Source organism: Lynx canadensis, chromosome B3 (assembly GCF_007474595.2).
Source record: "Lynx canadensis isolate LIC74 chromosome B3, mLynCan4.pri.v2, whole genome shotgun sequence".
NCBI classification, from domain to species: domain Eukaryota; kingdom Metazoa; phylum Chordata; class Mammalia; order Carnivora; family Felidae; genus Lynx; species Lynx canadensis.
In genome coordinates, this window is record NC_044308.2 from 94,598,365 (window position 1) to 95,751,797 (window position 1,153,433).

The following is a 1,153,433-nucleotide window of genomic DNA, read 5'->3' on the forward strand; positions in this document are numbered from 1 at the left end:
TATAGAATAAATGATTGATCATGCTTTGACCCTTCTTAAAAAACTTTAGAGACTTATCTAAAGAGAAAAATTCATTGTCAGTTTTGATCATTTGTTAGTAAAAAGAACAGTTAAAATATCCTATCATTAAGCATTTTAGTAATGATCATAGTTATGATAAATAACTGACTTAATTATTGTAGAGCTAGAAAATTACATTTCTGGTATAGTAATTAATTATCTAGTATAATTAGAGAAGTTTCAGAACTAAACATACATTGAAAATCAAAGATTTTGTAATCAGGAGAGTCACAAAGATACTTGAGTTATAATGTTATAATTGTATAGAAAATAATTTGTATATTTAACATTTGTGCTATGGAATAGTCATTATTGAATTAAACTTCTAAGATGTGTGGTAAATTATCATATTATTGAGGCATGAATTTGGATTTAATTCCTTTGAGCCTAACATATTGAATCAAGTACTTCTGATAATGAATACGCCTCGTTTACTCTTCAGTATTTGCATTTCAATGTGGTTGTGATGCTCTCTCTTGAATATATAATACTATTGTGAAGTTAAAGAGGAAACCACCTGTATTCATTTCTTATGGCAGCCATAACTAATTACCACAGAGTGGCTTAAAACAACAATTTATTCTCCCACAATTCTAAAACTAGAAGTGTGAAACCAAGGTTTTGCAAGACATTCTTGCTCCACATGAAGGCTCCAAGTAAGAATCCTTTCTTGCTTCTGGTAATTCGCATTCCTTAGTTTATAGGCATCAGTTCAGTCTCTGCCTCCATCTTGACATGGCCATCTCTCCTCTGTGTATGTCTGTCTTCACATGGCCTTCTTATAAGGATATCTGTCATTGGATTTAGGGTCCACCCTAATCCAGTATGATCCTATCTTAACTGGATTACATTTGTAAAGACCCTATTCCCAAGTAAGGTCAAATTCATAGGTACTAGGGTGATAAGACCTCACATATCTTCTGAAGAGGAATACTTCAACTCACACCACCACCACTTTGTTGCCACAAAAATTCAACTACTACTAAGTGATTCATTCATTGTAATGCAACCTTAAAAAGTGATGATTCTTAGTTATAAATGGAAGTTTTGAATAAAATATGACATGTTAATCCATCTTTCACTAAAGGAAAAACACAGAATTTTTATTGTCCAGAATGCAGTCTGTAATGCCCCCTTAACTGGTCACAGGCCTGTAATTATTGTGTAGCCAGACTTTGGTTGCAGCTCTATAGCTTTAGTATGTGATTTTAAATGTGTATTTATTTTTACCTAAATTATCTTCATTGCTTTTCTAGATAATTTCAAATGAATCAAACCATTGTGAGGTCTTGTGCTGGCTGTCATGTCTTTAAAACTACTATTACTCTGGAAATCATTTATATATTTTGTGAATGACTAGTGATTGCAGTTATTGTACATTAGTGATATGCTAAGAATTGTGCATAATCACTGCCATATTTATCACAGTATTTGTCTCTCATAGCGCATATGGGAAAGTTTGGGAGTGCTCATGGAAGCATACACTTGTTCAGGCTATTTATATAGCAATGATATCTAAATAGTCAAACTTCTGGGGCACCTGGGTAGCTCAGTCAGTTGAGCATCTGACTTTGGCTCAGGTCATTATCTCATGGTTCATGAGTTTGAGCCCTGCATTGGGCTGGATGCTGTCAGCACAGAGGCGCTTGGAATCCTGTAGCCCCCCTCCTGCCCCTCCCCTGCTTGCACTCTCTCTCTAAAAAAATAAATAAACATTTTTAAAAGTAAGAAAATAGTCAAAATTCTATTGCCAGAAGATATTCCTCCACTGAATGAAGGTGAGAAAAAAGTAAAATTTAATAATCACAAGTATTTTCTTTTTGAAACAATGTCAATGAATTAAAATAACTCACAGTGACTACGGAAGTAGAATTAAATATAGATGTCAGCCAAATTGTTAAAAGCTTTAATATGTAATTTCAAAGAACTTGTAAAGATTATCGTCAGAATTTTTCTATCCCATATTGCTTATTTTAGAGAAGTGCGAACCTCTGAAAGATAATGGATATAAATACTAACTCTCTTACTAATTTTATTTATAAATAGCATGAAGCTATTTCAAATAGAAGATTTGATCAAATTACCTTTCTAGTCTGAAGAATCAAGAGGATGCAATTTGGTTGGGGGGGGTGTTCTCTGTTCATACTTTGAACAAAATTTTTCATTTATCACTTTAAGCGTCTGGATAAAATAAACATTTTCAGTATCATCTTTCTCGCTTGTCCAGAATTCACCACCATGTTGATAAATCCTAAGAACATAATAAATACCCATTTTGCATGTTTTCATCAAAGAACAAAAAAAAGATTTTCTAATTGTGATTTATGACTAAAAATTGACAAGGAAAATTGAAAATATCTTATGATAGCATATTGAAGTATGTTTTTCTTCATATCTCTTATGGGATCTAAAAATGGAGCTATTCTGAAATAAAAATTTATATTTTACAATTAAATCATGATTCCATTAACCAATTGGGAAAAATCTGTATATAAACTTAATAACATTTGGATGAGTGTTACTCAAAGTATGTTCCTCAGAACACCTGCGTTGGAGTCATTTGGGGTATTTATTGAAATTTCAGATTACCAGGCCACATTCCAGTCCTATTAATCAGAATCTTGGTACAGTGTTCAAAACTTGTATTTTAATCATCTCCAATGATGTGTTTTATGTACGCTTTGTTTTAAAACAACCATTTTAATAGAATTTATGCATACCTAGGAAGATGATGTCATAGTTCTAAAATTACTGTTTTTTGGAAACAGAGGAAATGAAGAATGCCAGAGCTAATATATCTGGGCTGGAGAAATCTAACCTAGCTACAGACGAGTTCCTTGGAGGTAGCCAAGCATTTCAATATATCATCATTCAACATATTTACTGTTCTACAGGCACAGTTGGTTCCAGTATAATTCAGTATAAACCTACAATTTTCTGTGGGGAAGTCTAATCCAGTCAGACATGGTAGTGGCAGCTTCAATAAAAGATGGTAAAATTCTGAGGCAGCCAGGCTTAATTTTTTTTTTAACATTTATTCATTTTTGAGAGACAGAGTGCGAGTAGGAGAGGGGCAGAGAGAGAGACACACACAGAATCCAAAGCAGCTCCAGGCTCTTTGCTGTCAGCACAGAGCCTGACTCTTGGGGGTGGGGCAGGGGGCACATGTTGAACCCAGGAACTGTGAAACCATGACCCGAGCTGAAGTCGCCACTTAACCATTCAGGCACTCCAGTGAGTCAGCCAGGCTTAGAAATCAAGGCATGGAAGATTAATCCATTTATTATGGGAATCACATAGTGGTTTGGGAATGTGCAGAGCAGGATCTCACTGTTCTTGGTTAAGGATAGTTTAAGTAGGGGGGCACTGGGTGGCTCAGTCGGTTGAGTGTCCAACTTTGGCTCAGGTCATGATCTCACAGTTTGTGAGTTGGAGCCCCGCGTAGGTCTCTGTGCTGACAGCTTGGAGCCTGGAGCCTGCTTTCAATTCTGTCTCCCTCTCTCTCTGCCCCTCCCCCCGCTCATGCTCTGTCTGTCTGTCTGTCTCTCTCTCTCTCTCTCTCAAAAATAAATAAACATTAAAAAATTTTAAAAGAAAGGATATTTTAAGTAGGTAGGATCTCACAACTGTGGGTTATTTTCTTACGAGGGGCTTGGCACATCATGTACAGAAAGAAACCACAGGCCAAAGTCCTGTGATTCAAAATCCAGTGGAAGTCTAGAACCTAGGTATGTAATTCTCAGCCGATTCGAAACAAGGCATGAAATAGTGACATCAAGAAATGATAATGTGGGTCCTGATTTTGCCATAACTGACAGAAATCATGACAACTTTGGTATTTGTTTGTGTTCATCGCAGACATCACTCCAGATTTTTTAAAAGAGAGAGATAGAGCAGGGGCTGGCACCATTTTCTAAAATACCTAAGCATAGTTTTCCTCAGCAAGCCTTCATTGTGGAGCCTAACCTCAAATTTTAAGAGATTTTGAGCTCACTTACATGTTCCATAAGACTAAATGTGAACATCTCTGAATTCCTGTGGTGCCCACACATAGGTCTGTGTGGAAAACCTTCTTTCCTGGTGTTAACAAGTTTTTAATACCTTTTCATTATAACAATTTTCAAGGACCTTAAATCCAAAGTAGGGGACTCTTTTCACCAGTGATGTAGAAAGGGGAACTTACGTATTTGGAGAATGATGAGTAAAACGAGGTTGCTAGTATTTGACCATTTGGGATCTACTTTGGATAATGAGGGATATGGAAAATTAAGCTCAAAAGGTCTGCAAATTGATGGCCTTGTTTATTTTCCGATTCTATGTTGTTATCTGTTATCTCAAAGAAGTAATTTGAACTTTTATTTTCCTTGCCTTAATTTCCTTATCTAAGTAGGAACAAATTACCTTACAGAATTGTCAGTGAGGGCTGACAGAGCCATGTGGTTCCTCCCCCAAGGATGATAGTAATTGAATAAGTGAATGAACAAATTCCTGCCCACTGGACTGAGGTCTAACTAGATTGTCCTCAATCAAATGGGAAGGGATTCAATTAGTGATTTACTCACACATTCAAATTACCTAATGAATGATTACTACATATAAGGAATTATGTTAGATGCTGAAGATAAAAGTGAATTGAGCATAGCCCCAAACTTCAACTTGGTTGAGATCTAGTAAAAAAAAAAAAAATCAATCTGTACTATTTATTTGTTAATAACGGCTGATATTTGCTGAACATTTATCAGGCTAAAGACTTTACATGAATCATTCAAGAACCCTGGGCTAAAAAAATAAATTTCTACCTTAATTAGTGTCTGTAGTTGCTAGGGGCTGTGAAGGGCAGGAATTAAAAATTAATATTTAATTTGATATGTTTATGCATGTATTGAGGAAATCATTATTTTCAATCATAATATTGTAAGAGTTGAAGTAGAAAGAATGAAAAAAGCTGACTTAGAATTGGAAGTTTTAAAGATCCTTATTTTCAGAGAGGGAAATAAAAACAGAGTTAGCAAATAAGAACTTTAATATTTGGGATACATTAGGAGATTTTTGCCTTGAAACTGGTCTCTGCTACTTTATGGTTATTGTCTTTGTACGTGATAGGTGGGCAGAGTGATCTTAAACAAGTAAAAAATCAAATAGGTTTAAAGCTCTTTTGTTTGAAAATTTTAATCAAATACTCATGGCTCTTAAAAGAATAATGAAAATCCTGTATTGGCTGACACTGCCTGCAAGGCTTGGTCCCCTTTCTGATCACTGGTTCCTGCATCTCAGCCATGCTGCCTGCTCTCATTCTCAAGTTATCTGCACATATTGTTCCCTCTCCCTGGATTTGCCCTCTACTTGCCTTCTTAATCTCAGTGCCTTCTTCAGATCTCAGCCCAAGCATTCTTTCCTTAGAAATCCTTTCTGTGACCCTTTAGACTTGGTGCATTACCTGAAAAATACGGTCACATAACTTTCCAAAACATTCTTGATATGTTTATGTTTATTTGGGGGATATACATTTTTCCATATAAATTATTTATAATTGTATATTTCTTTTTTTTTTCTTTTTTTTTTAAATTTTTTTTTTCAACGTTTATTTTTATTTTTGGGACAGAGAGAGACAGAGCATGAACGGGGGAGGGGCAGAGAGAGAGGGAGACACAGAATCGGAAACATGCTCCAGGCTCTGAGCCATCAGCCCAGAGCCCTACGCGGGGCTCGAACTCACGGACCGCGAGATCGTGACCTGGCTGAAGTCGGACGCTTAACCGACTGCGCCACCCAGGTGCCCCTAATTGTATATTTATTTAGAGGACTATCTGCCTTGGGTTACCTCAAAACAGAACTGAGAGAAAAGCTTGCATGTAAGTAGTTTAATTGAGAATGGGTCCCAGGGAGTAGAAGTGAGAGATCAGACTGAGAGAAGGAAGGAAAGCCACTAAAGATTACAAGTCCTCTGTCCTACTGAAGCTTATGAGAAATGTTATAAAATACAGTTTATAATTGTCTGCCCTACAGATGAAAAAGAAATCAATGTATTCATTGTCTTCTTCCTCATTGATCCAGGGTAGCCCATGACATTTGTTTGTCTTCTGATTTCTAAATAAAGAAAGTCTAAGTGGATCCCTATGGAGTCTCATTCCCTGGGATGGGAATTTAGGGGTGATACATAGAGGCCTGGGCTGGTGTGTCCAAGTGAAGGCAGTGTTCATAACTGCTTAAAGATATACCACAGCAATGGTACAAATAAGAGGTAGCACTGAGAGGTTTAAAGGGGCATGAGAGTTACACCCTCCCAGAACATAAAGAGCAAGATCTATGACTATCTTCCTAACCATTACATTTGTATCACCTTGCTTAATGACTAGTGTATAGTTAGTACTCAGTAAATATTTTTTAGTACATGTACGAGTAGGGGGTAGGAATTCCTTCCTGTTATATTACTGAGTGTGCCAATCATATAATTTGTGAGAATATAAAATTTAAGCTTGTATATAGTGAGATTATGAAATTATTTCAGAAAATTTCCCTTTTAAAGTAACTATATATTCCTGTCTCGACTGGCTAGCAGTTTAGCAGTCATGACCTCCAAACTTATGGGCTATCACATTAAATTCAATGATTATGTTTTGTTAAAAAGAAAATATTTGCTGCATACAAAGTAGCAGTTCCATCTTATTAGGGATTTTGTGGTGTCAACATTTTCTCTGGCTCAGAAGGAAAAATGCAATGCTGCTACCTCAGTTCACAAATACCAGGGATAAGGTATGGGTGTTTCAATAGCCTTCTGTGTCAGGTAAGTGACCCCGTACCTCACCATGGTGTTTGGAGCAGTTAAAATAGATCAAAAGGATTGTATCAAATGACAACCATGTGCAGATATCAGGGAACAGGACACATTTGAATCAGATGTTAAAAGAACTAAATAATGGGAGAGAGAGAAAAGCAAACAGACAAATTGAACAGCCATCTACATAGGACTGCTAACTAAATTTTCCAGTTATCAACATGGTGCCTGTATCCACCTGATTCAGTCTTATGCTCAAATGTTATGTCATCAGAGAGAATTTCTTGGCCCTGCTTTTTATTTTTATTAAAAAAAAACTTTTAAAACTTAGGTATTTTTGGGAGACAGAGACAGAGATGAGTGAGGAGGAGCAGAGAGAGAGGGAGACACAGAATCTGAAGTAAGCACCAGGCTCCAAGCTGTCACCACAGAGCTGACATAGGACTCGCTCTCATGAACCGTAAGATCATGACCTGAGCCAAAGTCGGACGCTTAACCAACTGAGCCATCCAGGTGCCTCTTACCTCTGCTTTTTAAATTAACAAGTCCTTCCTTGCCCTTTCCAAATGTAGTAACTTATTCTGCTCTATTTTTCTTTATGCAGTTTTTTCCTCATCCAAAATAATATTCAGTCATTAGTTTACTACTTAGTATATACTAATTAATAGTGTTATTTAGTATATAGTAAATTAACACTGCTAATTAATATATACTAAATTAATAATGTATTGTCACCAGACCCTAAACTGTATGAACAGGTAGTTTGCTGTCTTTGCTGCTTTGGTTTCAATGTCTAGAATAGTTACTGGCATAAAATAGTTACTTAATAAATATTTAAGGAATGACTGACCAATCAAAAGAATACATGCAAAATAATACATACATCAATCTAGAATAGAAATTAGAAAACTGTAGCCTACCTCCTGTTTTTGTAAATAAAGCTTAATTGGAACACAGCCATACTCATTCATTTACATACTGTCTATGGCCATTTTCTCACTATGATAGATTGATCATTTGGCCCACAAAGCTGAAAATTTTACTACATGACCCTTTATAGAAAAAGTGAGCTAACTCCTATTTTAGAGTCCTATTACACCAGGATTCCTAAGTGTAATTCTCATTTCCTAAAAATCATACTGCTTATATAGACGTTTAACTTCTTTAACTTTTCTGTGTGTGTGTGTGTGTGTGTGTGTGTGTGTGTGTGTGTGTGTGTGTATCATGTATAAAATATATATGTATATCCTTTATGTCTTCCTAGAACTTCTTCTCTGAATTAGATGTAGAAGAAATTTTATTCTAGTCAGAGCACTGGCATTAACTAGATGTGTGACCATACGTTACGTAACTACATAGAAAGACATCTGTTCTCACCTTAAATATGGGTTAGATTAATTCTCAAGTTGTTTCTGGCTCTAAAATTCTGATATCAATTATCTAAGTAAACATCCAGGATATAAATTTTGAGAAAAAAAAAAGAAGACAGTTCAAGGTATATCAGTTCTTCATTTCTTAAGGCATTTGTGTCCAGAAAATCACAAAACTGAGGGGGAAAGAAGTCACATACTGGCTTAATGTTCTTTCCATATCAAGCCGACAGAATGTGACAAAGAACTTAATTAATCGACTGGGATCATTGTATATGAACTGGACTGGTGGAGTCCTAACATTGTACAAATTAAGACTGAACAACTCCGGGGCACCTGGGTGGCTCAGTTGATTAAGCGTCCAACTTCAGCTCAGGTCATGATCTCACAGTTTGTGAGTTTGAGCCCTGCTTCGGGCTCTCTGCCGTCAGCACAGAGTCTGCATCAGATCCTCTGTCCCCTTCTCTCTCTTCCTCTCTCCTGCTTGCGTGCTTGCTCTCTTTCTCCCCCCAGAATAAATAAACATTAAAAAAAGAAAAGACTGAAGGACTCAGACTGGTAATTGCACTGTGGATTATTGTGATTGATTTCTTTTTTTTTTTTTTTAGATATGAGAGTCAAATTATCTCATTTTTCAAAGTGTGTTAAGGAGGTTCGTGTTTCTTGTTTTTCTAGAAATGATGTCTCCATTTTCAGTTACTCTGAGGCAGAAAATGGGATAGTACTTACACTGGGTAAAGAAAAGAATTATTTTTGATTGAAGAGAACATAGGATGAAACATGGAAATTCTTGTTAATAAGAATTCATCTACCCTGCCACGGGAAAGCTTGCCAAGAGTAAGGTAAATAACCTGAGGCCAGGTTGGAGAACTGTTCACTCTTAAGTGAAATTATTATTTATTTTCTCTGTCATATATTCAGTTTTTCCAAGTTTTCCTCAAGTTTTCATTAACCATCATAAATTTTTATAACTTGTTTTTGTAAGAAGATTCTGGTTATGCTCTCAGGTGTTGAACACATTCCCCAAGACTAGAGAGAATCAACTGCATTCTCCTATAAAAGAAAAATTGTCCTAATAGATTTGCTATCTTTAAGAAGCTTTTACTCTTTCTGTTATACTGTTGGAGGCAATATGATAGGGAAAGATAGGATAAAATAGGCAGAGAGGAAAAGGTTAAGACCCGAGGTCCCTGGGTGGGGAAAAACATATTTTGGAACATTGTTGGGAGCGTTTGACTACAGCAAACCTCCTTGGGTTTACGGTCCCTCTTAAGATTGTTAACAGACACCACCTACTCCTCCTCAGGTTTCCCTCAGGAATTTGACAATCAAAATACCTAACTAGGGGTACCTGGGTGGCTTAGTCATTAAGTGTCCAACTTTGGCTCAGGTCATTATCTCATGGTTAGCAGGTTCGAGCCCCGCATTGGGCTCTGTGCTGAGAGCTCAGAGCCTAGAGCCTGCTTTGGATTTTGTGTGTGTGTGTGTGTCTCTCTCTGACCCTACCCCCCTCATGCTCTGTGTCTCAAAAATAAATTAAAAAAACATTAAAAAAATTTTAAGAAATACCTAAGTAAAAAAAAAGTAAACCATGAAACCTACAGGAGGGAGAGTATGACCAGTCTGACTCCTCACGCATTGGAGTCCAGCCAATCAAGAATAGACAACCCAGCACCTAGAGTTATCCAGCCACTAAGGGTAGAACCTGAGAAGGAATGAGGGGGAAGGGAAGGGAGGGCTGACCAGAACCTTATAAAACAGGTACCCTTGCCTATAGTCACAGGTATTCACCTTTGAATGCTCCCTCTTTGTAAAGAGAGTTTTCATACTATTCTTGCTTTCTAATCTTATACTCTAATAAACTTCTGCCTGCTGCTGATTTTGTGTCCACCTCTTCATTCTTCAAAGCGGTGAGACAATGAGCCCTGGGTATTGAGGTAAAAACTACTGCAACAGCAGTAGAGTATAAGCAATGAAGGAAGACCCCAACCCAGGTCAGATCCTTGCTCCATCATTTCTGCAATATGGCCAAATTGGTCATTATTGCTTCAGTGTCCTCATTTGCAAAACTTTAATAATAATTGCACCTACTTCATAAGGTTGTTGTTAAGGACTAGATAATACCTATGAAAATTTTACAATCTACTGGCTAGACCAAGTAAGTGCTCTATAAGTGTAAGGTAGTACATAGTAAGCTACATATTTTTCCTACTAGCATTTTATACGAATAAAACAATTTTGAGTGAGAGCCACAATATTCAATAAATATGAAGGAAAGACTATAGGGAAGGCAGGTGTGAGAAGAATTACTAACGCATGAGATTCAAAGCCACAGAATGTGGAGAACCAACCATTTGAACCTGACAAGAGGTAACTAGGACAATACTCTTAAAAATGCAGAACTTGAGCAAAATTAAGTAGTTTTCACTTTGCAAGGCCACAGGAGAAGCCATAAATTTTAATAATGGTAGGTATATAATGATGTAATTGGAGTGTCCAAGGAGGAGACTGAAAATGGCATAGAGTTTTAAAAACTGGTATTGCAGAAGGATTAAGGCAGCAGTCATTAAAATTTGGCATCACAGATGAAAGAATTGTGTTCTATTTCTAGTTTCGCCCATTTCTTAATGTGAGACTTTAGATAATTTGCTTAACTTCTCTGAGTCACGATTTTCTCATCTATAAAATGGGACTATCACAGTATTCTCCAGAGGCGATGAGTCATTCCAGAGAAGTATATAATGTATTATTTTTAAAGTTGCTGATACTGTCCAAAGAATAGCTAAATCCTCAACATAAATATCTAGCAAACAGCTCACTAAATCAGTTTGCAGCTATATGCAACATATTTCTGTTTGGAATCTACATGGGAAACCTCTTGAATTAAATAGCATCTCCAAAGTCCCAGTTTTACTATTATAAGAATTTCCATGTGGAAGGGAGCAGCTGATCAGAGGGTTTTTCCTTTAGATATCTGGCCAGTGTGTGAGAACAAATTGTCTTCCTTTAGTATAATTAGCACCATCTAAAATTTTTTAAACTGCAAAAGCTATATCTTTAAAATTGAGAATAAAAGGAAAAAACTAAATCCTGAGATGAAAGAACAAAAAAAATCTGTAAACATGGCGCTAAACACATGAAGATATTCAAAATTCAATTATAATAAAAGGAATCAAAATTAGAACTGCTCTAAGATTTTTCTACATGTCAAATAACTAAAATTGCAAAAGCTAGAAAACATACTCTGTTGCTTAAATTGTAGGGAAGCTGTCACTCTTTTACTATTGGACCTCTAGAAAATTCACTGTAGTGAAGGATCCTTTCACTAAAAAGCCATCATCTAAAAAGCATTGCCTAAACATACCCCCTTTCTGCATATCACTCTGGACCCTTAAACTGCTTTCTTATGTAATTACTATCATTATTCTTTCTTGGTCCTGAAATGTTACTTGCTTCATTGTCACTATTTCCATGATACCTTAGGATTTTATTGTGTTTGTTTTATTTGCCTTTTCAATTACCTGCTTACATCTTTATGTGGTTAATTGTTCTTTATATTAAAATCTCTCTTAAAATATATGATGTATTTCCTGAATCTTGTGTAAATACTGACTGATGCAGTCATGAATTATAACACATTACATTCTTTTTTTAACTTTATTTATTTTGAGAGAGGGGGGTAGAAGGGAGGGAGAATACCAAGGGAACCTGATACAGGGCTTGAACTCACAGAACCATGAGGTCATGATCTGAGCTGAAATCAAGAGTCAGAAGCTTAACAGATGGAGCCACCCAGGCGCCCCCACATTATGTTGTTTTTAGAACATCAATCCATAAAGCCAAAGTTCTACTAACAAAAGGGAGAGGTAGTAGAAAAAGCAATTGTTTTCAGATTATGCTAACTAATAAATGTTACATTATGAAAATTACCATTTCCCGTTGCCATGATAATAACAAATGTAGAGAAATATCATTAACAAATATTAAACCACTAGGTACAAAGTCATTGGGTTAGAGGGTATTTGTCATATCTGAAAATATCATACAATAGATTATGTGTTATATGAAAAGAGTTAAAGTTATTTTTATTCATTTATTTTTTTAAAGTAGGCTCCATGCTCAGCATGGAGCCAACAGAGAGCTAGAACTCAGGACCCTGACATCAAGACCTAAGCTGAGATCAAGAGTTCGATGCTTAACCGACTGAGCCACCCAGGTGCCCCTAAAGTTGTTACCTATGTAAAGATTTGGCATATACCACCACAGTGGGACTGACTGATACAATGTATTTCTTGATGTGTCTTCTCCTTTCAATGAGAAATCCACAACATTACTTATTTTAGTATTCTTGCGAAACTATTCAACCTTAATTTAACCATAAGGAAATCGCCAAGCAATTGTAGATTAAGAGATATTTTATTTTAAAAATTGTGCAATATTCAAATAAAAAGAAGGAACTCTTTTCTTTCTACTAAAGACACACTACATTCAAGTGTAATGCATTATCTTATTATCTCCTATTACATCCTGGATATTAAAAACATAAAGAACTTTTGAAGCAATTTAAAACATTTGAAAACAGACTATTAGGCAATATTGTTGTATCATTGTTAAATTTCTTGGGCGTGCTGATGGTATTATGGTTATGTAGAAGAATGTCCTTGCTCTTAATTGATACTTGCTGCAATATTTAGGGATGAATTATAATGATGACTGCAACTTACTTTAAAATGGTTCAGTGGTACCTGGGTGGTTCAGTTGGTTAAGTGTCTGACTTTGGCTAAGGTCATAATCTTGCAGTTTATGAGCTCAAGCCCCACATCGGGCTCTGCACTGACAGTGCGGAGCCTTCTTGGGACTCCCTGTCTCCCTCTCTCTCTGCCCCCCTCCACTTGTATTCTCTCTCTCTACCAAAATAAATAAACTTTAAAAAAATAAAATGGTTCAGAAATACTAGTCATATATATATATATATATATATATATATTCTAGTCATATATGTTATTATGTATGTTTTATGCATATATATGAGTAAAATATAGTGAAAGATAAAAAAATGTTGCAGAAAGTTAACAATTGGTAAATCTAGGCTAATTTTATGCAAATTGCATGTTTCCTTAATTTTTCTATAGATTACAGTAATTTTGTATAAGAAGTTAATGTGAGAAGAATAATATCTCATTTCAGATTTAAAAGATAGATCTAGCTATAGTGTTACAATAAAATTTAAGGGGATGAAGACTGAAAGAGGAAGGCTAATCAGATGGATGTTTCAGTAATTCTAATGAGATGAGCAAGTAGCTTGGACCAGGATCGTAGAAGTTCAGGTTGTGAGAAATTACACATTCTGGGTCAATTTGGAAAATAAAATGTTGGGAAATAAAATGGAAAACAAAATCTTCTCCCAATATAGAAATCCTCTCCACAGGAGTAGTAGAGAAAAGGAAGTTTTATTATTGAAAAAACATTAAAGTAGAATGTGGTACACATCATAGTCAATTTGCTAAGAGATTACAGACAGAAAGAAATATCACTCTTCTATATGATAAGGAAGATATAACCCATTCCATACATGATCTCAAGACAATAACTAGTCCTCAAGTTAAGAGGACTTGACGGCACCATTTATCACATATAGTTTACCCTAAATGTACCTGGTAACTGAGGTGACCATCTATGGTAGTTAATCAGCTTTATCTGGAAGAGAAAGAAGATTCTTTTATCATTGTAGGAAGTAGTTTTGCAACTCAGACAATGTGTCTGCTGAAGTCAGGCTCCTACCTTCCCACAGAAATGTTTACATTTCAAAGAGATGGCTCCCAGGTCCTTAAGAAAGACATTTCTGGGTCACAAAACTGATAATAAGCCCACACCTTGTCTTCAAAATGTGTATACTCCTTTCAAAAATATTTAAAATTAAAGATTTCCTAAAGTAAATGCTAAGAAAAGTGGTAGGGATGGGAAAAGTCTCTTTGTTGACTTTACATAGGGAGGATAAGCCTCTTCCTTTTAGTTTTTATTTGTCCTTACAATAGCTTTCAGGGTTTACTGATAGACTAAATGTAGGAAAAGATAAAAGGGGGCAGTAAAGTTTTAAGCCTGAGCAACTGAAAGAAAATATTTAGTTACATGGAGAAAACTTGAGGAGAAACAGAATATGGGAATGGATATCAAGAATTGGGGTTTTGGTGTATTAAGTTGGAAATGGCTTTTGTACTTCCAAGTTGTTATGCTAAGCAGGAAGATAGGTATATAAGTTTGGAATTTAAAGGAAAGGTCTAGGTTAGAGCTATAATTTTTTTGAGTCTTCACTGTACAGACAGCATTTAAAGTGGTTAATGGGAACGTAGCCAATCAGCCACTTTATATTCATTAAAGATACAAAGAGAAGAAATTCAAAGTCAGAGCCCTGAAACATGACAAAGGAAATGATTGGAGGAGATAAGGAGGAATCAGTAAAGGAGATTGCAAAAAAGTAGTCTGTGAAGTAAAAAAAAAAACAAAAAACAAAACCCTGTGAAAGTGTGTGTTCTGTACAGGAAGTGAAGAAAACATTTCAGGGAACAGATTGATCATCTGTGTCAAATACTGCCGAATCAAACCAGATGAAGACTGGGAAATAACTATTGGATTCCTCAGTGTGGAAGATACTGGTGACATCCAAAATGACATTTTTCTGTGGAGTTGTGAGGTTGAAAGCCTGGCTGGTATAAGTTTAAGGGAGAAGGGGGAGAAAAATTTAAGACAGTGAATATAGACTCTTCTTTCCAAGAGAATTAGTGTAAATAGGAGCCGAGATGTGGAACTGTAGTCAAATGGTAGATAACATAGACTTTTTTCCGTAAAGTTTATTTATTTATTTTTTGAGAAAGAGCGAGAGCGAGAGAGAGCGCCATGTGTGTGAGCAGAGGAGGGGCAAAGAGAGGGAGGGGGAGAGAGTATCTCAAGTAGGCTCCCTATGGTCAGCACAGAGCCCGAAGTGGGGCTTGATCTCACAAACCATAAGATGATAACCTGAACTGAAACCAAGAGTCACACCCTTAACCAGCTGAGCTACTTAGGTACCGCAAGTAGATATTTTTTTAAGGTGAAAGAAATTGCAGGGTGTACGTATGCTGATGGAAATGATCCAGTGAAGAGGAGAAGCAATTGGCAATACATGAGAAAAAGGAATTGCTGAACAATGTTCTTGGGTAGATTAGAGGGCACAAGTGGAGGAGTTAGTCTTATACAAAAACAATAGTTCATCTATGGTACAGAAAAGAAAGGGTGCAGATGCTGGTTGGTAGCTATGATGGTGGGAATTTAGAATACTCGTAGAAAAGTTGGAAGGTTATCATAATGGGGTGGGGGTCGTGTGAGCAATTAAAAGAAAGAGCAGAAGGTGTGTAGCTGTTTATGAGAATGAGAGAATATTGAGCGAGGGCAGTGCAGTATGCTTGCTGGGTGGCCTTCAGGCCTCTTTTTGAGGCTATTGCCCTTGAATTTAAAGCAGCATGGGTGTGGGTGTGTGGTGTGTAGTGTGTGGTGTGTGGTGTGTGTGTGTGTGTGTGTGTGTGTGTGTGTTTCAGCTTGGAGATTGTAGGTACAAACTGGGCCTTGAATTTACCTTCTGGCAAAGCAACTGTGGCAAAGTGAGAACAAGAGAAGACAGTTGAGAGAGTATGTGTAAGGGAGCTATTATAGTAATTGGCCATGGAATTAAGTTGGCTTAGGAGGGAAGTGAAAAGGTGATAAAATCAATGGGTTATAGTTATTGATGACTGTGCCATCAGAGGGTGAAAAATTTAATTTAGCTATAGGCACCTGAGATCACTTCAGTAAGGAACTCCGCAAGATAAACCACATAACTAATATATGTAGTAGGCACACTGAGCACTGTAGAGAGTTAAGAAACTATTCAGTGTTGGAACAGTTAACAGTTCAATTTTTTAAAATTTTTCAAAGAAAAGTCACAACGTATCAACTTCTATACTTATTATCATTTACTAGTTTATCCTTCATTGTTTGTAACTGAATAATGCATCGTGCCCATTAACAGTTAAATCTAATATAATGAGAAAGCTTGTACATGTCAGCTGTGACTTAGCCATAACAATATATTTAAAACACTCAGGTGAATAATTCAGATAGCTTTTTCATGATAAGTCGGTTTATATTTATGTCAATATTATTTTCTGAATCAACAAGGAGCAGAGGCCTTTAAACTTCATGACCAAAGTTTATACTGATGAATTTTTAAAATAGTATTTGCCAATTTTGCTATAGTAACATGTCAGTAACAAGATTCTCTTCTGTCTTATTAAATAAAAATCAAGGGAAATAATCCTCTTTGAAACTAAAGTTCTGGCATTCCTAAGAATGGAATAGAAGCATATTGAAAGGCTCATGTTATTTAGAATATGCATTTTGGTTTTCAGATCTGAAATGAAAAAGATGACTCAAAACAGTGAAGATAAGCTAGTTTAAAATTCCTCATAAATCAAGGCATATTTCTATAAACATCAAGCAAACATGTTAAGGAGGTATTAGTATTATTGCGTAAGCTAAAAATGACGTGGGCTTTGACTTTGTCTTGGATATTGACTTTTTCTATTACAGAAGAAAAATAAATCTTTTTCTGAAAACAGAATAGAAATACCTAAATATGTCATTGTTTTATGTGGAATAGGATTAATTTATAGACCTGCAGCTATATGGTGGAACTATACCAAGAAACTAATTTAATGTCTATAACTGTCAATAACCATAACAGTAACAACAACAACAACAACAGCAACAACATTTGAAATACAGTGTCAGACTGCTTGGTGATGCATGTCAGCGGGAGATATGGGACTGATTTGTGTTGGTATCTGAGTGCTGGCCAAATAAAGAATTGACTCTTGGGAAGCTAGGTGGGAGATGTCCTTCAAAAACCTCAAGGAGATTACAGATGAACCCATCCAAGGGCTTTGTTCTCAGGAATAGATTTTACTGAATGTAAAGCAGGAAACTGTCAAAACTGTAATATTATTACCTGAGTTTTTCAAATATAGAGTGTAACATTAAAGTTCCTCAGTACTTGTTTATTTCATTGTAGTCAAACAAAATATACTTGAGTATTCAGACAAGTGTCAGAAAATAATTTGTAGGGAGTTATTTTTGTTAACTGTGTAATGGCAAAATAATATATTTTTAAAGTACCATATGTGGACTTAAAAAGCCTTCTCTACAAAATTAAAATTAATTCTTATTCTCATGAAACAAACATTTATTGTCAATCCGATATGTGTGAGGCAATGTACAAGAGCCCAATAATAAAATTTTCAAATCTGGCATCTTAACTTCACTAACAATATATATGTGTATATACATATTAAGGAGACTTTCTTAACCATGGGGGAAAGAAGGAATATGTTAAACACCAGCGAAAGGTCTATAGGAGTAGCTTTTTATTCACATGACTTTAGGTGGTGATGGCTCCCAAATTTATACCCACAGGCCAGACATTGTCACTGAAATTGAAACAGTCTCACTGACGTTTCTTTTGAATATTTGAGACCACAAACTTAGCATTTCAAAAATAAACTATGATTTCATCTACCAAAACATGTTATTCTTCCCACCTTTGTATTTTAGCAAACGGTCCAAGATGCTTGTTTCCTCCCAGCCCTCACTTTCTAGAACCAATGGATATGTCCTCCTCCCACATTCATATCAAATTCATCCAAGTATTTCCCTCTCTACTGCTTCCATATGATCCAAATCAGCATCTTTTCTTGGACTATTGCAAAATTGTCGTAACCAATCTCATTTTCCACTTTTGCCTCTACCCCTCAACCTTTCTTCCATAGAACAGCCAGACTGATGTTATTAAAATGTAAATTTAATCATGTCCCTCCTTGCTAAATCCTTCAGTGATTTCCAATTACACATTGAATAATATCCAAACATTCTATTGTGGCTGCAAAGTCTCTGGATTACCTGGTGTTTGCCCATTTGTCTAACTTCAGTTCCTTTTACTCTCTCCCAAGGCACTGATATCCACCCTATTTATTACTACTGAATTTTCCTTGAGTATGCCACTGCTTTACAGACTCTGAGATTTTGTACTTGATTCCTCACAATTCCTCTCTCAGCACATATTAATGGCTTTCTTTGTAATTAATGGCTTTCTTTGGTTGTTTATAGAATGTACATCAATTTGGAAGAATCTTCTTCATTATTTCTTTGTTTATCACATGCCTAATAAGATTGCAGAATCCAAGAAGGCAGGAACCTGATTGCCTTGTTAATTACTACTACCAGTACATGAAAAATAATTAATGATTTTTATAAGACTAATATGGTATTCTAAATATTTCCACTACTTATTTTCTTTCAGCCTTTATTGATTTAATAGAAAATACATATTTATACAGCTACATAATTGAAATAAGTAAAAATATTGTAAGCAGTATGTAGAACCTTTTCAACATGATATTTTATGTAGACATTTCCAGTATCATCTTAGTTTCATTTAACAAATAGGTGTTGTATATCTACTATGTGTCAGGCCTTGTATTAGGCCCTAATAACACAGAGATTAATACAATATAGTCCATCAAAATGTTATTAGTGCTTATATTTTTGTAGAATTCATAAATCATTTTTATGTCATTCAGCTTCTCTGCATTCTTCATAATTTATGCATTATTTTCATTCTAGCTATTTTTATGATAAAATATTTTTGTGTTTACTGTTTTTAAAAAAATGCTACATGCCTGTCATGAAAATTAAAACAATGAGGTTTATATGTTAAAGAATGTCAAAAGTTTCTCTACATATTCTGCATCAACCAGAAATAACATTATTTTGGTTTTATACCTTAAAATCCATTCACACTATGCCTATTGCTGTATAATCAGTTTTAAACTCAACAGAATGTCAAGGATATCTTTCCATTTCTATACATGTAGTTATAACTCAATCTTAATGAAAGCTATGTAGTATTCTATTCATTAATCAATTACTTCATTTATTGTTTAATCTATCCACTATCAATAAAATTTTTCAAAAATAACAAGTAAAAGCAAGTTTGACTACTTCATCAATTATTAATGTTGGATGAACTCATATCTTTGATTATCTTTTTTTAAATCCTTTTTTATGTTTCTTTATGCAGTAGGAGTCACTTTTTTTTTTTCATGTCAGAAATGGGTTTTATCCTTGTCATGGTTAAGTGACAATGAATAATATATATATGGGTAAAAATAACATTACTTATCTGCATTTAAGAAATCCAATTATTGCCAAATGTGTCCATACTCTTGTGGCAAATTGTTCCTCCAGGTCTTTGAGTTTCAGTCATCTGGGCCAGCCAGGACAAAATTATAAAGTAGGTGAAATTTGCCTTGACATAGAATTCCTCTTTCTCTTGCTGCGAGGGGTGCTTCAGCCCTAATTAATATGAGTCACATTTTTATAAGAACATGTATCTAGCCTGTGTACATTTATTGTAATCACACGTGTATGGTATTATTTCTTCTGTCATTTCCAATCTTTAGTATTCTGTTTTCTCCCTTTATGTTTTCCCTTTCCTAACTTTTCTCTGAATTGACAATTTTTCCTATAGTTTTTCTTCTGTCTCTTTTAATCTTTATTAAACTGGCTTTCAACTATATATCAGAATTTCCTATACTACTTTTGTTCAAAATATACTCCAAGAGTTTATTTTTCTCAATAGCCTATTCTGGATTAATTTAGTGACATTTTGAATTACACAAAAAAATACATATTGATCTATTAAATTATTTCTGCATTTTTTTAATGTTTATTTTTTTGGCAGGGGGAGATCATGTGAGGGAGGGGCAGAAAGAGAGGGAAACAGAAGATCTGTGGTGGGTTCCACACTGACAGCTGAGAGCCCAATGCAGGGCTTGAACTCACGAACTGTGAGATCATGCATGATCTGAGCCAAAGTCCGATACTTCACTGACTGAGCCACCCAGGTGCCCCTATTTTCTGCAGTCTGCATCGACTCTCTTTCTCTGGAGAGTGCAGCTTTTGTACTGGCTAAGTTTAATGTTTCTCTTTTGAATCTCCATTTCTCTTCATGAGTTTTCTGATTTTTCATTATCTGCTTGTGTTTGCAAATGGTAATCTGTATGAATAGTTTGCAGTCTATAACAATTTCAACTGATAATCTCTGTCAATCTATATCAATAGCTTTCAAAATACCTTGTGCTTCATAATCATATCTTGATATTTTTTTTTTTCTAAAAATGCATGTGCCTGGATACAATTGACATATCCTGAATCAGAACCAGAAAGTCCAGAATAGTCTATGGTGCATATATTTCAGGGGATTATTGCTTCTCAGGGGATTCTTGTGCATACCTCTGATTAAGGAGAACTGGGCCATATTGACATATTGATGGCTTCTTTGGACTCTCTCAGCAATTGTATAGATCACTATTTCATTGATCTTCCTTTGTGGGCTTCAAAACCATTTCATCAATCTTCAGGGAGTGGCCATGAGGCTTGTTACTACTAAAATTCAATTCATTCAATGTCCTGTCCTTAACAGGTAAAACTGGGGATCAAATGCTCTAATCAGGTCCCCTGGTGGCCAGGTTCTGAGGAATTTCCTAAAGTCATTCAGTTTTCTCTCTGCCTACACCACCACCTGCACGCACCTATAGTCTCTGCTGTGGTTTTTTTAGTGATTGCCTTCAGCAAGAGCTAGGGTTATCATGGGAAAGAGTTATACTAAAAGTTGATCGCCTTAGTAGCTTTCACCCCTTAGTGTTTCAACAAGATGAAATTGGAGATTCTTTCTCCTCTTATTTTCATACTAGCAATATTAGGAGCCTGTAACAGCTAATTTCTCACTTTACCTGTTGAGTGGTTCAGTAAAATCTGAGAATGAGCAGCCCCTGAGGTGCATTTGCTGAGGTCACACAACATTCTTCAGATTTTCCCCTCCTAATTGTCACACAGCTCCCCACCCAAAGTCCTTACTGTCAACAACTGCTGCCCTTAGCTTGGGTTATATTGGGGAGAAATGATTTACATATTTCTCTGGGAGCCATTCCTTTTCTGGTATGACATCATAGGTATTTCAGCATGACTCCCTCATCTTGACTTCTTCTGCCTCATATATTACAGATATTTTACAGAACTTTCTGAAAAATTCCATGTCCTAATTTCAGCAGTGGAACAGAATTTTTTAATCTTTTTTTTTTGTCATTGTATGAGATTAGAGGAGTAAAGAAGGTAGAAATTGTCATTTTGAATACTAAAAAAGGAACATGTGTTATTTGTATGTTTTATTTCTAGAATTTTTATTTGGTCCTATTATATAATTTCTATACCTCTATTTTCTATCTTGTCTTTGTCAGCATATTTTCCCTTGTGTCCTTGACCATAGTTATAAGAATCACTTTAAAATCCTTGTCTGTTAATCCCGACATTGGAGTCATCTCACATTTTGTTCCATTGATTGTTTCCAGAGGCAGATCATGTTTTCTAGTTTCTTTGTAATTTAAGTAATATTAGATGTTATCTTGAAACTTGAAGAGTACCACGTAAGTGTGTTTTCTCTTTGAAGCAGGCAGTTAAATTAGTTGGACTCAACATATAAAAATCTTCCCTGTGGTAGTTGGAAGCTCAAATTAGAGTGTATTCCTTTTAATCTTAGCTGTGTGCTTAGAGCTGCACCTAACATGTGTGATGTGGTAACCAGAATAATGGCCTTCCAAAGATATCCATGTCCAAATCCCTGGAACCTGTGGACATGATATCTTACATTAAAAAAAAAGAAAGAGAGAAAAGAAAAAGAAAAGAAACTTGCAAGGGGGCGTGGGTGTCTAGCTCAGGTCGTGATCTTACAGTGGTGAGATCAAGCCCCGTGTGTGAAGCCTGCTTAAGATTCTCTCTCTCCTTCTGCCCCCTCCCCTGCTCATGCGCACACTCCCTCAATCTCTCTCTTTCTTTAAAAAAGACTTGCAGATATGATTAAATTAAGGATCTTGGGACGGGAAATGGTATCCTGGGTATGTGTGTCCAACCCAATAATATATGGCCTTAAAAGCAAAGAATTTTTCCCAGCTGAGGTCAAAGTCAAAGGGAGATTAACTACAGGGGAAATGGTTAGAAATATACAGTATTGATGGCTTTAGAGATGGATAAAGAAGGGCAAAAGCCAAGGAATATGGACAGCCTCTAGAAGCTAGAAAAGGCAAGCAAGAAGGTTTTATTTCAGAACCCTGCCACTCTAGTGGTTGTGTTTTTCCAAATCTTGCCCTGTGGTTCTTTAAGCTATTAAGACCACAGGTTCTCATTGGAGCTTTACATATCCCACATGGCACAGACTGGGAACTGCCCTCAAAATAAAAGTTATAAAAAATAAAGATATCCAATTCCTGTCATTCCTTTTATCCAAGAGTAAATTATTCTCAGTATCTACTGGTTTTGTTTATTCTCTAATGCCTTCAAGTAGTTTTTTTTTTTAAATAATTTGTCCAGTGTATGGCTCTTATCTATGTAGGGATTGGTCTTTGAGAAGCTTATTAAGGTCATCCTGGAAGTGGGGACTACCTTGTATTACCCATGTAATTAAAAAAAAACAACAACAACAAAAAATTGTTTAAAAGAAGAAAATAAAATAACAAAAATGAAGTCCCTTTTTTGAGAGGCTTTGACTGTTTAAATCATTAACATTTTATATTATGCAAAATATACCTAATTTACTTAGTCACTCACATCTTATTGGCCACTTGAGTGCATTTTTTAAAAATATTCACAATGATAAATATCTTGTCTAGGAATTCTTCAATAAAATAAGGGACAGAGGCAGTGGGGGATAAATTCCTTGGAGTGCATTCCCCAAGTAGCATTTTATTAGTGAAATATGTGAGTGATTTTATAGCTTATAATACATATAATATATCTGCTGTCCTAAAAGACTGAGGCAATTTACTACCAACATACAAGTGCACATATTCTTCCACATCACAACACTAAATTATATGTAATTTACTTTTATAATTTTAATAAGTGAGTAATAGTATCTGTACTTGACCTTGATTGGAACTATCCGTTATCCTTCTCATTGTTCTAGTAATAGATATTTTGCAGAATCATTCTTCTCCTACTCTGAGTCCATGAGTGGACAGAGCTACCACTGGTCTTCTCTAAACATTAAACATTAACCTAAAGACTACAAATGACTTCAGTTGATTCATCTTGATGGATGCACACTCTGGTAAGATTGTGCTTTGGTTTGGACCCCTATATCCCCAGAGCTGCATTACCCTGCCTTTGCTGAGCCTGTCAGCAACTTTTCTTTTTCATAAACTATTTCTTTGAATATACAAAATACAATTCATTATTCACTTAAATTGTCAGAGTAACTTTCCATCGTGTGAAAGAAAATTACTTAATCTTATACAGCAATGTGTGTGTGTGTGTGTATATATATATATATATATATATGTATATATATACACACATATATACGTTTATATATACACATATATAAAATTCTATTTTGAATTTCTATTGCTAGTGAGGATATGAATATAATTTATACTTTGACTTTTTCACTTTATTTACTCAATTCAGTTAGTCTATTTTGGGTACCTAGTGTGACACAACATTCTATCAATTGAAGATAAAACCACTAATAAGATACAAATTCTGACTCAGGAAGCTTACAGAATATTTGTATAGTGAGGAATGAAAATATATAATAATATCAGTACATTGAAACTAAATACTTCTTTTTCTACTTTTCAAATATGATTTGTCCTTTATGCTAACATATTTGGATACATTTTTTACATTTGGATAATGGCTATTCTCTGTTATACTTGTAACCTATTTTTCTCATTTTCTTGCTTTCCTTTTACAATTTATTTTCATTATATTTTATTGTATGTATTTTTCATACCAGAATGTAATAATGTATAGCCATTTATTAAAAAATATTATATGTATCTCCATTCAGCTGCTATAGGAAGTTTTTGACAAGTTATTTTTAAGATACAAATCATTAGTCACTCAATATATATGATGACATGTGGTAGGAGATATCTTTCATGTGGTCTTCCTTCTTACATTTAATTATAATAATATTGCTTTAGTGAAACTTCTCATTGTTGATTTACTTTTAGTTCTTCATTTAATTTTAGTATAAAACTTTGAGTTAATTTTTGGAAACACTAATGTTTAGAAAACATAGATTATTGCCATTTCAGTTTAAATATATCACACATGCTAGATAGATTAAATTTATGATACACTTCAAATATTTTGAAGGAGAAGGTTACCATCAGTACCTTGAAAAATACTTTTGCTGACTTTACCAGACAGTTTACTTTCTTTAATGATAATTTTATGAAATACCCCACAGGCACTTAATTAGAATAGACTGTCTATATATTAACTTAGGAGTGGTGTCATCTTTACTGTGTTTAGTATTTCAGCAAGAATCAAAACTTCCACATTTATTCATGTCTTTGTTTTTATGTCTTTCATTGGTATTTTATAATTATCTTTGAGTAAATAGCCTAGCTTGAGATAGTCTTAGGCTATTTTTATCACCTTTGCATATACATCTTTTTGTCATTTTATTCTCTTGTTGTATGTCACTTGCATACAATGATACATGTGACATAAGAGGTGTTAGCTCCAGCTACAGTGATAATCACTTTGCATTACATAAATGTATCAAATCAACATGTCATACATCTTAAACTTACACAGTGTTACATGTTAATGATATTTCATTTAAAAATGTGTCTGTGTCCCCAAATCATCATTACAACATTTTCTCCCAGGGGTACTATTATTCATATTTTGAGTCACAGTGGAATTTAACCAATCATTAATCTTTTCTCTTCCAAGGAGTTTGAACAAAAGTAGTCTTAAAGGTTCTGGAACTTCTTTCAATCAGCATATAGATACTCCTCCAATATTTTAGTGGATTGTCTTATAGGCTTGACTATAGTAGGTGATCAACAAAGGTCAGACATTTTGAAAGCCTGAGGAACTGCTCCTTCTTGTTATATTACTTTTAAAAGTAGTCTCTCTATCCAGGGAGACTTCCCATATTGAAAACAGTGTCATAGTGATTATCTAATATATGGAATACACAGTAGCAGTGGAAGTATTCCATCCCTGAACAAGAGATTGAGGCACTTTTCAAGTAAATAAATCCCAGCCTACAGCACCATTTTATTAGATCCACATCTAGAAGAGCCCAGATTTAAAAATAAAGAATTTATTTAATAATTAATTATTCATTTATAATTATAAATAATTTATAATTATATTTAAATTTATACAAATATATATTTATATATGAATTATATTTAAATTTATCATTATAATTAATAATGAATAAAGATTTAAAAATAAGAAGTTTTTTATAAAGAAGTATCATTACCTGAAATACAGAGGGTTATGTCATCTGTGCTATGCTTAGAACAAGTCTAACATTCAGTCTGAGATTTCTGCAGAAATAACATAATTTGATCTCCCCAGAATGGTAAACTATGACTTGAGATACAGTTTCCATTTTTTGAGTGCATTTCAGTACTGCAAGCACTAAAGGAAGAGAATTTTAAAATACTCATCAGAAACTCCCAGGTACATGATCTGGAATATTCACAGACTATATCAGACACCTGAGCCATTTCATTTAGACTCTATTTCTGTGCTACGTGTCAGTTGTGGTGTAAATGCTAGAGGACAGATTCACTGAATATATCTCCATGTTTTCCTTTCTCTGACTTAAGTTCTAAACAAGTGACAAATGAAGTTTGGACATGGAGCAACTTTATTCTCTTTTTCCCCTATATTTTAACTTTTATTTTATATTTATTTTTATTTTATCTAATCAAAATTAAATTTAATTACACATGTAGTGTAATAGTGATTTCAGGAGTAGAATTTAGTGATTCTTTCCCTCTGCAAAGAACACTCTGTTCTCTGTACTTAAGAGCCTTTTATGATTTACCTTCCTCTCTTTTTTTGTCTTACTTTCCTTCCCTTCCCCCTAAGTTCGTCTGTTTTGTTTCTTAAGTTACACATTTGAGTGAAATCATATATTTTTCTTTGACTTATTTCGCTTAGCATAATACATTCTAGTTCCATCCACATTGTTGCAAATGGCAAGATATCATGTGTTTTGATCACCAAATAATATTCCATTTCACACACACACACACACACACACACACACACACACACACGCACGCACACACCGTATCTTCTTTATCCATTTGTCAGTTGGTGGATATTTGGGCTCTTTACATAATTTGGGTATTGTTGATAGTGCTGCTATAAACATTGGGGTGCACATGCCCCTTCAAATCAGCATTTTTGTATCCTTTGGTTAAATGTCTACTGGTACAATTGCTGGGCCATACGTAGTTCCATTTTTAATTTTTTGAGGAATCTCCATACCGTTCTCCAGAGTGGCGGCACTAGTTTGCATTTTGCATTTTCGGTGAGCCAACTTTACTCTTATCAGAAAAGTTGGTAACAAGGGAGATAAATTGGAATTTGGACAATCTCATGGGACAGAGGAGAACCCTATTACAGGAATTCCAAAACACCAGAAAGCACATGGATAGAGGGATTTAAAACCAGCAAACATCCACTCAAGTGAGAAGACAGATTAACTCATTTCAGACATACTAATTCTCAGAAAGATTTACCACCCATATATTTTTTTCTTAATAAGTTGCTAGAAGATATGCAGCATAATAAGGGAGTAAATCAAGAGAGAGAAAGGATAGGATTTAGGAAATACTGAATCCTTGCCAAAAGTCTAGTGAAGAAAAGTCCCAGAGCCCAGTGTGATATAGAATAATTAAAATGTTCTTGATTACCATGATCATTAATCACCATCGTTAGTACATAATAGCAAACTTTTATTGTCCACTTACTCTATTCAAGACATTGTTTTACATATGTTAACTCTTTAAATATATACACAGTCACATAAAATGAATACCATTGAGGGTAAGGAGGCTTCCCAAAGAAAACAACAAGAAGGGGAGCCATACTACCAACCCAGGCAGTGTGATGCCAGAAAGCACACTCTTACCAGCTAAGTTTCAAGACACCTACATCAACATCATCAAGGATCTGGTGTATCATTTAGATTCATCCAAAGTCACCTGGGGTAAATAAGTACTCCGAGAGAAAAGGAATAATAAATAAAATTAATTTAACTGAAAAGCTATTTATCATATAATTCTGGTTTAGCTAACTAGAAAAATAGAAGTCATTACATTGAAATAATTTGCTTATCCAACTACACAAACATGTTACCCATGGGGAAAGAATTTTTTTTTTTTTTTATGGAAGGATAATGTCTCGTATACCACACTTGTTTCTCCCATATTGGAAACTTTAACATTATGCAGTTTTCAGGTCTAACCTGTGAGACTGCTTATGAGTTGTTGTTTTTACCACCTAATCACTGAATAAACTCATTTGTGCACATTCAAGAAGAGACCTATCTATATAATTTACATAGATATATATAATGATACATTCGTAATCTATATATTTCACAATCTGTATAATGATATATTCATATAGTATTTATAATGAAACATCACCGGGGTGCCTAGGTGGCTCAGTCGGTTAAGTACTGGCTTTTGATTTCAGCTCAGGTCATGATCTCACAGTTCATGGGATCAAGCACTGACAGCAGGGAGTCAGCTTGGGATTCTCTCTCTCCCTCTGTCTCTTCTCCTCCCTCCCTCTCTCACTCCCTCTCAAAAATAAATAAACATTTTGGGTGCCTGGGTGGCTCAGTTGGTTAGGCCTCTGACTTCAGCTCAGGTCATGATCTCACGGTCTGTGGGTTCGAGCCCTGCGTTGAGCTCTGTGCTGATGGCTCAGAGCCTGGAGCCTGCTTCGGACTCTGTGTCTCCCTCTCTCTGCTCCTCCCATGCTTGCACTCTGTCAGTCTTTCTCTCTCTCAAAAATAAATAAACATTAAAAAAATAAGTACACATTAAAAACATTTATAATGAAACATCACCTATGAATGAACCAATCACTTATTGTTTTCATTGATTCAATATAAAGCCGTAGTTTTTTTTTTTATTGATTCAATATAAAGCTGTAGCTAATACAATGTGTGAGTTATACTTTGTTGTGCTTTATCTTAATTTAAAGTTGTTATCATGTAGGAAACCGTTGATTGTGTAAATCAACTTTATGAATCTTATTTACAAATACATTTTGTAAATGTATTTCACAAATAAGTTAAAATGGCATATGCAAATTCTTGGAACACAACACTGAAACTAAATAAGAATGAGTAGCTGAGAAATCGGGATAAAGGTAAAAATGAAAGTAGAAAAATATTTTAACATAATGCATCCCAGAAACCTGTGTGTAAGTCAGGGTATGTTGATCACAGAAACACAGCTCAAGCTAAGTTAATCATAAATGAGAGTTATTATAAGAACACTATAATAGGTCAGAGACTAAAGAAAATTAGCATTATGTAGCATCTGGATAAAGGTAGCACTGAAATCCTCAACTGATAGATCACAAGACAAGAACACTTTAAGCACTATCCTGAGCTCATATTTGTTTCTTTTTTATTGATATTTTTTTCTACAGCCATAGAATTTCTCGTATGTTAGGAGAATGGCTTTAGGTGGTCAAGGGCTTACATCCTTACAAATCCACAATCAGAGAAAAACGGAAGATTTCCCACAGGCTAAATTAAGACAAAATTAGAGACAGACTGTCTCAAGTTGGGTTGTGTACGCAATCATAAATTCATCACTGTGGTCATGGGGGTAAAGTAGTAATATTGGCTACTTTGGGTCAGTTGCTTTGGAAATTTCTTTTGGCCACATGTCCTATCCCCATGTCCAGTTCCCATGGCCACTTCTGATTTCATCTGCAGTAGCACTGGACTTTTCTGTGCAAGCTCAGACATTACCCCTTGAGCAAAATCCAGTTTTTTTCTACTTTTGTTCTCAAAACTTTCCATGAAGACATAGGAACCTACATACATGTTCAGCCTAGTAAGATAGGAGAGTCAATATCCCAGGGAGCAATCCTCCATCAATAGAGAATGAGAGGTGGTGAATAAATGTCTTAGCCATCATATCTTCATTCTTAGAAGCCCATTTTTCCACAGTGGTGACTAGTTTAATAATGTCCCTTTATGTTGATCTTTCCTAGTTCATTCTTGCCATTCCCTCATTCTGGCTTCATGCGACTTTCTAAGTAAACCACCCTTACTTAATCCTTAACTCAGGCTCTGCCTTCAAGGGAATCCAAACTAAAATGTCCATCATTTGATGAGTTATTTTATCCAGGAAACTAGTTTTCTCTTGATTCTTCTCCTAGTCACTTAAAAAGACAAAAACAAGGGGCACCTGCGTGGCTGTCAGTTAAGTGTCCAACTTCTGCTCAGGTCATGATCTTGCAGTTCATGGGTTCGAGCCCCATCGAGCTCTGTGCTGACAGCTCGGAGCCTGGAGCCTGGTCTGGATTCTGTGTCTCCCTCTCTTTCTGCCCCTCCCCCGCTCATGCTCTGTCTCTCTGTGTCTTTCAAAAATGAATAAATGTTAAAAAAATGGGCATGTTCTCTTTTTTACTAGCTCTAAACTTTGATGTGGTTTTCATGTCTTCTCTGTCTATACTGACTATCTGGATGATTTCATGTATTCTCATGTCATTAAAAATCATTTGTGCTCTAGTGATTACTAATTTACATTTCCAGTTGGCACTTCTTCCTTGAACCCCAGACGTTTTACACAAATGCTTATTGGAAATCACTTGGCATTCTGGTAGACACTTGAAATTTAGTATGTCCCAAGAAAAACTCTCAATACCCTTCCCAAACCTCCTCTTTCCCCTGCCTCCCCCATCTCAATATTTAGCAACTCCTGCATTCCAGTTGTTCAGGCTTCAAAGCTAGTGTGATCCCCAAGACATCATCTTTCTTTCTTGAGACATCTTTCATATCCCACATTCAATCAATCAACAAAGCTTCAAAATATACCCCAAACTCAACCATAATTCAATACCTTCATTTCTAGCAATCTGGAAATTCCAGTAGTATCCTAACTAGTCCCCATTTTCCACCCTGGCACTCCTAAAATCTGTTCTCCAAACAGCACTGAGGATGAGCCTCAGCAAATGTAACATTCCATGGTTCAAATACCTTCTAATCACTATATCACTCAGAGGGAAAACCCAAGTACTCATTATGGCATATAAAAACATATATAACCTAATTATTTTTCTTCTATTACTGTCACCTACATCACTTCATACTAGCCATTCTGACCTCCTTGTTTTCCTTGAATAAGCCAAGCATATCCCCCCTGATATCATAGTTCAAACCTTTACTTCTAACAGGTGTCTACTTAAATCACATTATCAGAGAAGTTTTCTTGAATATCACGTGTAATAATTTCCCATATCTCTTAGCCTCTTTACTAAATGTGATTCCATTTATTACCACTTGACATATATATTTACTTGTTTGTTTTTGTGTCTTTCTTCTAAATGTAAACTTTGTGAGGTGAAGGGTTACTAGACTTTGTTTACTTGTGTAGATGCAAGACCCTCAACAGGGCTTGACATGGAGGCAGCTTCCAGCTTATATTTGTTGAATGAATGAAAGGAGATGGATAGAAACAGATGACAGAACCAGTTCAGTCCATATTACTAATTAGTGAGCTACTAGGGAAGAGAGGAGAATATTCTAGATGGAATCTGGAACATGAGTGATTTGATACCTGCTTCCCATGGTATATACTGCAGCCTTTTATTGTTTCTAGAATTGAGTTATAAAGGTAACAGTGTTTTTCAGACACACACACACACACACACACACACACACGCACAAACAATACACAATGTTAATGAGGTAAAAGAAATGAGAGACCACTGAAAAGCACAATTAATTGTGGCTTGAAATCGATAAAATGGGACCAAATAAAGAGAATATTATGTAGTATATCAAAGAACTATCTCAAAAATATAATTGCAGTAAACATAGCAACATTTTATCTATTTGTTATTTATTCATTCATCTATTCATCTCATTCTATTTTTCCAGTGATTTTTGAAAGTTTTTTGATAATTTTTTTTTACAAATATGTCGCTTACAATTCATATGAATTAAGAATTGATCATTCCTACAAAGATATTAAGGAGAAAACCTAGTGACTGATGGCAATTGAATGTACTGAAGAAACTATTATAACTTTCAAAAATTGTAATTTAAAAATAAATCTTCTTTCACAATATCTCTACATTCCCTACATCAAAATGTTGTACGAACCCATTGGATCATTATGAAAACTGGATTAAAATCCATCCATCTTTTTTATTACAATTCTGAAGTATTTCTCAAATCAAGCAAAATTTAATAAATCTTTGCAGGACTTAATAAAAGAACAGAAGATTTATATATCTAATAAAAAATTCATTCAGTTCCAAAGATTTTATTTAATTTGTTTCCATATGTCTTATCACCTGTTAGATATCATTTTGTTTTTCAAAATACAAAAAATAGAAATCACTTCTAAAATAATTTTATAGAAAAATATATAGATTTCTTAAGTATTCCATATGTCTGTCCTTTTAAAATGTGGTGGATTAGAGAGAAAGTAGGTTGCACAATCAAAAAGCATCAGGGGTTGGGGCGCCTGGGTGGCGCAGTCGGTTAAGCGTCCGACTTCAGCCAGGTCACGATCTCGCGGTCCGTGAGTTCGAGCCCCGCGTCGGGCTCTGGGCTGACGGCTCAGAGCCTGGAGCCTGTTTCCGATTCTGTGTCTCCCTCTCTCTCTGCCCCTCCCCCGTTCATGCTCTGTCTCTCTCTGTCCCAAAAATAAATAAACGTTGAAAAAAAAAATTAAAAAAAAAAAAAAAGCATCAGGGGAAGGTCTTCCTGGTTCCTGAACTCCAAATCAATGTTATGATTTGAAGTTTTCCTCATAACAGTCACATAGGGTTTTCTCTAAGAGGCTTCTGAGAAGGAAGAAAGAGTTAAAACAAGGCATTTCAAAATGGGCTTGAAATTCATTTCAAGCTAAATTACGGAATTAAAAGCTTAGCTTCTTTTTGTTTTTAGTAGCAAAGAGGCAACTTTACTGATTAATACTCCATGAAAGGTGAAATTATATTGTAATCCCTCCTTTCTCAAGGAGAAGTGTAGGTCTATTTTAAAAGCTCTTTTGAGGAGCACCTGGGTGGCTCAGTCAGTTGAGGGTTTGACTCTTGATTTTGGGGCATGTCATGATCCCAGGGCTTTGGGATCAAGCCCCGCATCAGGCTCTGCACTGAGCATGGAGCCTGCTTAAGATCATCTTTTTCTCTCTCTCTAAAAAAATAAAAAAATAAAAGCTCTTTTGAGTATTTATAGATCATCAATTAATAATTAAGACCAATTAAAAAAGAAACATTTATGTTAACTATTTTCTAGTAATTGGAATATGCTTATTCTGAATATAAGCATTTGAAAATTTGAATAATAGGGATGGCTTTGTTTCATGAAGATAATATTATATGACAATGGTAATATGAATTTCTCTGAAAAAAATGTGCTCTTCTATTGAGGACCAGAGAGAGGTTTTAAAAGTAATATGGAGCACAAAATAAATGAAAAGTTATTACTGATATAAGCTTTGGTCACACATTGGTATGTACTCCGGCACTTATCAAGAGCTTTATCCAATAACTACCCAAGTACCATATTGGAAAACATTGATTCTAGTCCCTTTTCCCATTTGTTATATGACCTCATGCAAACTATTTAACCTTTGGGGTCTTATTTTTCTTTTTTGTAAAATGCCAGGAACTTTGACGAAGAAGATTTGTTCAGGTTTAATAATGTCATTTGTTTCAAAATTGTAATACACATGATGTTTTCCTCCCAGGCCTTAAACTCTAAAATATAATAATAAAGGTACAATTCTGTTAATGTGAACACTTTCCATATATTCTAAGCTCAAATTATCATAGAACAATTGGTGCTTGTCAAAATATAAATATTTGCAATAGACGTTTGTTTTTCATAAATAGAACAATTGGAAGCTACATACTTTATTTAATAAAATATTGATTATTTTTACCCTATTTTTTTTAATTTTTTAAAATGTTTATTTAGTGAAAGAGAGAGAGAGAGAGAGAATGAGTAGGGGAAGGGCAGAGAGAGAGGGAGACACAGAATATGAAGCAGACTCCAGGCTCTAAGCTCTCAGCACAGAGCTCAACGCAGAGCTGGACGCCACAAACCGTGAGATCATGACCTGAGCCAAAGTCAGATGCTTAACTGACTGAATCCCCCCAGACGCCCCTGCACCCTATTTGTTAATACCTACATGTTATGATGATACCAAGATGACCACAGAAAATCTAAGCAAATCTAAATACCAAGATTTCAAAAGAAAACCTAAAATAGTTGGGTCCTTCTTTCCTGATATTAATTGAGTTTCTTTTGAACTGAGTGTAGCTTAGTTGATTTAGATATCTCTTTTTTCATTCAGTAATAAAAGAATCTTGTGGGAATATATAATTTCCTTAATATTTATATCTGGCCTTTTTTAAAGATAAGTTTAAGTCAAAGTTCACAATCACCCCTCCTTGTCTTCTCTCACCACATTCTGCACAGTCCAAACATAGGACCACACTGTAGGATACAACTGCAACGTTTCCATTTGTTTATATGAGTTGCACTAATAAAAGCTTCTGGCATGTATAAAAGCATTTCCATCACTAGATCAGTGTGCTCAGATCATCAATAGTTGTAAAACATATAAGGAAAAGACAAAAAGATATCCTAGCAGGAGAAAAAATACACACTCATTTCAAATTTCCAGTATGATGGGAAATATGTGTAGGTCAGAGAAGCAGGACACACAGGTGGAAAAGATTTTTAAGAAAAACATCCCTGCTCATATTTACGCATATCTAGTCTACAACCATTATAAACTTAACCTAACTTGATCCTTTGTAACATTAGTCTATTACCTAAATATCTTTTCATAATCAAATTTTTTTCTTTGCTTTAACTGTTGTGACATATTAAAGTGGACAAATTATATCATTGCCTTAGGCCCATCCAGCAGGAGTAATTTTCTCCAGGACTTTTTTTTTTTTTTTTTTTTTTGTAAACAGAGGTGAATACCACAAAACATGGCACTTAGAGAATATACATTCTAGGTGGAGAAAAAACAAAAACAAAAACCAAAACCAACAATGTAAACCCTATCAAATGACCTTAATGCTTCCTTCAGCTTGGCTAAAATTTAGATAGGCATCTTTCTGTCTCTAGGGCCCTGACTTACTTCTTACTCAGGCGCTTGAAGAATCCATATGGACTAAACACTAAGGTCCCACTCCTTTTTTCCTTAGGGCATTCGCTTTAGAAAATTTCTCATAGTAAATTCTTTCTCTTCCCATTTGGTATGTAAGTGTTTTTAAGAGCCGAGGAGTTTTACACCTGAAGAGGACTGTCTTTTTTAAAGACCTGGGAACTATCATCATAATAATCAAGGAAGATAATGCCTTTATTTCCTAGTGTCCTGATAGGGCAGGAGCCTATATTTAGTGGGTACTTTGCTCTAAGTTGTAAAACTACCTCCTGTCATGAAGATATAAGAAATTTTACTTATCTCTAATGTAAAGTCAATTAGCAAACACAAATGGCCTATGATCCTTTCCAACCCAGTTCTTCAAGACTCTCAAGCCCTTTATTTCAATAGAATTTCAGATAGCATCCTGGTCCCTCTCTCCTATTGTAATAGTCTTGAATAAAGTCTTTCATACCTATTTAACTTTGTCCAGTACAAGTTTTTCTCTGACAAACCTAAGTATATACTATGGGGTGGAAAAACATGAAACAGGATCTAGGGCAGTAGTATTGTGAGAAATACTGCGGGGAAGAGTATGCCTTTACATTTGTAAGTAGAATAGTCGATATAAGATTCAAGGAAAGAGAACATTTAAAAAATTTTTAATGTTTATTTTTGAGAGAGAGAGACAGACAGAGGGCAAGCAGGGCAAGCTGACAGCTCAGAGCCTGACATGGGGCTCAAACTCATGAACCGTGAGATCATGACCTGAGCTGAAATCGAATGCTTAACCAACAGAGCCACCCAGGCCCTCCAAGGAAAAGAGAACATTTGAGCAAACTCTTGACAAAGACTTGATGGTGAGGAACAATCCTTGTGGGAGGAGAGTTCCAGATAGATGAAATAGTCAATTCAAAGGCTCTAAAATATGGATGAGGAACTATAGTATGTGGTCATAGTGAAGTGCAGTCAGTGTGGTCATAGTGAAATGACAAAAGGACAAGGAAGAGGAATCCAATATGAAATCACAGAGGCCACATCGCTAATGATATAGGGTCTTGTAAACTTTATTAAGACTTCTGCATTTATCCCAAGATAAAGAGAATGGGAAGTCACTGGAGGATTTTGATCAAGAACAGGTGATGATCTGACTTGTGTTTTAAATTATTTATTTATTGGGGCGCCTGGGTAGGTCCGTCATTTAAGTGTCTGACTTCAGCCTGGGTCATGATCTCATGGTTTGTGGGTTCAAGCCCCATGTTGGTCTCTGTACTGACAACTCAGAGCCTGGAGCCTGCTTCAGATTCTGTGTCTCCCTCTGTCTCTGCCCCTCCCCCGCTCATGGTCTGTCTCTCAAAAAATAAAGAAACATTGAAAACAATTTTAGTAGCTTCTTTATTTGTTTATTTATTTAGAGACAGAGTGAGTGGGGAGGGGCCAAGAGAGGTAGAGAGAATCCCAAGCAGACTCCACACTGCCAGCACAGAGCCTGATGTGGGGCTCGAACTCACAAATCATGAGATCATGACCTGAGCCAAAATCAAGAGCTGGATGCTTAACTGACTGAGCAACCCAGGCACTTTAAAACTTGTGTTTAAAAGGGTCACTGCTGGGGCGCCTGGGTGGCGCAGTCGATTAAGCGTTCGACTTCAGCCAGGTCACGATCTCGCGGTCTGTGAGTTCGAGCCCCGCGTCAGGCTCTGGGCTGATGGCTCAGAGCCTGGAGCCTGTTTCCAATTCTGTGTCTCCTTCTCTCTCTGCCCCTCCCCCGTTCATGCTCTGTCTCTCTCTGTCCCAAAAATAAATAAACATTGAAAAAAAAATAAAAAATAAAAAAATAAAAATAAAAGGGTCACTGCTATATTGAAAATAGACATTCAGAGAAAAGACTAGAAGAAAGGGTAACAGTTAAAAGGTTATGGCAATAATTTAGGAGAGAGACAGACAGAAAAGACAGACACTCTTAAGCCAGAGTAGACTGGAGGTGATGAAAAGAATTGGACTCTGGATGTATTTTGCATATATTTTGAAGGCAGAGTCAGTAGTCAATAGCATTATGGGTTATAAGAGTAAGACCGATGTCAAGATAGGTTGAAGTGTTGTTACATTTTTTGTGTGTGTGTTTGGTTTGTTGGTTTTGGTGTTTTATTTTTGTACATTCATCCTTGAAGCATTGAGTTTCCTTAACTGGGCTGGTCAATTTGAGGAGAATGTATAGGAGTTCAGTTTTGATATTATGTTAAAATATCTATTTGATTACCAATACTTGAGGACCCACAACTAAATGAGCAATAGAAGTATCAATTTCAAAATGTTGGTTATGAGAATCAACAAAGATTATAAATGAAAAGTTATTAACCCTATGCATAATACATAATTAAGGCTTTATAAACATTAATATAATATTACATGTACATCTGTATATGTACAATCACACAAATACCATCTTTCACTACTCTAAATGAAATTTATGAATAATATAATCTGCCTCTATGATTAAAAACATAAAGCTCCAGTGCATATACTTTAAAGGATCATCTCAATAAATAATCTTCTCATCATAGTCACAGTGCTAAGTAAATAGGCTATAAATAATATAAGATGTTTTACAATAAAATTAACTGATTAAACTCAAAGATATCTCTAGGTTTTAAGTGTCCCTGCAAATTTAAAAATACTTGGTTTTAAGTGTGTTACAGCAAAGTTACATTTCTCTGTTAAATATATTTTCAGTAGGATTTATTGTTTTTGCAGTAACAGTTACTAGGCTGAAATCTTTTCAATTTTTATAGTTGCTAATGCTACCATACATAAAATAAATAGTATGCTCCAAGTGGATAAATTGTCCAATAATTTTGAGAAAATGTCTTCAATCTATTTTATCCTTTATTCCATTTAAATGTTCCTCTTTATAACAAATTCCCCCTATAATCCTGGAATTTTTATAAAACTTATTTAAAAAGTAAGAGTTACTGATTTATAGTTATGGGAAGATATTTGAAAATAAGACAGTTCTCTGCTGTGGAGGAGGTATAACATTCCTAGCTCCTGCTCACTAAATTCCAGTAGTACCTCACCTCCGTCACTGTATCCACTAAGATGCCCTCACACATTTTCAAGATGCCCCCATTGTAACAATTCATATAGGTGAAAACAAAGAGGTCTTTTGTCCATAGATCAAGGGAGGAAATTCAACTAGTCATATAAGTGATTGTTATTTAAGTATCTATTACTTTGACAAAACATAGAAAAGAAAACATATAGTTAATACTCAGTTCTTTTACCTGAACTTGGCAAAAACATTTTTCATTTTTCAACTGGAAATGTTAATATATGGATGTATAATTTAATTTGTATAAAGTACATTATACATCCAATGTAATATCTTTATTATTGTTCATACTACTGGACCATAATAGGATTCCTGCCAAAATAATGGAAGGTGATATTCTTCAATCAGGGAGCAAAGAATATAAGATTAAAGTTAGTTAACATTTATAGATCACTTGCTTTATGACAGATATTCTACTAGACATTTTGCATATTTTATCAGTTGAGGTCTCATTATCCTCATTGAAACCAAGGAGCTCATCTCAATGGTAACAACTCTCACCATATCTAAGTTGAGGAACTTAAAACATCCACAGAGCTTTTCAAGGATACTGGTGCCTCCTTAATTCCTACTGACTTATGGAAGGGAAAGTTTCTTCTTTCCCTCAGGGGATATGATTTGGAGTAAATATACAGAATGCACATGATAAAATCCACTTCCGCAGTCTCATTAAAAAATGAGCCTTAAGATTATTCCCTCTATAGTATGCCAGGGAAGTGTTGGCATCTTAGCCTTATTAATATTAGGCCCCTTTGACCCACAGTTTCAGTCAAACGTTTAAGCGACCTGTTCAGACTAATACATTAAATCCAAAATCTCTGTTCACGTGTCTGTAAATCTATAAGTTGGATAAATCAAAGGTATATTTGTTCCTGTTCTACCTAACATTCCCACATATATTTTTCAGGATTCTGCATATAAAAGATTATAAAGTTGTACAGTTCTTCTAGGGTATAAGATGTTTCCTTCTAAGTCAAATTTTGCACTTGTCCTTCCTAGAACATGATGGGATCCAACACTAGTTATACATCTAAAGGCAGTGAGAGATGATGGGGATATATTTGGGCAAAATAATCATCCCCATGCAAGGCAGCTACTTGAGGTTTGGAGATTACTAGAATCCTATTTTTCATTGGCAAGGAGCTCAGACATTAGAGAAAGAGATGTGGTCTATCAGATGTTTACTGTGAGGCTGCGTCACACACTGGGAGAGGAGGCAGGAGTAAGATCTCACTCTGATTAACAAAGGAATACAATGAAAGATAATACTGCTATCAGCTGGCTGGTGAAGTGATACTGAGGAGGACTTAAAAACAAGAAGGGAATATCTTCCTTAGCAGTGCCACATTTCCACTTTCTAATCTCCTAGGGGAGATTACCCGATTGTCATTTCCCATATCCATAAATACATAAAATCTCCAGTATATACCATATGCTCATTGGTGAAACAATAGGCACGGGTGTGTTTGGCCTTCTTTGGCATGAAAGTTCAGGACGTGTACCTTGTAGATTTCTTGTCTCAGCATCACAGAGCAGAGGAGATAATAGTATGGAGTGTAAAGACAATAGGTAAATTATTAGCATTCATATGCTGACTAATTTTACAAACAGAACAATCTGTTTTAGTATGCTATTATGATCTTCTTTTCACAGATAAGGAAAATAAGGCAAAGGGAAGTTAAGACAACTACTCAAGTTATACAGCTGGTAAGTACAATGCCGAGATTTGATACCAAGCATCATTTATTGGAATGGAAACACCAAAATAATGTTTTTGACTCGTGATTTGATCTGGTTAGATGATTCTTACAAAGTAGGCTTAATATTTGGCTGCAGCTTGGTTATAGTTGCTTTACATATATTAATCTGGCTGATAACTTGACTTATACTATATTATATTTTGCAGAATAATTCAGAAACTGATACACGTTAAAAGTAAATTCAAAGCTACCTGACTTAATGATATTGTAACAACATCCAATTTCCTGGTCGTAACAGTGTACTCTGACTATGGAAGACATTACATTGGGGAAGCTGATTGAAGGGTACATGGGAACTCTGTATTATTTTTGCAGTTACTTCTAAGTCTTAAACTATTTCAAAATGTAAAGGTTATTTTTAAAAAGTCAATTCAAAATCCTAAACAGCAGCTAAAAATGGGTTCTAATGTTCTATCTCAGTGAGAGCACATTTAAATATGTATGTGTAACTGAAAAATTGTAACATTGAAATTATTAAACTACTAGGTTAAAATACAATAGTAGCTACCCTTGAACATTTAATATTCAAACCTCAGTGCTAGGTTTTTATCAAAATTGTAAATCTTATAACAATTCTGGTGGCTATTGCTACCCCATTTCACTGATAGGAGTACTGAAGCTCAAAAAGCTTTTCTAGCTGAGAATATACAGCTGCAAAATATCAAAGTTAAAACCCATGCCATTTCTACTGTAAACTGTTGGGTCTAATGAAATTTTAGTTATGTTTTGATTGAAGAGGTTAGGTTGTCTAGCTCACCACTCAGTGACGTTTTCGAATGTGACTCTACACTATTTCACCCTGTTCATCTGAAAAACAGAAGTTAAAGATTCCACAATATCCACCCTGTTCCTTGTAATGACTCTGTTATGCTTGACTTTCAAATTAATAGTGGGAATGAACCAACAGTGAACAGTTGCTTAACAAATGTGGGACCTCAGGAGTTCTTGGAGTCTGTATTTGTAGACTTTCCTTTCCCATACCTATAAATATATAAAACCTCTAGGACAAATATATACTGTATGATCAGTACTATAATTTCTATGCTTAAGTATTTGTCCAAATGTTCTCGTAAAGAATGCCATTTTAACGGACCTGAAATCAGTGACCTTGTTAAACTGTGCATTTGGCAGTTTAATTATCACTAGCATATTTATGTTTGACAGATATGCTGTATTGTCTCTCTTGTTTGTTGTCTCGGTAGAAATACAGACTTATTTATACGTTGTTTAAAAAGTCAAGTAATAATTTCATGTCAAAGCAAATTATTTCAATGCTAACACTGAATTTAGGGCTTTGATCAGTTTTTCCGGGCATTTTTTCAATGGCCAAAGGTTCATCTATTGAAAATAAATTCCGTATATATCAGTTTCTTTTCTTACATTTTATCACTGATGGTTGGGTTTCAAAGAACAAAGTAAATTCCATTTAGAAATTTATGGTCAATTTCCCTGATTATTAGGTTTCATTTCAAAATTACAAGGAAGGAGTAGAATTCTCTAAGATTTTATTAACATCCAATTTGAAAATACTGCACTAAGTAATACCTCATGGTTATATGCTCAGAAATGTGTTACATAGTCACTCATCATAGCCATTGCCTCATTTATGTTGGTTTGCTTTTGCATGTTTGATAATATGGTAACTACTACACATCTGTAATGGCCTTGCAGTGTCTAAGAGTAATTGACACATGATGGTATGCGGAGACTTAATGTCCATTCAGAGAATCATAATTTATACTTGTACAGCAATTCAGTTAGATAAACCAAAGCTTAGGAAAGATAAACACTAAATATCATGCTAAAGAAAATAAACATTATGGGAGTGAGTGTCTGTGTGTGTGGGGGGGGGGGTTAAATATGAGCCATACTTGAACGTGTTCACATGTCAAAAACAAGTTGGGGTTAAGAGACAGTCTGAAGACACAGTAAATAGGAATGGATAAGAAATTAGATGGACCTTAATATGACTTCCATTCTTATTTAACTTATGTAGCCTTCCTAAACTTTAGTTTCCTTGACTCTAAAGTGGGAATATCAGTTTTACCCTCAATGTAGTATTGTTTTGAATATCAATTAAGATACTGTGTGTAAAATGCATAGCATATTGTGAATTCAACTTACTGTTATTTCATACATTTCTTTCTATACTGGCATAGAAGGTTATGAACATAGACTATGGATTCTGACTGCCTGGATAAAATTCCTGGCCCTCCATTTACTAACTTTATGACCTTTGAGCAAATTGCTTAAACTCTTTATGTCTTAATTTCCTCATGTGTGAACAAACTGCATTTTTGAGAATTAAATTAATGCATGTAAGTTAAAGAGTTTGTTCTCTATTAAGGGCTACAATAAGATTTTGTCAATCTTTTTTCTTTTTTTTTTTAATTTTTTTAATGTTTATTTTTGAGACAGAGAGAGACAGAGCATGAATGGGGGAGGGTCAGAGAGAGAGGGAGACACAGAATCTGAAGAAGGCTCCAGGCTCTGAGCTGTCAGCACAGAGCCTGACGCGGGGCTCGAACTCACTGACCGTGAGATCATAACCTGAGCCGAAGTTTTTTTCTACTACTACTACTACCAACAGCAACGTCGCCATCATCAGAATCAATTTTGTGGAAAGAACAGTTGTACTCACCATCTTATCTTTCTCATCTCTTCAACTCACTGCTATCCAACTTTAGCATCCCTTCCCTACTTATCTGTTGAGTGTTGTTAGGATTATTTTCCATTCTCTATTTGTAAAACCCCATTGTCTCTTTTCAGTAGTGTTTGTTTTGTTTTGTTTTGTTAAATTTGGTGATACCACTAATTCTGTACTTACTGTTTCTCCAACATGAATACTGGTATTAGTCAAGGAATCTGTTTTTAACCCTTTATTTTCCTTCACACTGAACATTATCACTGGGGACTCATTATCTCTGCTTGTGGACTCATCATGTAACATACATGATGACATACATCATGACATACATACATGTAACATACATATGAACACTACTAATCCACGTCTGTCTCTTTGTGGTCCCACCATAAATGTTAGAGTCTCAGAGATGCCTTTTCATAATTCCTAGATGAAGTAGGCCTCACAATCTGTCAGAAATTTTACAATGTATAATTATTTTAAAACTTTAAGGACTTTGCTCAAGTTCGGTGTTCACTGTCCCGCCTTCACCACTAGCCTGTAAACTATATAGAGTTCCAAGTCTATTCAACTCACCAGTGTATCAGTGTCCTTCAGCATGCCAGGCACATTTCGGACATTCAGTTATGTTTGTTAACTGATTGTTGAACTAAATCTTGAGTTCTATAACTGAACATCTATAACCATTTTCAAATATCAATATGAATGTCCCAAAAGCCTAAAAAAGCATAAATCCAGAAATCAAATATTATATCCCTTTTTTTATCTCTGTAAGCTCTCATGGACTTACTGCTTGTGAAATTATTTGGGTGCAATAAATTTTCTTTGCAACTTCTCCAAGAAATTCTCTTGAAGGTAAGCCTAAATAATAATAAATAAAAATTTTAGAGTAAACCTAATTTCCCATTGGACTATTGAATGAATGATTGCTGTTACTGACTTTTACTTCATATGTAGCTTGGTGCATTGAAAAATTTTTACTTTGCTGTGCTGTGAAAATCCCTTTGTAAATGTTAATGTTTTACTTCTAGATGGCAGGGATAGTATATATTTAGCAAATTTCTGAATGTGTACCATGGAACTCTATAAAAAGAGATTCGCTGGTTCATTTGTTTTTGAAAAACATATGATAATAAAAGTGTAACTTCTATTTGGAGAAGTACTATGAACCCTTGTACCTCCCTGGCTTCAGAGGCCATTCTGTTGTGTTCTCTGCTTATTCCCCTGTCATCTGTCTGAAAGGTAAGGATCAGCCCCAAGTTGAGCTGAGACTTCAGCTTTTGAATCATGAGCTATGAGCTGAGCTCCCCACTTTTCTTTACAACCTGAAATATGCCCCAAATACAGGTTGAAGAGACGAGATGCATTGTCTCACTTGAAATATCTCCATGTTGCATCTGGCTATTGGTGTAGAATTTGCTTTATCGTGACTCTTATGGACACTTATAATATTACTTAGTCTACAAATATTTTGTTAAAGACATATCTATTTATAAGAGCCCACAAGGCTCTTCCAAAGAGAAATCTCATTTTTATTATCATCATTGTCATCTTTGTCAAAAGATAAAGGAGTTTCTTTTGAATGGTTCCCTGCTATGCATTTACAAATATGTAATGGGCAGACTTCCCTTGCCATTTAAAAGTAATGTGTTGTTTTTAATAGATGAATTATTCCTAGTATAGCAAGAACATAGAATTTCAGGGCTCCAAGCTACGTATGAGGCAAAAACCCACAATATCAATCATTCATTCAATACTCCAGTGGGAAATTAAGTTCATTCTAAAAATCTATTATTTATATTGTAATTACAAGAAATTTCCTTGCACTCAAATAATTGAATAAGCAAATATCAAAATGAGGTAAAAGGGTTATTCACAATGAAAATTACCTTTAGGAACATAAAACCAAAGGAGCATAAAATAAATAAATAATTTTTTGGAAGATTGTTTTCTCGGTGTTGCAGAATCAAAGCAACACATTCTCAACCATTCTCAACAAAGTGGCATCATTCCAGAAATTGGACTGTCAATGTCATAATCAAGAATGGTTTTGCATTATTCCTATGGTGTCACAATTAGTCATGCCTTTGATTTAAATATACATACTGATTTCAATGACCATAGTTTATTTATTTCTTCATTGTACTGTGTGTGCCTGGTGTTTATTGTTATATCATTTCAACTGGTTTTACTCTGGCATGCGTCTTGATCCAGGTTAAAAAGAAATTCAGGTTAATTTATTTAGAACATAATCTTTCAAATTTTGGGGTTAGGAATATAAGAGCCTTAAAGTTTTCATATTTACATTGATTGCTTTTATTTTTTTCTCGTAAAAACCCAGAGCTGTGTTCTTTCACTCAGCCTGGTCTCTCTCAGGACTCTCCTTCCTGCCAAGATCAGCATGTTTTTTGGATTCTATTAGCTTGCAAAGCTAAGGCATTTGGGATTTACTGGAAAATAAAAATAGGATTGAACTTGTTCGTATTCACCTGCTGTTCTCAAGGTGAAAACACCCAGGAAAGTAATTTGGAACTGCATAATTTTTTTTTAATTTAAGGAAATTATTATATTTAATGAAAGTATGTCAGCTCAATTTTGTACCAGAGAGAGAACCACCAAGCATTCAAGAATCCTGTCCTGACAGAAGCCTAATCCATTGTTTCCTTAATTATTATTACTATTTATTATTATTATTATTATTATTATTATTATTAATTTTTCAACCCACCAATTATGTATAAACTTAATTTAAGAATAAAATAGCGATATGAACAACATGCCATTTTAATTTTCTCCTGTACTGAGACTTTGAAAAATTGTAGTGGATGGTTCCTAGAAGTGTACCCCACTACCAGTTGTTCTGTGAACACATCTCTTCCTCAGAGCAATACAGTATATGAGGCGGAGAGATGAAAATGTATATAACATGATTAGAGGGATAGCTCTGTCACCAAATGTCCTTACAACCAGCCACCAACAGTGCCTGGATCACCTGTTATTAGAATTATTCTTGTTTTTAATTGTATTTGGTTTTGACTGGCCCTGTGTCATAAAACAGGAACCTTCTATCTGGCTCAAATCCAGGTTCTGCTTCTTATGAACTGTGTGGTTCTGGGCAAGAGACTTCTCTGAAATTCAAAGTCTTAATCTGTAAAATCATGACAAGAACACATATCTCATGGAACTCTGAAGATAAGATGAAATGGCTCTTGAGAAGTATCTGGCACAGAGTAGGTGCGGAGGAGATAGGTTTCCTGTTCCTTTTCTCACCAATGTTTGAATATGCATTCAACAAATACATTTTTGGGGAAAAGGCCCATGGTTTCCTCCATGTATATCTGAATAATAGTAATAATTTTATCAGACCTGAAAAGCTGTAGCAGAAAACTAGGTCTGGAAGGCAGCAGCTGAGGGACTGGAGTTATGGGATTGAAGCACAGACCTCATCTACTTCCCCTTTCCATTTCCCTCAAGAGCTGTTCCTGTCCTCCTGCCACACCCACCTTGCTCATGCCCTTAGAACAAATGCATGTCTTCCCTATAACTCCTTCTAGGTTCCTGCCCTTTCCCATACATTTAACATCAAACCATGAGAGTAGCTTTGCTCAATGAATAAAATGAATAGTGTGGAATATTTTATGCTTCACATGCTTTATATTTACAAATCTGTCTTAAATTATTTTTCATGGGACCGAATATTTTTCTGTCATTATTTCCCTATGTCCCTAGTACCCTGCTGCATGCCTGAAAAGTGCTCTTTTGAGAAGGAAAGAAACTGTAATTTTTTTTTTTTACAAGACTATGGCCTTTAACTTCAGCTATTCACCCTCTGTCAGTGTCTGTGCTTGTGTGCAGGTGTGCAGGGTGTGTGTGTGTGTGTTTGTGTGTGTCTATAAAAAATTGTAATTGACAAAGAGGATCCCGAACATTTTCATGGGATAAAAACTGACAAGATTCTATTGCTTACTTTTGAATAAAGAAACAAATACAAGTGCCTTAGCTTTATTTCTATAATTCTGGATATTATTTTTTACTTTGAGTGGGGGAAAAAGCTCTACAAGTTAATAACTTTTTTTCTTCTTTTGTACAAAATTGTAAATATTTAAAAAGTGCAATATAGCGTAAGGAGATCAGGAATGACTTTCTCTTCAAGTGTCCTTCATTTGTCTCTCCAAAGAATTCATAGTCCCAGTGGTGTAAACCTAAGAGGTGAGAAAACGTCACCTCTTTACATTATAATATTTTGAATTAGGTTTCCCTCATTGGGCATTGTCCCGTCTAAACCAGTGCTCTCCAAGAAACAATTAGCCTCTGAAGCCTTTCTTCAAACAAAATCTTTAGAGAAACCAAATGCAAAGAAGGCATTGAGTGGCATTTCTTGGAAGGGGAAAGGGTTTAGTAGAGTTTTACCCTCTTGCCTGTGCCTCCTGGAGTCATTTCTGTACCTCACATGACCTCCAGGACTTCAGAGCACAGCTGTCACTTCTCTCAGGTCCAGCCTGCTTATCATTATAGTTGTTCACACACATGAGAGAGATTTTGTCTTAGTCCCTCTCATATCTAGGTTCATAAGCCAAAGCCTGGTTGCCCTTTCTAGTTCTAACAGGCCAATGATAGCACTTCAGTAAAAATGCCTTCTGCTTACATGCAGGCTCTATGGTTTAAAGCAACTTCTGTTCTGGATTTTGTATTTCAGCCTTGTGTGTGACACAGCTGTAGGAGAATTATTTTTGCTGCTTGGCATGTTGTTCATTGGCTCTCTGGTAATCAATATCTATCTGTTGGGAGTTATTCTATTCAAGGCATTGCCCCCTTTTGGTCTTCTTTTCATGCCGGGATCTTGATGAGATACTTATCCTGCAAACTGCCCTATATTGCTTAACCACAAGAAAGTATTTTATTCAGGTGGAGGGGTGCATAACAGCCATGAAATAAAACTGTGAGAAAATTCAACCCAAAACTATTGCACATATTTCTTCTCAATCACATACATCCCAAGCAAATATATATGAAAACTTTAATTAAGTATTTCAATTTGCCATATTGCTTGGTATGTACATTTGGGTTGAGAAATGAGCAAAGGATTTTCAGATTTTCTTCTGATCTTTAAGAGAAAATAGTTTTATGTCTCATATAATTTCATAATTCAAAGGGAGTCCCAACACATCTGTGATTTTCTAAGTAAACCTCTATTAAAGTTTAAAATATATCCATTTCCTTTCAAGGAAAGAAAATTCCTTGTACTTACTATCTTGCATAAAATTTTTGTAAAGTATACACAAGACTATATTAAAATATTATGCAGAGTATTCTCCCACAGGAATTGGAAAATACATTATTACTGGGAACCACACAGGCATATTTATATATACATCTAAATAAAAGACTAATTTGAAGCAATCAATGTCTAAGCCTGAGACTACATCTCTGATCCATTTAAGTTTGGACACACTGAGTCACTTTCTTTTACTCCATATATAAAAGTTTCTTTTTTTAAAGTTTTTTTTTAAGTTTTAATTTATTTATTTTTGAGAGAGAGAAAGAGTGTGTGAGAGTTCGCACAGAAACGGGGTGAGGGGCAGAGAGAGAGGGGGACAGAGGATCTGAAATGGGCTTTGTGTGCACAGTAGAGAGCCCGATGTGGGGCTTGAACTCATGAATCATGAAATCATGACCGAGCTGAAAGTGGACGCTTAACCGACTGAGCCACCTAGGCGCCCCCATATGTAACTTTCTTAAAACATAACTATGATCAAAGTCATACTCTAAGTCCAAATAAAGTATGCAACATAATAATCTAGTCCCAGTCACCTCCTTCTACAAAATTGAAACAAACTCCTCACTAACACACTGGTAATTACTTCCATTTTTCCAGTTAGATTCTGACCATTTATGTCTCAGTGCTATATACCTTTAACTTAGGGTACTGTTTTTTTCATCTCCATCACCAAAATGAAACCCATCCTTGAAGATCTAACTCATGTTCAACCTCATGCTTTAACCTTTCCATCTTTATCTCAGCATAAACAAAAGAAACAAACCAAATTATTCTGTGCACTTTATCTGAAATGTAGAATTTATCAAATTTTGTCATGTATTCACTATCTGCATGTATGTCTAGCTCCCTGTAGGAAGCTACAAAGTCCTCAAGTGTAGGAAAGCTGCTTCATTTATCCTTGTGCCCTTACCCAGCACAGTTCTTAATAGGCACTCATGGGATGTTTGTTTCACTGAGTTATTTAATGACATATAAAATATACAAAGTAGCATAGTGCCTGTAACAGTTTCTTCTTACATGTGTTAACTCCCCTTAATTAAAGGTGATTTGCTCTCTCTCCATACCTTCTGGAATCTCTTGGCTTTCCATGCTGTCCGCCATGAACTCACTCACTGTATCCAACTGAAATCCGCTTCATATCCTGTATTAAAGGTACCACCACACCCCTTCAAATCACTTTGAGCTTGTTGCTTTGTTTTCCATTCATTCACGAAGTTTCCATTGGAGCTTCATCCTTCATTCAGAAAGCTGTCTTTGGTTCATCTGTGCCATCCCTTTCTCATCCCTTTACACATGCACACGTGCGCGCGCGCGCACACACACACACACACACACACACACACTGCTGTGGGATCAGAAGTTAAGTTTGGCCCATTTTGTTACTTTTGTTATTGTGGTACTACAATACCACAATACTATCGGTTTTTTTCCTCCTAGGGAAAATGCAGCTCTTTCTTACTATGTGTTTCTTCATCTTGTGTGTCACATTTACCTTCACAGAGAACACTTCACTTCTGACACTAAGTACATGGATGTTTTTTCCTGCATCAACAAGCGTTGTCGGCAGTTGTCAGCTGGGTGTCCTACAATTTAACTCCATTCTGATACTTGCTATGCAGAAATAACAGCAGATCCCACAAGCAGAGGGTTCATTCCCATCACTAAGCTGCCCCCTTCCCAACCCCACCATACACACAAACTTCAGACACCAGTCTCAAGCCTAGGTTATCTTCTTCTGACCAACTGGTTATAAATCAGAGGCTCCCTCCACCTTCTTCCTGGTTCAATGAATTTGTTAGAGTGGCTCATCCAGCCCAGAGAAGCACTTATGTTTACTAGTTTATTAAGAAGATATAATAAAGGATGCAGATGAATAGCCAGATTAAGAGATACAGAGGGAGAGGTCTAGGAGGGTCTCAAGCACAGGCGCTTCTGTCCCTGTGGAATTAAGGTGGATCACCCACCCAGAGTGGATGGGTTCACCAAGCTGGAAGCTCTCTGAACCCCGTACTGTTGGGATTTTATGGAGGCTTCCTCATGTAGGCATGATCAAGTCTTTGTTTGAAGTCTTATTTATTTATTTATTTATTTATTTATTTATTTATTTATATTTTGAGTGGGGGTGGGGGGAGTGGGCAGCGAGAGAGAGAGAGAGAGAGAGAGAGAGAGAGAGAATCCCAAGCAGGCTCTGTGCTATCAACACAGAGCCTGATGTGGAGCTTGAACTCACAAACCACGAGATCATGACCTGAGCAGACATCAAGAGTTGGACACTTAACCAATTGAGACACCCAGGTGCCTCCCCCTCCCAATTATTAACTTCATCTCCAGCCCCTCTTCCCTTTCTAGAGGATGGGGGTTAGGGCTGAAAATGCTAAGCTTCTAATCATGGCTTGGTCTTTCTGGTGACCATCCTTCATCTGGGAGCCATCCCACAGCCCACCCAGAGTCAAGTCATTAGAACCAAATGCTCCTAGTGTTTTTATCACTTAGGAGTTTACAAGGGTTTAGGAGCCCTGACTCAGGGACAGGGCCAAATACCTAATATCAAAATAAGACATGCTTTTAGAGTTCTTATCACTTAGCAATTTATAAGGGTTTTAGGAGCTCTGTGCCAGGAACCAGGGGCAGAGACCAATATTTATATTTTCTGTTATCTCACAGGTACTGACTATCCTATTTTCCTGGCTGGATATTTTAGCCAAGAAATATCCTGACTAAAAATCTTATTACTACAAGCAACAAGATTCAGGAGAAACATGTATCGATTTTTAATTTTACATAGAAGTAAAGTAAGAAATAAAAATGTATTCCAAGAAAAACAAGCAAGTTTGAGTAGGAAAGAGGTAATCAAGAGAAAGTATTGTTCCACATTCAATCATCATGCATTGCTTTTTCCCCAATTTCTAACATGTTGGAGTTCTTATCTATTTTGCCTCTGTGATCTTAAATATTTCCTTGCTTGGTTAAAATCATACTTCACTTTTTCACTTGTTTTCTTTCTTTTCAGATGTATATGTTTCTTAAAACAAGACAAAAATGAAAAACAAAACAAAACACCTAACTTTGAAGGATGCCAGCTCTCCCTAAGCTGATGCTTTGCATCCATCATATTCTGGTTCACTCCTAGAAAAAAAAAAATTGAGGAAGAAGTAAAGGAAGTTGCAGGGAAGATATAAATCAAGGGCCACATGAAAAAAAATAGGCTAGTTTAGGAGGAAATTCCCAAGGTTACATACAAAGTGAGTTTCTTAACATTAGATCAAACAATCTTCAAAAGTAATTTTTATAATCTCCAAGTTAAAGAGAAAGGGCATTTTGCATTACATGTCATTTTGATCATGCTTACCTCTACTCCTAAAGTTGACCAGATTATTAGATGGATGCCTTTATAAATATGAAAGAGGAAATGTCCACGAGGCTCCATTGAGTCATATAAATGACTAGAAGACATGTTCAGTAGTAACTATGTCTTGATTGAATATTTGTGTGCTAAAAACAGAAAGTGTGATGTGAACAACACATACATAAAAACTGCATGATAAAATCATGGTAGTAATTTGTGAAGTCTCGTGTAGGCAGGTAAATGAAAAGGCAGAGAAATCAAGATATAACTGGTAGGAGACAAGTATAAAAGTAAAGGGGTAGAAGAAAATCATAATTGACCAAGAAATATTAAGAGAAGAAAATTAGGCAGAGGGAAGTTAGAGTGAGAGTAGGAGAGAGAGAAAGATCAGTGAGATGGTGAGAAAACAAATACATATGAATCAGTTATGTAATCACCGAATTGAGGAATATCATTTCTGTTAATCACTTTTTAAGTCATTCAGTAAAATCTGAGGAGGCAAGATTAAAAGCAACAAGTGAGGTGGCGCCTGGGTGGTTCAGTTGGTTAAACATCTGACTTCGGCCTAGTTCATAATCTTGCCATTCCCCACTTCGAGCCCTGCGTCAGGCTCTGTGCTGACAGCTCAGAGCCTGGAGCCCGCTTCAAATTCTGTGTCTCCCTCCCTCTCTCTCCCCTCCCCCACTCATGCTCACGCTCTCTCTCGCTCTCTCTCTCTCTCTCAAAAATAAACTCTAAATTTAAAAAAATAAATAAATAAAAGCAACAAGTGAGTATTAGAACATTTTTTAAAAAAGAAAATATAAGTCCTAGTTAGTTTTTATTACATGGTAACAAGTGAAATAAAATGAAAACAATTCTATTGAATAAGAGAAAGAGAAAAGTATAATGGAAGAAAAGGAAGATGATCAAAATTTGAATCCCCTAGACTAGAAACAAATTTTTGGGAAATGGTTGATTTTCAGGAGATACTTTGCACAAATATGCATTTTATGAGATTTTTAATAAATATAACCATAACAAAACTAAAAGGCAGCCTATGGAATGGGAAGATATTTGCAAATGACATATCTGATAAAGGGTTAATATCCAAAATCCATAAAGACCTTACCAAAAGACAAATCTATAAAGACCGAATAACTCAGTTAAGAAATGGGCAGAAGACACTGACAATTTTCCAAAGAAGACTTCCAAATGGCTAGCAGATCCTTGAAAAGATGCTTAACATCACTCATCATCATCAGGGAAATTACAAATCAAAAGCATGATGAGATACCACTTCAGGTCAGAATGGCTAAAATTAACAACACAAGAAACAACAGATGTGGGTGAGGATGTGGAGAAAGGGGAATCCTCTTACAGTGTTAGTGGGAATACAAACTGATGCGGCCACTCTGGAGAACAGTATAGAGGTTCCTTAAAACTAAAAATAGAACTCCCTAACAGCCGGCAATTGCACTATTAGGTATTTACCCAAAGGATACAAAAATACAGATTTGAAGGAGTGTATGCACACGATGTTTACAGCAGCATTATCAAAAATAGCCAAACTATGGAGAGAGCCCAAATGTCCATTGACTGATGAATGGATACAGAAGAGGTGGTGTATCTATACAAGGGAATATGACTCAACCATCAAAAAGAATTAAATCTTGCCTTTGCCATGACGTGCAGGGAGCTAGAGAGTATCATGCTAAGCAAAATCAGTCAATTAGATAAAAAAAAAAAACCATATGATTTCACTTGCATGTGGAATTTAAGAAACAAAACAGATGAACATATGGGAAGGGGGAAAAGGGGAGGAAAGGAAACAAATCATAAGAGACTCTTAATAGAGAACAAACAGGATTGATGGAGGGATGTGGATGGGGAATGGGCTGGATGGATGATGGGAATTAAGGAGGGCACTTGTGATGTGTACTGGGTGTTGTATGTAAGTGATGAATCTCTGAATTCTACTCCCAATACCAATTATGCACTGTATGTTAACTAAAATTTAAATAAAAATTAAATAAATTTTTATCACTACAGAGAAGCAAGACAAAATAACACTATCAGGGATAAGAAGGGGGGGATTGTGCCTATGAGCATGGGTAAGGAGGGAAAAGTGCAATGAAATAGTAAATATTTAATACAGAAAACAACCTGAAGAGGAGAACAAAAGATTTAAATAAACAAATGGCCAAAAGAAACAGGCATAAAAAAGGAACCTAAGAGGATACAAATGAATTGTGTACCGTTTGTGCAGTCCAACGATAAAGTATGTATAAGGTATGCATAATTTGGTTACAGCTGTGTTACAGTGTTCCTTTTCAGTAACTCCATGAGCGGCAGCCATCTGAAAATACTATTCTTTGGGGATATTTTAATGAGGCATAGTAAAGTAAAAAGACTGAGGTCTGCAATTATCTCTGATTTGGCCCTGCCACACAGACTTGAACTGAGGGCCAATGCAAACGTAACGGAAAGAAAAACAAGAGGATGCGGCAAAGAAAATAATAATTAAGCACATGTAAGCTTGGAGAGAAAGAGAAAAGATAACACTTCAATAGTCGGCAATTTTGTATCCCAGCTACTAAGTATTGGCTAGAATCTTCCATTGAAATTCTGCCCTGCACCACTTTCTTCATTGCAAAGCAAAGCCATTCATCAGTTCTTTCGTGCTGGTTCAATTAAATCCTATAGTGCTCTAAGGCAATGTAGCATCGGCTCTGGTGAAGAATTTCAATTCTGTAAACAGGCCTGTAAATATGCTACTGTGGATAAATTGGCCATCAGGGTGATAGAGAGTAGCAAACGAAAATGTGTGATTACAGCTAGGTTTAGCGTACTAGAAAGCTGCTGAGCCATTACTGTGCACAAGAACAATGTTTTTTCCTCCTCTGCTTATCTAGCGATTTTGCTGTTTCCATATTAGCTATCAAATACTCTTTGTCTGATTGATATTTCTCACTTAGTTACTTTCACAATAACCCTGACCTAGATCTTTTTAGAACTAAAATCTAACTTACCCCTCAAACCCACCTTCACTGTAGACCACTTCACCGTATTTCATCCTTCTCGGCCACCCAGTCTTTAGGTTGTAGGAATACAGGCTGCTTTACGTTTTTGTTTTTAACACTCAGATTAACTACAGAGTGAAGTATTGTCACCTATCTTCACTTTTTTACTTTTTCCACTCCAATTCCCTTGTTCTTATAAAAAACTTGCACAAGCAAACATACACTTTAAACTGAAAAAAAAATGATTTAAAGGTTTTAGCTAAAAGATATTATAGACAGAAGCCACAGTTGACCTCAAAGCAAAGGTATTCTTTAAAATAGTAATACCGCTTTGAAAGAAAACTCTTTGATTTTATTCTATCAAAAGTTCTTTCCTGTACTATGCTAATGATGTCAAAAACTTGTGTATAAGAGCTTTGGTATTGGGCGCCTGGGTGGCCCAGTCAGTTAAGCATCTGACTCTTGATTTCAGCTCAGGTCATGATCTCACAGTTCATGAGTTCAAGCTCTGCATTGGGTTCTGTGCTGACAGCATGGAGCCTGCTTGGGATTCTCTTGCTCCCTTTCTCTCTGCTGCTGCCCTGTTCATGCTCACTCTCTCTCTCTCAAAAAAAAAAACAAAAACAAAAACAAAAACAAAACACTTTGATATTAACAGAAAAAACCCAAAATTCTGTGCACAGAAATTTCTGGCACTTACTCATATTTATTAAAAACAATGGAATTTGTTCTGGCAAAAGAGACAGATGCAGGATTTCTATGTTCAATGAAATGAATAAGATGCTAAAGCTTTTGGGTCTAAGAGTTTGCAAATAGGAAAACTCCACTGAAGGCAACTATGTAATTGTTTTAACATCACTAATCACAATATACTGAGCTTTAGATTTTCTCTTTCACAGGTTTGTTTCCTCATAAAAAATTCTTGGGAAAGCATTTTGTGTTGCTGTTGTAGGTAAAATCTGTATACCAGATTTCTATAAACTGCTATAGCCCTGACTAGTCAGCAGCCTCTCATGTTGCTACTTCATTTAATATTAGAAGTCATAATCCTGCTCACCTAAAAATTATGTATGATTAAATTGCCTTATTCTTTCAATTAAAAAAAAATAATGTTTATTTTTGAGAGAGGGGGGCGGGGAGGTGCAGAGAGAGAAGGAGACACAGAATCCCTAGCAGGCTCCAGGCTCTGCACTGTCAGCACAGAGCCCAACACAGGGCTCAAACTCATGAGCTGTGAGACCATGACTTGAGCCGAAATCAGACGCTTAATGGACTGAGCCACCCAGGCACATTGCCTTATTCTTTCAGTATTATTCTAAGAGATGAGTAGAGAAGAATCAATTCCACTGATAAATTTTTCTTAAAAGTAAATACACTTGGACAGTTAGGGTTAATATCCTTTAATCTAAAATCAGCCATATTAATTGTAAGTTTCACTTGGGTAATAGATTGATTTCTCAGAGAGGCTTTTGAAACATTTAGTTGAGAAATACATGAATGTCTTCTTTTAAACAAAAGAGGTAAGCAGGGAAATGTTTTATTTTTTTTCTCTTTTTATTTATTTATTTTTTCAATATATGAAGTTTATTGTCAAATTGGTTTCCAGACAACACCCAGTGCTCATTTCAAAAGGTGCCCTCCTCAATACCCATCACTCACCCTTCCCTCCCTCCCACCCCCCATCAACCCTCAGTTTCTTCTCAGTTTTTAAGAGTCTCTTATGCTTTGGCTCTCTTCAGGGAAATGTTTTAAAGCAGAATAGTTCTTAAAATAGATGAAATTATTCTGAGGGCACTAAATGGTAATACAGGCTAAGTTATGTTCCCTTTTTTCCTGACAGTTAAACAGTATCTAGAATTATAATATACTTCCCAGACGTGTGTGTCTTTTGTGTGTGTGTGTGTGTTGTTGTTGTTGTGTTGTTGTGTTGTTGTTGTTGTTGTTGTTGTTGTTGTTTTTAAGTAGGCCCCACACCCATCATGGAGCCCAGTGCAGGGCTTGAACTCAGAACACTGAAATCAAGACCTTAGCTGAGATCAAGAGTCAGATGCTTAACCAACTGAGCCATCCAGGTGCCCCATGGGTATGTCTTTTATACACAGTGGAAGTAAATGTGTTTTCATCCTTTACACAGACCAGAAGTAATTATATCCTAATTAGGTCTATTTAAAAATATACCTGAGTCAGATGTGAGGCTTTCACAAGTCCAGGTTTGGTGATTTTAAAAGGAAATCTTATTAGGTCCTTATCGAAACATCCTTTGAGCATTCAAAAATTTATATATTTTATAATCAACATTGACACAATTCTCAGCGATGATTGACCAAGAGGCCTTATAATATTGACACAAACTGCAGTGCAATGTTGAAGGGACTGGTTGGACTTCAGTTTGGCACATTTGGATTGGAATCACAACTCTGCTTATTAGTGTTGTTTAACAAGAAATAGATATTCTTCCTCAACCTTGGTTATTCACTAATACCCTAATCCTCAGTTACCTCATTTGTAAAACCAGGGATAATGATAACAAGTAGCTCATTGGGTTTTGAGAAGCTTAAACAACATAGTACATAAAAAAATTCTTAGGGCTAAATGTGCAAGAAATGTTAACTAGAACTACTGCTACTACCAATAATAGTAATAAATCACACTTACAGTCCATTGGTTTACCTCGCAACGTCTTTCATAATGAAGGGTTTGTTCTCCTTTTGTGATGGTGGTGCCATCTCTATGAAGTGGCATGCATTTATTTTTTTAAGAAAATGGAAAATTTCACATAATGCCCTGATAGTCTACATCAAAGGTTGAAAAACTACACAGCGTGGGCTAAATATGACTTCCAGCCTGGTTTTGTGAATCAACTTTCATTCTGACTTAGCCATGCCCATTTGTTTTCATATTATCTATGACTGCTTTCCACCTGCAGTGATAGTATTGAGTAGCTAGAGACCATTTGGCCCATAAAACATGAAATATTTACTGTCTGGCCCTTTACAGAAAAGTTTGCCAGGGTGCCTGGGTAACTCAGTTGGTTAAACGTATGACTCTTGATTTTGGCACAGGTCATGATCTCGTCGTTGCTGAGTTTGAGGTCCACATCAGACTTCGTACTCACAGTGTGGCACCTGCTTGGGATTCTCTCCCTCTCCCTGTCTTCTTCTGCCCCTTCCCCTTGTTCACACACATACTGTCTCTCTCAAATAAATAAACTTAAAAAAAAGTTTGCCAACATCTGGTTATGCTAAACATTTAGATTTTTTAAAAGCCCAATCCTGAAGAAAGTTTTTATTTATATCTTGTTCACCAACCTCCACCCAATCTAATCCATCACCATGCTTTATAGAACCTAGCTCCAAAAAATCTCCCCGTACTCTTCACTCCTTTTTATACACCTAGCCCTATTCTAATTCAAGCCATATGCATCAGTTTCCTATTGCTGCTATACTAAACTAGTACACATTTAGCGGCCTAAAACAACACCAACTTATCATCCTATATCATTCTGAAGGTCAGAAATTCAACTGGATCTGACCAAGGTAAAATCAAGGTGCTGGAACTGGTTTGTTTGTTGTTGTTTTTTGTTTTTGTTTTTTTTCCCCAGAAGTCTATTAGATAACCCATTTTCTAGACCTTTCCACCTTTTAGAGCCCCCCCCCCCACATTTCGTCAAAGCTAGCAATGGCCAGTTAATCTTTCTCATGGAAAAGCCATCTCTCCGTTTCTGACTTTCCTGCCTCCTTCTTCTTCATTTATGAACCATATAAGAATCCTGAAAAATTCAGGATAAACTCCCAATTTTAAATTCAAATATTAGCAATCTTAATCTAACTGAACTTTATTTTATCTTCTTCTTCCTATTTAACATCAACTATGTGTTGTATACTTAAAAACTTGGTAACAAGGTAGATCTTATGTTTAGGGTTCTGATCCCCAATAATGATAATAATTATTACAATAATAATAAATAAAAGGGTGGGAGGAAACTTTCTGGAGGTAATGGACAGTTTTGTGGCATAGATTGTGATGATAGTTTCATGGGTATACATTTATCTCCAAATTAATTAAGTTGTATACATTAGTTATTTACAGTTTTTTTGTATGTCAAATATTTTTAATAAAACATAACAGGTTATACATAGATTTATTTTATGATCTGGAAGTTATACTCCTAGGCATATACCTGAGAGAAATGAAAACATACGACCACACAAAACCTTGTACACAAATATTCATTGCAGCATTTTTATTCATAACAGCCAGAACTCGAAACAACATAAATGTCTATCAACTAATAAGTAAATAAGCAAAATGTAGTATATCCCTATCATGATATAATATCCATTAATAAAAAATGAAGTAATGATACATACTACAACATGCATGAACTTTGAAAATATTATGCTTTGCGAAAGGAACTGGGCATAAAGGGCCCCATATTGTATGATTTCATGTATATGAAACGTCCAATATAGGTAAAGCTATATACGTAGAGAAAGAGAGAGTAGATTACTGGCTGCCCAGTGCTGGGGGTTGGGAAGAAATGTAAGTATGAGGTTTTCAGGGAGGTGATGAAAATGTTGTAGAGTTGATTGTGGTAATGGCAGCATAACTCAGTATTTGAAACGCCACTGAATTGTATTTCAAATGTGTGTATTGTACGGTATGTGAGTTATTTCTCAAGTTGTTATTTTTAAAATATTATGAAAAAGATTTGTTTTTACTCGGGAAATTTTCCACTTAGAGACATAAAAATAATTTGTATGTTGAATTGTGTTTAGTTAATTCTCAGTAAATATCAACTATTATTATTATTTTCTCCAGTAGTACTCACCCTCTAAGTTTGTTTTCAAGCATATAGAAGGACCCAAGAGCAAGGGAAAGGGGAAAGCAGGGAATTATGATACAATAATAGCTAATAATTATTTAGTATTTATTATTAAATGCCCACTGTATGAAGCACTTTACAGGAACTATCTCATTGAGCTTTGTTTCTAGTTTTATATAAGAAGAAAATAACACTTCAAGAATTTATATAACTACTAGGTGGTAGACGTGGGAAATAAAATCCATGCTATCCATGCTGTCTCTCAATCTCTGCATTATCCAACTGCACCTAGAAATTCATGAGCTCTGTGCATATGACTGTGCATTGCCACACAGGGAAAAAAACGGAATTTGAATATTTAAGACACAAACAAATAAAAACAACTAAAATATGAGGAAATTGACTCGGAAGGGTATCAGATGTATGGTGAATAGGAAGTGGAATCTGTTCCTACACAGTTCTCAAAGTAGTAAAACTGGTATTTTCAGGTAATGATGACTTACAATAAAATTCAGAAGCGGGCTTTAATTGCTTATACAAAAACCTTTCCCTGAATGTCTTCAGCTCTAAACAGGGCTTTCAAATAATGATAAACAAGAGAAGTCTTGAAACAGAAGCCCTACAATGCAGCACAAGGGTATGTCATTATTTAAAAAAAAATACCACCTCTAAATGCCCAAGTCACAAATTCACATAGCAATCAGACAATAATGGATATCATGTCTGTTCTTTAAATACATCGTTTGTCAAGCAAAGAGGGGCTCTCTCTGCTTCTTTGAGCTACTGAACCACTACAAAGTCTTCATTTGTGTGAGGAAACTTCAAGTCCGAATAGGTTTATGAGAAAAAAAGAAAAAATGCAGTTGGACATGCTGCACAGGGAGTGGAACATAAAATGTAATAGAAAAAGACTAATATAGGCATTCCAGTGATTTGAAAGGAGACATAATAACAAAAAGGAAGAAAAATAACATTGCAGTGTTCATCACAGTAGTCATCTGTTGTGTTAAATGTGACAATATTGATCCTGTAAGTGAATAGGACAAAAGGACTGATGTCACTGTAGGAAAAATAACTGGTTCAATGAAAAAATTATGCATTGTCTATAGGACAATATTCAGCTTTATGGGATTTACTTTTATGGGAGCTATTTTACAAATCCATGATTTGTAGATAACCATGAGCAAGGAAAAACATCCCATGGAAACTCGGCTTTGTCAAGCAGTAGTTCAGTTGATTTCCCTTTCCCGCCACAGAAGTTCATTTTACCTCCATTTATACATTCATTTTAATACTCCTGATCTAGAAATGTGTCTGTTCCTTAGATTCTATGTTGAACCCATTATAACATTTCTTGGTTTCTTCATTAAGAATTAAATAATATATCTAGCATGCATTCATATTTATATCTGATGGGAATCATACTTTTACCTATTTTTGCAAACTATCTCTTAACACCAATGTCACACACAATTAACCACCCAAAGCCATTATTGGTATAACTAAATCTACTTTTTTTTCTTGCCTAAAACATTTCCTCCCCTCTCATCCTTTAAGGTGACGTGTGTGTATTGAAAGGCAAAATGCATTAAGGAGATAATTTTATTCAGGCTGTTACAGTAGGGAGAGTGTTCTTTCATGAGAAATAATTCAAGGAAAAGAAAGGGGACCTGAGGTTTGATGGATGAAAGTAAACAATGGAAGCATCAACATTTTGTTTACACAAATAAGAATAGGCAAGTCTATGTAGTTTAATGATTATAGATACAAATATTGATAGAAAAATTGAAATAAATTATTACAAAAAATCCAGATGGGGTCCCTTTAGGAAGAAAGGAAGAGATGGGATCTGTTAATGATGAACAGGTTATTTCTAAGACACTGATGGTGTTTCTTTCTTCCTTTTTTTTTATTCAAATTTTTATTTAAATTCTAGTTAGTTAACACATAGTGTAGTACTGGTTTCAGGAGTTGAATTTGGTATGCAGTGTTTACGACTTAATCTGGGTGATGTTTTCTCTTTGTAATTAGTCTTCAAATTCTGTGTGTGTTTTTGTAATCTTCTATGAATAAATCCCAGTTAAGAAAAGTTAATTAATTTTTTAGACTATATGCTATTAATTGTTCTAGCGCCATGTATTGAACAATCCATCATTTACTCAGTGATGCCACTTTTGTAATATAGCTAGTATTTATGTAATTGAAAGGAGATGCTAAATTCAACTGGCAACTTGATAGTGGATTAATATCTGGTATACATGTAGAATTAATCCAAATCAGTAAACCTTTCACAATTAGCTCAACAGAAAAATGACAAAAGACAGAAATACTCATTTCCCAGAGGAAGAAAAATCAGTGCCCCCAAATAATATGCATATAATGTAAACTTAATCTGATAAAACCCAACATTCATTTCTTAAAATACTGTTTCTTTAGAGCAGTTTTAGGTTCACTGAAAAACTGAGCAGAAACTACAGAGATTTCCCCAAACTTTCTGCTCCCAAATACATACACTCCTCAACAGAACCACCATAGTAGAATATTTGTCTCAATTGATGAATCTTCTTTGACACATCATAATAACCCAAAGTTCTTAGCTTAAATTATGTTTCACTCTTGTTATTATACATTCTGTGAGTTTGGACAAATATAAAATGACATGATTCCATCATTATAATATCATACAGAGTATATTCACTGCCCTAAAAATCCTCTGTGCTCCACCTATTCCCCCTCACCCCAACTCCCAAACCCAACCCCAGGCAAACAATGATCTTTTTACCGCCTGCATATTTTTTCCTTTTCCAGGATGTCATATAGTTGGAATTATACACCGTGTTGACTTTCCATACTGGTTTCTTTCATTTAGTATTAAGCATTCAAGTTTACTCCATGTCTTTTCATGCCTCGAAAGCTCATTTCTTTTTAATGTTGAATAATATTTTAATGTCTGGATGTACTACAGTTTTATTTATCCATTTACCTACTGAAGGACATCTTGGATGCTTCAAAGTTTGGTAATTATGAATGAAGCTTCTATAAACATCATGTGCAAATTTTTGTGTGAACATAAGTTTTTAATAATTGTTCTGTTAATAATAATAATAATAATAATAATGATTGCTAGATCTTATGATAAGAGTATGGTTAGTTTTATAAGAAACCACCAAACTGTCTTCCAAAGTTACATATGATTTAGCTTTCCCACCAGCAACCACTGATAGTTTCTGTTGCTACACATTTTCACCAGTGTTTGGTGTCAGTGTTCCAAATTTTGGCCATTCTAATAGCTGTGTAGTAGTATCTCATTGTTTTAATTTGCATTCCCCTGGTGACATATGATATGGAGAATCTTTTTATATGCTTAATTGGCATCTTTGTATATTCTGTAACATTTATTCTTGATAAAAACTCTGCCTTGGAATAGAAAGGACTTCTTTATTTTTGTTTTGTTTTTTGTTTTTATTTTTTTTTATTAAATTTTTTTTGTGTTTATTTATTTTTGAGACAGAGAGAGACAGAGCATGAACGGGGGAGGGTCAGAGAGAGAGGGAGACACAGAATCTGAAACAGGCTCCAGGCTCTGAGCTGTTAGCACAGAGCCCGACGCAGGGCTCTAACTCACGGACCGTGAGATCATGACCTGAGCCAAAGTCGGACGCCCAACCGACTGAGCCACCCAGGTGCCCCTGTTTTTGTTTTAAACAGTATTCACTTGATTACACAAATGTCAGAATACTAAAGAATATTTCAAAGTCAGGGACAAGAAAGTTTTCCATTTTAAGTTTTGTGATATGAGACATGTTTTGAATTTCTACATGACTTTTTGGCATGAGTCAGAAGAGGAGGAGAGTAGAGTCTGTTTTCTTGGCTCAGTCAATAGGCTTGGGTGAGCTCAAGAAGTAGGAGGATGCATCTCAGAATACTGTGGGGGAGGTCGAGGGGAAAAAGACTGTCAAATCCATCATGTTTGATATTTTACAATGAATGAAGTAGAAGTCTTCCTTTATCAATCCTTGTTTCCCCAATGCACAAAAGCTAGGATCACATAATGTTGGGGTTCTTTTTGATTTTCTTTTTTTTTTCTTTTTTTCTTTTTTTAATAACTTGTTTCATTTTTTATTTTTTTAAAATTTACATCCAAATTATTTAGCATAAAGTGCCACAATGATTTCAGGAGTAGATTCCTTAGTGCCCCTTACCCATTTAGCCCATCCCCCCTCCCACAACTCCCCAGTAACCCTGTTTGTTCTCCATATTTATGAATCTCTTCTGTTTTGTCCCCTTCCCTGTTTTTATATTATTTTTGTTTCCCTTCCCTTATGTTCATATGTTTTGTCTCTTAAAGTCCTCATATGAGTGAAGTCATATGATTGTCTTTCTCTGACTGACTAATCTCACTTAGCATAATACCCTCCAGTTCCATCTACATAGTTGCAAAAGGCAAGATTTCATTCTTTTTGATTGCCAAGTAATACTCCATTGTATAAATATACCACATTTTCTTTATCCATTCATCCATCAATGGACATTTGGGGTGCTTCCATACTTTGGCTATTGTTGATAGTGCTGCTATAAACATGGGGGTGCAGGTGTCCCTTCGAAGCAGCACACCTGTATCCCTTGGATAAATGCCTAGTAGTGCAGTTGCTGGATCATAGGGTAGTTCTATTTTTAGTTTTTTGAGGAACCTCCATCCTGTTTTCCAGAGTGGCTGCACCAGCTTGCATTCCCAAAACAATGCAAAAGAGATCCTCTTTCTCCATATCCTCACCAACATCTGTTGTTGCCTGAGTTGTTAATGTTAGCCGTTCTGACAGGTGTAAGGTGGTATCTCATTGCGGTTTTGATTTGTATTTCCCTGATGTTGTGTGATGTTGAGCATTTCTTACGTGTCGGCCATCTGGATGTCTTCTTTGGAGAAGTGTCTATTCGTGTCTTTTGCCCATTTCTTCACTGGATTGTTTGTTTTTTGGGTATTGAGTTTGATCAGTTCTTTATAGATTTTGGATACTAACACTTTAGCTCATATGTCATTTGCAAATATCTTCTCCCATTCTGTCGGTTGCCTTTTAGTTTTGCTGATTGTTTCCTTCGCTGTGCAGAAGCTTTTTATTTTGATGAGGTCCCAGTAGTTCATTTTTGCTTTTGTTTCCCTTGCCTCCGGAGACATGTTGAGTAAGAAGTTGCTGCGGGCAAGATCAAAGAGGTTTTTGCGTGCTTTCTCCTCGAGAATTTTGATGGCTTCCTGTCTTACATTGAGGTCTTTCATCCATTTTGAGTTTACTTTTGTGTGTGGTGTAAGAAAGTGGTCCAGGTTCATTCTTCTGCATGTCGCTGTCCAGTTTTCCCAGCACCACTTGCTGAAGAGACTGTCTTTATTGCATTGGATATTCTTTCCTGCTTTGTCAAAGATTAGTTGGCTATCCGTTTATGGGTCCATTTCTGGGTTCTCTGTTCTGTTCCATTGATCTGAGTGTCTGTTCTTGTGCCAGTACCATACTGTCTTGATGATTACAGCTTTGTAGTATAGCTTAAAGTCTGGGATTGTGATGCTTCCTGCTTTGGTTTTCTTTTTCAAAATCGTTTTGGCTATTCGGGGTCTTTTCTGTTTCCTACAAATTTTAGGATTTTTTGTTCTAGCTCTGTGAAGAATGCTGGTGTTATTTTGATAGGGATTGCATTGAATTTGTAGATTGCTTTGAGTAGTATTGACATTTTAACAATATTTGTTCTTCCTATCCAGGAGCATGGAATAATTTTCCATATTTTTGTGTCTTCTTCAATTTCTTTCACAAGATTTCTGTAGTTTTCAGCATATAGATTTTTCACTTCTTTGGTTAGATTTATTCCTAGGTATTTTAGGGTTTTTGGTGCAACTGTAAATGGGATTGATTCCTTGATTTCTCTTTCTGTTGCTTCATTGTTGGTGTATAGGAATGCAACCGATTGCTGTGTGTTGGTTCTATATCCTACAACTTTGCTGAATTCATGAATCAGTTCTAGCATTTTTTTGGTGGAATCTTTTGGGTTTTCCATATAGAGTATCATGTCATCTACGAAGAGTGAAAGTTTGACCTCCTCCTGGCAGATTTGAATGCCGTTTATTTCCTTGTGTTGTCTGATTGCAGAGGCTAAGACTTCCGATACTATGTTGAATAACAGTGGAGAAAGTGGACATCCCTTTCTTGTTCCTGACCTTAGGGGGAAAGCTCTCAGTTTTTCCCCGTTGAGGATGACATTAGTGTTAGGTTGTTTATATGTGGTTTCTATGATCTTGAGGTACGCTCCTTCTTATCCGTACTTTCTTGAGGGTTTTTATCAAGAAAGGATGCTGTAGGGGCGCCTGGGTGGCGCAGTCGGTTAGGCGTCCGACTTCAACCAGGTCACGATCTCGCGGTCCGTGAGTTCGAGCCCCGCGACAGGCTCTGGGCTGATGGCTCAGAGCCTGGAGCCTGTTTCCGATTCTGTGTCTCCCTCTCTCTCTACCCCTCCCCTGTTCATGCTCTGTCTCTCTCTGTCCCAAAAATAAATAAACGTTGGAAAAGAAAGGATGCTGTATTTTGTCAAATGCTTTCTCTGCATCTACTGAGAGGATCATATGGTTCTTGTCCTCTCTTTTATTGATGTGATGAATCACATTAATTGTTTTGCGGATATTGAACCAGCCCTGCATCACAGGTATAAATCCCACTTCGTCGTGGTGAATAATTTTGTTAATGTATTGTTGGATCCAGTTGGCTAATATCTTGTTGAGTATTTTGGCATCCATGTCCATCAGGGAAATTGGTATATAGTTCTCCTTTTCAGTGGAGTCTCTGTCTGGTTTTGGAATCAAGGTAATCCTGGCCTCGGAGAAAGAGTTTGGAAGTTTTCCTTCCATTTCTATTTTTTGGAACAGTTTCAAGAGAATAGGTGTTAACTCTTCCTTAAATGTTTGGTAGAATTCCCCTGGAAAGCCATCTGTTCCTGGACTCTTGTTTTTTGGCAGGTTTTTTATTACTAATTTGACTTCCTTACTGGTTATGGGTCTGTTCAAATTTTCTATTTCTTCCCGTTTCAGTTTTGATAGTGTATATGTTTCTAGGAATTTGTCCATTTCTTCCAGATTGCCCATTTTATTGGCATATAATTGCTCATAATATTCTCTTATTATTGTTTGTATTTCTGCTGTGTTGGTTGTGATCTCTCCTCTTTCATTCTTGATTTTATTTATTTGGGTCCTTTCCTTTTTCTTTTTGGTCAAACTGGCTAGTGGTTTATCAATTTTGTTAATTCTTTCAAATAACCAGCTTCTAGTTTCATTAATCTGTGCTGTGTTTTTGGTTCTATAGCATTAATTTCCGCTCTAGTCTTTATTATTTCCTGTCTTCTGCTGGTTTTGGGTTTTATTTGCTCTTCCTTTACCACCTCCTTAGGGCATAAGGTTAGGTTGTGTATCTGAGATCTTTCTTCCTTCTTCAGGAAGGCCTGGATTGCTATATACTTTCTTCTTATGACTGCCTTTGCTGCGTCCCAGAGGCTTTGGGTTGTGGTATTATCATCTTTATTGACTTCCATATACTTTTTAATTTCCACTTTAACTTCTTGGTTAGTCCATTCATTCTTTAGTAGGATGTTCTTCAGTCTCCAAGTATTTGTTACCTTTCCAAATATTTTCTTGTGGTTGATGTCGAGTTTCATAACATTGTGGTCTGAAAATATGAGCAGTATGATCTTGATCTTTTTTACTTACTTAGGGCTGACTTGTGTCCTAGTAATGGTGTATTCTGGAGAACATTCCACGTGTACTGGAGAAGAATGTATACTCTGCTTTAGGATGAAATGTTCTGAATATATCTGTTAAGTCCATCTGGTCCAGTGTGTCATTCAAAGCCATTGTTTCCTTGTTGAATTTTTGATTAGATGATCTGTCCATTGCTGTGAGTGGGGCGTTGAAGTCTCCTACTATTATGGTATTATTATCGATGAGTTTCTTTATGTTTGTGATTGATTTATATATTTGGGTCCTTCAACATTTGGTGCATAAAAGGTTGCAATTGTTAGGTCTTGGTGGATAGACCCCTTGATTAAGATATAATGCCCTTCTGCATCTCTTGATACAGTCTTTATTTTAAAATATAGATTGTCTGATATAAGTATGGCTGTTCTGGCTTTCTTTTGTTGACCATTAGCATGATAGATGGTTCTCCATCCCCTTATTTTCAATCTGAAGGTGTTTTAGGGATAAAGTGGGTCTCTTGTAAACAGCATATCGATGGATCTTGTTTTCTTATCCATTCTGTTACCCTATGTCTTTTGATTGGAGCATTGAGTCCATGGACGTTTAGAGTGAGTACTGAAAGATATGAATTTATTGCCATTAGGATGCTTTTAGAGTTGGAGTTTCTGGTGGTGTTCTCTGGTCCTACCTAATCTTGTTGCTTTTGATATATATGTATGTGTGTGTATACACATACATACATATATGTGTGTGTATATATATACATACATATGTATGTGTATACATATATGCATGTGTGTGTGTGTGTGTGTATATATATATATATATATACACACACACACACAGACACACACATATTTTCATCTCTTCTCCCCTCAGAGAGTCCCCCTTAAAATTTCTTGCAGGGCTGGTTTAGTGGTCACAAACTCCTTTAATTTTTGTTTGTCTGGGATACTTTTTATGTCTCCTTCTATTTTGAATGACAGCCTTGCTGGATAAAGAATTTTTGGCTGCATATTTTTCTGATTCAGCATATTGAATATATCCTGCCACTCCTTTCTGGCCTGCCAAGTTTCTGTGGATAAGTCTGCTGCAAACCTGATCTGTCTTCCCTTGTAGGTTAGGGACTTTTTTTTTCCCTTGCTGCTTTCATGATTCTCTCCTTGCCTGAGTATTTTGTGAATTTGACTGTGATATGCCTTGTTGATGGTCGGTTTTTGTTGAATCTAATGGGGGTCCTCTGTGCTTCCTGGGTTTTGATGTGTGTCTTTCCCCAGGTCAGGAAAGTTTTCTGCTATGATTTGCTCACATAACCCTTCTACCCTTATCTTTCTCTCTTCCTCTTCTGGGACCCCTATGATTCTGATGTTGTTCCTTTTTAATGAGTCACTGATTTCTCTATTCTTAAATCGTGCTCTTTTGCCTTAATCTCCCTCTTTTTTTCTGCTTCATTATTCTATATAAATTTGTCCTCTATATCGCTTATTCTGTGTTCTGTCTCATCCATCCTTGCCGCTGTGGCACCCATCCATGATTGCAGCTTAGTTATAGCATTTTTAATTTCTTTCTATTTTTTTACTTCTTTTATCTCTGCAGAGAGGGATTCTAATCTGTTTTCGACTCCAGCTAATATTCTTATTATCGTGATTCTAAATTCTGGTTCAGACATCTTGCTTGTGTCTGTGTTGGTGAAGTCCCTGGCTGTCGTTTCTTCATGCTCTTTATTTTGGGGTAAATTCCTTCATTTTGTCATTTTGAAGGGAGAAAAAGAAATTTATGAGGTAGAAAAATTTTTTAAAAATTAAAAATATTAAAATTAAAAAATTAAAAACACACACCCATAAAAAATCAAATAAATGATGCTAGATCCTAGGTGTGTTTTGGTCTCAGTGTTGAAAGTGATTTGATAGATTAGAGAAAAAAAAGTGGGGAAAAAAAGGAAATCATTGGAGAATTTGGAAAAATGAATACACTGAAGTAGACTAAAATCAGATGATGGGAGTAAAATAGAATTTGAAAAAATTTACACAAAAGTAAAGAAAATAGTAGAAAAAAATTAAAAGATTTTTGATAAAAATTAAAAATAAAAATGAATTTTTCTCTTTCTGTATTCAAGAAAAAGAAAAGAAAAAAAGGAAAAAAGAAAGAATAGAAATCGGTTGAAAATTTAAAAAGTGAATATACTGTAGTAGACTAAAATAAAATGATGGAGGTAAAATAGAATTTGAAAAAATTTAGATAAAGGCAAAAAATATAGTAAAAATTAAAGAAAAATATTTTAATAAAAATTGAGAGTAAAAATGAGTTTTCTCTTTCTGTATTCAAGAAAAAGAAAAGAAACAAAAAAGAGAAAAAAAAGGAAATCATTTGAAAATTTGAAAACATGAATACAGTGAAGTAGACTAAAACAAAATGATGGAAGCAAGATGGAATTTGAAAAAATTTACACAAAAGTGAAAAATATAGTAAAAAAATTAAAGAAATATATTTTTAATAAAAATTGAAAATAAAAATGAATTATTTCTTTCTGTTTCAAGAAAAAGAGACGTAGTGTAAAAGAGACCAAAAAAAAGGAAAGAAAATTGAATAGGTGGACCTGCTAACAGATTGAAATAGGACTGAAATTACCTCATTTTCCCTACAAGTCAGACTATGTAGCGCTTTATAGTCCATAAACTGAGTAGGCGGTGAGACTTGTGTTCTTGAAAAGCCAGGTTGGCCTAGTTGGGTGGGGCTCAGTGTAATGGCTCCATTCTCCACTAGATGGCACTGCGAGCCAACTGGGGTGGAGTGTTGCAGCATTATAGGTGCGTATGTGCATGCGCGGGAATGGTGCAAATGGCGCCACCCAGCTACCCAGTCTGTTCTCCCCGACCAGCAATTGGACACCCGTCCTCTGTCTTCAGCTTTTGTCCAATCCCTGCTTCTTCTCTGTCCATGACCAAGCCCTAGGCAGTACCTCTCTCCCACATTTTGTCTCAGATGCAACTGTTTTCCCTGGCCCCTTACTTCTGAAGGACTGCAGCTTTGACCCACTCCGTCCCTCTGCAGGAGAGTCTCACCAATCAGTGGCTGAATGAGCAATGGCCAAATGTCAGCTGCACCCAGGAACGCTTGCTGGACCCTGCTGCTGCCGGTGCGCAAAGACTGCGGCCATGTGCCAGCCCGCCCCAGAAAACATTCGTGAGAGTGTAGCAGCAGCTTTTCAGGGATTATGGAAAATCACAACACACATCTGGCATCAGGCTTCACTTTTAATGACCTTGTTCCAGCACCAGTGAATGTGGCCGTTTTCTGGGGTCTGCTGGGACCAGGTGGCTTCAACAAAAGTGTCCTTCCAGTAGTGGAACCGCTTTTCCTCATGTGGTCTGAGAACCTCCCGGAACCCACTCTGCTCCTCAGGATTCGCTCTTCCCACCGGAGCATCGCCAGTTATGGAGCTGCGGAGTTACAGCCTTTGCGCTCCCCTTGTTTACAGTTTAAATTGTAAATTTAATTGGGAAATTAAATTAAATTCCTGTAATGGAATTTAAACCCTGTCCTTTCTCCTTTCTCCCTTTTTAGTTTAGTCCCTGCGGCTGTTTCCAATTTTCCACTTTCTCTCCAGCTGCTTTTGGGGAGGGGTGCTTTCCCATATTCTCCTCAGCCCCAGTCTCCATCCTCTCTCCACCTTCAAAAGTGGCTCCCTGCCCACTGCTGGCTTCTCTTTCCCCAAGTTCACCTCTCTGTGCCACATACCTGCTTTATTCTGTGGTTCAGGTTGTGCAGATTGTTGTGTTAATCCTTCAATCACTTTTCTAGGTGTGTAGGATGCTTTAGTGTTGGTCTGGCTGTATTTCATGGATGCGAGACGCACAGAAAGCTTCCATGCTGTTCTGCCATCTTGGCTCCTCCCCTCTTTTTCATTTTGTAATGAAGGTATTACTGCCCTTTCATGATATCTTCAGCTGCTACTGGCTTCCTTGTTCCTCACGTTGCTACTCTGTATGACACACTTTAATATCCGATGGAGTGAGCGGTCTGCTGCGTTATGTATGTACCCAAGGCAGCAGCACAGGCACCAGGCGCTCCCTGATGCACAACGGTTCTGCTTCTCTCCACGATGCTGAGGTTAAGAGAAACCGCAGTAGCTTCGCGCTGTCGATTTGGGGATGCAGTTGTGAAGACAAGAGCACTAGCGTGTATGTATATGTGTGTGCGTGAGCGCGTGTGTCAGTGATTGAGTGTGTGTGGGGGGCCCGGGGGGTGGGGCTGCGCGCTCCCAGACTGTCCCGTGGGGAAACAGTGTTTACTAGTAAATAAAAAGCAGCAGCCAGCACCATAGATGGCACCTCTGCCCCAGGCGGCCTTGTCTAGAAAGGACTTCTTTAATCTGATATGATGTATCTGTTGAATCATGCAGCAAATATAAAGGCAAAGGTAAATGTTAAAATCAGACCATAAAATCAAGGACAGAATAAGGATGTTTGCTCTACTAAGTTACAAGCCTGTGGGGTTTCTCAGAGTCCCTTGACCCTTTTCTTCCCTCTTGGTTAATACTTCTCCATTTTCAGACTTAGGCAAAATACCACATAGCATAAGACATGGGATCTGGCTTCCAGTGCAGCCACCAGATAATACACATCAGAAGTTCAGTCATTAATGGACCTTGGCCAGTGAAAATTGAAGAACATAAAGGAACTAAATTCTCCTCTCTCTCTCTCTCTCTCTCTCTTCTGGACAAGATTCTGACATGCAGTTTTCCTTTTCTGGGATAACCCCACTTAACAAGCTTACACATTTAATGACTAATCTTCTAGGTCTCTTCCTAGGTCACTGTAACACATTATCTTTGTTTTTTTTGTTTGTTTGTTTGTTTTGTTTTGTTTTATTGCTGGTTATCATCTTACTTGCTTCATTTCCTTTTATTTGTCACTCTTCCATTGTGAGCTTTCACCTTACATAAGGAGTACCCTCCCAAGCTCTACTTTCTGAAGGATCTGAGCTAAAGCATCCCGTCTCTCCACTTTTATTTAACATCACATTGGAAACTTCAGTAAGCACGCTAAGAATAGGAAAATATATAAAGACTGGATTGTTTAAAAAGCCATCATAATTTGCAGAAGATAGAACTGCCTATGTATGAAATACAAAATACAAAAGAACCAACGTTTAAATCATTAGAATAAACAGAAGACAAGGTCACTTATTAAAAGGTCAATATATGAAATTCAGTTGTATTTCTCCATATAAATAATAAAAGATTAGAAAATGCAAACTAAAAGATATAGTGTATAATAGCAATACAAGTATGTTTTCTTGAAATAAATATAAATTTTCTTAATAGAAAAATCATAAACCTTCATTGAATGACTTAAGAAATCAAAATAAGTGGAGATATATAGCATGGAATAAAGACTTATAACATACATGTTTATCTATCTTGGTTTATAGAGTAAATGCAGTTCTCATCAAAATCCCAACCTGTTCTCTTCACAATTGACTAGATGATTTTTTATTTAATATGGAAGTGCAAGGGTATTTAGGAGAAGTAAAAACGTGAAGAGACCTGCGTTACCAAGATTTATTATAAAGTCACAATAAGAAAGATAGTTTGATGGATGAGAAGAAGGAACCCAGAATTAGGTACATAAAGTAATGGCAAATGATAGACTATTTGGTAAATGATAGAGGACAACTGATAATTCATATTTTAAAAATCAAAATTAGATTCCTCTCATGTCACATACAAAAGTTAACTTCAGATTGCATCCTTTATTTTTTTAATGTTTCAAGTTTTTAAATTTTAGTTAACATACAGTGTAATATTGGTTTCAAGAGTAGAATCCAGTGATTCATCACTTACATGTGTCACCCAGTGCTCATCACAAGCACCCTTCTTAATATCCATCACCTGTTTATCATATGTCATCCTGCTTCTCCCCTCCAGCAACCCTCAGTGTGGTCTCTATAGTTAAGAGAGTCTAATGGTTTGCCTCTCTCTCTCTCTCTCTCTCTCTCTTTTCCTTTCCCCTATGTTCATCTATTTTGTTTTTAAAATTCCACATATGAGTGAAATCATGTGGTATTTCTCTTTCTCTGACTTATTTCACTTACCATGATGTGCTCTAGGTTCCTCACAAAGTTAAAAATAGAACTACCTTATGATCCAGAAGTTGCACTGCTAGATATCTATCCAAAGGATACAAAAATACTGATTCAGAGGGGCACGTGTACCCTTCTGTTTATAGCAACATTATCAACAAAAGCCAAATTATGGAAAGAACCCAAATGTCCACTGACTGATTAATGCATACTTTAATAATGAAGGCAAACTTACGAAACTATTAGAAGAAAAATATAGATATGTTTAGAATCAAGAAATAAAAAACACTTCTTAAGAAAATATAAAAAGTAAAAACAATAAAGGAAATGATTCATAAATCTAAATACACTAAATTTTATTTCATCAAAAAATTTCATGAAGTGATGGAACAGATTGTCCACAAAAAAGCAGGAGACAAAAGCAACGTTTAAATAAAAGTCTTGTATTTAGAAAAAATCTAAATTTAAAGGGAAAATACAAACAGCATTGCAGAACACTGGCAAAAGGAGAATATGGCATTTCACTGAAGAAAAATGAATGGCCAAAAAGCATTTAAAACAGATGAACATAGGAGTAACTAAGGAAAAATAACGTAAAAAGAGATATGTAGGCAAACCATAAGAGACTCTTACATACAGATAACAAACTGAGGGTCACTGTAGGAGAGGTGGATGGGGGTATGGGTTAAATAGGGTTAAATGTGCCCTAAATAAGAAGGGCGCATTTGGGGATGAACACTGGGTGTCATATGTAAGAGATTAATCAGTGGGTTCTACTCCTGAAGGCAAGACTACACTGTATATTAACTAATTTGAATTTTTAAAATAATTAATTATGGTAATAAAATAGTTAAATAAAAAATATATAAAAAGCTCCTCAGAGAAATGCAAATTAAAATTACAATTCTGTACTATTTCAAATTTTATGAGATGGTCCAAAATTTTGAAAAGTCAAGAAATGATGAACACTTGAGAATGGGAACTTATTCTTTGCTGGTGGAAGTGCACATTGAAATCTTTTTGAAAAGAAGAATTTAGCTTTATCTAGGAAAGTTGAACCAATCCATTCCCTACAATCCTTTTGGTTTTTAATTCCAGTATAATTAACATACAGTGTTATATTAGTTTCAGGTGTACAATACAGTAATTCAACAGTTGTATATATTACTCAGCACTGTTCATGTAAGTGTACTCTTAATCCCCTTCACCTATTTTGCCCATCCCCCGACCCTCCCCTCTGGTAACCACCAGTTTTTCTCTGTAGTTAAGAGTCTGTTTCTTGGTTTGTCCCTTTTGTTGTTGTTGTTCATTTATTTTGTTTCTTAAATTACACATATGAGTGAAATCATATGGTGTTTCTCTTTCTCTGACTGACTTATTTCACTTACCAGTATACCCTCCATATCCATCCATGTTCTTGCAAATGGCAAGATTTCATTCTTTTTTATGGTGGAATATTATTCCACTGTGCATATACTACCTCTTTATTCATCTATAAATGGACACTTGGGTTACTTCCATATTTTGGATATTGTAAATACTGCTGCAATAAATACAGCAGTGCATATATCTTCAAATTACTGTTTTCACATCCTTTGGGTAAATACCCAATAGCTTAATTACTTATTCCAATGTAATTCTGTCTTTAATATTTTTAGGAACCTCTATACCCTTCACAGTAGCTGAACCAATTTGTACTCTCACCAACAGTGTATGACGGTTCCTTTATCTCCACTTCCTTACCAACACTCGGTGTTTCTTCTGTTTTTGATTTTAGTCATTCTGACAGATGTGAGGTAATGTCTCATTGTTTTTTCGGTTTGCATTTTCCTGATGGTGAGTCATGTTGAGCACCTTTTCATGTGTCTGTTGGCCATCTGTACGTCTTCTTTGGAGAAATTTCTGCTTATGTCTTCTGCCCATTTTTAATTGGATTATTTGTGGGTTTTTTTTGGTATTGAGTTGTGTAAGTTCTTTATAAATTTTAAATATTAACCCATTATTGGATATGTCATTTGCAAATATCTTCTCCCATTTATTAGTTGTCTTTTAGTTTTGTTGGTTGTTTCTTTTGCTGTGTAGAAGCTTTTTATTTTGAAGTAGTCCCAATAGTTACTTGTTATTCTTGTTTCCCTTGCCTTAGGAAACATTTCTAGAGAAATGTCAGAGAAATTATGGCCTGTCCTGTCTTCTAGGATTTTCATGGTTTCAGGTCTCACATTGAGATCTTAAATGCAGTTTGAGTTTATTTTTGTGTTTGGTATAAGAACATGATCCAGTTTAATCTTTTGGATATTATTGTCCAGTTGTCACAACACCATTTGTTGAAGAGACTTTTTCCCATCGCATATTCTTGCCTCCTTTTTCATACATTAATTGCCCATATAATTATGGGTTTATTTCTGGATTCTTGTATTCCATTGATCTATGTATCTGTTTATGTGTCAGTACCATACTGTTTTGATCACTACAGATTTGTAGTCCATTTTGAAATCTGGGATTATGATGTCTCCAGTTTCACTCTTCTTTTTCAAGATTGCTTTGGCTCTTTGGGGTCTTTTGTGGTTCCATACAAATTTTTGGATTATTTATTCTACATATGTGAAAAATGCTCTTGACATTTTGATAAGGATTGCATTAAATCTGTAGATTGCTTTGGTAATATGGACATTTAGAAATATTTGTTCTTCCAGTCTATAAGCATGGCATACCTTGCTATTTGCTTGTGTCCTCTTATGTTTCTTTCATCAATGTTTTATAGTTTTCAGAATATAGGTCTTTCACCTCCTTGGTTAAGTTTATTTCTTGGTATTTTATTATTTAAGGGGATATTATAAATGAGATTGTTTTATTAATTTCTCCTACTTCATTATTGGTGTATAGCAATGCAACAGATTTGTGTATATTGATTTTGTATCCTGCTATTTTAGTGAATTTATCAGTTCTAGTAGTTTTTTGATGGAGTCTTTAGGGTTTTCTATTTATAGTGTCATTTCATCTATAAATAGTGAAAGTTTTAATTCTTTCTTACCAGTTTGGATGCCTATTATTTCTTTTCTTGTCCCAGTGATGTGGCTGGTACTTCTAGTACTCTGTTGAATAAAAGTGGTGAGAGTGGACATCTTTGTCTTCTTCCTCACTTTAGGGGAAATTCTCTGTTTTTCCCCATTGAGGATGATGTCAGCAGTGAGTTTTTTCATATATAGCCTTTATTATGGTTGAGGTAAGTTCCCTCTAAACCTACTTTGTTGAGAGCTTTTATCATGAATTGATGTTGTACTTTGCCAAATTGTTTTTCTGCTTCTGTTGAATGATCATATATTCTTTACTCTTTCTCTTGTTCATGTATTATATCACATTGATTGATTTGTGAATTTTGAGCCACCCTTGATTCCTAGCAATAAATCCCACTTGATTGTGGTAAATTATTTTTTAATGTATATTTTATTTGACTTGCTAATATTTTTGTTAAGGATTTTTGCATCCAGTTTCATCAGAGATATTGGCCTGTAGTTCTTTTTTGTAGTGTCTTTCTCTGGTTTAGGTATCAGGATAATGCTGGCCTCATGGAATGAATTTTGAAGCTATTATTTCTCTTCTATTTTTTGGAATAGTTCAAGAATAGTTATTAACTCTTTAAATATTTGTTAGAATTCACCTGTGAAAACTTCTTGCCCTGGACTTCTGTTGTTTGGGAGGTTTTTTTTTTTTTTTTATTATTACTGAGTCAAATTCTTTACTGGTTATATGTCTGCTCAAGTTTTCTATTTCTCCTTGATTCAGTTTTGGGAGATTATATGTTTCTAGGAATTTATTCACTTCTTCTAAGTAGTCCAGTTTGTTGACATATAATTTTCCATAATATTCTCTTATAATCCTTTGTATTTCTGTGATGCTAGTTGTTAATTCTCCTTTTTCATTTCTGATTTTATCTATTTGAGCTCTCTCTCTCTCTCTCTTTCTCAATGAGTCTGACTAAAAGTTTATCAATTAAGTTCATCTTTTCAAAGAGCCAGCTCCTGGTTGCATTCATCTATTCTATTGGTCTTTTAGTTTCTATTTCATTTATTTCTGCTGAAATATTTACTATTCCCTTCCTTCTACTGGTTTGGGGTTTTCTTTGTTATTCCTTTTCTGCCTCCTTTAGGTGTGAAGTTATCTTGTTTATTTGAGATTTTTCTTCTTGAGGTAGGTCTTATTGCTATGAACTTTCCTCTTAAAATAGCTTTTGCTGAATCCCAAAGATTTTGGATCACTGTGTTCGTTTTCACTTGTCTCCATGTAATTTTTGATTTCCTCTTTGATTTTTTGGTTGATTCATTTATTATATAGTAGCATGTTGTTTAACTTTCATGTATTTGTGTTCTTTCTAGATTTTTTCTTATAGTTGATTTCTAGTTTTATAGCATTGTTGGAAAAGATGCATGGTATGACTTCAAAGTTTTTAATTTGTTGACACTTGTTTTTTGGTCTAATGTGATCTATTTTGGAGAATGTTCAATGTGCACTTGGAACTTATGTGTATTCCACTGTTTGGGGATAGAATGTTCTGAAATATCTTTTAAATTTATCTGGTCCATTGTGTCATTCAAAGCCACTCTCCCTGTTGATTTTCTTTTGGGATGATCTATCTGTTGATGTAAGTGGGTTGCTAAAGTCGCCTACTATTACTGTTTTTTTTTATCAATTACTTCCTTTAAGTTTGTTAATAGCTGCTTTAGGTATTTGGGTGCTCTCATGTTGGATACATAAATATTTACAATTGTTATGTCTTCCTGGTGGATTGTTCCATTAAACTTATGTAGTGTTTTTCTTTGTCTCTTAGTACAGGCTTTGTTTTAAAGTCTATATTGTTCAATATAGGTACTGCTATTCTAGTGCTTTCTTTTCACCTCTATTTGCATGATAAGTGCTTTTCCTTCTCTTCACTTTCAGTCTGCGTGTGTATTTGGTCTGAAATGAGTCTCTTGTAAGCAGCATATTGATGGATCTTGCTTTTTTTTTATCCATTCCATTACCCTATATCTTTTGCTTCAGCATTTACTCCATTTAGATTCAAAGCAATTATTGATAGATATGTACTTATTGACATTTTGGTTTTTTGTTTTATGGTTGTTTTATAGTTCTTCCCTTCCTTCTCCTGCTCTCTTCTCTCATGTTTGCTGTCTGTGTTTCTTTAATGGTACACTTGGATTTCTTTGTTTTTTGCATGTCTGTTTCTGACTTTTAATTTGTAGTTATCATTAGGTTCATATATGACATTTTATGCCTATAATAGTCTATCTTAAGATGATATGCACTTATGTTTGAACCCATTTTAGAAGCACTAACTTTTTACTTCTCTCCCACCCTCCTACATTTTGGGTAGACGTTGTCATACTTTATGTTCTTTTTTTCTTTTTTTTTTTTTGTAAGTCCCTTGACTGATTCTTAGAGATATACCTAATTTTATTGCTTTTATGCTTCCTACTTTTCTTTTTCCTGTTTATGGTCTTTCCTTTGTACTTAGAGAATCTCCTTTAACATTTCTTGTAGGACTCATATAATGGTGATGAATTCCTTTAACTTTTGTTTGTCTGGTAAAGAAACTCTTTATCTCTCCACCTATTCTGAATGCTAGCCTTGACATATAGATTATTCTCGCTTGCAGAATTTTTTCTTTCAGCCCTTGAATATCTCATGCCAAAGTTTCTCCTGAAAATCTACTAATAGCCTTATGGGATTTCTCTTGTATGTAACTTTTCTTTCCTCTTGCTGCTTTAAAATTTTTCTCTTATTTTTTTTAACGTTTATTTAATTTTGAGACAGAGAGAGACAGAGCATGAATGGGGGAGGGTCAAAGAGAGAGAGGGAGACACAGAATCTGAAACAGGCTCCAGGCTCTGAGCTGTCAGCACAGAGCCTGATGCGGGGCTCGAACTCACAGACCATGAGATCATGACCTGAGCTGAAGTCAGACGCTTAACCAACTGAGCCACCTAGGCGCCCCTAAAATTTTCTCTTTATCCCTACTTTCTGCCATTTTAATTACTATCAGTCTTGTTGTGGATGTCCTTGGGTTGATTTTGTTGGAGCTATCTGCTTCCTGGATATGGATTTCTGTCTCCTTCCCAAGATTTGAGGAGTTTTCAGCAACTAATTTTTCAAATAGATTTTCTGCTCCCTTTTCTCTCCCCTCCTTCTGAGATCCCTATAATACAAATGTTACTATGCTTATGGTGTCACTGAGTTCCCTTAATTTATTCTCATTTTTTAAGAATGTTTATTTATTTTGAGAGGGAAAGAGAGAGAGAGCACGAGTGGGCAGAGAGAGAGAGAGGGAAAGAGAGAGTCCTCTCTCCCTCTGCTGTCAGCACAGAGCCTGATGCAGGGCTTGGTATCATGAACCAGGAGATCATTACCTGAGCCGAAATCAAGAGTAGGGCACTTAACCAACTGAACCGCCCATGCATCTGTCTCCTTTTTTTATTAGTCTTTTTACTTCCTCCTGTCCAGCTTGATTGATTTTCATTACTCTGTCCCACAGGTCACTAATCCATTCTTCTGTTTCCTCTAATCTGCTACTGATTCTGTCTAGTGTATTTTTTTTTTTTTTTTTTTTTTTTTTTTACCTTTTGAGAGAGAGAATGAGAGAGAGAGCAAGGGAGAGGGGCAAAGGGAGAGAGAAAATCCCAAGCAGGCTTCTTGCTCAGTGTAGAGCCCAACGTGGGGCTCGATCCCACAATCCTGGGATCATGACCTGAGCCCAAATCAAGAGTTGGATGGTCAAGTGACTGAGCCACCCAGGCGCCCCTCTGTCTAGTGTATTTTTAATTTCAGTTATTAAGTTCTTCAACTCTCATTGATGTTTTTTCGGTTTTCTATCTATTTTGAGGGTCTCACTGAGATCTTCCACCCTTCTCAAGTAAGTGAGTATCTTTAAAACCATTACTTTAAATTATTTATCAGGCATATTACCTATCTCCATTTTGTTTAGCTCTCTTACTGTATTTTGTCTTTGCTTTAATTTGTGACATACTCCTTTGTGTCCTCATTTTGTGTAACTATCTGTGTCTGTTTCTGTGTTAGGAAAGTCAGCCATGCCTTCTCCTCTTGAAAGTATTGGCCTTATGGAGAAGTTCTGTAGTGCTCTGGAGTACAGTGTCCACTGTTCACCAGAAACTGGAGCTTCAAGGTGTCTCCTGTGCTGTTGTAGGTGCCCTACTGTTGTGGCTAAGCTGGATTTGCCTTTAGTTCATTTATCTACAATGGCTCTCTTTGCCTGATGTGGGCAGAGTTTGGTCCCTGTGTTGTTAATGGGCCAATCAGAATCTCCTTTGTCTTGAGGTGGGTCAGAGTAGGCATTTGCCAGGGTTTTGGTCACATGGAACTGACAGTGCTCTCCCTATGTTGTTTCCTGAGAAGCTTTCATTAGTAGGGGGTTCCGGAGTCAGAACAGATAGCCAACCCCAGCCCACTGTTGGAGCCACAGTGGAACTGTGGTTATCTTCCCCTCCGTCCAGGGCAGGAGTCACTTTGGATTGGTGCTGCTTGCGAACTGCCACACTTGTGGCATCGCTTTGGAAGGACTCATGCTGAGGGCATGTTGGAGGGGGTGTGTCAGCAGAAGAGCACAAGACCGAGTGTGCTGTTAACAAGCTAGGTGGAGAGAGTTTGCACTGGTTCCCACACGTGTCCATGTTTCTAGTCTGGGCAGTTAGGCAGGGGAGGGAAATGGTGCTCACCAGCTCTTTTGTTCTTAGAGAAGTCTCCTAAAGATCACATCTCCTCCAGCACAGCCCTGAGATTAATAAACAAATCTCCCTCCCATGTACCCCAGGCATTTTTCAGACTGCTGCTTTTCTACTGCATCTCAGCATGGCTGTTTATTATGTTGTCTCATAAGGACAAAGAATCCATTTCCCATCACCCTCTGGCTCTCCCATAGCTGAGTCTGCTGACTTTTAAAGTTCCAAGTGTTAAGCCCCACTGATTATAAAAACTCAAGAAGTTAAGCCTCTCTGCTTTTCAAAGGCAAATGTTATGGGGATTCATCTTACCAGTGCAGGCAAATGTACGGGGATTCATTTTCCCGGTGCCTGGTGTAGGGTCTATACCCCTCCCTTCTCCATGCTTGTGGTGTCCTTCCCTCCCACAGTTATATGGGTTAGTTTATCTCCTGTGTCCACCCTTCATACCCTTTTCAATGTGGCCTCTTCTCTACATTTAGTTGTGGAGAGTGTTCTGCCAGTCTCTGGGTAATTTTCTGGGTTATTTATGCTAATGTGGGTGTAATCTAGGTATATCCATGGGACAAGGTGAATTTAGAATCTTTATACTCTCATCTTCCCCAGAAGTCCATTCCCTACCATTCTATTCTGAGATAATTTCACTAAAGAGATTCTTGCATTTGTATAACCAGGAAATCTGTGCAATATGTGGACTGGAGCAAGGACCTCTATTTATCCAAGTTTATGGGCAAGAATACATTCCATGATCATGAACACCATTTTAATCATTTATACCATTTCTGACAAGTTGATCAATCTCCATATTGATACCCAGTCTATTACTTTTTTTAGACCTGAGGGTCTGTTCTTAGTCTTGATAATACTTTCAGGAGCTGAAATCCTGTGGTTAACTCCAGTACTCGGGATTTGTGTACTGATGTCTTTTGATCAATGTTTCTTGCACTGAGATTACTAAATCTTACTGGTCTTGAAATTTCCATAGCCTCTCTCCATCAGCCTATAATGTTGCTTAAACTTTCTTAAAATTGTATCAATTATAATGCCTGCTTCCCAAGTATTACCTGTCTCCATATTCTCTACAGTGTTCTACTTTTTTGATGGAACTGGAACCCCATTTAAGTGATTCTATTTTCAGATTTCATTCTGTGTCAGTCTGCCACATCCCACTGCAGGTATTCAAACTGTGCAGATTTTACCTATAAATTAAACATATTTGATCTAATAGCACATCTATCTTAAGACATAATACAATTTAGCTTCCACATACCTACTTCACATTTGCATGAAGTTTTAACATGCATTAGTTCTTCTTGGGTAAAAATGAGCCTCTTTATATAATTCAAACTGCATTTTGTTATAAGACTCCTCAGAGGCATTATTGTAATCAGTTAGGAGTAAGCTTAACCAGGTCTTCTATAAATAAATTCTAATTCCTTCTTGTTATATGGTAACATTTTAGCAGTATAGTAATTCTTGTCCTCAAAGTTCAAAACATAATGCTTGATTTGTCAAATATCAAAGATTTTTGGAAAAATGGTTCATATGTAAAAAGTTTTGTTCCAGAAGTGATTCTCTTTTTCTTCTTCTCTTAGTTGATTGGCAAGTGATTAGATTGGATGCAATATGAAACTACTAAATTTGCAAAACTGTTGACTTGCTGACAACCTCAAATGTTTGTGTGAAGGATAGGGAGAAGATGTTTACGAATAAGAATCTAGCATGAAAATTTGTAATTTTGTGTAAGTTAGTTGCATTGGTAGGCTTAAAGTCCAGAATGAAAGACAATGATCTTGTGAATGGACTCTATGCTTTTTTATGGCTTTAATTTATGCAGCTCATTCTTACATTTTAATGTATCTCTTTAAAATACCTGATCACCAGTAAAAATGCTTCCTCTAGCTTAATCGCAACTGTTTGTGATTTATTGAATTTAAAATAATATATAGCAATATGCTTCTGCAACTTATAAGTTGGAGATAGTAAATTATTTTATCTTTTATACTGCTATAAAAATAAATACTTTTTAATGCTCCTTTTCTAATACAAATAATCACTTGTATAATTAAAATTATATCTAAATATTTTAAGCAATAGATTAACAGATAGTAAAAAGTTAAAATATGGCCCAATGGCACAAGCTGCAATAATTATTTCACAGAAATTATATGTGTCTTAGCATATAGAAAATCATAATTAACCTATCATAGTATGACGATCATTAAACATTTTCATACGTGGAAATCAAATACTTCATCATGGTTGGACATACATAGAAAAAGTAGGTACAATGTATACTTTAAACATAAATTTTAAAGATCACATCAAGAGATTCAGGGATTATGCAATTAAAAGTAGGTACAATTTATATTTCACTTCATAGCCAGAGTGATTATATTAACGAGCATAGCTAATAATACAGTGAACTGCTTTCAAGTTCTAATAAGTTAATAATAAATGATGATAATAATAAATAACATTCATTTGGAATGTACTGTGCCCCAGAAACTGTGCTCAGTGCATGTTCTCATAATTGTTATAATAATCATTTTACAGTTGGAATTGTTTTGAAGTTTAGGCAACTAAGTCTCTGAAAGTTTCAATCAACTGCTCTAGGTGAAAGGGAAAGAGTAGGACAGAACCAGGATCCAAACAAGGATATATATTCGAAAACATTTTATTTTTTCAACATCTACGCCAAAATAATTTTCAATATTTTCTTGATTTTAATGATCATTTCTGTATTAGCTAGAGTTTGCTCAGGGAAGCAGAAGCACGAAGAGTAATATAGAATAAGAAATGTATTATAAAAATTATATTAATAAGAATGGCTGGAAAAATAGTTCTGAGGGAGGTAGTGGGTGATTAGATAAAACTCACCAAAGTCACTGACCAGGGACAATGAGGATATTTACTGAAAGCTGTTGTCTCTGTCCTTGTGTGGGCCTAAAGTCACAATGGGTCAGAAAGTCAGGCAGTTGCAGAAAAAAATCTAAATGCATAGTGAAGAGAAGTATGGGTAGTTAGTAGAAGAAAGGAAATAATAGATATCAGTCTGTAAATAAATAAAAAAGAGACTAGAAACTTTTCGTGGAAAAGTTCAGTGAAACCAAGAACTGGTTCTTCAAAAAGACAAACAAAATTGGTAAACCTTTAGCCAGACTCATCAAGAGAAAAGAGAGAGGACCAAAAAAAAAAAATCAGAAATGAAAGAGAAGAGGTAATAACTGATACCACAGAAATATAAAGGTTTATAAGAGAATGCTACAAAAAAGTATATGCCAACATATTGGACAACCTAGAGGCAAAAGAGAAGTATGGATATACTTGATCCCGCAGGAAAAATGGAACCCACGAGGACAACTGAATCCTACAAGAACAATCTAGAATCCAGGTCTGTCAGTGCATCAAAGTCCAACAATGTAACTGAACAGAGGACACTGCCCTTTCAGCACAGCCGTACACATGCCTGGTCTGGTACCAGAGAAAGTAAAAGGCAAGATCTATAGAGGCTGGAAGAACTGATGTTAGATTGTTGACATCCTTCGGTGAGGTGAGTCAGCAGATCAGTCACATTAATGAACTTCAGTGACGCCCGGGGTTCTGCACCAACTTTGTGAGTATAATTGTTGTTGCTTCACTTCTGCCTTTCAAATCCCATGCAAATTTCCCTATTATCAAGACTCTATGAAGGCGGGAATTCTGGACAACATTTTCTGCTTATGTACGACAATGCAATAAAAACCCATCATGTTGTACACAGTATTTTAGATATAATTTTGTAAGTAGGTGATGAAATTAGAAAGACTATAATATTTTATGAGTCCTGTATATATTAATATGATTATAGGTCAAGTTACCATGATAGTTATCTTTTTTGTTCTTTACTTTTTTGTTTTAAGTTTATTTATTTATTTTGAGAGAGAGAGAGCACACATGCGAGCAGGGGAGGCACAGAGAGGGAGAATCTCAAGCAGGTTCCATGCTCAGTGAGGACCTTGACTCAGGGCTCCATCTCATGACTGTGAGATCACGACCTGAGTTGAAATCAAGAGTCAGCCGCCCAACTGACTGAGCCAACCCAAGCACCCCAACAATTGTATTTTTCGAGGGACATACCCCAGATCAAAAAATATCACGAGACTTTCATTTAAGTAAGGAAGACTATGTACTTTAAGTGACCCTCCCACTGAAATATAACTAGATTCTGTCTGTATTCTTACCTTTAGTTACATTCCTAAGTTCACTAGAAAATAAAGAAATCTCAAAAGAACAAAAACAGAAACAAACAAACAAGATCAAGTTGAAATTGGAGCAGGGAACTGTGAATGGTTATCACATGCAAAGGGAGTATAACATAAAACAATATATAATCCTTACAGAGCCTACTGCATATAAAAGACAGAAAGCTTAACCTGAGAACTTCATGTTCTTGACTCCTCATGATGAAAGAAATTGGTTTTAGGATGGTAAACTCCCAATGAATAGGCAAAATCTACCATAAATCTTCTCTGGTAGAAAAAATATCCAACATATGCTTTAGTATACCACAGAATAATTTAAGCAAAATATAATCCAACAATAAAAATAATTGTTAAAAGAAAAAATGAAAAGAAAACAAGCCACTATGAAATAGGAATGAATGAAAACAAAACCACAAATAATAAATTTAGATCCACCTATGATTTTTGTTTTATGAAATTATTAATTTTAAAATATAAAGTAATAATACATAATAATCATGAAGAAATAAATATGAAATAAAGAAAAAGAACAATGTAAAGAAAAAGAGCAATGTTCTTTTAAGAAGAAACTAAATATAGCTTCTGAAAATAAAAAATGCAATTGCAGAAATTAAAATCTCCATGGGTGGGTTCAACAACAGACTGAAGTCAGCAAAAGAAACAATAATGAACAGGAAAATAGATATGCAGAAATTATTCAAATACCATGCAAAGAAACAAAGATACAGAAACATGAAAGAAAGATTAAGAGATATGGGGGATACAAGATCTAACATATGTTTAATCTGAGTTCCAGAAAAAGAGAATAGTGAAATTAGAACAGCAATGTCTGCAGAAATAACAGATGAGAATTTTCCAGCTTTGACAAAAGAGCAGAATCTGTACAATCAAAAATGTAGAAGTAAAAGGTTACAGCAACCAAGATTATATAACACAGAGGAAGTTTAAAAGTGATATATAGACAGAGCCCTGAGACTGTGATAACAGAAGACAAGGGACCCACTGACATCTGTATCTGATGTCCCTTTAGATCTGAAAACTCCAGGAGGCTGTAAGCTGGTGGTGAGGAATGAGTCCCAATGTTGGGAAGAAGGAGGCTGCCTCTTCTCTGATGATTCTTTCTGGCATCCCGCATTCCATGGAGATTCAGTAGAGGATGGACCATGAGTGCTTTTCACGGTGGATTTGTGGCATCCATATGTCACAGCGGCCAAACAGCAGGCTCCGCGTTTCATCTTTGATCCATAATGATGAGAATATTTCTCATTCTAAAGTCAGTGAGAGTGGCCCAGGATCAGCCTGGACAGTCTATGGTAGACAGCCCCATCTGTGTTATGATTCCATGCTCAGAAACGGGACTCAATAGAAAGGTATTTTGGGGGATTGTTATATCACATTGAGTACCACTTTCCTTTGGTTATTGGTAAATGGAAATTTTTCAACTTGTATTTCTTTAGATATTTTTTCTTCCAGTGATTTACTTCTGCGGTCTTTTCTGTCAAATAGTGCATTACTTTGCTCTATTGTGACAAGAGAGCTGGTGCCTCTGTTGTCTATGTCATGTTGCTACTCGGTATTTTCAGTTCTCTGAAGAGTAGCCAAATGGTTAAAAATAAAAATACTACAAAATATGTAGCACCACAAAAATATGAAAAGTCAGAATATTTCTGAAATCACTAAATAAACTAAATCAATAGTTAAAATCATCTCCCAACACATGCACACAAAACAAAAAAACACCAGGCTCAAATGGTTAAAAGGGGATTCTAATAAACCTTCCAGGAAAATTATTTCAGTATCATAAGTCTCTTCTAAAATAGAAAAGAGAGAACAATACATATTAGCTCTATGTATGAGGCAAGACTATACTTGAAACCAATATAATAATAGTAAAATGACAAACTTACTTCAGCAGCATATAAAAAATTACACAACAGAATTAGGTTTATTCCAGGAATGCAAGGTGGTTAATCATGACAAAAAAGTAGTGTAATAAATATTTATTTATTACTGTAGAAAACTGAATGTCACCAGATATGCAAAACCATTCAATATATTCAACTTCTAGATTTGAAAGAGAAAAAGAAGAAAACAAGTGGGAGAAACTAACTCTTGCCAAAAAGAACGTTGGTGAAGCTTCCATTACTCCATAAAGAGTATCTCTTAAAAACAGAGGGAATATCATCTTTTAATTTTTTTAATGTTTACTTATTTTTGAAGGAGAGAGAGAGACAGAACATGAGCAGGAGAGGGACAGAGGGAGTGAGAGACACAGAATCTGAAGCAGGCTCCAGGCTCTGAGCTGTCAGCAAAGAGCCCAACATTAGGCTTGAACCCATGAGGCACTAGTTCACGACCTGAGCCAAAGTCAGACACTTAACTGACTGAGCCACTCAGGCACCTTGGGGATATCATCTTTAAAGATGAGATGTTAGAGGCAATTCCTTTAAATTCAGGATTAATGTAAGAACATTGTTTGCTCCTACCATTTCTATTCACATTATATTGAGGATTTTAGTACAAAAAGAATAAGAACCGTATTAAAATATAAATATTGGAGACTAAGAGACAAAATCATTAATATTAGCAGATGATATGTCTGTAAGAAATATGCAAGCGAATTAGCAGAAAGTTAGAGTTAATAAAAGAGCACAATTAAAATGTAAGAAAGATGATCTTTTCAATGTCAACAAAAAAACATAAAGCATCTAAAAGTAAATCTAACAAAAGATGTACAGAACAATAATAGAGAAAATTATAAAAATGTATTGAAAAACATTAAAGGAGACTTAATAAAGTTACAGATTTACTTCATAAACAGGAAGACTCCTTTTCATAAAGATGTTTTTTTCTCATCAGATTGCTCTGTAGAGTTAATATAAATTCAATAAAAATCACATTATGAATTTTTAAGAGCAGTTGAATGTGGTGATTTGACAAATTGTTTATCAAATATATATGGAAGAGGAAAGTTCCTAGATTAGCCCTGACATACTGAAGATAATGAGCTGCAAGAACTTGCTTTGTAACATCGTCCTGAGAGTGACAGCCCATCACTTTTGCCATATTTTATTAGTTAGAAGCAAGTAAAGTATACTCGAACTCATACTCCTAAATGTAAGTGAGAACAACACTAGTATTACTGAATCTAATCTAATCTGAGTATCCTTTACAGACCATCCTAAATCCTTCTGTGCCGTGCAATGTTCCACCCATGCAAACACTAGCCTTTATTTCTGTGAGTTAGTATTTCCTTAGAAAACTAGATTTATCACATATTTCTTCATATACACACAATATTTCCTCTAGTTATATTTGTTTTGAGCTTTTAAAAAAGACATTACACTGTTTAGAGTCTTATTTTCTTGTTTTCACTCAACATTTTATTTGAGACTTATCTATGTTGTTGGCTGTGTGGTAGGTTATTTATTTTCACTCTTTATAGTGTTTCCCATTGTAAATATACCCCAATAGATACATTCATTGTCCTCTTTATGGAAATTAGTTTTGGTTTTTCTTCTTTTTCTTATTTTTAACAGTGATATGAAGGCTCTTGCATATGCATCATCATAGTTTTCTAACATAGATTTCTAAAAGTTGTAATACTGGGGGCGCCTGGGTGGCTAAGTCAATTAGGCATCTGACTTTGGCTCAGGTCATGATCTCATGGTTTGTGAGTTCGAGCCCCGCGTGGGGCTCTGCACTGACAGCTCAGAGCCTGCATTGGATTCTGTGTCTCCTTCTCTCTCTCTCTCTCTCTCCCCTACTCCCACTCTCTCTCAAAAATGAATAAACATTAAAAATAAAAAATAATAAAAGTAGTGATACTGGGTCTTAGGGAAAAAGCCTCTTCAAACCTGTTATGTAATTTCAAATGATTTTCTGAAGTTAGAGCTCCATATAACTCAAATTCACTAAGTCAGTAAGTAAGTTCTGGTGGTATTTGCCAGATAAAATGTCATTATCTGTAGTTAAGAATCAGATTTCCAAAATCTCAACTTTGCTTTGAGATAAAGTAGGCTTGTACTTTCTAGACTATTTTATTTTGATAACTTTCAATTATTTTATAATATATTGAAAAACATATGAAACTGAGAAAATTACAATTTTATCAATAATCCAGTTTTGTCTCAAAAATTGGCATGCAATTGCAGAGTACTGTTATAAATTGAAGCAATCCATTGTATGTATAAATCAAATTCCTACCAACTGGAGAATGTGTATTGTGTGTGTGTGTGTGTGTGTGTGTGTGTGTGTGTGTGTGTGTGTAATGGAAATTTAAAGTATGTTCATATTTAAGGTGCTTATATGGGGTAGAAAAGTAGATGGATCACAGTTAAGTGGTAAAGAAGTTTTTTGAAAGTGGTATAGAAGATTCTTTATGTTATTTTGGTGCAATTTCAATGTCTTTTAAGTTTCAGTAATTCAGGCATTTACTAGAATGGTTTGTGGAGTTTTTCATCAAGATGGTTTCTCCTGGTTTGATGGGAGAAACATTGAAGTGAACATAAAAATTTTTGTTTTCCAAGAAAAACTACCTCCTGTGCTCCCTTGTAACCCTGTTGCTTTTTTTTAGTAGTGCATTTCCTTAATGATAGATAAGGCTCATCCATAACTTCTCACTTATAATTATTAAAATTGTCACCTATCCTACTCAAATCTCCTGTATATTCCTTTAGTGTAGCCTAGACTAGTAGTTCTAGCTTCTTAGAGCAGGAGAGAAGAAATACAGTCAAAAGCTACTGATAAAAAGGTCATGTCATATGCATATCATAAATTTAGGAGAAAAGATGACATAAAATGGAGATGGTATTCTTATCTAATATCCCAGAGCTGTATTTTTTAAATTAAAGAACTCTAGCTAAATAATTATGTATAATTTCATATTTTGAGGAGTGAAGAGAAATAGTGAATTATTTAATGACCATTAATGAAATTCACCTCTTCAAAAGTCTCAAAACTCTTAGAAACATTTCTAAAGAAACATGAAATTTAAAAATGTCTCACTAATGCCCCAATATGGAGAGAAATGTACTAAGGTTATAAGTAATACACAAGAGAAAATTATATGAAAATCTATTGACACGTGGAACCCCAACCAACACCAAAGATGCTCACGCTTGGGCTCACCATTTTCCAGTGTTCAGCACTGAACAGCAGCAGGGGCGAGTATAAGAAATACACCACAGCGGGAAAGGTGGGCTACACACCTGACTTCAAGGAGTCAGCTTGGGTGCAGAATATTTAATCGGATCTCAGAGGTTGAATCAGAGTCCAGCATCCATCATTGGCTATAATTAACCCTTCTAGTTCCTTCCTTCTCCTAGCTTCTCACCCTGAAGCCATGGAAAAGTAGGTAGCAATATCCAGTTTTCAAACTACAGCACCCAAAAAGAAGACTAAATGAAGAAAGAAGTAACAAAAGCTTTGTGAAAGCGTGACTAGAGAAATTTACTTAACAATCTGTCAGATTAAATAGGAGGTCTGGTAGAACAGTCTATTATCACATGTAAGCAGTATGAAAATAATGGCACGATAAGCCATATAAGCATTCTTTTGAAAAAAATGAGAAAAAGAAGAAGGAGGAAGAAGGAAGAAAGAAATATTGAATGGAAAATGTGAGTAAGCTAGATAAAAAATACAATCTGTGGGGAAGAAAAAGGAAATAAAGCAAATCTCCATAAGTGAGTAATAAATAGTAAAGGATAATGGGTAGAGCCCAATTACATTCTTCAAAAGGAGCCCAAGAATAGACACCCAAATAGAATATGAAAGTGGAAATTACAAAACTAAAGATAAAAATTAACAAAAACTAAAATCAGAATATTGAATCCAATTAAATCAAGAACTCAGATTAGACAACTAGAGGGAATAATGGTTGCCAAATAGTACTGGTATTGTAAATTATGAAAAAATAATAACACTACAAGCAGCAAAAATCAGAGGCTGAGAAGCAGTGATGCAGGAGCAAATGAAGTAATGATAACATGAATATTAACTTATAAATTGACACTAATTTTGTATACTTAATATGTGCAAGACATAATCTTACTCATTTTCTCAGTGAATTATCTAATTCAATCCTAAAACAACCTTATAATCTATAGTGTCTTAACTTCATTTTACAGTTGAGAAAATTAATGGTGATAGTAAGTAATTTGCCCAAGTATGTGGAGAAACTGAGATTCAAATCCAGTCAGAGCTTCCCTTATTATCCACTGTTAAGCATGACAATGGCTTCACTTTGAATTATTATTGATGGTGTAATTTAATTAACTTTGACTTTACTCATTATTTTCTGCATTCCTTATTAAAAACAAGTAGGTATTTTTATGAAAACACCAAAGTCACTACTCTAAGAAATACCCCAAACCTATGTCATTTATATAAAGCAAGAGGTAATTGGGGCTTAATGATCTCCCAACTTAATCCTTAGGTCCATGGTGACACTCTAAGAATCAGAAAGCCTTACTCGAATTTTGTCAGGATAGGCAAGCTGCTAAAATGGAAATTAAATGCTAGTGTTAGTGACATCCAATTCACGCCATAGTTAGTGTTTATTTTTATAAAAATTAAGGACTTCAAGCTATGTATGCTTCGTAGAACTGGATATTTTGAAGCAGGGGGAGAAATGGTAGATTATATAATGGTCATTTTCAAAACTGAGTTGGTAATGATGCATGGTCCAATTGAAGTTTTCATCATCTTCTGATACAGTCACTATTTTCCATAAAACCTGGAAACTCCATTAACCAAATGAGAGTTTTAGAGAGCAACATTTACTTGAATTTAGTTAACTGTACTTGTATTTTTTTTTGAAAAAAGCAGATAGTTCTGTTTCATTGAAGTGGTGCATGAATATATGAATACATAATATGTTCCCAAATTAAACTTTACATTTTGAATAGAAATTTAGAAATAATGATGAGCTCTGCAAAAAATATAATCAAATCATCCTTCACCTCAACTGTCTTCTTATCAATCTGTCAATAACTACAATGACCAGAAAACAGAAAAATACTGAAAAAATAAAATCATGACTTAGAGACATAATAGCATTGTTGCTTAAAAAAGTGAAAGTGTTCTTCTATCAACATTAAAGGAAATAAAATATATATAATAGCTTATCATAGAAAACTGTAGGAGAAATCAAATAATAAGTCTTAATGACACCTACCTACCAGGTTTTAGTATAAAATTTTTAATCTTTCACTTTCTTCTTATCTACCTATCTATATGCATAAATAATCATAGCTACCAGACTCTGAAGATGTTTATTGGCTTTTCCTTAGCTCCCTCCCTGTATTTAGTAAGTACAGAGTTCCAAGTTTGAAGGTCAAGACATTTGAGAAGTTTGAGGTCAAAGAGAAGGGTGAATAATGAAGCTGGAAAATATTTTAAAAGCTGCATCATTGTTATATTAACATAATAACTGGAGCATCTGGGTGGCTCAGTTGGTTGAGCGTCTGACTCTTGATTTCGGCTGAGGTCATGATCTCACATTTCCTGAGTTCAAGCCCTGCATCTGGCTTTGCACTGAGAACATGCAGAGCCTCCTTGGAATTATTCTCCTTTTTTTGCCCCTCCCCCCAACTCACTTTCACACATGTGCTTTTTCTCTCTCCCTCTATCTCAAAATAAATAAACTTAAAAAAAAAAAAACAGGTAACTAAGGGACTGTTTCATTGTGTTGTGTTTCACATTTCAATACAAGTTTTCGTTTTGAAAGACTGTGTGGCAAAAAGTAAACGAGACTGGATAGGAGTCAGAAGATCTGCACAGTACTTTATTTCCTAGAAACCTTGAGGAATTTTAAAGTATCAAGTAAAACACATCAAGGAAAGTGTTTCTTAGGTGAAAGAACACTGTATGTATATTCATATTATTTACTATTTATCTTCCTCACTTATATATAATATGGAAAATATTATAGCTTAATACAGCAACCTTGCTTTAAAATATACAAGTAGGACATATCTTATGGCAGGACCCTGAAAAAAATATTGCCATATGCAAAATTTTAGGATTGACAAAGGAAGTTTTTAAGTAAATGGAAATACATTAATAAGTGCATATCTCAATACCGTTCAGTATTCCCTTTGTTGCTTTCATTCAGTATGTTGACCCTGAAAACGAGTGGTTAGTTTCAAAAAGGTGAGGTCACTGTTGGCAAGATTGAGATTCAGTAGACTAAATAAGGAACCAGAATTTTAAAATATAACACAGACCCAGTAAGTTTAGCTTATGTAGTTTCAAAAATAAAACAAAACAAACAACAAAAACCACCTGTATGATCAATGTAACTCTAATGTAGAGCAAGCACCTACAGATTGTAAAGTCTCTCTAGGGTCCTTTTAAAGCACAGATAGTTGATTTGGTGTCATTTTCTCTTTTCTGGTGGTTCTACTGGGACTTCGATACAAGCAATGTGAACTCTGTTGTCAACCTATGGCCTTTCTGTAATGAAGAAAAGATTGGACTGTTGTCTCCTGAGTGTGAAATAATGTAAGGCTTGTCTGAGGAAACCTTTTGCAGTCACAACCAACTGTCCAAATGCTGATAATTGGAGGTGATAACGAAATTCTAAAATCAATGTGCAGAAATTTATAAGGAAAACATAAACAACAAGTTTAAGAATAGGCTTTTTTTAGTTTCAAAGAGATTGCAGTTGAAATATCACTAAGAAATATCATTATTGTCATCCCTATTGTTTATTTTCCATAAACAATAACAATTTTTTCTCTACAAATCTTGGATGTTTTCTAGCTATTTTTTTATTCCAGGTAAGGATAACAGCATAACTTATGATATCACTACAAACAAAACTTTTGACATATTTCCTTACATTCTCCCAAATTAAAAGTGTTTGGATTAGAATTGCAGTAACTTTCTCTGTAAATTGCATACAAATTATTTCATTCATACTTGAGGAAAAGCATCATTTGCTATTAAAACTCTCCTTTAATATAAAACTATTTATCTCATGGTCTATATTCTAAAAATTGGACAAACATTTAAAAATATTTAAAACACTAAAAAATACTTATTTTTTATCAGCAAATAAAATTTATTGGTGAGCATGTGAGGCCAGCATGGCCAAAGGAATCAGTGCTGTCAAAGACCACAGGAGTGCAGAGCTCGCCACCTGTCCAGAGGGCCACGATTGGGAACATATTTGACTCCACAACCATCCTGGATGAGACGCTTCTTAGCCACTTTGTCTTCAAATTCATTAGCATTAAACTTGGTAAAGCCCCACTTCTTGGAGATATGGATCTTCTGGCGGCCAGGGAACTTGAACTTGGCCCTGCGTAAGGCTTCAATCACGTGTTCCTTATTCTGAAGTTTGGTGCGGATGGACATGATGACTTGACCAATATGGACTCTGGCCACTGTGCCCTGGGGCTTTCCAAAGGCACCTCGCATACCTGTCTGGAGCCTGTCAGCCCCAGCACAGGACAACATCTTGTTGATGCGGATGACATGGAAGGGATGAAGCCGCACTCGAATATGAAAGCCGTCTTTGCCACAACTCTTCACCATATACTTGTTGGCACAAATTCTAGCGGCCTCCAGGGCTTCAGAGGAGAGCTGCTCATATTCATCAGACACCATGTGACCACAGAGTGGGAACTCATCCACTTTTGCCTTCTTCCGACCCAGGTCAAAGATGCGGATCTTGGCATCAGGAACACCACAGCAGAAACGAGACTTTGGATACGGCTTGTTTTTGCAGTACCGGTAACATCGAGCTGGTCTGCGGCCCATGGCAACAGCAAGAACTCGGAGAGCCTTGAAGAGAAGGAAGCGCACGGTCTCACGCCTGCGCATGCGCCTTCGTAATATTGTCCATCTTCCCGCATGGAACCATAGAGGCGCGTTGACAGCAGGAAGACGCTCTTTCAGGACGTCCCCACCATAGATACAGCAACAGTGTACTCCTTTGTGGGCACAACTTGGCACATGCGCAGAGCAGAGGGTTAGGTATATTCTCCTGTGGGCTACCTGGAAATGAATTGTGTTTGCCACTTGGGCCTAGAGGCCCTTTTCTTTCCCCGCTGCCCATCTTAGGCATAGATCTTTTGCCCTAGGCTTTGTTGTAGGTATAAAAGACATATTTTCTAGAGTTTATATAAGAAAGGTGTCTCCAGCTATACAATATATTTGTTGTCTAGTTTGTCTAAATGATTTTACAGCTCTTATTTCCCACCAGCATTTAAAGATGAACTGTTATTTCTCAAAGGGTATGTGGTTTCCTTCTCTAGGTAAAATGGTTTCTTGGCATAAACTCTCTGATAAGATTCAAAGAGATGAGAGTCGAGTAACTCTCATTAGAAGAGGTAACTATTGTATATATTGCTTGATAATTGCCTTAGGAACACAAAACTTGGGCAGTTTTATTTGGCCATATGGAATGATCTTATTATCAAAATGGTATCCACAAAATTGAAATACCAACTGAAATTTTCAACTTAAGGCAATTTGCATTTTCAAATATTACAGCTGCTAGAAACTATATGGAAGAATAACTATGCTTTATTAATCTTTTACATCTTACTGAGGGTGAGTGTAATACTTTTTTACCTTCTGGTATGGGATTTTATAAAAGTATTATGATCAGGATCAAAATGTGGGAAGGAGGAAAATGAAAGGAAGAGAATTTTCAAATACTCTATAATTTCTATTTAAATTTCCGTAGTTTTGTTATGATTCCTCAGTGCTATTTCATAAATCCAGGACATCATGAAACAAAGTCTTTCCAGTGTAAATATACTAATCTGCTAATGCTTTCTCCTTAAAAGGGAATCAAATATGTTGTGACAAAATAACTCCTATCCTCAAAATGACTGAGGTCTTACAAAATGTCCGTATCAGATAGCACTATTAAAACTCCCAATTTAGGGGCATTTAGGTGGCTCAATTAGTTAAGGGTCCACCTCTTGATTTCAGCTCAGATCATGATCTCATGGTTTCATGAGTTCTCGTACCACTGCAGTCATTGCACAGAGCCTTCTTCCGGATTCTCCCTCTTTCCTTCTGCCCCTCACCAGCTCATGCTCTGTCTCTCTCAAAATAAATAAACTTAAAAAAATTTTAAACTCCCAATTTAGAGAACTTTCCCACATTATGTTAAAGCTTGCTTACCTCTACTTTCTTCCTTTATTTCTACCTTCCCATTTTCCTCAAATAGTTACTATTTATTATCTAATCCTGAATATGGAAAAGAAGCAGCAAAAAAAGGTTATATTGCCCTCACTGAGTTTATAGGTGCAGGAGAGGATTTGGATGCTCCTCAAATGATATATCATCATATCTAAGTACAAAATGCACCCAAAAGGAAAAGCAGAGTGAGCCCTGACAGCCTGGGATGAGGCCATGAACTAGACTGAAGAATGGATAGGGACAACTTTATCAGGAAAGAGACTTAATATAGTGACTGTGGCACATGGGGCTTGGCATGTGCAAAGGCTCTGAAGCAGGGAAGAATCTGAACCATTTAAGGAACAAAAGTAAGGCCTGTATGACTATGAGTGATGGGGTGGGTGGCATAAAGTGAATGTAGTGTGTGTGTGAGGGGTGCCTAGTATATCGTGCCAGGCTCATTTTACCAAATTAGGGATTCTCCTCTTTTGCTCAAGACCATTAAAGAGCTTTACACAGGTTTTATCAGTCGTGTTATATGTAATATGGTCCACAGACTGGAAAGGACAAAAAATGGACACAGAGAGGTCAGGAAGGAAGGCTTTGGAAGACTGAAGAAAAGAAATAAGGAGGGCTTGAATATACTTTCAATATCTGTTACTTTGTAAACATCTTTGTATCTGTTTCTACTGTGACATGCCTCGAATCTATCATAATTCTGAGAAAAACGAGTCTGTGAAGTAAAAGGAATAGAGCCAAACAGAGTTCATGTGCCATCACACAGTCACTCACACTTGTCTAGGTCATGCTTTGGGTTTTCAAAACCCTAGAACTCTCTGACCAACAGAAGTTGTATTGTTTTCAGGGCCTGCTTGCATAATCCTTTTTCCTTCATCCAAAAGGTGGCCGACCAATCATGGTTTTCTGGAATTGTACCAATTATAGCATTGAAGTTCTATATCCTACAAAACCCTTAGTCCCAGCCAAAGTGAAAATGTTGGTCACCCTACCACACTTATATGTGGGGCCCCTCACAGTTGCAGGACACAATCAGAGGGTGGGAAGAGAAGGTGGGAGCCGGATTGAGATTCTCCATTTCCCTAGCCTTTTGAATATTAGAGGAGACCCTGTGAAAAATGCATGAGCCACAATATTCTATTTAAATGTTAAAAGAATTCCCCTCCATCAATTCCAAACGTTTGAGTATCCCCCTACCTTCCTGCTCCACCATTAATTCCAGTCACCAATGTAGCATCAGTGAACATGAAGATGGAGACAGATGCACGTAATCAGCTCTCATGAGCTAGTATTAATTGACTCCAGTCTGCTACCATTTAGCTGTGCATACCCAGGAAAAATAGAAGTGACAAACTTGGCTAAAGCTAATAATGCACAGTCTGGAAGAATAAATTTGGGGATGGGTGGGAGAGAATTTTAGACAGCTCTTAGAAAGGAGGCAGGTAAATATGTTTAGAGTTGATGATTCATCTTTGACTGTGAAGAATTCTTTCCTACATGGTTTCTTTTTCTTATCCCACAACCTCTATGTAAGAGGTCTGCAATATACTATACTGGCATACTTCAGAGATATTGGGAGATCAGGTCCAGACCACTACCACAAAGTGAATATTGTAATAAAGTGAGTCAAATGAATGTTTTAGCTTCCCAGTACATATAAAAGTTATGTTTACACTATACTATACTATACTATACTATACTATACTATACTATAGCATACTATGTGTCCACTATACTATTAAGTGTGCAATGCCATTTGGTCTTAAAAAGTACAAACCTTATTTAAAAATATTGCTAAAAATTGCTAACCATAATCTGAGCTTTCAGCGAATTATAATCACTGATCAAAGATAACCATAACAAATATAATAATAATTAAAAATTTTTCAATGTTTATTTATTTTTGGGACAGAGAGAGACAGAGCATGAACGGGGGAGGGGCAGAGAGAGAGGGAGACACAGAATCGGAAACAGGCTCCAGGCTCTGAGCCATCAGCCCAGAGCCGGACGCGGGGCTCGAACTCACGGACCGCGAGATCGCGACCTGGCTGAAGTCGGACGCTTAACCGACTGAGCCACCCAGGCGCCCCTAAAAATTTTTCAATATGTGAAAATTACCCAAATGTGACACAGAGACAGAAAGTGAAAAAATGCTGTTGGATAAATGACACCAATAAACTTGCTTAACACGAAGTTGCCACAGACCTCTAATTTGTAAAAAAAAAATGCACTGACTGTGAAGCACAATAAAATGAAGCACAATAAAACAATATACCCCTGTACTTGTTAATTAGATATCTATCAAAGCAGTAATTAGAATTAACATTAGACAATCAAATTACAGTATCTTCTGCCTTCATGTAAAGACTGGAAAAGAACAGTCCTATGTATCAGTTCAGTGCAGCACTTTCTTTCCTTCTTTAGTATCATAATACATACATTACACAAAGAGCTAATCCTGGACTTTGTTCTCAAAGAGGACTATGCACTGGAGTCTAATATACTAATAATGACATGCACTCTCGATGTCCTCTCCTGCTGCTGAAACTGTCTGCATTGTTGATCACTGAGTCATTATGTAGTGTCTCATCACTTTGTATTTGACAGTATATTGTGATTCAGAAATCATGTTCCCTCTTGGGCTTTCAATGAGGTGTGAAGCATCCACTGATGATGAACAGTCATTTTCATCTGTGTTTCTTAGTAACTTCACATTGGGAGCTGTAAGCTCAAAATTTTTGATAGCCTAGATGAACAACTTGATATTTTCCTAGACTTGAGTAGTGAATGTAAGAGTCATGGTTATGGCTGGCCTTGTCTTCAAAGTCAGCTGATTGTGTCTATTGTCATGGCTAATAAGTGGTCATGCTGCCTGTCTCTCATGCACCTGTTTCACAATGGTGCCTTTATATATTTGACAAATGCACATTTTCTGAATACAAATATAGTCAGGTGATTTTAAATGTTTAGTCCCAGGTATCTAATGCATTTACTTTTTTTGTTTGATTGTGTATGTATGTATGTATGTATGTATGTGTTTATTTTTGGATATAGGAACTGAGTATGTACACTTACCTTCATGCGTGGGTAGCATAGGATGAGTTCCCTGAAAATGACTGATTTTTTTACATTGTTCCAGAAAATTGGAAAAAATGGGTGAGGATTAAATCAGGGAGAAATAACACATAAATATGTGCATTATAATTTGATTGACTTTAATTAGTAACTTTTTACTTGTTTACATGGTTAGGATTCATACTTGTGCAAAATTTACAAGCCATTAACCAGTTTGATATAGTAATTGATGTGTAATTTTATAATAATAAATATTTAAGTAATTTTACAAAAAATATAATTTATAATAAATAATAAAGATGCTATAATAAAACATACTAATAAAAATGCTATACTAAAGATGAATCAATACAAACAATCTATATATGTATTTAAAAGCCCTTCTGTCTTAAAAGGGCTTAGTCCAATCTGAAAATTTTAGGAACGCTGATCTGAGGTTGGGGTGCATGTGTTAGTTTTACCTTCCCACGTACTGAGTACATGGGCTTCCTGTACTTTAGTTTCAAGTCCCTGTCCATTTATTTAAAAGACATAATTATTGGAAGCAATGTTACTATCTCCCCTACTGACCAAGTTGCTTGCCAATAGCACGTAGCTTATGTGGTTTACTAGGTTTACAGACATGCATGAAGCAAATATTTAGTTAAATGTTGGTATTATTAATAATTTATATCATAACACCCCATTGTATTTCACGTTAAATGAATTTCGAATCTTGTATGTTTAATGGACAACTTCTTTATCCCTTGAACAGATTTTTTTTTCGTAAATAAAATGAACAGTCAACCTTAGGAATTAGCTGTAGGGGTTATTTAATTATGAATTAAGTATTCTAATTGATAAAGCACTGCTTTGGAAGGCTTTTTTAAAAGCTTTCCCTCACCTGTCAAACATTTTAACCCATTCATATTTTGGCCTTACTCTATATCAGTGAATATTGAAGACTAGATCAGAAATAAAATGCCCTATTATTTGGAATACATAGTAAATCACTATATGATTGATCACCTTAGTCCCTGTGTAAAGAATTTGGTCTTGGTCAAAGCTTCTTGGAAGTAATCTCTTGTGTCTTCTCTTTGCCTGGGGAATTTGGTGATAGTAGATGGTCTAGCAGTGTGATTTAGGTTGAGGGCTGACAATGCCAGAAAGAATAACAATGTGATGTAGGTCTTTGAGTAAGTGGTATTAGTTGACCTGGAGACTTCACTAAGCATATGCACAGTCAATCAATCATGGCTACATAATGGAGTCTCAGAAAACTTCTGAACACTGGGGCTTGGACAAGTTCTCCTGGTTGATTCCTATACCTATTGTCACAAATTAATGCTAGAAGAGTAATGTATCCTAACTCAGTAATGAGAGGACAGTGGAAGTTCCATGGTTTGGTAATTCTCCCTGACTCTATCCAATATACTTCTTTCCTTGGCTGATTTTAATCTGTAATAAACAATAACCATTTTCCCTGTAATAAACCGTAACCATGAACATAATTGCCTTCAGTGAGTTCTGTGAGTACTTATAGTGAAATATCAAACGTGAAGTTGGTTGCAGGAATCCCCCAAACTTGGAGTTGATGTCAGAAATAAGGGAAATCTTGGGGACTGTGCCTTCTAACTTTGTAGGTATCACAAACTCTCTGGAATTTCCATTCTTCATCCTCACTGACCTAATAAACCATGTATATATAGTAGGGCACTGCAACATAAAACAGAATGGAAATCTAGTTTGTAGTGCCTAGTAGATTTGAAATATAATAGGTTAACAAGAACTAAAGATTGTCTCAAAAAATTGTTTTTTCTTGCTTACAAAATAGAATGCATGGGGCACCTGGGTGGCTCAGTCATTTAAGTGTCTGATTCTTGGTTTTAGCTCTGGTCATGATCTCACAGCTTGTGAGTTCAAGCCCCATGTCAGGCTCTGTGCTGTTAGCCCAGAGCCTCCTTGGGATTCTCTCTCTCTCCTTCTCTCTCTGCCCCTCCCCCACTTGCACTGTCTCTGTCTCTCTCAAAATAAACAAATAAACTTAAAAAATTTGTTAGGGTGCTAAATTAAAATATATATACATATATATATATATATATATATATGTAATGCATATTTATTGAATTAGCATATAGGTGTGACAAAATTATAGAGATATAGTCTATTTAGTTTTGGATTTGTTTTCTTAACAATGATTTTATATGTACCATTTTTATGTTCTGATTTTTGTATTACTTCAGCATTTGCCATAAGAATAAATATACCTCGTATTATTTTAATAATGAAAAACACATTATATCCTGATATGGACAGATAGGTTTACTTCCTGGTTGTCCATTTTATTATTCTATTTATATATTCATGAACTACTACTATAGAGCTATAGCAAAAGCAGCTGCAAACTTACTTATTGATTTAACTGGAGATCAACATCCAGGAGCTAATTGGTCATAAAGGCTTGCTACTTTTGACAAAGTAATATTTTTACAATAAGACTTCCCATCAGTCACTCAAGCAGCAAAATGTGAATTAGCCACAAATAGTGCCAGTGACCAGCGTTTAAAAAAAAAAAAATGTATGATGCCTGAAGCAACATGAATTAAAATAAGTTAAATAAACCCATGACCTGCCAATTTTTGGTAAGTATTAATTTCAAAGAAATAAGAATTTTTAATTATTTACAGGACAGTAAGGGGGTTTGTAAAATTCTGACTAACTCTAAAAGATGCTTGTTTTTTTTATTTCTCCTTGAAATGGCATAAACTCTTATTTTAAAATAGTTCTAAGGACAATTTAAAGGTGTTCAGGAGCAGAGCATACGTTACTTTCCTCACCGTCTTACTTGAAAGCTACCTATATCCTTTATGGAATGAACTAAATTATCTTGCGTGCATTTTAATAAAAAAAAAAAGCTAGTGTCTTAAAAAATTCATTTGAATAGGTCATTTTAACGTAATTAAATGGTATTACCAAGTTATTTCTAGAAAATTTAGTAAGTTTTCAAGATCACCGTGTGGAAGTTCACCATGATACCACAACACATCCTGTATATATAAACTAAGAGAAAGGCTATGCTCAAGGATGACATCTATCTCTTTAATCTTTAAAAATATTTTCCCATACATCACTTGATTCATCAAAAGAATCAACAAGTTAACCTTAGGGAAAGTGTGACCTCAGGGAAAGTGTGAAAGATGGGAAGTAGAAATGCAAAAGAGACTGCAAATTGTATGAAAACAATGTGTGAACTCATTGCTAGGCCCTGTCATTGGGACTTGCATGCCGCCTGTATAAGTGAATGTCTGTGAATCTGAAGCTTCATTAATTTTATTAGAAGCCTTTTCATTTCTGAGCAGGTGATACTACTTTCTTTCTTTAAAAACATTTTTAAGTTTTATTAATTTTTAATGTGTTTTTTAATTAATTTATTTATTATGAGAGAGGAACAGAGAGAGAAAGGAAGCATATGCTCCCATGAGCAGGGGAGGGGCACAGAGAGACAGAGAGAATCACAAGCAGACTCTGTGCCACCAGCACAGAGCCCAGCATGGGGCTTAAACCCACAAACCTTGAGATGTGACCTGAAATCAAGAGCCTGATGCTTAACGGAGCCACCCAGGCACCCCCCACTTTCTGTTTCTTAATACTTGTTTTCACTTTTACTCCCCAAGTGGTTTCCCTCTCCCATTTACTTTTTACAGTCCCAAGGCTTCAAAATTTTTTAACAATATTTATACCATAACTATGCTCACATCCTTTATTCACACTAACATGTAGATTATAGCTTCCAACTTACATTTTTCTCTCACAGGTTTCCAAAAGCAAAACCTTATAAGAAAAGAATTGAGTAATAATAATACAATTTGAAGCAATAAAGAATTGGGAAGAATATTTTAGTGCATGGGATTATACAGGTGCCTCTAAATTCATGGCTTACATTCTTATTACTGGCAGGAATAAAACTATTCAGTACATGTTGCCTTGCCATTCTTAAAAATCTGGATCCTTACCAAATGTCTTTTAACAAAATAAATTCCAGATGGATCAATGATTTAAACATTAGGGTAAAATAAAATACTAGAAGAGAGGACACATAACTTTATTTACAGTCTTGAAATGATACAGACTTGTTAAAAGCAAGACACAAAGATAGAACCTGTAAAGGAAAACTTGTTACTTCATAAAAAATTTAAACTTTTGTAAGATTAAAATAAATAAGTACATAAGTGTATATGTATGTATCTGTATAGACATGCACACACATGCACATACACTACATTAATGTATGGAGAAAGTGAGAGAGGATATGTGTTGTGAAAAGGTTCCATAGAAAAAGTAATGTTAAAAGAGTTCTGGGTATCTGTTAATGCATCCAGACCACCCCAAATTTAGTGATGTTAAATTTACAAAGTCATTTATTTGTCGGTCACAGTTCGGAGTGTTGACTAGTTTTATCAAGTTTTTCCAGGCTCTAAGCTGTCAGTACAGAGCCCGATGCAGGGCTTGAACCTATGAACTGTGAGAACGTGACCTAAGCCAAAGTCAGAAGCCTAACTGACTGAGCCACCCAGGAACTCCATCTTTCTTTTTTAATGTTTATTTTTATTTATTTTTGAGAGAGAGAGAGAGAGCACTCACAGGGAGGATGGAGGGAGACATGATCCCAAGCAGGCTCTGCGCTTCAGCACAGAGACTGATGCAGGGCTTGAACCTATGAACTGTGATATTATGACCTAAGCCAAAAACAAGAGTCAGAAGCTTAACTGACTAAGCCACCCAGGCACCCCAAGGTCTTTTTTGAGGTCTGTTCATGACATTGCAGTCAGATGGTTACTGTGACTAGAGTCATCTTGAAGTCTACATCACTTCCATGTTTGATAATTAATGCTGCTAGGTGGGATTTCAACTGATACTTACTACCAGCCAGACAATGACATATGCCTGCCCATGTGGCCTGGACTTCCATCACTGTGTGATGACTGGTTTCCTATACAGCACACATCCTAAGGGAGAAATCTAGGTGGAAAAAAATCTATCACCTAGTCTCAAAAATTATATAACAATTTCGTTGCATGCTTTTCATCAGAATTAAGTCACTAATGACACCTCACTTTCAAGGGAGGAGGAATTAGACTCCTTTTTGTGAAAGAAGAGTGTTAAAATTTGATAGACCTACTTTCGATCCACCATAATCTTCCTTCTGGCCACAAATAATTCATATTCTCCTGTAAGCAAAATTTACCTTACTATAGCCCCCTAAATATGCATCTATGGTGGCATTAGGTTCAGATTTGAGGTCCATGGGTTGTTTTTTTTAATGTTTATTTATTTATTTTGAGAGAGAGAGAGAGAGACAGAGAGAATGAGTGGGGAAGGGGTAAAGAGAGAGAAGGAGAGACAGAAGCCAAGCAGGCTGTTCACTGTTAGCGCAAAGCCCCATGTGGGCTCGATCTCACACACCATGAGGTCATGACCTGAGCCAAAATCAAGAGTCAGATGCTTAACCAACTGTGCGGCACAGGCACCCCTGAGGTCCAGGCTTTTTAAATCTCAATCATGTCCAAGTGTAGATAACTTTATTCCTCTCCATATGAAGATTCATGAACTAAGAGAGAACTAATCTGTCCCCCAAATATCCAAAATACAATGTTGGAGCAGGCATAACACAACTACTGAAGACATTGGCATTCATAAAGGATGAAAATTGGAGACCAGTGGTCCACAGAAAATAGAATTCTGCTGAAAAGAATTCAAACACATGTTTCCAGTTCCTAGATTATGGCTCAGCCCTACTTCTTGATAAAAATTTTCTACATGTCTTGGCTGCACTCTATGGGGTCTTAATATTAACAGCTTTTAGAATATTGTTTCATTTCCCACCAAAAGACTCTCGTGCTTGCAGCTGAGTATTATTGTAAATATGCTTCATGTCCACTGAAGTTAAGGTATCTAAAGGCCTATTTTCATTTTGTACCATTTCTGTCTCCTTTAGTCCAATACGGTAGTGTTTCCAGTGATACAATTGCCTTAAATACTTTGTAGGTTCTGTGAATTGTATTGGTGTTCATGTCATTGGTGAAAACCCCATTCACAAATCTCTTTGAGATAAACCCTATTCTACCTTGGACTCCCTGAAAGGCTGTAAAGGACAATAGTCTTAAGATTCTTAGAGGCCCTAGTGTTTGAGGGGATCTGCAAGGAAACCCTCAAAATCCGTAGAGGGCATTTTGTCCTTTGGTTGAGTCTCAGGCACCAATTTAAGTCTTTCTTAGATCTTAACAAAGGATTTCACAGTCACACTATCTTGGCTTTGCCTATAGATTATGTTTTCCTGGCAGTGTCCTGGATTTGATCTTTGCCAGGAAGCTATTTCTGAATTTGAAAATTGTTTGCCATCTGGAGATTCTTGGAATGAGAAACAGTTTTATTTCAAAACCGGTGAATTTCAGCTCCTTTATATCTAACCATTTGTTCATCAAATAATCTCTTTCCTTCTTCATTAATTTATTATTCTCAAATAGAAGAAGCCAAGTGGCACATTCAACACTTTGCCTGGAAATCTATTTTAGCTAGATGTCCAGTTCATTAAGTACATTTTCTGTGTTACCACAGGCAACAGTGTTGCTGAACTTTCTGCCAGGACATAACAACGGACTCTTCCATTGCAATTCCAATAGCAATTTTTCTCACTTTTTGTTAGGTACCCATCAAAAGCCTTGTCAAGTTCCTTTAGGATTATTCTACCAACAGTTTCAATACCTACCAGCATTTTCTGCCACCAGGTCTCAAAGCCAGTGATACATACTTAAAGTTTGGTTTCATAGCATTACTCCTAGTATCCAACTCTGTTCTGATAATCTGTAACTATGTAAATTCAAATTCAGTGGCATAAAACAATAATTCTTTACTATTATCATTATGACTAAAGTTTCTGAGAGTTGACTAGGCTCATAAGAGGTCTTTGCTTGGGGTTTTTCACGCAAATGTAGTGATATGATGGCTGAAAACAACTTGAAGGCTTTTCACACACATAATTGTAGCTGCTGCTGGCTGCCAGCTGGAGTCTCACTTAAAGCCATTGGCCAGATTTTCTATACTTGATCTCTCTATGGGTTCTGGGCTTTCTCACAACATTGTTTATTGGTTCCAAAGGATGGCATCCAAGAGAGCATCAGGCAGATCCTTCTGTGACCTGTTTGAGAAAGCATGCAGCACAACTGCCGCCCTGTTTGGTTAGTTAAAAGTTAGTCACTGAGGAGACTTCTGGAAAGATGGAATCTATGAAACTCTACTCCTCCATAAAAGTGACACAATGACCCAAAAAATGTCAAAATAATCTTTTTCAGAACTCTGGAAAGTGACCTAAGGTTTTCAGTACTCCAAAGAGGATTTATTCTAGAAAGATGTCTGTATCTCATTAAGATATATGAAATTTGTTGCAATTTAACTTGCTGTGTTTCCACTCCCCTTTCTTCAGATCCATGCATGGTTTGAAAATCAGCATCCTTGGGGCGCCTGGGTGGCGCAGTCGGTTAAGCGTCCGACTTCAGCCAGGTCACGATCTCGCGGTCCGGGAGTTCGAGCCCCGCGTAGGGCTCTGGGCTGATGGCTCAGAGCCTGGAGCATGTTTCCGATTCTGTGTCTCCCTCTCTCTCTGCCCCTCCCCCGTTCATGCTCTGTCTCTCTCTGTCCCAAAAAATAAATAAACGTTGAAAATCAGCATCCTTGCAACCATAATATCTGTGAAAAGCAGTAGCCAAGCAGCTGCTGGAAAGAGAGGACTGGATTAGGGGTTCTTCCAGAAGCTCCATCTCCAGAGATTTGCCACTATTTGACTTGTCTGATAGCTCCCTGGAAAAAAAACCTTATTTACAGGGCTGTTGTTATTTGACCTAATTCAGAGTTAGCTCAACGGGAAAAGCCCTACCATTAAGTTGTTGGAAGTAACCAACAGCAATTGTTTAACATTGCAGCCGTCCTAGGCAGAAATACCCATTGTGAAAAACCCAAGGCTGGCCAAAAGCTTAAAAGGAAGATCTTGGGAATTAGTTATCCTTAGGGAGCTTTGAAAAGCTCTAACACAATCCTGGGGATATAGAAGAGAACATCCATCTATAGGACTATGCACCTTCCCAGGGAATTCCTAAGAAGGCCCTAATTTCTTGCCATCAACTGGCCCTGAGACCCTGTGCAAGTGGAAGAAAAGCCACATACAGAGTTACAAACTGCTGGGACACTAAAGAAATGCCCTAGGATACACATGGAACCTCTTAGTCAAGAGTGGACAGCATATTGATTCATAACAATTAAAATTTCTGTCCAATCATTAGCAGACCTCTAAGCCAACTGAGCAGAGTTTTCAAAGGGCACACACAGCAGAGAAGAAAGACATGAAAGAATTATTTCAGAAAAGCTATTAAATAGCAACAGCAGCAACAAAAACAATAAACAGTAACGACAAATAGGAAGGCAGCAATTTGATTTCCAGAGTTTCCTCATGATAGTATTGAAAATGTCCAAACTTTAGCAACAAACTATGGATGATCAAAAAATCAGGTTAAATACTGTTTATAGGTGGGAAAAAAATTAATAGAAACTGTCCTTGAGGAAGTCCAGATACTGATTTTACTAGAAAAAGGCTTCAAATCATCTACTACACATATGATCAAAGGAAACCATATCTAACAAACTAAGGGATGAGAAACATTTCTCATTGAATAGAGAATATCGATAAAGATACAGAAATTATAAAATGGAATGGATGGAATTCCAAATGGAATTCCTAGAGTTCAAAATATAATAACTGAAGTGAAAAAAATCACTAGAAGTCTCAACAGTATATTTGACTTGACAGAAAAAAGAATCAGCAACTTGAAATTAGGTCAGTTGGGAGTGTTAAGCCTGAGTAACAGAAAGAAAAAAAAAAGGTAGAGTAAACTGAACAGACTCTGAGAGACCTATAGGACATCATTAAGCACACCGACTTATGGGTGCTGATCTTAGAAGTGGAGGGAGAGAAAGTGATAAATTATTAGAAAGACACAAGCTACAAAAATGACCCCATAAAGTAAGAGAGAATCTAAAAGTACCTGTAATCAGTTAAGAGATATAATTAGTAAATAAGTTGAATTAGTAATCTATGAACTTCTCACAAAGAACATATAGGCTCAAATAGTGAATTTTACCAAACATTCAAAGAAGACTTAATGCCAGTCCCTTTCAAACTGTTCCAAAAAGTGGAAGAGTGGAAACATTCACCATTTCATTCTGAGGCCAGTATTAACCTTGATACCAAAATCAGACATAGAAATCACAAGAAATAAAAACTACAGATCAATATCCCTTATCAATATGAATGTAAACATTCTCAACAAAATCTTAACAACCCAAATCCAGGGACATATAGTAATTATTGTATACTATAACCAAATGGGATTTGACCCTAAAATGCAAGATTGGTTTAATTCAATACAGCATATGATATTAATAGAATGAAGGACAAAAACTACTTGATTATTCCAATAGACACGGGAAAAAATTGATAAAATCCAATATACTTTTATATCAAAAGATTAAATCAACTAGAAATCAAAGGGGGACTTTCTGAATCTGATTAAGGGTATCGATGAAAACCTATAGCTAACATCATGCTAACAGTGAAAGAATAAATTATTTTCCCCTAAGATCAGAACAAAATAAGAATGCTTTTTCTCACACTTGTCCTCAACACTGTAGTGGAAATCCTGGCCAGAACAATAGGCAAAATGGAATAGAACAGAATAGAATAGAAAAGAATAGAATAGAAGGCATCCACAGCGGAAAGAGAGAAGTAAAACTATGTTAATTTGCAGATGTTACCTTCTATATAGAAAATCCTAACTAGTCTAAGGAATAAAAAAAAAAATAGTAGAACAATACAGGATATCAGTAAAGTTGCAACATACAAGATCAATTTGTAAAAATCAGTGTGGTTCTTTACACTAGCAATTAATAATTTTAAAAAATTAAGAGGAATATCCCATAGTATTAAAAAATAATAAATAGTAAGGAATAGAATTACCCCAAAAATTTAAGGTTTATCCACTGAAAATGGCAAAATATGTTGAAAGAAATTAAAGGTCTAAATAAAGAGAAAGACACAAATGTTCATGAAATGGAAGACTTAAAGTTGTTAAGATAACATACTCCCCAAGTTAATCTAAAAATCTGATGCTACTGCTTATCAAAATCATGGCTATTTTTTTGTTCATGTATTCTTAAGCTTTTATCCTAAAATGCATATAGAAATGCAAGGGATTCAGAATAGCCATTTATAACCTTGAAAGAAGATAAAGTTAGAAGGCTCACACTTTCTGATTCATAACTTCTGATAAAGCTACAGTAACCAAAGCAATATGGAACTGGCATAACATATAGATCAATGGCATATAACAGAACTCCAAAATAAGCTCTTTTATTTTTGGGTAACTGGGTTTTGATAAAAGTGTCGAGAGTATTCATTAGAAATAAAGGACAGATTTTTTGGTAAAGTGGTTCTGGGACAATAGCTATATACGTGTGAAAGAATAAAGTTGGAGCCCTACCTCAAACCATATAAAAAATGAACTCCAAATAGATTATATATCTAAGTATAAGAACTAAAAATAAGACTCTTAGAAAAGAAAATACTGGAGTAAAGCTTTATGGTTTCTTTTATACAGTACCAAAACACAAGTGATAAAAGGAAAACTAGATAAGTTAGACTCCATCAGTTAAAACAAACAAACAAACAAACAGAAAACAATGTGTTTCAAAAGACATCTTCATGACAGTGAAAAGATAATCTATAGAATAGGAGAAAAATATTTCTTACATAATATATCCATCCACACTAATCAGCATATTCTGGCTAATTTTATGATAGGTTTAACAATTTAATGTGCCCTGAAAAAAATCTTTAAATGAACTAAACCAAATGTTAGCATATTGGAAATGTGTCTAAATGTACATTGGAATTCTAAAAATTGCTTATATGCAGGTTTTAAAACAATGTAGAAGATATACAAAGAGTCTTCATGACTAGTATTTTATAGTAGGAGCTGGCCTAGATACTTTGCCTCTCCTTTCTGCTTTGACATATTTAATACAAATAATATATAAATATTTAACAAAAAAATCGTATTTTGAAGAACTCCTGGAAAATGGCTCATGGAAAGGATCTTACTATCTGGTACATCAAGATTCACACATTCTTTCCTAAGTATAACAGTGGCCATTTTTCATCCAATCAGCGGCCCAGAGAGAATCAGGCACTATCTCCTGAGTACAACTGCATGGATCTGTCAGCCCCAAACTTGTTAAATCTCACTGTTCTGAATGGTGATTTTTTTCTCTAGTTCTTAAGCACCATCTTCAGTTTTAATTTAGATTTAAACTCAAGTAAAACCTAGGCTGTGGCTTCCATGTTTTTTACCTAATTTAGTTAGCCAACAGGCAGCAGGCAAAATGGTTTCGAAATTTTTGAACGAGCAGAGAACTGACATTACTAAATTAATACTGTAGAGAAGTCCTCACAACAGAAGTGTTTTCACAACCTTCTGTTTGAAAATATGTTTTTTAGGTTTCAGTTGACTTAATCTGGATCAGATTAAAAATCAGTAAACATGTTTCTATAGAATTAAAATGATCCAGTCAATTCACCAAATACTCAACTCTGCTCTCTATGCCAGATGTATGGGAAGATATAATGAAAATAGATGTGGGGAAATAAAATTTGAGAGGCAAGATGTGTGCACATGAAATGATAACTAAAAACTTAAGACACAGTAGGATAATTGCCAAATAGTTGGTATGCACAACTAATCTACAAAAATCAAATGAAAGTAGCAGTTCCATAAGTTTAGATGGCGAAAATTATGGAGAAGTTTCCCATCATGAATCCAAGCATAGTCTCCTTTTGCTTTCTCAAAGATACCATGTCTGAGTGATACCTGACAGGAAAAGGTTTTTTTTAATTTTCTGTATTTTGAATCTTTTTTTTCTTTCCTACATATCCCAGTTTCCTACAATCTGCTGGAATGAATGAGAGCCTCTTTTACAATAGAAGTGCCTAGACAAGTCTTGCTATTAGTCACCAGTGAAACACAAAAATTAGATTTTCCACATTTTAATAATAAACGATTGTTCAGGCACACACATATACACATTTTGATCCATTTATTCCTGGAAGCTTAGATTGGAGACACTTAGCAAGGCGTAACTCTAATAGGAAGAAAAGTGAAAGTCAGCTTTTCTTATACTTTATTTGCTCCCAGAGAGCAAATATAGGTCTTTTATGAATCTTTCCTATCATTTCTGGAACTACCTCATCTAGATAAATAGTACTTTCTTTGTTTGACAGGCATGAAGGTCTGTAGCTCATGGTAATTTTTTTTTTTCATTTCAGCACATCACCTCTTAGTGAAGGATTGTAAACTACTACTACTTGCCCTTGGTCTTGCCTAACATACCTTATGCTTTTAAGAACTTTGGTGTTATAGGCAAGTCTTTCTGAGGAGGATGGATTGGATAAATATCACCCTAAATTATCATCATTTGCTATTTTATCACATCAATGTGCCATTAACAACTCACGGTGATTTTAATTATCATTATTAATAACTACTAAATATATCCCATATACCCTAATCAGGTGTGGAAGGAGTGATTCATGTTCAGTCTCAGATGAACAAGACTCCTTACATTTCATTCAGGCTCATGTCCCTCAGGTTGGATAAAATGAGTGAGGGGAAAGGGTTGTCTGGACTTACAACTAAGCCAACTAAGAAATATTATCAGTAGACTTAAAGTCAAATCAGGACAAAGATCAATTTTAATGTTAGTGGGATACTTTAACCAACTGGGGAGATCCAGTTGGCCCTTTAGGAAACAGGAACTGCAATAGGCAAGTGACAAAGGAAAGAAACACCAGAGTTAGGATGCTGTGTTGAGTCTGCAGGAAGAGAACACTATGTAAGAGCAAGGAAAATAATCTGGGCTGAGAAGCTTGTTGAAGGACTGTGATAGGGTGTAGGTTCAAAATACAGTATTTTATTTCTTAATACACTATTAAAAACATTTTTAGGGGCACCTGGGTGGTTCAGTGAGTTAAGTGTCTGGCTTCGGCTCAGGTCATGATCTCACCATTTGTGAGTTTGAGCCCTCCTTTGGGCTCTGTGCTGATAGCTCAGAGCCTGGAGCCTGCTTCAGATTCTGTGTTTCCTTCTTTCTGCCCCTCCTCTGCTTGCGCTCTGTCTCTGACTCTCTCAAAAATAAATATTTAAAAAAGTTTTTAAACATTTTTAATTATTTAGCATATTTTCCATTTAAGTTAAATACAAAAATTGGTAAAACTAACCTATCTGTTTAGAAGTCAGAATAATGGTTACCCCCTTGTCAGGGGGCGGTTAGTGACTGGGAAGCATAAGGAGTTGTGCAGGGTGGTAATGTTCTATTTCTTGATCTGAATGCACTTGCAGGGATGTGTGCAGGTGGTGAAAAATTCATATTTATATTTACTAGGTGTGCACTTTTTAATGTGAATATTGTACTTAATAAAAAGTTTCTAACAGTAAGAAATCTGTAGATTTGAAAGGAAAGTCACTTTAGCAGTGCATCTACTTTAAGTGAATGGCTTTGTAGGTAGCTCTCAAGCCCTGCAGGGTGAGCCAGTGCAGGAAAACAGCTTCCATACTAGCAGAGTAGCTCACAGAGAGCCTCTCTCAGTTCTCCCCAGCCCTTCTCCATGCTTCATACTGTTAGCTATGTCGGCATTCTTGGTACGTAATTAAACACTAATGTGGAGAAAGCTTCACCATTGTGTGTTGGGGCTTGGGTGGATAAATTAACTACAGTGATGACATTGATGCTTTTTTCACTCATGGTACCAAACAAGGATATCTTTAAATACTGGGTCATCCTTCTCAAAGGAGATCTGCCTTGCAGTACATATTTGAAATCTCAGATTGGTCAGAGAGTGACTGTAATTTGCATCTAGATTGTTTTGTGGGTGTAGTTGTTTTTAATCATGGGCACCCTGTGAAGTTAAGGTGAGTCTAAGCAGCTGCATTCTGTAACCAGGATCTGAGCTTTGTGCTTCTTTTTTGTTCCCCGCCCCTCCACCCCACCATCTCCCCCCACCTCCACCCTGCCCAGCTCCTGCCCTTTATATTACAGTGAAGCTCTCTTTGACCCTGTCTTACAAGTGCTATTGCATCAAAACTCCAATGACGTATCACCTCACACTTGTGAGAACTGCTAAAATTAACAACCCAGGAAATAACATGTTGGCCAGGATATGGAGAAAGGGGAACCCTCTTACACTGTTTGTGGGAATGCAAACTGGTGCAGCTCCTCTGGAAAACAATATGGAGGTTCCTCAAAAAGTAAATAATAGAACTACCCTACAACCCAATAATTATACTAGTAGGTATTTACCCACAGGATACAAAAATACTTATTTGAAGGGGCACATGCACACCAATGTTTATAGAAGCATTATCAATAGTAGCCATATTATGGAAAGAGCCCAAATGTCTATCAACTAATGAATGCATAAAGATGTGGTATAGATATACAATGCAATATTACTCAGCCATAAAAAAGAATGAAGTCTTGCCATTTGCAATAATGTGGATGGAGCTAGAGAGTATTATGCTAAGCAAAATAAGTCAGTCAGAGAAAGAAAAATACCATTTGATTTCACTCATATGTGGAATTTAAGAAACAAAATAGATGAACATAGGAGGTAGAAAGAGAGAGAGATGCAAACCATAAAACACTCTTAACCACAGAGAACAAACTGAGGGCTAATGGAATGGAGGTGGGCAGGGGAATGGGCTAAATGGATGATGGGCCTTAAGGAGGGCACTTGGGATGAGCACTGGTGTTACATGTAAATGATAGATCACTAAATTCTACTCCAGAAACCAATCTTACACTATATGTTAACTAACTGGAATTTACACAAAAACTTGAAACTACCAAAAAACAAAAGCAACAATAACAAATAAAACTTTCTTCACATCAGGAAAAAAAAAGTGAGGTCCTTATTTTCCACTGGATTATTCATTCAGGTCAAATGAGATATGGTACAATGATTCATTTCATGTGTCAGCTTGACTGGGATACAAGGTGCTAAGATATTTGTGAAACATTACTCTGGGTGTGTCTATGAGGGTGTTTTTGGATGAGATTAACATTCGAATTGGTAGACTGAGTAAAGCAGATTGCTCTCCCTAATGTAGGTGACCCTCACGCAATTTGTTGATGGCTGGACAGAAAAACAAAACACAACAAAAAAGGGCTAATCCTCCCAAGCATAGAAAAAAGAGGAACTTTTCCTCTTCAACTGCTGAGCTGGTACATCAATCTTTTCCTGCCTTCAGACTATACCTGAAACACTGGTTCTTCTGGTTTCTCAAGCCTTCCAGCTTTCAGACCAGAACATGTATCATGGGTTCTCCTGGTTCTCAAGTCTTTGGACTCAGAGTGAAACTACACCGTTAGCTGTCCTGGGTCTCCAGCTTGCCAACTGCTGATATTAGGGCTTCTCAGCCTCCATAATCACATGAACCAATGCCTCACAGTGTATGTGTGTGTGTGTTGGGGGGGGGGGGGAGTGCGATGTAGAGGGACAAGTTTGTAGTAGCTAAAACAAGAGAACAATATCAAAACATTATTCTGGTTAGATTGTATTAATTAGTACTGAGTATTTATTATCTGTATATCTTTCTATTTAAAACACAATTATCTGAGCTATTTTACAAAGGGAATAACACAATAATATATTTAATACAGGAAAAATCTTCCATATACAGGTTGCAAATTGATGTCTTTTATTTCAACTGAGCTTAGATAATCACAAACAGAATTTTAAGAAAAGACATTTTTTTTTCTCCAAAGGAATGCTGGCAATGGAAGAATAACATGGCATTTCTGGCATACAGCAGATGGGTGTTAGGTCATGCCTGTTAAAGGAAGAAAGAGTGACAGGTGGAGTGACATATTTGAGAAAGTTTCCGTTTTAGGTAGAACCAAGAGTAGGGCCGGGAAAGGACTCTGTGGATTATTCAGACCTCACTACCAGGGAGAGTGAGACTTTTTCTTATTGGTTATAGTTAGCTATTTCTGATAAAGTCAAGTACTTCTGCTCAGGAGTGGACAGTATTTATTCTGTCATTTGGCTGTTTTAGAGTGAGTGGCTTCAAAGAGTTCTTACTCAGGAGAAAGAGAAATCAATTTAAAATTTTAACTGATACTGGAGAGGCTTCAGATACTGAACCTTAGAGAACTAAAAAGAAAAAAAAAATTGAAGAGATAAGACATTCACCTATTTAAGTTTTAAAATGAGAGTATACTCTGACTTTTGAATTTAGAGCTTATTTTGTGGAGAGAATGTGTTAGCTGATTGAAATGGAGGATCTATCTATCTATCTATCTATCTATCTATCTATCTATCTATCTATCTGAATGGTCGTACATTATGTTGTTGGATTGTAAAAGTTTTGAGCTATGTATTAATTAACTCAGATAAATGCTTTACGCTAATTGCCTTGATCTCGTACTTAACCCAGGTACAAAAGGCAGAGAAGATCCACAAGTAAAACCTAATCTGTCTCTTAGTGCACCTAACTAAGTCTATTTATATTAATGATATCAAAAGTAACACCAGTTTAGTAGAATTTATGGCTTTTTAAATGAATAGTAAACAAACATTTTGACAGAAACTTCCTTACTGTCACAGGATATTTTGGATCATGCAACTTAAATTAATAAAATAATTCCTAGGGTACAAAGTATAACTATTAACACCTATCCCCAGATAGGTTTCTACCCAGAAACAATAAAACAGATTCTTTTCAAAACATCTGCATGTTCTTAAAGCTTAGGGGTATGTTAGAGTTTAAAAATGTTAAAGCGAGTAACTGTTGCTTAGATGCTATTTATACAAACATCCCAGTGAAAGTGGCATATATTCACACCAGCAGCTTAGAAATGTTTCTGCATAATACTCATGAATAAAATCTTAAAGCAGAATTTTGGTTAATGCCTAGGAAGACACATTTTGCATTGGGTTTTTAAACATATGCAATTATAAAAGGTACTTTTTGTTTAAAAAATGTGTACAATTATAAAAGGTGTAAGACTGAAAACAACACATGTGCTTTGGGTGTTATCTATGTGAGGGTGACATCTAAGTTTTATCTGTAGAGTCAGCCTCAGCAACATGGGGAAGCCTGGACACCTTGAGTTAAAAGTTTTGAAGGCACTTCTGGGTTCAGCAAAAGAGCCCAACCAGCAAGATCAGTCACTAATATTTGCCTTGGAAAAGTCTAGTTGGAGAAAGTGTGGTGGCACCTTTTCATCTTATAGCTGAAGACACTGAATATCAGAACTGTGGTATTAAGTTACTCAAATTTTATAGGATTTTATCAGGGAAGGCACAGAAATTTCTTCAGAGTTTGTAAAAAAGGCAGACCTAGCATCCTGATAGATAATGTGGTAAAGGAATAAGTGAACAATTGGTCTTTCATCAGATGAGTAGTACAGATTTAAAAGAAAAAAGAATGCAAAATTTAGGTTGATAAAACACAAAACTGGAAAAGATTTGGGGAAACATGCATTTAATTCTATTTGTGGGAACATAAAACAGTACAACTTTTAGGATGGAAAAATTGATCAAAATTTATAATGTGCAAACTCTGACTCCACTATTCTACTACTAAGGTTTTATTCTAAAGAAATGATAAACAAGTTGGTGTATTGTTAATTAAAAAAGTAAATGTTTGGAAGATTTATATCTCCTATAGTAGGAACTAGGAAATAAATAGTAATAGCCTGTTATAAAGTTCTTCTATTGATAAGAATATTATAGCTATGTTAAAAAAGATAAGACTACATTGAGATGAAGGCTCATAAAATAAAGCAAGGTAAGAACAATTTGGATTATTCTATCGGAATAGTGGATTCACCCTCCACACCATCCATGGACACTGTCCAACTGATTTTTCCAATTCCCTGAGGGCCTTCTCTGGCCTCTAGAAAATGCAGAGAAGGTCTGAAGTGCAGGAAGCTCACACCATGGAGGGTAGCCCACAGCCAGCAATGGGTTCCTCGCACACTGGGTGGCTCAACTCTAAGCTACATTTACTATAGTTTCCAGGACCTGGTTCCTAGCAGGACTGAGCCTTGGTCTCCCACAGTGGTAACTTATCCATGAATTCCCCACCATGGGCTTTTTTCCGGTCTGCATGTCTCTTTTCCTCTGTGGGTGCTCCTGGCTTCACCTTCAAAATAAAACAATTTATTTTCCCAATCTCACTCAGGGTCTGCTTATAGGATAATCCAACCTAAAGCAATATTTTGGGGTGTATTAATGGCATGTGTGTGTGTGTGTGTGCACATGCACGTGTGTGTAGTATAAGGCAATTGGATTATACACCAAAATAGTAAGTGTTTCTCCGCGCGGTAGGATTAGAAATAATATTTATACTTCTCTGTTACATAATTTATTTTTGAGGACAATGTGTTATTTTTTTAAATAAATGTTTATTCATTTTTGAGAGAGAGCATGAGAGTGGAAGGGGCAGAGAAGTGGGGGTAGGGGGGGTGAATAGAGGATCCAAAGAGAGCTCTGCACTGACAGCAGAAAGCCCAATGTGGGGCTTGAACTCACAAACCATGAGATCATGACCTGAGCTGAAGTTGGATGCTCAAACGACTGAGCCACCCAGGCGTCCCCAGGACAATGTGTTATTTAATGGAAGGAAGATTTGTGGCCTGGAAAGGCGGTAGACTGTGCCTCCTGGGTGTACTGACTCCTTGGCTGAGGAGCAAAGTACCTGAGATGGGGAGAGGAGGATGTTTGCAGCTCATTCATATACTGCCTTCCTCCAGTAGGAATCCCCTTTCAGTTCTGGGACTTAGCAGTCTGAGTGGGAGCCCTTCAGTGGGCCCCCAGTGAGGAACTGAAACCTGCAAATGTAAAGGAAATGAGGTGGATCCATCATAAAAAGAAGAGAAATCCAAGCCTCCTGACTTTCGTATAGCATACAAATTTAGCCCACAGTAAGAATGATTTACTCATTTTATTTCTGGCTAGCAGACCTTTTCTGTCATCTTGACTGCTGTTTTTCATAATTGCTTCTAAAAAGGCCTACCCCATTTAAAATAACTGACGTCTATTAAAATAATGTAAAAGAATATGCATATCAATGTCTTTATACCATGGTGAGGGCATATTCATTAGTGCAGCATAAGTTCTTAGGAAGGAATGTCAGCATTAAATATATATTATAAAAAGAACACAAACGTTAAGGAATAGAATTACAGATTATTTAGACAACTTCCTTTTTTTATTTTGGAAGAGTGATTTATTACCATATCTCTATGCATATTAGTTGTTTGTCTAACTCTCTACTTACTTCTTAATAATTAGGGGTAGTTTTTGTTATAAAAATTAGACATCTTGCTCAAAACTTGATTTTCACTCATTAAATTAATGAACTACAAGATAAATAAAAACCATACATTTCAATTGTAACCTTCATTAATGTCATGGGTGGGTGATTTTATCTTATTAAGCATTAATGTGCTGTTCATTCCATTTAACTCTAAATTGAATAAAAATTTGACAGGATTTTTTGTTAACTAAAACTATACATAATCCTAATGTTTATCTTTCGCTACTCTAAAACTAGGAAATGACAGGAAAACATAAGTTAATGATGAGCCACACTTCCTAGTGTGTTTTCTGTCCACCATGTACACATTAGGTCAACTAGACAGTGTTTGAACATTTTTGTAGAAAAGTATAACAATATATATTTTGGTATTTTGATTATGAAATAGAAAAAAATAGATTACCTGCTGGATCAAATTTTATCACCTTTGTCATTGTGCTACTCACACCATTCTGTTTGGTCAAGGGAAGTTTAAAGTTGTATCTATGTGACTACTAAATAATTTTATGGGACGAAATTATGTTTTAGAAACATGAGTCACAAAAATGCTTTGTAATTCTCTGTGATGTGTAGATTGACATTATTTGCTAAAACTGAGTCATATTCTCAGATTTAGTCTAAACTTAGCACCAAACATAAACTGATAGTAGGCATAAACTGCATTGAAGCATTTCAAGTTTTAAGAAACTGAAAATATAAAATACAGTTCATGGATGGCTTTGGGTACAATAGAGATTAAGCAGGGTTTAGGATTAAGAATAAATTATTATAGTGTGAACATGGTATTTTGTTTACTTGTATATTTGCAAAACTTGGTCTGATGTTCCACTAGTGAAAGTAAAAGGCAAAAAGCCTGAAATAAATATATTAAAATATAGGCTAGAGGACATATCCTGTATAGGCATTTTTTATACAAAGTTCTTTCAAGCTAATGTTCGATAAAATTTTAAATATTTCAAGGCACCTGGGTGGCTCAGTTGGTTAAGTGTCTGACTTTGGCTCAGGTCGTGATCTCATGGTTGATGGGTTCAAGCACCATACTGTCAGTGTGGAGCCTGCTTGCGATTCTCTCTCTCTCCCTCTCTCTCTGCCCTTCCCCCCTGGTGCGCGCGCGCGCGCACACACACACACACTCTCTCTCTCTCTCTCTCTCTCTTTCAAAATAAATAAATAAAGTGAATATTTTTAATATTTAATTTTAGTAGAACTCAAAGGCTGAAATGTTTAGAGCAAAGTAAAAGAAATGCAACTAAATTGATCTACTTGATGTCAGTTTTTGTCGTTATGTACAGATTAAAATATTCTTTTTTTATTGAAATACTCTTAAAATAAGCCTAAAAAGCATAAAGATGAAGCTCAGCTTGGGGAAACATTAACTTCCAGTCAAGTCTGTTTATTTAATTAAGTCTGTATCGTAGAACAATTTGTAGAATGACTTGGCAAGATCTATTTATCTATGTTGTAAACTGAGATACGCATTTCATTAAAAGTTAAATACCAAATTTTCTTATTTGGCACAAAAGATTTTTATTTTTTGGTACAAAAATTCCTCAAGTCTATGATAATAATCTAATTGTGTACATTTTGTGCATGTTAGCAATATGTTAATAGTCTAGAGCTCTTTTCTTTTGACCATTTTATTATACTACTCTTAATTTTAATGTTAAAAGATACAAATGATAAAAATTAGTGAATTTGATATATTATTTTAAAAGACATCCTTTACCTCATGAAGGAACCTAATTATTTGCATATGCATATTTAACTACAACAGAAAAATAAAATAACGACTAATTTTATTGTTTGTAATTATGGTGGTTGTGTTAATTGCTTACTATTTGTAAGGCATTTTGCTAAGCTTTCAACATAGATTAACTCATGGAATTGTCAATGCAACCCTGTTACATAAATTAATTTACTGTTCTCATTTAACACACGAGCTCATTGAGGTTAAGTGGTTCATCTAAGTTCCCACAACTTTTAAGTGGCAAAGTTGAGATTAGTGGGTTTAAATCAGGACCTGGGTTTGGACTATTTAATGTAAGTAGGAAATTCTTGTATTGCTTCTTAGTAAATACCGCACAGTTTGCCTTACTCATAGATGCATAACTCTTTACAAGAATTTGATATTTTATAATGAATTTATTATTTCTACTATACACTTTTTTTCTGTATCCTTGGAAAGAACAAGAACACCATCTAGAAACATACCAGTAATGTACAATTTATAGTCATTCTTCTTTCCTAAATTTCTTAGATTAGGATACAGTATATATTTGAAACATAAGGTTATATTATGGGTAGACAGTGATCAGGCCCATCATTGTAGAGTGGTGAAAAACATCTGTCCTGCAATTAGATTGGCATCATATCCTTGTTCTGCCATTTACTGACCATATGCCACTGGGAAAGTTAATTATCTGCTCTTTGCCTTTGATTCCTTATTTAGAATGAGCCAAAATTAACACTTTGTGGAATTGTGGTGATGAACATATACACAATGTTTAGAATGGTGACAAGTAGAAAGTGCTCAATTAATTTTAGGTATTATAATCAAAGTAATAATAAGTAATAAAATATATAAGGTGCTCTTGTCCTTCCCAATCACTGGTCCCTATTCCTGTTTATGTCTTACTTTATTTCCTCTTCTTTAAAAATCTTGGTGACTTTTTTGTTTTGGAAGGATTTCATTTTTCCATTGCATTAAATATACAAGCTTCCTTGATATATATTTTATATAAGGAACTTGGTACTTTGTAGCAAGTTTATATTACTTCTGTTCTTTTGGCCCAGTGCACAAAGTGTAAATTCAGTTACTTTCTAATCAATCACTGCAAGTATGTGGGTTTGGCATTGCATACTGGTTGGTTAATAGCTCTAATGATGTTCTCAGCGGTAGGATGGCTTTTTTAGCAGGAGTTTCAATCTTCACTAATATTCCTGTGCAACATTCTCTTTTATCATTTTGTCATTTTCCTGATGGATTTCCATACACTGAGGTATTTGTAAAATCAATCAACTGTCAATTTTAGGATTACATTTTCGTTGCAAAAGGTAAGCTTTCTAAATGTTTCATTTCAAGCTTACAAATGATCACTTCATTCCCTTTTATGAGAATCATTTTCTTCCCATTATAAAACAGCTTATAAAATCCAAATTCATCCTAAATTTCTTCTTCCACAAAGGTAGACAATAAGAAATGTCTTAGATATTTTCAAGTAATATTCCATATTCATCTAGGTTTCCATTTTCATCTATTATTTTAGTGAATTACAATAACATAAAACCAAGTTTTGAAACTTGAAGGAAAGTCTTTAAAAGTTCTAGAATCAGATGAAGAGGATATATCTCTAGGAAATTTCTAATTAATATATTTCTTCCTATATCATCTTATAAACATCTAATTTATTTCAGAATTAACTCTTTAGGCAATTAATTTAAGTAGAGGAGAACATAAATTCTTTGATTCAGATCCATGTTCAATAAGATACTTTTGGATAGTTTCTGATTAATTTTATTCACATAAATAAACTTATTGCATATCTCACTAAAATTTAATGTTTCAAAAAAGGTGATTGTTTTTCTCTAACAAGTCTAATGCCATGTTTCTGGAAAAATAAAATTGAGTGTTGAAGAAAAAAAGAGCAAAGCAAATTATGCCTTAGACTGTGCTCAAAATTACTTCCAGAAACCTGTTAGGAGTAACTAATAAAGCTAAAGCAGGTAATATGTCACAGGCAAGAAATAAGATACTTATAGCCCATGTGTAGAAAAACCACAAATATTTTGGAAATAACATTTTTCATTAAATGTAGCCTCATTTAAAAATCTGATTCAGGGGGCACCTGGGTGGCGCAGTCGGTTAAGCGTCCGACTTCAGCCAGGTCACGATCTCGCGGTCCGTGAGTTCGAGCCCCGCGTCGGGCTCTGGGCTGATGGCTCAGAGCCTGGAGCCTGTTTCCGATTCTGTGTCTCCCTCTCTCTCTGCCCCTCCCCCATTCATGCTCTGTCTCTCTCTGTCCAAAAAAAAAAAAAAACAAAAAAAAAAAACAAACAAACAAAAACGTTGAAAGAAAAAAAAATAAAAATCTGATTCAGTCTCAACATTTTGGTGCTTACAAAAACCTTTGAAAAGCTGATGATAGCTATGGACTCTCCCCAGAAAGTACACATCCCAAAGTCTATCCAAAGCAGAACCCAAGGTTAAGAATAATCTTAGTTCTGTTAACACATCAAATAACAGTAAACTTATTCCTTTAACTTCAGCAGTACATGCCCACACCATTCTTGAGATGAACTGAGATTTTTCTTAGAAGTACTGCTCTTCTAAATTTTTTCCATGTCCAACAACCAACAATAATCTCCTCCAAGTCCAATTTTCTCATCCCTTTCACCTTGTTCTGCAGGACCTGAGTCCTTTGATCTCTACACATTTTCATGATTAGCCACCTTTGAGCAAACTACCTTCTCTAGAGCCCAATACTATTATCAACCACTTAAATGATCTCTCTCAAATTCCTTTCTTCCTGATTTCATCACATCCACTCTGAAAACAATTCACTCTAAATCTATCTCAGGATCTGTCTGGATCACTTTTATTCCAGGTTGGGTGTGTGTGTGTGTGTGTGTGTGTGTGTGTGTGTGTATATGTACATATATATGTGTATATATATATATACACATACACACACACACACACACATATACACATACACAATCATATGCCCCCAAAGAAGTAGTTTATTGCCACCACAAATTTATGATATTACCAGTTATCCTCTGAAAGTTTTTAAATTTATTCTTGGTTAATTCCCTCCTCCACTGTTGTTACTAGTTTTTCTAGATGCATGTTTTCTTTGTGCCTTCTAACCAACTTCTACTTTATTTACCCATTGGCAGACAACTTTTCTTCTTCAGAGAAGACAGGTTCTCTCAGATTGGAAATACCTAGTAGTCTAAATTCCACATTGCCACCAGAATAATCTTTCTGAAGAAGGAGAAAAATACAACCATTTCTGTATTCTAGTGGTGGCGGCAAGAAAATCTTGAACCACTTTTACAATTGTAAGGAATGGAATTTTTCTAAACAGTGAATGGATAATAAAAGACATCCATGTTGAGATATGCAAGAGTAAGTTGGATATATTTAGATTACATAGCCTTTGGTTTTTTTAGGTTGCAGCTCAACAGAGAAATTTAGTTTAATACATAAATCAGATTACTATAGATTAAAAGTTTGATGAAAATCTCATGAGACTGGAATATGAATGATTTCTGAGAACATTCCACATATCAGAAACAAAAAGAAGGATGTTATGGTATTGATAAGAGGCAGTAATGGTCAGTATACCAAAGTAACCTATTAGAAAGTGACATCCATTATAGAAAAAAAGACATGATGGTTTACACTGAATTTCCTTCCTGCCCAGTGGGGCAGCCCGCATGACTCTTGACTCTCTTGTTTAATCCCTTGTCAGGATATGAAACTTGATTTGACTTATAGTAACATTTTCACTGACAGCATAGTGGACATTTGTCATGTTTTTAGTTAATAGGCATCTGAACATTTTCCTTGGTTTGATAAGGTAAGCATAAAATTTATCATCCAATTAGGACAAAATTAAGAGAAAGAAAATATGAGCTATTAGTAATTGTACCAGGCCAGCCCATATAAGTCAAGACATATCCAGAGAAACTGTGTCATGCAATAACTCTAATTTTGAATGGATTTCTTTGAAAATAAATAATTTAATATAAAATAGGTTAGATTAGGATAACTTGTCTTTAAGGTTTTTACATCCTAGAGAAGCTTAATTTAAAAGGCTCAGTAATCAACTTTTAATGAGATTTCCTATCATTGTCCTTTTTCCTAATCTTTCTGGATTCATTTTAGAGTTTTGGCAATTTTCTAACAACTCCTAGAAACACAAATAATACATTCTGCCCCTTCTTGGTTGAGTTTGACCTCCCATCAGCAAGAGGCCCCTGTGTACTGCAAAACAACAGCAACACAATAGCAATCACCAAAGAGCTTTTTAGTTTTTTTTTTCAAAGTCCTGGCTACTCTCCTAGAATAATAGTTAATCCATTTTCTCTCCTTTGGATTCATTCTCTTTCTCTATTTCCTCAAACCAGCAAGTATGGTCGAATTTTTTCCCCTGCAACAGAAAAAAATAAAACATTTATGAAATCTTCAATTTGCATTCTACCTTACTTTTTTTTTTAATTTTTTTTCAACGTTTTTATTTATTTTTGGGACAGAGAGAGACAGAGCATGAACGGGGAAGGGGCAGAGAGAGAGGGAGACACAGAATCGAAACAGGCTCCAGGCTCCGAGCCATCAGCCCATAGCCTGACGCGGGGCTCGAACTCACGGACCGCGAGATCGTGACCTGGCTGAAGTCGGATGCTTAACCGATGGCGCCACCCAGGCGCCCCTCTACCTTACTTCTTATAATGAATGCCTTCACACACTGTGGCAGCCGCTTCTGGTTGCCCACCCAGTAGGTATATCCTCTACTTCTATTCTTCCTCATTGGAAACACATTAATTTTATGTGAGTAGTCTTCTGATATGCAATCAGTGTCTCAGGAGACATATACAGCCCTCACCTACCTTGGGGCCTTGGAGTGAATAATGAATTATCTAAGTCAGTCATAAAGTTCTTATTAGTCTAGCCATTGATTGGTTTATGCATGGATTGGTGTCACGATCCTTACCAATGAGATGAGATTGAAATCTTCTTGAGAAGGGTTTTCTTGCTAGATAAACAGATGAGGGGAAAAATGCCCAACACTCCACTGGGTGGTGTTACATCTGCATGTGATGCCTGGAATTGCCAGGGAAGTCATAGTGCATTATCAGTGAGACCCCACTGGCATCCTGAGTATGGCAGAGAAGAAAGTTGGAAAACACTGGGACGCCATTGAGCCCTGAATTAACTCACCCTGCAATGACTTTCCTCCGGACTTCATTATATAAGAAAGCAAAGACCTATTATTTAACCTACTTTTACTTGGGTATTTAGTTATAACTAAAAGAAATCTATCCAACGTATCCAACTGTCTTATATAGATGGTTTTGAAAATATATTTGTCTACTCATAATGACCATTAGAATATTATTAATTTATAATAAACATTAAAAATAAACAAACCAAATTCATTCAAGCACTGGGGATGTTACTGTATGAAATCAAGTTATCTGATACGTAAAACAGTGTCTCATTTTCCTTACCTTTATAAGGGAAGGAAAAATTCTTCCTTTACCCTTCAAGGTTTTCCAGCTGGACTAAGAATTAAAATTACATAAGACAGACTAACAGGAAATATAAACAAATTTTATTACATGTCTATGGAGGCCCAATATTGACATTAAGACCTAAAGAAATGACTGAGGCAGGGATTTTTAAATAATTTTTAGACAGACAATAAATCTGTAAGGAATTAGTAGGACAAAGGAAGCTTAACTTTGGGAGTGTCAGTTAATAAGGAATTTTAAACACAATTCTGGCTGGGGTAATAAATTCATGAAAAGTAATAAGGGAGTGTGCCTGAGTGGCTCAGTTGGTTAAGCATCTGACTCTTAATTTCAGCTCAGATCATGATTTTACATTTCGTGAAATCGGGTCCCAAGTCAGACTCCACACTGTCAGTGCAGAGCCTGCTTGGAATTCTATCTCTTCCTCGCTCTCTGCCCCTCCCCCACTCATGCTCTTTCTTTCTCTCAAAATAAATAAATAAACATTAAATAAATAAATAAAAATAAAATAATCAATTTTCCAAAGTGTAACATTTTGGGGTAGACTACCCTGGGCCCCTATATTAGAAAATCAGATTATTTTATTCTTTGGAAATATTTACATATCCAGTTAAGCATTCAAACTACCAAAAGTATTTGTCCCATTTATCTAAGCCTCATTGTCACCTGCCTTCCCTGGTAATTATTTGTTTTTTTCTTTTATACAAAAGTTGCCTTATTTATTTATTTACTTATTTATTTTGGAGGTACAATTTTTTTACCATTCAGAGAACATTAGGGCCTCCATTTTGTTTAATCTGTGTTCTGAAGAATGACCTTTTCTTTCATTCTTTCTTTTTTCATTATTATTTTTTAAGAATCTCTTCCCCAGACAAAGATGTTATCTTAAAAATCTTCTGAACAGTGGTACTACATTCTTCTACCTAGAAACTGTTCTTGTTATGCATCTCAATGCATGTTCTTATTAAACTTCTCAACTTTCACAAGCAAATGGCCAGCATTACATCCAGCTCAACTGTCTGGTGAGTCACTTAATCACACAGGAGAGTTAGATTCAATTCTCTTGTCAAGGCCGTCACCTCCAACCCCACTGCAACTTAACACTTCACTGAGAGAATAAATGCTAATGCAAGATTGACAAAACATTGCAAAAAAATTCATACATTAAGATTGTTTAAAATTATACCATTGGATTGAACTGAGCATAGGCTTCTTGCTGATATAGTTATTGCTGAGATTTTGGCTAGGATGTTATTTGCTGAGTTACAGAATGTTCTTTTTATGGAGAACTATGGAGAAACTGTCATTTGGGTCTCAATATTGGGAATTCTTAGGCTTCTCAAACAAATGATTCACTTTCAACCTATAAGAAATTACGTGGTTCCTTCTCTGTGTAATTTCCTAGAAACCTCAGAGGTAATATGGCCCACATCTAGAAAAAGTCATGGGGGCACCTGGGTGGCTCAGTCGGTTAGGCATCTGACTTCGGCTCAGGTCATGATCTCATGACTTGTGAGTTTGAGCCCCGCGTCAGGTTCTGTGATGACAGCTCAGAGCCTGGAGCCTGCTTCTGATTCTGTGTCTCCCTCTCTCTGCCCCTCCCCTGCTCATGCACTCGCACTCTCTCTCTCTCTCTGTCTCAAAAATAAATAAATATTAAACAATTGAAAGAGAGAAAGAAAGAAAGAAAGAAAGAAAGAAAGAAAGAAAGAAAGAAAGAAAGAGTGAGTCATGGACCATGCAATCTGTGTGTAATTAATCTCACCCTCTGTTTCCTATTTTTGTTGTTTTGCTCTTCTTGTTGTTTTTACCACTTTTGGGGGGAGGGGCTGAAATTTCCTCCCTAATTTATCATACCTAATACCTCCGATTCACTGTCATATTCAATCTGTCATCAAATTGTGAAGATTTTTGCATTTAAATCTCTCTTAAACGGTTGCATTTCCAATAAAATGATCTTAGGACAGTTTCCCAGTATCTCTCTTTTAAAACTGAGTTATCCACATTCCCTCTGGGTGCTCTAATCCATTATGCTCACTGCAGGCAAATAACCATTTTCAAAATGAAAATTTAATTGTGTGCTTCTACACTGTAATTCTCCCAAAACAAAACAAAACATACATAAAAAATCTTCAAACTGTTCTAATTACCTTAGGTAAAACCACAAAATCCTTGAAGACTGTAACGCCAAAGGGAAACCATTCCCATCCTTTCTTCATTACTAGCCAAGGCCATCAAAGGGAAACTTCCATCCTCTCGGAAGACAAGAGGGTGGTTTCTACCCTCCCTTCATTCTCTTTCCCTTGCTTTTGACCAAGGATGATGTATTTATCTGTTTGAGAAGACTGGAAATAAAACTGAGTACACATATTGCACACCATCTATACACTTTCTTTAGTTCTCCCACAAACAAATAAATGCAAGTTGCCCTCAAGGGGAAGTGAGAGGTGGAGACCTGACAGACAAGAGTAGTAAATTAGATTCCTAGGGCCATTGTAACAAATTACCACAAACCAGGTGTCTTCAAACAGCAGAAATTTACTGCCTCGCCATTCTGGAGGCTGGAAGTCTGAAATCAAGGTGCTGGCAGGTCCATGTTCCTTCTGAAATCTGCAGGGGAGAATTCTTCCTTCCTTCTTCCTAACTTCTGGGGGTGGCCATTGATCCTTGGAGTTTTGGGTTTACAGCTGTATCACTCTAAATCTCTACCTCTGTCATCCCATGATGGTCTCTCTGTGTGTCTCTGTGTCTTCATATGGCATTTTCTTCTCTCTGTCTCTCTTTTTAATAAAGACATCAATTACATTGGATTAAGGACCGATTCTACTCCAATAAGACATTATTTTAACTACATCTGCAATGATCCTATTTTCAAATAAATTCATATTTGAGGTGTTGGGTTAAGACTTCTGCATTTCTTTTTGAATGGCACAATTCCACATTATAGCAAGGAGTTAGAAGGAGTTTCCAGTTGTGTTCTCCAGTTGGTTATTGGAGTTAATATTTTATCCCTATCATACTTATGTGCATGTTTCTCAATTGCTTTAGCATTTTTGAATGAAGGAGTATGATGAGAAAATCAGCAAGAACCCCAAAAGGTATATTTGGTGCTAGCCACTTTAGAATTATCTCATAGAATAGTATACCTTCTCCAATCTGCCTACAAGATTCCTCAAGCGTTATCTTGTTTCTCTCTTGCAACTGCTTTCTCAAATGCCCACTCATCTCCTTCAGAAGCACAGGGCTTGGGACGTACTATACCACTGATTGGATACTTTCCATCATGTCTCTTTACTTAAAGCCTACTGTTTGTAGTTGAAGTATTTCTTCCTCAATAAAGCCAATAACCCATGAGTCTGGTCAGATTTCTTTTTTATATACTTTCACAAAGTCCCTTGCCTTAAGAACCATTATATCAATGTGATACTAGACATTAATTAGAAGGTTAACAAACATCTGTCCCCTCTAGCTTGAAATTTTCATAAGGGATGCCACCCGTATTTGATCGCTATGTTAGCACCAGTGACTGACAAACTATCTGGGACGAGACAGCCTCCAAGTAAATATTCATTGTGTGTGTAAATCAATGTTGAATTACTTTGTTTGAAGTATTTTCATATGTTCATTGAATGTTTGAGATCTACCTTCAGTGCATCTTGAAATAAGATGAAATAGGAGAAACAATAAGAGAAAGAATGAAAGGGAAAGAGAATGAATTTTAAAAAATGAAAGAACGAAGGAGGGAAGAAAGAAAGGAATGGAGGGAGGAAGGGCCAGAGGGAAGGAAGAAAGAAAGAAAGAAGGAAATAAAACAAGAAAAGGGAATTTCCAAGTTGATAGTGAATTGTGGCTCATTACCATTTCAAAATGGCTAGAAAAATTATGTATGTTGTTATACTTTGAATGCTTTTTCTCATGTTTGCTTTTATCATCTGCGTGCAGCTATGACTTCTAGAGTTAACACATATGCCTGACATTTCTAAGGGCATCAAATTTGCTCTTGAAAGTGCTTTCTAAGAATTTTCAATATGTAGGTATGGCAGTTTTGAGTGTAGCTATTTCCTAAGACTCAGTATGTCATTCTGTGCTTTAAGAAGAGGACAATTGTTATGACTGCTATAATTTTAGATATTCTTATTGGTTGGGAATGTAATATATCAAATCAAAAAAGTTACAGTTTGATTCATGATTAAGTATTCAAGAATAGAAATATGGAGTTTTATTGCACACATTTGATATAAAATATAATTCACATTAAAATAGTGCATGCATGACCAAACAAAACAAAACACTCCATGCTCTTTGATTATTTGGTATATTTGCATGTATTATTTTATCTGCCTTGACTGCTCTTCCTTTTTTTTCAAGGCAAAACATATCTTGTCATTGTTTGTGATATTGGAGAGAGTAAAATAGTATACGCATTGCAAAGAGAGTTGTTTAACATGGAGCCAGGAGGTCACTGAGCAAGTAAGGCTTATGCACACAGACAGAATTTTCAATTGAATGTATTTCTAAGAGATGACTAGGGAAAATATTCTGTATGTGAGTATTAAAGTCTGAATTAAAATTGCATTTTCCCATAGGATCTTTAATGCAACTAATTGTGAGACAATGATTTTTTTTTGGTTTGTTTTATAATGACCAGTATAATTGCTTCCTTATAGTAAATGTAATAACAACAACAACAAAAAAAGATACCAATGGCCTAATGATGTTAGAATTTTTTCTTAGAGATATTTTTCATTTGTTGAAGAGTATCTTGTGTGATGTATTTTTAATATAGGAATAAAATACGAAGCAATGCAAATTATAGTAAATTTGTAAATATTCATTGTCAGAAATTTCATAGCAAAAAATCCCAAATTAAGAGGATTTCCCCCCTTCTTGTGTAAATTCTTCAATAAAGTAAAGGTGATGTCATCTTTGTAACTTGTGTTGAGGATAAATAGGTGAGCAAGAGGGTGATTTCCTGCCTTTTGATTCTACAGGGATTTTGACATATTCTGTACATACTTAGAGCATAATTAATTTTAAAATTCTTTATTTTTATATTTTTTAATGTTTATATTTGAGAGAGAGAGAAACAGAGTGCAAGCATGAGAAGGGTAGAGACAGAATCCAAAGCAGGATCCACCCTCTGAGACTTCAGCACAGATCCTGATGCTGGCTCAAAACCACAAACCATGAGATCGTGACCTAAGCCGAAGTCAGAAGCTTAACTAGACGCCCATAGAACATAATTAATTTTTGAAAGCACCAATCATACATAGGGAATCATAGCAATAGTTTTGTATCAGTTCATGCTTCATTAATTTAAACAAAAGTAATTTAAACAAAAATAATTAAATAATTAAATTATGGTTTTTAGTATGCAAATCTATCTGTAATATCATGGTCACATGTGCTCCTTCTCTGAAATTATAAGAAAAAAATAAGTTCATGATAAACCTAAAGGATTTCTGTCACATATATTAATTTAAAAAAAATGTGTGTGTGTGTTTTTACAGCAAGTATCATTGAGGATAAGAGTAGATTATCAGATTTTAACCTGCCATGTCTAAATTTAAGTTACTGCAAAAAGCTTTATAGATAAGATATGGATTATTTAAATATAGATCTCATCTAAAATCAATAATTCTGCAATGAATCAGATGTTATAAGTGAATAATAATGATGATATCCATGGTAGAATTTCTGTACTGTATAAAAATAATTTAGTTTTCTGTATCGAGTTAAGATTTCCCAAATATAATGTGCATGACCAGGAAAAAAAAAAAAAAGGTAATGTAGAAAAAAGGTTGATACAGAACTAACTTCAGAACTAGGGAAGATGAGAGACTTATATATTTGGAAAAGTTTATCCATGCTTAAAAAATGGTCTTTTAGTATGATATAGGATTCATTCAGCTGCAAATAAGAGGCTCTGATTAAAAGCTGCTTAGACACAAGGAATTTATTATTTTTCATAACAAGAGATCTGAAAGAAGGGCAGTCACACATTCAATGGCACAAAAATTTTGTCAAGAAATCAGGTGATTCCTGTTTTTACATCCTGCCGACCACAATGAACTGACGTTTCCTTTTCAATTAGCCCCTTTATAGATGGTTTCAATAATTGCAACCGTCACCTTATCATAATGTCCAGACTTAGAGATTGTCTCATATTGAATACTTTTTAAGTACAAGGATAACCTACAAGAAGCCTTCTAACAGACCTACCTTCATAGCTCGTTGGTCAGAATTATGTGACATAACATGTCCAAACCAACAATTTCACTACAGGAGTGAGACAACCATGATTAGTTGAGATTAATCAAAGTTCATTCTCTACGGCTGAAGCAGAGTTCCTTCTCTGAGCTCATGGAGGGTGAGGAAGAAGCAGTGAAGGAATGAGCACAGGTAGAGTATCTGCTCTAATTTGAAAGGAATCCTAGAAGTGCAGGAATCAGGGGATAACCATAAGAACAAAAATAATAATGATGCATTTTTTTCCTCATGCATTTCCTCTGAGATTTATAATTGTCCTGTGTTACTAGGAGAAAAAAGAAAGTATTGTGGACTCTCTACTCAGAATCAGGGATTATCATATTGTAGGATTCAATTGTGAAACTCAGCCAAAGGTTTTCATTTTCTTTTTTTCTTTCCTTTTTCTATTACCCTGATGATAATGATTATTACAATCCTATATGTAGTCAAATATAATACCACAAGTCTTGGAAAAGCACACGTTAAATGTCTACTTAATTTTTATTTTCTCCTGATATTTCTAATATAAATTTTTTTTGATTTTTTTATGTTTCTTTATTTTTGAGAGATAGAGACAGAGCATGTGTGGGGGAGGGACAGAGAGAGAGGGAGACACAGAACTCAAAGCAGGCTCCAGGCTCTGAGCTGTCAGCACAGAGCCCCATGTGGGGCTCGAATTCACAAACTGTGAGATCATGACCTGAGCTGAAGTCAGACACTTACCTGACTGAGCCACCCAGGTGCCCCTCTCCTGATATTTCTAAAGATATGTCATTTGTTTATCTCCTCCAATGGTCCATTGTTTTATGTAAAATGGAAGCATAATAGAAAAAGCCTTATTTTTTTAATATATATATGAAATTTATTGACAAATTGGTTTCCATACAACACCCAGTGCTCATCCCAAAAGGTGCCCTCCTCAATACCCATCACCCACCCTCCCCTCCCTCCCACCCCCCATCAACCCTCAGTTTGTTCTCAGTTTTTAACAGTCTCTTATGCTTTGGCTCTCTCCCACTCTAACCTCTTTTTTTTTTTTTTCCTTCCCCTCCCCCATGGGTTCCTGTTAAGTTTCTCAGGATCCACATAAGAGTGAAACCATATGGTATCTGTCTTTCTCTGTATGGCTTATTTCACTTAGCATGACACTCTCCAGTTCCATCCATGTTGCTACAAAAGGCCATATTTCCTTTTTTCTCATTGCCACGTAGTATTCCATTGTGTATATAAACCACAATTTCTTTATCCATTCATCAGTTGATGGACATTTAGGCTCTTTCCATAATTTGGCTATTGTTGAGAGTGCTGCTATGAACATTGGGGTACAAGTGCCCCTATGCATCAGTACTCCTGTATCCCTTGGATTCACAATTGCACCAAGAAGCATAAAATACCTAGGAATAAATCTAACCAAAGATGTAAAGGATCTGTATGCTGAAAACTATAGAAAGCTTATGAAGGTAATTGAAGAAGATTTAAAGAAATGGAAAGACATTCCCTGCTCATGGATTGGAAAAATAAATATTGTCAAAATGTCAATACTACCCAAAGCTATCTACACATTCAATGCAATCCCAATCAAAATTGCACCAGCATTCTTCTCGAAACTAGAACAAGCAATCCTAAAATTCATATGGAACCACAAAAGGCCCCGAATAGCCAAAGGAATTTTGAAGAAGACCAAAGCAGGAGGCATCACAATCCCAGACTTTAGCCTCTACTACAAAGCTGTAATCATCAAGACAGCATGGTATTGGCACAAAAACAGACACATAGACCAATGGAATAGAATAGAAACCCCAGAACTAGACCCACAAACATATGGCCAACTCATCTTTGACAAAGCAGGAAAGAACATCCAATGGAAAAAAGACAGCCTCTTTAACAAATGGTGCTGGGAGAACTGGACAGCAACATGCAGAAGGTTGAAACTAGACCACTTTCTCACACCATTTACGAAAAAGCCTTATTTTAATAGTTTTGATGGAAATCCATTTTATGCTTTAGTTGATTAAACCAGAAAATCAGCTGCATTTTTTGTTTACTGTATTGTATCAACATTATGTTCACTCAAATGTAAACTCCCATGGAATAGAGTAAGTTTTATTTATTGTTTTATTCCTATAATTGATTTTAGTAGATAGTAAATAATTTATTGAATAAAAGTGAGCTATAAAAAACAGTAATGCACCATTTTCTGATAGTAGCTATTCCTAAATCTCAATGGGAATATATTTGACCAATTCAACCCCATTTTAGTGAGAGCAAATAGCACATTGTAGAATATCCTTCTAGTTCACACTTAGAAAATCCTCTCAAATGTCTGGGAAAATAGCAATAATGTGTTTTCAAATATTCTGTATTGACTCAGTGAATAGACCGTAGTAAGGTTATCAGTTGCTACCCTGGTTATACTCAATTCAAAAGCCAGGTTTTATACCTGCCATCAAGCTTTTCTATCACTTGATCATCAAATACTTAATTTACCTGCACTAATTTGGGGGCTAATAATTTGGGGGATAGTTCCCAAGGGAACACCCAGCCTGGTAGGCTGGATAAAATGCATGTAGATTATGTTTCTCCTGAGAAAGGGGGACTGCCCAACTCCCTCTATACATGTCAAATGGAATATCCCAATTGAAGCAGCTGATATGCTTTCTATGCAAGCCAAGCAGGATTTGTTTATGATGACCAGGATATTCATCCATTGAAAATATCCATTACCCAGGTCAAGGTAAATACTGTGGTTTAAAGGAGCTTCTTTCACATGTGCATCCCCATGTAACCTTATTGCTGCAAAACTGAAAACGGGTCATATTTAGTGTCTCAGCTTCCCCTCAAGAGTTTTGCAGGTGCTAATAAAATACTAGGTTAAAAATAATAAAATAAAAATACTAGGTTAGTTAACAAGAGAATCATGAGAGGTCCAGGAGAAAGTCAAGGTACTGTTCCAAAAAACAGGTGGAAAAATTTTTAAAGTTATTAAGAAATAAGATGAATAAAGCAAATATTGATGGGGTAATATAAAGAGGAAACAGAAGGGGAAAAGTCACAAGACTCATCCTAGTAGAATGGAAATCTTTAAATGGTTATTAAGAAAGGTGATAAATAAAACAGATATTGATGGGGTTAAATTAAAAGTTTTAAAACACTATTACCAAAGGCTGCATGGGCCAGACGGACCCCCTGCTGGTCCCCTCCCACTAAAAGGCCCCAAACAAGTCAGCTCTATTTACCTCAGTTTGGAGAAATTTAAAAAGCAGGAAGGCAAGAACTACAATGAGTAAACTGACCAGCAATCATCTGGGGCACTGGTTAGGAAGGCCAATCAAGATAAAGCTTAACAGCAGGGCCAAAGTCCCTTGTCTCCACATCTTACTGGGTACACAAAGCTTTTTGCACAAGATTGGGTAAAATGGTCAAGAATTGGATGAGAAAAGTTTCCAGAACTTGTTGATATGGGACTTCCATGAACTGAAGTAAGCCCATTGGTGAAGCTCTCACTGGTGCTATAATTAGATTGAGAGAATGTACAAATGTAATGTTTGGTAAGATTATGATAGTTGGAATGTTTAAGCAGATATTATGTAAAGAAATTGTGTCTCTTTTACCTGATTGTATTTTGGGGATGGACACTCTCCCTGACTGGGGAAAGTTTCCCCTACCTAGTATTGTAAAATAGAAGGCATATAAATTTGGCCTTCCAGCAATATTAATTGAATATAGGAACCAGTAAGATTGCTTGAACCCACAGAGTATACAGTAGAAGCTGGAGTGTTTGTGGGGGCAAATTCTCTGTACCATAACCCTGTGTAGAGCATAGATTGGGATTTGTGGCAAGAGCATGCGAATTCCTCCTACAACAAATACTGGTACTTTGGACTAGACAATTTTCATTTGAAGGATATTTACTACTTTTCTATTGGATTTCAATTGAAGCTACCCCAATGACTGAAGGGCATAAAATGATCTCGAAACCTGAAATACCCATGATGTATTGAGGGATGTCAGAAACTGGCTCTAATGGGATTGACAGTACCCGGAGGAGTTCCATAATGGAAATGGTTTATATAGGATCATGCTGCCTGGAGAATGTAAGGAGCAGATAGATACTCAGAAGCAGGGAGACTCTTTCCCCTCAGACTGACTTTGGAGCTACACGAGGAGCTACCAGAACTGACTGTCACATAGACAGTGCCCTATGAACAGCTGCAACTGAGCAACAAAGAGCTGCTTGGTTTACGGATGGCGGTTCTAAACTGAACAGATGACATACTGTTTGGAAGGCCACCACTCTGATCAAAGAAGGTAAAAACAAATCGGTCTGGTGTGCTGAATCTCATGCTGTGTTCCTAGCGGCAGCAGAAAGATGAACAGTGGTAAAAGCCCATATGTTTGGGTTTTTACTTGTTCGTGTGTAGTGACCAATGACCTGGCCATATGGTCAGTCAGTGAAGGCAAGAGGGCAATGAAACCTGACCTGTTAAAGGGATGCCCATATGGGGCATTGTCCTATGGAAATCACTGTGGATATTAAAATAGAACATTAAAATAGAACATGTCAATGCCCATCAGAAGAACTCCCTTCCAGGTTTGGAAGGTGACTGGAATTAACAAGTAATTATTCCCCTGTGCTCCTTTGAGTTGGCCACCTTGCTTCATGACATGAGTTGGCATGGGTGTGCTGCAGCAATGCAGAGATGGGCTAAGTCTAGACAGTCCTCTTGCATTCTCAAGGCACAAAATACCAGTAAGAACAGTTCCATCTTCGAGCAAAAGAGACAAACTGCAGATAGCTGGTGGGAAGGGTCTGACCATGGCTGGCAAGTCAGACTGATGCTGGTAACCCTGGGGTGGGGCAAGGTACTACAAATAGACCTTGACTAAAATAGATGCTGACTCTAGACTGGCTTTGCTTACCTGGTGATAATGCAAATACTCAAAATATTATGAAAGAAGTGGAATAGAAGATACCATAATGATTGGGATGGCCCACTGTTATTTCTTCAGGTTGAGGAACTCACTTTACAGTGGATAAATATCCAACACTTGGCAGAGAAATGTCTTCCTCAGACTAGTTAGATAGGTTGACAGAAAATTGAAATGGGCAATTAAAACATTGGTTGTCTGAAACAGGGGACGATAAAAGCTTAAAGGCCTGACTAACACACCTTCATGAGTGTATGCTCACACCCAACACAAACATGAGAGGAGTAAAGAGTTTCCCCATTGGATAGATTTCTGGTTTTTTGTTGTTTTGTTTGTTTGTTTGTTTGTTTGTTTGTTTTTCCTGAGGAAGAAGGGGTGGGGAATGTGCTGGTATACTTTCATACTTTCTTTCCTACATCATCTCAACTTATTTTTTTCCTAATTGATGCAGTGGTTATCGGACCAGAGTTGCAGCTATAAGGGTTTAGAAGCAAAGATGTTTCCTAAGCAAGAAACACTAACTATACTTTTAACATTAATGTCACAATTCCTAAGGGCTTTATGGGACAGGATGTGCCTTCACCCCATGTCATATTGGAATTAACAGTGAATTCAGCTATATTGCCTGGTGGTAAAAATAGCCCACTAATTGTATCTAGGTAATCTTATTCTGTATGAACAGGACTGAACAGAGGGCAAGGCACTTGCTTTTAATTGCTGCCTGTAACCTAGACCAGCATAGCAGCTGAACTGAATGTCCCTCCCAAAGGTGGAAAAGTTTGGGTATAAATGGAGAGAAGGAAAAATAGTAGCCAAGGGAAGGGAATGAATAACTGGGTTATATTATTTTTGGGTAGCAAGAGTTTCCTTTCCCCTTCGAGGTCCTTCTAGCTGGACTAAGAATCAAATTGACATGAGACAGATTAATAAGAGAAAATCAAATTTAATTTTGTACATACAGGGAATCCACCCAGACATGGAAATTCCACAGACAGCCAAAATGAGGTATATATGTCAGTCTGAATTAAGAAGAAAGGGGGCAGAGGTCTGGGACTTTAAAGAGAAGGAATGCAATTCACAGGGCACTAAGAAGAAGAGCAGATGTTTGGTAATTAGATATTTGCCCTGCCATACAGGTGAGGTCACTCAGATAAAATTTATCTCTGGGAATAACCCTATTCAGTGAGAGACCTCCAATTTCTTCTATGTAGTTAAAGGAGGAGAAAAAATTTCTTTTCAGCCTGCAGAGGTGCAATTGCCTTCAGCTCAAAATAGTCCACATACCAAAGTGGCATATTTTGGGGGGCCCTGACCTGAATCCCTTCAAATTCAAAATAATCTTTGTGCCATAGAGGCCCAACTTGGGGTGGCGTGCCCTTGGCCCCTACGTTATTGTCAACCAAGAAAGGACAAAACAAAACTGAAAAAAAGAACAAAGGCATTTACCTAGGCATTTGTTTGCAGTTCAGGGAGCACAACTGTCAGTGGAAACTTAACCAGAAGAGCGTCCCACTTGTGGGGTGAAAGCAAGGGATTTTTATGAGAAAAAGGAAAGGGGCAATTATGTGACTTGAATAGAAAAGAAAAAAATATTGTCATTTGGTACTAAGAGGCTGACCTGCTCTGATTACATGTTGATCGACTATTCTATTGGCGTTAACTAAAGAAACTGTTCCTGATATGCATTAGTTAACTATTTTGTCTTCAGAAAGTCCACAACCAACAGTTGTATGATCAAAATGCCCGTTGCCTGGTTTCTTATAAACAATTGTTGCTTCTGACCCATCCAAGGGCCTTTTGGCCCACTTCAAGAATTCATTAGCCATTTGCTTTAGGAAGGAAAATGGAGCTTTTCTCAAAGTGGAATCTCTTATGTCTAGAAATTTTTTACAGTTCCACGTTATGTCAAGAGAGAAATCGAATATTCCATTTATACTTCCAAAGAGACTCAGAGCAAGAGATGAAATTGTCTTTTAGCTAGAGTGTGATACCAAATTCCTGAAGGCACGAAGCTCTATATTGCTGAGACCACTCCTATTTTTGGAAACTGAGCAGATCAAACTTGCAAATCTGAGTGGCCTTGCCATGGGAGATATTTTTGTAAGATATGATGATGGACTGGATAATTATTAACGACTGAGATTCTAGTAATGTACCAGTATCTCTTCACTTCCGTGATTATTTTACTGTGAAAGATCTGTGTTTGAAGACCAGGCACCGGACTATAATACTGAGATTTGTAAGAAATACATATCTGGTCATTCAGATGACCAAAATGTATTTCTCATACCTATCTTGTTTTTGTCCAGTGTTCCTGGCTCACAATTCCTAAAAACCTGTGATAAGAACAATAAAGGTGTCTTTTGATACATTAATGAGGTAAATTTTGGAAAGCCCTTAGGTAGCCTAAGGAAGGGGAGAGGGTGGTAAAGGGACTGGTTGCCAGAATGAATCAGCTATGCTTAAAGGCTTGGAACTTTCAGTCCCTGCCCACCCCCCAACCTTTGGGGAAGGGAAAGGGGCTAAAGATTAAGTCCAGTTGCCAATGGCTAATGATTTAATCAGTCATGCCTGTGTAATAACACCTCCACTAAAAACCCACAAGGATAGTGTTCAGAGAGCTTCCAGGTTGGTGAACACAACCTGGAAGGTGCTAGAAGAATGGTGTACCTGGAGAGGGTAAAAAAGTTCCATGCCCATTCCCATATACTTTCCCCTATACATCTTAATAGGTAACAGATTTTGCTTCCCCAAAATATGTCTCTTTGGCATAAAGATTTTTTGAGCTAAAGGCAATCAGAACCAGAAAAAATAAAAAATAAAAAAATAAAAAATCATCCGGGAAAGCTCTTTACCTTGCTTTCACCTGACTACATTTATATTGGAAATTGGACCTGTACCCAAAAGAGAGCTATTACCAGAGATACCTTTTTACCTAAAAAACTTATCTGCTGAAACTTTGTTCAAAGCAACCTTTGTTTGACAAACATCTCCTCTGCCTTTCTATAAAGGGCCTTCCTTCCTTGGTATTCTCAGACCACTACTGCTTTCCTTAGCTCAGGATGTTAGATAAGCCTCAATCAATTATCTGACTGCCCTTTGGGTCTCATATTTTCATAGGGCTCCTGTATGTATGACATTTCTTTTTTCCTGTTAATCTAGCTTATATCAATTTAATTATTAGACCAGCCAAAGAACCTATAAGGGAAGAAAGATATATTTTCCCAACCTTATAACCTCTTCCATCTGGCTGTTTCTGAATTAGATCCTTTTATAACAAACTGGTGATCTAGTGAAGGGGTTCAGGACAGACGCCTGCCTCCCCCCCCCCCCCCCCCGCAGAATGCGCCACTTTGACACATAGAGTATTCTGAGTTGAAGGAACTTGAGACCGTGTGCACTCAAGAGAAACTTTTGTCCTTCCCTTAACTGCACAGAAGAATCTAAATTGGGGCTCTTTCTCAGAATAAAAGGTATTAACAGATAAATTTTATCTGAATGACCCATCTGTATGGTAGGGCAAATGTCTAATTACCAAACATCTGCTCTTCTTTTTTTCTTCTTATCACCTGTAAGATTTATTTCCTTCCTCTGAAATTGCAGACCCCTACCCACTTCTGCTTAGTTCAGAATAACATATATACCTCATTTTGCCTGTTTTTGAAATTTCCATGTCTTTTGTAGATTCCATGTACATATGCCTAATATATTTTATTTTCTCCTATTAATCTGTTTCATGTCAATCTAATTCTTTTTTTTTTTCATGTTAATTTGATTCTTAGATAAGCTTGAAGGACCTTTGAGGGAACAGGGATTCTTTCTCTCTGACACTAGTAAATAAATATTTCTCTGAGTTCTGTGAGCCATTCTAGTAAATTAATCAAAACAAAGGAGAGGGTTCATGGGAACCTCGGTTTATAGCAGGTTGGTCAGAAGCACAGGTAAGAACCTAAGCAAGTGACTAATGTTTGAAGGTTGGCAGTGGGCAATCTTCTAGACAGAGTGTTTACCTGTGGGATCTGATGCTATATCTGGGTAGAGAGTGTCAGAATTCAGTTGAATTGTAGGATACTCAACTGGCAAACTGTTTTGCATGGGGAAAATCTCCACATATTTAGTGACCAAAAGTGTCAAAAACTGTGATCTGTGTGACAAAAATTGTGTTCTGTCTAGACTATTTCTTGATTTGTAGTGGGGGGACACTATGTAAAAGCAAGTTATCAGAAAAAGTGAAAATCATTCAATATTCATTTTTTGAATAAGTTTCTTTCAGGTAATTAAAAGGAGTTTTGCATATCATCCCTGTGGGTATATGCCCAAATGCACTAACAGTAAATGTCATTTAAATTATTAAGTTTAATAAATGTAGTTGGACCTAAACGTGTACTCTGTTGGACTGATGAACTTCAAAAAGGTTTCCATTTTATAATGCCATTATAGATGTTAATTTTTTACACTCATCTATATCTAAGTGAAAACAAATGTTCTCTTTCAAATGTTTTAAATTCTTTTTTATTTAGGTATAGTATTGTATAAATTACAGGTATACAATGCATTGATTTGATACACTTATAAATTGCAAAATGATTATACCATACTGTTAACTAATACTTCCATCACCTCATATAATTATCATTTCCATTCTTTGGTAAGAACATTTCAGGTTTATTCTCCTAGAAAATTTCAAGTATATAACACAATATTGTTAACTATAATAACCATACAACCACATTAGATCTCCAAACACTTCTCATCTTATAAATGAGAGTTTGTGCCCTCTGGCCAACATTTTCCTCACCCGCCTCCTGTAGCCCTCAACAACCACTTTGAATAACCATCACTCTCTGTTTATGAATTAAATGTTTTTTTTTTTTTTTTAGATTTCACGTATAAGTAATATCATACAGTATTTGTCTTTCTCTGATTTATTTCACTTAGAATGGTGCCCTTGAGGTCAATCCATGTGGTTGTAAGTGAAAGGATTTCCTTCTTTTTTTAAGGCAAATATTCCATTGTATATTATTCATTCATCTGTTGATTGATACTTGGATTGTTTCCATATGTTGGTTATTTAGGGTAATGTTACAGTGAATATGAGAGTGCAGATAAGTCTTCAAAATCCTGATTTCATTTCCTATGTATATATACAAAGAAGTAGGATTGCTGGATCATATGTAGTTCTATTTTTGATTTTGTGAGGAACCTCTGTACTGTTTTCCATTGTGGCTGCACCAATTTACATTCCCACCGAAGTAGCAACAGAATAGCTAGTCAGTGTGATTCTCCCAGACTCTCCACTACTATAACTGGGCTAGCGGCTTCTATTTTCACCTGCCAGGAAAATCTCCCTCAACCTCAGTATTTAATGTGTCAATTATATGACAAATTTTTAAGGGTAATTTTATGAAATTAAAAGAAATTCTTACAAACATTTATTACTGTATTGAGGCTTTGCTCTGTGCTAAGTGCTGGAACATCAAAAATAAATACAAACGACTGTTATGTTTGTGAAGAAGAACGTAAAAGAATAAAACGTTAGTAAATAAGTACTAAAATGTGTTGAACAGCAGATGCATATGCAGGGTTTTAAGGACAGAAGTGGGAGCACCTAATGGCTCTTGGATTAATTGGGTAAAAGTATCAGGAATTTCTTCACAAAGAAAAAAAGGCAAGAATTGACTTTTTTTTTTCTTTCCACGTTTTTATTTATTTTTGGGACCGAGAGAGACAGAGCATGAACGGGAGAGGGTCAGAGAGAGAGGGAGACACAGAATCGGAAACAGGCTCCAGGCTCTGAGCCATCAGCCCAGAGCCTGAGGCGGGGCTCGAACTCACGGACCGCGAGATCGTGACCTGGCTGAAGTCGGACGCTTAACCGACTGCGCCACCCAGGCGCCCCAAGAATTGACTTTTGAATAATCAATGTGATTTCTGTGACACAGAAGGAGACTGCTCAAAAGCAAAGTATCTAAAACCAGTAGTTTGGGAAATGCTAATCAGTAAGCTGGAAAATAATGCATGACCTAATATTTTAATGTGTGTACCATTTAGGAATTTGGGTTTAAATTGATACAAAGAAATTTTCAACAAAGAATAAACAGTTTTATACAGGAGAATGGTATGATCAGATTTGTGTTTTAGATAATCACTCATTCTCAGTGGATCATGGCTGGACCAAAAAAAAAAAAAGGAAGATCTAAAGGAAAATGGATGCTGAGACAGCAAATAAGAGACTTGAGACAACAGTCTGCAAAGCACTGGGCAAGCAAGGTTGAACAAAGTATACAGTTCTGTTATTAAAGAGCAAGATCTAACCCTAAATTCTTATTTTAATGTATCTCATGGCTCTCCAGCCAATACTCTAGGTTATTTTAACTATTCTCTGGCAACCACTTGGCCTTTCCTATTTGCTTTGTTCATTCTGTTCTCTTCACCTGGACCAACCTTCTCTCTCATTTATGTTAGTCCAGATCATTTTCATTTTTCAAGGCCTAGGTCAAGATACAACTCTTCTATGGAGCTTTTTTGATCCTCCCAAATCATTTCCTATTTTTCTTATCTATCAACTTACTAACTTATCAATTTACGTAAAAAATGGTCTTCAAGGACAGAACAGGTAAAAGATGTTAAGTATCTTAAGAAAAGTTAAGTGGAATGCCGTGGATTTAACAAAGGCATAAATTGGTCCTGCTGGCTAACTTTTTGGTCACCGTGGGGACAAGGAAAAAGAAGAGAGTGGGAAGTGATCATAGAAAAGAAAAGATCAGGGCTCATCAGTATCTCAGTCAGTTAAGCATCAGACTCTGGATTTTGGCTCAGGTCATGATCTCATGGTTCATGAGATCAAGTCCCAAGTGGGGCTCTGTGTTGTTAGTGCAGAGGGATTCTTTCTTTCCGTCTCTCTCTCTCTCTCTCTCTCTCTCTCTCTGCCCCTCCCCCACTTGCACGCAAGCACTCTCTCTCTCAAAAATAAATAAATAAACTTTAAAAAGAAAAGATCATAGAAAAGGTAATAGTTGATCTAAGTCTTCAGTCTTGGATAGGATTTGAGCACACAGCATTGAGAGAAGACAGTTTCTGGTGGCAGAGAGGGCATGAGAAAAGATGCATTTTTAGGGAATAAAATTAGTTCATTTGTCTGGAATATAAGTAAAGTAGACCAAACAAACATTGGAAGGATATAAAAGACCAGGATTACAGGGAACCTTGAATACAGGTCAAGTTAAGGAAACTAAGATTCACTTTTTGAGGAGACAAATCTTAGAAATTTTATGTCCCTTAGGTATCCTTCTTCTTCTTGTTCATATTTCTTCCCACCTCAAATTACCAGCCACCCACATTCCCAGGTTATCGGTTCCCCTCTGTGTCACAGAACCTTTAACTTTGGCATACAATTGGCCTGCCCTCTCCTCTTTAGCACCAGTTCCTTTTGTGACTATAGTTTTAAACATTGCAGCCAGTCTGCGTGTAACCCAGTTGTATCTACAGCCTATAGTTTCTCCACAAATCCAGTGCCTCTGAAATTATGTGTAAAAAGTATTTGGAGGTATGAAGGTTACATTCAAATGATGGTGCACTGATTGAAGGGGATTCTGTTTCCCCATCACATCCCCTCCACCGCACACAAATTCTAATAATGCTAGATAGGTCATGCATGTAAAAATGACAGCATGTGTCATTTTATTCTTTCACCCTGACGTTAGGTTTCTCCTGTGAAATGTGTATCTGAGTAGACAGAGGAAAAATGGTACTCCTTATTATAGAGCATAAATTTTAGCCTTTTTGCAGCTGCCTTCTTAACCTCAAGATGATTTTCCTTACTGGATGGGTAACCTATATCAATATTACTGTCCTTTGTCATCATCATCATCATTATCATATCAAACACTTATTAAGTTCATGTGCTGTCAAAGTCTCTCTACCTTATCTCATTTAATCTTCTCTGTAGCAGTGTTCTCATTTTGTAGATGAGGACATTTATAGATAAATTATTTCTCCGAAGTTGCCCAATAATAAATGGGCAGAACTGTTTTCGAATCTAGAACCATCTGATACCAGAGCCTGAGCTCTAAACAGTGAGCTCTGATCCTATGTCACTGCCTTTCACTAGGCCTTATGGCCTCCAGCTCTTAAAATGGAAGGTACTTTTTATTCCTCTTATTATTTTAGAGAGAATGTAGAAACATTTAGCTTCTCTACTAAAAAAAAATTTAAAGAACCTGCAGTAGTTGTCAACATGATGATGTGTCGCTTTATTTTTTCACCTTTTTGATTCGTTTTGTTTTCCTCAATATTGTTAAAATGTTAGGGATAAAATTGCATGTGGAAAATGGCATTTTTCTTCCGGTTATAAAGGACACCATACTTTAGATTTTATCATTAGCACTTTTGAATAAGTAATTCCACTATATCCATAGGCGGTTTTCACCTATTTTATATAAATATTCTTGCTCAGAAAATGCCTCATCTATGGGGGTGTATCCCTTGTGACTGAACCATACACTACAGGAGAAAGGAAAAGGTTCCTTTTTATGTTTCCCTCCTTTTTTAGTCTAAGCGGCTGTAGTCTTTGTTTTGAAAAAAAATCATGTAACAGTTGCCTATTAATCCTTCAAGTAGTCAAGTCATGAAATCTAAATATTGGGAAAGTGCCTGCCAGGCCGATGCTTTCAAAATAATGACATTGAGATTATCTCTTTCCATTACCTTGAGGAAACAAAAACTATAAAAATGTGGTTTATTTCCCCATTGCCCATGCCATTTTACCATTTATCCGATGAAAGATTCTTCTGCTTTTGTTTAGTCTTTAGAAGCCAATTTGCTTATTTTTGCAAAACAATCTATTTCCTTTAAAAAAAAGAAGTACTTCTACAATATTTGCTCATATGTTAGGATTATGATGCAAATAATGATTTTCCTATCGTGGATTATTTTTATGATAGTATAATTAGCGTCTGTTATCTCAGAGGTATCATCTATTGGTGGTGACACCTAAGAAGGCATCGGTTACTAGAAATACACTCTGTGTCTAGGACATTATATTCTTGTGAAGAAGGTGTGCAATGGGCATTTATATAACAGAGGCTTTTACTTATATAATTTTATAAAATCTATGCATTGAATCTTAGACTTCCGTGTAATTCATGGCCTTATAAGTTCATTAAATTCATTTTTCACATAAAAAATATGGACTGTTACTAGGTCATATAAGGGTCACTCTACTGGCTAATGGCTGAGTATGAACCAAAAATTCCTATTAGAGCTGCATTTTTTCTGTAATGCTGTATACTGTCTAAAAAAGTGATGAGTTAAACTAAAAAATATGTTTAAGTGAGTAAATTTTCAGTATATAAAAAATTAAGTTTGACATTGAGAGTTCTAAGTAGGCTAGGTCTAGAACTCTTACCAGACACTTGACTTCATTGGTACTTCAGTTCTGATTCTAAGTAGCTAAATTAGATTGTGCAGGATTCTCTAAGTCTTTCCTCACCTTTCTCACCTGTGACTCTGTGAGAGTTTGGATAAGTGAACTCTATGATATCATCTGGTTCCAAAATGAATCAGTTCTATGATTAATCAGTCATGCTCTTCATATTTTGGATTTTCCTCCAAGTTGAAATTTCTATGCCTCACAAATATCTCTCTTCCTCTACAATTTTACCACCCCTACCTTAGATTTGGCCTTTTTAAGTCTTTGTCTAAATTATCTTCTTGACTTTATTCTCCCTATTTCAATTCATATATTCTACCTTCATTGGATATTGGATCTCTGTGATACTGTGAATCAATAAGATGTCTTAATAGGGGTGAGGGAGTTGTTACAGGATTAAAGTTTATACTTTCCTAAATAAGGTTATTAAAAAATTACTATTGGGGTACACAGGTGGCTCTGTCAGTTAAGTGTCTGACTCTTGGTTTCGGTTCAAGTCATGGTCTCATGGTTCGTGAGTTCAAGCCCCACATCAGGCTCCATGCTGACAGTGCGGATCCTGTTTGGGATTCTCTTTCTCCCTTTCTCTCTACCCCTTCCCCTCTTATTCTCTCTCTGTCTCTTTCAAAAAAAAATTAATAAACTTAAAAATACCATCTATTATTGTGGTTAGGTCAATAAATAATAACAGCAAAAATTGGGAAACAACTCACCTCTCAAAAAAAAAGTCTAGTCTTTCCCAAGACTTTTTTTAGTGATGTTTATTTTTACACTCCTCTAGGACTAGAAATGAAAATTAAAATGGAAACTGTGTTTATCAGCAACAAATAATAAAAATTAAATCCTACTGCAACAAATTTATTTTTTTTCCTCTCTCCTGATTGTTATTATGTTCCTTGGAAAGTAGACCATTATTAAGTTTTAAAATTTTTTCCACCTAGAAATTTTTGGTAGAGTATTACATTTTCAAATTGATTTTGACCTATAATACTTGAAAATGTTGTTAAGAAACGTGCTAATAAAGGTCTTGAAAATGGACCCTTGAATAAAATTATATACCAATTCAGACCATTATTATCACATGCTGCTTAAAGTGCCTGACTTCATCTGGACAGTGATAAGGATACTTGAATGAAAGTGAAATCCAATTTTAGAGTTAGAATTTTTTCTTGTATCCTTTCTAGTATCTAAAGGAGTGTATGCATGTATGAATTGCATCCACTGTGTGCAAGCTTATCAATGTTCCCATATTCTGTAGTATTTTGATAAGTGAAAACTTTACATAGAATTATTATCATAATTTTTCAAATGATCCTGTTGCTTTCAGTATCATATTTTTAATTTATCATGAGTTGATAAATAAACCTGAATGTAGTCATTATTAATCCTAACAAATATATCAGTAGGTTGTTTATGAATTTATCAGGAGCAATAATTATTTCGGAGCAATCATTCCTAAATTTATATTTATAAAAATGTAACAACTTAGTAATATTAATGCATGGACATGAGCCAAATGCCAAAATGGCATTAATAAGTAATTACACTGATATGAGACTGCATATGCAAATTATAGCTCACTTTCTAAAAAGATCCTTCTGAACGCTGCTGGAAATGCTAATATTAAGAACTAATGCATTCATAAATTCCCTGATATCTAGTACTTTATTGTAGATGGTAGGATTTGTATGGATTATTAGCTAATTTATACCCATTTACTCAAATGATAAATTAAGTAACAAGACTCAGTAGTTACCAAGATTAAAACATGTTTAGCACCCACAGAACTCATTTTCAATAGTGGAAAATTATCTTCATTAACACGTATGCTTATTAATCAACTGAAATTGATTTTAAAACGTTCAGAACTTAAAAGTCAATATTTCTAAAAAAATGATTGTAGGAAGAATTCTCTGTTGTTTTAGTATGAGAATTTTTTCACATGACTTTAAAAACTTTAGACCTTTTTCTCAGAGAAAATTAATGTTAATATATGTTTTCTCATCAGTCTTGAGTTGGTGATGATACAAGATGAAACCTATCCCTGCCCCAGAGCCTAGCCCTACTGATAAGATAAAAGATCTTATAAAACCATTCTTTACCACTTAATTCTTCTCTGAGAAAAAAACTGATTTGATTTGGCTTATTATAACACATACAATAATAAATTTTATAAGAGGCAGTCACCAAATAAAACGAAATGAGAAAGATAAATAAAACATTTCAGTGAACGAGTCAGTAGAAATAATCCCTAAACTTAGCGTGACTCCCTGACCAAGTTTTCCAGCTATCATCTCTGTCATGTCTATGTCTTTTTTTATTGGCTGGCTATGTGTCACATTATCTGTTTCTTTTAAAGAGTTTTGAAGTTTGTTTTACAGGTAGTTACTTACAGGTGAGTTTTTTTGGATCTGTGAGAATAACTTTTACTTTAGGGCTAATTTATGCCTCCTCCTACAGCATGATCTTGGGTGTTTACTGCTTGTTCCAAGTATTCAGCATATCTCTCCTTGGACTGGTGGAAATCTGAACAGCTCTTACATCTGTGTAACTAAGACAATTGTTTAGTTTATAATTCCCTGGAAATTGGTATTTTCTTGGCCTCATTGGAGTTTTATCCTATTTGTATACAGATTAATATTTAGTGTAAGACTCAAAAGAGATATGATGTGAATTTCTGAAACTTTTTTCAACATAGTTTCCTTATTTCCGATACTTTTATGTGCAAATTCCAGCTTCCTTAGCCCGCCTCAAGCTCTGATATGTCTCTTCACCTCTTCAAGACTTCCAGGTTCTTAAGAATATTCTCCCTTCCTAGCAGAATAGAATTTTTATCTCAGTAGAAAGTTGGCATTTATAAGGTTCCTCTTATGTGTTCTCCCTTCTCTCATGGATCATAGTTGTGCAATGTCCAATATCTGAAGATTGTTTTTTTTGATAGGTTTTTCTACTTTTTATTGTTGTTTACAGTGAGGAAAGAAAAAAAAGTCTGGTCACACTTATTCCTTAAGGATTGAAAGCAGAAAACAATTTTTATTATTAATTATAAAAAAATTTAAATTTGGGGGGCACCTGGGTGTCTCAGTCAGTTAAGCGTCCAACTTCGGCTCATGTCATGATCTCATGGTCCGTGAGTTCGAGCCCCGTGTTGAGCTCTGTGCTGACAGCTCACAGCCAGGAGCCTGCTTCAGATTCTATGTCTTCTTCTCTCTCTGCCTTCCCCTGCTCACACTCTGTATCTCTCTGTGTCTCAAAAATAAATTTTAAAAAGTTAAAAAAATACATGAACAAAAATTCAAAAAACATAAATCATTATTTCAAATACATGAACAAGTATAAGAAAACAGTTGTTTGGGCCCCACATTGTAAAACTTATGCATTGGTGCTTAAGAAATTTTAAGGTTAGATTTTACCAAAGTATGTATCTGTCAAAAAAAAAAAAAAAAAGAAAAATCTCTAAGACTCTGTAGGTTGTTTGACTTTCAATAGAAATGATATTAAAAAGCTTCCAGGGTGAATTGGAAATGAATAAGCACATTGTGATACTGCAGAATGAATTGATTTATTAAACGGTATACTTTCTATTTGACATTGGGAAATGTTAGTGTCAATGAAGCTAAGGTATTCTTTCTTGCCAAAATTAGCCAAAGCTACCAGATGTTTCTTAAAGAAGTGCCTGGATCAAATTATCACAGATCAAGCCAACAGTACAGTTGGTACTTTTCTTCTTCTTTGCTATAATAGATAGGTAAACACTCAGTTACTTTCATAAAAGTAATAAATTACTTCACAGTAAAATTTAAAACACAGTAAGGATAGTATGATTTTTTTTCTACTCCCTTTGCTAATTAGAATTTAGAATTGAAATTTTATCACAACATTTTTTTCTTCACTCTGATAATAGCTTTTGATTCCACAGACTTAGAAAAAAAATTGTTATTAGACTGAGAGCCAGATGGTCACAACTTATCACAGTGCTCTGTCTTGTCAGACTTTAAAGAGCTTAAATGGTAAAAAAAAAAAAAAAAAAAAAAAAAAAAAAAAAAAAAAAATGTATGCTACACCATGGGGGCAGAGAATAACTAGTTGTTCATCAGTCTAGCTTCCATTTTCTTCTGAGCACACATCTAGACCAAATTCCATAGCTTACCTTGTAGTGAGATGTATCTGGTAGTCTTTGACCATTGGAATGTGAGAGTAGGTAATGTAAGTATTCAGATTGGCCCATGATAATTCTCTTCATGATTCTCCCTTATCCCTCCTCCCACCCTATTTTGTTGATTGTGAGAACTCCAAAAATATGGAGGGGAGCAGCCTCACTATAGGAAAGCTGCCATTCTCCGAATGGAGCACTGCTCATACTCCTTTCCACTAATTAAACTTTATATGATTAAGAACTAAGAGTCACTGAGATTTTGGAGTTGTCTTATATAGTCCTACCTTGACTAATACAGATTTATAAATTCAAGCCATAAAGACACTGATGTAAATTGTAAAGAAGGAGACCTACATTAGCCAGTGCAAATCATTTAGTTAGCCACACCTAGCTTACTGACCCTTCAGCACTAGGGAGAATGGTTGGAAATAGTCAAAGGGTGTGGTGTGTGGCTTTTACTTTCTACTTTTAGCAATGTATTTCATGAAAGGAATAAGCATAGGTAAAAATTGCCTTGTTTTCAGAGAACAAAGACATTAGTAAGAACTGAGAGTAGATGGGCCTTGCAGGTTTAAAAATCCAGCTGCTACTGCAACTTAAGTAGTAAGAATATAAGATGAAAAAAGGTTTGAGCCATAATGTCACAGTAAGACTTCCCAACTGAACAAAGAGACTTCAATAAAGCAAAGATCAGCTTAGAGGTATTACATTCCCCTCAAGTACTATTCCAGATGACCTCAAATTAACTCCTTTTAAGTTGAGAGAGAAAAGATCCAAGTAAGGAATTAAAGAAATAAAACAAGGACAATTATGTCAAGGAAAAAAACTGGGGGCAGTTACTGGCACATGGAAACTTAATGCAAAGTATGTACAAGTGCACACACACACACACACAGAGGCCATTCTACCTCTATAACAAAATACCACAACTGAGTGGCTTATAAACAAAGAAGTTTATTTGTCATAGTTCTGGCAGCTGGAAGTCTGAGATCAGGGTGCCAACATTTATTTGGATGATGGCCATCTTCTGAGTCACAGACTCTTGTTGTACTGTAACATGGTAGAAGGGGCTGAGGGATTCTGTGGGGTTTCTTTTTATAAGAGCACTATGCTTATTAATGTGGACTTTTATCTTCATAATCTAAACACCTCCCAAATGATCCACTTCCTAATATCATCACATTGGGCATTACACATGCCCACATTGGGGATTTCCACATATGAATTTGGGGGGCACAAATATTCGGACCATAGCATACACGGATACATACACACATACAAACTGAGATAAAACATCTTAGATTGTTTGAAATTCAAAATTACGTTCAATCCCCCAAACTTGTTTAAATAGGAAATCAACTGTGAATCCTGGGATACATTAGGAAGGCATATTCTCCAACACAGACTTCTTATGTATCTATGGAAGATAATGGGCAAAAAAAGGAGTCTCAGAGATCAAATCTGGAGTATAATCAAGGGACATCCTCTAGTCCCTGTGAAGAGGACCTACCAATGCCTGCCCAGCAAAATATCAGAACTGATAGGGACCAGTAATTGCTTTGGTTTTCCTCTTCATCTCCTTTCCAAGTACAAGATTTTATTACAATATTCCTATTCCTATTTCACCATCCCATATCAGATGTTGAGGAGAGAGATAAATTATCTTTTAGTTAATAAGTCATTAGACTTTCCAAGACCAAAAATCAAGTTCACATGAGACAGATTAACAGGAGAAAATCAAATTTAATTTTGTAAATATGGAGATTCCACATAGATATGGAAATCCCAAAGATAGTCACACAAAATGAGGTATTTATGTCATTCTGAACTAAGCAGAAGGGGATAGGATTTCAAAGGGAAAGAATGCAATTCACAGGAAGATGAAAAAGAGTAAATGTTTGGTAAGCAAATGTTTCTCAGAAACAATGGGACATAGAGGGCTTTGATCAAAGAGGCTTTGCTAGGTTCCTTCCTGTCTACCATACTTAGTTTATAATAGAATATAGTTATATATGGTGGTAATTTTTCCTGGAGCAACTCGTCTATCTAAATTCTAATTCTAAATTAGGCAGTTGTAGGGTAGGTAAAGTGCTTTTCCTGAATCTGCTGGGTTTTGGTTGCTTCTTAACTTAAAATGATCTTTATGCCAATGTGGCCCATCTTAGGGCAGCCTGTCATTAGCCCCTGCAACCTTAAAGAAGTACATCCGGACCTCATGGCCTGATAGAAAGAATGGAGTATCATCCAGAGATCCTGGAGTTTTGATTAATAGAGTGACTGGATGGGGCTTTGAGTTGTTTTACTTGGAGAAGAAGAAAGTTTTCTGTCATATGTACAGGAGAAATGAACTGATTGTTGGTGACCACAAGGGCAGGTTATGAGAGAGAACCACCTACTTGTTTACCAATCCTGGATCCCCATCCTTCTGGCTCAGAGGCATTCTCTTTTTCCTATCTTCTCTTGGAGTTTGGTGTCTCTATAAGCGAAATCATGAACATGGAAAGAGGATGAGATTAATATATACCACTTGTTACGTGGAGAGTACTATAAGGGTGTATAGAACACTGACTCACAAGAGAGGGAGCCTGGGTCTTTGATGACTGTGAAGCAGGACATTCTTTAACCACCACCCAAACTACCCCCCCCAGACCAACGCCCTCACACACACACACACACACACACACACACACACACACACAAATACTAATTAGATTTTAGAAGAGAATGAGTTGAATTTCTATTGTGTTAAGTCTCTGAGATTTGGGGGATAACACATTGCAGCACCTAGTGTTACTTTAATACACATTAACACATGAACATTCTTTAAATTCACAGGCAAAGCAATATAGAAAATAGAGGCAAATATCATGGTGATTTAAGTGCTTTTAATCTGGTATCTGATATTTCTGAAGACAGAATGAAACTTAATAAAATGAAGAATTGAAGTTATAAACCTAATGTTAACAGCTACATTTATTGAGTGGCATATATTCTAGTCACTGATTTATTCAACGTTGTTAAAATAGGGATTACTAGCGCTATGCGAGCCACTGCAGATAGAAAGTGAGTAACACGGACAAAGTCTGCTCTTAGACTGTTTATATTAATCTTTACATCAGTGTAAGATGAAGTAGGTGTTGTTACTCTGTGTTACAAATTAATGATAGTTATGACGTTGAATAATTTGTTCAAACTCACAAAATTAGAAAATTGTTAAATCCACATCTCTTTGATTCTGAAGCTTTCAGTAATTTCAGATATCTGAACATTTCAAACTAAATGTTGTTTTTACTTGTCTAAAACTTGCCTCACTTATTATTTTCATGTGATCATATGGACCATCGTACAAGTCCAGTATTTACTGCATTGTAATATTTGGTATGTGATCCTTTTAAGTCACAAAGTCTAATGCAGGCCACAGAAATCTTTTAAGGGTTGAGAATATGTTTTAACTTACGAATCACCAACACAATTTTGTATAATTTATCCCAGCACTTGAGGGAAACTTTGATAAGTATGAATTATCCAGATAATTTCTTAATTTTCCCTTTCTGCTTAGTATATGATGAAAGTTTGAAACTGACTGCTAAGTTGAAGCATTACCAGGCATAATACACACATACATTGATAATCACCGGTAGATTCTCGCCTTTCACTGTTGAAAGATTACATACTTTGAAATTGATTCCAGGTATTTCTATAAAATCTTTGGTGAACATTGTCTCATACAATATAGAACTGGTTGAATAACATATGATAAAAATGCTAACTATAAATTAGAAAATAAAATCTTAATCGATTTTCCATTGTAATTCAGTGTGAATATGAACAATTTAAAGGAATTTTATAGACTTTGGCACCACATCATACTGTTGGTGAATGAAGTTTCCTCTTGCCTTTCAGCTCCTTGTGGGAAGCTGTTAGAATTCATACCCTTGTGTCAGATTTGACAAATGTTGTACTGAATGAAGCACTCAGACTACAAATGAGAAATTACTGCTCCAGGAGCAATTTGATGAGCTTAGAGAACATTGCACACCACTTTCTGTCTGTATCTCCAGAGAAAGTAATTAGTGAAAAGGTTGCTGGAATTATAATAATCTGTTAGTGTAGTTATTCTTAAAATAAAACCTTGGTGATTTTAGTTTCCGTTTGGTTGCAATTATTTTTCAATTAACAGTTGAGAATGATGAACCCTAGAGTTTCAGCATTACTCATTATATTTCTTACCACAAAATGAAAATATTCTCAATAAAATGGTCCTCTGCAATGAGAAAAGAGAAGGTCACCTAAAGGGGCATTTAAATAATCTTTGGTACTTTAAAACTGTTCAATATTACAGAAGCAAATTACACATACAAATGTAATGTGTTTACTCTAGAGGGCATCTTAATTAATGTATACTTGTTAACCCACAAAAAAATATCTGTTTCCTAAAAGGATTATTTTGGAAAAATATTCAACTTGGAAGATTTAAAGTTATCATTCCATTCTATATTAGTTTCCTATTGTTGTTGTAACAAATTGCCCCTGCTTTAGTGGCTTAAAACAACATAAATTTGTCATTTTATAGTTTTGGAGGTCAGAAGTCCAAAACGGGCCACATTTTCTTCAGGGTGGAGAAAACATTTCCTTCTCTATTCTACTTTCTGGAGGCTGCCTGCACTCCTTGGCTTGTGGCCTTGAATAACTGGCCTCTTCTACTTTAGTAGCACATTCTCTCTTTTGCATTACACTGGGAAAACCTAGATAATTCAGAATAATATTCTCATTTCAGAATGCTTAACCTAATCTCATCTGTAAAGTCCCTTTTGCAATGTAAGGTAATAATTCAGAGGTTCCAGGAATCAGGACATGGATGAATATCTTTGGGAAGTATTACTGAGCCTACCTCAAATTTGTTTTCTGATCTTTACTAAGCACTAATTTTTTAAATGCACTGATGTTTTTAGGTAATACATACTTTAAAAGGACCTGAATTTTGTATTAAGTAGCTTAAAGAATAGAAAGGAGAGAATTCAGACATCATTAAGTATTAATACAGATACATGAGAAATGTTTATTTTTTTCAATATATATTTTTTAATGCTTATTTATTTTGAGAAAGAGAGAAAGAGAGAGAGAGGGTTAGAGAGAGAGGGAGAGGGAGAATCCCAAACAGGCTCCATGTTGTCAGTACAGAACTCGAAGTAGGGCTTGATTTCATGTACTGTGAGATCATGACCTGGGCAGAAATCAAGAGTCAGATTCTTAACCAACTGAGCCACCTAGGCACCCCCAAGAGAAATGTTTAGAAGTTCCAAAGAATGACCTTGCATTGGTTATACCTTGTATAATCACAGAGTTGACACCTTAGTTCTAGGAAACACATTAAGGTATAAAGAGTAGTATATTCAGATAAAAGAAATTAGAATGGCTACAGAAATTGAAAAAATCAAATAATACAAAATTAAAAGAACTGGGAATATTTAATTCACAAAGGGGACTATGGCAACTATAGTTAAACATTTGAGGATGTGTCATTTGAAAGTGACAGTAAATTTGTTGTCTGTTATAGCTAAGATAATACATGTAAATTACAGGAAGTCATACTTAGTTCATTTGGGTTGCTATAACAAAATACCATAGACTGGATAGCTTATAAACAACAGAAATTTATTTATTTTGGCTTTGGAGAGTAGAAGTCGAAGATCAGGGTGCCAGCATGGTCTGGTGAGGACCCTTTTCCAGGCGGAGGACCTCTCATTGTAATTTCACATGGTGGAGAGGAAGGGGGCTCTATGGAGTTTTGTGTATAAGAACATTAATCCCATTCATGAGGGCTCCTCCTTCATGATCTAAACACCTCCAGAAGGCCTCACCTTCTAAAAACATCACATTGAGAATTAGGATTTCAACATACGACTTTCGAAAAGACACAAACATTCCGGTCACAGCATATAATTTAACTTAAACAAAGAAACATATCTTTGAGGGGCACCTGGGTGGCTCAGTTGGTTGAGCATCTGACTCTTGATTTCAGCTCAGGACATGATCTCATGGTTCATGAGATGGAGCCCAGAATTGGGCTCTGCACTACGAGCGTGGCGTCTGCTTAAGGTTCTCTGTCTGTCTGTCTGTCTGTCTGTCTGTCTCTCTCTCTCTCTCTCTCTAAAATAGGATAAAAAAATTTAAAAAGGAAACATATCTTTGAAAGCCATCCAAAAGAAGAATAGACTTCTGGACGAAGGAAATTATTTTGAAATGAAACAGGACAACTATTTGGTGGCATTTAACATAGAGAAGATTTGAACATCAAACATGTGTTTGAACCATATGACTTTGAGTTTTTCTTTTCTAAGACCTCCAGTTATGTGATTCAGGGAAATCTTAGAGGAAGTTGCATGGGGATTCATATGGAAAAACAAGAAGGATGTAGACATTTTTTAACTTAGGAAAGGATACATCAAGTTCAATGAAAAGCATGAGCCAGAACAGAGCCAGGAGGCTGAGTTTAATCTATAAATTCTCCTGTCAGAGCACCCCATCTGAGGAGAAGGTATGCACACTGTAGTATTCAAGACATGTCTGAGAATGTCTGAAGAATTCCTTGGGTTAAGTCGGTTGAGTGACTATTGCTCATTCATCTGAGAGACCAAGAAATCTCCTGGGGAGGGAATAAAAACATGGATAATCAGAGGTAACCAAGTTAATTAAGAAATATATATGAATTATTCCTTCAGCTCCCCTTCTTGGATTTGTGCCACAACAATCTAAAGGGCTCTAGTGTTTTTATAAAGTTTTATAAAGGCTTGAGGAGGAGAAATTTCCTTTCCTCTTGTTTTATGTTTCTGGGTGAGGGACATCAACTGATGTAACATTTTTTGCCTTTTTTTCCATCTCTCTCATCATTCTGCTTAGGGTGAGGGGTGGAGAGGAGAGAAGAGTAAATTCCATTGGTGAATTGTATGAGGAATGTAACAAAGAAAGGGAGCCTAGTCTCTTCTATCATCTTCTCCTTGTCATCCTTCTCCCTCTGGAGTCAGACTTTCAATTCTGTTCCCTACACTGAATGTTTTACAAAGACATGTTCCCATATGAGGAGGCCTGTGGTCTGCTGGCATGGCTGGTGTCAGGCTGAGTAGTCCTTCCCAATTCTGAGGTCCAGTACACTACCAAGGTTCTTGTTTCTGTATGTCTAAGAGCCAGTTTCTTCAGTTTCAGCTTCATCTGTACTAAAAATATATTTTGAGCTACCATTCTGTCTTACTTCCATCTTGTCAATTGCTTCAGAATTTAAGAGCAAGGAAAGAGGAACTATTTATCAAGTCCCTTCAAACGTCAATAGTGATTCAAGTCAGAGAAATATTGATATGTGACTGTTAATTTAATGTTTTGGCCAACTTGGAAGGTACTAGTAACATTGCTCAGATTATCTTTCTCCTTTTGTTCTTATCTGAAAACAAACAAAAAATAGTATTTGATGCCTCCCTTGATGTTGTTTTGGAATTATTCATTTTTTAAAGTACTTTTAAAGCCTACCCATAAAAATGTATGCAGAATATTTTATGAAAAGTTAATCCAGTAAACAACTCAAATGTATACAAGTGTGGAATGTTAAATAGCAGTAGAAGTGAATAAACCTTAGTTACATTCAAATAGCCTGGATGAATATCAAAAATACAATGTTAAGATAAGGAAGTAAGACACTGAGAGTAAATACAGTATGTTTCAATTTACAAAAAAGTATATATCAAAAAATAAGCAAAACCAACCTATGTGTCCTACAAGTGTATATGTAGATATTAAAATGATAAAGAAAAAACCAAGGAAATTATTACCACAAAATTTAGAATGATAATTCTAGAGGCAAATGAAGATATTTCTGCTGAGAAGGGGCACATGGGAGGAATCTGGGGTTTTGTCAATGTTTTATTTCTTGGCCAAGTGGAAGTTACATGAAAGCATGTCTTCTTTTGGTGCTCTTGCCTTGCAATTGAGATCCATCTATTTGTTCTCTCCTTCACTTAACTTTGATCCTCCTTAAATTCTACCAGCCTATTATTCAGCTATAACTATTGGGAATTATAACTTTCACTTTTCCTTTATAAGGAAGATAAGTTCACCTCCACAATCCTCTACCTAGTCTTCCAGTAAACCCTGTCTCTTCCTTTGTAATAGCAGTATACAGTGAGGAGTAGGAACATGAATGTCTTAAAGCTTTTAATTTCTTTACCCACTTTTCCCTCTCCTTTTCTATCCTTTATTGCTTTATTCTGCATGCATTTCTTTTGACTCTGTGAGAAAAGAGAAAATGAATTTTAAAAAAAATTTTAAGGCTTATTTATTTTTGAGACACAGAGAGCGTGAGCAGGGCAGGGACAGAGAGAGACAGAGAATCCGAAGCAGGCTCCAGGCTCTGAGCTGTCAGCACAGAGCTCAGCGTGGAGCTGGAACCCACAAACAGTGAGATCATGCCCTGAGCCCAAGTCGGACACTTAACCAACTGAGCCACCCAGGTGCCCTAAGAAAATGAATTTATAAGCACATAAGACTCATTCTCTATTGCATGAGAGGAACACAAAAATCTCAGTAGCTAGTGGATAACTGGGAAAAGTAGAGATAATAAATTCTACAATATGTTTTCTTCTTCTTACACATAGTTTCAATGACTTGTTAATGTGGCATATGCATCTGGCTATACTAATTTATATTATCATCAATATCAATAAATCCTTATGGCAAAGAGACAAGTTATACTAGTTTTTATGACTTTAGAATTTGGACCCCATATTAGAAAGAAGCTATAGGGGGATTTTTCCCAATGCCTCTTTTTTCTTTTTTAAGTTTATTAAAAAAATTAATGTTTATTTATTTTTGAGACAGAGAGAGACAAAGTGTGAGCAGGGGAAGGGCAGAGAGAGAGGGAGACACAGAATCTGAAGGAGGCTCCAGGCTCTGAGCTGTCAGCACAGAGCCTGACATGGGGCTTGAACTCACGAACTGTGAGATCATGACCTGAGCCACAGTCGGACACTTAACTGACTGAGCCACCCAGTCGTCCCTTAAGTTCATTTATTTTTGAGAAGGGGTGAGAGACAGAGAGAAAGAGAGAGAGAGAGAGAGAGAGAGAGAGAGAGAGAGAGAGAATCTCAAGCAGGTTCCACCCTGTCAGTGCAGAGCCAGATGTGGGGCTTAATCTCAAGAACTATGAGATCATGACCTGAGCTGAAATCAAGAGTCAGACACTTAACCGAATGAGCCACCCAGGCACTCCTAATTTTTCTAAAATTTTCAGAAGCAACTTATTGCCCTATGAATAAATTTTTGTTCTCCTTAAACTGCTCAATGAAGTCCTGGACATTCTCATTCCTACTTACATTTCCAGAATCATCTACCCCATCCTTCCCACTTCCACAATCTCATACACTTTCTAGCTATACTAAACCTTAATTTGTCCAACTATCCATGGTCTCTAGCCCTCAGAATTTCAAATATTTTCTCCCTCCATCTCCCTCATCTAGTTAATCTCCACTAACTCTTAAAATTTTACGTAAGATTTCATGTCCTCTGAGGAGTTTTGCTGACCTTCTAAATCTAGATTAAACCATTCACTGAATTTGGTATTTGTTACATTATGGACAATGTTGATATTATCTGAACTCTACAATTTCAGAGAGGAGAGATGCTTGAAAGGTACCCCCACTCTTGACATCCTGAGAAATAGCTATCTGAAAAGGCCTATGATGCTCTGGCATATTCCCAGATAACACCTCCTGTGGCCCTTCTTCAATGATTCCCTTGTTTACCTACTTCTCTAAAATCTCAGCTCCTCTTCCTTTCCTTTGAGTTGTTCCTCATTCATGAACACTTTCCTCACTGTAATAGCCTCAACATCATCTCCTTATTTATCTGGTGCATTTTGTCTTTAATATTATGCACTTTCTCTATAATATACAAGACTTAGCATACAACTGATTTGTAATTTCCTATGTTTTGTTTTGTTTTGTTTTGTTTTCCTAACAGTGAAGTATGTGAAAGAAACAGAAACTATGTCTGTCCTTTTCTCTTTTTCTTTGTAATTTCCCAGGGCTTAGTGCAGTGTACATCATCATCATCACCCACTTTTACTTAGAATTCTATGAGCTTTATTCCTTTTTTTTTCTAAGTATTCTCCCCTCTTTTATTATTTTTTTAACATGAAATTTATTGTCAAATTGGTTTCCATACAACACCCAGTGCTCATCCCAACAAGTGCCCTCCTCAATGCTCATCACCCACTTTCCCCTCCCTCCCACCTCCCATCAACCCTCAGTTTATTCTCAGTTTTTAAGAGTCTCTTATGGTTTGCCTTCCTCCCTAACTTTTTTTTCTTTTCCCTCCCCCATGGGTTTCTGTTAAGTTTCTCAGGATCCACATAAGAGTGAAAACACATGGTATCTGACTTTCTCTGTATGACTTATTTCACTTAGCAAAACACTCTCCAGTTCCATCCACATTGCTACAAAAGGCCATATTTCATTCTTTCTCATTGCCACGTAGTACGCCTGTGTATATACCACAGTTTATCCATTCATCAGATTGATGGACATTTAGGCTGTTTCCATAATTGCTATTGTTCAAAGTGCTGCTGTAAACATTGGGGTACAAGTGCCCATGCATCAGTACTCTCCTGTATCTGTTGGGGTAGATTCCTAGCAGTGCAGTGCTGGGTATAGGGGTAGGTCTATTTTAATTTTTTGAGGAACCTCCACACTGTTTTCCAGTGTGGCTGCACCAATTTGCATTCCCACCAACAGTGCAAGAGGGTTCCCGTTTCTCCACATCCTCTCCAGCATCTATAGTCTCCTGATTTGTCCATTTTGGCCACTCTGACTGGCGTGAGGTGATACTTAAGTGTGGTTTTGATTTGTATTTCCCTGATGAGGAGCGGCATTGAGCATCTTTCATGTGCCTGTTGGCCATCTGGATGTCTTCTTTAAAGAAGTGTCTATTCATGTTTTCTGCCCATTTCTTCACTGGATTATTTGTTTTTCGGGTGTGGGGTTTGGTGGGTTCTTCAAGATTTTGGATACCAGCCCTTTGTCTGATATGTCATTTGCAAATATCTTTTCCCATTCCGTCAGTTGCCTTTTAGTTTTGTTGATTGTTTCCTTTGCAGTGCAAAAGCTTTTTATCTTCATGCGGTCCCAATAGTTCATTTTTGCTTTAATTCCCTTGCCTTTGGAGATGTGTCAGCTAAGAACTTGCTGAGGCTGAGGTCAAGAGGATTTTTCCTGCTTTCTCCTCCAGGGTTTGATGGTTTCCTGTCTCACATTCAGGTCCTTTACCCATTTTGAGTTTATTTTTGTGAATGGTTTAAGAAAGTGGTCTAGTTTCATTCTCCTTCTGCATGTTGCTGTCCAGTTCTCCCAGCACCATTTGTTAAAGAGACTGTCTTTTTTTCTATTGGATATTCTTAACTGCTTTATCAAAGATTAGTTGGCCATACTTTTGTGGGTCCAATTCTGGAGTCTCTATACTATTCCATTGGTCTATGTGTCTGTTTCCGTGCCAATACCATGCTGTGTTGGTGATTACAGCTTTGTAGTAGAGGCTAAAGTCTGGAATTGTGATGCCTCCCGCTTTGGTCTTCTTCTTCCATATTACTTTGGCTATTCAGGGTCTTTTGTGGTTCCATACAAATTTTAGGATTATTTGTTCTAGCTTTGAGTAGAATGCTGGTGCAATTTTGGTTGGGATTGCATTGAATGTGTAGATTGCTTTGTGTAGTATTGACATTTTAACCACATTTATTCTTTGAATCCATGAGCATGGAATGTTTTTCATTTCTTTGTATCTTCTTCAATTTCCTTCATAAGCTTTCCATAGTTTTCAGCATACAGATCTTTTACATCTTTGGGTAGGTTTATTCCTAGGTATTTTATGAGTCTTGGTGCAACTGTGAATGGGATCAGTTTCTTTATTTCTCTTTCTGTTGCTTCATTATTGGTGTATAAAAATACAACCGATTTCTGTACATTAATTTTATATCCTGCGACTTTGCTGAATTCATGTATCAGTTCTAGCAGACTTTTGGTGGAGTCTATCGGATTTTCCATGTATAATATCATGTCGTCTGTAAAAAGTGAAAGTTTGACTTCATCTTTGCCGATTTTGATCTGATGTAGATACGAACATTCCCACAATATAGATGGGGAAATGAGACATAATGGAGGCCAAGGAAATTCAACAAGGTCGTATGGGTGATAAGTGAAAAGCATCTCTTCAACACTAAGATCATGCCTGTTTCTAAGATCTTAATCACTCACTAATATTGTCTCAAAATAAGTTTGCACTTTTTAAACAAATGAGTGGGAAGATTCTAGAAAGATAGCAGCAATTACAATATAGATCTTGAAACTTCTCAGGTCTTCATGTTAAAAATAAACAAAAAACAGCATCTACATGGTAAAAGTAAAAATTATCCATATATATCCATATATATATATGACAATGCTTAATTATAAGCTATTCTAACTCTGTCATTACCTGTGTCCTTAAGAATGAGAATTCTTGGTGTGGAATAGAGGAGATACTAATAAGATGAAGAAGTTAGGTAAAAACCTGTAGTCTTGAATTTGAGTTGGAATTATTAGTATAAGTCGCACATATTTTATCTTTACACATATACATATATATGTAATATATATGTATATATACATATATATGTGTGTGTGTGTATATATATATATTTCATGCATATGTTTATATATATAACTTAAAGATTTACCAATATGACCAACCCAATATTCTAAACACCCAAACTGTAGTCTTAAAATATCGGTTCCTTTAAAAGAAACAAAGCCTTCTTGGAATATTTTTATATCTGGTCTGGAGCAGAAAATGTATAAAAGGAGGTAGGAATTATACAAGATCTGACAATAAGATCTCAAGGAAGTTATAGAAGATCACTATGGTCATATTAATAGAACTCAAGTGCAAAACTAAAGAGTATCCTACTGGCCAAAGATAGGACAATTTGTAATTCAATTGGTATATGAAATAAAATGTATAGATGCCCATCAAATATGGTTATAATCTTCAGTTCAGATTGATATTCAAAAAAACGAAATAGGTTAACTACTGTATGACAAAAAATGAATGTTACTATTTTGGAAACTGTAAATAAAATGAAAAAAATATCAGTCACTTTTTCTATCTTTTCACATAAAATTATTCCAGATAATAACATGACAGAATTAGGGGCGCCTGGGTGGCTCAGTCGGTTGGGCATCCGACTTCAGCTCAGGTCACGATCCTGCGGTCCGTGAGTTCGAGCCCCACATTGGGCCCTGGGCTGATGGCTCAGAGCCTGGAGCCTGCTTCCAATTCTGTGTCTCCCTCTCTCTCTGCCCCTCCCCCGTTCATGCTCTGTCTCTCTCTGTCTCAAAAATAAATAAATGTTAAAAAAAATTTTTTTAAATACATGACAGAATTAGAATATAAAAATTTTGCCAGTTCCAATGATTAATGCATCTGGGCAATGAACATTTAAGAGTGCCAACATTACAAAAGGAGAAAAATCAGACTATGTGCCTGAGAATGAAAAAACGTTAACAGTTTATAGTCTTGCCAAAGGAAATTAATACAAGCCTAATGAAGTCTGAATCCAGCTGCCACTTTATTGGAAATACAGAGGACCCATAAACATACAGAGTTATATTATGAGTATGTCATCAGCAAAGTACAGATTTTGAGAATTTCTATAGTAATATCTGCTGAGTTATCTAGGTATAGTTAATCTCCTGAGTTCCTTAATAGGTATAAAATAAATGAAAAGAAAATTCATTGGAGCCTACAAAAAGATTAAAAACAAATACCAAGTTAAAAAAAAACATGGGAAAGACTAAGGTATAGGGTCTAGAAATATATCATTTGATTACAGAATTATTAGGAAATGCAGGAAAGGGATTACTATTAGGATAGTGGTTATTTCAGAGAGATCATAGGGGCTGTGATGGGACAGGGTTCAAGAAGGGAGTAGCTAGCAAAATTCTATTTTTTATTCTCAGTGGTGTTTTCAAGGATGGTTACCATATACTAATTAGTGATGCTATGTGTTTTGCTGTGTGTGTTTTTCTAATTTTGTTTTATTTTAAAATACAATTTTAAAAAGTATCAAAAATAAGAGCTCCTAGTGGTCAAGTGTGGAACAAATAATAATCGTAGTGTTGAATTATAACCCCAAATATAAAATAAATATGCATGAGTCCATGCAGGCATAAATAAATGATTGGACAAATCCATAATGAGAGAGAAAGGATAAATCGCTTTTATAAGCAAATTCCAAATAATATGTGTAGATACTATCCCTATAACAAAGAAGAGCTTAATCCGTCTCCCTTTGATTTGGGTTAGATTCAGTTCTAACCAAGATGTAAAGAAAGGTAAAAATGGTTACTGTACAGTGGAGAAACCTGGCAGACACGACCTTACCAAAGTGAGCAAGATTGACATTATCAGTAATTAGTTGTATTTGTATTTTAACCCCTGGTATGATGCTCTGTGAAGGTATCTTCTTCTCTGTGGTACTCCCTAACATCCATAATTTAGTTCTGATCATTAAAACATATTTGACAAACCCAAACTGAGAGATATTCTACAAATTATCTGACCAACACAATTCAAAATGACAAGTTCATAAAAAATAACAAGAAAAGATGGTAATAGAAACAGTAATAGTTTGTGGAGTTACCTAAGGAGACCTAACTGCTAAATGCAATGTGGTATCCTAGACTGGATCTTGAATAAATAAAGGACATTAGTGGGGAAAATAGCTGAAATCTAAATAAAGAGAGTTTAGTTAATTATATCATACAAAGGGTGCCTGGGTGGTTCAGTTGGTTAAACGCCCAACTCTTAATTTTGGCTCCGGTCATGATCTCACAGTTCATGGTTCTTTGTCTCCTTCTGTCTCATTCCCTCCCTGCTTGTGCTTGCTCGCGCTCTCCTCTCTCTCTCTCTCTCTCTCTCTGTCTCTCTCTCTCTCAAAATACATAAATACACTTGAAAAGTAATATCATAACAATATTTATTCCTGAAATTTATACACAATAGTTTACATAAGATGTTAACATAGCTAGAAGAAGGTTACATATGACTTTGTACTATATTGTAACTTTTCTGTATCTCTAAAATTGTTCAAAGTCAAAAGTTAAATGTAGTTTTGACAGAACAAAAAAAATTAAAAGAGTTTTTTTGTTCAAATAAAATATATTTTTAAAAAATATCTCCTCCCCTCACTTGTGACATCTATTATTTTATTCAGTCATTTAATTAATTTTGAAAATTTTACTTTGTACATGTCAAACATTTCAAGTCTTCCTTTTTAATTCCTCATATGAATTTTGCACTGAATTCTCTCAAGTCTTCATTTTGTTATGTCTCTCTGTCGTTGCATCTTTTTTTAAAAATTTTTAACGCTTACTTATTTTTGAGAGACAAAGCGTGAGTTGGGGAGAGGCAGTGAGAGAGGGAGACACAGATCTGAAGCAGGCTTCTGGCTCTGAGCTGTCAGCATAGAGCCCAACATAGGGCTCCAACTCATGAGCTGTGATATCCTGACCTGAGCAGAAGTTAAAGGCCCAACAAACAGTCACCCAGGCGCCCCTCTCTGTCATTCCTCCTTAAAACATCTGATATCCATTTCAGCTCAGAAACTTCACTGCACATTCAAACTCCTTCAATAATGTCCTTGCTTCTTTTTTTTTTTTAATGTTATGTATATTGAGAGAGAGACAGAGACAGAGACAGGGGAGGGGAAGAGAGAGAGAGGGAGACACAGAATCAGAAGCAGGCTCTAGGCTCTGAGCTGTCAGCACAGAGCCCACAGAATGTGAGATCATGACTTGAGCCAAAGTCAGATGCTTAACTGCCTGACCACCCAGGCACACCAATAATGTCTCTATTTCTTATGCCACTGTTAACTACACCTCCCTATACACCGGTCTAATCAAGTTTCTACATTGTATCCATAGTATGGTTCTGATCATACCGTTATCATCTTAATACTCACACACATATACATGTACACATGCACACATACAAACATACTGTTTCAACTCAACCCTTATAGGCTAACTAAGCAGGAGGTCTTCATTGGGCTCCTTGAAAGATCTTTAAAGATGGTAAAATCTGGATCTGAAATACCTTTGAATCATATACATAATTATATTTCCTGACCTGCACCCAGGGCAACCCATTTTCTTGTCTTCTGCATATAGCTTGTATTCCTCAGCAACATTTCACTAATTGCTTAATATTTTTACCTTAAGTATAGAAAGTTTTCCCCTCGTTTGATACTAAATTGCATGGCGTTAAAAGTGTGAACAGTGGGAAAAAAGTTAGTAAAACTTGTCAAAAGCCCGTAAAAAGAAATAAAATGAAAACAGGTTAAGTATTTATATGAATGTATTATATTCCTATTTGAAGTTTTTCGGGAATCCCCACATATTCATTATTCTGGTAGTTTATTTTATGCTAAAATGCTGTTGAAGCAACAGAGTAGTTTGCAAAGAACTAATGAGATTTATAGTACTTTATAAATTAAAATTATGGAATATACCCAATCTTATATTTCCCATAGCAATTATGACTTCTATTATTTAATGACAAAGCATAATATTATAACATATTTCTGTGTGGACATGCAAACTGATATTTAAAAACTCACATTTAAGAGCACTTATATATTTTTAAAAATATATATTATTTACAATATGAAATATATTTTTACTAAATTAGCTATAAATCATTATGAGATCATCTAGCTAAAAATACATAAAATGATATTCAATTATTTTTTTTAAGTTTATTTATTTGGAAGAGAGAGAGAGAGCACACTTGTGCAGGGAGGGGCAGAGAGGGAAAAAGAGAAATCCTAAACAGGCCCTGCACTGGAAGCCCAGAGCCTAGTTTCGGGGCTCAAACAGGGGATCATGACCTGAGCTGAAATCAAGAATGGGGCAGTTACAACTGAGGCCACCCAGGCACCCTCCAATTACTCTTTAAAATAATTTTTTATAACCAAGAAGCTATAGTAGTTTTCTAAATAACACGTGGGGAATTTAGTGTCCCTGAGATCAGTTTGTAATATTTTATTAATGAGTTTCCTGACCATGATTTTATATTCCAAATGTGTATATAATAAAATATAGCTATTTGTTAAATGAATAGTTATTGTAACTGAAGGAATATTAAACACACTGAAACATGTGGGTTTTTTTTAACTAATGTTAGATAACTATTGTATGTGTCTTGTATAAGCACAGCCACGAATGTAAAACTCAATTTCTGCATTGGGAAAAAAAAAAAACAAAACATTTTTTAGAGATCAAAGTCACAATGGACAAAAAGATCTTGTGAAAACAGGCTGAGTGGGCTAAGACTGAGTATAATCCAAGTATTGTCTAGCAATAGCACTGGCTGAAGAGGAGATTAAAATTGGAAATATCATATTTGGCCTTTTACTTATGATTAATACTTTGTAAATGATATGGAGAATAATTCATCCCAAATTAAGCAAAGGAATCTAAGCAAATAACTTACTGCCTCAAACACCAACAGCCAAAATTTTACTCTATTACTATGTGACCAGTCATGGAATATGAAGGATTCCTCAACATGGATGTCTACGATGAGACAAAGACAAAGTTCTACTTCCTTGAATAACTGCTAATATTATTTGTAGTTTACACACACACACACACACACACACACACACACACACACACAGGATACAACTGTCTGAAAGACTTAAATACAGTTAATGTATCATTATATCTGAGATATTATATAAACATACAATTTGTGTATATTCTTGAGTGATACAAGATAAAACAATTGACAACTAATCAATTCCTAAATTAAGATCTCAAATTATATGATCTGTTTAGTTAGTTCATACTAACAAGAGAAACAGAAAAGGGGAAAACATTTATAAAAATAATTTTATTTAAATTAGACATAAGATGATTTGGTATACAGTTAATAATTTTCAATGACTTCTGTGGCAATAAACATTGGTTTCTTGTGAAGTGAACAAAAGGCACATTGAAAAAGTTATAATCTCATTAAAAGAAAACCACTGAATAGTACATGCCAACTGTATGCCAGTGATCCTTGAAGACAAGTATTAAGCACTTAAAAATATAAATTACAGATTATTTATGGTTATAAACAGCATCAGTATTACCACTTCTTCATTTTCTTTTTTTTAATCTATGAACATTTTATATTTAATTTTAGTTACCATACAGTGCAATATTAGTTTTAGGAGTAGAATTTGGTGATTCATCACTTACATACAACACTCAGTGCTTATCACAGCAAGTGCCCTCCTTAGTACCCGTCACCCATCTAGTCTGTCTCCCACCTGCCTCCCTTCATCACACCTCAGCTTGTTCTCTATCATTAAGAGTCTCTTGTGGTTTGCTTCCCTCTGTTCTTTTCCCTACCCCCTTCCCATATGTTCATCTGTTTTGTTTCTTAAATTCCACATACAAGTGAAATCATATGGTATTTGTTTTTCCCTGACTGATTTATTTAGCTTAACGTAATTCATTCTAACTCCATCCATGTCATTGCAAATGGCAAAGTTTCATTTTTTCGTTTTCATCTTTTAAATCATACTACTTCTTAATTGATGATTCTATTCTCATGATTTAGCATACTTATTTTATGATTTGTTCTTTCATGAAAATGTTCTTAGAAAAAAATTCAAAAAGATAGATAGATAGATAGATAGATAGATAGATAGATAGGATATTTTCTTTATTTATTCACCCATCAGACACTTATATTGTTTCCATACTTTTGGCAATGTGAATAATGTTAGAATGAACATGAGGGTGAAAAAAAAAAGAAAAAAGAACAAGAGTGCAGGTATCTCTTAGAGATACTGATTTCATTTCCTTTGGATATATACCCAGTGGTAGGACTGCTGGATCATATGGTAGTTCTATTTTTAAGGAAACTCCATACTTGGGTTCAATTGTTCGTACTTATTGATTCTGAGCTTTCTGTCTCCTTGGTTTGTTTCTCTATCAGATCCAATATTGTTTTCTCTAATGTAGTTTCTCCTGTGTGCTCTCATATAGCACTTTTTGTCCTATCTTATTACCTAACCCCATGTGTTGTAACTTTGTAACTTGGTATTCTTCTGTTCTCTTATATCTACTTGAGACTTTAAGTTCCAAGGGGGCAGGGACTTTGTAGTGTGCACTCTGCCAGTGCCTAAAGTAGATTACTTATAAAAATGTACTCACCAAATGTTAATATCTGACAAGGAAAGAACCTTGAAGTCTCCCTTTCAAAATATTTTAAGGTATTTTGCTTTTTTTCCCTCAAACTTCAGAATTATTTTGTTAAGTAACTCTCCCACAAACCCATTGCAATTTTGTTGGGTATTAGAGACTAATTAGAATGAACTCATTAGAGAATACAATATGTAACTTTCAATGTGGCTTCAATATTCAATTTATGACTTTCTATTCCTAATGATAGAATGCAATTTTTTTAGATTTCTTTTAAGTTTCTTATAAAATTTAGCATTTTTCTTTATATAGATCCTACATGTTTCCTCTGTAGTTTATCATGTAGGCCTCATTATTTTATGAATTAAATACTTTCCTGTTACATTTCTCAACTGGTTATTGCTGGTATAATGAATTCTTACTAATTTGAACAGTTTTGTATTTTATTTTCATGAGGTTTCCAGGTACATAGATTAAGTAGATTTTTTACATTTATATAGTTTTTCTGATTTTGAATAATCTGATTTCTTTTTGCATTATTTATAGGCCAATATTTCCAGAACAATATTAAATATAATTGGTGGACATTATTTCTGTTGTTTTAATTTTTACGGATATGACTCTAAAGTTTCAACATAAAGTTTAAAGTTGGCTCCTTGCTTGACATAACTTTGTTTATTACGCTAAAACCGTTTTTTTTTGTCTTCTTAGTTTACACATAGTTTGTTCTAAATACTGACAGTTTGAACCAATGTACTTACTGCTTATTATAGGTATTTGAGGTTACTATGAAAGTTGATATAGTCCTTTCTATGAAAATGTCTTCCTATCCTTCCAAAGTAGAGGAAGGAAAAAGTGGAAGGATAGTAGGTCAGGGATGCTGTCAATGAGGGAAGCAACCAGAGTACCGCCAGCATGTTGACCTCTGATTCACAGAGCTTCCAAAGTGGAATTTATTTTTTCCTTCATTAGAGGAAAACACATATTTGTTGAATCAACCAATTAATGAATATAACTCTTAGTACTTAGTGCCTATGATGCTTCAAGGACTGAGCAAACGTTAGCTATTCATGGATTGGTTTTAAAACTATAGTCATCTAAGATGCCTGCATCAACTTACTAGGTTTCTTATTGGTTTTAGCCAAAAATTATAAACTGGACTCACTGAATGTTGCCATTCAATGGCCGTTTTTTGATCTATACAGTGTTTTTAAAATTAGTATATTTTCTATAGATGTCTATCTGATTACTTATTCATAAAAATTAGAAGACACATGGTATATAATTCTCATATAACAACCTGTAGCTTTAGTTTGCCATAGTCCCCAGTAATCCCTGTTGCCCTATTTCCATTCAGTTTACCAGTACAATCTTAAAGGCATTTTAGGTTGTGACCCTTAAATTAAACCTTTGTAAAAGTGGATTATTTAGTCAGATTATTTTGCCTTAGGTAGCTTAACATCAATATTTTATACAAGACAATATTCGAATTATAATTATTTTTAAATATGCATTCAGAATCCCAGTCTTATTTCCAATAAATGGGTGATAAAAACAATCTGTAATATTACTGACAAATGACTGCTCAGAGACAGAAAGAAAATAATTTCTTTCAATTCTATAGAATTTTGCAGTTAAAACAATTTTCCTGTGGTGTCAGTTGGTTTCAGTTGTGTTTCAGTTGGTTAAGCATCTGACTATGGCTCAGGTCATGATCTCACAGTTCATGGGTTCAAGCCCCGCGTTGGGCTCTGTGCTGACAGCTCAGAGCCTGGAGACTGCTTCAGAATCTGTGTCTCTGTCTCTCTCTGCCTCTCCCCTGTTCGTGCTCTGTCTCTCTCTCTGTCTCAAAAATAAATAAACATTAAAAAAATTTAAACCATTTTCCTGTATATTTTTTCTCTAAATGAACAGATAAGAATGTGTCTGGATCATTTTTTAATATTCTGTAATGCTTGGCATGGTGCCTTGCACAGAGTAAATATCCAGTAGATATTGTTACAAAATATATAAAATAAATGACCCACTCATGGTTTGCAATAGCAGAAAAATATTTGGGGTTTAGATAATAAGCTTTGATTATTTCCAAAAGCACTTATCATGGCTGTAACTTTCTCATCATTAGAACAAAGTAGAACAAAGTCACATTTACAAATGGTTGAAAAAAAAGATTGTACCGATATCATTTGCTGAAAATACATACATTTTCCCAGTTCTTGAGCAGTTAATTTTTATTGTAAAAAACATTATGGGAAACAAGTGTGATTCTAGAAACTGATTTTAAGAATTATACAGGAATCTGATTCTTGAGATTAATTGGCTAGTTAAGTGTTTTCAAATGGGTCAGATTTCAATGTCTTGAAAATCCAATTTCAACCAAAATAAATGTATCAACTCTAGGCTGATAGAGATCAATCACTTTATTCAAGCAAATACTTCAAGAAAAACAAGGGAAGAGACACTTGAATAGAAGTCCCAGATCTAATCACTTTAGCTTTTTCCTTAACGTTCCTACTTACAAATTGGTTGTAATGTAAGTATCTTTGCCTTTTAAATTATTTATTTTACTACAAATATGCCAAATGGTTGAAATGAAATTTCATGAAAAGACAGAGGACAATGCAAGTACTGTTGCTCACTTTGGCAAGGACTAATTTCTGCAAATTTAGTCAGTTTTGTTCTTAGCCTTGGCTTTATAGTAGAATCATCTGGGACATTAAGAAAAAAAAAAAATGAATGTCTGGTTCTCATTCATGCAGATTCAGATTGAATTGATCTGAGGTGCATCCTGGGCATGGGAATTTTCTCTTGATAACTGTTTCAGTTTATTTGAGTGTGCAGTCAATTTAAAAAAAAAAAAAACACTGTTCTCGTCCATGATTCTCAAAATTCCATAAATATCCCGGTATATCTTATCTTTTCTCACTTGCAGGTGAAAACAAAAGATGCTTTCTTTGCTGCAGATTGCATGCAATAGAAGATACATAGTTTAACAGCAAGAATGGTCCAGGAAAAGATTGTTTTAAACCTAAAGTTAGCAGTGTCTGATTCTGTTTATATTTTCTTGACTATCCCATTTCTTTCCACCTCTTGAGAGACCAAGATCTTTTCATCCTGCCATTTTCAAATACCCGTGGTTCTGTATCTGTAATATGTCTATAGCCTTTGCTCTGATATGTTATCATCCTTTTCCTATGGAAAACACCCACATCAACAAAAAGCAAATGTTACTTCTCGCTTGCTCTAAACATTACATTGCTGAACTTTCCACAGCTTGTGTCACAATCGTCACCATATCTCACCTCAAATATGCTTTTTACGAGCTTCTATTGAATTTGTTGAAGAGGCAAATTTTTACCCTTCAAATTTCTTCTAGCTGTTCTAAGAATTAAATTGACATGAGTCAGATTAATAGGAGAAAAATAACAAAGTTTGACTTTGTTTAACCAAAGTTTATATGCACATGGAAGCCTAATACTGAAATTGCAACCCAAAGAAATGACCACGGCAGGCAGTTTTTATACTTTTGAGGCAAAAAGATAATAAACCTGTGAGGAATTTCACAAGACAAAGAAAACCTGTGTTTGGTAGCTTTGATTAGCTACAAATCGTGATTATCACAATTTGATTCATGAAAAGTAACAAAGTTTGTTTATATAGCCTTCTGATACTTTACACACCTTATCTCTGGAAATAAGAAAATCTCTTTACCTCCTGGTACCTGAAAGGTTCCCTTCACAGGGGAGGGGACAGAGGAGGGTCTCAGTGTCCTTCTTGCACAGGCTATGTCTTAAGTAACTTTTATTTAAAATAGTCAACAAGCCAACATGGCACATTTGGGTGGGGGACATTGACCTTGGCCCCTTTTATTTGAAAAAGCACTTTAAGCACTGTGGGCTTGTCTCACTGAGAATTAGGAGTCCCTGAATGATTACAGAGAATACAAATTCTCCAACATATCCAGGACATTTCATCCTTTGGTGCACCTCAGGAGACCACTGATGGCATGATAGCACCCCCAGGACCAATTTCCAGATTTGAACAATATTTAACACAAGGTAAACTGTACCTTTGTGTCAATGGCAGGACCTTGTTTTGGGGCACCTGGGTGGCTCAGTCGGTTGAGCGTCCAACTTAAGCTTGGACCATGATCTCTTTAAGTAAAGAACAATTTTACTATGAGAGAACGGTATTCCTCTGGTGTGTTGCCAGTTCCAATCCACCTGTCTGGTACAGCTGGAGATGAGGTCAGGAGGTGTTACTACAAGGATTTGATAAAGGACTTGAGATTTACGAACTCTTCATTACCCAGGTAGGAATTAAGATATTTACACCTCATTCTGTTAAAATGCTTTCCTAATTCATGTAGCATTTAGTATTATGTCTATTTGAAAAGAGTCTCTCCAAATCTGGCCTTGTAAAAAACAATATGTTCTTGGGGCACCTGGGTGGCTCAGTCTGTTGAGCATCCAACTTTGGCAGGTTATGATCTCATGGTTCATGGGTCTGAGCCCCACCTCGGGCTCTGTGCTGACAACTCAGAGCCTGTAGCCTACTTTGGATTCTGTGTCTCCCTCTCTCTCTGTACCTCCCCTGTTTGTCCTCTGTCTCTCTCTCAAAAATAAATAAATATTTTTTAAAAAAATAATAGGACCCTATTTTAATTTTGAAACTCACTTTTACCTGGCAGAGTGGATTCTAATAAGGTTATTCAGGCTGAAGTGAGGCATCATTCTAGAGCAGCAATTCTCCAAGAGAGATCCCCAACCAAAACCATTGGCATCATCAGAGAACTTGCTAGAGGCCGAAATTCTTAAACCTAAACACGCACTTATTGAGACAAAATCTCTGAGAGTGTGGCCCAGAAATCTATGTTTTTAAAAGTCCCCTAGTAATTCTGGTATATGTTAAACTTTTATGAGCACTGTCCTTAAGGGAAGATGGTCTCCTGGTACCTAGAATAAATGAAATCCAACCCATGTCAGAGTAAGGAAAAAGAGTCCAGTGAGTATTCATTTGTGTCCTTGATACTTTCAAGGAATTATGAAGTCTAAAAAGGAAACATGCACCCAATGTAGGGGAAAATAAATCAATAAGACAGTGATTACAGGGTCAAATCTCAGTTTGCTACAGTGCAAGAGAGTTTTTAATGGTGTTACACAGAAAGTCACATGGCATTCATGTCTCTGTATATAGGATTCGTAAGAGGTTAAAACCAATATGGAACTTAATCTTTCTGTCAAAAGGAATTGAGATATAATACAACTCCATCAAAACACCCAAGAATCTGGCCAGGGGCACAAATATGTCTAAGAGAGACAGAGAACAGAATACCACAGTGCTAACTTAGTAGATAACATTTCCAGGAAATAAGTCACTGGGAGAAGGCATTTTCAGAGTGCCCAGGAGGAAAGAGATACCATGAGTTCTATGACACTAAAAAGATAGATAACTCAAGCTCAAGACATGTAGTCAACAAAGACCTTGTATTTATCCATCCTTCTGCCCCTCCAATCCCCCACAAAATCTCTATTGGCTCCTTTTTTTACGGAAAAATATTAGTTTAAAATTTGAGTTTCACAAAAGGACTGCACATTCCCTGCTGAAAGGATGGAATAAGGTATCATAAGATAATTAGTTACGTCTATGCACTAGTCATGTCTGTCCACTGAAAGAAAGGGACAGAAGATATTGCACAATGGTGAGTGTGAACCTCCATATGTGGCAAATTACATACATGCAGGTATTAAAAGTCTTATACAGGAGAAGGCTGGTGATTTCAATAGAGTGTGTGGGATAGCAGCTATTTCTACCAGCAGAAGTTCGGGGGATTCGAAAGTGCAGTTTTCAGCCTCATTATGTCTCCTATCATGTCATAATCAGACATGTGTCATAATCCCCCACTCCTTTCACTTAAAGTCCTGGAATGGCTGAGCATTTAATTAGTGCTGCAACTCTGCAACTCTTAGAATCGAGACATGAGTGTAATATTCACTTCTAGATGCCCTATTGCAGTAGGAGATGGGGTACTTCTTGAAAGCTACTTTCAAAGTTTTCCATTTGTGTTCTGTGTTGGATATTTACAGCCTTAACTGTCTCCTTCTCCCTAGGGCTTCTTCTCTAGGGCTTTCAGAGGAAGCCGTAATATTTATAGTCATTTTTGTCGCCATAGTGACTGACTGCCATAGCTACTTTATCTCCCAGTACTTTATCCTCCATGTATATGCTAGCTTATGCACCACTAGCGATAATTTGAGCAATAATGGTCTCACTAGGTGGCATGGTTTCCAGACATGCAATTATCTCTCAGAAAGGAAGCTGCTGATATGCTTCCCAGAGAAGGCTCCCAGAATCTCCATCTGAGAGCTTGTCCTAGGGCGATTATTGCCCCTACCACTGCCATCAGTCAGGGCCCTGGCAGAAGTCCTGTGGACTTGATACAATATCATCAATTTCACAAACTCACCCCCCTCCTGTCTTTCAGTCTTTTGCTGTGCCTCCCTATTGCCAAACCCAAGTGGAAGCCAAGGGGTAGAGAGCTAGTTGATACTGTCCATTGATGCCTTTGAGTTACAAAGGGGAAGATGAATCTGGAAAAGTGGAAGATATCCAACACACCTACTATCTGAGCTGTAAACATAATATTTTATTTCAGTTTTCTTCCTTGATAGGAAAATCACCATGTTCATTATGAAATGTCTAATTCAGATGCTGACATCTGCTTTTCCTTCGTCACCCAAGTACAGAGAGCAACATAGCAGGCCTGTCACTGCTATCCTTAGAAAGGCCCACTTGTCAGATTGGCCCTCGGCCGTGGTCTAGAAATTTGGCTGAGAAAAAGTTTCTCACAGTGACTTATAATTTTGCTAAATGACAGGAGTGGCTCATTGTGCTTAACCTGTGCAATGCAATTTATGCTATGTATCTGCTTTCTTTCTGTGAAGACGGTTATGAAATTATGATCAATTTCATTGATTATGGTCAATTACGTGACCAACTCCCAGTAAAATTCCTGGAATACTAGGTTCAAGAGAGCCTCCCTTTTAGACAACACTATATACATGTTGTCACAGCTAATTGATGACGGAATTAAGCTCACTCGGTGTGACTCCACTGGGAGGGGACTCTTGTATGCTTGTGCCTGATTTCCTCTGGACTTCACCCCATGCATCTTTTCCTTTTGCTGATTTGGTTTTGAATCCTTTCACTTAATAAACTACAGCCATTAATAAGACTGTATCTATGCTGTGTCCTTTAAGTCCTCCAAGTAAATCATTGAACTTGGGGGTGGTCTTGGGGACCCCAAACACAATAATGTATGCTAATGTTATAAAAGCATAGGTAGAAATTGTATTCATTCATTCATTCATTCATTCATTTAAACCTTTTGAGTGACTTCTATAAATAAGGTAGCCACTTTTTGTGTTTAGGAAATGCTTTTAAAAGTTAAGCACTTTCAAAATCTATAGTTGAGCTATTTTACAGTTAAATGTCATTTTCAAGTAGACATAAAACTTCTTTGTTTTATATGACCATTATTCTATATTGCTATCTGAAACAATCAAACACTGTAAAAAAGAAAATTTAAGTGTTTGAATAAAATGTCATTATTTCTCTGGAAGATAAGACATGGGATCAGAGTGACATTTTTCTTGTATTCAAATTTCTCCAAGTACTGAAACAAATAGTAGGAAACAGGGTACCTGCTTTAGGATCAAAGTAGTAATGGCAATCTTTGGCTAAATCTAAACCTATTTTAGTTTATGATTAACAAATTTCAGAGATAACTTTATGTAGCTTATATGTCAATAAACGTAAGATCTAAATATATGCTTATTAAAAATTGCATCAAATAACCTTATTTCTTGGGGTGCCTGGGTGGCTCAGTCGGTTAAGTATCTGACTTCAGTTCAGGTCATGTTCTCATGGTTCGTGGGTTCGAGCCCCACGTCAGGCTGTGTGCTGACAGTTCAGAGTCTGGATTCTACTTCAGATTCTGTGTTTCCCTCTCTCTGTGACCCTCACCGTTCACACTGTCTCTGTCTCAAAAATAACATTAAAAAAAAGGCCTTATTTCTTATTCATGATTACCAAATGTCCTCCTTAACTTTTCCTCCCTTTAACTTATTTTAAAATCTTTACATATTGACTGAACTTTTTTGCACTGTTTTTTTTTTAAATATGAAATTTATTGTCAAACTGGTTTCCATACAACACCCAGTGCTCATGCCAACAAGTGCCCTCCTCAATACCCATCACCCACCCTCCCCTGCCTCCCACCCCCATCAACCCTCAGTTTGTTCTCAGTTTTTAAGAGTCTCTTCCACTTTGGCTCTCCCCCACTCTAACCTCTTTTTTTTTTCTTCCCCTCCCCCATGGGTTTCTGTTAAGTTTCTCAGGATCCACATAAGAGTGAAAACATATGGTATCTGTCTTTCTCTGTATGACTTATTTCACTTAGCATAACAGTCTCCAGTTCCATCCACGTTGCTACAAAAGGCCATATTTCATTGCCTTTTGATATTCCATTGTGTATATAATTGCCACATGATATTCCATTGTGTATATAAACCACAAATTCTTTATCCATTCATCAGTTGATGGACATTTAGGCTCTTTTCACAATTTGGCTATTGTTGAGAGTGCTGCTATAAACATTGGGGTACATGTACCCCTGTGAATCAGCACTCCTGTATCCCTTGGGTAAATTCCTAGCAGTGCTATTGCTGGGTCATAGGGTAGTTCTATTTTTAATTTTTTGAGGAACCTCCACCCTGTTTTCCAGAGCGGCTGCACCACTTTGCCTTCCCACCAACAGTGCAAGAGGGTTCCCATTTCTCCACATCCTCTTCAGCATCTATAGTCTCCTGATTTGTTCATTTTAGCCACTCTGACTGGTGTGAGGTGGTATCTGAGTGTGGTTTTGATTTGTATTTCCCTGATGAGGAGTGGCATTGAGCATCTTTTCATGTGCCTTGACTGAACAACTTTTAGTATCAGTTTTAGATTTTGAGGTCTGTGTTTTGTTTTAATTTCAGCAGTATCTGTCTAACATAATAGAAATCTAAAGAATCCTAATGCTCTTCAATGAACATTTTCTTGCATATTTTAAAAATCTATAACCGAGTTTTCCACCTCTAATCATATGGAAAAAAAACATTTTTAGAGTAAGAGAACAAAAATACACGAACTAAATGAACTGTGATCTCTTAAAACCTAAAATGTACCTTACAATTATTTTTCTATACTATGAATCTGACAACTAAATAGTTTTGTCATAGACAAGAAACATATATGAGATAGATAAGAAGATATATTTTTAACAAGGTGTAACATTTTGAGAATAGATATCTTTCTTTTTAACTGGCCACAAATGTCAGTGGTGTATTGTATTAAAACAGATTAGTTGTTGACCTTCAAGAAGATGTGATTTTTATGAAATACAAAGTCCATGTAGTCATAGTAAAATATTGTGACTATTGGCCATTTCATTTATATATAGTGACTCTAGGGAGAAAGAGAAAGAGAAAATTGGCTTAAAAATCTTTACATAACAATAAAAGGAACCAAGTTCACTGGTGATATGTCTACGAGATACATATATATATCTTTACCCAACAAGATTATGGACTCTTTCATCTTTTATCCTTTTATCTTTGAAATTAATACATTTTTGGAAAACAACAACATTTGTGGAAGAAATTATTTTTCACTGAGGAGTAAGAACAGTGATGTTTTACAATGAAAACATTGAGGAAAGTAGAGAAAGAGATGTTAAGGTCAAGACAGTTTATTCATATACAGTCTGCCGTTTTTCAATAATATCTTTTCTCCTGAAATTTCATTGAAAGCAAAACAGTGGAAACTTATTTTTTTTAAGTTATGTTTAATTAGTGTCACTTAAGAAAAAATCTGTAATGTAAGAGTAGTAGAAAGAATTCATGGAGAGGAAATCAAAAGATATTTCACTATCCATATGGGGAATATACCCAATGGATTAGGTCTAGCTGTGACCACAGATGTTTTCTAGCTGGAGGCATATGGTTAGTTTTAACTTAGAACATACATTAAACAGCTTTCTTCTCTAAAACCTCAGCAGTGATCTCATTTTATTTTCAGAATAGTTTTCACAAGTAACGTGAATCTAAAATGTATAGTAGCACATATATATTATAAAACTAATTGAATGAAAACTTGCTACATTTTTATATGGAAGAGAAGAGGTCATGCATTACATGGCAGCTCTCTTGGGTAAGAATATTACAATTAATTTGATGACTTGACTCGTGCTAAAATATCAAAAAAAAAAAAAAAGTCGACCATCTAAGGAACTCTGTTGGTAACATTTCTTTATGCTTTTACTTTTGACACATTTGTTTTTAAATTAAAAAGAATACATTCTTAGGAAAACAAATATAAATAGCTACCTTGGTTTAGAAATGGCGGTCTGGTTGATTATTGGATAAATATTGGAGTGTACAACTAAACTAGGTCAAAAATTTTTATCATAGTCTACCTTATTCTCTAGTGAATCATTTTACTCTTATAATAGATGCAACCAAATATTAGATTTATCACAGCTTTTTCTTGGATTACTTCTTTCTTAATATAGAATTCAATGAGTCACTTGCTTAGGCAGCAAGAAATCAATACTGCGAATAAACTCATTTTTTCCCACAGAAATTCCCAAGAGAAATTATTCTATGATCCAATAAATTTCTTATTGATGAAATATATTCTATTACCTAGTCTAAATATATACTTAGTCATTTTGCCCCATAATACTTAATTATATTGCCACCCTGTCTTAACAGTGTAAATCATTTTCTTTCTTCTTTGCGGAGCAGAATTTTAAGTTTCCCTGCCTTAAAATTCTTATGTATCCTTCCAATTAGTATCAAAAAATATCAAGGCAAATATTTTCCTCTAAAACCATAAAAATCAACACATAAAGATATTTATGATTTCCAGCATCATCACTTTCCAAGAGACAATATCCATTCTTAATGAGAATATTTTGTCATCTTTATTGAATCTGGGAATTCCTGGAAACACCTCAACCAACAGAACTGTTGGCTACATAAATTATGTAATTGTTATTTTGACAAAGCAAAGGACCACTAACCTGCATAAGAAAAATCTAGTTAGTTAAAAGGTGATAATATTTCCACATCGATTCAAAATAGAAAATTTCTTGTCCAACTTAGAAGGTCATTATCATTATCCTCTTCACAAATTTAAATTTTTTTTTTCAACGTTTATTTATTTTTGGGACAGAGAGAGACAGAGCATGAATGAGGGAGGAGCAGAGAGAGAGGGAGACACAGAATCGGAAACAGGCTCCAGGCTCTGAGCCATCAGCCCAGAGCCCGACGCGGGGCTCGAACTCACGGACCGCGAGATCGTGACCTGGCTGAAGTCGGACGCTTAACCGACTGCGCCACCCAGGCGCCCCTCCTCTTCACAAATTTAACCAGAGAGTTTATCAGGTTTCTCTATGATGACTAAGGTTGTTACAACCTTGGTTATGATTTTTCACTATACACACGCTTAGCAAACAGTCTCTGATTTTGTTTGTTTCCCTTGTAGAGTTCCTTACAAGTGATCAGGCAATGTTATATGAAGTTTTTATCCAGTTGTCAGTTATACTTAGCAGCATAAACTAATACATTTTAAGAATAAAAATCAGTGTTTCAGGATGTCATTTAGCCTGTCTGTTGTCACAAAACCCAGTTACTTCAAGATGTATTAATAAAATCAATTTTCTCAGTCTGAACATTTAAATTTTTTTTAATGTTTATTTATTTTTGAGGCAGAGAGAGACAGAGCATGAATGGGGGAGGGTCAGAGAGAGAGGGAAACACTGAATCTGAAGCAGGCTCCAGGCTCTGAGCTGTCAGCACAGAGCCCGACCTGAACCAAAGCCTGAACCAAAGGCTTAACCGACTGAGCCACCCAGGCACCCCTTGAGTCTGAATGTTTAAAGACTAGATGTTAGATGTGTAACAATCGCATGAAAGTACCAAAACCCTGCTAGGTCATGTCTGAAGCAGCAGGATGACTTCCTATTTTATAACTTTTGATACATTCACTTTTTCAACAGATACAGAACCTGTGTTCTAGGCAGTGGTCTAGGCACTAGAAACACATAAATAGACTGGCCGATATGAACAACAATCACAGTTAGTAATATGCTTCGCCATAAGTTTTTTAAGATTGAGATAAAATTGACATATAACATTATATAAGTTTAAGGGGTACAATGTATTGATTTTACACACTTAAATTTGCAAAATGATTACCACCATAAAATTAGCTATTCCTGCTGTCCTGTCATATAATTATAATTTCTTTTTATGGTAAGAACAATTAAGATCTAGTTTCTTAGCAACTTTGAAGTTTACGGTACAGTACTGTTGACAATTTTCACTAGTGTCGTAGTAGATCTCCAAGATAGATTTATCTACTAGTTGCAATTTTGTATCCCTAAACATCTTCCCAATTTCCCCACCCACCAAACCCTGGTACCCATTCTAGTCCCTGTTTCTAGAAGTTCTACAAAGCTCTGATTCTACATATAAGTGATAGTGTACAGCATTTATCTCTCTCTGCTTGACTTATCTCACTTAGCATAATACCCTCAAGTTCCATCCACGTTGCTACAAATGGCAGAATTTCCTTCCTTCTGATGGCTGAATAATATCCCATTGTGTGTGTGTGCATATATATACATACATTATGTGGCATATATATATATATAATATATTAGAGAGAGAGAGAGAGAGGAGAGAGAGAATGTATATGTAGAAATGTTTACATATATATAGCACACATTGTGTGTGTATGTGTATTTACATACATTGTGTGGTATATATATAATATATTATATATATATACACACACACACACACATACACACACATTGTGTGTGTGTGTAAATATACATACATTGTGTGTGGGTGTGGGTGTGTGGAGGGATGTGTGGGTGGGTGGGTGGTATACACCACACCTTCATCCATTCATCTGTCGGTGGACACTTGGGTTGTTTCCATATTTTGACTATTGTTAATAATGCTGCAATGAATATGGGGGTATAGATATCTTTTCAGCATCTTGTTTTCACTTCCTTTTGATATATACCCAGAAGTGAGGTTGCTGGATCATATGGTAGTTCTATTTTTATTATTTTTGAGAAACCTTCATACTCTTTTCCATAGTGGCTTTGCCCATTTACATTCTAATACGAATGTAGAAGAGTTCCCTTTCTCTGCATCCTTGCCAACAGTTGTTACCTCTTATTGTCTTACTGATAGCCATTCTAACATGTGTGGGGTGATAGCTCATTGTGGTTTTCATTTGAATTTTCCTGATGATCAGTGATGTTGACCATCTTTTCATGTACCCGTTGGCCATTTGGATGATTTACTGGAAAAAAAATGTCTACTTAGTTCCTCTGCCCATTTTTAATCATATTGTTTGTAGGTTTTCTTGGTATTGAGTTTTATGAGCACTTTATGTATTTTAAATATTAATCGCTTATCTGATACATAGTTTGCAAAAATTTTCTCCCATTTCACATATTGTCTTTTCATTGTGTTGTTTCTTTTGCTGTCTAGAAGCCTTTTAGTTTGAGGTACTTCCACTTGATTTTTGCTTTGATTGCTTGTACTTTTGGTATCATATTTTAAAAATTGTTGCTGAGGCCAATGTCAAGGAACTTTTTTCCTATGCTTTGTTGTAGACGAGTGTTACTGTATTGTGTCTTATGTTTAAATTTTAATCCATTTTAACTTCATTTTTGTGAGTGGTATGAGATAAGGGTCCAGTCTCATTTTTTTTACAACTGATTCCAGTTTTTCCAACATTTGTTGAAAAGATCATCCTTTTCCCATTGAGTATTCTTGGCTCCCTTTGGTTATTTAAAAAAAAAAAAAAAGTGATTTATGTTCCCTGGCACTGAGAAGAGTCTGGTACATAAGAATCAGAAAAGGCTTTCTAGAGGGCCTGGGTGACTCAGTCACATAAGCATCTGACTTGATTTCAGCTCAGGTCATTATCTCATGGTTCCTGGTTTTGGGCCCCTCGTCAGCCTGTGCACTGACAGTGCAGAGCCTGCTTGGAGTTCTCCCTCTCTCCCTCTCTCTCTCAAAATAAATAAATAAACTTAAAAAAAGACAAAAAAGAAAAGGGTTTCTAGAAAAATAAATATTTTTCCTGAATCTTAAAATATGTAGGAGAAGTTGCTGTGTAAAATGGTATCGTAACATAATGTTCTAATTAAATTTCTGTTTGAAGCAAAAGTAGGTGGCCAGGAAGGGCTATTGGATGACTCTTAAGCCTCTAATTCCATCCATGACAAGAAAGGATTAAATGAAATTTATGGAAGTTAATTTCCTCAGACTGGAGTGGACTGTGAGTCTCACCCTTAACATCCATGTCCCAAGGAAGTAGAATGGGTAGTTGGTTTCACGTCTCAGAAATCAAAGAATATCTTAAAATCAACAGTATGTCATGTATTTTGGCAGCATGTTGTCTTCCTCAGCAGAATGTAAATTATTAAAGAATCTTATAATCAATGGCTCTTGAGATTCGATGAAATATGGTAATGAAAGATTTGTGGAGTGAAAAACTAGGAAGATCCACCTATATACCCATTGCCTAACCCCTACTCCCAGCTATTCACAGGGATGTGTTATTTTTCTTTTCACCTCTATTGACAGAGGGGCTTTAAAGAGACCACTGAAGATCCTGCAATGCTTTCTTTGAGCTTAACAGGGTCTGATGCCAAGCTAAAGAGAGATAGACAGGACTTATAGCTGCTTTGAAAACAAACTGAGTGCATTTTGCATCTCCAGAGTATTCCCTATGGACTCAAGTCTTGGACCACATGCTAACATAGGGTCATCTCAAGTCCCATCCAAAAGCTGCCCAGGGTCATGGTGGAATCAGGAAATGACTAGTATCCTGGAGTAGAAGACAAATGAGATAAAAGTGAGAAGAGAAATTAGATAGACAGGTTAAACCCAAACTGTGAAAATCCTTGAATTTTACAGTTAAAAATCAGGTATTCTCCAGGCATTAGGGAACCAGCCTAGAGAGCAAAGAATAATATGACCTCATCTGTTTTTGAAAAGTTAGTTTGCAACAGCATGAGTGGATAGGAGGAATATAAATCTGAAGGCAGGAAATAAAGCAATGATTATTTATTTTTTATGTATTTATTTAAAAAAAATTTTTTAACGTTTATTTATTTTTGAGACAGAGAGACACAGAGCATGAACGGAGGAGGGTCACAGAGAGGGAGACACAGAATCTGAAAACAGGCTCCAGGCTCTGAGCTGTCAGCACAGAGCCCGACGCGGGGCTCAAACTCACAAACCACAAGATCATGACCTGAGCCGAAGTCGGCCACTTAACCGACTGAGCCACCCAGGCGCCCCAAGCAATGATTATTTAAAAACCATTTCAATATTTTAGGCAAGAAATGATGAGGAAGTGGAATACAACCAGTGGTAAGAAAAGGATCTTAATAACATACTGGAGGTGAATTAAATAGGATTTGGAGTTAATCTGGTATGTGTTTGGGGATCCTTAATGTATATAGGGTGGTTAAATAAACATAAATTAATAGGATAAGGAGGAGCTTGTAGTGCTAGGAAAGAATGTATGACAGGCTATGAGAATTGGGAACAGAACTAGAACTAGAATAGAATTGAAATAGAATTGAGAATATTTATTGTTTTAGAGAAGAAAAGGAATCAAAAGCAGCATAAAATGGAGAAAGATAAATTGGGGGAAATAGTAAAAAGACAAGAGAGAGAGAAGTATCATGTTAGTTCTTCTCCTTAGATCCATAATTTAATTGCTACACCATTTTTTTGTAATTAAGTTGTCAATAATAATACTTACAATTACTATACCTTTTTTGATAACTGGAATTGTGTTCAATGAATTCACACACACATACACTGCAAATATGTTTTTAATCAATTCTTTATAGACAACCAATTGTATTGACTTTGTATTTAGCATGATGTTTCTAGCATCCTGGGATATTGTTGAATCTACTCAGTCTATTTAGTAAGTAGTTCCATTCATGAGGATTTGCATTGGAGGGATTTAACTGGTTATTGCAATCCCTAAGAATCAGAAGCAGATATCTTTTGTGGGAGGAGATAGTACTTTTCCCCTGGACTCAGCAATTATCCGTGGTTGCCTATCACTTTTCTCCCATTCCCCTATTTCAGAAGTATACTTTATTGACCACATCCACAGCAGTGGAAAAATAACTCATTTCATTATTCCATTATTCATTATTCCATTTCTCTGAGGACAATATGGCATGTGGTCAAGGATAATAAGAATCTTATCTTAAGATAAACCACACATGTAGGTGTGCAAGCATGCACACACACACACACACACACACACAGAATGTTTTCTACTAATATTGACTAATGTTGTTTACTACCAATATTAACAGCCATTTAATCTGCCTAAACGAAGGAAAAGAATGAGTCCAGAATCTTAGATTACCTTATATGATTTGTAGGTTTTACATTTCACTATTTCATAGGTTAGCATTCACTTCATAGTCCATGTGAACTGTATTTTCTAGAATTTGGTAGTGCATATCCTGTGGGGCCATAAGGATTGACCTGCTAATGTATCCAGGGGAAAAGAACTACAGAGTGTGAAAGAAAGCCATGATAATCACGTTTCAATTGGATCTAGCTGTGCTGGAAAGTAGTTTCAACTTTGGGCTTCCCAATGATATATGTGTTTACATTCTTATGTCTTATTAGCTTAAACTAATTTGGACTAGTGTTACTGAAATGGAGAGTGCTGAATCTTTTTGCATCAGAAAAGAATTTGTTCAGAAAATGTATTTACCAACTATTTATTGAATGCTTATCGTGTGTGAGACTCTGTTCTTGGTACTAGTTATAGAGCAATAAACAGAATTCAAAATATCTGACTTCATAGACATCATTTTAGTAGATATAATTTTCCTAGAACATCAAGACAAAGAAACAGCAAACAAGTTCCAGGGATAGCTTCCTAATCAGAGCCTAGAGAGGGGGAATTCAAGTATCGTCTAGATTGATATTAAACAAATGGTGGAATATGCTACTGATTCAAACTTTTAGATGTCAAGAGGTAACATAAAATGATGAAAATAAAATTCTTTGGGAAAATCAGGAGATCAGAAGATAAGCTCCTTTAGACAAGGATTACCTGTATGCATTTCCACTTAAGGATGATACCCATTTTAAACAGAATGATTTTGCAAAACTCAGTGACATATATTTTTTGAACTGTGGTGACATCAAGAACTCTTTCTTCCTAAATTTTTTTATGTTTATTTATTTACTTTAAGAGAGAGACAGACAGAGAGACAGAGAGAGACAGAACACTGTGGGGGGAAGGGCAGAGAGTGAGAGGGAGAGAGAGAATCCCGAGCAGGCTCCCTGCTGTCAGTGCAGAGCCCAATGCTGGGCATGATGTTGCAAACCATGAGATCATGACCTGAGCTGAAATCAAGAGCGAGATGCTTAACCGACTGAGCCACTCAGGTGCCCCTGAGGAATTCTTTCATTTTCCAATTAAAATTTATATAATTTTGCTACCATGCATATTGTTATCATTCTTGGTTTGCATATCATGTGTGCCTATCAACTGTAGGATATAATTTTTGTTTTTAAAAAAAGATGTTTCAATGCCCAGATGTTTAAATTTGAATTAGATGATAAATACTTTAATGAAAAGAAAATGTTTCTTGAAATAAGCTGTTGATTTAACATTTGCTGTAATTTTTTTCATTTGCTGCAATTTTTAATGTAGATATCACTTTGTTGGAAATATAAAACTGCTTAAGAATGTAGTAGCTCATCAATTGTGTATCTTACTGTATAAATTTTTCACTGTCTTATGAGAAGTGTGATAAAATTTAACTAGTAGTAAAAACATACAACGTCTTATCAAAAAATCTGCTAGCTTTCCCTCTAATTTGCATGTGCTAATGTGCTGGTAATTTACCATTTCATACCTTTTTTCACACTACAGATGATTTTTTTGATCAGGCACAAAATCTATCATATATTGAGTGAATTTCTAGGTGTCATGCCCATGTTTTTTAGAGTTTTGTTGTAAGAAAAATTTTAAATATATTATGATATTGTGGTAGTGTATTGCAGATACGAATATTTCTAAGTTTCGGGGCACCTGGGTGACTCAATCAGTTAAGCATCTGACTTCGGCTCAGGTCATGATCTCATGGTTTGTGAGTTTGAGCCCTGCATTGGGCTCTGTGCTGACAGCTCGGAGCCTGGAGTCTGCCTCGGATTCTGTGTCTCCCTCTCTCTGCCTCTGCCCCACTCACACTCTGTCTCTCTCCAAAAATAAATAAACATTAAAAAATTTTTTTGAAAAAAAGAAAATTTCTAAGTTTCATTCTCTAAGGAACATAGTCAAGTAAATGGATTTTCTATTAATGAAAGAGATATACCTAGGATCATGTAATTACTGAAATGTAAATTTATACACAATACGTTTGAGACACCCTGTTTTACTGATGAAGCTACTGATTTAGTTTGAAATAAACTTGAGTTCTGATCTCTGAACTAAAGCTCAAGTCCGATTCAAGTTTAGTAACCTTTATATGACTATGGGTGACAAATTTTTGTTCTAGATGAAACTCCTATGCATTAGTAGTAGCTATGGCATTGAAGCTTAGCAGGATAAGTGAAGGAATTCTGGCAAATGTGGTTGGTTATTGCAGAGTTTTTGCCAGGATTATACAACATCATAATGCTTTCAGGCTAGAAATTTTATTCAATGCCATTGAGCTACATGAAATATTAGCTTATGTTAATCATCCTGTGGCCAAGGTTCACTAAGTAATTCTATAAACACTTGTCTTATCGAAGAGAAATGGATCAATCTCAAAGCCTCATCTGGCAGACTTCACTTACTCATCCATCTACTTATTCATTCATTCATTCATTCATTCAGGAACATATCAGGAAACTAGATACCAGGTAAGCAGAAATGACTAAGACATGTCCTGATCTCACTGTCTAGGAGAAAAGATAGATGTAAATAAATAACTAAAAAAACAGTGCATAGGGTATCATTAAGAAAATTAAATTGGCATACCTCAAAAGGAGAAAGTCATGTACAAGGTTAATTGCCAAGGTACACATGCTTTCTTTCAGTGTTCAGCATAGAGCAGGGTGCCAGTAGCCACGACATTTCCTCATCTACACTGATGGATGTGACAGCACTGCTTTCCCTGAAGATAGTGCCTTTGGGAAATGAAAGACCTTTTGTCCTTATAGAACAAATGGGAATTTCTGATCTACTGGTGACTAAGACTAGGTAAGGCCTTGGCATCTTGCACAATAGGTTTTCAACATATGAACTTTGGAAGGACACACACACAAACATTGAGACCAGAGAATTCTGTCCCTGACCCTCCAAAATCCATGTCCTTATCACATGCCATGAACTCAAAAGTCTAAGGCAAAAGCCTCATCTAAATATCATCTAAATTATATATAGAAGAGACTATAGCTGTGAACCTTTAAAATAACACACGTTATGTATGTCCAAAGCACAAAGGTAGGATAGGCATAGAATAGATATTCCCACTCCAAAAGGAAAAAATAGAAAAGAAAAAAGGAGTAACAGGCCCAAAGTAAATCTAAAACCCAGTGGAGCAAACAGCAATAAATCCCAATCCTCCTTGGCTGCATGTCTCACCTTCTGGACCCACTAGGGCAAGAGTCAGATCCCCAATACTCCAGGCACCCCACCTGCATGGATTTGCTGGGAACAGCTCATGATGCACCTCTCCCTAGCTGGATTGCACTTTGGTGCCTGCAGATGGCCCTAGATTGTGGGGGCACCACCCCACCCCCAACCCCTTGCCATGGCTCTGCTTGGCATTACCCTAGTGAAGACCCCCTGCCACAGGCATTCCTGAAACAGCCTTCTGCCTGAGCTGCACACCCATGCCTTCAGGCTTCCCAATCCTTTAAAATCTAGGTAGAGGCAGCCACACTATGGGTGGTTTGCTGGGTGCAGCAAAAACTGTGTCATGGCCCACCGGAACGGTGGAGGAGCATGGCACCAGAATGCGGATGGTCCAGGCAGCAGCAGCCCCTCCTTTGAAATCATTTTGCTCTAGTCTCAGCCTGTGATGGTAAGGGTAGCCCTGAGGATCTCCAGATACCTTTCAGGTCATTCTTCCATTGTCTTCCTGAATAGCTCCTAGCTTCTGTTGAAATAGCCAACCCATTCTCATATCCTTATCAAATTTGGCTACCCCATCTTGTTCTCTCCCAAGCAAGATTTACCTTCCTTTTAATATGACTAGGCTCAAAGTTGTACAAATTTTAAAATTCTGCTTTTAAAAAAATATTATTGAAGTTTAGTTGACAACAGTGTTGTATTCCTTTTCAGGTGTGCAACATAGTGATTCAACCCTGGTTCCTTTTTGATTAATAATTCTCAATCTGTTCTCTCTTCTTACATTTTACTATGAGCAGTCAATGAGGACCCAGGCCACTCCTTTAACACTTTGCTTAGATATTTTCTCACACAAATATCCAATTTCGTTGCTCACAAGTTCTATCTTCCAAAAACATTTGGACATGAACACAACTCAGCCAAGCCCTTTGTCACTTTCTATTAAGAACTGTCTTTCCTCCAGTTTTCAACATGTTCTTCATTTATATATGAGACCTCAAAAGAAGGGCCTTTGCCATCCCTGTTTCTGCCAACATTCTGTTCACGACCACTTTGGTATTCTCTAGGAGGACTGAAGCTTTCTCTACAGCTCTCCTCTCCTCTTAAGCCCTCATCGGAATTGCTTTTAGTGGTCCATTCACAGCAATGTAGTCTTTTTCTAGCATGCACCTCCCAACTCTTCCAGCCTCTATCCCTTCCTCACTTCCAAAGCTACTTCCACATTTTTAGATATTTTTTATTATAGCACCCCCACTTCTTAGTACCAATTTCCTGTCTTAGTTCATTTTGCTGCTACAACAAAATACCTCATATTGGCTGGCTTATAAACAACAGAAATCTGTTTCTCACAGCCTACAGCCTGGAGACTGGAAGTCCAAGATCAGGGTGCAAGATGGTCAGGTGGGGAATCCTCTTTCCTATCGTAGATTTATGATTGTATCCTCATGTGGTAGAAGGGGTGAGCTAGCTTTCTGAGACCTCTTTTATGAGGCATTAATCCTATTCCGAAGGGCTTTGTCCCTGTGACCTAATTTCCTCCCATTGGCTCCGACTTCTAATGCCATCATTTTGTATTTGTCATTAGGTTTCAACATGTTAGTTTTGGGGGGACATAAGCATCAGACCATAGCAAGCCTTGAGGTATCTTGCCCCTGAAGAGAATAATTTATGTTTCAAATCAGCCAAAATTATCACAAATAGATAAAAGCAGGTGATAATATAACCGCAAAGTTCTAGTCTTAAAAATGAGTGATCTTATGGGGCACCTGGGTGGCTCAGTCAGTTGAACGTCTGACTTTGGCTTAGGTCATGATCTTGCGGTTCACGAGTTCGAGCCCTGAGTTGGGCTCTGTGCTCAGAGCCTGGAGCCTGCTTCAGATTCTGTGTTTTGTCTCTCTCTCTTTCTGCCCCTCCCCTGCTCATACTCTGTCTTTCTGTCAGAAATAAATTTTTAAAAAATTGAAAACTTTGAAAAAATGAGTGATCGCACATCATTCACCTCTTCAATAAATTATTATTAGGTATTCACCATGTACCACACACAAGGAGGAAAACAGTGAGCAAAAGTAGAAATGGTACCTGCCCTCACAAGTCTTACAAACTGTTCTGTAAATGAACCAAATGTGGCCACTCTGTATTGGCCCCTAGCTTGTTTGTTTCTTCACTGTAGGCTGAGACCCACTAACTCAAGAGCCCACTGGCTCCAAACTCTAACTTTTGTACATCAGAGGAAAACCGTTTCTCTACACACAAAACACATCTGACACCACATATGTGTGGTTTTCCTTCATACTAGCAGTCAGTTCTCCAACTCTCCAGACACAAACTGGGTATCCTACAATTTAATTTAATTCTGATAATAACTACCTGGAGTTAGCACAGACCTCACAGGTTAAGGGCTCAGCCCCATGAGACTGCCCCACTTTAGACACAAGTCACAAGTTCCAGGGTGTTATTGGTACTTCTGACCAACCAGTTGTAAATTGAGAGTTTTCATATCCCTCTCCTCAGATTTGATAATTTGCTATCATAGCTCACAGAAGTCAGAAAGGCACTACTTTTGTTTACTAGTTTATTATAAAAATTATTATAAAGGATCCAAATAAGCAGCCAGGTAAGAGGTACACGAGGCAAGGTCTGGAAGGGTTGCAAGTTCAGTGGCTTTTGAATGGAGTTGGGGTGTGCTACCCTAGGCACATGGATGCTTTCATCAACCCAGAAGTTCTTCAAACCCTATAGTTTAGGAATCTTTATGGAGGCTTCAGCGTGTATGCATGGTCATTTATTAACTTGATTTCTAGTCCCTCTCCCTTTCCTGGAGTTTGATGGTGGGGCTGAAAGTTCCAAGCTTCTACTCATGGTTTGGGGTTTCTGGTGACCAGCCCCCATACTGAAGTTACAGCTATCCACGAAGAGTTGCTTAATTAAAACAAAGACACTCTTATCTCCCAGGAAATTCCAAGGGATTTAGGTGCTCTATATAAAGATGCTCCTATATTTCTTCTCACTCAGGAAAGTACAAGGTTTTCAGGAACTTAGGGTCAGGAACTGGGTCAAAGACTCAAGGATAATAGAACAAAAGATACTCCTAGCATCCGTACCACTCAGGAAATTATAAGGGTTTTAAGAACTCTGTGTCACAAAACAGGGGTAGAGACCAAATATGTATTTCTTATTAAGGCACAACATCCAATTATTTTTTAAAATAGCCTGACTAAGCAGATGTTTTCTTAACTGTTTAGATCCTGTGTGTTTTAGATACCCTACAAAACATCAACTAGCATCTGCTGGACATCGATAAATTACATCCCTGTGGTTATAAGACCCCTTGGAGCTACTGCCCTTCTGAGCAGTCTGACCCAGAGTCCCCTCTACCTCCATACTGCTAAGTGACATCACTAGACATGCAGACCTTCTCTCCTATCCCCATCCCCAGGAGTTTCTTTGTCCTTCCCCCCTTCTGAGTGGAGACACCCGTACCCTAGCTTTTGGAGACACTCCTGTGGTGAGGGGCTTGCCCCCCTGGCTTCCCCCAAATATAAACCTGTCAAAGCATCATCACCCAGCGAAGCTTCTGTGTATCTCATGGTCATATCATTTTCCTTGCTCCATCATTCAAATGTCTAAACCCCCCTACACCCTAATGGTGGAGAATCAGCTAAAAGTCTTGCCTAGTCTTCACCAAATTATTAGTGGCATAAATTTATTCTTTGTTTTAGGATTGCCACCTTCTCAGAAACTGCCAGAAAAAGAAATTAAGTGAAATTATCGATTTGATGGTTTTTATTACATGAACCTCCTGCTTCAACATTTACATCTACTTTTAAAAATTTTTTTAATTTAATGTTTTTTTATTTTTGAGAGCAAGAGAGCAGGGTAGGGGTCAGAGAGAGAGAGAAGAGGAGACAGAGGATCCAAAGTGGGCTCCTCGCTGAAAATGGAGAGCCCATTGCGGAGCTTGAACCCACAAACCACAAGATCATGACCTGAGCTGAAGTTGTACACTCAACTGATTGAGCCACCCAGGTGCCCCTATATCTACTTTTTAAATTGAAGGTTATCAACTCCAGAACAAGGGTTTAGCTCTTCCTCTCTTTTCTGTAGCTTTCCTTTACTAAATAGTTATGTACTAAAGCTTTTAAATGAGACAGTGAAATGGAGGCATCATGACCATTTGGATTGGTGGAGGTGGTGAGAAAAGCCACGGTGACTCCAGCACTGTGTCACAGAATAAATGGAGGAAGAAGGATTGTTGGTGGGCCGGCCATGTGGTGTCAGAGCCAGGGCAGTGTGAAGAGGACACCTAAGCAGAGAAATGTCATGATGTGAGTTAGCTGAGGTGAGCAGGGTGAGCGGGGGATCTGGCTGAGATGGCCTAGCAAGAGATACCAGAACCCAAGCAGGGTGAGGAAGGCATTCGCACAGAAGAGTGATGTCCTACAGTTCAAAGCGAGCAAGGAGGGCATCTATGCAGTGGAAAGTGTAAAGGCAGATATAAAGAATTGGTTTCATAGGGGGATTTGTCAAACATGTAAATATGTTAAAGGTAATGGGAACCTGATTTCTCACTGTCAGAAAAAAAAAAGGATAAATATGAAAGGAGAAAAGAAAAAGAATGAACTCTGTGGTGCCAGGTTAGAATTAGTGGTATTACATCTGTATTAATTTGCTACTGCTGCCATTTTAAAAATGCCAGCAACTGGGAAGCTTAAAGATCAAAAATTAGTTTTCTCACAGTTCTGGAGGCTAAAAGTCTAAGATTAAGGTGTCAGCATGTTTGTTTTTTCCGGAGTTTTAACTCCTTGACTTGAACATGAACACGCGTGGCTGTCTGTGTGTCCTGCAGGATCTTTCCTTGGTGCACACATATCTCTGGTGTCCCTCAGTGTGTCCAGATTTCCTTTTCTTATCAGGTTACTAGTCACACTGGATTGGGACTCACCCGAATGGCATCATTTTACCTTAATCATTTTAAAATATGGTTAAATTCTGAGGTACTGATTAGGTTTTCAACATAATGCTTTGGGGAAACATTCAGCCCATAACAATAATGTATATTTCTGGCATATGTATGCACGTGTGTAGGTGTGGAAGTATGTATTCATATACATATACAATACATATGAGTCCTAGTTCTGTTCACTGAAAAGGTTTGATATGGGGAAAGCGCTTTGATTTTTTTTATTTCTGTTAGGCTGTTTAATGAGTAGGGCAAGTTAATTAATGATAAAACAAGATTGTGTTTGCCTCAGAACTTTTCAACAGAACAAGTGAATAGAAATTATATGATGAAATGTTACCATCATACATATATTTTGAAATTTTCTCAAACACAAGGAAAATTAAATAAATGAATCATGTTCATTTGCCAAAAAATTGTTTGACTACCATGTGTATGGATGCTACTCCTCCGGATTTATAAATAAAATAATTGATTTTGTGACATGATTCAGATATTCTCTAAGTTTGTGCCATATTTGCAAGTGCAAAATAATTTAGAATACAGACTCATATACTTTTGAAGACAATGAGTGAAGCAAAAGGTTATAAGGCTATTCCTTAATAGTGGGGAATGAAGCAAGATAGAAAGTATGTGTACTGCCTAAGGCATTTAATTTTAATTCTAAAAACAAGTTATCCTACCGAAATACTAGTGTATTTCAGTATCAGGGCATGGTCTCTGATAACTTACTGTCAAAGTTTTCTTGACTTATTTTCATTATACATTGACCATTGAACAATGCAGCAGCCAGGGGTGCTGAGTCCCTGCTCAATCAAAAATACACATGCAGGGACATCTGAGTGGCTCAGTTGGTTAAGTGCCTGACTTCGGCTCAGGTCATGATCTCGTGGTTTGTGAGTTCAAGCCCCACACTGGGCTGCCTGTTTTCAGCACAGAGCCTGCTTTGGAACCTCTGTTCCCCTCTCTTTCTGCCCATCCACTGCAAATGCTCTCTCACTCTCTTGCTCTCTCTCTCTCTCTCTCTCAAAAATAAATAAACATTAAAAAATACATACACAACTTTTGACCCACCCCCAAAACTTAACTACTAATAACCACTAGTTGACTGAAAGCCTTACCAGTAAACCAGTCAATGAACATATATTTTGTATGTTTATATGCATTAGAAACTGAATTCCTACAATAAAATAAGCCAGAGAAAAGAAAATGTCATTCAGAAAATCATAGGGGAGAGAAAATAAATTTATGATATTGTATTTATTGAAAAAATATATAAGTGGAACTGTACAGTTCAAACCCATCGTGTTCAAGAGTCAACTGTAATGATTTATTAAATATGCACTAAATACTAAAGTTATGCTACATTGGACAACAACAAAGAAAGATCTTCAAGGTATAAAAAAAGAAAGATCATCAAGGTATAAATTAAAGGCATGTTCTTAAAAACATTTAAGTGTTTTTTTCCAAAATTTTATGTTTATCTCACCGATAAATCTATTTTTTTCTTTCACATAATGATAATTACACACTTAAATGCATTTTATATATTTTTAACTTCTATAAATTAGCTTGTATTTCTGCTGAACATATGTATTAGCTTTGTAAATGCTGCAAAATAAAACAAGTGTCATGTCTGCATGTAGAAGAAGCTTCTTTTCTTTTTTAAATGATCCATTGGGATTACAAACATTTTATCTTATCACTACAAGCTAACATCCTATATGGTGTCTACTAAATGATTCCTATTTAGCACAGACCAAATTATATTTTCATTCCTTTAGGAAATAAGCCACTTCCATTTTAAAATGCTCTTCTTTTCAAATTATCAGCCACGATGATCAAAAGCACTGTTATTATTTATATCCTGTGGGATTTTATTACTATCTATCTAACCAGTATAGAAAAGACTAATAGGTTTTTGAGAAAGATTTATATCCAGAGTCAACTACTTTAAGAGGCACAGTGCAATTATAACTACTTTTGTATTACAATGTATCTTGTGAATATGTGTCATGTCTCTTGGGAATGTTTTTTTTTCAAATACAAGTATTCATATAAAATAGGATTATTAATTCATTTAATGTTCAATCTGTTAATATTTCAAGTTGTTCCTGCCAATCTAAAAGTATCAAAATGCACCATTAAACAATGACCAATCTGGAATCAATGGTAGGAATTGGAAACTTGGGTGTATTGGTACTACTTCTGGAGAGTCTTGGTCATTTCAAGTGCCACATGGGGATGAAGAAGTTCAATAATTATCAAAATAATTCTAGACAATAAGTTTACTCAGGAACATATAGAAACCTTCAGCTGATTTAAATGTGGATGAGTTTCCTCTTTCAATTGGAGTTCTTATTTTTGCAAAACAAAAATCAGATATGATATGTAGCAGTAATTAATTTGTTAAAAACTTTTACTTTTAGCATTCTTGCTCTTTACAAGCCTGTGTAGATGTTTGCAACGAATGAAATAGTTTATCAATCTCAGTCCCTGGTTTTACTTGGCTTTCTTTCATTTTTTTTTTATGTCATTCTTTCTCTTTCACTATTATTTTCACATTTCTCACGCATTTAGAATGAGATTCTGAAAAATATTAAAATAGATGTGTGTGTGTGTGTGTCAGAGAGAGGGAGAAGGTGAGAGAGAGAGCTGTGTTTAATTGTCTAAGAAATCTTACCAATTCTATTCAGAGGGATTGGCATCCTTTTCACATAGCAGCATGAGAAAAACAAACAATATGTTGCACTTACATAAACTAATTTCAATTTGTAGGTTCAGGAAAAATTACAACCAGCATATCTCTTTACAAGTGTATAGAGATTATGTCATATTTTCATTCCAGAATGCTCAGTGTACTATAAATGAACCCATACAATTTTGCAGAGATGCACGAGTGAAATTAGTGTTTCATTCACACTATATTTTTAATACCAATTTTCATTAGCAGAACTCCAAGGGACTAAAAATATGTAAAAATTTGAATGCCTTTTCAAGTTTTATTTATAATTACATTTGATAACTAAAATCAGAAATACAGAAAGAAATAAAAGCACTATTGTTATAGAGTTTCTAAAATACTGGACAAGTGGTAGAATGTTTCTAATAATATATACTTCCTTTAAAATTATCCTTGAGCTTGATAAGTGACTTAATGTATGCAGTGGAGATTTGGTAGTAGTATGCGCTACTGTTCAGCTCGAGAGGGGAATTCATAACAAATTGCTTCCTCAGAATGCTACTGTGAACACTCTTTAAGTGAAAAATAGATTCCTACTAAGAATTTTGTAATAGAGTTTCACATAAAACAAAAGTTTCATTGAAACAAGGAAAGCAATACTTGATCTATAAGTTTTATGCCTTAAAATGACCGGAAATGTTTTGGAATTTTACTAGAATTTATGCTATTTTTAGAGCGTATTATCCACAAATATGCATTTCTTTCATTTTCTCTGTGAATCTTAGAGCATCTAAAAGGTATTATACCTGGTCTAGATGCAGAGTTTTATAAAAAGCTTAACAAATTGCAAAAAATAAATTGTAAAATGAATTTTAAAAAGCTATCTCTTAGAGACATACCTGTCTCCCACATAAACACCAAGGAGATAAAAAGACTTGGATGGTTAGCTTAATTTAATAACTCAAACCACTACTGGATAAACATTCCCCATAATGTACTTCCTTCAAATTTTGTTAGAAAACCAATCTTAGTGGGTCCCTTCCTGATCTTCCTTACTTAAAATTGCAACCCTACCACCTTTTCATCTCCCATCAAATATCCTTATTCTTCTTACTCTGTTCTTTCTTTCCTGTTTCGGGAGCACTTGTCACCTTATAAGCTATTAAATAATCTATTTATTTAGCATCTTCAGTCTCCATCTTCTCTCACTAAAGTGTAAGGTCCTTGGACAGGGATTTGTTAATTTCTTTTTTTAGTTGATATATGCCCAGCACTGAAAACAATGAGAACAATGCCAGGTCCCTACTAGCATTCAGTAAATATAAGTGACTGAATGAGTCCAATAAACAGAAGTTAGAGTAATTCATGGTAATTAAGTTCTAATTTCTGCCTCTTGAGTCTCAAGACTGTAGGTGATAGGTTTGGTGTAACTGATGTCAATGGGGGACAAAATGTATCTGCTACTAAATGATATGCATGTCAATAACCAGTATAAAAGTAATAACAGAATGGAGTCATTACTACAAATCCTATAGACATTAAAAAAGATAATAAAATATTTCAGATCTGTTCATTTTTCAATGAAAAAATTTTGTACTTATGAACAAAGTGTTAAAATCATTGTTTCATGCTTGTAACTTACTAAATAATGATAATCATGTATATATACTTATATTTAAAAATGGGTCCAGAACCAAATACTTGCTTTACAGAAAAAGATACTAGTCTTCTGGCAGAAAGTTAAGAAATGTATGTTAAGTAAAATTAAATTTCAAATATTTTATTCACAAAGATTAAAGGTACTAATAATATTGATATTGTAAGGGGTTTCTAACATTCTGTTAACTAATGTATACTGACATATTTTTGGAGGAGAAAATGAAAACATTTATGACATCTTTCAATATGAATATCCTTCACCCAGAATTTCTGCTCGTAAAAATTTATGCTAAGAAAGCAATAGAACATGAGTAAAAAGATATGTGTTCTAATAGGTATAGTAAGCACGATTCCTAACAAAGGGACTTTTTTGCTAAAAGATTATTTTTAAAATAAATTATATTAGAGTGACATTCTTTAAAATTATGAAAAGTCATCAGGATTATATTATTATAATTATTGGGGGGAGGAGCAGATTACACATATATTCACTATTCTTAGTATGAAAGGCAGTAAGGGTCACTGCTTTGCATAATCCAGAAGCACCATTTACATACAATATAATGTGAATGGCATCCTGGTGAACACCTGTAGTACAGGGTTAAGGACAAGGGCTCTGGGTCTAGACTTCCTGGGTTCATTTATTTTCTAATGAAATATTACTTGTCTCCACATCTGAGTTGTACAAACTTAAGCAAGCTAGTTTTTACCTGATGGAGTTGATGTGGCAATTAAATGACTAACTCAAGCAAATGCATATCAAATTTTGTGCTTGACACCCATATGTATAAGAGTTAACTATTATTTTTATTCAAGCCCCATGCAAATTCTGTTTTACTTTTTATTTTTATTTTTTTAATGTTTATTTTTTTGAGAGAGAGCATGAAAGGGGGGGGGAAGAGAGAGAGAGACAGAATCCGAAGCAGTCTCCATCTCTGAGCTGTCAGCACAGAGCCTGAGGGTGGGCTCGAACCCACGAAACATGAGATCATGATCTGAGCTGAAGTCGGATGCTTAACTGAATGAGCCACCCAGGCGCCCCTGTCTTATTCTCTACTGTATCCCTGCATATAATTGGTTCTTAATAATATTTTTGGATGATTGTTAATTTATTTTAATTAAGTTAATCCCAGTATAAATTTATATTATTTATAAATTTAGAGAAGTTTATATTAGAGAAGAAATTCTAGAAGATGTATGTCAAAAAGATAACTGTGGTTATCACTATTGTATATAAGTTAACTTTTTTCTATGTACTTACATTTTATGAAATTTTTAATTTTAGCATATATTATACAAATTGTAGAGTAAAACAGTGAGATACCACTAAATGTCCTTCAGCATATGCATCCCCTTTAGCCCAGGGATTCTATTTATAGGTGTTTACCCGAAAGAAATGGAAACAAATGTTCTAAGCAACTTGTAAAACAATGTTTATAGCAGCCTTGTTCTCAATAGGCAAAAACTGGAAGTAGACTAATTGCCTATCATTAAGAGAATGAAAAACATACTGTGGCACATCATCCACAATCTTGCTACCTACAACAACACAGATAGAGCTCTTTATCTATTTATCTATCAATATTTATCATCATCAATCTATTAGCTGTGGCAAATATAAATATTGATATAATATCCTTTACATCAAGATTTGTAACAAAAGAGAAACAATCAGTGGTAAAATATGAAAACATGACTATTTCATCGAAAGCAGGGCAAGGTTTTACTGGGAAGGGTAGCAGAGAATTTTCTAGTGTTATGGTGAAGTTCTATATGTTGATGGGTTTCTATATTACAGCACTGTGTGAATTTTTTAATGCATGCATGAGGGAAAAGTACACTTATGATTTGTGCTTTTCGTTTATGTAAATGTGATCTCACGAGAGAAATATATAAACAAATATTGAATAAAAGTTGATATGCATGTTGAAGTATTTAGCAGAAGGTATACTAATGAAATGAAGGATGAATAGACACGGGGTAGATTTTTTGAGAAAGCAAATACAGTAAAGTGTTAATGACAGAAACTCAGGTAGGGTATATGGATACTATCTTTTAAATAATTTCAGTCTTATATGTTTGAAAACTGTCACCATAATGTAAGGTTGGATATACATATGTGTACAGTAAATTCATAAAAAAGAAATGTAAATGACCAATTCTAGATTCAAATTAAATGTGTCTAGGTGACAGAATTAGAGACATAGAAGGAAGGAAAGAAGGAAATTGTTTGAAAATTTGAAAAAGTGAATACACGAGTAGACTAAAATAAAATGACGGACACAAAATAGAATTTGAAAAAAATTTACATAAAAGCAAAAAATATAGTAAAAAAATTAAAGAAGTATATTTTAATAGAAATTGAAAGTAAAAATGAAGTTTTTCTCTTTCTGCATTCAAGAAAAAGAAATGAAAAAGAGAAAAAAAAAAAGAAAATTGTTTGAAAATTTGAAAAATTGAATACACTGAAGTAGACTAAAATAAAATAATGGAGTTAAAATAGAATTAGAAAAAATATACACAAAAGTAAAATATATAGTAAAAAAGTTAAAGAAAAATATGTTTAATAATAATTGAAAATAAAATGGATTTTTTCTCTTTCTGTATTCAAGAAAAAGATAAGAATTGGAAAAGAGAAAAAGAGAAAAAAAAAGAAAGAAAATTGAATAGATGGACCTGCTAACAGATTGAAGTAGGACTGAAATTACTTCATTTTCCCCTAGAAGTCAGACTATGTAGCGCTTTATAGTCCATAAACTAAGTAGACGGTGAGACTTCTGTTCTTGAAGAGCCAGGTTGGCCCATTTGGGTGGGGCTCAGTGTAACAGCTCCATTCTCCACTAGATGGCACTGCTAGTATACTGGGGTGGATTGTGTGGTGCTCTTAGGTGCATGTTCACATGTGCAGGAGCAGTGAAAATGATGCCACGCAGCTACCCAGTCTCTAGTATTGGAACTCTGTTCTCCTGGATCAGCAATTGCCAACCCGTCCTCTGTCTTCAGCTTTCATGCATTCCCTGCTTTTTCACTGTCTGTGACCAGGCCCCAGGCCGTACCTCTCTCCCGAGTTTTGTCTCACATGCGGCCCCTTACTTCTGAGGGACTGTGGCTTTGACCTGCTCTGCCCCTCTGCAGGAGAGTCTCAACTGAGCAATGGCCGAATGAGCAATGGCCAAATGCTGGCTGCACCCAGGAACGCTTGCTGGACCCTGCTGCCCTGAGACTGCAGCCAGGTGCCAGCCTGTCCCAGAAAAAGTTCCTGAGACAGTGTAGCAGCAGCTTTTCAGGGATTATGGAAAATCACAACACACATCTGGCACCAGGCTTCACCCTTAATGACTTTGTTCCAGCACCAGCAAATGTGGCCGCCTTCTGGGGTCTGCTGGGACCAGGTGGCTTCAACAGTCTCTACCAAATGCCATTCTAGCAGTGGAACCGCTTTTCTCCGTGTGGCCCACGAACCTTCCGGACCCCACTTTGTTCCCGGGGATTCACCCTTCCCACCAGAGCACCGCCAGGTATCAAGCTGCCCAGTTGCAGACTTTGTGCTTCCCTTCTTTACAGTCTTAATGGAATATAAACCTCTCCTTTCTCCTTTCTCCCTTTTTAGTTTAGTCCCTGCAGCTGTTTCCAATTTTCCACTTTTTTCCAGCTGCTTTTGGGGGGGAGGGATGCTTTTCCTCTATTCTCTCCTCACCCTGTCATTTCTATCCTCTCTCCACCCACAAAAGCATCTCCTTACCCTCCACATCACCTCTCCATGCCACGTACCTGCTGAATTCTGTGGTTCAGGTTGTGCAGATTGTTGTGTTAATCTTCTAGTCAGTTTTCTAGGTGTGCAGGATGGTTTACTATTGGTCTGGCTGCATTTCATGGATGTGAGACACACAAAAAACTTCCATGCTGTTCCGCCATCTTGGCTCCTCCTCTGAACATGTCTTACTTCTGTGAAAACTATCCACAAAATATTTAAGGATTTCAACAGGACTATTAATTTCTTCTCAGGGGAAAATTGTGAAAAAAAATTCTGTTGTATCCATGTCTGGGACTTTTCCTTTCACTTTTAGGTACTCTATTGATAACTGTACTATTGTCTTGAAAGACGTTAACATTAGAAAAAGCAGAGTGAGAAATATAATGGAAATCTTTGTACTACTTTGGCAACTCTGTAATTCTAAAATTAGTTCAAATTGAAACTTTATATGTTTTATTTTTTTTTAATTTTTAATGTTATTTACTTTGAGACAAGAGAGCAGAGAGAGAGCCATGAGTGGGAGAAGGGCAGAGAGAGGGAGACCAGAATCTGTAGAAGGTTCCTAGCTCTGAGCTGTCAGCACAGAGCCCGATGGAGGGCTCGAACTCACAACTGTGAGATCATGACCTGAGCTGACGTCGGATGCTTAACCAACTGAGCCACCCAGGCGGCTCCAAAATTAAACTTTTCAAATAAAGTGTTTGTGTACTCCCACGTTGTAGATAGTTGCTACCAGTCCCTACATCAAATACTAGTGAGAAGTAATGTGAATATATGATCTTGATATAATTTCCCACATATACAAGTGCACAATAATATTTTATAATACTAATATTGAGTACCTATACATTGTTACACAGTTTACGATGTATCATTTAGGCTTAATTTTAAGTTTTTGTGCATTTTGTGTTTTGACTTTTGATGTAGTAAATGTGTTTTCTTTTAAGCTTTATAATTATTTTGAAATCAATGTCTTATATTTACATATCTCATTATTAAACAAAATTTACAAATATTATTAAAACTTGTTCTTAGAATGGCCCAGAGATGCATAAAACTACATAAAGCATAGATTTTGTTTCTTTTTTTTAGCACTCACTCTGATTTCTAATTACTTAGCAAAAGAATAATGAGAACAGTTAAAGCAAGTATTCAACATGCAGGCTTTTAATAGAAGCCTATTTAGAGGAATAATGCAATCCATAACAGAATATGGTCCTTGTGGTGTTTTGTAGTCAATCCTATAAAATATGTTGATGTTTTATAGTTTATTAATTTTGAGAAAGAGAGAGACTGCAAAGCCCGCAGATGAGCAGGGGAGGGGCAGAGAAAGAGGGAGAGAGAGAGAACCCCAAGCAGGCCCATGTTGTCAGCGCTGCTGAACTGTGAGATCAGGACCTGAGCCAAATCAAGAGTCAGATACTTAACCAACTGAGCCACCAGGAGGCCCCTAAAATATGTTGATTTCGACTGTGACTATTTTGCAGGAACAGTTGTTATAATACATCTTATTTTGCTTGAGGAATTCTTCTATTCCAGATGAATTTGAAGGCATGACTAACAGATATGATGTTCTTTAGGACTCACAAAGTTGATAACATGCAGGAATGAGTGAAGTTCATTTTCGTGATGCCTGTTTCTATAGGGAAGTGTCATGAAGGGCGGCTGTGAGGTGTTGGAATTGCGTGTAACACTGCATATAACTTGGGAGAACAACCCCTAACTGCATTTGTGACCAACAATGAAACTGACCCATTTGAAACTGCCTCTATTTCTGATGTCTTGGGCAGAAGACTGACAATATTTTCCATGTAGTTAGTGCTTCACAAAGGTTTGCCAAGCGAATTGACTTTAATTCTACATGATGTCCCAGTATTGTTTTCTCATAAATAATTTCCCCAAGGCAATTAACCCTTTCTAATTCTAGTCTCAGTTCCTGAGCTTCTGTAGACACTGCAGTGATTTCCTGACTTAGCGTTCTGTTGTTTATTTGTTTAGATATATATTTTTAAAGCTCTTCTGTTGTTTACTATTATATCTATATGCTTCGTCTTGTGTGCTTTTAGTGTGTCATGTTCTAGCTGATTTTTCACTCCTTTACTAATGCCTTTCACAATCAGAAAATATGCTTGTTTATAAATGAAAACTGTATACAGCTTCAATTCTTTTACTTATTGTTGCATTGGTTATTTTAATTGTTTTGCCACAAAATTCAACACATTCTTCTTTTAAACTGATGACTCATATATTCCTATGTTTGCTTATGAATAAACAAAAGTTTGTTTCTGTTTTTTATCCTCAGTATTCATGCATTACCTGTGGGAGTTCTCATTAAGGGCTGAATTTTTCTGCATTCTTTTCTTTATTTTTAAAATACTATAGGTATTTTTATTGGGTTCATACATTTTTTTCACTTTGCTAATGTTTAGCTTGCAATTATCTTGCTATTCATTAGAAACTGGATATAGTAAACCATTGAGTACTAGTGCCAAATAATCTATTTATATTACTTTATTACAATGTTAAAAGAACCCTACAAAATTGGTATTATATACTCACCTTTCAATTGATGAAACTGAGAATCAGATATTTTACCTAAATTTTCCAGTCTGGTCTTTTAGTTAGCCAATGGAAGACCTTAATATAAAATCCTGAGTCTTCAATGCCGTAGCTTGTATTCTTCAACCTGCAACCATTCACTAATGCAATTTTGTATCATTCAACTAATAGCTGCAGAGTGTCCATTTTGTTCCAGAACTGATGGTGACTTTTATCAACTCACTTAAAGGAAGTTGTTCCCTCTGCAGAACAGACCTGCAGGTCAAGTGGCCTGATTCTCCAAGTGCTTTCACAATTATAACAGGCATCTGTAAGAAAAGGGCCTCCACATTTGTTTATCTGTCATTTAAGTTTTCTAACATTTTATGGGTATTTTGATGAGAGATAAAGGAGGCAGTTACAAGCAGGAATACTCAGCTAACAGCTTCTGGAAACCCTAGCTTGTGTTCATTGATGCAAATATAATATATGGACATCAAAGAACACTTTGATGTTTTCATTTTTCTCACCCAAATGTTATTTTAAGAAGTCTTTGCTTTCCTTCCTGTGTTTAGAATCTTTGGTTTCAGATAAATACATTCTGTCACTCTCTATATATGTATACATATTTAAAACAAAAAGATATACTATATTATACCGATTCTTTAAATGAGAAGAAGCATATACACACACTTCCAAAAAAAGAATTTAATAGAAAAAGTTGCATCAACATTATTAGTAACTTATTTCAACAAAAATGTAGCAAGTAATCTTCACAGTCATTTTGAATTTTTGGAAGAAACTTGACTTAATTTAACTTAAATTTGAAAATTTATTCACAGACATTACCATCTAAATAATAAGCATTAAGAAATTCAAAACTCTATGCCCATTGACTAGATACTATTCCTACTCTCAAAAGCTCATTCTAGATTTCAAATAATATGAAAAAAATAACGTGCCATTCTCAGATCATTCTTATGGTTGCTGTTTTCTAGCAAACTGTTTCCCTCTACTCTGCATCAACTCATTTTGATTTTCTACTCTCATCTGTCTGCAGAGATTTTTAGTGTAAAAACTCCATGCTCTGCTCCCAAAAAGAAACCTCCTAGGCTTTTTAAATGTTATCTTTCTAGTCATCAGTCCAGGCTGCTTTTCCCTACATCTCCTTTACTTCTTTGCCTTATGCCTACACACTTAGCTACTTTCCATTGTTTTTTGATGAACTATCCGTTTTCTACCCCTCAGGTTTTCTTTCATCCCAGAAAGTCTGATAAGAATACTCAGGCTTCTGGCTTCACAGTCTGCTCTTCTAGGCTAAACTCATCCTTTGTCGCTGTGATCCTACTTATACTTCTTTCCCTAAATACCACCTCCTGTACTTGTCTATCCCATTTTTGTAGACTCAAGCACTATCTTTTGCATAAAATCTTGCCTGGACCAATATAAGGGCTGATTATCCTCTGGATTCCCAAACTCCCTGTAGTTAATACAGAAGAATATATACTTATTTTTCTGTATTGTTTATGCCGAAATTTCAAAATTTCAGTTCTAGCTACACTCTTTGCTCTTACAGTGGTTTTCTATCATGACAGGAGGGATATACTATGATAACTCATATTAGAAAAATTAAGAGATGCGTATTTAACCACCCTAATGAACCCCCCCTTTGGTTGACTATTCTGGTGTGCTTTTGCTACAAAGTGTACTTGGGGAAATCATCCCTTAAGAGTTGACAAGTCAGCAATCAGCCACCATAGCACTCTCCGGAAGTCACTAATCCTGTCAGCCACAAACTTGGCTAAACAGAGCAATTACTTTTTTTGAAAAACATTTTGAGCTTTCCCTTAATGAGATTCACCTTTGCCTCTTTTTGGAGTTGGGACCTTTATTGAGGATGATTTCCCCTACTTATATGAGTTGATATGGTATTATTTTCAAATGATAAAAGTAGTACTGTAAAATTAATGCATGTCAAAAATTTTGCCTCCTTAATTATTGGGAGAACCAGTATGAGTTCAAATAAAATTTAACACATATATGGATATATATATTCTCTATTGGACATAACATTACATATAAGAAAAGACTGTTACATATCAGAAGCATTTCCATTGCCATCAATTTTCTACAATCTAAGCTGCTTTATCCCTCAGGATATAAAATAGCCTAGTCAAAAAATGAAAGATGCATAATCTTATCCAGTCAGATGTTCCTCAGAAAGATCTGCAATCCAACAGCTAACACTCCATGTAGGATACCAGTTATTGTCTTTACCCATTTTTTGACAGAATAAATTGAGTCTTTAGTCTTATTAATTAATTTTCTGAGTAATTTTTGATAGTTATTAAGCACTATTAAGTTCCAACAGGCACTGAAGTTGCAAAGATTAAAGAGAGAGAAAGAGAGAGGGAAAGAAAGAGAGGAGACAAAATTCTGTTCCATAAGCAGCTCACAGTCAGATACAGTAGAATGTAAATAATTGCAAAGCAATATGACAAGTAAAAGATAAAAGTGTGAGTAAATATAAGGAGTGCTGTTCAAACTTTACCTTGGAGGGTGTTAGGGAATTTTTTAAAACTTTAGGGCTCAGTGAGTGAGCGCCTGACTTTGGCTCAGGTCATGATCTCGCGGGTTCCTAAGTTTGAGCCCCACATTGGACTCACTGCTGTCAGGATGCCAGTGCAGAGCCTACTTCATATCCCTCCGTCCCCCTCTCTCTACCCCTCTCCTGCTTGCACTCTCCCAAAAATAAATAAATCTTTTTTTTAAGTTTGGCTATAGTACCATATGCTTTAAAATATATTCATTTCAGTTATAAAAGTGAGCCCAAAGAAAAGCACTAAGCATGATATGACAGTAGTAGGGAAGGCAGTATCAGAAAGTTCATCAAGGATAATGATGGGTCTCAAGCACAGACAGCTGAGTTCCTTCCCACTCAAGGGTTCTAGACTCCATTCTGAAGCAGATACTTGCACAACAGATTCCAGAGAAAGGCACCCTCTGCTGTCATAGTCAGCTGTATAGGCTACTGAGCATGCCATGGGGGTCCATTCAATCCCTTGCATAAAGGAGGCAAGATCAGGTCAATCTGAAGTGCTTTTCAAACTGAGATCTAACTGTTCATTAGGTTAAAGAGTTTCGTGATTTTGTAAGACACAGCTGTATCTGGTTCCCCACAACCTCATGACTGCATCTCTGTAGGGGCCGTTGGACACACATCATCTTTGTGGTGCCTGTTATGCTGGCGTTGTCATTTTTTTGTTGCATAAATTAACTATGAAGAACTAATGGACTCATAGCTCCCACATAGTGTGCCTCTTCTTAAACATTGGCACAATAACAGGACACAGCGATGGATTGCTATTCTACCCTGAGTGAAAAAGCACATTTTAAAATCTTATTTCCAGGAGAAATCATTGATAAGAGTTAACCTTGTACACAGAGGGGAACCAGTACTCAAGAGCCATAATCCGTACTCAGGGGGTTGGTCCAGGGAGAAGGTGAATATACATTGTAAACTTTTATTTTTTTCGAATGGATCAATGGCGTTGTTATATAAATACGTGTGTGTGTGTGTGTGTGTGTGTGTGTGTGTGTATTTTAAGTGACATTTCAGAAAAACTGCAACAAGCAAGAACAAATATGAAAGCCCATCTTTCAATATGCAAGGAATTCATTTTATAGACTTTATAGATCCCTCACACTTATGCTATTCTTCATCAAGTCTTCCTGCTTCTAGAGTGTGAATCCTGTCCATTTGAAGTCTCTGGCTTCTTCACCTGTTTATGAACCTTCCACTAAGTTTTACTACAGCACGTTTGTGAGACTCTTAAGCCTTGGCACCATTTCTTCCTCTGTTCTGTGTTGTCTTCACCATGCCTCCCCTTCTATGTTGCTTTCACAAAATTATCTTTTCATCTATGTTTGCTTCTCTTTGGGTGAAAAGAAGTAAAAGGTTATGCCAGGCCCCCCAATATGTCTAAAATTCTTACATAGGATTTTTTTTAATGTCTGAAGAGAAGCAAATCTTAAGCATTGTATGTTTTCAAGGGCCCAGACCTTCTCTGGCTTGCCTTCTTCAAATCAGAAAAAAAACAAAACAGAGAATGTGTACCAGTTTTGTGTTCCTTTTTTTTCTGTGCAAAATTTATTTAATCCTCTGATAATGTCTTTTTCTTCTACAACAATATTAGATTACACTATCGTGATCAAATGCTGTCATTTTTTTAAATATTCTGCTCTGTCCTTATATAGAATATATTTATAAATAAAACAGGACATTTGAAATTAGAAAGGATCGTGAGAAAGAATGAAGTTTGTTTGCAAGTGCAAGGACTCAACCTGAGCTATCTTTGGTGGGAAAAACATTAAGGAGATAGTTTATTGGTACTTTAATAAGAAAATTAAAGGAAAAGCACTGGTGATCAGAACTTCAGACTAAAATATATTCAGAGCTGTCTCTCTAGCTCTTATTTCTGTACCCATCTGTATTCTGGCTGTATTCTCTTTACTGTATTTCTTCAAAAACTACATGCATTCAGTTTTGCAACTCTAGGATCACATACTCACAGCTTTGTGATCAATGATAAAAGGCCTCTTTTCTCCCAGATACCATTGAAAAAAACCCATGAAAATAAGCTTCTTTTCTTTGGCTTTAGGTACATTTGCATCTTGAACCATTTTGTCTACTCAAATGAACATAGTCCTTTATTCTATTAATGTCATGCATAGGAGTAATTGATTTTTTGAACTAAGTGATTTTCTAATCCGTTGTTGCATAACAAACCATCCTAGACTTAGATTTGCTATAATAAAATCCTCCATTTCTATTTCTATGGTTCAAGGGGATGATGACACAGGTGGATGTTTTTTGCTCACAGCCTCTCATAGGTTGCAGTCAGATGGTGGCCAGGGCTGGAGTCTCCTCAAAGTCTTTCTCATTCACATGCAAGGCAGTTGATATTGGTTATCAGGTGCAGCTTTAGCAGAGACTGGAAACTAAACAACCCACTGGAAACTTCTCCATGGGATTTGGGCTTCCCCACACCAGTGAGTGAATTCCAATGTTGATGGTCCTGAGACAGAGCTGGGAAGAAACTGCACTGATCTTTAAAATCTGGCCCAAGAAACCATGCTGTATCAATTGTACTGCCTCCTATTCATTAAAAAAAAAGTTTTTATTCAAGGAAAGAGTAATTAGATTTGTTGCAGGACACTCAAAAATGTTGTAGACATTTTGAAAAACTATCATAGTCGATTATCCTTTGTAGAAGTATCATGGCTTTTGAGGAGACTATAGGTGAGGACTTAAAAGAAAGTGAGGAAAATCTTATTAAAATCAAAGGGAAGCAGATACTTGTTATGGGTGAGAGCAATCATAAAATATACTTAATGCACTGAATGGTCTTGCTAAGGAAGTTGCTAGCTGAAATGATGGACATACAGCCTAGGTGGTGTCTTGCTGCTTACAGTAAATGTGAAAGAAACAAACAATGGAGGGACTGTTCCCGTGAGTGATCAGGAGTATAGCTTTGAGAATTCTCAGGCTTTCCAGAAGACAAACAATGGTAAAATTAAGCAAAAGCTTCCAAGGAAAGACAAAATGTAGGGCACTGCAAAGAAATCATTGTCTACATATGAAACCAAGAATATAAATGCAAATGCCTTTTTAGGGCCTCAGAAACATCAATTGTGGTGCTTCACACAAAAGGCCCTCTGAAGAATTTAATGGATCATCTGATGGATCTTCTGAATCAAACTGTAGAATTTTAAAGAAGCTTATGGGTATTGAGGAACTTCTAACATTTATTTACATGGATTTCAGAATTAGTATGGATAGACGATGTTTTTAGTAGCAACCTTGTCCTACAACTGTCCTACAACTGTATGTTGAGTGTGGGTAGAGAGCCAGCACATCTCTTTATATCTTAGGTTACACTTAGTAGCTCTATCTAAGTAACTTAATTATAGAGAGAGTCCTGTCCATCTGGATTTGATACAGAAAGCAAGATTATGGATTTTTTTTGCTGGCTATATTATGGGATGAGACTTTTGGCAAACTTAGAAAGGGAAGAAATATTTTGCATGCCATAGTATTATAAATAACTTATGATCAGGCAACAGCACCATATGCTAAACAGATTTGTCTTTTTTTCATTAAGTTACCTTGTCATTTTTGTCAAAAATTAATTGACCTTAGATGTGTAGGTATATATCTGAATACTCTATTCTGTTACAATGATCTCTGTACCCATGCTTTCACCATACTACACTCTTTTAATTAACATTGCCTTGAAATCAAATACTGTGTACAGATGGTCCTCAGCCTGTAATGGTTCAACTTATGATTTCTCAACTTTACAGTGGTGCGAAAGTGATATGCATTTAGTAGAAACTGTACTTTGAATATTGAATTTTGATCTTTTCCCAGACTAGCAATATGTGATACTGTACTCAGGTAATGCTGGGCAGTGGCAGTCACAGCCATCAGTCAGCCATGTGAACACAGGGTAAACAAGCAATATACTTACAACCATTCTGTACCCAGACAACCATTCTGACTTTCACTTTCAGTATAGTATTCAGTAAATATATGAAATATTCAACATTTTATTGCAAAACAATTTGTAGTAGATGGTTTTGCCCAACTATGGGTTAATTTAAGCGTCAGAGCAGATTTAACTTTGGCTAGGCTAAGTTACGGTGTTTGGTAGGTTAGATGTATTACATACATTTTAGACTTACCCTCTCGTTAATTTGTGATGGGTTTATTGGGTTGTAACCCTATTACAAGTCAAGAAAGATCTGTATTATCCAATTTTACTCTTCATTTTTCAAATTGTGTTGAAAATTATAGTTCTTTTGTATTTTTCATGTAATTTATAGAAATGCTTGTCAACTAAAAAAAAATCCCTGTGGGATTGTTATTGGGATGCATTAAATCCACAGATCAATTTTGGGACTTTTAAATCTACAAATATTGTCTTCCAATCCTTGAACTTAAAAATCTTTCCATTTATTTCAGCTTTTTGGAATTTTTTCACCAGTGTTTTGTACTTTTCAGCAATAGATATCTTCTGTGAAATTTATAGCTAAATTTCATATTTTGGTACTATTATAAATCTTACTGTTTCTTAAATGTCCATTTCCAGTTTTTCATTGTTATTATATAGAAACATAATTGAATTATTATATATTTCTAACAACTATTTTTGTATATTTTGGGGGGTTTCTCTATGTAGACAATCATATTGCTGTGAATAAAAACAGTTTTTACATCTTCCTTTCCAAACTTATGCCTTTTATTGCTTTTTCTTGCTTTGTTGCACAGGCTAGGATCTCTAGCACAATGTTGAATAGGAGTGGTGAGATTGGACATCCCTTCCTTATTCACTATTTTAGAAGAAATAGACTTTCATTATTATATATAATGTTAGCTGTAGAGGTTTTTTTTGTTTTTGTTTTTTATAGACATCCTTCATCAGGTTGAGGAATTCCCAGTTTACTGATAATCCCTCAACTAAGTTTATCTCATTAGCATACCAAAGCCAGTCTTATACTCAGGATATTTCAGGAGTTTTAGGAGCTGTGTGCCAGGGACAAAGACCAAATGTATTTTCTTCCTTCTTTCCTTCCTTCCATCCTTCCTTCTTTCCTTCCTTCCTTCTTTCTTTTCTTCTTTTCTTTTCTTTTTTCTTTTTTCTTTTCCTCTCCTCTCTCCTCTCCTCTCCTCTCCCTCTCGAATCCCCTCCCCCTACCATCCCCTCCCCCTCCCTCTCATCTCTCTCTTTCTTTTCTTTTCTTTTCTTTTCTTTTCTTTTCTTTCTTTTCTTTTCTTTCTGTTGTGAGTATAAGTGGAGGAAGGGCAGAGAGAAAGGGAGAGAGAGAATCCCAAGCAGGCTCTGGGTTGCTAGCTTAGAGCCTGACAGAGGGCTTGATCTCATGGAACTGTGAGATCATGACCCGAGCCAAAATCAAGAGTTGGGTACTTAACTAACTGAGTCATCCAGTCAGCCCCCAATGTGTATTTTCTATTTTACCATAGGCATGGATAAAAAAAGTGGTTAGGATCGTTTATCATAAATGATAGGGAAGATTTTTTTTTTTATTGTATCATCGTGTCAAAAATGAGAAACAGTTTGAATAATGTGCTTGTCTTTAAGAATCCAACTTATTAGTTTGGGGAAGCAATGAAAAAAAAAAGAAAGAAATAAAATCCAGTATTTCCTAAAACAGAGCTGACTCAGTTCCTCAAAATATGTCAAATATTATATATGCTGGAAATAGGATAACTTCTAAAATGATTGCTAAGTGGTATTTTTTTAAAGTGGAATTTTTAAAGTAATCTCTCTGCCCAATATAAGGCTTGACCTCATGACCCAAGAGTTGCCAGCCAGGCACCCCCTAAAGTGGTATTTTGAAATATATGACTTCAGCTTGCTTAATTTAACTTATTTTTGCTCATTTGAGTCTTTGGAAGAATAGACACTTCAGCTTCTTTTTTTTAAATCTCCAGATAGCTAATTATTAATAACATATTTATTAATAACAAAAATTACTACTCATAATAATTTATGTTTGTATATTGCTATGAAATTTTTCCATTAGTAGTGTGCTGAGTGGTATTGACTTGCATATATGGTTGTGATATTTTAAAGTTGTGAATGTTGATTTATATAATATTCTTATGCATTCTGTTTTCTCCTTGGCAATCTGGAATGTTGAAATGCATGGGATAATTTAAGACCAATTGTTCTAGGTTGGTGGATGTTGAAGAGACAGCATTAGTTCTCTTGGAAGTTGTGTCATCCCTCAACCACTGGGAAAAGAAAGCAAACAACAAAACAAAACAAAACTTTGATTCTAATCAGGCATCTGAGAAATCCCTCTGTTTTGTCTGCTCTGTCAGGGGATTGAGAAAAAAGTGGGAAAGAAAATGACTTTACAAATATCTGGTAATTTTCGTATTTCTTTGGAAGCAAGGCATTGAAATGTTAGCAGTTATTAAGAGAAGGGTGTGTATTTGGGCACAGTTTCCATTGCAAGTATTCCATTCTTTAGCACATTCTGTAGTCTTCTCTAAATAATTGGTTTGATAACTTTACCGAGTATAATCTGAGATGGTTTTAAGAGTAGAAGATAACGTCTAATAGGATATATTTAATTTATAAATATAATCAAAGCAATGTCCTGATCATGTTTACTAGCCTAGAAGAAACATCACAGATATTTATAAGGACCTAGAATGCCTAATTTGCCTGAAGTGAAAAGGAAGTGAGTCATAAATGTAAGACATTTGAGAATGTCCGTGGTTGATCATATGGTGTCATGTTCACTCCTCTGAGGAGAGATGGAACTCCATCCAAAATTGGTAGGATGTCAAGACTGATGACAACACACACACACACACACACACACACACACACACACTAAAAGGATACAAAGACTTTGATTGCTAACAAAACAAGGCTCTCAAATATGTCTAAAATTGCTTGAGTTAGCAAGAAGGGGTGACTAGTCTTGGCTTTTATTGGGGTTAAAGGGTAGAGCCAAGGCGAAGATTCCTTTATGTAGGCCAGGGATTATGTGGCTTGAACTACCCGTCCATGCCAAAAGAATGAGCACCAAGCTTTCTTAATGGTTTGCCCAAATGTATAGTATTTTTCTTCTTTTTCCATAATGTGTATCATCTTCTAATATGCTATATAATTTAATTTTAAAAATTATTGTTTATTCTCAGTGTCACTGCAACTACATAGACATTCCAGAAAGTCTAGGTATTTATTTGTTGGGTTCACTGATGTTCTTATACTTTTATACTGATGTTTCTACATCCCAAGAACAGATTCTGGTATATAGTAGACACTTCATAAGTATTTGTTGCATGAATAAGGGAGCCAACTGGTAACAGAAGGAGACACAGGTTCATATAGAAACATACAGAAGAGTTGAGCCACTGTAAGTGGGGAGCATTATTATGCACACCTTGAAGTCCTGCTGGCCAGGGGCTTGCCAAAGCCTTGAATGCAAAAAGAATTCTAGTTTTCAGTCACATGGAAGTTCCTCTTAGGTGTATGTGAAATTCAGGATCTCTTGTACCCATGTATGTCCTTAATCTTATCCTTCACTACCTGAAATATCCCATGTGAGTCCTTATTTCCTATGATCAACATTGTGTAGCAAAAACACAAGAAACTTTCCACACTATGAAATGAAGCATTGATAAAATCTACTTTTGAAATCATTTTGGACCTCACTTAATATATGGTGAACTTGTACAACCATAACTAAGGAATACTCATACAAGAGACTTGATTATTAAAGTACCCATTTGGCATTCATCAATTATAACTGCATTTCAAAAATATTTGCATAAACATAGCTAGTTGCAAGATTCTGTATCAAGAATTCTTAGAGTAAACTTACTTTCACTTAGAAAAGCAACTCAGGGGAGATTGTATGCAGTGTTCTCTTTGAAGTCTGAACTGAAATACAAATTAAAACCAACCAAATTAATGAAAAACTTTCTTAAATAGTCAATACATAGACTATATTTACAGTCTTGTGTTTTGCATGTTTTTACAAAAGTTAACTGTTGTGTTAGGTTCATAAGGTCAAATGTTTTGTTTGCTTGTTAATTGAATGACCTTGAATGTTTAGCTATTTACTTATGAGAGACTTTTTTCCCCCTTTGAGCAACTTCACATTCCAGTGTTTATCATTTGCAGATAACATTTCAAGATAGTTTTTACTCTGAATCTTTGCTTTGTTGACTATAATTTGTCACAACTGACTTAAAAATTTTAATATTCTAAAAAGAGCCTTTTAAAATCTCTGACTTCTCAAGAAAATGCAACTCCTAAATTGCTCATGTTATGGTATATTTTTCTCTTTTCATTTCTCAATGATAATTTTTAACTCCCAAAATACTGCTCTTCTTGAATATAGAGATGATCTAAATGGAAATAAAGTGATTGAGTGCTTACCCTTGTGGGGTGCATTAGATTTGTCAGGCCACTCAAGTCCATTTAGTAAATTGCTACTCCAGTGCATTAAGTGGGGCTCCAATTGCCTAAAATCGTTAATGCACTTAATAATTTGGCACTTGTAATTGCCAGTGAGGTAGTAGTACATTTGCTTTCAGATTCTCATAGTAATGATTATAAAGAAAGAATTTGTGCCCAAATAATTACCTGGTTAGCCATTAGAATTATATAGGCTCTCTTAAATTTATAATAAACCCTTTTGTCATCCAATACTAATAATGAATATTCACAAGGTGCTACCAAAGATTTTGGTTCTTCTCAAAATTAAAAGTTTATTCTTACCTGCATTAAGAGAAACCACATACGTATACTCTAGAATTTCATTGCTGTATTGTCATGTCCTTCTCATGTTTAACCAAATTACTACTTTTAAAAGCCTCATGTAGTCTTCTGGAGCATAGGCACAGTAAAGAATTTAACAGTTTGGTTGGCAAGGGGTGAATAAGTTATTATTCAATCCACAGTGTTAAAGTGGGTATCAGTTTTTCTAATAGAAAAACAATGGTTAGTTTCTTACCTGATTTGAAGATGTAATCACATAATTCTAATTTTCTCTGTTGTACTCAATGAATACTCTGTTATCATAGGCAACCACTGGTGCCAAGTAATTAGTTTTAGTCAATAGACTGGCTTTATGGCTCATTTAAAGCCACCCATTATCTCTTACTACAGTTGTGATTCGCCTTTGTCAATGTAACAATCTTGAGAAGAAGCATCTTTAAGACATGCACTTTCCCAAGCATAAGCAAATGTTACACAAGATCCAGTTCACCCTCCACATCCCAATTCTAAAAGCTCAGCAGAATTCAGGATGTGTTTTCAGGCATCCTAATTTCCTGGTATTCACTTCTTAATTAGCCAGTGAGAAGTAAACCAGCCTCTATAATCCTGAGGGGAATTGAGGTGAGGGCTGTGTTTAATTGGTGACTTAGAACTGCTTGGAAACTGCTGTTACCCTTAGAGATATGGTGTCTATCATGCTGCTGTCATTAAGGGTAGCCTATATGGATCATGAGTCAGCTTTTAGGCCTGATAATGAAACCATTTCATTTATGGTATGCTTCTGTAAATTTTTTGCTGTGCTCTGTAAAGAGTTTCATCTAAGGTATAAACAGAAAATGGTTTTATTTATAGTTGCTTTCCACTTTGTTCTATTACTACCATTTTTACTGGGCATCAAGATTATTGTTTGATATCTTACTCTATTTCCAGATGTTCCTTTTCACCTTGGGTTATTAAGACAGTTTGATTCAGTTAGTGAGAATCTATTCTACACATTTTGAAACACAGATCTAAGGTACCTTGTTAGCACAGTGGGCAGAGCGTTAGTGTCATAAAACAAGGCTCTGTAGTGGACTTAGAGCTCTTGCCTTTCTACCTTTGTAGTTTCAGTGAGGCCCCAGTAGCTCATATCATGGGATAGGTGAATTTGGTCTGCTTCTCTTAACTGTCTCTCTCATGTCTTTACTCCAAGGGGAAGATGGGACAAGAAAGAAGAGGGAAAGGAGACTGTTTGATTTTGAGTGTCCTTGGCAATTTAGCTGATTCCTTGACTTATAACATGGGCAGCCGGTCACACATTGGGGGTGGTGAGGTCGTGGTCTTTTTTAAGATGGTCATCATCTCTCATCTATCTGGTGGTTTACAGAGTCAATAAGAAAGCAAAAACCTTACTGGGAAGACATTAATTTATAAATAGTCTCCCATTGGTGATTACTTTTGGCTTGGGATACATCGTTCCACTAACTCCTATCTGGGGGCTCTACATCGCGTTCTACTATGTGGGCACTCTTTGCCCCATTAGAGTAGAGTGAGGTAAATCTGCTCTGGAAATATAATCTACTTTTTATACCCCAAATCTGGTACCTTTGAAATAGCAGAGATCTAACTTCCCTACCTTTTGTGACCTAAACTGGAGAGACAGTCTCAGGCAGTCATGTCTCTCAGTGTTTGTTAGTAAGTGATCTTGTTTGAAATGGTACTGTACAGCCCAGCAACTGAGTGCTTCCCTGCTTGTCTTTTATTTGTTTGTTTGTTTGTTTGTTTGTTTACAGAGTGAGAGAGACAGGCAGAGGGGGAGAGAGAGAGAGAGAGAAAGAGAGAGAGAGAGAGAGAAAGAGAGAGAGAGAGAATCTTAAGCAGACTCCATGCTCACCATGAAGCCTGACATGAGGCTGCATCCCGCGACCCTCGGATCATGACCTGAGCCAAAATCAAGAGTCAGATGCTCAAACTGACTGAGCCACCCAGGCGTCACTCTGCTTGTCTCTTTTTAAAGTATTGTGGGCAATATCTTCAGGTAAGAGTTTGCAAAATGTGATATGTGTAAGTTTCACTTGGGGAGTCTGTTAAATGCAATTCCTAGGTTCCATTTTCCTAAATTTCTGATTCGTTCAGCACAGAGTCTCAAAATACATGTCTTTTCAAGCACTCCATGTGATTCTGATGAAGGTATCTTTGAATAATACTTTGAGAATTGCTTAAATGAGGAAATCAGCAATAAATAAAAATGGTTGCTGCCAATCAGAAACCACATTTAGAGAAAGAGGTTCTTCAATTCGTATTTGGAGAAAGAGGGTTATAAAAATAGTAAATCAATGGCTCTCTCATAATTTACTGAAAAAGAACTTGTTAATCCTCTGCCTATATAACATTAGATACTATATTTTTGAACAAGGAGAATAAAATTGTAATTATGGCCTAACTGGCAGGTATTAGAAACACATCATGCACATTATAGCAACCGTTACATAACCCAACACAATATGTAGTTCTATTTATTAAATGATTAAATAAATTAACACTTTTCTCAACCTGGTGAGCGTTTGAAATTCTCTAAGGATACCTTAGTTAAAGGATGGTTGGGCACCTGGGTGGCTTGGTCAGTTAAGCGTCCGACTTCAGCTCAGGTCATGATCTCACGGTCCGTGAGTTCGAGCCCCACATTGGGCTCTGTGCTGACAGCTCAGAGCCTGGAGCCTGTTTCAGATTCTGTGTTTCCCTCTCTCTCTGCTCCTCCCCTGTTCATGCTCTGTCTCTCTCTGTCTCAAAAATAAATAAACGTTAAAAAAAATTAAAAAAAATAAAGGATGGTTTATTGTAAGGATATGAGCTGTAATAGGACAATAAAGACCTGATGGAAACACAGAGACTGCCTTGCAGCCAGGCTTCCTGAGCTTTTTACCACATTTGGGGTTCCAGGATAGTTCAGCAGCATCTGCAAGGCTTTATCATCCATGTGACTAAGCATCTCTCCATGTGTGTTCCTCTCTCTGGGATGCTATAGACTACTTTTTCTTTTCCTTTCCTTTGTTCTCAATATTTTCCCAAATTTGTAGCCTTTTTCCTCATTTTTTTCTCATATGTTTTAGGAGAACTGCTCTATAGTGTTTTTCCCATAGAAAGGAGAGCAGCTAATTCTAAACTCAGCCTGATCTCAGACTGGTATTGGGCAGAAGAACTCAAGGAACTCTGACTCAGGATTTTGGGGCTTGTCACCAAGTTAATATTCTTGCCAGAGGGATCTTTATTTGTGCTTTAATTCCACAGACTTTATAGTCCAATAACCAACCAACTGTTAAACAACATATACCTGATGCTGTTTAAGCTTTGGGGGCTGAATTTGAAAAATGAGTCTGCATTCAAGAGGGAAAAAAAGATGTCTAAAGAGATATTTATAAAACAGTTTACATTCATACACATTATAGTTTGGGATCCCTAAGGAAGTTGAAACTTAGCTGAGGAGATGTATCACAGGAGAGGGAAATATGACTTGGGCTTTACAGAGTGGTTAATTTTGAGTTGCTAGATTGGCTTTCAGCAAGAATATCAGCCTTGCCACTGCCCACTCGCATCAGAGGACGTGTAGAAAGAATTCTAAGGCTTCGTTTGCCCACTGTAGTAAGCCACGACATGCCCAGAATTTGCCAACCTTCAAATCAATTAAAAGTAAGATCAAGTTAGAACAAGACAACATAATATAAACTGTGCTTGTGAGTGGTGAGAGAACATGCCCAAGGAAACACGAACTAAAAAAGGGATTTTTAGTGGGCAACACTTAATGAAGGACAACTTGAAAAACTAATAGTTGAGACAAATGTTGAAGTAAAAGTATGCACGAGGCCATTTTGTGCAGGAAGAAAAGATAGAAAGGAAAATGTCACGAACAAAATTATACAGTCAGAAGAAGAAAGGGTATACAAATCAGTAATGCAAAAGTGTGCAAAGAACAATGAATTGGTAAATTTGCTGACCGATTATAGAGAGGAAATGAGACAAGAAAGACAGGAGTTGAAATCTATCCAAAATTTTGTATGCTTTATCTAGAAATATAGATTGGAGAAAAGTTTAAAGAATAAGGCAAGATCTGTTTATCTCTCTATCATCTATCTGTCATATAGATTTAAAATTATGATCTTTCTTTCTCACATTCATGTCCCTCAGTAGGGGCAACAACCAAAGACACTGGTCAGATTAAATTAAGTAATAAAATCTAATTTACATTTGAAGATTTTACTAAAATCTTCAAGTAATGACTTTTATTTTTTATTTTTTTAAGTTTATTTTGAGAGAGGGAGCACACAAGGGAGGGGCAAAGAGAGAGGGAGAGAGAGAATCCCACACTGGCAGTGAGGAGCCTGATATGGGGTTCAGGCTCAAGAAATAGGAGATCATGAGTCATAACTCACTGAGCCACCCAGGTGCCCCTCAAGTAGTGACTTTTATAAATCATAGTTGATGCTCCACACTTTAATAAAATACTATTGCTTCTGTATAATAAAAATTGGCCTCACAAGATAAAGAGACTTAGAGTCAAAACTTTACACATTTAAGAGGACTCAGGTAGAAGCCTTAGCTATCAGATAAATTTGTGAGACTTTGCAGGGTAATCTTACAGGTAGACATCTGTCAGATATCACTAGTGAAAAGAAATGTAAAGTCTTCAGAAGTTCATGTACCTTCCCAGGGTGGGCATTGTGCATCTAGACCACTGTTTTTCTAGAACTGTTGTATATCGTCTACTTTTGTGAACCAGAACTCAGTATAACCCAGGTCAATAAAAGTGGTCAGGAAGATTCACAAAGAAGGAATCGGAGCTGGTTTGTCATGCCGTCAGTTTGTGGAAGAGAAAGATGGGAAATTGGAAATAGAGTTGTGTGTTGTCCTGTGTTCCTTTACTCCACTCACACCCTTTGAACGTCAGAATGCTTGTCAGTAATGGTGAGTTCTTGGTATTGTCTTCTGTTTGGATACATCTCATCACAAAATAGTGCCAAAAATTAAATCAAAGAGAAGTACACAAAGGAAAGTGTATATTACACTCATGTCAAGCTGCTTCTAGGTCTCAGAGTTCATTTCTAATTTACCCAAATGAAGAAAATATGTAAGACTAATTTAATATATAGTGATGTTTCTTTGTTTATTCTGTTCTATTAAAATATTACATACTTGAATCCAATTTACCAAACGTGATGGAACAATGATGTAATAAAGGCACAGGCAAATTAAATTGATAAAGAATCATTTCTCAAAAGATGAGAAAAATTTCAAATAAAATTACATTTAAATGCTTTTTTATAGTTTATTTTGAGAGAGAGGTGAGAGAGAGCACAAGTGGGGGAGGGACAGAAAGAGAGGGAGGGAGAATTCCAGTCAGGCCCTACACTGTCAACACAGAGCCCAACACGGAACTCGAACCTACTATGACTACTATGACTATGACCTGAGCTGAAACCAAGAGTCAGATGCTCAATCAACTGAGCCACCCAGGTGCCCCAAGTAAAATTACATTTTGAAATAGACTTTTATTTTTAATTAACTGTTAAATTTAAATTGTTATTTTTTTAATGTTTATTTATATTTGAGAGAAAGCACAAGCAGAGGAGGGGCAGAGAGGGAAGGAGACACAGAATCTGAAGCACGCTCCAGCCTCTGAGCTGTCAGTACAGAGCCTGACACGGGTCTCAAACTCACAAGCCATGAGATCATGACCTGAGCTGAAGTTGGACACTTTACTGATTGAGCCACCCAGGTACCCCTGAAATAGACTTTTAATTTTACAGAGCTTCCCAATGACACACATACACCTATAAACATTTTTTCTACATCTGGACAAACTCAACTTTTCAATCATCCAAATTGTAATGGGTCACACAGAACTTTGGAAAGGTAAAAGATTTGAAGGTAAGAGAGTTGATTTTGTGTCTTTGTTCACCTGGTTTCTAGTTATGCCATCTTATTTTCTTTAAGCTTCAGGTTCTTACCTATGACACTAACCACCACCACCATAGACGTTAACATATAGTGAGTGCTTAGTATGCAAATATGTTGTTCAGAGAATTTCACATCTTTTAATTTATTTAATTCTCCTATTAGTCATGAGATAGATACTATTATTATCCCCACTATACAGAGGGGAAAATTAAGGCATATAGAAGTAAAAAAAATGGATCAGACAGCTACTAATAGCAGATGTGAGTTTCATGCCCAGACTATGTGACCTGACATAATATATAACAAATTTATTTTAAAGTGGACATAGCAATAATATCTAATTCACAGTGTTATTATTTAATAATAATTACTGTTAAATTGCATATTAAGTAAAGTATGTAAAATCTTCATTACCTGCAAGTTATTTCCTAAATATTTATTATCATTTATTAAAAATATTTGTTAAGTCATTCTCTGTGCAAATCAGTGCCCTGAATGAAATCTAATTTTAAACATGATTACTATATTCAAAATGAGAAAAATGTATGCATTTGCATAATGATTGTAAAAAAAATTGCATACCTAAATGTATATTCATTCTACCAATATGAAAAATTATAATATGTGTCCTGCTCATTATAGGATGGTTTAAAGTCATTAAGAAACCCAGTTTCAAATTGGTATGCAATATGTTGTGTTTTTTTTTTTTTTAATTTCTTTTAACATTTATTCACTTTTGAGAGAGCACAAGAGGGGAAGGAGCAGAGAGAGAGGGAGACACAGATGTGAAGCAGGCTCCAGGCTCCGAGCTTTCAACAGAGCCTGATGTGGGACTCCAACTCACTGACTGTAAGTTCATGACCTGAGATGAAGTCAGACGGCTGGCCAGCCGACTGAGCCACCCAGGCACCCCGGTATGCAATATGTTGTTAAGACAACTAGTTGAGCTATATTTCCAAGTAACTAATGCAGATTTATCAAGCGACAAACACTCTACGTGTAAGCTAGTGACTTAAACATTAAATGTAATGTTTACACTACTTATCGTAAGTAGTCAGTAATTTCATTTTTGTTTTGCTTTCTTTCTTCTCTGTAAATGTGGTTTAACACATCAGAAGTTTCATATGGCTTAAATGTATCTCTGAATTTTCTATGGCCGAAAAGTGAGAGCTTATCTGAAAATGGCCCCTTTTTATACATCTTCTAAAACAAAATGTGACACAGCAGAAGGGAGATGTGTACAAGACTCATAGGTGCCCAAATCAAAACCACACTCAGGTATCACCTCACGCCAGTCAGAGTGGCCAAAATGAACAAATCAGGAGACTCTAGATGCTGGAGAGGATGTGGAGAAACGGGAACCCTCTTGCACTGTTGGTGGGAATGCAAATTGGTGCAGCCGCTCTGGAAAGCAGTGTGGAGGTTCCTCAGAAAATTAAAAATAGACCTACCCTATGACCCAGCAATAGCACTGCTAGGAATTTATCCAAGGGATACAGGAGTACTGATGCATAGGGGCACTTGTACCCCAATGTTCATAGCAGCACTCTCAACAATAGCCAAATTATGGAAAGAGCCTAAATGTCCATCAACTGATGAATGGATAAAGAAATTGTGGTTTATATACACAATGGAATACTATGTGGCAATGAGAAAAAATGAAATATGGCCCTTTGTAGCAACGTGGATGGAACTGGAGAGTGTAATGCTAAGTGAAATAAGCCATACAGAGAAAGACAGATACCATATGGTTTCACTGTTATGTGGATCCTGAGAGGCTTAACAGGAACCAATGGGGGAGGAGAAGGAAAAAAAAAAAAAAAAAAAAAGAGGTTAGAGTGGGAGAGAGCCAAAGCATAAGAGACTGTTAAAAACTGAGAACAAACTGAGGGTTGATGGGGGGTGGGAGGGAGGGGAGGGTGGGTGATGGGTATTGAGGAGGGCACCTTTTGGGATGAGCACTGGGTGTTGTATGGAAACCAATTTGTCAATAAATTTCATATAAAAAAAAGACTCATAGGTGCATGTAAGATTTCATATCTGAAGGATGAATTTTAATATCAAGACTTTATATTTTTAAAATTCTATTAAAAATAAGTTCTAGCTTTCTCAAGTCATTTGAGAACTATTTAATTTCTTTTTTTAAGTCTATTTATTTTTGAGAGAGAGAGAGAGAGAGAGAGAGAGAGAGAGAGAGAGAGAGGCAGAAAGAAAAGGAGAGAGAGAATCCCAAGCAGGCTCTGCACTATCAGCACAGAACCCAGTGCTGGACTCAAGCTCACTAACCATGAGATCATGACCTGAGCTCAAATCCAGTGTCAGGTGCTTAAGCAACTGAGCCACCCAAGTGCCCTGAAAGAACTATTTAATTTCTAGTCAGTTTTAGGCACGTGAAGTTCTTGGTTTCTTTTGCTTATCACCCACTGTGGGGGAAAAGAGAAAAAAAATCAATTTTCAGGTAATTTTCATTGTTTGGTGATTTGATAGAGAATGGATTTTTTTTCTCTTTGTTGCTTGGTCATGAATCATTATCAATTTATTTCTTAAATCAATGTCAAACCTATTAAAAATGATATCAACATTCTAAAACTCCAACTCTTTCTTCTCCACTGTTGTATTTACTTTTTCTGTAATACTTGTCCTGTTTAACATATAATATAGTTATTTTGTTGTTGCTATGTTGTTGTTTGTGATGGCAGGGTTATGAGTGTGTGTCTACTCCACTATATTAGAAGCTCCCTAAGAGTAGATCTTTTTGTCTGTCCCGTTCATGAATGCCTGGCTCATTGAAATGACTCATTTTGTTGTGGTTGTGAAACAAATGATGGATAAATGCATACATGCATCCATCATCCTAAAGAAGGCTTTCATATTATTTCTGAAAAGAAACATTTTTTTACAATTTAATCATTGATTAAATGGAAATTAAATAGCCTTGACTATAATGTCTCTATGAAAACTATCGCTTCACGGTCATTGAAATTGATTGCAATTTTTATTTTATTATTTTATTTTTTTTTTTATGAAATTTCTTGACAAATTGGTTTCCATACAACACCCAGTGCTCATCCCAAAAGGTGCCCTCCTCAATACCCATCACCCACCCTTCCCTCCCTCCCACCCCCCATCAACCCTCAGTTTGTTCTCAGTTTTTAACAGTCTCTTATGCTTTGGCTCTCTCCCACTCTAACCTCTTTTTTTTTTTTTTCCTTCCCCTCCCCCATGGGTTCCTGTTAAGTTTCTCAGGATCCACATAAGAGTGAAACCATATGGTATCTGTCTTTCTCTGTATGGCTTATTTCACTTAGCATTACACTCTCCAGTTCCATCCACGTTGCTACAAAGGGCCATATTTCATTTTTTCTCATTGCCACATAGTACTCCATTGTGTATATATACCACAATTTCTTTATCCATTCATCAGTTGATGGACATTTAGGCTCTTTCCATAATTTGGCTATTGTTGAGAGTGCTGCTATGAACATTGGGGTACAAGTGCCCCTATGCATCAGTACTCCTGTATCCCTTGGATAAATTCCTAGCAGTGCTATTGCTGGGTCATAGGGTAGGTCTATTTTTAATTTTCTGAGGAACCTCCACACTGCTTTCCAGAGCGGCTGCACCAATTTGCATTCCCACCAACAGTGCAAGAGGGTTCCCGTTTCTCCACATCCTCTCCAGCATCTAGAGTCTCCTGATTTGTTCATTTTGGCCACTCTGACTGGCGTGAGGTGATACCTGAGTGTGGTTTTGATTTGTATTTCCCTGATAAGGAGCGACGCTGAACATCTTTTCATGTGCCTGTTGGCCATCTGGATGTCTTCTTTAGAGAAGTGTCTATTCATGTTTTCTGCCCATTTCTTCACTGGGTTATTTGTTTTTCGGGTGTGGAGTTTGGTGAGCTCTTTGTAGATTTTAGATACTAGCCCTTTGTCCGATATGTCATTTGCAAATATCTTTTCCCATTCCGTTGGTTGCCTTTTAGTTTTGTTGGTTGTTTCCTTTGCTGTGCAGAAGCTTTTTATCTTCATAAGGTCCCAGTAATTCACTTTTGCTTTTAATTCCCTTGCCTTTGGGGATGTGTCGAGTAAGAGATTGCTACGGCTGAGGTCAGAGAGGTCTTTTCCTGCTTTCTCCTCTAAGGTTTTGATGGTTTCCTGTCTCACATTTAGGTCCTTTATCCATTTTGAGTTTATTTTTGTAAATGGTGTGAGAAAGTGGTCTAGTTTCAACCTTCTGCATGTTGCTGTCCAGTTCTCCCAGCACCATTTGTTAAAGAGGCTGTCTTTTTTCCATTGGATGTTCTTTCCTGCTTTGTCAAAGATGAGTTGGCCATACGTTTGTGGGTCTAGTTCTGGGGTTTCTATTCTATTCCATTGGTCTGTGTGTCTGTTTTTGTGCCAATACCATGCTGTCTTGATGATGACAGCTTTGTAGTAGAGGCTGAAGTCTGGGATTGTGATGCCTCCTGCTTTGGTCTTCTTCTTCAAAATTCCTTTGGCTATTCGGGGCCTTTTGTGGTTCCATATGAATTTTAGGATTGCTTGTTCTAATTTCGAGAAGAATGCTGGTGCAATTTTGATTGGGATTGCATTGAATGTGTAGATAGCTTTGGGTAGTATTGACATTTTGACAATATTTATTTTTCCAATCCATGAGCAGGGAATGTCTTTCCATTTCTTTAAGTCTTCTTCAATTACCTTCATAAGCTTTCTATAGTTTTCAGCATACAGATCCTTTACATCTTTGGTTAGATTTATTCCTAGGTATTTTATGCTTCTTGGTGCAATTGTGAATGGGATCATTTTCTTTATTTGTCTTTCTGTTGCTTCATTGTTAGTGTATAAGAATGCAACTGATTTCTGGACATTGATTTTGTATCCTGCAACTTTGCTGAATTCATGTATCAGTTCTAGCAGACTTTTGGTGGAGTCTATCGGATTTTCCATGTATAATATCATGTCATCTGCAAAAAGCGAAAGCTTGACTTCATCTTTGCCAATTTGGATGCCTTTGATTTCCTTTTGTTGTCTGATTGCTGATGCTAGAACTTCCAGCACTATGTTAAACAACAGCGGTGAGAGTGGGCATCCCTGTCGTGTTCCTGATCTCAGGGAAAAAGCTCTCAGTTTTTCCCCGTTGAGGATGATGTTAGCTGTGGGCTTTTCATAAATGGCTTTTATGATCTTTAAGTATGTTCCTTCTATCCCGACTTTCTCAAGGGTTTTTATTAAGAAAGGGTGCTGGATTTTGTCAAAGGCCTTTTCTGCATCGATTGACAGGATCATATGGTTCTTCTCTTTTTTTTTGTTAATGTGATGTATCACGTTGATTGATTTGCGAATGTTGAACCAGCCCTGCATCCCAGGAATGAATCCCACTTGATCATGGTGAATAATTCTTTTTATATGCTGTTGAATTCGATTTGCTAGTATCTTCTTGAGAATTTTTGCATCCATATTCATCAGGGATATTGGCCTGTAGTTCTCTTTTTTTACTGGGTCTCTGTCTGGTTTAGGAATCAAAGTAATACTGGCTTCATAGAATGAGTCTGGAAGTTTTCCTTCCCTTTCTATTTCTTGGAATAGCTTGAGAAGGATAGGTATTATCTCTGCTTTAAATGTCTGGTAGAACTCCCCTGGGAAGCCATCTGGTCCTGGACTCTTATTTGTTGGGAGATTTTTGATAACCGATTCAATTTCTTCGCTGGTTATGGGTCTGTTCAAGCTTTCTATTTCCTCCTGATTGAGTTTTGGAAGAGTGTGGGTGTTCAGGAATGTGTCCATTTCTTCCAGGTTGTCCAATTTGTTGGCATATAATTTTTCATAGTATTCCCTGATAATTGTTTGTATCTCTGAGGGATTGGTTGTAATCATTCCATTTTCATTCATGATTTTATCTATTTGGGTCATCTCCCTTTTCTTTTTGAGAAGCCTGGCTAGAGGTTTGTCAATTTTGTTTATTTTTTCAAAAAACCAACTCTTGGTTTCGTTGATCTGCTCTACAGTTTTTTTAGATTCTATATTGTTTATTTCTGCTCTGATCTTTATTATTTCTCTTCTTCTGCTGGGTTTAGGCTGCCTTTGCTGTTCTGCGTCTATTTCCTTTAGGTGTGCTGTTAGATTTTGTATTTGGGATTTTTCTTGTTTCTTGAGATAGGCCTGGATTGCAATGTATTTTCCTCTCAGGACTGCCTTCGCTGCGTCCCAAAGCGTTTGGATTGTTGTATTTTCATTTTCGTTTGTTTCCATATATTTTTTGATTTCTTCTCTAATTGCCTGGTTGACCCACTCATTCGTTAGTAGGGTGTTCTTTAACCTCCACGCTTTTGGAGGTTTTCCAGACTTTTTCCTGTGGTTGATTTCAAGCTTCATAGCATTGTGGTCTGAAAGTATGCATGGTATAATTTCAATTCTTGTAAACTTATGAAGGGCTGTTTTGTGACCCAGTATATGATCTATCTTGGAGAATGTTCCATGTGCACTCGAGAAGAAAGTATATTCTGTTGCTTTGGGATGCAGAGTTCTAAATAGATCTGTCAAGTCCATCTGATCCAATGTCTCATTCAGGGCCCTTGTTTCTTTATTGACTGTGTGTCTAGATGATCTATCCATTTCTGTAAGTGGGGTGTTAAAGTCCCCTGCAATTACCACATTCTTATCAATAAGGTTGCTTCTGTTTATGAGTAATTGTTTTATATACTTGGGGGCTCCGGTATTCGGCGCATAGACATTTATAATTGTTAGCTCTTCCTGATGGATAGACCCTGTAACTATTATATAATGTCCTTCTTCATCTCTTGTTACAGCCTTTAATTTAAAGTCTAGTTTGTCTGATATAAGTATGGCTACTCCAGCTTTCTTTTGGCTTCCAGTAGCATGATAAATAGTTCTCCATCCCCTCACTCTGAATCTAAAGGTGTCCTCAGGTCTAAAATGAGTCTCTTGTAGACAGCAAATAGATGGGTCTTGTTTTTTTATCCATTCTGATACCCTATGTCTTTTGGTTGGCGCATTTAATCCGTTTACATTCAGTGTTATTATAGAAAGATACGGGTTTAGAGTCATTGTGATGTCTGTATGTATTATGCTTGTAGTGATGTCTCTGGTACTTTGTCTCACAGGGTCCCCCTTAGGATCTCTTGTAGGGCTGGTTTAGTGGTGACAAATTCCTTCAGTTTTTGTTTGTTTGGGAAGACCTTTATCTCTCCTTCTATTCTAAATGACAGACTTGCTGGATAAAGGATTCTCGGCTGCATATTTTTGCTGTCTAGCACCCTGAAAATCTCGTGCCAATTCTTTCTGGCCTGCCAAGTTTCAAAAGAGAGATCAGTCACGAGTCTTATAGGTCTCCCTTTATATGTGAGGGCACGTTTACCCCTTGCTGCTTTCAGAATTTTCTCTTTATCCTTGTATTTTGCCAGTTTCACTATGATATGTCGTGCAGAAGGTCGATTCAAGTTACGTCTGAAGGGAGTTCTCTGTGCCTCTTGGATTTCAATGCCTTTTTCCTTCCCCAGTTCAGGGAAGTTCTCAGCTATGATTTCTTCAAGTACCCCTTCAGCACCTTTCCCTCTCTCTTCCTCCTCTGGGATACCAATTATGCGTATATTATTTCTTTTTAGTGTATCACTTAGTTCTCTAATTTTCCCCTCATACTCCTGGATTTTTTTATCTCTCTTTTTCTCAGCTTCCTCTTTTTCCATAACTTTATCTTCTAGTTCACCTATTCTCTCCTCTGCCTCTTCCATCCGAGCTGTGGTGGTTTGCATTTTGTTTTGCATTTCCTTTAAAGCGTTTTTCAGCTCCTCGTGACTGTTCCTTAGTCCCTTGATCTCTGTAGCAAGAGATTCTCTGCTGTCCTGTATACTGTTTTCCAGCCCAGCGATTAATTTTATGACTATTATTCTAAATTCACTTTCTGTTATATTATTTAAATCCTTTTTGATCAGCTCATTAGCTGTTGTTATTTCCTGGAGATTCTTCTGAGGGGAATTCTTCCGCTTGGTCATTTTGGATAGTCCCTGGTGTGGTGAGGACCTGCAGGGCACTTCCCCTGTGCTGTGGTGTATAACTGGAGTTGGTGGGCGGGGCCGCAGTCAGTCCTGATGTCTGCCCCCAGCCCACCGCTGGGGCCACAGTCAGACTGGTGTGTGCCTTCTCTTCCCCTCTCCTAGGGGTGGGATTCACTGTGGGGTGGCGTGGCCTGTCTGGGCTACTTGCACACTGCCAGGCTTGTGATGCTGGGGATCTGGCGTATTAGCTGGGGTGGGAAGGCAAGGTGCACGGCGGGAGGGGGGGCAGGCTTAGCTCGCTTCTCCTTAGGTGATCCACTTCAGGAGGGGCCCTGTGGCAGCCGGAGGGAGTCAGATCCGCTGCCGGAGGTTTGGCTCCGCAGAAGCACAGAGTTGGGTGTTTGCGCGGAGCGAGCAACTTCCCTGGCAGGAACCGGTTCCCTTTGGGATTTTGGCTGGGGGATGGGCGGGGGAGATGGCGCTGGCGAGCGCCTTTGTTCCCCGCCAAACTGAGCTCTGTCGTCCGGGGGCTCCGCAGCTCACCCTCCCTTTGTCCTCCAGCCTTCCCGCTTTCCGAGCAGAGCTGTTAACTTATGACCTCCCAGACGCTAAGTCGCGCTTGCTGTTGGAACACAGTCCGTCAGGCCCCTCCGCTTTTGCAAGCCGGACTCGAGGGCTCTGCTTGGCTGGCGAGCCGCCCCTCCGCCCCGGCTCCCTCCCGCCAGTCCGTGGAGCGCGCACCGCCTCGCCGCCCTTCCTACCCTCTTCCGTGGGCCTCTCGTCTGCACTTGGGTCCGGTGACTCCGTTCTGCTCGCAATTTTTAGAGTTTGGCATGGAAGTACTTGAAATAAAATATAGGATGTCTACAAATCCAATGATTTAATTTCTAGGTTATTCTTTCTTTATACTTGCAACTCAATTCTGGAGGGTTGGCTTGCAATAGCTAATCAGATAAGTATTACTTTACTTAAGGATGAGGAAAGTCAGACTAGTAATAGCTTCTTTAGAAACTGGCATATTTAACCAAAGGCTTTCAATGTAGTTTCTTTTTCAATTGACTGCACAGCATTGCAGATTTCATTAAGTTCCTGGTAAGTATATCCCCCTTTTAAAAAAAAAAAAATATGTTTCAATTCAGAACTAACTTTACAAAAAGATAGTTTGCTTACGTCACTACATCTTCAGAATTTTTAATACATTTACTTTATAATTTTTCCTAATAAGTTTGCAAAATATCAAGACTGAGAGAAGAGAGGGCTCTTTGAGTATCTGACCTTCACAGAGGTTCCAGCATGTTTCTTCAGAGCTACATACTTCCTTCCTTTTGTGATGACCCCATTTTGGCCACTACAGCTCCATAGCCTAATGGTATGTTGGGTTAATGAGCTAGGTCCTTTGAGCTTTTCTAACTATTGTCTGTGGAAATAGAGTGTTATCCTGTATTTCAATGTTCTCCCTACAAGTTTTGCAGTGCGAAACGAGTGGAATCAATATGAAGAAATACTAGGTGGTTGGGATATATTTAAAAGATATTTACTGAGAATTGAATAGAGCTACTGTAAGCATTTATATAAATCTTTTACTCAGGTTTAGTGCTTTTTCCCACTCAGATGATTGAGACTAGATAACCTTTAAAAAAAAAAAAGGTCCACTTAAATTAATGATATTAACTTGAGAAGAGGCAGTGTCATCCGTGTTGTTCACACTGCATTCCCAGTCCTTAATACCATGCCTGGCTCATCGTAGCATGCTCCATAGATCTGTTGAATTAATGCGTGCTTGAAGGAATGAATCGCAAGTGAAAAGGAAGCATAAGAATAGTTACAAGCTCAACATGAGTAAGCTGTAAAGCTTACACTTTAGTTAATAAAGGCAGTCCATCTGCCTCCCCCTCCCCCTCAATAATAGACCCAACCAACTCACAATGTACGAAAAAGGAATCCAAATGTAAAGTTTTTTTTCTGAGAAATGTAACAAATCAAATTTTATTATTAAAACTACTTAAAAAGGCTGAAATGTTGCCCTTGTCAGCATTCATTAGAACCACATTTTCCTCTCTAAAGGAAGGGATTGCATTTCATATAGGGTACTGTTCTTGTCCTATCGAGTTGCAAAAATCAATATTTTTCTAATCTTCTTCTTAAAGATAGAAATACATTCATTTGAAGAGATAGGTGTAGCAATATTAGAAAACCCTTTATGAAAACACAAGACATTCTTCTTAGATTAATGATAAATATAAACATTTATCTCCCTTAAACCTTTGACTTATTTAAATTTCACCTTTAGGAAATTGATTTTTGTTCACTGTCAGCATAGATTTAACATTCTAGATATCTCTTTTTGATATAGCTTGGTGGAAATAGCCATGGTACTTTCAAGCTCTTTTCTGGGGGAGAAATTACAAAAATAGACTTTCTTTGTACTAAATCATGCTATTCGTCTGCAACATCAGTGCACTTGCATGCACTTAAACCTCTTAGTCACACCAGGTTCTCAGTGTGAATGTGTCAGAGAAAAATATTTTATGTGTATTTTGATATCAGAACATTTCATGTTACTACCATGGCATTTCCAATTCCTCTGTTGAGACTACATTAGTGCTAAGGATGAATGAAGATGACAATTGAAGTTTAAACATGTGTTCCTGTACAATTGACAGTGGAGCCTGGATCCAGAATTTCAGAGTGTCACAAAGGATCTGAACCTGCTTTATTCATGTTCAGGTACCCATACACAAATAAAATAATACACAAGTAAAATAATAGAACCGGTTTCAGTGTATGAGCCTTATTTTATGCTGGTCTCTTAGAGATAATTTCAACAAAAATGAATATGATTACATTTTGATGAGAATCATTCCCAATTTTGTCTCTTTTGAAATAACGTATGATATAATATTAATGATTCCTTGCCAAGAGATGAGTGTGGCCTCTGAGAGACAGTCAGTAAAATCCTTATTCTAAAATCATGAGGTTGGGAGAGATAATAATGTGCCTAGCATTTTCATTCAGATATGGTTATGTATGTACGCTGATATACACATGTGTACACATATACATCCAATTGTGTGCATGTATACATACTTGCAAATAATGAATACATTCAGATTATTGGCATTCCTTCTTTTTGTATTAAAGAGTTTTTCAAACTTCCCATCATCTTTCAGAATATCCAGAAAAATATATTCTATACATATTTAAACTTTATATAAAATAGGACTTGTACCTTAACTTCCATTAATATATTAATTCACTTTATATATGCAGAAAAATAATACTGAGATTAGAAGACAATACGTTAGGATAACAAAGGTCAAAAGACCCTGATTTTAATTCTGGTTGTGTTATCAGTCATGTGATCTTCAACAGGTTAGTTATAAAATCTCTATGCAGCAGTTTTCAGATGTATAGAATGAGTATATGACTATTCTATCTCACAAAGCATTTGGGAACATCACATTAATTTTTTTATTAGAAAATTTGAAGATAATTAAATCCTAAAAACATAAATATTATTATTAAATGTTATAATAAAACGAATGATACAGCAGAAACAATGAATTCTTTATTCTATACATTCTGATGTACAAATTTCAGTGATTTCTTGAATATTTTTCTCTATATATACATTTTTATTAGTTTGGTTTCCTACATATTTAGTTTAATTCAACAAATATTAATTGAGCACCTAGTATATGCCAATCTCTGAAACTGGCATTGCAGGGAACATAAAATTAATAAGAAATAATGCCTGCTCTTAAGGAGCTTACAGTCTCTATTAAGGAAACAAGACAAGGACCCAATGGTTATAATATAAAGCAAAATATCTGTTCCATAAAAGAGGTGTGAAAAGGTGTTATGAATTTCAAGAAGCGTATCAGGTAAAAAGATGGCATTCGACATGAATGTTCAAGAATGGGTAGGACTCCCCCTTTCTCATCCCCTGCCCCTAGACCATAATTCACTTTAGTAAAGTGAAATAGTAAGGTAAAGCTCAAAGAATTTAGAAACGTGAGTATGTTCTAGGCAAGTTATGCTTTCCAGTAAAATTGAAATGTACAGAGATCTGGCAAGGTATATTAGACATATTTAAGAAAAGTTGTGGGTATTAGCTAGGCATTTGTACCTCAGTCAGTATGCAAAAGGTAGACACTAACAATCCCTGAGAAGGGGACTAATATGTTTAAAGCTCCACATTCTTGTAAGAGGGTGGGACCCTATTTAGGAAGACCAATTTGGCAGGGGCAAATTTGGGAATAGGGCATAAGAGAAACAACATGAGTTAGTATGCTATTACATTGTGTAGAGAGTAGAAAATTTATATTAATTTCTGTGAAGCAGAATGGAATTTAAAAAAGGTTAAAAATGACAGAAATGAGGAGGCAAAACGGATTACATTTAGAACACAAGGGAAATGGAGGCAAAGATAGTTCAACAGGTTTGAACATAGTTGAAATAGTTCACTAGAAAAATGGTAGCATAATGGTGGTGAAATTAACAAGATAAAGAATCCAGGAGAAGAATTTGGTTTTTAGGGATGAAGAGCAAGTTGATTACTGATTTGGGGTGTAAAGAGTAATATTCAGCATAAATCTTTATATAAAAGATGCAGGCCTGGAGAATGAGGTCAATTCGAACATCATCCATGAGAGGGTAGTTCTTGCAGTGGATGGGATGGAACTAAGAAGAAAAAACTTAGACTATTGGAAAAAGTTAAAGACAGAAGGATAGGTGGCATGTGAGGTAATAGATGGTATCCAAAACAATGAGAAAAAAACAGTGAATATGATAACATTTACCGATGTTGGTAATTTCAAGGAGTTGGTAATTTCAAAAAAATGTGATAGTATGAAAAATAATAAATTGAAGAGAATGAATCTTTGGGAAAGTCTTTGGATTGGCTTATACAGGATAAAAGTGGAGGGAATATAGTCATTCACTGTTGTTTAACAAAATATTTGACACATTACTCTGAATTAAGAAAAAAACACCTGGTGGAGCACCTGGGTGGCTCGGTTATACATCCAACTTTGGCTCAGGTCATGATCTCACAGTTCGTGAGCTGGAACACTGCTCAGGCTCTGTGCTGACAGCTCAGAGCCTGGATCCTGCTTCAGATTCTATGTGTCCCTGTCTCTGACCCTCCCCTACTTGCACTCTGTCCATCTCTCTCTTAAAAATGAGAGAACTAAAAGAGAATTAAAAAAAAAACAAAACAAAACTTAAAAAAATTGGTAAGCAAAGTCAGTATGTTTCCTCTGGTTTCATAGAGCTTACAGTGCAGTAAGGGAAACTCATAATAACCAAATATGTAAATACTTAAAAATTTGAGAAATGTTCTCAAGGAAATTAGAGAGAACATATAATAGAAGACACTGATTTGATCTAAATGATGAAAAGTTTCTAGAGGAACATCTGCATAAGCTAAGATCACGAATGAACTGGGCAACAGGAAAGGAATGCTTAGATTATTTGAGACAAGGAACAGCAGACACCCAGGCCCTGAGTATGGAGGCAGCATTGGAAAAACTGAAGAAAATCTGTGTCTGAAACAACATGAGCAAGAGTGAGAGTGGCAGGAGACTTGTTTATTCTTCCCCGTAATTTGGTAAGTGTCAACTACAGATTATGTAATATGATAGGTACTGGGGAGTGTCATTATCTTGTGAGCAAGATAAGGCTGGATTGGTAAGAGAAGCCAGATCATGAAGGTTTTCTTATGCGACTTTAAGGAATTCAGTCTTCATTTGGCAAGCAGTGAGAAACCATTAAAAGGCTTTACGAAGGAGAGTAAGTTTATATTTGTATATGTTTTTTTAAGATAATTATATAAGCTACAGGTGGAGAATGGGGATGGCAGTATTGAAAGTGGAAGCCTACAGTGAACAGCTAAGGCAGTATCCTAGCAAGAGTTCATGGTAACTTTTTCTAGGGTAGTCACATAAGGGCTGGTGGCAAGTACATAGTTTCCAGATATACTCAAGAGACTAAAATCAGCAAGATATGGTGATGGATTGGACATAAGGGACAAAGACTGAAGGAGGCATTAAGGTTGATTCTCAGGTTTCTGGCTTCTATTTTGATTGTTGCTGCCATTACAGATATCAGGAATACTGGAGAAGCAGCTATTAATACACCAATGTAAAAGGAGGTTTTGAAATTTTTACTCAATTGTGATAATGAAAACCATCAAGTTTGTCACACAATTGTAGTCCTATTTCTGACCACTAACAAGCCTTAATCAGATGCTTGGCTGATACTCTCAGTGTGTGTCCATGGAATTTACTTCTCTATGAACAGCTAATTGGGATGGAGTTTGAATCTTCATGGCCCGCCTCATTAGCACATACCCAAATCAACAGAGCTAACCAGGCCAGAAAAGATGAAAAGAAATGCATTCATTGTGATGGAGATTACTCTCATGTGCTGTGTACTATTTTCCAGAATAAATAAATACAGTTGAGAGACTACAATTAAGATCAACAAATAATTAGTGTATAGGAAGGAAGAGATAAAAGTGGAAAAACAGTCTTGAGGAACATCTCCATTATATCATAAAACAGAAATTCTGCATATTTCTTCTGAAAAGTAGACTTTTCATTGTTATTCATAATTAAAGAATCATTAATGAGTTATTTTCATTAACTTAGAAACAGAATTTTTGCTGTTTCCAATTACTATATCCAACCTGAACTTTGAGTTAAGTTTACTTTGCTAAGTAGAGCTTATTTTAATTCTACAACTTTATCTGGTTACCTCTGACTATGGGTAACATTAACTGATACTTTGCCCTTGACAATTATCCTGTTTTCACTGCACCTCTTTGAGGACTCACCGGCAGATAGGGTTCTCCTTGCTGTCTTATGCCTCCATCTAAAATGCTTAAAGCTCTAATTTCTAGGCCACCCAAATGTAGACAAAATCACTTTTAAACAATAAAATCTCAAAATTTCCCTACACTGAGCCATTTCTTTTCTCTTCGAGGAGTTTTTTTCTTCAGTGTACAATGTTTATATACATTTAATGCCCAAAAAATTAAGGATCAAAAAAATAAGATATAAAAGGAAACTTTGCTAAATCATATCTACCAGACATGGAGAATGTTAGCAGTTTGAGATATACATATTTTTACAAATATATCAGACTACATGTAATATTTAACCTAACAGTATGTAGTAGATATATTTATATGTTAAAGTTCAAGCCCGTTTAAAAAACAGATTTTTGATTCTCTCTTCCATAACTAAACTATTGTCTTAGTTTTGTTCTCTCAGAAAAGAGAACCTTACCTTTGAGACAAAGTTTTAGGACAAAATCTTATCTGGATGATGATTACTGGAAAATTCTAGTGGAGTTATGAGGAAGTTATAAAGGGAAGGAAAGGTAACTAATAAGGATATGCTCTTAATCCAAGGACCCCAGTGGATGATTGACTCGATCCTATTTGGGGAACTCTGGGAGTCTGTACAACAGATATCTCAGTGTTAGTCTTTTTCAAGGCTAGAAACCCAGGGCACTGTACATTGAAGGCTGCTGGTGCAGCAGGACAGGAGGATGGTTGTGGTGAATGTTAATTGCTGGCACTTTTGAGCTGTAGTGAATGGGTAGGTCCTGAGGTAATCTCACACAATCGGCAGTCTTTAGGCTGCAGTGTGGTGTTCAAGCTAGAGTGGATATGGGAGGAGCACAACCATACTTTCATCAACCATTCCTTTACTGGTGGACATTTAGATTGTTTCCAATTTTTTTCACCATTATAAACTGCCATAATATTCTTACACATGACTATTTGCATGGTTGTCCAATTTTGCATGATAATTCCTATAAGTGGAATTAAAGACAATTATGACAATTAAGGACAGCAGTCTTTGGGTTTGTTTGGAATGAAGAGAAGCAACTTCTCCTTATATGAAAGTTTTTATGGACTGGTCATACATCATATATCTAACTTTAAATGTAACATTCTAAATTTAGATTTAACATCTAGAACAGTTAAATTGCCAGCACCATTAATTTATTTTTTATACCTTCTCATTGCTATGAGAAAATGTCAGTATTTTGAACTAAAATAAATATACCTAAAATTATAATCAGACTTAAAATTTGTCCAATTTTCCATCTTAAAGACAACATTGATTATAAAAGAATATAAAAGAATCAAAGAAAAGCTTTAGTAACTTGGGCTAGATAGACAAAGAGTTCTTAACTTGACATCACAAGCATAATCCTTACAAGGGAAAAATAATAAATTAGACCTACCTCATCAAAACTAAAAACTTTTGCTCTGCAAAATACCATGTGAAGAGGGTGACAACAAGTACAGACTGAGAGAAGCTACTTAAAAGACATATATCCAGCAAATGATTTAATGTGTAAAATATAAAAAGAGTTCTTTAAACTCAAAAATAAAACAAAACACAAGATACAATTAGAAAACAAGCAAAGGGCATGGCTAGACATTTCACAGATGAAGATATTCAGATAGCAAATGAAAAGGTATTCAACTTCATTAGTCATTAGGAAAATGAAAATTAAATTCATGACACTTTACACACCTATCAGAATAGTTAAGATAAAAACAAATAGTGACAATACCAAATGTTGGTGGAAATGCATAGAAACTGGATCATTCATACATTGCTGGTGGGAGTGAAAAATGATATACCCACTCTGGAAAACAATTTGGCAGTCTTTTTTTTTCTTTTTTTTACAATATTTAACACTTATCTTGGAAACGGAAATTTATGTTCACACAACAGTGTATACATGAACATTCATAGCAGCTTTATTTGTAATGGCCCCACACTGGAAACAGCTCAGATGTCCTTCAGTGGGTGAATGGTTACACAAAATGTAGTACATCCATACACCACAATACTGTACTCTGCAATAAAAAGTTACAAATTACTGGTTACATGACATAACTTGAATAAATCTCCAGGGAATTATGCTGAGTGTAAAAAGTCCCTAAATTGATATAGCATATGATATCATTATATAACATTCTTGAAATGACAAAATTGTAGAAACGGAGAACAGGTTAGTTGTTGACAGGAGTACAGGATGGGTTAGAAGAAGGGAGGCAGGAGTGAAATGTGTAAAATAGAAGACAGCACTAAAGGTGTTCTTACGGTGATTGGACTGTGTGTTTTGACTTTGGTGGTGGATGCATGAACTGACAGGTATGATAAAAATACATAGAACTGGGGCGCCTGTGTGGCTCAGTCTGTGACGTGTCCAACTTCAGCTAAGGTTATGATCCCATGGTGTGTGAGTTTGAGCCCCCCTTCGGGCTCTGTGCTGATAGGTCAGAGCCTAGAGTCTGCTTGGATTCTGTGTCTCCCTCTCTCTGCCCTTTGCCGGCTTTCTCTCTTTCTCTCTCTCTCTCTCTCTCAAAAGTAAATAAATATTAAATACGTATATAGAACTAAATACACACACATATATAAGATGTAATTAGTGACGGAAACTGGGTCAAGGGTATATAGAATCTCTCTATATTATCTCTTGCAACTGCATGTGAATTTATAATGATCTCAAAATAAAAGTTTATTTTTAAAAAACACACATCGTTCCTGTCTAGAATGTAAACACATATATGAATCTCAGTGGTAACTTTTGAAGAATATCAACCTTGTGCTTACTCACTAGCATTTGTGTAATGTTTCTAACTTAATTTTTTATATCCTAATATAAACATGATTATTCCAAAAACAATTTACAGTATTAAAGTAATGCCAGAGAGCTTATTTCATTTGGGGGCTATTTCATTTCATATCAGATAAATAATATTAGAATATTTAGGTAATTAAAATATTATAGAAAATTCTTCCTTGTGTATCTTTAAGATGAAACAAGGAAAAGGAAATAAGGGTTAGCTATTCAAAGAGTTTTTAAAGAACCTATTTTAAAAGATCTATTACTTTATTAAACGAGTACATTAAAAAAACAAAACAAAATTTTCACTCTTTGCTAAATACTTAATTTGCATTGCCTCATTGAATCATTACGGCATTATGAGGTGGGTACTATTATTATCATCCCATTTTTATAGGTGAGCAAAGACTTACGTGGTGCTTAGTAATGTTCCACATTTTGTAAAGATATTAGCTCACTAATTAGAAAACACAGTACTCCCTTTTAAAGCTAAGAGAACTGAGGGAGATTATGCAATGAAAAACCCTGGCAATCTGATGCCACACCTTTCTATGTTATCTCCAGGGTCACTCAGGCACAGAGATTTTAAACTATCTGTGCAAGGTCACACAGCTACTAGTGGTAAAAAAACAGATTTTGAACTTGGTTACTTTCCAATGCACTGATCTTTAACAAATTGTGGTTATTTTGATCAATAGATCAGCATTATTTAAGTGGCTTGTTAAAAACCTATGCCTTCTCCCTTCCCTCAAAGTCTTTTGAAACAAAACCACTGGTGCCAAGATTCTAGAATCTGTGTTTTCAACAACCATTCTAGGAGATTTTGATTCACATTAAAGTCAGAGTCCAACCGCATTACAAGATGCAGAGCAGATTTCCTGTGAAGGTCAAATGAAATATCTAGTATAATTATAAATGATGCCATATTTCATCAATCTTAAGGTTAATTTTTTGTTGATTTGCAATTTAACATCTCTGAAATAGGACTTTCTGTTAGAAATGATGGTGTCTTATAATCACAATAAAAATGTTTTTTCTTCCTAGTGGTATGTAAAATAATGTTATTTTAGACTTGATAAAGTATGGAGGTTCATTGCTAATAAAATACAAAAGACATTGTTTATTAAACATTGTTCTTTTCAGTCCTGGGTCACACTATGCAAGGGTGACCATCCACATGCAATGAAAGACAGGGTGATGGAAAGAAGACCGGAAGGCATCCATCATACAAAGATTCATGTATACCATGGTGAGTCACTAACAATTATGGGCTAGAACGGATGAAATGAAAACACTTTGAAAATGATAAATCATTATACTGTATATTTATGAATGTGGATGTATGGGCTTGAAGTAAGATTATTACAAAAAGTGGACATAATTTGAAAATGCTCATCGCCAAACTGACGCATGTGCAGTAGGCATTATGATTCTCAACTCTAGACTAATCTACATACTGTGAATCCACATAACCAGGAAGGAGAAATTGGACAGAGGAGCCAAGTTGTAACCATAGTCACTGCAAAATAAAAAAGACAAAGCAAGACGAGTGTGTGGTAAAATATTTGCATATATATTTATTGCAGTTCCTTTTCAAATTTACCTCATCAAAATATTTTATTTTCATTTTTTAGATTGTCTCTCTACCAGATGCATTTGGTTATGTCATCTTATTTTTCTCTCCTTTATGTTAATGTGAATGCTCTGATTAGATTCATTTTTCAATGCATTCTCCTGATCTATTCACATTGTACCCCTCTTAAGTGACCTCTTTATATTTCTGTCCTAGAAGCTTTATCATTCTGTTCTTTGAGCCTTCATGTGTAACTGACAGACTGACATTCCTTTCATTCTGTCTGTATTTTAATTACTGGGTATGTAATCTGGACCTGTCCTCAGGAAAATTGTGAAATGAATATAGTCTTTGAAACCCCCACCTCTCCTCTTTGCATGCGTCCCCTTGTTGTCCCTTAACCTCATCTGGTAGGTCAACGTATTTTCAGCCTATGTGGTTAGATATTTGAAAACTGTGAGCTAATAAGAATGTTCTTTGCAAATTTTAGAGAACTCTAGTATTAACAGACTCTATACTGCTTATAGTTTCACTTACTTAACAATGTTTGTGTAGTTGCCATGTACTAACACTGTACCATCTTTTATTTTGGGCCTATTGGCCTGTTGAATTGTGTTAATTTGGGAAATTAAAACATAGACTTCAAAACAGAAACAATGAAAATAACAAAATTAGTAGTTCTCTCTGTTCAACACAATTTCCAAATTTGAAAATTAATGTTTACCATTTTTTGTTCGTATACAAAAGAATCTAGTTTATTCCACATAAAGTATTCCCAGAACTAAATAAATATATTCCTATTTTAGTAATTTTGTTTTATAATTCAATTATTGTGTAATTCTTAAAAATATTTCCATGTTTAAATATACTTTATTTCAAGTTTAGTGGATAATTGGATCTCAAGCAATATCTTCCACCATAAATTCCAGAAAGCAGCTAAGATTGAATTTAGCTAGAGCTCATGATCTCTGTGATAGAAAATGAAGCATAATGTTCTATAATTAATACATTTTGGTTGAAAGAAGACATGCATGTAGTATTAGTCTCATGTATAACGATGGCATCTGACACAAAACATGCAGAATTCATCTCATTTTCTTCAGTTTAACGACATAGTAATTTTGTTTGCAAAACCATTGACAACATATGCCCTTTTATGAAGAGATATAATCACTTTCTGTTAAACTAAGAAGTGCCAGGAAATTGTGTTGCAAATGCTTATGCTGTTATTTCAGTTGCCTTGACTTCTCATTTTTCTCACATGCAGGAGGCATCTTCTGTCCGTGAAATTTCATTGATTTTATCACTGAAAGGTGACATTGCTGCTTATTTCCTAGGTTCATTGAATAAGTTCTATTTTAAATATAGCTCTAAATCACAGATTAATTCAATAACCATTAATTCAATAACCTCTACAGAACCTAGATAAGTTGAAAGTACTTACTCTTGTTAAAAGACACAGTCTTTGCCCTGGGGTAGGTTACAGTTTCAGTTGGGGAGCAGATATTCAGGTAACTAAAGAATACTTTAAAGGAATGTAGGTACTATAGGAAGTCAAAAGATAGATAAGGTCCTTAATTTGACTATTAAACTAAATAGCTATAAAGAATAAACAGTATTTTAATACATAGTTAAGGGTTGGTTTTTAAACACAATTAGTGTGTCTGTTAATAATAATTGTATTCACTTTTCTATAATTTCACAGATATGCTTAGAAATATAATACCAAAGATAGACAGGAAGTTAAGCTATGCAAGCTAATTGTTAGGATTCCATTTATACTTTGGTTCACTCAAATCATTGTCAAGCACTATTATTTTTTTCCCTCAGAAGACCCACATTTAGCCTACAGTGCCCCCCATGAAATATGTGACTGAAACTATCTACTTGGATAACATCCATGCTATAATCTTCAATCAATATTTTACATATCATACACAAGCCCAGAGTTACTAAATTGAGCCATAATTCTTAAATCACAGTTCATTCAGGAGTATTTTTTAGTGCCTGCTTGTTTAACACAATCTTATAAATGATCTTTCACAAAGTATGTAAAACTCAACACATATCTTTAATGGGCTAATTGTGCTTCATTGCAGTGTTGAGTCTATAAAAGATTTTTAATAGTGAGAGAAATGATGGCATTTTCACCTTAATTTGAAAATATAATTGCCATTCTAAATAGCTTTTTTTCTAACTTAAGTGCTTATTGACAGCAGAAATTTCCCCCAAACACTAATAGAGTATTTAACATAATTGCATTTATTGAAAGAAAATCCAAGGGAAAATAACATACAGCTATCTGAAACTAGCAGAAGTAAAATATCAAAAGAAAAAGTAAGTTAAATCTAAATTTGAGATCTAAAATGTAACTAATATTCAATATAAATTCAACACAACGTATACTTAAACTTATACATTTAAATATACTGATGAGATTCAAGAAATAAAAGTGATATCCTAGAAATCCAGGATAACAAGAGCCATATGAAAACAAACTGAAACTAACAAGCTAATCCCTAATTCATAGAATTTACCATCATTTGATTGAAAAATAAGAATATTTTTTAGCTCAACCCATGGAAAATTAGAACAATTGAAATTAAATTCAATCAGTTGTAAATATTCCCTTGAGAAAACGATTTCATTTTTTACCCGGAGTTTAACCTCTACCCTACTCAAAATTTTGAATTCCAATTCCTTAATTTCAATATACTTAGTGTAGGTTCAGGATAGTAAAATCACGACTCATATTTTATTAAACTTTATTCTAAAATGGCAATAAAGTGATCCATATGGAAATATGTGGAATAGTTCTCTCTCCCTAACTCTTCAGTTCTGTTTCTAAGCAGACATCCACATATGACGGACTGATTCTGAATGGACATATTTCCCATTACAATCTCAAGTCTTTGAGTCCTACTTTTGCTATGTAATAACATATATTTATAAATATTATGGATACTCAGCAAAGAGCTTTTTAATACCAGATTTGAAAAAAGTTCTGTCCGTTCGTGGTAGCTTTTCTCCTACGTTGAAGTAAAAAAGTGCCAGAGACTGCTTTTAAACAATAAGCGCTAAGAAAACTGATTAAACTGGTTAGACACAAAAGGAACACTGGAGGAAAGGAAATAGCTTGGGATTGAACCCTATGATTTTATTGTTTTCACAGAAAATGCAATAACTCCTCATTGATACCAACTACCCAGTTGCAAGAAGAGTATAAACCTTCTGCTTTGTTGAGACACAGGTGAGACAATTTGTAAGAAGTAGTCATCAACCAAAAAGGAAATGAGTTTTCAGTAAATTTTTTTCCAGTTTAAATGCTGTTGTGAGGCCCTGATCTTTGAAAGGCACGTTAAAAAAAAAAAAAAAAGTTTTTTTGTTTTGTTAAAGAAACTGCATTCAAAAGAATCCTTTGAAAATCACTCAATCAAAATCATATTAGTTGGTCACCATCTTTCAAATCCCTAATCAAAACAAAATAGGTCATGAAAAATATCACAACCAGTTTCATACATTCTTAAGCATAGAACTTAATTAATTGTTTCCAATGATGCATTTTGACAGATAAGTTTATTATAAAGTCTTAAAATAAAAATGCATGTTTGGTGAAAAGTTAGTACAGTTGTCATTCATATTTTGCCATATTTTAAAATATAAAAGAGTGGGATTTTATTATTTGTAATATAATGTAACTGACTAGCTGGTTTGTAATTCTGATTATTGTAGTTATCATAATTCATTGCCAAAGTCAATTCTGTGATATATGTAAAATGAAGTCCCATTAGTTTAGCCTATTGTATGACATTGTAGTGCACCATGCATCTTTCAGGTCTCTAAAAGAAAATTTAATGGCAGGCCAAACTTCTAACTTACTAAGTACTATGAATCACACAAAACAAGAAAACATTTCAAACCAGGGATACACAGCATGTTATAATTCATCATGGAACTAACAAAAATAGGTAGCAGGAAAAAAGAAAAACACAGCACGGCTAGGTATGTGTATACTAGAGGTAAGAGAAGACTCAGAATTTTTTAAAGCACAAAATAAAAGTTATGACATTTTTAATGCATAGGCAATGAATAATATAAACCCTACAAATATGACAGGGTATCTTTTTCTCACTTTTGGGTTTGTTGGAAAGGAATAAATATTGGGCATGATTTGGCACTTCTGGAAGATTTAGTGAATTTGGTGAATCTCAACATATCTAAGATGTTATCAGTTTTAATATGCACTTTTATTTTATATATCACTACACAGAAATACTACCAATTGTAACTAAAAAACGCCCAGTTGCAGACATGTTAAATGTGGAGGAACAAGCATTTTTGAACTAAGGAAACAGAGTTAGCTCCTAATTAATCGGATCTATTAATGACCTGGACATTACGTGGTGTAATCTTTCTTCCAGAAAATTAAAAGCTCTATTGCCTGATGCCTTCCTATAAAGTACGACAACAAAAAATTGACATAAATTACACTTAAAATATGTTATCAAAAAGGAAAAGGGGAAATATATTGGTGAGTTTAACTCATAATAAATAGAAAAAATATTAGGAAAAGATAGGCAGTTGATAAACAGGTAAGTGGTTTAAAGTCATCATTATTATTACTGATGTTAAACAAGAGATTACTTAATACAATTTACACTTGACTTATCCCAACCTTTTAAAATTTCCTGCATTTTTATTCATTTTCTTTCAACTGAACATTTGATGGGGAGTGAAAAACATTAATTCGAATTCTAAGTTTGGTGTTTTACAGAAATGATCCAGAACCCACTTGCAATGTATATTCTAATTTATTACCATTTCAATAAATCTGATTGTTTTGCAGTTCTTCTGCTTGCCCCTTTGTTCCTGGCACTCATCTGCATTTTCTCAAAAAATTAATCAAAATTAATTTTTGAAGTACCAGCCAGTTCTCATGGACTTCTGCAGCTATGTGAAAGGTTATAAAAAGACTTTAGTATTTTATGAGTACATTGTAAAAGGACTGAAAACTTGCACTTACAGCAATTTCTTTGTGCAGTTAATAAGGAGAAAAGTGGACTTGATTGTTTTCCTGGAAAGGACACATGTATATCCAAATATTCTGAATATAGATTTTTTTTTTAGTTTTTTTCAAAAGTCTCACTCAAATCAAATTCAAGATAAAGGAAGAAGGCAGCAATGAGCTAAGCCTCTTTTTAGATGTAAAACAATTTTTTAATAATATCAGCAATGGGTGTGCAAAACATCAATAAGAAAGGATGATCCACTAATATGGGATAGTGGAAAGAAGTGGTGAGTTGCCACACAAAATGGAAGTCAAGGTGAGAAGAGTTAGTAAATCATGCCCCAAATATTGTTTACTTTAATCTCTTTGGTTTGATAAAACAGATGGTTGACTGTAATTGTGAAAATTTTCAATATGCCTGATTTGTTCAAGTAAGTTATAAAGCTTCTTAGTTAATTCTGTTTAATTTAAAGGACTTGGTTTTAGCTTGATTCTATAACTACCTAGCTCTGACTGGTCCCCTCTTTCACTATGAAAATACACATTAAATTCCAAGTTCGTATTTTACTTTCATAAGTTTGACTTTTATTTTACATGTATGAAAAATATGGAAGAGTGCATCAAGGGTTCCTATTAAATGCTTTCCTGCCAACATTAAGGTGTCTGAAGCTCTGAAGGTTTACCCCATGGTATCATAACTGATAACTTGTATATATAGCTAGTCTCATTTTGGTGACAAGTAAACATTGCTCAACAAACACACATACCGCTTTGCATACCTTACCTGGAAAGAGGCTTTATTGAACATAGCTGTAAAATTATCTTTTAAGTTGAATTACTGAATTTGCACAAACATTTCTACAGAATTTTTTTCTTTTAAAAACCAAGCTTTATCATTTTTCCACTACATTTTGTTGTGCTTTTTATATTAATATTTGCAAATGTTATAATTTAATACTTATTTCCCAATTACTTGCATAATCAGTTTTTTTTTAATCCTGGGGTGTTGAAAGAACATATAATAATAATAATATTCTTCTTTAGACAAAAGTCTTTTTAAATGAAGTTAAAAGCTGAGATAATTTAAGGAAAAAGATCTTCAAATTTTCATAACCAACAGGTTTAAGTGAAATTTACAATGCATTGGAAAACTGGCTGGTTAAAGGTATGATTTGTCCTCAGGTAGCTCAAAATCATTTTTACAGGTTTTTGTTTTTTTGTAAAAGTGTTTTTAATCTCGGTAAAATAATAAAATAATATTTCACAATTTGCACAGAGTCTGACTAAAGGGCAGAGGCATATTACCCTCAGTGTTTAGAATAAAGCCAGATTTTTCAGGCCCAGTTCCGCTGTAGTTTGTACGCACTGCAATCACAAACATTTTCTTTGCTCCCTCTAAAGCTAGGGCCAATTTCATTTCAAATGGAGGTTAGAGTAAAAAAATCACTCTTGTGTTTTACCACCTTCTGCGCTAAGCATTATTTTAACAACCTTTTGCTCTGGTTGACCCATTTAATAACCTGGAAGAAAAAAGTGTTGCTCCCATGTCTGGTCTCAATGGAAGTTATTTTCTGATGGACAATTAAGCCGAATGGCCATGGCTGTCTAGGAGGTCCAACAACAAGTATTTCGTCTGCATGGGCTTACGCAGTAGCTTCGGTCCTTTCTTCTTCAGAAGCGGCTTTTGTTGTCTCGCCTATAATTTGCACGTTTAGGCTCTGTAGTTTGTTTACAAAATAGTTTTACACAAACCACTCTTAGCTGTGCAAGCTTCTGAGTTGAAATTATTCAGGCTTGTTTCATTGAAGGCACTTGGTTTCCATGGCAATTTATAAAAGATGGTGGTTTGGTTTCTTCATTGGAACAGATGACTTAGTTTGGGTGTTCAAGTGGCCGCGAGCAAACTCCGATAAGCCTGTGTAATATGTAAGCCCAGGTTTACCATCCTGGATAGTAATGCATGCAAAAAGAGACAGCATACAGTTATCTAGCTTAGCCATGGGAGGAAAACAAACAATAACAAGAAAGGTGGGATGGGGACAGGTGGGGAGGAGCATGAATGTTTTAAATAATTCTGAGTTCGGGTTATTTTCAAGGAAGGGTAACAACCAAAGGTAAAAGGGCCTACATTTATTTAATTCTCTATGTAAAACCTTCTTGAAAGGAAAATAAATGCCAGCTTTTCACGTACCCTGTTTACAGTGAGGTTTTTGTTGGCAGGCCATTAGGTTTCCATGGTAACAAGCAAACTATTCATTTGAAACAAAACCAGCCATGACTTTGTGCTTTGACAAGGATTTCTATAGCTTTTTTTTTTTTTTTTTTTTTTTTTTCCAGAGTTCAACCAGATGACCAGATGATGCTGTAATCTTTTTAGCCACAAAAGCACCTGAAGGTCTCTTCTCTACTCAGGTCAAGATTATCTTTTATATGTAGTTTGGAATAAGTTATACTTCCATGATGTCTTTTTTATCCCCAGTGCTTTAAAAAATTCGTTTTTATTATTTTATGTTTGAGTCAGTAGTCAGTGGAGGAATCTTTGGTAGTTTGTTTTTTCAATGTCCATTTACAAAGACTCTTTCTTCATGCCAGTGCCTGGTGAATCTTTTATAGCCTCTGCCAGGATAAGGTCACCTTCGAGGACTTAAGATAGAGATGAGGACGATGACCGGGAAAAGCCATAGATGTACTAAAATTCCAACAGCACCATCAACAGAATCTAAAGACAAGAGAGATAATGCCAAGAAACAAACAAAAATAGAGAATAAATACTCCACGTAGCTATCAATACAACTGTGGTGAACTAATAAGCAATATTAGCATATGGAAAACATTTTTACAAAATACTCTTTTTGGTTTGTTTTATTGTTCAGTCTATTTCCAAGACAGGAAAATAAGAAAATAAATTAAATATGTGATTAGAAATTTGATAAAAGAAAAATGTTTGAAGTTGATATGCTATGCTATGAAAATTTGTTCAGAAGATATTTGTGTAAGTGTGTGGTTGGGCTCAACCTCAGCGTTTTGCTAGCCACGTGAAAGCCTGTGCACAGAGAAAATTCTAAGTAATCCTAACAGGTCAATTTTCATTCTCCCCCCACCCCGAGCTTCCAGAAATGGTTATGATTAAAGACAGAGAAAAAGTACTTTTTATGAAAACTAGGAAGGGGTTTTTATGGGTAGAAATTTAACTACGGCAAACTGGATTATATGTGCTTAGATCAGCCCAATATCTATAAATTGGGTAAATAATTTTCTGTTTAGTGTGAGTTTTAGAAGCACTATGAAGCACATTTTAACTGAAAAAAAAAATTCCCAACAATCTGTTGTAAGACTGCTACCATAATTGGAGTTTCAAGTAGAATTCCATGTCCAGGTGATACCTCTCAGAATGTATGCCTTACCTAGGAGGGCTAACATAGGCAAGCCTGGTAATTCATGAACCTAGCTTAAGTTATAACATGGATCTCACCTAGGTGAGACCTGGGTTTTGAAGATAAGGCAAAACCTCAGCTTTTGATATTGTGGTACCATATACTGACTGAGAAGGGTTGGGAACCTGAGCAGTTAGGAAGAAGCTTTGGGCCGCCAAATTGGTGTGTACTAAGAAATTAACAATATTCACCAAATACTACTTGTCAAAATGAGCTTAATAAATGATAGTTAAATGTATACTAGTGTAACAGAATACTTTCTCATACCAAAGAGAATGTTTTTGTTCATTGGGGCTATTTCCTCTGATTTCCAGAGGCTAAATAGAAATACCTCCAGTACAGACAGATTTTATTTAAAACAGACACACATTTCTCTCAATTTAGAAGAGAAGAAAACTGATTATGAAAGTATACTAATATTTAACAATAAAGTCCCTATGGGTTATCCTTGTCATTTTACTGTGGCAACTCTCACCACTTGTGTTTTCTCCATGAGGGAGTTCTCTTGCTTTCCTCATTTGGAGAGTTTAATTCAATTTCTTGAATTTAATTTGTAATAGGGTTCAGTGATTAAATTATCTAACTGTAAGATTCCTATGTAATATGGTAACTATCTTCAGTTAATATGATGTTACTATGACTGGCTCATGTTATGAAATGCAAAAGAAATCCCATTCTCCTCCTCTAAGGAGAATGCATATTTGACAAACCTACTTCATTTGGGTACTGCTACTGGTTTTTTAGAGTGAAATTAGCCAGACATGGGAAAAAATTTTTACTAAATTTATTACTTGAAATACTAAGTATAATGACAAGAAGGTGAAAACTATGAGCAAAGTGGCTCATTGTTGTATATAATCTTAGTTTTTGTCTCTTTACAATGCTTAAAAATGGAGTCAGTTCAGTTCATATGAGCAATCACTGGGTAGTTGCACAAATTTGACTTTCAACATCTAGACTAATGCAATTTCTCAATAACTATATGCAATTAACAAAGACTCCTATTTTCTCTACATGTTACAAAATGGACTTTCATGCTCCTTTTATGTGTACTAAATAATTGATGAGTTATTTGTTTAAATTTAGCTTGATCGATATACCCCTTTATATAATCACGAAATTAAAGATCAGATGACCCTATGAAAATATTTCAAGTGGAGGAATTTTTAAAAGAAATGGTTTTAGTTTTCTCAGATTCACATGGATAATATGGAGATGAGGATTTTAAGAAGATGCCTAACACATAATTCTGATGCTATCTGCATTATTTGTAATTTTTAAATTTATATCTTTTATTACACATATTAATATTTTATATCTCCTTTATTCAAAAACATATTTGTGGCAAGAAAATAAAATTTGAATATATCATTAAACTAAAATATTCGTATGTGAAAAAATGAAACCAAATTACTAAACAAGATTGTGATGCACATAGGTTACTTATAGCAGGAAAAAATGGGCTGATCTGTTACTTATTGTATACACTTAGGCTCTTCACAGTAGTGAATCTGTTAAAATGGTTGCAAAAGTCAGACTTGGAAAATACATTCATAAACTGGGGCAATAAAAATAGCTATTGCTATGTAAATGTGTGCTGAGTATATAGATTAGCCAATGTTTTAATAAAAGTTAAAGAATCCTCTGAAATTAATAATATGAATTAAATATTTTTAAAAATCTTCATTAAAAATCAAGGTGTGCTTACCTTACATAGACCTAAATCAAAATTACTTTGATCTCAGGTCTAATATGCCTACCCTCAAATTTAATACTTTGTTTTCAAAATATCTTCACAATTTTAGGGTCTCACATATAAGGAATTTCTAAACTTACAAACTAAAAAATAAATGAGTTTTAAAAATTAGACGATTTTAACAGTTAATATGTTACTTTAACATTACATCAAACCAATCCAAGAATAGACACTTACTCTTAGTCGTTAGGTCTTGTTTTGCACATTCTCCTTCTGCAATTGATACATCATCAATGGCAATGTCACCTTCTATGCCAGGACCTCGAATACCTTCAAAAATGAGCTACAAATATGAATGAAACAAACCTAAATGTAGAGCTTTGATTTGTAGATGGATTTTTACTGAGAAACCAAGGAGCCAAACCTAAAATCAACAGTAATTCTGGCATCATTTATTATTCACAGTCTTCAGAGTTGTTGCTTAAAAAAAACATGAATGTTCTTAACAAAATCAATCATAGGATCTTCCTTGGCTAATATTAGTTTTCACATCAAAAGCTCTGTGTTGGTTTTAAAACAAAACTACACTTAATTGAATAATACAATAAAAACTACCACTGCTACAAATCCTACCACTGTTCGTTTTCAGGGGAAAAATGTTTATTTGAACAGTATTTCTCTGAGATAGATTCCCTCCAGTTTTCTCTAAACATCTAACACTGGTTTTCTAGAAATATTTTATGGGATAAATCAGTTCACGGTTCTTTACAGCAGTATTTATGTTTATTGAAGCCAAGAACAAGGGTTTACCATCACTATGAAATTGTTTGCTCTCTTGCAAATACAGTGAATAAGTTTCTCACATTCCCCTGTGTTATGATATACCTCTATAATTTCACTTTTGACATTCTATTTTTAAACACCTGAAGATATTTATGGGTTTGCTTGAGTGTTTAGTGTCAGACCTTTGAACTTCCAGTATCTACAACAGTGATTGGCACTGAGACTTGATACATGAGAGGTGAAAGTATAGATGAATGAAATCAGTCTCCTTTTATTGCTAAATTCTGAATACAATAACAATATAGGGACAATTAGCAAATTTTTATTATTTCGTTTTTGCAGAAATAAGACTTATAAAATTTTCTCTATAACCCCACAGTCATTCCTTGCTTCTACCAAAACCTTTTTAATCCTTTTGATACAAAAAGGCAATCAATGCATTTAGTGATTATAATCACAAAAATTTCTACATGCCAAAATGAAGTATCTAGTTCGGTCTTTTCAAAGAAAAATTAGCTTAATAAAGAGCTGTTTCAACATCAAGCTGATGTATGCATTTTAATACAATTTTTAGCCTTATTTCATTGCAACAAATTGAGTGAAAGTCTATTTTTATCAATGTCAAAATTTTTGGTTCTGTTTGTCTTTGAAAGTATCTTAATATGGCTCCTTAAAGGCAAATTTGTGGTGATTTTCAGAATACTTATGCTACCTTTGAAAGATTTATCTATTGTTCTCTGATATACTGTCATAATTTTATTAATTGAAATCTTTTAGTAAGCAGAAGCATTAGTTATCAACTTTTGCATTCAGTTCCTTTTCCCTGCTCATAGTCCATATGAATCCATAGCGTAAGAATAATTTTCAAGATCTGATAGGAGAGAAAAGTTTGAGAAAATTTTATTACTATATTTAATTTGTGTAGAAAGAGTTTTCTGCTTACCTATGTTGAGATAAATAAGTTAATAAAGATTTCCCAAAGCCATTTCTTTGAAAAACATCCAAAATGTCATGTTATCATTCAAGCCAGAATAAAATGGCAGACCAGAGTTAAAATATAATATAGAACCCAGCTAGCAGTATACCGATACTCAGTCCTCAGAATAAAAAATGAAATATTATTTTGACTGCCTAGAATAATGACTTGCTTTTGTCTTAAGGTGGTATTTAGAAAGTTATCTGGGAAATAGCTAAAAAAAAAAAAACAAAACAAAACCCTCAGAGGGCTGTTTAAATCACAAGGTCCTACAACCTGAATTAAAAAAAAAAAAATCAATGGTAGAAAAATCCAAGAGCACTGAAATCAGAAAAGGGGAAATCATTTTAATGACTGTGGAATCTCCCACCTTATGGGTATCACGTAAGTTATGTAACCAGTGGCCCTATTGATATTGTTAGACATTAAAGTTATTTTCAGCTATTCTGAACAAGGCTGAGGTGAATGCATTTTAAAACATTAATATGCACACCTTTTATAGAGCACATGGCTCTTTAAGGTCATCCTAAATTGCCCCTATCAGCATTACTGCCTGTTTCCTAATTATGGGTTTTTAAGTCATTGGGTATTTTTCCTTATTTTAAAATGTGCTGCTTACCTGGTAGAGAATCATTGTTAGAGTAAATCAATGGTTATTCCCACCCCCTTCTTAGTTTCAGTCATGTGATGCTGAGTCTTCTCTCCTGAAGATAACAACATGAATGGAGTGTTATCTTGGAGAAAGTTAGAACCCACAGATTCATGCTGCTATGAGTCTTATTCCATAAAATCCAACATGTTCCACTTTGGCCACACGGCTAATAGTTGACTGAATAAAAGTGGAGTACTGTCATCACAATTCTTTCTTTCTTGCAGCTATTATAAAGGATCAAATGGAATAAAGTACAGATTTCTGGCTCCTAGTAGGTTTTAATTCTGGACTGCAGCAGGAATAAGGATGCATTAATCAGGAAAATTTGCTTTGGTAAAGAGGAAACCTCCTCAGTAACCAATAGTTTTAATTTTAAAAGATGGTGTGGGAAGGGAAAGGAAGCAAACCCAGTTTGTAGAGTGGAGTACAGGCTTTATGCTGTAGCCATGGCAAAGAAGGGGACTGCATTCTCATGTACTTTGTGTGGGAAGTGAAGTGTCCGTGAGAAGGCTGATAGGGTAGGTTAGAATGTTCTGCACCTGCTCGCACTTGAAATTTAAACAGATGAAGCTGAAGTCATAGTCTTTTCATTGGGAAGGATGCTGGAGAAACAGGTTTAGGAATACATAGATTTTTCCATCTTAGTTATGTAGAGGTAAATAGGTAAGACAATCATCCACAATTTTTCTCATTTATTTAAAGTACACAATTATTTTTACTTAGCAAGTTCTAGTCACCTGGAGGTAGGTGTCAATATAAAAAAGATGAGACTATTTAAAAAAAAAAGTGAGAACTAAAATGTGTAAATCATCAACATCTTTTCAAAGCTGCTGGCCCTTGAATGATGCTGCCATTGCTCAAAGCATTTCAAAATGTCTTTTAGGGACCATAAAGTATCAATCACTCCTAATTTTCCCATTAGCTGTCTTTATCCTCCCTTCCTTCTTCTTCCCATTCAGGTTACCTAGGTTCATGCTTAAACATATGGTCAGACCTACGTTTGGGTTAAAGACAGAGCCGTGAAGCAGAGAGGTTGTGAAGGATGCTGTCACACTACTTTTGTGATAGGACTGAGAGGAAGCCTTGGGAGAGCCTTTTTCGGTAAGCATCAGAGTAGATTGATGTAATTTAATGTACCTGTTGCCTCCCTGCAGTGAGTTGACTGTATGTGTATAGTTGGCTGAACAGCAAAAATACAAATCAACACAAGTCGAACTGTCATGTGTCATCAGGACTGCCTATATCTAGCACATTTTCTTATATGAAAACTTCATCCCTTTTTGATCCTGAATGAGTTAAGTGTTATAGAAATAAAAGCTGGCTGATTTATAAATTATTACATTTATCTGTACAACTATCAATAATAGTTTGTCACTGAGTAAAGCAACTTTACTTCCTGTGTAAGCATAACAGGTGTTCTATGCATTGTGTGTGGAAATAAATCAGAAATATAGTAGTAGAATAGATAGTGTAAACAGCAAATGATAAAAATAATTTCTGACAATATATCTTGGTACAGTTATATACTTAGTGTTTGTAATATTTATTTGTAATCGTGCAATGATAGGGAATCCAATCCATTATTCCAGAGAAATACTGTAGTCTTCCTCAGCCTCCTATTTGAACAGGGAGAAAAAGATCCTATGCCATATGTTTGTTTGTTTCCTTTAAATTCCCGTAAGAGTTTTACTCCTTAGAAGATATAGATTGTTTTTTTTAACTCCTACAGACTCTCACAAGAGATATTTATCGCATTGTTCTTTTTATGTTCTGAACTCCAACTCCAACTACATATTTAATTATTATAACAAAATTTTATGGATTCTAATATACTTGTAAGTGACTTCTAGACTAAGACCTAGAGGGATACCTTTTTCCTTTATATTGTTTTTGATTGTGAAGTAGGTAACAGAAATAAACTGCATACAGATTCAATTCAAACAGTGTACCTTGGCCAAACTTTCAAGTGTTTACAAAAATAAATCCTTGGTGACAAACAGCTTTTTCCCAGGTATAAAAAAGAAGAAACTATAACCATTCCTTATGATGTATCTCAAACTGGAAGCTATAATCTGTATACAATGATAAAAATTAATTTTATTCATTTATAAAAGAAATGTTCTCTAGTTTAACAGGTTAAATTTTGTCATATTTTTATGAAGGACCATCATGATTCTGAATACTATTACATTACAGGGGTAAAATTATGTTCCTTTCCTCTTCAATACTTCTGAAATGCATTTGCTTTAATTGCCACAAAGAAGGAATTAATGACATCTATATACTTAGGCATAAAATGTTAAAGTTTAGGTTTCCTAAAAGAAGGCTCAATTTATGTAAAACATGGTCTTTACACACAATCATACTGATATTATTTAAATGATTTCCCTTAACTGAAATGACAAGTTTAAAATTTTATATATTTTCACAGTGTGCACATGCAATGCATCAAACCTAATATGTGATAAATACTGCATGATCATAAAATTAACTGTTGGTGGTAATATTCAAGTGGGAAGTTAATAAAATGTATGTTGGCTTCTGTTATTAGAATGACACTAAACAAAATTATTTTAATTCACTGATTGACAATTTCTTATGTACAGTATAGTGCATTAAAGCTTACCGATACAGATGTCAATAAAGAGACAGAGATATAGATGATGCTATTAAAACTTGTGTTCAAATATAATTTCTTAGTAAGGAAGAAAGAGCTCCATGCAACACTAATGAATAAAAATAGATGGGGGAGTCAAAGGATACAACACACTTTTGATGATTTGACTTCAATATTAATGATGCCTTCCGCAAATGTTCATAGCATATTCTTCAAGACAAGAGATACATCACTTCTGATTATTACTGCTAAGGCAACCACAAATTCTAAGAATACAGTCTGAAAACTGACAGTGTACATCACTTGGAAAAAATTAAGATACAAATAAAGTTTAAAATAGCTTTAACATTGGAAAAATTTTGTTTTCTTTTTTCTTTTTAGGTAGGCTTCATACCAAGTGTGGATCCCTAGTGCAGGTGAACTTACAGCCCTGAGATGAAGACCTGACCTGCGATCCAGTCAGAAGCTTAACCACTGAGCCATCCAGGTGCCCCGTCATTGGAAAATGTTTACAATAGTTACTTTAGGAGCCATAGTTGTGTCTATATAATGGCCCTGGAATTTGGCTTAGAATGCCAGATATACATCTACTTGACCATGTGACAATATATTCCGGATTACTATTATTATTATTATTATTATTACCTAGATAAGCATGAAGGGAGCATGATGTAAAGAGAGCTAAAATCTTTTCCCACCCTATTTCATGTTAAGGATGTATGTTATTTAAGATACACTGTCTTGAAATCACTTTGAAATCTTTAAATGAGGATATAAAGGGAGAAGATCTCCAGATATCCTTTCAACTGTAATAAAGAAAATATAAAGAGCATCTTTTATGTCTCAGGATGTCTCCATATTTCCCCCCTGGAAAGCATTTGGAATATACTATGAAAAGAAGTAAAGCATTAAAAAGGATGTTTTGTTTTTTTTTTTTTTTTTGGTGTGTGATATAAATGATAAGTAGCATTCTAAGATAACACTGCATCATTTTTACCTTTTTTTGGAATTTTTGCTGTATTCCTTCCAAATCTAGCAATAAAATATGTTTTCATCATAAGCACTGATTATGTTAAACTCATTCTTGAAAAAGAACCCCAAAAGGAATTTCAGAAGGCTAAAACTTCTACTAACCCTGAGAAATACTAAACAATTTTATTTTCAGCTAAGCAAACTAACTGGGCACAAACAAAGGACTTTGCAAGTGGCTGTTTTTTAAAGGGTTTATAAATCAAAATAATTTAAATGCATGCAACTCCAAACAAAACAACCTAAGTGTCAGTGCAGCAGAGGCTCAAGACTACTTATATCTCATTTAAAATTCCAAGAGGTAGGAGATATCCTTTCCACTTGAATTAAAGACATTCTACAATGCCACAAATCTACATCTGAGTAATATTAAAACTTCTCATAACTTAATTTATATCCTAATATATTCTGTACAGTTTTTACCATGTTTTCCTGGTAGGCATTACATACCAAAGCAAGTATTTTTGAAAAGCTCAATAGGTTATAAATTATTTTTGAGTATAAAATCACTTTGAAAAGAGTTCAAAATAACAACAAACTCAAAACCAAAATACAAACAATATATGTGGTAGGACGATGTAGCTGTGTTTCATGTTTCCTTCAAAAATCAAGATTTATGAAATTAAAGACAGTCTTTAGTCAACAGACCTAAAAATATGTCAGAGAATAAAATAACATAGAAATACAAAATAAAAATGATTTTATTTATTTTATTTTTGACTGATAATTACATAACGTAGCAATGCTTCATTAAAAACTGCTACTTTTTGATTTGCTTCCAGCAAGGCAGATTAACAGGAACCAGACCTATCCTCTCATCAGAAACAACCAAATAACTAGACAAAATATAGGAAACAATGAGCATTAGGTAATGAAGAACAATGATCAATGAGTGACAGGAATCAAACAAGGTGAATCCTATGACTGTCCTATACAGAATTTATAGATCATGGTGCAAGCAGAAGAAAGACAGAACCTGGTAGAAAATCTGGGTTGAGGAGATAGAGCTGAGAGTCTAAGGAGTCCAAAGCAGCTAGACTGTGCAAGACAGGATATAAGCAAAGACAGAGTTACAGAGATCTGCAGAAAGTCCCCCCTCGAGTATTCAGTAATGTACTCATCAGGGCGTGAATGTCTGGTAACTACACAAGAACTGGGAAAGAACCAGAGTGATGCATTTAAGGTAACAGTACCTAACTCACACAAGACATGAAAACCTCATAATTCATTGGACAGAGTGCTCAGAAAACTCTTGCATTGGTAGTGAGAATAGCCCTATACTAAACACTGCTTCAGCATCTTCCAACAAATCTTAAAAACAAGACCAAGATAATCAAACAGCTTCCAAATAACTACCAAACAAGCTCAAGAATAGTTACAGAAATAGTTATACAGAAATATAAAATTTGCATTTTATAAAATTTTAAGAATTTTACCTCTCAGAATAAAATTTACAGTGTCTGACACCCAATCAGACTACCAGACATGCACAGAAGCAGATAAATAATGGCTTGTAATGAGGAGGAAAAAAAAAAAATCAGTCAAAACCAACCAAGAACTGACATAGGTATTAGCATTAGCAGACAATGACAAAGAAATCTAGTATAACTTGTTTTCATATACTCAAAACATTCACTAGAGATGTGGAAATATTTTTTAAGACACTCAAGTTGAACTTATAGAGACAAAAATGACAATGTCTGAAATGCAAAATACACTGAATGATTGAAGGCAGATTAGACATTGCAGAAGAAATGATTCATGAATGTGAAGACACATCAGAAAACTATGCAAATTGAAACACAAAAATCAAAAAGCATTTAAAAAGCATCAATGAACTGTAACACCTTATATACGTGCACATAAATAAGGGGTCTTATATACATATATAAGATATTGGAGTCTTCAAAGGAGAGGAGGAGGAACAAAAATATTTGAAGAAACATTAGCCAGACAATGCTCAAATTTTATAAAAACTATAAACTCACAGATTCAAAATCAATGAACTACAAGCACATGGAAAATGAAGAAAATGACATAAAAACATGTCACAGTTAAATTGCTCAAAACCAGTGGTAAAGAGAAAATCTTAAAAGCAGCCAGTCATATTACACACAGAAGGATAAATAGGAGTTTCAACAGATTTATTCTTGGAAACAATGCAAACAAAAAGACAGCAGAATATCTTTAATGTTCCAAAAGGAAAAACTAGAATCCTATACTCAGAGGAAAGATCTTTCAAAATATGAAGATGAAATAGACTTTTTCAGAAGTACAAAGGGTGAAAAGAATTCATGTTTACTAGACCCACACTATAATAAATAAATGTTAAAAGAAGTCCTTCAAGCAAAATAAAATTGATACCAGATGGAAATATGCATCTACAAAAGAACAAAAAGCACCAGAAATGACAAATACTATGAGCACCAACTATGCAAACCCAGGCTGACTTCTCAATTGGAATGAGGCAAAGAGTTGACTGTAGTGAAGAGTTCTCCAAGGTCTGGAGTTCTGTGAATAACACTTTATTGAACATCTGCTTTAAACATTCTAATCAATCTCGTTTTGTGAATTTAATATGGAAATCTCTGAGGCTGCAGAAAATGTGTCATTTGTAGTGAGTTGTAAAAATGTTCTACTCTGAATTTATACTGACCACATCCTTCCTGGTAACAAAAGACTAATACACATCTTGAAATCCCTTCTTTAAATCAACAATTCTGGTTATAAGATGCAGTGCAGTAAGATGGACCAAATCACAAAGGAAAGCAATTCCTTTCTATGAGATGAAACCTCAAGTTTGGAACTGATACTCTGCCTCTCATTTCTTTCCTCTATGAACTCTCTTCATTGCTTATATCCAGGGGGACATTCCCTTGTGGATTCTCCCTGTTGTAACAACCTGACTAAAGCAACATTCCCTTGTAAGATCATAACAAAACAAAACAAAATTCATACTTTACTAATGTGAAAAATTATAGAATAAAATAACTGCATAAATATAACAAATTTAATATCTGCCTATAGGTAATTCTATTAACTCTGAGGAGTAAATAATTTTAGTTATGATGGTGGTTCTTTACCAAGATGGTAAAGATGTCCAATCTTTACCAAGATTGGACACTCTGTGTAATGACCAGTGCACTGGACTCAACTTGCTTTTCTATTTGAGTATCACTGTCTTTAAATTCTGTGGGCACCCAACTTTCCTGGATCTCCTTCCTTTTAACTTTAAAAAATACTACTTAGGATTGAGCTCTTCTCCCACAGTTGTTATTAATTATTGGTTACTTTCTGCATGGTTCCATCATTTAATCACTATTCACCTATGTACACTTTCCCTTGGAAATATCAACCATTCCCACATTTCTAAGTAGCACATACAACCTGATGACTCACAAATGTGTATGTCTCCAAAGTTTCACATAAACACATACAGCAACCTGCACAGCTTTAAAAGGATAGTCTATAGGCATTTTGTATTTACATGTCCAAGAAAGAAGTAGCCTTATTCAACCCTGAAGCTTTTCTCTTTCCTCCTTTCTTTCTTTCCTTCCTTCCTTCCTTCCTTCCTTCCTTCCTTCCTTCCTTCCTTCCTTCCTTTTTTTTTCTTTTTTTCTTACCATTCTTAAGGTAATGTGTAGCACAGGCATTACCCAAGATTCCCTGGTTGGAAACCTGTTAGTCATTTATGGCTGCTTCCCAAATTCCCAACATAAAAATGCTGTGCTAGTTTTCACACCTAAGTAGATCTTGAAATCATCCACTTCTTTTTATACCACTTCCTGAGTTTATTCCTTCAACATCTTTTATGTGAATTTTGTGAGTGCTAAGTTGTTTGCCAGCCCAATTTTACCCACTTGAACCCCAACATGACCACTGTACCAGGTCATTCCCCAACTAAAATCTTCCAGTGACTCCCCATTATCTAAACCTTAACCTCAGATCACCCCAGTCTGATGTATCTTTAGGTACCAAATTCTAGATAAAAGCTTTTCTGTTTCTCAAGCAAATCCTATGGTATATGATGTCGATGTCTGTTTACTCCGAACTCTGCTGCAATATTGTTAGCTCTTGCTTGGCTTTGCAATCCCTCTCCTTGGTTCAGGTTTCACCTTACACCTCAAGTGTCTCTTGACTTTCCTCCATACTGTTCTTGTTGTTTGGGTGTGCTCACAGAACCTTGTGCATACCTCTCTTACTGCAATTTTTACAGTATGTGATGTCAGTGTTTAGATGTATATTTCTTTTTTTTTTTTTTTTTTTTTTTTTTTTATTTTTTTTCTTTCAACGTTTATTTATTTCGGGACAGAGAGAGACAGAGCATGAACGGGGGAGGGGCAGAGAGAGAGGGAGACACAGAATCGGAAACAGGCTCCAGCCTCTGAGCCATCAGCCCAGAGCCCGACGCGGGGCTCGAACTCACGGACCGCGAGATCGTGACCTGGCTGAAGTCGGGCGTTTAACCGACTGCGCCACCCAGGCGCCCCTAGATGTATATTTCTACCAATCTGAGGTAAGCAATCATTTTAAAAAAATTTAATGTTTATTTATTTTTGAGAGAGAGACAGAGCACAAGTGGGGGAGGGGCAGAGAGAGAGGGAGACACAGAATCCGAAGCAGTCTCCAAACTCTGAGCGGTCAGTACAGAGCCCGACGTGGGGCTTGAATTCACGAACCATGAGATCATGATCTGAGTCAAAGTTGGATGCTCAATTGACTGAACCACCCAGGCACCCCAAGCAATCATTTTTAGATCTTCAAACTATGTATGTTCCTGGCATATGGTAGTAGCTCAAAAAGTATTTATTGAATTGTTCGTTAGGAGAATAAATGATTATCTTGAATGTGCCTAATAAATATTTACTAAATTGATGTCTATGGCAATAACTAATAATCAATACAACTATTCTCTTAAAAACTTATTGTATATATATTTGATTTAATAATGTGTTGGTGAGGCAGTTACATAGGAAGCAAAAATATGTTTCAATATATTGAGGAAGTCACCGATAGAAAAAAAACACTTGAGTATATAAAATACACATACTATATATAGTTACTAAAATCATTACAACTACATTATTTTCTCCACTGATATATTTTCATGAAGTATTGTCTCAAGCCATAGTGGCCATTTTTACAGTCATTAAAATTTATATTATATATTTGTAGCTTTCAATCTAAGCCTACCTTTCTATGTCAAAACAAAGAAAAATAGCTTTGTTAAGTTCTCTGGCTTTGGTAATCAAAGTGATAAATTACTAAAATGACATTAGCCTAAAGAGACACATTTTGCTAAAATATATAAAATTTCATCAACTAAAATTCAAACAGATTGAGAACAGACTACCCAGCTTCCATTATTATAAGAACCTGTGTTATTTAACTTCAGATAACAAAATATACACATGTGAATTTGTAGAAATGGATTACATTTCCACTAGGCAAATCATTTAGATTCTGAAAGATAGTTATTCAAACATATTACTTGATAGGTATTAATAAGAAAAAGGGTCATTTTCTCTTTATAAAACAGCTTTGAGAACTAAAGAAAAACTTAATACTGTCATTTTGTGATACTTGTATCACAGAATTTCTGAATGTTCATATTCTAATGTTTGCTTAAGGTCTGCCTTTTAACATTATGCTCATGTGTAGCAATCTATTTACTGAAGTGATTGTTCTTCTCTTACCTGAAATGAAGTAATTGGATATATATTAACATGAGCCTCATTCCACCGTTGTCCTTTATTCCCACTTGAAGACCACAGTGGATTCTCTATGGTTGTCTGCCCTTTCAAACGCAGATAAACATTTAGGACACCTAAAAATAACAATGACATTTTATTGCATATATTTGTTTTTGTTTCACATTTGTTTCTCCTTGACCAAACACTTGTAAACTTTTAAAAATAAAATTTCTCAGGGCACTAGTGTCTCCTCCTTTCCTCCCCTCTCATTTCCAATCTTGCTCATATGGCATTTGGCAGGCCTCCAAAGACAACTGTGTACTAATCCCTAGAATCTTTGAGTGTTATTTTATATGACCAAAGGGGCTTTGCAGATGTGGTCAAATTAAGGATCTCCAGGTGAGAATTATTCGGGATTATCTTGGTGGATCTTAAATGTAACCCCATGTATGGAGGGCCCATACATGGAGGCAAGCAAGTTGATATAGGAGAGAAGAAGGTCATGTGAAAGAAAGAGAGGATGCTATGTGGCTTGTTTTGAAGGTGAAGAAAAAAGCCACAAGCCAAATATAAGCAGCCTTTAGAAGCTACCAAAGGCAAAGCAATATATTCTTCCCTAGAGCCTTCAGAAGGGTGTAGGCCTGCTGACACCTTGATTTTAGCCCTATTTTACTCATTTTGGATTTCTGTCTTCCAGAACTGTAAGATAATACATTTTTGTTCTTTTAAGCCACAACACTTACGGTAACTTGATACAGCATTAATAGGAAACTAATGTTTTTTGTATGTATTGAGTGACTTGACTCTAATTGCCCTAGCTTACATTACCAAATAGCATCTCTTCGAGTTTACTTTTTATCCAAGTCTCATTTCTCTTTTAAAAGAATTATTTGAACATGAGAATAACTTTGTCTCATGATTTATCTTTTTCAACAGTTTCGCATTCTGAACCTCGTAAAAATAGTAGTGATGCTAATGATATTATTACAATATGGTATTGATATATAGTGAACACATGCTCCAGATAAGGAATTAATCCTCTCACCAGTGCTATAAACTACTATTATTCCCAATTATAGACAAAACTTAGGATGGTTAAGTAATTTGCCCAATTCATACAGTAAGAAAATACCAGAGGCAATATTTGAACCCATAAAGTCTGATATACTGATCACTAAGCAATCAGTATTTTGATACACTTAAAAAAACAACTTTATTGAGATATAACTTACACGCAATAAAATTCTCTCATTTTATTTATTTATTTATTTATTTTAATTTTTTTTTAACGTTTATTTATTTTTGAGACAGACAGAGACAGAGCATGAACGGGGGAGGGTCAGAGAGAGGGAGACACAGAATCTGAAACAGGCTCCAGGCTCTGAGCTGTCAGCACAGAGCCTGATGTGGGGCTCGAACTCACGGACCGCGAGATCATGACCTGAGCCGAAGTCGGCCGCTCAACCGACTGAGCCACCCAGGCGCCCCATCATTTTATTTATTTTTTAAACGTTTATTTATTTTTGAGACAGAGAGAGACAGAGCATGAACGGGGGAGGGTCAGAGAGAGAGGGAGACACAGAATCTGAAACAGGCTCCAGGCTCCGAGCTGTCAGCACAGAGCCCGACGCGGGGCTCGAACTCACGGATCGCGAGATCGGGACCTGAGCTGAAGTCGGCCGCTCAACCGACTGAGCCACCCAGGCGCCCCAAAATTCTCTCATTTTAAATGTACAGGTCAATAACCTTTGATTGATATATACTACAGTGTAAGTGCTGCTCAATCAAGATACAGGACACTTCCTCTTCCCAAAAAGCTTCCTTACTTTCTTTCCTCTGCAGTTATCTTCACAGCCCTTGCTCCTATGCCAGGCAATTACTGATATGACTCTCCTGACTAACTGATGGTTTTGGCCTTTTCTAGAATTTGATGTTAATGAAATTATGCACTAATTATTTTTTGTGTCTCTGGCTACTTTTCCTCAGTATAGTTTCTGTTATATTCATCTATGTTATTCTATCATTTTAAATTTTAATATTTAGTTCATTTATAGTTACTGTAGTTTTTGGTATGTTTGGAATTAAGACCATCTTATTTATTCTCCACTTGTACTTTCTGTTTTTATTCTTTTGTGGCTCCTTCTCTTTCTTCTTTTCAGTTGATATATATGATTTTAATTTATTTCTTGTACTGATTTTTAAATCTCTAATTGTGTTTTAGTGGTTGTTCCAGGGCTAACAGCACTCATAACTCTTCATAGTGTAATTATAGGCAGTAGTTTATTCTTCATGCTCACAACTTTACATCATCATACTCTCTTTTCGGGTTTTACTATTATCTCCCTTCTTTCATTTCAAAGCTGATACTTCACATTCTTTATCTCACTACACACATGCAATAATCTTACCACAGTATAATTCATTTATCTATCCTCTTTCCATTTTTAATAGTATTTTTTACTTTGTCCTAAATTGTAAATCTCACTTTACAGTAAACATATATTTTATGTAAATTATAAGAAGACAATATAGTTTTAAAATTTTCTACTTATTTACCATTTCTGATGGACTTCCTTTCTACCTGTAGATCTGAGTTGCAATCTAGCACCATTTCCCTTTGGCCTGAAGAATATCCATTAGTACTTTTTTTTAGTGGTGATCTGCTGGAGACAAAGTTTCTCAGATTTGTTTATATAAAAATAACTTCATTTCATTCATGTTTTTGTGAGATTTAAAATTCTGCCATTTTTTTTCCTCAAGCAGTTTAAAGTTGTTCTATTTTTTCTGTATGTCACTGTTTCTAATGTGAAATCAACCATCATTTTATCTTTGTTCCCTTGAATATATTTTTATTTCTCCCTCTGGCTACTTTTGAGAATTTTTCCTTAGCTTTGATTTGCAGTAGTTTGATTACAATGTACCTAAATATGATTCTCCTTATATTCATCTTGGTGTAGAGTTTGCTGAAGGTCTTTTGGTTTTCCCTTTATTTATGCCTCATCTTTTTCCTCTCCTTTTCTACTTTTTCCTCTCCTTCTCTCCCTCTCTATATTTGCTCTCTCTCTCTCTCTCTCTCTCTCTCTCTCTATATATATATATATATATATATAATTGGAGATCTATCTATATAGATACATAGATAGATCTGCCCTCTTTAGTTTTATTTGCCCTTATCTTCCTGCTTCAGCTTTATTTCAATGGATTGATTTTTACTTTTTCATTGACTTTGGACCCCATTTCCTGTTTCTCTGTATGTCTAGTGATTTTCATTGAAAATGGGCATTGTGGACACAGAGACTTTAGATTTTTAATCTTTCTCAGAAGGCAGTTTTATTTCAGTAGACTGTGCTCAGTGATCCATCGTAGTAAGAAGTAGCTGTTCTGAATCCTTCTTTTTTCCATTTTAGATGCTCAATGTGGCTCCAATTTTCTTGCTTATTGGTATTGGCACCTTGTATTTAGAAAGGCAACCTGTGCCAAAAGGAAGAGCTCTTTCAGGACATATTTCTGTGTGATGTAACTGCATTCTATTTTTGAACATGAATCCACAATAGGGAGGGATTCCAAGGAAATCAAGCCTAAATAAATAATACATTAAACATTAAATATAGTTATAATACTTTTGAATCCATTAGTTGTCATTGGACTAACAAATTGATATGTAGCATAAACCTTTCAGAAATTATTTGAAGAAACAGTCTGTATGTGCATTAGATAGAAAAGGGGCTCCTCATCTCTTCTATGGCTTGTGTCTGCTATAGCCTATGGCTGTATTAATGGTAACTGATTGGGTTGACCTGTGATGTTCTCTACTGATTTCTTATCTAACTGTACTGCTTTTTCAGAAAGCAAATTATCAGTTGTCTTTTTTTTTTCTTAAATGTGACACCTTAGTTTCTCTACCTAGTAGAAGTCCTATGATACTTTGCATGTACAGAATGATGGATGTTATCTGTAAGCTATTAAGGCAGTTCAAGTTGTTCTCTTCTTTAAAAGGACCATTTTTACATATGTAATATAAATTCAAACTTGAATTATTCCAATTTATGTTTACTGAATATATACTATGTGAAAAATATTTGTCCCAGGTCTAAAGAAGCCAGGTTTGTTTTATTCCAGATTTGAATTTGCTTTTGAATACATTATTTGAGCTAGAGTCAATTTTGACCAGATTTTATTTTATTTTTTTTCAATATATGAAGTTTATTATCAAATTGGTTTCCATACAACACCCAGTGCTCATCCCAAAAGGTGCCCTCCTCAATACCCATCACCTACCCTCCCCTCCCTCCCACCCCCCATCAATTCTCAGTTTGTTCTCAGTTTTTAGGAGTCTCTTCCGCTTTGGCTCTCTTCCACTCTAACCTCTTTTTTTTTTTTCTTTCCCCTCCCCCATGGGTTTCTGTTAAGTTTCTCAGGATCCACATAAGAGTGAAACCATATGGTATCTGTCTTTCTCTGTATGGCTTATTTCACTTAGCAGAACACTCTCCAGTTCCATCCATGTTGCTACAAAGGGCCATATTTCATTCTTTCTCATTGCCACGTAGTACTCCATTGTGTATATAAACCACAATTTCTTTATCCATTCATCAGTGGATGGACATTTAGGCTCTTTCCATAATTTGGCTATTGTTGAAAGTGCTGCTATAAACATTGGGTACAAGTGCCCCTATGCATCAGTACTCCTGTATCCCTTGGATAAATTCCTAGCAGTGCTATTGCTGGGTCATAGGGTAGGTCTATTTTTAATTTTCTGAGGAACCTCCACACTGCTTTCCAGTGTGGCTGCACCAATTTGCATTCCCACCAACAGTGCAAGAGGGTTCCCGTTTCTCCACATCCTCTCCAGCATCTATAGTCTCCTGATTTGTCCATTTTGGCCACTCTGACTGGCGTGAGGTGATATCTAAGTGTGGTTTTGATTTGTATTTTCCTGATGAGGAGTGACGTTGAGCATCTTTTCATGTGCCTGTTGGCCATCCGGATGTCTTCTTTAGAGAAGTGTCTATTCATTTTTTCTCCCCATTACCAGATTTTATTTTAAAACGCAAGCATTACTTATGAAAAAAGACACTAGAAGAATAACTGACTGAAATAAATTCTTTAAACTATGTTATAATTTATATCTCATTAATTATACTCTGTAATCCAAATCAATGAATCCAAACTATTGATCTGCTGTTCTATTTTACGAGAAAAGCAGTATTAACAAATAACTTTAGAATGTTTTTTCCAGCAAGTTTCCATTTTTTTTTTTTTTTGTTTTTTTTTTTTTTTTTTTTTTTTTTTTTTTTATGAAGCCATCAGGGATGACAAGTTCTCTAGTTTCCAGTTTTTTTAAGTTTATAAAGAGAATTCAATGACAACAGTTACATAAACTTATGTTCAGGTCATCTAGGTCGATGAAATTAGCACTTGTGAAACAGAATAAAGCAATTCAAGAAAAGTCAGATTCAGCAAAGCTGATTCAGCACATTATTATAGTATTATAGTAAGAAAATTCCGAAGTGAAAATGATGGATTGTATTAATACCCTTTAAAAGTGATTTTAAGTCCTTAGAGGCACCGTGTTTATGCTTGAGTAGGTACCACGTATCAATAGGTATGAATTTAATCATCCCCAAGGATTTCAAATGCTGCATAGTTCCAAGATACAAGTTTGACATTGCTAAGCAAAACTTAACTGTATTTTTCTTCACTTTGGTTTCCTAATTCTTATATTTTGATCACCACCCCTTCTGGGTCAGGTGTGAGAGCTCAAGAAAACTGACCTCATGTTAGGGACCACAGTCAGAAAGGCTAAATGACCTCAAGAGCAGTGACCAATGTTTTAAAGTTATTTATGGCATTATGAAATAGGATGGTTCTTATTTTGATATTATTTCACATACATTACTGTATAAATATAATTTTCATAAAAATTATTTATAATTATTATTACCTAGTTCTTTCATTAAGTCATTAACATAATTTTACTTTTAACTATTTACTATAAATATGTATTTTATATATTTTATATAAATAACTGAAATATATGTCCTAAAATGTGCATACATACATCCTACAGATACTTGAAATTACCAAGTTCGTATAAACTAATTTGTAGTTGATGTACTCCGAGGCCTAGGGATCACTTGCATATAAATCACATTTTTATTCTAATCAGGAATACAGCCATTAATTTGTGTTTCACATTTCATGGAACATGAAGATGTGCCAAAATCATCTAGCTTCAGGCAAGAGCTATGTATATTGATAGGTAATTGTTGGCATCATTTGTTTTATATACACAGACAAACATGGGAAATTATAAAATCATTATTTTCTGCTTGAATAGAAATGACTGCATGCATCCACTGTTATTATTTTTTGAATATATAATTGCAATTATATCTTAAATAAAAAATGTCAGTTCATTTTCTCCAGTCATTACCATGCCTTCTTACATCCTGTTGAATCTCTCCATTAGTGTCCAATAAATTTTCCTTAAACATAACCTTCATCAGGCTTTCTATTTCTCTGAACTATGTCAGATCCCATTCTTAGACCCAGTCACTCTTTGACTATACTGCAGTCCCTACTGTGCTGTAAGAGCAATATTCTCCATTTTTTCATGTGGCTCCTTCTGTTTCTCACATTCTGTAACCTTTGCTTTCTGCTTAATACTTATTTGGATGGTTTACACTTTGTTCTTGTCCATAGAAATTTTATCTTAATTTTGCTGTTCTCAGTGTTCTATCCTTTATTCACCCATTGCACAGGGTTGTAAAGCATTTTAATGAATATTACTTTGATGAATATGACTTTTATTCAGTAATTTATTATCTCAAATATGATGACAAACTATTTGATGGATAAAAACCTTTCACCACAATTCTTATTTTCTGTAGAACCCTATATACCACTAGGCACATAGCATATGCAATTCATTCTATTGAACAAAAATGAGCGAATTCAAGACCTAAGGGTAAAAATACTCATCACAATAAACCTATATTTTCAGTTTAAAAAGTTTTTCACTGGGTGAGCAACAAAAGCAAGTCAACCCATTTGCTTACCATCAATTCAACTGATGAGATATTTTGTATTAATTACACTAAGAATTCGATTAGTATATTTTGAAATATCAGCCTTTCTTGATCATAGCATTAATTTTATTTAAAAATCTCAGCTTCTACTTACATTATCTGAGTAATAAATAGGAGGAGAATAAATTTAGGGGTAGTGGTAGTTCAAAACACAGATTTAAAAGATAGGTGCACTAGATATTATTTATGGTCTTAGTAGAGGATCTGTGACAGGTGTCTGTAATAACACATTTTAATTATAAGTGGTCATAAATCATGGCTAGGTTCTATTCACCCTCCCCTTAAGAAATACATCTTAATTCAACAAAGCAGTTTCCTCAATGAATGTCCCACCTGCAGCATTATTTTCACACTGATGACATTGGCATTATCAGTATTAAATACATACAAGACTTTACTGAAAACAGGCTCAAACTGTCTTTACTATAATGTCTAAATCTAAGAAGTAAAATATGTGAGATTTCTTATTTGAGGAAAATATTTGAGATATAAGCAAGAATCTCTAGTTTCTTAACTCAAACACAAGAAATATGGTCTTTGACCAAAGTAAGAATAAAAATCAGACTCCTAAAACCACGTAGAATGTTGTCACCATCGCCTTTTCTATATGTTGTATAAAAACACTGAAGTCTCCATTTTAAAATCTTTGAATGCCAGCACTGAGAAAGTTTTATTTCACTCTCACTAAAGGATAACCTGAGATAGCTTATTAAGAGAAATATAATTAGAGGTTAATTCTATTTCTGCACTTTGTTAATCATAAGGTGACATATCTGGACCATGACACTTCAGCTCAAAACACAAATTGTAATGTATTATGGTCCATCAGTATATAAACTTCCTATTTGAACAAGTTTTAGATATTTCTAAAAGTACTAAGTGAAGACATTTTCCATTTTATTTTAAGGGTGCTTTTATAAACATAAATTTCTCTTTGAATTAGTTGCTAAGAAATATGTGATATTCCTCTATGCTTTAGCTGCCAGAGCACATTAAGTCAACGATTAACTTCTATTTTTTCCCCCAACCTATTCTATAAAGTCTTAGTGAAATGACCTGTTTCCAACCTACACAAATACTTTTAAGTAATTTGCTTTGTTATTCTTCTAACACACTCAGAGCTTAAATGTCTAGTTTAGATTATTATTTTATAAAATCTATTAAGCATTTTTGTTTCAGTGGAACAAATATATATCAACTATGATTGCTGCTCTCAAGGAGCTTACAGTCTATCAGAGGTCAAGGTGACAAACATTATGATAGAGATGTATACCAGCTGTTACAGGAACAAAAAGAGAAGGAGGATGGGGAAAAATTTCACATGTCCTTGATTTAGATTTTAAAGGAAGAATATGAGTTACCTAGATGATTTAAGGAAGCGAAAAAGTACTTATTCTATCATGTGATTTAAAAAATATTCATTTGCTTAATAAAATTTATGTAGTGGACAAATAAATATTTATATTTGCAGGGCACCATGTGATGGGGAGAGAGATTGTTTCTGCTCCCCCCAAGTATATAGTTCAGTAGAACAAAGATAGAGCCTAGAAAAAGGCTCCAGATAGAAGATAGCTCAATTTGGGGAACTTCCTGTATGGCTGATATAGACCATGCTGCTGCCCTAAGAAGCCAGAGGGGCATATATCCTTAAGGTCCTTATGATACTGGTTTGAGAAAATTATATTTACCCCAGAAACTATAGGCCCAAGAGACAGCAAAGAAATCAGTTATCAGGGGAATTCAGTAATACACACAAGAAGTGATTGGCATTGAAATTGAGCATTATATCCTAAAACATATTCCAAAACACTGAGGACTGATATCCTGGTCTCCAACTGCTTCAACTCTCTATCACTCATCAGTCTGTTTCCATTTGCCTACAATGGTCTACTCTTTGAACATGCAAAAGCTGTATTTATTTTACAGAAAAAAATAGGTACTGTTAGATACTGTTAAAAAGCAACTTCTAAGTCCACTTGCTGCACTTGCATCTAGGAATGTATCAAAAGCCACAATTCCCACTTAATTCTTTTCTTCCCACCTCAGTGGAAGTGACATTCTTTCCCCTTGAAATCTAGTAGGGGAATCATAACTCTCAATTCCCATCTCTTCAAGAAATTTGCTTCCCTCCAACTTTAGTATCTATAAACTTACCTTTCCATTAATTTTTTTCCTCTTAAAAATAAGCACATCTATAACCCCACATTTCTCTACTTTATCACTTCTTCCCCACCCTCAAGATTGATGAAAGAACAGATCCCATGACTGGACTCCTTTTCCTTGTTTCCCATTTGTTCCACAGTGAAATTAGCTTTCTAGAGCCACAACTTTATTGAACCATTCTTATCAAGCTCAATGAATGTATTCATAAGTGCCTTTTGTATTTTTATCTTTAATTTCCTGGTATGCTTATATCTTACATTCTTCCTAGAAATAAATGAAGTACATATTTTAATTATTTTTTAATAAGCTTTTTTCACATCAGGTGACCTCATATGAAGTTCAGTTTCAATGCAAGAATATTAGAAATTCAGATGATTAATCAAGAATCAAAACGCCTTCTTGTACCTACAGGATTGTTGAAATAATCTTATGCTATTGTCAATATCTATTGTATCAGTACTTATAAATCAACAGTTTAAGGGTGACATGTTGTAGTTTTCATTTGTTTTCTCTTCAATCAATTTTGATGAAACATTTAGCTAACAATAAATTGTACCTGTGTGGCAAATAAATGCTAAGATGCCACCCAATGACTTCAGCCTCCTAGCATTAACACCCTTGTGTATTATTCCCCCCCCCCCCATTGAACGTGGGGTGGAAATATCAGCTCGGTTATAATAAATAGCATAAGGCAGACATTATGGAATGTCACTTCAGAGATTAGGTTATAAAAAGTCTTGGGCATGTATTTGCTCTCTGTCAGTGCTTGCTTTGGAGAAAGCCTGCTGCCATGCCATGAGACAGTCCTGTAGAGATGTTCCTATGACAAGGAACTTGAGAGAATTGAGAGGAATTCAACAGCCAGCAAGATATCAATGTCCTTAGTCCAATACCTATGAGGGAGTGAGGCCTGCCAGACACCAAGTGAGTGGGCTTAGAAGAAGTAATATCATCGCTAAGTCAAGTATTCAAATTAGACAGTCGTCATGCCTGATAGCTTGTCTGCAACCTCGTGAGAGACCTTGAACTACAGACACTCAGCTAAGCCTCACCTAAATTCCTGACTCACAGAAACTGAGAGATGAATGTTTGTGTTTCGAGCCACAAAATTTTGGGGAAACTTTTTATGTAGCATTAAATAATACAACATATTTGACTTTACATCAAAGAGGAATATCTTTTCTAAGTAATGTATAACTGATTGCCCATTTTTGTATCGTTAAAAGTTACAACTCTCCTCAATGATATACTGAGCATTAGTCAAAGTTTAAACAGCAAAGATTATGTATGGTTACTCAGGAAATAATAATCACAATTAGGCTATTAGAAATCCATGCAAATCATTTTCGAATTTGGACTTGCAAAAAAATGAATAAAACTGAGAATGTAATTTGTAAAACCAGTGACTATAAATGCCCCCAGGTTTACAGATAAATGAGTGTCTTAGAATAATATTTACAAAGAGGGAAGGTTTCAGCTACAGGCAACCTCTCCCTAATGAGGTCACTCATCTGGTCCTGATTAGTGCACGTCTGGAATAGACATTTTTGTCTACATTTTAGTAAGCAGCATGATTGTGCCTTGCTGGGAGGGACTCTAATGACAGATCTGATACCTGCAACCTTCAACCATCTGATGAAGCAGAGAAATGGCACAGGCATCAAAATGGTTAAGTGTTTGAGAACATGGAAGAAATGGAGAACTGCCTTCTTCCTGAAACAATCAGAATAAAACTGGCAGAAGTCAACTGGACATTTGTTGACAATAAAGAATGATAAGTATAAAAATTGTGAAGTTAGAAGTATATTACAATTATCTTGAACCTCAATATAAATATGGAGAAAATTTGAGAGGGGGCCAGCCTCATAAAAACAGTACATGCACATTTTACTCATTTAAGTAATTCAAAATATTGATCTTGGAATTATTTATTTAAAAAACATTTTAAAACAAGCCTGTTCCAAAGGAAATTGGGAGAAGAGAAAGAGAGTCTAAGGAATATCTTCAAAGTGAAGAATACATCACCAACTAATGGGAAAATGAGAGTTGAGCTAATCCTACCTTTGTAATAAGATCATAATCTCATAGTAAATAAGATGGTTTGGCAATTGTATGGAGATTTATTTCCCTTCATAGGTTAGGCTGTAGTGAACCCATAACTACTGTTGTAACTTTCTAACTGCTTTTCCAAACTGTATTCTATTTCTCCACAATTTTACCCACTCCTATAAGATTTATTTTCCCAAATCAGAAATCTCATCATGCTTTTGTCATCTGCCCAAAATGTGTATGTCTTCCCCTAACTACTAAATTAGTTAAACATTTGTGACATTCCAATGAGTCTCTCCACAGAACGGCAAAGCAAGCAAATCCTGTCCAGCTTCCCAGATTGGTATCATGGTTCGTTATTTATCAGCTGTGACATTATGGCAAGTAAAGTAAAATTCTCTGTATCAGTCTCCTTATCTATGATAGAGGATAATGATTTTAATGAGTACAAATGTTTATTATAATAATTAAAAGAAATAATCCATGACGTGTTAGGAATAGTGACTGACATTAGCTATTACTTTATTATTGCTATTTGAGATTCAAAGTAACCTAAGGTTAAGAGTGTCTACCATCTGAGATTTCATATATATTATCCTATTTAGCATCAACTACAAATTTCTGAAATAGGAATTAATATTTCCATTTTACACACGAGGAGATCATGATCCAGGTGTTTTAAGTGAATTCTCTGCATTCTTAAAGTAAGCTACAGCCAAGTTCCAGCCCAGATTTCTTGACTTCATCTTCAGAGGACTTTTCATTGCACAAGTTTGGCCTTCCTGGTGTATTACCTAGTGCTCCACTGTGAAAAATACTGGTTAATAGTGCTGGCAATGAGTTTACGACCCAGCATAACCAGTTCCTTGCAATTCAAACAAACTCTCTAGGACTCAGTTTTTTTCTGCTGTAAAAAATGGACAGTGATGTTATGCTCATATTTTTAAACTGATCAAGAGGATTACTTCACTTAAATGGTACAGTAACTGGCATCTATCATGTGCACGATTGTGTTTATGTAATTATATATTTATATTTTTAGTTTTGTTCATTTACATCAAAACATTTAATGTCATCCTAGCTTTCCACATTTTATTTCCTCACTATCAGTACCTTAATCTTCCCTGTGCTCATTTCTGTCCATTGAAAATGTAACCTTCTTTCATAGAGAGATGTTTTCCTTTGTCCCGAAGCATTGCCTTATTCTTCTGCTAGATACAGACCCACAACCCCTTGTCCAAGCTCTGTGGTGATAGATGCTTCACCATTCAGAATTTTGTCTTATTTTAGAAAGGTAAAAGAATGCCTATCTTATGGATTACATGATAGTCTCTGGAAGAATCTGGAACAGAATCAAACATAGTCATATTTTTGCTGCAAATAATATAAATGTTCACACTTATTTAGATAAATAAAGTTTATAAACAAGCTCAGATTATTTCGGGTCATATATTCCAACACATGGAGATCAGATAGCATGTGTTGCCAAATAATTAAATTAAAAAATTTTGTGGTCAGTTTGATTTTATAATTGTGCATAAAGACAAGTAGACTTGTATGATCTCTCTCCACCTCCCGCAGCAGTTTTGCTATGTTGTCTGTAAGGCTATGTGGTATGAGAACATTCTTAGATCCTACGAGGTATGTTAGGCATACTTTATAAACAAGAAAATATCATCCCAGTATTCCAAATACAAAGACAGTGCTAAAGGTATTTATCTTCCAAATATGGCAATACCTCTTTTCATGGTCATTAATATACACTGAGTCATTATTTGAGCAAGTTTCTTTGAAAAGAAGCTGCTTAAATTATACTGCTACTAATTCCACAATAAGATCGCATCAAGAATTTAACTCTGGTCTGTGTGAATTAGGATTCTAGAAGGGGTAGGTAGCGCTCCAAAAGTTCAAATTTGAATCTAAAATTTGAAAATTAGGACACGATAGGGGAACATTCTTAGCCTCTTAATTTGCAATTTGAAGGTATGTAATTTAAAAGTCAGTGATAACAGGGGTGCCTGAGTGGCTCAGTCAGTTAAGCGTCTGACTTTGGCTCAGGTCATGGTATCATGGTTTGTGAGGTCAAGCCCCATGTCAGGCTCTGTGTTGACAGCTCAGAGCCTGGAGCCTGCTTCGGATTCTGTGTCTCCTTCTCTCTCTGCCCCTCCCCTGCTCACATTCTGTCTCTCTCTCTCCCAAAAATAAACAGACATAAAAAAAAAAAAAAAAGTCAATGATGATATTCTTTGACTAAAATTGATTTCATGCTGTGTCTTGGTAAACATTTTTTCTTATGATTTACTTTAGAAGAAACATAGTAATTCTTGCCATCTCACCTATATGTTGTCCATACATGTGATAAAAGAAGCTGAAACAATATGCAGTGTTCGTGGGGCCATAAGGGTTTTTAGGAGCTATGCTGAAAACAGGGCTGAGAAGTCGGGCCTTTTCACCTTCCAGTCTGGGTCGAGATGTCTCAATGTACATATAAAAACCTTTAAAAAGACAACATAAATGTTTAGACAAATTATTATTAGGAGACATGAAATTTAATCGTTAAGGAGGTTTAGAGTTTTTACAAGAAGTACATTCTAGATGCACAGGAGAATTTTGATATCATTTGTGAAATCTTTATATATATAACATCAAGAATAAATGATCTACATAATGAAAGATAAAATTGCTTGAATGTACAAAAATGTTAAACAAAATAGGAGTTTTAGACTTGAATTATCAAAAACATCTAATCTCTCAACTATATGTGTCTGTGAGGTCTGAGAGAAAATTAATGTCTACAAGCTTTGGAAATATCTGAATTATTGAGTCTATGCATTAAAAATTTATGGTTTTACCCCATAATCTTCAAATCTATAGCAAAGCATTCTGTGCATGTCATATTAATGGCATTTTTAGAAGTCCAAGACTGGAGTACATTTCATACCCTCATACCTTCTTTAGAGCCACTACGATCAGCATTCGGTCCTGTGTTTGGAGTGTATTTTGTATTTCTTGTTGCAGTACTTTGCTTTGTCCAGTCAAAATTATCTGTATCATCTTGGGTGAATAAACAAATGTTACCATCTTCAAATCCACAGTGAAATTCTCCTGTTAACAAATTTTAGTTAAATTAATATTAATTAAATTAATATAAACACAATATTCTTATAAAAATTTAAAACATCATACAACAGTAATAATGCAAGATTTCAATAATGGCACCAGGGCCATGATAGTGCAAAAGAGTATGACTAAACATGAAACTATTTCAATTTTAATAAAGAGAAAAATAATCTTGATGTATATAAACCAGTAATATCTTAAACCCAAGTCATTTTCCTCTGAAATATCTAAATAACTAAAATTTAACTATGGCTGAAGACTTTTCCCAATTTTTTTTTTTAATTTTTTTTTCAACGTTTATTTATTTATTTTTGGGACAGAGAGAGACAGAGCATGAACGGGGGAGGGGCAGAGAGAGAGGGAGACACAGAATCGGAAACAGGCTCCAGCCTCTGAGCCATCAGCCCAGAGCCCGACGCGGGGCTTGAACTCACGGACCGCGAGATCGTGACCTGGCTGAAGTCGGGCGTTTAACCGACTGCGCCACCCAGGCGCCCCTCAACTTTTAAAAAAAAATTTTAATGTTTATTTATTCTTAAGAGAGAGAGAGAGTGAGAGCACAAGTGAGGGAGGGGCAGAGAGAGGGAGACACAGAATCTGAAGCAGGCTCCAGGCCTCTGAGCTGTCAGCATTTACCCTGATGTGGGGCTCGAACCCATGAGCCATGAGATCATGACCTGAGCCAAAGTCGGACACCTAACCAACTAAGCCATCCAGGCTCCCCATGACATTTCTCAACTTTCATTTTTCAAGTATAAGAACAACACAAACAAAACAAAATTGTCAATTATAAAATTATCTTTATTAATTTACCTGACAACACTTTAAAGCTGTATACCTTGAAGTTATAATTTTTCACACCATCTCTGGAGATGCTTTCACATATAAGCACTTGCAGAAATGGAAGTTTACTTAGGGGAAGATAATAGCAAAATATTTTAAAAAGTAGTTATCTTTTATTTTTTTTAAATGTGAATTTGGCAGATGGTTGAAATTCACTAGAAATAAAAAAAAAAATGAAAAGAATTTATGAAGACTGTGGAAGGCCTGGGATTTCCTGGATGCCTGCCACATGCTAAGTTCAGACCCAACAAAAAGTTCGGAGAGAGTTTTCTTCCCTGTAATGAGGGTAGGCAGGAGTAACCTTTCTAGGTATCAAGGTTTTTCTTACTGAGATGTACCCTGCTTGAAATATAGGAGACAATAAAGGAGATAATAATGTCAACTAGACACAAAACTAAAATTATCTAAATAGAGAAATATTAAACATAGTTTATATATTTCATTCAAACCCATAAAACCTCTATGAAATCACAGGAATACTAACTCATGAGGCTCACAGAAGAGAAAACTTTGACTAAGTGGCGATAGTAAATGATGAAGTCAAAACCCAGTTCAGATTCCCTGGAATTCATAAAAATAGAAGAATCTAAAAAACAGAGATTCTTGTTTTTCCCGCATCAGTGAGTTAGACTTATCAGACACCTATCCCTGGAAGTGGAGCCCTTGAAGTTGGAATCATGCCCCTGAATTAATCTGTGTGTTTCTATACACTAACAATGAAGCATCTGAAAAAAAAAAAAATACGAAGGAAACCATCCCATTTACAGTAGTATCAAAAAGAATAAAATACTTAGGAACCAACTTAACTGAGCAAGGGATGAAAGACCTATGCATTGAAAACTATAATATATTGATAAAAGAAATTAAAAAAGACAAAATAAATGGAAATATCCTGTGTTCATAGATTAGAAGATTTAATGTTAAAATATCCGTATTACTAAGGTGGTCTATAGATTCAATGCAATCCTTATGAAAATACCAATGGCACTTTTTTTATTAAAGTAGAAAACAATTTTTATTTTTTTTCAACGTTTATTTATTTTTGGGACAGAGAGAGACAGAGCATGAACGGGGGAGGGGCAGAGAGAGAGGGAGACACAGAATCGGAAACAGGCTCCAGGCTCCGAGCCATCAGCCCAGAGCCTGACGCGGGACTCGAACTCCCGGACCGCGAGATCGTGACCTGGCTGAAGTCGGACGCTTAACCGACTGCGCCACCCAGGCGCCCCGAAAACAATTTTTAAAATCCATATGGAACCATGAAAGACCTTGGACTGCCCATAGAGCTGTGAGCAGGAACAGAGCTGGAGGCATCACACTGAATAATTTTAAATAATAAAATATTATGTATATACATATATATATTTAAAATAATAAAACATACAGATATATTTTTATATATTATATACATTTCATTATTTAAAATTATTCAGTGTGATGCCTCCAAATCTTAAAAAAAACAAAGTTATCCTGCCAGTTGCAACAATATGGATGAAACTGGAAGACATGCTATGTAAAATAAGCCAGACATAGAAAAAAAAGACCCTACATAATATCACTTGCATGTGGAATCTAAAAAAAGTCAAAATACAGAGAAACAGAAAGTAATAGTGGTCTTTATCAGGGGCAGGTAGGGGGAAAATGAAAAGACACTGGCTAAAGAGTACAAAGTTGCAGGCATGTAGGATGAATAACTCTAGATATGATGACTGTACAGCATGATGATTACAGATAATAATATTGTATCATATACTAGAAATGCACTGAGAGTAGAGATCATTACACACACTCGAGATGATATGTTAATTAACTTGACTGTAGTAGTCATTTTACTATGTACTGTGCACCCCTGAATAGGGACACCAATTCCTTACACAGTCGAAAATTCATATATAACTTTTGACTTCCCAGAAACTTAACTAGTTAACTTAAGTAGTTGACTGGAAGCCTTACCAATAACATAAACAGTCAATTAATACATGTTTTATATGTTATATGTTTTATGTACTGTAGCCTTCCAATAAAATAAGTTAGAGAAAAGAAAATTAAGAAAATCTCAAGAGAAAATGCATCTACAATGTGGATTTTTAAAAAATCCATATAATAAGTGGACTTGCATAATTTAAACCCATGCTGTTTGAGGGTAATATACATTTACATATATATATATAGAGAGAAAGTATATATGTGTGTGTGTATATATATATACATATATATATATATAATATTTTACAACTTAAATATATGCAAGTTTTATTTATAAAAAGAATAAAATGAAAAAAGAGTATGGTACTGCCATAAAAACATAACAGACAAATGGGACAGAATCGAGAGCCAAGAAAGAATTCTATGTATATGCAGCCAAATTATCTTGACGAAAGAGCCAGGAACACACAACGGGGAAAGAAAAGACTTTTCAAAAATTTTGCTGGAAAACTGGACATCCATATGCAAAAGAATGAAAGTGGGCCCTTATCTCACACAATACATAAAAAATAAATTCAAAAGGGATCAAATACTTTAATGTAAGACCTAATACTGTTAAACTCCTAGAAGAAAACATAAGGAAAAACTTTCATGACATTAGTCTTGGTAATGATATTTTGGATATGACAGCAAAAAACACAAGCTACAAAAGCAAAAATAAGCAAATAGAAATACATCAAACTAGAAAGCTTCTGCACAGCAAAAGAAACAACAGAGTGAAAAGGCCACCTTTTTATATAAGGAAATCTTAGAACTCAATAGCAAAAAAAGAACCTGATTAAAAAATAAGGAAAAAACTTGGATAAACATTGCTCCCAAAAGATATATAGATGGGGCCAATAAGTACACAACAAGTAGCTCAACATTACTAATTATCAAGGAAATGCAAATCAAAATCCCAGTGAGGTATCACTTCACACCTGTTAGGGTGGCAATTAAAAAAATAACAAGCATTGCCAAGCATGTGGGAAAATCGGAACCCTTGTACACTGTTATGGGAATGTAAAATGGTACGGGCAGTAAGGAAAACAGTAAGGAGTTTCCTCAAAAATTAAAAATGAAACTACCATATAATTCAGCAATCTTATTTCTGGGTCTCTATCAAAAAAATTGCAACCATTTTTTTTTAATGTTTATTTTTGAGAGAGACAGAGTGAAAGCAGGAGGAGGGGCAGAGAGAGACATAATCCAAAGCAGACTCCAGGCTCAGCTGGCAGCAAAGAACCTGACATGGGGCTCGAGCTCACAAATGTGAGATCATGACCTGAGCGAAAGATGGGATGCTTAATCGACTGAGCTACCTAGATTCCCCCAAAATTGCAACCATTATCTCAAGGAGAGAAATGTACTCCCATCTCCATTACAGCACATTTCACAATAACCAAAATATAGAAGTAACCTAAGTGCCCATCAATGGATAAATGGGTAAAGGAGATGTGGTATATACATACAATGGAATATTATTCAGCCTTAAAGAAGAAAAACTTCCCATATGTGACAACTCTAATGAACCTGGAGGACATTATACTAAGTGAATTAAGCAAATCCTAGAAGAACAAATACTGCATGATTACACTTATGAGGTATCTAAAAGATCCAAATGCATAGAAGCAGAGAGTAGAATGGTGATTTTCAGGGGCTGGAGGAAGATGAAAATGGGGAGATAGTGGTCAAAAGATATCAATTTTCAGTTCTGCAAGATAAGTCAGTTCTAGAGATCTGCTGTACAACATTATGCCTGTATATAACAATATTATATTGTATATTCAAACATTATTAGGAAGGTGGATCTCAGGTTAAGTGTTCTAATCACAATTTAAAAAAGAAAGAGAAAAGCAAAGAAAGAAGGGAGGGAGGAAGGCTGGAAACCGGTAGGTAGGTAGGTAGGTAGGTGGAAGGAAGAAAGGAAGGAAGGAAGGAAGGAAGGAAGGAAGGAAGGAAGGAAGGAAGGAAGGAAGGAAGGAGAAATAGAAAGAAAACCATTGGCATACACATTTAAAAAGTAAACAGAAACTCTCCCTTTGAATTTAAGGAATAAGTTTTTGTTTTATTTTGTTTTTGTTTTCAGATTCAAGACTTGCTGTACTTCTTTGTGTTTATTTATATTCCATATTATGAATAGGAATATTGATAGGGAGCATAAGCATTTAGTGAATTCTAAATCGGTACATTTCTGGATAAACAATATCCCATATAAAATATTTTCTAGCACGTCTTTACACCATGGATCTTGTACTAAAGAAGACAGGACTGCCTGAGTCTAACAATTGAGATCTAATGTTGGTGACAGCAGGGTAGCTATATGCGTGGATTCGTTTCTTTAAATGTTTTTTAGGCACGACAGGGGATTCCTTTAGCTACTATTCTGGAGTTGTAATAAAGCAATCCCTGATTTTAAATGTTTTCAGTTGTTTAACTACATATTGTATACACACAAAGAAAATGTCCAAAAACAAAAGTAAAACTTCAGGATTTGTTTATAAATCTGGTGCCAAATCTTTTTATGTTATTTAAAATTATATATAATGAATTTTTATAAGGACATTTAAACATATCTTTTGTGTAATTTAGCCTTGTTTCAAAAAAAAAAAACTTGCCTACAAAAACAAAAGTTTTTAAAACCTGAAAATTTAAGTCTCTCATAGGAAAATTAAGCAAAAATACAGCTTATAAGAACCTAATTCATGTCTATAATTTTAGATACACCTAAAAGGCTTATTTTATAGATGACACAAGTTGTTCACAGTACGATTTAAGACTACAATAATTCATATTGGACAAAGATACAGAAGTAATCTTAATAGTTCTTCATTGCTTCTGTAGACATACATCTACAGTGAAGAAACCTATTACTGGAGAGATTTTATAAAAAATAGAAAAAGTGGAAAAAAGACACCATTTTGGACTATAATGATCCTATGATTATCCTGTCATTATATGTTAAGTAATTATGTAAAAAGCTATTCATTAAAAAGTTTATTGGAATAAGGAATATCTTGATAGATAATGAAAAAGCCTCAGTCTGTAAAATTTTGTAAAAAGTATTATATTAAATATTAAAAGATATCATAAAATAAGAAAGTAATATGGGGTGCCTGGGTGGCTCTGTCAAGTCGGGTGTCCGACATTGGCTTGGGTCATGATCTCATGGTTCATGGGTTCAAGCCCCGCTTCAGGCTCTGTACTGACAGCTCAGAGCCTGGAGCCTGCTTTGTGGATCCTGTCTCCCTCTCTCTCTGCCCCTGCACAGCTCATACTCTCTCTCTCTCTCTCTCTCTCTCTCTCAAAAATAAATAAAACATTTAAAAAAACCTTTAAAAAATAAGAAAGTAATACAGTCCTAAAGACCGATCTAATCTTGAAAGTTTCACGAGATTTCTAACAACAACATAATTTTGGTGGTTTCAGGGGCTCCACAGAAATAAATTAATATATTTGAGATATTCTACATTACAAGGTTTCCAAAATTGTGCTTTACTTTTCAAATTCTTCTCAACATGATAAAGACAGATTAAAACTTGGGGATAAGCACCCTGATGCCCTGTAGTCCTCTAGCCCAATGACCCTCTTGCACCCACCCCAACCACTTCTTTATTTTTAACCTTATTTTTTTTTAGCTTTACTGAAATATAATTGACAACAAATATTATATATATTTAAGATATACAATGTGATGTTTTGATATACATTCTGAAATGGTCACCACAATGAAACATATTAATATATCCATCACTTCACGTATCACAAGTTACCATTGTTTTTCTTCCTTTCTTTTGGAGTTGAGAATGCTTAAGATCTACTCTCTTAGCAGATTTCAAGGATATAATACAGTATTGCTAAGCATAGTCACCATGCTGTACATTAGATCTCCAGAACTCACTCATCTAACATAACTGAAAGATTATATACCCTTTGACCAACATCTCCCCATTTCTCCTTCCCTTTTGCTCCTGGCAGCCACCATTCTACACTCCGCTTCTGCGTTTAACTATTTTAGATTCCATGTAAATGATATTATGCAGCATTTGTGCTTCTGTGTTTGGCTTATTTTATTTAGCATAATAAACTGAATTCATTGGTGTTGTCTCAAGTGGCAGAATAACATTCTTTTTAAAAGCTGTTTAATATTCTCCATTTTCTTTATCCATTAATCCATTGACAGACACTTAGATCATTTCCATTTTGTGGTTATTGTGAATAATGCTACCATGAACTTGGCATTGCAGATATTTCATCAAGACGACATTTTATTTCCTTTGGATATTTACCTAGAAGTGAGATTGCTGGATCATTTGATAATTCTATCTTTAATTTTTGGGGAACCTCTACACTGTTTTCTTTAAAAAAAATTTAATGTTTATTTTTGAGACAGAGACACAGACAGAGAGACAGGGAGAGGGAGAGAATGAGAGGGGGAGGGGCAGAGAGAGAGGAAGACAGAATCTGAAGCAGGCTCCAGGCTCTGAGTTGTCACCACAGAGCTGGATGCAGGGCTCAAACTCAAGAACTGCATATCATGACCTGAGCCGAAGTCAGACACTTAACTGACTGAGCCATCCAGGAGCCCCTACACTGTTTTCTATAAAGGCTGTAGCAATTTACATACCCACCAACAATGTAAATGGTTAAAGAAACTGTCCCTTCCCTATTGTATGTTCTTGGTACTCTTGTCAAAAATAAGTTGATTGGAAATTCACACATTTATTTGTGAGTTCTCTACTTTGTTCTATAGGTCTAAATGACAGTTTTTATGCCAGTACCATTCTCCTTTGATTACTGTAGCTTTGTGATGTATTTTAAAATCAGGAATTACGATGCGTTCAGCTTTATTTTTCTTGCTCAACATTACATTAGCTATTTGGGATCCTTAATGGTTCTGTATGCATTTTAACATTGTTTTTTGTATTTATGTAAAGAATGTCATTGACATTTTGGTAGGGATTTCACTAAATCTGTAGATTGTTTGAGAAAATGTGGATATTTTAACAATATTAATTCTTCTAATCCATGAACATGGGATGTCTTTCCATTTACCTGTCTTCTCTAATTTCCTTCAACAATGTGTTATAATTTTTAATGTAGAAGTCTTTTACTTTTTTGGTTAAGTTTATTTCTAAATATTTTATTTTTATTTCTAAATATTTTATTCTTTTGTTTTTGAGTGGGATTGTTTTCTTAATTTCATCTTCAGAAAGTTCATTGTGAATATACAGAGATGTCACAGGTTTTTGTATGCTAATTTTATATCACATCACTTTACTTAATTTGTCCATTAGTTCTAACTTGGGATTGATATTTTAGAGTGGGTTATTACAATAAATTTTCTTTTTAGTTTTAAGCTGTTTTCTTGAGGTAGTGAATTTTCATGCATATGCATTCTTTGTATTATAATGCATATTTATGGTTATATATTATATTAAGCATATGAATTTCATATATATACACATACCGCCTTGTACTTATAATCTCTAACATAAAGCAAATGAAATCCAAAAACAAACTTTCCAAAAGTTCTGAATTTTAACAATTTGCTTTTCAAAAAATTTAAAACCTCTTTACAGTGGGAAATTTCAACTCCATTGGTGAGGTACTTGTGAGATCTCAGAATTCATTTCAATTGAAATTCAACTTTTTTCTGTTTTCTTTTCAATTAACACAGTCCAATCATGGACTAAACTTCAGGTTTGGTCCAAGGGTGCCCTTCCTGAGGAACAAGACATGTATGAGAAGGGCAACTGAGCACTGCTGCTGCTCTACCAGAGGACTGCAGTTCTCTGACAATTAATCATCCTTCCTTTCAGTTCAAAAGACTAACCAAAAGAGTTTTTAAAAGACACTATAAATAGAAGGCCTTTCTTTTTTAAATTTAAAAGTCAGTTTTTTTTAGTCTAATGAAGAATCCTACTATGATAAATTTCATGGACTTACTCTATACAGATATTTTGGAAGTAGATACCTAGGATAAATAAATTCACCTAAAAACTATATAAGTGGTTATACGCAAAAGAGCATTTAAGGTTAGTTTGATTTGTTGTCACTATAGGTCTCGTATGTATTTTTACGTCAAAAACATAAAAATAATTACCCTTTTTAAAAAATACTCTTTATAAATTATGGAAATCATCGTATGATGTTTGCTAAAAAATCTTTGTTCTAAACAATTCTAATCTTTTACCATATCGAAACTTGGTAAAATTAAAAAAGTACAGTAGTTGGGGCGCCTGGGTGGCTCAGTCGGTTAGGTGTCCGACTTCGGCTCAGGTCATGATCTGGTGGTCTGTGAGTTCTAGCCCTGCATCCAGCTCTGTGCTGACAGCTCAGAGCCTGGAGCCTGTTTCAGATTCTGTGTCTCCCTCTCTCTTTGACCCTCCCTCGTCATCGCTCTGTCTCTGTCTCAAAGATAAATAAACGTTAAAAATTAAAAAAAAAAAAGTACAGTCAGTGGAAATCTTTGGTATAGAGAATTATACTGGAAATTATTTTAAAAATAGAAAATCCAACTCATTGTTTGACTATAAAAAACAATGCTTATGAGGAAGAAGTTGGTAACTATCACCTACAGGATACAAGCTTTTAAAAGAAACACTCAAATTCTAATTAATATTGTTCATCTTCAGGGCACATTTCTGGCTTCTGTAATGTTTGAACATCATACTCCAGACACACTGAGCTTTGCTCAGTAATTATCTGAACATGACCTTCGTTCTGATGACAGGCTTGCCTTTCCTCACCTTCTTCACCAAAGGGACCTTTACTCAATGTTCAGGACCCAATTAAAATAGCATGTCTTCTGTAAAACTTCACTTGCCAAAAAATTAATGGTACTTATTACATTGTATGGAAGTAACCTGTTAGCAAACAAAGCTCTACTGTTTATTTATGTATGCATTTTTCCAGTAAATTGAAGCTGCTCACAAATATTTCCTGAACTGAAATATTTGTCGATTTTTCCTGTATCTAATCTTCCCATGACAACTCTTTTTAAACACTTCTACTGAAATTATAGTCAGAGAATTTACCTTCAAAAGAATTATAATCAATATAGTAATTAAATAGCAATAGTACCCTGGGTGGAAGCCAGGGAGAATCTGATTTATGCAATTAATTCATCTTGAAACTGTCGTGTTGTTCTTTTTACAAATGATCATTGAACACCTGCTAAATATAAGATGCTGTGATAGACAAAAAGATAGTGAGATAATAGAAATTAGAAACATATTTAGCTCTTAAGTATTTTATAATCTACTGGGGAATATGACAAAATAAAAAATAGCTGACCACATAGATGAAGATAAATTGTTACAGAAAATCAAATGGAGAGAATACTTAGTGCAGAAAGAAGCATTTGTGCTAAACCTTGTAAGTGAACCTCAAAGACTTGAGGATATCCACATTAAAGGGTCATTGGTGAGAACAAAATGAAGTGTGCATGAAAGAAATATGAAAATAGTAAAGACCCATAAATGTATTCAGTGTTATGATTTGGATATGTGGAAATGGAGTAAAAGAGGATCTTTAGTAGAAAATAAGGTAGAAGCATGTTGTGTAGTATGGTCTTGGTGATATAATCCTTGAAAGGCCACGGTAGAAAAGGAAACATAGTAAGATGAGAAAAAAGACCTGCACATTTTCTTCAATAAGTATAGGTAATGGAGAATATTGGATGGATGGGAGTAAGAATGTAAAGTGACTCTCCATTCTTTTATTAGCCAAGAACAATATATTCCTAGGCACAAAATAAAAAACACAAGTCAATCTTTAATGTGAAATATTATCAACAGGATGGTGAAGAGACTATCTTCTTCATTAAAAATGAGGATACAGATTAGTGATCCAAGAAAAATATTGATTAAACTATTTGAATACCAACTTTCTAAGTAACTATAACCTTTTACAACTGGAATGTAGAAATTTAAAAAGAAAATTAAAGAAACAAATAATAGCAATATAAATGATATGCACTGCCACAAAAGATAAAAAAAATTCCCCAGTTAAACATATAACAAATGTTAAGTTGTTGGAAATGGCTCCCTATTTAGGAAAAATTATAAAAATCAATGATCAATGTTAAATAATTTGTCTTTATACCCATGTCCATAAAAAATTAAAAATTACAATTCACATTTAATGCCAGTTTTGCTGTTTCTAAGCCATTCCATTTTAAACAAAATATGAACAGTTGCTAAATAATCTTTGTATGCCTATGAATTTTTTATTTTTCTTAACTGTGAAATGCTGTACCATTATTAAAGTAAAAAATATACTTACTCAAATGAGGATTAACAGGAGCTACAAGAAAAGCAAAAAACTAATGTTAGCATGGCTTGAATGTCTTTTATAAATAAAGGTCTAATCAGTGTCTCATAGTTCCTTATCAAAACTTAATGATCTCCCCCACTGTGACCATGGAGAATTGTGTCTGCAATCCATTTTGTTCTAGAGGATTGAATAGAATCTACTTTGGAGCTCAGCAATAACAGTCTCAAAGTACCCAAAAGATCAATGCTAAATAGCATGTGGGATTTGTTCATTTTTCCAAGGAATGGAGTTGCTGATCTTTTATATCTTAACCAGTGCAAAAATCCCCAGAAATCAAAACTCAGGCTGACAGTAGGCCAACCTATAATCTAGATGGTTTAACAATGAAAGCAATTATCCAACAAAGATTACATTTTAGCTTTTTTTTTTTTTTTTTTTTTTTTTTGCAGTTATCTACTTCTGGTGCAAATAACATGGTATATATGAAAATAAGACATTCCTTATATCATGTTATTACACACACCCTAAAACAAACTGCTGTACCAGTGCTGTTTTGTCTAATCTCACACACACACACACACACACACACACACACACACACACACACACACACACGGTTTTCAAATAAAAAGCAATACATTTGCATTTTTGTGCACCAGAAGACCTATTTATTTCAAGAAACTAATTGTGCTTATCATAGAAGTGACAATTGATGTCTACCTGAAGAGGAATGAGTACTTTACATTTTACTGAAACAACAAAAATATATCTAATCCAGCTGTTAAAATGTTATCTGTGTAAAATCATTAGCCATTTATCACTTCGAGAGCAAATTTCATTCTGGATAAAGTAAAGCATTACCGTAGTCTACCAGGATTACAAGAGGGAGTTACTCTAATTTGCGAAATTTGTCTGTTGTTAATTCCTAGTGTTTGCCATTAACCACTTTTGTTAAACTTGGACATATAGGTAAAGTATGATAGTCAAAAATGCACACACATACACAAAGTGTGCTCATGATAATTGTTACATGAGTACACTGACATCAGTTTTAACAAAGTGAGTTAGTTTCTCAAGTATTTTTACTATTTCTTACAGAAGACAGATTATTTCTATTAACTTTATTTTTCTCATTGTTTTCCCCATTGTAAATATGAAATACACAATATAGAGAAGGGACTATATATCTACTAGTTCCACTGAAGTGAAGAAAAATAATTCTTTTTCTTGCAAGATATCAATATATTATCTTTCAAAAATTAATTAGTAAAAAATTAAAATTATTTCATAATTAATAATATGAAAGTTTAATTTGTCTATGTATTATCTCACAAAGAAGTAAACATCTTTGAATTATAATTTAGTTCTAAAAACTATGTCACATCTACAGTTAACCTATGACCAGACTGAGTTTTAACTGAGTCTTCTGCTACAATATTATTAGTCACCAAATTTACTGTAACTAGCAGATTTAACCTTGTGAAAATTTGCCATTCTAAATTCTAAATATTGCAGTCAGTCCATTTTGCTTCTCTTTTCAATTCTTTCATGTGTGATTTTTTATAAATGTCTAGATACCATTTAAGTAAACTTTACCCAAATCTATATTATATAAAATAAATTTTAATTAAAATGTTTAAGATTTTAATAAGTATGCCTAAGAATGTAAAAATAATTAAAGTTGAAACTACAATAATATCTATTCTCCAGATTTATTTTCCATTTTAGTCTGTTGCCTTAGAGTTTTCAATAAAACTACTGAGATTTTAAAGACGTTTTTTCTCTATCTCTCTTTAAGGAAAGTCATATAATTTCTAAATATAGCAAAGCAACATGGATCCTCTGTCATGAAAGGGTGAACTAACCCCAGTTCTATTCAGAATTTGTCATATCATAGTTGTTTAACTCTGTGGTTGTTTAACTCTGTTTAACTGAAACTTTCTGGGTCCTAATATCTTCATTTTTTACATGAATGGATATTAATGCATTGTTTCTAATGACCATATTAAGTAGTCTATAGTTTTATAACTTAGGGACAGGGAACATAAAATTAGATAAAAGGAGATAATAATTCATAATTTATAAGACATATAAAATTAAAATTTTAGAAAAAATATATTGAGATGCTATCTAATTGTGTGTCCAATGGGATCATGGAGGTTATTACAGAATAACAATTGTTATAGCTACTAAAATTTACTTATTTTTAATTTATTTTGAGAGAGAGTGAGAGAGGGAGGATGCATGAATGGGAGAGGGGCAGAGAGAGAGAGAGAGAGAGAGAGAGAGAGAGAGAGACAGAATTCCAAGCAGGCTCTGTGCTGACAGCGAGCCTGACACGGGGCTGCATCTCATGAACTGCGACACCATGATATTATTGTTATTATTATCCTGTTAATATTCTATTTTATATTGTATATCTTTTTCAGTGAAAACTGAATATATCTAATTGATGAAAAAAGAGTGAAGAAAAGTGATTTCATGTGGAAAGCAATTCTAATGAGTTTTTTTAAGTTAATTTCTTTTGAGAGAAAGAGAGACAGTGAGAGAGTGCTCACACATGTGCAAGCAGTGGAGGGGCCGACAGAGAGGGAGAGACAGAATCCCAAGCAGGCTCCATGCTGTCAGCACAGAGGCCAACACAGTGCTGGATCTCACGAACCTGGAGACCATCACCTGAGCTGAAATCAAGAATTGGATGCTTAACTGACTGAGCCACCCAGGTGCCCCAAATCCAATGAGTTTTTTTAAATAATTTCACTGTATATTTTACTTTTGATAGTATTCACTGTTTCCCTCTTAAGTAGGAAAAAATCTGCCTAATGCTAAACTGAATGGAGAACTTCAACCACAAAAAACTACATTCTATTAGTTTTTAATTCAAGCCCTGGTAATCAATGATAAAAAGAATAATATTTCACTAAAGTAATAAAATAAATATGAAATATGAATCATTCAACCCTGAAAAACATTGACAGTTCTAGAGGTAGCCACTGAATATTATAAATTTCAACTGAAAAATTCACATAAACTTCAGTCAATAAAATATTAATCTGTTTCACCAACATACACACCAAAACACTCACATACATTTAGCTATTTTTAACATTAGCAATCTAAAAGAAAAAAATGACCAAAAAAATAACCTAGGATGTACTTCAATAGATGAATGGATCAACAGACTGCAATATGGCTGTAGAATGGGATATTAAGCAATAAAAAGAAATGCACTATCGAGCCTCAGACGTGGAAAAACCTTTTAAGGCATATTGCTAACTGAAATAAGTTAGTTTGAAAAAGCTATATGCTGCATTATTCCAAGTATGCAACACTCTAGAAAAAGCAAAACTATGGACAATAAAAAGATCACTGGTTGTCAGGATTGGAGGGCGTGGGTGGGGATGGATAAACAAGGGGAGCACAGGGGACCCACAGGGCAGTGAACCTCTTCTGTATCATACTGTGATGATGAATAAATAATATTATCTACTTATCACAATTAATGTAATTGTCCAACACAAATAATTTTAAACCCTAATGCAAACTATTTGTCGCTTTAACAATACGTCTATACTCTTTAATGAATTGTACAAAGTGTACCATGCTAAAGAAAGATGTTAATAATAGGGGAAACTGTGTTGGGGGAAAAGGACATACATGGAAGCTCTCTATACTTCCTGTTCAATTGCTTGTGAATCTAGAAATTCTCTAAAAAATCAAGTCCATCAATTAAAAACCAAGCATTGGTAATATTTGCTAATTTCTTAATGACAAATTTTAAAGCCATTAAGAATTTGAAAAAATATGCAAAATTATTGCATCATAACTTATGGGATAGAAAATAAAAGGACACTGTTGGCATTATCACAGAGATTCAATGTTAACTAAAATATTATTCGACATCTCTACATTTAAAACAAATATTACAATACATGATGATTTAGTTTTCTGTTTTCTCTTTTTGTCGCTTGGCTGATGAACCAGAAGGTCAATATGCTAAATTTTAGTTTATGTCCAAATTTAGTAGATAGTTGCATTGTACATATTCCAGACACTTTAATACACAAAAAAATACTTATAAAGTACTACTTACCACTATATTTGATGACACGGATTGTTGAATCTCCTTCACCAAATTTGGTGAGAGGAGTTAGTCGGACTTCATAAGCCTCTGGTTTAATTAGCTCAGTCAAGTTATATGTAATTAGTTCTCCCTTTTGAATATTTCCATTTATTTTAATCTCCTGTTCCCACCAACGCTGCTGTCCAGCCTGAAATCAAAGGAATTAGGTAATAATGTTCCCAATATTTTCTTCAGAGATATTTACTATGTTCAAGAAAGCTTTCTAAAATTTTATTAAATTAAAAAGTGTATTATATTGTACCTTTATATTTACATTATATTGTACATTATATTATATTCAAGTTTCTAGAATAAGCAACAAATTTGGTAGATATTTCCACACAGATGTTTGCAGATAATTACCAAATTATCACAGAATACTTTGGCTGATTAAACAGATTTAATATGCCATCTTATTAAGAGTCAGAACATAAAACAATAGTGTCTATTGCTGTCTCAATCTGAAGCTTAGAGAGATACAAGTTTAACTACTTTTTTTTCTTTATTAAAGTTTTTATTTAAATTCCAGTTAGTTAACATACAGTGTAATATTAGTTTCAGGTGTACAATATAGTGATTCAACTCTTCCATATATCACCCAGTGCTCATCACATGTGCCCTCCTTAACACCCAGCACCCATTTCACTCATCCCCCCACCCACCTCCCCCATGGTAACCATCAGTTTCTTCTCTATAGTTAAGAGTCTGTTTCATGGTTTGCCTCTCTTTTTTTTTTTCCCTTTTGCTTGTTTGTTTTGACTCTTAAATTCTACATATGAGTGAAATCATACGGTATTTGTCTTTCTCTGACTGACTCATTTCACTTAGCATAATATTCTCTAGCTCCATGTATGTCACTGCAAATGGCAAGATTTCATTCTTTTTATGGCTGAGTAATATCTCATTGAGTATATACACCAAATCTTCCTAACATCAACTGATCTTCTTTGACAAACAAGCAAAGACAATACATGTGGAGCAAAAACAACCTTTTCGGCAAATGGAGATGTAATATTGGGCATCCATATGCAAAATACTGAATCTAAATACCAACTTTATACTTTTCATGATATTTAACTAAAAATTTATCACATACATGTAAAACATAAAACTACAAAGCTACTAGAAGGTAAAATAGGAGAAAATCTAAGTGACCATGGGTTTGGCAACAACTTTTTAGATATAATACCAAAGTACAATCTAGGAAAGAAATAATTGATAAGCTGGACTTCTCTGAATTAGAAATTTCTACCCTACAAAAGATATTACCAAGACTATTGAAAGACAAGAACAGACTAGGAGAATATATCTGCAAAAGGCACATCCAAAATATATAAAGATCTCTCAAAATTCAACAATAAGAAAACAAATAACCCAATTAAAAAATGGTCCACGGATCTTAACAGAAAAGATGTTCCACACTGTATGTTATCATAGAAATGCAAACCAAAACAATGAGATGCCTCTTCAAACCTATCAAAAGAGTCAAATTCCAGAACACTGACAACAGCAAATATTGGTGAGGCTGTGGATCAAAAGTAACTCTTATTCATTGCTGGTGGGAATGCAAAATGATACAACCAATTTGGAGGATAGTTTTGGTTTGTCTGTCTGTTTGTTTGTTTTATTTACAAAACTAAACATACCCTTACCATATAATCAAGCAATTATGTCCCTTAGTATTTACTCAAAGGAGCTGAAAATATGTCTGCACAAAACTCTTTCCATGGATGTCTATAGCAGTTTTATTCACAATGGGCAAAACTTGGAAGATACCAAGATGTCCTTTAGTAGATGAAAGGACAAATACACTGTGCTACAACCAGACAATGGATATTACCAGTGCCAAAAAGAAATGAGCAATTAAGACATGAAAATACATAGAGGAAACTTAAGTGCATACACTATATGGAAGAAACCAATCTGAAAAGGCTACATACTGAGTGATTCCAACTGTATGACACTCTGGAAAAGGTAAAATTATGGAGACAGTAAAAAGATCAGTGGTTGCCAGGAGTTCGGGGAAGGGAGAGATACACAAACTGAGCACAGAGAATTTGGGGGGGGGGGCGGGCAGTGAAACTACTCTGCTTGATGATATAATGGTGGATACATGTAATTATAAACCCACAAAATGTGAACCCCAATGTAAATTACGGACTTTGGCTGATAACAGTGGATCCGTGTAAGTTAATCAATTGTAACAAATGTACCACTCTGTTGCGGGATGTTGTTACTGGTAGAGGCTATGCCTGTCCTGAGGCAGGGGGTATATGGAGGAGAATCACTGAATCTTCTGCTCAGTATTACAACTGCTCTAAAGGAATAAAGTCTTAAAAAAAAATCTGTTGTGTCACTTCATAATTTTCTTTTCTTTGCATACATTTTCAGTTTTTTAAATTCATATAAGTAGCGTAAATATAGTTACCTTATAAACATGTACCTGATATTTTTATATCTGAAGTCTATAGTATCCTTGTTCTTGGCACTTTTCTCTTTGTATTATCTTGCTTATTTTTAACTGTATGTTGACCATGTGACTAAAAACACTATTTATGGGGGTTCTTTGCAGTCTAAAATACAGATATATTCCTTTAGAGATATGCCTTTGTTTCTGACACAATCCTATGCACATCAACAGTATGGTTCACTTTTACTTTCACAGATTAAAGTGGAGATGATCCCTTGCTTTGGGAAGACCTTGTGTTTTGAATCCTGCTTGCTTCACCATGCCAAGTTATAAGATTCAAAGTTCAAGTTTGTCTGGCTTGGTGAGCAGCTGAAGGCAAAAGCAATTTGAGTGGGACATTCCAATTAAAATACTTTGATTTTCCATTTTCCCTTACATTTGTACCTAGTAATATATATACACACATATACATATATAATTAAACGTACATATAGATATTTTGCATATATTTATATATTTGCTTGTTTTCTGAGTGTGGGTTAGTTTTAATTATATAGCCTAATCTGCTATGTTTCTGGAAATGTAAATCTCAAATATGCCATTATAGCAGGATAGAAAAATGACAAATAAAATTATGGAATAAAACAGAAAGCTTTTATATATATACTTGTGGGGATTTTCACAAAGATGACAGAAAAAGATATATCATCAAATTGGTATGTATATGGAAAAAAACATGAATTTGATGTCTACCTCACATCTTATATAGAAAAAGTCTCTGGAAATCAAATAAGACTTAAATTTAAAAGGCAAAAGTTTAACCATTTAGAAAAAAATACAGAAGAATGTCATTATGACTTCAAGTAAGACATTCCTTTCTGAAACAGAATAGAAAAGCACAATGAGTAAAAGGAAAATACTGATAAATTAGGCAAACTTAAATTTGAAGTTAATATTAAATTTAAAATTTTGATATACAAAGTTCTTCTCATCAATGCTCCCCATTAAGCAGCCAAAATAAAGGCAAAGGTTTGAAGAAGATATTTAGAATAGTACAGCTAACAGTCTTCTAACTTAAGAAAAATAATTCAATAGCAAAATCAGACTGATAGGAACAGGTATTTCATAGATGTGGAAACCTGAATAACTAAAGAAAAGGCTCAGTCTCATCATGAATCAAGAAAATGGAAATTAAAATCATAATACTATTTCCCACCATCAGATAAACAAAAACTTATAAAATAACAATATTAAAGTTTGATGTAGATATAAAGCAATGAGAATTTCCTGTCAAGAACCAGCAGGGTGGGAGGAGTAGAGGGATGGGCAAGAATTCACTCCACTTAATAAGCTAAGACATTGGGGACACCTGGGTGGCTCAGTCGATTAAGCCTCTGACTCTTGATCTCGGCTCAGGTCACTATCTCAAGATCCAGCTCTGTGCTGACAGCATGGAGCCTGCTTGGGACTTTCTCTTTCCCTCTCTCTCTGCGCTCCTCTGCTATCTTTCTCTCTCTCTCAAAATGAATAAATCAACTTAAAAAACAAACAAACAAACAAACAAACCAAGAAGTTAGCCGTCAACAGTATTACAGATACTAGCAGAAGACTAGAGACAACCAGGTCAATGAAAAGGACTCAGAATACAGCATGAACGTTACATTCAGATCAGTTCCCCTTGTCTCCTAAGCCCCACAGTGGTGACGGTGACGCAGAAGTGGCCAGGTTGAAGTGCACATGCCTACGGTTTGTATCACATCTGGGGGATCCTTAGCTTAAAAATCCTTAGTATCTACCCGACCTGTGCTCATTTGTTTTGTTTCTGAAATTCTACATATGAAAGAAATCATGTTATTTGTCTTTCTCTGACTCATTTGGCTTAGCATAATACTCTCGAGCTTCAAACCAAGAAACAGATCTTTTCTTTAAATTTAATTTTATTTATTTTTAGAGAGAGACAGAGAGAAAGCAGAGGAAGGGCAGAGAGAGAGGGAGACAGAATCCCAAGCAGGCTCCACACTGTCAGCACAGAGCCCGATGGGGGGCTCAAACTCATGAACCATGAGATCATGACCTGAGTCGAAGTCAAGAGTCGTACATTTACCCAACTGAGCCTCCCAGGCGCCCCACCAACTCGTTTTTTCCTAAACTTTATTTATTCTGAGAGAGAGACAGCATGAGTGGGCGAGGAGCAGAGAGAGAGAAAGAGGGTACTGTCAGTGCAGAGCCCATTGTGGGGCTGGAACTCAAGAATCGTGAGATCATGACCTGATCTGAAACCAAGAGTCAGACACTTAACCAATTGAGCCACCCTGGCATCACTCTTGAACTATGGAGAACAGACTGATGGTTACTAGAGGGAAGAAGCATGGGGGGATAGGTTAAATAGGTGATGGGGAGTAAGGAGGGCACATGTGATGGGCAATGGACAGTGTATGGCACTGTTGAATCACCAAATTGTACACCTGAAACTAATATTATACTGTATGTTAACTAATTGGAATTTAAATAAAAACTTAAAAAAAACCTTAGTACTTTAAAACTGACAGTAACAAAACCTGCTCAACCATTACAGAAAAGGGAAATTAATTATTATACTGGATGTGAAACAGATCTCTGCTCCCTCTGCCCTAGAGGGAGACAATATCTCTATTTTCTAAGGATGTCTGCTATGCAAATGACCTTGAAAAGATAGGCTGGAAAAAAAAGACAGTGCTTTTGCACACAAGATACTCAAAAAGGCGAGACATCCATGGAAAATGGTCTTCTAAAAATACAGTCTTGATGAGTATGTAAACTGAAGAGCCATTTGGCAATAAAAACAATATTACAATGAAAACAGACAAACTCTTGTATTTGTACACAAGGAAACAGAAATATCCATGGCATAGTAATCACAGAAAATGATCTGAACCACAATAAGAGATAAAATAATAAAATTATAGACTCTTCATAAAATATAATACAAGATATAGCACGAAAAATGAACCTAAGCAACACGTATTACCATGGACAAATTTCACGAAAGTCATATTGAGCAAACTTAATTTTGAAACAGGCATGTTATAAAAATTAAGTTCAAAGTATGCATTTTGAAGGATGCATAGATATGTATTGGGTATAAAGAAATGCAGAAAAAAGTAAATAGTAAGTTCAAGATACTGGTCAGGTAGATTAGGAGAGCACCAAGAGAAGATTTAATTGTGAGCAGTAAACAAAGGACTTCACTCCATTTGGTGATTTTTTTTGTTATTGTTGTTTCTTTAGATTGTGATAGATATACAAATTATGATGGTATTATTTGTGTGTATGCCTGAAATATTTCTCTTTGTTTTTCAAAGAGAGAGCTGCAGAATAAAAGTTAGAGACAGGCAATTGTGAATTTTCTTAGACTCTGAGGCAGTGGGGCTTTGTGTTGCTTCCTACATCTACATCTGTGGCTACTTCCCTTTCCTTGATGGGCAGCTTCTCCTTTTCCTGGGTTCTAAGTGTTGATGGTCTCCAGAGTTTTATATGCTGTATTTTTGATACTCTGTATCAGTGGTTCTCATATTTTGGCATGCATGAGTATCATGGCGCAATCTTGTTAAAAACCAAAATTCTAAGTCTTAAGCACCAGTGTTTCTTCTTTAATAAGGTCTAGAAATACAATTTTCCAATGAGTTTAGAAATGTAAGTTTTAAAAACCACCTCTTCCTTTACAAGGCAATTTAGATGCATATGATCCCGGGGCTACATTGGATGAGGCACAGCTCAGTCTTGCTAGACCACCTCATTGATGCTAGTAGCTTCTTCTCACACCTCTACGTTGATTACTGCCTAACTTGTATGGTTAGGTCAAGTTAAAACAACAAAACAAAACAACAAAAACAGAAACAACCCCCCACCCACTACATCTATTAGTCCTTACTATGTACCAAGCACTAGGTTAACTGTATTATACTTGTTATATTTAATCTACCACAATTCCTAGTAAGCAGGATCTAATACTGTCCTTAGTTTGCAAATGAGGAAGCTGAGGCAGAGAGAAGTTAAGGTAATGCTTCTAAGGTCATATAGCCAGAGAGTAGCAACTGCAAAACTTGGTTGCACCAAAAATAACCTCAACACTCATCACTTTTTCCTGCTTCCCTAGAATTTATTCCTTCCTTTTATTTTGTTTATAACAGAGACTTATTTATTTAGTTATTACACATTTATTGTACTTTTTCTTGCATATAGATTATAATCCAGGAACAAATTCTTAATTATTTTTAAACCTGCAGTGTCTGGTCATTAGCTTGATAAAGATGTGATAAGATTAAATTCTAACATGCAGTGTGTATTTAACTGGCCCCCAAGGAGTGCAGCAGGAAATCCAACGTAGTTACTGATAACCACATACAATCACTGAATTCATATACAGGAGTAAAAATGGAACATAAAACCTAATTGCACAGAAACTATTTTACTCATGCATAGTTGATACTAGACACTACAAGGTTCCTATTAGTTCTGGAGGTTAAGTATTCTATAAAGTAATATAATGTAAATGCCAATTTCTTTCACTGTTTTTAGGTTTTAAACTAAAGGCAAAGTACTATTATTTCAGAAAATAGTAAAAGAAGTTCAAACTCACAAAAATACATACAGAATAATTTGACATTTAACCGCTATCTAACGACAAACAAGTTTAATCAAGGTATACTCTTCTGGATGTTAATATAAGTTCAAAACCACTCAATATTTGTAGTACATCCCAAGGGAAGATTGTAGGTATTCTGTGGTTATAATGGGATGTTCTACTCAAGTAATTTTAGTTGGCAGATACATTGATGTTGTTACTTATCACAAACTCTAGAGTACATAACTTCACATGTGTATTAAAAAAGCAATAATTTTGATCCCAATTCTTTAATTTAAAGCTGTAATGAAAGTATACACTTCTGCAGTTGAGGAATAAGCAACTAAATATTTTATATTGTAGCTCAGTGAGCTGTGTAAAACGTAAAAATGCAAAACTAAATGTAGTGTTTGCACACTACAGAAGAAAATGCAACATTAGCACAATGTTTGGAGGTAATACCACAAAACCTTCAGAGAACACAGGACCCAAATCATAACTACAAATGACAGTCCCAGAGCATACCCCATAAACATGTTCATATGAAAGCAATGTGTTAAAAAATTCTTATCATTTCAGGTGTTAAAAAAATTTCCATTTAACTTACTTTTCTTGGAGATACATTCTTTTCAAATGATTTAGGGGATGACCTCAAAACCTAAAAATCCCCTACAATGAATCATTTTATTAAAAGCTGCAGTTTGCTGTTTTTAACCACAGATGATAACTAAAAGGCCATTGTTGAAAATGTTTTGGGGGGAAATATTAATTTAATTTTTTTAGTTTTAAAAGGAACAAAATTAGCTCCTTTAAGTAGAAGTCTGCAGTAGACTCTGAAATGTGGTTGGGGGAGGAAGTCCTTTTGGACTATAAACCTTTTTCAGCATGATAATGAACTCCAATGAAAGATACTGTCTAAATGAGGACCCTAAAGGAGAAGAGAGAGTTCACCAACTGAATACAAGACATATACATGGTTTATATGATTTATTTTGCTGTAAAATGAAAGAAAAATATTGATATACCCATATTATAGGAAACTTCCATTCATGTTTGTTCCTAGGTACGTTGCTAATAAAAATAACAGCTGATGTTAAAAATCCAGGTATTGCAGACCCTAAATCATACACTCATAAAATTACCCCAGAGAATATAAACTAGCTAAGATAACATTTCAGTGGGTTAAAATCCAGATGTCTTATAGCCTCAAATAAAGGTGACATAGGCTTTAAGATGCACTATTACTTTAATAACACCTGAGAGGATAAAGGAATAATAACATAGCATTAAAGGTACCTTATTTCTATTTTCTACTACTAATAGTATACATTTAACCTTTCTTCCTTTGTTACTACAAATTTGTGTCTTACTCTTTTCACACTTGGTATGAATTCTTCTGAATTAGAGTCATTTTTTCAACACCCTTGAAATGTTTGTTTTTTCAGGCTTTGCTTAATATCATAAACAATTAATGCCTTTGGAAGTGACAGTACATATTTTTAAATATACAGATGTTTAATAGTTTTCATCTGCAATTCTTCTTTGGAAGCTAGTATTATTGTTCTTAATTGAATCACTATGTAGCTTTAATCGAAAGCTAGCCTGAAGCTTTTGGCAGACTGATTTGCAACTAGTCCTTCAACAGACTGCTTCATCTACAACTGAAGATTTTGTGTTACCTTCTGAGGTATGTGGGCAACACCTATGACACTTAATTGCATTTCCAAATGTGACATGGCCAAGGTCATTGCCAAGTAAACAGTGCCTTTTGTCTCAGTGTATATCACATTGCCATATTAAACTTTTTTAGAAAGCATGTAGGGATCTGTGTTTAAATCAGAGTTAAAATAATGTAAATAATGCAAGTGAGGGTAACCATCAAATTGATAGAGATCTATACAGAGGAAAATATGTATCTGATTAGACAATAATGTCTGCTAAGTAATTTACTCTATTGCCTAAATACTGGCAGATTCATTTTAATAAATACCATATGATGGATCCAAATATGGAACACTAGAAAGGTGGGGTGGAGAGACAGAACTGAGGAATGACAGAAGTGCTGTCTTTCAGGACAAATGACCTAGTACTCTGTTGTAATCTTATTTGTAAAATTCAATAACAGCCATAGTGACACTAAAATCGTTTGACTTAAAAACACATTCTCATAATTTAATGTAAGTAATGCATGTTTCCATGTATATTTTAATTTCAGATTTATCCATAAACAAAATAATAGATGCTACATAATAGTGATCTCAGTTAGTAAGTGGTTGATAACTTCTTTTGGGAAAGTTATTTAAGGAATTATGGTTTACCACTGTGATGAATGTTATAATTTTGAAGACAATGAAGAAATGTGGAAATGTCTAAGATATCATGTACAGTTAAAGTAGCAGAGTGCAAAATGTAAACAATATGAGTGTGGCTCCATAAAATACATAAGTCCATGGAAAGGTTATGCAAAATAAGAACATCTGTTTTAAAGGTGATGAGATTCTGCATGATTAAAAACTCCTTTGATGTTATATTAAATAGTAGTAGGTACAACTAACTACCATACAATATCTGGTAAATCTGATTCCAAAGGGTGAGGTTCAAAATAATGTTACTGTATGAAACTGAGGGGTATTGGAAAGCTACATTCAGTAGCAATCAGACAAAGTGTGGGATTCGTCATTTGCTTCTCCTAGAAACTGAATATTCTTTATTTTTCTAAAATTGAATTTTGCTTTCCTCATTCTGATGATGAAAAAGTAATTTAAAAAAACAACTAATTCTTGACAATTCAAGTTAAACTCAATATGTTTAAGATTTGAACTTGATAAACTCAGGTTTTAAAACCAATCAGTTTGGGGCCCGTGGATGGTTCAGTTGGTTAAGCATCCGACTAAGGCTCAGGTCATGATTTCATGGTTCCTGAGTTTGAGCCCCACATCTGGCTCTGTGCTGACAGCTTAGAGCCTGGAGCCTGCTTCAGATTCTGTGTCTCCCTCCCTCTCTCTCTCTGACTCTCCACAGCTCATGCTCCATGTCTCTTTCTCTCAAAAATAAACATTTAAAAAAAACTAAAAAAAAAAAAAAAAAAAAAAAAAACAACAACAACAACAACAATCATTTAGTACTGGGTACTACCTGGGAAATTAAACCCATTCCCTAGTTTAAAAGCTCTTGGCATGGTATTAGAGAGGATGTCTATTGCTTAGATTATCCTGTTTCTTACGGGTAGGTAATCTCTCAGAGTTAGTCAATTTCATATGGTCTTTCTTGTCCTATACTGGCTCATAACTTTGGAACTGCCTTGGGCTCTGGGTAAATACTTCTATTCAGCCTTTTAGGCACCCAGGTGGCTCAGCTGAGTGTTCAGCTTCGGCTCAGGTTCCAGGGCTACTTTCCAGCCCCATGTTGGGCTTGCTGCTATCAGTATCAAGCCCCTTCTCAGATCCTCTGTCCTCCTCTCTCTGCCCCTCCCCTATTCATGCTCTCTTAAAAAAAAAAAAAAATTAAAAAAGTTATTTCTATTCAGACTACATCTTTGGCAAATCTCAGGTTCTTTGGGTCTAACAGCACTGTCTCTCCCCTTTTTCAGAGGTTTAGTAAATTCTGACTGCACCCCCTTTTGCATGAAGCAAAAGACTAGCAGGCCCCAGTACCTGAAAATCTGGCTCAGTTTGGGCTGTTGTGCCACGTGAGGGCTCACCCAGGCAGCATCCCAAGCTTCCAGGCCAGTCTTGCATTCTTCCTGCTATCATTAGGAGGTGAGCCCACAGCTTTCCTACTTATGTGGGTTATAGGTGCCTTTCTCAGGGAATGTTTAAGAATTATTCTACTGTTCTTCTTTCACTTTTATAAAATATTCCTCATGCCTGGAGATTCTGCGTACTTGCACTGGAATTTTTCCCAATGTTTTTATTCCTGACACAAAGGCTTTGGAACTCAGTACTTTTTCTCCTTCAACTACCCCCTGCCCACTTCCACTACCACAAACCTCCATCTGACTTGAAGCTTAGGCTTCCAAGGCTACTGTTTTTGCTTAGATGTTATAAAATCTACTCAAAGCTCATTTGCCATTTTTTTGATTTTGTGGTAGTATATTGTTTGTAGGTTTGCCTTCACATTCCTGGAATGTGTCTTCATATCCTTGGACCATAAACCTCAGTGTCCTCTGTTGTAAGTTTAAATAACAATCCAGCATTGGACAAAAAAAAAAAAATTGCAATAATTTAAAAACATGCATTTGTTAATATTTCAAACTCCCAACTGCCCTTGTGCAATCAAAGTTTTTAACTTAGATAGTAAACTAATGTCAAGAAAGACTTTTACAGAGCTACTGCATTTAGCTTTGACTGTGTTGAAAGTTTTTCTAATTTACATTCCTTATCATAATAGTTGCTTGATTGAAAATGAAAGAAAAGAACAAAACAACCTTCAGGTAAAGACAACAATGAAAGGGTCCACAGCTTCATTGAATATCAGTCTTTCATGCTGTTTTGCTAAGTTTTCTTTCCTTGTCTACATAAGGAGCCAGTGCTGTCTGTGGGAATGTGAACTGGAGACAGAGGCAGAGTCTCTGGTAAATATCACTGGTATATAAATGAAAGGCCTTATAAATATATTCCAAGGATGATTTTTAAAAAATGAGAATGAAACATTAGGCACCTACAACAAAGTCTTCAGCTACAACCAAATGAAACATTTCTTAATGACCATAGAAAAGGAAGAAACAGAAGAAAAATAGAGCCGAAAACTTTCTAGATATATTAACGGTTTTATGACTTAAAGTAAAAAATGCAGTTCCAGAAAAATTAAGACAACTATAGAACAGAATTTTGAATAAAAGGAGGCCTTTTAGCTCCCTGAAAAAAAAAATTTAGTTTTAGTGACAGCTAACCACTAAGAGAAGGGGTTGAGAACAAAGACTAACATTTTACATAGTCTAACTGCTTAGTATATATATTTTTATGTGACTTAACTTACATTCCCAATATAACATTTACAAATATATTAGAAGAATTACATGAGAATGTTATTAAACAGCTAATATGTATTGAGTGACTACTATTTGTTCTAAACTTGTAGTTATTATTTAATTTAATCTCAAACAATTCAGTGAGGTAGTTAAATAATTAACTTTAAATTGTATCCATATTCTCATAGTTTCACCTATTCTAGTAAAATATGTAGAATTGTTTTTTTTCTTTTTAATGTTTATTTATTTTGAGAGAGAGAGTGTGCAAGCCAGGAGGAAGAGAGAGAGGGAGAAAGAAAATCCCAAGCAGGCTCCACACTGACAGCACAAAGCCCAGCACAGGGCTTGAACTCACAAACAATGAGATCATGACCGGAGACAACGAAATAGACCTGATATGAAATCAGCATGCTCAACCAACTGAGTCACCTAGGTGCCCCTAATTTAAGTTTTATAAAAATCCAATGAGATTAGTATTTTATCCTTATTCCTCAGTCAAGACAACTAAAACTTACAGAACTGATAAACTTTTTCAGGACACATAGCTGGTAAGTAGCAAGAGTCGAGACAGAAACCCAATACTGTCCAGTTTCAAGGCAACTTTCCTAATCTTAATCACTATTCTCCACTTCTTATCATTATATTCAATGTATTGCTTTCACAATTTTTTTTCTGACCAATGTGCATTTTATTCACATTCCCTTAGAAAAGTGATAAAGGACTTTTACACTAGGGAGGGCCTAATTATGTTGAACTGAACTACACAGCAGTGCATGACGATATAAGATAACGATTCTTTCTTTAGGAAGAGAGTTTAGTCACACAAAAAGCTTTGATTTGTGAGTCCTGACAGTTTAAGAGAATTCACATTCTGCTTTGTGAATTTTATTTTGAGACTCCAGTGAATGTATGCTCTGGTTGTGCTGAGTTCTGTGATCATAACTGTTATGTAAATCATTAAGTGACGGGGTATTTCATATTGCCTCGGGAAAGAATTTGTGTGTATTACTGGCAAATCCCTTCAACCATGAATTATTATTTTCATCTCTTAAGACAAAACATAACATTGAAAACCACCCAAAAGACCATATATAACAGTAAAAATAATCATTCTTTAGCAGATAATGATAAATTACTATGGAAGAAAAACTGGTTTCCTATCAAGTTTGGAAATAACATAGTGTAATAATTTTTTTTGCCATGCTTGGATCAGCAGGTGAAAGGACACCTCAGCCTAAAGACTAATTGATGAATTAAGCAGCTTAGTCAGCATTTTTCTTCATAAGTTACTGTTTCCAGAATTTACAAATAGATCAGTCTTTAGGGTTTTGAATTGTCATTTAATTTTGGCATTTCTTTGATATAAGGGAGTCATCATCACTTCCTTCAATTATTTTTATGAATAACCTGTTGTGATATTTTACTTCTATGTTCTGAGTTTATTACTAATAGTTTTTAAAATTTTTTTTTTTCAACGTTTATTTATTTTTGGGACAGAGAGAGACAGAGCATGAACGGGGGAGGGGCAGAGAGAGAGGGAGACACAGCATCGGAAACAGGCTCCAGGCTCTGAGCCATCAGCCCAGAGCCCGACGCGGGGCTCGAACTCGCAGACCACGAGATCGTGACCTGGCTGAAGTCGGACACTTAACCGACTGCGCCACCCAGGCGCCCCTTGAGTTTATTACTAATAGTTTTATATCTTAATGCTGTAAATGCTGACTTTCCATATCTCATCAACAACTTCTAATAGTCTTTTAACTGAATTCTTTGCTTCTAGTGAATTCCAATTCCTACCCATCCTACATAATGCCACTGAAGTAACTTATTTTCCTGCTTAAACGAGCTGAGTGATTACTCTTTTCTAATATTATTTAAAATAATAGCTAACTTTATTGAGCACTCAGTATGTACGTTGACAAATTACTCAATTTAACTTAGTTGAAATCTATAATGTCCCCATGAATATTTTCTAAGTTTTGTTAGGACTATTTCAGCTTGATATGGACTTAAATATATATCTACTTGGGCAATCAATTTTAACGCTCATAGGGAGAAGCCTCAGGTTAATATGTCTTCATAAACTTTATATAATAGAAATAATGACATAAAAATTTTAAATGTATTTATGTACTATTGCTGTAATTCAATTACTGACAACGATAAAAAGTCTTAATCATCAAAATGTTCTCACATTATAGGCTTAGACAAAAAACAGTAAGAAAACAAGCAATTGTTATACATATATATAAATAGAAATTAGCATCTCTTACTGTATTTTGTATAAAAATGTCAGTAATATTTTCTTTTCATGGGAAACATTACACAAGTTCCTGGACTGATACATGTATTTATTAATTCAAATTCACCCAGCTAGGTTGGCACGCGAAAACAATAACAATGAGGAACCACACAGAGTAATTTCTTTTTATATTTTAGCAGTGTTAAATTGAGAGTGGAAGGTGAGTGGACAACAATACTGAAATTTTATATAAAACATATTAAAGCACAGTTTAAATATAAACTCTATGCACAGTTTTTGAGTCTTAGAAAGTTTAGTTTTGAATTTTCTAAAATATAAAGTTTTATTTTTTAGTGATTTTATGACCAATGGGATACAATTTTCTCGGTGAAAATATAAAGCGATGTCACAGGAAATGCTACTTTCTTTTTTTTTTTTAATTTTTTTTTAATGTTTATTTATATTTAAGACAGAGAGACAGAGCATGAATGGGGGGAGGGTCAGAGAGAGGGAGACACAGAATCCGAAACAGGCTCCAGGCTCTGAGGTGTCAGCACAGAGCCTGACGCGGGGCTCGAACTCACAGACCGTGAGATCATGACCTGAGCCGAAGTCAGATGCTCAACCGACTGAGCCACCCAGGCACCCCGGAAATGCTACTTTCTAACCCATTTCCAGTCCCCTTGCTCTTTAGGAAGAGAACTCAGCTTTTAGGGCTGCTAATTCCTGGGCTTCCCTTTAAACAAGATGTGGGCATGTGACCTAATCCTGGCCACTGAGATTGAAGTAGAAATGCTGCTTGGTGCTTTTGGGAAGGCTAGGGAAGACAGCCTAATCAATTAGAAAGGCTTTTTAATCATTGTTGTTTTTTAAGTTTTTGTTTGTTTGATCTTTGCCTTTACTCAATTATAGTGGAGTGATTCACCTGTGATGTGTCAAGTTCTACAGCAACCTTAGGTCATCAGGTAACCTCAAACATGAAAGTCATGTCCTCTGGTAGTGAAAAGAAAGCTATAAACTTAGGTCTCTAATGATACTGTGGAGCACACATCAACATTGGCCTGCTGAAGTCTGAACTGATTCTTTGTGAGAAAGAAATAAACATATATCTCATTTAAGCTCCTATTATTTTGCTCTTTTCAGTTTCATACATTTATACGTAATCTTAATTACTATAGATACCAACAACTTGTTTCTTTTTCCATATATATTAAAGGAAAAAAAAACCCAGACTGTTGAATTTACTCAATGTAAAGTTGTAAAATACAATTTCTGGACATTTCTAATAATAAGAGTATGGCTTTGTTAGTGCTGTTTTCTGTCAAGATTCACTTTGCAAAATTGCAATATAAGATATATCAAGGTAAAAAAATAATAAAAGTATGTTAGTTTCATCTAGTTATGACACAACAATAATTTGTGTAGCAAATAACCAGAAATTCTAATGGCATAAAACAATTAGCGTTTATTTCTTGCTTGTACATCAATAGGTTGGTTGGGTTTTCAGATTATTTAAGCTTTTCCCAGTTGGGCTTGGCTCCAAGTCTATTATCCTTCTTGGACCACCATACTACCTAAAGCAGGTTTTATCACTGATGAAGTCAGATGGTTTTGGAGGATGAGTAGAATTATGCCAGGCTTTTAATGACTGTTCTAGAACTAGCATCTATCGTTTCTACACATATTCCATGATGACAAAGGCAAATCACATAACCAAGTTTCACATCTGTGAATATAGGATATACTCTTCCCAAAGACCAGAACTGCAGAGAAGTAACTTTAATGAACAATAATCTAATACACTATAATGCTGTACTAGAACCCTGAATGTATCACACAGTTCCAGCAAAGTTTTCTTATTAAAGGAAAAGTATCAAAATATATAAGTTGTTAGAATTTAAACTAAAGATGTGTCATACTGCTGTATAATCACATTTTCATACTTCTTTTTATATATCACACTTAAGAGGAACATTTTTAGAAGCCAGAAAATACCTCATTCTAAAAAATGCCATCAACTATAGACGGTTAGCTAGATATATGCGTTTTCTATAACACAAAAGTGATTCCAATATTAGGAAAAAGACAATTACCGAAATTATTCTACAGTTGTCCTTAGTAAATATGGGAACGGCAGTATACCAACAGTCTTTTATTTAATGAAATACTGTTTACATGCCCCCTAAAATGACACAAATAATTGATAAATGAAGCAACCAGTGTCTTATTACATAGTAATTTTTAAATGCTTTTCCAGAAAACTCATAATATCTCCATTTATACTACACATGAAATCCATACTTATTACTCCTTATTAATATATATTTACTAAACAATAATCTAACATCACTCTCTGCTGAACTTGACATCATCCTCATATCTGCCCTGCATTCCTGGTGATTTCTAGAAAAATGTCTTAATCATCAAAAACGTTCTTAAAATATTGGGGGTTGCCTGGTGGCTCAGTCAGCTAACGTCTGACTCTTGATCTCAGCGCAGGTCATGATCTTGAAGTTTATGGAATCGAGCCCCTCACAGGACTCTGTCCTGACAGTGCAGAGCCTGCTTGGAATTCTCTCTCTTCCATCTCTCTCTCTCTCTGACCCTCCCCATCTTGTACTCTGTCTCTCTCTCTCAAAATAAATAATAAAATGTAAAAATTTTTTCTTAAAATATTGTTTTTGAAAACAGAGACAATCACTATGTTATGTATATTGTGGCCATTTAACATTTTGAAACTGCAATTTAAGAACAAGTATCAATTATATTTTATTTCAATGAAAAATGTTGCACAGTATCATTGATTGGTTCTCATTCAAAGCCATCTACTGAGAGCCTATTACTGAAACAACTGAGACAGAATCCTTGTTCTTCTAGAACTTAAACTCTAACCTAGTAACTGCCTTACTGAGATGTTGCAGGGATTAAAAGATTAATACATGTAAAGCACCTCAAACCATGTTTAACACAAAGTAAGCATTACATATGCGTTAGCTAATACAATAATAATTACATCTGCTAGCCCCCCTACTAGTGTACTGTTACTGAGAAGCAAACGGTACATAGGTGGAAAGGGTGCAGTAAGAAAGAGATTAATTTAATTATCACAGAAAAATTGGTAATTATAAGCTGGGGGATGCATAGCATGATTAACATAGGATCTGGCTAGTTGGGGATTGTAATCATCTTTATTTTCTTTAATTGGAAAATTTACTTACTAAATTATAGCTAGATCTTAATTGTCTTTCCTTTTTGTTTCGATTTTTATTTAAATTCCATTTAGTTAACACACAGTCATAATTACCTTCAAGTGTAGATCAGTGATTCATCACTTACATACAACCATAACCACCCAGTGCTCATCACAAGTGCCCTCTTAATATCTACCATCCATTAACCTTCCCCCACCATCTCCCCCACAGAAACCCTCGTTTTTTCTCTATCATTAAGAGTCTCTTTCATGGTTTGCTTCTCTCTTTTTTTCTTTTTTCCCTGTTTTGTTTTTTAATATGCAATGATGTGGATGGAGCTAGAAGAGTATTATGCTAAGCGAAATAAGTCAGTCAGAGAAGACAACTACCATATGATTTCCACTCATATGTGGAATTTAGATCCTAATTTTAAACATAAAAAAAATGAAACCACAAAAGTATTAGAAGTAAAAAGATTTGTTTAGATCTTTGAGTGTGCTAGGCTTTTCAAGAAGACTTTCAAATTCAGAAACATAAGATGGAAAAATTCAATTGTATAAAAATTTTAAAAATAGGCACAGTAAAAATAACATTAAAATGAAAGATAAGTATATGGAAGAATATTCCAAACATATGCTAGAATTCTTAATATATTCACAAGATCAGATAAAAAAACCAACAATATAGCAATTAAAATATAGGTTAATATGGAAAACAATTTGGAGGAGGCAAAGATTTATTCAGCAAAGTCTCTGACAAAAAAGTAAGACAAAAGTAATTTGTCTGGCAAGAAATTGATCAGAATTATTCCCAGTTCTCTCTGGCTTGAGTAAGGGTATGGAGGGATGAGACTATTCAGTGTAATGGGGACACTGAAGGAAGACCAGGCTTCAAACAGAGTATGTCAGGATTTAGACATGGTATGTTTGAGAGGCAAGAGGAACATTATCATTGACATGTCTGTGTACTTATGATAATGTAAGGTAATGATTATCCAACATATGGTTAATGGCTCCTTTAAAGAAATATATGGAAGTTGGGAAAAAAAAAGAGATATAAAAGCAAATATTCTAGGTAAGACTGCAAGACTGGATGGGGAGTAGGGGTTGGCAGGATACTGAAATGTTACATCAAGGTCACACCAAGCAATTCAGACAAAGAATATCAATCATTTTAATTAGACAGATAGCATCAACAAAATATTGGAACATGATATAGATTTTAGGTCAGATTAAGGAAAGGTAGTATTTAATAGTCAATGATGTGGTTATCCATAAAAAAGGAAATTTATAGGATTTTTGCCTTTTTCCAAACCCAACCCCAAGACTCCTTAAAAGCAAGAAGTTGATTAATGACCTGAGGGGAAAATTAGAGACCCTAATGGAAAAAGGGTCACATCACAAAGAGGATATAGGTTAGCATATAATTGTTTTTTTCCTCTCCCCACTCTCATCATTGTTACGGATTGATCACTATTCGGGCTTTTTCCCCTGAGAAGCCAAAAATTAATCACACCAGGTATAACAGGTTGGGAATGGATAACAATAGTTGCAGGAAGATTGGTAACCTGAGTATTTTCTTTCCTTCCTATTCATGTTTCTCTGAGAAAATACACGTGACAAAGCATTTCCAAAGTAAGAGTAAAATAAGTTTCCCACAGAGGCAAATGAGTGCCTGCATAACTGGTGAATTCTCATTAAACTCTGTGGATTATATCAATGTCAATTTCTTGGTTTTGACAATATACTCTATTATGGCTTCGGAATGGGCAGGAGGAGTGTTCATGGAACTTCACTGTTATTTCTGTGTAATCTCTCATGAATCCATAATTATTTCAAAATAAATTTTTTTTTAATTTAAAATGACTTCATACCGAAAGACTTTGTAATTACTGAAACGTATACATAAGGGTGAGAAAAAGACACTCAAACACACTTTCACTTGTTATAGTAAAACTTAAAAATATCAAAGAGAAAGAAATATCGGAAGATTCTAGCAAGCAGGGGTTATTCAACAATCAAGATGAAATATCACATTGGCATCATGCTTCTCAGTAGCACTAGTGCATACAAGACAATGAAGCAATATTTTTAAACTGTAAGGAAAGAAAAATCAAACCTAGAATTGATGTCCAGCTATATTATTGTACTTGGATTCATTCATTTGTTCAGCATATATTTACTCTACCACAACTATGCGCCATAGTTCTGGGCACTGGGGATAACACAATGAGTAAAAACAGACCAAAATCTTTTATTCCATGCTTCTATATCATTGTAAATGCTATTTCAACAACCTGTAGTGGCCTCTAGCTTTCCCAACCACTTCAGAAATCCATGTTTACACCTTTGCTTTCCTTTCAGGACCCAGGCTCACTGCTAGAGTTTAAATAAGAACTAAGCCTGTGGCCAAGGCTGGAGCTTCCCTGGACCATCTTGGTGAGGCAGTCTTAATTGAAGAGCTATGGCTAAGCCTAGAAGTAAAACTTAAAGAGAGATACTGTGGCTCGTGCAAAGATCTTCATTCATCACCAACGACAATTTTACTCGGGCTTGTGGAGTTTTCAGCAGTAACTTTTTAAGGCAAACAGTTGCTGCTAGGGTCCAACTCCAGACTCACCAATGAGCTTCATTCTTTCTTCCCTCTTTTCATGGTATACATAAGTGCGACTTATTTGCTCCCACTTGTCCCTCGCTTTACAAGAAAGGGTTTTATGTAAACCATATGCAAATGTAGAGTGGTATAATGTCTTCATATAGCCATTTCTGTTTCTAAATTAGTTTTAGTTTATTTTTTAAACAGTGTCACCCAGATTTCAATTTTGAAAAAGTTTTAATATTGGAATTACTACTTTTTCTTTTTTTATTTTCAATATCCACAAAAGTGACAATTAGTGAAATTTTTATCATATGCAGCAATAATTTACTAAAAAAATTACTGAACACATACTATATGCCAGGCACTTAAACTAAGATATATAGTATCCCATATATAGACACCACGAATGCACAATAAAAAAACACCACAACAATAATAGGAATAATAATAAAAGAAAACTGCCCAGGTTTCACAAAGCTAGCATTTTGGTGTGGGAAACAATGCTAAATGATAACAATAATTAACTAATAACATATTAGAGTAATAAGTGTGATTAGTCAAATAAATCAGGAAAGTCAGATAATGAACAAATGATCTTACAAAAATTACCATGAAAGAGAAATTCTATATTACTTAAAATGCAGTTGGATACCTGGGTGGCTCAGTTGGTTAAGTGTCTGAGTCATGATTTCACAGCTGTGAGAATGAGCCCCATGTCAGGTACTGTGCTAGGCATGGAGCCTGTATGAGATTCTTTCTCTCCCTCTTTCTCTCTGTCCCTCCCCAGCTTGTTCCTTCTCTCCTCTCTCTCTCTCTCTCTCTCTCTCTCTCTCTCTCTCCCTCCCCTCTCCCTCTCCCCTCTCCCTCCCCTCTCCCTCTCCCTCTCCCTCTCCCTCCCTCTCCCTCTCCCTTTCATTCTTTCTTAAAAAAAAAAAAACAAAGTTTAAGGGGCACCTGGGTGGCTCAGTCAGTTAAGTGCCTGACTCTTGATTTTGGCTCAGGTCATTAACTCATGGTTAGTGAATTTAAGCCCTGCATCAGGCTCTGCGTTGACAGTGTGGAGCCTGCTTGAGATTCTCTCTCTCCATCTCTCTCTCTCTGCCCCTCCCCCGCACCCTATCTCTCAAACTAAACAAATTAAACTTAAGAAAAATGTTTAAAATGCAGTTTGTTAGCACATCAGCTGGATATTGCAGTACTAAGGAATATACTCATGACCCCACATGAATCTCCTAGACTTGTGGGGAAATGAAGTCATTTTTTATATTTTTCCTTCTATTTCAAGTAGAACTTTTTGTTGCATTTGTCCTTTTTTATAGCTATTTAAAATGGTAGGTTTTGAAGCTATATGTAGCTCACACGCCTACTACTAGAATTTTATCATAAAAATTAAGGACATTACTTAACAAAAAATGTTAATCAGAAATTTAGGAGAGAAAAGGCATCCAATAGAGGTGAATGTCTTAAAAGCGAAAAGCTCCAGCATGGTTAAGGACTGAATATCTAAATCTGGTTATTTGTTTCTATTTCTATTTTTATACCTATTAGCTATTTGTATGTGGATGCATTAAGAAATTGAGGGCTGCAGTTTCCTCAGCAATAATATAAGGATGACCTTTATAATCCACTGTAGCACTAAAAATGATAAGTATTTGAACATTGGGAATATCTAATTCTGACAATGAGATGCCTGATTAATACTGTATCATAATCCACTATTAGCTTTTCCATTTTTTTAATAATTGAGCTGGCTGAACATTTGCTGATATTCATGAAAGTCACTAATTAGAATATGTTACAACAAAACCAAACATCTGAACCACAGAAACATTTAAATTTAAACAAATTTAAAGCTATGAAAAATGTTAAATTGACAAAACTTACACAGAATATGCAAAAAAATACCCCTGTAATTCATGATAAGATGAATTTAATATTTTATTATTTTTGCTCAGAACTATTTTAAAAAGAGATGAAACTTTACAGATTTATGGAACCCCACATTCTACCTCTTTATAGAACATTTCTCTCCTCCCTCAATCTGCAAGAACTATATACAGGATGTACTTTTTTATCTCTTCCCAAATACACTTTTACCTTTTTCCAACATATGTTTGAGTACATAGAAGTTATATTGGTTGGGAAACAAAAAAAAACAAAACTATCTTCCAAAATACTAGCATGTTTGCTACACTAAAAGTAATCTTTCTATAACTGAGCTTTGTTTTGTTTCTTTTTTTTTATTTCAAAAGGACTGCACTAAAGTGAGCAATGCACTGTACTGACATAGAAAATATATAAAAAAGTTACAAGAAGGGTTTCTTTTCATTATTTCACTGTCTTTATTGCTTCATATATGGCCATAATATCCTCATACTATCAACTAATAATGACTAAGTATCTGCTTTATGTTCAAGGTAATGTTATGTACCATTTTATAGGAGAGGAAATATGCATTTTCTCAAGATTTACACTGCTTTGTACCGTAATACTTCATTTGCTGCAATCTCTAAGACACTGAGAATCCACAGATCTACTTAAATATACAGATTAATCAGTGTTTATCTTTTGTTTGCACAACCTTATTTCCCCGTTGTAATAGATTTCACTAGGAAATGAAAACTATGTATTTTTTTTTTAATTTTTTTTTTCAACGTTTATTTTTTTTGGGACAGAGAGAGACAGAGCATGAACGGGGGAGGGGCAGAGAGAGAGGGAGACACAGAATCGGAAACAGGCTCCAGGCTCTGAGCCATCAGCCCAGAGCCTGACGCGGGGCTCGAACTCACAGAGCACGAGATCGTGACCTGGCTGAAGTCGGACGCTCAACCGACTGCGCCACCCAGGCGCCCCAAAACTATGTATTTTTTAATGTTGAGAAACACACTCTTAATTTTAGTGTTAGAACAGAATTAGCCTAGTGTAGCTTTTACAGATAAAATTGCCAGTTGGTTTTGCTACTTTGACTTTTTGCTACTCCAAAACAATAACTTTTATTTTGATACTTCAAAAGTTTTATTTTCTAATCTTCACCAAAATGTCCATTTCTATACCTGACCTGAGGAAACATATTTCTGCTTTCAATCAAAGAAAGTATATCTTTTCCTCACCTCCATTATAGAGGCACTGTGCAAGATAACGAATATAATTTATTTTCCAACAAAACCTACTTGAACTTGTTGTTAGCCTAATATGCCTTTTGTAGTATTTGTACTATATGTCACATCAGAATGCTCTTTTCACTCCACCACAGAGGTTCCTACTTTATTTTGGGTTGTGGATTTGCTCACTAACTGAGCATTACTTGATTATTTATTATGATGGTCTGGTTTCCAAGTAACAGTTTTCTGAAGTAGAAATTATATTAATTACCTTTGTATATAGCAATTTCTTGATGACTGTTTTTTTGTGTTCATCTAATTAGAATTGTCAAATGTAGACCACATTATAAAATAATTTTACATTAACTTATAAGGAATGTTATGTTAACTTAAAAGGAAGAATAATTTTTTAAGCAATGTTGAATCAATTAGAATCACTTTATAAACAACAGTGGTTTCAAAATGTACATTTGTTAAAAAGAGGAGTTTGTATAAAAACTTACAAAATTTGAAATATTTTATTTAAAATCACAGCATTGCTATTGTTATTGACAATGGCATTATTACTAAAACCACTAATTTAAAAAACTGGGTCTAATCTATAAGGGAATAGACATCCAGAGCATCAGTGAGGCAGACTAAGTACTTTTCTGAGCCTATTACATTTCTCAGAAAAGCAACCCAAAATGGAAGTATTCATACATACTAAGGATATTTGAGAAAATCCTTGTCTGAGCCATTTATTTTCATCAAATATTTTTGATGTCACTAAATACAACCTAATATGCTTTAGTGCTCACATCAGCATGTTTTCTTTTAAAGAATAAGGGGTACATAAATAAAAAATAACATATATACTTCTTAAAAATTCTTGAACTCATAAGGTGAAATGACTAGAAACTTGGACTCAAGTAAGTTCTCCTTCAATACATCCCACTTCAGAGTCTCAGAATCCTTGCTTAAAAATTTCTCATTTGCACCTTTAGAAGACTATCTCCTAGTCTTTGAAGTGGTATTACTAGGGTAATCTACATGGGACCTTTGGAAATAAATGTGAATCTCTGAAGCTACGAGAAGGAATTTAGAAATCACAGCTTTAATAAAACAAAATTAATGAAAATGCAGGACAGCTTTATGTAAAACCAATCAGACACATTTTTAATCTCCCAGAAGACTCTACACCTAGATGATTATCCTTCATCTCATTTCATTCTCCTAAGACCATTTCCTATTTCATTATTATAAGTTGCTAAGTCTTTAACTCAGATGAAAAGTCCAAAATTTCACCTTCTCTGGAGGACTCACATTACACAAAAGACTAATAATGACAGAAAAGGTTTTAGATATTCAAAGCAATTCCCAGCAGTGCAATCTCAAATTGAGAAAGCTGTTTTTGAGAAGGTGGGACTTCTAAAATTCCATGTCAAAATACTTAGTACTAATATTGCATGAGTGCAAATAAAACCAGGTTTTTTCACTTGGCAAACGTGCTCATGTTTCCAAATTCCATTTTACACTTTTATTTATATTCTTTTGAGGTTGCAAGCAAACTATCTCATTCATGATTAATGACACTAGTTTGTATCATTATGCATAAGGACACTAAACCACACACAAATTGGAATATAAGCAAACGAGAGTAAATTTAAATAGAGGAATATGTAATACTTCTGAAACATTAAAATTTATCAAGTTATTATCTGTTATACAAAATGGGATTAAAATATAGTAAAACTACAATCCCTTTATTGATAGTTGCTATTAACAATATAACTGATCAGCCATTGATAGAAAAAAAATGAAAATCATAAGCATGCGATTCAATTCATCATGACAACAGGGAAAAAAAAACATGTTTGCTAAGTACTTTGAAAATTAGATAACTAAAACAAAACGAAAGCTCCTTTTTAGCCAGGAGCCATAGTTAAACTTAGTTAGTGATTATAGAAATAAATGAAGTAGATGTAAATCCCTGACAGTCAAGAGTTATTCAATGAGCACTGAAAGTATATAGGTATATAAATAAAATTGTTGAAAAGTTAAAAAACATTATGTTACATTAATACTGTAATTCATTCAACTTTTCCTATTTTAATTTTTTAAAGGTTATTTATTTTTGAGACAGAGAGAGAGAGAGCAAGAGAGAGCACGAGCATGAGCAGGGAAGGGGCAGAGAGAGAGAGAGAAGAGAGGGAGACACAGAATCCAGAGCAGGCTCCAGGCTCTGAGCTGTCAACACAGAGCTTGATGCGGGGCAAACTCATGAACTGCGAGATCACGACCTGAGCTGAAGTTGGACACTTAACTGAGCCACTCAGGCACCCTTAAACTTTTCCCATTTTAAAATACTGGCACATTAAGGCCATTCTATGAGGGGTATCAATAATTGATTAATATTGGGCATTTAGTATAGGCCACCCTGAGCTACATACTGTAGTACAGAATAGCAGGTGAAAGGGGAGATGTAGTTCAGAAAAGACATTTTCTTGCCTTTGAGAAAATCTCATTCATTTAATCTGCAAGACAATTTGTTCCCCAGAATGACTGCTTAAATTCACTTATCTTAAAATGAGATGAGTTTTTCTTTAAAATAATAAGAACTAATATTACTTAATAAATTTATAATCCTCTGGATATTTCAAAAATGAAGTAATAATTGGGGCAAAAGTTACTCTTTTATTTTGTGAGAGATAAAGCAAATGCTTAATAAATGCTAAATGATATTTATATCTGGATATTTACAGATAAGTCGGGCCTTGCTATTACCATGTTTTGTAAAATAAACCTATCATGGTCCTTTTTTGGTAAATGGATGACAAAATTATTACACTGTGAATACACGTTCTGCTTAGGATCAGTATGATTTCACTATTCTAGGTTTGATGTTTCAGTATATTTACTTGCTGTCTATTTGTTAGCTAGAACACATTGTTCTTTACAAGTGTCTGACAATGGGTTAATTTATTCTTTATAATGCAAATCCATAAAGGGAAGGAATTTTTTCTTTTTTTTTTTTTGGAGTCACTATAATATTCCTGCAGTCCAGACTTTTATTTATTGAATTGATGCATAAACATTATTGAGTTGGTTACTCAGTGGGAAGGTGTGTCTTACTTTCTGGATCAGAGAAAGGCATTTTGCCCATACTGACAAAATGTTGTGCCATTACTTAAATTTACTGACAGGTAGCTAATAAAAACTCAAGCCCAACACCTAAATTAATTACCAACTGTCACTCATTGAGCAGTCCCAATTACAGAGTTTCATTCTTTTCTTGTCTTAATTTCTAGCAAATCCATTGTGGGCTCTGCATTGTTCTGTCCCACATAACCAGTGTCTTATCAGTTCTCTTATCCTAACAATATGAAAACACATGTTAATTACACCTCTAATTAGCAAAATACCCAATTCTTTTCTATTGGCCTTTGTGTTATTATATCATCAGATTGACACTAAAAATTTTTAATTTGGATCTCCATGGTTTCTTGTAATAGAGTGCTCTGTTTTTTCAATAGACATTTGAAGATCTGGTGCCCACAAAAACTAAATGTAATATATATATTTTACACGTTTTTTTTTTCTTTGATATGTGGCGTTTGATCTCTTAGCTCAATTACCTTGTAGCTCCTATTTCTTGACTTCATTCACGTCTGTACGGATATGTCAATTCCTAAGAAAGAAGTTCCCTGATCACATTATTTCTTAAAGCACCAGGTTCACTGTTTCATTATCTCACTGCATTCCACTGCTCATCCCAATTTTTTTACTACCTGAAATCAAATAGCTGTTTATTTCTGTACAGGATTTCTTCCTAAATAAAAAGAAAGTTAAACAAGGTAAGGAAATTTTCCTGAGTATATTTTAGGATTGTTTCTGTCTTCTTATTACCTTAGGGTGGGAGGTACATCTTTGTCCTCAGCAGTAGGGTATTGAGAACCAATTAAAGGGGAACAGAAACAGTTCCAGGCAATATCATATAACACTGACAGAAGATCCCACAAACACCCCCACAATCATATCACTCTTAGCAATAAAACAAAGTATGAAATAAAACCATACATATCATCTAGCCAATTATTAGCAATAAAACCAGAATGATCCTTAACATTACCATTCCTGGGGCTTATTAAAATAGGGGATAGAAATTTAGAGCACTAAAAACACCATCCATAGTTTCAGAAACTAGAGGTTAAAAAAAAAGCTATTTGTAATATAGAGCAATCTGGAAGGGCCAAACACCTAAGGCTCTAGTTCTAGATTTCTTAGTGTTAAGCATGCTGCCCTGGGCAACTCTTCCCTTCTTAATGTTTTGTCACCTGTCTCTTAGCATCTTAACATTCTAAACAGTTTTTTGGAGCTACTTAGGAAAATTCTATCCCAATTCAAAAATTGTGACTATTTGGGGTCGCCTGGTGGCTCAGTCAGTTGAGCATCTGACTTCAGCTCAAGTCATGATCTCACAGTTTGTGAGTTCAAGCCCCACGTCAGGCTCTGTGCTGACAGCTTGGAGTTTGGAGCCTGCTTTGGATTCTGTGTCTCCCCCTCTCGCTTGTGTTCTAATAAAATAAATACATAAAAAATAAACAAACATTAAAAATTGTGATTATTGGAATTCAAAATAAGTTTTTAAATAAGATAATGCAGTTACAATAAAAGCATTAGGAGTATCAATGCCTCAGACATGTCTTTTAGAATTTCAGATGTTCCTCAGATGGCAATTTATTCTTATTCAAGTGACCTACCTGTCTTGCAAATTGTGAACAGCTTTTTACATACTGATGAGTCATAATATGTCCTCAAAATACATAGATTTTATTTATTTACTTACTTTATTTATTTTTAATGTGTATTTATTTTTGACAGAGAGAGAGAAACAGAGCATCAGCGGGGGAGGGGCAGAGAGACAGGGACACACGAATCTGAAGCAGGCTCCAGGCTCTGAGCTGTCAGCACAGAGCCCAATATGGGGCTTGAACTCACAGACTGTGAGATCATGACCTGAGCCAAAGTCGAATGCTCAACCGACTGAGCCATCCAGGCACTCCTAAAATATAGATTTAAACTATATCCAACTCAAATTTATTTCATATCCTTGAATATGGTTAAGAGTTATGAATGTAGCCAATGAATTTTGGGTCATTTGCCTTACCTCATTTAGTTTTTAAGAAAATCTAAAATGGCAGTTGAATGAAGAGATTATTATTGCTTCATTTTAGTTAATGTACTTGATTATTGAAAATTAGATTCTTTTCCCCAGATTGAACTATAAGTCCACTTCCTATGAACATGAGTTGAAAATTGTCTCAAAATGATGTCATGTGGGAAAAGTAAAGACGAGATTTTGTTACCTTCTCATACTTTCATGAGATTCTCTGAATACAGAGTGAATTTTAGTGATACCAGTTTTTCCTCTATCTCTGCTTTATTTGTCAGGTAAGATTAATCAGCTTCTGAAATTATTCTATCTGTGTGTGTGTGTGTGTGTGTGTGTGTGTGTGTGTGTGTGTTGGTCTGCTCTCTAAAAGAAAATAAGCTTCATGAGTTCATGGACTTTTTCTGTCTGTTTCACTCTTATCCTACATAAAACAGTGTGTAACATCTAATTACAAAAGAAGAATCAAAGAATATTAAGGCTTTGACAAATTATACACAGGGTCATGTATTGTTCTTTACATAGATAGCATGTATACAGGGGCATTTATTTCATCATTTATTTATTGACTCAGGCATTCAAAAGACAATTTTTGAGCCCCTTTGAATTCTTTATCCTTTCATTATTTGAACTAAATGCTATAATTTCAAAATAAAATTTGTACTCATTCTTTTAATATTTTAGAAGTAAACTTAAGAAGCAGATCTTTCTGAGGTTACAGTTTCATCAGAAAGTCAAATGATATTAAATATTTCAATCAAACACTGCTGACTAGAAAGGCAAATCTGGGTGGTAACTCATGCTCTTCGTAAATATTTCTTTTATATTTGTAGGTACATGAGGATACCACTTGTCTGCCTTGTTTATCTCACTTAAAGTCATTGGGCTTGCTTTGATCAAGGAAATAGGAAAGGAAGTGATATGGGTCCCTTCCAAGAGTAAGATTTAAGAACTGGTACAAGCCTTAACATTTTTCTTTCCAAAAAATAATTAATGCTGTAAAAGTAATTTTGTATTAATATACAGGAGTACTTAACCTAGTATACCAATACTGTGGGGCACCAAGATACTTTCTAAAGAAAGAATAATATAAAATTATAGAGGATATAGTATAAATATATACACACACACATACACGCGCGCGCGCACATGCGCATGTGTGTGTTAAGAGTAACTATTCTTGGGGCGCCTGGGTGGCGCAGTCGGTTAAGCGTCCGACTTCAGCCAGGTCACGATCTCGCGGTCCGTGAGTTCGAGCCCCGCGTCGGGCTCTGGGCTGATGGCTCAGAGCCTGGAGCCTGTTTCCGATTCTGTGTCTCCCTCTCTCAGCCCCTCCCCCGTTCATGCTCTGTCTCTCTCTGTCCCAAAAATAAATAAATGTTGGAAAAAAAAAAAAGAGTAACTATTCTTTCAAAATTTTTTTCTCATTTTAGGACCTATCATTGTAGCACCTTGTACTATAAGCATAGACACACATGTTCAAAATTAGCTTCCTATTTTTGAGGGAGATGCCTATTAAATATAAGAAAACTTCCTATGAATTTTTTATTGTGTCATTTTGTTAAGACATGAGTTTCTGAGAATAAATCTTAGAACACTAAAAAAAGAGTTGCGGGGATACATTAAGGTTCTTTTATATTATCACGTGAAACTTCCTTCAGATTTTGTTTTTAAATTTTACCATTGTATATTTGCTTGAAAACATTCCATTAAATATGTGTCTACCATTCATCTCAATAGCAATTTATTTTCCTAGAACTATAAAAATCATATTTAAAAATATTTTCTTAACCTATCGAAAAGAGTAACAGATATTCATGTTTTGACATAAGATTTTTGATAACAAGCACATAAGTAGTGAACTTTTTTTTTCAACTCTGCCTTCTTGCTTCCTTCTTTCCCATAATCTAAATTTAATCATCAAATCATCCTCATGTGGCCAAATCAATTTCTCTCCAATCACCAAGGCAGCAGCACTGATTCCTGTTGTTATATATCATTTGAAATAAAAAAAAAAAACAGCTTTCACTCTATGCTCATCCCTTCTTAATTTTGTGCCACGATAGCAATCATTTGATTCCTCGGTTTTGGCCTTTTCTGGGTCTCCCACTTCTCTCAAGGTGAAGTCTAACTTGTTTGGAATATTTAATTTGGCCCTTTGTGTCCTTGGTCTATCATATCTCCAGCTAGATTCTGCCCCTCATGCAGTACATGGTCAGATACACTGCTTTATTCTCAAGTCTCTGAACTTACCATGCTGGTTTTGTATCAGGTACATGGTAATTCCCTCCATGTCCCCTGATCTGGGGTAACTTCTATTCACTCTTCCCATGTAAGTTTGCTATTACTGTGTCAGCATTCCTCACCTCCCAAAGTTATCTTAGGTTCTCCTCCAATGTTTTCCCACAATACCTTATATCCACACATATTATCATACCTATCAAACTGTACTGTAATTGCCTCCTTGGTTACCCATCCATGAAGATATAAGACTATCCTCCCACCCACCCATTCCCACCTCCTTGGCATCTTAAATGCTTGGCATTTGAGTCCTTCATATTTAATCAGAGCTTAGTACACGCTTCACTGATTACATGAAAGGATCCTTCTTTCTTATGACTGACCTCTTTATAACTTGACATGAAATATAGAAGGCAGATTTAAGCATTCATTTACAATAGACCCTAACCCCCTTTTGTCTAGCCTCAATTATAAGGCACAGCAAACATGCTATTCTTGTATTGGTATTTTGATTTATAAACTTTTTGTATTTGGCTGTAGAAGCAGCAAGAGGTGAGCAGACATATATACCTTTTCATGATAGAGCTCTGGGATGCCTATCCAATATCCTTTCCAATGAAATATTACATTCTAATGATTCAGAGAAGCATACAGAATTTCACAGCAGTGAAATATAGAAGAAAAGAGCTTTTAGAATTAGACAAACAAGGTTAATATTAGTTCCCCAAGGACCCCTCTCTCTGCAGAACATGATTACAAAGCTTAACTTTCAGAAGATTATTTCTGCATCTACACAAGATTGATAATACCAATTTCACAGGAATTTTTGGTTTTTAGTATTATATTGGCATATTTTTCTAATTTATATTATTTCTGAAATCAAACAGTTGTGTTTTGTTTTCCTCATTTACCAATAAAAAGCAAAAACGGGTATTCATATCATGCCATAATTAAGTAAACTATAAAATAACAAATTGAGGAAAAGATTTCCAAAATCAGAAAGGTTTGTATAAAATATAGAAAATGTAAGTAGAAAAGTGGATGCATCCTAAAATACAGAAGAAATTAAAAGAAGAAAAATATAATGTTCAACTATGTGGGTATAGATATATATTATAATTCTAATTAAAATATGAATAGCAACTAAAGTTAATACAAAAAGAGGTAGAAATTGTCAATAAGAAATCAGTATAAGAGAAATTAGAAAACAAGATGAAAATCTACCATTAAAAAATGAAGAATAAGAGGGGCACTTGGAAGGCTCAGTCAGTGAAGCACCCAACTCTTGGTCTCAACTCAGGTCATGAGCCCCTTATGACAGCACAAAGCCTGCCTAGGACTCTTTCTCTCCTCTCTATCCCTCCCCTGCTTATGCTTGCTCGCTCTCTCTCTCTCTCTCCTGAAATAAATGAACTTAAAAAAATTAAAAAATGAAGAAGAAGAAAGAGGAAGGAGAGGAAAGATGAGATAAAGATAAAGACACAAAGCTCAAATGATATTCAGCTGAATTACACTTGTCAGACTCCAACCCACATGTCTTGGGTTCAAATCCCAGTTTCACCTTTGATCTTGGGTGTATTACTTAACCCCATGACTTAATTGTCATTAACACAAAAACAGGAATATCTATCTCACTGTGTTGATTAAAAAATAAAATATGGTAGTATATGTAAAGCAAAGTACCAGACTGTGCAGCATGCATACTTCAAGAGCAGCTGGTGGAATCTATAAGAACTCCTAAGTTGAGGAGTAGCCAAGAATAGCATGGAAGTTTTTTGTGTCTCACATCCATAAAATACAGCCAGACCAACACTAAACCATCCTACACACCTAGAAAACTGATTGGAGGATTAACACAACAATCTGCACAACCTGAACCAAAGAATAAAGCAGGTACACAGCACAGAGAAGTGAACTTGGGGAGCGAGAAGCCACGAAGGAAGGAGGGCGGGTGGAGAGAGGACCGAGATGGTGGGGGGGGGCCTGGGGGAGAATACAGGAAAAGCACTCCTCCCCAAAAGGAGCTGGAGAGAAAGTGGAAAATTGGAAACAGCCATAGGGACTAAAGTACAAAGGGAGAAGGGAGAAAGGAGAAGGTTTAAATTCCATTAAGACTCTAAACAAGGGGAGCACAAAGTCTGCAACTCCACAGCTCGAACCTGGAGGTGCTCTGGTGGGAAGGGCGAATCCCCAGGGGCAGAGTGGGTTCCGGGAGGTTCTCAGGCCACACGGGGAAAAGGAATTCCACTGCTGGAAGACATTTGGTAGAGACTGTTGAAGCCATCTGGTCCCAGCAGACCCCAGAGAATGGGCACATTTGCTGGAGCTAGAACAAGGTCTTTAAGGGTGAAGCCTGGTGCCAGATGTGTGTTGTGATTTTCCCATAATCCCTGAAAAGCTGCTGCTACACTATCTTGTGAACTTTTTCTGTGGTGGGTTGGCATCTTGCCGCAGTCTCGGGGTACCGGAAGCAGCAGGGTCCAGCAAGTGTTCCTGGGTGCAGCGACATTCGGCCATTGCGCATTCGGCCATTGCTCGGTGATACTCTCCCGCAGAGGGGCGGAACGGGTCAAAGCCGCAGTCCTTCAGAAGTAAGGAACCGGGGAAAACAGCTGCACCTGAGATAAAACTCGGGAAAGAGGTACTGCCTGGGGCCTGGTCACAGACAGTGAAAAAGCAGGGAATGGACAAAAGCTGAAGACAGAGGACGGGTTGGCGATTGCGGATCCAGGAGAACAGAGTTCTGATACTAGAGACTGGGTAGCTGTGTGACGCCATTTTCACTGCTCCTGTGCTTGCGCATATGCACCTATGAGCACCACAACACTCCACCCCAGTAGGCTAGCAGCACCATCTAGTGGAGAATGGAGCCCTTACACTGAGCCCCGCCCAAACTGGCCAACCTGGCTCTTCAAGAACACAAGTCTCACCGCCTACTTAGTACATGGATGGACTTCACAATGCTTCATAGTCTGACTTCTAGGGGAAATGAAGTAATTTCAGTCCTATTTCAATCTGTTAGCAGCTCCATCTATTCAATTTTCCTTCTTTTTTCCCCTCTTTTTCAATTCTTTTCTTTTTCTTGAATACAGAGAAAAAAATCATTTTTATTTTCAATTTTTATTAAAAATATTTTTCTTTAAATTTTTTACTATATTTTTTACTTTTGTGTAATTTTTTTTCAAATTATATTTTACATCCATCATTTTATTTTAGTCTACTTCAGTGTATTCACTTTTTCAAATTTTCAAATGATTTCCTTTTTTTTCTTTTTCTGTTTCCTCTTTTCTGTTTCCTTTCTTTTTCTTGAATGCAGAAAGACAAAAACTTCATTTTAAACTTTCAATTTCTATTAAAATTTTTTTCTTTAATTTTTTGTTGTATTTTATGTAAATTTTTTCAAATTCTATTTTACTTCATTCATTTTATTTTAGTCTACTACAGTGTATTCACTTTTTCAAAATTTCAAATGACTTTCTTTTTTTTTCTCTTTTTTCTATTTTTCATTTCTTTTTCTTGAATACAGAAAGAGAAAAAAATTCATCTTTATTAATTTTATTAAAAATATTTCTTTAATATTTTTCTACTATATTCTTTACTTTTGTGTATATTTTTTCAAATTGTATTTTACTCCCATCATCTCATTTTAGTCTACTTCAGTGTATTCACTTTTTCAAAATTCTGAAACGATTCCTTCACACCCCCCTTTTTTTTTTCAAATCTGTCAAACCACTTTCAGCACCCATTCCAAAACGCACCCAGGATCTAGGATCATTACTTGGTTTGTGTTTGTGTGTGTGTGTTATTAATTAATAATTTTAATACTTTTAATTTTAATTTTTTAATTTTAATTTTTCTACATCATTAATTCCCTTTCTCCCTTCAAAAATGACAAAATGAAGGAAATCACTCCAAAAGAAAGAGCACGAAGAAACAACAGCCAGGGATTTAACCAACACAGATATAAGCAAGATGTCTGAACCAGAATTTAGAATCACGATAATAATAAGAATACTAGCTGGAGTCGAAAATAGATTAGAATCCCTTTCTGCAGAGATAAAAGAAGTAAAAAATAGACAGAAAGAAGTTAAAAATGCTATAACTGAGCTGCAATCATGGATGGATGCCATGCGGCAAGGATGGATGAGGCAGAACAGAGAATCATCAATATAGAGGACAAACTTATACAGAATAATGAAGCAGAAAAAAAGAGGGAGATTAAGGCAAAGAGCACGATTTAAGAATTAGAGAAATTAGTAACTCATTAGAAAGGAACATCAGAATCATAGGGGTCCCAGAAGAGGAAGAGAGAATAGGGGTAGAAGGGTTATGTGAGCAAATCATAGTGGAAAACTTTCCTAACCTAGGGAAAGACACAGACATCAAAATCCAGGAAGCACAAAGGACCCCCATTAGGGTCAATAAAAACCAACCATCAACAAGCATATCACAGTCAAATTCACAAAATACTCAGGCAAGGAGAGAATCATGAAAGCAGCAAGGGAAAAAAAAAGTCCCTAAACTACAAGGGAAGACAGATCAGGTTTGCAGCAAACCTATCCACAGAAACTTGGCAGGCCAGAAAGGAGTGGCAGGATATATTCAATGTGCTGAATCAGAAAAATATGCAGCCAAGAATTCTTTATCCAGCAAAGTTGTCATTCAAAATAGAAGGAGAGATAAAAAGATTCCTAGACAAAAAAAAAAAAAAAAAAAAAAAAAAATTAAAGCAATTTGTGACCACTAAATGAGCCCTGCAATAAATTTTCAAGGAGACTCTCTGAGGGGAGAAATAATGAATGAATGAATGAATGAATGAATGAATACCAAAAGCAACAAAGATTAGAAAAGACCTGAGAAACTCCAACTCTACAAGCATCATAATGGCAATAAATTCATATCTTTCAGTACTCACTCTACATGTCAATGGACTCAATGCTCCAATCGAAAGACAAAGGGTAACATAGGAAAACAAGATCTATCTATATGCTGATTACAAGAGACCCACTTTAGAACTAAAGACACCTTCATATTGAAAATAAGGTGATGGAGAACCATCTATCATGCTAATGGTTGACAAAAGAAAGCCAGAGTAGCCACACTTACATCAGAAAATCTAGACTTTAAAATAAAGACTGTATCAGGGGCACCTGGGAGGCTCAGTCCTTTCGGTGTCCAACTTCAGCTCAGGTCATGATCTCACAGCTCATGAGTTTGAGCCTCGTGTCAGGCTCTGTGCAGAAAGTTCAGAGCCTGAAGCCTGCTCCAGCTTCTGTCTCTGTCTGTCTGTCTGTCTGTCTCTCTCTCTCCTCCTCTGCTCATGCGCTGTGTCTCAAAGATAAATATATACTAAAAAAATTTTAAATAAAGACTGTATTAAGAGATGCAGAAGGGCATTATATCCTAATCAAGGGGTATATCCACCAAGAAGACCTAACAATTGTAACCTTTTATGAGCCAAATGTGGAAGAACCCAAATATAAATCAATTAATCACAAACATAAATAAACTCATCGATAGTAACACCATAATAGTAGGAGATTTCAACACCCCACTCACAGCAATGGACAGATCATCTAATTAAAAAATCAACAGGAAGACAATGGCTTTGAATGACAAACTGGACCAGATGGACTTAACAGATATCAGAACACTTCATCCTAAAGCAGAATATACATTCTTCTCCAGTGCACATGGAACGTTCTCCAGAATAGACCATATACTGGGACACAAATCAGCCCTAAGTAAGTACAAAAAGATCGAGATCATACCGTGCACATTTTCAGACCACAACGTTATGAAACTCGAAATCAACCACAAGAAAGAATTTGGAAAGGTAACAAATACTTGGAGACTGAAGAACATCCTACTAAAGAATGATTGGACTAACCAAGAAGCTAAAGAGGAAATTAAAAAGTATATGGAAGTCAATGAAAATGATAACACCACAACCCAAAACCTCTGGGAGACAGCAAAATGGTCATAAAAGGAAAGTATATAGCAATCCAGGCCTTCCTGAAGAAGGAAGAAAGATCTCAGATACACAACCTAACCTTATGCCTCAAGGAGGTAGAAAAAGAACAGCAAATAAAACCCAAAGCCAGCAGAAGACAGGAAATAACAAAGACTAGAGCCAAAATTAATGTTATCAAAACCAAAAAACCAGTAGAACAGATCAATGAAACCAGAAGCCAGTTCTTTGGAAGAATTAACAAAATTGATAAACCACTAGCCAGTTTGATCAAAAGAAAAAGGAAAGGACCCAAATAAATAAAATCAAGAATGAAAGAGGAGAGATCACAACCAACACAGCAAAATAAAAACAATAAAAAGAGAATATTATGAGAAATTATATGGCAATAAAATGGGCAATCTGGAAGAAACGGACAAATTCCTAGAAACATATACACTACCAAAACTGAAACAGGAAGAAATAGAAATTTGTACAGACCCATAACCAGGAAGGAAATTGACCTAGTAATCAAAAACCTGCCAAAAAACAAGAGTCCAGGGACAGATGGCTTTCCAGGGGAATTCTACCAAACATTTATGGAAGAGTTAACACCTATTCTCTTGAAGGTGTTCCAAAAAATAGAAATGGAAAGAAAACTTCCAAACTCTTTCTAGGAAGCCAGCACTACTTTGATTCCAAAACCAGACAGAGACCCCACTATATAGGAGAACTATAGACCAATTTCCCTGATGAACATGGATGCAAAAATCCTCAACAAGATATTAGCCAACTGGATCCAACAATACATTAAAAAAATTATTCACCACGACCAAGTGGGATTTATACCAGGGATGCAGGGCTGGTTCAATATCTGCAAAACAATTAATGTGATTCATCACATCAACAAAAGAACGGACAAGAACCATAGGATCCTCTCAAAAGATGCAGAGAAAGTATTTGGCAAAATACAACATCCTTTCTTGATAAAAACCCTCAAGAAGGTAGGGAATGAAGGAGCATAACTCAAGATCATAAAAGCCATTTATGAATGACCCAACGTTAATACCATCCTCAATGGGGAAAAACTGAGAACTTTCCCCCTAAGGTCAGAAACAAGACAGGGATGTCCACTCTCACCACTGTTATTCAACTCAGTATTGGAAGTCTTAACCTCTGCAGTCAGCAACACAAAGAAATAAAGGCATCCAAATCGGCCAGGAGGAGGTCAAACTTTCACTCTTTGCAGATGACATGATACTCTATATGAAAAACCCAAAAGATTCCACCAAAATACTGCTAGAACTAATTCATGAATTCAGCAAAGTTGCAAGATATAGAACCAACACACAGCATTCGGTTGCATTCCTATTCACCAACAATGAAGTGACAGAAAGAAAATCAAGGAATCGATCCCATTTACAGTTGCAACAAAACCCATAAAATACCTAGGAATAAATCTAAAGAAAGAGGTGAAAAATCCATACACTGAAAATTATAGAAAGCTTATGAAAGAAATTGAAGAAGACACACACACACACATACACACACATACACACACACACACCCCAAGGAAAAAGATTCCATGATACCGGATAGGAAGAACAAATATTGTTAAAATGTCGATACTACCCAAAGCAATCTACATCAATGCAATCCCTACCAAAATAACACCAGCATTCTTCACAGAACTAGAACAAATAATCCTAAAATTTTTATGGAACCAGAAAAGACCCCGAATAGCCAAAGCATTCATGAAAAAGAAAACTAATGCAGGAGGTATCACAATCCTAGACTTCAAGCTATACTACAAAGGTGTAATCATCAAGACAGTATGAAAAAAAAGTATGTTACTGGCACAAAAACAGACACTCAGATCAATGGAACAGAATAGAGAACCCAGAAATGGACCCACGAACGTATGGCCAACTAATCTTTGACAAAGCAGGAAAGAATATCCAATGCAATAAAGACAGTCTCTTCAGCAAGTGGTGCTGGGAAAACTGGACAGTGACATGCAGAAGAATGAACCTGGACCACTTTCTTACACCATATACAAAAATAAACTCAAAATGGATGAAAGACCTCAGTGTAAGACAGGAAGCCATCAAAATCCTTGAGGAGAAGGTAGGCAAAAACCTCTTTGATACTGGCTGCAGCAACTTCTTACTCAACACCTCCAGAGGCAAGGGAAACAAAAGCAAAAAATGAACTATTGGGACCTCATCAAAATAAAAAGCTCATGCACAGCAAAGGAAACAATCAGCAAAACTAAAAGGCAACTGACAGAATGGGAGAAGATATTTGTAAACAACATATCAGATAAAGGGTTAGTATCCAAAATCCATAAAGAACATATCAAACTCAACACCCAAAAAACAAATAATCCAGTGAAGAAATGGGCAAAAGACACGAATAGACACTCTTCCAAAGAAGACATCCAGATGGCCAACCGACACATGAAAAAATGCTCAACATCATTCATCAGGGAAATAGAAATCAAAACCACAATGAGATACCACCTTACTCCTGTCAAAATAGCTAACATTAACAACTCAGGCAACAACAGATGTTGGCGAGGATATGGAGAAAGAGGATCTCTTTTGCATTGTTGGTGGGAATGCAAGCTGGTGCAGCCACTCTGGAAAACAGTATGGAGCTTCCTCAAAAAGAACCCCTCAAAATAGAACTACCCTACGCCCCAACAATTGCACTACTAGGCATTTATCCAAGGGATACAGGTGTCCTGTTTTGAAGGGACACATGCACCCCCATGTTTATAGCAGCAGTATCAACAATAGCCAAAGCATGGAAAGAGTCCAAATATCCATTGATGGATGAATGGATAAAGAAGAAGTGATATATGTATATATACACACACCCATACAATGGAGTATTACTCGATAATCAAAAAGAATGAAATCTTGCCATTTGCGACTACATGGATGGAACTGGAGGATATTATGCTAAGTGAAATTAGTCAGTCAGAGAAAGGCAAAATAATATGACTTCACTCATATGAGGACTTTAAGAGACAAAACAGATGAGGATAACGGAAGGGAAACAAAAATAATATAAAACGGAGAGGGACAAAACAGAAGAGACTCTTAAATATAGAGAACAAACAGAGGGTTACTGGAGGGGCTGTGGGAGGGGCGATGGGTTAAATGGTTAAGGGGCACTAAGGAATCTACTCCTGAAATCATTGTTGCACTATATGCTAACTCATTTGGATGTACATTTTAAAAAATTGAAAAAAAAAGAACAACTGGTAAGAATAAGTCATTCCTGTTCTATTCAAACTATTGCCTTCAAATATTTCTCAACTTCTTGCTCTATCTTTTCATAAATGGTTTTCAGAACTTGGAGTCCACTAAACACGTTACGATTGTTTTCATTTCTTGTTTGAACTTTTTAAAACAGAGAACAGAAACTTGGAGTATCTGACAATCCAGTATCAAGCAACTGTATGACTGTAGTTAATGTAATTTTTTGAAATCTTTCATGTTCAGCATTCATCACTCAAAGGTAAGTATTCTTCCAGCTACTTTAGTTAAGTTTTATGTCATGAAAGTAAGTGTAAAAATATATAGGATCCACATTTTCAGACAACTTAAGAAATGTGAAGAATTAAACTGAAAATGATAAAGATAAATTGATGGTAATTTATAATTAAAAATGAAAAGAAGCAATAGAAAGCGGTTGTCAATTGAAGAGCACTCTGACAATCATTCATTCTTGAAACTTGAGGGAATGATCACTTAGAAGTTATAATAGTGTTTTGAAGTAATAACATTCCTTGATGAGGCACCGAGTCAGTCATTAGAAAACTATCAAATGCAAATTTTAGTTTACACATACCATAAGTAAGTTAACTTTTAACACTCCATTTGTAGGTTTCTTGTAAAAAATCTTTAAAAATATATACAAAATAAGCCTAAGGAACTGTGCATATCTTGCCCAGAAGAACTAAGGGAAATATTTGCATTTAAGTTCTCAGTATACCAGATACATCTTGAAGATTAATGGTAGACTGAGAATATGTTAATAATCACTGGTCTTGGAAATGCATCAATTCAGGCATAACAAAAGGATACCTCTCTGGTTGGAACTCATTGTACCCCTTATAATTTACTCATTATAACATGTAAATTTCAAAATCATTAATTCCAAAAATGGTGTTGAGCAGCATATGCCAAGCACTGTGCTTAAACAGCATTTACGCACTTTTTAAATACTGAGATCATATAGGAATGCTATTATGAGAAAATGTCAAAAGATGAAAATGGAATCTGATCTTAGTCCCTTCAATACAGAATGGTTCCAAAGTATGGCCCTGATATAGCTTTATCAAGTTCACACAGGAAGTTGTTAAAAATACAAATACTTGGGCCATACCCCAGACTCACTAAACCAGAACCTGTTGAAGTGGGGTGCAGCAAGTGTTTTATGAAGCACTATAGGTGATTCTGATGTACACTCAAATTTGAGAGCAACTGCTATAACACAAAGAAACCAGTGTGTTCAGTTTATTAATAGACATAGTACATAAAGTAAAAATATAAACTATACATCAATAAGTAAATCTAAATTGAAACAAACAACTTGCATAGTGTTGAAGCCTGAAAAAAGGAAAATGAAGCCAAGTGTCTACCAATAGATGAGTGGATAAAAAAGCAATGGATATATGTGCAATAGAATATTACTTGGCCATAAAAAAGAATGAAATCTTGCCATTTGCAACAACATGGATGGAGCTAGAGAGCATAATGCTAAGCAAAATAAGTCAGTCAGAGAAAGACAAATACTGTATGATTTCACTCATTTGTGAAATTTAAGGAAAAAAACAAATGAACAAAGAAAAAAAAAGAGAGAGAGAGAAACCAAGAAACAGATTCTTAACTATAGAGAACAAGCTCATGAAACTGATGGTTATCAGAGGGGAGGTTGGTGGGGAATGGGTGAAATATGTGATGGGATTAAGAGTAGAGCATTAAGTAATGCACAGAAATGTTGAATCACTACATTATACACCTAAAACTAATACTGTATATTGACTATACTGTAATTAAAATAAAAAGCTTAATTTAAAAAGGATTCTTAATCCAAACTTCATTCTCCATTTTAAGTTTTGATATTTTTTTCGCTTAAAAGTAGTTGAATGAATGACTGTTTTCCGGTGAACTCTACAGTCCTAGTCATTTAAGACCATGAATATATATTATATATTATATAATGTTATAATATAATAGCACAGAATATAACATATAGGTCTTTTGGACAGTTTCTTTGGGAGCAAATTCTTGGAACCACTTATTTACAGACTACAAAAGATACAACTTAGACGTGTAAGAAGTGTTCTCTTATCCAAAGAAATATATGAGTCTTCTGTTTTCCTCTTAACAAAATACTGATTCAAATGGACAGCCAAGATAGGTTCAGCTCAATTAGATTTTTTAACACTTGACCTTGAAATAATATTAAACCTACCTACATTTATTTTTTCCATTCCCCTCTTAATTGTTCACCTTAAATAAAAAAGCAACACTGGTTTGTCAGTATCTGGTATTTTTAAACTTCAGGCCTTTTTAAACTTTTAAAATTTATTTAAATGTATGAATACAACCCCCCCCCCCTTTTCAGGCATGTATTCACATACCTTTCCCTTAGTTTCCATGATATAGTAGATTTTTCTACCTCTTAGTTATTTCTTTTTTCACTGGAACTTCTATCCTCACTGTCTTAATGCAGTAAATTTATGTCTCTACATTTTTGCTATCTTCAGTTCTCAGGTCTAATGCTTCTGGTCTATAAATTTATATTTTCAAGGAGAATTGTTCACTCAAATTCTAGTAGCACATTCCTGCCCAGGCTACCATTTTTTGTTTTATGTTTACTATCACTCAAATTTAACAAGTTCAACTTAAAAATCTGAGCATTCTTGCAAACTTTGATTCAATATCTTATTTTTATCAATAATTTAACAATCTTTCACTCCAAAAGTCTCTTCGAGGTTGCTCATTTTCTATCTCACTCAGGGTCAAGTAAAAGGAAACTTCTCATTAATTTTTCTGAGTAGTATTACTACACAAAATGAAATATGTACAAAGGGCCACAGACTCAGAAAAACTCTTCAGGAAATAGTTGGAATTTTCCAAGACAACATAACCTTACTTTGCAAAGGCTTTCCCAGAAAAGGCCCTTGGCTTGTCCAGGTCTTTCAAATGTATCCTATTTATTCCTTCTAAAAAATAAATTGTGAAGTATTTATGGAATGAATGAAGAATATATGTGTGGTGTCTTTCATTTGGAAGATGGAGATAGCCACTTTTTATGAACTGGCATATGGCTTATTTCTTTTCCAGAGCCAAAGAGACCATTAACAAAATGGCTTCTCTACCTTTCTCTCCATTGCCTGCTCTCTTCTTCATCTATATACTTGATGATTTCCAGAACATTCACTAAAGAGATTGAAGTAAATGGCAGAAAACAAAGGTCATTGTACTTTTAAAAACTGTTTCTCACAAATTAAATCAATATTCAAGTTCTGCCCATTTCAACATTTTCTTAATTCAATTTTCTCTCTCCCCTTTCACTACTCTAATGTAAATCTTACTCAACCTTACTTCAAACGTTCCTAATTTTCTTCTCTGCCTCTCTTATAATATAATTTAATATACTATGTATGATATGATCAGATTCATCTATAGAACATGTCATTTTATTCACGACTTAAGACTATACAGTGAATCCACATTATCTATCAATTCTCCACAGATTTCCCTGGGCCAGTATGAAATGTCAACCTATGGTGACATGGTTCCTCCAAACATCTCTCTCAACGAAATCTGTCCAATTGGTTTAAGTCAATCATACACATTAATCTCATTCTGTCTTATTCTATCATTTTACTTCAGCATCTGTAGACTGCCAGTACTTCTTTACACGAGTTGCTAAAGTACAAAAAGTCATTCCCCATGATCAATTATACTCCATGCTCCTTAAATTTTTCTGTTTCTATCAATACATTAAACGAGGTACTTAGCAATATTAATAACCACAATGGTCATACATATGGTCATTTGTGTATATAATACATTTATAAATTAAAAAAAATAATATTTATTTTTGAGAGAGAGACAGAACATGAGTGGAGGAGTGGGGAAGAGAGAGAAGAGACAGAGAATCCAAAGCAGGCTCCAGGCTTTGAGCTGTCAGCACAGAGCCTAATGTGGGGCTTGAACCCACAAGCCATGAGATTATGGCCTGAGAAGTCAGGTCCCCAACTAACTGAGCCATCCAGGTGCCCCCATACATTAAAAATTTTTTAACTGCTATAATATAGTATAATATTAAAACTTAAGTAAACAATAATAAGCAATAAATTATTTAACAAAATAACAAAAATGTTTTAAATGTAAGGAAAAATAAACTATAGCTCAGTTTTATGGTCACATGTATAAAAGTAAAATTAAATTTATAATTAAGTCATGTAATAATTATACCAAAAAGTATATTCATAACTAGTGATTTCTTGATTAGTCTATATTAGTGATTACCATTTATGAAAAAATTGAGTATAAATCTATAAAAACCAATAAACAAGTCTCTAACTTGGTGATCACATCTCTTACCCATACTACTTTGCAGTACTTATTGCTTTTATACTTGTTTCTATGGCATTTTGTACATAGTCCTATTATAGCTCACTTTAACAAGACACTGAGGGCAATGCTTCTTTTTTGAACTCCTGGTAATCGCCATAGGGTTAACTTACTTAAAGTTTTATTGACTGAGTGGCCAAATGAAGATGATAATTCTAAGCATTATAATATATCATAACTTAAAAAAAATTTAATGTTTATTTTTGAGACAGAGCATGAACAGGGGAGGGTCAGAGAGAGAGGGAGACATAGAATCGGAAGCAGGCTACCGGCTCTGAGCTGTCAGCACAGAGCCCAATGCAGGGCTCGAACTCAGAGTGTGAGATCGTGACCTGAGCCAAAGTCAGAAACTCCACCGACTGAGCCACCCAGGTGCCCCTAATATATCATAACTTAAAAAGAACAGAGGCATTTCATTTTATTCATAAAACATCCTACTTTCCAAGGATGACAGTCAAAAGCCACATTCATTGTGCATCTCTATGACAGAGTATAAAAAAGAAACTGCATAAAACTTCACAATCCTTTATTATTAAAACTATAGCTGTGTGTGTTTCAAATGCGGCCAAACGATGTTTATGGTACCTTCAGATAACTTAGAAACAGTTTTGCTTGTTCCTTAATTCCTTAGATACCAAGGAAAGCAGACATTCAAATAACCTTTTCTCTTTCCTGTTAAGCAACAAATGAAGCAAATAATTGTGGGGCTAGTAGCTGTCTAAGGAGATTAAACAATTGATTAGCTGAGCCTAAAAAGTATAAATTAAAGATATTAAGGTTTTGAGAAAACTTTTTTCCCACATATTACATTTTTTAACTTCATATGATGTATCTGTTCTCTTTTTAAGACTCTTAAAGCAGTGATTCCAGAACACCAGTGTTCTTTTTTTCTCAAATACACTGCAGCAATTTCTAAGAAAAGTATATAAGCAATACTCAAATTCGAAGGGAATTTTCATCATATTTAAATATAGACTAAATAATTTAATTGAAGTAATCATCCATTTACCAGAAAGCTACAGAAATGCCAGGTTCAGCTCACCAACTCTATCCAGTTGTGGGTTTAATAACACAGCAGGGATTTTATCACCTGAATTTAATAATAGGTAACAAGGTTTCTAACAGTTTCTGGCTTAAAAACAAAGTAGGGCTCTCTAGGATTGAATTTGCCATTATTTTTTAAGAATCAGATTTGTTTTACAGACTTCATCTAATACAGAAATGTATTACATAATATGTTTGATATAAAAGGGGAGGTGCTCTGCACTAGATAACCTACATATTTTGTGGGTAGAAGAAATTATTTAGATATATGCTCAAAATAAAAATACTGGCCAAAGAAATGTCTTTTTTTTTTAATTTTTTAATTTATTTTTGAGAAAGAGAGAGACAGAGCATGAGCAGGGGAGGGGCAAAGAGAGAGGGAGACACAGAATCCGAAGCAGGCTCCAGGCTCTGAGCTGTCAGCACAGCACAGCTGTCAGCCCCTGACACGGGGCTCGAACTCAGGGACTGTGAGATCATTACCTGAGCCAAAATCGGACGCTTAACCGACTGAGTCACCCAGGAGCCCCCAAAGAAATAAGTCTTAAAAAAAACAGGAAATATGTGACATAAATTACTAATAATCCCTCGAGGAAAAACTGGTCTCAAAATCAAAGGTATAAATGTTAGTTATTAGGGAAAAAAACCCATTTTTAAGCCACTTTAATCTATTTATAAAATCCATTTGGTTGAGGTTACATTCCTAGCAGTGTTTATTTCAAAATGATGCAAGTTATATTGATTATATTCAATAGCTCTTGATTCAAGATTCTGTGATAGCTTGGGGGATGAAAAAGACCATTTGTATGTAATATAAAATCTTTATTACAGTGATCATCAGATCAGAATGCAAGAGTGATTTCTGTTAAAAATGCTGGTATCTGTGTCTTTAAAAATGTTAATACCTAAAGGTACATGCCAATGAAAGAAGAAATCTAAATTTTCTAAGACAATATAGAAAAATAACCATATTTTACATTAATATCTTTGTTTCCTTTTATTAAGCAGGGGATATTCTTAAAAGTACTCTATCACTTTCATTATATCTAGAATGCCTTTCCCACACTATGGCTCATAACATCAGAAATACATTTTCCTGTAGTGGATGGCATGAATCTCACAAACTTGGAAAGAATAGTATTAGCAGCAGACTTACTGATCTGATCAAGAAGGCTTTAAACTAAGACTCAAGGTGGAAGAGAAAAATGTGAATCAGTAAAATGGATATTATGGAAGACAAGTTTGAAATGAAAATAAGACAAAGGGACAAAATTGTCTAGAAATTACTTCGTGAAAATCATGGTTTGGAATAATACTTAGGCCTAGGATATACAGTATACCGAATGCAACTAAAAAATAGTAGACATGTTAAGGTCCTAAAATGCCCCCCTTTTTTTTTTTAACTCCTTACACAATTCTGGTAACTGAATGTGAGAACTCCAACAGATGTTTATGTAAGGAATGCCCCGCACAAGGGAAGCTGGCCTGTGAGGCAAGTGTGGAATGCATTCCACTCCACATCCAATTGCCCGAAAGGTATCATTATATTCAATTTACAGGGTAGGAATCTAGGTATAGGTATGTTCAGAAATCTGCTCCAGGTTATATAGTTAAAAAATGATGAGGCTAGATTGGCTAGAATTGGAAGCCAGATATGTCTGGAATGCATAATTTGAAAAAAACATAGAGGAAATTTATACACATATACACTCTTAATTTATTCTAGAGTAGCAGAGTAGGGGGAAATTGTCTAATTTGTTCACAAGGAACACCACAGTGACTAGGAAATGTGTATCAGTGCACATCAGAGAGTTATATACTAGTTATATACTAGAGATCCAGATATGTAAAAATAAGAATTTATAGGAGATGCTAATGTAGGAGAGGAAAATCTGAAGAGAAACTGCCATTGGAAAATAGGGTAGCGATCATTGTGAAACATAATACAGAAAGTAGTTTATTAATAATGAGTACAAGATGTGGACAGAAGGAAGGGCTTCAATTAGTTGGATCCCTCTTAGAAGGAAATCTGATTCTGCTCAAATCAATTTGGGAGGAATGGCTCTAATGGTAACTGCTTTTCTGTTAAATCTGACTTAGAGAGAAGGTAGCTGCATACACAGTGGAGACATTGGGAATGGAGGTTTTGAGAGACAGGAGAGTAAAGGAAGGTAATGATGAGCAGAGTTGGGTAAATTCTGCAGACCCAAAATAGGCAGTCCTTAAGTTTACAGGAGCAATGGGCCATTACCCAGGTACTGTAAGAGAATACATCTGAAGAAGAAAGTAAGAAACTAAAGATGAAATTCTGACTTTATCATTGCAAATAAAGTTATAACCAGAAAAAAAGGAAAAGACACCTAAGGAAAATAACAATTTTACAAATACCAATTTGTATTCGGTTCTTAGATATCTCAAAATACAGATAATGAAAGATGAATGTGAATGACCAAATCAAGTGGTAAGGACTCAGAAAATGAGTTGACATGTCTAAAGTCAAGAATGCCCTAAGATGCTGTAAATATGAAAGATCTAAAAATGTTAGCTTAAGAAAAAAAAAAAAAAGAAAAAGAAGTCCACCAGCTGAAGGAAAAAGAACTGCTAACCTTTCTTGTTTATATTTCTTTATTAGGGAAAATTGTCATCACATTAGAATGAGTAGAACAAACAATTTCGATATACGTTTGGGATTTACTCAGATTTCCTTAGGAACTGAAGCAGAAGGGGAATAATAAACTTTCTCAATGATACCCTGCTGTCTGCTCTATCAGCAACCTATGAATACTTAGACAAGAAAGTGGCAATTTTCAAATGCCAGGATGTATTTACTAGAAAAAAGATTCTTTTATTTTTTCATTTAGATTAGATTAGACAGGAAAGACATGAATATTCAACTCACAATATATCTTAATTTGAATAATGTATCTTACATAGTCTTTTATTATAACTTTGTGAACAAGGTAGAAAAACACTGGTTTTATGATAATACAACTGAGGGGATTAATGATGGTTGATCAATCTTCTCCAAGCAAACTTTGTCCTTTCTGTTGTGGAAACTCAAAATGCTATTCTGTTATTTCATCAAGGAAGTGGAATAACACTTTACAAGTCTGGGGATAATATAAAGTTGTGAGGGAAAGCTAATAGATTATATAGTCATCAAATAACTCTTCAAAAATGTTTTGTTATGTTGAAACAGTCACTCCAGATAATATACTATGTAACAGGAATCAATGTAAAGACCCACATTTAAATTTCAAAAATGTCATTTACACCAACAAGAGATAATTTGGTTTAACGATGGTTCACTCGAAAATATTTATTTTCACATAACCCATAATCTTTAGCTACTTTAGGAAAACATACTTGATTGTTTTTTCTCATTTTACTAAAATATTTCTATTCTTCCAATATATTAAATTCACTCTTAAAACATCCTCTCTATGTACTTTGAAACCTTTAGTGTAAAAATAACTAAGACTTCTAACTCCTTAGGAAACAAGACAAAGAATTATGCATTATAGGTAAGTGTAAGCACATCTTAAATAAGTTTCTTTCATAGCAGTAATACAGTGTAATTTCTATAGCATATCTAGTGATGAAGGATTTCAGAAGGCTCAAAGGATATCACTTTTGAATGTCTGCTGTCACAGCAGAAAATGCAAAAGTTAATTCAAACATTCGTAAATAATTCCAAACAATTCTATGTAAAGCACAATAATCTTTCATATGGAAAAATATATTCTGGAATTTATGCAAAATGATTAAAAATTTAGAGCAATAAATCATAATAACAAGGTCTTCACAGAGAACCACAAAGAGAGAGAAAAAAAGGCACCGAAGAAATTTCTTTCTCACCTGCCTAATACCCAACCGGTATGCAACAATCCGATCTACTGCATCGGGATTCATTTGTGTCCACTGTAGACTGTAAGAATAAACACGGTGTCTGTTCTGCCACACAGGATTGTAGGTATCATAATAGAATTCGGGAGCATAGGCCTTTCCTAAAAATAGAAAGAGTGCTTAAATTTAATGATGACACATTAAACATGCATATTCTTTTTGACCCTCTTACCACATTCTACCATGTGTGCCATGAGTAATTCTTCTACTTGAAAAGTCGTATTATTAAAATCTAATCAACTTTCTGGAGAATTCTGAGCATAGATACAGGAAGATTTCCTGGCTGATTAGATGAACAGCGTGAGAGGAAGAGAAGAATCAAGGACGACTACAAGTTTTTGGCCCAAGAAAGAATGGAGTTTCCATCAACTGAGATGAAAACCCATCAGAGGATCAAATTTGGGGGCAGAACTTCAGAAAGTTACTTTTGAACAGTTTAAATGATACAAATGGAGTCATCAAGTGGGATATACTAGTCTCGAATTCAGCTCTAATCCAGGATTAGAGCTATATACTCTTGCTAACCATAGGCATATAGATAGATTTTAAATTGAAAGCCATGAGATTGATGAGGTCACCAAGGGGTTATGAATAGATAGATAAGACGACTAAGGCCTGACCCTGGAGCAACCCAGCATTAAGAATGATGAGAGAAGATAACCCTGACAAAGTGTGAGAAGGAATAAACCTGTCAACAGGAGGAAAATAAAAATTGTGGCATCCAAGAAGTCAAAAGTAGTATTTCAGCAAGTGAATGATCAATTCTGTCAAAACAAATTAGTTGAAATGAAAATCTGTGTTTAGATTGTGTTTGGTCAATAAATTTGAAATTGCCGAAACAACACAGGGACATAAGAACTTGGGCCAATAACAAAGAGGCTTTTATTTAGATTTTAAGAATATCTGAAGTGCATATAGTGTATATAACTATATAAACCATCTCGGTTTTTTTTTTCCAAGTTCCAAGTTGAAAAATGTACAGACCACTTGGAATGATAGATCCAACTCCTGATATTCTGAAAAACAGATTTTTTCATACTTCATTTTTTTTTACCGATAATGTATTTATTTATTACATCAACAACATTAAAGGAGAGCCTATTAAATGCCATGTAGTATACTAAACATTGGGGACACAATGAACGAAGTATGGCCTCTGTCCTCATAGAAAATGCTAACATTTTCTTAGACTTTTCAAATAACTTTGCAATTCCTACTGAATGATGAGTTAATAAGTTGTACATTTATCATCCCTCATTCAACATCTTTTTTGTTTTTTATTTTATAAAAATTAAACATTAAATGTCCTCCTGGGTTTTTCCTCCTGGGTTTCTTTCTGTGGGAACTTCTATTACCTGGTTTTTCATATTTCTTCATCACTACTCATCTATCATCTAATCGTTGCAGAAGAGCTGGCCTGTAAAAAATTTTTTTTAATGTTTATTTATTTTTGAGAGAGAGAGATAGAGAGTGAGCGGAGAAGGCGCAAAGAGAGAGAGAGGGAGACACAGAATATGAAGCAGGCTCCAGGCTCTGAGCTGTCAGCAACAAAGTCCGTCGCAGGGCTCAAACTCACAAACTTTGAGATTATGACCTAAGCCGAAGTTGGACACTTAACTGACTGAGCCACCCAGGCTCTCTGGCCCATAAACATTTCTAAAGGATAGTTAAAAAATGGGTTTTGCCCACTAAGAAGAGAAGTGATAGTCTCTATTACCCCAGAGATGTTCACCAGGAAAAAATAGCATCGGGTGAGCTGAATTAGATTTTTGATACTTTTACCAGCAAAATTACATGGAATCAAATATCTGAATTTTAGTAACATTTGGAAAAGCCTACCACATCAATATTCTGTGACTTAAAAAATGTTTCGTGAATATTCATTCAGTTGAATTGGAAATGAATTAAAAAGGAGGTCTCCTGCATAGAAGGAACTCTCAAAAGAGCCATCACATTCGCTTTATTGCTTCTTTTATCTTTTTATGGTATTTTATCTATTACTAAGTGATAGCACAAATTTATTGTTCGCAAGACTGAAGGGCAAAATCTAGGTGGAAATAATGCTCTGAATGAAGAAATCAATACCCAAAATGTCACTGGCAACTTGTATTTGAGACCAAATTTCTCAAAATGTTATTGAGGACGTGCATTTAGTAGTAGCTTAAAGAGCTAGGGGTTTTGATTAAAAGTAAGCATCCAAACATAAAATGAAGCAAGTGTGCTGCTTAAGTAAGTAATGCAAACCTGGAGTGTTTTCATTAGAGACTAGATGATTTAATTAATGAAGTAATAGTCTCAGTAGGTTTTTTTTTTTTTTTTTTTGGAGGGGGGTGCTTTTGTTTTTAACCAAGGGGGAAATGCAGCAGTACTAAATTTAGTTCTAAGCATCACTGTTTATAAAATGAAGGACACATTCAAATGGATGAGTACCCAGAGTAGAGTCACAACCTGTGGCTGTTTAGCATAGAAAAGGACAAAAAAAATCTCTCAAAAAGGGCAATGCAATTTTCTAAGAATTGAAATTCTATCACAGAGAAAGAAGATCAGACAAATTTTAACAGATCTATGAAATAAGATGAATACCAGCAGGTGGCTATTAGAAGGAAACACATTTTGATGTAGAAATGTTCTCCCAATCCTTTCTGAATATGGAATGATCTACATCATTGATTTATTTTCTCTTTGCTAGAGGTATTAATCAATACCTACTAATCATTTAGCAGGTCTGAGATGGTGACTAGCCACAGGGTGGCCCTTAAAGTACCACTGAGTCGCAGATCTATTGGGTGCTATGAAACATGTGCCTGCTGTTTATTGTATTACTTTAACTGTAGAAATCATAGTAATTTACAGATTCCATTGCATGTTTCTATTGCCTGTAATATAATCCTGTTTTTTGTTTAGTGCCAGGAGGGTAACAGACTGTCTGTCATAAATGCAAATAGCCATAATCTCTAGAACTCATTGTTACCTAAATAAATACTTTTAAGGTTATTGAAGCAGTTAGACCTTGAAATTAAGAAAATCCTCATGATCCTATGAATAATATGAATTAATCAAGATCTATTTTCAAGATCATCTAACACTCCAAATAGATCCAAATTTCAGTGTAAAATTCCATCATCTGTATATTCAATTGCAGAATATTATAAAGGCTTTCCAGAATATTTTCAAAAATATTTTATTTGCATTGATATATCTGTATTATTGTGAGTAACATAATATGCAGTCATCTTTCATGGACAATCAGATTAGAAAATAATTTAGAAAAGATCTGTTCCAATATCTCATATGACAATAAAGAGATTAGGAACAAAGAAATGGTGATGATGTATGAAAGCTGAAATAAATAAAAACATCAAATAAAAAAGGCTCCATTACAAATTTTGAATTTGATTGTGAAATAAAAAAATAGAGAAAGTTTTTATTTTAATTAGAAGTTTTATGTTTTTACTTTTTCTAATTTTAACTTGAAACTGCACAACCTTAGAATTAAAAATGAAAAAGGTTTTTGGGGCACCTGGGTGGCTCAGTTGGTTGAGTGTCTGACTTAGGCTCAGGTCACAGTCTCACAGTTCGTGAGTTTGAGCCCTGCGTTGGGCTCTGTGCTGACAGCTCAGAGCCTGGAGCCTGCTTCAGATTCTGTGTCTCCCTCTCTCTCTCTGCCCCTCCCTCTCCCTCTCTCTCTCTTAAAAGTAAATAAACATTAAAAATGATGAAAAAGTTTTTAGATGGTGCACAATACTGAATAGTAATAAATAATTACTGACAAGAAATCTTGACGAGTTACAGTTAAATATAGATATTATGCTTATGTTTCAGAACATATTTTGTACTAAATCTCTTTTGTATAAATTTTATTGAATAAAATGCTTTCTATTTCATTTAGAGAAATAATTTTTTAAAGTGACATACACACACATTTCTTCTCTGATTTCAGAGCCAATCATATTAAATATTGATACATTCATTTGTAAGAAGCTCACCATAATACTAAAGAAATACCCTTATAATAATCCTAGACTCTGACAACCAAACATGACATCTGCTGGTTGAACACAGAAAGAATTCATAACATATTTTTTTTTCTTTTTTATTCTGTGGGCATTTTTTTTCTCCTTCTAGCAAGCATGCCAAGAAATTTCCTTTCTCTTTTATATTCTAGTTTTATTTTTATGCAACGTTGTCCCAGTTTAAATCTTTTTAGACTAAATGACCTAGTTCATTATCTAAACTAGCAGATACTTTTTAGATATGTTATGTTCATAGATTGTAAATTTTAAAATATTCTTAAAATATACATAGATAAAATATTTAATTGTTCACAATTTTAAATAGAATTTGTATAAAATATATTTACTCTCTGGCAAATAATTTTTGAAAAGTGATTAAATTGGTATTTCAAAATATGATTTTATGCATAAGCTAAAAGTTGAAGATCTAGTAAGAAGATATAACATGTCACTTTCCATAGCAGTAAAGACAGTTATCTCAGCCATAGGGTTACTAGAAAATAGTTTCCCTTCACCAGCAAAGGAAGATGACAAAAAAATTATATTAAATCATCATTTAATCTTTAAATATATATATTAATTTTTAACTTTTATTTTATTATTGAGAGAGAGAGAGAGAGAGAGAGAGCAAGTGCACATGAGCTGGGCAGAGAGAAGAAGAGACACAGAATCTGAAGGAGGCTCCAGGCTCTGAGCCATCTGCACAGAGCCTGACACGGGGCTTGAACTCACAAACTGTGAGATCATGACCTGAGCCGAAGTCGGACGCTTAACCGACAGCCACCCAGGCGCCCCATAATCATTAAATATATATATATTAAATCATCATTGGCCAGTGATACCACTGGAGTGCTTGAGTAAATCCAATACCAAGTTATTTTTGGAAGACATATTCTCAATTTAGACTACAGAGAATTTATCCTAATTAAACCTCAATGGATATGAATTCAGAATACAACATTACTAACAAGAAAACGTTCAACTATGAATGACTAAGAAAGCCAATAAACAGCTGAATTAGTCTATAGATAAATAGAAACACATAATAGAATTTATAAATAAGTATGCCCAAGACCATTGAAGAATTACAATAGAGGATGATAAACCAATACTATGGGACCTTCTATGAAAGAATAACTAATATTCCCTACTGGGAACAAAGGTAGGCTTCACAGGGGGATATTTGACACCTTTATAGATCTTAAAGAAGAAATTGTTTGGACAGACAAGGGTGGCTTATGAAGGGACAAAGAAGAGAAGAAACAAAGCATGGCCCTTGGCAGCGAAAAAGGACTATATTATAGATAATATTTTAGAAGTATCACAGGATCTGGTATAACGAGCATGCAATTCCCACCTTTCCTACAAACTCTGCACTTTTGATGAATAGGGATGATATCATCAGCTGTCATATAACAGCTGACACACTCATGTACTCGAATAAGACAGGAAGAATAGGTCAGTGCTAACTTATGAAGTGCCTTGTTTGATATAATAAGATGTTTCATACTTACCATATAGCCCAATTATTCTCTAATTATTTTAATCAGTACTCACTTAAGTAGGAGAAAAGATTTTATATGTGTCTACTAATTTTCACTTCCCAGAGTGAAAAGAACTCAGTGAAATCAATGAATTGAATGAAAACTAAATTAATAATCAAAATGATAATACTCAAGGAATTTCATAAAAGATACACTAGCAAAGTATCAAAAATAATAAAAATATTAATGTTTTTAAATTTTTTTTCAACATTTATTTATTTTTGGGACAGAGAGAGACAAAGCATGAACGGGGGAGGGGCAGAGAGAGAGGGAGACACAGAATCGGAAACAGGCTCCAGGCTCTGAGCCATCAGCCCAGAGCCTGACGCGGGGCTCGAACTCACGGACCGTGAGATTGTGACCTGGCTGAAGTCGGACGCTTAACCGACTGAGCCACCCAGGCGCCCCAATATTAATATGTTTTAAATATGTATTTATTATAAGAAAAGTGGCTACAGAGATTCGTGGGAAACTTAAAACACTGATGATGTACTGATTTAAACAAACAAACAAACAAACAAACAAATAAGACTTCTAAATATCAGAAGAATCAGAGCTCTGTGCCTGTATGCATTTTTAGTAGAAGCTAACAAACACAGTCAAATCACATTGTGTTCAGACTCAGAGGCTGGCTAAGACTGAGGCCAGTTTATTAGACAGCAAAAATCTATGTAGTTCTGTCATTCCTCCAAAGGATAGAAGAAAGAACATGCAATTGTTGAAACCATAAATGTCTTGTCTTCAAATTAGTGAATCCTGAGCCATATTAAAAAGGAAAGAAAAGAAAAAAGAAAAGAAAAGAAAAAGAAATGATTCTATAGAAATGGAGATTTTCTGGGGTGCCTGTGAGGCTCAGTCAGTTAAATGTCCAACTCTTGGTTTCTGCTCAGGTTATGATCTCATGGTGTGAGATCCAGCCTAGTGTCAGGCTCTGCACTGACAGTGTGGAACCTTCTTGGGATGCTCTCGCTCGCTCTCTCTCACTCTCTCTCAAAATAAGTAAAAGAAACTTAAAAAATTAAAAAAAGAAATGGAGATTTTTCTAAGTTTTAAATCAGGAATAGGATACAAATCCACTTCATAGTTTTTAATTATAATTGGTAGGAAAGAAGAGAGTGGAGTAGATAAGTGAAAAGCCCTGAGTAGGAAACCAGCAAGAAGATGTTGTTAAAAAACAAACAAAAAACCCAAAAACATAATTTGAGAAATGAAGAAAGGTGGATGAAGTCAAAACTCATTACAGATAAACACCCAATTAACATTTGTCCTCTGACTGGAAACTATGGGTAAACTCCTAAATTTTCAATGTGCACTGGACTGGACTGGACACTAGAGTCTACAACTGAGATGGAAAATGACTGTATGCATCTCATCCTGGAAGAAGAGTGAAGAGATACATTACTTCTTGGTATCCTATCCTTCTGAAAGCTTATTGTTTTGATTCAAAACTATGTAAAAGTTAGTATCTTAAAAATGGAGGCATAAGAAAGAGGACCAAAAAGTTTAATTCTATGAAGTCAAAGGGAAATTTTTTTTAAAGAATCAATATACTAATCTGTGTTACCTATATTTGGTAGTTATATGATATTTAATATTAGGCCTTATCTCATTAAAAGAATGTAATAAAGGAATTACTATTGAATTGATGAATCCTGCGTATTCTCATTTCACTAGAAAGATGAAGAATGGAAACATGGAAAATATCTAAGTAACACTGACAAAAGAAACTTGTATCTGATAAAAAAAAAATTTATCTTAGAATTACAGTGAATGTCACAGCAGCAATAAACTGAATGCCAAGAGTTTTTTCAACAGTGATAACTTGTCAATATGTGTTCAGGAAACAAAAGCATAACTAAATTATACAGCTGTGAAGTCAATGACAACATCTCTCAGTTAATGATTGTTTAGAGTGTGAAAAAAAAATACAAGACATGTAACAATTTATTATCCAACCAAATCATTAAAGTGAAATGCCTTTGTACTTGAGACAGGGAAATGTTCATCCATACTTTGGCTTACCGTTTGAGAGAGTCAATATGTTTTCAAATGACCGGTCATTGTTATGACATTTTTTTCAATAACCTTTTTTAGACTCGAATTAATGAGTATTTTTTTTTAATTGAAGCACAGCTGACACACAATGTTACATTAGTTTCTGGTGTAAAATGTAGTGATTCCACAAGTCTATACATTATGCTGTGCTCGCAAGTGTAGCTACCATGTGTCACCATACAAACCTATTACAATACCATTAACTGTATTTCCTATGCTGTACCTTTTCTCCCTGCAACATATCCATTACATAACAAGAAGCCTGTATCTCACATTCTGGATCACTTGTTTTGCTCACCCCCTTACCCACCTTCCCTCTGGCAATCATCAGTTCTTTGTATTTATGGGTCTGTTTCAATTTTTTTAGTTTGTTCATTTGTTTTGTTTTTCAGATTCTACACAGAAGTGAAATCGTATGGTATTTGTCTGTCTTTGACTTATTTCAAATTTAAATAAATAAACACTGCTGGCATAATCAAATCATCTTTGATAGATCATCAAAGAATATTACTAATATAATAAAAGCTGACATAGATCAAAGGGAATAATGCGTGTGAACATCACCTAGAAGTTGACAAATCTCAATTATTAAGCATTAACTTTTCTTGCTTGATTCACATACCTGTGAAGTTGATAAGGATTATTAGCATAATCTTAAAAGATGCACGTGGAGAAAATGCCATATAGCAGGATTCTTATGCTCATGAAATGGCTTCATACAATTCATGTCCTTTATCAAAATATGTTGGCAGAAAGTATAATACTTAATTAAAAGTATGATTTCAATGTTCTTTTCTTAATTAACAAAAAGCCAATGAAAGAAAATACTCAGACTTATGTGTAAACTTTTAGTCTTTTTATAGTTTGCTTCAATAATGTAAGTTCACTTGAATATAATATCCTACCAGTTCAATTTTCTTCTACAGATAGTTTTTAGGTCAGATATTTAGAGGAAGTATGTTTATAGAAATTTCTACTTGGAAAATTATTTAACGATAATGACTTCAAATTGTCTAAATTAAAATATTTCACTTTAATGTTTGAAATGCAGAATGAACCCAAGACCGAATTATATAAATTCTTCTAAAAAATCATCTTTCAGTGTTGATAATTTAGCTTTTCTTTTAATCTCTAGGAAGGACATTAAAATGATGGCCCAAGAAAACGGCCTCTAGGCCTATTTCCTAAAACAGAAAATGATGATCAGATGCAAAAGCTATAATTTACCAAGAATCCTGTGATTGATTATTAGGAAAGAAATCACTGCTACTGAAATAGGCAACCAGGTAGGGTTGCAGAAGGAATATGGCTTAGAAATTACTTCTTGGAAAAAAAGGGTCCGTTTTACCAAAACACTAAATGCTCAAGCCACACATATCCACATCAATTGGAAGCTAATATGATATGTTTTCCACTGTAAAAATTCTCCCCCAATGTAAGACACTTTTTGGAGGAGTTCATAATTTCATTTGAGCAAGGATCTGCAATGTAAAGTTAAAATTCTTTATTAATACAATAAAAATTATTAATAAAGATTGTATACTCAGCAAACATTACTAATGATAGATCCATTTAGTTACTGCTAAGGACTCTTTCACTTAGGTTTTCTGGTTGTCAAAAATAATTATTTTATGAAGATAACTGGTGAAAAACCTGTCTCTGGAGATTCAAATGGATTAGCATATACAGTTTATTCTATTTATATTTGATAGAATCTATAAAATACCTATCATACAACTGGCAAATAATATTAAATAAATATTAATCTCTTGCTGTATCACCTCTCACAAAAAAAAAAGAGGAAAGAAAAAAAGAAAGTAAACTAAAATTCTCTAGGAAGAGGTCCATACTTGGTTTCATTGTTATGGTTTAGAAGCACAGGAAATTGAAGCAATTTTAGTAGGTTTTTTTTTTAAGTTTATTTATTTATTTTGAGAGAGAGAGAGAGAGAGAGAACAGGAGAGGGAGAGGAGCAGAGACAGAGGGAGAGAGAGAGAATCCCAAGCAGGCACTGCACTCTCAGCTCAGTTCAACATGGGGCTCAAACTCACTGATCCAAGAGCCAAAAATCAAGAGTCTGAGGCTTAAGCAACTGAGCCACCCAGGCGCACCTGAAGTTTTAATACTAAACTAGACAAATTTAAATGAATGCCTATTTATTTTCTTTAAACTTTAAGGAAGCAATACTTCAACACAATTGAGTCACCTCTGACCTAGAAAACAAAATATTTATACAAAGTAGTTATTGGCTTGCACATCAAAAATATATTGTCTTGGGTAATATAAAATAATACGCACACTTGCTGGATAACAAACATTTCAACTTAAATGAATAACCCCCTCACTCTAAAACTCTGAATGGACTTTGCCAGAAATGATGAATTTCTGGATATGAATAATTTGATTTTTTTTCCAAAATAGGTTTAGACTAGGATCTGGTCCAAAAAATTTAAAAGATGAAACAATCTGGATTTGATGAAACAGTTAGAGCTCACATTTGGCATGTAAATAGGAAACTGCTAAGGATTTAGAGAAAGTTTTGAAATGAAACTTATAAATCCAGTGATATTTTATAAGGAAATATCTAAGTAAATGTTATGTGCATAAAAACCACCTGTTCTAAAGAAAACTAATGTGGAGAGATCCTCCTGAAATAAAGATGACTGCTTATTGATAGAGACACACATGAAGAAAAAGGGCAAAAGACTCTGTACTTCCATTACCCACTTTGTATGCCATTGAGCTACCCAAAGCCTTTGCTTACCACTAGCCTGTCCAGTATTTGAGACATTATGAAAATTATACATCTGGAGCTGGCATTTTAAAGTTATTCTGTTATAATTTACCACAACAACCATGGACTCATGGAGTAAGAAAATGTTAAGGGATAAAAACTGTATCTCAAATTTATATAGGAATTTACAGTTTACGAATTACTTTCCCAAATATTAACTTATTTTAGTCTCACAGAGGTTTAGAAGGGCCAATATGCAAAAGGATATTACTTGGCTTGAGCTGCGAATCTTGAAAGTTACTAAGAACATCATAATTGCTGAACTAATGCAGACTAGTTTCCTTGCCTGGTTTGCAAATCATCCCTCAAAAAGATCCAAATGAACATTTTCTGAGAAGGCAAGGTTACACCATTCACCTAAGGATTCAAAGAAAGCTGGCTTTCAAATAGAGGATCTGATCCCCATCTACCTCAATGTATATTATTTCCGAGAATGGTACGATAAAGTGAAATTTTTAGAAATCTTTCTTTCTAGAAACATTGCAGGAAATACAAGGCAGAAAGAATACAAAACTATTTTGCTTCATTTTATATTAAAAGATATTTCATTAATATAACCTTCCAAAACTTTTCCCTTGCTTTTTCTGGAACCCCCTCAAAAGACTTCTCACATGTAATCCAAAAGCCAGTCATTTCAGGTTTTCCTGCCCTTTCTTTCTTATTACAACTTCTATCAAAGACACAGTCAGTTCCCTTAAGGTTGTGTACAGTGTGGGGAAATTTTATCTGAATCTGAATTATGTAACTGGAACTATGTGTAAAAAAACCCTCTACTGTACAAAATTTTCAATAGAATATGTGTAAAAGGGAAAAAAAATCCTACAGACGGTGTAATATTAGAGATTCGATTTTTGTTGTTGTTCAGTCTTGTAATTTCTGACACTGAAGGATTTTGTGTTCTCTTTATATACTACAAATATATCTGGATAAACACTTCCCATTGGGGTCTTCCTATTAATAACTTTGTAAACCTGCTTCTAGTGTTGTTCTTCCTGATCACAGAAAATATTCTAGTTGTGGCTTCTAAAGCATTAGTAGAAAGTTTAATCTAGGGAATAAAACAGTTATTTCTAGGCTTAAGGAAGAATTGATGCTTGATCTCTCCTAGACAAAAAAATCTTTTTAAGGCACTTTTGGTGTTGTGTTTTGCTATTTGTCAGGCACCATGCTAATCAACTTACACACATTATGTTTTTTTAATATGTGCAATCCCCTGCAGGATGAGAATATTCTTATCATTTTCTTTCCACAAAAGATTAAAGTGAAGATTAGCAGTCTTAAACAGCTTGCCCTATAGTAAGCAACCATCCAGTAACAAAGCTACATTCTGAACCCACACTGTCCAAAGTCCTTTTTTGTTCTAACATCCAACATCTTTGGAAATGGTTGGTCACTACCAAGTGTGTCTGGCTGAAGGGGTGAGTTGGGCTGAAATTCAGGCTCTATTCGTCTTGCAACTGCTTCTACCCTGGTATTGGAGCCATATCTGCTTCAATAATGGGGACTTTTTCCCTAATTCACACACAAATACTGTACAGATGGATTTGCTGATAAAATGTCACTTCCACTAATCTAAAAAGTATCCCTGCTTCCCTACTTTGTCTGTTGTGAGTACAGAAACTGAAACTACAATTTACCCCTGGCACTAAACCAGATTTGCCATGTTATATTGTTATCAGAAAGTATTATCAACTCAGGACTTCATATAGATAAGGGTTGACCAAATCTCTTGAATGACAGATACATGTATTTAACTAAATATTTAACTCAGGAATAATGAATGTACAATAAGCTGCAAGTAAGTGTATTCATTCTTTCCTAAAGTTATACATTCCCTAAAAACGTAACAACTCCAAATATCTTAATGCTTGTGTTCATTTAAAGGACCATTGGTTGAGGTATGTGCATGGAAGGGGAACAGATGGATGTGTTGACCCAGTGGCTCTTGGGCTGAGAGAGCTGAATGTTCAATGGTGTACTTATAGACCACATTAACTTCTTGGCAAGAGCTGTTGCTGCACATGTGGGTGGTCCATTGCTGAATATGAATGCACTGAATATCATTTAGGCAGGGAGCGAGAGGTGTTCAAGTGAGCTGGAAGAAAGCCCAGAAGCTATGCTGTTTATCTTCTAGGAACATTTATTTTCTTCAAAACATATAACTTGAATTAATAAAGTGGATTTAGATATGAATAAAGGAAACCAGTTATTGAAACTGAATCACTGATACTCTCTAAGAATAACTAAAAGATCTGTGAATATGACTCCTGGCACAAGAAAAAGATTAGAGGATAAATAACTGTTCTTATCATATGGCTAAGAAGCACTGGTCTGGATCTGACCACAAAGCCATTATCTCTCTGCAGTCAGATACTGAGGCTTCTAGGAACTGTCATATTGATGAGTTTTTTCAAAACAAAGTTCATTAATATGATGAAACAAGTGGATTTCTTAAGTTGTGCTTACCTAAGTAATACAAAAATTTCAGACTGTGTTTTTATCCTCTAGTCTAAAACCTCAAAAGAATTTATAAAAAGAACATCTCTCTTGACTTCTGCAATTTAACGTCCGTTGCAAAACCTCCCTTAAGAAAAAACGATGGATCAGGTTTTGAGCCATCATTTGTGTAATCTCTCTGCTGACCACTTTGAATCTGGTTTTTGGCATGCCTTTGGAACAAGTTTTCCACTGTTCTCATCCATTAATCATCCCTTCAGGGTGATAAACAGAAACCAGGTGCTTAAACAGACACTTGGAAGTTTGGCAGTTAGCTAAGATTCCATTGAACTAAAAAGCCCTTTGATTCTTTCAAAGATTGGTTTTATTACCCCCCAATATCTCCTGAAAAATCCAACTGTACTAAGTGGTAAACAGACCCTTGAGAAAATAATAGAAATACTAAACATATAACATTCATATACATATATGTGCTTTTCTACATTTGAGTTTCTTTGTTTTATTCTTCTCTGGTTGTTAAGTGAATATGAGGATTCTTTTCTCTCAGGGGAAACTATTTGTGATTACAGGCTGTTTCTTACCATCTGCAAATTGGATCTAATGCCTGCCCAAAATAATATCAGGAAGCCATGAGAAATAGTTTTGGAATCTAACAGGCAGGCTATCTTGCTAGACTTGTATCTCTATTTTCCCTTCATTGTATCCCGTAGTGACAGTTTTGCTTACAAAATGGTAACCCTCCAAAACCTGATTCATATCTCTCTGATTTAACTTGTATGTATAAGTTTTGTTACCAACATATTAGGTCATTCTATATTCTTAATGTAATAGTCACTATCTCTTAAAGTAAGGGATACAATTGGGAAAAGATCATAGTGGTTATCATGGTGAGGGGAAATACCATGAAGACAACCAGTTTAGTGTGTCCATCTGAAGGAAAGGAGTTTAGAGGTTAGTGGAGGAAAAAGTAACAAAGGATTTTTGAGGAACAACCAATTTTTTTGAATTACCCTGAATGTAGTAACAAAATATGCACTAGAATAAGTATATTATATGATAACATTAAATAGAGCAAGCATCTTTATATTATAAAACACCTCTTATTCCCAATACTACTTTAGCTGGCAAATATCATTTATCTGGTAATACGTAATTGAGATATGATTTCCATACAGTAAAATGTACTAGTTTCTATTATTAAAGGTTAGTTTGGCCTATTCATGAAATTTGTATAAAAGGAACCATAAATAGTGCACTTTTTGTGTGTCAGGTTGTATTCACTCAACATACTGTTTCTGAAAGCCATTCATCCATATACTGTGTCTACCAGAAATTTTTCACATTTTTTCCATTTTAATGAGTATAATTCCATTTCATGAGTAAGCTGTTTATCCATTAACTTGTTGATGGATATTTGGAATGTTTCTCGTTAGAGGCTATTACAAATAAAGCTGCTATTAAAGTTTGTACATAATCTTTATATAGACATTGCTTTTATTTCTGTAGGGTAATCATCTAGCAATTGAATTGCCAGATTACTTGGTAAGTGCATGTTTACATTTACAAGAGACAATCCGTTTTCACAAAATTAATCTCATTATACATTCTCAGGAACAGTGTGTGATAATTTCAGTTACTTCACACCCTCGGCAACACTTGGTATTGTGTCTTTTTAACTTTGGCCATTATAATGTGTGTGTAGTGTCATCTCATTGTGGTTTAAATTTCATTTCTACAATAACTAATGACAGTGACAGGCCTTTATACAATTATTGGTCAACGGTATGCTCTTTTCTGCAGTGTCTATTGAAGTTTTTTGTCAACTTTTAATTGGACTATTTGTTTTACTATTGAGTTTTAAAAATTATTTACATACTCTGGATACAAACCTTTGCAACATATTTTCTTCTAGCCCATGTCTTGCCTTTTTATTTTTTAATGATGTATTTTGAAGAGCAGAAAGTTTTAATGACCTCTGATGCATAATTCTTTAATGGATGGGGCTTTTGTTTGTTTACTTTCTAAGAAATATTTGCCTATACCAAATTTGCATAGATTTTCTTCTATGTTTTCTTCTAGAATTTTATAGCTTTAGTTTATTTTTTTTAATAAAGTTTATTTATTTTGAGAGAAAGAAAGAGTGAGAGCACAAGCAGGGGAGGGACAGAGCGAGAGGGAGTGAGAGGATCCCAGGTAGGCTTCAAGCTGTTGGTGCTGAGCCCCGCCTGGGGCTCAATCCCATGAACCATGATAATGACCTGAGTGGAAATCAAAGAGTTGGATGCTTAACCTACTAAGCCCTCCTGGTGCCCTTACAGTTTTAGTTTCTTATATTTACATCTACAGTTAATCTTAATCTTGTGAGCAGTGTAAGGTATTGTTTAAGATTTATTTTTTTCAATATGGATGTATCCAGAACTAACACAACTTATTCAGTAAACTACGATTTCTGCAATGGATTATGCTGGTGACTTTGAAAAATTCAATTGACCATATCCTCTATATAACCATAGATGTCTTTTTCTTCATTCTCTATTTTGTCTGATTGATCCTTCCTTGTGTATAGTTTTATACGGAAACTACACTATCTTGATTAGTGTGTTTTAGAGTAAGCCTTGAAATCAGGTAGTACGAGGACTCCAACTTTATTCTTTTTCTACAACAGAGGCCTAAATATTGTTGAACCTTAGTTTTCCAAATAAAAACTCAAGCATTTCAAGTCCCATTGAAAGAAAAAGAAAGAAAGAAAGAAAGAAAGAAAGAAAGAAAGAAAGAAAGAAAGAAAGAAAGAAAGAAAGAAAGAAAAAGAGAGAGAAAATGCTGGAAATTTTGTTGGGAGTGAATTGAATCTATAGATCAATTTGGAGAAAATAAGCATCAAAACAATATTCATTCTTCCAATCCATGAGTGTGTACTTCTCCATTTGTTTAGGTCTTGTTTAGTTTCCTGAGCAATTTTTTTATTGTTCAAATGTATATCTTGTGCATATTTTATTAAATTTATTCATATTTTGAAATGGTAATTTAAATTGGAAATGGTATTTTTTACATTTCAATTTCAAATTTTTGTAGCTGTTACACATAAATGATTGATTTTACATATTTTATTTTATAAATAAATATGATTGATTTTATGTCCTTTGCTATTGCTAAATTATCTTATTAATTCAAGTAGGATTATCTACATAAACAACCATATGATTTGAGAAATTTGAGAAGAGAATTACTTTTACTTCTGGGGCACCTGGGTGGCTCAGTTGGTTGAGCGCCTGACCCTGGATTTTGGCTCAGATCATGATCTCAAGGTTTGTGAGATCAAGTGCAGTGTTGGGCTCCACACTGACAGCACTGAGCCTGCATGGGATTCTGTCTCTCCTCCTTTCTCTGCCCCTCCCAGCTCTCTCTCTCTCTGTCTCTCTCTCAAAATAAACTTAAAAAAAAAAAAAAGGAAGAGAACTCTTTAAAAAAAAGAAGTATTTTTATTTCTTCCTTTCTTATTTTTACACATTTTATTTACTTCCCTTGTTGTGTTAATGCAATGGTAAGGACCTGCAGTATAATATTTGTGGAGGGTACAAGTGTGTATTTTTGTCTTACTCCCAATTTTAGAAGGAATATGTTTGGTCAGCGTATCATCTAGCTTACTGAGCATTCCCTGTGTACATGAAATAATGTATAGTTTACAACTTTGGGTATAATGATCTATAAATATCAATTAGTTTAAATTGCTTGATAATATAGCTTAGATCTTCTAAAACATCAGTGATTTTCTGGGTACATATTCTATCAATTATTCATGGATAAATGTTAAAATCTTCAGCTATAATTATGGAATAGTCTATTTCTCCTGGCACTTTTGTATTTATGAATTTTACAGCTCTATTATTAGAGACATACACATATGTAGAACTGCTATGTCTTCCCTATAAATTCTTCTTTTATTATTTTTAAATGTCCCTCTTTAACCCAAAATTGTTCTATGTCTTTAAGTCTACTGTGTCTGATAATAATAATACACCTATGTCATGTTTCCTACGTCTGCTGTTTGCATGTTGTGTGTTCCTCCATTCTTTAACTTTCTGCCTCTGTGTCTTTGTATTTAATGTTTTTTTTTTCCTGTAGACAGGAGGGTGTACCTTGTAAATAGCTTGCATTTTAGAAAAAAAAAATCCAGTCCCATGATTTCTGACAACTAACTGGAGTGGTCAGTTCATTTACATTTAATGTAATTACTGGTATAATTGAGCTAATGTCTACTATCCTGCTCTTTATTTTCTTTGTCCCTTCAATGATTTTATTGTTCATGTATTATTGCTCTTTTCCTGTGATAGTTCGAGGAAATTCAAGTATATTTTCATTCCTTTGATGCACCACTTTTTGAAGATGTTTTGGAAGTTTCTGTATGGCTAAAACTATGCAAGTTTAACTTACTGATTCTGTTTAGAGTCAATATAAGATCACTTTATATATCACACTTCATATTTCATGATTATCTGAAGTCCCTATTTACTTCTCACTTCCCACCTTACAATTGTTATAAATTTAAAACCATATAATTCAAATTAATCCCATCATTTATGCTACTGTGATATTTTAGTTCTAAATATGTTAAATCTTAATTTAATAATGTTAGTATTTTGTTTCAAACCAAAGATGGGCAACTTTTCCTTAAAGGACTAGACAGTAAATACTTTAGGCTTATAGGCTATATGATTGTTTTACAACTACTCACCTCTTCTGTTGTAGCATGAAAACAGCCATAGACAGTACTTAAACAAGTGAGGCTATGTTCCAATTAACCTTTATCTACAAAAAAACAGTTGGCTGGTTCCCAAGCTGTAATTTGCTGACCCTTGTTTATATAGCTGTATATTATGGAAATTACAAGAAAAAAAAGAAGAAAGATAGTTTTTTATCTTTACCCACTTATTTACTGTATCTGATCCTCTTCATTTCATTTCCCCCCCAGCTTCATTGAGATATAATTGGTATACAAAATCTGCACATAATTAATGTATACAAACTGGTACATTTGGACGTGTGTATACCTTGTGTTAGCATCACCACAATCCAGGTAATAAACACCCATCACCTCTAAAAGTTTCCTCGTATGAATACGTGTGTGTGTGTGTGTGTGTGTATGTGTGTGTGTGTGTGTGTGTACATGTTAAGAGTCTGGAAATAAACTCACTCATATATGGTCACCTGATCTTTTCAAGGGTGCCACAAGTACATTATGAGAAATGGTGTTGAGAAAACTGGATATCCACATCCAAAAGAATGAAATTGAACCCTGTCTTTTACCATACATAAAAACAAACTCAAAATGGATGAAAGATTTAAATGTAAGGTCTGAAACCATAAAGAAAAGACTATTTATTTTTATAGATTTTGGTTTCCATTGATAACCTTCCCTGTAATAAGAAAAGTATCCTTTGGTATATTTTGTGATACAGTTTTGCTGACTACTAACTCTCTAGATTTCATTGTTCAGAAACATTCATTTGATGCTATTTTTTAAATAGCATATCAAATTATAAATTGACAATACTTTAAAGAATTTTAAAGATTTAGAGATGCTCTATTGTCTTCTAACCCATATTGTTTCTCATGAGAAGGTAATTGTCATGCGTATCATCAGAATATAATTTTTATTGTGGCTGCTTTGAAAATTTTCCCCTTCTTTGGTTTTCCACAGTTGGATTATGATGTACGTAAGTGTGGTTTTTTTCTGTACTCTTCTTGCTTTCTATACCAAGATTCATGCTTGGATCTGTGGGTTCGAATAACTTTTTTTTCTTCCAATCTCATTCTTGTTTTTTAAACCTTCAATTCTACTCATTTTAGACCATTTTGTATCATCTCCCATGTTTTAAGCCTCTTTTCCTTAGTCTCCATTTCTTTTTCTATCAGATTGTATCAGTTCTTTCAATTTGTCTTCAATTTCACTGACCGTTCTAACTTTTCCAATATACTGTTAAGCCCATCCAGGTAATTTTCCATTTCAGTTATTGCAGAGTTTTAGTTGCAGAATTTGCATTTAGTTCTTTCTTACAGTTTTTTTCCCCTTTTGAATGAAATTTCTTATCCATTTGCTCATAAATACTGCATTTATCTTTAAATCTTACTATGTATTCTCCTTGAATAGTTTGAAATTATTTATAATAGCTAGGTTTTGCTATATCCAACATCTGAGCTATCGTAGGGTTCCTTTTTAATAGACCACTGTTATTCATAACTAAGAGTAACATTTTGCTGTGTTTATTCTAATAGGTAATTCAGTTATCAGCTGACCACCTGATGCTTTTGTATGCTAGCTTTTTACATTTTATTGGAGTGAAAACAATGGAGAACTTAGGGCATTTCCCAAGCTCTTCCAACTTGGTGGGAGTCAACTTCGAAATTCTGCCTGCCCATGTTATGAGGGCTTGGTGTTAGCCTTGGTTAGGAAGTATCTAGAATAGACCCTTACTCTCATACATGACCCTTATTTTCTAAGGTTTAATCATTCTGATATCTTACCAGGATGTCAGAAATTTTAAGGGGAGGTATACATCATTTTGCTGAGCTAAAAATCCTAGCTTCCTTCAGCATTGCTTGAATTCTATCACTTTTTTTACTCTGAAGAGTAAATTCACACACAGGAATGAAATGAAAAAGATACAAGTGGAATCAGCTTATACACTATAGAATGGTACACATTAAGAGTTGTTAGAATATATTACGCATTTTCTACTCCATATTTTTGAATTTTTAAATTTTATTTCTTTATTTTTGAGACAGAGAGAGATAAAAAGAATGTGTGGGAGGGGCAGAAAGAGGAGAGAGAGAGAATCCCAAGCAGGCTCTGCACTGTCAGCACAGAGCGCATTGTAGGGCTTGGACTCATGAACCATGAGATCATGACCTGAGGTGAAATCAGGAGTCGGATGCTTAACCAACTGAGCCACCCAGGAGCACTCTTACTCCATATTTTAAAAAATAACTATAATTCATAATCTGGCTGAAACATTGGCCACTAGTTTATCTATTATGATAAATAAAACTTTAAAAAGTTTAATAGAATTCTGCCCCTGAAAAATATTTGATTTCACATAGATGTTTCTTGTCTTTTAGAGTTATCACCAGGAAATTTTAGTAGGTATTATTTTTTCCATCATTTCATTTGCTGTTACTTCTGATAGCTTTAATGATATATCCATAATCTTATGTTGCCTATTTTTAGATATTCATAAGAAACAAGTATTTGGCTGAATAGAACAAACATATGCATTACCGTAGAATAAAATATATTTTCCATATAGTTACTATATAATTCAATCTGACATTAGAAAACAAGAATAAAATATTTTGATATTTTGATTTGGAGAGATTTGGTTATCATTTCTTCCTCTTTTGTCTTCAAAACTAAGCAATGCTAGAGTCCTCCAACATATTGTTTTGGGTAATATTACAGCTCTTAGGCTCTCTCTCAAAAAAAAAAAAAAAAAAAACATTAAAAAATACTCCTTGTGGCAGGAAATGGGTATTTGTGGCAGGGAAACCCTAAGCTGACTTTCAATGATTCTTAACCCTGGTTTTCATATCTTTGTGTATAATTCTTTCCCATTGAAAGTGGGGAGAAATTATGATGGGGTATCAGTTCAGTAATTGTTATGACATACAAGATTCCATCTTAGCTGACTAGAGCTAGGGATTCCTCTTTCTAGCTTGATGAAGTAGATAGCCATTTTGGAAAGACCCTCATGACAAAGAATTATGGGTGGTCTCTAGGATGTGCAGGCATCTTCTAGGACATGAAAGTGGCCTCAGCCAACAAGGAGCAAAACACTTGGGCCTTCTATCATACAACCATTAGGAAATTAATTCTCTCAAAAACCTTAATAAGTTTGGACATGATTCAACTTCCTCTCTGAAATTAAGCATTCAGATAAGAACATTCCAGCCAACCCTTTGATTGCAGCTTTGTGAGACCCAGAACAGAGGATCTGGCTAAACCATACCTGAACTCCTAACACACGGAAGTTGTGAGATAATACACATGTGCTGTTGCAAAAGATGCTCAGTTTGTAGTAATTGGTTATGGAGCATTAAGTAACATAGTACCCTCAATTCCATTGCTCGTCAATATAATATCTTGCAAGCTCTACGATTAAACCTATTCTTGTCTTTTTAAATTATACTAAGGGCCCAATGGCCATGGCTCCTGAAAAGTTGACTATCAGTAACAGTGTTAAGTATTACAGAAATAAAACCTAGATTCCAGGTTTTCCTTGAAAATCTCCATTTAATTTCATTGTATTTTTTTCAATTAAGGCAATTTAATATTCCTAGATTTAATTCCTAGATTTAATCCTGTGATTTAATCTTACTAAAATAAAATCAATACCCACAGCCTTTACTGCAGATACATCAATAGGATTAAGTTGTTTTCAAAAAAATTCAAGTAGAAAGGGTATCTAAAACTACCACTTTTTAAGGAAGTATCCTTAAAAAGAGGTAACACACTGAAATGTAGAGGTAATAGCTGGGACTTCAACAGCCATTAGGGCTATAAGATGTGCCAATTATTGATGGTGAATGAGCAATAAGATGGTAGAAACCTGAATTTCTGAAGACTTTGTGGAAAAGCCATTATGTTAGTTCCTGCAATGATACTTTAAGGTTTAACCTGAGTGTAATAATTTTCTATCTTGTTCAAATCATGGTTACTTGGGAGTTTTATGGATATTTTCAGATACTTGACAAATAATAACATACATAATTAATTTGTGAATTGTAAAATAATACACTATTACAACCTACACATCTCTATTTGGCTGAGGAGCAAAAGTCAAAATGACCCTGGTAAAGGCTTATACGAGGGCCGCCATTACTCTGGTAGAGGAATATACAAAGGGAAAGTATTTCAAAATAAAGTAATATGTGAACAAAGGCATAAAGTCTTGGAAATGTGTAATGATTTGGTGGGAAGCAGAATGACTTAATTTGACTAGAGTGTGGAATAATTGGTAGGACTCAAAGAGATGTATTTCTATATATTCCATTTGGTATATTAATGAGTGGTTTGAAAATTCATGACATTGAATTAATGTTATCACCTCTATAAGGCAATGAAGAGCACAGATATTTCCCACTAAAAGTAAGATATATTTTCTAGGAAAATAAAGCCCTGCAGTATGGAAAATGGATTGAAAGGGAAAGAGAGTGAAAAGTCAGGTATCAGATAAAAGGCAACTATACTATCTCAGATAAAAGAATATATGGCTTTACAAATGTAATAGGAATAAAATTGTTAAAATGATATATTCAAAACACCAAGCAAATATAGTAGGTACAGAGTAAATAAGCGTTAAATATTTTCCAGATTGCAAAATTTTCATCAGTAGAGAGAATACACACTGGTTGTTTTATGCTCAATTATAACTTGTAGTTATGCAATAAAAATTCTTATAGAATAAATATCCGCTGTTACCCATTGAAAAAGACACTACTCCTTTAATAGTTTTCATTTAAAAGAATTTAAAATTGTCTCCATTGATCCAATTCTAAAGTGGTTTACAAATCTAAATTTATATAACTGTATATACATACTTCCTGGAACTTATAAAAATTCCTTCACAGAAAAACATGATAAATGGTGTTTAGTTTCCTACCATTGTTCACAAAGCTAACTTAACCCACAAAACAAACAATAAACAACTCTATGCTTACCTTTACCATAATAATATTAGTAAATAAAATAAATGAAAATACACAGTATTTTGTGGTATTGTCGTTAATATTTTCTAACATGGACAGTGCACTACAAGCTAAGCTATTCACTGTTCCCAAAATATCTTTACTTACTTTCTCACATCCTGACTTCTCAGCAAACACAACCCCACTCATCAACCTCTATACTCCCACACACATCACACACACATGATATAACTGGGAAAAAGAGGTGTGAAATTTTAGCTTTCCTAGCAGCTAAAGTAACTATAAATATGAGGACTGCCATTCGCTATTAGTTCAATTCTGTATATTTTGATATGTACTGAGATCAAGTTCACTTTTGGGTGACTGTATAACAGTCAAACCTAATAGAAGAGTGATCTTCAATTTGGTAAAATAGTTGTAATAACAAAATTAATTAATTTGGCTGTCAGGACGTAAACAGAATTGTCTTCAAAGATCTTTGTGGATAAAGAATATATGCAGAAAGATTATACATACCCTTGTATATATTCTATTCCTGAGCTCCTTTCTGTATAGCTTCAAAGGGTTCTGAATTGTGGTAAATTCATAAGGATTACTAATTGTGATACGTTTTAATAGAAGAAACAAATGCCTTTTCATTGTTCCTTCCAGACCTCTAATTCTAAGGAATCATTGATTTCTTTATATAATTGACCCTTAACAACACAGGTTTGAACTTTGTAGGTCCACTTCTATGTGGAGATTTTTAAAAAATAAATAATAGTGAAGTATGGTAAATATATTTTCTCTTATGATTTTCCTGATAACATTTTCTTTTTAAAATTTTTTGATGTTTATTTATTTTTAAGAGAGAGAGAGAGAGAGAGAGCAGGGGAAGAGCAGAGAGAGAGGGGGAGACACAGAATCCGAAGCAGGCTCCAGGCTTTGAGCTGTTAGCACAGAGTCCAACACGGGGCTCAAACTCACAAACTGACAGATAATTACCTGAGTCGAAGTCAAACGTTCAACTGACCGAATCATCCAGGCTCCCCAATAACATTTTCTTTTCTCTAGCTTACTTTAAAAATATAGTATATTATGTATATGTGTATATATATATATATATATATATATATATATATATATATATATAGTACAAAGTATGTGTCAGTAGATTATACACTCAGTAAGGCTTCTGGTCAACAGTAGGCTATAAGTAGTTAGGTTTTGGGGGGAGTCAAAAACTGTATGCAAATTTTTGACCATGTTGGGGGTTGGTGCACCTAACTCCTCTGTTGTTCAAGGGTCAAATGTATATTTTTCTGGATTATACAATATTTGGATTTCAATTATTTCCTTTTTTCTTCAAAACTATTGGAATCTTGAAACAATGAGGTTGACATGAAGGTATAAAAAATACACACTGGAAATAAATTAGTTCATGGAGCTATTCATTCGCTTGTGGGGGCAACCCATAACAGGCTTATTCCTTCCTGGAGCTATCAAAATCTATTTACTACATCCCATGGATCTTGAATGGGAAATGGTTTCTTCTAGGAAAAGTATTCCCTTCTGGTCTCAGCTTGTCTTCCGGTTCAGAAAATAGGATTTGGGTCACATGATAGAGAACAAATGAAAATCTTACAAAGGCATCATTGTCTAAACTAGCCTGAAGTGTCAAAAACAAATTAGAATGAATGTAAGTCCAAAAATTTGAAGAAAGGTACGTAGTTAATTTTATGGAGTGTTTTTGTTTTGGAGAATTAATGAAAAAAAGGTGTCCTATTTCTACCGATATGTGGAAAACAACCACCTTTGAAAGATTCTTATTGATTTAGGGTAATAATATGTAAATTAAGAGTGAAAGTACATCGTGCCACTTAAATTACTCCATAGACTAACAGACTCCATTCTCTTTCCCTTATAAATATGCGTAGGAATAAAAATTAGCAGTGAGATCATCATGTAAGTAGCATTGTCCTAGGGATTTCTGGTTTTGTTTTAATAGTTCACTTTAAAAAAAAAAAAAGTTTGTTTATTTATTTATTTATTTATTTATTTACTTATTTATTTATTTAAAGTCAACACTGGGGAGGGGCAGAGGGGGAAAGAAAGAGAGAGAGGGAGAGAGAGGAAGAGAGAATCTTAAGCAGGCTCTGTGCTATTAGCACTGATCCCAACTCAGGGCACCATCTCACAAACTGTGAGATCATGACTTGAGCTGAAATAGAGAGTCGGATTCTTAGGTGACTGAGCCACCCAGGAACCGTATTTTAATAGTTCACTTTAAGAAAAGTAGAAATCTTTTAAGTCTAACTGAACGTTGATAAAAGGACTATAAAACCAAGAGGTGGCAAGAGCCAGAAGAGAGGACATCTTCATATTCTTTGGTTGGTTCATTGCATTTTATCTACCTAACGTCATATTTCAGGAACCAAAAATATGTCAAGGTGATTCATGTCTAGAAAATTTTCTTATTGGTAAGAACTTATCAATAAAAATTTACATTACCAATGAACAAGATTTCACTAAGTTTGAAACATTTACAATTGATTTTCAGGTAATAAACAATTCACTGTTTCAGTTTTTACTAGCATAAACATTCCAACTATTATGACTAACTTTCCCTAGAATTAAATAATACTGAAAAAGAATAAAAGGAATATATCCTTTTAATGTATGCCTAACCCATAGCTCAAAAATTATACAGATTTGTTAGTATATAGGTTATAAAATAATTTAAATATTTACATAAGACTTAATAGAGTTAATATTTCTTTTAATACATTGAAAGATATGGCACGAAAAAGTTTTGATTGATACGTCTTTCTAAAAATTTATTATATGCCAGATACAACTTTATTGCTTTCCCTCTGAATATCTGTGAACCAATGGTAAGCCAAGGACAAAATTAAGATTCACCAAAATTAAGATTCATCGTTAGTAAATAAATAATAATAGGAAGAAAACACTCCACCATTAAGAAAACCAAAGCAAGTCTTGGTTAACAAGTAATTTTAGACTTGCAGAAGAAAATATATATTAGTATTAATATTTGCAATGTGATCTAAAAAAACCTTGTTAAGATTTGTCACTTTATGGGGCGCCTGGGTGGCGCAGTCGGTTAAGCGTCCGACTTCAGCCAGGTCACGATCTCGCGGTCCGGGAGTTCGAGCCCCGCGTCGGGCTCTGGGCTGACGGCTCAGAGCCTGGAGCCTGTTTCCGTTTCTGTGTCTCCCTCTCTCTCTGCCCCTCCCCCATTCATGCTCTGTCTCTCTCTGTCCCAAAAAAATAAATAAACGTTGAAAAAAAAAATTAAAAAAAAAAAGATTTGTCACTTTATTACTTAAACACTCAAAATAACCAAACTCTTCACCAAATCTACTTGAATTCACATAAACTTCTAATTTTATAGGCATATAAACTGTCTTAACTACTAAAACAAACACCTTGAAAAGAAATGAGTAGCTCTAACTATGGTAGTCAAACTGCTCATAGTATGCTTCATGGATTTGAAAAATGCTTTAAATTCGTATAGTGACAAAGCCTACAATCCCTTGATCAAAAATATATGAAAGGCAAAAATATTGTGAATCTTACCTGTAACAAGAAAGCTGCATCTCCCAGCTCCAGCTTCATTAATGATGCTACAATTATAAACCCCATAGTTTTCATTGGAAAGACTCTTCACCGGGTATTCTGTATACTCTTGAGAGTCAAACTGACCCGTCCGTAATAATTTATTGCCCAAGCGCCATTCATAGGTCAGCACCCGTATTGGATAGGCTCTCAGGACCCGGCAGCTCATAGTAACACTTCGGTCTTGTCCTTGCCGAATTTCCAGGAACGCTGGTTCCACAGCAGGAGGATCTGCAGAAGAGATGTTAAAACAGGTAAAACATGTGGTCTGCAATGAGCCAAAGACTATTCTTATTCTAAGAAGCTGTTTTTAAGAACACATCTAGCAACAAGTAAGGAGTAAGAGGTGGGTGGAGAGCAACACCAGGAATTTTATCTTGGGATGGGAAATGGGAAACATCATTTACTGACTGTGGGCAGTGAATGAGATTCACTGCCTTGAAATATCATTTGCAGGTGAAAGTAGCAGAGTTCATTTTTTTCTTAGCTACTTCCCAGAACAAATCATCATGACTATGTTTATACTGCCAGCAACCAAATGATGTTGTAGGTGTAAAATGCAGTCTCCAAATTAGCATGAGACTTTGAAACAGACGAAGTCATTGATTCAAGTCAGTCAAAATTCTAATTATTCCCAGTTTGGCTTCTGAACTACCTATTATTTAATAAAGTAGGTAACCTAAGTTTATAAATTTATGTTCTAAATTATTTGGTCTGAACACATTTGACTAAAATTCATAATATTCATGGGTAAACCTTAAGCAAACTTTGCAAATTATAACACAGGTGGATGAGGTTTCTAACTCACTGCAATGATGCATTTATCTGCCTTAATTGTGATTTTTTTCCATATAATTAAAACTTGCTACATTAGATACCTAACTTTTTTGTTTTTGATGGAAAGATTTCTGAAAAGTTTTTCATACAGACATTTCTCATTATATAGAGTATGCAAATTATAATCCTTTACCTCATGACTCCCGATGGTTATGATAAATAACAACTACTTCCTAGGCACTAAGGACTCATTTAATCAAATAAACTGTCTGTGACCACTCAGGATTGCACTGCACAGCACTATCACATCCTTGACTAGATGTATATGATACTCTCCTGAGTAGTATAGAGCCGTACATACTCTCTTGTGTAGTATAGAAGCCATACAACTCTTTCTGGCATCCCTTCCTTCAAGACGCTAAAAGGTTTTAGGACTGCCTAAAGGCACTAAGTTCACCCTCCAATATTCTTTACATGTTATTCCAATACTTTTTTGTACTATCGCTGTCCCTTCTCGTTGCCAATCTGTTGACTCATCCTTCTTGCTTCTCTCAACAAATATATTTAAACTACCTTACTGTTCTAATTTTATTCATAAATTCAATTTTTGAGCTCTTCCTACATAAGTGCTAATTTTTTTTTAATGAATGAAAAAAATTCCTGTCTGCATGAAATTTATGATTTAACACAACAGGCAGCTATTTAAATATCTGATTTACAAAACTGAAGTACAAAAAACAATTCTAGGGTAGAAAGTAAAGAAGTGAATAACACTATGAGGATTCACCAGGCAAGGCATCTCAAGGAATGTGATACTCGAGCTGTGTCTTCCAGGATATATAGGAAATGGTGAGGTTGGTAATCAATCATCCCAGGTAAGGAGATTAATATGTGCAAAAGGTAAAGAGAAAGTAGAGAGGAGGTGGTGTTCAGAGAAGTATAAATGAATTGGCATAGCTGGTGAACAAAGGGTACATGAGTGCTTCAGAGGAAATAAAGATGGAAAGAAAGGAAGGGACTCTAGTCAAGAATTTCTGAATATCATGTTATGGAGTTTGGATTTCATCTTGTTAGTGGTGAGGCTCATTAATTTTTTTTCTATTGTACCTGTTAATCCCTTTCATCTATTTCATCCAACCCCCACCACCTTTTCCTGTGGCAAACACCAGATTGTTTTTTGTTATCTACGAGGAGTCTGTTTCTGTTTTGTTCATTTGTTTCTTTTGTTAGATTTCACATATAACTGGAATCATATGGTATCTGCTTTTCTCTGTTTGACTTATTTCACTTAGCATAAACCCTCAAGGTCCATTTAAAATTTTTTAAATGAAGGTTTTATATGACTAAACTGATCTTTTAGAAAGAATGTTTGGGCAGATAGGAGGAGCATACTCAAAGGAAAGAGTCTAGTTACAGAGAAAATGAGAACATCATTGCTGAAAGTCTGAACTAAGGCAATGCCAGTGAAACCACAAATGATGCCTTAGACAATGAGGTAGATACGGTGTCAGTGACGAAGACAGAGAAAACAGGAGGGGTAGTTTAGGGTACGGTGGACATGTTGAACTTGTGCACCTGCTAGTCAGACAGTAGGGATACCAAGTAGGCAACTGTTTCTTCATTTCCAAATATATATGGGTTATGTTTTATTATCTCTTTGTTCTGATTTTTGCTTAATTGGATCACGGTCAGAGAAAATAGTCCATGTGTTTTCAATCTTCTGAAATTTGTTGAAGCCTGAGTTATAGCCCAATATATGACTAATTTTTGTTCTGTGTATGCCTGCAAAGAAGGAATAGTCTGAAGTTTAGGAGTGTGATGTGGAACTGTTTGTTGGGTCAAGTCTGACAAATGAGTTATCCAAATCATCTACATAGTTATTGGGCTTTTACCCTATTTGTTCTACTTGGATTAATTTAGAAGAGTGTTAAGCTCAGAGCCCGACTTGGGGCTTAACTCAAGAACCATGAAATCATGACCTAAGCCAAAGTTGGAGGCTCAACCGAGCTGCCCAGGCGCCCCTGCTTTACATATTTTGAGGCCACGCTATTAAGTACATACAAATTTAAAATTGCTTTATTTTATTGGTAAACTGAAGGTTTTATCATTTTGAAACAACCTCCTTTATCTCTATTAAGGTTGTATTATTTAAAACTATTTTGTCTCAATTAATACTTACTCTGACATTGCTTAGTTAGTAGTTGCAAGCTGTCTTTTCCATACTTTTAGAGTTCCATTATCCTTATATTTTACAAGTGTTTCCTTTAAACAGCATGTAGTTATATTCTATTTTTTCAAGAAACCTTAGCAATATTTCAATTTTACCCACAGCAATTAACACTTTGTTTACATTTCCTGACTACTGATACATTTGAGTACAGATGTACTCAACAAATGTAACTGTTTTGTACTTCCTATTTGTTTTATGGTCATTTTTCTTTGTCTTCTTTTAGATTTATGGACTACATGATTATTCCAACCCTTTTGCTGCTACAAATTTTCATTCTCTCTTTTTTTAAAAACAATTGAACATTATAATTTTATATCTGCACTAATTTTTAGAATTATTCAGATATATGCTGGCTCATTTGCCTTTAATTCATTCTTTCACTATATACTTTAAAATTCCATGATCATTTTCCAAATTTTGCCTCAAGTACATCATTTAGAATTATCTTTAATGACCTTTCTGGTCTTGATTTTCTGAAAATATATTTTTAGCCTTATTCTTAAAAGATATTTTCCTTTTACATAATAGGATTAGAGGGTGGCACTGATTTTCTTTTAGCATATTAGGATATAGTTCTACTGTCTTCAGATGGCTTTTACTGCTATAGACAAGTAAGCTTAAAGTCTCACACTTTAAAGTTCTTGTTTTTGTTTCCTCCAGGTACATTCAAAATGTTTTTACCTTTGATATTTGATACCTTCAATATAATGATTTTAAGTGGATATTCTTTGTACCTAAAAGTTTGGTACCTGCTGGGATTTTTAAATCTGTTGATTTCAGTTTGGCATATTTCACCTAAGAAATTTCTGGAAAATTGTCATTTCTTAAATTATACCTGTGTTTTTTTCTTTCTATCCTCACTTGAAGGTCTTTTTCATTCATTCTGTCTTCCATGTCTTTAATCCCTCTTCCAACTTTTCTCTTTCTTGCTTTTTCTCCATTGCATTTTGAATAAATTCTTCTGAGCACTAATTCTTTCTTCAGTTCTACTTAATCTGGTATACCCATCCATTATGTTTTTATTATTATTTTAATGTTTGTGTTTGTTTATTTATTTATTTATATCCAAGTTAGTTAACATATAGTGTGATGATGATTTCAGGAGTAGAATTTAGTAATTCATTACTTACATACAACACCTAGTGCTTATCCCAGCAAGTGCTTTCCCTAATGACCATTACTCATTTAGCCCATCACCCTACCCAACACCCCACCAACAACCCTCAGTTCGTTTTCTGTATTTAAGAGTCTCTTATGGTTTGTCTCTCTGTTTTTATTTTTGCTTCCTTTCCCCTATGGTCATCTGTTTTGTTTCTTAAATTCAACCTATGAGTGAAATCACATGATACCTGCCTTTCTTTGAATAAATTATTTTGCTTAGCATGATACACTCTAGTTCTATCCCCATTGTTAAAATGGCAAGATTTCATTATTTTTATAGCCAAGTAATATTACATTGTTTCTATATACCACATCTTCTTTATCCATTCATCAGTCAATGGAGATTTGAGTTCTTTCCATACTTTGGCTATTGACAATACTGCTGCTATAAAAACTGGGGTGCATGTGCCCCTTAGAATCAGCATTTTTGTATCTTTTGGATAAATACCTAGTAATACAATTGCTGGGTCATAGGGTAGTTCTATTTTCAATTTTTTGAGGAACCTCCATACTGTTTTCCAGAGTGGCTGCACCAGTTTCTTTCCCACTGGCATGCTTTCTCTGCATCCTTGCCAACATCTGTTATTGCCTGAGTTGTTAATTTGGTTTTTTTTATTTAAAATAATGTAGCTTTCATTTATAAACATTCTGCATAGTTTTTTTTTGTATACCTGGTATGCCACTACTTTTATACTTTTCCATTACTTGCAAGTAAGATTTGTCTCTTATTTCTTTAAACAAAGTAATTATTTTATACTGTCTGATTTTTCTATATGGCTTTAAAGATGTTTTTTGTTTGTTTTCTCTGATGGTATTTTGTTGCTGTGTATTCTCAGTTAATTTTGACTCTGTGCTATTCAATGTCCTGTAAAAATATGGGAATTTTTAAATATCTAAGATGATGATTTCTTCCTCTAGAGAGATATGTGTCTATAGGCAACTACTGATATCAATGTCTAGGATCACATTAATCTAGGTTCATGGCTTGAGGTTTTAATCACCCAAGTGATACGAATTTTCATTAAAAATCCTCCAAAGAGGCAACTTGTGATTATAATGTACAGTATGTGATCCCACATCACCCTTACCCTGCTCACTTCAAAGACAACTTTCTTTGCACTCACTCGGGAATAGGAATATGTAGACTGGGTTTACGCCTACTTTACTCTTATCCTATGGATATAGTCCTTCGAGTTCCAACTTCTATGGGTAGAACTTTTCTCCAGGAAATACTCTGGTTAGATTGTAATCGACTAGAAATGCCATCAAAACTGAAGCTTAAATTCTCCCACATCAGCAAATGCCCTTGGGGCAAGGTTAGCCTCATTGTCCTGCTTTCTTATAAATTTGGCATTGTATTTTTAAAATAAACATTTTAATACTTTCAATAATATTTTTTAGAAATTTTGCAGCATTTTTTGATTGTTTGCATTGGAAGAATTTTTTTTTTTTTTTTTTAAGAGAGAGAGAGCAAGTGGAAGAAGGACAGAGGGAGAGGGACAGAGAGAGTCTTAAGCAGACTCCACGCCCAGCACAGAACTGGATGCCGGGCTCAATCTCACAACTGTGGGAACGGGACCAGAGCCAAAATCAAGGTTGGATACTCAACCAACTGAGCTACCCAGGGGTCCCTACACTGGAAGGATTTTGAGGAATATTTTGTCTATTATATGCCCAGAATCACATGTCTCTATTAGTCAAATGGAAATACAGATCTAAAGCTCAAAATGCTGACTTGACTGAAAGCTCTGGTTTTATTGAGATAATTCAGAATAAGCTTAAATAAAGACAAATAAAAAGCCAAATTTGGATTTAGTCCTGAATATAATCACTTCTGGGGTTAGAGAAAAGTAAAAGTTCCTAGAGGAGAATAAATATAAATAAGCAAAGAGATATATGGATCCAGAGAGTTGTGTTACAAAAAATTAAAGGCTTTGGATGTTCAAAGAACATAAAGTAAAAAAATGTGCCAAATGTTAGCAATATATGAGTTTAGATTGAAAATATATATTGTTTTTGACAAGTCTGATGTCATAAGTGATTATAGCAAAAGCATTTTCTGTGGAGTATATATAATGTGTGTTGCAGTTTTTATGGTTAAATAGTAGACATCAGGAATGGCATCTGTTTGTTCAATACTGTTGTCTATGATTAGAAAACATAATTATCTATTCATTCTACTTTCAAAATATATCCAGAGGTTATACATTTCTCCCAATCTTTACTACCACTACTATTACCTCTTACATAGACTACTGCAAATGTCCTCCAATAGCCTTCTAAAAGGCCATTGTGCTTCCGATTTTGACCTTCTACTATTTCTCTGATATTGGCCAGATGTTCTTTTACAAGAGAAATCAGCTCTTGTTATTTTCCTCCTTAGAACACTTTATTGATTTGCCCCTACTTGTCAATCAGGCTTACAAAGTCCTGCAAGTTCTGGCTCTGATAATATTCTCAATCATTCTTATCTTAATCATTGTGTTCAGAAACAGGTTTCCTTCCTGTTCCTGCATGACAAGCACTTTCTGGATTCTGGGCTTTATTCTTTCTTCTGAAGATGTTCTTTCCTTCACTCTTTCTATTGCTCTCTGATGGTCATTTTTATATTTTACTTCTTTAGAAAGCCTATCCTGGGCTACCAATTAGTAAAACATTTCTCCTACTGTTACCAATACATGGTTAGCAATCATTGTATTTATTTCCTGCATAGTAACACCATTTGTTCATATCTAGTTCATGTAAGTTCCATTATAATGGGACTTAAAACTCCCCATCATTGTATCTTCTCTGTATCCATCAAGTACTCAGCATTATAGCTAGTGCCAGATCATTACTGAATACATAAAAGAAAGAATGAATGAATAAATGATGTAAAAGAGTAAAGATGTTCACAAAGTCTTCAATACTTATTCAGCATGGGTTCTATGTCTACTCTGTTAAATCTGCGTAGATTCTGTGCTTACTTTGACCAATAGAATAGAGCAAGAGTAATGCTACATCATTTTCTAGGCCTGGACCACAGGAGACTGGGAATTTCACTTTTTATCTCTTAAAATACTTATTCTGGGAGGCCTGACCCATGAAATAAGTCCAACTACCCTACTAAAGAGACCATCTCAAGAGGCCCTGAGATTATACAAAGGAGGAAAGGGTAGAATTAAGCTCAGCCATCCTCACCAAGGTTCCAGATATGGGAGGTCATCTTGTACCTTCCAGACCAGCCCAGCCACCTGCAAAATACCATCAGGTGACCCAGATAATACCACAATCCACATGAAACAGAGGAATAGCCCAGGCAAGCTCTCTTCAAATTCTTGACTTGCCAGAGATTAAATAGATATAATAAAATATGATTATTTTGAGCTCCTAAGTATTTGCTTCACAATAACAGATAATTGATACAAAAGTCTCTGAGCCTTCAAAATTAAGCAGTTTGATAACATGAGTGGAGACCTGGTAGAGTGAGGCAAAAGGACAAGTGGACAGGGCAATGGTGAGAACACAGTTTAAGCAACAGATCCTGGGATCCAAGTTGGTTCCAGAAGGAAATGATTCAGAAGGAAACTAATAGGGGAAGTCAATCAATAGACTGAATTACTAGGATGCTTGAAAACCTTAAAAACAAGTACACTGAGAACAACAGAATCAGGAAACGAGAAAGCTGTAGTCAATAAACAGAATTTGTTGAAAATGTGGAGTGATTAGAGGCTCAGTGTTATGTTCATTGGAATGAAATGCTGAAGTGAAGTAGAGATTAATGATACTAGAGTCAAATGCAATTATGTTAAGTGAATACACATTTACTCTCATTGTATTTGTATCTAACAGTGTTTGCAACTGCTTATCTTTCTTCTTATAAATTTGTTTTTAAATGGCAAAGGTCAAAATGTAATTAATTATACTTACCAGGCCAATATCCTAAAATATATATTTACTTTTCCTATGAATGATTTTCTGTGGGAATTCTTTGACTATATCTGACCTATTAGATTATTTCAAATAATGGATTTTTTAGACTTTCACTCTATGTGAATGTGTCATTCATCCAAACCTAGAAAATTCAGTCAACTCATTTATTAACAGCCTATAAAAACACCTGATAGTGTTGGGTTAAATCTCTTCAGTGTGTTTTCATAGAGTTCAGTAGAGTCCGAGTTGGAAAGCATCCCTAAATGAAAGTAATAATTACTGCTATTTAATAGACTGCCCAAACACGTTGGGTTCCAGGGTGATTCCCTAACCTCAAAATAAGTGATAAAATGTGAAACTAAGCAAACTCATTATAAGTCACGTTTGCCTGTGGAAAACTTCTGTGATATAAGGTTCACTTTAAGCCCACTGGCTATTAATGAACTCAGCATTTCATTCCTTGGAATAACCAGTGAGAAGAACAGACCTTCACAGTTAGGATTAAACGGTGTTGTATGAAAACTTTAAATATGATGAAAGAAAGCTTCAGGTGTCAAAAAGTTAAAGTTCACTATTCTGATAAAATCAGCATTTCGTGGTGTAAGAGTTATTCAGTATGCTTTATTATGAAGTATTTAATTTTAAGAAACTGAAATAAAAAGATATTGTGAGAAAAAAAAATCCACTTAAGGAAGATTCCTTAGGAGAAATAAATAGGTAATTGTGTTTTTTTTTTTTTTTTTTCCAACTGAACAAATTATTCTAAAATTATACCATTATAGTCTAAAAATACACTATTATATTATCTGGTTCAAAAGTTTACTTGTCAGGGGCACCTGGGTGGCTCAGTCGGTTGAGTGTCCGACTTCGGATCAGGTCATGATCTCACAGTCCGTGAGTTCGAACCCCACATCCGGCTCTGTGCTGACAGCTTGGAGCCTGGAGACTGCTTCAGATTCTGTGACTCCCTCTCTCTCTGCCCCTCCCCCACTCGCACTCTGTCTCTGTCTCTCTCAAAAATAAATAAAACGTTAAAAAAATTTAAAAAGTTTACTTGTAAAACCATCTCCCTACATATATACTAAAGGATGATGATAATAAAAATAATAATTATAGATGTTGATACTGCATATTTACTAAATTCTAGGTACTGCGTTAATATATTCACATGGTTTATCTTTTTATAGTAGTACTCATTTTTATAGAAGACAGTGAGGTACAGAAAAGTTAACTAAAGTCACCCAGCTAAAAATTAGCAGAATAAGTATTCAAACAAATCACTCTGACTCCAGAGAGTAGGCTCATAACTACAACATCTGCTTCATTCTTTCCAATTACAAATACTACCAATTTATCATGATTTGGGTCTCTCTCTCAGCATTTCCCTCGGAAATATTGGTTATTGAAGTTATCAATTAAAACAGACGTTGGCCTATTCACATGTACAAACTTGTGTAAGTCAAAAATGGAAACCATGTTTTGTGGAAAGCATAAAAGTATTACAACAAATCTGCTAGGTTAAAGAAAAAATATTAATGATAGATTTCAAACCAGACTGAAATTGTAGTGTATATAACAAAGTACTTCATGTAAACAAATTTCTGTACTACCCATGTATTAATAGATATGATGAGTGCATGTAGAATATAAGCTGTCTGGAGGTAAAGGTATAACCTTTTAAAGTTATTAAGGATTTTGATTGGAATAAAGTTGTTAAGGAGAAAGTGCTCGCAATTAATTAGGTTTTTAGCATTTACTATTCTTGTACCTACTGGTTCCAGATGTCTGAGAAGTGTTCTGAGTAGGAATGGTTCTAAATCTTTAAATCAAAATACAAGTGTCTAACTTATTTGGAAAGAGTAACCTGTGAACCTGTGAAAACACTCAATTATAGAGAAATGTGTATTAGTATCTATTTCTTAGTAAGGGAATCAGAGATAAGTCCATGATTTCTTGCAATATTGTGTATAAATAAAACTTTGCCTCTATTTCTTTTTTTTTTTTTTTAATTTTTTTTTTTCAACGTTTATTTATTTTTGGGACAGAGAGAGACAGAGCATGAACGGGGGAGGGGCAGAGAGAGAGGGAAACACAGAATCGGAAACAGGCTCCAGGCTCTGAGCCATCCGCCCAGAGCCTGACGCGGGGCTCGAACTCACGGACCGCGAGATCGTGACCTGGCTGAAGTCGGACGCTTAACCGACTGCGCCACCCAGGCGCCCCACTTTGCCTCTATTTCTTAAAAAATGTCCAGGTTCTCATGAACACCAGAACTGTAAACAAAGTAATACTTTTAATTTACAGAAATAATAAAAGACATTTAAATACATAACAAAAAATTTCAAGCTAGTATTAAAAAATGTTGATATAGCCCTTTTTAAGTCTTTAAGGGAGTATCAGACTATGAATGTTAAATATGTATAGTTTATCTATAGTTAAAAGAGGAAAATAGTCACCTGTTTGGTGAACTTCAGTGTAGGTATGATCCTAATTATGTAACTCTTAGGTCACTACTAAACATGTACACATTAGGATCATTTCTTCTCAAGTAATTTCTTCTCAAGTCAAATATCTGTCCAATGAAACACCTGTCTGTTCTTTGCTATTCTTTGTTAAAAGAGATATGGGGAAACTGTGCTGTCAATAATAATAATAATAATAATAATAATAAATCCAATACTTAGATGGGAAAATCCAGGAGTTTGAATGTCAAGTCAGTGAAATATATTCTTCTATTGTTCAATCAAAATAGTGAAATTGCTACTTTTAGTGTACGACAAACTGCCTGTGTGTGTGTGTGTGTGTGTGTGTGTGTGTGTGCGCCTTTCTCTCAAACCTTTTCATGGTCTTGCAATTATACCCATCTTACTGGTGAGGACTTTGAAATTCAGAGATGACTGTGAGTAACCTCTTTATGCACTGAGAAACACTAAGCATATTTGAACCAAAGCCAATTTACCTTCAAAATGTCAGCCGTTTAGACATTACCATGTGATTTCTCTAAGCATTATGTTCCTATAAGGATATGTATTCAAAAGATCCCTATATTATTTGCATCAATCAAACACATAAATACTTAGAGAATTCATAGATACTGCTGGGTACAAGATGATATACTAGGGGATTAAACAAAAATGAATAAAAAATGGCTCCTGTTAACATGCAAGTTACAATCTCAGTATAAAAATAATATCTTAATATATGTAAGTAAGCACAATTTAAAATGAGCAAGTAATATATTAGTTTTTATAAGGCAATAACTTATTAATTGCTATAGTGTAATGGGAAATATAGATTTCATCTTAGTTCTTGATTCCTAGAACAGGGCTCCTAAAACTCTTGGAATTTCCTGAGTCATAAGAATGCCTTTTGTTATTTATGACAAGCCCCTTTCAACCATAGGAAACTTATGCTAATGAAGTGATTCTGGCTGGCCCCTAGAGCTTTGGGATGTGATATTTCCAGAAAGATCAAGCCTTGATTTTAAGTTTGGAACATTTCATTCCACCCCCTAATCTCCAGGGAAGGAAGAGAGGATGGAGTTTAGAGATTCAGTTCAAGTACCACTGGCCAATGATTTAATCAATTATGCCTATGTAATGAAAGTTCCAATAAAAATACCTCAACAATGGGAAAACAGAAGATGGCAAAACAGCATGGAAGTTTTTTGTGTGTCTGCCGTCCATGAAATACAGCCAGACCAACATTAACCATCCTATACACCTAGAAAACTGATTGGAGTATTAACACAACAATCTGCACAACCTGAACCACAGAATTCAGCAGGTAGGCAGCACGGACAAGTGAACTTGGGAGCAAAAATCTGCGGGAAGGGAGGTGTTTTGTGGGCAGAGAGAGGACAGAGATGGTGGGGGGGGGAGGGAAGAATATGGGAAAAGCACTCCTCCCCAAAAGCAGCTGGAGAGAAAGTGGAAAATTGGAAACAGCCGCAGAGACTTAACTAAAAAAGGAGAAAGGAGAAAGGAGAGGGTTTGCATTCCATTAAGACTGTAAACAAGGGGAGCGCAAAGGCTGCAACTTTGCAGCTCAATACCTGGTGGTGCTCTGGTGCGAAGGGCGAATCCCCAGGAGCAGAGTGGGGTCCGGGAGTTTCTCAGGCCACACGGAGAGAAGCAGTTCCACTGCTGGAAGGGCATTTGGTAGAGACTGTTGAAGCCACCCAGTCCCAGCAGACCCCAGAAAACGGCCACATTTGTTGGTGCTAGAACAAGGTCATTAAGGGTGAAGACTGGTGCCAGATGTGTGTTGTGATTTTTCCATAATCACTGAAAAGCTGCTGCTACACTATCTCGCGAACTTTTTGGGGGCAGGCTGGCACCTGGACGCAGTCTCGGGGCACCGGCAGCAGCAGGGTCCAGCAAGCGTTCCTGGGTGCAGCCGGCCTTCGGCCATTGCTCATTCGGCCACTGCTCGGTGAGACTCTCCCGCAAAAGGGCAGAACGGGTCAAAGCCGCAGTCCCTCAGAAGTAAGGGGCCAGGGAAAACAGCTGCATCTGAGACAAAACTCGGGAGAGAGGTACTGCCTGGGGCCTGGTCACAGAAAGTGAAAAAGTGGGGGAACGGATGAAAGCTGAAGACACAGGACGGGTGCGCGATTGCTGATCCGGGAGAAGAGAATTCTGAAACCAGAGGCTGAGTACCTGTGTGACGCCATTTTTCACTGCTCCCGCACATGCGCATACGCATCTTTCAGCACCACAATGCTCCACCCCAGTCAGCTAGCAGCGCCATCTAGTGGAGAACGGAGCACTTACACTGAGCCCCACCCAGCTGGGCCAACCTGGTTCTTCAAGAACACAAGTCTCACCAACTACTTAGTTTATGAACTATAAAGCACTACATAGTCTTACTTCTAGGAGAAAACGAAGTAATTTCAGTCCTACTTCAATCTGTTAGCAGGTCCATCTATTCAATTTTCTTTCTTTTTTTTTCTCTTTTACACTTCTTTTTCTTGAATACAGAAAGAGAAAAAATTAATTTTTATTTTCACTTTTTATTAAAAATATTTTTCTTTAATTTTTTACTACATTTTTTACTTTTGTGTAAATTGTTTCAAATTCTATTTTACTTCCATCATGTTTAGTCTACCTTAGTGTATTCACCTGTTCAAATTTTCAAACGATTTCCTTTTTTTTTTCCTTTTTTCTCTTTTCTGTTTCTTTTGTTATTCTTGAATGCAGAAAGAGAAAAACTTCATTTTGACTTAAAATTTCTATTAAAATATTTTTCTTGGGGCGCCTGGGTGGCGCAGTCGGTTAAGCGTCCGACTTCAGCCAGGTCACGATCTCGCGGTCCGTGAGTTCGAGCCCCGCGTCGGGCTCTGGGCTGATGGCTCAGAGCCTGGAGCCTGTTTCCGATTCTGTGTCTCCCTCTCTCTCTGCCCCTCCCCTGTTCATGCTCTGTCTCTCTCTGTCCCAAAAATAAATAAAAAACGTTGAAAAAAAAAATTAAAAAAAAAAAAATAAAAAAAAATAAAATATTTTTCTTTAATGTTTTTACTACATTTTTTGCTTTTATGTAAATTTTTTCAAATTCTATTTTACTTCAATCATTTTATTTTAGTCTACTACAGTGTATTCACTTTTTCAAAATTTCAAATGATTTCCTTTTTTTGCCTTTTTTTCTCTTTTTCTCTTTTTGGTTCTTTTCTTAAACTTGAATACAAAAAAAGAAAAAATCATTTTTATTTTTAATTTTTATTAAAAATATTTTATTTTTTTACTATATTTTTTGCTTTTATTTACACTTTTTCAAATTCTATTTTACTCCCACCATCTCATTTTAGTCTACTTCAGTGTATTCATTTTTTCAAATTCTCAAAAGATTTTTTTTCTTCCCCCCCACCTTTTTTTTCTCTAATCTGTCAAACCACTTTCAACACCCAGACCAAAACACACCTAAGATCTAGCACCACTTATTCGATTTGTGTGTGTGGGTGTGTTTTTAGTTTTTTAATTTTAATATTTTTTTAATCTTAATTTTTTATTTTAATTTTTCTACCTCATTAATTCCTTTTCACCCTCAAAATGACAAAATGAAGGAATTCTCTCCAAAAGAAAGAGCACGAAGAAACGACAGCCAGGGATTTAACCAACACAGATATAAGCAAGATGTCTGAACCAGAATTTAGACAATAATAAGAATACTAGCTGGAGTTGAAAATAGATTAGAATCCCTCTCTGCATAGATAAAAGAAGTAAAAAGTAGCCAGAATGAAATTAAAAATGCTATAACTGAGCTGCAATCACAGATGGATGCATTAAGGATGGATGAGGCAGAACAGAGAATCGGCAATATAGAGGGCAAACTTATACAGAATCATGAAGCAGAAAAAAAGAGGGAGACGAAGGCAAAGGAGAATTTAAGATTTAAGAATTAAAGAAATCAGTGACTCATTAAAAAGGTACAACATCAGAAGCATAGAGGTCCCAGAAGAGGAAGAGAGAGAAATAGGGGTAGAAGGATTATGTGAGCAAATCATAGCAGAAAACTCCTAACCTGGAGAAAGACACAGACACCAAAATCCAGGAAGCACAGAGGACCTCCATTAGATTCAATAAAAAAAACGACCATCAACGAGGCATATCATAGTCAAATTCACAAAATACTCAGGCAAGGAGAGAATCATGAATGCAGCAAGTGAAAAACAGTCCCTAACCTACAAGAGAAGACAGATCAGGTTCGCAGCAGACCTATCCACAGAAACTTGGCAGGCCAGAAAGGAGTGGCGGGATATATTCAGTGTGCTGAATCAGAAAAATATGCAGCCAAGAATTCTTTATCCAGCAAAGCTGTCATTCAAAATAGAAGGAGAGATAAAAATTTTCCCAAACAAAAACTAAATGAGTTTGTGACCACTAAACCAGCCCTGCAATAAATTTTAAGGGGACTCTGAGGGGAGAGAAGATGAAAAAATACATATATTTATATATTATTTATATATTTAAATATATATTTATATTTATTAAATATATATATATATATATATATATATATATATATATATATATATATATAAATACCAAAAGCAACAAAGATTAGAAAGGACCAGAGAACACCACCAGAAACTCCAACTCTAAAAGCATCATAATGGCAATAAATTCATATCTTTCAGTACTCACTCTAAAGGTCAATGGACCCAAAGCTCTAGTCAAAGACATAGGGTAACAGAATGGATTAGAAAACAAGATCCATCTACATGCTGTTTACAAGAGACCCACTTTAGCCCTAAAGATACCTTCATTGAAAATAAGGGGATGGAGAACCATCTACCATGCTAATGGTCAACAAAGGAAAGCTGGAGTAGCCATACTTATGTCAGACAATCTAGACTTTAAAATAAAGACTGTATCAAGAGATGCAGAAGGGTATTATATCCTAATCAAGGGGTGTATAGACCAAAAAGACTTAAAAATTGTAAACATTTATGCGCCAAATGTGGAAGGACCCAAATATATAAAACAATTAATCAAAAACATAAAAAAAACTCATTGATAGTAATATCATAATAGTAGGAGACTTCAACACCCCACTCACAGCAATGGACACATCATCTAATCAAAAAATCAATAAGGAGACAATGGCTTTTTTTTAATTATTTTTTTAACGTTTATTTATTTTTGAGACAGAGAGAGAGACGGAGCATGAACAGGGGAGGGTCAGAGAGAGGCAGACACAGAATCTGAAACAGGCTCCAGGCTCTGAGCTGTCAGCACAGAGCCCGACGCGGGGCTCGAACTCACAGACCGCGAGATCATGACCTGAGCCAAAGTCGGCCACTTAACCAACTGAGCCACCCAGGCGCCCCAGGAGACAATGGCTTTGAATGACACACTGGACCAGATGGACGTAACAGATATATTCAGAAATTTTATCCTAAAGCAGCAGAATATACATTCTTCTTGAGTGCACATGGAACGTTCTCCAGAATAGACCATATACTGGGACACAAATCAGCCCTAAGTACAAAAAGATCGAGATCATACCATGCATATTTTCAGACCACAACGCTATGAAACTCGAAATCGACAACAAGAAAGAATTTGGAAAGGTAACAAATACTTGGAGACTAAAGAACATTCTACTAAAAAATGAATGGGCTAACCAAGAAGTTAAAGAGGAAATTAAAAAGTATGTGGAAGTCCATGAAAATGATAACACCACAACCCAAAACCTCTGGAAGGCAGCAAAATGGTCATAAAAGGAAAGTATATAGCAATCCAGGCCTTCCTGAAGAAGGAAGAAAGATCTCAGATACACAACCTAACCTTATGCCTTAAGGAGGTGGAAAAAGAACAGCAAATAAAACTCAAAGCCAGCAGAGGACAGGAAATAATAAAGACTAGAGCTGAAATTAGTGCAATAGAAGCCAAAAAAACAGAACAGATCAATGAAACCAGAAGCTGGTTCTTTGAAAGAATTAACAAAACTGATAAACCCCTATCTAGTTTGATCAAAAATAAAAAGGAAAGGACCCAGATAAATAAAATCAAGATTGAAAGAGGAGAGATCACAACCAACACAGCAAAAATAAAAACAATAAAAAGAGAATATTATGAGAAATTATATGGCAATAAAATGGGCAATCTGGAAGAAACGGACAAATTCCTAGAAACATATACACTACCAAAACTGAAACAGGAAGAAATAGAAAATTTGTACAGACCCATAACCAGGAAGGAAATTGACCTAGTAATCAAAAACCTGCCAAAAAACAAGAGTCCAGGGACAGATGGCTTTCCAGGGGAATTCTACCAAACATTTAAGAAAGAGTTAATACCTATTCTCTTGAAGGTGTTCCAAAAAATAGAAATGGAAAGAAAACTTCCAAACTCTTTCTAGGAAGCCAGCATTACCTTGATTCCAAAACCAGACAGAGACCCCATTATATAGGAGAACTATAGACCAATTTCCCTGATGAACATGGGTGCAAAAATCCTCAACAAGATATTAGCCAACTGGATCCAACAATACATTAAAAAAAATTATTCACCACGACCAAGTGGGATTTATACCCGGGATGCAGGGCTAGTTCAATATCCGCAAAACAATTAACGTGATTCATCACATCAATAAAAGAAAGGACAAGAACCATAGGATCCTCTCAAAAGATGCAGAGAAAGTATTTGGCAAAGTACAACATCCTTTCTTGATAAAAACCCTCAAGAAGGTAGGGGATGAAGGAGCATAACTCGAGATCATAAAAGCCATATATAAATGACCCAACGCTAATATCATCCTCAATGGGGAAAAACTGAGAACTTTCCCCCTAAGGTCAGGAATAAGACAGGGATGTCCACTCTCACCACTGTTATTCAACACAGTATTGGAAGTCTTAACCTCTGCAGTCAGACGACACAAAGAAATAAATGGCATCCAAATCGGCCAAGGAGGAGGTCAAACTTTCACTCTTCACAGATGACATGATACTGTATATGGAAAACCCAAAAGATTCCACCAACAAACTGCTAGAACTGATTCATGAATTCAGAAAAGTTGTAGGATATAAAATCAATGCAAAGAAATCAGTTGCATTCCTATATACCAACAATGAAGCAACAGAAAGAGAAATCAAGGAATCGATCCAATTACAGTTGCACCAAAAATCATAAAATACCCAGGAATAAATCTAACCAAAGAGGTGAAAAATCCATACACTGAAACCATAGAAAGTTTATGAAAGAAATTGAAGAAGTCACAAAAAAATGGAAAAAGATTCCATGCTCCTGGATAGGAGGAACAAATATTGTTAAAATGTCAGTACTACCCAAAGCAATCTACATATTCAATGGAATCCTTATCAAAATAACACCATCATTCTTCACTGAGCTAGAATAAATAATCCTAAAATGTGTATGGAACCAGAAAAGACCCCAAATAGCCAAAGCGATTTTGAAAAAGAAAACCAAAGCAGGAGGCATCACAATCCTAAACTTCAAGCTGTATTACAAAGCTGTAATCATCAAGACAGTATGGTACTGATACAAGAACAGACTCAGATCAATGGAACAGAACAGAGAACCCAGAAATGGACCCACAAACGTATGGCCAACTAATCTTTGACAAAGCAGGAAAGAATATCCAATGGAATAAAGACAGTCTCTTCAGCAAGTAGTGCTGGGAAAACTGGACAGCGACATGCACAAGAATGAACCTGGACCACTTTCTTACACCACACACAAAAATAAACTCAAAATGCATGAAAGACCTCAATGTAAGACAGGAAGCCATCAAAATCCTCGAGGACAGAGCAGGCAAAAACCTCTCTGACCTTGGCCGCAGCAAGAAGACATGAATAGACACTTCTCCAAAGAAGACATCCAGATGGCCAACCGACACATGAAAAAAATGCTCAGCATCACTCACCATCAGGGAAATAGGAATGAAAACCACAATGAGATACCACCTCACACGTGTCAGAATGGCTAACATTAACAACTCAGGCAACAATAGGTGTTGGCAAGGATGCAGAGAAAGATGATCTCTTTTGCATTGTTGGTGGGAATGCAAGCTGGTGCAACCACTCTGGAAAACAGGATGGAGGTTCCTCAAAAAACTAAAAATAGAACTACCCTACAACCCAGCAATTGTACTACCAGGCATTTATCCAAGGGATATAGGTGTGCTGTTTCAATGGGACACATGCACCCCCATGTTTATAGCAGCACTATCAACAATAGCCAAAGTATGGAAAGAGCCCAAATGTCCATCGATAGATGAATGGATAAAGAAGAAGTGGTATATATACACAATGGAGTATTTCTCGGCAATCAAAAAGAATGAAATCTTGCCATTTGCAACAACGTGGATGGAACCGGAGGGTATTACGTTGAGTGAAATTAGTCAGAGAAAGACAAAAATCATATGACTTCACTCATATGAAGACTTAATAGATAAAACAGATGAGCATAAGGGAAGGGAAACATAAGCATAAGGGAAACAAAATAATATAAAAACGGGAGCGGAACAAAACAGAAGAGACTCATAAAATATGGAGAACAAACTGAGGTTTACTGGAGGGGTTGTGGGAGGAGGGATGGGCTAAATGGGTAAGGGGCACTAAGGAGTCTACTCCTGAAATCATTGTTGCAGTATATGCTAACTAATTTGGATGTAAATTAAACAATAAAAAATAAAATTAAAAAAAAAAAAAACTCAACAATGGTGTTTGGAGAGCTTCCAGGTAGGGAAACATATTGAAGTGCTGGGAGAGTGGTGCACTTGCAGAGAGCAAGGAAACCGTTCCATTACCCTACACTTGCACTCCTAATCTTGCCCTATGTATCTCTTACACTTGGCTGTATCTGAGATACAGCCTTCATAATACACTGGTAAATTTAAGGAAAGCGTTTTCCTGAGTTCTATGAGTCATTATAGCAAATTATCTAAATTGGGAGGGAGGAGGTCATGGAAACTCTAAAATTTACAGCTGGTTGGTTAGAAGTACAGGTGGCAACGTGGAATTATTCCTGGTGTCTGAAGTGCAGGTAATCTTGCAAGACTGAACCCTTTGACTTGTGGTATCTTCACTAACTCCAGGCAGTTAGTGCTGGAATTGAATTCAACTTTGGACACCTAAAGGTTTTGAGGAATCAGAGAATTGGTGTTGGAAAACACACTAGTTATTTGGTGTCAGAAAGAAAAAGACAATTGCCAACCAAGTCTTAAAATAGGCCAAATGTATTCAGCAGTCAGGATACAAAAAAGGATAAACTGAGAAAAAGATATTGAGAAGTTTGTAGGTTCTGGCTAAGTGTATATTAAACGTGGGGATTGAAACACTTTTAAGATTAATCTACTCTGTATGGATGAGCAAGCACATTACACATACTTAAGACTTAATTTAATCCTTACAATAATCTTTCTTTTTTAACTATTTTGAGAGAGAGAGAGAGAGAGCGCGCACGCACAAGAGTGAACACATGTGATGTGCGGGCGGGGGAAGAGACAGAGGAAGAAAGAGAGAGAATCCCAAGCAGGCTCCTCACTGTCATCACAGAGCCGGATGCAGGGTGTGATCCCACAAACTGTGAGATCGTGACCTGAGCCAAAGTCAAGACCTGGATGCTTACCTGACTGAGCCACCCAGGCACCCCTCCTTACGACAATCTTTTATAGTATATATTATTGTCTCCATTTTACATATAATACATCTGGGAAGTTACATTCTCGAGCATCCCACACATTCCAGGTGACAGACTTCAGATCCAAAACCACCTACTTCAAAGTCCATGTTCTTTCCAACATAGTAACTTGAGGAAGCAGTGTCAAAAGCAAATTATAAATCAGTCTTTAGCATAATGATCATCTACTTCAGAAGTTGTCAATATAGGGAAATGTAATTTAAAAACTAAATTGTCTATATCATTTGTAAACAATTAGCAGCAAAGCTACACCAAAGAGTGGGTGAAACACTTTATAAAATTAGTGTTCACTTTTCTCCACAAACATTTTGAGATTGTTGGTAACCATTACTTCACATCTCTACGAGTTTTGTGTGCAAGATACAATTTTGGAGTTATAGTAAATTTTTAAATTGTCATACTATTGAAAATACTTGCGTATTTGTATTATTGATATAAGACACATACTGGATAATGTATAGAACCACTGCAATTCTTTTCTCATAACAAAAGTATAGTAGTCTGTACTCATAACTGTTTTATGGGAGCTTTGCCTTATAAGATTAATAGACACTATTTATCATTTAGCCATACTGTTTCTAGCCCTAAAAGAAAGTGAAGAATAAACCAACTCTGGATAATCCAAGGAACTTTTCAATAATACATTTGATCTAATCATTTGGATATTTTCATTGATGAAATCAGCCCTCAAATCTATTCTGACTTTCCTTTACAGCTTCTTCGAGCTTAATTGTGTGTCCATATAACTCAAAAAACTGGTTTCAAAACTAAAATACTTCCATAAAAGCTGGAAAATTGACTCATACATAGTAACAAAGTCAAACAATATTTGAGATAAGAAGCAGAAGAACTGCAAGACACTAAATCCTCAATACCTCAACCCTTTCTGTCCTTTGTGTTCATTAATGCAAGCAGGATTTCAGAAACATACACGGTAAGGATCATCTCAATAAAACTAACCTTTTAATTAATTCTAAGTCAACCAGGAAGTCCAATTAAGCAGAACAACCTTCTCAGAAAATGAAATTGCAATACCCACAATTTGTGCCGATGTCTGATTTACAATGCATAGTAAATGAGGAACAAGTGACTAAATCTGACGTTTCGAATCTAGACTATAGGCTATGATGTCATATAACTGTCCTCGTGTTTTAAAAATTGATTCATGCTATAAAAGCCCTGTTGCATAATTAATTTAGTTTAAAATAAAACTGAAAATAAGCAATCATTCCACAAAGACAATTCCCCAACATTCTGGGCAAGAGCTTATATTTTATATTTAGTTACAAGTTCAGGAGGGGATAACTTAATTTCCCAAGAGAATGCTCAGTTTCTGATGGGATTATAGGTAAATTGAGAGATCTATAAAACAATGGTTCTGACACAGAAAATGAAACTTTGAATAAATTAAAATTGAAAATTGTTAAATATTTTTGTGGATCTGGTATGAAAATATGGTACAAGAATGAGATGTGGATTTGTAGCTGAGGAGAATAGTGGATAGTGAGGAGCCTGCTTGGGATTCATGACCTATGACCTATATGTCACTCTGGCACATGTGTTAGTAAAGAAGATGCGGCATTGGGGATAAGAAAGTGAAGTAAGCAGAGGGCAAAGTAAGAGCACAGTTTATGCAAAGAGATTTTGGCAAAAGTGAAGGAAACAAAGAAAGAGTGAAGGTACTCCAGAGTGGAAATTCTGCATTTTTAAGGAAGAAGAAATGGTTAACTCTGTACAGCCCCAATTAGATAAAACATGAAACAAGTTAGTCTAATAAAAATATATTTAGAACATTGCATTTTCTATCTGGAAGTCCATTATACCTAGCCATTTCATATATTGATTGCTCTCCTTAAATCATAGGATTTTACTTAAGGAAATTGACACCTACTTTGACAAATGAAATGTGAGTTCATTCACCTTTACAAATCAGATATTTAAATAATATAAATCATTAACATGATAGTGAACTTAGTATATAGAGAAAACTTCAAAAATAGAGGGGGACTCAGCAAAAGAATTATCCTTGAAAATTGATATGAAATAATGAAGCCTAATCTTAGACCAAAAGCAGATGATGTGATGCTTTAGTCTTGGTAGTAAAGAGTTATAAAAAATGGTCTCCAACACCAAAAATATTAGTGAGGAGAAGTTGCACTGTTTTTAGTTTTGCTCTTGGCTTATGATTTCCTTCAAACAGTGTTTTTACATTTAGTAGATACTTTAGTTATCTTACCTTCTTTGAAGGTTGAAGACATTCTTCATGTACTATGTATTTATACATAAAATATTTTCAACAAAAAACAACAAAACAAAGTAAGAAAATAAAACCAAAATGATTATAATTCCAGTGGCTAAAAACTGTATCATCAAATATAGTTGTAGTTTCAATATGCAAATAAGATACACCATTTTAATTGACTTGTCTCCTTTATCATAACAAAATTAAAACACTCTGATGAAAAAGATTAAGGACCACTCATGTCCAGAATATACTTAAATTAATATATCATTCTAATTTGGGCATCAAAAATGGCTTCTTAATTTACTAGCATTTGATGAAAACATTTAGCATACAGCAGGCCCCTCTTGTCTGTGGTTTTTACTTTCTACAGTTTCTGTTACTTGCAGTCAACCACCATTCTGAAGGATATGATCCTCCTTCTGACACAAAATCAGACAAAAGAATGATAGTGGCCTAAGGTTAAATCACAAGGCCTGTGTCACTCACCTCACTTCATCTCACCACACTGACATTTTATTATTTCACATCATCACAAGAAGGGTGAGTGCAGTATAACAAGATACTTTTTTGAGAGAAAGAAAGAGGGACAGAGAGAGAGAGAGAGGAGGGAGAGATCACATTCATGTAGCTTTTATTTCAGTATATTGTTATGATTGTTTTATTTTATTATTAGTCACTATTTTTTTTTACATTTTATAAACTAAACTTCATCATAGGTAACTATGATAAGGAAAGAGCATCGTGGTACCATCCATGGTTTCAGGCATTCACTGGGGGTCTTGGAATGTATCCCCTGTGGATAAGTGAAGACTGTTGTAGATGCTTGTCAAGAAGTACATTAAATATCATTTATGTAGCCATAGGGGCTATAGGTAGTGATTTAGACAGCCACATGTTACACTCCTGACATTAATTTCAGGGCTCTATAGTGGATGCTTTCAATATATACTTCAAAATAGTTAATAACAACCTAAAAAAACACATATTGTTTCAGTATATTTCACATAGCAGTAATGACAGAAGAAGCAGAGCACTTTTTAATGTGGTGTAAATTCTTGTATATCAAGGAACTGTAAATATGAAGCTTCAACTTCTGGGATTATTGTTGGTAACAGAGGAAGAAATGCTTTCATTGCTTCTGCCAAGTCATAGTTGCTGCATTTGCAAACATAGAGAAATGTTACAGAAGCCCTATTAAAAAGTGCTAAATCTTTCCTTAAGAATGATTCAGAGCTGTAAGACAGTATTTATATCTCCATTCATACATTTTGGGATGTCTTTTGGTATTTGTACATTTATATTAAATACTGAGTTTGCAAAATAGGCCCTTTCCTAGACTTTCTGTACATAGATGCACTGACTGGAATGTAAACACATTTAATTCAGACACCATGTTTGACTTTGTAAAATGTCTGTATTTCAGATTCTGAAAAGTTCTGACCATCTCTGGTTTTAAAAGCCTTTATAGTTTTGCCTTGAAAAACTATTTTTGTAAATAAATAAATATCTATTAAGATGAGGAATTATCGGAGGCACCATGAAAGACATTTTTTTTTTTCTTTTAAGGAACGTGGAGTCTTAACTAGAAGATAAGAAATGAGAAATATAAGTATGTATGCCCTTTAAAACTGCTATATGCAAATCAGTGTGTTCGGCACTGTGGGAAATAAAACAAAGTCCCTGTCCTCCCAGAGCTTGTGATGTAGTTGGGGAAGACAAGTTATAAATATGTGAATATTTAAATATAATGGATAAGTTTACTAGAGCTTAAAAAATGTCAAGTGGTGGGTGTGAAATGAATGGCATAAAGACTTAAGGCTCTAAGTTGTGACAGGAGAAGAGCATCACTGGAGGATAGAGTCATTTAAGTTTTCATTAGCTGGTGTTTAAACAATCTTCTGAGTGCACAGAGAGAAAGGAGCCACAAAAATTGCAGGAAAGTATCATTTACTGTGGGAAGATGCTAAGACTGAACACCTGGGCATTGTCCCCTTCTTGAACTTTTACGTAAAGTATCTGGGCCTCAGTTAACTCAAAGATTTGGACTGACACAGAAGTGAACGATTCTGTCAACAAAATCAAAGAGGTGACAAACCCAAAAGTACGTTGACAACAGTGATGAATAGGAGGGTATGATTTTTTCAGTGCAGCCTGGTGTCAGAAATTGAGTAATATTTGATAGGTATCAAACTAGACCCATGCATTCATTCATTCAAAAGTATTTGAACATCACCTAAAAATTAAATGTCCTTTTGGACACTGTATTCCAGTTATGTCAGACTCTCAAGAACCATGCAATTAATCTTCCAAATCTTGTGCAAGAGCTCCACAATTTATTAAATGTATACGATTTTTGGAATATTTATTTATGGGCTTACAAATTAGTTTTAATATATTGATAGAATTAAAAATTCGTTTCTTTAAAACACTAATTCAAAATGATTATTAAAATTTTTAAAAATGTTTATTTATTTTTGAGAGAGACAGAGTGTGTGTGAGGGAGGGGCAGAGAGAAAGGGAGACACAGAATCTGAAGCAGGCTCCAGGCTCTGACCTGTCAGCACAGAGCCCGATGTGAGGCTTGAACACACAAACTGTGACATCATGACCTGAGTTGAAGTTGAATACTTAACCAACTGAACCACCCAGGTGCCCCAAAAACTTTTTTTAATTTTTTTTAACATTTATTCATTTTTTGAGAGACAGAGAAAGACAAAACATGAGTGAGAAAGGGGCAGAGAGAGGGAGACACAGAATCCAAAGCAGGCTCCAGGCTCTGAGCTGTCACCACAGAGCCTGATGCAGGGCTCAAACTCACAAACTGCGAGATCATGACCTAAGCCAAAATCAGACGCTCAACCGACTGAGCCACCCAGGCACTCCTTCCCCAAACTATTTTTTTAAAAATACAGCACATATCCTTATACATTCATAAAGAAATATTGTAAAATTATATTAAAGGAATATTAAAATAAGTAGAATAATTATTTTGAGTATATAATCACGTACCTTATTCAATTTCTTTACAGAATATCTGTCATTAATATTTATCTAATGAATGTATTTTCCCAAATGATCATATTATTTTGAATTTTTCCACGAAGTTTCCAATAATTTATTTCACAGTCGTATTTTATGATTAATAAATTTGAATTAAGGTAATATTAAATTGACTTTTTTCTATCAGCAAGAATTTCTATTAAGAAAATTATTTCTTTATGGGGCGCCTGGGTGGCTCAGTCAGTTAAGCTTCCAACTTTGGCTCAGGTCATGATCTCGCAATTCACAAGTTTGAGCCCTGCATGGGGCTCTGTGCTAACAGCTCATTCTCTCTCTCAGAAATAAATAAACATTAAGAAAATAATATTAATCTCTTTAAATGTGCTTCCAGAGGAGCACCATCAAAATATTCCTACCAGGGGTGCCTGGGTGGCTCAGTCAGTTGAGCATGTGACTTTGGCTCAGGTCATGATCTCTGGGTTCTTGAGTTCAAGCCTCCCCCACCCCCACCCCAGGGCTCTCTGCTGTCAGTACCAAGTTCTCTTTGGTTCCTTTGTCCCCCTTTCTCTCTGTGCTTCCCCCGCTTGTTTTCTCTCTCTCCCTCTCTTCCTCTCTCTCTCTCTCTCTCTCTCTCTCTCAAAATAAACTTAGAAAAATATTCCTACCAAAAGTTGAGATATCCCAAAGTGTCAGTGGAGATTTAAAAATTAAGTCATACATCTGAGTGCTCCTTTAATTTGTTCAGTCTCCCTTTGCTGTGTAGGGATGAATTTCAGTATTTTCCTGGTTGCAGGCCTTATTTTCAGTAACATCAATATGCTGAAAAGTTCATAAGTTCAAAAGTTCACAAAGTTCAAATGCTGACGTTTTTGGCACCCCACACATGGAAAAGAATTAGTTTCAGCTACATCTGACACTAACATTAAATTTGTTATGCATGCCATTCAAAACAGAGAAGAGAGTATGAGAATTTTGATTAATTCTCTTCTTCAACCAGCAAAATGCTACCTTCACAATACACACTGTGATGTTCAATAAAACTAGTCTAAATATTAATTTATTACTAGTACAAAATTATTAGTATCACTATTATTAACAAGAGTAAATATAAGGCTATAAATATATTAGTAACAATACAGGTATTGTAATAAATAATCAAAGACACGTCAAGGTATTTTTCATGATTCCACTAAACATCTCAAATCAGATTTCCAACTCATGAAAGTCCTGCTAACTAGCCTCTACATCCTCAGCCTTGCTTCTTTACTTATGTTACCAAAAACAACAAACTATACCCTGTATTTAACTTTCCTGGAATAAAAATAAGTATGCACATGCACTTCCAATTCCTCAAACTATAGTAAAGAAAGAAAAGTCACAAATGATTGTATATAGGGAAGTGTTAACAGTCGTATCTCCACTTTTAACTTGCTTTATAAATCATTTTACATGGTTTCCTCAAGATTCTTTGGTCACCTTTATCTAACAATGATCTTCCTAAAATAACTTTGGCCCAGGGTTTGGACTACACTATAAGGAAATGTCTCACTGAACCTTTTTGATGCAAGATGGAATATATCATCTGCTGTTTACGCTCCCTTCTCTACATATGTGTTCTCTCCTTTAAGATTATTGAGTAAAAATGCTCTTACATATCAAACAGATATACAAAATATAATCAAATCACCCATAATTATTTCAACATAGAAAATAAATGATTCCTGCCCACATATCCATAACCAGCATATCAATGCCATTATATGTCCAAATCAGGACAGTGGTTTCCAGTGGACAGTTGTACACAATGATCCCCATCACATTCTTCAAGAATCTCTACATAGTCCATCAATTCACCTGCTGAAATCTTACACAGCTGATTTATGCTACAATTTCTCCTTAACTATTGAACTAGATGAGCTCTGCAACAACATCTAAATACTGCAATAGTAAATGGTTCTGATTGCCAGCTTCCAAAAAATTAAAAATTATTTGCATGTTCCAATCTTCTGTTGACAAAAATATATCACTAACACTTAACTGAAGTTGCTATTTTGCTTTTTTCGTCCCTTATACCCAAGTCACTGGCAACACTTGAGCAGATTTAATAACAGTCATTCTAAATTACAGTTAATGTTAACATCTCTAAGTAGGTATTTGCTGAACTTCCCTTCAAATTTTAAGTAGGAATTGTTCTTTAATACTCAGCAGTGTATTTTCTTTTCTTTTCTCATTCATTTCCCCTTTGAGGCCTTCTGAGGATAATTACAAAGGAATTAGGGAAGAATAGAGTAGAAATTGCTGCTGACAAGGAACCAGAATTTTTTTCCTATTGCTGAACCTGACCGGTTAGATGACTGGGACCAAGCCACAGACCTTCCATTAGATTTGCTTTCCTAGTCTTTATTTTGTGAATTTTAAGTGTGGACCTTTCCTGTATTTATCAAGGAGTTCTCATGAACATTAAATGAATTAAGATGTGAAAGTGGCTAAAAAGAAGTAACAAAAAATATAAATAATACAACGACAGGAAATTATTTATCAACATCATTTCTACGGATTATTTGATTGGTTTGAGAAATACAGTACTGTTCCTTGAATACAAGTGTTTCTTCTAGAAATTTGTTGACAAGAACCGAACTGACGCTAGAGGAGTATACATTTACATGTAATTATGCATTTAAGTTTTGGGTCCCATGGAATGTTAAATTGATAAATCCGTACTTTGCATTATCTTGCATAAGTTCCTCCTCATGTTTACTTTGTTTTAATCTTGGTAGGTATATGTGATAGGAATTTATAGTATGGTAGGCCAGATAATTTTTTGGAGAAAGGGTGGCTTTCAGGGGGTCACACTCATCTCCCCTGACTATAGCTACCCCAAATAACATGTGCAGGCAACAAGGATACTATACACTTACAAAACAAAAACAAAAACAAAATAACCCAAAAAGCGAAAAAACAAACAAACAAACGAACAAAAAATCCTCAAAATAGACCACAGTGAGTAAATCCACTCTTAATGTTAAGCAAGTGGAACATGGCATCTCTCCTGATAATTGAGCATATCTCTAGTTGAATGGTTCACCCCGGAGCTAATAAAGAATTGGGCATCAGTAAATCTGCTTTCAATTTTTCTGTGGTGGTACCATCTACAGATCATGAAATAACACAGGATGAAGTCAAGGAACACCTCCACGAACTTTACATAATTTCAACAATCAAGTATTCAAGTGAAACGGGAGGGCTCCTATGTGGCCAGTCAGTTAAGCAGCTGACTCTTGATTTTGGCTTAGGTCATGGTCTCAAGGTTGTGAGTTCGGGCCCCACACTGGGCTCTGTGCTTACAGTATGAAGCCTGCTTCAGATCCTGTGTGTCCTTCTCTCTGCCCCTCCCCCATTCACACTTGCTCTCTCTCTCCCTTTCTCTCAAAAATAAATAAACATTAAAATAATTTTTTTTTTAAAAATGGGAGATAGTTGATGTAAGAATCACAGATCTTATCAACTTATCCTACTGCATTAACACTGCTATTTACACCTTACCAAGTAACCATTAGCTACCTGCAGTTGGGACATTTTTCTAGGAAAAAACATAACTTCAGGTTTTCTTGGGTTTCACAGATTGCTCCATGTAATTTGTCAAGAGATAACAATATGAACACTATCTTTGCCTACTAAAAATCATCACTATATTTTGATAGCTTTGACAGCCTGAGGAAGATTGCTGGAATATCAGGTTCCCAGTGAATATTAGCACACTGCAGTGCTCACAAACTATTGTTTTTACCTTATGGTGTTGGCACTTGGCACAGACACAAAATAACAGATGGTACAGAGATATCAATTGTTTTCCATTCAAGAACAGTGTCACATACAGAACTCAATTATGCAGAAATGGATACAGAAGCGCTTTGCACAAGAAGTTTTATCAGCTACCTCTACATCTGTGTCTTTATTATTTGTATCAACAAAACCTCTTCAGGGATTCTTTCTGAGGTTAAGCAACTCCCTTTAATTATAAAGCACTGGGGTGCTTTGCTCAACACTAATGACCACATAAAATGGAAGAACAATATTGAAGGCTGACAACCTAAGCATCTGCCAACACTGATCCCAGAATATACCAACGACCTTCCCTGAAAATACTGATGTAAGATTTTCTTTCTGATTCTCATCTACAGGCTGATTAAATCCATGTTTAATTTTGCTAGATACCAGAAAGTCTTAAATAGGGTACTGAGGAAATTTCCAAAAGAGAAACTTCTTAAGGAAATTAGAGTTAATGGACATCATCTAATCAAAGACACAATGAGATGTTTAGCATGCTATCTTTGTTTTCTTAATAACACACTGGCAGATTGTTCATTCCATATCATCAGTGGTAAGTTATATCTGATTGCCTAGGACCCATTTAATTATTGAAGTCAGTAGAAATGAGTAACTTATTTTATACTCTTCAGCATAACCTGTCAAGAGTGTCTGATTTTTCTATCAGAAATTATTTAGAAGCCTTGGTTAAGAATGCGTTCTGATCTTCTAGTAGCATTCTGGAAGAAGGGCTTTAAGAGTCTTAAAGGCAACCGCTCACATTTACTCAAAGTGGCCTTAGTCTGATTTCAAGCCATTACAGTGATGCTCATAATTCTGTCCTAGTTATCTATCTATCTATCTATCTATCTATCTATCTATCTATCATAGCTCATGATAGTGAAATAATAAAATACCTGACATGCATTTACCTCAACTTATTTTAAGAAATTTATTCACAGAAAGCTTATCTGCTCTTCTCAAATGACAGTTCTCTCAAGTAACTAATTGAAGTATTAACATGCTGGGGTGCCTGAACAGCTCAGTCAATTGAGCTGCTGACTCATGACTTTGGCTCAGGTCATGATCCCAGGGTTGTGGGATCAAGTCCCACATCAGGTTCTGTGCTGAGCATGGAGCCTGCTTAAGATTCTCTCTAACTATCCCTCTCCCCAGCTGCTCTCCCCAGCTCACATGGTCTCTCTCTCTCTCAAAATAAAATCCAATAACAAAAAAAAAAGTATTAACATGCTCAGGGTGAATATTTGGTAAAGGGCTAACAAAGCAAACAAGGCTAGAATTGTCAGTGATAACTTATAAGTCCGTGTGATGAGTGGGAGGTACAGGATTCCAGGTACGAAATGAATAAATCGTGGGGATAAAAGGTACAAATAAGGAATACAGTCAGTGGTACTTTAATAGTGTTGTGTGGTGAGATATAGTTTACACTTGTGGTGAGCATAGCATAACATATATAGACTTGCTGAATCACTGTTACTTACCTGAAACTAATGTAACATTGTGTTTCAACCATATTTCAATAAAAAACATTGTGAATCAGTGATTATTGAAGAATTATTGAACTCTATAAATTAAAGGAATAGAAAATCTTAAAAAAGAGAATCTCTCCTCTATGCAGATGCACATTAAGACTTATTTCTGAGCCTTCCAGAATAAGAATGCAGCAACATGACACTCATCACACTGATAAACTGAAAATGAACTTACTTTTATCTGAAAAAAGAAAATAATTTTAAAGAGCAACACTAGCATATGTGAAAGTTCTTGTTTAATCACCTAAACATGCATAAAATTCACAGTTAGGACGATACATCCTTTATAATCAAGGGAAATGAGTGCCAGCGACCAAGTTTCAACCTTGTACTTGGCATTTTAACGGGGACTGGATGAAGTCAACTACAGTAATATAACACCATTTGGGCCTCAAAAGAAGGCATCCTCCATATTGATATTATTGTGTCTTGCAAGGTAAGGGAAATATGTATAGCAAAGTGTGTTGAGATACAATGCTCTGGTGTGTGGTGTGTGTGTGTGTGTGTGTGTGATAATTTACTGTAGAAGTATGCTAGCTCTTTATGGCACAGACTACAGTATGTGGTGGTGAAAGGAAATATAAATTATAGTACTTAAATTAATATCATTAATATATTATCATGACATATATAATAATAATAGTAACAAAAAGTGGAGAATATTATTGAGAAGGGGCTAAATAAAGACCAGAGAAGACAGAAACTCGAAATTTTTAAATGTGGTATTATGTGGGATCTGGGCACAAGTCATGGAGATGCAGATGAATAGAAGAAAAAGCCTCAGAGGAAAGTCTTCACTTTAAAGGTAGAAATCAGACTGAATTAGTTCAATAAGCCACGCACTGGACTTCTTAAAGATTCTCATAACATTCCAACCAACTCTCTAGAAAAAAAATCTAAGAATATACTTCATAGCCCTTCAGAGAAAATGCTGTCAACACAGCATTATAGCCAATAGGAAGAGAATTATCAAGAGTTTAAAATAGAACAGCAGAGAGGTTGTAATAACCACAAAAACAAATCAAATTTGTCAAAACAAATTTTGAAAAAAACCCAGATTATTAAAAGTTTCAAAATAAGATTTCACTTACATGTGGCATCTAAAAAAACAACGAGAAAAAAAAACAATGAATAAACTAACAAAAAGCAGAACGAAACCTATAAACACGGAGAACAAACTAATGATTGCCAAAGGGTAGGTACCAGAGGGTGGTGGGATGAGCGAAATGGGTGTAGGGGAGTGGGAAATATAGGCTTCCAGTCATGGAATGAATGAATCATAGGAATAAAAGGCACAGCAAAAAATACAGCCAATGGTATTGTAATAGCATTGTATGGAGACTGATGGTAGCTACATTTGTGGTGCTTACAGCATAATATATAAACGTATTGAATCACTACATTGTATACCTGAAACTAACATAACGCTGTGTGTTGACTATTCACAAATATAAATTTTTAGAAAAGAATTATAACATAAATTGGCATCAAAGGGATGCAAGCTGGTAATCCCAATACTTCAAATCAATAAGCTCAAACACTCTCTGTCTCCTGTCTTTGTCATCACTTATTCTAAACACGTGTTCTTTCATCTCCCTTCCTCTGACCATAATCATGAAGATAGAAAGGCAGGGAGGAATATGAAAGAGAAAAACTAAAGAGCTCACTTCCAGTAAGGCATTCTGCTTTCCAGATTGACCACCACACCCTCCCCATTCATACCAACCTATACTCCTCCATCTGTTCACCACCTTGAATTTCTTCATACCCACTCCTCCCACTCTTACTTCCCATTCTTCTATGGGTTTCCTTCTCCTTTACTCAGTTTTTGTTGTTGTTCACAACGCGTACCTCCCAATCTCTCAATGAAATTTAGTTTCAGCATAAAGGCAGTATTAGCATAGGAGGAAAAAGTAATGTGAAGGCACAGTTTCAAATAGGCTTACAGAGAGTAAATATAATTCTTAAAAATTCCGTAAGCAAGTTATTATTTCATTATAAAGCACATATATTGATTTACTGTAGCTCCAATGAACTTTCTCTTCAAGAAAGGGTACATTTCAAATTCTTATGACATATTCTCACTACTGTCGTTGTGAAGATGGCTTCTTAAGATGGTACTAGTTAGCAAAACCATATAGGAGTGTTGAAGACGGCTTGTCTTTCTGTAGAGCTGATAAATGTGTCCTCACGTTCATAGTGGGAGAGTTGTGCTGATTATCCCATAAATTATGAAAAATAGGAATGAGAAACTAGGGTCAAATAAAAAGCAACATAATTGAGGATTTATATTTACCTTACAAGACAGGAAAAAAAATAACTGATGGAAAAAGTCAAGAAAAGTACCATAATTCTAACCCCACAATTCAGACAGCTGTTGTCATGAAGTCTAATTTGAACATAAGCATTTTAATAGAAACTGAGACACTGGAAAAGCAAAGGTTAGATTCTGACATGTTGGCTGATAGAAAGGCTGCTGATGCTCTGTGTGCTGACAGTAGTATTTCAACTCTCAGAAGATCCAGTGTAGCAGTCTGACACAGGAGTGGGCAGACTTTGGACAGGAAACAGCTAATGAGTAGCAGAAGGACTCATAGAAAATGGAATAATAGTGAAGACAACAGGCAGGTACTGCCTTCATATGTGCTAGCAAGGATATCAGACGTAAACTGGAAAGAGGGGTGGATGGAGCAGAGCTTTAAGAAATCCAGGAAGATCTGATTTACTTGTCTCCTCTCACGTAGAACTGAAACTCATGTTCCATAATAATTTTGCTAGTAGGAGGAAGTAAGATCCATTTCAGAACAGATCCTTATAGAAGAATGATTTTCAACTGTTTCTCTACCATGACACTTGGATAAAACTCTCATGCACAACACAATCCCATGTAGAATCAGCTTAGGGACAAGAATTAAAAAATGCTACATAATATATGCAGTTCCTGGACTGCTCTCGCTAACACTACCCTTTATTGTAAAGAAAACGTATCCAAAGCATAACTTCAAAGTTTCTCTAATTTCTTTTATATTTAAAAATGCAATCCAAGTCACAAATTTTAGTGCCTTATACTAATAGGAGATTATTCATCACATGCACCCATAATTCTCTGCCCAGTTTTTAATTATCTTTGTATCTGTCAATGTAGCTCTCTAATTTCCAATCTCATCACAAACTCTCTAGGTTCTGTTACTACATAGTTTGCCCTAATTGTACCACCAGCTAAATGGTACATCTTAATGGCTTGTTACATCTCTATGTGTTGGGAATATGTACATGAAAGTGATGGGAAAAACGGAACTTCCCTGAAACATAAGGACAGGAAAGTTGCAGTGAAATAAAAGCTTACTTGTGAAGAAAATAGAATAGACAGGCCTAGAAAAAATTATTTCTTACTGGAGAATAAACTAAAGGTAAATAAAAATACAAGATGGAAAGCTTATATTTTTAATCTTGGCAGTTGACAGTATGTGACTAATCTTTTTTCATCATGGCTAGAATTACATAATGTTAGTACTAATGAGAGAGACTAAATATAACATCAGCTTAAACAGTCTGTTGGCAATAGCTACTCAAAACACATCCAGTTAACTCCTGAGTGACTGTGCCAATGGGACAGTGAAAAATACAGATAATACGGATAGCTTTTTTTTCTTATCATAGCTTCCGTTTACGGAAGCTCCGATTTTTATCAGAGAGAGAACTATACACAGGCACTTATACATACTCTATATGATTAGCTACCTGAGAGCAAAGCAGGTAGCAGAGACCACACACAAAGTGTGACTCATCAAGTGGATCATGAATATTTCAAAAAATCACAGAATTCTCAGAGTTGGTAGAAATATTAAATGTAAGTAGTTCAACAATAGTTCACTTAGTGTCCAAATCCTGCTACTCTGTCCTCCTATTCAATGTATCCATATTATGAAACTAAAATTAGAGCTCCAAATTTTATATATATATATATGATAAAATATTTGCCATGTCATGTCTCACGGAGGGCAGGCTCTTATAAAGGATCAGTCCTCAATAGAATACAGTGTGCTTAAGAGCTCTCAGGTTCAAATCCAGATTCTACCACTTGCTATACATATGACCTTAAAATACATAAACTGAATTTCTCTTGGGCTTCAATTTTCATGCCTGTAAAATGAGGATCATTACGGTGCTTAACTCATAGATTTGTCCTAAAAATTAAATGAGATAGCATATATGAGACATTTAACATATTCCCTTGCCCCCTCTTTGCTAGTTTGTAAAGGTTCTATTGACCACTGGTCCTGAGAGACTAGCTTACTAGAACATAAACTGCATAAGAGTAGGAACTTGATCAGATTGGTTTACTATGGTTATTCAAATACTAATTAAATATTTCTGGAATAAATAAAAAGAAATAAAGTTTCATGGTAAGCTTTGTTTAGACAATGCTGCAGGTTCTCTTATCTTTTTAGGAGTCTATGATATGCTTTAACAAATATAAGCTATTGAGAAGTACTATAAACAGGTATAGATAACAAAACCTGTCTATATTTGTTAAACATTTTCCAAAAATGTTAACCATTCCTTTTATTTTTGAGTTTCTGCTAACGTCTAGAGTTGCATGCAATGCACATTGGAAAATGGTGTCTACGAAAAATGTTATATAAAAAAGTAAATATATAAAAAAATCAAAGATTTAAAATAATTTCTAGTAAGGATACTAGATACAGATAGATAATGAAATATACATTTTATTTGTAGACTACATCAAGTTTTACTTTGTCATATATAGAAATATGTTTAACGATTTAAGTGCTAGAGAAGATACAGAAAATCAGGATTCTAGTTATTGACTTGTCTTCATACATGGACTCAAACACACATAAGACAGAGGCAGAAAATACAGGAGCAAAAGGCTGTTGATCACTTCTGTAAAGGATTAGGGGATTATGACTACAAGTGTCAGAGCACACATACTGAATCAGGCTTTGTGCTCACTGATTTTTTCCGGCTATCATCTGGCCCTTCGATATGAAATAAGTAGTGTTAATATATTTAACTTGTCTTATTGGGGTCATATAGCCAGACATTTTTTTTATTATAATGAATGTACTCCCTGTTCTGTCCTTTAACATGTCTATTTAAAGTTCTGTGGAAATGTCACACACTTTAATAGAAACTTCAGGATACAGAATAATAATAGGGAAGACATCCTCTTTAGAAAGGTCATCTCTTGAGGATTCTTTAAACCCTTAATGAAATGTAAAGAAGATCTTACAGTTTTCAGAAAGAAAAGAAGTGGTATTCTCATTTTGATAGTTAAAACACAAATTTTTTTGTTAAGTGTTGATTGTCTATACAATTTATCAAACAGAACTCGTGTCAAATGGCAACACCAGCAATTACTCAATAATTTAGGGACTTAATAGTCCCCAATACCTCTTCCCCCCCCCCAATATATGTCCTAAGATTCAAATCAGCAAAGGTTAATAATTTAAGGCTTTAATTTTTAAGTTATTCAACAATTTTATATCCACTAAATGGTATAAACAAAAATAGCAATAATATTTTATCATAAAATATTTTAATGATGTTTGTGAGGGCAATTCCAAACATATAGCTTACATCAATATCTGAACAATTTTTCTCCTCAGGCTTGAATGTTTCTAACAACAACAACAACAACAACAACAACAACAACAAACAAAAGTGAACTTCCTTTATCCACTGAAACTAAAAGTCAGTTATTTTCCCTTGTGATTGCAAGAAACACAAAATAGTTAATGCAACTCTAATAAACTCTTTAAAGTAAATTTTCAAATATCTTTGTTCGTTCAATACATTGTAACTTTGCTAGATCACTATCCCTCATACCACAGAGTTAGTTCAGTACCAGACTCTCTTAGACTCCATCCAAAGGTTGAAATACAGAAACACCTTGTTATACACTGGCTTTTTGCCATGGACTTCAAAAAAATGCATAATTGCGTAATGTGTGATCCAAATAGGATAATAATTGCTTCCAACTCATGACTCCATGATGTGGTGAGAAAAGCTAGTCCTAAATATATTTTTTTCTTGTGTAAAAAGTAAAACCAACGGTTGCAATTAGCAGTTGAGGTACACACTATGACAACAAAACCCAACCGGTGACAATGACTTAAAAATTCTCAGACAGTTCGAATCCCTGGGGTTAGCATGAGCAGAGAAAGAAATGGAGAATGATATTCCATGGCAAATCTAACTTGGAAGTTCATAGTTGGAGGTGGCTTAAATTTATTTAAATTTCCACTGTGAAATTAAATATATTTTTATTCAAAAGAAATAGATAAAAGATAACAGATAAATTCTACCTAAGTTATCAGAACAAATTCATGACAATTTCCTATTTAAACAATTAGCCAAGAATTTTAAATAAAAAAATTTAAATCTCACAATCATTTTCTTCCTGCAGGGGATAATTACTTACAAATCTATGTTTGTTACAATGAAGTGCTACAGGAAAATTTACTAATAATATATATACCATAATAGTTGGCAGCAACAACTTATTCCTTAAATTTATCACACATTCACAATCGTGCAGTATAACAATTTTAATTTGTACAATGTTTTTCACTCTTGAGGAGGATATTCTGTCATATCTTTCTGATCATTTACTGGTACATTTCTCATAGTAGCTAGAGACCCAAGTTCTCCAGCAATCTTAATACTCATTAGTACTTTGCTAAAAGCTACTAGATAGCATAGCTGTGTAAATTGTGTCACTTTTATATGCCAGAGAAATTAAATTTTGAGTTCAGTTCTAAAAAAATGAATTGTGAGACACAAATAGCCTCCAGAATTGTCCTGATGATTTCTGAGCCATGCATGAAGTTTATTAATGACAAGGCAGTATGTCTTGACTAATGTAATCACTTATGTATTTAATACTGACAAGGGGAAATGAATTATATGAAAACATTTTCAACCAAATATCCTGAAATTATATGCCTCTTGCCCCAATAACTGAATTACTCAACCCTGTGTGTGTGTGTGTGTATATATATATATATATATATATATATATATATATATATAAATTTCTTCTCATACACTAAGAAAGTCCCTTGTGATGAAAAGGATGTTAACTGGTTATTAGGAAAATATAAACATTTCTTTATTTCTCTGGTGGTATGATGATGAGATATATACTTCTAATAAAATCACAGTGTTTATTAAGCATATTTTTCAATTTATCCCATTTATTTATAAATGAATATGAATTATTAAAAACAAAATACCTGAAAACAAATTTACTCCCTCTATCAATGTTTATTTGCAGAAGTTTCCTTCCCTACCTAGTTGGCTTCTTTTTTTTTCTAAGTTTACTTATTTATGAGACAGAGAGAAAGAGAGAGAGAGGCAGAGAGAAGGAGAAAGAGAAGCTCAAACTCTGTCAGTGCAGAGCCCAGTGCAGGGCTCGAATTCACAAACCGCAAGAACATGACCTGAGCCAAAATCAAGAGTCAGACGCTTAACCCACTGATCCACCCAGGTGTCCCTCTAGTTAGGTTCTTATCCTCAAATACTTCATATTGAATAATCAGTTCCAAATCCTGTGCACTTAAATTACTGTTAATAAATAGGATTTATAAAGAATTTTACACATTTCTTACTTTTTTTCCCTAAATTGTTCTTATATGTTTGGTCCATGTTGATTATCTCTAATTAATTCAAAATTTTTATATTTCTGCTTTAAGAAGCTGTGTAGTAAAAGTGAAGAATTTATCTCTGCCCAAGGAGAGGGTTGGCCTTCATTTACAACCTCTGGAAGGTAAGCTATGCCATATCTCACAGAAATGTCTTTGTTCACAGTGGAAGTTGGTCACATCAGACAGCATTGGGTTGGTCACACCCGAAAGTGTGTGATGTAGAATGAGGTCTTTGAGTCACACAGTAATAGTTGACCTGGAGACTGATTTCCACCACGTGGGCAATCAATCAATCAACCAATGGTGCTGACCCAATGGAGCCTCATAAAATCTCTCAACACTGAAGCTTGGATGTTTGTTTCCCTGTTTGGCAATACCTCATGCATATCGTCACACATCAATGCTGGGAGGATAACACATACTGGTTCCTTAGTGAAGACAGTAGAAGCTTCACGTTTGGAGCCCCATGTGTCTCTTTCTCTGGCTGATTTTAATCTGTCTCTTTTCCCTTTAATAAACTGGAATTTTGAATACAGTTGCTTTCAATCATTTCTATGAATGCTTCCAGAAAATTATCCAAATTTAAGAGTGGTTTGGGAGACCCCTTGAACCAACCATTGTAGTAGATGTCAAAAGCAAGGACAGGTTGCACAGATCTGTGTCCTCAAACTTCACAATTTGGCTAACTCCCAGGAAGAAATACTTATGATACATTAAAAGGCAAACACACACACACACACACAGCACTAAAATATGTAACACAGAAACCCAGTCCAAACATATATATGGACATCAACAGACCAAATTATAGATCAACAAATATATTTCAGTAACTTACCATCAGTATCATATGTGCTTCTTCTCCTGCCTCTTGCACTATAAATGGATTTTAATAGTTAATTCAGATGTTGGTGCAAAACAACCTTATATATAAAAGCACAATATCCTTAAATACAAAGTCTCTAGAACTGAAAGTATTAAGATGTAAATTTCATGTCTTGACACAAAAGAGATAAGCACATGGCATAGTAGGAAAATGCAATTCAATATAAGTCCCTGTAGGGGCATATGTTTGGCTCAGGTCATGATCTCATAGTTGGTGAGTTCAAGCCCCACCAATGGCTCTCTGCTGTCAGTACAGAGATTGCTTCAGATCAGATCAGCTGCCCCCCCCCCCCCACCGCTTCTTCCCCACCTGCTCTATCTCACAAATAAATAAACATTTAAAAATGTGCATGTGTAAGTTCCTGCACACTTTCCCATTTTTTTTAAACACAAAGTGTAGTTCTTTTAATCAGTTCACTTAAGATACCACTTTCAAACTTTACCTCATTACAGTATCATTCTTGCAGGTGTATCCACATTTGTTACCACCAATATTCAAAGTATTTGGAATTCTTAATTCCGAATTTAGCTTATATAGTACAGAGAAAAACAGTATTTCTGAAATTTCATCAGAGTAGAATATTTCTCTGGTCAAACAGAGATGGTAGACCATTATATGATAATGATAATCATTTTATGAGAAGAATCTGGGGCAACACTGAAACAGATGAATTATGGGGGTGCCTGGGTGGCTCAGCTAGTTAAGTATTGAACTTTGGCACAGGTCATGATCTCATAGTTCATGGGTTTGAGCCCTGCATCGGGCTGTGGGCTGATAGTTCAGAGCCTGGAGCCTGCTTTGGATTCTGTGTCTCCCTCTCTCTCTGCCCCTCCCCCTCACACTTTGTCTATCTCTCTCAAAAATAATAAAATTAAAAATTAAAAAAACAGATGAATTACAATTGAAATTTTAAAGTAAAATTAAAAAAAATTTTCTATTTACTCTGCTTCTATTTATATTCTACTGCATCATCAACTCCTATAGTGACTGATCCAATCAGCGTCTATCAGAATCAGTGAGGGGATTTCTTGGTACCCAGATCTTAAACTAAAATAACCTGAATTGGTAGTATCGATGGTATCTTCTGTTTCTACATTTTAACAAGCTCTCTAAATTATTCTGTTGAATACCAAAGTTGAAAAACTACTGATCAATAAATTAAAATTTTCTTGAGGACTGGACCTAGCACATTGCTTTGAAATGTGAAGTTTAAATTAGTTGCTTTCTAGGAATTAAAATATTCAACACTATACCACTTAATTAATGATGACAGTTTAATTAATTTTTGTGATTTCTGTCAGGTAATATATGGGTTTAAATTATTTCTGTGGCAATTGCTTTGTTTGACAGCATCTTTTGCTGAATTAATTTTCAGAAATGAACTCTCTCACTAGTGGTTCTGAATGTTTCAATGTTTCATTTGATATTTTTTTATTTAAATTTTTTTAGATATTTATTTATATTTGAGAGAGAGAGAAAGAGAGACAGACAGAGCACGAGCGGGGGAGGGGCAAAGAGAGACAGAGACAGAATCAGAAGCAGGCTCCAGGCTCTGAGGTGTCAACACAGAGCCTGGTGTGGGGCTCGAACTCATGAGCTGTGAGATCATGACCTGAGCCAAAGTCAGACACTTAACTGACTGAGCCACCCAGGTGCCCCTCATTTAATACTTTTAAATCAGTGTTTTTCAGCATAAACATCTTCAACATAATTTTATGAATATGAAAATTTTATCTTAACGGGAGATATAAGGAAGCTGTCATAAAACATTTTGAATGTAACAATAAACATTTATAGTTGTTTCATTAATATAAAACTATCCCTCACATTATTCATATGATAATACAAATTATTTTCTGAAATAAGAATTTGGGATTAGAGAGCAAGTTAAAGAGCAAGTTTCTTGAATTCTAACATGTTTCTTATTAAAGTGAAGCATTTAATTCAGTTTCCTGGAAAAAATGAATGTCATTTAATTTTTTCATGAGAAAAAACTGGTGTAGGGTCCACATCTATTCACTTCAAAACCAGTGGTCAGTGTCTTAACCATATGTGCCATTAGTCAAGGGAGTGAGTAAATAGGTGGTAAAGTCCTTAAGTGGTATCGTTAAGAGTGATAGAGAGTAGTACTATTTTCATAAGTTTTAGTAAAAGCTTCTTATTCTCTAAGTTCTGCCATTGCTTTCAAACTAATACCAACTATATGCTTATAGAAAATTTTATTCCATTCTCAGATTATTGTTTTCAATCTCTATGCGCTCAACACTACTCATACTTGAAATGCAAAGGGAATTCAAAATATTTGCTATATTCACAAGTGTTACTTTGTGAAATTCATGATAATGGGAAGGAAGTAGGGTGGATTACTTCTAGGTGTGGCAAATATCAGTATCATAAAAAGTCAACCCTGCTGTGAACAATCCAAATTCAAAGGTCTGTGAAAGCAAATATTTTGAGTATATCTCTTTATCAGAAAAATCATGGTTTTGTTATTTGAAGATTGTGAATAATCCCTATTGAACATCATCATAAAAAACTGGAACCAAGAGAGAAGTTTAGACAAAGATAAATAGAAGGCAGAGAAGAAAAAGAGCTATTTTAAAAGAGCTTTCGGTGGGGGTGGGGGGGTGGGGGGGATGAAGTGAAATAACATGAGGCTTAGAAGAGAATTTCTCTGTGTATAAAGACTAAGGAATCTAAGCCACTTGTAAGAAGGGTAGAACTCATGAAGCTATCTTGGGAGACCTGGGGTTATATAAACATATGTATTAAAGAAAGGGTTAGAAATAGATTGCCCGGCAAGTTTAATAAAGCTGAGTAGCTGAGTAACCTTAAATAAAGGTTACATAAACTCTATTCACTCTTAAAACTGCAAGATCGGGCTTTTCTGCATTTCTGAATCCAATAAGAGAACCAAAGGTGGAAACCAGGAGCAGTGAATTATAAAATGAGAAAGGCTCATAGATAAGATACTCCTATAAAATTCCTCATAGTATTCTCTGCAAAATAAAAATTATTCTCTGCAAAATAAAATAAAGTCAAGTAGTGTTTCAAACTTCTGATAAGAGTCTGGAATTTATTTTATCAATTGTGAATAATAAATGGACACTAATTATCCACTAACCACCATTGCTAATTAAATCTGTATATGATATTTCTATGATTTTAAACTAGTGGGCTGACTTTATATTATTTTAAGGCTTTTAAAATGGACCAAGGGTTTAATACTTTCATTTATAACCTTGATCTCTCTTGTCCTGTTTTTCCCATACAGTTTTAAGTTTTTTGGCTATAAATTGTTCTACCATGGGCAGAACATTTTAGGAACTTAACCTTCCCCATAGGAAACAGTCTACTGTTTAGTAAATTACCTGTTAATAAAATAATAAGTGGAATAGAAGTATATAGTGAAATGTAATGAATGAAAAGTACTGTCTCAGGCATAAGCTAATTATCACTATTTTTATTCCCTAGCTTGAATAAAACTCTTGAATTCTTTTGCCTAGTTTTAAACATGGCAAATTGAAATATGATTGAAATTGAATATAAACTACAAAATCAGAGGACCAAAATTCTATCATTACCACAGCCAGAAAAAAAAAAAAAAGTATCAAAGCAGTCCACCTATTACCTGATAGTGCTAATAAAGGTAAGAGCCGGTATTTTCAGTATAAATTTTTTTTTTTGGTAACTGAAATCATAAGCATTAATGGAACACCAGTACCTATAGGTAGTTATATAACAGACTGATTTCTTTAAAAAAAACACATAATTATCAAATGTTTAGAAAGGTTTTCCAAAATTACAGACTTATCATTAATAGTCCAAACAGGTATAAAATTACCTGATTCTAAAGCTGGTGCAACATCTCAAAAAAAAAAAAAAGTATGTTTTCTGCAGTATAATTGGTCTGTATAAAAACTTTTGTTCTTGCTATCTCACTTTGTTAACTACAGATAGATGTATTTACAATGAGGTAAACCTATTCTCATAAAAATGATTTATTGATATTAAATCCAACATTATTTAAATATTTAAAATTTTGGCTCTAGGAGAAGGGAGAGGGTTTTGAAGGAAATAAAGTCATATCTTCCCTCTTCTGCCAGCTTGAAAACCACAAAAGATGGCAATCACCTTGCTCCCTCCCACTTGGATTATTGGTGGATATTAAACTCCTCTTTTGAAATGTGAACCACCATGACAGTTTAAATTGGTGAAGAGATTGCCTAGAAGGGAACTCAAATCTAACAAATTAGGACATACTATATCATCTATCTGCACACAATTCTAGGTAGTTGGGTTTCATAAGAATGATATATAGTCATTAGACATAATGTATAGGATTTAATAACAATGTGGTTTGAAGTGAAATACCTGGGTTGGAATGTTAGCATTGCCCTTTGTTAGGTGTACCCATTTTACAAGTTATTTATCCTTTGCAACTTTTAGTTTCCCCGCCTAAAAATAACTGCAATTATATGTAAAAGAAGAGCAAAATTATTAGAGCTAAAATGGTATACTAATATTAATGGCTGTCATTTATATGATACTTACTGTATGTCAGACATATTTAAATCTCACAACACTGACATAGGTATTGTGACATCTATATGCTACACAAGAAAGTTGAAGGGTAGAAAGCCTAACTTCAAAGCACATAACTGCTCTTAAGGATAATAATGACATTTTTGGCTACATTCTAGGCAGTTGTGAATATGTAATTAAAAAAAAAAAAGTGTGCCGGAACTTTGCAAATTAAATAGCTAACTGTGAGGTGTTAGCTATTATAGCCTGGAATTTAAATACAAAATTTTCAAAGGAAGAGCAGTTATTGTAACCCCTAAATTCATGAAGAAGTAGTGTAGAATAATTATAGTGTTTAGAATCAGAAATAATACAGAAGTCTTCAAGATCATCTCTGTATTCCATAAGTTCAAAAATAAGACAAAAAAGTACTTAAATGAATTGACTGACTTCATGCAATGGGTAGCTGCAGATCCTGGAAGAGAAATGAAGTTCTTAGATTTCTAATTCCATGTTTTCTTAGCATCCTAAAGTAAGCTGCACTCTGAATATCTGATTTTTCATGGAAAATCTCCTTTCAAGTATCAACAGGTAGAAAAAGATCATAACACTTAAACCTTAAATAATCCTTTGATTATTAAACTAAGCATAGTTTGTTTCTAAAACTAAGCACACTACATATTATTTCCATGTGACATCTAAAGAAAATAGGTTAACTTTTCAAAGTATTTTAAGTGAGAACAAAATACCTTCTTATCCACTGTTCATAATGTGGACAGAACATTACTCAAGTTTCAAAAAGTAGCCTATGGGTAGAGATAGTGTATATTTAGTCTGGAAGCCAAACACTTTATATCAGAACAAACAAACTGCCTATTCTAAAATACCAAATCAGGAACAAGATGGAAAAAAAATTAAAACTACAATCACATTAGAAGTACAAAATATAAGCAGAGGGGAGGTGGGTTGGGGAATGGGTGAGATAGGTGAAGGGGATTAAGAGCACACTTATCATGATGAGCACCAAATAATGTACAGAATTGTTGAATCATTATGTTGTACACATGAAACTAATATAACACCTTATGTTAATTATACTGGAAATAAAAAAAAATAGATATAGCTCTTGGGCAAACCAGGAAAACTGAATAAATTTCCACTCTTGGGGGAATGTTGGCAGTGACAATGCTGGTAAATATATTCTACATATTTTCACAGTATCATCAATGAAGTAATATCTGCATATGGAAAATATATATCCAGTAGAAATGTCATGAAACTATGAAAGCAAAATATTGTCAAATATATATCAAGTCAGGATATGTAATACCCGTTAGCTTCATATTGTAGAATGGTTCTAATTGATAGTCATTTGAGGGATGGTCCAAAATGAAGACACTGGGAATGGAGAAACTAAGTATTTGGTGTAGCTATATTTATTATGATCTTTTCTGAGATGAATATATGCATTATTTGTTTTAACCTATCTTACCAGCTTTATGGAGGTGTAACTGACAAAAATAAACTGCACATATTTAAATTATGTAACTTGATATGTGTTGACATATATTTTTGATAAACCTGTGAAACCATCACCACAGTCAAGGTAGAGAACATGTTCAACACCTGTGTGTTTCTTTGTGCTCCTTGGTAATTCCTTCTGTCCATCCTCCTCCTCCCCTATCTCATCCCCACAGAAATTATCTGCTCTCTGTTACTGTAAATTACTTTGCATTTTCTAGAGTTCAATATAAATGGAATCAAACATTATTTACTCTCTTTTGTCTGTTTTTTTTCACTAAGAATAATTATGTGAGGTTCACACCTGCTGTGTGTGTCTGTAGTTCATTCCTTGTATGGACATACCACAATGTTTGTTCATTAACCTATACATGGACACTCAGCTTGTTTCCAGTGTTTGGCTATTATAACCAAAGGTGCTGTATTTGTGTATAAGTCTTTGAGTAGACTTATGGCTTCTTTTCTCATTGGTAAACACCTGTAGGTGGAGTGACCTAACCATAATTATAGGTGAATGTTCAGTATTAAAAAAAGAAATCTACCAAACTGTGTGCCACAGTTGTTGTGCTCCTCTATATTCCCAGCAGGGTATGTGAGTTCTATCACCTATTCACATTTCTCTGCATTTTGTATAGTCAGTCATTTTAACATTAGCCATTAATAATAACTGTGTACTGTTACCTCATTGAGGTTTTAATTTGTATTTTGCTGATGAGTAATAATATTGAGTAAACACTTGTGTGATTATTCGCCATCCACAAACTGTTTTGGTGAGATGTCTGTTCAAATCTTACCTATATTTTATTGTTTTCTCATTATTGAGTTGAGAATTTTCACATATTCCGGATTTTAAAATATTTTCTTCCAGTCTTCAGCTTGTCTTTTCATTATTTTATAAGTGTCTTTCAAAGAACACAAGTTTTCTTCTATATAATATCCAATTTATTACTTCTTTTTCTTATGGACTGTGTTTCGGTCACTATATCTACAAAATCACAGAACTATAAAACTTGTAGAAGACAGAATAAAACTGTTGTAACCTTGTGTTAGGCAAGGATTTTTCAAATACAATTCCCAATACACAATCCATAAAAGAAAGAAATGATAAATTAGACATTATCAATATTAAATCAAACAAAACTTCTGTCAAAAGACATTTAATAAATGAAAATGGGGTGTCTGGGTGGCTTAGTTGGTTGAGCAGCCGACTCTTGATTTTGGCTCAGGTCAAGATTCCAGGCTTATAGGACGCAGCTGTGCATCAGGCCCTGTACTGAGCGTGGAGCCTGCAGAAGATTTTCTCTCTCTCTCTCTCTCTCTCTCTCTCTCCCTCTGCCCCTCTCCCTGACTCACGTGCTCTCTCTCTCTCTAAAATAAAATTTAAAAAAAGAATGAAAAGACAATCCAGCTGAGACAAAACATTTTAAGATCATATATTTGATAAAAGATGTATATCCAGAATATGTAAAGAATTTTCAGGAGTCAATAATGGAAACACAACTTAATAAAAAATGGACAACATATGAATAGACATTTCAGCAAAGGAGATACATGGGTAGCAAATAATCATATGAAAAGAACTCAACATTATTACTCATGAAGAAAATGCAAATTAATCATAAATGTTGAGTGAATTTTTATGTCTGGAGAAAAGGGTGGAATGGAGTTTACTTTGTAGTGTACGGAAATCCAGTTGTTACATATAATTTGATGAAAAGATTACCTTTCTCCACTAAATTGCCTTTGCACATTTGGAAGTAAGAAGGTGTCCCATATACATGGGGACTTATCTAATTTTTTCCCACTAATCTATTAGTCTATGTTCACATGAAGCCATACTCTGTCCTTATGATAAACCTTAAGATCAAGTAGGATTAGTCATCTAACTTTGTTCTTCCTTTTCACAGTTGTTCTGGCTATTCTAGTTATTTTGTATTTCCACATAAATCTTAGAATCAGCTTGTTGATTTTTACTAAAACATAAATAAACTCTAGAATTTCTTTTTTTTTTTTTTATGAAATTAATTGACAAATTGGTTTCCATACAACACCCAGTGCTCATCCCAAAAGGTGCCCTCCTCAATACCCATCACCCACCCTCCCCTCCCTCCCACCCCCCATCAACCCTCAGTTTGTTCTCAGTTTTTAACAGTCTCTTATGCTTTGGCTCTCTCCCACTCTAACCTCTTTTTTTTTTTTTCCTTCCCCTCCCCCATGGGTTCCTGTTAAGTTTCTCAGGATCCACATAAGAGTGAAACCATATGGTATCTGTCTTTCTCTGTATGGCTTATTTCACTTAGCATTACACTCTCCAGTTCCATCCACGTTGCTACAAAGGGCCATATTTCATTTTTTCTCATTGCCACATAGTATTCCATCTATAGATCAACTGGGAAAACTGAAATCTTAACAATAATGAATTTCATCATCTATGAACACCATATATCTTTCCATTTATTTAGGTCTTTAATTGCTCTCAGCAATGTTTTATAATGAAGGTCTTTCACATCTTTGTCAAATTTTCCTCCATATAATCATATAGCATCACATTTTATTTTATTTTATTGTTTTTTTGTTTTGCGAGAGGGAGAGATAGAGTGCAAATGGCGTGGGGTGAGGGGCAGACGGAGAGGGAAAGAGAGAATCTCAAGCAGGCTCCATGGAGAATGGAGCCCGACATGGGGCTCGATCTCACAACCATTAGATAATGACTTGAGCAGAAATCAAGAATTGGACACTTATCCGACTTCGACTCAGGTCATGATCTCACGGTTTGTGAGTTCGAGCCCCACGTTGGGCTCTGTGCTGACAGCTCAGAGCCTGAAGCATGTTTTGGATTCTGTCGCTCTCTTGCTCTCTCTCTCTCTCTCTCTCTCTCTCTCTCTCTCTCTCCCCACACACACACTAGTGCTCTCTCAAAAATAAATAAATGTAAAAAAAATTAAAAAAAAACACCAGAATTGGACGCTTAACAGACAGCCACTCAGGCACTCCTAGCATCACATTTTTAAATGTTACTGTGAAAAAGATTCTTTTCTAATTTCATCTTCTGCTTATTTGTTGATCTATATAGAATCACAATTAATTTGTATATTGGTATCTTATCCTACAACCTTGCTAAATTATTTATTAATTCTTACCTTTTGTAAATTCCATCAGATTCTTTACACAGACAATCACATCATCTGTGAAACAGACAGTTTGGTTTCTTTCTTTCCAAAATAGATGCCATTTACTTATTTTCCTAGCTTTGCTGCCCTGTACTAGCTAAAAGCTCCAGTATGATAATGAATAGACCTGGTAAGAAAGACATCCTTGTCTTTTTCCTGTCTTAGAAATAATTTAGTGTATTCCTTATAAGCATGATGCTAGCTGTAGGTTTTTGGAGTAGGCAATTTTATCAGGTTTGGAAAGTTCCCTTCCATTGTTAGTTTTTAAAGGTCTTTTGTTCATCTATTTTGTGTTTGTTTGCTTTGAAAAGTTGTTAGAATTCAACAAATGCTTTTTCTTCATTTAATGAAAGATGCATAAGAGTTTTCTTTTTTAAGTTTGTTAAGGTGGCAAATTATATTGGTTGATAATTGAGTGTTAAAGTGGCTATGCATTGGGGTGCCTGGGTGGCTCAGTCAGCTGAGCATCCAACTTCGGCTCAGGTCATGATCTCACAGTTGGTGAGTTCGAGCCCCGTGTCAGGCTCTGTGCTGACAGCTTGGAGCCTGGAGCCTGTTTCAGATTCTGTGACTCCCTCTCTCTGCCCCTCCCCCGCTAATGCTCTGTCTCTCTCTCTCTCTGTCAAAAATAAATTAAAAATTTAAAAAATAATAAAAATAAAAAATAAAGTGGCTATGCATTTATAGGATAAACCACTCATCATCATAATGTGTTATCATGTTTCATACATAGTTGTATTAAATTACTAAAATTTTGTTTATAATTTTTGTGTTCATGAGTGATATCAGTCTATAGTCTTTTTGTACTGTTATTATTATTTTTTGTAGCAGAGTAATATTAGGATGTAAAATGAGTTGGGAATTATTCCCTACTCTTAAGTTTTCCAAAAGAACTTGTATATAATATAATGTAATTTTGATAAAAATTTCTCTTTATTCATTTATCTCTTTCATCTCTCAATATATATACATATATACCAATCTAATGATAATGATGCTAATTGCTGGGTATAGGGATTAGGGTGATTTGTTTACATTTTTACATATTTATGCATTGATTGTATGTTTTATAACAGTATAAGGTATTTTTAAAAACTGTTAAATTATATTCTGTAATTAATTAAATGGATCCTGTCAGAACTTATGCTGATTGCTATAAGACCATGCTTTCAACATGTTTTCTGAGAATTGCTAGATTATCCAAAGTCCTATGAAGTGTTCATTAGTAAGTATGACTGTTTCTGGGAAATAGGAGCAAATCCAAATTTATCAGTTATGTTGATGAATTTTAAATAGAAGATTAGTAACTCCTCTAAAAATAGTATTTTATTAGTAATAATTATATCCTTACAGGTTGAGCTTGCACTGACAGGTCTATTCCAGTCAGTAAATCTCAGGCATATTTAAGTTATCAGGATGTAATTCATTTCAGCTCAGATTATTTTCATGATATTTGAGTATTAATGTTTATAATAGTTAAATTTGAAATAAATCCCCCATCTCCATTTCACACACACACACACACACACACACACACACACCACATAGAATGATGGTGTAAAAATGATTCACCACAACATATAATAAAGATTTTAAAAATGATATAAATGCTTATAAACATACAATATCATCAATAACATTAAAAGTGAACATTACTCCAATTTTGATACAAAATGTGAATTTCTGAATATTCATTCAACTGATCTATCACATCAGAGAATTTAAATGATTTAAGTATAGAAAAGGAAAATAGAAATGTTTTAATTCCCCCACTGTCAGGGAAGCTGATGCTATCTAATATTTACCTCTGTCCCAGAAATTACTTACTTAGAGTATCACCTAGTGAAGAACAGGGAATGGGAATTTTTATTTTCTGTTCTTTTTTAAACTAGAAGATAGTTATTTAAAATCTGCCATTTTTTTTCTTTCTTTAAAAAGAAATATGAAAACTCATCTTTAAGCAGAGTTCCTAATCACCTGGGTGGCTCATTTTAGCTATGTACATATAAAGGAGGAAAGTATACAGTATTTTAGGAGAATAGCAAAATAATGTTATTTGGAGTGGAACAGACTGGAGAGTTAGATAAGTTTTCGTGGGGGCAGGGGGTACAATTTAAGCAATGTCCTATAAAAATTCAACTGTCTTCCTCCACAGATGTACACTGATACGAAGAAATTTTCAGGAAGCAACATTTCTTTTAAAAAGTTCAGCATTTTGGATAACTGATGGACTGAGGTAAACATCCATTAAGGGAACAGACTGAAAGACCAGTGAGAACTTCCTATGGGATTTGTATCATGTGGGAATGGTAATTTTGGTCTTGTGAGTCCAATCCAACTCCTAAGTCAAGATGGTTACAGAAAGGATGGACTTATATATGCACAGAGGTGTCTTACGATGGAGAACAACGTATGTTGATGGAGCAGAATTATAAACGTATAACAAAAATGCCTTAAGAAAAAAAATCGACTCAAAAATTACTGCTGGCTCTATTATTTTTCAGGTCAAACCCTAATTAATCGGAAGTTGAGATTTTCATTATGTTGTTTTCATTTTGTTATGATGTAGTTGCTGTAGGATTTGGTTAAGTGAAGGTGGTAGGAATGAATCTAGCAGTTGGAAAGTGCTTGCCATACACCTACACATACAGGTTGTTTCAGTCAACATTAAGATTACCTGGTGTCTTATTACACATGAGAGCAATATAGATCTCTTACTAGAGATACAGTGAGCAGCATCTTGCTATTCTGAGAGTAAAGAATAAAACTACATAGACAGTTCAGAATGTTACATGGATGGTTCAGAATGTTACCATCATGACTGTAGAAAGTCTATTTGTTTCCCCTCTAAGATTAGACAATGAAAGAAGATAGGGAGATAAATGGAATAGAGTAAATGCACTGATACTTTTCAATGATTTCCACGTCTTGCCAATTGCTCCTCAATTATCTTGTTGATTGGGTATAAACTTCTACTGATCTAAATATGTACCAGATTGTTTTGTCTATTGTATAAGTGATGCTGATTTTAACACTGTGAGTTGTTTTCTCTGCTGGAATGATATTATATTAAGTTTGGGTGAATCAAATTGTAAAAATATTCAATTATATTCATTTCCAATTATAATCTAAGGAAATAAAATAAGCACAGGGTGAATTGTACATGATGAAAATTATTTTGGAAAGCATCCAATTTTCAAATGTGTTTGTTTTATTTGGGACCTTTATCTGTGTCTACAATTCAAATTTCAAGTTTACTTAGCATAAAATGGCATATGTTAAACAACTACTGTATAAACATGCCTTTGAATATTCCATAATAGATAAAATGTACTGAGGTCTCATTCTAAACATACATTATAAAGGCAGGGGACCTATGTTTTAGACATGTGTATATTAAAGGAAAAAAATATTCAGAGATCCTCTGGATATAGTTGAAGGACAGTGATTATAAGACATATTTATATACAAAAACACAGCATAAATATGGTGGATCAAAAGATTCCTAACAGGTAGTGTTGGAGAAATTTGTCAATGTCTAATTGTTATTTTTCTTGTGTTGGCTCATGCAAGTAGCTAAATAATAATAACTCTATATCTGGCATGTGGAAGTAAGATTTTGATATCAAATAGACCCTGGGCCACTTTGCAAATCAGTCTCCAATTCCTAGAACTGATTTGAGTGTACTCATTTGATCATAAAATGAGTTAAAAAGCATGGTGTATTTTATATTTATGTCTAGTGCAGATTTAAATATTTAAATCTTATGCAGAATTTGGCAGCATGAAGTAAAAAATGACACTAGACTAGAAATTCTGGCCCCAGTTCTGCCACTAATCAGGTGTGTGATTTAGTTAAGTCACTTAACCTCTCAAGCTACAATGTCATTATCTATAAAATATCTTCTCTGGAAGTATGGATAAAATAAAATAATGTACTTGAAGGAGTTTTTAAAAATTAAAACACTCCATAACTATAATTGTATATCATTCTATTAGATCTCACAGTGCCCTCAATAAAGTGTCTTTATTCCTTTTTGCAATAATATTTATATTACTTAAAAACATCTAAGGTCCTTATTAAGAACTAATTCAAAGGTTTATTTCCCACTCAGCACATTTTAGCTCTTTAATTATTTAATCTTACTCAGCAAATTAAGCTAATATCTACTTCTTTCTATTTTTAACATAATAACATGTAATTATAAGAAAATATTCCCACATTTACCCAACCATAAATCAAATTTCCTAGCAAATATCACCAGGTTAAGTTTATTTTATCAGGTAATATAATTTAATGTAACATGCATTTAACAGATAAATAAATTAGAATAGCATAGAACTCAAATAGTCCTACAGATAAGTTTACGTCACCATAAATAAATAAACTGAGCTGGCATTAAAACCATTTTTTAACTTATATGTAGGATTATTCTCTTCTCTTAAATTAGTACTGGAGCAATAACATATTATGGAAATGTTCAAATAGAATGATTACATGTTCTGATAGGTTACTTTAATATGCTGTGGTTTTTCTTAAGGTCACTCTTACGAGAAAAAAACATAAATACAGTTGATTTCAATTTGATCACTCTTTACACATGTGCCTTTTGGATCACATTACCTGAACCTTTTCTGCCTCCTTTGGTAATTATGGGATGTTTTGATTTGTTAACTGTCCTGGCCTGTTGCTTCTCAATCTTCAAAATCTAATCAATATATACCTTTCTCTAGCTAAGTACATATGAGCAGACATTTTAAGTTCCATCAGTAGTACCAAAGTAAGGAAAAAAGAAAGATACATGGTGACTAGGACTTCAGAATTATTTTGCTATGATATATGTGATACAATGAACAAGCATTATTTGTACAACATTAAATTGTGGGTCCATTTTTTCCTGGTAAGTTGTGCACTTACTTTTCCCTACTGGACATACTTACTAAATCCCATCAGGTGTGAGTGAGAATTCTGAATTCAGTTTCCCAGGGAAAACAGAAATAGTAAGAGACAGTCAACTCCTTAGCTGAGCCACAAGAGGGAGCATACCATGACTCGATCCCCTCATGTGTCTCCAGCCACTGCTGTGCCTTCAATTTTCACTCTGGCAATACTAAATCTACCTCTTTTCACTCATATACAGCATTTCTGGGTCTAACTCTCTGAGCCTTTGGTCATGCTGGTTTCTCTGCCCTTCACACCTTTCCCAACCATTTTCCTGGACATCTTTCAAAATCCAACTTAGACTTCACCTTAAGGAAGATTTCTGATTCCCTCCCACCCTCCACTAGGCAAGATTGAATCTCTTATTAAAGTTCTCCATTAACAATCAAGTCCCTGTGGAATCCTTCCCCTTACTAACTAGCATGCAAATGATCCATGACTATTTCTGATTACCCAGTCAGACTGGAAATTCTCAAGGTTAGGAATAAACGATGATAACCTTTGTATTCTCAGCACCTTAGTCCAATTGCTGACATGCAAATGCTCAACATATGCTTTTGAAGAGATCTAAAGAGATAGGTTAATGAAATAAGCTTTTGAAATCTTAGGAAGGAAATTAAATTAGATATTAAAAATAATATAAATTTCTAGCACATTAAAGCTGGATATATACACTCTAAGGCAGAATATTTGAAACACCTATTTAGTTAAAATCAGGGCAGAATTCACCTTTCTGACATATTCCAGCAAACAAATCAAATTTTTTCTTTAAATATGCATATTATGGAGTTAATTACCTTAATTCATAACTACACCTTGATAATCTAGTTTTGCCTCCTATAGTACTTTGACTATTAGGTGAGGATGAGTAGGGGTATATTCCTTATGGCATAAGTATAATGCAAAATTTAAATTTTTCTAGTCATTGAATGTAAAGAATAATACAGAAATGTCTTCGTTAGATCACTCAGTGCTTAGATGTCTAACTTCTTTTTTGTTCCCCAACTAAATATTGTGTTAATTAAGCTTCATGTATTGAAATACAAGTGTTTTCTTTATAATTAAATGAATATAAGTCATGGACATGACTTAATTTGATCAGATTTATTTCTTACTGATATCCATTTTCACTAAGAGAGGTAGGTTTTATTTTACTAATTTATAATTTACATTTTGTTTATTTCTAGAAGTTGGTGACTGGAAATTTATTTTGGAGGAAAAAGGTAGTAGATAATTTCTTAGTATCATAAGGAATAAAGGAATTTGAAGCTAGACAAAGGTAATCAGAAAGAAGATGGAAACATGTCATAAAAAAAGGAAGGAAAAAAGCTTACCTTACTACAGAATTGGTGCTCAGGGGAAACAAATAGCATTTACTTTCCACATAACATAAAGTGAGAACTATGACCTTGAACTAACACTGCCCTTGCTATGATTCATGACCATTATGTATACCTGTAAACTTCCTTAAGAATGTAAATACCATTCATCACATTATATCTGTGAGGACATATATTCTGAAACTTAAATAGTTGCCTTATAAATTAACTTTTAGAAGGTAATTTAATAAATCTATGTACTTTTCTATGTTGAGGAGGGAGTAGCAATTTTCTTTGGGTGGTTCTACTGAACCTATATATTATATCTGCCTAATAGACTATTATATCAAAACATATTTCAAAGCAATGTATTGGGAGTTCTAGAGATAATTTTTTCCCAGGATTCACTAGCTACATATGTAGAGTCCATTAGTTCTACACCAGCACATTTTACAAAATTTCTTTAATGTCATGTTGACAATAATGGTCAGTTTGAAAATGCATGAAATTTAAAATAAGTTACTTCTGCTATAGGCAAGTAGTGCTTTACCAGTGTATTTCTAATATTATATAACAATTATAACAATTGACATCAGAGCTGAAGAGGAGTAAATATCAGTATCATAAAATTATTAAGATGTTAAGATAATAATAACATTTACTAGTTTTAACAATGACAATTTAACCCTGAGGTTTATTGCAATTAATTATAATTTGCTGCTTTTATCGATGGGATATATTTTACAGATCATTTAAAAGTAGAAGCAATGAAATAACAAACTTTTTCTCAGTTCCGTCTTTGACAACTTTCTTGGTTGACTATATGCTATTTTCATCAGCACTTTCTTGAATTATAGTATCATTAGATTTTGCATGTTTGTTTTTTACATTAAGCTACTGATGTTTTCTCCAGTCTTCATGTATACATGATTGTGTTAAATTAATTGTGTAGGATGATAAGGTCAGAGAAAAAATATAAAAGTAAAGTAGTGAAAAACCAAAGATTTGTATAGAGAACAGATTGATTAAAAAATCTCCTGAAAATCCCTTGTCCATAAGCTGTGTATAGCTGTTTGTAAGAAAAGGGAACTACGTAAATTAATTGACTTGTCATTAAAATGATCAACTGAGTCAACATTCATGATACAAATGATAAATCAGTTCAAACACACACTTCAGAGCCTGAATTCTCAGGGTGGGTATTATCCATTGATTTATTATATCATTTAATCATTTTATATAATTTTTTCAAATACCATTTTAGTGCCTATCACTGAACTGTCTAGAGCAGAAAGTACAAAGATGAATCAATCATGACTTTACCTTTAACAAGCTTTAATAAACTTATAGTCTCTAGATTAGAAAAGGAACATAATGGACTCAACCACACAACCAAATACAAAAATACATGATGTACAGTTGGAGAGTTACTTAAAGATTAAATCAAATAATGCAAAAAGATTAGTTACTACAGTGTTTAGCATAAAGTGAGTATTCCACAAAAGCTGGTTTCTGCGCTTACTGATGTTTTCATTGTAAATTTGGGTTTAGACCCAGGAAATCATACTTCAGCATGGAGGATTGGTACAGGTATCTTAAAGCAGTTGGCATGTATTCCATCAGATATTTTATTAGGTAAAAGAGCAAAGGAGAGATATAAAGCCAACAAGGACTAACAAGAGAAAGTGGTGTAAGCATGAAGACAAGAGCCATGAAAACAGAGTAGTCCACAATGGGAAGTATCTGTAGAAAAGTAATAGCTTAGAAGCCTGAGGCAAACAAGGTGGGGCCAAAACCCCCAGGTTAAAGGGTTTGTAATTGATTTATGAGTCAAGGAGAAGTATGGGACTCCAACAATTTGGAATGCCAGAAATTGAAGGCAGGACTAATGAAAGGGTAGGCAAGAGACAAGAAGGGTCTGAACTTAAGACTTTGGAAGTGAAAAAAGAATGTAACATGTGCTTCAGAGATGAGGTGTCTGAGAAGATACTGATAAAATTAGACAGGGAAAAAAATGAATTCCCAAAATGCAGAACTGCAGAAATCTAGGGAACCAGGATTTTTATGAAAATTAAGTAGCACAGAAAAGTAAGGAGAAAAGGGTCAACAACTTGGGAAGAGTCTCCCAGACTAACCACTAAGGTGGCACCAGGAAAGCATTAAATTGCCCTGTGGACTTGTTTATTTGGAGAGGTATAACATTGCTAGTAGGATATCGACAGACTTCCATTTAAAACTTGTTAAAATTTTCATAACTTTTATTATGTATTTTAAAAGTAGTCAGCAGGGGAAATAGTGGAAAGAGTCTGAAGATTATCCTTTGGATCCCTTGTCTTTAAATTGCTACATTCATCAATTCAGTTCAAACATTTACTTTCTCAGGGTGCTTGGGTGGCTCAGTTGGTTAAGTCTCTGACTCGTGATTTCAGCTCAGGTCATGATGTCACAGTTCATGGGTTCAAGCCCCGTGTCCAGCCCTGTGCTGCCAGCAGTGCAGAGCCTGCTTGGGATTCTCTCTTTCTCTCTCTCTCTCTCTCTCTCCCTCTGACTCTCTTTTGCTCTCTTTCTCCCTCATAAATAAATAAATAAACAAACATTAAAAAAAAAGAATCAGGTGTATGTTCCTCACAAGATTTCTCTGAAAAACAATAGAAAGTCTTTTTATAAACATACAATCCAAATTATATCATTAATAATATCTCAAATATTTTCCCAAATAATACAGAATCTGTCATTATACATTATCCTTAAATCTGTCAGATTTTCAGGGCTCATGAAGCACAGTAGGTGAGTTAATTTCTTTCTCATTAAAAACTCATTCTTGACATTTCCCTTTGTACATTCAACACAGATTTATCATTTTATACAAAATAATTTCTAAATATGAAATTAAGATAAATGTACCAGGGAAGTTGTGATTATATGTATTTCAATAACTCACTCTGAATATATTTTAAATTTTCCATTGGAAAAAGAAAAAGCCTGCAACTCTTATTTTATTACTCTATCAATTTGGAGCCTGCAATGATGCAACTTGAACTAGACTTCTGGAGCTTCGAAAAATGTCTTAGCACATAAATTCACACAGACTATTATAATATGGGAACTTTGTATTTATTCATATTTAAGTGTTTATTTATTTTGAGATAGAGAGAGACAGCATGTGTGCATGAGTGGGGGGAGCAGCAGAGAGAGAGGGAGAGAGAGAGGGGGAGGATGCCAAGTAGGCTCCTGGCTGTCAGCACAGAGCCAGATGCTGGGCTTGAATTCATGAACTTAACCATGAGATCATGACCTGAGCCCAGATCAAGAGTCAGATGCTTAACTGACTAAGCCACTCAGGTATCCCATGGACTTTTTAAATAAAGTTTAGTCATAATTAATTTTCTTATAATTATACAGTTCTAATTGAAAAAAAAATAAAGAAGGGAAAATAAAGTGTCTAAACTTCTGACATCTTTGTTAATACACCTAGGTTAGGTTTGAAATTAGTAGACAATTATTGAAATTTTACATAACTCACAGATAAATGCCTTTGAAACACTTGCTTAAAACATTTCCATTTTTCTCATTTGTAGAAGTTTTTATTATTTTATTCCACATTCTATCTTCTTTTTTTTAATTTGGTCTCTCCCTTTTTCAATGTTTTCTTCTTGTAAAACACCTGTATTTTCCATGTAACTGCCTTTCTTATTTAGGAAAAGTAGAATATACCACATATCTATTTATGTCTCTATTTTTTTCTGTTTTCCATTTGTGTTTATCTAGTCTGATTCACTTTTACCAAGGTACTTTATCCTTGAAATTGACTTTTCAAGCTTATCAAAGGAAAACATATCCTGACTTCATGCTCTCTTGTTGCCCATAGAGACAGGTTTTATTTTAGATCTAGTTAGGGAAATGTAGTTCCATGAAAGAACTTTACCCAAAGGGTCAGAAGGAATTCATCTATTAAAAAAAAGGAATAAAATTTAGAACCAGCTATGTATGTTTGTTTTTGAGTAAGAAGTGTAAAATATTATAGTAATCAATATTTTAAATCAAGTAGGAAAAATATATAATGAGTAGTACAATAATTCTAATTCTATATTATGTCCAACTATATATGAAAGAAATACCAACACAAAGAGAAGTGAAGAAACCACAGAAAGAAATATGACATAGTCTCAGGATTTAACCAGACCCTAAAATCAGAGCCTAAACATTTATATACATACATGCAATCTTCCACATTCAGGGAAAAAAGAAAACACAAGAAAATATTTAAATGAGTTCTTAAGAAAACGGTTTTAAAATTCCACATAAAGTTGAAAAATAAAACTATTAAAAATCTCTTTTGTTCTTATGTATTGGAGGGGCATTCCCTGCCTGCTTATTCCGGAATGTGGGAAGTAGAGGCTCTCAAAGTTTAAGGGAAGGACTCTACATAAATGAATTAACATTACCATTTTGTTTTCCTTTAGATTTAAATATTGCCCCTAATGACCTTTAAAACATTGTATGAAATAGGACCTACATGACGTCAAGCAGTTTAAGAGGACACCCAAGAAAATGTCGCCTTTGCTTTGGTATTACCCTTTTTATTACTATGTTGAATTTTAGACTCAATATTTGTGGCATTTGTTACTCTCCGTTCCTCTCCACCCCATGCACTCTGCCTGCCTTATCTTTGATATTTACCCCCCCAGACACACACACGCACACACACACTATATATATATATATATATATATATATATATATATATGCAGACGAACATACACCAGTATACACAGAAACAGGTACTTACACAGCACACAGAGAAGGAAAGTAAAAAATGCAATTCTGAAGTCTTAGATTGATAGATCCTGGGAAATGTCATAAGTTTCTCCTGGGGTAATTGGCTTTTTTCCCCCTTTAAAAGAAATATTTTTACTAGTCTTTTCAATTGTGACAAGGCAGTATAAATAAGGGATGTTTACCATGAAAAGAAGTAAATTACTCCCCATAGTAAGTATTATATATAGGAGTTGTGTTTTCTATTAGTGGCTGAGGGTTAGGAAGTGAAGATCTCACTTAGGTGGGAATTAAGATCTAGACCTAACAGAGAGAAATGCTAATGATGGCTATCTGGGGACACTGATAATTCTTTCTAAGTATCTCCTTCTCTAATCTACCCCTTCCCCCAGTTTCTGGAAATCTTCAGTCACCTGTCTTGCCTCTCAGACTTAGATTAATACTGCTTTGGGGAAATAATGAAAAGAGAGTGTGTCCAATAAATGAAATTATGTGTGGGGAAAATTAAAACTCACTAAGGGATGGATGCTGGTGGAGTGCATATTGAGCACACAGGAAAAATTCAGAGTGAGGGATTCACAGGAGGATCAAGGCCCCCCAGAAATATTAGGGAGACAGGCTAGAAAGTCCCCATAGTTGTAGGGGCTCAAGCCATTTTGCAAAGATGTTTAAGTTGAGAGAATTAAAAGGAAGTAAGAGGATTAGGGAGAATCTTTTTACACAGTCATATCCACATCTGTCAGTACTGGTGAAATCAAATGTAAAACCATGTACCAAACATATACACTGTCAGGACAAAGCATAATTAGCTACCAGCATCCTCTCTTCTGTGCTCACATAGTATGTGTTCTGTCACTAGTGTTAAAAGTTTTTGTCTGGCTCTACATCATATCTAGCATACAGATTCTCTTTCTTTCCTATTTGAATTTCCCTTATGCTAGCACAAAAATGGGTAGAAAACAGTAAGTAGTTATTGACAAAATTAATTAAAGCTTTCCCATTTGAATACAGATTAAAGTGAAAATAAGTAAATAAATGTGGCACACTACTGAGCAGCAAGAACAAAAAGCAATTGTTTAAGAAAAAAATATTTGCTACACAATATGTTAACTAACTAGACTTTAAGTGAAAGGTTGAAACTAAAAAAAAAAAAAAATTAAAAAAAGAAAAAAGAAAAAAAGTACTTGCAATGCAAAAGCCCAGAAGGTCTTATGCAGTGTAGTCAAATTTTATGAATAGACCATTATCTCATCAATTATAATGCTATACCAACATTGAGTACTGCACTTTATCTTTGTCTGTGTCTTTTTGTTCAAAACAGTTTTCTAAAAACACATGCACATTTACTTTCAGCAATTTTATTGGCTTAGTAATTCTGCAGAAACTAAAATATACTCACACTTGAATATAGTGCACTTGTGGGGAAAACAAAGAGAGAGAGAAAAGAAAGGTTCTGTTGAACAACTGACTTCTCATTAGTAAAAAGTGGGAAGAAAGGACAAAGGTTAATCAACCAGCATCACAAGGTGGCAACACAGGAGACCATAGCAGTGTGAGGAGCTAGGTCAAACTACGAGATCTTTTGGAGCTATGGCTTCATAACCAAGATGCTAATGCAGAAACTAGTGTGAAGCAAGGGAATAAAGCAAAGACTGGAAATGCAGAGAAATAAAAGACAGATTATAAACACTATTTTCAGGTGGAAGAGCCAGATTCACATGTTAAGGGAGAGAGATGGAAAGGAGAGAGAAAGACAGGGAAACAGTTCCATTATCTTGGAAAAGAATGAAGCATTTAGTGATAAATTAAACATAATTATGTGAAGAATAAAAATAATGCCAATGTTTTGAGTCTACAATGTAGGAAAAATAGTCATTATTTTGACAAAATTAGAAAAAAATAAGGAAGTATACAAAACAACCATGATGAGGCATAGAAGTTACACTACAAGTAGATGTTCTCTTGTAATTTGGCTTTACTTTTTAAGTCAGTCCACTGTTTGTTGTTGTTATGTTGTTAATGTTATTTTAACAATGTGGAAAGGCATTTGGAACAATCAACATTTTTATGGAAAAATTAAGTAAAATTATTATTTGCGTGGTAAAAGAAATGAAACCCAATAGAAAACCAGTATCATATCTAAACTAAACATATGTAGCATTACTGTTAATAAAAGGGAAATAGTACGCATTTGCATTCCTATTAATTTAAGTATATATAGATGAATATAGAAACTTTATTGGAATTTTATGGACATTATTGAGCCCAGCTCTTTAGGACTCCATTCAAGCTGAAACATGAAATTTCAAGGCATTAGCTTGAGATCAAGTGTCAACAAAAGAATATACATATGCAGATTACCAAATTTAGTTTTTTGTTTGTGGAAACCTCTCTAACAATCATACATATAAACACAACAGTGTTAAGTAGTTCTACAAATGAATTAATGAAAATATGAAAACATTAGATGACTGGAGCCCAGAGTTGGGGGTAATAAGGTCAGATATGAGTCTTTTCTTTTAAGATTATTTATTTTGAGAGAGGGGTGGGAGGAGGGGCAGAGAGAGAGGGAGAGCGAATCCCAAGCAGGCTCCACACTGTCAGCACAGAGCCTGATGTGGGCCTCGATCCCACAAACTGTGAGAACATGACCTGAACCGAAATCAAGAATTGGACACCCAACTGACTGAGCCACCCAGGTGACCCAGGTCAGATATGAGTCTTAGGAAACACTGGTTTATTTTGTCATCAATGTAAAAAAAAAAAAAAACAATAATTACAGTTAAGCTGCAATTTGGGACCAAGTGTACTACACAGCATGGGATGGCATGGAGTTCATCTTCAGGACAAGGAAGAAGGGAGAAAATCCAGAATTTCTCATGTACATTTCTAGAGAAAACCAGTCTGAATCTGAAAACAGACAAGTGAAAAGTATGTTCCATCTTCAAAGAAGGAGCGATATACTCCAATTAAAACTCCCTAAAAGTATGTATGTATGTGTGTATGTTTGCATGTGTATATGTATATGCGTATGTGTGTATATATGTGTGTATGTATGGGTGTATGTATGTGTGTAGGTATGTGTGTATGTGTGTATATATGTATGTGCATATTTTGTATGTGTGTATGCATGTATGTGTGCATGTGTGTATGTATGTGTATGTGTGTGCATGTATGTATGTGTGTATATACGTATGTATCTGTATATTTGTGTATAGAGAGGGAGAGAGAAGACAAAGATGGAGGGAGGTAAAGAGAGTTTCTGAAAGTAAGAACGTTCAAAAGCTGCCTCAGAAAATAATCATGCTTTCCCAAGACCTCTGAACATGCTCTGGACTGTCACATGGTTTATCAAATACTACTGTTATTATTATCCAAGGTCAAAATGGCCATTTCACGTAAAATCTTACTCAACTCCAGATAAATACTAATGTGTATGCTGAACAAATTAGGTTTTCTTACTCAAATGAGCTGACAAAATATGTTTAAACATTGGAAACAGAAATTTTTAACAGATTGCTCTGAAGAAAAAGAGACTCAGAAACTTTTTGGAAAAAGCTTCTTGCTAAAGCAAACAGGCAATCTAATTTTTAAATTAGGCATGTGAGATAAAATGGTGTTTGAGAGAAAAGTACTAATTTCCAAGCTACCATATCTTTCCATTGCTTTGTACATTTTCTTTATAGATAAGCTGCAAAGGATATCTACATAGAAACAGACATACATACACACAAAAATAAAATAATTTAAGTTGCTTTAACTTTAATAATTTAAGTTGCTTTAAAAAAGTTGCTTCTTTCTTCTAAAGAAGAAACCAGACAGTAGTATCCTTAATAAGATAGCAGATCCACAGTCTTTAAAAGTAACTGCAAAATAACACATATTTGTATGCATGATATTTGTAATAGTTTATGGATTCAGTACTGTACCTAGTGATCAGTCCTACTCTACAGTGAAGTTAATCATAAACCAAAGGAAAAGACTCAAGTAAAATTCACAAGGATGATATGTTTAATAAACTTCTGAAATTTTAATTCACAGACACTAAATTCTTGTCATTATCTATATACCAAGAATGCTTTTTCCATTACTTCAAATGTATTTTCTCTAGATGCAATAGATGTAAAGCAGATATAATTAATGTTCTACTTGTCTTCAGGTTATCTTTTTTAAATTTTTTACCCGTCTTTAACACAGAACAGACATTTTAACACTGGGAACTTCTTCCAATGAAATGTTGTCATCATGCATCTTTTTTTAAAAAAAAGTTTATGTATTTATTTTGAGAGAGACAGAGAGAGCAGAAGAGAGGGAGCGGCAGAGAGAGAGAGAGGGAGATAGAGAATCCCAAGCAGGCTCTGCACTGTCAGCACAGAGCCTGATGTGGGGCTCAAACCCAGGAAGCCACGAGATCATGACCTGAGTGGAAACGCTTAACTGACTGAGTCACCCAGATGCCCCTCATCATGCATCTTTTTGATTCAAACATATAGTTTCTAGGAGATTCTTGAAATGGCTACTAAAATATGGGTTCACTGTGATATATGCATAAATTATACATCAGACACTTACTGGCAACAATTTCAAACTTGACCATGACTTAGAGATCATCCTACTAAATTCTTCATTTGCATAAGGAAATTGGTTGTAGAGACAGAGTTAGTCACACATTAAAAACAGTTAGAATTAGGGGTGCCTGGGTGGCTCAGTTGGTAAAGCGTCTGACTTTGGCCCAGGTCATGATCTCATGGTTCGTGGGTTCCAGACCCGCGCTGGGCTCTGTGCTGACAGCTCAGAGCCTGTAGACTGCTTCAGATTCTGTGTCTCCTCTCTTTCTGTTGTCTCCCACTTGCACTCTGTCTCTCTCTCAAAAATTAATAAACAATAAAAAATAATTTAAAAAACCTAGGATTAGAACCAGTGCCAGAATCGGAACCTATCCTACAATTTATAACCTATTTCTCCCCTAGAAATGTACTCATATTCATAGTTATAGTAAAAACTGTACATGTAATGTTATATCTCCATTAACAAAACAGCAGCTGAAAAACATGACCAAAGCCAGAAGTACCTATTTCAAATAATTTATTAGTTTATGCATTTTCTGATCTAGGTCCTTTTGGAAGACACAATCATGATTCATGAAAAAAAGAACTTATGTTCTTATGAGAGAGAAAAAAAAAGAGAGAAAAGAAGATCTATATCTACATCTATTATATATATCTCATATATATAATTTAGGAATAGAATGTTGAAATTGGTAAGTCCAGAAAAAAAAAGTGTCAATTTAGAGAATAAAAAGATTAGATACAGCTGGAGGTTTCAGAGAGAAATTTTATGCGACAAATGGCATTCAACTGTTGCTTTAAAAATGGTAAAGAGTAGGTTCAGGAGAGGTGACTTTAAGCATATTCATTAGGAAAAAAATGAAATTATAAAAAGCACCAAATTCAAAAGTGCACCGGATAATGAAATGTTCACCTTGACTGGAATATGGCATATGATCTCACAGAACGGTGGAGGATCTTGTTTGCCAAGTCTAGCAGTCTGAACTTTGAATCATGGGTAGTGAGCAGCAATACAGAATTTCTAAAGAGGGAATAACGAGCACTTGCGGCCATGCCTTTGCTATACAGAATGGCTTACCTAAGCCAAGGGAATCAGATTCCACTGGAGTTAATCCTTGGAGGAGAGGCCAAAAAAAAAAAAAAAAAAAAAAAAAGAGGATTTAGAAAAGAATTTTCTGTTATTTGCAACCGAAAGTGTTCCTGCTCATAAAGGAATGTTCATCTGACACTGATGTTCTGAGGGGGAAAGAGAAGATCAGAGGTGGGGAAAAATAGGAATTTCTTGCAGGAGATAAAGGGCCTAGCTTTGAAAATGACAGTGGGACTGGAGAGGACTGAATAGATACTGAGAAGGTTTTGAGAACTGAGAGCTAATGATTAGGAAGTACTATCTATGTGCCAAACATTGGATAAACACTGTTCTGGCATCGTTTAATTTGGTCCTCAGAGATGACAGATATGGAGAATGAACACTGAGAGAAATTACAGTTAAAGTAGCAAAGCTGGAATTTAAACCGTATCTCAAATTTCAGAATCCAATATCCTGATTTTCAGTTGCATATTGGGAAAGAAGGAAGATAGAATGATGACTTTCATAACAGAGAGGAGCGAGATCTTTTTAGGTGGAGCAGGGAACTCAAGAGGAGAAAAAATAATTAAGGAATCACTATAAGTTTAATTATAGTCATATTAGATTTTAGAATAAATCAGGAAACTAAGTTGAAATTCACAGAAGCTGCCTGACTGTCCCAGATACAAATGCAGGGAAGATCTGCATAGTCATAGTTTAAGTCCTTAAATTGCCAAGCAAGGGAGTGTAGAGTAAAAGAAAAATAGAAACAAAACCTGATTTGGAGAAAGGAAGAATAAACAGAAATAAAGACATAAGTGGAAAGTTAAAACAGAACTAGCACATATGGAATTATAAAAGGCAAAGAAGAAAAATGCATTAATAAGAATGTTCACTCAGTAAAGATGCAAAATGCATGAAGCTAATAACATTGAGAGAGGCAGAAGGATTGATGGCTGGATGGATGGAAGGGTAGATAGATGGGCAGACAGACATCTATCATACACATTTATATCTCTCTAAATATTTGCATACATTTGTAGCTTCAGGTTTTAAGTAATTACAGTGAAAACTTCACATACTCAGATTACTTGTGTCTTTTAACTCAGCAATAAAATATTATATTTATCATTCTATGTTGTACACAAAGCAGTTAGCTTGTGCTTAAGAACATATATCTTCAAATAGTAGAATCACTGGAAAAAATGTTGATGCTGACAGAGTGAAACTGAGAATAACTGAAGGAACATCAGATTAATTCTGCCATTTCATACAGTTCAATGCAAATAGTTAACATACTAAGAAAATATATGTCATTTTTCTTAAAGATTTTTTTAATTTCTGCTTAATTTTTAGTATTATCCAGCATTGATTATTTTTTTAAAGTTAAACCCCTCTTTAATTGAAAAAAGAAAAAAACAATGCTACCCAAGCTACATAACAGTCTGAAGGAAAACATTTTATTTCATTCACTGAGAAACAATATTAAAGAACAAAATCCACACATTCACTAATTTTCCAAAAAGTATTTCACTTCTTTCTCTTTGAAAATAGTTTGGAATTAAGAAGAAAAAAGTAATTTCCACGTTTAAAATAAATCTAATATGTGTGAAATCAAGGGAGAATTTCTTTCAGTTTCACAATGCATGGTCAGCTTAAGTCTCAAAGTTTCCTTTTGAAGAATTTTTGCTTTTTTCCTACTAGAATCTTTAAGGCTTCAAGGAAATACTCATTTGCCAGAAGAAAGGAATTCATAAGAGATCAAATGATCCGATGGAACAGCATGAAATACAGCTACTCCCTCCCAAACCCAGATACAAAGCCAAAAGTCTTACAAAGAAAGAATACAGGCACAGCAGTTTACAGGAGTCCAAAAAAAAATAATAATAAGTGAAGTATGTTGGAAACATACTTGCTTGATATCCACAACTGTAATTATTACGATCAAACAAAGAATACTAATGCAAAAGAATTACTAAGAAAGTTTAGCATGGCAGATGAAGAGTAGATACATTTGAAGCGATGACAAAAGCCTTTTCCCTGCTGCATGAGAATCTGACCTTCTTTTAAAGTTCTGCTCTGCTGCCCTGGTAACTTGACAAGGGAAGAATATCAACTTTGATTTTAGGTAACATTTTTGTATTAAATTGCTTCTAGATTGAGAGGAATAGAAATAGAGGAATAATAGTTAATAGGATGCCATAGCTTTGAGCTACTGGTGTAGTGACTGTAACTTCAGGGATTTTCACAGTTGTACCTATAGGTTTGGTATAAGAAACATTGGTTCCTGTGGGGCAGAAGCTTCTGCCAGAGTTCCCATCCCCAAATTATGTAGCTCTTCTCTTGTACATATGAGCCATTATATAGGTCGTGGGCCTTAACCTGGGTAAGTTTGACCATCAGGGGATATATGGCAATGTTTGAAGACATTTTTTCTTTTCTTTTCTTTTCTTTTCTTTTCTTTTCTTTTCTTTTCTTTTCTTTTCTTTTCTTTTCTTTTCTTTTTTTTTATGTCATGACGTGAGGAGAGGCTTGCTACTGACATCTCAAGATTAGAGGCCAAGAATGCCTCTAAATTCCCTTAAATTAATAGGACAACCCCCACATAAAACAAATTATTACATTTTATGCAGAATAATTCTTTCTCTGGAGTTTGGCCTATGCATTTGGGACATCTAACAGCATTCCTGGCCGCTGAGCCCTAGACGCCAGTAGCATAACTCCTCTTTCAGTCCTGACAGGCAAACGTGCTTCCAGAATTCTCAAGTGTCCCCAGGAACGGGGAGTGAGAGGGCATGCCAGCAAGCTGTGCTTCCAACCTTATATCTATAAACTGAATTTGATGCCATATGTGTCTATGGTAGTCCCATGGGTTTGGAAATAATTGCACCTAAGACCCTCCTGTAGCTTACACAGTAAAGGAGTTTACTACTAGTTTAAAAGTTATTAACAAAACAGAATATAATATAACCCAAAACAATATAATACATGCAAAGACAAAAAAATATGGGGCTAGTATTAAATATCAAACTAAGATAATCAAACAATTGATAATAAATAAAGACAAAATTACTAACAAAACATAAGCTAAAATTCTTTATGAATTCTATTTGCTTGCAGGTGGTTTAAACACTGATTAAATGTGTCTCTTCTGCTTAGAGGGATAGTATAAGTCATGCCTTTCTCTCACAACACTGGCCTATGATTTCTCACTTCCTGATTGCTTTTATGTATATGACTAACTGCTTTTTTGATATTCAATTTCTTACATTGTTACCTAACTTCTGAAATGATTATGGATTTTTTTCTTAACCACAGAGCCATGTCTTCTGCCTACTTTATATTTTCCCATACACAAAGCATTTTATTGGTGGTATATTATTTAAAATAAATTGATAAAGTATAGGCATGTCCATGGGGTATACTATTATAAACTTCTATGTATGATTTATTTTAATGGATTAGGATTATTACATTTTTATTTTCATGGGAGAAGAACATGGTATTTAGAAGATGTCTAAATTCTATATTTGGGAAGAATACATTTATTTTTCCATGAGAGGTAAATCCCTTTTTAACTACAATGAAAAAAGTTACAAAAATTTTATAGTCACACATTTATTGATATATGTGTTTATTCACCTCTCTTAGAGAATATACTTCCATAAAATGAGGAAGGGAGGAGATGAGGAAAAGACACTGGGAAAGGAGACAGTATAAACTTTCCTCATTCAAAGCACATTTAATTTAATCACAGACCTATTTCAGGGAAAATATCTTTTCAGTATTATGGAAATGTTGTTATTTACACTTAATTTTTTTTCTGCACTACAGGGGTGGGCCTAAGTACTTAACTTGACAATATCAATAAACACAAGACTTGACTGGTTAAATTGGACTACTTTTAATCATCCTTCTAAAACTGGCTGCCCCCCCCCCATTCCACTTCTTTATATGGACACTGAAAACAAAACTTTTAATGTTTAAGGCTTTCTAAATATTAAACCATGCTTGTATCTACATTAAAATAGTAACAGTGAAATAAATTATGGATATAGTTTCTTTACATGATCTTTATTCTGAATAAACCTATCCTCTTTCCAGATAATCTGTACTTGACTGTTCAATAAAGACATCACATCTGTATTCTACATTGAGAAGCTCTTTAGAAAGAGAGTTTTAGGGCCCCTGGGTGGCTCAGTCAGTTGGGCATCCTACTTCAGCTCAGGTCATGATCTCATGGCTTATGGGTTTGAGCCCCACGTCAGGCTCTCTGCTCTCAGCACAGAGCCTGCTTCATATCCTCTGTCACCCTTTCTCTGCTGCTCCCCTGCTTGTGCTCTCTCTCTCTCTCTCTTTCAAAAAAAAACATTAAAAAATATTTAAAAAAGAGAGAGATTTTCTGTTTTCTCTGATAACTCCCTTAGATGGTTATCTACCATGCTATCCTCTCTGGAAGAGGGAGAAAACAGGGAGCAAAGAGATTGATTACCTGGGAGGGCAGGAGCAGTTCAGCTCAAGTAAATTCATCCTAAATACTTTCTGCAGAATAACATATCCACTTGGGAAGTTCAATTTTCAAATGTTCAGTAGTAATACAAAAATAAAATGTTTAAACACATCTGTTTTCAAGGCAGCTCCATTATAATTCCTCATTAAATCCACTGGGAAATGAGGTAAGATATATTTATATGACATATTGACTTGAAGTAGAAATTTGAGAGTTTTATTTTATACAGTTTAAATTGTACACCAACTTATAAGAATATTGCTTCTTCTTTCCAAAGAGAAGATCTTAACTATCTGGGGGACAAGAAAGGTAGGATCAGAGAAAATAGCATAAATATTGTTTTTATAATATTAACATTACCTTAGGGTTCAGTTGATTAATGTTTATAATAACTGCTGCAAACAACAACATAGCCATTTAATTCAAATAAAAGAACTCTGTATAATAAATGCTAAATTCTATGCAATAATTCTTAAACATAAAATATGAAAAATGAATGCTTAAAATATTATAGTTAGTAAACTTAAAAGCTTTCCCCAACCTACATTCTAGTGGGTTAATGAAGTTAATAATGAAGTTAATAATTTCTTACCAGGCAGACTTTTAAAAAGTGATGAACTTTTCCTAAGTATTGAGACTCTAGAAATGGGTCACAATCAGTACCCTTCTCCAGTACCAAGAGGCTTTCTAAAGGGAGGGGATTTAGCCAGGACTTGAATAATGAAAAGCAGTTGACAAATTGGTAGAAACAGGAGAAGGGAGTAAAGGAGCCTAGCTAATGAGTCAACACCAAATAATCTTGTCTAGAAGGTTGAGAAGGGATAGACTGAATTAATATGGAAAATAGGAAAAGCATCTGGGTAAGTAGGCTACTGAGCTGGGAGCCCTTTTATTGTTCTGCTAATAAGTTAAAATTCTTGTCCATTTAATTATAAATTCCTTTGGATAGCTTTAACATCTTCCTGTGTGAAGAAGGCAAATTGCTTGCATCCTCTTTAATCAATAGTTACTTTGTCTCTTGTATTAACTTTAGATTAATCTCTAGTCCCACTATCATTTTCAGGGCAATTTTGCTGTTTAAAAAAAATCCAAAAAGTAGTTCTATTCATGCAATAGTAATTCTATACATCTCAACATTACACAAAATTACTCAATAACTTGTCTTAACAATAGTGAGCATTACATTCTAATCTGTATTTAAGTTTCTTTTCCTGTATAAGTTCCATGATCTTCTTGTAGGGACCAAGGGTAGGCCACCCCAAGATGGGCCACTTTGGCAGGAAGATTATTTTGAGTTAAAAAGCAATCTAGGCCCAGCAGATTCAGGAAAACCTCTTTACCTCCTCCCCTCAACTGCCTACAAAGAATTTAGAAAGAGAACCTGTTCCAGAAAGAGAGCTATCACCATAGATAATTACATTATGCTATAAACTAGGGTATGATAGACTGGGAGGAACCTAGCAAGGCCTGTTTGATCAAAATCTTCTGTGTCCCACTGTTTCCCAATAACGCAACAAATATTTGCTTACCAAACATTTACTCTTTTTCATTTTCCTGTGAATTGCATTCTTTCCCTTTGAAGTCCCAGACTACTACCTGCCTCCTCCTTCATTCCAAATGATAAGGGACCTCACTTTGCCAGACTGTCTTTGGAATTTCCAAGTCTGAGTAGATTCCCTGTATATGAAATTAAATTTGATTTTCTCCTATTTGTATGGTAGGTGCAACAAATGTGCATATATATAATGAAGCTTTGATAATAAAAGTAACATTCAATGCAGTATATATCTTCTCCAACTGATTTTCAAGAAAATTGTATTTCAAAATATACTCACTTAACTGAAAGATATTACCAGTGCTCTGAGATGAAACCATTTAAAGGATAGCTTTTATTAAAATAAAATGTTACAGTTTATGAAATTAAATTCAGAGTACATAATGTTGTAAGTATACTTATATAATACATATATAAGAAAAACAACAATTTCCTTTAGGGGGACAATAGGCATATCTTAGTTCCTTCTTTCAAATATATATTTGAATTTATTCATCCAATGGGACTTTTATTTAATCAAGATTCAAACAATCACTACTCTAATGGGTCAATTAAATCATTTATTTTTTATCATTTTATTACTATAACTTTGTTAGGAAATTATTCTAGTTTTGTTCAATAAGCTCTATACACACTATGATTTTTAAATGATATGGATCAGTTAACACATATAACTCTTTTCAAAGATTCTATTGTAGGAGAATAAATCGGTTTCAAATAAAAATGAGCTGGAAACTTAACAAAAGAATTATACAGTTCCAAATACCCGGAGATGAAATTAAGTAATGGCTAAAAATTTGAAGATTATTAAAACTTCATATTGCACTTTGTAGTTTCACCTAGCAAATTTTTAAAAGTTTAGATTAACTTTAAATCATTATTTTTCAAACTTTTATAATTAATTGCAGCTACTTATTCTGGCCCATATCATTTGTGATAATTGGCAAATGTAAAAGTTAAAAATATTATGATAAAATAGTTTTGTTTGTTTGTTTTCCAGGATCAAGCAGTGTACACAAGAATTTAGTAATTTAACTATTTCATTTTGGTGATATAGCTTCTCGTAACAGGCTATAGAATGGTATAAAATACCTTGAGGCTTCTGTCACTTGTTAAATCGTTCTTTAAGAGTATGCAAATTAATTGAGATAGCAAATAATTCAAAAGGTTTTAATAAGATGATTGCTTCATAATTTTAATTCAACATTAGCTAAAATTAAATCTCATTTGGCAATTTAGAACATTAAACCCACAAAGTAGTCCATTATCTATATAATATGGAAATATATATACTATTTATATTTAGGCACATACAATCTCAACAATTACTTCTGTGCTCCTTTAGTCCTTTTGACTGGTGACTGTTTAATTGGACACAGTAAAAGTAAACAAGGGGAAAAAATGTGCCTTAGAGATACTAGATTTTTGTTGGTTTCCTATTTACTATGACGATCTCTTTTTCATTCTTTTACACTTCAGACATAAAATTATATATAAATGTGTATATTATGTGTGCATGTGTGTGAAAAACAGATTTGCCCCAGAAATTTCCAATGTAATAAATATTCTAAGAAAAGAAATCATAAACTAAAGTGTAGAGTTCAAGTCCTGAAAGAGGTGTTTTATTAGTGTTAGAATAATTTGGCATCTTCTTCATATACTTGAACACTTTCAGGTCTCAAACTCTATGCAACAAGTTCTCAGATACTCCTGAAACCTAAATAATAAAAACCAGTCATGTAGGAAGCAAGGAGTATGAGCTTTATATATATATATATATATATGTTCATACACACACATATATATACATATATATATACACACACACTATGCAATATTATATATATATATATGCAATTCATATATATGCAATATATATTTATATATACACACATATGTATACACATATATATAATTCCTTTTGGTACCATAACTTACATTTACCACACAGATTTAATGAATAGCTATAGTGCAAAATATATTATGCTGAGAATATACAACATATATAAAGCAATGCTTGTTCGCTTCAGTGATATAACTAATTACTAAAGATAATATAAACATATGCACATATATATGTATAAGTGTGTGCACACGTATATGAAATAACTTAGTATTTTATATTCACATGGATATTTCCTACATGTAGCATGACTGCAAGTTTAGCGCAAATGCTATATTATTTTCATGACTTTAAGAAACCACTATAAAAGCTGGAATGTTTATCATTTAAAAAATACCAGAATTCTTGCATCATTAGTTTTGCAGGAATAAGTCTTAGGTAGGCATGCAAGTTGGACTTGCTAGCAGGTATTATGTGCCTGGAATATCAACATTTGATTCACTCAGGAATAATCTGGAGTTGTTACCAGTTACTTGTACTTGGCAAATGCTCAGACACAGAATTAGATTCTTCACAAGAAGAGGGAATACATGAAAAGGAGCTTCTTGAAAGACATGATGGCATCCTCACCTGGAACTGGCAAGACTTCCCCAGTAGGCCAGGGAAGCTTGCCTCCGAGAGGAAGTGCTCTTAGATGCTATCCCCTGCTCTGGGAAGTCACCTTGGGATGTAGATCTTTTTGTTTACATTAAATGAACTAGACTCCGCCTATGTCTATCTGTGTCTTTTAGTCAATTACATCCTGTGGCACTAGAGAGAACCGTGCCAGTATTTATTTTCATTCACTGTTACAAGATTGAATTTTTAAACCTTGTGCTGAACTTAATGTTTCCTATGGGACTTTTTAAGAAGCAAAGAAAAAAAAAAGCTCGCCAATAGAATTCTGAAGGTTAGTATATTCTATGGAGATTGGAGATCCTGGTTCTTAAAACTTTATTTCAAAATTCCTTATAATCAGTGGGTTCTATGGCTTTTATTTGTATCACAGATTCCCCAGAGAGGTGTGAGCTGCATGACACTAGTTTCCCTGAAACTAGCCTTTACGAACACAGGCTTTGTGCCTAACTCTAGAGGAAGCACAGAATTCTGGGATTACCAACAAAATGAAGTATTCCAAACTGCAGTTTCCTCTATGGTCACTTGAAAGTATCTTTTTTTTTTCCTCTTTTTTTTTATTCTTTTCTCTTTTTCTTTCTGGAACCTATTTTCACATGAACCTCCTACCCATGAGCTTGTCATGAGTACAAAGACCAGTAAGGAAAAAGCAATACTAAACTGTTGAATAGAACTTGCTATCTAAATGCTTTATTATTGGGGAAAAAAAAACCCAGACAAAGTAATAATCAACTGGAAATCAGCCAAGGTATTTGACTAAATATTTTATCCTATGCAAATATCAGTTTGCATATTTATAGGGCAAACAGCACACTAGAGTCTGAGTTTCTACAGAATGGAGAGAGGGAATCGGTAAACAGCACCCAGAACCTTGTTCCTCCCAACCTCACTCACACACCTCAGACATAAATGAACTTTTTTATTAGTCCCAAACATAATCTTTCCATATCTCAACTATTCTTTCAAGTTTAAAGTCAGTTAATCCAATTTGCTGACATCCTTAAATCTAATATAAAAAGAGACATTTTTGGACTAAATTCTGTTTTCCATTTTCTGAGTTACAGAACCATAGAAAGAAAACAACATCATTTCTTATTGAAGTGTGTACTTTCATCTAATTCATTCATATTCTTAAAGACTTTGCCAACATGTATTTAACAAAATACACATCAATTAAAATTTACAGCAGCGTTACCAGAGTTTGAAAAGATTGTATTTAGTTTGCTTCTTCTCTTTTGGCCCTATCTGTACCACCTGCCATCCAATTTACCAGGGCATCCTCTAATATCCCAACATCAGGACATCATTAAATTTTTTCTTACCTTTATGAATTTAGTTACTTTCAATATTAAAAGCAAATTCAAAGCACACAATGTCTCCAGTTTTTTGTTAGAAGTGTAACAGTGATTTCAATAAAAATAGTTAAAAATCTATTATATTTAACTCTCACAGTGAAACAATTATCTGTTACCAAAATCAAGCAAAAATTCAGTACCTAATATGTGAATTATCTCAATATGACTAGAAAATTGTGTAATCTACTCTTACAGCTTCATATATGAAACATAGCAGTTTAATGATGAGGTTTCCACAATTTAAGCAGAGGGGTGCACTGGAGTAGGTGGATAATTTGGGCAAAGGGCAAGCAATAGCCTGAAGTAGAAACAAGAATTGTGAAGACAAGAGTATTGTAATCTGAATTAGCAATTACTTGCAGTCTCCACTCTGCTTCATTGCACATAGCCAGTTTTTCACCATTAGATTTGTTGATGCTTTGGCATTAACCAACCACATAATACCATCATAATCAAAACACACACACACACACACACACACACACACACACACACACACACACACACCACACTGATACTGTTCTATTACTTCTAACTCAAGCAATAAGCAGATTTAAGGGAAAACTATAATTTAAATCGGGTAGTGACAATATAGAAATATTTTATCCTAATCCAAAACCAAAATTCACCTCATTTTACTAGCTGAATCATCATATCCTTTCTTTCCTTTCGTCCCCAGTAGAAACAGACAAAAACATTACTTACATTGCACGATGAGCTGCACCAAGGCTTCTCTTGGTTTCACGTTAAATCCATTGTACTGGCTGGTCTGACACCTGTACATTCCTGACATTTCTCTAGATACATTCACAATCCTCAGTGTTCCATCATAACTCTCCATTTGCATTGACCCATCAGGCATTGCAACTTCTTTATCCGCTCTAGACCAGAGGATGATGGGTTTAGGTTTTCCAGTTACTTGACACTGCAGTTCTATTGTGTCCCCTTCTCTGGTGACCAGAGGTGATTTTTCCTGTGGAACAGTCAGATTGGGTGGAACTTGAAATGGGAAAAAGAAAATTTTTCAAGGTTAGTATAAACTGGTAAAGCATATCCAAACACAGAAAATCATAAGGAAACAATTTCTGCTGGTTGAAGAAGTGTGACAATTCAGATGACAAAAATAATAGAGACCTTGGGAGTAAGTGGCACATACTCTCACTTAAAAGAATTCTGAATTGTTTTCCTATGACTCTCACAGATGAGGTATTTAAACAACATTAGCAAAATAAATAAAGCATTAAATTGGAACATGAACAGTCAACATAAGAACAATCTACTCAATGACTTGTCATGATCAGTCATTAGCTGGGTTTTTAACATCTGCATTTCATAGAAGAGTGATCCTGCTTGCTGAGGGTAGGATCCAGCTTTTCAGTCTTGTTTCCTATGTTGTTATCTCTTACCCAAAGATGCTCTAAGAAAGGGATAAGAGACATTTTCGACTTAGCAGGCACAGTAAACGCAAGTAATAGGAAAAGGAAAACAAAGAACCTCTGATAGAAAATCAGAAGTTTTGACTCTGGTGTACAAAATGTTGCCAAATTGCTAACATTTAGGGTTTGTTTTCTCCCTGATGGAAATGGAATGCAACAACAGACTTAGAATGCCACACTCTGACAATCCACTATATTCTTCTCTTTTGGACTTTTAATATTTTTAACATTTTAATTTCACATAATTTCCTTTTAAGACATTTTGAGATAACTATAAGTAGTTTGTCACAATTTGCCCCTATTTCTGTGGAATTAATTTTAAGTGAATTTTCGAGAACATATTTCAACAAGAAAATAATTGTAATTTTTTCAACTAAAGCTAATTTTTTAGTTTACTGAAGATATTTATGAGACATTCATTTTACGTGAAATTTACTGTGCTGGAATATATTTATGTTAGGGTTTAGTGAAAAGTATGAACCAGTAAGAAGCAAATACTTTTCAGTGTGTTGTTTTAGAAACATTACCTATTCCTCTGAAGACTTTTATTTCTTATACAAACATATATGAAATCCATTGTATTTGGGCAATTAAAATGTCTATCAAAAAACAAAGGCTAACTTGGAATGCCAGAATAAGAATAACCAGAAATATAGGAATAATTCTACCCTTCTGGGAAACATCATATGCTTCCTTTAGAGGTATCACTGCATATATGGATAAAAAGGCAAAGATTTTATTCTTCCTTTCGGCATTACTGTGTTCCAGTGCCCGAGAACAAAAACAAACATAGTTTTTAAATTATTTTTCAACTTAACGTTGAACTGTTATCGCTCTTGTTACACATAGAGGAAAATAAATTTGAGTCCAAAGTGATAGGGAAGTTAATTATCTTGCTATTTAAGTATCTTCAGGTTTTTTTCCTTTCATTTAATTCCTTCATTTGCTTCTTATTTTTAAAAAAGTTACTTAAATAATGCATACATCTTAGAAATTAGAAAAAAATATGAAATATTAACCACCACTTCCTTGCATTTAATTTTTTTTAATTTTATTTTTATTTTTTTAAATTTACATCCAAATTTATTAGTATATAGTGCAACAATGATTTCAGGAGTAGATTCCTTAGTGCCCCTTACTCATTTAGCCCATCCCCCCTCCCACAACCCCTCCCGTAACCCTCAGTTTGTTCTCCATATTTATGAGGCTCTTCTGTTTTGTCCCCCTCACTGTTTTTATATTATTTTTGTGTCCCTTCCCTTATGTTCATCTGTTTTGTCTCTTAAAGGACTCATATGAATTAATGGATGAATGGATAAAGAAGATGGAGTATTACTCAGCAATCAAAAAGAATGAAATCTTGCCATTTGCAACTATGTGGACGGAACTAGAGGGTATTATGCTAAGTGAAATTAGTCAGTCAGAGAAAGACAAAAATCATATGACTTCATTAACCACCACTTTCTTGAAGCAGATATATACATTCTAGAATTTGGCAATAAAATATATTTTTAAATGGCTACATTTTTAAAACTTACATGATCAATTATTTGATTAACTTCTGTAAATATTAAAAAAATTAAATTACTTAGTTAAATAATTAGTTTTTTTTAATTTTTTTTAACATTTATTCATTTTTGAGAGACAGAGACAGAGCATAAGTGGGGGAGGGGCAGAGAGAGAGGGAGACACAGAATCCAAAGCAGGCTCCAGGCTCCGAGCTATCAGCACAGACCCTGACAGGGGGCTCGAACTCACGAACTGCGAGATCATGACCTCAGCCGGAGTCAGACGCTCAACCGACTGAGCCACCCAGGCGCCCCAATAATTTGTTCTTTTTGAAATGAACCACAAGGGAATGATGCAATTCTAAGCGGCATCTTATAAAAGGATCAGGAAGATGTAATATTTATTCACCCTCCATGAGAAAGCATACGGAATAACAGCAACAATATCTGCACTTAACATTAATTGTGCTCCTACTATGTGCCAGGCATAATTAGAGGTTTGGCATTTTACTTCCTTGATAATCCTAAGGATTAAATATTTAATATTAAAATTTAACAAATGAGAACATTGAGAATAAGAGAGGAAAAACACTTTGATTTGATCAAAATTCAAATTGAGGCTAATTTAGAGCAGTTGGCCAATGTTGAGCCTCCAGTAAACTATGGTGTCTGGAATGAATAACTTGAGCTAACACTGGACCCCACTCCTCCTGCTCATGGCCTCTGTGCTCCTAGGGACAAAATGGACCAATTTTCCCTGCCCATCTCTTGGTCACTGTCTCAGGGACAACAAAAAGAGCCAAGGTAGAATTTAAAATGGTAAATTACACACCCTTTGCAAATGACCTTATCTATCTTATATCTTACAGATCTATAGTTATCTTCAAAATCTCTGTCTATATTGGAATACTTCATATGTATAAGTCAAAACTGCTTATAAAATATAGCTATCCAAACATATCTCCAAATTCTGATAAATCTACATGAAATAAAACAAAATAAATTATAAATTAAAAGATTATTCAATGGAGTATTAGTTTTTGAAATATTCCTCCCATCTCTTCCAAAAATAAGTCACATGACCTTGGCCAACCTTAATCACTCTGAGTATTAATTTCTTCATTTTTGAAAATAAGAATTTGTACTTTATAAGCTCCAAGGTTATTAATGTTATGACCCTAAAAACAAATAGTAAAACGTTAAGGAAAGAAGTGGTGCTAAATGAAAGTGTATTTCCTGAATTAGTAAGAAGAATATTCAGAGACCTTATTACATTAGGCCATTCTAATACAAAATACATAATGGACTAGCTATATAACTTTTTGTTGTTGTTTATCATGCTACACAGTTCAAAAACTCCCTTTATAAATTTATTTATGTTATTTATTTAGGTAAACTTTCCTCCCTACAAAATCAAAATTACATAAATGTAAGACTCAATTTTAATCTAGATGACTTAAAAATAGATTTTTAAAATAAATTAGCCCAATTTTTGCTAAACAGCAACACTCAACTAAAATATCGTTTCCATCTCTTCCATGAGGCTTTTAAATCTTGAAATCAGAGTGAATCTTTCTTTGCAACTTTCTTGGCCAGGAAGACCTTACAACTTCCCACAGTTTTCATAGGCTTGTCTTCTCTCTCCACATTAAATTTTCCATTCTTTAGAATTCTTCAGTCAACTCTCTTATTATTACTATAAATTTTCTTGTTACGAGATCTCATTTTTTTCTCATGAATTTCTCTCTTTTATATGTTGATAACACAAATTCTAACTTTATCCCAAGCCTCTTTCAGTCTATGATTATAGCCTACTTCTATATCCCCAAAGTCTTTCAAATCCCCAAACCAAAGCACTGTTTATTTCTTGACTTAGTTGGTAGTTATCAACACACCTCATCTGCTAACTGAAAGCTACAGAATTTTGTTTCACCATTTCCTCTTGCTCACCACTTCTAATCAGCTGCGTTGTTTCCTCTATCAAAAATGTCTCTCATATCTGCCTATTTCTTTTCCTGGCTAGAGGCAGACTTCTCAGTAGAATTCATCATTTTCTCTTCTTGTGACACTACAATAAGTGGTCTCTGTCACCAGTCTAATTCTTCCAGGCTTCCTACTACCCTGCTATAAGCTTTATCATTTTAAATACAATTTTGTTCATGTCACTATGAAAACTACAGTACTCATTGAGAGTGCTCATAATACTGTTTTAATTTTTTAAAAAAAGATTGAAAACAGCCTGACGGATCCATTAAATAAATGGTGGTACAGTCACATTATAAAATATGATGCAGCCTTTTAGATGATGATGTAATACACCTACATTTATTGATAAAGATGCTGAGATTGCTAAGAAAAAACATTCTAGTGAATAGTATGAATAGCTGTTATCACTATGATTGAGCAAAAGATGTTACTGAGCACTATAAACAGTAGTATCAAAATTTTATATCAAAAAGACATATGCTGGCGAATGTTAGCAAGGAGCTTCTTGAAAGGAAGAAAATATACCTTTATATTGTTAGTATCCAGCACTCTATTTCACACATAGTAAGAACTCAGTAAAACATGTTAGACTGAATGTACAAATTAAGAAAGGGAGGCAATTTTGCACTGATTTAGAGGAGAATAGGAGGCTTATACAGGAAAAATCTAGAGGAAAAGAAAATCCAGGAGGAACTATACCAAAACACTAATAGTGGTTCCCTCTGAGTGTGGGATTATTCATGAATTTTACTTTCTTTGTATATTTCCCTTCATCTTTCATTCTTCTACAATATGGACAATGCATATTAGTACATCATAGGTTCCAAGAAGCTCAGAGAAATCTAAAATGTTAATGCAACCAATTTTCCAAAGCTCATTTGATAAAAACTCCATTTTTTAATAACACAAATGTATCACCTGGACATAGCATTCTGTTCAACGCAGTCTGAGAAATGCTTACTCCTTTAACACTCATTCTCTTGCAGTTTCACTGACTGGTGAACTTCAGTGCCCTTGAACAAGCACTTCTTTTCTATGTTCAGCATGTCTGGCCCTTGCTGAATTCTAGTAGCTCCTGCTTGCCTCATGTGTTGAGATTCAGTTCAAATATTATCATTTTTGTGATAACTGCCTACCACTAAGTCTGGGTTGATTGCTCACTCTTCCTGAACACATATTACACTGTATATTTGTTTGACCTGTACTTGTGGCTTTGCCTTACATTTTCTCCCACTTCTATGCCCCTGAACAGACAAGCTCCTCAAAGACAGAGTATCTTATTCTATCTCTAAAGTGCCCTGCTTTCCTGCTTGGCAGAGACCAGGAAGTCATGACATTGAAGAAGGAAGGGAGGGAGAGAGGGCAAAAAGGGTAAAAGATAAGAAGATAAAAGGCTATGAGTATAATAGAAATAAATATAATAGAGACAAATCATGAATATTATAAAAGTGATAAATCATGAAATGTAGTATTACTTCTATAATTAGTAGCCCATACAAGTAGCAGAATCTTCTGCAAAATATATTGTTAGCATGGATTTCAGATGCGGTATATCTTGAGAAGTGTGTGGGTGTGTGAGAAAGTTGAGAGTCAAAAAAAGGACCCACCAGTTTATCTTTTCTTTCACCTTTCATTTAAAAATTCAAATAGATAAGCTGTAAATTAAAACAAAACAAAATGAAACAAAACAAATACAACAGAAAGAGCTAGCTTGAGGACATGCCATTTAATTATGTCATGATGTTTTTTCCATCCTTTTGCTAATCAACTGAATTATTTTTTCTTGAAACATCGTCTCCAGTGAAAGCATCAAACTAAGTAGAAAAAATGGAAATGTCTGCCCCTCTGAGATCCACATTTATCCATAATGTACTCAGTAGAAAAAAATTTCCTCCTGGTAAAAACACAAAGGTACCTTCTATGACATATAGGTTATACATGCCCCTATTTTGATTTGTGCTATCTGAAATGCTACTGTGGAAGATGCTATAATCAGAGAAACTTGAAAAGCATGATATGACACCAAAGTTTCTCATTCTAAACAATAAATATGTGACAAGTAATTCAAACTGGTTTTCTGTCAACATTTCCATAGTATCACAGACCGTGAAATAAAACAAATATCGAAAATTCAAATGATTTTATTTCTTCAGTAGGAAGGAAGCTGACGAAATTTAATCTTTAGTCATTACTCAGAAAATGGCCTATTTTCTCACTCACAAGAATGCAGGGGAAGGTCAGTTCATCTGAACTGTATGAGAAAATATCATGTGATCTGAAACAAAGACATCAGAATATGCTAATTACAGACAATGGTTTAAAACACATAACTATTTATAGTGTGTTTTAATAAGAGATATTAAAAGAAAATATATATTTCTTTTAACATAAAAACCATAATAAACTAAGTAGTAAGTAGAGTTTTCTCCAGAAGGACAACCAGACTCCCATTTTTCAAGAATCCTAAAATAGGTATGTCATTATTTAATTATACTTGCATTTTAGGGAGAAATCGTTTATAACACCTATGTATGTTTTAAAGTAATATGTATAATCTGTATTTGAAACATTAAAAAAAAATCAGAGGGGTGCCTGGGTGGCTCGGTCGGTTAAGCGTCTGACTTCAGCTCAGGTCATGATCTCACAGTCCGTGAGTTTGAGCCCCGCGTCAGGCTCTGTGCTGACACCTCAGAGCCTGGAGCCTGTTTCCGATTCTGTGTCTCCCTCTCTCTCTGCCCCTCCCCTGTTCATGCTCTGTCTCTCTCTGTCTCAAAAATAAATAAACGTTAAAAAAAAAAAAAATTAAAAAAAAAAAATCAGAAAAATGTGTGTTTATAAAAGTGACCCCTAGAGGTCACACTTCAGGAATTCTCAAGTTGACTGGATGTATATAATGGAATATAAGAAAGACTCAAGTAAATACTGAATTTGTAGATATAACTAATTCAAATGAATCAACTCTGTTTTGTTTGTTTGTTTGTTGTTTTTGTTATGGTAACCTTCAAAAACAACATGTGAATTTTAAAAATTTACTATAAACTGGATGTGAGTTTCATTCTTGGTGATCTACTGATTGAGACGCCAAGGTTAGTAACATCCTTATTTCAGACCACATAATTTTAAAGTAAAGATATTCTATCACACTTCAGTGCTTTCTCAGCGTCCACATCAGCAGTCCTCAATCTCATTTTTGCTAACATATTACAGATTAGCTTTATAAGTATGAGACGGGCACATAGATATATTCAAAATGTGAAGTTATGAGAAATCACAAAATAATTGTACATGGACATACAGAACTAAATAGCTTGCAATTGCAACACTTACTGACGGCACATCAGTAATGACTTCTCACAATGGACTAAGGAAAGGCAAGATAAACTATTAGTTAAGTGAAATTGTCAGCATGTCTCATTTCTCTTCCACTCAAAAAAGTATACCCAATATAAGTGAGAATAATATAATTATTGTAATCTATATTTTAAAACTTCCATACCCTAATATTGGAAATTTTCTAATCTAATGTAATCTAAACCTCACAGCTGATATGAACACACAACTGAAAGTAGGAGTAACTGCTTTAATACATAAAACATATAAGAAAGTGAGGTCTATGGCCATTGGGGAATATTCATATGACTATATAAGGGAATTTCGAGAATTTTCTTCATTTAAAACTAATTCCAATCCAAGCCACCAAAATATTTTTAAACTAATAAGCTTAATTAATATGTGTCAATTACTAAATATTTAGTAAGATGTGCTTAAAAGATTTTCAAGGTGATAAAGAAATCCAGCATTCTAAAGAATTCTCACTTATGAATGAACCTGCTGATACTGGCCTCCTTTAAGAGACCATGACCGGGAACATAATGTTTGATGAAAGACATCAACATTCTACAGTTCATTTCCCATGAAAGGAATAGAAATCACCAATGGATACTTATTGGAAACAATTCCTATTTTGTAAAATCACAGAGATAGACAATATGTGAATTATAGGATATGTAGCACATTGAATGTTTTTGTAGTTTGTTTTAAAATATGCAGAACTTCTCTGAGCAACATTTTAATATAATTTAATGCAATGTCATATAATACAAATATATTGAATGCTGCACTTCCTTCTGGATTTTCTTCCCCCTTACAAATGAATTACTAAAATCTCATTGATTAATGTTTCCCCTCCTTAAAAGTTCTTACCATTTCTGAATAGTCTTCAGTAAAATGTGTCATTCCACCATTCAAATATCTTCAGTAGTTACTTGTTTTCTAGGATAGAGGTCTAAATCCCATTGCTTGTTTTGCCCCTTACCTGCCAAACTTTATTAAGCTGCAATTTTTCTGTGAAAAGTCCTCTATTCAATTTAGCCAGGTCTTTGGGTTCTTGTAATATACTTGGCTCATTCTCTTCCTTCCTTCTCTCCAGAAATGATGTTACCCTCATAATACCCATCCAATCATCCCCCATTGTATTAAGGCCCAATTTAAGTTTCTTGTTCCCTTAAGTCTTTTTGAATTCTGTGTCTTTTATTCATTCTCCATGTCTCCGAATTACAGCATATCCAATTCATTCTACATATGCCAGAACAAAATGCCTCTCTCCCTTACAAAGTAGCTCAGATGTCCTGGGGTCAGCACCAGGTTTTATCTACTTCCTCAGGAGCTCCCACACCATGTTACATTTTAAAGTATTTCAGAGGAAAAAAAATAAGTATTTCAGAGGTGCTTGATAAATTCTTAAGTGATTCATAGAGCACCAATGACAGTTACTAAGTAACCAAAGTAAGAAAACTATTGATGAATAATCACCTCTTGATGATCCAAGGCTTAATTATAAAGTGTATGAATTTCAAGATCATTTTTCACACATGAACTAACACTTTCAATTTTTTAATTAAAAAAAACACAACAATCCAATTGGTTTCTATAAAGTTAGCAATTCTACTAGATTTTAATTTGGTCACAGTAATGATATAGGGAGGTAAAATATCAGAAGCATTCGATAGTATTGAGTAATTTGTCCATGTTATGGCTTTCTTCTATTAGCAGTAAAGACGAGGCTATTTGGCTCTACAATAGAATGTCCATGGGGACCCATATTCTAAGACTTGTATTACTTATAGCCTCGTGGGTAAATCATATATGAAACACGCACTTATTTTTAAACGTTTCCTTACGCCAGATGGTAAGCCTACTGTTTTTGTCCATGATATGAATACACATAAATACTTCTCTTATCACACTCTGTAAATAAAAAATTGCCTTTTTAAAAAATTTTGCACTGACACACATTTTTTTTTTTACTGACTCACCTACAATAAGTTATGAGATGCAAACAAAACAGAATTGACAAGATTTTCCAAGTCTAGCAATAAAACCAGAAGAAAGAACGTGTTTAAAACAAACATGAGGTTGCAGTACCCCGGCATTTGCATTTGGAAATTCTAAGGGGAAATGTACCTGCAAGCACACATACATATACATTGCTTACTTCTGAAAGACTTTTAGAAAATCTTATTACAATGGTATTGTTAGTTATTTGGAATATATGGGGAGAGGCAGGATCTTGGAGGGTAGCAACTCTGGAGGGTTTAGTATTGGAAGATGGAGGACATGCCATGCCATTCAATCAGGAAAACAACTTTGGCAGGCAACAGTGTGGCTGTTCCAACTTCACTCTCCCAGCAGGTGTTGCTATGGCACAAGAATAGTCTCTGAGGGATTCAATAGAACACAAAGTGTAAGATGAAAGAATAAAATAGAAAATCATTCTCTAAGTGGCATTCATATTTTCCCTGCTACACAAGCTACAAGTTCAGTTGCAAAGAAACATGGGTTCCGTTCTTGCTGCCTCATAAATACATAAGTGAATAGGAACTTAACCTAAGGCTGCTCATGTAGCATTTGTTTAAATGTAGTTTTCGAGTATCTTGCATTGTTCTGATCTTCATGTAATTTGGCATTCTAACCTGATTCTAATCTTCTAAGAATCATTAAGATAAATGTGTATCAAAAAGAAAACTTTCGGGGGCGCCTGGGTGGCGCAGTCGGTTAAGCGTCCGACTTCAGCCAGGTCACGATCTCGCGGTCCGTGAGTTCGAGACCCGTGTCAGGCTCTGGGCTGATGGCTCGGAGCCTGGAGCCTGTTTCCGATTCTGTGTCTCCCTCTCTCTCTGCCCCTCCCCCGTTCATGCTCTGTCTCTCTCTGTCCCCAAAATAAATAAACGTTGAAAAAAAAAAGAGAATTTTCTACTCACCTCTTTGGAAAAAGATATGAAAGTTTCCCTTGTTTCTGTGTTTAACTTCCCTTCCCCTGACTTACTGTATGTGTTACTCAAGCAGTGAAATATAGAAATAGCTGATGGTCACTGATTAAGTATGTAAAGTCTCACATGTAAAAAACTTAAAAAAAAAAACTAAAAAACTAGGAGCAAGATAGTTCTGCTTCCTAGTGACTCAAATTATGATAAAATTTCAACAAGGTAGGAATCTGGGCTAGATTTGAGAATGTTGGAAGAAACAAGGACTGCAAAAGAAGCACTTTCTTTTTTGCTGTAATAAGAAAGAATTACAAGAGTCAAACCATCAAATAAAGTACTAAGATCTTCACTAAAATATGACTAGGTTATTTGATAAAAAAATAATAATCTATAACATCATTTCTGGGAAACGGGATCAATTCTTTAACTTAACTTTATGTTATTATGTAAATTCCATTTCATTTTTGTATGTCTTTTTAAAAATAATGTAGAGTAAAACTGGAAAACGGTTATTTGGGCGTAAGAAATCAATTTAGATTTTTACCTTTAAAAGTTGAATATTGCACTCTAAACATTTGTTACAGAAACTAAAAATAACAAGGAGGAGAGAGAGAGTGTTATAGTTTAAAGTTAACTCAGAGATTCCCAAATTCCTGAAATTCTTCTGTTCTGTAACATATTTGTGTCCTTGCCTACTCGCTCTTAAAACAGTTTATCCAAATACATTTATATGTGTGCATAAATGCACTATCCCTTAAATCAATAGCAAAACATCCTGGGAATAACAAAAGCAGAACAGCATGTATGAAAACTTATGTGTTATTTTAGACCTAACACCAATTCATTTTAACACACATTTTAAAGCTCCTTCAAAAGATAAATATGCTTAAAACTGAGGGCAAGAGAGATAAATTAGGCCATTCCCTACCTTCAAAAATGCACTATGCATTACAGAAAATGATAAATAGAGAGGATTCTTTGTAACTGGTAATTGCTCATAATTATTTTTAAATCTGATGGCTTTTTTTAGTAGATGTGGAGAGTTTGGGAGAGATTTAAGGTACAAAATTAGAAATGTGACTTGGGCTTAACCCAGCCCACTTTCCAGCTGTCCAATTTTAGGTCATTTTGAGAATTTAATGATAATTTAAAGATACAATGGCACAATGCACACTGGAGTATCCCTGAACTGTGAAGTACTTTGAGTTGTACACTTGTGAAGAGCAAGGCTCAGGGCTGGCAGCCTAATTTCAGATCCTTACTCTACCACCTACTAGGTGCGTGACCTTGGGAAAGTCGTCCAACCACTGTCTCGTTTACTCTAAATAAAGTAGCATAATAGTACCAACTACATTTTTTTAGGACTAAACAGTATAATACATACAAAATCTTGAGCACAACGTCCAGCATATAGTAAACACTCCATATATGTTTATATGTTATTATGTTTTCTTATCAGTGCCTTTTACTGGTGTGGTATCAAGGACTGTATTTTATTGTTATACATATATTTCTATATTGAGGGCAAAGATCTTGCTTTATTCATACCCATGATGTCTCAAGTATTGAACATGGGTACACACAGAATCAAAGAAATATTTTTAAAACCATATATATATATATATATATATATATATATATATATATATATCACATTGCCATTGTCAGTTCTATTGGAGATACATATGCATTTCAGATGAAAACACTGTTTGAAGAAGATAACATTTTGGAAATGGACAGCAATAAACTTTTTAAAAATCCGAACAGAGGCATCCCCCACTGCCAACCAAGGAAAGAAGGTTGCAGATTTCTTTCATTAGACACAATAATTTGATCAGTGTGTTTGGATATTATCCTAAAATGGCACATAATACAGATATCCCAGCTCTCATTCTGTTTCTATGAAGTAAAGGGGCTTGGACATTCCTAATACATCTGTTCCTCCCTTATGAGGATGACAAAATGTCAGTGCTGTCCATTTTCACAAAGGTCAGGGTGTTGCCATGAAAACCAGGGACCAGTAAGTAAAAAGGAGCTGTCTGATCATGTTAATTATGTGATTGCTTTTCTGTGGATGAAGGAATTCTAAATTAAAAGGATGATAAACTATAAATTATATATCAAATGCATCTTATGAAAGCATAACAAAAGAAAGATGCTTTAAAGCAATCCACAATTTATTTTATTTTCTAGAGCAACTGTTGCTCACAGTGGTAAACTCTTCAATGTGGAATGGCTAGAAAAGTCAATTTGCTTCTATAATAAAAAGGCCATTTGTCTACTTGTAGAATCCATGTGACATTGTTAGGCCCCTTGTAAATGATCACGCTGCACAATGCCTGTGGTTTACAAATTCCCTAATTACACCACTGATTGTGTATCACTGAATATGCCTTATCCTGTGGAAATAGACACTACTACCATTTTAATAAACATTTTGACATAAAATGAAGCTGGCTCTTTCACGCTTTGTCAAGAGCAAGATGAAACAACCAGTGAACACAATGTTCCATCAACAGATCAAGGCCACATGTTCTTTACAGCAAATGAGGCTTAATTAACAGATCTGTTAGTAGGTAACTAACTGGTCAATTAAAAAATAGGTTTCTTTTTTTATTACACATGAACACTTTATTAACAAATATTCTCCCAATGAATGATTGCACTTTATGGTTCCTTCTGCCAGTCTGCAGAAGTATAGAATGATACAGTAAAAATATGAGCCCAGTTTTAAAACCAAATAAAAACTCATATAATGCCATTGATTGGAATGAGACATAATTCATTCTGAGCTCATATATGAGTGTGAATAGAGTACCATATTATTAATATGGTTTTACATTGCATTTTATTCCTAAGCAAGGATATTTCTGCTTAAATGTCAACTAAATACATTTTGTTTACAAGTATTATTTAGACAGACTCGGTAAAAGTGGACTACTTATGTTTCATTTATAGTGGACTGTAATTCACACGAAATCCATTTTAGATGCAGACATTTGAACTGCCTGTCATTTTATTTTTTCTACTTCACATATTTAAATTACCAGTATATTTCATATTGTGCACAACAGCCTTTCTTTAAAGTGCAATGATATGCTTCACATTTCACATCTTTTTAATCTAGTAATCACTGATGGAAGATCTCTAAACTTGGGGAAATTCTGACTTATTTACCTGTCATATACTTGAGGGGAGTCCAGCATTCTCAATTCTTCAGTTTCCCTGCAAATCACTGCCATGTCCCCTTTTCTAAAGCTTTCAGTCCTGGTTCTAAACGGCCTCTTAGGTTGACTTTCACTAACAGAGCTTCTTAGGCTCCAATTGTTTAGTCAAAGATGTATGAAAGGCAAACACATTATGATTTGAGAATTCTGAAATGAATTCACTCATTGAAAATACATTTCTCACAGTTTATCTCTGGAGTCTGAAATCTCATTTCTTGAGCTCATTCCATTCAGAGGGTATGTGTTTTATATAAAAGGCAGCCATAAGTGACCTCTGTTCAACACCTTACTGTGCTACTTAGAAACTCTGAGGCCTAGTAAAGTTACTTATGCTTTCTAAAGCTCAAGTCTCTCATCTGTAAAATGGATATCATCACAGCAGTACGTACTTCAAGGGGTGTTCTAAGGATTCAATGACATACTCATTTTAAAGTATTTAGCCCAGCAACTAGAATATAATAAAAACTCCAAACATCATAGATTATTACTTCTTGTAAGTAGGTATTCTATGTTATGTGGTCTATAATTTACTTCTAGTCTTCCACATATGGTAATGTTTTGTTTATTCTATTTTGTGTAGTTATATATATATGTGCACTCTCTAAGCTGCATGCTTGCATTTCATGCATTTTTCTGCTTTTATTAAGCTGCAATATAATTTTTTTTAAAAAAATGCTTTACTATAAACAATGTGATTTATGTTTATATGCTGTAAGTTTTAATGTATATTCTAGGGGTATGGTTATTTAAACTATGCCACTCAGACCCCAGGTATGGTTAAAGTAGTATTTTAAATACCCAAACCCTGGGTCCACTCTTCTCAGGAAGCTAGGATAAGTATAACGATGTTGAGCTGCACTAGAGGATTTTTAACCTAGCATAACATTGAAAGTGGTCTTCTTTGGTGACATGAATACTGTTCAAGCTGTGTACCTTGGTTAGAATAAGGTAAGGCCTCACTCTGCTTTTGTGAGTGGAATATAAGACTGGTAAATGGAACCTAACATCCTACCACTCTTTGGAGTGGTGTTCTCAGAGCAGGAGAGAAAGGTGTGTTCCATCATCAACAGAGGGCATGGCATATGATCCAACCAGGTTACCTGAATCTCTTTTGGAATATTTTAAGACCTCCTTTAGTGACCCTTTCATGCAAGGCCCTTGTCAAATTCAGAATCACTGAGATAGTAAAGGGAAATAGCCATTTAATGTAAGGTGATATGACATTTTATAGCATGCTGCAAACTCTTATACTGGACTTTGCATCTAAGATTGTAAGCTTAATTCATAATGTGGCTATAGGAACTAAGAAAGTACCTAAGCTTTGGGGTCCATTTCCCTCTCTATAAAATAAAACGTATTAGGTAATCTATAAATGGCCTCAATATTTAAAAACTATGCCAATAAATGAGACATTTAGAAATCTTTTAAAAATGTTTTACAAAGTAGGTGTCTGGGGACCTGCCCCAATCATCTTTTAAAACTAGATATTCAAAATTCATAAATTTTCCAAAATCATATCACCAAAATTCCAGTTGTAATGATTTTCTAAATGTATTTAATCTCTTTCCTAACCTCACTGATATGCCACAATGAAGGATGAAAAATTAAGACTGAAAATTAATAAGGTCCTTTTACTAAAAAAATGTATTCATTTGTAAGCATATTATTTGGGGAAAGTTCTTTGCATTAATGGTAGTTCTAATTTCTATTTTGGAGCTCTTAAAAGAGATAGCTTTGATTTAAGACATTCTAATATGTAAAATGAAACCTACATGCTACACACAAGTTAACTCACTATACTAATTGTTCTAGCAGATGCTAGAAGATCTAGGATTCTAGAGTACCTGCTTCCACAAGAGCAAAATGATGATCAAACTATTAGTCTATGGATCTAGTCTCCACGGCTACTTCTATTCATTTCTCTGTTCCTCACCTGATAATGGTAGATTGGTAATGTCACCTACAAACACAAAATTATGAAGTGTGGTCATAATCACATAAATAGTAAATATAATGTTATTTCCCATAACTCTATCCTCTTCTCTAAGCAAAAGATCCAGAGTAAGTTTTTATATCATAGCTTTAAATAATATACCCTAGCCTATATTCTATTCTTAAGCATAAATTTGATGGAGAAATTTATTGTTCATCAATTAATGGATAGACTGTCATCTTTAACTCTAGTAACCAAATTATTGATAGTTGTTATAATTTTAAATGCAAATTATGAAATTAATAGTGTTTAGTCCTCATAAGATTAGATAAACCTATATTTAGTCATTTAAAATTCAAATAGTTCCTATGCCCTCATTACTTGCATTTATAAAAGGATGAAGAGTATAGGAAGCATAAATTGGGTATTCTTTCCTATTTCCCATTGATCTGTTCTTATCTTGTTCTTATCTTAATGCAATCCAGGAATTTCAAAAAGTGTTTAACTCTGCCAAGTGAAGAAAATATTCAACACAAGACATGGTAATTTTACAATAGCTAAATTAGCCACTGTTAAACTATAACCTGTAAGGTAGAAACTTTGTTTTGGTATTTGTGGGGTGGGGGGGGAAAGCATATTTTAAGATGAATAACAGGGAAACCTATAAATCCAATGTTACTTCCATAATTACAGATATTCAAATTTATGTGAGAAAATTCTAATTACAAACATGATTAAAGTTTATTGAACTATTATAGAAAATACAGAATTTTTGCATTTATGCCCTCCCAAAATATAAGTAGCAAAAACATTGATACAATTCATGCTTTTCAAAACAACTTGTAACTTACTGATAAGGCTAACTAAAAGCATTTTAAATATTCCGTATCTCATTGCAACTGATCTCATTGCAAAGAGAATTAGTGTAATTGTTACTTTTTGTAAATCTCTCTTTCTCTCTCTCTCTTCCCCTCTATTCCACTCACCCTCTCTCCCTTAATTCACAATCCTTTCATTAGGAGAAAGATAAGAGCTGCTTCCATTGTCAAAATTCATGCATCAATATTAAAGTACCTGGGACAAACAAAATCTTTCACATGCCTCTTCATGCTGATGAAGAGATATTAAAGGTCCTACAGATGCTATAAATACAGAAGTTTTCCCCGGGGTATTCCTTCTTCCACACAAATTGAGGAGCTCTTTTTCCTTATGTCCATTTTTTTTTTAATTTTCTTTATGATTTTTTGCTTTTTTCCACCATTTCCTTGGATATATTTTACCTTTGTTTTATATTCTCTTCGTGGACAAGTTCATCCACTTCTAATTCATGCAACTGCTTGTGAAATCCATGCTCTACTTGTGACCTTTCTTTTGGTCATCAAACTTGATTCTCTAATTGGTAACCAGAAACTCAAGGATGTTGTCCAACCCTTCAGCTATAAATGATCCTAAATCAGTTTGTCCTCTCAAACGTCTCCTACAACCTAAAGTCTCTCACTCAGAAGGTGGCATTGCCATGTTCTAAGCAGCTGGTGTATAACATTTTGGAAGCATAAATGAACAATATACTTTGGAAGGGACTAAAGAATTTATCTAAGCAAACAGTTGACAACTATGTGTTGTTAATACCATTTGTGCATGAATTTGGATCAGAATTGTTGCCCAAATATCATCTTACATAGAAGTCCTAATATAAGAGAGATATATGCTTATCTCTAATTGAAACTGAAAGGAAAGGGGGGGGGGGGTTATAAAACTTCCAGCTGGTTATTTACTGTCTCTCTCCAGTTCAGTAGCCCTTGAAAATATTTCCCCCAAATCCCTAGTTATCATTAGAACACCATTTAAAACCAGTTACCCACTTGATTCCTTTATTCTACAGATGAAAAATCTTGAGGTCCAGACAGACCCACGGTCATAAAGCTATTAAGTGGTAAATATGGGCCTGGACCAAGTCCATAGCTTTGTTCTAATGTCAGTCAGGCTTTCTCCCTCTCTCTCTCTCTTAATTTTTTTTTACCTCTCTCTCTCTCTCTCTTTTAAAAATTTATTTATTTAAATTCAAATTAGTTAATATACAGTGTAGTACTGGTTTCAGGAGTAGAATTAGTGATTTATCACTTGCATATACCACCCAGTGCTCATCCCAACAAGTGCCCTCCTTAATTTCTATCACCCATTTAGCCCATCCCCCTACCCAACACCCCACCAGCAACTCTCAGTTTGCTCTCTGTATTTAAGAATCCCTTATGGTTTGTCTCGCTCTCTGTTTTTATCTTATTTCCTGATGCCAGTCAGACTCTCTCTTAAGCTGACTTGAGAGTATTGGTCACTGACTAAATTGTCCCTTAACAGGAGAGGTTATAAGTGCTCCCCAGAGCCTCATCTGATTCTTATTAATTTCTTCAGCTGAAGAAATAGCCCCTCCCCTCCCCCACTCCAAAATGAGGGTGTTTTGTTTTGTTTTAATGTTCTTTTTTTCCCACTCTATTTCTTTAATCTCTTCCTTAAAAATATTCCAAAGCTATAGTGGAGAGATAAGGAATCTAAGATGCAAAGAGGTTTTATTGACTTCTCAGATGACATTCATGAGTGACATTAATATTCACATCCATGAAGGACTGCCTAGCCCCACTGCCTTTTTGCTTCTTAATAAAAATTTTCTGTTTTCTCTCTCACATTATCTCTAAATGAAACTATTTTATATCTCCATTCTTCCTCTAATTGTCTCTTTTTGGAACTCTGAAGATTCATCCAATGAATAGCCTCCCCCCCTCCCCAAATACCAATCTGATCATACTCACCCCTTGATAAAGTTCTTTTGGTCATTCTTGCTTGAGTGAATGAGATCTAATTATATGCATTTTCTTCTAAGATCTAGGGGCATACAATCCTCATTCTTAATCCAGTTCAGATGCCACCTGTTCCATAGAACTCTTGCTGACCAGATTCAATCATTTCATTCTATGTTTCTATATTTCTCTGATAGCTTGTGAAGCAACTCTAGACTTCATCTGTTATTAAAGTTTTCAAGTGTATTCTCACTATGATATACAATCAATTATGAATTATACCCTATTTGTTTTTATTTCTTCCATACCTCCTTTCCTACAGTGGTTGTTGAATAAAACTTTTTTTTTTGGATTGAATATGCACTATGTTTCATGAATTAATTCCAGAATTGCAGGTGACAACTATACTTAATTTCTCTCTGCTATATTAGAACACTTGGCTTTATTCCTTCTTGCACTGTCAATTAGCTTTGCCTCTCAAATTTAAATTTCCAAGCTTCAATATTCCCCCACTAAGGGCAGTTTCTTTAGGGCTGACAGACTGTGAAATAAAGGTCTCATATACCAGATGGAAGGAAAAAATACCAATGTTGTGAGCTATCAATAGTGTGTACATTTCTTGTGGAGGGTTTCTTGTCTCCATTAAGATGACTTCAGAAGTTTCAGGAGTCTTTTTGTAAAGAACTTTGCCTTATTTTTGTGTAATTTAACAATTTTTCTCTTAGGTCATTTGGCACATTTTAATATGGCACTTGGTAAGACTTCTGAAAGTATCTTTACCTTAAAAACATTCAAGTATGGGGTTCTGACTATTTGAATGGTTGTTATCAAAGACAACACAGAATTGGTCATAAGCTCCAAACACCACAATCCCCATTAAGCTACCTGAAATTAAATGATAATAATAAGAATAATGCAAACAATAATATTTGATATGGACAACTGATATTTTCTCAAACCTACTTAAGAGTGAGTATAGACATCTTTAGAAAATTTTGCTATTTCTGCTATTTTTCTTTTATTATTGCAAACATACAATCTAAATTAAAGCCATATTAGCTATCCAAACACAGATTCCAGACAAGTTGCCTGGCCACTCCAACACTTCCGAATTGTTGCATTTATAGGTCTCCTTTGTAGAAAATCTGCACCAGCCACTGAGCAATACAAGAATTACATAAATGAGAAGAAGAAATAATTCCAAATTATTAAATAATTTTAAAGTTAAAACATTTAATATAAGGAGTAAAACTTATTTTCAAATAGGCAATGTTAAGCATAAAATATTCTTGGTAAACTTTTACATACCTAAATATGAATTTATATAGCCACACCTACCATACAGGCCATCAGTAATACCATCCTTTACTGAAAGCACAAATGAAAAGAATTAGGTATCTCTCTGAGTATGCACAGCCCAATATTTCCTAAGGAATGTTCTGGGTATGTGGTGATTAAACACGGTATTTTGCAGTTCAGTGTCTCTCTGGGAAATTCACTAAGTACAATAGCAATTTAAGGCTGTAAGTACCACAGTAAAGATATATGCTAGCTATATTTAGTTCCAGTCCCAGTGCTGTAAATAAAGAGGAAAGCCTATGAAGAGAAAGTGGGAAAGTCTGTACAAGAGATAATTCACCAGTTTTTAGAGCGACAGTCTCTTTACTGACACACTGCTCAAAACGCAATGCTTCTTCTTGACCCGTATCAAGGACAGATATAATACCCCTTCCAATAAGCACAAGAGTCAACTGAGAGAGAAAGCTTCAGCACTGAGAGTAAATTCAGTCTGTAAGAACCAGTCCTGCCTGAGGCCAGTGTGAATAGTAGCCAATCAGCCTTTCAGAAAAAAGCACACTGACCCCATAATCAGGAGACTCCAAAATTCAGTGTATCAAATTTTTTTAAAGTTGTTTTTTTTTCATTGTCTCCTCAGCTATTCAAAACAATTTTTTTAAATGTAGAAACAGATAAAAGATAGATCTAAGAGGTCACAAGCAGAATAGGGATGGCAGCAGAAAATCTTGTGTGTTAGGAAGGAGATTTGAGCTATCTCAAGTAATCTCAGAAGATCTTAATGCATTAATTCTAGAACTTGGACCATCCTAGCAGACAATTATCAGCTTAACCAGGGACCCAATAAGATATACAGATGAATAAGAAATAGAGAAAGGCTGAGATTTCACCTCAGTCTATAGAAAATAAATTAATATTTGTATAGACAAATAGCAGTTATTTGTGGGTTTAACTTAGTTTCCTAGTAAGTCCATAAGAATTCAGCTTTGTTACTATTTTAATTCTTAATAGAGTTCCAACAATCTAGGTTAGATTTTAGCACAACATGGCCTGAGGCAAAATATGGCCCACATCCTGTTTTTATAAATAAAGTTTTATTAGGACACAGTCATGCCCACTGTATGTGGAAGCTTTCCTACTACAACAGCAGACTAAGATAGTTGCAACAGAAACCTCATAGCCTACAAAGCTGAAAATATTTACTATTTGGACCTTTCTAGAAAAAGATTGCTGACCTCTGTTCTTCACCATTAATTTGTAGGTCATGGACTGAACGTCATAATTTTGGAGTCAAGGAAGAAAACAAATTTTTCTGGGTCTAGTAACTGAGTAAGTGATTACATAACTTTTCACTGCATGGAAGTTTCCTCTTATCAAAGCATTGTCAGATCTTACATGCATTGGTTTTATTTATGATTTCCTCTTACATGAAAGGGTCTATCTTTCACTACAGTCATTCTATAGAACTTCAGTTTTAATCAGCAGAATTTCATGCATTTCTATTATTCTTTAACTGAAAAAGGGCAAAGAAGCAAATTAATGAACAGGGCTTAATCATTTTTCTTTTGCATTCCAGCTCATTAGCTATTCTTATTAGTTGTGTGTTATATCCCCTTGTTATCAAGAGTGTTTAATTTCACAGGTGTGAATGCTTGTACAAACATTTGTTAACCATCATATTTATAGTAACCAGTCAGGTAGTCAGCAGCAAAGCTAAAATTTCAAAATTATTTTCTCAGTTGGTCAGATCTGTGTGCCTATGCTTATGGTTTAATCCTCTAAATCTTGCTCAATTTTCTGCTATACAAAATGATCATGTATTCTAACAAGGGAGGAGAAAATCATCAAATCTGTTTTAAGTCTTCTGCTCTATTTGCCCACCAGATGTCTCACCATGGGAATTCCACAGATCGCCAGTCTCACTGTTTATATTTTCTAGCATGATGCAGATGCTTCTGAGTTTCCTATAAACCTACACGTTTGTCAGGTCATGCAAAGAAGTACATGCAAACTAATAAGTACCTAAGTACTTTACCTCAGAACGACCCTGGAGGAAGCAATGGAGTAATTCTCAGCAAGCCTTCTGAAAATTAAATAGTTACGGTAGCAATTATATTTTAAAATGAATAACAATCAGGTGAAAAGATTTTAAGAGTTGGTTTTAACTATTGCTGGGATTTTAGGCTAAAATTCGCATGCTTTTTTTCAGCAAGTATGGGGAAGATCTTCATTTTACAAAATTGAACTGTAACAATCAAAATTTCAGTATATTTACTTTTAACTGATAAATTTATAATTACTACAATGTGTTTTTTAAAGCTATCTACTAGATAAAATATAGCTTCCATAATGATAGCAATAAAATTGAAATAAACCAATACAACTTATCTTAATATCAATTACTATCAATCCTATAGTAAAAGCAGAACATGAAGAATCATGTAATGTTTCCAGGACTTTCTTCATCCTGTATATTTTTCCAGCTGTACCCTCCTCCCTCCACTATCCCTATCACAATGCCATTTCTATCAAGATTTAACTCAAATGTCATTTTCCTCTGAAACTTTCCTGGGCTAATATTAAAGAAAGCATTCACAGTTCCTATAGAAATATGATCAAATTTAAGTACATCTTCCTTCCCACTATAAACTGTGCCTAATTTCTAAGTCACCTGATAACTAAGTAATATGAAAACTTAGATTGTAAAGTCCCTAAGGGAAAGGCCCATTTGTCCATCACCATATGACATGGAGCCAGATACAGAACAATAACAGTAGAAGAATCTGCAAGAAACATGGAATTATTATTATCATTATTATTACTATTATTATTAGAATGAGAGAGAAAGCATGAGTGGGGGAAAGGGGCAAAAGGAGAGAGAGAATCTTTATCAGGTTCCATGCTCAGCACAGAGCCCATCACAGGGCCCAATCACATGATCATGGGATCATGACTTGAGCCGAAATCAAGAATTGGACATTCAACCAACTGAGCCACCCAGGTGCCCCAGAAACATGAATTTTAAATAGACAAAACAAATGCTTACAATAAAACAATCTGAATGCTTGCAGAGTCAGAATGAAAGTAGCTACTAATAATGAATTAATGTGAAAATAAGACATAATCTATCATCATATATCACAGTGTTTATTATTCAATCAAATGCATGAGGCAAACTCCAAAATAAATACATGTAGCCTTTCTCTTCATTTTTTTTAAATCAAATCATTATCTTTTTAAAATATTAATAATTCTGTAAACTAGGATTTACCTTCCTGAGATATTTTATATTTCAGTTTTAAAAGTCCTCAAAAGCATATCTAGAGATGTGGCTTTCATTAAAAAAAAATGCTTTTCAGGGCGCCTGGGTGGCGCAGTCGGTTAAGCGTCCGACTTCAGCCAGGTCACGATCTCGCGGTCCGTGAGTTCGAGCCCCGCGTCGGGCTCTGGGCTGATGGCTCAGAGCCTGGAGCCTGTTTCCGATTCTGTGTCTCCCTCTCTCTCTGCCCCTCCCCCGTTCATGCTCTGTCTCTCTCTGTCCCAAAAATAAATAAACGTTGAAAAAAAAAATTAAAAAAAAATGCTTTTCTAACTATATTAGGCAGAATTGCCTTATGGTACCTCATCCTCAGCTTAGTAAAGTTAATGTATGTCTCTTAAACACAGTAAGTGATAACTCAGGCCTAGGTGTAAGATTTTTATGAAAAACAAAAGATTTAGAGGTTTTTTTTTTTAAGTTTAAGATGTCACCCTAAATAGCTTACATTTAACATATAGAAAACATCTAGCACATAAGAAAATCACGACCACTTGGTCAATCCTAAATTCCCTGAAATAGTAATAATATAACTAGCAAAATCCAGAACCTAAGAGGTCCCCACATATTTACTTAAATATTAACAGCAATTTCCTCCTCTTTGACTTCACTCGCCCGATCTGTGGAAATTTCCTTGAATCCTCCCGTGTGGTTCATAGAATTAATGTAGTCCAAGATTTTCCTCCATGTTACAGCTTGTTCATTCTCACTGTTCAAATTCTACCCCCAGGAATACCTCTATATTTCATCCTAAAGCATTGCTTTAAGTGGAGTCTTCTACTATGTGAGGATAAAAATAATATTTTCAGTACCCATTGAATCACATAATCTCAGATCTGCAGATCTTTATAATGTAATCCGGTATTCCATTCTATTGTAATCAAAATAGAGCATGAAAACAAGTTTTGGCATAAAGACAGAATATGCGATTGCCTCCAGTGAGTGACCCATGCTTTAGATTAAACTTCATCTTCTTCAGGCCTTTCTATCAAAGTTCAATCCCCTGTGCATGTCGGTACCATGCCAGCCACACTCACAAGGATCCTGTGCTTAAATTAATGCTTCAATGTTGTTACCGTGAAATTCTCAGCAAGTTCTGAACACGGGATCTGCTTTATATTTCCACAGGACACCATAAATTATGTAGCCATTCCTGCCCTTAATAATGATAACACCTCAAATCACAGTATACATTGGCGTACTGAATAATGTTTCTTAAAGACAGTAGGAAATTATAAGGGAAGGGAGAGAGACACAAAATGCCTAACTCAGAGTAATAAGAGAAAAGAAAACCTAAAAAGGAAAGCTATGGGCACAAATTAGCTCATTTCTTTATCTAGTAATTATTTTGGGGGGGGGGGCCTGGATGGCTCAGTTGGTTGAGTGTCTGACTCTGGAATTCAGCTCAGGTCAGGAACCCAGGGTCATGGGATCAAGTCCTGCATCAGGTTTCAGACTGAGTATGGAGCCTGCTTACGATTAAGATTATTTTTCTCTCTCCTTTTTCTCCTTTCCCCTGCTCAATATAAATAAATAAATAAATAAACAAATAAGTAAATAAATAAGTAATAAATAAAATTACTTTTTGAGTACCTACGAAGTACTATGTATTGCTCCAGATGCTGATATTATAATAACAAGCAGTACAGACAAAGGCCTAGACTACATGGAGCTTCCACTCTAAGGAGGAGACAGACAATAACCAGGTCTGTCTGTGATGGGTGGGGGACAGCAAAGGGGAGTGTTTTAAAAGAGGACTTAATACATCTGCTTTTATCTCTAGCATTGTTACATTTGGTAACCAGACCAGATGATAACAGTTTAAGAAATTTTACTTATTATAACTAAACTTTTATTACTAAGAGGCATTTCTAGAATATTTTCTGCTTTTCTGACATTTCTTTTCACTTAGGATTTTTAGAAATTTCATGAATCAATGCTAGTTACCTCTTCTCCTTTTCTCTTATAGCCCATAGTTTGAAATGGGTAATATAAGTAGTATATTTGAAAATGAGTGTCAGGAGCCACCAGGGTGGTTCAGTCAGTTAAGCATCTGACTCTTGATTTTGGCTCAGGTCACGATTGGACAATTCATAGGTTCAAGCCCTGCATCAGGCTCTGCACTGACAGTGTGTAGCCTGCGTGGTACTGTCTCTCCTTCTCTCTCTCTCTCTCTCTCTCTCTCTCTCTCTCTCTGCTTGGGATTCTCTCTCTCTCATTCTCTCTCTGCCCCTCCCCTGCTTACTCACTCAGGCACACACACTCTCTCTCTCTCTCAAAAATAAATAAACATAAAAAAAAAGAGACAAAGAAAATGAATGTCAGAACTAATTTTGTAGATATTATATAATACTCCTTTCTTCTGTCCATTCTATGTTCCCTCTTTTGTCTAAGTTTAATGTTGAATGAACTATGCTACCATCAGACAAGTCTGTTTCTATAGCAGTATTGATTGTTTGGATCTGGGTTTATGTCACTGGTTCCGGAAAAAACAACAACAAACAAACAACAACAACAAGAAGCAAACAAAACCACACAAACAAGCAAACAAAAAAAAAGCAGTGTTCACAATTTAGTGTAGACCAATTCTGGAAAATCATCCCTCAAAAATAAGGACAGATAATTCTGGGTCTTACAAAATTGTTCTCACTCTTACAGGAAATAACATTGTGGGATGTCACCTAGCACACTGATGTAGGCAATCAATGGATGTCTGTTGACTGAATGAAAACATAAACAATGATGACTAAGCATATCAACAGCTTTCTATGAGATATCCTAAAATGGTGCTAGCACCAACTTGGAAATAAAGTTCAGATAATAGTTATTATCAAAATAGCTATTATTATCATTTTGCCTAGAAAGTGACTTCTGCCAAACACAAGTAACTTTCATCCCTCTTATCTCCTTTCACATTAACTGTGGCTGATAAAAATGAAATATCTCTTAGAAATAATGCAGAATGGTGAAAAGTAAGCACATGTGGTCACCCTGAAGATGGACCTATGTCCCTTAAGGAGTAAAATCAATCCAGTGTCCACCGGAATTTAAATCATGAGAAGACACAAAATCACAAGTCAATCTGTTACCACACGAGAGTCAAAATGCCGCCTGACTGGAAAGGAAAAGCCGTTTAAATGTTCTCAAAACAGAGTATGTCTGCTGGCGACATCTGTGCTCTATGTTTTCAACACGTATTATTCACCCTAGAATTATACAAAAATCCTAAATTGAAATTCAGTCTGGTAACAAGCTGGCAAAACAAAGCTACGTTGGTGTCGTCCCCATGCATACTGATTGCAGTTCACAGAATCACAAGGCTTTTTAAAAACATCCTAAGAGGTAAGCTAGCATGTCCTCCCATACCAAAGTCCTATAATTTACCTCATCTACAGATGTATGTTTAGTCGAGAGAAAATTGATAACACTTTCATTTTTAACTTTAAAAGAAGGAATTTCACTCCAGTATATTTTTATATTTAATCGTTCCCACTGTGAAGAGATTCTATCGTAACATTCTTCAAAAAGTCACATCGGATTACAAGTTTAACACTTTTATCATTGGTTTGAATTGGTGGAAAATGCATTTCTTATAAATCTTGTATTTGAATACTTTCAAATGATCTCTTAGTATTTGCTTCTTAGGACTAAATATTTTGTTTGTTTAAAATTTCCAAAATTTGTCTTAACTCTTTAGGAATTTGTTAACTTTATTAATTAATATAATTTTAGGCTCTACAGAGGGCTCCTAGTTAACTTAAAAAAGAAAAAAAACAACACCTGTTACTATTTAATCTGGAAGCCTATGTCTATCATAGCCAATGCTATTACTGTTACTCACACTACTTCTGTAAAACCTCCTATAAACCTAAATCAAAACAGAAGTAACAATGTCTTTTAACGAGATATTTATTAGACATTCAGAATGTTAGGACTGTGGTTTTAGGAAACGGAAATAAGAATGTTCTTAGCTTGACTGAAGACTATTTTGTCTGCTAAACATAAAGAAATGATTTTCAATGCAAACATCTTTTGCATCACAAATATGCTTCTTACCTGTGCTGCTGGATATATTAACATCAATACTGATATCAGATATTCCTCCTCCCTTCAGAGATGCTACACATGTGTATGTCCCAAAATCCGTGAATTTTAAATCAATGATGTCCAAGTTTGTCGTTCCCGGGGAGACATCCGGATCAGTCTGTGTAATAACCATCCGCTCAGAACTTCTCAATGGACGACCATTTTTAAACCAACTAAATGTTAACTCCTCAGAAGGAACAGCTTCTACTTGGCAAGATATTTTCACCTCACGCCCAATCTGGATGTTGTCATCTTTGTGATAAGGATCTGGTGTGATCCAAAATCGTCCTTTTTTTAATGCTAAAACATAAAAATTCCATAAGTAGTTAGTGTTACTTCCATAATATTAAGGATTCATTCACTCTAGGTAATCATGTCTGGGCTGAAATAAAGTAAAACAAAATAAAATAAAGTGAATATATGTTTCTTTGTTGTGTGCATGTCAAAAACCTCATTTAGGAAACCTGGAAACAGTCTGAAGATCTAAGTCACTTAGAGATTCTAAACACTGATTTTTGTAAATTGGATAATATTTTTCCAGTGATATAAAAGATGCTTTGTCTATATATGATACTTAAAAATTGTTGCCAATGAATTCTGAACACATGATGTAACTTGTTTTGTATAAAATCATTTAGGTATTAGACTTAAAAATAACAATATGGATCATAAGCCCAATTCAATACCTGTGCCACCCTTTAATTATGGTGCAATTTCACAGAAAATATTGCACAAATGTCAGAATAAAGAAAATTCTTCTAAGATTTTATCTACATGCTGACCAAAACTAGTTTGGTAAGAATTGAGTCAGTTCATATTCATAAGGCATTTTCATATATTTAAATAACCTGACTGAAGAGAATTAAAAAAAAACACATTTGCTATGACTGTTCTATTTCACCATACATAGATGTTTCCAGTTGAATCTGTGTGCTGGCTCATGCAGATGGCCAGAAGAACCTCTTGGCAGATGGTTTGGAAAACATGCTGTGTTTGTATCCTAACAGCAGTGCTTTCTGGGTCTAAGGGCAGTACTGTTCTCTTAACATGTGTCAGCAATGATAACTACCAGAGACTTTTGGGGGAGCATCTACTGGCCTCCCAAGGGCCCCAGTTACAAACTTTGAATGATACCATGGGACTCAATATAGAATAGGGTTTGCACATTTATTTATGGCAGTGATTCACAGACATACATTCTTCTCTTTACTAACATCCTACTCATTTCCCTCCCCCTTAATATCACTTAATATCCCTATATGATAAAATGTGGCATATGCACTGAAACATTAATAATCAGAATAAAATATTGTCTGTTCACTTTTACCATTAACCATATATAAATGACACTGGCGAAAATGATGTGAATTTAAAAGACCTGCAGATAATGGAGGCCTTCTCATTGCATTGTGGGTGACCTTTCTTGAGTTTAACCTGATTTTTCTTAGTTCGTCCCATAAAAGCAAGAAAATACCATGGAAATCTTAGAACTATATAAGAATGCACTAGAAATTAAAAAAAATTTGCTTTTAATTTTATTTACTAGTCAGCCCCATATATTTTCATCTGCTTTTTTGTTTGCAACTGAGTGAGGAGAGATAAATGAATATCAAAAACAATGTTTATACATTTCTTTTTATTCAAGAAAAATGTATAGGGCTCCTTTTCAGGACTAGGTGCTAGATGAGGCTCTTATTACATGAGATGAACAAAGCAGACATAATCCTTACCCTCATGTACTGGTACAGCATATTTTGTACTCATAGATTATAGTCCAATTTATCCACCTGACACTTAGGATAATCCTGTCTAGAAAAACCACACTCTACATAGATATTAAATGTTATAACTTTGAAGATATCTGAATAGCAGAGTATCCTTTAAAATATTGTTAAGAAAAGGCACAAATCTTCATTCTTAATGAAAACACCAAAGAACAAATATTTAAATCACATTTGCATACTGTTGTTTGTTACATTTTTCCACAAATAAAATGCTAACAATTATTTATTTATTGCTAACAATGTCTTTATCAGTATATGACTGTAGGATGAAATTAAGAGAAATTATGTCATTCTATTACCCAGAGTGTGTGTGTGTATGTGTGTGTGTGTGTGTGTGTGTGTGCACAATTATATTTTAACAGGCACTGAAATACAACTTTGTGGCTAGAAAGGAAAATGTGCTGAAAATGCCTATATTTGGTATATAACTTGTGCACATATATTTCAAATATAATTAAAGTTCTATAGCACAAAGTAAATTGTACCCTACAATAGTTTTTCTTTTTTTAAGAGTCCCCAAAAATTAGTATGTCAAGGAGCATTTACTTTTGTCAGCACCATAATATTTAAATGAGTTTACTTTCATTTGGTAAGAATTTTCCTGATTCTGTTTCTATAGAAAAAATGATAAACCTAAATAAAATTTTTAAACAGACAATTCTTAATTTTAAAAGTTTATATATATATATATATATATTAATTTATTAATAGCTTCATATGGATGTACACTGAGAATAAATTTCATTCCAAAATTATTAGGGTGGCCATACATAAACACAACAAAAACTTCTGATGTTTTGGTGATTAATATTTATTTACTAGGCAGTTACTGTTAGGTCTGCTCTCTGCTTAGTGACATAGTAAATGGATACCACCACTGAGAGAGCTGCAAGTTCATCAGATTAGTTAGATTTAAACAACAAAACAATTCAAAGCCACTGATTTTTTAAAAACCATAAAATATTTATAGTATGTGTTCCAAACTGTTTTCAAATCTGAAGTATTAAAAATATTAAAGATTTTAACTCTAATAATCAATTCATTAAAAAATTCAATATGGTTTGCAACTATATTTTTTGATAAAAAGCAAAATAATCAAGTGGGCTTTTAAAATGAACTCATTGCCACAAATATTTGTTGTTCTCAGTATCAGGCCACTCTGTGACTTGACCAATGTCAATCACATTAGTCTTCTGAATGACAGATTCTAAAAAGGAAAAGAGGGACAAGTCAGTCTGGCAAGTGAGCTAAAGTTAAGGAATATCAGAATAAGTAGCATGGATCATTTGACTGGAGAGCCATCTCATTGAGTTTGTCTTATGTTACCTCATAACAAAATACCTAGTTTTGCACACAGAACAGAAATGTTCTAAGGGAAAAGAAATAATGTGTATGTGCGTGCGTGCATGTGTGGGAATCCACGCACAAACATCTCTTGGACCAGTGGCCAGTTAAATTTATTTGATTTTCTAACCTTAGCTCCTCAGAAAACTAAAAGCATGCCTCTGTAAACTGGGCACAGGTACATTAAGATCTTGAAACCTAATTCTAGCTTTTCATTTATATGTAGTCCAATATGGGCAATCTAATTTTTATGGGTCAAGTGCATCATTTATAAAAATAGGAGGTGATAGTAGTAGGCTTCCTCTGAGACCCATTGTGAGAAATAGCTTATTAGCAATAGTGTAGAGCTTTGAAAATATAAAGTGTTTAATATAGTTAATCAACTGGGAAGCAGGTTCCTTCATTTATAATTAAACACTCTCTTTTTCAGTGAACAATTTACGGTAGTTCATGCAATGTTAATTTAAAGTCATTTCCTGCTAACCAGTTAAGATTTAAATGCTTAAAATCAATCTGCGATTAGTACCAAAGTATAACAAGGATCCAACAGACATAACAAGACTCTATAGAACTAAAGAAATTCTACGGAAAAAGAAAGAAGAAATCCCTTTCCCCAAATGCAATTTCTTAGTCTGACTATTGAAAATCCCCTAACACCAGCCTGAGAGAACATTAGATTTAGCTTAATGTATCATAAATTGTGATGGATGAACCTCAAAAGGTACTTGTTTAGTCTGGCAGTTCATGTAAAGAATTGGCATCAAGCTGAGTCTCTGTTTGGGATAATCAGTTTAGAAACACTGCCATATAACCCATAGCCCCCGTTTTTGTTTTTGTTTTTTTAATATTGTGAGAACTGAATACAAACTTGGCCCACATTCTCTTCTGACAAGTTACTTGTGAGTATATTCTAGATGCACTCACTGAAGTCCCTCTACTCTGAAATTTAAAAAGGTGCCCTGCGAATAGAGTGAAACCAGTGTGTTATAGCAAGGCCACTGCAAAGATCTAGGTGGGCTTGCTGCTTGCCTTTCCCTAGAGTTAAAGTATATTTTTGCTATGAATGACTACAGCTATGAAGAAGATTTCCATTATATAAAATTAGATTACTTCTTGAGTTTATTTTTGAACGAGAAACCACTGGCTTTGGAGAAGTCTATGCCTGTGGCTTCCAGGAATATAGACTCAATGCAGATAAAGACAAAGAGGAGGCTATGAGGTTGTATTTTGCCTGTAACTATAAACTTAAAATTATAAAATGTGCTGATTGTTTGTCAACTGTTCCACAAGTATACAGCATATAGTAGTTCCAAAAGAAAATATAATTTGTAGATACAGCAAAAATGACACTAAATGAAGTGATAGTCAAAATGTTTTAAATTTTGGAGTGCCTGGGTGGCTCAATTGGTTGGGTGTCCAACTTTGGCTCAGGTCATGATCTGGCAGTTCACAAGTTCAAGCCCCGTGTCGGGTTCTGTGCTGAAAGCTCAGGGCCTGGAGCCTCCTTCTGATTCTGTGTCTCCCTCTCTCTCTGCCCCTCCCCTCCTCTCTCTCTCTCTTGCTCACTCTCTCTCTCTTTCTCAGAAATAAAAATTTAAAAAATTTGTTTTAAAAATTTTAAAAAACTCAAATTTTAATGAGGAAGCACCTCTTTGCAGATATGAAATATCAGGCGTCAGTCTTTTAACCTCTGCTGAGAACATAGCTATTTCACAGGGATGATGAGACACAGAGTGACCACCACCCACTATTTTAAGTAGTTAAATTACTTTAAAAATCACAAAGTGTACCAATTCTTATACTATCAGTAGGGTTCTGGACTGCAGGAAAACTGGCAAAATGTTGCTGGGAGAAATGGATCTAGAAATCATTAATAGTGTAGTCAGATAAACAAAAATTGATTTTCTATTTCTTTATTTTCTATTAAAGACAATAAAAATATTTAAATGGAAAAAGAAGTATTTGCCAGTTTCACATGATGTCAATTGAATAAACAGTTGGAAATAAATTACATCAGCAGAGCAACTTAAGAAATAGTAAATGATAGTGTATATAATCTGTCCTATTATAATTAGATGTCAGTCCTCTTCAACGAGAGTGTGAAAACCTAGGGAGTGGGGCCATGCCTCATCCTTCTTTATGGTCTCCAAATTTTGAAGCCGGTTCCTTGGTAGAATTGGTATTTAAGAGGTTTTGTCAAATTTAATTAAGTGTGACATTTCAAAGCATTAACTTTACAAATGCCAATCATTTCCATTCAGTCTGATATCTATGTTAACTCTTTTTGTTTGGTAGTCTTGTGTTCTGAGATAAATCATGGCAGAGGGAATAAGATAGAGAAAGGAGAAGAGATTTGATGTCCTCTAAGGTCCAGGGGTTTTGTTATAGGAGCAGAATAATGCTTGGTGAATAAACAGTATTAATATAGGAATATATGTGAAGAAGAGGATTCTGTACAGAAAAACTCAGGACACCTCATTCCATCATGGCCAATGACTAGCTAGTTATGTATCCTAGTCATATAATGTGTCAGGGACATGCGCCATCAAATTAATATCTGTTACTCATCCTTTCTTTGTAAGGAGCCTGAATTTCATGCAAAAGGGTTTGTTTACATGCTTTAGAGCTCAGTTGATAATCATTTCTAAGGAAAGATGAAAGAATTAAGAAAACTGACATCTAAGCACAGTTATATTAACTGAAACAGTATTTGCCAAAACTTGTTTTAGAAAAAAGTCATTAGGGATCATGTTAAAAGGAAGCAGAACAAATAGCGTTGGGAGATTGACTATATGAGTAAGTTTGCTTTCCTGCAGAACTTCCCAGAACTTTGAACATGTTAACACACACTTTGCAATACTCCTAGAGGGGCTTATGGTATTTTTAAAAAACCTTTATTTGTGGAACATCTTTCAGGATCAGTATCTTACAGAATAAAGAGAATCTATCAATTGATGAGATTCACTGAAAAGACTCTAAAATTAGATTTCATTCTTGATGTTTCAGGAATTTCCATTATGCAATCACAAAAGTAATGAGAAGATACAACTCTTTAGTAAAAATAAAATTTAAGATTAAAAAACCAAAGGAAAGGGAAATATTTTTAAACTCAGATGTACCTACTGGCACATCAAAGTTATAAAACATATTTCAGAGCCATGACATAAACTTATCTGCACCAACAAAGGTATGTCTCTTTCCTTTCCCAATTAACCAGCATTTTTAAAAATTTAATTTATCAGTTTGTTCCTATCTTGGGAATGCACACTTTGGAATATGCAAATAGCATTAAAAAGGGATTAAGTGTATTAGCTTCTGTACAATGTGCAATTATTGATATAAACTAGTAAGACTCAATCTAGCTCAGATGCTTGCAGAAATAATAATATTTACTTATTTATACATTATGTTGTTACGAAAAAAGCACGTAAAGTGTTATTATAAGAAGCAGTAAGAGGTGCCTGGAAGCTCAGTCAGTTAAGCATCCGACTTCAACTCCAGTCATGATCTTGCAGTTTGTGGGTTCAAGCCCCGCGTCTGGCTCTGTGCTGACAGCTCAGAGCCTGGATGGAGCCTGCTTTGGATTCTGTGTCTCCCTCTCTCTCTGCCCCTCCCCAACTTGTGCTCTGTCTCTCTCTCCTTCAAAAATGAATAAACATTTAGAGAAAAAAAAAAACAAACGAAGCAGTAAAGCTTCTAGAAGATGGATACAAGTAGGGAGGTACTTTTTTTGTATATATTATTAGGTATTTGTACATTTACTTCCCTTTATCTAACAATTCCAATTGCCAATCTGTAGTGTGAATAATGCAAGAATGAAAAAAAAAATCATTACATCCATTTCCTGAAAGTACTTTAAAATAGCACCCCTGATAATCTGAATGCAGAATTAGATGCTGGAAGGAAGTTGGGGTTCTATTCAATTATGAAGTATCAAGGCTTTATTTATTTTATGAATTTTCTCAAAGCTAATTACTGTAGTTAATCATTCAAGTTGTTTAAGCAAAGTATGGTTGAATTTTAATTGTCTTTTAAATGTCCTTGCTCAATAAAATAATTGCAGGTAAGTATTTTGAGTAGTAATTAAAGTAAGAAAGGATCTTTTAGATGGGCACAAATTTTCCTTTTTGGTTTAAACTCTTCTTTGAGAAATGGGAAAAGAAATGGACTAAAATGATATTATCATTATCATTATTATTTGCCATTGATATCATTTCAACTCTATCTCAAGGAGAAAATGTATATTGTCCATAAATTATCAAAGTGCCTTTATAATGTCATAAATAAAGACAAATATTTTCATACCACAGCTACTACATAAATGGTATTTGACACAGCACGACATGTTCGCACCACTTATCTGAATAGGAGAATGTTAGTCAGCACAACTTCCTGCCCTCTGATGTCACAAATTAGCAGGTAGTCTGAGTTCACCTTTCCTATCAAATTTAAGAATACCCCTTCACTACGAGAAATAAGAACGTGCCCACAGTAAATTATATTTTTGGTTAGTTTGTAAGGACCCAGGACTAGAAACAGCTATAACATCAACTGCAGCTTTGAAGGGCCTGTGCTAAATATAGTTCTTTTGAAGTCCTTTTGAAAACAGTACATCCTTAATATTTATGGAATCGATCACGTAGCAGTGAAAACTGGAGGAAAATAATGAAACTAAATGAAACTAAAAATCTTTCTTTACTTTTCTTGTTTTCTTTGTTTTCTGTCTCAAAGTTATGGCCTTTTTCCTTTCCAAACTCATTCTGCCCATCTGGCAGCCTCTCGCACTGAACCCTGATGCCACGCATTCTTTTGGGTATCCACTTGCTTTTGAAATTTCAATATTTTCTTTTCCATAAGCTATTTACTCTTAGCATAGAAAATTATTTCGGTCACATCAAAACTTAAAACACTTTTTTTTCTTAATTCTGAAAATCCTTGAAACTATTCATGGCATATTTCTTAAAAAAAAAAAAAAACAACACAGTGAAACCCCAGTTACCCCCCACTATTCCATCATGTACTGATCTACCTGGGCAGTTCACACACTGGTTTTCACTGGTGCTATTATAGCATCGAAGACTCAAAGGTTAGCAATAGCCTCTTAACAAATTAACTCAATGATTTTTTTCTCCAGGTCTTCTCCATTTTTATATACCACTTATATTTGTACTCCCTATCTTTTTACATTATTGATTTCTTCCTTCTTGAAAATCTCTTTTCTACTGGTGTCTATGACTAGTAAAATATGAGATCATATTTATGAAAATAAATAAATCAGTTGGCTTTGCTCATCTGCATCACCACTGTCATGCTATGTTCTCTAGTTCCTTAGTTCATATGTATTTTATCATCCATATATAGTTGTAAAGTCAGTCTTTGTTGGGAAGGAAAGAATTTTTATAAATTATTTTGCCATAATTGTAGACCACGGATATTATCCTTAATCCATTTTGCTGCCCATGCTTGGGAACATGAGATCATTGTTTGTTTGTTTTTGTTTCTTGATAAATAAAAGATTGTGACTCGATCTATGCACATTTCAATTTAAAACAACCACTAAACCATTGATACATATTCTTTCATTTTAATGTTAAAGAGCAAGAAAAATAACCTAGATAAATTAAATGACCAAATGAAAAAAATCTGTATTCCTTAGGAATTTCTATAAATGACCTTAACTACCTTATCTTGCCCTGTAAGAATGTGAAGAGTTAATACCATTGATGAGACCACCTAGTTCTGATAATAGACCATAGGACAAGTGCCTAGATTTGTGGGTTAACTAACAGATGACAGGGCTGCTAAAATCAGGTGTGAAAAGACAGGCTCCAAAACTAAATAACTTTCATATATGTGTTATAAAGAGAAATGTGTAACATTTACTTTAAAAAAGTACATCCTACTTGCTTTAGAAGTTTTTAAAGCATATTTTAGAAATATATATTATACATATTATAGTTCATTCTCTCTTTTTAATGAGAAAATTGTGGCATATAAGCAAGTAAGGTCAAACGATGGTGGCATAGAAATGTTTTTACATCCCATACAGTTGGTAGTTGGGTTATAAATTGGCTCTGATCTTTACAGGACCAAAGGCAAAGAGGGAAATACTAATTTCATATTTCACAGTTTCTGTGAGTTAAAAATACTCCCACTGCTTACATTAACAAACAAACAAACAAACAAACAAACAAAACTATTCCTGATTCAAGATCTGAATGGAATTTATCTTCTGAACTTGTATAAATGAGACCCACAATAAGCAGCATTTGGAACCACATCCCATGATGATCATAACAGTATAATTCAATGACTAGTTGTCAATCTGTCCCTCAAGGTGAGTTAATTATACCAATTTTACATAGGAACCTAAGGAGTACGGTCTAGATGCACAGGTGTTCAAGTTCAAGTCAAAGATAAATCCAAAGATTTGTCTTGGTAACTATTCAGCAAGAATGAATACAAGTTTACATTCTATGACAATGAGCCAGGGAGGTTGTCACTGCTGGTCATGGTTGGGGGGTGATGCTATATGTTCAGGGTTATATAAAAATATATACTTTAAGTGTTAACTGACATGGAAGTAAGATTCACATAGTCTTAGAGAGGAGAAAAGCTGACTTAGGAGGCAGTCTCTGTGAACAGGTAGATAATGGGATACCTGTGGATAGGGACAAGATAGGGAGGTCTACGTGTGCCAGCATCCAGTAAAATACTTTAAGAAGTGACACATGCTGAGTGCTTTAAGAAAAAAAAATGGTTCCACAATATCCTCATGTTAAATCAACTGTTGCATTACTTAGAGAGTTGTTGGATATATGCCAGTGCAATGTTAGAACATATTTATCAGACACAATGACTTTTGTATTGAAAAAGTTGATCTGTACTCATTCTCAAAGGAAATTATGAGATGATAAGGCCAGTAGTCTGTTAAAGTTATTACTACTATCACAAATTAAAACTATTACATCTATAGTTTAGGACAGTAGTTTTCCAAGTGTGGATCCTAGATAAGCAACAAGAGCACAACCTGAGAACCTGTTAGAAATGCAAGTCTTGGGTAGTACCTCACACTCAATTGGCAATTCCTGGGATAAAGCCCCACCTCACACTAAATCTATAATTATTCAGGTAGGACACAGCTATCTGCATTGCAACAAGCCCAACTGTGTGATTCTGATGTATGTTCAAGTTTGAGAACTGCTGTCTTAGGAAACAGTTAGTTATCCTTCCACCCTCCAGAAATGCAGAGCCAGAAGAGAATGAGGCCGGTCATCAGCTTATCCAGAAGGACTGAGTTATTAGAGAACATGCTTAAAAGTGACCACGGCGTATCATTCTTTACTTTACCCGACCCTCAAGGGAGTGTTTATCCTGATTATATTACTTCAAACATTATTAAGGAACAGCTCCTAAATGTATCAATAACAAAATTATTTAAATTGACCTCATACAACTTAACATGTAACTTCCTTTCAACATAGCTCAGGCTTGAAGAAAGTTTCACAAAACCAGTGGTTTCTAGATGTCTTCACAAGCTAATAAAGATATTAAGAGTGATCAATATTAAGTACCTTAAGGTCACCATTCTTTACCTAAGAAAATCTAACTCTCAAAGTATTATGAGTCTAACTAACCTCCATTTAGGCAAAATCTAAAAAAAAAATCAATCTGTTCAGAATTTGGGATTGAGAAATGCATAGCACATCAGCTTTCATCTGAATGCCAGTGACTTCTTGGAGAGTCAATATAGAGAATAAGTAAATTTGAAGAGTAAATATTCTAGAGTCAGATTATCTGGGTTCTAGTCTGAATTCATCATTTATTAAATGTGACCTTGTGTAATTAACTCAGTCTCCCAATTCTGAAAAGTGGAGATCATAAAATTGAACCATGAAGCTCTGAAAATGTTGATGCCCACACAGAGTAAGCAAATAGTAGATGCCAACTGCTTTCTATTCAATGTTTCCTGACTCACAATGTATCTATTGCTATGCTTCCCACCAAAGCTACAAAGATGGAAAAGCCTAATGGTGGAGAAAAGCATAGAAATAAATTTTATTTACAGTGCAATAAAGACAAAGACACAGAGTACTAGCTATTAGACACGGGAATACTTTAAAACACATAAACAAAAACAACTAGTTACTGTGGAGAAGGCAGGGAAGGTCTGAGAATTAGGGGAAAAGAGAAGGGTTGTAGATGCTGACAAATCATTCCACAGAGTGGATTCCACCATAAGTATGTGGAACAGAGATTTTTATGGTACCAGTGTTTGTTTCTAATTCATCTTTCACTAATTCTAGCAAATAGCCTCACCATTCTATGAAATGTATTTTTCTGTGATTTCAACCATTCATTTCCATTCCCCTCCAGTCTCTCGGGTTGCAAGTTTGGTTTTCCTTTCCAAGTTAAAATCTTAAACTGTCCTCCTGATCTCAGCTCCAGCCCTGCATGGAGTATCACACATCTTCCATTTTCTCCTGTTTTTCTCTTACATTCTCTCTCAAACACAACAAGGTCCTTCCCATGTATCTATAAACAAGATCATAATCTCCTCATTAATTACAATAAAGCAACAACAACTAAATAATACAGAAAGCCCTCTCTCAACTTTATAGCCTGGAGCTACTTCTTATTTACGTTCTTTCCCTTTCTCCTTGTCAAAACATTAACACAGAAACCACTCACCCTTAACCTCTTTCAAATTAGTTCTGATTCTCACCAGGACCAGAGTTGTAACAATTGCCAGTGAAGACAAATTCCAGGAGCTGCTGTTCCCCCTTCTCTCCCTGCAGCATTTGCTATGTCCTGACCTTTTGTTTCCAGCTCCCAGATAACTCTATCCCCATTTCCTCCGTCCTGAATCTGGGCTCCACTTTTCTCTTCTCTGTCTACCCTATTACTTCACAATTTGCTTTTTACATCCATCTTTTCAGGCTCAGCACAGATGCCATCTTAGGCAAAGCTTCTGCCTCTACCTCTCTGAGTTACAGTTGTTTACTTCCAGTCACCAGCTAGGTTTCTATGTGATGAAGCACTTCAGAGCCTGTGCACCTTAAAACTACTTGTACTACTGCTTTAAGGAGTATCTAGATTTCCCTCCCCAGCACACCCCTCTCCTGCCATTAATGACACCTTCTTCTATAGAAACTATCTTTTCCCCTTTGCTGCTTGCAGGCTCCCAGAATTTGCCATTGCCATTACATATACCTGGTATGGACATCTTCTCTAAGCCATGTGTCCAAGTCCTCCCCAGTCACCAAAAACCCAGGTCCAATGTTATTGCTTTCATAATACTTTCCCCGATTCACACAATTAAGACCGAATTGCCACTATTCTCTGTCAGAAAACCTTCTCCCACATAGCTGTTTTCAAAATACTTTGTATTTTCTGGACTTACAAGCTTCTGGAAAAGAGAGGTACTTTATATTGCTGACTTCCTGAGCATTTTGTCTTCCACATGTCTTACATTGTGGTTGGTGATATGGAGGAGTAAATAGGATAAACAAAAATATAAAACGTTACATCCACTGGAGACATATCTGGAGCTATTTCCAAGTAGTTATCATATTGATTGTTGTCACCTAATATTAACCTAAACAAATGCACTTGTGTATCAATTATTTTTTTCTTATTTTAAGAAGTTGTTTGAGAAATGAATTTAAAAAGACACTAATTTGGGGCGCCTGGGTGGCTCAGTTGAGCAACCGACTTCGGCTCAGGTCATGATCCGATGGTTTGTGAGTTCAAGCCCCGCGTCAGCTCTGTTCTGACAGCTCAGAGCCTGGAGCCTGCTTTGGATTCTGTGTCTCCCCCTCTCTCTCTGCCCCTCCTCCACTCATGCTCTGTCTCTCTCTGTCTCAGAAATAAACATTAAAAAAAACATTAAAAATAAATAAAAAATAAAAAGACACTAATTTATTGTTATTTATACCCACAAGCAGTCCCAGTGACAATAATGGACTTTGTGCTTTACAACTCTGGATTATTTTCATAGTAAACTATACTGAATTATTACAACCCTTTGAAAATCATCAAAAATGAAAAATAATTATCAAATATCAATATAAAATACAAAAAAATAGCTACCAAATAAAACTAGGTGAGGAAATTAACTTATACTCAATAAAGTATTTGTTCAGGAAATAAATTAATCTTGCTCACACAGTGGGTATCATTTAGTGATAGTGCCTGATAAATATATGTCTTTTGTGAACTACTCCTCAACATATTGCAGAATCTTGTTGCAGAATATTTTTCTTAACCGAATTATAACAAATGATCTGTCATTCTGAAAAACACTTAATAGGGGAAAGAAATAAAACTTTTAATTCTCTGTGTTGGTAATCCTCCAGATATTTTGGAAAAAAATATAAACAAAAATCTAAAAATGTGTGACCATCTAACATATAACACATGCCACATTTTTCATTAATATCTATAATTCCCTGCAATTGGAAATTAAAATGATACTTTTTTTTCTTCTTAAATTTCCCACATATACATGGCTCTGTATGACTCTGCAATCTCAAGGCAGATGAAAATGTATAAATGTGGCCTGTGGAAGTAGAGTGCCATGATTTATCAAAGTAGGACAAATTTGGGGGTGCCTGTGTGGCTCAGTGGATCAAGCAACCGACTCTTGATTTTGACTCAGGTTATAATCTCACAGTCGTGAGACTGAGGCCTGTGTTCGACTCCTCATGAGCTAGGATTCTCTCTCTCCCTCCCACTCTGTCTGTGTCTCTCCAGCTTGCGTGTTCTCTCATCCTCTCTCAAAATAGATAAGTAAACATGAAAAAAAAGGTAGGACATATTTCAACATACATATGTATATGTGAATATGTATATATGCATATGTGTAAATATACATATGCTAACCAACAAGCACTATTTTAAAAACATCTTTAATTACTCTGTCTTCCCCCATTTTCCTCTTATTTTACTAAATATAATAAGATAAATATATATTTAAGAGCATACTATATCGACCACGCACCTTTATTTGGAGGTCCAAATGAAGCTTGGGAATAAATCAATGAGAATTTTATGAAGCTATTTTTCCAAAGACTGCCTCAAAATTAATTCTCCTTAATCCATTCCTTATCACCATTGGGTGATAGTGCAACACTATAGTGTTTTGTTTCATTACATGGTAACAAAATAGAGTATTTGTTGAAATTTAGCTATCTGGAAGACATTTTCCTACCAGAAAATCTTGTGCAATTCTACTCACTTTTTTTAAACAGATAAATATTTTTTGCTTGCAGCAGAGTCAAAGCTCATTCAGTTGGAAACTCAACACAATTTGGATTTATAAAAAGTTTTTTTTTTCTGTATAACTTAAAATACATCATTTTAAGCCCACAACTTTAAAAGATTAAGCTTTGGGGCACCTGGGTGGCTCAGTCAGTTAAGCTTTTCACTCTTGGTTTCGGGTCAGGTCAAGATCTCAGTGTTGGTGAGTTCGAGCTCCCACGGGGTTCTGCACTGACAGCTCAGAGCTTGCTTGGGATTCTCTCTCCCTCTCTTTCTGCCCTTCCCCCAATTGTGCTCTCTCTTAAATAAATAAACACTCAAAAATAATAACAAATAAAAGCTTAAGTTTTTAAAAATGTTTACTCTAAAATGTATTACATATGTCCCTGCTTTTTAATTTTTTTAAGTATAGTTGACACACAATGTTACATTAGTTTCAGGTGTACAACATAGTGATTCAACATCTTTATTTATCATGTTAGCATCTGTCATCATACAACGTGACTAAATCTATGTCTCTGCTTTTTCAAGAAAAGGAATTGGGACATAGTTTTGCATTTTCATAAAAATTTGAGAACCTATCATCACCAATTTACTCAACTGCATAGATAGGCACCAGGTGTCTTCTGATTATGACAAAGTGACTTTTTTCTTCTCTAAATAGCTATAGACAAGAGTGTATTCTTAGTTTGTGTCAGGTTCTTTTTGATTTTCCCAGTTTCTTTGTTGGTAAGTGTCAGCTCTTACTCTCACTACAGTTCTAGACTTAGTTTAACAACTTCACTCCCTTCCCAATTTTCTACTCTACCTCTTTTATCAAAGATGCACATGGGCTTTATCATACACAGTTGTGTACTCTCTTTCCATAGTCATATTTTTCTTATTTTTTGGTTTTCTTTAGTTTTTTCTCTCTTTTTACTCATTTTTTCAGGGGGCTCTGTATGATTGCTATATATGTGTGATGTTACCTTGTAGTGTCAAGGTCCTGAGACTACTGCTTATTTATTTATATCTTGCCATGTTCTAAGAAGTACTTAAAAGACTTTCAACATTTATTGCTAATTTACTGTACCTTGAAGTAAAAACAACAGCAACAACAATGACAACAACAACAACAAAGAAGCAATGATAAAATCAAGTTAGGAAAACAAGACAAAGGCAGAAGTGAAGCTGAAGGGGAAAATAAATATAATAAGCTTCTATATATTTATTTGCTATAGAGGCAAGCCAGAGATTATATACTAAACACTGTAGCAGCCAAAAACAAGGAGTAAAACTTGACCAGTTGTAGAATTTATAGTGTATGTAGAGTAAAAACAAAATAGCTGCACAAGAGAAGTACGAGCATTTCTTAGAATGGTCACCTTAGGAGGGTACAGGCTAGAGGGATGAACAATAACTTTGAACATTTTCTTGAAAAAAACCCAGGGAACAATTTTAGAAGGCTATTTATAAAAAATTGCTCATTTCAGGCTTAAAACATTAGGCTAAGGGGAATTTAGCAAAGGAGATTTAATATGTGAAGGATGGATGAGGAGACATATGATATATCAATTTAGGGATAGATTTTCATGCATTGAGGCCACTAGTTCCTAACCAAAAGTAAACAGAGTCACAATGTCTGAGCACATCCACCTGTGATTCCAAGTAAGTTACGTTAAGGTGCAGTTTGGGAACGTGCATTTTTAGGCTACAACTAATGATTCTGATTCATGCCTCAAGATGAGAAATTACTGACCTAAATAAAGAGTTGAAAAACATTTCCTACATGAAATCCTCCATATATTTGATATTCTGGATTAAGATTCTGAAAAGTGTTGAGCAGCAATAACTTTGAGATCAAAATCCCTGGCAAATCAACCACAATCTCTACTGACAGTTAACCACAGAGTCCTATGCTTCAACAGTCTGACAAACCAAGGCAGCGTCCCACAAAAACTGTGTGGTTTGAAACTCCCTGCTAAGTAGCTTACCCTAAATAAGCTAAGTGTTATTATTGAGGCTTACCTACAACAAGCCTAAGTGTTGAGGACACAAACTCCTTATAATGACAACATCTAAAATAAAACATCACATCAAATATTTAAAATATAAATCCAATTTATATTTTAGTACAGCACAACCCACAACCTATACCTGTTCAGTCCTTCTCAAATTTGAGGGGAAATTATTAAGATAAAACCGTAGATAACTTCACTCACATATTTTTTCCTGAGGGGAACAAAATATTCTCTTAAAAGTAAATTTTTCAAAAAAAATATTAATGGCTATTTATTTCTGAGAAACAGAGAGAGAGAGAGAGAGAGAGAGAGAGAGAGAGAGAGAGAGCACGGGCAGGGGAAGTGCACAGAGAGAGACAGAGAGACAGAGAGACAGAATCTGAAACAGGCTCCAGGCTCTGAACTGTTAGCACAGAGCCCGACATGGGGCTCAAACTCACAAACTATGAGATCATGATCAGAGACGATTCTTTGATCAGTTGGAGGCTTAACCAACTGAGCCACTCAGGAACCCCTCAAAAGTAATTTTTTTAATATTTATTTATTTTTTGAGAAAGAGACAGAGAAAGGGAGGGTCAGAGAGAGAGGGAGAAAGAATCCCAAGAAGGCTCCATGCTGTCAGCGCAGAGCCAGAAACAGAGCTTGTTCTCATGAACCACAAGATCATGACCAAAGCCAACTCAAGAGTCAACTGCTTAACAGACTGAGCCATCCAGGCGCCCCTCAAAAGTAAATTTTTGAAAAAAATTAAGTTGATTACTTAGCATGGCAATTATGTGACATTTGCACTCCTACTTCTTCATATACAGATGACCATTATCATATATTAGTACTAACCATCTTTCCTATCCAGTCTGGATAACACTTTGAAACCATTTGGGACATAGTTCTATAGGCAGTCACTAATGTTTGATGGGCATTTGGCATGCTTGAACAGGCCTTTCTGACAGTTACTTAATCTTCATTTTACATAAAATTTCCTTAACGAAAGACCCTTCAAAATTTGTAGGTTGTTTGGGTGATTTTTTTTAGCCATTTAAAGAAGGCACAAGTAAGGATTGTATATGATTGAAAAACCATTTGATAAGGTGTCATTAATAGGCTGAGAGAGGGGCGCCTGGGTGGCTCAGTCGGTTAAGCGTCTGACTTCAGCCAGGTCACGATCTTGCGGTCCGTGAGTTCGAGCCCCGCGTCAGGCTCTGGGCTGATGGCTCAGAGCCTGGAGCCTGTTTCCGATTCTGTGTCTCCCTCTCTCTCTGCCCCTCCCCCGTTCATGCTCTGTCTCTCTCTGTCCCAAAAATAAATAAACGTTTAAAAAAAAAATAGGCTGAGAGATGAACAAGCTATTAATAGCTCCAAGGAACTAAGTTTCTGTTTGCTAAATTTAGAAGAATCTAAGCAGTGATGAAATTTCATTACTTAAATATTTTAGACAGCAGAGTAGATCAATGTGGAATTCTGCTTTTATTAAGTATAGCTTCATTCTCAACATCACTTGAGATAGAAGCTGGCAGAAAGTAATATTGGAGTGCAAGCAAATCATATATGAAAAATACAGATAATTTCTTATACCACTAGTTTAATAACAAAGTTTAGTGACAAGGACAGTCAAGTTAATTGTCCCTTTGCACTCAGTTTTACTGTATCCAAATGTCCACAATAATGTTGACAGTAAGTAGTTTTAGGTTGTGTTGACAAAAAATGAATGCTGTCAAATGTACTGTGTTATTTGGGTCAGTTGATTTTATCATAATTTCTATTTGCAGTCCTCCTGGAATTCAATAAAACAGAATAAAAGAACTACAGAAAAGTGCAGGTTAACATTTTGTCTAATTCAATTAAACACATACTTACTGAATATCAGCTACATAATTCAGTCATTAGAAAGACCTGGTCTGTCATCGTATACAGGGAAGAAAACATGATTCTAAAACAAAGCTGAATATGTAAATAGAGTGAGAGTAGTAAAAATAGCTTGATTTATATTGCACTTATGTTTAATTCGATGATTTCTGGTTGAAGAGATGTCTATTCTATTTATACAGCCACTAGTTTATTTGGGGACACAGGATCATTTTATTTTTCTTCCACAGAAACATTGGAAGACTATTTCTTCAATAAGAAAACCACTTGCGACTATCAGTTTAAACATATTTTTCTATGAAGGAAATCTTGAGAGAGACATAGCTTATTTTCATATTATTATTTATTTTCTCACAAGCCTCACTGAATAGATATTATTGTAATTTGACTTGATTTTTTTTGGAAAGAAAATGATACAAACCCATTAGTTAAAAGGTAGAGAGATTGCTCCATTTTGAATTGTAGTCACCAAACGTATCTTGTCATTACACTGTAAGAATTGTAATAACAATACTTTGGTTAAATTCAATTATTCTAAAAAAATAGGTAGAATCAATAAAGCACTGCCATGTTATAATGAATAGTTAAGGGTTAGTTTTGAGTGATATTGTGTTTATTATTAATGAATATTAACTAAGATCATGGTTATATAAAATGCTACAATCTCTGTTGCTCAGCAATGCTTTATGCAGCCTCCTTTTTCCATGCTCTTAACCATTCTCCATTATCTGCCATCATCAGCCTCAAACTTCCACCTAAGTTCATCTCTCAGTTTCAGCAAAAGCTATGGCCTCTTACTTCAATGAGAAAAATAAATGGCATTAGGAATAAATGCCCAAATATAGACTCCAGTCCAAAACAAAGCTTATCTATGGTTCTACCTCTTCTTATCCTTTCCCTTGTGTCTGAAGATGATCCCTTCTATGTTCGACCATGATTGTGCCTGCATCTATTCTGTTCCACTACTCCCTCTGTCCATCTCTTGCTTCAGTTTTCAACCTTCCCTTTGCCACTGATTACCTTAGTCAAGCCTTCACAAATGCTCATCTCTGTCATCTTAAAAAGATTTCATTCCTGGGGCGCCTGGGTGGCGCAGTCGGTTAAGCGTCCGACTTCAGCCAGGTCACGATCTCGCGGTCCGTGAGTTCGAGTCCCGCGTCGGGCTCCGGGCTGATGGCTCGGAGCCTGGAGCCTGTTTCCGGTTCTGTGTCTCCCTCTCTCTCTGCCCCTCCCCCATTCGTGCTCTGTCTCTCTCTGTCCCAAAAATAAATAAACGTTGAAAAAAAAAATTAAAAAAAAAAAAAAAAGATTTCATTCCTACTCATCTTATTCACTCTCAACTTCTCCAGGTAGTCCATCTTCACAACCTTTATTTTGCAAATCCCAGTTGCTCCCATAATCTGCTGACATCTGGCTTCTGATCCACCTCTTATGTGTCACAGCACACCAGTGGCATCATTGTGCAGTTTCAATCCTTGTTGAACTTCTGGCATAATGCACTTATGCTGCTGTGACCATGCCATCATTTGTGAAGTCTGTTTCGTTTTTTTTTTTTTTTGTATTGCTTTTGAAACAATATTTGTTTCTGGTTCTCATTTCACCTCAATTTTTACAAATTTTTACAAATCGTCGCATCCCTCAAATGTATATGTTTCCAAAGGTCTGTTTCTGGGTTGTGTATACTATATTGCTTTTATCTATAGAGGATGAAATAGAAGCACAGAACAACTTAATGAAAAGATATCTGTAAGTATTAAACTGATAAAAATAATAATATCAAGTCAAGTAATATTTTAAGTATTATTTTGCAAAAGCTTATAAAAGAATATATTATTCAAGCATTAATGAAATATCTAAGCTTAATATCATTTGTGCACTTGGGATTTTTCTGCCATGTCAGGAAAATCAGATAGAAAATTTAGACACAAAGTACTTTTAGGAAACAATGAAAAGTACCCACCAAAACCCCAAAACATTAGAGTCTTTTCAGCAAGGAGATATCATTGTGGGCTTATTTTGGGGAATGAGGTGTTCCTTAAAGTGGTCGAATTACACACAATGCTATACCATATTAACTTGTAATTACGAACAGTTCCTAAATTATCACTGAAAATATACGTATCTATTAACATATTTATTATTTTCAGTGCACAGTGCCAGCAATTAAGACATATCCAATTAAGAAAGAAAAAAAAACTGAATTTAATGCCTAATTTAAATTTTTCATTATTTGCTGATTGAGCCATTTGTCAATTATTGTTTCTGTGCTGTTGATCATTATATTATAAAATTATGCTCCTGTTATCATCTTTACTTGTAAAAACATTGGATTGCAAATCCTATTGTATTCTATTACAATTTTTGCTCCTTAAAAATAAAGAGGTAACAGACACTTCCTTTAACTGTAGGAACTTGGAGAGTTTCAACTTTATGGTAGAAAAATCTAAGCTACTTGCCTATTTTCTATGTCACTTGCCCATGATGTCTGAGTTTTCTGCATTTTGATCATCATTATACATCAAATTCTCAAATACAAAGTTAGTACTTATTACTATAAATACATTAATGTTAAAACTGTATTGAATCAGACTTCTGTTTCTGACTTTGCTGGGGTCACTTATAGATGACCATCACTCCCATAAAGAAAAATTAGAAAAGCCAATAAGATTTCTTAAAAGCATCAGATATCAGCTCTCGCAAACTTGATGGGTTAAAATCCCAGAGAAAAGGAAAACAAAAAGATGAGTTAACATATTATAGCCACTTTTCTTTCAAGGCATTTGCCTATAGCTGGAGGCTGAAGATCCAGGCAAAAAACTCCAGTGAATATTCCACAGTACTCATTTGGAAGCTCTGCAAATCCCTGCCCTAGGAGTGGGGCAAATAGGGGACAGAGCATTACCAATTCAACCTTCAATCTGATCAATATCTGATTGAATTGAGACAAGAAAACTAAAAGAAATTTTAAAAAAAGGAAGAAACATTTCCGAAGGAACATAATCTTAAGCTAATTTTTAATATAGAATACTTGGGAACCAATAAGAAAATAAGGCTTGTCATGAGACAGGACAAAGTTAAAATAAAAAAAATATATATATATCACAGTTGGTCAAGACACTGGAGTTCTTAAATAAAAATACTAAAATAAATATGATTGAAATGCTCAACAAAATGAAATAAAACCCTTGGGAAAGCTAAATAAAAAGACAGAAAATTTTACCAAATGACTGTAATCTATAAAACTAAATAAGATGTAAATTCTACCAAGAGAAATGCAATAAATGAAATTAAGAACACATTAAGTGTGTTTAATAATAGTTCAAAACAACAGACTACATGCTTGGTGAACTAAAAGATAGGGCAATAATAAATTTTGAAGCTCAAAGGAGAAAAAGAAGATGGAAAAAGCCTAAAATATATATGAAACTCGGGGACGGGCCAAGATGGCAGAACAGCATGGAAGTTCTCTGCTTCTCTCATCCCTGAAATGCAGCTAGAACAGCACCGAACCCGCATTTATGTGAGGCCTAACACAACAATCTGCATGACTTGAGTCACAGAACTCAGCAGGTATGTGGCACAGAGAGGTGAACTGGGGGAGAGAGAAGCCACAGGGGGGTGGGGTAGGGAGCTGTTTTTGTTTTTGGAGAGAGGACAGAGACGGGGGGTGGAGAGTATAGGAAAAGCACTCCCCCCAAAAGCTGCTGGAGAGAAAGAGAAAGAGTGGAAATACCCACAAGGAACTGAACAAGAAAGGGAGAAATGAGAAAGGAGAAAAGAGGATTTCAATACCATTAGGACTCTACAAACAGAGGAGCACAGAGTTGGAAAATCCGCAGCTCAATACCTAGTGGTGCTCTGGTGGGAAGGGTGAATCCCCAGGAGCAGAGAGTGAGTTCTGATGGGTCCTCAGGCCACATAGAGAGAGGTGGTTCTCCTGCTGGGAGGAAATTTGGTAAGGGCCATGAAGCCTCCTTGCAGGCAAAGGTCCCAGTGGACTGCAGATTACAGCCATGTTTGTGGGTATTGGAACAAGAACACTAGGGTGCAGTGAAACGTGGCATCAGATGTGTGTTGTGATTTACCATAGTCCCTGAACGTTGCTGCTACACAATCCTGCAAACTTTTTCTGGGGTAGTTTGGTACCCAGACACAGTCTCTGGGCCTCTGCAGCAGTGTGCAAGCATTCTTGAGGGTGAGCCGGCAGCTAGCCATTCCTTGGCAAGACCCTCCCCTGGGTTCAAGACCCTTGGATGGGTCTGAGTGCATTCTAGATGCAGGGCCCTCAGAAGTGAGGGGTTTGGAAACACAGCCCCATCTGAGACAAAACTCTGGAAGGAAGTGCCATTCGGCAGGCTGATGGCTTGGCCATGGACAGAGTAGAAGTGGAGAGAGGACAGAAGCCATAGAAAAAGTAGGGGTGCTTGAATGCCAGTTGGCGAGAGCACAGAGTTCTGATGCTAGAGACTGGGAAGCTGGATGCCATTTGCACCTCTCCTGCCCATGAGCACCACTTATACCTGTGCCACATCAATCCACCCCAGTAAGCTAAGCAGCACCACCTAGTGGAGAATGGAGTCATTACACCAAGCCCGTCCAAATGTGCAAATCAAACCTTAGAGGATCACCACAAGTCTCTCCACCTGTCTAGTGCACAGACTACAAAGAGCTTCATAGTTTGATTTCTAGGGGAAACTAGATGTAATTTCATTTGGATATCATTTTGTTCACTGGGCCATCTATTCATTTATTTTTCTTATTCTTGGATACAGAAAGAAAAAAAATCATTTTTATTTTCCGTTTTATAAAAATGATTTCTCCTTAATTTTTTTATTTTTTTGTAAATTTCTTGGTCTATTTTACTTTTTCATTAAATTTTATTCAATGTTATTGTATACACTTAAAATTTTTTAAACGTTTTCCTTTTTTTCCTTTTAAAAATTTTCTTTTCTTTCCTTTTTTCTCTATTCTATCAACAATTCAACAACCAGAACAAAACACATCTAGGATCCAGCTTCTTTTATTTTATTTTTTTGTGTTATTTTTAACTTTTAAATGTAATGTTTATTTTATTAATTATTTTTCTTTCTCCAAAATGATAAAATGAAGGAATTCACCCCAAATGAAAGAACAGGAAGAAATGACAGACAGGGACTTAATCAACACAGATATAAGACAGATGTCTGAACCAGAATTTAGAATTACGATAATAAGAATACCAGCTGGAGTTAAAAAAATTATAGAATCCTTTTCTGCAGACATACAAGAAGTAAAATCTAGTCAGGATGAAATTAAAAATATTATAACTGAGATGCAATCTCGAATGGATGCCATGGTGGCAAGGATGGATGAAACAGTAGTGAATCAGAGATATAAAGATAGACTAATGGAGAATAATGAAACTGCAAAAATGAGGGAAACTTAGGCAGAAGAGCATGATATAAGCATTAGAGAACTCAGTAAATCATTAAAAAAGAATAACATCCAAATCATACAGGTCCCAGAAGATGAAGAGAGAGAAAAAGGGGTACAAGGTTTATGTGAGCAAATCATAGTGAAAAACTTTGCTAACCTGGGGAAGGCACAAACATCAAAAATCCAGGAAGCACAGAGAACTTCCATTATATTCAACAAAAAAGTGACCATCAACAAGGCATATCATAGTTAAATTCACAAAATACACAGACAAGGAAAGAATTATCAAAGCAAAGGGACAAAAACAAAAAGTCCTTAACATATAACCGAAGACAGATCAGGTTCACAGCAGATGTATCTACAGAAACTTGGCGGGCCAGAAAAGAGTAGCAGGATATATTCAATGTACTGAATTGGAAAAATATGCAGCCAAGAATTCTTTACCCAGCAAGGCTGTCATTCAAAACAGGAGAGATTAAATGAGTCCTAGACAAAAACTAAAGGGGTTTGTGACCACTAAACCAGCCCTGAAAGAAATTTAAGGGGGACTCTCTGAGGGCAGAAAAGACAAAACAAAACAAAAAATACCCAAAGCAACAAAGAATAGAAAGGACCAGAGAACACCACCAGAAACTCCAACTCTACAGACAACACAATGGCAATAAGTTCATATCTTTCAGTACTCACTCTAAAGGTCAATAGACTAACTGCTCCCCTCAAAAGACATAGGGTTCCAGAATGGATAAGAAAACAAGATCCATTTATATGCTGTTTACAAGAGACCCATTTTAAAACTAAAGACACCTTCAGACTGGAAGTAAGGGGATGGAGAACTGTCTACCATGCTAATAGTCACCAAAAGAAAGCCAGAGTAGCCATACGTATATCAAACAATCTAGATTTTAATATAAAGACTGTATCAAGAGATGAAGAAGGGCATTATATCATAATTAAGGGGTCTATCCACCAAGAAGATCTAACAATTGTAAACATTTATGCCCCCATCGTGAAAGCACTCAAATATAAATCAATAATCACAACCATAAAGAAACTCATTGACAATAGTACCACAATAGTAGGGGACTTCAACACTCCACTTACAACAATGGAAAGATCATCTAAGCAGAAAATCAACAAGAAAACAATGGCTTTGTATGTCACACTGGACCAGATGGACTTAACAGATATATTCAGAATATTTCATCCTAAAACAACAGAATACACATTCTTCTCAAGTGCACATGGAACATTGTCCAGAATATATCACATACTAGGACACAAATCACTCCACAACATGTACAAAAAATCAAGTTAATACTTTGCATATTTTCAGACACAAAACTATGAAACTAGAAATCAACCATAAGAAAAAATTTGGAAAGACAAGAAATACTTGAAGGCTAAAGAACATCCTACTAAAGAATGAATGGGTTAACCAAGATGTTAAAGAGGAAATTTAAAAGTACATGAAAACCAATGAAAATGATAATACCACGGCCCAAAATCTCTGAGATGCAGCCAAGGTGGCCATAAGAGGCAAGTATATAGCAAGCCAGGTCTTCCTAAAAAGGAAGGTCTAAAATACACAACCTAACCTTACACCTTAAAGAGCTGGAAAAAGAACATCAAATAAAACCCCAAACCAGCAGAATATGGGAAATAATAAAGATTAGATTAGAGTGGAAATCAAAGTTATCAAAATCAACAAAACAGTAGAATAGGTCAAAGAAACAAGGAGCTGGTTCTTTGACAGAATTAACAAAATTGATAAACCCCTAACCAGTGTGATGAAAAAGGAAAAGGAAAGGACCCAAATAAATGAAATCAAAAAGGAAAGAGGAGAGATCACAACCAACATTGCAGAAATACAAACAATCAAAAGAGAATATTATGAGCAATTATGTACCAGTAAATTGAGAAATCTGGAAGAAATGAAAAATTCCTAGAAATATATAAGCTACCAAAACTAAAACAGGAAGAAATACAACATTTGAACAGATCCATAACCAATAAAGAAACTGAATTAGTAATCAAACATCTCCCAAAAAATAAGAGTCCAGGGCCAGATGGCTTTCTAGAGGAATTCCTCCAAACATTTAAATAAGAGTTAAGACCTATTCTTTTGAAGGTGTTCCAAAAAATAGAAATGGAAGGAAAATTTCCAAAATCATTCTATGAGGTGAGCATCACCTTGATTCCAAAACCAAACACCTCACAAAAAAGGAGCACCATATACCAATTTCCCTGATGAACATGGATACAAATATCTTCAACAAGATACTAGCCAACTGGATCCAACAATACGTTAAAAGAATTATTCACCATGATCAAGTGGGATTTTTACCCTGGATGTAGGGTCAGTTCAATATCCACAAATCAATCAATGTGCTACATCACATTCATAAATGAAAGGACAAGAACCACATGATCCTCTGAAAAAATGCAGAGAAAGCATTTGACAAAATACAGAATCCTTTCTTGATAAAAACCCTCAACAATGTAGGGATAGAAGGATCATACCTAAGTCATAAAACCCATACATGAGAGACCCACTTCCAATATCCTCCTCAATGGGGAAAAACTGAGAGCTTTTTCCCTCAGGTCAGGAACCCAACACGGCTTCTCACCACTGTTCTCAGCACTGTTCTCACCATTCTCGCCACTGTTAGTCAACATAGTGTTGGAAATCCTAGCCTTAGCAATCAGATAACACAAAGAAATAAAAGGGATCCAGCAAGGAGGAAGTCAAACTTTCACTCTTCACAAACAACATGATACTCTATATGGAAAATCCAAAAGATTCCACCAAAAAACTGCTAGAACTGACCCATGAATTCAGCAAAGTTGCAGGATATAAAAATAAATGCACAGAAATTAGTTGCATTTCTTTTCTTTTATTTTTTTATTTAAAAAAATTTTTTAACGTTTATTCATTTTTGAGACAGAGAGAGACAGAGCATGAAAGGGGGAAGGTCAGAGAGAGAGGGAGACACAGAATCTGAAACAGGCTCCAGGCTCTGAGCTGTCAGCACAGAGTCCAATGCAGAGCTCGAACTCATGGACCGCGAGATCATGACCTGAGCTGAAGTCGGACGCCCAACCGACTGAGCCACCCAGGTGCCCCTAGTTGCATTTCTATATACCATAATAAATTAAAAAAAGAGAAATCAATGAATTGATCCCACTTGATAATTACACCAAAAACCATAAAATAACTATGAATAAACCTAACCAAAGAGGTGAAAAATCTATATGCTGAAAATCATAGAAAGCTTATGAAGGAAATTGAAGAGGACCAACACACACAAAAAAGGAAAAATATTCCATGCTCGTGGATTTGGAAGAACAAATATTATTAAAATGTCAATACTATACAAAGCAATCTACATATTCGGTGCAATCCCAATCAAAATAACACCAGCATTCTTCACAGAACTAGAACAAACAATCCTAAAATTTGTATGGAGCCAGAAAAGACCCCGAATAGCTAAAGCAATCATGAAAAAGAAAACCAAAGCTGGATGCATCATAATCCCGGACTTCAAGCTGTATTACAAAGCTATAATCATCAAGACAGTATGGTACTGGCACAAAAACCGACACTTAGATCAATGGAACAGAAAAGTGAGCCAGATACAGACCCACAAATTTATGGCCAACTAATCTCTGACAAAGCAGGAAAGAATATCCAATATAATAAAGACAGTCTCTTCAGCAAATGGTTTTGGAAATCTAGACAGCGACATGCAGAATAATTAACCTGGTCCACTTTTTTACACCGTACCCAAACATAAACTTAACATGGATAAAAAGCCTTATAAGACAGAAAGCCATCATAATCCTAGAGGAGAAAGTAGGCAAAACCTCTTTGACTGTGGCCACAGCAACTTCTTACCCAACATGTTTCCAGAGGCAAGGGAAACAAAAGCAGAAATTAACTATTGGGAACTCATCAAAATAAAAAGCTTCTGTACAGAGAAGGAAACAATCAGCAAAACTAAAAGGCAACTTATGCAATGGGAGAAGATATTTGCAAATGACATATCATATAAAAGGTTAGTGTCCAAAATCTATAAAGAATTTATCAAACTCAACACCCCCCAAAAATAATCCACTGAAGATATAGGCAAAAGACATGAATAGATACTTTTCCAAAGAAGACATCCAGATGGCTTACAGACACATGAAAAAATGCTCACCGCCACTCATCGCCAGGGAAATACAAATCAAAACCACAATGACATATCACCCCACACCATTCAGAATGGCTAAAATTAACAATTCAGGCAAGTACAGATGTTTGTGAGGATGCAGAGAAAGACAAACCCTTTTGTACTGCTGGTGGGAATGCAAACTGGTGCAGCTACTCTGGAAAACAGTATGGAGGTTCCTCAAAAAATTAAAAATAGAACTACCCTATGACCCAGAAATTATGCTACTAGGTATTTATCCAAAGGATATAGGTGTGATGTTTTAAAGGGACACATGCACCTCAATATATACAGTAGTGTTAATGACAATAGCCAAAGTATGGAAAGAGCCCAAATGTCCACCAACAGAAGAATGGATAAAGAAGATTTGGTATATGTATACAATGGAGTATTATTCAGCAATCAAAGAAAATGAAATCTTGCCATTTGCAACAACATGAATGGAACTAGAAGGTATTTTGCTAAGCTAAATTAGTCAGCGAAAGACAAATATCATATGACTTCACTTTTATGTGGAATTTAAGATACAAGACAGATGAACATATGGGAAGAAAAGCAAAAATAATATAGAAACAGGGACAAAACATAACATACTCTTAAATATACAAAACAAACTGAGGGTGGCTGGAATTTAGGTAGAGGGATGGGCTAAATGGGCAAGAGGCATTAAGGAAGATACTTGTTGGGATGAGGACTGGGTGTTATATATAGGGGATGATTACTAGAATCTACTCCTGAAATCATTATTGCACTATATGCTAACTTGGACATAAATTTAAAAAAAATATATATATACAAATATATATATTTATATATATTAATATTGATATTCACATATATACATATTCATATATATATTCATATACATATATGAATGAAACTCATTGAAAGGCCTAATCTTAAGTGTAAATAAAATCAGTGAAAGAGAGGAGAAAAGGAAAGCAATAAAGAAAACAGACTAAAACCTATAAATTCAGAGTACTCAGAAAAACTGAAGCATGATAAACATAGAAAAAACACATGTAAGCACAGAGTATGAAAACTATTAAAACATCCAAATATTAACAAATGAACAAAACAACCCAACTCTTAGAAAATCAACCAGGGACACAAAACAAAACAAAACTACACAAAGAGATGTAATAATAAAAACCCTACAGATTTAACTAAATAAAAATGGAAATTTTACAAAAAAAGTTATATTTAGTGGAAAGAAGAAGGAAAAGTACTTCTACTACACATTCCAGGAAGTAGAAGTTCCTCATGTTCAAATAATCCACAGGGAAGCAGGAAAAAAAATAGATAAGAAAGAAAAACAGAACAAACAGAAAACAAAAGATAAGTGACAGACTTAAGTTCTGACATTTCAATAATTGCATCCAATATGAATGGCGTAAATACATCCATTAAAACACGGATTGGCACAGTGAATTTAAAAAAGTGACTCGTTTATCTATTGTCTATAAGAAGTTCACTTGAATATAATGATATAGGTAGAGTAAAAGTAAATACACACACATGTGTATATAACAACATTAGATAAAGTAGACTTCACAGCAAAGAAAACTGCAGAACTCAGTCAGGGACAGTATGCATTGCCTACAGATTAAACCACTAAGAAGATGTGGCAGTTCTAAATGTGTATATACCAAAACGAAACAAAACAAAACTCACAAACAAACAAAATACGAGCACCTAAATTTGTGAAGTAAAAAACTGATAAGACTGAAAGAGGAAATAGGCAAATCAATAACTGTATTTAGAGACTCTGACACCCCTTCCTTAAAACTGATAGAACTATTAGATAGCAAATCATCAAGGATACTGAAGGACTCCATCAACCAAGAAGATCAAACTGACACCTACAGAACATTATACCAAATAACAGAATAGACATTTTTCTCAAGTGCTCATGGAACATATCAAAGAAGACATATCCTACTTCTAAAACAAATCTTAATGTATTTAAAAGAACTGAAGTCATCCAGAGTGAGCTCACCAACCAGACAGAATCAAACTAGAAATCAAAAACAGAAAGATAATAGGAAAATCTCCAAACTCCTGGAAACTGAACAACATACTTCTAAATAACTTATGGGTCAAGGAGGAAGTATCAAGGGAAATGAAAAAAAAACATTGAACTGAATGAAAATAAAAATAAAACATTTCAAAATGTGTGGGACACAGCTAGAGAAGTGCTGAGAGGGAACTTTATTTCCATCGAATGCACACAATAGAAAAGATAAAGTCTCAAGTAAATTATGTATGCTCCCATCTCAAGAACTCCAAAAAAAAAGAAGACAAATAACAAAAAAAGAACAAATATAATCCAACATGCTGAGTCATAAAATAAAAATAAAAGAATATGAACTCTGATAATAATGATTAATTTATACTAAATCATAAAAATATAATTTAAAAATCTCATGTGTTTGGAACTTATACAAGTAAATAATATATAAGTAAATATATACATATATAATTTACATATATATATAAATTTATATAATATATAAATATATTATAAATATATAATTGACATATAAATTGACATATAAATGTATAATTGACATATAAATATTTAAATTATATATAATATATAATTGACATATAAATATATAAGACCTATGTATACATATATATACTTACATATAATATAAATAAGTATATCATATATACTTATATATATGTATATGTGTAAGTATATAATTCTAAATAACCCTTGCATCAAAGAAAAAAAAATCATAGTGGAAATTATAAAGTATTTCAATCTGAATGATAATAAAAACATTACAAATCAAGACTCACCAGATGTAGTTAATACTATGTTATAGGGAGATAAACACACACACACATATATATGTACATATATATATGTTATAGGGAGATCAACACACACACATATATATGTACATATATATGTGTTTATAGGGAGATAAACACACCACACTATATATATATATATATACATATACATATTTAATTATATATATATACCACACACACATATATATATGTACATATATATTTAATTATAGCAATGTTAAACGAATAAATTCACAATTTAAAAAACATACTCAGTTTCATAGGGAAAAAATCTTGAAAAAGAAATAGACATTTTAATAGTCTCGTATTTATCACAGTAACTTAATCTATAATTGAAAATCTCTGTACAAAGAATCTATGAGCCCTGAAGGCTTCTCTTGAGAATTCTTTTCTAAATAATTAAGGAGAAAATAACACTGATTTTACATAAACTTAAGATGGCCAAAAAGAAAAAAAAATGTTTTCTGACTTGTTTTTTTTAATATCTTTTTTGGTACTGAAAATCCCTCCCCATTTTTAAATATTGGTTTGTTTGTTGTTTTATTACTGAGTTGTAAGAGTTATTTCTATAATCAGGATATAAGTTATTTGCATGCTTATGTGGGGAGAGTAATTTCTCCCAATTTCTGGCTTATTTTTTAACAGTGTATTTTTTTAAGTTTATTTATTTATTTAATTTTGAGAGAGACAGATACAGTATGAGTTGGGGAGGGGCTGAGAGAGAGGGAGAGAGAATCTCTAGCAAGCTCTGCACAATGAGCACAGAGACTGACGTGGGGTTGGATCTCATGAAGCTGTGAGATCATGACCCAAGCTGAAACCAGAAGTCAGATGCTTAATGGATTGAGGCACTCAGGCACCCTTTAATAAGTGTTTTGTTGTTGTTGTTGTTGTTTTATAAATAGAAGTTTTTAGCATTTCATAAAACCCAATTTTTTATGGTAAGTTTTGTTCTTTAAAAATGTATTAAGAATATGTCATCAGAGAATAATGACAGTTTCATTTCATTATAATCCATAGGTTTTATTTCTTTTTCTTGTCTTATTTCACTGGTGGAAACTGCAGAAGGTATAATTTTGAACAGATGTGGCAACAATGGACATCATTCTCTTGGCAGTCTTAGGAAGGGAAGTATTCAGTATTTTACTATTATGTATTACCTTAGCTGCAGGGTTTTGTAGTTGTGTTTGATTAGGTTTAACTGTCGCCTTGTATTTATAAAATTGATGTTAAACTTTACCAAAAGTTTTTCTGTATCAATTGAACTATTAGTTTTCACTTTAATTTGTAATGCAGTATTTGCATTAATTGCTATTTGTTTGGGTTTTAAATGTGTATTTATTTATTTTGAGAGAGAGAGTGTAAGAGTAGGGGAGGGACAGAGAGAGTGAGAGAGAGAGAGAGAGGAAAGAGAGAGAAAGAGAGAGTATCCCAAGCAGGCTCCATGCTCAGTGTGGAGCCTGATACAGGGCTGAATCTCACAAACATGAGATCATGACCTAGCCAATATCAAAAGTTGGACACTCATCCAACTGAGCCACCAGGGGCCCCCATTAAATGCTACCTGAATGTTAAACCAACATGCATTTCTTGTATACAATACTTGATAATTCTGTATTATCCTGTTTATATATTGGTGGAATTGATTTGATAATATATTTATGGTATTTTTGTGTCTGTGGTTATGAAGTCTAGTGGTATTTAATTTTCATTTCTTATAATAAAGTGCTGCCTTTTTTCACTACCAGGGATATGGTGGCCTTATAATATGAGTTGGAAACTGTTTCGTCCTCTTTGACCTTATGAGTTGTTTGAATGGGTATAGGACTGCTATTATTTATTCCTATATGTTTAATGGAGGTCATTAGTGAAGTCAACTGGCCATGTTTTCTCTTTTGGAATTTTGAAATAATGAATTCAGGTTCTTTAATTAATATTTAGAATATGAATAATGTAAATAAATTTGAAAATATTTCTTATGTTAAATTTGATGAATTGTGCTTTTCAATAAACCTATATTGGCATAAAGTTGTTCATAAAACTCCATTGTCTTTTTAAGTTTGTAAATTCTGTAGTAATGCCACTTCTTTCATTCCTGATGATAGTAACTTGTATTTTATCTATTATTTTTTTGATCAGTCCTTTGGAATTTATCAACTTTATTAATGTTATCCAAGAACATATTTTTAGCTTTTTTTCTTTGTCATTTTTCCATATTTATTGAAATATACTCTTTTTAAATTATTTTCTTTCTTCTCCTTTGGGTTTGATTTCTGTATGTCTCACATATTCTTTGCTCCCCTAGTCCTCTTTTCTTGTTTTATCAGCATGATTCAATTATTTCATAGCATTTAGCACTCATTAAAAATTCTTAGCTAATTATGCATAGAAGAATATAATTAAAATGTCAGCAGTAAACATGCATTTAATGGTGTAGTACTTAAAACTTTCCCCTGGGGATTGGAAAAAAAGAGAATGATGTGTATATTCTACTTCTATTGCACATGTAATTTGGATATCTTTGGCAATAAACCAAGTCAACAAACAGATATAAAATATGTAAGCATTAAAGGAAGAACTATACCTTTCATTATTTGAAGTGAACATGATTGTATACATAGAAAATTTAAAGAATCTAAGACAAATTATTATAGTCAGTAGGTGACTATAGTAAGGTTGAGTAATGCAAAGTCATTATACAAAATAATTTGCATTGCTATATACCAACATGAAATAAATTGGTAAATAAATAAATAAATAAATAAATAAATAAATTTATTTACTAAAAATAAATCTAACAGATGTTTAAGACCATTCCTCTGAACATTACAAACTTTTTTGAAAGAAATTAAAAACCAGTAATGAAGTAGTAGACAATGTTGATAGATTGGAATATTTGTATATTCAACTCAATCCAAATAAAATTTTCAAAGTAATTTATGGAGGAGGAGTGAAGTAAAATTAAGCTGCCTATAAAATGTATATGGAAACACACAGGGCCAAGAATAGCCAAGGCAATCTTGAAAAAAAGAAAAAAAAAAAAGCCAGAATACTTACACTACTAGATTTTAAAGATCAACATCATGTTATACTAATTGAGATACGATAGTATTAGCACAGGTATAAACAAAAACCAATAGAAAAGACATGGGTCCAAGAAACACATCCACATGTATCTGTTACTTTTATGTATGACAAAGGTGACACTGCAGTATAATGGAAGGAATGGTCAATTACACAGGTGGTAATGAGTTAACCAGGAATTGAAATTGAAAAAAAAAATTACCTTATTCCTACCTCAAACTACATATAAAAGTCAATTTGAAATGAACTAAGGATTAAAGCTGTAGGTAACATAATGAAACTTCTAGCAGAAAACATAGGAGAGTATATTTTTATTATATGAGGTTTGGAAAAGATTTCTTAAGTAGGACACAAAATGCATTATCCTTAAAAAATGTTTTTGATAGTTTAGACTGTCAAAATTAAGACTTATGCATGATAGGACAACATTAAGATTGTGAAAAGGCAAGCATTAAGTAAGAGGAACTATTTTTCAATAAATATATTCAATAAATGACATATCAAAATACGCAAAGAACTCTACAAATAAAAAAGGAAAAATACAACCCAGAAGGTGTGGGAGGGGGAGCCTTAGGGACTGGTGCATGACCACATTAATCAGAGACCTTCCCCACTGAGACAAGACCCTGTGTCCAGTTACCTGTATAAGGAGGACTGGTCTAACACCAAGGACAAGACATGCAGGGTTGCCAGTGAGGATGCTACTGCTGATACCCATGGGGAGAGCCTTTAATGCCAGAACTATCTCAATTTCTGACTGAAGAACCATCAGCTAAATTAGGAGTTCTACACAGGCTTCCCACTTGTATGGAAACTCTCAGGTAGGAAAAAATTTTGAAATCAGGGGTATGCATTTGGAAAATGCCCAATCATTCAATCGCTAGGTAGGGGTATGGGGTCCAACGATGCTCTGCAATCTCTGGCCATATTGTCATCAGGCCCACATGGGGGAGGGCAAAAGACTGGAAAAAGTGATTGTCAAAAAGTTAATCCAACGGTCAAAACCATTTGAAGAGTTGTTTGACTTGTCCATCATTAGATAAATGTAACTTAAAACCACGGTATGACTCCACAGCACCAATAGAGTGCTTAAAATAAAAATATAGACAATATCAAGTGTTGACAAGGTGTGGTACAAACAGAATGCTTGTACAAGTGTAAATTGGAGAATCTGGTATTAGATATTAATATTCTCTTATCCTACAATTCTTAGGTATATCTATTAAAGAAATGCATTCAGGAGTGCTTGGTTGGCTCAGTCAGTTGAGCGACCAACTCTGGATTTCTGCTCAGGTAATGATCCCACTGTTAGTGGGATCGAGCCATGCATGGGGCTCTGCACTGATGGTGTACAGCCAGCTTGAGATTTTCTCTCCCTCACTCTCTACCCCTACCCCTACTTATGCACAAACATGTGCTAGCTCTCTCTCAAATAAATAAACTTTAAAGATAAATTTAGGGGCACCCGGGTGGCTCAGCTGGTTAAGCATCCTACTCTGGATTTCATCTCAGGTCATGATCTCATAGTTCATGAGTTCAAGCCCCATGTCAGGCTCCACACTGGCAGTGTGGAGTCTGCTTGAGATTCTCTCTCTCTCGCTCTCTCTCTCTCTCTCCCTTTTCTGTTTCTCCCCAGATGCTCTCTCTCTCAAAGTAAATAAACTTTAAAAACAATTAAAAAAATAAAAAATAAAAATAAATTTAAATAAATATGCATATGTTTACCAAAAGATTGGTACAAAAATATTCTGAGCATAACTATGCATACAAAGGTGTCAAACTAGAAATAAAAGTTCATAAATATTCAAATAATTTCATTATATGCATACAAGGGAACATTACATTATGATGAAAATAAAAAGGCTCTTGCCACACACAGAAGCATATGAATCTTACAAACATAATATTGGGATAGAAATCTAGATACAAATTGCATTTTATAGTTCTTTTTAAGTTTAAAAGAGCAAAACTAATCTAAGAAGTTCAAAGTCAAAATAGAGGTTGTGAAAGAGGACTAAGAGGAAAGCTTCTTGATGGCTATTAATTCTCTGCTTCTCAGTCTGAGGGCTGGTGACATACATACGCTCACTCTGTGAAAGTTCATTAAGCTATATACTTATAGCTTCCACCATTTCTGTTATATTTAATAAAAAGTAAAAATAAAGTAATATCTTAGACCTCATTTTTAAGATAGTGCTTTAATATATTCAGATTATATCATCAGCAAGCAGGGGGGTATTATATGATAATAGAGTATTAAAACTAATAAAATCACAGGGATCCTGAGTCTAGAATTCCAATACTATGAGAGGAAAAGAATTACTGAACCATAAGCTTTCTATCTAAGTGAATATCTTCATTTATTTCTCTGAGCACTCACACTAAATAAACTCCCAAATTAATAGACCAACTACAATCTGTTACATGCCTCCCTTTTGAGTTTTTCTACATCTGTCAAAGGAAATTAATAGCCAGTGTGAAATGAAATGAATTACACTAGGAACAATCCTTCAAAAACAAGCTTCTGTAAATAAAGTTAGCATTTAACTTGTACTGTAAGAAGGAGCCATATTATGACATTTTACATTGTCTTTATATCACACACACACACACACACACACACACACACACACACCACACCAGAATAATCAGGGGAACGTTTAGGAAGGAAATTGATAAAGGCAACATAAATATCCATTATTTCATTTTCCATTATGTTGGTTTCAAGTCTTGGACAACCTGACAGGACATCTTCTAGTGCTACGGGAAGCACACAGATTTTACAGTATTTGGACTGCCCATAAATGACAATATTGTGTTCATGGACTCCATGGGCTCAATGAATGAAAGGGGGAGGAAGCACATTTTAGAAGCCTAAAAAATAGCCTATAATAGTTCTTACTCTTACAGTAAAAAGTAGGTTTCAAAAATTAGAAATCGCATAAAAATCTTTAACAAATGAGGTGAGAAATGTTAGTGAATGGAGTACAGAGCTTCAGAGGAAAGAGTCTGAAGACATGGACTAGGTGAATAATTGAGACTGAGAGAGATCATTATAACCCAGGAGATAGGAGCTGATGACCATGGGCCAAAGAGAAAAGGTACTGTTCTAAGTTCCCAGTAAGCACTTCCCATGTGGGCTAGATGACAGCTTCTTCCCAAGATGACTCTACAGAGAAACAGGACTGTCAGGCTAAGGAGTACTGACATCTGCAGTTCTAAGAGATATGTCAAAAGTCGTTACAATCTGATATTAATACTGTATCAAAATGCACAGTGTTCTTTGGAATTAATTCCGTTTTTTCTTTGCTTTTGTTGTGTGTGCATGTATATAGTTTTATGCACTTTTCAGATTGGTTTTAAGGGAAACCAATTAAGGTCAGAGTTTATGAACAGCATTGCTACTTACCCTTAGGATAATTATTTTTTGTCGAGGCTGTCCAGGGCATTGTAGGTTCAGCAGCATTCCTGGCCTTTACCTTTTAGATACCAATAGCACGCTACCACTCCTGGCCATGACAATCAAGAATGTCTCAGTAAACTGCCAAATGACCCCTAAAAGGAAATACTGCCTCCAACTGAGAACCACTGACCTAAGCCGATAAATAAAATGCCACCTCCCTCTCTCTCTCTCTCTCTCTCTCTCTCTTTTTGCATTGGGTTCCCATCATCCACTGTATCATGGCTGAAACAAACCAAAAACCAAAAAACTAAAACCAAAAACAAAACAATATATAAAATGCCTTCAAAGAAACTGATTAAAAATTTTTTTAAATAATGTTATTTGAATGAGATTCTTCTTTTCTATTAGCAGGTATTAACTTTTATGTATTTATTTATTTTTATTTTTAAAATTTATTTTATTTTTAATTTTTAAATGTTCATTTATTTTTGAGAGAGAGTGTGTCGGAGCATAAGTGGGGGAGGGGCAGAGAGCGAGGAATACAGAGAATCTGGAGCAGGCTCCAGGTTCTGAGCTGTCAGCACAGAGCCCTACGCAGGGCTCATACTCAATTACCACGAGGCAATGACCTGAGCCCAAGTTGGACACCTAACCGCCTGAGCCAGCAGGCACCTGTATTTATTTATTTTTAATGTTTTTTTTTATTATTTTTGAGAAAGAGAGAGAGGTAGAGCACAAGCTGGGGAGGGGCAGAGATAGAGAAGGAAACACAGAATCCATAGCAGGCTCCAGGCTCCGAGCTGTCAGTACAGGGCCCCGTGCAGGGCTCAAACTCACAAACCATGGGCCAAAACCTGATGCAAAGTCAGAAGTTCAACCGGCTGAACCACGCAGGCGCCCCAGCATGTATCGACTTTTAAGGCACTACTACCAATTGGCAAGTTTCTTTTTGGATAAATATGAGAGACTCCATCTACTACGGAGGACAGTGTAAGTTTTTAATGAAGTAAACATGTATAACTAAGCTGTCTGTGCATCATTATGTAAACATAATAAGACTATACAATATCTAGACAAACTTTTTTCACTTGAATTTATATTTTATGATAATTCCTCATATGTTATTTCTATGAACAAAGATAAGTGAGATATATCCTATTTATGAAAAGAAACTGAGCTATCATCTATATTCAGATGAGAACTACTGGATGTGGTAATTTTCATATTTTGTGTAGCCCAGATTAATTTTTTAAAAAATAATAATGAAACCATTTCAGAGCTATAAAACATAATATAATAAAATCTTCTCTGGTGTTTTGGGGAGATGTAATTACTACAGAATATTAAATTGGGAAAACAGAAATAGAGCATTTAATCTACATGAATAATTAGAACACCTGCACACGGCAGACAGCTTTGCTCTTGAAGAATGTTAAAGACTGTTTTTCTACAATTTCAGCTTTATCATTATAGTTTTTTTTTAATTTTTTTTTTCAACGTTTATTTATTTTTGGGACAGAGAGAGACAGAGCATGAACGGGGGAGGGGCAGAGAGAGAGGGAGACACAGAATCGGAAACAGGCTCCAGGCTCCGAGCCATCAGCCCAGAGCCCGACGCGGGGCTCGAACTCACGGACCGCGAGATCGTGACCTGGCTGAAGTCGGACGCTTAACCGACTACGCCACCCAGGCACCCCTATAGTTTTTATTGATGACAGATCACGAAAGAGAACTACTGACTACTGAAAATTTAATTTGATTAATCTCAATGCTTGGGAAGTGCAATGACCTTATTATTGGAAATTCAGAAATACTTTATTTTTAGAAACACATAGAAACCTAAATTGAATCAATTTTTTATGGAAAATTGTCATTCTGACTTACTTTCTGGTCAAGAGCTTGAGATAAATACTTTCAGTAAAAACAATGAACACACTTTTTTAAGTATAGGTAACTTGTTTTGTTCCTCATTTATACTGCATGCTTTATTTGTTCAATTATTTTGTATCTTCTATGATTCAATTGGTCTCAAAATGAATAGAAATTCTTCAAAATTCTTGTACAGTAATTTTTAAAAGAGCCATTAGAAGTAAACGAGTCATGTTAAGTCCTTCACAATTCAGTATTACTTAGAAAATCATAAACTATAAACACTGTGTTGGTTAGAATTTGAAGTATGCCTACCATCACCACAGAAAAAAAGTGCTAACAAAAACAATTTTCTCCAATCAAAAACAATTATATATCTGGGAAGAAAACAGTGCAATTAGGAAGAACTCTATATAGTGTTGGGAATTTTTTTTCCATAAATACAAACATATATTCAATTCACAAACCAGAAAGAATACCTAGTAACTCTCTGGCAAGACAAGAATACAGGAAACAATAAAGGATATTAGTCAGTTAAATTTGGGGGCTGGGGAATGGAATATATATGTATATGTGTGTGTGTATATATATATTTAATTTATATAATTAATAATTTATTAATTATATCATATATAAATATATAAATTATATTATATATAAATACAATATATTATATAAATAATTATATTTATATATAATATAATATATTATATATTAATATATTATATATACTATATATTATATTATATATATATTAAATTTGGCTAAATTTTGAAAGGCACAATGGTACCTTGGTTAAGACAGTGGCCCTGGAACCACATTGTATGGGTTTTGAATCTTTGCTGCTTAAATAAGGCTTGTTGGGTGGAAGTTACTTAACTGTTCCCTCTTCAGTTTTACTTTTCTTTAAAATGGAAATAGTATTTTTTACCTCATGAGTATTTTGGAATTATTAAAAAGTTAATGTATACAGTATGCCTGGTAGCTTGGAACATAACTATTACTATTACCTAAATGGAACTGATAAACTCAACTGCTCACAATTTTTTTCCTCATAGAATTTTAGAACTATAAAATTTTTTGTAATAAGCCTAAAGATCATTTTTAAGTGTTATGAGCACTAATATTTGATGTATTTCCACTAAATGTGCTTAATATTACAATTCAGATTTTAGAGAGAACTCAGTCATTTCATGTGGATACACTAGTTAGGTAAATCAACACATTTCAGTATAGAAGGTTATGATGTTCCTGGAGGTTACAGTATATTTCTGTACAGTTAGGAAACTGTAAATTCACACCTCACTGAATACATATTGACTTCCTCCATAAAGGTTAAATCTATTTCAATATTGACAACCTATTTTTTCTCTTTCCATATTAGAAATCTGAGATCATAGCCAACAAAAAAAGGGTGGGATATTTCTAAAATTAAAAAAAAAAACTGTTTACAATATCACTTAGCAGAGGCCAGGTTTCAAGATAGGGGCTGATAAAATTAAGGAGAAATTGGGAAAAAAAAAATAAGAGGCATAAGTGAGTTTTGAGGCAGCATGGGAGTATGATGTGAAGAATATGGTTTGTGGAGTATGCCACATATTGGGGTGCCTATTTAAAACCATGTCTGCAGATTATTTGACACTGCTCCCTTTCATCCCCTCCGGAAACAGACCAGCCTTTATCACTGCCTCGAATAGAATGCAGTAATGACACCACATGACTTTGGAACCCAGGTTAAAAGAATCCACACAGCACTCGGGACTTTTGTCCTGGGATCCGGTAGAATTCTAGCTACCATGAGCCCTCCATGTGGAGAAAGCATGCAAAGAGACTATTGAGAGTGAAGGACAGAGACTGAGCTAAAGAACTCAGCTGTTTAAATTTTTTAGTCTAGGCAACAGATATTTGAATGAAAAGCCTTGAAGATGATCCCAGCACTAGCCGCTTTCAAAATGCAATCATAGGAGACCCTAAATTTTTTAGCCGAGCTTTTCAAACCCCAGAGTTGTGAGCAAAGCAAATGTCAGCTACTGTTTCAAGCTACTGTTTGGGGGTGGCTTATTACACTGCAATAAATCATCGGAACAATGTGGCCTTTTAAATGAGCTAGTCATATCACACAGATGTTTAGTAGGATTTAACATGTATATAAAGTCCCTAACTTACATTAATAACATTTAGTACATAATTAGGATATCAAAGGGAGACAGATGTCTGAAGAAATGTTTAATATAAGCCATTAAACTTATAAAAGAGATCTATTTACTCAACATATATTTATTGAGCATCTATGATATGCTGGGTAATTTTCTAGGTTCTAGAGATACATTACTGAATAAGACAACAGATAAATTCTTTGTCCCCATAGTCTCATCAAACAGACAAACAATAAATAAAGATATGTATAAGACAACTCCAGGTAGTTATGTAATAAGAAGAAACAACAAATCATGCAAGGGGATTAGGGGTAGGTTATCTCAGAGAGGGTAGTCAAAGACCTCCCAGAAGACAGTATTTGAAAATTAACATTTTAGGCCAAACGAACAGTAAATGTTCAAGTCCCGAGTTGTGGAAAGGAAAAAGAAGAATAATGAGTATAAAGTATAGTGGGTAAAGAGGGGCAAGAAATGATGAGGAGGAATCTGAATTCCATTTTAGGTGAAATTCCACTTTAGGGAAAGTCATGGGAGGAGTTTCCAATAGTAGAATGAGATAATGCCAATCACTCTGTCTCTTGTATGAATGGGTGGCTGTTGACAAACACCCATGCCCTCTTATTCCTGAGCACACAGTAAGAAGACATTTCCCAGCCTTCATGCCATTGCATGTCACTGGGTGTGACTATGCACCTAAGATCTAGCCAATAGAATGTGAGTGGAACTAATGCAGACCTGCTCCATAAAAATCTCCCATGTGTGCTCATTCAAACTCCTTCCCACTTCCAGCCAAGAGGGATGGAGGTATTACTCAGAGAAGCCTTAGGAGCCACAGATTGAAGATGGCAGAGATAGCATCAACCTAGGTGCCTGAATGACTGCATGGATCAGACTCTCCATTTCTACCTGTACCCACCCACCCCCACCCCATACACACACATACCAATTACACACACAACACTCTCACCAACATTATCGACTAGGAAATGCCTGAACTCTTTCATGAGAAACATCTATAGTGTTTCTGTTTTCAGTAAATACATTTATAGGTCTATTTGTTAAAAGCCTAGTCTACTTTATTTACTACAGTGGATAAAAGAGGGGCTTCTAAAAGCAAAGCTGGAGTGGAAAGATGAAAGAAAAGGCTATTTTAATAAACTAGGGGAGATACATTGATAGTTTACACAAGGGTAGTAATGGTGAACTTGGTAACATATGCCCAGATTCAGAGTACAGTTTGAAGATAGAGACCAACGTAGCAGACAAACGACCTGTCTATTTCATCTCAATCCTACTGAGGAGGCTTTTCATGGGAACAGATGGAGCTCTGAAGTACTTTCCCTGAAAAGGTACCTGATACATCTGAGGAAGCCAAAACTTGTGTGGGCAATAGGGTAGCTACACTGGAATTTGTGTGCTCTCCCAGAGATCACTGGTGAACATTTCCATTAAATGGATGTGAGTCACAGAGAAAGAGAAATAGCACAGACTTGTCTTGGGCTGTCTTTAGTTGGCTGCCCAGAGGAAAGTGAGAAGCCTTCAGCAGAAAGGAGGAAAGGACACAGCATAAGAGGTTGTGCTCAGGGATTGTGGCACATTAAGGGGCTCTTGGGAGATTCCATCACTAGAGCTCAATCCTTAATCCACATAAATATACATCTCTTCTAGATAGAGGAATCTCCCAAGAGTCCCTTAATGTGCCACATAAGAAAGACAAATGTTTTATATAGAGAAGACCTCTCTACCCCACCACAAGCCAGGGAGGTCAGAATCTGGCGATCAGGTCAGTGGTGGAATGGGTAGTCAGGAGGGTGGTAGATAAACAGACAAAGATGAAGAAGTCAATATACATCCCTTCTGCTTTCCCATTGCAAGTCTCCAACCTAATGTGGACCCAAGCTGAGCAGGAGAGAAATTTTTGCATTAAATCAGGCTTAGAATTTTACTAGTATTTTGGATAATGCATCCAGAAACCCTGAACTAAATGTGTGCTTGTGGTTTGAATGAACTGAAGACTCTCTCCATTTCTAATAATGAGGATAAGGGTCAGGAGATATGCTGACTTTTCTTCTTGAAATCGGAAGATTAAGCCACTGAATAACATTTAAAGAGACCACAGGAAACTAAAATACAATAATGTCTTGATTGTGTTATGAACCATGCTTGTTCAACACGGTGGTTCAATTCATGACATATGAAAATCATGGAAATGACATATTGAAAAGGAGCTTGGAAAGCAGTGGGCCCAGGCCATCCTGCTTCTCTTCTGACTCGGGAAAAATGTGGCTCCATCATGACAACTTCTTAAAGAATAAGAAAAGGCATTGCAGCTATATTTATAAATGTCTAACAAAATATTAAAGCATATGACGTTCCTCGTCAGTTTTGAGCATGTTATCTACAAGAAGTTCTGTCTACATTATTTAAAGTGTTTTCTATTAAAATAAAGAAACACAACAAATGACAATTCAGAAATGTTTCTAGAGTTTTATTCCTGTCTTCACCCCATGCTCTTATTTGTTCCATGAATATTCTCCAATGGTAATGGGAATTCTACACACAAAATATCCCTGTGCTTGCTCAAAATTCTGGTCTATGGATCTTGATTTCATTGCAGATAAGAATGTGTGTGTGTGGGGGGGGGAGGAGGAACCTAGAGCTTCGTGTTTACTGTATCCATAACACAGTTAATCTGAGACACTGCAGAGGTCTACAAATTCAGAAGACTCAAAAATAATTTCTTTGATATAATAAAAAGAAAACCATTTTCTTTAACTGTATTTCTTGGCCATGGTGGCAGGAATCAGATGCCTCACATTACCATAGCAGTTTTCTCCCCACATGTAATCTAGGACCCATTAACAAAGGCTATTTCTCTACTCAGTATGATTTTAGACAAATCTCGTCAAATCGACTTTATGAATTATGTGAATGCCATTGCTGAGAGGTTCCACTGGCAATACATTGTGGCTCTGCACACATACACTTCAGATAAATTAAAAGTTTAAAATGTATGAATTGGGGATATACATGTTTAGGTCACTCCCATCAAAGTTGGAAATTGTCTTTTGTAAGAACATGGATTAAAACTGCTAGATGGAATGGGGAAGAGCAGATCACTCTCTGAGCATCTATGTGCTGTGGATTGTAGTCCCTCACAGAGGGGGCCTGAGAAACACAAATATTTTATGCCAGATATTTTGCCAGTTGTATAGGAATTCAATGCACTTGCAGATGATCCTCTGGTCAAATTATATTTAATGCATCATTTTTCTCTAGTGAATTCCCCTCCTTGAAAAAATAGTGGAATGAAAGATTCTACATTGCATCCATGAGTCTTAAGGATAGTTTTGCAATGATTTAATGAGTGTCAAATTTTTATAGCAATATTTGATAACATTATTTCATGAGTATTTGGGAAAGCATGTGCTTAAAAGCAAACAAATAAAAATGGGAATAATAAACATGATGATATGTACAGTTTCTTTCTTTCTTTCTTTTTCTTTTCGTTCTTTCTTTTTGTCTTTCTTCTTTCTTCCTTCTTTCTTTTTCATGTTTTCTTTCCTTTCTTCCTTTCTTTCTTTCTTTCATTTATCTTTCTTCTTGGTCTTTGAAATTCTTTTTCTTCTTTACTTTCTTTTCTTTCTTCTTTTATCTTTTGTTTTTCACATTCATTTCTTTTTTTTCTTTCTTTCTTCTTCTTTCTTCTTTCCTTTCTCTTTTTCTTCTTTCTTTCTTGCTCTTCCTCCCTCGTTCCTCTCACGCATCCTGCCTCACGTTCCTTCCTTGTCCTCCTTCCTTCCTTCCTTCCTTCCTTCCTTCCTTCCTTCCTTCCTTCCTTTTTTTGAAATTTGGAGTGGCCGGAGAATCTGGTTACTCAGTGAGACCAGGCTTAGAGAAGTCCATGCCAGCAATATTGATATCCAAGTTAGGAAGGTTAGGATACTTCCATTCATGGACCCTGTATTTTTATTCATTTCCATGTGTTATTCCTTTGTATTCTTATCTTTCTTACAGAATTGTGAACCCCTGTGAGGGTAGTCACTGATTTTTGTAGTTACCCCCATGCATCCCTTACAAATTTGCTGAGTTGTTAGCATATGGTAGTCATCCAGTAGAAGTTTCTGAAATCAAACAGCTGAAGTAAAGATCACATTTCATTTGTTTTAAAATCCCTATTACGTTCACCTTCAAACACTTCTAAAATCAGAATGTATCTCACATTCAATATTCTCTTATGATTGCTATCAACACGGCAAAGCAATGATGATCTAACTTGAGAGAAAATCAGAGACCACATTTCTCTGTAATTCTGGATTATAAATGTCCTTAATGATAAAGAAAGATGTATGGAAAACCATAGTCAACAAAGAATGGGATTGAAACAGTTGGGTTGGTTCTGAGTGTGAAATTTTAGGAATAATTTAATCAACTTGTTTTTCTTTTACTTTCCTTTTTATACATAGTAAATGGTTGATACATGGCTTAAAAGAAAATCTAAGTATATACAGATCTGAAACACTGCTTTCAGTAACATTGTATCTCATAAGAAAACACTGTGGTAGCTTAATTGACATTACACTTTACTTCATAGTGATACATAAAATAAAGGTCCATCTTGCAATTACTAAACATTGTACAGCCTACAATTTGGTAGCAGATAGTGCATTTTTCATAGTGCTTCATTTACATCTAACACCTTGCAATATTTTGAATAGAGTATATTTTTGGTCAAGTACCATTTTTCTGAGAATTGGATAAGAACAGATAGCTACGGTCCCTAAAGCCACTGCAACCCACGTTCACAAAATTACAAATGTTAATATCAATACATTCAATTATGTTTTGCTTCCATTACAATCCTTGATCATGAGAAACTTTCATTTGCCTGTGAGGCAAGTCCTCTTGGGCATGTGAATATCTATTTTAAATTTAGAGGCATTGGTGTCCATCCTCCATCTCAACCCAGGACCATGCCAGGTGAGACATGAAGAAACACAATCTCCTTGCACAGTAACTTAACATCCTCCAACCTGCAGGGATAGCATCTTCTTTACATATAGTACCAACACACCAGCTGGCAGCAGCCACACTAGAACATCAATGCTAATGTCAACTTCATGACCCACCTTTTATGTCAATTCCTCAAATTTGTCGGACTTTTCCATGTCTTTCTCTAATCTCTATCTGTTAAAACTTCCCAGCCTCTACAAACTGATGTAAACACGATTAGATATTTCCTAACAACCTCAGCCAGCAGTTACTGCAATTTTTTTTATGTCTATAGCTTTTGCTTATGTCTCCCCAACGCTGGATCACAGGGCTATTAAGTGAGATATTTTATTTTCACTGACAGTATAATCCTTGAGTGCAAGGTAATGTTTTGTAGATCTCTATATAATCCTACAATTTACAATTTAGAGCTCCGCTTGTAATAGGGATTCAATAAATGTTTATTAAACATTAAATTGATACATGTATTAAACTTCTAAACTGATATGCAATCTTTAAAGTAATGATTAACTCTCTATGCCACATTTGTGTTTTCATGAATTTTTTTTTCTAAAAACATATTATAAAAACTATTCAGTGGAATAGTTTCATAGTATCACTAAGACTATGTTATGAAAACCATTCGATGCAAATATAAAGAAAGCATGGTTATTAAGATTCAGAAATTTTAGTTGCCATTTAGAATTAGACATCATTCATCAACTATAAATAATTTTCTATGTATATTACACATACATGCAACATTTGAGGAAATGTTTTCATACCAAACGTTATTTGCTTTGTGATAGCCTCGCTAACACAGAAATCTATGTGGTAACATTCTCTAGGCCAACTTACCTCTCACAATGATGTTGGTGGACTTTTTTGCAGGGTTTCCCACATTATTATTGGCGATGCAGCTGTAAGTACCGGCATCTTCTGAGGTGATGGCAGGTATGGTCAACGTTCCTCCATTCAAAACTGTCTTTTCAGGCAGAGTCCCAAAGGACCTGACCCAGGTGAGAGTGGGCACAGGCTCTCCTCCTGTCGTAACACATACTAATGTTATGGCCTCTCCAGGATTTACAACTATAGGGTCATCCACCAAGAGTTTAATTGACGGAGATGCTAAAAGACATAAACAAACAAACAAACAAAAAAAAACATGCACTATTTAGATCTCCTACAACTGGAATTCAACAGCATGCTTTATATTTATTCAAACAATTAAAATGGCATATTCTTTTCTTTTGCCAAAATCTTACTGTATAATCAAGTTTAAACCAGATATAATGGTTACATATTTTAATTACATGGCATAAACCTGTAGAAGTGCACTAAGAATCTTACACAGAGAGAGAGGACTTAAAATTTATGTATTCCTGGATTATTGTTCCAAAATTAGAATGACAAGAAAGATTAAGGTTTTTAAGTAAAAATCCCTTTCTCTTTTAATACTGACAATCATTATTTGTTTTTGTTCTCCCAGGTACAAATATTGCAGCTGTTTAGTCCTTGTATTTTCATAAGGAAGATCATCAATTATTTAATTTGTGGATCATTCTGAGGTGCTATGATATATTGTTGTGCCTGAACCCAACTGAATAAGAGATAAAGGCATAGATCATTCCAGTCTTTCACCAAGCAGTGGGCCTGGTTTTTGATCTTGAAAGGAATAACAAATCATCTAATTCTAATGCAGTCCCCATACTTCATCTCTAACCTCTCCATTCACAAAAGGTCTAAGACAGTGACTTTGCATAACTGCTTTAAAACAAACAAATGAGAGCTCAAACATAGTCGCCAAACTGTGACTCCTGCCACCCTAATGTTCAGGTTATATAATAATCTCCCCAGTGAAAATAATTCCCTTGCAAACTCTCACGTTAAAAAATATAAAGATAAATATCCATTCAAAAAATGCTGTGTTAGACTTTTCACCAAACACTCAAAATAGAAACAGCACAAAAACTATCTGTGTTCACATGCAGCACTTTTTTCTGCTTACAATGAAGTGCTGCCCTACACAACGCAGCCCTAAATGAAGACGGGGGAATGCAGTATGCTGGTGTCTGATCTTACATGAGCAGAAATATTTTATACCAAAGTTAAAACTGTATTGTAAATCCACATCAAAAACACATGAAATATTCAACTGTAAAGTATAATTTTTTTTAACTATTAACTTCAACTTAGAGTAGAGAGTGATTTTCTCAGAATAAAAGGCAAACTTGTGTGGTCCAATATTGTCTTTCCTTGTTAAAACAAAATAAAGCCAAAAAACAGACATGAACAAGAAAACAATTCCATATTATTATTATGGTTCTGTGGGATGGGCACAAATTGCCTGGATAACATTTTTAAACATGATTTTTTGAATGTTGGCTCTTCTAACATCATTTTAAGTAATATGGAAGTTTTTCAAAGTGTCTTAATAGCCCATGTGAGGTGTTTATTTGAAATTATAAAGATTTATGATTAAAACTGGAAAACTCACATAGTGAAAATAATATGCAAAAGGCACTGCAGTTTAGTACAAAAGAAAGTTCTGTCAAAGAGTTATATAATATTACTATTTAAATATTTTAAAAATAGATATTATGTCTAATTATCAATATATTGCCATGAAAAAGTAAAAGAAATCCCCATAGCCGAATGTGAGGTAAATAGCATAATCTCACAAGGGTATTTAGTTAAAGTATAATTCTAGAGATTCCAACTTTTATATCATGCTAACACAGTTCATTTGTTTTACATCATATTTTAGTAAAATTTAAAGTCCCAAGGCTTAACAGCCATTAACAGCATACGTTTGGACTATGGAAATATACAATGGTGACATTAACTCAAGAAATATTTGCCCCTGAAATCGACTTGTATAAAGATGAGCTTCTATTAGTTTCTATTAAAGAAAAAAGCTCAAGAAAATTCCAAAGTTCAGAAATATAATACATATATAACAAGACCACTGTTTTACCTATAAAGCACTATATAGAACTATATCCACTGTCTTATTTTTTTAAAAATCCTTTCTTTCCCAAATCTGAATTGAGAAAAGAATATCGTCCAACTTAGATTTGTTGAAGATGGCATTCATTTTTCTGATTATCCCTGATATTAAAAATACCCCAAGAAGAACACAATAATGGCAAATGATTTCAAGACTTTAAGAATATTCATATATATGTTAACATCAAAATTTTCCAGCTTTAAATACTGAAAAGGTAAGAGGTGAAATTGCTGTCATTTTGTTTTAGTGTCTTACTTTTGATTTTATAAGTATCAGTTTTTTTAAACTATGAGGTTTTGCTTAAGAACCTCAGAGGCATTAGAATTCACTAGGCTTAAGTGTAAAGCATGTCTTAGAGAAAAAAAAAATTAAAATGGGAAGACTTAAAAATATTTTTTCTATTATCAAATGTATTTTTAGAGATTTCTTATTGGAAGGGTCCTTTGCTAATTTGGAGGTTTATAAAAGAGTAATGCAATATATCCTGGGCTATTTACTCCCTTTTTATAGGTTTCCATAGCCCCCATATTTTTCCCTTTCATATTACATTGTATAATATTAGCCAGGCTATCAGAACTGCTCTTGAGCCAGATGTAGTGTGGTGGTTCTATTATCTGAGTGATTCCATTATCCATTAAGTGGTGGGGTGTTTGAGTGGTAAGAGACACGTGGGTTAAAATCTTGACTGTGCTATTATTTAATAGCTGTTTGAACTTGGACAAGTTCTTTTACTTCTTGGTGACTCAATTTCTCATTGTTGAGATGGAGGAAAGCAATTGCTAACAAGCTTATAGCTTTGAGATGCTTTAAAATGTCTAAAGTGTTTACAACAATGTCTAGGACAAAATATCCACTGAAAAACTGATATCCTCTGTTACTATTTTTGTTACCACTATCATAGCCAGGTCCAACACTTAGCACATAATAGGTACTTAATAAGTACTAGAAAGGCAAATCAATAAGGGAGCAAATTAATAAATGAGTGACTGGTGTGAAAAATTTAGTCACTATAAAATTCAACTGTTCTATTTTATTCTGATGCATATGGCTGAGATATTTTAGGATCATTTTGACTTTTGGAAGTTTTATACCATGTCATATAAAACACATTTAAAGACATACACATTTTAAGCAAACATGATTAAGCATTTATTAATATTTTAAATAATTTTCAATTTATAATTTGAAACTATTATTTTTCAAAATTCAACATTTTCACAGGAATTTTCAAAGCTTATGAGCAAAAATTATTATATGTATTTCATCATCCACCTTGTGAGTGAATGCTATTTGTTTCACAGTGTCCTTAAATTGTCCAACCATCCTGAGTCTGTGCATTATAAGCTTATTATTTTTCAAAATTCAACACTTTCACAGGACTTTTCAAAGCTTATGAGCAAAAATTATTATACGTATTTCATCATCCACCTTGTGAGTGAATGCTATTTGTTTCACAGTGTCCTTAAATTGTCCAACCATCCTGAGTCTGTGCATTATAAGATTCCTCTTTAGCACTTATATAGGTAGACAGGAAATGAGAAAGATAAATCTCATTACACTAAATCATGTAAGTAGCTGAGTGTTCAGTAAATGACTATAGCATGTGTTGGTCAAATTACCGCATCACTATATCAATACAAACATGGAAGGCCACAGAGGTCATCAGTCTCCTTCTTACTATGACAAAACTGCAGTGTCCTAAAACATATTGCAAGATCTAGACATCCATACATTCTTCACAGCAACATCTGAGAGACAGATTACCATTTTCAGCTCATTGTTAAGTAATAAAGAAATTAAACATGAAGATTGAAAAAGGGACAAGAGAAACACTGAATGGACAATATAAGTTTTATTTGGGATGTTCATGAAACCAAAGCAAAAAGCAGAAAAAATGAAATACATACAATAAACAAAGGAAAATTTCCAAATTAAGTGAAATTTAATAGAGTATTTGAAACATGTTTTTAGTTATTACCAACACCTGACTCAAATTACATAAAAATAATTCCAACTAAGTTAGCTTTTAACATAGCACACACATAGATACCACCAGCTATAAAAATTCTGTGTATATGCAGGGCTTATAAATAACTGTGGTGCCATTCAGATTTTCAGAAAGGTAATCTTGCCAGCACTTAATTATGGCAAGCATGGGTTACCATAGGAGTTGTCACAGAGATGTGACTGTCCTCTTCAACATCAGTATGCCAACATTCTAGCATGACTGATGTGCCCTGTGGTAGGAATCTGACTGATTGACTGATTGATAGATAAATTATTGGTCCTGGGAGAAATGTGATGAAGTAGGATAACAAAGAGAGAGAGAGAGAGAGAGAGAGAGAGAGAGAGAGAGAGAAAGAGAAAGGAACGAAGAGGAAGAGAGGAAAAACCAGTCTGTTGTCCCTATTTTCCAAAATCCTAAACATTTAATAGAGTTTCAATAACTGCAGTGTGGAAAATATATTTTAGGAAATATCTTTGAGAAAGGGAATTCTGGCCATATTCCCTTCAGTTCCTCTTCTGGCAAACAAAAAGAATAGTTTTCTTGGGCTGAGCAACAGACACTTCAGAGGGTTCCAGACAGAGAGAGGACTGGCCTCTTGGTTCACACACCGAATCCCAAACAGCTGGATATTCAAGAGCAGAGTATCTGTGTATCCCTTCTTGGTTTGAGGTCACTGAGTGTGACCAGTTAGATAAACGAGGACACAGTGAATCTCATGGGAAAAGCTCCATGCCTCAGGGGAGTGGTCTTCAGCCCCATGATGGTGGAATGGAAGAACAGAGACACCTCAACTAGCATGGTCTTTGTCTTAGTTTGAGTCTTTCCAAAAATAGGTCGTGATATATGTAGTTAACTTGAGTGCAGATGCAAGGAATCATACTGAAGGAGCAGAAAAGGGGGAAAGGAAAGGGGGAAAAGCCAGTAAAGGAGCACTAACGAGCTGGTCATCTTTGTGGGAAGCCTGGGTCCCCGCTGATTGGAACCCTGGGAGAGACTATGGAGAACAGACCTCAAAGCTCTCCTTGTGAAGAGCAAGAAGGCTGTGTAGGGTGTTGTCTACTACCTCCCATCCCTCATTAGTTGAGGATTATTCTGTGGTTCTTAACTTTCCAACCTCATGCTTTGGCTGAACACATTGCTGAGTCCAGAGAAAGTCCTTAGAGAGAAGAGTACTGAATGTGGAACCTGTCGAAAGAAACTTCAGCAACCTCCACAACATGCTAAGAAGAGAAGGCAGGGCTTTCACAGTATCTGCTAGAATATCCTTCGATGTATCAGTGATAAATACCTGGCTATGTGGAGATAATATGAAAGAAATAGAGAAAGAAAGAACAACAAATGAATGGGTGGTGAGTAGAGGTAAGGATACAGGCACAAAACAAAATGAATAAGAACATGGTGTAAATTGAAGGAAGGGGGATAAAAGTATATATGATTAACTTTCTGCTTCTGTTCTATGGCCCTACATTTTCTAAACTAAAAGATATACAGATGATAAGCAAACCAAGCCCAGCTTCTATGTGGAGAGGCATAGCATAAGGTATGCTTACAGACTCAAGGAATAGGAAAAAATTTCTCCCAGAAGAACTACTTACTTCACTGAGATGCAAGAATCACTATTTTTTTCATGCCTTTCCTTGAAATCCATTTTCAACACACATTTCACTGAAATACAGGTTGCAGTGAACATTTCATGTAGTAAAAATGAGAGAATATTTTAGAAGTTGAAGACTGAAAATAACCTATCCATTTACTAGGGTTACTATTCAAATATTATCATTGTTGACATATTGATTGATTCCCATGAAATCCAGAAATGATATCATATTAAGCAATTCTGTCTAAAACGATGCTCCAGAATATGGCAATATTCGAAACAGTATTCATAAATAGTCTCTAATTCAAGAGTGAGGCTTTGGTACAGATATTGAAACCAACATGCATTTTTACCACATTAATATTCACAGACAGAATACTTCTGGAAATGATTGAGAAGGCAGAGTAAGTGTGTTTCTGCACAGAAAATTACATAAAAGTCTCCTAGAAGAGACCTAGTTAATAATAATACTAGGGTCCAAACCAGGTTGGCACAACCTCTTTTGTTATTATTATTGTTGCTGTTGCTGTTATTAGGAAGGAATGTTTTTAGATGTGTTGCTTATTTTCCCTAGTACAACGAATTTCAACACATTCATTCATCCATTCACTCAATGAGTATTTATTGACAACCTACTATATATTTAGTCCCTGTGATGGGCACTTGAAATTTACTGGTGAAAAGAAAAACAGCCAAAGATTCCCTGCACTCAGAAGCTTACATCCTAGCAGGAACAGAGCCAGCCCTTTCCCCATGATTCCCATTATCTTAGGTGACTTCATATATTTACATCACCTGCCTGTTCTCTGAAGTTATGTGCATTTCTGATCCCTGACCAAGATGCTTATGCCACATGAACAAAATGAGTAAGGAAATTTGCCACAAGATATTATTCAATAAAATGAAGCTTTACAAAATAGAACAAGTGTCATTTACATTTGAATCTAATAAGTGGACAAGATAAATGGAAAAATTAGAAATGGAACTTGTGTTTTAAGGTGAGCAAAAGCTTATTTCAGTCAGTAAGCAATGCCAATAGTTGGGATGATTAAATACTTAATGGCCTGAAATGCCTTCATATACTTTGGGAAACATGATGGAAAATAACAGTAAAACCACATACACCTCTCTCCCTTGGTCAACAATCCCTAACTATTCTTGCCAAAATGTAAAATCTTGGCTAAATTGGGTCTCATTCAAGTTTACAAGAAACCAAGCATTAATTTGCTATTGCAGCTGAATCCCAGGGGGTCATCACTCATGGAGAGTAATCCAAGCTAAGCACTTCCGACTAAGGAATTTGTTGTACACAGAACTTTCCTGTTCTTTACAGAAGGTACCAGTTGTTTAGGAAGAGTGCCACTTTGTAACAATGTCCTCTTCACAAGATCAATAGAGCATGAATTTGCTATACTTGTTGCCTGAAATTTTCTTTCAGTGTTTATACACTTGGTAAACAGGTAGTCAACACTTTACCATGCTCAACTGTCAATATCAATTCTTCACTGGATTCCTAGTTTCCTGCCCAAGCCAACTGAGTTACTTCCTCCTTTGTATGGCAATAGCTACTTTTAGTAACCACCTTTCATGCCCCACTACAACATTACAACATTTACTCCTACCCTTGTACTGTGAGATATTTAGGAATAGATATCAGGGTGAAAAGGATGATGTTTTTCATATTTGTACCAACAGCACCTAGAAAAGGATGTCATAAAGAATTAAGTGCTCAATAACGTCTCATTAAATAAAACAATGTTGAATTTAAAGATTAGAGAAAAATATGCTTAACATAATTAACTTTCAGGGAAATGCAAATCAAAACCACAATGAAATATGATATCATACCTGTAAGGATGGCTAAAATAAAAAAGACAAGAAATAACAGTGTTGGTGAGGATGTGGAGGAAAAAGGAACTCTAATATTACTGTTAGTGGGATTATAAACTAGTACAGTCATTATGGAAAACAGTATGGATGTTCCTCAAAAAATTAAAAATAGAAATATCATACAATCCAATAATTCCACTATTGGGTACTTACCCAAAGAAAGTGAAAACACTAATATGAAAATACATATGCACTCCTATGTTGACTGCGCCATTATTTACAATAGCCAAGATATGGAAGCAACCTAAGTGCCCATCAAGAGACAAACTGATAAGGAAGATGTGGTATGAATGGAATATTACACATCATAAAAAAGGATGAGATTATACCATTTGAGACAACATGGATGCACCTAAAGGGTATTATGCTAATTAAGTCAGATTAAGAAAGACAAATACCATATGATTTCTGTCATGTGGAATCCAAAAACAAAACAAAAAACAAACAAATACACAAACACGGGGAAGAATCAGACCCAAAATACAGAGAGAAAACTGATGGTTGCCAGAGAAGTGGGTGTAAGTGGGCAAAATGGGTGAAGAAGGGAAGTAGAACATACAGGATTCCAGCTATGGAATGACTAGGTCACAGGAATAAAACGCACAGAACAAGGAATATAGTTAATGATATTGTAATAGTGATGTATGACGACAGACGGTAGCTAGATTAGTGGTGAACATAGCATAATGTATACACTCAAATCATATTGGTGTACTCCCAAAACTAATGTAACACTATGTGTCAACTATACTCAGTAAAATTAACAATAGAAAATAAAGATTAGAGAACAGAAACCCCACTTAATCCCCAACTACTCATTATTATAAACTTAACCCAAAAAAATAAAATGAAAAAAATGGGACATATGACTTATAATTTCATGAGCCATTCATTGAAAAATAGTAGTTATAAAGACCTGCCAGTTCTTTCACTGCTCGATCCATCCAAACTTAACCTGGTTTATATTACTAACAAGGTGACGACAACGAATTTCTCTATCAAAATTTAGTACACCACTTTTACATAGTATCTTATTTACACTTCTTTGTGCTTAACCCTTTGCTCAGTTATGACATACACATTACTATTAATAAACTATGTGATTAAGCTAAATTATATCCCCGAAACCAAAATAAAGGGAGCATGGCCTTTATCCTAAGAGGACAGTATGTAGATAATTCAATATGGCCTTAAAAAAATCAGTCAGGACTTAAGACTTTTCTATGAGAATGAGATAGTGCAGCAGCAGAAGAGATAAAGACATCACCTCTAAGACCATCTGGTGCAGATCTCACAGCTATACTATTGAAGCCGTACCAGAGCATCGAAGCAAACAAAACAATAATTCTGTTCTGGCTACCACAGCTGCTGAAATAGAGGCAGCTGGTATTTCTATAACCAGTATGATAACACAGAGAGATCCATGCAAAAAGGTACTCTCTTACTGGTTACTCTCTTATTGAACTCACAAAGATTACTTTTCTCTTTCTATAACCCAGCCTGGGGATACTGTATTATAGTGTTCTATTTTGAATCCTTTTATGGTTCTATAACTTTATTCTATAGCCATTTTGGCTAAGATTGGTGCATAGCTAATCTTAAAAGAATAATGTTGAATAGATTTAACTCTGCTGGGCCTCTATTTGCCCCCTAAATATCCAGGGAATTCTGTTAAATAATTCCCAAGGGACTACTTAGGCCAGATTTCTATTTTGGTTAGGAAAACACCTGGGCATATAGTCTTCTAATCGTATGACACATATTATTGAGGTTATTCCAGTTCCTAAGTTGGGTCCAAGAACTAGCAAAGATTAGATGGAGAAAATTATAACCTTTAATATGTGCCAGACACTCTTCAAAAGCCTTTACATATAGTGACTCATTTAATTGCATGAGATAGGTACTATTATTACTCATTTTAGTTATTATCAATCTGAGAAATAGTTTAGATAAACTGGCCCAAGTTCACATAGATAGTGACGGCTGGAACTGGGATTCTAATTTAGGCAGTCTGATGTGAGATGAATATAAGTCATTGTAGATAAATTCCAAAGTGAAATAAACAAAGTTGGTAATTTCCAAGCTCTAACAGAATTCTTGGTATTTATGCCAGAGGAGGACTTAGTGCTGCCTCTCTGACAGAAAGAAAAGGTAGCATTCGTGTCATCCACTATTACGTTATAAAAACCTAGGAAGGGCAAAAATAAATGTGGGTTGCTAGTCAGACTTCCAGAAACATCTACCATTCAGAATACAAGGCAAAAAGGACTTGTGAACCACCTAACTCAGAATTAAAAGGACTTAATTCTGAAGTGTCTTTGGCTCTCTAGGCCATGCCCAGAGGATGTTTACTCCTAACTTATACATAGCTACAGTGGAATCAGTTATTTCAATTCTCAGATTTCAAGAGGTAAGGAGGAGGAACTTAAAGTCTTCTTGAGACAGGAAAATGGAGAACAAGAGTGGTAGGTGACAATGTGCCAGCAAGAAAAGAGAAAGAGAAACATCACGTAGAACAGTAAGTGTGGTCACAAAGATAAACTAAGCAATTTCAACTATCATCCTCAAAATGCCAGATTACAAAGGCATAATTTTAAAAAGCAAGAAAAGAAGTAATATATCCACATATTTAGATGTTAGTAATTAGATGCAGAGAGAGAGAAACATTTTTGCTGATGCTCCTAAATTTTGCTATAAAACTCTACTTTGTGAAAGACAAAAGTGGTCATATTTTGCTGAATACAGTAGTAGACCAAAGCTTGATAAAAAAATCAAATCATACAAATCATACATACATTCACATTGAACACACTTAAGCCTTATAAATGGTTATTTACTGTGGATTTTGGAAGCAGTTTTACAAAATAGAATATAATCTTGATTGCCTGAACTGGGTCACAACCCAGATAAGTGTAGTGTCATGAGTTCCTGAGCACTGAGCACATATCTGTTACCAACCTCTCAGCTGGGATTTCTGCTCTAGTCTACATGGACATGTGTGCATTTGGAATCTAATTCTAGTAGGTGAGGGTGCCTTAATAAATTAAGACCTGTCCTGGGAAAGCCTACTATTGTGTCGATTTTGTTACATAAAGGAATAAATGTGGTTTTAGGAGATGTTTCCTTTCAAATACAGATAGAATTAAGTATTTTTCTTACTATGATGTGTATATTGATATTCCTTCCCCATATTAATTAAATAAAAAAGGAAAAAGGAAGGAAGAAAAAGAATCAGAGCATAATTTGTAAAAAAATAAATGTGCTGAAATAGAAAAATTTGATTTCAAGTGTTGTGTGTGATTAGGAACCATTTGGACTGAATTGCAAAGCCATGCACATTGTGGTTTACACTGGAGAGAATGACAATTTTAAACTATAGACCTTGTAGTAGGTGTCACTGCAGTATCATGTTGACATTCTGTAAATAGTAGCTGCTGCTTAACACTGTCATTACAGATCTAATTCCAACAAGAGTCAATTCAAGTCTAACCATTTAACTAGCTACACTTCTTATCTTGGGATTTCAGACATTCAGAGAATATTTAAATATATTGCTGCCATGTTCTAGGACAATGCTGCTACATGATAAGGGAGGTATTTATTTTTTGAATAAGAAATAATGTAATATAGCATGTGTAGAAGAACTAAATAAGCTGCAAAAAAATAGAATACTGCTTAAGGAAAGATTAAAAGCCAATAAAACCTTTTTAATACGATTTTAATATGAGAGATAAAACATTGACTGAATCACCTCTGAATTCAATTCCTCTCTACACATAAGAAATGTATGTATAAAATGTCCTGCCAATATTTTATTTCTCAAAGCCACTGGAAATATAGATTTTACATTTTACTTCTGATATTTTCACTATAGATTTCAGTAAATCTACATGTTCCCATTTTAGTATGAGCTGCAGAAATATCTTTACGGAGGATGTGAAGACCATTTGTTTTAAGTGTCAAATTATTTTTTGTTTTTCTTCAAGTTCTTAATATATTAATTTGCCTATTTAACTCTTCAGCAACTTGAGAATTAAATCCATGGGGCGCCTGGGTGGCTCAGTCGGTTAAGCGTCCGACTTCAGCTCAGGTCACGATCTCGCGGTCCGTGAGTTCGAGCCCCGCGTCGGGCTCTGGGTTGATGGCTCAGAGCCTGGAGCCTGCTTCCGATTCTGTGTCTCCGTCTCTCTCTCTGCCCCTCCCCCGTTCATGCTCTATCTCTCTCTGTCTCAAAAATGAATAAACGTTAAAAAAAAATTAAAAAGAGAATTAAATCCATTTTATACTGAATGTGGATCTGCGTACATATAATAATGCTTTTTAAACCTATATTCATATTTAACACCTAGCTTAAAGACACAAAATGATATTTAGCATGCAGACCACTGAATATTCAGAGAATTTTCAGATTCTTTGAAATGTAGTATCATACTTTTTGTATAGCCCATAGTGTCATAATACTTTATGATATCATATCAAATTGCTTTTTACTTATGGTTCTAAAATGAAAAAGACATGAAAATTACAATTTTTTATCAGATTGAGTAAATTTAAAGTTGAAAGACAACATGCAACAAGGCAGGACTTGAGTTATTACATACTTCTGATCCACATCAAGAGAATTAGAAAGATATAAAAATAGGGGTTTATCCTCCTATTCCCCTTTTTGTTTCCTTTAAGCAAGTGCCTTAGTAGATTTAATCCTGGAGAAATTTAACAAGAAACCCATATTACACTGCCTATTTTCCCAAAAGGTTTGTTCATCTATTTCCTGTTGTCCCTAATTTGTTTTCTCTTCACTTTGGAAATATATTTGGAACTAAAGCCTTTTCAGTAAAACAAAGCAAACTGTGGTTGCTGGATTTTGCTTTCCCTGGCTGACTTAAAATCCTCCCTCTTGCTTGGTTGAGTACAATGTTGCATTGCCAAACCAAAGTAACAACTTAAAAAGAGTAGCTTCATAAAAGTGACACATCTTTTTATGCTAAAACTATATACCTGGATTCTTGATAATATTCATTCTTATCAAATTGGGATACAAGGTGCCATTAATAAAACAAGAGGCCACGGCTATCATCAATGAATTCCTATTACACAATGTGTCTATCAGAAAATAAAACTGCTGACTTTACTGCACATTCATTAGGTAGTATGTGATTGAAAGTTGCCATCAATAAAATGCTCAAATAGTTCAATAAGCAACTAAAGCAGAGTGACTCAAAGCAGCTGACAGAAATGCTGTTCAAAACAAAAACTAAAGCATAATATTAAACAATTGGACATGCCTATTTTCCATGGGAATAGAACAGTAGCAAGTAAATCAACAGGAGTATGTTGCTATAGGGAAAAAAATGTTTCTTAAAACAGACTTTGCAGAAAATGGAAATTGAGGGAATAGCTGAAATCTTTGTGAGGCTTTGGAAATAACTGCAATAACAATAGCAAACCAAAAGTGCATGTGATGTCTGGACTTACCATCAAAAGATTGATGTTAATGCATTTCTGATACTCAGCTTGTCTGTTATTTCCCATTTACCAACCTCTCAGCTTCCAGTCCCTATAACAATATACTACATACCCTATGTATCAACTACTACAGGGTCTCTCTCTTTCTGTCTCTCCCTGATTTTAATTAAAAGTCTGCATGAACCAATATGAATCTTTTAAATTATGGCTACTGTGGCTCACATGACTCTATGATAGTAACAGTGACCACAAGGCTACAACTTAGCCCACCACGGCGACTTAAATCCTATGAATAATGTGGCTAATCTCATTTAATCTTTCCAGTATGTATGATGAGGCAAAAACAAACTTGATACTTTGAAATGCCTTAGAGCTTGAGGGAGAACAGTAGCCAGGGATGCATCCTCTCTTGAAGGACATTAAAGCCTTCCTGCCGCTGAATTCTTTAAATTTTGTATAAGAAATAATGAAAGTACAATATTTGCAAAGATTCTCTAGAATCGGTGCATTCGGTTCATAGATTATTTAGTAGCTTCACTTTTTCCTGGATAGTAATGTAAGTCCCATATATAAAAGGACAACAAGCACAATGAGGTATTAATATTCCTAAACTGTGTGAGCCTGAACCTTTCTTGATGGACCTTGGGGCTCAAGAGTACCTGTGTATGTATAGGTTTCATCCACTTCTTTGCAACCAGCCACCTCATTCACACAGGTTTTTATTGTTGTTGATGTTACCTTGCTAAATAAAAGTGAAATTTTAGAGTGAATGTTGTCTTGTCATCAATCTGAAACCAACCTCAGAGCAAATTATCAATATGACATGACAGAAAAGCAAGTTCAAAGAGTTGACAGAATTGGTCATAGCACCAATGGAGTGGGGAGAGCCAGGATCCATACCCAGGTATTCTCACTGACTCTTCTTTACAAAAGAGTGGTTTAAAGCTGTATATGTAGCAGCATTAACAATTGTCATTAAGACTAGTATCCTATATGGAAGGAGGCTGCATGTGGAATTAGATCACTGAGTAATTAAACATACTGGTTTGCCTGGGATTAAAGGGTTTTCCAGAATTGGGACTTTCACTGAGTCTGGGACAAACTGGGATCGTCAGTAACCTTAAAGATGATCATTTGCTATAATCAATTGTAGGATTAGGGTGAATAAATAATGGGATTAGGTACATGAACTAACGGAAATTATTTTACCTTCATCTTGACAGCCAATAATATACAAATTCAAATTTTTCGACAAATGATCGTGGAGTTATTCTGTATCACAAGTTATGAGTGGCAAATTCAAAAACCATGAAAGAAGTCTAAAATGCATTTCTACCAATTTAATTAGTATCTATAATAGCATAATTTCGAGCAGTTTCACTAGAACAATAGAATCTTGAAAAGTACTAAGCTGTGGCCCATAAATCCATAATCTAGAAGCAATTTAAAATTTAAAAAATGAATTATTCTCAGGGATATAAAATCCTTATTTTATTTTGGCTTATCTTTACTCAACTTGCTGAAAGAAATATTATAAAATACATGGTTTGAACTTTCTATTCTCATGAGTAATTTTTAAATTATTCAATTTAATTACAGTCTAACAGCATATGAAGAATAGTAACTACTTAAAATTAGAAAAATCTTACCAATGAATTATTCTAGATGTTTGCTAAATCACAAACTATTTGATATGCTCCAAACTATTTGTGGTAATTTGTGAGACAGAATGTCAATAGTTTACAGCCTTGTCAATGAATGATAAGTGTTTCATTTGACTAATAGTGTTTTTTTTAATGTTTATTTATTTTTGAGAGAGAGAGAGAGAGAGAGAGAGAGAGAGCGAGCATGAGTGGGGTAGAGGCAGAGAGAGAGGGAGAGAGAGAATCCCAAGCAGGCTCTATGCTGACAGCAGGGTTCGAACCCACGAACTGCAAGATCATGACCTGAACCGAAATGAAGAGTTGGATGCTTAACCAACTGAGCCATCCAGGCACCCCTCACTAACAGTGTTTTTTAATCTTGTTCCATGTTTAGATATCTGCTGTGTCTGGGTTCTGATACCTTCTGGGAGAGCTGATGGCTTCTGAGGAATATTTTATATAAGAATTCATAATCCAAGAATAACTTTGGATATAACAAACTTGAAAAATTCACTGCTAGGAAACAAAATGCACAGGTGTAGGGAGATCTCAGCAACATGCAAACTTCTTGTTACTATAGTAATAGGATTTTGGGAAATCTGGGTCACCTTGTTGCTCTGGAAACAGTCTCAGGAAGACCAAAGTTGAAACCCCATAATGACACTGCTTCTATCTCCAGATTCACTGCTTACTCATCACCTGTATTTTCACATTTCTGAAGAGACATTAGTGAGAATAGGTCATATATAAGTTCGATTACCTTAGGAAAAGATGAGCACTCATATTAAGAATCTGCTGCATATCAACACGATTGAAAGCTTTTTCAATTTACCTTACATACCATTATTAATTTTGCAAAATAATACTTTGATTTCTGTTAAACATTTTTGTCAATAATACTTTATATAGTATACCAGAATATGTACTCATTTCTATAGATTTTTCTGAGAAATTATTATTTAATTCACCCACTGATAAAAGTAATTCACAAAATGATTATGAACTTTTTTCAAGACTAGTCATCAGTGGTTGAAGCTGTAAACCATATCCTAGCAAAAACCCTAAGATTCTTATCACCATCTCATCATTATTACTAATGGTGTCATTTTATTCCTTCTTTCTATTATCTAGGTTAACAACCCAATTATAGCTACTATATATTATATTTGTTATATGCCAGATATTTTTTTTAAGTTTTTCATTTAACAGCATTTAGAGCCTACAAAACTAAATAACGTGGAACTTCATATTATCCCCATTTTATGTGGGGGAAAAATAAGTTTAAAGAAACTAAGTAACATCTACAAGTTCAGAAAACCAGAATTTGAATCTAAGATTTTTGAATTTCCAAATTCATGCAAAAGAGTTATAGGAAACATCTCATTCTCTAATGATAGCATATCAACATTATGTGTGTTCTGTTGGTGGATTTAGTAGTAAATACCGGTTTTAGAAAATGTGAATTATCTATGATAAAAAATATCCATTAAAGCACTCATGTTCCCAGTATTTCAGTGTGTGAAATGGTGATTTTCAGCTTTTTTCTGTTTTTTTTTCCTTCTGTTTTATTTTCTGTTGCACATACTAACTTCACCAAAAAGGAAATCAGAAAAATAATGTATGGGTTCTCTGTATATTATCTGTGATCTTATTTCAATATTGTGATCATGCTCTTAAAATTTCATGCTAATACTATTACAATAGTGATTTCTGCCCTCACTAGATTTTCATTCACCTTTTACAGTTGCTTCCTTACTTTATCTCCAAACCTAAAATTACAGGGCCACAAACACTCTCACTAGAGTTGAAATACTTTGTGATACTAATGAAGAAAGGGTTTTTTTTCTTTAAATGTTAGATACATTTTCTTACATGGATTTTACATATATTATAAACTTATATCTGAAATTTTAAAAGAAAAGGAATCCTAAATTCAAAAGCTACCTTTCAGTCATTTCAAAGTGTTATGGACTGAAATGTGTGCCCCTAAATTCAATGTGTTCAAGCCCTAACCCCTGGTGTGACTGTATTGGAGATAGGGCCTTTAGGACATAATTAAGGTTAAATGAGGTCATAAAGGTGGGACTGTAATCTGCTGTGTCTTTATGAGAGGAGGAAGAGACACAAGAGCTCTAGCTCATTCATGCCCTCCCTCTGTGAACCACAGAGGAAAGACCACAGCTGGGAAGGCAGCTATCTACAAGCCAAGAAAGAGAGGCCTCACCAAAACTCAACTCGAACAGCATCTTAATCTTAGACTTCCAGCCTCTAGACTGTGAAAACAAGTTTCTGTTGTTAGGCCACCCATCTATGGCATTCTGTTATGGCAGCCCAAGAAAACTAGTACAAGGAAGTCATTGTATTTGCACTATGTACTTCTCACAAATGTAGTTGTTGTTTTTTTTTTTTTTAAAGAGTTATTATTGTTGGTGAAATGCCATATTTTTTTTTTATTTTTTTAAGGTTTATTTATTTTTGAGTGAAAATCAGATTGTGCACAGGGGAGGAGCAGAGAGAGGGAGACAAAGAATCTGAAGTAGGCTCCAGGCACAGAGCTGTCAGCACAGAGCCCAACATGGAGCTCAAACCCACCATGTGAGATCATGACCTGAGCTGAAGATGGACGCTTCACTGACTGAGCCACCCAGGTGCCCGTGAAACACCATATTTAAGTCCTAATAAATGATACTACTGATTGTATAGATGCAGGAGAGACCACCAAAAGGCAAGACACTCAAATATCCATATAGCTAAGAAAAATGCCTGAGGTCAGCACCCACATGTACAGCAAAATGTCTACTGCCCCTTTCTTTGCATTTAAATGGGCTATCTATGAAAAAGGGCATACCATTTTACAAGAGGAAGTGTTTATTTTTATTTCATATCTACAGCTATTCCTATACTACTCTTACAACTGAAATATTATTTTATTTCTCATAACACCTATTAAATTCCCATAAACATAAAACTACCATAAATCACAATGTACAAAAAATCTTACATTGAAGTTTATTGTAATTGCTGGGAATTTATATTATAGCTACCAGGTGGGTTATCTAACAGAATAGGCAACAGTTACCTAGCATAAGAAACAGAGATTTCTCCTAACCTCTCTTATTAACACAGATTAAAGGGGGGGGAGGGGGGAAGAAAAGAAAGAAGATGAAAAAGAGATAGAAGGGAGAGAGAGAGGAAGAGGAGAAAGGGGTATAGGTTTGCCCTATTTATTTAGCCAGCAATAACTTTTATGATGAATTGGTTCCTAAATGTGATGCACATTTCAGGAAGACATCTTAATTAGGTAATTTTTATAAATGCTAAATGTGAGCAGACTAAATCAAAAGACTATATAATTAAGTAAAATTAGCCCCACCTGTCCCATTTCTTTACAGACTACATCATAACCTCTCAAGCAGGTACAAAATATGTTTTTCATCCTAATATAAGTAACCTACTTAATTCTTACTTGCCTTTCAAATCATGACACATCAATATATAAGTGCTAGAAATAAATTAAAATAAATTAAATTTGCTTTATCATAATTCCTATGTGCCCTCATGTTAGAAGTATAAATTATCTGAGAAAATTTTAGTATTTAATATTCAAAGTTAACATAATTATAATTTAAAATATATACCTATATTTATTAATATTCTAAATTTACAAATTTTAACAGGTTTGTTTTAATGAACTAAGAAAAACACAGCTAAATTGGGAATTTACCAATCAAGAGCTAATCTTTGTCTTCCAAACAGGAGTAGGAAACAATTTTGGTCTCTGCTACAACATTATGACAAGAAATTAATACACCTAAAATCTTCATATTTTATAAAATTCTACAAACTGTCATGATAAGTCCTAAGACAGCTAGATCAGGTATGATAAATAATGACATTTCTATGATAGGAGATTTTCCATAGCATGCCAAGTAACCAACAGGGGCCAACAAATGATTGGACACTCCATGGTCCAATGATATTCAATTATAAGCTCTACAATATGCCAATTCATAGCAGAAAATTCAAGGAAATATGTTGTTGGTAAATCTACAAATGATGCTGCCTTTTAAAATGACACCTAGGGGCGCCTGGGTGGCGCAGTCGGTTAAGCGTCCGACTTCAGCCAGGTCACGATCTCGCGGTCCGGGAGTTCGAGCCCCGCGTCAGGCTCTGGGCTGATGGCTCAGAGCCTGGAGCCTGTTTCCGATTCTGTGTCTCCCTCTCTCTCTGCCCCTCCCCCGTTCATGCTCTGTCTCTCTCTGTCCCAAAAATAAATCAACGTTGGAAAAAAAAATTAAAAAAAAATTAAAAAAAATAAATAAATAAAATGACACCTAAACATGGCTTTTCTAAGCAGTTTTATAAAAAAACAGACTCTTATTAACAAAAGTTCCTATTCACAAAATAGACTGGTTCATGGAACTCTAATGATACAGACAGTTTTTGTTTTCCAAAGCAATCATTTATACTTGGTTAAAGTGTATACATTGCAGGAAGTGTAATTCAGCAGGTATAGGAAGGGCCCAGATAACTATACTCCATGATGCAATTGTTCTGCTGCAAAAACTTTTTGAAAACGTTATTCACAGAGGACTGTCTCCATCTTCATAGGCTATGTCATTTGGGCATTGTGCAAAGCAGATCAATACCCTGATTACAATTAAAAAGTTTCCCTGAGATGTTAGAATAAAATTATACCAAAAATACATTTAATAGTCAATTATTTGATCTCCATTACAAAAATTATTTCCAAAGTTATCCTTTCGTCAACAAATTAATTAACAAACAAGAGTAATCACAGATATTACAATATTTGTAATAGAATATTCTCCCCCTCAATACTTTAAATATTTTCCTTGACATTTTGCAAACCAAGAGTTAAAAATATGGGAACTTTATGTCATTTAAAGATTCACAAGAGTGAAACGATAAAGAGCACCTGTCTCTCACATCGATTACGGCCATGGTGACTCCTGATCTTCCAGTGTTAGCAATGAAATAGCCTGTATGCACTTGTCAGTTTATTGACCTGTTTGCATGAAGATGCTGAAAGCTTAATTTATTCCTGGTGTAATTTGAGAGCCACCTCAAGATTCCACCTATTTGAAATGCACCAACTCTTTCAACTTAAGAGCACAACCAGATGGTGAAAATGCAGAAGAAACCTGGATTGAATATGTAAAGCACCAGGCTGCAGGACGTGCCCAATTATAGTTAGTGAAGAGTCAAACAAGGCACTAACTTGTATTTTTAAACCCAATTATTTACCATAACTCTGATGCTCATTTTTCAGTGAACATCAATTTAAGATTTTTGTGAGATAATTTATAAAAGAGAAAAAATAGGTTATTTTGTTAGCTCAGTCTACATATGCAACACTGCAGTCTGAAAAATAAAGAATGGAACAGAAAACTGAACAGTTAAACAAAACATCTATATTACAGAGTTCCTGTGCTCTCTGTAAGACAGGGAGTCAAATCTTTGTTTTCTCAGCTGCAAATGTTAAAAATCACCTCAGAAATAAAGTCACCCAACTGCTTTCTAAGACCTCAGGCAGGGAAAGTCTATCACCTCTCATGGTAATCTTCTCCATTCAGCTTTAGGATAATACGTGCTTTTTTTTTCCTAATAAAACTCCGGTTGAAATTTAAGTTCATTTTCTCTAGCTCTACAAAAAATTTTGAATAGCTAGTCAGTCTCCTATTTAAAACAACTCCTCAAACATTGGGATAGATTTTGTCCCCTGTTGTTAGTAGCCATAGAACATTGAGAAATAATAAAGTATACATTCCTGAAGCAGAAAAAAAATGTTAACTATAATTTTGTTGTACCTCTTAGACTTCAAAGAATTTTTGTTTATGTTGATTTAGTTCATTCTCAAAACAACCCAATGAGGATACTTTAATCACTATGGGATAGTATGTTATGTGTCAAATGATAAAGACGTGATAAAAAGAAAACAAAACATCTAACTGCTTACATCCCAGTAGTTATAAAGATAAACTGAGACAATAAACAAAAAATACTTTTAAAAGTAATAAAACATTGTCAAGGGCAAAGCTGTGACATATGTAATAATATCTACTACTTTGTCATTATGTCGCAATGTTTCCCCATCCCATAGAACCTACTTACATTTTATTTCTAATTTTTCTCTCTGGATCATGTGTATTTTAAAAATAAATTAAAGAAACTAAGAAAAACAAAATCAGTTATAATAATTCACAAAGTGTTTCATGCCAAGAACAATAGCATCATCACACCCAGTTCTTACATGTTAATCTCTGATAATTATTTCTCAATATCATATTTCTTCTTTTTTAAGTGAAATGAGATTATTAACTTCTATAAGTCTTAGGTCTCCTAAAATTTTATATTTCTATTTTTTTTATTCAACGTAGTTTCCCTCAAGTCTTTCTCATCCTTCTTGATAAAGTTTATTTTCATCTCCCACTTTCTTCTTCTACCTTCCACAAATGACTTTTACCTGCTGCTTAAGAAATCATTTCTCCAGTTTAAGGCAATTTACATCTTATCCAATATTCCTGTGCCTATCATTGCTGACCCATAATAGGAACCCAATACACTTCTGACAAATAAATGAATGAATACATTTTTAAAATGACCTTTCAAAATTTTAACAACTCAATGGAACATATGTTGATGGGTCAATGTTTGAGCACATGTTTTTTCCACCTTCCAATAAAGTCCCAGGTTTAATCTTCTTACCAAATGAGGATGGGGATGCTGACTAGTTCTTTGTTGAAAAAACTGACAAAGTGTTCCAAGTGCTTTATGTATATTAACTCATGAATTCTCTACAACGTTAAGAATTTATGAGGAAACTGAGGCAAAGAAGTGTGAAGTGATTTGCTCAACAAAATCCAAGTGCTAATAAGTGGCAGAATCAAAACCTATACCCATGCACACCCAACACACACCTTTCCAGGTTTCTGTTAATGAGAAAAGTCCTTTTAAAACTCCATATTTTAATAGCATTATTTAAAAGTAATAATTTATATTAATTGCCACTGCAAGTTTCTCAACACCAGTTCAAATTCTATTTGATTGGGGTGACTGGACACAATCATAGAAAAGACAGTCCATTCCCAGGCTCTCTCTTTGCTCTTTCATTTAGCAATTCCGTTTTAATATGTTTGCAGTTATTCTGAGGTCTATAGTACTAAACACAGGCTGACTTAAGTTGCAATCTTGCTAATGTTTTGACATTTTCTACAAAAATGCTTTCCAGAAAACACCTACCTGAAATTACCAATTAACTATCTTGACTTGAAACAGAGTAAGAGAGGGATTCTGTTACTTAGCTTTGGAATTACAAAACACTTTTAGCAATTTAGACCATAAATTTTTATATGAAGAATCTAATATTTCTCAGAATGTTTTGAACAGGACATGGGCATGCTTGTGACATTTATGAATACAATATCTTAAGGAAGCACAATTTTGTATGCAATATAAACAAACCTAACATGGGAACATATTGCATTGTAAAGTGTGCATTTACTAAAAGCTTTCCAGATATCACAGACTTTTCTGGGGGAAAAATAAAGATGCCTTGTACCTACTTATACTAAAGAAATAATTTGGTCTACAAGAAAGTTAGAGCCTTTTTAAACATTAATGATGGATAAAAGACATAAGACACTGAGAGATAGCTCCATACCTGTTTTGTTGGAAAGTCTAAATGACACCATCTTATCAGGAATATTACATACATTCCTCACTGAAGCAATGCAGCTATAATTAGCATAGTCCTGAGGTCGAAGATTCTTTAGTTTTAAGATCTTGGTTTCACCCTGAAAACGTAGAAAAGGTCGTTAGAAAAAGTCAACAGTAACCAAAATGAATGAATGATGAATCATGGCATTATAGTGTATTAAATCATATTATTATCAAAATCTAGCAGATTGTCTTATTTTGAAGGAAAATGTCTTTAAATAAAACCAAAACAAAAACAAACAAACAAACAACAAAAACACCACATGCATTTAAAAATAATACCGCAATGTGCCTGGAGATAAAAACTAACAGACTACAATGAAAACTCAACATTTTCTTTGCAAATTAGCTTCATAAGGGGAGAAATCTATTTCTGGTGGTGGTTATGCCAATTATTATGCAAAGATCATAACAGTGTACTTAATAATGGAGTTTATTCAACAAATGCTGCAATCTATATAGACTTCAACATGAAATGTTTTGAAAGAAAAGGATTCTGAAGAAGAACGAAAAACTGTTGGTAGAACAGTTATTGAAATCAATCTAATAACAGGCAATTAAATTTATAAACATAAATATTTTGTGTATATGTATCAATGATAGATGGCAGATATAGAACTGTCTTAAAGAAGCATTCATGAATGTTTCTAAATAATTACTGCTCTTGCTATCTTATATTCAGGAGTTCAAGACCTAGATCTTCCAGGTAAATCTGCAAAATCATACACTCAAATCAGGCAAGCTGGACAAACTCTTGATAATCCAGGAAAGATCATGTAAAACAATGAAATTATTCAAAGGGTAAAAGAGAAAACAAACAACAACAATAAAAAATTAAAGAAAAAAAACCCTACTGCCCAACTTAAAATAGGTCTCTTGAGATTTTGTTACTTTAAGGTCATTAATGCATCTTCTCCAAATAGTTCTTCTCATAAGTAAATGAATTATGGAAATGATAAACAGTATCCCAATGAAATCATATTTGGTATAGTAATTTTCAAAATGTTATTTTTTTCCAGATAATATCTACATGTAACAATGTATAACATCACTCAAATCCTAAAAATTGTAATACTTTCATATACTCTTCAAAAGGGTCAGAATACATAGTGAGAAGACATATAAGCACTACCTGCTCATATGCAACAAAAAAAAGCTTGCTCACACATAGACATTCACACCTAGTTTTGCAAATGTGTCAAATAAATCTCTCCTTCAGTATGCAGGGGCACTGTGGCTATAATTCCACTCATTCACTGTCAAAATTCAGTCTTAAGTCAGTCCACTTTCCTCAGGGGGCTTAGAAACAATCTCCTATCTTTAATTTTTCTTTAGGAAAGACACCATAATTTTTCTATACAAACAATTGCAAATTCATCCCACATGAATATACATAGTGCGTGTGTTTCTATAACTTATATTTAAAATATATTCTCAGCGTATTATAGAGTTCTCACTTATACTAACTAAACACAATGCCTAGAAAAGTGTGTGCTTAGCTAGAAAGTATAGTTGAAAGAAAATGTTACTCTAGAACCAGTTGACTAAGATTTTTTTTTCAGTTTTTTACTTTACATCCAAGTGAGTCAGCATATAGTGCAATAATGATTTCAGGAGTAGAATCCAGTGACTCATCCCTGACATATAATACCCAGTGCTCCTCCCAACAAGTGTCTTCCTTAATGTCCCTTGCCCATTTAGCAATCCCCCCACCCAAAACCCTCAGCAACCTCAGTTTGTTCCCATATCTAAGAATCTTATGTTTTGTCCCCCTTCCTGTTTTCATATTATTTGTTTTCCTTCTCTTATGTTCATCTGTTTTGTATCTTAAATTCTACATATGAGTAAAGTCATGATATTTGCCTTTCTCTAATTGTGCTTACCATAATACACTCTAATTACATCCTTGTTGTTGGAAATGGCAAGATTTCATTCTTTTTGATTCCCAAGTAATACACCATTGTGTGTGTATGTATGCCCGCGTGCGCGCGCGCACGTGTGTGTGTGTCTGTGTATATATACACATATGTCACATCTTTTTTATCCATTCATCTGTGGTTGAACATTTGGGCTCTTTCCATACTTCAGCTATTGTCAATAGTGCTGCTGTAAACACGGGGGCGCATATGCCCCTTCGAAACAGCACACCTGTATATTTGGATAAATACCTAGTAGTGCAATTGCTGAATTGTAGGGTAGTTCTATTTTTTATTATTTGAGGACCCTTCATACTGTTTTCCAGAGTGGTTGCATAAGTTTGCATTTCCACGAGGAGTGCAAAAGTGTTTCTCTTTCTCCATATCCTAACCAATATGTGTCATTCCCAGAATTATTAATTTTAGCCATCCTGACTGGTGTGAGATGGTATCTCATTGTGGTTTTGATTTGTATTTCCTTGAAGATGAATGATGTTGAGCATTTTTTCATGTGTCTGTTGGCAATCTAGATGTCTTTTTTGGAAAACTGTCTATTCATGTCATCTGCCCATTTCTTCACTGGATTATTTGTTTTTTTGTGTGTTGAGTTTGATTAAGTTCTTCATAGATTTTGGATACTAACCCTTTATCTGATATGTCATTTGCAAATATCTTCTCCCATTCCATTGGTTGTCTTTTAGTTTTGCTGATTATTTCCTTTGCTGAGCAGTAGCTTTTTATCTTGATGAGGTCCCAATAGTTCATTTTTGCTTTTGTTTCCTTTGCCTCTGGAGACATGTTGAGTAAGATGTAGCTGCAGCCATGATCAAAGAGGTTTTTGTCTACTTTCTCCTCTAGGATTTTGATGGCTTCCTATCTTACATTTAGGTCCTTCATCCATTTTGAATTTATTTTTGCATATGATGTAAGGAAGTGGACCAGGTTCATTCTACTGCATATCGTTGTCCAGGTTTCCAAACACCATTTGCTGAAGACACTGTATTTATTCCATTGGATATTCTTTCGTGCTTTGTCAAAGATTAGTTAACCATATGTTTCTGGGTCCATTTCTGGGTTCTCTATTCTGTTCCATTGATCTAAGTGTCAGTTTTTGTGCCAGTACCATACTGTCCAGGATTATGATGCCTCCAGCATTGGTTTTCTTTTTCTGGATTGCCTTGGCTATTCAGGGTCTTTTCTGGTTCCATACAAATTTTAGGGTTGTTTGTCCTAGCTCTGTAAAGAATGCTGGTGTTATTTTGATAGGTATTGTATTAAATATGTAGATTGCTTTGGATAATATCAACATTTTAATAATATTTGTTCTTCCAATCCATGAGCATGGAAAATTTTGCCAATTTTTTCGTGTCCTCTTCAGTTTTTTCATAAGCTTTCTACACTTTTCAGCATATAGATTTTTCACCTCTTTGGTTATACCTCCTAGGTATTTTATGGTTTTGGTGCAATTGTAAATGGGGCTGATTCCTTGATTTCTCTTTCTGTTGCCTCATTATTGGTGTATAGAAATGCAACTGATTTCTGTGCATTGATTTTATATCCTGTGACTCTGCTGAATTCATGGATCAGTTCTAGCGGTTTTTTGGTGGAATCTTCTGGGTTTTCCATATAGAGTATCATGTTGTTTGTGAAGAGTGAAAGTTTGACTTCCTTCTTGCTCATGTGGATCCCTTTTATTCTTTTGTGTTGTCTGATTGGTGAGGCTAGGACTTCCAATATTATGTTGAATAACAGTGACAAGAGTGGACATCCCTGTCATGTTCCTGACCTTAGGGGGAAAACTTTCAGTTTTTTCCCCATTGAGGACGATATTAGCAGTGGGTCTTTAATATATGGTTTTATGATCTTGAGGTATGATCCTTCTATCTGAATTTTGAGGGTGTTTATCAAGAAAGGATGCTGTATTTTGTCAAATGCTTTCTCTACACCTATTGAGAGGACCATGTGAGTCTTGTTCTTTCATTTATGAATGTGATGTATCACAGTGACTGACTTGTGGATATTGAACCAGCCCTGCATCCCAGGTATAAATCCCACTTGATCATGGTGAATAATTCTTGTAACGTATTGTTGGATCCAGTTGGCTAGGATCTTGTTAAGAATTTCTGTGTCCATGTTCATCAGGGAAATTGGTCTATAGTACTCCTTTTTAGTAGGGTCTTTGTCTGGTTTTGGAATCAAGGTAATGCTGGCCTCATAGAATGAGATTGGAAGTTTTCCTTCCATTTCTATTTTTTTTGAACAGCTTCAAGAGAATAGGTGTTAACTCTTCTTAAATGTTTTGTAGAATTCCCCTGGAAAGCCATCTGGCCCCGGACTCTTGTTTTTTGGGAGATTTTTGATTACTAATTCCATTTCTTTCCCGGTTATAGGTCTTGTTCAAATTTTCTATTTCTTCCTCTTTCAGTTTTGGTAGTGTACATGTTTCTAGGAATTTGTCCATTTCTTCCAGATTTCCCAATTTATTGGCATATAATTGATAATAATATTCCCTTATTATTTATAGCTGAGACATTTCTTCCTTCTTTAGGAAGGCCTGCATATTATATACTTCCCTCTTATGACAACCTTTGTTGCATCCCAGAGGTTTTAGTCTGTGGTGCTATCATTTCCATTGGCTTCCATGTACTTTTTAATTTCCTCTTTAATTTCTTGGTGAACACAGTCACTTTTTAATAGGATGTTCTTTAGTCTCCAAGTATCTGTTGTTTTTCCAAATTTTTTCTTGTGGTTGATTTCGAGTTTCATACCATTGTGGTGTGAATATATGAACAGTATGATCTTGATCTTTTTGTACTAGTTGAGGGCTGATTTTCATCCCAGTATGTGATCTATTCTGGAGAATGTTCCACGTGCACTCGAGAAGAATATGTATTCTGATGTTTTAGGATGAAATATTCTGAATATATCTGTTATGTCCATCTGGTCCAGTGTGTCATTCAAAGCCGTTGTTTACCTGTTGATTTTCTATTTGTCCATTGCTGTAAGTGGGGTGTTGAATTGCCCTACTGTTATGGTATTATTGTCAACGAGCTTCTTTATTTTTGTGACCAATTGATTTATACATTTGGGTTCTCTGTGTTGGGAGCATAAATTTTTACAATAGTTAGATCTTGGTGGACGGACCCGTTAATTATGATATAATGCTCTTCTTCATCTCTTGATGCAGTCTTTATTTTAAAGTCTAGATTGTCTTATATAAGGATGGCCACTCCGTCTTTCTTTTGTTGACCATTAGCATGATAGATGGTTCTCCATCCCCTTACCTTCAATTTGAAGGTGTCTTTAGGTCTAAAGTGGGTCTCTTGTAAACAGCAGATAGATGGATCTTGTTTTCTTATCCATTCTGGTACCCTATGTCTCTTGATTGGAGCATTTAATCCATTGACGTTTAAAGTACTGAAAGATATAAACTTATTGCCATTGTGTTGCCTGCAGAGTTGTAGTGTCTGGTGGTGTTCACTGGTCCTTTCTAGTCTTTGTTGCTTTTGATCTTTTTTGTTTTGTTTTGTCTTTTCTGCCCTCAGAGAGTCTCCCTTAAAATTTCTTGCAGGGATGACTTAATGGTCACAAACTCCATTAGTTTTTGTCTGGGAAACTCTTCGCCTCTCCTTCTATTTTGAATGACAGGCTTACTGGATAAAGAATTCTTGGCTGCATGTTTTTCTGATTCAGTACATTGAATATATCCTGCCACTCCTTTCTTGCCTGCCAAATTTCTGTGGATAGGTTTGTGTGAACCCATCCTCCCTTATAGGTTAAGGACTTTTTTTCCCTTGCTGCTTTCATAATTCTCTCCATGTCTGTGTATTTTGTGAGTTTGTCTACCATTGTTGATGGTCGCTTTTTTGTTGAATCTAATGGAAGTTCTCTATGCTTCCTGGATTTTGATGTCTGTGTCTTTCCCTAGGTTAGGAAAGTTTTCCACTATGATTTTCCACACAAACCTTCTACCCCTTTTTTCTCTTGATCTTCTGAGACTCCTATAATTTGGATGTTATTCCTTTTTAATGAGTCACTGAGTTCTCTAACTCTTATATTGTGTTCTTTTGCCTTAATTTCCCTCTTTTTTTCTGCTTCATTATTCTCCATAAGTTTGTCTTCCATATCACTGATTCGTTGCTCTGCTTTATCCATCCTTGACACCATGGCATCCATTCAAGGCTGAATCTCAGTTATAGCATTTTTAATTTCATCCTGACTAGATTTTACTTCTTTTATTTCTGCAGAAGGGATTCTATCCTTTTTTCAACATCAGCTAGTTCTTATTATCGCGATTCTAAATTCTTGTTCAGACATCTGCCTACACATATGTAGTGATTAAGTCCTTGGCTGTCATTTCTTCCTGTTCATTTGGAGTGAATTCCTTCATGTCATCATTTTGGATGAAAAATAAGAATTAATAAAATAAAATTTAAAAATTAAAAAAATCAAAACGACACAAAAATCAAATAAATGAAATAAACTTGATAGAATAAAGAAAAAGGTAAAGAAAAGAAAATTTTTAAAAAGGAAAACAATGTAAGAAAACGTTTGAAAAATTTAAAAAGTATACAATAATATAAAATAAAATGAAAGTAAAATAGACTAAGAAAATTTACAAAAAAGTAATTAAAAACATAGCATAAAAATTAAAGGATATTTTTTTATAAAATGGAAAAAAAATCTTTCTGTATCCAAGAATAAGAAAAGAAAAAAAAACACGAATATACGGAGCAGTGAACAGAATGAAATCCAAATGAAATTACATCCAGTTTCTCCTAGAAGTAAACTATGAAGCACTTTATGGTCAGTAAATTTAGCACACAGAGAGACTTGTGGTGGTCCTCTAGAGCTTGGTTTGCAGTTGGACAGGGCTGGTGTAATGGCTCTGTTCTCCACCAGGTGGCGCTGCTTATCTTACTGGGGTGGATTGGTGTGGCACCTGTGAGTGTGTATGCGGATGCACAGGAAAGGTAACAATGGCATCACTCAACTTTTCAGTCTCTCCCACCAGAACTCTGCTCTCACCAACTGGCAATCGAGCCCCCCTCCTTTGTCTATAGCTTCTGTCCAATCCTCTCCTCTACAGTGTTCACATCCAACCTGTCAGCCTGCCAGGCAGCACCTCTCTCCCAAATTTTATCTCAAATGGGGCTGTGTTTCCAAACCCCTCACTTCTGAGGGCCCTGTGGCTTGTATTTGCTCAGACTCTCTCGGGAGAGTCTTGCTGAGCAATGGCTGGGCACTGTCTTGTCCCCAGTAACGTTCTTGCAATTGTGCTGCTGCAGAGGCTCAGAGACTGTGTTGGGTACCAACTTGGCCCAGAATAAGTTTGTGTGATCACATAGCGACAGAGATTCAGAGATTACAGTAAATTACAACATACAACTGGTGTGAGGTTGCATTGCACACTGGCCTCTTTGTTCCAGTGCCAGCAATCATTTTCTCTGGGGTCCACTAGGATCTTTGCCTGTGGGGAGGCCATATGGCCTCTACCCAATGCCCTCCTAGCATGGGAACTGCTTCTCCCCATGTGGCCCACAGACCCTGCAGACCTTGCTGCCTGCTCCTGGGGATTCTTCCTTCCCACTAGAGCACTACCAGGTATTGAGCTGCAGAATTTCTGATGTTGGGCTCCCCTCCTAATAGAGTCTTAATGGCGTTGAAATCCTCTCATTTCTCCTTTCTCCCTTTTATTCAGTCACTTATAGGCATTTCCATTCTTTGTCTTTCTCTCTAGCTACTTTCAGGGGGAGGGCTTTTCCTGTACTCCTCCCTCCCACAATCTCTCTCCTCTCTCTGCAAATACAGCTTCCTACCCTCTGCGGCTTCTCTCTCCCCCAGTTCACTTCTTCACACCACATACCTGCTGAGTTCTGTGGCTCATGTTATGCAAATTGTTGTGTTTGTCCTTGGATCAATTTTCTATGTGTGCAAAAAGATTTGGTGCTGATCTGGCTGCATTTCAGGAATGACAGAAGCAGAGAACTTCCATGCTGCTCTGTCAACGTGGCCCCTCCTCAGATAATTTTTGAATAACATGACATATTTTACTCCTTTTACCTCTGTGACTGCTATTCCTTAGCTTTTTCCACTTTTCTTTCTCCTCTCAACACTTAACTATTTAGATTCCCTGGAACTCTGTTTCACAGTTGATTTTGAGTTACAAAATTCCCCTGGTGACTTACTACTCCTTGCCACTACAAGCCCTATCTTCCTGCTCCTCTCCTCAATTCTATATCTCTATTCCAGAATTCTCCCTTAAGTTTCATACACAGAGACCAATATTTTACTTTAATATGTCCATTTTGAGGTCTCATAGACACCTAAAACTTAACATATCCTAAACTGAACTTCAGCTCTATTCCTCTGAATTTACTCTTCCTTCTTTAAAAACAAGAATCATAGACTTTCAGTTACTTCTTAATCATATATTCAGTATCTCCTTCTCAGATCCTTTTATTGACTTTGAAACATGTTCAATCTTGGCCATTCTTCTTATTTATTTTTAAATGTAATGTTATAAACCCTACATTCTGCTAAGAAATTCCTGATTATGCTTAGTATAGTTTAAGAACACAAGCAAGCATAATTATCTATAACCAGGAATTATTTGTTTGTTTGTTTTTTAAATAGGCTGAATGCCCAACGTGGGGCTTGAACTCATGACCCTGAGATCAAGAATTGGATGCTCTATTGACTGAGCCAGACAAGCACCCCCAGGATTTTTTTAAATATGAAAATCTTATCACATCATTTCCTTGCTCAAATCAGATTATTGAGCTACAGAATTTCTGATGCTGGGTTCCCCTGATAATAGAGCCAAGTGCCTCCATGATTTTTTTTAATATGAAAATCTGATCATGTAATTTCTCTGTTTAAATCCCATCAATGGCTTAACTATCATTCTTAAAGTTAACACAATAGCTATCAACATGATGGTCAACCCTATATGGTCTGCATTCTCCTTTCCTCTCCAGTCTCATCTCATTCTCTTAGTGCCCTGTACACATCCTTCCTTCTACCACAGAACCTTTTCACGTGGTTGGCTCTTTATCTCTCTATGCTTAATCAATTTCATCTCATTCTTAGGTACCAATACTCCTCACTTCCACAGGTAAGCCTTTCCTCACCTCTGGAAGAGGAGAAATCCCTTTTAGTGAGGTCTGTTTATATCATTATCGTCATAATACAGTCTCAAATTTCCTTTTATTTCAATAATGGATTGATTTTCTGCCAGACTCATCCCTTTGCCAGTAAGTACCTAGGGGGAAGGGATTATGTCTTTCCTGCTCTCAGCATTATGTTTCAAGCACCTAGCACAGGACTTAGCTAGAGACACTTCGTAAATGAATACTTTTTCAGTTAAAAGTGCTATAACTACCTGTATTTCACCACTCAAGGCTTTGCTTTGCACGTATTTATTTCCCCAGGATTTATTATCTCCTTGGAACCCGATATGAATTCAATAGATGTTAATAAATATAGACAATTTCTAAAAGTAATTCTAAAGGCAATTTTTCAGTAATAAAGATTCTCAAATATATACAAAGGAGAAACAGTGTCATTTAGGTGTATATTTAGTGATAAAGTTTGTCTATTCACATGGAGTTAATTATATTCTGCCACGACTTGTTTCTGTTTCCACTGACAACTTATTTTTAATACATATTTAAAAAAATATTCAACACCCCAATGAAACCATACCTATTAATGTCATTAATAATGCTCTTTTTGACTGTTAAAAACTGAGAACAAACTGAGGGTTGATGGGGGGTGGGAGGGAGGGGAGGGTGGGTGATGGGTATTGAGGAGGGCACCTTTTGGGATGAGCACTGGGTGTTGTATGGAAACCAATTTGTCAATAAATTTCATAAAAAAAAATAATGCTCTTTTGTTACAATTCAATACATCAGTCACTTCTTGGTTGTTTTCCATTTCATTTTCTATCTGTTGTGCAAATTTTATTCTGCAATCTTCTAGTGTACTAATTAGAAACATTGCTTCAATTAGTATCGATCTATAGATTCCTGACAAATCTCTAAGCTAAACAACAACAGAAAAAAATGTATTTGAAAGAAATTATCAATAGTATTGTAACTAATAAAATCTAACTTTTCTTATTTTTTTCCTGTCCTTTTACCTGCAATGTTTGTTAGCAACAATGACCGTACACTTGAATTTTGCTCCCTCTGGACCTCTTAAAATAATCTGTCATGGCTTTCTAATTCTCTTTGATCATTGTTATTTATTTGTTTATTTATGTCACCTGCTGACTTCTATTTTTCCTACATTACTCACCTCCCTTCAAAAAGAAAGCATCTCATACTTTCCCAATGTATTTTTTTCCCTCTTGGATGCTTTTGGCCTCTTTGTACATGTCTTCACACCTCTGACTTCTAGCCTCATCTCTTGTTCTCTGATAACGGCTTGCTGGAGATTTTCATCAGTAAGGCACACAATGTCATATTAAAGTTGGTTCACTAGTACACTGCATTATACTGGCTGCACTACCTCATATGAATTTTCTCTTCTGATGTTATTTTTAATGCATCATTCTCCCATAATCCAGACTCAGAAGTCATGTCGTCATTTACTTTTTACTGTTTCTCATTAGTCCACATTAAATGACATCAAGAGCTTTAGATTACTCTTAATTTTCCTTTCACAAAATGACCTTTCCTTTCCAATCCTATTGGCATAATATTTGCTTTAGATCCTTATTTATCATTGATTTAACAAATATTGCTTGAGTGCTCATTTTGGCTAAGGTAATGTACTATCTACTATGGAGAACTGCAGCTCTCCTTTATTCCAATCATTCTGTAGCTGCCATCAGGCCTGTCTTCATCATGCCATGTCCATGCTAAAATATCCTAGCCAGCTCTCCTCTGAAACATCATTTCAAAATTCTTTAGTTTCTTATTTGAGACCCCATGCAGTCTACACAAAATTATTTTCCTTATTCTTCAAATTCCATATTCCCAATTACTTTCATCATGATTTTGAACTCTTTGTAATATCCAACTCTGCCATCATTTTTTTAATGTTTATTTATTTTTGAGAGACAGAGACAGAGCACAAGAAAGGAAGGGTAGAGAGAGAGAGAGAGAGGGAGACACAGAATCCAAAGCAGGTTCCAAGATGTCAGCACAGAGCCCAACCTGGGGCTCAAACCAATGAATCATGAGATCATGACCTGAGCTGAAGTCAGGATGTTCAACCAACTGAGCCACCCAGGCACCCCCCAACTCTGCCATCTTTTAAAAAGACACCCCCGCCCCCTGATATGCATCTTTCTCTGCTCCCATCTTAACTGAAGTGCAGTTCAAAAAAATGTGTACATACCCTATGGTCTTTCTGAACTTCTCAGTTAAATTCTCTTCCTTTGGATCTTTTATTGCATTTTTATACTAAGACTCCTATTTATAAATCACTGTTTCGTGTTTCCTTATTAGTTATCATTACTTCTATTCTTTACCTGAATCGTAAGGCCCCTGGGACAGGCTCATCCTGTTTCTCTCACAATACTAGTTAGAAACCTTTCATGTACTGCTTAATAAAAACTTGTTAATTAGTAGAATGTACTTAAAGTTTGGTCTTTTCCAACCATCATATCCTTTAGGAAGAAATGTAGTCATAACATACAATCATAATGAGTTTTTAATATTATTTATTTTGAGAGAGTATGTGTGCACATGTATGAGCACAAGCAGAGGAGGGGCAAAAGGAGAGAAAGAGAGAGAGACAGACAGAGAGACACAGAGAGACACAGAGGGAGGGAAGGAGAGAGAGAGAAACAATCCCAAGCAGGCTCCATGTTCAGCACGGAACCCAATACAAGGCTTGACACCAGGCTCCATCTCATGACCCTGGTGTCCTGATGTGAGCTGAAATAAAGAGTCTGATGCTTAACAGACTGAGCCACTTAGGCACCCCGAATAATAATGACTTTTAAAATAGAGGGCAAAAATATAAAATCTAGACAAATTAGATTTCATTTTTCTTCACTAGGCACATGGTCCTTTGCTTATGTCGCTGCATTTCTTGTATCATCTTTATTACTTTCTCATTTCTCTACCCTTTCTATAAAACTTGTCATATTAATAATCAATTGGGGGCACTGGGTGGCTCAGTTAGTTAAACATCCAACTTCGGCTCAGGTCATGATCTCATGATCTGTGAGTCGGAACCCCGCATAGGGCTCTGTGCTGACAGCTCAGACCGTAGAGTCTGTTTGACATTCTGGGTCTCCCTCTCTCTGCCCTTCTTCTCCTGGTTCTCTGTCTTTCTCTCTCTCAAAAGTAAATAAACATTAAATAATCAACTAGATGCTGATCCTTTCTCTGTAACTTTTCTACATTTAAGTATTTACACCTGGACTACTAGAATAGATATACAGCACTTCCTGTCTATTAAATATTAAGAAATAGCTAGTTTCTTGACTTAAAATTTACTACAACCATAGAGGGAATGACCTGGTTGGAAATTCAGTTTCTTGATCCTACACTGCTGTGGGAGGAACGATAAACTCATCGTAAATTGAAAATATCAGAAGTTAAAAATGTATTTAATGCACCTAATATACCAAACATCATGGCTTAGCCTAATCTACCTTAAACATGTTCAGAACTCTTACATTAGCCTACAGTTGGGCAAAGTCATCTCACACAAACCGTATTTTATAATAAAATGCCTAATATCTCAGGTAATCTAGTGAATATTGTACTGAAAGTGAAAAACACAATGGCTATATGGGTATCAGCAGTTTACCTCCTGATCACATGGTGGATTAGGAGCTCTGGCTCGCCTGATGCTGCATAGCATCAGAAAGAGAATATCTAACTGCGTATCACCAGTCCTTAAAAGATCAAGATTCAAAATTCAAAGAATGGTTTCTATTAAATGTGTACCATTTTCACACCATTATAAAGTCGAAAAAGCACAAATTGAGTCATTATAAGTTGGGGACTGTCTGTATATGTTTTCTGTCATTTGCATTGTATATGTTTTCTGCTTGTTTTTTTTTTTTTGCATTATATATTTGTATGGATCTTCGTTTTCCATTATATGAGATAACTTCACTGTTAAGTTCCACCTCTGCCATTTGTGCAGTTCATGTTGTAAATTCAGTAAAGACTGCTGACTAGAAAAAAAATAAAGCCAACTCACTCTCTTGCATATTTCCAGTAAACATTTTTTTAACCATATTAGCTTTTTAGTACTAGTAATAAAAAAAAATTCTTAACATTACCGAAGTCTGAAAGGTAGATTTATGAAGCTGAGTTAGGGGCCATCGACAGAATTGTGCAGTCAGTTATAAATAAGAAAATGTAAATGGAAAATAAGTCACAAGGGACGGAAATATGCAAAAAAAAAATCAGATACATCTGGGTCAACAGCAATGAAGCTCTGTCCATTAAAATATGGAAGTCACTACTGTACTGGATGTATTCTTGAAATATTTTGTATACCTAAGTTTTTGTGGAAGGAATGTGCCTGCTGCTTATATTATCCAAAAGTAAGAATATAAATTGGGAGGTAATATTGTTAAGGCTTAAAAAGAGAATTCATGTTTCCCTTTGAGATGATTCCCACCATTTAAAGACCAAGTATGGCCCAGTAACTATAATGGTTTGCACAAAGCATATTCTAGTTAATTCTTAAATGCAGAACAGAGCAGCAAAATAGGTACAGAAGACAAAAAACAAAAAACAAAAGAGTAACTTTTACTGTGAACTCTAGATTCATAATATTCCAAGGATTCAGCTCTCTTGGGACTGGAGAATTATTCTGGGTGAGCTAAGATAATTTATTTCTAATAGTCGGAAAACAAGGTCCCAAGATATGTGAACCTACAGGACAGCCATCTAGGCTAATACATAAAATTATGCAGCATGGCAAGGAGTGAGAAGGGCTAATACAGACAAATCCTACTGAATGAATATAGAAAAGAACAGAGTTATGGGAAAATTTGAACCTTAACTACTTAATTAATTCACTACATTCAGGAAATGATGAAGGCATTCAGGATGACCCTGTTCCCCTCAATAAAGAGCTTCCATAATACTTAAAAAATATATATAGCATAATATATAAAAAAACAGGATACCAACAAATGTGTACATATACATTGCTATCAAATAGCATGTATATATACATTTGAAGGTATATATTTAGAATGGTATAGACTTTACTACTTATAACTGGTTTTATCACATAACATTAATTTTATTTTGTTGCTCATATAAATTTAATATTCTGTGCTGATAGAAGGCTATTTGCATGTGAATTTCCATGATTTGTAAAAAGGAATTTTCAGTTGATTATTGTCTAATTGTATAATTAGTCTAATTAGCCTAATTATAACTAATTATGTAATTGATGTAAATATGTTCAGTCTTATAATTAGATGGTGTAATTACAATACACAAGATGATGTCATCAACATCTTTATTAAAGTTCTAGAAAAATAGCAAAAGTATGTGTAGTTGATAAAATTTAAGTACATGTTCCTTTAACATTGACCAAATTATCTGTGATATCTATATTTAAGCTTTTAAAACTACTTTTTGTAAATAAAATAAAAAAGGGAAGGCATTCTATACATTAGTCAGTCGCCATTACCAAAGTTGACATTGTGTAATGAAATAATACCCCTGGCATCAAGCACCATTTCTAGTAAAAGAAACACATTTTCTTTTAAAAGAAATTGGAAATTTTAAAAATACTTACTTTCAGGTATCAGTAAAAAATTAAAATCTTTTTATTCACACTCATTTTTTCCATGTCTAATGACTAATTTATTATGAACTTATGAATTGACAACAATATGTTAGCTTACACCTTCAGTAATGAGTGTAAGTATAAATGTATAATTATTCCTCTTAAACTTATTACATTACATTCTTATGAATTCTATCAGACTTAGAAACTTGGACCAATTTCACCTCAGTAGCATGAGTTATATAAAAAGGTGTAAATAAGATTTTTCTCTCTCAATAGGATGGTGAAGTAAATATTTTATTCAAATTGATATGGTTATTAACTTAATATGAATGGGGAAATTCAATTTAATAAAAACAAGAAATCATTACTGAATAGCAAAACATAAATATCCTAAAAACATGATTTTCTAATGTTAAAAAATAAGCAGACTATAATCTGTAATGTGAATTCTTCCACAATATGGTCCCAGTATAGTGTTCCAGCTTTACAGTCCACCTATTCCCCACCTTTACCAATTATTGTTCCAGTCAATCTTGGAGATATTGTCATCCTTCTCTATTACCATAGGTACTACTGTTTTCCATCTTGAATGCTCTCTCTGTGGCATTATTGTTTGCCTCTATTTTAAGAATGATGTTTACTTTGTATCATAACCATTATTTACCTTAAGTTCTTCCCACACATATCAACAAAGTAAGGAGAGGAGGAGCCATGCCTAGTAACCTCCATATCTCTAGAAGAGAGTTCCCCAAACCTTGCACATAGGAGATCTTGGTTAAAGTAATTGGATCTTGGGGCACCTGGATGGGTCAGTCAGTTAAGCTTCCAACTTTGGCTCAGGTCATGATCTCATGGTTTGTGGGTTCAAGCTCCACATTGGGCTCTGTGATGACAGCTCAGAGCCTGGAGCCTGCTTATTAGCATTCTGTGTCTCCCTCTCTCTCTGCCCCTCCCCTGTTCATGCTCTCTCTCTCAAAAATGAATAAACATTAAAAAATTTGAAAAAAATAACTGGATCTTATTTACATTATGAAGCCACAAGGCTACAGAATCTATGAAAATAAATTAAAATATTATTGAATTATTCCAATACAAACAATGTTAATGTGGAAAATTTTTTCATCATAAAGTGCACATGGTAGGCGATGGGAAACAACCATCCAAGAAATGAATAACACCAAAGAATTATATCTGTATTTATATCTATATATATATAATTTATTAAATTCATATATTTATTAAATGAATATACATATATTATATATATCAAATTTACAAAATTATATATATACATATATATATATATATATATACACACACACACATACACACAAATGCACACATAAAAACTAGCACAATAAGCAACAGGAAAATTAAACACTATTCCTATCTCATTAAAAATACCACAGCCATTATAGGAAGGCAAATATATCTTGGGGAATATTTCAAGGACACAACACAAAATTAATTTTAAATCTAGAGAAAATTTGATACGTACCAAAACAAGTGATGCCTTTAATTCAATAACACAATTCTGGATAATTACTTAGAAATGTATGGTTTGATCCAAATTCTAATGTACAGAAAAACAACTAGATAATGATAATTTTATAAGTTAGAACTTACAAAAAAATCATATTTTATCATTATAAAAATGAAGAACACAAGCTAAGTTTATTTTGCTGCTTTCTACTGCTGGTCAACCATAATTCACAGTCCTTCCAAATTTCCAAGGAGGTTAGAAAATACAAATGAGGACACTGTCTACCATCAAGGAGATTCATAGGCAAAAATGTGCCTTATATCATGTTCATCTGTATTATAAAAATCCCAGCCCTACAATCCTCAACGTATCAATTCTACTTTTTTCATTCAACAAAACTTTTAGAGAAATCCTGGTTACTCTGTAGCTATATAACACTAGTAATAATATCATATACACCACCACATCCCTCCTAAAGTAACTTGAACTTGAGCCCGAGTTTCAAAATGGCAGCCCAGAGGCCCAAATACAGAACTCTGGCAATAGGCACTGTATTTTTTTTTTTACAATGTATGCACACATAGCAAGCTTTGCCATTTTTTATTTTCATACTACCAGGAAGATTTACTTATATATGTTACCAGATTAGTCTCAGTGAACATTTGCATTTGTGATTCCTGGCTAAAAGTAAACTTACTATGCCCATTAAAAAAGAAACACTGGAATTTCAAGGTGGCTATCTACACCTGGCCCCTGAAACATAATTTTTTTTTGTAGGAAACTCTCCAGAATTTATTAAATAAATGGCCAACTTCTTATGCATTTATGATGTATATATGCGTGTGTATATATATACATATATATATACTCAAAAGCTATTTCTCAAAAGTTGATGTATCTAAATAAAATTGGCTGAAAAACTTTACATATAATCTCATATTATTTATAAAGCAAATTTACACATGACAAAGCACTAAAATCAAAATGAGACAGATTGGGGTGCCTAGGTGGTTCAGTCCATTAAGAATATGACTTGTCTCAGGTAATGATTTCACCATTGGGTTCAAGCCCTGCTGTGCTGACAGCTCAGAGCCTGGAACCTGCTTTGGATTCTGTCTCCTTCTCTCTCTGCCCCTCCCCACCCCCCTTCTCTCTGTCCCTCTCTCAAAAATGAATAGTTTTTTTTAAATGAGACAGATCGAGTTTTTCTTTGCTTGATTATAACATATTGCCAATATCAGTCACCCATCGTTGAATAGCAGTCTCCTCAAACTGATCTACAGATTCACCACAACTTTATTCAAAATCTTATCAGACTTTTTGTAAAAATTGACAGGATGATCCCAAAATTTAAGTGGAAATGCAAAGCCAAAACATCAGAATCGGTTTTGAAAAAGACGGACACAGTTGTTAGATTTATTCCTTCTGATTTCCAGAGTTATTATAAAGCCACAGTAATTAAGACAGTGTGGTATTGGCATAAAGACAGACATATAAATCGATAAAACAGAATTAATAGGTCAGAAATAGACCCTAATACACAAGGCCAATTGATTTTCAATTTAAGTGTCAAAGAAATTCAGTGGTGAATGATTTTTTTTTAATAAATGGTGCTAGAACCCATGTATAACCATCCGCAAAAAATGAACCTCAAACATTCCCTCATACCATAAACAGAAATTAACTCAAAATGGGAAAAAAAAGCTGGTAAATATAAATGAATAATGATTGCTCCAAAGAACAAAATACTAATATCTTGTTGATTTAAAAATATACATAGAATTAAAATACTAGATGAAAATGACATGAAATACAAAAGGGTAAATATTGTTAAAGTATTCTAAGTTTTTTTCACTACTGAGGAAGTGATCAAGTAATAATCAAACATGCAAGGTGTAACTTTTAAGGTAACCAGTACAAGATATTAAGATAATTTAAAACTCCTAGTTGAATAAAGGAGTAAATGTATGACAAATTTAAAAGAAGACAAGAAAAGAGATAAATAAAAGATAATAGGTGGGTCATGTAGAACAAAAGGATTAAATATAGTAAAAACTAAGATTTGTCTCACCAGCTTAACACAATGAAACCATATACTGATTACAAGTGACATAACAACACATAAAATATGCAAGTAAAAGAGGTGGATGATTACCATTTTCCCTCCACTCCCCAAATAAACCAAACACTAACCAAAAAGGAGACAAACCAAGAAACACACTCCTAACTATAGAGAATAGATGACTACCAGAGGGGAGGTGAGTGGGGGGGGGTGGGGGGGGTGAAATAGGTGATGGTGATGAAGCAGTGTACTTGCTGTGATGAGCACCAGGTGATGTATGGACGTATTGGATCACCATATTGTACACCTGAAACTAACATTACACTAACATTACACTCTATGTTAACTAACTGGAATTTAAATAAAAAGTTTTTTAAAAAGCTAGTGTAGTTAAATTAATGACAGACACAAGAGGCTTTAAGTCAAGAAGCATTTTTAGAGGTAAAAATGGACATTCTTAACAATAATCTACCAGGAAAATAATATACTAAGATAATCCACTAGGAAGTTATAAAAATTCGATATCTATACTAATAAAATACCTTCAAAATATATATAATGCAAATATTGAAAACAGACAACTCTACAGCCATATTAATAGACATTAGCCTCTCTAAATAGTTTTTAAAAGAACAGGCAGAAAAACTGGAAAATATAAAGGAAATATGAACACACAATTAACAAATGTGACCAATCTGAAACACAGTAATTGCGAAGTGCACATTCTTGTGTGTGGGCGCACATATATCATTTATGAAAGTAGACCACAGTCTTAGCATAAGGCAAGTCTAGGTTAATTTCTAAAGGTTAAAATGGGTCAGAGTATGGTTTCTGATATAACGAAATCAGACAAGAAATCAATTAAAAACTGTAACTAGAAAATCATCAACACTTTGGAAACTAAATACATTAAGATGGATTTAATTATAACATCTTTCTCATTCACATTTCACTAAGCCTTCTTTAATGGGTAAAGAGGGATGGAATTACAGAGTGACTCAAGAGTTACTAGTAACTTGGACTCAGTTTTATTTACACCATAGCTAGAAATCCAGACATCTCCGTGGAAGTGCTGGCTCAACATTTAACACATATTTATTGAGAATCTTCCATGCATCAGGCAGTGTTTGAGCTGTTGAAAAGATAAAGACTCTATAATTAGTGAGTTTATGTCCAAACACACAAATGGGATAATTTGATGGATTCAGTGCTATGAGAAAAATAAAATAAAATAAAACTGGGTATTGGAAAAGTGTAACTGTGGAAGGGAGACATGTTATTTCACAAAGGTCTGCCAGGAAAGACTTTCTGAGGTGATAAAGTCTTCAGTGTTAAGACCCCTGCCATGTTATCTAAGTAAATAGGAGGAAGAATTGATAACATGGAGACCCCAGGGATAGACAAGGTTAGCACCTAGGGATGGTGTTACCAGAACAGTGCGTGAAGTATAGATTAAGTAAGAGAGAAGAAGGCAGAGCAAAGTCAAATAGGATCTAGACCACAATATATTATTTGGATTTATTTGAAATATTTGGAAGCCACTGGAGGGATTAAGAAGAAAAACATATTTGATCAGATTTACATTTTTAAATAATCAGTCAGATGTCTGGAGTAATAAACCATGGCAGCCAGTTATTCCGCTATTCCAATATTCCATGGAGAGATCATGGAAGTTGTGTGATATAATTGGACTTGTGTATATTAGGCCTATGTACAATATATACCATGGAGTATAGAGTAAAACCACTGATAACATTTTATCTATGAAAAATCCCACACTCTCTATGGCTGTAAGAACTAAAATTTCCATATGCTGCTGTTTGAGAGTTTCTATCAAACAGAGTTTTTGGCCTACAAAACATGTTTGATATTAACAAGTTAAGTACATACAAAACACAAAAATATTGAAGTACTCCTTGTGCTCCAACATGAATTTTTTGGACACATACAAATACATATTAGCTATTTCAGAAGGAGAGATAAGCAACACAGTCAAATAAGCAAAGGGAGGAAGGACATCTTCATTTTTAAAAATTTTTTTTAATGTTTATTTTTGAGAGATAGAGACAGAGCACGAGTGGGGGAGGGGTAGAGAGAGAGACACATAGTCCGAAGCAGGCTCCAGACTCTGAGCTGTCAGCACAGAGCACAACATGGGCCTTGAACTCACGAACCGTGAGATTATGACCTGAGCTGAAGTCGGATTCTTAACTGACTGAGCCACCCAGGCACCCCAGGAAGGATATCTTTAAATAGGAGATAAACTGTATGTTATTGGTAACTATCAACTAAAGCAGGTGAATCCACAACACAGAATTTGCAAGAAAAGTTTGTGTCTTAAATACTTTTGAGAGAACTGATTCAGATGGTTTAAACAGCAGAGTTATGAGCACAGCCACCTTAGAGAAAGCCTGTGTTACAATAGTAAAGGGTGATATTCACATCCAAGAAAGTATCAGTAGTGAAATGTTCAAATTAAAAAGTTGTTTTCTCCTAAGTGAATGGAGGAAGGAAAATAAAGAAGAGAAAATAAAAGTTATTATTAAAAGGAAGAATCACTAGTTATTAGTCTGAGAACTCTTATAAGATGGTTTTTTAGAGCTGGTAACAGAAACTAGCAACAGATTCAAAAGAATGAAAAGTTTGTGCTTGCTTAATAATAACTTTAAAACAAATTCCTAATTATTTTGCAAGTATATATATTTTTCCAAAAGGTGGACATGGCCCATGTGTTCATGTCCAAGAGATCAGACCCACCTGCAGGCAAGAAATAGCTATACAGTATCACCTTTGTATCTGTAAATATTATCATTTTTCACAAGATTCTAGAGGAAAACATGTTTTTTTTTTAATTCTTAACAATGTACACATTCTAGGCAACCTATGGAATAGGAGAAGATATTTGGAAATGACCTAACTAATAAAGGGTTAGTATCCAAAATATATAAAGAACTTATAAAACTCAACACCCAAAAAACAATCCAATTAAAAAATGGGCAGAAAACAGATACTCATTATAACTTATCATTAGGGAAATGCAAATCAAAACCATAATCATCTCACACCCATCAGAATGGCTAAAACCAAAAACACAAAAAACAGCAGGTGTTGGTGAGCATGTGAAGAAAAAGGAACACTCATGCACTGCTGGTAGGAATGAAAACTGACGCAGCCACCGTGAAAATCAGTATGGAGTTTCCTTAGAAAGTTAAAAACAGAACAACTTTATGTCCTATCAATCACACCAGTGGGTATTTACCCAAATATAATAACACTAATTCTAAGGGATATCCCTATGTTAATAGCGGCATTATTTAAAATATCCAACATATGGAAGCAGCCCAATATATAATATTCCATTGTGTACATTAATATATATGTATACAATGGAATTGTATACATATTATATATATTCCATTGTATACATATATATTAATGTACACAATGGAATATATATAATGTGATATATGCAGAATAAATAATAAAAGAATAAAAAATAATGAAATCTTTCCATTTGCAATGACATGGATGGAGCTAGAGAGTATAATGCTAAGCGAAATAAGTCAGTCCAAGAAAGACAATACCATATGACTGCACTCATCTGTGGAATTTAAGAAACAAAACAAACGAGCAATTGGAACAAAAATAAGAGAGAGAGAGAGAGAGAGAGAGAGAGAGAGAGAGAGAGAAATCAAGAAAAAGACTCTTAATTATAAAGAACAGATGGTTACCAGAGGAGAGGTGGGTGGGGGGATGGGGGAATAGGTGATGGGGATTAAGGAGGGCACTTGTGATGAGCACAGGGTGATGCATGGAAGTGTTGAATCACTATATTGTACATCTAAAACTAATATTACACTGTATGTCAACTAACTAGAATTAGCATAAAAACTTAAAAAAAGACAACGCACATATTCTAAAAAAACATTGACAATAGAAAAATAAAAATAAAAATGGTAGATGATCATTTATCTGATTTCTAAACCTTAGGGCCACCCAAGCAACTAAATACTGCTAACAAATATTTTGTTAATTTTCTAAGAAAAAAATGATTTAAGTAAAAACTGAACAATGAATTACAGTAGTGCTGAATGAATGGAGAGATTGTGGTCTTCCTTTTTGGCAGAAAGCAACTGATATTATAATAGCCTGAGTCAGGAGAAGGTCAAATTAAAACAGGCTTCAACAATGTGTCATGGTAGTAACACGTGCAACAATGATTTTCAGAAGTTTGTATCTTGGTAAGTCCCAGCTGTTCTATACCTCCAAGTAGCAATATGTAAGTATACATAGTGTGTTCAGATGTTTTTGTACAATTATGCATTCTTCCACAGTTAAACATTGGCAATTATATTAATTGAAGGAGGTCAGAACTCAGATATTACAGGTAAATGGTTTACTAAGGAAACGGGTTTAATAGGAAAATATATTTAATGATGAAAAATGAGATGTTGGGAAATTTACAAACTCAGGATGACCTTTTGTTATTATAGGGAGTTAAGAGGTGAAACATGTATTTATCTTTATCTTTAATATTTATATCTTTATTTATATTTATATATATAATATTTATATTATAATATTTATATCTATATAAATATCTTTAATATTTAGAAGTAGAATATTTATAATATATAAAATTTAGTTGTATATTGACCTAATTATGGTCACAAAATATCTCGAAGCTTCATATAAAATGGTCAAATCCCTCTTTATTATTCAGGGTCACAATTATTTTGAATATTTTCCATAGATATTTTTAATTAAAAATTATTTTTCTTTGTTAATTAGGTTTGTATTCCTTTCTAGTAACCAGAAAAGCTCTATAATAACAGCACTCAAATATTCTTTCAAAGTTTAGTGTTTTCCTCAAGAATTACTAATTCTCCACTCGATATATTATAGAAGAATATTTCACATTACATTAACTCTATGTGAAATTAATTTGATTTTTCTTTTTATTAAATAAGTTGAGGACCCATTAGAAATTTCAGTTTTTACATAATTAAGGCTCTATTATTAAACTAATTCAAAACCCAAAATGAACAAAAGAAATTAGAAATTTTTTCCTACAACCAAAGTTAAGTGAATTTCAAGTACATTTCTTTATTCCTTTAAAAGTATTTACCATTGAAAAGAGAAAAATCAAAATTTCTCCCTTTAAGAAATATTTTCCACAAAAAACAAAGCAGTCATCAAATGTACAATTATGTACTATATAATGAAACCTAGGTAAACCTATGGATAAAGGAATACAAGTTAGGATACTTGATTTTTTTTTCGAATGTTAACATTTTAAATCTAACTATCACATAAAAATTAACAAATTTTATTATTTGAGTTACCTTATCTTTCAGTCAAGAACATATTGTTTTTTTAAATTTTTTTAACATTTATTCATTTTTGAGAGAAAGAATTAGAGCTCAAGTAGGGGAGGGGCAGAGAGAGAAGGAAACACAGAATCCAAAGCAGGCTCCAAGCTCTGAGCTGTCAGCACAGAGCCCAACATGGGAATCGAACCCACACACCATGAGACCATGACTGAGCTAAAGTTGGACACTTAACCAACTGAGCCACCCAGGCGACCAAGAACGTGTTTTTTACAAGGCCAGATTTGGAGACACTCTTTTCAAATAAACATAATATTACAAGCTACCTGAATTAGGAAAGCATTTTACCATTATTAGTAATTCCTACCTGGGTAAAGAAGGGTTCGTAAATCTCAACTCCTTTATCAGATCCTTGTAGTAACACCTCCTGACCACGTCTCCAGCTGTACCGTACAGGTGGATTGGAACTGGCAACACACCGGAGGAACACTGTTCTCTCATAGTAAAATTGTTCTTTAGCTTCACCTATACTTTGATGAACAGTTACTACTGGGTCATCCAAATCTAAAAAACAAAAAATAAAATAAACCAAGTGACAATGTTATGAGTTACATGGCTTTTGTAAGTATTACACATACGAAACCTAACCAAAGGTTCATTTTCATAATCAGTTTTACTGCTTATCACTAGACTCATTTTTTTCATTTAGTTTATTGAAATTGTTTAGAGAAAATTCCAATGATAGGCAGTGAAAACAAATAGAGCTATTTTTTAAGATTTCTACTTGTTGAGATAGTACACATGACTTTGCATATTTCCAACACTTTCTAACAGCTGCATAGAACAGAGCTCCATGAGAGATCAGAATCCAAGACCCTTCAATTCAAGAGATTAGCCAAAACAACGAAACAGGGACAGGGAAATATCAAGCGGCTCAACAGACTCTTTCCCTTAATCCCTTAACATCTTTTCTAAACATTTATAACAGATATATTTAAATAAGAAAATTATGTTTATAAACTATTATCATCTTTATAGTGAGAAAATATGATCTTTTAATTTTTTTTAATGTTCATGTACTTTTGAGAGACACAGAGAGGGACAGAGCACGAGTGGGTGAAGGACAGAGAGAGAGGGAGACACAGAATCCGAAGCAGGCTCTAGGCACAGAGCCCAACGTGGAGCTCCAACTCACGGACAGTGAGACCATGACCTGAGCCGAAGTCAGACATCCAACCGACTGAGCCACCCAGGCGCCCCGAGAAAATATGATCTTAAACTAGGTTAAATTCTTTCTTCATCTCAGATTTTATTTCCCAGATTACATGTGCTAACTGAAGGTACTGTTAAAAGGTATTAATATTTCTACTACAGGATACTGAGATTAAATTTTTGCCATCTTACATGCATCTTAAAGAAGGGATATATACCACAGCGTTTAGTAAACAGTTTCTGGAAAAAAAATACATAAATATCTTGGGCTTGCATGAACATGGGTTCATGCAATCTTCGTATGAACCTGGGTTCATAGAGTCTTTCTCTCAACTACCCAACCCTACCATCATAGTGTGAAGGCAGTCAAAGACAGCTAATTAAATGAATGGTTGATTAACATTGCCGAGTCCCAGTAAAACTATTTACACATGTAGGTGCCTAGACAGATTTGGCTCATGGGCCACAGCTTGCCATAGATTGTCAACCCCTGATCTACCATATCCCAGTTTCTTTAATTAAGAGAAGAAGAAATTAGAAAGTAAACTTGCTTTAAAATAACAACTGTATTATATATTTGTTTTTGTTTTGTTTTTTTTCTGTATTATATATTTGAAAGTCAATAAGAAAATAGATATTAAAAGTTGTCATCACACACACAAAAGTATCTGTACCTCATGCATGGTGATAGATGCTAACTAAACTTATTTTGGTGATCATTTTGCAATATGCACAAATATCAAATCATTGTGTGGTATACCTGAAACTGATATAATGCTATATGTCGATTATATCTCAACAACAAAAAAGAGGGGAAAAAAAAAAACCCAACAACAACAACAACATGCTCTTGGTTCCAAATGCTAATAATATTAACGTAGTATATACTTACTAAGTATGATGCAAACTTTCGCTGTATTTAAATATTAATTTCACCCAGCTTTGCCCTTTTTGGCTTTGTACCTGAAAGATTACTTAATCTTTGTGGTCTTAAATTGCCTTACCAATAAAATGGGAATAATAAATAATGGTACTATATAATTAAAGTTGTTGGAGAATTAAAGGAGTTACTCCTCACAGCCTTGGGCACATAGTAGAAACTCAATAAAAATTAGCTATTATTACTACTATTATCATTATTGGGTTTCATTTAGACTTCCATTAATTCCACATACTTTTCTTAACTTTACCTCAATTCACAATGCACAGAACTCTCATTTTAAATAGATAAAAATGCCATTTTGCCATTTGTTCAGACTACCAATTTTTTTCTATAAGACAAATACTTTCATGTGAACACTGAAGAGAAGCTATTATATTTATAAATATTATATATTTATATACATAATATATATTATTATGTTATATATTATATACATTAAATAAACATAAGAATAGTAAAGTGTGTGAGCATATGCCACCCAGAATAGTTAAAAGGCAATGTTCTTTAAAAAGATTCTTTGTGATGCATTAAAATAATAAAAAGTCAACAAAAGTCATGAAGTAATAGCAGCCCTAAGGAATCAAAGAACAGAATTCTCAAATTTCCCCAGTTTTAAAAAAGATTTTTCCAAATGTGAACTGCTTGACAGCCCTACTTAAATTTCTAGTTTTGCAACATTCTGAGTTTTTTTTTTTTTCCAACATTAGAATCTTTTCACAGCTACCTCAAAGGCTTCTAATTTTAGTAGTATAAATTTACAGAACAACTGCTGCTTTTTGGTAAAATTGAAGGAACTTTCAGTTTAAATTCATTCTATTAGCTGTGCAAGGACATATGCCATCTGGTTTTAATAGTCAGTGTACTTAGGGATACCAGCATCATTATTATGAAATGTTTAAAGGTCTTGAGAATCTATCAAATATTCGCTTACTTGGTGATTAGTCCTTCACATACAAATCAAATCCTTAGAGGAGATTGATTATATTAATTCAGCCTTAGTGACTTGAAAAAAAAAGTATTGTGAATGGATTGTAAACTTTTTTTTTTCTTAGACAAAACATAATTTCTTTTAGTCCTATCTCATTTTTAGGAGATATGATCTGTGTTATGTTGTAAAAACAAAATTCTGAAGCCAGAAAGTTTAGGGACAAAACAAGTGGATGGTAATCAATGCCAACAACGATGATACTCCCAGGCCTCCAAGTAGTCAACAATATTGTACTCTCCAACATGCATTTATTGACATATCCCTAGCTATTTTCTTGTTAGGTGATGGTGTCAATAGACCAAACCTGAACAAACATTTAAACATGCTCTTCTCTGATCTATGTAAGTTTCGGGTCATTGGGCTTCTGAGAATCCAATCCTGTGACAATGTGCACTGAACATTGTATTGGCAGAATTATCTGTTGGATTCACCCATGTTTAGGAACTTCTACTTCACAAAGCTCCTAAATGATATATATATATTTTATATATATGATAAATATATATATTTTTTATATATATAATTATATAATATATTATATATTATTATATTATAATATAATGTATTAAAATATAATATATATATTACTTACAAATATATATATATATTTTTTTATTTTAAAAACAAACATAACAAAGACAAGTCATGTTCTAGAAAGTCAAACAATGACATTCCTAAAAAAATATATTTTATATGTGTGGGGGGGTATGTTTATATTTATACACATATAAATATACTTCATGATATATAATTTTACCATATACATATAAATCACTTAAAACAGTACATATGTTTAACATAAACTCTATATAGTCTTAGTGAATGTATACTGAATATGAGTATTTATTGTAGGTCAGGTTTCTTGGAAAAGACTCTAAAAGAGGTATGTGTGCAGGAAGTATATTGAGAAGTACCTTCTAGATCAACACTTGAGTGACAGACTTAGGATTGTTGGGGAGGAGAGTTGAGCTACAGCAGTTATAACAAAGGTCTCAATAGCTCTATAGAAGTGATGGAGCTGTGAGGTCTTCTCACAGTTGTCCTGCCCTAAGGCAAGGGAGCTAAACTTTATATACCCACCCCCTCCTCCTCAATCAGTCCTTCCCTCTGTGCTACTTCCACCTAGAAGGCATGACCTTGGGAGGGATAGTTCTATTAGGTTTAGGATAATTTCTTTTTTTTTAATTTTTTTTTTTTAGTTTATTTATTTATTTTGAGAGAGAGAGAGAAAGAGAGATGGAGAGTGGCTTGAAGCAGGGAAAGGGCAGAGAGAGAGGGAGAGAGAGAATCCTAAATAGGCTCCATCCTCAGCACAGAGCCAGGGGCGGGGCTCAGGGCTTGATCTCAGGACTTAAAGATCATGACCTGAGCCAAAATCAAGAGCCAAAATCAACTGCACCCAGGGTGGTTTCTAAAGAAAGATTTAGCTGATAGCCATCAGCTGCTAAAACACTCAGCAGTTGGAGGAATGAGTCCTTCAGTATCAAGGAAGGGATCTGGCTGCTGCATACAGCATCTGCTCACATCCACTTTCTAGTTATGATAATTCACTCTATCTGGGAAAAGCTACTCCAGGATGCTGGTTAGTCACCTTTCTGGGGAAAACTGTCAAAAGAAACTGTGGTGAGATGATATTCGTCATCTCTTTCTACTATTATCATTCTAAATTGCTCTCATCCTAGGCTAGTACAACTTTTGGTATAAGTAGATTCCCTTACTGAGGTTACCAACCCTTCCTCACTGAGGATTTTGTGCACCAGGTCACCATGTCCTTCTCAAGCCATTACTGATGCATATTACTGATGTTTACCACCAAAATTGGTCAAGAGAAGACCAAGAAATGATTAAGTGGATCAACTGGGTATCAAACATATTATTTACTGTCTCACTGTGTAACAACATCCCTACCTCCAGCTAACCATAAGGGTCAGTTACTCCTTCCAGGATGGTGACTCCTCTTATTCCCTGTTTCCTAACATAGGAAACCTAAAGTAAATGAGTAGCAGCTATGGCTTCAAGATTAATGGGGCTCTTGATATATCACTTAATAAAAGCTTTTCCTCTTCTGAGAACTTAGGACTTCTAAACTGGCAGAACCCAGAGTTGGAAGGGAAACATGGATTCCCCAAGTGAGACACTGAATGTGATGTTAGTAAGTGGGGTCACTCCTTGGTTTTGAACCTATGTATTCTATAGAAAAAAAAAAGCATTAGATAATAATGATCATTGATTTAGAATGTGTACTGTCTCTTGGAGAATAGCACCCCTTTCTTAGCAGCCATTATCTCTCTGAGACTCAGATGTCCCCTCCAAAGACCATTCTATCACTCTAGTAAGTTGGTATTTTTAGGTAATAAAGAATATATGACCAAGGAATCCCATGGCAATGTTCTCACTGCTATATCTTCACTGATGCAAAATGTGCTTCTAGTCCCATGAGTGGTTAGGTAGGACCCTGTGTTGTGAATACAACATTCTAAAAGTCCTTGGGTAAGGTTGCTGCTGACTAAGGTCAACATAAACATCCACACCCAGATTACATGTTAAGTTCAGTCAAAATGATGCACTGTTACTTTCGGGTAATCAGGTCTAATGTAACCAACTTGCCACCAAGGGACTGGTTGGAATTTTGAAGGGCAGTACTTTTACTGTGTCAAGTGTTGGTCCCTGTTGCTGCCAGGTTAGATAATCAATAGTGGCAGTAGATAGATTGGCCTTCATGGATGAGGACCTATGTTTCAAGCTTATGCATAACCTCTATCCCTACCATTATGGGAATCCTATTCATGAGCCTGCTGTGCTACCTATGAGTGGCCAGTGACAGAAGCTGACTGTTAACAACCGTCTTCACAACTCTGTCTACTTCATTGTTTTGTGTTTCTTCTGTGGTGGGTAATTTTTGGTCCTCAATAACATCCATTCAATAATTATTCACAATAATAATAGGTCCAACAACATACTCAAACAGATCTCTTTCCACACAAAGTGGTTGACCAGGTACACTACCCAAACCAAAGTTCTACCCATTAAGAATATTTTTCCTCATTCCTGTCTATCAGGGACATCCCAGAGTTGGGGCTCTAGTGAAGTAGCAGTCCAGTGTTTGACTTGCATACATATACTGAGCTGACCTATCACAAAAGCTTAGCCTTTTTTCTCCACCATCAACATATAAGTGACCCTCTATGTGGCCAGATATAGACTGACAAAGAGGAGCCACTAAAACTGATAGATGCCATGGGGGCACATCCTTGTACAGCTTACCTGGGCCCTTGGCCCTGGCCTTGCCTCCTCCTGAATTTACTACTTCCATTTTATGATGAACTACTGATGGGTCTCAACTATTTTATGGCTTAATGTTGGTAGATCGGACAAAAGCCAACGTATGATTGGAATTTCAGACCACATGGTCATTCGATGTTCCATATTCAGACACTCCATCTCTACCAATGCCCAGTAGCATACTAGGACCTATTTTTATGATAGGGGCATAATTCTTTTTTTTTTTTTTAATATTTTTTCAACGTTTTTATTTATTTTTGGGACAGAGAGAGACAGAGCATGAACGGGGGAGGGGCAGAGAGAGAGGGAGACACAGAATCGGAAACAGGCTCCAGGCTCCGAGCCATCAGCCCAGAGCCTGACGCGGGGCTCGAACTCACGGACCGCGAGATCGTGACCTGGCTGAAGTCGGACGCTTAACCGACTGTGCCACCCAAGCGCCCCATAGGGGCATAATTCTTAACTGAAGAAAGCATGATCTTACTAACAACCTTAGAAATTGAATTTATAATCCTCCTATTAGTATTACTGTAAACCACACATCTTTTCTAGCACTGCTATATCTAATATCTTCGATTTTCCTGGGTTATGTGACTCAGGCACCAGGGTCACTTACATCACAGCATGGGAATACTACAGAACCCTTTCCTACTTTGACACACAGTTGAAGTCTATAGTTGAAGCCTTCCAAATCACCTGATAAATGGATTGAAATTATATTGGCAAGTGTGAAATATGCTTCGGAACCCAAAGACACTTAGCAAGCATTGTGTTTCCTTCCGAAGGATGGGAATTGTGAGATGCAATAATTTGTGCCTTACTTTGGAGGCAACATCCTGGTAAGATACAACAATTGGATCTCTAAAATTTTATTAATACTGTGTGCCCCTCAATCTTCATAGGCTTATTTCAATCCTCTGGATTATGCATGTCTTACCAAGATATCCAATGTACTTAGCAATTCTTGTTTATCTGGACTAATCAACATAATCCCATTGATATAGTGGAACAATAACAAGTTCAACTTAGTTTTAGGGCAAGACTGCCAATATATGCTATTGTCTGTCTCAAGAGAATGCAAATTATTTATTATTATCTTTCCTAACAGAAATGAAACAGACCGCATTTAGTATATTACTGGGCACACAGTATGTATCTGAGTCCATGTTATTCTACTCTAGCAAAACAAACTTATCTGGCATAAGCTGCAATAAGGGCACTGCTTAGATGAGTTTGTGGTAGTCCATTATCTTTCTCTGGGATCTCTCTGGTTTCATCAGGAGACAACATTGTCAGTAAGTAGAATGTGAGGTGGACCATCACCAGCATATCTTTTAGGATTTTAAAGATGGCATCAATCTGTGGTATTTCCTCTGGGATATAATATTACATTTGATTAATCTCACCTGAAAAATGGGGAATTTTCAGAGGCTTCAACTTGGCCTTCTCACTAGGACAGCTCTTATCCCCAAAGCCAAGGAATCAATATGGAGGCTCTGCCAACTAGAAAATATATCCATCCCAATTACACAATTGGAGATGAGATAAATGATAACAAGGGGGATCTGTGGATTGTTTGACCCAACGTGAGCTAGCCATGGGCCACAACTGCATTTATTACCTGGTACCTGTATGCCCAACTCCAATGATATAAGAGCATGATAATTCTGTAGAATATCAGGAATCAAAGTCAACTTAGATCCTGTGTAACACACTCCTCAAAATGTTTCACAAGTCCCCTTTTCCTAGAAAATGGTTATTTAAGGAAGTGGATATAGGTTCTTTAAACAAAGAATTTTGAGAATCATTACTGTATACACTTCTTGTGGTGTTGTAGTGTTCTTTCTAGTGACTTAGTCTCCCCTTCAAAGAGTTCAAAGTCTGAAAATTACCTCAGTTGCAACAATTAGGCAAGGAATCATTATTTGTTTATTATGTGACCATATTCAGCCTCCTGATCATCCCTCTGATTTTTTTAAATGTTAATTTATTTTGAAAGAGAGAGAGAGAGAGAGTGAGCAAACAGGGGAGATGCTGAGGGAGAGAGAGAGAATCCCCAGTGCTGTCAGTGTGGAGCCCGACATGGGGCTCAATCACACGAACCATGAGATCACGACCTGAGCGAGACCAAGAGTCAGACGCTCAACCTACTGATCCACCCAGGCACCCCTGATTTCTTTAATAGCATAGACTGGAAAATACCTTTGTTGAGTGTCCACTTATTTTGCTGTATGCAATGCTATATTTTATTGTTGGTCTCCAGGACCCCTGTGAGTCTAGAGCCCTGCGTGCATTTTAACTAGCTCCTCATTAAAATAACTGTGCCCACCTTGCTTGTGACAACTAAGCACTGCCACTTAGATTCTATTATTTTGAGATCTTGACATTTCCATTCCTATCAGGCAGTTCAGTTCTGTACTAGCATCTCTTGCTATCAACATTTGCCTACAGAGAACAGACACCTAGGAACTTCTCAATGATGCTTGCATCTGAATCATCAGCACATTCTTATTGCTTTAGGGGTGTCCTTGAAGCCTTTATACAGATGATAGTGAGTGAATGATTTTTCTGGACTCTAACTGGTATATTCACTTTAGTATGTTCACATATCCGAGTCTTTTGACTGTATGCACAGCATACTGTATGCACAGCAGCTCTGGTATTTATACTTCTTTTAGTGAGAATGCTTGCTTTCCTCAAGTTTCCAACAGCTATCTGGCAGCAGCAACTCTCTCTTGCTATCCTTGCTAAGATGCTAAATTTTATATCATGGGAGAATACTATCATATAAATAAACTGTTAATCTCTATCCCCATTTGATCTTATGTATTCTCTATCCCCAAACTTATTCAATCTTATTCTCCATCCCACTTGATCCAGCAGTCTCAGAATCCAATTCCATACATACTCTCCCAACGCTTACCAGTAAACATAACTTCTGTGGCCACATGATGTCATCTGCTGACCCTATATATTGATCTGGAGGCCAGGAATGGAGGTGAGGGTATATCCTCAGGGGGAAGAAGTTTCCGAACCATCTTTAAGCAAGATGGACATAAAAGCCCTTAATTATGAGGAACAGACCATTTCTATAGGCCAAGAATGTTTATAGAGAACTAGGTTTCAAGGTTTCTGAGATCATTAACCCAAATGTACTCTAACCCTCCCCCCAGCCCTGCAAATCAGAGTACCACTTGTTCTCAAGCAGGGTTCAGACACTGGTTTAGCTGACTTGTCAGGGCTAAGGATTCAAGTTTCTGTAAAGCTCAGCTATATATTTAAGTAAATCTTAAGCCTTTTTTTTTCAGCCTTTATGACCTCTGGCTAAAGAAGATGAACATTTCTTTATATTGTGGGAAGAAAGCCTTCTTATGCTCACACATCATCACCTCCAAATCATGATTATTTACATTCAGCCTTGCATTCTTTTTCTCCACTGCATAAATAGAATCCATGAGAAACAGATTCCATCATGCTTATAATAACTTTCCCCTGAATTCTACAAAAGCCAGAGATAGTGTATTCACAGTGCATTACATTCCACTGGTACCTATCCTTGTTCAACATCAGGGGTTTTAACAATTTCACCACTACAGCATTCAAGAGCTATCAGTGGTCCACCTACTACCAGCAATGGAGTCCTCATTGTCAGTAAGTTAGTGGGCTGATGGGTGATGTTTGTACCATTCTATTTTAGAGTTTATTTCCTCAGACCATCTAGAATGACTCCTTGAAAATACGGTCTTTGATGAAGACATGCACTCAGGAAACTTTTGAGGAGTGCCCCTAGGAACAATTTTTACGGTGGCTTGAAAAAAAATTAAAGGTAGGAAAGATTAGGCAGTGGGAGGAGTTAAACTGTGATGCATCACTACAAAGTCTCAAGATGATCCAGAAGGAGCTCTAGAGTTGCAATGGACTTTAAGTTGTCCCAAAAAGTTGTTTTATAAAGGACCCTGATTAGTCACTGGGTTAGGGCTTCCCTAGAGAGAAGGCTTGACCTTGGGTTATGTAGCTCTTTCCATTTGAGGATAATTTCATGAGAGAGATTAACTTGAAAGTCAACAACTTTCACACCCAGGATTTAGAAGGAGTACTTGCTATACGTTTTATCCAAGGACCTTTAAGTTATCATTTCTAATTTTCTTCAATCTTTATATATAGTTTAAGTGACATAAGATCTCTCTCTATATTTATTTAATATTCAGTTTTCATACTAAGTGGATTTGATGATATTGCAAAAACACACTGTACTATTTTCTGTTATGGAACATATTTTATCTACACTTATTTATTCTCTTTAAAATAAATTTCTTTTAAATTTATAGGTTGAGTATGTGAAATTAAAACATGTAAAGATAGTATTCATTGACAAATGCAAAATATTCTTTGAAGTAAAGAGAATATGATTTTTATTATCTAAGAGAGGACAAAATTCTTCTCATTTATGAAATAATATAAATAACTGATACATGATTTGATATATGAATACTTGCTTCAAATATATTTTAATGACATAACTAATTTGGATTTCTATAAAATATATATATATATCTCTATGTACATATAAGATCCATATCTTAGTCATGTTTGTATTCCTTCAACCTGACATAATGGACATAAGTATTCTATAATGATCTAATGTATTAACACAAAGAAGATTAATCTGTAGTTAATATGATCAATGTCAATCTTTAGCAAGGCTACCCATACATAAAATAATCTAAGGGAAATTAGTTTTTTCCCCATAAACAGAATAGCTACTGCTGTCTAGCTGAGATAATTTTCTAGAGATTTTCTCTTTGGCTAAATAAACATGCCAGCAACTGCCAAATTAAAGTCATTTTAAGAAACAAAAATATATACGGTGATATAAGTTACCTTTCTTAATCCTAGAAACTTGCATGAACTGAACTGGGTGACTGATTAAATAGAGAGCTGAGAGAAAGAAGACAGTGAGACAAGGACTTGGCTTGGGCAGTTGGGTAGAAGGTACAGTAACAGAAATAAAATATAAAGTAAACCTGTTCCTGGCCAGAGGAGACAAGGCAGGAGATTATGGAAGATGAAGAACCTGTTTTGTTTAAATCATGTTGAATGTCAAGCACCTACTGCTCTACTAGTTATAAGGCACATAGACTATACATTAAGAAGAATAAGAAGTCTGGGTTGCAGATATGGATTTGTGAGTCATCAATATGCTATGTGAGGGATGAGACCATTCAAGAAGTGTGCAGAATGAAGACAGGGAAGGTTCAAGGATAGAGCATGGGCAACACCAAATTGAGGAAAAAAGAAGGAAAGAATTAGGAAAAAAAAAAACTGAAAAAGTGATGAGGAGCGTAGAGACAAAACAAATCAATGGGAAACAAAATAAATTTAAAAGGTCAATCCATTGCCATGGAAGAGTTAGAAACCAGAATAAATGGTGAAAAGAATCAAGGTAAAAATAGAACTGAAAAGTGACTTGAAATTTGGCAAGAAATAGGTTACTGGTAGCCTTCATCATAGTTGTGTCAGAGGAGTAATAGAACTGATAGTCATTTTCCTGTGCCTTAAAGCACTGAAAGCCAGTAAAAATATGGAAAGATTCATAGATATGAATCTTCAAGGAACTTGGCTTTCACAACGAGTTAGAGGAGTAGCTATAAGACAGCACTTGATCATAGGAGTCCTGCTCTGTTTTCATTGTTTTGTTTTCCTTGAAGCTGAGAGATATATATTTAAGTCCCAATAGAAAAGAGCTAGGAATTTATAAGGAAAAAAAATAAGAATAGGGAGCTTTATAAAAATGGTCAATATGTGAACTATTTTAATGGTATAATTATATAGATTTTTACAACTCAACATCATTTAAGATTTATCAATAGTGCATCCTTGTTTTTTATCGTTTCTTGGCCTTTTGGCTAAGATCAAGTGTAGTGCATCCTTGTTTTTAAGAAGTATTTATTCAAGCTTCCAATCTTTTAGATTAGAAAACTTGGAAGTGTTTTTTACACCCTCCCTATTTTTTTAATGAAGGCATAGATTTTCTCCTTAAAAAATTCAAAATTATTGCTTATATATTAGATAGTCCTGTTTGAAATAAGATTCACTAAAGCATGGGAGCATTTGTTTAGTCTACTCTCCACTTAAACTGGGGTACTCTAGTTACATAAGAGTTAACTCATCTCCCAGCATGCAATGGCACAATTAATCTACATATTCATGGTTAATCAGTTATTAACTGCCACTGAAGTCACGGGATATAGTTACAAGTTAAAGAATCAATTAATCTCAAAAATAATCACAGCAGAGGCATGTTTTCCACAGGGCTTTATTCCACCATTTGGTCCAATTTTTCTGTCTTTAATCTTTGAATTAAACCAAATGAATCTAAAAACCCAGATGGCAGACATACTAAATACCGCACTGGATGTCATCTTCCCCTCTGGGAAGTGCTAGAAATCTTAAAAATCCTATGCATAAAAAAAATCTGACTGTGTTTTCTCAAGGAAAATAACCACTCAATACTCTTGGAGGCACTAAAGCTAGTCAAGTATATTATTTCTCATTTAATGGGTAAGAATTTATGTTACTAGTATAGCTATAGGATGAATATGCATAACAATAAATAATGCTAACTAACCTGAATAAAATTAGGTTGCCTTGAAGTTACAAAAAAGAAAAACTTATTAAATAATTGTTAGGTATATCAACAATCAAGCACAAGTTACCTTAGTATAAATAAAGCATCAATGTCAAAGATTTGTAGCACTTTCTGTAGGTATCAATAAAAAAGCACCATTTGATAAATCAATGAGAAATTATGTGCAAGTACTGATGACAAGAAAAGTTTCAAATCTTTCCCTACATATTTTTTTCTGTCTAATGACTAATTTTATCTAATAGCCCATAAAAAAAAGGACAAAAAATGAGTAATTGACACCAAGTTCTCAAAATGGCACATTTATAAAAGAGTGAAGCTATCTGTAAGATTTAGACGCGTTATCTGAAATTTTGTTCTTACAGATCTACTTACACATAAATTGCATCTGCTAAAGTTTTTAACTTTTGTTAAGTTTTTTCATTTTAATTCCAGTATAGTTAACATACAGTGTTACATTAGTTTCAGTTTTACAATATAGTGATTCAACAATTCTAGACATTGCTCAATGTTCATGAGGATTAAGTGTACTATTTAATCATCTATTTCACCCATCTCCTCCTCTAGCTCCCCTCTGGTAACCACCAGTTTGCTCTCTATAGTTTAAAAGTCTGTTTTTTGGTTTGTCTCTCTCTCTTTGTCCTTTGTTAATGTGCTTTGTTTCTTAAATTCCACATATGAATGAAACCATCTTTCTTTGGCTGACTTAATTTCACTTAGCATTACACTCTGTAGCTGCATCCATGTTGTTTCAAATGGCACAATTTCATGATTTTTTAATGGCTAATATTCCATTGTGTGTATGGAATATACATTGTGTGAACATTATATAATAACATATTCTTTATTCATTCATGTATTGATGGACATGTTAGTTGCTTCCATAATTTGGCTATTGCAAACAATGCTGCAATAAACACAGAGATGTATGTATCCCTTTGAATTAGTGTTTCTGTATTTTTTGGGTAATACCCAGCAGTATAATTACTGGACTGTAAGGTAGGTCTATTTTCAAATTTTTGAGGACTCTTCATACTGTTTTCCAGAGTAGCTGCACCACTTTGCATTCCTACCAGCAGTGCACAATGGTTCTTTTTTCTCCACATCCTTGCCAACACTTGTTGTTTCTTGTGTTTTTATTTTGGCTACTCTGATGGGTGTGAGGTGATATCTCACTGTAGTTTTGATTTGCATTTCCCTGATTATGAGTGATGTTGAGCATTTTTTCATGTGTCTTTTGAACATCTGTATTTCTTCTTTGGAGAAATGTCTGCTCATGTATTCTCATTTTTAAGTGGAATATTTGTTTTTTGGGGTGTTGAGTTGTATCACTTCTTTATATATTTTAGAAACTTACCCTTTATTAAATATGTCATTTGCAAATATCTTCTTCACATTTGGCAGGTTGTCTTACAGTTTTGTTGATTGTTTCCTTCACTGTGCAGAAGCTTTTTATTTTGATGTTGTACTAACAGTTTATTTTTGCTTTTCTCTCCCTTACCTCAGGAGACATATATGTAAAAAAAAAAAAAAATGTTACTACTGTCAATGTCAGAGAAATTACTGCCTGAGCTCTCTCCTAGAATTTTTATGGCTTTAGGTCTCACATTTAGATCTTTAATCCACTTTGAGTTTATTTTTTTATGGTGTAAGAAAGTGGTCCAGCTTCTTCATTCTTTTGCATGTAGCTGTCCAGTTTTCCGAACACCATTTGTTGAAGAGAGAGTCTTTTTCCCATTACATATTCTTGCCTCCTTTGTCAAAGATTAATTGAACATATGATTGTGGGTTCATTTCTAGGCTTTCTATCCTGTTTCATTTGATCTATATGTCTATTTTTGTGCCAGTACCATACTCTTTTGATTACTACAACTTTACATAACTTGAAATCTGGAATTTTTATACCTCCAGCTTTGTTTTTCTTTTTCAAGACTGTTTTGGCTGTTCAGGGTCTTTTGTGATACCATACAAATTTTAGGATTATTTGTTCTAGTTCTATGAAAAATGCTGTTGCTATATTGATAAAGATTGCATTAAATCTGTAGATTGCTTTGAGTAGGACATTTTAACAATATTTGTTCTTCTAAGCCATGAGCATGGGACACCTTTCATTTGTGTCATTTTGAATTTTTTTTCATCATTGGTATATAGTTTTCAGAGTATACATCTTTCATTTCCTTGGTTACATTTATTCCCAGCTATTTTATTACTTTTGGTGTAATTATAAACATTTTTGCTTCTTAATATCTCTTGCTGTTGATTCATTATAAGCGTATAAAATATTCAATGGATTTCTATACACTAATTTTTTATCCTGTGACCTTACTGAGTTCATTTATCAATTCTGTTTTATTTATTTATTTATCTATTTATTTATCTATTTATTTATCTATTTATTTATCTATTTATTTATTTATTTATTTATTTTATTTATTTTTTTGTGGACCCTTTAGGGTTTTGTATAGAGAGTAACATGCCATCTGCAAATAGTGGAAGTTTTACTTATTCCTTGAAATTTGGATGTCTTTTATTACTTTTTCTTATCTAAATGCTGTGGCTAGGATTTCCAGTACTAGAGTGAATAAAACTGGTGAGACTGGGGGGTACCTGGGTGGCTCAGTCAGTTAAGTGTCTGACTCATGACTGTTTATTTCAGCTCAGGTAATGATCTCACAGTTCGTGAGTTTGAGCTGTTTTGGGTTCTGCACTGACAGTGTGGAGCCTGCTTAGGATTCTCTCTATCTCTGGCTCTCCTCTTCTCCATATCTTTCTTTTAAAATAAATGAATAAACATTAAAAAAAAAAACTAGTGAGATTGGACTACTTTGTTTTGTTTGTGATCTTAAGAGAAAGTACTAAGTTTTTCACCATTGGGTACAATGTTAGCTGTAGGTTTTTCATATATGGCCTTTATTATGTTGAAGTATGTTCCCTCTAAACCAACTTTGTTGAGGGTTTTTATCATTAATGGATGTTGTACCTTGTCAAAAATTTTTTGGCATTTATTGATATGATCATAAGTTTCTTTTTAAAAAAGTTTTTTTAATGTTTACTTTTTGAGAGAGAGAGACAGAGTGTGAGTGGGGGAGGGTCAGAGAGAGAGGGAGACACAGAATCCGAGACAGGCTCCAGGCTCTGAGCTGTCAGCACAGAGCCCAAGGCGGGTCACAAACTCATGGACTGTGAGATCATGACCTGAGCCGAAGTTGGACACTCAACTGACTGAGCCACCCAGGTGCCCCATTCCTTTTTATTTCTTCAGTTTTCTTTTCATTTCTTTTTAAAAATACATTAATGTTTAAAAAAATTTTAACCTTATTTATTTTGAGAGATACAGAGATGGTGTGAGTAGGATTGGGGCACAGAGAGAGAGAAAGAGGGAGATAATCCCAAGCAGAGAGAGAATCTGTCCGCACAGAGCCCAATGTGGAGCTCGAACTCACAAAACCAGGAGATTATGACCAGATCTGAAATCAAGACTCAGACATTTAACTGACTTAACTCCCCCCTTTTATTCCTGATTTCATTTAATTTGAGTCCTTTCCAAACCTCCCCCCCACCCCAGATCTGGCTAAATGTTATTGATTTTGTTGATATTTTCAAAGAACCAGCTCCTGGTTTCACTGATCTGTTTTACTTTTTAAGTAAAACTGTTTTATTTGTTTTGTTTTGTTTTTAGTTTCTTATCATTTTTTTCTGCTCCAATATTTATTAATGGCTTCCTTCTACTGGATTTGTGTTTTGATTGTTCTTTCTCTAGCTCTGTTAGGTATAAGTTTAGGTTGTTTATTTGAGATTTTTCTTGCTTCTTGGAGTAGGCTTGCATTGCTATAAATTTATATTTTCTGGAAGAAAATTCTAAGAGAAATTTATAGCATGCATACCAAAGATTTTGGATTATTGTATTTTTACTTTCACTTATTTCCATGTATTTTTTGTTTCTTTTTAGATTTCTTGGTTGACCCATTCACTGTGTAGTAGCATATTATTTAGCCTCTGTATTTGTGCTCCTTCCAGATTTTCAAGTTAATTTCTAGCTCCATAGTATTGTGGTCACAACAGATGCATGGAGTGACTTTGATCTTTTTGAATGTGTTAAGCCTTGTTTTGTGGCCTAATATGTGATCTATTCAGGACAATGTTCACTGTTTACCTGAAAAGAATGTGTATTCTTCTGTTTTAGGATGGAATGTTCTACATGTAACTGTTAAAAGTCATCCGGTCCAATGTGTCATTCAAGGACACTGTTTCCTTTCTGATTTTCTACTGGACATCTATACAATGATGTAAGTGGGGTATTAAAGTCCTTTACAATTGTATTATGGATCACTTTCTTTATGTTTGTTATTAACTGTTTTAAATGTTTGGGTGCCTTCATATTGGGTGTAAAAACGTTTATAATTGTTATATCTTCTTGCTTGCTTGCTCCCCTAATGATTATATTGTGTCCTTCTTTATCTCTTGTAACAATCTTTCTTTCAAAGTCAATTTTGTGCCATATAAATATTACTACCCTGGCTTTCTTTTCACATCCATTTCCATGATAAATGCTTTACCATCCTTTCAATTTCAATGTGAATGTGTCTTTTGGTCTGAAATGAGTCTCTTGAAGGTAGTAGATACATGGGTCTTGCTTTTTTATCCATTTTGTCACCCTATGTCTTTTGATTGGAGTGTTTAGTCCATTTACATTCAAAGTAATTACTGATAGGTATTTATTGCTATTCTATTACTTGCTTTATGATTCTTTTTGGTTTTTCTCTATTTCTTTTGATATGTTCTCTTAAAAATAGTTGGCTTTCTTTAGCGATACACTTGGATTCCTTTACTGTTTGCATATCTATTACAACGTTTGTGATTACTATTCGGTTTGCATGTAACATCTTATGTATACAACAGTCTATATGAAGTTGATGGTCACTTAAGTTTGAACTCATTCATTACTCCTCTCTCCCCTACATTTTAGGTATACGGTGTCATACTTTATATCCTTTTATGTTGTGAGTCTCTTGACTGATTTTTACAGATATACTTATTTTTACTGCTTTTCTGCTTCTTACTTTTCCTACTCTTGCTTATGGTCTTTTCTTTCCACTCAAAGAGTCCTCTTTAACATTTTTTGCAGGGCTGGTTTGGTGGTCATGGATTCCTTTCACTTTTATCTGCAGAATTCCTTATCCTTCTATTCTGAATGACAGCCTTGCTGGATAGAATATTCTTGGTTGCAGATTTTTTCCTTTCAGCACTTTGAATGTATCATGCCACTCCCTCTAGCCTGAAAAGTTTCTGCTGAAAAATTAGCTGATAGCTTTACAGGGTTTCCCTTGTATGTAATGCTTTTATTTTCTCTACCTTTAAAATTCTCTCTTTATCATTACTTTTTGCTGTCTTAATTACTATCTGTCATAATATGGACCTAATTGAATTAATTTTATTGGGGGATCTCTGTGCCTGGATGCGGATTTGTTTCCTTCTCCAGATTAAGGAAGTTTTCAGTTATTATTTCTTCAAATAAATTTTCTTCCCCCCTTTCTTCCTCTTCTTCTTCTGAGATCCCCATAATGTGAATGTTATTACATTTTATGGTGGCATTGAGTTCCCTAAATCTGTTCTCATTTTGCCATTTTTTTTTCTCTCACCTGCTCAGCTTGATTATCTTCCATTACTCTGTCCTTTAGGTCCCTGATTTATTCTTCTGCTTCCTCTACTCTACTATTTATTCCAACAAGTGTATTTTAAATTTCATTTATTGTGCTCTTTATCTCTGATTGGTTCTTTTTTAAATCTCATTGAAAGGTCTCACTGATGTCCTCCACTCTTTTCTCAAATCTAATGGCATATTTATGATCATTACTCTGAATTCTTTATCAGGCATATTATTTATCTCCATTTCACTTAGGTCTCTTACGTGATTTTGTCCCGTTCTTACATTTGAGACATATTCCTTTGTCTCCTCGTTTTGTCTAACTCTCTGTGTCTGTTTCTGTATGTTAGGAAAGACAGCTACATCTCCTGCATTAGAAAATAATGGCTTTATGAAGAAGAAGTCCTGTATTACCCTGCATTGCAGTGTCCCCTATTCACCAGAATCTGGCACTTCAGGGGTGTCTCCTATGTGTGATGTGTGTGCCCTGCTGTTGTGGGTAAGTTGCTTTTTCCTTTAGTCCAGTCACCCGCAGTGGATTTTTTGTTTGTTTGTTTGCCTGTTGTGGGTAGTGTTTGGTTCCTGTGGTGTTAGTGGGCCAGTCTGAGGATGTCTAGGGCTGGATTTTAGTCAGACCAGGTGTTTTCCAGAGAATCAGTACCACAGTACCAGCAAACTTTTGGGAGTTTTCCCTGTGTTGTCCACTGATGAGCTTTCATTGGTAGATAGGTCCTCATCTTCTATTATTAAAAAAAAAATGTAACCACATGCTTTATAGCTTGATGATATTATATCTGATGATCTTACATATCATCCTGCAGAAACAGTTTTTGAACTTTCAGATGTTCTAAAAATTATTTAAGGATTTTCTTTTTATTTCCGCCTTGCCCATTTTCTAAGAGACACATGAAAAATGAGAAAAATAGAGAATCTGAAGTTTTAAAATTTTATACACACACACAATGGTAATTTATGTGTTTACAATATATACATTTATATACTCATTATAAATAATGTATTATAAGCATGTTATATAAGCTGTGGCTAGGATTTCCAGTACTAGAGTGAATAAAACTGGTGAGACTGGGGGGTACCTGGGTGGCTCAGTCGGCTAAGTGTCTGACTCATGACTGTTTATTTCAGCTCAGGTAATGATCTCACAGTTCGTGAGTTTGAGCTGTTTTGGGTTCTGCAGTGACAGTGTGGAGCCTGCTTAGGATTCTCTCTATCTCTGGCTCTCCTCTTCTCCATATCTTTCTTTTAAAATAAATGAATAAACATTAAAAAAAAAAACTAGTGAGATTGGACTACTTTGTTTTGTTTGTGATCTTAAGAGAAAGTACTAAGTTTTTCACCATTGGGTACAATGTTAGCTGCTTTTAGCTGCCATCACCTAACAGTATGGACTTAGCTTTTTGAAAATTGGGGAAAATTAGCAATACTCTCAAATGTAGCCCCTGACCAGTCACCACTGGCATGCTCCACTTGTGAGAATCCACCATTATTTCTGAAGCTGATACCTATTTGAAAAGTAACTGCATGAAACCAATTCTAATTAAAGTTGAATAAGAATCAATTTAACTTACTGGTTACAAAGAGAACTGGGTAATCACCCAGATCTCTGTTTTTGCCTTTACTATTATTATAATTTGAGGCGAGTTACTTAACCTCTGTCTGCACCTAAATCTTCTCTTTATATGTGCTCTGCTGTGGGAAGCACCTTTTAGCCAGAGCTTGTGAAAGGCAGGGAAGACTTTTTGGCTGAAAAGAAGAGGACTAGAGGTTGTCAGGGAGCAGAAAATCCATAGCAGTGGGAATTTCTTCCCACAAGAGACAAAATAGTAGAAACCAAAAGGTGGCAAGATTAGCAGAACTGAGGGATTTATAAACTACAGGCAGTGCTGTGATTAAGTCATACATCTCTGGGACCTCAGATTAGAGGTGCTAAAACATTTTTTAACCACACACGTACACATTTCAGGGAGTTATTAAAAAATACTTTGTAAGATGCATCCTAGAATAAGATTTAGATTTCCTGCTTAATTGAGTGGCACAGATGGACAAAATGGGAGTTACTCTAAATGCAAGTATTTTATTTATATTTAAAATCCAGTAAAACCTTATAATGGTAGACCAGTTTTAAAACAATGGGTGGCTTCTCCCTTCGTAATGTCCCAAGGGAATAACTTAATTGCATTTCCAGCATGGTTGTATCTATTTTTCATGCATATTTCAATTATACAAAATGTACAACTCCAGTGCATTTAGCCATGTGTGTTGTTTACAGAAAAGTATCTCTACTGTTTCTCTATTGTCAGCTGACCATTCTTAATATATTAGACATCTGTAAAATCTGTGCATCTGTAACTTGCCTGGATGCTATGGGATCAGCTCTTCCTTCAACTGACAATTGCCTTCCTTTTTTGCCGTCAGTTTGCTTTTCCTTTCATGGGATTTCTAAGAAAACTGTTTTTTTTTTTTTTTTTATAAACAGTTTAATAGCAACCCCTTGCCACTTAAACAAGAGAGATACAGTAATCTACATCAAAATAATGGACATTTCAACAAAAATATTATAAATATCAGAGATGTAACCACATTGGAGGTGATTTCACAATGTCAATCAGTGTCCTGCCTCATGCCATCCCCCTCTTTTATCTGCTGTACAGTTGTCTATGGATCCACTATTGGAATTTCCCAAAACATACAAGAAAATTAAGTCAGGAACTTATGTTCTCCTGTTAGAAATGATAAAAGAATCTAAGTTTTGTGATCATGAGGACTCAAATAATTGATGTGGTCAGATTTATTGTTTCTGCAGAACCAGAGGGTATCAATCAAAATGACTGATGGCCACTTATTTATGAATTAGTAAGAATGGGGTGGGATCTCTCCACACTAGATTATAAATAATTCCTAGCAAAGAGACAATAACAAAGTCAGCTATTGGTAGGACTTCACTAAAATTAATTGTTTTTTTATAATTTTCTGGGAAAAAACTGAAAATTAAAATTTTCACTTTCAACATTGAGTGACATCATCAGATATAGAAGGGAAGGCCTCAAGTTACCAAAAATAGAGGGTTTTATTTTTCATTTGTTTATCTAAGGAAAACAATCACATTTCTTTTCTTCCCTTTTTAAGACTATTTCATAATATTTCTTTGGAGTAGAAATCAGGGCCACGATTCTGCTTACAAAGGTAAAGGGACAAAGGAAAGAGCCTGAGAATGACACTGTTAAGCTTATCTGTGCACCCATGTTGTGGGGGAAATTCCAGGTATGTAAAGAAAGTCTTGTAGTCCACCCATTATTTTCATTAGAGAAAAATCCCATCACAAAAGCTTAACATCTTGCCTATAATTAAGTTTCCATTTAATATTTAATAACTTCTCTACTCTGTATAATTTTTCATCCTTTCCTTATCATAATTTGGGTAAAATGCTGACAAATTAATACACAAGTTTTTAGAGTCGTTTAAGTTTAGTATTCCACTCAACTAGTATAAGCTCTGTTTTTCTTTTGCTTGACCTCTTGTCCCAAAACTACATGCTGACTTCTCACTTGGTAGCTGATAAGAAATTATTATTTAAAATTATGACATAAAAAAGGGTTTTATGTTATATAGTTCAGAATATACTGCAACTAAGTAGCACGTACTCAGTTCTAGAAAAGAATGTAAGTTTAATAAATGTGTGTGCTAAATTTTATATTCTGATATTAAGCTATCAACCAAGTTCAATTTTAAGAAACTGCCTCAAACTCAAATTAATTCACCTTAAATTATATTTATACATTAAATTCAAGCAGCTGGAATTTCATAGCAAAGTAATAAAATGCTAATAAAGCTAATGGAAGAAATTCTGCCTTCAAGACACTAATTCAATGAAAGTTATATGTACCTAAGAACAGTATCCCTTTGACTGAGAACTGATTCCCCTAAAATATTTCGGGTTCTTAAACCTTAGCAACATTAGGACCTGACTGATGTTTATGGATATAAGTAAAATAAGATGAGACTTAACACGAGTCTTTTACTGTCTTATTAGTTAGAAAATTAATAAGTCTGATTTTTGGCACCTTCAAAAACATGAAAGGAGCATTAATTAATTAGCTAATTAATTAATTTTATGTATTTATGTAGTCAGCCTGTTTTGGGTATTAAAATTCTTCTTCCAAATGGGCATAGTTGGGTGACAGGAAACAACTTAAAATCTGGTTTGCTTTATTTACATATTTCAAAATAGCCATGCTACGTATATTGAAACTCAGCCTACAAGTTCAACAATATGACCAAGAATAACTCACAACTTAAATTTAATAACTAGTTTCCTTTCAGAATATTTTCTTCCATTCTTTGCTCCTAAAACACGTACAGATATTTATATAGTTACAATCAAAGTGCATCTAGAATTTTTAAAATTTATTCTATTACTTTCATTTGCCTATAAATGTTCATAGAAAGATTCATACTCATTGGTAGCCAACAGTTTTTACTAAGGAGTTCCAAAGGTTACTAACATTGAAATAAACTATTACTTCAATACATGAACACAAAGTTTATTACTAAGATGTGAACCTATGGATCAAATTAGGAAAAAAAGTAAACATAATATTATTTTAAGAACTAATATACCTTATATTTACTACTAAAACATGAGTCTTTCTACTTGATAGGATGAAATGGCAAAAATTATAATAGTCAAGATTTTCTATAGCTTACTGAATCTGAACATTTCTATAACTTTGAATCTCAACCTAAGTGGATTCTTTCTTGATTGAATTACTTTTAAATGAAGTATTGATATGAAATATTAATAATTATAAATTAAATATATTAAATAATAAAGACATCCAGACATTAAAATAAATAAATTATGTATATTGTTACAGAACTACCCTCCCCTCTTCTCCACATTCACAGCATTCCTGTCAGGTCAAAGCAATACAGTGTATTATTAAATAAATATCAAATGTTAGATAAATATAATAATAATTCAATTATCCTAAGTTGATCTTTCTATACTGTCAACCACCAGAACAAACCCTAATGTACATACATAAAGGCAAAGGGTGTTCGACCAAACAGAAAGAAATGCATACCCTTCACTCATAGGGTGCAGCAACTTTACTTTGTCCTTGAACTCAACTCCAAGGTCTTAGATACAATAATAACTGCTTCCTGGTTTATTGCTAAATCCTCAGTTAACCAAAAGTAAATTGGAGGAGGAAAAATTACAGCAACAGCAGTAAGAAATGGTATTTAAAAAGACTGACAGTGAGGAAAGAAATCATTAACCATAACAAATAATACTAAATTATTTGCTATCATTTATCAGAACCTGCCATGTGCCAGGCACGGTAGAGGCATTTGATATTTCGCCCAACTTTTACAAGAGTGCTTCAAGGGAGGCACAATCATTGCCAGTTTACAGGTGGGAAACTACTCACAGTTTCTCAGAGATGTTGAATGGTTTGAAAAAGATGGCAGAACAATGATTCAAGAACAAGTCTACTGAACTTCAAAGCTCTTTCTGTGAGAATGAAAAACTGGAGCACTCTGGATACTTTGTTTAGAGGGGAAAATCCTACATACTTTTACTTCATTAGGACCTCAACGCATTATGAATTTGCATAATACATTTAGATACAGTTATCACGTTGTTTAAGATGGCAAATGGATAAAACATTCTATAAAGTTTCTTATAAAAATTTCTGACAAGTGTATATAAGATCCATATTTCTATAGATTAATTTCATAATAATTTTTGTTCTGTTGATTTTTATTCTTCTAGATGAAAGGAGAATGAAAGGATGTGAGTTTTAAACTGTAACGACCATAAAAATGTTTTGCTTTCAGACTATTCATGTATATTTAAATTGAAATATCAAAAGATGTGATATTTGACACATAACATATTGGTTTAACATATATAGTTTAATTTAAATCTTCATATAGAAATCGAAAGTCATATACTTTTCATAACCCACTGGCTCAAAACCCTTGCATAGTTAATTAAAACAATTTCTTAAAAATCATAACTTATTAGGGAATTTCTCATTATAAAAAATATGGTTTTCATAACCTTAAGCTCATAATCTCTTAAGAGATCGTGAAAAAAATACTAGAGGTTTAAATATGAAATGTGCAAAAAAGAACTATAAGAGTTCCTTACTTTCTTTTTTCTTTATTTCAATAATACTATGGCCCAAAGCATAATGGATATGTCATAAGTCCTTTTAATTTCATACACTAGAAAAAAATGAAAATAATAAAGTATATCAAATAACATTAAATTCTTTCTATTGAAACTGAGGATATCCTTGGGTTTAAATGGAAAAAAATTAAGTAGTTATCTTATGTTCTTGGTCTAAGGCAAACGTTGGTTTACATGAAAAGTTATTACCACCTTTCTAGGATTCTCTTCCAGTGTTCATTACTGGTAAATGATACAGAGTAAAATAGGTGATCTCCTATTGTTCAAAGGGATATTATTTCTTCAGTGACAATATTTATTTCAGATAGGTGCTCTAATTATATCAGAATCCATTTTCCTTCAGAAATTTCATGGCAACTTATAATAATACATGAATACATTTTTAAAACCTGCTTTACTAATTTTCTGTTTGTGAATTGTTTAGGAAGAAGAATTAACATAAATGCTTAGCACATCATCATAAGTAATTTTATCATAACCAGTTCTTCTCCATGGCAATAGTGTCACAGAGAAGATTCCCCTTGGAATGCATCTCAGAAATACATTGCTTGCTTAAGAAACACACATTGAAGGGAGTGGGTGTTACAGACTTTGTAATCCAAAAACAGCCCACAACATCTCCATTTTGATTGAAAAAAGATTTTAAAATATATTAAATAGTGTTAAAGTTCATTACAAAACCACTATGTCATTTTAAAGTAACTAACAGGGTAGTATTATTTGCTGCTTTAACATAGGAAATGTACATTTGGCAACCCATCAAATTTCCAGGCCTTCTTTAGAGCTATTATTTCCTTTCATAAATAAAGACCATTCAAAAGCATTTCTACTTGGTCAAAAGCCAACCAGACTGACATCAAACTTTTTTCACTATTCGTAGTGAAAGTCTTGGACTATGCCAGTAAAGCTTTGATTATATTGTCTTCTGTTTCTAACTTTGGAATCTTAAAGAATATCTTTTCTCTATTCTCAAAGAAATTTTACAAAATGCATTGTTCAGTTGATTCATTTCTTCTATAAAAGTGTTTCATGCCTGCCATCTGTATACCCAGTGTTGAGCTACGTACAGAAATATAAAACAACTAAGAAAATTTGTCTTGGGAGACTTCACAATCCAATGAAGCAGAATATATTAAAAATAAACATTTTCATGTGGCAAGTGCTATGGGAACTATCAAGAACAGCTATATTATAGATATGTAATTACACAACCTATCCAAATTTATTCAGGGACCTAGGTGAAAATAGCAACAAATCCTGCCTGAAGAAGGAACACGAAGTAAAAGCTTGAGCTGAGGTTGGGAAAGTGAATAGAGGCTAACATGTTCCAGGCATAGTACACAGCAAGCACTTGGAGGTATAAAAGAATGTAGTACATTCAGGAAACTGCAAGATGTTCAAAGTTGTTAAAGTAACACATATGAGTACTGTTCTTATAAGCAATGAAGATCCAACAAGGCCTTTGGTAAATGATGAATACAAGTCAAGTCTATATATTATAATGTTAATTTGCTTTATCAACAATTTTAATTGAGCATCTACTGTGCCTGGTCTTTTGTTAGACCATGGAGAAATAACTACGACCCAGCACAATGACTGTTCTCATGAGGAAGATAAATCTTAAACAACAACAAAAAAATAAGTAAGTAATAACTTCAGGTGTACAATGTTATGTGGGGTAGCCAAATCAAGACAAGTCATAAGGTTTTAATATCTAATTTAAAACATCAATATTTTCATTTATGTTTTATTTTATGGGTTACCATCAATTGAAATTTTTACTATTTTTCCTCTACTTACCTCTGCAGTATAGTTTAATAATAACTGAGCCCAACTATTCCCATTTTGTTTTCATAATATTTTGGGTTTTTTTTAACCTGTTTATTATGCCAATAAACTATTGTCTATTTGGGAAGAGTGGACCTCCATACTATTCAGACACCTAAACCATATTCATAACACATATCTACATTAATTCAAGTCTCATTTACACATCATTAAAGGTTTGCGGTTTTCTTAATAAAATTACATGTGTTTTTTTTTTTAATTTTATGTTCTAACAGGCTGCTGCTGATATATAACATCTCTAATTTAAAAAACAAAGTACAGCACTGTAGGTTCTATGGGAACATAAAGGCAGGTGAAGGATTTTAAACTAAGAGTTACGAAAAAAAGTTTAGTTGTCCTCAAAATATTTTAAACATTTATTTCAATAAAAACAAACTAGTCATATCTCTTTATGAATGTGATTATCTACTCTTCATTCCTGAAATTAACTTCACTTGGCTTTTTACTAAATCATAAACATATTAAGATAATCCTGACTTGTTTTTTTTTTTAATTTTTTATTGTTTATTTATTTTTGAGAGAGAGAGAGACAGAGTGAGAGCGGAGGAGGGGCAGAGAGAGAGGGAGACACAGAATCCGAAGCAGGCTCTGGGCTCCGAGCTGTCAGCACAGAGCCGGACGCAGGGCTTGAACTCACAAAATGAGAGATCATGATCAGAGCCAAAGTTGGATGCTTACTTAACCAGCTAAGCCACCCAGGCACCCCTGACTTGTGGTTTTCCTAAACAGTAGTTTACTACTTCTCATTTCAGATTTATACATAAAAATCCATTTTAGTTGAGACTCAATTTAAATTTTTTATTTTCAATTAGTTAATTTTCTTTTTATTTAATAAGTGAGTATCACTTCCCTTGGCTTCTTCCCTTTGTGTGGTAATTAGAAGGACTAAGATCCAGACCCATTTTTTTCTCTATTAAGTAATTGTATGACATTGTAAAAACCACCTAGCCTGTCTTTATTCTAATTTCATTATATTTATATTAATATATTACAACCGATTTTTTAGTTCCCTTATATAAACATCTAATTGTCTGTTTATACATTTTTGGTGAACTGATCAATTAGTCACTTTTTCATTCAACATTCATTCAAAACACTAATTTAACACCTTAATCTATGCCAGGAATTATACCAAGTATATGTCATGGGGTGAGAGGCACTCCGCATATTTTGATTCTTCTGTTTATTTGTGACATCAAGATAGCTCTTATCTCTTTAAATAGAGCTCTCAAAAGATAGATTATTTTCTTATTATTTTTTTGATTGATGCAGTTTTCATCATACAGCTTATTTGAATTTTCAAGTTATTTTGATACTGTAACTAGTATGAACTGAAGTGTGTTCCCCAAAATTCATATGATGAAACCCTAATCTCCAATGTGACTGTATTTGGAGTTAGAGCCTTTAAAGAAGTGATTAAGATTAACTGAGGTCCTAAGAGTGGGGCCCTAATCCAATAGGACTAATGTTCTTACAAGCAGAGGAAGAGAAAATCTGAGTGCACACACAGAGGAAAGTCCATGTGAGGACAGAGCGAAAAAGCAGGCCATCTTCAGGCCAGGAAGAGAGGCCTCACCAGCAACCAACCTTGCCAGCACCTTGAATCTTAGAATTCCAGCCTCCAGAACTGTGAGATAATAAGATTATGTTGTATAAGTCACCTAGTCTGTGGTATTCTGTTATGACAACTCAGGGAGACTAAGATAGTAACAGGAGATATACACTTTAATGTAAAATTAAGAGAATGATTTTAATCAGAGTAGGTTTTTCCAATTAGTTGAAAATGACACCAATACATTACAAGAGCTATAACTTACACAGGTTATATACTCCTCTTTTCCTACTGAAATTCACAAAAAGTCTGCACTTCTCAAACAAATGAGACTGCTTTTTTTGGACATTTTAATGAGCTCTTTTAATTTCATTTGATATTTAAATGTGGGTGGATGTTCCTCAGGTATGTTCTGACTCTTTTATAGTATCTTAATTCAGGGGCACCTGGGTGGCTCAGTCAGTTAAGCTTCTGACTTAGGCTCAGGTCACAACTTCACGGTTGTGGTTTGAGCCCTGTGTTGGGCTCTGTGCTAACAGCTCAGAGCCTGGAGCCTGCTTCAGATTCTGTGTCTCTGTCCTTCCTCCACTCATGCTGTCTCATTCTCTCTCTCTCTCTCTCAGAAATAAACATTATAGTATCTCAATTTAATTTACTCTATGAGTTTAATTTTAATCTAAATGCTGATCATTTCTATTTATCATCTGCTGATGTATCTCCAGAACTGAAAGCCAGTTCAGTAAAATACATGCTAAACACATACCTTTTTCTGTTCTCTGAGCATGTGTATCTACACATATGCAAAAGTGGACTCACTATCCCCCTTCACATGAGCTAATCCTTTTGTGTTTATCATTCCTGGGAATAAAATCATTATCTATCTAATGTATCACATTCAAGATATCTTCACCATCCTTGATTCATCTCCAACTGCTGAATTTAATAAATTTCTAAGTTCAGTAAGGTCTATGCCCTAAGCATATCTCGAATTTTATCTTCTCAATCTTTACTGCACGTACCACATTTAGGCAAACATTATCTCTAATTTATAAGTATTTCTCCCTCCAGTTTCACTCCTCATGTCCCTGCATCCATTCCTCACAGGAGAGCTTTCTACATTCCAAATTGCTCACTTACTTCAACAGCTCCCTGATGCCCCAAAGTAATGTTTAAATGTTTTGATGAAGTTTAGAAAATGCGTCATAATCTGCCTCAGATTACTACCTCTGTCTGTTATCCTAATTCTTACTACTCAATTTTTTTAGTCATGTTCAACTTATATTTAAATAATTCTTGTGTCTAGGGGCACCTGGCTGGCTCAGCTGGTTAAGCTTCCTACTTTTGATTTCAGCTCAGATCATGATCTCCCAGTTCATGAGTTTGACCCCCACATTGGGCTGTGCGCTGACAGTGTGAAGCCTGCTTGGGATTCTCTCTTTTCCTCTCTCTCTCTCTGCCTCTCTCCTGTTCAATCTCTCTCTTTCTCTCCAAATAAATAAATCATAAATAAATAAATAAATAAATAAATAAAGTGTCTTAAAAACATAATAATAATTCTAATGTCTTAAATGGGCAACAGTAATAATTATAGCAAACTCTGTAATAATAATGATAATAATAATAGATGAAAGCATATTTTTGGACCACTTCCTTTTGGCTAGTAACACACAAAAACATATATACACAAGCATATCAAATCTCCAAAATATAATTTTGATATAAAAAACATTATCATTGGAATTTACCAGAATCTTCGATCTTAAATGACCTCTCCAAAACAGTTCATCATTAGAATTCTAACCTAAGTCTACTGGACACTGATGTATGAGGCTATACTGACTTCCATGCATTCTTTTGCCTCTATGCTTTATATGGTTCCCTCTACCCACAAATCTTCATCCCCTTTTTGCATCCTTCACTCTTACTTTTTTAAGGTTTCAGACATCAATTCCATGATCAAACCTTCCAAGATAATGCCCCTTCCCAACAAATGATGACTTAAACCCCCCTATTTGATATTAGGCAAAGACACTATATTTATTATACATTTGTTACACATATCCTATAGAAATACATTTTAAATTATATGCATGTATATACAAGCATGTGTTTACACAGACATGCATATATATTTATAAATGTGAAACAGAAACATTTGTTAATAGGTTTTAGAATTGCTTACTGTTGAAACTTCACCCTGTTTTAACATTGTTTATTTTGTTAATTTAAATTCTCCTGCTTCAATATTCCTTAATTAAAATGTATTAGTGGTCAATATTTCCTTGAAAGCTAGTCAAGAAGTCTTTATTCATGCATAATTGCTTTGCAGATAATAGTAGGGGGAAACAATCAAACAGCTGCAAATTAGACCTCTATTGGGATATTTTAGCACATTTTTTGTCCATGTGGTTAATTAGAAATCAGCCCATATAATGGTATAAATTTGGGTTACTTTACTAAACAGCCATGTGGTGCAGATGTAGCTCTCTATTCATTCTCTCTCCTTTTGGCTCTTTCCCTTTGCCTCTGCTTCTGCCTGTCCCTCTGGTTCTCTCCCTCCCTCCCAAGTTGCTGCAATATTTTCTAATACATAGGCTAGAAAAATTTGCATTTTCAAAGGACGTTTACTTAATATTGGTAAGAGCTTTGTAGAACAAATATCACTCTATGAAAGTATCCTTCTAGTTCTTACAAAATACCATTAATTAGGGGCACCTAGGTGGCTCAGTCAGTTGAGCGTCTGACTTCAGCTCAGGTCCTGATCTCACAGTTCGTAAGTTTGGGTTCACGAGTTTGAGCCCCTCATCAGGCTCTGTGCTGACAGCTCAGAGCCTGAAGCCTGCTTCAGATTCTGTGTCTCCCTCTCCCTCTCTTTGCCCTTTCCCCACTTACGTTCCAACGTTCTCTCTCTCTCTCTCAGAAATAAACATTAATTTTTTTTATACCATTAATTAGACCATAGTCAGAGTAAAACACATGTTTTATAACAATTAGAACATGATGCTCTCTGTTTAATTCTCAGGACTAACAACACTATATAAATTGTTTAAATTATATCAATGGACCTGTAGCACAAAGAAGATTGAACTGCACAGTAAAAGCTATCTAAAGCCCATACATTATGAAAATAACAGAGATACCAATTAATGTTTAATGTAGAAAGCTGAATATGCATGCCAAAAGTTAGGTTTTACCATTAAAATATAAAAATAGAATTGTGATTTAAACTACATTAAAAGAAAGTAAAACTATAACAATCAAAGAAAGGGTATAAAAACATAAAGAGAAACAAAAACTCTATAAAATAAAATTAATGAATAATATTCTAGATATTTGTCAAATATGTTAATCACACGTAACTTGAGAGTAAGACAAGAATATGTCTTTCAAAATACCTAATGATATGATATTTACACAAGATATACATAAACATAATGTTAACATAATATTACAAAGTATTTGAGTAGAAAATGTGATAAGAAAATATAAGTATTAACCAGAGTAATATTATGGAAGCTCTATTAATATCAGTAAAATAAGGCAAAAGTATTAATAAAGTTTGTCATTACTTAAAATACAGAATAATTTTTTTTAGGAAAACAAGGAAGATTTATATGCCAGTTAGTACATTACATGCATTATCCTAACTAATCCAAAAAATACTCTATGATTTGGATATTATTAATACTCCCATTTTATACATAATGAAGCTGAAGGAGAGAAAGGTTAAACTATGGTTACACACCACTGTGTGATGGAGAGTCTCTCACTCTCCCCCAATATTTATCTAAGGAATTGAAATCAGGATTTCAAAAAGTATTAGCCCTTTAGTGCTCAGTGCAGAATTACGTGGATATAACTGAAATTCTATCAACAGATGAATAAAGAAAATATGGTACATACATATAACTGAATATTATTCAGCCATGAAAACAGAAGAAAATCTTGCCATGTGACAATGTGGATGAACACGGAGGACATACACATTTCACGTAAGTGAAACAAGCCAGTCACAGAATGACAAATACTGCATAATTTCACTTCGGTGAAGTATGTCGGATAATCAAATCACAGTATCAAAGAGGAAAATGGCAGCCACTAGGGGATGAGAGTGAGAGAAAATGGGAGTTTCTAATCAAATCAATTAGAGACATGCTATACAACGCTGTCCCTACAGTTAAGAGTACTGTATTGCACACTTAACAAATTAAGAGCCTAGAGCTCATAAGTGCTCTTACCACCATAAAATAAAATAAAGTTTGAAATTCTCCTTGAAGCACTATTAATGAGCTTGTCTACCTTGTTCAGGATTATGTAAAGTGATGATTTTCATCTGGTCTGACTGGTCACACCATTTGACTAAGATACCATGCGCACACCTTGGCTGGCTCGTAACTGGAAGAGAAGTTCGTCCTGTGCAATCAAGGAACTACCTTGAGGGGATGCACTCAAATGTTTTCCATCTCTTCATGGTAGGCTGTGCATGCTTTATCTTACTGTGTCATATTTTCTACAATTATTAAAACTTTATGTGAATATACACTGTAGAATCTTGTGTCTCTTTAATTATGCAACCCTAAATAATCACTACAATTCGTCACCAGACATCATTCAAAATATAGATTCTTAATATTAAATTCCTAAAAACAAAAACAAAAACAAAAAAAAATAATTTAAAGCCTTTAGAAAACATCCAGAATAACACTGTATGAGGTCAGGGTAGAGAAAAATATCTTTTAAAACACCTTTTAACTAAAAATATCTTTTTAACTTTTAATATCTTTTAAAATATCCTTTAACAAAGTTCCAAACTCTGAAAAAAAGATTGGTTAATTTTATGAATTATATTTTAACTCTATAAATCCAAAGACAAAAAAGTAAAGGTCACAGAGTGAGCAAAGATACTTGTGACATATATAAAATAAGTAATATCAAGAGATTATTAGATGCTTCTTGAAATAAACAACAATAACAAGAACAAAAAAACAGCCTAAAAAATAATTAGGGAATTGTATGGAAGGCTGATTTACAGAAAAAGGAGGCCTGAATGCTAATAAGTATGAAAAATATCTGTATCCTTACTAGCAATTAAAAATAACAAATAAAAATTATGCCATTATAGATCTTTTGATCCTTTTAACTGGCAAAAAGAAGATAATTGACAAAAAACATTAGATCCTTCTGATTGGCAAAAATACCAACTGTTGACAAAGACATGGGAAACAAAAACTAATACGCTTATTAGAGTAAAATTTGACAGAACCACTGTGAAGAGCATTTTGGCAATACTGAGTAAAGCTGAAGAAGCACTTCAAGAGTGAGACTGAGTAATGCCACTTATTTTTTTTTTAATTAATGTTTATTTTTGAGAGAGAGAGACAGAGTGTGAACAGCAGAGGGGCAGAGAAGGAGACACAGAATCCAAAGCAGGCTCCAGGCTCTGAGCTGTCAGCACAAAGCCTGACACAGGGCTCAAACCCCTGAACCGTGAGATCATGACCTGAGCCAAAGCGGGATGCTTAACCAACTGAGCCACCAGGCATCCCAATTCCACTTCTAAATGAATACATTAAGAAAAATATTACAGGTGTACACACAGACATATACATATATATTATTTCCTGGTAGAAAATTAGAAAAAAAAGTTTTGGCATCAATATTCATTCACTAGAATATTATACTGCAGCTGAATAAGTAAAATAAATCTTCATGTACTAACTTAGACAACTTTAAAAACTTTATGTGGAATAAAAAAAATAAGTAAAGTTGCAAGAAGATACATAGATTTCATACTATTTCTGTAATTATTAAAATACAAAAATACTATATATCATTTGTGCATATGAAAACAAGTAACAAATGCACCAAAATGTGGATAACAAAAATTTTCTCTCATTGACAGTCTATCAAATGCCATTTGTCCAATGCAATAAATTTTTATAAAATTGTTTAATTATAATTATTAATTACAAATTTAATTATAATAGCACTAGATATTATAGATACATAGGTATTAATATCCAGGAGGTGTAGGGAATGCATTATTACAGAAATATAACTATTTTCTTTTTTTAATTTTTTTTTCAACATTTATTTTATTTTTGGGACAGAGAGAGACAGAGCATGAACGGGGGAGGGGCAGAGAGAGAGGGAGACACAGAATCGGAAACAGGCTCCAGGCTCCGAGCCATCAGCCCAGAGCCCGACGCGGGGCTCGAACTCACGGACCGCGAGATCGTGACCTGGCTGAAGTCGGACGCTTAACCGACTGCGCCACCCAGGCGCCCCTGAAATATAACTATTTTCATTAAAAGCAATATATAAGCTACCTTCAACTAATGGGAAAATCATACATTCTTGACTTCTAACTAATAAAAGCTAACATTTATAGGATGCTTGCTATAGGCTACTTACTTTTCTACAGGCTTTATAAATACTAACTCACTTAATACCGAGAGAAATACCATGAGGCATATGAAGATTACAAGTGAGAGAAAAGACCGGAAGCATTTAGGAAATTTTTCAAGGTTGCATAACTATTAAGTGACTGAGCTGAATTTCAAATCCAGACAGTCTAGCTATGCTATTAACTATATACTCTACTGAATCTCAATGTGCCTCAAACACAAGTTGACTTTTACTTGTCATTGGGACCTCTAGTCACTCAAATAACTCAGAATTTGTAATTCAACAAATGGAAACCAACCCTCTCAAAAGAAATATTATCTACTGGACCACTTGGAATTTCTCAGATTGTTATGTATTGTTGATTATCATTATTACTGCCTTCTTTTGTTAATTTGTTCTCTTGTTTTGCTATGAGTTTATAATTATTTGTTTTATGTCACTCTGGATGTGGCTCTGTTTCTAGGATGAGGCTGGGCCAATATTCCCACTTATTTCTGCTGCCAATAACGAAGAGTTAGAAAGATCCTATTCACGCATGTTATTATTTTCAATGTAAATAGTTAGCCACAGCTGCTGCAATTTTCCCAATTGTATGAGAGAAAAATGAGGCAGGGAGATGAGGGCACAAATACATCTATCAGCTCTCTAGGCATTCAAAATAAAATATGAAAAAAGACCAAGTAACAATAATTTGCTTCCATGGCACCAAACTACATAAATTCTATCAATACCTGACATACACGATAAGCACAATCATAAGATAGGCTTGTAATTCACATTTTTTTTTAAAGTTGACACTTGCATGGGATTTTTTAGAAATGTTCTACTGAATTACCCCACCCAACCAGTTAGTAAGCTGAAGAACAAGAACATAATTTCTTTAGTTATCTAATAAAAAAGTCATTTACACACATTTTAAACAGGTAACTTAGAATAACATTGAATGACTTAAAAAGTTAGTTGACCGAAAATACGTATGATTAAAAATATTCTATCTTCAATTTAAGACTTGTGAAATGGATCCATGTAAATTTATGACTCTAGTTCATCCATTTTCAGTGTGTATAATATTCAACTTTATGAATATATTACCATTTGTGTGTCCATTCTACTGTTAATGGATACATAGGTGCTTCCTTTAATTTTCTTGTTTTTTATGAATAATGCTCTTTCCAAGAACTTTTAACATATATTCTTGGGAGCATATGAATATACAGAATAGGGGCACCATTTACATGAAGTTTTAAAACAAGAGAAACAAGAATATATTATTAAATAATGCATGTACATAGTAAAACTATAAATATTGAAAAATAAAATATGTAAAATATAAATATATATAATATAGAAAATATACAAAAATATTGAAAATTAAAACACCAAAGTCAAAAAAATGAAGTAAGAAAATAAAACCCCAGGGCAGCAATAATCCCAAGGAAAGAAAGGGCTCATAGAGGATTTTAACTACACTGCCTTGTTTTGTTAGTAAAAGAGGATATGGGGGCGCCTGGGTGGCTCAGTTAGTTGAGCGTCCGACTTCGGCTCAGGTCATGATCTCACACTCCGTGAGTTCAAGCCCCGCGTCGGGCTCTGTGCTAACAGCTCAGAGCCTGGCGCCTGCTTCAGATTCTGTGTCTCCCTCTCTCTCTGACTCTCTCCCATTCATGCTCTGTCTCTCTCTGTCTCAAAAATAAATAAACATTAAAAAAATTAAAAAAAAGAGGATATAGATATGTGTGTGTCTGTTCTCCTATTATCTCAACATTTTTTATATTCCCAAATACTCCATCAAATTACAAAAAGTTGATGCCTTTAGGTGAACATGTAAAGGTAAAAAAAAATATGAAGGTAAAATTTTTTTCCCTCTTGAGATTTCATAAAAATGACTTGGTAAACTGTCATTTCTTTTTTCACCAAAGCTGTTGGTTACATGTCACCATTTGTGGTAAGTAGCTTCTGAAATGACCCCCCCCCCCATGATTCTCTCCTTCTGGCATTCAGGTCCTCAGGTAAGCTTCTCCCTTTGAGTGTGGGCTAGACCTAGTAACTCACTTCTAACAACCAGAATATAGCAAAAATAATAGGATTTCACGTCAAAGATTATGTTCTAAAGATTCTATGACTTTCTTCTTGGGTGCTCACTCATGTGTTCTTGCTGGCTTTCTCTAAGGGAAGCTGGTTATCATGTTGTGCCTCCATGTGGCAAGGAACTTTTGTCTCTAGGGACCAGCCAGGGAGGTTGTGAAGTTGCCAAAAATCATGAGTAAGCTTTGAAGAGAATCTCTTTCTCTCACTTATACCTGGAGATGACTGCAGTCGTGGATGACTACTTGGTGACAGCATTCTGAGAGCGCCTGAGCATGACCACCTAGCTGAGCCACGATGGGATTCCTGACAAACATAAAACTGTGAAATAATAAATGTTATTTTAGCCACTAGGTTTGAGGGCAATTTGTTAGTCAGTAATAAATAACACCCTATTCTTAGGAAAAGAACATAAGCTGGACTATGAAATGTAAAAATATTTCTATCAGGAAAGTAAAAAAGAATAAAAATGAAATTTCTTAATATATTCAAAAAGATGATTAGCAAAGGTAATTTCTAGCATGACAGAGTGAGAAGATCAACAAGTTCTCAAATCTTCTCCCCAGAAAACAACAAACATTATAAAACTCCAATTCCAAAATTGATCTAGGCTATACCACAAACTAAGAAACATTTATTCACAAAAAATACTGAACTTCAGACAAAAATAGCATAAATCTGTGGTGTTGATGCTTGTGGCTACTCCGCTACCCCAACCAGGCTCTATCGTCATGGAAGTCTAAGCAAGCCTTGGAACCACATTGCATGATTGTTGCCAGAGACAGTTCACCTGACTGAGGTGTTTTCAGTTAAAGGCAAGCACACAGGAGCACCAGAAGCTCTGGTATCCTGAGTTTGCAACCCTGATCTCATCCTATCCTCCTGTGGCACACATTCTCTGTCTTTATATGTCTCTGCATCTCTCTGTGTCTGTCTGTCTGCCTCTCTGTCTCTGTCTCTCTCTCTGATCTGTCTCTCTCTCTGTCCTTCTCTCTGCCTCTCTCTGTCACACACACACGCTTTCACAAATACGTATTAAAATTTATCAACAATGGATTATCAGTTGCTGCTACTATAGCCCCTCAAGGAACAGGGGCAGTTTAAGCCATCGTATTGCTCCTTTATAAAAATATTCCCCTAAGAATGACTTATCAAGAAAGCATTGGATATTATTGCCTCCCAGAGTCACGCGATATAGCTGGCTCACTACCTCTCCTTATGGCTGTCCAGAATCACAAGAATTGGCAAAAATACTATTTCTGGCAACCATAGCTGCCGATATTGAGTCAGCAGTCATTTCTATTCCTCCTAGTATAACATAAAGGTAGTCTGAATCCATTCACATTTCCTCCTCCTAATCACCTCTTTAACAAAAAATGCCAATAAATGATTTGCAGGTTTAATGATGACTGAAAACATGCCAGTGCCATTAGGCAAACACGTATCATTTAATTTTAAGCCTAGAATTATTATCCTAAATCATAAAAATAGCTACCACATTTCAATTTATATTTAAGCCCTTAATGCGAGAGGCAGAGTTCAGACACATGGTTTCTGAAGAGTACAGACAAGCTTTCCATCACCTTGTCAGGTAGGAGATGCACTTAATATGTCCGGAATCATTTCTGGTGGTCTTTCCCACTGATCGGGTGATAATTAACACTGAAAACCCATCTCAACGTAGCAAATAAAAAGAGATAATGAGGCTGTGTTCTAACACCCTAGTAAAATGTCACTCTTTCGATTGCTTCTCTGGAATTTCACTTGTCTGCCAAGTCCCATTGTTCCTCTCATTTATCTGTTGCTTTTGCTGTAGGGTAGTGGCAACATCTTACAGAAGTGCTTGGATTTCTGGCTTCTGTTTTTACTAAGGCCCTGATAAATCCAAATCAGTTTGACCTATCAAAACATCTAAAATAAGGCTAGAGTTGATCCTGCACAAATTGAAAAGCACGGCATCTTCTTTTTGTTTTCATGTAATGTCTGGAAAATGACCACTTTGCTGATCTAGGAGTCAGAACCTAATGACCCTCTGCAACGCTGCTGTGGCAAAATAGCATGAATGTGTAATGAGTCTCACTGACAGCAATATACACAGCCTCCCAGGACAGCGAGCCAGGTCCAAATCAATTACATGGGTGGGAAGGCCTGCCTGTCCCTCTGGGCTGAAATATTAGGCAGTCAAGACATGTTGTACTGTATTAACACATCTGTTTTCAAGGTGTGTGTTCTTTGGAATTTTTCTCATACCCTCTGGTGGAAATACATAAATATCAGCAAATGCAATAAATTGCTTCACAGATCAACTTGAACGTAAGGTCAAAGTTCTCAGAAATGACACAATCCTTAAAATACTATCTTTGGCTATATAAAAAAAATGAATGCATCTCCACAAGATTGCCATATCTGTATGACATTATGTAACAGCCTTGTAAGGTTCCGAGGATCATGACGGCATAGAAACTATTGAGTATTTTTCACTTTCTCTCCTTAACAAAAAGAATTTTATCAACAGAAATGTTTCCAATGGGGGAGGGGGGAATGTCTGAGTACAGAACTATCTAAATCAATTTTCTCTCCACATTCACAGCAGAATATAGCTATGACTCGCTGGAGTAATATAGTGGAAAATCCAATGTAGGAGACTTGTATGTGCACTGGAGTTTTAAATCTTATTACACTACCTGGTTTGAAACAATATAGTTAGGGGGTCAGTTAGTATTTTTTTTTCCCATTACAACCTCAGTTTTCCAGGAGGCACTCATTCAAGCAACTGGTTTAAAATGCATCAATCAGGTTGAGATTTGCCCTACAAGCTGTTACATGAGATTTAGGGAATGTGGACAGTTTTTTGACTGAATTTTTATAAGTTTAAAATTACTTACAGTTTCTGAAATATTTGTAGCACCCGAATTCATTTGTAGTAACTGAATTTAGCTAATGTATTTAGCTAATTTAGCTATCTGTGTGTGTGTGTGTGTGTGTGTGTGTGTGTGTGTGTGTTTCCCCTCAGGACTTGAGTTTTATGTATATTAGCACTTCACAAATTTGAAGACAATATGAAGACCCTAAAAATCTACCATAACGTTCTTTCTTATATTTCTTATATGAAAGTAGTTTAAAGTATCCTTTACAGACTACTCAAAAGATAAACTAATCCCACTTATCTTATCACAAGAGAACACAAACTGCTTCCTATATAAACATAGTCATTACTTTCTGAATCTTAAAAAAAGTGTTTTTTGAGAAAATGCTAGAAACTTTATCCACCAATTCTACAGTATCTATTATTAGAAAAGGCTATCTTAGCCCCATCTTTATGTTTTCAGAAGTTTTGGTTGTCACATATGCAATTTAACATCTTCATTGGATTAAAGTATCTATTAGCTGCTTCTATTTCATCCAAAACTCTTCACTAGAAAATGATTCTACGTCCATGAAAGCAACAGAATACCAAACTAAGAGTAGTAATTCTTTCTGAATTTTCCCGTTAATAATGAATTGCTACTTCTCCACTTGTTTTTTTTTTTATCTGCTGGTCAATCTGTGTAATTTGTTAATGCATTTTAGTTAAATGGTAGATCTGATGTACCGCAGCCAGGAAATACTTAATAATTTCACATATTCAGTTAGCTTTCCTTCTCAAAGTCAGAACACAGTAAAACACCTACCCATGGAGCACTTGGTGAGTGAGTGGGAAAGCAGAGAAACCTAGATGTTAATCAAAGGTACAGAATACTACAGCTCATGTAAATGAAAAAAAGCCACCTTAGAAAATAAGTAACTGCATCTTATGGAGCATACTGGAGAAAGCAACCACGATGGCTATGCAATAAATGAGATCTCTTCATTTAAAATCTAAGCTGCACAAATACTAACACTGAGAACTTTCTGCAATTAGCTGTTAACAATAAGGCAAGGCAATGACAATACCAGTGCAGGTAAGTGTGACTAAGAGAGATCTGTGCCAGAACAGAAGAGAAACATTTACTTTGCTAATTCTTTGGGAAGGGGTATAGAAATTACTATTAGATTTCCAGTATGTACTGTTCAGAGTTCACTGTATAAAACTACATTTATTCTAGCTATAGAAACCAAGTGTATACTAATTATTTCAAAAGATATGTTCAATTATTTTCAGTTAACTACTAAAGGTTTCAGTTAAAGATCCAACCATGTATTGCTGACTCTGGCAATGGTGTCCTCCAACTAGCCACCTGCAAAAACAGATTGGTAATCAATCACTGTTGCGCATAAACACTTCCCTCTGGACTCACCAGCAGTCCTGTGGGTTCAAACGTAGGTACCATCAATACAGTTTACATGTAAATCTCCTGTTAGAGCTATCTGAAGCCTATCATCACACGGTTTAAAATCCCAACTCCTGTGACTCTTAAATTATTTGGTGACATTCTTAATCATACATTAAGACTTAGCTCGGGGCGCCTGGGTGGCGCAGTCGGTTAAGCGTCCGACTTCAGCCAGGTCACGATCTCGCGGTCCGTGAGTTCGAGCCCCGCGTCAGGCTCTGGGCTGATGGCTCGGAGCCTGGAGCCTGTTTCGGATTCTGTGTCTCCCTCTCTCTCTGCCCCTCCCCCGTTCATGCTCTGTCTCTCTCTGTCCCAAAAATAAATAAAAACGTTGAAAAAAAAATTAAAAAAAAAAAAAGACTTAGCTCAAGTAGTATCCTTCTTAGAAAGCTCCCCAGCCACCTCTGACAGAGTTAAATTTCAGTCCTAATGTACCCTTGTTTATATTCTGTGACAACTAGAATAGTGGCAGTAGTCACATAGTAGCAACACTAACAGCAGAAATAATCCATATTATTGGACACTTAATATAACTTTTTATCATATTACCATATAGATTCTAACCTATATCCACTCTGTTTGCTAAGTACCATACCACTAACAACTATCTTAATATTTGGAATCTTAACTATTGTCCTACAGCTAGTTAGGGTGAAATTCAGACTTGGACTCATCTGTCTAGAGTCAGAGATATTAACCATATGACTCCATATCCATCCTCATTATTCTGATCTTTTTTTCAGCATCCTATTAGCTTTTTGAGGATGTAGAATGTATCTCCCTGCTTGTCTTTGATCTCTCAATGTGCAGGGCAAAATGAGAAAGTAGTGGTTATCATGGTCCCCACTTCATGGGGAACTGTATTACATGAGATAATACATGGGAAGGGTTTAGTTAGGGTAGTACATCTCCAATATAAGCATACAGAAAGCTACTGCTATGTGCTAGGAAACAATGAATGACAGAATGAATTAATGTGCCCAAATATGTATTCACCCCATGTATGTGTGGGAGTATGTATGTATTCAGGGAGTGATAAAACTGCCTACTTTTCTTTTGATACATCTTGGTGGCTCCTTCAGATAGTTCCTGAAAATGGCATTTTAATACCTTGTCACAATTTTTTATAAAATTGCTTTAAACCTATTATAAAAATAGGAGACTTGAGTTAGAAGACAGGCTTCTCAATAGAAGACTTCCATTAATTTAGTTGGGGTATATTCATCAAACGGTCATTTTAGTTAGACTAACTAGATGCAATACTTTTCAGATTAGCCACTGACATAAAGATCAGAAAAATTTAAGTCTCTTCAGAATAGGTATCTTGCCCAGCCAGCACAGTGTACCACAAAGGAATGTACAAGAAATTTTTCTAGATAATTATCATATTTGTATTTCCATTTTTATATGATATCTTGGACAATAAAATTATATTCTGGCAAGAGAGCTGAAAATATAACTGAAAGAGAATCCCTAGACACAGTAACAATGTTTCTAAGTTTTTGGAAGTACAAGACTGATTTAATAAAGTAACAGGTTCAGAAGGTCCATGTTCAAGTTCATTCAGAAGAATGTGTATTATTAATTAATTTTCCATTTTTCTTTGGCTGCATAACCAGAAATAAAGGATTTTACAAAAAGTGTTTTTAAAATAGTTTTACTAGTTTACTATGTATATATTGCATACAGAAAATTTATTCAGTTGTGTTTCTGATGAGGGATTTCAGTTAGTTTATCCAATTTTTTTTTTTGCCTTTTACAGTATTCAGTCATGAAAGTTTTTGTGCCTTTTAAGAATACTTATCTTAGGATCATTCCTTTGTCTAAGAGGGAGTACTATAGAGTTCTCATTAGACGAGGTTAACAGGCCCCTTAAGCCTTCTCTAGGAAGCAGTTTCAAGATAAGCACTTGGTTATGATGAAACAAAGCAATCAGCCCACAATAAACCAGGAAACCACACACACACACACACACACACACACACACACACACACACACACTCTGTAGCATTGAACTGAAGATTCAGATAAAGGGACAACATGTAAAGATGGTTTTAAGTTATCTGGGATTGCAATTCGGTAATTAGATGCATCGCTGTCTCTCTGTCTCTCTCTGTGTCTCTCTCTGCGACAACTCTACAGGTTATAAATATTATTCTTTTTTTAGCAATAAAACCCCAAGTTTAAAGACACTTTCTCAGAGCCATTTATCTGTTAAACATTGAGACAGGATGAACAAATGCACTGCTTGTGTTTTCTAGTACAACATATCCCTTTCTGACTTATTTTATGTAGTCTGGAATGATTGTGATATGAATGTGTCTGATATAAGACACAAGCTCTCACTTTTTCTCTCCTGTTCATTACAGTATGATCCCTGCATTTCAGCACAGACTTCAGTATATTGGTCAAACAAAGACAGTACACATTCTATTTAAAACCAGCAGTGTGAAAGTTTTCATTCTCTCACCTTCAAAGTGCATTTTTTTCACACATACATTACTTATAATTTGAGTTTCAGTGATCGTATTTAATTCTTCATATTTCCTTCAGTGTTGGCAATAGTTCCTACATTTATTGAACTACCATGAAAAACAACAAAATTATCAACAAAATTATGGCCTAATAGTTCAAAGATAATTAATATCACCATTTAAATAGGGGACAGAAGAACTATTCTTATGTCCCCTAAGAACATATTTAAAATCTTAAAATTAATTTAAAATTTCAGTCTCTGAAAACACCTATTAACAAAATGTGAAGACATTAAGGCCCGGAATCTATACTAGACCTCACTGCAGGGTGTATTTGATAAACTGGTTTTATTGTACCACATGAAAATGATTAACAGGAACTTACATCTACAAAGTTTAATTATCCTCATATTAAGGTTTCATTTGATATTCAGATCAGAAAGTAAACTGCTAATTTAAAAAGTAAAAGTATATAAGAATGAGAAGTTCAAAGAGTTCATTGACTTTTGTTATATATATCTCCAATAGGAATTTAAATGCTATTGCAACAAGAATTCAAAGTTTGCTGCAGTCTGTAACTGACAACTGACTCAAGAAGACAGCCAAGGAACTTGCAAGTAAATTATATTTTCTCTTCAATCTGTGGATGACATCATAAGTGCATGAGACCTGTAGAAAATAGCCATAAGAAGTCATCTAAAAATTATGCCTACCAAAGGAAAATAATAAGTTAAAAACTGCATTTAAAACAAAGGTAAAACTTACACAAATAGAAACATCAGCAAATTATGATTTTTGAACATTCTAATATCACGACTAATTTTAATTTAACGACAGTTTCTTATACATCTTATTTTGCTACATACCAGACATTCAGACTTTATAACTATAACTAGTTTATATATAGTTTTATATTTATAGTAATATAATCATATATATGATGTTATATATATGCTTATAAGATATATTTTCAAAATAAGAAAATATTTACATAATGACTTTGTGAACTATTTAATTTCTAAGAATACTGTATTCATAAAAATATATGTTCTGCTTTTCATTAATGCTTTTCAGGGAAAAATTGCTAAACTAAAAACTTTTCCCTTGGATAGAGAAATTTATGTAAAACACTAAGTACATCATGTGAAACATTCACTACTCATTATATATATTACAAGAGATGTAATAAGTAGTTGTAGTAGTAATAGTATAATAGTATAAGAAGAAACAGCAATAATAGTAGTCTTTTTTAATGTAGTCAACACAGAAAGAGATAACCCTATCTTAATACTGTAGCAGATCATTAAATGACCATTTACTATATCTTAACACATCAGGTCAAGACTTGATTTGCATTTTGTTATTTAATTCTCACGAGATACTTGAGATTAAGAAATCATTACTCCCATTTATTTTTTTAATTTTTTTAATTTAAATTTTTAAAAATGTTTTTATTTATTTTTTGAGACAGAGACAGACAGAGCATGAGCAGGGGAGGGGCAAAGAGAGAGGGAGACACAGAATCCAAAGCAGGCTCCAGGCTCTGAGCTGGTAGCACAGAGCCTGACGTGGGGTTCGAACTCACGGACGGTGAGATCATGACTTGAGCTGAAGTTGGACACTTAACCAACTGAGCCACACAGACACCCCTATTCCCATTTATTATATAAGAGAACTGATGTTCAGAGGTTTTAAATGCTTTAAGATTAAACAGCTTCTAAGTGTTGGAACCAGATTTCAAAACATACTGCTACCCAAGCTTATACTTTGTGCAACTACTTTACACTGCACAATAACTTTAGATAGTATAAAGATATTGTGGCATAATAGTAAAAAACTACAGACACAACAAAGTTTATAAGACCTTCACATTTAAAACAATTAAAAATTCTTTTTTAACTTTAAAGTATCCTCTCAACTTTGGGTTTATGTATCATAATCATAACTTGGGCATTTCTATAACACATATTTATAAGGTTCACTACTGCTATTGACTCAGTGTTTATGCTCCATCCCTAATTTCTTATGATGAAATACAAACCCCCAACATGAGGGTATTTTGGGATGGGGCCTGGGGAAGGTAATTAGGTCCTAAGGGTGGACCCCTCATAAACTGGACTGGTGCTCTTATCAGAAAAGACACCAGAACTTGCTCTCACTCTCTGATCTCTGCCACGTGACAATACAAAGATGGTAATCTACCAACCAGGAAAAGAGCTCTTGCTAAATACCAGATCTGCCAGTGCCTTGATCTCGGACGCCCAGTCTCCAGAACTGTGAGAAATCGATGTTTGCTAGTTAAGCCACTTAGTCTGTTTTATTCTGTTATAGTAGCCTCAACAGACTCAGACAACTCTCCCCCCAAATTATCATATATTCTATACTATAAATTCTTAGGAAAGTAATGTTATTCTTTTTTTTTTTTTCAACTCTTATTTATTTTTGAGATAGAGAAAGAGCATGAATGGGGGAGGGTCAGAGAGAGGGAGACACAGATTCTGAAGCAGGCTCCAGGCTCTGAGCTGTCAGCACAGAGCCCGACGTGGGGCTTGAAACTCACGGACCGTGAGATCATGACCTGAGCCCAAGTTGGACACTTATCCGACCGAGCCACCCAGGCGCCCCAGTAATGTTACTCTAAAGATATTGATTTTTATAGTAAACACAAGTATTTTTTGATTTAATTACTTTTTAGGACTTGTATACCTAAGTAATCTTTCACCATGACAATTGCCATGACTAAATAGTGAATGATTCCAAGAAATTCTTTTCAAGGAACAGTGAGATACAGTGAAATCAGCTAACCAATCTCAAAAAACAGTAGTTATGGGAAAATAAGAAAGTCTTATGAAACTGGTGTTACTGCACTTACAAACGGAAGTGCCAATAATAACCAATGGCAGTTAGTATCCATTCTGCCATGATGACCAAGCCAGACTCACAGTGAAGAGAAAACAAACATAAATATCAGATTGGAAGGTTAATATCATATAACCACATCATACAAACCAGTTGCATTATTTTTCAGGCTAAGATAAAAACAATCACACAATAGGGGTGCCTGGGGGGCTCAGTAGGTTAAGTGTCTGAGTTTGGCTCAGGTCATGATCTCACAGTTCATGAGTGTGAGCTCTGCATCGGGCTCTGTGCTGACAGGTCAGAGCCTGGAGCCTGCTTCTGATTCTGTATCTCCCTCTCTCTCTCTGCTCCTCCCCCACTTCTGCACCCCACCCCTCTCAAAATTAAATAAACATTAAAAAAATCACAGAATAATGTGTTGTCCATGATGTTGTTGATAAAACAACAAGAATTATTTTTTTCAATATAGGGATGTCTTTCAGAAATGATCTTGTTGATGATTCTGAAACAAGAGAAAATTTCCAGCAGAGATGATGTGATTTTAGTATTATTTAATTAGGATAACACATCTGTCCTTAATTTTCTTATAAGATAATACCATTAGTCATGAAATCAACAGGTATGCACTTATGCTGCAATTCTGTTCTTAAAAAAATCTACTCATAACTAATAACTTTATCTTTAGCTATAGATATGTTCCTATGTACAGTATGTGCATTGTCTTAATGACACTTCACATTATACATAGAATGTGTATGTGACTTAATCCAAAACTAACTATATTGAAACAGAAATCTGTTTAAAGTAGATCAATCGGGGGCACCTGGGCGGCTCAGTCGTATGAGCCTGTGACTTCGGCTCAGGTCATGATCTCACAGTTTGTGGGTTTGGGCCCCACGTCTGGCTCTGTGCTGACAGTGCTGAGCCTGGAGCCTGCTTCAGGCTTCCTGTCTCCCTCTCTGTCTGCCCCTCCCCCACTTGTGCTCTGTCTCCATCTCTCAAAAATAAATAAACGTTAAAAAAAATTTTTTAAATAGATCAAACGGTTAGTGTTTTAAAAATAAATAAACTTCAGTTAGTGATGTCTACTTCATCCTATTTTTTAAAAGTTGTAAATGATACGATGATTACTAGCCCCATATTAATACAATTATGAAGAAACGTTTATAAGAAGCTACGTTAATATAGTCTTGTGGTTTTCAATCTCATTGATTTACTTTATTTAGTAATGTTTTTAAATTTTTATTTTATCTGCTTTTATTTTAAGAGTTAAAAAAAGTTAATGAGACATCTGAATGAAAGATAAATAAAATGTCAAAATAACTGAAAAGACTCTTGATGGTTAATTTTATGTAACATCTTGGCTAGGTTATGATACCCAGTTGTTTGGTCAAACATTAGTCTAGATATTACCTACAAGCTATTTTTAGATGTCACTAATAATCAAATCAGTACAGTTTGAGTAAAGCAGATTAATCCTCCATAGTATGGGTGGGTCTCACCCAATCAGTTTGAAGGCCTTCAGAGCAAAGGCTGAGGTTCCAAGGAAGAAGGAATTTTGCTAAAGATTGCAGCACAGAAACCCTGCTTCAGTTTCCAGCCTGCTACCCTGGGACGTTTGGACTCAGGCTGAAACATCCATTTTTACCTAAATTTCTAGCCTGCTGGTCTGTCCTACAAATTTCAGACTTGCCAGTTCCTTAGTTGTGGTATCCAAATCCCTAAAATAAATCAATCTTTTTTTCTTTATTTTCAAACTTACTCTTTCCCATCCTTCCTTCCTTCCTTCTTGCTTTCCTTCTTTCTTTCCTTCCTTCCTTCTTCCCTTCTTCCTTCTTTCTTCTCTTCTTTCCTTCCTTCCTTTCTTCCTTCCTTCCTCCCTCCCTTCCTTTCTTTTTCTCTCTCTCTGCCTCCCTCTCTTTGCCTCTCCCCTGCTTGTGAGTTCTCTGTCTTTCTCAAAATAAATAAACTTAAAAAGAAAAGAAAAGAAAAGAAAAGAAAAGAAAAGAAAAGAAAAAGATACTGCATTTCTACAACTTCTATAGAATAGATTTGGCTTACTGAGAGTATGAAAGTAATAAGTTAATACCATAATTCATGTATCAGATTGGTTTCTAATAACTCATATACAGTTAGTTTTTCCTCTCTTCCTATTCTTACTCCATCATCTGCTAACCTGTCCACTCCATCAACTTTTTGAGGAACTTTTTTACACCTAGTTTACAACCTCACCCTCGATCAAGACTCCTGCCATCAAAGCCAGGGGTTTCAATATCCACATCAATACCGGATACATCTTCACTACCTCAAAACTCCCAAGTACCTTCTACTGAAAGGACAATAACTTTCACCCCAGCTCAGTCACCCCCTCACAAGATTATCTGGATCATGAAATCATACGAAGACGCGAACATGGTACATGTGGAGGTTTCCTCTTCTCCATGAGATTCCTGTTCTTTTCTCTCCCCCTTGCCTGTGTACCTGCAGCTCAGACTAACTGAACCTTTTGTATTATTTCCCAAGCCTCTCTCCTCCACGTAAGTGAAATTTCCCATTCTGCACAACAGCTCCGAATATGCAGAATTTTCTTCAGACCTCTAACTCACCCTCCACGCACATTCTCACCAAATGTTACCTTGTATTTTAGTAGACCAAAATGGCCAACAGATCTCACTCCTTCAGCTTCCCAGCCACTGCCCACCTACTTCATCTGTTTCTTTTTTTCTATTTCCTTCTTGCTTGCCTTGGTAATACAAAGGAAGAAAGTTCATTTTTCCTCAAATGATCTATCTGAGCTTTTGATTTTATTCCCTCAGAATCTCACTGCCATCAAATATCCCTGCTGTCTTATATCACTTGGCTTTCCTTATATTCCATTTTCATATTTAATGAATTAATACTTGTGAAGTAGCTGACATAATGCGCAGTACATATGAAGGGTTATGAAATCTTATATTTTATTATTGTTAGTTGAGTAGTGATAGTATTAATAGTTACACAATTATTTTTACATGCCCGATGCAGTGTTTTGTACCTATGCATAGAGAAATAAAAGCAGTAGGATACATTCCACTGCCTCTTTTTGTCCCCAAATTTTTCTTATAGTCATCCTTTATTGAGTTCTTAACATGTCATTCACTATTCTAAACCTTTATAGGTGTAAGAATTAAATAACAAAATATTTACAATGGCTTACTACTTTGCCAAGTGAATAGCAGGCACTTGACTAACATTAGTAAATGTAGTTGTGATGATTAGATAATGACAACACTGATATGGATTAGATATCCTTGGATATCACTATTAGCCCTTTAAAAAGTAGCTAAGCAATTTGCCCAAGGCCATGAGGCTAGTAATGGTGGAGATGGCCACTTGTGATTACATTAACTCTTTGACTCTAGTTCACTTGATCTGTACCCTTGGAAGCAGTAGGCTAACCTGATTTTTTTTTTTAATTGTCTCATTACAGGCATCCATCCATATAAAATTTACAATCCTGACAATGATTACCATCCTTCTTGAAACTACTACCCGCCCATATCACCAGCATACTGCCTGTCTGTAGCAATGAGATGACCTTCTGAATTCTGACTTCTGTCAGCCATTGAATGAGAAAATTTACAAGATTCAACTAATTTTATCCTTACAATAACTGTATGATTCTGGTATTATCATCTCCATTTTTAAAATGAGCAAAATTAGTTGCATGAAATTCAGAGAGTAAAAATGTATTGATTATAGAGTTACAGAAGCTATAGAATTTATAATGTGGGATCCAATACTGGAACCCAGTAGCTTGGCTCACTGTGTGCACTCATAAGAATGACACCTCTTAGTGTCCAGATTAGTGGCACATAACTGATGCCCAATATGCTGGTTGAATGAATGCCTGTGCTAAAATTACTATAACGATACATAAATAAAAATAAAGTTATGAAATACTGGGAAATAAATTTTCTTTTCAGTTCTGGTGTGGTAAATATCTGAAAAGAGTTCTCAGTTGTCATGTTTTAATCTGCAGCAAAAGCTTTGTCTTTATAGTCTTAACACATACCTATGCCTATTTTTTAAAAAGGTGAGGATACCTGACTGGCTCAATTGGTTGAGCATCTGACTTTTTATTAGCATTGAGGTCATGAGTTCATCAAGCCCCACGTCAGACTCTGTGCTGACAGTGCAGAGCCTACTTGGGATTCTCTCTCTCTGCCCTTATCCCACTTATGTGTGTGTGCACGCTCTCTCTTTCTCTCAAAAGAGATCAACTTTTGGAAAAAAGAATAAAAGATGTAGGGGTGCCTGTGTGGCTCAGCTGGTTGAGCATCCAACTCCTGATTTCAGCTCAGGTCATGATCTCCGGGTCATGGGATCAAGCCCTACATTGGGCTCTGTACTGAGCATGAAGCCTGCTTAGGATTCTCTTTCTCTCTCTCTCTCTCTCTCTCTCTCTCTCTCTCTCTCTCTCTTTCCCTTTGCCCCTCTCCCCTGCTCATACTCTTTCTCTAAAACAAGAAACATTAAATTAATTAAAATTAAAATTTAAAAAAGTATAAGCAAACAGAATCAATCATGGATACTGCCTAGGCACTGTGCAGTTACACAGATCCAGATCCTTCTTATATAACTATAATGAAGTAGAGACATTTTATTAATTTAATATTTGACAATAGTCCCCCAAGAAGATCACTCTTTTAAAAATATATTTAGAAGTGCTCATGGGCGCCTGGGTGGCTCAGTCGTTTAAGTGTCTGACTTCAGCTCAGGTCACGATCTCACAGTCCGTGAGTTTGAGCCCCGCGTCGGGCTCTGGGCTGATGGCTCAGAGCCTAGAGCCTGCTTCCAATTCTGTGTCTCCCTCTCTGTCTGACCCTCCTCCGTTCATGCTCTGTCTCTGTCTCAAAAATAAATAAACATTAAAAAAAATTAAAAAAAAAAGAAGTGTTCAAGGTGAAGGTGAAACTGGAAGGGCTAGAGGGAAATCCTAGTAAGCTTCAGGGGAGGGTGATGTTATTTTTCATGATAGAGGACCTGGTGGTACATGAGAGACTGTTATGCTATTTCTGAAAGGAGGAAGGACAGTGAACAAAGTAGAGAAAGCACCAGGAAGATACAGAACATCTGGATACACTGAGAGTGCATGAAAAACTAGGATCAGTCATTCTACTGGGTGGAAATAGCCAGCTAAGCCAGGTAAGGCTGTTTGTATCGCCAGATGCAAATTGGCTTCCATCACATTTGGACGAGTTTCAGTAAAGAGTACTGTGCTCCTGGAGTGCTGTTAGTTGCAGTTTTGTGTGAAATCCAATGGACCATGCTTCCTAATTAGGCAGAACATGACTGCACAGTGATAGAGACAGAGAAAGAGAAGCCCAGGAGCCTAGGAAGCAGTGGGATTTATAAAACACAGCAATTTTCAGAAACCCTGAATGAGACATTTGGACATTGAGAGAGTTATGAAAATGGCACGACTTTGTGGCATGCACCTCGTTTTGAACCAGGAGCAAGGTCTTGGACTTGGACTAAGGATCTGTAATTTGTTAAGTATCCACAAGAGATGAAGACATATAACGACAGATAAGAATGGTAATGTGGCTTTAGGGCTGTGAGTAGGAAGCTTCTACAACACTTCCTGAGCATACACTCTGGTTGCAAATGAGCAGATAAATATATTTGGGCTTTCTTTTTTTTTTTTTTTAATTATATAGATTTGGGGCTTTTAAAGCAAGGTTAGAGAGAGGGTGAGTTCCCAAGAGGTGCCAACAGGAAAAATCAAGAGTTGGCACAATATAATATGTACAAAAGAAAAGTATGAGGATATTTAAAAAAAGTGAGAACTAGAAATGAGCACATACATGGTGAACATTTTCAAAGGACAATACAATCTTTATTGAAAAGCTTACCAATTAATAACTTTTTATGCATATTGACTGTGGTCATTCCACCTCATTTTTTTCTATCAATTGTAGTCAAAACTACCAATTACAGTGATTCACTCCTGTTTTAGTACAGCATCTCATCCTGACCTTGCAAGGAGAAAGTGTATAGAAGACAAAGGTAAATGGTTATGAGTGAGAAAATTCAGCAGCCATGTAATTAATTAAAATTTATCTTCATCATAAAGTTATGCAAATGATGTGTAGTGTGTGCCCACATGGCCTTCAAATAAAATAAAACACAAACTCAATGGGAAAGGAAATCATGAAATAGAAACAAACAAAAAACCCAACTAATCCACTGACATTCCTCATAATCATCTGTTACTTCATTTCAGGTAAGTTTTGCATTCTCTTCCAAACTGCTGTGAAGACAATATTTTTATCCTTTCAAATACACTCTCTTATTCTTCTTTCTAATTCCTATTAGTTGCAACACCCTCCTTCACTTAGTATTAGTTCTGTAAGGAACAGAACAAGATGATTGACAATAGTTCAAACAACTCAGGCCCACAGTGTTAGGCTGAGTTCGTGAAAAAAAGCATGCTAACAAGGAAAACTTAGCACTTTCTTCACTACCAACATTATTTGATTCTAACACAATTTCACTGTGATACCATAGGCACACAGTTAAAAGATTTCATTTCTAATACCTACTATACCACCAATATACTGTGAAGACTTAAATAAACTATTTAAAATAGGAGTGACCCAAGTCACCAGGATAAAAAAAACAAAACAAAAACCTTCTGTCTTAATGCTTTCTCTCTTCATTCTTCACATTTCTACCAGCCCTCCCCCCCGACACACACATTAAAAACTGTATATATACCCTTGCTTTAGCAATTCTATGATGGCTCCTTATTCCCACACAATGATATACAAACTATTTAACTTGGCATTCCCAGAAACTGCCTAAATATTTAGAGAACATTTGCCCTGTAACCCTTACTCAAATCAATCTGTTCTGTCAACATAATAGAGTCATGTTCCCCTAGGAATGTGCCCACACCTAGTGAGTGCCTCTCCCAATCAGAAATACTTCGTCTCCCTCAACTTGACTTGCCGGAGTCCACTCTTTCTTTATAGCTTCAAGCCATTCCTCCAATCATTGCCAATCCTGGGGCGCCTGGGTGGCTCGGTCGGTTAAGCATCCGACTTCGGCTCAGGTCATGATCTCACAGTCTGTGAGTTCGAGCCCCACGTCGGGCTCTGTGCTGACAGCTCAGAGTCTAGAGCCTGTTTCAGATTCTGTGTCTCCCTCTCTCTCCTCCTCCCCTGTTCATGCTCTGTCTCTCTCTGTCTCAAAAATAAATAAACGTTAAAAAAATTTTAAAAAAATAAAAAATCGTGCCAATCTTTACAGACTATTTCTTCCCCTGAAATTCTATAATACACCTTTGTACTTATGATTTTACATCTATTCTTACTTCCAAAAGAGGCTATAACTTATTAATGGGTGGATAATATGCTTTATATATTTTAAATATCCCCAAGCCAAATAGGTGCTCAGAAAATGTTTACTGATAGATCGCATTTTTTTCAGAATAGTTCTTAGAAAATGAAAGTATTTGTGTATAAGAGATTTTATTTTTTTCTCTTCCATGCCCCAGCACACACTCAAAATACTCACTCTAGATATTTTTTGGTTTAATAGAAAGCATCCTTTCAATAAAGAAGAAATTCAGAATCAAAGAATCCAAAAATTGTTATGGTAATTAAGGATGCTTTAGTTCAATCTATTCATTTAGAAAGAAAAAAAAAAAAAACAAACTGAGACCCAGAAAATGTCGTCTCTTTATTGAAGTCATAATTTAGCAAGTCTCAGGGCTAGTAGAAGAAGAACTGAAACTATGACTCCTCAATCTTAGCTCAGATTTCAGATACTACGGCAAGCATCTTAACTCCGCTATGTTGGATCATACTCTCTCTGATGATACGAACTGTGTAGGTTCTGTTTTAGCACTCTATTCTCAACACTGAGTCACACAGAATCTGCCACACAGAAGTCATTTCAGAATTGTTTGTTGAGTGAATACTGAATGGTTCCCTATATACAACACCATATGAAGAAGAATTTTTTTTGAAAAATTTTTTTAATATATGAAATTTATTGTCAAACTGGTTTCCATACAACACCCAGTGCTCATCCCAAAAGATGTCCTCTTCAATACCCATCACCTACCCTCCCCTCCCTCTCACCCCCCATCAACCCTCAGTTTGTTTGTCAGTCATATGAAGAAGAATTTAACTCCCACGGAGGGCACTATTCAAAAGCATTGTTTTCCAGATGTCAGCTTCTTCTTGAAAACACTGCTCCATACTCAGAAAAAAAGGAAAGAAATACTACATTCTAACTCAGAGTTTCCCAACTACAGCACACTGCCTTCTCAGTAAATCGCCATTAAGATCACCAGTCATTTATCTTTTTCCCAGTAGAAATACGGACACATGCCATCATTTCTTTGCCTGAATCTTTGCTTTGAGGAAATTTATAGGCTATTTCTAAGAATGCAGAGGTCATAAAAGAGAGGCTGCAAGTGGAAGGAAGAATGAATCCAGATACACATTCTGAGAGAATTAAGATCAAGCAGTTTGATTCTACCTCCAGGTGCCCTTCAGTAATTAATCCACCCCACTACAAACACCTGTTTCTTATACCCTACCATAAGTTTGGCACGGAGCTGGTCATTTGGACAGGCTGTATTAAATAATGACATAAGGTGATCTTTGCTTTCCAGAAGTGTACAAGACCTTCAGAGAAACAAAATTTATAGGCATAAATCATTATATAATACCTGTCAACATACACAATAACTATTAATATAGGTACACAGTACCTCATATACACGTCCATAATTTCTTCTACACAATTCTGAAGTACATAAAGCTCTCAATAGGGAGCATTTTTCCATAAGCCATTTGAAAGCAAAATTTGACATGACCTGAGCTCTTTAGGTGACAAACACTGTCTTCAAAGGATTTGAGGCTATTTATGAAGTTCATTTATCCCACTCCATGATTGACATGACTCAGAGCATGGAGAGAACTGCAGAATATTAATGTTTTTCATCATGAAGCAGTGCCCCAGGTCTCACTGGTAATGTTACAAAAAATATTGTATGTTCCCAAAAAACTTTCTAAAATCTGAAAAACCCTGAGTCTTAAAATGGCCTTGAACCTTCACAAAATATATTGTAGAAATGTAAAATAAAGAGGCAGGTTATCACACTACATTTTTGAGGCATAATTTTTTTTAAAAAGTTACAATTCCCAGGAGAGGAGATGAAGAAGGAGCTCAAGCAATCAGCAAGGAACCTTGAAAGGTAGGCAAGAATGGGTACCTGGAGACAACAGAAGAGTTGAGGACGCAGGACAAGACATAACAGGAACACAGTGTGGGGGCGGACGTAAGCCCAGGCTCTTATGGCGGCAGGAGAAGGAGGGCTGGGCCAGCTAGAATATGGGGGCATGAGGAAGAGGGCACAGGGGAGGAGGAGAACATTGGTTTGGGGTATAAGGGATTAAATTTCAACAAAATAGGGGGGGAAAAAGAAGCACAGGGTATTTGATTTGAATTTGTAAGAAAGTACAGAATGAATGTAGAATTTTTAGTGACAAGTAATATGATGAGCCCGGAATTTAAGAGATTGATCTGGCAATGATCTGCAGAATAAATTCCAGGAGAGTACTAATACTGAAGGAGAGGTCTGCCGGGAGGCTTTTTGCAGGAACCAGGTGTGAGCTGATGAGGTACTGGGATAACATAGTGGAGGTGGGATTACAAAATGGCATCTGTTACTCTATCGCTGATTTAACTCATTCTGAAAATTGGAATATATTTCTAAAAGCCTCTCTTTACATGCTCACTCCACATTTTGAATATAACTCTTAGGGATGGACACCTGAAAATGTTTGAAAATGAACAAACCCTTCATTTACTTTATTCACAGCCATCTGGATGTCCTGAATGCACATCATAGTTATCTTGTGACACATGGATTTTTATATTCTAAGCCTGAAGACAGACTCAAGTGGCCATGAACAACAAAAAAAAAATTAAAAACAAACAGTAACGATAACAAAAAAAACACTGTACTGTTCCCTATGAGAGTTTAGATGTTTTCATTTCACTTTCAACCTAAGAACTTAAAAGTGCCTTGAAAGTAGCCTTGAAAGTAGGCTACTTTTCAGATACTTCAATATTTGGTATTCGGTCATACAAGTACAGTTCAGATGCTAAAAACTGTTATTTGAATTTCTCTCTCTAGTAAAAGAACAGAGCTAAGATTTTGAAAATGTAAAGTATCAAGACAAGGCCAGATGTCTTCTCCAATGTCCTTGGTCAGAATGACAAGAACCATTGCCTTCAATTGTCAAAGGGAAAAAATAATAATAAAATAAATAAATAAATAAATAAATAAATAAATAAATAAATAAAAATAATAATAAAAATAATAACTCTTGCTGAAAGTTGGAGGTAGAAATCATTTTAATTTTAAAGAGCTTCTTATCTTGTATAAAATCTAATGGATTTTTTTACTCTCTATGAGACTCCGCATTGTTTTTACAAAGCTAGTCAAGAATTGATATTTTACATTATTTCATCTTACTCATGATCTAAACAAAAATGCGGAAGTGAAGTTTACTAGGCCTTTCTTGGGCCTGTTATAAATTTAAATTAGATAGTATAATACATTCTGAATAAATTCAGAGGAAGTATTAGTCATATAATGGCCTCGAGTGTTAAATATAGAGGTGAGCAATAATTTACTCTTCAAACTTCTATTTTATCCTCTGAGACTAGATTTAAAAACATGTGAAGTAAATTTAACTAAACTTCATCTTACATATTTTTCAGATTCAAATCATTTTATTAACTCACTTTATTTGTACAAATTATACCATTCCTCCTATCTTTTTCTTCTTTTTTTTAAATGAAATATGTATGAAATACAGAATTGAGAGTAGCAGACTTTGCTCTCAAGGAAGAAACTAGATTCAGACACTTCATGAACGGACTACTAATCACAACACTGAATGCCGACTCCAGTTCCCTGGCTGACTCAGCAGTCAGCCTGCCATCGAACTTTGGCTGAACAATCTCACATAACCAATGGTCTGTTTTTTTTAAGGGACTTTTACTTGGTTTAATCAATAAATTTACCACTTTATTATGATGGATAAAAAATATATGTAATTTTTAGATGTGAGGGAGAAACTTTATCGAATTTAGATGCAAACTTTTTTTTTCTCTAAACAGTCATCAACTTTTGTGAAAAACTGCTACTTTTCAGTTAATAAGTTTGCTCAAAAGTTGATAGCTTTTATAAAACTAACAGCCTAGAAATTAAATTACATTGATACAATAATTACATCTGTTTTCTTGAATTCTTCAATATATTTAGTGGAGGACTTTCTAATGAATGTCATATTATGTATCACTTTTCTTTTAGTACTTTTAATATGCATACTACTTTTACTCATCAGTTTATTTTTTAACCAAGTTCTTTTCTAGGTCTGTTTTTTTTCAAATCTCCAACTAATTATGAACTTCTTTAGGGCAAAGGCCTTGTATTTTTGTTTTATTTCTTGGCATAGTTTCTAGTAGAATGTTTTCCAATAGTGAATCCTCAATTAACATTGCAAACTGACAGACTCTAATTGGAAATGGCCTTCTGGGACCTCTAATCCAGAAGGCTAACAGAACATTTGGGATTTTCAGAATCAGGTTGAATAGTCACAACCTAAAGGCAGTAAGAACAGGTGCAGAGCAACTGAGAGAAAGCTGCTGATAGCTATTCAAATTGTGTGCCTGTGGAATGAGGGAAGGATTTCAGTAGGTCCTCACTGAATATCTCTTAAAAGGACATGTTTGTCCAGGAGTGAATGGATAATAATCAGCTTGATAAAGATAGGACTACATTGATTTAAAAGCAATTCTTCCATTATGTTCTCTGAACAAGAATCAGTGACCAAGTATGAAATAGGCAGGCCAGGTAGGTCTTCTAGAGACCCAAGGACATGTTACAGAATTTGTTCCATTAAATCTGACAACTGTACATGAAACTCACTGTTAGAAGAGAATACAAGATGAATTCAAGACTTCCCCTCCTCCAGACATGAAATAAAAAATTATACTTTGGGGGTGGGGCAGCTGAGTGGCTCGGCTGGTTAAGCATCTGATTCTTGATTTCTGCTCAGGCCATGATCTCACAGTTGGCGAGTTTCAGCCCCACATGGGAATTCGCACTCACAGCATGGAGCCTGCTTGGGATTCTCTTTCCCTGTCTCTCTGCCCCTTTCCTGTGCTCTCTTTCTCTTTCTCTCAAAATAAATAAACAAAAAACTATACTTTGAAATTGATGTTGAAATTATTGTTAAAAAGATGCTTTGCGATTATATAAAAATTATATTGAGAATTAGATAAGTCAAAATATGTGGTAATCAATATTTTAATACTTATTTTGTACAAAATAACTTCTGATAAAGATTATAAAAATACAAATAAATCAAATGTGTTGTTCACTCTTAAAACTAAAATCTACCAGGGCGCCAGGGTGGCTCATTTGGCTGAGCATCCAACTCTTGATTTTGGCTTAGGTCATGAACTCACAGTTCATGGGTTTGAGCCCCTCATCAGGCTCTGGGTTTGAGCCCCTCATCAGGCTCTACGTTTGAACCCCTCATCGGCCTCTACGCATAGCATGGAGCCTGCTTAGGCTTCTCTTTCTCCCTCTCTCTCTCCCTTCCCCCAGGCCCGCCCACTCTTTCTCTCTCTCTCAAAATAAATAAATAAAAACTTTAAAAAATGCCAAAAAAACCCAACCAAAATCTACTTGTTACCATTCCAAACAATGTATCATTATACCAAGTTAAATGTTTTTCAATATTTATTGTGTCTTCTGAGTTTTCCCAGAGGCAAACTCTTGAGACAAAGATTCAAGGGCAAACAGTGTATCTGAAAGTATTCCCATAAACACCAGTAGGTTATTTGGAAAGTGAGGAAATAAACATAGAGAACATTATTAAGCTAGTGACAACTGTAAGCAATTAGAATTCAAAGTTTCCTGAGGAACTGTGGGATAGTGAAACAGCCTGAGTCATCCTATCCAAGGAGCAAGTGAGCTGGGGTATTTATATACCAACTATGGCTAACAATATTTTGAAGAATATGAGAAGGGCATTAATTTCTCAGAACTTCTGCCTGATGAGAATATGGGCAGAGTAGACTCTGGAAACCAAAGAAAACCTAAAGGAAGGCATTTCAGTCAGGTACACACATTTGGAAATTACTCCCGTATATATATAGAGTAAAAAAAAAAAAAAGTTATTGGAAGGGTACCAACAACATCTATTATGTTGATCAGGTAGAGTCTTTAGTTTGGGTAGCCCGACTTATTGAGGTCTTTTACATTCTCCATTTTTATATATGAAGGAACTCTTTTTAAATATTATCTCTGTTATTATCTAATCTTGGGGTTATAATAAAAAAGAAAACCAGATTTCAGTCTCTAGAAATCATCCTTCACAGGTGAGTATTCTTCTCTTATTTATTTATTATTTATTTTAAACATTTCCTTTTGTAATTTTTAATTTTACTCTAGAGAAAGTGAGGCAGGAGAGGGGCAGAAGGGGAAAGAGAGAGAGAGAAAATCCTAAGCATGGTCAGTGCAGAGCCTGACAGGGGACTAGATCCTACGACCCTGGGATCATGACCTGAGCTAAAATCAAGAGTCAGACACTTCACCAACTGAGTCATGCAGGCACCCCTCTTTTCTCATTAAAAAAAGGCTATGCTAATATTTAGCTTTAAAATAATCTTGTTTGTCTAAAATATATTGTAAGACAGAATGTAAAACTGTTGGACTGACCAAATTACTAAACTAGCCTTCTTAAGTAAGCAATAAGTACACTTCTTTATACTTCAGTTGTAGCACCTTTAGACAAATAAAAATTGTATACTTTTTTCATGGACAGAATTTGAGTGAGATATTATAAAAACTGGGAATTTGTCGATTAAATTAGCATACTGGTGTTATATTTTTCCATTGAGACAAAGTATTACCCCTTGTTTCAAAACTTATGGAAGAACTGAGAATCTAAAAAATGCTTCAGCTTCAGAAGACATTAACAGAGAGTTCTGAGGGGGAGAGGTCTCAGATCAGGACTATCTTCTACCCTGGGATCAGGTACAGTATAATTAAAATCTGAGAAATCAGTAATTTCCCTACTGTACCCATTTTGTGCATATAATCAATAAATGGATTTCTGCTTTTTTGTGAGTTTGTTTTCTTAAAGTATACTTACTTCTAAATCATTCAGATATGCTAAAGAGAACAAAATGACCCATATGTTTTTTAAGATACTCTATAACTTCATGAGTACAGTGTGGAAATGGAGAATAGATGAAAAGAGTAACCAAGAAGACAGCAGTTAGGATAAGTATAACAAATATCTCTAAATCCTCAGTGGCTTAAAACAAAACAAAACAAAACAAAACAAAACAAAACAAAACAAATTTCCTGTTATGAATATTCCAATTCAGGGGTGCCTGGGTGGCTCAGTTGGTAAGCATCCATCTCTCTCTCTCTTTTTTTTTAATTCTAGTTCTGATAGTCTTTATTTTACCTTTTTTTTTTTTTTTTTTTTTTTTTTTTTGAGAGAGAGAGAGAGGGCCTGAGTGAGGGGCAGAGACAGACAGGGAGGGAGGGAAAGAGAGAGAAAGAATCCCATAAGGAGCAGAGAGAAAGAGAGAGAGAGAGAGAAGGGGGACTCAAGCTCACCCCATGCAGGACTTGAACTTATGAACTGTGAGATCATGACCTGAGCCAAAGTCCGATGCTTAACCGACTGAGCCACTCAGGTCCTCCAAGCATCCAACTCATGATTTCGGCTAGCATTTCCATGATGGTGTGGAGCCTGTTAAAGATTCTCATTCTCTCTCTCTGTCTCTTGTCTCTCTCTCTTTCTTTTCCTCCCACCCACCCTCCCTCCCTCTGCACAACCCACCTCTCTGCTCATGTGTGCATGCATGTGGTTATGCTCATGTGGTCTCTTTCAAAAAAAAAAAAAAAAATCCAGTTCAATTGTTCCTATACTAATTAATCTCCAGTGTAGCTCTCCTCTAAACAGTAACTCTGAGATTCAATATCCTTCCATCACGTCACTCCAAAAACCACAGGATCCTTACACACTTTACTGGAGCCGTCTGTATGCAAAGATACAGTACACAAATCAAGATAATTATGAATTATGTGAGGTTTCAGGCACTCAACCTGAGTGTGACATATATCACTTCTTCTCACATGCCACTGGCTGAAACTTGTCTCATGACCATACCCAGATGAACCAAAACTGAGAAAACAGAGTTTAAATGTGTATTAAGCAAATAAATATTGGATGAAAGAGTCTACTACAGGTCATGAAATAGCCTGAAATTTAGAAATGTGTTTGTAGCATATTAAAGTGGTTTGATCTTGGTCTTGTCCCCAGGGAATATTTTTAGCAATGAATTAGATGAAATATAAGAAATAATATTTTTAAGTAAAACATAAAATACAAAAAAATTAAATGAATAAAAAGGAAATGAAATTCTAAAACAAATACATTTTAAAATCTTAAAATATTTGTACAGAGATGAAAATAAAATGAAATACACAGGAACAGAAGTAAAAAGGCATATAATTATGCATTTAGGTTTACAATATGATCAGTTGCACAAATCATGTTAATAGAATGTTAATTTTCAAATGTCTGTTTAAATAAGATTTGACCACAAGATATATATAGTCAAGAAAGTAAAATATAACTAATTTTTTAAGAAGCCAAAGCAAACAATTTTATTAGTAAGAATTCAAATTTTTGATTTTAAGGATAATGCTTCTAATTTAGTCTATGTGGATCATCTCATAAATACAGTAAAACTGCGAATCATATTTGCTAAAGTTTTTAGAAAAATACTGACAAAATTTAGCATGTTAAGAGAGTCCACTAGAAGATAATATATTTAGAAATTCCTCATTCAAAGGATATTAAATAAAGTGGAGACAATGAATGTATGAAAAAGGTGCAGGACATCAGAATGACCATTTAAAAAGGTCACAAGAAAGAAAGAGTAGACATGTTTGCATACTGAAAGTTATAGGAAAGTCAGTGCAATTTAAAAAAAAATCTACAAACATTGCACAAAAAATTGGAGACGCACTTAAAAAATAGCAAAAGTCTTGTTAGTAAAAATATATTAACAAAATCTAACTACACTTTATATAAGAATTGAACAGAAGAAATTAGGTGGATTTAGAGGAATGTAATATGTTTTTATCTGCCTGTTCATATCTAAGACCATAGAAAATGAAGCCTTATCAGCATGAGATTGACATAGTCCTTGACTTGGCAGATGTCTCTATATGCCCACCTCTTATTTTCAATGAAGGATATTAGTAACTCTAATACCGTATGGGATGAGATTGGTCATGTGTCCCATGAGTAAATAACTCTGAGAAGCAAGTATTCTTCATCTGTAGTATACACAATATTACAAAATTCTGTCTTGAAATTTATTAATAGGGTAATTACCATGACTGTAACCCATTTTTAATAGGCATTGTAATTACTGCATCAAACATTATTAAGCCCTCCCAAACCCAAGGTGAATGTCTTAGGAGGAGAAATGGTGAATGAGAAAATCATGCTTAATAAGACTGACTTAAGGTATTTGTTTTCTTCCAGAGCTTACCTTGGTATCATTTGTCATTCCAGCCCTTTTTCTAAATTTTGTTATCCAGAAGTCATGTTGATGGGTCCAGTAAAAATAAACTCAAACAACTCACTGTCAATAATTTTTAACTGTGGAGTTTATAATTTTTCTTTCTAACACAGGTAAATTGTATTTGGGGAATAAATTGGTAACATGTCATCCTAATTTCCAACTAATTTCTCAGGTAAAAATGTAATAAATTAATCTAACAGACAAGGACAAAAAAAATCACTGCTTGCTCTGAATGTAATGAAATGCAGCAATATACCTAAGTGAAATTAAAGTGGGGGATATGTTACAGAAATAAGAAGGCTTACAAAATGTTTAATGGATATTGAAAAAGATTTGTCTCATGTGTGAACAGTGTCTGCACACATGAAAACTTATTAAGCTAATGCCTCTGAATCTAATTTCTTTTTGAATTAAAAATCATCTTTAATCAAACCCTAACCTTTAAAGTTGTATGACCTCTATTACCCTGTGAGCAATATAGTCATGGCTAAGAATAAGTGAAAGAATTAGGGGAACACATTCTTAGAAAAATGTTTAAGTGCCCTCAAGAATCTCAAGGCAACAAATACATTTGAGGAGGAGAACTTCAAAATTCAATGAACCGGCTTTACATATATATATCTGCATCAGTATGTGTGTATATATATATACATTATATATTATATATATCTCACATATTTATAATACTCTATTCCTCCAAAAATGGATCTTGGGGCTCCCAATGAGTGGTTGTTGCTTCTTAGAGAGGGCAAATGAAGCAGTGTTCATATTAGGAGAATGTTGACTCTCATCAGTAATTATGAAGTCCTAAATCCTAAAGTTATAATTTCTTAAGATGTTACATATATGGCAGAGAATCATTCAATTGGTCTGAAAACACTGGCAGAAAGATTTCAACACAATCTGACAGCTCATCTTTCAAATTAAGCTCTCATTCCTCCTCTAATCCCCCATTATAGTTAGTATTCCCCCCAAATACAGTTCTCATAATCTCTCTTCTGTGCCTTTAGTCAAAATGCTCACTCATTATGCAATACCTTTGGCCTTGCCCTCTAATTTTTATTTTTTTTATTTTTTTATTTTTTTAAAAATTTTTTACATTTATTTATTTTTGAGAGACACAGAGAGACAGAGCACAAGTGGAGGAAGGGCAGAGACAGAATGAGACACAGAATCCGAAGCAGGCTCCAGGCTCTAAGCTGTCAGCACAGAGTCTGACACGGGGCTCAAACTCACAAACCATGAGATCATGACCTGAGCCAAAGTTGAACACCCAACTGACTGAGCCACCCAGGGGCCCCTGGACTTCCCATCTAATTATTTAAACTCTGTGTCAAGACTCTTAAGAGTCTATGGGCACCTGGGTGGCTCAGTTGGTTAAGTGTCCAACTTTGGCTCAGGTCACGATCTCATAGTTTGTGAATTAGAGCCCCGTGTTTGGCTCTGTGCTGACAGCTCAGAGCCAGAAGCCTGCTTCAGACTCTGTGTCTCCCTCTCTCTCTCTGCCCCTCCCCTCCCTGTCAAAAATAAATAAACATGTAAAAAATTTTTTTTAAATAAGACGCTTAATAGTCTGGTATTTCCGCTATTTTGCTGGCTAACATGTTAGCCTGTCACAGTTTCATGGATGCTCACTGAAGACATGAGACTCCTGGGTCAGAGACAAAGGACTTTATTATTCATGTCTCTGATGGATATATGAGCCTCATGTTTTCATGGGTTCTCCTCCTCCCTTAGTTTCCAGGGGAGCAAATGGGGGCAGCCCAGGTGAATGCAGCACACGAAGTTTCCTTAGCTCACAGCTAAGGAATTGAAGCTTAGGAAACCTCCAAACTTAAAGGGTCCTCTAGCAAATCTGTTCAATCTTTGCTCCTGAGGGAGACATTACCTTTATTACCCTGGTCAGGAAACAAATTTTCCCTCTGCCCTGGAAGCAGACACCATCTCTAACATCAGAGGCTGTTTGCTACACAAACAGAACAAAAGCTTCAGAATGAAAGCTGCCACAAGACATGTAGAAATGTCATGAGGAATTTTCTCTCAAATCTCATCCTTCAGACTACAATGTAAACCCTACTTCTTTTTTTTTTCTTTAATTTTTTTAAATGCTTATTTATTTTTGAGAGAGAGAGATTAAGACCAGAGCACAAGTGGGGGAAAGGGCAGAGAGAGAGGGAGACACAGAATCCGAAGCAGGGTCCAGGCTCTGAGCTGTCAGCATGGAGCCAGAGGTGGAGGTGGAAACCATCAACTTTGAGATCATGACCTGAGCCCAAGTCAGATGCTTAACTGAGTCACCCAGGAGCCCCTAAACCCTACTTCTCTAATGAGCAGAGTTCACAAGACCCTCTCACTCCCAGCACTACATTTTGTGTGTCATTTGACACATCATTCATGTTGTGTAGTATAATTTATGTTATTTATCTTACTGCTTAATATTTGCATTCCATTTAAATTAACTATATATTCCATGTTGTCTCTTTAAGCAGTTTAAACTCAATGAAAATACAAATTATGTAATAATTTAGCCTCACAAAATGTAATGGAATTATATATTGAATAGCCACCTAATATTTGTTGAATGCATGAAGAGTCAAAACTTATTTTTTAAGCTTCATCCTAAACGACATGTAAATAAATGACAGTGTATTAACCTGAGTTTTAGCTTATTAAGTTTGGAGAAAAATCAATTAGAATGTGGCACCAATGTCCCTTGTTATTGCCCATCTTTTACTTGCAAGGTATCTTTTCAGCCAATTTTATTTGGTGTCAAATATCAAGGGATATGGATTTTTATGAAGAATTCAAGAAAAATGTGAAAGAAATCTGGTCTTAAGTTTTAGAAAAAAACAGTCTTCTGATACAATTTGGAATGAAATTAGTTTTGACTTATAGGAGCTTGATAACCAGGACCTCCAAGGCAAAATCTTCAAATCTATATTTTATGAAGTAAAAAAAAATAACGAATTATACATGCACATAGTTTAGAAAGCCAAATAATTATACAAAACACCACCTCAAGCATTTCTAATACCCAGAGGCAACGTTATCTATCTAATTCATCTCTTAACCAGTCTTGGTTTTGCCTTCAATATTTCTAAATGTTTAACTGCCATTTATAGCCTTTTTTTTTTCATTTCCCTATTGTCTTACTGATTTTTTTCCTGTTCTAGAGAAGCCCTTACTAAATATACTCACCCTTTTGTACTAACAGTCTCCCATCCTCCGTCTATCATACTTTTGATTAAGTCAAATGCTGCTGTTACTAATCACTATGCTAAGTATTCTTCACAGTTGAACCTTGTAATATATTTCAATTACATTTCATTTCATACAACTTTTTCTTTGTCTTCTGTTAATAATGCCCATATTTTATTTGCTCAATTGTGTAGGCACCTATCATCACCATATTATTAAGCTTTCTACGAAAAGTGTAAAATTACTCTCTAAAGCCAGGCAACCCACCATTTGCATCTGTTCCATGAAACCGTCCTTCATGGAGCCTCTTTCTTCCAGCTTCAGTTTGTCTTGCTTTCCCTTGAGACCAACGCACAACTATCATTTACCATCCTGGGAAGATTCCGCTCTATATTCTCCTATATACAAGACTCTTGTATATAGGATAATAATAATATATAGAATAATAATTCACTCCCAGGTGAATGCAGCACACGAAGTTTCCTTAGCTCATAGCTAAGGAATTGTGAGCTTAGAAAACTTCCAAACTTAAAGGGTCCTCTAGCAAATCTGCTCAATCTTTGCTCCTGAGGAAGACAGGAGCAATTCCTGGGCAATAATAATAATAATAATAATAATAACAACAACAACAACAACAATAATATTATTATTATTTCTCTTCTTATTTCTTGATTTAATTTCTGGTTTTGGTGCTACATACATAAAAGTAGTGTCCTGAGAAGGGGAACAAGGCAGAAACAAATTGGAAATTTTATAGGTTTAAAAATGTCTTCTTCTAAAAAGGATCTTCTTTGACACATGAAAAAAAAACAATGGCTATGTGGGAAATTCTAGCTTGGAAATAATTTTCCTTCCAAATTTCAAAAGCTTTACTCAGTTGTTTTCTGGCTTCTTGCGTCTATTAAGACACGTGCCATATTAAATCCTAATTCATTACATGTGACCATTTCGGAAAAAAACACAAAACTCTCTAAAAACTTTTAAGATCTTTATTTTTCTCCTAGTGTTCTGAATTGCATATTGATGTGTTTCTGTGTAGATCTAGTTTACTGCATTGTACTAGACACCTAAGTAATTAAAAATGCATGTCCAAATATGATGGTAAATTTTCCTAATATTTTTAAAAAATAATTTCTTCACCTGTATTTTCTCTGTTTGGAATTTCCATTCAAATGTTAGATCAGCTGGACTAATTCTGTCATGTTCTTATCTTATTTTTCTTGTTCCATCCCTTTGATTATTAAATTTTGTTTTACTGTCCTTAAGATTTCAAACTTATCTTTCATAACTTATGTTATTTTTTGAATTAAAAAAATAATGTTTATTTATTATTGAGAGAGAGAGAGAGAGAGAGAGAGAGAGACAGAGCAAGGGCAGAGAGAGAGGGAAACAGAATCGGAGCTGTCAGCCCATAGCCTGCCGCGGGACACAAACTCACCAACCACGTGATCACAACCCGAGCCAAAGTTGGACACTTAATTGACTGAGCCACCCAGGCACCCCATGTTATCATTTTTAATATTCCAAGAATTCTTTGATATTCTCTGAAAATTCCTTGTTTTTATTTTTCCTGTTCTTGTTACGTATGTGCAATATTTCTTTCTTTCTTTTTTTTTTGAGAATACTAATTAAAATAATCAATAATTTTGTTTTATTTTGTATTTGGTCCCTGAATTCTCCTTGCTTCCTGAATTCTTTTTCCTATTTCTTTTTCTTGGTTTATTTCTTTTTTTGTTAAAAGACTGTCTCAAGTTTTGGGGTATAGGGTATATTCCCATTTAAGAATCAGTTATCAAAGGGCTTATTGGTAGTTCTGTGATCAATAGTAGCTTCATTGTAAGTGTATTAGCTAGACTGTTGTCATCAAGTCCCTTACTTGTCAGGACCTGTAGCCTTTCCTCCAGAGTTAATCAGATTTCCTACACAGGAATTCTTCAATATTCTGCCAGGAAGGCATTTTCAGAACTAAATATGAGAACGGATTGTGTCAAATATGTAAACTTTGACTTAATAACCCTGATTTAAGTGCAGTAAGTTACCTCATGTTTCTGATGATTCCAGGTTTCTTAGTTCAAAGTCTCTCAGTTTCAACACCTCACATAACAAACAAACAAACTAACTAAATAAATAAATAAATTCTAGTCTTCTGTAGGAGTTGACTGGGAAGCTGGTGGAAAGGAGGCATAGAATTGTGTGAAATGTGGAAGGAGATCTGGGTGTGTAACTCTTCTGGTATAGACTTTCAGCCAGTTCTTCTGCTTTTACACTAAATTACATTCACACTCAGGAGCTAAGTGGTGTCTCCAATTGCTGAGCTTTTGAAGGATTCTACTGCATGAGTATGCCAGTTCTGTCCTTTAAACTGATGGCTTTGATTTAAGCTTTCTTTAGTATGCTAAATAAGCAGTGGCCATTTCCTGATCTGATTCTGTTCCTTCAAAATTGTTTTTCCTTCATCTCCTCTCCCATTCTCTCTATCCTGTATGTATTTGTTGTTGTTTTATTCCCTTACTATTGCTTTAGCATGGTTCTAGAGAGAAGACATAAAGAATGCATATGTTTAAGGCAGCAACTTTAAGTAGAACTAATTCTACATGTTTCTTTCAAGCATATAACTATTAGTTATCAAACTCTCAGAAGATATATCCCAGCAAAAGAAGGATTGCATTGATTAGCTTTTAATCAGAAATATTAAATAAATGACTAGGGCAGATTTTAGAAAAAACAATTAAATCATTACATGGCTATGAAATCTCCCTAGTTATAAAATATACTTTTATTAAGAAATTATAGCTTATAGAACGCTTGGATACTTTTATAATTCTTAGGAAAACAAGTGATAGGTCATAAAAGTTAAGGAATATAGTTATATTTTGTCAAAATAGTAACACAGAGAAAACAGTATTCTTGGTTGAAATAGTAAAAGTAAATAAATAGATAAAAGAACATTTGGTAGTTGCTTTATAAAACCTATACAGTCCAATTTTTCTACTACAAGAAACTTCAGAAAATTTTGTGGGACAAAATTGCTAATTCAGATTAATAAATCTGCCCAAATTGATCAGAACATTAATACAGAGTCACAAATATTTAAAAATATCTATCTAATAAAAAACATATATATCAACCAGCATTGTAGCAGGTTCCTTTTCTAAAACTAAATTTCCTCATCAAACTAATGATGAGCTATCAAGAAATTTTATTTTAGGTTAGTATTAGCTTTAAACTCTAGAAATTTATTATTAGAATACAGGGCTTAATGAGAGATGTACATTTTCACTGTTAGGAAAACTCTCCATAAAAATGGTGGCCTTAAAATTAATACTTTGTTGGGCACATTTTAGAGATAATCTATTACAGGGGATTCAAGGCTAAATTATAATACTGTTTATTAGAATTTTTGTTAAATTCGAACCATTATGGCCTCAGTTTGTTACTGCAAATATAGTCCTTATCTCCAGATTTTTCTATATTTTGTATTGTAGGCCCATCCTGTGTTCCAAGTTCTGTCGATATTGATGACAGTTCCACTCAGAGAACCAGTTGTGAAAAGATATAGAAATCTACAGTTTAGGTGATGATCTAAAACCATGGATCCAAACAGAAAAATCAGTGCTGTTATTTTAGCATTTCTTCAATGTTTATTTATTTTTGGGACAGAGAGAGACAGAGCATGAACGGGGGAGGGGCAGAGAGAGAGGGAGACACAGAATCGGAAACAGGCTCCAGGCTCCGAGCCATCAACCCGGAGCCTGACGCGGGGCTCGAACTCACGGACCGTGAGATCGTGACCTGGCTGAAGTCGGACGCTTAACCGACTGCGCCACCCAGGCGCCCCTTAGCATTTCTTAAAATAGAGCAAAAGTATCTGAAATAAAGTTGCTTTGTCATTTATGGTTTATCAAAATGAGTATCTATTCAATCAAATAGTCCAACATCAAATCAAAATCCAAGCACATATGAATCTTAAGACTATAATCCAATTTTTTAACAAGGTTGCCCAATTTAAACGCATGCAGAATTTCTATGCTAGTCATGTTCTTATTAACAATGACAGAACAGGTTTTAAATTATAAAGATTCATGCAGTGAACACATACTTAAGCCCTAAAAACCAGTCTTCAGTCAAGGTTATATTTGGAACACATAGATTCCTCAAGTAGGCTTAGCTGTCTCTACTGTAAAGTATTCTCATGAGTTAAAACGCTTAACAATTTACTATCTGGAGGAATTTATTTATCCAGACCTTTAAGAATAGGTATAATCACTTAGAACACATGTCTAGATTCCACAAACAAAGATCTTTCCTGAAGGTAAGGCATTATCTGGAAAATTTATATTTCAGCAATGTCACATTTATTCATATGGTCCACAATTTAATACATGTTATTTTCTCCAATCAAGTAATTTTAGCCAGCTTTCTAATAAATCTTGGGCACAAAGAAAAGTACTGGAAGTACTTCACTCTGATATGTATCACAGTGACATTTCCCTTCAGTGACAGAATAAGATGTTTGTCAGGTCCTGGTTGTATGGGAAAAATCCCAAAGGAAGGCAAAGAAAAAGGAAACAAGCCAGTGCTTTCATTCCTGGCTGTCTTGAAGGTGACCCAAGTCTTAAAAGACCAACGGGGCTTTGGAGTGCTGCAAGGAACAGTGCTATCATTTCTACCAAAATGTGCAACTGAGTCTGGACAGCAAGAGATGTGAACAGATGGAAAAGGGTGGGTATAATGCAGAATAGTACTGAGATGGCTTTGTAGTAAAAGGAGGAGAAAAAGAATATTTTTTTTAAGTCCTAACAATGTCAGTTCCCCCTTTATGTTTGATTTTTAACCCAGCAATGTAATTGTTTAAATTATTATTAAACCTATTGTGGTGGCAATGAAAGTCACAATCTCATATTCAAAACCTTTGGGGAATGTTTTTCAGAATACGTCAGCTTTTCAGAAGATAACACAGTACATATACCATGTATTACGTAATGCATCCAGCAGGCTCTGTGGCAATACTGTGTAATCAAATATATAATTTCCTGAGTAAAACATATGATTATTCATACAAAGTAGGGTAAATAAAGAGCATGAAGTCTTTTCTGTTTTTCTATTTGAGTAATTTTAAAGCAGTGGTTGCCATCAAACAAGTTCACATCAGGTTTCACTGAAAAAATTTACCAATAACGCCCAACAAAGCAAAATAAAATACACTCATTTAATTTACAGAACTTTTTAGATTTTAGAATCGTGTTTAAGGTATTGAAATTGTGTGTTTTAAAACGTCACGACCAAAATTATAAGAACAAAAAAGCACAGGAATGTACTCTAGAATGTTAAATAATAGATGTACGTAATTATGTAATTAGGTAAACTAGATTAAATTTAGTTTAATTACAAAATATATGAACATCCATGCTGTTTTCCAGAGTGGCTGTTCATATGTAATTTCTAATGAAATCTTGCCATTTGCAATGACATGGATGGAGATAAGAGAGTATTATGCTAAGTCAAATAGGTCAAAGTAAGACAAATACCATATGATTTCACTCATATGTGGAATTTAAGAAACAAAAGAAACAAGCAAAAGAGAGAAGGAGTGAAAGAGAGAGAGAGAGAGAGAAATAAAGAGAGGCAAACCAAGAAACAGACTCTTAACTTTAGACAACAAACTGGTGGTTACCAGAAGGGAGGTGGGGGGGGATGGGTAAAATAGGGGCTGGGAATTTGGGAGGGCACTTGTGACAAGCAACAGGTGATGTACATTAAGTGTTGAATCACTAAACTGTACACCTGAAACTAGTATTGACTGTATGTTACACTAACTATAATTTAAATAAAAGCTTTAAAAGATTCTATGTGAACAAAACTAGTAAAAACAGTGTTTTGTTTTGTTTTTAAGGAAACTAACTGGAAATATGTGATTAGGAGAAGGGCCAGAGGCTATATTGTGGTTAGGTGGTAAATGAGTAAGGCCAACCTGTGTGCCCTAGATGCACATGGATGCACACAGGATGCAGATGCCTAAATTATGCCAGGGGATGCCTAAGGGGCTGGAGATGCTAGAGGGAATGGGACAGGACTTCTCTCTCCTCTTTTCCAGGAAGAGAACAAGCATCCAAGAGTGGAAGATGAATCACAAATGCAGCCCTCTTACGCACCTCCCAGTCACCTGAATAACTAAATAAGATTCAGCAAATGGTGCAATAAAGAAATCATGTATAATTCCAGTCACCTTCCTAACAATGTGTCTCTTGTTGCACATCGAAAGGGACACAGTGAAAGGCAGAGAAACAGGAACTCCTCACTTGTTACTATGTCTGAATTACTTGGAGGAGAAAAAACCTTTTTTATTCTGATTAGTAGAGAGTTAAAAAAAATGCAAGTTCTCATAAAAAGACAACGGAATGATGGATAAACCTGTGCAAAAGGATGAAATGAAAAGTAGGCCCTTGATTTGTTTTGGTGGAGAAGAAGATAAGGAGACCAAGAACATTTTAAGTATATTTGCTAAAAGCAAAATGTGAAAAAATGAGCCTAAGAACCATTTGCTAACAACAAACACTTTACAAGTGGCACAGCATTGCCCAAGGTACTGGTTACTTTCCACAGAGGTGGACTGAAAGCAGACTCTACCTAGAGATTTTGGTCATTCACAAGCCAATCCAAATACCACTTACATGATGTGCCTTTCCAAACACAAGAACAGCTGACTTCACACAGAGGGAAAGTTAACAAGTTACAGTATGTATCGCAAAATATTTTCTTTATGTAATTACAAATGTATTTATATACATACACATAAAGATAGGAGGTATATACACTCAAACTCTAACAATCATGAGTGGGATGATCAGTAACATTTACTGTCTTCTTGTTATTCTGGTTCTTAAATGATTAACATGTATTACTTTATCACAAAAAATTACGAAAGTTTCTAAAACAGATTTTTTCTTCAGGAAATATATTAAATGAGCTATAATTATCTTATACACTCTTATCCTCAACTAAACAGAAGGCTATTTGGGGGGGAACAAACCATAATTTTTCTGAAAGACATAAAGATGAAAAGAAAATATATCTCAAGTTGTCAGACGAAAACCCATAGTAGACTTAATCATAGTTCTCTGGGTAAGTTACTTACAGTACACATCCACTCTGATTGACTTTATCGCCGGGGACCCCAAGCCATTCTCTGCTTTACAGTAATACCGGCCTCCTTGGTGTCGCTGAATATTTGTAATCCTCAAAGTCTCATTGAAGACACTTGAGTCTTGGAATCTGTCAGAGGCACTTCCTGCTGTTTTGGTCCACCTGATCTGAGCAAGCATCAACAAAGATTGTTACTTTAGGTTGGTTTTCTCAAAGAAAAATCAAATAGCCATTACTCATTTGAAGTTTGCTTTCAGAGATGCTATATGCCATTCCTGGCAAATTGCTGGGAAAAAATTTTAAGTTTATGTGCACAACTGAATTATAAAAATTTGATAGCAATTCCATTATTGTATAGTATATGTAGTGTATACAATTCTTATTCAATTGCATAGAATTCATGCATAGCTTAATCAGTGTGTAAAGCAATATAAATATAACATAAAAGGAGTTAAACATATGTAATATGTTGGAGATATGGATTAGTTTCTCTCTTTGTTGAGAATTTAAACTTCCGTATTTTTCAAACGCTCTAAGGTACTTTTTATTTATTTAATACAGGAAGGCTCTCAATTTCTTTTTGGACATGCTTCATTATTTTATTTTAAATTTCCTCTTTGATTTGGATAATTTAAGCATGTGACTCTAATGGCTTATTGAGACTATGCGTGTGTGTGTGTGTGTGTGTGTATGTATATATATATATACATATACATACAATATATATATATATATATACTGGTTGTTAAAAGTTCTGGGGTTTTTTTCTAATGGCTTTGCTTTAATAAGTCCATAAATGACATATCTGTTTTGATAAAAAGAATTTATTTTATATCAATAATTATTTTCAAAAAATGTGCAAACTTTTTCAAAGACAGCATTTTTACTAAAGTGCCAAAACACTTTGAATATATAAAACACTCCATTATAAACAATAGCATTCTTTTAAACACAGCTGTGTATAACAGACTTAGTTTTGGCTAGCAATAAAGACTGGCATTCAACTCAAATTTTGTGTATTTTAGTTTATAAAACCTGAACAAAGCCACATGATGGTAATGTAAAGTGATAAAAAATAGGAAATAAAAACAACTTGGTTTTATTTCTCTCCTTGCCCCTGCTGTATACGATATTTTTGTTCATTTGTTTTTACTTTTAGGTTGAGAAGTGGTTGACAGAAATCCTTGGTTAAACATAGAAGAAGAAATGAAAATGAAACTAAAGACTGAGTCTTCAAAATTGAAATCCTATAATACTCCCATTAGCTATACTATGTTTATATATTAATTAAAATTTATAATCTAATGATGTTAAAAGTATTTTTAAAAAGTTTTCCACATCATTAAAGTATCAATATGAATATAATGATGTTTGTCCTTAATTGTGAATGAAATGAAAATGTTACTTAGAGATTTATAAAAACTGAGTAATTCACAAACATAAGTATCAAGTTCTTATTCAACATGTTCTGTGTGTATGGAATATAGACAAAAGTCAATGGCAAGACTCCTGACTTTAAGCAATTTATAAGCGGATTACTAATATGCTCATAAAAAGACAAGATGTAACAAGGGCACTGGTTTGACAAGTTGTATTTCCAAGGAAATATCTAGGGTTATGTTTTCATTCAAATTTCAGAGTCTACAAGTAAACAAAAAAAGAAGATTAAATAAACAAATTACATATTTTTTTCTTGCATAAACAGATGCCAATTCTAAGATAATCAATATCTCTAAGATGTAATCTAAGATAAATAATTCCAATTAAGAGGCGTCTGGGTGGCTCAGTCAGTTAAGTGTCCAACTTCAGCTCAGGTCATGATCTCATGGGTTGTGAGTTGCAGCCTACCTCTGGGCTCTGTGCTGACAACTCAGAGCCTGGAGCCTGCTTTGGATTGTATATCTCCTTCTCTCTCTGCCCCTCCCCCATTGCAGTCTGCCTTTTTCTGCCTCTCAAAAATAAATAAATGTAAAAAAAAATTAATTCCAATTAAGATGCCAAATTTATTTGGCTATCATAATACTAAAATTGATTTTGAATAATATATATTTCATATTATAAAAAGTAAGTTCGGTATAAATCAATTTTGGAAATGGCCTAGCACTTTCAGAAATTAAAAATGTTATTAAGAGGGGAGCCTGGGTGGCTCAGTCGGTTAAGTGTCCGACTTCAGCTCAGGACACGATCTCGCGGTCCGTGAGTTCGAGCCCCACGTCGGGCTCTGGGCTGATGGCTCAGAGCCTGGAGCCTGCTTCGGATTCTGTGTCTCCCTCTCTCTCTGCCCCTCCCCCGTTCATTCTCTGTCTCTCTCTGTCCCAAAAATAAATAAAAACGTTAAAAAAATTTTAAGATACAATGATTAAGTTGGATTATACTGTTACAATACTAGAAATCATTCAGCAATAGGGGAGACAGAAAGTACGTAAGAGTGTGTGTGAGTGTGTGTGTGCCTGTGTGTGCCTCTGTGTCTGTGTGTGTGTGTGTGTGTGTGACAGAATCAGAGAGAAAAGAGAGAAAAACAGGGAGAGAAAAAACTATGAGGCATACCAGCAGTTATAACCTTGTTTGTCTTAAAATGACCTTATACTCTTAAAAGCTGTTGAAGACCTTAAATAACTTTTATTCATTTAGATTGATTCTATCCATTCATAATTACTGTATTACAAATTAAAACTGAGGTAATATTAAACTATGTATTATTAACTCATTTCAAATTATATCAATAAATTGATGACATATTAACACAAGGGATATTTTTAGTCAGAAGACTATATTTTCCACAACCAAAAATAATTGAGTAAAAAGAATAGAACCGTTTTATATTTTATTTTACTTTATTTTATTTTATTTTATCTTATTTATTTATTTACTTATGAGAGAGAATGAGAGAGCATGTGAGCTGGGGAGAAGGGCAGAGGGAGAGAAAGAGAGAGAGAGAGAGAGAGAGAGAGAGAGAGAGAGAGAGAGAGAGAGAGGAGAGAATCCTAAGCAGGCTCTATGCTCAGCATAGAGTCCAACAGGGCAGGATCCCACTACCTTGGGATCAAGACATGAGCTGATATCAACAGCCAGAGGCTCAACCGACTGAGCCACCCAGGAGCCACAAGAATGGAACTGTTTCATAGTTCTGCAAATCTCTTTAATATCCAGTTTAGTGAAAAAGAGCCAACTAGATAATCATATTAGCTTCTACGTGAAATCTGTTGCTACAAAATGTTTTGTTTCAAATATATGAAGAAAATCTGGCCTCACACCAATATTTATTTGGAAAGGGAGGAGTACTTCAGTAGCCTTTTCAGATCACTGTGGATAGTCTCCTTTGATACTACACTAAAACTCTACAATGGTAGTTTCCTAATGTTTTCAGAGTGAATTCTAAAACCATACCAGTGAACTTTTTCTATTCTGTTACATTAAAATCCATTGGTTTATCTTGCACTTTGAATGGATCTCTCACTCATACATGATTGTGTAATATGGCACATCAGTCATTTGAAAATATGAATTCACTGACTTATGCAGATCTTCTAAATATTCATGCATTTCATCACACAATACCAAAAAAAAGAGCATATTTAATAATTTCACTGCCAATCTCTTCAGAAGAGTCTTTAAGTGTTGGGAAGCCATCATGCTTAATGTGAGATTTTCCAAAATTCTCATTTTCCTCTTAAAATTTAATTTTATTATTAGTAACAAATATGGCAAAGGTATTTTCTTTAGAATGGGAGGATCAACTTCCCTGATTTTTTAAGAAAATGTTTGCCAAATACCCAAGTCTGAATAACCAGAGTTTGTATTAACAGTCATGCTTTTTATATTCCATGAAAAAAGTGGCAAGTTCAGTACAAGACTCAATCACGCAAGTCCTTTACTTTGAGAAAAACTCTGTATTATAGGAAGCAGCAGAAATGCTTTATGGGATTTCTTTATTCTGTCAACAGAATATTAAAAAATACAGTACTCAACTTTGACGATCTTAAAATTTGATCATTTTTACTGATTTACTGACAATACTCTTAGTGACATTGCTTTTTTTTGTTTGTTTTTCACTGTTGGGTACATGTTAGTGAAGCAAGTAGAGAAGAATACAGACTGATAGTACAATTTAATGTCACAGCTTTGTTTTGTGCTAAGATGCTGCCTGTTTTATCCACCATTGCTTTGCACCATCACTGCAAGTGCAACAGTAAAAAAAAAATACTATTTTCTACATAAGCTTCCAGTAAAGATCGCAGGGTCCCCCTAGAGATCTAGCAACCACACTTCAAGAAACACTGATTTTTAAGGATAGAGAAACAGCCATAACTATATCTATGTCTACATCCAGCCATTTATTATTTAATCAATAGTGTTAGGGCAACTGACTATATATCAATAATAATAATAATAATAATAATAATAATTAATAATAGCTGACTCTTCAACACACCCTTCACACTGAAATAAATTCTAGATGCAACAGTCACAAATGCTGATAATATCTTTGTATTGTTGGGGTTTCATAGTTGAGACTGAAAGGACAAATTGGTAGAAGCTTCCTTTTGGAAAGGAAACTGTAAATTATGTCAAAAAATCGAAACATATTCACACTTTGACTTAGCAATTATCTGGTTAAAATTTACCTTCCTAACATTTGCATGAATAAGAATGCAGAAAAATGTATATATAGTAATAGAACACTGGGAACAACTGAATATCAAATGATAGGGAAGTGGTTATAAACTAACTGTCTAAAATTAAACTGAATGTGGGCATTAAAGGATTAAGATATAAAATGTTTTATTAAATAAAAAAGGAACTAAAGGAATATTCTCATATAAAGTGAGCACATGTGTATGTATGCATGTGCGTATATACTAATATGTTTGTTAGAAATACACACAGAAATACACAAAATTTAACACTGATTAACTCAATGAGTGGGACTGGAAAAAAGAATAGTTAAAATGTTTCCTTTTTTAAGATTTTAATTTAGAATTCTTATTTACAAAATTTATTTTACCATAAACAAATACTGTTTATTATAAATAAGTTTTAAAAAAATAATACAATTCTATAGTGAAATATAGAAAATAGAGAAACTAAAAGAGAAAAGAGAAAAATGAAAATCACTTAGGAAAAAACTTTTCTTCTTCTCTACTTTAAAAAAAATACTAAATGGGAATATTACTGAGCCACAAAAAGACATTCTAATGATGAGAGAAGAAACCTCCAGATACACTAACATTAAGATTGTGACTTCAAAGTCTCCAGAGAAAATTGTGTAGAGTTCCAGGCAGAAGGAACGAACTGTTATAATTTGCAGAGCCTTCTCATTCCCCAATGTTCTCCTTCTGTAGTAACTGAGCCCCAAATATTCAGCAGGCACATGGCTGCCCAAGACAAAAATGATATTTCCTAGCTATCTATTCATCCACATTCTTACCAGTGTGCTTAGAGCAAAAGTGTCCTCAGAGGGAAGCAGCAATCTACATTTTGCTCATTTCTGCACATTTCTGCTGACCCCTATCTTGGACCATGAGCTGATTTGGAACAAGGTCCAGCACAGAGAAGCAATGAAACAGAAGAATCTGAATTTCTGACATCATGGAGTTGTACCTACCTGTCCTGAACTCTTTATAACCCTGGGCTTCTACATGGGAGAGAAATAAAATTCTGTCTTGTTTACATCATACTTATGGGGGGATTTTCTGTGACTAACAGCCAAATTTTACTTTAACTGATAAGTCTGGGGTGGTACAGAAGGTCAGCTTGACCTCAGGAAACCCATCTCCCAACACTGACTGCTTGAAAACAGTGTAAATAGCACCAGAATTTACTGAAAAAGGTAGGGGCAGGGTCTCTATCTCCATATCAAACAATCAAGATCTCTTTCATGTAGTGTGAAAAGAAAATATTCAGTGATATGAAAACATACAGTGATCTCAGGGTTCTAATACCCACCTGACAAAAATATTTTAGACAATAATCACCCAACAAAATAACTGGATCTGAGGGTTGGTTTTAGAGAAGACAGAGAAAAGTATATGTTGGTGAGCAGTTAATATGTGTCCATTCTTTAATGGGTAAGTAAAGTTTTCCTGGGTAATATACAACTTAAGTACTAAGTAAAGTTTCTTAAAACCTAAAAGTCATAGAATAAAGGGATCTGTAATATCTTAGCAAAATCTTGGAGTTTGGGGTGAGCGCAGGACACAAAGGGGAAATAAACTTAATGATTCATGGGAATGGAAGGAAAAGGGAAGAGAAAAATTATACTAAAGCCTTAAACTTTAGGAGAGTTGGAAGAAATCTCTTTATGGAAGAAACTGTAGGTATTCTGTTTATAAATAATAATAAAATCATAAATGTCTGATTAAAATAATAGTAAAATGCACAACTCCATTAATGGCAGGGAAAATGAGAAAAAGGAGAGAGTGGAAAGAAAAGAAATTGGATAAATAGAAATTTGATAAAATGGGAAAGAAGAGACCAAAAGGGAAAGAGAAATATATAATTCTAAATAAATAAAAACCATAGAGTAAGATAGAAACAAACTGCATCAGTCATAAAGTAAATATGAACAGACTGAATTTGCCCATTAAAAAGTTTGTTAGACTGGAATTAAAGGTAACAAGTTTTTATGCTATTATATATGTACATATATATACATATACAATATACAATACATATATATAACTATGTAATATATAATATGTAATACATATTATATATATACACATACATATGTACATATATAATATATATATTATCCACATATAATATATGTAACATATATATAGAATGTGTGTATATATATGCATACATACATATAAACACTAATGGGAAAAGAAAGTCATTACTTTATGTAACAAAAGTCATAACTGATAGCAAAAATATATTGTCATTAATTGGTATGCAGTAAAGTACAGGGCAGCTAAAGACACAATATAAACAAAATTAGAAATGAAAGAATTTGAAAAACATGCAGTTGCAGTAGGAAATTCCAATCCATCTCTTTGAGAACTAGGAAGTTCTAGATAGTTCAGTTTTTTTCTATTAACTTAAAAAATAACTAAGACAAGGAGGAGATGAAAAATAAAATCAACACATATGACTAATAAAATATTTTTAAAAATCTTTCATACACAGAATAAACATTTTCTTATGTTCATTGAACATTTATAAAAATTGATCATGTAGTTGGAATTAGAAAACATATCTTAATTAAAAAAGCGGATATAGGGGCGCCTGGGTGGTGCAGTCGGTTAAGCGTCCGACTTCAGCCAGGTCACGATCTCGCGGTCCGTGAGTTCGAGCCCCGCGTCAGGCTCTGGGTTGATGGCTCAGAGCCTGGAGCCTGTTTCCGATTCTGTGTCTCCCTCTCTCTCTGCCCCTCCCCCGTTCATGCTCTGTCTCTCTCTGTCCCAAAAAAAAAAAAAAAAAAAAAAAAAAAAAGCGGATATAGTACAGGCAATGTTATCTAGACTTAATTAAATAGTTATAAATAAGTTATCAAAAGATGACTACTACTACATTGTCAAAGAGAAAATTAAAAGGAAAATTGCTAGTGATCTAGAAGTCAACGAATAGAAATCATCTCACACCAAAATCTGTGAATTCAGTGAAAGGAGTGCACAGAGGAAAATATAAAGTGTAAGTACCTTCTATATTAAGGAATGAATGAATGAATGAATGGAAGCATGAATGAATAATAAATAAATAAAACAGGTACTCATCTAATTTATTTTAATTTAATGTAGGTTACTGAGCTCTACTCTAACATACTATTTAGCCATGCAAGTAGAACTAATTCATCTTCATTTTCAGTTCCTTCTCCCAGAGATTTTTGTGAGCTAGCTTGGCAGAGATATACAGAATGTCACTGTGGAAACAATAAAATAGGAAGTACCTCAGGAAGACTTTCTGGATATTTCAACTCTGCATCGCTAGCAATTAGTTCAGTAGAGAATCTACATAGGTTACTACTATCATGACTACTAGTAGTACTACTACTAATACAAATATGTTGAATGGAAATATGGGACTTGAGTTGTACCTTGAGAGGTTGGTGGATAGAATGGTAAGGATTAGGTTTGGGTGTAAAATAGACAAATTAACGGTGATTTATATTTGATGAAAGTTAAATTCTATCATGTAAAAGAAATCTGGAAGGAGGCAGGCCACTGCGGACAAAATGGCTCCATCAGGGACTCAGACTCTTTAGAGGTGCCCTCCACACCGTGTGTCACTTGAACTTAAGTCCAAAATAGTAGCTACAGATCTAGTTTTCACATCCCATTTCTAGCAGAAGGAAAGAGGATAGAACAAAAGTGCCTGCCAGTTGTCTTCTACAAGAAGTGCTAGGTCACTGCCTCATGACACTTGTGTTAACATCATATAATTATATTCCATCCTTAGCTACGAGAAAGGCTGGGCAGTGTATTCTTTACACTGCATAGTACCTTCCTCCCAACCCTCTGTTAAAATCTGATGGTTCAATAACTCTGGAAAATAGGAGAGAGGATATTTGAGACTGGGAATAAAATATATCCAATTTTCAGATCTGCCACATTATTAAATACAATTGCGCTTAAATCCTGCTACAATGACATCAAACAATCATTTCCATAAAATAACATGAATAGAAAAAGAAAGATACTAGAAATTAGGAAATACATCTATTATAACTCTCTACCTAATCCGAAGAAATGACATGGAGATCCTCTTTGGTTGCAGAACCTAACACTTAGCCTAGGGTTATCCGACTCCCAATAAAGAATTCTCTACTTTGTTTTTTGTTACAGTGAAACATCATAGCATTATGTAACCTTAAATAAAATCAATGTGAACTGAGATAACTCAAGAAAATGTTAAAAACCTGAGGCACAGATCGAAGATAGACCTGGATAAATCTAAACTAGTGTAATACATAGATGCTATGAACCCAATAAGGACTTAGACCTTGACAATGCTCAGATTTGTAGGATGCTCCCCTTTAATTAATGTCTAGTGAATGGGAGGATTTGTGACTTGAAGCTACTTTCTATCAGTTTTCAAGGAGTTAGGGCATATATACTCAGATCAACCTGTAGAGACAAACCTGAACCTTGTCCCTGCCTTGGTTGTACTCTGAAAAAAGTTACCTCATCAATAAAAAAGTAAGCCAGAGAAAAAGTATAATAAAGATCGTCCGATCTGCTATAATTATCAGGTGACTTGCCACCAGAGCTTTGGGAGCTAAATACAGCTGGCTACAGAGCAGCAGCCTAGAAGAATATAAAGGGACATCTATGATAGGTGAGTATGAGTAGACAGTGTTCATTACAGTTTTGAAAATAAAGGTTATCCTCTTATCTTGCATCAGTATCAGGGAAAATTACAGAGGGAATATGCTCTCTTTGAATTATTAATACAATAAATAGAATTCTGAGTGGCACAGACTCCAGATCATACAGGTCCAATTTTCAATAAGGCATATTCACCTACCATAAATTATAGCAAAATGCCACACTTGCTTCTAAATCTAATTTTATAAAAAGAACTGCAATTGTCTGACAAAGCAACAAAAATTTAACCCAAAAACTTCTATACCCTATGCATAAAACATCACATTTTTCTAGTATGCTCAAAATATTAGAGATCACTACTACTACCAATATGACTATCACCACCAATAATAATAATAATAATAATAATAACAATAATAACAATAACAATGTAACAGATACCTTTAAAGATTTCTATAAGTTAGAGTTACTATGTGATATATGTGCTCAGTGAAATAGGAAAGAATTTCTCAGTGTATGTAGTGCAAATATGCTCAGAGAAACAGTAAGGAAAGGTGAGTTTGAACACCAATGAGGGATCTTCTCACCAGCCAGAGAACAGAATGGTGGGGAGGGGATCATCATGGCCAACTGCACTGGAAATGGAAGAAAAGCATGGGATAAGGACGTGGGTGTTTCTGAACACTAGATATGCCTTCAAGCAAAGAAGACTTATGTTCTAATCTTCTTTTGGGCTGTGGCTTTTCTTTGGACTTAAACTTTCAAGAACATACTCCTATGTGACTAACCTGTGGGAGAAACTACATAAATGTAGTGCTTACCTGTGACAATGCCAGGCTTCCTAAATGTATATGAACACTACAATAGGACCTGTTGGCATTATTTCAAACCAAAGGTGATAGAAGAGGGGAGTAGATCTTGGTGCAAATAAATACATGCTCATAAATACAAAAGGCTGGGGGTTAATGTAGATTGCTTCATTAAAGGGTTTTATTTTGAAGCATAACCAAGACATTAATCATCACCTCCGAACAACCATTAACAAAAGTTTACTTCTTCAAAAATTTACAAAATGCTTTTCTATTCCATCATCTGATTTTAATACCACAACAGACTTGAAAAAGTAGGAAAATGTTCCCCCCCCCCCCATTTCACAGCTCCAGTTCTTCCAGGACCATGTGACTCTTTAACTTTATACACTGGGCTCCTTTTGACCTGAAAGCTCTTTTTTCTATTCTTATTAATCTCAGTAACTCCTTCTGATCACTCAGAAATCATTTTACTAGAAAGCCTAATTTATATATATGTGTGTGTGTGTATATATATATATGTGTGTATATATATATACATACATACACACACATGTATATATGATCACACACACACACACAAATTAGCAACTGGTGTTCTGCTTGATTCTCTCAGAGCCCCTTTATCCTCCCATATATGCCTCCCTAGAAGTCTCTGTTTGTCATGGAAGAAGGTCCTTGGGCTGTGGAACCACTTTGCTCTTAGACGCAGTCTTGGAAATGCTGTGGGGTTTACCTTCACCCCAGGGCTCTTAGCAATGAAATAGTAGAGTGGATATGAAAGCCGAGAGCCGCTGCCTCCAGACAGGATAGATTCAGAAGCATGATATGTCCTCCAGACTTTCTTTGCAGGATCAAGCTGAGTCTAATCTCCTAAAATCACACCCAAGCCCTCCTTCTTCCTTTTCCACTCACGCTTTCTTCCCCATTAGCAGTTTCTCATGACAGCATTTCCTTAATAAATTACTTGCAAATGAATGCTCATCTGAAGCTCTATATCCAAAGAACCAGACCTAAGAGCTTGGGACATAGTACTCATTAACAAAACCATTGTTGGTTGAATGAATTCCTAGCACTATAATTCTGCTGACAAGGCAAACTTAAATTAGGCAAAGTCCCACTGCACAAGGCACTCACAATATACTAAGTATCAGTTAACTTAGATGCTGATCTTTTTTTTAATGTTTATTTATTTTTGAGAGAGAGAGAGAGAGAGAGAGAGAGCGAGCGCGCATGAGCATGGGAAGGGCAGAGAGGGAGAGAAACAGAATCCAAAGCAGGCTCCAGGCTCTGAGCTGTCAGCACACAGCCCAATGTGGGGCTCGAACTCACAAACAGTGTGATCATGACCTGAGTCGAAGTCAGACACTCAATCAACTGAGCCACCCAGGTCCCCCAAGATGTTGACCTTTTAAATTTTTTTTTAACGTTTTATTTATTTTTGAGACAGAGACAAAGCAGGAAAGAATATCCAATGGATAAAAGACAGTCTCTTTAACAAATGGTGCTGGGAGAACTGGACAGCAACAGCCAGAAGGAGAATGAAACTAGACCACTTTCTTACACCATTCACAAAAATAAACTCAAAATGGATGAAGGAACTGAACGTGAGACAGGACACCATCAAAACCCTAGAGGAGAAGGCAGGAAAAAAACCTCTCTGACCTCAGCCACAGAAATCTCTTACTTGACACATCTCCAACAGCAAGGGAAATAAAAGCAAAAATGAACTATTGGGACCTCATGAAGATAAAAAGCTTCTGCACTGCAAAGGAAACAATCAACAAAACTAAAAGGCAACCATTGGAATGGGAAAGGATACTTGCAAATGACATATCAAACAAAGGGCTAGTATCCAAAATCTATAAAGAACTCACCAAACTCCACACCCGAAAAACAAATAATCTAATGAAGAAATGCGCAGAAGACACAAATAGACACTTCTCTAAAGAAGACATCCAGATGGCCAACAGGCACATGAAAAGATGCTCAACATCACTCCTCATCAGAGAAATACAAATCAAAACCACATTGAGATATCACCTCATGCCAGTCAGAGTGACTAAAATGAACAAATCAGGAGACTATAGATGCTGGAAAGGATGTGGAGAAATGGGAACCCTCCTGCACTATTGGTGGGAATGCAAACTGGTGCAGCCACTCTGGAAAACAGTGTGGAAGTTCCTCAAAAAATTAACAATAGATCTACCCTATGACCCAGCAATAGCACTTCTAGGAATTTACCCAAGGGATAGAGGAGTGCTGATGCATAGGGGCATTTGTACCCCAATGTTTATAGCAGCACTTTCAACAATAGCCAAATTATGGGAAGAGCCTAAATGTCCATTAACTGACGAATGGATAAAGAAGTTGTGGTTTATATATACAATGGAATACTACTTGGCAATGAGAAAGAAAGAAATCTGGCCTTTTGTAGCAATGTGGATGGAAGTGGAGAGTGTTATGCTAAGTGAAATAAGTCATACAGAGAAAGACAGATACCATGTTTTCACTCATATGTGGATCCTGAGAAACTTAACAGAAGACCATGGGGGAGGCTTTAGAAGGGGAAAAAAAGTTAGAGAGGGAGGGAGGCAAACCATAAGAGTCTCTTAAAAAATGAGAATAAACTGAGGGTTGATGGGGGGTGGGAGGGAGGGGAAAATGGGTAATGGGCATTGAGGAGGGCACCTGTTGGGATGAGTACTGGGTGCTGTATGGAAACCAATTTGACAATAAATTTCATATTAAAAAATAATAAAAAAAAATACGGCCACCTGGGTGGCTCAGTCGGTTGAACTTTGGACTTTGGCTCAGGTCATGACCTCATGGTTTGTGAGTTCGCCACCTTCACTGGGCTCTGTGTTGATAGCTCAGAGCCTGGAGCCTGCTTCAGATTCTGTGTCTCCCCCTCCCTGCCCCTCCCCCGCTTGTTCTTTGTCTCTCTCTCAAAAATAAATAAACTATAAAAATTATAATAATAACAATAATAATAATAAAATAAACATGGGGGGTTGATGTTAGAGGAAAATGTTAAATGATACCTTATCAGCGTCAAATTAGTGTTTGAACCATCATTTAATTACCAATTAGCAATATTAAAGGGGACACAGGTCAACCTTGATAAATGGAAAAAAGAATTCATAAAGATAAATTCATTCAAGAGAACCAACAATATTGGAAAACATAATATAAAAATAAAAACTATTATGAAGTAGTTTATCAATAGACCAGCCAAGTTTTAGAATGGACACAGACTACTAAATGGATCAGCAATACAATATAGCTGGTAGAAAAAAAAGTAATCACTTTGCTAAGTATATCCAACTATGACTGAAATGTAAGGTTTCGACTTCATTTTTTACCGTCGTCTAAATTTTGAAAGATTACAACATTTCATATAAGCTGTAGAAGAATACGAAAAAATGTGGAAGATACTCTCCACGTTTTCCAAAAGGTGAAGGGAAAGAGATTTGTCTGGCTGCTTCCTCACCTGCCACTGCTTTAAGGCTTTTTTGGAGGTCCCGCCTCCTGTTTGTGACCTCTGAACGGTTGAAAGCCCTAAAACATGGTCTTTTTCTATTTTTACTGAGTCTGGGCCATCCCCTCCAATTCTCTAAATGCCATTTACACGATGATAACTCCTAAGTTAGTATTAGTAGTTCAGGCCAGTCTCCTGGCCCCACCATCTGCCTGCTATCTCCAATGTAATGTATCCAAAATGAGCTCTTGGTCTCCCCTCTAAACCAGCTCCCTAAGTCTTTTCCATCTCAGGCAACAGCAACTTCATCCTTCCTGTCATTCAGACCCAAGCTTCACAGCTACCTTGATGAAAACAGAATGTGAATAGAAATGCAAAATCATATTATTAATTTTAGTTCCCAAAAGAATCATACCAGGTCTGTGATCGACTATCAAATTTGATTTCCACCTGGAGAGGTTGTAAAACAATCATTCACTGAACTTTCACATTTTGTCAGGAGTCCCTAAGACCACAGGGGACTTACAAGACTCATGGCATAGTCCTAGTCATGACTATAATATGTTGAAGAAAAAGGACACAAAGCAAAACTAACAAAAGGGAAGGTGGATGGGGAGAAGTTCAGAGAAAAACAGGCACAAGCTTCCAAGAGTCCCCTCTCTGTGGAGTCACACGAGAGGCACTTAATTCTCCCAGCATTCAATTACGACAACATGTGTGAAATGTCTACTGGGAAAGTGCATCAGAGTCTCAGTTTTTACTGAAGGCTGGTCATACAGGCACCCTCTGACTAGCATACACAAAAATCTAGACTCCCAAAAGTAAAGCAAGTGTTCAGCATCCACGTTATTGTTTGGATAACAATTTAGGCATAGTAAGTAAGCCACTCTAATCAGAGAATGGTGGACTCTTCCTGAAATCCCAGTTCCCAGATGCCAACTAAGGGCCAACCTTGCTAGCAGGCCTGAGGATGGTGTCCTCAGGCCTGCTGGGTCAAGTCTTTCTGTACAAATATACACCTTGTAGCAGAAGTGTTGTGTGGGCCTTCCAAAGAAGCTCCTTGAAAGTCAAGGGTATGGGCCCACTTATCTTGTTTCCTTTTCTTCCTTGTTAATTCAGATTCAAATGTGATAGCTGAGCCTCCAAGATCCATCTTAGATTGTGAGCCACCTCCTTAGAAGTCCTGTGCTAAGGATGGGTCCCTATGGACATCATGAACCCATCATACCACCATCATACCATTTCAACGTTTTCAACATCTACAGTTATTTTCTATACAGAATTGACACTTATCTTGTTTAAGCTATTACTTCTGCATTCAGAAATTAGAAGCCAAACACATTTGTCATGAAAAACTTAAATCAAGCAAAATACAAGAAATCCATTTTTAACATCTGCAAACGCTATAAATAAAAGATCTGTTTTTCTTTTTCCTTTTTTTAAACTTTTAAAAAATTTATTTATTTTTGAGAGAGAGACAGAGACAGAGCATGAGCAGGAGAGGGGTAGAGAGAGAGGGAGACACTAAATCCAACACAGGCTCCAGGCTGTGAGCTGTCAGCACAGAGCTCAAAGTGGCACTTGAACTCAAGAACCATGAGATCATGACCCAAGCTGAAGTTGGACACTTAACCAACTGAGCCACCCAGGCACCCCAAGATCTCTGTTTATCAAATGAAAAATGCAGGTAATACCATTGAAGAAACAACTAGAAGTACCCAAAGAAATAAACTGCCTGCATTGGAAATGCCATATTTAAAGCATCTAAAAGATTTGAGTGCCAGCTCATGAGAGAAAGAACAGACTATTGGTTAAAAAATAGGTAAATCATTAAACTGGGCCTTTACAACTTGATCATCCATCCATACATCATTTTTATGAAGTGGGGGTGATGAGGTAATGACATACAATATATCCCCAAAACATTTGCTTTTTGTAATCTAAGTGAATAAATAGAGGAGGCTAGTTAAGTTTCCCTATGTTTCTTCCAGAACTTTCAAAGAGCTCCCTGATTTAAATTTAGCACATTTATACTTAATGATCAATATTTATTTTACCACAAATTTTACTAATTAAGCATTTTTTTAAACAGTTGCCACTGAATAGCTTCTCATCTTCCTTACAGGTTTCTTATGGGATTTTTTCTTACTATCACTCTCAGTCTTGTTGAAAATGAAGCAGTAATTTCCTTAATGGTTTTTTATAATAAAATATAATCTAAATTAACAGTATTGCAGACACTGCAGAGTATTAGAAATGTAATAAAAAATAAATTGCTCTGTGCTACTCACTCCAAAACAGTGCTCTACTAAAGCTGTAGCTAAATTTATTCATAACATAACCAAATGAACTTTGCCATTTAAGGCATTAAAAAAATACCAGCACACTTACAGAAACATGAGAATGTCTTTTGGCATATAGACTTGACAAGGATGTTTGTAATTATGGTATTCTAGTATTCTCCTAACAGTTAAATTCAGACAGATGTACCAAATAAATAATTCAGTGTGATTCCATTTCATATTTTCCAATAATTCAACTAAAATACCCCCCCAATTACATTTAATTGGGCCAAGAAAATATTTTAGAGTGAATTATCTGTCCCTCTGCATTTTTCTAGGCACCAGCACTGGGAAGAGAAATTAATACCTACCCATAATCCCTATGGGTACACTTTCAATTTTATGTAAAAATCCTATCTCACACTTTTTCCCTAAACTAATTGAGCAACTTTTAGAAAACGTAAGAACAAGAACACATTTTATAGACACTTTGCAACATTCAAAGCTGCAAATGACCTTTAGTCATAGTTACAATTTTGGAACTTGAACTCAAGAAACAGCCAGGTGGTGGGAAGTTATCAACATGAAGGCCTGCAAAACTAAACTGAGGCATCAAAAATAATACCTATGAAAGAGGACTATTTTAAACTTTCATGCAAGTGGCCCCATCTCAGGATCCAGAAATATGTTAATCTTGTACACATTTGAAGTATTTCAGTGGACTAGATTAGTGCTGGGGTTAAATACTACAAGAATTTATGTGTAACTTGTTTCAATTTTGAATAAAGATTAGAAAAGGAAGAAATGGAAACTAAGTTGCTTTGGATTCCATAATAGGCTACATTATTATCTTTATAACAACCCTACAAATAAATACTATTATCCTAAATTTGCATATAACTGAGATTCAAAAAGGTTAACTAACTTTCCTAAGGCCATACAATTAGTAAATCCTAGTTCCAGGATTTTAGCAAGCATCTGTAGGGCTTTATTTCTACTAAAAGTCATCAATATCTGTTCACTCAGGTTCTCTCAGGCAAATGCTTTATCGAGGTATATCCTTTAATCTTCACAGCAATCATATCAATTAGGTACAGTCTCCATTTTATAGATGAGACAACTTATGCTGAAGATAATACAATGATTTGTCCAAGATCCTACAGCTAATATATGGGAGAGTGAGGGTGGGGGTCCCCCTCTTTCTGAAATTGGAGTCTGTTTTTAGTCTCGCTCTGATGTATTAATAGTAAACAACTTTGGTGGCTTTAATTCAACTCCTATTGAAAACTTTTCTCTAGTGCAAGTGAAACTAGATGGCTGCTTTATCTTAGTAAAAAGAGCACACAGTATTTGACTTTATTGACCCACTGTAACATTTTCTGCACATATTTATATTTCTACCAGAATATGTTTCCTAATTGAAATGGAGATGAAAGATAAAGCACAAAATTACCCGGGATTTTTGGGACTGTTTCTGGGACAGGAAAAGATGTAAGAAAAGGAACTTGACACTAAATGCTGAGCAAAGAAGGAAAAAAAATTCAGGAATTTTAAAGTTAGAAAGGTCTACAAAGAATCTTGTCCTAAGAGTGGTTTCCACAAATAACAAGGAATTGAAAGGATATATCTTCAACACTTAAAAGCTTCAAGGTAGGTTTTCCTCTCTCTCAAAAATAAATAAACATTAAAAGGGGTACCTGGGTGGCTCAGTGGGCTAAGCATCCGGCTTCGGCTCAAGTCATGATCTTGCAGTCCATGAGTTCGAGCCCCACTTTGGGCTCTGTGCTGACGGCTCAGAGCCTGGAGCCTGCTTCAGATTCTGTGTCTCCCTCTCTCTCTGCCCCTCCCTTGCTTGTGCTCTGTATCCCTGTCTCTCAAAAATAAACATTTAATTTTTTTTAAAATATCTTCAAGGTAGGTTTTCAATAGCAAGTTAGAGATTTTGACTTTTGTACAAATATAGTAAAAATCAAATGGGTTATGGAAATAGATGGTTGGGAAACTGTGCCACATGATTATCCCATATGACCACGGGATGTAGTTCATTGGTCACTTAACACCTGTCCCAACTTTTGACCAAAATGCCTTCTTATAATTCAAAGGCCAGGAAACTAAAGACATTTACCAGATTCTCTTGCATTAAGGTTGTGGACAGAATTTGGATTTTATCAATAAAAATTCTGAAAACCAAATTAAGTGTGAAGAGAGGTATTTTTGTGAAAATCAATTTTTGCAGGTATGAATCACAGTAAGCATGGTTATGAAACAGTCACCAGCTATGGAGCTGACTTCTCAATAACGTATGTTTCTCTTGAAGCTAATGGCTGGGAGAGAGAACTACTCTGTGATTCTAATCGAGGAAGACATTCTGTTGGTGGGCAAATGCTATGGTGTTACCTGGGAATCATTTCTACAGGTCCAGCCTAATAGCCTTCACTTGTAGTTCTTAGAATTAGTTTTGTAAGGAATTAATTATCTAGATCAATTTAACATTTATACTTAAACTAGTTAGAACAGATTCTGTTACCTGCAACTGAACCCTGGCTGATGCAAACCTTTTCTCCTCACTGTCACCTGCCTTTGATCAGGTTCACCTTCAAAGCCAGGCCCAGCAGAGTGAAAGCATAATGTTAGCACTCTGTCTTCTCCGGGGCCTTGATCCTCCAGAAGAATGCTCCTCTTTGGAATTACCTGGGTCAGTATCCACTATAGGCTACAACATTTCTCAAGTACCATAAGCACCATAAAAGCTAACTACCCAGTGGAATTAATATATTGACACAAACTCTTGGCTGCATAAGTATTATCAATTTGCAAATTTAAATGATGTTTTTCTATCCTCTAATTTTAATGACTGAAAGAAGAATGATGCAGAACAGGTCAGCCCTGGTCACTGAAGGGAAAAGTGGCATCTGCAATAGAGTATAAACAGAATTCGTATTCTGTGAAAGAGAAACAGTACCAGGGATACCTGGAGTGCTCAGTCGGTTAAGTATCCTATTCTTGGTTTCAGCTCAGGTCATGATCTCACAGTTCCACAGCTCGTGAGTTCAAGCCTCGCATCAGGCTCTGTGCTGACAGCACAGTGCCTGCTTGGGATCCTCTCTCCCTCTCTCTTTGCCCCTCCTTGGCTTGTGCTCTCTTTCTCTCAAAACAAACAAACAAACAAACATAAAAAAAAAACAGTACTGGGGTTTCATGAAATATACAGAAGCTACTTTTCAGGATTCATAAAGACTTTAGTGTGTCTTCAGCTGCAGGTAAGCACTATTATAAAAGAGCGTCATTATCAGCATTTAAAGTACCAGTGCATTTATATTTCAATAAATTATTTTATGAAGTTTAAAAATAAACGTTTGCTGTTTGATAGTAAATAATGTTACCAGTTCTTCTACCCATAGAAATTTAACACCAATAACTACATAAAAACTCATGAATACTTCGTTCCATCCTGACATAAATGAAGATTTATTTCACAATATTTGGAATCAATTGCACATGAAAACCTAAACTATATTTCAGGTAAAATATAAATAAAATATGTATTACAAAGTTAATATATCACATGGTATGTCACAAATACAATGCTTAAAATAAAGATTTGTTCACCCGTTCCCCCCAACAAACTTAGTTTTCAAGCCAGCAAATGTGAGGAAATATATTTCACTCATATAAGTGTATTGTCCTTAATTTTATTTATTTAGTTTGTTAGTTTTTAAAGTAGGCACCATGCCCAGCGTGTAGCCCAACACAGGGCTGGAACCTACAACCCTGAGATCAAGACTGAACTGAAATCAGGAGATACTCAACCGACTGAGCCACCCAGGTGCCCCTGTCCTTAAAGAAATAACATCAGATGCTGTACTTTCAGGCCTCATTTGCCACTCTGTGAAGTCTGTCTCCTAGTTTGAATACTCCTCACATGATGTGAAAGGAGTGCATGTGGGTGCAGGATGTGAAGGGAGGCATCACAGAAAGGATGGCGGGTGGAGAAAACTAATAAGGGATTGCTGATCATAGAAACATGAGGCTGCTCTAGCAGACATGACACAAAGCACTGGAAAACTATACTTCTTCAAAGTTTATTAAGGAGCCGCACAACGTGCCTTAACTAAAAGGCAGAATCCTGACCTAAGAGCATCCATGGCTTTTAATTCAGACTCAAAATGAGACATTTCTGAGAACATTTCACTTCCACCCTTGCGGTTGGGGAGAATTCAGAGCTTTCTGAAATCATGAAGGAAAGCTCCTACCAGAGAATGTCACCTATAGCCCCTACTTTGAATTCAGGTCCTTTAGGAAAATGGGTGACACAGATGAAACCAGTTCAGCGTATTGCCTCCTGAGCTATTAAGGGTAACTCCTAAAATGTTTTCCTTCTAACCTGCCAGTTCAAATTAAAACCAGCACACACAGCACCATAAAATACCTTATGTAAATATCTTTTTATTAACTTCATTTTATACATTTAGATCACAAAACTAAAATCACATAGGAAGTGACAATAACCAGCCTCCCCATAATTAATGAATGTTGCCCCAATAATATACATATGTATAAACATATATTCAATATAAAAATATGTATCTATATTTCATATTATATATACACACATATGGAGGCATACATATATTTATACATATAAAACTATAATCATAGGTTCTTGAGTACAATAGTGAAAACATAAAATAATATGAGATAAATTAAAGACTCTATTTCTCAACTATCAATAAAGGTTTGAACACATCTGAAACTAGGTTTTTTAATATTTTTTTAAGTTTTGTATATTTATTTTGAGAGAGAGAGACAGAGAGAGAGAATAAGCAGGGTAGAGGCAGAGAGAGGGTGACAGAGAATTCAAAGCAGGCTCTCCATCACCAGCGTGGAGCCCAATGCAGGGCTCGAACCCACAAATTGCAAGATCATGACCTGAACTAAAATCAAGAGTCGAACGCTCAACCAACTGAGCCACCCAGGCAGCCCTCTGAAACTTTAGTTTCATCATCAGTGGTTTTCATACACTGTATAAATTATAAATATTTAAGATCTCTTTATTCAAATGTACATCTACCAGTGTTATTTCTGTGCCTGATGGTGATACGAATAGAATGTTGCTATTCTAGCAAGAGCTCATGTTGAGGATACATGATCAAAAGGAGACAAATGTATGCTGAACTTACCAGGTAACAGAAGATGGCAGACATTCCAAGATGTTACCATGACACTTCATGAAAAACATTTTTGCCTCTTGTCATAAATTTACACATTCACAATTTCAGTTATGATGCTATCCTATAACAAGTCTCACTGCTAAATGAATACAATTCACATCAAACTTCCAATACACAGAGTCCACTGAAAGGTATTTTCAATAGGAACATATTTTTATTTTTCCTTAACATTCTTTTGATGGAAGTATTTATTTGATTTTATCACTTCAGTCAATTACTGTATATTTACACAGCTAGCTTCATTATCTCTAATCAAGAAATCAGTGTTCATATGTGTAATCATTTGAACATGTAATTATAATATCGAATTTTATAATTATAGAGTATATTGAAATGATCAAAATCTTCCTCTTATTGATTTTAAAAGAATGCATGTTATTTATTAAAAACCTGAAAGAGAAAAGGTTCATACTTTACTTGCAATACTGTTTTTAAAACTGCTTACTTTCCAAGGTTAACTTAAGTTTTAACAGGGAAAGAAAAAGAAGGTAAAGATATAAATCTTATGTATATAAAATAGGCCACAGGATATTTTTTGCATTATTACGTACTACAACATGCCAAAATGTTTATTAGTGAGCTCTCACCATGCCTTGATTCAGCCATTCATTGTATTCACTCATCATACATTTATTATTTGTATCCTAAGTTTGGACTAGGGAGAAATTAAAAAAAAATTCCAGAATAATAGAAACATAAAAAAGGTTTCTATGCCTCTGACGAAGTTTTTGTTTTCCAGAACTAATTACAGAAAGAATAAGGTGATCAACTGACAGCAACTCAAAATGTATAAACAGAAGCGGATCTTACAATCCTTTCTATTCCCCACAATGTTTGCTCAATGTAGATTAATACTACCCTCTATATTAGCCTTGTCCTTTTAAAAATATCAGAACCTTAGGCAGGGATTAGAGTGTTGACAGTTCCTTTGGGAGATGGGAGTCCAGTGAAATAAAGATAAGGGGAAAAGGAGGGGGGTGACTGAGGCAAGGAGAGGTAGGAGGCAATGCTAAAGATACGTTGCTCATGGTGTGCCTTTTCTTCTGCATGTAGGATAATCTGGAAGATTTACAAAGAGGGAACATACTTTCAGTGAAGGTCTCTGAGGGGAGAAATTAAGAGAAATTCAATCTATCTTATTATCTCCTGTTGCTTGTTTCTTATTTGTCTAGAGTCATGCCAAGAAAAACTAACAAGTTTGAGCTTGGCCCCCATGACTCCTCAGGAAGCCAGGTCAAAAGACCTAGAAATGGCCTTGGAAATCAAGGACTTCATCACTGCCAATGCCTGGGCCCAAGAGTTAAAAAAAAAAAAAAAAAAAAAAAAAAAGAGTGCAGAATCAATGGTATAGCCAGAGAAAATAGGGTTATAAGAGAAGACTCCATTGTGGGGAGACAGTGGTTTTATTATGTGAATGGTGTTCCAAAGAACAAAGCTGAATGATACAATTAACTTCAGTAGGAAATGTTTAGAAACAGTCAGTGTTTGAGGAAAGTCACAAGTGGATAATACCGGTGAAGGAGATTGAGAGTCACATGCTATTTCTGGGATAAAGGAATGCTAAGTAGTCAAGATGCTTTTTCCCACAGGTTCCTGAAAACACAGTGAGTACTTCAGTAACAATGTCTTCCCAAATGCTTCCCTAGTTGCTGGGTAGGACTGATGATGCAGTGATTGCTGGCATCTTATAGCACCCTTCAGTAATGGTTAAATGAATGAATGGCCTCTTCAGTGACTTCAGGGAGGGGACCAAAGGCTTTGGTGACTTTTTCACATTAGTGAAATCTAGTAGTTAAAAGTATTTAAAACAAGTTAATGTAATATTGAAAGGAAGGAAGGAAGGAAGGAAGGAAGGAAGGAAGGAAGGAAGGAAGGAAGGAAGGAAGGAAGAAGGGAGGGAGAGAGGGAGGAAGGGAAACCCAATATCTCAAGAAACTTTTTCCTGAGCCAGGCCATCAAATATGAAGGAGAGCCTCCATGAAAATGGACTCTTTAACTTTGTTTGCAAAATAAGCCAAGCTGTTAGAAAAAACTTACATGGCACCAATTTAATATTTCTCTCTGACCCAGTTCTTAGAAATTTGTTATCAAGTTACCTATTAATATAACTTACTAGTGCAAACACCCTAAATATGTAGTACTTACAATATTCAGGTTCCTGTAAAAATAGCTATTGCCTCCCCTAGAGTAAGGCAAGCTTTCCCTTTCCCACAACCTAAATCTAATTTAGACACACTTATTATTAATTCAGAATGCCAGAGAATCTGGTGCATAAAAAGGAGAGCTTTGCAAAGAGAGAAGTCACTTACTCCTTGGGCCCGATCCAGTAAAGTAAGTTCCTGACATCTAAAACCCCATAATTCCTTGATAAAAAAAGTTAATGTCCCATTAAGCAAATTTAAGAAATCTAATTTCTGATATTATCAACCAGTTTGATATTATCAACTATATACATTTCACACCCAGATCTCTCATGCCTTACCTTTAATGCAAGGTGTTCTTTACACCTCCAAGCTCACCTGAGACAGTGTAGTAGAAAAGACTCTGAATGCACAGTAGGTCTTATAGACTTGATTTTATACGTAAAAATTATCTATTTCTCCTCCATCTTTAAAACTTGGGGTAAAACGAAAACAAAGCCAAAATAATCTTTCCAGAATGAGTCACAGTTATTTCCTTACAGCACAAAAGTGTTAGAAACCTAAGATTTGCAATGCAAATATCCCTGTTGATAATGGACATAGATGCCCTTGAAGTTTACTGTCAAAAAATTAGTATATCAAGGCTCCTGGATGGCTTAGTCAGTTAAGCATCAGACTCTTGGTTTTGGCTCACGTCCTGATCTCACAGTTCATGAGTTCAAGCCCTGCATCAGACTTGCCACTGACAGTGCAGAGCCTGCTTGGGATTCTCTGTCTCCCTCTTTCTCTCTGATCCACCCCCCCCCCATTCGCTCTTTCTGTCTCTAAATAAATAAATAAATAAATATAGTAAATCAAAACTCCTTATCTGTATGTATGGCACGTAACCATTCAGACTAAAATTCTTGAATCATCCCTGACTACTCTCCTCCCACCCTCATATCCAATCCATCCACAAAACCTTCACTCAGAATATATTTGATCTACTCTCTTTCACCACCCCCAACATGAACCCCATAGCCAACATCACCATCATCTCTCTCTGAACAGACTACCCATCTTCACTCTCAATCCCTCTAATCTATTCCCCAAGTTGCTGGCAAATTGATCCTGTTAAAACATAAGTCACAAAGTATCACCTCCTGCTTAAACCCTTCTTTGCCTTCCCAAACTGGGTGCAAGTAAGAGGGACCTTCTCATCAGGCTCTTTTCATCAGAAATCCTTTTTCACCTCCAGAGGCCTCACAGTCACTGCCCTGCAGCCTTAAGGAACTTCCTATTCAAATACATCCATATACCTCTTGCTTTAGGGCCTTTGCCTTTGTTATTCTCTTTCCTCAAGTCTGTGCTTAAATGCCTTTTCATCACTGTAGGCTTCCCTGACCATCCTATATAAAATCTCAATCACCTTAAATAGTTTAATTTTCTTCAGGATATTAATCAATACCAGAGATCAGGAGACATGTAAATCTGTTTATTGCCCATTTTGTCCTAGAAAATATAACCTCCACAAGGGCTGGGATTTGGTAGGTTTTGTTCATTGTTGTATCCCCAAACCAAAATAGTGCCTCACACTTAGTAGATGCTGAATGCTCACCTCCTTACATATGGCATACAGTGGCCTTTCTTTACAACTCCCTGGGTAAGTATTAGAAACTACAAATGACCTCATTAACGCCTAGTGTAATTCTGAGGGAAATGTGCATGCTATTTAAGAAATTCAACTTTGTAAATGTTCACAAAAAAGGGGTTACCCATTCAGCAATAATAAAAGCACCAACATTATTAATTAGAATGTTTAAGTTACCCTATAGACCTCTCCAAATAAATGCAGAAACGCCGTGTTCCCAGAAGAGCATTTTATTCACAGAAGTTTTATGAAAAGGCTTTAAAGCTCAGCAGTTTAGGAAGAAAATAAAGTGAAAGCTCAGTAACAAAAAAGAAATGTATTCCAGTAAGCTCTCCACACCTAATGATGTAAAAACAAAGTAAAACTTAACAAAACCAAAACAGCAGCAACGACATTTTTTAGTCAAATGTGACCAACCCAGGGGACCCCAAATAACACAGAATAAATTAGAAGAATAGCTTTAAATTAAAAAAATAAAATAAAAAGATGAGCTAAGAAGTCCACTTCTTAGTCCAAAATAGGAAGGGATATCTAAAAATGTTCAATGTAAATTTATTTGATGAGCTCTGCAATCTATTTATTCTTTACCAAAGATTCCATTATCAATATTTATGGGGCAGGGTTGGGCTATTCCTAGAATACTACCACAAAATTGTCTGCCACAAACTTGAGTGTTCTACTGCTATCACTACAAGTTTTACTGACAACCTAATATGAGCTTCACTCTGGCCTGGGGAAACAAACACCCTCTGTGATCCTGAGGACCATAATCTATAAGAAAGCTCAAATCTATGATGAAATGGTTTAAGCGCTTGATTAAGTTATGGGCAAATTCTGTCATATAGACAGCATTAAGTTCATGGACTAGTAATCCTTTATTTTCATCATAATTATTTCAGTATAGGCTTCTACTCTAATATGTCTAATGTAAATTACTTTCATCATATAAAATGATTTATAAATTTCATATAGATGAGAAAATCAGCCTTCTCAAAACGATGTGTTTACTTAGAAAAAGGCAGGCAATATGCTTTGATCAATTTGATGTGAAACATTAAAGTCTTATTTCATATTAAACGGGTACCAGGCAGACAATTTAAATTGAGGACAATTTTTGTTAATTTTTAACATTTCAAGGGAACACACACCAAAATGGGCTGTAAGTCAAATGGCTATTTTATTACTACCTTTGCAATAAGTTGAAAATGTATCTTCCTTAGGAAAGGAAAAACAAAAACAAAAACAAAAATGACTTCAATTCTTGACAAATCAGATCATTCTAAATTATCTGCCTAAAAGTTCACTATTTTAATAAACATTTTATTATGTTTTTTTTCCTCCACATTCACAATTGCTATTTCATCCTCACTTTTTGAAACTGTGGGTTTTATATACAAATTTTATATCACCTTTTTAATGGTGTACATTTTTTTGTGTGAAGTGTAACAGCAATCTTTTTTTCTAAATATTTCAGTCCTTGAAACAGCTTCAGCACATACAGTTGTTATAACCTTGTTACTCAAATAACAGCTTAAACACAAAGTGATCTCACTGCACATAAAGGAAGCATGGACACTATTCTCAACAAGAAACATTTTTTTTCAGGAGGAAGAATGTTGTGCTGACAATGTTCTGTTTCTCAAATCAGGTTATAGGAGCGTGTTCAGTTTAGTGAACATTCAATAAAATAACGACCACCACAATAAAGAGTAACTAGATAATTAGAAGGAATTAAGACACTGCATTGGTATTGTCAAGGAAAGAGCCATCACACGTGTTTGTCTCTGTGGACACCCCATGTGGAGGAAGGTACAAATTGAAATCGAGAAAGAGCATAGTGTGGCAGTGGAGAAAAAGAAGAGAAATATTTGAAAAGACATTGTGCAAATCAGACAGGAATGAATGAGCAATTATTGCTATGGAGGTAGGACATGTTTCAGATCATACACAACTGAGATGTCTTAGCTAAAAACACATGACCCAGAAAGGGCAGGGAGCCCTCAGCTAAAGGGCTCTGGCTTAGGATCCACCAATCAGTGAGCGCTTAGCCAAACCTCTAGGAAGCAAATGCCCCTAAGGAGGGTGGTATTTATGAATTATTCATACCTTATTGCCAACGGCTTTAATCAGATACTTCCTTCAGAACGTTCACTGAATCAGCTGATTTTAGGTAATTTTAGGAACACAAGGGGGAGGGGTGTGTGTGAGTGTGTGCATGTGTGCGTGTGTATGATTTTGGAAAATGACTTCTTTGGAGGAAGCTTGGCCTAGCTATATTTGAGCTACATTTGCTGAAATCATTGAGGTTTTCAAATTCTATTTACCTAACCCTTCTGACTGGATGTCCAATCCAGGGGACAGACATTCAGAGTCATTTGATGTTCAAAGTTAAGCATTTAAAAAATGGCATCCTTTAATGCTTCCTTAAAACAGGTGTAATTCAACTGTTAGGAACCTTCTCGTGGCTTGGGGAAGGGGTAGTACGTTAACTAATTACAACAAAAAACAAATTTGTTGGGCTTACAACAGGCAAAATAGTGAAGCCATTGTTCACATTCTACTTCCCATGTCTCTTTTTCATACACACCACATCTTCATCCTGTCTCAGGCTATCTTTTCAGGGATACTCCCACCTAGCTCCAGAAAAATCTTATCTTCTTTTTTAAAATGTCAATTCCTGCTGAGGTCAAAAGGAAACAAAACTGAATTTTTTAATATTAATTTTTGTTAATGATGGAGAAGGTCAGGTCTTAGTTGCTTGTAAACAGCAAGGCTGTTTCCTTTTGTTGAAGATCAGACCCTGATCAGTCCTTGAACCAAAACACTAGGTTTCCTACAAATTGTTTGTGGCCCAAAGTATTTTTATGAATTCCTACAGGGAGGAAACATACAGACTTCCCCAAACTCTTACATCCTTCAGCCTCCTTTTCTCTAATTGTCCTGCTTTCCAGAATATTTCATTGTATCATAAAACACTGGCATACATTCTAAGATTTTTCCATTGGAGTCACAATGTATAGTATCCAAATTAACAAAGTTTGATGTTTACCTACCAAAATTTTTTTAAGCAGGCGAACAAGCAAAACAAAATAAAACATTGCTAACAGTGTGACATGCTAGACTGAAATCTCTTTGTTGCTTTGTGATCCTAGGAAAGTTACTTTTTTTTCCCAGAAGTTCACATTCCACACCAGTAAAATACACACAATTATATTCAACTCACAGGGCCATTGTGAAAACAAAACAAAACAAACAAACAAACAAAAAACCTGAGAAACAGTACGGAAAATAAGAGTAAGGAATATTTTTGTTCCCTTCAGCATCTTCACTGCTTTCCTGGCATTTAGTAAAACCCATGTTTTCATCTAGTAATCTAATACCATAGCTAATATTTCATTTAGAGTAATTGTTCATTCAAACTATAATCCCTTGTCACACGTATTTACAGTTGTTTTTCAATAATTAGATAATTACTGAATGGGTTGATAAAATATTGCCAGGCATAGAGGATATTAAACTCTCATGCAGCCAAACATTCCAACCATTCCAGCGGGTAACTGGAGACCACGTCACAGTGGTATGTGAACATGCATGTGATTGTTTTACCTCTGTCTGTACCTATGCTTCCTCTGGGTTTCATTTTACCAGTCTGTAAAAAATTAGGTGACCACAGAAGCTCTTTATAATTTTACAATTCAATAGACTAATTCTATAACCTTTACAATTCTATAATTCTAAACCGTAAGGTCCATAAAGAATCCATTCCCATCCTGATGACTTACCCCTATTGGCATTTACCACACTTAACCACACTCTGATAACACTCTGCTTCTTTAGTTATGTTTCCCCCTTGTGATTCTTCCTTTGAGGAAGGAAACTTCATTTTCTCCTTAATTATATGTTATCCTGGGGCACCTGGGTGGCTCAGTTGGTTGAGCGTCCGGCTTCGGCTCAGGTCATGATCTCGCAGTCTGTGACTTTGAGCCCTGCGTCGGGCTCTGTGCTGACAGCTCAGAGCCTGGAGCCTGCTTCAGATTCTATGTCCCCCTCTTTCTCTGCCCCTGCCCCACTCATGCTCTGTCTCTCTCTGTCTCAGAAATAAATAAACATTAAAAATTAAAAAAAAATTATATGTTATCCTTAGCAGCTAGCAGACTGTCCGACACATAAACTATATGTGGAGGGGCCCCTAAGTGGCTCAGTTGGTTAATTATCTGACTCTTGGTTTCGGCTCAGGTCATGATCTCAGCATTTCTTGAGTTCAAGCCCCATGTCGCACTCTGTACTGATAGCACAGAGCCTGTTTGAGAGTCTCACTCTCTCCCTCTCCCCCTCCCCCACTAAAGCTATCTCTGTCTCTTTCAAAATAAATAAACTTATAAAAAAATACCTGTGGAATTACAATAAATTAGTCTAATGAAGGAATAAACACTCAACAGATTAAAGTAGAGAAGATAATACAAGTTTACTAATTTCAAAGTTGCTCTTTTTCCTACTTGTCCTAAATGTATTTTCAGTAGAAACCATGTACCTCCTGGAATTAAATAAGAATATGTATTTGATGTTATATTCTTAGAATTTATGTATCAATCTTTTCTATTAGACTTTCTTAGTTCTTCAAAGACCTGTCTCTGGTCTTCAGTGTCTAACATAGTTTTGGGCCACATATATTATAATACTCAATAAATGTTGAATAAAAAACCTTATATAACATCCTTACAAATATAATTGTAATAATTTTTTTTAATGTTTATTTATTTATTTTGAGAGAGACAGAGAGAGTTGGGTCGGCGGGGGGAGGGGGAGCAGGGGTGGGGGGGAGTAGAGAGGCAGAGAGAGAATCCCAAGCAGGCTCTGTGTTGTTAGTGCAGAGCCTGATGCAGGGCTGGGTCTCATGATGAGATCATGACCTGAGCCAAAATCAAGAACTAGGTGCTTAACTGACTGAGCCACCCAGGTGCCCCTAATTGCAATAATTATTTAAAATCATTTTCTTGGGGTGCCTGGGTGGCGCAGTCGGTTAAGCGTCCGACTTCGGCCAGGTCACGATCTCGCGGTCCGTGGGTTCGAGCCCCGCGTCGGGCTCTGGGCTGATGGCTCGGAGCCTGGAGCCTGTTTCCGATTCTGTGTCTCCCTCTCTCTCTGGCCCTCCCCCATTCATGCTCTGTCTCTCTCTGTCCCAAAAATAAATAAACGTTGAAAAAAAAAAATTAAAATCATTTTCTTTCTATCCTTGGAATTTGATTCTTGCATCTATGCCAATACTGATTTTCAAAGCTTCTCTAAAATAGAGTCAAGTCTTTGTGGCAAAAGTATTGTCTAATTTGTAGCACACAGACCAACTGGCATTCTTCAATATCATAATATTTTGATTAAAGGTGTAGAAAACGCTATCCTATGAAAAGGCAATGGAAAATGTGGGCTCTGTCTCTGTATATTTTGATATACTTCCCAAACAGTCTTTGGTTCCCTTGGTCTCTTAAAAATAATAGTGTGTAATAATAAAAACAGACTAAGCACAAGTGGTCTTCTCATCATCAAGAAGATGAGGATAGGCAACAAAGGACAAATGCAGGATGTGAATCACTATTTTACATAGAGATTTATTATTGGCAGTCTCAGATTTAAACTTAGGTTGACAGGTAGACCAGTACCTCACTGATGTCAGGACTCCTCACTTGCATTATAAAAATATATTGAGTTTTACCTTCACTTCCTAAAGAAATTAATTCTGGGACAAACAGTGGGAAAGGAGATGATACAGAATTCTTGAAATCCTTTCTTGTGGAATTTTCTTTAAATTCCTGAATAGGACAGCAGAAAATGAGGACTTTTTTTTAAGTGAAAACAATTTTTGAAGGAGCCCTCCTCATACTTGGCTCTTACAATCCAGTTATAAGGAATCAGCAAGTGCTATAAATTTAAAGAAAGCCAACCACTCCCCCCCCCTTTTTTTTTGCTTTACCAAAATTATAAACATCAAATGATTTTTATAATATTTGTTTTTAAAAACAAATGCCATTCAAAGCCGTGTAAGGTCATTTCCTGCTTACCAGAGGGAATAACTTCCAAATCTTTTAGTATGTTTTTATATTTACTTCCATAAATCTGAATAACCATATTCATATTGTTTCTTCTATGTTCTCCTGTGTGGAGCATTCTGTATTGGCCTTCTATTATGGAATATGAGGACTTAGCTCTTCTGCCCAGCTTCACCCACAAAGACATACAGATGCACAAACACATAACACACTTCTTATCCCCCTATATTCTCAAATGTAGTTCTATCACAGTTTTAATCATTACTCTGAATTTATAGTATTAGGACTGGGTGATGCTGTTCACCACCATACAGTATACCATGAAAAATTTTCTTTCTTGCACCATGTCTGGTCTTCCTTGAAGTAAATTATTGTGATTTTGTTTTGTCCTATCCCCCTTTTAAAAATATTGATATCATGATTTCACGGTCATCTCTCAGCAGAGCACTTATCTGTTTCAGTATATACAAATACATTAAATATTGCATTCACTTCTTCTTGTGAAATCTATCCCTGCCCAGAGATTCTATGTCTCCAATCTGGACAGGCTGCTTTCTGAATCTGCTTAGGAGCTATCATCTCAGATACTTCTTCCCTGTAACCAACTTCAACTGGCTTCTCTCCTGTGTTCTGTACTTATGTTTTTAGAAAGATTCTTATTTTTTTGATTATCACTTCTTCATCATTTTTGTCTTCACTTTTTTCCCTGAGACTTATATTATTCAAACTATATGGACCTCTTGGAAAAATTCTCTATTTTTTTTTTGTCTCCTAATTTCCATTTCTTCATCTGCCCTACTTTCTGACAGATTTCTTTAATTTTCAAATCTCCTACTGAGACTTCCCTCACAACTATCTGATCTTTAATTGCCAAGAACTCATTTATGTTTGATAACTCTTTTTAATAGTAAACTATTCTGTTTTCATGGATGCAATAATAGGTTTTATCACTCTAAGATTACTAATAAAACATTTTGAGGATATCTTCACTCTCTGGTAGCGTCTTTCCACATGGTTTTCTGTTTGTTTGTGTTTTTTGGGGGGGGGTATTTTTTTTGGTTGTTTTGTTTTGTTTTGTTTTGCTTCCATTTTTCATCTCAGGTGACTTCCATAAATATGTAGTGATCCACAGTTGTCTGTTCATATTAAGAGCAGAACACTTAAAAGCTGATTGGAAATGCCATGCCCATGAGTGGAATTTATTAACTATAGTCTTCATTAAATGAAGATCTCCTGGGCCATTTGCTTGGGGACTTCAGTCAGTATATTTAGGATTCTCTCCCTACCTACCCCAGACTCCTGGGAAAAGTATCTTCCAGTTTCATACATGGAGGATGTATATACCATGTCTGCAGCCTCCTGGGCGTGAGGTGACAGGAGGATAGGGCAGGGTACTGGACATCACAACGTTATCATCTCAATGGTCACTTACTCTGTTTTAATTTAGTGTCCCCCTCATTTACCTAGGCAGGGATCCTCTCTTTTTCCCCTTCCAGAATATCAGACCTTCATCTTCTGTCAGAGGGTGAGAGGAATGATCACTCAATTATGCAGAGTCAAGGAGAGAGGATCTGGGCCCCCTTGCTTTTCACACAGATTTTCAGTCCCTCTCCCAGTTCTACAGCCTTGCCATCTCCCCACCTTCCACAAGTACCTGGTGCTGTGAGTTAACAAGTGTTTGATGGTGTAAAGGAGGGATGTCATAACATAAGTCGCACTTCTCTGTTTACACAGTCGTGTTTCAGAATTCAGCTCTATTTTCCCCTTTCTGCTGACAAGCTGCTATTTACATTCCAATGGCTTGTTTCCTAACATCTCCTTCCCCACTGATTGTCATTTTTACAACCTTATAACAAAACAGTCTTAATGGCACGTGTTCAATCCATTATTTTTTATCTGGGTTTTAAAAGATTATGTTACTCCACATTAACTTCTGCCACTGCTCTGTGTGCAGTATTTCAGGTGATTACACAGACTTAGGTTTTATCCCCTACAAAGAACTCAGAGTATTATTAATAACAATAGCTGTTTTCTTTTCTTTGGGAGGGGCCGGGAGTCACCCTAAACAACAACAAAATAACCAAATGGCACACTGAATAGGACTGCAAACTGCATATTGCAATAAGAAATCTGAAAAACTATAGTTCTTTCTAGAAGTACAATCAATCCCTGAGAGACAAGGGTAAAATAAATTATTTCAAAGTTCCTTCCTAACTCTAAACTACTATGAAAGTACAGAAAATTTTATACGTACTGACATGGAAAAATGTCAAAGATATATTTTAAGTGAAAAAAAAAAAACAAGCTGTAAAACTGTAGGTACTGAAGGGTCGTATTTTTTGTGAAAATATATAGGATTTTAAATCTATCCTTACTTCCAATATAAAAGAAAATACTTCTATGAAACATTAAAATAGCTCATTTCTAGTCAACATTTCCATCAAATATTATAACATCCTTCCCTTATATGCAATAATTTCCTAAAGAAAATAACAATGGCACTCACTTATATAGCTTTATCTCCATGAAAGAGTGTTTTTAAGGAGATTTACAAATATTAACTCATTTAATACTCAGAACAACACTAGGGAGTAGTTGTCACTATCACCTCTGCTCCACAGATGCCAAAATCGAGGTAAGAGGAGATCAAGTATCTTGTTCAAGGTCACATAGATCTCCACCGAGGGGAGGTGGGCCTTAACTGGAGGCACTCAGGCTCAGAGGCCAGTGCTCTCCAAGCTCACCCACTATACTATGCTGCCATACACACTCCACTCTACAGCTCATTCCAAACATGAACTTGATGCCTAGGCCGATTGGCAATTTGATTTTATGTCACCTTTCTGCCCATTTATTTTACAAATATACACTGAGCACCAGTTATGTACAAAGCATTGTTTGACAGTCTCTGCTTCCAGTAATTGATCAGCTCGTCCCCTTAAGAGCTGGTCCCAAATTTATCAGTCCTCCTCAAAATCCTGATCCAGTCACTTCACACCTATTTCTAATGTCGTCATCATCACTGATAAAAGAAAAAAAAAAAAGGCATTCAAAGGCTACCTGGAGATAAAGAGACACATATTTTAATATACTCTAGAAGGCACCATTTCCAAAGCTCCCTTCCTGCAACCATTAGAACAGGTCCTGCATACCTATCTACAGTCAAGTGTTAGGAGTTGCTGACAGGTAAGGAAGGTTGAGCTAGATGACTCCTAAGGTTCACCCTCATAATTGCAAAATGAGGCAACTACTTAATATCTCTGGCCCTAAAAATAATAGCACTTTCCCCAGAAATGAAGCCTGGTGACATGGCAAGCAAAATACCTGAGACATGAGCAGGACAACTTTTCCCTTTATTTAATTTAATTTAATTTAATTTAATTTAATTTAATTATTTTTATTATTTTATTTTATTTTTAATTTAATTTTATTTTATTTTTTAATTTCAAAGTCCAGAAGGGTTTCCACAGAAATAAAAAGAATCAGAAACTTGTGAATTTGGGGCTCAGATGATGAAGAAAAATAAAGGAAACACACACACACACACACACACACACACACGCTTGAAAATATCAATGAAGTCTGAGGATCCCTGATGGTATAATTCCTGATAAAGGGCAGGGCCAAGTCCTGGATTTGGGGAGCAAGAAGATTCCCCATCTTGTCTGATGCCCATGAGCAATCCTCACAGAGATTATTGTAATTGTGTGCGATCCACAGAGCACAGACACGCAGTGCAGATTTTGTTGTTGTTGATGTATTTTCTGTTATAATTACTTTCTAATATTGAGACTATCCTTGAGGCAGTATCTTAACTGGTTTGTTAACCAGCCATCTTGGTCACAAGGAAATGAAAGCTTTGGAGGACAAGAGGCTCTGAGTCTATGTACCTTTGACTGATGGAATAGGGTAGCATTTAAGCAAAAAAGCCAGATGTAGAACCCCTCCGGGGAGTGAGGGAGTAGAACTAAATACGTGTGTATATTCCATAGTGCCTAGTACAATGTCAGATTGATAGAGTCAATACATATTTGTTAAATAGGAGAAAGTATGACTGAATACATGAAATACTAAATATTCTGTAAGGAGTAGGAGAGAACAAACTGATGAATTCATCTTAAAAAAAAACATAAGAATCGCTAGATAGAAAAATAGCAATAAAAACGCATGTAAAAAATACACAGCTTGCCATATCTTACATAAGTTTCACAGAAGACATACAGAAAATATCATATATAAGAAGTTTAGGAAAATAACTAAAGAAGATAGTTTGTTCTGTGTATTTGCAGAAAATCATCACTAATAGTAGCCAAAAGGAAATGATTCAGAGAGAATGCAATTCACAGCCAAAAGAACATTATATGTAAAAAGATATATGATAAATCCCTAATGTCTTGTTGAAGTTATATAGTTTCATGGTAATAAAAAGAGTCTTAAAATTGCCAAACAGTTGTCATCAGGAAAATTATAATGTCTTGGTTTTGTTTATTTTTGTGTTTTGCTTTGCTTTTTCTAAAAAAAGAAAAAAATATATATATAATTCCCGAGCATCAGAATAGTCATAAGTCTTAGTGGCTAGAAAACAAAATAGTTTGCTTAAAAGCAACACAATATCAGGCTTATCAAATAAAAAAAAAAATCTTGTTTTTATTTCTCTAATAGCTAGTAAATCATTTCAACTAACACCATTAGAATAATTACAATTAACACTGCTACAAGATCTCAGAAAAATTAGTGTATTGATGTTAACACCGTTGTCTGAAACTCAAAATTTAATTTATGTTTCAATTAATCTTTTCTATCAAAATTCTTATGGTCACTCTACTTTCTTCAGTGTTTGTTAAGACAAGACACAGATTAAACATAGGCGTGCTCTCTCTCTTTTTCTTTCAGAAACAGACTTAGATATTCCTGTAAAACGTAGGCCAGGAATGAGCTCAAGGGCTGAGGAGTAAGACCTTCACTTAATAAAAAAAAACAAAAAAACCTTAAAGACCTTATCATTATATTTCCCTCTGTGTAGCAGACCCTGTTCCTGAAGAATTGCTAACTAGACAAGGTAATGCAAGATGCTCACCTATAACCTGACACTTGTCTGGAAGGGAAACAGACTTTCCCACTGTGAAAGCTGTAAGAGAACACACACAGTCTATTATGGTCCTATCCAAAGGGCCTAAGAAATGTCTTTAAACTCCTCAGGAAGATGTGTCAGAGATACAGGACTGTGAAGTCAAATTCTGGGGTGGAAGGGGAGTGTCTCAGTCATTGTTAACTGTATCTGTAGCAAAATGATACATTGTACATGTATCACTGCACAATGATATTATATTAGACAGCAAGTCAATGTATCTCTACCTAGAATGTAGCAAAGAAGGCAAAGCTAGCATGGACCTTCCACCTGAACACTTTATTGCTGAGGCCAGAACAAATCTTTGGACTTTTAGGGAGCAGCATACTCAAAATCTATCTCAGATAACATGGGGCAGGCCATGCAGGATTCCGGAAGCAGGTCTTCTACTGGTGAATTGTGGATGGCACTGTATTTTCAAATTTTACTATTTATTTATATTTCCTACTTAACTGCTTTTAATCAATTAACATACCCTTCCACACACATATAGATGTATATTGTAAAAAAAAAAAATAGGATTTAAGATGTGACACTTTTACAACATAGTCACGAGTTCCTGGACCCTCCTGCCATTGAAAGATGAGGTCTATCTACATCCTCACCATTTGAATGTGGGCAGACTTGTGACTGCTTTGAATAAGTACAAAAGGGCAAAAGTGATGCCAAGACACATCCGAGGGCAGATCATAAAAGGCAATTTAGCTTCCACTTTGCCCTCTGAAATACACATTCTTGGAGCCCTGAGCCACCTCGCAAGATGTACAGCCAGCCACCTGTCGTCATCACACTAGAGAGTCCATGTGTAAGGGCTGTGGCTATCCCTCCCAGTTCTGCTCAGCCTTTCAGCCATTTCTGATGAGGCAACACCCAAGTGAATTAAGCCTTACTAGCTCATCTAGAACAGCCTGTTAATAAATACCCCCAAGCGACTTTCATCAAAAGCACAGAAACAGAAGAATCACACAGCTGAGCCCTAACAGAATCCATGACCCATAAAATAATGAGCTACAACAAAATGATTATGTTAAGTCACTACGTTTTGGGGCTGGTTTGTTATACCATGATAAACAACAAGAATACATAAAAGATCTGTTAAAAAACAATATTGTACGATAAAATAATATTAGAGGTAAGACAGAAGAGAAAAATAAATGGTGTGGGATAGCTCATAAACCTCTTATGCTCCTTTTTAATGTCAAGCTTTCTCTCTATGTTGCCCCACGACTTCTTCCTTCTGTCTGGAACTACTACTGTAAGCAAGACGCTTTCAGTAGAATCATTCTTAGGCTCCCCAGCCTTGACGTCTCAGCTTTAACAGTATCCCCCAATAGTGCCTTTGCTGGACATTGATCTTCTCCGCTGTCTTGTGTAAGCACAAACTCTTCAATACTTTTAATGGCCATCAAAATCTGTGAAGTGCTACAATTTTACTCTATTTGTAAGCAGACAAGCTAAACTAGCCTGCCACATTAAAAAAAAAGAAAAAAAAATTACTGGTAGAAGACAAAAGCCTCCTGGAAGAGAGACAAAAGACTTTTTTACTCTTGGGTGACAGACAAAGAAATTCATTACCCAATATTGTTATTATGGCATTAGCAGCCATCAGGGTGTCCACATTTGCTCTGGTTCCCCAAGTCTCTATTCCCACAGGGCAACACAAGGAGGTCCAGATTAGGGAACCGAGATTTTTTTCCCCTCATTTCAGAATGAAATGCTTTTTATTTTCTGTGTTGAGAGAAACGCCATCGGTTATCTAGCGGGCACAGAGAGGCTACCCATGTGGTTTATCCAGTGCTTCTGGGGTCTGTTAGGAGTCCTGGTGAAAGGGCAGTTGATAGAGTGGCTGACGGTGGCGAGGAGGCCTCTCTGAGGGCTTGTGGACTGGACACACGTATATGTTCTGATGCAGAAACATCACATTTTCCCCAGATTTCACCCAAATGGTGAGCAAGGGGCCACAGAGAGTTTTGGTGAGAAACTCCTGATCTATAGTATTTTCCTGTCCTAAGGAATTTTTATACTGAACAGTTTATTCCTGCTGCTCCAGACTGACACTATTTATAATTTTCAAGGCTGTTTTCTATATTAAAAACTTTGGAAAGATAGTCTGGAAAAAAGGTGTCGGGGGGTCAGTGCCTCCGCTTTTAATACATGCAGACAGACATATGAGAGACCCATGTAGAAATATCTCCAAACAATCGTCTGATTTTTATATTCCCTGATTGGTTCCAAGTTCCTTGAGGGTCCTAATCACATCCAACTTACTTGCTACTATATCATCAACATTTAGTACAGTGTCTCCACATAATACCTGCTTAATATATGCTTTTTTCAGAGAATGACTGCATTGACTGAAGACAAGTCCTTAAAAACGGCTTTAAAAAGAGTTTTCTGCAGCAGCTTTTGAGACAAGGAGCTGTGAGTTCAATTTTATTCCCTGCCAAAGGTCCAGTATACACGTATTTATTGTTGCAAACTAAATATGATCCTGTATTATTTAATATATATCCTTCAACATTTAACATAAGCCAAGAGATTGCTTGACATTCTTTAAGGAAAATGATTGGATATAGCAAGGTCCATGTCTCAAGAAAGAGCAAACCACCTCTACCAGAAAGTAAACAGAGAAATCTACGGACAGGGCCAATATTTCTGATTTTGCTTTAATGCCCAGATGGATGAATAATTAAAACCTCAAAGTCAGGTGCCTAGGTGGCTTAGTCGGTTAAGTGTCCAACTCCTGATTTCAGCTCAGGTCATGATCTTGCATTTCATGGGTTTGAGCCCTGCATTGGGCTCTGCACTGATGGTGCAGAACCTTCTTGGGATTCTCTCTCTCTCTCTCCCTCTCTCTCTCTCTCTCTGCCCCTCCTGTGCATTCTCTCTCTCTCTCTTTCAAAATAAATAAATTAATAAAAAAATAAAACCTCAGTGTTTTACTCCATTGATAAGATTATAAATTATTTTGAGGATCACTGGTAAGATATTCATGCATGACCATCAGGATCAAAAAGGATTTATATCTTCAACAAGAGTTCTCTGATTGGCCTGAGGTAGATATAATAAATTTTTTGATCAGGCTCTCAACCCAAAAGAATGCACAGAAAGTAAATTAGTTCCTTCATATTATAATCTTCAAATATTTGGATCATTTTTATTATATTCTTTTAATTTATCTGTTGATTAATAATGATAATGAATGTTGATTAAGATGCTTATTGAGTGGCCACTGTGCAGTGTATCATTGCCTTGCTATGTAATACAAGATAGTAACAGCAACAATAACAATATTAATGGTAATCAAATCTTAACATTTAATGTGTAGCACATGGAGAGGGCTGCATGTACATTAAAATTTATTGAGCACCAAGTATATGCTTCAAACTGTCCTAAGTATTTTCATAAATATTAGCTCATTTCATCATTAATACAATCCTGTGTACTAGGTGTTCTCTCTCTTTGCACTTAGGGAAACCAATATTATTGAGCACCAAGTATATGCTTCAAACTGTACTAAGTATTTTCATAAATATTAGCTCATTTCATCATTATTACAATTCTGTGTACTAGGAGTTCCCTCACTTTGCATTAGGGAAACTAATATTATTGAGCACCAAGTACATGCTTCAAACTGTCCTAAGTATTTTCATAAATATTAGCTCATTTCATCATTAATACAATCCTGTGTACTAGGAGTTCCCTCACTTTGCACTTAGGGAAACTAATATTATTGAGCACCAAGTATATGCTTCAAACTGTACTAAGTATTTTCATAAATATTAGCTCATTTCATCATTATTACAATTCTGTGTACTAGGAGTTCCCTCACTTTGCATTAGGGAAACTAATATTATTGAGCACCAAGTATATGCTTCAAACTGTACTAAGTATTTTCATAAATATTAGCTTATTTCATCATTATTACAATTCTGTGTACTAGGAGTTCCCTCACTTTGTACTTAGGGAAACTAATATTGCAATAAATTAGCATGCGACTCTTCATCTAGGAGTTGAGTTCAAGCCCTACATTGGGAGAAAGAAAAAGGTTAAATGACCTTTTCTAGGTTACAGTAAACTAAGTAGTAATGGCTGAGCTGAAAACTAAGATATTCCAAAAAGTGCCCAACCTTGCTGGCTATTTTATTTAATGGCCCAAATATCCAGTTAAATTACAAAATGATGATTTTCTTGAACCTCTCGGCAATCCCTGCTCATTCAACCTCCAAAACATATCCCAATCTCACCATTTTGTAACATCTCAGCTGATATCCCCACAATCTAGGCTGCCACTATTACCTCATCTGAAATGTATCAATTGCCTGTTAACAGATGGTGTTGCTTTCTTTCTTCTCCTATGCTCCATTCTTCACACAACAAGAAAGAAAAATAACATTTAAACACATATCAAGATATATTAAGTACACTCTTCCCATTACTCCTATCTGTTATGGACCTTTAAAGTGCTAATAGCACCTTTTCTTTTCATATATATATACTTTTCTGTTCTTAGAATTCTTCATGCTGGTCCCTGCCAGGGGGCCATTCTGCCTACTTGCTCATCTATCTGAAAAGTTTCCCTTCAACCTCTTGCCTCTTATACACCACCAAGATCTTCACAGGGCTCATCAATTTCTCATCATTTAGGTCTCAGCAAGGTATCACTATCTCTGAAAGTCTCCTTTGACCATCCCAGTTGGAATAGTACCACTGTCCCTACCCACCCCTCTCTACCTCATTTCCTCATCCTTCACTCCCTCCCACTTACAGCCATGACAACTCTTCATCCATTTTATGTGCTCATTATCCATTGTCTCCTGTACTAGAATGTAAGCTTCTGTCTTTTGCACTGTGAGATTCCCTCTCCTTACATTGTAGCCATTCAATAATACTGATTACATGAATGAGAGGAATACGGAGTTTTATCTACTATGACTCACTAGCCCTGAAGCATATATGCCATACCTCAGCGTTGTTATTCTGAAGATAATAAAACATCATGTCAATCTCACACTGTAATTTTCTGTCAGTAAAAACATGGCGACTATAAGTAAACATTATTTGTTTATTGTTTTCACACAAAGCACACCAAGATATTTAGGTGCTCAGTGATGCATTCAGACTTCCGCATTTGCATAGAAACTAGTGTGAAGATGTTTGGAAATAAAGCCGTATCACTTAAGACAAAATAATATTTACTTACTTAAAACATACACACACACACAACTTCAGGCAAACAATCAATATAAAAAAAGGCTACCTGGGTTTAATTTCAGTCGTTTCCATTTGTTAGTACAGGACCCCAAACAAGTACTTTAACATTTCTTTGAGTTAGTTTCATCTAGAAAACAGGAAAAATATTAATACCTGACTCATAACAGGGTGATTTCTCTTGTTATTGACTTCTATTATTGTTACTATTAATCATTTTAATTTATGGTGGTTGGAAGGGAAGGGGCTATTGGAAATAGGGGAAGTGAGTATAGCCCTCCAGAGCCACCCCTCAGCACTGCCTTTCCTTCACCCCAGTCATTCTATCTACTTTCTCCATCTCCATGATGCACATGACCTCCTTCTCAATCCAGATCTGTAAAGGTATCAGTTTTAACTTGTTCAGGCCCTTTTACAGAAAAAGAAGGAGGAGAAGGGAGCTTGCATTGATGAAAAGAAAAGAGAAAGATTAGACAATCTATAATCCTAAATATAAGAATCTCATGAAGTAGGGAAACACTGTTAAAAATAAGATATTCTTACAATAAATACATTTTCAAACTTATTCAGGCAGACCACTTTCAGAACAGAAAAGATTGTGATATATTTAGATGTGGAAGACATCAATGTTTTCACATAAAATGCAATGACAGCATACATGCACAGGTCTTGTTACAAAAAGCGACAAGGAAAATATTTAATCATAATCTCGCACATTTGTATTATTTTGGGATAGCTATTCATGTTTTCCTAATCGAGTGAGCCAGTGATAGGCAATAAAGGTTTAAAATTATTTATGGAAGAAATGTGTAGAATTAAGAAAATTTAACCTGTTAACATTGTGTTTTGGGGGCAAATTGAGACACAACAGCATTATTCCATTTTGGTGATAAACCTTGACTGTTAACAGGAGCACAGTTTGGAAGTGACAACTTCAATCCAAAGCTTGATGCATATCAAAATGCTAAACTTATCTGTATGTTAGAATACAGCAACAGTTATCAAAAGGGTGATAAGAAGGACAAGGTGAGGGTGATGTCTTAATAAAAGAAGAAAATAATATTTACGTGTGACATGTTACATATTCCAATTTTCAAGGAAAAAAAACACTTTCTAATAGGAATATCTTATGAAAAACAAATGCCTGAAATAGGAAAAATTCTAACATATGGACAATATCCCAGTCAATACTTCCTTGGCAGCTTTTCTTTATTTTATGAAATTGAGAAAATAACTTGCTACTTGAGCTCAGCCACCTGTGAGTAACGCTCATGAAAATCAACGTTAAAGTCTCTCCTATTTACAAAACAATGAATGAAAAGTACACTCATACTGGCACTGTATGGCCTGCTGTCCAAGGAACATGATGTCTCAGAACCTTGAAGCAGTTTCACTGGGTTGTGTTTTGTTCCCAATTTACCTCTTTTTTTTTTTTTTAAGCTGGGTTGAATTGATGGCCGATATAGCAAATGGCTGATGATTTTCTTCTTTACTCATTCATATAATCATCAGGATATGTTAGGCATCTGTTACAGGTCACTCATTTGCAAACTGTGCGCATGCAGGGGGAAACAGGACTTTGATTCTGTCTTCAAGGAGCATACATTCTTGCGAGAAAGACAGCAGGTCTTTATTAGACAATTGCTAATAAAGACTGGAAGGAATTCTCAAAGGGATTAGGAAAAGGACAAAGTAACAGTGAAGTCTCAGTAAAAGGAAAAAAAAAAACAATTGTTTCTTCGGTGACCTTTTTTTTTTTTAAATCCTCTTAAACATGTTTAATTGTACAGTTCAATGGTGGTAAGCAAGATCACATTGCTGTGCAACCAATCTCCAGAACATTTTCATCTTGCAAAACAGAAGCTACCTACCCATTAAACAACAACTCCCCATTCATTCCTCTTCCGAGCCCCTGGCAACCTTTGTTCTATTTTGTGTTTCTAGGATTTTGATTACTCATATAAATGGAATCATATAGTATTCACCTTTATGTGACTGGCTTATTTCACTTAGCATCATGTCCTGCAATTTCATTCATGTTGTAGGATATGGCGAGCTTTTCTTTGTTTTATAGGGATGAATAGTATTCCACTCTATGTACCACATTTTGTTTATCCATTCATCTGTTCCTGGACACTTGGGTTCCTCCACTTCTTGGCTATGGTGAATACTGCAGCTATGAACATGGGTGTGCAAAAACGTCTTTGAGATCCTGCTTTCACTGTTATGAATACACACACAGAAATGAGATTTTTAATTTTTGATTAACTCTCCAAACTGTTTTCCATAAGGGCTGCGTCATTTTACGTTCCCATCAACAGTGCATAAGGGTTCCAATTTCTCCACATCCATGCAAATTCCTGTTATTTTCTGTTTTTTAGATAGCAGTCATCCTAATGGATATATGGACATTTGTTTTGTTTTGTTTTTTTAGATTCAAGTTCTTATTTAAAGTCCAATTAGTTAACATACAGTGTTATACTAGTTTCAGGTGTAGAATTGAGTGATTCATCACTTAAAACACCTAGTGCCCATCCCAACCAGTGCCCTTCTTAATACCCATCAGACATTTAACCCATCCCCCTGCCCAGCTCCCCTCCTGCAACTTTCAGTTTGTTTTCTATAGTTAAGAGCCTATTTTATGGTTTGCATCTTTCCTTTTTTATTCCCCTTTGTTCATTTGTTTCTTAATTTTCACATATGAATAAAATCATATGATATTTGTCTTTCTCTGACTGACTTATTTCACTTAGCCTTAAGTCCACAATGTTGTCCATTAGCTCCGTCCACAATGTTACAAATGGCAAGATTTCATTCTTTTTAATGGCTGAGTAATATTCCATTGTATACAAATATACATCCTCTTTATCAATTCATCACTTGATGGACATTTGGGCTCTTTCCATAGTTTGGTTATTGCTGATAATGCTGCTATAAACATCGGGGTGCATGTGTCCCTCCGAATCAGTATTTTTGTGTACTTTCAGTAAATACCTAATAGTGTAATTGCTGGTCTGTAGGGTACTTATATTTTTAACTTTTTGAGGAACCTCCATACTGTTTTTCAGAGTGGCTGCACTGGTTTGCCTTCCCACCAAGAGTATAAGAGGGATCCCTTTCTCCACAACCTCACCAACATCTGTTGTTTCCTGAGTTATTCATTTTAGCCATTCTGATAGGCGTGAGGTGATATCTCATTGTAGTTTGACTTTCTCTGATGATTAGTGGTATGAGGGCTTTTTTCCTATGCTTGTTGGCCATTTGTACATCATCTCTGAAAAATGGCTGTTCAAGTTTAAGCATGTTTAAGAGAACAAACATTTATTTAATAAGCACTGTTTTCTCAGCACTGTGCTAGCTGATCTCAAATGTATTACCTCATTTAATTATTTCAACACTATATAGAACTGAATTTTCAGGGTGGGCGACAGATAGGCAAACTGACGGATTTATAGAGATTGAGTAACTTGATATAAGTCTTCAGCTAATAAGACATGGAGCAAAGGTTTAACTCAAATAGTGACCCTTCCAAATTATTCAATTATTGATACTATTGAAGTTTCCAAATTATTAAAACATCCAAAGATTTCAAATGTGGAAACACCTAAAGTACTAAAGATATTATAGACTACCAAAGAATACATTGTAAATCCTAGCCAAAATATGGCAGTGTGAAGGAAAACCACCTGTCAACAGAAGAGCCTAGCAGTGTGTTTGACTGGAGCACACAGTACACACAGTCATGAGAGATGGAGGAAAAGCTGTCAGCAAAGGCCAGAGTATGTGTCCACGGGGAGTGGGCTCAACAGGTGCATTAAAGCAAGGGGATAACATGAGCGGCTTTGTGTATTTATTGAGTGTATCTACTGGCGTAGATCCAGGCATCTGACCTATACCTGAATCATCTACAGGAACTTCTCAAAGCATATATTCACTACATTCTCCTCCAGGAATTTTTCCATACTCTATCCCCTTTCTCCTCTTTTTTTTTTTTTTTAATGCTCACTTTTGGGTGACATCTCCAATTGTCACAGGATGAGATGTCATTTTTCATCTTTTCCTTGTTACTTAAAAATAGTGATTCGTTTTCATAGTTGCATAGCTTTCATCTTGGCATCTGCTAGTTATACCATCTCTTATTAATCACATCTTGGCTTCATTCAATGCAGTTCTAACACAAATAAAGTTCCCAGGACACTATCTTTGTGTCTGAGCATCATACTCATGTTAATCCTTCTTGTCTGGTGAATGAGATTGGAGAGCACATGTTATTGGAAGCAAATACTACATTGTATATGTAGTCCAGATGCTAGCTGAGGTCATTCTGCCCACTGAGAGTTATACATAAAATTAAATTGACCCTTACCATGCCATCTCCCTCCACCATCTATGTTTAATGAGAAGTTTGATGTCCACCTCCAGATTTCCAAAAATTCAAGGCTTGGTTATTTTAGCTTTCTGGTTTTTGTAATTCAAAATTCTAGGTATTTCTGAACCGCTGATATCACTTACATCTCATTCCCACAGCCATTTTCTTCTAAATGCCCCATACCAACCTGTTATATATTCCCTTTAACTGGATGTTAAAATGATTCACCTAGAGTATGTGTAGGAGACTACTGAATTTTAGAACAACTGGTAAGAGAGACGGTGGTGACATCATAGAATTAACAAGCAAACAGCTGAAAATAAAATATTAAATCCTCATACCTCCAAAAATCTTTCATCTACTTTCCCTCCATTGTAATCAAGAGTTAATCAGTAGCTAATGGTTACCAACAGTGCCCTCCCTCCCATAATGCTCAATGACCCTTCTCTATTTTCTCTCTCCCTCTGTCCACCTGACTCTCCTCCTCCTTTTCTCTGGTTTCCCTTACTAGCAAATCTCAGTGCATTTCTCTGGTAGAACAGTTAACCTATTTGCTTCTTTTTTCCAACCAAACCAGGCATTCAAGAGCTCACCTTACACACTTAAAGATGTTACGCTACATAAAGAGCATTTCTCTAGAAGGAAATTCTGACACTCCATTAAAGGAAGAAGTGATTCTACTTAATTGTGATGTTGTTTTTCTATTATTTATTTATTTCAGAGAGAGAGAGAGAGAGAGAGAGAGAGAGAGCGCACACAAGGGCATGTGGGTGCGAGTGGAGGGAGAGAGGGGGAGACAGAATCCCAAGCAAGTTCCATGCTCACTGTAGAGTCCACGCAGGGGCGCAATCCCAGGAACCATTAGATCACAACTTGAGCTGAAATCAAGAGTGAGACACTTAACCGACTGAGCCAGCCAGGTGTCCCCATAATTGTGATTTTAAATAGATTATTTTCTTTCTCTATTATATTTGATTGGGTTCAAAGTTATTGGCTGTTTAATTTGGGAGAAAATGACAAAAATTTTCATTAAATGTAACAAATTAAAAAATCATTTAGTGGCATATTGATAGAGCTGTGAAAAAAAGAGAAGAGAAAGGGTGGGGGAACAAATAGAAGAATAAAGGAGATAGGAGTGGGGTAGAAAAGTACAGACGGGGAGAGAAAAGGACCTGTTTAGGGATAGTGTCAGGTTAAGAAAACCCAGATTTAAAATAAATTTAGTTATAACTTACACTAGTTGGCTGCAGCTTGTAGCATGTACCCTCCTCTGCTGAAAACACTCCAAATAACTTCTGAGCTGAGAATAAAAAGCAATGTCCTTTCAACAGCCAACACGACCCTGGGCTTTTGCCCTGCTTGTCTCTCAGATCTCATCTCTTATGCTCTTATAGCTCACACCAGTCCAGCCACTCTGACCTTTTCCTCATTAACAACTGGTGTGATATCATCTCAGGGATGCTGTCCTTGCTGTGTCCTCTTCCAAAAATGTTTTGCCATATCCCGATACCCCCTTCAAGTATTTGCTCAAATATCAGCTTTTTACTGAGGCTTCCCCTAAACATTTTATTGCAAATTGAAATAGACTTTTTCCAGCTCTCCGTAACTTCTGCTCTTATATTTTACTTATATACTTGTCCATTGTCTGTGTCCTCTTATCGGTGCATTTGTAAGAACAGGGATTTGTCTCATTTCATTCACTGCTGGTTTGTCCAGTGCCTGGAACCGTGCCTGGTACAAAGGGTTGCTCAATACAATTTTTGTAATGGTTGAACTTAAATCCATTACCTGTTATCTAAACTGTATAATGAATCCCTTATATAGTTCTTCAGGAGCTCTACCAAGAAACAGACAATTAGCCTGAAAACAGGGGCAGGACACGGAAACCTAAGAGCCAGAACAAGAACCTGGAGTCTTCGATCAATGCTTCCTAAAGAATGTGAAGTAGAATTGTGGCCTTCAAACATGTTTTGTCCACATAACTCCTAAAAGACTTTAAAATCCAGTTACCCCTCACATATTTTCAGGTTAACTTCTAACATTATTCTCATACATTTAGTTGCAAAGATTGTAACTATTGAGATTTGAAAATAAAATGAATATACCATTCAATTAAAGGGATTCATGTATTGTGACGATATTAAAACCCCTGAATTGCTACATGTTAAAAGGGTGAATTTTATGGTATGTAAGTTATATATTAATTTCAAACTTTTTAACATAAAAAAGGAAAACAGAAAAAAAAATTAAGTACACACTGGACCTTCCCCCCAAAGTTAAAATCTGCCAAACTAAAGCTAGTTCTGACTTTGAGATTAAATAAATTCACCCATAACTAAAAGAGAACACTTATATTTTCACTATTTTCCCTTCTAGCAACTGCTTTTAACAATAACATTTTTGATATTATACATTTAGCAAGATCTATCTTCCAGATGAGATGAAAAAAGTTTTGTAAGATCTTTTTTTGCTTAATAGAAGGCTGTGACTTATTGAAACAAAAAATGGATCCATGGAATATACAACCATTTGATGATCAATATCATGTATTAAAATATGAAAACATGGTCTTCATAATAATCAGACATTTTATATCATTTCTCGTTCTCCTTAAATCATGTGTCATTCCACTTTTCTCCAGAGAATTTTATCTTGAGGTAATATGTTTATATGCTTGAAAGTCATTTACTAATTAAAGTTTCATATTACCTTTGGGAGAAATGGAGTATATTTTTTGAGGTTGAGATTAAAGTTATTTGAGTCATCACTAAAATTATATTAGTACATAACTGATCTAACAATATAAATATGTTACATTTTTTGACAATTATTTATGAAAATGCATCTCTTAAATTAATAAGGCTACTTTCCCCCCTAAATTAATTCATGTATACTAAATGATCATCACTTATTGCTAAAATGAAGTGAAGGGTTTCACATCACTTATTTCTATTTTTCATTCTCCTAATTAAAATCAGAGAAACGTGCTCATATAAATATGAATATAAGAATTTTAATTCTTTGAAATTCTAGCTTTGGGAAAAATAATATATAGTGCCACACTACATCACTGAAAATTATTTCCAGTAACTTGTCTGCTGACCATTTCATTAAGCCCATCTCCAATTTTGTTAAAGCAAAAAGAACTGAAAACTATCTTAGTTGTGAAAGAATCTGCTACCCAAACATAAATCATTCATCCTTTCTACTCCAAGACTAATTTCTATTTGTTTGGTGCCTTGGAATTTTTTTGACCCTGAGGTACGGCACTTAAAAGATTAAGGCTGTGAAATTTAAATATTGGTGTTGTGCTGTTTTCTTCTTTTGTATAAAGGGTAAGAGTGATTATCATGGAAAGTGGAGGGGAGACCTCAAATCCCTCCAGTCTTGTCTCAAGTATATCCATTTTAGGGAAGTTGAAAATATTAAGATTGATTCCCTTAAGACTATTTCCTTTACTCACAGACCCTTGTTTGATGATTGTTGTGGAAAAAAAAATAGAGAAGAAAGAAAGGAAGAAGGAAGGAAGGAAGGGAGGGAGGAAAGAAGGAAGGGCAAAAGAAAGAAAGGGAGAAAGAAAAAAGTGAAATCTCACAAATGAGGGTCCTAAAATGTTTATGAGATAGGCATGTTTCAGAAACGCTTTTGTTATTCTCTTAAGAGATTCATAATATTTATTGTTCTCTGGTGAGGAAACCTGGCTGCCTTGTTTAACTCTGCCTTTCTAAATCATATCTGAACACCGAACCCTTTCCCTTGTAACATTATTGGACAACCCACAGAATTAATATTCTATTGATACATGTTTAACACTATGCTAGATGCTTCTACTGAAAGGCATGGGGAAAAAAAGTGTGTGTGTGTGTGTGTGTGTGTGTGTGTGAGTTAAGTGGGAACTTTGATTAAAAACTGTGGTTTTAGAAAATAAGGCCTTGCTATCATTGGAAAGTGAAGTCTGGCAAATAAGGAAGCTGAGAGAGAAGACAGGGAACCAAGGGCAGAACAGGATATTGCATATTCAGAACAAAAAAGGGGCTAGTTCAAGAAATATGGGGGAAGGGAGAAGACTCGATGTCACTACCAAATTATTATATAAGAGACTGACAAGACTGTCCAACATCTAGGATGTTTCATACATATTCAACAGATAAGCTGCTGCTGATAACAGAGTGTTCTTTCTTCTGGAAGCTGGGGGTGGGAGCCTAGACAGAAAATAACTCTGCATCTCCAGAGATCAAGGGAGAAAATTCATTCAGCCTCAAACTGGTGCTAGGTAGAAAAAAAATGCTAATTTCAGGGGGAAAAAAAGGATAGCATAGCCTAAAATATAATGCTACGTGGAAAGCTGAACTACCTGGAAGGAAAGATTACACAGTCTGGATGAGAGCAATGGGTTATTTAAATTTAATGCAACATAAATTAATATCTAGTCAGCTTTCCCTCAGAGATTGCCTAGAACTATAATGAAATCTTGTGTGCTCAATGCTGTGCACATATTTTTGGAAAAAGAGTGACACAAGACAAGTGAAAGAGGACAGTCAGGCTTTAAGCCGGAGGTGAAATCTTTACTAAACGATAAGAGGGACACGAGTCATTCAAGACAGAGCATAAGTTGTATCCGGGAGTCATCTCTACAAAGCTTCCTTGGATGTGTCCTCTATCTTCTCTCTACTCAGAGTGTAACTTTAAAATCAATTTGGGAACTTTATAGAAATCATCCCACAGGTAAGTAAAAGACAAAAACCAGCATGGAAAATACCCACAATGAGTAGCAACAATATAGAAAAGTACAACTTTTGGTTAGATAACCCCTGTAATATTTACATGAGCATCCTTCTTAGGGTTCTCTGAACACATATCTGATGGAACTGGGCTGAATCTGAACAAAGCATAAACTGAGAGCTGAAAACAGATGTCACTGAATCAAATCCTAATTCAAACCTACATTTTCAAGGTCCCCTTTGTATAAAGTCCTATGGTCAGTCCATAGAGTTCCTAAAGAATGCAAATTCCAGCAATGGTTTAAATGTGAAATCTAAGAGACAGACTTATATTTAACTTTAATATCAGTTGCCATGACAACCAATGGGCTATTTAAAGTTATTAGCATCCCAGCCCACTGACTTAATAATATGGACAAGAATGGCATAAAAGTTAAGCAAAAGCAAATTACTTTAATGTCATATCACATAGCAATGACAGTGAAAGCATGCAGGCTTAAGAGGGTTTGGAGAAACATAGTTAAAAGGACATATTAATCAGCCACTCTTGAAATTTGTAGCATATTATTGATGCCTTCTGCCTACGATATTCCTCAGGCTCATTAAAATTCTAAGTTCAGGATTTAAATAAAATGAAGCAAAAAACATCAAATTGGAATGTAAAAATTGCTAGTTAGCCAAAATGTTTTACAACCACGTGGTCTCCATCTTATTAACTATCTCCTGTTTTAATCTCAACACACATGGTCAAGTATGTCTTACAAAGTCACCTTGGGATATCCAGAAGATTTTAACAAAGAAAAAAAGGTGTGATGCAGTAAGGAAGAGAGGATCAAGCTTCATGAACTGTTGTTTGAAAGAGTCATCTGCTAAAAGCAGCAAAGAATGACATAAGATGTTAAAACAGATGGCCTAAGTCACAGTGCTACATCACATAAGTATGGAGACGAACTAAAATAGCCCAAGTAATATTTTTATTAACAAGTTGCCAAGTACAGTAGCAAAAATACCTTTAGAAAGAATCTCACTTCAAAAAAGAGGTTTTTCCCCCCTTACACTCGATGTTATTTTCTGAATTACTCTTGGTCTGTTGCATATGTTCAAGCATCTGGGTGCTTGCCATGTTCAGATGAAAGAAACTAACCTCTCTCCTTGAAGGATGCCTCCTTGCCTTCTGAGCCTACCTCTGCGATGGAGACAAATGAGAGTAAACTAAACCAGAAACTCATGAGGAAAGTGCTATACCGCACACTCTTACAGAGAATTATTTTGCACATTAAACAAGCTGAGTAGAGAGTTCTCTGGTCTTTGAATTAGTTAGGAAGAAAGAAACATTCATTAAATCTGTGACAGTAAGTGTTGCCAGAATGACCTGAATATTATTAAAGGTGATGCCAGGAAATCACTTCAAGAACATGGACGCACATGGGGATGGGTGTAAACAGTAAGCTATAACTGCCCACAGACGTTTCAATTACAAAACCAGCACACAAGAAGCAGATCAGAACACAGTATATTCAAAGACATGTGAAAAAAAAACCTCCCAAATCAGAAAGAACAGTTTGATATTTACAGAATGATTCACTTGTACAGCCCTATCAATGAATATTATTCACTAACATCTATGAATTCATTCATGTATAAATTACACTTAGGGAAGACTTTGGAAAAGTGGCACGGTATACTGGTTGAGAGCATAGAATGTGGAGTCAGACAACCTGGGTTTGAATCTCAGCTCCTCTACTCTGGACAAATTAGGTACTATCTGGGCATCATAGGTATGTTGTCTCACAAGGCTATTCTAAACATCAAATGAGCTAATGAATTTAAAGCCCTTCAATACATACTTTTCATTATATACCATTTAAATTATCATTATATATTATACATTATGTACATAATATATATAAATAGGAGAATGATGAAGATAAGCACTTATGGAAATTCTAATATTTTCCTTGCTTGCTCCAAGAATTTGTTTCCACAATGACACCTTTGACCAACAGTCTGGAGGACAGAAGTTTAACAGGGGAAATTTTACACAAAGTACAGTCAAAAGATGAAGATGACAGTCCCTGGTCAAGCAATGACCAGGAAAGTTAAGACAAAAAGGTACTAATATTTGTCCTGACAGTATCTGGTATCTTGGACTTCACACACACACACACATGAACAGGACAGATTTTTGAAACCTAGCATCATTTAACATTGAATTTGGCTTGATTAAAAATTTGGCTCTGCTTAGAGCTTTCTAACAAGGGAAGAATATTCTAGGCAAAGAATGGAACTACCTCCTTAGTAGTTACATTTCTCATAATAAACAAACAGACAAATTCTGCTTGTAAACTTAAAATTATTGCGGTCTTTTTTGGCATGAGTCAGCCTCCCAAGTTCACTGAAAAGTTTGAGTTTGGCCTACCAGGCTATGGGGCAGACAATGGATGGAGGCAAATTCACCAGTATAATCCCTCCCTATATGGCACTTGCCTGTCTGCTAGCCAGGCTGTATCCTCCTGGTGAGATCCCAGGTACTCAGATATGCCTGACTTAAATTCCTATCAGTTGAATCCTAAAGAAGTGACACTACATAGTCTTAACATTTAGAACTTAAAGAATCAAGATTTATTTAGGTTCATTGATTCAAATTACAAAGTTTATTTTTCCTCCTCCAGTCTCATAATCTCATCAGGGTAACTGCCAAAGAATAATAGGCAAGCACAGTTAAATAGTGGTATGTAGCAATATTTTTCAAGCCCCTCTCAATGCATAATTGATTTATACTTTCTTGTGAGAGGTCTTCATTTGTATTAGAAAGATCTCTGATCCACAACTGGTTTTTAGGGTTTCAGTCAGGTCCTCATTAAAAAGTCTTACGGGATGGAATGACTGACCATGCCCTATATTTAAGACTATTGCTATGGTTGTCATCACAGGCAAAGGTGCTAGAAAGCTCCAACAAATTCACTAGAACTGTATCAATACCCTCTTAGGCCAACTCCCCGACTCATGTCATTGGAGTGATCACAGTACAGCAAAAACATTCACGTTTACCTTGTATTTGTCTGAATATCCACTTATGGCCTGTGTTGTAAGCCATTCTTTAAATTACAACTGACAGTGAATTCACCTGATCCTGAGTTTTATGATTTGCCATTGGTCATGATGTCTCTTTTTCTCCTTTATAAAGAAAAATAACAATACAACCTTGAGTTAAAAAACCCTAAGAAGCACTAACTTGTGACCAAGCCAGCCTGCCTTCGTGGAAGTCACATAAGGTCTCAAAGTCATGTTTCATTTTGTAACAGATTTATCTAAAGTGAGAGACTCAAAATACTGTTTATTTCACAGAATTTAACATTATTACCATCCCTTGAACCCATGAAGAAAACAGAGAAGCAAGCTCCTTAAGTCAAGATGTCCTTGGAGAATAATTTAATAACCATAATTGTTTTCAAGGAGCAGAGAGGTCCTATTTCTGCATACTTCCCCAATATTTTTTACTTCTGAGTCACATCTCTATATAAAAACTCATGTCTTACTGAAAACTACTTCACTAAGAAATCTTCACTTCTCTGCTCAAATCACTGCAAATTATCATGTCTTTTTAGACATCACTATCAAAAAGGTAGTGAACAAAAAACCAATAAAACAACTATTATAAAAATTCATAATTCTTTCTTACAAATAGGTTAAATAGGGGTTAACTGCAATTTTCAACATTTTTAAAGCATTTTGAATGCATTAAAATTGGCTTCCTCTGGCATTGCTGAAAGAGCACCTTTTTAAAAATATCTGATGTCCAACAGAGTCTCCATTTTATCTACAGCATAGGACTTAACTAAGTTTTTAACATTCCGAGTTCTGTCTTCTAAAGAAATTCCAAAGAATTTAAATTTTTTTTTCTTAGTGATTAGTGTTTTTCCTTGTCTTGCCCCTAGCCAATATCTTTCAGGTTAACTTTAAGAAACACTTGTGATTTTTCCTTCATTGTTTTGTTTTAAATGTTCCTTCAAGCAGGTGCCTTTGTCCAGCAGTGAGCTAGTAAATGTTTGACCAGCAGTTCTCCAAATAAAAGCAAAGTAAAACAAGAAGCCTTGATGTATATAACATTTGCCAATTTCTACGGTGTAAATACTTCCAACAGAGTGGATTTTAAATTACTAATATAATGACACTGAACACAGAGCTAGGAAGAGACATGCAATATACCATTATGTTACATTTCCACCAGACAGATACAACAGGCATAAATAATGTCAAGAGCATTGATAATAAGACATGATAAAATAATTAAGAAGTCATTAGTTTTGAAGATGCATTACCTTTGGTTTTAGTATAATTTATTCAATCATAAGAGTACATCTAATTTGTTATGACCTGTGTATTTCACAATCATCTTTTACAAGCCATTAAGAGCTGGCTCCAATACACCATTGCCTCTACTATGACAGTTAATCAAGCTTTAAGCTTATACTTCTCTTCATAAAAGTTAAATCCATATTTAAACATCCATCTAAATACATTGTGCATTTTTTTTACTGTTTGCTATATTTTCTACTTATGGTAGTTGGAATGTGCTATTATCTTCTTGTTAAGTTCATGGAAGAAAAGCCTAAATGCAGGGTATCAACTTGATATCACTATGGAAACCAGTGACTGATTTTGTTTGGGGAATTACATTCTCTTTAAACTGGCTGATTTCTGGCCTGCCAAGCCCAATGTTCATAGCAGCACTCTCAACAATAGCCAAATTATGGAAAGAGCCTAAATGTCCATCAACTGATGAATGGATAAAGAAATTGTGGTATATATACACAATGGAATACTACGTGGCAATGAGAAAAAATGAAATATGGCCTTTTGTAGGAACGTGGATGGAACTGGAGAGTGTAATGCTAAGTGAAATAAGCCATACAGAGAAAGACAGATACCATATGGTTTCACTCTTATGTGGATCCTGAGAAACTTAACAGGAACCCATGGGGGAGGGGAAGGAAAAAAAAAAAAAAGAGGTTAGAGTGGGAGAGAGCCAAAGCATAAGAGACTGTTAAAAACTGAGAACAAACTGAGGGTTGATGGGGGGTGGGAGGGAGGGGAGGGTGGGTGAGGGGTATTGAGGAGGGCACCTTTTGGGATGAGCACTGGGTGTTGTATGGAAACCAATTTGTCAATAAATTTCATATATAAAAAAAATAAAATAAACTGGCTGATTTATGATATGATACGTTGTTTAAAAAATAAAATGGCTGGGGAGGAGGGGAAGATGGCGGCGTAGGAGGACGCTGGGCTCACCACGCGTCCTGCTGATCACTTAGATTCCACCTACACCTGCCTAAATAACCCAGAAAACCGCCAGAGGATTAGCAGAACGGAGTCACCGGACCCAAGTGCAGACGAGAGGCCCACGGAAGAGGGTAGGAAGGGCGGTGAGGCGGTGCGCGCTCCATGGGCTGGCGGGAGGGAGCCGGGGCGGAGGGGCAGCTCGCCAGCCAAGCAGAGCCCCCGAGTCCGGCTTGCAAAAGCGGAGGGGCCTGACGGACTGTGTTCCCACAGCAAGCGCGACTTAGCGTCTGGGAGGTCATAAGTTAACAGCTCTGCTCGGAAAGCGGGAAGGCTGGAGGACAAAGGGAGGGTGAGCTGCGGAGCCCCCAACGACAGAGCTCAGTTTGGCGGGGAACAAAGGCGCTCGCCAGCGCCATCTCCCCCGCCCATCCCCCAGCCAAAATCCCAAAGGGAACTGGTTCCGGCCAGGGAAATTGCTCGCTCCGCGCAAACACCCAACTCTGTGCTTCTGCGGAGCCAAACCTCCTGCAGCAGATCTGACTCCCTCCGGCTGCCACAGGGCCCCTCCTGAAGTGGATCACCTAAGGAGAAGCGAGCTAAGCCTGCCCCCCGCCCTGCCGCCGTGTACCTTGCCTTCCCACCCCAGCTAATACGCCAGATCCCCAGCATCACAAGCCTGGCAGTGTGCAAGTAGCCCAGACGGGCCACGCCACCCCACAGTGAATCCCGCCCCTAGGAGAGGGGAAGAGAAGGCACACACCAGTCTGACTGTGGCCCCAGCGGTGGGCTGGGGGCAGACATCAGGACTGACTGCGGCCCTGCCCACCAACTCCAGTTATACACCACAGCACAGGGGAAGTGCCCTGCAGGTCCTCACCACACCAGGGACTATCCAAAATGACCAAGCGGAAGAATTCCCCTCAGAAGAATCTCCAGGAAATAACAACAGCTAATGAGCTGATCAAAAAGGATTTAAATAATATAACAGAAAGTGAATTTAGAATAATAGTCATAAAATTAATCGCTGGGCTGGAAAACAGCATACAGGACAGCAGAGAATCTCTTGCTACAGAGATCAAGGGACTAAGGAACAGTCACGAGGAGCTGAAAAACGCTTTAAATGAAATGCAAAACAAAATGCAAACCACCACGGCTCGGATGGAAGAGGCAGAGGAGAGAATAGGTGAACTAGAAGATAAAGTTATGGAAAAAGAGGAAGCTGAGAAAAAGAGAGATAAAAAAATCCAGGAGTATGAGGGGAAAATTAGAGAACTAAGTGATACACTAAAAAGAAATAATATACGCATAATTGGTATCCCAGAGGAGGAAGAGAGAGGGAAAGGTGCTGAAGGGGTACTTGAAGAAATTATAGCTGAGAACTTCCCTGAACTGGGGAAGGAAAAAGGCACTGAAACCCAAGAGGCACAGAGAACTCCCTTCAGACGTAACTTGAATCGATCTTCTGCACGACATATCATAGTGAAACTGGCAAAATACAAGGATAAAGAGAAAACTCTGAAAGCAGCAAGGGGTAAACGTGCCCTCACATATAAAGGGAGACCTATAAGACTCGTGACTGATCTCTCTTTTGAAACTTGGCAGGCCAGAAAGAATTGGCACGAGATTTTCAGGGTGCTAGACAGCAAAAATATGCAGCCGAGAATCCTTTATCCAGCAAGTCTGTCATTTAGAATAGAAGGAGAGATAAAGGTCTTCCCAAACAAACAAAAACTGAAGGAATTTGTCACCACTAAACCAGCCCTACAAGAGATCCTAAGGGGGACCCTGTGAGACAAAGTACCAGAGACATCACTACAAGCATAAAACATACAGACAGCACAATGACTCTAAACCCGTATCTTTCTATAATAACACTGAATGTAAATGGATTAAATGTGCCAACCAAAAGACATAGGGTATCAGAATGGATAAAAAAACAAGACCCATCTATTTGCTGTCTACAAGAGACTCATTTTAGACCTGAGGACACCTTTAGATTCAGAGTGAGGGGATGGAGAACTATTTATCATGCTACTGGAAGCCAAAAGAAAGCTGGAGTAGCCATACTTATATCAGACAAACTAGACTTTAAATTAAAGGCTGTAACAAGAGATGAAGAAGGACATTATATAATAGTTACAGGGTCTATCCATCAGGAAGAGCTAACAATTATAAATGTCTATGCGCCGAATACCGGAGCCCCCAAATATATAAAACAATTACTCATAAACAGAAGCAACCTTATTGATAAGAATGTGGTAATTGCTGGGGACTTTAACACCCCACTTACAGAAATGGATAGATCATCTAGACACACGGTCAATAAAGAAACAAGGGCCCTGAATGAGACATTGCATCAGATGGACTTGACAGATATATTTAGAACTCTGCATCCCAAAGCAACAGAATATACTTTCTTCTCGAGTGCACATGGAACATTCTCCAAGATAGATCATATACTGGGTCACAAAACAGCCCTTCATAAGTTTACAAGAATTGAAATTATACCATGCATACTTTCAGACCACAATGCTATGAAGCTTGAAATCAACCACAGGAAAAAGTCTGGAAAACCTCCAAAAGCGTGGAGGTTAAAGAACACCCTACTAACGAATGAGTGGGTCAACCAGGCAATTAGAGAAGAAATCAAAAAATATATGAAAACAAACGAAAATGAAAATACAACAATCCAAACGCTTTGGGATGCAGCGAAGGCAGTCCTGAGAGGAAAATACATTGCAATCCAGGCCTATCTCAAGAAACAAGAAAAATCCCAAATACAAAATCTAACAGCACACCTAAAGGAAATAGAAGCAGAACAGCAAAGACACCCCAAACCCAGCAGAAGAAGAGAAATAATAAAGATCAGAGCAGAAATAAACAATATAGAATCTAAAAAAACTGTAGAGCAGATCAACGAAACCAAGAGTTGGTTTTTTGAAAAAAATAAACAAAATTGACAAACCTCTAGCCAGGCTTCTCAAAAAGAAAAGGGAGATGACCCAAATAGATAAAATCATGAATGAAAATGGAATGATTACAACCAATCCCTCAGAGATACAAACAATTATCAGGGAATACTATGAAAAATTATATGCCAACAAATTGGACAACCTGGAAGAAATGGACAAATTCCTGACCACCCACACTCTTCCAAAACTCAATCAGGAGGAAATAGAAAGCTTGAACAGACCCATAACCAGCGAAGAAATTGAATCGGTTATCAAAAATCTCCCAACAAATAAGAGTCCAGGACCAGATGGCTTCCCAGGGGAGTTCTACCAGACGTTTAAAGCAGAGATAATACCTATCCTTCTCAAGCTATTCCAAGAAATAGAAAGGGAAGGAAAACTTCCAGACTCCTTCTATGAAGCCAGTATTACTTTGATTCCTAAACCAGAGAGAGACCCAGTAAAAAAAGAGAACTACAGGCCAATATCCCTGATGAATATGGATGCAAAAATTCTCAATAAGATACTAGCAAATCGAATTCAACAGCATATAAAAAGAATTATTCACCATGATCAAGTGGGATTCATTCCAGGGATATAGGGCTGGTTCAACATTCGCAAATCAATCAACATGATACATCACATTAACAAAAAAAAAGAGAAGAACCATATGATCCTGTCAATCGATGCAGAAAAGGCCTTTGACAAAATCCAGCACCCTTTCTTAATAAAAACCCTTGAGAAAGTCGGGATAGAAGGAACATACTTAAAGATCATAAAAGCCATTTATGAAAAGCCCACAGCTAACATCATCCTCAACGGGGAAAAACTGAGAGCTTTTTCCCTGAGATCAGGAACACGACAGGGATGCCCACTCTCACCGCTGTTGTTTAACATAGTGCTGGAAGTTCTAGCATCAGCAATCAGACAACAAAAGGAAATCAAAGGCATCCAAATTGGCAAAGATGAAGTCAAGCTTTCGCTTTTTGCAGATGACATGATATTATACATGGAAAATCCGATAGACTCCACCAAAAGTCTGCTAGAACTGATACATGAATTCAGCAAAGTTGCAGGATACAAAATCAATGTACAGAAATCAGTTGCATTCTTATACACTAACAATGAAGCAACAGAAAGACAAATAAAGAAAATGATCCCATTCACAATTGCACCAAGAAGCATAAAATACCTAGGAATAAATCTAACCAAAGATGTAAAGGATCTGTATGCTGAAAACTATAGAAAGCTTATGAAGGTAATTGAAGAAGACTTAAAGAAATGGAAAGACATTCCCTGCTCATGGATTGGAAAAATAAATATTGTCAAAATGTCAATACTACCCAAAGCTATCTACACATTCAATGCAATCCCAATCAAAATTGCACCAGCATTCTTCTCGAAATTAGAACAAGCAATCCTAAAACTCATATGGAACCACAAAAGGCCCCGAATAGCCAAAGGAATTTTGAAGAAGAAGACCAAAGCAGGAGGCATCACAATCCCAGACTTCAGCCTCTACTACAAAGCTGTCATCATCAAGACAGCATGGTATTGGCACAAAAACAGACACACAGACCAATGGAATAGAATAGAAACCCCAGAACTAGACCCACAAACGTATGGCCAACTCATCTTTGACAAAGCAGGAAAGAACATCCAATGGAAAAAAGACAGCCTCTTTAACAAATGGTGCTGGGAGAACTGGACAGCAACATGCAGAAGGTTGAAACTAGACCACTTTCTCACACCATTTACAAAAATAAACTCAAAATGGATAAAGGACCTAAATGTGAGACAGGAAATCATCAGAACCTTAGAGGAGAAAGCAGGAAAAGACCTCTCTGACCTCAGCCGTAGCAATCTCTTCCTCGACACATCCCCAAAGGCAAGGGAATTAAAAGCAAAAGTGAATTACTGGGACCTTATGAAGATAAAAAGCTTCTGCACAGCAAAGGAAACAACCAACAAAACTAAAAGGCAACCAACGGAATGGGAAAAGATATTTGCAAATGACATATCGGACAAAGGGCTAGTATCTAAAATCTATAAAGAGCTCACCAAACTCCACACCCGAAAAACAAATAACCCAGTGAAGAAATGGGCAGAAAACATGAATAGACACTTCTCTAAAGAAGACATCCAGATGGCCAACAGGCACATGAAAAGATGTTCAGCGTCGCTCCTTATCAGGGAAATACAAATCAAAACCACACTCAGGTATCACCTCACGCCAGTCAGAGTGGCCAAAATGAACAAATCAGGAGACTATAGATGCTGGAGAGGATGTGGAGAAACGGGAACCCTCTTGCACTGTTGGTGGGAATGCAAATTGGTGCAGCCGCTCTGGAAAGCAGTGTGGAGGTTCCTCAGAAAATTAAAAATAGACCTACCCTATGACCCAGCAATAGCACTGCTAGGAATTTATCCAAGGGATACAGGAGTACTGATGCATAGGGGCACTTGTACCCCAATGTTCATAGCAGCACTCTCAACAATAGCCAAATTATGGAAAGAGCCTAAATGTCCATCAACTGATGAATGGATAAAGAAATTGTGGTATATATACACAATGGAGTACTATGTGGCAATGAGAAAAAATGAAATATGGCCTTTTGTAGCAACGTGGATGGAACTGGAGAGTGTAATGCTAAGTGAAATAAGCCATACAGAGAAAGACAGATACCACATGGTTTCACTCTTATGTGGATCCTGAGAAACTTAACAGGAACCCATGGGGGAGGGGAAGGAAAAAAAAAAAAAAAGAGGTTAGAGTGGGAGAGAGCCAAAGCATAAGAGACTGTTAAAAACTGAGAACAAACTGAGGGTTGATGGGGGGTGGGAGGGAGGGGAGGGTGGGTGAGGGGTATTGAGGAGGGCACCTTTTGGGATGAGCACTGGGTGTTGTATGGAAACCAATTTGTCAATAAATTTCATATATATAAAAAATAAAAAAAATAAAAACTAAAAAAAATAAAAAATAAAAAAAAATAAATAAATAAAATGGCTGGACAAATCTCTGAAAGTCCTAGAAAAATCACAACACTCCTGTGAGGATCAGTGACGTTAGTACAATCTTTTCTCACTTCAGAAGGCTTCCATGTTAATACGGACTAAACTGATGAGCCCAACTTCCTAACAGCACAGTAGTTCAATATTTTTTAGTTAGGCACTTCCCCAGCCTTCAAAAATAAAGCCAAAAATCATAATACCTCCCACATAAAGTCTCCAGAAATCATAATCTTCACCCTCCAAAAACCTTTGCTATTATTATTGTAACTAACGCTATTAGCAAACAAACACTGTTCCAAGGTACTGTTCAGGTTGCTATCCATAGTACCTCATTTAATGCTTATGACCACATGGGGACGGTACTTCTGTTATCATTTTTAAAGGTGAGCCAACAGGAAGTTTAGATAGACTAAATAACTAGCCCAAATAATGCTGGGGATAAAGCTAAAACTTAAACCCAAGTTTTCCTAACTCCCAATCCCTTTCTCAATGCCACTATGTTTATTACACCTATGATCCCTATGTCACTTGTACTCCATCCCCCTGTGTTCCAACCAAAAACCCTAAACTTATTTGATGTTGTGCGGTCTTTAACCATTTACAGTTACTTATCACTAAAATCAATAGGCTATATTTCTAAAAGAAGTCTCAACTCTGTTCCTCTCTACTGCCACTACCCTAGTCCAGGCCACCAACTTCTTTGGCCCAGGAAACTCTAAGAATCTCCTTCTTGGTTTCCACTCCTTCCATCTTGCAACTATCCTCTGTATCCCCAGGCTCTATCATCATCATTATCCAGATTTACAGATTGGGCACAGTGACCAAGACATTGGGTAAATGTCCAACAGGAACAAATATTTTGTAGTTAACAAGTTGGTTTGTACATTAACAAAGCAGGTCTCCTGTTCAGTCAAGAATGGTTACATAGACTAACGCCAGGCTTCTAGCTCTGAAAGCAAATAGCCCTTACTCTCTGTAGAAAAGAACAAGAACAAGAACAAGAACAAGATCTATGTTTAAAGAACTCTTCCCACCCTCACATCTCACCCACCAAAAGTCCCTACCTTCATCCCCACCCAGACCTGCCTTCAGAAACAAATATATTTATATATGTTATTCTTTAGCATGAAGTTAGAATGATCTTTCTAAAAGTAAAGTCTGATTCTGTCAATATCTTCATTAACATATTTCAGTGAGGGCTCCAGTGAAGCCCAAAGTCCTTAAAAGGATTCCCCAAGCTCTTCATTATTTGTTCCCTGTAATCTCTTCAGGCTCTGGTCTTGCAACTTCCTCTTGCATAGTGACCAACTTCTGACAGTCGGAAGTTGCCAAGGTCTTACCAACTGGCTTTTGAACAAGCACTTTCTTCTGGCTAAGGGGCTAGCTAATCTTCCATTCCTACTCTTGCCAGACACTCCCATTGAGTTCCAATTAATTATTCAACTGTCAACTTAAAATTTCTCGTGCCTACAACTATATATAGTAGGATTTCATGGACTCTTGCATGAACATTTTCTTCAGATAAGCTATGTGATATATTTGTTCTTGTAAGAGAGAAGCTATAGGCCATTTGAAATGATCTATTATCATCATTAACTATATTCATTTGTATCACTCTGCAAGTAAAGAACACACAGATAGTTAACTTCCCAGGGACCAGTTTCTTTATCCAAAAAATGAAAAGAGTGGACCAGATAGGTTTTACAAAATGAATGGATAATTTACATTTCTAAGTTAAAGGACTCTGTACCTTCACTGAGATCATTTTGGGGACCAGTACCTAATAAGCAGTAGAAAGAACTTTCTCTAAGCAGCAAGTAGCAATTTCTTTAATGAAAATTGAAACAGTTTTTGGAAGAGGTCAGAGAACTACAAGATACAGAACAAAAGTGTGCTATTCATGTCTGTTTCATTAAAATATAAGTTAAATATGTGAGGGCCTCTAGAATTAGAGATGTCCTGGCTCTTGCTCAGAGCACACTTTTCAGATTTCAACATAGCATTCCTGAGTGTGTGACTCTTTGTGAGTACACTGATGAAAAAAATAAATTCACTAGGATTCAGCAAATGATACAGATTTATCTGTGCAGGCACTTTTGAGGGGCTGTTTTCACCTATAAACCTAGATTCTTTCAACACACAACAAAAAGGCAGATGGAATAACGTTTGGAAAAACACCAATATTTTTTCTCCTTGCAACCTATTACATCAGCCAGCATTTCCCTGTAGTTGTGATTATTCCATTATGACTTGATTACTAACTATTACTGCCACAGTTGGAAAAGTAAAAGCCCGGCATGGGGCCATCTCCATTAAAGGAATATGAAATCCCATAACCAGCTCTCAGGCTGCACGGCTGCTGTGGGGTTGAACTCAGAAGTACATTAAGTATCTACTTAAGATGCTGTTTGAAGGAGCACCCTAACTTACATCATTATTTCATTTAGTTTGAACTGTACCATGGATTTTTCCATTAAGCAATATTAGACACTTAAACACTATATTGAGGTTAGTCGTGCTCTAAAAAAAGGCCATGTAATTTTTTTTCTACTCTCTTTCCAGAGGTTGAGAATTTTCTATCACGTGTATAGGCAATCCTGATTTTCCCTAATAGAACAGACTAAGTGGTTACATAAACTAGGGAGTACCATCATGTTAAAGAGGCATAACTGAGAAGAGAAGCATTAATATTCATGTTGGTAACATGGGCATACGCCATTTATAAAATCAGAGAGAAAAGAGCTTTCGTTGCTATAATTTAACAGGCCCAGGAAATACAAAATTTTAAAAAGCCAAATATATTCAAAGCACATAGATTATTGTTAATGGGGAAAGGGAATTATGATACTATTTTATATCTATTCTTGTTTTATGTGTCACAAATGACAAGGTAGCCCAGGATGAGAAGTGAGATATGATGAAGTCCTTTCACCGTGTTTTTAGGACAAAATCTAGTGGTGGAAAAACACCAAACAACTTAAATATTTTACAGGGGGATGCTCACCACTGCGAGAAAACTACAAATTATATATATTTAAAACTACAAATTAGTACATTAGCATATATGTAATTACGCTTGGGAAAGATTGCATATATGTGTCTATGTGAGTTTGTGTAAATACACACCCCAAATAATAGAAATGTCTAGGGAAGATACATATCTTGACTTTATTTTCAAAACCAGGCAGATTTTTTTTACTCAAAATAGCTTCTGCTACCATAATTATGTGGAGAAAATCTATATTTAGCCAGATTAAAGGTTTCTTGAGGTAAAGAGGTTACTCCATCTTTACCATCCCTGTGTGGGATTCCTCACTTTGGAAGTGAAGGCATATCTCTGACAGGAGCCAGTGCAAGCGTGGATATCCTCCCTATCAGAGAGAGGAGCTTAAATGGTTCCAGATCTCAATATCCATACCATTAACATTCTCCTTCCCCCAAAGGCTAGGCTCAACTCCCCTTCCAATCATCACTCCACTGATAGTAGCAATGTCTTCACCTCTGAATCCCTTTCTTCCTTTTATTTTTATCATTTAAATACACTTAGTAATAACTAATGTAATTCTGTCCCCCTTCCCACACTGCCCTCCCCCGACCAATTTTGAAAAGAAAATACCTCCAAAAGCACAGGAAATTGTGTGAGCAAGTCTGTGGGCTCACTATCTAAAAGCTTATGTGATTGAAAAAGAAAATCAGGGAAATATGGATGAAACTTAAAAGTCTAAGATGTGGTTCTAGGCCTTTTTGCAAAGGGTCCCTCTAGGGAAGAGGATGAGAAGTGAGTATAAGTAGAACCTGGAAAAATACACAGAATTTTGAGAAGACCCTATTAAGAGGCATCAAGTAGCAGTACGAATGATCAAGTCAGAATTCCCATCCCAGCTCTGTGACTGGTTCCACAACCTCCTGATTTTACATAAATCACATACGCTGAAGAGACTGTTACCTTCTCCCTTTAGAAAGAGCAACACCAATAACATCAGAAGATAATTCTTTAAAACATTAAAATTTCTCTTCACTGTTGCAGCCATTGCTGGACATCAGTGGCCAAAATGAAGTGCAATCCCTTTGTGACTTCCGACTGGAACAAGAATCATAAAAGGCATTCCAATGTACCTTCCCACACTCACAGTAAATATTATATCTTCTCTTTACAAAGAGCTGAGACGGAAGTACAACATTTGATCCATGCCCACCCAAAAGGATAAGGAAGTACAGGTTGTGTGAGGACTATACCAAGGTCAGCAAATTGGCAAAGTAGTCCGCATTTACAGGAAGAAATACATTATCTACACTGAATGAACACAGCAAGAGAAGGCCACTGGTGCAACTGATCCCTGGGCATCCCTCTAGCAAGGTGGTTATCAGTAGGCTAAAACTGGACAAAGACCACTAACATATCCTTGAACATAAAGCCATATCTCATCAGGAAGCAAAGGAAAAGGGCAGATAGAAGGAAGAAACAATTGAGAAGATGCAGAAATAAAGGAATCTTATAAACGACTTTAAATAAAAACTGTTAAAACGGAAAAAACTTATTAAAATTATAAATAAGTTAATTATTAATAAAGTTTTCCTTAGAAATAATTCCCCCCAGCAAATATTCATTCCTTATTTTCCCCTGGGTTTCTAAAATAATGTTCTTTCTCCATTAAGGCTGACCGAGTCTTAGAAAAATTGCTTAATCTAGGACTTCGCACTTAGTGAGTCACAGTGTCCTGAATGTTAACTGAAAAATCACTGTTAGTGTGGATATTTTTGCTATTTTGTGCATCCCCAGACTTTATAGCCTAGAGATTCATGAGTAACAATGCTTTGTTCTTCTAAGTTACATACACAATTGTACGTTTTTCTCTTCATGAATTGAAACACACCCAAACCAAAACTTTGAAAAGTGAAACAAAAACTCCTTGCATTTTTTTCTTCAATAAGTATAAATAAATACAGTGAATGTTAAAGTGAAATTTAAGGAAGTAAAGGAGAAAGAAGGGAGAGAAAACAGTTAAGTGAAAGATGAATCATTACTATTCAATGAACCCTAACTACAAGCTATACACTGTGCTAAGTGCTTTCCATGGACTGTATGCATACCTCATAAGGAAGGCAACACAATTTAAATTGCTTAGACATGAAAACTGAGATGAAAACTAAAGGTCTTGTGGAAGACCTTCCATTGTGGGTGAATGGCAGACCTACCCAGATACCCAAGCATGTGATCCAGAAGAGGAAAGAGAGAGACAGAGGTTGGGAGGGAGATGAAGATCAGAAGTGGATGACACTGTTCACTCCTTTCCCCCACTCCCGAAGTCTTATCTGGGTTATAAGCAAGCCCCATGCCAGCTATTTCTTGACTTCTCTGTTCTCCAATTAGGCCTTTTAGTGAAGGAGAGCAAAAGGAATAGCAATGATTTAATAGAAATAACCTGAATTTTCTTCATTTTCAAGTAAAACATTTGCAAAGATTGGCACTTTGAATATTACTAGTAACATTACATGCAACCCATTTCATAGCTATTTCCATCACCCCAGTGTGTTATCACAGAGTTAGCCTAATAATGCCTTTCTGTTAAAATGTCTATATAAAACAATATGCATATGAGGTGGTTTCCAATGTTTGCTAATCGGTTAGCAAAATGCCATTAACTTCACTTGGTTCAAGGTAATTGGTTACTATAAAAAATATAATTCCCAGCTGCAGGGAGATGCATAGACCTACTTTCTACCTAACTAAGGCAGAAATTTTTACTCTAAGGAAACTTAAGCAATCTTTAGAGGCACCCTAGGGGACAACTGTGGCTAGAGGTTGGGTCTCTTGACCCTGTTTTTCAACCTCTAATTAGCAGAGCGACTCTGTTCTTACATGATTTATATACTGGATTTTGAATAAGATTTTGGCCAAGAAACAGTTCAGTTCAAAAAATCTTGAAAATCACCAAGGTAAGGGACTTACATTTTCTTCAAACATAATTTTGAATATAAAACCAATTAATAATTGTTACTTAAAGCTGTCGTCAAATCCTGCATCAAATTATATTCCGGTGTTATTAATGAAACTAGAATGACAATGAAGACTCTTAGTAAAACCATATAATAATACTTGAGTAGCAGGGTTTTAGTGGTTCCATCCACCTCTTTCTCTGAAGTACACTGAGGCAAGGAAAAGTCAGAGCAAATTAACAGTGTTTGAAAAGCTTAATGGTGCTTTAACAAAAGATACAATAATCAAGGTTTTTAAATTTATAAGGTGTATGTTATGAGAAGAAAGTAAAATGAGTCAGATCTGATCTGTCCTTCATAAAAATCATGTTAATGGCCCTGTACACGCTGTGCTTTTTGTATGCAAATATTGATTATATGCTCTTGTATTTTGTCTTTATCATCTACAATTTTAAGGCAAAACATTCCCCCATAAAAAAAATAAAAAGAAAGAAAAAATGCACATAGCATTTTCTAACATTTTGGGAGGGATTTTTCTTGTCTCTAACCATTTTAAAATTGGTGTCAATATTATAAAATTTTGAAATAGCCTCAAAAGGCTGTATGAATGTAAGGAATAATATAGTTAAGGGGTGCCTGGGTGGTTCAGGTGGTTAAGCGTCCTACTTCAACTCCGGTCATGATCTCAAGTTCGAGCCCTGTGTTAGGCTCTGTGCTGACAGGTCAGAGCCTGGAGTCTGCCTCAAATTCTGTGTCTCCCTCTCTCTCTCTGCCCCTCCTCCATTCACACTGTCTCTGAAAAATGAGTAAGGGTTAAATTTTTTTTGAAAAAAGGAATAATATAGTTAAGTTCAGCTGTTTGTTTCCTATACAAAAGAAACTACCCTAGACTCTGCAACATAATGATAGGAAGAAGATGAGGAAGAGGAGGAAGAGAAGGAAAAGGAAGAGAGGCAGGAGGGAGAGGAAGAAGTAGAGGAGGAGGAAGTAGAGGAGGAGGAGGAGGAGGAGGAGGAGGAAGAGATGGAGAAGAATTCATTTCTGAGGAACTTTTAGTTTAGTGATAGAGCCAGCTATATGAAGAATTTTCATGCAATATGGCTGTGAACATAGTATATCCACCAGCAACCCAAAAAAGGGCACTGAGCTCAAAGTGAGGTTTCAGGAAATCGTTTTCTTTTTCTTTTTTTAAAAGGTTTTATTTTTTCTTCAAATTTTTGTTTCAATTCTAGTTAACAGTGCAATATTGGTTTCAAGAGTAGAATTCAGTGGTTCATCACTTACATACAATACCCAGAGCTTATCACAAGTGCCCTCCTTAATGCCCATCCCCCACCACCTCCCTCCATAAACCCTCCGTTTGTTCTCTATAGTTAAGAGTCTCTTATGGTTTATTTCCCATACGTTCCCCTCCCATATGTTCTGTTTTGTTTCTTAAATTCCATGCATAAGTGAAACCATTTGATATTTGTCTTGCTCTAACTTATTTCACTTAGCATAATACACTCTAGCTCTATCCGCATCATTGAAAATGGCAAGATTGCATTCTTTTTGATGGGTGAGTAATGTTCCACTCTGTATATATACCACCTCCTCTTCATTCATTCAGTCAATGGATGTCTGGGCTTTTTCTGTACTTTGGCTATTGCTGATATTATGGCTATAAACATCAGTGTGCATATACCCCTTCAATTTTGCATTTTTGTATACTTTGGGTAAATACCTAGTAGTGCATTTGCTGGATTATAGGGTAGCTCTATTTTTTTAAATATTTTATTTTTAAGTAATCTTTACACCCAATGTGGGGCTCAAAGACAGAATTCTGAGATCCAGAGTCCCATGCTCCATTGACTAAGCCAACCAGGAGCCCCTCAGGAAATTTTTTTCTATAAGATAACCTTTAGGTTCAGGGCTTTTAAAAACAGCTTTATTAAGATAATTATTGAGGTATAATTAACATACTATATAATCCACTCATTTAAAAGTAACAATTTCATGTTTGGCCATGCAACCACCACCAAATTCAAATTTTAGAACATTTTTTTGTCCCTGTAAAAGAAATCCAATAGCCATTAGCTGTCACTCATCATCTTCCCCCCACACCTTCCACTTCCACCCCACCATCCCTAAGCACCTCACTAATCTGCTAAACCATAAAAATGGAAGTATGTATGCCATATAAATGGAAGTATACACTACATGGTCTTTTGTGACTGAGTTCTTATCATAGTGTTTTTAAGGTTTACCCTGTTGTAGCATGTAGTATTTTATTATTCTTTTATTGCTGAATAACTTTCCATTATATGGATACACCATATTTTATGTAACCATGCATCAATTAATGGAATTTGCGTTATTTCCACTTTGGAGATATTACAAGTAATGCTTTATTAAGAACAGCTGTGTGTACAAGTTTGTACGAACGTCTTATTTCTTAAGAATATACCTCAGTCAGGGGCGCCTGGGTGGCGCAGTCGGTTAAGCGTCCGACTTCAGCCAGGTCACGATCTCGCGGTCCGTGAGTTCGAGCCCCGCATCAGGCTCTGGGCTGATGGCTCGGAGCCTGGAGCCTGTTTCCGATTCTGTGTCTCCCTCTCTCTCTTCCCCTCCCCCGTTCATGCTCTGTCTCTCTCTGTCCCAAAAATAAATAAACGTTGAAAAAAAAAATTAAAAAAAAAAAAAAAAGAATATACCTCAGTCAAATTGCTGGGTCAAATGGTAACTCCACATTTCACTTTTTGAGGAATTGCCAAATTGTTTTCCAAAGTGGCTGCACCATCTTACATTCCCACTGGCAATGTAAGAGGGTTCCAATTTCTCCACATCCTCACCAATACTTGTTAACATCCTTCCTTTTGTTTATGGCTTGGGGCTTGAGAAGTGGTATATTGCTGTAGTTTTGATCTGAAATTCCCTATTGACTAAACGTGTTGAATATCTATTTCATGTGCTTATTGGCCATACATATATCTTCTTTGAGGAAAAGTCTATTCAGATCCTTTGTCCATTTGTTAATTGTTTTTGCCTTTTTATTATTGAGTTGGAAGAGTTACATGTATACACTGTATACAAGTTCCTTATCAGATATATGATTTGTAAATATTTTCTCCCACTCTGTGGGTTGTCATTTAACTTTCTTGAGCTTATTTGCAGCACAAATGTTTCTACTTTTCAGGTAGTTCCATTTATCTATTTTGTTGCTGTTGTTATTCTTGACTGTGCTCTTGGGTGTCATATCCAAGAAAATATCTGAGCTTAGGCCTTGAATAATGAGTACGACAGAACCAAATTAAGAGTAGTAGAAGCTCAATCCAGGCGGAGGTACAGAAGAAGCAATGGCATTGAAGCATGATCCACTGTGATATTCTCTTCTGTTTGTTTGGAACAGGGGAGATTCCCACAGAGCCATACCTAGCAACTTGGCACACCATCATACCAGTCTTAGGATGCACAATGTAGTTCTTAGAAGAGCATTATTGACATTAGCCTATTGCTGGCTACAGGTTAAGCTCAATTAAAGGATTATATGTACTAAAAGAATGTTTCCATAATATAACATTTTAAAAATATCTACATTCCCTCAAATAATTTTTAAAAACATGTTCTCTAATTTGGAGGTCCTGAGGCAAAGTCCAGTTTACATATCCTCGTTTTCATTCTGGATTGTACACTCTAAGAGGCTGCCAAGTTTAACTTAAAAGCTTTTTTAAAAATATTATCATTATATGAAACAATGGGAGGTAAGCAATCTGCTCTTCCTCTGAACCCACTAGCAATTTATTTGCACTCCTCTTATAGCTTTGATCACAACCCTCCTTATCTTAACCTATCATTAGAGTGTAAGCTCTTTGATATTCTCTAGCATGTCTATTTTCCATTCATTTCTCTAACAAATATTTATCAGGTCTAGGTCACTGTGTGTGGGGTACAAGGTCAGATCTAAAACCACAAGGGCCAGGAAAGCTGAGTTATAACTTACACTGCAGGGCTCCTCTTTAGGGTCAGGGAGAAGCCACCCTCTAAAAGGCCTTTGCCCGACATCACAGGCTGGTGTTGCTTCCTCCTCTGCCCCACCCTGCTGCCCCATTCCTTTCTTTACCAGTCTCTCCTATGAGTATTTCCTGAACAAATCATTTACACACCAATTCTCATCTCAGGAATTGCTTTTGGGGAACTTGATCTAAGACCCTATGATAGAAGAAACACAATGACAATGATATGCAGTGAGGATACACAATGAACCAGATGGATTTACATTTTTCTAGCTAAGAAGCTAGATTTAGATAACTATTTGCACAGCTAAACCATCTTTCTCACCTTGCTTTGACTAGCACAACACTAATAAATGCTCCATAAATATGTGTGGGGTGAACAACTATGAACCATTAAATTAACCAACAAATATAAAACACTTATACCCAATGACTAATTCCCATGCCTTTGATTGGGCAATATTGACTAGAGAGGGATTTCAAAGAACTCTATTTAATGGGAGAGAACCAGGTTAATATTAAATAGTGGAAATTAAATGTATCAATTATGGTAAAGTATATAGATCACTTGGACCTAATTGGCCAGAACTATGAAATGTATGTCCAACAGAAATGAGAGGAGCAAGAAACACAGTGGGAACTGGACTAAGATGAATTCAAAGCTCAAGAAGGCTAAATTGTTCATGCATCATTCTTGAATATTTTGGTATCAAGAATTAGATAGCCCTGAGCATGCTGACTGTCCTATTACCCCAGTTTTCCTGGAAACGTTGATAACTATGAACCTCGACCTAGTCACGTAATTTCTCTATGTTCAGCTGCTGTGAGATAAAGTAAGGAGTTGCCCAGGACTGGCCCAGAGATGAAGTGAAGAGCAAGAAAAAGACGTAGGAAGATTCAGGCAGCAGCTAGCAAAGGGGGAAAGCAGAGATAGAGAAGGAAAACAAAGCTATAGAAAGGGGTTAAAGGATGGAGAAGGGAAAGAAAACCATCTCAGGTTTAAAATCTACATAGCAAAAAGGATGAACATGGAAAACTAGAAAATTAGCTGCAACAACAGGGAGTGAATTTAATATGTAAAATAATACTACATTTGGATAAGGCCAGAACTGATACAGTAAGCCTGGTAGTGGTGTTAGAAAACACTGCCCCCTAGAAACAAGTTTCCCTCACAAATTGACAAAAACTGTGCAAGTCTCAGACTTGCCAAGCATTCCAGATCCCCAGTGAAATCTCAAACTGGGCCCCAAACTTTGGTCCCATCACCTAAAGTCCTGCAGTATAAGTAGTGACCTTACTGATGGAGGCCATAATAGAATAAGATTTTTTTTTCTAATCCCCACCAACCCTTTGGGAATACTATCTGCTTTTTAAGTTATAATATAGCTATTATAAGCACACAATTCAAAAGAAACAAGAAATATATACAGTTAAAAATAAATAATCTTCCCCACCTCCTCTGTCTCCCAGCTCTCTGCTTAAGGCAGCATGCATTATTTTAGTTGTTGTATGTTCTTTCAGGGCTATTTCATGAAATTTTCAAACAAATGCTTTTGCTCTTTTTCCACTCATATGATCCTCCTCCTCCCCAACAACCCACTTAACAATATATCTTGGAGAAGTTTGAAATCAAAACATATATAAGGACCTTATTCTTTTTAGTAACTGCATGGTATTCCACCATATAGTTGTTTTTTGTTATGGATTTATTTATCTAGTTCTCTATTATTACACACTTAAATTTCCATGTTTTTGCTACTACAAAAATGTTGCAGTGTAAATCTTTGAAGACATATATATATATATATATATATATATGTAATATGTAATATTAGAAACACATATGAGTTTGTAGGATAAATACATTAAAATGACATAGCTGTCAATATCTAAGTGCATCATTTTTACTTTTTAATTTTTTTTGCTTTTTATTTTTTAAATGTTTATTTTTGAGACAGAGCATGAGTGGGAGAGGTGCAGAGAGAGAGGGGGACAGAGGATCCAAAGTGGGCTCCGTGCTGACAGCAGACAGCCCTATGTGCAGCTCGAACCTAGGAATCATGAGATCATGACCTGAGCCAAAGTTGGACACTCAACTGACTGAGCCACCGAGGCATCCTTATGTGCATTATTTTTACTTACAATTCCAAACTGACCACAAATTTAACAATTTATGCTCCCACCAGCCATATAGCATACTGTTCATTCCCTCACATATTGAATAGTGTATTATTAACTGCATTTTACCTTTGTCAATTTAACAGATTTTTTTTAAAGTCTCTAGTTTCAATTTTCATCAACCTTATAATGTAAGTGACAGACTAAGCTAATTTTGGTCTGTTTAAGAGACATTTGTGTTTCTTTTTCTGCCTGCTCACATTCTTTGACCATGGTTCTCTTCAGTTGTAGTACTATTTCTTACATATGCTCGCTTTCTTTTGTTGAAAACATTAATTTGTTTGGATATAAATTGTAAATACTGTAATATTCTTCTCCAGCTTGACATTTGCCTTAAGTTTAATTTAGAATTTTCCCCAAAACTTATTTTTTATTACTGTTACCATCATCATCTTCATTATTTAGTGTACTCAAACATACTACTAGTCTTTTATTTATGGCTTCAGGGTTTAATATTATCAATATTTAATCTATTCTGAGATAAAAGTAACTCCTGGTTTCCTCTAATATTTTTGTTTCTTTTTTCACATTTAACTCTTACATACCTCCAAAATACTCACACAGACACAGACACACAAATACACACACACATACTCTTTTTAAAAAAAATTGAGATGAAATAGTTTATCTTGCACCCCAGATATGGCTTTACCCTAAAGCTCTTCCTGCTATTTAATGTTTAGTAATAAAAAGGACTAGAGAATAATTATTTCCAAAGTTTTTTTTTTAATTTTTTTGACGTTTATTTATTTTTGAGACAGGGAGAGACAGAGCATGAACAGGGGAGGGTCAGAGAGAGGGAGACACAGAATCCGAAACAGGCTCCAGGCTCTGAGCTGTCAGCACAGAGCCCGACGCGGGGTTCGAACTCACAGACCGCGAGATCATGACCTGAGCCGAAGTCGGCCGCCCAACCGACTGAGCCACCCAGGCGCCCCAAATTATTTCCAAATTTAAAGTCCTAATTTCTTTTTTAAAGATATTTTCATCCACTTAGTTACCAAAACAAAAAAATAATTTTTGTGTCTAAGTTATTAAATATTGTATAATTCATTTTATGATAGATATAACAGGAAGTTAGTACGTTTAAGGTTAAATTTTTTACAAGTGTTTTACTGAGATGATAAATAACATTTTCTAAACAGGATATAAAAAAAGATACCTGCACTTCCATGTTCATTGCAGCATTACTCACAAAAGACAAGATATTGAAGCAACCTAAGTGTTTATTAACAAAAGAGTAAATACACTAGATAGATAGATGATAATTTTTTTTTTCAACGTTTATTTATTTTTGGGACAGGGAGAGACAGAGCATGAACGGGGGAGGGGCAGAGAGAGAGGGAGACACAGAATCGGAAACAGGCTCCAGGCTCTGAGCCATCAGCCCAGAGCCTGACGCGGGGCTCGAACTCACGGACCGCGAGATCGTGACCTGGCTGAAGTCGGACGCTTAACCGACTGCGCCACCCAGGCGCCCCGATAGATAGATGATAGATAGATGATAGATGTTATTCAGCCATCAGAAAGAAAGAAATCCTCTCATTTGCTACATCACAGATGAATGCTGAAGGCATTAATAAGCTAAGCGAGACAGACTAGACAGAGAAAGACAAATACTATATGATACCACTTAACACGTGGAATCTAAAACAAAAAACAAAAAAAACAAATTCATGGAAACAGAGAACAACAGTTACCAGAGACTGCAGGCAGAGTAACTGGGGAGATGATGGTAAAGGGTATACACCTGCAACTAGAAGAAAAGTAAGTTCTGGAAATCTAATATACAGCATAGTGATTATAGTCAAAATACTGTATTACATATTTAAAGTTGCTAAGAAACTACATCTGCAGTATTTTTACCACACACACACACACACACACACACACACACACACACAAATGATAACTATGTGATATGATAGAGGTGTTGGCTAACACTGTGGATGAAATCATATTGCAATATATACATGTGTCAAATCAACACACTGTGCTCTTAGATATTTAGCATTATCTGCTTTAAAATGTCTAAATGTCTTCCAGGCTAAAACTTTGACTGCCAAACTCTGAGTTAGAGGACTCTGCAGGCTCAGTCTCTGCTCATGTGTGTGCTACAGCCAAACCAATATTATTTTTGATACTTATAATATCCTGGAAAATTTTAAGCCTCCACAAAAGTAAAGAGACTGGCTTAACTATATATACCCATTACACAGCTACAATAAACAGTAGTTTGTCACTCAGTTTTTCCTATCATTCCATTTATTTAAAAAAAATCACTTTTTTATTTTCTTAAAGTATCTGAGCAAATTCCAGCCCATTGTATCATAACTTTTGTAAAAACTTCATATAATCTCCATCAGATAGCACATAAAAAACATAGCATACTGTCATTTCTTACACTTTGTAATATTAGCAAAAATTCCTTAATAGGATATAAAACCACCATATTGTATCCAATATTCTTTGTCTCAAAACATCATATTAAAAATACATTTTTTCAGCCTGAGTCTAGAAAAAGTCTACCCATTGCATAAGAATGATATGATCCCTTGAGGAGCCTAGGTGGCTCAGTAGGTTAAGCATCTGACTCTTGATTTTGGCTCAGGTCATGATCTCATGTTTCGTGGGATTCTCAATCTCTCCACACACACCCCTAACCCCTACCTCACTCACATGCATATGCATGCTCTCTGTCACAAAAATAAATAAACTTAAAAAAAAAGAATGGTACGACCCTTAGTTATCTCAATCTGTAACATTTCGCCCTCTCCCTCCACCTCATATTGTCTACTAGGTGATTTGTCCTGTACATTTTCCTACATTCTGTATTTAGGTAATTGCACCCTGGTGCCATTTAGCATTGTTCTCTAACCCTGTATTTTCTGGAACCTGCTATTTAGTTCTAGAGGCTTCCTTCTTGTTAAGTTCATGTTTTTAATTTTCATTTTTTTAATTAATTTATTATTTATTTTGAGAGTGGGGAGGGGCAGAGAGAGAGAGAGAGAGAGAGAGAGAGAGAGAGAAGACAGAATTCCAAGCAGGCTCCACACTGCCAGTGCAGAGCCTGGCACAGGGTTTCAACTCACAAACCATGAGATCATGACCTGAGTGGAAGTTGGATGCTTAACCAACTGAGCCACCCAGGTGCCCTTATAAGTTCATTTTTAAATTTATTTGGAAAAGAGCAAGAATAATTCATGGATGGATGGCACTGTGTACTTCCTAGTACTTCTCAGCAAGAGGAGTATAATATCTGGTTGTCCTATTTTTAGTTAGATTAAGAATGATCAGAGGGTCCAGGTGTTGTCATACTCAGCCATCCACTTTAAATTTCCTCAACATATTACACCTAATGATTTTAGCAGTCATAAATGATCCTTACCTATATCCATTATTTTTGAAGGGGATACAAAATGGTAATTTTTGAACCCTATAATTTTTACAGAGTGTATTAGCTGAAATTCATCTCTAAAAAGACATTTTCTTCAACAAGTATTTTCTTAATTTCAAATACAGTTTGTATATAAAAGAAAAATGCTCAAACATTATCAATTTTCAGAAAAATGCACGTGTGTCTTATCAAATTCTAAATGTGGTCATTACGTTTTTGTTAGTTTAGTTGTTTCATTTTGTGGTTGTATTGTTTTAGTGTGTTGGTATCATCATACACTCAAAGATTTTTGTTTCTTTGACATGAATACAGTCATTCTAAAATTCACATTATTTCTTATTTGGCTGGTAGAAGCCTCTTCCAGTTGGCTTCTGGGTTCTTTGGAAATAAACCTCAGTCATCTTTGCTTGTTTCCTTGTTTTATGGCTAGAATAAAAATCTAAGGCTCACCTTATATATTTCCTGCCCCAGGACAGGAATCAACCATTTTTCCAAGGAGACCTGGTTCCATTTACTGTAAAATTGTAGTCAGAGATCAAAATCCAGGTACTATGGGCATCTTTACTACATTATTTCTAGAACTTTTCAGTAGACTTAACTAGGACATCATATTTAAGAAAGTGAAAAATAAATTATGAGTTCATACTGATATTGCCAACTAAAATTAAAATCACAAAACTTTCATTTAAATTGTCTGAGAGTGTCAGCCTGCTGTATTACTTTCCTATTGTTGCTATGACAAAATGGCATAAACTTGGAGGCTAAAAAGCGTACAAATTTATTATCTTACAGTTCTGGAGGGGGGAAAAATGAGATCTCAAAGCTGAATTCTTTTGAAGTTTACAGAGGAGAATTTGGTGTTTTGTTTGTCTCTTTGTTTGTTGCTTTTCCCAGCATCCTGCAACTGCCTACATCATTTAGATTATGGCTACCTTCCTCCATCTTCAAAGTCAATTGCATACATTTTCTGACCTCCTGCTTTCCTCTTTTAAGGACTCTTGTGATTACATAGAGCCCATCCAGATAATCCAGGGTAATTTCCCATCCCAAGACCCTTAACTTAATCACATCTGCAAAGTTCCCTTTGCCATATGAAGTAACACTCACAGGTTCCAGAAATTAGAACTTGGATGTCCCTAGGGGCTATTATTCAGCATACCATGCTTATTATATTTATTATATTATATTATATTATATTATATTATATTATATTATATTATATTATACAATATATTACCATATATATAATACATTATAATAGCTTCAAAGCAAAAATAACAAAAATAACAACAACAATATTATAATTAAAGAGAAAAACTACTAAATTCAGTTTAGTCTGTTTTGCACTTCTCCCTCATTGCCTCCATTTAGGATATATCCCTCTAGGATATAACCAAAAGACCATGTTTTAAAATAACTTGAGATGATCTTTGTGTTCTGATTCTATCAGCTTGATACTGACTTTGGTTAATTTGTTTCCATTTGTGTTCAAATTTTAGGAATTTAAAAATGATTTATTTTGTTTGGAGTTACATAAATATACATGGTTTTAATATCAAAATGTAACTTAACTCAAAAAATATACATACAATAACTCATTGTGGTTTCAGTTTGTGTGTGTCTGATGATGAGTGATGTTGGGCTTCTTTTCATGTGTTTGTGACCATCTGTAAACCTTCTTTGGGAAAAAATGTCAACTCACATCTTCTGCTCATTTTTATTTTTTTAAAGTGTTTATTTATTTATTTTGAGAGAGAGAGAGCATGAGTGCACCAGCAGGGAAGAAAGAGACAAAATCCCAAGCAGGCTCCATGCTGTCAGCACAAAGCCCAACTAGGGGCTGGATCTCATAAACTGTGAGATCATGACCTGAGCTGAAATCAGGTGTCAGACCATTAACTGACTAAGCCACCCAGGTGCCCCTGCCCATTTTTAATTGGATTATTGTTTTTTGGGGGTTGAGTTGTAGAATTTCTTTATATATTTTAGATATTAACCCCTTATCTGATACATCATTTGCAAATTAATCTTCTCCCATTTAGTGGTTTATCTTTTTTTTGTTGATGGTTTCCTTCACTGTTAATATCACTAATCATCAGGGAAATGCAAATCAAAACCACAATGAGGCATCACCTCACACCTGTCAGAAGGGCTAAAAAAAAAAAAACACAAGTATTTTTACAAGTGTTGGCAAGGAAAGGGAGAAAAAGGAACCCTCGTGCACTGTTGGTCAAAATGCAAGCTGGTGCAGCCACTGTGGAAAACAGAATGGTGATTCCTCAAAAAATTAAAAACAGAATTATCATATGATCCAGTAATGCCACTACTAGGTATCTACCCAAAGAAAATTAAAACATTAATTTGAAATGAAACGAAATTAAAATACTAATTGCAGCATTATTTACAACAGCCAAGACATGGAAGCAACCCAAGTGCCCTTCTATAGATGAATGGATAAAGAAGATGAAGATGTGGTGTATATGTGTGTGTGTGTGTGTGTGTATGTGTGTGTGTGTGTAGAGATATATACACAACAGACTATTACTCAGCCATAGAAAAGAATGAGATCTTGCCACTTACAACAATATGGATGGATCTACAGGGTAGTGTATTAGGTGAAATAAGTCAGTCAGAGAAAGACAAATACCATATGATTTCATGCATATGTGTAATTTAAGAAACAAAACAAATGAACAAAGAAAACAGAAAGAGATAAACCAGAAAACCTACTCTTAATTATAGAGAACAAACTAGTGGTTACCAGAGGGGAGGTGGGGGCAGGTGGGTGAAATAGGTGAAGGGGATTAAGAATACACTTATGGTGATGAACACTAATGTACAGAACTGTTAAATCATTATATTGTACACCTAAAATTAATACAGCACTCTATGTTAATCATATAACCATAATTAATTTATTTAAATATAAAATTATAACAATTTAATTAAAATAAAATAAAATTAAATTAAATTAAGACACATTTAAAGATATCTGGCTTAATCTCTGTCCCTTCATTCTTGTTCCCTTATATTTCTTAAAAGTAACAATCTTCTTTAGTTTTTTTCTATTATTTCCAAAAATATCAAAAAGCTTGTATAAACATAAATGCAGATAGATGGCTGATAAACAGATGTATCTCGACCACAGAGATCATTCTATTGTAATATAAGGATATCTTCCTCATTTCTTTCACAGATGCCTAGAGTTCCACTGAATCCATGTATCCTATTTTATCCAATAGTGTGAAATTTGAGATTCAATGTATTTTCTTTCAGAAAGATAGCATTTTGTGCCAAAACTACTTATTAAATAATGTATCTTTTCTCTAATGATTTTAAACAGTACCTTTATTTTGCACTGTTTGTTAGTATATATGTTTTTTTCCCAGAGCTTCATTATCTGCTTATGGGCCTATCTATTCATGCAACAATACCAGGTTATTTAAATTATTATCTTCTACATGGTATTTATATGGTATTTAATCATAATTACCTAGATGGTTTTAAAATTCGGTAGGGTAAATCCTCCCAAGTTAACTTTCTTTTTAAAAAAATGTTTAGTTATTTTTGCTTTCTTATTTATTTCCACATAAATTTTAAAATAAGCCTAATTAAAAAATAATCTTATTGATATTTTTATTCAGATCATAATAAATGTATAAGAGGATAGGTTCTTGAGGCAGCATCATTGGGGGCCATGAGAAAAAAATATGTCTGTGATTCAGCTGGAAAAGTGGGCATAGATATCAAAGATAGTAGCAATTTTAGGTAGCAATATGCACTCTGTATAGTATTAGTAATACTGGGAGTAATGCCATTAGCATCTACATTAGTGCCTCACATTTGCCAGGCATTATACACACATTATGTATTTTAATCTTCATATAAACCTTTTAAGAGGCAAAGTCAAAACTAGAACCTAAATCTATCCTTCTCTACAGCCTCTAATGAACCACGACATTCTGCTACGTCCAAGGAAGTAGTCTGAAACAATCTATTAAGTGACATCCTGCATTAACTGTACTCTGAAAGAGAATTGCCTCCAAAGTACCAGTAAGTGTGCTGAGTAGGAGGACTTCTGTGAAAGCGCTGGTCCAAAAACAGACTGGCTGTCCCTGACTGCTGGAGAATGCTATGTCTATGTAAACGAAAAAAATGTAGGCAGTGACCTATGACTCTTACAAGGTAAGTAAATATCTAGGACCTGCATACACCTGCAGTCTAAGGGATATTTTGGTAACACATATGAGCATTTCTGGGGATATTCTATGTAAATCCACTAAATGAATGACCTTCAAACTTTAAAATGCATCAGATCATCCAAAGACTTATTAAAATATATATTACTGTGCCCCACCCCCAGGAGTTTCTTAGTCAGTAAATCTGGTTTGGGACCCAAGAATTTGTGTTTCTAACAAGTTCCCAGGTGATGTTGATGCTATTGTTTCAGGACTCACAATTTAAGTTCGATGGGCTATGCCTGTAATGAGTACCAATAATAAAATCTGATCAAAGTAATGATCAAATAAGATCATTTTCAGGCTACCATGCTAAAAAGTGTGCAATTTCTGAAAAGGGGAGAGAATGAATACAAATGTTTCAAAACACAGGCAGAGTGTAAGGAGTATGAAGTTGGCAGTCTGGCAGCCACCTCATAATCTAGTCTCTGTCCCCAAAAATCTGGGTGGCCTAGACTTAGTCACTTAATTTCTCCAGACTCAGCCTGCACATGTGTCAACTGTAGCAGAAAGGAAAAAATATATTCAAATTTTGTCAGGGTTTTAGTATTCTAATACAACAAGGTGCACCCATTCTAAAGAAATTAGAAATACAGGAACTAAGACTGTCCTTGGAGAATGCAGTTATAATTAATTAAGCATAGCATTTCAGAATAGAGATATGCAAAGTCAGCATAATGAAGGCAAATTGTTAACACATCCCTGGGAATTGACTATAATGTGATTGAATGTATTAATATTAATATACCTAAAAAAGAATGTGCCAATCAAAATAACAATTGGTCAGCCTCGGGAATGGAAAAATAAGCGTTTAGGAAGACAAACTGGCAAGTATTATCTACTCAGGAACTGTCCAAAAAAGGAAATCTTTACTATTGGATTCAAGCCTTATGGTTTTGTACTCCATAATAGATGAGATGGCCTGAGCTACCTCAGTTGAAAGTCCTTGCTTACCAACATGTTTTTGTTTATCTTGTTGATTGGCTTGCCTAATGGGAGAGTGAACCTGATAGAAGGAGCAATGTCCAATCAATTTGCCATTGCAAGTTTAAAAATGGGCCTTTGATCGTAATTTGGCTTTATCTGTAGCTTATATACACTGATTGACAAGTGGGACGATGTGCTATGATCTGTAATTGCATTTCTCATTACAAATGCCTAACTTGATTTTTGCATTGTTTGTACATGTATGAGTCTTTATGAATTTAGAAAATGCATACTCATCCCTAATCTGCTTTCACTATACTAACAAAACCAGGCTTATGAACCTACAAAATGAGTATTAGAAACTGAGTGGCCTTATTTACCAAGACAAAATGTCCCTTTGTGGATAACTACCTAGAAAGAAAGCTTGCATTTCCCAGATGGTACTTCTCTGCATTGCTATGAGGGCTGGTTGTAGCCAGTATGATCACAAATCTATGTTTTAAACTTTTAAACCTTCCTCTGCTCTACTCTGTATCATTGGGAGGGACTAAACACTTGTAGATTATGCTACCCAGACTCTCACTGGTTTCAACCAATGGACTGAGACTGGCATGAGACCAAATGACAGAAGAAAAAGAAAAGCCAAGTATTTCTCCCTCTTCTCAGCCTCTTCTATCCCCAATGTAACTCATTTCCTACATTACACTTCTTCAGTTGTAAACTCAGAGTTTTAAATAATCAGTATTGTTTGTACTTTCCCTGTCCAACCCTAAGTGATTACCATATGACATAAGAACCCACTAGGAACTATAACCATGTGTTCAAGAAGTATGAAGTGTGTGTCCATGGACAGACAAACGCACGCGGGCACACACACACACACACATTCATTATAAAATCATATAAACCAATAAAAATTCTGGTTTCTACTTTTTTTGGTAAATTATACTAGATAGCCCCATGAGGTAGACATAAGCCAAGTGTGTGACTCATTGTGACTGTCAAAAGAACAGTCAGAAGGAATAAAAGTCTCAAACAGACAAATGGTTAGGAGGGCAGTTATAGACTTAGATTATGTGTATGTCTAATAACAAACTAAATGTAGTTTTCAGTTTAATCTGTAAACATATCACTAGGAGCTGGTCTAGAATACTTAGCAATATTCAGACTGATAAACATAATGTTAGAGGATATCATCACAATACTGGACCACTTTGGTTAACCAACATATTGGCCAAGGAAGTTAACTGGTCTCCAGGCAGGGGATCCAAAGATATATGAGAAAAAAAATACCTCTAGATCACTCATCTTATTTCATGCATCGAAATTCCCTGTGCTTATAAGGTAACTAACTTTCCTCCTGGGCTTTCTGTTTTGACCCCCATGAACAATAGAAGCTATATTCTTTCAAATGCTTCTAGCAAAATTAACTATGACTAGTTGGCAACATGAACTTGTCTTGGCATATACTTTTTCAAACTCTGTTCTACTTTCTCTTGATACTGGTTTTTTCCCCCCTCTTTTCAGGTAAGAACAAGATTTCATCATCTGTACCTTATTTAGACATAGGATTACAACTCTGTATTCTGGTTTTAAGCAACAAATTCCAACAATGAATGACCAGGTTTTGATCTGATACTTTGTGAATATGCTCCCATCACTGAGATCTCAATGTTGAAATGTTAACATCTATGATTAAAAATGTACACCGTTGTCAAAAGTGGCATGGAGTGTTTAGAATCTTCTCTGACTGAAGGGCTTTAATGGCTTCATATTATTGAGTCCCACTTCCCGAGTGTCCTTAAATCCTTGCCGGATAGTAAAATAAGAACACACATTAAATCTTCGAGACCACCAAGGGAACATTTAATGCATTGCTGCAGGAACTGAGGTATATGGCTTCCAACAGTGCCTATGTAAATGAATCTGAAGGTTTTTTTTTTAAATGCTTACTTCTAAGAGGTAAATGGCATAGGCACAAGCCAACACAACTTAGTATTTTTTGAAGGTAATGGAATTAATTAAAATATTGAAAAATTAGCCTAAAATGAAAATGCCTGTTGCATTCACTCATTTGGTAAATAATTGAGACCCTCTATGTGTAAAGATTTTATGTTTATTTTCCCATATATTTTATTCTCCACAACAAGACACTTTTGGGGACTGAGAGAGGATGACGTTAATAATTGTACCAAAACAATAGCCATAAACTAGCAGCATCCCAGGCAAATTGTAACATAGGTTCACTCTAACGTGATAGAAAATGTGAAGGCAAGACCCATTCCTTCATTTTTAGGAATCCAGTAAGTGGAAAACAATATGATTGTTCCATTTTAATTTCTATCATCATTATCACTATTCAAGATTTTTTTAAGTCTTGCCTTCTGCTATTTTATTTGATCCTTAAAGAAGCTTACTATATAATCACTACTACCATTGTCATTTTATACATGAGGAAAGTAAGTGAAAGAGGGTTTAAAAAAATTGCCTAGAGGCGCCTGGGTGGCGCAGTCGGTTAAGCGTCCGACTTCAGCCAGGTCACGATCTCGCGGTCCGTGAGTTCGAGCCCCGCGTCGGGCTCTGGGCTGATGGCTCGGAGCCTGGAGCCTGTTTCCGATTCTGTGTCTCCCTCTCTCTCTGCCCCTCCCCCGTTCATGCTCTGTCTCTCTCTGTCGCAAAAATAAATAAACGTTGAAAAAAAATTAAAAAAAATAAAAATAAAAAAATTGCCTACATTCACATGGCTAGAAGGTAGAGAGAGTGGCATTCAATTTAAAACCATGCAGTTTGATTCCAGAGCCTAAAATCTCACTCACTCCCCAAAGCAACATCCTAGGATACATTTATTATAGTAAGAAATGGCGAGGTATTCTGGGACCACATAGAAATGGCACTTAAGCAAGCCACTTTGACCAAGAGAGGCTTTCGAAATGATTTGGCAAATAAGCCATTTATTCAATTAACCAAGGGGTAAAGGTACAGACAAGTGGATGGAAGGGACAACAAATAAAAAATCTGTAGGCAAATCACTGAAATTTTCTTCAAGATTAACGGTACACAGCAGTATATATATATATATGATGTGCTCTTTAACGGCAGCCCCAGAACATGTCCAGTGAAGGTATGAACTCTCATTTAAAAGAACAGATAATATATGATAATATATGTTATGAGTTGAATTGTGTGCTCCAAAAAGATAAATGGAATTCTTAACACCCAGTATCTCAGAATGTAACCTTATTTGTAAATAGGGTTGTTGCAGATGTGATTAGTTAAGATAAGGTTATACTAGAGTGGACCCATGATCCAATGAGATTAGTGTTTTTATCAGAAGAGGGAAAATATCATTGGAAGACACACACACACACACACACACACACACACACACACACACACACACAGACTGACAGAAGCACAGGTTGCAATGATGCAAGTGAAGGCCAGGAACACGATGGCCACCACCAGAAGCTAAAAGAGGCAAGGAAGGATTCTACCCAGAATCTCATCTCAGAGGGAGTATGGCCTTGCTGACACTTTGCTTTTAGAATTCTAGCCTTCAAAACTGTGAGACAATACATTTCTGTTGTTTCTGTTACTTTGTGGTACTTTGTTACGGCAGCCCTAGAAATCTAATAAGATTTATAATCATGCAATTCAGGCATGTGTACAATTTTGGAATTAGGGACCCTTTAAAGCTAATATTGGGCATTAGCCAATGTAGAATTTATATATGTCATAAAATGTTTACATGAATTTTATATAACACAGCCAAATGGTTGGCTATAATCCATCTTGTTGATGGCATGGTGAAGTTATTCAAAATGATCAGTTGTTCTAATTATACATGGTATCAATACAAAGGATCACTTAGATTTGATACTATACCACACCTGGATGCCTAAAAGTTAATTTTAACATACAGAATTTCAATGACAGCCAACAGAAAAGACACTAATTAACTACGGATTTTGCTCTGCTCAAGCTTATCCAACATCATTTAATGATTTCTGCCAAAGGCAAGTAAGAAAACAAGAGGAGGCCAGGTTGTATGGGATAATGTTTCCTCATGTACCATAATAAGCAGAAAAAGGAAGAAATCAATGTTTGCTGATGGAAAAAGATAAAACTGTCAGGAAAATAAATGTTATTTTTAGGTTTTGTTAAGACTTTGGCACTAAGAGAAAATCAGAAAAGATTAATAATTCCTAAAAAAACAAATAAACAAACAAACAAAAAAGAATTGACTGAGTCATTCCTAATAAATGTTTTCTCATTTTTCAGTCCTGAAAATACTCACATTTTACAAGCACTTTCTTTGGTGTAGTTTAAGTTAACTTTTGTAGATCCCAGAAAGGTTTTCAATCTTTATTGAGTTTTTGGAAATATCTCTGAGCATTTCAGGAAAAGACCATGAGGAGTCTAATTCAGAATAAATATGTCATGTTTACAACCAGCACTGATATAGATTATTAATTACCACTGACAGGATATTCTTTAGCATAGAGGTAGATCAGTAGTACTTTCTATTATTATAATTGAAATTATTAAACCTAAATTTGAAACCTCAATGTTTTAAAGTCAATTTAAGGAACGTTTCATTAGATTGGAGTTTAAAAATTTAAGTAAATCAAATTCATTTAATTGGTATCTTTGATGTCCTAGCTATAAGTGCAGAGAATAAATTTCACTCAATAGGATCACATGTAGACAACTACTATATTTTTCATGTTGCCTTTTATAAATAGTAGGGATGGGTAACTATAAATGATCATTTATGACATGTTGAATGTGCCCAAATGACTCACACTTTGTGGATTTATCTTTATCTGTTTATATATGTACATACATACATATATGTAGTAAGTGTGTATGTGTGTATATATATCTATTTTTTGTCTGTACATATATACAAAATGGCAGCATATATGTAATATAGACTCAAAACTAAATCAATTAATTCAATTGACATTCCACCATGAAAAAATTCACTTCATACTACGTTAATGTTACTGAATTTAGATTTGTTGACAGCTCAATAACTACTATGAAAAAATTTTTTAAATCTGAAGGGAAAAAACTATTGTGGGATATCTACCACTTGGAAATTGCCTCATTTAAATAAGACATATCTGAAAACATGTCAATAGGAGTATTATTCTAATAATAAAAATACAGAATCCAATTCATCAATGTCTATGTAATTATTCATAACTTCCGTATTAAGAGAACTGCAATTGTCTACCCTAAAATGATACATTTTAGGGGCACCTGGATGGCTCTGTCAGTTGAGTGTCCAACTCTTGATTTTGGCTCAGGTCATGATCTCATGGTTTGTGGGATCAACCCCAACGTGGGGCTCCACACTGACAGAGCACAGTCGGCTTGGGATTCTCTCTCTCTCTCTCTCCCTCCCTCCCTCCCTCCCTCCCTCCCTCCGTCCCTCTGCCTCTCCCCTGCTCATGTTCTCTCTCTCTCTCTTTTTCAAAATAAATAAATAAACATGTTTTAAACTATACATTTTAACCATGAACACAACCAATAGATTCTTAATTACATGTTAATAGGAAGTATGGATTTCCTTCTATCTCCTGGAAATGCCCTAATAATTTTAAAATACTTACTTTATGTCAAGTGCTGTAATAAAGTAATGATTATGATATTATCACTTCTACTTATAATATTTTTCATTAAAATATATAGATCTCAAAGTAAGATTTCTAAGTTAAAACTTCCACATGATTTGTATACCTAAAATTTTGATTCTGTCTGAGAAATCATTTTCTGATCTCTCTGAGGATCAAATTTTGGCCATGAAAGGTAAAGCTGTCATAACCAAACAAATCCTTAGTCTGTATTTACAGTCAATCTCCATCACATGCAATTCCTTGTGCATTAACTTGCAAACTTTCACTGCTTAGAAGTAATTCAAATAGAAGAAATATTTTTTTAAATATTAGAATAAATTTGAAAATATAGTCGACACCCATGCTATTCATGTTAATAAAACTCTTAAGACAAATAAAATTTGACGGAACATCATACCTTTACTAATGACTGGTGGCTTTCCTTTTACAAGTGTTCAGGAAAAGTAGTATGATAATTCTGAATCACAACTAAGCAACATAAGGTCAGCAACCAGGGAGAAGAATCTAGGGTTAGTTGTGTAAATATACTCCTCATTATGTTTGAGTCCAGGAAATAGGTATTGTCTTATAGAATTGCCATGGGGAAATAAAGACTGATAAGAGATACAAAAATAAGTATGTTTTTTGTAACCAATCCTGGGGAAACAGGAGATTGTGAATATGACAAAGAGAAAGAGGGAAAACCATACAACAAACTGTTATTGTGCTGTCATTGCTGAGAGTAACTGGGGCTCCATTCTACTGGGATCCTCTGAGGAGCCATGTAGAATGTGTCGCAGAATTGCCTGACCAAGGGGGCATGTATCAATTGGAATCTACTCCCTATGGACCAAAGAGCTTCTTTGCAAACAGCAATTAGTACTCTGCCTGACAAAGTTTAGTCTAGTTCCAGAATCTTAAGTTTTGTGCTGTGACCCTCTTCTTAGGAACTAACAAAGAATCCACGCAGCATAGTCAACCAACAGCAAGCCTTCCGGATTGCACTGCCTGAGCAGCAAGGCAGTTTTCACTGCAACTGGACTTGCTGCAGGCCCTCTCTTGCTCCAAAACTGAGAATTTTTAAAGTTTTCCAATAAAGCAATATTTCTAAGTGTAATATACGCAGGCTTTAAAATCCAAAAAAGCCTACCATATGCTGGACTTCTTTCTTCGTGGTATGGCTGTGGTAAGCAACAACATTTTTATAACCTTAGATGGAATAGCCCTAGCATGCCTCATTGGACTCCAAAAGCCTTTACCATTTGAACAGACCAGTAAAATTCAGGGTACTTTATTTCTTACCTTCTGCCACATTTCTATCTTACTATGGCATCCATGGTACCTGTTACTTCCTTTTCGGAAGTTCAAGATGACATGATGTAATCAATATAATGTTCTGTAGATCACTGAGACAATCAAGTTCCCTGTGCACTATAATGTTACAGAGAGTCAGAGAGTGAATCCTGACCCAGGGCACAGTAGTACATGTGCATTGCTGTCCATCCCACATAAAAGGAAACTTTAAAATCTTCTTGGTGACAATTGAAAAGCATCCGTTTGTCAGATGACTATCTGTATACTGGCAAATCTGCTCCAATGGAGACATGACATGTAGCACAGCAGCAGTGTTGATTTGATTGTCTACCACAGTCTATCATCATCTGCCATCATCTACCTGGCTTTTTAGGTATCTTGTATGTGAAATAAATTGGAACATGATAGAGACTACCACTCCTTTACTGTCCAAGCTTTGACTGTAGTACCTAATCTCTGAAAATTCTTCTGGGATGCAGTACTACTTCTGATTTAATATTTTGGTTTGGGAGGGACAATTTTACAGGACTCCACCTTCCTACCATAATGACTCTGACTTACTCCACATGTCAGGTAACAAATGTGGGGATCCTGCCAGCTGCTAAGTATGTCCCTCCCAATTACACTTTTGGGAGTCTGGAGAGATGACCATAAACCCACTTCTCTGGGCCAGGACCCCATTGATCATCTTGCTTCATAAACCTCCACTCTATGTCAGTATTACAAATCCATTGATTTCTGTGTCGACTCAATCTCTGTACCTTGAAGAGCCTTCAAAAAGGCTTGGTATTTTTCTTTCTCCAAGGTAAATTACTATGACAAATGGCCACAAATCCCCTTGGGGAAGGATTCAGCTACTATTTTTGGTGTGAGCTTGTGGTGATATTTGTAGGTCTTTCCTCAAAGAAATCTGGCTTCCAAGAAAACTAATAAAAAAAATTAAAAAAAAAAAAGAAATCTGGCTTCCTTTTCCAACAATGAGTGTTGGCTCTGTGAACAAGTTTAGATTTGGAAATTGTGTGACTGTGATTTTTTGTAGAGTGGAAATCAACCTCCTCCTTACCTTGTTACCTCTGTTTGTCTGTTTATATGAGTCAAGAACCACTCTAGTCAGCTACCCCTATATATTACCGCTAAACACACTATAATCTATCATTCATCAACAAAGCCCTACAGGTAAAGGCAACATGCTTGCTACTCCAACCTTGCTGCTCATTACACTATTTATATCCACATTGAATCTGTTGGTTAAGTGTGACAACCCAAACTCTGCCATTTTTGAATCCTATCATCCTGCTGATTTTAGAGATTCTACTTCTACGGCAGCATCCCCTAATGAAACCCTGGTCTCCCAAGGACAGTCACCCATGAGCTTCTCAAAGATGCCAGTGCCCATCTGACCAGTGCGTTCCTCATAGTAACAGAAGTATCCCTTGGGAACTCTCTAAAAACAAGTTTCATAATAAATCTATGCTAACATTTCCACCTCCCTGAGCCTTCATTAAGTAGATTAACATTTTTTGAGCAGTTTTCTGGAATGGATGATCAGTGTTTCTTATAAGCATAAAGACTGTCCATGGAATTAAACAAAAGATGAAATCTGAAATATCTATAAACGCATTCAAATCTCCTAAGGAGCAAAACGGACTCTCTATTCATGAAATAGAGAATCCATTAAATGTTTTTAAAAAAGCTCTTTGGTCAATGCTGATATACTGGGAGTAAAAAGTATCAGCAGTTTTGGAGAAAAGTGTTGAACCAAAAAATACTTTCCACATTGTGTATAAAAATCAATAGAAACAAAACTATTTGAAGGTATGACATCAACCTTCAGAAAGACTGTAAATCCTTCCTCCTAAATGAGCTGTGGTAAGTGCATTTACCCATGTAAAAATTAACTTAAAGGAGTATATCCAGGAGAAGACACTAGGTATGCATGTATGTGTGAGGGAGGACAGACTGTGAAGGTAGCTATTGATGTGGAATTTGTGATTAATATATTTTTAAATATGACATATACTAAAGTCTTTCCTACATCCTATCCAAATATTCATTGAAAAAATATTAGCCGTTTTAGTTGGAGAGTCTCTTATATGATGAAGCAGAGAGATCCAGCCTAGATAGATATATCACAGATGATAAAAGAACATTGTATGGAATTCTATAAACCATGATAAGGAAGAGATGCAACATTTGATGATCTCTGATTAGATAACAGATTCCAATTCTGCCTATTTAATTGGACATAAATCCAACAATCTAAGACCTCTATTGTTCACGTGCACGCATTAATTTTATTGTAAGAAATTTAACAGACTGAATCAGAAGAAAAAACATATGGAAATGTGAACTAAGATGTACAAAATATTTGCAAAGGAGAACACACAGATAGCACTAATGGTTTAAAACTGAAAAACCTGTTACCAAGGCTTGCTAATATATTCATTATGGCAAATTTATCACTTTGAAATCTGCAAACAGAATTAACAAGGATAAAAACATCAATAACTCAGCAACAGTCTTGACAGTCAAGAATACATTTATATAGCAATCAAATGACTGAATATGATCCCATTGTAAAATTGAATGGCCTTACCCTTATTTTTTAATCAATAAAATGAACAATGCCTAGGATGAACTGTAATAAGCTAGTAAACAATATTAATTATTCTTAGGTAGGTGCTTGGAATATACATAATTATATTTTAAGGAATCGCTTTCAAAAATATTACAGTGATGAAAAATAATATTCAAATGAAATCTTACCCAGAAAGCCAACGTATAAAAGTAGAGCTTTTTTGGTTGATGCACATTTCATCTTTGTTTTGTTTTGTTTTTGAAAAGAGAAGAAAAGCCTTCCAAATATAAATAGCCAGGTTTGTTATTAAAATAAATTCAAAGACCTTCACATTATACTCATTACAATAAAACTGCCTTCTTGTTTGAGAAGTTTGAAATATTCAAAGTGTCCTACTGAGAAGTTCTTTGTAAAAGTTTTCCATACTTTCTATTGCAAGGTCCCATAGCAAGAAAAATGCAATGCAATTAAAGTTCCAGTATTTATTTGGGGTGGGGGATATAAAGAGCTCATTTCCAATATCAAAGAGAAGAAAAAATGTCTGAGGCCAACCAAGCAAATACAGAAACACAACAAAAAGGAGTGACTTGCTTTCCTCTATAGCTAAGTGTAATATAAAGCCATTGAAATTAAAATAGCAGGGCATGGTAGGAGAAGGGATAAGTAGAATGGTAGAACAGAATAATTCAATTTTGGGGCATCTGAATGGCTCAGTCAGTTAAGCATTTGACTCTTGATTTTCACTCAGGTTGTGATCTCAAAGTTTGTGAGATCAAGCCCCACATCAAGCTCTGGCTGACAGCACAGAGCTTGCTTGGAATTCTGTCTCTCCCCTCCCTTTCTGCCTCTCTCCTGCTCATGCACTTTCTATCTATCAAAATGAGTAAACATTAAAAAAAGAATAATTAAATTTTATTAGTGGTGAAAATAGCATTTTTGAGAACTTTTAAAAATGCTTTAATGTTACACACTATATAATAATTAAAATGTTAACAGTTCTCATTACCAGAGGAAAAAAATTGGAACCGCGTACGGTGACAGATGTTAACTAGACTTAACTGTGGTGATTATTTCTCTTGTACACCTGAACCTAGTATAATGTTATAGGTCAATTATACCTCAATTTCCGTAAAAAGAGAAAAAATAGCATTTTAAAGATGTAGGGTGGAATGCTGACTCTCCTGTCTGGATTAAGGCAGAGGGAAAGAAGAAGAAAAAAGAGAGAAAACACTAGACTAATACTTGGTACCATGGACAACACATTCCCTAATGATTAAATCATTAAATACATTAGCAACTATATAAGCTGTTAGAAAAGAAGCATACAATGTAAGATACATGGACATGAAAGGGATCTTATGAAAGTAGGTATAAAATTCAGAAGCCAAAATTGGAAAGATTAAAATGATTCATCTTTTAAAAACAAAATTATCCAAGTAAAAGTCGCATAAGCAATATTAAAAGACACATCCTGGTAGATAAAATTTGCAACATAATTTTCAGATACTGAATTTGTTTTTATAGGATGTAAAAAGTCCCTACGGGTCTGTAGGAAGACAAACAGCTTAACCCATAAGAAAATAAAGAAGGTAGATAAAAACAATCAACAGACAAAGGAGGTGAACAAATGATTGATACATGGGTGGGAAAATGTTCAAATTGACTGGTAATTACGAAAATGCAAATTGAAACTTCACTGTAGTATAATTCACTTCCTCACATCAAATTAGCAAAAATTTTAAAGATTCACTTGTGCTAAGGAATTAAGGTAAAGTCACTTTCAGCTTTGGATAAATGCCATTTTGAAGAAGGAAACTATCCTACAATGACACTGGCAGACATGTAATCAAGACGTGCATAAACACATACACATACCAGAAGTGCTCACTAAGTTATTATTTGTAATAGTAAAAATCTCTAAGTAATTCAATTTTAAACAAAATAGCAGCAATTCCATGTATCTAGTGCATCTATACAGTAGAATTTAGTGCATCCATACAAAGTATAATTCAGCCTCTGTGAAAATAGTGATCTAAGTCAGTGGTTCTCAAATTTCAGGGTATATCAGGATTACCCAGAGTACTGGTGACAAGACAGATCACTGGCCCCAACACAGGATTTTCTGATGTGATTAGCACAAGAACTTTCCTTTCTAACACATTCTCTTCAGAGACCACACCTTGAGAACCACTAAGCTGGATCTATAGTCGGTGATTTGGACACATGGACAAGTGAAAAATTCTAGCCACCAAATAATACTTTTCATTACCTAATTTAAAAAATGAAACTAAAACATTAACATATACAATCATATTTATGGGAATGCGCCTAACAAGGACTGCAAAATGATACATCAAACTATTTAACATAAACCTCTGAGAGGTGAGTGGGACAGTGACAGGGAACATTTGGTTAAATATCTCATTGTTTAACTCACTTATAAGAGAGCTATATTAAGAATTCATTTGTTATTGATGTGATAATATTGAGAGAGAAGAGAGGAAGGAAAGAAGGAAGAAAAGAGAAATGGAGTGATGGAGGAAAAAAGAAAAGAAGAAAGAGAAAGAGAGTGGGTAGCTGAATCTTGAAATTATGGACATGTAGAGGTAATATTAGGTTTAGAGATTTACTAACAAATCGTTGCCTCCCCCTGCTTTCTTACCTCTTCATATATGTTATAATAAACCTTCATTAAATGAAGTAGTCTGAACATAGTCCTAGTCCTTGCAAGCTAAGCAAAGGTAATTAACAGAAATGTAAAAGCTCTGTGGAGTATTAAAACACAAAATTATTGAAATTTATTTAAATGGGTCTAATTTAAAGTAGGCCACAGGAATGCTAAGAACCACTTTATAAATCAACTTATTTTCATACTTACATATTCAACTATAGACTTTAAAGTCTAATCATAAATTGCTTTAAAACAATGAATAAAAACCCAGCATATATTTTATTACATATCAATATAATGCTTATTTACATACCAACTACATATATATGTGTATGTGTATATATGTGTGTGTGTATATATATATATATGTACATATATATTTACAATACCCATTTAACTCTCAAAAGGATTCTATGATATAGGTATGATGTTTACCATCATCCTTTGTATACAGATAAGACACCTGAGGCATAGAGAAAAGAGAGGTCAAGGAACTTTCCCACACTCACGCGGGCAGTCACAGTGGATCCAGGGTCATACCCAGGTAGTCTGGTCCCAGTGCCATACTATTAACTACTAGTACCTTCCTCTGTACCTAGCACTGTACCTTCCTCTCCTTCGTTTATTTCCCTTGCATACAATAATATCTTCAGGCCATTACATATTGCCAGATGATATATTTTTGAAGAGAATTTTTTTTAATCTAGAAAAAAATGCTGCCTTTGAACACTTCTGGAAATGGGGACTTTTATGACTCTCACTGCCAACAGGAATAGACAACAGATTAAGGAATCTCCTGAAGAGTGGGGTACCTCACTCTTCCGGTGCATTCCCAACCTATCACATTCAGATGAGCCAAGAGAGCCAGGAGGTCGTTCCAGCTTCATGGCCTCAGCCAAGAAAAACCATCCTCAGGACCAGCTGCTATCAGCATGCCCTTTAGCGTTTGGCCAGGATGTCGATGCCCAGCTGTTCTGTCAGCTTTCCTTATACAGTTTGTTGACAAAAAAGAGGCCTGGTTAATTTTACAAGCGGGTGATATAAACTGAAACTGTGTCACCTGTGAATGCCTAAATTACTTCTAGGAATGAAGAAATAACAATACTGAGACAACTTTTTCCTAGGGTCAGACAACACTGAAATGGTTCCAGCAATGGAACTGCTTAGAAAAAAAAAAAAAAAACACATAAGGCAATAATCTACTTCTTTGTTACAGAATTATTTTGGATTGGCCAGACATCAGAGATTATACTCCAGATTGTGAATCATTGCAGACAAAATGTATGAAGAAAATAAGAAATTCCTAATACTAAGGGAACCTAAGGATGGAGATGAGGGAGCAGACAGCAGGGATGACTTTTTAAAAAGATAGAAAGTTGCATTTTTAAGTGTAATTTGTAGTTTAGAAAGTGCTGAATTTGGTGGGTTCAGTGTGGGAATGATAGAAGAATTAAAGAGTCTTCTCTTGCCACAAACTGCCTCTCATTTGGCAATTTGTGGCTTCTTTTAGATTTGGACATTCCTATTTTGATCCCAACTTTTTGATTTTGGAATTGTTATTCTATGTATACAAATACAAAAACTATAATCAAATTATAACAGCACTAAATTTTCTGTGAGATAATATTCTTGAGTTAATGTCATCATTTTTTAAATTTTAGCAAAATTATTTTATTGAAGTCCATTGTTTCTATATGAATTTTAAAATAGAAAGGTCTGACATATAAGTTTTTCTATATCCAATTATAATAACTATCATTTTTGTCCTTGTATGTTTAGTTTTGCAATCATTGTTTTCCATGAAGTCTAATCGTAATAGGTCAAATTGTATAGAACTCAAATTTATTAATATAATTTCATTCTTTAATCAATTTTCAGATAAAAGCAAGTATTATAATTTATCATTTTAGCCATCGTGAATTTTAATTTTAATATTATTTTTAAAATTTAGTAACAATTAGGTTTAATAATCATATTTTCTAGATTACTTTTTACTGTCTTTCATTTTACCAACAGAGTAGCATTAAGTTTTATATTTTACCATTTTAGTTTTAGTCATGGTCTTATTTATCCATCTATTACTTCATTCTATGAAGTTCATTTGCTTATTTTTATTTGTTCTTCAGGTCACAATGGTAAGGTCAAACATCTTTGCGTATTAACAGTTATGGTTGGTAGGAGCAAAAGAGAAGGTTAAAATGATGAGTTCATAAAATCTCTACAGTGCCCCTTACTTTCTCCTCTGTAGTGGTGTTAGATGGATTTTTTTTCCTGTAACACTGATACTTAAAATATGCAACTTTGCCACCAAATGAGATCTCTCTTCCATCTTAGTGTCCGTATTGATTGCCAGTGAAGATTTTGAACCAGGCAGGTTAAATATATGACAATAAGAATCGGCAAATTCTGACTAAAACATCCTGAATATTCTGTATTAAATCTGAATTAAATTTTTACATCATGAATACACAGCCTAACTAGATTACCTTCTGCCTAACCTTTTCTTTCACTCCTACAAACTTTTGCTTTGCTCATTATTTATAATTTTAGTGCCCTTTGAAAGTCTCAATTTCTGTTCCTGCTATTAAAGTAGCTTATGAAAGCTGTAGCAGATGACTCTGAAATCCTGAATGCATACACCTGCAAACATTTGTTTTTCAAAGTTTTCTATGAATATAATGATGAGGAGTAAGGAAAGTGCATGTGACCTCGTGCACCACATTCTTCAGAACAAATGCTTCCTCAGCTGCAATTATGTCATCATGAAATCATGCTCCACATTCTAAAATAAACTCATTGCCATATGAATTGTTATCTTACTGAGATATTTTTGTAGTTGTCTTTTTAACAGTTTCCTTAGAAGTGTCTTCCAGATTTCTCACAATACCAAAACAAAAAAATTCTTTCTTCATCTTATCCAAGTGAGTACTTCAAGCGTGAATGTTCAGCAATCACCACCCTTATCCTGCACTGCAGACACGCAGTAACTTCAATGTCTCTCTCTCATACACACACACAATTTTTTTAGCTAAATCTCCTGAAATATGTACATTCTTGACTTGCAAGAAAGGTCAATGAGAGTTTCCCTCACTGTCACGGTTCGGGACTCACCTGTGGACGTGGATGTCCTGTGACCAGACAGGTCAGTTCTAGGGTTTCTCCTTCCCGTATAGTATAGACCCTTTCGGAGTAGCGCTCCTCCTCAATGTTACAGGCCAAGCCTGAATGCACAATACGAACAGTTGGGGGAGCTGTCGAGTCAAGAAGAGAGACAAGACATAAAAAAAAGTAAGTAAACTGTCCTCCCATGAATCATCTTGGTTGTCAGCGCAATTCTTATTAGACTTTACCACAGTCAGATCCATCGGTCTTAACACTTTGAGCAACCCCAAGGGATTAAAGATATTGCTGGACAGGAAGCTTTAAACTTTTCTAACAGTCACCAATACATTCTGAAAATGGCAAAGGGGAACATGATGGTGGGAGAAAACTCATGACTTAGGAACTCATCATCATTACAAGACTGCATGATGAGATCTGACTGCTAAAATGGGAGAGGTCCTTCCTTTTCTGAAACCCCAAATTTAATATAGTAAAGGATGCTGCCCAAAATCTAAGTAGTGCAACCTCCAGAGACCAATAGAAAGAATAAAGGAAATTTAAATGAAAAACACTGGCATTTTTCTACTAATTTTATAAGCCTTCTGGTGCAAATAGAGTGCTAATGAATGAGAAGATTTTGTTGTCAGGAATTGAACATCAACTTAGCTTTCAATATTTATAGACTCTTGTGTTGATATGAGCAAAAGTTGATCGTTAAATTAAGCCATTGAAGAAGGCAATAAATCATTGATGTCCAAGTATAAAATTCTGATTCAAGAGAGACGTAGTTCTCATGAAGCTATCCAAATTCCTAAGTATAATTTTCTCCTCTTTCAATACCACACAGGCCAATAAAACTTGACTACCATTAATTGACTTACTTATCACTGGAAATCCACTATATGCAAAAACTCTTCCAGTCATAAGAAACACTTAGATAATAAAATATGTTTCCTGTCACCAAAGAGATAAATGTCAGTTACTAGCTTCAAATTGGAGATCATTCTCATTTGTGAATTCAGGATTTTTATTTGTAATAAACACATTTGGGAATGGAGGAGAAAGTGTTATTTTAATTAAAGGCAAGTGGAAAGGCTACATCTACAGGTAAAGGATAGTAATCTCAAGAATTTCCTGTAGCAATCTTAACCTAAACATCAGTATTGTCAGTAGATGCTATGGTTGCTTAAAAATTAATGAAAGCATACTTGGAATTCTTTATGTAACATTAAAAAGATCATGAATATCGTAGAATTTGGTTGAACTTGGTGATTCTATGGAGGAAATAAAATGAATATAAGTCCAACTTATTGGAAAATTTCTTCTGGAAAAATCTGTGTTCTGAAAGTAATACAAAAGAAAAAGTTTCCAATATCTAATACTTTGTTTTATATAAACTAATGTATATAGCATTAACAATCGAAAAACATATTTTATTATCGTTCTCAATTTCAAACAGAAACTGATAGAAAAGTCTATTTATAGATAATAAAATCATTGGGTATTTCAAGTTCTTTCTGGATTCCCAAGCAGAGTCCTGTTCTTCAACTTTCAAATTCAGGATCCAATACCCAGCATCAAATGACATGTAACGATTTCCAGCAGGAAGATAAGAAGATTTAGAAAAGTAATTCTTACATTCACTAAGCACAAAAACAATTCCCCAGAAACCTGTTTAAAATCCAGATTTCAGAGGTATGGCCAGAGATCTGTTATGGATGCAGAAAACTCAAGAATCTGCATTTTTGCCGAGCACCCAGATGATAACGATGCCAGTGCTACTTAGGCCAGATGATCAAAAATAATTTTCTAAGTCTTATAAGTATTTCTTGACTCAAGGAAAGTACTCCAAGGAATAAAATATCATTTTCCTTTTAATATTGTCAAGTAACTAAATTTCATGCATGCATCATTCCATTGGTTTGAACATTAAATTATGTTAAAAAAAATCAAATGTTTTGTTTGATCTATAAAATCAATTTACCAAAAAAAAAAATTCACAATGTCTTTGGACTCTGTCTAGACACTGTAATAATTTTTTTAGTTTTATGACATTAGAAATCCTTATCTGCAGCGTTTTTCTGGGTGTTCTGATACACTGCACACAATGTTTCCGACATATCATTTCCTATAAGGATCAAACTTAAACTTCAATTCAAAGAAGCAAAATCAGAGAGCTACTTATTTTTAAGCATCCATAATACAAACTGTGTATGTATTATAGAGGTTAACAAACTGATGACAATTAATAAACATTTTCAAAACAGAAATAGAAAATACAGATTCACTACTTTGAAATATTATTCTATGCCAAATGTATCTTAATAAGTGATAGCACTCATTTACTAATACATCTAATTATAGAGTAACATGACAATTTTTCCAGATTAATTTACACATTATTTTTGTTTTAATTTCAAATCAATGAATAGCATTGTTATTTTAAGATATACCTTTCCAAAGCATCATTATGCAAATAAGTAGCTTTATTTAAAACATGAAAATTATACAATAAGCATACTGTGTTCATGTACAAGTGTTAATTTTCTACTTTCTTCTATATTTTAACACGTTCTTAGAAAAGGTAATGCCTATATATTGTAATCATTATGAACCTACTGTCTATCTTATGGTAAGGTAGAATATTCTACCAAAGTTTAGGAGTGGAAGATGTATTTTTCCTAGTATGCATTAAAATATGTGCTTAGTACTTTCATTGCTCAGTGCTAAGAGGAGTATTTTGGAAGCTTTCACTAACTCTTTGGTCTGCAGAAAGCTCAACTGAAAAGGTCTTAGTTCATCCAGGTCAACACTCTTATTTCCAAATTGGGGACATCAAGTGACCTGCTCATAGGCCTGTAGCTAGTTGTGGCCTAAATGAGACCAGAACCACTGGTCCTTTGTTCTTTTCACTACTTCATGCTATTAAAACTATGTCTGACATAGTTAAATAAGGGCTCTAAATAACTCCTAAACTAGACTTACACTACACTAGAGGGAAGAAAAAGATTAAGTGTTCACAAAGTAGAGCACTGCAAATAGACCAACAACATAAACACTATAATTGCTACAAACAACCAAAGTAATATTGTCCCAATTCATCATCCTGCCTCCAGTACGTGCCCAACCCAAGAAATCTCACAACTGCCAAAATAATATGTTGAAAATTTCTATTTTCAACATGTCCTCTTCCTGCCTAAGGATCCATGATGTCTCTGCATGACGTTTCACAGAGGAATGCCTCGAAGAGTTCCGTAAAGGTCCTCATACTGACTATCCAATCTGAAACCATACTTCTCTGTACATCAGCCCACCAGGGGTAAGGTAAAGAGCACTGAGATTTTAAGCCTTTGATCTCATATACAGATCTTCAAGCATGTATTTACTGAGCAACTGCTATCCATCAGATACGAGAGGCTTTGCTCACATATCCTCCCATCTAGAATTCCCAGACAGATATTTAGACCAATGTTCCTGACACCTTCTTGGATAATTTAGCAATGATTCTCTTTTCTTTTCTTCAGGAGATATGTACTGCCCAGTGATTTTCCTTTTCCTTAACACTCTAATTTTACATTAAGCATATCATTGCCAGGATGAGCACCATTTTTGGCATCTGCTCCATATCACATGATTCAGAATGCAGAGTAGATTTACATTTAATAATTTATTTTAATTTAATAATTAATTCCTAATTTATGTTTTAGCAAATATCACTATAATGACACCAACATCCTATTTTAGCAAAATATCAACTATTATGGCATTGAATTTACTTAACTCTAAATATAAATGCAATTTGCAGTACTCTAACTGAAGCACGTCATCTTTTATCCTCTGCTGTTGAAAAAAGCCTCAATTCATCATCCTGAAATTGGGCTAAGGGTTATGATCCCCTTTGCCCTGTAGAGTCAGCAATAAATTAAAATGTTAAAATATTGCATGAGACTCATATTCATCCAAATTTGTTTGAAGTAAACCAAATCCCATTACGTAAAATCTTTCCTAACACTAATCACATCAACTCCCTTAATTCGAGTAAATTGGCTTTGGGTTCAAAAGGTCAGCCTGAAAGGGCAAAAGAGAGATATTCTTTTATCTTGTTAGAGTATACTTTTGAAAGTTAAACCAAATTCTCTCTGTATGCTGTTGGAGAAAGGACACAAAGAAATTATGCTCCAATGGCAACAATCAGGAGCATTTCTAGGCTTTCATTCTCATATACAGACTTTCAAGCATATATTTACTGAACAACTGCTGTAGATCAGGCAGAAGGCTATGTCCTGGGGATATAAAAATTAATGTTGTGAGCTGTACCTTTTAGCGGCTTACAGCCCATAGGGTCTGTCCAATTAGGAAGGAGGGAAGGAGGGAAGGAAGGAAGGAAGGAAAGAAGGGTGGTAATCTAACAGAAGAAAGTGAAAAGTACTATAAGAGGACAACCCAGAAGATGCCTAAATCTGCCTGGAGGTTTCTAACATGAGTCAGTGACATGTAACCTAGGTCTGAAACCATGTGGTGGGAACAAAGGAGGACACTCCAGAAAGAGGAAGCAGTGCATTCAAAGGCACGTCTGCAAGAGACTGCCTGCAGTGTTTAGGACATAACTACATTAAAATGTGTCCCACGTAGTTTATAACTTACTCTAAATGTTGACACTGGCGCGACTCTCTCAACTTGCCATTATGTCTCGAGACACAGCAGAGACACCGTATAGTCCTAGGAATGGAAATGAGGGCAGAGACCTACTTCAGCGGGTTTTGTTAGACAGGAGTTGAAGATTAACTCCAGGTGGGATGAAGGAGGAGTTAAGATGACACAGAAGTTTACACTTCAGTTAACTAGGTGAGAGATGACTGTTTAAATAGAAAATGCCTGTTGAGCACCAGGCTAGCTCAGTCAGTAGAGAATACAACTCTTCACCTCACGGTCCTGAGTCTGATCCCCATGTTGGGCCTAGACCTTATTTTACAAAAAAAAAAAAAAAAAAAAAAAAGAATAGAAATAAAATGCTCTCTTGATCACTATATACTCCACATTATTCAGAGGTGGAAAAGATTTGAGATCAGGCGTTCTGAGCCCAAATCATGGAGGGGAGGACTTTGTTAGAGAAAAAACTTAGCTGCAAAGCATTTTCAAAAAAGACGTTTTCCAATAGCAGGCAAGCTATTAGCCAGGTTTGGTATTAGGAGTTTTCTCTTGTCTAAGAACTCCAGATAAGAGCTTTGTACTTTGGTAAGTCCCTCAAATCCCTGATCCAACTACTCTCTTTGGAAATCCAGTTGCCAATATAATCTTGACACTCTTCAACACCAGGTCAAGACAGCTTATGTTCTGGATGCAGGTCCCAGATCTCCTGGGACAGGCAATGTGGAGAGGGATGCTCATTGGCCCCCTCTCAGAAGCCCTGGTAAAGACATCAGGGAACCACCCAGCACCAGCATCTCTCACACATTCTGTCAAGAGACAGAGACACAGAGACAGAGAGATAGAACATCTCACACCTCACTGCTCTCACATGGCTAGAGATAATACAGTTGACACTGTTAGTTAACAGCATTCTCTTAGCAAGCATTCAGTTGCGCTTTTCAAGCAAACATAATAATCAAATTTCTTCCTATTCTCCATTTTTGATTTAAGTGATCACATGCTTCCATAAAACGCTTCTCAGTTTTGCTTAACATCTTACATTTAGCTAATTGACACTGTCAATAATTGGCCTCTTCTGCTTATTTCACACAATCTCCAATACAGCACATTTAAATAGTAATTCTAAAAAAGGTGTCTTCCTTTCTTAATTTCTCTCTCCCACCCAAGTGACTGGTTTAAGATAGAAGATGAGTCTTCTCCTCCCTCCTTTTTTCAGTATGATCTTCCAATTCAATACTTAAATTAAGTATTGTGTCTTTAGAGGCAGAGTCCATATTTATCCTTCTTGTTGTTTACAACAATTTGCTTAGTATCTTTTTTCTTAGGCGCATTATATTACATATTCCGATATAACAAACACAGGGAAGAAGAGAATAAGAAGACTTCATCGATGAGGTGAAGAACTCAGTTTTAGATGCTAATGGTGAGCTGACCAACAACTGAAAAGTCACTGCTGTACATAAAGATTTAGAACTTCCAGAGTAGTGGGTGGTTGACAACAAGAGAATAGGCGAAACCTTGAAAACAGAGAATGCAAAGTGAGAAATGAAGAGGATAATGATAGAAACAGAGGAGTACGAATTCTTAATACAGAGATGCCAAGAAAAGACTTAATACATTTCTAAAGTTAGAGAACTAGAAGGAAAACAAAGAAAATGTAGTTCTTTAAAAGTTACATTAAGAGGAGTGCCTGGGTGGCTCAGTTGGTTAAGCGTCCGACTTGGGCTCAAGGTCATGATCTCGTGGTCTGTGAGTTCGAGCCCCACGTCAGGTTCTGGGCTGACAGCTCAGAGCCTGGAGCCTGCTTCAGATTCTGTGTCTCCTTCTTTCTCTGACCCTCCCCCATTCGTGCTCTGTCTCTCTCTGTCTCAAAAATAAATAAACATTAAAAAAAAAATTTTAAGTTACATAAAGAGATGCTCAAGCATGGGGAACTGTCCAAAATGTTACTTACAACAGGGTTGTCAGGAGGATCACAAAAAAAAGGTCATTGCCTATGAGAGCTAGGATGGCATTTGGTGAATTTTGAGTGAGATATGGTATTAGAGTAATGGTGTCAAAAGATGAATGAGGTAAGACTCAATGGAGAGAGAAAAGTCTTAGTAGGTCAAACCAACTTAGAGCAAAAAGTAAAACTTCTATTCAGGTTCGCCCATAAGTGAAAAGGAACGTAAGTATAAAATGGAATCCTTTAACAATATCATACCATCATCTCAGAACTGCAAAGACTAATTATTTAATTTTTTAATGTTTATTTTTGAGAGAGGGAGAAGACAAAGTGCAAGTCAGGGAGGGGCAGAGAGGGAGGGATACACAGACTCCAAAGCAGGCTCCAGGCTCTGAGCTGTCAGCACAGAGCCAGACGCAGGACTCAAACTCACAAACCGGGAGATCATGACCTGAGCCAAAGTTGGATGCTTAACTGACTGAGCCACCCAGGCGCCCTGCAAAGACTGATTATTTACATTATATAGGAAACAAACCATAATGTTTGTGTTTCCAACATAAACAACTTTATGCAATACTATTTTCTACAATTCTTCATCATTCTTTTAAAATTGACTTCTCTGGGGTGCCTGGGTGGCTCAGTGGGTTGAGTGTCTGACTTCGGCTCAGGTTATGATCTCATAGTTCGTGGGTTCAGCCCTGCGTCGGGCTCTGTGCTGACAGCTCAGAACCTGGAGCCTGCTTCGGATTCATTGTCTCCCTCTCTCTCTGCCCCTCCCCTGCTCGTGCTCTTTCTCTCTCAGTGTCTCAAAAATAAATAAATGTTAAAAAATTTTTTTAATTGACTTTCATAAAATCCTACCTGTTCTTCTTTTCCTTCTTTTTTTCCTCTGTTTACTCTTTTACAAGTTTAACTTTGTCAATTTCTGCATCACATATGCAGAAATCTCTCAAAACTATCTAATTTCTTCTATAAAAAATACAATCAAGGTTAATCCCTACAGCACATAAATATACTTAAATGAACCCATATTTTAAAAAGAAAAGAAAAACAGAGACAAAACAAGAGCATTTATCTTCCCATCAAGGCCTCTTCTTGTCCTTCCTTTACAGTTTAGTGCTTAGAAATAACAGTACACACTCTAAGCCATCTTTCTGCATCTGCTTTGCTATCCTCAGACCACAGCAGCCTGGCTTCTGCCTATTGCTTGTATTTATAAAAGGAAAATAGAAGATGGTAAGCTGCTAGATTTGGCATTATTTTGGTCTTCTACCTCTCCTTCAGTCTTAGTTTATCTGCCTTTGCCTCCATGAGACTATAAGGATCTTATGAAATTATACCCTTACTCTACATTTTAAAACTACATAGACTTATTAAATCCCACTAATATACTCACTACACTCATGAATATAAACACATATGGAAACATGCCCATAAACAAAATGTTCAATTTGTATGTCTATTCTAATAATTTCCTTAAAATGTAGTTAAAATCCCTCTGTCATTGCCCTAAGTAATCCCAAATAGGGCAATAGTCTGATACACAAATGACATACAGATTATTTTAGTCAATTTTTTAGTTCCAAAAAAAAAATCAGTTAGAAACTGACATTTGATTTTTTTGATTCATTGATTTCTTTTAATTAACTACTATTTCAGCATCAGTGTGAACTCATTTCCCTCTCCCTTTCCCCTCAACCTATATATTTGATTGACACAATATTCCTATTCACATCAGAGAAATACCTTTTTTATATTTACAAAATATAAAAATATATTTTATATATAATAAAATAAAAGTACTAAGATCCTATTGATTATTCTGGATTTAACCAAAAGAAGGCCGTATCTACCTCATATGACTTTGAGAAAAGGCTCTTAATATGAAAAGTTTTAAATATTTTGCATTATTTCTTCAGTACATGTTGAGCAGCATTGTTATAAGTTAATTGAGCTCCCCTGAGAGACTCTCCAAAGCCCAAAAGTAAGGTAAGAAAATTAAACCCTGAAGCCTCTGCTTTTAGAAAGGATCTATTAATGTTTTCTAAATAACAGAAGTTAATATGATTTTTTAGGTTAGTGTCAGCTAAGTATTTAAAGAAAAGTGTTTAAGTTAAAAATTTTAACTCAAGTTATCTGTTTATATGCAATAGATACTATTTAAGACGGAAGAAAGTCTGTCATCAAAAGAAAGTAACAATAATAATGTAATTATATACATGAAATATCTCTGATGAATACAGATACAAAATTCATCAACAAAATATAAGCAAACCAAATCCAAAAATATGTTAAAAAATCATTTACCATGATCAAATAGGATTTTTTCCAGGGATCCAAGGGTGGTTCAATACTCACAAACCAATCAATGTGGTATATTATGTCAACAAGAGAAAGGATAAAAACCATATGATCATCTCAATACATGTATAAAAAACATTTGACAAAGTGCAACATCCATTCATGATAAAAAATCCTCAACAAACCAGGTTTAAAGGAACATACCTCAACATAATAAAGGCCACACATTAAAAATCACTGCTGGGGCGCCTGGGTGGCTCGGTTGGTTAAGCGTCCAACTTCGGCTCAGGGCATGATTTCATGGTCCGTGAGTTCGAGCCCCGCGTCAGGTTCTGTGCTGACAGCTCAGAGCCTGGAGCCTGTTTCACATTCTGTGTCTCCCTCTCTCTCTGCCCCTCCCCTGTTCATGCTCTGTCTCTCTCTGTCTCAAAAATAAATAAACGTTAAAAAAAATTTTTTTTAAATAAAAAAAAAATCACTGCTACCATCATACTCAATGGTAAAAAACTGAAGAGCTTTCCTCCTAAGATGAGCAACAAGACAAGGGTGTTCACTCTCACACTTTTATCCAACATAGTTTTGGAAGTCCTAGTCACAGCAATCAGACAAGAAAAAAAAAGGAGGGGAGGCAACCAAAGTGGTAAAGAAGAAGTAAAACTTTGACTATTTGCAAATGGCATGATACTCTCTATATAAAACCCAAAAGACTCCATCAAAAAGCTAATAGAACTGATAAATTAATTCAGTGAATTGCAGAATACAAAATTAATACACAAATCTGTTGCATTTCTGTATATTAATAATGAATTTGCAGAAAGTGAAATTAAGAAAACAATCCTATTTACAAATGCACCAAAACTAATAAAATAACTAGAAATAAACTTAACCAAGGAGGTGAAAGACCTGTACTCTGTACAAGTAAACACTGATGAAAGAAATCAAATATGACACAAATAAATGGAAAGATATTCCATGTCCATGGATTGAAAAGCCAATATTACTAAAATGTCCATACTACCCAAAGTAATCCACAGATTTAATGTAATCCCTATCAAAATACCAAGATTTTTCACAGAACTAAAACAAAATACTATTAAAATTTGTATTGAACCACAAGACTATGAATTGCCAAAGTAATCTTATAAAAGAAGAATAAAGTTGGAGGTATCACAATCCAAGATTTCAAGATATACTACAAAGCTAATGTAAATAGTACAGTATTAGCACAAAAATAATCACATAGATAAATGGAACAGGATAAAGAGCACAGGAATGAACCCATGTCTATATGGTCAGTCAACCTATGACAAAGAAGGCAAGAATATACAATGGGAAAAATGACAGTCTCTTCAATAAATGGTGCTGGGGAAACTGACAGCTACATGTGAAAGAATGAAACTGGACCACTTTCCTACACTTTACACAAAAATAAATCCAAAATGGATTAAAGCCCTAAATGTGAGACCTGAAACCATAAAAATCCTAGAATAAGCCCTAGGCAATAATTTCTTTAACATCAGCCATAGAAACATTTTTTCTAGGTATGTCTCCTCAGGCAAGAGAAAGAAAAGCAAAATTAAAATATTGGGACTACACCAAAATAAAATGCTTTTGTACAGCAAAGGAAACCAACAAAACAACAAGATAACCTACTAAAAAGAAAAAGATATTTGCAAATGATATGCCTGATACAGGATTAATATCCAAAATATGTAAAGCACTTACACAACTCAACACCAGAAAAGCCCAAATAATCAAATTAAAAGACAAGCAGAGGATCTGAACAGATATTTTCCAAGAAGGATATACAGATGTCCCACAGAAATATGAAAAGATGTTCAATATCACTCATCATCAGGGAAATGCAAATCAAAATCACAATGAGATATCACCTCACACCTGTCAGAATGGCTAAAATCAAAAACTCAAGAAATACCATGTGTTGGCGAGGATGTGGAGAAAAAGCAACCCTCATGCTCTGTTGATGGGAATGCAAACTGGTACAACCACTGTGGAGGACAATATGGAGGTTCTTCAAAAATTTAAACTAGAATTACCATTTGATCCACTAACTCGACTACTGGGTATTAACCCAAAGAAAATGAAAACACTAATCTGACAAGATACATGCATCCTTTTGTTGATTGCAGAATTATTACAATAGTGAAGATAGGAAGCAGCCCAAGTGTTCATCTATAGATAAATGGATAAAGAAGAGGTGGTATACACACACACACACACACACACACACACACACACGCTGGAATACTACTCTGCCATAAAAAGGAGATCATTCTTTATGCTAAGCAAAAATATGCTTTATTATACTAAGCAAAATAAGTCAGTCAGAGAGAGACAAATACTATATGATCTCACTCATATGTGGAATATAAGAAACAAAACAAATGAAGAAACAAACCAAAAGAGACAAAAACAAAAAAAAAAAACAAACAGACTCTTAAATAGAGAACAAACTAGTGGGTGGGTGCCAGAGGGGAGGTGTGTAGGATAAGTGTGAAATACATAAACAACACTAAGAACAGAAAATAAAATGACCTTCAATAATAATATAACTATGTGCATGAAATTTTGAAGTTAAACACAAAAATCAGTAATGCAATTTAAGTTGTAATGTTAAAACAAGAATAAAACCAATAATGTTTTTGTATAAAAGAACTACCTTGTAATGTCATTTTCTAATATTACCCATTCAGGGTACTAACTTTGCAGAAAATTAAACACATAACAGCAAAATATAATCTAAATTATATTCCACAAAATAACATTTTGTGTCCTATTTTTCTTAAGTGAAACAATATAAAAATTTTAAATTTTATTACATGGAGGTTTCTATATTTGCAAATTCGGATTTCATCAAAAATATCTCTTTGTTTTCACCTAGAAGCATAACCTATTAATATCTATAGCTAAAACTTCAAAGACTCTTATATGTTTTATAGATGAAAACACATTTCACTGAATCTAAGGTTTTTAACATTCCTTTTTTCAAATAGAGCATTTGACAACCTCTTATGTGTGTTCCATAGAGGAACCGTGGACCTCCAAGTCTTAGTTGGCCTCCAGTTCTCTAAATCCTTGTCTCTACATGGACATTCCTAGCCCAAACCCTTGACTATGTTCTTCCTGGTATTTTACAGGGGAAATATCTGACTTACACCTAGCAAATATTTGAAAGCCCATCAAATATTTTGTTAATCTTGTATTTTGCTCACAAAGGATTTGTGTGGACTAAGCTGGGCACCCCAACTTGAAGGTAATTATTATGGGGAACTGCACATTCCTCTTCCTGGGTAGGAATGAGATACCCTATACACAAGTTCCTGGCTTTCTATTGCATGCTATAGCACATTCTGAATTGTTTGCAACTAGAAGTTGAATCATGTCTCTAATTAATAAATTTTAGAAAAATAAAAAATAACTACTCCAGAAACTTTGAAGCCTAGGCCGTAGACTATCAACCTCACCAACAAGCTGAGACAAACACTATCTTGCTTTTATGGCACTGTTCTTTTTGGGCTTTGAGTCAGTGTGGGGGCACGGTAATGCAGACACAGACCCTATTATAACACTGCAAGAGAGGGCAGCATTTAATCCTTAAAACCTTTGATTAGGTCTTCTCCCTCTAAATCAAACTTGTGAAATGGCTTCCTCCTAATAATGTCAGAAGCTATGTATCATGCGGTCAGTGAACCATCCAAGGTTCTTTGAACCACATCTTCCTTGCCCCTTATGAATTATTACCACATCTTATGAGATCAGGACTCTTGAAGCCACAGGTACTGATTACATCATTTTTTTTTTTATCCCTCTAGACTGAATTGTACACCTCAATACACTCATCCTTCAGTAAAATTAAGAGCTTTACAGCCTTCTGGAAGGAACTTAAGCTACAGCAAATACTAACTAAAATGAAATTAGTCTCATCATTGTGCTGCAACCTTAATCACAAATTGGGTATTTACAGAGAGCCATTATTTCTTCCAGTCTAGCTCATCAAAAAACAAACAAACAAACAAACAAACAAAAACGAGATTTACTACAGAATATGCCAAAAATGAAAACTTCAATTTGCTTCTCCAAGAGTGGCAATGGCAAGCAGAAAATGTTGATGATCTGACCTGCCAATTTCCCCATTGTTTCTCTCCACTGAGAAATCACTGCCGCTGCCTGTGACTAACCCCAAGGAGAACAACTTCCTCAAAATGTCAGGAAAATGCTTTCTGGACCCCAGAATGCAGAAATCAGTGTGGCAGTGAGCCACGCCCAAAGTCCCCTACTGAACAGAGCAGAAACGAGATTATCACTAAGCAAAAATGAGTCAGAATCCACTAGGGCAATAATGTACTCCATGGACTGAGAATTTAGCAAACACCAGGCACCTGTGTAACAAATATGATTCTGACAATCTCTAGTTCTCTCTAAAACCTGTAATGTTTATTTTTAATTTCCATTGAAGAAAACAAGACACCTTCAGTGAAATTCAATAAATTGTCAGAGTTTACTTTTAACTACAATTCTGCCTTACCCTAAAAAACAAATTTTGTTAGGGTGCCTGAGTGGTTCAGTTACTGAAGCGTTCAACTCTTGATTTTGGCTGCAGTCATGATCTCGCAGTTTGTGAATTCAAGCCCTGCATCAGGCTCTGTGCTGATGGTGGGTAGCCTGCTTGGAATTCTCTCTTTCCCTGTCTCTCTGCCTCTCCCCTGCTCGCTCGCTTGCGCTCTCTCTCTCTCTCTCTCTCTCAAAAAAAAAAAAAAATAAATAAATAAGCTTAAAAAAACACAAATTTTGTTGTGTTTCATTTTGCGGTGCTACATCTTTTTAAAAGGTCAGACATTCCCTTATATCTTTGGAATTTAGGGGGAAAGAACCAAACACAGAAAGAAAATTATCAATCATTTATATACTGATAGGTAAAACGTGTTTTTATTACATTACTTGGTGCCATAAGACTCAAAGTAAAAACATCTGTCTAAATCATGTAATGTGACCCACAAACAATTATTAGTAAGTCTTATCATCCACCATCCAATTATTTTAAATATTAAGCTTTGACAATTTCAACCATACACATACTTTCTCTGCTTCCACATCACACTTGCACTCTTTGTCTTACTCTCAATGGTAAAGATAACACCTGCCTATCTGTCTGGACCCACCAGGTTTTTTCCCCATGAACTTCAGTCCATTTTCAAAAATTGATCTAGAGTCTTCTGACTTTTCTTAAACTATGTTTCTGGACTTTGAATATCCTACCCTCTTCTTTGCACTGCCGTTTGTCTGATATATGAAAATCCAGTGAATGACCAAGCCCATTATGATTCAAGTCACCAGCTCTGTCCGTCTTTCCAGGTCCCCTACAATGAACCATCACTCATGTATCATCTTACACCCCCACTTTTACTGACCCACTGTCCCAGAGATCTATATCACCAATGCCAACATTACAATTTTACATCACCAACATAATGTAAGCCAATACCTAAAACAGTCAAAATTTTAAGAAAAGAAAAACGGAATTTATTCTTTCAATAATGACTTTTTTTCATAAGAAATTTTCTCCCACACCTGCTTAATGTTATTGGTAAATAATGAACAATGAATTGTATGTATGTATGTACGTACGTATGTGTGTATGTGTGTGTATATATATATATATATATATGCGTGTTTGTATGTGTGTGTGTGTGTGTGTGTATGTGTGTATACACACCTCTAGATAGAAAGTCTTTAATGATGAAAGTTGAATCTTTCTAATGTTGCTAATTTACAGTACTGGGTTTGAAGCTGGGTTTCCTGGGTTGGGAAATACTAGCATATAATCTTGGATAGTCTCACTTCCTCACGTATAAAATGAAGATAATAAAACTTTTTACTTCACACTGCTGCAGTGATCATATTAGATAATGCATATCTGAAGCTTACATCAGTGCCTGGCTCATAGCAGTAAGCATTCAAAATTTTAGTTTTTATTGGCAGCCTGAAATCCTCATGTATAGAGCAAACATTGGAGGAATGATATTATTACTGATTAGTGAAATCATTATATTATCTTCCCAATAATTTACATGAAACAAAATGAAAAATATCTGTAACAATTACACCAACTTAATATAAATTGTCCACATAATGAAACCATCAAATTTGTCAACAAAGCTAAGCTTCTCTTTTTGAGGCCAGTTTATCAAGTAAATAAATGAAAATTGTTGCTGAAAATGTCAACTGAAGCTGGTGTTTTTCTAGAATAAATTTACTTAATATTACAAATCATTTTAAATAAATAAAAGTAGGAAAACACTTAAAGAATAACAAGTGGGTGTATCTCCAGAGAAGTATTTCAGAAAGGCTTTTGTCTACTTAATCACAGAATCAGCATTCTTGTAAATATATTTTAGGGGCACCTGGGTGGCTCAGATGGTTAAGTGTCTGACTCTTGGTTTCAGCTTAGGTCATGACCTCACAGTTTGTGGGACTGAGCCTTGTGTCGGGCTCTGTGCTGGCAGCATATATCCTGCTTGGCATTCTCTCTCCTGCTCTCTCTCTGCCTTGCTCCTGCTAGTGCTCTTTCTCTCTCAAAATAAATAAAAATAAAAACTTAAAAAAAAAAAGAAATACATGTTAATACTCAGAGTACGAAGCATATATTTGCTTCTCTACTATAATCTCAAAAAATACAAATATTTGTAGAAATTTCAAAGACATACCCAAAGAATTATAAAGGGACCTTTTCAATACTGAAGTTTCAATAACTAAAATGAATAGTGGAGGAATGTCACAAGCCAAAAATGTTATCATGCAGCTGAAGCCTCCATTTTAATTAAGGGCTGAGAACAAGAGACCTGAGGGTCTAAATCCAGAGCTATTTTGACATATATCAAATGTTCCTTAATTTCCAATTAAAGGCCTTTTTGACAGGTTCTCATGTTGATATGTTCCTATTAGCTACTAGTACCTTTAAGTGGTGTTTTGTCACTGACCTACATTAGTATATCAAATATGACAGCAAATTAATGGCTTCACACACTAATAATTCATATTACAGTCTCTAGCCAAACATTTAGAAGAGCACCTCAATAGCAATGAAACATGAATACCTCTGTTTCAACTTGATTTGAGTAGACACTAAAGAAAAGTTGAATATAACAATAAATAACTTTATAGGTACTCAAAATCCTTTTTTTTAAATTTAGGATTTAGTACAGAGGTTACATAATTTAATTCTGGAAATAAACTTACTCTTTAAATAAATAAAACAAGAAATACTTAATTTTGAGAAATCTAAGTACAAAGTCTTTGACATAATACATGTATGTATATGGCCCATGAGAACCTCAAATAAAAAACATGTAACTCATGTTGACATGATGTTTGGCCCTATTTTTCCCCCTTATATAAGGTAAGAGGTTAAAATATGTGACCCTGTATCATTCTTGAAGTGGGCACTGCTAAATGGCATGCTGTGGAGGTAAGGGCATTTATACTTTCTAGAAGACTTTGCCTAAGGCTTCCAACTACATTTTCTCAAGAAAAGTTCCTATAGTGCTTGTCAGCACTGAAGAAGTCTACCCCTGGAAGGATCTCATTTTCCATAGGTCATTTACATGGTGGGGGCAGGGAGGCCTATGGATCATCTCCATTTGGTTACCTAGGAAAAAGTGTCCAAAACCACGAGGCTGTTCCCTGCGCTACTCTAGTCTCTTCTCACCATTCTTATTCTAGAGTACACAAGCATTAAGCTATAAAATGGCCCAGCTACCATCTATATGATGGCTCACAAATTCAAGCTGCCAATACAGACCTTAGAACTCGCCTTCTGGCCCCTATATCCTACTTTCTACTTGATAGTTTCTCTTGAATGTCATAAAGTATTCTAATACATCCAAAATTGAACTCATAACACCTTTATCTCGTCAAAAAAGATGTCTTCTTTCAGCCTTTCCTGTCATTGAATGGCAATACCATCGGAAAAACTGCCTCTACCAGATGGGGCGCCTGGGTGGCTCAGTCGGTTGAGCGTCCGACTTCAGCCAGGTCACGATCTCGCGGTCCGTGAGTTCGAGCCCCGCGTCAGGCTCTGGGCTGATGGCTCAGAGCTCAGAGCCTGGAGCCTGCTTCCGATTCTGTGTCTCCCTCTCTCTCTGCCCCTCCCCCGTTCATGCTCTGTCTCTCTCTGTCTCAAGAATAAATAAACGTTAAAAAAAAAAAATTAAAAAAAGAAAAAGAAAAACTGCCTCTACCAGATACCTAGACCTCATCCTTGACACATTACCGAGCTGTTGACTTTACCCTCTTAATTGGCTCATTCCATCTTCAGCACAAGTATGCTATCCCAAGCCACTATCACCTCTCAGTCAGACTACTACAAAATCATTCTAACCGATGACCCCTTTCCAAATAAATCTCCAGACACCACCCTAGTGGTAGTTTGAAATAAACAGATCAACCCCTTACTTAAGAACCGTCAGTGGCTCCCTAATGCTTCAAAATCAAATTGTTATTATTTGAATTTTGAAAACCCTGAACATTCTTCCCCTGATTCCACATCGCATTCAAACTGTCCCTCTAACTTGCTGGATTTTATCCTGGCTCAAGGCTTTTGCATCTGTTGCTCTCTCTGGTGCCAAAGTCCTTTTTACTCATCTTATCCTAGTTATTCCTTACTCAGTGCTCTCACTACAGGAACACGTTCCCTGGTTCCTCTGAATAAATCAAATCCCTTACTTATGGACACCCAGAGCAACATGAGCCTCTTTTTCATACCACCTGTCACAAATACAATTTTACATACACTTCTGTGGTTATTAAAGTCAGTCTCCTCCAGTTAGAAGTAAACTGTGCCCTACTTTATTCACCATTATATCCCAAGTGCCTAGCACTGTGTCCAGCACATAATGTACTTCGTTAAATGTTTACAGAATAAATATATGGATGCAGTTAAAAAAAGAAATAGCCTATACAGATCCATAGTACAAAAGAGGGGGAGAGGTGGATGGAAGGAAAGAAATCCTTAGAAAAAAAGCTACACATAATTCTCGACTATGCACATACACTAGAAATGTAATTTTACAGATAACTCACATGTCTATTTTCAAAAGTTCTGCCTTTTCCTAACTGATTGTCACTCCAGCAAATGGGACTAATCTAGGCCTATATCTCTTCTGGTAAAATAATTTACATCATAATTTTCCCTAGCCTGAGGACATAGCCTTTTGCTCCTCCCCATAGTCAGTTTATTATGTGGCAATTTCTACAAATAAAATGTCTGAGAACATGCTGCTTAAAATGCATATTGTGATTTATAATACAGTATTTTTCACTAAGTGTCATAATATCCCTCTAATGGGGTGGTGGATCTTCAGTCATCTCTTATTCTGGACTGGAACAAAAGACTATCTGCTCTATGCAGCCAAAGCACAGATACCGACATTTGCAAACAATATCCTTGGGTTTGACAATATCCAAACAAACCATCTTTCCCAACCAGTTTTTGCCACTGTACATTTCTGACTTGCAGACAAACTGCAAAACATCTATTATAATCTGTAAAATTCTATTTTTTTTTCAAATAATGAAATTGTTTCCACCCATAGTTAGACCTTTATTGGTCTGTTAAACCTGTCCCTCCTTCTAGTACACCAATACCTTATATACTAAAAGACTGAAAGCACACTCCATTTCCAACCAGCACATGCTACTGAACACCAATCTTCAAAAAGAGGGTGTCAGGGATATTTCATCCCCTCAGGTTCATCTCCTATTTTCTGTAGACCTGCTAAAAAATTACAGGGGTTTATTTTCAACGATAGAAACAGCCACTGATAGTTGTCTTAAATACTAACTGATTGGGGAGCAACATTAAATGCTATTACTTTAAATTATTTTGGTTTATGACAAAAGCAAGAGAAATATACTTCAAATGGTTTAAAAGTTTTTGTACTGTATGGGACACCTGGGTGGCTCAGTCAGTTAAGCATCCAACTTTGGCTCAGGTCATGATCTCACGGTTCATGGGCTCAAGCCCCACATCGGGCTCTGTGCTGACAGCTCAGAGCCTGGAGCCTGTTTCAGATTCTGTGTCTCCCTCTCTCTCTGCCCCTCCCCCACTCACGCTATGTCTCCCTCTGTCTCAAAAATAAATAAACAGTAAAAAAATTTTTTTGAAATAAAAGTTTTTGTACTGTAACAAAAAATATGCTATTTGCTATAGACTGAACGTGTCACCCTCCCCCAAAATGTTGGATGCTTAACACCCAATACCTCAGAATGTGACCTTATTTAGAGAAAGGAAATTAATAGAGGTAATCAAGTTGAAATGAAGTCATTAGAGTGCACCCTAACTCATGAAACCGATGTCCTTACAAAAAGGGTGAAATTTGGACATAGGCATGTACACAACAAAAACACCATGTGAATTTGAAGACAGAGAATGGGATGATGCATCCAGCCAAGCCAGGAAACACCAAAGATCACCAGCAAACCACCAGCAGCTGGGGGAGAAGCATGGAACAGATTCTTTCTCACAGCCCTCAGAAGGAACCAATCCTGCCAATACTTTACCTCAAACTTCTAGCCTTCAGAGCTGTGACACAATAAATTTTTTATTGTTTAAGCCACCCGTTTGCAGTGCTCTGTTACAACATCCCTAGGAAAGTAATACACTACTGAACAATTAGTGAGAAAGATGAGGGTTCCACAGCTTGGCATTTCCCCTGATGACTTAATGTACAGCCCCCAAAACTGACAGGCGGGTAGGGATAATAGCAACACATCTTTCCTTCCTTCCTGTCCCCTTTTTCTTCCTTTCTCTTCCACTCTCCCTTCCCTCCTTTACTATTATTTTTTTTCTCTCTGCCCTCTCTCCCTTCTTTACTTCCTTCCTTTGGATAGCATGATGAATAAGTCACAGTCGCAATCTCCAAGAACACTATTTAAAAGAAACTTGAGTTTCTTGAGTGGAGAAGCCCACTATTTTGTACTTAAATACAGCAAGAGAAAAGGAGAGATGGTAATAAAATCCAAAATTTTTATTCAAAACATAAATTCCCCTCTAATTTTCCTAGAAAGGAATAGCGTGGATTTAAGAGATTTAAGACTATCTTATCTGTATGTGTACTAAAGTTCAGACAAAGCCATCTATCTCTGCCATTTACCCATAAAACACTGTGAACCATATAAAACAAAACCAAAACTTTTAAGAGTTAATGGCCAAAGGGGACATAAACACAAACTTCATGGCTAAGGAGTTCCAAGAACACCCTATGGAAAACTATGGAAAGGATGACACCTTTCCAGGAAAAACATAAAACATATACATGCCTGAAAATGATATATCTGGAGGTGAAAGAAGGCAGACAGAATAGATTGTCATGCTGAGTGATTGACTGGCTGTTCTTTCTTGAGAGTGGCAACACACACACGTGCATACACACACACACACACACACACACACACACACACCCCAAAGTGACTTTTCAATCAGTTCTGGGTAATCCTATACATTAGCTGCTGTGGTTCCCTCTTGTGTGACCAAGGTCACTGCAGTAAGGAAATAAGTCTGTTGGTATTTTTACTTCTCTTTCAATTAAGTGCTTTTTGACACAGCTCTCATTCAACACAGCATTATTAAGACTACATATAACAATTACTGCAAATTTTATTTGTCAAATGAAAAGTATTGACCAAAAGATACATTATATTGCTAGTTGATATGCATTGGCTGCCTTAAAGATGGTCAATTGAAAGCCAACATCTAGTTACTACGTTTGCCAGTGTTCAATGTCGGCTGTCCTCAACTTGGGAATGAGGTTATCTTTTCCTCTTTTGTGGCTTCCTTCTTTACTACAAATAGGTCTTGTAAGAACTATTAAACCTTTGGCGCGCCTGGGTGGCTCAGTTGGTTAAGCGTCCGACTTCGGCTCAGGTCATGATCTTACTGCTTGTAAGTTTGAGACCCACGTTGGGCTCTGTGCTGACAGCTTGGAGCCTGGAGCCTGCTTCGGATTCTGTGTCCCGCTCTTTCTCTGCCCCTCCCTCACTCATGCTCTGCCTCTCTCTCTCTCTCTCTCTCTCTCTCTCTCAACAATAAATAAAATATATTTTTAAAAATTAAAAAAAAAGAACTATTAAAGCTAATTAACAGTCATCCAGTACCCTGTGGTACTCAACTTAGTAAATTTTATCTGAGCCAGAGAAAAAAAGAAAAATTACAATATTGTTCTAATAAGTAACAGTTTAGCTATACAAGTTAACGATGCTTACAAAATAGGATACAATGATCTTTATAAGGATGTAGTCACACTGCATTACCAAAATAAGGTTCCATAATCTTTTTGTCTGGAAAATTGATATGTCCTTATGTTCATCTTCTCTGCCATTAATGACTATTGATCACATATATTCAGAAAGAGGACAGCAATTATTTAATAATTTGTTTTATAATAATTTAACAAGGTGCCTTTCAGTTTTAGAACTTATGATTTTATAAGTGCATGCTGCATTCTATTTAGACAGAAATCGCTAGGTTGTTTATTGTTAAAATGCTAAAAAGTCACATTTTTCAAAACACTGAACTTCAAATGCAATAGTAAATTAAGTTAAGAAAGAGGTAGAGAGATTCCAAGATATTCTAAATAAGGAAAAGCATTTCTATTCACAGTATCCTATTTGGATTGATTCCCTGTCATCAGAGACACAGACTGACCAGACAGGGGCCCACATGTCACAGAGCATATGTTTTTAAAATTTATACAGCAGGATGCCACAAATGGAAGAGTAAACAGTTGTAAGGGGGGAAGTTAAGGGTTCCTACATGTAAAACAATGTTGTGTCTCCCTTAATAGGTATTCTGCTGACAGGTTTTAAAGTGTCAAAATCAGGGTGCCTTCTGGCAGCAGTCCTGAGAAACAGGTATGCCATGTAATTTGTTTACTGCTTTACTATCATCATCATCATCATCATCATCATCATCATCATTTTACTACTGGTGATCTCTGGAAGGAAAATTGAAGGCTGAAAAAAAAAGAAGCTTACTGCTAAAATTTAATGAAGTCAAGCAACCTGAAAAGGAGATACAGATGCTGGAGAAACCAAATTCAATCTGATTTTATCCTTTAGGAACAGGGATGGAATAGAGGAGGCAGGACTTTTAATGCAACACTACCCAGAAAACATGACTTGCATTTAAAAAAAGTAATTTCAACGGCATATCCACATCTCAGATTGTATTTATCATCTGTGGGTATTCAGATTCTCCATTTGGATCGAGAGAAAGCAGTAATTCTAGATTCTGTGAAGGGTAGACTAGTATTATTTCTTAAATTCTGTTTATTTACTGAAAAATGAATATTTTTTTCAGCACCATGAGTCATGATGCAAATACAGAAAATATTTTACCAGCACTGGATTACATCAGGTAATGTATAACTGCTCCCCTCCTTGCCACCATGATTTCCAGAACCACCACCACCTGCTCTCACAAACATATACCTCTCTCTCTCTCTCTCTCTCTCTCTCTCTCTCTCTCTCTGCAAGCTGCTTAGTATTAATAGGAAGCTTGCAGTTGCCTCAAATAATAAATGGGAGAAGTTCCTAAGGCGGGGTCATAGAAGCAGAGGGACAAATTCTGGGGTGGAAGAAAATTCCTCCCTTCATTTAAGATTTTTTTTAACATTTATTTTTTGTTGAAAGACACAGTGTGAGCAGGGAAGGGGCAGAGAGAGAAGGAGACACAGAATCCGAAGCAAGTTCCAGGCTCTGGGCTATCAGCACAGAGCCCGACACAGGGCTCAAACTCACGAACCACGAGATCATGACCCGAGCTAAAGTCAGACGCTAAACCGACTGAGCCACCCAGGTGCCCCTCCTCCCTTCACTTAAAGATTAACTTCAACCACTGCGGTGGAATGAACTTTGTGAAGTCATGCATATAGTATACAGTGTAAACTTCCAAATGACACTGTGAGTGGCTATATGCAAAGATTCAAAATAAAGGGCTCAACCACAATTATTCTTGAAATGATTTGTGGCCAGACTTGATTAATGGATGTGATAAAATAAACAGTTCATTCACCAAACAGCAAAAAAATTTTTAAAAAAAGACAAAATAAAGTTGCCTGTAACTATAAAAGAGCTACTCAACTCTTTCATCTGGAATGGTGTCCTCAACTGGTATTAGTGTGCAATGCAACTTTGAAAGTGGAGATTGGCTGAAGCAAGATGGGAGTGGGGGGAGAAAGGTAAAATAAACTAGAAAGGAACATCGTAAGAATACAAGCATGATATAGCATGAAAGAAACAGTGTAAGAAAAACGAAATCTCAAATAATTCAACTCAGCAAATATTTAGTTGTGTAGATACTTTATACAAAGTGTATTACAGATCTGCAAGACAAAAGTATATAAAACATTCTTTCTTTCTCCCAGAACCTCAAAGTACAATTAGAAGAGTCAAAGGCATTAGTGTTGTCCACGGACCAGCTGTACCAGAATCACTGGGAATGCATGTTAAAAATGACATTCCAGGGGCGCCTGGGTGGCGCAGTCGGTTAAGCGTCCGACTTCAGCCAGGTCACGATCTCGCGGTCCGTGAGTTTGAGCCCCGCGTCAGGCTCTGGGCTGATGGCTCTGGGCTGATGGCTCTGGGCTGATGGCTCGGAGCCTGGAGCCTGTTTCCGATTCTGTGTCTCCCTCTCTCTCTGCCCCTCCCCCGTTCATGCTCTGTCTCTCTCTGTCCCAAAATAAATAAAAAACGTTGAAAAAAAAATTTAAAAAAAAAATGACATTCCATTAATCACTCAGAAAATGCCCAAGTTACCTTTCATCTAGAGAAAGTCAGAACGTTTTCTTTCTTTAGCGCAAATTAGTCCAGACTCTGGAATTCTCTGTGGGCTTTTCTAGCCAGGAACCATTGAGCCAAATCATTGTTTTATTCAAAATTATCATAACACAATTTTTTCATGACTTCTTCCTTTCTGGTTTGCTTGAAAAATATGATGAAAAAGCAAAGGAAATATATTTATTCATAATTTCCTTTTGATCATGAACCTCTGTCTCCACATTTTAGAGTGAAATGTAAGTTGTTCAAATTATCATCTTTTATAAATTGTTTGAAAATTTTTAAATGTGAAGGTTTTATTTTCTTGATTTCTGCTCAATGATTATCTTACCTTGGTGAAAAAAGAAAGGATGCCAAGTGTTATAAACTTCGTTCTGGATTGTATGAAGGGAGAAGGAGACAGAGAGAGGGGAGAGGAGAGTTAGGCAACCTTCAGAAATATGCAGGCTCCATATATGACGTACCAAACTTGGGGAAGATAAAGCAAGGAAAAATAGGCACACGTATCTTAACAAAAAGCAGAACAGTACTATTACAAAAGGGAATAATGGGGCATGTCTACTGTGTTGCAGCACAATTTTAGAAGTCAAGACTGCAAGATACAGATATGAGAGGTTACAAATTCCGATTTTGGGGTTGGATATTCAGGCTCTGACATGATTTCCCAAATGACCCTTAACTAAGAACCTGAAATTGAGAATTCAGCAATGCTCAGTCACAAATCAACTGTCACCGGGATGACTGCACCCCACCGCACATCCCAGGGGGCAGACATCTCAATCATGAGAATCGTGGCTTCATGCCAAGGGCAGGAGCTGCAGGGCTGATTGACAGGCAGGGTCGATCCTTTTTCTTTGACTGTTTATCATCCTAAAATAAGCATTGGCATTAAAACCTGCAGACTAAAAGAATTGGAATCTTTTGGATCAAGTGACCCAAGAAGCTGTATTCATGACATCCACAATAAAATCTGAGAACATATTTTCTAATACAGGAATACTTTGAAAAAGTACTACACTAGCATGGCATAAGGAAATGAGGGAGGGAGAGACACATTAGAAACAGGAGGAGGGATTATCTGAGAAATAAAGGTGAAGGTTATCTGAGAAACAGACTGAGCTGACCTTTGCAGGATGAGCAGAACTTTATTGGGCACATGCAGAAAAGAAGGATACATGTTAGGTATAGAAAATAGCTATAACAGGGGCGCCTGGGTGGCGCAGTCGGTTAAGCGTCCGACATCAGCCAGGTCACGATCTCGCGGTCCGTGAGTTCAAGCCCCGCGTCGGGCTCTGGGCTGATGGCTCGGAGCCTGGAGCCTGTTTCCGATTCTGTGTCTCCCTCTCTCTCTGCCCCTCCCCTGTTCATGCTCTGTCTCTCTCTGTCCCAAAAATAAATAAACGTTAAAAAAAAAAATTAAAAAAAAAAAAAAGAAAATAGCTATAACAAAGATTCGGAGCAAAAATCAATCAGAACTCTTAAAGAGAAGCACTGGGTGACTCATTCAGTTGAACATCCACCTCTTGATTTCAGCTCAGGTCATGATCCCAGAGTCATGGGGTCAAGCCCCGCATTGGGCTCTGCACTGAGCATGCAGCCTGCTTAAGATTCTCACTCTTGAGGCACCTGGGTGGCTCAGTTGGTTAAGCATCTGACTCTTGATTTCAGCACAGGTCATGATCTTGCAGTTCCTGAGATCGAGCCCTGAGTCAGGCACTATGCTGACAGTGCAGGGCCTGCTTGGGATTCTCTGTCTCCCTCTCTCTGCCCCTCCCTCTCTTTCTTTCTCTCTCTCTCTCTCTCAAAATAAATGAATACATATTAAAAACAAACAAACAAAAACTCTTAAGGATATGTAAAAGTCCAATAATGGAGCAGAATGAGAAAACAAAACAATATGACAGGTAGGCCAAACTAGTGAGGGCTCTGAATTCTAGAGTCAGGAGTTAAGAACATATGCTCTGGGAAAAGAGAGAGCCACAGAATGTTTCTGGGGCTACATAACACTAAATCCGATTAAGTTATGAGGAGGCCAGTTTAGGTGAGATGAACTGCAAGAAAGATGCCCTTGGCCACTATGGGGGACTCTGCTAGGGATCAAGGGATCAACTGAGACACAGGCCGAGTAGAAAATGCATGCACTTGGAATTCTAGCAAAAGAATGTGGATTTTACTTAGCTATATTTTGAGCATAAGGATATCAGCAACAGACAGTAGTCTAAGATGGCAGCAATGTAAATTAAAAATCTATATGGAATTAAAAGAAAAACTTAAAGATCTGAAATTTCAGTCAAATTACTTATTTCAGGGAATGACACCAAAAACCACATACTCTACCAAACTGTATATCTGCAAGTCTTTCCAGACATGTCACTACTATCCTACATTCACAAAGCTACTACTAGTAATATTTAAAGAGGATGCTATATACTTGCCGTGTCCCAGGAAATGGTCTATGTACTTTACACACATCAATTCAACACAACAATTTTCTGATATAGGGACTCTTCTCCCCATTTTGCATAAAAGGAAGAAATAGAGACTCATAAAGGTAAAAGACCTTGCCCAGGGTCACTGAGCAGGTAAGAAGCTAACCACTGTACGATACTGTCCCCTCAATAATTTCTAAATTATTTCTTTCCAGTACAATTTCCTCCCACTGACCTAGTCTAAATTGCCCTCATCTCTTACCTACACTCCACAACAATCTCTGAGTAACTGTTTCTGCCTTCAATTTTATGCCTTCTCAAGCCACTCTCCATTATGCTGTCACACCAGCTGTTCTAAAATGCAAGCCACAGCATTAATCTGCCCTTAGGCGAATACAATAGTATACACATACACACAATTGTAGCATTTTTGTAAACCCTTAATCACAGAGAGAGAGAAATTCAAGCAAATCAGTTATGGCTTGTTTTGGTTTTAAAAATAGAGATATTAAGTGTTATTGATCTCTGGAGTAGAACAATATATTATTCCTTTCTCTCTGCAGAGAAATCATTAATTTTGTTTCATTGAGGGGATTTTTATCAGTCAAGGTCCTGTCAGGAATCATATAACATTCTCAAAAAGTGTGACTGAAGAGAGATTAATGAAGGGACTGTTTACTAAGGAAAGGGCAGAGATAAGGAAAGAACAAGAAAGTGAAAGACCCCGGGACTAGTGAGAATTAGAGGCCACTCCCCAAACAGGGTCTGAAGAGACATGTAGTCTGGACCTGGTCAAACCTGTGGCCAGAAAGAGCCACCAGATAGGAGCCACTGATGAGGCAGAGAAACAGAGCCACTAACACACTGTGTCCTTATCAGAGAGTAAGCTAGGGGAATAAATGCTCAATCTCTTCTCCCACAAGCCAATCTCGGCTCCTTGCTCCCACTGGTCTAATGGAATTAGAAGCCCACAGGAGCGGTCCATACAGATCGGCCTGTCAAGGGATACAGCAAGGTAGATGAGGGTGGAAAGTGAAAATGGAAGCATAAATGGGGAAGAAACAGCAATGTGCTTCCTTGATATACAGCAGTCTTATTCTTGACATGAAATTATGTAAATTAAGGCCTATCTGAATATATGAAACAAGCATATCATCTGACACTCATCAACAGAAAGGCTTGCTGGGCTTCCATTTCCCACTTCCTTACTGCTAGACTAGTCTTGCCTCTCACCTACCACATAAATCAAGGATTTTTGACAGGCAGAGACATGTGTAAACCCTTACTGCCAACAAATAAATCCTAATGCAGAGCAAGAACAGATTAGTGGACTCTTCCAGAAATATCAGTTTCTGTGTTCCTCATGGCTCTTAGAATTGCTTACCATAGTAACATACTTACAATGCATAATGTAAATTACTACATAAAATATAAATATAACATACACACACATATACCCATACACGCATATTTCTGTGTGTATGAAGGTTTTAATGCTTTTAAATATGCTTGGCTCTCTAGTACATATTTCACATAAAATTACTCATTTAAAGTTCACATAACCCTGGACAATGTGTATCATCTTCATATAGCATAGAAAAATCCTGAAGCTTGAAGAAGGTAAGTAAAACACAAAAGTTCACATGTTCAGGAAAAGGTGGAAGCTAGGGTTTAAACCATAGGAATCTAATGTGAACTATACTCCAAGTCACAACGTTTCCTCACCCACAGTTGCTGAATCAAATAGGGTAATGTACTATTACACATTTGTTTATGAGACAACACACCAACAAAAATCCTGCTTACCCTACGATAACACAAACAAATTCAATCTCTTTTTAAAGCTCCTTCATGATCAAAGGATCCTGGTGATTACTAAAGCTCACATTACATGTATAGAATTTTTTTGGTCTAAAGTCCTCCACAGTACCAAAGGAGATACACCAATTCACTGTCTGGAAGACAAAGTGCATTTAGACACGAATTCCTAAAGAAATATAAAAGGAAAGCTTTTCTCCACACAGTGTTTGTCACCCACTATGAAATCCTATATTTCCACCAACCAGAGGAAACTTTAATGATCAGTTGGGGCAGTACAAAAAAGTGTGAAGAGATGAAAGCCACATATTAGAGGATCTATTGTTTTTCTTGTAGAGCATGGCACCAAAATATATGCTAATGTCATGCTGTATTTGAAAGATTTTAAGTAATACAAGTCTATTTTTAGAATGTGCACACTTTATGTGCTACTGAAGAGCCTGTGTTCACACTGTACATCCTCACTGCTTATCTTCCTGGAACAAATTGGCAAGTGTGAATTCATTGGTCTGTCTGAAAGAACCCTGTCCCTGATACGTATGTCTCCTGCTGGCTTTGATTTTTTTTTTAATTTATTTTAGTTTTTACTTTTCCAGGTATCAGATGTGATAGCTAACAAGCAATCATCAAAGAAAAAGCTTTGCACAGAATAGTTCCCATTATAAATATAAAACAAACAACAACAAAAATACGAGCAAACAACCCCAGTGTTTTTGAAATAGAAGCTGTGGTTTCCTTTTAGGGTCTGCTGCCCAATTCACTGATTATGACTGTGAAGAATGGAAATGTTTTAGAGGGTGCTACATCCCCCCAAAAAGAGATAAGAATTAGGGCAACATTTGGTAACTCTCACATTTTGGATAAAGTGAACAGAGGAGGTGTTACAAAAGTCTTACTTTATTTTTGGTTTTGATCTTAATTGCTTACTTGGTAAACACCGTATTTGTGATAGCTCATTAAACTAATCCATATTTTTAAAATAGTGTATATGACTTAAACTCAGGGGAAAAAATCACAAGCCTAAGAGGACATGTCAGGCATAATCTGGAAGAGACCAGGGGTTAGACACAATAGGGAGAGGGGCACCTGGGTGGCTCAATCGGTTGGGCGTCCGACTTTGGCTCGGGTCATGATCTCGCGGTTCCTGGGTTTGAGCCCCGAATCAGGCTCTGTGCTGACAGCTAGCTCAGAGCCTGGGGTCTGTCTGTGAATTCTGTGTCTCCCTCTCTCTCTCTGTCCCTCCCATGCTTGCTTTCTCTCTCTCTCTCTTTCAAAAATAAATAAAACATAAAAAAAAAGGAAAGAAAGAAACAATATGGAGAGAGGTGGGTTCTGCTGAGAACCAGAAAGGAGAGGCCCAGTGAAGTATGAATGCAGGGGAGAGGGGTGGGCCCTTATTCCAATTCAGTTGATAGGTGCCATTGTTAATAAAGATTTTTTTTTTAAGAAAAAAGGAAGATGCATACATATTTTTTGGGAAATCTCCATTTTAATGTTGGCAACTGCTACAAAAATGTTTGAGCCATTGTATATGCAAGCATTCTATACTCTAACCCACACAGGTGCAGGTGGGCACTAGCCCACAGGCCCCCATCTGTGCCCTCAAGTATAAATAAAAGAACTCATTTTTATGTATGCAACTGTTTTCTCTATCATCAGTTGTTCTGATTTTGTTTGCTGATTCTTAAGGTAACTTTTCTCGGTTTCAGATTATCATTCTGCAACAAGCTCCCACAATCTGTTGTGGGTTGCTTGGTTTGTTTTCACTCTGAATTAAATTACTTAACTGGATCAATTCAGTTTTCATGTCATTTACAGCTAAGCAAAGTGAAATGGTATTGTTGTTGTTGGATTCAAGCAGACTCGGTTATCATTATTTCTTGTACTCTTTATTCTGTTTAAGACTTACCTCAAGCCAAACTGTAGAGCATAGTTTGTTAGACTAGTACTTGTATGCCATAGGGGTTATTTTCTTAAATATGGCTTATTTTCAAAGGAAGGAAGGAAGAAAGGCAGGAAGGAAGAGAAACAGAGAAGGGAGGGAAGGAGAGATGAACCAGAAGAGAACAAGAATATAGGAGAGGGTGTCAATCCACTAGAGGATGGATCAAGTGAACCTTCCATACATAGTTCTTGGAATAGAAAAATACGTGTTTCTGCCTGAGCTGCTCAAGATTGATGGTCCTCAAAAGTTACTCACGTCCCAGTAATAAAGATAATACTTTACTCTAAGATTCAAGGGTGGTTCCTTTTCTTCCAGTTACAAAGGAGCGGTGTTTTATAAACACTTAATGGGCTCTTTTTTCCTTTGTCTTGTGACCCCTAAGACATTTTGAAAACTATGTAAGTCATGAACACTGGGTTGTAAATTCACAAATTGTCACAGTAAAAATGTTAGGTCTTAACTATTATGAACCAATTGTTGCTAGTGAATATGTAAAATCTGATACCAAGAGAGAGCAGAAACAGACATAAAATCAAGAATCACAGAAGTCTATTTAGTAATCATTTCATAAGGAGAAAACTGAAGCAAAGAAAAATTAAGCAATTTGCCCAAAGTCACTCCTTTGGACTTTATAGTATAGAATTTAAAAGTTAGTTCAAAGCACTAAATAGGTGGTGATAACTTCCTCTGTATTTATGAGAGAAAGAAAGCAAATAATTTAAATTCATAAATCAAATGTTTCAATATTATTCAAACTGCCATTTTTCTATTTTATTTTCTTGAAATAGCTGCCAGGAAACCACTTGGGCTAGAAATATTAAGGTACAGCAATTTAAAAGGAAAAATAGTAAAAAAAAATGTACCTGCATCTACATGTATATTTCATTAATAGCAATTTTAAATGGGTTCAATTTCTTTCATTTTTATGAGTGAGTTACAGGTTATCTAATAAAAATTTTAATTTATATCAGGCATCTTATATGCCAACTTGATTTATTTTTACAAACCTAGATCTAAAATTGATATACACTGCGGGAATTACTCTTATTCCCCTATCATTTGTGATACTTTAGTCTACAATACAATTTCTACTTGAGGCATTAACTGCCATAGCTTGGAGTATATGCCTATGCTTTAAATAACTGGAATATACAATGAAATGCAGAGAAATCTTTCAAACAGTACTTACATGACATGTTTCATAATTCAATACAACATCAAAGGGAATAATCCACAAACATCTGCTAAATTTTAAATTGGAAAAGAACTCTGATAGTGAAATGAAATTATGCCTTTGAAAAGAGTGGCTTAAATGTACCATGCTTAGTTCTTCATCTATGACAGCGTATGATCCAAGTAACGTGAATGCCCAGGTCAATTTTGGTCAAGACATTAGAGAGCCACAAAAAATACTATTATATCATAATGATTCATACTTCTCTGCAGCTACCAGCAAAAAAACAAAATGAAACAAAAGAATCAAAGATATAAGATGCTTAGATCCAAAAACCTATCTAAATGATTTCTAGAAGAATCCCATAGAGTATATTTCCTTTGTGACATTTAAAATATGTATGAGTGAAATATGAAAACAATTCAAACAGTTCTACTAGACAATATTTTTCAGATTTCTTTACTTTTGCAGATTTCTTTCCTATCTAAATTCCCATACTCTCAAAAAGTAAAGAGAGAAAGGTAGGTTTATGAAAGAATTACGTATTTCTGGACTACATAATCTCTGCATGTTTTTGTGAGGCTTAGATCTGTAGAATTTACCTACTATTACTGAACTTCAGACTAGACTAACTTTAAGGTTTGTTTGTATGTTTGTTTGTTTAAACAGCTTCACTGAGGTATAATTGGTAAACAAAGAACTGCACATATTCAGTGGGTACAATTAGATGAACCTGGACATATGCAAATATCTATGATATCACTATGATTCAGGGAATAGATACATCCTAGAGTTTCCTTGTGTTTCTTTGTTTTTTTTGTATGCATGTGGTAACACCATTTCACATTTGATCACCCCTTGTAACAAATTATGAAGCGTGCAATACTGCATTGTTGACTACAGTCAGTATGTTGTACAGAAGAACTGGAACTTATCTGTATAGCAGAAGTGACACATTTTGCACACTGAATAATGACTCTCCATTCCACCCCCCAATACCATATGATCCGTCATTCCCACTTCTGGATATACATCCAGAAGAACTGAAATCAAGATCTCAAAGATATATCTTCATTCCCATGTTCATTGTAGCAATGTTCCCAATAGTCAAGATATGGAAACAACCAAAGTGTTCATCAACAAGTGAATGAATAAATAAAACATGATATATACCCACAACGAAATATTATTCAGCCTTAAAAAACAAACATGGATATACCTGGAGGACATTATGCTGAATGAAATAAGCCAACCACAGAAGGGCAGATATAGTTTGATTCCACTATCATGGGGTTTCAAAACAGCCAAATTCACAGAAACAGAGAATACATATCATGTACATACCATGTAGACGGTTGCCAGCATCTAGGGGGTGGGTAAATGTGCCAACTTTGTTTTTATCAGTGTCTAAAAATCGAATTCTTCTTAATACATGATGATTTTACTAATCAGAAAGGTTTTTTTTTAATAAAAATTTTGTGAATTGCAGTATAAGTCCATTAAGAGTTTCATTAAAGATGAAAAAATGGTATTTTAAGATGAACATATATAGCTGCATAACATATATAAATTCTTTAAAAAATTAAAAAGCAACTCTTTTCAACATTAGAGCAAAACATATTTTATGAAAAAACTCTCCTCTTATAAGATGACATAATTCTTCAATCAAATGCTTAGATTAGAAAGAAAATGTAATTTTCTGTGTTTAGCCCTGAGCAGTTTGGGGTGAAGCATGAACGAAAAATCAAGAGAAAAATTACTATGTATGTCATTGTGCCAAGAAGTAAAAAGGTGCTAACAAAATTTACACTGTAAAAACAGTGTAGAATTTAATCTACCCATATACAGTTTATTTTATAAACAGAGACATCTAAAAAGTCCTCTTTCACAAAAATGTTCCTCTTGATAAAAAATGCCCTATAAACTCACTTTCTCATATCATAGCTCATGCAAACATATTTCCTCTCTTTTTTCTCAAATCACTTGATATTACTCTGTGTTATTTTAATACTTTTCTGGAAATCCACTTAACACTGATTTTTGCTAACAAATTAGCCTATTGGGATGATTAGCAGGGGGAGGTTTTTTAGAATATTTGGTAATAGGATTAATAAAGATCATTTGCCTTATTTTGTATATGCTTCGTAACTTAACTAGATTAAATCTATTAGCGAACTTTAATTTCCAACTCTCATTTAGTACATAGGGATATTTCAGCATAAAGAAATCAAACAATTTGACTAAAGAGACACAGAAAATGGAATAAGAGGAAATTAAATTCAGTTATTCTCATGCCTAGTCATAAAATCTTCAAAGTGATTTGGAGTATGTCTATACACATAATAACAATATTAAGTTTGACTACATGCCCATTCAGTTCATCCCATAAATCCTAGGGTCAAGTCAAAACTCATCCATGAACTCTCGGTGTGATCTGGTGCAAACTGCTTACATTCACGAAGCCTCAGTTTTCTCATCTGGAAAACTGAAGTACAGACACTACTAAGGTCTCCCTAAAACTCTCAAATTCAGTTCATCAGTGATTGGTTTGCATTCAGAAATTGCCCAAATAATCACACACGCCTTCCTACATTCAGTTTCAGCAATAGCACATAAGCACACATTAGCAAAATTCACACATGCTTCTGAATACAAACAACATCAAAACAACAATAACGAAGATAGTGTAAATAGCCAATTTGAGTTAATACAGGAAACTATAAACCTGTCAGGAAAAAGAAAAGCACCCATTTTCCAATGCAGCAGAATGGGAACTTTGGTCCTCACCAAGTCTATTCAAACAAAAATTATTTTAAAAGAATTCAAGGGGCGCCTGGGTGGCGCAGTCAGTTAAGCGTCTGACTTCAGCCAGGTCACGATCTCGCGGTCCATGAGTTTGAGCCCCGCATCAGGCTCTGGGCTGATGGCTCGGAGCCTGGAGCCTGTTTCTGATTCTGTGTCTCCCTCTCTCTCTGCCCCTCCCCCGTTCATGCTCTGTCTCTCTCTGTCCCAAAAATAAATAAAAACTTTGAAAAAAAATTAAAAAAAAAAAAAAAAAGAATTCAAGACGGCAAAGCCAAGTTCAATACTAGTGTAAAATTTCTTTCAAAAAACATTGTTGGGGTGCCTGACTGGCTCGGTTGGTAGAGCATGTAACTCTTGATCTTGGAGTTGTGAGTTCAAACCCAACGCTGGGTGTAAAGATTATTTTAAAAAGAAAAGGAAAGAAAACTGAAAATAATAATAAAAAAAACACTGCTAGTCTTAAATTTAAAAATCAAAATTAAATAAAAACCAATTTAAAAAGACAAAGTTTCAAAAAGTATCACAGTAGTAAAGAATTCACTTTCACAATTATTTTAAATTTAGTTATGTTCAAATATATAGTCATAGCAGATAAACAGAATAAGATGTATGCTTTATCCCCAAGTTACAGCAAATATCAAAAGCCTCTGTTTTGGCTATGATGTCTTCATCATCATAATCAAATGATCTAACAATGTTTATTTCTTTCAACAATATAAATTTTTGTCTTAGTAACAAAACTTTTCTTTTTTTTTTCAATATATTAAATTTATTGTCAAATTGGTTTCCATACAACACCCAGTGCTCATCCCAAAAGGTGCCCTCCTCAATACCCATCACCCACCCTCCCCTCCCTCCCACCCCCCATCAACCCTCAGTTTGTTCTCAGTTTTTAAGAGTCTCTTATGAGTAACAAAACATTTCTACAATTAATTTTTAAGAGTAACTCGATTTCACTGTAGTTTCTCTATCAATGATAGACCAAACAAGGGTCTTCCCCCCTAATTTATCCCAATCTCCACCCCCAGCCTTGATGCTTACACATGCACAAATTCAATAATTCACTATTTTACACAATAAGAAAATGATTCCACAGATATAATTATTCTAAATCTATTTTGAGAAACAAAATGTGTTAATGTCCAATTCTGTTTTGACTTGGCAAATGAATGAGAAACAAGAGTATCCTGAGCCCACCTTTAAAACTTTTCATTAAGTCAGTTGTAGTAGTTTGTATTTGAAAGGACTTCTCAGTTCCAGGTGACAAACAAGTAAGATTTCTGGATCCCTATATATTTTAAGTTATGGTTAAGATATTCCCTCTAGCAAGATGCGGGTGTTCAAGAATTTAAGGGAATCACAGCTCTCAACTGAAATGATAATGACAAACTAAAAATAAGTCTATAATGGAATTGTGACTCATCACACTCAAAAGGTGATAGCTAGAACTGTTTGAAATCTTGGAATGACATATAAAAATAAAGCAAAATCTTCCTGGTTTCTTGAGGGAGAGCTCTATAGCAAAGACTCAATGGAAAAAAAAATACATAAAAATCATTGAGATTTGAGATACAGCAAGCCTGTTTTCAAACTTTAGGTCACATGAATTTGGCTCATTCATGATTAAACACAAATTATACATGCATGTATTTAAAAAAGCCTTTTAGTAGGAAATTTGCATCTTAAAGTGGATGGGATCTATTTTGTTTAGTGTTAAAATGCAAGGAGTAAAGTAGCATGGTTGTAAATTCAGATTTTATTTACTATTTAAATAATCACAGGAAAGTCACTGAACCTGCCTAAGTATCACTTTCCTACCTTTAGTAGGGGGATAATTATACCTTATAGAATCGCTAAGAGGATTAATGAGATAATCCCTCAAATGGCATACCATAAAAAGTGGTTATACTTAAAATGTTATTTAAAATACTTTACACAGTATTTTTTGTTATATCAGTGTTAAAAACAAATTAAAATTAGGTTATTTGGATTGTTTATATTTTGTTGTTTTTTTTGTTGTTTTTTTTTTAAATTTTTTTTAATGTTTTATTTATTTTTGAGACAGAGAGAGACAGAGCATGAATGGGGGAGGGGCAGAGAGAGAGGGAGACACAGAATCCGAAGCAGGCTCCGGGCTCTGAGCTATCAGCACAGAGCCCGATGCGGGGCTCGAACTCACAGACCGCGAGATCATGACCTGAGCCGAAGTCGGACGCCTAACCGACTAAGCCACCCAGGCGCCCCTGGATTGTTTATATTTTGCTGACAATTCTGTAAACAATGTAAACATCTTACTAGTGTCCTGCCACAGATCCAGTGTCAGAAAAATGCAAGCTGTGGCATGATTAACAATTCAAGTAGAATCAGATGCAAGGGATTGTGAATGCTCAGAAAGCTACTCTGATGTTGAAAGGATCCCTGGGGGAAGAGGTCAAGAACAGATCTGTCTGCACTGAATGACCAATATCAGTTAAATAAGCACTTAAAATCTTTGAGACTTGGTTTTCCCACATAGGGCAGTGTCATGGACACTAGACTTCATAATTACCAAAATAGATTGATCTCATTTAATTTAAAACTTGGATTTATTTTTTACATATATTAAATTAGCTGGTTTTTAGAATGTGATGTAGAGAACAGCATGGAAGTTTTTTGTGTCTCGCGTCCATGAAATGCAGCCAGAGCAACACTATACCATCCTGCACACCTACAAAACTGATTGGCGGATTAACACAACAATCTGCACAAACTGAACCACAGAATTCAGCAGGTACGCAGCATGGAGAAGTGAACTTCGGGAGCGAGAAGCTGCGGGAAGGGAGTTGCTTTTGCAGGCGGAGAGAGGATGGAGATGGGGGAGAATGTGGGAAAAGCACCCCTCCCCAAAAGCAGCTGGAAGGAAAGTGGAAAATTGGAAACAGCCGTAGGGACTAAACTAAAAATGGAGAAAGGAGAAAGGAGAGGGTTTACATTCCATTAATACTGTAAACAAGGGGAGTACAGAGACTGAAACTCTGCAGCTCAATACCTGGCAGTGCTCTGGTGAAAAGGGCAAATCCCCAGGCACAGAGTGGGGTCTGGGAGGTTCTCGGCCACACAGGGAGAAACAGTTCCACTGCCGGAAGGACATTTGGTAAAGACTGTTGAATCCACCTGGTCCCAGCAGATCCCAGAGAGAGGCCACATTAGCTGGTGCTGGAACAAAGTCGTTAAGGGTGAAGCCTGGTGCCTGATGTGTGTTGTGATTTTCCAAAATCCCTTAAATGCTGCTGCTACACTGTCTCAGGAACTTTTTTGGGGCGGGCTGGCACCTGGATGCAATCTCGGAGCACCTGCAGCAGCATGGTCTCACGAACTTTCCTGGGTGCAGCCCACATCCGGCCATTGCTCAGTGAGACCCTCCCGCAGAGGGGCAGGAAGGGTCAAAGCCACAGTCCTTCAGAAGGAAGGGGCCAGGGAAAACAGCCGCATCTGTGACAAAACTCGGGAGAGAGGTACTACCTGGGGCTTGATCACGGCCAGTGAAGAAGCAGAAAGTGGATGACGGCTGAAGACAGAGGACGGGTGGGCAATTGCTGATCAGACAGAACAGAATTCCATACTAGAGACTGGGTAGCCGGGTGACACCATTTTCACTGCTCCCGTGCATGCGTATACGCACCTACTAATGCCACAACAATCCACCACAGTAGGCTAGCAGCGCCATCTAGTGGAGAACAGAGCCTTTACACTGAGCCCCGCCCAACTGGCTCACTCTTCAAGAACACAAGTCTCACCGCCTCCTTAGTTTATGGACTATAAAGCGCTTCATGGTCTGATTTCTAGGGAAAACGAAGTAATTTCAGTCCTATTTAAATCTGTTAGCAGCTCCATCTATTCAATTTTCTTTTCTTTTTTTTCTCATTTTCACTTCTTTTTCTTGAATACAGAAAGAGAAAAATTCATTTTTATTTTCAATTTCTATAAAAAATATTTTTCATTAATTTTTTAGTATAGTTTTGATTTTTGTGTAAATTTTTTAAAATTCTATTTTACTTCCATCATTTTATTTTAGTCTACTTCAGTGTATTCACTTTTTCAAATTTTCAATGATTTCCTTTTTTTCTTTCTCTTTTTCTCTCTTTTTCTTGAATGCACTAAAAGAAAAACTTCATTTTTTATTTTAAATTTCTATTGAAAATATTTTTATTATTTTTTGCCATATTTTTTGCTTTTATGTAAATTGTTTCAAATTCTATTTTACTTCCATCATTGTATGTAACTCTACTACAGTGTATTCACTTTTTCAAATTTTCAAACGATTTCCTTTTTTTCTCTTTTTTTAATTTCTTTTTCTTAAATGCAGAAAGAGAAAAATTCATTTTTATTTTTAATTTTTATTAAAATATTTTTCTTCAGTTTTTTCCTACTATATTCTTTACTTTTGTGTAATTTTTTCAAATTCTATTTTACTCCCATCATCTAATTTTAAGTCTACTTCAGTGTATTCATTTTTTTCAAAATATCAGATGATTTCCTTACCCCTCCCCTTTTTTTCTGTAATATGTCAAACCACTTTCAACACCTAGACCAAAACACACCTAGGATCTAGCACCATTTATTTGATTTTGTGTGTGTGTGTGTGTGTGTGTGTGTGTGTGTTTATTTGTTTAATATTACTATTTTTATAATTTTAATTGTTTTTAATTTTAATTTTTCTACCTCATTAATTCCTTTCATCCTTCAAAATGACAAAATGAAGGAATTCACCCCAAAGGAAAGAGAACAAAGAAATGACAGGCAGCGATTTAACCAACACAGATACAAGCAAGATGTCTGTACCAGAATTTAGGATCACAATAATAAGAAAACTAGCTGGAGGGGCGCCTGGGTGGCTCAGTTGGTTGAGCGTCTGACTTTGGCTCAGGTCATAATCTCGTGGTCTGTGAGTTCAAGCCCTGCGTCAGGCTCAGTACTGACAGCTCAGAGCCTGGAGCCTGCTTCGGATTCTGTGTCTCCTTCTCTCTCTGCCCCTCCCCCACTCATGTTCTGTCTCTCTGTGTCTCAGAAATAAATAAACATTAAAAAAAATAAAGAATACTAGCTGGAGTTGAAAATAGATTAGAATCTCTTTCTGCAGAGATAAAAGAAGTAAAAAAGAGAATGAAATAAAAAATTGGTAAGGGGCGCCTGGGTGGCGCAGTCGGTTAAGCGTCCGACTTCAGCCAGGTCACGATCTCGCAGTCCGTGAGTTCGAGCCCCGCGTCAGGCTCTGGGCTGATGGCTCGGAGCCTGGAGCCTGTTTCCCATTCTGTGTCTCCCTCTCTCTCTGCCCCTCCCCCATTCATGCTCTGTCTCTCTCTGTCCCAAAAATAAATAAACGTTGAAAAAAAAATTTAAAAAAAAAAAAAAATTGGTAAAACTGAGCTGCAATCACGGATGGATGCCACAGCGGCAAGGATGGATGAGGCAGGACACAGGATCAGCGATATAGAGGACAAACTTATGGAGAATAATGAAGCAGAAAAAAAGAGGGAGATTGAGGCAAAAGAGCACAATTTAAGAATTAGAGAAATCAGTGACTCATTAAAAAGGAACAACATCAGAATCATAGGGGTCCCAGAAGAGGAAGAGAGAGAAATAGGGGTAGAAGGGTTATGTGAACAAATCATAGCAGAAAACTTTCCTAACCTGGGGAAAGACACAGACATCAAAATCCAGGAAGCACAGAGGTCCCTCATTAGATTCAACAAAACTGACCATCAACAAGGCATATCATAGTCAAATTCACAAAATACTCAGGCAAGGAGAGAATCATGAAAGCAACAAGGGAAAAGAAGTCCCTAACCTACAAGGGAAGACAGATCAGGTTTGCAGCAGACCTATCCACAGAAACTTGGCAGGACAGAAAGGAGTGGCAGGATATATTCAACCTGCTGAATCAGAAACACAGCCAAGAATTCTTTATCCAGCAAGGCTGTCATTCAAAATAGATGGAGAGATTAAAAGTTTCCCAGACAAACAAAAATTAAAGGAGTTCGTGAACACTAAACCAGTCCTGCAAGAAGTTTTAAGGGGGGCTCTGTGAGGGGAGAAAAGACACACAAAAAAGACCAAAAGCAACAAAGACTAGAAAGGATCAGAGAACACCACCAGAAACGCCAACACTACAAGCATTATAATGGCAATAAATTCATATCTTTCAGTACTCACTCTAAATGTCAATGGACTCAATGCTCCAATCAAAAGACACAGGGTAACAGAATGGATAGGAAAACAAGATCCATCTATATGCTGTTTACAAGAGACCCACTTCAGAGCTAAAGACACCCTCAGATTGAAAATAAGGGGATGGACAACCATCTGTCATGCTAATGGTCAACAAAAGAAAGCCGGAGTAGCCATACTTATATCAGACAATCTAGACTTTAAAATAAAGACTGTATCAAGAGATCAAGAAGGGCATTACATCCTAATCAAAGGGTCTACCCACCAAGAAGACATAACAATTGTACATATTTATGTGCCAAATATGGCGGCACCCATTATATAAATCAATTAATCACAAACATAAAGAAACTCATCGATAATAATACAATACTGGTAGGAGACTTCAACACCACACTGACAGCAATGGACAGATCATCTAATCAAAAAATCAACAGGGAAACAATGGCTTTGAATGACACACTGGACCAGATGGACTTAACAGATATATTCAGAACATTTAATCATAAAGCAGCAGAATATACATCCTTCTCCAGTGCACATGGAACGTTCTCCAGAATAGACCATATACTGGGACACAAATCACCCCTAAGTAAGTACAAAAAGATCAAGATCATACCATGCATATTTTCAGACCACAACACGACGAGACTCGAAATCAACTGCAAGAAACAATTTGGAAAGGTAACAAATACTGGGAGACTGAAGAACATCCTACTAAAGAATGAATGGGCTAACCAGGGGTTTAAAGAGGACATGAAAAGTATATGGAAGTCAATGAAAATTATAACACCACAACCCAAACCTCTGGGACGCAGCAAAGGCGATCATAAGAGGAAAGTATATAGCAATCTAGGCCTTCCTAAAGAAGGAAGAAAGACACAAAAGCAGACACATAGACCAATGGAATAGAATAGAGACTCCAGAATTGTACCCACAAAAGTATGGCCAACTAATCTTTTCCAAAGCAGGAAAGAATATCCAATGGATAAAAGACAGTCTCTTTAACAAATGGTGCTGGGAGAACTGGACTACTTTCTTACACCCATTCACAAAATAAACTCAAAATGGATAAAGGATCTGAATGTGAGACAGGAAACCATCAAAACCCTAGAGGAGAAAGGAGGAAAAAACCTCTCTGACCTCAGCCGCAGAAATTTCTTACTTGACACATCTCCAAAGACAAACGAATTAAAAGCAAAGATGAACTATTGGGACCTCATGAAGATAAAAAGCTTCTGCACTGCAAAGGAAACCATCAACGAAACTAAAAAGACAACCGAAGGAATGGGAAAAGATATTTGCAAAAGACATTTCAGACAAAGGGCTAGTATCCAAAATCTATAAAGAACTCACCAAACTCCATACCTGAAAGACAAATAATCTGGTGAAGAAACGGGCAGAAAACATGAATAGACACTTCTCTAAAGAAGACATCCAGATGGCCAACAGGCACATGAGAAGATGCTCAACGTCGCTCCTCATCAGGGAAATACAAATCAAAACCACACTGAGATACTACCTCATGCCAGTCGGAGTGGCTAAAATGAACAAATCAGGAGACTACAGATGCTGTGGAGAGGATGAGGAGAAACAGGAACCCTTTTGCACTGTTGATAGGAATGCAAACGGGTGCAGCACTCTGGAAAACGATGTGGAGGTTCCTCAAAAAAACTGAAAATAGATCTACCCTATGACCCAGCAACAGCACTGCTAGGAATTTACCCAAGGGATACAGGAGTGCTGATGCATAGGGGCACTTGTACCCCAGTGTTTATAGTAGCACTTTCAACAATAGCCAAATTATGGAAAGAGCCTAAATGTTCATCAACTGATGAGTGGATAAAGAAATTGTGGTTTATATACACAATGGAATGCTACTTGGCAATGAGAAAGAATGAAATATGGCCTTTTGTAGCAACGTGGATGGAACTGGAGACTGTTATGCTAAGTAAAATAAGTCATACAGAGAAAGACAGATACCATATGTTTTCACTCTTACGTGAATCCTCAGAAACTTAACAGAAGACCATGGGAGAGGGGAAGGGGAAAACAAATTAGAGAGGGAGGGAGCCAAACCATAAGAGACTCTTAAAAACTGAGAATAAACTGAGGGTTGATGGGGGTGGGAGGGAGGGGAAAGTGGGTAATGGGCATTGAGGAGGGCACCTGTTGGGATGAGCACTGGGTGTTGTATGGAAACCAATTTGACAAAAAATTTCATATAAAAATTTTTAAAAAAGACTTTGAGGAAAAAAAAAAGAAGGAAGAAACATCTCAGATATACCACCTAACCTTACGCCTTAAGGAGGTGGAAAAAGAAGAGCAAATAAAACCCAAAACGAGCAGAAGACAGGAAATAATAAAGATTAGAGCCAAAATTAATGCTATCAAAACCAAAAAAAACCCAGTAGAACAGAACAATGACACCAGAAGCTGGTTGGTTCTTTGAAAGAATTAACAAAATTCATAAACCACTAGCCAGTTTGATCAAAAAGAAAAAGGAAAGGACCCAAATAAATAAAATCAAGATGAAAGAGGAGAGATCACGACCAACACAGCAGAAATAAAAAATGATAAGAGAATATTATGAGGACTTATATGCCAATAAAATGGGCAATCTGGAAAAATGGACAAATTGCTAGAAATATATACACTACCAAAACTGAAACAGGAAGAAAAGGAAAATTTGACAACACCCATAACCAGGAAGGAAATCGAATTAGTAATCAAAAATCTGCCAAAAAACAAGGGCCCAGGGCCAGATGGCTTTCCAGAGGAATTCTACCAAACATTTAAGGAGAGTTAACACCTATTCTCTTGAAGATGTTCCAAAAAATAGAAATGGAAGGAAAACTTCCAAACTCTTTCTAGGAAGCCAGTGTTACTTTGATTTCAAAACAGGACAGAGACCCCACTAAAAAGGAGAACTATAGACTAATTTCTCTGATGAACACAGCTGCAAAAATCCTCAACAAGATATTAGCCAACCAGATCCAACAATACCTTAAAAAAATTATTCACCACAACCAAGTGGGATTTATACCTGGATGCAGGCAGGTATGCCATGGAAGTATATGGCATCTGATCCTCTCAATGGATGCAGAGAAAGCATTTGACAAAATACAGCATCCTTTCTGAATAAAAACCCTCAAGAAAGTAGGGATAGAAGGAGCATACCTCGAGATCATAAAAGCCATATATCAAAACCCAACGCTAATATTATCCTCAATGGGGAAAAACTGAGAGTTTTCCTCCTAAGGTCAGGAACAAGACAGGGATGTCCAATGTCTCCACTGTTATTCAACATAGTATTGGAAGTCTTAGTCTCTGCAATCAGACAACACAAAGAAATAAATGGCATCCAAATCAGCCAGGATGAGGTCAAACTTTCACTCTTCAGAGATGACATGATACTCTATATGGAAAATCCCAAAGATTCCACCAAAAAACTGCTAGAACTGATCCATGAATTCAGCAAAGTTGCAGGATATAAAATCAATGCACAGAAATTGGTTGCATTCCTATATGCCAACAATGAAGCAACAGAAAGAGAAATCAAGGAATCGATCCCATTTACAATTGCACCAAAAACCATAAAATATCTAGGAATAAATCTAACCAAAGAGGTGAAAAATCTATGCATTGAAAACTATAGAAGGCTTATGAAAGAAATTGAAGACACAAAAAAATGGAAAAAGATTCCATGCACCTGGCTAGGAAGAACAGATATTGCCAAAATGTCAATACTACCCAAAGCAATCTACATATTCAATGCAATCCCTATCAAAATAACACCAGCATTCTTCACAGAGCTAGAACAAATAATCCTAAAATTTGTAGAGAACCAGAAAAGACCCCGAATAGCCAAAGCAATCTTGAAAATGAAAACCAAAGCAGGAGGCATCACAGTCCCAGTCTTCAAGCTATATTACAAAGCTGTAATCATCAAGACATTATGGTACTGGCACAAAACAGACACTCAGATCAATGGAACAGAACAGAGAACCCAGAAATGGACCCACAAATGTATGGCCAACTAATCTTTGACAAAGCAGGAAAGAATATCCAACGCAATAAAGACAGTCTCTTCAGCAAGTGTTGCTGGGAAAACTGGACAGCGACATGCAGAAAAATGAACCTGGACCACTTTCTTACACCAGATACAAAAATAAACTCAAAATGGATGAAAGACCTCAATGTAAGACAGGAAGCCATCAAAATCGAGGAGTGAGCAGGCAAAACCTCTTTCATCTTGGCCACAGCACCCTCTTACTTAACACATCTCCAGAGGCAAGGGAAACAAAAGCAAAAAAGAACTATTGGGGCCTCATCAAAATAAAAAGCTTCTGCACAGCGAAGAAAACAATCAGCAAAACTAAAAGGCAACCGACAGAATGGGAGAAGATATTTGCAAATGACATATCAGATAATGGGTTAGCATCCTAAATCTATAAAGAATTTACCAAACGCAACACCCAAAAAACAAATAATCCAGTGAAGAAATGGGCAAAAGACATGAATAGACACTTCTCCAAAGAAGACATCCAGATGGCCAACCCACACATGAAAAAATGCTCAACATCACTCATCAGGAAAATTCTAATCAAAACCACAATGAGATACCACCTCACACCTGTCAGAATGGCTAACATTCACAACTCAGGCAACAGATGTAGGCGAGGAGGTGGAGAAAGAGGATCTCTTTTGCATTGTTTGTGGGAATGCAAGCTCTTGCAGCCAGTCTGGAAAACAGTATGGAAGTTCCTCAAAAACTAATAATAGAACTACCCTACAACCCAGCAATTGCACTACCAGGTGTTTATCCAAGGGATACAAGTGTGCTGCTTCAAAGGGACATATGCAACCCCATGTTTATAGCAGCACTATCAACAATAGCCAAAGTATGGAAAAAGCCCAAATGTCCATCGATAGATGAATGGATAAAGAAGAAGTGGTATATACATACAATGGAGTATTACTCTGCAATCAAAAAGAATGAAATCTTGCCATTTGCAACTATGTGGATGGAACTGGAGGGTATTTTGCTAAGTGAGATTAGTCAGTCAGAGAAAGACAAAATCATATGACTTCACTCATATGAGGACTTGAAGAGATAAAACAGACGAACATAAGGGAAGGGAAACAAAATAATATAAAAACAGGGAAGGGGACAAAACAGAAGAGACTTTTAAATATGGAGAACAAACAGAGGGGTTACTGGAGGGGTTGTGGGAGGGGGAGATGGGCTAAATGGGTAAGGGGCATTAAGGAATCTACTCCTGAAATTATTCTTGTACTATAAGCTGACTAATTTGGATGTAAATTTAAAAAAATAAAAAAATTAAATTAAAAAACATATGTATTAAATTATACTTATTTATTATTATGTGTTATTGTATTTATATAGCATGCCCTTTATGTACATTGCCTCATTTAATGTCATTAATTGAAAGCTATTACTGATACCCACTATGTGCTAACTCCTTACTCTACAATGCTGAGGATCAGCAGTGAAAAAGTAGACAAAGTTCTTGCCCTCATAACTCCTACAATGTAGTAGTAGAGACAGAGACATCTTAAATAAATAAATAAATAAAAATATATGTTATATTATTTGGTGATCAATACTGCAAAAGGATAAAAAAAAGTACACGGTGAAAAAGGAATCTGAGGGGTTCAGGGATTGCAACTTAAATATAGTGATCATGGAAGACTTTCCTGAAGATATCTGAGCTAAGTTTTTATGTAGATGACAGAGTGCACCATATGGGTATGTAGGGGTCCTTCCAGGATGCAGAAATAGCAATGCAAAACCCCCGAGGTGGAGAATTTATAGAATGGGGTAGACTGGGGGGAGGGTAATGGCAAATGAAGTCAACAGTTATGAGTGATCAGATCATGTAGGGCTTTTTGGTAACTGCATTTACTCTGAATTAAATTAGAAACTATCAGTCATTAAATGATTTTAAACAGGAGAATGATATAATACAATGATATAATACACACATGTAATACACAGTCATATAATGCACACACATTATACATATATTATAATATAAAATACATGTAATACACACACAACATCACTCTGGCTGCTGTGTGGAAAACAGACAAAAGGGGGGACAAACCTTGAGTCAGGAAGACCAGTTAGGATGCTGTCAAGATATGTTAACTCAGCAAGAGATGATAACAGATGTACAGGTCGAATATAGAGTGTAAGAGAGAGGATCAGGACAGCCATTGTGGGGCTCAGAGAAAAATGAAACTGTAAGGTTTTGTTGAAAAAAAAAAGTAAGCATTTTAATACAGAGATAGCAGAACATCAAACCAAGCACAGAGCCTCTCTGAGTGTGGAACCCTGCATGACTTGAGCAATGAAGTGATGGAAGGTCCATTAATACTGACATGAAAAAGTGTAGGAGAGGAGGGTTCACAGCCAGGGAAAAGGTCAGTAATTGTGCATACCATCATTCATGTGATGTCTTTTTAGACTTCACATTGGGATGCCAAGGAAGTAGTAGAATATGGTTTGGAGGTTCAAAGAGAAGTCTGGGCTGAACATATGTGTTTAGGTGTTTGTTATTCATCTATCAGTTCTCTTTAGGTCTGCAATGCATGCAGACAGAAGAGGGAAGAGGTCTCAGTCCTGGGTAACTGAGGAGGCACCACTAAAAAAGGCATAAGTAGGAAGGAAGGAAGGAAGGAAGGAAGGAAGGAAGGAAGGAAGGAAGGAAGGAAGGGAGGGAAGGAAAAAGAAGGAAGGAAAGAAGGAGGAAAGGAGCAAAGGAAGAAAAATAAAGAAGGCATAAATGAAAAATAGTAATAAAGAACAGTACTGAGGAAATACAGACTCATGGGGTCTAGAAGCTAAGTGGACAGGAACCAGAGAGAAAAGCAAATGACTTGATGATGTTAAGAGACACTCATAGATCAATACAATGATGACTACAAATTTACCTTTGAATTTAACGTGGAAGTCATAACTGACCTCAACAGGACAGTGTTAGTGGTGAGGGATGAAGCCTGGCTGTAGTGGTTTTGAGAAAGGATGAAATGAGAGAAATTAACATCAGCAACTACAGAGCTGCTCAAGACCTTAGCTGAGTAGAGAAGTAGAAAGTGCAGAGTGGGAACAAACAGAATATGGCAAAAAAGGAGTACTTTGAGAGGAAGAAATAATTGCATCCTTATAAAAATCCACTGAAGTTGGCATTATTTTTCCTATTTTACAAAGTTTAAGTAACTTGTCCTAAATCATAAAACCAGTAAGTTGCAATAGTATATAATCACAAATTATTTTATTTAAATTAAAATGCCACTTTGAATCACTGGCTTAGTTCAATTATTTAGGGTCTTAGCATGTCAGGATTTGAGGAGAGAGATAATGTTACTGCGGTAGCTTAAAAATGTAGGTGCTTAAGATCTCAGCTTCAGTGTTTCCTCCTCAATGTCTCAAGGAAGAGTAGATCCCCTCAAGATCTCTGCCACACCATACAGTATGCTTCTGTAATAATACCTGACAAAATGTACAGCTATTTCACTTCTTTATTTTTTGCTTATTTGCTTAGTTACCCAAATATAAATGAATTCAGGAATCTTTTCAGACTTGCTCATATTTTTTTCGCACTGCTCATGCTAGTATGTGCTCAAGAAATGTTTGTTGAATGAATAACTACCTTTCCTTTATTCGCCCTAGTCTCAGTCATGCTAACATAGAAGAAATACGTATCTATCTTCTTGATATTCTTCCTTTACCAGAAGCAAAATTACAAATTATCATTAGTTCTCTTCTAAAACCTGATTCACTTATATTTCAAGCACTAGTACTAGTTATGAATGCAACATTATATTAAATTATGATGACGTTTTATATAAATTATATTATTCACTCAGCTTCTCATAAAAAATAACCAGTGAAATAAAGTAAAAAAGATAAAGAAACATAAAATGTATGAAATGTCCATAGAGTATGTTAAGTTAGGAAATGTAGACACTGAAATTACTTCATTTTTATAGAACTTCAGTAATGGTAACACTTTAAACTGTAGTACAGATCAGTCACAATAAGTATTATTCACAGGTATTACTATTAAAGCATCTGCTGGAAGAATCTATTAGTTCCAAACAATTCATTTGCTGTTCAGCATTCTCTTGCCTACCCACATTCTATACCTACAGAATTTGCAACATGGAGAGCCTTCACTTAGAACATGGTTTTGGTTCCACTGACACATCAAAAAACTCAGGTTCATTTCATGAGAAAAGGAAGAAAATAAAAGTAGGTACCAGCTTGCCTAATTAGCCTTTTTTTTCTCCTTCTGATCAATGTTGACATAAATCTGCTTATAAATTGGAACTCCCATCTAAGTTGGCAAGAACAACAAGCTCTCATGCCAACTAAATTAAGAAAAGAGATAGAAAAAAAAAAGATATAAGGAAAAGAATGGGAAAGAAGAGAGCTTCTTTTAAATTTCTCAATATATGGATACTAACACCTAATAATACAGTATTGTTTTCTTGGGGAAGGAGTTGCAAAAATAAAATGAGAAAAATAAAAAAGAGCTTTGATGAAGTAGGAGAAAATGATAATTAAAAGGAAAAGGGGCAAGGGGCACCTGGGTGGCTCAGTCGGTTAAGCATCTGCCAACTCTTGATCAGTCTTGATCTCAGAGCCGTGAGCTTAAGGCCCATGTTGGGCTGGGCATGAAGCCTATTTAAGATTTCAAAAAAAGAGAGAAGGGCAAGAAACAACACGTGTTGATGAGGATGTGGAAAAAAAGAATCCTTGTGCACTGCTGGTGGGAATGCAAATTGCTGCAGGCCACTATATAAAACAATATGGAGACTCCTCAAAAAGTTAAAAATAGAATTACTCTATGATCCAGTAATTGCATTACTGGGTATTTACCTAAAGAATACAAAAATACTGGGGTGCCCGGGTGGCTTGGTTGGTTAAGCGTCTGACTCTCGGTTTCGGCTTAGGTCATGATCTCACAACTCATTAGTTTGAGCCCTGAACTGGCTCCCCACTGACAGCTTGGAGCCTGCTTGGGATCCTCTCTCTCCTTCTCTCTCTGTCCCCCTTCTCCACTAGCTCTCTCTTGCTCTGTCTCTCTCTGTCTCTCTCTCTCTCTCAAAAATAAACATTTAAAGAAAAAGAATACAAAAATACTAATTCAAAGGGATACATGTACCCTGATGTTTATAGTAGCATTATTTACAATATCCAAACTATGGAAGCTGCCCAAACATCCATCGATAGATGAATGGATAAGAAGATGTGATACACATATACAATGGAATATTATTCAGCCATAAACAAGAATGAAATCTTGTTATTTGTGACAACATGGATGGAACTTGAAAGTGTAATGTTGAGCAAAATGAATCAGTGAGAGAAAGACAAATACCATATGATTTCACTCCTATGTGGAATTTAAGAAACAAAACAAATGAACAAAGGGTATAAAAAACAGACTCTTAACTACAGAGAACAAATCAAGTTAACAGAGAGGGTGTGGGTGGAGGTGGATGAAACAGGTGATGGGATTAAGGACCTCACTTCTTGCGATTAGCACCAGATGTTGTATAGAATTGTTGAATACATTATATGGTACACCTCAAATATATCACTGTATGTTAACTATACTGGAATTAAAATTAAAGAAAAAAAAATAAAAAAGCAGCATTGGGAAATAGCAAAAAAAAAAAAAAAAAAAAGGAGGGGGGAAGAGGGGGAAATAAATTGTTCAGATGGTGACCATTGTTTAGGAGCTATCAATCATTTTCCCCCTAATGTCATAATCTATGATATTAAACAATGTAGATTTAGAATTGCACATTATTTAATAGCACATGATCAAACTTCACATATTATTGTATGATTATACTGTGGGAGATACCAAGGAAAAAACTATATGTCACTATATTCCCCACTTTATTTGGAATAAACTTGCTTCTAAATACACATTTTTACAATGCCTCAGATCCCATGATACAGTTTTTAAAAATTACATACACACCCAGAACACTACACTGTAGTCTCCATTACATAGTCTGATTTTTCCTTTGAGAGTTGCTTAAATAATTGCATGGTGTAACACAATAATTTTGTTCTCAAAGTATCTTAAAATAATGTGTATATTTACTTTACTCTTTCAAATAATCTAGGAGAGACAAGCCTGGTTTTCAATAGCTGTCATATCCTAATTGTGTATTTGTTCTTTTTAATTAGCATGTCATCAAACTAGATCATGAGGATTTAAGTGAATGAGATTTTATTGTATTTCATATGGTCTGCTTTAAGTTTATGGAAATCATTTTATTGTCTAGATAGAATGTATCAAATGTGCAATTTCTGAAGAACTCTACCGAGAGCTAAATGGCGTCACAGGAAGGAGAACATTGCTAAAAAGACAAAAGGTATCTCTGAATAGACTCACTAGTAATACACATGTAAGTGGGCTATGGTATCTTTGTGTATGTGTGTTCATGATACTCAATCCTAAGCATAAAAGACTAATCACATCTTCATTGATTTATGCTAATTTACAGTGCAATTAAATAAGAATAAAGTTTGTGAGGTGCTTCATAGCTTGTAAAGCTTTCAAGCACTGCAGGAGAGATGGATTTGACATATTTATTAGATTTTGGTTTTAAAAGACAATAGTAAAAATCTTGATTACATCCTAAATGGCTTATGCAAATCTATAGCCTCTGTTACTCATGTTAGCTATTATTCAGAAGTCCACTGACTCCTGCTCAAAGCTGAAAACGAAAAAATATCTAACTCTTAGTGTTACCAGATTGGCTTTGCTCTACAGTAATGTTATCTGCCAAAGCCCCAGTTCTTTGTCTTCTGAGAGTCTTTGTTTTTCAGAAGACACATTATTAATCCAGTTGTATGTTGCGATTACAACTTAAGGCAGTGGTCACATGACACCTAAACAAAGAACCACTTCTAGGAAAATGCTGTTCAAACCAGTTGGTAAACAGAAGTGGCCATTATAATCAATGAATCAGAGGTATAGTTGTAAGTTTATGCATATCTCAAAATTCTACCTACAAAAGGATAGTTTCTTTGTGCAGAAATAAAAGGTATCTATTGACTCAAATAAGGGTATTTCACAGAAGCACTGTAATTTGAAAGACATACTTTTTTTTATCTATGATATACTATGATTTATTTCCTCAATTCTGCAATATTTACAAATGTATGAAGCCTAAAAGTAAGCATTTTCTTTCCTGAAACTTCGTGTTAGGCAATAGTAAGGTCCTGTACTATTGTTCATAATATGTACAGTCCTTTCTAACTGGTTCACAAAATTGTAATTTAATTAACACAGTGCAATTAGCCATTACCTTCCCTAGGAATTGCACATTTTGAAAATTTCTGTAAGCCTATTAAGCATTTCAGGAGAAAAAAAAATCATGATCATGTCTACTTTATTCTGGTTGAAATTAATCACTGGCAGTAAACATGTATCTTTTATAGGGTCAGTCCATTTAAAATGGGCTATAATGTCTTCATTTGTCATCAACCAGTCTTCAAAGTTCACAGGTATATATGGCATCCTTAGGGGTTGTAACAGAATGAAGCACTATTTGGGGGACAGTTTTATTTTAGTAATTTCTTTTATTAGATATTACGTAATATTACTAAAGTAGATCCCATGTTTCTTATGAAGAGGGGATTTATGTTACTAAAAGTTTGGGAAAAGTATACCTTAAAACTTTTATAACTGAGAAAGCAAGATTATGAGATTAACTTATGTTTACATAATCATATGTACATATGCATATAATAACGAGTTTGTATACACATAGATGTTTGATGCCAGTATTCTGAACTCTCAACAAATACCATGACTTATATAGTAATAACATAATTTATCAAACATGTGCTTTATAAAAATGGGTACACAGTTAATGAGCTTCTTTTGATTTTAGAATTTTATAGGATATTATATTATATTATAAAGATATTATATTGCAGTGACACTGGCTGGACACTTGGGGAGGCCTTGCAGAGATGATTTAGACTGGACACTCCCAGTTTAGGTCCTCAGTTTCCTAGACCATCATGATTTTGTCACACAACCAGATATAACAGCATGGTTTACTCAATTGGAAGGACTCTGGCTAAGCAAACTCTCAAGACACTAATGCATAAACCAACTGATAATAGATCTCCTACCTATTAATTTATAATGAGAAATACGAGCACCAAACAAATGCAATACTTATACATACTTGATCAGTATGGTCTTTCCCACTGAGTAAACCAATATGGGGAATAAAAAATATTCAGAATACTGATTATAATCAGTATTAAAATCAGATTTCAGGACCCATGGTAATTAGATAGATCACATCAGTAGCTAGTGCCATCTAGTTATGCCATCGTGTAGAATCCATCTCAATCACAGAGACAGGGATGGCACTCTCAGTTTTTAGCACTAGAACCAAATCAAAACTTCATTTCATAATTGCCTTAAAATATCTTACTGTTCTCCTAGAGTTTGTGACCATAACCTTTATAAGACAGGGTACCAAAAGGATCAGCAAATGGTCTGCTGCCATTCCTTGACACTACAGCATATCGGATGTTAATTACAGTCTTTTCTGATAAATCTGGACTTAGTCTTAGACTCTGTCAAAGCAGCAAGCAGCTGAGGCAGTCACTATCATTTAATTGTAATTGCCATTTTCAATGAAATTTATTTGTCATCCTAGCGTTAGAATTAAGTTTCAGATGCATTATGTATTCAAACTTTCAAGATTTAATGCCATGGAACTCTGCCTGCTTGTGATATATTGTTTCTGTGATTTTAGACCCATCATTCACAGAACATTGATTCAGGTGGGTTTCTTATATGAATCCTGATCTTACCTTCTATACTTAATACTCTATAACTTCATTTTCAATGAATGTCTTATCTTCAAATTTGGGGGGCAGCTGACTGTTACTTTCTATGTACTTAGTCCCATCTGCTATCACATAATCTTGCACTTCCTCCCACGGTGATCTTATTCTAAATTTCCCTTTTAAGGAACATTGCAATTTAATGATATGCAAAGGAACAACTGAATTCTGCATAATAGTCTGGATTGAAGTACTAATTTTTAGAAAATACAACTGAGGGGCACCTAGGTGGCTCAGCTGGTTAAATGGCCAACTTTTGATTTCATCTCAGGTCATGATCTCAGGGTCATGAGATGTAGCCAAGTGTGGAGCTCTGTACTGGGCATGGAGCCTGCTTAAGACTCTCTCTCTCCTTCTCCCTCTGCCCCTCCCCTGCTCTCTCTCTTTCTCTCTCTCAAAAAAAAAAAAAAAATACAAGTGAAATTACCAGTATCTACCATAATAAAAATCCAATGCTTCTGGGCTTTTTGATACAATGGTATATGGCCAAATAAACCTTTTTGATAGATGTCATAGAGTGAAGTGATTAATGCTATATTATTTTTTTCAACACTAATGGTCATGAAATGGAAAATAAATCATATAAAAGGTATAAAAAGTACTTGCTCCTTGGCATTCCATTTCTTACACTGGGACAAATTCTTTTTTTTTTTAAGTTTATTTATTTTGAGAGAGGGAGAGAGTGCAAGTGGAGGAAGAGCAGAGAGCAATGGGAGAGAGAATCCCAAGCAGGCTCCACACTGTCAATGCAGAGCCACACATGGGGCTTGAGCTCACAAGCCATGAGATCATGACCTGAGCTGAAATCAAGAGTTGGATGCTTAACCGACTGAGCCACCCAGGTTCCCCTACTCTGGGTTAAATTTTGCATCAAGTTTTAGTTTTGTTTTGTTGGTTTTGGTTTTTCTTTTTGCAACACAAAGATAAAACAAATATGCTGAGTTCTCCAATAAGTCTGCAAATAAGGAAGTTACCTCAATGCAAATAAGGTTAGTTTTGATAAAACACATGTCATTATCTAAGGATATATCTGAGAAATCAGTCTTACCTTAAGAGTTTTAAATTTTTATCTTGTCAAGCTTTGATGTTTCCTTGGGGAAAAGTGTCAACTTGTTTCTCTTTCTCCAGAAGTAAGTGACTATTCATGTATAGTTATTCTTTGGGCAGGTATTTGTAGAAAATGGAGAGCAGAAGTGGACAGAATAGCAGCAAGACCCTCCAGGAGAGGCTGTGACGAGGGTCAGGACCTGGTTTATTTAGAGATTCATCAACTGTTCTGTGAGTTCATACACAGAGATTTTATTCACCTAAATTTGCTAACAGTCAATGAAAACTTATGCCTAGCTCAGACAAAATGTTTTATATATATATATTCATTCCTGTATGGAATGAATAATAATACCATTCTATAGATGAGGAAACATAGGCTTATAGGTAGTGAGCAGTGGAGATGAATTCAAATCTGTATTTCTTACTTAACATCCCAAGTTCTTACATTCTCTACTGCCTCATACTGAATAATTCAGAACTAGAGAGATGTACTCCTTCCAGACTACTGTTTTCTTTTATCTGAGGATGAAGCTGCTGATGGGTTTCCTCTCAAGAGAGCAGTTATATATTTTACTAGGAAGAACTTCAGCAAAGGACAGAGCATGTAGAGTCCTTTGAAGATGCTGACACGGGGACAGGGAAGAATGTTTTTCAGGAAGGCCTGCAATGTGGAGAATGGTCATTTGATTGAGGGTGTTCTCCTTAGAGGAGATACATCTTCCTAAACTTAGGCATGAAGTGGATTATGAGCAAAGTAAAAGGCAGCCTGTAAGAGACTTTGTGAAAAGGGGTTTGGCTTTGGGTGGCCAGAAAGTAGCCACTCATAATAGTACTAGTAAGGTCTTTTCCATATTGTACTTCTATTATCCATAAAAGGCTTTCTTAGAGACTTAAAGGGTAGGTTCCACGGAGAAGAAGGAGAAGGAGAAGGAGAAGGAGAAGGAGAAGGAGAAGGAGGAGGAGAAGGAGAAGGAGAAGGAGAAGGAGATGGAGACGGAGAGGGGGGGGGGGGGGGGGGAGGGGGAGGAATAGGAGGGGGAGAAGAAGAAGAAGAAGGGAGGCTTATTTCATACTTAAGACAGATTAGTAAAAACCATATCCTTTCCTCTGAAGTCAGAGTAGTGGGAGCAAGAAAAGCCGGATTTGTTTGGCAGAACACTACCTCAGGGGAGTCCACCACCAAGTGGGAAAAGCAGGCAGCTTGGCTAGGAGGCCAGGGACAGATTCTAAGATATTCTTACCTGAACAGGAAGGCCACATGTTGAGGGATAGGTGCTCAAGACACTGTTGATGGACTAATGAAATAGCTGAAGTTACTCTGACAAGGACTAATTTCTACTAATCCTTTTGGTAATGTCTTAAACTATTTAAAGGAGGTATGGTCTAATTTTTAAGAGACAGATTATTGAATCCTAGACATTGCATTACCTCAGGAAGGCAATGTCACCTAAAGTATAACTAGCAATGACATGTGATGAATTTGGGATGAAATGAATGTGCTCCCACAGCATAAAGGAGGACATAACCTACAGTGAAAAAGCCTAACTCTGAACCCCAAATAAATATGTCTAGTCTAGCAGAATCACTGAATTTCACTTATTAGTTTCATCTGGATACTGCCATTTCTGTTCTTTCCTTCTTTGTGCCATTTTTCCCCCTAATGTTTTCACCATTGTTTCTTTTCAGTTTTATCTTGACTTGATATACTATAATTAACTGCACAGAATGAAAATATTTTCTCCAACAAAGAAGGCAGACCCCAAGGAAAAAAGACGCCATTTTCACTCCTTATCTAAATATAATACACAACAGGAAAGTTGTTTCTGCTCCTAAAAACAAGTTTTGCATTTAGGTTATAATAATTTCACATTGTTTTGCTAATTGATTTGTTAAAACTTTCTCTAGTGCTTTGTGTCTCTATTTTTTGCACCCCCCCCCCCTGTGTATTCAAGCATTACACAATTATATGGCTTGCATGCATTTTAAAATAGTTAAAAAATAGTTATGGTAATATGCAATAATTTAGAATAAAATATCCGTGTGTATCTAAAACCTAAACATACTTTTTCAGTATTCAATTCAACAATGGAATTCACCACTTAACAGCCTATTCATTTACCCTGACTCTTGGAGAAATCAGAAGAGTGCATACCTCTGCACTTTTAGAATTAACTAAACTGCCATTGCCAGACCCCCTGAGTGCCAACAGCTGATCATTGTTTACCACACAATCATGCTCAACTACAATTGTTTCCCTCATTTTCTTCCCAATTTCCTTCTGCTTTCTTTATCCTTGGCATTTATCAAAAACATTTCTTCTGAGGAATAAGAGATTTCTTTATTTCATAAAGAGGAAAGCATTTTTAGTTTTGGCATAAACATAAGCCAAGTATTTTTCACAATGCCATATTGTCAGGACAAGTGTTTTGCCTCTCATCCTATTGTTAAAGATTAGCCAGGGTGCAGCCTATGACATTCTTTTGTGTAAAGAACCTCCCCTCAATAATACAAGAACAAACAGTCTTGATGCAATGTTTTGCCAGGCAAAACCAGAGCCAATTATGAAACTAGTTTATTCTTCCTTGAAACACTAGTTTGCTATCCTAGAAAGATGAATGAAGAGTGAGCCACTCTCTCTTTTAACTTTGTGCTTTCAAAGCCCTAGTCAATATCAGGGACCATTTTTCAAGGTGTATGATAGCTTATAACAATAAGGTATATATAGTCTGGTATTTGGGCAGATTCTAAAAAAGGCAAATAAAAATATTTTGTGGTTCTCTACCCCTATTTTTTTTTAACAAATTGGTCCTTTGGCTCCTTAAGAGCAGACAATTTCTATGGAAACTTCTTAATTTTTCTCCATCATATAGGATTATTATTCTGTACAGTAGGAGTTTAAGTAATATCTGTTAACCTGTATAAAAATGCCTTAATTCAGTTTGTCTCTTATTTTTGTATATAACCTCATATCTGGTGGGATACTTTTATTAATAAAGTCACTACTTAATATCTGAAGGGGTCTGTGTAAGCTAGATGGTAGCTAAGACACTGCACTAATAGTCACACGTTAAATATGAAAACATACTTTCCCCAAAGCCAGCAAAACAGTTTATTACATCACCATAGAATTGCAACCTAATATATGACTATGGAAAAGATAAGTGTGTTCGGGGAGGGGGAGGGGAGTGGTGTGCTATATACAGTATCAATGAATTAGTAACCATTATTTCATAAGAACTTATAAAAAATGCAGTGCAGAAATACAGAAATGAAAGTAGAAATGTCTTGGCATTTTTGATCTTAAAATTCAACCTAATGTTTGAAAAACGAGAATGAAAATTAAATGCCTACATTTCTTTCCCTTGGGAATTTACAACCTCTTCTAAAAGAGTTCAAAATCAATGAAAAAGGAAGCAAGTTCCATTTAATATTTATTTTTAGCTAGGACTTGGCAAAACCAGATGCCAGGAGTAGTTCTACCGTTCTGAATACTAAATATTCAACAGATGGCTCTCCTTAGATTTCATCCAATCTGGAAATGCCCCAACGGGAAACAAAGATGGTCTTCAGACTGTCCCTTTTCTATTAAAATGTACTTCCCACACATGCTATGAATAGGAAGGTAAGAATTACAAGCTCGGTCTGTAAGACAATCAGTTTAAGAACTGTATCAATATTCATTATGCAAATAAATATCTCCCCGAACAACAGTTTACATTATCCATTTCCAAGTGAAGTACTGCAAGGATAAAAGATGAAAAAAATCTCAAAGATGTGTTTGAACTCCACTTCTAGTAATTCGGGGTGACAACCCTCGACTATATAGTACTTTTACAACTTGAAGATGTAACTCCATCCCACCCATCCACCACCACCTCCCAACTCTCAAAGAGAGTTACTTGATTAAACTATAAAACCATAGAGATCTGGCAATATTTCCACAGCATGAGCATTCTTCCACCGTAAGACTACAGATGAATTACAATGAGGCTCAAAGAATAGTCATAAATTAGCTAACCCAAATACTAGATGTTTTATATTCTGCAGAAGTGAAGTGTGTGTTGTCTGTTTTCTCCTCATTATACACAAATACATTTTCATATGGCATCTTAGTGAGTTGAGATAGTCATTCTGTTCAAATAGTTAAGCTAACATCTAGTAGAGGACAACTAGCAAGTAACATAGCAAACATTCAATAAATGGTAACTATTAGTCTTGTCTTAATGTTAGTTACTACTGATTAGTTGGCCGTACTAGTTTTGTGCATCATATAAACTCCAATACAACAACGTATGCAAATTTTGTACTTTCAGAATTTCAGCCAGTGTGATACAGCAAAAGTAACACTGAACCAGACATCAGGAGTTCTAGTTATTATTTTTTAATCACTTTCTTTTTTACCTTAGGCAAGTCATTGAACATTTTTTAAGTCTCAATCCTCTTGTGTAAAACAACAGTCTCTCCTATTCAGAGAGTTGTTTCTAAGAATGCATGTTATCATGCATATAAAACACTTTATGTTTTAATCCTCCAATGGGATTAAATGTTCCTTTTAATTGTAATTTTATTACAGAACATAGCTTATTTTTATTAATTCTTTCAAGAAATATTTATTAAGCATTTATTGTGCTTGGCACTGTTCTAAGTGCTGGGAATTTAATGATGAATGAAATTGACATATTTTCCACCCTCACAAGGCTTATAAACCATAAAGAATACAATTCAAATAAGATAAAGGCAAAAAAAAAACCCAGGTAATTATAAGGCAGTATTGCTATGACTTTGAGCAGTTCTCTATGTCTTAGAACCCAAGGAAGGCTGAGAAGAAATAAGTGCCCAGTCTGAGAATGGGAAATAGAAGAACCATGGAGGGAGAAGTGGGTTGGGGGAATGCAGCATATGCAGAGAGAACAGCTCATGTAGAAGGCGCAGAATCAGCACAAGGCTGTATGTATGCTTGGGGAACTGAAACCTCTCCATGGCGGGTTCCAAAGTGCATAGAGAAAGGAATAGGGAATGATCAGACATAAGTAGGGAACCACTGAAACAGAGCACAGTGGCCATAATAAAAAGTTTGGATTTTGTTTCAAGACCAATGAATTTTAAGCTTAAAAGTGACATAGTTATATTTTCGGTTTTAAAAGTCCTTCTGAGAGCCATTGTGGGTAATAACTTCAGCAAGTAAAAGTGAAGTTCAGGACACTGTTTAAGACCCTGTGGCAATAATTACATTAAGAAATGAGGGTGGCTGGGCACCTGGGTGGCTCAGTTGGTTAAGTATCTGACTCTTGATTTCAATTCAGGTCATGATCTCATGGTTTGTGAATTTTAGCCCTGCAATGGGCTTCATGCTGACATTGTGGAGTCTAGTTGGGATTCCCTCTCTTTCCTTCCCTCTGCCACCCTGCCCCGCTTGCATGTTATCTCTCAAAAGAAAGAAAGAAAGAAAGAAAGAAAGAAAGAAAGAAAGAAAGAAAGAAAGAAGAGGGTGGTAGTTATGAGAAAAAAAAGAAAAAGTAGAAAAAGTGGCAGTGAGAATTCATAAACATGATAAATGTTAAATGTTAACAAATGTTAAATGGTGATGGGATAAACAATTGACACTATTTATTGTGAGTGGAAACAGGCATAAAGGGATGGGAATAACTGTGAGACAAATGGACAAATGATCCCAGGGTGTCTGGCTTAGACTATTAGGTGGATGGTCTTCTCATTCATTCACTGAGCTAGAGAATGCAAGAGGAAATACAGGTTTGATGAAGATTGTGTGTTCAAATTTCAACATTTTGCAATTATGACGCTTACAATACCTCAACACGAAGCACAAGATAGAGATATGGAGCGAAGATGAAGATTGAGAATAGTCAGCATACAGTGAAAATTAGTCATGGGAGTTTAACTGATGGCTCATTGAAAGTATATGAAGCAGAGGTGTAAAGTGTTAAGGACATCATTGTGAAGAGCATCTACATGTAAAGAATGGGGAGAGGAAGAGTCCATAAAATGAGAAGAAATGGTCTGATACAGAGGCATATAATGGGGAAAATGTGATGTTATGGAACCCAAGACATAAGGAAATGGTCAACAGTTTGTCAAATGCTAGGAAGAGATAAAGTAAAATCAGAATTGAGAAACGTCCCTAGGAAGAAGGCAAGAGTGGAGATTTAGGTCAAGAGATGGACTGATGAGGGTTGGAGAAGTGACTCAGAGATCAGGAAATAAAGTTAGAACATAAACATTTTCTCAATACGTCTGGCAGTGAAGGGAGAAATAAAACTACAGTTGTAATAGTTATAGGAGTGTTTGAGATTAAAGGAAGCCATTTAATTGCTGTGTGTGTATGTGTGTTTAAGATAGGACTGTTCTTGGGGCCCCTGGGTGGCTCAGTCGGTTAAGCATCCTAATTCGGCTCAGGTCATGATCTCACAGTTCGTGGATTCAAGCCCTACATCAGGCTGTGTGCTGACAGATCAGAGCCTGGAGGCTGCTTCAGATTCCGTGTCTTCCTCTCTCTCTGCCCCTCTCCTGCCTGTACTCTATGTCCCTCTCAAAAATAAACTTTAATTTTTTTTAATTAAAAAATATATATAGGACTGTTCTTAACATGTTTAAATGATAATTTTGGAAGTAAAGAGAACGAAAGTACAAAGACAATTACTTGAGAGAGTTTCCCAGAGAAGGTGAGAAAGGATAAAATCCTTAGCACAGTGAAGCGACTTGATTTAGAAAGTAACAGAACACCTCCTCAACTCCAACAGAGAGGGAATGATGAAGGGAAGGAGGAAGAAAGGAAAAATGAGTGCAGAAGCAAAAATCTTTATACATATGGTTATCTGCTGACCTTACTGGTAGAAGAGGAAGCTAGTTTGCAAGCAGAGTAAAATTGAGGAAGTCTGAAACATCTCCTAAGAAGAAAGAGAATTACTTAGAAATATAGAAGAATTCCTATGTATTGAGAATCTGGTTGAGATTGAAAGGGTAAAGTAAACTCATATTGACATTATTTGTTTTGTTTTGTTTTGTTTTATTAGACATTCAGTGGTTGTGCACAAAATTCATGATGTAGGAGTGAAAAAGATAAGTTCTTGAATTGATCTAGGGTTCAGGTATTGAAAAGCAGCTGTGACAGCAGAATCCTTAAGTGCTTAAATGTTTCCAATGGGAAATGGGGTTGAAAGTATTCCCAAGAGCCTACTGGAAGTGGCAGACCAAGAAATCTAAACATGACAGGGAGGGAAGTACTAACAGGAGAGGGCTGTAAGAGCACAGGAAAATACACTGGCACAAGACTGACTTAGACCTGAATTCAAAGCCTCCTTGTAACTCATCAATTGTTTGACCTGCAATGAGTGGATTAATACTTCTATATATTTTCTAATTTGAAAAATGTGATTCTAATTCTTGTCAAACAAGTTGCTTATGAGATTAAGTGAGATAACGTATATAATTTATCGAAAAGTGCTCCTACAGTTTTGCAACACAGGGGCTACGTAGGAGTTACGTGCTCGACAGATAATAAACACTCAAAAAAGATAACGATCGTTATTGCTACTGACAAGGTCAATACTATCACAAATTTTGCAGTTAAATGGAGGTGTTTAATAGAAATCACATAATAAACATCTTTAAATACTAACTAGTTAAGTACACATAAGCTTCCCTCCTTAGAAAAATATAGGCAACCAGTCAGTGTAATTATATTATCTCCACAAAATAATAAACTTTTCTTGCCTTGGCTTCAACATTATTTTAGAAGAATGTCATGACTCCGTTGTTGGGGTACTTTTGAAAAAAACATTTTTTTAAATAACAAAAATTGCAGAATAAAACATACTGACTTCAGTCAATTGTTAAGCGGTGAGAGCAAATGATGAAATTGCAATATCTTCACTCTGAGAGAAAGGAAAATGCACTAAAAGCCACATTCTCATCACTGGTGATACCAGAGGGTGGGAGCAAAGGAAGAAATTCAGCATGAGTATGTTCTTACAGACTGGATTGTAGTCTAACAATTACAAAAGCAATCCCAATTGGGGAAAGAGGACAATTGTCATTTTTCACTGCATTTGTGAAAAGCCAATTAGCTGTGGCCACAACGGCTGGGATGGAGACCAGATGTTGTAAAGGATGGAGGGTAGCCCTCTTTTGAAAATAGCTTTATTGGAGAAGAATATTAGATTTTTCTCAGAGCATAAGCAGAGTTCTTTCAATGACCGTCTTCTAGTAGTTGCAAAGGGATGCTTTCCAAACCCAGCAAACATCAAGGTAAAGAAGTCTTCTTTAAATTCCAGTGATTATAGAAAGTAACCAAGCATGTTCAGCTTTGATCACATCAACCATACCAAATCCACGATTTGTGGTACCAAAAGTTTACAAAATACAAGAACCCTCTTGATAAAAAAATAAAAACACAAATGTCATACCTGGTACTTGGTATATAAAAAGACTCAAGCAAGTGAGCAGATCAGTATCAAACCTCATCAGCATCAAAGTAAGCCCCTCTCTGGGGCGCCTGGGTGGCTCAGTCGGTTAAGTGTTCGACTTCAGTTCAGGTTATGATCTTACAGTTCATGGGCTCTGTGCTGACAGCCTGGAGCCTGGAACCTGCTTCAGATTCTGTGTCTCACTCTCTCTCTGCCTTTCCCCTCTCTCAAAAATAAATAAACATTAAAAAAATAATAATAAAGGAAGCTCCTCTCTTACTCTATCTGCTACTTGTGAAGATTAGATGATCTATACAAAAGATTTTGGCAAGAGATACTTGTCTATACAAAGGCATGAGTTTAACTTGGGAAAATGTACAAGTCTGGCCTTTGACATTTTATCCACCTAGTAGTAAGTAATTTTTAACAAATAATGTTTTAAGAACCCAGTTCTGAGGAAGGATTCATGCAAAAAACTTTCCAAGTAACCCATGAGGCATAATTTGAGGAGATCTGAGAATGTCACCATCTCCAGACATTTCCCACTTCCAGCAGGAATAGTATATGAAATCTTACTATTAAAGGCTCAGTCTTAATCAGATATTATCTCACTACTATCGTGATGGAATCATTGGTTCACAACACTCCTTCAAGTATTCTCAGCAAATTATAAACCTAAATCCGTTCATGGTTATAGACCTATCTATCTGTTTACAGGAAATATAGGGGATTGAGGAACATGCTAAATTTCACACACATGCAATTAGCAAAATCTAGAACAGGGGAAATCTAGAGGATAACTTACCAAAGTCCTCCAACAATTTTTTTTTTTAAAGGAACGACAGAGAAGGTACATTTATATCATAAGATTTAAGTGAAATGTCAACTGCCACTAACATGTGGGCTTTGTTTACATCCTGATTCTTACAAGTACCAACTGCAATCCAGGAGACAATCCAGGAGATTTGATCACTAACTTTGATGACATTAGGAATTTTTCAATTTTAGGTAACTAATCGTATTTGTTTGGGGAGGGGTGGGGAAATGTCTTACAATTTAAAGATAAATTACGAACCGTTTAGGGATGAAAACAACTAGTAATAAAATCAGTTCTTTGTAGTTTTCCCTAAGTTACAAATTACCTATTGACCTCTCCATGTCCTTTTTTCCTCCTCACGCTGTGCTGTATCCTTGGAAGGCTTAAAGGTCATGCATCACTCTGGCTCTGCCTTTTGGCCCTGCTCAGCCAATGGGAGGTGTTGGCAGGAGATAAGAGGGTTGGAGAAGAGGCAAGTGTAGGTACGGATTCCCCTGGATTCCTCTGTACCAGGCAAAGGTTTGGGAGTGGCTCTGTTTCTCTACAAAAACCCAGAACTCCTGTTGGGTAGAACTCCCCTCCAGCTATGGCACTCAGGGAGTTGCAGAACCACTTCTTCATAGTGTATATTCAGGGCCAGCTGTCTTTCATCGTCCTTTATTTTGACCCTTTTGATTAAAAGGGTTTTTTTTGTTGTTTTTTGTTTTTAATTACCCTGTTCGCTCCATCTTTCTTGCTGGGACTCTTTTTTTTTTTTTTAAACTTTTTTTTTTTTCAACGTTTATTTATTTTTGGGACAGAGAGAGACAGAGCATGAACGGGGGAGGGGCAGAGAGAGAGGGAGACACAGAATCAGAAACAGGCTCCAGGCTCTGAGCCATCAGCCCAGAGCCTGACGCGGGGCTCGAACTCACAGACCGCGAGATCGTGACCTGGCTGAAGTCGGACGCTTAACCAACTGCGCCACCCAGGCGCCCCAGCTGGGACTCTTATCAACATCTGCTCCTTATGTATTTTAGATGTAGCAAATAATCAACAAAAAAAGGTGACACCATTTATTATGGAATAACTGAGTTATGAGCTATGATCTGAGAAGTCTAGACTGTCAGAACCTTGTAAAAACACTGAATGATGGGACAGGCTTTAGAGAATAAACTCTGCTAGGAGTCTATATTGCATAAGGCTGGCTTTATCCATTTAGGTTTAGGGAACTCATTAGGTCACATCTAAAAGTATGCAAAATATGCTGACCTTTTAACTAGACCTTATTAAACATTAACCATTTTCTGGCAGAAAGCCTATACTTGCTATTTTGGTGCATAAAAAATAGAACTTAATGAGAAATTCTATTCAACAGATGTGGATGGAGCACACAATTCATTAAGATTTATTTATCAAGGATGCCATTTTGCAGGGCTCTTAAGTATCCCTCTTCTAAAAGCTTTTCCTATTTCTAATCATCCCACTCCCAGAAGAAGATCTTGGAAGTGAGTTATTTGGCTTTCTGCTTCCACAAAACTCTAGTGTCCAGTTGTAGATATTTGATCTCTGATTACAAATTCAGTATGTTTTAAGCTCTGAGACTAGTCCTTACCTATGTGGGAATTTTTTTTAATGTGTGTTTATTTTTGAGAAGGGGAGAGAGAGAGAGAGAGAGAGAGGAAGCTCACATGAGCAGGATAGGGGCAGAGAGAGAGGGAGAGAGAGGATCTGAAGTGGGCTCTGTGCTGACATCAGCGAGCTATTGTGGGGCTCGAATTCACAAACTGTGTGATCATGACCCAAGTCAAAATTAGACGCTTAACCAACTGATCCACCCAGGCACCCCCCCTACCTGGGAAATTTTCAAAAACCTGAATCAGTAAACCAAATGACTCGACCTTAGGTTAGCCTCATCTTAGTTCTAGAAGGGTGATTTCATGTGACCAACTGCCAATTAATCTCAGTATCTGTTATCTTCTTTCTTCAGTTTTTATATTTATTGTTTTATCTTGACACAGAAATGCTGAACTACATATTACAAAAGACTCCATCTCGCTATCTCCCTGATGATTAACTACAGTCATGTAACTAAGTTTTGCCCAAAGGGAAGTAAGTAACAGTTACATATATAGCATCCAAGAATGTCTTTAAAGGGAGGAAGCAGGCTCTTCTTCATGACTTTCTCCACCCTGATGACTAAAAAGCAGACAATAATGATGGGCATTCCCACAGCAACTTGGACCATAAATGGCTTTGAGAATATGGAAGAAATAATTATTGGTCTCTGACATCATGGAGAACTATGTTAACTCTCAAAAAACTTCTAGTTTCTTTACCACAGGAGACACTTCTACCTTGTTGAAACCACTGTTACTTTGTTTGGCCATTGTTGTTTAAGCAATTCCTACGGTTTGCTGATTGCTTTGATATAATGTTAGATATATCAATGTCTCAAAGACAGGACCTGCCCTGATTTAAGCTTCTTTTTAGAAAATGGGACTTAGACCTTAATATCCTAAAGTCAGCACAGAGATAACTGTGTGTTCATTTGAATCCCGGAATACGTGCTTGAATTTAGACTCTCTATTTCTGCTCTGACACCATTCTGGAAGTCTTTTTTGTTAACTTTATTACTTCCCTAAGACAGAATCTGCCTTCTTTTAAACAGTCACTTGTCACTAAACCATGATTTGCAACCCTGTTTATATGGAGATCCACTCGAGGGCACTAGTGCATTTTCTGGTCCAGTAAAAAAGCGAGATTTCTATCTGCTGGCCCTCCTTCTCTGACAAGAATAATAATAAAGTCAAAGAATGTAGGGCATTTTCAAGATAGTAGAGCTGTCTAGTTAGGATGAAGGATAGGCAGGGATTTGGAAATAACAGGTGAAAAGATCAGGACTCTAAGTAGGAGCCAGAACATTGATGGAATATTGGAATTATGCAAAGTTACATATTTAAACATAGTAATATATCAAATTCCAAATATACAAAATACAGCATGTTTTCAAAATACATTGGTCATCTCTGTAAGGCTCATTCCTCTGCACACACACTCACACACATATAATGATTTATATATGTTATAATAGTGATGTAAATAAAGTTTTCCTTCAGAAAACTTTTCAAAGAATTTCTGAACTCCCTAATCCCACGGAGAGAATATGTCTTTGAAGCAGAGACACATAACCCTATCATTTCAGTGAATTTCCATTTCAGTAGCTCTCAAGTTCCTAAGTGGTTTCAGTTGGTCACTGGATCTAGGGAGCAGAAAGAAATTTCAATGAAAGGTTTCAATAGAAGATAAGGGAATTCTCAGAGTGTAGTGGGAAAATGAGAGTCAGAGAAAGAAGAGTGGTGTCTTGTGCATGTAGATTTCTATTATATGATTAGGTATTCTTGAATTTCATAATCTGCACCAAGCTGGCAGGTGCCATAAAATCATCTATCATTATGACTGGATTTTTATTCTTTCTCCCTTAGTGAACTGTAAACTTCTCAAGGGCAAGGATTCAAAATCTTTAAGATTATAACCTTGCATGGTTAATGCTCAAAAACAGCTGTTAAATGAGACACGAAGGTCTGAATATCATCTGCCTAGATTCTTAGACAATCTTTAAATTGATGAATTTCTGGTATATCCAGCACCTCTACCTTATTTCTGAAAAGATCTGCATTGATTATGTCATTTCATCATAGGTGTCATATTATGAAAATTAAGTTGAGCATTCTTTTGATTATTATGAATTGCCAACAGACTTAGGAAGGAAATAACTTCATAGCTGATTTTAGGGAAACCAGAAGACATTCCCAAAATACCTGAAGCTACAAACGACAACAGTAACTAGTAAAGCCTCACCATGTCTGCACTAAACATCTTATTATAGGACTTATCAATATTATATGCCCTTAAAATGAATATGTAATTCCATGGGATTTAACAGTTCAAAGTCAACATTTTAGGAAGGGAATTTGTTTCCTATCCTCTTGGGAATCTTGGTTTATTCTTTTTTTTTTTTTAAGTTGGCTTCTTTCTTTCTTTCTTTCTTTCTTTCTTTCTTTCAGTAATGTCTACACCAACATGGGGCTCGAACTCACAACCTCCAGATCAACGATCATATGCTCTTCTGACTAAGCCAACCAGTCACCCCAGTCTTGGTTTATTCTTATGTGGATGGAGATAAGAAGTTAAAAGAATTAATTGAGATAACACTTAAAAAATTTCCAGCATAGTGCCTGACAGACACATGGTGGTTTCCAAAAATAAATGTCTTATATTCTTATATTTACTGTAACTTAGCTTACCTATCCCACAAAATTACTGGGAGGAATAGGTGAGAAAATATACATAAAAGCTCTTTGTAAATTATAATTTACTAAAGATATATTAATAAGCATTTTTAGTAAAGTAACTGTATTATTCCCTATATTTTAGTATCACCCATTTTGTCATTAAACTTTAATACTTAGTGGTGAATATCTCAAAGCCCTTTTCAATAAATACTTTATTGTACAATGCTTAATGTTTTAGCAAATAATCATATAAACCATGTATTATGGGCTGTATTATTTCCCTCCCAAATTCATATATTAAAGTCCTAGCTCCAAGTACCTTAGAATGTAATCATATTTGGAGATAAGGTCTTTAAAGAAGTGATTAAGCTAAAATGAGGCCATTATGGTGAATCCTAATCCAACCACCGGTACTCTTGTAAGAGAGGAAATTAGGATACACAAATAGATATCAAGGACTAATGCACACTGAGAGACAAGCACTTGAAGAGGCAGCAAGAAGATGGTCATCTGCAAGCTAAGAAGAGAGGCTTCAGAGAAACCAACTCTGCCAACACCTTCATCTTAGACTTCAGCCTCCAGAATTGTAAAACAATAAATTTTTGTTAAGTCTCTATGTGGTATTTTGTTACTGTAGCCCTAGAAAACTAATACACCATGTTCAAATGAAGTAAAAGTTGTAGGGTCATTTAAAACTCTTAATGTTGTTTCTGATTTCAGGTCAAAGAAGAAAAAAAAAAGGTGTGCTGACCTTATTCAAACATAACTAATTCTATTGCCCTCCCACACCTGTGATTCATCACATTCAGATTTAAAGCTTAACTATTATCTAGTGCCTTCTAAATGAGCTTCAGAATATAGGTTTCCTCACTCTTAAAAATAAGAGACTGGGCCAGTTTTGGGGTGTCTGGATGGCTCAGTCGGTTAAACATCTGACTTCGGCTCAGGTCATGATCTCATGGTTTGTGAGTTCAAGCCCTGTGTTGAGCTCTGTGCTGACAGCTCAGAGCCTGGAGTCTGCTTGGGATTCTGTGTCTCCCTCTCTCTCTGCCTCTTCGCTATTTGCTCTCTCTCTCTCTCTCTCTCAAAAAATAAACAAACATTAAAAAATTTTTCTAAAAAAAAAAGAGAGACTGGACCAGTTGAGTCTTTTTTTTTTTTAACGTTTATTTACTTTTGACAGAGAGAGGGAGAGGAAGAGAGAGAGAGAGAGACAGAGACAGAGACAGAGCATGAGTGGGGGAGAGGCAGAGAGAGAGAGAGAGACACAGAATTTGAAGCAGCCTCCAGGCTCCAAGCTGTCTGCACACAGCCCGACGCGGGGCTCAAACTCACAAACCGAGAGATCATGACCTGAGACAAAGTCACACACTCAACCGACTGGGCTACCCAGGTGCCCCATGGACCAGTTGAGTCTTTTGGACTGTTTACACAAGCCCCCATTTTTTAATTCTTTGATTTTGAACCAGACAAGTGAGAGTTTGGCTAATCACTAATCTGCACTCCTGGTCAATCTTTTGGAAGACTTTCACTAGAATACAGGAAAACTAGACAAAAATAAGAATATTGCAAGGTATTTTTTAAAACCTAGTTATATAGTTTGAAGCACTTTCCTTTATTCTGAGATACTATACTTCCTTTTATTTTTTTCTTTTAAGTTTATTTATTTATTTTGAGAGAGAGAGAGAGAGTGCAAGAGCAGCGGAGGGGCAGAGAGAGAGGGAGACAGAATCCCAAGCAGGCTGGCAGCGAGCCCAAGAATCCCAAGAATCCCAAGCAGAGTCCAATGCAGGGCTTGAACCCATGAACTGTTAGATCATGACCTGAGCTGAAGTCAAGAGCTGGACATTTAACTGATTGAACCAGCCAGGTGCCCCTATATTTTTAATTTTCTTTTATAAAATGTGTCCTTTCTTTGAAAGGATATGATAGTTGGGGTTTTTTGTTTGTTTGTTTTGTTTTGCTTTGTTTTGTTTTAACATCATACTTAGCAAAGAAAGTCTGAAACCTCAGATCAGACAGAATACACATATCTGCATATTGATCACTCTACCATTGAATTCAATAGTCTTCAACAATCCTTAAACCTGAACTAGAAGCCTAGCTTGGCCTTCTGTCCCAAGTGGCCTTAGATTTAATGCATGCTCATTCAAATACATTTGCATCACTAAATTGAGTCTCATAAAGAGAATACTAACATCTCCTTGAATTTTGAAGTATCCTTCATTTACTTTTCCTTTCCTTCAAGCAAGACTCCTTTCCACATACATCTTAGAGTGAAATCATAAATAAGCAGACTTTTAAAGTAATAATAAAATAATTTTGAATATGTTCAATGTGTATATACACAATGACACATTAACTCATTCCTTGTTCAATTAATATAATTATTGATTATATAGTGTTTATTATCTTTACTGTGCATGGATTAGCTACACTAAGTACACTATAAGAAATGACAATTTGAGTACTGATATTCTTAATACACTTAATATAATCTAGCTACTTACTGCATTAATTGCCTTTACTTTTCACTTTTGTCTCTTTTTCTGCCTACATAGATTTTCCCTCCCTTGTATTTTTTCTTCTAAAAAGATTTATCTGACTCTATAAGATTATGAAATTATTAGGTAAAGTTAAAAGTCACTAGCCGCTAGGTCTTCCCAGTAATTCAACAAATTTAAGTAAAACCATTTTTCATATTTTGCTATCTCCTACCAATATGACATTCTTGTTTGTTATTGTAATATTCAAGATGGAAGCTTTCTCAAAAGTTTTTTTCTAAATTTTTTGAAAATAGGTATTATTTTATTTCACTTATCCTGAATTACTTCAAAATAAATGTATCAAATGGATTGAATACTATTAACAAAATCTCATTCTGTAAGAGCACTTAGGACTAAAATTGCCTGATAGTTTTATTTTGAACTGAATATAGGCATCTGATGCAAAAGCAATTAGTAAAGCTTTTGAAAATAGTTAACAATCTGATCAGAGTAGCACAACTCTACATGCTCACAGAAACAGCCTCCTTTTTTTCTCCCTTAGGTAAAACTCTGTGGGAGCTGAAGATATTAGAGTTTATCATTTTGGTGATGGGGTAAGCTGTGTAAGAATATCTTCTTCAACTTGTATATACTTTATTTTCATATCTTTTGTATACACTTCCAGATGTTCACTTTTATTAAAAATGTTTCAATATCTGGGTTTTATCGAATTTGTATGCTCACCAAATATTGACTAAGATCCAAGTTTCAAAGTCCTTGCTTATTAAATTATAACAGAAACTCACACAGCATGGTAAATGAATTGGCAAACATGTAAATTATCTTATAAACAGGGGTCAGAAGAAGAAAGAGACAAAGAAAGAGAAGCAGGTTGAAGAGGAGGGGAAGGAAGAAAGGAAAAAAGGAAGGAAGGACCTAAATGCATTCACGTATTTCAAAACAGTAGCTGCCTGAAAAAAAATGAACTCCTTGGAAATTCTGAGTTAAAGAAAAAAAAAAAAAAAAAGAAAGATAACCCATACCAAATCACCTGATTAAAGATGAGGCTCAAATAGAATGTGGGCATTCCCAAGTGTCTGCCTTTGTCATCTTTATTTCACATAATGACTGTGGTGATTCTCTCTGAGTTTTATCAATTCTATTTCAACAGTACATATGCATCATCTCTAAAGAGTAGGTATATATGTAATTCTTCAATACTGAGTCCACTAATCTATTCATTAATTACATTAGAAGAGTGCAATTCTCTTATTGAGCGACAACCAAATGAGGTCCTTCCTTAAAGCAAATGTGATTGATGCCAATCAACATTGCACAAATCTTCACTAAGGGTACTGGCTCTCCAAAGACATGTTCTCCTTGAATTCTAAGTTGGATCTTAGAGTTCATTTTCTTATATAAACAGTGTGAGAAGAGTTGCCTACCTCGTAAAGTGAAAAAAGAATTATTAGTAGTTCATAGGTAAAATAGGATTTCATGGTCTCACCTAAAATTGATTAGCAAGTATAACACAGCTTTCATGACATAATATGCATGAATTCTAAGAAACAACTAAGAAAATCTGAACAAAAACGCATCTGTAAACACAATAAAGTCCCTTTGGGGACATCCATAGTTTGTTTTCTATACTACTGAATGGGATCTCAACCAAACAGGCGCTCTAGTATATTACCATAGAAATCAAATAAAATTCAACTCCTTCACCTCCATCCATTTCTCAATAGTATATTATTTCTGAAAGACTTCAGATAGAACTCGCTCTTTTCCTTCTGGATTGGAAGGAAGACATGCTTTTCTGAGCACAGCTGGAAAATGTGCCTCTCGGTGTCCCACCCCTGCCTCTCCCGTCTGTTCAGGTTTACCCATGGAAGCTGTAGCTAGCAGTAGGCATAGCTGCTGAGGGAGAGATAACTTTGCCCATAATAAATGAGTGAGGCTCTTCACCCCGTGGAACACAAAGAGCAGACTGTGCTGGAATGGGCAGAATCACCACAGCTATGCTGCTGACAGCATGACCCTTTGCCATTCCTAAACTGCTTATATGCCATGACCAGTACTGGCAGACAGGAACTTGGGGAAGGTCAAGGAAGCTCAAACACACTGCACAGCATTTCTACTCAAATGATAACTTCTTCATTTTTATTCTCCTTTTTTCTCCCACATTAAGCAATACAAGGTAGTTATTCTAGATAGCAAATGGTAACTTACTCTGTTTCCAAGCAGAAATACCACCAGAATATGTAGAGAGAAGACCCAGAAGGAAGGGCATTAAACATGGTCTTAACCTTCTCTTTCTTGCATAACATATTGCTTCACTGGACCACTGTAAAGAATTGTCCCTCCTCCTTCTGTTTACAAATATTTATAGTTATAGTATGCCACCACATCCTAATGTGATGCCAAGCCAAAGCATATTCATTCTTTTAATCTCTCCTTATAAATCAATACTTCCAACTCTTTCATCATTTTTGTGGCTGTTCTCGGAAGCTCTTTTAATTTATCTAAATCTTTTTTAGAGCTGAGGTGCCAAAAACTCAATCACAAAGGCAATCTCAATAACCATGCATGCAGGGGAAAAGAAAAGGGGAGGAAAAAACCCAGCTCCAAACCACTCTTATAAGTTATACTTCCAGTAACTGCAATCCTTGCAACACAACCTATTCTTCCTACAGCACAAGTAGCATTCAAGGGTCCCTTCACATAGCCCAGAACGTCTCCCATTGAAGGCTTTGGGGCTTTAGGAGGGAGGTCAGGAAAACTAGGGTATGATGCTGCATTGGAGAGCCCCAATCACCAAACCCTCTTAGGTAAGAGTGCCTTTTCTGCATAAATAGAGAGAATTGTTAAACATGAATGCCCCAAGGATATCTAGGTCTGATTTGTTAGTCCACAATATATCCAAGAAAAAAGGGATCTGTTCTAGAGTTTCCCTGGAGAGAGTGGTTCCTTCTAATCCTGGGATTAGCCAGGATGAACCCATTCCCCATGGTCTCTCTTAGTGAAGTCTAAAATAACAGTTGAATAGATATTCCTTCCTAATTCTTTTCATCTTTCACCTGGCTACTTATATACCAGAAAGTTATATTGTAGTAAGTCTTCAATTTATCAACCAATAAAATGGTCAATAAAACAGGTTTATCTGTTACAAATAATACCTAATATATTTTAAGTATATGATTACTTAAATTTTACTAATATGTATTGTATTTTTTAAATTTATAATTAAATTTTACTTTCCAGATGATTTATCATTAATCAGTACAGATTGAGTTCTTCAATTTGTTGTTTTGTTATTATTATTTGCCGTTGCACAAATGAACATATTATTTCACCAGAGCTTTTAAAAGTGTTATATATACTTCAATATAACAATTATATATACTTCATATAATAGTACTTCTAAGCAGACTTGAACTCCTTAAAAATATGTGATACAGTCTTTTACCAAAATTTAGACATCATACAGTCACTTTCAGTTTGACTTTGGTCCACCAGTTTTGCTTCTACCAGAAGAAAAAAAAATTAAGAAAAGAAAACAAATTCGTGTGTAAAAGCAAGAACCAAGGAACAGAGGGGCACCTGAGCGGCTCAGTCAGTTAAGTATCCAACTTCAGCTCAGGTCATGATCTCACAGTTCATGAGTTCGAGCCTAGCATCAGGCTTTCTGCTGTCAGAACAGAGCCTGTGCGGGATCCTCTGTCTTCCTCTCTCTCTGCCCCTCCCCTGCTTGCACTCACTCTCTGTCTCTCTCTTTCTCTCTCTCTCACTCTCTCTCAAAAATAAATAAATGTTAAAAAAAAAAAAACAGAACTGATGAACAAAAACCTTAATCTATATGGTTAGAACTGTTACAAATGGAGGAGTTCCATAGTCTAATCGTCTGTCATGAAATGAAAGACTGAGAGTTGCAGAGAACTCAGGTGGAGTTTATTAGCTAATTACTGCTAACACACACAGAGGAAAACAAATATAACTGAGCTTAGCTGTTCTTCACTTTACAGTAAGCAGATCAAACACAGTGGGATTAATTCACCCATTAACTCTCATGAGTAATTTCACGGAAACCCATATTTTGTGTCTTTGCAATAACACACATCCATCCTTGTTTCAGCGTATGGTAAAGCCTAGAGTTTCCAAAATCATTTAAATCTTTCCTAGAGATGTGTGTCTCTTAAAAGGTCTTCAGTTGCAACCCACCCGATCTGAATCATAAGTCATCTGCTTTTGACCCCCATTTAATTTAGGTACACATATGTCAACTGCTGAAGTAATTTTTATCTCACTTTTTTGACTAGAAGTAGTTACCACCCAATATAAAGTCCTAAAATATCTTTAATCTTAAACAACATTCAGAAAGGGCAGAGAAGTGTTACGTTTCTCATTCTGGAAAAACAAACTTACTTTTGAATTAAGGATAAGAGACAAAACAAAGGCAAACAAAAATCTTCATGAAATGCGCCATTTGTCCAGTAAACCCTAGAAGATAGATATTAAAATGCTCATAAAGGACTTACGTGTAGTAAACTCTTCACTAGCCAGGAAAACCTTTAAATTAAAGTTATAATTAGTTACTATTTTCATGTAGAATTAATTTGATTCTAGTACTGATGTGGGGAACAAAAGCAAAAGAAAAAAATTAAATTTCCTTGTAACTTACAGTCCAATGACAAGTCCTTCAGACAGACAGAGTGACCTTCCTCTAGGAACTCAACTACCTCCATGTTAATACTTTACTAAGGACAAAAGGCAATCTTAGCTTAACATTATCCTAACCTCCTGGATCCTGTTAAGTCCCTTTTAATGTATAAAAATTCCTTTGGAAACTTCTTTTATCTCTACCTCCCGAGATATATGTTAGCAATCATCCTTCAGGATATGGCTCCCTGAAATACATCTGAAGAGTCTCATGACAAAGGTTTTATTAGACAGTAACAAATGACTTTTTCCTAATAATAGCTAGCCTCTCAAGGTCCTGGAAACATTGCTTCCAAAATTCCTCAGAGACTTAACGCTATCCCTGACTCCTTCCCAACTTGAAAGTATATCATCAATTGCTTCTCACAATCCCAGTGTAGCTCTTTCTGCCCACGGCCCGGTCCCTGTGCTTTAATAAAACCGCCTTTTTGCACGGAAGATATCTCAAGGATTCTTTCTTCACCTTTTGCTCCAAACCCCAGCATTTCCACATCAGTATTACCAAGAACACCCTCCCCCAGGTAACCAAATGCTGATTTGTTAGTTGTAACACCTTTGCAAAGTAAAACTACAGAATGATAGGTCATTAACTAAATATCAGACTGTTATGGGGGAACCATTCTAAAAATTATATTCCTCTCCTTCTTCCACAGTTTGTTAACCCCAAAACAAATCTAATTTAAACAAGAGCAGCAATTACAAGCATGTGCATCTTGACCTCTTAATCCCCTTCTGAAATTCAGTTTTCTTTGTTTTAGTTAATTCCCTTACTTGGCCAATGTTCCTTTAGGCATTTCTCCAAATCTGATTTCAAGTTAAGTGACTCTAAATAAGACTGTCCATTACTAAGGTGATATTCTTATTATCGGAGAAAGTAAAAATATATCTTTGAAAAGGCAAAGTGTTCTTGAAATGTAAGATTTATTATTTTTCCCCTGAGTATCAAAGTAAACTACCCTATGTTAGCCACACTCTTAAAAAATAATAATAAAAGGAAGATATGCCACATTAATCTGGAATTAAAATGAATAAATGATGCTACAGACATAGCAAACACTTTTAACAAAATGCATTCACAAATTAACTATTTCTTCCATCTAGATTAGATCAGTGATCTGTATTTAAATGAATATTTTGTAGATCTATTTATTATTTGTGTATGTATAAATGTGTGTAAGGTTTTTGCATACATTTATAAAGAAATTTATATACAAGCTACCATATTCCATATGAAATATTCTCATTAATTTAAATAATGTGCTATCCACCAAAATAGTTTTTCTTTATATTGTATTATTCAAACTAATTCCAGTCATTGAAATATTCACTTTTGCTAAATTCATAAACGTCCATCAGTAATTTTGCAAACTATTAGTCTCAAATATCCTATCTGCCCTAACTTCTTCCAACCATAGTAGCTAATCATTTCTCCTTTTCTCCTTTTGCTCTGGCAATATCTGCTGTGTAAGCCACCCCTTATGTAATAAACACTAGTGAAAATCATACACTTGGTTTAAGTTTCCATTGAAACTTGAAACTTAAACCTCAAACTTCAAGTGGTACATCCTTTTCTGTATTTCCGTTTTACTAAGTTGATTTTATATTATCTAAACACTTATAAAATCTTGTCTCCTGTTTTTCTGGTTAATACCTTCCTGAGTGTACATTTTATGTCCCCAATCTTAGTAACAAATTCATCAAGAATTGAGGATATAACCTATACCTAGTAGACAGCAAAAAAGGAATTTAAAAATACCACTTGACTTGAAACATTTCTTAAAAGACAGCAGAATAAAATAGGAGGTGAAAAAGGAGTTACATAAAATAAAAATAATTTTACAATTTGATATAAACTTGGGAAGAAGGCTTACAGAGCAGGTATTGCCAGAGCAAAAGGAGAAAAGGAGAAATGACTAGTTTCTATGCTTAGAAGAAGTTGGGGTATGTAAGATATTTGAGACTGATTTTGTAAGCCAAAATTCAGTGATATTACATTGGATTTTTCCTATAGGAAGTTTAATTTAAGACATCATATTATTAGAGGAACAATTATGACCTTTTAAAAATTATGCATGAGCCATTTTCAAATACTGACCTTTCTAATTCAATGTAAGACTTAGTCAAATTTAGTATAAAATTATAAAATCTAAAGTTAGTACATAAAGTCTCAAGTACATACCCAAGTTCCTTATTTGGAAGTATCAATCTCTCTTAGTCATCTAAATTAATGTACTGACTCTCTCCAACCATGAACCGTATTCAAGGCAGGATTTAATATATTTTCTCATAAAATATTAACATTATAGTAATTAATCATTTTGACTCCAGGCACATTTTTATATTCTGAATAGAATCAAGAAAAGCACAGAACCAGATAAATAGCTTGAGGATAATAATGCAAAAAGTCGTTTAATAGATGGTAATATTCCTGCAATTCCCGCATCCCAAAAATGTGCTAATCAAGTGGTTTCATATGAATTTCAAATTTTCCATAACCTTAATGGTTTTCCAACCGTAAGAATAATGGATTATCATTTTCACCAAAAGGGTACCAGAAAATAATACATACCAAGGTAATTTCTAGTTCTACAACTTGGTATTTTATATTCCAGCATCATATGAGTCAGTATTTCTATTTTTTGTTTATTTATTTACTTTTTTAATGTTTATTTATTTTTGATAGTGAGAGAGACTGAGTGCAAGTGGGGGAGGAGCAGAGAGACAGGGAGACACAGACTCTGTAGCAGGCTCTAGGTTCCGAACTGTCAGCACAGAGCCCAAAGGGGGGCTCAAAATCGCAAACCATGAGATCATGACCTAAGCTGAAGTCAGAAGCTTAAGCCACTGAGCCATCCAGGCACCCCTTGTATTTCTCTTTTTTGCATAAAGTATCCATTTCTTTTTATTCCTTAATGTTTTTTTGTCTTGTTTTGTTTTGTTTTTTTTTGAGGGGGGTTGACAAAGAGAGCATGAGCAGGGGAGAGGCAGAGAGAGATGAAAACACAGAATCTGAAGCAGGCTCCAAGCTCTGAGCTGTCAGCACAGAGCCCGTAATGGAGCTCAAACTTGTGAACCATGAGATCATGACCTGAGCCGAAGTCAGCTGCTTACCCGACTGAACCACCCATGCGGCCCACCATTTATTTTTTCATTTTATATCTGGTAACATTTTAAGTAGTCCGTGTTTTTTTAATTAAATATTTATAATATATACTGCAAATTTTCATTATCCATTTTGAAACATACATAAAATATAATGTCATCTTATAAAATATTCTAAGATTTTATAAAGTATTCAACATTTAGAAAAAGAATCATGAAGTAAATGGTGAATATTCCATTAATTCCGGTTAGTTACTGAATACCTTAGAAACATTATGTCCTTTCTTTAAACATTACATTAACTGAAATGCATGTAAGAAAAAAAAGTATGAAAATACTTCCATCATTAATGGGTAAATGAAACTGATCAAACTACAATGACTGAAAGGAAAAGAAAAATAGATATATTTGAGGACATTAAGAAGATTTATATGGCAAAAGACAACAAAAATAAAGTCAAAAAACAAATGATAAAATATTTGTAACACGAATGATAAGCAAATGTTAATATCCCTAATATATAAAAAGCTCCAGTAAGTTGTAAGAAGAAAGCAAATAAACTTGATAGAAAAAGGGCAAAGGAAAAGAATTAGCAATTCACAAAAGAAGAAATTTAAATTGCTAATCAACATATGAAAAGATGTTTCCTCTCACTTGTAGTCAGAGAAATGCAAATTAAGTCAACAATGAAATACATATGAAATAGGCAAACTTAAAAAAATTTACTATATCCAGTGTTGGTAGAGACTCTGTGAAAGAGTTACTCTCATGAGCTATGGGTAGTATCAACTGGAAATATGAATTGTTTCATACTTTTGCAAAAATCAATTTAACAACATATATTAAAAGTAAGGATGACTACTGAGTCAATAACCCTACTCTAAGGAATCCAGCCGATAGATATTAATATTATTCTTTTTTTAATATTTATTTATTTTTGAGGGAGATAAAGTGAGTGGGGGCAGAGGAAGAGAGACAGGGAGCCTGACATGCAGAACCATGAAATTGTGACCTGAGCCAAAATCAGGAGTCAGATGCATAATCGACTGAACCATCCAGGCACTCGGAAATTAATATATTTTATAAAGAACAAATGTACAAGCATGATTACTGTAGCTTTGTTTACAATTGTGAGAAACCAGGAGTCTAAACTATAGAAATTAATACATTACTTATAAAGAACATATGTACAAAAATGATTGTTGTAGCTTTGTTTACAGTCGCAAAAAATTAAGAAGTAAAATAACTAAATTTGATTATCAAACAAGATGCGAATGTTTATGCAATTTTTTATACCAATTTTGTGGAATGCTGTGTCATTACTTTTTTAAATGCTTATTTTTGAGAGAGAGGGCGTGAGCACATGCACTTGGGGGAAGGGCAGAGAACAGGAGACAGAATCACAAGCAGGCTAGGAGCAGTCAGCACATAGCCTGAAGTGCGGCTCGAACTTATGAATCATGAGATCATGACCTGAGTCAAAATCAACTCTCAGACACTTAACCAACTAAGCCCCATATTGGGTCATTATTAAAAAGAACGAGTTAGAAAGACATGTTTTGGCTTAGACGAATACTTATGGTATGTTTTTAAATAAGAAAGACAATCTGCATTGCAGAGTAATTCATATACCAGTATTATCCCATTCTAAAAAAGCCATACAATAAGCCCTCATATGTGTGAATATATTAATTTGCATTTTTGTAAGTTTGTATATGTGTTTTATATGTTTGTAAGCATGTGAGAATAGTAGGGATATGGAATGACATACAATAGGCTATAACCTTTGCTTATTTGGAGGGTCTGATGAAAAGAACAAAGAGTAAAGAGACTATTGTTTTTTCTTTATATATACCAACACTAATTCATGTGATTAATTTTGAAAATATTTTGACACATTTTAAAATTAAGACTGATAAGAGATAAAGCATATAAATCCCAGTGTACCAGTTCAAAAATATCTATGACTTGGGTATATATATCCAAGGGAAATGAAAGTATTCATTCATACAAAAATTTGTAAACATTTATAACAACTATAACAGTCAAGAAATAGAAATAACCAAATTTCCATCAACTTGATAAACTGATATGGTATCCATACAATGGAATATTATTTAGTAAAAAAAAAAAAAAAAAGGAATAAAGTACTGATACCTGCTTCAACATGGATGAACCTTGAAAACACCAAGCTAAGTGAGATAAACCAGTCACAAAAATCCACATAGTATATCACCCCTTTATGTGAATTGTCCAGAAAAGATGTCTATAGGGCAGAAAGTAGATTAGTGTTAGGCTAGGGCTGAGGAGGCCAGCAAGAGGAGGGCAGTGAGTGCCTGCTTAATACGTAGAGGGTCTTTTATTGATGAAGATAAAAATATTCTAAAGTTAGATTGTGGTGATGGTTGCACAACGTTGTGAATATATAAAAAACATTCAAATGTACACGTTCATGGGTGAATTATATGATATAGAAAAAAGAGCTCAACAAAGTTGAAAAAAATAATGACCAATTTTTGAACACATAAAATGTCTTCTAACAAATTAATTTTTAAATGTTAATGCTCATTAAACTGCATACCCTATATATAACCTGACATTAAACAAGAATAAAGTACTCCAAAAACGTAAAATTTCCTGTGGACTGAAAATTTCCACTTGAAATAGCAATACTTTCTCTTCAACTTTAGATATTTTAGTTAGGAAAATTTGTAAACTTTGTTATAAACCTATTTGACTCCTTAAACAGTGTGTAATAAAGATATCCTTTTCTTGAAACTGTAATCAATAATACAAACATCACCTTTAACGTCATGATATATAGCTTAAATGCAATATTAATGTGAATAAAGTTTACACAGAAGCTCCCCTAAGATTTCTCACTAATTTTCTTTGATAGTAGAGCTCATTTAAATATACATTTAAGGGGGAGGAGCGAAGATGGGAAAACAGCATGGAAGTTTTTTGTGTGTCTCACGTCCGTGAAATACAGCCAGACCAACACTAAACCATCCTGCACACCTAGAAAACTGATTTGAGAATTAACACAATCTGCACAACCTGAACCACAGAATTCAGCAGGTCCTCAGTGCGGAAAGGTGAAGTGGGGGAGAGAGAAGCCACGGAGGGCAGGGAGCTGCTTTTGCATGTGGAAAGAGGACAGAGATGGGGTGGGGAGGAAGAATACAGGAAAAGCACCCCCCGCCCCCGCCAAAAGCAGCTGGAGAGAGAGTGGAAAAGTGGAAACAGCCCAGAGACTGAACTAAAAAGGGAGAAAGGAGAAAGGAGAGGGTTTAAATTCCATTAAGATTCTATAAACAGGGGGAGTACAGAGTCTGAAACTCTGCAGGTCAATACCTGGCAGTGCTCTGGTAAGAAGGGCAAATCTCCAGGAGCAGAGTGAAGTCCAGAGGTCTTTGGGCCAAACAGGGAGAGCCGGTTCCCCTGCTGGGAGACACCTGGTACAGGCTATGTGACTCCCCCAAAGACAAAGGCTCCAGTGGACCCGGGAGAACAACCACATTCACTGGTGCTGGAACAAGGTCGCTGGGGGTGAAGCATGGTGCCAGATGTGTGTTGTGATATGCCATAATCCCTGAAATGCTGCTGTTACACTGTCGCCTGAACTTTTTCAGGGTGGGCTGGCACCCAGCCACAGTCTCTGGGCATCAGCAGCAGCACAGTCCCGCAAACGTTCCTGGGTGCGACTGGCACTTGGCCATTGCTCACTGAGACCCTCCTGCAAAGGGGCAGAATGGGTCAAAGCTACAGTCCCACAGAAATAAAGGATTGGAAAAACCTGCCGCACCTGAGATAAAACTCAGGAGGGAGGTTCTGTCTGGGGCTTGGTCACAGACAGTGTAAAAGCGGGGAGGGGATAAAAACCGAAGACAAAGGATGGGTGCACAATTGCTGATCGGGGAGAACAGAGTTCCGATACTAGAGACTGGGTAGCTGAGTGATGCCATTTTTACCACTCCCACGTATGCGTGCACACGCCTACAATAGACACAACAATCTAAACCATTAAGCTAAGAAGCTCCATCTAGTGGAGAAGGGAGCCTTTACACTAAACCCCACTCAACTGGGCGAACCTCGCTTTTCAGAAACACAACTCTCTCCACCTGCTTACTTTAGGGACTATAAAGTGCTTCATAGTTTGAGTTCTAGGGGAAAACAAAGTAATTTCAGTCGTATTTCAGTCTCTTAGCCAGTATATCTATTCAATTTTCTTTCTCTTTTTTCTTATTTCTTTTTTCTCTTTTTGTTTCCTTTCTTTTTCTTGAATACAGAAAGAAAAAATAAACTTTTATTTTCAATTTTTATTAAAAATATTTTTAATTTTTCTACCATATTTTTTACTTTTGTGTAAATTTTGTCAAATTCTATTTTACTTCCATCATCTCATTTTAGTCTACTTCAGTGTATTCATTTTTTCAAATTTTCAAACGATTCCTTCTTTTTTTTCTTTTTTTCTTTCCCCTTTGTTCTCTAATCTATCAAGCTCCTTTCAACACCCTGACCAAAACACACCTAGGATCTAGCATCATTTATTCGATTGGTGTGTGTGTGTGTGTGTGTGTGTGTGTGTGTGTAATTTTTTAATTTTAATATTTTTTATTCAATTTTTTTTAATTTTAATTTTTTTACCTCATTAATTCCTTTTTGCCCTTCAAAATGATGAAATGAAGGAATTCAGCCCAAATGAAAGAACAGGAAGGAACGACAGGCAGGGACTACACCAACACAGATACAAGCAACATGTCTGAACCAGAATTTAGAATCACGATAATAAGAATACTAGCTGGAGTTGAAAATAGATTAGAATCCCTTTCTGCAGAGGGAAAAGGTGTAAAAGCTAGTCCGGATGAAATAAAAAATGCTATAACAGAGTTGCAATCTCGAATGAAGGCCATGGCAGCAAGGATGGATGAGGCAGAACAGAGAATTAGTGATATACAGGACAAACTTATGGAGAATAATGAAGCAGAAAAAAAGCAGGAGATGAAGGCAAAAGAGCACAATTTAAGAATAAGAGAAATCAGTGACTCATTAAAAGGAACAACATCAGAATCATAGGGGTTGCATAAGAGGAAGAGAGAGAAATACGGGTAAAAGGGTTATGTGAGCAAATCATAGTGGAAGACTTTCCTAACCTGGGAAAAGACACAAACATCAAAATCCAGGAAGCACAGAGAACTACCATTAGATTCAACAAAAACCGACCATCAACAAGGCATATCATAGTCAAATTCACAAAATACTCAGGCAAAGAGAGAATCATTAAAAGCAGCAAGGGAAAAAAAAGTCCTTAACCTACAAGGTAAAACAGATCGGGTTTGCATCAGACTTATCCACAGAAATTTGGCAGGCCAGAAAGGAGTGGCAGGATATATTCAATGTGCTGAATCAGAAAAATATGCAACCAACAATTCTTTATCCAGCAAGGCTGTCATTCAAAATAGAAGGGAGATAAAAAGTTTCCCAGACAAAAACTAAAGGAGTTTGTGACCACTAAACCAGCCCTGCAAAAAATTTTAAGGGGGACTCTCTGAGGGGAGAAAAGATGAAAACATAAATAAATAAATAAATAAATAAATAAATAAATAAATAAATAAATACCAAAAGTAACAAAGACCAGAAAGGACCAAAGAACACCACCAGAAACTCGAACTCTACAAGTAACATAATGGCAATAAATTCATATCTTTCAGTACTCACTCTAAATGTCAATGGACTCAATACTTCAATCAAAAGACACAGGGTAACAGAATGGATAAGAAAACAAGATCCATCTATATGCTGTTTACAAGAAACCCACTTTAGACCTAAAGACACCTTCAGACTGAAAGTAAGGGGATGGAGAACCATCTATCATGCTAACAGTCAACAAAAGAAAGCCGGAGTGGCCATACTTATATCAGACAATCTAGACTTTAAATACAGACTGTATCAAGAGATAAAGAAGGGCATTATATCATACTGAAGGGGTCTATCCACCAAGAAGACCTAACAATTGTAAACATTTATGCACTAAATGTGCAAGAACCCAAATATATAAATCAATTAATCACAAACATACAGAAAGTCATGATAATAATACTATCATGGTAGGGGACTTAAACACCCCCTCACAGCAATGGACATATCATCTAATCAAAAAATCAACAGTAAAACAATGGCTTTGAATGACACATTGGACCAGATGGACTTAACAGATATATTAAGAACATTTCATCCTAAAGCAGCGGAACATACATTCTTCTCCAGTGCACGTTGAAACGTTCTCCAGGATACATCACATACCGGGACACAAATCAGCCCTAAGTAAGTACAAAAAGATCAAGATCATACCATGCATATTTTCAGACCACAACTCTATCAAACTCGAAATCGACCACATTTAAAAATTTGGAAAGGTAACAAATACTTAGAGACTAAAGAACATCATAATAATGAATTGTCTAACCAAGAAGTTAAAGAGGAAATTAAAAAGTTAATGGAATCCAATGAAGATGATAACACCACAACCCAAAACCTCTGGGACACAGGAAAAGTGGTCATAAGAGGAAGATATATCGTAATCCAAGCCTTCCTACAGAAGGAAGAAAGATCTCAGGTACACAAACTAACCTATGCCTTAAGAAGCTGGAAAAGGAAGAGCAAATAAAACCCAAAACCATCAGAAGACAGGGAATAATAAGGATTAGAGCAGAAATTAATGCTATGGAAACCAAAAAAAAAAAAACAAAAAAAACAAAAAAAAACAGTAGAACAGATCCATGAAACCAGAAGCTGGTTCTTTGAAAGAATTAACAAAACTGATAAACCCCTAGCCAGTTTGATCAAAAAGAAAAAGGAAAGGACCCAAATAAATAAATTTAAGAATGAAAGAAGAGAGATCACAACAAACACAGCAGAAATAAATATAATAAGAGAATATTAGGTGTAATTATATGCCAATAAAATGGGCAATCTGGAAGAAACGGACAAATTCCTAGAAATATATACACTACCAAAACTGAAACAGGAAGAAAAGGAAAATTTGACAACACCCATAACCAGGAAGGAAATCGAATTAGTAATCAAAAACCTGCCAAAACAACAAGAGTCCAGGACCAGATGGCTTTCCAGGGGAATTCTACCAAACATTTAAGAAAGAGTTAACACCTATTCTCTCGAAGCTGTTCCAAAAAATAGAAATGGAAGGAAATTTCCAAACTCTTTCTATGAAGCCAACATTACCTTCTATGAAGCCAACATTACCTTCATTCCAAAACCAGACAGAGACCCCACTAAAAAGGAGAACTATAGACCAATTTCTCTGATGAACACAGCTGCAAAAATCCTCAAGATATTAGCCAAACAGATCCAACAATACCTTAAAAAAATTATTCACCACAACCAAGTGGGATTTATACCTGGATGCAGGCAGGGCTGGTTCAATATCTGCAAAACAACCAATGTGATTCATCACATCAATAAAAGAAAGGACAAGAACCATATGATCCTCTCAATGGATGCAGAGAAAGCATTTGACAAAATACAGCATCCTTTCTTGATAAAAACCCTCAAGAAAGTAGGGATAGAAGGAGTATGCCTCGAGATCATAAAAGCCATATATGAACGACCCAATGCTAATACCATCCTCAATGGGGAAAAACTGAGAGCTTTCCCCCTAAGGTCAGGAACAAGACGGGGATGTCCACTCTCGCCACTGTTATTCAACACAGTATTGGAAGTCTTAGCCTCTGCAATCAGACAACACAAAAAGAATCCAAATCGGCCAGGAGGAGGTCAAGCTTTCACTCTTTGCAGATGACATGATACTGTATATGGAAAACCTTCAAGATTCCACCAAAAAACTGCTAGAACTGATCCATGAATTCAGCAAAGTAACAGGATATAAAATCAATGAACAGAAATCGGTTGCATTCCTATACACCAACAATGAAGCGATAGAAAGAGAAATCAAGGAACCAATCCCATTTACAATTGCACCAAAAACTATAAAATACCTAGGAGTAAATCTAACCAAAGAGGTGAAAAATCTATACATTGAAAACTATAGAAAGCTTATGAAAGAAATTGAAGAAGACAAAAAAATGGGAAAAGATTCCATGCTCCTGGCTAGGAAGAACAAATATTGCTAAAATGTCAAGACTACCCAAAGCAATCTACATATTCAATGCAATCCCTATCAAAATAACACCAGCATTCTTCACAGAGCTAGAACAAATAATCCTAAAATTTGTAGGGAACCAGAAAAGACCCTGAATAGTCAAAGCAATCTTGAAAATGAAAACCAAAGCAGGAGGCATCACAATCCCGGACTTCAAGCTATACTACAAAGCTGTAATCATCAAGACATTATGGTACTGGCACAAAACAGACACTCAGATCAATGAACAGAATAGAGAACCCAGAAATGGACCCACAAATGTACGGCCAACTAATCTTGACAAAACAGGAAAGAATATCCAATGGAATAAAGACAGTCTCTTCAGCAAGTGTTGCTGGGAAAACTGGACAGCGACATGCAGAAGAATGAACCTGGACCACTTTCTTACACCAGACACAAAAATAAACCCAAAATGGATGAAAGACCTAAATGGAAGACAGGAAACCATCAAAATCCTCGAGGAGAGAGCAGGCAGAAATATCTTCGATGTTGGCTGCAGCAACTTCTTATTCAACACGTCTCCGGAGGCAAGGAAAACAAAAGCAAAAATGAACTATTGGGACCTCATCAAAATAAAAAGCTTCTGCACAGCAAAGCAACAATCAGCAAAACTAAAAGGCAACTGATAGAATGGGATAAGATACTTGCAAATGACATATCAGATAAAGGGTTGGTATCCAAAATCTATAAAGAACTTACCAAATGCAACACCCCAAAAAACAAATAATCCAGCAATTACAAGCTGGGTATTATTCAGCAGTCAAAAAGAATGAAATCTTGCCATTTGCAACTACCTGGATGGAACTAGAGGGTATTATGCTAAGCAAAATTAGTCAGAGAAAGACAAATATCATATGACTTCACTCATATGAGGATGTATAGACACAGAACAGATGAACATAACGGAAAATAATACAAAATAATACAAAAGAAAAATAATACAAAAACAGGGAGGGGATAAAACATAAGAGACTCTTAAATATGGAGAACAAACAGATGGTTACTGGAGGAGTTGTGGGAGGGGGGATGGCGTAATGGGTAAGAGGTATTAAGGAATCTACTCCTGAAATCATTGTTGCACTATATGCTAAGTAATTTGGATATAAATAAAAAAATAAGAATATTTAGAAAAATATATATAATTTAAGTAAAAAGTAAAAGAATAAATCTCATTTAATAGAAAGCCTGAGTTTCCACAAATAATGTACCTGACCTTAAATGCTTACTGTATTGTGAGATCAGTTTTGACTATTCAGATGTCTGTTCCTCAATTTTTGGTTCTTCTCTGTTCTGTGCAAGTAAGGTTGCAGACAGTAAGATAAATAGCATATAATATCCCAATTTTCAATCTGGGCAGTGCTCCTGATATTCTCTGGTATTCAAATCACTAAAATACTCATATCTATTTTTATTCCATGGGGGACTAAACTTGCTGCATGGATATCTACTTTCATACTGCAGTTTTTCAAACATGGTTTTCAGCAATGAATTCTGCCATTAACATTTTCAAACTAAACATCAAAATAGTTCTAAAATCTGTGACAGATCAATTTAGGGGTGTTATACACAAGCAAGAAGTTGCAGGTGCTGGAAAAATACACACTGGATTTGCTTCTATGATTTTCTGCACATTTATTCCTCAAGCTTGTGAAAGTTTTTATTTAGAATTCAATTATATGTTATCCTTTCTGTTTCAGTTTTGTATTTGCAATGGTATGTCTTCCAAAATTTATACACATACCTATATACTTATTAGATATCAGATGTGTTACATATAAAACCTTTGTCCAAGCGTGCCCCTTCTCAGGCACAGTTATCATCAATTCAATTTCCTTTTAATCTAACCTTAATTAGTTATCCCCATAACTAATCATTTATAAACAATTCCAAAGATTTTTTTTTCAGTGAGTTATAGTGGTTAAGGATTTGAATTTTAAAGTCAAATAGAGTTTATCTTGCATTCTAGCTCAGTTGTTTTCTAAACATTTACTTGGTCACAATGTTTCCAAATATATTTCCTCACTTATAAAAATGCAGAAGACAGTACAATAGTCCTTCCTCACTTGTGGTTTGACTTTCCTCCTCACTCGTGGTTTGACTTTCCTCGGTTTCAGTGACCTGCGGTTAATTATAGTCCAGAAGTAGGTGATCCTCCATCAGACATACTGTCAGGTCAATAGAGACCTAACAGTTTATCACAATGCTTATTACATCATTCACCTTGCTTCATCTCATCACGTAAGCATTTTACCATCTCACATCATCACAATGGGAAGGGTGAGTACAATACAGTAAGACTTTGTGAGACCACATTCACATAACTTTTATTACAGTATACAGTTATAACTATTGCATTTTATTATTGGTTATTGTTGTTAATTATTACTGTGCTTAATCTATAAGTTAAATTTTATCACAGGTATGCATGTGTAGGAATAACCACAGTGTGTGTGTGTGTGTGTGTGTGTGTGTGTGTGTGTACACATAGTTTGGTATTATCAACAGTTTCAGGCAACCACTGGGGATCTTGGAATATATCCCCTTTGGATAAGGCGGGACTACTGCATTTACTTTGTACTTCTTCAAAGGAACTAAATTAGTCATCATTAATAAAAAAGTCTAATACATTGCCTCTTCCCCCCCAAAATCACTAATCACACAGAAGTAGTTCATTCTGTTTTTCTTAACTCCTTAGCCCACAATTTCCATCTTAATCAAAGCTCTTATACTTCACTTGATCTTTACCCAATACCACATATGACTGCTCGTTTTATCTTTCCAAAATATACTTCATATTTTCACTGCCCCAAAATCTTCAATGCCAGGTTATGGGATTATCTCGCCAAATAAACTAAAATGCTTTATCTTGACCTTTAAGATCCTTCTTAATCTAGCTTCATCTTCCTTCCATTTCAGTGAAACTGATCTGTATTTGAAATCATTTGTTCTCCCTAAATCTGCCATTTTTTAATGTCAATCTTAAAAAAAAGAATATTAACTTTTGACTTGTTTATCGCTGATTCTATGATGATGTTTTATAATTTTATTTTCCCTTAAATATGACAGTTACTTACCAATCATCACAATTATCCAGATCTCAATTTTTACCCACTTTGTAAAACTCTTCCTAATTATTCTAACTAGAAACCATATCCCCATCTCTAACCTCTAAAATGATAGTTTTTAGAATTTATGAGGTAATTATTTTTGTATTTTTATTAGGTGTTCTGAAGTTATTTCCCATAATTTGTCTTCATTTTTGTGTGTCTTGTTTGTGCTTTTCACACAAAAAAAGCAAAGCACACAGAAAAAGTACATTGTGCTCAGTGGGTAGTCCAGAACCATTTGGAAAACTTGATTTGCTCTTCATTTGTCTTTTCCCTTTTGGTTCAATCAGACAGCTGAGTTCTATCTATATTTACAAGACCGTACAAAGTAATGCATGTTTCTGATCAGCAAGAAAATAAAATTCCATTGCATTCACTTTATAAGACAGAAAAGATTCTGTTAAATATCTTCAAAACAATGAAGAGGCAGTTGTAACATTTCACTTAAACACAAAATGCAATTTATTCCAATGCCTCAATCTCAAAGCATGTTCAACAATTTTATTTCACGTTAATTGCATGTTAATTGAAATCATTTGTTCTCCCTAAATGTTTTGGGGTTTTCATTATTTGTTTTTGAAAACCTATGTGCATACTACCAAGAGTTACTTAGAAAAAAAAGTACAAATGATGCTGGTATCCACCTCCTGTAAATAGGCCAAACATTTTACACATACTCATTCCACACTTGTTTTCCTAGTAAACAGCATTATTGTATATTTACATGTCCATTGCACATGAAGGCCAGCATGCATAATAAAAAGAAAACCCAAAGATCACGGCTGTGTAACCCAACTATTATTGGTCAAACTCAAACCTAAATTTGTTCTCTTCTTCAAATTAAAAAAAAAAAATTATAAACACAAATTTCTTATAAGCACAAATTTATTTTCTAGAACAATTTCTAGAACAAATGTCCATTGATGGATGAATGGATAAATAAGATGTGGTGTGTATACACACACACACACACACACACACACACACACAATGGAGTATTACTCGGCAATCAAAAAGAATGAAATCTTGCCATTTGCAACTATGTGGATGGAACTGGAGGGTATTTAATGATAACTTTAAAAATCCTATCTTCTCTGACTTTAATTTCTTTTTCCTCTAATGAGAATATTAAAATTTGGGAAATACTTGCTGACTTCATTTGGCCTCTTTGTTTTTGTGCAGCTGCTCTTGCACTAGATTTCCATGTTGCCATGCCATACATTATCATGCTATTCCAGCAAAACATGTAATTAGTTCCAAAGCAAGAGTACTGAGCAGTCACTCTTTATAGGAAACTGACTTGGGCAATGTAGAAGGAGGCAGAAAAAGTAAAAATGTAGTCTTGAAGAGTTTTCAAATTCAGCTGGAATGAAAAAATAAATAAACATGAACTTTCCTGATTAATTAAAATCAATTGAAAACATCAACATGTTACAATCTAGAGTAACAATAATAAGTACAGTTTCTCCCTGGCTGAACCAGGGAGGCTCCTCTGAATTCTTTTTTCAACTAGACCCTGACTTTTCAGCTTCTGTATTTGCCTCTGCATTGTCCAATTTTAGTAAGAATCCTGCTGAGTCATTTTAAGGAGAATCTCCCATGTGTAATATCTGATCATCCTTGGTATCTGTCCAAGTTCCTCATTCCCCACCATCTCCCAGGTGATGTTTGATCTTGCCAGCCTGCTTTTTGCAAGAATTCTGTTAGGTTGTTTCACCAGAATCCATCCCACCACTTACCCCTGATATTTCCTCTTAGTGATTTTCCATCCACTGACCCCCACCTTGCATTTTGGCTACAAATTCCCACTTTTTCTTGTTGCATTTGGAGTTGAACCGAATCTCTGTCATCAATACAAAATTCCATGTAGCAGGCCATTTGAATAAAATCTTTCTTACTGTATTTAACACAGTCATGAATAATTTATCTTTAAGAGTGTTGGTGAAATATGACATAAAGAACTGGATAGACTGGCAGCTGATAGATCAGCTGATTGTGATCATGCCTCAAGCAAAAAATGTTGCCATCTATGGATTGCCCAGTGCTTAACAGTAGCCTAGCATAAAGCCTCTATGTATATGGTATTCCATAGAATGATAGATTTATGATAATGGTATGGTATATTGGTTAGTAACTAGTTCATCAAACAGTCTCTCAGATATTTGAATATGAGAAACATATCCAGAGGCTTAGAAAGTATTGTAAAGTAGAAACTAAGCTAACCATATAGACATAACAGCAAAGTTCAGGAGGCAGTGAAGAAAGTAGAGGTCTCATACTTGATATCACTGACAGAGGCAGAGGGACTAAGTCAAGAGGATGGAACATTACGAGAGTTGCTACCAAGCCATGAGACGGGCTCTAGTGTGCAGACAACTCCAAAGTTGTGTTGAAGCTAGGCTGTGCCAAGAATAAGTTCCGTATATTTTCCTACAAGCTCATAATGGTCTTAAACTCCATCATCTTAAATCTAGAAAAAAATCAAATGTACAAATTCTATTTTATTTTTCTTCAAAGTTAACTTTCTAAGACCATTTCTCATAGAACGGTTACACCGTATTTATTACTCTTCTTCTCCTTCCCTGTTCCTTCTGTTTTCTCCCTGGTATTGTAGTGATGACACTTGGAACTACTAATCAGGTTTACCATTATTTGCAACCCCTCTTCTCCAATCTCGGATATTTCATACTTTTATGTTCTGCAGTATGGCTGAGAGAGCAACTTCACCACCTACTGCCATCAAAATCACTGCTCTTGATTGCTGGGGTGGGTGCCACAGTCGTTCCACACAGCTCTGAGTGGCTCCATCCCACCTGATATACCCACTCAGAGACTCCCCAGTGCAGAAGAAAATATTGCAAAACAAATTGAAAGTCACCGAACAAATGGGGGTGTTAAGCCCAGTGGGGTGGACCAGATGAACAGAACACTGCAGAGCTAATCAAGAAACTATGCAACCTGGGAACACAAAGAGAGCCGAGCCCATAACAATGGAGGAGCCGTACAATGAACACTTCTGATGCCTTCAGCTGTTTCAAAGCTGTCTTACCAGGGTTTCCTAAAAGGGAGCGAATACTGTTCTTGATGTGAACAGACATGATTTAAAGTCCTAGCTGTATTATTTGCTATTTGTGTTATCTTGGACAAAGCAACTGAACAGTCTGCAGAGCCCCAGTGGGTGATAATACTGACCCATCTCACATACTTAATGTACATTTAATAATATGTGGGAACCAATTAGAGTATAAAATTATACTTTTTTATTTCTAAGATTGTTAATACCTATAGATTTATAGGTTAGGTATAGATTTATACTTTTTTATTTCTAAGATTGTTAAAACCTATAGATTTTAACTATATAGATATAAATATCTATAGTGTCCCTAGTAGTTTCTGGATCCAAACAAAATTCACTGAGTATGGTCACATACTCCAAGATTAGGAATTGGCATTCATTCCCTTAGAATAAAATGTTTTTACTAAAAATTGAGAAGGAATTTCTAAATAAGTGAAAAGTATAATTTATTTTGAGAGATGTTATACAGCATACATTTTGCACATGAAAGTACTTATCAAATGAAAAGTCCAAACACAATCAGAAATATTTTCAAGAGGGGTGCCTGGCTGGCTCAATCAGTGTAGCATATGACTCTTGATTGTGGGGTTGTGGGTTTGAGCCCCACACTGGGTGTAGAGATTACTTAAAAATAAAATCTTTATGGAGTGCCTGGGTGGCTCAGTTGGTTGAGCAATTGACTCTTGACTTTAGCCAGGGTCGTGGGATCAAGCTCTGTGTCGGGCTTGGTGCTGAGGATGGAGCCTGCTTAAGATTTTCTCTCTCTTTCCCTCTCTCTCCCTCCCCCGCCCCTCTTCTCCAATCACGTTCTCTCTCTCTCTCTAAAACTAAATAAATAAATAAATAAATAAATGATAAAACTTTAAAAATTTTTTAAAATATATATTTTTTTTCAAGAATGGTCCATAAGTCATTGTTTCAAAGATGGAGCCATAATATGGTTATTTAAGAGATGGACAATGATAATTAAATATTTATTTTTTCTTTCCAGTGTTTTAGATAGTTGAAAAGAAAGGCAAGTGACCACCAATGACTCCTCCTTCCCACTCCCTCCTCATTCATCTATTAGCAATGCCCTCACTCTCACTCTCTAAATGCTAGAGAAATATACACTTGCTTGTTTTGAAGAAGGAAGGAATACAGAGCTTTTGCGTGACTACAATGAAAAAATTATTCCTAAGATATTCTAAAGAAAGTCAGTGATGATAACAACTGAGGCAGCTATCTTATCTTTATAATGTCAATAAATCCCAGGACTGTGGGCGCCTGGGTGGCGCAGTCGGTTAAGCGTCCGACTTCAGCCAGGTCACGATCTCGCGGTCCGCGAGTTCGAGCCCCGCGTCGGGCTCTGGGCTGATGGCTCAGAGCCTGGAGCCTGTTTCCGATTCTGTGTCTCCCTCTCTCTCTGCCCCTCCCCCGTTCATGCTCTGTCTCTCTCTGTCCCAAAAATAAATAAACGTTGAAAAAAAAAAAAATCCCAGGACTGTGGCCATTCACATGCATGACAGAGGGAAAAAAAAAATACATGTGGATTACCATTCAGAACAATACAATGAAACAAGGTTTCCCATATTATATCCAGCAGAGTCACTTTTAAAAATTTAAAACAGTGGGGCGCCTGGGTGGCGCAGTCGGTTAAGCGTCCGACTTCAGCCAGGTCACGATCTCGCGGTCTGTGAGTTCGAGCCCCGCGTCAGGCTCTGGGCTGATGGCTCAGAGCCTGGAGCCTGTTTCCCATTCTGTGTCTCCCTCTCTCTCTGCCCCTCCCCCGTTCATGCTCTGTTTCTCTCTGTCCCAAAAATAAAATAAACGTTGGAAAAAAAAAATTTTTTTTTTTTTTAAAAATTTAAAACAGTATACATTTCATTTATAATCTTTTCAATTATTCTGATTTCACAGGAACTGATTACAGTGGATTCTATCAAAGGAAAAAAACACAACCATTGATTGATAACATGTAGTTAATGAAGAGATAATCATCACCATTAGTTTCACAATACAATGGCCACCATTCCTCAAAGATGTTAACATGGTAATCATTTCAGAAAAAATAGCAACAGAAGTATCAACTACAAGGTGAAAGAGTCCTTAAGGAAATGACAATATAAAATGTGCACCTTACTGAAAGGTACTGATTAGCTACAGAAGCAGAGTGAAAACACATAAAGAGAAAAGAGAAAAATGAAGAGACAGGTACCAACATTATCAATACCTGTTGAGGTTATCCACAATTATGGCTTCTGGATCATTCAGGGATTGTACAGGAGCCACGGAATGGCTCAGTGGAAAGGAATGGTGGTAAGGAAGAACTCACAAGGAAGTCTGCCTGGCTTCAAATCCTGTTCCACCATTCACTAGCTGTGTGACCTTGGGAAGTGTCTTACTTTTCTCATCTGCAAAATAGGAGTATGAATACCTACCTCACTAGGTTTTAAATGAGGATTAAATGACAGAAAGTATATATGACACATAAAAAGCACTCAATAAATGACATCTCTTAATGTATAGTGAATTCAAAACAACAAAACAAATATGAACATAAATATATACCTCCCCTTAAATTCTATTCTTCAAAGTCATCCTCAGAGAGCATGACTCTGTCATTTTTGATGCTATTTTTAGAATTCCTTTTTTGGAGCGTGTTACTATACCACCTCAGGAAACATTAATGATTTTTCTAACAGGCATTTCAACATTTTATAGGCCAAAATGATTCTTCAGTTGGCTTCCATTCTTCAATTTATGAACAGATACTTTGAGACCAAGACAGAATAGTGGGTTGCTTTGGTCCCAATGTCATTTTCCCCATTCCATGCTACTATCTGGGGGGAAAGGTCGGAGGTTGGAGGCGAGAACTAAGGATGTTTTTTTTCTTTTTTAATTTTTAAATGTTTATTTATTTTTGTGAGAGAGAGAGAGAGAGCGAGAGAGCGAGAGCATCCACGCACATGAGCGGGGGAGGGGCACAGGGAAAAGGAGACACAGAATCCTAAGCAGGCTCCAGGCTCTGAGCTGTCAGCACAGAGGCCTACAAAGGGATTGAACTCACAAACCGTGAGTACATGACCTGAACCAAAGTCAGACGCTAATCGACTGAGCCACCCAGGCATCCCAGGAACTAAGGATGTTTTGACTCTATTGTTCATTTGTAATCAATACAGCAGAACAGCTTACTGTTTCTCTCCATCTCTCATCACTGTCCACCAGTTATGTCTTATGCTCACCCAACCCTTCTACTACTCCCTCTTACACTCTTTTGACATTATTTCAGCCAGGTAAAATTTAATAAAGAAAGTATTAAAAGTTGCTCTAAATTGTTTTCAGTAAGTCAATCCAGATGCTCAATTGTTTTAAAATTTTTGTCTTTGTTCAAAAGTCATCATGTGGGCATAATTTTGATAATATTTGTACTTTATTAAATATCTTTGTGTCAGGTTAAACACATCCTGTGCTCTTATCTAGCATATTCCAGGTCCTCTGTAGAATGGATAGGACATCTCTGACAGTTGCTGATGTTATTATCTTCTGGATTGAGGGTATATTTTTATACAAGCAGATCCCTTGTCTATTTCCAAACCAGTCTGCATTTAGAATTGGCTCAGACACAGTACTGATTCTAATATCAGGGAAGATGACAGATAAACATGTAGATGGGACATGCCTTTTGGTGAATAAGCCACACTTTTTTTTGTCTGTGTTTATTTATTTTGAGAGAGAGGGAGAAGTGGCAGAGAGAAAGGGAGAGAGAATCCCAAGCAGGCTCTGTACAGTCAGCACTGAACCCAAAGCGGGACTCAATCTCAGGAACCATGAGATCATGACCTGAGCCTAAATTAAGAGTGAGAGGCTTGGGGCGCCTGGGTGGCGCAGTCGGTTGAGCGTCCGACTTCAGCCAGGTCACGATCTCGCGGTCCGTGAGTTCGAGCCCCGCGTCGGGCTCTGTGCTGACAGCTCAGAGCCTGGAGCCTGTTTCCGATTCTGTGTCTCCCTCTCTCTCTGCCCCTCCCCCGTTCATGCTCTGTCTCTCTCTGTCCCAAAAATGAATAAACGTTGAAAAAAAAAATTTAAAAAAAAAGAGTGAGAGGCTTAACTGACCCAGCCACCCAGGTGCCCCCAATAAACCACGCTTTGGACATTCACCATATCCACTCTGTTTGTGTCCCCTATTCTCGATGTCCAAAGTAGGTACTAACAAATCCTATTTCTGGATTTTTCTTTCTCATCCTGAGAACTCATCACTAGATGCTCCAAGAGCCTCTTGTTTTTGTTGTTGTTGTTTGGTTTTTGTTACCTTTCTTCTGTTAGGTATGTTACCAGAATGATAGTTGCACTTATACTGGATACAGAGATACACATAGTAAGTAGTGGTACAAATGATTCCCTAGATAGCATTTCTTCTCTAAACCTAGTTTTAAATTAAATACTGCCCACTATTTTCCATGTTAAGAACAGTAAATTAAACTGAATCCTCAGATAATTCCTTAGTAACACTACATCAACTGGTTCCAACTCTGTTCCAATTCCTCCTAAACATGTATACGTTTGTGATTTGATTTTGCAGTTGTATCAGTAATTGGAAAATGGAGGTTATACAAATTAGCACACAAATAATTGTTACAAAGAGGGTGGGAAACCCAATAGACTAACAATTTATTAGAGAAATCTAGAACACATGAGAAAAAGGACTCTAGAAAATGGAGGTAGGTAGACACAATTTTCAAACTTCAAGTATTTCAAATTTCTCCTCTAACTTCAAAAAAACAAAAACAAAAACAAAACAAAAAACTATGTTACTCCCTATTTCTTTCCTCTCACTGACAAACATCTGAAACAACTGATCCATACTTACTGCCTTCATTTTTCACATCCACTCAATATTTTAACCCCCTGAAATCTGGTTTCTGAACAAATCAATCTCCTGATTCGACTCCCCCAAAGGTCACTGATAGCTTCCTTATTGCCAAATGCAAGGCCCTTCATGCCAATCTCATTTTCTTCATCTTTCTGCTGCACTGGACATATTTTCTCCCCCTCCTTGAATTGCTTCCCCACACCATTTGTGTGGTGTTTCAAATCCTGATTCTCAAATGACTGACATTTTGACAAATCCTTTTTTGTTACAAGATTTGTGTCCTCTTTTCCCTATAACTATGCACACTCCTCAGGGCTGATCCTAGGTCCTTTATTCCTCTTGCTCTCATGCCCTCACTCATCCTGCATATTTTATTTATTTCTCTTCATGATTTCAACGCTCTTCTCTGTGCTGCTGACTCTCAAATCTATTGAATGATGAGGATCTATCAACAGACAGAAAGTATTGTGCTTTTCATCTCTCTACTTCTCCTTCTCCAGCCAAGAAAACCACAAGCCAACGATTCCTTCGTGCGGTAACCATTGTCTCTTGCTCTCGACAGAGACCACTTAAGAGGTTGCTCAATCCCGACCTGGATTCTCTCCTTCAGGGACGAAACTTCTCCTGTGGGTTACTGATCTTAGTAACTTGAAGTCCATTATTTTCACACACCAACTGGCCTCATTTATTGAGTCCAAGCCTATCTTTCAAGTCTTTTTAATCTGCTTGGAACCTTGACTTAGACCCTGTTTTGTTTTCATACTTAGGAATGCCCGATTCTCTACCAGAGCCTGGTCTCTAGAGTCAGGCTCAACACAATCCAGTATCTTCTGCTATTAAATGGGGCAAAGGGGCAGTGTTAAGAGGCCCTCAAGAGAGGCAATAAAAGAGAAGACTTGTACCACCGTGTTCCTTAATGGCCTTTGTTATTTGTCTCTCAACTTGGAACACTGACAGATTCAACAGCCTTTTCATAAGATATTCTTCTATAAAAGAAACTTACCCTTCATAGAAAGGCACACCAGATTTTCCAATGTCGTTTTCCCTCTCACCTACCAATCAATGCACCTCCTGCTTGTATGTGCACCACAACCTCCATCTCCACCTGAATGCTCTGTCTCCTGCCCACCTCACTCCTTTCTAGGAAATGCTTTAGTGACATCCATCCAACCTGGCTGCCCTTTTGACCCTGCTTGGTCAAATCAGACCCTCATTTTCTTAGGATATTGAGATGCCAGCCGGCATGTGCTAGGCACTTAAACTGAGGATACAAAAACTCAGGGTGGGGTGTGAGTTGTAATCTTCCATCATGAGCAGAAAAGTAAACAAAACTGATTCCAGGAAAAGGAGAAAGTGAAGGATAAGTCCAGGTAGAGGAACAGGTGGCCCCAGGGCAAAAGAGGACAGAGCGAAGCTGTTTCGGTTCTTAATCTTGATGTGTACTCATCACTCCTGGTCACACTATGATCTAGTCTGCCTCCTCTTGATGCAGGCTGCTTTCTGCCGAAGCTGGCTGAGTGGACTTGTTAGTTATAACCATGGGTCCCAACACAGTCACTGGCTATAGTTTACCATGTGTGGAGTTTCCTGCATTGTTTCTTATTGATTCCTGAGTCTTGGAAATTCCATGACAAAAGAGGCATAGAGTCACAATTTCTGTCCTAATGATACAGGGCTATCCATAGCCATACCCATTAGTCACATTTTACCAGCAAGACTGCAAACTCTTGCACCTAACATCAAGTCTTTACTTTTCTCTATTTCCCAAGATACACGGCATGGTATTAGCAAACAGTTGGTGTTTGATAATGGTTTTTAATAAGCACTGTGTACACTGTGACTGATGAAATGGAAACATAAATGTTATATGCATTTTGCATGGAAAAATATATGTGCAAACACATAAATATGTTGACCCCTGAAATATAGGAGATACTGTGCAAATATTTTTTAAAGTCCCCAAACTAACATGTAATGACTGAAAAAAGTATCTAATAATGCATTACTTATGTTTCTTAGGCTGATCTTACTAACTGTTGTAATGTTAAAAGGCATATGGAAATACTTATTTCAATTTTTGTTGTTGTTATAGTGTAATGTGGGCTTTACAAAACTGCTGTCTAGGAATATGTTCAGACAATGGAATAAATGAAAAATAAAATGCTGTGTGAACAATTACAAAGGACTTGAGGATTTCCCTTTTGGGAAGAAAAAAAAAAGCCTTCAGACAGCAAAGCAGCCTTATTCACCCCCTGCAGCTGTAGAAATGAGAAGGCAAAACTGCCCTACTTTGCAGTCCCTGGGCCTCAGGGTAAGAAAAAGGGAGGGGGATGGAATTTCTCAGAGATCTGTGAATAAAAATTGTTGCCACAGTCAAGTACTTTAAAATGCCTAAGGGTAGAGGATTCCAACATAATTCCCTCAAATACAAACAACGTTTTAAGAATTAATCCAAATAACTTTAAAACGATAACCAAAAAAAAGGTCATTTATTTATTTAATTTCTTGACTCTTCAGTCTGGCTCCATCAATATGCTCAGAAAATACTCACAGAAGTGGAGGACTGCCACTTTGAAGTGAAAAAAGGACTTTCTCTGGACCCTCTCCAGTGCCCCTCCCCACTTTTTAAAATTGTGTATAACAGCTGAAGGTAGCTGATCAACTAAATACCCTTGTTTGTCCTTAAGGGCAAATACAAATCAAGAGGTCTACTTTCCCTAGTGAGTATCAGGGAAAAGACGGCTTCTCACTCCTTAATTGTAGAGCATTTTCTTTAGAAAACACGTATTTTAAGTTCTGTCTCTTTGAAATGTATGTAACTCTTTTTTAAAGCTGGATAAGCCAACTGCCAGCTTTACCACCTAGTTAATGTCTTTCTCAAGGACCTGGGAATCAACTCTGAAATGTGATCATCAAGGAAACAGCTCCCCTATCTCCTAGTATCTGGGGATGGATAGAAGCCTAACCTTGGCAGGTGCTTAGCACCAAAACTCTCTTCTGTCATAAAAATACATGTATTTTTCCTTTGGATAAAGCCAAGTAGTTAAACATATGGTTATCCCAATTACCAAGTGAATTTAGGATGAACTGTGTGCGCCTAGTGGGGTTGTCAAGTCTTCTTACTTAAGGGCTAGTCATTATTTATCTTGAGAGTGTGGATGCAAGGTCTATATAAAAGCGTGTGATTTCTTTCTGTCTTTGCAATCTCTTAGCAGATTGCCTGTGATGCACATCATATTCTGGTTTAGTGTCTATTCAATACTAAAACTGTTTTCTTTTCCTTCTACCTTTGTGATGTCAAAGTAATTAAACAAAATTTATTAGACTGAAGCGGCTCTAACGCCTTACTAGCAACCAAAACTTAAGCCAGAGCCAATGTCCAGGAATCTGAGACATGAAATTTAAGAACAGCCTGTCACAAACAGCCAACTAGGCTTTCCCAAATAAAGCAACCCCAAAGCCTTGTCCCTTTATGCCTTTCTAAACCTGGTCCTTGCCATCGCTAGCCCTCCCAACTCCCACCCTGCCAGCCCTTGCGGACTTCACAATCTAATGTATTACTAGAGACATTGCCTGCTAGTTTTGATTCTATCCTTATTTAAGGTGCTATTCTTTCTGGCTGGAGTCATCTCCTCCTCTGGTATGATTTTCTCTGTTATACTTTTCCTGACCAGACTCTGGAAATAGTTAATTATTCCCTTCACTGCAAACTCTCCTCTGATTTCAAGCAATCTTCTGATTGTAACTACATGTAGCGTAGATTTGCTGAAGGGAGAAAATGCACCAGTCTGCTCCACAAATCCTGTTCACATGACAGTGATCTCTTATAAAATTCGCTGGCATTGTTTTGCCATAATTTTTTATGAATCAGTTTCTTTGAGTAGGTGAGTGTGAAACTGCTTCTAAGAAGAATGATCTATTCAGAGTGTTTCTGAAGTTCTGAGGCTGTGAAGGTCAGCACCAAGATAATGGCAGCCTTTGGGACTCTGTGGATGCCATCTAGTGGGGCTTCCCTGGTTATAGGTCAACCTCACTGCACTTTGAACATCTATTTAAATTGTACTTTTTCTAGTCACAGCTATGCATATAAATATAGCACACTAATCAAGACAAGTCATTTCTCTGATCTTGGTTTTGTCAATTATAAAATGTCAGGTGTGACCTTGATTATCTCTAAAAGTCATTCCCACAGTAAAGTACATGAATCTGAAAATGTTCTCCTGATTTGCAATGTCAATATCAGTAAACAATAGAAACTCTCAGGTATACATGATTAGTGTCAGACATTCAATTTTCTCCTTGGCGGGCTGCTGTGACTATAAGCCCCTTCAACAGAGGCATCTCATAGATCTGATAGAAGCTCCTGAGAAGCACTGAGTAAGGTTATTTTTCCCAAGCAAAGTTTCTGGGGTCATTCTCAATATTAAAAAAATGAAAATGTACTTATTTCCTTATTTTCTACTAATCTTCCTTCCCTTTCTGATACTCATTTTTATATGCATCTCCCAAAAGGCTAGAAGGTTAACAAGATGACTCACAGCATGTTTGTGAGCCAAAACTGTGCAAATCACCTGTGAAAGGGTGACTTTAAACTAAGTCCTCCTCAATTTTATAAAACTTCCAGAATGTCATTCTCTTAACCCTGAGATCTCCTAGGGAGAGAATTAAATAGAAGGTATGTGTAAAAATTCATACATTCATGAAGCAAGTGATTCAGCATTAAAGTAATGGGAAATTCTATGGGGCACCTGGGTGGCTCAGTTGGTTGGGCATCCAACTCTTGGTTTCGGCTCAGGTCATGATCCCATGGTTTGTGAGTTCAAGCCCCATGTTGGGCTCTGAACTCACAGGGTGGAACCTGCTTGGGATTCTCTCCCTCTCTCTCTCTGCCCTCCTCTGCTCACTCATGCTCTCTCTCTCTCTCTCTCTCTCTCTCTCTCAAAATAAATAAACTTTAAAAAGTTAAAAAATAAAGTAATGGGAAATTCTAGTCATATACATTATAATGCAAGACCTAATTTCTGCTGATACTTCATGCTGGCACAACAGAATGTTCATTACAATACAGTTTCATGCAACTAGGCCTTTGAATACTGACCAACTTTCAACAAAAAGCTTTGTTTTTTCAACAAACATCTTTGAGTGGAAGATACATTGAAGAACAAAATAAATACAGACCTTGCCTTCAAGAAGCAGGTGGATTTTCAGGGTGAAAAGTCCAGAGAGGCCTTTTGAGCAGTCCATACCCTGCCACTGCTCTTGGACACAAGATGAAGAGTGAAGTTCTGTGAGCACCTCATGGGAATAGAGGAAGGAACAGCCGTGTGTGGTGACCTGGCATAGTTTATTATTTCCATTTACACTTGCTGTCCAGAGGCAGGCATATTTTTTGACAAACAAAAATCATTTAAGACAAAATACCTGCTGAATAAGATTTCTGAATTTAAACAAAAAGTCTGTTCCTGTGTGAATGAAATTAGAGAAATGAAAAGTCTCAGGAGCATGGGAATAATGTAAATTCGGGGGTCTCACTGCTCTTATTTCATCATCAGCCAAGAAAATTCTGGAGAGAAACACCAGATCAGCCCCATGTTTTCTGAGGAGCCTTTGTTGCAAATAAGAAATTGGTCTTCCAAAGTCTTAAAAACTAATGTGTTTGTTAGATGAACCTTAAGTTGCTACTAGCTAAATAGCCCAGACAATAAAAAAGAATTGCAACAAGAGATACAAATAGCTAGCTGTGTCAAAGATCTTTGTTTTCTAAGGCTGACAGGCTTCAGGAAAAAAAGCAACTTTTGAGTTGCTTTAATTGCAAAATATAAAGCATCCATTCCTTTTACATACTTCTTAAGAATTTGTGTATGTGTTTTAGCAACATAATCTACTTCTAAGTAATATACCGCTATAACCTCCATACCAGAATCTCTTTTTATTTTACTGTTTCATAAGTTTCTTTAATTTTTCTTAAGTTTAGTTATTTATTTTGAGAAAGAAAGTGTAAGTGGGGGCAGGGGAAGTCAGAGAGAGAGAGAGAGAGAGAGAATCCAAAGTAGGCTCCGCACGAGGAGTGCAGAGCCTGATGCAGGGCTCAAACTCACAAACCATGAGATCATGACCTGAGCCGAAGTCAGACTCATAACCAACTGAACCACCCAGGCACCACTCTTTTTTTTATTTTTGAAATATTTTTTTTAAATTATGGTTCTTTGATTTTTTAATAAAATATAATTACATATTTAATGCATAAATATGTTTGCCATTTAAAAGTAAAAACCCACAAATAATAGCTATTTATTTTAAATTCTGGGTGTTCAGGGGGAGAAGAAAAGGTAGATTTATAAATACCAGAAGCAAACTTCCATGAAGTTTAAGTTTAAGCTCCATCACTTGTATAGGCCCTTATGCTATTTCTGTAAGAGCTTTCCCCTCTCAACCTCACAATTGTGCAAGCTTCAAGGACCAACAAAATCTGAATATGATACTTATGATTAATTAACATTCTACCCATATGATCCTCAACTACTGGTCTATCTTTCAATAGTGAGAGTATCCTGTGATTTATGCCTGAACAGAACGGGACCAAATGTGTCTACAGCCTGACTAATCATACTAAGTCCCAAGGACTAAAAGTTTTCTCGGGAAAAGAGGCATTCAGTGCTAAAACAAGACCAGTTGGGCTGGCCAGTGGTTTCGGAAGAAGGAGGAAAACTAAAGTCTGTTCAACCACGTTCTTCAAAGACAAAATTGCTGTTAATCTGCTTTCTCCGGCCCTCTATTTTCCCCCCATGAAAATGAAAATGCAAGCTCATAACTTCCTCCATAGCACAGATAATTAACCTTACAAGAAAAAGGAAACTTATATGTAATAAACATGCTATACATTTGTTAGCATCTGACACTGTTTTTTAAAACCTTTTGCATCTGTTCATTAATTTGAGCTTTTAAACCATCTATCAAGGTAGAAATAATATATCTTACTCGTTTTTAATATTAAGGCAATTAAGTTACTGAGGCTTTGAATGACCAACTGAAGGCTGATACTTTATTAGAGCCTGGACCAGAATCACAGTTTCTTGAACACAACTGATCAGCAATATGGCATCTGATATATCTTGGATAATGTCCCAAACTCCAAATACTTACCAGTCAGAAATCATTGTGAAGTTAATCTTAAATGTGCTAGCAATTTAACCAAACTAGAAAGCATCTCACATAGAAGTGATTTCACTACTTGATTAAACAAACATACATGAAAACATGTATGAATCCCAAACCAGAGAAGCTACTATATTGGCATTTGAGTTGATACATCTGACACAGAATGCAAAGAATATATATTATATCCCTTCATATATTCTAATACACACACTTTTCAAAATTTGTATTCAGTGGTTCTCTTTAAAATTGTAACAGTTTAGGAGCACCTGAGTGGCTCAGTCAGTTAAGTATCCAACTCCTGATTTCTGCTCAGGTCATGATCTTGCAGTTTGTGAGATTGAGCCCCATGTTGGGCTCTGCACTGACAGCAAGTAACCTGCTTGGGATTCTCTCCCTAGCCCTCCCCTCTCGCTCTCTCTCTCTCTTAAAGTAAATGAATAAACATTTAAAATTATAACAGTTTAATTTGACAATTTAATAACCACAGAAGTATTAAAATGTGTGGATTTATTCACATCATTAAATATAAAGCGGTCAATTAGAACAAAGATATATTATTATCATGAATTATGCTCAATACCACAATTGATCAAAAGTTTAAAATGAAACATTATTGACTACACATGTAAAGTTGTTTTAATGACTTTAAGAAAAAAATTTTGATATACCTAGGTCTTAATGTATCGCCGCATAAATCTCAGACTTAAACAAGTAAGGTCCCTAATAAAATTATCTCGGTGCAGAGGAAAAAGAGTGATGTGAATTACTTATACTAGTTTTGAAAATAAGTTCTCAAAGTGGAGTTATCCCAAAGTAGAATTGTACATGTATTTCTCTGAAGTTTTCTGCATAGAATCCAAAAATATTGTAAGTCACATGACAATATGTAGCTACATATAACATTATTTCTGTGATACATTTAAATTTCTTGGGGTGCCTGGGTGGCTCAGTTGGTTAAGCATCCAACTCTGGCTCAGGTCATGACCTCACAGTCCATTAGTTTGAGCCCCACCATAGGCTCTGTGCTGACAGCTCAGAGCCTGGAGCCTACTTCACATTCTGTGCTTCCCTCTCTCTGCCCCTCCTCCACTTGCACTCTGTCTCTCTCTCTCTCTCTCAAAAATAAACATTAAAAAATTATATTTTTTTTATTTTATAGAATTTCCCAAACATAACATTAAATGTGTAGGTAAGCAATAATTTTTAATGCCTTAGCCTAAAGTAAATAACAAGTTATTAGAAAATGATGTTATTCCATATGAACATGATTCTTAGAAGCTACAAAGAAGACTGTAGGACAATTTAAAAATGTACATAATGATAACAGAACAATAAAAATGACCAAATCATGAACAATGTGTGCATTAATTATTCACTTATTATAAATTATGGGGTTAGCAATGCCCATTGAGTAGATTTTTCTTGATTAAGTGTGAGAGTTAAAAATTAGTTTACACACAATCACAGCTTCTAAATCACATTCATGTATAAAAAAAGTATAGTCACCATTTTATTTTTAAATTCATTATAATAATCAGAATTTTTAATTGTATATTACCTAGAAAATAAATAGAAGACTTTTTCCCCTAACTGGGAGGTAACTAACAATTTCTGTCACCAGTTGCCCTATTTACTTTTGTGTATGATAAGCAGGGAGGGGAAAAACTAAAGTTTGAATATCTTATGACTAATATGGTAACTTACATATTTCATAAATGTTGGGATGGATAAAACTGAGGTGAGATAGTAAACTGTGTGTTAATATCCGTAAGAAGAGTGCACAAATCAATTTCCAGTAAAAATATAGCCTATTACTTTAAGTATAGCATACTTTAAGTAATAAGCATTCTTCCAAAGTTAAGAAACTTTTTTAATGCTATATCTTATCATTTATTTAGATCTTTTTTAAACATTTAAAAACATTTTCTGGCACTCAAAGTTAAGGTAGTTTTAAAAGTTTTTTTTTCCTATTAGTATTTTATGTATTTCAGAAGGCTTTTACTATTGTAGTCCAATTTGTACTCTTAGAGCTTCATATGTACTCCATAATGAAACTAAGACCTAACATTGAATTACAAGGGAATAGTACGTAGAAAATGTTCAAAAGCCCAAATAAAACAGAGTATAGCTAAACCAAGAGTTTCTTTTTTCTATACATCAACATATAAACATCTCTCTATATAGATACTCTATATACATATTTATGATATATGTACATGTAAATATAGACAAATGTTTTTATGTAAATACAAACATACATGCATGCATATTTTTAAAAACCAATGTTGTATAATTTTATCCTAGATGCAGCAAGGTAGCGTTGGAGGCTGGTTAAAGAGACCCAGGTTAAGAAGGTGTAATACAAAGAATGTAGAGTTCCTATTATCAGTTACATAGATTTGTCTCAATTATTTAGATGCTTCAACAATTAGCAATATCTAGTAGCCAACACTATACACCAGGCATTGTTCTAAGCACTTTTATATATTCTCATTTTATCTCATACCACCCTTTTGAGAACAGAATTCACTATTATCCTAATATTGAGGCACCATAAATTTAAACAACATGACTGAGGTCCTTGGTAAGTGTTATAGTCAGAAGTCAAACCCGTAAGTGGTTTGGTTTCAAGAGTCCATGCTCTACACCCTTAGGCTATATTGTCCCCCAATTTACTGTCTATATCCGTATTTTCCGTGATACAGACCTAGAGCTTAAATATAGTCTGTCCAGTTTACTTATAACTCAGAAACTACTGAAGTATATAGAAATTGAGGTTAGGGGCGCCTGGGTGGCGCAGTCGGTTAAGCGTCCGACTTCAGCCAGGTCACGATCTCGCGGTCCGTGAGTTCGAGCCCCGCATCAGGCTCTGGGCTGATGGCTCGGAGCCTGGAGCCTGTTTCCGATTCTGTGTCTCCCTCTCTCTCTGCCCCTCCCCCGTTCATGCTCTGTCTCTCTCTGTCCCAAAAATAAAATAAACGTTGAAAAAAAAAATTTTAAAAAAAAAAAAAAAAAAAAAAAAAAAAAAAAAAATTGAGGTTATTCTGAGAGGTACAGTTTCATCTGCATTAATTCTCCTGAGTGTCTTATAAGAAGCAGAATCAAACAAGACAGACACGGGTGTTTGTCCAACTAAGTGTATTAACCTTCTTCAGCTTCACTTGACTATTTTATACTGGCAACAAAATGCATTCTTAGAAGGGCTGTTATAGAGATTAGAGAAATTATACCTACATTTCCTGGCACATAACTAAGTACTGTATCAATGATAGCTATTATTAAACTATCATTATTAGTTTCATTTACAGATGAGAAAATCAAGCATCAGAGAGTAGAAGGAATTTCCCTAAGAGCACACAGCTGTTAAGTAGTAGTTGTGAGTCTGGAACTCAGGTTCTCTGGTGCTATATTCCATGCAATTTGCAGGACAACACATTGCTTCAAAAATTCCTTTAGGGCAAAGCATAAAATTCATCTTTTCCATTCTCTCCCCGAGTTATTTTCCCATCACCTTTTCTTGAGGATTTATGTAATACATAGTTTATAAGTTACAATCTAGTACTTAAGCATTTCTAGGTTTGTCTGGTGCTGCTTCAGCAATAAAATTGCAAACTCCCTGAGGGAAAAATACCTGATGTCTGTACACAATGGTAGCTGTGTACGCAACAAGTAACTTTACTATTTTCATTATAGAACAGAGTTCACTCTTTCAACAAATAGTTTGGGTCTACTTGAGTTGATCTGATTGGCCCTCTGCCTCTCCAGACATTTTTTTTTTCCCTCTCCAGCCAACAAGGAATACCTGGGTACACCAGGAATCCTGTTATGATGTCATGGGCAACATGGAAGAAAAATTTACAGTCAGACATGCCAAAGATAAAGGTCAAAGATAAGACAAAAGAGAGAAAGAAGCATCCATCTTAAAGAGCAACATAAAGAAGGACCACAATGAAAGAAGCAAGGACAGGGAGACAGAGGGACAGGAGGAGGAACGGGTATTAGATGGAGTTTTATTGTACACAACCACATGGAAATAACAAAATAAAAGACTGACAGATTACAAACAGGAAACTCAGGTAAATTTGGGATTGGGAATGCCTATCTGTGTAACAAGAAGCGGGAGCATGGGGAATAACAAATAGTCCAATATCTGCCTTTCTGTTCTCAAAATAAGTAACCCACCTCTCCATTATCTTAGAAGTAGATCTATTTCCACCTGTTTGAGACCTTAAAAAACTCTTAACATGATTGAATCTGATTTCTAAACACCACATTTTGAACACCACAGCTGGACACCAGAAAGTGTCCGGCTCTAGGGAAAATGCCTTTCTCTCCCCTACAGTATACAGAGCACTTTAAATAGGTGCCGGGGCGCACTGATGTGGCAGGTAACATTGAGGACTGCCCAACAGAGCCTAGATGTTATATAAAGGACTCTGTACTTCCACAAAGAGTTTACACAAACCTCAGGAAACAAATTATGTCTGATTTAAAAGAAAAACAATGCTATATAACAATACACAGCAACTATCGAATTAGGGAGGTAAAAATAGCAAGCTTTAGGATTTCAGAGGAAAGGAAAATCACCAGGGGTCAGCTGATGTGGTCAAAGAAGGCATCCATAAGAAGGTGGGTCTGGTCATCATCCAAGCCTCTCAGCGTGGTACCAAGAATATATAATTAAGCTGTGACACCTAAAAGCCTGACCCATGGCACAAGAATAGCATGTATCTCCAATTTATTTCCTTTTTTTGCCTGACAGTGTTCTGCTACTTTGAATGTATAATGTTCTGGTAAAAATAATTTTGTTAACAGAACCTTCATATACAGGAAAAAATTCAAAGTCTAGAGCATTTAAAAATGCATATTTATCATGAAAAAATCTATTAAAGTACTCATATTCTTATGTTATGCTTTTTTCTGTTTCTTTTACAATTTAATGTTAAAAAATCTTATTTTCAGCATATATACTCCTGATCCCAGGTTACCAGAGTTACCATTTAATCTGAATTCTCCCCCAAACTCATCCAACTTTATAGTCAATGCTTAGTTCCCTGCTTTTCATGATTATATTTTAAAAATTACTTTCTGCAACTTCTCTTTCTTCACTTGCCATTTATGAAGAATAGACTTTTAGATTGCCTTGTCTACCCCCATGTATGTATACATTTATATCTGACTCTGATTGGAAATGTACCAGTGATATTTGTTTGGCCAATAATAAAAAACACTTTACAGAATTTATATGGGTGACACCAACAATGGACAGAACATTGGAAAGAAACAACACATCAATTGTAAAATCTAGGATGGCAGGGCAAATATTTTTTCCTCTATGTTCCCAGTACTGTTCTGTTCTAGGTGCTTCCCTGCTTAATTAATAGTAGAACCTCAATAAAAAAAATTACAAGTACATGAATAAACTACTGCATGCAATAACAAAACAGTTACTCATTTTTTGGTTTCATCTATTCAGGTAATCATTAATTGTTATATCCATTTTTTCCAACAGGACTATTAGGATAAGAGGACAGAACTGAATTCTAGCCTTTGAAGCAGGGAAAGTCTATTATGAAGATGACATGAATATGTATAATTAAAACAGACCCTGAAAACTTGGGGTACCATGATATTAAGAGTCATAAGGTAAATGGGAGTTAAGGGGAGAGAGAGAGCAAGGCAGAGAAAGCCAAAAAAGACACTAAGGCAACCTAATTATCTATAACCAGCATGATTAATATTAGCATTAGGTACTCACTTACTAAAATGCTTGGATTTTTACCAATAAATTACATGATTAAATGGAATCAAATTGTGAGTTTGGGTCATGATCATGTTAGGTACCAGGCTGCCTGGCAACAAATGACTATAACCCACAGGCCATAACCCACAGTGGTTGAGTGGCCCTCTCCATGTAATCAATCAGACCAATTCACTCAGAAGTCTGAGGTCCATCTTCCTGAGACATGTCTCCAGCACAGTCACATGAGACATCTTTTTCTGGAAACCCATGACAGCCAATGTCAGGTCTTGCTGGGCCACTGATTGCATATCTTTCTCTGATTTAATTAAGCAATAAATTATGATGTCTGCTGTGAGGTAAGATTCCTTTACCTTGAAGCAGACTTAATGCAACGAATCTCCGAGGAGTGACAGGTGAGAGACAATACATAAACATTAATCAAATGCCACATAACAAGTGAAGGTCTGACTTTAGGACATGGCCTAAAGGTACGAAAATCAATGGCCATCACATTCCACTTTGTGGTTAAAAGTTATCACAACATATATTTTATCAATGTCTATCTTATACCGGCCAGGAGAAGTCTTAAGACTTTTTCATGGTGTGTTTCTCATTCAGCCAATTAAACTTTGTTTCTATGCCCAGATTCACAGACTGCCCCAGGTAGCATCAGCACAATACTACTTAAATGTATAAAAGGCATAAAAAACAAGAGTTCCAGATCCCAAGGAGCTTCCAGTATACTTGCAAGGGCAGGAGAAAGTTAAATCACAAACAAATTGGTACTGTTCCCACTATGTTTCCACAAACCTAATTTAGAATTCTACAAACCCAAAAACAAATGCCTGGTTTATGCTAGGACATAAGCCTTACAGACAAAAGTAGAAGGGAAAAAAAAAAGTATGCTACCATGACTGACCCTTTCTATTTGCTACAAGCAGAGGTGTAAACTTGTCCTCAGGTGCCACATTTCCATCTCACCAAGGAGTACATTACCCCTACAATGCAATTCTATAAATGATACAGAAGCTCTCTTTTTGGCCAGAAAGCATGTTTATTCCTTGACACTTCTGGAACGATATGGGAAAAGAAAGTGTCAGAGGAGAGTGCAAAAAAGGAAAGAACAAACAAATGAGGATAAAGAGTATGAACTGTTTTTTTTTTCCCTTTAACAATGGTATTTTGCATTTGTATAGCATTATGTAGTTTATAAAATATTACACACACATTTCATTTTGCCTTAAAAACTGTATGCGATAGGCAAATTACCAATGAGGAGAATGAAACACAAAGGACGTTAAAAATGTATCCATTAAGAATGAGAGCTAATTTCAAAAATGATTCTCTTCTGTTCTATTCAAAAGGAGTTCCTAATCCTGTAGGTTAGTATTTTTCACCTTTTCATCTTCTTAGGTATTCAGCACCATCATTTAATTCTCTTCCATATGTATTTTTTCCCCTCTTGACTTGCTTTTTGTTCTCAACACAAAATTATCCTGGAGCTTTTTCTAAAAAACAGCAGCCATTCGGTCAACACTATCTCTCTCCGGCTACCATGCTGTGCTTCCTTCTTCCCTTCATGACTGTTTGTGATCCACCTCCAGTCAGCATCCTCCAACGCTGGGGCATATTTACCGGCAACTTCGTTTCATCCTTCTCGATGCCATAAAAGCACTCTTGCTAAATCCAAAGCTTCCCTAACTGCTAATTCAATTTTGCATTTTTATTCCTTATGCAACTTGATTGCTCTGCTTCTTTTAAGTCTGCTTTCCTTCTCTCCTTTCCATTTGCCATCCCGGAATCTGGAAACCACACTCTATTCACCTTTCCCCCACGGACATTCCTTATCAGTCTCTTTTGCAAACTCCCAAATCTCTGCTTCCTAGATCAATGTTAATTAATCACATCATGGCCAATACTACAGTCTCCCTGGATTTTTCCCTCTCCTTTTCCCCACTGCAATCAACCGATTGCCAAGGACTACCATTCTACCAGTAATCACTTCAAATTCCATTCTGTCCCCTCTATTTCCACTGCCATTGCCTCAGCTCAGCTGGTCACTTTCTATCACTTGGACCACTATATGGTTTGCTAACAGTTCTTCCTGCTTTTGCTCAACCATCTCTACCACCAGGAACACCACCAACAACAATCACCACCACTCATTCATTCTCTATGCAGATCCAAATAAAATTATTAGTTTCCAGCTTTACATGGCAATCAAGATGTAACTCTTCAAGATAGTAAGCAAATTTTCTTCAGTCTTACTCCTTTCTCTTTGTTTAGTGTTTTCCATTGTTAATCTTCAACATGGATTCTTAGTCTAGCTCACCCAAATGTCTTGTTCCTCTGTGAGGTCATGCTGGTGTCTCATGCCTTTGATTCTATGGAGGTAACATTTCTTCTACCTAGAAATGTCTTCTCCATTGCTTTGAGGCCCATGCTTAACTATCATATCCTTTTCAAAGCTTTCCCAAGACGTCCTAAATTGAATTTGACTTTGGGTCCTTTAGTTTTCTACACCTACCACTTATAAGCTATTATGGAATTGTTGGTTTATTTAACTTCCCCATAAAGTCTGACCAAAGCAATTATGACATATATCTTTCAAGGATTTTAAGCAAACTTATCTTACCCCAAAAGTGAATCTTAGGTTATCCGCTTGTGTAATAAAGCCTTTAACCAAGACATCAATGATGGAAAAAAAAACTTCAGGTCAGTTTCTGTACATATTAAAAATAATTCCTAAGTTTTGGAATCTGAAGCAATAAATGATGTTTATGGCAATCATTAATTATTCAGTGCTTTTAGGCAATATCTCAAAAAACATTTTATACTATATTTTTCTTCTCTGATGTATACATGTATTGTGTTTATATAAAAGTGATTAATAACAAGCGTGCTTCGATGCAGCTTTGTCAAGGGTATAAAAGTAATTAATTAAACTGTCTTTTCAATCAAGGAACCATAACACATCCTTCATCTTACAGTTCTTAACTGAATTCATAAATAAAATTTAAGTCATATCCTCATCTTGTGTTTTCCACTTGGCTCTCTCCTGATGAATATGAACTCTGATGCATTACAGCTAGAGCGTAATATTCTGTCGTATCTGTAAATTCCACAAAGTCTTAAGCCATGAAAAAGATGGCTACATGCTGTTTTTGAAAAAAATATTTGAGAATTAATCATTTATTTCCTTTTCCTGACATGTCTTTTATGCTTTGCATGTTTTTCAAAGATAAGGAGAGTAGTAATGTTAAGCAATATTGCTATCCTCACCAGTGGAAGAAAATGGAACTATCAATCCCCAAACAAAACTACACACTTGACTTTGAAGGTGCCATAGTTTGTCCAATTTCAGAGTCTCTTCCAAGCACCTTTCCTGTATTATGAACTGCAAAATCACTCTGACAGTTACAAATTCTATTTTTAGAATCTATGCCTTTTGTCACATCATTTTGCATAATCTCCCAAGTACTTGAAGCATGAAGACAATGAGACAGAGATTTAAAATGCTTGAATTGCTGGAGTATAAATGACACATGAAGCAATCACATAAATTCAATCATCAGATTTACCATCACAAAGAATCCTTCGAAAAAATTACCTACGAACATGCATGACTCAACTTTTAACAGCACAGATACAGTCAATATTTGAATAAAAGAAAAACAATTAAGAACTTCAAACTTGGACATAAGCTTTTCAGTAGTTTTTAGTACAATTTATAGTTTCCTATAAAGTATACATTTCCAAATCTAGGTTATGGTCCACAGAAACTGAAATGCATCAGTCTCTTTATGTGGGAATTCTATACACGTAGTTTAACACAAGACAAGGCCAGGAGCAAGAAAGGAATTGATAGTAACTGTAAGAATTAACAGGAACACTAAAAAGTTATATTCTCACACTGCTGGAAGAGTGCAAAATAGTATTTCATTTTGGAGAAATTTGGAAGTAATTTTCAATAAACCTAATAAATCTTACCCAGTTAAGAAATCTGCCCTAGAGAAATAATCAGAAACTCATATATAAATTAAATAATTCATTGTTGAATCCTCTGAGATAGCAAAATTATGAAAAGAGTATAAATTTCTGAAATTATGACAAATGTTTATTATATGTAGCACAAATGATTGACAGTATGGTATCTGTGTAATTAATTGCAGCACAAATTTAGGATGCCTTATTAGGTGATCACTAAAATGGCAGTAAGCATGGAAACATAAAAAATGAAAAGTCTGAGGAACAGAATTTACCTGGGAAAGGTTGGACGAAAAAAGAAACATGACATTTTCTAGTCTTTGCATCTTGTTACATTTCTATTTTCTCTTCTTCCATAAATCAGTCAAAAAGAAGATATAGAAATAGCTATGAAATATTTCAAGTAATAATTGGGTTGTTTCCTCTTCATTTCTATCTATTCTGTGCACTTAGCAGATGAAACAAGTGTGGTTAAATGAATAAGACTTCTATCCTATGTTGAAGACAATATATATTCTTCTTCAATATTTTAAATAATTTCCCCCTGAATACTAAGGCAAATACATACCAAATGAAGAGAATTACAAAGCTTCATAATGGTATAAAGAACATAAATATAACGTACAATCTTTCTCCCTGGTGATAGTCACACACTGTTCGACATTTTGATGTTTTTCCTTTGCTACATATGATATACAAGCATAGGAATATATACTATACTATATATACACTTTTAATTCTACTTTTTGTCATTTAACATTATATTGTAAACATTTACTCAAGTCACTTAAAATTATTGTATTATTTTTAATATGCCATTATTCATTCACTTATCAGGACATTGTATAGGTTTCTTCTAATTTATTGGAACATTGCAGTGAATAGATCTGCATACTAATTTTGGTTCAAGTTTCCTTTCCATTAGGTATGGTTCCTCAATTGTGCATTATAGGCCACACTTAGGAGCAATGTGAAGGTTCATGGCACATTCATTTTTTCCTTTTTTTTTCTTTCTTTCTTCTTTTTTCTTTCTAGACTGTAGCAATTTATATTCCTGCTTGGTAGATATCCATTTCATTGCACTTTAACCAACATTTAATATAATCATTTACAAGTTGTTCACTACTTTTGATACTTGAAGTCCACTTAATAATGCAGTTAATCATTTATTTTTTATCAAATATCTTTTCATTCTGTAATTATTTATTTACTCGTGTTGCCTTTATTAACTGTAATTTTTGTGAATTCTTTATAGATTACAGGGATATCTTCAAATGTTACAAAAAATAGTAGTTTTTACCCCTAAAAACTAGATTTCTGGTAGGTATTTTGGCTTTTAGTAGATTTTCCTATATCAATCTTTCTTAGAGAAAAGTATGAGAATGCATTTATGTAATCATAAATAGATAACCAAGAATATATATTCAAAGTAAGGCTAGATGTTCTATACACTAATTAAAATTTTCTTTTCACCATTAATCTGATTCACCATTAAGCAACCGCATAATTAGTATTGTAGTGAAAATGATAGTTATTGTTCATTCATGCATGCATTCAATAATATTTAGTGTTTATTTATTTTTGAGGGAGGGAGAGACAGAGCACAAGAGGGGAAGGAACAGAGAGAGAGGGAGACACAGAATGTGAAGCAGGCTCCAGGCTCTGAGCTGCCAGCACTGAGCCCGATGTGGGGCTCAAACCCATGAGCTGTGAGATCATGACCTGAGCTGAAGTGGGACACCCAACCAACTGAGCCACCCAGGTGCCCCTCATTCAATAATATTTACTGAGCAGCTACTAGGTGATTCACTTCCTTCCAGGCACTTTCAGTACATTAATAAACAAAACAGATGGAGATTCTTGTTTGTGTGAGTTTTTGCTTAATTCTAGTAGGGAGAATTCTAGTAGGGGGAGATAGATAACAAGCAACACAAACAATAGACAGAATAACAGCTTCACAGAGATGTCCATACCCTAATCCCAAAAACCTGTGAATATGATACTTTACATGGCAAGACAGACTTTGGAGATACCATTAAGCTTGTGAACCTTAAAACAGAGTTCCTCTCGATTTATCTGGCAGACCGCCCTAGAAGTATTGGTAAGCAATGGCTGGCTCTGAGATGGGGGGGAACCACATCTAAGAACTGGAGAAAGAATTCTAGGAGCCAAGGGTGACCCCAAGTGGGCAGCCAGCAAGGTCAGTGAGACCTCAGTTCCGCCAAACACATGATACCAGGTTCTGCCAAGACCCTGAATGAGCTTGGAAGGCTATTCGTCCCAGAGCCTTCTGAGCAAAGCCCAGGTGATGAACAATTTGACTTCAGCCTTGTGAAATCCAGAGCAGAGAAACCAGCATGCCAATCTGGACTTCTGACCTACAAAATGGCAAGATAATAAATTTATATTGTTTGAAGCCACCGCTACATCTGTGGCAATTTTCCTGACAGCAAGAGAAAACTAATACAAAACGCACAATAAATAGGTAAATTAGATAATATATTCGAAGGCATTAAATTCTCTAGGAAAAATCAAAATTAATGCAAGGTCAGAGGGATCAGGAATGCTTGTGTGAGGATACTGGGCAGATGGAGCATTAAACAGGTGGCCAGATCGGGCCTCATCAAAAAGGTAAGATTTGAGAAAAGGAGGTAAGGATGTTGGCCAAGTGGACATATGAGAGAAGTCTTTCCAGACAGAGGAACCTGCTAGAGAAAAGATTTTAAGGCAGACCTGATGTCTCTGAAAAACTGGAAGGGGCCTTGGGTGGCAGAAATAGAGTGAGTGAGGGTTGGACAGGGTAGGTGGAGAGGAGGCCAGAGAGGTGTGGGAACCAGGATCGTATGCCATCTCAGGCTTGGGAAACTTCAGCTTTTACTCTGAGTGAAAAAGGAAGCCACTGAAAGGTTTTGAGTGGATGAGTGATACAATCGAATGTAAATGTTTCTAGAACAATCCGGCTGCTGTACAGGAAAGAGGCTGTTAGAGGAGCAGGGACAGAAGCCAGGAGATTTGTTCAGAGGTTACCTCACTAATCCACACAAAGGATGATAATGGCTTAAACTAAAGTAGTAAAAATGGAGATGAGAAGGGATCCCATTCAGAAAATCATTTTTAAAATTTGCATCTGACATTTAAGGGATTCTTTTTCTAGGAAGCTTCCATGACACCTCTACACAGCTTTACTTGATTATCATAACACATCACACTGTTATCACAGCACATATCACACTGGTCTAAAATTACCTGTTTACTCTTCCTCTCTTTCTAAACTTCACACTAGACCTTTAAAAAGTCAACTATATCTTTCCAGGTGAGCTTAATAAAAAGGTGCATGCTACCATCCCTGCTTCTAATCCATACTCTAGGTACAGTCCAGTTCTGACAAGAGTTATCTTTTATGGTACACCAGAGAGCCTCCAGTTCTCTTCATTCACAAGCTATATCATTTCAACATCTTAGCATCTAGATGTCAAAACTAGGTTCATATTATTTTGATTTGTTTTTAGTAGAAAGAAAACCTCAAGATTTCTATCATCAATAGAGACTCCAAATGGAATACTGCTTCTTTTATTGTAATTCACTATTTTTCTCACCTTGGATTGCAGCATTCTGAAGAAAAAGTGTAGAACAATCCAAAAAAAAAAAAAAAAAAGAAAGAAAGAAAAAATGGGCAGTGGCACAATGTTTACATATCACTGAGGAGTCAAGGACAAAATACGTCCAAAGTCTGAAGTATGTAAAACAAGTGATTTCTGCTCAATCATAAGGAACATAGTCTATGAATTTCATAGACTTTTAAAAACTTTTTTGTTCTATCAATATTCTAACAAAAACAAAAGGCAACTAACTTATGTTGTCTTCAAACAGGAAGCTTGTCAGGATGTGAACAAGGACCATTTTGTATTCTACTCACTGGTTAGAAGATACACCTATAAATAAATGCCTGGTACTAATAGCTTTAACCATCTAGTACCCAGAGAAGCATTAATCTGGAGCAAGCCTTTGTTTTTTATAGCCTACTTAAGGGGAAGATGAAATGAGGGAGCAAGAAAGAAAGGGAAAGAGAGAGAAAAAGAAAGAAGGAAAAAAAGGAAAGAAGGAAAGAAAGAGGAGAAAATTAACACTACTTTGGAAATTTTACTAACAAGAATGCTAAAAGCCATTCAAAGAGACCAAGAGATCATTTATATACTTTCCTTTAATTTTTGTTGTACTAATTTGATACTAGAATTTACTAATGTTCCTTTTGTTTTTATATATTTGTAGTTCACCTCCTTCTTTCCTTCCAAACTTAAAAGAAGTGATTTCAGACAACATTGAAATACCAACTGTAGTTATCCGCATAAAATATATCTGAGATACATATATATCGAACAGGAAAATTAATGTATGCATGGATGAAGAGAGAAAATATTGCATTTAGAGAGGAAGAACTTTCAAAAGCATATTATTCTAAAAATATTTGTGAAGTGTCCCCATTCCTGATTTTTGTATGTAATAAACATTACTTTTACCAGAAGGTCTCCCTAAAGTAAAACTGATAGTATTTTATGCTAGATAAAATTTGTCTAATATTGAATTTGCTTATTTTTTCACTGAACTGACAAGTATTTATACAATGGCTATCATTCACCAAGCCATGCAGTCATTAAAAATAAAAGATATTTAAGATGTAGCCCTTGCCTTCAATGATCTCACAGAGTTTTCTAATGAAACTTTAGTCTATAAAAAAGCTTTCAATGCTAGGTGAAATCCTGTCTTTTTGAGCTTGAAGGCTCACTATAATGCATTTGTCAGATCATTGACTAACTCGGTGTAGGGCTCCCTCATATGTGGGGGATCAATCTGTTTCCTGTAGACACACATATATCAGTTTATGAGGAAGAAAAGGCAAATCTCTTCCAGGAGTGGGAGTAATCAGAAAAGGGACATTGTGAGCTGCAAAGAGAAAGGTAAGTTAATATGAATTGATCTCTGCATAATTGTAATAGAAATATGGCATAAGCTTCTTTCTTCCTTTTTGTCTTCACTGGGGAGGGATGGTCAAAAAAAATACTCCTAAGCCTTGAAAGTACACTACAGAATAAAATGCGGGGGGGGGGGGGGAGACACAAAAATATGTATTAAAATGGCATGAGTGATTGGACTGGAACATTCTAGAATGTTCTGGAACTCTGGATAAAATAATCATGGACAGAATTAAGGTCATTTACTTCTAAGTCTAGGTAGGAAGACTGTAGCCCAATCTCACATGCCCTAAAATGGTTAAGTATAAGTTTATCCAAACTTTTGACCACCATCATTTAAATTTCATTACATCTCTGGGACCATAAGAGTTGGTCTTAGGAGGTAAGAAACAACATGTAAAAAAACGAAATTTATAGAAAACCAGAAGACAGGAAAATAAAGCATGTAAAAATGAAAAATGTTAACTGACAGTAGGCTCATGAAGGAGGAGATAAGAAAAATGTCAACAGTAATCTATGTGGAAAGTAGGAAGATCACAGCCATCTGCTCTATTGTTCTGTTGAATTCATACATTCTGCTTACCAATGCATATTCTAAGATGGATCATCAGGCATAGGTTCTTATCTTCGAACCAGAGCCCTGACTGCTTTAAGGCATTTGATAAAACCCCAAAGGTCTGGCAGGTTGCCTATGGAATATGGCTGTGTCAGGCACTGTTGCCCGTTTTAAATCTTCCTGACAATCACACTAAGAAGTAGGTATACTTATTAGTGGTATCACCATTTTACAGACTGGGGAACTGAAATTCAAAGCTAAATTAAGAAACTTCCCTAGGGGAGCCTGGGTTGCTCAGGCGGTTAAGCATCCGACTTCGGCTCAGGTCATGATCTCGCGGTCCGTGAGTTCGAGCCCCGCGTCAGGCTCTGTGCTGACAGCTCAGAGCCTGGAGCCTGTTTCAGATTCTGTGTCTCCCTCTCTCTCTGACCCTCCCCTGTTCATGCTCTGTCTCTCCCTGTCTCAAAAATAAGTAAACGTTAAAAAAATATATTTAAAAAAAAAAAAAGAAGCTTCCCTAAAGTCCCACAGCGAGTAACCCAAGGCAGTCTAGTTTCCATTAGTTTGCTAGTATTTTCTGGAAGGGAGAAGGAAAACGCAACCATCAAAGCACTCAGAACTGTCTTCAGTTTGTCTGATATAACATGTCTATCAATCTTCATGGGAAAGGAGAAGGATGAATAATGTGAGGCAGGAAAAGCCTGAGACAGGAAGCTCTACAATTATCTAGAAGAAAAACAAAATAGAAATGGAAATATTTCAAGGTGCAAAAATACTTCTGAAATGTTGTGGATTGCTGATAATGTATAAATTATGCAGTAAAATAAATTATTTTGATGGTAGATTTGCTTAGGGAGAGACAGACTGGAATGAAAGTAGTGCTATAGGCTGTCATCAACATCAGATTCCTGAATTTCCCTGGGAAAGAGGCCCAGAAGTTTTCAGATGCTGCTGATAAACACACACAAACCAAACCACATGTTTCTCACACAATTTCAAGGAGAGATTTGGGAAAAATGCTTTTTGAACTAAATAGTTTTGCATTCATCCTTAATCACAGGTCAAAGATTTTCATCCATGTGTTCTTTCAAAGCTGAATGTATTAAAAATAAAGGAAACTGATCTCTCAAAGATTCATTAACATGCTTTTGAAAACTATCAACATCTCATCAAAATTTCATTTGATTTTTTTCAGAACCGGGTTTGTGCTAATACAGAAAGTTGTAGTGTCAAAACCTTTTTATTCCATGTGAGTAATATCATTCTATCAGACTGATTAAACATTTGAACTATATATTTCAGGGTTGTAAGGTGCTATTAAACCTGGCCTGTCAATATTAAACATCTATCAAACCACAAAATTTTCACTAGACTGCAAAATATTTGACTGGAAGTAAACATGAAACATTAAGGAAAGCACATTCTTAAACTCTTGGTACATAGGCTAGAACCAGTACCTGCCAAATTTCTGAGGTTGTGAACATGTCCTGTAACAAAATTAACTTCAGAAAATTATTATTAAGCTCCTACTGTTTTATGCATTGCATTAGGTGCTTACTTTTCTAAAGATGGAAAGGACTTCATCTCTGCTTTTAAGGGTAAGAGTAGTGGGAGCAATAGAAGTTACATGGAAAGAGGGAATGAAAAAATCACAGAAGCTATATCCTCAATGATTCTATGAGATAAAGATTACAAAATGCCTACCAAAAAATCTGAAGCATTCAAACACTTTCAAGAAACCCACAAATGCATGTAACACAGGCTGGTCATCCCGATCTGACAGTCTATTCATTACAAGCAATAGTTAATAAAAATAAGAATTGAGAAAGAAAGAATCTTATCAATTCATTAGGACTGAACTAAAAACAAAATTATCTGCTCAAAGAGACCTATGTTGTTAAAGGATGTTAAGCAAACAAGGGAACAGAGTGGGAAGCAAGTGAATCAATTGTGGCAACAGCAACTTAAGACATGTATTAGAATTTGTGAAACAGAGAGAAGTTAAGCTTCAGTTCTGTCGTCAGTGTCACTAATAATACACAGGGCTTATGTCCCAGACTCAAAATTTTAAGTTCCAAGGAGAGAAGAGGAAATGAAGCAGACTCTCTAGGACTTGAAAGTATTCAGGAAATGGCATTTTTAAAACGATAAGTAGCATTTCTTAAAGGCCAAAAAGTGAAAATGATAAAGTGTTCTACAGGAATTAAGAGTGAAATCCCAGTGGAATAAGGTGGTGCAGACTTGTGCTGTGAAGTGGAGTTATAGTCCTCGGGTAATACTCAGCTGCTTATCCTGAATCCAATTTCTTCATCTCCATTAGCTTTATGAACATGGCAGTCAAGACCACTAACCAGACACAAACAGCATCATGTTGTAACTCAAGATGCATCGCTTATGAGTTCTGTGCCCTTGGCCATATAACTAACCTTTCTAAAACTAAATACTACAACATAGTATGAGAATAGTAAGACATATACTCCATAGGTTAGCTTTTAGAATTAAATTATATAATTCATAAAAATAATCCCTATATATACCAATGTTAGCTACTAATAGCAAGAATAATGTTCTTTGCCAAATTATAAATCAGTGCCCAGGAATGAATTTCTTGAAATACATACAGAGACACAAGAAAATAGAAGTAAATGGATCCAGATTAAATAGTTGCTGATTCATTAATGCAAGTAAAAACTAAAAAAGATAGCATTAAGTTGCTAGATCTCTACAAAAACGTTAATGCACATTGTGCTTGTGCATATTAAACCCTGCCGAGCTTTGGGTTTTAAAAATTACTTTTTCAGATTCATATTTCATTGTGTGCATCACTACTATGTTGAACATTTGACCGTTATTAAGATTTATGAAGTTCTGCCCTGATTTAAATTCATCCCATGTAACCAAGGACCCAACAAAAATTTAGATGCAACAAAACAGATATTGAAAAAGAGATAAAAGCCAGTCAAAAGAATAATCATTAAGATTATTGCAATCATTATTTTTACTAAGGTTGCAAGGATTCAAATTTCATTCTATGGCAAAAAAAAAAACATAAAAGAAGAATTCATTTTTGTTCAAAACCTTTGATTAAAATGTAAATTTACAGATTTACATATAATATTGGGTCTTTTTACTAGTATGACTTGTTTAGTTCACATATCCCCTTTAAAACTAATGAACTAATGGCACAATTCTGACATGATGAAACCTATTTTGGAAACTCTTGATTGGATAAAACCCAAGTGGATCCAAGTGCAGAGCAATGTACACAGCAATAACCTTTCCAGGGTGTATACGATTTTGTTTTTAGCATACAAAGAAAAAATCTGGATTAATCAGTAGAGCTGTCTTCTGAGTGACAAAGTCAGTAATCTGTTTTTGCCTCATAGTCACACAAGGTAAACACCTTCATAGATTCTATAATTTAGTCAATTTTAGTCATTCTACTTAGCTTAAATATGCTGTATATGCATATATATATCATATAAAATTTAGATAACTACGTATATACATATATTCATACTCAATTATAGTAAATTAAAATAATTCCTTCTTCAGGATTTATTTTCAACTTTTCTTCTAAACCCATAAGACTCTTCTTTCATTGTAGATGTGCCAATCTTGTTAACCCCATAAGAATTATTTATAAATCTTGACAGAATACACTCAAGGCACTGTACAAAACAAACTGCGAAGTCCCAAAAGTACTATGCACAAATGAAGTAAGCCATCACCATCATGGCTGAATTTGAGGAAAAATGAGAGAACTTTCAGGTTGAAAGCATCATTTAATCAAACGAACTTCATGGGCAGTTTATCAAAATATCTGAAATTTCACGAGTAGAGATTTACCCCCTTGTAATTATACAGCCCCACTCTATCTGACTCATTAAAACAAGCCATCATAATTTTAATAAGAAAAACATATTCAGACATCATTTATTAACATCATACTGCACTTTACTTTCTCACTTCACTTTCCAAGCATTATATTTAGCTGGTATGAGTGGAATAGAATCTAGGTCTGAGAAAACACAAAGAATATTAGGCCAGAAATGCTGTCAAGGAAATCAGTTCATTGGAGAGGGCCTATTTGTCCAGTAAACATTATGCTACTATACTCTAACCACCCTATGAATTCTGATGACAAAAAATAGTGCAATATTCCTTTTCTGCCCTATAGAGAGATAGTAGATTTATAAAGGATTAAAGAGATATTAAAGGGAAACTAAATTAAAGAAGGATTCAGGCACATAACTAAGTAATTCCAATTTATTTTTAAGAAGCACAGACTTAAGCAAGTCGTCCACTTTATATAGGTATATCACTTATCCATCTGCCAGTGTTGGAATTGGTTTTTATGTTGATACTCATGTGTTATGAAAGACTACTGGAATTGGCAAAGGTATATCAGCAAGGCAAAGAGGATTCCAGGCTGAAGTGGAACTAAATGCAAAGGCACGGGACCATAAATAAATACCACTGCCCCTATGTTATCAATATTACTCACTTGAGAGAAGAATTTAGCAAAATGGGGCTCTCTCTTGGTCCTATCAAGGATTTAGATAGTGAAATAACAAATAAGAAGTCAAAGTCCACTATGTGATGAAAAGAAAGTAAGATGCTTATGTTTTCAGTAATCATAGGAAAAATGTATAAAGTATCTCTAAAGTTGCCTTTTCTAAATAACACACCTGAGTACAGAAGAATGAACCCCATTAACTGGATCTAGTATTCTTATATTCTCATATCCACTAGTCATGCCTTTCCTTACACAGGTTAGCTGCTCATTTACATGTGCTTAATATAATTCTAGCATCAAGTGAATTTGTTGAATTAGATTTTTTTTAATCATGTAAAGAAAATATGCCATATCACTCAGTGTGCACAGGAAAGATCAAGTCTATTATTCAGAAAAATATACCAAATATCCAAATTTAAATGTTCAATTGATAGGTATAAAATTGATTTAATAATTTAATAAGGGATAAGAAACAGTTTTCCATAAGGACCATTTCTTTCTGATGCAGAGCCCTTTCTATGGGGTTAAGCATACTAACACCTGAAATCTCTGTAAGGGAACATACGGAACATTCATATATGAAGAAGGATAATCCAAAAAATATTACAAAGGTAATAAGAAATAAGCCTTCTAGTGTGAATGAAAGCTAGTAATAAGGGATGATCTTTTATGATGAGCTCTGATTATAAGGAAGATAATGGGGCAGACTGTATAAGTGTGGGGTTTGGATAGAAAGAAGAACAAAACAGATACCAGACATGTAATCAGATCATCCAAAGGTTGTCCATATACATGTATACAGCACTGACATACAACATGTATGGTAATAACATCTGTAGCCAATTTTCAAAAATTATTTTCAGAACAGTTATTTTAAACTGAAAGTCACATAAACAATTTAAGTTTGATGAATCACAAGTCATTCATTCACATAAATCATTTCAAAAAATAATTCTGTTAAAGTAATATGTCCATGTGACAAAATAAAGATGAATGATAAAAAGTTGAAATACAAAAAGAAAGAAACATATTAGGTCTAAGATAGTTCCTACTATTCTATGTTATTTTAAGCATGACAATATCTATTGTGATTCCAAGAAATTCTAAATTTTGGAAAAAACTGCATAATGAATTAGTATGAAAAGTGTTCTAGGTCTTTAATCAAACTCATGATAGTAAAAACAGAGAGAGAGGAAAAGAAGGAGGATGAGAGGAGTAGGAGGAGGAGAAATGGGAAGGGAGGAGGTGGGAAGGGGTGGGAAGGGATAGAAAAGAGTCATGTGAATATGCAATGGAATTTCTTTCTTGGTGCCATAAAACACAAGACACTAAAACTACAGCAGGTGTAAAGGTAAACTATCTGGCCAAAGGGGCTCAAAGACTATGAACATGTAACAATCTTTTTTCATTGTAATTCTTTTTCATGAAGCCATGAGGGTTATAGGCTTTAGAGGTGAAAAAGCCCTTAATTTTAATATCAGGCACAATTTTATAAGGGCTTCCAGTTTCCTTAGATATAAAAGCAATGTCTGCAAACAAACAATTTTAAAGTCACAATAGCACAAACTCTATGCTTCCTATCAGGAGGAAGAAATACACACGGAGCATCTTCTCTGAAGACCATTTTGATTACTTCCGTTGCAAAAGCCATATTAGTCCTAAACATTCTCAACTTTTTCAAATATTTAAGAGGGTGTGTTTTGTTTTGTGTTTGCTTTGGTGTTAAACCGTCTGCAAATTGTGTTGACTTTGTAATTCATCTTTCCAAGTTAAAAGAAATCATGTAGCAGACAATTTTGGAGGTGTGATGGCTGTAATAAAGCATTTTACAACTTTTACATTATCCTTTGAAGTTGTAATGTCGCTAAACAGAATATTCATCTCTTTGTAACGCCTAGGAGTTGCCCTCCATGTGCCATGGCATAGACATTAACCTCTCTCTTCTGTTTATTAAATTTCCAGACCTGCATTTTCTGGATACGTATCTCTAAACTCAAACTTTCTGCTCTCTCTTTCAATAAGCATTCTCAGCAAAAGCAATAAATTAAGTATTTGAGTTTACTTGTGAGCAAAGTCCCTGTTGGCTAAAAAGGAAATATGAGTGCTGATGTTGACCTTCCAATTACGTTTCTTCCTAGGGAAGCCTGGATTTTCTATTGGTTTTGATTAGCAAGGCAAATGTGGCAGACCTTCCTTGTCTCTCCCCCATCCCCACTTCCGTCCTCCAGATTCCAGGTTAATGTAAGTAAAATGAGTTAGTCAAACATGTCTCCCCAAAAAATGTGAGAACTGCCAGGATATTTCTGAAGTTCATTTTAAGAACTTTGAAAAGCAAGGCTCAAGTGAAACAAGTAGCTTAAATTAAAGGCATATGTACATTGAGTGGTGTTTTGTTTCCATCCATCAAATATCAGATCCGAAGTTTTCTAACTTTTTACACTATGACTTCTATGATGTTTACTTTTCGCCATCTCTTTCCGTCTCTACTCCTTTCATATTCCTAGGTATCCCTTCAGCAGACACACATACTTTTAGCTAAAATTTTTAGTGAAAAATAAGTTTGATCCTTTCTTTCAGATGCCACCATCATGAAAGCCACAATACATGTCTCTTCTGTATGGCAGGCCTTTTGTAAGGACTGAGTTACAATGGACAGGGAGAAAGGATCTAGAAGGTAGAAACAACACCAGCTCATTCAACACGAATGGATACATTGCCACCTCACACATATCTTTGTGGTGTGCTGAATAAACATACCTGTTATCCTTAAGGGATCCTATCATTACCGGTGAAAAATATTGTTTAAACAATAAATATGAAACTCCAGATTGGTACATTCAGGATATTTGTTACCTTCTCTTTGACCTAACTGTTACAGGCTGAAATCAGTAACAGAAAACATTTGATCAAAGCCTAAACCATATGCTAAAATTCTAACTGAGAAGTCAATTGGTAAGCTATGAATCCAAAAGACAGAATTTCATAAAGCTACAAATAACCCCCGTTCTACAAAATGTACTGTTTGTATTCTGTTTTTGAGGCAAATTAAAAGAGTAACAATAATAGTCCCAGTAGCATCAGACATCTACAAGCAGAAAACTACTGGAGATATTTAGGTAACATTTTCAAGAAGGTCTGCATCTGAGTACTACTATGACAGCTGAACTTTGGTCAAAATTGAAAATATCACAGAAAAATGGAGCTACTTGGCAGCAATAATAGACTTCATCTATTCAATAATTGATATGCTGTTGTTAAATGATTATTTCCTAAAATAGAGGAACTTATTAACTTAATCTCACAGCTAAAGGTCTTATGTTTTGTCAGCAGAGGGCCTTTTGTAATATCATGATTCCTCTTCAGATACCAAAGGCCTCTTACTTATCTTTTAAGAGACACGTTTACCTTACATTGTCTTTATCTAGCAGTGGTACAAAATTACTTTGGGGATAGTAATCATGGATACTTATGTTAATTTTAGACGTGTTCACCGTAACTCTCAGACGTGCAAAACCTCAGCAATGCCTGATAATTGTTTCATTGACCATATCTCAGGCAATGCTCTGTGAAACTTCAACACATCCCTGAATTAGTACATGCATTTGTTTTCTGCACAACTAGATGAGATACTTAAATAGCAGAGAAGGCTATGTCTGCTTTGAATAACAACAAGATGATTTCATTTTTCTCAGTGTGCTTACAATTCAAGTCTACAGCTTCACGCCATTTTCATGGAATAACAATGTAAGTGGCAGCATCGGCCCCCCCAATACTTCAATTCCCTGACGTCCTGAATCCAGATTTTCTCATTTCCCTTTGTGGGTAGCTTTCCAAATGTCTCTTCAGTGTTGAGTTAGGTTTTATAAAGCTTTAGGGAATATTTCCACTAAGATATCAGGCTCCTTACTTCAAAACTGGCAATAGTCATGTTGATTATTTTGTAGGTTATAAATATTTTTCAAAGCGATTATAAAATATTTTAGGTCTCTCGTCTTCTCAAATTTCTTATACATTTTGTTGGGAGAATCCAACTCTGAGAAATTCAGTCAGGTGGAATGTTGCTTGCTTTCTTAATCAGTACATAGTGTTTCCAGAAGAAAATCCCAGCTAAGAAACCAACTGGTATGAAGAGGTGCCTCCATTTCTCAAAAGGGCATCTCTGCTGCTTCTAAGCTTTCCAGGCCTAATACTATGTGAGTACTTTTTAATGAAAAACTTGTTATTGTCGTTGTGACCACTTTTTAATTACCTAAAGTAATTAAAATCTCCTCACTTTTTTAAAACTCTTTAATGTTTATTTATTTTTGAGAGCACACATGTAGGTGGAGGAGGGGCAGAGAGAGAGGGAAAATGAATCCCAAGCAGGCCTTGCAACATTCTCAGTGAAGAGCCTGTCCCTGGGCTCCAACTCACAAACCATCAGATCATGACCTGAGCCAAAACCATGAGTCAGACACTCGACCAACAGAGCCACCCAGGTGCCCTAACCTCCTCAAACACTTTTGCTCTACAAGTCCCTATGCCCTATTTATACCCTGCCTTTTCTCTTTTGAAAAGGCAATTATATCTGTAATCGCTGGCTTAGTACACACCTTCCTCACATAACCATGAGGGCAGTCCTCTGAAAGCATGGAAAATAGGCCAGTCCTCTTCATCTCTGTATCCCAGGATCTGGCCCAGCTCCTGGCACACGGTAGGTACTCAAAAAATATGGAAGAAATGAATAAATGAAATTCTATTAATAACTGGTTTCTGGTCTGCAAACAGCCTCCACAATAATCATTCATCTTCAAAATTCTTATCGGCATTCACCTACAGGTCATCTGACCAAATACAATATGGGTTATAGTTTTAAACTAAAGCTTCCAAAATCCATTATTTAGAATATGATAAGTAGTCGCATTAAGAATTTTCTTTCTCTTCACGTCTCTTATTTGAGACAGCATTTATTTCTCCAAAAAGACACAGAGAGTATCAGGTAGTTCATAAGGTCTTTGTTCACAGAAGTGAAAATAGAAATACATTGGTGGACAGAGATCCTATCACTCTTTTGGCATGTCAGCCAGATACGCTATGGAGAAACCCCTTCCTCCTGTAATGGAGATAGAAGGAGCCAGAAAGTGCACATAAAATCACCTGAATATACATATTCTTATTCCAAGGGCTTACAAATCTAATTTGGCAGATATACGTGAGACAAAATAATACAAGACATTTCAGCGGGTGAACAAAATTTAAGCAGAATTGTGACCTAACATAAAGGGGTGAGGTTCCTTTAGGCATCACAAATGGAACTCAATTCAAGTATATGTTTAACTTTGAACATTAAATAGACTTTTATTTTGAGTCATAGATTTTGAAAATGTTTCTTTTACCACAAAATCATGAGATTAAAAAGGTCCATACAAAACCCAATTATCCCACAAAATCGTTTTCAAAAAGTCAGAGACAGGTATGTGCACAAACACCTATAGATAGACCAGCCAAATTATATAGAGTGCATAGGCCGAACGGACATTCTCTTTCAAGAGTTGGTTGTTTAAGTTAATCTTCACTAGATAAAAAAGTTGATATAAATAATGCACTAGCTACATCTGTATCTCTCTATTTTTGTTCCCTGAAGTAGTAATGTCTCAGGAGATTAACAAAGGTATTTGTAATAGAGGAATTTAGTCAAGTAGGTTGTGGAAAGCTGCGCTAGGCAAACTTAAAGAGGATTCTTCACTTCAGGGATTTTTTGGATCCTTTAGTTTAGTGATGTACATAACAATTGCCATTGAAAAACAGAATGCAAACCAGTCCCAAATGTTCAGTTACTAATTGCCTACTTACTTTTAACTTTCTTAGTTTATTTTTTACCATTAAGTTTTAAAAATGTATATAGTAAAGTATGACTTATTTTTGTCATAATGTATTATTACTCCAGAAATGTTCAGTTGTGTAGAGAAAAAACAGCACCTCAGGCAATATTTGAAACATGATCAGATTTCTTTAAGAGATAATTAGTAATAAAGCCAGGACTTGGACTCACCTCTAGTGTTAATGCTTTTTCCATCATAACAACAAAAACATAATATTTAATGAGTTCTTTCTATGTGCTAGGCACCAGGATCAACATTTTATGTATCACCACATAAAGTTCTCCTAATACTCCTATGATTTGTGTACCATAACTCTATGTTTATGTGACTGAGAAGATAAATATATATAAATGTCTTTAAACAATTTTATTACTAAATTTGAAAATGTTACATGAAACTTTATTCCCCCTCCTTAAACCAGGTGATTAAAACTTACATGGTGTACCTTCTGCTCAATTTTGCTGTGAACCTAAAATTGCTCTTAAAAAATAAAATCTATTAAAAACAATAACTTACACTGTGAAACGGTACCGAAGGATAAGTGAGTTTCCACTGCCTATGGTGGTATTTGTAATCTCTGGTTAACTGTTTTATGATTATCTATGAACACTAGACAGAGAGAGAGAGCACAGACAATTCCAAATCAAAACAGGTAATAATATAAAAACAATAAAAGCAACAGCAAATGCTTGCTGAGTTCCTACTCTACGAATAATTATAAAGCCTGCACATGTGTGCACTGATTCAACCTTTAAATAAGCCCAAGCAGATAGATAACACTTCACAGTTGATGACAGTGACATGGAATGAAATAATGTGCCAAAGGTTGAACAGCTAGAATAGTGGTACTAGGATTAGAATTTAGATAACCTCACATTTGATCACCTTGTGCACGGCCATCATTTGAATGAATGGGATACCATCGTTTGAATAAGACTCTAAACCAATAAAGGATATCTGTCACTCACAGTGCTTATTTGATATAGGATCTTGTATGTTTAAACAGAAATGAGTTTTGAGTAGTTCTATTACGGATAGGTCAGAATAGGATTTTTAATCATGATTCCATTATATAATGATACTCTCTGTACTTTCTTCCCCATAGAGAAATTTTCTTTAAACTTTCTAATGCCATTGCCACTCACTCAAATTAACAAAATATGCACTTTCTTCAGTCTAGCATAAGGAACACAGATCATGGCAAAGAGGTCATAATGTAAGATAAGATAAATCTGGTCTTAGAATGTTACTTGGCTAAGGACAAGGATGGGAGCTTGATACTGTCTTCACCATCTCAATAAATGGCAATGTCATCTACTCATTTGCTTGAGCAAAAAAAAAAAAAAATAGCAGTTGTCTTTCTTTTCTTAGTTTATGAATGCTTATCAATTAATCAGCATGTTTTAATGGCTCTGCTTCCAAATATATTCTGAATCACTCTGTATCTCTGAATTATCTCCGAAATTACTGACACAATCTCCTACATGCTCCTCCCTGTACAATGGTATTTCACAAATATATCATATCATGCCATTACTGTGTGTAAAACATGCTCAACAGTTTTAGAACCACATCCAAACCATTAAGTAGAATCAACAAAGAGCAGAAGATCTGTACCTGGCCTACCTCTCTGACTTCTACTCCATTTTTCCACTTATTCACTCCATTCTAGATATACTGTCATCTTATTGCTTTCCCACCACAGGGGCATGACCCTTGCTTTTCCTTCTAGAATGCTCTTTCTTCTCATTAACATCCAGGTCATCTTTTCAATCAATCTTCAAGCCTCAGACTATATAATGCTGTGGTACACCAAGCCTTCATTTCCCACTTAGATACTCATTCTATCACGTTATTTTATTTTCTTTCTAGGACTCATCACTACGTGAAATTATTTGCTAATGCTCCATCTTTCCCACTGGATATAAATATCATTTCCCTTGTTCACCAATTTATCCTCAATATGAAGAATGGTGTCTGGGATGCTGAGGAACCCAATAAAAATTCCTACAGTGAATGAATATACCATTTTGTGGGTAATAAATGAAACAGGCATTAATCATTTTGCCTGGAAAAGCAAGCCTGCACAAATTAATTTATAAAGATTGTACCTAAAGTGAATTTTGAGCATTTGATAATCCATAATGCATAGATGCAGATGATGATGCATGCTTTATAACAAGAGTAAGACCATTCCAGAACCAAAAGAATAAAAATGTCATAGAAAAGATTGCTGCACATGAATAAAATTAAGGAGAAATCCAGAAGATGCAAGACCATTACCTGACATACATTTGCAAAGAATGTTTATAATTTCCTTAGTAAGAAAGAACTAGAAGTGAATACCAAAAACTTCAGTATTATCTTTTTATATTATTTCACTATTATCTGAGATAAATACATAGATAATAAAGATATAGATAGACAGATGATAGGTAGATAGATGGATAGATAGATAATAAAGAGACAGATGATAGATAGATAGATAGATAGATAGATATAGATAAGTAAGAGATTTGTGTGCATATATATACATATAGGGATATATGTAAAATATATGAATATGTATATACATCTATCTTTATATTTTATACTTACATGATTTGCTCAATTTTATTGTACCATAACATATGGAAGGTCCTATTCTCAGTTTCTGATTTGAATTATGCTCAAAATGCCTCTATTATTTTGTATTAATCATTATTTCATATACCACTTTACAAAAATGTTACTAAGGTCAATAACAGTGGTGTGTGAGTGTGTGTGTGTGTGTGTGTGTGTGTGTGTGTGTGTGGTGAGAGAGAACACAATAGGAATAAGCTCCATATATAGAGAACAGCTCCATATATATCTAGTTCCCCTTACAGATAAGAATGCAGGGAAAGATGCCACTTAGAGAAAGCTGCCCCATCAGGATCTATTATTTGGGTTTGAATGATGATAATTAGATATCAGAATACAAAACGTGTAAGAAAGTTCTGGACACGGATTATTTTTTTATGTTTTCAAACAATTTTTTAATGTTTATTCATTTTTGAGAGACAGAGCGTGAAGGGGGACAGGCAGAGAGAGAGGGAGACACGGAATCCGAAGCAGGCTCCAGGCTCTGAACTGACAGCACAGAGTCCGATGCGGGGCTCAAACTCACTGACCATCCAAAGGCGGATGCTTAACTGACTGAGCCACCCAGGCGCCCCTCTGGACACAGATTCTTGCAAACTATATTCTTTTTTAAGGTGACATTTTTCATTTTGAAATAGCAACACATTCCAAATATTAAGAATCAAATATAAAATTGATTCTGAAAATTAGTCTTTATACAGGCTAACCAGAATTTTCTTATTTTGTGGTGAGAATGAATGTATCTCATATTGAAAACTTCTGTACTTATCTAATATAAGGAGAAAATACCTCATCAAAACACTTTCTGCAAAATACAAACTTTAGAATTACACATTAGTCTTCTCAATTATGAAAATAACTGCATAATACTAATGGGGCATTCTCCATATTGCTTATCCTAACTCCTAAGTAATAACAAAAAACAAAGTGAAAACAATGTTCTTTAAATTTTTTTCTCCTCAGTTTCCATTTAAGTATTCAGTTTGAAGTGGCACACAAAATAGAAAAATATATTTTAAATGAAATGCATTCCCTGAAAAGCTTCTCTGTGAACTGATCATCAAATTAAAATAGCAATTCAAAAAAAGGAAAGATCTTACAAGATCAATAAGCGTGCTTTAGTGAAATCAAGGAATAATTTATCTTTCTTAGGAGTTTAGAACCAGTTTATTTCTTTCTTAGGTGCAGCTAATCCATAGATCTAGACTAACTGCATGATAAATTTTAATCTTGGCATGTTCCAATGATAGATCTCTCAATAATGAGAAGAACATCTCTCACACAATCTGCACTGAATGAAATGCTTAGCAGGACCTTGTGAAGCTTCCCCTAACTCACCACTCATTGGCACTTTCTAAGGAAAAGAATTGCTAGACAATTGAAACAAATTCACAACTTAAAGAAGCATCTGGCATCACATTAAGTCCCAGGAGGGAGAAAAATGGCTCTGCTTTTCTGACCTGGTCTCTTGACTCCCACCACCTAGTTTAGAGACAATTACTCACTTGCAATTAAGTGTTGCTTCAAATGAGAATGTTGCAAAAAGAGGAGAGGACCTCAGAGAATGAGGAGATTGTGTGATTGTAATTTATGTCTGGATGGAAATAACAAAGTGACATGGAGAACCTGGCCCAAAGACTTCCTTTTTCCTTATCAGTGAGTAGCAGGAGTATTTAGAATAGTGTTGCAAACAGTATCTACAAAATCCACAAACCCTAAACCTTGGAAATCACAGTAATCCTCCCCTCCCTGTAACTACCACCAGTCACCTCTCTCTTGCAATTCCATGGCCAAAAGTTATGTCATTTTCTTTTAATCTTTCTCTATATTCCCATCAGTTTCAGACTTTTTTTTTTGGGGGGGGGGGTGGGGATGGGAGGGGAATAGTAGGTATTATTTTCTTTTTGCCTTCAGAGAACATATTGAGACATTTTTTAAAAGTACAAAAAAAAGTATGGCTTTTCATACCTTTTTACCATATTGAAAATAGTGGCGTGATGGCAGTTTATGGAAAGTTTGTTAAGAGCAGATTTCCTTAAATACTGCCAACCTAAAAACAATAAAATTCAGTAACATTTTTATTTAAATTACCATACAGTTTTCAAAGCACCTGACATTCACCAGCCATGGTCTACTATTATTACTTTGCTGTGTTTACTTGCAGACATTTTTTTTCCTAAGGTTACACAAGTAACTCATGATAACTTAACAATTTATAGAGAATTCCAGAGCTTGCTATTCTTCCCCATGCAGTGTATAATGAATATCCTTCCTCCTCTGTAAATACGAATCCTTATTATACTTTAAGGCTACATGTATGAAATACTATAATTTAGTTAATCCTTTATTGCACATTTAGATTGCTCACATTTATATGAAGAGAGAGAAACTTTTTCAAAGAATTATTTTTCCAAAACTGCCTTTATAGAAAATCATTTTTTCTATACTTTTTTTAACTTTAGAAACTTACAGTTTTTTAGCAATTTTACAGTTCCAAGGGTCACTATAATTCTCTTAAAGGGACTTTATACCTAGATCATCCTGTGGTGCAGGACACAGTGAACAAAGGGGGGACACAAAGTAACAAAGTGATCAAAGGGGGGAAAAGTGCTGAAAAGAGAAAGTGGAGGCATATCAAAAGGGCACCAAAACCAACCTGAAACAAATCCCATTGGCAAATTTGGAACAACTTGATCAAGAAAATATATAATGATAGTATTAGATCATAACCCAAAGAATAAAATAAATATCAATGATTCTCTATATGTATCAATAAAAAGTAGGAATACATAAGTGGGAGAAAAGACAGTTATTTCTTAAATTACAATTTCCATTAGTAAAATGTAGAAGAAATGGGAGAATTTAAAAATCATCATTATATTGCTACTATAACATGTGCCATAGTCCTGATCCTTTGATGGAAGTTAAATTAGTGAGCAAAAATATAGTGGGCAGAAACAGTATCTCTCCTAAAAAATACTTTGTGCAGTGGGAAGAATAATGTCCCCTCAGTGATGTCCACATCCTAATCACAAAACCTGTGAAGATGTTTCTCTCTACATGAAAGAGAGCATTAAGGCTGCAGATGAAATCAAAGTTGCTAGTCAGCTGACCTTAAATCTAGGGAGGTTACACTGAATTTTCTGGGTGTGCCCCAATGGGATCATAAGTGTCCTTAAAAATGGAAGACAAGGTCACAGCATTGCAGTGTGAAAAGGCTTGATCCACCCTTGCTGGCTTTGAAGACAGAGGTTAGGAGTCCACAAGCCAGGAAATATGGGTGACTTACAGAAGCTAGAAGAGGCAAGAAAACAGATTCTTTCCTAGGGCCTATGAGAAGGAACACAGACCTACTGACACCTTGATTTTATTCAAGTGAGACCTGCATCTAATAATACAAAATCACAAAATTGTAAGATAATAAATGGGTGTTGTTTTAAGTTGTTTGTGGTAATCTGTTATGGCTGCGATTTAAAGGGGCGCCTGGGTGGCGCAGTCGGTTAAGCGTCCGACTTCAGCCAGGTCACGATCTCGCGGTCTGTGAGTTCGAGCCCCGCATCAGGCTCTGGGCTGATGGCTAGGAGCCTGGAGCCTGTTTCCGATTCTGTGTCTCCCTCTCTCTCTGCCCCTCCCCTGTTCATGCTCCGTCTCTCTCTGTCCCAAAAATAAATAAACGTTGAAAAAAAATTTAAAGAAAAAAAAGATACACTTATTAATTACAAAAAGAAAGTTTATAGTGGAGAATCCTGCCAAATTAGCTTTATGATCACAATTAACATCACCACCACACACTCCCAGTTAGGAGGTGATGAGAAGGACACATCATCTCTGTGGTATTCTTCCAATAATGTGTAACCTTAAGTCTAATCATGAGAAAATATCAGGCACACCCAAAATGATAGATACTCACAAAATAAATGACAATACTCTTTGAAAGTATCAAGGCTATGAAAGACAGGGAACCATCACAAATGGGAGGAGACAGAGACATGACAACTAAATTCAATGTGGGATGCTGGATTGTATCCTAGGACGCAAAAAGGGCAATATTTTTTTTTAAAAAAGTGAAATCTTTAAATGTACTACTATACTTTTGTTAATTTAGTATTGGTATTACAAAATAGTTAATTTCTTTAGTTTTTTTTAATATGAAATTTATTGTCAAATTGGTTTCCATACAACACTCAGTGCTCATCCCAACAGCTGCCCTCCTTAATGCCCATCACCCATTTTCCTCTCCCTTCCACCCCCCATCAACCCTCACTTTGTTCTCAGTATTTAAGAGTCTCTTATGGCTTGCCTCCTTCCCTCTCTGTAACTTTTTTTCCCACCTTCCCCTCCCCCATGGTCTTCTGTTAAGTTACTCAGGATCCACATAAGAGTGAAAACATATGATATCTGTCTTTCTCTGTATGACTTATTTCACTTAGCATAATACTCTCCAGTTCCATCCACATTGCTTTTGATAAATGTTCTGTGGTTATGTACAACGTTAACATAAGGGGAAGCTTGTTGGAGGGTAAATAAATGGAAATACTACACCACTTTTCAATTCTTCTACAAGTCTAACAAGTCAAAATGTATATATGTACACATACACACATATTCACACACACATATATATACATAGTGGCTCATAACTATAATGAACATTTTTTTCATAAATTCTCTAAACAAAGTGGGCTTTTAAATTACACTTTAGTGAAAAATATCTTATACCCTTCAACATCCTTATACAGAAAACAATTTTCCTTTATGTTCCTGGGAGTTCTAGCCTCTGTGGTATTACTGTGCATGTGTGTTTAGTATTTCCTTTACTCCTAGACATTTTATTGACATGATATTGACTAGCTCACAACCTTTTCCATTACAAAGTGTTCTCAGGAATTGACAATGATAAATTCTATTATTTTGTCCTTTTAGGTGATTTTTTTCTACATTTATTTCCTACTGATATTAAGTGATGGCTTATTTATCTAGTTTCATTTTATTCTCTAGGTGGGTGTGTGCACTATTATTTGAAACCAGTTTTATCGGTAGCCCTAAAAAGGATATCCCAAAATCTGAAGTTTGTGATGTGAATGTCAGTGTTGGGACAGCCTTTCCCAATAAGACATTAATATTGAACCATATTTTTCAAGGACAAGGATTTTGCAAATTTATAGAAATACACAAGGGATTAAGAGACTTATCAGATAAGCTAAATTTAAATCATCTGACAACTTTAAATGAGAATTTCTGTTTGAAGATCTACCTTGGGAGCTGCTGTAATTCCCATCACACTTGGGCTACTTCTTTGCTAGATTCCCTAACCCTCTATGTTCTTACACCCCACCTCTTTCTCCATGCTCCAGGTTGCCTTCTCTTGCAACTTACCAACATATGATGCTTTTCCTCATCTGTTTCCTCGAACGTTACAAAAACCAGAATTATGAGGTTACTGTTGTTGTTTGCTCTGGATTATTGATAGCTGGGCAATAATAGAAGGACAGGTGGAGGATGTGAGCTTTGATGTTAGTCTGTGAAATCATGAAATTAATTGAATTAATCAGTTGCCCAAGCCACATAGATAATGCATTCGTCCTGTGTAATAACCTCCAGGTCCACGCTGCATTGACTACACATGCATTGTAGAGTCTATTGTAATAACTAGAATTTCACCATTTGCTTAGGTAATAATTGGAATTACCATGATCATAATTTTAAGGATTAGTAGTGACGTATTTCTAATTTCTAGTGTACATCATCATACTGTTTAAGTGATGATAAAAGTCCTGGTGCACATGGGAAGATAGGTATTAGAAAGAGTTCTTAAGGCAACAGCCTTGGTTCAAATGCCCGCCATGTCCATTACTTACTCAACTATCTTTGGAAAAGTGGATAATCTCTCTGGACTTCAATTATCTTCTCTCTTAAAATTAAATAAGGATTAAATTGATGAAAGGAGATAAATTGTGTGTTGTCAGAAGACTGTGCATGTGTGTGTGTGTGTGTGTGTGTGTAGTGTGCATATATAAACATACATGCATACGCGTATCTTTTGGTTTTAACAATCTAAGTCACTGAAAAAATTCAGCAGAAAATAATATATTCAGTTCTACCATATGACTTTTTAAAAACTACATTATAAAATAAAGCTTCTTAATACACAATGAATACATTTTTTCAGTTTCCATGTTATCACCATATCGAAGCTGAACAGTATAGACAAAGATATATAGATATAAATATATAGATATAGATAGATATCTCTCTCTCTCTCTCTCTCTCTATATGAGAGAGAGAGAGAGAGAGAGATGGTGAGGAAAGAAAGATGAGGAGGAAAACAGAGAGGGGGGGAAAGAAAAGAGAGAGAGAGAGTTCCAATCAGGGCTCTGACAATAGCTGTGTTATCTTGGGCAAATCACTTAACAATTCTGAGTTTCCCTTTCCTCACCTGTCAAATGAGTTGCTCTGATTATTAAATGAAATAAACAATCCACATATAGGACCTAGCATCCTAGCTGGTACATGGATACCAGCATTAATACATGTTAGTTTCCCAGTCATTACTGATAGGTATGGGGAATACTTACATCAGTGTGGAGAAGGGAAGAAAAGGACGCACTTGGGATTTAAAGCATTTTGCTAATGCTTTTGACTTCTTTCCTTATTTTTCCAATCACCACAGAAAAATGATTAATAGAAATTTTAGAAAGAAAAATATAAAAAATGATTAATTTCAATTTTAGTCCATAGTTCTATCAATGGGGATGAAATTTATTTAACATATAAATATAGATAAATGTATGTGTTACACATGTGGGAGTCATTTGAAAGAAAAAAAATGTAAAGCAAAAGGGATCTATGTATCTTAACAGTGGAAAAGGAATTGCCTAATCATAAAAGTATACTGCTCATACATAAAAGAAAGGACTAGCTACTTAATTATGGGTGGTAGGGAGAAGACAAGGTAATCATCTGGTATTAATTGCAGGTAAAATCTACCTACCTATCTATCCATATATCTATTCATCATTTATTTGTCTATGACACACACAGATAAGCATTTAAAGACCAACATCTGAGAGTGGGATATATAAATTTTGTTATGGTTACTCTAGGTCCCAATACTTCAAGACCCAGTAGGAAAGGGAATGCAATGCATTAATTAAAACCAATTCAGCAATATAAAATCGTGCTTTATGACAGCAATGCAGCCAGTTATTATACTTAGCTCTAGTGAGAGTGTCACACACAAAGATGAATTGCTGACCTTCCTAAAAATATCAGATTCCCCTAATCCTTTGTGTATTGCCAGACATTTTTTTCATGCATTTCTGCAGTGCAAGTATTGGCTGCTGTATGTTTTCTCCCAGATTCTCCACCATTTCTTAAATGGGGAACAGCGCACATTTTCCCCCTCTCAAGACCCACATATTTAGTGAGAGTTTAGGCTCTGAAGTATAGACCAGCATGGCTTAGCATGACTGGAAATCAGCTTTCTTGAGAATCAAGTTATTTCCACACACAAAACCCTTTACTCACCGTTTAACCACCTGGCTTACCATTTTCTATGACCTATGAAGTGCAGCTCCCATTGCCTTCATAATGTTTAACTTGTTCTGTAAATTTGCCATTTGCATTCATGGTAACAACTGGCAAATAGTAAAGGGTTATTTAAGACTCCCAAGTCCTTCCTATACGGGGGGGCACATGACTTTATGTCCCTGCTACCAGTGCAGTGATAAAGGTCCACAATCCCTCATGACCAGGTTACTGAAAAAAACCTCCCTGGGCTTTATACTTTTGGACTCACTTCTGTCAAATTCATTTCTTATTAACTTGGCAGAACATAGCCCATAATATTTGTATCATTGAGTTTCTCCCAGAAAATTTACACTGTTCCCACCTGACCTATTAAAAACCTTCAGCCTTTATCTAGGACTCTCTTCTTTCTTCTTTCTCCCTAAAGCTGGTGACTGTCAGACAGCCCATCAAGGTCAGGAAAGACTTCCTCAAGCTCAACTCTGCGTTCTGTGCACCCAACACTTCAACACTTAAGACTATAGCTTGTGGTTTTCTTCAAACTGGGCCATCTCACAGAAAAGGTGTTCACGAATACTTCTCTAATGTCATTAGCCTTCTCTTTTCTCTACTTGAGAGGTTGCTCTTCTCAAATAGATAAATGGAAGACAAGAGATTCTGGTTTAAAAAAAAAAAAATGGCTGGAGGTTTTAGTCCTGGATGAATTTTCATGCATTCTAGCGGAATGGGGGTTAGAAATAGGTCTAATCTGGGGCGCCTGGGTGGCGTAGTCGGTTAAGCGTCCGACTTCGGCCAGGTCACGATCTCGTGGTGCGTGAGTTCGAGCCCCGCGTCAGGCTCTGGGCTGATGGCTCAGAGCCTGGAGCCTGTTTCCAATTCTGTGTCTCCCTCTCTCTCTGCCCCTCCCCCGTTCATGCTCTGTCTCTCTCTGTCCCAAAAATAAATAAACATTGAAAAAAAAATTAAAAAAAAAATAGGTCTAATGTTGTTATATATGCTTCATGCTTATATATGAACTGTAGTCCATTTCTATAGTCCAGACAAACAGAGAAGATGGCATTTTCTTTTTATATATACCATATACAATATTACTTACAATATACTATATATTACTACATACAATAATACTATAGAATGTAACTATATAAATGTGTAAGTAATATAGGTAGATAGATATATTATAAATATATAATATCTATAAAAAAGGAACCCCAAGTGGAGTTCATAGGTAGAGTAGAAAGGCGAAAATCAGGAAAATGGGCACACTCATCTGCTATAGTATACTATACTTTATGAGTCAACCCACCACATTTCCTTGTAATACCTCACATTTCCAGGGAAACCATACAAAATATCCTGCAGCCAGATCATTTCTTAAAGAAACCACTGGCTCTGATTTGAGTTTTCCATTCAAGCTCACGGTTCTGTATCTGCTGGACAGAGAACAAGACCTACTCTGGGTTTTGCATGCTCCTCTGTGTGTTCATCAGAGTCACACGCACATACCCAGACCATGACACTTCTCATTCTGTAATGTTAGTTGATTTGTCTGTCTTTACCACCATGTGGAAAGCTGCTGAGAGAGTTGGCACATTACTTAATCATTTTTCCAACTTTAGTGCCTAGAATTGTGCCTTTTTCTAATTTCTCTAAACTCATTTCTAGGAGAAGTAATCCTCTCCATTCCAAAGTAATTAAATAGGAGCATAAACATTGAATAACAGAAATTTAAAGACTACCTATATTGGAATCTTACAGTAAGATATTTTACTTTTTTGTACCTGAGATATCTCAACTGGGCTAAGAGAACTGAACGTGATAATGCATCCAAATTTAGCCTAGTATGGAGCATAATAAATCTCAGTACATATCAGCTATTATTTGTATTCCAATATCTTTGACATGCTTCCAATTACATATACATAATATACATAAAATACATATAAAATGTTGCTACTCCAGAATTATTACAAGTTACCAGAAGACAATGATTATACTTGCATTTCTTTCGTGGCCACAGTATTTCCTCATGCTTTGTACTCAAATCCACCCACAATTTGCACATAGAATGGGTTCAGCAAATGTCAAATGGAGTACAGGACAGAGTGGAGGCAACAAATGACAGGAAGGCACTGAATGAAACAAATCAGCCTTCAAATGTGATCAGAGAACTGGGACCATTCTCATAATTTAAGAATATGATCAGAATTTCTTTTGCAGCTGATCTTTTAAATTAAACAAACAAGCACAGCTGGAAAAACACATGCAAATTTTGGTATTTCAGTCCAGCAATATTCAAGCATATCCACAGTAGGAGTAATTTACTGAAGAAGCCTCATTAATGAGCTCCAGCACTGGTTTATTCTGAGCAGTCGTGCTATACTCTAATAAAGGCAACGTTTTCCTGAGTACTACATAAGGTCATATCTTATGTACAGTGTCTTTCCCCATAAAATACCAGACTTTTTAGTCAAGAATCTTTACCTATTACAGATAACCTGTCAAATGCACACGGGGCCATGTATCAGCACCTCATTCTGAAGTATCTCTAGACTGAATTGCCACGTTCTATTCTACGTTAGGACATGCTTCAGATATACCAGTGGATGGATGCACACAGCCTATCCATTTACTAACTGTACTTTGTTATTAGCTCTTTGTGCATTGATTTAACTTCCTACTACATTTGCAAAGCTAAAACCTAAAAGAATAATCTAAAGGGAAACATTTTTGCTCATCTCCAAGAAGGTAAGATTTTGCAGTGATGCAATGAAGGATAGCCAAGCGCTACGAAGAGCAAATGTCCTGCTCCAGAAAGAAGGGTCGGCACATAAGTCCATCAAGCTTCAGAGTTACCCCATAACCCTGAAAGAATTATCACTGGATGTAACTCAGCAGGGGTACACTGTGTTCTGACCTTACAGCCCAGCACATTCCATCTTTACAAACGATTTTAAATATTTCTAATCAGACTCTAAACAGCTCCCACTCCTCAGATATGTAAGCCCACACAGCTACTCCACTCCTCTAGCTCCACGATGCCATTTTTCAAGAGACAGGAGTCAAAAATATGCTACATCTCTATCCCTGCAGCTGCGAGTCCCAAGCTGGAAGAAGGAAATGTCAGCAATGCAAAAAGCAAAAGAAGAACCAGACCAATTGGTACTGCTAGAGCCTGATTCATGAGCATGGGCCAGGGTTTATTTTCCAGTGTAGAGAAAAGCTGGCACAAAGGTCTGGCCATGTGCTCCCAGCTCTATCAGGGAAAGGAATTGATCATTTGGATAAGTAGAAAAAAAGTCTCTCGCTGCCTCACTGTCTCTTATGTGTGGTGCTACTGTACTGCTTTAGGAACAAGCATAGTGTGTCTATTTTTAGGGCCAGTGTGCCTACTCTATCTTCGCCAACTAAATCTTTCTACATGACTAATTTGCAAGTTGAATTATCTCGGTAAATAGGCTGACTCACGAGCAAATAATCTGCAGAATTTAACTATGCATTGGATTTCTGTAGTGAATTAGGTCCTTTTGTCTTCCTCAGGATGCTGAAATGAACTGCGGTAGTGCTCTGGTTAATAAAAAAAAGGCGGGGGGGGGGGAGAAAAGTTATTCCAAAGGCAAGAGGAGTCTTTCTTTAGAAGAGTTTGGTATGATGGAGATAAATATAGCAGGCTATATTGAGAGACACAGCGGTGAGTCGTTAAGTCAAATAAGGAAATGAACCACAGTTCAGATAGAAATGTGCATAATTAGTATACATATATATGTTGTGTGTGTGTATCCTATACATATGTATACAATAATTTATACTTACATAACCATTTAACACAAAATGTGCATCGCAATCACCCAGTAGTTGTTTAAGAAACAGTTGTGAAATGGATGAATTGAAATGCCGGGTTAACATTCCCACGTAGTCAATCGGTCCTCCCCCTCTTCTGCCCCTACCCCTCTATGCCTGTGATGATTCAGTAGTGGGAAGACATATTTTACTGCATAGATAGAGAAGAATATTTTTTATGTGGTTTAAAAGAATACCAAATTATTTATAACTGCAGGGATAACTGACATTCTTAAAAAGATACATCTGATCCAATGCTTTTTAAACATGGCAGGGATTCAAATTTGATACACTTGAGTACCTAACAGTGGGCCAGGACAGCGGCACACCAAGAGAACGGCGGGTGATGGGGAGAGCGAGGTTGGAAGCAGTTTATCAGCGAAAGTATCCAGAACTGCTGGTGCACGGTGATAATAAAAAGCAGACTGACTTTTGCCCAGTTTCATTTCATTTTTGTTTGTAAATTCTTGATAGACCTGGCACCTCCTTATTGCCCTGCACTGCCTTATTGCTGTGCAGTGCTCCTGTCAGCTGCTGGGCCAGGATTCTCTGCAGAAACCTACAGCAAGAATGCAGACTGCATGTTTCAGGCAACGCCACTGCTCCACCCACACCGCTCTGGGTTCTTTCACTGTCTGTGCACTGGTTCCACCCAACAACAAACACCTGTGGCTCCCTGGAGAAGGGCTGCCCTTCGCCCTGAACTTGGCTTTGCCTGAATACAGGAAGAGATGAAGTCTCTGGGGCAGATCTCAGTGAGAACATATAGATACCATGCCCTGAAAGGACAGCTCTTAAGTGTGATCTCCACTCTCTCCTGAGGGAGACGGAGTCCAAGGACTTTCCATGGGACTTTGCTCTCACATCTTTACTTGCTGACCTTCTTATCCCTGGGCCATTTCTCACTCCTGGAATACTTTCCAATGAACCACTTCTTCATTAAACGTTGTCTTCGGGTCTGCTTCTGAGGGGAGTTAGGGCAACCTTAGACACATGAGTGTCACACCTAGACCTGGAAGAATGGAGAACTGGACAATTCTATCCCCCTCTGTTCCAGAGGAGAGTGAACCAAAAAAACCAGACTATTCTAGTTTGTATTTGGTAGCTCCAAGTCATAAAAGAAAAGCTATTATAAACCCCACGGTTTTGCTCAGCATGCTTCTACACTTCCTGTAGGCTTCCAGAGATTCCCTGGGAAGAGAAGTGGCCAAAAAACTTAAAAAAAAAAAAAAAAAGTCCTACTTCTCACTCCGAGGGTGCCCTTTGCCTCCACAGTTATGCATAATGAGGGAAAGATATGATTGTTTTCCCTGGAATCCAAGGCATTATTTAGAGAAATTCATCGCTTCTCCTATCTCAGCTCCTTATCTCTTCCAAAGGTAGAATTAAATTCAAGGTCACAGCTAATAACTGCATTATATATGACAAGCCCTGATTCCACTTGGGGACTGCACATTCACATTCTAAAGCATTCCCTACCTTCAGTATTACAGCATAATAGGAAAGACAGATTTGCGCACAGCGACCATAAAGCAAGAAAGAAAATATACACCTCAAAGAGAAACACAAATAAAGGCTTCTGGGAGCTGAAAAGTGAGATGGATGAACTCTGAACTGGGTAGTCAGGCAAAGCAGCCTGGCCAACATGGCTCCTGACGTCCTTTAATATAAGAGATTTGGTCTATTTGAGTCAAGGAGGAAGGCTTCCACAGTGACACCAACATGACAAGACAAGATGCATGGGGACTAAGGCAGGAGGTGGGGGAAGGCCAAATATGGAGAGCAGAGACAGAAGGGCAATGTGGGCAGCATTGCTTTAAAATGTGTAAGCAAGACTGGAGTCCGGGTGGGGGTGTAGTAAGTTTTCAGAAATGCACCGAAGATCTCACCAGCTTGAATTTCACCTTGACTGAAATTCCCTTGACTTTAGGTCTTACAAATGCAAATTTGCAGAGAAGGGTAATTTTAGTATAGCTCTGATTTTTATCTTAGAGTGAATAATTTCTGAATTATTTTGATTCACATCTGATTTTGATAGAAGGAAGGTACGATGAAGTTACTACTTCCTTAGGCCAGAGTGAGGCAGCAAACAAATAGAAAAGAGACCTAAAACACACTTTTGCATACTTAAAACTTTGAAAGTTTGATCCAGGGATGCTTAGGTGGCTCAACCAGTTAAACCGGTTAAAAGTCAGACTTCCCCTCAGGTCAGGATCTCTTGATTCCTGAGTTTGGGCCCTGCATCAGGCTCTGTGCTGACAGCTCAGAGCTTGGAGCCTGCTTAGGATTCTGTGTCTCCCTCTCTCTCTGCCCTTCCCCCATTCATGCTCTCTCTCTGTCTCTCAAAAATAAATAAAAACATTAAAAAACGTTAAAAAAATTTTTTAAAGTATTAAAAAAAAAAGTTTCATCCAGGCATTTGCAATAGCCATACACCATAACTAAATAGCAAAACATACACATCAAACACTCCTCCTCACCATGAAGGAAAGAGGAATAGTAAACATTAGCAATTCATATTAACAATTTTTTTTCACACTGAAAAACTCTTGGATCTAACACAATAATTAATTTATCAGTTACAAAATGTGGCAATTTTAAACAATTAAAATTTGATGAGAAATTATAACTAGAAATAATGCCACAGGCATTTAGTAGCTAATCTAGGAAAATAAAGTTGCATAAACCTCATAAAACATTTGATAACGTAAATTTCTTAAGTCAGATAAGCAACTGAAGCAAGGCATCTTTCTGGCTATACTGAAGGACTTGTTAGAAAGATTAAGGGATATCTAATTTTAACTACCACAATAAGCATATAAATAAACAATTTGTCAACAAACATATACATTAAACACCTATAATATAAGCATTAGGGTTGCACCATTGAATAGACAGACTCCCCTTACTCATAGAATTTACAGTTTTCTAAAAATCAGGTTAATGATGGGTACATCACATCACAACCAACAGAGTAGCAAAATAAGTAATTGGTGGATAAACCAAGAACTGTACGCAGGGTATTAAGCCAATAGGCAGAATAGCATGAACAGAAATATAAACCGGTGCCTGAAGTTTAAATGAAACTTATCAATGCGACATGGTACCACAAGTACAAGGTTGGGAATCATGGGAAACAGCTATCACAGTATATCCCGGGATAGACTCGCGGTGTCAGATGCACACATCCTGTGCAGCAGAACAAACATTTTTCTATTTGATTTCAGAGAACAGATAAAACAGTCAAATATATTGATTCCAGTTCCCACTTAGGGGGGGAAAAACTCTGTGTAGTAGAGAAAAGAGAAGCAGGACTGTGGTGTAGAAATTGTTGAGAATCAGACACGGGATTCATACTCGGATTTATCATAGGTTGGCATCAATTTGTAATAATCATGCTAAATAAAGGTAATGCATAACATAATTTGAGTTCTTTTTGTATGACAAGCAGTCTTCTTGGGAATACATATACATTGATTCGTTTAGTCCTCTATTCATTGAAATGATGTTTACTAAATGTCTCTTTAGTGCCAGGCACTGTTACAGATGCTTCAGACATACGGGTGCAGAAACAGCAAAAGTTTCTGTCCTTCTGGAGCTTACTTTCTAGTGGTGGAGAGACAGTGATAAATAAGTACTTAAAAAAGGAAGAATGTAATCTAATTCCAGGGAAAGTGCACATGAAGTAAAATCAAGCAAGACAAAAGAGTAATGAGTCAATCCATACCTAAGGTAGCCAAGAAAGGCCACTCTGATGATTTGAAGAGAGACCTAAATGAGAGCCAGGGAGGAGACTGTGTGGAGGTCAGCATTCCTGACAGAGGAAACAGGAAGGAGACAGCCAAGAATAAGGGACACACTTGACTCTCTCAGAGACCAACTTGGAGGTCTGTGCCCAGAGGTGCTGTGAGCAAAAAGAGTGGCCCATGAGTTGGTAGAGAAGGCAGGCGCTGAGCATTAACATATTTATCCTCACAATGATTCTACACAGTAGGTGTTATTATATCGCTTATTTCCATTTGGACAACAAAAGCTTAAAGACATTAAATATGTGGGCACAGCGAATGGCATGGAGAATGTGTGCCCTAACTCCCGCAATCACGACCTCCTTGCAGACGTCACATTTGTGTATAAAGCATGAGGAGATCTCTAGCTTCAAAATACACTGGGAAATGAAAACAGTATTAACAGGCTCATAAAATGAAAAGAATTATATTTCTCTCTCTCTCACTCTGTCTGTCTCTGCCTCTTTCCCTCTCTACACACATACACACACACACACGCATTACATAAATATTCGTTGTTCTGAATTTCACTATTTCATGGTTTGGAAATTCTGTAGAAACTACCAACTTTGTACAACAATGTTTCAATGAAGAATAAATCCAGGGTCAAACTAAGTAAATTATCCCCAGCAAGGGAAGACACCTTTCACGTGCAACTGATTAGGGGTGTTCCTGATGAGGGGGTCTCCAGCACAGGAAGGAGACCCTAAGTGTTGGAATTCAGATATCCACATGGTAAGTGAGAAGGTCCAAGACCCTGTGCTGTGGAAACACCTAGGGACACTTCTTCAATCCCAAGCCTTCCCTGGCAACCTGACTTTTCCATCACACACAGATTCTAGGGTTACCCTTTTTGCTCCATTTCTATTACATATCTACTAGATCACAACCTCATTGAGGGCAGGTTTTTTTCACCCCGTAGCACAGGATCTAGCACATTATTAGAGACACTAAAGAAGTACCCTGTTTAAATGAGAGATCATCTTCCTTTTGATGGTGGCTTCCCTTCCTGGAAGCTTCCTGCTGAGGATGAAAACTTCTGGTTTATTGCCTGTAGAGCACATATGTGAGTCTTCCAAAGAGTCACCTTATATTGGAGCTTTGGTTATTTACCAGACTTGTTAGGCAAACTTGGTGACAGCAGGTTCCACAGTCTTAGCTTGCAACAATAGGCCAATCGTGCACTGCAGGAGGGCTAAGACTGGATTTCTCGCCTAAACCTCCCCTTTCTCAGATTTAACATAATAGTTATACATTAAAATCATGATATAGCACCATCGAGTATCGTCATAATACTTAGTTTGCCTGACAGAAGATGAACATTTCAAAGAATAAAGCAGTCTTCCAGTATCTGCTCTACATTGAGTATCTGCTCTATAGGGTAGGCATAGAGAAAGAAGGTGGGAAAGATGGTACGTGCTGAATCTGGGGTACAGATGGGCAGAACTGAGGGCAGGAAGCATATGAAAGAATATCTGCCTTTGGCCACCTCCCTCGCTTGACTGTAGCTGCCTGTGTGATTTGCTCATGTCAATCAGGGAATAAGAGTCTATGTGTTCTAAAAGTAAATGTTTTTCCCTCATATACCCCCCCAAATTTGAGAGAATAACAAGTGCAACTATTAGGGTTGCAAATCACACCTAGTGTATTCTAATTCTATTTACACTGTAACAAAAGTGCTCTTTCTTTTTAATTAGTTGAGTTCATTTCACCGACTTCATCTTTTTTTATTAGAGGGCAAGGAAAAACTTCATGGGAAAATATTAAAAAAACAGAACTTTAATTTCTCAGTTTGCATTCTTACCCATCCTTTCTCAACCTTTGAGATCACAAAACATAATAAGACAAAATTAGAAAAATTCCAGAGGGAGATGGCAATAAGAAATACAGAATATAAGAAAATGAAGAAGTTACTGGGAGATGAGAAGGAGGGGAGGGGAAAGAGCAAAATGGCTGCACACTGGCTTCAGTGGAAGCTATGTGATTCCTTTGTAAATGGTCTGGGACAATGATGAGCACAAATTGGAAAAGCACAGTAATGTGTCACAAATGGAATTCAATTTCTTGATACCACAATAGTAGAGGGTATGACGGCTGACAAACAGAAAAGAAAGGAACACAAATAGAAAAGAAAGGAACACAATGGAACAAAATATAATTTACTTCCATAACTCTCAGAAGGACATAGAAAGCAATGTGGGTCAATACTTTGTTCATGTGACAAGTGCATATAGCATTGTGATTTAGTTTGAAAAATCATGTAGTGTTTTTTTTGTTTGTTTGTTTTTTTAAGGAACTCTCACAAGGCTGCCCGCTCCCCCTTAGAGCTTATTTATATATGCCAACAGAAGGGGAAGTAATTATTTAAGACTTAAAAAAAAACTTACTAGTAGTAATATATAAAAATCACTGGCCATAATTTTATACTTCTAGAAAGAAAAGAAAAGAAAAGAAAGAAAAGAAAAGAAAAGAAAAGAAAAGAAAAGAAAAAAAGATAAAGAAACAGCTTGTATACAGAGTTAACCCAGTGTGGAATTTTAACAGAAATGGTTTACCAACACAGAAACTTTACATGAGATATGTATGAGCACTTGGTTTGTTGTAACAAAGCAAAAAACATGTTGTGATTATGTGTGAGCAGATTATACAAGAAATCTGAGTGGAAACTTACATAGTCAGTTGCTATTGGCAGAAATAATAAACATGTTTGTGATCCATAATTTACACAGGTTCCATCAAACTACGACAGACATATTGTGAACTTGCCCTCCCTTGGGGTGTGGCTCATTGTGAAAGAAGAGGAAATAGAAACACTTTGACCAGAATTTCTCCTAAATGATAATTCTTAGTTAAAATGAAAGTAGAGACAGTGTGGTTAGGGGGCTAGGAAAAAAAAAGTGAAAGAGAACATTCTCACTTCATGAAGACTTGAAAACCTGTAGTGTAATTTATGTAACATTCACAAGGTAGTTTCTCCCCACTTGTCAATGAGATCACATTCACTCTCTTGTTTGATCTCCTTAGTTTTGTGCTGATATTAAGTTAATTTAAAAAGCCTGAACCAGGATATGTGGGTATACAAAACAGAGAAGTAAAAAGAAAGGATGGGTGTCAGATTGAAGAAGAGCCACTTTCCAAAGTCAAATTAAATACATGGTGTTAATATCCAGCACATTTATTTTATCCCCCTGTATTATAGACAGAAGTGTGGCAGACCAGAATTCTATTTGCATACTGTGAATGAATTACATGCATCTCTGTAGTGACTTTAATCATACTGAATGGACTGAACTCCATGGACTGTAATCAGAAAACATGGGGCGCCTGGGTGGCGCAGTTGGTTAAGCGTCCGACTTCAGCCAGGTCACGATCTCGCGGTCTGTGAGTTCGAGCCCCGCGTCAGGCTCTGGGCTGATGGCTCAGAGCCTGGAGCCTGTTTCTGATTCTATGTCTCCCTCTCTTTCTGCCCCTCCCCCGGTCATGCTCTGTCTCTCTCTGTCCCAAAAATAAATAAACGTTTGAAAAAAAAATAAATAAAAAAAAAAAGAAAACAATTTACTTTCTCAAAGTAAATTTACTTTCTTAAAGTCTGTTGTAAGTTTATGGAACCAGGTAAGTTATGGATCACAAACATGTTATTACTCTCTTAAACCTGACCCATGGACTCATGGTTCCCTAACCCCTAGATGAAATATTTTCCTTTGGACTTCCAGATAATAAAATACTTTCATGTTGCTCTCACATGCTAAATATCACCATTTTAGTACTAAAAAATGTCCAGTTGAGGGCACCTGGTGGCTCAATCAGTTAAGCTCAAGTCTTAATTTCACAGTTTGGGAGTTTGAGCCCTCACATCTAGCTCTCTGCTGTCAGAGTCCAAGTTCATTTCAGATCCTCTGCTCCCCATCTCTCCCCCTCCCCGCCTTATGTGTGCATGTGAGCTTTCTCTCTCTCTCTCTCTCTCTCTCTCTCTCTCTCTCTCTCTCTCTCTCTCAAAATAACATTAAAACATTTTTTATTTTATTCTTTGATATGAATTTATTGTCAAATTGGTTTGCATACAACACCCAGTGGCTCATCCCAACAGGTGCCCTCCTCAATGCCATCACCCACCCTCCCCTCCCTCCCACCCCCCATCACCCCTCAGTTCTCAGTTTTTAAGAGTCTCTTATGGTTTGGCTTCCTCCCTCTCTTCTGTGTTTCTCAGGATCCACATAAGAGTGAAAACATATGGTATCTGTCCTTCTCTGTATGACTTATTTCACTTAGCATAACACTCTCCAGTCCATCCACATTGCTAACAAAAGGCCATATTTCATTCTTTCTCATTGCCAAGTAGTATTCCATTGTATATATAAACCACAATGTCTTTATCCATTTATCAGCTGATGGACATTTAAGCTCTTTCCATAATTTGGCTATTGTTGAAAGTACTGCTATAAACATTGGGGTAGAAGTGCCCCTATGCATCAGCACTCCTGTATCCCTTGGGTAAATTCCTAGCAGTGGCTAAAATGAACAAATCAGGAGACACAGAGGCTGGAGAGGATGTGGAGAAACGTGAAGCCTCTTGCACTATTGGTGGGAATGCAAACTGGTACAGCCACTCTGAAAAAGCGTGGAGGTTCCTCAAAAAAATTAAAAATAGATCTACCCTATGACCCAGCAATAGCACTGCTAGGAATTTACCCAAAGGATACAGGAGTGCAGATGCATAGGGGCACTTGTACCCCAAAGTTTATAGCAGCACTTTCAACAAGAGCCTAAAATATTTTTTTCTAAGGTCCAGTGCAGGGAACTCCTAATTTCATAGAATTTAGAGTTTAGGATTTAAGGCTTCCCCCCAATCTCCACCTTGGCTCAGCTTGGCACTGTTTAGCTTTTTTTGTTGAGAACAAAGGAAAGGTTAGAATCTTATCTCATGCCTACCCCCACTACCTCTTTTACTCCAGGGAGGGAATCCATGTAGGGATAACATGAAGGGAAGGAGGAGGCTAAGGGAGGGCAGGGTAGAGACCTTCTTTGATTGCCTCAGATACCACCTGGCTATATGGGACTCCCCTCTGTATTAGTTTCTCAGTACTAATACTTTATCTTGTGGATGCTTATGTGGATCACATGGAAATCTCCCCACTATTGTGGTTGATACAGCAACGTACTTCTCCAACTGACCATTTCTGATGTCAATCCTCATTTCTCTATGAGGGTAAACAGTTCACTCCACAGAAACTGTGCCTCCAAGCAGCACTCTTAGAAAAATCTCCTTTATAAATTCAGCTGGGGCTGGCTTCCTCCCCTGTATTCCACTATGGTTCATAGGAAATGAGGATTTCTGCTATCACCATTAGTGGAAATGATTCATTCGTATGCAATAAGTAACCTCTTTGGTAGACACCTCAAGCCAGCAGCTCCAGTAAGAGTCTATTGCCTACAAATTGCACAGGCAGAAACAGAACTATCAGAAATTTAGGGCCCCTCTAAATTCCAGGTGACCCAGGGGCAAGATCCCTAGAGGATATATATATATATATATATATATATATATATAGAACACACACACGTATATATATACATATATAATATATATGTATATATACACGTGTATATATACATGTGTATATATATATATGTGTATATATAGTTCTTATTTTGAGATAATGAAAGAAAGAGAGTGAGCAGGGTCGAGGGGCAGACAGAGATGGAGAGAGAGAATCCCAAGCAGGCTCCGTGTTGTCAGTGCAGAGCGCAACACAGGGCTCAAACTCACAAACCGTGAGATCATGACCTAAGCCAAACCAAGAGTCTGACGCTTAACCAACTGAGTGAACCCAGTGCCCCTCCCTAAAGGAGATCTTAAAAATCCTCTCATGTGACTTGGAGTGAGAAGGAAACATCTCCCTAATTCTCTCCAGATAAATCTTAACTCTATTTCATTCTTCAACTTGTTATATACATCAGAAGTAGAAAACCAGCTAGGACTCATGAAACTGTTATTTTGCCACTGCCTCTGCCTATCCTGAGAGAGCAGCCCAACACAGTCTTAACAACATGGAGGTACTTGAAACTTATTTTCTTCTTTATATTTGGAACCACACTCCTATCTACATCCAAAGAGTCTGTTTATTACACCAATGAAGGAATATTTCATATTTTAAATTCTTATTTTAAATTGCATGGTCTTAAACACGAATACATGAGACCTTTGCTACAGAAATACAGTCAATCTCATCCGTATTATAAATTAGTTTATGTCTGTCAAGCTCTTAACTACTTTTTGTGCCGTGCAAAGTTTTTTTCATATAGTAGGGACAGATGAGGAGGGACCCATCATGGGTGTGTTGTCTCAAAGGACCATAACTTTTTGTTTAAAAATAGAAGTGAACTGGGGCGCCTGGGTGGTGCAGTGGGTTAAGCGTCCGACTTCAGCCAGGTCACGATCTCACGGTCCGTGAGTTCGAGCCCCACGTCAGGCTCTGGGCTGATGGCTCAGGCTCTGGGCTGATGGCTCAGGGCCTGGAGCCTGTTTCCGATTCTGTGTCTCCCTCTCTCTCTGCCCCTCCCCCGTTCATGCTCTGTCTCTCTATGTCCCAAAAATAAATAAACGTTGAAAAAAAAAAAATTAAAAAAAAATACAAGTGAACTTAGAAACCAGTTAGTTTACCTTCTTCAATAATTTAGATTCAGCTAAGAAAGTGAAAACACTTGAAAATGCACTCACATTATTTTGTAACTTACAATCACACAGCCAAAAGATAGTAAGAAGGATAGTTTTGTTTTTTTTTAGTGTCAGAATTTATAAATATACATACGATGCAGAGCAGAAACAAATCTCCTAGGCTAATACTGACACCAACTCCTTTAAATCTTTGTGAAAAGATCTCATGAGAATTTCCTTTTAAAGGGGCTTTTTTCCCCCTTATGTAAGTTCAAGTATAATTAACATACAGTGTTGTATTAGTTTCAGGTGTACAATATAGTGATTCACAATTCAATACATTTGTCGTGCTCATCACCTTAAGTGAACTCTTAATCCCCTTCATCTATTTCATCTACCCCCCACCTACCTCCCTCTGGGAACCGCCACTTTGTTCTCTATTAAACGTGTTTTTTTTCTTTTTTTTTTTTAATTTTGTATGTTTATTTTTTTTTTTATTTTTGAAAGAGACAGAGAGAAAGAGAGACAGAGAGAGAGAGGGATGGGGAGGGCAGAGAGAGAGGAGGACAGAGGATCCAAAGCAGGCTCTGTGCTGACAGCAATAAGCCCAATGTGGGGCTTGAACCCCATGAACTGCAAGATCATAACATGAGCTGAAGTTGGATGCTTAACTGACTAAGTCACCCAGACACCCCTAAATGTGTTTTTTCTTAGGCAAAAATCATAATAATAATGATGATTTAAAAACAATTACTGCCTAAAAATGTGAAGAACTATTAGTCTAAACAGAAAGACAACCAACATCCTCTGAACTCATATATTCCTGTTAAGATCTGAAAATACATAGCTCTTCATTTTTTTTTTTTTTGAGGCTAACTCCCACGTTACTTAAATATGAGCTTCTTAATATTTGGTAGCAAACATTAGATTCCCAATATGTTTAAACACAGCTTTGTGGCTCTGTCACTTTTCTCATATTACTTTCTCTAAGCAAAGTCATTTGAATCACATACTAAGTGCCTCCAAGCCAAGGGAAAGTAGAGAAAAGTTTATCTCACAGATAAGACTTAAGAGAACATCATGTATTTCCAGCCGAAAGAAAGTTACAGAGAGGAGCTGCTGGGTTAGAATTGGGAAATAATTTCCCAGCAGTGTTACAGTTACAATGACATCATTTGTCACCATTAAAGCCCTGAAGTGAATCTCCAGAACAAATAAATGTAAGGGTAAAATTTTTAAAAAATACCAATGTCAAATAATGCGAGGTTTTTGGGTTTTTTTTTATTGCCTGTCATTTAGGATTATTCTTATTTCATCTACCACCACTTATTAAGACATTTTTGAGAATAGACTCCAGTGTGATGCATTAGAATATTCAGAAGCAGTTACATATACCTTTTATGACAATAGAAGAAATGTATTAGTGAATATGAATAAGGACTGCTTATTTTCAAGCTGAAGGGAAATCACAATTGTTACAAAAAATTGTGAATAGCATAATTCTTTTTCAAGTGATTGCTATTGGAATTTATAATAAAGGTTAATGGAATAGAGAACCGAAGGACTTGCTTTTCAAATAACCTTAAGAATTCAAATTCAAAATTCTTAGTTAGCTGGGGCACTATTGAATTAACATTTCTATGGGGCAGTGCTCACAACTTCTTTTACCCCCTCACTCATCAGAGGAATATGAGACACACATCTGTCAGTAACTGTGGTTTAACATAAAGGGATCTAGAAAGGAAGCCACCTAGGAAGGTATCTCAGGAGATTCTTCACCACATCTCTCCACTAATACACCCCTCCAAACCCCCAACTCCCCTTCCATAATTACTTGCAATAATGCTTATTATCTACAGATTCTCAGACTTGCTAGAACAGCACACTTTAAAATCTTAAGCTCAAACTCTCCTACCCCGGAATGAAGTTCCCTGATTTGGACCAAGCCCATCAAGAATTCTTTAAGAATACCTAAAGGGGACCATTGTGATAAAGGAAGGAACTGCAGTGGTTTTTTGGGGATGAACAAAGTGATCATATGATTCCACACTGGGACACATATTGTCTTTTTTGTGAGTTTTGTTTGCTTTGGCTTGGTTTGCTTTCCGCTCTTTCTTCTAATCACTCTGCTAATTGCCATTATAAATGTATCTGGTGTTACAATGTAGACTGAGATTATGTCCACCTGTATTTCCCTATCTTTGGAAGCCACAGAAATATCAGGATATGGTTCTGGGAAATGGCAACATGGAACTTCCCACTGAAAGCTCCTTCTAATCTTAACCTAAAGGAACCTGTGAGGCTAACATATATGTCAACCGGGTACCAGGATAGGAAGATAGATCCAGATAATGGGCCAAAATCCTAGGGAAAATAGAGTTTAGTCACAGATTTCTCTGTGCATCTACCCTTTGTTAACTACATACAGGTGACAGTGGATACATTAAGCAGTTCACTGTTCAATGAAATGGGATTTTTGTCCTAGCCAATAGATTTTATTTATCCTTCCTTATGTAAATGAAGGCAGACTGACATGTTATAATAAAATGTTTGTTATTTTCATACTGACACAAAACTAAACAAATGGAGACATACAGCAATAGTAGAAGATCTTAGAAAGGCTGCCAAAGTTCAGAGGAGAATGATGAGGGCAGTGAGAGGATATATCATATAAGATTGAAGGAGCATGGAAGATATAATTTATTTGAGAATATATGAAGAATGCCGACATGGAGGAGTATTAGATTTGCTCTACATGGTATATAGGCTTAGGGACCAACGACTTCCAAGAAAGACAGGCCCTTCCTAAATTTTTTTTTTTCTAATAAGTCACTAAGACAAAAAAAAAAAAAAAAAAAACCCTTTCTAATAAGTATACTACCATGTGTAGTGTGTTATGCATAGTTAGGTTAAAAGTTTCTCAATGTTTTTCCCCCAGCACACACACATAAATGGGCGATGTTTGCAAAATGCTCACAAGCTTCCCCAGACTGTGATGAAGGGAATCAAAGCACAGATTAGACAGCCCATAAATCATGTAGGTTCTCCACCATCTTATTTGAATAAAAGAGACACAAACAAATATGAGTGAAGGTAACTATGAATCCACCCACCTATTTAAAACAGAATTAGTTCTATGAAAACTTCAGTACTTTACTATTTTTACTTACAACACTGATTTCAACTTGGTCTCCTAACTGTAGGTGTACCTCAGTATATTCTGCTACACTGAGAACTTCTGGGCTAGGTGACCAAGGACTCAAGTATCAGAAGTATAGTTACGTCAGATGAACTTCAGGATCCTTTCTAAAACAGATTTCATCATACTGCAATACAGATGATCAGTAGTCTTTCAAAGATTTGTGCTCTCCTCCAGAAAAACAGAACTGTTGCTACAAAGCACCAGCCCAGCCAAGGACGTATTTCCCAGCCCCACTGCATTTACATGGATCATATAACCAATACTCTTCAATAGGATGTTAACAGAAGTGACATATGTCAGTTCTAAGATGAAAGGCTAAGAATTGGTATGCCTTCATCATGTTCTCATTTCTGTCCTCTGGCTACAAGGCAAAATCTCCAACATCATGAGAGATGGTAGAGACATAAGATCGAAGGCACAGCAGGTCCATGAATCACACTGTGGAAGGCCACCAACTTTACAAGCACATCATAGTATCCGTTACATTAATGAGAAATATATTTCTATTATGTTATGTCACTCACATTTTGGGGTTAATTTGTTGTAACAGTCCACCGTAATAGAAATCATGAAAATTTCCCTTTCTTCAATAAAATTTAAAGCATTTTGCGCAGTCTTACTCTATAATAATATCGCAGCGTACTGGGTGCTCTATTACCATGCACAATAATGGTGATGGAAAGAGTTATTTTAAGTAAAAGTCACCTATCCCCTTCAGTATGGCCAACTGTTGATCAGGCCAGGATGTAGCTTTTGGTCATTCCAGCTTTCTTTTGTCTTCACTTTCTTTGTCCTTGACTTCTTATTTTTAAATATATTTTTTTTTCCTTACAAGGGAATGCAATGGAGTTTCAATGCATATTGGGGTCCTTTGTTTTTAACAAACTCAAGATCTGAATCACAGAATTCTGGAAAATAATAAAATTTGTGTTATTGTAAACTGCTAAATTTGGGGTGATTTGTTACTCAGTAAAAGTAAACTGAAACAAGTTTCACAGCATCTCCCTCAGATAGTAAATACTGGGTATTTAATTTAAACCTTGAATGTTCTAGAAGTTTGTTCTTTGTTTTTGTTTTTGTTTTGTTTTTTTACTCATTTCTCACTATACATACTACTCTGTTCCTTATTGGGATTCATCTAACTCTCACTTTACCTATGTGCCAAATTAAAAAAAAAAAAAAGAGCAAGGTCTGAAACCCCATACAATTTCAAGCCAAAAGAGTAAAGATCTTTGGAATATAAGTTAACTAAATTCTAGAAGCATCATTCTGGTAAGAGTTGTTTTAGTCAGGAATTACAGTATGTTTGAGACATTTCTGTAAGCACTAAATAAATGTCTAACCCCTAGCAAATTATAAAAGGAGCTAAAGAGCTGGAGAGAGCTAGAAAAGTCTGACAAGACCTGACTGTGGGTGAGAGCTGACACCCAACAGGTACAGTGAGCCTCATAAACTGGTGTTATTAGCTGCTGGTAGAGGAAAGATGATCATGTCTGCTTCTGCCAGCCTTTTAATCCCATGAAAATTCAAGCCGCACAGATGAACATTTAAGAGATGAGGTAACAGATGCTAAATGTCACGCTGAAATGATAGTATACAGTATTTGAAAATCTTTGATTGGTCGTATTATAGGCTATGCACTCCCTCTGCTACCAGAATTGTGAAATAGGTCCCAATGGGGAGGTTTAGCTTAATAAATGTAGTTGCTTTGTTCCTCAGATTGCTGATCCATGTGATTGATTGAAGCTTCTATTTCATCCAGGGAGGTGGGAGAGTGTCGTAGGCAGCAGACTCTGTAATTTTTGATGTCTGACAGAGCAAATGAAATTCATGTGACAGACTTTATTTTACCCTCCAAAGTGCATCAACATTTATTTACGATGAAGGGGAAGTTGGGTGAAAAAAAAGCAGTCCTGTTTATCATAAATCACGAAGTTTTACATTCTGCTTTTTAGAAAGAGGAATGACTGGTCTCCGATATATTTATGACCTCAGTAGTTCTTTATACTTTAAATATATAAAATGTAGTACCAAAACTATCCAAAAGCTAACTCTATAATACTTAATGTCTTTATGGATCAGTGAAAATTATTATTCATTCTCCCATTTTTTTAAACTGTGTATATAGTTTTCACTCCCAGTATGAATAAGATTTTACATATATGCCTGGTTCTCTGAGCTATATAATCATTTCTCGAGTCAGTAAGTGGTGTCTAGATAAAAAGATTCCAACGGAGAGGCTAGCCAGTAGGCACCTACAATGACGTCTGGAATTAGGGGACCTGAAAGGGTGTTGAATGACTGCCTGAAGTAATTAATGATAAAAAATGGCACCTTTCAGGGTCTCTTCAGATCTGGAATTCGCTCTTCTGAGTCAGATAATTTCATACTCCTCCAAGCAAAGATGAGTTCAAGAAAAGATAACATGTGAAGAATCAGGAGACATTAATACCTGGAAATGGAGAATGTTGGAGATAGTGCTAACAAATGAACACTAAAAATGACAGTGGAGAAGTGAATAAAATATGCGATTGAAGAAGCATACGTACATTCCATCCAGCTTATTCAATGGTCTAAAAAGATGAGGAAAACAGTATCATGTAACACCTTTAAAACTATGAACATTAGACTATGTAAAGCATGGGCACTATGTAAAACAAAAATGACAGAGCAAGAGGTCACACTTCCGTTATATAAAATAACGAACTGAAATGAATATACAGGTGTTTATGGATGCATATTCTCCAGCTTTTGAGAATTCATAAAAGCAGAAGTATGCTAAAGAGGCATACATTATCTAAAAAAAGTGGGAGGAAGGAGATAATATAAGTATCATATAAACAATACTAAAGGACATATTGAAGAACTTTAATGCACAAAGTTAGGATCTTGAACATAAGCCACAGAGAACAACGGTATTTTTGGCTCTGTATTTTACTTTATTGATTAAAGTCGATCACAGGTTAAATATCAAGAACCTGAGTAAGATGGGCTGTGGTAACTAAAGTGTGAAGCTGCTTGAACGAGTTTGTATCAAATATTGAAACTGAAAAGAGGTGAGGAGGGAAGGAGAAGCTTCGAGCTCTAATGTCTTTATAAGGTTTTAGAGGGTATGACATTTTAGAAATATAGAGATGATGGAAACGTTTTCAAGAAACAGATCATAACGCTTATACTAAAATAGACAATTGAGTCAGCATTAGCACGAAAGTTGTATCATTTTAAAGAGCTAGAGAGATGTGAAACCATAGGGTGAGGGATGAATCAGAAGACAAATGGCAAGTTAGAATGTCTCTATGTGAGAGATAAATAAATGCAAATGATTAAATGGAGTAACCTCTTTAGAAAAGAAATATGATGTCTGAAAATTTCAAGGACATTCTTTCGCTTATGTTTTATACAGGAGCAGTAGAAATATGATGACTCTCAGCTTGTGAATGTGTGCTGGTTAAAAACAGCACCAAGCCTTACTGAGTAAGTATACTTAAGAAAAGCTTAAAACATACTAACACATGCCATACTATACGTAGACTCTGGGTAAAAATATGTCAGCCCTACAGATGTTCTAGATTAGCCAGTATAATGAGATATTTAGAACAAAGCTGACATATTGCAACAACTGGATGTATCCAATTGCTGGAGGGGTGAATGAGGGAATATTCCGATAAAATACCTATGGATTAACAAAGAGGTATATGGTCAAAAGGACTGGATTACTTGGTGAAGTTAGATAATTGTACTAATTCTAGATGTTTTAACATATATTTGACCAGTTTTAGACCAAAACGATTTAGTATTCCTTGTTGGTAGGTGGTGTCCCAGAAGAGAAAGCATTAACCATATATTGGCTATCAGCATGCATTCAGAAGGCAAGCTCTCTGCAACCATCTGATAAATGCAGTTAAGACTACACTAACGGAAACTCATTACCTCCATAAATTGAGGTACACATGAAATGAATTAACACATGAAAACAAGCAATCCCAATGCAAGCTGCCATGTGATAAGCAGTTTGGGAATGCTATGAACAGTAATTTAGGGGGAAAAATTGGACAGGGGGAAGAGGTTTTCTCTGAGAAGGCTGAGAAGCTTCCAATGGTATTCTATATTACTTACTTGATTTCTGCACTGTTAACTCGCTGTTCATTGCACCATATTTGGAGTTATTATGCTATTTTATTTTTCATTTTGCTTCTATTTAAAAATTTAGCTTCTTCCTTTTTTAAAATCTTAGCTTTGGTCAGGCTACATTTTTTAATATAATGTTAATCTTTATTATAGCTACCTATCCTTAGGTCGCATGGTCATTGTTGTTGTTTTTATTTTTTATTTGAATTTTATTGTATTTTTTTAATGACACTTGCAGATATTTTCTAAAATCATCTGCTGTTGCTATCGTAAATTTTCTTCACAAGTTCATTTTTCTTCCAAGTGGTTAAGAGGATATTACCCATTTTTATGCAGTTAGTTTTTAAATTTTCTATCTTTTCCCTAAGACCCTACCACTCTACTTTTGTCATCCTGCTCTGACATCCTGAGTTATTAACATACATATTCAGAAAATTTTCTAAGAGGAGAAGAGGATGTGTGAATCAACTTTGCATTTCCATTGCATTGTCCTCTGGGACTGCAAAATTTTACTTTTGGGTTGATATGCAAAGTTTCCAGGTTCAATCCCCAGTAATGGCAACACTAGTGTGGTTTTGTGGAATGAAGTATATTTTCTCCTGTCCTCCAATGGTTTTTGTAACTAGTAGGAGATATATTTATGTCCTAGTGAATTTGAGGAAGTCTACACTCTTTGACCAGAAAAATCTCTAATCATCATGGTTCTGTCTATTTCTACTGTTCCACATAACATTATGTGCTGGAGACGTATCTCCAGAAGGCAAAGTGATGCCATCAATTGCCCTTCTATTATTCTCTGTAATATCTCTGACTTGTTCCCTGATTGGTGGTGAGTGAAGGGGAAAACTTCACTGACTTGCCCAGGAAGAATTACCTACAGAAGGGTGGCAGAGGGTGGGAGCTGGAGATGCAAGACAGTGGCCTGGTTTTCTCTATAGTACAGGTCATGCATCACCAAGGGTAAGTGTAGCTAGGCTGTACCATTTTAAAGGGTGAAGAACTCCTCCCGGATTATGGAACTCTGTAAGTGGTTAGGTTCTTTTATTTCCCAGAATTATGACATACATCTATCTTTCAATCACTTTCCTTCCTATTTCTTTCCTTTCCTTTCTTTCCTGTTGTCTTTCTTTATCTCAGGTATTTATGCGTGTGTTTCCCAATAGGAAAAAGTTATAGAAAGGCTATATCAAACTCTTAAACTGAAATAATATATGAAAGGAAAATGCCATGTTATCTGAATGTATTTTATTTCACAATTTTGTAAGTCTCAAACACTATTGCTTTTATCAAAAATTTTATGAAAATTAGTTAATACCAAAATGAATTAATTCAAGTCTTATGATGGCTCCTTCTGCCAGGTTCTGGTAAGGATGCTAAGAAACAGAATTATTTTCAGAGTAGTGAGAAGAGGAAAGGAGAATATGTTCATAATTTGCAAACCAGATAATTTATTATTGTATGATCCAGAGTAGATTTTCAAATATAGTGAAGCTGAATACATGAATTTGAATCTCTTACTTTGAACTTCAAAATTACAAAATGAAATATTTTCACCTGACCTGATTCTGATCTTTTATGAAAAAAAAGGTAATACCATTTTCTTCATTCTCATCCATCATTAAAGTTGACTCCTAAGAGATTTAATATTCTTTTTTAGATATGCTTAAACAGGACATGTTCTGAGGGTATCTCATTCCTGTTTTGGGTGTCAGAACCATTGATTATTTAAGTGATCTTGAATCATATGCAATAGCACTTGTACTGTTCTACCTGCAAATATGAATTCAAAAGGAAAGAAAAACAAATGTGGAGCTTGGAAATGACTTTGAAGTAGTTTAAAAATAAAAAAGGAACAAAGTAAATGTGTTAAAATTGAAAAAAAATATATGTAAAAAACACACAAACACTGGATTGCAATGCTTAAAAATCTCATCCCTTTAGAAGATGAGATATTAGACAATGTCATGTCACGGTGCACTGAAAGCAAGACCCAGGAAGCCCCTTGTTCTACCTGGGGACTATCAAATAGACTAGGACAAAGGATCACATGAGTATTCTTGATCCACATCTGCTCACCCAGGAACACCTCCCAACCGAACTATCGCGGTCCACAAGTGCCCTCAGTAGAAATGCACGCAGCCCAACAAAGTGATTTTTATTCACTTGACTGGAAGTGTACATTCATTATACACAGAGTTGTCTAAACATTAATTATAAACATTTAAATAAGAAGGGAGTACTCTGTTAGTCAGTTAACACAGCTTCACATTCTACCAAGGAACTGCCTTGAATGTGATTTTAAAAACAACAAAAAAGGGAAAACTTTCCAAATATGAGGGGAATAAACCTTGGTCATGCGAGCATAAAACTGTTTTATCCAGCACAACTCAGGTTGAAGCGCTCTTCCTATATTGATGACCATGTTACACTGATTTCTAGCTCAGCGGATAGAGGGAGGAGGAGAAACATGGAGTCCAATCTGAAGAACCCCAGAGTGTCCTTAATTATTTCATAAAAGAGTCAGATTAAGTACTTGCATAGTTCCTTGAAGCTTAAGTTAAAAATATGTACACTGTGATATGGAAACACAAAACCAGCGGGGTCCAGGCAGCTGTGCCAGGAAGAACATTTGGTCAAACCTCTTATTCAAATTAGAAATAAGAAAGAGAATTGTAATCTTAGAACAGAGGGAATTCAGACCTGGAAATAACAACAGAGAGCATGTCATAGTTTTATAAACAGAATAGCACTGTAAAAAAAATAGAAGCAATTTAAATTTTCTGTGGTACATTTATTTCTCAGGAAAGTGGCTTCCCACTGTGAGCATTCACTCCTTCACAGACTCTGCTCAGAGGCTCAAACATATTCAAGCCCCACAAATACCCATAATGATTGCAGACTACAGACTGAACCACAATAAGGCACCAAAAAAGAAAACAGAAAAAAAGACCAAAGGTAGATACTTAATGAAAATGATTTGAATAACATACGATCCTGGTTTTCTTATTTTCTTGTGAAGTGAACGATACTACTGAAGTTCAAAGCCATTCACTTTTCTTGAAACCCAATTTCAAGTTATTTCAAAGAAGAACACTTTGAAAGGACAGAAACAACAAGAAGAAAAGAAATTCACAGATGAGTAATGTGCTTTCAGTAGCAGTCCCTAAACTCAAATCTGTGGGATCCCTATGTATTTGATGGAGGACGGTAAATTGTTCTAATCAGAAATACCTTATAAGTGATGAGACAATTTACCAGTTAACAACACTCTTGGGTCTTTGCCATAAAAAGAAGTTTAATAAACTCTAATCACTTCGCCACCTTTAAATCCAACTCACCAGAGATGTTCCCAATAAAACCAGTGATTGTGGTCCGTGACTTCTACAAGGATTTGTAACTAGGAATGAAGGGAGCAGACAAGAAGGATAAATGCTTCATATAGATGCTTTCTAAGCTTCCTGGAAAAGAACTGCCTGAGGTAATTTTTAAAAATATAAAATTCTGCCAGAATAGAAGTTATGGTTAAAAATACAAATTCCTGTTAAAATTTCAGTTCCCACCTAAGTGAGACACTGACTCAGAATCCTCCAAGAAGGGACAGGAAGCCGTATGCTCAATGCCCCAAGTGATTATCATCAACATGGAAGGTTTGGAAATACTTGATACCAATAATCGAGTGTTTTAAAAATGGAAATAATTGACTAATGTAAGCTACAATTTGGCCTAGAAGATTTCGATATGAAACAACTATTTTGGATTCTCCCTTTCCCACCTCTCATACTAAAATGACTGAACATATTAGCAACGTATCACCAGATGCTCAAAGCACATAGAGCAAAGTTTCAAAACTGGACTGTACTAGCAAAATTGAAGCATTTATGAATAGTTGTGGTTTGCAAAAAAAAAAATTCTAGATAAGTTCATGATGGTTTTAGAAAAGAAATCACTAATATATTTGTGTGAGTTGTGTGTGTGTGCATGTGTCTGTGTGCGTGTGTGTGTATAAGAAATAAACTCTAAGACATGGAAAAGAACAGGAATAATTCAGTAAGCTTACAATTTCTGAAAAGGTAAATATAGAGCTCACGAAAATAAACATTATGTCATAGACAACAGTTTTCAACAAACTTGAATCTTAAACTGAATTTCTACTAAAATTACTTTCATATTTCCTTGTCCCATTTTACTGATATTTTGAGAATTATTTATGTATAATTCCTGAAAAAAATCACAAAAATGCTTGCCAACGTATGTGGTGTAATGGTAGATGTTGTGTGGACTAGAGCTTAGATCTTGTTTTCAGGGTATTCATAATTTAGGTGGAGAAAGAGGAGGCACAGATATCCAAAAACTAAAGTAACTCTAACAGTCACATATGTAAGAGTCCAAATAATTAGATGTGATCCAATATATAACATTGTGTACTAATCTAAATGAAGCACCTAATGAAAATTAAAATGAAGAGGATTTCATGTATGTGAGCCTTACTGATCGGCTACATCTTCACATAGGAAACAGTGATTGAAGTGAACTTTAAAAATGGTAAATTCATATACACAAAGAGATGAAAGGGATGTTCTAGAATTAAGAGTTCTTAATGTCTAAGCAAACTTCTAGGGAGAGGAACATATACATATAGTATTGTTAAAATAATGGCAATACTTTCTGGGTCACCAGTTACATGGCATGCATTGTGCTAAGTAATTTTCGTCTCATTTAATCCTCATATTACAATTTTGACTCCTTTTCTGTAATAGCATGGAAACTCTAGTGTTCTCCTGATTACTCCTTACTTAATGGTATTCCTTTAGTCTATAATGGGTATGACTTAAAGTATAATATTATACCTAACAGCTCAAATGCCTGAAGAGAGGACTGCACTTAGGACAGACACCAGTGAGCCTAAAATAAGAATTTTCTAACAATACTTACAAGTTCTCCCTAGAACAACTTCTATAAGATAAGCTGGGTAGTTTAGTTTTAAAACTAATTTCTAATTTACTAGGTATACGCACCCACACATAGCCTCTGTTGCTTTGCTGTTGACAGCAGACACGGATCACAGTTGACTAGACCACTGATGGGTCACAGATGAATATGACATCAAAGAGAAAACAACCCAGAGGTTAGGAAAAATCAATCCAATTCTCTTTCTTGCAAGTGTTGTAATTAAGTGATACTCACATACTTAGGTTACTCAGACTGGGATTTAGGTCGTCACTTGGGACTATGTGAAAGCAGAGACTGAAGGACAGAAAGAAATGAGACAGACAGGGAGATGCCAGAGAAAGGGAAAAGGAAAGGAAAAGGGAAAGGGAAGAGGAAAGGAAGGGAAAGGGAAACGAAAGGGAACAGAAAGAGAAAGAGAAAAAAAGAGAAAGAAGAGAAGAGAGAGAGATAGAGAAGGCTCCCGCGAGAAACTCTGCTTTCTCCTTGAGATGAGAACTCTGCTTTCCATTTCATTTTCGTCTTCCTGTAACAAGGCTTTCCTCATTTACTGGACTTGGATGTCCATGACATAACTTGCTGTCATCTTTCAACTTATGTTAGAAAGAGTGTGTTCCTGTTGGAATAATAGAGATACCTTACAAGAGGACTGTTATTTCAAAGTGAAACCCTCAAAATCTTCCTCTGAAATACGTGTGTGTGTGTGTGTGTATGCATCCACATATACATGGTTTACTGATATATTAGATATGTTAATAATGTTACTAATATATATTAATGACAATATAAAGGCGTATATATGCACACATATGCATTCTTTCATTCTGCAGATCTCTCCCAGTTTCACGTTCTAAAGCTTGTGTTTTTAACGGCGCACAATTGTAAGTAATGGAGGAAATTGCAGAGAAGGAGGAAGGGCAATTGAATCACTTCTAGAAGGAACAAAGCCAAGTGTTTGGGACACACCAGCAACTCAGAGAGTGTAAACTGGAGCAATTAAACTAATGACAGATAGTGAAGGTGCCACTAAGGAAGTCATTCTATTCTTTAAAATGGCAACATGATCATAAATTACTACTTTCTCAACAAAAAGCCACGGAGATTTATAAATGCTTGCCAAAACAGCAAAAAGGAGAAGCCAAAATAAGGCTGGCAGTTAGAGGGGAAAAAAAAAAAAAAAACAAGCCTCTTAGTATGTGAGAAAGGTTTCCTTTACCCTCCCCAAAGACTAATGAGCTTTTATATATCAATGACTATTGGCAGCTGAACGATAACATACTAAATACATGTGTTTCAGAAAATGCAAAGTAACACAATAAAGTTTCAAGCAACAGGAAATCTAGGAGTGGAAAGACATGAATCTTGCAGCATGATATGCAATAAAGTTTCTGGATAAGCGCTCTGGGGAAAGAAGAATGCCACCTTCCATCTTCCTCCCTCCATCAGTGTGCCCTACAATGGCTATGAATGAGGGCATACTTACAGGTTTTGATACCTTGGCATAATTTTAATATTCAGAAGCAGCTAAGAGGAAGCATAATGAAGTTGGTAAATGGATAGTCTCTCAGAGCCACACTGCTGGTATGAACCCTCACTCTCCCCACTTACCAGACGTTTGACCTTGGGCTAGGCATTTGGCCCTGTGTGCCTCAGTTTTCTTATATATAAATTGAGGAATAGATGAAGTTGTTTTAATGACTAAATAAATGTGTGCATGTGTTTATTTAGAACAGACCCTAACACATATCAAAAACTGTATCTACCACTTAATATTATTAATATTTTGACCTTATTAACTCATTCTTATTAAAAAATCCATATAAATACACTTCAAACTCTACGCTTCAAAGAGGATTAAAGTGAAAATTCTATTAACACAGTGTCTTTCACATAATGAAAATGTTCGTGTAAAGATGGAGCAGAAAGTAGGAAACAATGGGTAACAGGCCTAAGGAAACTGAACCTGACCCCACAATAAAGAGTATCCACGAGGGGTGTAGATTCCCGCGGAGGCACAGTGAAAGCAATGCTGGTCCTGCATTTCTATCAGGTAAGTCCAGGACAGCAAATAGCGGAGGAATGAGAAGCCATCAAGAGAATGGTGCAAAAGCCCCAAATCCAAGCATTTCTAGGTGGTAAAAATGACATAAGCAGTCTTGGAATGGCCTCAAATCACCTCATGGAGATTTGGCTCAATTCTTGAAGGGCCTTGCTTATCCATGATCTTCAAAAAATGTCTCAAGGAAGAAGACAAGAGAGGAGTCAATATGTTCTCTATGGGAATTACAACTGAATGCTATTATGGCATGTTCAGAGCAGATGGACACTCATATTGGTTTTGTTGCCCTTCCTCTTATCTCTAACTTGAAAAGCTTGACACCAATTATTTGTCCCTATAAGCTAGAAAACTTAATCATAGCTGAGTGGAATAAGCAGTTTTTCTTTCTGAAGCCTCTTCAAGGAAAGACTTAGGTGGATAGCAACTCTGATTGTGATGAGGGCTGGCAGCTAAGGCCAAAATTAATCCATTCTGAATGATACTTAATAAATCAGCTAAAACAAAGGTAGACTGGAGTCCTTAGCCATACCCAGCAGAGCTTCTCCTGACCTCAAAAATTGAATTTCTCAGGGTTAATTTTTCCTTTAACTAAGGAGTTTAAATATCATAATCTAGCTGAAACCAATGGGGAAATTTTTTAAAGTATATTTTAGTTAAACTTGGCACCTCTTTTGGATATAAATGCCAGGTGCACTGCTTTTCAAATGACTTCAGCTCACTGCAAAGTGTCTGAGCATATAGGGCATCTTGAGAATTTACTATGCAAATAATAATCACTTAAAATTGCCTTTGAAATGTCAAATCTGTTTCACACTGAGGAGTAGAAATTTGAAAAAAGAATTTTTTTCAGGTTTTACATCCATAGGAGAGATCTGGAAATAAATATGATTCTATTCTATTTGATTGCTATATATATAAAATACCCCAGAGAAATATGAAAATCACATACAATGGCCTACACCGATAGCATGATATAAATACTCAAAACTGCTACCTCAACAGGCTTATTTAACATTATCTTGAATTATATTTGGGAAGAAATTAGCAACTTCTTCTTGCATTCGAAGGGCAACCTGAAAGTTAATATCTATAAAGGCAGTTAAGGCCTTTCCTCCTAGTCCCCTTGCCTCTCCCCTGTATGAAATTAAAACAGCCAGTGACACCCCAGCCAGGCTCACTGTGAAGGTTCAGCTCCATCACAGTGTCAGCAGGCGTATTTTATGAGCCTTCCCATGGGATTGATTTTTCCAGTTTATTGGGACATCCACTAAAGGATTACCCACCATGTGTGTCAAGATTAAAAATGAAAAATTTTCCCAGGAGTAGCTATTTCTAGTGGCTAAATTGGCATCAATTAATGAAAGCATGGAAATGAAGCTGATTTTATATTCAGCTAAGGAGGAAAACATTTTTTTCCAAAAGTTATAATAGAAATTTTTACGGAGTGAATTCCTATGTCTATGATTTACTAGCAATAGTGGATTTGTTTATAATAGGTCTCATTTCAAGGTTGGTGAGGAACAGAAAGAGAATATCACTGCTCTTCTCCACTTGGGGTGGTGCTGGGGAGGAGGTTCCAAATCACTCTTACCACTGTTTCAGTATCCCACAATATTATGGGTGGATAGTGCAAGAAATAAGTGAGTTGTGTTTTATTGTTCTGTTTGCTTGTTTGTCTTATCTTAACAGGTAAAAGCCAGAGGGTTCTCAGAAAAGAATCTACAAGGGAAGGAGAGAGATTATTCTTGAGTATTCTTTTATTTCCTGTGACTAATAGCATGAAATGGGAGAGCTATTTGTTTGTTTCTTTTGATTTTGTTTTTTTTTTTAGTAATAGATTCTGGATGATGTCACATTACTATTTTAATACAGTCTGTGCTAATGCACAAAGTTATAAAACTGTCTTGACATTGAAAAATGTATTACCTTAGGGCACTTGGGTGACTCGGTTGAGAGTCCAACTCGTGGTTTCAGATCAGGTCATGATCCCACAGTTCATGGGATTGGGCCCTGCTTTGGGCTCTGAGCTGACAGCACAGAGCCTGCTTGGGATTCTCTCTCTCCCTCTCTCTCTGCCCCCTTCCCTGCTGGCTCTTTCTCTCTCTCTCTCAAAATAAATAAACTTTAAAAAAAAAAAAGTACTACCTTATTTATACTCTAGATTAAACTAGTTAAATATATTTTAAAATTAACTAACACAAAATGAGGGGGGAAGATTATTGTGTGAGCAAGTCTAAGAAATATAATTTAGCAAATGCTTATTTACTTAAACAGAGCTTTATCATGGCAGCTTTCCCACCCGTTTAGAATTAATCTTCTCTGGCAAAATGTTTTCTACTTTTCATTTAAGTAGAAACACCTAATCTTGGTTAAACTGATTTATTCATGTCAAAATAAAATAGCTAATATTAGATAATTTTGCTCAGTTAATGTTCATATAACTCTAAATTTTAAAACTGCTTCAACTCTTTAGTGGCATACTTACTCTTTAGGAACTAACCTGGGAATAAACTCTATGAATGCAGAAAACATTTAAGGCTTGGCAAGTACAATAATTCTTGTGTTCCATGAGTTGCAATTTTATATCAGAATAATTTACTTAATTGAAAAATGATAGCTGAAAAATCATTTATGTCTCTCTTCAAATAACTTGTATGTAGCCTGTCACAAGTCCAGACTTCCACAAATCAAATGTCTATGGTGTTACTATATTTAATTCAAGATTATTCTTTTTATTCAAGGTAATGTAGGAAGCTACATCGGGGAACAGTAAATAAAAAAAATAAAGTGATTCTTTTTTTCCCCTTAACTTGCAAGAGCAATGTATCAAAACTAATGATAATCCAGAAAAAGGTAGGAAAATCCCATTATCCCAGCACAGTGATTTATTATTGCTTATTTAGTTTTGAGTTATGACTATATGTATATTTTAGCTGCAAAATATGTAGCCATAGTAACTGTATATATACAATTCTAGATTTTTGTATTTTTTTTCACTTAACATTTATTTCATATGCTTCTCCATGTTGTAATGTCGTGAATAATAATTACTTACTACTCTATGAAACAACTAGTCTATAACCTTTAAACTATAATATCTGAGATTATTTAAAAGTGGAAGCCTAACCAACGAGGCAAAAGATCTACATGCTGAAAACTATAGAAAGCTTATGAAAGAAACTGAATAAGACACAAAGATATGGAAAAACACTCCATGTTCATGGATTGGAAGAACAAATATTGCTAAAATTTCAATACTACCCAAAGCAATCTACACATACAATTCAACCCCTATAAAAATAACACCAGCATTCTTCATAGAGCTACAACAAACAATTCTAAAATTCGTATGGAACCTGAAAAGACCCCAAATAGCCAAAGCAATCCCGAACAAGAAAACCAAAGCTAGAAGCATCACAATTCTAGACTTTAAGCTATATTACAAAGCTGTAATCATCAAGACAATATGATACTGGCACAAAAACAGACACATAGATCAAGGGAGTAGAATAGAGGACCCAGAAATGGACCCACAAATGTAGGGCCAACTAATCTTCAACAAAGCAGAAAAAATATGCAATGGAAAAAAAAGTCTCTTCAGCAAATGGTGTTAGGAAAACGACAGCAACATGCAGAGCAGAATGAACGTGGACCACTTTCTTACACCATCCAAAAAATAAACTTAAAATGGATGAAAGACTTAAATGTAAGATAGGAAACAATCAAAATCCTAAAGGAGAAAAGAGGCAACAACCTCTTTGACCTCAGCCGCAGCAACTTCTTACTTGACATGTCTCCCGAGGCAAGAGAAACAAAAGCAAAAATAAACTATTGGAATCACATCAAGATCAAAAGTTTCTGGACATCAAAGGAAACAATCAACAAACTAAAAGGTAACTGATGGAATGGGAGAAGATATTTACAAATGACATATCAGATACAGGGTTAATACCCAAAATATATATAAGAACGTATCAAACTCAACACCCCCCCCCAAAAAAAACCCCAAATAATCCAGTGAAGAAATAGGCAAAAGACATGAACAGACACTTTCCAAAGAAGACATCCCCTTGGCTCATAGAGGCATGCTTAATATCATTCATCATTAGGAAAATACAAATCAAAACCACAAGATACCACCCACACCTGTCAGAATGGCTAAAATTAACAACTCAGGAAACAACAGATGTTGGTGAGGATGTGGAGAATGGGTAACACTTTTGCATTGCTGGTGGAAATGCAAACTGCTGAAGCCATTCAAAAACAGTATGGAGGTTCCTCAAAAAATTAAAAATAGAGCCACCCTATGATCTAGCAATTGCATGATTAGAAATTTATCCAAAGGATACAGAAGTGCTGATCCGAAGGGGCACATGCACCCAAATGTTTACAGCGGCACTATCAACAATAGCCAAATTACAGAAAAAGCCCAAATGTCCACTGACTAACAAATGGATAAGGAAGATGTGGTAATATATACAATGGAATATTACTTGGTAATCAAAAAGAATGAAATATTGCCATTTACAACAGTGTGGGTGGAACTAGAATGTATTATGCCAAGCTAAGTAAGTCACTCAGAGAAAGACAAATACCATATGATTTCACTCATATGTGCAATTTAAGAAACAAAACAGATGACACAAGGGAAAGGAAGGAAAAATAAGATAAAAATAAAGAGGGAGGCAAACCACAAGAGACTCTTAAAGACAGAAAATAAACTGAGGGTTGCTGTGGGATGCTGGATGGAGGGATGGGCTAAATGGGTGATGGGCATTAAGGAGGGCATTTGTTGGGATGAGCACTGGGTGTTCTCTGTAAGTGATAAATCACTAATTTCTACTCCTGAAACCATTATTATAGTATATGTTAACTAGCTTGAATTTAAGTAAAAATAAAAAAGTGGAATGATAATTTAGTGCAGTATTTATGCAATTATTGTTCTTTGACAATTTGTAACTACAAATCATAGTATGTTGTCATTCACATTTTTGTGGCTTTCAGAGATGCTCAGATTTCTATCCTTTTTCCTGATGTTCATACTATGCCTGCTTAACTTTAGGAACACTAAAATCACAGAGTTTAAACAATGCCTTATGCCTACCAAGAAATAAAGATAAGGCTATATTTTTGGAACAAAGAATGCTTAACTATTATCCCTGTATATTTGCATTTCTGTAATACAGTTATGAAGTACTTACTTTTTTTTTTCCTTTTTTTTTTAAGTAAGCTCTATGCCCAACATGGGGCTTGAACTCATGACTCTGAAATCAAGAGTCGCATGCTCCACCAACTGAGCCAGCCAGGCACCCCTGAAATGCTTACTTTGTATGGCTTACTGTGCTATTCAGTAGATGATGAAATAATTTGTAAGGCAAAATTCTTCAATACCAATATGTAATTGATTCCACAAAAGTAAGGGAGTAGACCATTAGTTCTGCAGCCATAACAAGGTAGGCTAGGTTGAGTTAATGCTAGTGGTGGTTAAGGATGGGATGGTTAAAGTGGATTTAGTATGTTATCCAGGCATCGCCTAGAAATAGTGACAGCAAAAGGTAAGGCAAGGTTTGGGGAACCTGATCCTCATGTAGGATAAGTATGGGGGGTGCAGATGTTCAAGCCAAGAAGCTGGGGAAAGGTTCCTTTTCTTACCAGCTAGGCAACTTTAAAACCCTTAAGCCTCCACTTCTTCAACTACTGAATGGAAATAATTTTAAAATACCTACTTCATTGAATGGTTGTGATATTCAACAAGTTTATTCATGAAGGGTGCCTACTGCAGTCTCTAGCACATTTTTAAGAAAGAATATAAAAATATTCATTGTTGTGTTGTTGATACTATTTTTCAGCCAGTTTAAGAGCCAAATCTAGGGTTGTATGAGCATGAGAAACCAGGAGGTTCCTTTTGGGAAATGTGACAAGAAGCAAATGCATGCCCCAAGGAAGGAAGGGACACTCATATTAGAGGACACGTGAAGTAAGGTGTACCATGAGCTTAGCAGAATAAATAGAAGGATATGACAAAGCAGTTACAAACAGGGAGGGGCACTGATCAGAGCAAGGAACAGGTCACAGCAGGGAAAGGATCAGCTCTGCCAGTTGGAAGTCCCTGTGTGTACTCCCAATTCTGTTTATTCTGAGTTAGTGCATCAGAGCCTGTCTCCAAGTCATGGAATGGGACAGTTCTAACAATAAACTATGGATGTAACAACTCTTCCTTGTTTTGTAGACAACACTTTTTTAAGAGGTGGATTTATAATAGTTTTACCAGTGCCTAAAGAAAATACACATATAGTCTACAACAATTTTTGATAGAACAAATCTTCTCATATTTTAAAATAAAAAATTTTAGGAGTGCCTGGGTGGTTCAATTGGTTGAGTGTCCAACTTCAGCTCAGGTCATGATCTCGCAGTCTGTGAGTTTAAGTCCCGCATCGGGCTCTATGCTGACAGCTCAAAGCCTGGAGAATGCTTTGGATTCTGTGTCTCCCTCTCTCTCTGTACCTCCCTCTCTCTCTCTCTCTCTTTCTCTCTCTCTCTCAACAATAAATAAACATTAAAAATTTTAAGTAAAACTTTTTGAAACTTAGGCAGAAATTGAAATAAAAAAAAGCATCAATAAGGGCACCTGGGTGGCTCAATCAGTTGAGCATCAGACTCTTGATTTCAGTTCAGGTCATGATCCAGAGTCGTGGGAGCTAGCCCCACATCAGGTTCCACACTAAGCTGTGGAGCTTGCTAAATATTCACCCTCTCTCTCCCTCTGCCCTTCACACCCACTTGCATTCTTTCTCTCTCTCTCTCTCTCTCTCTCTCTCTCTCTCTCTCTCCTCTCTGAAAAGAAAAAGAAAAGCATCAATAGACTTGACGACATTAATACTAACCTCTGAAAAAAGCATAATTAGGATAATTAAAAGGCATAAAGATAAACTGGGGGAGACTGGAACATAAATGGTCAAAGGGTTAATACTATTATATGTAAAAAGACTTACAAAGCAAATTCTGAAATGAATATTCCAATAGAAAAATGGATAAGCTGCAGAGAAAGGGGAACCCTCTTACACTGCTGGTGGGAATCAAACTGGTACAGACATTGGAGAATAGTATGGAGGTTCCTCAAATTATTACAAATAGAAATACCCTACGATCCAGCAATTGCACTATTAGGTATTCACCCAAAGGATACAAAAATACTGATTTGAAAGGATAGGTGCACTCCAATGTTTAGAGCAGCATTATCAAGAACAGCCAAATAATGGAAAGAGCTCAAATGTTCACTGAATGATGAATGGCTAAAGAAGAGGTAGTATATATATATACAATAGAATATTACTCAGCCATCAAAAAGAATTAAATCTTGGCATTTGCAATGATGTGGATGGAGCTAGAGAGTATTATGATAAGCAAACTAAGTCAGAGAAAGACAAACACCACATGATTTCACTGAACCTAGGGAAAGGTTTCCACATGAACATGGTGGGGGGGCAAGGGAAGAGGCAAACCATAACTAGATGAATCACTAAATCCTACATGTGAAAATAATATTACACTGTATGTTACTAACTGAAATTTAAATAAAAACTTAAAAGAAACAACATGAAACTAGACAAGCTTCAAGGACAAAATTAATTTTTTTAAAAATTTCAGTAACTATAGGTGCCTGGGTGGCTTAGTCACTTGAATCCAACTCTTGGTATTGGCTCAGGTCATGACCTCATGGTTCATGGGATGAAACCCCACATCAGCTCTGTGCTCACAGTGCAGAGCCTGCTTGGGTTTCTCTCTCTCCTCTCTCTCTCTCTGCCTCTCCCCCTGCTCTCTCTCTCTCTCTCCCTCTCCCTCTCTCTCTCTCTCTCTCTCTCTCTCTCTCTCTCTCCCTCCCTTCCTCCCTCCCTCCTTTCTTCCCTCCCTCTCTCAAAATATAAAATTTTTTTAAAATTTTGAGTAACTAAAAAGCATTCACAAAATGTTCAACTTGAGTAATACTCAAAGGTCTATGAATATAAAAACTTGCATATTATCAAGAATATATAAATATGCACATGTGTATAAAATCTAGTGTTGGACAAGAGGAAAAAAAGCAGTCATATTTAACACAATTTGACGAAATGTAGCAAAGCTTTTAAAAGTATCCATAAAACTTTATCTAGAATATCCTAACCAATAAAATAAGGATGTTCCTGAAGGTTTAAATACAAAAGTAATACTTAGAACTTTAAATACTAGAAAAACTTAAAGATATTATAAATGCTTTCTGATAAGGGATTAATTAAAAATGCAGCAGATATATTCATTGGATTTGATCTCATAAATTCTTATTGACATATAGAGATAGATATTTCAAGTGAAGAAAAGAAATCAGAAAACATACACAGTAGTATCCGTTTTTTATGGGTAAACTATATATAAATGTGTGCCTAGGAAAGATATGAAACAGATCATTCAATATGAGACTACATATTTTCAATTAGCTTTCTTGTCCCTAATTCATGTTTTGTATGCTCTCAATGACAGATGTGGGCATACTTATACAGTTTTATAAAAGGCATAACATAATTGAAAGTGTAATCACATGATCTTTGCACACAGTCAAATCAGGCATCGAGAGCCAGGTCTACCACCAACAATCTCCTTAATCTACTTAAAACTCAAAAATACAATAATAGCATCCACATTGTCAACTCATACATATATATATATATAATGAGATAATGCATGTAGTGTGCTCGAGATAATGACTGGCACAAGGTGAATATTCAATAAATATTTGTTCACTTTTTAGACATTTGATTTGTAAGAGCTTTAAGCTTTTGGATGTTAGGAAACATGTTGATAATTTTAAAATCCCTGGAACCTAAAGTAGTATCAAAGTAATTCACTGTTAAATGGAAGAAAAAATGAATACATGATATGGAACATATGCACCTGGTACATATAATGTCTTAACCGAAGTCCATACCCTGATTCCTTTGACTCTGCAAATCTTACTCAAATTTTTACTTATGACTCTGACATTTTTGCTCCACAAAGCTTTATGTCTCTACTTGATTTAAGTAATTAGTGGCTCTACACTTTGATTTCCATCTTGGACTTTGTTTTTGTATGCTAAATTATATAACATATTTGACTAATATCTCTCCATCATAGCAACTTTTTTGTGCTAATCCTCTAGATATGAAAATGCCATTCACTCATTTACATGTAAAAAGAGAAATCTTAATAAACTCTTTGTGTTAGAAGGATCTTGCCTTGCTCTAATGAAAAAAAAAATTCCATGATATTTCATAGATATTCAAACACACATGTAGGGCTAAGAGCCCTAATAGACCATTCAGCACAATCTGTTTCTTTTACAGAAATGTAAACTTTGGCCCTGAAGGTTAAGGCATCCTATCCATGGTCAAACAGCTAATTAGTAAGAGAACCGAGATGAGGCCTTCTTATTCCCAGGCCACTGCCCTTTCCACAATATCTTGCTGCTTTCAAGGTATTTAAAAATAACTCAATGCAGCTCAAACTCATTGCTTTTGTTTTTAAAATGGACAAGACTTCTGGTATTCTAGTTCACAATGCCTGAGGCAAAACCCTACATTTTTTTTTTTTCTGAAGAAAATAAAACTTGGTTCAGCTTTAAAAAGTTGCAGTTAGCTTGGTAGAAATCATGTCTTCCATCTACTAAAATCAACGAAAATTCATTGGTGAATGTTCTCGTGGGAAGTACATCTTTCAAATCGTAGATACACTGCTTGTACTGTAGATGGATACCTTGATGACCAGTTATGCAACATAGAATATTGTATTTAGTGATACTGTTACTGAAATCCAATTGTATTTGCAAACATTATTAAGTTTTTATATCCAAGAGCAGTACCTCTCTAGAAATAATCAACTCAAGTGACACTTTCCTGATCCAAAATACACTGAGAAAAATCTCTCACGAATTAGGATCCAGTGGAGAATATTTCACCAATGGATGACAGATCATGCTAAATAGATGAGGAAAAGACTTGGCTTTGAAGTGCTGGAGATCTCTTGACATCTTGAAGCCTTTGAAATGGCAGCTAACTTCTAGAGAGACTCACCTTTGGCTCTTTATAGGCAAGGCAGATTTGACAGTAGTTCCCTGTACCCTGCTTCATCAAAAGGATATATCGACACTGCTCACTTTAAAACAATGATTTTTTGAGAGTAACAGTAGCAGCTTTTTCCTAGCAACAATCCTATACACATGATCATCTTTTCAACCAATGAAGCTGAATCACAAGGTGCTCTGCACATAGAAACATTAATTCTCTACATTTAATTGTTAATCAAAAGGATGAATACCAGATCTTGATAGAAACAAAGAAATGGCTAAAAATTAATAACAATGTCCCCTTTGAGATACAGAGTGGAATGACGATGCTTTAAATGATAATCCGTAATGTTAAATGTTTAAGTTTCAAATGAAGCTCAAATCTACTCAAAGCTAGGTCTAGCTTTCTCTAGGTAAGAAAAACACTCTGACAACACTTTTAATGCTACAGACCACAAACCCAAAGCTGCAAACTATCCAGTCTAATGAAGGACCTCTACTTCTCTTGGTATATAATTTTAATTACAGGCGTGTTTCCTGGAAGCAATCATTGTCCAAAACATGCGATGTAAAAATTTACTGATATAAACATTATCTTTGGTGAAATGTTTATCCAAATAACCACTGGTAAACATTCACTATCTCACAAGTAAGGAAAAAATTTCATATAGCTTCAGAAAAAAGTTATTCCAGGTAATAATTATTGATAACATGTCCTCTATTCCTTCCCCCAGTAATGGTAACACACCCCCAGCTAACCACACAAAAACGTTAGAGCCATCCTTACACTATACCTTCCAGTTCCTACGAGATCTCTCGAATCAGATCACATCTGCTCCATTTCAACTGCCCTCGCCACTGTTCAGGTTCCCATTTCACCTTCCAAAGGTTATGCAAAAACATCTTTTCTGTTCTCTCTTTGCCCAGGTGCATCCCTTTAAAACTGAATTATATTCAACAAGGCATAAAAATTGTAAATAATGTGGTTCCATTTAAGAAAAGGCTTAAATATTTTAATTATTTACAAATTATATCCAATGCATTTCCCTCCTTCATATTTATTTAAAAACTTCTAATAGACAGCTCTTCAAAAATTAGCCAAACTTTAGCACATGTAAAATTAATTAATAAACATAATTAATTCAAAATTAATTCACAAAACCAAATATTGCTAGAAAAAAGAACCCAACATTTTAGGGTTTATAGTTGAGCTAAGAACTGCATGAACTCAGGTAAAATAGTCTCCGGTAGTATTTAACCTAAGTATGGGATGACTATTTTAAAATAGCAAATAATTATTGTTCCTGGAACACATCTTTTTTTTTAATGTTCATTTTTGAGAGAGAGAGACACAGCATGAGTCGGGGAGAGGCAGAGAGAGAGGGAAACAATCCAAAGTAGGCTCCAGCCTCCGAGCTGTCAGTACAGAGCCCGACACAGGGCTCGAACTCAGGAACCTCGAGATCATGACCTGAGCCGAAGTCAGACGCTTAATGGACTGAGCCACCCAGGCACCCCCCTGGCACACATCTTTTAAGCCCAAGCAGCAATAGTTCTAAGAGAGTAATACCTATAACGTATCTCCAATAAATGATTTTTATCAGTAGCATTAACGTTTAGTCCCCAATTTCTCTTACCAGTTGGCAAAAATAATGGTAAGATTTAACATTTTGAGCAGCAAGTACTAATAATCCATTTTTAAATAAACAAAATAGTTTGGATTGTTCACTATAATATTTATATTATGAAAAAGAAAAAATACTGTTTTCTTACTTTTTTTTTCCAAAAGTGATACAGTTCATTTTTTAACGATCATTCACAAAACAGGAAGGAATAGATAAACTTAGTCCACCAAAAGTGGACCCCAAACACTCACTGTGCCTTCTGAAACATAGTTTTAAGATAAACTAGGAAAGTTTTTTTTTTTTTGGCTCAAATAGGAATTTTTAAGAAGAATGAGATATTGTAAATACTATTGTAGTGATTAGGACAACCTGTTATTGTAAAAAATCTCAAACTATAGGATGATTATATGATTCACTTTTACACTAATAGGGAGAAGCACCGTAGAGAATTGTTCCGATAGCAATAATTATCTCACTATTATAATGGTAATCTCATATTATATGAGAGTAGCAATGCATAAAGAAGGGAAAAATAAAACCCAAGATATTAGAAGTCTTTACATAAGAACATCTTCACGTTTGAGAACTAGTTATATCCCTAAAAGGTACATAAGTAATGACACTGCCACTGCAAATGTGAGTTAAGTAGACACAATTCCTTGCCTAACTTAATGTGATGCTAAGAAAAGATACCAGCCTTATTTATTCCTCCTACTCTTTTACTCCCTTTGCCACATATAAAGTGATAAGCGTAGGAGGAAATCTGACTTGGCAAAGTACCAGTACTATTTCCAGGGTGCGGAAAACACTTTCAACTTAGAAACTTTAAAAACAAGATCTAACTGAGCAGACAATCAGAGTTTTGTTTGACAATGTTTATATGATGCACTAGTTTACAGGAAATGAAATATACAAATGACATGGCTGACCACAATTAAAATAAGGTTTATAGATGCAAGGTTTGTCCAACATATTAAGCGCCAAGAGGAATGAGTTCAAACAAACTAATATCCTGAACTGGTAGTATAATATTTCTTTTGTGCCTTGACACAGTACAAAATACTTATGGCTTTAAAAATAACCAGTATTCACCTACAGACAAAAGTAACCAAGTTATCCTAAAGTCACATAATCACTTATCAGGCCAAATGGCTTAAGTCCTTTTTATTATCGGACAAATTAAATATTTGCTTATTTTTCCCATGCTAAGTAGAAGGCCCTCAAAGCCAGAGAAACATTTATGGTTCAGAAATGATTTATATTTGACTTGGAAATTTTGCATCAGGCTTATTTCTCCATTGATGAAAATTAAACATCACAAAAAATACAGAACTTTTACTAGAAGTACTATAGATAATTTCTAAAATAAAAAGAGAAAATGCCCAATATGTACTGCATATGAAGAAGTACATAAATTGCCTCAAATAAGCACTTAAAAACTTATAGCAACAATATTATTACCTTATATGTTCATAATATTATAGATATGCATGAACCGCAATATAGAAATAGGTCTTATATGATATAATTTTAGTAAAACACTATAATTAATTAACAGATCCTATAGATTGAACCTAGATTTTCCAGCTAGAATTCATCATGGGTTTATAATGGCGAGTGACGTGTAGTTCCAGAGCTAGTTCTTAATGCATTATTTCTAGGTGAAAAGCAAAAAGAGAGCCATAAGGTCTGGAAGCTTTGTATAAAAAAAAATTATATGGTATCAGGAAGGATAGATGTTCAGGAAGACAGAAACAGACAAAAGTTTTCCTAAGATAAAAAGGGCTAAATAAAATAAAAGGATTACAAATTTCTACAATAGGACCATTTACAAAATAGCATTTTGCATGACACAGGACACCAATAAATTCCTTAACCATCAGTTTTCATTTTCACATTGGGAGTGGCATTATATATTGGAAGGAAAACAGGACTGGAAAGTAGTTCCATCTGTAAATAAAACTATGACATAGAATATATTACCTATACCTCTTTCGCAGAGCTTCAGTGTCCTCATTTCGCATAGAGAGCATTGACTAGAGTTCATTCCAACTCTGAAAAATCCAGATATGTCTAATTGTTTAATGTAATTTTAATTGTAATTTTTTAAAGTTTTTTTTAATGTTTATTTTTGAGAGAGACAGAGTGCAAGCAGGAGAGGGAGAGAGAGAGAGAGAGAGAGAGAGAGAGAGAGAGAGAGGTAGACACAGACTCTGAAGCAGGCTCCAGGCTCTGAGCTGTCAGCACAGAGCCTGACGCGGGGCTTGAACCCATGAACCATTGAGATCATGACCAGAGCCGAAGTCGGACACTCAACCAACTGAGCCACCCAGGCACCCCTAAATGTAATTTTTAAATGTAAAATAATACTAATTTATTTGACTAATTTAATTTGATTCTAAGTTTTAGATTGTGAAACAAAAGAAAGATATCAAAGATATCACATCATGATACCATTCTCTTCATTCTCCTTTCATTCATTCATTATTATTGACCACCTTTTAGTGATCATTCTACCTTTTATGTTGATAGACCATAAGAAGCACCATGGGATCAGGGACACTATTTGGAGGCCATATACAGTGAAACTCTGGGTTTGTACCAGGATATTAGTAGCAGAGTTGGTGAGCAAGTGGCCAGCTTGTCGACATATATTGAAGGTACAACCAAGAAGATTTGCTGAAGGATTGAATGTGGGGTAATGAAAGAAGGGAAAAAAAAAGGAGGACATTACTGCAATGTCCCTTTCTACAATCCCAACCCTTCCCTTTCTACAGGCATATTTATTTTCCCTTTTCAAGTTTACAAATGGATGATATTATTTTTTTGCAATACTGAATTGACGTTCATGGCATACTTTCAAGTTTTAGAAAAGAAAAAAATTCACATTTTAAAAAGCTTTTCACTGACATTTTTTTAGATCATGGCAATCACAACGATGACATCATTTTAAAGGCCTCTACTGACCCTGTCTTTCTCTCCCCACAATTCTAAAACACATCTCAAATGTTTTTTTTAAACTTACTAACTTATTACTGATATTCCATATCACATTTACTTTCAATGACCAAACAGTCTATACATTCTGTGTTTTTCTCCCTCTTCCCTTTACATGAACTTTCCTGCCTCTGTCAAACTCTCAATCAGAAACACTGATGAGCAAGAGCCTGCCTCCAACTGACACGCACAATCATCATAATCATGATCACCGCAGCTGCTTTGTTCATTTAACTCTTCCTGCCCCATCATTCTCATGTCCAAAACCGACCTTCAGTTCTGAGAGGCTTCAATTTTAAGAATTATTCCAATTACCTGAGACACCACATTTCAAACATTTGCAACACAGAGCTGCTCTAAATCGTGTCTCGCAGAGCACCGAGGTCTACCATGCACGTACCGAAAAGTACAGATGGCGACAGACAAACTGAAAGCTCGTGAGTACATCACGAAAGTCAAAATAACAGTGGCTTTCCATCTGCTAACATATTCATATTTACCTCATTTTCCCACAAGTACTCCTCCTTACTTTCCACTCACACTAGCAGAGCTCAGCAGGCAGTGAGTGGTTGGCATCTATTTTCATCGTGTAGTAGTTCTTGAGTCTCCATTTTCTCAACAGCGGGATATTATAAAGACAAGTGCCAAGGACATAGTCTAGCCCCCAAGAAGGATTTGAGCATCCCCACTCCTCAGCAATTTTTTGTTTAACTGCTCAGTGTACATGTTATGTGGTGTCAAAACCTCTGAGTACAAATTCTTTCTAGCTGCCTCATCCTTATTTCACGCTTTTAAAAATAACTTTTGTCTAACTATTTTAATAAAATAAATTCATGGGCAAATGAGTGGGAGAAGCCTCAAATGAAGAGTAAGTATATGGATACCTAAATTTATCACTATATAATATTTTTTGAGTTAGCTATTATTTGTAACAAAGTTTTGGCTTTATTGTACCAAGCCATACCATAATTATGATTAAAAAATTATGGGTCAGGTATTTATATATTTCCAAAGGATTTACTTCCAAAGACACAATTAGATGTGAAGCAATGCATGCTGGTTTTCAGTTTTCATACATTTATAGGGGTATAGTGTATATGGCTGCATAGTAAAGTACAACTTTCAAGTCTATTCAATAGAGCAGTTTACCAGATGGTAACTGGTTAATAAAAAGAAGTGATTCATAAATGAATGCTTTATGAGAAGAAGGCAGATTTGTCAAAAACCTGCAGACACTTTTTTTTATTTTAAGGAGGGTTTAATAACCAAGTTTTCTTCCAATTGCCAATGGATGCAGTAATACCTGCTATCTGCTAAGTTTGCTTTCCTGCTTGGTATTAAATTCATGGATATTTCTGCAATCCAAAACAACTTTTCAAGACTGACATGAGGATACCAAATTAACACGACGTTATGTTTTGGGTTGTTTTTTTTTTTTTGTTTTTTTTTTTTTTTTTTTTTGCTTTATCGCTCTTAATCACTTTATCCTTTTATCACTGTTTGAGAAAGTTTATGCATTCCTCATCAATTCACTGCATTAGAAACACAAAAATTTCTGTGTTTACAATATGCTATGAAAAATAACTGTTCAGTTTGAATGATTGCTAATTTCATCTCAATCATGTGTTCCTAAGGCAAATCTTGAGAAAACAAACAGTATCACAGAGTCTGTTCAAAACAAGGGACGTAAGTTCATTATGCAACACTGCTTTACTCGAATCTTCCTGATAGATGTTCAGGCATAGCAACATTACTGTGGATGATCATCAGAGAGAGACAGTACATCACATTCAATCAGATGCAAGGCTAGACCCATAAAAGTCTGGCTTTTAAGAGATTTAGCATTTTTTCCATAAAAATGAATACAGGTAATACATTATCAAAACTTACAACTTGGGTAGATTACTAAATATTTGTCAGCCTTAGTTTCCTCACATATGACACCAAAATTATAAAACATAATCAACAGAGTTGTATGGGTTGAATGAAATAAGCTAAGTAAGACATGTGGCACAGAAAAGGTTGACAGTAAATGAAAACTTTTATTATCACTCTTAATTAAATATTCATGGCTGGTAATATTCACATATTCCTAGCACTTTGGCTCCATTATTATGTCATCTAAATGCCCTCTTTACAGAATGGAGGAATGGAAAATAACTTCACATAATTATTTGAGCCTAATATTGCTTAATGTTACTTTTTAAATGTATCAGTGGCTTATTTCTAAATTTAGAAGCAGTACCACAAATAGAAAATGCATAACCCTTCACTTGCTGTTTAATAATAAATCTATATTGATAATTAACCATTCTTCCCAGCTTTATTAAGAATTCTTCTTTTACTTAGTTTTGGCAATACCTCAAAAATGTCCATTATAAAAGTCTAATTTGCACTGCTTTTTGGAGAATGAATTAGATTTTCAATTACCACTTATTTTCATATATCATACAAAGCTTTTCTTATCCATGGAGCATTGCTATAGTAGGAAAATAAAATAATTGATAGGTTAGGAACATCTGTTTGAATGTAGGCTGTCTGTAACACCTAGTAGGAATTATTTAACGCTATAGACCCCTGGGGGCTCTCTGGGAGGTCTCCATGCTACAGGCCACTCATTCTCTATCCTAGTTAGATCTTTGTGTATTCTAAGTATAAATGCATATTTTAGTGAATCCGGTAGGTCACCCTATGAGCTGTCTTGTCAGTCAGATGCATGAGTTGACATGTGAGATTTCAAGCCAAGACAGAGTGCATTTAGACCAGAGAAGAAATAGATTCCCTTAAATTTCACAACTAGAGTAAGTAAAATCTCTTTGCAAAACCAACTTTTACAAAGCATGAGATATAAACTGACGCTCTTTCTCCCAATGAAGCATCTGGCCTGTGCATTTTGTTCATAGATCAAGTTCAAAGAAATTATTATGATCTTGACATTCTACCTCTTATAGTTCTATTACTTTCTATGTGTGCTCTGCAGCGGGTATGAAGACTTCTTAGTGATTACATACCATGAAAGGCATGCTATTCCTTTTATAAAGTTAAAAGCAATGAACATAAATAGACTTTTAATGCATATATATTAATGAACTTAAAACTATATGAAAAGGAACAAGAGAAGAATAAACATACAGAAGGAATGGGATGAAGGGAGAACACATAACTACAAACAGGTCATGGTCAACGTCCTAGCTTTCATCTGAAGTATCGTTAGTAAGCATTTCTTAAAGATTTATAAGTAAACAAGAAAGCTAGTAAATAATAAATAAGTAAATACAAGCCATGCATAGACAAATACTGAAAATATGTAACAAGCCATGGATGACAATTAATCCACTTCCACAAAACACAAGTTGACTAGGAAAAATAAAAAAAATGTGCCATGAGAAACACATATCACAATCAGCTGAAACAGACAAAGGACTGCAGTATTTCTTCTTACGCTATTGGGAGGTGTCTATCATATAAAGGACAGGACAAAGTTATGATCTGATAATTGACCAAACAATATAACTGGGAAATGTGGTTCCTCTTGTGCACTATTCCTGAGTAGTTTCTGTTATGCTTACCAGTCCTGGTATTTATTCTGATGTAGGTTTAGCTGAAATTACATCTAGCGGTATGGACAACTGAAGTCCTTTGTTTCGTTAAAATAATTTTGAGGACTGATGGGATTTAACAATATAAATAAAGAGAAACAAGCATTTCCGTGACACTAGAAAAGTTTATGACGATGACTCTGACAAGAGCTATCATTCAGAAAACCAAAATCATATTTTAAATGTTTTTTATAAATTTATAAATGGTTTTCATTAAATTATGTTTTTACATTGAATTAATGATAATTTTGGGGGGGTCAATCTTTAAGGATTCACCTATAGACAAAGTGAAGAAGCCTTTCACTTTTGCTTCATCCCTGAGCATCTTACCCAAAGAACTGACAGCTAAATTACTTGTCAAGAATAGGCAAGATATTTTCTACATGCTACTTTTCTGGTTACTATTTTTACTTTCCACTCCCCATCTATTTGGTGTAGGTCACAGTGGTCAGTGAAATGTCCAAAACATCAGAAGAAGACAAGCAAACTGGACTGATAATCCAAGCAGTATTTTGCATATGTAATATCTGCATAATACAATTTAAAATTTTCTAGTTTTCTATGCTGTTTATCCCACTAAAAATTCTGCAAGCATTCAGGACAGTTATTTCCATATTATAAACAGAAAACTGAGGCAGCCTACCATCTGCCAAAGTCAGACAAGCACTCAGTGCAAGATCTGGGTAGCACTTGGTTCTCTGCACATCTTAGCGAGTTTCACTATGTCTTCAGCTTTCTTTTAATCACTGGGGTGGGTTTTACATAGTTCAAGCTAGTCATCAGTATTCTTTTACAACTTCATGGGTTACTATCTGAAAACTATGCAACTTTCAAGATCAGAAATTACTCAGCAGTGTTCACATTCTTATACACTTTTGCAGAAGGTTGTTTTCTACAGGACTTCTAACAAAGAATGACTATGTGCACCTACTTTTAATTTGGAAAATGAAAATAAGACCGTGACAGCTGCTTTAATGAGTAGTATTGTCAACAGCAGGATAAAATCTATTCTCCTAACAAATGCCCACAATAATAGGACTAGTGAGCTTTTCTTTTTTCTTTTCTTTTCTTTTCTTTCTTTTCTTTTCTTTTCTTTTCTTTTCTTTTCCTTTTCTTTTCTTTTCTTTTCTTTTCTTTCTTTTCTTTTCTTTTCCCATAAACTGTGTGTAAATTTTAACTCTTGGGGTTAGCTAATATGAAATGGTTTTGAATTTCAGTTTTCTGTGCTTCTTACTGTTATTTACACAAAATCACTTCTGAATTGCAGAAAAGTTGAACTCTACTGAGTACCCTACCAATAGTGTATGTATATAGAGAGGAATCATCTTCAGTGATTTGAAAACATTTTATTTAAAGAAAATTCTATCAGGAAAGCTACAGAAATCAAGGAGCTGCAAAAAAGCATTTTATTCTGAATACATTTCAAGAAATAAGCCGCTGTTCAATAACTGGTGACTGACAACATCACATAATACCTCTTTGAGGACTAAATGAAGATTCATTTTGAAACCAAATCAGATGGTGTAGTTTAGCCTCTTCTATGCAGATCCCATTAACTCAACAATTGCCAAATTTCATTTTCACAACGTTATATGTATTTTGGGGAACAAGGAAGAGGTGCTAAAAATAGAAGCAACATGGAATTTTAAGCAAGAGGAAATATAGAGTAAGAGTTTACAAAAGAAAAAACTGAAAATCTAAAAACATGCGTTAAGGGGTAATGAGAGAAGTCAGACTTGATGTAATAAGCAAAATATCACCTTGTCACAGGGGATTTGGGAGAGACTTCTCTGCTACTGATAGAATGTTTCACCTTCTTATAGGAATCAGGTGGTTAGACCTAGTGCAGGTGCCTCTTCCAAAGATAAGCAGCATTTACACAGTGAGAAAAAAGAACATTTCACAGGGTCTGTGATGAGATTTCTGTTGAAAGTCCTCTTTGTTTAGAAATTATTGGTTACATGTCTGTTTGTTGTTTTTGTCTGTTAAAAAACTGGGAGAACTGGCCCTTGACATTTTGACAGTAGGTAAATCCATAGATAGATGGACAGCTAGATAAACAAATCAAAGTACATTCTAAAGAGAGCTTGATTTTTAGGAAATAATTATAGTAGGATACTGATGACATTTTTTTCTGTTATCTTAGAATTATGACTGAAAATGAAATTTTACCTAAAAGTGAAATCACTAATTAGCCTACATTCTAAAGAAATGTGCAAGAACTCAAACAGAACCAAGTGCCATACAGAGTTTACAGAGTTTACTGAGATACAGCTAGCCCTATGACCACTAAACAGCAATGCACCAACATTTCTCAGAGTTTCTTCAAAGGTCTTGTGAGGAATGCAAATTTCACAATGACAAAGATTCTCTTTTCATTCTAGGAAGAAAAACAGAGGAACTTTCTCCTACATGAGGCTAAGTGAGAAGGGGTAACAATATATCAATCATGAAGGTTATGCTGCTTGTAGAAAGGAGAGACTAACCCTTCATCTTCCAGAATCTCTGCTTAAGGAACAGACTTGTTTCTTAGCCCAAATAAGCAGACCTCATAATGACAAACATGGAAATCAATTCAAAATGAGGGCTTAAAAAGATATAGTTGTTTGTATGTTTGTGTGTGTGCATGTGTGTGTGTGCGTGGTTGTGTGTGTGTGTGTAAGTTGAACTGGTGACCTGGATGTAAAGCCATGATTAAGAAACAATGAGCTCAGGGTGCCTGGGTGGCTCATTTGGTTAAGCGTCCAACTCTTGATTTCAGATCAGGTCATGATCTTGAAGTTTGTGGGATCAAGCCCCACATCAGGCTCTGTGCTGACAGTGCTGAGCCTGCTTGGGATTCTCTCTCTTCTTCTTTCTCTGCCCATTCCCCCACCCCCTCTCTCTCTAAAAATAAATGAAAAAAAAAAAAAACTTCAAAGAAAGAAACAATGATCTATTTTCTCCCTAGGAATACTGCCAGGATGATAAATATCTATTGTCAATAAATACTAACTTTGGACAATTGTTATTTTATGTGTATACCATACTTGCTATGTAACACATCTGATTTAAGAGAAAGATCTTAAAGCTGTTATTAATTTTCAGAGTACACAGTAATCTATCTTCTAACAAAATCTTCTAACAAAAAGTTATCACATTTGACCACAGAATGATAATATTTTCACACATTCCTGGTAATATCCATTTTTCATTCAGTAAACAAGTAAATAAATTGTTGCACTTACGGCGATGACATTGTTTAGAAGTTACATTAGAACAGCAAGTGGATTTGTCTACAGAGTCTCCAGCAATCTGTGACCATTCAAAAACATTTATCCTCTTTGAACCAAGTACCACAAAAATATAAATTCTTCTTTCCTTCCCATACTGCTTCATGCCAAGAACCCGCCGCAGATGAGTCTGAGTAATTGTACACTTGTTTCCAACTCTCATTTAATCTTCCTGTATTGATATATTAATAATGTTGATTTTATTATAATGAATCCAAGACATCAAACAAATGTGCTGTTGTTTCTGGTTTCAAAGCTAGCACAGTAGAGATGAATAACTTCTTTCATCTATTTAAAATTTTTTATTAATTACTTGCCTCTGAAATATTATGGTTTTTAAGAAATTTTTGGGGGCACCTGGGTGGCTCAGTCAGTTGAGTGTCCGACTTCAGCACAGGTCATGATCTCACGGTTTGTGAGTTTGAGCCCCGCACTGGGCTCTGTGCTGACAGCTTGGAGGGAGCCTGGAGCCTGCTTCAGATTCTGTGTCTCCTTCTCTCTCTGCCCCTCCCCCACTTGTTCTCTCTCTCTCTCTCTCTCTCTCTCTCTCAAATAAATAAATGTTAAAAAAAGTTAGAAATATATTTTTGTTATCTGAATGACTAAAACATATTTCTTACATATATTTGGTCTTAATCCATAGTTCTTGGCTCACAGATCCCAAATACCCTTGGAATTTCCTGAGTGGTGAGAGCAATGGGAGCATCTTTTGTTAGAGTATTTGGTCTCTTGTCCTTAGTTCCTAAAACTGCTCCACAGCCATAAAGATGAAATAACTGAGTTGCTATTCACAACAAGACTCTTTCCCACCACATCTGGGTTTATGTTAATGAGGTAACTTTAGGAAAGCACCTACAGATAAAGGCTGGTTTCCAGAAGAACCAACTATGTATAAAGAGCTGGAATCTTCAGTCCCACCCCCTGATTTCTGGGATGGGGAGAGGGGCTAAGGTTGAGTCAATTACCAATGAACAATGAGTTAATCAATCATACCTATGTTATGAAGCTCCATAAAGGCCTAAAATGATGGGGCCTGGAGAGCTTCCCTGTTGGTGAACATGTAGAGATTTACGGGAGAATGGTATGCTCAGAGAGAGTACAGAAGGTCCTTGCACTTTCCCCATACTTGCCCTATGCATGTCTTCCATCTGGCTGTTCCTGAGTTATATATTCTTTTATAATAAACCAGTTATCTAGTAATTAAAATGTTTCTCTGGGTTCTTTCAGCTACTCTAGCAAATTAACCAAACCCAAGGCAGGAGTCCTGGGAATCTCTGATTTATAGCCAGACGGTCAAAGTGCAAGTAACAACCAGGACGTTTGACTGACATCTGAAGCCCAAAGAGCAGCTCATGGGAACCTCCAATCTATAGCCAGGTGATCGTACAGAAGTACCAGTAACAACCTGGGGTTGCAATTATCATTTAAAGTAGGATGTAGACTTACAGGACTGACATCTTAACCTGTGGAATCTAGCACCGGCTCCAGTTAGAGAGTGTCAGAATTGAGTTAAATTGTAGGACACACAGCTGGTGTTGAATTGCTTGCTTGGTTGTAGGGGAAACTTCACCTACTTCCACACATTAGAACAGGGTACCTCCTTAATGTTCAAACTCAGTTATTCAGACAATATAAGCATTAATCAGACAGAGATCATGCACTCAACAAGCTTACAGTATGAGTGATCATAATATTTATGTACAAAACTGTGATTCAGGACAGAAAATGAAAGAGTGACAGAAGGGACCAGAGAACATGTCTGGTACTTCAAAGGAAGTACCTTTATGGCTGGTTGGATTCATTCATTAATTTCAATAGTGGTTAGCTTTTAAGTGATTTTTCACCAATGCAGGTAATTTAAAATATGGTCAATATCAGACCACATTATCTGGGCTTATTTTTAATAAGCATTGAATACAATTCCTTCTATAAGTGGTGTTATAAAAAACATATGGGAACTTTAAAAAATGTCCTGAACCCCATCCAAAACCCTACTGAATTAGGTCAGTAATAACACAAGTATTATTTCCATGATATTAGATTTATGCAATATATAAAGTCTCTTTTAGTTTATTATTCAAGGTGAGTCAGCTATATCTTACAAAACTCAAACTGAAAACTTGAATAATACTTACTTTACATGAATCTAGACAAATTGTGTTTCACTTTCTTATTTCTCCAAAACTGCAGACATTTAACCATTTGTATTTTACACGCTTAAAGCAAATTTTGAAAACACTATACATTTTCTAATATTTTATCACCAGAATCGTGATAATATAGTGATAATTCTCATGAATGTGGCATCCTAACATTTGTTAATTCTACATTTTAAACTATCTATAAAACATTTAATATAATTACCTCAATATTTTCAGGTAAGACTTTTAATAGGAAGCCAAATATAGAGTACTTACAACTTATCCAATTATTTCCCCCTCTCAGAAATACTTCAACAGATATGTACAAGATTTTTACATTAAAATGTATCTGAAACTAGGATACATTAAAATAATCTAAAATAGATTTTAAGTATCTGTGTAAAATTGTATCTCAAACAGTAGCTCTCAAAATTTATGAAACTCTCAAATATTTTTAAAATTCTATCTGGGAATATTTTCCTATCATATAGATAATTAATGATAATACTTAAATTACTGGTTCTTTTTGTTATTACCAATGCATATGGTATATCCAATGGAACTTATGACTTAAAAATTTTACATATAATCTGCAAGGCTTTGGAAAGAAGAAATCAACTGTCATTCAAAATAAAGATATAGATATGGATAACTGTGAAACATATGTTATAGAAATCCGCATAAAGGGTATTATATAAACTTAGTTTCCCTAAAATTCATTCCATATTGACCATAATTGGATAGCTGTCCTACGAGTTTGAAACTATAGCTTATGGCCAGTGCTACATTATTTCAGAGGATCACAAACAAATCTTTTAGAAAGACATTTGATAATATTGCTATGGTAAATTTTGATTTACCACACTGTTTTGATTTTATCTATAAATCCTCCAAAGCTAATGGTCTAAGAACCCATATTAAACCACATTTAGAATTAGACAACCCTAATTCCAAATCATGTATGCCCTATTGATTATCTTCATGGTTTTAAGCAATTTTACTTACTCCTCATGGCCCCAGTTTTCTATCTCCAAAATGGAATAAAACCACTATCCCTATTGTCATGGAATGGCATTTTGATGTTTAAATGCCATTTTATGTCTATGTAGTTGAATAACTAGTCAAGTAGTCTTATAGTACATGTGATGAGGACAATGATCGTTCAATAGAAGGGCAGAGAACATATCATTGCTTCAGATCCAATATTTCCAGGTTGCTTTTCAAAAGGGGAAACAAATGTGTACTCTCAGTAACAGTGTATACAAACATCCATTTCATTGTTCTTTCAAAATCACTGAGTGACATCATTTGTTAAAGCATTTGTTAACTTGCCAGTTTAAAAATTACTTAAAATTTTAATTTTAACCCTTCTGAAAATTAGTGACATGTCACATTTTTTCAAAGGTTTATTTGATATATGTATTTTGGGGTAAAGTGCTTCTTCATGTACTTGGTACATTTGCTAATTGTGATATATTTTTAGTGTTTATATACTATATGTATTAATAATCTGTGTCATTTTTCTTTCCTGAGTCAAAAAGTTTTGATTCAAATGAATGAATGAGTGCCTGTAAGGAATTTTTAGGATCACAGGCAGGCGGAACAAGTGGTATCCTTATTACCTACTTATTTCTTACAAAACTTCTAACTTGCAGTTTTGAAAAAGTGAAGATAGAAAATGTATGTAAGCACTTTAAAAGGAAGACATCTGACTTGCATTCTAATTAGAAAATAAATACACTGACATATCCTCTTTAATTAAGTATAATAATCTCAATAATATGAAAAGCTTGAAGTTTGCATCAATTATTTTTTTCACAGGTCATTTTTGTTTCATAAATTTAGCAACCCTATAACTGTTCGCTGAGAATGAGATTTGACTAATCTTAAAATTTTAAATATCAATTATCTTAATACATAAATTCAGTTGAAAAACAAGCCACTTATTACCACTCATTGGCTTGGTGAAGGATTTTAGATAATTCATTGAATCTATTTGTGCTTCAATTTAACAGAGGACTTAAAATTTGACTTTATATTCTGTGAATAGGATATGCTCCAATTAAAACAATAGAATATTAAAATTCAAATTTAAAAATACAGATACTAGGCTAAAATTCCTAGTGTTAGAATTTTTTTTCTTTTATGACTACTTTATGAGAACATTCTCTTTAAATTGATTATCTACTCTCTAAGAACTATCTGTTACCACTAATTTCTGATGTTTGCAAATCTGGGGAAGCTATAAAAATTACAGCGTCATAGGCTATTGACCCTGAGAATAAATTACAAATACTAATAAGTCTGAATTACTGTTGTGAACCAATAGAAAAATATAAGTAATTCACAGTGATGCATTTTGTATATTATTTTTCTGTTAAAAACTTCCTTAAGAATCAGTTATAATACTCTTTTGGGGGTGCCCTTTCCAAACATTAATTATCCAATAAGTTCCATTGGGAGAAAAGAACAAAAGGCAGAAGGAACACAGATGAAAACAGAACCATGGACCAGGATAACTGATAGAGTAAATGTAAATCTCTGACTTTTCTATCAACATCCAGACACCGGCATCCCCTACATGTACCTTCCTTTGCTAGATGTAATTCTCTTCATTTCCATGGAGTATTTGGAGGCAGTTACCCCTTCTTATCAATTCTAACTATATGTGTTGCTAACCTGTTAAATTAGCTAATATTCCTACTATGAAATGCTAAGTAAAGGGCAAACAAAAGCTTTTATCATGAAACTGTTACTGGAACAAGATAGATATAGAAAATCTTGACTTCTTTAGTCACATTTGTACTATTATGAAGGAATTCTCATCCTTATAATCTAGTGTTAGTAAATACATGTGCTCACAATGTCTTTCCCACTATGGTAGATACAAGTGAAAGAGTGCTTCATAAAGTGACCACAGGAAAACTTTACTTCAGTAATTCACTAACAAAGTATCTGTTTAAAATACACTCTTAAGGGGTACCTGACTGGCACAGTGGGTTAAATGTCTGACTCTTGATTTAGGCTCAGGTCATGATCTCACGTTTCATGAGATAGAGTCCCATGTCAGGCTCTTCACTGACAGCAGATAGCCTGCTTGGGATACTCTCTACTCCACACCCTGCCCCCCACCGCCACCCCCGCCCCCGCCCAGTGCATGCACTCTCCCTCTCTCAAAATGAATAAACAAACAAACAAAAAAAAAAAAACAGATAAACTCTTAAGTTAGAAAAAATGGCATTACTTAAATTATTATTAAATGCATTGTAACTGGGGCGCCTGGGTGGCGCAGTCGGTTAAGCATCCGACTTCAGCCAGGTCACGATCTTGCGGTCCGTGAGTTCGAGCCCCGCGTCGGGCTCTGGGCTGATGGCTCAGAGCCTGGAGCCTGTTTCCGATTCTGTGTCTCCCTCTCTCTCTGCCCCTCCCCCATTCATGCTCTGTCTCTCTCTGTCCCAAAAATAAATAAACGTTGAAAAAAAAAATTAAAAAAAAAAATAAAAAAAATAAATGCACTGTAACTAGCATTGCCACAGTAGCAAATGAAATATGAAATAAAGGTGCCCAATGCTTAGCAAAATTAAAATATTAAAAAATAAACATGTCAAGACTTGCATTAAAAGATGGAAAAATGTTGTTATATAGAGAAGGATTTCAGCCCAACAATTTTTGGCATATACATATCCTATGTATCATTACACAGTTTGGTCTGAAAACTGAAAAACAACAACAACAACAACAACAACAACAACAACAACAACAAAGAAACAACAAAGAAAGATAAAGTTTTCTTATTCATTGCCATGACATCACCATTCACAGTTTATGAATCCATAGTTTATAAATCATGTAGAGGGGAAGCAGTCATCCAGGATTTTAATACTTAACAATTTGTCACTTTTTCTCTTGTGTAGAATTTCTTTTCATTGTATCATGTGCTAATATGTTCATATTTCTCCAGGATAACTAATCCTAGTCCATTTTTAAAACCAAAGGTGTATGTTCATTATTTAGGCATATTTCTTCCTAATCATTCCAGCTGGAGCTGGTCCATAATGTAATGGAATAAAGTTGCATAAAATGTGCCTGGCTGTCTTCCCACTGATTGGTCTTTGCTAGATTGAGATATTCTAGGCCCAGAGCAAATCCTAGAGTATTGGAGATGTCAAGGGGGGCTTTGTTCTTTATATGCAGATCCTACATATCTATTTTTCATTGTTGGAAAAGTTACTGAAAAATTATTTTATATTTATGGTCTAATACTCAAAGATAGTTTTGTGTCTCTTTACACAGAATTAGAACCAATCAGATTAATGCCCTTCTACCTGTAGCCACAATATACATAAACTGTATTCCTCTCTATTCTTCTAGATCAAGAAAATGTTTCACAAACTGTGAGCACAGGTAATGAATCTATTTTAATGTGCATTGCTAGGATCTTCACCGTACAGTTGTACCACAGCTCCCCACCACTGTCAGCCTATGTTCCTATAGCTTCCAGCAACAAGTAGGAGTGTAGACTGGCTACTCCAAAGATAATGAGAGGAATAAAAGCCACAATGGTAGCACCTACACTTATCCTTTGATGAGTTTTCCTACTTAACTAAATCAGGACATCCAGGAACTGCCTTCTGAGAAAAGACAGTTCTTGGGAACTGCAATTCCAGGCATGAGAATTTACAAATAGATTTTCTTTTTCAATCAGATCTAAATTAGCCCACGGAAAATTGTGCATTATCTGGTTTTGTGTTTTGGCATTTATCTTTGCCCAGATAACCACAGAGAAATACACACCTATATTCAACTTGAAGGTGAAAGAAATGTGAACTTTAGTGGTAGACAGTGTTGGAAAATATACCAACAGTAAAAGTGTTTAAAGTTTTTATTTATTTTATTTTAAGCTGCAAGTCTAGTCTACTGAAAAATCATTTGCAGATGGTCAGAAAACATGATAAAACACCCATGAAAACATGTACGATGACACATTAAGTCTGGGGATCATATCATTTTGAATTTAGGGCAAAAACCGTGTGGCATAAATTTCCCCATATCCTCCCAATGAATGATCTCCTTGGCTATTCTACAAATTCTTTCAAAAGTTAAATTAATCCTGTGACTGAAGGACCATTTAAAGGCCAAAACCAGTAATAGAATTCTTCCCAATTTAGATTCTTTTGGATGTTATAATTGTGACTAGGAGTTTTCTCCATTGATTGAGGTAAAAAATTTAAAACTACAATAGAAGATAGATCAAAACTGGTAGTTAAGAATATATATTCATTTATCTATGTGAGCTAGAAAGTCTGAAATGGGACTTCATTAAAAATCAAAATTCAACTCTTAGTACCAAGGTTGTATTATCCAAATACTAATTCCATTAAAGGAACCAGGACTTCTTGGAGAAATAGCTAATTTCTGGGCTAAAGGAGGATACATAAAGGATGAGCCTAGGACATGTACTGGCAAACATAGAAGTTGCCAGAATCAAACAGAAAGGACTGCAACTCATTCAAGATGGGATAATTTTAGCATCAAAAGGAATCATGACTATAATTGATAAAACACATCAAATACTTAAAAATTAATATATTCAGAATGATATTAACAAAAGTTAGAACAAACTCATTATAATTCAAGTTAGTTTGAACCAACTTATTATACTGAAAGTCACTAAATAAAGGAAATATACCACAATAATAATAATCTGGATAATGAGAGTTCTTCTTTATTAAAGATGCCAAATAAAATATAAAAAGTAATAGAATTAGAAAAATGCTGTTTTGTAACTCTCATGAAACAACAGATTTAAAGTAATAATCATCAGTGAATTTTATTAGATTAAATATTGATGGTGAATTTATAATGCAGAAATAAGGGTAACAACCTCTGGAACACTGATAAATTTTAGCCATTCCCAAAAGTGGGCTTTTTGATAGGATGCAAAATCAAAAAATCTGAACTTGAATAGGATCAATCCTCTGGCTATAACTACCAACTTCTAGGTAATGGGTGATGTAGAATAAGTTCCATGACACCATGAGAAATTACTCAGTCAAATCCAAAATATGGAACATTCTTAAGGACAAATGAATCACTTTGATTACATCAATGACATTCACAAAAAAAAAAAAAAAAAGGGATGGATATAGTCCATTACAGTATAAAAAGAAATCACAAATATGTGTAATGTGTGAACACTGGCTCCAGATTTGAACAAGCTGATTCTACAAAGTTACTTTAGAGTTAAACAAGAAAACCTGAATTGGAACTCGGATATTGTGTATTATTAAGGATTTTGTTAGTGTAATAATGGTGTTAAATGGATTACTGCTTATTATGGTTGAATTGTGCCTCCCCTCCCCCACCAAATGATAAGCTAGAGTCCTAATCCCCAATCAATACCTCAGACTGATTTTATTTGGAGGCAGTCTTCACAAAGGTAATCAAGTTAAAATGAAGTCATTAGGGTAGGCCCTAATCCAATAAGATGATGTCATAAAGGGAAAAACAGTGGACACACAGACTGATACACATAGAGAGAAGAGGATGTAAAAAGACACAGAGAGAAGATAACCATCAACAAGCCAGGAGAAAGGCACGAACAGTTCCTTCCCTGATGCCTTCAGAGGGAGCATAATCTGCTAACATCTTGATTTCAGACTTAAATTTCTGTTAAGTCACCAGTTTGTTGTACTTTGTTATGGCAGTCCTACTAAACTAATATACATCTTACATTTCCTTATTAGTTGGAAATACATTATGAAGTATTTACCTATGAAATGACATGATGTGTGAGATTTCCCTTAAAAATCTGACAAATGTGTGCTAAGAGAAGAAATGAAATAAGAGTAGAAAACCCTTAACTATTGAAGCTGAGTTATGGGTACATAGAGTTAATTACACTATATTGCTTTATTTGGTGTTATTTAAAAGGTCCATAAATGGGGCACCTGGGTGGCTCAGTTGGTTAAGCATCAGGTCATGATCTCACAGTTTGTGGGTTCCCACATCAGGGAACCTGTCCCACATCAGGCTCTGTGCTGACAGCTCAGAGCCTGGAGCCTGGTTTGGATTCTGTGTCTCCCTTTCTCTCTGCCACTCCCCCGCTCACACTGTTTCTCTGTCAAAAATAAACATTAAATTTTTTTTTTTTTAGTAAAAGTAAAAGGTCCATAAGAAAGACTTAAAAAAGAGAACAGAAAAGCATAAAATTAGTGCTTAGGACATGAACGTACTGCTAAAATTAAGGCTGCTTTCCTGAACTCCATTTGGATTCTTGTATATAGGATCAAAGCATGAAACCAAAGAATCTAGCCAGAAAAATGCCATTCATTAGTTCTATGATGACAATTTATATGCAAATCCATGCTTTTATAATGTTGATAAGCTGACTTTAGTAACTAACATTCTGAAAAAGTTTTTTAAAATACTATGAACAAATTTAGATATTTTATGAATCCATTACAAAATATTAAATATGAATGACACTTTTCTAAAAAATGTTATTTTATGAAGAGCATTCCTGGATGCTTCAGAGAAACTAAAAACATAAGCCCTTTATAAAATATAGAAATTCAAGTTCAACCTCCAAAAAATACTAACAATTCTCCACTGTGGTTATGAGCTACAGTGAAAAGAGGCAGACTGTCCCCTCTTTATGTATGTGAAATACAAAGCTGTTTTAAAATTTTATTGAGAATTAAAATAGTAGATAGGTGAGTTCCATGTTCAGAATTAGTTTCAGGAAAAACCAAAGGGTCAAAGATAAAAAAAAAATTGCTTAGGTACCATTTTTTTAAAAAGTCACATTTAGGTAGCTTAGTAAAAAGTCTTATACAAAGAATAGGATTAGCAAAATTAATTGATTTATCACTTTCTTACTACACTACCCTCTACTATCTCAACCCTATCACAGGTTCTTACCTGCCCCCCCCTTTTTTTCCTTTTCTTTCTTTTTTTTTGTCCTTCCCTCTCTGGCTTGCCAATATCAATACATGTTTTCTGGGAAATGTCTGAGTAGTACTGATATTCGATGCCCTGTTTACCAACTTCTTTTTCATTATTTACCTGTGACTGTCTCTTAGAACGTGGTTAGTCTGTGTCCAGTTGTGAATACTTAGTTCTAGGTTGTTTCCAAATAGGGTTCTCATACTCTATAGGGCCTGGCACTAAAAACAGATGCACAAAATGTGTAACCCTCAGATGTTCTTAGTGTACAGGGCAACTTTATGATGCACGTTCATCCAGCTGAGTGAGACAATTTAATGGTCATTCTATAATAAAATCAATATATCCGCGGTTAAGGGAGGCCAAGGACCTCTCTTGAAAGCGTATTCTAAAAGAATCTAAACTAACTCTTTCAAGACTTTTGTGCTTAGACTAGTTTAGTGATTTCATTTTTTCACTATTTCATTCTAAAAATTCTCTTTTTAATAGATAGTCCCCAAGTTATTCTTTGGACATAGAAATCATTTTTGAGTACTGAATTATGAACAAAGAAACTGCTACACTCACTGGTTCTGATAACATTCACAACAGAAGGTGCTAAAAAAAAAAAAGAATATATATATATATATATATATATATATATATATATATATCTCCAATGCCCATCTTCTCTATCCTCCCTCTATTTAATTATTACATCATGTCACATTATAATATGAGAAGGATATGCAAGGCTGGCATCTGTCTTATTCATGTTATATCTGCACACCTAGAAAAATGCCTGTTGCATCATTAGGCACTCAATAATTATTCGTTGAGTAAACAAAATAGTAAGTGAAAAATATAGATTATTATAATCCATTCTAGTAAAAAAAAAATGTTTGGGATTTTTTATGCCATTATTTGCAAAGTGAAGGCTAATTCTGCCCTTATTTCAACTAAACTCCAAATTTCAACTTATATTACAGTCTTTAGTGACATTGATTCAAAATTAGTGTCGGAATAATAATTAAAACTGGAATCCAGAGCCATTTATCTATGGGATACCCAATCTCTAGCAAGGCTTTCATTTACTCTGTATATTTCCATTATGTGCCTTGTTTACTAAATTTTCATTTTGTTGAATCCAAGTTTTATAAAACAACAGTAGTCACCTAACCATGTATTCGCTGAATGAATATTAAGGAGAAGTGAAACACAAAGCACAGGCTTCACAGCGGAATGGGATAAAATTAGTAGGACAAAGGTTATGTTATCTTTGAACCTTTGTAGGAAAGGTAAGACATGCACATACATAACTAATAAAAGGTTTTAGTGATGAGAAAGTAAAGATAAAGAACCAGATTACCATTGGCTGGAATGGTCAGCGTATTCTCCATGGGAAAGTAGCATTCGGTTTGAAGTGCTTGGACAAGTGTAGTTCAGATGTCAAAGACAACATTCAAGTAGACATACCACAATGAGCAAAGGCATAGAACTGGGACTGATGCATAAGATATACAATAAAATAAATATGGAAAATAGAATTGATAAGGACACAAACACAGTCAATTGTCTTCCCAAAAATCTGTGTTTCCCTTGGCCACCCATCTAGAGGCCCTATTTCCAGACTTGCAGCCAGATGTGGCCACGTGACCAACTTTTTGTCATGGCAAATGAATGCCAATGTTGTGTGCAAATCCTTTTTTGTTGCTTTAAATGAAATTCTTGGGGCACCTTGGTGGCTGAGTTGGTTAAACGTCTGGTATCAGCCTAGGTCATGATCTCACCGTTCCCAAGTTCGAGCCCTGCATCAGGTTCTGTGCTGACAGCTCAGAGCCTGGAGCCTGCTTCCTATTCTATCTCTCTCTCTCTCTCTCTCTCTCTCTCTCTCTGCCCCTTCCCCCCTCCCAAAAATAAATAAACATTAAAAAAATAATAAAAATAAATGAAATTCTTGACCTAAATTTTGTTTCTTTCACTTTCTCTTTCTCATGGGCTGGAAGTTTCTAGCATTTGAATAGGTTTCAAGGACACATGTGAGAAAAATGCTCTAAAATACAGAGTCATGAGAAGAATGGAACCAAGATGACTGGCTAGACTTCCAACATCTGGACTTTAAGTTATGGCCTTGGATGACTTTTTGTGTTTTCCCAGTCTGTAGTAGGTAGAAGAAGAAGAAATAAGAAAGTACTTACTTTTTTTTTTTTTTTTTTGTCACACATGTGCCATCACTGTGCTCTTTCAAATATCCCATTATAATTTGATAAACATTTGTTCGCAGTTGTTCATTTTATGAAGTAATGTAAGGAGAGATTACAAGATCAAATCAGTTAATATCACAAATGAGAATATAAAAGAGTGAACAGAGAGGGAAAGTAGAGAATTCAGAATTGTGGTTGTAAAACAAGATTAATCTAGCTATGATTCTAGCCTAGGAGACAACAGAGACTGGGCTACTCTCACATTAGGTAACACAGAATAAGGAAGAGGATTTGGAAGAGGGAATTATTAATATAGTTTATGAAAAAAAATTCAGTGGTGAGCTAAAAACCTAGAAGAGGAACTAGCAAGAGAGTAGGACTGAAAAGTCAGTTTAGAAACCCTGTGCATAGAAATAACCTGAGAAAATAAGTCCAGTATAATACCAGATGTAAACAGTGTACAAGCCAGGCCAGACCTGAATAGGGAAGAGGACAGGATTTCACTTATCCATGTCTGATATTAAATAAAAAGGAGCTGATAAACCTCTCACTTTAAGTTCCTTTCAAGTAGGTCTAACATGTTAGCTATAGATTATCAGACAGTAGAAGAAGAAAGGTGCTGAATAGTGATTTCAACTTCTCCCTAGTGATAAAGGTAATGCATTATTCTCTCAGTGTTCTTCCTTATACCTAAAGGATTCTTTCCAGATAATACTCAACACGTGTCTTATCTTCATTGTCAGAACTGCCTAAATAATTCAGACAAAACTTTGTGGTTGTGAGATTATGTTGGTTACTGACAACATTAATTTTTGGCTTAAAGTTTATTGCCTAAGTTGCTCTTTATTCCAACACAGAATCTGAGAAGTGGAGCAGTGATTGAAACAGTGATTGTAAATCTAATGTTGTCAACTCATCCTCATGCATTTTGAATCCCTCTATGCCTCTCTTGACAAGTATTGCCTCTCTTTAAATATCACCACATACTTCCTGACACCAGTGAAAGAGAATCCTAGTTTTTAATGGCTCTATTTGTTAGGAAGTCTTCCTGATATAGTAGTGCAATCATTTAAATCCTCTATAGTGGGTTCCCAACTTAAAAGTAATTCTTTTTCAACATGACTACAATTCAAATATTGAAAGACAGATATGTCTCTGTTAAGTCTACTTTTCAGAATAAACATGTCCATCCTTAAACCATCTCTTGTACAGCTGTTTGGAATACTTTTATAACATTAATTTTGGAGCATGGATCTGTACAACCATATTCTTTACACCTCTAGAAGAGACAACAAACTTAGAAGAGAGTTTGACCAGTGCAGAACAGTTAGGAACCATTACTTTATGTACTATGATCAAACCACTAGGCTAAAACCAGTTCAATACTTTGCTACCCTTAAAACTTACTATGGTCTCTTCCTATATGACAACAAATAACAGCACAAGAAAATTAGTAATTTTAAATTACCAGGTCTTACAGCAACATGCAGAAGGTTGAAACTAGACCACTTTCTCACACCATTCACAAAAATAAACTCAAAATGGATAAAGAACCTGAATGTGAGACAGGAAACCATCAAAACCCTAGAGGAGAAAGCAGGAAAAGACCTCTCTGACCTCAGCCTTAGCAATCTCTTACTCGACACATCCCCAAAGGCAAGGGAATTAAAAGCAAAAATGAATTACTGGGACCTTATGAAGATAAAAAGCTTCTGCACAGCAAAGGAAACAACCAACAAAACTAAAAGGCAACCAACGGAATGGGAAAAGATATTTGCAAATGACATATCGGACAAAGGGCTAGTATCCAAAATCTATAAAGAGCTCACCAAACTCCACACCTGAAAAACAAATAACCCAGTGAAGAAATGGGCAGAAAACATGAATAGACACTTCTCTAAAGAAGACATCCGGATGGCCAACAGGCACATGAAAAGATGCTCAGCGTCGCTCCTTATCAGGGAAATACAAATCAAAACCACACTCAGGTATCACCTCACGCCAGTCAGAGTGGCCAAAATGAACAAATCAGGAGACTAGAGATGCTGGAGAGGATGTGGAGAAACGGGAACCCTCTTGCACTGTTGGTGGGAATGCAAATTGGTGCAGCCACTCTGGAAAACAGTGTGGAGGTTCCTCAGAAAATTAAAAATAGACCTACCCTATGACCCAGCAGTAGCACTGCTAGGAATTTACCCAAGGGATACAGGAGTACTGATGCATAGGGGCACTTGTACCCCAATGCTTATAGCAGCACTCTCAACAATAGCCAAATTATGGAAAGAGCCTAAATGTCCATCAGCTGATGAATGGATAAAGAAATTGTGGTTTATATACACAATGGAGTACTACGTGGCAATGAGAAAGAATGAAATATGGCCCTTTGTAGCAACGTGGATGGAACTGGAGAGTGTGATGCTAAGTGAAATAAGCCGTACAGAGAAAGACAGATACCATGTGTTTTCACTCTTATGTGGATCCTGAGAAACTTAACAGAAACCCATGGGGGAGGGGAAGGAAAAAAAAAAAAAAGAGGTTAGAGTGGGAGAGAGCCAAAGCATAAGAGACTCTTAAAAACTGAGAACAAAATGAGAGTTGATGGGGGGTGGGAGGGAGGGGAGGGTGGGTGATGGGTATTGAGGAGGGCACCTTTTGGGATGAGCACTGGGTGTTGTATGGAAACCAATTTGACAATAAATTTCATATATTGAAAAAAAATAAAAAATAAAAAATAAATAAATAATAAATAAATAAATAAATTACCAGGTCTTTTAAAAATATGCTGCTATTAGTTTTGTATGTGTGAAGTTAAATTTTTATCTAAGGAAATATTTTATATTAATTCTTGTTCAGTTTCACCTTGATTGACTCATCCTAATGATTCCAATCTATTCAGAAAATATGTGCGTCCCAATCTTGTACCTAGATTATTCATTACTATGTTATCTGAAGATTTTATCATTATGCTAGCAAACTCCCTTTCAAAACTATAAATAAGAATGTTTTAAGCAACAAAATTAAAAATTAAACTCAGGAGAATGCCACTGAAGACCTCCCTCTAGGCTGATGTACATTCATTAATAAGATCTCATGCACAGCCATTCAACCTATTTATGAAATTAACCTAATATATTTTGTCATCCAGATATTATTTCTCCATATTAGTCAAATTATTTCAAAAGTCATTTTGTTATATAATGTGATTAAATGGAAATGTACCACAAATACCATTACTGGAAAAAGAACTTCAACTTTTCAAGTCTAGTACAAGAATATAAAGGAACAGAAACAAAACAGAAACAAAGTAAGAAATTTAGGTATTGTTGCATGACTTAACCTCAGTGCATATATGCTGCTCTAGGTGCTGAATCTCTTTTTAAGTACTATTAATCATCCAATTAATAAGTCATAAAAATCAATGCTGGTATCTAACATAAGTATCATTATTGGACTATAATTTTTTGTATTTTTAATATAAATACAAATTTTGTGTGCATCTCCAACAGTTTAGTAACAACCCTAAAAACATCTGAGTAGAGTTCATTAGTGCCAGCCAAGTATTTCCTACTTTGTCAATTACCTTGATTATCTTTTCTCCCTGTAATTTTTCTGATTTTTTTCAGAATGAATGAGAAATAGAATAATTTTAAAAAGACAAAGATCTTCACTTCTGTTAATTATTGGTATAAAAAATCTCTAAGCATGAAGAAAGTTATTTTGTTGATGCTTCACTGTTTTTAGTAGTTTTTTAATTTATTTATCTAAATTCAAGTTAGTTAATAACCAGAGTAGTACTGGTTTCACAAGTAGAACTCAGTGATTCATCATCTACATATAAACATTCAGTGTTCATACCAACAAGTGCCCTCCTTAATGTCCATCATCCATTTAGCCCTTTAGTAGTTATTATTTTGTATGGATTTGGCATCTGGTAGATAGCTTAGAGACTCTGGCTTGCACAATGCAAGTGGAAATAAGATAAACACACACAGATACAAGTAAGTGTTGGGCAGAAAGGGAGACAATTTCCTACAAGTCTACAGGGAAGGAATTAAGATGTTTGCAAAGATACAAGATATGAGAAAGGTTGAGTTATGGAGGGCAAGACAAAACAATGAAAAAAGTAAGAAAATAGCTGTCATTTGTACAAAAGGACTGAGAAAAATAGAAATGTCTAGATTAGAAAGAACTTAGTCTCCATTGCATTATTGGGTAGACTGCCACACAGAGAAGAGAATGCTAGAAGAGGCTTTGTGGGACAGGATGGGGTTCAGTGTGTATATATCCAGTAAAACCACTGGAATACTTTTTCTGGAACTAAGGAGAACAAGTTAAAGATATCATTTTGGGGATTACAAACACAGTTGTGATCCATGAGGGTGGATTAGATCACTCGGGAAGCAGTGTTTTGCACAGAAGAGGGAGGCTTGGGGAGTCCTTGTATTTCAAAAGTGGGGAGGCAATGGAATATGGAAGAGGCGTATAGTAAGGAAGAAGAGGCAGAGTTCTCCTTGTTTAACTTGTTGCTCTAAATAAGGCTCAAAAGAAGACTTTTTTGTTAGCAACTTTACAAACATCATCTTATTTTGGTCTTCAGCCCTTCTGATATTAGCTTGAAAGTTCTAGGCAATTTTATTTGTTTTTATTTTCTAGCTCAATGTCTCTTTTAAAAATCTGACATAATCAGCATTACCTCAAATAATCTTGTTTCCCTTAGTTACTCCTCTCCCCCTTTTCTTTTTGGAACTAAAGACTGATGTCATCCAAGTGATGTAAGGACAAATGGGAAGCTCTCCAATGACTTCCAATTGTTATTGCAATAAAATCTAAACTTTTTGTGGCTGTCTGTAAGTCCTTACATTAGCAGGCTCCTGCCTTTCTGACATCATCACATTTTACCTTCCATCAAATATGCTTTCCTTGTGTTCCTGGCATGCTCCAACATATTCCTGCCTGAGGGACTTTACATGTATCATTTATTCAAGTCTGGAATATGAGTGCTCTACTAAAGTACTCACTACAAGAACACCTACCTGTACTATAGTTTGGATCTCAGCTCAGATGTGATTTTTTTTGGCACAATCAATCTTAGCTAAAGCTGACTCCCCCTACAAGCTGTCACTCTCTACTTCACTGCCCCATCTTAGTATCTTTATGGCAGATATCATCATCTACAATGTTCTTATTTTTATTGGCTTTATTTGTGTCTACCAATCCACCTACACCTGTTAACTCCATGAAATCAAGGACTGCATTTTATTCATTGGTATATTTCCAGATCTTGGAATAGTACTGAACAGGTAGAAAGTCCTCTGTAAACAAATCACATTAGACGACTTAAAATAAATGAAGACAACTTATACTGTGGCCCAATGGAAACCTCATTACTGGCAAAAAGGAAATTGAATTTTGAAAGGCTGTACCATAAAGTGACTATCAAGTATGTTTAAAGAAAAATGTAACAATATAAAATACAGAAATTACCTACTAAATATTTTAAAATTTTATTTTATGTGCAGTTAACATGTAGAAGAGTTTTGTTTTTATTTTTGTTTCCTCTTTCTTGACTGTTTTAAGCTGAGTGGACTTAATCATGACAAATATTTTCCTGAAAATAAAAATGTTTTATTTTTTTATTTAAAACTGTTGGATATTGCACACATGGAAAAGAGAGGGGAATGGTAGGAAAGAAACACAGACTATACACAGACATACAAACATACTTCTAAATGAGAAATGATGCAACTGAGGAAGCAGCCAGTTCAAGAAGGAAGTCTACCTTTACTGTATATGAAAAGTATGGAGATTGTGAAAAAGGACTTATGGCTAAGTCTACAGCTAAACAAGTTATGCTGCCATAATCAGATTTACTTCTCAATGAAACAGAGTCTTTTTGTTTGTTTATTTGTTTGTTTTTTACAATGAATTCTTACAGCCCTACATACCCCAAAAGTTCTAGCCACCTTGCATACATAAGGGCAACAACCCACAAATAATAAAACTTGGGCTCAGGAAAGTCCAGGCCAAGGATAGAGCTGGTATGTGTTACTGTTTTGTGGGACACTATGGGAAGTACTAAAAAGCACAGCATAGCATTTAATTTAATATTTACTTCTGAGTTCAGGTAACATATTTGGACACATAAAAATATTAAAGTATAAAATATCTTCTGTTTATATCTGACTTTGACCTCCAACAATGAATCAAAATTGAATTGTCAGATTGAAACAAAAAGAAAGGTGGATTTGTAAATTTACTCCTTGTAAATTTTTTCTTCTGATTTTTCCACATTTGAAACATCACTAAAACTTTTGGTATATATAGCAACTCACTGGATATCAACATTTAATACGATCTCAATCCAGCTATAGTTCAAAACTGCTCATAAAGATTCAAATAGATCCCAAAATTAGAGGACCACAAAATCATAAATCAAATTATCCACTTTACTTACTGAAATGGTATCAACCTTTCAAGTGCCAAAGATTTGAATGACTTATGAAGAGATGCCTTGTTCCATCGACATCATAAATCTATCGCTGTCTATGCCAAGGTCCATAGTTAACAGTACTTCAAGTGTGAAATGCTAATTTAAATCCACAGTTCAATGATTTTCTTAAGAGATGACAGCATAATGTTGAAATTATTGATGTCAGTCTCTTATACAGCAGATTCCCCGTACAGCCACTCAAAATCCATGTCTTTCTCTCACTGTGAAGGTGTTAGCCATCTTTGAGTTGGATGAAAGAATGGGGAAAAAATATGGTCCAAGATATCATACTGACTTAACATACTTTCTTTCTAAATCTCCTCACAATTCAGAGCTGACCTTTGAAACTCTGCTTTGTTTTTATACAATGGCACACAAATTTTAACTAAATGTCATTCAAGAAAAATTTAAATAATACTATATATTCACAAACTTAATCATTACATAATTTATTTCATGTATATTTGGTTAGAACTGTATTATCTTGTCCTGCTGTATCCATTCATTCAATGTTTGTAATACACACATTTCTTTCAAACAAATCTAATACACTGCAAGAATTGTACAAAAAAATAGTATATCTTAGATAGCTGTGTCACTGAAGTAGAACCAATGATAAGAGAACGTGCTAGTTAATTGAAGGTAGGAAATTCAACAAATTATATAAGAGAACTAGTCTCCCAAATTCTTCAGATATTTTTTGAGAACTTTCTATATGCCCAATACAACAATGAACAAAACAGTAATAGTATAGTTTATGTCCTAATGAGGCTTACAAGGAAGAAAATATTGTAAGAAAGTTATTATAATTTAATTATATATTATATAATTAATATATTATATTATGTTTTATATTAACATATTGTATTTAATTACAATTATCTCATAGGATAATTTAATACTTTTGTTCTTCGGCTCCTTATGATATAAAAAATGCTGAATTATTAAACCCTTTCTTACCTAGTGTGTTTAGTGATACTTTTTCTATCCACAAAGAGAAATAGAGTGATAATTTGGGGTTCTAAAAAAATGAATGGGTAAATGAGCATTTCATCAGTAATAGAGACCAGAATCAATTACAATGTAAACATTTCCTAGCATGTAAGCTTTAATACATATTGTCCCTAAGGCTAATAACCATACATAAGTGATAGCTACAGAATATTTTAAATTCAAAGAACTGAAAAGCACATTAAATTAGCATTCCCTATGTCCTCAGTTAAGGATTAATTGACCTCTGTTTCTAATGGTGTAAAAATTAATATGATATGGTTTGTCCAAATTAAAACAAATTCATAAATCAATTCAACATACACTTATTATGTTTTCCCCTCTTTGAGTACCCAGATGCATAATATCTGAACTACAGCAGATGCTCCACAAATCTTGTTGATTTCTAGGAACTGCCTACCAGGTTTAATCACCACGTAGAATGTAGTGACACTGAAGCCAGGATGTGCACCTCAGAAACTAAGAACAAAGCACCAACAGCACACTTAATAAAAAGTTCTGATTTCAGCTAGGGCACTTTAACAGACTTTTATTAAGTTTACATTTTGTTGTTTTTGATTTTCAAAAAGGTGGAAGAGTTACAGTGACTAGCTGCTGGGTAAGAACAAACTCCACCTGACACATTTTCCCCCTTTTAACAACGTGCCTTCTCCTCCAAAGCCTAAAAGAGAGACAGGTAATGCCCCAAAGTTCTTGGGGGAAGGTGATGTGTACAAGCCAGCCTTCATTTGTGAGCTCCTAGTGGGTTTAGAAAGCAAGCAATTTAGATCAAACAGCCCTCCCAAGCTAAAACTAACTTCTGGAATTCTGTCTTTCTTCTGAGTTTTCCAGGATGATTGGAGAAGAAGGAATCTACGGGCACCTCTAAGCTTGGTATTACAAAGGAGAACACTCACTCAGGAATGCTTCCATAATCGTTAATGTATTAACACCAGTACTGGGTCTTAAACAATATCTTGGAATTCTATCATCAGAATCTTCCATTCTATCCCATGCCATGCAGCATATTTTATACAGCTGGTACTTAACTTATACTTGCCTAAGGGAAATACTCCCTTGTAAATGAATGACCACCTATGAATAACACTGCCAGTGAAGGGTTCTTTGATCTCCCTCTTTTTTTCATCTCTCCTCTCCATTTATTTCTCTGCAACTCTTGGATATCAGCCAAAACTCATGATTACAAGGGCTCAAAACAGTGTTAAAAATTCTCTCCAAGTTCTTCCTTTTTTCTTACCTCTCTAGTTTCTTTCCTGCCCCAAGAAACCAGTGACACCCCCCATTCCATCTCCTGTGATGAAATGCTCTAGATAACATAAGTGTTATCTCTGAAATATAGATTGACTATACTTTATCTATACTTTATCTCTTCATATATGCAAAGATCTACCCTTGTAAATGTGTTCATTTTGTATTTACTTATACATAGTTCTTGAATAAACAGGTTAGTTGGGGAACAGGAGTACACAAAGTAGTTCTGACAGAGTTAGAAAGCAATGATGAAGAGCTTAAGCAGAAAAGGAGTTTAGGATTTAGGGTAGCTCACGGACTTGCACAGAAAACTAAAGAATTAGGCCTGGATGAGGGGCTACGTAGTTGATTTTACAGAAATGTGAGGCCACGGGAACCAATTAGGATGCTGCCACCAGGACCATCACAGTAATTTTCAGCAGTGCTGCTGGACCCTCAATTTGGTTGCCGCTGCCAGGGATAACCTGTAAACAGCCTGAACACATCAAGATACACAATGCACGCCGCATGAGTCAAGTGTGCTTCACATGATGCACTTCAGCAGACGGAAAGCAGGGAGATAACGTATCTGTCTTGATCTTGCACAGAGGCATAGAGGTCAGTGGGGCATTACTTCCTGATTCCTTTGGAATCCACACAGACACACCAAAAATAGAACGGATATTCAGTCACTGGGAGCCAAATATCAACAAATACCTAACATAGATATGAGAGTCTCCCATTTTGAGGGGTTAATTTCAAGTCTTAGAATGGTATACTTCAGCACTAGGCAGAGATAAATAAGCCATCTCAGGCAAGTCTGGAAATGTGAATCATCAAGCGCCACATACTTTTTTTAGAAGGACAGTGCACCGAGTTTGAAGGATACTGTATGCAGCTGACTCAGAGTACAGACTGCACAGGTATGAACAGTGCTTCTGCCACTTACTAGCTCTCCAACCCTCGACAAATTGCACTAGTTTTCTGGACCTCAGTCTTCTCATCTGAAAATAGTACAGAATCAATAACTGCATGTGCTCATTCCATGTTCTGAACTTCTAAATACATTTTGTTTCTCACAACCAATTAGTAAGTTGAAGACTGAATGAATTCCACTGTTAGCAACTTAAAGGGAATTCTCTGAAATGCAGATAGAAACCCCTCATTGCTAGAGTCCATGGAAAATAAGCATGGTTCAATCATCAACCCCAGTTCAAAACACTCAGTACATTTTCCGATGCACTGTTTATGCATAGCTTACCGGAAATGAGACTTGTCCAGTAGGCGACGCTTATATCTTTCGTAGGCAATGTTTATGTCTGTAGTAGGCCTCCATTAGCACACAGGAAATTAAAAACAAACCAATGATTGTTTTTCACAAGAAGTGTTGTAAAATAGTCTTTTATACATAGACTTGTAGCAGACATTTGTTGGTTGCCTCCTGGACATCTAATCCCCTCTTCTCTCACCAATAACACCCAGACTTTCCTTGGGCAAATCCCCTTGAACTTGTTCCCAGACTTTTTTTGAGTCACAGGTTCAAGAGGCCACATGGCTTAAACCAGGTAGTAAATTCCATACTCTGAGCTGCAAACTTTGGTTCAGGAATGACTATTAAGCCAACGAACCATAAAGAAGCATATGCTGGGGCTTCCAAAAGAGCAATTTTTTTTTTTTTTTTTAGGGGAGACTTCTCTTTTCTGGACTTCATAGTGTGAAGTTACAAAGGTGACCCTTCTGTGCCACCATGTGGGAAGCTCGTCTGGGTATTATGCCTACACACAGGGTGTGCACAGCTAGAGAATTGCAGAGAAGCAAAAGGCAAAGTCTGGAGAATAGTGTGAACATTTAAATCAAACTGTGCCTCAAAGTCAGTGAAATCTCTTATTTTGTGGGTACCTAAGTCGAATTACTTTTTTTTTTTTTAAGCCAATTTGCATTAGGTTTTCTATCACATGCAACCAAAAGATTCCTAGTTGAAGAGCAAACTAGAATATTATCAGAAAACATATTCTTACATACAAGAACAAGAATAATAAACATTTTATTTACCAAAATAATTGTCTAATATAATACATCCATTAGAGAAACAATCAGAAGTTGAATCAGAAGGAATTGCAGATTGAGACTCAGAGTAGTTGTGATATTAACAAATAGTTTACAAACAACAAATGTTTTCACATATGACTAGCCTCCTTTTAGACTGAAAAATGTCAGTCAGATAAAAGGCATCTTAAATTTAATTTTTTTCACGGCTGCATAGGGGAAAAAATCATGCCTGCCAAAAATGCTTACACCTGACTTTTACAGTTTAACTCTGACTGTAAGTGGGAGTCTTTCAATGACTAAAATCAAGACAAGTCAAGCTTAAAACACCCTAGAACTCTGAAGGGAAATTATGATGTCAAAATACATCCTTCAGCAAAAGTTAATGCAGATGTGTTAGTATGCCATCATGTGTACACTCATCCCTAGAGTACAAAGAGGGAGAAGAAAACAATATTTACAGAAAAATATTGAGAATATAGGTTGTAAATTCCAAAAATATTAACTTTCCTTAAGTTCATTTTTAAAAAGCAATGTGCAAGTCAGAGAGAATTAAAAAGATCATATATATATATATATATATATATACATATATATATATATATAATTTATATTATATGCAAAACATTATGTTAGATGATTCAGTATAAAATTAGACAGAGGTAATGAACTCTAATTTAGATTCTGCCATGCAATCAGCTCAATGAGCTCAAGTAGTACATAGACACCCTCTGACGTTCAGTTACCTCACACATTTGTACATATGCCTAGTGAGTAGAATCATATTACTCAAACATTGTGAAGAGTAACTTACACTTGGAAGCATAAAAATTACAAAAATGCCAAATAGCCTAATTATATGAGTTCACTGAGTCATATTTATTAATTTATTACTTCCCAACTAGAAAATTGGAAAATTTTGGTATAAAGAAAAGATATTCCCAACATAATATGTGCCCTAAATTTCCTCATTTTTTTCTTTTTCTTTCTTTTTTGTTATCTTTCAAATCCAACAGTATGGAAAATTAAGGTGATGAATGCCCATAATGACAAGGAATATGTGTATGTATGTTTCTATGTGTAAAAAGGGTGGGTATGTCTGTTAGGGGAGGAGGAATTACATAGGTCAACTAAGAATATGACGTTGAGGGTGGCTAGAGCAGTAAAAGGTGAGGAAATTCTGTGTGCTGATATAAATGAGCATACATATGTATATTATCAAGAAATAATGCTTGATCAAAGAAATAAATCTTCCCTAGCAACTGACTGATGGTACTGCAGAATCCTAGAAGCAGAATAGTCTACCCACAAAAACATACTAAATTTGTGGGAGTGGGGGATGGACATGTGGTGGTAAGGTCAACAATCTTCACAAATACTAAAGGATTCAGTAAATTTCCTCTGAACAAGAAGAAAGCAATAGAAACAATTTTTAAATATATCTACATGATAATTTCTGGAGAAAAGACATGCTGAAGTTATATATATATGCACAGAAATATGTTTATGTAAGTATAAAAATTGGTACAAACTGTTACATGACACTAATTGTTTAGTACAAAACAAAACACTATTTAGACTTTCTATTATTGATCTATACATCACACACTAAAACTGATAGAACTGTGTACATAATTTGCAACAGTGTACTTGCCAAGAAAACATAATTGTTATTTTACTACTGCCTCTATAATTTTTCTATCTGCTATTCTATAACATTAAATATCCCTATAAAGAAAGTCTCTTTAAAAAAAAAAAAAAGAAACAGAACTAACATGTTTAAAAACACTTAAAGGAATTTGACAGTTACTTAAAACCCCTAAGCCATCTACAGCAGCAGTCTGCTTTATAGAAAGTCTGGTGACATGGGAAGCTGTCAAACACACATTCAGGAGGCACACAGAACTAAGGAAGTGCTAAGTCATCATCATTTTTACTATTTTCACTTTCTGTTGCCTGTTTTGGGGGCCACAGGTCCTTTGTTTATTGAAAAATATGCTATTAGACCCTAATGAGTTAGTGCTATTTCGCTTCATATTTTAGCAAGTACTGGTGAGTATCCTTATGGAAGATTCATTTTTATTTTATGTAAAATGTTCAAAAACATAGAATATAATTATTGGAGTAGTTTTAAAACCGCTTCAAATTAAAAACATTTTATTCCATTTTATTTTTAGTTCTTAACCTATTTTGTATTTTATGCATGGCTACATTCTAATTTAAGGAGCTGATTTAGTTTTTTGATTCAGTCTTCTCCGTAGGTTTTCATTGAATGGGAGAAGGACATGCCTCAGGCCACCTATTTTGTTTTGTTTATTCATGCAATTCTTTTAAACTGCAATTTTATGTATGCTATATGACTGAAAAACAGTCATTTAAGCAATTAAATTCCAGCTCCATTTTAATTTTTTTAAGTGTACTTATTTTGAGACAGAGACAGCATGAGTGAGGGAGGGGCAGAGAGACGGGGGTGGGGGAAGAGAGAGAGAGAGAGAGAGAGAGAGAGAGAGAGAGAGAGAGAGTGTCCCAAGAGGCTCCACGCTGCCAACGCAGAACCCACGTGGGGCTGGAACCCATGAAGTGGCAAATAATGACCTGAGCCAAAACCAAGAGCCCAGCGCTCAACCAACTGAGCCACCCAGGCATCCCCCAACTCCATCTTAAATGAAAGAATTTGAATTTACACGCAATGCTTATTGAAATAATTGTTTTCTTTGAAAAATGGCAGGTAAAAGAATGTACAGAAATGACAAAGGTTAAGTTCTCCCAAGATTTCATTTGATTTTTTTTTTCTTTTTTGTCAGAGGAGCAGAGGAAGTATTCTATCCCTCATTACTCTTTTTGATTACCTTCCAAGTCCCTTTATCTGGGCCTTCTTCTCCAGCCAGCCTGTCAGCTGGAAACAAATCATTAATTTATACCATCTATAGGCATTCTTACATTTGGGTATCTAATCAGCCATATAGTTTGTAATATAATGATTTCCGACTCAGTAGGAACTATTTTTTCCTCCTTTATGGAATTAAACTAATACAAGAGTTCAACAACTTTCCTCCTATTTCTCTAATTTTTATTTCAGGTAAATCACTGCACTGAGTTGGAAGGTCATTACTCTTGTTGATAATAAAACCTCTCTCTCCATGAAGCCAGGTACTAAAATAATGGAGCTCTCTGCTTGTGAACAAAGAGAGAGAACTATACCAGAAGTAATAATTTTTAGAAGTTCATTTCTGATTTGGCAAAGGCAATCTCCATGTCTATGAACTTGGCTTGGTAGATAGGCTGAGTCCAGATCTATGAGGTACTGATAGCTAAGTCATGCTCTCTGTGAAGCATCACCCCATTAAATCACCCTATTTCACTTATTTTCAGGAGTAACTAAGAATTTCCTCAGGATCTGCATTCACTGAGGACTATTCTCTCTTTAGTGATGTTTTCCTTTCTTTTTTTAAGTTATTGTATGTTTTGGACTCAGTGAGTTTGTCCCTCCAGAAACCAACTAAGCACAATGCACTCAGGGTATCTGAAAAACTAACTAACTAACTAACCAACCAACTAAATAAGTAAATAAATAATCTAAAATCTTAAAACACTGAAAATAATTGTCCAAAACCATAGTGGCTGCTATTAGCACACTAGAAGCAACTCATGGGATTAATTTCCCAGAAGCGGCTGATGTCAACGACAAGTAAAACTGCATATTATGAACCCATGTGAACTTTCTAATGTAAAAATCTATGAGATGGACATTAAAGTGCAAGTAGTTTGCAAGCCCCAAGAAATTACATTAATCATTTTTCTCTATGACAGATCACAAGTAAGTATAGTCAGAAAATAGATATAGAACACAGAACAGGAGAAAGTTGACATTTTATTAACAACTCCATTAAAATAAATGAGCTCACAGCCAAGCAAAAATCAAGAATCGATAAATGTTTTAAATTAAGCACTTGACACATTGGAAATGTTCACTTCAGAACACTGAAGGAATCAGTGACCATTCCTTAAAATATGATTCCAAACTATTGGATTCACTACATGAAAGGCACAAATAAATTTCCCTCAACTTAAAGATAACTCCAAATTAAAATATTAACCATTCTTGAAGTATAGGAATTGTGTCATCCAGACGTAAGGAAAATAATTTGCAAAAAAATTTGAATACAGAATGAATTTTAATTCACATCAGAATTTTTTTCTTTTCTAATGTTTATTGAAAAGCATTGATACTTTGTCACTGACTTAAACATGAGGATAGTAAAACCTGCCGTGGATATGATAACTAACAAAAATAACTTCTACTCTGCAGGCACACACATAACTCAGAAACTAAAATTGATTTCTCATTTCCCTCAAATCCCGTCTCAATCTTCTCATGAAAAGACTTGCTTCCTCCTTCCAGAGCATCTTAATGATTGGTTCAATGACTGTTATTTTTAATATTCAATTATTGAATGAGACAGTAGAAACTGGGTTTGGAGAATTATTTCTCAGATGCTCGCAAATGTTGATTTTTCAGCCTTATTCAGTGTACAATGCAAAGTTCCCTGACTCCTCACTCATGCATTCAGGGCACTTAGAACAAGAACATCTACCAGGCACAGTGCTACATTCTTTACATATATTGTATTGAACACTGATCTTACCACTACCCTTTCTCTTACAAAAAGGAAAAAGAAAAGCCACACATGCAAAAAAAGAAAAAATGCAACAAATGCAAAAATGCAGCAGCTATAATTAGTCTTATTTCATAGATGAGAAAAATGAGGCTCCAAGAATTTGATAATTTGACTAAAGCAACAAAGACAGTAGTGAGGGGAGCTGAACTTTAAAAAGGGATTTTATGAAATCTAAAATGCTACAACCACTCTATAGAATACCTTCATATAAAAAAAAAATAGATGGGGCACCTGGCTGGCTCAATCAGAGGAGCATGTGATTCTTGATCTAGGAGGTTATGAGTTTGAGCCCCATGTTGGGTGTAGAGATTACTTTAAAATAAAATCCTAAAAAAGTCGATAAATTTCTCCTTCCACTTCTTAATACTGTAGACCCTAAATAAATCTTCAGTGGGAACATACTCTCCCTTTCCAATCATTCCCCTGTAATTTTACATACTCTTCTGAACTAAAATAAACACGTGAACTAACATAAAGTCATGGTCAGAAGCCCTTGCATTTCATTTCTCTCTGTAGACAAGCAAATGATTTTCTTTTGCAGTATAAATGTTTGTCTTTAATATGTTAAATAGTTTATTAAAAAGCGTAATGCTGTCTTCCCATATTTGAATATCCAAAATATGTTAAAATGTTCATGTGTGGATATATATGTGTGTGGATATACATGTGTGCAGGTATGTGTGCATATATATACAGATACACAGTTAAATGTAACTAGAAATTCTCTATTCAGTTGGATATGTTCACTACAGAAACTGTCTTTTCTTTTTGCTTTAATTTTACATGTGCAACTTTGAGCAATGTCATTGATGTTTGATCTGGGAGAATATTTAAAATTGTAAAGTTTAAACAGTCTAGAAGAAGTGAATGAGGTAACAAATAATCAGTGAAATGGTAATTCTAAATTTCATATTTGATCAATTAGAAGGAATAAAACCTACAATGATACCACAGGTATTTCTTCCAAGTAGAACAAAATCTATACTTATTGTAATTATTATGTTCAGAAATTTATCCCTGGCTTATAGTATTTCCAAAACCATTATTCTTATACAGCACTTCCATAACTAGGTTCTATTCATTAAGATGCCAGAATTTCAATTTCCCAAAGAGATTGACACTTTCGGGCAATCTTCACAATTTCAGAGGCAATTCAATCTATTTTGATTTAAAATTGATTAGCATCTTTGGAAATAATGCGTAGCGAATTGCTGAGCTAATCAAGGTAAATGGAGCCATGCATTAAACATTCAAGGCTGTTATTCAATCACAAAATAACCCGCATTTTCAAGCTCCAAATCAACAAATTAAAGCTGCCCTTTGAAAACCTTAATTTCATTGGCTCATCAGTATTGTTGTGTACATTTATATAGTTATCAAACACTAACAACATGCTCCTGAAATAGGAAACAGCCCATCCTCCCTCTCTGGGCATACCAATTAAGCAAAGACCAAGGAGGACAAAAAAAGAAAAGAAAACAGTGATGAAAATACAATCAAGTCCATTTATCTTGCTCATTGAGTTTTGAAATCACAAAGAACTTCGTAAGAATACAATTTCATTAATGTAAAACCGACATTAATCAGAATCACCAAAATAGTTGTGGACATACAGTAGGGGTTAATGCAAACAGTGAGGGTAGTATGATTTAATTGATATTGACCCTAAATTATTATTTTCTTTTTAATTTTTTAAATATTTGAAGTATTAGAGAAGGCCCTTAGGTTAGTCCACTGTTAATATAATCTTCTTTGCAGCAAAAAAAAAAAAAAAAAAAAAAAAAAACACAGATGATAAAGATTAAAATGGGAGCACACAGAGGTGGTATCTGTAATCTCTCTACAAAATTGTCAGATTCTCTGGGCCTACGTTCACATGAATTTGGAGGGACGACTATAGGGAAGGTCCATTCAGAAAGGAGGGAAAGGGAGGGCCCTTTGCTCTGACCTCCAGACACTCTATCAGTGGGGCTATGTGCCACAGGAATTCCCCAGTCCCCATACACAGGCTTATAGCTGGACTGCGCATAGGTTCATTAAGCCTTCAGGACATCATCCCAACAAAGGGACATCTCCATTTTTATTTTGCTATCCATCATATTAGAAGTTGCCTTTGACTTAGCTTGTGACTGAAACAAAATATCCCTATTTCTTTCTTCAGCAGCTTACAAGTTGAAAGGTGTATCAAATGGGAACACAATGTCACAGTTGAAACATTTATTTTCCCCAGAAAACAATCTTCAGGCAGTGGAACTGACCGATATTTTTCATTAATGCTTGAGGGCAAATCAAGGACAGATTTAAAAAAAAAAAAAACCTGTAGTATGCGGTGTTTCCAACTTTTTTCCCCTCCAGTCAAAAAGGTGCTTTTAAAATGTAAAATATATTTTCTACTATAAAGACTGTTTTAAAAACAGAATTTGGTATGAAAACTAAGTGTTTTAAGATACGTGTTGTTCTCTTCGCAGACTGCAGGGTAAGCCAACTCCTCAGCCTGGGTTATTAAAATGATAGGATCAAAGATCCCCAGGGCACCTGGGTGGCTCAATTGGTTAAGAATCTGCTTTTTTTTTTTTTTTTTTTTTTTTAATGTTTATTTATTCTTGAGAGAGAGAGAGACACACACACAGAGCTTGAGTGGGGGAGGGTCAGAGAGAGAGAGACAGACAGACAGACAGACAGAATCCGAAGCAGGCTCCAGGTTCTGAGCTGTCGGCACAGAGCCCAACACGGGTCTTGAACTCAGGAACTGTGAGATCATGGCCTGATCTGAAGTCAGATGCTTAACCGACTGAGCCACCCAGGCACCTCAAGAATCTGCTTCTTAATTTCAGCTCAGATCATAATCTCATGGTTCATGAGTTTGAGCCCCATGTCAGGCTCCGTGCCAACAGTGCAGAGCCTGCTTGGGATTCGCTTTCTCTCTCTCTCTCTCTCTCTCTCTCTCCTCTCAGTCTCCCCCCCCCCCCATGCTAACAGTGCAGAGCCTGTTTGGGATTCACTTTCTCTCTATCTCTCTCTCTCTGTGCCCCTCCCCTGCTCCTGAACAGTCCCTCTCTCTCTCTCTCTCTCTCTCTCTCTCTCTCTCTCTCTCTCTCTCTCTGAAATAAATAAACATTAAAAAAAAAAGATTCTCAATCCCATTAAATTTAGGAGACATTGGGGTAGAAAATAATTGCAGTGTCTTCATTTAATGGCACAGAAAATGCATTTAAAAATTATTATTAATGACAACTTTCTTCTGCCATGACATAAAGACATATATGATCACTTCATGACAGAGAACTAGAACCATTATGTTAACAACAAATACAGAAACTAGGGATTGTTGAAGAAATACAAGATGGTTAAACAACACTGAGGCTCCAAGTATGGCCTTCTAGAGCACTGAAGCAATAGTATGCTAAGATCATCTGGTTGTCCTGAAAAGGGTTATATTTATAATAGTTGTGTTCAATTTGACAAACAGCATGTAATCTCCTCTGTAAAAAGGAATAAAATACCCATTTAATGGAGATGAATTATTCTTTTACACTATTCAGCTCCATTTTAATAATATATGTCCTGTCTTCCCTTGTACTAAGTTATATTATAGTGACCTGAATAAGTTATAAACTCTCCAGAATTGGCTTTTCTCATGTGCACGATCAAGATGATGCCAGGGACTGTGTCTCTGTCTCTTGGTATCTCTCCTGCCTGTGAACAGGGCCTTACACCAAGTGGGTACTCAATAACATTTGGCTGAGTTAATGATTAAATGAACGGCTTCTTAAATCAGTTGCAGTCATGAAAATACAACAAGCATTCACTGGAATGCACATTATAGAATTATTTAACCTTGGAGTTATGAAGAATTGTACAGGAGAGCTCATTAAACTCACATTCAATTTAAGAATACCTTCTTCCTCTCTGAAGCTTGTTCATCTAAAATCTCAGTTTAAAAATCTCAGTGATTGGGAGTTTGCTGTTCCATTTTCATTCAGGTCTATTTATTACTCTCTTCTGTTGAGTCACAAGCTGGTTCATTTCAACTCGCATCCTAGCTCTGTCCCTTGGATAACACAGCACGAGTAAATTGCCTTTTCGTCCTGACAACACCTCAAATTTTTTAAGACTACCAAAATTGTCTTACTGGTTTAACATTCCCACCTCTCTCATCTTTTTATTATTTTCTGGTTTCCAGGTCCAGTCTCCAAGTCTTTTATGATTTCTGGACACTTGCCATATCCACTTGCCACTGGATATGCTCTAGTTTTTCAATCACCTTCTATAAATGTGGAACTCAAAATGAATAAAATTAAAATGTAGTTTCACTGCTTTTAAGAATTTCTCTTCTTCATTTTCAGTTTGATGATATGCACCTAGATGTGGTTTTCATTGTAATTTACCTCCTAGGAGTCTGAAGATTTTTGGATCTGTGTTTTAAATCACCAGTTTTTGAAAATTTTCCTGGATCTGTCTCTTTCTCTTGCTCTTCACTTTCTAGAACCCTAAATTATATGTATGTCAGACACATATCACATATTTTTTATATCCTTCTTCATTTCCCTCTGGGATTTTATCTAGATATTTTTAGTCATTTATCTTCCAGTTCACTAATGCCCTCTTCCGACAGATCGAATCTGCTATTAACTCATCCACTTAATCTTCAATTCTCACTCACAACATCTTTTGGATTCTGGGACTCTGGGAAAATTCTACATTTTCCCTCTATTTTCTTGAAAATATTTGTCATTGTTATTTAGAGGTTCCCACCTGATAACCACAATACCTAAATCATCCTTCGGGTTTCTGTCTATAGAATTTTGTTTTCACTTTCAGTCATCTGGATTTGTTTTTTGCACATGCCGGGTAATTTTTTTAAATGTTTATTTATATGAGAGAGAGAGGGAGAGAGCATCAGTGGGGGAGGCACAGAGAGAATCCCAAGTAGGCCCTGCCCATCAGCACATGGTGCTCAACCCCACAAACTGTGAGATCATGACCTGAGCCAAGATCAAGAGTCAGAGACTTAACTGACTGAGCCACCCACGCGCTCCATGAACATGCCAGGTAATTTTAAATTACTATTAGATATCATATATAAAATATTGCTCAGATGTCATTTCCAAGCAGAATTTTATTTTATTCTGGAAGGCAGGTAGAGTATTGGCATGTCCGTTTAAGCGTGGGTTTTGGGTTTTGTTAGTGCTGATTTTGTTTCCAGTTTGTCTTTATTCTTAGATGATAGTACTTCTGGGATCAAGACTGCAAGCCTGTGGAATTTACAAGGACTACTCCACTTTCTTGGGCCCTAACCTCTAACTGCTCTCTCCCCAAGACCACCAGACTGTCAATATCTTTACTAAGCTCTCTGGTCTTCCTGGAACAGATTTCTACTTGATTTCTAGGAGTTTCAGCCTACACATGTATAGCTTAGAAACTGGAAAATGCTTTCAGAGGAAATAACATACATCATTTGCAGTTCAGTTCTCAAAGATTTCTTCCTCGCATCAAGTCCTGATCTATGTGGTAGCCCTGAATGCTAAATTCTCTCTCGAGTGCAGCTAAACTGTTACAAGCCTCTGGCTGGGGCTTGCTCCTTGGTCTCTCTTCTCTTTGCTGAAAATTGACAGGTTCTGTGAGGGAAAAGTAGAATGATTGTTGGGATCATCACAGTGGTCTGTTTCCTCCAGAATGTTGGCCCAAGTCCTGTCTGCTCTGGGTTTTCACCCTTGTCTTTATTTTAATGTTACTTTAATTATGCAGCATGCCATGAGGTTATCATAGTTCAAAAATGTTTACTGAATATTTACTAAATCCTAAGCTCTGCACTAAACAATCCACAAAGAGGATTACAATACAGTGTCCTCCCATCTTGCTTTTATTTAACATAGAGAGTAAGGTTAGGTGTGTGAGGTGATAGCTGATGAGTCAAAGGAAGCACTTATTCTTGACAGATCCACTTTTTTGTAGGTTTCTAATTAGAAACAATTTTAGTTTTTACTTCTGATTAAAAGGGTGATTCATATTCATTGTGTATTTTAAATATCAGAAAATGAATAAAACTATGAAGAAAAAACTAGAAACTACTTCTTGATTCCTACTAGGAGGTAGCCACTGTTTTATTGTCTAAGCATCAAGACTCTTACAGATAGATGGATAAAAAGAAGGAGGGATAGAAGGAAGAGAAAAAGAAAGGGTAGGAGGCATGAAAGAAACAAAGGGCAGCCATCAGCACCTACGATGTGTTAAAAATACTAACAGTGGAAAGGATTATCTATGGAGCATGGGTGCATGAGAAATGCAGTGGGCTGAAAACTGAGGGAAGAACCTTGGGAAAGCTGGGGAGAAGTGAGGGTGAAGTAGAAAGAAAAGAAGAAACTATCAAGATGCTCCATGAGCATCAGAATTTCAGGAAAGAGGACATGAGCAGAAGACTCGAGTATAGCAAAGACTACTTATAAGTACCACCTGTATTTGACCCTTGTTAATACCAGCATTGGTGGCTTCAGTGGAAATATTTTGAGCAGGGCAGTGATGGCAAACTAGACTTGAGAGAGGTAAGAGGAAATCAGACAGCAGAAATGAAAGACATCAACCATCAATTATTCTCCTTCATATCTGGACATGGGAGGAAAGAGATAAAGCAGTTGGTAAAAGCCAAAACAGTTTTTTATTTCTAACTCTGGGAGAGACTTGAGCATGTTTAAAGACTGAAGACAAGGAACAATCGGAAGGCAGAAACTGAAAATGCATGAGACAGAAAGCAAAGCTCATCAATAAGATCCTTTCTTTGGATGTTATCATTGAGAATACAATTATCCCTGACTTTATTTTTAATGTATTATTATTTTTTCTGGTAGCCACATTTCATTGCAGGTGCACATCAAACTTAACCCTAAATAAAATTACCACATCTTTTTCAGAAGAACTGCTACTAAGTCAGGCCTTTTCTTATCTATGTCCAGGTAGCTTGTATTCTTTCTCCTGTACCTAGACACAGCACCATTAAATTCCATCTTTCCCATCTAGTACTTTCATTCAAGAACTATTTAATCAGTGCTTCCTGTAGGCAAAGCATGATGCTTGGCATGCAGTACACAGTAGTGAACAAAACAGACACTATTCCTGCCCTCCTAGAGCTTATACTCTAGATGCTTACAGAATGGTGTATGTTCCCCTCAGACCACCCTCAGATGAGGGTCCAAAATATGGAAGCTCTTCAGTCAACAGCTGTGGAAACCTGTGGCAACTTTCCATCTTCCAATGAAGAAAGAAGTCATGGTCTCTTCTACCATTGCCTGAAAATAGGTTTCTAGCAGATTTTCAGGTAATAAGACTAGAAAATAAACATTCACTAAAATGACAGATATATTGTGCCAACAAAATTTAGTGAAATAAATGTTTAAACAGTTACATTTACAGGTGTTTAAAATGATCTCTGTAATACAAGTTATCACTTAGATTAATATTTCTCTCAAATACATTAGTTTTTAGACTGAATTCACCAAATCAAACAATTATTTTAGCCTAAAATAGAAAGCTATTCTTTCATCTAATTAGGAAGCTCATGAAGAAGGACTATCAATAGATTTTATTTTGTAAAACAACCTATGTACTACACAGAGGAAACTATCTAAACATCCACTCTTGGGGACAAACTATGTGTTCCATGAAGAAGTTTCAGAAGATTCTGAGCGAGGGGCAGGTATCATTATCTCCTCCAGTATCAATGATAACAGACTACATCTGTAATACAGCTGTTACTGTACAGCCTCAGTGAGTCCCTTTTTGGATAACCATCTCAGAAAAATTACAAATCAGAGACACATATTAACCCCATTACTTCTTTAAAATCTACCATGAACATTTATTATTGGCATTTTTACAGAGATTCCATTAATTTAAAGAAAGTAGTTTTATAAGGGTAAAATGGAAAATTCTACTCCTCTTTCTCATTATTTTCATACTCTTAGTGACCTCTAACAGAGAGCTCTATTTAAGCGTTATAAACTCCTAAACTGAGTTTCTGAATTCTTTTCTTTCATGAAAATTATTGAGAATGGTCAACTAGAACTACACTCAGAAGGTCAGTCTTTTTGGTGGGTAGAAGTGAGTCTACATATTTAACTAAACGTTGTTATACATGTCACAGCTAGAGACTTTTCTATTTTGGAAATATTGTCATTAAAAACAATTGTACAGTTGCACAGAAGTTGTAGCAGGGTATGTATGGCTATGACATTTATACAATTCCAAGCATTTGCCATGGATGTTACATGAATCATATTTTCCTTAGTTTGAATTTTTGCCGCTTGGAAACATGACAGGAGCAGCAGTCAAAATGATAGGTAAAATAATACAAAGAGTAATTTTCTCCTACCATTCACCTAAAAATGTTTCCTTATCCAAATTATAAGTTAATTAAGCCCATGTAATCTATATTCTATTAAGTTCCCAGGCTAAATTAATTTTACAAAGGCAGTTAAAAAAATACCCAGGAAACTAACACTGAATTCCACGGTAGAAGCTGCGACTCTCTGGAGTTTGGTACCTCGCTTTCACCAAAACTTCAAATATGATCACTTTCAAAATGAGGATGCAAGATGTATCATCACAAAATGTGCACGTTACATTGCCCCTCCAAAGCCAGGACTAACAAAGACCCATATTAAAAGGGGAAGGGAAGTATTTGAACTATTTTAGGCAACCGTTGAATAAATACAATATAATGAGGTACGTGACTTAACCTATCTGAGCTTCAATGCCTTACTTATAAAAAGTGGATTACAATATACCTCACAGAATTGTTATGAGGATTAAATGAATTAATGCATAGAAGGCATTTACAACAGCGCTGGGGACAGATTCTAAGACATTAAACTAAGCAGTATTACTTCATCTTATTGGGTTGCTGGGGAGCTCCTTTTATTTTTTTAAATTATTTTTTTAATTATTTTTAATTCTTTAAATTTATTTTTGAGAGAGACAGAGACAGAGCCCAAGTGAGGGAGGGGCAGACACAGAAGGAGACACAGAAGTCAAAGCAGGCTCCAGGCTTTGAGCTATCAGCACAGAGTCCGATGCAGAGCTCAAACCCACAAACCATGAGACCATGACCTGAGCCAAAGTCAGACACTTAACTGACTGAGCCATCCAGGTGCCCCTGGGGAGCTCTTCCTTAAACATAAGACATGTTGGTAAAGATCTGTCAAATGTTGATGGCAACACTAAACATATTTACTCTTTGAAATTAAGGAAATAATAGTTTCTTATCTATGGTACACATCTCTACCTAGATAAAAACCATCTAAGTTTGAAATTAAATACCCTAGATGGTTCAGGGAATTGTGTGCATATATATTCAGAAATCCAGGGGCACCTGGGTGGCTCAGTTGGTTGGGTGGCCAACTTCAGCTCAGGTCAAGATCTTGCGGTCTGCCCCCCCCCCCGCCCCTCCCCACTGATGTTCTGTCTCACTCTCTCAAAAATAAATGTTAAAAATATTTTTTTTAATTTAGAAATCTGAAAAATCAAGGGAGATAGATCCTGAAAAGGATTTAATGAAGACAAGGCCAACACATATATTTCTATGATCAAAATAAATGTAGAAAACTGACCACATATTAAGGGTTATTCAATATAAATCACTGTTTCTAGGGTCTCTAGCACATGAGGGTTGGGGATGAGGGCTGGTGCTTTCAAGGCTGCGGAGCCTTCCACATAATTTGAGGCTAACAGGGCATAGTAACGGGAGAAGAGCTATAGAAGCATATAGCCATGCATCCAACAGTAGCTTTTGATTGATTACAAGCCCCTCTGCAATGATTTAGAGGCAGAGAAGATCTTCTCGTTTTTATCCTACAAGTCAATTACTAGTATAGTTATAGTTTTAACTTTTTTAATGTTTATTTTGAGAAGGAGAGACAGAATCCAAAGCAGGCTTCAGGCTATGAGCTGTCAGGATGGAGCCTGATGCCGGGCTCTAACTCACAGACTGCAAGATCATGATTTGAGCCAAAGTCGGACGCTTAACCAACTGGGCCACCTAAACGTCCCAAGATAGTTACAGTTTTAAAGAAATGCATTAGGTCTATTTCTTTAGGTGATAAAGATATTTATTCCTTATTTAATATGAAATTTGATGATAGATTTTTTTTTTGTCTTCTAAAAAGTAGTATATAATTAACATACAGCATTAATTTCAGGTGTACCATACAAGGGTTAAGCAATTCTATACACTTCTTTTTTGGAAGAAAAAAATTATTTTTATTTTATTCCTGAAGATTTCATTTAAATTCAAGTTAGTTAACATATAGTGTAGTATTGATTTCAGGAGTAGAATTTAGTGATTCATCACTTACATATAACACCCAGTGCTCATGACAAGTGCTCTCCTTTAATGCCCATCACCCATTTAGCCCATTCCCCCACCCAAAATCCCTCCAGCAACCCTCAGTTTATTCTCTATAGTTAAGAGTCTCTTATGGTTTGCCTCCCCCTCTGTTTTTATCTTATTTTATTTTTCCTTCCCTTCTCCTGTGTTCATCTGTTTTGTTTCTTAAATTCCATATATGAATGAAATTATACAGCATTTGAGTTTGTCTTATTTTGCTTAGCATAATACACTCTAGTTCCATCCACATTCTTCCAAAAGGCAAGATTTCATTCTTTTTGATGGCTAATATTCCATTGTATGTATATACCACATCTTCTTTATCCACTCATCAGTCAATGGACATTTGGGCTCTTTCCATCATTTGGCTATTGTTGATAGTGCCGCTATAAATATCTGGGTGCTGTGCCCCTTCAAATCAGTATTTTTGACTGGTATTATAAATGCTCAGTTTTAGGGGCACCTGGGTGGCTCAGTTGGTTAAGCGTCCAACTTCAGCCAGGTCATGATCTCCTGGTTCACTGGTTAGAGCCCCGTGTAGGGGTCTGTGCTGACAGCTCAGAGCCTGGAGCCTGCTTCAGATTCTGTGTCTCCCTCTCTCTCTGCCCCTCCCCAACTCATGCTCTGTGTCTCTCTCAAAAAGTAAATGAACATTTAAATAAGTAAATAAATAAGTAAATAAATAAATAAATACTCAGTTTCACCAAGAAATAAAAGCTTTCCCTCTTGGATTTTACAAACTTCACAGCTCCTGACCTTGTCTTCTTTCCTTCTTTCTTACCACCTTCATGTTCTTCTCATCCTCCAGTTTGCCTTAGCACTAAAGTTTCCTCTCTAAGTACACTGTATTTTACTATGTTTCTTTCCTATGAACTCATCTCTAATGAATTTAAGCATCATCTTAATTGTTATACACAAATCCTGATCTCTAGCCCACCATCATCCCTACTCCAGTTCTGTTTCCAGGGACTGACAGAAGAAAATCTACTTTAGTACGCTTCCATTACATCATACTCATCTACATGCACTTCTCCATTACAATTAATTCATACCAGAGGTATTTTCTTCCACTTCCCTGATATTGAGCTCTTCCCCACAATTTGTACCTCCAAATATATTTTCTTTGTGTCAGTTAAGACTTTTTTTTACGTTGCAAGTAACGACAGAGCCAATCCAAACTCATTTTATTAAGGAACTCATTGGGTTAGGCAAATTAAAATCCAGACTTAGTTTTGATTTGATTTGAGGTTTTATCCAGTGCCTTAAGCCACATTACCAAGAATCTGATTTCACTCTACTTCCCTGTTCTATCTTCCACAGAATGAGTTCCATCTGCCCCTCTATAATGTGGCTGCTAAAACAACATCATACCCGTCCTCATGGTAGCAATGCGGCTGCATTAGCTCTAGGTCCCCAATTCACACATCACACTCCCCACAGCAGAATTTTGCATCTGTTTTGACAGTCTTCGCATGAATCCTGGGATTACATCTCTCTTGGTCTGATTTAGGTTACATGTATACCCCTAAATCAATCACTGAAATCAAAGATGGGTGTGCTAAGTCAGAGGTAGTTTCAAGTTTCCCCACAGCACAAGACTCAGAATGGAAGCACATAAATCCTTCAAAGGAAAATCAGGCTACTGTGTTGAGAGAAAAGGAAATAGGTGCTGGGAAGAAAAACAACACATGTCTGAGACACGTTCCAATCCGATTACAAACTCCAAGCACAGATCATGTACAAATCCTAATCTTCCTTTCTATAAACTTCTCCTCCATTCCCACAATATTCAACGCTGCAGAAGATCCATTAGTCAATTACTAATATATAGGTTGGGATTTACTGGATTGATCAATATCCAACCTGCAGACAATTTTGGATCAAATGGTTTATGTAAATCTATCTAGGACCATAGTTAGATAGTTGGAGGAACAAGGTAATAGAAGAGTGTGTGTCGATCCACCCATCTTTTCCACCTCCACAAATGGAGGATGCTCAACACAATGCACATCTAGAATATAATTTGAAAACAGTATATACTACCATGCCTGTATTGTAGTTTGGAACTTAGAGAATTATGACCTCATTATGTCTATGCCTTGATTTCCTCCCTATGGCTTCTATATATTTTAAATAAATGCATGTGTCCTTAGTAGACAGGACACATATTTCAAAGAGTAAATCATGTGTTATTATTTTATTAGCTCCAGAGTTCAGCAAAAGACCATGGTGCAGAGTCAGTCCCAAATATCTATTTGTTAAATAACAGTAATTATCGTATTCTTTAATTAGTAAAAACAGAAAGCAAAGAGTACCATCTGACATTGCATTAATCATAGTAAATGTAGCTGAAGTGGTCAAATATCTTGATCGCTGGGAGATATTCTTTGTATCTCCTAGGACGTCCTAGTTTAAGCAGCCTTAATCTTATACCATAATAATCAAATGGATGTGGATATGCCTAGGGAGCTTCACAGAACTGAGAAAACTGGGAAAAAATATCTTACGGGTGAGATGTGAGGCTCAAAAGAGGTTCAAGGGCAGTGAGACAGTGCTGAAGAGTTCGGAGTGCTTTAAACTGGGAAAAACATTCTGTCGCTGTGATTGATCTATAGTCCACTCTTCACGAATTCACACATAAATCCCAAAGTGCGGGTGCAGGTGACTGGGAGGCTGGCGGCTTCAATAAAAAAACAAGTAACAATGAAAAGGGCTGGCTTTGGGTTTGACAGCTTTGGCAAGAACAAATACAGCAGCTTCATGGGCACAGGTTGTCTTGGTGAGAACACTAGCTCTCTGAACCAGGTCTGTGGACTTTTAGAGAATGTACTGGGCATCAGCAGCAGGAAAGGCAGAAAATGTCAGACAACACAGGATAGATTAGAGGACTGCACTGGAGCATGTAATGTAGAATCTCCCCAGGAACTCCCAAACTATCTGGAGAGAAACTGAAGAGCCTGGATGTCTCACAGATGAGTTTGGACAGAGCTCAAGCAACACGATATTCCTGCTCTTATTGTGGTCTTTTGTGAAGCTACTCAGGTTAAGGCCTAGGGAAACACTGATTGTGTCTCAAAATTAGAAACTGAGTTGTGAAAAGTTATGTGCCTGATAACCATATTAATATGACAACATGCTTTTCAGTTTTGTGTCCTCAGAATCCATTTGTCATCATCAGGATTGCCAGGTGTTGACTATTGATTCAGGCTATATTTTAGGCCCTATTTAGCAAAGTGAAAAAAATTCAAAAAGCAGTCATATAACTTCCATTTATATCGCTCACACAGTTTCTTTCATGTAACAGGATGCACCAAAACTAGACCATTTTATTCCTGAAGACTTGACAACTAGTGTATCATGAGTGTGTACTTTTTTTTCCTCTCGTCTCTCTCTATACTATGGTGTTTTCACATCTTTAAAAATCTTTATGGCTGAGGAGAGATTGCCCCTCCCTGGGCTAACCATTTCTTAGAGACAGCAAAGGCTCAGCCAGAGCATGCCTTTCATATGCAAACTCATCCGGAGCTATATCTCCTCTATCTGGCCACTGCACCCAGGAGGCATCATTCCTCCACCTTAATCTTCCCTGGGCCAGGAACCAGACAACATAGGACCAGCTGAAGAATGAGGGCCAATAATTATTTCTACCATAAAAACACAGTCAAGCAAATGAAAATTACCAAGTGAAAGATGCATTATTAAAAACAAACTTAAATGCTGCCATAGACTAAATGTGTTTCCACCACCCCCAAATTCATATGTTGAAGCCTAATCCCCAGTGTGACAGTATCTAGAGATGGGGCCTTTGGGAGATGATTAGGTAATGAGGGTGGAGGTCTCCTAAGTGGGTTTAGTGTTCTGATAAAGGACACCCAAAGAGCTCAGTTGACCTTTTTGCCATATGAGGACACAGCCAAAAGACAGCCACCTATAAACCAGGAAGTGGGCCCTCACCAGACGCCAAAATCTGCAGGCACTTTGCTTTTGTATTTCCTAGCCTCTAGAACTGTGAGAAATAAATTTTTGTTGTTCAAAATTCAACCAACCTACGGTATTTAGTCATAGTAGCCCAGAATGAACTAAAACATATGTTTCCCCTCCAGCTGGTAGTCTAATGTGTATGGAGCACACCTGTAACCTTGGGTGCTAATGTGCACTAATGTGCTATAAACATTAGTCACACAAAGTAATAATTGTCTTACATGCATCTATTGTTAAGTATGAAGGGTCTCATGAGTCTTACATTGCTAGAGCAGACGGGAGTTTTCAAGTGTTCTATTATTCAGAGTGAGAGTTCACAAGTACTCCATTGATTAGTTAATCACACTAGTCAATGATTACACCAATTGAAACAGTGGAGAAGAAGAAATAGCAGAATATATTTATTCCATTGTGAGGTATAATTTAAAGTTTGTAATAAAGTGAAAATTTTCCAGTAGACAAATCAGAACTACTAAGAACTCTGTAAGAAGTAAAAGGCTTTTCTTTAAGTCACCAACAATACTGACAGCTAAGTATGATATCCCTATAGCTTGGCCATCATGGTATTTCAGCAGTCTAATTTCCCTAAGTATATGATCTTGCCCCAAAGGTAGTCATATAGCAAAAGAAGTAGACACTTTCCTGCTCTTGCTATTTATTTAAAAGTTAAATATGGCACTAAATCTAAGCAAATAATTAAAGCTTATAGACCACTTCATGAAATAATGCAGACTTAATTTGTTAATCCTCAAAGAAAAAAGACTGAAAAGAAGTGAAGTGACTGGAATAATTTAAGGACTGAAGAATCTAGAAATGGAAGTTTCTTCAGACCTGTAACTGTAAAAAAATTGCACCAGCTGTTGACATGAAGAGGGGTGCCACAATGCAATTCAAGAATTAATCTGAAGAGGAAACCTGGGACCTATTATCTGCTGATACCTTGTCTCTTAAAAAAATTAAAAATAAGCAAAAGCTTGTTACAATACTGAAATATGTCACATCGCTGTCTAAATTCATCAGAGACAGATGGCTGATTTGACTAAACCAACCTTGTTTACAACAGAACAGATCCATTGATCCTGTGCCAAAGAATTGTGGTTTAAACTTCCCCCTATTTTGGCTACCACATTAATTCTAGGGTTCGCTGAGTCTCAAAAGAACAGGATTAAGATTTCAACATAGTCCTTAACGATTAAAACAACTCAATGAGTTCATACTAATAAATATTTAGGAACCAGACTTCCCAAGGACAACATAATTAATAATAACCATGTACAACACAGGTGGGCCGTTTTATATCCTAATGCATTATTTATATGATAGGAAAAAATACCATTAAATGAAAAACACTGTTACCAGCACTGATGTTTAAGACAATACAGATTCAGATAAATAGGTCTTCTGTGTGTTTATATTTGCAATTTAAATTACAATGTTAGGCTGTTTCATGTCCTAATTACTTAAAAGAGGCAGTAGTTAAATAAAAGTAGGATATTTTGAATCTGTGCTAGCATCTTTTATCCATATGCAAATGTATGCCTTGGATATACATGGCTTATTGATGAAATAAAATTATTGGGCACTTCTCCACTGTTTCATTAAAGTTTGACAGCTTGATTGGCATGATATTTCAAATTTGTGAGTTAATTTTTTTTCTCCAATTAGCAGAATCTGGACAGTAAACTATCCTACAAGTGTTCAGTAGCATCTAAGAAGTTGACTTCTTATTCAACTGCCAGGTGATCAGTAAATTATTGTTCTAGAACAGGAAGTGGTAAATCAAAAGGTCTAAGTCTTGTAAAAAAAACTAAGTGGTCTCAGATATTACCTTTTTCATTGAGGTTTAGTGTTATAACATGTAAAGACAGCAATGCAGTATCTCTAGACTGAGATCCTTAATGGAAGAGTTGTTTGCCATCAAAACATCTCTAAGTCTCAGCCACAGGCATACTTGACCATTCTATTACATTTCTACTCTGTCACTTCCATCATCACCTTATCACATCGTGATGTGTGATTGTGTGTGTGTGTGTGTGTGTGTGTGTGTGTGTATTTGTGTGTGTGTATTTCTCCCTCTCTCTCTCTCTCCCCCCAACCCCATAGGACTCTAAGTTATCTGAAAGGTAAAATTCCCGTTCCACTCTGTGTGATTATCACAGCAATTACCCAGCATTTATCTAGTGCCAGCCCTTACCTGACACTCAATGAATACATACAGTTGACCTTGAACAATGCAAGGGTTAGGGACACTGGCATCCCCACAAAGTCAAAAATCCACGTATAACTTTTGATCCCCCAAAACTTTACTAATAGCCTACTGTTGACCAGAAGCCTTACTGATACTATAAACAGTTAATTAACATACTCTTTGTATGATATATGTATTACATACTGCACTCTCACAATAGAGAAAAAAAATGTTACTATGAAAACGTAAGGAATAGAAAACACATTTATAGTATGTACTATAAAAAACTCACATACAGGACTACCTGGGTGGCTCAGTCAATTAGGCATCCAACTCTTGGTTTCAGCTCAGGTCATGATCTCACAGTTTGTGGGTTTGAGCCCTGCACTGGGCTCCGTACTGGTAGTTCAAAGCCTGCTTGGGACTCTCTCTCCCTTTCTCTCTATCCCTCCCCCACCCATGCTCTCTCTGTCTCTCTCTCTCTCTCTCAAATAAATAAAAAGTAAAATCCACATACAAGGGGATCCATGCAGTTCAAGAGTCAACTGCACATTGAATAAATCGATCACTGTAAGTTTCAGTGAAAGTGGCACAGTTGCTTTGCATGTAAAAACTGCTCCATAAATGTGCGTGGCCCTGAATTAAACCATCACTGTTTATCCCTTATTAAGTGCACAACACTTTGCTAGTTGAGAGTGCTTTGCATTTATGTCAGTTGCCTCTCTTACTCCACCTGTCATGCTAGTCTCACTCTTGACTTCTCTGATAAATGCAACTCAAAGAACACTTCGGCTGAGTTTTTCAACTTAATGCATCCTTGAGAATACTGAGAAAAAGAAACATGTGTCTGTAAGTTTCGGAATTAATTTTTTGCTCTTACCACCTGTATCAGGGTCTAATCAGGAGTTAGAAACCATGTGATTTGAACAGGCGAAGTGTAAAAGAATTACTAAATAGAGCAAAGAAAAATTAAATCATTTTAAAATTATCAACAAAAAATTATCACATATAACTTAACTATAAAGGTGTCACAAGATATCTAAAGAAAACTCTAGAGCTGAGGGACTATACCCAAGGAAGTTATAATTTGGACAGGTGGGGAGATCTCCCCATGTCTAGAACTCAGATTATCAATACAGAAGGTATGATTACAGCCCATTGGATAGTGAAGTCTGCTGAGCTGTCCAGACAACAGTTGGTCTACAGTTGATAGGGAAGCAGGAAACACCTCTTGGGGTGCAGACAGGTAGGTATACAGATGGTATCAAAGCACTAGAAGCCTGCTCACCAGCAGATCAGCAGGAAACCCACTGTATATAGTATCCCACTAGGAAAGCCACAGCAGTGTCACATCAGACTGCATGCTCTGGGTACACGGTTGAAGCAGAGTGCCACTGCACATTCCTAAACTGGCATTCTTGCTGTAGAAGAAGTAGCAAAACAGATTCACAGGAGAGCCAGAAAGGGAACACTCTTCCTTCTGCAATTTTGCTTTAGCGCCCTCTACTGACAAAGCTTAATGTTGAGATTCCTGCAAAGGAAAAAAGTGTTTATAGGGTCTAACTCCACTATAGCACAGCAGGTAATTAAGGGTAAGTTTGGAACTCTGAGGCAATGAATCACTATCTGGAACATCACTCAACAAAAGAGGAATTCACTCTCAACAAAAACCTCATATCATTCTGATTCTTTTATGTTTTGGACTTATCTGCATCCTCTCTTCCAATCAATCTATTGCCGCATGGCATATTTAGGTGGTTGAAAGGGCATACGTTACCCTTATTTATATTTGAGAGAATTGAGGGATATTTAGACAAAGTAAATCATATCCAGCTTCATGGTGTACCTTAGAGCCGGTCTAGCATAAACTCACTTCCTTTAGGGCCTAATATTTATGGTCATATAGTTCATACTCAGAATGAAAGCCAGGATACTAACAATCACACCATTCCAGATCCAAATCCTTGCTACTCTCCCAGTGGTTCATTACATGCCCCCCACTCTAGCCTCTTCAAGGTTCCTTTAACACACTAACAAATTCATTCAGGGCAACTTTCCTTGGTTCTTCCCTCTGTCTGAAACACTTTTCTCGCAAAGAGCCACAGAGGTTGTTCACTCACTTTCTTCAGGTTCTTAGCAATGTCACCTTCTCAGTAAGACTTTCCTTAACTACCCTACTTAAAACAGCAACCCACTAATGCCTCTTGTCTACTTTCCTGCTTTATTTTTCTCCTTAGCATTTACCACCAACACACTATACATTTTAGCTGACTATTTTGGTAATTGCCTGCCACTCACATTAGAATAGAACCTCTAAGAAGGAACTTTTCTGGTGTCTTCACTGCACTGTATTATAAATACCAGATTAATATCTAACACATGCTTGGTGATTAATAAATACACGTGGAATGAATGACTTTTATTCTGCAACCTAAGCACAGATGATTGTTCACTCCTTACTTTAGAGGTTAAAAAATCCTGAAGGGCACACATATGCCAAGCAGGTAATATAAATGACTGAAGCTGGCTGAGGTGAGTAGCTGGGGCAAAGTGAGGACTGTATACTCTATCTGAAGGGAGTAGCTATTCATCATCTCTACTGGAAACTGTAGCCACACAAGAATCAGAACCAGCCTTGCCAGTTTCAGACTTTACAAAAGAGGCATAATCTCTTAGTTTGTAAATACAGGTGTGAATTCATTTTAAGAACAAAAGAAACCAGAGATAAGACCCAAACACTTTGAAGATAAGCAAAATATACCTGGTGGCAAAATGCAGCCATAGCAGTTGGGAGACCACATGATTTCCCCCCACTGATACATTATGGAAATTCCATGTTTGATCTCTAAATCCACTCTTTCTGCACTTATGCTCAAACTCTTAATGTATCAACTCTCTCTCTTATCAAATAAGTTTTACCCCCATAAAGGCATCATTGTCTCTCCCTCTGCCCTCTTTTTATCCTTGATTCTTTCAGTATTTTCTGCCAGTAGCCTACACCTATTAAATTTTCAGAAGGAATGTCTGATTTGGAATTTAAAAAAAAAAAAAGAATTGAGTTATAGCTCTACCTCTTGATTGCTATTAGAACTTAGATAAATTTCTACCCCTCCAATCTTTAATTTTCTCACAGCATTTGAATTCCCATGGAAACCCAGCCATTTTGTTCTGAAGCCTTTCCATCACTTTCCAATATAATCCTTTAGTTGTTCCCCCCCAGCCACTGGCTGCTTTCCCCCTGAGGAGCCTAAGTCCAATTTTTCCTTAATAAGGAGAATCACAGAAAGCTTGTCCTCTTATAAAAGTCAAATACCTGGCACTATAACTCCATTCCACCACATAACATTGAGGTTTATTGAACTATTCTCTCAATTCATTATCATCTACTTTCCTTAGCACCTAACACACGAGAACTAAACAGAGAGAGACAGACAAGAGAGAGAAGGGGCAGGGTAGAAGAAACTGTAATTATTTTCTTACAACGTATCTCCTTTTAAAGGCAAACGAATTGACTCCATCGTCAATCTTGACTCCATCTTGAACTACTACTTGTATTCCAAGGTTCTGTGACTCTATAATAATTAATTGAGAGGAAAGAATATTTTACAGGGCCAAAATATTTATTTTCAACAAAGTAGTTGTTTCCCCTTAACAGTCCATGGAAGGGTATTCTGTTCACAGTATCTTTTGTTATTAGGCCTCTAGCAGACATTGAAAACCTCATGCTTATTTCTGAAAAGATGTGTAAGTAGCAAATTCTCCATGGGTTTTGAAAAAAAAAACCTCTGAGAAGTAAATTTGATTAGTCTACCAGCACACGAGGGAAGTCAGAGGTTGATTACAAAAGGTCTAGTTGATGTTCTTTCAGCTTTCCTTTAACCTTGGCGAGATTTCACGTTCTTGCTGCTAAATTCAGAATCACCACTTATTACGGCTTTTGACTTTAGTATAGTTTAAGAGGGACGTGGTGTAAAATCATGCCTAGGCTGAAGACATAATATCATTTAGGTTTTGTTTAACAATAGTATATTTGTGTTGACACAAAAGGTTTAAGAAAAGTTGTTATCTATCTATAAGTCATAAAAATAAAACAAATTAGATTAAAAAGATTTTTTGAGACAAAATTTCTAAAATGTTGCTATTAAAAATGTTCTCATATTGTTTTATCAACTTACTTCTGCATATTGACAACTGGTTAACTCACAGATGTTTTATGCTTTGTGTTGAATTAGAAAATTGATTTATGGAAGCATTTTATATCTCATGTTATAAAAAGCAATGCATGCATACTTTTAAGAAGCACAGGAAGTAGAAAAACATAAAAAATATGCAGAAAGTAATATAATTAATAATTTAACTACGAAATTACGAAAGTGTAACGAATTCCCTCAGGAACAAAGCTATGCCATGAGTGATTAAAATTGAAACTTATTGCCCTAAGATGGTCAAGCAGAGAACAAGCATTAACCCTGAAACAAGGAGAACGTTAGTGAAGGTGTTAATACTCTGTGTTAAGAGAGTTAAGGACATAGGCATGGTCCAAAACAGCAAATGCAATATTACTTCTGAGCAGGTAACATCATCAATTTTCCAGTTTTTCCCCATGGTTAATAAGTTAATGACCCTTATTCTTACCACTTCAAATGAATTTACTCAGATAATTCAAAAATATCTTGAGTTCTCTCATCCAGTCTGTTAGAGTTACAGTCATAAATCATCTAATCCAGCTACCAGACTCCATAAAAATCTATAAATCATCAAGAGAGATGTGTTTGAAAGATGCTCTGTAAGATATTAAGCACTAAAATACCACTTGGTAAAGTGAATACTGCAAAATAGTTCAGTGAGATTTTCTGAGGAAAAATAACAAAAAAGGCGGGAGATGGGAGCAGCTTATTAGCCCTCTCTGCTAGAGTTTCAAAGGACATTAACATATAAAGGCTCTGAGAAAACGTGATGAACCTCATTTAATCCAGTATCTTTCCATTATATTTACCATGAAACATTTAGTCAAACATTTTCATTACACCTCAGGAATATCCTGAAGGTTTGAGATTGGTTCATATAAAGTTCTAATAACAAGTATATTCAAATAAACTAAAGATAATGTCCACACATTTAAAATATAAAGATTACAGAAAATATGCCATAGGCTAAATGCTGGGGTTAATATCACCAGCGCTAAAATAACAGTTACCAAAAATCTAATGGTGGGGCGCCTGGGTGGCTCAGTCGACTGAGCAACTGACTCAGGCTCAGGTCCTGATCTCGCAGTTTGTGAGTTCGAGCTCCACGTTGGGCTCTGTGCTGACAGCTCAGAGCCTGGAGCCTGCTTCACATTCTGTGTCTCCCTTGTTCTCTGCCCCTTCCCTGTTCACACTCCCTCTCTCTAAAAAATAAACATTAAAGAAAAGAAAAAAATTTTTTAAAAATCTAATTGTGTTCAGGCTTAACTAGTTATAAGACTAAGTTTTTAGGCAGGCACCTCTGATTTTTACAAAAGCCTTAGAAGGTTAGAGTGGTCTTTATTAACCTGTTTTTCAGATAATTTGAAATATGATTTGCAAATTTCAAACATATCATGGGCTAACAAGTATAATAAAATATATGCTTCCTGAGTTGCCCATGTTTTTTTCATTGCCAAGAAATTAATGTGAAATAATCAATTCCATTTCAAATCCAATTCTGAATGAATGGGTACAATGAATATGTCAATCATACAGCTGCCAAGCCTAATATCTCCTACCAGCTATGTTGCCTCTTGTACACCTAGTGCTAAGCTTTTGGTTTCTTTGTGTTTATTTTATTTTAATGTTTTACTTCTTTATTTTGAGAGAAAAGCAGAAAGAGAGAGAGAGAGAGAGAGAGAGAGAGAGAGAGAGAGAGGAAGAGTGAGAATCCCAAGCTTACAGTGCAGAGGCCCATTCAGGCCTCGAACTCACAAACCATGAGATCATGACCTGAGCGGGAATCAAGAGTCGGACTCTTAACTAACTGAGCCACCTAGGTCCCTGTGTTTGCTTTGTTGTTAATTTGCTGCTCTGTTTGTTGTACAGAGGGATGGTAACTATCGGTCCAGAGGTGTGTTCTGAATTCCGAATCAGTAGGCTAATAACCTCTAAGTATTAGGCTGTGAGGACTCTTTCTTCCCACCAGAGGGAAAAAACTAATTAGCAAAACTAATCAGACCTGTTCTTCCAGCCAATCTGTATTGGAGAATACAAAGATTATCTAACGAATCAAACCTGTATAGAGAAATAAAGATAACATGAGAGTCCTATCACAGGACCAATATGAAAGAACTGATTCCTGTAATTACTTTATATCACCAGAGATCTGTACATTCAGGCTAGGTTTATTTTTAAAGATAAACCAACTTTTTCTAGATTTAAATTAATTCACCAACAAAATGATACTAAGAGAGGTGGGTATAAAATGATGATCTATATGATCTGTGCCAACTAAAACAGATTTTTTTCCAGAAAAGAATCATTTTGTTCTTCAACTATGCAACACCAAGTTCAATATTTAAATAAAAAATTCTGGTCTTGTGTTGGTATTGTAAAAATCTGTCAAATTCTGTGACAAATGAGTTTCATATCCACGAATTAATTCTAAGTCACTGCTGGCTGTGTTTAATAATATTTGTGCAAATAAAAGAACAAAATAAAAAGTCTGATACCACAAAAAGCTGATGGCTAAGCTCTAAACGCATTTAAGTGTCCATATTTAATGGCTGGGAAGCAGTTTAAACTACACACTATAAAATCCATCAACACACACTTTTATTTAAAGAGGAAATCTCCATTTTGTGGTCAGCTAAACTCAATATTTGGTTTGAAAACATCTCATGTTTTTATAGATTAGAAAAGGTTAGAAAGGGGGCAGAGATCCTGTGCTAGATAACACTTTATTTTTCAAAAAGGAATAGGTTCATGATTTGGTATACACTGTAAACAAGAATGAAAGCCATAGATTAAAGTTCTGTACACAGCAAAAGCCAATGAAAACTATGCAGGGTGCTACTTATGATATATTATTTACACCGGTGACTTTCTGCCAACAAGGCTTTGTTCCTTAAAATACATTTAACATCTGTGGCGTCAATCAATGACATTTAACAACTCTGTCACGGTCAAAGGGGGGAAAAACTTGCTTGGATCCTTACAATGAATCTTCAAAACTGAGAAAAAGAAAATACAGCAGGAGTCTCAGGTACAACAGTGCACTACAAACAGAAATAAAGAAGACAGCTGGTGTATATGTGGGGGAGACTTGAAAGCCATGTCCATCAAGTGCACTATGGATGATTTAAGAGTAGTGTAAGTTTACGGAAGATGTTTTTCTAGGATTAATGTAGCCCAGTTTATGAAAAGGCTGTGTTTCAAGTGTTCACCTAAGTATGCAATCCTGTGCTAGGCATTTTTGAGGGAATTTTAGATGTTTAAAACACAATCCCTGCCTTATAAATGACTGGCATTATGATGAAATGGAGAAGAATGTACTGAGTCCAAGAAAACAACTATTAATCAAACGGAGTATGAGCACCACTCTGAAATAAATACAAGTAGAATTGTATGATTCCTTAGAAGAGAAGAGGTTACAGATGGTGGGGGACGATACTTTATGTAGAAGGTTCCATTTAATATGAACTTGGAAAACATGGTTCATGCAAAATGACATAGTTTAAGTAACAGGGAGGACAATCCAGCAAAGGCAAGAAATGGAAACTAACAAGGCACAGTCTGAGAGCAGCATGTGTTCATGTAAGCGGGGGACAAGTCCTGGTAGAAAGCACCAAAGAGTGTCAGGTGGCCACAGTGAGGAAGGCATTGAACACCCAATTATTCATCTACCAATAACACGGACTGATTTTATGTGATATTAGCTTCTGAATATATGATCCCAAGAATATACACAAGTTTATGGATATATAAATACACTCATTTGAGGTTGTGTCTCTATATGTGTGTGCTAACATACATACAAATACACGCACACATAGCTGTTTACTCACAAATTGTACTTAAGTTATGGCATCGCTGAAGTAGGCTGTCATATTCCCTGAACATTGAATATGAAGAGAACCATCTATAGGAAAGAGAACCACCGATGTCTATAGGAAAACAAACTCAAGGTCCTTATGTGGACCATCAAGCATTTATTCTAGAAGAACTTTTCCTCTGCCTCCAATTCTACCTAAAGAACATCAGAAATGGAAACTCTCCTAAAGTAAGGCACATAGAAAAACACCTCTGGTTTTGACAAGGGCTCTGGACAACCCCAAAGAGGGGGGCAGAAACCTATAGGATTGGGGCTGAGTGTATGGGGCTTCTATTACTTCAAAGCCTCAAAAGTGTTTCTTGGTCTCTCTGGTTCCTGGCTTATTTCCTTTCTTTTCCTCAACAGACCTCCATAAAGTCAGAGACTTTAATCTGTTCACTTTAAGGACTGGTGCCTGGAATGGCACCTAATTCACTTCAGGCAAAAAGTAAATTGAATGAATTAATATTGAAGGTCTCACTTTTATATCAAACAAAATTATTTATCCTCCATAACTCAAAAAGAGACTGCACAGGTTATTTCCACAAATTCTTCCCAAGGCATATTTTCCAGAATCAAGTGCTTAGGTCCTTAGGTTTTTCATGAGAGTGTCTCACACAAATTACTAAAAGGGTTTCTGGAATAAATCAGCTAGCTCCATTTTAGTCCTAACTTAACTTATTTTGTTTCTTTATCGATAAGACAGTGAAAGGTAAACAATACATAAATTCTTGTAGTGGGATTTGACCATTCGAGAATGAATAAAGACTCAGCTACATTTCAGAGAAAAACTGGGTTCGGTATATTCTAGGCATTTCCGGATGGAACAGGGGCAGGGCTATGCTAATAGGACGGACAGAACCTTAGTCCACAACCGCTGCTTGCGTTAATTACAGATCACGAAGCTTCTGAACACTGGCCCCTTGTCTCTTCATCCCAGTACTCCCACTTTTTATCACTTTGTTGGCACTCAAAAGAATTAACAAGTGAATGAGGAAACCCCAGGAATATTTGATCTCCTCAAATTCTTCATCTTCCCCTTTTCTTTTCCCAGGTGTTCTTATGAGTTTTTGCCAACAGGAATCCTGATAGCAAGTAAGGGTGACAGAAGATAAATTGGCTGTAGCTGATAGAGAAATGATATTTTCATAGCTACTTGACATTCCCGTTTATCCAAGGGAAAGCATGAAAGTTGGCTACTGCTTTATTTAACTCTTTCAAAGTTTAAAGTTTAAAATACATTACACACTGGCGAGTCTGGGTGGCTCAGTCAGTTAAGCAACTGACTTCGGCTCAAGTCATGATCTCATGGTTCATGGGTTCAAGCCCTGCGTCAGGCTCTGTGCTGACAGGTCAGAGCCTGGAGCCTGCTTCGGATTCTGTGTCTCCCTGACTCTCTGTTCCACTCCTGCTCATTCTCTGTCTCTCTCTGTCTCTCAAAAATAAATAAACATTAACAATTTATTTTTAAATAGATCAAACACAGAGGTTCTGGAGTAAGAGGTCTTTGATTTAAAATCTAGCCCTGTTTCCTCCTGGTATGACTATAAGCAAGTTACTTAAATTCTAACAGCATCAGTTGAGTATTTGTAAATGGATATAAATTATACCCCTTACTTTAAATGTGGTCGTTATTACTAAATATGATTAATCTAAAATACTTAGCACTGAGGAGACAATGCACTAACACCAAGTGTTACATATTGCTACTGTTATTGCCCATTCATACAAAAACGTAACCATACTGTGGCTTAAAATGAGAAAACACACTAACTCGGTGATTATTAAATAAAGATTCATATCTGAGATTGAAAGTTTAGCTTACATATTACAATATTTTATGCATGGCAGCTTCGTAATAAAAATAGTTATATATTCATTTAAAAATGATAAGAAAACCAGTTCAATAAGTAGATGGACCAGTATTCTTTGCTCAGTCCAAGTTCAGAAATTTTTGTCATAGAGTAAATGTGACCAGAGCAAAAGCACTGGAGTTAAAAACAAACAAGCAAACAAAACAAAACCTCAATTCACTTACTTTATGGTACATATATGAGTGGCATCAATACTTCTCAAGATCTAAAATGGTAATTCTTTCTAGAAAATTCTGTTTAATCCCCATTCTGAACATACACAATAAAAACTGTTAATAGTAGTAATGTATATTTTCTAAAGCTATATTTCATATTTATAATCTTACTAGTAACATAATAATTTATATCTTATTAACCATAATATTTAATTCCTAAATAAATATAAATTTAAAAAAATACACACATACACATACACACACTCAAAGTCCTTAAAATGAGATAATAACATAGTGCCAACATTATGTCCTCATTTCAATGAATAACAATGTTATGAGTTTCAAAGGAGAAGGTAATCTTGAATAAAATTACTTTGTACTTTTAAATTATGTCAAATGCAATTCTTTAAAGCAACTAAATGTATACTTCTATAATCAGTGGTGTACTTAAAATTTTTTTTAATGTTTATTTATTTTTGAGAGAGAGACAGAGCATGAGCTGGGTAGGAGCAGAGAGACAGGGAGACACAAAACCTAAAGCAGGGTCCAAGCTGTCAGTACAGAGCCCAATGGAGGGCTCAAACTCACAAACTGTGAGATCATGACCTGAGCTGAAGTGGGATGCTTAACCAACTGAGCCACGTAGGCACCCATATCAGTGGTGCCTTTAAAATCAACTGCTGTGGGGCGCCTGGCTGATTCAGCTGGAGGAGTATGTGACTTTGCTTTCATGATTGTGGGTTCGAGCCCCACATTGGGTGTAAAGATTACTAATAAATAAATAAATAAATAAATAAATAAATAAATAAACTTTAAAATCAACTATTGCTACAACCATGCTAATAGTGAAATTGATTTTCATGGGCAGAATGAGAAATAAGTCTTACTCATTTGAGTCTCACTTTCATACAGTATTTCTAAAAAAAATGTCTGAACTTGCTCATATACCTGAGTAATTTAAACATTAAACATGTGTGTGTGTGTTATGCTGGACAAGAAATAAAATGAAATCATGTAAATAAAATAATCATGTAATTTTAGTGCCATAAAATCTACATATACTTTTCCTAAAAGAATAAAAAGAATATATGAACACAATGTTAGCCTATTTTCAATGCATTTATGTTGGGAATGTTGGTAAAGTTGAGAGAAAAGACGACTGAGAAAAATACTTTGTCTTAATGAAAGCAAAGAAAACAATTGCGGTGAATAACAGTGATTATGGAATGAAGTCACTGGAGCCTGGTTGTCTGGATTTAAATCTCAGCTCAGCCACTAACTAACTGTATGAGTCTCAATGCTCTTCACCTCTCTGGTCTTCCATGTCTCATTTGATAATGGGGTAGCTGTAATGATTTTCTGTGTTAGCAAGGAAAGAAAAATGCTTAAAATGCTGTCTGGCATTCATATGTAAACTCCCACTGCCTCTGATACTTTCTTTTTAAATTGATATCATCTCTCTAGATTTGGGGGGAACAATTTTTGCTAATTATTGATTATCATTAAGCATAGGCAAAATAGAAACTACACTGCGACTGGAAATCTTCACATGCAAACCAAAAATATTGGTTTAATGTATCATTTATAAATTCGTCATGACACTCCAGAAACATTTAAGAAATTCCTTATGTCAAATATTTGTGCTAATTTTTAAAGTATATGCCAATCACCCTTTTAAAAATAAAATTTGACAAGGGCACCTGGGTGGTTCAGTCAGTTAAGCACCCAACTCCTGATTTTAGTTCAGGTCATGATCTCTCTCCGTGCTGGGCGTGGATACTGCTTGATTCTCTCTCTCCCTCTCCCTGACCCTCTGCCCCTCCCCATGCTCATGAGTATGTGCACACACCCTCATGCGTGCTCTCTCTCTCTCAAAATAAAATAAAATAAAATAAAATAAAATAAAATAAAATAGTTAAAAATAAAATTTGATTCACATATTGATATACTGGTCCACATTTTCTCCATTCCAAAGAGGTAAGCACTACAATATTTGAAAGTTTTCATTTAGGACTTCTCTATTGCCTTTTTAAAAGAGACTTTTTAAAGAGAATTTTTATCAACCTATTTGGCTTTGAAATAACTTATTAACTTCCCATTTTTAATATATAGATAGAAAGACAGCTACACATACAATCAGGGTTTCTATTGTGCAAGATGTTACCTCAAGATTGCATTTCCACGTTGCATGGATATATTTCCAATTTAAACAAATGATCTTGATTCCATATGTATTCTTTGAAGCCTTATTATAGGTACATGTAAGCTTCCATTAGTCCTTTTGATATAGTGAAAATATAGCTACGAACCTCTAAATAATATTTTCTTGGATTTCAAGCAGTTTTAGCTTTATGGACATACTAGGGGGCAGAACATATAAAAGAGAGATGCTCTAATAAGAGAATATTTAATATATTTTTTCTAGAATTGACAAAAAATAACAGCCTTGGGAAAGGAGTTTTAAAGCCAGCAATCAAATTGTTGAAGCAGATGAACGAAATTCAAGAATTCCTGTTTCAACATTTTGACAACTGTATTAACCATTCAACTAGCATGAAGAACTAGCATGTGCCGACAAATAAGAAAACCATGAAGACTTTCACCAGGCATAGCGACCTCGCATGACACAGAGGGTCAAGGTTGAAAATAGTCAGTTTTGAAATTTCCTAACCACAGCATTAGCACAGACCTAACTCACCAATCTAGCTCTGGTTAGATGTCATGGAAATTTTCAGAGAAGAAAAGCACTGATGGACATAAACTGTATAATTAGATAATTTTAATTTGATAACAAGAGCAATCATTTATAATTAGAAGCAATGGCTCTGTATTAGAGAAAGTTTCGATTTTTTCACATGCAATGAAGTGATCAAACCATGCTCCCTCACTTAAATTTTCCACTGTTCTCTTAGTTTCTTCCCTTCTGTCTGCAAACATTTCAGTCTCCACAGAACATATCAATGATTCCTTTATTCCATTAAACTTTACTGTCCTCTTTCTTCTTTTGTGTACATAGAAAGTTCTTAAAAGGGTATTAGATTTTATCCTGGTTCAATCTCAACCTCTCTGTAATTTTCCTTTTCTCTTTATCACTCTTTTAGCAAAATGCCTGATGATATTTTTAACTAAAAGCTTTTTAGATATAATTCACATACCATAAAATTCACCCTTTTGTATTGTACAACTAAGTGTTTAGTATTTTTACAGAACTGTGTAACCATCATAAAAATCTAATCTTAGAATAATTTCATGACCCCCCCCCCCAAACAAACCCCATATCCATTCATAGTCATTCTCCATTCTGTCCTTCCTACAGCTCCTAACAATCACTAATATAATTTATTTCTCTGTGGATTTGTGTATTCAGAACATTTCACATTAATGGAATCACACCTTGTTTTCTGTGATTGCCTTCATTCCCTCAGCAAGATTCATCTATGTTATGGAAGTATCAGTGCTTTATCCCCTTTTTTGCTGAATAGTATTTCATTGTACGGATATACTATATATTATTTACCAGCTCATCACTTAATAGTCATTTAGGCTGTTCCAAATTTCTGACTGTTATGAATAATAGTGCTATGAACATTTGTGTACAGGTTTTATAATAACATAAAACCTGTACATTTTAACTTTTCTGGGGTATGTTAGCTTTTTCTGGGGTAAGTTAACATAAACACATTTTAACTTTTCTGGGGTATATTTCTAGTAGTGGAATTTGTAGGCCATGTGGTAAATAAATGATTACTATTTTGAGAAATTTTTAAAATGTCTCCCATAGTGGCTGCAACATTTTACATTCCCACTCAATAATTTTTGAGGATCTGAGTTCCTCCACATTCTCAATAATACTGTTTATTTTCTATGTTTTTGGTTTGTTTTTAACTTCTAAGCCATTCTAGAAGTTCTGAAGTGGTGGAATATCATGATTTTCATTTGAATTTTCCCGATAGCTTAAGTATTCAGCATCTTTTCATGTATTTGTTATTTATATATCTTCTTGGAGAAATATCTATTCAAATTCTTTTCCCATTAAAGAAACTGTATTATTTCTCTTTTACTGATAAATTCCAAGGAATATATTTTCTTCTGGGTAAAGTACCTTATAAACTATATGATTTGCAAATATTTTCTCCCATTCTGAGTTTTTTTTTTTCTTTTTGACAGTGTCCTTAGAACACAAAAAAATTTCAATTTAATTATGTCAAATGTATCTACTGTTTCTTTTGCTGCTTATGCTTTTGGTGCCATATACAAGAAACTAATGCCTAACTCAGAGTTGGGAAGTTTTACTTCTTTGCTTTAAGAGGTTTGTGGTTTCAGCTTTCATGTTTAAGTCTATGATCCATTTTGCAATCATTTTTGTATACGGTGTCACATAAGAGTCCAAATTCATTCTTTAGCATGGGGGTATCCAGATACCCCAGCACCATTTTTTTAAAAGACTATTCTTTCCCCCATTGAATTGTCTTGGCATCTTTGCTGAAAAGCAACTGACCATAAAGGTAGGAGTTACCTTCTGAATTCTCAGTACTAGTCTACTAATCTATATTCCATTGATCTTGTGCCCACCAATCTTGCTAAATATATTTATTACCTCTAAATTTTTTTAGGATACCTTAGGATTTTCCATAAATAAGGTTTAGTTGTCTGCAAACAGAGATAGGTTTATTTCTTCCTTTCCAATATGAATGTATTTTATTTTTTTTCTTGCCTGAGTGACAGGCAAGTACAAGGCTGAATGGAAGTTGTGAAAGCAGACATTCTTATTTCTGATCATAGAGGAAAAGTGTTCAGTCTTTGATGATTAAGTATAACGTTAGCTCTATGTTTCATTTTTTGGAGACCCTCTTTACCAGACTAAAGATATTCATGTCTACTCCTGGCTAGTTGAATGTATCTATTGAAACGGTAATGAAATTGTTTGCTGTTTACTAATATTAATTGATTTTCAGATGCTGAATCAAGCTTGAACTGTGATAATCCAATTTGGTCATGCTGTTTGTTTGTTTGTTTGTTTATTTATTTATTTATTTATTTAGAGACAGTATGAGTGGGGTAGGGGCAGAAAGAGACAGGGAGAGCGAGAGCGAGAGCGAGAGCGAGAGAGAGAGAGAGAGAGAGAGAGAATCCCAAGCAGGCTCTGCACTGTCAGCCCAGAGCCCAATGTGGGGCTTGATCTCACAAACTGTGAGATCATGACCTGAGCTAAAATCAAGAGTCAGATGCTTATGAGCCACACAGGCGTCTCTTTAGAATCTTTTATAAATGTTTCTAGATTTGGTTTGCTAGCATTTTGTTGGTGTTTCTTCATCTATATTCATAAAATGTACTGGCCTTTAGTTCTCTTGTGATATCTATCTGGTTTTAGTAACATGTAATACTGACATCATAGAATGAGTGGCTAAGTATTTAATACTCTTTTTGTGGGGATGAGGAAATTTGTGAGGGAATATAATTAATTCTCATTTAAAAGTCTGGAGATCACCAGTGAAGCTATGTGTACCTGGACTTTTCTTTGTGGCAACTTTTTAAATTCTTCCCACAAGTGAAAATCTCTTTATTTGTTATATAATTATTCAGGTTTTTCTATTTCTTCTAAAGTCAGTTTCAGTAGTTTCTGTCTTTCTAGGAATTTGTCAGTTTCATCCAGGTTACCTAATTTGTTGGCATAAAGATGTTTATAAATTTTGTAGGCAGAATAATCGTCCTCTAAAAGGTGTTCATGTCCTAATTCTTAGAACCTATAAATATTTTACCTTTCAGGGCAAGATGAAGGTAGCAGATGGAATTAAGGTTGCTAATCAGCTGACTTTAAAATAGGGAAAGGTTTTATCTGGGTGAGCCCAATGTAATCACTAGAGTCAAATGTGGAAGAGAAAGGTAAAAGAAGAGATCAAACTGATGTGATCTAAGAATTCTACCTGCTGATGCTGGTTTTGAAGGAAGAGGGCCACAAGCAAAGAAATATTAGCATACTGTAGAATCTCCATAAAGAGCAAGGAAATTGGTTCCCACCTAAAGCCTCCAGAAAGAAATGCAGCCTTGCATTTTTTTATTTAACCAAATAACACTCATTGAAGACTTCACAACAGTAAAATAATAAGTCCATGTTGGTTTTGGCCACTAAATTTGTGATAATTTGAGATAGCAACCAAAGATATCCAATGCAATAGTATTCCCTTATAATCGTTTTAATTTCTATAAAGTTGATAATGATATCTTTTTCTTCATTCCTTGCTTTAGTAATTCGAGCTCCCTCTCCCACCCTCCCCCCACGCCCGGCCCTTAGTCAGTCTAGCTAAAGGTTTGACAATTATGTTTATTTTTCAAAGAAACAACTTTTGGTTTTTTTGATGTTCTCTAGTGTTTTTCCATTCTCTGCTTCATTTATTTCCATTTTGATCTTTTTTTCCCTCCTTCCTTCTTCTTACTCTCCATTTAGTCTGCTCTTCTTTTCTTGGTTTCTTAAGGTGAAAGGTTATTGACTTGAGACTATTTTCTTTCTTTTTTTAATTTTTTTTATGCTTATTTATTTTTGCGAGAGAGAGACAGAGTGCAAGTAGGGGAAGGGCAGAGACAGAGGGAGACACAGAATCTGAAGCAGACTCCAGGCTCTGAGCTGTCAGCACAGAGCCTGAAGTGGGGCTCAAACTCATGAACCCGTGAGATCATGACCTGAGCTACTAAAGTTGGACGCTTAACTGACTGAGCCACACAGCTGCCTCTATTTTCTTTTTTTAATATAGGTATTCACAATTATAAACATATAGTTTCTCTATAAGTACTACCGTAGCAGCATCCCATATATATTGGTATGTTGTATCTTAATTTCATTCATCTTGCAGTAGCTTCTAATTTCCCATGTGATATGTTTTTATTTTTAATTTTGGTTGGTATCTTAATCAATTTACATTCAATGTAATTACCAATAAGAGTGAACTTATACCTGTCATCATGCTATTTATTTTTGCACATCTTATATCTTTTTTTCTTCCTCAATTCTTCCATTTTCCCCTTCTTTTGTGTGAAACAGATGTCATCAAGTACACTATTTTAATTCCCTTGATGTTCTTTATATTTTTTGAATAATTTTCTCAGTGGCTGCCTTGTAGTTTACAATTAATGTCTTAACTTAAAGCCATCTAGTCAAGATTAATGCCAACTCAATTTTACAGTATGCAAAAACTCTCCTCCAATATAGCTGTTTCCTCCCCTGCTTTGTGCTATTATTGACATACAAATTACAACTTTATATATTAGAAATTCATCAACACAGTTTTAAAACTATTGCTTTAAAAAAATAAAAAAAATAAAACTATTGCTTTATACATTTGTCTTTTAAGCAGAAGAGTTACAAACAAAAATATAATCATACTTACTATCTTTAATATTCATGTATGTAGTTACTTTTATTCTGTGCTCTTTAGTTTTTCATGTGGATTTTGGTTACTGTCTAGTGTTCTTTCACTTCAACCTAAAAAACTTTATTCTGTATTTCTTACAGGGGATGTCTACTATTGATAAATTCTCTCAATTTGTTTCTCTGTTAAGTTTCTTACTTTCACCTTATTTTAAAATGATAGTTTGGCTGGATATAGAATTCTTGGTTTCTTTCAGCACTTCAAATATGTCATTCCATTTTCTCCTGGCCTTCCTGGTTACTGATTAAGGCAGCTGTAGTTCTTATTGAGAATCCCTTGTATGTGTTATAAGGTACTTTCTCTCAGAGTGTTTAAGATTCTCTCTTTGTTTATTTGACTTTTGCCAGTTTAATTACAGTGTGCATAGGTATGAATTTCTTTGAGTTTATACTACTTGGAGCTGATGTGTAGATGAATGTTTTTCATCAAACATGGGGAGTTTTGACCATCATTTCTTCAAATATTCTTCCCCTTTCTCCACTCTTTATAGGACTCCTCATTACGTGTATCTTGGAACATTGGATAGTGTCTCAGGTATCTGAGGCTCTGTTCATTATTCTTTCTTCGTTTTATCACTCAGACTGAATAATCTCACTTTACCTATATTTTGAGTTTGCAAATTATTTCTTCTGCCAGCCCAAATCTACTCTTGATCCAACCCCATACCCCTGCCCAGTGAATTTTTCAAACTTTTCATTTTAGTTGGTTATACCTTCAACTCCAGAATTCTAATTAGTTATATATATATATATATATATATATATATATATATATATATATATTAAGTTTGGTCTCTTTGTTGATATTTTATATTTAATGAAACATATTTCTCATACCTAGTTTATCAGACACAATTTCCTTTAGTTTGGTAAACATATTCATAATAGCTGGTAAGTCTTTATGTAGTGAGCCCATCATTTGAGCTTCTTCAGGGACTCTTTTCTTTTCTTTTCCTTACTTTTATTTTCTCTTTCTCTCTCTTTTTTTTCTTTGTAGTTATCTTCAGCCCAACGTGGGGCTTGAACTCATGGCCCTGACACCAAGAGTTGCATGCTCTACTGACTGAGCCCTCCAAGTGACTCAGACCATGTCTTTTTTTTTTTCCTTTTTTTTTAATGTTTATTTTTGAGAGCAAGAGAGATAGAGCACAAGCAGGGGAGGGGCAGAGAGAGAGGGAGACACAGAATCTGAAGCTGACTCCAGGCTTTGAGCAGTCAGCACAGAGCCTGAAGTGGGGCTCAAACTCATAAATCCATGAGATCATGACCTGAGGCAAAGTTTGATGCTCAACTTGGCTCAGCTGAGCCACCCAGGAGCCCCCAGGGACTGTGTCTTTTAACTTTTATTTTTTTAACCTGTATATGGGTCACACTTTCCCATTACCTTCTATATGTCATATTTTGTTGTTGTTGAAACTGTACAATTTAAGAAATCAGATCCTTCATTCCCATAGTTTGTTGTTGCTATTTGTTTAATGAATCTCCTGGACTAATGTTGGAAAAGTCTATATTCTTTGTCACCTGTAACCACTGATGTTTCAGCATAGTGAGCCTAGTAAGCAGTCAATGATTGGACAGAGATTTCTTTAAATGCCTTGAACCAATGAAGTTTCTAAACCTTTGAAGAGGAGATCTGTATGTATGTTGGAGGTATGACTTTAAAACTACAGCAGTTTTAAGCTCTGTCTTGGACTTCACTTATTTGTGCAAAGCCTAAAGGTCAGCCAGAGGTAAGAAATTAAGGTCTTCTGAACTACTTTCTTGGCACGTACACAGCCATATGGCTGTGAGCTTCTAGATCCCCAGAAGTATATTGTAAACTCTCATATACCCTGTAGATTTCTTATTCCTCAGACTTTCTAAGATTTTTGTTAGCCTCTTGTTTTGTCCAATGGTAATACCATCTCAATTTTTAATAACTTAACTTGAATTTTTTTTCAGCTGACTCCTTGGTGATAGGGTTTCCTCACTGAGGAACCTCTGAATCAGGTCAAACAAACACAGGCCCTATTAATGGAATTTTTTCCAGGAATATGCCAGACAGGTCAGATAGTAACAATTCAGCAGTGATGAATCTTTAAAAAAAAAAATTACTGGGGCACCTAGGTGGCTCAGTCGGTTGAGTGTCTGACTTAGTTTTGGCTCAGGTCATGATCTCATAGTTTGTGGGTTCAAGACCTAAGTTGGGGTCTAGGCTGACAGCATGGGATTCTCTGTCTGTCCCTCTCTCTGCCCCTCCCCTGCTTGTGTGCATGCTCTATTTCAAAAATAAAGAATCATTTTTTTTAAATAAATAAGAAATGTTGTTTTTTAGAGCAGTTTTGAGTTCACAGTAAAATTGAGAAAAAGGTATAGGGATTTTTCTTACACCCCTTGCTCCCACACATTCATTCCCTCCCCTACTATCAACATCTCCCACAAAAGTGGTATATTTGTTACAACTGGTGATCCAACATTAACACATATAATCACCCAAAATCCACAGCTTACTTTAAGATTCACTCTTGGTGTTACACATTCTATAGGTTTGGACAAAGGTATACTGACATGTATCCAGTATTATAGTAACATGAAGAATATTTTCAATTCCCTAAAAATCTTCTGGGCTCCATCTATTCATCCCCCTCTCCCCACTCTTTCCGAACCCTTGGCAACCACCGATATTTTTATTGTCACCATTGTTTTGCCTTTTCCAGAATGTCATATAGCTGGAATCATACAGTATGTAACCTTTTCAAATGGGCTTTTTAAAATCTAGCAATATTCTTTTAAAGTTCTTTCATGGTTTTTCATGACTTGATAGCTCTTTTTTTTTTTTAGTACTGAATAGCATTCCATTGTCTGGATGTGCCAAGGGTTATTTATCTATTCATCTACTGAAGGACAAAATCTTCCAAATTTTACCAATTATGAATGAAGTGACTGTAAATACTGATGTGAAGGTTTGTGTGTAAACATAAGTTTTAAACTCCTTTGGGTAAATGCCAAGAAGCATGATTGCTGGATCATATGGTAAGAGTATGCTTAATTTTGTAGGAAGTCACCGAAATGTTTTCCAAACTAGCTGTACCATTTTGCATTCCCACCAGCAATGTATGAGAGTTCCCACTGCACCAGATTTTCACCAGCATTTGGTGCTCTCAGTGATCAGGATTTTGGCCATTCTAATAGGTACACAGTAGTATCTCACTGTTGTTTTAAGGGGTGGAGATATTTGAGGGGCTCCAAAATGGTCTTCCCCCCTCCAGTGGCTAACTGGCTGCTTTTCTCATACCTACTGCATTTGGAAGGCTGATGGTTTTGATAGTCACAATGGAGCTAGACAGGGCGATATGAATATAGAGAAGGTAAAAAAAAAAATTGCCACGAAACTCTCTGTTCTTAGACAGATTCAATGATCCTTCTTGAGCTGTCCTTGAGTTCCTTAAGGTCTTGCAATTCTTTGATTTCTAGAGTTCTAAAAAAGTTTAGGTTGACAGTTTTTGCCAGTATTCATTCCCTCTGTCTTTCTTTGTCTCTTTCTCTCTCTTAATAAAATATCATGTTTTGTTTTGTTTTGTTTTGTTTTGTTTTGTTTTGGGGGGTAGGGGGTTGTCCTTATTTGCCATTCCAGAAGTGCTTCTTTCATGATGACTTTAATATCTAGAGTCAATGACTTTCTTTAGTCCTCATTATACTCAACTACCAGACTTTTCCTTTGGGTCTTACTTCTTTGTACATAAAGCATTAGTGATTCCACCTACTCCCTGGCTTGGGCTACTGTTACAGACTGAACTGAGCTCCCTCCAGGCTCATATGTTGAAGCCCTAACTCCCATTGTAACTGTATTAAGAGATAGGGCCTATAAGGATGTAACTAAGGTTAAATGAGGACACAAGGGTGGACTCTGATCTAATAGGATTAGTGTCCTCATGAGAAAGAACACCAGAGAGTGCTCTCTCCACACACACACAGGAAGAAAGGCCATGTGAGCACAACAGTGAGAAGGCAGCCACCTACAAGCTAGGAAGAGAGTTCTCATCAGAAATTGACCGTTTTAGCACCCTGATGTCAGACTTCCAGCCTCCAGAACTATGAGAAAATAAGCCACCTAAATTGTGGTATTTTTTATGGCAGCCTAACCTGATGAATATAACTGTCTCCTAAATCTATTTCTCAGCTCCTAAACTCACTTATAAATTATCAGCATATGTTTTTAACTTTTGTTAGGTATTACTTCCTCAACGTCCTTCTGGTCACATAAATCACGGTATGTTCCAACTAGAATTCATAGCTGTAGATCAGCAATTCTTTTTGCCTTTCACAACTTTATTAATGATTCCCCACTAACCAGACTCATATTCTAGTACAGGTGATTTTATAAAAATGTTTTCCAAAGCTATTTCGTGACCATTTCTAAACAAGGAAATAAAGGGTACATAGCACTTTTTTTTTCTTGTGACTTCTTTTTTTGTTGTTTTGTTTATGTATCTTTTGAGAGAGAGAGAGAGAGAGAGAGAGAGAGAGAGAGAGAGAAAGGGAGAGACAGAATCCTAACCAGGCTCCACACTGTCAGTGTACAGCCCAACAAGGGGTTCAAACTCATGAACCTTGCAATCATGACCTGAGGTGAAATCAAGAGTCAGACACTTTGAGCCACGTAGGAACCCCTCTTGTGACTTCTTAGTAAAGAAAATGATCATACTCTCCTCCATGTTGGTAGCTATGGCTATAAGATACAGTATGGTGTGTTTGGCAACCAAGCTCAACATGTTAATACTTCCATCACTGTCTTCAGAATCAGTATCATCAAGCATACAGAGGCAAAAACTGCGATCATAGCCACTGATATCACAAGGAATGTGGGTTTGATATTAAATATGTACCTATTCACCTCCAAACAACTTACTAGTAAAACTGACAATCTGGCGAAGAATAAACAAAATCACAACAATCCTTAGTTGCTATATAAGTCAAACATGATTGATTCACTGATTCTCTTTATCACCTTTTAACTCGCTGTTCTGAAAACACATAAATATGACCAAATTCCTGCCTCACCATAGTCTTCAAAAAACTGTGTCTTGGTAAAAAGACACTGTCCTGCATTTAGCAGCAAAGCAGAATTCCTGGAATTATGTAAGCATTTCCAGAAAGGACGATGATTTTTTCTCAGCTACAAGTTACATCCAATTCTGCCTACGGTGATCTCATTTTTGATAACCAGTAACATATCAAGACATTCCCTCATTAAATGTAAAGCCCAGATATTGGCTCAAGGTGCACATTGAGAGAGTGGTAGAGTTTTTCTCACTAACCATCTTTTCCCTTTCTAAGCCAAGTCTTGGCCACCCAGGTGAATAGGTCCCTAGGAAGCATCAAGGAGGCAAGCCAACTTAGTCCTTTAAAAGCAGAGTCATTCCTTTTTGCTTTTGGGGTATTTCCACAGTCTGAAGTATTTTTTTTGAAATGAAAAACATGCATTTTTATTAAATTATATATTATTAAAATATACTGTTAATAAATATCTATTTTATTCTATTTTAATTTTAGCTGAAGATACAAATAAAAAAACAAACTTACAGAGAAATTAAGCACAATATGACATCTTCCAAACTAAATAAAACTGTAATTATTCAATATAATTCAGAGGAGACTATTTGTGTTTGATTAAAAAAATATTTCAAGGGGCGCCTGGGTGGCTCAGTCAGTTGACTGTCCAACTTTGGCTCAGGTCATGACCTCACAGTTTGTGAGTTCGAGCCCCACGTCGGGCTCTGTGCTTTCAGCTCAGAGCCTGGAACCTGCTTCGGATTCTGTGTCTCCCCATCTCTCTGTCCCTCCCATGCTCAGGCTCTGTCTGTCTCTGTCTCTCAATAATAAATAAACATTAAAAATTAAAAAAAAATATTTCAAAATACACATCCCTCTAAATTCTGCCTCCAGACAGGTAGGCAGTTTTCATTTTGCTTTTTATCACAGACCAGCCTTTAATCTGCTAGGATGACTTCTGATTACCAGCTCAGAAATCACTAAGCCTGTTCTTTGCCTGGGGATATACATTTTTGCTTTCTATGCTTTTCTGTTCTATTAAAACAGTTCTACTACATGCAGCTACAGTTCAGGCTAAATACTGTGATGTTCTTGCTTCTTCACACCCCACCTCAGTACACACATATTGCTCCTCTGGGTCTCCATGAAATTCCTTGATGATGTTTTACTGAAATAAAGGGTATCCTTGGCACCCTTTTTAAAATAATTCCAACTGTTCTCCAATCTGATTTTAACTAATCTCCAATGAGGAGTTTTCTGCATTATCAGATGTTTTCTATATTTACAATCTAGCATCTCTCAAGAATTAAAATACAAAATGGAAAGGAATAGAAATAGACAACATCAAGTCTCCCAAGACCTTCATATTACAACATGGTCATATCACTTCCTTGACATAGTGAAAACAACACTTCAAAAGAAGTTGAAAGCATATTTCTAAAAATTTATGTTTATATGGAATTTTTATGAGTAAGAAATCAACTCTCACTTTATCTTTATTAGTACAGAAGCAGTAAGAGGAAATTATTGTGTATGTAGGAGGAAAGGGAGAAGCAGCAGCAGAAATAACAGCCACAATAGTAACTACGAAAGGACTCAAATTATTTGTCTGTTTTTCAGTAAGAAAGTGTACTTCATTACTAAAATATTTATGGTCATTTGGAGTTTATTTTTAAATTAGTCTAAAAACAGTATTTCAAGGGGCTCCTGGGTAGTTCAGTTGGTTAAGCAGCAGATTTTGGCTCAGGTCATGATCTCGTGGTTCGTGGGCTCGAGCCCTGCATGGGGCACTGTGCTGACAGCTCAGAGCCTGAAGCCTGTTCCGGATTCTATGTCTCCCTCTCTCTCTGCTCCTCCCCCACTCATGCTCTGTCTCTCAAAAATAAATAAACATTAAAAAAGATTTTAAATAATAGTTCAATATTTCAACTCTTCTGGTTTTCCTCCTTCCTCCCCAGCCATTCCATTTTAGTCTCCTTTGCTTTTGTCTCATTTCAGTGACCCTATATATTACAGTGGTTCCATAATCAGCCCTTGACCTTCTTTCCTACTGGATAATCACTCACTCTACCAGGAATCTTATCTAGTTCAAAGCCTTAAATATCATTGCTTAATAACTGCTCCCAAATGTATTTCTCTAGCCTGGACCTCTCCCCTGAATTCCAGACTTGACTATCCAACTAGCTACTCACTCATATCACCTGGATGTTACAGAGGCATTTCCAAGTCAGTATCTCTAAAATGGAGTTCATGATATATCCCAACAAAAATGGAAGAAATAGGGAAAGAGAGAGAGGGAGACAAAGGAAGGGAGGAAGGAAGGAAGGGAGCTTTCCCACAGTCTTAATGGCCTCTGTAAATTACAACTACATCATCTCTGTTGTTCTGACCACATATTGAGATAATCCCTGACTCCTTTCTTTCTCTCACACCACAGTATCCAATCCTTCCGCAAATACTATAGGTTACACCAAAATAATAGTCAGAATCTGATCACAACCCATAATTCCCACCCCTTCCACACTGGTCCAAGCCCTAAAACCACCACCCTATCCCCTACCACATTATTGCAGTAGCCTCCTAACTAGTCTTTTTTTTTTTTTTTATGAAATTTATTGACAAATTGGTTTCCATACAACACCCAGTGCTCATCCCAAAAGGTGCCCTCCTCAATACCCATCACCCACCCTCCCCTCCCTCCCACCCCCCATCAACCCTCAGTTTGTTCTCAGTTTTTAACAGTCTCTTATGCTTTGTAAAGGATCTGTATGCTGAAAACTATAGAAATCTTATGAAGGTAATTGAAGAAGACTTAAAGAAATGGAAAGACATTCCCTGCTCATGGATTGGAAAAATAAATATTGTCAAAATGTCAATACTACCCAAAGCTATCTATACATTCAATGCAATCCCAATCCTAACTAGTCTTTACCTTGCTTTCATTTAAAAAAAAAAAAAAGAAAAAAGGAAAAGGGGAGAAAAAGGCAGATCATGTCACTTCTTTGGTCAAATTACACCAATGGCTTATTATATTCAAAATAACAGGCAAATTCTTTACAGTGGCTTATGAAACGCTATACAGGCTCACCACTCTCAACCTTGCCTTTTTCATTCTGCATTTGGCTCCTTTCTATGCTGGAACACACTAAGCAAGCTCTTGCCTCAGAATCTTTGCACTTTCCTTCCTTACAGATTTCTTCTCCCTCAGCTATTTGCTGGCTGCCTGGCTCCCTCAAACAATTCAGATCTTTGTTCAAATATTACCCTCTCATTGAGACCTTCCTTTATCACATTATTTTAAAATGCAGCCCTGACTTCTTCCCTGGAACTCTCCAGGCCACTTTATCGCTTTATTTTGTCTATTATTATTTATCATCTGATGTACCTTGTGTGTGTGTGTGTGTGTGTGTGTGTGTGTGTGTGTTTAATTATCATTACCTAATTTTCCCAATTAGAATGTGAAGCATTTGTTGGCAAAGGATTTTGTCTGTTTTGTTAGTTACATTGTTGCCTCCTAGAAAAAAGGAAAGTGGCTGACACAGAGTAGATGCCCAAGAAATTATTTTTAAACTATGGTGATGAAGCATAGAGATATCTGGAAGTCAACATGTATATTACGGTCAGCCACTTGGAACCACTGCTAGATATTCAATAATTTGTATCATTATGTGATAGACATAAATAATCAACTAAGTAATATGTAGGGTGGTTCAGCTAGCTGAGCATCTGACTCTTGATTTCGGCTCAGGTCAGAATGCCAGGGTCATGGGATTGAGCCCCATGTTGGGCTCCGTGCTGAACGTGGAGCCTGCTTAGGATTCTCTCTCTCTCCCTCTGCCCCTCTTTCCTGCTCGCACTCTTTCTAAAAAAACAAAAAAAAAAATTAAGTAGCATGTGAAATGTATAAAACTTTTATTATTTAATTTTTAAATAGCTCATTTTTCCAAACAATTATGTGATCATTAGGAAGTTTTTAGAAAATTCCAAAAGGTAAAAAGATAATGTCATCTCTTGTAATTGATATTTTGAAATATTTCTGATATTTTTCTTATACATACACACGTATATATACATATATACCCATACAAGTGGATATAAATCAATAGTGAAAGATATAATTCATAATATAATAAGGAAAATCTGCTGAATTTTAACATTTTACCATACCATTAACTATTTGTCAAAAACATTTTAATAGTGCCACTGCAGTCTATTGAATGGACATACTTTATTTAAGAAATCTCAGATTATTAAAATTTAGGTTATCTGAAAGACCAGTTCAAATCCAGTATCTTCCACCTAATTTTGCTAACTACCTCATTCTACACTTGCCTGTACTCACCCTGAATCATTCATTTTACCTGTTCATGGCATATAAGGATACAGGCTTTCTTACACTTTATTACATCTCTAGAATTTCCTAGTATTTTCTACATATTAGGTGTTCAATAAATATGTATTAGTATTGAATATAACATGCGAAGACCCTGTATTTTCCTAATATCAAAGTCACAGATAAAATGAAGTCAAGAATTCTGTTGATTTTCATGTGGGGATATAGTTCTATACACTGTAGCTTGGGTCCTGCTGTTTTAACCCTTCTTCCTATTTTTTTCTTTTCTTCTGTTATCATTTAAGAAATCCATTTACTTTCGGGGAGTGTTCAGTTGCTGAAATCACTCTCCATTATGGAAGAGCATTTGATTCCCTGGATGCCTGTGTCCTGGGTTTCAGCGTGGGAGTTCCATTACAGGTGTTATTGATTCGGGCTGACTTCCTTTCTCCGAGCCAGACTCTACACTTGCCATCTGACTGTCTGATGAGTATATCGCACACCTAGTAGTTTGTCTGTATTTTATTTCACAGGAAAACAGAGATATGGATGGAAATTTTGCTGCTAGGGAAAAAATAACTTTGAAGACTCCTTATTGTTTGAAATGTGTATTTGTTTTTGACTATGTTTGTACGTAAGGGCAGAAACATAAGCTCAAATGAATGGGGGAAAAAAAACCTTGAAAAATCATCTTGTCTTCATAGACCACCCCAGCAACATTAGAACTTAACTATCCCAGATGGATAAAGATGTGCATATATACAAGCATACTGGATGGCTGAAGAGTAAATAATGATTCTTTGGAAAGCTTTACAAGGAGCAGGTTATTTTTATTACTAGTACATTTAATAGATCTTTGTTTCCCTAACAGTATTCATGATTAAGAATTTTTTAAATGATAGGTATTTTAATAATAAGCTCATCCAGTTTTCTAATTTTAAAAATGAAGAAATTCATTTTCCATTTCACCTGAGTCAGTAACTGAACTTGGACTCTTTCTAAACCACTATCTTGGGACACTTTAGTTATATTCAAATACAGAATCTTAGAAGTTTTCACTTGGCAGTGGCCTTCAGCAATCCCCTCCTTAGGTTCCTTTCTTTTATTGATGTCAAAACTGAGGCCAAAAATTATTTCCACAAGCTGCTATGGCACTATTTTACCTCTCTTTTTCTTCTCATATTTTGCTTTTCTAATTTCTGCTAGTAGAATTACAGAACAAGGCCAAATCTACACAAATAAATAAGCTCATCTCAGCCAAAAGCAGTATTGTGAATGCGGATTTATGTCCTATAGGTGTTACGGGAAGGAGATTATTGGAGCAGGACTGTTGGCCTTGTCCAAATACAGGCTGGCAACAAGTGATAGGCTTAATATTTTGTATGTTCTCACTGACTGGGGGAAAAAAGGATTGCCAATGATTTCTGTGGCCTAAATTGGCAAGCCGAAGGCAAATATTTTTAACCAAGGTCATACAGCTAGCCAGCACTAGAATTCAGAATCCTTTACATTCCATTGTTTTTCATTTGTTAGCAATGTGATATTCTCAGGCACTGGGGTCTCATACTCATGAAAACTGGGGAACTGGGACTGTGGAGAGTTTGTGAGTTATACTTAAGAAAGAATGATGAAATCTGGTGTGAAATGGAGCTAAGAAAGTATACTCCTAACTCTGGGAAGGACAGCATTTTTATTCTGATCAATATGTGTGGTAGGGACACTTGAGAGTACATCTTCAGGAGAGAGACTCAGAAGTAGGAGTGTAGGTAATTCGTTAAAGTGATGTTTTAAGAAGTTTTTAAAATTATTTCTTTTAATAATTATTATTTCATTTAATAATTCATTAACGTGATGTTTTAAGAAGTTTTTAAAATTATTATTTCTACCATTGCAAGGCATGTTTATTCTCAAAAAGAAAATAGAGCCATAGTGAGCCAATGAAAAGGAGAGTCACTATCTCTTCGCCACCTACCACAATGAAATAACTCAGTTGGCCAAAACTTTGCTAGATTCTTTTTAAAACTGCTCCTCCTAACTTTAATGACTTCTATCTATCTCATAACCTCTGGTCACAGTAATTTTTCCACAAATACAACTCTATCATTTACCCTCCTTTCCACATCAGCCCAATTTTAAATCCCAGAAGCTCTCCCTCCCCCCACCCATCACTGAGAGCAAAGCTGTGGCTCTGCAAACAGGCTGCAACCTGGTAAGATTTCTGTTTGAGTTTGAAAATTTCCTTTGCTTTGTATCTTGACGTTTCTGTATGTAAAGCCTCTCGTGGGCTCAGGTTCTTACAATTACTCTTCTTAAGTGACTTCCATCCAGATGCCTGCTTTCTGGCTCCTGGTTCTACTTCCAGCACAGCTGCATGCAAGTGGGTACACTCACTTGTGCTTCCCACTATTGGTCATGAGGCTGTGCCCCACCTCTGGCTCTGAACTTGGTTCTGTCCTTGCAAGTACCACAAAACACAGCGTATAGGACCATGTTGCCCATTAAGTCAAACACAAATTAAATTCACTGACATTTAAGACTCTACAATCTGACGTAACCCAACTATCAAAACCTGTAACTCATTTTCTCCCCACTTCTCACCAGATAACTGCATCAGTGATGCTAAACCCCGTCAAGGCTGTCCCACCCTGAAGCTTCCCTCATACAATTCCCTGAGCTGAGAAAACCCTTGTCAGAGTTCCATCTCCACTGTTAGCATTCTATACATTTTTCAAGGCTGGATTGCAAAAGGCCCCGTTTTCAGAGTACGACCAGAAGTAAACGCTCATTGCAAAACTTCACCACCTTCAGCCGAACAGCAGTGAACTGGACTGCCTATGTTCGAATCCCTGCTTCTCCACTGGAATACCAGCTGGAGCACACTGGTCAAGTTATTTACGTTTTTTTACCCTCTTTGTTCTGATCTGCAGAGTAAAGATAGTAACAACACCATTGGGGAACGATAATCTGAGTTTAAAAAGAAAAATGCCTAGCAAACAATACATGCCCAATAAATACTCGTTATTGTTAGCGTTACATCTCTAAGATATTTTTACTACAAGAAAAATAAAACAGTCTATATAATAATTCTTTATTTTTCTAAGCTTTTCTAGGACATTTAATATCTGCATGTGGTCTTTTATAATTTGTTAGAATTTCCACATTTAAAAAAGTTTTATCCAGGGGCGCCTGGGTGGCGCAGTCAGTTAAGTGTCCAACTTTGGCTCAGGTCATGATCTCATGGTTTGTGAGTTTAAGCCCCGCGTCAGGATCTGTACTGACAGCTGGGAGGCTGGAGCCTGCTTTGGATTCTGTGTCTCCCTCTCTCTCTGCTCCTCCCCCATTAGTGTTCTCTCTGTCTCTCAAAAATAAACAAACATTAAAAAATTATTATTTAAGTCTTATCCATACAATAACTCCAATCTGTAAATTATCGCATTTCACCAATAAGCAAAACTAAGATCCTAAGAGATCAAGTGGCTGATGCAAAGACACACATACCTAGTAAATGCTACATGTCGTGATGCCACTCTCCACAATCTCTGCCCCAAGGCACAGCTTCCTTGGGAGGCAAACCCATGTTTTCCGAATCTTCCTGTCCCCAGAGCATATAACTCATTGTTTTGTCCAAACTAAGTATATAATACACATTTCATGAATTATTACTGAATGATAAAATAGGAACAAAAAGGGCATCATGATGAAGGTAAGATTTACATATCAAATGGAAGCCAAATTCGCAAAAATTTGAGGATGGACACATTTTAGTATGTAATTGATTATAAACATCCTCATACGATTAGGGACATTTCAGATATTGGTTTCTCACCTTATCTCTGGGAAAAATTCACACAAAGTACATAATTTGTAAAATAAAAATCAAATACAGGTTTGATTTTAGTGTCTCATATCTGGAGTCTTAGGTCTATAAAATTTCCTGATAGTCCAGGCTCACAAATCAACTATGAGAAAAGACCTTTGTATAATAGGCCTTTCAGAACTAGAGAATGAGAGGTGATATTTCCAGCTCCCGGACATGATGGGGTAGGGGAGCAGAAGAGGGTGGGGTACACAGAATGCTAAGAAGCTTGACTCATCTTTTAAAATTTCAAATCAGAGACAGTTCTTCATAAACGTCCCATTGTCTCCAACTATAGCCATTTGTTGATTTATTCATTCATTCAACAGACTTTCACTAAGTACCTATTAGGTGTCATATTCAATATCTATAATGGTGAACAAAGATCTGTTTGTTAGGAAGCAATATGCTTGGAGCGCCTGGGTGGCTCAATTGGTTAGGCACCAACTTCGGCTCAGGTCATGAACTCGCAGTTCCTGAGCTCAAGCCCCGTGTTGGGATCTGTGCTGACAGCTCAGAGCCTGGAGTCTGATTCGGGTTCTTTGACTCCCTCTCTCTGCTCCTTCCCCACTCGTGCTCTGTCTTTCTCTGTCTTTCAAAAATAAACATTAAAAAAAAAGGGAAGCAATATGCTTTACCCTGGGTCTATAATTGGTTGCGTGTGTATGTGTGTGTTTGGTGAATGATCCTTAACCCATTTTGATTTAGCTTCACTTTGTTAGTTTGTACATACAAAACCCACCTCTCCACGTTGTCACACAAAAGCATTACAAACAGATCTGTAAGCTAAGTAAATTGGTTCCTGGATTGTCCACAATTTTCATTAAAATTTTTTCAGTTACATAATTCAGGTACCAGTCAGAATGGTCTAACTGCTAAAAAAGAGGAGTCATCATGAATTTTTAAATAATGGAATCATACGGCATAGTTCACAGTGAAAAACAAGGCAAGTGGGGAGCAGTGTCAGAAATAAGATAAATAAGACCATGACTCCAGCATCCTTAACAAACAAGGTTTATAATTGGGTGAAGACTCTGACTATTCTCATCTATGCCTGAGGATAAAAGTATAATGCTTTCAAAAATAACATCATCTTCAAATAACTTCCAATCCTGGTTTAAAATGATCTGAAGTAGGGGTGGGCAGGGGTAGGAAAAAATAAGTCTGTTCTGATATCCTCAAATTTTAGGTCTACACTGGTATGATGCCAGTTTTGATTTTAACCCAGCATCTGGAGGAAGTTATATTTTCAATAGAAAAGTAATGTTTACTGAAAATGACTGACTCACCATGCAGTTTTCTGAGGGAGTGCATTATTTGTACCTAAACAAAATGAAGAAAAACTGTCAAGATTCCAAAAATAATGAGTAAACATCCCTGTATTTCAGGAATAAATGATGTGAACCGACAAAGGAAAATACACCCTTAAGCAGTGAATTTTATAATTAGCCTCTAACTTCAGAGACAACATATATATGCACAGCTTTGTCCATTTTGATGAGTTTTCTGCCTCTGTTACAATAAATGTTTCCTACAAAAATATGCTGGCATTTTTTTAAGTGTGTATAAATTTACTCATTCCCTTAGGGCAGACTGGGAATATACATTACATAATGACAGTTATAATAAAACCTAGGGATGAATTTATGCTGATAAATGATTATTTTTAATAATAGAACTTTTCACAGAACCTGATTAGAGAATTCCTGCTTGGAGATATTATCATTTTAAGGGAGTAAACTAGGCAACTATAATCTGTAAATTTTACTTCATTTTCTTAAAAATTATATATATATATGTACATATATGTGTAGATATATATGGTATTGCAATAAAAGCTTTATATGAAATTGTTCACGTTTTTATGCAGATGTCACAAATAATTAAGCATTTTTAAACATTAAGGAATAAGATAATAGATAAAAGGTTGAACTAAAGTACTATTATAAAATATTTAAAAAGATAATTCAGACACCCATCATATACAAGTATTTGCAATGTATTCTAATGTTAGAACCTGTCCCAAACCAGTGTCTGCAGTAGAATAAGATGGTAAGTTTCACCTATGACTAGCTACAATGAGGTCCACTCAGCAGAGGGACAAATGCTTATCATATGTTAACACAGAGGCACCAAATGGTGAAATATAAACTCAAGCAACCACTCCATGTTTGCCTGCCCAAGCAGCAGTACTCCTCATCAAGAAAGGAAATTTCAACCACTTTCTGAGCCCATCCCAACCACTACGGGGAGTGCCTTTACGGTCAACACTCGAGGACAAGGTGAAATTAAGAGTCTTGCTTTATGCAGTGTTCACAGCATTAGCATTGGTGGGAGAGTTGAGTGCCACACACATGCTTGAGGTAGCTGCTACCATCATTTGCTTGACCCAGAGAATGCCTAGGCCTCTGATTTCATCTTCCCTAACACCCCTGTTTCTAGCCAGGCCAGGAGGCCTGATCCTAGAGTAAATAGCCCCCTCAACTTGACAATATATCTTTGCTTTTGTTTTTGTTGTGTGTGTGTATGTGTGTGTGTGTGTGCATGTGTGTATGTATATGTGTCTATATATACGTATATATTCAGATTATAAATATTATATGTAATATATAACATATTTAATTATGTAAATATAATATATCTAATGTTTATTGATATATACATATAAACAAATAAAATCATGTCCCTTTTGTTGGTGAAGTATATTTTATTTGTTATACTCCCATGACTGCCTGCAATTCTGCTATAATTTATCAGATTTCCTAATACCTCCTGACCCTCTGCTTACTGGCATGCACCAAAGACCTGATACTATGGACCTTCCTGGCTTCTCCCATACTAGCTCTTCCTATACAGAGTCAGCCCTACAGTTTTCCTGGGCTCACTCCCATGTTTCCACAGGACCCCTGTTCCCTTGCTTTTCTTCACTAGTCAGTCCTGCTGCGGCCCTAACACTATGGATTATGTTCCAGCCTTCCTGAGTTATGACACAAGGAAGGTCATTAAAGTTAAAAGTTTTAAAATCACATGTGGATTTTATGGACCTCATGCTGTCTATATAGACTAAAGTCATCAACCAACTGCTGTTCTGGGAAATTTTACTCCTGTACAAGTCAAAGTGTTAAGGCTGTTCAGCTTTCTTGATTCCTATCCACTTAAAGTATTCACCATCCCTCATATTTTGTATTTTAAAACAGAACATAAAACTGAATGGATCATTCCAATTTAATAAATGCAATTATATGTGAATTCTTTTTTGTGATAACTACATCTAAATAATGAATATGACAGCATGAGATATAGATTAATAATCAATATTAGCAAAAAAAAAATTCTTGGGATCCCTGGGTGGCTCAGTTAGTTAAGCATCCGACTTCGGCTCAGATCATGATCTCACAGATCCTGAGTTTGAGCCTGTGTCAGGCTCCATGCTGATAACATGGAGCCTGGAGCCTGCTTCAAGTTCTGTGTCTGCCTCTGTCTTTGACCCTCCTTCACTCACACTTTCTCTCTCTCAAAAATAAACACTAGGGGCGCCTGGGTGGCGCAGTCGGTTAAGCGTCCGACTTCGGCCAGGTCACGATCTCGCGGTCCGTGAGTTCGAGCCCCGCGTCGGGCTCTGGGGTGATGGCTCAGAGCCTGGAGCCTGTTTCCGATTCTGTGTCTCCCTCTCTCTGTCCCTCCCCCGTTCATGCTCTATCTCTCTCTGTCCCAAAAATAAATAAACGTTGAAAAAAAAATTTAAAAAAAAAAATAAACACTAAAAAAATTTTTTTTTATATTCTTTAAGGAAAAAAAGGACATTCTCTTCATGTTAAAGAGAAACTAAAATATGTCTTTGGAAAAGGTACATAGATGATTCAGGCCACTGAAAATCTATTTACATGGTCATTTATTCCTTGCCCCCCAAACTATTCAACATATTTTCTCAGGTGAGAATAAAGATGAAGAACGTATAGATAATTGCTGCTAAAAAATCATTGTAGACTGGTAAAATTGTCTTCCTGTCAATGGATACAGTATGTAATAAGAAAAGCTTCACATATTAAAAATTGTTGCTGGAGTCAAAATAATTTTTTTAAATGCGTAAGTTTTATATGATCAATTTTAGATGGCACTTTGTTGGTTATAAAATGTATAGTTTTTTTTATTTTAATGTTTATTTATTTTTTGAGAGACAGACAGAGTGTGAGCCAGGGAGGGGCAGAGAGAGAGGGAGACACAGAATCCAAAGCAGGCTCCAGCCTCCGAGCTGTCAGCACAGAGCCTGACCTGGGGCTCGAACCTTCAAACCGTGAGATCATAACCTGAGCTGAAGTCGGATGCTTAACCGACTGAGCAGCCCAGGCACCCCTAAAACGTATACTTTTTAAATTAATGCTGATGACCACAAACTCAGCCACTATTTGGAGATTATTACTTCCTTTTGGTACATAAGTTTCTTCTTTCACATTTAATTAAAACATAAAACTACTGTCATTCTTGATGTAAACTTGGCTGATTACTAAAATAAAAAATAAAACCTAACCTTGTGTGCCTTGTGTTGTTAATGCCTGTATTTGCCTTTCAAAATAACTCTCTCTCGTAATCAAATATCCTATTAAAAAAAACAGAGTAACATTGATACTAGATTTTTTTTTAATGCATATGTGTAGTGTTTAGGACCAAAATCTAATAGTTGTTTTCCTCTTTTCAACCTACAATTTTTTTCAGGTATCCTTCCCAATCGCTGCCTCCAGGAAATGAATCTTGATTACGCTAAGCTATCCAATGTATGGCATGAACATGGTAATTGCCTTTTAATCTGTCCCAGTCACAGAGAATTGACACTTCTTAGTTGGGGAATACGTTCTCTATCTCTCACTGAACAAAAAACCAAATTAACAAAAAATAAACATGGTCCTAGTTCACACTCTCAGTCCACTTGCAACCATGATGGGAAACAGCCTGAGGAAAAAAGCTAATATACCAAAGATGGCAAAGCAAAGAGGCCGAAAGGCCCAGTGATATGGTTCAGTCAACAATCAATTCTTGAGCACTGACAAATTCTGGAGATAAGAAATGCCCTTATTTCTTAAGCCATTTTTGCCAGAATTTCCATTATTTACAGTGCACAGCATCATAAATAATTCAATATACTTCAATAATTATCCAGTTGAGAATTCAAACAAGTATGTTTCCGATACTTATCTTTCGTTTGTGGTCTCATATTCCACAGAAGGAAAAGTGCAGACTTTTTAGAAGTCTTAAAAGTAAGACTTTCTAATGTCTTAATTTCAAAACGATTCATTTTAAGCATAGGAAACTAAAGTTGCTTTAAAGATTCATGGTTATATTCACAAAGCAAGAACTTCTAATTAAGTATTGAATAAAATTTTTAGGCTAAACAAATCACATTGTTGATAAAGATAGAAAAATGTCTAAAATGGAATTAAAAGTTTAACTTTGTATGCTAACCAAATTTAATGAAAATAGTGTTTTATTTACATACATTATTAGAAGGTACCCAATTAAGTTGCTTTAAAATAATGACCTTACATATTTGGTCTTCTTTCTCAAATATATCCTAGAATGGAAAAATTAACGCAAAAATTAAAATTAAAAAAAGGAATGCTTTTCTATGTTAAGGAAACACTGAATACTGGCACCTACTTAGTCTTCTGAATATATTATCTCCAAATGTAAACTTTACCAAACATAAGCTCTAAAATGAAATTCAAGTAAACACAGATTTTGGAGTTAGACATGTATGCTCACTTTAGGCAAGTTCTTTAACACTCAGCTCGGCAAACTCACACGTAAAACAAGGATTATACCATCATTTTCATGGAGTTTTGTTAGAAGATTAAATGATATATCATACTTTGTGGGACAAAATGTATTTTTCCACATTTCTGTTTCAAACTTTCAAATGAAAACACATGTTCTCTTAAAAACGTATAGCATACATCAACACATGCACACCAGCATAGTACTTTCTTATGCACAAACACACACTTTACTGAGGTGTCAAATCTAAAAGTAATGGAGCACCAACACAGAATCCGAGTTTTGGCCCTATCCTTTACTCTCATTATTCCCTCTGCATAGCACATCTTTCACTTTTGTTCTACTTTAGAAAGAGGTTTCAAAGAGAATCCTAGGCCAGCCAATCCCATCCCTTGCTCCTCCAAATTCTTGCACTGCATATGATAGTTATGACTCACTGCTTTGCTAATTTCCTTCTCTACAAAATACAAGGTATGTGTATGGACAGTGACCATAAGCAATTATTCTGACCTCCATATGCCACTCATTACTTTACAAAAATCACTTATATAATTGTAACATCCCCATACAAACTTTATATAAATCAAGTCATATTTTATACATTGAAATCCTCATAATTTCTAGCCATATAATATCTTGCGTGAATTAGGAACATGTGTGGCCATGTTATTAATTATAATCATCACTTAAATACCATTTAGCTGGACATTTTTTTTTTAAATTCTGACTTGATGAAAACATTAAACTCATTCACTAAATTGTTCACCTGATGAACAGCTTTTTGCTCAGGTAGATTACAACGGACTAATAACACATCCTTCGGGTAGGATTCCACCAAAACCTCGAACAGGCAGCATATCATCTCTTTAAGTCCCTTGGTGGGGAGATCTCACCACCTCCATGCTCAGGACAGCCAGACTACCTCCTAGGAAGATGACTAGCTGGAGTTGGAGATACAGAATGCAGAGAAAAGTTTTCTTTCTTTCCTCAGTGAAAATTAACCAGCTCATTTAAAAATGGAACGGGACATTCTGGCCTCACCAGTACCACTCAACAGTGTAAATCAACCAGACCCACAGGCTCATTTAAATTTCACATAAGAAACAAATTCACTCAAAGTTGATTAGCATTTTGATACAAATGCTCTTTATCTTATGATTATTTTCATATTGTCTCCAGTGCAACGTTATAATTAAAGGCAGAAGTCGTGCTAAGAATCACAAATTTAATTCATTTACAATAATCTTATGTTTCCTTGAACAGGTCCCTTGAAACAATGACCAATGACCAATCCCTCTACCACTGATTATTTCTCTCATTTAACACATAATTCTGTAACTGAATCTATCCACCAAGGATTATGCTTCTCTGCCTATTTATACCTCTGGAAACATTAATAGGCATCAATTCCATCAAATTATCAATGAAAATATGAAATACTATGAGACTTAATTAAGATAACAACACTAAAGAAATGAGCATTATTCTTTTGGGGAGTGTTTTCCAAGCAGTTAAGCATGAACTGTTGGGTAGAGAATTCAGCAAAATGGACATAGACTACTTCTAGCCCTGGAAAAGTAGCATGTTATTAATCACATTATAATCCTTGCATAATGCAGGAAGTATGTTATACTTCTCATTGCCAGAGCCCTAAGGACTTACATCTCACCAGACACCACATTTTTTCACAAGCCCAAAGTTCGGCTTAACATGCATCTTCATTTTACCATTAAAATAGTAGGAACCAAACCTTTCTCATGCTCAGATTCCTTATCTGTGAAATGGGGGTAAAGTAATAATTACCTAATGTGCTCGGGTGTTCTGTGGTTTAACTAATTAGAGGTTGTAAAGACTGATAAAGCACTAAGTTGTATTAAATATCTATATAGCATGTATTTACTGGCCAGCTTGTGTGCTGGCTGCCTAAACACAGCTGATCTTAATAAGCAGTAGGAACTCAGCTAAAAGCATGTGAAGAGCTGATTGGAGGAAATAGCATGGAAGGAGTGTTTACGACGTGTGAATTTGTTAACATTGTTTTAAAAATTCAGAAGTGATTTCATTGTAGGATGTTGCTATCTTTAAAACTCCCAGAGGGGCGCCTGGGTGGCGCAGTCGGTTAAGCGTCCGACTTCAGCCAGGTCACGATCTCGCGGCCCGTGAGTTCGAGCCCCGCGTCAGGCTCTGGGCTGATGGCTCGGAGCCTGGAGCCTGTTTCCGATTCTGTGTCTCCCTCTCTCTCTGCCCCTCCCCCGTTCATGCTCTGTCTCTCTCTGTCCCAAAAATAAATAAACGTTGGAAAAAAAAAAATTAAAAAAAAAAAATCCTAAGTTTAAAAAAAAAAAAAAAGAAAAAATAAAACTCCCAGAAAGGTGACACTTTACCACCTTATAGAAGGTAAACCTTTAACATTGACAGGAAGAAAATATTCGGAATTCCAGGGACTGCACCAAAAGTGCTTTTGAAGCCAAACTGACATGGTGTGCCTTTTTTCACTGTTCTCTTTTCTGTCTGTTCTGCTGCTAAATTCAGATGATGTGTATACAGGTACAAGCAAAGATGCTCTGTAAGTTCTTATGGAGGAAGAAGATGGGTTCTGTGCACTGTAGCTTTTTAGCAAATCAGACCAATGAAGAAAGCAGATCAAACACAAGCAGATATTAGGGAACTCAGGATTCTATAAAGTCCAGCATCTGTCACCTTACCGATATCATGAGCCTAAGTTGTGACACTTTCCTACTCCTTCCCATTCCCAGGTTCCTTGCTAAGATAAGATCCCCATGCCCAAATCTCATGCATAAACCAGACTGGGAAGTGCCTGCTCCCCTGGGTTCTTATCCTTGGCTCAGCAACAGGACTTTGATTTGTTTTGCCCTGACCTCTTAGTCTACTTCATCTACCCCTATAGCCCAACTTTGTATTTATGATTCCAGTTTGATGGCCTGATTACAATTATACTTACCATTTTTATTAAACAATGTACTTTGATTTCCTTAATCATGCATTGTAACCCAATTCTAGTTAATCTAGCCATGACAGCTCAATTGTAATGTCTAAACTCTTCCCTTAAAAAAAGGAATATTCCTTGCCTTCATTTCTAGTACTCCTACTAACATAAACAATTGCTAACAATTACTGAGTGCTTACTATATGGATCAAATGTTTATAAACAGTTTACAAATCTGTACTAAATATTTAATCTGGATGTCAATTGTCTAAGGTAGTTGCTATTGATGGCTCCTCTTACAGAAGAGGAAACTGAGGCACTGCAGAGTACATAACCTGCCTAAAGTCTTGCAGCTGTTATGTAGAACTGAATCTGAACCCAGCAAGTCTGGCCCCAGAGTGTGCACTTTTCACCACTCCATTCCAGCTGCTACGTGGTACTGGGCTACCCACTCTATCTTTTCTAGTATCGCAGCGGGAACTGAGGCCATGCCCAGTCACTGTAGGTTGGAGGTGAGTGAGTATATGAGCACAAGGCTAACAGTTTTCTCTTGTTAGAACACCCCTAGTTGGGGGGCCTGGGTGCTCAGTTGGTTAAGCATCTGACTCTTGATTTCGGCCCAGGTCATGATCTCACCTTTCTTGAGTTTGAGCCCCTTGTCAGGTTCTGGGCAGACAGCGCAGATCCTGCTTGGGGCTCTCTCTCTTTCCCTCTTTCTCTGCCCCTCCCCTGCTCACACTCACTCTCTCTCTTTCCCCCTCTCTCTCAAAATAAACATTTTTTAAGTTAAAAAAAGAACACCCCTAACTATTTCAGTAGGAGTGGCTTCTGACTTCTCCATTCCAAGTTATTCTTATAAGTAGATTAAGAGAACCATGTTCATTTTATAAAATGAAATCAATGTATTCACTCTGCAGAGGACACCACTATAGTATATGAAAAGATAAGAGAAAACATTTTATTAGGTAGCTGAAAAAAAAAAGGGAAAAATTGCCACAGTGAAAAGTAATACCCTTTCGAATACTGCTGTGGTTTTAATTATCATAATGGATAGCTTTCAAATAAAATAGAAAAAACAATAACAACAACAACAACAAAAAACCAATCTGGTCCTAATATCAAAATAGTCAAAGAAACAAGAACTCAAAATTAATTGCATCGAAAGCAAAAAGCATTATTTTTGGCAAATACCTAAAATCATTTTGTCTTTTTTTCAACTTTTCAGACAGATTTTTTTTCAGTTTATTTATTTATTTTGAGAGACAGAGAGAGAGGAGGGGGGAGCACAAGTGGAGGAGAGGCAGAGAATACGAGAGAGTGAGAGAGAGAATCCCAAGCAGGATCTGCACACAGAACCCAATGCAGGGCTTGAACTCACATACCACAAAATCATGACCTGAACCAAAGTCAGCCACTTAACTGACTGAGCCACCCAGACACCCCATTTGGTCTCTGTTAAACACTACACAGACACACAGAGAACGTGCACTATGCCACTTGGAACCACTGATCAAATGGCTGAACATGGTGACTATTAATATAAACTTACAAGTATTTCCAGGCAAAAATTACTTCTGTCATGCCAGCATCATAGGTTATTATCTGAAAATAAAACGTTGGATGTTATATGCCATCCAATACCCTTCAAGGACAAGAACTGATGTTGAAGGAAAGTCATCCTTTTCTCACTACTTTACATTTTATCAGAGATCAAAGTCAGCTCCTATAAGGATTTGTATTTGACTTACATCAGTTATGCCCCTCACAGAATTAACTTTCCTGAAAGACATTTTAATATTGTGCCCCTAATAGTTTTTTGGGTGGCATATAAAATATATATGAAATTTAATATTGAATATCATGTAAAAATATAATTTAGGAGGCCATCATTTAAATTCTTATCCAAGCACATAAAAGCCCACATCTTGCATTTTGGAATTCAGTGCTAAAAAAATCTGTGTTTCCTCTGAAGAATCATAAACTACGTAATTATTCCGTGTTTGCTTTTTCCTAAACCCCAACTCCAGCTTTCTGGAAGCTAAGAATCAAATTTGTCAATCACAGAGAATATCTGTGCACTTCTAATTTGGCATCTTTATATTTGAAACAGATTTTTTTAATTCAATTTCTCTTTTACTATTTCATTACAGATTCCTATTTTTTCAACCAGTCTTGAAGCTTCAATGAACAGTAGGCTCTAAACCTAAACAAATGCAAAAATAAGCTTACCCTAAAAATAATCTATCTTTCTAGAGGACAGATCAATATTTTAAAAACTGCTGTTATAATGTACCCTTAATGTGCATAATTGTTATTATCTTAAGAACAACTAAAAATAGGGGAATTCTTCTTCTTTGCAACTTTGGCTCCTCATCTCTCTATTTATACTTCTCACAGAATCAACTTATGCTTGATGGTACAAGAATCATTTGAATCAGTATAAAAATCAAAGAGCCATATTTCCAGTGTGTAAAACCCCAAAGTAAACCTGGAAATATGGGAAGACTACAAACCAAAAAGAGCCAGTGAGGGGCAAACATGAGGACACAGACTTTCATAAATATGCTAGTTGGATATTGTGGGGACAAAATAAAATATTAGTACTGACAGTGGTAACAAGAGCATTAATAGCTTATTGTGGGCCAAATACTCATTTAACTGATAACCTCATATCAGCCCAGTCCAAAGAATGTGTTTGCTAACTCTAGTCTCTCCATCATTATGTTTCAACTTTCCTCCTTGTAGCTTTGTAGTCTTAAAAGAGTACTCAAGTCACAGAGATTCTACCCCACCTACAAGATCTATCTATGGCAAATGGAGATGGGAAACATTATTAAACCCAGAGGAAGAGGGAGATTAAGATTTAATAAGGTCAGGAATAAACCTGAGCACACTAATTTAACTTGAAAATATTTCCCACTCTTCCTTTGTTTCAAATCATCACATTTATAGTTTTCCCTCTCTTTAAAAATGAAATTCCACAAATGCACTTCCCAACTCCACTGCAAGGTCAGTGCTTTTGTAAACTTGTGATTGGTTTCTTCGGAGCGCAGACTGTAAAAATGCTAACACAAACCCGTGACCTGCTACACCTTTTCCAAATAAAAATAGAAGGAAAAAAAGGCCCCAAAACATTTGGCGTAGTAACCTATTTATAGACTATTTTCATTTCCACTTATTGAACTTTATCACAGAATGACATATGTCCACAGAGCTGCTATATCCAGCTTAACAGCTTCAAGTAATAACAAGGTGGTTCACTGTAAAGATATCACACTGGCATGTGTGTGTGTCTGTGTGTATGTGCCCGTGTGCCCGCGTATATGTGTGTGTTTAGTAAGGCCAACCAGACTAGTATTTTACAGAACACAAAACTAGGAATAAAACCCCAATCAAATTTCATTCCTTTTTACAAAGTGGCCAATTCCACAACCTTGGACTAGTCAAATTCATTGCACACTTTCTAGGTTTTACCATTATTATAAAATATGGCAGCCAACTTCACATTTAATTGTGTAAGTGTCCTCAATATTAGAGAACAGCCTATTCAGTAAGCAATATTTTGCAGTTTCTCTACTTTTTCACAGTATGGAGTAGTGCCTTGTATGTATACTATGTATGCAACATGTAGATTAGTATTAGAATTTTGGCTCAGAAACTTAACAGCCATGTGATATTGAACATATAACATTTTTGAGCCTAAATTTTATCCTCTATTAAAAATGGGTAATGGCGGGGCACCTGGGTGGCTCAGCTGGTTGAGCGTCTGACTTCAGCTCAGGTCATGATCTCGCAGTTTGCGAGTTCAAGCCCTGCATCGGGCTCTGTGCTGACAGCTCAGAGTCTGGAGCCTACTTGAGATTTTGTGTGTCTCTCTCTGCCCCTTCCCCACTTGTGCTCTGTCTCTCTCTCAAAAATAAATAAATATTTTTTTTTAAATCTTAAAAAAAATGGGTGATGGGCATTGAGGAGGGCACTTGTTGGGACGAGGACTGAGTGTTGTATGTAAGCGATGAATCACAGGAATCTACCCCAAAACCAAGAGTCCACTATATACACTGTATGTTAGCTAACTTGACAATAAATTATATTTAAAAAATTAAATAAATAAATTCCAAAAAATATGTAGATGAAAATAGGTATTTTACAGATTTTAGTGAAAATTACTCTAAGAATAGACATAGAACTTTCATCCTCATGACTCACACATTTCAGACACTCAAGAAATCTCAGTTTTCTTCAAACACTTCTCCTTGTCTCAAGATGTATTATTCTCATTGCACCAGGTTTATTCTCACAAAAGCATTTAAATTCAGTCAATATAAGCAATACTTTTTGTGGATTTTCACCATATCTCATATAAACTGGGAAACCAGCTCTGCTTTCAAAAAGCTTACAACCTAATGAGAAAGAGGAAAAAATAGACCAGAATACAAAATTGAGCACCAAATGAAATTCTTTAGGTTCTCATATTTGGAATATGTTGGCCTTCTTTGAAAGTCCATCCACTTTGCTGCCTAGCTAGAGTATTCTAGAAGAAAGTTTACAAAGTAACTCATGCTATTGAGCATATCTCTGGGAAGAAGGAAGTCAAATGAGATGGGAGACAGAAATGGAGACTAAAAATAACCTATTTAACCAAAATGACTTCATAATATCCCATTAGAATGATGAAGGTCTACTTCAAAATCTAAGTTCAGCTCCCCAACCAAGCAATCATAGTAAGACATGATTAAGGGCAGAATTAAGCTTAGTGGTCAATGTTTTTCTTTTCAGTCCATCTGTAATTATTATGCATCCATTAACATGCTGTTATTTTTATTTAGCATTATAAATATTTTTGTAAATTGTCAATATTTTTCTAAATTTCTAAAATTTTCTAAATTTTCGTAATTATAATTTTTGGAGGCTACATGATGTACTATCCTGTTGGTATACCATAATTTATTAAAGAATTTTATATGTTATACATTTAGCTTGTTTCCATTTTGTGCTACAGTAAATTTCTTCTTGCTTGTGTTGAAATGTTCTCAGGACAGATTTCTGGGGGTATAATATTAGGTCAAAGAGTATGAATATCTTATCCTCATCATATGAGGAAAATTAATTATCACCATTTGCATCCAATTTTTTAATATGTATTTTTAAGTTTTATGAATAATTTACAGAAGTGTAAGGAAATAGTGAAAAACTTCATTATAATTTATAATAAGACCTTAAACATATCAACCTCTTTTCTTAAGTGAATTCTGGGATATACATATTATAAAAGATAAACTTTTATCAAAATGGGATGGATCAGGGACATGTGAGTTTCTCAGCTGGTTGAGCATCCAACTCTTGATTTCAGCTCAGGTCATGATCTCAGGGTCATGGGATCAAGCCCTGCCTCATGCTCTGCAATGAGCCTGCAGCCTACTTAAGATTCTCAATCAATCTCTCTCTCTTTCTCTCTCTCTCTCTCTCTCTCTCTCTCTCTCTCTCTCTTTGTCTGTCCCCCTCTGCCCCTCTCCCCAACTTGTTCACTCTCTCTCTCTAAAAAAAACATAAAATAAATAGGGAGATAGACCAGGTTTTTGTAGTAAAGTATTATATGAGTAAGTCCTTCCACCTGAATGACTAATAAGGTGAGAATGTCATATTTACTTTTGTATTTAAAAATGTATTATTCATCCACTTATTTTTGATTTGGGGGAAATTCATCTAGAATATCATAATCTGAAGATTCATTCTCTGAGATTTCACTTACATAAAAAATTTCAGCAACATCATAAAGTCTATAGTGCTGTCTCTTTTCATTCATCTTCTGATTTATTCAATAATTGTGAAACATCTTTCATTTTAATTCTATTTCCTTTTTTTAAGTCTTTTTTAGAATTTTTGAGAATACAAGATGAATAACAAAATAATTCTGGGATTATGAAATAGAAAAATGTTTCAAGATATGGGAAAAATAACATCACTAAAATCTCTTAGAGGGCTCAATGGATTCATAAGATAATTACAAGATAGGATGAGTTTTATCCTATTTAATTTTAATGTAAGTGTTCTTTACTTCCTTTGGAAGACCTCTAAGAAACTATAAAAGTCATAATATATCAATCCTTATAAAGAGTTAGAACTGCTCTCAAAAGACACTAAAATCTAAAGTTGGATCCAATGGACCTTGGTGATATACAGAGGTTAGACAGTTCTGTCTACATGTCATATTCTACTTAAAACAGGTTTGTTTTCTTAAAGAAACAGAAATTAACCAAAATCTACTGGACACCTATTACTAAACATAAGGTATTGTGCTAGTATTTAATTTATAAGGTAGTTCCAAGAGGGAGAAATTATAATTCTCATATTATAAATGAGGAAGTGGGTCCAAAATTATTGCTTTTCTTGGTTAAAGTCACATCAAAATTAAATGGTAAAGCAATTATTTGAACACATCTTTATTTTAAGTGTATTTGCATTTATTTTATTCTTTTTTATTTATATTTATTTTACTTTCCTCTATTTTATACTTCATTTTACTTTACTCTATCTTATAATCATATTTATTTATCTTATTTTCTATTTCTTTTACCCTCCAAAATTCAAGTGTTACATGTGAGTTAGTTTTCACAAAATGTAATCATATAAATAGGATTCTACTCAATACACTGTTATAAACCATATCAAAAAACAATATGAGGGGTGTTTGGGTGTCTCAGTAGGTTAAGCATTTGACTTCAACTCAGGTCATGATCTCACAGTTTGTGAGTTCGAGCCCCACGTCAGGCTCTGTGCTGACTGACAACTGAGAGCCTGGAGCCTGCTTGCAATTCTGTGTCTCCCTCTCTTTCTGTCTCTCCCCTGATTGTGCTCTCTCTCTATCTCTAAAAAATAAATAAAAACATTATTTTTTTTTAAATATGAAATTGTGGAAAAGGAACGTAAACAGAAAAATATTCACCTGCCAGTAATCTCTGAAAAGAGTAGAATATATGGGTTTTCTACATATTTGAAAGCACACACACACACACACACACACACACACACACACAAATGCCAGCATGTCCCTTGGAAGTCATTTGTTTTTCTTTGAAACAATATGTATTTATATTTTCCTGAGGTTTTAAGTCAGAACAAGGCACTAGTTTTCTTACCCCATGGTTTGCAACTATGAGAAACAATGCTTCTGCTACATAACATGCTGCCTGTTGCCCCTTGGCCATCTTAGCGACAATGGCCCTCTCCACAGGCCATACATCAAAGGGGCACATCAACAGACTTCTCTAACTCATACTGTTTTGGAAAACAAAAATGATTGCTAATAAATTTTAAGTCATGATGGCTCAATCACTGGGTAAAGCAAGATTTTAATCGTCTGAAATCAGGAAGCACTTGCAAGTTATCATAATGCCACACATTTCCTCACAAATTAGCTTTTTATAAGGCTTTGTCCCTTAATTCAGCTTTCAAGTTAATGAAAGCCCTACCCATGTATCTCCATGGACATACAGGAAAGAAAATTCTCTCTCCAAACTGTCCTTTGTTACTTTCTTCACTGGGGCCTACTTCCTGACTGGAGGAAAGAAATATTTTTAGAAAGGCAGTTCTCAACAAGGTTTGGGGGTAGGAACAGGATGTAGAGGCAGCATTTCCACACCACTTCTGCCTGCTAACTTTGCTCAGTTTTTAAGTTTCCAATAACCCAGCCCCTGGTTGAGGAGACTATTTTGATTACTAAAAATGGGAATTAAGGACTGTGAAATAATCAAGTTTTTATGATAACACATCCAAATAGAGTCAGAAGGTTGATGAGATCCACAGAGCTGGGAAACACAGGGAGAACAAAGAAGGTTCCACCATATTAAATACATACAGGACATAGTCCCACTCACAATTCTCACTCAAAGGGAAGTACACTTTCCTAGCTCACTGATGTTGGGATTGGTCACGCGACTTGTGTTGATCCCTGGAATCTGAACAGAGGTGACAGTGTACCTGTTCAGAGCACAGACTATAGTCAGCACAAAATTTTTCTGCTCTTTTGCCCCTCCATGGGAAGAGTATGACCAAGCAGCTACTGGTTCCAAAATGAAAACACGTAGGGTGACTTGACCCTAAAGGGAAAATAAATGTGTTTACTTTCATAAATCTCCAGAATTTTGACATTGTTAGTTAGGGCCCATTATTATATAAACTTAAATACACATTGTATTTCAAGAATTATTCTCCGTATTCATTCCCCTCATTCTGCCTAAAGCTACATTCATTACAATAGGCAAAAAAGCAGTTAAGCCCGCAAGCTCTGAAATAAGATAGACCTTCAGTAAGCTAACTTCTGCAAACCTACTTATTCAGTTGTAAAATCTGCATAACAACAGTAGCAACCACACTGTTATTATTGTGAAGATTAAGTAAGATAATTGATTTAAAGTCCTTAGTATAGTTCTCAGTATACAGTAAGCATTCACCAAATCTCAGATATGGTATTACTGTTTTTTTCATTACTTGTGTTTTAATTATTGACACATTAACATGACACAGGCTGCATAAAGGTCTGGCTAGGAAATGGGAAGTGAGGTAGGAGAAAGGAAGGGCTGGGGCATCCTTCCAATAGCCAGACTTCTGTGATGGTGCAATGAAAATGGACCTAAACACTTCATTCAAGATTTCCCATAAACACTGGACTTCTAGTCTCCAGAACTGTGAGAGAACAAATGTCTTTTGTTTGAAATATATATATATTTTTTTCCATAAACAATGCAACAGCAAAAAGGGTGTCTTAGTAAATTTGTGCTTTTAAAATGTGACGTTGAGAACAAATGACTTTTACATGTGACCAAATATGAATTCTTCCATGCTGAAATTTTTAATCCTTTTGATGGAAATGTTTCTAAATAATATGCTAACCTCCTTTCCTCTCTTTATATGGATTTCAAGTTTTTAACCATTTTGCATGACTCTTTGTCTTGGTTTCTTATTTGTTTTTAGCAATTATAATAATTTATATTTTTAATATAAATTTGAGGTATCAATGCTGAATGAACTTACATTCCTCAATGCAATCTATGTAACACCTTTTCCTTTGTTTACTTTAAATGAAAGCTGAGTGCAGCATGTATAGGCTTGTACTACATGACCATTGTTCTACCCAAACAAATTAAGGAAATCAAAGGATAAACCAGTTTTCTTTGAAGTTTTTTTATATTCTTAATAAATTGTATTCTGTCTATCAGTACCCTTTGATATCGTAGCATTATTCAAAATACTCTCCTAAATCAGAATTAGTCACCACTTCAATTGCTTGGTCATATTCAACTCAGTCTCTCATAAACTTCTAACCATGGCACCTGAAGGACCTTATTTGTGTATCTCATTGTGCTTGCCACAGCACTATCTTTGATGGGTAAATAACAGCATCTTGTGAATGCTTAGGAGATTTATTCTAAAGACAATATATCCAAATTGTGATTTTTATTCATATCTCATTAACTCAATAAGCCTTTACTGAGCATCCACAATGCATGTGTAGGGCAATGGAGAGAGAAAGCTAAAGCAAGACAGACAAGGTCTCCAGTCTCACAGAGCTTGAGGGGAAACAGACAATGCACAAGTAAATAAATGAATAAATGTAGTGTGATGTACAGACTTAAGACAGAATGCTGTGAGAGAGAACGGCTAGATTAGATTAGATAGCCAAGGAAAACATCTCTCTCAGGAGGTAAGATTTACACTGCACTCTGAATGACAAGCAGCAGCTAGCCAGTGGGAACAGAAAAAGCTTTACACCTACTGGCTTAAACGTGAACTAGAGCCTTTGATTCATCTTGACAATTCTTTTTAAAACTATGTAGTTGATTTCTAATTTATTAAATTCTAATCTTGAATAATAAAAATTTCATATCTGTATTTCAAAAACATAAGTTGAATCCTCTCTACCTTGAAAAACTATGAAAATTTTAGGTCCCAAGAACAAAATCATCTGCCCTTAATTCTCAGGAGGACAGAGAAAATGGTAGATTTTAAATATATCTACTTATTAATCATTACCTATTTCTTATTTCAATCCCTATATTTAGATCTTGGATTAAAATAATAAAAAACTGCATCTGTCTTCAAGCCAAACTATGATCCCCAGATAAGATGTGATTACTTTCTAAGACAAATTCTTTATTAGCTGACATTATTAAATTGAAATGATTACCTTGTGTGTAAACAGCAATTTCTCTGAAGGGCTTAGTCATCCATTTAGACTTATTTTTAATTACTTTAAACCCAAATAATCCTCAACACATTTTAGTAATGTAAAGGGGAAACAATCCTATCCAAACTATTCTAGTGAACAAACTGAGGCACAGGGCAATTAAGTTACTTATTTCTGATTATCCTGTGGTCTGTATTCAAAGTGTTTCAAAGTGTCTGAATAAAAAATAACCACCTTAGCCAGTTATCTTCCTGTTGACAAAAGGCTGAATATTTGAGAAACATACAGGTGTTTATTTAAATAACAAAATCATCCATTTTGTATAAAACTTTCTATTTCTTTTTTAAATCCAGCAATTCCATGAAATTTGTTCATCTCTCATTCTCTGAATAAGCATCTGTCACGCACCTTCTCTTCTCCTGAAATGGTGGTAAGCTCTGGGGACACAAATGTGAAACAAATGTGGTCTCTTCTGGCAATCACTGTTTTTATTTTTTTTAATGTAATGTTACACAGTGTAAAACATAATCACACCTGTGAGTAACCATCTAATTGTTACAGATTAACCTTTAACCTGGCACATGATAGTTGTTCAATCAGTACTTGCTTACTGATAATACTTTGCTATTTAGATATAATCTTAGGATCAGAACCACGAATTAGAGATACAGCTTTACTTACAAGTATTATATAGAGGAAAGCGCTGTTCTATTGCAGTACAGATAACTAAATTCCACATTTCAGAAATAAAAACACACATTTAAATTCCTCTACATCTCTCTTACCATCCATCCGCTCCTCTCTATTCTCTCCTACAACCTTGATTCAGAAAGTTAGAGCCTCATGTGTGGATTATCACAATCTTCTTCTATAAATGGCTTCCTCATCTTCCATCTTGTTTAAGTCGATATCACCTTCCATTTTTAAGTCTATCTGTGTGAATACACATTTTTAATGGTTCCTTCTTTTCTACTGGATAGAGTTCAAACTTCTTAAAATCACACACAAGTTCTTCCATGAATTAATCATTGTCTACATCCTATCAATACCCCACAACTCAGCCAAGCTAACTTCCTACCGTTCCCATAATGTGAATTCTGTTTTATGGCTTCATGCCTTTGTCATTTACTCTCGCTCCTTGGAATGTCTTCCTCTTCACCCTGAATAGCACACATTTATTCACATCAAGACTTCATTCTCTAAAGCTTTTTCTGAATCCTATTCCCCTACTTGAGTAAAATCGTACTTCCTCCTGAATGCCCTTTGTAACTATTAATATGAACTACAATCACAATGCCCAGGCTCTAGCATACTTTTAGAAATGTATATGTGTACAAAGGTATTTCTTCCTGATTGAATATGATCTGTTGAAGTTAGGATCTTTTTTCTACATGAGTTCTTTGGTATTCAATGACAATATGTTGAAGAAAGACAGCATAAAGGAACTATAGGAAACAAAAATATGTTTGAACTGTGATGCCTGCCTTTTCTCCAACTCTCCAGATGTAAGTTTTCCAACACTCTCTCCGAGGCATTAGCACCACTTAGCTCCCAGAACAATGCAAGGTTATGAAAGAATTGTACTTTATGTTTAAGATCCTGCTTCCACCACTAACAACTATCTAAACTTGAGCAAACCACTTATCTCTTAACCTCCGTCTTCTTATCAATAGAATGAAGAATATAAGGATACATATCTCACAAATCTGGTATAAGGATTAAATGAGACTATATACACAATGCTTAGAACAGAGTCTGGTATGCAGTAATGCTTCAGACTTGGGAAAGATAGCTATTTGATAGTTAGGGCTTTCAGCTGCAATTCATAGACCCAATGTAAGTCAACTAAAGCCAAAAAGAAGTGATTAATTTAATTCCCAGTCATGGAAACTGGGAAGTATAGAGTGTCTGATAGGTTGCATAGTTCATTAATTCCCTTTCACTTTCAGAATCAATTTCCTTCTTCCTAGCCCTCTCCATATCTCTGTCTTCATTATATCCCTTTGTACATTGTTCCACTTTTTTTTCCATTGTATATGGCTTTCACCAGTCCCAAAGCTCCAACATTACATCCTTCAACTTTGACAAACCACTTAGAAAAAAAGGGGCAAGAAACACTCACTTCCTTAGCCTCAGTTTATATAATCTCTGTGAGGTTTTTCATTGGTCAGTGCTATAGACTATGTACCCCCCAAATCCATATATTAAAACCAAATGCCCCAAATGATGGTGTTTGGGGGTAGGGTCTTTGAAAGGTGATTATGACATGAAAGCAGGTCCCTCATAAATGAGATTAGCATCATTTATAAAAGAAAACCCTGAAAGCTCCTTTGCCTTTTCTGCCATGTAAGGACGCAATGAAAAGATAGCCATCGATGAACCAGGAAGTACCTTCATCATACACCAAATCTGTCAGCACTTTTGTCTCGGACTTCCCAGCCTCCAGAACTGTGAGAAAGAAACCTCGTTTTTTTTATAAGCCATCCCAGTTTATGGTATATTGTTACAGAAAATGGACTGAGACAGGCAGTCTGGAACCAACTGCTATAGACAGAAAGGAAAGCTACTAGAACTGCTCCAACCAGTAACTCAACCACTCTTGAGTTACTGAATGGTCTGCTACTAGAATGGGGTCTGTTACCAGAGAGTAGAGGCCTGTTACTAGAACAGGGAAGGGGAAATACTGGATAGATGTAAGCCATAGTGTTATATTATCCTTCTTAATAATATTTCCATTTTCTACTTGATCTTAGCTAAATTAAGCTTGTTTTAATTTTTTTCTTTCAATTGACTACTCCCTAAAAAAGTGGTGTCCAGCATTAACCAATGGCATCAGACTGTCCTTAGTACTACTCTTGCCACAACCCTAAGAACGCAATGCCTTCATTCTCTACTCTAGCCACTTAGATTAGTCAGTGGGAGTTAGTTTATCACTCTTACTGCTCCCCAGTGTCCTAACTCTCAGTCCCTAGCTTCAGTGGTATCTGAAATGATTTTTTTTCCAGATGCTGACACAAATGTAAGGATTTGAGTATAACTGAGATTTTTGTAAGATAATCCTAGGAAGAATCAGTTAAGAAATAGAAAAAAAGGCAAGGCAAGAAACAGCAAACCAATACGGTATGCATTAAAAAAAAAAATAGGTTATTTCTGTAGGCATCCGGGACAGAGCTAAGCTGGCCATCTCTAGAAGATGGTCTGGGACTTCTCAGAGTTGTCCCTCCCAAGGAATGAGGAATTTGGCATTTTTATCATGCAATGTCCATTCGTTAGTGGCTGAGGCCAGCTCCAGGGCATGTTCATCCTCAAGCATTTCCTGTTTTTCCATGAGGGCTGAAAGAACACTCTTCAAACAAAAAGTCATAGAAGATTATGAACAGTATCAATATGAGAATAGTGAGTGCCAAGGGGACCTGAGCTAAACATTGCAAAGAGTCTTCCGTAAGTGGCCTGCCATGAACTTTTAGAACTGAGACCTCCTCTGCTCTGTCCAATAACCCTTTCTTAATGAACATCCTGTCCCTGATCACCAGTCATGTTCAAACTTTCTCGATAGCCATTGTCTACACTACATTTTCTTTCTCCTAGAGCTCAGTTATAGAAAGCTACAATTCTTGGATTCCTCAATTCTAGCCATATAGCTGAATCTACTCCTACAGCAGAAATGACATTTAGCTAGTTCTACTGGCTTGACCATGTGTCATTTCTATTCCCTTTAACTGCTACCTTATCTGATACTAAATCTCACAGAAATATAGTCCTTATCATGAGGGAGTTCACAGATTTCAGGAGAATATGAGTAAACAAATTACTTTATGTTCCAACTTAGATTTCTCTCTAATAAAGAAGCCTAGCATAATACTCCAAGTCATGTTGGGGTGGCACTCTGAGGTTCTTTGAAAAGAAAAGCACTTCGCACTTTTTCTCTCAGAGCACTTATTGCCCTTAAATTTATTTTATTTTTCATATTATTTCATGCTATTTTCTTTATTTTTTAACATTTATTTATTTTTGGGACAGAGAGGGACAGTGCATGAACAGGGGAGGGTCAGAGAGAGAGGGAAACACAGAATCTGAAACAGGCTCCAGGCTCTGAGCTGTCAGCACAGGGCCCGACACGGGGCTCAAACTCACGGACTGCGAGATCATGACCTGGGCTGAAGTCGTACGCCCAACCAACTGAGCCACCCAGGCGCCCCATTTCATGCTATTTTTAATAACAGTTTTATTGAGATATAATTCACACACCATAAATTTCACCTTTTATTGTATACAATTCAATAGTTTTCCCTATATTCACAGAGTTTGGCATCCATAACCACTAATTCTAGAATATCTTCATCATTTCTGAGGGGAATCCCATACTCAATAATAGCCACTCTCTATTTCTGCCACATAATCGCCACCTCTGGCACCACTAGTCTACTTTCTATGAATTTGTCTATTCTGGACATCTCTTATAAATGGAATCATGAAATATGTAGCCTTTTATGCTTAGCATGTTTCTTTCACTTAGCTTGCTTGCAAGGTTCATCCATGTTGCAGCTTATGTCATTACTACGTTTTATTGCTGAATAATATTCCATTGTAAGGATATTCCACATCTTATTTATGCATTCACAAGCTGATAGATATTTTTTTAAATGTTTATTCATTTTGAGAAGGAGAGAGAAAAAGCAGGGGGAGCAGCAGAGAGAGAGGGAGAGAGAGAATCCCAAGCAGGCTCCACTGTCAGCACAAAGCCCAACACTCATGACTGTGAGATCATGACTCGAGTGAAAACCAAGAGTTGGGCACTTTATAGACTGAGCCCCCAGGCGTCTGACAAGATGACAGATATTTTGGGTTGCTTCTACTTTCAGAGTATTATAAAATAAAGCTGTTGTGACTATGCATGTACAAGTTTTTGTGTATAAATATGTTTTAAATTTTCTTGGATATACAAAAAAGAACAGAACTGGTGCATCACAGGTAATTCTATGTTTAATATTTTGAAGATCAAACAACCATTTTCCAAAATGGGTGACTCATTTTACATTTCCGCCAACAATGTATGAGGGTTCTAATTTCTTACATCTTTACCAACACTTGTTACTGTCCATCTTTTTTATTGTAGCCATCATAGTGGTTATGAAGTGGCATCTCATTGTGGTTTTCCTTTGCATTTCCTTAATGACTAATGATGCTGAGAATTTTTTTATGTGCTTATTGACCATTTTTATATCTTCCTCAAAGAAATGCGTATTCAAATCCTTTGCTCATTTTGTAATTGGGTTATTTGTCTTTTTTGTTAAAATGTCCTTCGAATTTTTTGGATACAACTCATCAGATGTACGATTTGCAAATACTTGCTCTCAGTTTGGAAGCTGTCTTTAACTTACCAGATGTTGTCCTTTGTAGCACAAAAATTTTAATTTTAATGAAGTCCAATTTATCTAAGTATTAGGTTTCTACTGCTGCTATAACAAATTACCATAAACTTAATGTTTCAAACCAACACAAAATTATTGTATTACAATTGTAGACACCAAAAGTCCAAAATGGGTTGCACTGGGTACTGGCAGAGCTACATTACTTCTGAAGGCTCTGGGAGAATCTGTTTCTTTGCCTCTTTCAACTTCTAGAGACTATTACATTTATTGGCTCGTGGTCCCACATCACTCAAATTCTGCTTCTGTCTTCACATTTCCTCCTCTGACTCTGACTCTCCTTCATATTTTTTCCTTTATAAGGACCCTTGTGTTTACACTGGGTCCACCCAGATAATCCAAAATAATCACTCCATGTTGAGGTCCTTAATCTAATCCCATCTACAAAGGTATTGAGGATTAGAATACTGACATCTTTGTGGAGAATTTATTCTCCCTACCACAATTTATATTTGCTTTTGTCACTTGGGCTTTTGGCATCATTTGTAAGAAATCATTACCTAACCCAAGATCTCAAAGATTTAGGCCTACGTTTTCTGCTAAGAGTTTTATAATTTTAGCTCTTATATTTAAGTCTGTAATTCATTTGGCATTAATTTTTGTATACAGTATAAGACTATGGTTCAACATCATTCTTTTTCTAAGTTTACTTATTTAAATTGGGCATATGGGACTTGAATTCATGACCCAAAGATCGAGAGTCACTTGCTCTTCTAACTGAGCCAGCCAGGAGCCTCTCAGCATCATTCTTTCACATGTAGATATCCAATTGTTCCAGAACCATTTGTTCAAAAGACTACTCTTTTCCCCCCAAAATTGTCTTAGCACCTTTGTCAAAAATCAATTTACAAAAAAAAAAAGTAAAAAGAAAAAAATTTACCAAAAATATATGGGTTTATTCCCAGATTCTATTCCACTGTACCACATTGTATTGATTATTATAGCTCTATAGTGAGTTCTCATATCAAGAAGTTTGAATCATCCAATTTTGTTCTCCTTTTTCAAGATTGTTTTGGCTATTCTGGGAACTTCGAACTTCCATATGGGTTTCTGAATCAGCTTGTCAATTTCTGCAAAAAGGCTTTAAAGAAATTACAGGTTTTGATATGAATTGTGTTTGAATCTGTGGATCAATTTGGAAATTATCATCATATTAAGAGTAAATCTTCTAATCCATGAACATGAAATATTTTGGCATATATTTAGGTTTTCTTTATTTCAATAATGGTTTGTAATTTTCAGTTGTTAGGTGTGTTTTTCTTTTGTTAGATTTATTGCAAAATACTTCATTCTTTTTATTTGTATGGTAAAAGAAACTGCTTTCTTAATTTCATTTGCAGATTGTTCATTGCCAGTTTCTTGAAATGCGATTGATTTCTGTATGTTGGCCTTGTATCTTACAACCTTGCTGATTTTATTTATTGGTTCTAATAGTTATAATGAATCTATTCCTTAGGGTTTTCTATAAAGAAACTCATGTCATTTGCAAGTAGAGAGAGTTTCACTTCACTTCCAGTCTGGATGCTTTTTATTTCCTTTTTTTCCATAGTTGCTCCAACTAAACCCTAATACTGAATAGAAATTGTGACAGCAGATATCACCCTTCACTTTAGTAGTATGTTAAATTATCTGCCTTTCCCATTACAATGTAAAGTCAGCAATGGCCTAGTTCATGGTATGGTAAATAGTTAATTTTGGGGCGCCTGGGTGGCGCAGTCGGTTAAGCGTCCGACTTCAGCCAGGTCACGATCTCACGGTCCGTGAGTTCGAGCCCCGCGTCAGGCTCTGGACTGATGGCTCGGAGCCTGGAGCCTGTTTCCGATTCTGTGTCTCCCTCTCTCTCTGCCCCTCCCCCGTTCATGCTCTGTCTCTGTCTGTCCCAAAAATAAATAAAAACGTTGAAAAAAAAATTTAAAAAAATAAATAAATAAATAGTTAATTTTCAACACAAATATTTTAAATGAAAAGTAGAATATGAAAGATGTCAAAAGAAAACACAAATAACTGATGTTTCAGTAGATGCAGTTATCACTCGTTAGTAAGAATGAAAGAATATGAATGGATCATGAAAGATGAGTTGGATTTTGACAAGATAAAATATATTCTAGGCAGAGGGAAAAGTGTAAGCAAAGATATTTAGGGAGAAAAGTATGGGGCATGATTATGAAAAACACTTGGTATATCTAAATTTTTTATAGAACAACGAAAAGGAAGGTATGTCCTCATCATTTTAAATCTGGTTATTAAAATACCAAAAAGAGGGATACCTGGGTGGCTCCATCGATTAAGCTATGACTCATCAGTATCAATTCAGGTCATGATCTCATGGTTCATGAAATCAAGCCCTGCATGGGGCTCTGCACTGACAGCCCAGAGGCTGCTTGGGATTCTCTCTCTCTCTCTCTCTCTCTCTCTCTCTCTCTCTGGGACCCTCCCCTACCCATGTCCTCTCCCCCAACTCTCAAAATAAATAAACATTTAAAAAAATACCAAGAAGATAATACAAATTTGTTAAATTTTCATATGCAGTATCTTAGGACAACTATACTAATATTGCATTGAGTGATGTTTTATAATGTGCTCACTGACCACCCACAGGTAGGACAAGGAAATTTTTCCATCAACTTCATAAAGTAATATTTTGAAATATGATGATTAACCAACAAATAATGATGAACTGTTGGAGAAAATTTAACCCAATTACAGACTAATTTTGGAACAAGACAGGACATTTCATCTTTATACTTAAATGAATAGAGCTCTCATATATCATAAGAAATTACTCTTTTCTATGGAATGTTATAAAATTTTAGTACCAATTTTACAAAAGAAAATTTCTTTCTTTGCTCATCCTTATGGCAAAAGAAAACCTATAATTTCTGATATGAAAATTCCCAGGTTTGACTGCTGGGATGGAACATCTTCCATTTGTGTTTTCTCACACTTATTTTGTAAAGTTTGGCACCAATTCAAACAATTTAAAAAAAACTCAGTCCCACGTAAAGGTAGAAGTTTAGCTAAGACCTTGTTTGATTATTTGTGTTTAGTAACTCCAGATAGTTTCCTGAGGAGAGATTTTATCAGTAATATGCACATTGTCAATGGCATTTAAAATACAATTAAACTAAAAACAGTAATGAAATTATAGAAGTGCCAGAAGTTTCTTTTAGAAGGAAACTTGCAAATTTTTCAAAATAAATTAATCAGTGCACTTTTGTCCTTCAGTAAGGAATTCAGATTCAGTGTGGATTGGAAATAACAGTCCTTGTACAAAGTATAATTAACTCCTAAATTAAGACTTTCTCCCTTTCAAGGAATCCAAGATTTTTGTCTAGGATAAACATTAAATTATTTTAAAGAGCCAGTTTGATGACACATGGTAAGGACATGGATATAGATATTCTTCTCTTTATCTTATTCTCCCTCATACCTCTGTAACAGCTTACTGTTTCTGATGACTGATCTTATTCTGATATTTTCTCTTAAAGTATTAGAAAATAAAAGGTCTTAAGAGCTTGCAAATAAATTCAACTTTTCCATAAAAAGATAGATTCTTCTATGGATTCCTCTAAAGGGCATAGAAAGTTATTTCAATTGAAAAGCATGTATTAATAGAAACATTAAGTTTCAGGTTGAGCAAAAGTGGGTCTCTGACATATTTTTGAAATAGAATTTTAGGTTCAGGATTCCTCAGAGCTTACAGGGGGCAGTGCTGCCTCCTACACGGGCTTCATATTCTCAGGAGTCATATGCAATTCTGCTCGTTACTTAAACTTGGTCTTGGTTCTTAACTGTGTAGGCACAGTAGAGATAGAGCTACTCTCAAGCAGGCCCAAGTGATTGCCAAGGTTCATGCATGCCTTCATTTCTTCAACCAATATTGAGTACCTACAACATACCTAGCACTAAGCTAAATGTTGCAAAGAGAGTGGAGGAAGGCAGCATCTCTGTTCTCAAGTGACTTCCAGTGCAATGGATAGATTATATGGTTTACATCACCTATTACCTGTCTTGCCAAATTCCTCCATATCATTCCAATCTTCTAGCCTTCTCCCTCATCTGAGAATGTCTTCTCACTCCTCACAATTAAAATATTCTCAACCTTCAAGCTCTAGCTAAATCCCTAACTTTTTTCACAAATCCCACTCCAGTGTATACATGCTCTTCTACAGTAAAGCCTGTAGCTTAAGTGTCTTTCACACCCAAAAGCGCCTAACAAAAAATTATGCATACTATAGGGTGCTCATTATTTTGGATACAACCCGACATGATAATTGGGAATTTCAAAAGATGCTCCATCAGACATTTTCTTTGCTGATACCTAGCACTAAAGGAAAATATAAAAACTGATATATTGTAAGAAAAGAAAAAGAGAGAAGCAACCCACAAAAACTCATCCTACTATGTTTTCAGTTGAATCCAAGTGAAGAATTCACTCAAAGATGTGACAGCATAATGAGTGAGAGGCATTAATTATACTCTCTGAAGGAGCCACCCTCAGCCATGCATCTTAAATGTTTGTCACCTGGAATGAGTCACCAAGGCAGTGCCCACGCTACACAGAACCATGTAGGCATATAGGCATATAGTAATCTCTGTCCCTTACCTCAATTTTCCTACATAATTTGGTAGTTTTCAAAGCCCTGACTAAAAAGTTGAGTTTGTGTAAGGTACAGTGCCATTTCTATAGGAACAAATCTCACTTTAATAGGACCCCCATGCTGAATGGAATGAGCCACTATATATAAAAGGGTATATTCTATGTGATTCCATTTAAATAAAATTCTAGAGGGGCACCTGGGTGGCTCAGCCAGTTAAGCTTCTGACTTCGGCTCAAGTTATGATCTCATGGTTCATGGGTTTAAGCCCCATGTCACTCTCTGTGCTGAAAAACTCATGCTCTCTCTGTCTCTCAAAAATAAATAAATGTTAAAAAATAAATATATAAAAATCTAGAAAACCACACACACACAAAACAAGCCCTAGTCTATAATTCCAAAAAGTGGATCAAGTGTTGTCTGAGGCTATGGTGGGGGGAATTGGCTACAAAGGAAAACCAGATCATTTGGGGGAGTGATGGAAGTATTCTTCTATAACTTGATTGTGGAGTGGTTACACAGTATACATTTGTTGATACTCATATGTACATGTAAGAGGCGTGCATTTTATTATATGTTAATTATACTTCAATAAAATTTGTTTAAAAGTTAAAGACAACCCAAAAGGCCTCCAACTTTGTGCTAGTAATTCAACAGTCAAGAAGTAGGACTTGAAGAGAATAAAATAAATTAATGCAATTGTTTTACTCTAAGAACTGAAACATAAAAACACACGGACTCTGTTCTTCATCATCAGAAAGCATTTCTGACTCACTCCGGAAAGTCATTTTCTGTGGCGTATTTCCTTGTTTATGGTTTTCAGTGTTTCATATGTTCAGGTCCATGGTAAAATGATGAAGCAGGTGAAGTTGGCCTTTGCCCACCATCCAGTTCCCCCTCTGTAGCAAGCACCTAGCAGTTACACTTGTCTCTTTTCTTCTCTTTACACCGCTACCAAAAACTATGAGTAGTATAATTAACAGCCAATACTTCCTCAACACATAATACTTCCCAGGCATTCTGCTACTTGGATTCATTTATTTCATCTTCAAAATCTCTCTCTGGTGTCAGTATTTTGTTATGCCCATTTTTAAAGATGAAGAAACTAGTCATGTAGCGATTAGGCAACTTGTCTAATTTCTTAAAATTAGTAAGTTAGGGACTCTTTATTCAAGTCCAAATCAAGAGTCCATCTCCATAACCAATTTGCTCCGGTGCCTAAGCCCATTCTATAAGAGCTCTGCACCACCTTAAGCGGTAGCTTCACCAAATAAGCCTTCATGTTAATGTGCTAGTCTCTCATTGTATTACTACACTGAGGCCACACATTTAAAATCCCATCAAGCTCTTCTTATAGAAAATGAAAATGTTTTGTGAGAGACAGGTGTGCTTCAATAGTCAAGACACCCTTTCACTATCAACTGAGGTCATGAAAATTTTCCCTTTGAGGTTAAATTTTCTACTTAGTTAAAAAAAAGAACACCTAAAAGAAGGGCACCTGGGTGGCTTAGTCGGTTGGGTGGCCAACTTCAGCTCAGGTCATGATCTCGCGGTCCGTGAGTTTGGGCCCTTGTAGGGCTCTGTGCTGACAACTCAGAGCCTGGAGCCTTCTTTGAGTTCTGTGTCTCCCTCTCTCTCTGCACTTCCCCACTCTCACTCTGTCTCTCTCTCTCTCTCTCAAAAATAAACATTAAATTTTTTTTAAAAAAACTAAAAGAATTATCAAAAAAAGTCACTAAGACTGTCTCATATATTTACCAAGATTCTTTCCATAATCAAGAAATGATATCTACGTAATTTTCTGCCCATTTTTTAAACAAAATGAGTATTTTAATTATTTTTTTCTTCAGTAAAACTCAAATCAATAGGGAAAAAGATGCTAGATGAAACTATCCCACATTCTTTTCTTCTTCTAATAAATTCACCAACACTTTCCAACATGAAATAAAAAATAATGTTGGTAAAATATTCCAACTACAATATGACTAGCCTTCACCTTGTATTTTTTATATCTCAGAAACTGAAAACTTTGAAAAATAATTTTATAACATCTCCTTTTCAAAGAAATATTTTATAAACCTGAATGTGGTTTATAAATTTGAATAAAAATGACCTTTGTTCAACACTTTCCTCCCTAACCATCATTACTATAAAAACTTTAAAATGCTTTCACATGTCTTTGACTGGCTTCAACAGCTGCTACAATGGCTTCCTTTAAGGAAACATAGTAGGTCAGAGTCAATTAAAAAGTTAAATATATGAAAGATATCTTTAAAAGAAAAAAAAAAAAACACAGAGTCTAGACTTGCCAGATAGAACTGTCCAATCCCAGGGAAAGGACAGATATTGATTGAATAAGATATCAAGAGTTTGTATAAAGTTTATCAAGTAATAAATCTATAAGATATAAATGCAAAGCATACTTTATTATACATGCTGCAAAAGATAGCTTTGATAAGCACATGAAAAGGCACTCAATATCATTAGTCATTAGGGAAATGTAAATCAAAGCCACAATGAGATACCACCTCACATCTACTAGAACTATTTATATATACATACATATATAATATACATATATATATATACATATATATATGTACACATAAATACATATATGTCTCAAGTGTTGGCAAGGATGCTGAGAAATTGCATCCTCACATCTACATCCCGGTAGAAATGTACAGTGGTATAGCCCCTGCAGAAAACAGTTTGGTGGTTTCTCAAAAGGATGAACACAGAACAACTATATATCCCAGAAATTCAACTCGTAGGTATATATCCAAAATAACTGAAAGCAGAAACTCAGATATTTGTATACTAATGTTCATAGCAGCATTATTCACAAATGCCAAAAAAAGGTAGAAATAACCCAAGTGTCTGTCCACAGACAAATGGGTAATCAAAATGTGGTATGTTATATACGGTTGAGTATATTTTATCCACCAAAATACATGCTATAGCATGAATGGACCTTGAAAATATGCTTAGTGAAATAAGTCAGACACAAGAGGGGAAATACTGTATGATCCTACTTATACAAAGTACCTAAATAGACAATCAGAGACACAGAAAACAGGTTTCCAGAGGTTAAGAAGAGGTGGGGAGTTAATGTTCGATTGCTATGGAGTTTATGTTGGGGACAAGTTGTTAGTACACACAGTGGTGATGGTTATACAACACTGAGAATGTATTTAATGCTACTGTATTTGTACACTTATGAATACTTAAAAAGATAAATAATATGTATATTTTACCCCAATAATAATAATTTTAAAAAAGAAAGCTGCAATCAGCTCCAGACTCTTCCCCATACAAATGTGGTTCAGGGCATTTCTCCATAGACACAATTAACTCAGACAATTCTCTGTCACTAGATGTAAGAAAGGTTTTTTGTTTTTGTTGTTGTTTTTTATGTTTTATTCATTTTTGAAAGACAGAGAGAGACAGAGCACAAGCAGGGGTGGGGCGGAGAGAGAGGAGGACACAGAATATGAAGCAAGCTACAGGATCTGAGCTGGGCTCGAATTCATGAACCGCGAGATCATGACCTGAGCTGAAGTCGGACGCTCAACTGACTGAGCCACTCAGGCACCCCAAAAGGGTTATTTTTAATAGTCAAACAGAATGCAGGTTAGTAGAAAGAATCCCAGGTCAAATCACAGAGCTGAGGTGCTACACCAGTAATGGGTCAGCCTCTGCTCCCCATCAGTTAATTTAATCTCCTAAACTAGATAATTCGATCGTTTGGGGAAAACATCATGTCTGTCCTCCGCTAGTATGCTACACAACATCATTATGCACAAGAAGGATATTCCATAATTGAGTCAATGATTTTAACTTAAAAGGAATCTGTCAACTCATTCCATCTGAAACAGAACTAGACAGAAAATCTGCTAGCAGGAAAGAATGAAGTCAGTTAGAAACTAAGACAAGTGCTGGTTTCTTCCATTTTATTCAAATGGCAGCAAATCAAATTAAGATAATTACTGATGTATACTTAGGCACAGAAAGAAAAGCCAATACACGGAACTCAAAGCACTTAACACACAGCTGAGGCTGAGTATTTTACTGCATTCAATATTTCTTCCAAGTAGTAGAAAGTGGCATGTGCTTAGAATAAGGAGTCATGAGTTTTTCATTTAACTCCATCAATGAGTTTTACTCCATACCAAAACAAAAAACAAAACAAAAACTGGCTTTAAATAAGTAACTGATTTTGTTTGCCTCAATTTCTCCATCTGGAAAATACAATACCTTCTTCATACACTTTGCAAGCTTGTGTTTTAAAATTGTATTAATTTACAATTGGAATGGAATTTTAAAGATAATCTTGCTCGCACCCTCTCCTTTCACAGTATTTCAAGTCGGGAGAGGATTAATTGCCTACTCAAAGTCACTTAGCTGAATAAGTATAGAGCCAGGCCTGGGCATCAAGTCTACTGAGGAATTATTCTGTGTCATTATAAACTCACCTCACTGCGTTTTGAAACGAAGAATAAATCTGTTTGAAATGTAAAAATATATTCAAATAAGAGTAAAAATTTAATACAGATTTAGGTGGATGGCCTAAATCTATAGTATAGATTACAGTATAGATAGTATAGTATAGATAGTATGTTCTGAATATCCCAAGTAATATTATTACCACAGAGGGAAAATAATAATTGATTTTTTTTAGTTTATACCACAACAGAATAAAGAACTATAATTCAAATTTACAAGGAAATAAAATATATTTTATTTGTGGCTATATATGCTACATGACTATGGTGGCTTTTTTTCTCCTTTAATGTAGTATATATATATATATATATATATATATATATATATATATAGTCCCAGGAGGATAGTTTAATACTTTACCTAACCCTTATTGAGTTAATGATGGCTCATTGAGTTAACTCTTATTGAGTTAAAGCATGGCTGCTTCTGGATGTAATAGGAATTGTGTCCACACCTTCTCTAGGGCTCTCAGTAGTGCTGACTCTTTAAAGTCTCAGACTGTCAGGGAAAAAAAAAAAAAAAAAAAAAAAAAAAGCATCAACACCTATAGGTGGGGATGCACAGCCTCCATCATCCCCCTCCTTGTAAACCACATCAACTATGCATATCCGTATGTCAGATCCCAGAAAAGAGCAGGAAAGAGTGCACTTAAACTGGTATAATTCCATCACTGCTGCTAAGAGACGCCTTTAAATTAAGAGTCTTTCTGATAGCTGAATCAAAGCCATTTTCGAGTACTGAAAAAAAGTCATGTTAGCCAGTAAGTTTTCCATGATTTAATGGGTAACCTTAACAAGAAATTTTCATTTAGTGATAGCAAAATGACATGCTGTTATTACTAGAACCTTCTTAACACATGCAGAGATACATTCCACAAAATACCTATCATCTATAAGACTATATAGCCATATAGAATAACAGTTTAAGTCTGCCTTCACAAGATTTTCAGAGAGAGTCCAGGCTGACAGATATTTGATACAAGTCAAACAGGAATACTAAGAATTCAATTTAATATATATTTTTGAGCACCAAATATGTTGCACATTGATAACACCATTTAACTCTACAGAGTAGTTGATGCCATCAGGTAGATCTGAGGAGTCAAACAGAAGAAGGCACAGAGAAAATACTGAAGGTGTCTAGTAACTGCAGAGGGTAGCTAGGCACCACTGTTTACAACAGCTTTGGTCTGGTTACAGAGCAAGATCAAGGACCCTTGAGGTGAAGGCCACATGTATGCTGTGCTAGAAATCAACACTTGGGACTTTCCCAACAATACTCCATATCCCAGATAGAGAAGAAAAAAATAAATGTATCGATCCAGCACAGTTGTTTTCTGGAAGACTATAAAATGTCAGAGAGCAAGGGTTTAAGGTACAGCCCTTAAATTATAAAGGGTTGTTACATATAAACCTATTTTCTAGTACTAGTCTACTTGTTCAGAATAAAATAGCTATATTCATTTCCTTTTCCATTATTTAACATTGAAACTAAATGGTTTTATAAAAAACATCTTTCTTTTAAATAAGAAAGACAGGACTCTATCAGAATTACATTCATAGTTGAGAAGAGACTCAAATTTTCTTCTTAAAAAATGCGGGTAGGGGCGCCTGGGTGGCGCAGTCGGTTAAGCGTCCGACTTCAGCCAGGTCACGATCTCGCGGTCCGTGAGTTTGAGCCCCGCGTCGGGCTCTGGGCTGATGGCTCAGAGCCTGGAGCCTGTTTCCGATTCTGTGTCTCCCTCTCTCTCTGCCCCTCCCCCGTTCATGCTCTGTCTCTCTCTGTCCCAAAAATAAATAAACGTTGGAAAGAAAAAAAAAAATTTAAAAAAAAAAAAAAAAAAAAAAAAATGCGGGTAAAAGATTTTTTTGTTCCAGTTTCCGTGGCATCTGAGGCAAGGTCAAAGGTCACAATCCAGCTACATCAGTGAATAGTGCTTGGATGTGTTCGCTCGGAGTATACATAGTTGTGGGAATAAAAGCAAGCTTGTGTATGTGTGAGCCCGTACTAATATATCGCCTTTAATAAAACTTGAACTTGTAAAGTATCTTGAATACATTCAAGTACAAAAATTATATTGTCTCTTACGGCTTTGGAGTTTTGGCTTAGGCTTATTTTCCTGGAGTCACCATGTACTGTTGTAGGTCTGACCACCACAGGTAATTCACCCGTATGGAAAGAACAGGAATGCCACTATCTTCGTTACATAGTTAATCTGAGAAAGCTTCTCTCAGGACCATGGAAACCTATGACTATTTTATATCTAAGCAGAAAATATTTATTTTTTTTAATTTTTTTAACATTTTATTTATTTTTGAGACAGGGAGAGACAGAGCATGAACAGGGGAAGGTCAGAGAGAGGGAGACACAGAATCCGAAACAGGCTCCAGGCTCTGAGCTGGCAGCACAGAGCCCGACGCGGGGCTCGAACTCACGGACCGTGAGATCATGACGTGAGCCGAAGTCGGCCGCTTAACCGACTGAGCCACCCAGGCGCCCCAGAAAATATTTTTTAAATTAGGGCTACATGTTTTGCTTCTATCCTATACCATCAACTTAATGTTTTCATGAAATGACTATGTTGAACAACTATCCTACAGACTGCCAGGCCCAGTCACAAAGGTGCCTTGTGAGTACCAACTATTCTAAATCCAAAAGGGCCGTGGAGACCAAGAGGCCCAGTACAGAGTGAGTGCAGTGAAAGCACTCATTATGGCCTGCTTTCAGATCAGACAGTGCCCAGAGGGATGAGCATTCCCTTTGATCAGATGAACCACTCATTAAACCAGAATAATTCTACTTCATTTTTTGAGGGTGTTTACAGAGCTCCGAAGCACTATAAAATACAATTCCAATTCCTCTAAAAGCTGGAGGAAGAGGAGACATCCTATGTTCCCTCTCTTACTAAGTTGAAATTTGTGTATGTTTAATTTACTACCATGTCTCTATGGAAAACTATTTTCATTAAAGAAGACTTTGAACAGGATTTTTTTTTTGTCCCCTTGAGGGATAAAAGTGACAGAGAAAGTTCTTGGACTTTTCTCCTGGAGGCCTCCAATGGCCAAACCAACAGTTTGAAGGACTGATGAAAGATACACCTTGGGGAAGAAACAGACCCATCACCACGCTTCCCCTTGTGCAGGGCTCAGAGACTGTGAAATACGTTGTGCTAGATAGAAGTGGCCCTAGAACGCAGAAAGTCAGGTTGAATACTGAATAACACTTTTGAACTTTGTTTTCATTGTATATTATTGAAATACTTGATGAATGTGAAAGCTTAAAGAAAAAGAAATGAGAAAGAAAAAAAAAACATAGGCCACAAGTCATATGTTAAGTAAAATCTACATACGACTTCCACCCATTATTGCCCACACAAAGCCATAGAAGACTGTTTATCTTCTCAAGTTCATCTGGGCAATTTAAGGGTTTGGATTAATGAGTCTATTACCTAATCTACCCAAACAAGAATCAGGACCACTGCTGTCTAGGCAACAATCCAGTTTGTCTGCCAAGAAGCAGAGAGAGATATGCAGTATTTTTTACTCTTTCCACTTCAATGATTTAAATAAAGGGATCCTAATTTTCCCTCTGTCTCACTACTAATTGATTTTGCTTTTACAATCCTTTCCCAAACATTAATGAAACTATCAGATTTCATTTGAATGCTTTATTAAACTAATACATCAGTCTGCACCAGTTCCACGCAGTGATGCATTAGTCCAAAGCATGAGAATACACCCTCAAATTAGGTACAGTAGACATAAAATCACCACTGCTCAACGAAGAGCTATTTCAAAAAGGGGTACTACTTGATGTCACACTGGAAAGTGTTCCTGTGCCCGGTTCCTCCTCTGAACTCACAAGAGATCTATATTCTGCAATACGCTGACTGACCAATGCTTTGATTTTGTCCAATGACTGAGCTAAAATTAGATGCGGGTTCATTTCCAGGACCCCCTACTTGTCTCTCAGTAATGCTATCTGTCTCCCTCTCTGCCCACTCTCCCCTTTCTCATTTCCTTTTTCTGTTCTGGGCCCACTGTCTCCAAACCCTTGGAAGACTTTGAACAGACATGTAATTGAGCCAACTAAGGATAAAACATGGAAGGAATACTTGCAACTTTTGCGTTGGTATTTCAAATGTCACTTTTCTCACTTCCTTCCCATCTCTTACTTCCCTCTTTTCTCCCTACCCCGCACCACTCACCCCCTGTTCCTTCTTCTTTAATCATGATCTCACTCTGACTCTCTCAGATTAAAAAGTGGCCACATAGTCTCTGCAGATCTTTTAATCAAGAAGGGAAGTCTGTTACCCCACCTTCTGAATCTGGGCCAGCCTTGTGATTTTCATAGAAATGATACCCTGCAACTTCTAAGAAAGCCTCATTCTCATCCTCTCACAACCCAGAGATCATTATGCTTTTAAAAAGATGGTCTGGCTTCCTTGAGGCTGAAGGACGACATGCAGAGAGGCACGTCACCCCAGCTGACCTGCCTGCTGAAGCATGTGCGTGACAGAGCGCAGACAAGACCAGCAGAAGAAGCGCCACACCATGCACAAAGTCACTAGTAATAATGAATTGTTTTTAGGCCACTGCACTGGGGAATGGTGTGTTACAGAAGAACAGACAACTACTATACCCTGATTTCTGTCTCATTTTCTTTCACTCTTTCTCTCTGTTTTCTTTCTCTATGATTTAAAATGTCTTGTGATACCAATGTTATTGACATATGTCTAGTCACAAGAGCATCCTTGGGTTTATTTCTTCGTATTTGACAAGTAAGTCTTTTAATAAGTAGCACAACACTTACCATAAACCCATCAATTTATTTAACTTCAATGAGACAAAATGAAGGCAATCACTACTTTTCCACTTAAAAGTTAAGATGCAAAATAGGTAAGTGGCAATTCACATGTGTTTGAGTCTGTGTGCACATGCCCACACAAACACCTTTGATTATTACTACAAGGAATTTATGTAAAATGTAAAAGGGAATAATTATAGGAGGGGCATACAGACCCACAGTGTTGTATGAGTCACCTGATAGACAGAAGAGATATTAGAAACTGTTGTATCCTTATTTTTCTATAAGACATTACAGATAGAACAACATCATTTACAAGAATGAGGAAAGTCATATCAAATCAACCCAGCAAATGTCCAAAAGAAAGAAAATTAAGTTAATATGTAACATCCTCATAGTCCTGTACGGTTTACAATGGTTACAATGAAAGAAATGAATTTCAGAATTCCCAAAAATAACTTTAACATGAGTTCTGAGGGAGGTTTGTGAAATTCCTTCTCACAAACTGAAGAGTGAGTATCCCCCACAGAAAGAAAAATATATTTTACAGTAGGTTCTCACATCTCTATTGCTATTTGATTAGACGTCACATAAGTACTCCACGTCATGCATTAAGGAAGCTAGCTCCTTCCGCTTATCTCCTGTCCTTCAACTCTCTGCTTCCTTTTCACGGCCTTGGTCTGCCCCAGATCTGCTCTTCTCACTCTCACTGCTGTCTCCTGATGACCATCCAAGTCTCCTCCTTCATGCTGCTGTCTCAGGGAGGCAGGCTCCAATTGCTCTCTCTAATGGTGCCCCAGATAGTGTTTTACATATTAATCTGGTTATAAAATTTTACATAGCGCAAATCACTAACTGAAACTATCTTATATTTTTATATCTTATTTTATTTCTTTATTTTCAACTAAAGGATATAGTTTATGAAATAAGGAACTTCCTTTTCTTGCTCACTACTATGTCCTTAGCACGTAGAATACATGAATCTGTTGAATAAACGGGTAAATGAACTAGATAGGAAGTACAGAGTTGGCTTCGTACCCAGGCTAAAATCAATCCCATGTAGTTTCTGACACACAACACCATTTGGAATCACTTCCCTTTTCTACGAAACCGCTATTCAGAAAAGAAAGCGAAGCTTTGATATGGCCATGAATCCATTTTTAAATGTTATCCACTGAAAAAGACATAATTTAATCCAAAAGCTAAATATACATCCTGTATGTTGGAAGCATGTTTTAGTAAACAATGTGTCAGGGCATGAAACACCCTCTCCTCTCCACTAGCAGAGGTAATTGAGACCTAGCTGTGTACATCAACGCAGAATCAGCGCCTCCAGCTCAAACCTTACATCTGAGGCTAAATACTAAAGGTACTATTTGCCTTGTGTCAGCAGATCCACCCCCAGCACTGTGAATAGGCACCACCCTTCCCTACAGCACACAGGATACTTAAAAGATGTATAATATGATTTGTTCCCCACTGAGAAGAAACGGTTTGTAGGACAAAGAGAGCTGCTGTGAATGAATCAGAAGGCACACATCTTGCGCAAATCTGAAATGCCTCGCTCCACGAACCACAAAGAATTAGTTTTTGTTTTTGTTTTTTAATAATTCACCAGTTTTTCAGAGTTTCATTAGCAGTTTAATAAGTAAGAAGAATGTCATGTGCTGGGAAAGGTTGTAACACGAGGAAGACTGAGTAAAGAAAACAAAATGCAGTAGTGTGACCAAATTGTCCTAAATTTTAATTGGCACAGGAACAGTAGAACAATTTAATTTCAAGCTGTTTGGCCAACAACCTGCAAAAGAAGATTCCAAAGTGAAGTAAGCATTGCTAAGAGATTCATTCAAAACAGGACTGGGAGGATTCTGAGGAAGGAGGACCTAAGCACATCTCCTGGTTCAATTTCTGTAACATCATGAACTTTTGACTTTTGTCAATTGCACCTCTGACCAGCTTCTGGAACACTTACTTCTACTTTGGACTGAAATAGAGATAATGTAACATCTATTAGCTAAATAACCAATCATGTATGAGTCAGTTTAACTCTGTCAGCACCAATCATAATTCCTTCAAAGCAAGTTATGTAACTTCGTGGTTTTTGCCTCTATGAGCCCACAGGCTTCACTTGCCATTCGAACATATTTTCAATTTTCACCCACTCTGTATCTCCCAGAATGCAATCCCTAAAACCCTAAACAAACATTTTTGGTTGTTTTACAGCCTGTTCGTCTTGGTCAACAAATCCAACATAGCACATAAAAAAGCCTAGCTCTCAGCATCTTGGGGAGCAAGCAGTGTCTCACCTGTATTCACCTGTATTCAGGAGAGATGTACCATAGCCTATCACTTCCCAAGAGTGGAAGCATATGTTTCACAGACATTGGTAGCATAGAACCAATAATATAAAAATTATTTGGCTAGTTTCATAGCATTTAGAAAGGAAAACACTGGCTGTCTTATTTGGAAATGCTTTCCAAGTTGAATACTTAATTCAAGAAATAATGGTCCCTCTAATCTGTACCCTAATACCGTTTTTGTACTGCACTAACCACATTCTATTTTGTATTTTAAATATATGTTTATGTACCTGTTTTATGTGTTTTATTAATTACCAACCTCTGGAATGGAGCGTAACATCTAGTAAGTGCAGGATAAAGGCTTATTGCCTAGAATTCATGTAAACAATTTACAAGTTTACACACCCTTACAAAAAGACCAAAGATGTAAAAGAACAATTTATGTTAAAAATACTTTAAAATGGAGGTGGCTGGGTGGCTCAGTTGGTTAAGCACACAACTCTTGATTTTGGCTGAGGTCATGATCTCACAGTCCTGAGTTCAAGCCCTGTGTGGGGCTCTGCACTGGGCATGGAGTCTGCTTACAATTCTCTCTCTCCCTCTTCCTTTGCCCCTTTCCCACTTGCATGTGTGCTTGCGCGTGCGTTTTCTCATAAATAATAAACAAATACATAAAATCCTTAAAAATTTACTTTAAAAATACTTTAAAATGGAAATGTTTACCAAAAATAAGTTTTAACAACAAAAAAAAATAGGGTCTATAACTTCTGTAAGCTGTCCAAAGTTCCAGATGTCCAAGGTTATAACTGTTAGCATGTGAATTTTAAATTTTATTAACACCGAAGAGTGAATTGTCTTTAAGCTCCTTAAACAAGATTTACTATTTAATTTTTTTCACTGTTGGGTATGCAAAACTATTTGAGTGTGTTATTTACAAAGTGTTAAATCTTCTCCAAATAATATGCCACTCGTTGTGCTCTTTAAGCACTATCTGTATTGTTTTTTTTTTTTTTCTGTGAAAATTAATAAAGGGAAACCTGACGACAGTGGAGTCCCAAGGCTAGAAGGGCCACACAACTCAATGTCAATTACAATAGAACTGTCAATTACAAAACCCAAGAGAAGAATGGTCAACAGGAGAGGGTCATCAATTACAAGTCATGACAGGAAAAGATGTACATTGCATCTCCTACAAGAAATCGATGAACCCTGCAACCCTCCATCATCACCCTGAAAGCTTCCTTTTCTCCAATGGACTTTCCTTCAAAGCAAACCCCTCTCAGCTTTATCCTCCTTCTCCATAAAATAACATAACGTTCCTCTCCTTTCTTTGTTGGACTTGCCAAGGGTTTTGCCATACTTTCTTGTCCAGAATTACAATTCTCTATTCCCAAATAAGCCCATTTTTACAGGTAACATAACTGAGAGTTTTATTTTTAAGGTTAACACTTCCCCAAAAAGAAGTGTTGAAATAGCATATACAGAAAGTAAAGTGTACTTTAAATATACTCTATTTCCACCGGTAAAAAAATAAAATAAAATTCACATCTAGTTTAAAATATGGGGCTGGTTCATGACTTGTTAAGCAAATGTTCTCTTGAAAATCTGTCTGACCATATTTAAAAAGAGACCCAGTCTAACTATAGGATTTCCCCTTCCTGGGCTTTGCTGACATTTCTTTCTGAGTGTCCTCTGAAAACCTATTGATACCATGATTTCCTTCCTTAATTACCTAGTTTTGAATCCACGTCAGGGAAGAATTTCACAGAATCGTTCACAATGAGTTTTAAGCACCATCCATATGCCAGCTACAGTGATAATTGCTATAGTTTTTTTTTCATTTCTTTTTCATTCCAACTCTGAAATAATTACTATTAACTTATTTCCCTAAGGAGAAAATTGAAGGCCTTATACAGTAGATAACTTGCCTATGGCCACTCAGCCAGCCACTGGCAAGGGTCAGTCCCAGCTTTGTCTGATCCTACTGGCCCTGGTTTCATTAGACAGCAAACTGTCTAAAGCATCTGTTAACAAGTGAGTTTTGCATATTAGCCGATTAGCAAAGTTCTAAACAAAGAAATAAAGTAAGCTGTGTGGTGGAATTTCAAACATTCACCAAGAGAGAATACATGTTTTGGGAGAGAGTTTCTGAATCACACTTCGCAGGCAACTTTACTTAATTTGTTACATAAAATGCATGCATGCACACACATAAAACATATACACACACAAAAAAGCAAATCCTGAATTTGCTATAGTATTATTTATCATGAAAGAGGGATTCACTTCATACTGTTAGGGCCAATAACATCCAAGCATTCTAAAATATGGACTTACAGTTGACCTTTGAATAACATGGGTTTGAGCTGTATGGGTCCACCTACATATGAATTATTTTTCAATAAATATAGTATAGAACTAAAAATGTATTTTCTCTTATGACTTTCTTAATAGCATTTTCTTTTCTCTAGTTTACTTTATTGTAAGGATATAGTGTAAAATACATACAATATACAAAATACATGTTAATTAATTGTTTATGTTATTGGTAAGACTTCTGGTCAACAGTAGACTGTTAGTAGTTTAGTTTTGGGGGAGTCAAAAAGTTACATGTCAGTTTTCTACTGCACAAGGGGTTAGTGCCCCTAACCCCCACACTGTTCATGGGTCATCTGTTTATGCTTTTGGCACACACATTTGTTTATACATAACTTTCCTAATTTCCTTTGTGAATAATACACTTCTGCCATGTCAACATTTATCACACAAGATGAATATATCATTTTCTTCACTTGTAAAAGATCTCAATCTCATATGGTTAACTTTTCACATCACACTAAAAATAAACCTTCATGTACTTACTAGAATTATTTTACTTAGACTTTTATATGAAATATTTTAAATTTCTTTTATTAACTATGGACACATTTAAAGCATCTTTGCTATATTTGGAGTTATATTAAATATGGCTTCTATAACTTTATTGAAGGAATTGAAAACATAATTTATGCCATTTTAGAGGAAATTTGTATGCCATTCTAGAGGAAATATAAATACACACACACACACACACACACACACACACACACAAACTTGTCAATATTGTATAAAGTATATAAACAAAGTTGATGTACTTTGGTCCACAAAAACTTTTTCCCCATAATAAAATTCTGGTTAAGTTTGGCCAGAAATCAGTTATTCACTTTTTAAACCAATGCTTTCCCTCAGATGCATTTCACTCCATTTTAGAGAGCAGAAAGCATACTTAAGGCCAACACTGGCTCTGTTCTTTCTTTCTTTCTTTTTTTTTTTTTTGTAACGTTTTATTTATTTTTGAGACAGAGAGAGACAGAGCATGAACGGGGGAGGGGCAGAGAGAGAGGGAGACACAGAATCGGAAGCAGGCTCCAGGCTCTGAGCCATCAGCCCAGAGCCTGACGCGGGGCTCGAACTCATGGACCGCGAGATTGTGACCTGAGCCGAAGTCGGCCGCGCAACCAACTGAGCCACCCAGGAGCCCCAACACTGGCTCTGTTCTATATATTAATGTTATTTATGTTCATATTCATTGTGATAACAGAGTAATTACAGATTAATTCTAATACACTATTCTTTCATGTATCCATGTTGATTAGAAGGGTCCACCATTAAGCAATCCTTAGAAATGCCTGCAAGTAAAAAAATGTCAAGCTTTCTGATTTAGAACCCTCCACTGGAGCAAGCATCTAAAACACTACCTGGTCAGACCAAATCTCTACTGGCTCATAGTTTTATCTAGGTAAATGAAGAAGGAACAGGTACATAATAAGGGTAGAAGTTTTTTTTTATTTATCTCAAATATCAACTAATCCAGTCAGAACATTCAGAAGACGTTAATATCCATGTGTCTAAGGCTTGGTAGTGATAAAGTAGTGATAAAGTAATGATAAAGTAATAAAGAAGAACTTCCTCTTCCATAAAACTGTGCCAATAATCATACTGAATTCAAGTGGGGTTTGGATTTTTAAAACTCTATACCTATAAGAGCTTAGCTCTACATCTGGCACACAGTAGGTATTCTATGAGTTTAATATTATTATTATTAATTTCATCATCATAATTATTTGGTAGTCACAAAGTACACTCTCCAATTGGTGGGCTGATTAAAACCTTATTAATAACTCATTTGGGAAGAAAATTTTATATAAATGTAAAAAAAAATACCCTATAGCAAGGTTGATCCATCTTCCTGGTGTGTTGTTTTTGTTGTTGTTGTTTTATTTTTTAGATTTTCTTTTATATCTAAAGCCATGAAAAAGACAAGTACATTTATTTTGTCTTGACCTCCTTAGGAATATAATGAATTAATATAAAATTATATAAATATATAATTTATATATAATATAAAATGATTTAAAAAATAACATTTGACTTACTAGTGCTTTTAATTCCTACCAAAATAATGATTTTAACCACTCTATAATGATGTATACTTATTTAAAATCAATGTAGCATTTGAAATTCATGAACATTTTAAGAACAATCCCAGTTACCCAGATCAATGGCTACATTAAGTATTGAGGGATTAGCCCAAGTCAACAGACAGGATGTTTCATGGTAGAACAGCCCAGTGTAATATGAATTATGGGGTGTGAAAATATACTCTAAGCAAAATCGTAACTGGGTCTTTGCAACATGTAGGCCCCTTCTCAATGGGGGTACTCTCAGGGGCTGAGGTGAAGTGAGAGGTTATCTAGAGAGAGAAGAGAAAGAAGAGAACAAGTGCACTTTGAGAAAGCAACTCCAATGATTCTAATGGACCATCTCCAGCCCTCAACCACATTCCTCCCCAGCACAGGTGAAAACTATGAGATTTCAAAGGAGTCTAATATGTTAATATCACCTCCCTTCTTCGCCTGAGTTATGAACTGGGAAATAAGACCAAACCTCACCTTTACTGTTGATAAAATTGAAATTGAAATATGTGGCTCATATATGCCAGTGAATGGGCTTCCTGAGGCTGACCCGGGAACTGAATGGATTAACCATGTCCACACTGACAGCAGTGGATCAATCTGAGCCTCCACCCTTTGAGCTGGGTTTTGGCATTAGAGTGGGGGACCTGGGAACATTAAAGAGTAAACCTCGTTTCTCCCTCCAATCTTACCAAGAAGAAAAGTCATTCCACCTCCCCTGGAAGGAGTGAAAGGGAAGGAGAAGTGATCAGGACACTTAAACCTCAGTCTAAGACCAACAAGCATTGTGCGTTTCAATGTTATCACTAAAAAACATTTGATTCTGACTTTTCAAGTCGACAGTAAAATATAATGGGGCATTACTGTCAAACTTGACAGAAGAATCAAAGTGATGTCTGTGCATTGTCTGCTCTGCCTTTGAGGCACTGCTAAAATTCCCAGATTCCTTTGTTCCTGGCAGTAAACTCTGAATTAGCTATTTTGAGGGTTTATTTTAATAGTATCCGCTTATGCATTTTTGCTACTTTATAAAAATTTCTGAGACACAGGCGATTTATTACTTATCTAGACACTGGGCTAACATGACAAAAAACATCTAATTTTACAATGTTAAACTCTTGTTCCTTTCTTCCCCACCTGCCAGTGTAGCTTTGAGGCTGGTACCACTTTAACTCAGAAACCTTTTTCCCTGAGGCATGTTTGAATTTCCAAACACTCTTCTCCATGTTTCTCCTACTAATTACTGGGTCTGCTTTAAGCACAATATAATGGGCCACACAGTGACTTCTGTTACTTTGAAGGTTGTCACACACAAATGGGTAACTGAAACCCCACAGATTTTCTAAAATCTGCCCTAAGTGACCCTAACATAAAAACGCATTTTAAAATGGACTGCAAGATTCCTTATTTGTACACACATTTGTCCAAAGCCTTGTTAACATGATCTGATCTATCACTTAAAGCTACCCTGTCCACTAGTTAGTCACTAATTACATACGACTTCTTAAATTTAATAAAAAGTAAACAATTAAAAATCACTTCCTCAGTTGCACTAGTCTCATTTAAAGTGCTCAAAAGGCAAATGTGGTTAGCAACTATCCTACTGGACAGAAAATATATTCATCATCAAAGCAAGTTCTATTTGACAGCACTGATTTTAAAGCATCACTGTTGAAATGACCTAACTGGAAAATGACAGACTTGAAGTTTAACTCTTATGCCTCCAAACGATCTAACACTCTTGTATATACAGATAAGAGTAGATATAATCTGACGAGATAGGTGAATAATAAAGCATTTCAAATTTAAATTTTATTAGTCTATTATAAAGGAGGAAATTATAAACTTGCATGCTGGTATCAACAGTCACCACAACCACTATATATATAAAGAGAAAAAGAAAGAGCAAAAGAAAAAGGGAGAGAGATGGACTCTTTGTTGACTCTCTCCTAAGACCATTTCTTTATGGGTGAGTTGTAAAAATATAAATGTTACTGGACTGCTTGGTGCAAAATAACTTGTAGTTATTGTTTCTTAAGTCAGATGCATATTATTTATGTATTTGCATACAACATGTTATGCGCCCATCAAATACTATATACATAGACAAAAATGGAGTTACAAGCATCTTAAAAAACAACATAACTGGAGGGTGGCAAGTCATTTCATGTTCATTGCACACAAATTAGTGGATTAATGCAAGATTTATATCAGAACAATGCTGGCATTTGGGAAGAGCCTAAGGAACATTAAATGTGAAATAATTTGTAATATAGGCTGATACGCATGTATGCTTGGGTATCGATCAGGATGTTTCCACCAATCAATCGCTTCCCTGAAAGTGATGAATCCTTTCTTAATACTCTCTCAATCTCTCCGTTTATACCTTTCTTGATGCAATGCCTGCCACAGTAAAGACTGCTGTAAGTGAGCACTGTGGCTTGCTCATCTTTGCAATCTTTCTGAAGGCCTATTACATATTCTTACTACTCTGGGTTGCTTTCTGGTTTTTTTAAGATTTTTTTAAAATTTTTTAAATTTTATTTTTGAGGTGGGAGGGAAGTGGGAGAGAGAGCATGTGGGGGAGGAGCAGAGAGAAAGGGGGAGAGAGAGAATCCCAAGGAGGCTCCACATTGTCAGCTCAGAACCTAATGTGGGGCTCAAACCCACAAACTGTGAGATCATGATGTGAACCATAATCAAGAGTCAGACACCTAACCGACTGAGCCACCCAGGCACCCCTGGCTTTCTTCTTTCCATTGCTTTGGTACAATTGCCTGTCCAGTATTTTAAGTATCCATAAAATTTAAAAAACCCTAAACTCAGAGAAATAAATTTAGCTTCAGTTTTAAAACAAAAGAAAACACACAAACAACAACAACAACAACAACAAAATCAGCCATGAGAAGGCAAAATAATACAGCTCTGAATTTAGACAGGCTTGAGTTGAAATTCTTGTACCACAACTGAGTACGTTTTGAAGCTTTCCAAACTTCCTATTGATGGCATTCATAGTGAAGGACCACATCTGTAAAGCACACTGAAAGTAATAAAAAACCCTTTCGTGGTGGTCAGAATGAGACCCATCCAGGGGCTCTCTATGGATGTTCAAAGGCTCAAAGAATCAAGATCTTGGCACACACCTGGGGAATGGAAATCTCTGGGTTATGCTGCTTTTGATCCATTAATATAATCTTGGAGCCTCAGTTTCTGAATTTTACATACACATAGCAAGACTTTTTCTGTGAACCCATTGAGATAGCTGGAAAAAATGGATGTGAAACACCTAGCACTGTGTTAGACCCTAACTAGACACTCATAAATAATACCTAATAATTTTAGTGCCAATAATAATAATATTCAAAATAGAAGTCACATGAATAAAGAACGTACTCTTCATGGAACAGTGACCAGGTGTGTCATCATCACTCTGAGAAGTGCTAATAGAGGACAGGCTGATTGATTTTTTTGAATGTGTAAGCAAAGAGCTTGAAGTACATTAAAGCTAATACTAACAATTTCATAGGCAAATCAAAGGCTTCTCTAAAACCACATATCAAGTGAAGGGCAGAAGTACCATGAATCAGGGCTGTGCATTCAGTCAGAGTGTGTATGAGGAGGTAGATAAAGAGCACAGTGAAACACTGCTCAAGCTTTATGCTGGCAGAGATAGAACCTCAGAATGACTGGAAAGGCTCTCAAGAGACCAATGGCAAGACTCACAGATGAGTAGGTACTTCCCTGTACTCAGGTCGAACATAAGGAACTACAATGCCCTTTTCAAGCCAGGTACTGACATTTAAAAAGGCTGCAATTTTATGTTTTGTTTCCTTTGACAAATTCAGCATCTGATTGGACACTTTTCCCCACATCGTCAATATGTGAACAGGCTTTCAACACTGATATACTAAATGCGACTGTAATTTCACTTATTACTTTGTTAGCCACAGATGCTTCACTCTCCCCCGTGGAACATGATTGATCCACAGACTGATCTGTTGCTGTCCTCATCAGAGCATACAGCCATCTACTTGATTCTGCTGTCCCAAACATTGCTTCATATCTTGGCCATGGAAGAAGCCCCAACAAAAGGTTCTCAGGACGTTCTGGGATGAATGTATCTATAATCCCTGACTTAATGCTAATATTTGAGATATAGAGTTAAATACTTGAAAATGGAATGAATTAAGATCTAACAGTGCCTATAACAAGACAACCAAGGCACGAAACAAATGCCAACTTTTAGAAATAAATGAATTATCAAGAAGCTAATATCAATGTTTCATCACTGTTTAATTATTAATGTATTCATGTATTAATCACTGTTTCTGATTCAAGAGATAAATATTAATTTCTCTGTGTTTTTGAACTAGAACAACAGCAGTTAAGATACTGTGGCATATTCAAGGACAAGTGGAACAATATGATATATAGTATACTACATGTTGATGTTAACACACATAAAAGCAAATGCAAATTAAATTACTCCATGAAGTTAAAGTCTGCACTTTTTTTAATTTTTTAATGTTTATTTATCTTTGAGAGAGACAGAGAGAAGGAGCAGGGGAGGGGGGGAGAGAGAGAGGGAAACACAGAATCTGGAGCAGGCTTCAGCCTCTGAGCTGTCAGCAGAGGGCCCGACGTGGGGCTCGAACTCACCAACCGTGAGATCATGACCTGCGCCAAAGTTGGACGCTTAACCGACTGAACCACTCAGGTGCCCCAAGTGTCTAAATTTTAAATATAACACTTTAGGGGCGCCTGGGTGGCTCAGTCCGTTAAGCGTCCGACTTAAGCTCAGGTCATGATCTCGAGGTCTGTGAGTTCAAGCCCCGCATCAGGTTCTGTGCTGACAGCTCAGGGCCTGGAGGCTGTTTCAGATTCTGTGTCTCTCTCTCTCTCTCTGACCCTCCCCCGTTCGTGCTCTGTTTCTCTGTGTCTCAAAAATAAATAAATGTTAAAAAAAAAAAATTAAATAAATAAATAAATAAATAAAACACAATTATTTCTCATTTTTCCAGTATATCACACTAAATCAATACAATATATACTTCTTTCCCAAAAGAAATGGAAAGCATTACTTGATTTAAAATGAATAGTAATAATTTTTAAAATTACTTAAGTTTGATTTCTAAGTTCATAAATCATAAAGATTTGATTACATGTAATACATTTCAATTAATCATAGGTATATTTTACATGCTTACAACCACTTTTCCTCCTTCTTCAAATAACAGTGAGAGAGCACAAGAACCTAAACGCTTTGTGCCTAACTGTGCCTTAAACTACATCTGAAAACTTTTGTATACACTTATTTGAAATTGGTAAGATTATCATATACACTTGGCACCTCAAGTGTCAAAAAAAAATTTAAAGACAATAAGAAGCCAGTTGCCCCCTTATGATTTGCATGCAGGATGAAGCCTTCAGGGGAGAATGAAACAACCTAAAGGCAGTGGCTCTCAAGTCTTTTGGAACAGCAAACATGAACCCCCCCACCCCAGCAGTTCATGGTTGGATATGTGTGTTCACTCTGTCAGAATCAGGCTGGCTGAGGTGCACCTTCACTCTAAACAAGACAAATGACAATTACGTGCAGGCAAAATTGCCCACTATTTGTAAACTAACGTTTAAATACAACTGTCATCACTGAGCATCCCCAATGCTAAAGATCAGGTTAAGTCATTTACTTCCAGCATACTTTAATATAACAAATATTTGAAGATTAGTTAAATGTAGCAAATCATTTGAAATTATGGTCACCCTCCTACTACTTGCCAAATTCAAAGATCTTTAGGCCTGAATCCATACATGTCGCATTATTTAGTACTCTCATTAACTCCCAACCCCCTTTCCCACCACTCAGACCCTCACATTAATTATCTGAACTTTGTTTTCCTGTTTTCACTGTACCTAACCCCTTCACCGATCCCTAAACTATTAAACACATGTAAGCTCTAGTCCTGAGGAATTATTCTTCACCATTCTTCCATCTTACTTTTCTCAATACTCAAACACCCAGAGGATCCTGCCTACTCCTTATTAATCATAAATTCTTTCCTCTTTTCATGTAATTTTCTTGACCTTGTTCCCTTAGCAAACAGCATTTATTTATAGGTACAACACATCAAAACATAGGTATCAGACTTGGCCATGTGACTTGCCTTAACCAATGAACTGTGAGCACAGGAACAGCATGTCCCAAACGGGCTCCTTCTTCTGATTAGTTTCCAAAATGAAGACGACGTAGGGCAGAGTCACAACCAAACCACAACCAACACGTATTGTGAAAAATAAGCTTGTGTTGTTGTAAGCCGCTGAAATTTGGAGATCACCTGTTACTGCAGCATAATTTAGAGAAAACCAGTACATCATACATAGTACATAAGTTTATGGTGATAACTAAATGAGATAATGTGAATGGTGATAAGCATTCTGCTGGCAACACAGGAAATATTCAATACATGTGAGCTATTGTCAAGTTGGCAACCTTCCACATGTATCTGTTTCATTTTCCCACAGTCTTCAAATTAGAGAACTATGTGTTGTCTCAATAGTAATTCCTGATATGTCTAGAAGAGTGACAGGTGCTTAATAAATACTTATTAAATAGAGTCAAAGGAAAAAGTAACAAAAAGTTAACCTGAAGAGAGCCACAGTAGGAAGAAGAACAAGGTACAGAGGGAGAAGGGAAAAAGGAATGATGACATCACTTTTTTATTCGATAAGTACTTACTGAACACTTAACTACGAGTCAAACAGTGATATGCATTAAGGGGACAACTGTGAATGAGGCAAATGTGCCTTCATGGAGATGGGGAAATAATGAGAAGTAAGCAGCAATTATATGTGTCCTTCATGTGGAAAAGCAGTGACTTAGAAACCCACAGAAGGGGTCTAGGAAGTTTTCTTCAGGATGTGGCCTCAAGAATGAATGGGAGACAGGTAGATGAAGGAGAGAAAATGTGGGTATGGAAAGAATGTTTCAGGCAGAGCAAGCAGCTGATGATGATTATTTCCCAGAGGAAACAGATAAAACCATCTGTTGTCACTAAAAGGGATGGAGGAAATAAAGCTGATCTTCAGGAAGTTACATAAGGCCCGATGTCTTCATTACAGAGAACCGTACGGGAGCTGATGGGACTGAGAATGTTTTCTAGTCACTGTTGCTGATTTGTTGGAAAGCAGAGAATTGGGGTGGCATTGATCTACAGAATGGTATGATTTTTGAAAGTGGCACTCGGACTGGTTTTAGTCACAGAGAAGCAGGCAGGTAGCTTGTGCCAGAGTAGCTGCTGATGCCAGATGGTTGCATTGAAGCCAACAAGGGATTGGAAATGCAGACGCTGGCAAGGATGTGGCTGCTGCCGTGGACCATGACGTTTAAGTCAGGAACTAAAGAAAGCGCTTCTACTCCTAGATATGGCAAAAGAAGAGTTTCAGGGGACTGAAGGTCTCAATGAAGCTGAAGCATGGATTTTCTTTTTTTAATTCAGGTTCCATATACTCTCTGAAAGAGTTGCTGTCTACCAGTATCAACAGGATATATTAAACACTGCTCTCTGGAAACCACCAAACACAGGCATGACCTAAGTGATCTAAGAGACTATTTTTACTTTATTTGCATAGCACTTCCCTTTATTTCAAGTGCTTTCACATCCATTGAAAATACCTCATTTGACTGCCATTACTATGTTGTTGAGTAACGGAAAACCAGTATTAATATCCTCATTTTGTTAACTGGAAAAAATTGAGATTTAGGCAAATTTTACAACTTGCCTAAGGTCCCAAGGTGAGTTTGTGATGGCTTATAAGTAGAACCCAGCTTACTACTCTGATATGTGCCTCTTCAGCAGAAATCTATGGTGAAAACAGATGCAGAGGACTACCCATATGTCAAACCTTAGTATACGCTGAAATCGCCCATCATCTCAAACACATTCTTCTGTGTGATTCCCAGACCACAGTCCAACGACTGGTTTCTGGTCGGTCATTCAGGGGAGAAATGTGTTCATGCACATTTTACCTCCAAGGAGTTATTAATCTATGTCAGTTTTAACATCCCTTTTTGAGGCACTGCTTTTGCCTTAACGTCTACGCATATGGTACAAACATTGTTTTAATTGAATCACTGTAAACTTCAAAAAATATGTCTACAATCTAGTAAAGATAAAGATCGTTGTTTCTTTTGCTTTAGAGATCTTTTTATTCACCCTTAAGAAAAAAAATATACATTTTATCAAATTTTAAGGATATAAATAGAACCAAAGGGTTGGTTCCAGGACCTGAAAATAAATGAATATTCTTACATCCAATCAGTTGAATAAAGCTCCAGGCTATGAAATAGATGGTAAACAATTTTCCTAGGTGCTTCTAATTTTAAATTAAAATTGAGGTCACACTGAACTGGTGGAAGCCAAACCCAATTTAGTTCCTTTGATCTCAAACTGGGAAATATACACTTCTGCTTAGCCTCTTTACACCTAATAAATGCTTTTCAGATAAACCAAAGAATGTACCACATAGAAATAAGTGGACAATATGGCAGGCACCATATACTACTGTTTTCAAACACAGGGTAAGTTGATTTTGTACAGATTGATTTTACCTTTGCCCATATAGACATTTCTATTAGAATCATAATTAAATGGAACCCTCATTTAGACCTGTTTCGACTATTACCTTGGCATGTGAAATTAAACAAATCACTCAAACTCCAATTTTTTTGGTTTCCTTGCCTGTGCAGTGAGTGCAATTTCCTTGCTCTGATCAACTCGTAAGTCCCCCAAATTAAATGATTTTCCCAAGATTTTGCTCCTAGTAAGTGGCAGATAAAAAACTTTAAAAGCTATGTCTCTTGAAATCTATGGCTACTTTCTCAAAAAAAGGTTATGGTATAGTTGTTCCTGAGATAGCTTTTTGTTCATCTTGGAATGATTTATTTTAAGGCTCCATGGTAGTCTTTATTACAATTTGGTCAAACTTCTTATATTTACAGCAAGAGGACAAAGAACACAGATAATACTAAACAATGTGGAACTTAAAAAAATTCATTTAACTTCAGAATGCAAGATTCTTTGCTGCACTAAAAGATAAAAGACTTGTACAACAATGTTTTACTTAGTCTCCTATTAAAACTTACATTAGGGCGTCTGGCTGGCTCAGTCAACTCTTACTTTCGGCTCAGGTCATGATCTCATGGTTTGTGGGTTCAAACCCGCACTCTGTCTCCCTCTCTCTCTGTCCCTCCCCTGCTCAGGCTCTGTCCCTCTTTCTCAAAATAAATAAATTAAAAAAAAACTTACATTAGGGGGGCCTGGGTGGCTCAGTGGGTTAAGTATCCGACTTCAGCAAGGGTCATGATCTTGCGGTTCATGAGTTTGAGCACCGCATCAGGCTCTGTGCTGACAGCTCATAGCCTGCAGCCTGTCCCAGATTCTGTGTCTCCCTCCCTCTCTGCCCTCCCCTGCTCGCATTCTGTCTCCCTCTCTCTCAAAAATAAATAAGCATAAAAAAACACTTACATTAGACATTACATTAAAACTTACTTACCTCCTAATAACATACCAATGGCAATATTTATAACATCCCTGAGAGCAATGAGCAATGTTACACACAATTTAATATTGTATTTTCAGGTCTTAACTAGGGTAACTGTGTTTTCCAACTATCAAAACTGCTCAATGACTTTTAGCTATTAAATAAAATTGATAATTGAAAAGAGTAAAAATATATATACTTATATATACATACACATAAATATATGTGTGTATATATATATATATATACATATATATATATTTAGACTTAATATTCTAAGCTCCATTCCTTCTTCAGTATCACTGCCTTAAAATAAGCCTCCTTCAGTTATTATCTGGATTACTGAAATGTCTCCCTAACTATTTCTCTTTCTCTAATCTTACCATTCTCTAATCATACTCCACATGCTATCAGAGTTATCTAATAGGTTCATTAGACTGTCATTTCTCTGCTTTATAGCATTCATTAGTGCTTGATAATTTTCAAAATAAAGGAAAAATCCCTCAACCTCTACTTTTAAGTCCCTAGGATTTAGCCTCTGCCCTTTTTTCAACCCCAGGCTCCTCTACTAGCCTTATAAAGCTAATCACAGGAACCCAGGACCTGAGACAGAGTTTCAAGTCTCTTTAAGTTCCAATATACTGTTCCCTCACTCTAGCATCCTTTCCTGCCCCTCACCAGCACCGCTGAACTCATTAATATTTAAAGTTTTGCTCAAGCATATTTTACCTCTCAGTCTGAGGGCTGATTGAGTCTGCATGGCAATTAGGGTGTTGTTTAAAAAAATGTAAACCTAATTGCATTATTAAAAACAGTCTATACCTGCCCCCTGAATTCTGGACAATAGCCTCCACTGGCCCTACCCAGGCTTGCGCAGCCCAGTTTTCCAGCCTTACCTACCTGGTAACACTGTTCTTCTTCCCACTATGCCACCTGCATTGGTGGGGGAAGGGGAAGCAAATCTGAACTCTTTCTCGGCTTTAACATATTCTCTTCTCTCTGTCTCAAGTGCTCTTCTCCCCACCGGTGCCTTTGTTCATCCCCAGCTATCATCTTCTATGATACTCCTCAGAGAGTCATTTACCTCACCCAGTTTTAAGAAAATTCACCTCTTGGGCACCTGGGTGGCTCAGTCAGTTAAGCAAGCATCTGACTTCAGATCAGGTCATGATCTCACAGTTTGTGGGTTTGAGTCCCACATCGGGCTCTGTGCTGACAGCTCAGAGCCTGGAGCCTGCTTCAGATTCTGTGTCTCCCTCTCTCTCTGCCCCTCCCCTGCTTGCACTCTCTCTCTCAAAAATAAACGTTAAAAAAAAATTTTTTTACATTCACCTCCCATCCCTTCTCATAACATATGTTGCTTTCCTTTGACAGTGCTTATCAACATTTATAACTATTTTTACTTATTTACATGACTATTTGTTTAATGTCTGTCTCTACATCCTCCATAAGTTCCATGCAGCCCAAGACAATGTTGGTTTTGTTCATCACTGTAGACTCAGTGATGAACAGGGCAGAGCTCAGAGTTGAAAGACTCTTTTACTAAGCATCACTATTGTGGAGAATCACGATTTTATCCGGCTTTGAACAATCAAGAATTAAACACCGCAGAAATGCCTATAGTGGATTCTCACTAAATATTAATGAGTCATCAATTTTCAAAGATGAATCAGAAAGCCTAATATTAAAACTATGCAAAACAGCATTAACCTTTCTTTGATTCTCCAGGGATACTGACGGATCCTGTATTACTTTAGACTTACATCTTAAGGAGAATTATGATCATGCTTTTGATATACCACCCACATCCCCCCTCTTCAGGAATGAAGACTTATTCCCCAAACTTGTGGGAGTGTTGCAAGAAGACCCTCCCTTGTGAGCTCACTTTGGGGGTTTACAACAGCTGAAGAAAACCACTGTTTAAGGTCTGACCTCCTTTCTGGGACATTTTGCATTTGGTTGTCTAAAGGCCGAACCCCTTCACCTCACCTTAAGACAATACTGAAAAGTCATCCCACATCCAGAGCTCTCCGTGGGTTCCAAAGAGGCTGACACAGGACAGAATCATCATTCAGCTTCCCCGTCTACTCACTCATGCTTTTTATCCCTTCACTTCTTAAGGATTGATCCTCAGAGCCAGTCCTAACAAACATCTTGCATGCTGAACTCCATCTCAGGGTCTGCTTCACAGCAAACCCATCTGTGACAAGAAATAATATTAGCGTTCCATATGGATTAAAATGATAGATAATACTTGTGGCATATCAGTGTTGTGGATATGTATATACTATTATTAAAGAATTTTTAGGTGCGCCTGGGTGGCTCAGTTGGTTGAATGTCTGATTCTTGATTTCAGCTCAGGTCATGATCTCAGGGTCATGGGATTGAGCCCTGTGTTGGGTTCCATCCACTGAGTGTGGAGTCTGCTTTAGATTCCCTTTCTCTCTCCCTCTGCCTCTCTCCCCTGCTCATTCACACACTCTCTCTCTATAAAATAAATAAATGAATAAATAATTAAAAAAAAAGAATTTTAAAGCTCTTAGCAGGGTACCTTATGGTTCTTTCAATAGCGTTGTATCAATAGCAATTCTGATTAAGTTGAAGTGAGCAGTGGTTTACAGATATATGGACAGGACTGCCCAGGTGTCTTTAATATTAAGTATCGTGGTTTGGATTTGCCAGAAGAGAACAAATACATTTTCGAAAATGGTTTTATGTCAAGGGAGGAAATGATAGAGAGTAAATATGCCATATATGTACCACACCACAGTGATTTGTTTACCTTTCCAGAAAATAAAAGGTCACCCTTCTAAAGGCATAAATGTTGTGGGATAAAGATCTAACTACTTTCAGAATAAGAAATTTGTATAAAAATGCCTTTATACCAAAAAGAAGATATAAATAAGATATAAATATTTATTATTATAATAAAAGAATTATCCAGCTGACTTTGGCAGTTGTTTTTCAGCAACCTAGCTAAAATTTAACTTATTACTTTTTGTTTTGTATCTCAATTATGCATATTTTGTAGTTTAGCAATTAAAATTAGGGACATAACTCTTTTCTAAAAGAATATACACCTTATTCCTCTGCAGCTCATTAGAAAATATCTACCTGGGAAGAACAGGCTTCCCTTGAGGTATATGGGCTTCTCAAACTGTACTGTGCACACAAATCACCCAAAGGATCTCATTAAAATGCAGATTCAAATTCAGGGGGGGTCTGTGATGAGACCTGAGAGCCTGCATTTTTAACATCACCCTGATTCTGCTGGTCTCTGGACCATAATCTGAGACACGAGGATATTAAAAAACACAAGAACATGTGACTAGGCATCACAGAATGTGATCTAGATACAAGGCAATATTTCTGATATATTGCTCAGAGGGGAAAAAAGGATATACGCCATTTTTTGAAAGAAAAAAATTACACATACACATATAACAAGCATATGTAAAAAAAAAAAAAAAAAAGTCCCGGAGCCACTTAACTGTTCTTTATAAAACGCGTACAGCAAAAGCCTAGTCAACCTTATTGAGTAGTGGGGAGCAAATAAAAACCACTTCTCTACTGTAAACCTCAAAATTTTGTTTTTAGAAGTATGAATTACATGGGGAAATGAATAGCTTCCGTAAGTTTATTTTCATACTGCAGAAACTACTTTCAGGATGAAGCGTGGTTATATATGTCTGGGGTGTGTGTGTGTGTGTGTGTGTGTGTGTGCATGCATGTGTGTGTGTGTGTGTGTGTGTATGTATGTGTCAAATTTTATGGGGTACAATGACAGATAATACAAGTTTATTACTGACTATTCTTGTTTCATGACTCTTTAGTAAAAATCTCTTTTTTCTGTGTTTATGGAATTATCTATACAATATCAGAGACTTTCTGGGAAGAAACCTATACTTTCAGGGGCCTGAATATTAAAAACCCAGTCAAACACCAAAACAAACCATACACACATTTGTGTTGTGGTAACTCTGAAAACGGATTATTGTGATAGTACTAAAGGGAACAGGGACATCAAGAATTTGTTCCCTTAATTCCAGTGAAGTCAATATAGCTGTCCCTAATGTCCTGAGTCCATGGAACAGCCAGATACTAGAAATGGAATACATTTCTAAGATTCTTTTCTACTTGGATACAGAGAAAAACAAAACCAATATTTACAAGAATTTACCAGGTTCTAAAGATTGTGCTAGCTTTCTTTCTCCATCTGCTCAACCATTCCTCAAGGCAACCATGTCAAGTCGATACCATTATCCCCACTCAACAAATGAAACAGAAAAGTTAAGTAAATGCTCTTGGTCATAGAGCAAGACAGCTCTATTGCACTTTGTAAAGAAATGTAAAAATCCTCTTAATAGCTCTCAACCCCAGTTATAGAATGGAACTTCCTAGAGAGTTTTTAATTTCTTTTAATGTTTATTTTTGACAGAGAGAGAGACAGAGCATGAGTGGGGGAGGGGCAGAGAGAGAGGGAGACACAGAATCCGAAGCAGGCTCCAGGCTCTGAGCTGTCAGCCCAGAGCCCCGACACAGGGCTCGAACCCACGAATCGTGAGATCATGACCTGAGCCGAAGTCGGCTGCTCAACCAACTGCGCCACCCAGGCACTCCTCCTATAGTTTTTAAAAATACTAATGCTTGGATCCAACCCTGTAGGGATTCCAACTTCAGCAGCCTGGTGACTGCTGTTCACATACAGAATGCAGAAGTCTCTCGGGTGATTCTAATGTGTGCCAAAGCAGGCAACCACTGTTCTGGAGCATCTGAATACCTCGGTTCTTATATGATCATTTCTCAATATAAGCATTTCTTATTTCTCCAGGAAAGTAGAAGCCATCATACAGGCACTTCCTCAGCCTGTCACCACTTTAACTTAGATGCTTAGCTGTACCCATTTCCCCTTCACTGTTTCCCTGACTTACACCAAAGATTACTTGTTTTCTTCTCTCTCTCCCCTTCTCTCTCTTCCTCCCTCTCCCACCTTCTTCCCCCACCATAACTAATGCTAATTCTTTCCACCTGAGTTCTGGTGGACATCAACCTTATCCCTCCCCACCTCCATTTCCTGTCCTGGAACTTTCTTAAATATACAGTCATCTCTTTATTCCTTAATTTCAACCTGTCCTTTCCTGTCAACTCATTCCCATTACTAATTGAAAATGCTCAAGTTTCTCCTATCTTTTAAAATAAAACAAACAAAAAAATCCTCTCTTTGTCACCACCCTTTAGCCTATTCTATATCTATACCCATCACAGCCAGACTTCTTCACCAGCTTATCCACAATGGATCGTGACATCTTCCCCCCTTCTTGTCTCAATCTGATTTCTACCCCAACACTCAAAATCTACGCTCACCAAAATCACAAATGCTGCTTTCCACTAGACTAAGTCTGAATTCGGTTCAAACTTACTTGTTTAGCCTAAAAAGTCCTTGATGGGCTGATCACTACCTTCCTTTCTAGCTTCATCTCACGTGCTTTCTCTCCTTCCCATACCAAAAAACATCCATAATGAGCTTCTTCAAGTTCCTTGAATTTGTCATGCTTTTTCTGGCTTCTACAGCTTGGCACAGGTTTTTTTGTGTTTTTTGTTTGTTTGTTTGTTTGTTTGTTTCCTATACCTAGAACTCGATTCTCTGTTTTGCACTTCCCCAAACTCTCTCCTTCTGGATAACACTGCCCTGATCTTTCAGGTGTTAATTCAACAGGAGGTGCTTATACTTTGGACTCAGCCCGTTTTGAATCAGGACTCTCTCATTTCTTACCATGTGAACTTAATTCACAGTCACCACATCTTTGAAATGAGGATAATAGAAATATTCACCTTACAGAACTGTGTAAATGAGAAATGAAAACATGCTGCTAAAGTGACTGGCACATTGCCTGGCACATATTGTCAGTGAATATTATTATTCACATGCTCCTGGGAAGCCTTCAATGACCCCCAGAAATACTGAAGGTCAGCATCCAAAGTGTTCTCACCATGGCCTCTCCAGCTCCTGTCACTGTCCCCATTATACAGAATGACCAAGTTTTTTATCTTTCTCATCATCTCCCACTCATATGGAAGCCCTTTCAGGGTCAGGACCATGTCCACTTTATTTAATATTGAATTCTTGACATCTGGCACACAGCTGAGCCTACAATAGCACCCATTAAACCATAGTTCAGTAAAAGAGCAAAGGATTCAGAATGAAAAAGAAACCTTTCCAATGGCATGACCTGTGCACTTTTCAAAGCACCATGTTCCTTCCCGAAGGAATGATACCCGTTGTGTGTGTGTCTGTGTGTCTGTTGTGTGCTAATTAAATCACTCAGGAATAATCTTTAAATATTAAATTTAAATTGTATCCTTAATTTGGGATGCTAGTTTATGTGTACACATTTTAGCAAATGTAAAATCAGAAAAATTTCATTGATAAACCATTGCCAAAACACTCAATAAGCATAGAGAAGAAACAATGACATTTTAATTTGAAGAAGAGAATTCTGATACATTTTGAAATACCGGTGTCATATCAGTAAATTCCACAGTAAACTATACTGCACACTTGATTTTACAAATACTGAGTTTAAGCTGCAGAATTATAACGTTGCTATAAAGACACTGCAATTTTTAGTTTGCAATCCACCTTAACCATAAAGCAGACCCTTTTCCCTGGATTATTTCTTACACAAATCACCTTGAAAAGTGCATCCTGTAGGTTAGGTACAAGATCCCTGAGCTTTTGTAATCTGAGGGATAATGCCAACTACATTAACTGGGTAAAAGTTTTAGATGAGAAATTCTGTATCTTGAAATACATACTGTGAAAGTGAAAGGCTTGTAAAGAGATTGTTTGTCCTTTTCTAAGATGAGATACAGAGCAATGTGTACGCAGCCAGTAAATGGATCCTTTAAGAAAAAAAATAAGGTACTTTGTATCATTTGACCCAGTACTCATCCCTCTGGAAATTAACATGAATAAATATCCTGAAACAACAAAAAAGCCAAATGCATCAAGTTTACTCTGGTACTTCCCAAAAGGGGGAAAAAACTGGAAACTAACTATACTCAAACAAAACAAGGAAACATTTTATTATTATGACAGATCATACGCAGCCCTTAAAATAAAAATTATATCATAAGCATTACATTGCTATGTAATATCAAATAAAAAGCATATTATATATAAACCAATTTCAATTATGAAAATGATATATTCATATTGAGGAACAGATGAGAATATGGATAAGCAATAATTTTAGAGCTGTATAATCATGAATAGTCATTTTTAATAAATTCCATGAAATGCGCATATTTGTTATAGTATCTGTCCATTTTTAAAGTTCCCCAAATTTAAAAGTCAGTCCCAGAAGTTTATTATTCTGAAAAAAAAATTGTTTTTAAGACTGGTCTCCAGCAAAATAAAAAAAAAATGTGTTTTTTTTAGCTTTTATAAACCCTATTCTGGGCTTCATTTTTTGTAAAATAAAACGATCACCTCTATTTTTCATGTCTAAACCATAGACTTCAGCTAGAAAGACTGATTTCAATATCAGTTTATTTAACTTTGTGAGTTATTCAGCCACAGTTTACAAAGCATGAAAACTATTTTTATTTTCTGATTTTGTGAAAATGAAGAATATGTAGGATGTTAGGTAAAAGACATACCATTCATAGATTCTCCTATCAAAATCATTATTATGTACCGGTCCTTTAACTGAATCATTTTCAAAAGAAGTCATTAATGTGAAAGAAAACTGAATTTAAGAACAGACTCTGAAACCATATCACAGCTTCTTACTTATTAAACTATGTGAACTTAGGCAAGTCATTTAACATCTCTGTGCTTCAAATTGCTCATTTACATTATTATTATGGGTAATTATAATGCCTACCCAATAGCTTATAGATGGGAAGCACCTAGAACAGTAACAGACACGTAGTGAGTAACATATAAATGTTCTTAATACCATTCTCACTCCATCTTAATCAGAGTCAGGTTTTATACAATTTTTTCTTGTTTAAAGTACTCTATAAAGTCTATGGCCAAAAAATAAATTTTATGCTGTTCTCCTAAGAGAAAGTCCTAGACTTCTACTTGTCTTAAAGTTGACCTTAGACAGGTCACTTACTTCTCTGAGAATCAGTCTCCTCATTAACAAAATAGGAAAGGGGAGACTGGGTGGCTCAGTCAGCAGAGCCTCCTACTCTGGATTTCAGCTCAGGTCATGGTTTGGGTTGGGGTCGGGGTCTTGAGTCCCACGCACCGAGCTTGGAGCCTGCTTAAGATTCTCTCTCTTCCTCTCCCTCTGCCCCTCTCTCGCACAAGCTCTCTCTCTCTCTAAAATAAAAAATAAAATAAAATAAAATAAAATAAAATAATAAAATAATAAAATAAAATAAAAAAGATAAATACCTAGATTGTAAGTTTTAGATAGGATTAAATAAGACACATAACAGAAATCAATGCAATGTAATCAATCTATTTGTTCTTAATTTTTATATGGTCTGGCACAGTATCTAATGCACAACAGATGGCTTACAAAAAATTTTTAAAAGGAGGCATAATTTTGCAAAAAACAGTTTATCAAGGAGACATGAATTTATTTTTTAAAAAACCTCAACAGGTCAAATGTCTTAATTTGTCATTGTCCCTTACGTATTAAATGTACTCTGATACAAGAGTGCAAATATCTTCCCTGTACAAATACAAAAAAAATCAATGCATGGATAGAGAGGACTATGGTCATTATTTAATTTAAATCTATCTTCATAGAAGACAATTAACCCCCAAAATTCAATGGTCCTTGAAATCACTAGTGTTAATTTTTGTAATATGGCAACTCAAATTTTTCAGAAACAATAGGGGCCTTAAGTGCTGACTTTCTGTCAAGAAAAATATCCATTCCTTGTTGTTAACTTCCAGAGAATGTTTCATCCAAAGCAGTGTATGAGATATCCAAGAAAATTGTGAGAAAGGAATCAATTTAGAGAAGGCAGAAGCAGACAGACCTTATGCAATAGACAATCTAAAAGAATGGAGGTCAGAGGTTAAACCTATTGACAAAAAAGCATAGGCCCTAGCAAATCTTCATTTGAAATTTTGCCTACTTTATTTTACTTTTTTAAAGAATATTATAGTGTTTAAATATTTGTAATGTTTATTTATTTTTGAGAGAGGCAGATCGCAATTGGGGGAAGGGCAGAGAGAGAGGGAGACACAGAATCCAAAGCAGGCTCCAGGCTCCAAGCTTCCAGCACAAAGCCCACCGTGGGGCTCGAACCCATGACCTGTGAATCATCAGATCATGATCTGAGCTGAAGTCAGACACTCAACCCACTGAACCACCCAGGTGCCCTAAAAGTTGCCCACTTTAAAATTCTCCATTAGCAACTATGAGGAAGCATGATAAACAGGAACACTTTTCAAAAAGTTGCTGATGGAATAAGGCTTGCCAGTAAAAGACAACAATTTCTTATAACACAGATACCTTATTATTACATCTGATCTTTTCATGGTAATATAGTACTTTCAAGTACTTTGTTTCCCCCAGATTTAAAATCTCCTAAAACAAAGATATCTTCCTAAAGGTATCACTTGAACTAAAACAAAAAGATAACACAGAATATTAATCTTACTATTAAAAGAAACAACTTCTAAGTATAACTGCAAAAAAAAAAAAAAAAATGTACGAAACCACAATGTAACCCAATCTGCCTTCATTGAAGACAAATGAAGGAGAGAGCTTTTGCTGATTTCTAGATTTGAATCAAACATCAGAGCAAACTCTACTAAAATTATTGTAAAGCTAGAGGCAGCCATAGAATTTGAAGACATTAGTGTCCACAAACCAGCATTAATAAATGAACGTGTGCATCTGTAAACCCAACAACTTCAAACAACTGAAGAAATGTGTAAGTACCTACAATGTGCTAAGCATTGTGTTATGTATTATGTATGTATTTTCTCATTTCAGTCTACAAGGCAACTTTATAAAATCTAGTATTACATTCACATTTTACACATAAGGGAATGGAGTCTGATAAAACATATCTATACATACAGATGAGTTTATACAGTTAAATGACATATTACCCAAGATCACCGAGCTGGATTAAGGTACAAAGAGGATTCAAATCCAAGTAAAATAACCCAGGATTTCTAACTCTATCCACTATGCGCTGCTGGTTTTGTCTGTGGTTAAGATGCCCAGAGTTAAAAATTTGGTATAGACCATTTAAGGATAAACTAACTTTGGCACTAAATTATTTAAAATAACTGATCGGCATAAATGTCAATAAAAGAAAATGAATTTGAGAGAAATATAAAAATATCTTGAGAGAAAATGACCTCTTTTCTATGGCTTAGTCCCTTCTAGAATAACATAGCCAAATGGTCAAAATAAATAGTATAGATTGTAATTTTAAGTAGTTTTCTAAGAATAATATCCCTGTACAGACTTCAAGGAAAGAACTTTGAAAAGTTAAAAAATTCCCAAGAAAGGTCACACCATTCCACCTCTAAGAAATCAAAACAGTGTTATTTTAAATGTGCAGCTCCTCATGAAAATGCCCTCATGTAGTGTATTATATGAAATATAAACCAGTATAAAGTCACCATAGAAAATGTGATTCAAATTTTGACTGCAAGATAGTTTTAGATAGGGCAAATGTCAGATTTCAGATGTGATATATATAATCCTACATGCGAGCTGGTCTCATTTCATTGTTCTTCTTGAATGAACTATCATGCTAATTGCATAGCTCTGTTCCCACACTGCCTTTGGCAAAGCAAACAGCAACACGCTCAGATTAAATGTCTATGCGGTTACCCAAGGAGATGAAATGACACAACTCTGATTCTTTTGCTTACTGTCTCCTTTGTCATCATCATTCTCAATCAACTCCTGCCAGGCTTTGAACATGTGATTACGGTCTTCAAAGCTACAACAGAGTCACAGAAGCTGGCCTAATGATGCCTAACACAAAGAATTTAGATGAAGCCCCTGACATCCAAGGCAGAAATACTCAGTAGTGAGGAAATTAGTGCCAATAACTCTGTGCACATCCACAGAGTGCATACAGATGTGTGTGCAGACATCATCTTTAGATATCAATGTAAAATCCATTTTGAAGCTGAAATCATTCTAAATGAATTTAATCTGAGCAATAGGAGTGAGGGTCAGAGAGGATTCACAGGAAGGTGATCATTTAGAAATCCAGCTCTGTTATGAGAGAATTCAGCAACAAACAGTACCTAAGGTGATTCTTAGCACCTTAAAGAGAACTTTCTCTTCTGTGCTTCCTTGAAGATGGGACTGAGTGTAAGGCAAACATTCACCAAATGCCCACCATGTGTGAGGCCCTCTGGTGCCTGCAATCCCCAATCCTCGGTAAAGGGGCAGAAATCACAGTTCTCCCGAACTATTTCACCCTCAGATTTATTCAGCTTAATTCTACGTAACCCAAAGCCAGACTTCTCCCCTAGATTTTTAGAGCCATAGTCCCTAACCACTGGGTATGCTCACTTCAAGTGTCTTTAAACATGTAATACACAACATATTCAAAAATAAATCATGTATTTCCCCATCTCTTCTTCCTTCATCCTTATGGCCCCTTGTTCTACATTCTACATCTTGAGAAATGAAGTCCACACACACCAAGCACTGGAGAATCACTTATCCTCTCTAACCATGCATGTCCAGTTTTCAAATTCTATATAGAGGCTCTTTCTTCTGATTACCTCTTCACTGAGTCCTCCCTCATTTAACATCAACATAAATATGTTAATTCATGGCCTTATCACTTCTTACCAGGTTTCTTGCAAGGACTAAGTGTCCTCCTTGTCTCCAGTTATACCCTAATCGTCTTTCACGTGGCTGCCCTTCATGTTGTTGTGGTTGCTACTGTTGTTTAAGGGAGAACTATGTCCTATTACTTGTTAAAAATCTGTGGAGACGTTCCTACATCCTTCTAGAATGCTTACAGTTCAATTTTTAGCATATCATCTAAAGCTCCACATAAGGGCCCTACCTCTTCTTTTGCCATCTTCTGTGCCTCTTTTCTGCTCTCTCAGCCACCAGCATCCATCCACTCTCCAGGAATTTTCCCATCTACAGTCTTCCAAAGGCCACCTATTGTACAGGCTGGTCCTTCTGCCTGAAATAAACTCTCCCCAGTCAATACTACTCTCATCAGTCAATACTACTGATGCTTTTATGAACACCCACTCAAACATCATTTCTTCTAAGAAGACTTCCTGTCTTGTGCTATCATCAATTCCTTCGTGTGTTTCTTTCATTGCACATATCACATAACATCACAGCATATATACAATAGAGGCAGGAGCACCACCTCCCTGGTTTACAACTATATATAGAGCTTAGTATGATTTGCACCTCAAAAGTGTGCATCAAACATTTCTTGAGTAAACAAATTTTGCAATTGTTTCTTTACTTTTCTGTCTTTCCCACTCAAGTAGCTCCTCAAGGCAAGCTATTCATTTCAGTATTCCCAGTGAATGAAACAAACATGCATTCAATTTTTTAGTTTTATTTATTCAACTAAGAAATTGCAAACATAGATGAATGCACCTATACATATGCATGCATCTAATGCAAATTAAATGTGTCTAATCTTGATATACTTGGAGTCAAGCCAAGAAGTCCATAGTACAATCAGGGATACAGATCACTATCTTGATGCCTATATTACCATTCCTGGTGCAAATAATGAAACAGGTCCCTTTGTCAAGTATATGTAAGTCTGATTCCAAAGCATGATCGATTGCTTCCTCACTTATATTATCAATTCTGCCCGCTCTGGAAGTGTAATCCCCGAGTCAGTGAATGCTTCTAAGGATGTCTCACCATTTCTACTTACTTGATGCTAAGTATGAATGTGACTACAAAGGTAAATTAAGGAAAATACTAAAATGAGGGGTCAAGTATTAGAGAAAAGGGGGGAGTGAGAAACTCCAGAGGAGGAAAGTGATACCAAAAGGAAGTAGTATTTGAATAGAGAGCTGAATGATGACTAAGAGTTGGAAAGTCCAAATCAAACTCAATAAGGAATCAATGGAAAGATTGATGAGCGGCTGGCTGTCCTCTAACTAGTTATTTGTCATCAGAAGAATTTAATCCTCTTACAAATCAATTTAGGTTGGTATTGTGATAACCCTATAACCTGATACAAAATAATTAGAAAGTTATACTGTAATACTTCATTCTCATGTGACAACTTTACCTAAGTTTTTCAGGTACTTTACATGAAATCGCACTTTAGAAGTACAGTATACAAATCCGTCTACGTGTCCATTACTCTCTCCAACTTTTCTGAAAGATGAAAGGAGAGGCCAGGATAGGAACAAAGGGAGAAGAGAGAAAAGAATCGGTACATTTGTACATGAGAATAAAAGCTAGAACCCAGGGGATGCAGAGCAGGGGAAGGGTGCCACAGTGTTTAATTATCTTATTTCAGGTGTGACAGGGAAGTAGGAAAAAGTGTGAACTGGGCTACAATCAGGAAGGGAAAAGGCTCCCCTCCCAACAGGAACTTGTTTTCATAGATTTGTTTATGAACAGGATGGACTCTGGAAACACACTGCTTAAACTCCTAGGTCTGCCACTTACTATCTTGGCAACCTTGGGCAATTTGTTAACTTCTCCCTTCTCAGTCCCCATACCAGGAAAATGGAGATTATTATGGTACTTATATCACTGGATTGTCATGAGAATTAAATAAATCAATATTCTCAAGGCACTTAGAGCACCCCGATATATAATGAGCACTCTACAACTATGTGTGCTAAATAAACAGGTATGCACTTTAAGATAACAAAATAAGCTCAAAAACATGACTTTCCAGCAGACAAAAAATAGTCAAGAACCTACATCTAGGAGGGCTTGGAGAGAGCTTTAGTTCCCTCTCATTATCTGTCAGATATATCTGTTTCCAAAATCAACATCTTTTCAACCTCACACACATTGCTAAGCAAACACAACTTCATATCCTTCCTTCCTTCCTTCCTTCCTTCCTTCCTTCCTTCCTTCCTTCCTTCCTTCCTTCCTTCTCTCCTTCCAGTGTTCCTACACCCTTACCATACAGAATAGAGCCCTCACTGCTCCTCACAGCTCTTAAATACCTACATTATATACCATAAATGTTGTAAATTCCATTACTTCGGCCTCTGCTAACTAAAGAAAACGTTAACTTTGTAAATCTAACAACAGAAAATTTCTCTGTGAGGGAATTGTTCACATATTCATTAGAATTACTGTTTAACAATATATTTTTAAAATACAATGAGTTATTTTGTTTTGAGTTCAGACTCTTAAAACAGATTGGGTTCAAACTCAAGCTGTTATTTACTGGTTAAGGAACTCAGACTTAACCTGCCTTTGCCTCATTTTCTTATATATAAAATGAGAATGACAACAATGTATGTATGTATGTATGCATATAAAGCTCTTGGAATAGTACCTGCCAAACAGTAAGTGCAAAATGAACTTTTGTTATGATTATTATTGTTATTCTGGATAAAGCACAATGACTACACTCCTTCCCTTTGCTGATAGGAAATCATATTTTACTTGTAAAAAAAAACAGTCAAATATATAATGGATTCTGTGCATGTTCATTTATTTTAAATTCTGTTCATGAAGCAAAAGAAAAAAAGGAAAATATTTTAAAGTACTACATTATACCATTTTAATAAAATGTCTATCGAGTTGAAATGGTATTTAATGAACAGACTATTTTAACATTTCTGGTACTTCTTGTCAATCATCATAAAAATGATGCAGAAATCACTAACATTCACCATTTTTGTATATGCATATGCAAATTACTGATTTCTTCAAGCCCATCAGGTTTACTGTAGGGAGGCTAATGATGTAAATATGAAATGGCAATTTCCTCCCAATAATTCCTCAACATTCATCTCTGAGAAGTAGTTTAATATGCAAGAGAATAGCATCCTAGTTATTGGAATAAAACCTTGCATCTTTTTATCACAAGCCATTCAAAATATGGGAAGTAAGCAGGTACCAACTGTTAACATATTTGATGGAAGCTCTTAATCTCCCCCTTAAAAGCTCTGCTGTAAACATAAAAATATCAAGAAGTCATAATTTGACCAGCAGTTTCTTTATATGATAATAATCTTTTACTGGAATAACAAAAATGTTTTCACTTTTTCCTTTTACCCAAAAAGCAAATCCAGTGCTAAAATAAAAATGGAATGGTTGATTCTCCATTCTTCATTATTTAAACAGAAAAAAAAAATTGTGAGGGAAACTGATTAAATGGTCTTTTTCTTTTTTTAATCCAGTAATCACTAAAAGCTCATTACCAAGCACTCTCCTTGTTGGGTATAATTTACATAGTGAAAAGGAGGAAATGAGCCATTAAAAGGTCATTCAGTAGATCAGAGTATAGAGCAGGTGAGTTTTCTCACGGCTAATTTTAAATTACTTTATTAAAGCATCTATACACATGCAATAAGAATTATAAAGATATGCTTTTATATGAAAACAATCATGTAGTCTATATTGTAGCATCTGGCTGTGGTAGAAAGACTAAAGGCCCCCAAAGATGTCTACACCCTGATACCTGAAACCTAGTAGTTCATGTAGCAAAAGGGACTTTGCAGATGCAATTAAATATCTTGAGATGTGAAGATTATCCTGGATTATCTTCCAATGGAAGGATCCCAGGGAGTCACAAGAATTCCTGTAAGAGTTAGGCAGGAGTGTCAGAGTAGGAGAAAGATTTTTTAAATCTCACTTTGAAGAGGGAGGAAGGAGACTTCAGTCTAGGAATGCAGGCAAAAAGCTGGAAAACACAAGGGAACAGATTCATGCCCAGAGCCTTCAGAAAGAACACAGCCCCAACCCTGCAGATCCACGGAATTTAACCCTGTAAGATCCTTCCATTTTACATTTCTGATCTCCAGAACTACAAGATAACAAATCTGAGCTGCTTTAAGCCACTATGTTTATAGTCATTTGTTCTAGCAGTAATAGGATATTCATGCACTGTTTTTACAAGAATAAAGTACCCTTCACCCTACAACAATCCTAATAGCTATATTTCGTAAAACTACATCACTCTTTGGAAAAACTATTTTTGCCTCTTTTCTATCTGCAAGAGTTTCTGTATGATCATCTTCATTTTCTCCTACAAGTGAAAATTCCAAACAGAAAAAAAATTGCTTTCTAGGATTTAATTAAGGTAGACATGTCTGTTTTATTATTACACAATTTTTTAAGTTCACATAAATCTAGTACCAGCACTAACAAAAGTCTTCACTGATCAAAACAAGATCTAATCAGAATATAACTGCCAATTGTTTCAAAAAAGATTAACATACAACACAAAAGGAGAAAAATTTCCTTAGTTTTATCATCTTGAAGGCAGAAACTTTCATTTCTGAAACAGAGTCAATGTCAAATATCAAGATATCTGATACATACAATGTACCTTTTTTTTTTTTTTTTTTTTTTTTTTTACTTGCTAAAAACGTGTCTAGCAAAGGTCACGGAGCAACTTTTCTTAAAACACACTTCAGGAATTTGGGGTGCCTGAGTGGCTCAGTCTGTTAAGCCTTCAACTCTTAATTTCAGCTCAGGTCAGGATCTCACAGTTCATGGGTTCAGCCCTGAGTCAGGATTCATGCTGGCAGTGAGGAGCCTGCTTGGGATTCTCTCTCTCTCTTACTCTCTCTCTCTCTCTTTCTCAAAAATAATAAACATTTAAAAAATGTTTTAAAAATATTTTAGGAATCTATATATTCACTTCTTTAAGCTTTTTATGTATGTAAAACCAGCTTTAAGCTGTATATAATCTTCTTTCCAGATTTTCAGTTTCAGGTTTTAATCTGAGATGGAAGGAACAGCAAAGTGGATGACAATGCATGCTTTGGAGTCATCCTACTTGGGTTTGAATCCCTCATCTGCCACCTATTTGTTGGGTGAACTTGGATATAACATTTATCTTCCCTAAGCTTGGTATCATAGTCAGTAAAATGGGGATAACAATAGCACATTCTTCATCACAGTGCACAACATGTATATATTTATCTAAAAGCACCTGCCCTACCATGAGAGCAATTTCAATTATTTTAAGTTATTATTATACACTGTCTTATGTTTTACAACCCTTACCACAAAGTCTGGCACATGCTCAACAAATATCAGGTAGGTGACAGTTTGATTTCAGGAGTGATTCTGCATCATGGAGAAGTGTTATATAAAAATCAGTTGTTCCTGAATCTGAAATCTGAAGCTTGAGTCTCCCGGTTCCTTAAGTCCACATTCTCTAACATGTATACAGCTGATGAATAATGTTTTGAATACCCTACTTCCGTCGGACTAAGTTTAACTCAACTATCTGGAAGCACTCTCCTGCACTGCAATTTACATGACTATCTAAATCAGAAGTGGTTTACTAATAAAACACACTGCCCTCTCACAAGAAGTATGGCTGCCCATAGAAAATGTTTGGATTAATCTCTAGCTCTAGTATTACATGCAGTGTTCCAATATCTTAAATGAATATACAAATGTTTCATTCATTTGCCAACTGCATGCCACTCACAAGCCAGGAAGATCAAAACGTCTATTTTTAATTGTTCAAGTGCAGTTTGAGTCTGCACATATATTTTAAAGCTGCATCTTAGGAAATTTGTCTCAAAAGTTTCTTATTAATTTCAGTGCATTATATTGGATGATCAACCATAACGTGGACTTTTTTCATGGAATTATTTGTTTTACGGCACTGCATGCATCTTTGTAAGGTTGATGTAAGAACATCGGATACAAGCTAATAAGGTAAAAAAAAAATCACAATTCCTTTAAATTCCACTTGATCATCTGACTTAGGGACTGGATGCCATAAGATATCTCATCCTGGATAAGTTAAATGGAACTGAGGAAACAAACTTTAATCTTTTATAAACATTTCAGACAAAGTGATCTCCTTTTGTGGACAAAAGTATTCATATTACCCATTTCGACAAATACACTATTCTATGCAGAGAATACTATTGGCAGGGTACGGTGGCGTGGGCCTCTTTTCTCCTACCATAAAATAACACAGAAATTTAATATCCACATGTCCCAAATATATTGTTTATAGAGGTTTTAAAAGTTCTGGAACATTAAACATCAAATATAACGAAACAGAAAATCAGCTGTGTGCACCACAGCATCTTTGTCATCCTTTTAGCTTCTCTTCAGCTCTGTAAAGTAGTCATGATTAATACAGACACGTTTTTAAAAGCCTAGAAAACAATACACTATGACTATCATGTCAGATTGTGTCCTCAACACCCACTCACATACACACAATTTCAAACTGTGTTTCATGTAAATCCTCCGATTCTCTGCCTATGTCATGATGTGCTATTTCACACTGTTAAGAGACATAAATGCAGATTGTAGAGTTAGACATTCCAGCTTCTAATCTCAGCTTTGGCACTTATTAGCTACATAACTTTTCACAAATTATACAATCTGTCTGAGACTCAGCTTCTACCTCTGAATTCTGGGATACTATTAAAGAAGTATTTTGAAAAATTATAAAATAAGGTTTCTACTACATAGTTCATTTTCAATAAATGGTATTATTACAGACATGATTATAAACTTCTTTGTCTCTTCAATAAGAGCATACGTTCTTTGAGGACAAAGATCATTTTTGTAATTTTTGGACTGTTTCCCTGAAAGTCTAGAAAGTAACATACTATATATATAATGACTAATGATGACCTGCTCAATGAACAACTGTAACAAACAGTAAATAAAGAACAACAACAACAAAAAAGAGAACAATTAAGTACTAAGCGAAGGCATTGAAACACAAGTGTAAGAAAAGCTCAGCTTCAAAGAATGAGATTGGAGTGGCCTGGTGTTGTAGGGAAAGAACAATGGCAGACAGGACCAGTACTGGAAAGTGGAAACTTTTCCAGGCAGAGTAAGACTGGACACAATGCTCTCCACAGAACACATTTCAGAAGTATATATCAACATAAATGAAGTTTTCATAAAATATGCTACTTAATTTTTTGCTTTTTTCATATGTGTTCAATACTTCTTCACTAAAACATCTTTAGACAAATTTTCTTTGGAATACCAACAGAAATGAAGGAGAGATGATATATTTTTACCTAAAATTATACAAATAACAATCATTGTACCAGAGCCAGCCACCATGTTAACAATGATGGTTTATATATGTCTTCCAACCTCATGTCTTATATCTAGAACACTTAATTCTTTAGAAATATCAAGACGTTAGAAAATTTCTAAAATTAATTATACAAAATATTTTTATACTCATCTGATAATTTAATCATTATTTCTATAGTCCTTTTGATTCAGAGTAACTTTGGATTTTCACCAAAAGACCTATGGGGTAATTTGTTCTTCTTAAGGAATGAGGGAGGAAATGGTTAACTTCACAAAGGAAAAACTTTCCTACTGTTTGTTATCCTAAGACTTCAATGACTACATCTATGACAAATTGAGTTCATTCCTGAATCTACCCATTCATTCTCTAGCCCCAAGAAAATAACTGTTCTGTCAGACAAACTACAAAGTGCTCTGTACAGTATAAATGGTAACAAGTCAGAGCAGTCCCTGTCCTTCTGGGTCACCCAATTTAGTGGGGAGGACACATATCAAACAAATTATTTCACAGATAAATATAGAATAATAAATCATAAAAAACACTCAGAGATAAGATAGACAAAGCTGTGACAGGCTTAAGAGTGAACTTAAATCAAGTAGATGGTCATGAAAGGCTGCTCTCTTTTTAATCTGAGAATTGACAAATCAGGATGAATTAAGCAGAAAGAATTGAGAGGGGGAAGGGGAATGTGATGGTTAATTTTATGTGTAAACGTGACTGGGTGCCCAGTTATTTGGTGTTTCTGTGGAATTAACATTTAAATTGATAAACAGTAAAGCAGACAGTCTCTAATGTTGGTGTGCCTCATCCAATCAGTTGAAGGCTTAAATAAAACAAAAGGCTACTCTCCCCCAAATACCAGGGGACTCTTCTTGCCTTACTGCCTTTGAGCTGAAACATCAGTTTTTTCCTGTCTTCATACACAAACTGAAATGTTGGTGGCTCCCGGGTCTCAAGGCTACTGGTCTTTGGACTGGAACTACATCATCTGCTCTCTTAGGTTTCCAGCTTACCAACTGCAAATCTTAGGACTTGTCAGCCTCCATAATCACACGAGCCAAATTCTTATAATAAATCTCTTACACTATATACATAGATATAGATACAGACATCTGATAGGTACTGCTTCTCTGAAGAACCCTAAGTAATACAGGCAAGAAAATTTCAGAGCAAGAGATAAGCATGTACAATGCAGGGAGGAGTCTAGCGCTTTTACGGGGTGAAATAAAAACAACTGTGTCTCCACCAAACGCATAAAGAAAGAAGCAATTCAAGATGACGCTAGAGATGGGCACATCTTTAATGTACAAGGATGATGGCAAGTTTGAAATTTATCTTCGGAGGAATGAAAAACTACAGAATGTTTTTTAAGGGAAAGAAGTGACATAATCTGATTTCTGTTTTCAAAAATCATGCAGGCTTTGTGTATGGATGGATGTATGGAGGTGTATGAAGTAGGTAGAGAGGTTGTCTATAGAGGCTGGAGGAGACCAGTTGAGAAACCACTGCATCTACAAAGACGAAATACAAAAATAGCACAGATCAGCATGGTGGCAGTAGTAGGCGTGAGATCTGTTTTGCAAGCATGATTCACAATAAAGGTGATAGACAAGTTATAGGGGTGTAGAGGAGAGGCCACAGTCAAAAGTATGGCTTTTCAGGTGGATGATACAAACACATGTGTAGACATGGGGGACCGACCTTTAATGAGAGGGGGAGGGCTGAGGAGAAACATTTAGGCAAAGATCAAGAGTTGAACTTTTGACATATTAATTTTGATGCCCTTAAGCAACGTAAATAGAAATGTGAATGTAGCAATTACCTATATTTGTCTGGAGCCCAGAACAAAGATCTGATATGGAGTACAAGTTTGCAAGTCATTAGACGGAGATGATATTTAAACCGCCTAAGGCAACAGGGTGCAGAGTGATGGAAAAAAAGGAGGACAAGGACAGAACTCTGAGAATCTGTGATATTTTACAATTAAGAAGAAGAGGAAGCGCTAGCTAAGGATACAGAGAAGCGTTATATATGTAAGATTTTTTTGTTAGAAAGTATCGTTATTTTCCTTTCCTATAAAGTACTATTAGGACATCTCACATTCGTTTGGAGCAAGGTAAGTTATTTACAGAAAACTTAAATATGGCCAATATTCTTCTCATCTATTATTCCTGAGAACAAAAGTTCTATTAGACATAATAAATTATTCACAGAGAAACCTGAACTTTCATTATATATACATAACAACCAATAAAAGTATCAGATGACACATAAATATTCTTAAATTATATATAAAGAAGACTAACTCCAATGGTAGGAAGTTCACTAAGTACTTTTCCTTTATCTTCAAATATTAATTTATTCAACATTTATAATATTTTTATGTTCTTAAACAGAATTAGACTTTCATTTATAAGTTTAAAGCTTATAAAGATGACATTAAAATTGTTTCAAATAATTTTTTTTTCAAATTTATATAATTATTTCTTGAGGGAAAAGAAGTCCTGTCACATACTAGCAAACCAAGAAAACAGAGGGTGGATAAGGAGATAGTATCTTATAATTCTGTAATAACTTTTAAAATTGCAAAGATCTTTCTGATACCATTCTCATTCCTCTCTCTCTCTCTCTCTCTCTCTCTCTCTCTCTGTCTCTCTCTCTGTCTCTCACACACACACACAGATACACACACACACACACACACACACACACACATACTTCTCCAGAAATTGATAACTGATAGTGGAAAGAAAATATATAACTTTCAATTTTTCAAAAAAGTTAAATGAATAAGGACTATACCTAAAACTTAGAAATAAGGATGCCAAAAATCCCTAAAGAGCCGGCACATTTGGCCAAGGCATTACCACACCACAGAGAGTAGCTGAAATTCTGAGCCAAATTCAGGCTGAGAAGAAAGGTATTGTCTGACCCATCTTCTTTCCATTTTCATCCCCTAACTTCTAACAACCAATTCATGGACCTATAGGTAGTTATGAGTGCTACAGTGGCATATCCTTATTATCCAGTAAGAATCTTAGATGGACAAAAAAAAAATTATTACCATAAGAATTGAAATTGCCATAGTTAGGGCCTTTCAGAATAAAAAAAGTTCATTTTCTATAAAACACAAAAAACCTAAACAAGAGTGGTTAATGAATCTCCCAGGAGAATAAAATTCATTTATCCTAGGGTGAATACTGTAGAAACAATAGCTCTTTGTGGAGATTGGCTGAGATCTATGATGGAGAGTGCCTGAGCTCCATGTAATTTTATCTATGTCTTACCTAGTTGAACTGAAATGATCTACCAAAGGAAGGCGTACAATGTCTCAGATACTTGAAAGTTTGGAGTAACTAGTTAATAGAATCAGACGGTTATTTCTGGGAACTACGCACGCATTTGAGAAAGCTAATGGGAAGCAGACATCATTTTTTTTTTACTGTGTTTAGCAGAAAATTGCCTCTCCCCAAAGATGTCCACTTCCTAATTCCCTGAAACTGTGACTATATCTAGGTTGCATGACAAAAAGAAATTAAGGTTGCAGATGTAATTAAGGTTGCTAACTAGCTGACCTTAAAACAGAGAGAATATCCTGGATTTTTAGGGTTGGACCAAAGTAATGAGAGGGAGATGTGATTACGGAAGGAAGAAAGGAACAAAGAGATGCAACAGTACGACCTTTAGAAATGAAAAACAGGCCATGAGCCAAGAGATAAGGGCAGTCTCTAGAAGGTGGAAAGGACAAGAAAGTGGATTCTTCCTTACAGCCTTAGAAATCAACACAGCCCTGCTGACCCCTTGACTTTAGCCCAGTGAGACACAGAGCAGACTTCTGACCTACAGATCTGTAACAAAAATTATATTGAAGTATTAAGTTGTCATCATTTGTGAAAACAGCGATAGAAAACTAATACAATCATCTGTTTAAAGTGAACTGTGAAAGCCAGAGAGCCTCCTTGTCGGTAAACGAAAACAATACCATTTCCTACAGAGGGTAAAAGAATCCTGAGGGGATCATGTCCAGAACTTAATTATAAGGTAAGGAGCTCTGGATACAGTTGAATCTACCTGGAAAGTCGGCTACATCAAAGTAAAGGGCTTAACTGGGAAGATGTGGAGCCTGGAAATATAGGAAATGAACATCAGGTTTGATACACTCACCAATCTTGATCATCAGGCCCCTCTGGACTCTGTGTGCCTACAGAGGGGTACACTCCTCCCTGTCCAAAGCTAGTGCTTCCTGCTTCCTCCTTGAAGACAATTCCAATGACAATTCTCTGCAAGAGGACACTAGCCCCACTCAGGACCTGCCACCACATTCTCTCTTGCCTAATGGGTCAAAAACCAGGAATAAATCACAACTGGCTGGTGATATGCTGAGCCTACAAAGAGAGGAAAAGGACAACGCCCACAAGAGCCACAGAACCTATAGAACATTGCCTGCAGAGTCAGTAGAGTAACTTTGGGACTGAGTCTGAGGATTCTGGGACAACAGGGAATGGAACATAAAGTCAGAAAACAGAGTTCATTGATGCAGAGACCTCTGCCTAGCAAGACAACACTTTTCTCCCTTAGAATCTACTCTTAAACATCCTACTGGCAGTTAATCCAACAACCAGGGTTAAATTACTACATAATCCAGCCATGGAGATGTTAAAATTTCCAAGGAAGAAAAGCCACTATGCTCTGAAGGAAATGGATTTAGCCAATAGGTACTAGCAGGAGCTAAAAGAGTATGTACAGAAATGAATCCTGAGGATGCTGGAATAAGATGGGAAAGCATATAAAGGCGAACAATGGAGAGTTTTTTTGATATGGGAGCATCTTCCTGGGATAAAGGATTTATCAACATCCTTGTGAGGACCCCAGGAAATGATGCAATGACACTGGAAGGAAAGCCTTGCAAATCTTACTTGCAAGTAACACCCTTATTAGGTGAAATAGAAGTCCACATAGTAGAAAAGGTCTACATAATAGAAAAGGGGATCATAAGAGTGTATTTTATTCCTAATAAAGTCCTAATAGGACTTGTGCTATTGTAGTCACTTTCTTTTACTGACCCCTGTATTATAAACCAAAAGCTGCCATAACAACATACCACAGATTGGGTGTCTCATAAAGTTATTTTCTTGCAGTTCTGGAGGCTGGAAATCCAAGGTTAAGGTACTGACAGGGTTGGTTTCTCCAGAGGCCTCTCTCTTTGGCTTGCAGATGGCCATTTCTTGCTGTGCCCTCACCTCTGAGTGCACACTTTCCTAATGTCTTTTCCTCTTTTTATAAGGACAGCAGCCCAATGGATGAGGGTCCCACCCTTATGACCTCATTTAACTTTTATTACCTCCTTAAAGGCCTTATGTCCAAATATAGTCCCATTGGGGGTTAGTCTTTCAACATATGGCATTGGGGCCACAATTTGATCTATAACAATCCCCTTGGAAATCAAATGTATGATTGGTCAGTGTTAGACAATGAAGCATTTTAAAATTTTACCAAGACTACTGGTTATTTGGGGGAGGGAAGAGGAGGTATGAATATTGTTTCATTATCTCCAGGCTTTCTAGAAATGGGGCAAGCCAAACAATGTGTTGTTATCATGCAGTGACTAACAAAGACTCTCTTTAAAAGATTAACAGAAGTGGTAAAGCTTGAGTGCTTATGCTACTTAAAGCCAGAAAATTCACCAACTGAGTGAGTGGTGTGAGTGCTAGGGTGAGGGGGTCTCCACATTGCTGAGGTTACAAACACCAGGAGATGTCATATGGAACTTGATTCCCTGATGGCAGTGGGAACAACAGGGTCTCTAAATAACAGAGGCCAGTCTGAGGCACTTAAGCCTCAGAAGCAATGTTGGCCAATTAATCATAAGAACAGCCGAGTGGAAACCAGGGTGAGGGGGTTCTCTAAAATGCCTATTATCCCAACCCTAAATCAAGACAGCAAATCACAAATACATTGTTTATTGGGAGGAATGGAAGATATTAGCATCATGCTTAAAACCCTAAAGGAGGCATTATGTCCTAATTTTATTCACTAGTCAGGTCAATACAACCAGACTGATGCCGCAAGATGAGACAGGACCACTACAAATTCAACCAAGCAGAATCCCCAATTGTAGATGATTGGCTAGTTGTGGTATCTTTCCTATAACAGATGGATACAACTTTATGGTACTTGGCAACTGACCTAGCAAACACATTTTTATCCATCTCTAATAAAAAGGAGAACCAAAAGCAGTTCTCATTCATAGAGAGCAAACAGCAGTATACTTCTACCATGCTGACTCAAGACTGTAAGTTTTTCATTCTCTGTCATAATCTATTCTGAAAGTATCTGAACTTACTGAACATTGTGTAAAATATTACATTAATCCATTATATAGATAAATTTTATTAAGTGGGCCACATAAGCAAAAAGCGGCAAGTACTTTACAGGCGTTGGTAAGACACGTGCAGAGGACAGAAAACACCTAATCAGTGAAAGTTTTAGGTGTCTAAGACCTCAGGAATGCAAGGACAACTCTTCCAAAGAACAAATTATTGCATCTCACACTGCTCATCAATAAGAAAGAAGCAAAATCCCTAACAGGACTCTTTTGATTCAGAAGGGACATACCCCATGTTGGAAATACTGCTGTCACCTACTTACCATGTCCCACAGAAAGATGCTGGGTTGGAGTGAGGCCCAGGAAAGTCAAAGACTTTGCAAAAGTTACAGGTGGCACTGAAGAAATCCTGAAGCTTGGGTCATATGACCCCACAAACTCCATGTTATTAGAAGTATCTTTGGTGAGAGAAGTCACCATGCAGAGTTTAAGGCAAGTCCCAGAAAGAGAATCGTGACATAGACACCTAAGGTTTTTGAGCAAGCCCATGCTATTTGCAGCAGAGAATTATAAATCATTCGAAAATTAGTTTATGATGTACTACTGGGCCTTCTTCAGGCAGAATACCTGACCATAGGCTATTAAGAGGCTATAGAAGCAAAAATGCCTACTATAAGCTAGATTGTGTCAGTTAAGTGATGTAAGATCAAGCAGGTCCAGTAGCAACCCATTATTAGGTGAAAATGGTACATCTGAGACCCAACACAAGTTGACAGAGAATGCACAAGTAAGCAAGGCAGTCCAGACCCCTACATCTACCCTGGGTAAAGAGCACTGGCTCATTACCCTCAACTCATACCCATGACTTTATGAAAAGTCCCATATGGGACCACCATGTCCAATAATGTTCCACAGATGGGTTGGCTTGATATGTGTCACAAACTAAAGACGTACTGCACCTGCCCTGAAGCTCCTTCAAAGACAGCAATGAGGGGAAATCCACTCAATATGCTGAGCTTTGGTGATCATACACTTCATGTGGAAAGAAAAGTTGCTGGAGAATACACACACATATACACTCATTGGCAGCAGTGAATAGACTGGCTGGGTGGTTGGTTGGAGGACTGGAAAGAGAAATAACAGAATATCAGCAACAATAACTCAGGGGAAGAGAAATGCAAATGTACCTATGGGAATGGGCATAAAGTTGACAGATCTTTGTCTTACACGTATTTGCTTCCACCATGAAAGAGGCATGTAACAGACTGCATTTTCTAAAGAAGCCTGCAACAATTTCTCTAATCCCAGAAATCCTTCTTCTAAGGTGAACGTGACACTATTCCCATCAAGCAGTAAGACCTATAGTCCCTTCCCTTCAACCTGGGTGGACCTGTATCTCTGCCTCAAAGGACAGATTACTTTAGAATCAGTGCATGTGACTTCCTGGGTAAGATCAAGAGACCACTTCTACCCTCTTGGGACACATGCTTTTAAAATTCAGCCACCGCAGTGTGATGAACCCCAAACTATGAGAGAGCCCATATGGAGAGGTCACTTGTAGGCTTTCCATCTGCCAACCCAGCTGAGGTCCCAGCTGCCAGCCAGAATCAACTACCTCACATGTAAGTGAAGATATCCCCAGATGATTCCAGTCCCCAGATGTCAACTCATCCCCTGCTTTCAAGTCTTCCCAGGTAAGGGCTCAGAAGTTATGGGGCAAAGATAAGCCATTATGATTGTCCCTTATATGAACTCCTGGACCACAGAATCCATGAATATAATAAAATGGCCATTTTATACCACTACGTTGGGATGGCTTTTTACAGAGCAGTAGTGATTAGAGTAAAGTAATAAATAGAGTAAGGCAATAAACAGCATAATAGATAGAATGACTTGACGAGCTAACATCAGTCAGCTTGCCGTCAGTTACCACAGTGTTGGTTCAACAGGTGCAAGAAGGAAGCAGCCACAGAGAAAAGTACAGGCAACATGCACAAAGCAAGCAGCATAGACAGGCTCCCAGTCATGAAGGCTTATCTAGCTAGTGCTGCTGCTAAGTGACCAACTGACCAGGAAGAGAGGCCCTGATATATACCATTCAAAGAGAATAACCAGCTGTTATGGTGGTAACTGACTACACTGGACCCCATTCATACATGAAGGGGCAGAGTCATCCTGATTAGAACTGAAATATCGATATTCTGGGTATGGATTTATAATCTACTGCCTATAATCAGCAAGCACCTCGATCCAAGGGCTTTCAGAATATATGATCCACCCAAATGGGAGCCCTCATAAAATTGTACTAAACAAAGGGATCCACTGAAGAGGAAAAAAAGGTACAGCAATGAGTATATTTTATGATCATAAAATCTACTGGTTCTGTCATATCATGTGACGTCCCAAAGCTGCTGGCCAGACAGAACAATAGAACAGTATTTTGAAGGAGCAGCTGATGTAGCAGCTTGGAGACAATGGCCTGAGTGGACTGGGCACCACACGCCTAAGACCTCATATAGCCCTAAATTAATGACCATTATGTGGAGCTGTGTCCCTAGTAAGTAGAATACACAAGTCCAAGAACCCCATTGAACTTCATTCCTAGCAACTTACATGGGGTCCCTGTGCTCTCAGTCCCTAGAGTTCTAAATTCTGTGCGGCTAAGATGTCCTAGTCCCCAGAGGGGAACACTTTCCCCAGGGACAACAGCAAGAGCCCTGAACTCTTGTGACAGCTGCCACCCAGCCACTATGTGCTGAAGATAAACAGGCCAAGAAAGGAGTAGCCTTTCAGGGAGGGATAACTAAGTCTGACTGTTAAGAAAAGGAAAGACTGCTGTAACACGATGTGAAAGGAAGATGACACCTAGTACCCAGGGACCCTGGTCTATGTATCTGTTTATGCTGCCCTACTGATTCTGACAGCAAACTGACTAATGCAGTATCTGTGGAAGCAGCCTGAGATGGGCATTATAACCATGATCCCAGGCTCTTCAGGGTCACTTCAGAGCTGCCAGCTGCAGGTAGGAGGCTCCTAGAAGGGGTGGTAGAAAAGGGGGGATGATAAACATCAGGTGTGGTTCTGAGCTCAGGCACAGTAGCAGGGGCTGATGTTCATCCCACTAACTTTCTTCTTATATTTCCTTAAGAAAAGAAACTTGCTCCTGGAGGACCAGTTCTCCAATGGGATGAACTCTCATAAGCAACCAAATATGAAAACCATAAAGAGTGACATGTAGAAAATGTGTTTTATTCAGAATCCCTTCTACATAAAGACATTCATTCTCCCAGCTTCTAAGAGTATTGCCTGCTGATTGCTTACAGCTGAGTTCCTCCCAGGATTTGCCTTCTACTAAAGAGAGCCATCTTACCCAGGGGCAGCACACATCTCGCAATTGGTAGAAAAGCAGGTAGAAAGGAACTTTCCTCTATCTGGAACATCTCTGAAGGTCCATCCCAGCTTCACAGTTCCCATCAGCTCAGCTTAGGACTCTGCTGCAACTGAATCACGGTTGAACTTCTTCCTCTACTCAATCTAGGCTCCCTCCTTCCCTTACAGGGAGTACAGAGAGCACTCCCTAATGAACAACTGGCATGTGAATCTTCACCTCAGTGTTCATTTCCTAGGAAGCCAACGTCTGATGACATCTCTCATTCTGCCTTGACCCATCCTACCAGTCCCCATGACCTACACCCAACTATTTCTTTTTTTTTAAATTTTTTTTTCAACGTTTATTTATTTTTGGGACAGAGAGACAGAGCATGAACGGGGGAGGGGCAGAGAGAGAGAGGGAGACACAGAATCGGAAACAGGCTCCAGGCCCTGAGCCATCAGCCCAGAGCCCGACGCGGGGCTCGAACTCACGGACCGCGAGATCGTGACCTGGCTGAAGTCGGACGCTTAACCGACTGCGCCACCCAGGCGCCCCCCAACTATTTCTTGTAATAACAATAAATCTATTCCAGTGCGATCTGCCTGTTTCCAGGCCAATATTATGACCAGGCTAAGATACCTGCCTCTCCCTATGTAATTTGAAAATCTAACCCCCAGAGCAGCATACAGTAGTATGTTGGAAGTTTGCTTTAATGGTTTTCATTTATTTGCTTTGTCAATAACTTCCCATTTGTAGAAATGCTGAGTCTTTCATTAACAATGAGAAAATCTCTACAATGTCAAGATAATTGTTGGGAGGATGACAGCTACGTACAATGAATAAGAAGCTGTCAATAGTTAAGCCACCAGAAAATATTCTTAGAGCAATCTTAGAATAATCTTTGAAAATATCTAGACTTTAAGTTTTGTCACAACTACAGATATTTAAATGGCATTTTCCGGTTTCACAAGATACTTGAAAATCACAGTCATTCTTTATTTTGTTTAAGAATCTATTCCAGCTTTTTTAGACGTTTAACTGAATGACTATTAATTGCTAACATTATATATTACTGAAATAAAGGGTAAAACATAACATAGAGATGTACTTAAATCTTAGGTATATAATTTTATACCTCAATCTTTAAGGCACCATCCACCTTCATCCAAAATAGAGTATGCATCTAAGGTATCACAAAATACAAAAATTAGGAGTGAAGAAAGACAAAAATAGGGTGTACTCTCTTCTGCAAGTATTCCCAAATATAGTGTTAAATGTGTGAGGTAGTAAAAACATAAAATCTATGATTAAACTATTTTGAACTTTGATTTGACTCATCCTTGAATCCATTCCTTTACAAAGGCTTGCAGTGTAATTTGAGATTGTTAGATTACAAGACACATGGGGCACCTGGCTAGCTCAGTTCGTACAGCATGTAACTCTTGATCTTGGAGTTGTGAGTTCGAGCCCCATGTCGTGGGTAGAGTTTACTTAAAAAAAAACTTTAAAAAAAAGATTACAAAACATATGATGGCCTGCTCCATTTGACAATATTATTACAATTTTCAGTGTGCAAAAAGCCGTATATCAAGAGTTCTGAGTATTTGGCTCAGGTATGAGCAAATTACTGCTTAGAGAAAAATTCACTAAATTAACATTTCTCCACATTCTTAAAGAGGTATGACTTGAAAATACAATAACAACAAAGTCATCCTACAGAATTAATGAATTAATGAAATGTGAATGTATAATGAACTTCAGGCGTTGCTCTTTGCAGCCAGACTGAATTAAGAGTTAAAGTTCTAAAGGCTCAATAGCCTCTGAAAATTTGGGGGGTGGTTATCAGTTAAAGAAAACATCAGCTGCTTAGAAATGCATGGCACTACAGCCGAATATAATACCTTTCCTGTTCTCTCTTGAAATGGTTTCCTATCGAAGCAGTTTCTGTATCAATCACACAATAGCCAGAATGGTACAGGGTTATACTATATGACACAATCACTGCATTCAAAAGGCATAGGAAAAATGGCTTTTATGGTAGCAAATGCTGTAGCTAAAAGCCTAAAACAAATCACTAAACTGCACTAATTTGTAAGCTTTGAGGTTTCAGTTGCTCACTGGCAGCTAAGAGAAGAACAGAGCTTGCAATCAACTGTCCTCTTGAGCACAACAAGATTTTTAAGAAAAAGGAACCCGCTGATATAGTCCCCTCAATTAACTCTGAGCAAAAAAAAAAAAAAAAAAAAAAAAAAAAAAAAAAAAAAAGCCCAAGTAGTACCTGGAGGGATCTCAAGGCAAAATGAGGCCAAATATGACATTTAACTATTAATCTTACCAAGGCCAGTGATTGCTAATCAGCCTGAGGGAAAATAAAGCAGTACAGTTGACAGTGGTTATTTTTTATAAGCACATGCCTACTATTTTACATGGAAGAATAGAACTACTTCTGCAGAATATCTAGTAGAGCCATGTCTTCATTTTTACAGGTCACTAATTATGAATAAGCTTAAAATATCCCTTCAGTCCAAAAATAAATGACACCAGAGAGAGCCCTCAGTATGGGCATTTCAATTCTAAAAAGAAAAAAAAAAACAAAATTATAAATCCTATCTTTCCTTTCTAAAAAAGAAGGCTGTATGATATAAAATGCTGACTTTAGCTGCCTATATATGTTTCTCGGGCAAAAAGCTAGAATTTATCACACAATTTGCATTTCATATATATACTGTTTGAGGTAAGTTTCATGTATGGCACATGAGCTAACTTGCTTGTTTTAATCATAGGAAGTTATATACACACACATATACGAATAAAGCTTAATAATACATATAACAATATACACAAATACTTATTTTTGCATATACTTCATATATGATTCCAAACTTAGGCACAAGTAACTATACGGTGGTTATTTAATTTTTCATCCATCTCATCCAAAGATCAGAGTATAGCATAATATGCACAAGCACCTAGTACAAGGTGTGGCAATAGCAGACACTTAATAAATAGCAGGTATTTTATCAAAAAATTACTAGATCCTATTTTTAGTTCTTTTTCAATAATAGAAAAAGAAGGCATATAATTCAAATTACCTAAATTTAGTTTATAGATGAATTTTAGTATCCTCATTTGGATACAGATATGTCTGATGCTCTAAAAGCTCACTAAAAAGGGGAAAAGACCTACTGTAAAGACCTGGCCAATAGACACAGGGGATGGTCTTCTCAGAATACCAGTGACACTGGGCTTCAAGTGTACTCATCACTGTACTGCAAACAAAATAAACTGACCATGTAGTGCTATTATGCAGCTAAGAAAAACTTCTCTTCTGTCAACTGCAAAAAACAGAAGGAAAGACAAGTAATGTAAGTTTCTAGAGGTAATGTAAACTGGTGAACAAGAAGAACATGAAAGTATCACAAAGGGATATTTAAAAACAAAACGAATGTTAGTTAACAGATTGCATGCCCTGCTGACAACACTGAATCAGAGTCATCTCTGCAAGAGAAGCTGGAAAGCCATCCAATTCCTCCAGCTTAATCTAAAACGTATACTAATCCAGGACACCTACTCTATGAATACACAAACACACTCACACATACACACATACATAAACACAATTAATATATGTGAATATATTTTTAGAGCATATACATATATGCTCTATATACAAATATACATTTATAGTGTGTGCATCTATTTATATCTAGACAGATAAGAGTCTTTTAATATTTCTCTGAAACTGAAGAGGTGGGTAAGCCATAAAGGTTTCAAAGTACTTCCTTCGCATAAGTAAGTTTAGAGTTGAGGTATGAACAAGTTTTTAATGATGATAGAAAACTAAAAACTTAGATGCTTTTGAAGTGCTCACCCAAATAACATATAATTAGAATAGAGTTCAATGGTAAAATCATGAAATCACAGTGAGCAGAAAGGAGACTTTCAACCCCAGCTGCTGCAACTGGGGAGATGTTTGTTGGTGAAGCACAGGAAATAATCAGAGAATAAGTAGCCTCTGAGTAAAAGGCTGCAGTCCCCTGGGGGTTATTCTTGTCTTAGGTAAAGAATGGGAAGTTTAGAAACCCTAATCTTCACAGCGATGATGTCACCATGTAGCTTAAATATTGCAGGGAGTGGTCATGACAGAACAGACTTGCATCTCCTTATGCAATGATACGTAGATGAATCTATACATGACAAAGTGAGAATAAAATCACCCAAAGATTGAGCACTGATTGTGAAGTAAGACTGAAAATTTTAAAATTGATATAGTAGGGACGCCTGGGTGGCTCAGTCGGTTAAGTGTCCGACCTCAGCTCTGGTCACAATCTCACGGTTCATAGGTTCAAGCCCCGCATGGCGATCTGTGCTGACAGCTCATCTCTGCCCCTCCCCCTGCTAGCACTCTGTCTCTCTCAAAAATAAATAAACATTTTTTAATTTAAAAAATAAAATTAATATAGCAGCTCTACACAGGGGAACAGTACAGGTGGAATAGTCCAGTGTGAAAATTGAACCAAATGATAGATATAAGTGAATAAAAGAACAAGGGGAGAATCATAATAACAGTGTAGAATAACCATGAAACAAGGAGCAAATTCAAAACCAGGGTAAAAAATATTAACTATATCGCTTGTTGATAATAACTTCACTAATTCTGAGGTACTGAGGTAACACCGACAACTCCAAAACTACAGTTGAATCTGTGCACACGACAGAATCTCCTGTGTATGTCCTTATGGTGGCTTACTTCACTAAGTCAACACTGTTCATTCCACATAATGGGGAAAATTATTCTCAACTAATAATTTTTTGTCTGCTTAAGGTCCTAAGAAAATATGACCTTTTGGTTTTGTTACGGAACCAATATTGTTACCTGACCAATATTCCCAACGAATGTCTAACTAATATCCTGATACTCAAATGACAGCCTAATTTTTCCCATCTAATTAGTGATATGAATAGGGATTATTTATGTGAACTAACTATCACCCACAAAAAATATAGTATTTGCCGAGTATAATTAAAATGCACTAGTACAAAAATGTACTTTTCGGTTAATTCTAAAGATTTTTTTGTAACAATTAGTTGGGTAGGTGAGAAATAGCAATTTTGGCCAGTTTTGGACCAAAATTAGATTCTATACACAATAAATGTGCAATAGCCTCATTTGATAATTTTTCATTTTCCCTGTTTTTATTTTTATACTATCAAATATTTATATTTTTACAAGTAATTCCTACTTTTTTCCATTCAAATAGTTTACATTTATAGACAGCTAATTTTCAATTAGTGTCAAAGAGCAGGACATTAAGAATATTCTTGCTCCTTGGGACATCTGGGTGGCTCAGTTGGTTAAGCATCCAGCTTTGGCTCAGGTCATGTCTCGTGGTTCACGGGTTCAAGCCCTATATCGGGTTCTGTGCTGACATCTTGGAGCCTGGAGCCTGCTTCGGATTCTGTGTCTCCCTCTCTCTGCCCCTCCCCTGCTCTTACTCTGTCTGTCTGCCTATCTGTCTGTCTCACTCTCTCTCTCAAAAATAAATAAAACATTAAAAAAATAAAAATAGAAGAATATTCTTGCTCCTTGATACAAAAGCAAGATTTATATATAATCTGAACACACACATGTAAATACACTCATGCACATAAAGTTTAGGTTACGCTAATATTCAATGGAGTTCTTTTTTTTAATGTTTATTCATTTAGTTTTGAGAGAGAAAGAGAGCGGAGACAGACCAAGACAGAAATCCCAACCAGACTCTGGGCTGTCAGTGCAGAGCCCGACCTGGGGCTTGAACTCACATACCATGAGATCATGACCTGAGCTGAAATCAAGAGTCGGACACTTAACCAACTGAGCCACCCAGGCGCCCCTCAATGGAGCTCGTAAATGAGGCAGAGAGTGGGGTTAGCAGTTCCCCACTGCCACCCCCCGCCAGTAAGAAATTCCAGGGTCATGCAAATTGAGAGAAAGAGGTTAGCTTGAGGTGCAATACCAATTATATGTGCACACAAGATGTAATATCAATAGCATTTTCATGCACATATTAATATTAGATATACTGTTTAAAATATAACACTTATTTTCTGCTAGACTGACACACTGGAATGTTTTTCCAGAAAAAATTACTTCTTCTCTGTTACTAGTTCTGTACTCTGTTCTAAGAACCAAATGGCAGGCCTATTATGAGGTCCAATTGCTAGCACACCTGAGTGTACTTTCTTAAGGAGATGGAGAACACTTTTCATGCACTCTCCCTCTATCCCAGGTATAAAAAAGCAACCATACATTTTTATTCTTGCTTCCCTTTATGTAACAGCCCACTTTCCTAACAGTTGACTGCATGTGGAAACGGAGGGATACAGAGATTAAGATTTTTGTCCATGGTCACCCAGTAAAGCAACACAGCTGAACCAGAAGCAAGCCTAAATTCCTCAAGTTTTCAACCACATCTTGCTGCTTTGCACAAGGGTAAAAAACAATAATGAAAGCACATACCTCACTTTTCATAACGACAATGCATTCATCTCAGTGGCTGTACATTTGTAAAAATCAACATGACATTTCAAGTCATTCTGGACCCACAGTCCACTGCTTCTAAGTAGTATACATTCTGAAAGGGCTTTGAAAAGTCTTTGACTTTAAGTCCAAGAGGAACTGCTGTGTAGGTTCAAAGCTTCCCAAGGTTGCCAGAACTTTAAACACAACTGTCTTATCTTCTTCTTTTTTTAATGTTTCTTTTAAAACCTTATTTATTTATTTTGAGAGAGAGAGAGAGAGAGAGAGAGAGAGAGAGAGAGAGAGAGAGGGCAGCGGAGGGGGAGAGAGAGCGCGGGAGAGAATCCCAAGCAGGCTCCACACTGAGTGAGCCAACAAGGCGCTCTGATAACTGTCTTATCTTCTAATGAGCAGTCAGTTGGCTTCAAACTGACCAAATCCAAAATCTTGGTGGACATAAATATCTGAGCACATTCTAGAATATCACACAATGAAATTTATTTCCCAGACTTACAGACTTTTGCAGGGGAAGGTGGAGGCTAAATGACAGATAATATCTTTCTAGTTGGGTATACTTTGGAGAAATAGCTTAAGCTTTCTTAGATATGCATTCTAGGGTTATTTTTCCTTATGGACCATGATTCCTACAGCTGGGATCTGTGCTGTGGCAGTGCATTTCCACCTTCTTTATCAGTATTATGCCAACCTACTTTCAAGGCTCAACTTAGGATGTATCAGCTTTTTCAACTTTCCTCCATCCATAATGTCAACGGTAACTGCTCTCTGTTTTTTAGGCACAAACTTATATATTTCTTACAGCCTTACTTTGTCTGTTTCCCCATTTAGTTTTATCTCTTCAGTTAACTTATAAAGTCTTTCAGTTCATAGCCTTTACACCACACAGCTACACGTTATCCACAGCAGTTATACATTAATTTGTTGACTGAATTACCAGAAGTTACCCTACATTTGCCCAGAATCTGTACAGAATTCCCACTGGCCATAGTTTCTGAAAAGTTGCCTGTCTTCCTCAGATTTTTCTCTTCTTGGGCATACTCACAGGAGCCCCCTCCTGTTCAGGAGGACATCTACCTGAGGCAAGGCATGGACTCAATACACAGTTCCACTCAGAAATAACAGAATGCCCTGATGCTTAATCTGTGCCTCTCTCTCCTTATGTACCCAAGTCATACAATTAATTAGTAAGAAGGATAATGTGGTCTGCAGGACCATAGCCTCTATTTAAGAGTTCCTCATCTTTCCCTTTCAGGAGACCAGAAAAAATCTTCCTGAAGATGTTTCTCAGTCAAATGGCAAACATTTTACTTCTTCTGTTTGACACACATGAACAAAGTTCTAATTACTTCAGAAAAAAAATTATTTTGCTTTTCCCCATTACTTAAAGGGTGGATACATTTTCTAACAGTCATTTCTGGCTAGCATCCTATTTCCTACTTACCTCTTTCAGATCTGAGCTGCATTTTCTGCTGTCCTTTAGGACTCTGGGAGGCCTAGCTATGAATCAACGTTTCCTCTTTCAGACAGACATGTTTCCCTTTCCACAGAATCACTCAATGATTTTACCCCTCCCATTCTCATTACAAAGAAATAAAACAAAAAATAGGCTGCTTGCAGATATGGTAACATGTCACATACTTGACCCCATCTGTCAACCACACAGCAGTAGAGTGTTGAGTTGAGTGTTGAGTGTTGAGTGGAACAGTAAGAAACTGATGTCTCCTACTTTTATGAAAAACTATAAAGGTAGCACACTAAAAGATACAAAGAATAAGTTACCTCATCATTTCTAAAACCCTTGTTGCTACGTAACAATGTCTTTAATTAATATATTTATAGTAAATGTGTAATAGCCCAAAACTATTTTCCTAATATTTGAAATTTCCTGTGATTATAATTTCTGGGGAATGTGTGATTTGGATTATGAAATGGAAATCATCATCTTACTGAATTCAATCAATGATATCAACAGAAATGAAAATAAAGCGTTTTGAAACCAAGCTTAGAAAAGGTATAGTATCTCGAAAAAGTGGTAAGAAAGCAATATAAAAAAAGCTTAACTGGGATCAGTGTAAGGAGGTATAGTAAGAAAGAAATGGAGGGGCACCTGGGTGGCTCACTCAGTTAAGCATCCAACTTTGGTTCAAGTCATGATCTCATGGTTGTTGATTTCTAGCCCAGCATTGGGCTGTCGCTGTCAGCACACAGCCTACTTCACATCCTCTGCCCCCTCTCTCTCTGCCCCTCCCCTGCATGTGCTCTCTCTCTATCAAAATAAATAAACATTTTTTTCAGAAGAAAGAAAGAAATGGAACTGCACTGGCATAAAATGGAAAATAAGTGTGTGCCCCAATAATGCAACGTGACAAATTTTATTAGTAGGTTGGGAAAAAAATCCATCCAATGGATGTGCCTGCATTCTGGAAAAAAGAGTTGTGAAATTTCTTTCTGTAAAGAAATCTCATAAACAACACAGGACTGCCATTTGACTGGCATATTGGGTCTTAAAGTAGTGGGAAAATTTAATGACATCTTATAGTCTCTTCTCACAACTTTATAATTGTATAGGCCCAAAAGTTTATTAATTGGATTTGAAAATAAAAATAGGGCACAGTTTCCTATGAATGCAATCATTTATTCAGTCTGATGTAAGTGGTATACTTACACTGATAGTCACTGAAACAAAGAAATGAAATTTCATTTTGTGGGACTATTCAGTTAACAGCAATAACAATGAAGCTGAAAACGCTCACCCTATTCATACCTGAAATGCCCTCATTATAATACTTTGTTTGTCCCTCCAAAATAGCCAAAAAGGAGAGTACGACATTCTCCAATCCAACTCAGAACTGATGGCACATTCCCTTAGTTTACTGCAGCTGCCAGAAAGCACCACTCTAGAGCTCAGTTCCAGGACTAGGCTGGTATATCTATCTGCCTTTGCCTTTTGTGGGTTGTAAGCCTTAAACCCAACTCTTTCAAGACTCTTCCCAAAGCATAAAGACCAGGTCAGACAATGTGAATGATGAATTACCTCTACATCTAGAAAGCAACCCACGATCACAGTTCCTAACACTGTCTTAAAAAGACATAAACTGAACCCATAAGGCTCATGCTGGTAGGTCTCATCTCCGAAAGCCCCACCATAATCACACTAAAAGAGTAAGTTGTGAAAGAATACAGAGCACATTCCTTCAGAAAAATTTGCTTGTAGCCTACTTCTCAAAACAGATTTACGGCGGTTCACCTTATAAAACAAAAACAAAAATAATTGTATAGTATCAATAAGAAAAGTCAGAATCAGAGACAATAAAATTAATCCAAGAAATCAAGACCACGAAAAATGCTTTCCTTGGATTTCTTTAGTGATATCTCTATTCACCAGAACTCCATCTCTACACTTTTACATCGGAGTCCTAATTATCTTCACCCTGGCATCCTTTCTAACTTATTCTCTAGAAAATGATTCCTTAGGCTTGATGTACAACCTGCTCAATCTAAAATACTTAATAGCCCACTTAAGGACTTTCCTAGGGATCTATAAGACATGAGCAAGTAATATTATTTAAATAATCTTCCCACTTTGCATGCAAATTCTCAACCTTGAATGGACAAAAATAATCCCAAGATACAAAGGACAGCCCACTCTTGGTGATGATGATATGATGGTGGCCAAGGTGGTGACAATATGAGTCTGTTTATGTGTACGTGTATTGCATATAGGAACAGTGGGGTGAAGAGTGGGAACAGAGAAAGAGCTGGCTGTATGTGGTAGAGCTTTAGATTGATTTTTTTCAGCAACATTTATTAAAGTTATATCCCCCTCTCCTGCCATAGGCTGACACCCTAAATATGTGTTCAGCCAAAAGCAGTCTCTGATCATAGGGCCTCTCCAAACTCAAAATGGGCAAAAATCACAATTCAACACACTTAGGATAACTTTGCCATGAGGATGGCAACATCCTGGGACTGAATGCAATGGTCAACTGATGTTCTAGAGCGCTCTTATCCTTTGGATCAGTCTGTCCATTCAGATTCGACCTACTGACAGGCTGAACTATCTTCCAGATCCTTCCTATCCACACTAAATGTCATTGCTAAATTATATGATATTAATTGATATTACTGGAATTGAGTGAATATAGCTTGCTAATTTGTCATACACATATGTTTGATAAACTTATTCTATTTATTATTTCCAGCACATCCTGGGAACTATATAGATGGTGCATTAACCATTTCAGGATACCTACTCACTGGTCGATTGGCTCCCATTAAAAACCATTCAGACACGGACTTTTATTTTGTTTTTCGCTTGTAGATTTGTCTTGTGGTAATGCAGTTATAATCTTTTATGAGTCTCCTTGGAAATTAAGGGCATGATAGGCCAGAAGTAAAAATACAGTGTGTGGCAATACAGTAGTTTTTTTTTTTTCTTTTTTAGCAAAACAACTGAGAAGTCGATGGGAGATAGGATTCTCAATATATGATTCTAGAGATGTAAGATCTCTAGAAAACACAGTTAAACGACCCAAACTGCACAAAAACTTACAAAGAAAACTTTCAAAACTAGGAAAATGTTTTGATCGCTTGGCTCTAAGTATTTCAGTTAAGTATACATATAGCTGAGGTTTATTATGACCCTTGATGCTATGCTTAATCAGGTATCCTAAAACTAATACAAAGGAAGTCCAACAAAATAATACCAAAAGTTGATACCATTTCACTGTTCATTTAAGGACTCTGGTTTTCAGTGTAAGTAAAAATAAAACAAAACTTTCAAATTCCAAGAGTATTCTCAGGAAAAAACTTTGAATACAAATAACTTTTTAAAATTCAAGAAAGTCAAATCTGTAACTCAGGAAAATGGATTTTAAAAACTACACAAATATAGATATCTCCAAATGAGTATTATCCATCAAAATATTTAACAGCTGTCTTAGGAAGTCTACATGAATGTTTTTTTAATGCTGCTTTGTTATAAAGAATTATTTTTTTCCAATTTTCCTTTCAGAAGTGTTTTCAAATAATTTATATCCCTGTAATACTATCTCTGGTGTGGGACAGTTAAGAGATATACAGGAAAATGCCAGTTTTTAAATGTCTTTTTTAATGACATCAGAATTATTGATGGGGGGTAGACAGACAGATATAAACTGATGGATAATTTCCCTTACCTAAATGCCACACATACACAAATCTCAGCTATTGTGCAGTAAGTTTCCTAAACAATATTCCAAGATAAATAACAGTAAGTTCCTGGGTCTACAGAACACACTTTTACAACATAAGTATTGAACGTGGTGCCAAAGCTAATTGTGCACAAGAGGAATAAGATTATAGTTACTCAAAACAATATAATCTGTGCATTAAAACAAATATTCTCAATTACTTAAAAAAACCTGAATTTCACGCTCAGAGTTTTCCAGCCAAGAAGTGGAAGAATGAAGGGACTGACTAGCTATTTCAAAGAGAAGTTGCAATGACATATTTCTAAATCATGAAGTTAACTTAAGGCTGCAATGAAATAATTTTGTCTGAATTAACTTTAAGACAATTTTATTTCCCCTTTAACTTAGCTAGTAGAAGGAAACATTAAGAAATAATACTTTGTGTGTAACATGAATGGTTTTACATCAGCAAATACAAAGGGATAAAGGGACACAGATTTTTATGGTAGCGAAATTCCAATGTAGATCTTTAAAGTCTCTGTTTACAACTGCCCTGCTTTCTTACTTATTCGTTTTCATGGTTCTTCAAATAAAATGTTCAAAACACAATTTATAACCTTACACTAACTCTTATGTCTATGTCCTTTCCACAACTGATCAATATTTTATACCTACATAAACTCACTATAAACATTTCGACAAATAAAATTCAAACTACTTTAGGTTAAGAAGGGTGTCATGATTTACACAGTCACAGCAATGAAATCTGAAGTCCTTATCGGTGTTTCTCAGACTTAAGCATACATCACAATTATCACCTAAGGTAAGGAACACAGATTGCTGGATCCCACACTCTGAATTTCTGATTTAGAAAGTCTGGGAGGGGCCTGATAATTTGCATTTCTAACAAGTTTCCAGGTGAGGCTGATGCTGAAGGTTAGGGGTTCCCACTGTGAGAACCTAACTCTTGTGCTAAAACATATTTAAAAACTAATACATAAATATATTTTTTCACCCACCTAGTAGCTGTAACATTTATAAGGACCAGGGATGTGGATTAATTTTCACACAAACCCCATTCTAATCCAAGCCAGATGCCTAATAGCCACACCAATATTAAAAGAAAACAGAAAAAAAAAAAAAAAAGACCGCTACCTTCATCACAGTGATTAGTTCAGTAGCAGAACTGCATCCCCCTTTGTTGTTAAGCATCATGGGCATTATTTCAATGCAACTGTTTCCTACTTGTTCCCACTCCTAGATCTTACCCTTCCACTGCCCAAAATGAAACCGTGCCAGGATTTATAATCCGAAAGACAAAAAGTGACAGGAAAATGGTACCATGCCTTTCTAATCCAGACACTTCCAGCATGTCCTGCCATCCCTGAATCTAACTTCTCATTATCTCCTACACACACACACACACACACACACACACACACACACACACACAGAGTTGTTGTTTAATCTTCTTAGCTGGAATGATCTGAACAAATGAAAAAGAAATAAAGACTTGGATATGGGATTAAAGGAATCCAGACTCCCCCATGTTAAGGAACAGCTCCTTCATAAGGCTCTATCTCCAATATTCCTCTATCCCTAGAATCTCAGCCACTCTAAGATGTTCAGAAGTCAAAAGAGCAGTAAGTGAATTCTTGCCCTCCTCAAGGCCCCACCTCCTGCTGTCAGCCAAGCAGTAAGATCTGCCTGGAGTTTCAACATCTCTCTCAACATACACACACACCACCATCATCACCACCACCACCCCCTCAAGCGGGTTCTCTTTCCTTTGGGAAAGAGGGGCTGGGTAGAGAGGGGAAATTAAGATGCACAGAGGTAGGAGAAAGTGAAACTTTTCTGGCCTGAGCCAAAAAGGGAACTAGGAAGACAAGAAAGAAGAGTGGCAGATGGAGAGCTGGAGGGCCAAAGCTCACCCCTCCCAACCCCCTCCTGACCACCACCTCAAACACTCAAGCCAGGAAAAACACAGCAGAGACAGTAAAAAAAGGCTGGGTCAGATCTCCTGCCTCCTTCCCCACACACCTGCCCATGGCACACACCACGTTCCCAGAGAGTTTAAGTATTCAAAGTCCCCTTGCACCCGCACCCACTCTGCAGTAAGTTCCATGGTCTGCAGGGAAACCTCTGCAAACACTCATGCCCTTTGCCCAGGGACAGCCATTGACCTAGCAGTGCAGCGCTGGGGTCTAAACCCTGGAGTGATACCAAAGGCAGCAGTTGAGTGTCCAGCACACCCTGACCCTAGGAGAGCTGTAGCAGAGTGGTGGCCGCTGCCCCCTCCATAGCTGTTCTCTTAACCTTCCTACCATACCTCTGAGATCACAAAAGTTATGTTTCCTTTGTGGCACTGCCTGCTGGTCCCAGGAAATGAGGCACCTTTCAACCAGAGTCTGGGTGTGTGTGTGAGTGAGTGTATCTTTCAATCCCGAAAGCCAAGGGTGCCAACTGCTGACAGGCAAAGGAACCTAGATCTGCTCTTGAGGACTTAAAAATCTCCAAATTAACAAGCTCGCCCTTCTCTCGGTCCTAACCGGCCCAGACCTGGGTTTTCCAGAGAACTGTCGTTGTGTTCCTGTTGCAGCGAGCTGGTGTCCTGCCCCGGAGCCAAGACGCGCAGACTTGGCCATCCGTTCATTCATGCATTTGCTCATCCATTCACATAAACATGTCCCTTAATTGTGTCTGGCACCGAGAATCTTGCCTGCTATTTTCCCCTCCCCAAGTCAGTATTCATGGCAACGCTGGTGCAGAACGCAACTCAACTGTCACCCCACTTCCTGAGCCGGAAAACGAAGTCATGTAAGCATTCACCAAGAAGAAGAAGAAACAAAAAAAAAAAAAAAAAAAAAAAAAAAAAAAAAGGAAAAGGTGGAGAAAAGGAGGAGGCGGGAGACGGAGAGGGATGGGGAGCTCACTGGGGTCACATTCGGAGCTTCCCTTCGGGGGAAACCACGGCACAGACACCGCGGCAATGGAAGGAGCCAAATCATTAAATCAAGGACTGCTAGAGCTCCGTTCCCCAGCGGGGATAAAACAAGTGCAAAGCCACTCGTTCGCAAGAGTGCAATGTTGCCGGCTCGACCCAACTCCCAGCCCCAACCGAGGCGCTGGGGGAGCGGCTCGCAACCCAACCCGCAGCGCGCTCGCTGCCTCCTCACCGCTCCCAATAACGTGATGAAGTGTAAATCAAATACCACGCCGGGAGGGGCCCCGGAACGGCGCGAGTCGTGCATTTTCGCTCGCCAGCCTATGTTGCCCAAGAATCACAAGGTCACGATAGCGTCGCGATTGCACTCACCGTATACTCCTTGGCCAGAGATCCCTTCCAGGAGGACTGTCAGCAGCCACACGAGACCGTACACTAAATCCATCTTCACGTGAGCATGAACATATCCAGCCCAGGGGGGATGCAGCGGGACCTTCCGGAGGCCGGCGGCCAGCCGAGCGCGCTCCACTCGCGCCCGGGCCGAGCCGAGGTGCCCAGGAACCGCTCGCCGAAGAAGGAAGCGCCGTCCGTCTGTCCTTCTCCGGCGGCGGCCGTGAGCGGAGCGCAGGAGCCCCGCACACCCCACACTCATGCACACACACACACACACACACACACACACACACACGCACACACACACTCCCACAACACAATACCCCGACACACACTCACACGCACGCAGCACTCACACCGGGCGCCTGGGAAAATCGCAGGCGCCGGGGAGGAGCAGGGGGCGTGATGGGAAGGGGACCGGGAGGCGAAGTGTTCTTCAGGGTAGCGGGCTCGAGTCTCCGCAGCGACGGCGGCGGCGGCGCGCTGGGCTGGCGGCGGGCGCGGGCCAGGGGCCGGGGGTGCCGAGCGCTGCAAGCCTGACGCGGGCAGCCACGGAGCAGGAAGTGGCCTCTGACTCGCGGCACGGAGCAGGGGCTTCCTCGCCTGGATTCGCCTTTACAAAGTAACTCGCGAAGGTCCCCGGAGGAGCGTCAAGCGGCGGCAGCGGCCCGCCCGCCCGCAGTCCGGAGCCCCCAGCCCTGCTGTCTTGCCTTCCCCCATTCCATCAGTTGCCATTGCAACGCCAATCCTGTTACACGATACAGGCTCGCATCTCCGAGCGGGGAGAGGAGGAAGAGGAGGAGGAGGAAGAGGAGGAGTGGGGCCAGGGGGACGGGGGTGGGGAGGCAGGGAAGGGGGGGGGGGGTGGAGGGAGAAGGAGGAGAGGGACCGAAGAAGAGCAGAGTGTGCGTCTGGAGCTCTCTCGGGCACCAGCCTCAGCCGCCGCCGCCGCCGCCGCCGCCGCCGCCACCACCGTTCTCCAAATAGCCTTTAGTGCCCCGCCAGCGAAGAGAGGGCTCCGGGCGGCCGCACCGATTCCGGGAGCCGAAAGCAGAGTCCAGGCACCGCCACTTGCAAGGGAGGGAGAATGCCAAGCCGAGACCGGATCCGCACACACGTCTACGCGTGCCCACCGGCACCGCGCGCGTCCTCTTCGCTTCCGCGCCGCCCCCGCCAGGTGGAGGGGTGGGGGGCGGTCGGGACAGGCGGGAGTTTAGAGCAGGGAGCCGCAGAAGGGGTTCCCCGCCTGGGCTAACGTAGTGCTGGCATCCAGAGGTGAACGCGGGAGCGGCCGCCTGAAGAGGACACCCGGCTGCGTGGCCGCCGCTCGGGCCCCAGCTGCGGCAGAGGTGTCGGGCCAGGCGGCGGAGCGCCCAGGGCTCGACGCCGGCCGGAATCCCTGGCTGTGCGCGGAGGTGCGCGCCGCGGAGGCGAGAGGAGGAGGAGGAGGAGGAGGGCGAAGGCGAAGCCGAGAGCGGGCGGACGGGCTGCCGGGCTGCCAGAGAGGGAGGCTGTGTGTGGTCACGTTGTGCGCTACGTGCTGAGAGCGCGAGCTGCTAGCCGCAGCTGGGCGACGTCAAAGCCGGGTGCGCGGCTCTGCCGCCTGCCTCCGCGCCTCCTCTGCCTCCTCTGCTCCGCCTTCGCTCTGCCTGCCTGTGTCAGCCGAGGAGCTCATCAGTATGGACAGCGCCAAGAGGCTCCGCGAGGCCGGCGGCATCCGGCCTCCAGCTTTCCCCGCCGAGGCCCTGCCCCGACTCCCTGGGAGCTCCGCGGCGGCGGACCACCGTTATCATGCCCGACGCCGCTGTTTGCGCTTGCACGCCGAAGGGCCGGCTGCCACCCTAGACCAGGGTAATTACAGCACACAACCGTCTCCTCCCCGTCGCCCAAGGTCTTCCAGGACCCGTTCTACTTGACTAGAGGGCAGAACAGGCCAGGGCACTTAGAAATGGCACAGTTTCTTCCCCCATTTCCGTCCTTTTTAAATGGAATTGTGGTCAGCGCGGCAATGAAATGCCTCTCCTCTCTAGGAGAGGAGACACTGGGAGTTCAGAGCTTAGTTTATTTAATATGCAGTGTCTCCTACTAAAGTTAACTGCTTTGAAAACCTTTTCTCTTTTGTGAAAGACAGTGTCTCACAGGGGCAGAGCTAGCTAGCTCTGATATTTGGGGAGCTTAAGAAATTCAGTTACAAAAGGATTAGAAAACTCGAGGCATCTTACTTTGGAGCAAGTGTAGAAATACTTAGCCCAATTTAATAGGGAAAAACTGGGAATATAGTAGTGATTTGTGATTTGCTTCTATAACCACAATAATTAATGCTTCCTGCGTACATTCACTTTCTTGAATATATTCTTCACTATTCGAACAGCATATGGATAGGGAAGTGATAAAATAGCTACAAACGTGCATTTATACGTGTGTTACAAAAGTAATTGCTATGAAAAATCTGGAGCATAGTATTCATTTATCTGCTCCCATAATAGATTAGTGCTGCAGTTCCCTCTCCCCCTGCTACTTCTGCTGTGGGGAGGAACTCCAAGCAGAGAAAATGAATAGTCCCCGTTGTTTTCCACCAAGGTCCTTTATCTCACTTAAGTGAATTATGTATATCATCTTTGTAGGGTGGGATCTACTGCTTACCCTCTGGATTTCCAAGATAGGAGGAACCGAGAATGGGTTCCAAGAATGGGATGGTGAACACGTCCCAATGGACACTTCACTGAGTGTTGAGGACCCCTTCCTTATTGAAATGCCACTTTCACATGGATGGAATTAAGTGTCATTTTAGAAGCAAAATTCAATGTGTGGCACTTCTGAAAAGAATGAGTGATGTTCACTCACTGGCCACTTGTATGGGGAGGGTGGGGGTGGGAAGTGTTCTTAAATTTCTGAAGATCTGTCTTTAAAAAAAAAATCATTCCTGCATAGTACGCATAGCAGCTTCAAGGGGCAGTAAACTGCAACTCTCAGACAGCAGCTCACAATGTATATTGTCCATGAGACACTTGCAGATTTTAGCTGCTCATGTTCTGAAGTAGTATTTCACCTGCATATTGGCACTATCCCTTTTTTTTAGGGGTGGGGGTACTCATATTGAATCATTTGCTCTTTGAGTGTTTGCAGGACTCTAGACTGAAATATCTTAATATCCCAGAATGTCAGTGTATCACATTTACAAAGGAATCCAGACTAAGTGACTATCCCTAATGGGGATTACTTTCCTTAACTTTCAACATTAGGACGTTAGCTTCAGGGAGTCAGGGCCTCTATTTTCCACGTAGTGCACACCTCTGTCTAGGGAGAGGACCCTACACCCATGGAACCCTCAGCAGTTTCTGAATGAACTATTCAGAGCTTGGAAAGAACCTGGACATTGTGGAATTATTTTAGTTGAGGAAACAGCCCAGGTGTATCTACTCTGGGCCAGGCCTAATTCTGGATATTGGACACTCAAAAATATGTCAGACAGAATCCCTACTTTAAGAAACAGACAATCTAGTGGCCAAAGTGTGTTGGTCACACATGCACTACTATCTCTGTTGACACGATAACTTTTATATAAGTAAACAAAGTCCTAGGGCATAGGGTGGCAAACTCTATGTGCAACCATTAATTCAGTTAACATGACAGTAAAAATAAAAAATTGCACTGGATTTAATATAGGGGTTTTTTGTTCCTATGAAAATCCTGGATAGATAATTTATGGAAAAAAAATGGCCAGTTCAACCAATCAAGGTATTATTTATAAATTTATTTTTATTTTTGGTATTCAGCATTTTATATCTGCTCTGACCAAACAGGGCCTGATTGCATTCAGCCACACCTAGCACTAGCTACTGAAGGCCTCCAGGTGGTGAGCCTGAGCTGAGGCTTGAGGATGGAAGGGAGATGGTTTATTAGAGGAGAGGAGCTCTAGAAGACAGGCCCAAGAGCTATAATGAAATCAGACCCAGGACACTCTTGTGTAGCCCAATTAGAGCAGTTTCCTATAGGAGCAGTATAAATAACCTATGGAATACTAGCTTCTTGGATTTCGCATTGTGGATTATAGATGTTGCTTCGAGCCCAAAGGAATCCCACATTATATTACTGCCAGGACCCACTCAAGAGTATTCTTCTGTCTCTAACAAGAAGAGCGATGAACACTTTATCATTGCAATTACAGGGCCATGAAAATTTAGGGGCTCCCCTCTGACAACCCTAATTACCTTAACAATGTGTTATAGTTTTATTGACTATGGTTTCTGTTTAATTTCTATCTCCATTTTCCAGTATGAGCATGACATTCCAACCTAGGTTGCATCAGAGAGGCAATGCCATAGAGGGAGTCAGGGCTCGGGGACAAGATACACCAAGATAGTGGGACAGAAAGAAGAAAAACTAGTAACTCTGGAGATACAGCTGAGTAGGGAAAAATTGGAATATTAGTGACAATCTGCCCTTTCTTTCTAATCTAGCTTCTTCCCACAAAGCCAATACAGGCCTTGTATGTTATCTATGGTTACTCCCTGTTTCCTCCACTGGCCCTTTTAAATCACGTATACACTATTCCCTGTCCTGTTTATAAAACCAAACAAGAATGTAGAAATCATCAGGAGTACATAGGTAATCTCTCAGAAATTGTACACCCTAACCTGTTGCCCCACACTTCTTTGTGCTTGCTGTAGTCTTCTTGGTCACAGATTCCTGGTTTATATCACAGCTTATTGGGACTATAACCCACCCTGAATCATACCTTTCTTGTCTGTGTATATGTACCCCTGGCCTAATCCTTTTATCCTGAGGCTAAATCTATTCTGACATTTCCAAAAACCTGTTAGGGCAAACTCTATTGTTCTGTGGCTCAGACATGCACCTGAGACCCCATACTATCACTCCCTCAACCTCTGTCCAATGGACCAGTTCTCTTGAAAAGCTAATCCACTCTGATTAACCCTAAAATGGAACCATTCCTGTAGGGTACAAATCTTCTGTCCTGGTAAGTTTCCTCTAGCCAGTGCCTTTCCACCTAGTTTTATTTTCTCCTACTTAGTAATAGCTTCAGGATGCAAGCTTAGAAATCTAAGGAGCATCACCTAGAATTGACAGTTTCAGACAGTAAGACATGATTTACCTTCTGAGAGACAAAGCATAGTATTGGGGATTCTAGGTCTGGTCATTTCCAGGAAGCAGGTAGGGGACACTTGTTCATAAACAGCAGAACTGAGACAGACACTGGTGTTGAGTATGAGACAAGGATTTCATTTTGGGAAACAGGACTGTCCCTTAGCAAGGTTTTAGTGGGACAAAAAGGGAAATGAGAAGGTAACTGCTAATAGTCTAAATAAAGAAGCACAGCAAATCCCCATTGTATGGACTGAGAGAAGTCAAGGAGAGATATATGGCTTGAGGAAGCAACAAAATACCCCAAGGTTAATCCCTAGAGGTAGTAAATCCAGGGTCTAAATTTAAAAAAAAAAAAAAAAAAAAGGTACCTAGGAAAGGCTCATATATTGATACGTTTTGAGAGGATGCCAAGGTAATTTGTTACCAGATGATGGGGCTAGGTCTCAAATATATTGTGGCTGCCAGTAAGGAGGACCTGAAGGACTCAGGAAAGTAGAGGAAGAGGCAGAAAACATGAGGCAAGGGTCTTTACAGTCTTGATATTCTATCTTCACCTTAAAAATAGCAAATCTTTGAGATTTTTTACTCATGTGGTCAAGAGCATTCTCCCTCATGTTGCCCTCCTTCTTTAAGAAAGATATGCTAGTCAATAGATCTAGACTTCCAGGATTTTGTGAGCCACTCATGTTTTCTACAGTTTGTATCTTGAACCCACAATTATTTTTTAAAAGCGTACCCTCATATACCATAGCCTTGACAATTTAGTAGCCCTGCCCTAGATTTATTCTTATTCTGGCACGTCTCCCTCGATTCTGACACTATTTCAGGAACAAAGATGCAGATTTGTTCCAGAGTAGAAGATGTTCAGTTCAGGGCAGTGTAACATAGTAGGTAAAGGTCTGAGCTTTGACATCAGACTGCCTTGGGCTTGAATCACTGATGTCACTCTGACCTTCACATTTCTCGTATTTCATAAAAAAAAAGAACAAGAGGTTACTAAGAGTTTAAGTAAAGTAATACATATGAAATAAATAGCTCAGCACCTGACATATAGTGCTCAAATAATATATTATTACTCAATATTTTTATTGATAATTGTTAGTTGTTAAAGAGCATTACTAGATGGGGCTAATAACTTGAATCACTTCCACTTTGAGGTTAGCTAACAGCTCAGAACCTTTGGTTTTATAAGTATGATGAAGTGTTCTTTCTCTAAAAAGCTTTACTTCACTTGCTTTCATTCAAAGTTCATCTGTCCCATTTCTGTCCAGTCACATTGAATTCTGAAGTCTTTCTACGGTTTATCTGTAATGGTTTGGCATTTCAGTACTTCAGCATAGCTTAATATCTTCTGAAAACTTGAAAATTTGAGAGTACAATTCTACTTCAAGATTATTTTTGAAAGTGCCACATCCCTGGATGTACCCTTGGAAAACTCCATAGCTTAAATATTAACACAAGAAGTTTCTGCTTATCATTTTTGCTTGGGTTACTATCTTTTAAAAACAGATTGGTGTGAAGTAATGCTTACACTTCTAGGTCACCAGTAGTCTAGATTAAAGATCAACATAAAAGTTGGATTAGCAATTTTGTGGTGGAAATATAAAGAAACCCACTGTTTCTGACAAGGAAGTGATTTGATTAAGCCACAGATATGTTATAAAGGACTAGAAGAGAGTTGAACTAAAAATTTCTCCAAGATTCTACATTTGGAGCAGTTTATAGATGTGCATATAATAGGAAATAAGGGAAAGGAAATTTGGGTCGTAATCAGAGCTGGGCTCATTTTGGCATCACATCACTAATACAACTAATATAATATAATATGCCATAACAGAACAGAACAGAACATAATATGAACTTTAAACATTCTCTGTAGTTAAACTGGACCTGCTAATAAGCTACTCCTATCAACCAGTGGTTGGAAAAAGTCAAGGAAGCACAAAGCCTTCTTAGGTTTAAAATTTACCATCTTTTATCCAATTACCCAGTTTTTCAGGGTTTCTTTCACATGCTCTTCTCCTTGTCCTCACTCCATGATTGTTGGTTCATGTTTTGTCCTTATATTAGGGATAGGTATCTTCTTTTATTGTTGTCTTCCATTTGATCTTTAGGTGTTTGCCATTAACCCTGCTACACCCATTGCTCTCATCTTCACCCATTGGCTTTGAGTGATAAGGACTCAGCTCTTGGCTCATTCCAACTTCAGGCTTCTTTCAGACTTCCTGCCATGGAAGAACTTTCTCATTCCCCTCTGGAGCCACCAGGAAAATCTAGATCTCCTCCACCCCACTCATATTGGGAAACTATATAGCATTACTCTTCATTCTCTCTTTACCTGTGTATACTGTGTTGACATTTCTCCTCCTTTGTAGATTCCCTAATTTACACTCAAGGAGGTGTTTTCATTCAAGAGTTAAGGCAAGATTCAAAAAATAAGTTTTCTCCACCATGGAATTCCTAAAGTGTATGAAGGTCACTAACCCCTTTCAATCACAAGACAGGACAGGAAAGTCCCCCTCAGGAACATCCATTTCCCTATCTTCCAAATCTACCGTCTCTTTTCCTTCCTCTCCCTGGGCTCTTCTACTATCCCTGACCATAAGCCTCTCACCAGGCCAGAGGAAAGTTGACCATCCTTCCAAAGGAAACACGAAACGCATTTCAATCTTACATTCTTACTGTCTGCTTTATAGAAAAACTGCTGTGGTCTGACTTCTCCAAGCTAAAGCTTAATAATTTAAAGCCTAGGTCCTCCCAGAAAAAAAAAAAAAAAAAAAACACCTTTTTTCTTTCGAATGCCTGACACTTCTTTTTTCCCTGGTTTCTGCCCTTTCCCTGAAGGTATGCTCAGCTTCGATAAATATGGAAACTTAGAGCAGCAAGAATTACAGGAAATGAGAAAGAAGTTGAATATAGGATAATATTTCAAAATATTAGTTATAGCTGCACACCCCAACCTTGTATAATTAGGTTAGTAAGGGGGTAGGACCATGTCCTGTCTCTTAATGGTGGCTCAGGAAAGAAAACATTATTATGCAAGTTCAAAGTTTTGGAGCAGATCCAAAAAAGTGCAGGGTTGGGGGGTGGGAAGTTTCTAGGGGGCATTCATGAGAGGTGCCTTGAAGGAAGGAAAACTAAAAAAACAAAACCTGTGGGCAGGAAAGCAGTAACTAGGAGATTGAACAGTCAAGTATTCCAGCGTGCTACAAAACTGGCAAAGAAAATAAGACCAGCCAAACATGTGGCTGAGTAGTTTGAAAGTTAACCAGGAAGAATACAACAAGACAGAAGAGGGAAGGGAGGAAGAACCACAGGGACCATACCAGGTTGAATAGTGCCCCCTCCCATTGTTGTCTTCTCAGAATGTCAGAACTTCATTTGGAGGTAGGTTTTTAGCAGATGTTATTAGTTAAAATGGGACCATAATGGAATAGGGTGAGCCCTTAATTCAATATCACTGATGTCCTTAGAAGAAAAAGTACAGAAACAGACACACAGAGGAGAATACCATGCAACAACAGAGGCAGAGGCTGGAGTGAAGCATCTTCAACTTAAGGAAAATAGGGGATTTCTGATGCCACCAAGGGCTAAGAGAAAGGTGAGGACACATTCTCTCCTGGCACCTTCAGAGAGAGCACGGTCCTAGCCTCAAGAAGTTTTAAGAGAATAAATTTCTGTGTTATAAGCCACCCAGTTTGTGGGACTTTGTTACAACAGCCACAGAAAACAATACACGAGCTCACATTTGTGTCTTGGGCAAGAGTGTACACAAAAACCATTTGGCCGAGACCTCTGGGGTTGCTATTCAGATCCCTGTCTTTATAAAGTGTTCTTCTAAATCTTTATGGAATCACTTTTCTAGCTCGGACAAATCAACTAACCTCAGTAGTCCTGCATTTCCAATACACAACATAAAATTCATGAGCTAAAGGGAATTATGCTTGTTAAAATGTAGGTGATCATGTACTTTCTCAGGAAACTAGGAAGAACCAGGAAAACTCGATTTGAAGTTCTCCCATCTCAAGTTGACTGTGATGCAGCTACTCCCAAGTATGGGTGGGGAGCCTGGGATCTCCTGGAGAAGAATGGAAGGGAGGTAGTTCTGTCCTCTGTGCTGCATGTATCTGACAACACCCCTCTACTTCACGAAAGCAAGGAGGAGTTTTCAAGCTTTCTTTTCTTGCCATTTATTCACCTCAACTCACAATAATAAATAATTTTCTGTCCTGACTCAGAACACACACACATATCCAAAACACATTTCTCATAATACAATTACCCTTTGCACAAAAGTATTTTGTTATGTTCTTTTCTAGTCTATTCAATTCCTTTCTCTTCTATATTATTTTATTTTTAAAAAGTATAGTCTGACCATACTAAATTTATTCTATACCTCCTTAGTGTGTAACTGATCATATTTAATGCAAATGCCTGTCTTTTGACATGCTGAAATGTTGCTTAAAATGTTGATAAAGAAATTCTCTATCTAAAAATTCTGAAAAGAGCATACACTCTAACTCTCATGCCCTCAAACAATAAAAGTCTTGGATAGGCTTTGGAGAAGGGATAATTGTTAAAGATACACATTTTAAATGATATACTTCTTTACCTGTTTTGTATCCTTTCTTGTTTCATTCCATATATAGTGACATCTTTCTTGCACAATAAATGCTCATTCAATAGCATTTTTAATGACTGAACAACAATCCCACTGGGTGGATTCAGTGGAATCATCTAATCAAGCTCCCTTTGTTGAGCATTTGGTTTGTTTTAAAAGCTTATATTCTTGGGGCGCCTGGGTGGCGCAGTCGGTTAAGCGTCCGACTTCAGCCAGGTCACGATCTCGCGGTCCGTGAGTTCGAGCCCCGCATCGGGCTCTGGGCTGATGGCTCAGAGCCTGGAGCCTGCTTCCGATTCTGTGTCTCCCTCTCTCTCTGCCCCCCCCCCGTTCATGCTCTGTCTCTCTCTGTCCCAAAAATAAATAAAAACGTTGAAAAAAAAATTAAAAAAAAATAAATAAATAAAAGCTTATATTCTAATGGGATGAGATAGGTAATAACCAATAAACAAACAAATAAACAAGGATAATTGCAGATTGCAGTAAGTACCTCAAAAAAGTGATGTAATAGTATATGAAAGGATTGGGGATTATGTTAGATAATATCATCAGGAAATGGATTTTGAGATAGACCTGGAAGACAAAAAGCCCACCTCATAAAGTTGTGAGGAAAGATCTACAGACACAGGGGAAAACAAGGGTTCTTGGAGTCTAATGCATTGAAGGAACAGAAAGATAGCTGTCCGGTAGTTAGGAACCAACTCATGAAGAACTCTGTAGGCCAGTGTTAAAAAAAAAAAAAAAAAAAAAAAAAGTCTTTATTCTCAGTGCAGGGGGAAGCCTCTAGATAACTCAGAGTGATAGAAAGAAAAAAAGAGAAAAAGAGAGAAAAAGAAAGAGAGAGAGAGAGAGAGAGAGAGAGAGAGAGAGAGAGAGAGAGAGAGAGAGAGAGAGACTATCCCAAGAGGGAAAAGTAGTCAACAAGTATACTGGGCATGAGTATGAATGACTAAATCCGTTTGGGCACTGATCATATGAAATTTACAGTCAACTTCAGAGCTTATTTATTTATTTAGGGTTTTTTTTTAATGTTTCAAGTTTTTATTTAAATTCTAGTTAGTTAACATGTAGTATAATCTTGGTTTCAGGAGCAGAATTTAGTGATTCATCACTTACGTATAACATCCAGTGCTCAATACAAGTCTCCACCTTAATCCTCATCACCTATTTAACCTATCTCCCCACCCATCTCCCCTCCTTCAACCCTCAGTTTGTTTTCTTTAGTTAAGAGACTCTTAAGGTTTGTTTCCCTGCTTTTTTTTTCCTTCCCCTATGTTATCTGTTTCTTAAATTCCACATATGAGTGAAATCATATGGTATTTATATCTCTGACTTATTTTGCTTAGCATAATGCACTCTAGCTCCATCCACATCGTTGCATATAGCAAGATTTATTTTTTATGGCTGAGTAATATTCCATTGTATATATGTACTACCTCTTCTTTCTCCATTCACCAATCAATGGACATTTGGGCTCTTTCCATAATTTGGCTATTAGATAATGCTGCTATAAATATCAGGGTGCATGTGTCCCTTCAAATCAGTGTTTTTGTATCCTTTGGGTAAATACCTAGTAGTGCAATTGCTGAGGCATAGGGTAGTTCTATTTGCAGAGGAACCTCCATACTATTTTCCAAAGTGGCTGCACTAGTTTTCATTCCCACCACTAGTGTAAGAGGGTTCCCCTTTCTCTGCATCTTTGCCAACTTCTGTTGTTTCCTTTGGTTTTAGTAGTAGGTTTTAGTATAATTACAATTATTTTATGATAATTTTAAACTTGGGTTTCTTGTAGTGATCTTTTAGTTAGGGTTCTCCTGAAAAACACAACCAATACAATATATATAACAAGACATCTAAGCCATTTAAAATTGATACACTCAGTCTTTGAAATCACAGTATTAGGTAGGAACCTATCATTATCCAGTCAATAGATGAGGAAACTGAGACACAGAGGGCTTATTATGTTGAAATACCTTTGTGTTTCAGTAAAAAACCCACATTTGTCATAATATATAAGACTTTAATAAAGTACCATACAAAGTTACTAATAATTTTATTTAGAATTTTCTTGTCCTTGAAGCCCTTTGGTAACTCATTTATACTCTTATTTGAAACTAGTCTGAAATTGTTTTTTTTTTTTTATTAGCTGGGAAGTTTATAATTTTTATGAACTCCAGAGTATGGTAGAAATTATTACACAAAAAAGCTTACCTGCTAGTCATCTGGACCTGCATATTTTTGAAGGGCAGTCCCTGCTGGTCTATTCAATTAGTGGAATTATAGTAAGTAATGTATTTCTGAATGTTTACTAAAATACAATGTTATGAGTAGCAAAGTCTTAAAATTTGATAAATTTATGCTTACCTCACTTTTTCATTCTCAAAATGTGTACTTTTATTTTTTTGTGTGTATATAGATCAGTGTGTATGTTTTGTAAGTTCTCAAGATTGCATATTTTTTGTCTCTTCAATCTACTAGCTTTCAAATTTTCAATTATTCCATTTCATGCTGTCAAATTAATTAAGTCTTTGTGTTAGTTTTCACGTCTCCCTTATTCCTATCTCTTAGACTACTTGGGATAATTTTGGCATATCAGTTTTAGCTTCTCATACTGAGTAATTAGTTTATTTGTGCTTATTATTACCTATTTACTGATGAAAGTATTTAGATTTATACCTCTTGGACTGAGTATAGAATTTGCTGTTTCACTCTATTTTTGACATACCATATTGTCTACTTTGTTAGTTTTAATGTAGATCGTAATAAATAAATAAATGTAAGATACAAAGTCTTGTATATAAATGTAAATATATAAAACCAATTTTCTTAATATATATATATATATATGTGTGTGTGTGTTCTAATTTTAATAATATTTGATGCCTGTTGCATCAAAACGTATTTTGTCATTCATTATTGCAGAGGAGAGGTCTGAGGCCAGCTTGATCTTTTAGTTACTACAGATATTTGCTTTTCCTCCCTAGGCAGTTTCAGTGTTTTTACTTCATGCTTGTGATTCATGTATTTTATCAGGATGTATCTGGATAAGGATTTTTCCCAGAAATTATATCTTATATGTAGTTAGTCCTTTCTTACCCTTGAAATGTTTTCTCTTATTTATGTCTCCTCTGTTTAGTCTGGTTATCCTCTTTGGGAACAACTACTCTTTACTTTATCTTCACTATTTTTTTTCTATCCATATGCATTCATTTTGACATATACTATGTATGTATTCACTTTCTTTCATCAAATCTGTCATTTTTCTCTGTGTTCTGGGAAACTTCCCATGCTTCTGGTCCACATCGCTGCTTTGATTTTCCACAGCAGTGGATATCCACATCAGGCTCAAATGGAAATTTTATCTTTATCATTAATTTATAATTGTCCTAGAAGCCCTTTGATAACTCGTTTATTGCTTTCTCTCTTCATCCCATTTTCTTCTGTCTTTGCCTGATACTGGTGAGGCCCTAAGCCTTGTCATATAAGTAATCATAATTTTCTTCTAGATCTTGCAATAAATTATTGTCAGGGATGCACTCGTCTTTGTGCTATTCCCTTTCTCTTTTGCTGCAGTAATTTTTATTAGCCCAATGCCAATTTTTCTTCTTAAAGGGAATTTAGATCTATCAGGATGTAATTTTCTTACAGAAAATACGGATTGGTTAGGTCCTGCTCCCTTTCTACTTGAGTAATGTTGAAATTCTCTTTGGAGGGTCGTAGTAAAGGGCAGACAACAGGAGCCTTAATAAGGAGCAGGCCGTGTACAATTGTCTATTACTTCAGGGAATTTTTCTACTACTTGCATAATCTGCTTTTCTGATTCAAAACAAAGAAAATAGGTAAAGATTATAATTCCCAGCCTGCAGAATGGGATTTCTTTTATATCTGTCCCCTCTTCAGTGGTCACTTATAGTACCTATACTTTCCAGAATACTGTATTATGGTACTTCCTCTGCAAATAGTACCTGAAATGTGCCATTTAGTTGGAGAATGGATAAAGCACCTTTCTTAGTTGTGTGTGTGTGTGTGTGTGTGTGTGCGTGTGGTGTGTGTTTGAGTCAATCTCTTGACTTCACTCAAGAATTAAATCCACAGTTGTTTCCTTTTCTTTCTTTCTTCTCCCCCTCAAAGATTTCGATTTCTATTTTAAGCAGGCGAATTTCTCACAGATTCTAGCCTAAGGTTGTGTCTGTTTCACTTACTTATTAACTCTTGTCTTTTTCTTCATGTTTCCCATAGGGAGAAGGCTGCATTGGCGCCTGTTAGCCCCACGTTATTTAAATGGGGATTAATACATTTAATTTTCTAAACTTATTTCACTTTAGGTTATTTTCTCTACTTCCATTCTGTAGGCAACCCAGAATGACTGGTATCATTCTTCATAATGTTTCTTGGTAGTCGTAAAGAAATTTCCTTGATTTGTATTCTTTATGTTATTTTGAATTCTGTTAATTAAACTGTCCTTATCACTTACAGGAGACCTATAAAGATAATGACGGGATTACATTAAAATCTTTTAAAATACAAATCTCACTCTAGAGCAAAAGAGATGAAATGGAGGTGGATTCAAACATATCATCAACTTTGAAAGTGGGAGAATTCTTATTTCCAAATCTTGGAGAAAATACTCAAACCATGAAGGAATACAAAATCCCCGATTCAATATGTTTCAAATTTCTATTTTCTTTTTTATCAACTTCACATAAAATAAAAGGAATCAAAAACACAAAACATGAGTTAAAAGTTATTAGATGGGTGGAGATATTAATTCATTCCAAACATTTGTTAAATCCTTATATAGGAAAGTGTAGCATTTGTAGAAGTCTCTGGCCTTAGTTTCTTGGTCCAACCTGGAGGTCACCTGCAGTTTTAATGAGGAATTCATTGAATGAATGAATGGCTTCCTACCTCAAACACCTCAGCCTGAAGGCTTTCTCTAGCTGTAGAAACACAGTTCTGAGACCAAGGAGCAGGTCAGAGATGTAAGGGAGTTAATGCCCACAGAAGCAACCTTCAAACAATAAGGGACATGAGTCTTTTAAGTGAATTGCACATATCCTGTCATTTTACTTTATTGTATATTATTAAGTCTAATTTAAAGACAAATCGATCCCCAACCCCACCATATTTTACATACAATGTAATAAAATTTTTTCCAAAAATTTTGTTGTAAAATGCTTTCCTCAATTCAAAATGATCTAAAACCTGGATTTAGTGAATTAAATAGAGATGTATAATAAGCAGGTAAAAAATATTTTTTTAACTATATGAGTTTGAACTAAGTGGGGGAACTAGTATTTTACACTCAAAGATCATACAAGAAATTCACTGACTTGTTGAGAGTCGCTACCCTTTCCCACTTTGACTGGATTATTTGGCTAAAAAACCTTACAATTCCATTAATAATTATAATACCGAAGTATTACATTCTAACTTTAACCTAAGTTTGCAAGTAATTGTTTCATTTGGATTTAAGTCATAATCGATGTTGACAGTTTTATTTTAGGACTAGAGGCATTACAGAATGATAATTTCCTTTTTATTAGGATACATCTGTTGATTAAAAAACTAGTTTTGAATTTATAAAGTGCTCAAAGTAATTAATTAACAGTGACATAATGCAGTGCATTTCTGGAGTACCGATTCTCTACAATACGGAATATTTTCATATTCACCAGGTACTTCCTTATGGACAAATGTCAAAAGGAGCCAAGTATTATAGTATCTGACTCAGTACTATCTTTTCAGTTAAAATGTTGCCTTGTTAATACAGATATAAAGAACTAATACTAAACTTCATCAAGCTACTTACTGTCATTTCAGAATAATGCCTGGCTTTTATATTCCTTTTACATTTTGATTATTAATTTTCTAAAGGGAAATTAAATTGTAAATAGGAAATTGATAAAAACATATCTGACTAATCATTATCATTTAAGAAATTCTAGGTGCATAATAAAATTTTCACGTTTTTCCTCCTTTAATTGTATGGACCAAATACATATCCCGATTATTCAAATAACATCATTATCACTTTTAGTTAATAAAATATTCACGTAACACAAAATATTGATTTCTTACACATTGTTAAAAATATAAACAAAATAAATTACAAGATTCTTAAGTATTGAAAATAATTTATAGAGATTATTATTTTGACCTTATTTTCAAACTATTGGAAGACTTCATTTTCAGAAACAAACTTCCAGAATGCAGAACTGAAAATTCTTTCATTTACCTTGTTTATACTACAGATAATGTATACTTGCCATTTATTTTGTTACTTTATCAAACACCTAAAATATACACACTGCTTCACCAAATTCATTTGCTCAAAGATATCCAACCTATCCATCTAAATCAACCAGTGAAGAAGATATTTAAGAGTATATATAGTATTTATAGGGATGTTGCAAAACAAACAAACAAAAGAAGTGATGTAATAAAAGTGGCATTAATCTTCTAGCTCTTAAATAATAATTCTAACACTGGAATTATACAGAAATGAAAAAATAAAACCAATTTTTAAAATGAATTTGTTCTTTCTTAAGTACCATTTTTATCATACCCAGTTTGACCGTATTTAGTGATGGGTAGGGTGGAATTTTGTTCCTGGGAATGGCAGTCTAAGTAATTTTGGTCAATACTGTCACAGACAGCGTAGTTAGAAAGTTGAAATGTGACTTTCTGCACATCTATACCTTTATCTATATCCATCTATTTGTCTATCTGTCTGTCTATGTAGATGACAGAGGACTAGCAATGCAGTGAGAATTTCAAGACCAAGATCTGAGTAAAGAGGAAAACCCAATGCAGCAAGTCCAGCATTTGTATCCACTTTTCCTGAAGAATAATTAGCATATTCCTGAAGAAGTGAGTGAGGAACTGAAAAGCTAAGCAAAATTTTCAACAAACTCGAGGACCAAGAAGGTCCTCCTTTAGAGTCTGATAAAATACCCTGTTTGAATTGGAACCCCAAAGGACCACGAGTGAGGAGTAAGGATGAAACTGAAATAGACTAGCCCTCACTGAATCACAGCTTTGAATCAACTCCAGCACGTATTGGATTAAGGTGATCTGGAATTGCTGATGCACAGGCTGCATGCCAGAGACAACTATAAATTCTCTCTAGAGAAAGGCAATATCATCTTAGGCCTCAAATAAGTCCTACAAAGATATGAAGAAATAAGACAAAGTGGTAATTATGGGCCAAATTGTGTCCCTGCAGATTCATATGTTGAAGCCCTAACCCCTGATACCTCAGAATTTAACTGTTTATAGATAGGATCTGGTCTATAATAGATAATTAGGGTAAAATGCAGTTGTATGGATAGGACCGAATCCAGTATAATTTATGTCCTTCTGAAAACGAAGATTAAGACATAGACACATACAAAGGAACAACATGTGAAGATGCCAGAGGAAGATGGCCATCCACACGCCAAGGAAAGAGGCTTCAGAAAGAACCAAACATGCCAACGCTTTGATCTTGGACTTCTAGCCTGTATGACTATGAGATAATATGTTTCTGTTCTGTAAGCCATCTAGCCTGTGATACTTTCTGGGGACAGCCCTAGCTCACTTTTACAATGGTCAAAGTCCAAGAGAACACAACAAATAGAAATATCTACAGTATTTACAGGGAGTCTAGATAATAGAGATTCAACCACTGACTTAAAAAAATAAAAGATTACACTTTGCAGAGCCTGGGTGACTCTATAACTGAAATTTCTACAACTGAAAAATTCAGAAACTGATATTAAGAACTCAAAGATGAGTTTAATAATGTATTTGATACAGATGAAGACAGAATATTGAAATGAATGAAAGTTCAAAAAAATTCTAGAATAGGGCATGAAAAAGTAAAAAAGATGGGATATATAGAAGAAAGCATATGAAATAAGTGAGTAAAAGAAAGAAGTTCTATGCAATATTACTGGATCCAAGGGGGGAAAAAGAAATATTAAAAGCTTGATATAATAGCTGAGAACTTAAAAACCTGATGATGATATAAAAGTCTCAGGTTAAGAAGCAAGTGAAGAAAGTGTACCTACACATAACAAGGTAAATGTGCTAAAAACAATAAGAAAAAGACAAAGAAAGTATAAAAACATCCAGGGAAAAAAGACAAATTACCCAAGAGAGTCACAATAGGGTTGAAGCCAGATTCCTTAAACAGAAGAACAAAACCAAAACCATATTGGAATGAAATAATATCTTCAAAGTATTAAAAGAAGTTAAACATTCTATACACAGAGAAAATATTCTTCAAAAATGAAGTGAAGAGGTTTTGGTAATAGAAAAAATGTTTATTCTTACAATAACATAAAATGCAAGATAAAACTGCACTAAAATGCCATTTCTTATCTATCAGAATACCAAACATTGATTGAAGTTTGACATGTTACGTTAGCAAGGCTTAGGGAACAGGTACTAGCATATAGTACAAAATCACTCAAAAAACATGGAGGGAAATTAAGTAATTTGGCAAAACTACATATGCATTTTTCCTATATCAAGAAATTCTTCGTCTAGAAATCTATACTAAATACATACTGACAAAATACATAAAAAGACATATACGCAAGAAACTATTGCAGTAATATTTATAATAGCAGAAGAATAGAATAAAACTACATATCCACTAACAGAGGCTGTGTGAATAAACTACGGTGTGATATTTAGCTGGGGATAGTTTCAAGCTAAGTGTTGAAAATATGGCCTAGTTTATTCTAGCTGCTTATAGTAAAATTTGAGAGAAAGACATAAATTGAGAAAAGAATTGTTAAATAAGTAAAACCTAGAAGTGATAATTTGAAAAATTACCAGTCCTTCCAGATAACAAAGGAAGTCAAAATTAAGAAATTCACTATCAGGAAAGTACTGTAGAGAAAATACTGAGGATGTGACCCCAAAGTCCTCTCCTGAAACATCAGAGATCAGAATATTTTGTCACACCATGTGACTCTGAGAGATAAGGAGTATGACTCAAAGATCCCCTGGATTACAGTGTGGCCTCTAGGAAAGGAGAGCAGTGTCCCTCAACTATATCGGCCCAAGCAGAAATTGAGAAGGGATTATTTAAGTAAGATCTCTGGGAGGAATCCTTTCACAATTTATACAAGTATCTAATCATCAGGTTGTGTACTTTAAATATCCTACAATTTTACTGGTCAGCTATACCTCAGTAAAGCTGAAAAAATCTCTTGATTAATCTCTTGTAATGAAGTTAATTCCTCTGACATACACACAAGACAGAAAGTTCTTAAAATTTTTATGACAGCAGAAATATTTCCAATCTAATCATGAGACAAACAGAAATTTCTAATAGAGGGGCATCCTACAAAATAACTGACTAGTACTCCTCACAACTGTCAAGGTCATCAAAAATAAGGAAAGTCTGAAAATGTTACAGCTAAGAGATGTACAGAAGCATGACAACTAAATGTAACATGGTATCCTAAGTGGGATTATGTGATAGAAAAGTTACATTAGGCAAATACTGAGGAAACCTGACTAAAGTATGGATTTAAGTTAATAATAAAGTATCAACATTATTAATTGTAACAATTGTATTATATTAATGTAGGATGTCAGTAATATGAGAAACCAGGTGTAGGGTAATCAGGAACCCTGTGTAGTATCTCCTTGTTTTCTATAAATGTAAAACTGTTTTTAAAAAGTCTATTTAAATTATATAAGGATATGTAAAGAAGATATATTACTATCTTGATAAAGTGGATATAATTGTGTATATAGAAAAAACTGTCTTGATTACTTTTTTCACTTTTTTATTGAGGTAAAATTCACATAACATAAAATTCACAATATTAAAATGTATAATGCACTGATTTTTAGTATGTTCACAATGTTCTTCAGCCATCATCACTACCTAATTAAATAATGTTTTCATCCCCCCAGAAAAGAAGTCCCATACACATTGAGCAGTCATTCTATTCTATTCTCCCTCTATTTCTATTTCTCCCTCTCCCCAGTCTCTGGAACTCAGTAATACTTTTGGTCTTTAGATTTGCCTATTTTGGTTGGACATTTCATGTAAATTGCATCATACAGTATGTGGACTTTTGTATCTCATTTTAAGTTAGCATAATTTTTTTTAACTTTTTAATGTTTATTGTTTGAGAGAGAGAGAGAGAGAGAGCAGGAGGCAGAGAGGGGCAGAGAGAGAGAAGGAGACAAGGAATCTGAATGAAGCAGGCTCCAGGCTCTGAGCTGTCAGCACAGAGCCAGTCGCGGAGCTGGAACCCACCAACAGTGAGATCATGACCTGAGCTGAAGTTGGAAGCTCAACCCACTGAGTCACCCAGGCATCCCAAGTTAGCAATAATGTTTTAAAGCTTATCCGTGTTGTGGCACGCAACAGTACTTCATTACTTTTTAATGACTGAATACTATTCCGTTGTACAACTACACCACATTTGTAACATAAATTTACCAGTTGATGGGTGTTTTGGTTGTTTCCACTTTGGGGCTATTATGAAAGATGCTTTATGAACATCTATGTACATGTCTATGTGTAGATGTATGTTTCTAGCTCTCTTGATATATATCTAGGAATGGAATTTCTGTGTGCTATGATAACTCATTGAAGAGCTGTCAAAATTCTCCCAACTGCTCTCTACAGAACCTGGGATTTTACATCCCAATCACCAATGTTTTAGGGTCCAATACTTGTTGTTTTTCTTCAAAAAATTATAGCTATCCTACTGGGTATAAATTGGCTTCCCATTATGATTTTGATTTGAATTTCACTGATGTCTAATGATGTTGAGCATGTTTTCATGGGCTTATTGACCATTAGTATATATTGGAGAAATGTCTATTTAGATCCTTTTCCCACCTTTTCATTGGGTTCTTCAACTTTTGTAGAGTTGTAAGAATTCTTTATTCTGGATAATAAACACATGTGTGATTCAAAAATACTTTCTCACACACTGTGGGTTGTCTTTTCATTTTCTTGATTATGTCCTTTAATACACAAAAGTTTTAATTTTAATGAAGTCTAGTTGATCTTTTTTTTCCCTCTTGCTTATGCTTTTGGTCTCATATTTAAGAAACCCTTGCCTAATCCAAGATCATGAAGATTTACACTTAAGTTTTTTTCTAACATTTTTATAGTTTTACCTCTTCTATTTAAATATTTATATTGAATTAATTTTTGTATATGGTGTTAGATAGGGATCCATATTAATTCTTTCGCATGTAGATGTCTAGTTATCTCTTCGTCATTTGCTAAAAAGAGTATTCTTTCCAAATTGAGTGGTCTTAGCATTCTTATTGAAAGTCAATTAACCAAATAAGTATAGATTTATTTCTAGACTCAATTCTATTCCATTATCTACATATGTATCATTGTGCCAGAATCACCATCTTTTTATTATTGTAGCTTTGTAAATTTTGAAATTTTAAGTATGAATCTTTGTGGGGGTTTTTTCAAGTGTGTTTTAGCTGGAATAAATCCCTTGAAATTTCACATGCTTTAAAGTGATCAGTGTGTTCACTTCTCCAAAAAAAAAGAAATTGGGATTTTAATAGGTGTTGCATTGAATCTGGAGATCAGTTTATGGGAATACTGTCAACATACAGTATTATTTTCCAATGCAGTAATGTGGGATGTTTTTCCATTTGCGTATTTCTTCTTTAATTTTTTCCAATAATGTTTTATAGTTTTTGGTGTATAAGTCTTGCACTTCCTTTGTTAATTCTTTTCTCAAGCATTTTATTCTTTTGATGCTATTGTAAATGGAAGTGTTTTCTTTTTTTCCCCAAGTTTTTATTTAAACTTCAGTTAGTTAGCAGTATAATATTAGTTTCACATGTAGGATTTAGTGATTCATCACTTACATACAACACCGGCTGCTCATCACAAGTGCCCTCCTTAATTGCCATCATCTGTTCAACCCATCCACCCACCCCACTGCCTCCCCTCCAGTAACCATCACTTTGTTCTATATAGTTAAGAGTCTGTATCTTGATTTTCATCTCTCCCTACCCCCCACTATGTTCATTTGTTTTGTTTCTTCAATTCCACATCCCATGTGTGTGTGTGTGTGTGTGTGTGTGTGTATGATCATATATATCATTATATATCATATCATATATATGATCATATATCATACTACATACATCGTATTATATCATATTATAATAATTATATCACGATATACACACACACACACACATATATACACTCTTAGTAGATGGACATTTGGGCTCTTTCCATAATTTGGCTATTGTTGATAGTGCTGATGCTATAAACATTGGGGTGCATGTATCCCTTCAAATTAGTATTTTTTGTTTTCTTTGGTTAAATACCTAGTAGTATGATTTCTGGCTTATAGGGGAGTCCTATTTTTAACTTTTTGAGGAAGCTCCATACTGTTTTCCTGAGTGGCTGCACCAGTACTCACCTGCAGTGTAAGAAGTGAAACTGTTTTCTTAATTTCATTTTCAGATTCTTCAATGAAATTGTGTAGATATACACTGACTTGTATTTAGATCTTGTATCCTGCCACTTGGCTGATCTTGTTAGCTCTAGTGTGTGTGTGTGTGTGTGTGTGTGTGTGTGTGTGTATTCTTAAAGATTTTCAATATATAAGATGATGTAGATCTCAAAGAGAGATTGTTTTCCTTCCTTTTCTGTCTGGATGTCTATTTGATTTACTTGCCTAATTTCTCTAGCTAGAATTTTTAGTACAATGATACTGGAAGTGGCAAAAGCAGACATCCTTTTCTTGTCCCCATTTTAGGAGGAAAACTTTCAATTTTTCACTGGTGTGATATTGGTAAAATCTTCTTGGATGCCTTTTATTCAATTAAAGAAGTATCCTGCTATTCCTAGTTTGTTGAATGTTTTTTATTACAGGATGCAGATTTTGTAAAGCACTTTTTCTGCATCTATTGAGATAATCATGTGGATTTGTCCTTTATTCAATTAATAGGGTTTTTCACATTGATTTTCATATATATGTGAAACACTCTTTCATTCCTGGAATAAATCCTGCTTGGTCATGATGTGTACTGCTTTTACTATATTGCTGTATTTGGTTAGCTAGTATTTTATTGATGATTTCGGATTATCATCATAAGGGTTATTGGTCTGTGGTTTTTTTCTTGTGTTGTCTTAATCCGGTAAGACAGCTTCATAGAATGAATTAGAAAGTATTCTCTTATGTTTTTGGAAGAGTTTGAGAAAGTTTGGTGTAAATTCTTCAATATGTGTTGCCTTCTCCATTCTGCATGTTTTAGTTTAGTTTGCTTTTGGTTTTCTAGTTTCTCAAAAGATTAGGGTATCAATTTGAGATTTTCTTTTTCAATGCACATATTTACATCTATAAATTTCCTTCTGAGTACTTCTTTTACAGAATCCCACATGTTTTGGTTTGTTGTGTTTTGTTTTCTTTCCTATAAAAGTATTTTCTAATTTTACTTTTGATTTTTTTCACCTACTGGTTTTTAGGGGTATATTGTTTGATTTCCACATATTTGTGAATTTAAAAAATCCTTTGTTATTAATGTTTATTGTAATAATCATTTCAGTTTAGCCAAAAGAAAGCACTAACAGAGAAATTGAAAAAAAAACAAAACATATAAGGCTTATAGAAACCAAATAGCAAAAGGGAGAAATAAGACTCTATCAGTAATTAGATTAATGTCTCTTAAACTCGCCACCGTAAAAGCAGATATGGATTTTTAAAAAGCCATCCAACTGTAGGCTATCTACAAGCGACTCACTTTAGATACAGACACAAAATAAGTTGAGAGTTAAGGGATTGAAAAAGATAGTCCATTTGTGTGGACCTTAAAAAAAAAAACTTAAAATTTCATAAAATACCATGCTGGCAGGCGAGATAGGTCAAATGATATCCACATAGAAGCTTACTTTCTGTGGTTGATAATTATCGCAATGGGAGTCTTTTGGTTATTACTTACTGGGATATAACTATCCTTCCTTTCTAAAATCTATTTTGAGAGATCTATTCACACACTTTTCCTTCAATTAACCTTGTCATCTGTGCCAGTCATTTATTTATCACTTCTCAGCTTTATATCTACCTTTCTTTGCCTTGCTTTGTGATCCTGGAGCTGGACCTTCAGGACATTTCTCTTTGCCAGTTGGCTTGATGTTAGACTTTGCCAATAGAGAGTATTGGAAGCCCATTGCAAGATCAGAGTAGGAGGAAGTGACTTCTTTTCCTTTACTGGTGTGCTGTGTTCAACTTGGCAGCCACTGAATTGGTAAGCAGGATCCTGAAACTATTCACTATAGCACCAGCTCTCATGGATTAGAAGTCCATGGCTTCTGGGAAGTTTCTCCATTTCATAGTGGCAATCTGCATTGCTTTTTTTTTTTTTTTTAATTTTTTTCAACGTTTATTTATTTTTGGGACAGAGAGAGACAGAGCATGAACGGGGGAGGGGCAGAGAGAGAGAAGGAGACACAGAATCGGAAACAGGCTCCAGGCTCCGAGCCATCAGCCCAGAGCCTGACGTGGGGCTCGAACTCACGGACCGCGAGATCGTGACCTGGCTGAAGTCGGACGCTTAACCGACTGCGCCACCCAGGCGCCCCGCATTGCTTTTTTAAAACCAGAACTCTCCAGGAAATTTCTCCTCCACCTTAAATACAACTATGGTTCACCCAGTCAAACCAGAATCTAATGGTCATTAGGGGAAACCTGAAGTCTTAACCCAAGTTTAACACACAGTAGCCACCTAGATGGTTAGTGTATGGATTCCATAGCAATTTTTCCCAGTTCTTGAATATATAATTAGAATAAATACACATCGCAACTGGCAGAATCTGTACATTAGCTATGCGACCCATGGTAAAGGCCGTGATGGTAGCAAGATCTAAGTGAAAGTCACTGGGCCTTTTCTTTCCTATTCAAATATTAAAGAATTGTGAAGATTTGTACTGTCATCAAAGATTGTAGAGATGTAGAGAGGTAACATTTAATCACATTCCCATTTAACTTGACTATTTGGCCTGTGCAAAAGTTGGATAGATCTTGGAGAATGAATTTGGTGGCTCTATTTGTAGACAATAATACAGCTACAGTATTTTGACTGGAATAAATAAACATAGACTTTTGGACTTGGTTTGTAAATATTGACCTGGCCAATCCATTTTTCTCCATACAAAAAGTTACAAGGACCACAGCTTGGATGAGCTGGAAATAGTAGATAATTTAGTTGCCTTACTAAGACAAATGTGAGCCAAGGAATCATAGATAAATGCCACAAAATTTCAGAAGCTTATCACCTCAATGAAGTTTCTGGAAGTCCAATGGTCTGGAGCACAAGATATATTATTCAAGGTGAAACACAGTTTACTTTATGTCACACAACCTAGCACAGACACACACACAAAAAAGGCATGATGTTCAGGATTTGAAAACAACATATACTATATTTGTGTGTTCTACTTTAATCTATATACAAATTACCTACAAATTTGCTCTTTCAGCACAAAAGAAGGCTCTGAAACAAGTCTAGGCTTCAGGGCAATTGGATTTTTGCCTTGAACCTTATAATCCAGGAGAGCCAATGATACTCAAATTATCTATGGCAAATATGCTGTATGGAGAATCTGGCAAGAAATCAGAGGATAATTGCAATACAAGCTTTAAGGATTTTGGAAACTACTTATGCCATCTTTAGCAGATAACTATTCTCTTTATGAGAAACAGCTTCTGACTTGCTACTTGGCTTTGGTAAAGACTTAATGCTAACCATAGGGTATCAGGTGACCATGAAGTCTGAATTCTCAGTCATGAACTAGTTTTTCTCTGATCTACCAAGCTAAAGCTTGGGCATGAACAAAAGCAATGCATTATCAAGTGGAAATAGTATATATGTGACTGGGCTCAGGTAGATCCCAAAGATATAAATGAGTTGTATGAGTAGGTGGTTTGGGGTTATTTGAAACCAGCTCCTCCTGCAATCCATTCTCTCAATCCACGTTTCTTGCCTCATGGGAGTTCTTTATGGTTCATGGACGGAGAAGAAAAAAGAAACCTTATACTGTTTTGTAGATAATTCTGGACAATATGCTCAATGTTACCTAAAAGTGAACACTTCAGTTTTACAGTCCCCACATGGTCCTGGAAGACAGTAGTGAAGTGTAACATCTCACTAGACAGAATTCCAAACAGTATATTTTAATTTGGACAGACTGAAAGATAAGAAGAAGTACGGATTACATCATTGATGTAATACTTGTTAATGGTTCTTCATGGTCAGGTTGGATGAATATGAACTTGGAAGAAAAGAGAATGGAAGACTGGTGAGAAAGGAGCTCTTGAGTCAAGAGGTATATAGATGGACATAGACTGTGAAGATATTTTATTTTACTTGGGGATGTCTACCCAAAGGCATATAATTTGGAGGACACTCAAAATAATAAGGTAGGCAAATAACTCACTCTATGAATGTCAGTAACCTCTTTCCCAGCCATCCCAATGCTTATTCAATGGGTCCATGAGCAAAGAAATCATGGCAGTAGGGATGAAATATCCCTTTAACAATACTTTGTTACATATCCCTTTAACAAGACTTTAACAACATAGACCACCTATTACCAAGGTTAACACTGACAGTGCTACTCCTGGGTGCCCAATCTACCAGTTACATAGACCAAAATTTTCTATATGGCACCATTCACCTAGGGAATCCACCACTTGGAAACAGGTTGATTACATTGTACCCTCACCACGAGAAAGCAGGTAAAGATTTAACTTTATTAGAATATAAATATATTCTGAATATGGATTTACCTTCAATGCCCATGATGTTTCTAGCACCACCATGTGCAGCTCAAAGAGTATTTTAATCACTGTCATGAGATTTTACACAGCATTGATTCTGATCAAGAAACTAATTTCTCAGCATGAGCTGCAATGGTCTTGTGGAATTAATTGGTCTTACTACTTACTCCCTCACCCAGACATATTTGACCTAATACAAGGATGAAATGGGTTACGGAAGAGTCATGTATGGTGGTAGCTGTAAGACGCCAGCTTAAAGTGATGTAGTCTCATACGATGTAGTATGTACTTTGACTTAGAGACAATATTATATGGTTATATCCCCCCACCCATAGCCAGAATACATGGCTTCAGTAATCAAAGGTATGAAGGGGCTCCTCTCACTATTTTACATAGTGACCCAGTTACAGAATGTTTTCTTTCTATCCTGAAAACCTTGAGGTCTTCTGGACTAGAGACCTTACTTCCCAGAGAGAGAATATTTCCACTAAGGAACACAGTAATGCTTCCATTCACTTTGAAGATAAGACTGAACATTTTAAGGTTTCACAGATCACTGAATGGAACGACTGGATTGATCCCAATTATTAAGGAAAACTGGTTTGCTATTACACAATAGGGTGCCTTTCAATATTTCCATGACCACTGGTAAATGCTAATGGAAAATGACGGCAATGACTATATTAAAAAGTAAAAACCATTAAGGATCCTTCAGAAATGATGGCTTGATGTATTTTACTAGGTAAAGTGCCAAAACCACCTGAATTTAGAAAGGAAATTTAAAATATAGTATTGGGAGAGAAAGTCATAGTACCTTTCATGACCAATTACAGAAATCACATGATATATAATTTATATATATATATATTTTTTTTCAACGTTTATTATTATTTTTGGGACAGAGAGAGACAGAGCATGAACGGGGGAGGGGCAGAGAGAGAGGAGACTCAGAATCGGAAACAGGCTCCAGGCTCTGAGCCATCAGCCCAGAGCCCGACGCGGGGCTCGAACTCACGGACCGCGAGATCGTGACCTGGCTGAAGTCGGACGCTTAACCGACTGCGCCACCCAGGCGCCCCTATAATTTATATTTTAAAGACTTACAAAGTTAACCTTCAACAACCCTGTATAGAATGATAAGGAGAAAAAGGAGAAAATATATACATAGATAGATAGATATGTAGATAGATAGATATTTAGATATCCAGCTTATAAATCCTTAAGGGAAAACCAAAAGGACTGTGAATGAATTTGAGAATTAATTAATATAACCAACAATAGATACTTCCAGTCAAGACTCATAGAGAATTCCCTAAAAGATAGGAAGAGGGCACAGATACAAAGCAGCTTCCCAAATACTGAAATGTCTGCTATGCACACAATATATTTATTTTGGAAAAATTTTACAGACATATTGAATAAATTCTCTTCAAATCTCTAAGGTATGGGTTATTAGTAAAATAACAAAGTATGAAAAATCTTTAGCCACACTTGTTATTAACATGAGTTTATCTTAATTACTGCAAAATATGGTTCCGGTATACCTGTTCTGATTACCAAAGAGAGTATTTAGATAAAGAGTCAACTGAGTAATGTAATCCTGAGATTTAAGGTAGTATATATTTTAATACATTTTGTTTTTAGTGATATCAGTGTGAATCAGTATTATTTTTTGTAGACAGTATAAAATTCTGACTTGTACTCATCTTATTTTTGACGTACATGGCTATTTTTCTGTTGTTGCCAAAATGAAATATATTAGTATTGGAAATACATGAGATAAATTGGTATCAGAGAAAATAACATCACAATAGTAATAAAGATTCTGCTATTTACTTATTGCAATGAGAATGTTCCTATGAAGCATGCTTTCTAACTTACATTCTGCTTTTCTCAACTTAATTTAAAATTTAAGAATTAAAAAACAAAAAGGCCTTGGAGGAAACGGCTATTCCTTGGAACCTGAGCAAAATATGACTTGCAGTGGGAAGGTTCAAAACACTAACTGAAATACACCCACTGTGCACAGGTAGTGGGGGCTGGAGGGGAAGAAAGTCCTCTCTGCTGACCACAAGACAAAAGGTTCATATACTACATAAGTCTGCCTGTGAATAAAAACTGTTACTATATGATGAGTAGGGAAACAGGATTTCTGATAGATACTAAGACCCTGAAATAGCAACTAGTTATTAGGAATTCAGGTAAAAATCAGGAATGAAGTATTATTTGAACAATAACAGGGAATATATAATATTTATGCAACCTCCATCCACTCACTGCTTTATTATTTCATTCATTAATCATTTATTGAGCTCAACTTATTGACAGAGAATGGAAAAAAAAAACTTGAAGAAGCAAAATGTTACTTTTTCTCACATATATTATAGTCAAGCAGAGAAGAAAATAAAACAAATTGAATAAATGACCATGGAAGTAAAAAATCATACACATGGAAGTAACCAAAGATTACTTGAAGGTTACTAAGTGGTTGTGATAGCCTGCTTGTTTATTTTGAACTTATACGATGTGGTCATCTTGTGAAAATGTACTGACTTAAACATTTGTGGCTGGTGTACTTTTCAATAAAAACTTGAAGACAAATGGTAAGTAATAATTATAAAAGTAATAATATTTTGGCTTTTGAAAGGATGGATACTCAGCTTTCCAGAAATTTCTACTAATTTGAATAATTGATTTACTGACTATCTAAATAAACAAGGGTTTTTCATTATTGATTTTGAATTTATGTGACATGCCCAAGGGGAGCTTCTTTTTAAAATCTTATTGTTGATCACTAGTTCATAATAATGGTTGAGATCTTTTCATCTAAGGACACTACAAAATAAATAAAATCATTGAGAATTGTAAAAACAAGACAAAACAAAACAAAAACTTCACCACAGTTTAGCAATGGCTCTGCTTGTACAATAGGATACCTGTTAAAGAACATATTAATGCTATTTGGAGAATAATATGTAGCTATTAAAGGAAACATCTTGGATGTACTCTGGTTTTGAATTAATACATAAAATTGGGTTAAACTGTGATTAAACACGTGTATTAGTGAGGCTTCTTGGTTTCAAACTAAAAAACTGTATCCTTAGTAACTGAAGTGGAAAATCAGTTTATTGGAAGATTATTGGGTTGTTCAGCAAAACTGATAAAAACTTTGGAAGTTCAGAAATTAGGTCAAAACCAATGGAGACTGGTAGCAGAGGTCATGCTTAAGGCCTTGATACGGAAATAATTTGGTTTGGACATTGTTAATACACTATACCATTAAACTCTTCATGTTGTCCCTTGAATTATCATCAAAATGGCTACCAGGTGAGAATTTATCTTTACAAACCTGAGACTTTGGCTCACGATTTCAAGATTCAAACTCCCAGGTAGAAACATCTGATTGGTCATAGTCCCTGCTTCTCATGAAGTCTCACATAAAATAGAAAGAGTGTCTAGATGTTGCTTAACTTAAAAAAATAATAATCAAAAATAATAATAATAATAATAATCAACAAAGTCACATTACAAGAAAAATAAAGCAACTTCTTAGATGTATTTATTATTTTTTTTAGTGGGCTTTTCCCCAATTTGAGGTTTGACCTTACAACCCCTAGATCAAGAGTCGCATGCTCTAGTGACTGAGACAGCCAAATGCCCCTCAGATTTATTTTCAATACCTGTGGACTGTGTACTCCAGGACTCTAGTTAAATGAAAGATACCAGTGGCCAGCTACTAAAGTGATCATCTTAAGCAGTTATGTGAAACAGACAGCATGATGACAAATAGGACTTCCCTTAAAAGGGAGTTGAATTGAATTGAATTTTGAGGTTTGTTCTCTTTTTAGTTTTATTTATACATCACATATATTTCTCTTAGTCTCTAAGCAAATTAGAAACTATGGAAATTAAAGATTATTTTTATTTATTTATTTATTCTAGGTCCCACTATAATAAAGTTTGCTTACTAAAATAAGAATTTAAAACAATATAAAATATATTTTTCATGTTATTTGAGTCTATATGGTTTACTATGATTTTAGAATCTAGTAGCTAGATCATAGAAGCTCTTTTAGAGTAAAATCATTTTTAGAAGTAAACTATAACTTCAAAGTGTTAAACACTGAAGAAATTACTATTTCAGAGTGCAGAGGATTTTTAGGGCAGTGAAACTACACTGTATGACACTATAATGGTGGATATATGTTATTATAACTTTGTCCAAATCTATAGAATGTACAACACTAAGAATGAATCCTAATGTAAACTATGAGCTTCCAGTGATATTGATTTGTCAAGGTAGGTTTCTCAATTATAGCAAATGTCCCACAGTGTTGGGAGGATATGGATAATGGGGGAGGTTGTGCATGTGTGGGTGGGGTACAAATGGGAAATATCTGTACCTTCTGCTTACTATTTCTGTGAACCTAAAACTGCTCTAAAATTAAAAATCTATTAAAAACTACTGCTATGGTTTGAAGTTGTGGTGATTTAAAATATTTTCCATTAGAAAATTATAATGCTCATGAGCAAAATAGAAATCGATATGCTAGGGGCGCCTGGGTGGCTCAGTCGGTTAAGCATCCGACTTCGGCTCAGGTCATGATCTCGCGGTCCGTGAGTTCGAGCCCCGCATCAGGCTCTGTGCTGACAGCTCAGAGCCTGGAGCCTGCTTCACATTCTGTGTCTCCCTCTCTCTCTGACCCTCCCCCATTCATGCTGTCTCTCCCTGTCTCAAAAATAAATAAACGTTAAAAAAAAATTTAAAAAAAAACGATATGCTAGTTTCCAAAGATGGCAATCATCAGTTCCTTCCTTTGCCTATAAATGTATATGCTTCACCTCATGCCAAAATGATCTACTTCCCTGCCCCTTGAATCTAAGCTGTTCCTCGACTTGTTTGAAGAATCAACTGAGATGGAAGTGACACTGTGTCAGTTCTGGGCCTAGCTTTTTAAAATATTGGCTGCTTCATCTTCTGCACTCTTGGTCAACCACCATGTGAGAAGTCCGATATGACCATACTGTCAGGAAGCCTAAGCTAGCCTTGTGACTAGTCCAAGTGGAGAGAAAAGTGAAGGTCAGCTGTGAACTGTGTGATCCTTTCCAGCTGAGGCACCCAGGCTCAGAAGAAGCCTACATTGAGAAGCCACCTTTTGTGATCCCGCCCCATGAGGTATCATGTGGAACAGCCTAGCTGCACAGGTGGTTTAGCCCAGATTGAAGAATCATGATAAATAATAAACAGAGCTTTTTTAAAAAACGTTTATTTTATTTATTTTTGAGAGAGAGAGAGAGTGCACAGGGGAGGGCCCAGACAGAGAATCTCCACAGTCTGCCCAGAGCCTGACGTGGAACTGGATCCCACAAACCTGAGATCATGACCTGAGCCAAAATCAAGAGTTTAGAGTCTGGTGCTTAACCAACAGAGTCACACAGATGCCCCATAAATGGTGTTTTTTTTTTTTTTTTAAATGAACTAAGTTTTGGGTGTGCTTATCTAGTAGTAGACAACTGGGATGGAATGGTACCTAAATGTAGGACACTATCATGACAAAACTTAAACATATGGTATTAGTTTTGAAATGAAAGCTAGCAAAGAGATTGGAGATCAGAAGGGAAGGCATTACTGGAATGCAGGGAACCAGTTGCAACACCTGTCACCTCGAGTGGTATGGAAAATAAAAAACTGGACTAGGAGAATTATGGATCTGGATGCATTATTTCTAGGCAGAATTTTGCAATTAAATTTGACCTCCATTTAGCTGCTATGATAGCATATTGCAAGAGAAAAATGATATAAGAAGGAACACTCACGGGGCGCCTGGGTGGCTCAGTCGGTTTGAGAGTCGATTTCGGTCTCAGGTCATGATCTCACAGTTCGTGGGTTCGAGCCCTGCATCGGTCTCTGTGCTGACAGCTCAGAGCCCGGAGCCTGTGTCCGATTCTGTGTCTCCCTCTCTCTCTGCCCCTCCCCCGCTCACACTCGGTCTCTCTCTCCTTCAAAAAAAAATAAACATAAAAAAAGAAGGAATACTTCAGTCAAGGAGACTAAGCAAGAATTTTCTGAGTTATGTTACCAACTCCTCTAGACAACCAAAGATTTTCAAGGAAAAAATGACCTGAGAACAAAGACCAAATCCAAGATGCTGCTAATAAATCATGGAACCAGTATCAGTTCCAAATTGGGAGATAAGATTCCAGAAAAATTTAAGGCAGTGCCTAAAATTAGAGCCTCTTACCTAGCGAAAGGTATTTCTTTTTTTTTATTATTATTTAAAATGTTTTTATTATTTTTTTTGAATGTTTATTTTTGAGGGAGAGAGACAGAGTGTGAGCAGGGGAGGGGCGGTGAGAGAGGGAGACACAGAATCTGAAGCAGGCTCCAGGTTCCAAGCCATCAGCACAGAGCCCGACATGGGGCTCCAACTCATGAACTGCAAGATCATGGCCAGAGCCAAAGTCAGGCCACCCAACTGACTGAGCCACCCTGGCACCCCTTATTATTTAAAAATTTTTAATGTTTATTTATTTTTGAGAACGAGAGAAACAGAGTGCGAGCGGGAGAGGAGCAGAGAGAGAGGGAGACACAAAATTGGAAGCAGGCTCCGGGCTCTGAGCTGTCAGCACAGAGTCCACCACAGGTCTCGTACACATGAACCAGGAGGTTATGACCTGAGCTGAAGTCAGATATTCAACTGACTGAGCCACCCCGATGCCCCCTAGAGAAAGGTGTTTCTAACCATCTTAAGATCATGAACCTTAAGAGCATAGACCCACAGCACCATATCTCACAAAATGAAGTATTAACAGGTCCTGCTTCAAAAAGACCTGTGAGTGTAGTTTTGATCTAATGAAATAAACCCAATAAGATTCAGAAGATCCACAATGTTTTCAAGAGAATTTTATTGGCAAAAATTGCCACAAATGTGGACTTAAAGAGGTAGAGACAGAAAAAAAAAGCTAAAAGATTTTGGGGCCTGAAAACTTCTATGGGCAGGGAAGCAGACTGAGAAAGTTATTTAGTTGAAAGCATAAACCATTTCCTATAGAAAAAGAGAATTAACTCAGAGGATAGGGCAAAGAGCGTGCAGGAAGAACTCAAGAGCCATGTAGAACCATTTCCAGAGAGCACACATATATCCTAGCCAAGGAACATACTTTGTACCTTGTCTCTGGAGCAGGGCAGACTTGGGAAATATTCCCTGCTGGATTTTAGAATTACTCTGGACTATTCGCTGATAAAGGTCTTCTGCTTTCCCCTGCTTGAAAGGGAGTTAATACTATTCACTGTATGGCAGCTTGTGTTCCTTTACATGGCAAAAGGGGCTTAGCAGATGTAACTAAGTTAAGGATCATAAGGTGTGAAGATTATTCTGAATTAACCAGATGGGCCCAACTCTAAAAGGGAGGAAAAAGGGTCGGAGTCAGAGGAAAGGGTGTGTGGACAACAGAAGCAGGGGTTTTGGGTGAAAGATGAGAGAGAGAAGGGGGTGGAGGGAGAGAGATTTTAACATGTCACATTGCCTGCTTGAAGATGGAGGAAAAGCGGCTAGCCAATAAATGCAAGCAGACAATAAATACAAGTTGCTCTTGAAGCTGGGAAAAGACAAGGGAGCAGATTCTTTCCTCCAGCCTCCAAGAAGTAAGGCAGGCCAGCCAACACCTTGATTTTATGAAAATGATGAGACTAATAAAACTGATTTTGGACTTCTGATCTCCAGAACGGTGAGATAGTATAAGTTTCTGATAATTTGTTATAGCAGATATTGGAAACTAATATACTGTTTTACTACTGTATGTTGGGTATAGAGGAAAGATAGCGTCTTACTTCATAGGTCTCTGATCCTGAGGAACTGCATTCATGTGTCTCTGCATCTGACATGGATAATGAGACACTGGATTGAATATCTGAGCCTGATGCCACAATGGGCTGAGGTTTTGGAGATCTTAGAATGTAATTTGTATGTACACACAAAGAATGCATTTTGCATGTGGAAAATCATGAATTGTTTGGCCACAGGATGAACTGGAGTAGATATCCTCTGAAGACAGCCACATCAATTCCTGCCCTCCCTCCATGCTGCTCCTCCCATCAGGAGGTGGAGTTTATCACATTTCTCCTTGAATCTGGCCTGGCTTTGTAGCGTTCTTGACCAACAGAATTGAGCAAAAATGAAGCTGTCAGTTTCATATCTAGCCGTAAGAGGATTGACAGCTTCTCCTTCTTCTCTCTTGGAAGATAGCCCTTATGTAGAAAAATCTTCTGTGATGACCATTGCTGTGTGAAGAAGTAAGGCTGTATGATAAAAGAGAGAAGCCTTATCCTTCCTAGCTGTTGTGCCAATCCTAAACAATAAAGCCATCTTGGATGAAGTCAGATACTATGACTACCTGAACCAAAACAAACAAACAAACAAGCAAACAAACACATAAAAAACCCAGATATACCCAGCCTTAGTGCAGAATCATGAGAAATAATATATACATTACTAGTATTTTAAGCTAGTGGGTTTTCTATGCTACAATACAGAATTGAAGAGTTAATGTGATCTGTAAAACAAAATTGTCAGAGTTTTATTGTCTGCACTTTTAACATTAATGAATCTAAAGTTATCATTTTACATTGCCTAAACAGGGAACATTTTAATAAAAGGTAGTTTGGTTAAAGTCAAACTTTCTATGTTAACAAAAATCCACAATATACATCCCTCAATAAGGGATTTGCCACATTTTTATTGTTACTTAGATTTTTTGCCTTTAACTGTTTTTTTTTTTTCATTTTCGTTGCCTGAGATTGTATGCTATGATTTTACCACTTAATGCCATAAAGGATCATTATATCATGAAAAGCACATTAATAATTTAAACTCTTGAAGATAGAATCAGTTATGCAAAAAGATGTTTCCCTCTTTAGGACCCAATAATCTTGACTAATAGTCAGGTAGGATTGCATGGTCCAAATGTCTAGATAGAAAAATATTGGCAGATGGATAGATGGATGGATAGATATAAAAAAGATGATAGGTAGATGATAGATAGATAGATAGATAGGCAGAAAATCAATGAGATGGACAAGCAGACATATAAGGCCTTGTTAACTTGGGACTTTGTTGTGCAAAAACAAAAGAACATATTGAAAACTTATCAAAACTAAAGTCCAAAATAAGCACTTTTTACCAATACCCATTCACCATGAATTGTGAATGCTAGAAAGTAAATTCTGATTATCAGTTATCAAGTCCTTTTTTATTATGGTTAACTAGGATGACCAAAGAAATAGTTTCTTGTTTGGTCTGAAGTTATTTATAGCTGAGGTAACAAATACCTCAGAACTTAGTAGCTTAATATATTTATTATCTTGTACATCTTATGAATTCCAGGATCCTAGAGCAACCTAGATGAGAGATTCTGATTCAGGGTCTCTTATGAGGTTATAGTCAAGCTGTCAACTAGCTCTATATTCATCTCAAGACTTGACTAGGGCTGAAGGATCAGGTTTCAAGCTCATTCACATGGTTATGGCAGGCCTCCATTTGCTCAAACTGCCAGCTGGTATTGCCATCATTAACATGAAGGAAATTACCTTTGAATACATAATAGGAAAAATATAATCAGAGAATATAGGAAAATCTCTCCTGATAAAAGACTTGTCAAACTTTAAGAGATATCAAAGACTATATCCTAAACATCTAAAACCTCTGTCACAGGTAACATGTAACATCTTATTTTGTATTACAACACATTACCTACCTTTAGGGATATTATAGCATACCATAATACATACGGTTTGTGAAGGGTTTTGAGGGGAAAAAGAAAGTCTACCATTTTTGAAAATGGTAAGTTATGAAGATACTCTAATGTATATTAACTATATACATGAAAAAAAATGTTTGTTTAGCTGTGGGTGCATGTACACTTCAAATCCGTGATGCATTTCTGCTCTTATATATTTGTGTATGCCCAGTTCTGCTTGAGAATGTGTGATAGTTTTAAACCTCTTAGAGGAAAAGGAGTGTTTTTTTTGTCTTCGGAATGTTTTCTCTTGTTCTTTTTATTGCCCTTAAAAGAAATTTCAATGATGATTCAGAGGCCATGGTGTCAAGTCATTCTGTGATGATAGCTTGGAAACTTCAGAAAGTGTTTCAAGGATAATAAGTACCAGGGAGAGTATCAGCAGTAGCATTACACACGGTTCATAGGCAACCAAGCCTTCAAATTCTGAATAGTCTGCCCTGAGAATACATTGTATGACATTTCTGCAGAAAGATAAGTGAATTCTCATATTAATGATTAGGAAACACTATACACAAAACTAAATGAATTTCTTGTTTGCAAAACTGTGTAAATTATGGCAAGAGGTGTTCTTTCTTCTTGTTTTTGGCATGGTATTGATCTGAAAACGGAAAAGGATAATTGTTTTATGGGCAATATACTCATAATTAGAACTGCATGGAAAATTTTCACATCATGTGTGAAATTATTTTTGCTAAAATTTTTCATTTTTGCTTAGGGCCTTTTTGCTAATTCAATCTTATATAAAAATAGTTTTTGTGTTGGAACAATTTTCCATATTCTCTATTCTAAAATTATAGTATGCTTTTCCCCAGGAAGGAATATAGAAAGTCTGTATGTGAACTGGAGACAAAAATCAATCAAAGAGTTATCACAGTTATTTCATTTTTGATTAGTTAAGATCTTTGAACATAGAAGCAAACTTGGGTCATTCAGGGAAGTTTTTTAGCTCTCTGTAAGAGAAAGCTCAATTAAACATGGCTTAAACAATAAGGTTTATTAATTCAAGAATTATAACAAGAACTGGTAACACCTGTTGTTTCAGAGTTGTTGAATTCAACGCCTCTGAGAAGCTCTTGGCTTTATGGTCATGGTGTACAATTGACAAGATCATTCATGCTGTTCCAAGCATCTTTTCTTCTACGTCAGTGACCAATGCAGGCAAGAAGAAAGTACATGGATTCTTTTCAATTAACTATCTCTTTATTAATCTGAAGATTCTTTATTTTTTAAAATTTTTTAAAGTTTATTTGCTTTTTGAGAGACAGAGAGAGACAGAGCACAAGCGGGGGAGCGGCAGAGAGAGAGGGACACACAGAATCCAAAGCAGCCTCCAGGCTCTGAGCTGTCAGCACAGAGCCTGACCAGGGCCTCCAACCCACGTACTATGACATCATGACCTGAGCTGAAGTCAGACGCTTTACCAACTGAGCTACCAAGGCGCCCCTACCCTGGACATTTTTAATAATCTCATTAACATACTTTGCGGTTGACTTCTCTTGACTCAATCTGAATATTATTGCAGTAACTATGCTGGGCCAAAGTTCAGCGTGTGGAATCATAAAGACTTAAGTTACAGGTCAGTGCATGACACTGGGAAAATCGCTTTCCTTCATTTTTAATATGTGGATAACAGTGGTAACGACCTCATAAGGTGTGTGTGTATGTGTGTGTGTAGAGGGGGCATTAAATTAGATCATGCGTATAAAACTTCAAGCATATTTTTGTGTTACAGAACAAATCTTCAATACATATAAATTACATAATGGTTGTTGCTGCTGCTGAAGATGACGATGATTCAGTCTGCTGTATCTCTGTATCACTGCTACATATGTGCCAAATGAACCACATGTCCATAGTCATCTGTTAGCATGGGATAATTGAATATTTACCATTCTGTTTAATTTACATCCTTCTTTTTCCTTGTCATTCATTGAATATTCATTGTTTTCTTGCCACTGTGCAGGCCCTTTCCTTAACCTCTTCCCTTAATTTCCAATCATTATTTGTTTACCAAAGAGGAATGGTTTCAGAAAGAGTAAATAATCTGTCCAAATCACAGCCAGGATATGGCAGGACAAGGATTCAGGCACAGGTAGGCTTTTACCACTGCAGGATTTTGCTTCTCTTTCAGAATGCTTTTGTGAATTTTTTTTTAACCCATCTATATAATTAAGTGCTGAACTATAAATGTGGCCCTTGGGTTTAGACACCCTAGAGTTTTGTTTTCACTTTCCCCTTTTATCTGGTACTCTTCATTCTTCACAATTTCTCTGAGGATTACTCACTTAATATACTTGTAAAGGGTTCTTATGAGAACTGCTGCATACCGTTAACTAGTTTCCTTGCCCGAACATCGGCATTTGAACTAAGTTTTTGCCTTTTTCACATTAAAATTCATTGTATTTCCTGAATTTCTTTTCTGTTGAAATAGATTTCTTGTAAAATATGCCTGCATATCGACTAAACAGATAGTCATGAAATTATATGCGTGAGTTAGCATTTGCTTCTCATATTGTATGTAGTTCATGTTAAGGGCTCAGTTGTGGCCTCCTAAAACCCCTGTGTTGCACCCCCAACCCTCAGTATCTCAGAACGTTACTGTAATTGGAGATAGGGCCTGTAAACAAGTGATTAAGTTAAAATGAGTCTATTAAGGTGGGTTCTATTCCAACCTGACTGGTGTTATCGGAAGAAAAAATTTTGATTCACAAAGAAACACCAGTGATATTTGCACAGAGAAAAGACCACGTTAATACACGGTGAGCAGCCTGCTACAAACCAAGGAGACAGGTCTTCAAGAGAAACTAACCCTGCCAGCATCTTGATCTTGAACTTCTAGCCTCCAGAACTGTGAGAAAATAAACATCTGTTGCTTAAGCATCCCAGTATGTGGTATTTTGTTGTGACATACCTAGCAAACTGACAGAGTTTATTTATTTATTCCACAAATATTTACTGCAAATGTCCACTCTACTCCAGGTGGAATGCTGCAAAGAGCAGAGCACCCTTAAATACATGTGAAATATTAGTACCATAGAGGAAAGAACAGTCTATAAGAAAAGCCTGTAAGCTTGTTTTTCTCATTGAGGTCATTGTTGGAGAAGATGATCAAAATCATGGTCATGGCATTGTACCGTGAAAATAATTCCCAGGTGAATTTTTGGGAAAGATAACTATTTTCTTTCCTAAGATATTATGAAATTGTGTATACAACAACACAGGTCTAGTTAAGTTGCTAACACTCATTTGTCAATAATTGTCTGTACATTGTAGCAACTTTTTAAGTTCTTTTGTGCTGGGGTAGTTGAATGTTAAGCATGGCTTATAGAAATAGGTAATTCCTTGCTCTCCCCTATTCTCCTGACACCTCAAGTATGTTTATCTTCTGATTTACATGGAAATTGAAATGCCTCATAGGAAAGTGGTATGTGTAGACTTGTAAGGTAAATAGACTGAGATAGAAAAATGGGGGCACCTGGGTGACTCAGTTGGTTAAGCATCCAACTCTTGATTTCAGCTCAGGTTATGATCTCACAGTTTGGTTTGTGGGCTCTAGCCCCACGACTGGCTCTGTGCAGACAGCATGGAATCTGCTTGGGATACTCTCTCTCTCTCTCTCTCTCTCTCTCTCTGCTCCTCCCCCGCTCGTGTGCTCTCTCTCTTTCTCTCTCTCTCTCAAAATAAATAAACTTTGAAGAAGGTTTAAAAAAAAGAATGGAGGGGCGCCTGGGTGGCGCAGTCGGTTAAGCGTCCGACTTCAGCCAGGTCAGCCCCGCGTCAGGCTCTGGGCTGATGGCTTGGAGCCTGTTTCCGATTCTGTGTCTCCCTCTCTCTCTGCCCCTCCCCCGTTCATGCTCTGTCTCTCTCTGTCCCAAAAATAAATAAAAAACGTTGAAAAAAAAATTAAAAAAAAAAAAAAAGAATGGAGGTAGGTGGCAAGATTGTGTAGGTAGAGAAAATTCTACCTTGGAACATATGAGATACTACACAATGAGGCAGTTTTAATTACTCGAACTGAGGCTCCTGATATTGTGTGGCAATCTTCACCTAAACTTTCTGGAAGTAGGTATATGCTGTGGGGATAAAATTGTGTGTGAGATTCTGAAAGTCTGTACTAATTTGAAGCTCTGCTGTACAGAAGCAAAATAAAAATAAAGGAGACATTTTCAGACAACAGAGATGACACCATTATCTGGGGCAATTCAGTGGTAGCCTGAACATTAGCCTGAATGGTGATCCTAAGTAGGAAATAGAAGGAAACAGAGGAATGGCCTCTGCAGAGTATGAAGGGCAGTTCTGAGTGGAGCTGGTCTTGGTCTTGATTTTTCTATGACTCCTTGGGTATATAATCTAATGCTCTACAAATTCTAGAAGGAGAGAGTCTCCTGGAAAGGTACAAAATATGGGATCAATGGAGAGACTGATTTACTTTGTATCCAAAGGAGGAGGTCTTGGGATCAAAGTTGATGGCACCGAAATATATCCTCTAAACCTAGAGTGAGCTGATCAGATTGGCTACTGAGAGACTTTGCTAGAAATCTTCATAATCTTGGGGCATGAAGCCAAAATCATTCTCAAGTTGGGCGTTTTTTTTTCTGTTGTAATTTAGGGCTTGTCAATAATTGCTTTATCACATGACTTTGAAAATCCATGCATCACAGCTAATCTTTGTCATATCTAATATTTTAGAATTCAGAGCAAAAAATTCAGTTTTTACACTTTAATTAAATTGCATATTTTTCAAAATTTGACTCCTTTTAGGGATTAGTAAGCAAAACAAAACAAAACAAAAACCTCTAAGTAAAGAGTATTCTATGTTAGTGTCTTTACTGATTTTCTTTTTTTTTTTTTTTTAATGTTTATTTATTTTTGAGAGTGACAGAGCATGAGTAGGGGAAGGGCAGAGAGAGAGGGAGGACACAGAATCTGAAGTAGGCTTCAGGCTCCGAGATGTCAGCACAGAGCCCAACGCGGAGCTTGAACTCACGTAGCATGTGATCATAACCTGAGCTGAAGTCAGCCGCTTAACCGACTGAGCCACCCAGGCACCCTGCTTTACTCAATTTCTAAATGACTTTATTTTGCTCTGTCATCTTCCCCAGCTGTACAAACAGAAAACAAAAACAAGCAAGGAACAATGGTGAATATAGTATGACAATTCTTTTAACACTCAAGTTCACTAACAGGAAATGTATATAATCAAGTAGCAGTATACAAATATAAAATACATTATACAAATACGTAAAATATAAAAAACCTTATTTGATTCATCACAATTCATAAGAATTATTATCTGGTTCTTTTTTTTTTTTTGAAGGGTTACCCAGTTTGCTTTAAGGCAGACTAGTTCTGAACGCAATTTTTTGCTCTCTTCCTATATAATGTATATTTTTCATTTCTTAATCTTTTATATATTCTAAATTTAAAAGCTGAAAAGAGTTTGTTTTTGCAGTACCAGTTGCTTTTTTGAAATTAAAAGCTCAACTCACCCTGTGTTTCTGAGCCTCTTGTGGTTGCCAAGTATTAATTCAACTACAACATGTTATCAGTCTATTTCAGAAAGGAGGTTAAACAGGTCAGTTAACTTTCACCTCTCCTGCCAATTCACATAAACATAAAAGTCACCTTTTTAATTTTTTAATCTACTCTATTTATCTAAATCAAGTCAAAGCAAGTAAATTTAAAACCATTTCCCCATTTGCTCTGTGTTTTATGAAACCTTGAATCTCTGCTAGAGGCTATTTCTGTACTCACTCAAAACATGTGTAGTCATAAATAGAATGAACTTTGTGATGTTAAAATTTTTCAAAAGATATTTTAATGTTGCTCATTTAGGAATATTGCATTGGTGGTGGATAGTGGATACACATACGGATGGGATCACATTTAATTGTGCAAAATAAAACATTGCATACACTTATCAGTTGTTAGATGTTAGTAGCTAGGACAGACATAATCATTCACATTTCTGACAACTTAAAAAATATGTGATTAAACATCTTATTACTTTGGGAAAACTTTCATAATGTCAATATATGTAGCACTATTATTAAGATTAGATAATAAATTTGGTTCTGTCATGGTTTAAATTGTTGCGATTATTCACTGATTATATAAATTTTAGAATATTCTCAGGGCTTAACTTGGAAAGTAAGATAATGCTTTCCTTCTGTATCTGCTAGTAAATAAGCCTTTAAGAATCATTAAGATTCTTAAAATGATATGGGCAGATAGCCTATTGTCTATTAAAAGCTTGGAGCAGTGGATTTCCCAACTTTTATTTCCTTAATAAAATGTCAGAATGTCAGATTCCTTCAGCTGAACCTATTAAAATTCTGATTCATGGGACCTGAAACGGATCGCAAAATAATAGTGTGTGTGTGTGTGTGTTGTGTGTTGGGGGGTAGTGGTAATTGAGGGAGGTAAGAGAAGAATACATATGAAGCAATACATAAATACTGGTATTAAATGCTCCCTTTGGTTTTAAAAGGAAGCTGTTTTGTATTCCACCAATATACCATCTCAGCACTCCACCATCTACACCCAACAGTTGTGAAAGCAGTGGAAGTGTATCAGTTGTTTCTTCAGAGAACTTTGCCAGCATGCATGTGGATGTGTGATTGTATTCTGCTGGCTGGAAAGCTGAGAAGTGAAGTGACCCCAGAACATAGCCCTCCCTCCGTCCCTCCCCACCTTTTGTTGTTGCTATTGTTGTTTTGAGAGAGAGAGCAAGAACACAAGTAGAGGAAGGGAAGAGAAAGAGGGAGAGACTCAAGCTCAACGCAGGGTCTGATGCAGGGCTGGATCTCAAGAATCCTAAGATCCTGACCTGAGTCAAAATCAAGAGTCAGATGCTTAACTGACTGAGCCACCCAAGTGTCCCCAGCCTTTCCTCTGATCTACTGTTTTGCTTTCTGCATGAAATTTCAATTACTCTCAGGCACTTAAGGGTCCAGAGGCAGGTGATCCTCCTTCTGACATGTTGTCACAAGGTAAATAACAGCCTAACACTACATCACAATGACTACATCATTTATCTTATTTCAACTCATCATGTAGGCATTTTATCATCTCACATCATAACAACAAGGGTGAGTACAGTACAATAAGATATTTGGAGAGAGAAAAAGAGAGAGAGAGAGAGAGAGAGAGACCACATTCACATAACTTCCCTTACAGTATATTGTTACAATTTTTCTATTTTATTATTAGTTATTATTGTTCATATCTTACTGATTATAACTTATGAGTTAAACTTTATCATAGGTATATATGTATAGGAGAAAGCATAACATACATAGGGTTCAGTACTATCCGTGGTTTCAGGCATCCATAGGGGGATCTTGCAACATATCCCCCATGGATGAAGGGAGACTGTCTACAAAATCAAACACTGTGGTGGTTTGACTCTGCCTCACTTTCAGGGAAAAGAGTGGGGTTTAGACTTCACAGAGAAGACCTTTGTCCAGCTGTTGCATTCTGCCCCTTTAAATTCCACTCTAACAGTTGTAAGTATTCAGCGACCGTAACATTTTACTGTGGCATGGAAATAAATTCATGATACAGGCTTTAGAAACAACATGAGATTCTTACCTCCCACCCAAACCAGATTATTAGTTGATTGCCTAATGTCTTTTAAATATAATAATCAATGATTAGAAATAATATCTAATAAAAACCACTTTCTTGCTTAATATTTTTTGGCAAATTATGTTTTTCTTAAAAATAGTTAGAATGTGGTTATTCAGTAAGTGAAATTAAAAGTTTATATTTCACTATAAAAAGCCAGAAAGTAAGTGCAACAAGAAAATAGATCATGAGCCCCAATTCAGGTTACTATTCCTATAGATATTTGAATAGACAATAAAATGTGGATTGTTTGTAGAGTAGGGTGATGTGGCTGGCTTACTGCTTCAATAGCTCATTTTCTTCTCTCCACATAAAACTGTCTTATGATATTTTGTCCCTGAAAAAAGGCATTTAGACATGTAGGTACAATATTCTCTGTGTGTACACTGTGTTAGAAGTGTAGGATAAACTTTAGGTTGTGTTCTTTAGGAAGTGCTCAGCCATCCTGTAAAGATTTCTGTCAATGAACTTATTCTTGACAAGTGAAATCAATAATGTATAAATAATAGAAGTAAATAAAAATAAATTACCTTTCAGAATTAAAATATTATAATAAGGTCATAGAACCTCAAAAGTGCATAGTCATAACATTTTAATACCATGATGTCTTCTTTTTAGCTTACAGAAAGCAGATTCCAATTTTATGGATCATATAAGCCCAAGTAAAAAAATGAGTGAATATCCCTTGTTAACGGAAGATTTCTAATAATCTAAAGCTATTAGGAGTATTATCATCTTTCAGATGTTCTCAATTTTATCTTATTTTAGTGTGGTAGGTCAAATTTTACCTTTTTTTGTTGTTAGTGACTTGCTATGTCACTTTTTCTTAGTATTGATTTAAGGTTTCTTTCTTGATTACTTGTTTTTGAATCACACTTAAGGACTTCTGAATTTTTATGAGACAATAAGATTTATAAATACATAATTCTGTACAGCTCTTTAGGCACCAGCTTGTATTGTATGGTTATACAAAGAACTTATGATTTGCAATGCAAAAAGAATTTCTTTGAATTAGGAAGGCTTTAAGAAACACATTTATTTTCCTTGTATCTGACGAATCTGGGAGATACTAAGCAAAGAGGGATAAAGAGAAACCAAACCTGGTCTAAGGTCAAACCAAAGTCTACATACAAGTATTTTGTTTTCAAACCAGGGCTCTATAGCTAACTTGTTATGGAATTCTGGTCACATGTCACACTTACATGGTATATACATTGTATCCTAAAAAGAAATTAAAAATAACCAAGAGTCTTACAACTTTCTCTTCATGCTTATCTAGATATTAAAAAACTGATAAAGTTTCAGGGAACCCCTCATTCTTATTTGTTATAGTGAATGATGAAATGCACATAATATTAAGTCAACTATACAACCAGAGTGTCATCTATATCAGACTTAATAAAACATTAGATCATCACTTTCATCTGGGACCATTAAATCAGGTCTTCAAAACTTATCTAAATACTACTAAGTTAAAGGTATGAAAGAAAGCAAAATGGCCAAGTTTCAGAGAGAGATTTTCATTAAATGGTCAATAAACAAGTAAATCCCCCAAAAAGGCAATTACAAAATGGGATGCCTAGTAATACAGTGATTCTCCAGGTTGCCATGATGGAGAGTAATATAAGGGAGATGTTACCACTTAAATATGTCTTTGCAGGGGTAGTACATAAGCTAAGATGAAGGATAAGATCGACTCAATCATGGCAGAACAATGTGGGCAAAGACTCTGATCCAGGAAAGAGCATGAAGTTTGGAGGATGTGAACAAAGGCCTGAGCAACTCAAGAACAGTGAACAGCTCAAGGATGCTAAAAATGTGAGAATAATGCAGAGCATTAAGAGCCATGGTAAGATGCTTGGGCACCATACTCTAAACATTCTGATTTCCCAGAGTTTTCCATGTTTCCCATGTTTTCCATTGTTATGCTTCTTAAATGGACTGTTCCTTCCTAGCCACCTCCTACCCCTAATGATATTTCTCCCTCCACAAAACCTTCCTCTTTTTTTTTTCTCTTGAAAACAAATTTTATGCTCCTACTCTATATTCTAGTCGTCTTCTTCTTCTTCTTCTTCTTCTTCTTCTGCCTCAGTTGTGACATTTTTCATACTATCTTGTAAATCTCATATTTGTCTGAATCCATAGGCTATGGTTTTGGGGGGCAGGGGTATTTCATCTTTACCTTTCTATCTCCAGCATCTAGAACAATGGAAAGCACAGCAAATGGCTGGCAAATATTTGTAGAACAAATGTGTTCATTTCCTAGTGTCAGCTCTGCCTCAATGCATTTCATTCAATGTTAAGCTTGTTCAGCTCTTGAAATGTCAATCATCCCCAAAGCCAGGCAGCAGTGTTAGACATGGTGATTGCTCTCCTAAGTGCCTTCACTTCCAGCTGGGATCCTGGACCTAGCACTGAAGCCAAGCTACAAATGACCTAATTAGTCTTTTGGTTATTTCCAAAATTTTGAGAATAATCATGAACTGGGATGGCCAAAACTGGGACATGCGGAGTCTGATGAAAGCTGAAATGTTTAGGGTGCCAGATGCAAGTCTTTTAGACAGCATCAATAGTTTCCAAAACAAAGTAGTTTGCATTTTAATTGTTTTCTGGAACTTTTATCAACAAAATATGTTCATTGACTAATCAGATCTTTGTACCAGATTAGAAATTAACAGTGTGTTGGCCACAGAAATAAGGTACAGAATCTTTCTTTCTGGCCCTGCTCTGAAAGAATTTCTGACAGAATTCAGCCAGATGCTGTGTATCTCTTTCCAGAGTTCAATTTTGGGGCTAACTAACAGTGAGCTGCCCTTGGATTCCATGCTTCTAATCAGTGTCAGAGAGTGGATGCTAAGAAGGCAGCCCTCCCAGAGGAATCAGTACTTAATGGAATTTTGACAGGCTTTTAATGCTCTTTTTGAAAGGCCCATCTCTTGCTTTATAGTCACAGTTTGTTGGTGAGTTTGATGGCTGATGTCACAAATAAATGTACTAATACCCCCTTGGTATCTTATTTACTCAGGGGAAAAGCCAGGAGCAAGACATTCTTTAAACAAGACAACATTCATGGAGTAACTGATGAATTTAAAGTTTAGCCCCATGTATTTAAGAGAATGAGTGACTGTTACTTACAAACTGTGCTCAAATCTTTTCAACACTTCTGCAGGTGAATAAGACACAATATTGTGTAATAGTATCTTCTGGGGGGCTCACATGTTATTCTAAACTGTTGATGTGGCTATTGAAACTCAAAGTATCCATTTACTCGGGCAGAACACAGAAGTCTGTATACATAAAACACATAATTGAATAAAATCTATTATATATCTACTTTCATATAATCTGTAATATATAATTCTGTCAATGAATAATAAATACTGCCTAGTTTTTACGACAATAGCACCAAAATATCAGTCCAGAATCCAAATGGACAAAAAAATGACTGAGCAGTAGTAGCTCTAAAATGATTAAAAACTATGTGTGCTGATTTTTAAAGAGCAGCTGACAATAGAAGAAAGCCCAATCTTCTTTTGATTACTTGTATAAAAGAGGAAAGCTAATAGTTGTACTCACTGATGAAAACTTCTCTTTTTTTAAATATTGTGTACCTAAATCTCTGCCTGGGGCCTGTAGGTATACAAGCCCACATTGTCATCACAGAATTGGCTAATACCAGATGAACAGGATGAAAAGGGAGCCTAGAAAATTAAATGCAAATATCTAGGGTAATCCTGCTTTAAAGTTGTGCATTTTTAACTTCTGCAGTCCTTAAATTAGTTCTTTTCTGTCACAATTTAAACATTTCAGTAGAATCCTAATGATTCCTTCTGCTTAAGTGAAAAACACCATTCTGTAAAACTACTCTCCAATAATACAGGTAAGTGATTTTTTACTGTACGTCCAAGTTCCCTGTACACATTAACTAATCATGTAAATATTGTGTATTGATCTTCAAGATTGGAGTTCAATTATACCCATCTAAAGGTCTAGAATCACTTCAGCCAAAATAGGAATAGGAATAGGAATAGGAATAAATGCATGTTCTAGATGAACACCCCCATTCCTTTTCTTTACTATAGCACATGCCTATTCTATAAAAATGTTTCTTCTTTTATTATATTATTTTATTCCTTTTCTAGGCGAGGTTAAGTCTCGGGGTAGCGGAATTGAAGCTCTCACATTTTTAGGGGCCCCATAGACGGTATCACATAATCTAGGAAAATACCAGTATTGTTATTTAACTTTCATATAACACTCTAATACCATTAGCTGCTGTGTTCCTTTAAATTTTTGTTATTCTGGAACCATTTCTCCATCTTTTTCTTTTATAACCTTAGCATTTTTAAAGATTCTAGGTCAGTTGTTTTGTAAACGGTCAGCCTGGTTTGTCTGATAATTTCTTTTAAATGATAAGAACATTTCCTGATTGGAGACATTCCTAATGTCTCCTACTTTATAGATTTTTAAAAAATGTTTATTTATTTTTGAGAGAGAGAGTGTGAGCAGAGGAGGGGCAGAGAGAGAAGGAGACAGGATCCAAAACTGGCTCTGGGCTGACAGGCTCGAATTCATGAACCCTGAGATCGTGACCTGAGCTGAAGTTGAATGCTTAACCAAATGAGCCACCCAAGCACCCCTAGATGTTTTTGTTTTATTCCACCCCCTTAGTATTGCTACGTATTGGAGGCATGAATGAGAACACACAAGCAGGGTGTCTAGCACAGAACTTGCCACGTAGGTGCCACTCAGTGAATAATACTTTTCTCCATTTTCTATGTTTCTTCTCTGTGTTGCTGAATTTCTTCCACAGTTACAAATTTTGTTCAGTTTGGCTATTTCCTGCATCACTCCAGGGAAATTACTGTTGCTGAAGTCAGCTTTGATGCCCTCTAGAAGTCTAGGTTCAAAAATATTGTTCTCATTCTTGAACTCTCGGCAAACTGAAAGACTTCATTGTGTTCTCGGGTCTTTGATCCTTTGAAAGCACGTACTGTCGGTATCCTACATGTCACCTGGTTTTGGCATTTCTCCCATGCTCATTTCTGTTAATGTCTCAAGGGTTCTCCTCTGATTGCATTATCTTCCTCTCATTTTCTTGCAACATGTTTTGTTATGGAACTGAAATCTCATGCCCCTAATGATTTTGTTGAATCCCCAATCCCCAGTGTAATTGCATTAGGATGTGTGGCCTCCGGAGAGTAATTAGGTTTAGATGAAATCCTTAGGTGGAGCCCCCCTCATGGGATTAGTGCCCTTACAAGAAAAGAAAGAGACACCTGGGCTTCCTCTCTCTGCCATGTGAGGATACATGAGGAGGCAGCCTTCTGTAAGCCAAGAAGAGGACCCTTACCAAGAACTGAATTTGTCGGCACCTTGATCTTGGACTTTACAGCTCCCAGAACTGTGAGAAATGGATGTCATTTAGGTCACTCAGTCTATAGTATTTTGTTAGAGCAGTATGAGCCAAGACAGGCTTTAAATATTTTCAGTGACTATTCATTTTCTGTTTTTTAACCCCGTGCTATATCTCCCACCATTTAATTCTATATACAGGAATAGAGATTCTAGTCTTCTCTCTACTTGTTTTTTTGTACTTTTCTCATGGTATGCATCTTGCTGGCCAGCAGTCTAGGGATATCATTTTATTATTTCTGTACATTCCCTACATTGTTGTCTCTCTTCTTGATGATCTGATATCAACAACTGTTTCACCTCCATGACCTCAGCTCCTATCCAAATAGTTATTCTCATAGCTGCAATGCTTGCCGTGTTTCCAATGTGGAGACATTCTTACCAACTTATTTCATGTGTGAATAGTGAAGTTGTGTCCATGTGAATTAGTCCATGTCTGCTTTATATGCATACCAAGAACTTTGGGTTGAGAATATACTTTATGAAAAGATATAAAGACCCTCCAGGGACAATAATTACTCGGTTAAGATATGCCAAGCTTTGTTGGATTAGACTTGGTACTGATCTGCTTTTCCATTCTTACAATAGCATGAATGTGTATATCTTTAACTTTTTCTAAAATGACCTACTTATGCATCAAAGGCCTATTTATTTATATGCTATCTTGTTCCAAATATATATAAAAGAAATCTATATATTACAATAATACAGAACATACTTAATTGGCTATAGGTGAGACATGAAACAATATGAAACAACAAAGCCAGGAAGATAAAACGAAGCTTAAAATGAAGCTAACACAAAAACATCACAAAGCATGCCACCCCATAATCTAAATGTAATGTTCTTGACGATTATAGTTATTCCTGTTTATGGTAACTTAAATGGTCTTTAGATTCTCTTTGGAGGAATGTTCTTTTAATACATTCAATTTATTCATGCTGTAAGTGACACTTGTGGCTGGCTGCTTTCACTTTTCCAGTGATTCACACAAGTATTTCCTTGTTGACCATGTTAGTGAAGGAGAACAAACTCATTGAGAGGGAATTACTGAGATTCATGTCCCATTCCCCTGGCATACAGGAGGCACTTAATTAGCATGTGTAGCAAGATTATACACTATAATCCTCAAGAATGTACTTTTCTTTCCCTGTGCAATAACAGACACATCATCCACAGGAGAATACAATTTGTATGGCAGGAATGTGAAGAGAAAGATCTAGTCAATATTGTGTTTTAGAATTCCAAAGCAAGGATGCCTGGGTGCCTTCAGTTGGTTAGGCATTGGACTCTTGATTTCGGCTCAGGTCGTGATCTCATGGTTCCTGAGAACCCAGCCCCACGTCAGGCTATGCACTGATAGTGCACAGCCTGCTTGGGATTCTCTCTCTCCCTCTCTCTCTGCTCCTCCCCCCCCCCCCCCGCTTCTACTCTATTCTCTCTCAAAATACATGAATAAACATGTTTTAAAATTTTAAAAAAATAAAATAGAATAAAAATAAAATAGAATTCCAAAGTAGGCTCTGAAAACCACATCAATACAATCATTCTGAAAGTCAAAACTCTTCATTTAAAAAAAACAAGTATTTGAATATAGGGAAAAATGCCCTTGGGAAAAAAAAAAGTCAGGGATGCCTGGGTGGCTCAATCAATTGAGCGTCCAACTTTGGCTCAGGTCATGATCTTGCAGTGCTGATGGCTCAGAGCCTGGAGCCTGCTTCAGATTCTGTGTCTCCCTCTCTTTCTGCCCCTCCCCCACTTGCCCTCTGTCTTTCTCTCTCTCTCGGATATATATAAACATTAGAAAACTAAAAAAAAAATAAAAAAGTCAAAATCTCAGAATAGATTTGAAATTAGTGTAGAATAAGATGAATACCACACTGACCCCAGGAAGAGTAGGCAAGCATCATCTAGCCTAGGAGGGGGCAAGAAAGATTGTGTGGTCAGTGGGGCTGGCAATAAAGGTACTGAATTTGAGTGACAATGTGGGCAAAGTCAGCAATAAGTGGTTTCTCTGCATTTTCACTCAGTATTAGGACATTGAGCAAAATTACCATATCTGTAAGACATCTGTAGACTGTCCAATGTCATGGAAGCTGGTACTACGTTTAGCTTATTCTGAAGCACCATGATAGAGCTGTCCTGGTTGTGCCTAGTGACAGCCATCATCAACAGCTGCCTGCGTCTTGCTTATGGATTGCTCATCAGAAGTAGTACTTGCCTGAATCTTAAGAATTTCTGAGAACCGTTCAAATCACCATATGTGCATATCTCATTTGAATGGCTCAAGAAATCTATAAATCTACAAAGCAGAGAACAATGTGTTTGGTTCACAGAGAGGAATAAAGGAAAGCCACCATGTTCTATGGGAATGGATTATGCTGAAAGTTCTACTATGTGTACATCCCCTTTTCAAAGACAGAGAAAGAGCATCTATTTCCTATTTGTGCACTACTCTAGTTGCTGTGAGGACTAATACAAAGCCGTTTCAGTGATATCTGTCTGTAACTTACATATAAAATTGTTTTAGGTGGGCACCTGGGTGGTTTAGTTGGTTAAACATCTGACTCTCGATTTCGGCTCAGGTCATGATCTCATGGTTCGTGAGTTTGAGCCCCACGTCAGGCTCTGTGCTAACAGCTGAGGAGCCTAGCTTGGGATTCTGTGTCTCCCTCTCTCTCTGCCCCTCCTCCACTAAATCTCTATATTTTTCTCTCAAAATAAACAAATAAACATTAACAAAATAGTTTTAGGCAATACTGGGGGTTCACTGCTTAGATAAAGACCAGAGGATATCTCTGCCCTTGTGGAGCATACAGTCTCATGGGGAAGACACATATTAAACCAATAATCACGTTGAGAGATGTATAATTCACACTCGTGTAAGTATTTGAGAAGAAAGTTATGTTATCCTCTGAAAGTGTGTGTTAAAGTATTTAGCTTAGAATGGGAGGTTCAAGGAATATTTATTCTAATACCAAGAACTTACAGAGAAGTTAGAGTGAATTGGGAATAGAAGCATGGAGGAGACGAAGGTGGGTCTGGGGAAGGGGAGAGTGTTCTGAGCAGAAGAGGAAGCCTGAGCAGAGGTCTTGGAGTAGAGAGCAAAGTATTGAATCTAAGGCTCTGAAAGAAAGCCAGAGTGTCTGGAGCAAGCAGATAATGAGCAGGTGGTGGTAAGTGTTGAAAATTTGTTAGGGGCCAGACAGTGCAAGGCCTTGGCATGCTGGGTTAAAGATTTTAGTCTTTATCCAAAAAATGGCATGAACTTATTAATGGGTTTTAAATATTAGATACTGAGGGAGTTTGCAATGGATGAAAGTGATAGAGGCACCAAAAGTGACTTGTGGGTTCATAACATAAACCACAGGAAATATGGTGACATCGATAACTGAAGGAAGAAACATTAGAAGATGGCTATGTTTACGGTACGGGAGAGATCTTAATTATCCACATATCATCTTATGATACTTTTTAGATATCTGAAATACAGATATTCACCTATATAGGTCTGGAGTCCAGAAGAGAAATCAGGAATAAAGACATGCATTTTAAAGTCATAAAACAGACGGAAAATGAGACAAAGATATGGATGCATTTCCTGACAGAAAGAATGAAGAGGAAAAAGGAAAAAAAAAGCCTCAGGAATTCTAACATTAAGTGAAAAGCTTGTCTGTTTTGGAGAAATATATCAGATATACAAGAAATGCCACCACTCAATGATGCTTTATTGTTTACAAATCTTTAACAAATTCTTTCCTATATGCTGCCAACTAATATTTATTTTACATTATTATCCAAAAATGTCATTTTTAACATTATCTATTGTCTATTGTATACTAGTCTTCCTCTGGTTTTCATTTACTTATGTGAAATAAGGGAATATATCTGTATCTATATATCTACTCTTCTCCATGGAATGGTGCTTAAGACTTTAAATCTTCTAGATGTGAACTTTTAATTTCCCTTTAGTGCTACCATTTTATTCCTCTCTCCTGCCAACATTCTGTAGTGATACATTTTGTTTCAGTGATGCAACAAAGAAACTATTTTTGCCAAAGCCCATCAAAGGTGCTGGCATCACTGACCCCACCCCCACCCCCTGCTGCTTGTCCATAACTGAGACTTGTTGTTGGCTACTTTGGATACAATTCTTCTAAAGCAAATTCTACCAGTATTGCCACTTCTTGCACAGAAGATGCTTGCAACCATTTTTTGTTGTATACTTTGCTTTCTCAGTATCAGACTAAAAAAGTTTTACCTGTGCTTTTATTGCAGACTTTTTGCCCCAAGACTCAAGCAAGAACATCCCAATATTGGCCAACTACTTACCTTGTAGGATGTTGTACAAATTGAATTTGTGTTCTCACAGAATGACTTCTATTCAGGGAAGCTTCCCAGACTCTTATGTAAATGAGATCCAGGAAAGCTTTCTTCATAAGTTCTCTAAAAATGACTGAATCCTAGAATTATTCAGGTTATCATCCAGCTAAGCCAGCAGTTAACTCACTTACTTGAGATAAATTTTCTCTTTCTCCTTACTCTTCCACAACTAACCAGTGTTTAAAAATTTAGCAGATTGTAGTTTCTCCTATAAACTACACATGATGAGTAAAATGCTAAGTTTTATATCCCTCGCCACTAACCATTTTTTTCCATTATGGAATTTTCCCATAGATGTTATATTATAGAATTTATAATTTATTCCATCTCTACCCCAGCCCCAGTATTATGAGGTGAGTGTATATCTTTGTGTACCCTCATTAACTTTAAAATAGAAAAATTAATATGTTCAGGAGATAATCAACTCCAGTGTGGCTCTCAAGGCCAGAACTTGCCTGTAAACAAGTCTTGCTATCATTGGATATTGCCCAGTGCTATACATATTTGCATGTCCAGGGAGCGAATGATAACTGCAAATACAGAGATCTGGTATGGTACAGAACAGAGGTTATTTACTGTGCTCTGAAGAGTGTTAAGATTCTGAAAGATACCACAGGGGCTGTAATAGAACCAGATAAAGCATCTGGGGATCTAGATCCCTTCCAGCTTCAACTAGAGTTGAAGCAACTAGTGTTGCTCTCTCCCATTTGGCATGGAGTTCCATATAAGATCCTTTTCCCACTTCTCTCTTCCTCCCTTTCACAATGCCCTTGCATTGCTCTGTACCCCTCTTCCTCTTCCCATTTCTTCTTTAATTCCTTCTGCACTCCTTTTTTCACCTCCCTCTTATTCTCTCTTCTTTTCTTCTCTTATTTGTTCCTTCTTTTCTTTT

The 1,153,433-nt window shown here is 35.7% G+C and overlaps 2 protein-coding genes and 1 pseudogene across 2 annotated transcripts; 1 reads left to right on the plus strand and 2 right to left on the minus strand.

Annotated features, from left to right (window-relative positions):
* Positions 1–93,608: 93,608 nt before the first annotated feature.
* On the minus strand, positions 93,609–94,042 carry LOC115517227 (60S ribosomal protein L10-like). The gene is given in 2 exon segments (XM_030320338.1): positions 93,609–93,707; positions 93,710–94,042. Coding segments are annotated over 2 exon segments (432 nt in total).
* Positions 94,043–247,234: 153,192 nt separating this feature from the next.
* MDGA2 (MAM domain containing glycosylphosphatidylinositol anchor 2) lies at positions 247,235–736,015 on the minus strand. Its single transcript, XM_032593527.1, has 17 exons — positions 735,973–736,015; positions 735,101–735,240; positions 637,564–637,738; positions 564,429–564,625; positions 540,486–540,618; positions 518,046–518,315; positions 470,949–471,278; positions 443,841–444,134; positions 367,862–368,131; positions 341,670–341,818; positions 292,617–292,794; positions 288,533–288,553; positions 277,265–277,420; positions 276,652–276,810; positions 263,016–263,146; positions 251,500–251,605; positions 247,235–248,851 (listed from the first exon to the last, which is right to left on the minus strand). The coding sequence occupies exons 1-17, from the start codon at positions 736,013–736,015 to the stop codon at positions 248,763–248,765; spliced, it is 2,841 nt and encodes a 946-aa protein (XP_032449418.1). The 3' UTR covers positions 247,235–248,762.
* On the plus strand, positions 576,373–576,517 carry LOC115517555 (annotated as a pseudogene).
* Positions 736,016–1,153,433: the final 417,418 nt, after the last annotated feature.

What these genes read in the sequence shown, in the direction of transcription:
- MDGA2 (XM_032593527.1), bottom strand. Translation starts at nt 736,015, where the DNA reads ATGACTGGAAGAGTTTTTGCATATAGTGGATTTCCAGTGATAA. An exon ending in CATGTATGGACAACATATAG is followed by an intron (nt 263,147 to 276,651) that starts GTGAGATGGCAA and finishes TGTTATTTTTAG; the next exon opens with GTGTCCTAAATGTTTATCTG. An exon ending in ACAAGACCTAACGACTAAGA is followed by an intron (nt 248,852 to 251,499) that starts GTAAGTGTCTAT and finishes TCTTGTCTTTAG; the next exon opens with ATTCTGTTGATGGTGCTGTT.